At 42.2% G+C, this 1,068,625-nt stretch overlaps 3 protein-coding genes across 9 annotated transcripts; 1 reads left to right on the top strand and 2 right to left on the bottom strand.

Annotated features, from left to right (window-relative positions):
• Window positions 1–77,797: 77,797 nt before the first annotated feature.
• Window positions 77,798–735,339, bottom strand: LOC134350204 (coiled-coil domain-containing protein 102A-like). Of its 7 annotated transcripts, none has more exons than XR_010018849.1 (10): window positions 663,147–663,274; window positions 652,272–652,955; window positions 643,600–643,799; window positions 597,878–597,986; window positions 517,006–517,122; window positions 467,275–467,484; window positions 382,101–382,271; window positions 345,439–345,542; window positions 197,747–197,874; window positions 77,798–77,932 (listed from the first exon to the last, which is right to left on the bottom strand). XR_010018849.1 is itself a non-coding variant. In XM_063055227.1 (9 exons), exons 2-9 carry the CDS (start codon window positions 652,884–652,886, stop codon window positions 177,864–177,866), a joined length of 1,542 nt encoding a protein of 513 aa, XP_062911297.1. In that variant the 5' UTR covers window positions 652,887–652,955; window positions 663,147–663,274; the 3' UTR covers window positions 177,346–177,863. The 7 variants fall into 7 exon arrangements, 5 of the variants coding, with proteins under 5 accessions (XP_062911297.1, XP_062911304.1, XP_062911281.1 ...); XR_010018848.1 differs by lacking the exon at window positions 77,798–77,932 and adding an exon at window positions 177,346–177,879; XM_063055227.1 differs by lacking the exons at window positions 77,798–77,932; window positions 197,747–197,874 and adding an exon at window positions 177,346–177,879.
• Window positions 735,340–874,928: 139,589 nt separating this feature from the next.
• Window positions 874,929–1,036,586, top strand: LOC134350232 (protein disulfide-isomerase TMX3-like). The gene is made up of 16 exons (XM_063055243.1): window positions 874,929–875,006; window positions 875,154–875,208; window positions 894,384–894,423; window positions 906,099–906,222; window positions 917,132–917,177; window positions 925,446–925,526; window positions 926,955–927,054; window positions 934,762–934,839; window positions 947,520–947,586; window positions 1,004,632–1,004,730; window positions 1,006,953–1,007,010; window positions 1,018,459–1,018,512; window positions 1,021,249–1,021,305; window positions 1,027,839–1,027,968; window positions 1,028,946–1,029,014; window positions 1,031,834–1,036,586. Exons 1-16 carry the CDS (start codon window positions 874,967–874,969, stop codon window positions 1,032,122–1,032,124), a joined length of 1,389 nt encoding a protein of 462 aa, XP_062911313.1. The 5' UTR covers window positions 874,929–874,966; the 3' UTR covers window positions 1,032,125–1,036,586.
• Window positions 1,036,587–1,048,829: 12,243 nt separating this feature from the next.
• LOC134350236 (cytochrome c oxidase subunit 6C-1-like) lies at window positions 1,048,830–1,057,713 on the bottom strand. The gene is made up of 4 exons (XM_063055248.1): window positions 1,057,586–1,057,713; window positions 1,057,096–1,057,213; window positions 1,053,378–1,053,518; window positions 1,048,830–1,048,933 (listed from the first exon to the last, which is right to left on the bottom strand). Exons 2-3 carry the CDS (start codon window positions 1,057,204–1,057,206, stop codon window positions 1,053,390–1,053,392), a joined length of 240 nt encoding a protein of 79 aa, XP_062911318.1. The 5' UTR covers window positions 1,057,207–1,057,213; window positions 1,057,586–1,057,713; the 3' UTR covers window positions 1,048,830–1,048,933; window positions 1,053,378–1,053,389.
• Window positions 1,057,714–1,068,625: the final 10,912 nt, after the last annotated feature.

Consider the following 1,068,625-nt stretch of genomic DNA (forward strand, 5'->3'; position numbering starts at 1 on the left):
TTGTCCTCTATCAATACTTTGGGGGCTCCCATTGTTCAGAAACTGAGCTGGAGTAGTCATATGCACAATTTGGCTTCAAGAGTAATCAGAGAGTGGGACTTCTATGGAGTATAACTCACTTCCTGACTCTCCAAAACCAGTCCACCACCTGCAAGGCTCAAGTCAAGAGTGTGATGGGATACACATACCTGAGTTTGTGCAGCTTTAAATTAACTCAGAAGCAGACTTATTTGCCGCATGTACACTGTGAAATGCATTGTTTGTGTTAATCACCAGCTCACCCAAGGTTGGGGAGTGGGGGTCAGCCCACAAGTGTCACCTTACATTCCATCGCCAGCGAAGCAATGCTTAGTAGAACAACACAGAACACAACAAGCAACAAAACAACAAAAGCAAAAGAAGCCCTGCTCCTTCCTTCCAAAGGCACACGCACGCCCAGCACATGTCATCGTCAGCCTCCAGCCTCCGGCGGGCCCACACTCACAGACATTGTGCCTTCAACATCCCTAGCAGACTCTCAGAAATTCACAGGCTTGGGGCTCCAGCCATCGGCTAGACCTCAGAACTTCTAATTGACCTATGGGCTTCGATCTTCAACATCTACCCAAGCATTCACCAAGGACAACGAATGAAGACCGTGGATGAGGACTTAATTCAAGGCCTTGAAATCCAAGCTTGCTGATGACAGGACCCTGAACGCTAGGCCGTGAACTTCAGTCACATCGACCCACCTATGTAGGAGATCACCAGACCTCATGCTTCCTGCTCACACAAATCTTTAATCCCAGAAACATCTGATGATTCACTGGCCTGATTGTTCACCAGCCTTCATCCTCACTGGTCTGCTCTGATTGACGTCCAATCAGCAATGTCTTTTGTCTCACATCCAAGTCTTCAGACTTCGAACATGGAGCAGAGGCCTAGGTTCTGCCCTGACTTCTAACTACCCCATAATCCTGTCCCTAAACCATAACCTGACCCCCGAGCACCACTCCCTGTCCCCAAAGCTATCCCTTTAACAAGCCACAGGAAGCTCAAGCATGAGGGACATAGCAGCCATCATTTCATAGGCACTTATCCACAACCAGTTACTGACTTCATCACTAATACACAGTAGCAGCAATTTTATGTAATCCCACCAGCAGAATGCACAATAGCAACTTGGCAAGACTGATTAGATGCTACCTTCTAAAGCCACAACCTTTGTTTATTTCAAGATGGCACACAGACGCAATCTCTGTCGAGATCGCAGTTCAGACTTAGTTGTTTTATAAGTTTATAGGGGACAGTGATGTGGGGAAGTTGGAAGTCAGGTTAGGGTTTAGGGACGGGGATATGGAGGAGTTAGAGGTCAGACTTCAGCTCTGCATTCCATATTCAAAGTTGAGCAAAAAGGACAGGCGACAAAGGACAATTGCAGTCTAGGCCTCCACTCTGCTCTCAAAGGAGAGTGACAAGGTCGGGCGGTGAAGGAAATCCGCAGTCTAGGCTCTGCTCTGCTCTCGAAAGCCTTGCAAGCAGGAGGCATGATGGCCAGTTAGTCGACACACCCAGAGTTCACCTGCAGTTTGGGGTCGCATCATCGGCTAGTCTAAGGATCGATACCAAGGAATGGAGGAATGCTTGATCGGAAGTTCAGAAATCAAAGCCTGATGGCTGAAACCTGGACACTGGAGGCTGGAGGCCCAGGGACCTGTCCTGGAGTTGGAGGACTGTGTGTGGGAGGGAAGATAGGGGCCTGATGTGCCATTGCTGTTTTGTTGTTTGCTGTGTTCTGTGTTGTTTGCTGAGCAAGGCAGGCATGCTACGTTGGCGCTGGAATGTGTGGTACACTTGCAAGCTGCCCCAGCACATCCTTCGGTTTTGCTGGTTGTTAACACAAATGGCACATTTCACTGCATATGTGATAAATAAGCCTGAATGTGAACACCACTTCCAGCTTGAAGGACAAGGGCAGCAAAGTTATAGGAATGCTGTCCCCAAGCCACATATCATCCAAACTGAGGGATGCATCGTCTTTCTTTCAATGTCTCTGGGTCAGAATCCTGGAACTCTCTCCCTTGTGGGTCCCACACCTCACAGACGGCAGTAGTTCAAGAGGTACCTCATCACCACCTTCTCAAGGGCAATGAGGAATGGCCAACTAAATGCTGGCTCAACCTACAATGCACACATCCCTTGAATAAATATAGAAAAATATTGTGGCAGATCATCCGCCATCCACGGTAAATTTCAATAAATGTTGGAATCTTTGTTGTGGAACAAATTCTTACCCTCCACTATTGTAAATATACAGCATTACTTTGCACTGTTGTGTTTGAAATGCTGGTCAATGGGACTAGGCAGAATAATGGTTCAGTACAGGTAGATGGGCTGAAGGGCCTATATCCATGCATAGCGCTCTGTCTCTCTACGTCTCACCGCCTGGTATGGGAAATGCAATACATCAGATCTGTAGACCCGGCAATGAAGAGTGAGGACTGCCAAAAGCATCATCAGGGTCTTTCTCCGACCCATTCTGTATCAGAGGTGCTGCATATGTAGTGCTTCCAGCATTGTCAAAGATACTTCCCATCCCTCCCACAATCACTTTGACCTCAACATAAAAACATAGAAACATAGAAAATAGGTGCAGGAGTAGGCCATTTGGCCCTTCGAGCCTACACCGCCATTCAGTATGATCATGGCTGATCATCCAACTCAGAACCCTGTACCTGCCTTCTCTCCATACCCGCTGATCCCTTTAGCCACAAGAGCCATATCTAACTCCCTCTTAAATATAGCCAATGTACTGGCCTCAACTGTTTCCTGTGGCGGAGAATTCCACAGATTCACCACTCTCTGTGTGAATAAGTTTATCCTCATCTCGGTCCTAAAAGGCTTCCCCTTTATCCTCAAACTGTGACCCCTCATTCTGGACTTCCCCAACATCAGGAACAATCTTCCTGCATCTAACCTGTCCAATCTCTTTAGAATTTTATATGTTTCAATAAGATGCCCCCTCAATCTTCTAAATTCCAGAACTGTAATGTTGGGTAACAGCTTCCTCCCCCAGGATGTCAGACTTCTGACTTGTTAACACCTTGCTGCTCCACTCCCTGACTCACAGGCACACTGTCATCCTGCACCAGTCACTTTGTACATTTTCTCATCGTTTATTGCTTCTTTAGTTGTGGTTTGGAATGGAAACACTTATGTCCTTTTATGGAAAAGCGTAGAGAAAGTAACAGACACGGCCAGTCCATCATGTGTGAGACCTCCCCACCATTGAACGCTGTTGCAGAAATGCAGCATCCATCATCAAGGACCTCCACTATCCAGACCATGCTCCCTTCTCACTGCTGCCATCAGGAAGAAGGTTCAGGAACATCAGGACCCACACCAGTTACTGCCCCTCAACCATCAGGCTCTTGAACCAGAGGGAATAATTTCACTCAACGTCACTCAATCCATCACTAAACTGTTTCCACAATCTATGGACTCACTTTAAAGGACTCTTTATCTCATGTTCTCGATACTTATTGCTTATTTATTATTATAATTACTGTATTTTTATTTTTTCTCAGCTCTTTCAGTTCTTATTTTTCTTCGTAAATTTTCCAGATCGGTTCTGGATTAAGATATTATGCTCAAACAACATATTGATATGGGTATGGCCAAAGTGTTTATTGCTTTTGTTATATTTTTACTATTGAACTCTGGCAGATTTTCTTAAGCCTTGAAATAAATCCTGTTGGAAGATTTCCCTTTACCACACTATGATCTATTTTGTTTGCTTACTGATATCCCCGATACTGATATGTTTGATATTCATCCATCAGTGGTACTGTATCCTGCTGCTCTGTTTTATATTCCACTAGCTTTATTGCACCTTTCTTTATGTTTAATGTTAGGCACTTATCAAGTCCAAAGTTCATGTTTTTATCTTTAGAAAATAGTTCTACTATTTGAATGAATTGTTTTAGCTTTACTGATGAAGGAGCATATAATTTCAAATTGTCCATGTACAGAAGCTGTGTCAAGGCATAATTAATTTGGCTTTCTCTGTCTGATACCCTTTTTTCATCCGGTTCAGTAAATTAGAGAGTGGGTTTAAAGCTGGACAAATCCATAGTGGGATTAGAGAGTTGCCATGGAAAATGCCTCGGTTTATTTTGACAACAGTGGCTGTTCTTTTTTGGTTGTTAATAGATAGGGAGATGGTAGTACGTCAATACTTCACCAGATGTTGTAGGACTTTCACAAGTATTGTGTGTAGTTTATATAGATGTAAGCATTCTGCAGGTTGCTCAGGAGTGGAAAATGGATGTGGACTTGGAAAAAAAGCTTGTGTTTCCCCCAGACATTCTGGCTACAACACTCCGGCCAGACATGGTCCTGTGGTCCACAACAGCCAAGCTGGCATATGTTGTGGAATTGACAGTACCATGGGAAGATGGTGTCGAAGAAGCTTATGAGAGGAAAAAGACCAAGTACTCTGAATTGGCAACTGAAGCTGCCCAGAATGGCTGGAAGACCAAGATTTTCCCTGTAGAAGTGGATGCAGGCGATTCCTTGCTACATCTACGACCAGTCTATTGAAGAAGATGGGGGTGAGGGGTCACTCCCTCCAACAAGCAATCAAGTCCTTGTCAAACACAGCAGAAGAAAGCAGCAATTGGATTTGGATTAAAAGGGAAGACAACAACTGGGCTGCAAGATGAAGACAGGAGGGTATGGATCTGACCGGGGTGTATCTGTGGCACCAGGTAGCACTGTTGAGCCCTCTGGAGACGTCGTGGGCTTATCAATAAAACATCAAAGGAGGAGGGTGCCCACCTGATGACCCTGATGACGTACCTACTCTCCCTCCTTGTCACCACTCCAAGCCCACTGCCAACATCGACAGTGCCGACTTACCATAGGGATTGAAACATCAAGTCCTAGTAGCTCTGCTACTTAAGAGCTTCTAATAACTATGAGTGTGGGACAGAAACAAATGCTTTTTGGTAGTCAATAAGACTACATGTAAGATTTCAGCTTTTCTGCCAGGCTTAATTTATAGTTACAGAATTTATTATCAGTTGTTCTTTACATCATTTCATAACCTTATGACATCCTTTCTGCTCTTCTGTAGGTACTATATACTGTGGTTATCTAAGTGATTCTGATTATCCTCTGCTCATTCACGTTTCTCTAAGGTCGGATATGGTCTTTCATTGACTCTATTCTGTTTCTTGTACTTGCTGCAACGATTGCCCACAAGAAAATGAATCTCAAGGTTCTATGTGGTGACATATATGTACTTTGATAGTAAACTTTCTTTGAAATTGAAGCTTTGATTTTTACAACTGCTTGTATTATTATAATACTGCCAGTAACATTATACTGTCTTACATAAACATACCCTCACACTTTATGTCAACCTATCATTCTTCAGGCCATGCCACTCGGGGACTTGTGCTGATATTATTTTGTAACTGTATGTGCTGGATTGTAACTATATGTCTTGTGGGTGACTGGATGTACTGTGTTTGGTATCTTGGCCCCAGAGGAACGATGTTATTTTTGTATACATGTGTATGGTTGACTGACAATAAATTTGAACTTGACTTGGCTCTATAACTTCATACAACAGCATAAGAAGCACACTAATGAAAATTTTTAAAAAACTCTATCCCAATAGTGAGATAAAATCTTGAAATCTCTTTGCCTTATTATCTTTGTAAGCGCAACAATTGTATAACATAGATCATGTATTGCAATGATTCGCGTGAGGTATCTGGTTTTTTGCATGCATTCCTGGTTCAGGCAATGTCAGGCAATGCACCAATGCTTAATGGTAGATGCCAATTCTGAATTGACTGTAGATAAAATGTAATTTCCTTTTGAAATGGAAGTGAAGACATTAAGATGAGCCTCAACATATTAACAGCATCAGAAATGAATGGTTATGTTAATTGATGAAATAGACTCTCTTCTGTATTTCTGCCTGGTGATTTATATGAACGATTACATACTTATCTGAAGATCTTTGCAAAATCAATATTGATTTTAAGTAATCTTCTAAGATAAACAAACTATGATTAAGGTTTCGTCTATTGCTCATTTTCTGCATGAATATTGATGGAGGATAAGATTTGACATAGTGAAATTGCAATTAGAAATAAATATACAATCAACATTTTTATAAGCAGTTAATGAATTCCCCATAAAAAGAAACAATTCTAAATGATGCCTTTAAATTCTTCTTTTTATAACTCTGAACTAGCGGCTGAGGCTTCCATTCTCGGGTAATATCAGAATTAGAATCAGAAGCAAGTTTCTTATTGCTGATGTATGTTGTGGAATTTGTTGTTTTGTTGTAGCAGTGCAGAGCACTGCCACAAGAACAAAAGACATGGGAGCAACATGAGGCCATTTGGCCCATCGAGTCTGCTCTACCATTCCATCACGGCTGATTTATTATCCTTCTCAACCCCATTCTCCTGCCTTCTTCTGTAACCCTTGACACCTTTATCAATCAAGAACCTATCAAACTCTGCTTTAAATATACCCAATGACTTGGCCTCCACAGCCTTCTGTGTCAATGAATCCCACAGATTCACCACTCTCGGGCTAAAGAAACTCTTCTTCATTTCTCGTTCTACAATGCATTAAAAATACATCAAATTACAGTAAGAAACATATATAGAAATTAAATAAGTTGTGCAAAAGTAGTGAGGTAGCTTTAAAAGAAAAGGTATTCAAATGAACTTGAGGCAAAAGACTCAGATGACACTTTTTGTCTATAAGGAGAAGAACAACTTAAGCAAAAAACTTGGGGTAGAAGTTCAGTGCTGGTGAAAAGCCTCTTGCACCTTCTCTCAACATTTGATTCCTTTACAATCATTTCCTTCTCTTTACATTTATATAGTGCCTTATATAAGGCCACTTGCTACCGTTAAAGAGGGGGTACAGGAACTTGAAGACACAGAATTAATGTTTCAGGAACAGCTTCTTCCCCTCTGCTTTCTGAATAGTCAATGAACCCATGAATACTTCCTCAGTATTTTCCCCTTTCTTTTTGCGTTTAATTTAATCTTTTTATATATACTTCTTACTGTAATTTATAGTGTTTCTTATTATGTATTGCAATGACACAACAAATTTCACAACATATGCCAGAGATATTATACCTCATTCTAGTTATACTATAAACCTGCTTATTAATGCAAATTTTTAATCAGCCAATGCACAAAAGCATGAAGACATGCTCAAGAGGTTCAGACCAAACGTCAGAATGGGGAAGAAAAGTGATCCAATTGACTTTGATGGTGGAATGATCATTGGTACCAGAAGGGGTGGTCTGTATATCTCTGAAACTCCTGATCTCCTGGAATTTTCATGTACAACAGTGTCTAGAGTTTATGGAGAATGATATGAAATAAAAAGTATCCATTGTGTGGCAGTTCCATGGGTGAAAATGTCTTGTCAGAGGAGAATAGCCCAGACTGGTTCAAGTCGACAGGATGGTGACAGTAACTCAAATAACTATGCATTACAACAGTGGTGTGCAGAAGAGCATTTCTGAATGCACAACATGTTGAACCTTCAGGTGGATGGGCTACGGCAGCAGAAGACCACGAACATACACTCAGTGGCCACTTTATTGGGTACCAATTAAAGTGGCAACTAAGTGTTGGTCATTGATTCTGATTCTGAATCAGGAACAGAACGTACCATAAATGACTCCTTCTCAATAAGATTATGTAACTTGTGATCGCTCTTGACTCCCGTCTATATTTCAAGGTTAAGAGGATAAGATGTGAGAGAATAAGAGAATTGAACCAATCAAGTGTGGCAGTGGAACAGTGCGTATGGAACTGGAGGAGATAGCAGAGGTGATTAATGAATACTTTGCTTCAGTATTCACTATGGAGAAGCATCTTAGCGATCGTAAAGATGACCTACAGTGAACTGAAAAGCTTGAGCATGTAGATATTAAGGAAGAGGATGTTCTGGAGCTTTCAGAAAGCATCAAGTTGACTAGATGAGATGTACCCCTGGCTACTGTGGGAGGCGAGGGAAGAGATTGCTGAGCCTCTGGCGATGATCTTTGCATCATCAATGGGGACAAGAGAGGTTCCGGAGGATTGGAGGGTTGCGGATATTGTTCCCTTATTCAAGAAAGGGAGTAGAGATAGCCCAGAAAGTTATAGACCAGTGAGTCTTATTTCAGTAGTTGGTAAGTTAATGGAGAAGATCCTGAGAGGCAGAATTCATGAACGTTTGGAGAGGCATAATAAGATTAGGGATAGTCAGAATGGCTTTGTCAATGCAGGTCATGCCTTACGAGCCTGATTGAGTTTTTTGAGGATGTGACTAAACGCATTGATGAAGGTAGAGCAGTAGATGTAGTGTATATGGATTTCTGCAAGGCATTTGATAAGGTACTCCATGCAAGGCTTATTGAGAAAGTAAGAAGGCATGGGATCCAAGGGGACATTGCTTTGTTGATCTAGAACTGGCTTGCCCACAGAAGGCAAAGAGTGGTTGTAGACGGGTCATATTCTGCATGAAGGTCGGTCACCAGCAGTGTGTCTCAGGGATTTGTTCTGGGACCCGAATTCTTCGTGATTTTTATAAATGACCTGGATGAGGAAGTGGAGGGATGGGTTAGTAAATTTGCTGATGACACAAAGGTTGGGGGTGTTGTGGATAGTGTGGAGGGCTGTCAGAGGTTACAGCAGGACATTGATAGGATGCAAAACTGGGCTGAGAAGTGGCAGATGAAGTTCATCCCAGACAAGTGTGAAGTGGTTCATTTTGATAGGTTAAATATTATGGCAAAATATAGTAATGGTAAGACTCTTGGCAGTGTGGAGGATCAGAGGGATCTTGGGGTCCGAGTCCATAGGTGTATTGGCCTTCATCAATTGTGGAATTGAGTTTAAGACCCAAGAGGTAATGTTGCGGTTCAGAGGAAGGCAGATGGAGAAGATGGCGGCGCGACGCAGCGTGCGCGCCCTCTCCGGTGAAATGAATTCGTATTTGTTAAATAGGGGGCCGTGCACAATTCTGATTTGATGGAGACAGACGTGAGAAGCACAGAGGAACATCTGGAGAAATTTCTGAAATGCCCAGTTTGCTGCTGCTGCTGCTGTGCAATCGAGAATCTCCGGAGGGTAGGTCCCAAATCCTCAGCTTTACCTGCTGCTGGCGGCCAGGGCTGGGGTCGAAGCACTCGGCAGAGGTGGTGCTCGGTGCTCGGTGTCGGAGGGCTGGTTGGAGTCTCAAAGTTTTCGGATGACTCAGAGTCGGCTGTGGTCGGGTGCTTCCAGGATGCTGCATCGGCAAGTTTGTGGCGCTGGTGGATGGCAGGGAGAGTTTTCTTCCTTCTCCCATCTGCATGAGATCATAGGACTTTCAAGAGACTTTGAACTTTTTTTACCATGCCCATGGCCTGTTCTTCATCAAGTTATGGTATTGCTTGCACTGTTGTAACTATATGTTCTAATTATGTGGTTTTGTCATTTTTTCAGTCTTGGTCTGTCTTGTGTTTCTGTGATATCACACCGGAAGAACATTGTATCATTTCTTAGTGCATGCATTACTAAATGACAATAAAAGAGGTCTGTGTGTCCTCATAATCTAATCTAATATAGGAGCCTGGTCAGACCCCACTTGGAGTACTGTGTTCAGTTCTGGTCACCTCACTACAGGAAGGATGTGGAAATTATAGAAAGAGCGCAGAGGAGATTTACAAGGATGTTTCCCGGTTTGGGGAGCATGCCTAATGGGAATAGATTGAGTGAACTTGGCCTTTTCTCCTTGGAGCGACAGAGGATGAGAGATGACCAGATAGAGGTGTATAAGATGATGAGAGGCATTGATCATGTTGATAGTCAGAGGCATTTTCCCAGGGGTGAAATGGCTAGCACGAGAGGTCACAGTTTTAAGGTGCTTGGAAGAAGGTACAGAGATGTCAGGGGTAAGTTTTTTACGCAGAGAGTGGTGAGAGCATGGAATGGGCTGCCGGCGACGGTGATGGAGGTGGAATCAATAGGGTCTTTTAAGAGGCTCCTGGATGGGTAAATGGAGGTTAGAAAAATAGAGCATTATGGGTAAACCTCGGTAATTTCTATGGTAAAGACATGTTCGGCACAGCTTTGTGAGCCAAAGGACCTGTATTGTGCTGTAGGTTTTCTATGTTTGTATATTCTATGTTTTGATAGGTCTTTGGCTGTTATCACTCAACTGCCATCCATTGAGTTGCCTCATCTTTTCCATCAGCAAATACAGGAATATTGATTCCAGGATATCCCAATCTCTCATCTGAATTCCAACAAATATGCTCTTTGTCATCTTGTCCTCCTTGGATACTGGGAGCACATATTATTGATTAATTTATTAATTTACTAACACATTTTTTATCCTTGTGGTGTGGTCTTTCATTGATTTTATTGTGTTCTTGGATTTACTGAGTGTGCCCTCAAGCAAATAAATCTGAGGGTTGTATATGGTTTCCTGCATGTACTTTGATAATAAACTTACTTTGAACTTTCAACTTTGATTGAAGAGCACTGCTAAGACCAACTTTGGCAGGAGTTAGTACAGTGATTGCTGCTGTCACACCTTTCTGGCCTTCCTTGTATGATTGTAGAATCCCAGCACAGAGACAGACCCTTCATTCCATAGTGTCCATGCCTGCCAACAATACCTATCAAGGCTATCTCGTTCCGTGGCCTACCATGCCTTCGTTCATCCAGATGGTTCTTTAAATGCTGTCTAAGAGTCCTCTTGGATTACAATTTCTTACCACTATTATTGTACTATGCAGTTAACATTTTTGTACAATTATATTTTCAAGCACCTGTACGTCCCTGCACTCTCTACCTGACTGCCCACTCTCTGCCCTGCTAACTTCTACCTCAGGTCTGGGCCTAGTCCTTGTTCTTTTCACCTTCCTGCCTTCCACACTGATGTCAGACATAGTCCTCATTCTCCTCCCTCCCTCTCTTCACTGATGTTAGACCACTTTCACCTTACCCGCTTCCAGGCCTGGCCCACAGGACCTTTACTCTAACATTCACCACTGACAGCCTTCCACCCTCTTTCCTCTTTCCTGATTTCTGTTGATTTTCCTGGTTGAAGTAGCGAAACCCTCTGAACGATAATGTCATATGGCAGGTAAAGCTCTTCTTATGAGAACCTAATTACTGCTTCTCTGTTTATATTTCTGGCAGGAACCAGAATTTGGATCAAGGTGGTATTGTGTTTAGATTCAGAATCAGGTTTATTATCACTGGCATGTGTTGTGAAATTTGTTAACTTAGCAGCAGCAGTACAATGCAATACATGATAATATAGAAAGAAAAAAATAAATAAATCAATCAATTACAATAAGTATATATGTATATTAAATATATTAAAATAGTGCAAAACAGAAATAATATTTAAAAAGGGGAAAAAAGTGAGGCAGTGTTCATGGGTTCAATATTTGTCTAGGAATAGGATGACAGAGGGAAAGAAACTGTTCCTGAATGACTGAGTGTGTGCCTTCAGGCTTCTGTACCTCTTCCTGACAGTAACAGTGAGAAGAGGGCAAGTCCTGGGTGTTGGGTGTCCTTAATAATGGAAGCCGCCATTTTGAGGCGTAGCTCCTTGAAAGTGTCCTGGATATTACAGATGCTAGTGTTCGCGATGGGGCTAATTAATTTTACAACTCTCTGCAGCTTATTTTGATCTTATGCCGTCCCCTCCCTCCCCCCACTTCCCCATACCAGATGGTGATACAGCCAATTAGAATGCTCTCCACAGAACATCCGTAGATACTTTCAACTGCTTCAGCTGACAAACCAAATCTCTTCAAACTCCTAATGAAATATAGCCACTGTCTTGCCTTCTTTATAGCTGCATCGATATGTTGGGACCAGGTTAGATCCTCAGCGATATTGACACGCAGGAACTTGAAATCGCTCACTCTCTCCACTTCTGATCCCTCTACGATGATTGGTTAATGTTCCCTGTCCTACACTTTCTGAAGTCCACAATCAGTTCTTTGGTCTTACTGACATGAGTGCAAGGTTGTTGTGGCAACACCACTCCACTAGTTGGTATATCTCGCTCCTCTATGACCTCTAGAGTCCATCTAAGATTCTGCAAAAATTGGTTGTATCATCAGCAAATTTATAGATGGCATTTGAGCTATGCCTAGCCACACAGTCATGGGGAGAGAAAGTAGAGCAGTGGGCTAAGCACACAGCCTTGAGGCTCTCCAGTGTTGGTCAAAAGCAAGAGGAGATATTATTACCAATCCACACAGATTGCGGTCTTCCAATTAGGAAGTCGATGATCCAGTTACAGAGGGAGGTACAGAGGCCAGGTTCCGTAGCTTACCAATCAGGATTGTGGGATGATGGCACTAATGCTGAGCTACAATCAATGAACAGCATTCAATAGAGGTATTTGTATTATCCAGGTGATCTAAGGCTGCATGAAGAGCAATTGAGATTGCATAGCAGATCTAGGTCCTTGCTGAAGCAGGAGTTGATTCTGGCCAAGACCAACCTCACAAAGCATTTTATCATCGTAGATGTGAGTGCCACTGGGCGACAGTCATTAAGGCAGCTCACACTATGATTACTTCCACCAGCTGGTTGGCACGAATTTACAGAGCCTTATTAGGTACTCCATCAGAGCCTGCTCCCTTGTTCATCCTCCTGAAAGACAGCCTCACATTGGCCTCCAAGACAGAGTTCATAGGGTCATCAGGAAAAGGAGGGATCCTCACAGCTGGAGTTACATTCTCCCTGACAAAGTGGGCATGAAAGGCGTTGAGCTCATCTGGGTAGTGAAACATCGCTGCCATTCATGATGTTAGGTTTCGCTTTGTGGAAAGTAATCTCCTGTAAATCCTGCCAGAGTTGACGTGCATCCGATGTCACCTCCAACCTCTTTCAGAATTGTTGCTTCGCTCCTGAAATAGCCCTCAGCAAGTCATACGTGGTTTGGGGGTCACAATGATGGTTTTGGACAGCGTGGGGAGTTATGCATTAGGTTAGCATTTAGGGTTCATTTTCCTGTGGGCATACTCAGCAAATCTATAGAATAGTAACTATAACAGGATCAATGAAAGATCAACCAGAGTGCAGAAGACAACAAATTCTGCAAATACAAATATAAATAAATAGCAATAAGTAACAAGAACATGAGATGAAGCGTCCTTGAAAGAAAGGGTAATTATTAGTTGTGGGAACATTTTACTGATGGGGCAAGTGAGTGTAGTTATCCCCTTCTATTCAAGAACTGATGGTTGAGGGGTGGTGACTGTTCTTGAACCTGGTGGTGCAAGTCCTGAGGCATTTGTACTTTCTACCTGATGGCAGCAGTGAGAAGAGAGCATAACCTGGGTGGTGGGAATTTCTGATGATGGATGCTGCTTTCCTGTGACAACGTTTCATGTCGAAGTGCTCAATGGTTGGGAGGGCTTTACTTGTGAGGCACTGAGCCGAATCCACTACCTTTTGTGGGATTTTCTATTCAAAGGCATTGTTGTTCCCATATCAGGCTGTGATGCAGCCCGTCAATTTACTCTGAACCACACACCTATAGAAGTTTATCAAAGTTTTTGATGTCATGCGGAATCTCCACAAACTCATAAGGATGTAGAAGCACTGCTGTGCTTTCTACACAATTGCTCTTACGTGCTGGATCCAGGACAAGTCCTCTGAAATAGTTACACCAAGGAATTTAAAGTCGCTAATCATCCCCACCTCTGGTCCTCTGATAAGAACTGGGTCATGGACCTCTGGTTTCTGACTTGAGAACAAATTTGTCAGTTTGGAGCACACACTGGACTACGTTGAAGATGGTATCAAGCCATTTTTGGATAGTTTAATTGTATCATAAAGATAGGATCCGCATCAAGAACCAGCTATTAAGGTGAGTGTTTGTGGTTTTTCTGTAAAATAAGGCCCCATTGACAACCTTTATGGAAAAACTGGCCATTCCATATTTTTACAAATGCCATAAAAAGTGCCCAGAATGTGAAAACTATGAAAATTCCAAGTGCCTAATATTGAGGAATTTCATAACTGATGACCTTTCTCCACTTTCCCAATTAGACTGTTAGCTCTTTTCATTTAGTCTCAGATTTCAATCACGCAACTAATTAATTTCTTAAGAGCCTGTAATCCAGCATTACATTATTTATTCTCTTAAAGGCTGAAAGTCATGAGGTAATTTTGACCTGAGAACAAATTTGTCAGTTTGGAGTGCACATAGGCCACATTTAACATGATATCAAGCCATTTTTGGGATTGTTTAATTGTATGATTAAAATGGGATGGACATCAAGAACTAAGAGTTATGGAAAGTGAATTCCATAATTATGCAAGGTTTGTACTACTCTCATATTAGTCGTTGGTTCCTCATTTGATGTTTGATCAATGTACAGAAACAGTATGGGAAGTGTTCATCTTCTCATCAGAGATCATGCATTGCTAGCTCCTTCAGTGTCAGAGGGGGCAGACAGTGGAGCTACTCCTCACAGCTTCCAGAAATCTGGGCCTCCTGACCTTGGTGCTGTCTGTGCGGAGTTCGCACGTCCTTCCTCAAGAGCATCCAGTTTCTTTCCACATCGAAGCATACAGAATGGAAGCAGGCCTATTGGCCCTTAGCCATATAAACCTTGCCTATTTATGCACCTGTCCAAGTGTCTTTTAAAAGTTGTTACTGTACCTGCCTCACCCACTTCCTCAGGCAGCTGGTTCCATATACATATCACTCTTCGTATAAAAATGTTGCCCCACAAACTTATATTAATTATCCTTCCTCACCTTAAACTTATATCCTCTAATTCTTGATCCCTCAAACCTGAATGCATTCACCCCATCTATGCCCCTTGTGACTTTATTCACCTCCATAAGATGAGCTCAATCTCCTTTGTTCCAGAGAATAAATGCCTAGACTTCCCAACCACTCCCTATAACTCAGTCCCATAAATCCTAGCAACATAAATCTTTACTGCACTCTTTCTAGTTTTAACATATCTTTCCCGGCTGGTGGCGTAGTGGCATCAGCGTTGGACTTCGGGATGAAAGGTCCCAGGTTCGAATCCAGCCAGCTGGCTCCCCTGCACACTTTCCATCCGTGCTGGGTTACGAGCTGGTGACCTCTTTGGAAACTCACCCGGCAGAAGGCAATGGCAAACCACTGCTGTAACTTGCCTCATGGGCAATTTCCCACTACATCAGCGAGGTGTGGAGGGAAATCGTCCGCTAACCAGAGAAACTCCGGATGCGACGTACCTTTCCTTTCCTTTTTCCCTTAGCAGAGTGACCAAAATTGAGCACAGCATTCCAAGTGCAGCCTCACTAGCATCTTGCACTCCCACTCACTAGCAGTATCTCAATGCTGAACTGACTGCACAGCTTATAGACTCATGTTTAAGGACTTTACAACTCATGTTCCTAGTATTATTCATTTGCTTTTACTTTATTATTTGCACAATTTGGCTTCTTTTGAACATTGCTGTTTGTTAGCCTTTGTTTCTATATGGCTTTTCATAAATTCTATTGTATTCCTTTATTTTCTTGTAAATGCCTGCAAGAAAATAAATCTGAAGGTAGTATATAGTGACATATATACTCAGTGGCCACTTTATTAGGTACATCCTTTGTACAATTTGTTTTTCCACTCAGTTTAGTGTTATCAGCAAATTTTGCTATGCTACACTCAGTCCCCTCTTCCAAATCATCAATGTAAATGGTAAACAGCTGTGGGCCCAACACCAACCCCTACGACACCCTAATCACCACCGAATGCCAACCGGAGAAACACCCATTTATACCAACTCTCTGCCTTCTATCAGATAACCAATCCACTATCCATGCCAATACACTTTCTCCAACTCCATGCGTCCGTATCTTAATTATAAGTCTCTTGTGCAGCAATTTATCAAATGCTTTCTGGAAATCCAAGTATACGACATCCACCTGTTCCCCTCTATCCACTGCACTCATTATGTCCTCAAAGAACTCCAGTAAATTTGTCAAACAGGACCTGCCTTTTCTGAATCCATGGTGTATCTGTCTAATGGAACCCCTCCTTTCTAGATGTTTTGCTATTTCTTCCTTAATGACAGCTTCAAGCATCTTCCCGACTACTGGTGTTAAGCAACTGGACTATAGTTGCCCGTCTTTTGCCTACATTCTTTTTTAAAAAGTGGCGTAACATTTGCTGTCTTCCAGTCTGCCAGGACCTGCCCAGAGTCTAGAGAGTTTTGATAAATGATTACCAACACGTCTACCATAACCTCCGTCAATTCCCTCAGCACCCTGGGATGCATCCCATCAGGACCAGGGGACTTATCTACCTTCAGGCCCTCTAGTTTGCTCATCACTGTCTCTTTAGTGACAGTGATTTTATCTCGGTCCTCACCTCCCATTTCGTCCATAACATCATTCTTTGGTGTGTGGCGCGTGGCCAAGTGGTTAGGGCGTTGGACCAGCGATCTGAAGGTCGTGGGTTCTGGCCTCAGGTGAGGCAACATGTGTGTCCTTGACCAAGGCACTTAACCACATAATGCTCCAGTCTACCCAGCTGAGATTGGGCACTGGCAAAAATTCTGGGGGTTAGCTTCGCGATAGACTGGCATCTTATCCGGGGTGGCGGGGGGGAGTCTCATACTCTCAGTCGCTTCACGCCATGGAAACCAGCATAAGCACTGGCCTGATGGGCCACAAGGCTCGTGACAGACTTTAATCATTCTTTGGCATATTAGACGTGTCCTCCACCATGAAGACCAACACAAAATAGTCATTCGATGCCTCAGCTATTTCCTTATCACCCAATATCAATTTCCCCTTCTCGTCTTCCAAGGGACCTACGTTGACTTTAGCCATCCTCTTCCGCTTTATATATTTATAAACACTTTTGCTATCTGTTTTTATATTTTGTGCAAATTTACTTTTATACTCTATCTTCCCTTTCCTTATTTCTTGTTTAGATGTTCTTTGTTGCTTTTTAAAGTAACAATCCACTACTCTTGGGCGACTTTGTACAAATGAGCTTTTAATTTGTTACTATCTTTTATTTCCTCAGTTATCCAAGGCTGGCTTTCGCCACACTTACTGTCCTTACTTTTGACTGGAATATACTTTTGTTGAGCATTGTGAAAAATCTCTTTGAAAGTATTTCACTGTTCCTCAACTGTCCTACCAAATAACCTGTGCTTCCAATCCAAATTAGCCAACTCCTCCCTCATCCCATTGTAGTCTCCCTTGTTCAAGCATAATACATTAATTTTAGATCTAACTATTTTATCCTCCATCTGTATGCAAAATTCAATCATACTCTTTCCAAGAGGATCCCTGACTACAAGATTGTTAATCTTACCTGTCGCTTTGCACAGGACTAGTTCTAAGATAGCATTTTCCCTTGTAGGTTCACTAACATGCTGCTTAAGGAAGCCATCATGGATGCATTCTATGAAGTCTTCCTCAAGACTTCCTTGACCAACCTGATTCACCCAATCTATGTGGAAGTTAAAATCCCCCATAACAGCTGCCGTTCCGTTCTTACAAGCCTCAGTTATTTCTTGGTTAATCGCCCCTGCCACTGCAATATTTTTATTAGGTGGCCCATAGACAACTCCCACCAATGATTTTTTCCCTTTACTATTCTTAATCTCTACCCAGATGGACTCAACATTCTGCTCCATAGATCTTATATCGTCTCTCACAATCACCCTGATGTCATCGTTAATTAAGAGCGCCACCCCACCTCCTTTGCTTTCCTGCCTATCTTTCCGTATTACCTGATACACTTGGATATTTAATTCCAAGTCATCTCCATCTTGCAACCAGGTTTCTGTAATGGCCACTAAATCATATACCTTGGTACTGATCTGTGCCACAAGTTCACTAACCTTGTTTCTAATACTATGGGTATTTAGATTAAGTGCCCTTCCATTCATTGTCCTTTTAGAATCTAGCGACCTATTCGATTTTTGCTTTTTACTTTTATGCATTCTACTCTTACGTTTTTCTTCACTAACTCTAGCTTTGGTCTCTGTGTCACTTCCCTCTTCTTTTCTGTGTGGGTTCCCACTTCAATGATGTTGTGCACTTCAATAAGGGAAGAGATGAGGTGCCCCCACAGCAGAATCACCAGACTCAATAGCAGTTACTTTGCACAAGTCATCAGGTTCATTAAAAGCTCCACCCAATAACCTACCCAACTTTATCTTTTCCTGTCAAGGTCACTTAATGTACAGGTACTCTTGTACTTAGTGTCACTTTAAGTACATACAGTCTATGCAATAGAAGCTGACCTTAAGCAACACACACAAAATACTAGAGGAACTCAGCGGGCCAGGCAGCATCTATGGAAATAAATAAACAGTCAATGTTTTGGGCCAAGACTCTTCTTTAGGACTAGAAAGAAAGGAGGAAGATGCCAGAATAAAAAGTATGCGGTATGGGAAGGAGGGTATCCAGAAGGTGCTGGGTAAAGTCAGATGGGTGGGAAAGGCAAAAGGCTGGAGAAGAAGGAATCTGATAGGAGAGGAGAGTGGGCCATGAGAGAAAGGAAAGGAGGAGGTGAACCAAGGGGAGGTAATAGGCAGGTGAGAAGAGGTAAGGATAGCGAGGGGAATAGAAGAAACAGGGAGAGAGAGGGATAATTTTTTTTACCGGAGGAGAAATCAATATTTATGCCATCAGGTTGGAGGCTATTAGAGCAGAATTAGGCTATTTGGCCCATCAAGTCTGCTCCACCATTTTGTCTCAACCTCAATCTCCAGCCTTCCCCCATATCCCTTCATGCCCTGATCAATCAAGAATCTATCAACCTCTGCCTTAAATATACAAAACGACTTGGCCTCCACAGCTGCCTGTGGCATCGAGTTCCTCAGATTCACCACTCTCTGGATAAAGAAGTTCCTCCTCATCTCCATTCTAAAAGGCCACCCTCTATTCTAAGACCAAGTCTGAGTTTCTTATGGTCTTAGACTCTCCCACATCCACTCTGTCAAGGCCTTTCACCATTCAATAAGCTTCAATTAGGTCACCTCTCATTCTTTTGAATTCCAGTGAATACAGGCCCAGGCATTAAATGCTCTTCATATGACAAGCCATTCAATCCTGAAATCATTTTCATGAACCTCCTTTGAACCCTAGGGTTACGATGAGAGGGCAAGTGTATGGGTTGAATAGGATCTGGAATGAAATGGCAGAACAGACTCGATGGGCTGAATGACCTAATTCTGCTCCTATGCCTTATGGTCTTATGTTCTTAGGGACATAATTTTAAGGTAATTGGGGAAAATAGGTGCAGGATGTCAGATGTGAGATTTTTCCACAGAACAGTGGGTGCATGGAACACCCTACTGGGAGTGGTGGTAGAGGCAGATACATTTTGGGCATTCCTTAGATAGGCACATGGATGATAGAAAAATGGGAGATGATATAGGAGGGACGAGTTAGTTTGATCTTAGAATAAGTAGAAAGCTTGGCAGAAGATCGAAAGGCCTGTACTGCATTATAGTGTTTTATGTTCTACATTCTTAAAACAAGGTTGTGGCTGAACTTTGTCCTTTAAGGAAGCTTATTTATTTTCATCAAGACTACCATGTGCACATGACTGCAAACACAGTCCTTATAGAGAACCCAAAATGAAGGCACAAAAAATTCAAACGAGTGACCCAATATAAGGCCCTAAAAGCACTGTGACTCATGCTGTCTAAGAGGAGAACAGCCACCATTTGTACACACTCAACTATATACAACGTGTGTTGTTACAAAAATCATAAACATTAAATATTATAAAGGATATTGTGGATGACACCGAAATGAAGACAGCTGAGAAAAAGAACCCATTTCATAATAAGTGAAGTAAACATCCAAATGTCTAATTAGTGGGACATATGATAGGACTACAAAATGCATTGAATGTTTGCTTACATGGCAACAGGGAATAAACGTAGAGCATTGGACCTGTACTTGATGGAGATTAGAATAAAATAGAGAGCAATATATATGGTATTCTCGCTGATAAAAATAACCAGAATGTGATGGTGGTTTAAGGAAGAAATAGTTCTGGTTTCAAAGTTGTGATCTTCCATGATGACATTCAAACTGGTTCGAAGAAGGAGTATCATGAAGGACATCCACCATCAGATTTCCGAATGGACAATGACCCCATGTACGCTAACTCACTATTTTTTCTTCCTTTTGCTCTCTTTTTGCATTACTTATTTTTAAATATATCTCTTGCTGTAATTTATATAATTTTTAAATCATTGTGTATTGTAAAATGTGGCTGCCAGAAAACAACAAATTTCACAACATACACTATGTCAGTGATTATAGACATAATCACTGCCTATAGTGATTATGTCTATAATCACTATAGACTGATTCTGATTCTGGTTAAAATCATTAAATGCTTCTTTGATATCAATACTGATCGGAACTTTAGCTGTATCACTGCTCTGTGCTACATTACAAAGTACTGAATGTTTAGAGCACATATCCAGATGTGCCATGCTCCGTGTGGTCTGTAGTCAGCCTCAAGTCAAAGGAAATGTTTTCTAGGTACTTAATGTACAATTCCCTTTGTAGACTCTGGGAAATGTGTTGGTAATTGCTTTTAATAAACCTCTGTCAACTGAATGTGAGCAGCATAGAAGTTACTACAATACATGATTTATAATAGAGTGATAGAACATGATCAATCCTGAAATGATCAAAGAATTTTCAACATGTAACCAAAAAGTCTGGTCAAAGAAGGAAATGGATAAACATTAGAGATTCTGCTGATGCTGGAAATCTAGAGTAATACAGACAAAATGCTGGAGGAACTCAGCAGGTCAGGCAGCATCTGGGGAAGGGAATACAAAAACAACATTTCAGGTCGTGACCCTTCATCAGGATTCAGAAGGAAATGGATGTGGTTCATCGAACTCTGAGGTGTTAGTACTAGTAATCACGGTATTGTAGAGAAATGTACACGGTTAGAGAATTGGCAGAGTTGAGATAAAGACTGACAGCCTGGCCAGATCTTTACTTTTAGCCTGTGCTCTGTAATGGAAGTTACCTTTCTCAGTCTTTCCACTCATGATTTTCATGGCCTAATGAAAAATGCAGATTCCTGCTTGCAGGTATCTCAATGTTAGGAGAATCAGTTAACAAAGAAACTGGTAACTGCCCCGAAAAGCACATTACTCAGTTGATCACTATGGGCCAATTAATTGATTTTTATATCGTCCTTTATTAATTATAATTGTTGAACATTATTGGTTTTCTTTGCTCATCATACCCTGACCAACACACCACTGCAAATAACTAATTCATGTAAACATATATGGTGAATAACATTGATCCTTGATTCCTGATCCTCGAATTCTACAAGGTCCAAAGGAGTGTAGTGTTACTCATCTTGCCTCGCACAAGTCAAGACATTACCTTTGCACACTCAACCATTATTGGAGATCAGGCTTGTTCTGGGGCCAAGGTTAGTGTATGTTGTGGGCTGAAAACCCAATACAGGGAGCATTGGAGGGAAAGGGATTGGGGCCGGTTGACAAGAAGAGTTGCCAGCTGCTCGGCAAATGGCAGTGATGGGAATGGTAGGTTAAAGGTTTGGCACAACATCATGGGTTACTGCAAAGAAGATGAAGATGGAATACAGTACAGGGAAGTGCATGATCATGCACTTTGGTAAAAGGAACGAAAGCATAGACTATTTTCTAAATAGGGAGAAAATTCAAAAATCTGAGGTGCAAAGAGACTTGGGAGTCCTGAACAAGATTCCCTAAAGGTTAATTTGCAGGTGAAGAAGGCAAGTGCGATGATGGCATTCATTTCAAGAGGACTAGAACATAAATGCAAGGATGTAATACTGAGGCTTTATAAGGCACTGGTGAGGTCTCATTTCGATGTTGTGTGCAGTTTTGGGCCCTTATCTAAGAAAAGATGTGCTGATATTGGAGATGGTTCAAAGGAACTTCAAGAAGATGATTCCAGAATTGAAAGGCATCATACGAGAAGCTTTTGATGGATCTGGGCCTGTACTCACTGGAATTCAGAAGCATGAGGGAGGATCTCATTGAAACCTATCAAGTATTGAAAGGCCTAGATAGAGAGGATGTGGGGAGGACGTTTCCTATAATGTGGGAGTCTAAGACCAGATGGTAAAACCTCAGAATAGAGGGACATCCACTTAGAACGGAGATGAGGAGGAATTCTTGAGCCAAAGGCTGGTAGATCTGTGGAATTCTTTGCCACGGGCAGCTGTGGAGGCCAGGTGATTGGGTATATTTAAAGTGGAGGTTGACAGGCTCTTGATTAGTCAGGGCATGAAAGGTTATGGGGAGAAGGCAGGAGAATAGGGTTGAAAGGAAAATGGATCAGTCATGATCAAATGGCAGAGCTGACTCGACGTGCCAAGTGGCCTAATTCTGCTCTAATGTCTTATGGTCTTATGGGTCGAAGGGCCTATTTTGTGTTGTGCTATTCTATGTTCTCAGACTTCTGCACATATCAATTAGCTTGTGGGTCACAGAATTTGGACTTAAAATTGCATACGTTTTGCACTGATATGAAGTCTCCAATTATCAATAACTTCTGTGCTTCAGTTCTCATTCATTAACATAGTGATGCGTGTTCCAATATTTAGACTGGAAAGTTGTATGGATGAGGCACAGAGATTGCAAGGGAACACAGATTAGCTGAGCAGGCAAAACTCTCACAGATGGAGTTCAAAGGGAATTTATTCACTTTAGATCCAAGGAAGTGAAGGAAGAATATTGTTCAAAATGAGACCAGGAGTTAGATGAGGAAGGAGGCACTCTGAACTAATGATCTAAGTTCAAGTTCAAGTTTATTGTATTCAACCATACTGATGTATACAACTAAATGAAACAATATTCCCCTGGGACCAAGATACCAGTGTAAATATATCTCACATACAGTACTTAAAATATCGTTAAAACAATAATATTAACAGATAATAATAAAATGTTCTGCAGATGTTCAAGTTCACATAAAGTGCGTGTATGACATGATTAAACATACAACTGTATAATGCTATTGTTGCACTCATAAGTAATGTGAATTAAGTGTATTATTATTATTATTCTATCATTGGAGCAGAATTAGGCCATCGAATCTGTGCTGCCTTTTGATTATGCCTTCTCCATATTTCTATTTATTATAATAAGCAAATCCTGTCAGCCCTCAAGCCACTTCTGCTTCTGAATAAGAAATGGCTGATATGGCCTAAGCTTAATTTCAAAGTTCATTTATGTAAATTTATGAGGTTCATTTTCTTGCAGGCATTCATAGTAAGTACAAAAAAACTAGAATGAATGGAAAACTCCACACAAACTTGGGCAATCAGTGTGCATAAGAAGATAAAATGCAATTACAAAAGAAAGAATAAAAATAAATAATAAATAAGTAAATTATAAATAACATTGAGTACATGAGTTGTAGAGTCCTTGAAAGTGAATCTATAACTTTCCCACCTCATTTCCGTAACCACTGAATCTCCTGTAGTCCACAATGACCTCAGCCTTGTTGTGACTCCAGACTGCAGCATCCACAGTTTCCCAGAGAAGAGAATTTGAAAGATCCACAAGCCTCTTAGAAAAGATCACTGATTCCAGACTCACTAGCCAAGAGAGGAAAAAAATATTCCACACTTACTTAACAAACCTTAGAAAAACAGAGGGCTATGTGTAACCCTAGGTAATTTCTAAGGTAAGGTTATGTTCAGCACAGCTTTGTTGGCTGAAGGGTCTGTATTGTGCTGTAGGTTTTCTATGTTCTATGTTCTAAACGATATAACAATTTCGTGCATTTCATTGAGATTGTTCTTCTGAACTCTAGTGAGCATACAGCCAAACTACTTAATCTCTCCTCATGTAATCATCCATAAATCCAAGGATACGGTGCAGTGGAGATTCACCAGGACGTTGCTTGGGATCAAGTGTTATAGTTCTGAGGAGAGAGCTCAGTTTAGTCTTCCTTGCAGTGAAGCAGAGGTTCTGAGTGAGATGTATAAAATTATGAACAGCACAGACAGGAAAAACAGTAAGAAGCTTTTCCTTTTGGCAAAAGTGTCTAAAGTTAGAGAGCCGTGTTTATGATAAGGAGGTAGAAGGTTCACAGGGGACTTGATCACATATTTTTCACCCATAGGGTGGTTGGAACCTGAAATATGCTATCTGAGTAGGTGGAGGAGGCAGAGATTTTCACAACCTTATTGAGTACCTAAAGAAGCACCTGGATCACCAAGGTATCGATTTTTTTCTTCAAGATGGTGCCAGTCTCCTTTGAGATCATGGTTCAGACATAGTTGTTTTTTTTTAAATTCGTAGGGATGATTTTGAGGACAGAGGGTGGAGTTAGAGGTTGGGATAGAGTTTACAGACAGTGCTGCTTGGAAAGCAGTGATTAGATTATGGTTTAGAACAGGAATGTGGAGGAGTTAGAGCTCAGGCCTTCATTCTGTACTCTGTGTTCTGTATTCAACATCTAATAATGTGGATGTGTGTGATGAAGGACGTCCACAGTCCAAGCCTCTGCTCCAAGCTGAACGGCCAGCGATGTGGGTGGGTGATGAAGGACATCCATGGACAATCAGCTGTCCCAGGATCGGATGTCTGAGTGAACAGGGGGTACAAGGGCCACTCAGTCACCGTGGCCTAGAGTTTGGTGTCCCTTCATCGGGTAGTCCAGGGGTTGATATCAATGATTGAAACCCAGGGGTCGACTGGTAGTTCAGAAGTTAAAGACAATGTTCGAAGCCTGGAGTCTGGACATGGGAGGCCTGTCCTAGAGTTGGAGGACTGTCCACATATGTAGGTGGGTGTGAAGGAGGGAGGAGGGAAGAAAAGGGCTTGTTTTGCTGTTGTTGGTTGTTGGTTGTTGCGTTCCGTGTTTTTTCTGCTGAGCATCGTGGACATGCTATGTTGGAACTGGAATGAGTGCTGACACTTGTGGGCTGACCCCTGCACACCCTTGGGTGTAGTAGTTGTGAACACAAATGGTGCAATTCAGTATTTGTTTTGATTTACATGTGATAAATGAACTGAATCTGAATCTGATCTCAGGGACAAGTGCAAGAAAATGGGATGAATCTAGATGGGCAATTGATGGCAAAGACATGATGGGCCAAAGGGTCGGCTTCTTGGTAACATAACTCTCAGAAGTTCCCATCATCCCTATCATAAAATGTACGACCTTGTATCCTGAGGTGAATGAGTGGGAGGAGTGTGCAAATGATGGGCAGATGGACAGGTTATAGAGGGGAAAGGCATAGGGTGGGGATAAGAGAAAGAGATTGGCCTTTCCCTTCCCCCCAACCTGTCCATCTGCTCAGCAGCCACATGCTTCTCCCATTTTCTTCTCCCCAGCTCTTTCCCTTTATTCCACGTTCTCTCTCCTCTCCTACCAGATTCTATCTTCTTCCGCCATTTCACCTATCACCTACTATTTCTGGCAACATTTCCTCTTCTCTCTCTCGCCGAACCCTTCCACCCCAACCTGGATTCAACTATCATCTGCCAACTCTTGCTCCACCTCTTCCTCCACCTCTTTTCTGGCTATCTCCCATACTTGCTCCAGTCCATCTGAAGAGTTCTGACCCGAAACATCAGTTATCTCATCCCACAGTGCTGACTGGCCCATTGAGTTCCTCTAGCACCTTTGGGTGTTGCTCAGAATTTCCAGCATCTACATTCTTTTGTGTGTTGATTGGTAAATCAATCTCAAACAAAAAAAAGTAGTCTCAGGAATGGCATTTTGTCAACTACTCTCATGTTCTAAGGGATAGAGAATAAAGGCATACATCCACCTCTACACCAGCAGAGATAGGAGTGAGTTAGATTTGCTGTTTGAGTGGTATCATGACAAAAACCTTGATAGAACACCAGTAAGACCAAGGAATTGATTGTGGACATTAAGAAGGGGAAGTTAAGGGAACAGATACCAGTCCTCATCAAGGGACCAGCAGTGGAAAGGGTGAGCAGTTTCAAGTTCCTGGGTGCCAACATCTCCGCTGATCTATCCTGAGCCCAACATGTTGTTGCAATTATGAAGAAGACACATGTATTTCATAAGGATTTCAGGAGATTTGGTACGTCACTAAGGATTCTATCAAATTCCTACAGGCGCACTGCAGAGAACATTCTGACTGGTTTGCATCACTGTCTGGTATGGAAGGGCCACTGCCCAGGATCAGAAAAAGCTGCGTAAGATTGTGTTGTGTATTTAATATTTCAGTTATATTTGAGTAATATTGTAAATATATTGTTTGATTAAGCATTCTTTGTTTAAATAATTCATTAAGTGTTAGATGTGAAAGTATAATACTCGAATAGCATACAGAGTCTGGCCCTGTAGCTCAGAAGGGTAGGGCAAGGAAGAGGAGGGCAGTTGTGATAGGGGACTCAATAGTAAGAGGGTCAGATAGGCGATTCTGTGGATGCAGTCCAGAGACCCGGATGGTAGTTTGCCTCCCTGGTGCCAGGGTCCGGGATATTTCTGATCGTGTCCAAGATATCCTGAAGTGGGAGGGTGAGGAGCCAGAGGTCGTGGTACATATAGGTACCAATGACATAGGTAGGAAAAGGGATGAGGTCCTGAAAGGAGAATATAGGGAGCTAGGAAGGGAGTTGAGAAAAAGGACCGCAAAGGTAGTAATCTCGGGATTACTGCCTGTGCCACACGACAGTGAGAGTAGGAATGCGATGAGGTGGAGGATAAATGCGTGGCTGAGGGATTGGAGCAGGGGGCAGGGATTCAAGTTTTTGCATCATTGGGACTTCTTTTGGCGCAGGCGTGACCTGTACAAAAAGGACGGGTTACACTTGAATCCTAGGGGGACCAATATCCTGGCAGGGAGATTAGCGGGGGCTACTGAGGTGACTTTAAACTAGAATGGTTGGGGGGTGGGAAGCAAATTAAAGAGGCTAGGCGTGAGGAGGTTAGTTCACAACAGGGGGATGGGAACCAGTGCAGAGAGACAGAGGGGTGTAAAGTGAGGGTAGAAGCAAAAAGTACTAAGGAAAAAAGTAAAAGTGGCAGGCCGACAAATCCAGGGCAAGCATTAAAAAGGGCCACTTTTCAACATAATTGTATAAGGGCTAAGAGAGTTGTAAAAGAGCGCCTGAAGGCTTTGTGTGTCAATGCAAGGAGTATTTGTAATAAGGTGGATGAATTGAAAGTGCAGATTGTTATTAATGATTATGATATAGTTGGGATCACACAGACATGGCTCCAGGGTGACCAGGGATGGGAGCTCAACGTTCAGGGATATTCAATATTCAGGAGGGATAGACATGAAGGAAGGGGAGGTGGGGTGGCATTGCTGGTTAAAGAAGAGATTAACGCAATAGAAAGGAAGGACATAAGCCGGGAAGATGTGGAATCGATATGGGTAGAGCTGCGTAACACTAAGGGGCAGAAGACGCTGGTGGGAGTTGTGTACAGGCCACCTAACAGTAGTAGTGAGGTTGGAGATGGTATTAAACAGGAAATTAGAAATGTGTGCAATAAAGGAACAGCAGTTATAATGGGTGACTTCAATCTACATGTAGACTGGGTGAACCAAATTGGTAAAGGTGCTGAGGAAGAGGATTTCTTGGAATGTATGCGGGATGGTTTTTTGAACCAACATGTCGAGGAACCAACTAGAGAGCAGGCTATTCTGGACTGGGTTTTGAGCAATGAGGAAGGGTTAATTAGCGATCTTGTCGTGAGAGGCCCCTTGGGTAAGAGTGACCATAATATGGTGGAATTCTTCATTAAGATGGAGAGTGACATAGTTAATTCAGAAACAAAGGTTCTGAACTTAAAGAGGGGTAACTTTGAAGGTATGAGACGTGAATTAGCTAAGATAGACTGGCAAATGACACTTAAAGGATTGACGGTGGATATGCAATGGCAAGCATTTAAAGGTTGCATGGATGAACTACAACAATTGTTCATCCCAGTTTGGCAAAAGAATAAATCAAGGAAGGTAGTGCACCCGTGGCTGACAAGGGAAATTAGGGATAGTATCAATTCCAAAGAAGAAGCATACAAATTAGCCAGAGAAAGTGGCTCACCTGAGGACTGGGAGAAATTCAGAGTTCAGCAGAGGGGGACAAAGGGCTTAATTAGGAAGGGGAAAAAAGATTATGAGAGAAAACTGGCAGGGAACATAAAAACTGACTGTAAAAGCTTTTATAGATATGTAAAAAGGAAAAGACTGGTAAAGACAAATGTAGGTCCCCTACAGACAGAAACAGGTGAATTGATTATGGGGAGCAAGGACATGGCAGACCAATTGAATAATTACTTTGGTTCTGTCTTCACTAAGGAGGACATAAATAATCTTCCAGAAATAGTAGGGGACAGAGGGTCCAGTGAGATGGAGGAACTGAGCGAAATACATGTTAGTAGGGAAGTGGTGTTAGGTAAATTGAAGGGATTGAAGGCAGATAAATCCCCAGGGCCAGATGGTCTGCATCCTAGAGTGCTTAAGGAAGTAGCCCAAGAAATAGTGGATGCATTAGTGATAATTTTTCAAAACTCATTAGATTCTGGACTAGTTCCTGAGGATTGGAGGATGGCTAATGTAACTCCGCTTTTTAAAAAAGGAGGGAGAGAGGAACCGGGGAATTATAGACCGGTTAGCCTAACGTCGGTGGTGGAGAAACTGCTGGAGTCAGTTATCAAAGATGTGATAACAGCACATTTGGAAAGCGGTGAAATGATCAGACAAAGTCAGCATGGATTTGTGAAAGGAAAATCATGTCTGACGAATCTGATAGAATTTTTTGAGGATGTAACTAGTAGAGTGGATAGGGGAGAACCAGTGGATGTGGTGTATTTGGATTTTCAAAAGGCTTTTGACAAGGTCCCACACAGGAGATTAGTGTGCAAACTTAAAGCACACGGTATTGGGGGTAAGGTATTGGTGTGGGTGGAGAATTGGTTAGCAGACAGGAAGCAAAGAGTGGGAATAAACGGGACCTTTTCAGAATGGCAGGCGGTGACTAGTGGGGTACCGCAAGGCTCAGTGCTGGGACCCCAGTTGTTTACAATATATATTAATGACTTGGATGAGGGAATTAAATGCAGCATCTCCAAATTTGCGGATGACATGAATCTGGGTGGCAGAGTTAGCTGTGAGGAGGATGCTAAGAAGATGCAGGGTGACTTGGATAGGTTGGGTGAGTGGCAAATTCATGGCAGATGCAATTTAATGTGGATAAATGTGAAGTTATCCACTTTAATGGCAAAAATAGGAAAACAGATTATTATCTGAATGGTGGCCGATTAGGAAAAGGGGAGGTGCAACGAGACCTGGGTGTCATTATACACCAGTCATTGAAAGTGGGCATGCAGGTACAGCAGGCGGTGAAAAAGGCGAATGGTATGCTGGCATTTATAGCAAGAGGATTCGAGTACAGGAGCAGGGAGGCACTACTGCAGTTGTACAAGGCCTTGGTGAGACCACACCTGGAGTATTGTGTGCAGTTTTGGTCCCCTAATCTGAGGAAAGACATCCTTGCCATAGAGGGAGTACAAAGAAGGTTCACCAGGTTGATTCCTGGGATGGCAGGACTTTCATATGAAGAAAGACTGGATGAACTGGGCTTGTACTCGTTGGAATTTAGAAGATTGAGGGGGGATCTGATTGAAACATATAAGATCCTAAAGGGATTGGACAGGCTAGATGCAGGAAGATTGTTCCCAATGTTGGGGAAGTCCAAAATGAGGGGCCACAGTTTGAGGATAGAGGGGAAGCCTTTTAGGACCGAGATTGGGAAAAACTTCTTCACACAGAGAGTGGTGAATCTGTGGAATTCTCTGCCACAGGAAACAGTTGAGGCCAGTTCATTGGCTATATTTAAGAGGGAGTTAGATATGGCCCTTGTGGCTACGGGGGTCAGTGGGTATGGTGGGAAGGCTGGCGCGGGGTTCTGAGTTGGATGATCAGCCATGAACATAATAAATGGCGGTGCAGGCTCGAAGGGCCGAATGGCCTACTCCTGCACCTATTTTCTATGTTTCTATGTTTCTATCATTACACCATCACATCATATGTGCACACCTCGCTTAAAGTAAAAACGAATGAAGACTTGCAGTTCTCGGGTTCTCTGATTTTTTTTCATTTGATTGGCTTCATGTTTTGTATTTACAAAACATATGAGTGGTGACAAGGATGGGATTCAAAACAAACTACCTATCCGTTGAAGGGCAGCAGGACTTCCGAGTTCTTTAAATCACGCAGTGAGATGTTCGAGTTAGAAAAAGGCAAAGATGAAATCGTGGCTTAAAAATTAGTGAGTACTGGCTGATAATAATGATAAATAAAAATAAAGAGCAAAAATGTCTGGCTACAGCAGAAAGATAGGCATGTTCAATTGCACAATGGATAACTGGCTGATGTACACTGAGCAATCGAGCTGTATTTTAAGGCAAATGAAGTAGCGAGTAGCTAGTTTTGCTGAGTGTATTGATTGGAAAAGCATACAACTTGCTTAGAAGTTTAACTGCTCCAACCAAACCAGCTGAAATGAGCTCTGCTGATATCTTGAATATAATGTGGGAACATTTAGAACTGAAACCGTTGATTGCAGAATGCTTAAGATTTCATAAGCAGAATTGAAAGGAAGGGGAGTCTGTTTCAGTTTACATGGTTGAATTGAAGAGATTGTCCAAGTATTGTCAATTTAGTGATGGGCTTAATGATGCACTCAGAGATCCTTTACTTTGTGGAATCCTACAAGCAAGAATTCAAAAAAGGCTCCTAACTGAAACACATCTAACATTGTGTTATCAGTGGAAAGAGCAGACAAAGACACAGATAAGTTGCAGTCAGGAATAAAAGTGAGCATGAACAAAATTGGAATGTCTAAGAAAAAACCTGCCTGCCCTGGCTGACCAAATTGTGTTACCATTGTGGCAAAGCCTCACATACACCAGACCAATGCATGTTTAAAGGTGAAACTTACAGAAAACGCAACAAACTAGGACACATACTAAGATTACGTCAGGTAGACAAAAATAAATGGACTGCATAGGGAAAGAGAAAAAGATAAAAAGTCAAGTTGCAGTTTCATAAAGAGCACTAATCTGCATGTTGGATGGAAAATCTGATAATGATGGGAATGACACAGGACTGTGTAGCTTTGAGATTTAGAATGCGAAAACTAACAAGAGACGAGCAATATAATTCATACCAGAACTGAATGGCAGATTAATTAAAATTGATTTTGACACTAGCTTGGATGTTTCAGTCATTCCATAAGTTGTGTTTGAATAGCATTTCAAAGATACTGAATACAACTAAGAAGTTCTACTTGAGAAAAGATAACTCCTGTGGGAATAACATTACTATCTGTGAAATACAAGCAACATTGGGTTTGTATGTGTTAAAAATAATAGGAAGGCCAGCATTATGGAGATGTGATTAGCTAAAACAACTACAACTTGATTGGAGATCCACTCATCATTTGCATACCACATCCTTGCACATCTTTCCATTTTGAAAATCATCTACACTTTTATTTCTTCCACCAAAGTGCTTGACCATAACACCTTCCAACACTGTATTCTATCTGCCATTTCTTTGCCCATTCTCCTAATCCATCTAAGTCCTTCTGTAACATCTCTACTTCCTCAAACTACCTGCCCCTCCACCTATCTTCCTAACACCTGCAAGCTTGGCCACAAAGCCATCAATTCTGTTATTCATGTCATTGACATATAATGTAAACAGAAGCTGTCCCAACACATACCCATGTGGAACACCACTAGCCACCAGCAGCAAACCAGAAAAGGTTCTCTTTATTCCAACTCTTTGCCTCCTGTTAATCAACCAATGTTTTATCCATGCTAGTGTCTTTCCTGTTACACTATGGGTTCTTAACTTGTTAAGCAGCCTCATGTGTGGCATCTTGTCAAAGGCCTTATGAAAATCCAAGTACACAACATCCATCAATTCTCCTTTATCTATCCTGATTGTTATCTCTTCAAAGAATTCTAACAGATTTGTTGGACATGATCTTCCTTCAAGGAAACCATGCTGACTATGGCCTAATTTTGTAAATATTCAAAGATTCAAAGTGCATTGGTAGGTGTGACTAGAAGTAGTGGACATAGCCTCAAGATTCCAGGGAGTAAATTTAGGATAGAGATGAAAAGGAACTTCTTTTCCCAAAGAGTGGTAAATTTGTGGAATTCTCTGCCCAATGAAGCAGTGGAGGCTACCTCAGTAAATGTATTTAAGACAAGGATGGATAGACTTTTGCATAGTAGGGGAATTAAGGGTTGTGGCGAAAAGGCAGGTAGGTAGAGAAGAGTCCAAGGTCAGATCAGCCATGATCTTATTGAATGGTGGAGCAGGCTCCATGGGCTAAATGGCCTACTCCTGCTCCTATTTCTTAAGTTCTTATGTTCTTATTATTATCAACAAATGTATAAATTATACAACCCTGAGATTTGTTTGCTTACAGGCAGTTGCAAAGCAAGGGTCCTGAAACAGCCCAATTAAAAAGACCTACCCCCAGTGCCCACAGAGAAAGAGAAATAAAGAACAAAATAAACCATGCAAACAATAGAAGCCAGAAACAACAATAGGTTTCTGAACCAACTTGAGACCTTAGATCCGAATCCCTAGAGCAGCTCAGAATAGGCCCAAAGCCTTGGTATTCAGTTCATCATATTAGCAGGACATATTGCCACATTGTTCACAGCATGAAGCACAGCAGCCGGGGCAATCTCACAGCCTTAGCGTCACGGAGAGAGGAGCCCCCAGACTATCTAGACCATCATTTAAATTGTCCGAACCTCGCACCAGGAACCAGGCCCTGTTGTGGCAAATCACTCTGGGCTTAGTTTTCACTGCTGGAGAAGCCATTCTCAGCCTCTTCAAACTAGATCAGCACATAGAGCGATCCAACCTCACCCGGCTCTCGACACCCTGTCTTTCCAGTCTATCTGGGCTAGAACTTTGATTGCTTGATTAAACATCATTAGTTTGTTTAAATAATTTATGATAAATATTATTACTAATTAATAATAATTCATAAATAATTCATAAAGTATGTGAATGGCATACGTTATATGTGCGTACCTTGCTTATGGTAAAAACGATCTAAGACATGCATCTCTCAGTCTCCCTTGTTTTCCTTTCAATTACTTTTATGTTCTGGAATTACAAAACGTATTAGTTTCCAAACTCAGCCAGCTCCATCATGTGCAGCAGCTTCCTTAGCATCGAAGACATCTTCCAGCACCAAAATAACATGCCCAAAACTCACTGACCCATACGAACGTGGCAGGAAGCAGGAACACCCAGAGGAAACTCCTTACAGACAGTGGCCAGAATAATCAAACCTCAGTCAGTTATCCCTGTCACTGTCAACTAATTGCACTAGCCACTGCATTACCGTGTGGCTGTACCTTACCCAAACAGACCCAATCTAAACCCATGTCAAAGTGGTTCACTCTTAACTACCCCAGAAATTCCCAAGCAAGCCATTCAGTTCAAGGGCATGATCGTTAAATGATGGCTTTGCCAGAAACACCTACATTCAGTGAAGGAACGAAACACTAAGACAGAAAGCTGAGGCACACGCATAAAAATTAATCAGAAAGATCAATGGAATGTCGGCTTTCATCTCAAGGGAGCTGCAGTATAAAGGAAAAGTCTTTTTGTTACAACTGCATGAAGCCCTCATCTGAGCCCTGATGGAGAATTGCTCAGAAACTGGTACACTACACTGAAGGAAGTAGAACACAGAAGAAGCAAAATAATGAGCATTAAGGAAGAGAGTATCTTGCAGAGACTTTTTTTATATTTCTTTGAATATAGAAGAGGTGATCTGGCCTAGCTGTTTAGAACCAAATGATTTAACAAGATTAATGCCGAAAAATAGTTTTTCTATATACAAACTGTAGATAGAAGATTAGATGTATTTGTTGCATGCACATTAAAACATACAATGAAAGGTATCGCTAGCTTCAAATCAACTCAGTGGTGATTGTGCTGGCCAGCCTGCAAGTGTCACCAAGCTTCAAGGAATTCTCTCATTAGAAACTTTTTTTTCTTTTTCTTTATTAACTACATTTTTTCTGTATTATTCCTGTTACATAATTTTTACTTGTTGTGCAGATCCTACTCTCTCCTTGGCATTACAGGGGCTGCAAAGGAAAGAGTCATCAGGACCACCACAGGGGCTGTCGAGTGAGCCTCCAGATGGCTATGGATCAAGAGTTGTGACCCGTGGACCAATGCCCCTGGGACACAAGCCAGCGTCCGATCAAATCTGACTGGGCCACCTGGGCGAGAGTCCCTGATGTAGAAGGATCAAAAACAATTGACGGCCCCAGGTTCCCTCACTGATGTGTCCTAGTGCATCCTGGGATGTATCTCAGCAACATTATAGTTCGAAGCAGCTAGGTTAGGATCATTTCTTTCATGTTTGATGAAATATAAGTAAAGTATTTTAAAATTAAACGCATAAATGCTACGAGAAATTTAAGCCAGTCTCTTCCAAATAAATATTTTAGGTAGATGATGGTGCAGGAAAAAAACAGCGTGGTATTCCTTAGTGGAGTCCTTTACAGGCAGTAAGTAAGAGGAAGACATCTGAGAGTTGCCACCTGGCTTCAGCAAGGTAGGGATGTTCTACCAGACTACAACAGCACATCCCTTGCAGGTTTGATGGTGAGATTGGGATTGGTGCAGAGAGACAGGAGGGTAGTATTAAATGATCACCCTTTAATGTTTTAACTATGTTGCTGCCTTTTATAATGTCCCATTAATGTAAAAATTTTGAAGTCTACCTTGTCATGCCCTCCAAGGATATTTAGATCTAACCCTCATTCATCTAACCACCTGAAAAAGGGTCTAATTTTCTGAGACACTTGAGGTAAGACAATGCTTTAACCAAGGATTTAGCCCAGTGAATCTCTACTGGACTATCTCCAGTACATTCATTCTGAAACAAATGGATCAAAACTGTGCACTGTACTCTTGTTATGACCTTCTTAATGCCTTGTACAATTGTAACCAGACATCCCTTCTTTTAAACTGCAAACTTTTTGCAATATAGACTGTTTGGATTTTATATGTCATTTGTCAGAATTTCACATAGAAGCCCTGCATGTGTTCTGATGTTGCTCAACCCACTGAACTCCCATAGCAGATTGTTTGTTGCTCTGGATTCCAGCATCTGCAGTCTCTCGGCCTCCAGTGAGCCATTTGCCTTCCTCACCACTGGCTGTAGCTACCTGACCACCAGTTTTGTGATTTATGTATCATAACATGACAGAAGTAATTGTGCCTTTAGTGCAAACTATCAATCAAAGAAACTATAATATGGAAACCCAGCAAAATGCAAAGCAATGTTGGACATTGAACAATTGACCCATCTTCATTCTTTGGTCAATTTTATGTGCTACTGAAACAAAAACAGTAAATAACTTTGATTCCGGTTAATTAGTATTATCTTGTGTATCTTGCATGGCCAAGTGGTTAAGGCATTCGTCTAGTAATCTGAAGGTCGCTAGTTCGAGCCTTGGCTGAGGCAGCATGTTGTGTCCTTGAGTAAGGCACTTAACCACACACTGCTCTGTGACGACACCGGGCCAAGCTGTATGGGTCTTCATGCCCTTCCCTTGGACAACATCGGTGGCGTGGAGAGGGGAGACTTGCAGCATGGGAAACTGCTGGTCTTCCATACAACCTTGCCCAGGCCTATACCTTGGAAACCTTCGAAGGCGCCAAATCCATGGTCTCACGAGACTAACGGATGCCTATCTAAAAAAAAAACTCCAGAAACTAATTGAAAGAAAAACCCGGGAGCTCAGGATTAAATGTGTCCACTTTATTCTACTTTAGAGAGGGGCACACACATGACATGGTGGTGTAATAATGTAGGCCATTCACATACTTTGTACATAATGAGTTAAGTAAACACACAAAGAATGGTTAATCAAATAATTTATTTACAATATTACTCAAATAGTACTAACATATTGAATACACTACACTCCTTCCTGCTTGGCTATACACTCCAACTCAATGTGGAATGCATTTCAACTCCAACATGGAATGTATTGCTCTCTAGTCACCTATACCCAGAGATATATACACAGTATACTAAATAATACAACCACTATACAGATATCCACAGCATAGTAAATTTTTAATTCTTCCATTCAAGCTTAAATATTTAATTGTTGTGGAGGATTCCTTACTCTTGTAGAATAAAGCCTTTCCTGACCGGGGGTGGTGGGGGTGGGGGGTCATTCTGCTTAGCAGATGAGACTTGTGATTGAGAAACAATCTCAGGCTCTGGGACCATCACCGTGGTGGTTATAGGAGATGACTCTGAGACTCCAGGAAGTGGTTCTGACAGCTCTGGACACTTCTAACAATTGACTCTGCTCTCTTCAACTGATCGATGTGACATCTCCTGATGACACCAGATGCAATCTTCACTGTGTAGGACAGTAGTCCAGTTCTTATCTTAATCGTTCCAAGTAACCACCTTTGATCACCACTGTAGACCCTCAGCAGGACTGCTTGTCCAGGAGTGAAACACTGAAGCTCTTTGTTTGAAGACCCCTCAATTTGTCTCAGCTGTTTGTCCTGCATACTCCTAGATCGGGTTTGAGAAGATCCAAGTGTAAAGACAAAGGATGACCCAAGAAAAGCATAGCTGATGAGTTGTTTGTTGTGGAATGTGTTGCACTATGATATGCAAGACAAAATTGGTAAACTTCTAATTCAGTGTCAGTGCAGTGTGTTCTGCTGGCATTGTTCACAGTACATTCTTTAAACTCTGGACAAAACTTTCTGCCAAACCATTTGTAGCTGGGTGGTATGGTGCAGATGTACGTAACATGTGTTATTCCATTTGTTTTCAGGAATGACTGAACCTGTGGTCCATTGTCACTGACTAAATGATCTGGAACAACAATCCTTAAGAAGAGGCTTCTCAACACATCAACAGTGTACGAGGCTGTAGTGGAGGCTATTGGGAATACTTCAGGCTACTTCCTTGCTGCATCCACTACTACGAAGAAATTTGTGCCTGTGAATGGTCCGACAAAATGCACATGAATCCTCTGCCAGGGCAATGCAGGCCATTGCCAGGGATGGAAAGGAATTGCTCTTAGAATCTTCTGGATGTGTTGGCATCTGAAAAAGCACATGACCTGATGATCTACCCCAGGCTACCAGACAAAGTTGACCACACCTCAATGACTGGCATGTAGCTTTTCCAACACTTTAGCTCTCAGCTCGACTAGTACAACTCTCAATTCCCACATAAGGCAAACCCCATCAAGGGCAGTTCACCATGGTGCTAGTAAAAATGGGGAAATGGATTTTCGGCTGCACATTGCAGCCATCTTGAGTTGCCATCTCGACCTGCTACACAGTGGTTTCCTTTTGATTCATCTCTGCTGTAATAGGGAGATTTTTGATTTACGCTACATTAGGTAGAATATATCAGGAGAAGTATCCTCTTTTGTAAATTTTTCAGTTATTTCCTTTTCCAACAGTAAATGAGACAAGCCATCAGCATTTCCATGATTAGTTGTCCTCTTGACTTGAACCTTGTAATTGTACCCTCCAAGAAACAGTCCATCTCCGCAACCGTGCTGCTGCTGTGAGTGGAACACCCTTCTGTCGATTGAAAATGGACACCCGTGGCTGATGATCAGAAATAAGGAAAACTCTCTCTCATACAGGTACTGGTTGAAATACTTTACACCTTAAACCAGACTGAAGGTCGCTCTGTTCCTCTGTGCATAAATTTTCCCTGCAGCAGTAAGGGAACGTGATGCAAAGGCTATGTGGCATTCACTTCCATCACTTGTAACGTGGCATGACCGCACCTATACCATAAGGAGAGTGGTCACAGGCAAGCTTCACTGGACAATATGGATGATAATGTGCAAATACAGTGTCTGACGTCACCATATCCTTTGTCTTTTGGAAAACCACCTCACGCTGCGTTGTCTATTGCCATTTCTTCCCACTCTGTAGTAATGAGTTCAAGTGGTGGAGCACAGAGGCCAGATTTGGCAGGAATCTGTTCTAGTAATTGACAAATCCTTAGAAGGATCACAACAGTGACAAATCCTTTGGCCCAGGGGCCCTCACCACTGCTTGAATTTTCTCAGCACACTTCTGTAATCCTTGTGCGTCAATAGCATTAAGTGATGCTTGGTTTAAATAATTCACATTTTGCCGCATTGTGCTCTGAGCCCATAATCTTCTAATCTTTTTAACAATGTATTGAGATTTTGGAGGAATTCATCGTCATCCTCACTGGTAACGATGATGTCATACAGGTAACACTGAGTGCCTGGGCAGCTTCGAAGCACCTGATCCATCATTTTTGCCAGTGGTGCAGGTGCAGATGCTTCTCAAAAAATAAACCTATTATATAATAAGCCCTTTGTGAGTGTTTGTGGTGAGAAACACTTTGGACTCTTCTTCTAACTCCATCTATAATTAGGCCTCAGCTAAGTCCACTTTACAGAAATGTTCCCCTCCACAAACGTTTGCAAAGATATTCTCTTTCCAGGGCAGAGTGTATTCACCTGCTTTCAGCACCAGGTTGATAGTGACCTTAAAATCACCACAGACCCATTCTTCTCAGCCACTGGGCTCCACTCAAACTTGGAAACAATGCCTTCAGTCTCCATGCAATCTAGCTCACTGACTACTATATCACAGATGGTGCAAGGAACTGGACAGGCTTTGTAAATCTTGGGTGTGGCATTTTCATTTAGCGCTATTTTACCCTTCATAAGGTGAGCTTTCAATACCACGTTGCTGTGGCATCATCCAGTTATCTTAATTTGCTTTCTGGTGACTCCATTGCAGGGAATGTGGCATGCAAATGGTGAATGGATTTCCAATCAAGTTGTAGTTGTCTCAGCCAATCACATCTCCACAATGCTGGCCCTCCTGTTTTTACCACCTACAAGCCCAATCTGGCTTGTTGGTTGTTGTATTTCACTGTTACGAACGCAATTCCCACAGGAGTTATCTTTTCTCCAGTTTAAGTTCTTAGTTGAATATCTGCTGGTTTCAGTTCAGTTTCTTTGAAATGCAGTTCAAACTCATTTTGTGGAATGACTGAAACAGTGTCCAATTCCATTTTAATTAATTTGCCATTTACCATATTGCTTGTCCCTCACTCATGAGAGAACCTGTCTGAGAGGTTGAGGTGTTGGGATGGATAGTAGCTTTTCAATAGACTCCAGATAATGGTCTTTTTGGGGGGCTTTGCAGTTGCTTGCATGGTGGGAGGTGGGTGGGTCAGTGTTTCTGCTGGAACAAGTGGGGGGGGAGGAAGACAGAAAGGGTTAATGCTTTTGCTGCTACTTGTGCATGGGAAGGGGAGGGGACTTGGGGGTTCTAATGTTTCTGTCATTCATTCTTTGGCTTTTTTGTGTTTTGTGGATGTCTGCAAAGAGTACGAATTTCAGGCTGTATACTCTATACATTCCCTGATATTAAATTGAACCACATGAACTTCTTCTGTGCCTTATCCTGCACTTTGTTTTCCCTGAAGCGGTGCAGAACCACCATCTCACCCATCGCATCTCACTGTTGATCTCATTTGCCCAATCCACTGGAGCTGACTTCACATGCTAGGAAGTCCCTTTTTCACAAGGGTTTGAGGCCCAATAGCTGCCCTCTCCTGGTTTAGAGTGCCTGTCGAAGCGGTGTACCAGTGTGTGGCTGCTCTCGCTTGCAAACAGCTACTTGGAGCCACGGGTGAGAGCTGAGTGTCCGGTGGGGACCAAAGGTGAGTGAGCTGCCCCAGAATGGACATGATAAGCCCCTTCACCAGAGGTGCTAGCCCTCCCTGGACACCTGATAGACAGCAGCATAAACTGAATGAATTACTCCATCAATAACTATTAGGAACTAATACACAGTTTCATAGTACAGCAGCAGCATTGATGGTGTTCTATTTTTTTCTGTATTTCATTTAAATACATAACGTGTTCCTCCGTTAAACAGTAGTTATACCCTTTTAACTATTTCCATGAAACTTTGGCTAATTCGGGCAGCTGTTGAATTGGGCTAAAACAGTGGTCCCCAACCACCGGGCTGCAGACTGGTACCGGGCTGCAAAGCGTGTGTTACCGGGCCGCGAGGAAACTATATGATTTGGCGATATGAGTCAGCTGCACCTTTCCTCATCCCCTGTCATGCCCTGTTGAGCTTGAGCGCAAGCGAGGTCATTACCCACGCGTCATCCATGTCAGCGCGGGAAGAAGATCAACTCCCCGAGCTTGCAAATGACAGCAGGCTGAAAAGTATGTTTGACATCACATCTCTGCCGGCATTCTGGATCAAAGTCAAGGCTGAATATCCTGAGATAGCCACGAAAGCACTGAAAATGTTGCTTCCATTTCCAACAGATCTCTGCAATGAATGCAACGAAAATTAAATTGCAGAATAGACTGGACATAAGGAACCCCCTTCGAGTAGTTTTGGTCCCTTCATCTGAGGAAAGACATCCTTGCCGTTGAGGGAGTACAAAGAAGGTTCACCAGATTGATTCCTGGGATGGCAGGACTTTCATATGATGAAAGACTGGATCGACTAGGCTTATACTCGTTGGAATTTAGAAGATTGAGAGGAGATCTTATTGAAACATATGAAATCCTAAAGGGATTGGACAGGCTAGATGCAGGAAGATTGTTTCTGATGTTGGGGAAGTCCAGAATGAGGGGTCACAGATTGAGGATAAAGGGGAAGCCTTTTAGGACCGACATGAGGAAAAACTTATTCACACAGAGAGTGGTGAATCTGTGGAATTCTCTGCCACAGGAAACAGTTGAGGCCAGTTCATTGGCTATATTTAAGAGGGAGTTAGATATGGCCCTTGTGGCTAAAGGGATCAGGGGGTATGGAGGGAAGACTGGTACAGGATTCTGAGTTGGATGATCAGCCATGATCATACTGAATGGTGGTGCAGGCTCGAAGGGCCAAATGGCCTACTCCTGCACCTATTTTCTATGTTTCTATGTTTCTATGAGTATCGCTGCCTCCCATCACCCTTCGATGGCACCGTCTTGTTGCAGGAAAACAAGCCCAGGGCTCCCACTGATTCAGCGATATTGGTCTGTTGCAATGATTTTATATGTTCACGCGGGGAAAATATGCGCTGTGTGTTTAATATCCAAACATTACTTAAAATATGATGATGCTATTGACTTATGTGACTTAAATAACCATCTAACAATTACAGCACGGAAACAGGCGATCTTGGCCCTTCTAGTCCGTGCCGAACGCTACTCTCACCTAGTCCCACCGACCTGCACTCAGCCCGTAACCCTCCATTCCTTTCCTGTCCATATAGCTGTCCAATTTAACTTTAAATGATAATATCAAACCTGCCTCTACTACTTCTACTAGAAGTTTGTTCAACACTTACTTCAAGCTCCCCTGTCCTTCCCTGATAATTGACTTATCACTGTATTCATGCGAGGAAAATATGCGCTGTGTGTTTAATATTAAATTCGTTAGATAAATCCTTTTAGAAACTACATTGAGTGTATTAGCCACTTTTCACCTATATTCTGGTCGTGATTAACACTCTCCCCCGAACAAAATCGACAAAAACGATTTGTAGAAAAAAATCGGCATGTACACGCATGCACACTGGTGCCCGTGCAAGGCTTCATGGTCATTGTAGTCTTACTCGGGGTAAACACGACGTATTTGACTGCTACTCTTGTCTGTTGGCAACCCTAACCCCCCACCCACCGCGGTCGGCCGGTCCGCAAGAATATTGTCAATATTAAACTGGTCCGCAGTGCAAAAAAGGTTGGGGGTCCCTGGGCTAAAATGTACAGGCGCCAATGTGTATCAATTAATCGAAATCCACTGCAGTGGAAACACTCAGCTGGTCAGACAGTATCTGTGGAAAGTGAGCATTTAGTATTTCAGGTCTCACTGCTCTGGGTCCCAGACCCAAATGAGTTTCTCTTTCCACAGCTACTGCCTGCCCTACTGAGTGTTGGCCACACTTCCCATTTTTTGGGGGGTTTCCAGCATCTGCAGGTTTATTTTTCATCCACATTTTCTGTATATTCTTGTGCCATTTTGATTCTTTTCCTCATTTCAGTCCGACCTCACTGTGATATGATCCAAGCTTTTGAAATTATACAAGAAATTACTTTTAAAAGTAGCAAAAGTCTACACTTTCACTACTTGCTACTCCTATTTTTCTTACTTCCGATCTAACTCTGACTGTAAATACTCTTAAAAAAGTAACAGAGTACTGGTAGGAATCTAGTTTCCTGCTTATTTCTCTGTTTCTCCTTCCATGACACAATGAGGCCACAATATTAAAGAGCAAAACCTTCCAAATACTACAAGTATGATGTTTGGACCAGTGAGATTAAAAAAAAACTCCTGCTAACCTCAAATTGTCTTAAAATATTCTCACAGCTGCAGTGAGGCTCAAAAGTGGTTTAGCTTCCTAACTTTATATTAAAAAAATGCATTTAAACCAATGAGCTTTCCTGATGATAGCTAATTACAGCTACCATAAACTACTTTCAAGAGCCATCAAATGTTGCCTACCTAAGACCTCAGGTTGAGAGGTCCAAAGTTCAAAGTTCAAAGCAAAATTTATTATCAGTGTCACCACATACAACTCTGAGATTCATTTTTCTGCGGGCATACTCAGCATATCTATAGAACAGTAACTAAACAGAATCAATGAACAACCAACTGTGCAAATGCATATATAAATAAATAGCAATAATTAACAAGAACCTGAAATAACAAGATAAAGACTCCTTAAAGTGAGATCATTGGTTGCAGGAAGACCAGAAATAGAATGAGTGTAATTATCACCTTTTGTTCAAGAGCCTGGTGGTTGAGGGGTAGTAACAGTCCTTGAACCTAGTGGTGCGAGTTCTGAGGCACCTGTACCTTCTACCTGATGGCAACAGTGAAAAAAGAGCATGGCCTGGGTGATGAGGAATTTTGATGATGGATGCTGCTTTTATATGGTAACATTTCATGTAGATGTGCTCAATGGCTGGGAGGTCATTTGAAGAAGCAAATTTACAACATAATAAAGCAGATCAAGTGGGCAGACGTATAAGTTACTGGAAATGATGAGGTCTTAAGTGTGAGGCAAACAATGCTAGTGCCATGAAACATTTCAAGTGTGATGGCATTGGCGTCACAGATAGATAGGGCCATAATATAAGAGCTTTTGGCACGTTGGCCATAACTCAAAGTATTGACTATAGGAAATGGGACATTATGTGAAGTTGTATAAGATGTTAGAGGCCTAATTTAAATTATTATGTGCAATTCTGGTCAGCTAGTTACAGGAATAACATCGGTAAGATTGTAAGAGTACAGAGAAGATTTACAAAGACATTACCAAGACTTGAAGACCTGAGTTATAGGGGAAGGTTGAATAGGTTAGCACTTTATTCTTTGGAACATAGAAGAATGAGGGGAGATTTGATGGTGGTATACAAGATTATGAGGGGTATAGACAAGGTAAACGCAAGCAAGCTTTTTCCACTGAGGTTGGATGAGACAAGAACTAGAAGTCATAGGTTAAGGGTGAAAGGTGAAATAGTTAAGGGAAACCGGAGAGGGAACTTCTTCACTCAGACAGTGGTGAGAATCTGAAATGAGCTGCCAGTGGAAGTGGTGAATGCAAATTCGATTTCAACATTTAAGAGAAGTTTGGAGGACAGTGCTCCAGGTGCGGGTCAATGGGACTAGTCAGAATAATAACTTGGCATAGACTAAATGGGCTGAAGGGCCTGTATAGCGCTGTAATGTTCTATGTTCTGTGAAAATGCTTCATGACTACATTTATGTTTTGTAATTGTGTATCTTAGACTTCTGTGCATGAAACTGTTCTCCTCGCACAGTGAGCAACTTATTTGGAAATTATGTTTCTGCTTTTATCTGGATGAACATTCTCAAGGATATTGCCAGTTTAGTTCTCTGACCATTCTAGAAGTTAGGAGGTGTGGTAGGATTATACTATGTCTAAGCCGTCAAGCAGAAACTTCCAGAAGTACTGCTGAACCAGGTGAAAATAAAATAACCAGAGTTCAGAAAATAACATATTGTGGACTGCTCACCTGGTTTGGTTTTTGGACCTTGGTGGTTTAGCTCTGCGTCAGATGAGAAGCAATTTCCATGAGAAGTGAAGGTATATTGCTTTATCCAAGATTTACAGGTTTAGTTCCACTAAGGGCATGAAAGAGCTGCTCTATCAGAAATAGAATTAAACCACTGATGCCCAAAGACCAAATCAGCTAGCAGCGGCCTCTTGGAATTTGTCAGTTCACCAACTGAAACCATGGGGGTCTTAAATTAGCTTCAAGACTTGAAAAATGGAGCAAAGAAAAAACAAATGTGAGTATATCAGCCGATTTATGCGGGTACGAACACATCACCAGAGCTGCATCCTGCATCCTTTCTTGATGCAGATAGCACAATGACCTGACCCTCCTCCTGACAGGAGTGTTGCCAGGTAGAGCAGGCTTTCAGCAGAGAGTAGGCCTCAGACAATGTGTCCGGATCACCTTCCCCAGGAACTGCCTGACAACTCATTTCATCAAACAAATGCAGGAGCTACTCAGCAGAGCAGACAGCATCCAGGGGGGCGGGGGGGGGGCAAGAAACGGTTAACGTTTCGAGATGAGACCCTTTATCAGGACTGGAAAGGATAAAGGTGCAACATGCAAAGTTCCTTTGCAGACATATTTTCGACCTCATGGGTTTGGGGAAATGGCTGTTTTATTTACTTGTAGAGCAACTGGGATTTCTTAATTTGTTTCTCCTAGCCTTCTGTTATATAATGAGCTATGACTCATAATTCATTCCTTGCTCCTATGGAGATATGTAAATCCACAGTGACTTCAATTACAATTCCCACATGTGCCTTGATGGCTTTGTCTATGGAGGTCAGCATCTTGGCTAGAGCTTGGTCTCAGTTTCCTATCCTCAGGACCATTCCAGGACTTTTCTCTCCCACAACTTGCATTAGTGCTGTTGTTTAGTTTTACTTGGTCCATTACAGCACAGTACGGGCCCCATGGCCCACAATGTTATGCAGACCTTTTCGATCATAGACCATAAGACATAGGAGAGGAATTAGGCCGCTCAGCCCAGTGAGTTTGCTCCACCATTCCATCACTGTGGAGTTATTATCCCTCTCAACCCCATTCTCCTGCCATCTCCCGACAACCTTTGATGTCCCAGCTAACCAAGAACCTACCAAACTCCACTTTAAATATAATTGGCCTCCACAGCTGTCCATGGCAATGAATTCCACAGATTCACCTAAAGAAATTCCTTCTCATCTCTGTTCTGAATGGACATCTTTCTATTCTGAGGCTGTACCCTATGGTCCTACACACCTGCTATAGGAAACATCCACTCCACATCCATTCTGTCTAGACCTTTTTAATCTACTCTAAGATCAATTAAACAACCCTTTCCTCCCATATCGCCCTTTTCTTTTACCCATATGCCTGTCTAAGAGTTTCTTAAATGTCCCCAATATTTCTGCCTGTACAAATACACCTAGAACAGGGAACACATAACATAGAACACGCTACAGCACAGTCAAGGCCCATTGGCCCATGACGTTGTGCCAAACTTTTAGCCTACTCCAAGATCAAATTAACCCTTCCCTCCGACGTAGCACTCCATCTTCCTGTCACATCAGCATTCATTCAGTGTATGCATAGGTGTAAGAAAAGAGTTAAGTTTGATATATGCTGAAGCGTGCCAGACGAAATGGTTTAAAACTGGAATGTAGTAATAGCCTGTTTTCCCATTACAGAACAGCATTTTGCTTCTATTTTGAATGCACATGATTAAGGTGCGATACCGATGAAGAATGCTTTCCTCCTTGCACATCTGCTGTCTCTGTTTTTGAGGTGTGTGTATGTGTGTCTAGGCTGGCAGTTGCAAAAGATAGAAAAGGGGTCTTGAAGCACATAAGAGGGGCAATTTCTTTGTGCAAGTGGGAAATCTTCTCTAAGACCTAGAGATGGAGGCAAGGACATTGGGTCAGAGAGTGAATGGAAAGGCTGTTGGTTGCTTTTGGCTCCCTCCAACAATATATCGTATGAGGCATATGAGTATTACTTTGTCCCTTTTTATGATATAATTTTTATAAAGTGCTTTTAATATGCGTTGTTACGTACCCTGTAACTGGGTCGCCAAACCAGCAGAAATGGACCACTAGTTGGAGTCTGGATTAACAGAACTAATAAAGTTTTATTAAAGAAATAAGTAACACAGTACTCTAATCGTAAGGATATAAATGCAACAGATTAGCAATGATAAGACACGCATGTACACAGAACTAGGGTAATAGGAATCAACCAAACTCTATCGCAGTCTAGGGTTAAAATGATCAGTCTTAAGTGATGCAGAGTTCAGTTCAGCTTAGTGCAGTTCACAGTAATCGCTGTTGTGCCGTTGGAGAGAGGGAGAGAATGCAAATTTTGATTCAAACAGACCTTTGATGTTCTTTGCAGAGAGCTTTCGGGTGAACCCTTTTATGTCTTCTGAAGTCACCGACTGTGACCCCTCCGTTCCGGATACAACCGTTCTTCCGCAGTGAACCCGGCACCCAGGCAAGGGCGGACACACACACCAGGTTCCCGCCGATCGTCCCTTTTCACCCTGTCAATCTGTGGTCAGTTCCCTCGAACCAGACATCCAACTCCCACCACCTTGTGGGGGCACACCGCTCTTCCAGGGTCTCGTTATCTCGTGATCTCGTGGTGTGTCGTGCCTTAGCGAACCTATTCTTTTTATCCCCCTGCTGAGGTTTCGCCTGTCCATCAAACTTCAAACAGTTCAGGTTCAAAGCAACCGGTCTGACAATATTCTGAACTGTGTTTCTTTTCCGTTATCTCTCTCTTCTCTCTCATTAACATTTTGAACGTTCTTCCATTGTCTCCCTTATCTCTTTCTCATTAGCATCAATCTTCTGATAACTTGGTTTGTCATCACACCCCTATCCTTCAAAGGATTTTTACCGGGATAAAAATTAACGAGCATGAATACATTATTAGATACACACTAATATACAGGGTCATCAGCTATTCGGCTAATACAGAGAACTTTAAGTTGTCAACACCTTGACAGACAGTCAGCAATCACATTTTCCGTTCCTTTTATATGTTTTATTTGAATATCAAGTTCCTCTAAGACCAGGCTCCAACTTAACAACCTTTTGTTTTTATCCTTCACAGTGGCCAAAAACACTAATGGGTTGTGATCAGTGTAAATTATTAGTGGTTTCTGTGCCAGACAGAAATAACAAAGGTCGTCCCACACAAACTTCGCATTCTTTTGCAAGAGCTTAGTAAGAGGGAGGGTAATATCCGCAAAGTTTTTGCAAAACTTCCAATAGTACCCCACCATCCCCAAGAACCTTCTCAGGGCTCTCTTGTCTGTCGGGGTGGGGACTTCAGAGATAGCCCACACCTTAGCCTGCATCGGTGCCAGCTGCACCTGTCCTACCACAAATCCCCTATAAGTGACCTTCGCGTGGCCGACTTCACTTTTTGCGAGGTTCACTGTCAGGCTGGCTTCAAACAGCTGTTTAAGCAGTTCCTCTACTGCCACAATGTGCCCCTCCCACGTGTCACTCCAGACCACTAAATCGTCAATATATGCTTCTGCGTTCTTTAGCCCTTTTATCACTGAATTAATCATCCTATAGGGGTGTTGCTTACTAGGCTGACCTGATGTGAAAACAACACCATGTACCGGCTCTTTGCATCGCCTCAGGACATCCGGACATAGGTCTGCATGCCGGTTAATTAGCTTTCTCAGCGGCTTGCTCTGTTCGGGGGTTAAGGGAGAGACCTTATCAGCAAAGCTGGCCAAAAAAATAGAGTTCTCCCATCTGGTCGGCACCATACTTATCTTTTCAAAATGGGTTTTCCCCTTATCAGGTGGCACCCTAGCCTCATTAATTTTCGTGATAACACCGACTAGGTCTGCTCGCTTATCATGGCAAGCTGTTAACATATCAATAAACTGTAACCGTGTGGGCTCACGTCTACAATAGTCAACAGCATCCTTCCTCCTGTGTGGCCAGTAAAACTCTTTCATGATTCTATCGACTGTCTTCCTCACCCCAAAACGTCCACCGAGGGGTATCTTGTGGGCTAGGTTAAAAATCTCGCCCCTATAAATTTTTGGCACTACCGCCTGGTGCACCACCACCCATTCCTCAGCTGCGGGCACGGTACTTGGTCTCCATTTCCTCCTTAGTACTCCCTGCTTCACATAATAGCCCACTGGCTCCCTTTTTAATTCTGCTTCAGAGAGAGCCGTCTCCGTCAAAACCATTAGCTCTTCGTCTCACTCCTGTGCCTGTATAAATTCCTTCCTTGCTAATGATAAGTCTACCTCAACTTCTGTTTCACTACACCCCTTCTTCTCACTTTCTAACCCCTCCTGGTACAAGGCTGGTAAAAACGTCTCAGCTAAATCTACATTCGCTTTGGCAGCCTTTCTGGACATGCTCCAACTCACTACGCAAACGGGATAAACTTGTGGGTCCATGGGCGGGGCCTCAATCCTGGTAGGCTGGTTTGTCAGATTTACTGCTGAGAACACATTTCCGCTGGCGAGGTCATTACCGAGTAAGACTTCCACGTCTTCCATCGGTAGTTCAGGCCTCACCCCAATTATGACCAGTCTGGAGACCATCGCTTTTTAGGTGTATCTGGTGCAAAGGTGGTGCAAAGGTACTGCTTCAGTCCCTTTCCCAATGCCTTTTATCACACTGACCTCCCCAGTCTCAGTCTCTGAACTAAAGTCTAAAACACTCCTTAAGATCAGTGACTGACAAGCTCCAGTATCTCTCCAGATCCGTACTGGAACTGGGTTTAACCCCTCCTTCACCGACACCAATCCGGCTGAAATAAACTTCTTGCGCCCTTCTTGAACTTTATCAGACCTCTTCTCCCCTAGCAGTTTGTTTGCCAGCTCAATACAGCCAGTCAGAACTGTCGTTTTTCCTTTCCCTGTCTCCTCCTTTGGGGCAAAGCACCTGGACGCAAAGTGACCAGCTTTCCCACAATTATAGCATACGACCCCAGGAGACTTCCTACCAAACTGCTCCTGGTCTTCCTTATCCTTCTCAATAGTCCCCGGCTTACTTTCTGACTTTTCCGGCGGACTCTCCCCGCCCTCTTGACTACCCTTCTGGTAGCTTTTACTTGGGGTAAACTTCGCTTTGTGCATTAACGTGCATTCATCTGCTAACTTAGCAGTTGCGGCTAAGGTTTCTGCTTCTTTCTCATCTAGATAGGGCCTCATACCTTCAGGGACACAACTTTTAAACTGCTCAATCAGTATTAGCTGTAGAAGTCTGTCATAATCCCCACTGACCCCTTTCGAGGCACACCAACACTCACAATACATCTGCATCTCACGGGCAAACTCTACATATGTGCGGCCCCACTGCTTCCTCACATTCCGGAACCTCTGCCGGTATGCCTCCGGGACCAACTCATAAATCCTGAGTAAGCCCTCTTTCACCACATCATACCTCTGGGCATCTTCTGCGGACAAGGCCGAGTAAGCTTGCTGGGCTTTTCCTTTAAGTACGCTCTGAAGCAAAACAGCCCACTTATCCCTTGGCCAGTTCTGACTTGCAGTGACTTTTTCAAAATGTAGAAAGTACCGATCCACATCGGTATCGTCAAATGGGGGAACCAGCCTAACCTCCTGGGTCGCCCTGAACCCTCCACCTTGGTTCTGCATGGGCCCCTGCGCTAGCATCATCCTTAACTTCTCCAGCTCAAGTTCCCTTTCCTTCTGTTCCTCTCTCTCTTGCCGTTCTAACAGCTTCTCTTCTTGTTCTAGCTGCCTTACCCAGAACTCGTGCTCGAGTCTCAATTTTTCTATCTGCAGCTGTACTGCTTCTCCACCAGGTTTGCCCATAGATACCACCTCCAGCTCCCCGTGGGGAAACACACCTTTAGATACATAATGCTCTATGATAGCTCTGTCCACCTCCCCTCTCCTCATGGTCGACGTCCCCTTAAAAAGATTCAACCGTTTGGCAACAGTTGCCAATTCTGATTTCCTGGCATCCTCTAATGCCTCCAAGGTTGGCACTTTTAGAAATTCCTCAATCTCCATTTCTGCTGTTTGCCCTTTCTTTCTTTCGGGAATTTTAACCCAATCAATTTACCCAGTCCCAAATTTGGCATTCAAAATCCCGGACGAGCCCCAACTTACGTTACGTACCCTGTAACTGGGTCGCCAAACCAGCAGAAATGGACCACTAGTTGGAGTCTGGATTAACAGAACTAATAAAGTTTTATTAAAGAAATAAGTAACACAGTACTCTAATCATAAGGATAGAAATGCAACAGATTAGCAATGATAAAACACACATGTACACAGAACAAGGGTAATAGGAATCAACCAAGCTCTATCGCAGTCTAGGGGTTAAATGATCAGTTTTAAGTGACGCAGAGTTCAGTTCAGCTTAATGCAGTTCGCAGTAATTGCTGTTGTGCCGTTGGAGAGAGAGAGAGAATGCAAATTTTGATTCAAACGGACCTTTGATGTTCTTCACAGTTAACTTTTGGGCAAAACCTTTTATGTCTTCTGTGATCATTGACTGTGACCTCTCCGTTCCGGATATGACCTTTCCTCCGCGGTGAACCCGACACCCAGGCAAGGGCGGACACACACACCAGGTTCCCGCCGATCGTCCCTTTTCACCCTGTCAGTCTATGGTCAGTTCTCTCGAACCAGACATCCAACTTCCACCAACTTGTGGGGGCACACCGCTCTTCCAGGGTCTTGTTATCTTGTGATCTCGTGGTGTGTCGTGCCTTAGCGAACCTGTTCTTTTTATCCCCCTGCTGGGTATCACCTGTCCATCAAACTTCAAACAGTTCAGGTTCAAAGCAACCGGTCTGTCAATATTCTGAACTGTGTTTCTTTTCTGTTATCTCTCTCTTCTCTCTCATTAACATTTTGAACATTCCTCCATTGTCTCCCTTATCTCTTTCTCATTGGCATCAATCTTCTGATAACTAAGTTTGTCGTCACAGCGTACAGTACCTTCTTTATTTATGAATGGCTCTTGCTGATGAATTAGAACAAAACAAAATATTTTTCATTACTATAGTTTATGTCTGAATATGTTAATTTAAGTTTATGTTAGCTTGTCTGCTACAAAAAGCTAGCGTTCATGGTATTTATACCCTCTATATGTATGTCTATGGCAATAAACTTCAATTTCAGATTCACATTCATTTATTTGCTACATCTATATTGAAACATACGGTGAAACGCGTTGTTTGCATTAACAATCAACGCCACCCAAGGAAAGGAAGCAGAGTCGACTTTGCCTTCAACCCATAGGATCAGACAAAGTGTTTAGATGCATTTGCCTACATTGTGGCTTCAAAGTTCGAAGTAAATTTATTATCGAAGTATGCATATGACAACTTCTACCTTATACTAACTTGAGATTCTTTTTTTTGCAGGCATTCACAAGAAAACAAACAAATGCAATAGAATCATGAAAAAGTACACACAAACAAAGTAGTAGCAGTATGGTCTCTCGAGATGAGTATGATGCCCTCCTAAGGGGTTGTCTATTGGCGGGTCCTCAGGTGGCTTTAGAGGTCAATCTGGGATCCACATATTCTGATGCAGTCTTGCCAGGAGTAAGCGATGGTTTTGGGCAATGGTTGAGTCATTTGGTTTTTCACTCTCTCCTTTCGCAGCTACCATTTGTTCTCTGTGGCACAGAAAAGCTCATTCTCATGTAGCGCTGTTTCCTCTTGAATCTATTGAGTGTAATATCTTCCCAAAGTTAGGAATGTTGCTAGAAGGACTTGGTTTATATGGGGCACCTTCCAGTATATCATTAGCAAAACATGGATGTTTGATTAATTATTATTCCTGGAACAATATGTTTCTGTTTCCTACATGTTGCTCCCTTGTAGCCTGAAATGGCTAAAATCACATGGTCAGTGTAGGTGTAAGATTTGGTCAGAAGTATTCAGATGAATTCTGGTGTGGCAATAAACACAACAAAGGAAAAGTCACAGCTGCCATTTTGTGACTTGCAATGGATGTTGGATCCTGTTCTATGATCCAATTTTTTGGTCAATGTTTCCTTCTCTCAAAAAGGAAATTCACTGCTCATTATCACTCCACAGAAAATAGGTGAACCATGTGACACCTTGCACATGAACAATCTGATATATGTATCAAGTTGCATAATGATGAAAACTTGGCTAATGAAGATTATATTTAAATAATTCTCTCCTGATGGCATATTTTCAGCATTTAGTAACACACAATTGTTTTCTATCGTTTTTGGGAAGATGAGATCACAATGAAGATCTGTATGTTACCTAGGCTTGGGGTCAGAGTTACTAGCAGCTGATGAATTTACCTCCGACCTGGCAGCACCTTCCTGCATTTAGTATCTAATGACAAAGTCCATCTGCGCTGAAATCCTTCAAGTGTCACATGAAACACTGCTTTATTACAATGGTTATCTACTCCATTTTGTCCTTAATGGAAATTGGAGTCAGACACATATGAGTAAAATCAAAATGGTAGGAGTACCTAACAATACTAACTGGATAAAATCTATAAACACAAGAGATACTGGAAATCCAGAGCAACAACGCACAAAATGCTGGAGGAACTCAGAAGCTCAGGCAGCATCTATGAAAATGAATAGACAGTCAGCATTTTGTGCTGAGACTCATCATCAGGACTGGATTGGAAGGGGGAAGGGGGAAGGGGGAAGAAGTGGGGCGGGGTGGGGGAAGAGGGGAAGCAGTACCAGCTGTCAGGTTAAAATCTGAGAGCAGATGAGGTGGAAGGTGGGTGGGTGGAGGAGTGGGGGTTTAGGTGAAAAGCAGGGAGGTGAGAGGTGGAAGGGGTAAAGAGCTGAAGAAGAAGGTATCTGATAGGGGGGAGAGTGGACCATGAGAGAAGGGGAAAGAGGAAGAGCACCAAAGGGAAGTGATGGGCAGGTGATGGAAGAGATGAAATGTGAGGCCAGAATGGGGAATGGGAAAAGAGAGAGGTGGGAGGGGGGAAGAAATTACAGGCAGTTAAAGAAATATTGAGACTAAAATCCTAAAATGAGTCCTCCTTCTGTACCAAGTGTTTTTTAAACATGAGTCATAAACAGAAAAATGAGTTGAGAATTCAAGAATCAATAGGTCGTAATTGTTTTGCCTCTTCAGAGGATGCCAAATGAAATGTATTCTTGTCCAAAATGATACCCCATATGAAGCCTTCATGTTGGAATATGTATTTAAGGTTAGAGATAATTGCCTGCACCAGCTTGATAGTGAGATTCATTATAGAGATGAAGTTCAAAACAAAATGCTCATGTGAGCAGTTTGTAACACTGCAGAAGCCTTATATGTTACACTGAGAACAGTCAGTGCCAGAGGTCGATATCTCAAACAATGAGTCATTTAAATGTTAATCATTACAGATAGCAGGAGACTGTCAGGTACACACACACACACACACACACACACACACACACACACACACAATCACGTACACATGCACACATGCATACACGCACACGCACTCACCCACACGTACGCACACACATATACACACACAGACATACACACGCATATACATGCTCGCACGCACATAGACGCGCACATATACATAAACACATGCACACACACACTCACACATGTATACATGCACACATGCACGCACACACACACGTACTCACACACATATACGTGAACACCCCATGCACACATACGCGCGCGCGCACACACACACACACACACACACACATACTTACACATGCATACATACATACACACGCACACATATACGCGCATACACACACACACACACACACACACACACACACACACACAGGCAGAATTAAGACTGCAAGAACATCTCTGACGCAGGGAAACAATTACCGATGGCAGCTGTGATAAATCTTAATGCATTTAAACATTCCTAAATTAACACAAGCTGTAGCTATATTTTCTAACCGTTGCTACTCCTGAGATCCAGTGTTGATACCTTTTCCCTGTTGTGCCAGCATGAGGCAAAAGAGAGAAGAAATAGACTTCCATTTACATAATAGCATTGACACCTTCAGGACTTTATAGACACGGATGTAACATAAACATGTTTGAAGTAGCGATTGAGACAGTGACATCTTACAGGGCGGGAACCATTTGATAACAGCAAGTCTCCTTGGGAGCGAGTCATTTTTTGAAATCGTGAATGAGAGAATAACGTCTTGCAGGGTGGGAGCCATTTGTAAACTGTAAGTCTCTTCAGGAGTGAGTCTTATTTGAGCCAATAAAAACAAAGGAGGTGCAAGCAGGGCAGCCATTGTGTGAGTGGGCCAGTGACAGAGTGGTCAGGCTTTTGGTTCTAAAGTCTTCAATGAGAACAGGCATAGGCTAAAGGTGCTGAATATTTTGAAGGTATTTAGTTGATTGCAGAACTTAAGCTTAAGAACTTAGAGCCAAAGATCTTACTGTCTTGTAAAATATGCAGGTAGTCTTGGATTGGAGGATCATGCATTATAGCAAAAATGGAATCAAAACAAAATTGATAGTAAAAATAATGTAGATAATTATTTAAAGTTCACATTTTGTAACATTTTTTAAGCAAAACCTACTCATACTTTGATTTGATGTGGAGCAGAATGCTCTAGTGATCACTTTTGGATAAAATTGTAGTTTGTAAAATTGAACCTGGTTATTTTAAAAAGAATAGTTGTATTGTCACATGTATATCAAAGCATGTTGTGACATTCTGCATAAAATCAAACATCTAGGGTAGTGCTGGGCAGCCCACAATTGTCACCATGCTTCCAGCGCCAAAATAGCGTGCCCACAACACTCTAACCCTAACCGTAACATCTTTGGAATGTGGGAGGAAACTGAAGCACCCTGAGGAAATCCACACTGTCAGAGGAAGAGCGTGCAAACTCCTTACAGACAACAGTGGGAATCAAACCCCAATCTAGAAGTTAGTGCTGTAGTAGTCACATTAACTGCTATGCTACTATGCTGCCCCATTATTTCTGGCAATGATCATTCACATTGGGGCTTGTAAATTTTCCTCAGTATCAGACCTGTGCCATTGAGCATCTCCGGCCATGCAATATCCCTTATGGAATGTGCAAGGAGTTTTGGTGCTCATTTATTTACTATTTACATCAAAGATCCATATGTAGCCCCCCGACAAGCCTCAGGGTCGCTCGACTCACTGTCATCGAGGGGAAACAGCCCTCGGCCCCGCCAAACTGGGTAATTAAGTTTGTGTGGCTGCTGTGTGATATACCCCACCCCGCCAAATAACAGACAATGCACCATATACGATTAAATGAATTACAGTTTATAGATATTACTGGAACTATATAATTAATAGAGGTAAAAAATAAAAGAAAAGTTAAAGGCGCCACACTTATCAAAGTCCAATCTCTTCGTGCACACAGTTGGAGCTGTAGTAATGATCCTCTCTTCACCATACGATCACTTCATCCCGCCACCTGGGACCACCCATGGTGGTCGACCAGATGCTCCACACGAGTCTGTCTTTGTCTCCTCTCCTCGCCGAAGACCCTGAACCTCGGACTCCGGCTCAGGACCGGCCCGTCGACCCACTCACAGCATCCTGTTCGCTCTCTCTGTCTCCATCGGGCCTTCCATCCAAAAACCCGTGCATCAATAGCTTAGAGACACACAAGAAAGAATAACATGGACACCCATTGGTTCATTCACTCTCTTATCAATAATATAACCCAAACAAGCTACTAGCGAGAGAACTTTCTCAGCATTTAACATAACAAAGGAGCCATTTTAACTATAACATAACAAATAAGCTATTTTAATCAGCCTATGCAGTATCATAAAAGAAGAAACCCCTTACACATAGAAGGGAATAAAATGGATTGTTCCCAAGTTTGTTGATGATATGAAAATAGGTGAATGGACATAAACTCAGGAGATTCTGCAGATGTTGGAAATCTTGAGGAATACACAGAAAGTGCTGGAGGAACTCAGCATATCAGGCAGCATCTATGAAGAGGAATGAACTGTCGATGTTTCAGGCCAAGACCTTCATCAGTACTGTAAAGGAAGGGGGAAGAATCCAGAATAAGAAGCTGGGGAGTGGAGAAATAGTACAACCTAGCAGCTGACAGCTGAAGCCAGGCGAGGGAAGGTGGGTGGGTGGGTGGGAGAGGTGGGGGAGAAAGTATGAAGCTGTAAAGTGAGAAGTAGGTGGATCATGGGAGAAAGGGAAGGAGGAGCAGCACTAGAGGGAGGTGATGGGCAGGTGAGAAGCGAAGGGCTAAGAGGGGAGACTACCGAAAGCTGGAGAAGTCAATGTTCATTCCATCATGTTGGAGGGTACTGAGGTGGAATATGATCCATTGCTCCTACAGTTTGATCGAGGACTCGTTATAACTGTAGAGGAGGCCAAGGACCAACTGGGAACAGAGAGTCAGAATAGGAATAGGTGGTTGAATTGAATTGAGTAGCCACCAGGAAATCCAAAGTTTTCTGAAGGAAGGGCATGTTGTGATTGTCATTCATAGATTGAATAACTGGGTGATAACTTGGAAAGTGTCTTTTAATGTGGAGAAGTGTGACATCATGTACTTCAGGAGGAGAGATCAAATTCTAGATTATTGTCTCGTGATTCAATATTGTTCAATATAATTTCCAGGAAACAGGTGTAAAGGAGGACAAAATTATTATTATTCCAAATTGGATGCAGCGCAAAATAAATATAATACGAAAAAGAACATAATTTTAAAAACAATAAATATAAATACATAAGATAGCTTACATACATCGATTGGACATAAAGTGACGCTGGGTACAGGGGTATCTATACATAAAGTAACTCTGACAGGAATTGATAAAGTAGTGGTGATGGTGTGGTTGAGTGGGTGGAGGTGTTGATCAGCCTTACGGCTTGGGGAAAGTAACTGTTTTTGAGTTTGGTGGTTCTGGTGTGGATGCTACACAGCCTCCTCCCCGATGAGAATGGGTCAAAGAGTCCATGAGCAGGGTGGTGGCATCCTTCATGATACTGTTGGCCTTTTTATGTATATACATCCTTGATGGCCGGAGATGCGTTGGGAAATTTTGACTAGCCATTGTAGAGCTTTCCTGTCTGCTGCAGTGCAGTTTCGTACCTGGCAGTGATGCAATATGTTCGGATGGTCTCCACTGCACATCCAAACAAGGCCCTGAGTATTGATGTGCATTGAACAAGCTGCTTCAACCTATCAGAATGTAGACATCCTCTCCACACCTGCTCTACCTAAGCCTTTCAGTATTCAATAGGTTTCAATGAGATCCCTCCTCATTCTTCTAAATTCCACTGAGTATAAGAGCAAGCCATCAAATGTTCCTTATACGATAACCCTTTCATTCCCGGAATCATTCCCATGAAGCTCAAGAGAATATTGGAGGGAGATTGAGTGGTGCCACAATAATAACCTCTCACTCAATGTCAGCAGGACCAAGGAGGTGATTATTGACTTCAGGAGAAAGAAACCAGACCTCATTGGGGGAACCAAGCAACACACACAGAAAATGCTGGTGAACGCAGCAGGCCAGGCAGCATCTATAGGAAGAGGTACAGTTGGCGTTTCGGGCCGGGACCCTTCATCAGGACTCACTGGGGGATGAGAGGTGGAGAGGGTCAGCAACTTTAAATAACACAGTGTTATCATTTTAAAGGATCTGCCCTGGGTCCTTCATCTAAGTGCCATTATGAAGAAAGCACGGCAGCACCTCTACTTTCTTAGACGTTTGCAAAGATTTGATAATAAATTTACTTTGAAATCTGTTAATGACAGCAGTCAAAGGAGGATGGCCAGACTGGTTCAAACTGACAGTAACTCAAATAACTTTGCACTACGTCAATGGAGAGCATCTGTGAATACACAACACATCAAAACCTGAAGTGGATTCGCGACAGCAGCAGAAGTCCACACCGGCTTCCACTCCTGTACCTAATAAAGTGGCCTCTGTGTGTATCAGATCCAAAGAAGGCTTGATAGGGCAGATGCTGAGATATTTCCACTCATCAGAGAGTCAAGAACAAGGGGCATAGCTACAAAGTAATTGATAGCTTACTTAAAACTGACGTAGAAACTGCTTCTTTCCATCCCCAGGATAGGTTGCCAGCAGGCCGCCAGCATTTGGCCTCTGGCTCCCAAACTTGCAGATGTTAGGCCTCTAACCTCCAGACTCTGACATGGACTCCCAGACTTACAAATTTCAGCCCTCAACCCCAAGCCTCTAACCCAGACTTGCCGACTTCTGCCTTTGACCTTTCAGGCTTTCCATCTCCGGTCTCACTGAGCTCTGGACTTCATTCCTGTGCTCAGTGCAAACCCAATGTGTTAAACGAGGAACATTTCAGGTTGAATTTTTCCTCCCTACTTAAAGGGACAATCTGGCGATGTTGGAAGATCAGGATGACCAGCTCCAGATCTGACCACATGTTCTTTAAGATCCTTACAAAGTTTTTGGTGTGTGTTACACATGATGAGGTGCATTCTCTACCACAGGGTGTACGAGAAGCTCCTTCCATGTTTAGTGATGACATTACTCATAGCATTCCATTGTTGTGGCCTTGTCTGGGAACCCAGATCATGGACATCAGGACAAGAGGCAACATCATCCTCATCAGAATATAGCCTCCCCCCACCCCCGAAGGATATTGAAACACGTCACATAAACTAATCTTGAACAGAAGAGATTCTGCAGATACTGGAGACCTTGAGCAACGCACGCAAAGTGCTGGAGGATCTCAGCCTGTTAATTGATGTTTCCAGAATCTGATTAACTTTTTGAGTTGATAAACTAACTGACCTACTGAACAATGTGATCAGATATGATAATCTTCCAAGCTTGTGGATGTATGATATTCCGTGGGAAGACCATTTGTTACACTCATGGTGCCTGGACCTAAGGAACTTGCTTAGATAGGCATCTTGGTCAGCATGAACCAGTTGGGCTGAAGGGCCTGTTTCGTGCTTTACTGCGCTGTGATATCTTTCTCCATTAAGGTCAAAGTCCCATTCCTTTCTGCAGAATCTTTCTGAGTGCCCACAGCAGATTTCTGCCACGTCTCATGAGAGATCACTGGGCACTGGATAGGTTATTTCACCTGTCTTGATATCAGTGAAGAAAAGCTGGCACTGGGAATTCCCATCATTACTGACATCCCACCAGTGCAGGCAGCTATGTAGTGATAAAGGGTTCCCTTAAATACCAAACACTTTAAGGAACAGGAAATTAGCATTGTACTGCTGCACAGTTCACCTTGACATATCTGGTGTGTTTGTGACATTTCCGTGTGCACTGCTCCACTGTGCAGGAGTTCCCAGTGCTGGAGGTCCTGATGCAGAGTCTTAGCCTGAAACATCGATCATCCTTTCTGCCTCCACAGGTGCTGCTTGACCCATTGAGTTTCCCCAACAGTTCGTTTACTTTCAGAATCAGGTTCACAATTAGAATCAGATCTAATATCACTGACACTCTGTATGTTGTGAAATTTGTTGTTTTGCAGCAGCAGTACAGTACAACACGTACAAATATTCTATGCATTACAGTAAGTAGACCTTAAAAAAGTTAAGTTGTGCAAAAAGAGAGCAAAAATAGTGGTGTAGTGTTCATAAATTGGTTCATTTTATGTTCAGAAATCTGATGTTAGAAGCTCTTCCTAAAACATTGAGTGTGTATCTTTAGGCTCCTGTACCTCGTCCTTGATGGTACTAAGAAGAGGAGAGCATGTCCTGGGTGCCACCTTTTTGGAGGCATCGGCCTTTGAGGATGTCCTTTAATGCTGGGAAGGTTAGTGCCTGTGACGAGCTGGCTGAGTTTACAAGCTTCTGAAGCCTTTCCTGGTCCTATGCAGGGCTCCTCTATACCAGACAGTGATGCAACCAGTCAAAATCCTCTCCATGGTACATCTGCAAAAAATTGTCACTCTTTAGTAACAAACCAAATCTCCTCTAATTCCTAATTAAATATATTGGCTGATGTGCCTTCCTCCTAATTGCATCAACCAACACGTTGGACGCAGGCTGGATCTTCAGCGATGTAGACACCCAGGTATTGAAACTGCTCACCCAGGCATTCAACTGCATTGAAACTTGATGAGGACTGATGCGTGTTCTCTCAACGTCTCTGTCCTGAAGTCCACAATCAATTCCTTCATCTTACTGAAGTTGAGTGCAAGATTGTTGTTGTGCTACCACTCAACCGGCCAATCTATCTCACTGCTGTATGGCAACCCTGCTTAGTCATCTGGCATCAATACAGAGATTTCTTTCCTGGCATGACTTGGATACACAAGGACAGAAATCCTTGGAGTAAATCATAGAATCCTCTTTATCTCTCTTCCAGCCTCTGTCTCCTTCTATCTCATGTGCTGTGGTTGTGTACGTCATGGGAGTCTGTTTATAAAGACCTGACTGCTGTAGGTAGGTTAGCTACATTGAGTGTGGTACCATCACATATGGTCCTGCATAAAACTTGCTCAGAATGAATCCTTTGAATTAACTTTAGCTTTTGACTTACTTCATCTGTGAGGTACCTGGTGTGGCTTCATGCCAAACACAGAAATGAAATTTAATGTGGATAAATGTGAAGTTATCCACTTTGGTGGCAAAAATAGGAAAACAGATTATTATCTGAATGGTGGCCGATTAGGAAAAGGGGAGGTGCAACGAGACCTGGGTGTCATTATACACCAGTCATTGAAAGTGGGCATGCAGGTACAGCAGGCGGTGAAAAAGGCGAATGGTATGCTGGCATTTATAGCGAGAGGATTCGAGTACAGGAGCAGGGAGGTACTACTGCAGTTGTACAAGGCCTTGGTGAGACCACACCTGGAGTATTGTGTGCAGTTTTGGTCCCCTAATCTGAGGAAAGACATCTTTGCCATAGAGGGAGTACAAAGAAGGTTCACCAGATTGATTCCTGGGATGGCAGGACTTTCATATGAAGAAAGACTGGATGAATTGGGCTTGTACTCGTTGGAATTTAGAAGATTGAGGGGGGATCTGATTGAAACGTATAAGATCCTAAAGGGATTGGACAGGCTAGATGCAGGAAGATTGTTCCCGATGTTGGGGAGGTCCAGAACGAGGGGTCACAGTTTGAGGATAGAGGGGAAGCCATTTAGGACCGAGATTAGGAAAAACTTCTTCACACAGAGAGTGGTGAATCTGTGGAATTCTCTGCCACAGGAAACTGTTGAGGCCAGTTCATTGGCTATATTTAAGAGGGAGTTAGATATGGCCCTTGTGGCTACGGGGGTCAGGGGGTATGGAGGGAAGGCTGGGGCGGGGTTCTGAGTTGGATGATCAGCCATGATCATAATAAATGGCGGTGCAGGCTCGAACGGCCGAATGGCCTACTCCTGCACCTATTTTTCTATGAAATAAACATACCATAGAGTCATACAGCATTACAGCATAGAAATAGGCTCTTTGGCCCATCAAATCCATAGTAAATTATTAGTCTGTCTGTTCCCATCGAGCTGCACCTTGACCATGGCCCTCCATTCCCACCCTATCCATGTACTTACCAAATTTCTCTTAAACGTCAAAATCAATCCCAGTTTCACAACTTCCCCTGGCAACTCATTCCACACTCTTACCACCCTCTGAGTAAAGATGTACCCTTTCCTTAAACAGCTCACCTTTTACCCTTAACCTATGACCTCCAGTTCTAATCTCAACTAACCTCAGTGGGAAAAGCCTGTTTCAAATATTTCACCAGGTCTTTGAAAAATCAGTTCCCTCTAATAGGCTGAAGGTTAACTGAAGTTGTAATATTGATTTGAGAAGATTTCATCTAATCCTTAGTAGGCCTGTGTCTATAAAAATGTTTAAATTAAGCAGAAATGGGAATCTCAGACTTAGTACTGGGTGGCTGATAAAGTAAATGGAAATATAGTACAATATATTAATATCTTTAATATTTGTAATCCAGGGAGTGTGAAGCGCAGAATCAAATATCACTGTGATGATTGTACGTTCTAGTACCAATTGTTTGGCGACAATAAAGTGTAAACTATATAATAAATATCAGACTTTGATAAGGATATGGAAAATGTGATCTTCGAGACTTGTAGAGTCATAGAGAGTCACGGGGTTGTAATACACAGAAATGAGCCCTTCGACCCACTAGATCCATGCTGACCTCCTTGTTCATCTACTTTAATTTCAATTGTCTGCATTAGAACTCAATCTTTTTTTGCCTTCCCAATCTACAGACCACCTAAATGCACTCATTTTATCTGACTCTTCCACTTCCACCTCTGGCATGTTAAAAAAAAAACACCTCCTCAGAAGTGGATAAGTCTCCAGGTCCTGACTGGATATTCCCTAGGACCTTGAGGGAAGTTAGTGTAGAAATAGCAGGGGCTCTAACAGAAATATTTCAAATGTCATTAGAAATGGGGATGGTGCTGGAGGATTGACGTATTGCTCATGTGGTTCCATTGCTTAAAAAGAGTTCTAAGAGTAAACCTGGCAATTATCGGCCTGTGAGTTTGACATCAGTGGTGGGTAAATCGATGGAACGTATTCTTGGAGATGGTATATATAATCATCTGGATAGACAGGGTCTGATTAGGAACAGTCAACATGGAATTGTGCGTGGAAGGTCATGTTTGACAATTCTTACTGAATTTTTTGAAGAGGTTACTAGGAAAGTTGATGAGGGTAAAGTGGTGGATGTTGTCTATATTGTCACGTGACTGGCAAAAATAATATAGAATTGAGTCAGGTTTTATAAAAACAATCAAACATTTATTGAGCTCTGCTCAAAATTAGTAAAAAGATAAACAAACGAAAACCTTAACTGGAAGTAAACTGCTATGCGGCCATTTAACAAACCACTAAACTCAGTACAAGTTCTTAAAGGGGTAAATGCAAAAACAGTCTTAAAGTGGTAAATTCAAACAAAGTTCTTCGAATGGTAAATTTGAAAGTCCAAGAGATTTACACAGTCAATTAGGAGAGACCTTCCTGAAGTAAAGAATTACTCGAAGACACGACGTCACTGTCAATCCCAGCCGGATCCTGCCTTGTCCGCAGGATTCACGACGACGGAAATAAAATGGTTTAAAGGCACTGACTTTTACTTCTGGATACTAGATACTGCACAGCCTTTTCTGCTGCTTTTAGCAGAGGCTATCTCATGCAGATCACTCTTACTTGGACCAATTCAATAATGGTCGATTCTCCCCAAAACCATCGAAAGACTCCTTCAGGTTCCCGTCTTCACTCTCCAATATTACTGAAAAGGTACATCAACAAATCTGGCAGCTATTGCTGAAACTGACGGCCCAGCACTTCTATACCTTACAATAGAAAGTAAAACTCTGTTTTAAAACTATACTGCTTCATGAGATTAATAAGCAGCATAGCGGAGTATTTGACTGACGATCTAACTGAAAACTAACTGCGTCACCAGGGTTCTACACTTAAATGCCTGGTGAGAACAGGTCATCACGTGATCGCACATCGGTGGGAAAATTACATCATGTGACCTCCACAAGACCATTACATCTGTCACAATGGTGGGGCATTGGGAGCAAGGGTGGACCCAAATGCAAGACACATCTTGTGAGGTTAATTAAATTTAGTTTATTGTTCAAAACCAGGAGAGCAAGGCAGAAGTAGGAATAGCGGACTGAGGACTACAACTAGACTGGGACCAAGGGTCTGGACTAGGACACGGAATCGGCTCCCAGAACTAGAGGAGACATGAAGAGGCTAGGGTATAAACTCCGAGCCCAAGACTGGGCAAAGGTCTTGCCTCGGGCTCGCACCCCAGAACCAGGCATGGTCATGACATAGGCCAGGAAGAGGAGGAATATGGAAAACAGAGCCTCGGTCTCGGGAGAGCAGGTACATGGAACCATGGACACATACACAGAACACAGAGTCGGGACCCCTCCTTGGGTACAGGACATAGGTCCGGGACTCGCACACAGAACAGAGAGCCGGGACCCCTCCTTGGGTACAGGACATGACTCATGACCCTCTGCGGGGCAACAGCAACATGGCCTGACTTACCCCACGGAGGTGAGGACAAGACAAGAGAGAACATGACCCCCTGCGGGGCAACGGCAAGACGGCCTGATCTACCCCACGGAGGCGAGGACCAGACAAGACATGACTCCCGGCGGGGCAATGGCAAGACGGCCTGACTTACCCCACGGAGGCGAGGACCAGACAAGACAAAACATGACCCCCTGCGGAGCAACGGCAAGACGGCCTGACTTACCCCATGGAGGCGAGGACAAGATAATTCAAGACCAACACGAATGAATATCAGATAGTACCTATCTAGCTCTGGCGATGGAACTAGACTGAAGTGCAGGCGGGGGCTGCAGACGAGGGCTAGAGGCGAGAGGGGCAGAGAAGGGATTCAGACAGGGGGGCAGGACAGGAATCACAGACCACCAGGGCCAGGACGACTCAGAACTGGGAAGCTGCCAGGGCCAGGACTTGACTTGGTGCTAGAATGCCGCCAGGGCCAGGACTTGACTTGGTGCTTGAGCGCCGCCAGGGCCAGGACGAGGTACTTGGAACCTCCGGGTAGTGGCGAGCTCTCGACCGGACCCGGGAACAGTAGACAGCGGTTCTTGATTTCCTCCGCCAGGTTAACTGATGGACCCACCTTGATGAGGAAACCTCGCAGGCTCGCCTCGTCGAGGTAACTGGACTGGGTTGCTCCAGTGAGGAAGGGCGAAATATCGGCACTCGCTTCGACAGAGACTAGGCTTGCTCTGGCCAGATGACATCGGCATGCCGTACCTTTCGTGACTTTGCAGGTGCTCCCACGCCAAACGGCTGAAAGCCGGAGACTATAAACTACCAATTCAGCCGAGCGTTAATTGCCTCTAATCACCAAAGTCGAGGGACACAGGAAAACAGGGAATCAATGGTCCAGATCGTAACATAAACAAGGTAAATTTAAAGGGACACCGATCCGGACCATGATAGTACCACCTCCCAATGGGAGCCTCCAGGCGACCAACAGATTTGCCTGTATTATCGATGACCCTGGTGGGTGGGGGGGGATTTGGCCGGAGGTCAAAACAGAACAACACAACCTTGACTTTCAGGCTGACAAGAGTTTGGAAAAACAGTTTGTGTCTGCTGGGTCCATGTTTGGCGGGAGTGTTCTGTCACAATGGTGGGGCATTGGGAGCAAGGGTGGACCCAAATGCAAAACACATCTTGTGAGGTTAATTAAATTTAGTTTATTGTTTGAAACCAGGAGAGCAAAGCAGGAGTAGGAATAGTGGACTGAGGACTACGACTAGGCAGAGACCAAGGGTCTGGGCTAGGACTCGGAATCGGCTCCCAGAACTAGAGGAGACATGAAGATGCTAGGGTATGGACTCCGAGCCTGAGACTGGGAAAGGACCCAATACCTGGGTCTTGCCTCGGGCTCGGACCCCAGAACCAGGCATGGACATGACATAGGCTAGGGAGAGGAGGAACATGGAAAACAGAGCCTCGGTCTCGGGAGAGCAGGTACATGGAACCATGGATGCATAGAAAGAGCACAGAGTCAGGACCCCTCCTTGGGTACAGGACATGGGGCCGGGACGCATGAGCCTCCGCGGGGCAACGGCAAGACGGCCTGACCTACCCCACAGAGGCGAGGACAAGACAGAACAAGACATGACTCCCTGCGGAGCAACGGCAAGAGGGCCAGACTTACCCCCACGGAGGCGAGGACCAGACAAGACAAAACATGACCCTCCGTGGAGCAACGGCAAGACGGCCTGACTTACCCCACGGAGGCGAGGACAAGACAAGACAAGACAAACACAAATGAACACCAGACAGTACCTATCTAGCTTGGCTGATGGAACTAGACCAAAGTGCAGGCAGGGACTACAGACGAGGGCTAGAGGTGAGAGGGGCAGAGAAGGGATTCAGACGGGGGGTAGGACAGGAATCACAGACCGCCAGGGCCAGGAATTGACTCAAAACTGGGAAGCTGCCAGGGAAAGGACTTGACTTGGTGCTAGAATGCCGCCAGGACCAGGACTTGACTTTGTGCTTGAATGTCGCCAGGGACAGGACTTGACCTAGTGCTTGAATGCCGCCAGGGCCAGGACTTGATTTGGTGCTAGAATGCCACCAGGGCCAGGACCTGACTTAGTGCTAGAATGCCACCAGGGTCAGGACTTGACATGGTGCTAGAATGCCGCCAGGGCAAGGGCTTGACTTGGAACTTGAATGCCGCCGGAGCCAGGACGTGGTACTTGGAACCTCCGGGTAGTGGCGAACTCTCGACCTGACCCAGGAACAGTAGGCAACGGTTCTTGATTCCCTCTGGCGGGTTAACTGACAGACCCACCTTGATAAGGAAACTTTGCAGGCTCGCTTTGGCGAGGTAACTGGACTGGGCTGCTCCGGTGAGGAAAAGCGAAATACCGGCACTCGCTTTGGCAGAGATTAGGCTTGCTCTGACCAGATGACATCGGCACGCCCTACCTTTAGTGACTTTGCAGACTTTGCAGATGGTCTCGCGCCGAATGGCTGAAAGCCGGAGACTATAAAATACCGGTTCAGCCAAGCGTTAAGTGCTTCTAATCACCAAAGTCGAGGGACATGGGAAAACAGGGAATCAACAGTCCGGATCGTAACATAAACAAGATAAATTTAAAGGGACCCCGATCCGGACCATGACAACATCATCCTCACAAGACAATCACAAGATATCCTTGAAGTATGTAACATCTCCCTCAAAAGAAAAATTTGGTCTTCTTAGGAGCAAAGGATGGTACATGGAGTTCAATGTTGAAAAATGTGCAGTGCTATATTTTGGTAGAAATAAGTAAAATAGGACATACATGGTAAATGGTAGGGCATTAAAGAATGCAGTAGAACAGAAGGATCTCGGAATAATGGTGCATAGTTCCCTGAAGATGGAATCTCATGTGGATAGGGTGGTGAAGAAAGCTTTTGGTTTGCTGACCTTTATTAATCAGAGCATTGAGTATAGGAGTTGGGATGTAATGTTGAATTTGTGTAAGACATTGGGAAGGCCAAATCTGGAGTATTGTGTACAGTTCTGGTCACCGAATTATAGGAAAGATGTCAATAAAATTGAGAGAGTACAGAGGAGGTTTACTAAAATGTTGCCTGGGTTTTATCTCCTAAGTTACAGAGAAAGGTTGAACGAGTTAGGCCTTTATTCTTTGGAGCATAGAAGGTTGAGGGGGGGACTTGATAGAGGTGTTTAAAATTATGAGGGGGATTGATAGAGTTGACATGGTTTCACTTTTTCCATTGAAGGTGGGGAAGATTCAAACAAGAGGACATGGGTTGAGAGTTAGAGGACAAAAGTTTAGGGGTAACATGAGGGGGAACTTCTTTACTCAGAGAGTGGTAGCTGTGTGGAATGAGCTTCCAGCAGAAGTGGTTTAGGCAGGTTCTAGGTTGTCGTTTAAAGTTAAATTGGATAGATATATGGATAAGAAAGGAATGGAGGGTTATGGGCTGAGTGCAGGTCGGTGGGACTAGGATAGGGTAAGAGCTCGGCACGGACTCGAAGTGCCAAGATGGCCTGTTTCCATGCTGTAAATGTTATATGGTTATATGGTTAATTAACTATTTACAAAAAAAAATACAAATGTATAAAATTTACAATATACACAGCATACGCAGTATCACCACACAGCCTTTTACAAACTAATATACAGTAGGAGTGTTACAAAGGTTAAAATATCACTCCATAAAAAAATCTACATTGTACCTTTAACATCTAGATAGACAATCAGTGATCACATTATCTTTACCTTTAATATGAGTTATCAAAATATTATTCTCCTGTAACATCAAATTGCTAAATTGGAGTTTGATTTATTTCCTTAATCATTTTCTTTAACTGAGCCCGGACCAACAACATAACCAAGGTAGGTTACCATGGCATGACCAAATTCACCTTTAGCTAAGTTAATAGTTAAGTTAGCTTTTGAAAGTCTCTCAAATAGTTTCTCCACCACAGTAATATGTGCTTTCCAATTATTATTTCCTGTAACTAAATCATCAATCTAGGCATCTGTATCTTTTAACCCATGAATCACACTATTAATCATCCTTTGGAAAGTACCTGGTGCATTCTTCATCCCAAATGGAAGGCCATTATATTCATATAACCCAGATGGGGTTACAAATACAGAAATCTCTCTACCTCTATCTGTCAATGGAACACACCAATACCCTTTTAACAAATCAATCTTTGTAAGGAACTTTGCTTGTCCAACTTCACCCGCACAATCATCTACCCTAGGGATTGGATATGCATCAGTTTTTGTCACAGCATTCACCTTCCTGTAATCTGTACAAAACCTAATACTATTGTCTGGTTTAGGTACCATAACACGCAGTGAACTCCAATTCGAATTAGGAGGTCTAATAATATTATTCTCTAACATATACTTAATTTCTTGTTCAGCAAGTTCACATTTTTCCTTATTCATCCGATACGGATGTTGTTTTATGGCAGTTGCATCTCTAACATCTACATCATGTGAAGCTACAGTGGTTCTTCTAGGAACATCTAGAAATAAATCCCTATATTTAAAAATTAACTGTTTCATTTACTCTCTTTGTTCTGGCTGTAAATAAGCTAATTTCTCATCAATATTTTCCAGAATTGTTGAGTTTGGTAATCTGGCTGAAATAATGTTGGGTTTAAAATGAGTTTCAGATGAATCATCCATTAAGTTTTTAGAAAGATCAGACTTATTATTGACCACAACAGTCATAGTAGCAGCCTCTTTCTCACAATACAGTTTTATTATATTTATATGACACAGCTGTGTTGGCTTTCTTCGATCTGGGGTTTTTGTCACGTAATCCATATGATTTACTTTAGATTTAATCTCATAAGGACCATGAAATTTAACTTGGAATGGGTTTGTTTGCACCGGGAAAAGAACTAACACCTTATCTCCAGACTTAAATTACCTCATTCTAGCTTCCTTATCGTACCAAGTTTTCATCTTCTTCTGAGCCAATTTTAAATTTTCCTTGGCCAAGCTACAAGCTTTATGTAATCTTTCTTTAAATTTCAAAACATAATCCAGCAAATTAGTGTGTACCTTTTTATTAATCCACTGTTCTTTCAACAAGGCCAAAGGTCTCGAACTCTATGCCCAAACACAAGTTCAAAAGGACTAAAACCTAATGATTCCTGTACTGCCTCCCTTACTGCAAAAAGTAGTAAGTGTATGCCTTCATCCTAGTCCTTTTCATTTTCCACACAATACGTCCTAATCATAGTTATAAGGGTAGAATGGAATCTCTCCAAGGCTCCTTGCAATTCTGGATGATATGCAGATGAGGTAATCTGTTTTGCTCCCAGTTTATAAACTATCTGCTGAAACAATCCAGACATAAAATTACTACCTTGATCCAATTGCATTTCCTTAGGCAACCCAAAATCAGTAAAAAATTTTATAAGAGCTTTTGTCACAGTTTTGGCTGTTATATTCCTAAGAGGTATTGCCTCTGGAAACCTAGACGCTGTGCACATAATGATGTCCAGTTTTAGTTTTTGGCAATGGGCCTACACAATCTATAATAATTTTGGAAAGGGGCTCACCAAATGCTGGAATCAGTTGCAGTGGGGTCACTGGAGTAACTAGATTAGGTTTACCCGCTATTTCACACGTATGACACGTTCTACAAAATGTTGCTACATCTTTTCTTAAACTAGGCCAGTAAAAATGTTTAAAAACCTTGTTCACAGTTTTCTTTACACATAGATGACCACCCAAAGGCATACTATGAGCCATAGTTAAAATCTCATTTCGATATACTTTAGGAACTACTACCTGGTGATTAACTTCCCATTCCTCACTTGCAGGAACTGTAGGTGATTCCACTTTCTCATTAATACTCCCATTTCAAAATAATATCCTACTGGCACCTTCTCAACTTTACTATCTGGAATAGTTCCTTTAATTTAACTATCTCAGGATCTCTATTGTTCCTTTAATTTAACTATCTCAGGATCTCTACACTGCTCTGCTATCACCTCCTTCTGAGATAAAGACAAATCTTCATGGTCAGACTAAAATCCTGATCAAATAATGAAGGTAAGAAAGTTTCTGACACATCCTCAAAATTCAAATCTTGAGTTGAACTGTCATGGGTAACAACCTCATCCCGTACATCAGTCTTTTTAGCCATAGCTCTTGTTACAACACAGGAAGAATCTGTGTTAGAATCCTTCTGTGGTTTCTCAGAAATAGGCTTTATTGTCAAATTCACTTCAGGAAAAACTTGTCCACCTGCTAAGTCATTCCCTAACAAAAGAGAAACATCATTCACAGGTAAACTGGGTTGTAGTCATACTTTAACAAGCCCTGTAACTAACCCTGACCTTAAATTTACTCTATGTAAATGTACTGGCATAAGGGCACTCCCAACTCCTCTTATATAGTTTACCTCACCAATGTCAGACTCATCACTAAACTTTAGCACACTGTCTAACATTAGTGATTGAGAAGCTCCGGTATCTCTAAGTATTTTTATTGGTACAGGATTGGATCCCTCTTTCAAGGATACAAATACTTTGGTTATAAAATGTTCATATCCCTCTTAACTTGGTCCGACCCTGACAAAACTTCATTTGTATTTATCAAACTCTGTGGATTTACATGCTTTTCAATATGCTGCACACAAGCATCTGGGATGGCTTCCTTCTCTTTCTTTTTCAATTGAAAACAGTTAGCTATTACATGTCCAGATTTCTTACAAAAATTTCTTTACTTCACATGTCTCCCTTCATCCTTACCTTTCTCACTAACTTCAGATTTAATTTCTGGTTTACCTTGACTCTCTGTGCTATTTTTCCTTTTAAAAATCCTACCTGGAGAAAATTTATTCTTATGAATTAAAGCATACTCATCAGCTAATTTGGCAATCTCCAGCAATGTAGCAGTGTCCCTTCCATTTAAGTATGGCCTCACTTCAACAGGAATGCTCCTTTTAAATTCCTCTAGTAAAATCAACTCTTTTAATTTATTATACTCTCCATTCACATTTTTAGAGGAAACCCATCTCTCAAAACAAACAGGTTTCTCTTAGGCAAATTCCACGTAAGTTTTTTCCACAGATTTCTTCAAATTTCTGAATCTTTCTCTAACAAACCGCTAAACTCAGTACTAGTTCTTAAAGCAGTAAATGCGAAACAGTCTTAAAATGGTAAATTCAAACAAAGTTCTTCGAATGGTAAATTTGAAAGTCCAAGAGATTTACGCAGTCAATTAGGAGAGACTTTCCTGAAGTAAAGAATTCCTTGAAGACACGACATCACTGCCAATCCCAGCCAGATCCTGCCTTGTCCGCAGGATTCACGACGATGGAAATAAAACGGTTTAAAGGCACTGACCTTTCTTTCTGGATAATAGATACTGCACAGCCTTTTCTGCTGCTTTTAGCAGAGGCTATCTCATGCAGATCACTCTTACTTGGACGTATTCAATAATGGTCGATTCTCCCCCAAACCATCGAAAAACTCCTTCAGGTTCCCGTCTTCACTCTCCAATATTACTGAAAAGGTACATCAATAAATCTGGCAGCTATTGGTGAAACTGTCAGCCCAACACTTCTGTACCTTACAATAGAAAGTAAAACTCTGTTTTAAAACTAAACTGCATCATGAGATTAATAAGAAGCGTAACGGAGTATTTGACTGACGATCTAACCGAAAACTAACTGCGTCACCAGGGGTCTACACTTATATACCTGGTGAGAACAGGTCATCACGTGATCTCACATCGGTGGGAAAGTTATATCATGTGACCTCCGCAAGAGCATTACTTCATCCTCACAAGACAGTCAGAAGATATCCATGAAGAATGTAACAATATGGGCTTCAGTAAGGCCTTTGACAAAGTTCCACATGGAAGGTTAGTTAGGAAGGTTCAATCGTGAGGTACTAATATTGAAGTAGTAAAATGGATTCAGCAGAGGCTGGATGGGAGATGCCAGAGAGTAGTGGTGCATAACTGTTTGTCAGATTGGAGGCCGGTGACTAGTGGTGCACCACAGGGATCTGTACTGGATCCAATGTTGTTTGCCATACACATTAATGCTCTGGATGATGGGGTGGTAAATTGGATTAGTAAGTATGCAGATGATACTAAGATAGGTGGTGTTGTGGATAATGAAGTAGGTTTTCCAAGCTTGCAGAGAGATTTAGGCCATTTAGAAGAGAAGGCTGAAAGATGGCAGATGGAGTTTAACGCTGATAGATGTGAGGCGCTACATTTTGGTAGGACTAATCAAAATAGGACATACATGGTAAATGGTAGGGCATTAAAGAATGCAGTAGAACAGAGGGATCTAGGAATAATGGTGCATAGTTCTCTGAAGGTGGAATCTCATGTGGATAGGGTGGTGAAGAAAGCTTTTGGTATGCTGGCCTTTATTAATCAGAGCATTGAGTATAGGAGTTGGGATGTAATGTTAAAATTGTACAAGGCATTGGTAAGGCCAAATTTGGAGTATTATGTACAGTTTTGGTCACTGAATTATAGGAAAGATGTCAACAAAATAGAGAGAGTACAGAGGAGATTTAGAATGTTACCTGGATTTCAGGACCTAAGTTAAGGAGAAAGGTTGAACAAATTTGGTCTTTATTCTTTGGAGCGTAGAAGGTTGAGGGGGGGACTTAACAGAGGTATTTAAAAATATGAGGGGGATAGATAGAGTTGACATGGATAGGCTTTTTCCATTGAGAGTAGGGGAGATTCAAACAAGAGGACATGAGTTGAGAGTTAGGGGGCAAAAGTTGAGAGGTAATATGAGGGGGAACTTCTTTACTCAGAGAGTAGTGGCTGTGTGGAACGAGCTTCCAGCAGAAGTGGTAGAGGCAGGTTCGATATTGTCATTTCAAATAAAATTAGATAGCTATATAGACAGGAAAGGAATGGAGGGTTATAGGCTGAGTGCAGGTCAGTGGGACTAAGTGAGAGTAAGCGTTCGGCATGGACTAGAAGGACCAAGATGGCCTGTTTCCATGCTGTAATTGTTATATGGTTATAAGCTCCTTCCTCTCACATTAAACCTCTGCAGTCTTGTTTGCAATATCCCCACCATGGGGGAAAGATCTTTACTATCCTATGCACAGGTTGTCTCTCATAATCTTATAACCCAGTTAGGTCAGCCTTAAACACAGGAAAGTCTTCAGATGCAAGAAATCCAAAGCAACACATGCAACATGCTGGAGGAACACAGCATCTATGGATGTGAATAAATAGCCAACATTTCGGTTCGAGACCCTTCGCCAGGACTGAGAAGGAAGGGGGAAGATGCCAGATTAAAACGGTGGGGGAAGGGGAAGGAAGCAAGCTGGAAGGTGATAGGTGAAGTCAGTTGGGTGAGGAAGGTCAAGGGCTAGAGAGGAAGGAATGTGATATGAGAGGGGAATGAACCATAGGAGAAAGATAACAAGGAGGGGACCCAAGGTGGAGTAATAGGCAGGTGAGAAAAGGTAGAAGGTCTGAGTGGGGAATAGAGGAAGAGGAAGGGGGAACATGTATTTAACCGAAGGAGAAATCAGTACTCATATCATCAAGCTGGAGGCTACCCAGATGGAATATAAGGTGTTGTTGTGCCACCTTGAGAATGGCCTCATCTTGGCACAAGAGGCAGCCATGGACCTACACATAGGAACAGGAAGTGGAATTAAAATGTTTGATCACCAGGAAGTCCCGCTTGTGGTAGATGGTGCGGAAGTTCTCCCGATGTACCATGGGTCTCACAAATGTAGGAGAGGCCATATCGGGAGCACTGGGCATAATAGACAACCCCAGCAGATTCCCAGGAGAAGTGTTGCCTTACCTGGAAGGACTGACTGGGGCCCTGAATGGAGGTGAGGGACAGAGGAATCAGCCTTAGCCTCCTTCAGTCCAAGGAACACGTCTAGCCTATCCAATTTCTCCTGATAATTAAAGTCCTTCTTTATTTTTGTAACTTGTAGCAACTTTATGCCACAAAACAACAAACTTTGCGATATATATATATATATATATATATATATATATGAGTGATAATAAGTCTGATTCTGATTCTGAGAGCTTTGATGAGCATGGAACAAAAGCAATGATCTAATTCGGTCTAACAACGTAAGACATCTTCTTTTTTCTTTCCAACATTAAGCAACAGCTCAGCCATCATCTTTAGATACAACATTGAGTCATGTCATCTGCAGAAATTCTCTGATGACTCACAATAGCTGGCAGTATAAAGGGAGGGCAGGAGGATGAATACAGGGCTCTGGAGGAGGACTTTTTCAAATAATGCAAACTGAATCATCTGCAGCTCAACATCAATGAGAGTAAGGAGATTGTGATGGTCTTTAAGAAGACTAAGCCTGCATTGCTCCCTGTTACTATTGATGATAAGGACCTACAAGTCCCTTGAGGGGCACCTGGATGACAGACTTGACTAGAGCACCAACACAGAGTCTGTGTACAAGAAGGGCCAGAGTCGCCTCTACTTCCTGAAGAGACTGAGGTCCTTCAGAGTATGCCGGCCTCTCCTTCACATGTCTACCAGTTTGTTGTTTCCAGTACAATCTTCTATGCGGTGATGTGTTGGGGCATGGCATTGAGACGGGTTATGCCAACACCACCTTGGCTGAACAGAGAAGCACTCTCAGTAAAAGACTAAGACAACTGCACTGCTCCAAAGAGCGCTGTATGAGGTCATTCTTACCCTCGGCCATTAGACTCTATAATGAGTCAACCTATAGCCGGGGAAGTGAAGACACCCTCCTGTTTGACTGTTTGTGGTAACTTACTTTTTATTCTTTCCAATTCTCTTCTGATATTTATATCCGTGCACTTGTAATGCTACTGTGACATTGGACTTTCCTTTGGGATCAATAAAGTATCCATCTAGCTTTCTATCTTCTCCAGGCATCACATTCTTTGTGAATCTATGGTTACACATTTTTCCTCAAACACAAAAGTTAGAGTTCAGTCTGTGTCGCATAATTAAGAAATATCATTATTTACAATGTAAACAACATGATAAAAAGTGGTTTAAAGTGTTTACAGTGACATGACTAGGCTAATAGATAGAGGGGGTGGGGGAGGTAACTTGAATGGTTGATCAGATTAACTGGCTGGGGGAAGAAACTTTTAAAATGTCATGGGATTTGTTTCAATAGCCCTATAGCACTTTCCAGAAGGAAGCTATAGTGCTACATGTGCTATATAGTACTAGATATAGTTTCTTTAGTAGTTTCCATACACTTTATTCCTGCCAGATCTGAATATTTAGAATTTTACTCAGAGCTGCAATGCTGCTGATAATGCTTCCTACATTTCATCACAGAATTATTTTAGGTATTTATTTGTTAAAAGATCATTCTTTTCTCATTTCAGAGGCTTTCTGGTGGTTTGATAACTTTTGAATCAATTAACCAAAGGCAGAGGTTGGTACCACTTTGCTGTGTGGGTGGGTAATTCAAAAGGGTGGATTGAACCTAAACAATTACATATCACAATTTGCTTGGTTCCAAACGTTTTAGCAAGAGGGCAGCTGTCAGTAAGGATTGATATCTATCTCAGAACAACTACCTTTTGCAACCAAAGAAAGACTAACACAAACTCTGATTTAGCAGGGGGCCATTTCAGTCCATCGAGTCTAAGTTGCTCACACAGTAATTCAATTCCACCACAAACTATTCTCTCCACGTTGTCATCAACTCGTTCCAGATTCTACTGTTCACCTACACACTGGGAGTAACTTTCTGTGGCCAATTAACTTAGCATCTCGTGCGATTTTAGGAGATGGGAGGAAATTGGAGCACATGGAGGAATACTATGCAGTCACAAGCAAAATGTGCAATTTCACATAGATGAAGTCAGAGGTTATGACTAAACTCAGGTCACTAGATTTGTGAGGAAATGATTCCAATAGCCATAGGATTTAAGAGATTAATGTCTAACATAAGACATTGGAGCAGAATTAGGCCAGTCATCTCATTGAGTCTGCTCCACCATTTTGTCTTGGTTGATTTATTATCCCTCTCAACCCCATTCTCCTGCCTTCACCTTCGATGCCCCTATTTTTATGAACCTATGTATCTCTACTTTAAGTATACTCAGTATATCCAAGGCCATCTGCGACAATGAATTGCACAGATTCACCACCTTCTATCCAAAGAAATTCCTCCTAATCTCTGTTGTAAAGGAGTATCCTTGAGTGTGTGCCCGCTTGTCCTAGACTTCCCTACTATAGGAAATATCCTTTCTACGTCCACTTTATCTAGGGCTTTCAATATTCAATAGGTTTAAATGAGATGCCACACTCCCCACCTCATTTTTCTAAACTTCAGTGAGTACAGGCTCAGAGCCATAGTAACCTTTCCATTCCAGGAATTATGAACCTCCGCTGGACCTTCACCAATGCCAGCTTGTCCTTTCTTAGATAAGGGACCAAAAATTGCTCACAGTACTCTAAATGTGGTCTGACCGATGTTTTATTAAACCTCAGCTTTATATCCTTGCTTTTATACTCTAGCTTTCTCAAACTGAGTGCTAACATCGCATCTGCCTTCCTTACAACTCAACTCAACCTGCAAGTCAACCTTCAGGGAATCCTGCATTAGGACTCCGACGTCCCTTTGCACTGCACCCCTGATTTATGAATTTGCTCTCCATTTAGAAAATAGTCACAAATTGTTCCAGCTGCTACCACCTGGGAAACGGTACCGCAGAGTAAAAGCCAGGACCAACAGGCTCCGGGACAGCTTCTTCCACCATGCCATCTGACTGCTCTGTTCATGCTGATGCAACTGTATTTCTGTATTATATTGTATTGTATATAATATTTATTATAAATTACTATAAACAGAACATTGTTCATTTAGATGAAGACTTAACATAAAGGTTTTTACTCCTCATGTATATGAAGGATGTAAGTAATAAAGTCAATTTAATTCAGATTATCCGTGAGGTAGGTGACTTGGTGAGGAAGGTGAGAGCAGCGGCAATTTAGCTGTAGTTTCTAATGAACCGGCAATAGAAGTTGGAGAAGGCCAAGAAGCGTTGCATCTACAGCACGCACTTTCACTGGTCCACGGTTATTCCTTTGGGAGCAAGGATATAACCCAGGAAGGAAATGACTGGAGTGTAGAATTGGTATTTCAGTAACTTGCAGTACCGTTAGCTTTCAAGGAGACGCTGAAGAACTTAATGGACGTGGCAGATGTGGCATTGACGGTTGACGCCGGCTGGTTCGATGGGGGAATACGGGTGGATAAGAGCTGGGTTTAAATTAGCTGCAGGTGATGAGTTGGAAATGAGTGGCAGGTGACTTGTGGTAGCTGGATGAAGACTGGCAGCTGTTTGACTGTCCAGGCCTGACATTGGGATTAGTGAACTGTTCGTGGGTGTGGGTGTGAGGGAAGAATGGGGCTTGTTTTACTCTTGTTGTTTTGCTGCTTGTTGTGTTCCGTATTGATCTATCAAATATTGTGGGCACACAATGTTGGTACCATAATGTGTGGCGACACCTGCGGGCTGCCCCTAATATGCCCTTGAGTGTGTTAGTTGTTAAAACAAACAGCATAATTCACCATATGCTTTAATGTACACACATTAAATAAACTTGGATCTTGAATCAGATAAATTGCTGCTTACCTATCATCTGATCATGCTGTTGGGTGGCTGAGGTCACTTGTATTGTGACTCTGAGCCAGACAATGTCAAATGAGCTCCAGAGATCCTCTCGGATATTTTTGCCTTGGTATCAAGGATTCCTTGTGACTTGAGGAAGAAACTAAGAAAACTAACAAAAGAGATATTTTAATTCTTCACTGTACATCCAATCAGGCTACATCTTAGCTATTCATTTCATTCAAGGCATAAAAACAAGAGAAATATAAACAGGAATAGTCATCAGTAATGGGATAGCTTCATTCATCTCAATCCTGAACTGATTCCACAACCAGTGGACTCACTTTCAAGAAATGGACAGCTCATGTTTTCTGTACTATTTATTTAGTTACTTATTTTCTGTATTTGCATAGTTTGTCTTCTTTTGCACACTGTTTGTTTGTCAGTCTTTGTGTGTAGTTTTCATTGCTTCTATTGTATTTCTTTGCTTTAATCTGAATGCCTGCAAGAAGATGAATCTCAAGACTTTTACTGAGGTGGAGTTTCTGGGGGCAATTTGAAAGGCACAGGATAGCTACATCCCAATATTGAACTATTCTAAATGGCAGATGTGGCAACTCTGGCTGCCAAGGGAAGTCAAAGACAGCATAAATGGAATAGAGAGGGCACATGATATAGCAAAATTTGTGGGAAGTTAGGGGACAGGGAGGCTTTTAAGAACCAAGTGAAGGTAAGCAAAAAGCTATAAAGAGTGAAATGATGCAGGTAAGCTAGCCGATAGTGGAATAGAGGATGCAAAAGAGGATATATTTCAGATATATTAAGAGTAAAAGAATGGATATTGGACTATTGGAGAGGAAGTAATGGGGACAACAAACATAAGAAAGTATTTTGTGTCAGTATCCACTGTGGTAGACACTAGCAGTATACCAGAAACTCAGTGGAATAGCAGGCCCATCCAACCCAACAAGCCCATGTCACCAAATTATACTGATGTGACTAATTAACCTAGTAACTCGTATGGCTTTGGAAAGTGGGAGGATACTGGAGCACCTTTAGGAAACCCATGCGGTCATGGGAAGAATGTACAATCTCTGTAGAGGCAGCAGTGGTAATGCAAATGATGCATTTCACTGTATGCACATATGGTAAATAAATCTGAATTTGAATCTGAACTTACTGAGGCAGGCCTCATTCGTTGGCCATCAATTTTTTTTTCTTAAGAATAAACTATAAGGATTATAAATGTGGCATTTATTGACTACTTTTTGTAGAATTTTACAATGACGCCAGTTATTTACAAAATTGACAGCCTGTGAGTTGGGAGCAGGGCCTTTCTGCCTGCTAAGGCCGTTCAGAGACAGAGCTGCCCACTGATATTTGGCAATGCCCATTACAGGGAGCTGGGTTCCCACTGGAAGTGTTTGCAAAGGGTAGTTGCTGACCATAGTAGGTTCCAAGGGGCTTGTAAGTAGCGAGCTCAGACAGCTCGCTGGAAGATTCAACACTATGCACATCACATTTAAACAGTCAAGCAGCACAGTAGAGCAATCTAAATCTTTTATAGCTGATAGTGCTCATAATAATGATCTTGGTCAGAGATTTTAAGGCACTTCAATGTTGTTTTGTGAATATAGAGTGTAAAAGCAAACTTGAGCTGAAATTTATTACCATTCCTTGAAATTGAGCAAAGTTTCACTGATTTGCATGGTATTCAGCTAAGGAAAAACAGCTTTTACAGAGACAAAAGTTCTTTAAGGATCAAGGATCAACTTTATTCACAATATATATGTTAAGATGCTCTGAGAAAGGAATGTACACTTAATGGCCAGGTTATACAGGAGGTATTTAATAAACTGGCCACTGAGTGTATGTTTGTGGTCTTCTGCCTCTGTAGCCCATCCACTTCAAAGTTAAATCTGTAGTCCATCCAGAGATGTTGTTCTGAACACTACTGTTGTAACACATGGTTATCTGAGTTACTGCCGCCTTCTTGTAAGCTTGAACCGGTCTGGCTACTGTCTTCTGACTTCTCTCATTAACAAGGCATTTTCACCCACAGAACTGCTACTCACGTGATCTTTACTGTTCATTGCACCATTCTCTGTAAATTCTGGAAACTGTTGTGCGTGAAAATGCCAGATCAATAACATTCAGACATATTCAAATGTCAGTCACCAACATTCAGTCCCTGGTCAAAGTCACTTAGATCACATTTCTTCCCCATTCTGATGTCTGAACAACAATTGAACCTCTTATCTGCATACTTTAATGAATTGTTTTGCTGCCACATGATTGGCTGAATAGATTAGATTAGATTATGAGGACACTCAGTTCTCGTTTATTGTCATTTAGTAATGCATGCATTTAGAAATGATACAATGTTCCTCCAGTATGATATCACAGAAACACAGGACAGACCAAGACTAAAACAGAAAAAAAACACATAATTATAACATATAGTTACAACAGAGCAAAGCAATACCGTAATTTGATAAGGAGCAGACCATGGGCAAGGTATAAAAAGGTCTCAAAGTCCCGATAGCCCATCATGTCACGCAGACGGTAGAAGGGAGAAACTCTCCCTGCCATGAACCTCCAGCGCCTCAAACTTGCCGATGCAGCACCCTGGAAGCACCCAAACTCAGCCAACTCTGAGTCCGTCCGAAAACTTCAAGCCTCCAACCAGCCCTCCGACACTGAGCACCCAGCGCTTTGACCCCACCCCGGCCGCCGAGCAACAAGCAAAGCCTTCTCCTCCCGAGATTCTGGATCACACAGTAGCAGCGGCAGTGAAACAGGCATTTCAGAAGTTTCACCAGATGTTCCTCCGTACTCTCACGTCCGTCTCCATCAAATCAGGATTGTGCACGGCACCCTACTTGACAGATAACAGATATTCATCACCGGAGTGGCTGCTGCGGTGAGATTTACATTAATTAGATATTTGCATTAACGAGCAACTGTATATGTGTCACTAATAAAATGCCCATTGAGTGTATTTATTCTCTCTAATTTTGCACTACTTACACGATGAGCACTAGAGCACTGGGGAGTGCAAGAGGACAGAGGGATCAGGGAATACAGATCCATAATTCCTTGATAATGGCGTCACAGGTAGATAAGGTCATAAAGAAAACTTTTGGCACAATGATCTTCATTAATCAAGTTATTGAGTACAGGAGTTGGAATGCCTTTTGTGCACTTTTGGTCACCTACCTACAGGAAAGATATCAATATGATTGAAAGTGTCCAGAGTAAATTTTCAAGGATGTTGCCGGGACTTGAGGGTCTGAGTTATAGGAGAATATTGGATAGGTTGGAACTTTATTCCCTAGAGTGTAGAAGTTTGATGGAAGTATGAGGGGTATAGATAGGGTAAATTCAAACAGGCTTTTTCCACTGAGGTTGGGTAAGACTATAACTAGCGGTCACAGGTTAAGGGTGAAAGGTGAAACGTACAATGGGAACATGAGGGGAACCTTCTTCACTCAGAGGGTGGTGAGAGTCTGGAGCGAGATCCCAGCATAAGTGGTGGATGTGTGACAAGTTTAAAAATTGTTTAAAAATAGTAAAAACATAAGTTAAAAGGGGCTAAAATGCTAAAAGGTATTTAAGTCATTTCACTGTTTGGTTCATTCTTTATTGTTAAAAGTTAAGCTCTAATCGTATTATCAGTGATCTACAGAGTAGCCTTGATCTTCTGGCCTGAAGTCGATTGTTTTTGTCTCCACCCACATACCCAGGAGAAAGCGCGGTTTTTTCCTCATTTTAGTAAAGACTCTGAATGAGAAAACACCCCATCACTGTTGTGATGAATTCTCCCCACGTTTCAGGTATGTTGTCGGTAATTTACCTGTTAAAGAGGTCATGATAACTTTTTTAATATGTTTAAAGAGTCAAGAGAGTGTTTATGTAACGCTTTGACTATGTTAAGAGTAGTGGTTTGCCAAGTATATTAAAGTGTTCGTGTGAGCGAAGCCATTGCCATTTTATGTAACCACGCCGAGTGCTTTTGCCATTTGTGAGTTTACACGTGCACATCTGTAAATGTATTTTGCACAATTGTTTGGGTATTGGTTATTTAGTAACTTTATTAAGTTTGTGGGTTTACATGTGCACATCTGTAAATGTATTTTGCACAATTGTTTGGGTATTGGTTATTTAGTAACTTTATTAAGTTTGTGGGATTACATGTGCACATCTGTAAATGTATTTTGCACAATTGTTTGTGTATTGTTTACTTAGTAACTTTATTAAGTTTTGTGAGAGTTGACTGGGCTGATGCTACATAGTATTCACCAGTAACAGTAGAGAAAATGAGAACTATGTCTCAGGGAAATACTGTATAGTACTGTAATTTACAGAGGGTATGTATTCTGCTGCACCCAATTTGTTGTGAAGATATGTTTTTTGTACTTTGTGTATATTTCTGATTTTAGTAAAGACTCTGAATGAGAAAACACCCCATCGCTGTTGTAATTAATTCCCCCCATATTTCAGGGGCGTAACAGATGCAAGCTCTATTTCAATATTTAAAAGAAATTTGGATATGTACATGGATGAAAAAGGTATGGAGGGCTATGATCTGACTCCGAGTCAATGGGAGTAGGCAGATTAATGGCTCAACATGGACGAGACATGGGCCTTTACTGTGCTGTAATGTTCTATGTTCTATGTTCAGTTTTCAATGGGGCTCCTGTAGAAAGTTTTTAGAATGGGAGTGGGGAGCCTTGCACTCCTCCATCTCCTTAGAATGTGCAGACACTATGGTGCCTTCTTGACGAATGACGAATGGGTCTAATTCAGGTCCATTATGAGCATACCAAGGAAGTTTGTGCTCTGCCCTTTCTTGAAGTCCACAATCATCTCTTTCGTCTTGTCCTCATTGAGGTTCAGGCTGTTGCCCTCACTCCATTTTGACAAGCCCCTCTACCTCCTCTCTGTATGCTGACTCACCATTGTTGCAGGTGAGGCCAGCCAGTGTTGTATCATCAGTGAACTTGATGCTGTTTGAGATGGATCTGGCAGGGCAGTCGTGGGTCAGCAGTGTGAACAGCGGTGGGCTGAGCACACAGCCCTGGTGGGCACCAGTGCTCTGCGTGATGGAGTTTGAGATGCTGTTGCCAACCCAAAGTGACTGTGTCCGGGGCGTCACGTGATGACGTGGGATTGAGATGTGTAAATCCAGCTATCCCGTAAAAAATCAGCAAAGTACCATTAAACAAAGTAAAGTTAATAAATACTTTCCGAAAACTACTTATAAACTTCGTAAGACTACTCTATGATATGCCTCGTAAACCGCAACAGAAGAAGTCTGTTGTTGTGAAGTCGCCGCGAGATGGGAAGGAAAAAGGGCCTACTGCACCGATGGAGCCTCGGATTCAGGTTGGATCTCCTTCGGAGGAGATGCATTTTATCTCTGATGTAGAAGAACAGGGAGCAATGGCGGCTGTAGCGGTCTCTCAGAAGAAGATGCTGGAAATGCGCACGTGCAAAGAAGTACGCATGCGCAAATCGACACAACTTAAACTACAAGAACCGACGGCCACTGCGACTGAAAGTGACTCAAAGTCAGAATTGGGTTCCGCAGAGAATACAGATGAAGAAGAGGAGGAAGAACTGGAAGAGACTGGAAGTAAAGGCGACGACGGAGACATAAGAGAGGCTTTATTGCAATTAACGGCTGAACTAAGAAAATTAAGAACAGAGCTTAGAGACGTGAAGATGTGCTATGATAAAGCTATGAAAAGACAGGATAAAATGGATAAGAAACTTCAGAAGATGGAAAAAACAATGGAGCATATTAACGATAGAATGAAAAAAACAGAAAATGATGTGTTCGTCTGGAACATGGAAAGAAATCGACTCTTGAAGAAAGTGGACGTGTTGGAAAATATTGGTAGACGTAATAATATTAAAATTGTTGGTCTTAAAGAAGGTATAGAGGGAGATAATCCAATAGAACTTTTTCAAAGATGGATCCTGAAAACCTTGTAAATGAAAGAGGAAGACCAATCAATTGAAATTGAGCGGGTACATAGAGCTCTAAGACCAAAACCACAAGATGAACAATATCCACGATCAATTTTAATCAAATTCTTAAGATTTCAAGACAAAGAAAGGATTCTACAGGTGGCTGCCCAAGCTGCCAAGAAGAGAAAAGGGCCACTGATGATAGAAGGGAAGAAAATTATTTTCTACCCTGACATAAGTTATGAACTTTTGAAGAAAAGGAAGAAATTTAATTCAGTGAAAAAAGCCCAATGGGATCACGGTTATCAATTTATATTGCATTATCCTGCAACCTTGAAGATTTTTTTGACTGGTGGAGAAAAAAGATTTTTTGACGATTACCGGAAAGCAGAGGAGTTTGTGCGAGATTCTTTGAATATTTACCAGATACAAGAACAAACCTAGGGGAGCGAGATGGATTGAAGATGAAGACTGGATTAAGGAATAGACCTGTTGGATTTTTAGGCGCATGAATATATAAATATATTACTAATTATATGAGGGAGGGGAAGAAAGGTTAAAATTTGAAGAATACTAGCTGGGAATAATGACATTAATTTCTTTTTTATATATATACAATTTTTTTGTTACGGGGGAACTGGAAGAAACACTGACCAATCGCTACATTATTCATGTGTGCGAACGTGGCAACGGACACGACCCGCAAAATGGAGGGGGGTAGTGTTGTGTATCTTTTCATTCACAACATTAGTGGGGGGGTATTTTGTTTTTTCAGTTTTTGTATCTCTTTTTTTTTGCCTGGATGATTGGGAGGGAAACATGGTGAAGCAACATGGTGAAGTTCAAAGAGATTCCCCAGGGAACTATGAGAGTTGAGAAGTTAAGTAATGTTTTAGATATGATAAAGATCTTGGTTCCTTGGGGAAAGTAACAAATATATATAAAATTTATTTTTAATCCCATGAAGCATGCATAAACCTTCCAATATTCAGGTGGTTCTTTTTTTTTCTCTTTTTTTTCCTTTTCTTTTTAGGTAATAGTATATACGGGGGGGGGGAGGGTAGATATTTTTTTCTCTTGTATTTACTTTAAAAACTCAATAAAAATTATATTTAAAAAAAAGTGACTGTGTCCTTCCGTCAAGAAGTTGAAGAGAGAAGGAGTCAAAGAGTTACAGAGAGGAGTGTTGAGTCCCAGCAAGGACTCAATCAGCCATCAGCCTCTGAGGGACGATCATGTTAAATGCTGAGCTGAAGTCGATGAGCGTACAAGGCATTGTTTTCCAGGTGGGCCAGGCTGGGGAGAAGGAAAACTAGAAAGGGTCCAATGTAGCTGGATTTTATGCAATCCATTACCAGCCACTGAAAGCACATCATGATTGTTCTGGTTGGTACCACTGGGCAGTAATCATTTAGTCCAGTACCGTCACTCTTTGAGCACCGAAATGATGGTGGCTGCCTTGAAGCCTGCAAGACCAGTGGACTGTTGCAAAGAATGTTAAAGATGTCCGTTAAGACTTCTGTTAGCTTGGCTATACAATTCATCAGCACATGACCGGGTATGTTGTCCAGCCTCGCAGCTTTGCATGGGTTTACTCTGACTAGGATCCTGTTCACCTCAACTACAGCCAGACAGGTTGTCTGTTCCTCAGCGGGAGAGGGGGCTTTCCTCAATGTCACTTCAGTCATTGCATCAAATTGTGCACAGAAGGCATTCAGCCCATCAGAAAGGCAGGCACCACTGTTGTTGGCACGTAAGGTAGACTTGTAATCTGTTATAGTTTGAGTACCTTGCCACATGCCACTTGCTAATTGTCCCTGGTGTCACAAAGCTGACTGTGAATTTTCTATGAGTACTATCACTTTGACTTCCTGATGGCATGGGAAAATGCAGCTCCTACTGGCCATAGATTTGTCTTATCTCCACGCCACCCCCCCCCACCCCGATCTGAAGGCAGCGTCCCGATCCCTAAATCTTGAACCTCTGCAGTCAGCCAAGGTTTCTAATTTGCGCTGGCAGTGTAGTGTTTAATCACAGTAACATCCTCAATGCATTGTTCTAAATAGCTAGTCACCGATCCCGCATACCCATCAAGGTAGACGTATTGATCATAGGTAGCTGCCTCCCTGAACATGCTCCAGTCCGTGCTTTTGAAATAGGAATAAGACATAGGAACAGATTTAGGTTATTCACTCCACCGAGTTACCTCCCTCTTAATTTCCTTCTTAACCCATTCTCCTGCCTTCTCCCCATAACTTTTGATGTCCTTACTAATCAAGAACCTACCAACCTCCACTGTAAATATTTTATTTTTTATTTAGAGATAGAGCGTGGAATAGACCCTCTGGCCCTTTGAACTGCACCAGCCAACAACCTCCGACAACTCTGCTTTAACCTTAACCCAATCAGGTGACATTGTGTAATAACCAATGAACCAACCCAGTACGTCTTTGGATGTGGGAGGAAATCACACTGAGAAAACACACTGATACCACCGTGAGACAAGAAAATCTGCAGTTGCTGGAAATCCAAGCAGCACACACAAAATGCTGGAGGAATTCAGCTCTAATTTCTCATCTTTTTTTCCTGTCCTGATGAACGGTGGTCGGCCCAAAATGTCCACTGTTCGCTCTTCTCTGTAGGTGGTGCCTTGACCTGCTGGATTCCACAGGGAGGATGTTCAGCGATTCCCTGCAGAGGATGCTGGGAGTAAACTCTGAACTCCGACTCCCTGTGCTGTAACAGCGGCGCGCTACACTGCACTACCATGGTGCCCGAAGATGGCTTCCACAGCCATTTGCAGTAATGAATTCCACAAGTTCATCACCTCTAGCTAAACAATTTCTTCCTTATCTCTGTTCTAAAGGAATGTCCTTTTATTCTGATCCCAGACATTCCTCAAGTCCTAAACTCCCCCTCTATAAGAGACATCCCCTCCATGACTACTCTATCTAGGCCTTTCAATATTCGATAGGTTTCAATTAGATTCCCCCCCATTCTTCTAAACTCCAAAGAGTACAGGCCCAGAGCCATCAAACACTCCTTACATGTTAACCCTTTCATTCTTGGGACCATTCTCGTGAACCTCCTCTGGACACTCTCCAATGCCAGCATATCAGTTCTTAGCTGACAATTTTCCAAATGCAGCATGAAGAGTGCCTCATAAAGCCTCAGCATTACATGTTTGCGCAGGCGCAGCTGCATGACAGGCACTTGGCATCATATAAGAGAGAAGCATAAATTAAGCATGAATTACACATAACTTTTACCAGAAGAACACCACTAGAACAAAAAAAAACTGTCCATTTTAGTGCAAGGTGATCAAAGTGTGATTAAGTGGGTGGAGATCATGTCTGTTAAGCCTGTTATTGGTTTTGAAGATGCAAACAGTAAATGAGGAGGAACCAGCAGATCTGGAAAATTGAGATTTTTGGTGTCATACTGGAGAGTGCCCAATGCCCACACCAAGGTGAAGCTCTGTCCTGTCCACGCTCTTGTACGGGTCACAGTGCCGACGCTTGACCTTGCCAAGCTGTCATCATTCCACACCATGAGTTCCAGAAGATCCTTCGTATTTTCTGGCCAAGAAACATCTCCAACCATGCCCTACTCCTTCAGTGTCACCAAGAGGGAGTGGCCACGATCATCTTGAGGAAATGTTGGAGATGGATTGGGCATGTGATGAGAAGAGGAGCCAACTCCATCATCAAGACAGCACTTCACTGGAGCCCTGAAGAGAACGGGAAACACCGGAGACCAAAGACAACTTGGCACAGTACCACAGAGGCAGAAATGAGGACCCTGAACCACACCTGGCGTGCAATCGAGAAGACAGCCAAGGACAGACAGAGATGGAGGAACTTCATTGCTGCCCTAAATACCAGTGGCGTAACGGGCAGTAAGACTAGAGGGAGTTACACAAAGTTGGCTTCATTCACCTCAGGGAAATCTATCATAAATTAAGAATTAGTCAATAGTTAAATACACAATGCCTAGAAATAAATAACCATTTTTCTGATGGGAGGCTATAACTAGATTGCCACAAGGATCAGTGCTTCACAATAGCATTTTAAAAATTTAGACAAGGGACTGAGTGGCATACACTCAGTAGCCTCTTTATGAGGTACCTCAGGTCATAAAGTGGCCACTGAATGTACCTTTGTAGTCTGCTATTGCTGTAGCCCATCCACTACAAGGTTAGATTAGTTGTACATTCAGATATGGTCTTCTGCACACCTCTGTTGTAATATATGGTTATTTGAGTTACTGTTACTTTTCACACTGGTCCTGAGAGTACACTTTAAGAGGACAGGTCTTTGAGCAGGACCTAGCCGCCTGCTCTGGACCACAATCTTCAATGCATTGGGAGTTAACTGCAGCCTTGATAGGAGGTTTTCCTGCTTCTGCATACCACTGTTGTTATTGAAGTTACTGTCATTTTCCTGTCGGCTTGAACCAGTCTGGCCATTCTCCTCTGACCTCTCTCACTAACAAGGTATTTTCGCCCACAGAACTGCCGCACAGTGGATTTTTTTCTGTCTCTCACACCATTCTCTGCAAAATCTAGAGGCTGTTGTGTGTGAAAATCTCAGCAGATTGGCAGTTCTATGGTACTTAAACGACCCTGCCTGACACCAACATTCATGCTATGGTCAAAGTCACTTAGCTCACCCTTTGAGGTTTATGGACAATCCCTCTCACCCCCTCCATGACATACTGGACAAACAGAGGGGCACCTTTAGTAACAGACTGATTCGACCGAGGTACAGCACTGAACGCCACAGGAGATCCTTTCTCCCTGTGGTTATAAGATTCTATAACTCCTCCTCCTTAAGTATTTAAGTATATGGTTTCATTGCACATTTGTATTTTGCACTGTTACTTTTTAATGCAAGTTTTGTATTCTTTTTTATACCTCAATGCTTATATTTTGTATTTTAAGATATATGTTCTGACTGAGCAACCTTGCAACAATAATTTCCTTCGGGATAAATAAAGTTTTATCTTATCTTATCTACTATTCAATAATTTCATGTATTGATCTGCTCTTCATCTTATCTTTATTACAGAAGAAACTTCACTGAAGAATCATTCGAGTCAGCCCTATTGTTCTTAAATATTTCAATACTACTTTTCTTAACTGCAGTGATGATAGGGTCAATTTGTTTAATTATAACTCATGAATTACTCTCCTTACCTCAGAAATCTCAAGGAGTGCTACCACAAGAGACCAGCATCCACCATGAAGGATATCCACCATCCAGACCATGCTCTGTTCTCGTTGCTGCCATCAGGAAGAAGGTACAGGACCCTTACATCCCACACCACTAGGTTTAGTGACAGTTATTACCCTTCAACCATCAGGTTCCTGAACCAGCATGGATAACTTCACTCACTTCAATTCTGCACATACAATGGACTCACTTTCAAAGCCCCTACAATTCATGTTCTCAGTATCATTTGTTTATATATCTATCTCTCTATCTATCTGTTCATCTATTTACTTATTTACTTACTTTTTTATTTGCATAGTTTGTCTTCTTTTGTACATTAGTTGTTTGTCAGTCTTTGTGTGTGGTTTTTCACTGATTCCATTGTATTTCTTTATTCTACTATGAATCTTGAGGTAGAATATGGTAAGATATACATATTTGGATAATAAATTTTCTTTGAAGTTGAACTCTAAACTAGAATTCAACCCAGTGGATCTTGTCCGAAAGGCCTTTAATGCAAACCATTACTCCTTAGAAGAGGACACCAGAACTGTACACAGCCCCCTTGTTGTTGAAGGCAGCATCCCATTTTCTTTCCTAAACACCAGTTTTCACTGCACACTTCACTTGTGTGTTTCAGTCATGACAGCAGCCAGCATTCCCTGCTATATTTGTATCATTGGTAAACACGGCTATGATAAATTCAGTTCCTTCAATCAAGTCATGAATGTATATTGTAAGTAGTCTGATCTGGGCGATACTGATTCTTGTGATCGCATTTACAGGTTGCCAACATGAAAATTACTTTAATCACAACTCTGCTTTCTGATAGCTAAACCTATATCAATCTTAATATATTACCTGAACTTCATAAGTTCATATTTTTTATCAAATGCCTTTTGGAAATCAAAATATATCATATATACTGGTTCCAATCTCAGAAAAACTCATTTAAAAATGCCAAACTGATTTTTCTCTCTTGAAAACCTGTTTTTATTATGACTTTCTAAAGCTTCAGCTGTTATTTCCTTAACAATAGCTTTCACATTTTCTGATGGCAGATCTGCCTGATCTTCAGCTTCTTGCTGTCCATTTCATCCTTTGCTCAAATTGAAGGATTACATTTATGATTTTTCTTGACTGGCTAGGATTTTTCCAAGGTCCAGGGAACTTTGGAAGATCATAACCAAAGCATCCACTATCCAGGCAGCCTCTTCTTTGAGACTCTTTGATGCCAGCCATCATTTGCAAGGAGACTTGTAAGTTTTCAGCCCCTTTAGTTTGCCCAATATTTTTACTGTAGTGACAATGCTTGTTTTAAGTTATTCCCCTCCTTTGGTTTTTATATCTTCATTTTGAGATTATTGCACGCTAGTTCTTTTTATTACCTTAAACAGCTGTGATGTTTCTGCTGCTGGTCCATTGAATCATCAGCCAGATCCATCCGTCTTCAGACGTTTCACCCCCTAACCAGAACATCCTCAGGCTGGTGGGACAGCAGAAGGTGATCAGTCTTCTACCACCGACGGCCAGACATCCAGCTACTGTCGTCCCTTCGCAGCCAAAGCCAACTGGCCGCTCTCTCTGCTGCTTGGGCCATGGTGTTAATGGCTCTCTTCCTGGTTCTCCCTTGCATCCCTAAAGCTGCCATCATCTTCCAGCATGACATGGCGGGAAATCCTCTTGCCCCACTTCGACAGGAAAGTTCCACCTCTGCCAGCCTTGCTGTCTGCAGCCCACCACCAGGTCTTCGTACCACGCAAGCTTCCTCTCATGAGCCTCTTGGCATCGGGTCTCCCGTGGTACTGTTAGCTCTATCACCACGAGCTTCTTTTCACTCTCTGGTCGAAGTGGTCTCTACTATTGGTGGGAACGCCAGGTTCTTTCCAAGCTCGACCTTCATCTCCCAGTCCTTTGCCATGCTCAGGATACCGTCTCTACGCTTGTTTGTTGCTGCAGCATGTTCCCCGGTCCTGATGAGGTTGATGAAGTTTGGTTGGCTGTCCATTTTGTGGTCCTTTTTCCTCTCTGTCTCCAAAGTGTGGGCGAGTGCTCTCAAAACCTGGTCATGTTTCCATCTGTACCGTCCCTGGAAAAGGGCAACCTGGCATGAAGAAAGAATATGCTCTAGGTTGGCTGGTTTCTGGCACAGATGGCACATTGGGTCTTCTGTTATTCCCCAGTTCCGTAAGTTTGTTGGAGTTGGTAATACATTGTACATAGCCCTCAGTAAGAACTGGAGTTGGAAAGATGTACATTTCCATATGTCAGCCCATGCCAACACTCTCTGTTCTGTTTCCCACTTTGTCCAAGTCCCTTGACTCCCCATCTCCACTGCTCACACATATCTCACCTCCTCCTCTCACAAAATTCTCTCAAAAAATATTTTCTATTAGTAATTTCACTGTCATCCTCTAAAGCAGGGGTTTCCAAACTTCTTAATGCCATGGGCTCCTACCATTAACCTGCTGTAAAGGATTATGGTTAAATTAACTTATTTCTTCTTTTGTTTATAATTGTAGAATCAGTTACTGTCTGCTTTTATATTTCTTGCTAATTTATTCTCAATATCTAATTTCTCTCCCTCTCTTCAGTTGTTAAGTCATTCTTTGTTTTGTTCCCATCAAAGTAAATTTACAGGGGTATCACTAGTTCGATCTTATTCTTTAATAATAGAACTATCCCACCTCCTTTTCCATTCCACCTATCCTTCAGTAAAGCCAGGTACCCAGGAAGACATAATTCCTAATCATCAACTCAAGGATCGATTGAATTTGCCATGTACATTTAAATGTATCAGCAATTTGCTGTGGTGTGTTGGCATGACATGCAATAAAAATCGACAACATGCAGCAAAAATTGACAAAATTCAACAATTATACAGAATAAAGAGTTACAGTGGATTCCGATTAATTGGGACACATCAGTAGCAGAACATTTTGGCCCAATTAAGAGGCTGTCGCAATTAGTTGAAGTTTCATGGAAATAGTTAAAAGGTATACTAAAGGCAAACTATTGTTTAACTGAGAAACAAGTTATGCATTTAAATGAAGTATAGAACAAATTAGAACACTACCAATATGACTACAGTTTGATTAAACTGCATATTAGTTCCTAATAGATATAGATGAAGGAATCCATCTGGCATTCTTTTGATTGACTATAAATGTACAAAATCAGCGCAAACACCTAATGCAGATGATGGACTGCCTTCATTGCCTTCCTGCATATAGTAAAAATAAAAAATAAATGGATCAAAAACCACTGCTTTTTGAATCAATGTCCATCAGCCTAAATGGAGCTTACGCGAATGATACTACTTAAAATCTGTTCACTCCGTAGTGTCTAATAGGTAGTTAGAAACTTTTCAGCAACAGTCTCCTGTCCCAATTAAGCAACATTATGTCCCAAATAAATGAAGGGAATTCTGGTTATTTTCTTGATTATGTTCTGTTGGAGTTACCCCAAATAAGCGATTAACCGATGTCCCAATTAATTGGTATCCATGGTATATAAAAATAAAGTTAGAAATACAGATATGGAATAAAATGTGATTTATAAAAACTGGTTTAAAGTGTTTACAGTACAGTGACTGAGGTAATAGACAGAGGGGATGGGGGGTTTACTAGAACAATTGATCAGATTAACTGCCTAGCAGGACAAAAAAACTTTTAAGAAGGCACGAAGTCTTTGTTTTAATAACCTTATAGCACTTTCCAGAAGGGATATTTTGGAAAAGGCCGTTGGTTGGGTGGGTTCTGTCGGCAAGTGGACTTTTTCAAAAGCTCACTCAGCTCACTCTATCAGAGTCACCTTGCAATCATGCCTCCATAATGGTGAGCATCTCTTACTCATTTATTTCTCAGCTCTTATTAATTTCTTTGTAAAGCTGTGTGGATTCAGTCACAATGTCTTTAATTTTGTCTTCATTTCAGGCTTTTTTTCTCTGGCACTATTTGCAGGTACACTGTTATGCTTGTGCATCCTTCTCCTTTCATAATGCATGATGGCAGAGGGGAAGAAGCTGTTGTTTAAACGTTAAGAGTGCGTATGCAAGCTCTTGTACCTCCTCTCTGATGGCAACAATAAGAAGAGATCATGGCCTGGGTGATTGGAGGGGAGTGGAGGGTCCTTAATGATGGATGATGCCTTTTGGAGACATTGCCTTGTGAAGATAGTGGGGAAGCAAGTGCCCATAATGTAGCTGCCTGGTTTACAAACCTCTGCAGTGTAATCTGATCCTGTGCAGTTGCCCCTCCATACCAGATAGTGATACAACCAGTTTGAATGCTTTCCACAGTGCATCTGTAGAAATTTGCAAGTCTTTGGTGGCATATCAAATCTCCTCAAACTCCAAATGACATCCAGGCACTGATGTACCCTCTTCCTTCCCCTTCCACTTCAAGTCCCACCCCATTCACGAGGAGATCTTATGAAACATGGCACTGGGCAGGCAACAAAACCTTCAAGGCAATGTTAACAGTATCCTCCACCATAACATATTATGTTCATCAATGCACCTACTACCAACATACCTTTGAGATATGGGAGCAAAACAGAGCATGCTGATGAAATCTATGGTAAAGTAGAGCGTGTAGACTCCCCAAGGTCAGAACTGAACCATGGACCCACAAACTATATCTTCTTCTCATCCACAGAGAAATTACTTCAACAGAGCTTGAGTATAAATAAAAGGTATACTCTCACTCTTTCATTCCAAGTTACTGTTATATCACCTTCAAATTTCATATGGATAAATAAATAACTCTTATATTACTGCATTTAGTGAACATATATCATGCCCTTGGCTTCATTATTGATAGAAGGGTATACTAATCATGGAGGGTTTACACTGGTGTTTCATCAGATTGATTTCTGGGATGAATATGCATCCCTGCAAAAGAAAGGTTTTCATTTATATAGCAACCTTCACAGCTTCAAACCTCCCACAATGCTTTGTGCTTTTAAAAAAATTGGAAAATATAAAAGTGATTGAGTATAATGTGTGCAAGCGGTTTCTTCTTTTATGTTACTGCGAAGGCTAATAAAATAGCTTCTTTGTTATGTTATAATAAAATGGCTTCTCTGTACTGTTAACTGCTGAGACAGTGGTTCCCTATAGCAGCATGCTTGGGTTATAATTACTGATAACGAGAATTGTATTCATTTGCTAACCAATTGGGATAGATGTTATTCTTTCATCTGTGTCTGTAAGCTATTGTTTTCCGGGGCTTTGGGCAGAAGGCGCGATGGGGACAGAGAGAGGAGATGCAATGCTGTAAGCTGGGCGAAGATCAGACCTATGAGGGAGTCCAAGGCCCAGGGCTTTTTGGGAGGAGAACTGAAGAGGAAGGATGTGCTGGACGCGCTCTGGTCGACCACCATGGTTGGTCCCAGGCGGCGGGTCGAGAAGGTCAGAGGGGATCAAATGGTGGAAAGAAGACTCTGTTAATTGAGCTCCAATGGTTGTGCATGAAGTGGTTGAACTTTGATAAGTCTGGCACCTTTTACTTTCCTTTTATATTGTATCTTTATTAATTACATAGTTCCAGCAAGATCTATAAAGTGTAATCATTTAATCACATATGGTGTGCTGTCTGTTATTTGGTGGGGTGGGGTACATCACTCAGCATCTACACCAACTTGATTACCCAGTTTGATGGGGCTGAAGGCTGCTCCCCCTAGACGGAAGCGAGCTGAGCGACCCTGAGGCTCATCAGGGGGCTACATGTGATTTTTCTGAGTTTAGCGTAATGAGAGATGACAAAAAGTTTGTGGAGGCCCCAGGGAGAAGGCAGGAGAGATTTAGTGGAATGTTCTGGCGATGAAAGACTTTAGGTCTGTGGCTGCACTTGAGATGCTGAAATTGATTTCCCCTGATTAAGAGAAAATTTGACAAAGGCCAAAATCATAGAGGGTCAAATAGAATGAAAAAGGACAATTTGTTTCTATGACAGAAAGGTCAAAAGCCAGAGGAGACAGACTTAAAGTAATTAGCTAAAGGGCAAGTGATGAAATAAGGGAAAAGCTTTTCAACACAGTGAGAGTGCCATAGTCTGAAAATCACTGCTTGCCAAAGTGGTTGAAGCAAATTCATTCATCCCTCTCACAAGGGAGATATACTCGGTTGCCACTTTACACCTGCTCTTTACTGCAATCAGCCAACCACGTAGCCTCAGTTCAATGCATAAAAACATGCAAACACGGTTCAGTTGTTGTTCAGACCAAACATCAGATTGGGGAAGAAATATCATCTAAGTGACTTTGACCATGGCATGATTGTTGGTGCTAGATGAGGTGGTTTGAGCTGATCACCTTTTCATGCACAACCGTCTCTGGGGTTTACAGAAAATTGTGCAAAAAAACAAAAAAAAACTTCCAGTAGGCAGCAATCCTGTGGGCGAAAATGCCTTGTTAATGACAGAGTACTTTGTGTCAGTCTTCCCTGTGGAGGACACCAGCAATATGCCAGAGATTTGAGAGTGTTAGGGGGCAAAAGTGAGAGCAGAGAGTGCAGTTTTTATTACTAAGGAGAAGGTGCTAGAGAATCTGAAAGGTCTGAATGAGAGGTCAGAGGAGAATGGCCAGTCTGGTACAAGCTGACAGGAAACCAACGGTAACTTAAATAATCACACATTACAACAGTATTGTTCAGAAGAGCATTTCTGAACGCGCAACACGTCGAATCTTGAAGTGGATGGGCTACAGAGGCAGAAGACCACAAATATACAGGAGGTACCTATTAAAGTGTCTACTGAGTGTAGATAAATGCTTGAGGAAGATAATAGGACTACAGACAAATTGCAGACCGAAGACACTGACCAGATTGCTCTCAGAAAGAGCAAGTGGGCCTTCAGTGAGCTGAATAGACCACATCCAATCTATTCATTTTGGAAAGTCAAACTTGATAGTAGACTATAGAGTTACTGGCAGGTTTTTTAACAGTCTGGAGGAACAGAAGAATCTTGGAGTTCACGTCCATAGATCTCTGAAAGTTGCGGTGCAAGCTGATGGGGCAGTTTAGAAGGCGTGTGGTGTGTTGGCCTTCATTAGTTAAGTTCAAGAGCCGTGAGGTAATGCTGCCGCACTCTAAACCTCTGTTAAGACCACACTTGGAGTATTGTGTTCTGTTCTAGTCTCCTCATTATAGGAAGGATGTGGAAGCTTTAGCGAGGGTGCGGAAGAGATTTCCCAGCATTCCTTAATGAGAATAATTGTATCGGACAGATGCCGAAGGGCAGTTTTACTCTGTATAGAGACTTTAGAACCAGCATGAAGTCAGATTTTCGAAAGGGTAAAACAGAGGGCTCTGAATTCTTTACACTAGCAAATTGTGAGTGTTCCATCTTTAAGTATATTTAAGCCTGAGATAGATGGATTGTTGAACTCTGGGGGAATCAAGACATTTTGGGATAAGGGGGAGTATGACAAGAGATTGTTGAGGTAGATCTAGTTGAATGATGGACAGTGTCATTAGTGTATGACCTACTCCTTTTCTTATTTTTCATATCCTTATGCTGAATGTGATTAAGTTCTGGCTTGGTTTTGTAGCACTCACTTTCAAGGACTCTATAAATCCTGTTCTCGGAGTTATTTAGTTACTATTTTAATAGTATTATTATTGCATCTTTTCGTATTTGCAAAGTTGGTCTTCTTTTGCACATTGGTTGTTTGTCAATCTTTGTGAGAGTTTTTTCACTGATTCTATAGTATTTCCTTGTACTACTGTGAGTGCAAGAAAATGAATCACAGGATAGTATATGGTGACATTTACTTATTTTGAGTTTAGATTATTTTGAATTTTGAGCTACACTAGATGTATCATTGAGTGGCCAGATATCTTGCTGTGTATTAGTGTTCACTTCTCCTTTCTGAGTTCCATTTCACAGGACCAAAAAGGCTGGCAGCTATAAGAAAATGAGATACCTCAATTGTAATCCATTGGTACTTTGTGAATAATACCATGGGATGTCAAGCAGCAAATGTTTATTGAAGTCAGGCAGCAGTGATGGAGAACAAATTCTCTTTATCTGTAGTCATCAAGTGAGGGCAGTTTAACAGTATATCAGTCAAGTCTCTACTGTTTTTTGGCTTTCAAGTGCCGAACTGCTTCAGTATGGCACCCATTGACAGATGCGCGTGCGTGCACGCGCGCGCGCACACACACACACACACACACACACAAGTTCAAGAGGGACTTGAGAGATTTATTTCAAATGGGTTTGTGTCTGTGAAGGAGGAGTCAACCCCAGTTCCAGTGTGAATCTGGAGAGATACTGGGGCTTTTCAGTCACTAATATTAAAGAGTGTTTTGGAATTTGGTGCTGAGACGGAGACTGGGGAAGTAAATATTATCAAGGGCATTGGACGGGGAACTGAGGGCGTGCCTTTGCATAAGATAATTTGGGAATGCGACTTGGTATCCAGACCAGTCACAATAGGGGTACGATCTGAACTACTGATAGACAATGTTGATGTCTTACTAGGTAATGACCTTGCAGGTGGAGATATTTACCCAGCAGTTCAGCTCACAAGTAAGCCTGCTGCTGCTGGGACCTGCCCATTGATGCTGATATGTATCCCGCATGCGCAGTGACCTGAAGCATGTCCAGAAAGGCTGCTGATGCCCATGTTGATTTATCCAAGACTTTCCTACCGTCCCTATACCAACAAGACTTGGAGGGTAGTAAGGCTGAGGAGAGTAAGGAGGAAGGGAAAGACTTGTCCTTATCGAGGAAGGAATTTATAGAGGAACAGAATAAAGATCCTGAAATTGTGGCTTTAAAAGAGACAGCTCTCTCTGAGGATGAAATTCAGAAAGAGACAGTGGGATATTACCTTAAAGATGGGACGTTGATGAGGAAGTGGAGACCAGTCACTGTGCCTGCAAGTGAGGTTTGGGCTATTGTGCATCAGGTGGTGATTCCAAATGTTTACAGGGCTGAAATTTTAAACCTGGCCCACAAGATGCCTTTAGGTGGACCTTTTGGAGTAAAGAAGACAGTGCACAGGATTATGAAGGAATTTTATTGGCCTAACATGAGGAAAGATATTGCCAATTACTGCAGAGGGTGCCATATGTGCCAGGTGGTGGGAAAATCTAACCAGACCATCCCAAGTGCGCCACTTTGGGATTTGCTTTTGGTGAACCTTTTTCTAGGGTCATAGTGGATTGTGTAGGCCCATTGCCGAAGACTGCAGCTGGTCATCAGTACTGGTTAACAATTATGTGTGCCGCATCTGGGTTCCCTGAAGCCATGCCTCTCAGAAACATGCAGGTCAAGACTGTGATAAAGGCACTCAGCAAGTTTTTCATACTGGTAGGTTTGTCTAAAGAAATTCAATCTGATCAGGGTAGTAACTTTACTTCAAGAACATTCCAGCAGATAGTTTCTGAGCTGAGGGTTAAACAAATTCTGCCTACTACCTGGAGTCTCAAGGGGCTTTGGAGCGGTTTCATTCCACTTTAAAGACCATGATTAAAACCTACTGTTATGAGAATGACAGGGACTGCGATGAAGGAATACACTTATTACTTCTTGCTGTGAGAGACACCATTCAAGAGACCCTGGGGTTCAGCCCGTTTGAGCTCATTTTCGGCCATAGGCCCAAAGGACCTCTGACCTTGCTCAGGAAGCAATGGTCTGACCCAAAAGTGTGTGTCAGCGTGTTAGATTATGTTTTAAAATTTTGTGAAAGACTTAACAAAGCTTGTGACTTTGCCAAGAAGAATCTGCAAAATGCCCAAATTAAAATGAAACATTGGTTTGATAAGAGAGCGAGGGAGCAGGTGTTTGAGTTTGGAAGTAAAGTGCTGATGCTGTTCCCTCTTGTGACCAACCCCCTCCAAGCACAATTCTATGGACCATACCACATAATTAAGAAAATTGATTCTTTGAATTATGTTATCGAAATTCCCGACCGAAGGAAGGTGACCCAATTAGTGCACGTAAATATGCTGAAGCCTTATCATGATTCTGAGGTGGTACCAGTAAGTACGGTTATGAAAACAAGTGGGGCTGAGGAATTTGATAATCAGGGACAAAATCATTTTACCAAACTGAGTATTGTATCAACAAGACTTGAGAATTCCACTATTTTGAAAGACCTTACTGGTAAGGTTTGTCATCTAGAGCCTGCACAGAGAGAGAAATTGCAGGAACTAATTAAAAAAACATAAAGATTTATTTCCTGACATTCCAAGATGGTGCACAGGTGTAGTGCATGACGTCATTATAAATTCAACCCAGTCCATAAAACAACATCCTTACGGAATGAACTTTGAGAAACGCAAAGGGGTTGAAAAAGAAATTAGCTACATGCTATCAACTGGTATTATTAGGCAATCTACCTCAGACTGGACATTGCCTTGCGTCCTTGTCCCAAAGCCGGACAGTAGCATGAGATTCTGTACTGACTACAGGAACCAAGACAGATGCTTATCCTATCCCAAGAGTGGATGACTGTATTGATAAAGTGGGAAAGGCTAAATACCTCACAAAAATTGATCTGTTAAAAGGATATTGGTGTGTTCCTTTGACCAACAGGGCAGAGAAATCTCAGCATTTGTCACATCTGTCGGGTTGTATGAATATAATGTTTTGCCCTTCGGGATGAAAAATGCTCCAGGGACATTTCAACTAGAGGTGATGCAATATTGGATCTCCTGTTAGAAAACGAATTAGGGCAAGTGACGGACGTCTGTGTAGGGGAGCACTTTGGTTCCAGTGATCATAACGCCATTAGTTTCAATTTGATCATGGACAAGGATAGATCTGGTCCTAGGGTTGAGGTTCTGAACTGGAAGAAGGCCAAATTTGAAGAAATGAGAAAGGATCTAAAAAGCGTGGATTGGGACAGGTTGTTCTCTGGCAAAGATGTGATTGGTAGGTGGGAAGCCTTCAAAGGGGAAATTTTGAGAGTGCAGAGTTTGTATGTTCCTGTCAGGATTAAAGGCAAATTGAATAGGAATAAGGAACCTTGATTCTCAAGGGATATTGCAAATCTGATAAAGAAGAAGAGTGAGTTGTATGAAATGTATAGAAAACAGGGAGTAAATCAGGTGCTTGAGGAGTATAAGAAGTGCAAGAAAATACTTAAGAAAGTAATCAGGAGGGCTAAAAGAAGACATGAGGTTGCCTTGGCAGTCAAAGTGAAGGATAATCCAAAGAGCTTTTACAGGTATGTTAAGAGCAAAAGGATAGTAAGGGATAAAATTGGTCCTCTTGAAGATCAGAGTGGTCGGCTATGTGCGGAACCAAAGGAAATGGGGGAGATCTTAAATAGGTTTTTTGCGTCTGTATTTACTAAGGAAACTGGCATGAAGTCTATGGAATTGAGGGAATGAAGTAGTGAGATCAGGGAAACTGTACAGATTGAGAAGGAGGAGGTGCTTGCTGTCTTGAGGAAAATTAAAGTGGATAAATCCCTGGGACCTGACAGAGTGTTCCCTCGGACCTTGAAGGAGACTAGTGTTGAAATTGCGGTTGCCCTGGCAGAAATATTTAAAATGTCGCTGTCTACGGTTGAAGTGCCGGAGGATTGGAGAGTGGCTCATGTTGTCCCATTGTTTAAAAAAGGATCGAAAGTAATCCAGGAAATTATAGGCCGGTGAGTTTAACGTCAGTAGTAGGTAAGTTATTGGAGGGAGTACTAAGAGACAGAATCTACAAGCATTTGGATAGACAGGGGCTTATTAGGGAGAGTCAACATGGCTTTGTGCGTGGTAGGTCATGTTTGACCAATCTGTTGGAGTTTTTCGAGGAGGTTACCAGGAAAGTGGATGAAGGGAAGGCAGTGGATATTGTCTACATGGACTTCAGTAAGGCCTTTGACAAGGTCCCGCATGGGAGGTTAGTTAGGAAAATTCAGTCGCTAGGTATACATGGAGAGGTGGTAAATTGGATTGGACATTGGCTCGATGAAAGAAGCCAGAGAGTGGTGGTAGAAAATTGCTTCTCTGAGTGGAGGCCTGTGACTAGTGGTGTGCCACAGGGATCAGTGCTGGGTCCATTGTTATTTGTCATCTATATCAATGATCTGGATGATAATGTGGTAAATTGGATCAGCAAGTTTGCTGATGATACAAAGATTGGAGGTGTAGTAGACAGTGAGGAAGGTTTTCAGAGCCTGCAGAGGGACTTGGACCAGCTGGAAAAATGGGCTGAAAAATGGCAGATGGAGTTTAATACTGACAAGTGTGAGGTATTGCACGTTGGAAGGACAAACCAACGTAGAACATACAGGGTTAATGGTAAGGCACTGAGGAGTGCAGTGGAACAGAGGGATCTGGGAATACAGATACAAAATTCCCTAAAAGTGTCGTCACAGGTAGATAGGGTCGTAAAGAGAGCTTTTGGTACATTGGCCTTTATTAATCGTAGTATTGAGTATAAGAGCTGGAATGTTATGATGAGGTTGTATAAGGCATTGGTGAGGCCGAATCTGGAGTATTGTGTTCAGTTTTGGTCACCAAATTACAGGAAGGATATAAATAAGTTTGAAAGACTGCAGAGAAGGTTTACAAGGATGTTGCCGGGACTTGAGAAACTCAGTTACAGAGAAAGGTTGAATAGGTTGGGACTTTATTCCCTGGAGCGTAGAAGAATGAGGGGAGATTTGATAGAGGTATATAAAATTATGATGGGTATAGATAGAGTGAATGCAAGAAGGCTTTTTCCACTGAGGCAAGGGGAGAAAAAAACCAGAGGACATGGGTTAAGGGTGAGGGGGGAAAAGTTTAGGGGGAACATTAGTGGGGGCTTCTTCACACAGAGGGTGGTGGGAGTGTGGAATGAGCTGCCAGATGAGGTGGTAAATGCGGGTTCTTTTTTAACATTTAAGAATAAATTGGACAGATACATGGATGGGAGGTGTATGGAGGGATATGGTCCGTGTGCAGGTCAGTGGGACTAGGCAGAAAATGGTTCGGCACAGCCAAGAAGGGCCAAAGGGCCTGTTTCTGTGCTGTAGTTTCTATGGTTCTATGGTTTTCTAATGATCAATTCTGTTATTAGAGGTTTAGAAAGCATAGGGGCTTATACTGATGATCTGGTTGTATGGAATGACACGTGGGAAGAGCATATTGCAGAGGTAGAAAAACTGTTTGGCAGACTTTCCAAGGCCAATCTTACTGTGAACCTCGCTAAAAGTGAGTTTGGCCATGCCACCGTTACATATCTGGGCTATGTAGTAGGCCAGGGCCAACTGGCTCCTGTAGAGGCCAAGGTTCAAGCTATTGCTGAGGTTCCTGTTCCGACCGGCAAGAAAGCTTTGAGAAGGTTTTTAGGAATGGTTGGGTATTATTATAAATTTTGTAGGAACATTGCTGACGTCACTCTCCCTCTAACAAAACTCCTTGAGAAGAGTGAAAGATTTGTATGGAGTGATTTTTGCTAGAAGGCATTTGAACATCTGAGAACCATCCTGTGTTATCATCCTGTGCTCAAAGCACCTGATCTTTCAAAACCATTCTCGATAGCAACAGACACTAGTGACGAAGCTGCTGGGGCAGTACTGTTACAGAAGGGTGTGGATGACATTGAGCATCCAGTAGCTTACTTCTCAAAGAAATTTAATGCACACCAGAAAAATTACTCCACTGCTGAAAAGAAATTGTTAGCACTTATTCTGGCCTTACAACATTTTGAGGTTTATGTTTGTTCTTGCCCAGATACCACCTGTGGTTTACAAGAATCATAATCCATTGATGTTTCTAACTAAGATGAAGGATAAGAATAGAAGGTTATTAAATTGGAGTCTGATATTGCAAGAATATGACTTAAAAATCAAACATGTGAAAGGTACTGACAATATTACAGCTGACGGTTTATCCAGACGTTAAGTTGGAAATTGTACACGTTTTGCTCTGTCATCTGACGATTATATGTATTGTTTCAAACTCTGAAATTTCCAGTTAAACCAAAAATTTCGCCTTCGTCAAAATTTTTCTGAAGGAAAGGGGTGTGACGGGGTCCTGAATTACCCCTATAAACTGTGCTTGATTACCCCTCTGAAATATGCTTTTGAAAAGAGAGTTATTTAACACAAGCACCTTGTTCAAAAGAGAGAGAGAGACAAAGACTGCTCACAGGTTGTCTATACTTTCTCCAAGGACATTGCCTGCTTGTACATTCTTACACAGACAAAGAAAGGAGGAGTTATTTGAATGACAGTACTCAGTACGGGGAGATAAATAGAAGGTCAGATGATAGACCTGGAACACATGATTTTGGACACTGAATGAGCTTTGTTGTGCCCACAGAAAAAGTGGGTTTTGGAGGATCGATCAGGCGGATCGATCAGTGGCTCCTGCAGTGTGAACAGGGCGTAACCAGTGGGGAGTTATTTGTGTGTCAATCCCTCACCTGGGTTAATAGCTCCACCACAGAAGAACAGTCTCCTTTGCTGTGGTCACAGTCGGTGACTTTTAAAGGATTTTGGAGGATAACGGGAAGATCGACAGTGTCAGCTCACCTGAAGACTCAAATCTCTCTCTCTCTCTCTCTCTCTCCACCACTACTCAACTCAATACCACAAACTGAACTGAACTTTACTCATTATCGTAAGACTATCTATTTACCCCTGGACTTGAAGAAGCTTGGTTTTCATATATATTCCACACTTACTTATATATAATCATTGCTAACCTGTTTGATTTATCTTCATTTATATTACTATATTGCGTAGTTACTAATAAGTATCATTAGTTAGTAGCAATACTGGACTCCAAGGTGTTTCCTATTTCTGCTGGTTCTTTAACCCATCACGGGGTACATGACACTAGGCATAGCTCATATACCACCTACAAATTTGCTGATGATAAAACCATTGTTAATAGAATCTCAGGTGGTGACAAGAGGGCGTACAGGAGTGAGATATGCCAACTAGTGGAATGGTGCCACAGCAACACCCTGGCACTCTACATCAGAAAGACGAAAGAGCTGATTGTGGACTTCAGGAAGGGTAAGACGAAGGAACACATACCAATCCTCATAAAGGGATCAGAAGTGGAAAAAGTGAGCAGCTTCAAGTTCCTGGATGTCAAGATCTCTGAGGTTCTAACCGGGTCCCAACATATCAATATAGTTATAAAGAAGGCAAGACAGTGGCTATACTTCATTAAGAGTTTGAAGAGATTTGACATGTCAACAAATACACTCAAAAACTTCTATAGTTGTACCGTGGAGAGCATTCTGACAGGCTGCATCACTGTCTGCTATGGAGGGGCTACTGCACAGGACTGAAAGAAGCTGCAGAAGGTTGTAAATCTAGTCAGTTCCATCTTGAGCACTAACCTACAAGGTATCCAGGACATCTTTAGGGAGTGGTGCCTCAGAAAGGCAGCATCCATTATTAAGGACCTCCAGCACCCAGGGCATGCCGTTTTCTTACTGTTACCATCAGGCAGGAGATACAGAAGCCTGAAGGCACACGCTCAGTGATTCAGGAACAGCTTCTTCCCCTCTGCCATCCAATTCCTAAATGGACATTGAAGCTTTGGACACTACCTCACTTTTTTTTAATATACAGTATTTCTATTTTTGCACATTTCTAATCTATTCAATATATGTAATTGACTTACTTGTTTATTTATTATTATGTTTTATTTTATTTATTATTTTTTTCTCTCTCTGCTAAATTATGTATTGCATTGAACTGATGCTGCTAAGTTAACAAAGTTCAGTCACATGCCGGTGATAATAAACCTGATTCTGATTCTGATTTATTTTTGTACATTTTCTTCCATATCAGTCCTTTAACCTTCATTTGCTTTTTATTATTGAAGTATAATTATTTATTTTTATTTCATTCTTTACTCTTTAGAATTGTTCAATGTTTTTGTTGTTTGTTGCATGTTACACTGTAACCAACACTCTGCAGCAAATTCCTAACACATCTAAATGTATATGGTGAATGAATTGATCCTTAGTCTGAAGGACTCAGCCCCTGTCACTTGCAAGTAACCAAGGAGCAGGAACCAGACAGGAGAGGTAGAAGATAAACGAAGATGAAAGGTGGAGTCAAATCTATTAACTGCCTCCTAGTCAGGCTGGTTATGAACATAACATTTGATAGGTGATACCAATAAATGTAATCACATTCTGAGTTCATCCTTTTGATCTCCCTCTGTTTTGCCTTTTGGTGTACCATGTGGGAAAAGTTGATCATGTACAGTAGCCAGAGATAACCCTACACGATGAGCGATGACACAAAAACAAACCTTCCTTCAATGTCACGTCACTAAGACCAAGGAACTGGCTGCGGACTTCAGAAAGGGAAGTTAGGAAAATTCTCATCGGTGCTCATGGAAGAAAGGACAGGATAAGCAGTGGAAAGTGTGAACTGTTTCAAGCTCCTGAGTATCAACATCTCTGAAAATCTTTCCTGGGCCCTAACATAATGATGCAGTTATGAAGAGGGCACGCCAGCAGCTTTACTTCATTCAGGGTTTGAGGAGATTTGGTAAGTCCACCAAGAACTCTAGCAGATTTCCGCAGATGTACCGTGCAGAGTATCCTAACTGGTTGCAGCACCATTTGGTATGGAGGCACCAATGCACAGGATTGGAAACAGCTGCAGAGGATTGTATGCTCAGTCAGCTTCATTGTGAGCACTAGCCACCCCACCATTGAGGACATTTTCAAAAGGTGATGCCACAGAAACACGGCATCCATGATGAAGGACCCCACCTCCCAGGACATGCCCTCTTTTTATTATTATCAGCACGGAGATATAGGAGCCTGGAGACACACAATTAACATTTTAGGAACAGCTTCTTCCCCTCCACCATCAGATTTCTGAAGAACCCGTGAACTTATCAAATCAGCCCCTCTATGTTGTTCTCTTTTTTTGCACTACTTACTCATTTTTTAAAATGTTTCTTATTGTAACTTACAGTTTTTTATGATGTAGTACATCTGCACTACTGGTACAAAACAACAAATTTCATGACTTATGTCCAAAATAATAAACCTGATTTTGATTCTGATTGGTAAATAACAATTATGCTAGGTGTAATGTATGGGTTTAGTTCTTTTAGCGCAATGACTCCCCTTAGCACTAATTATTGACTGATGACTTACACATGTGCATTGATTTATTACTCTCTCTGCAAAGTGAATACTGTATACACATTAACTTCTTCTCTGACTGCGTTTCTTTATTTGATACGTAGTTGAACAGACACAGCACTAGGTGTCCTGGTTATAAAACGTTTCTTCTGCTATGAGAGGCAGCCATCTCGATTGACAGGCATCACGGGGACCAGTATGATTCTACCCTCAGGAAGAGTAGACAAACAATAAGGCTTTGTGATTGAATATTTATAATATTCTAACATGCTATAGGAGAACCAAGACTCTGAGGGGTGAAAGCTATGAGAGAGAGTGATATATAAGCACATGAGAATCTAGAGCAGGACTATGTCAATATTCCTTCCTGATTGCTTCACTATCATAGCTCATTCAATCTTCACCTCATTCTCATGATCTCTCCATAAAGTTCAACAATAACAACCTCAAACTTGAATATATTCTCATCCACCCCATTACATCTTTTGAGATCAAGTGAATTCTCAAAATCTTAGCTGTATCATAGAGACTACCTTTTGTTCTTCTAAGCTCTACTCAATCTTCCTTCATAAAGGAACACCTTCACTCAAGGAATTAACCAAGTGAGCCATCTATGTAAGGTCTCCAAGCAAGCATTTCTCTCCATAAACCAGAGCTCAGACCTGTGCATAGTACTCCAGGTGAGATCTCCAGCATCCAGTGAAGTTACAGAATATCAACACTTCCTACATTTTATATATACAAACATCCATTGCAATAATCCATTCCTCACTTTTATTCATATTACAGGTCAATGATTTGGATGATGGAATTGGTGGCATTGTGGCCAAGTTTGTGGATGATGTGAAGATAGGTGGTGGGGCAGGTAGTGTTGAGGAAGCAGAGAGTCTGGAGAAGGACTCAGACAGACTGGGAGAATGGGCAAAGAATTGGCTGATGGAATATAGCGTAATGAAGTGTATGGTCATGCTCTTTGGTAGAAAGAATAATGACGTAGACTATTTTCTAAACTGAGAGAAAATTCAAAAATAAGATGTATAAAAGGATTTGGGAGTCCTTTTGCAGGATTCCCTAAAGGTTAACTTGCAGGTTGAGTTGGAGGTAAAGAAGGCAAACACAATGGTAGCATTCTTTTCGAGAGGACTAGAATATAAAAGCAAGAACGTGATGCTAAGTCTTTATAAGGCATTGGTCAGACTACGCTTGGAGTATTGTGAGCAAATTTGGTCCCCTTGTCTAGGAAAGGATGTGCTGGCATTGGAGAGGACCCAGAGGAGTTTCATGAAAATGACGCTGAGAATGAAAGGGTTAATGTATGAGGAGCATTTGATGTCTCTGGGCTTGTACTCACTGGAGTTTAGAAGAATAAGGGAAGATCTCATTGAAACCTATAGAATATTAAAAAGGCCTAGACAGAGTGTACGTGGCGAGGTTGTTTCCTATAGTCGGGTAGTCTACACCAAAAGGAACAACCTCAGAATAGAAAGACGTCCCTTTAGTACAGGGATTAGGAGGAATTTCTTTAGCCAGAGGGTAGTGAATCTGAGGAATTCATTGTTATGGACATCTGTGGAGGCCAAGTCTTTGGGAATATGTAAAATGAAAATTGATAGGTTCTTGATTAGTAAGGGCATCGAAGATTATGGGGAGAAGACAGGGGAATGGGGTTGAGAGGGATAATATATTAGTCACAATTGAATGGTGGAGCAGAATCTATAGGGCAAATATCTTACAGTCTATGTTCTGAAGGCCAACATACCATTTGCTTTCATAATTACTTTCACTTTTTCATGATAGTGTTTTATGTTTCATGTACCATGATATCTCAAATCCTGTTATATTTACATTTTCCAATCTCACACCATTTAAGTATTTTATTTTTCATTCTTTCTTCCAAAGTGTATAACTTGACACCTTCCCACAATATAGTTTAGCAGCTGAATTCTCATTTAACCTTTCTAAATCCACTTGCAGATTCTTTGCAGCCTTCACACAACTTGCTAATATGCTTATCTTTGCATCATCAGCAAATATTGCAACAGTAAACTGAGACACTTCATCAAAATAATTGTGGCCTGAGCACAGATCCCTGAGATGTTCCACTCTTCACTGATTAAATCTAAATTACTCTATCTTTCTGCTTTCTTTTAGTTAGCCTTTTCTTACGCATTATTCCCATTATTTCCAGTGCAATATTCCTTTGCACTTCGTTGGGATAATTGGAGCACTTGTAACTTTTGACATGCAGTTGACTAACTTCAAGGAAGCGATGCAGATGTACAAATGTTAAACCTTGTACTTAACCGACCTAAAATGTAGCTCTGTTGTAGATCCTTTTAAATTGCCTTCCTGCCTGAACAGCTTCAACGAATTGAAAAGTGTAATGCATTTTGACTGTAGAAAATATGTTTGACCACCTGGAACATACAATCAGTGGCCACTTTATTAGGTACACCAGTGCACCTGCAAGTATCTGATCCACTGATCAATCATGTGATAAAATCTCAATAAACTGGTTACTTCTGATTGTGTAGGATGTGTTCTGGGATCATGAGAGATTGTGGAAGATGTGAAATCCCAGGAGTTTGAAACTGCTCACAGTTTCCACTGCTGTGCCGCCAACTAACAGAGAGGAGGGTGTGGTGTGAGTTCTCGATAACTATCTCCTTTGTCTTGATGACATTAAGGAAAAGGTTATTTGCCTGGTAATATTGTTTATCAGAGTCCCTAGTCATACCTTCTGCGTAACTAAGTTACAGATCTTTTGTGAGTGTAAGAAGGCAGTGGAAAGACACCAGTCCAACACAACTGGAGCATTGTGAGCAGTTTTGGGCCCCTCCTCTTAGAAAGGATGTGCTGGCACTGGAGAGAGTCCAGGGGAGGTTCATGAGAATGATCGTGGTAATGAAAGAGTTAACGCATGAGGAGTATTTGGACTCACTGGAACTTAGAAGAATGAGAGAAGTTATCACTGAAACATCGTATATTGAAAGGTCTTAGAGAGAGTGGGCATGGAGAGGGTGTTTCCAATAGTGGGGGAGACTAGGACCAGAGGGAGCAGTCTCAGAGTACATCCCTTTAGAAGAGAGATGAGGAGAAGCTAGAGAGAGGCAAATCTGTGGAATTCATTGCCACAGACAGCTGTGAAGGTCAAGTGATCAGGTATTTTTAAAGCGGAGGTTGATGGGTGCTTGATTAGTAAGGTCATCACAGGTTAGGGGGAGAAGGCTGGGGAATGGGGCTGAGAGAGATAATAAATCAACCATGATAGAATGGTGGAGCAGACTTGATGCTCTGAAATACCTAATGCTGCTCTTAAGTTCTATGATTCCACAGAGAAGTAGTTGTAGGAATATGAACACTGGGCCTCTTAGGGAGAAAAGCAGGTCCGTGTCCCAGAGACTCTCACGGGACACATCAGCAGTCAAAGGATTTTATTACCAGATAGATTGCTGGATTGCTGATACCCTCTGCAAACCTCTTTAAACAAGAATATCCACACCAGTGATGTCAATTGTCAAATCTCCCACTGCAGTCCTAAGATGACTGACTCCTGTTTACACCGCTTTCGAGGTGAATGCATGAACCATCAGATACCTCATGTTCCAATGAGCTTATCTGCCAGTTTTGTGCTGGGAAAGAGAAAATTCAAGTCTGCCCAAAGACACCTTCAAGCCTGGATCCCACAGGACTCAGCACTCAGCCCCTTGCTTTGTAAAACGTATTAATGCTTTATAGTTAAATGTATGTCTGGGGCATGATGAAGAAATTAGTAAATGATTGACCAGTTGGTTGACTTTGAGGATGAATGCTGTGAAATGCGAAAAGCTATACTGTAGATGGTCTGAGCCACCAGGCAGGAAAAAGGCAAAAGTTAAAAGTAAATTTATTATTGTACAATCTTGAGATTCATTTTCTTGCAGGCATTTACAAAATAATAAAGAAATACAATAGAATTTATGAAAAATGTCAATAAATAAAATACAGTCTGACAGACAACCAATGTGTAGAAGAAGACAAATCATACAAATAATAAAAAATAAATAAATGATACTGACTTGTAGAGTCCTTGAAAGTGAGTCTATGGGTTGTAGAGTTAGTTTAGTGTTGGGGTGAGTAAAGTTGTCCAGGCTGTTTCAGGAGTCTGATATCTGTAGTGTAATTCCTGTTCTTGAACCTAGCGGTGTGCAACCTAAGGTTCCTGTACCTCTTGCCCAAAGGTGGCAGTGAGTCCAGAGATAAAAAGGGCATTTGGAGATAACAATGGCTAAAGTTATATGTGGGAATTTTACGTCTACTAGTCAAGAGTCTGAAGTTCAAAGGTCAAAGTAAATTTATTAGATTATGAGGACACGCAGTCCTCTTTTATTGTCATTTAGTAATGCATGCATTAAGAAATGATACAATATTCCTCCGGTGTGATATCACAAAACAGAGGACAGACCAAGACTGAAAAAACTAACTAAACCACATAATTATAACATATAGTTACAACAGTGCAACAATACCGTAACTTGATGAAGAACAGTCCATGGCATAGTAAAAAAAGTTCAAAGTTTCTCGAAAGTCCCACATCTCACACAAACAGGAGAAGGAAGAAAACTCTCCCTGCCATGCCCGACCACAGTCCGACTCTGAGTCGTCCGAAAACTTCGAGCCTCCGATCAGCCCTCCAACACCGAGTACCGAGCACCGTCTCTATCCGAACGATTCGACCTCAATCTTAGTCGCCAGCAGCAGGCAAAGCCGGGGATTTTGAGGCCTTCCCTCCGGAAGAATCTCGATCGCGCAGTAACTGCAGCAGCGAACTAGCGTTTCAGAAATTTCTCCAGACGTCCCTCTGTGCTTTCACGTCTAACTCCATCAATTATATTTAGTTCTCCTCCAGAAAAACTATTCTCTGGTGTACTTAACAGTGGTAACCTGGTGCAAGTTTATTAATGAAGCTGTAAGTGGGATTAGCTGTAATAACCCAATTAAAAATTGTAAAACATGGCTGAAAGTTATATTGGATGATTTAGTTATTTATTTGTTGCATACTGTCAGTTTTACTACCTTTATGTGGGAAGGATGGGATAGATTGATCCTGGTGTAGGTTAAGGGGTCAGCATGACATTGTGAGCCAAAGAGCCTGCTCTGTGCTGTATTGTTCTATGTTCCATGTCTAACCTCTCCAAACTTTTGGTGGAATTTTGCAACTTGTGACCAGGAAGTGAGACCAAGTTCTGAGGAGAATCAGATCCAGGTGAATTGATTGGTGAATTTAAAAAAAAGAAAGTGGAATGCATAAATCTTTAGGTGTGATACCTTCACTTGTGAATTTCCTTCACATTATGCACTAAGTTTGCACAACAACCGAGCTGTCAAATCTAGCAGTACCAACTGGGACCTGCATCCCACGACGCTTGGAGCTCAAACTGTTTTTAAGCACATTTCTTTTAACATTGCCCTTTTCCAACCTTTGCATAGTTTTCCAATATTCCTTATCAGGTGATCAGCTTGAGAGAATACACTCAGTGGCCACTTTAGGTACACCTGTACACCTGCTCATTGATGCAAATATCTATTCAGAATCAGAATCAGATTTAATATCACAGGCATATGTCATGAAATTTGTCAACCTGACGGTAGCAGTACAATGAAATATGTGATAAATAAATATAGAGAAAAAATTGTTATATTAAGTGTATATTTATCTATTAAATAGTTAAGTTAAAATAAGTAGATTAAAAAAACGGAAATAAAAAGTAGTGAGGTAGAGTTAATGGATTCAATGCCCATTTAGGAATCGGATGGCAGAGGGGAAGAAGCTGTTCCTGAATCGCTGAGTGTGTGCCTTCAGGCTTCTGTACCTCCTTCCCGATGGTAACAGTGAGAAGAGGGCATGTCCTGGGTGGTGAGGATCCTTAATGATGTACACCACCTTCCTAAAGCACTGCTCCTTGAAGATGTCTTGGATACCATGGAGGCCAGTGCCCAAGATGGTGCAGACTAATTTTACAAGTTCTGCAACTTATTTTGATCTTGTGTGGTAGCCACCATATACCAGACCAGATTGGCATACCAGCCAATCATATGGTAGCACCTCAATGCATAAAAGCATGCGGACATAGTCAAGAGGTTAATTTGTTGTTCAGACCAAACATCAGAATGGGGAAGAAATGTGATCTAAGTGACTTTGACCACGATGGTTTGAGTACCTCAGAAACTGCTGATCTCCTGGGAGTTTTACGCACAACTGTCTCTAGAGTTTACAGAGAACAGTGTGGAAACCAAAAAAAAAAATCAATGAGCATCTGTACTGTGGGCTAAAGTGCCTTGTTGATGAGAGAGGACAGAGGAGAATGGTTCAAGCTGACAGGAAGGTGACAGTAACTCAAATAACCACACGATACAACAGTGGTGTGCAGAAGAATATCTCAGAATGTGCAACACTTCGAACCTTGAAGTGAATGGTCTACAGCAACAAAAGACCACGAACATACACGCAGAGGTTAACCTATTAGATAAAGGAGGTACCAAATAAAATTACCATTGAGGGTACCTTCTTACCAACTTCATCAAAGTTCAAACTAAATTTATTATCAAAGTACATACAGTGTAGAAACATAGAAACACAGAAAATAGGTGCAGGAGTAGGCCATTTGGCCCATCGAGCCTGCACCGCCATTCAGTATGATCATGGCTGATCATCCGACTCAGAACCCGAGACCTGCCTTCCCTCCATACCCCCTGATCCCTTTAGCCACAAGGGCCTTATCTAACTCCTTCTTAAATATAGCTAATGAACTGGCCTCAACTGTTTCCTGTGGCAGAGAATTCCACAGATTCACCACTCTCTGTGTGAAGAAGTTTTTCTTAATCTCGGTCCTAAAAGGCTTCTGCTTTATTCTCAAACTGTGACCCCTCGTTCTGGTCTTCCCCAACACCAGGAACAAGCTTCCTGCATCTAGCCTGTCCAATCCCTTTAGGATCTTATACGTTTCAATCAGATCCCCCCTCAATCTTCTAAATTCCAACGAGTACAAGCCCAATTCATCCAGTCTTTCTTCATATGAAAGTCCTGCCATCCCAGGAATCAATCTGGTGAACCTTCTTTGTACTCCCTCTATGGCAAGAATGTCAGTCCTCAGATTAAGGGACCAAAACTGCACACAATACTCCAGGTGTGGTCTCACCAAGGCCTTGTACAACTGCAGTAGTACCTCCCTGCTCCTGTACTCGAATCGTCTTGCTATGAATGCCAGCATATCGTTTGCCTTTTTCACCGCCTGCTGTACCTGCATGCCCACTTTCAATGACTGGTGTATAATGACACCCAGGTTTCGTTGCACCTCCCCTTTTCCTAATCGACCACCATTCAGATAATAAAAACAACAGGAATTCTGCAGATGCTGGAAATTCAAGCAACACACATAAAAGTTGCTGGTGAACGCAGCAGGCCAGGCAGCATCTCTAGGAAGAGGTGCAGTCGACGTTTCAGGACGAAGAGTCTCGGCCTGAAACTTGACTGCACCTCTTCCTAGAGATGCTGCCTGGCCTGCTGCGTTCACCAGCAACTTTGATGTGTGTTATTCAGATAATAATCTGTTTTCCTGTTTTTGCCACCAAGGTGGATAACCTCACATTTATCCACTTTAAATTGCATCTGCCATGAATTTGCCCACTCACTTAACCTATCCAAGTCACCCTGTATCGTCTTAGCATCCTCCTCATAGCTAACACTGCTGCCCAGCTTCGTGTCATCCGCAAACTTGGAAATGCTGCATTTAATTCCTTTGTCTAAGTCATTAATATATATTGTAAACAACTGGGGTCCCAGCACTGAGCCTTGCGGTATCCCACTAGTCACTGCCTGCAATTCTGAAAGAGGTCCCATTTATTCCCACTCTTTGCTTCCTGTCTGCCAACCAATTTTCTATCCACATCAATACCATACACCCAATACCGTGTGCTTTAAGTTTGCACACTGATTTCCTGTGTGGAACCTTGTCAAAAGCCTTTTGAAAATCCAAATATACCACATCCACTGGTTCTCCCCTATCCACTCTACTAGTTGCATCCTCAAAAAATTCTATCAGATTCGTCAGACATGATTTTCCTTTCACAAATCCATGCTGACTTTGTCCGATGATCTCACCGCTTTCCAAATGTGCTGTTATCACATCTTTGATAACTGACTCTAGCATTGTCCCCACCACCGATGTTAGGCTAACCGGTCTATAACTCCCCGGTTTCTCTCTCCCTCCTTTTTTAAAAAGTGGGGTTACATTAGCCACCCTCCATTCCTCAGGAACTAGTCCAGAATCTAAAGAATTTTGAAAAATTATCACTGATGCATCCACTATTTCTTGGGCTACTTCCTTAAGCACTCTGGGATGCAGACCACCTGGCCCTGGGGATTTATCTGCCTTTAATCCCTTCAATTTACCTAATACCACTTCCCTACTAACACGTATTTCCCTCAGTTCCTCCATCTCACTAGACCCTCTGTCCGCTACTATTTCCGGAAGATTATTTATGTCCTCCTTAGTGAAGACAGAACCAACGCAGTTATTCAATTAGTCAGCCATGTCCTTGCTCCCCATAATCAATTCACCTGTTTCTGTCTGTAAGGGACCTACATTTGTCTTAACCAATCTTTTTCTTTTCACATATCTATCAAAGGTTTTACAGTCAGTTTTTATGTTCCCTGCCAGTTTTCTCTCATAATTTCTTTTCCCTTTCCTAATTAAGCCCTTTGTCCTCCTCTGCTGGACTCTGAATTTCTCCCAGTCCTCAGGTGAGCTGCTTTTCTGGCTAATTTGCATGTTTCTTCCTTGGAATTGATACTATCCCTGATTTCCCTTGTCAGCCACGGGTGCACTACCTTCCCTGATTTATTCTTTTGCCAAACTGGGATGAATAACTGTTGTGGTTCATCGATGCGACCTTTAAATGCCATTGCATATCCACCGTCAACCCTTTAAGTGTCATTTGCCAGTCTATCTTAGCTAATTCACGTCTCATACCTTCAAAGTTACCCCTCTTTAAGTTCAGAACCTTTGTTTCTGAATTAACTATGTCACTCTCCATCTTAATGAAGAATTCCACCATATTATGGTCACTCTTACCCAAGGGGCCTCTCACGATAAGATTCCTAATTAACCATAGAAACCATAGAAACTACAGCACAGAAACAGGCCCTTTGGCCCTTCTTGGCTGTACCGAACCATTTTCTGCCTAGTCCCACTGACCTGCACACGGACCATATCCCTCCATACACCTCCCATCCATGTATCTGTCCAATTTATTCTTAAATGTTAAAAAAGAACCCGCATTTACCACCTCATCTGGCAGCTCATTCCACACTCCCACCACCCTCTGTGTGAAGAAGCCTCCCCTAATGTTCCCCCTAAACTTTTCCCCCCTCACCCTTAACCCATGTCCTCTGGTTTTTTTCTCCCCTTGCCTCAGTGGAAAAAGCCTGCTTGCATTCACTCTATCTATACCCATCATAATTTTATATACCTCTATCAAATCTCCCCTCATTCTTCTACGCTCCAGGGAATAAAGTCCCAACCTATTCAACCTTTCTCTGTAACTGAGTTTCTCAAGTCCCGGCAACATCCTTGTAAACCTTCTCTGCAGTCTTTCAAACTTATTTATATCCTTCCTGTAATTTGGTGACCAAAACTGAACACAATACTCCAGATTCAGCCTCACCAATGCCTTATACAACCTCATCATAACATTCCAGCTCTTATACTCAATACTACGATTAATAAAGGCCAATGTACCAAAAGCTCTCTTTACGACCCTATCTACCTGTGACGACACTTTTAGGGAATTTTGTATCTGTATTCCCAGATCCCTCTGTTCCACTGCACTCCTCAGTGCCTTACCATTAACCCTGTATGTTCTACGTTGGTTTGTCCTTCCAACGTTCAATACCTCATACTTGTCAGTATTAAACTCCATCTGCCATTTTTCAGCCCATTTTTCCAGCTGGTCCAAGTCCCTCTGCAGGCTCTGAAAACCTTCCTCACTGTCCACTACACCTCCAATCTTTGTATCATCAGCAAACTTGCTGATCCAATTTACCACATTATCATCCAGATCATTGATATAGATGACAAATAACAATGGACCCAGCACTGATCCCTGTGGCACACCACTAGTCACAGGCCTCCACTCAGAGAAGCAATTTTCTACCACCACTCTCTGGCTTCTTTCATCGAGCCAATGTCCAATCCAATTTACCACCTCTCCATGTATACCTAGCGACTGAATTTTCCTAACTAACCTCCCATGCGGGACCTTGTCAAAGGCCTTACTGAAGTCCATGTAGACAATATCCACTGCCTTCCCTTCATCCACTTTCCTGGTAACCTCCTCGAAAAACTCCAACAGATTGGTCAAACATGACCTACCACGCACAAAGCCATGTTGACTCTCCCTAATAAGCCCCTGTCTATCCAAATGCTTGTAGATTCTGTCTCTTAGTACTCCCTCCAATAACTTACCTACTACTGACGTTAAACTCAACGGCCTATAATTTCCCGGATTACTTTTCGATCCTTTTTTAAACAACGGAACAACATGAGCCACTCTCCAATCCTCCGGCACTTCAACCGTAGACAGCGACATTTTAAATATTTCTGCCAGGGCCCCCGCAATTTCAACACTAGTCTCCTTCAAGGTCCGAGGGAACACTCTGACAGGTCCCGGGGATTTATCCACTTTAATTTTCCTCAAGACAGCAAGCACCTCCTCCTTTTCAATCTGTACAGTTTCCATGGTCTCACTACTTGATTCCCTCAATTCCATAGATTTCATGCCAGCTTCCTTAGTAAATACAGACACAAAAAACCTATTTAAGATCTCCCCCATTTCCTTTGGTTCCACACAAAGCCGACCACTCTGATCTTCAGGAGGACCAATTTTATCCCTTACAATCCTTTTGCTCTTAATATACTTGTAAAAGCTCTTTGGATTCTCCTTCGCTTTGACTGCCAAGGCAACCTCATGTCTTCTTTTAGTCCTCCTGATTTCTTTCTTAAGTATTTTCTTGCACTTCTTATACTCCTCAAGCGCCTGATTTACCCCCTGTTTCCTATACATTTCATACAATTCCCTCTTCTTCTTTATCAGAGTTGCAATATCCCTTGAGAACCAAGGTTCCTTATTCCTATTCAATTTGCCTTTAATCCTGACAGGAACATACAAACTCTGCACTCTCAAAATTTCCCCTTTGAAGGCTTCCCACCTACCAATCACATCTTTGCCAGAGAACAACCTGTCCCAATCCACGCTCTTTAGATCCTTTCTCATTTCTTCAAATTTGGCCTTCTTCCGGTTCAGAACCTCAACCCTAGGACCAGATCTATCCTTGTCCATGATCAAATTGAAACTAATGGTGTTATGATCACTGGAACCAAAGTGCTCCCCTACACAGACTTCTGTCACTTGTCCTAACTCGTTTCATAACAGCAGATCCAATATTGCATCCCCTCTAGTTGGTCCCTCTATATATTGATTTAGAAATCTTTCCTGAACACATTTTACAAACTCTAAACCATCTAGACCCCTAACAGTATGGGAGTCCCAATCAATGTATGGAAAATTAAAATCCCCTACCACCACAACTTTATGTTTCCTGCAGTTGCCTGCTATCTCTCTGCAGATTTGCTCTTCTAAGTCTCGTTGACTATTGGGTGGTCTGTAATACAATCCCACTAATGTGGCCATACCTTTCCTGTTTCTAAGCTCTACCCATAAGGACTCAGTAGACAAGCCTTCTAATCTGTCCTGCCTGAGCACTGCTGTAATATTTTCCCTAACAAGCAATGCTACTCCCTCACCTTTCATTCCTCTGCCTCGATCACATCTGAAACATCGGAACCCTGGAATATTAAACTGCCAGTCCTGCCCCTCCTGTAGCCAAGTTTCACTAATTGCTACAACATCATAATTCCACCTGTCAATCCACGCCCTCAACTCGTCCGCCTTCCCCACAATACTCCTAGCATTGAAATATATACACCTCAGATTTTTACCACCACTCACAACTTTTCTATCAGCGGAACCCTTCCGCATTGCTCAATACCCAATCTAGAATGGCCTGCTCTCTAGTTGGTTCCTCGACATGTTGGTTCAAAACACCATCCCGCATACATTCCAAGAAATCCACTTCCTCAGCACCCTTATCAATTTGGTTCACCCAATCTATATGTAGATTGAAGTCACCCATTATAACTGCTGTTCCTTTATTGCACGCATTTCTAATTTCCTATTTTATGCCATCCCCAAACTCACTACTACTGTTAGGTGGCTTGTACACAACTCCCACCAGCGATTTCTGCCCCTTAGTGTTATGCAGCTTTACCCATATCGATTCCACATCCTCCCAGCTAATGCCCTTCCTTTCTATTGCATTAATCTCCTCTCTAACCAGCAATGCTACCCTACTTCCTTTTCTTTCATGTCTATCCCTCCTGAATATTGAATATCCCTGAATGTTGAGCTCCCATCCTTGGTCACCCTGGAGCCATGTCTCTGTGATCCCAACTATATCATAATCATTAATAACTATCTGCACTTTTAATGTATGTCACCATATTCTACCTTGAGATTCGTTTCTCGCAGGCATTCACAAGAAACAAAGGAATACAATAGAATCAGTGGAAAGCTACACACAAAGACTGACAAGCAACCAATATGCAAAAGAAGACAAACTGCAAATACAAAAAAAGAACTAAATAAACTGAGAACATGAGTTATAGAGTCCTGCGAAGTGAGTTCATAGGTTGCGTTCAGTGATTGGTTCAGTGTGTGGAGATAAGTGAAGTTCATTCTGTGGCTTCTCCTTTAAGCTAACATTTATTATTAACAGGTGGTCTGCATTCCAGTTGTCTTACTAAATATTAAAGTTCTGATTCAACAACGTGTATTTTAATAAGCTGGAGCACATGAGTTAGATATGGGAAGTATGGGAAGTCTGGAAAGGCAGGGAAATTGGAAGCACATTGGAGAAATGGTTCCAGGATATTAAGCCCTGTGCATTGAACCCTCTTAGGAAAGCAGTTTGTCAATTAGCATAATTTAATTCACCAAGCAGAGAAGCATGGACAAAAATGTTTGACTTTGATATTGGAACTGTTAGTTTGATGGGGTTCATGAAACGCACCATGGCAAATAAGATCCACACATTGCAGCAACTGAGAAGGCAAGATGAATTACCTTGGAATATACCATACTCAGTGGACTCTGTCTGCATTTCTCACTGCCTTGGTAAAGCCGCCAGCATAATCGAGGACTCTCATCGACCCTAGGCATTCTCTCTTCTCCCCCCACCTCCCCCTGGGCAGGACATACAAAAGCCTGAGAGAACGTATCACCAGGCTCAAGGACAGCTTCTATCCTGCTATTATAAGACTGCTGAACTGTTCCTAATATGATATGATGGACACTTAACTGCACAATCGACAATGTCATGACCTTACACCTTAATGACTGCCTACACCGCACCTTCTCTGCAACTGTAACAATCTATTCTGTTATTGTTTTCCCCTTGTGCTGCCTCAGTGCACTGATTAAATGAAATGAATAGTATGCACAATAAAGTTTTCACTGTACTTCAATATATGTAGCAAGAATAAATCAAATACAAACAACTACTAGATAGTCTGTATGCACAGCTATTGGCTACTTGTGAGTGGGAAAGAGTTCTTTCAGTGTTTTTAATGAGCGAATTTTCTTCATGTCAGAAGAGTGCTTGGTCAAATTAAGGTGTGCGCATTTATGTCTTAATCTCCTAGTAAATTCCTGGGAAAGGTATGACCAGTACAAAAGGGAAGGCAACATCTGAACAAGGGGAGAATCAACATTCTCGCAGACAGGTTTGAGGTGGGTTTAAACTAATTTGGCAGAGAGATGTGAACTGGAATGATAGGGCTGAGGATAGGGATATTGGTTTACAAGCAGAGGGAGTGTAACGTGAGATTGTTAGGAAGGATAGGCAGATGACAGGGCAAATTTGTAGTCAGTGAGATGGGCTGCAACGTAAAAGGGAGTCCCACCCCCCCTTGTCTTTCTTCCCGGACCTCCTGTCCCATGATCCTCTCGTATCCCTTTTGCCAATCACCTGTCCAGCTCTTGGCTCCATCCCTCCCCCTCCTGTCTTCTCCTATCATTTTGGATCTCCCCCTCCCCCTCCAACTTTCAAATCCCTTACTCACTCTTCCTTCAGTTAGTCCTGACGAAGGGTCTCGGCCTGAAACGTCGACTGCACCTCTTCCTAGAGATGCTGCCTGGCCTGCTGCGTTCACCAGCAACTTTGATGTGTGTTGCTTGAATTTCCAGCATCTGCAGAATTCCTGTTGTTTGCGTTTACAAATACAGGACTGAAGGTTTTATACTTGAATGCACGCAGTATACAAAATAAGGTAGATGATATTGTGGTGCAGTTAGAGGTTGGCAGGTATGATGTTGTAGGTATCACAGAGTCATGGCTGAAAGACAATTGTAGTTGGAAGCTTAATATCCAAGGATATACAATCTATCAAAGGGACAAGCAGGTAGGCAGAGGAGGAAGAGTGGATCTGTTGGTAAAAAAAATGAAATCAAATCTTTAGAAAGAGGTGACATAGGATCAGAAGATGTAAAATACTTCTGGGTAGGGTTAAGAAACGGCAAGGGTAAGAAGACCCTGATGGGAGTAATTTCCAGGCTTCTGAACAGTAGCCACGATGTGGTCTACAAATTACAGCAGGAGATAGAAAAAGCATGTCAAAAAGACAATGTCATGGGGATTTCCGTATGCAGATAGATTGGGAAAATCAACTTGATGCTGGATCCCAAGAGAGAGAATTTGTGGAATGCCTCCCAAATGGCTATTTGGTTGAGCCCACTATGGGATCAGCTATTCTGGATTGGGTGTTGCGTAGTGAAACAGATATAATTAGGAAGCTTATGGTAAAGAAACATTTAGGTGTGAGTGATCATAATATGATAGAATTCACCCTGCAATTTGAGAGGGAAAAGCTAAAGCCAGATGTATCAGTACTGCAGTGGAGTAAAGTGAATTACAGAGGCATGGGAAAGGAGCTGGCCAAAAATGAGTGGAAGGGGACACTTGCAGGGATGACAAAAGAGCAGCAATAACTGTAGTTTCTGGGAATAATTCAGAGGGCGCAGGATAAATACATCCCAAACAAGAGCAAGTACTCTAACAGCAGGATAACATAACCATTGCTGACAAGGGAAGGCAAAGCCAACATAAAAGCAAGAGAGAGAACATAGAATAGAGCAAAACTTAGTGGGAAGTTAGAGGAGTGGGCATTTTTTAGAAACCAACAGAAGACAACTAAAAAAATATAGTGGGGGAAAAGATTAAATATGAAGGTAAGCTAGAGAAGTAGTAATAGGAGACAAGGAAATGATGGGTGAGCTGAACAATCAGAATCAGAATCAGAATCAAGTTTATTATCACCAGCATGCTTCGTGAAATTTGTTAACTTAGCAGCAGCAGTTCAATGCAATACATAATATAGAAGTAAAATAATAATAATAATAATAGTAATAATAAATAAGTAAATCAATTATAGCATACATATATTGAATAGATTAAAAATCATGGAAAAAACAAATAATATATATTAAAAAAGTGAGGTGGTCTTCAAGGGTTCAATGTCCATTTGGGAATTGGATGGCAGAGGGAAAGAAGCTGTTCCTGAATTACTGAGTGTGTGCCTTCAGGCTTCTGTACCTCCAAACCGATGGTAACAGTGAGAAAAGGGTATGCCCTGCATGCTGGAGGTCCTTAATAATAGACGCTGCCTTCCTGAGATACTGCTCCTTGAAGATGTCCTGGGTACTTTGTAGGCTAGTACCCAAGATAGAATCAACTAAATTTACAACCCTCTGCAGCTTCTTTCGGTCCTGTGCAGCAGCCCCTCCCACCCTATACCAGACAGTGATGCAGCCTGTCAGAATGCTCTCCACGGTACATCTATAGAAGATTTTGAGTGTATTTGTTGACATACCAAATCTCTTCAAGCTCCTAATGAAGTATAATTGCTGTTTTACCTTCTTTATAACTGCTTCGATATATTGGGACCAGGTTAGATCTTCAGAGATCTTGACACCCAGGAACTTGAAACTGCTCACTCTCTCCACTTCTAATCCCTGTACGAGGATTGCTATGTGTTCCTTCTTCTTACACTTCCTGAAGTTCACAATCAGCTCTTTCGTCTTACTGACATTAAGTGCCAGGTTGTTACTACGACATCACTCCACTAGTTGGCATATCTCACTCCTGTATGCCCTCTCATATCTTATATCAGTGTTAACTGTGGAAGGCACTAGAAGTAGGTTGGAAGTTCAAGAGGCCAAGAAGCAGAAGTGAGTGCAGTATGGACTCAGACCCCAAGATCCCTCTGATCCTCCACACTGCCAAGAGTCTTACCATTAATACTATATTCTGTCATTATAGTTGACCTACCATAATGAACCACGTCACACTTATCCGGTTGAACTCCATCTGCCACTTCTCAGCCCAGTTTTGCACCCTATCAATGTCCTGCTATAACCACTGACAGCCCTCCACACTATCCACAATTCCTCCAACCTTTGTGTCATCAGAAAATTTACTAACTCATCCCTCCACTACTTCATCCAGGTCACTTATAAAAATCACGAAGACCTAGGGGTCCCAGAACAGATCCCTGAGGCACACCACTGGTGACCGACCTCCATACAGAATATGACCCATCTACAACCACTCTTTGCTTTCTGTGTGCAAACCAGTTCTGGATCCACAAAGCAATATCCCCCTGAATCCCATGCCTCCTTACTTTCTCAATAAACCTTGCATGGGGTACCTTGTCAAATGCCTTGCTGAAATCCATATACACGACATCTACTACTCTACCTTCATCAATATGTTTAGACAAATCCTCATAAAATTCAATCAGGCTCATAAGGCATGACTTGCCTTTCACAAAGCCATGCTGACTATTCCTAATCATATTATGCCTCTCCAAATGATCATAAATCCTGCCTTTCAGGATCTTCTCCATCAAATTACCAACCACTGAAGTAAGACTCACTGGTCTATAGTTTCCCAGGCTATCTCTACCCCTTTCTTGAATAATGGAACAACATCCGTAACCCTCCAATCCTCCAGAAACTCTCCAGTCCCCAATTGTGATGCAAAGATCATCACCAGAGGCTCAGCAATCTCCTCCTTCGCTTCCCACAATAGCCTTGGGTACATCCCGTCCGATCCCGGTGACTTATTCAAATTGATGCCTCCCAAAACCTCCAGTACATCCTCTTTATTAATATCTGCATACTCAAGCTTTTCAGTCCGTTGTAAGTCATCCCTACAATCACCAAGATCCTTTTCCGGAGTGAATACTGAACCAAAGTACTCATTAAGTACCTCTGCTATCTCCTCTGGTTCCATACTCAGTTTTCCACTGTCACACTTGATTGGTCCCATTCTCTCACATCTTATCCTCTTGCTCTTCATATACTTGTAGAATGCCTTGGGGTTTTCCTTAATCCTGTCCACCAAGACATTCTCGGCCCCTTCTGGGTCTCCGAATTTCTTTCTTAATGTCCTTCCTGCTAGCCTTATAATCTTCTAGCTCTCTATCATTACCTAGATTTTTGAACCTTTTGTAAGATCTTCTTTCCTCGACTAGATTTACAACAGCCTTTGTACACCACGGTTCCTGCACCCTACCATCCTTTCCCTGTCTCATTGGTATTTACTTATGCAGAACTCCACACAAAAATCCCCTGAACACTTGCCACATTTCTTCCATATGTTTCCTGAGAACATCTCTTCCCAATTTATGCTTCCAAGTTCCTGCCTGATAGCCTCATACTTCCCCTTATTCCAATTAAATGCTCTCCTAACTTGTCTGTTCCTACCCTCTATGGTAAAGGAGATAGAATTGTGATCACTATCTCCAAAATCCTCTCTCACTGAGAGATCTGACACCTGACCAGGTTCATTTCCCAATATCAGATCAAGTACAGCCTCTCCTCTTGTAGCCTCATCTACATATTGTGTCAAGAAATCTTCTTGAACACACCTAACAAACTCCAGCCCATCTAAACCCCTCTCTCTATGGAAATGCCAATTGATATTTGGGAAATTAAAATCTCCCACCGCAACAACCCTGTCAGTATTACACCTTTCCAGAATCTGTCTCTCTATCTGCTCCTCGATGTCCCTGTTACTATTGGGTGGTCCATAAAGAACACCCAGTGGAGTTATTGACCCCTTCCTGTTCCTATCTTCCACCCACAAAGACTCCAGAGACAATCCCTCCATGTCTTCTTCCTTTTCTGCAGCCATGACACTATCTCTGATCAGCAGTGCCACGCACCCACCTCTTTTGCCTCCCTCCCTGTTCTTTCTGAAACATCTAAAGCCTAGCACTCAAAGTAACCATTCCTGCCCCTGATCCATCCAAGTCTCTGTAATGGCCACAACATCATAGCTCCAAGTGCTGATCCACACTCTAAGCTCATCGGCTTTGTTCATAATACTCCTCGCATTAAAATAGACACATCTCAAACCATCGGTCTGAGCGTGTCCCTTCTCTATTACCTGCCTATCCTCCCTGTCGCACTGTCTCCAAGTTTTCTCTATTTGTGAGCAACCGCCCCTTCCTCCGTCTCTTCAGTTTGGTTCCCACCCCTCAGCAATCCTGGTTTAAACTCTCCCCAATAGTCTTAGCAAACTTCTCCACTAGGATATTGGTCACCCTGCCCCAAAAGAGGCCCCAATGATCCAGAAATCTGAATCCCTGCCCCCTGCACAGCCTCAAAATAGAGGGACATCCAGTTAGAACAGAGATGAGCAGGAACTTCTTTAGCCAGAAGGTGGCAAATCTGTGGAGTTCATTGCAAAAGGTGGCTGTCGAGGCCAGGTCACTGGGTGCATTTAAGATAGAGGTTGGTTGGTTCTCGCTCAGTTGGGATGTGGAAAGTTATGGGTGGAAGACAGGAGAATGGGATTGAGAAGGAAATGGATCAGCCAAATTGAGAAGACTTGATGGGCCAGATGGCTTATTCTGCTCCTATGTCATATGGTCTGATGGTCTAAAGAGCACTTTGATCATTTACAGCCTGCTGGCCTCACATCTGAAGCTGTAAGAGGAGAAGCAGAGAGGTGCAGCACCTGGAGGCATTAGTCACAAAATGAGGTGTAAAGGCCGAAGCTGAGTTCCCTTAACATACCCAAACAATGCTTTCTCAGGGTTAGTTGATGATATACCTCCATGGCCTCCTAAAGTTCAAAGTAAATTTGTTATCGAAGTATGTACAGTAGTTGTCTGAATAACATACTGTATATATATTCATCTGAGTTTTGTGAAATTGCTTCTTGAAAGATTCTGTAACAATATTGACGAACTACTCTCAGTTCTGGTTTCACCGTTTGAAGATGGATAATGTGACTTATCTAGCGTATCTTTGCCACCAATCAGTTTCATAAAGGTTCATAGATTAACTTTCAAAGTGTAGTGTTTTTAATATTTCAGTAATATTGTAAATATATTGTTTGATTTAGCATTCTATGTCTACATCATGCATTACAGGTTATATGTAAAAAGTACATGAATGGTATACATCATTACATCACTGTGTTAAATGTGTGTGCCTCACTAAAATAACAACATTCTCCTGGGCATTTTTCTTTCAATTTTTTTCCAGTTGCAGAACATAACACAAAAAGAATCTATTATCAAAGTACGTATACTATATGTCACCTGAGGTTCATTTTCTTGCAGGCATTCACAGTAGAATAAAGGACTACAATAGACTCAGTGAAAAACTACACACAAAGACTGACAAACAACCAATGCATAAAAGATCATAAATGTGAAAAATAAAAATAATTAAATAAATAATACGTAGAATATGAGTTGTAGAATCCTTGAAAGTGGGTCCATAGTTTGAGGAAATAGTTCAGTCTGGAGATGATCCTGGATCCTGATGGTGTAGGGTAATAACTGTTCCTGAACCTGGAGCCATTAGGCTCCTGAACCAGTGTTGATAAGGGAAGACCTTATCCCTTTTGGACCAGGTAGTCACATGCAATCATTGGCTTGTTTCTCTCTTTGCCAACTTTCTGGATCTGCTGAAACATGCCCATGATGGTCTTGTCAGCAACTCATAAATGCTTAAGTGACTGCCTGCTTTTCGAAGTCTGGCAATTATTTGTTGTGTACAGACATACGGTAGAGAGATAAATTGGCTGGTTGAGTGGGATCACAACAACAACCTTGTGCTCAACACCAAAGACCAGGGAAATCGTTGTGGACTACAGGAAGGGGAAGTCAAGGGAACACATACTGGTCCTTATTGAGGGGTCAGCACTGGTAAGAGTGAGCAGTTAATGTTCTTGGGTGTTAATCTCTCTGAAAATCTATCCTAGGCCCAACATATTATGAAAGCACACCAGTGACTATATTTCATTAGGAGTTTAGGGAGATCTCGTATTTCTACAAATGTGCCGTGTCACCATCTGTTTTGGAGGGGCCACTGCTAGCTTTGCCAACTGTCCTGTATTAGCCGGGACATCCCGTATATTGGGCTAAATTGGTTCATACCATACGGGACCGCCCTTGTCCCGTATTTCCCCCACTAAGGTAGAGCATTCTTATGAAACAGTTAGTAAGCCGAAATGGCGTAAAGCACAGAAGCAACTACCATTAATTTATATGGGAAAAATTTTGAGTGTTCCCAGACCCAAAAAAAAACTACCAAATCATGCCAAATAACACATAAAACCGAAATTAACACTAACATATAGTAAAAGCAGGAATGATATGATAAATGCACAGCCTATATAACGTAGAAATAATGTATGTACAATGTATCAGAATCGGGAGGATTAAGCCAAAACCGATTTGTAGAAAAAAATCAGTACATACACGTATGCACACATCACGTATGCGCACGTCTTGCATGCGCACACAGGTGCCCGCGCAAGGCTTCATGGTCATGGTAGCCTTTCTCGGGGTAAACACAAGTATCCCGTATTTGACTGCTACTTTTGTTCCTGATTTGGGAGTGAGAAAGTTGGCAACCCTAGCCACTGCACGGGGTCAGAAAATGCTGCAGAGGTTTGTAAACTCTGTCAGCTCCATCATGGGCACCAGACTCCCCAGCGTTGAGTTCAGCTTCAACAGGCAATGCCTCAAAAAGGTGGCATCCATCATGAGGGATCACCTCCGCCCAGAACATGCCCTCTTCTCTTTACTACTATCAGATAAGTGGTACAGGAGCCTGAACACACACTCACAATGTCTTACACAGCTTCTACCCTTCCACAAATGTCTGAATGGATTAGATTAGATTAGATTAGATTATGAGAACACGCAGTCCTCTTTTTTTGTTATCTAGTAATACATGCATTAAGAAATGATACAATATTCCTCCGGTGTGATACCACAAAAACACAGGACAGACCAAGACTGAAAAAACTAACAAAACCACATAATTATAACATATAGTTACAACAGTGCAACGATACCAGAACTTGATGAAGAACAGTCCATGGCACAGTAAAAAAGTTCAAAGTTTCTCGAAAGTCCCACATCTCACGCAGATGGGAGAAGGAAGAAAACTCTCCCTGCCGTGCCCGACCACAGTCTGACTCTGAGTCGTCCGAAAACTTCGAGCTCTGATCAGCCCTCCGACACTGAGTACCGAGCACCGTCTCTGTCCGAACGTTTCGACTTCAGCCTTGGTCGCCAGCGGCAGGCAAAGCCAGGGATTTTGAGACCTACCCTTCGGAGATTCTCGATTGCACAATAACAACAGCAGCGAACCAGGCATTCCAGAAATTTCTCCGAATGTTCCTCTGCTTCTCACATCTGTCTTCATCAAATCAGAATTGTCCACGGCCCCTATTTAACAGATATGATATCATTTTCACCGGAGAGCTGCGCGCGGGTGTTGCGCTGCCATCTTCTCCTCCCGCCTCTGTGAACAACCCATGAACATTACCTCACTATTTTCTGTTCTCTTTTTGCATTACTTATTTAATTTTAAAAATGTATTTGTTATTGTAATTTATAGCATATATTATGTACTGCATTGTACTGCTGCTGCAAAACAATGAAGTTCATGACCTATGTCAGTGATAATAAACTTGATTTTGATTCTGATTTTGATTCTAATTGCATGATGCTGGTCAGAATCAAATGACGCTGCATCATTATGTGGCTCAAATTCACAGGCACAAGAAGTCAAAATCTGTGTTTGGTATACAGCACAGAAGCAAACCCTGTGACCCACTGGTCCACATCATCCATCACACACCTATTGACAGCACTGAGATTCTTCCCAGAGTCTGCCACTTGCCTGCACACTAAGGTCAATATGCTGTAGCCAACCCACATGCATGTAAGATGTCGGAGGAAAGCAGAAGGATTCACCAGATTTCAGGACTGAGCTACATCACTTGATCTGAGGGGCTGCAGCTCCACCAGACGCTGTACTGTGCCGTCCAACAATGCCCAACAATAACAAGTTGACTCTGGAGCTGAGCGGGTTAACTTATGGGGAGAGACTAAGTCACCTGGGACTGTAGTCACTGGAATTCAGAAGAACAAGAGGGGATCTTTAGAAATATATGAAATTATGAAAGGAATAGGTAAGATAGAAGCAAGGAAGTTGTTTCCACTGGTGTGAGTAGAACTAGATCCGTGGGAGCAGATTTAAGATGGAGATGAGGAGAAACTGCTTTTCCCAGAAAGTAGTTGAAGCTGTGGAATTCTCTGACCAGAGAAGCTGTAGCATCTACCTTACTAAATACATTTAAGACACAGTTTGATGGATTTTTGCATAACATAGGAATTAAGGGCTATGGGGAAAAGGCAGGCAGTTGGAGCTGAGTCCATAGCCAGAGCAGCCATGATCTTATTGAATGGCGGAGCAGGCTTGATGTTCCAGATGGCCTACTCCTCCTCCTATTGCTTTAAGTCCTTAAAAATCCTCAAAACTGGCAGCTCCATTAAGAACAAACTGCACACAGTAATCTAACTGATCACCAAAAGCTTTTCAAAGTGTAATCCTGACAAAGTAAAGTAACAGAAACAAAGCTGTTAAATCAGTTAAGCAGCATGTAGCATGAGAAAGACATCGGTACAAATGACAGCAGTGACCTGAGTTCCATAGTTGGGGCTGTGATGTATTAAAACCTTCACACCTGCTGTACAGAAAAGCAGATAAGCCGGCCTAGGCTGGCAGAATTGTCTAATAAATGAAGAGAAGCTGACATCAAATTAGACAGCAGGAACAATCTGGTCTTTCTGCAAGAAGAAATATTCCTAGGGAAATGATAAACAAAGGATTATTTATTTGTTTTATGTTTCTTTTCACTGAATATGGCGGTCACTGGGAAGGCTGGTTCTTTTCAAAGCCTGAGCAATAAAAGGATTAATGTATGAGGAGCATTTGAAAGCTCTGGACCTGTACTCACTGGAGATTAGAAGATCGGGGGGTGAGGGGAAATCTCTTTGAAACTTATCGAACATTGAAGGACCTAGATAGAGTGAAAGTGAAGAGGATGTTTCCTACAGTGGGGGAGTCGAGGACCAGAGGGCACAGCCTCTGAATAGAAGGATGTCCCTTCAGAACAGAGATTATGAGGAATTTCTTTAGCCAGAGTGTGAAGAATCTGTGGTATTTTATTGCCATAGATGGCTACGGAGGCCATAGTGATTGGGTATGTTTAAGGCGGAGGGTGATAGCTTCATAATTAGGAAGGGTATCAAAAGTTACAGGGAGAAGGCAAGAGATTGTGGTTGTGAGGGAAAATAAATCAGCCATGATAGAATGGTGGAGCAGACTCGATGGGTCAAATGATCTAATGCTGTTCCTATGTCTTATGGCCTTATTGGAAGGTGGAGTTGACTTTTGAAAGTGGTAGTGCCTGTATTAAACACAGTGTACTGTGCTTTATTTATTGTGATTCCGTATACAGGAGTGATTTGATAGCACATTTCTGAGAATAGTTATTTCATCACCAGAACCGGCAGATTTTTTCACAGTAAAATTTATCTTTAAATGTAGAAACCCAGTTAGAAATCAATTTCATTTCACTGTAATTGTGCAATTGCACCCGATCAATAAATATTGTTATTGATCCAAAGTACCTGCAAAGGAATTGAATTCACAGATTCCTAATCTAATCCTTTAACTGTAATAACAAACAGAGCAGATATCCAATGTGCTCTGCACTATTATGATGTTGAGTATAGCATTATAGCTTGACTCTCTTTCCTCTCCAACAACCACCTAATTTCATGGAAAAGGAAAGAAGCATTAATTACTCAGGCCAAGTACTTGAGCGTTGGACCTTCCTCTTTCCACGATAAATGTTATTCAGCACTTAAAGTTTGTACACAGTGACATCCATTCCAGGTGGAAATAGATTCATTACTTGCTTTAAGTTTAGTGAATTAGCATTTATAGTAGAAGCCCGTAATTTGTAGCAATTGTCCATAGTTCACTTGGGAAATAAATACCTGACCTTGGTAACACCTTTCATGGGTTGACAAGTACCTTCTAACCCTCTCAGTCCAACTTATCTGAAAAACTTCCAATATTAGATACCTCCTGTACGTAACCAAGTGGCCATTCAGTGTATGTTCATGGTCTTCTGCTGCTGAAGCCCATGACGTGCTGTGTATTCAGAAATGCTCTTCTGAAAACCACTATTATAATTTGTGGTTATTTGAGTTACTGTCACTTAAACCAGTCTGGCCATTCTCTTCTGACTTCTCTTATTAAGAAGACACCCACAGACTGCCACATACTGGATGTTTTTCTTTTTTTTTTGCATCATTCTCTCTAATCTCTAGAGTCTGCTCTATGCAAAAATCTCAGGAGATCAGCACTTTCTGAGATTACTCAAACCACCCCAGTTGGCATCAACAATCATTCCACAGTCAAAGTCACTTAGATCACATTTCTTCCCCATTCTGATGTTTGGTCTGAACCTCTTGACCATGTCTGCATGCTTTTATGCATTGAGTTACTGCCACATGATTGGCTGATTATTGCATTGATGAGCAGGTGTACAGGTGTACCTAATTAAGTGTAGGTGCAACACACATAAAAGAGCTGGGGAAACTCTACAGGACAGACAGCATCTACGGAGGGAAATGAACAGTCAACATTTCAGGCCGAGATCCAATGAATGCAGGATGAACCCAAAAGATTGGCTGTGCATTTCCCTCGATAGATGCTGCTTGACCTGCTGAGTTCCTCCAGCATCTTTGTGTGTTGCTCCAGATTTCCAACATCTCCTGTTCCTCATGTCTCTATACAATAAAGTACAATCTTCTTTTATTATTATCTGACATACACTATACAAAGCAAGGTCACTGATATTATCAGTTGGAGGGTGGCTTAATCCTACATTATGAAATCAAAGATTGAGGCCCGGAGGTCGAATGAAGGTCCAGATTGAAGCCTGAAGGATGAATAGTGGTCCAGAATTCGAAGCCCAATGGCAAATCTCTGCGAGTTTGTTGGGGGCGTTGGGCCCCAGTGTCTGCAAATCCACAAGCCCGCTAGCTAGAAGCTGAAGAAGATGGCTTATTCTGGTGTTAGAGGGCTGTGTCCCTGTATGGGTTGGTTGGTGGGTGGGGCATTTTTCAATCGTTGCTTTGTCACTTGTTATGTTTTGTTTTGTTGTGTTGTGTGTTATTCTGCCGAGCATTGTAGGCATGCTATCTTGGCGCCAGAATGTGTAGCGGCCACTTGTGAGCTACCCTCAGTACTTGGGTGCATTAGTTGTTTATCCATATGACACAATGCACTGTAATGTTTCAATGTACATGTGATAAATAAATCTAAATCTGTATCTCATTCATCGCTTTTGATTATTCAGCCTGACAGCTGGCTGTCAATCACCTGATATCACAGCTCAGTAATCATGGTTAGTCCCACATATAAAACGCTGGAGGAACTCAGCAAGCCAGGCAGCAATTAGGGAACGTCGACCGTACTCTTTTCTTAGATGCTGCCTGGCCAGCTGAGTTCCTTCAGCATTTTGTGTGTGTTGCTCAGATTTCCAGCATCTGCAGATTTTCTCCTGTTTATGGTCAGTCCCAATTCAGTTTAATAGACTGACCCTCGCCACTCAGCAATCATTGCTCTATAGAAGGGGTCACTTAATCAACCCTTGAGTTCACAAAAAATGTGAGCAACAAGCCATTTCTTCAAAGTCATAAATTCCTCCACCGGTAATCTCTTCTTTAAATAAAAATCAGTATGGAGACAAAACAGAAACGGGCCCTTCAGCTCATGAAATCCACACAGGTCATTGACCATCCATTTATGTCAATCCTACATTAATCATTTTTTTTATTTTTCCCACATTCCCATCAACATGAGTTCCATGCGGGCAGGAGGAATGAGGTCCGATGACCTCTTAGATTCACGAATTGGAGTTCGAGGCCCAGTGTTCAGGAACCCATCATCAACGAGTCTGGAGTTCGAGGCCTTGTGTTTGAGATCAGTAGGTCTTGTGGGTGATGCTGAGGATCGAATTGGAAGTCGACTAGAGGATGGAGATGGACTATCTTGGGGTTAGAGGACTATACAAATGCCCGAATTGGAGGGACGTGTTCGCCGGAATGTGCTGAAACACTTGCGGGCTGCCCCCATCATACACATGGGTGTGTCGCCTGTTATTGCAAACAATGCATTTCACTGCGTTTTGATGTATGCTCGATGAATAAACTTCTCCCATATTCTACCACTCACCTACAATTAACAGCAGCCATTTAATAGCTTCAAGGTCGGCAAAGGTGCGGCAAGTGCAGTGAATTAGTCAATTGATCATCCAATATAATCAAGGTTTGCTCCAGGGGAGCGGCCTTGTTGAGGGAAGTGCCTTGTGAGAGAAGTGTGAGTCTTTTGCTCGAGAGTCTTCGGCGAGGAGGCTGTGGGAGGAGACTACACCACATTTGGAGAGGGTGAGAGGTGGTGAAGAAATGACAGGTAAACTGATTCAGTGTGATGCTTGCATGATGTGGGAGGTCAGGGACTCAGATGGTGCCTCTGGCAGCTACAACTGTGAAAAGTGTGTCCAGGTTCAGCTCCCGAAAGACCGTGTTGGGGCACTGGAGAAGCAACTAGATGACCTCAGGTTCATCCAGGAAAACGAGAGTTTTCTGGACAGGACCTACAGTGAGATCATTACACCGAAGACACCGGAAGAGAGAAGGGGGGCGACGATGAGTAAGGGATGGATGCTTGGAGTACAGGAGACCCTGGGGGATGTGCCTCTTGAAAACAGGTTCACCCTCTTGAGACAGAAGACAGTGCCAGTCTGAGAGGCGGACAGGTCTGCAAGTCAAACATTGGTGCTGAGGCAAAGCCGAGGAGAAATGTCAGGCAGAGCCGTGGTAGTAGGGGTAGTAGTAGTGAGAGGTACAGATAGGGGTTTCTGCGGCAACAGGCGGGATTTAAGGATGGTGTGTTGCCTCCCTGGTGCCCGGATCCAGGATGTCACGGACCGATTGCAGGGCATCCTCAAGGGTGAAGGTGAACAGCCAAAAGTGGTGGTGCATGTCAGCACAAATGACGTCGGGAAAAGGAGGAAAGACATTCTACAGCGTGACTTCAGAGAACTCAGAAGAAGGCTGAAGAGCAGGGCCTCCAGGATGGTTATCTCCGGTTTGCTTCCAGTTCCTCATGCTGGTGAGGGCAGGAACAGGGAGATAGGGGATCTGAATGTGTGGCTGAGGAGCTGGTACGTGAGGCAGGGATTTAGATTCTTGGACCACTGGGATCTGTTTTGGGGTAAGGATGAATTGTACAAAAGGGACGGGTTGCATCTTAACAGACAGGGGACCAGCGTTCTGGCAGGCAGGTTTGAACTAAGTAGTGGCGGGGGCGGGGGGAGGAGAGGAAATATAAGGATGGAGTTAAAGGGAAAGAGAGAATAAGGAAAGTTAAGAAAGATAATAGAATTAACGGGGCAGAAAGCTCAGGAAGGAATTGGAGAGTATGGCCAAGTGCAATAGGAATCGATGTGAAAGATAAGAGGAGTAATGGATTAAAAGTATTATATATGAATGCACGAAACATAAGAAATAAAGTGGATGAGCTTGAGGCTCAGTTGGAAATTGGCAAGTATGATGTTATAGGAATAACAGAGACATGGCTGCAAGAGGACTAGGGCTGGCAAATGAATGTTCAAGGGTATACGTCCTATTGAAAGGACAGACAGGTGGGCAGAGGGGGTGGGGTGGCTCTGTTGGTGAGGAATGAAATTCAGTCCCTTGCGAGGGGCGACAGAGAATCAGGAGATGTAGAGTCAGTATGGATAGAACTGAGAAATTGTAAGGGCAAAAAGACCCTAATGGAAGTTATCTACATGCTCCCAAACAGTAGCCTGGATATAGGGTGCAAGTTGAATCGAGTTAAAATTGGCATGTCGCAAAGGTAATGCTACGGTTGTTATGGGGGATTTTAACATGCAGGCTGGGAAAATCAGATTAGTACTGGACCCCAAGAAAGGGAGTTTGTGGAGTGCCTCCAAGATGGATTCTTAGAGCAGCTTGGACTGGAACCTACCAAGAAGAAGACAATTCTGGATTTAGTGTTGTGTAATGAACTGGATTTGATAAGGGAACTTGAGGTAAAGGAGCCGTTAGGAGGTAGTGACCATAATATGATAAGTTTTAAACTACAATTTGAGAGGGAGAAGGGAAAATCGGAAGTGTCAGTATTACAGTTGAACAAAGGGGACTATGGACCTATGAGGGAGGAGCTGGCCAAGGTTAACTGGAAAGATACCGAAGCAGGGATGACAGTGGAACAACAATGGCAGGTATTTCTGAGAATAATACAGAAGGTGCAGGATCAGTTCATTCCAAACAGGAAGAAAGATTCTAAGGGGAGTAAAGGGAGACCGTGGCTGACAAGGGAAGTAATGGACAGTATAAAAGTAAAAGAGAAGAAGTATAACATAGCAAAGATGAGCAGGAAGCCAGAGAATTGGGAAACTTTTAAAGAGCAACAGAGGATAACTAAAAAGGCAATCCGGGGAGAAAAGATGAGATAAGAAGGCAAGCTAGCCAAGAATATAAAGGAGAATAGTAAAAGCTTCTTTTGGTATGTGAAGAGGAAAAAATTAGTTAAGACCAAAGTTGGGCCCTTGAAGACAGAAATGGGTGAATTTGTTATGGGGAACAAGGAAATGGCAGACAAGTTGAACAGGTACTTTGGATCTGTCTTCGCTAGGGAAGACACAAACAATCTCCCGGATGTAATAGTGGCCAAAGGACCTAGGGTAATGGAGGAACTGAAGGAGATTTACATTAGGCAGAAAATGGTGTTGGATAGACTGATGAGACTGAAGGCTGATAAATCCCCAGGGCCTGATGGTCTGCACCCCAGGGTACTTAAGGAGGTGGCTCTAGAAATTGTGGACGCATTGGTAATTATTTTCCAATGTTCTATAGATTCAGGATCAGTTCCTGAGGACTGGAGGGTAGCTAATGTTATCCCACTTTTTAAGAAAGGAGGGAGAGAGAAAACAGGGAATTATAGACCAGTTAGCCTGACATCAGTGGTGGGGAAGATGCTGGGGTCAATTATAAAGGATGAAATAGTGGCACATTTGGATAGCAGTAACAGGATTAGTCCAAAAGAGCATGGATTTATGAAGGGAAAATCATGCTTGACTAATCTTCTGGAATTTTTTGAGGATGTAACAATGAAAATGGACAAGGGAGAGCCAGTGGATGTAGTGTACCTGGACTTTCAGAAAGCCTTTGATAAGGTCCCTCATAGGAGATTAGTAGGCAAAATTAGAACACATGGTATTGGGGGTAGGGTACTGACATGGATTGCAAATTGGTTGGCAGACAGGAAACAAAGAGTAGGGATTAACGGGTCCTTTTCAGAATAGCAGGCGGTGACTAGTGGGGTACCGCAAGGCTCGGTGCTGGGACCGCAGATATTTACAATATACATTAATGATTTAGATGAATGGATTAAAAGTAACATTAGCAAATTTGCAGATAACACAAAGCTGGGTGGCAGTGTGAAATGTGCAGAGGATGTTGAGATAATGGAGGATGATTTGGACAGGTTGGTGAGTGGGCAGATGCATGGCAGATGCAATTTGATGTGGATAAATGTGAGGATATCCACTTTGGTGGCAAGAACAGGAAGGCAAATTACTATTTGAATGGTGTCAATTTAGGAAAAGGGGAAGTACAACGAGATCTTGGTTTCCTTGTTCATCAGTCACTGAAAGTAAGCATGCAGGTACAGCAGGCAGTGAAGAAAGCTAATGGCATGTTGGCCTTCATGACAAGGGGAGTTGAGTATAGGAGCAAAGAGGTCCTTCTGCAGTTGTACAGGGCCCTGGTGAGACCACACCTGGAGTATTGTGTACGGCTTTGGTCTCCAAATTTGAGGAAGGACATTCTTGCTATTGAGGGAGTACAGCGGAAGATAACGAGGTTAATTCTCGGGATGGCGGGACTGTCATATGTTGAAAGATTGGAGTGACTAGGCTTGTACACACTGGAATTTAGAAGCATGAGAGGGGATCTGATTGAAACATATAAGATTATTAAGGGATTGGATATGCTAGAGGCAGGAAACATGTTCCCAATGTTGGGGGAGTCCAGAACCAGAGGCCACAATTTGAGAATAAGGGGTAGGCCATTTAGAACGGAGATGAGGAAAAACTTTTTCACCCAGAGAGTTGTGGATCTGTGGAATGCTCTGCCTTAGAAGGCAGTGGAGGCCAATTCTCTGGATGCTTTCAGGAAAGAGTTAGATCAAGCTCTTAATGATAGCGGAGGCAAAGGATTTGGGGAGAAGGCAGGAAGGGGATACTGATTGTGGATGATCAGCCATGATCATAGTGAATGGCAGTGCTAGCTCGAAGGGCCGAATGGCCTACTCTTGCACCCATTGTCTATTGTCTATTTAACCTACCAATCTTTTGGAATGTGGGAAAGGAACAAAGCACCTGGAGGAGGCGCACACAATCACAGGGGGATTGTGAAAACTCCACAAAGACAGCATCGGCGGTCAGGACTGAGCCTAGGCCTCCACTGCTGTCAGGAAGCAGCGCTTCTAGATGTGCGGTAGTGACTCTGCTATCCGTATCACTGTACTGCCCTGCAGTTGAGTCTGGGTGACTGCAGGAAGTGTTCGAGCCCAGTTCGACCCTGAATGGAAATCCTCACAGCATCAATGAGCTCTGTACAGGATCCCCCCAGTAGTTGAAAGTCAAAAGTCTATTGTCATATCCACAAGTACTTTTATGTACAGGTGCAGTGAAAAAAATTCTTGCAGCAGCATCGTAGGTATATCAAAGTTCAAGGATCAAGGATTAACTTTATTCACCACATAAATTTACATGTATTAGGAATTTGCCGTCGTGTGTTGGTCAGAACACAAATGCAACAAAAATAATAACATTCAACAATTATAAAGAATAAAGCATCATATAAAAATAATGTTAAGGATAAAGGATGGATATGGAGTAAAATGTGCATAATTACATAAACCTAGCATGTATTTACAATGAAAGCAGCATTATAAAAAGTGCTTTAGGTGTCTCCAGTCTTGTGCAGTTAATGAGGTAATAGACAGATTGGATTGGTGGATTGGTGGGTCGGTGGGGGCTAGGGAGCTAACTAGAGTGCTTGACTAGATTGGTTACCTGGGTAAAGAAACCTTTAAAATGGCATGAGGTTTTGGTTTTAATAGCCCTACAGTGTGCTCCAGAAGAGAGTTTCGGTAAAAGGCATTTTGCAGGGTGGGTAGTGTCCGTAATGATTTTTCCTACCCATTTCTTTGTCCTAGACATATAAAAGTCCTGCAGTGATGGTAGACTGCAGCTAATGACCGCTCTTTGCTGGCCTGACAGTTCACAGTTTTTGTATAACATTCACAAGAAAACCATAAAATAAACATACATTATCCATTTTTTTACAAGAAAGAACACAATTAGAACAAAAAGAAACCAAAATCTATTGTAGCAAAGTGTTCAAAGTAGTCAGTGTTACTATATTGAGGTAGTGATTAGGGTTGTGCAAGTTAGTTCAAGAGCTTAGAGGGAAGTAGCTGGACTTGAACCAGGTGATGTGTGTCTTCAGGCTTCTGCACCTTCTGCACCAGCTGACAGGAAATGGAATGATCTAACATCAAAGGTGGTGTTGGTGCTTGCGTGGTTCAGGCAGATGTGAAGTGGACATTGGTTCTTTCATTGATCATTTAAAGTCTTTAAAATCACATTGAGCTGTGTGGTGCAAGCAGATCATGAGAGTGGCTGTGACAGATGGCTTTGACAGCGCGCAAGTCCCAACCTCTTGATTCAGTGGGTGCTAGAGCCATTACTGAATGTTGGCAGGTAGACTGCCCAGGGTGGTGGTAGAGGCAGATATATTAGATTTCTCAGGGATGTTTAGATGGGCATATGAATGTGAGGGAAATTGAAGGATATGGACATTGTGTAGGCAGAGGGGATTCGCTTAGTTGGCTATTTTACTACCAGTTGGTTCAGCTGAACATCATGGTCCAGTGAACCTGTTCCTGTGCTGTATTGCTCTATGTTCTAAATGAGTCTAACACTCACAAATGTTCAAAAGGACTCATAATCAGTAACCACATAAAATTGACATGTAGAAGCATATAAATGTATTAAGGGATATAAAATAAGTTAAAAATTAAAACATCTATTCAAGGAAGGAAATTGAAATAATCCTGATAATTTGCATGCTGGTGAATCTCACTTCAGTGGAAGGGAAGGTACTGAAGAGGATTCTTAGGGATAGAATATATAAGCATTTGGAAAACCATGGCTTAATTAGGGACAGTCAGCATGCCTTTGTGTGGGGAAAGCCATATCTTACTAACTTGATTTAATTTCTCAAGGAGGTGATGAAGGTGATTGATTAAGGTAGAGCTGTGGATGTTGTCTACATAGACTTTAGTAAGGGATTTGACAAGGATCCTCTTGGGATGCTCATCCAGAAGATTAAAATGCATGGGATCCATCATGAATTCACCATTTGGATCCAGAACTGACCCACCAAGGGTCAGACAAAGGGCACTGGTCTAGAGGACTTATTCTGGCCAGAGCTTCACAGTGTTCTACAGAGATCTATACTAGAACTTCTGTGGTCTGTGATACGGGCAAATGACCTGGATAAAAATGTGGATGGGTGCTTCGTATGTTTACAGATGATACAAACGTGGGTGGTGTTGTGGATATCATAGAAGACTGCCAAAGGATACTGCAAGATATAGATCAGTTACAGATATAGGCAGAGAAATAGCAGATGGAGTTTAACCTGGACGAATGTGAGGTGTGCACAGGGAGATTAAATGTAAGAAGATAGATCCCTTAACAGAGGGATCATAGTCAGGAAGTTATGTTTCAGCTTTATATAGTTAGACCGCATCTGGTGTATTGTATTCATTTCTGGTCATCGCTTAGGCCTCAGCAACATCTTATAAAACTTCAACATAACATCCTGACTCCCTTATACACCACTTTGATTTATGACGGCCAATATACTAAAAGCTCTCTTTACAACTCTATCTGTGACACTATTTTCAATGAATTATGGATCTGTATTCCCAGAACCCCTGCTCTGCTATTAGTTTTCTTGGCTGTCACTTCTTCCCACTAAGGGCAAGTGCTCTTGTGTCATATGTCGCCTGGCACAGACTCCGCAAGCAGCTCTCCCAAACCGAGAGCTGAGGCATCTCTGGAAATCTGTGCCACCCGACTGGACTCCTCAAGAAGTCCACCAGAGCAACGCATGTGTCTTGGAGCCCAAATTGTAACAAGAGACCTTAGCGAGGATTGTTAGGACCAAAGTGTGGGGGTATCCAAGACTAGAAGTGAGACTGAAACAAGGACAGGGTTCTAAATTAGACGTTAGATGAGAATCCAAAGTAGAACTGATGATTGGGTTCGATTGTTAGGGATGAGATTGTGGCATACCTGGAGGCAGATGACAAGATAGGCCAAAGCCAGCATGGTTTCCTGGAAGGAAAATCCTCCCTGACAAACCTACTGCAATTCTTTGAGGAAATTAAAAGCAGGGTAGACAAAGAAGATGCAGTAGATGTGGTGTACAGGTGTCCCCCGCTTTTCGAACATTCGCTTTACGAAACCTCACTGTTACGAAAGACCTACATTAGTTCCCTGTTTTCGCTAACAGAAGGTGTTTTCACTGTTACGAAAAAAGGCAGTGTGTGAAAAAAAGTACCACGCGCCTCGAGCAGCCGTTTTCCCCTGGATTCGGAATGGCATTCTAGCCGGCATTGCTTAAACATGTGCCTCTGAGCATCTGTGCTTTATGTCGATTTATTTTGAGCATCCGTTTGCAAGATGAGTTCTAAGGTATCGGAAAAGCCTAAAAGAGCTCATAAAGCTGTTACACTTAGCGTAAAACTAGATATAATTAAGCGTTTCGATTGTGGTGAACGAAGTAAGGACGAAGTGAGTTTGGCTTGTGGAAGCTGACGAAGATGATGTTGAAGAGGTTTTGGCATCCCATGACCAAGAACTGATAGATGAACAGCTGATGCAATTGGAAGAGGAAAGGACAACAATTGAAACCGAATGCAGTAGCAAATGGACTGAAAGTGAAGTCATCCAGGAACTGAACGTGAAGCAACTGCGTGAGATTTTTGCTGCAATGATAGAGTACGACTTTAATTTTGAAAGGGTATGTCAGTTTAGGGCATATTTGCAAGATGGTTTACAAAGAACTGTATGATAGAAAAATGAGCGAGGCTAAGCAGTCAAGCATACTGTCATTATTCAAGCCTTCCATGTCAGCCACAGCAGATGACGAACCTCGACCTTCGACATTGAGGCAGGCAGACATGGGAGAAGATGACCTGCCTGCCCTGATCGACGATGAGATGACACCCCAGTGGTCCCAAGCCCCAGGACACGGACAGATACCAATTCACGGAGAATGCAGCGGTAGCCGGGAGGCACCCAGCACGTCTTTAAGAAAAAAGCCAAAATAAACAAGCTAATTAATTAGGTGCCGACATTTACATGCCGGGCGGCTCCTAATTAATTAGCATGTTTATTTTGACTGTTTTCTTAAAGGTGTGCTAGGTGCGTCCAGGCTACCGCTGGACACCTGCATGCTTCGCAGATCGGTATCGGTTCACTGCCCAGGGAGTGGGCACCACTGCACCACCCCAACCGCCGACGACTCAGCCTAACACACCATCATCAGTGTGCTCGATGTCCTCCCAATTCCGGTAAGTGAAACTACACTGTACATACATTATACTTTATATAGGCTGTGTATTTTTATGCGTTATTTGGTATGATTTGGCAGCTTCATAGCTTAAAGGTTACTGGAGAGAGTGTTTTTGCTGAGAGCGCTTGCGTGAGATTTTCACTACAGAGAGTGCTTGCGCCGTGTTTTTGCCAAGAGCACTTGCGTGAGATTTTCGCTATGGAGAACAGTGCAGGCAATGATTGTAGAGAAGTATTTCTACTTTATATCGGCTGTGTATTTATCATATCATTCCTGCTTTTACTATATGTTACTGTTATTTTAGGCTTTATGTGTTATTTGACATGATTTGGTAGGTTTTTTTGGGGTCTGCGAATGCTCACAAATTTTCCCCATATAAATAAATGGTAATTGCTTCTTCACTTTACGACATTCTGGCTTATGAACCATTTTATAGGAATGCTCTACTTTTGGATGGCGGGGGAAACCTGTACTTGGATATTCAGAAGGCCTTTGACAAGGTACCGCACATGAGGCTGCTTAGCAAGATAAGAGCCCATGGAATTACAGGGACGTTACCAGCATGGGTGGAGCATTGGCTGGTCGACAGAAAACAGAGAGTGGGAATAAAAGGATCCTATTCTGGTTGGATGCAGTTACCAGTGGAGTTCCGCAGGGGATGGTGTTGGGACCGCTGCTTTTTACGATGTATGTCAATGAATTGGACTACGGTATTAATGGATTTGTGGCTAAATTTGCCGAAGATACAAAGATAGGAGGAGGAGTGGGTAGTATTGAAGAAACAGAGAGCCTGCAGAGAGACTTAGAAACATAGAAACATAGAAAATAGGTGCAGGAGTAGCCCATTCAGCCCTTCGAGCCTGCACCATCATTCAGCATGATCATGGCTGATCATCCAACTCAGAACCCTATACCTGCCTTCCCTCCATACCCACTGATCCCTTTAGCCACAAGGGCCTTATCTAACTCCTTCTTAAATATAGCTAATGAACTGGCCTCAACTGTTTCCTGTGGCAGAGAATTCCACAGATTCACCACTCTCTGTGTGAAGAAGATTTTCCTAATTTCGGTCCTAAAAGGCTTCCCCTTTATCCTTAAACTGTGACCCCTTGTTCTGGACTTCCCCAACATTGGGAACAATCTTCTTGCATCTAGCCTGTCCAATCCCTTTAGGATTTTATACGTTTCAATAAGATCCCCCCTCAATCTTCTAAATTCCAGCGAGTATAAGCCTAGTCGATCCAGTCTTTCATCATATGAAAGTCCTGCCATCCCAGGAATCAATCCGGTGAACCTTCTTTGTACTCCCTCTATGGCAAGAATGTCTTTCCTCAGATTAGGGGACCAAAACTGCACACAATACTCCAGGTGTGGTCTCACCAAGGCCTTGTACAACTGCAGTAGTACCTCCCTGCTCCTGTACTCGAATCGTCTTGCTATGAATGCCAGCATACCATTCGCCTTTTTCACCACCTGCTGTACCTGCATGCCCACTTTCAATGACTGGTGTATAATGACACCCAGGTCTCATTGCACCTCCACTTTTCATAATCGGCCACCATTCAGATAATAATCTGTTTTCCTGTTTTTGCCACCAAAGTGGATAACCACACATTTATCCACATTAAATTGCACCTGCCATGAATTTGCCCACTCACCTAACCTATCCAAGTCACCCTGCATCCCCTTAGCAACCTCCTCACAGCTAACACTGCCGCCCAGCTTTGTGTCATCCGCAAACTTGGAGATGCTGCATTTAATTCTCTCGTCTAAGTCATTAATATATATTGTAAACAACTGGGGTCCCAGCACTGAGCCTTGCGGTACCCCACTAGTCACTGCCTGCCATTCTGAAAAGGTCCCGTTTATCCCCACTCCTTGCTTCCTGTCTGCCAACCAATTTTCTATCCACATTAAAACCATACCCCCAATACCATGTGCTTTAAGTTTGCATACTAATCTCCTGTGTGGGACCTTGTCAAAAGCCTTTTGAAAATCCAAATATACCACATCCACTGGTTCTCCCCTATCCACTCTACTAGTTACATCCTCAAAAAATTCTGTGAGATTCGTCAGACATGATTTTCCTTTCACAAATCCATGCTGACTTTGTCCGATGACTTCACCGCTTTCCAAATGTGCTGTTATCACATCTTTGATAACTGACTCTAGCATTTCCCCACCACCGATGTCAAGCTAACTGGTCTCTAATTTCCTGGTTTCTCTCTCTCTCCTTTTTTAAAAGGTGGGGTTACATTAGCCACCCTCCAATCCTCAGGAACTAGTCCAGAATCTAAAGAGTTTTGAAAAATTATTACTAATGCATCCTCTATTTCTTGGGCTACCTCCTTAAGCACTCTAGGATGCAGACCATCTGGCCCTGGGGATTTATCTGCCTTTAATCCCTTCAATTTACCTAACACCACTTCCCTACTAACTTGTATTTCCTCAGTTCCTCCATCTCACTAGACCCATGGTCCCCTACTATTTCCGGAAGATTATTTATGTCCTCCTTAGTGAAGACAGAACCAAAGTAGTTATTCAATTGGCCTACCATGTCCTTGTTCCCCATGATCAATTCACCTGTTTTTGACTGTAAGGAACTTACATTTGTCTTAACCAATCTTTTTCTTTTCACATGTCTATAGAAGCTTATACAGTCAGTTTTTATGTTCCCTGCCGGTTTTCCCTCCTAATCTTTTTTCCCTTTCCTGATTAATCCCTTTGTCCTCCTCTGCTGGACTCTGAATTTCTCCCTGTCCTCAGGTGTGTCGCTTTTTCTGGCTAATTTGTATGTTTCTTCTTTGGAATTGACACTATCCCTAATTTCCCTTGTCAGCCACGGGTGCACTACCTTCCCTAGTTTATTCTTTTGCCAAACTGGGATGAACAATTGTTGTAGTTCATCCATGCGATCTTTAAATGTTTGCCATTGCATATCCACCGTCAATCCTTTAAGTATCATTTGCCAGTCTATCTTAGCTAATTCACGTCTCATACCTTCAAAGTTACCCTTCTTTAAGTTCAGAACCTTTGTTTCTGAATTAACTATGTCACTTTCCATTTAATGAAAAATTCCACCAAATTATGGTCACTCTTACCCAAGGGGCCTCTCACGACAAGATTGCTAATTAACCCTTCCTCATTGCTCAAAACCCAGTCTAGAATGGCCTGCTCTCTAGATGGTTCCTTGACATGTTGGTTCAGAAAACCATCCTGCATACATTCCAAAAAACCCGTTTCCTCAGCACCCTTACCAATTTGATTCACCCAATCTATATGTAGATTGAAGTCACCCTTTATAACTGCTGTTCCTTTATTGCACGCATTTCTAATTTTCTGTTTAATGCCATCCCCAACCTCACTTCTACTGTTAGGTGGCCTGTCCACAACTCCCACCAGCGTTTTCTGCCCCTTAGTGTTATGCAGCTCTACCCATATTGATTCCACATCCTCCCGGCTAATGTCCTTCCTTTCTATTGCGTTAAACTCCTCTCTAACCAGCAATGCTACCTCACCTCCTTTTCTTTCATGTGTATCCCTCCTGAATACTGAATATTGAATATCCCTGAAAGTTGAGCTCCCATCCTTGGTCACCCTGGAGCCATGTCTCTGTGATCCCAACTATACTATATTCATTAATAACTATCTGTACTTTCAATTAATCTACCTTGTTACGAATGCTCCTTGCATTGACAAACAAAGCCTTCAGGCTTGCTTTTACAACACTGTTAGCCCTTATACAATTATGTTGAAAAGTAGCCCTTTTTGATTTTTGCCCTGGATTTGCCTGCCTGCCACTTATACTTTTCACCTTACTACATTTTGCTTCTACCCTCATTTTACACCCCTCTGTCTCATAGAACATAGAACATAGAATAGTACAGCACAGTACAGGCCCTTCGGCCCACAACGTTGTGCCGACCCTCAAACCCTGCCTCCCATATAAGCCCCCACCTTAGATTCCTCCATATACCTGTCTAGTAGTCTCTTAAACTTCACTAGTGTATCTGCCTCCACCACTGACTCAGGCAGTGCATTTCACGCACCAACCACTCTCTGAGTAAAAAACATTCCTCTCATATCCCTCCTTGAACTTCCCACCCCTTACCTTAAAGCCATGTCCTCTTGTATTGAGCAGTGGTGCCCTGGGGAAGAGGCGCTGGCTATCCACTCTATCTATTCCTCTTATTATCTTGTACACCTCTATCATGTCTCCTCTCATCCTCTTTCTCTCCAAAGAGTAAAGCCCTAGCTCCCTTAATCTCTGATCATAATGCATACTTTCTAAACCAAGCAGCATGCTGGTAAATCTCCTCTGTACCCTTTCCAATGCTTCCACATCCTTCCTTTAGTGAGGTGACCAGAACTGGACACAATACTCCAAGTGTGGCCTAACCAGAGTTTTATAGAGCTGTATCATTACATCGCAACTCTTAAACTCTATCCCTCGACTTATGAAAGCTAACACCCCATAAGCTTTCTTAACTACCCTATCCACCTGTGAGGCAACTTTCAGGGATCTGTAGATATGCACCCCGAGATCCCTCTGCTCCTCCACACTACCAAGTATCCTGGCATTTACTTTGTACTCTGCCTTGGAGTTTGTCCTTCCAAAGTGTACCACCTCACACTTCTCTGGGTTGAACTCCATCTGCCACTTCTCAGCCCACTTCTGCATCCTATCAATGTCTCTCTGCAACCTTTGACAATCTTCTGCACTATCTACAACACCACCAACCTTTGTGTTGTCTGCAAACTTGCCAACCCACCCTTCTACCCCCACATCCAGGTCGTTAATAAAAATCACGAAAAGTAGAGGTCCCAGAACAGATCCTTGTGGGACACCACTAGTCACAATCCTCCAATCTGAATGTACTCCCTCCACCACGACCCTCTGCCTTCTGCAGGCAAGCCAATTCTGAATCCACCTGGCCAAACTTCCCTGGATCCCATGCCTTCTAACTTTCTGAATAAGCCTACCGTGTGGAACCTTGTCAAATGCCTTTCTAAAATCCATATAGATCACATCCACTGCACTACCCTCATCTATATGCCTGGTCACCTCCTCAAAGAACTCTATCAGGCTTGTTAGACACGATCTGCCCTTCACAAAGCCATGCTGACTGTCCCTGCCTATTTCCCTGCACTTGTTCCCATCCCCCTGCCACATTAGTTTAAATCCTCCTGAACAACAGAAGCAAATGCACCCCCTAGGAAATTGGTTCCAGTCCAGCCCAGGTGCAGACCATTCTGTTTGTACCAGTCCCACCTCCTCCAGAACTGGTTCCAATGCCCCAGAAATCTGAATCCTTCCCCCTCGCACCATTTTTCAAGCCACTTATTCATTTGATATATCCTCCTATTTCTACTCTGACTAGCACGTGGCACTGGTAGTAATCCACAGATTATTACTTTTGTGGTCCTACTTTTTAGTTTATCTCCTAACTCTCTAAATTCACCTTGTAAGACCTTATCCCATTTTTTACCTATATCATTGGTACCTATGTCCACCACGACCATTGGCTGTTCACCCTCCCACTCCAGAATGTCCTGCAGCCACTCAGAGACATCCTTGACCCTTGCACTAGGGAGGCAACATACCCTCCTGGAGTCTCATTTGCGGCCACAGAAACACCTATCTATTCCCTGTACAATCGAATCCCCTATCACTATAGCTCTCCCACTCCTTTTCCTTCCCTCCTGTGCTGCAGACCCACCCATGGTGCCATGAACTTGGCTGCTACTGCCTTCCCCTGATGAGACATCTCCCCCAACAGTATCCAAAACAGTATATCTGTTTAGGAGGGAGATGACCTCAGGGGACTCCTGCACTACCTGCCTACAGCTACGCTGTCTAGTGGCCACCCATTCCCTTTCTGCCTGTGTAGCCTTTACCTGCAGTGTGGCCAACTCACTGAACGTGCTATTCACGGCCTTTTCAGCATCGCGGATGCTCCAGTATGAATCCAGTCGCAGCTCTAGCGACTCAATGCGGTCTGCCAGAAGCTGCAGCTGGACACATTTCCTGCACACATAGTCGTCAGGGACACTGGAAGTATCCCTGATTTCCCACATGCTGCAGGAAGAATAAACCACGGGCCGATCTCAGCTGTCATGACCTCCCCAATACGCTACAGCCTCGCTGCCTTCCTTGCTTCAAATAAAATACCGCTGCAGACCGTTCTCCTTTTAAAGGAACTTACCCGGCCTTACCTCACTTGGAGTGGAGCTCATCCTCAGCCTCTGCTTGCCAAAGCCTCTCGAGACAAAGCCTTCCTACTCTGTCGCCCGCTCCGTCAAACTGCTCTCTTTTAAATACTCCCGCTGCCTCACGGGCCGACTTACACGTGCTTGCGCAGTCCTGCCCCGATCAACCGCCGAAAAAAATGGCCGACTTCCACAAACTGCTCTCTTTTAAATACTCCCGCTGCCTCACGGGCCGACTTACACGTGCTTGCGCAGTCCTGCCCCGATCAACCGCCGAGAAAAATGGCCGACTTCCACAAACTGCTCTCTTTTAAATACTCCCGCTGCCTCACGGGCCGACTTACACGTGCTTGCGCAGTCCTGCCCCGATCAACCGCCGAGAAAAATGGCCGACTTCCACAAACTGCTCTCTTTTAAATACTCCCGCTGCCTCACGGGCCGACTTGCACGTGCTTGCGCAGTCCTGCCCCGATCAACTGCCGAGAAAAATGACACAGTTTAGGGGAATGGGCAAAGAAGTGGCAAATGAAATGCAATGTTGGAAAGTGTATGGTCATGCACTTTGGTGAAAGAAATAAACAGGTAGACTATTATTTAGATGGGGAGAGAATTCAAAATGCAGAGATACAAAGAGACTTGGAAGTCCTTGTGCAAAATACCCTAAAGATTAACCTCCAGGTTGAGTCGGTTGTGAAGAAGGCAAATGCAATGTTGGCATTCATTTCTAGAGGTATAGAATATAAGGGCTGGGATGTGATGTTGAGGCTCTATAAGGCGCTCGTGAGACCACACTTGGAGTATTATGTTTTGGGCTCCTTATTTTAGAAAAGATATACTGACATTGGAGAGGGTTCAGAGAAGATTCATGAGAATGATTCCAGGAGTGAAAGGGTTACTGTATGAGGAACGTCTGGCAGCTCTTGGGCTGTATTCCCTGGAGTTCAGAAGAATGAGGGGGGATCTCATAGAAACATTCTGAATGTTAAAAGGCCTCTGCACACATCAGATGATCACACCACTCCTCTGTTTTTTTCTGAGGTCAGGCATCTCAGGGTTTGTTTTATATCCTGGTTCCTCCACTCTGTCCAGCCATTGGACTGTGAGTGAAACCCAGAAGAAAGACTTGCTGTAGCCACAATTAGTGTACAGAATGCCCTCCAAAAACGTGAAGCAAATTGTTGACCCCAATCTGACACTATATCCACCAGAATTCCATGGATCCTGAAGACTTGATGCAGAACAACCTTAGCTATCTCTGCTGCTGATAGAAGTTTGTCCAATTCAATGAATTATCAGACTTTCGAAAAACAATCTACAATTGCCATGATGGCGGTCTTCCCCTTGGAAGGCAGAAGACCCGTGACAAAGTCCAAAGAGATGTGCGCCCATGGTCTATCTGGAATAGACAGGGAGTGAAAGAGCCCTTGAGGTTGGATGCAGGACTCCTTGTTCCAGATGCACACCTCACATCCCTGCACATATTGTCAGACCTCTTTAGCCGTTCCCGGCCAGCTGTGTCTTCTCTTAATGAACCAGAGGGTTCTGGCGACCCCTGGGTGAGTGCTCATTCTAGACGTGTGTCCTCATTGAAGTGCTTTAGACTTGACAGAACTTGGGAAAAACAGACAACCCAGAGGACCGTTCTTGGGAATCTCCCCTTGCACCTGGGCCTCGCGACCGTGTGCGTCAATTCACCAACAAATGGGCGCCATCACTTTAGCTTGGGCAAAACGGTGGTAGGCTGCTCTTCCCTTTCAGGTTTGTTGAACTGGTGAGACAAGGCATTCAGTCTTTATTTCTTTGACCCCAGTCGATAGATGAGAACAAACTTGAACTGGTTAAAGAAAGGAGACCACTTGGCCTGCCTGTAATTCAATCTTTTGGCCTCCTGAACATAAGCCAGGCTTTACATAGAAACATAGAAACTTAGAAAATAGGTGCAGGAGTAGGCCATTCGGCCCTCCAAGCCTGCACCGCCATTTATTATGATCATGGCTGATCATCCAACTCAGAACCCTGCACCAGCCTTCCCTCCACACCTCCTGATCCCCGTAGCCACAAGGGCCATGTCTAACTCCCTCTTATATATAGCCAATGAACTGGCCTCAACTGTTTCCTGTAGCAGAGAATTCCACAGATTCACCACTCTCTGTGCGAAGAAGGTTTTCCTAATCTCAGTCCTAAAAGGCTTCCCCTTTATCCTCAAACTGTGACCCCTCTTTCTGGACTTCCCCAACATCGGGAACAATCTTCCTGCATCTAGCCTGTCCAATCCCTTTAGGATTTTATACGTTTCAATCAGATCCCCCCTCAATCTTCTAAATTCCAATGAGTACAAGCCTAGTTCATCCAGTCTTTCTTCATATGAAATTCCTGCCATCCCAGGAATCAATCTGGTGATCTTTGTGGTCTGTCTGTATAATAAAAGGGTTCTTGGTCCCCTCAAGCCAGTGACACCATTCTTCCAATGCCAATCTGACCATGAGTAGCTCTCTATTTCCAGTGTTATAGTTCTCCTCTGCTAGAGATAGCCACCTGGAGAAGAATGCACCCAGGTGCAGTTAATTGTCCAAAGGTGTCCATTGAGACAACACTGTATCCACTCTGATGTCCAACGCATCCACCAACTCGATGAACGGAAGGTCTGGGTTAGATGAAACCAAAATGGGAGCAGTCATGAACTGCTGTTTGAATTCTGCAAAAGCAGCTTTGGTAGTGCAAACAAGTCAGCCTATGGATCTCTCATTGGAGCTGTCACTGATCTGAAGATTCTGATGAATTTTCTGTAAAAGTTGTCAAATCTCAGGAATCGCTGGACTTGGTTCACATTGGATAGTTGTGGCCAATCTCTGACTGCCTGTGTCTTAGTAGGGTCCATCTTGAGATTGCTATTAGAAATGATAAAAGCCAAAAATGAAACAGTAGTTGCATGAAATTCAGATTTCTCCAGCTTGATATAAATTCCATGATCTAGAAGTCTCTTTAGGATATCTCTGATGGGAGTGACATGCTCCTCCATGGGCTTCGAGAAAATTAGGATGTTGTCCAAGTAGACAAAGGTACACTTACAAAGAGCATCCCTGAACACATCATTCATGAAGACCTGGAAAACTGTTGGCGCATTAGTAAGGCTGAAAAGCATGACCAGGTACTCATAATGCCTTGTCAACATGTTGAATGCAGTCTTCCACTCATCACCCTCCTCCATGCGGACCAGGTTGTACGCACTCCACAAGTCGAGCTTCAAGAATATTGCCCCTTGGAGAACAGCTGCTGCTATCACAGTCCTCCCGACACTGGGCAGTCTTTGCAGTTCTCTTGACGGCCACTGTTCTTGAACATTCAGACCACAGGTGACCTGCTGCCCTGCAGTAGTAGCAGTAACCTTGACTCCGACCCCGGCACCTCTCATCGGTGAAGAGTCTTGTGCAGCCGATTTGCATTGGTTTGACAGGACCTGGTGCAGGAGACGGGCTGATCATTGTCTGATGTTGGAAAGTGGAACTGTGACGCGATGAGGCCAAGGCTGGGCTAGCCCTCTTTGACCTCTTCCCAATTTTGCTCTGCCAGATGATTATCGAAGCGGATGCAATAATCACTCACAGTCTCTAAGTCCTCTACTGGCTCTCCCAAGGCAAGGACGTCCTTTAACTTGCCTCGGAGTCTGTGGCAGCACGGAGTGGTCAAGGCCTCCTTATTCCAGCCACACTCCTAGGCCGGTCTGAAGCTCAGTACCGTAGTTGGCTGCTGACCCTATTCCCCGACACATCTTTATTAGACGGTTTGAGGCTCTGCTAACTTCAGCAGGGTGATGGACCATTCTATTCATAGTGTTCATGATTTTTTCGGAATAAGAGCAGATCTCCAACCTCCATTCCCAATGCACGGTGGTCCAGACCAGGTCTCTCCAGGTCAGGAAGGCCAATTTTCCATGCTCCGTAAGGAACTGGGATAACTGGAATGCAAACATCAACAAACACCGAGTGAGGAAGCCGCGGCAAGATCCTGGGGTCGGATGATAGACTGATTCCAAAAAGCGACTGACCGAGCAAATCTGGCCTCCTCCTAGCGACAGTTGGCGCACGGAAACCTGGAGGTCATGTATCTCCCGGCTCTGTTTTGAAATTTTCTCGCTGAGGCTGGCCTCCACTGACAAGAGTCTCTGATACTCCACCTGCTTTATGTTAGGCTCAATCGTACTGTGACTAGAGAGCTTGGTGAAGCGGGTAGGACCCGAGCACTGGAGTATCTGAGACTAGAATCGAGACATGATACTGAAACAAGAACAGGGTTCTAAACTGGACATCAGACACGAATCAAAAGTAGGGCTGATGATTGAGCACCGAACCTTAGTTCAGGTGCTCTTTAAATATTAAAATCCCGCTGCCAAAACTTGGCTGACAATTAGCGCGGAGGTGGCGGGGGCTGCCTGAGTCTTTAAAGGGGCCACGCCAGCTCCAGAGCGCATCTAAACCCCAGGAACTGGTGCGGTTGGGTGCGTATAATAACACAGGTGACTACTGCTGGTGATCTCATTTTCATCTAAGCCTGCATGCTCTGAGCTTCCACACTGTTCAATGCTTAAAAGCTGCGGCTCCCAGTGGAGTTAGTAGATTTTAAGTAGAATATCTGGGCCATTATATTAATTGAGGGTTAATCAAGGTTTAAGACCATAAGACATAGGAACAGAACATGGCCATTTGGTTTATCAAGTCTGCTCCGCCATTCCACCATGGCTGACTTATTATCCCTCTCAACTCCATTCTCCTACCTTCTCCCCATAACCCATGGTGTCCTTACTAACCAAGAGCCCATTGACCTCCACTTTAAATATGCTCAAAGACTTGGCATACACAGCCGTCTGTGGCAATGAATTCCATGAATTCCACAGATTCACCACCCTCTGGCTGTAGATATTTCTCCTCATCTCTTTTCTAAAGGAACATCCTTTTGTTCTGAGGCTGTGCCCTCTGGTCCTACACTATTAGAAGCATCCTCTCCATGACCACTCTATCTAGGCTTTCCAATAATCAATAGGTATTAATGACTTTCTCTCTCATTATTCTAACCTCCTGTGAGAACGAGCCCAGAGCTATCAAAAGCTCCTCATGCATTAACCCCTTCATTCCCCAGATCATAGAGCTGAAACCTCTCCTGATTGTCAAGTCAAAATAGAACACTTGCAATATAACAGGTTATTAATTCTACAGCCAGTGGATCCAACAACTCTCTCTGATTTTTATTAATTAATCCTAAATCCTGTTTTTGGCATATTTTCTTTTCCAATTAAATATTTAATCAGCTTAGGGTTGCCAATTCTAATTGAATGTAATCCTGGAAGTTTCAGTCAATGACATCCATCTCCAATATCTTTTCATTTCCCGATCAAGCAGCCTCTTGGCCTCCAATTCTTTGAAACTTAATTAAGCAGAAAGGGTTCAGAATCAGAATCAGGTTTATTATCACAGTCTTAAATGGCATGAAGTCTGTTATCTTGCAGCAGCAGTACAAAGACAAAAAAGTACTGTAAATTACGATATAAATTTATAGCACAGCAAGAAAGGAATAATGTGGTGGTGTTCATGTTCATGGACCATTTATAAATCCAATGATGGAGGGAAAAAGCTGTTCCTGAATTACTGAGTGTGGTTCTTCAGAGTCCTGTAGCTCGTCCCCAATGGCAGTTACGAAAAGAGGGTCTGTCTCAGATGGTAAGGGACCATCTGAAGGGACAAAATGATGGATGTTGCCTTCATGAAACACCACATCTTGAAGATGTCCTTGATGGTGGGGACGGTTGTGCCAATGATGGAACTGGCTGAGTCTATAACCTCCGAAGCCTCTTGCAATCATTTGCATTGGAGTCTCCAGTGATGCAAGCAGTCAGAATGTTTACCATCGTACATGTATAGAAATTTGCAAGAGTGTTTGGTGGCATACCAAACCTCCCCAAGTTCCTAATGAAGTAGAGCCACTGGTGTGCCTTCTTCATAAATGCATCAATGTGTTGATCCCAGGACAGATACTCAAAGATGTCAACGTCTATGAACTTGAAGCTGTTAATCCTTCTTGCCAACAGCCGAAAGGGTGATGAATGCAGGGCTGGAGGTGCTATATTTGAATGCACACAGTATATAGAATAAGGTAGATGAACTTGTAGTACAATAACAGATTGTCAATACAATGTTGTGGGCATCACTGAATCATGGCTGAAAGAAGATTATAGATGGGAGCTTAACATCCAAGGGTATATATTGTATCGAAAGGACACACAGGTAAGGCAGAGGGGATGGAGTGGGGTGGCTCTGTTGGTAAAAAATGAAATCAAATCAAATCAAGTCATTAGAAAGAGGTGACAGAAGGTGTAGAATCATGGTGGATAGAGCTCAGAAACTGCAAAGGTAGAAAGACCATAATGGGATTTTATACAGACCTTCAAACAGTAACAAAGATGTGATCTACAAACTACAATAAAATATAGAAAATGTGTGTTAAAAGATCAAGGTTACAAAAGTCATGGGGGATTTCAATACGCACATAGGTTGTGAAAATCGGGTTGCTATAGGATCCTAAGGGAGGGAATTTGTAGAATGCCCACGAAATGGGTTTTCAGAGCAACTCTTGATTGAGCCTTCTAGGGGATCAGCTACTCTGGATTGGGCAGCATGCAATGAACTAGAATTAATTAGAGACCTTAAGGTAAAGGAACCCTTAGGGGCCAGTGATCATAATATGATTGAATTCACCCTTCAATTTGAGAAGGAGAAGCTAAAGTCAGATGTATCACTATTACAGTGGGTAAAGGGAATTAATGAGGCCTGAGAGAAGAGCTGGCCAAAATTGATTGGAAGGGAACACCAGCAGGGTTGGTGACAGAGCAGCAATGGCTGGAGTTTCTACCAGAAATTCAGAATCTACAGGATAGATACATCCCGAAGAAAAAATATTGTAAAGACAATCGTGGCTGACAAGTGAAGTCAAAGCCAACATAAAAGCCAAAGAGAGGGCATATAATAGAACAAAAATTAACGAGAAGTTAGAGAATTGGGAAGCTTTTATAGACCAACAGAAGGCAATTAAAAAGTCATAAAGAAGCAAAAAAATGGAATACAGTCTAGCCAATTATATTGAATCGGATACAAAAGTTTCTTCAGATATATGAAGTGTAAAAGAGAGGCGAGAGTAGATATCGGACCGCTGGAAAAGTATTCTGGGGAGGTGGAAATGGGGGACAAGGAAATTGCAGATGAACTGAATAATAATTTTATATCAGTCTTCACTGTGGAAGATATTAGCAGTATGTCGGAAGCTCAAGAGTATCAGTGGGCAGAAGGAAGTGAAGTTGCCATTACTAGGGAGAAGGTGCTTGGGAAACTGAAAGGTCTGAAGATAGATAAGTGACCTACACCAGATGGTCTACACCCCTGGGTTCTGAAAGAGGTGGCTGAAGAGATGTGGAGGCATTAGTAATGATCTTTCAAGAATCAATGGATTCTGCTATGCTTCTGGAGGACTGGAAAATTGCAAATGTCAGTCCACTTTTCAAGAAGGGAGAGAGGAAATTTTAGGCCAGTTAGTCTGACCTCAGTGGTCGGAAAGATGTTGGAGTCGATTGTGGTTTTGGGGTACTTGGAGGTACATGATAAAATTGGAGGAATCCAGCAGGGTTTCCTCAAGGGAAAATTTGCCTGACAAATCTGTTGGAATTCTGAAGAAATAACAAGCAGGATAGATAAAGGAGAATCTATGGATGTTGTGTGGGTTCTCTGACGGATCAATGGACTTTTAGAAGGCCTTTGACAAGGTACCCCATATGAGGCGGCAAAACAAGATAAGAGCCCATGGCGTTACAAGAAATTTACTACCATAGATAGAAGATTGGCTTACTGGTGGGAGGCAAAGAGTGGGAATAAAGGCAGTCTTTTCGGGTTGGTTGTCAGTCGTTAGTAGTGTTCCACAATGGTCTGTGTTGGGACCGCTTCTTTTCACATTGTATGTCAAAGATTTGGATGATGGAATTGATGGCTTTCTGGCAAAGTTTGCAGATAATATGAAGATAGTCAGAGGTGCAGGTAGATTTGAGGAAGCAGAGGCTACAGAAGGACTTAGACCTATTAGAAGACTGGGCAAAGAGGTGGCAGATGGTATACAATGCCAGGAAGTATATAGTCAAGCACATTGGAAGAAGAAATAAAAGCATTGACTATTTAACTAAGTGGAGAGAAAATACAAAATTCTGAGATGCAAAGGGACTTGGATTCCTGAAAGGTTAATTTGCAGGTTGAGTCAGTGGTCAAGAAGAGAAATACAATGTTTGCATTTATTTCAGGAGGACCCCAATATAAGAGCAAGGATGGAATGTAATGTTGAGGCTTTGTAAGGCACTGCTGGGGCCTCACTTGGAGTATTATGTGCAGTTTTGGGCCCCTTATCTGACATCAAAGAGGGTTCAAAGGAGGTTCACAAAAATGATTCCAGAATTGAAAGACATCATATGAGGAGTTTTTGATGACTCTGGGCCTGTACTCACCGGAAATCACAAGAACCGGGGGGGATCTCATTGAAACCTATTGAAGTTTGAAAGGCCTTGATAGAGTGGATGTGGTTGGGATGTTTCCTACGGTGGGAGTGTCAAAAACTAGAGGACACTGCCGCAGAATAGAGGGACATTCATTCAGAATAGAGATGAGGAGAAATTTCTTTAGCCAGAAAGTAGTGAATCTGTGGAATTCATTGCCACAGGCAAGTGTGGAGGTCAAGTCATTAGGTATATTTAAGGCAGAGGTTGATAGATCCTTCATTAGTCTAGGCATGAAGGAATACTGGGAGAAGGCTGGAGGTTGGGGCTAAGAGAGAAATGGATCAGCCATGATGAAATGGTGGAGCAGACTTGATGGGCCAAATGGCCTACTTCTGCTCCTGTATCTTATGGTCTTACGTCCCCTCAATGAAGACTAGTGCAATTTCTCCCAACTTCCCCTTCCTGAAGTCCAGAACCAGTTCTTTGGTCTTGCTGACATTGTGCGTGATGTTGTTGTGACACCAATCAGCCAGATGATCTTTCTCACTCCTGTGCCCTCTATCGCCATGCATCAAATAAAATTGAAGCGAAACCATTTGTACCCTGATTCCCCTTATGACTTCTCTCATGAATTACTTATAGGAAAGTCTGAATAAGCACACAGAATGTTTTATTTTAATCCATCAATCTGAGCAGTAATTTCAACATCACATTTATTGGCCATTGTTTGTTGCACCTTGTTGATTTATTCCAGCCATTAATGAGGACAGATAGTGATACCTTGGGATGGTAGTCACATATACAGTAAACAAACTAGTTGTGATTGACAGGTCACCTTCAGATTTATTGTTTGGGTTACCAATTACCTTTTGGACTCAATCTCCTCATGGCAAACAAATCCTTCTCTTTAGTATTCTTGGAGATTTCAGTAAACTTAAATACTCAAATAAACTTGGCCAAGGTCAATTTCACAAAAAAAGGAGAAACCGACTTACACTCTCAACGCAATGTTGGATTAAATACTGAAGTGTGACACACAAATGCTATTTTTTTGGGGATGGTAGTATACATAATCTTAATAACTGCCTGGAATTACTTCAATATTAGGTGCACGGTTTAAGGTTTATTGAAATATTTGCACTGCTTTTCAGAATTAGAATCAGAATTATTATCACTGTCTTAGATCATGTGAGGTTTGTTTTGAGGCAGCAGAACAGTGTAAAGATATAAAAACACTGCAACTTACAAAAGTAAATGAATAGCGACAAAATAGTAATAACAAGATAGTGTTTATGGATTCAAAGACTATTCAGAAATGTGATGGTGGAGGAGAACAAGCTGTTTATGAACCATTATGTGTGAAACTTCAGGCTCCTGTACATCTTTCGCAGTGGTAGTAAGAAGAGGGTATGTCCCAGGTCTCACTAAGGTAGCATCCTTAGTGATGGATGCCACCATTTTGAAGCACTGCCTCTTGACGCTGACCTCAGTGCGGAGAAGGTTTGAGTCTGTGATGGACCTGGTTGGGTCTGCAATTCCCTGCAGCCTTATGCAATTCTATGCATAACCAGCTGTGAATAAACCAGACAGAATGCTCTCCGCCTTTCATCTACAGAAATTTCTAGGAGTCTTTGAACAATGTCTTTGAACAAGCCTTTGCCCGACGCCGGCCCCCTAGGCCTGAGTCAACGTAGTAGTATTAGTAGTAGTTTGAACAATCAGTTATGGTTTTTGAATTATGATTTGTAAGCTCGTGCCCATGGTAACACTATGTATGTATGCACCAAATTGTGCAACTCTGATCTGATCTCACAATCTACAGACTCATTTTCAGGGACCCTGCAACTCAGGTTCGCTGTTTTATTTATTTAAATTATTATTTATCTGTTTGATTATTTCTTTCTTTCTTTGTTCATTGTTTACTTACTTAATTATTTTCTTATTGATTTACATTAGCATAATTTGTCTTCATTTCCACATTGGTTGTTTGTCAATCCTTATTTATGTGTAGTTTTTTCATAAATTCTATTGCATTTCTTTATTTTCCTGTGAATGCTTGCAAGAACATCAATCACAAGGTGGTATATGGTGACAGATACATACTTCGATAATAAATTTACTTTTGACTTTGACAGGTTGAATTTAAAGGAGAATTTTCAGTGGATCTTGAGAGTGGGCACCATCAATGTAAACCTATGAGTGACTGATCTCTCTCTCAGGTTTTTGAACATCTTGTGAGCAAAGCCACTGTGATGACTTATTAACCATATGCATTCAGATGTCACTTTATTAGGTACACCTGTGCACCTGCTCCTTAATACAAATATCTAATCAGCCAATCGTACAGCTGTAACTTAATGCAGATAAACGTGCAGATATGGTCAAGAGGTTCAGTTGTTGTTCAGACCAAACATCAGAATTGGGGAAAAAATGTGATTTATGTGACTTTGACCCTGGAATGATTTTTGGTGCCAGACTGGGTGGTTGGAGTTGCTCAGAAACTGTTGACCTCCTAGGATTTTCATGCACAACTGTCAAAAGAGTTTACAGAGGATGAGCGACTGTTCGGTGGGTGAAAATGCCTTGTTAATGAGAGAGGTCAGAGGAGAATGGCCAGACTGGTTCAAGCTGACAGGAAGGTGACAGCAACTCAAATAACCTCACATTACAATAGTGGAGTGCAGAAGAGCTGGTTTTGCTGTAGTTTTGTTGCTTGATTCATTCTGTTTTCTTGCTGAGCCCTGTGGGCATGCGATGATAGTGCCAGATCCATCTGGCAAAAATTGCAGGCTGCCACCAGCATATTGTCAGGTGTGTCGGTTGTTAAAGCAAATGACATATTTCACTGTATGCTTCCATGTACATGTGATAAGTAAATCTGAATCTGAATCATAGCATTTTATTATTCAGCATGGTATCTACCTGTCACTCAACTGCTATTACCTCTCAGTAATCACAGTCAATCCTGCAAGAATCCCAGTTCAGTGCAGATTTTTGCCTCTTGCCACTCAGTTGTCATTGCTTTCAGGAGGAGATCATTTGACCAACCACTGAGTTCACCAAAAATGTCGGCAACAAGCCATACCCTCAAGATCATAACTCCCTACATCATAAATCTCTTTAAAAGAATTAGTCATAGGCTCACAGAAATAGGCCTTCAGCTCATAGTGTCTATACTGACCTTTGACCATTCCTACATTAATCCCATGTTTTATTCTCCACACATTCCCATCAATTTTTCTTGCTTACTTACAATTTACAGTACCCAACTAAGCAACCAACCTGTAAGTTTTTTGGAATGTGGGAAAGGAACAAAGCACCTGGAGGAGACACACACAGTCACAGGGGGATTGTGAAAACTCCACATAGACAGCATCGGAGCTCAGGATTAAGCTTAGGCCTCTATTACTGTGAGGAAGCTGCGCTTCTAGATGTGGGGTAGTGACTGCTAGCCGTATCACTGTATTGCCCTGCAATAGGGCTTGGGTGACTGCAGAAAGTGTTCTAGCCCAGTTCAACCCTGAATGGGAATCTTCCAGGCACCAGTGAGCTTCGTACAGAATCTCCCCAGTCGATGAAAGTTGAAAGTTAAAAGTTAAAGTTGAGTTTATTGTCGTATCCACAAGTACATGTATGTGCAGGTGCAGTGAAAATCTTACTTGCAGCAGCATTACAAGTATATCAAGATTAAAGGAACAAGATAACTTTAATCAGCATATACATTTACATGTAATAGGAATTTGCCACGGTGTGTTGGTCAGGATGCGACATTCAGCAAAAAACAATGACATTCAACATTTATTAAGCATAAAGAATTGCATAAAAGTAAAGTTAAATGTTAAAGTACAGATTTGGGATAGAATAGAATAGGCATCCATTAGTCTCGTGAGACCATGGATTTGCACCTTGGAAGGTTTCCATGGTGCAGGCCTGGGCAAGTTTGTATGGAAGACCGGCGGTTGCCCATGCTGCAAGTCTCCCCTCTCCATACCACCGATGTTGTCCAAGGGAAGGGCACTAGGGCCGATACAGCTTGGCACCGGTGTCGTCGCAGAGCAATGGGTGGTTAAGTGCCTTGCTCAAGGACACAACACGCTGCCTCAGCTGAGGCTCGAACTAGCGACCTTCAGATCACTAGACTGACGCCTTAACCACTTGGCCACGCGCCTACACAGATTTGGAATAATACATGCATAAATGTACAACAAAAACCATATTTAACAATCATAAAGAATAAATAATTATATCTAAATAATAAAAAGCTAATGAACTCAGAGGTTAAAGGATGGATATGGAATAAAATGCATAAATACACAAATAACAACATGCACACTCGTACATATAAGATGTCACTGATGCCTAATTTGGTGTATTGGATGCAGTTCTGGTTTCCCACCTACAGGAAAGATATGAATAAGATTGAATGAGTGTAGAGAAAATTTGCAAGAGTGCTTCTGGGACTTGAAGACCTGAGTTATATGGAAAGGTTGAATAGGTTAGGATTTTATTCAAAGTTCAAAGTACAAAGTACATTAATTATCAAAGTATATGTTCTGTATACAACCTTGAGATTCACCTCCTTACAGGCAGCCAGAAATCAAAGAAACCCAATCAAAGAAATCAAAGGAACCCATTAATAAAGAAAACTATCAAACACTCAATGTGCAAAAAAAAACAAATCGTACGAAGAATAAAAAGTAAGCAAATAATATTCAGAACTAAAGAACACAAAAGTGAGTCCACAGCCACGAGGCCAATCAACACTTCAGTCAGGTCAGGAGCCCATCAGACGCAGGCTGCAGCCTGATTTCAGCACAGAGATGAGTAATCCTTACTGTGCGGCAAGCTGAACGCTGGCCGATTCCTTGCCTCTAGCCCCGACACCGTTACCTTTTCAGTCTCGCCCAGCACTTACATTGGCCGGACCTCAGCTTGTTCTTTGCTCTCAGGCATGGGCCCTGCTGCTTCGATACACTCTCGGGCCCAGCTCCTCCACCTTGATTCTGCCCGTACCTGACCTTTCTAATCTGGCCTGGCACTTAAATCAGTCAAACATTGGCCTGCTCCTCATGCTTAGGGCCAAGGCTTGGAATGAGGAGGTAGAAAAATGAGGGACAACTAGAGGAAATAATGTCCTCTACACTCCAGAGATTCAACCTTTCCCTGTAACTCAAGTCCTCCAGTAACAACAACATCATTCTAAATTTTATCTGTACACACTCAATCTTATTGATCTTGAAGTTCTTCGGAAAATTTATTGATTACAGTCATTTGATTAAGTGTCACAAGAACAGAGAATGAACAACCAATAAGATGTTGTAGTAATCTCAATCTTAGAGCAGAAATAAACAGCATTCCAGTGATAGCAATTAACCTGTAAAATAGACAGATTTAAGTGGCATGACTCCTGCTGCAGAAAAACTGAGAAGCTTTGAGAAAATTGATATCATTGATATCTTTTCTGTAGGTAGGTGACCAGAACTGCACATAGTACTCTAAATTAGGCTTCACCAATGTTCTAGCTTCAACATAACATCCCAGCTCCAATGTGCCTAAAGCTCTCTTTACAACCCTATTTAACCATGATGCCACTTTCAAAGAATTATGGATCTGTATTCCCAGATCCCTTTGTTCTACCGCTGGTTTTCCTGGCCGTCACTTCTTCCCATTTAGTTCGAAGGGTAAGTGCACTTGTGCCACATGTAGCCTGATGCAGACTCTGCATCTCTGCTTGCAGCTCTCTCAACTCTGGAGATCTCCGCTACTCTATTGGACTTTTGAAGTCCACCAAAGCAGTGCATTGGCCTTAGGGCAGAGATAACCACTGCTGGTAATTTCGCTTTCATTTAAGCCTACATGCCTTGAGTTTCCACATATTAAGGGCTTAAATGCTACAAATCCCAGTGGATTTGTTGGCTTTTAAGAGGAAAGTCTGGGCCATTATTTTAATTGAGGGCTAATCAACATTTACCACAAATACAAACAAGAATACCTACAATATAACAGATTATTAATTCTGCATCTGGTGGATCCAACAGCTCTCTATAAGATTTACTAATTAGTCCTAAATACTGTTCTTGGCATATTTTCTTTACCAATTAAGTATTTGATTATTTTAGGGTTGCCATTTCCAATTGGATGCATTGCCAAAAGTTTCAGCCAAAAGAAATCCATCTCCAATATCTCTTCATTACCCGATCAAGCAGCATCTTTGTCTCCAATTCTTTGAAATCTAATGAAGCAGAGACGGTTCAGGATCAGAATCAGAATCAGGTCTATTATCACTGTTTTCAATGGCATGAAATTTGTTATCTTGCAGCAACAGCACAGGGTAAAGTCATAAATTACAAGTAAATAAACAGTGCCACAAGAAACGGAATAATGATGTGGTGTGCATGGACTATGAAGAAATCTAACGGCAGAGGGAAAGACGCTCTATCTGAATTGCTAAATGTGTGCCTTCAGGGTGCTGTACCTCCAACCCAATAGTAGTAATGAGAAGAGGGTATGTCCCGGATGGCGAGGGCGCTTAATGAGAGATACCGCCTGCTTGAGGCACCACCTCTTGAAGATGTCCTCAGTGGTGGGGACGGTTCTGGCAATGATGGAACTACAAGTTTCTGCAGCCTCTTGCAATTCTGTGCATTGGATCCTCCAGGCTAGACTGTGATGCCACCAGATAGACGGCTCTCCATAGGACATCCGTAAAAATTTGCAAGAGTTATGGGTGAATGCCATAGCTCCTCAAATTCCTTATGGCATAGAGATAATGGGTGCCTTTTTTATGAGTACATCAGTATGATGGCTCTTGGACAGATCCTCCAAAATGCTAACACCCAGGAACTTGAAGCTGCTCACTCCTTCTGCCACTGACCTCTCACTAAGGACTGATGCAAGTTCTCCCAATTTCCACTTCCTGAAGTTCATATCAATTCTTTGGTCTTGCTGATGTTGAGTGTGAGATTATTGGTGCGACACCACACGGCTAGTTGATCTACCTCATTCCTGTACCCTCTTCCAGAGAATCCTACTTTTGGGCAGCACAGTAGTGTAGCGGTTAACGTAACTCAATTACAATGCCAGTGACCTGAGTTCAATTCCCGCTGCTGGCTGTAAGGAGTTTCTACGTTCTCCCCATGAGCACATAGGTTTCCTCTGGGTGCTCTGGTTTCCTCCCACATTCCAAAGATGTACAGTTCTGTCACAGGGGTGTAACTGGGTGGTGCAGGCTCATTGGGCTGGGAGGACCTGTTACCATGCTGTAGGTCTCTAAATCTATCTTGTCACAATGAAGAAAACTGAGGCTACACCATTTTTATTTTGATTCCTCATAGCGTCTTTCTCATGAATTACAGGAAAATCTGAATAAACACACAGAGCGATTTTTTTTATCCATCAGTCTGAGGAGTATTGGCAAGATCAGTGCTTATTGCCACTCATTGTTACTCTGAATGTAGTTGGATGCCTCTTGTTGATTTAATCCAGCCACTGATAAGGACAGAGAGTGGCAACTTGGAATTGCAGTCACAGGCACTCAATGGCTACTTTAATACCTGCTGTACCTAATAAAGTGGCCACAGGGTGTACATTCATGGTCTTCCACTGCTGTAGACTATCCAACATATTGTGCAATCAAAATGCCCACCACTGTTGTAGCGCATGGTTATTTGAGTTACTGTTGCCTTCCTGTCAGCTTGAACTATTGCAGCCATTCTCCTCTGACCTCTCTCATTAACAAGGTATTTTTGCCCACAGAATGGCTGCTCACTTGATTTTTTTTGCACAATCCCCTGTAACTCGAGGCAGGAATTTCTAAACTGGGGTCCACAGATCCCTCAGTTAATAGTAAGGATCCATGGCATAAAATTGATTGGGAACCCCTGTTATAGGAATTGTTCTGCATGAAAATCCCAGAAGATCAACAGTTTCTGAGATACTCAAACCACTCCATCCAGCACCTACAATCATTCCACAGTCAAAATCATTTAGATCACATTTCTTCCCCACCCTGATGTTTGGTCTGAACAATAACTGAACCTCTTGACCATGTCTGCATGCTTTTATGCAGTAGGTTGCTGCCACATGATTGGCTGATTAGATGTTTGCATTAACACGCAGATAAGCAGGTGTACCTAATAAAGACATTGGTATGACATTCCCATTGCTCATCAATAACCAAACGCTGGATTGTTCCACGTGGCAACCGGGGAAACTAACAACAGAAATTAACAATATCACATAAAGAATGGTTTGAAGAGCAACACACACAAACTGCTGGAGGAACTCAGCAGTCTCTATAGAGAGGAATAAACAATCAATGTTTCCAATCAATTCATCAGGACTGGAAAGGAATGCGGAAGAAGGCAGAATAGGAAGGTGGGGAGAGGCGTAGGAGTACAAGATAGCAGGTGATAGGTAAATCCAGGTGAGGGGAAAGGTAGGTGGGTGGGGGAAGGGCGATGAAATGAGTAGCTGGAAGGTAATAGATGGAGAGGTCAAAAGAGGAATCTGATAAGTGAGAAGAGTGGGCCATGCGAGAAAGGGAAGGAGAAGGTGCACTAGTGGAAGGTGATAAGAGGGAGATAGAGTTTGGAGAAGAGAAGGGGGTAAGAGGAGAGCCAGAACGTGGAATTGAAAAGGAGAGAAGGGGGAGAGGGGAGAAATACTAGAAGATGAAGAAATCGGCGTTCATGCCATCAGGTTGGAGGTTAGCAAGCTGGAATATCAGGTGTTACTCGTCCAGCCTGAGAGTGGCCCCTTCGTGGCAGTAGAGGAAGTATGGTATTAATGATTTTGTCTGCGTGGCAAGGGTTTTGTTTGACACAGTGTAGGAAGTATCAGAAGGAGATCAACCTGGAAAAGTGTGACGGAGGGAAGGGTTAGATTGAACTTATAGTGGGTTGAAAGGTCGACACAACATCATGGGCCAAGGACCTTACTGTGCTGAAATGTTCTACATTCTGTGATACCAGCTAAGCCCAATCATTTGAGTACCCCGACCAAACTCAAAAGAAAATGGAAGATGCGGCAAGGGTCATTAAGGATACAGGAGGGGAGATCGTTTGCAGAGCTTACACATAGAACAAAAATAGGCTGAGATTGAGGCCAAAAGGGAAGAAGAATGGAAAAGATAGGGAGTGGAAATCACTTTCAGAAAAGAGATTAACATAAATGAAGGGCAACGTGAAAGAAGTCAGTTAACCGAATTATTATCAGCCGCAAAAGGTGGAAGCATGCTGACATTGCAAGCATGGATTAATCCTCATTTATTGTACAGAAGAAATAAGGAGAGCCTGAAATTACAAAGAATAAGTTATTATGGGAACAAGTATTGATTACTTAGGTGCTTAAAAGTTAAGAAACAACGGGATAAGTTGCTTCAAGTATATTACTTTCAAAACCATTTCACTTTGAGCTGTTTCCTCATCTAACCACTTTCATATTTCTTCAAACAAAATAAAACAGCACATTACCATTTTCCTTTGACAGATCAATAATTATAAAATCATTTAATATTAATCCATGATAAGTATTTAATGTACTGATTATAACATAAAAGATTGGGTCATTGCAAATTCAACTACAATGCAAATTATAATTTTAATCACAGGTATATTTAAGTATTGAAAAGTATACGATCAGAAGCTTCTCTAAATATTAAAAGATAATATGAATTTACTGGCATGAAGCCATTGGGATTAATTATCTAATTGCTCATAGAAGCCTGAGATTGAAAAGCAACATTCTGCAGATGCTGAAAATCTGAAATAAGTTCAGAAAATGCTGGACATACTCAACGGATCAAGAAGCATCCGTGGAAAGAGAGACATGGCGAGTATTCCAGGCTGGTGGAAGTGGATTATGGTGAGGAAACATGAAGGTTGTAAGATGATGGATGATGAAGCAAACATCAGTTCCATTCCCTATGTTATGATCTTAATGAATTCTGAGGCCAACAACTTCCATATGGACCATTATCTTGAACATCCTAGCTCTTAATCGGAAATACACTGAGTAACCACTTTATTAGGTATACCTGTTCACCTGATCATTAATGAGAATATATCTAATCAGCCAAACATGTAGCAGCAACTCAAAGTAGAAAAGCATGCAGACATGGTCAAGAGGTGCAGTTATTCAAACCAATGGGGAAAGAAATGTGATCTAAGTGACTTTGATTGTGGAATGTTTGTTGTTGCCGGACAGAGTGATTTTTGTATCTCAGAAACTGTTGATCTCCTGGGTTGTTCACACACAACTGTCTTTAGAGTTTATAGAAAATGGTATGAAAAACAAAAAGCATGCAGTGAAAACATCTTATTATTGAGAGAGGTCAGAGGAGAATTTCCAGACTGGTTCAAGTTGATACAAAGCAATAGTTTTTCAAGTAATCGTGCATTTAATTTGCTTCAATATTGTGCATAATTTGTGTTTTTTTTTACCTTTCTCTTGGGCTTTTATTTTTATGTTTATCCGTTTTTTCTTTAACTGGTTTCTTTTGGGTTTCTCATTTTATGGCTACCTGTGAGCAAACAAATTTCAAGGTCGTATAATTTGTATATTCTTTGATAATAAATGTGCTTGAACCTTGAATCATTACAACAGTGGTGTGCAAAAGTATCTCTGAATATACCTTGAAGTGGATGGGCTACAGCAGCAGAAGACCATGAAAGTACATTCAATAGGCAAAGGAAGTACCTAATAAAGTGGCGACTCACTGTATGTTTTACAATTCCGCTTTTGCATGTAGCAGGAGCTCTGCAAATAAATTCTTCACTGACTCAATTGCCCTTCTTCGAAGACCTTGATGAAGATGCATATTTAAACTAAAGACCATCTTATCTCCTCCCACTAAAGTTTTCTTTATAGTTATTGTGACTCTATTCAAATCAGTCATTCCACTGGGTAAATAATGGCTCATCCAGATGCTTTTTCAGTCACTTATTGAATATCCAAGGTTCTGTTTCCTCTCCCCATCTGTTCTTTCTCACTTATCAGTGACCTTCCTACACAGCATCCAGGTCTATTGCTGATGAGTCACCCTTCCATGCATCAAATTTATTTTAAATGACATGCAAATCTCCTTCAAATACAGTACACTTGGACATAGGTACTGACAGGACTATTCAGATAGCGCAGTTTAATTATAGTACGGTGGGACTGTACCTTAACTCCAGTTATCAGAATCAGAATCAGGTTTATTATCACTGACATATGACAACAAATTTGTTGTTTTGTAGCAGCTGTAGAGCACAATTTATCGAAAATTACTTTAAGTTACGAAAACTAAATACATAGTGTAAAAGCAGAATAGTGAGGTAGTGTTCATCGGGAGGAATTATTTTACAACATTTAGTGTGCATCTTCAGGCTTCTCTCAAAGCCTGTTAACTTTCAACACTCACCATTCACTTTCAAGGACTTTTCATCTCAAGTTCTCAATTTTTATTGCCTATTTGTTTATTTATTTTTCTTTTATATTTATACCATTTGTTGTCTTTTGCACATTGATTGTTTGTCCTTTTTGTTGAGTGTGATCTTTCATAGATTCCATTATGTTTCTTGGATTTCTGAGTATGCCCACAATAAAAAAAATAAATCTCAGGGTTGTATCTGGTGACATATATGTACTTTGGTAATAAATTTACTTTGGACTTTGAAATCATGATTGGTTTGGGAATACAAGAAGAAGAGAGACTGCTCTCATTTGCCATTGATTCAAGAACCAGGGAGCACAGACATTTAGGCAGAAAGTACCTTGGAGACTTGGTAATTAATCTGATCTGGAACTTGCTATCTGCTGAGATGCTGGACAAAAAAAATCAGTGAGTGCCTTCAAAGCACAATTGGGGAAGCACATGAGAGAGAGTAATATGGAAGGCCATGAGGAAAGTATTAGGGGCAGGAGGAGGGATTAGGATTGATAGGGTTATTCTACTGAGACCCAATATAAACCTGATGGTCTGAATGTTCCTACCATCTTGGGCCCAACATATAGATGCAATTACGAAGGAGGGATACCAGTGGCTATACTTCTAAAGAAGTTTGAGGATAGTTGGTTCGTCACCAAAGACTCTAGCAAAATTCTACAGAGGTACCGTGGAGGTACAGGCAGTGCTTGGAGTGATATGGGTCAAATGCAGGAAATTAGCACTAGGTTGGTGGGTGCATTGGTCTGCATAGATTGGTTGGGCTGTGCTGTATTGCTCTATGACTCTATGACTCCGTAACAAAGTTCCAGAGAAATGCAAAGTGAACATTTGTCTAGTTTTGGATAGTAGTTCTCGTCGTGGCTATCCCTCGAGGTCGAGAATGATGGTCTTCGTTCTGTCAATCTACTTATGGGCTCTCAAGTGGCTTATGAGTCTAATCTTAGCTTGGAAAGTTCTTCCGCATTCAGGACAGGTAGTTCCAGATGGCAGATCAGGCTTTGGTTGTTGCTGCCTCTCTTTCCATTTTCTTCTCTTTCCTTCTAATTCTGCACATCTGTTGGCTTCGAAAGTTGCTGTTCCTTCTCGGATGATAGCTTGCCAGAGTTTCCTGTCCTTGGCATTGGTTTCCTAATTGTTGATGTCACAGTAGTTCTACCAGTGCAGTGAATTCCCACTCCAGCTCTTCAGTGGTAGTCCCCAGCTGTGCTGATAAACATAACTAAATGATCTATACCAAGGGTTCCAAACCTGGGGTCCACAGATCTCTTGCTTAATGGTATTGGTCCATGGCATAACTAAAGGTTGGGAACCCTTGATCTATACCCTTTAGACAAAGGTCACTACTTTTGCGGTAGAATGGTTGAACTGGTCATGTTTGTAGTTGTAATGGTGTCTGGGGTGATACAGATCTGAAGTGCAGGCAAACTACAAATGGGTATTGTTTCTCTCAACTCTGTCAATATTTATCCAAGACACAAAACTCATTCATATTGAGGCCTTCAATCTGTTCAGCAGGATGTCATCTACAAACTTTTACCTTCAAACATTTGGAATGACTACCCAAATGTGGCATGGTGGCATAGCAGTTAGCTTAATGCTTTATAGTGCCAATGACTCAGGGTTAAGTTCTGCCGCTATTGGTAAGGAGTTTGTTTGTTCTTCCCATGACCAAGTGGGTTTCCTCCAGATGCTCTTGTTTCCTCCCTCATTCCAAAGACATACAGGTCAGTAAGGGTTAGTAAGTTGTGGGCGTGCTATGCTGCCACCAGAAGCATAGTGATACTGTGTTGGTCATTGACACAAATGACACATTTATTTCACTGTATGTTTCAATGTACATGTGGCAAATGAAGCTAAACTTTAAATTTTTCAAACTCCAATGCCTCTATTTGAAATCACTAAGTTAACAATTAAAACCTGTTGTTTTAGAATATCTGTTAAACTTCCTTGAGGCAACTGTCTAGGTCTGTCCATCTTTTCAAGCTGATTTCCTTGCCTTGGTTTAATAATGCTTCTGGCTAAGTCACCTAAGCAATCTCACTTTTGTGATATTGAAAAATTATCCTTTCTAAGTTGGCATGAAAAAATTGAATTGCCACTAACTGTGTGTGATGATTCATGCAATAATCCAGACAGACTATCATTTAGAGCAGAAAACACTTGCTTAACCAATTTCCACACTGGTGAAAGAAGGTTCGCCTATTGTCGCTAGCTTCCCTGTGCATTTGGCAATAGCCATGGAAGAACATTATAAGGATGTTGCCAGGACTTGAGGGACCTGAGTTATAGGGAAAAGTTGAATTGGTTGGGATATTACTTACTGAAGCATAGGAGAATGAGCGGAGATTTAATAGAGGTTTGCAAAATTATGAGGAGCATATATAGGGTAAATGCAAAATGGCTTTATCCACTGAGGCTGGGCGAGACTGGAACGAGAGGTCATGGGTTAAGGGTGAAAGCTGAAATGAGGGGGGACTTCTATACTCAAAGGGTGGTGCAAGTGTGCAACGAGCTGCCAGTGGAAGTGGTAGATGTGAGTCCAATTTAAATATTTCAGAGAAGTTTGGATAAGTACATGGATGGGAGGGTTATGGAAGGTGCAGGTCAATGGGAACAGGCAGAATATATTCAGCATGAACTAGAAGGGTCAAAGGGCCTGTTTCTGAGTGATAGTGCTCTATGAATCAACGGCTCTGGGTACTCGTCATCGCACCAGACCACACAGTGTATCGATCCAAAAACCTTCTTTAGAATGACTACAGGTGAATGAAAAAGCTGCTTTTCAGAATAGCGTCTGTTATCATTTTTTTCTCTTTGAAGGTTCTTAAAACCTCTTTTCATTGATTTGGACAGAAATACAATCACTTCTGCAGTTCAAATGGTGCATTTCACTGTATGCTTTGCTATACATATGGCAAATATATTAATGTGAATCAATAGATTTGAATCGGGAATTGATGGTCCTTCTGTTCCTTCACCATACCACTTAGTGTATTGTGCTTGATTATTTTCTGAGCAAAGTCAAAATCAAAGTCAAATTTATTATCAAACTATGCATATTGTATCATATGCCACCCTGAAGGCATTTTAAAGGAAAATATAGAAATTCAATAGAAGTTATGAAAAACTACATAAATGAAGACCGAGAAACAACCATTGTGCAAAAGAAGACAAATGATGCAAATAAAAAACATCATAAGATATGGAATAGTAGGTTACCCTGATTGTTTCAGATAATGCATGCTATAAGGGTGACATAGTAACATAGCAGTCAGCATAACATTATTACAGTGTCAATGACCCAGGTTCATTTCCCACTGCTACCTGTAAGGAGTCTGTACTTTCTCCCCCGTTAGCACACGAGTTTCCTCCAGTGTTCGGGTGTCCTCCCACATTCCAAAGATTTATAGATTAGTAGGTTAATTGGTCACATAGGTGTAATTGGGCAGCCTGTCACCATTGGGCCAAAAGGGCCACTTTACCATTCTGTAAGTCTCTAAATCTAACTCTTCAAAACTTCTTTGGACCAAAAAGAAACATTCAAGTTCAGGAGAGCTGCTTTCCCATTGAAGAATTTTGCCCTGTAAGTTTGGACATTCAAATGCATAAAGGTGTAAATAATCTACAAGAAAAAAACTTCAATTACACTGAGTGAATGAGTGAAGTAAATGTAACAGAGATATGACAGTAGATTTTTGTTTTATTTGAACTCAAAGATGCTACTTGCAAGGACAGCAGTTATTACTCATCCAGCATTCACCTTTGAACCCTGTTCTTCTCTCAGTCATTCCAAGGTCAGCTAAAAGTCAACCATCTTGAACTCTGCTCTTGGCTAGACTGGTGAAAAAAGGCAGATATTGATCCTGGATAGAAGTTAGTTATGTTCATTACTGGCAGTAGCTTTCTTACTTCCCGGTTGATTTGGGTTTTCCAGCTGAAAAGTGGGATCTGAACTTGAATCTCTCTCCCCTTAATGGATGGCCTGTAGTTTGTTTCTTAATGCTCTCTAAATATAAGAGATTTACTTAAATAAATACATCACATGTTGTTGATTAGAATGGGTGGAGGGACCTCATTGAAATCTATCAAATATTGAAAGGCCTAGATGGAGTGGATGTGGAGAAGATATTTCTATAGTGGGGGAGTCTAGGACCAGAGGGCACAGCCTCAGAATAGAAAGACATCCCTTTAGAACAGGGATAAGGAGAATTTTCTTTCAACAGAGGGTGGTGAATCTGTGGAATTCATTGCCCTAGGTGGAGGCCAAGTTACTGGGTATATATAAGGTGAATTTTGATAGGTTCTCAATTAACAAGGGTGTCAAATTTTGTGGGGAGAAGGCAAATTTTGTGGGAAGAAGGAAGAAGAAGAAGAGGGATAATAAATTGGGAGGATGGAATGGTGGACAGACTCAATATCAAATGGCCTAATTCTGCTCCTATGTCTTATGGTCTTATGTTTTCTGTGAGTTGATAAATTAACAGTAAAAAATGTCATTAATTTATGTTTTTTCATTTGCAAATGTTGTCTGAACTCTGCTTTCACTCAAGATATCTCTACCTCTATTGGGAGAATACATCAATTCTTTTGTTAAGATTCAGGTCAGTCCATTTGCACCATATCTGAATCAGAATTTGTTTTTATTTTTTTAATAATTCACTTTAAGTCAAAATCGTGCTCCAAGTTGACTTTTCAGAATGTTTGTACGTTCGTGAACAATAAATCATTTGAATTTCCTATCCACCTATACAAGTTCATGTAGTGAATAATAAAGGAAAAGTTTGCAGTGTGCAGTAGATCAATCAGCACCTGTAAAGATAAAAAGGAGGTTCTGGCTTTTTTGATTGGCATCATCCATCAAAGATATGATGAAGGACACACAGTGTATAAATAGCGTATCTCTTCACAGCTGTCACCTTTTGATGCATGTTCCATTTTATTTTCAATTGCACTGAAAAGTCTGCTAAAAAGTCATGGATACAGTCCAGTCCATCACAGGCAAAGGTCTCCCCACCACTGTACATCCATGTACAAGGAACAGAGTCACAAGAAAGCAGCATCCGTCATCAAGGACAGCCACCCTCCAGGCCATGCTCTCCACTCACTCCCACCATCAGGAAAGGGATACAGGAGCCTTGGGTCCCACGCCACTGGTTCAGGAACAGTCATTACCCTGCAACAATCAGGCTCCTGAAACAGCCACAACTCTGAACTGATTCCATAACCTACCGGCCCACTTGCAAGAACACAACAAGCCATGTTCTCAGTATTATCATTTATTTCATATTAATTTGCATTTGCAGTTTGTCTTCTTCGTCTCTCTTCATGGGTCATTTTTTCATTGGCTCGATAGCACTGTGAATGACTGTGAGAAATTGAAACTCTAGGTAGTATATGGTTACATGGACAGTATGTACTTTGATGGTGTATTTACTGTGAACTTTTGCACTTTGAGCTTTAAAACGCTGGACGTGATTTAGAATTATAGAATCTATTATCAGTTCTTTACATCCTTTCATACCCTTACGGCATCCTTTCTGCTCTACTGTAAGTATATTGTGCTTACCTAAGTGACTGGTGATTAGTTGTGAGATGCATGAGGTTATAATTTTATACATAGATTGTTACAAGTAATAGGATGATATTTTGATGAGTCATTTGTGATTTCTCCTTAAAGTAAGAGATATGTTTTACCTTCTGTCAAAAGCGTGGGCATTTTTTCAGAATTTTTAAGAAAATTGATATATGCATTAATAGGTACAGATGAAGGTAAGTAATTTTTTTCCAATAATTATGAACATTATCACTAGCAGTTCTTTTCCACGTGAGTATTTTCCATAACTGCTTTTAGCATATCCATTATAACTTCAGGTGTTTTCATGTTTTCAATTGTGTCTGTGCATTCTTTTTCTTTCCTAATCCAGCTTGCTTCTTGATTGTGTATCGCCCTGTTTGACCAGGTATTAGACCAAAAGTTCATTATCTCTGTGTTTGTTGGTAATTTCATGCTAGGGTTGGAGGTGTTTTGATGCATTGAATTTAGTTTCAATGTCCTATATATAAATCTTTTTCATTGATCCTGAACAGGTAATTATGGTTTTTTTCATCTGGTACATTTCTGGTACTTTTATCCACCAAGCTTTTGTTATAGTGTATCTTTAAATTCTACAGTGCTTTTGTTAGGTTGATTATATCTTGTATGGACCTTATATTTCTTCAGCTTTTCTGTTCACTTTCTTGCTTGGGTTATCCACTTTATACTCCATTAGACAAACAATTTTTGTTCTTAAAGTTTCAATTTTGTTTCTTAATCTCTTCTGCCATTTCAATGTTCTCATTTTATTACTCAGTTTTCAGTTTCCATTAATGAGTGCCTCTATTCCAGAGCCAGCCATTGCACTGCACTGCTGGTGATGCTGAGCGGTCTGTTACTGTGTGTAGTTCTTCAAATGTGTCAGGTTTTCCTAAATATTGTTGTAGTATAATGTTGTTGACACATAAACTCTTCTCAGGCTTTCAGCCAAGCCCAGGCGTCATTTGAACTGATGTTTCAATGGCAAACTCTGCCAGCTTCATCAGTGATGATCTCTAATCTGGTGTCTAATCTGGTGGTATATAAACTCAACTGAATTGCGACCGCCAGTCTTCCCTATGGCTTTTGGGACTGCCTGGTGAAGGAAGCCATTGAAATAAGACTAGAGGATAAGAATTTCAACAAAGATAAAGGTCTCACTTTAAGTAAACTCTGGAATATGATTTTAAACAAGGTGGGACAGCGGAAACCTGATTGGTTGAGGACTAACCTATCAGGAAGAACAGACAACAGGTGTTGAGTATATTTACTACTGGACTAGACATGCCTAAGCATCATTCCTGATGAAGATAGCAGAGATTGTGATTGAAAAGTCAGTTAAAATTGACATCTGGACCTTGATAGAATCCCAAGAAGCGTTTAGGTGTCATATACATCGGGAAAGCTCTAGATCACCTTTTCACAATTTTGTTGAGATTGTTAACAATATTTGCAAATTTTGATGACATGTCTTCTTTTGATATAGGGTCTTTTTGTTGAGTGTGTACTCAGTGTCAGAGGGCTGATCGGAGGCTCAGAGTTTTTGGACGACACAGAGTCGGACCGTAGTCGGGATGGCAGGGAGAGTTTTCTTCCTTCTCCTGTCTGTGTGATATGTGGGACTTTCAAGAGACATTGAACTCTTTTATTGTGCCATGGACTGTTCTTCATCAAGTTATAGTATTGTTGCACTGTTGTAACTATATGTTATAATTATGTGATTTTGTAGTTTTTTCAGTCTTGGTCTGTCCTGTGCTTTGTGATATCACACCGGAGGAATATTGTATCATTTCTTAATGCATGCATTACTAAATGACAATAAAAGAGGACTGTGTGTCCTAATAATCTAATCTAATGTACTGTGTTAGTATCATGTTAAATATTAGGTTAATTTTGTCTGTAAGCTCAGCTTTGTCCTCAGCATTCTGCGGAGGCTCCGCACCTGTGTTGTTGCTATTAGCGTCAGGTTGTGGAGCAGTTGTTGAACTAATTCCGTTTTCATCCATGCTTCGGGCGGGTGGGGGAGGGTGGAATTTTCATTATTTCCTTACATAGCATTGATTTGGCTGGTTTCTTTGTAGCTCTTGTGCTACTTCTAGTTTTGTTTAGTTTAACCTGTCTATAGGGATTAAGTTTCTTTTATTATCACAATACGTTGATCTGCTATTTGTTGTGCAATTACTTGCATGAAGGGATTTTATGCTATAAACTGTTGATAAAGTTTGTCCCTGTGTGCTGTCATGTCAGTCTCAGGTTCTGTTACTCAGTAACATACACGCATTATGAATGTGTTTACTTCTAATGACTATTTCATGCGCGTCTTTCTTCTCTTAATTGCTTGAGTGGTCTCCATTGTAAGTGGATGCTCCCCTGAGAAACAGCCTGTGGTGTTGGTGGGTTACTTTGAAAGCTGGCTGTATCTTTTTTTCGAGTTTCTTCAGCAGTGTACCACGAGCAGTTCGTTTACCGTCATGCCCAGCGCCAGCTTCAGGTGTGACCTGGCGATCCCCAGGCAGCAGCCGTGTCACTTTATTCCATAGACATCTCTCCAGTTATAAAGTGAAAGGTTGTAGCTTTTTGTATCTACAGCCAAGTTGTGGTTTCAACTACTTCCAGTATGAGGAACAGATGCTGCCTCAGTCTGGGTACAGACATGTTCTTATTTTGGTCCACGAATGCTGTTTCAATTCCCATCCGCCCTACACATCCATAGAGCTTTCCCCAATCTGCCACCTGGGAGCAGAGTAAACCCCTCATGGGCTATTTTTATTATTATTATTATTATTTTTGTATTTGCACAGTTTGTCTTCTTTTGCAGATTTTTTTTGCTTGTCAGCCTTTGTGTGTCGATATTCATTGATTTTATTTTATTTCTTTGTTCTATTGTGGACGTTTGCAAGAAAATTAATCTCAGGGTAGTATATGTTGATCTTGAATTTTGAACTTGAAATGTGGTCTTAAACACTGATGTTAATGTTACACAGTGTGTAAGTGATGCACAGAAGGAATGTGTAACTTATGGGCTTGGCATGACATTGATGTTGAGACTTTAGAATGGATTTAAGGAAGTTGAAGGAGCAGGGGGTGGACTTCACACAATGTAAGTGAAAATTATTGATTAAAATTTCGGCTGGCAGACATAGCTACTACATTGAGGAGAAAAAAAAAGCAGTTTGCTATATAACAAAAGAAAATTATATTCAAAAAAGGTTTTGCAGTTCTCCGATGAAATGGCAGCAGTATCTTTGGAGATTGAGTAAGTAGAGTCCATTGAACCATTTTAGCTTCTCACCTACAAGGGTCATAAACTTAGCATGAAATCAACCAAGTGCAAGATTGGTCACAAGCTGTGTGAGAGAGAGGAAGCCAAAGTTGATTAGCTTGCTGTTGAGATTTGCTGTTGGAATTGCTGAAGGGCACGGAGGGCAATAATGTGATTAAATACAGAGGGAGAGAAACACAGTTGCTAAAATGCCCTAGAGATGACAGGCATTTTCTTGTAATATTGAAAGCCTATTGGACAACAGGGATGAAATCAGCAGCACTGGGTGCCAGCCTGAAGAAATATTAGGGCAGGCTCCATGTGAAGGGAAATGTCTACCAACAACAGTAGGAAAGATATTACCTACAACAGTAAGATAATAACATGCTACAGTAACCTCTCCACACAACCTAATAGGCAGAGCAGGGATGTTTATATAGAGAGATAGTCAGTCACCTACAGCTCAGTTTAAACTATGTGATGCCAGCTCATCCTTGCTGGAAGATAGGACATAGAACATAAAACATTGTAGGTAGAACATAGTATAACAACAGAGTACAATACTTCAGCCCAAAATGCTGTGCTGACCCTTTAACATACTCTAAGATCACTGTAATACTTCCCTCCTATGTAGTCCTCCATTTGTCATTCATCCATGTACCTTCCTCACCTTCTGTGCTGCTTAAACTAACTTGTTTTCCCTCTTTCTCTGTTCTGAGTAAAAGCCCTCAACTTTTCTCTTTCCACAGACGCTGCACGGCCTGCTAAGATTTTCCAGCACTTTCTGTTTCTGTCACCGTACCCAAAGCTGGGGCTGGAAGACAGAAGTTGAGTGACATGGCAGTGTAGCGGGTAGTGTAATGCTTTTCAATGCCTGCTGTAAGATCAGGGACATGGAGGCCAGTGCAGAAGGCAGCGAGAGTTCGGCACCAACTGTCTGCCTTTTGATCGCTGCTGAGAAGTATTCTGTGAGTGGCCTATCACTGTGTAGCTCGGTGTGGCAGGTATGACCTGTACAAAAAGGACTGGTTACACCTGAACCCAAGGGGGAAGAATATCCTTGTGGGCAGGTTTGCTAGAGCACCTGGGGAGTGATAGGGCCGAGGATGGGGCAGTTAGTACACAACTAGATACAGTGGATAGTGAGGCTGTGAAGAAGGAGAGGCAGATGATAAGCTGTGGCCTAACTGTTGTTTGTATATGGTTCTGGCAAATTCCCACCATCAGCGACACTTACAAACGCAGATGCTGGAATCTGGAGCAACAAAAAAAATGAAGGTTCTCAACCCAAAATGTCAAATGTACATTTCCCTCCACAGATGCTGTCTGACTCAACTGAGTTCCTCTCGTATCTTGTCTGTAAACCTTCCTGTTGTTCGGTTCTGTGCCTTGACTGATAAAGTATCCTGTTTACCTTTGTCCTGCTTCTTTTAAGTATCTGGAGATAAATAATCCAATTTTTGTTCATTATCCTCACATTTATAGACCATAGCCTTTTGACGATCTCCAAAGTCTTCCTCTGTGGTCTTGCTTTTGGCTGCCAAGCCCCTCACTTCAACCTTTCCCTAAACAGAAGGAAAGAAAGAAAAAATAATCTAGGACTTTATTGTAAGAGAATGAAAGGAGATTTGATAGAGGTATACAAGACTTTGAAGGGTATAGCAGTCTTCTTTCACTGAAGTTGGGTGGGACTAGAATTAAGAGGTCATGGGTTAAGGGTGAAAGGTGAAGTGTTTAAGTCAAACATAAGTGGAACTTCTTCATTCAGATGGTAGTTGAGAGTGTGGAATGAGCTGCCAGTGGAAGTGATGGGGGCAAGTTCGATTTCAACATTTGAGAGAAATTGGGATATATACATGGATGGGAAGGGTATGGAAGTCAATGGTCTGGGTGCAGTTCAATGTGATAGGCATCATATTAGATTGGCATAGACTAGATGGGCTGAATAGCCTGCTTCTGTGCTGTTGTGCTCTATGACTCTCTATCCTATGTCTCTTCTTCTATAAAACCAACCTCTTTCAAGCATCTTTCTCACATCTCCTTATGGGGCTTGGCATCATTTTTGTTTTACACTGGTCCTTGGAGCATTTTGTTGTGTAACAGAAATTATATAAATAGAACTTTCATTGCTGCTATCCCATGAGTTAACTAGTGCCCAACTTGAAGGTTGGTACCTTCAAGAACATTGGAGAGGTTGTACTGTGCACTTTGTATAGCAAAGTCATGATTGTGTCCTTCATGTATTTTTTACTGAGTCCACATTTTCAGTACCTTAATTGGATCTGTATTGTGGGAATAGAAAAACAAATGCAAAAATGTCAACTATATTAAATAACTCAAAGGCAGTGGAGAAAATACAAATTAATTTATTCTTCAACACCTACATTGCAACGTATTAAATCTGCAGTGGCTCCTGGCTAGGGAACAATTGCCATAAAATATGACTATTTCAAGCAGGACAAGTAGTTTTTTTTTGGAACAGACTGAATTAGCTGGTTTGAATTTATGAACAAGTTCTTGAGGTGGGGGAGGAATGGTATAAAATTACCTGGAACTCTATTTTTATTGTAATGATATCAGTACTTCACCTGAAAGACTGTGGTAGTTAAGAAGACAGCCTGCCTCCACCTTCATGAGAATACTTGTTATGTAGAGGCCATGTCTCTGGGTATATTTAAGGAGGAGGTTGATAGATTCTTAATTAGTAAGGGCATCAAAGGTTACAGAAGACAGAAAAATGTGGTTGAAAAGGAAAATAAATCAGCCATGATTGAATGGTGGACCAGACTTAATGGACCAATTGGCCTAATTCTGCTCCTATGTCTTATGATCTTATCACATGCCTATCAACAAATTGGGGTAGAGTTTGGTTTGTATAGAACCCGAACAGTAGGGACATCAAACCAAACCTCTATCAAGGACAAAGGTAGGAACAGACAATGTGGAAAAGTATTTTAAGAGGGGGAGGGCCAATTATGATGATATTAGGCAGGTTCTTGTTTGCATAAATTGAAAACCAATATTCTTAAGGAAATGTACAAACAGAAATGTGGAGGTTGTTTAGGGAGCACTTACATTGGGTTCTGGATAGGTTTGTCTCACTGAGACAGGGAAAAGATGGTAGGGTGAAAGAATCATGTTTGACAAAGGAGGTGGAACAATTAGTTGAGAGGAAGAAGAAGGTATACTTAAGGCTGAAGTATCACAATTGAGAGAGTCTTTGACAAATGCGAGAACACTGTAGAACAGGCTAATATGCTAGAGCAAGTTGAGGCTGAGAAAGGAGTATTGTTGGAGCTGCTGAAAAACATTAGGGTAGTTAAGCAACACACACAAAAATTGCTGGTGAACGCAGCAGGCCAGGCAGCATCTCTAGGAAGAGGTACAGTCGACGTTTCGGGCTGAGACCCTTCGTCAGTACTAATTGAAAGAAGAGATAGTAAGAGATTTGAAAGTGGGAGGATAGTTAAGTCCCCAGGGCCAGATGGGATGTACTCCAGGTCACTACCCAGATGGGATGTACTCCAGGTCACTACTTGAAAAGAGGAAAGATATTGTTGGAGTGTTGACAATGATCTTTGTGTCCTCCCTGGTCACAGGAATGGTACCAGAGGATGCTTTTCCATTGTTCAAGAAAGATAATAGGGAAATCCTGGGAATTATATACCACTGAGTTTTATTTCAGTGGCAGGCAAACTATCAGACAGGATAGTTAGGGAGAGGAATTACGAGTATTTGAGAAACTTATCTTATTGGGGTGGTTAGCAAGGCTTTGTGAGGGGCAGATCATGCCTCACGAGCCTGACTGAATTTGTCAAGTAGATGACAAAACAAACTGATGAAGCTAGACCAGAGGCTGTGGTGTACATGCATTTTAGTAAGGTATTGGATAAAGTTTCCCTTGGTAAACTCAGGAGGCATGGAATCCGGGGAAATTTGGTTGTGTGGATTCGTAATTGGCTTACCCACGGAAAGCAGAGGGTAGTTGTAGAAGGAGTATATTCCGTCTGGAGGTGAGTGACCAGAGGTGTCCTGTAGAGATCTGCTCTGGAACCCTAACTCTTTGTGATACTTATAAATGACTTGGATGAGGAAGTGGAAGGGTGGGTTAGTAAGTTTGTAGATGACACAAAGCTACATGGTTTTGTGGATAGTATAGAAGGTTTGTTGCCTTCCGGGTGCCAGGGTCTGGGGTGTTTCTGACCAGGTGCATAACATCCTGGGACAAGAGGGAAAGCAACCAGAAGTTGTGATACATGTTGGTACCAACAACATAGGCAGGAAGAGGGATCAGGTCCTGAAGTGTGAGTTTCGGGAACTAGGCAGAAGGCTGAAGAACAGGACCTCAAGAGTGGCGTTCTCAGGATTGCTGCCAGTGTTATGTGACAGTGATGGTAAGAATTGGAGGAGATGGCAATTGAATGCGTGGCTGAGGAGTTGGTGCAGGGAGCAGGGTTTTAGATTTTTGGATCATTGGGATCTCTTCTGGGGAAGGTGGGACCTGTACAGATTGGATGGGTTGCACCTGAACTCGAGGGGGAGCAATATCTTTGCAGGTAGGTTTGCTAGCATGGTTCGGGAGGGTTTAAACTAATTTGCAAGGGGGATGGGACCCGGAGCGATAGAGCAGTGAAAGAAGTGCATGGAGTAAAGCCAGATCTAACATATAGAGAGACTTTGAGGAAAGAGAAGCAGAATAAACAGCATAAAGGTAGTAAGGTACAAGGGCTGAAGTGTGTGTACCTCAATGCAAGAAGCATCAGGAACAAAGGTGATGAACTCAGAGCTTGGATACATACATGGAATTATGATATAGTGGCCATTACATAGGCTTGGCTTGCACCAGGGCAGGAATGGATTCTCAATATTCCTGGATTTCAGTGCTTTAAAAGGGATAGAGAGGGGGGAAAAGGGGAGGAGGGGTGGCATTACTGGTCAGGGTTACTATTACAGCTACAGAAAGGGTGGGTAATGCATCAGGATCCTCTTTTGAATCAGTATGGGTGGAAGTCAGAAACAGGAAGGGAGCAGATACTCTATTGGGGATATTCTATAGACCCCCTGGTAGCAGCAGAGATACAGAGGAGCAGATTGGGAGGGAGATTTTGGAAAGGTGCAAAAATAACAGGGTTGTTATCATGGGTGACTTTAATTTCCCTAATATTGATTGGCACCTGATTAGTTCCAAGGGTTTAGATGGGGTTTGTTAAGCGTATCCAGGATGGATTCCTGTCACAGTATGCGGACAGGCCGACTAGGGGGAATGCCATACTAGATCTAGTACTAGGTAATGAACCGGGTCAGGTCACAGATCTCTCAGTGGGTGAGCATCTGGGGGACAGTGACCACCGCTCCCTGGCCTTTAGCATTATCATGGAAAAGGATAGAATCAGAGAGGACAGGAAAATTGTTAATTGGGGAAGGGCAAATTATGAGGCTATAAGGCTAGAACTTGCGGGTGTGAATTGGGATGATGTTTTTGCAAGGAAATATACTATGGAAATATGGTCGATGTTTAGAGATCTCTTGCAGGATGTTAGGGATAAATTTGTCCCGGTGAGGAAGATAAAGAATGGTAGGAGGTGGAAAATCTAGTCAGGTGGAAGAAGGCAGCATACATGAGGTTTAGGAAGCAAGGATCAGATGGGTCTATTGAGGTATATAGGGAAGCAAGAAAGGAGCGTAAGAAGGTGCTGAGAAGAGCAAGAAGTGGGCATGAGAAGGCCTTGGCAAATAGGGTAAAGGAAAACCCCAAGGCATTCTTCAATTATATGAAGAACAAAAGGATGACAGGAATAAAGGTAGGACCGATTAGAGATAAAGGTGGGAAGATGTGCCTGGGGGCTGTGGAAGTGAGTGAGGTCCTCAATAATTACTTCTCTTCGGTACTCACCAATGAGAGGGAACTTGATGATGGTGAGGACAATATGAGTGAGGTTGATGTTCTGGAGCATGTTAATATTAAGGGAGAGGAGGTGTTGGAGTTGTTAAAATACATTAGGACGGATAAGTCCCTGGGGCCTGACGCAATATTCCCCAGGCTACTCCACAAGGCGAGGGAAGGAATTGCTGAGCCCCTGGCTCGGACCTTTATGTCCTCGTTGTCCACGGGAATGGTACCGGAGGATTGGAGGGAGGCGAATGTGGTCCTTTAGTTCAAAAAAGGTAGTAGGGATAGTCCGGGTAATTACAGACCAGTGAGCCTTACGTGTGTGGTGGGAAAGCTGTTGGAAAAGATTCTTAGAGATAGGATCTATGGGCATTTAGAGAATCATGGTCTGATCAGGGACAGTCAGAATGGCTTTGTGAAGGGCAGATCGTGTCTAGTAAGCCTGATAGAGCTCTTTGAGGAGGTGACCAGGCATATAGATGAGGGTAGTGCAGTGGATGTGATCTACATGGATTTTAGTAAGGCATTTGATAAGGTTCCACACGGTAGGCTTATTCAGAAAGTCAAAAAGCATGGGATCCAGGGAAGTTTGGGCAGGTGGATTCAGAATTGGCTTGCCTACAGAAGGCAGAGGGTCGTGGGGGTGAGAATACATTCAGATTGGAGGATCGTGACTAGTGGTGTCCCACAAGAATCTGTTCTGGGACCTCTACTTGTCGTGATTTTTAATTAACAACCTGGATGTGGGGGTAGAAGGGTGGGTTGGCAAGTTTGCAGACGACACAAAGGTTGGTGGTGTTGTAGACAGTGTAGAGGATTGTCGAAGATTGCAGAGAGACATTGATAGGATGCAGAAGTGGGCTGAGAAGTGGCAGATGGAGTTCAACCCAGAGAAGTGTGAGGTGGTACACTTTGGGAGGACAAACTCCAAGGCAGAGTACAAAGTAAATGGCAGGATACTTGGTAGTGTGGAGGAGCAGAGGGATCTCGGGGTACATGTCCACAGATCCATGAAAGTTGCCTCACAGGTAGACAGGGTAGTTAAGAAAGCTTATAGGGTGTTAGCTTTCATAAATCGAGGGATAGAGTTTAAGAGTCGCGATGTAATGATGCAGCTCTATAAAACTCTGGTTAGGCCACACTTGGAGTATTGTGTCCAGTTCTGGTCACCTCACTATAGGAAGGATGTGGAAGCATTGAAAGGGTACAGAGGAGATTTACCAGAATGCTGCCTGGTTTAGAGAGTATGCATTATGATCAGAGATTAAGGGGGCTGAGGCTTTACTCTTTGGAGAGAAGGAGGATGAGAGGAGACATGATAGAGGTGTACAAGATAATAAGAGGAATAGATAGAGTGGATAGCCAGCGCCTCTTCCCCAGGGCACCACTACTCAATACAAGTGGACATGGCTTTAAGGTAAGGGGTGGGAAGTTCAAGGGGAATATTAGAGGAAGTTTTTTTACTCAGAGAGTGGTTGGTGCGTGGAATGCACTGCCTGAGTCAGTGGTGGAGGCAAATACACTCGTGAAGTTTAAGAGACAACTAGACAGGTATATGGAGGAATTTAAGGTGGGGGGTTATATGGAAGGCAGGGTTTGAGGGTTGGCACAACATTGTGGGCTGAAGGGCCTGTACTGTGCTGTACTATTCTATGTTCTGTGTTCTATTTTTAAGGTTGTCACAGTCCACAGAGGGATATTAACAGGATGCAGGGCTCAGTGGAGAAAGGCAAATGAAGTTCAATCCAGGGGTAAAGTGATACACTTTGGAAGGTTGTTTTTGAAGGCAGAGTTCTTAGCAGTGTGGAGACACAGAGGGATCTTGGTGTCTAGGCCCATAGATCAGTTAAAGTTTCCATGCAAGTTGATAGTCTATTTAAAATGTGTGTTGACATTAAAAAGGCAGAGGCTGTGTTGACATTTATTAGTTGGGGCATCGAGTTCAAGTTATGTTGCAGCTCTTTAAACTGCTGGTCAGACCAGACTTGGAGTATTATGTTCAGTTCTGGTTGCTTCATTATTGGAAGGATGTGGAAGCTTTACAGAAGGTTTATCAGGATGTTGTTTGGATTAGAGAACAATGCCACATGAGGGAACGTTTAGCGAGCTACAGCTTTTCTCTTTGGAGCAAAGGAGGGTGAGAGGCATCTTAATGGAGTTGTATACAGTAAGATTATGAAAAGCATAGATAGAGTGGATAGCCAGCAGCTTTTTCCCATGCCGGCACTGGCCAATATCAGCAGACATACAGCCATAGAGTCAGAGAAAAGTACAGCACAGAAACAGGACCTTCAGCCCATCTAGCCCATGCCAAATATCTGTTTTAGATGAGTGGCGGAAAGTTTTGAGGAAACATAGGTTTTTCTTCAGAGAGTATTATGTGCTATAAATGCACTGTTAGGAGTGATGGTAGAGGCTGATACAATCGGGATGTTTGAGGACTCTTACTTAGGCACATGGATGTAAGAAAATGCAGGATTGTGGATGGTGTTGGAATGAAAGGTTAGATTGATACTGGAGTAGGTTTCTATAGATCTGCACAACATCGTGGGCCAAACGGCTCATACTGTGATATACTGCTCTATCTTCTTCTGTGTTTTGAAGCTTGATTAGACCTCACTTCCTGCATATGATTCTGGCCATCATGTCATAAAGGATAAATTTTAAGGCAGTGGAAAGTGCAAGGAAGATACAAAATGGTGATACCAGTAATGTACGGGTAGACATGCCAGGAAAAGATAATCAGATTGTGTCTTTTCTCTTGGGGAAAAAGACGGCTGAGGGGTGAGCTAACAGAATTTTAAATTTGGAAATGCTTTGATAGAGCGGATAAAGTTGGAATATTTCCATTTGTGGAAATATGTAACTAGAGGCTATCATTACAGGATAGTCACCAAAAAATCCAATAGTGAGTTGAGAAGAGAGCAGTGAAAACATGGAACTTACCAGAACAGGAACAGCACACTAGTGACCATTTTATTAGGTACATCAGTACACCTGCTTGTTAATGCAAATATCTAATCAGCCAGTCATATGGTAGCAACTCATTGCATAAAAGCATACAGACATGGTCAAGACATTTAGTTGTTGTTCAGACCAAATATCAGAACAGGGAAGAAATGTGATCTAAGTGACCTTGACCGACCGTGGAATGATTGTTGGTGCCAGAGTATCTCAGGAAACTGCTGATCTCCTGGGATTTTCAGGCACAACAGTCTCTAGAGTTTACAGAGAATAGTGTGAAAAACAAAAAAAAACACCCAGTGAGAGGCAGTTCTGTGAGCAAAAAATGCCTTGTTAATGAGAGATGACAGAGGAGAATATTCAGACTGGTTCAAGCTGACAGTAATTCAAATAACCATGCATTACAACGGTGGTGCGCAGAAGAGCATCTCAGAACACACAACAGGTTGAACCTGCATATGGATGGGCTACATCAGCGGAGACCACAAACATACACTCAGTAGACATTTTATTAGATATAGAGGGTACCTAATAAAGTGGCCATTGAGTGCGTTCAACACCATCTGCCCTGCCCCACTGGGGGAGAAGCTGACAGCGATGCAGGTGGATGCTTTCCTGGTATCATGGATTCTTGATTACCCGACTGGCAGACCACAGTACATGTGCTTGCAACACTGTGTGTCCGACAGAGTGATCAGCAGCACTGGGGCTCCACAGGGAACTGTCTTGTCTCCCTTTCTCTTCACCATTTACACCTCGGACTTCAACTACTGCACAGAGTCTTGTCATCTTCAGAAGTTTTCTGATGACTCTGCCATAGTTGGATGCATCAGCAAAGGAGGTGAGGCTGAGTACAGGGCTACGGTAGGAAACTTTGTCACATGGTGTGAGCAGAATTATCTGCAGCTTAATGTGAAAAACACTAAGGAGCTGGTGGTAGACCCGAGGAGAGCTAAGGTACCGGTGACCCCTGTTTCCATCCAGAGTGTCAGTGTGGACATGGTGGAGGATTACAAATACCTAGGGATACGAATTGACAAACTGGACTGGTCAACGAACACTGAGGCTGTCTACAAGAAGGGTCAGAGCCGTCTCTATTTCCTGAGGAGACTGAGGTCCTTTAACATCTACCGGACGATGCTGAGGATGTTCTACGAGTCTGTGGTGGCCAGTGCTATCATGTTTGTTGTTATGTGCTGGGGCAGCAGACTGAGGGTTGCAGACACCAGCAGAATCAACAGACTCATTTGTAAGGCCAGTGATGTTGTGGGGATGGAACTGGACTCTCTGACGGTGGTGTCTGAAAAGAGGATGCTGTCCAAGTTGCATGCCATCTTGGACAATGTCTCCCATCCACTACATAATGTACTGGTTGGGCACAGGAGTACATTCAGCCAGAGACTCATTCCACCGAGATGCAACACTGAGCGTCATAGGAAGTCATTCCTGCCTGTGGCCATCAAACTTTACAACTCCTCCCTTGGAGGGTCAGACACCCTGAGCCAATAGGCTGGTCCTGGACTTATTTCCTGGCATAATTTACATATTATTATTTAACAATTTATGATTTTATTACTATTTAATTATTTATAGTGCAACTGTAACAAAAACCAATTTCTCCCGGGATCAATAAAGTATGACTATGACTATGACTATGACTACGTAAACACATTTAAGGGAAGCTGATAGCATTAGATGAGAAAAGACAGATAAGAGAAAGCAGGGAGGAGTTTGAGCGGGAGGGGAGGAAGGAAAAAGTGGGCTGTGGTTACCTGAAGTTAAGAGAAATCAATGTTCATGCTGTCAGGTTATAGTCTACAGGGGAAATATGTGGTATTGATCGTCTAATCTGTATCTGCTTTCGTTGTGGCAGTGGAGGGGCTGTGGGCAGACATGTCAGTGTGGGGATGGGAAATGGAATTGAAATGGTTGGCCAACAGGAGATTGCTTTGTTACATCAATAGGTTTTCAAAAGCAGCTCAGAAGGACAGAAAGACACAAATTCACAAATTATCTACTTAGAACAACAAAAGTATGTTTATTAGGGCAGAACAGACCAAGCATTAAAATACTTATCTAGCTATGCACGGGCCCCTCTCACTGCAGCACACCTCCCACCTGATCCACAGCACTGTTCACGACCAGCCCATTAGTGAGGCCTCGACGAACTGTCCCAGGCCCCCTGAACACTTTATTTTATACCTTCTTCACTGATATGAAATGCCGCAGTAAGTGGGCCAATGCATAGCACCATCTGAAACCACTGAATCAGAACCAGTTATCACTCTTCACAAGTGCCATCCCATCCCTGAGCTCACCTGACTCTCATGTTCCCGTGGCCGTTCCCACAGTAGTATTACATTCCAGTGGTTGCATTCCCACTGTAGTAATCAAAGTCTGTCACATTCAAGGCCATAGTGGTGGTAAGACATTCAACAAGCACAAAGATCAACCCTTTACAATACCATCCACTCCTCGAATGTTGCAACCCCATTACATCTGGCCCACAGGCTTTAGTTCAACCCCCATGGACCACCCACCATATTACAAAATGGCTAAAGTAACACCCCAGTGGACTACAGTAGCCCACCAGTCTCCTGGTGCTCCAAAGACTCTCCAACTCCCTCCTGGGGTATAATAGTTATGGAACTGATACCCCATTATTATATATCTTATCTACCGACCGTTGGATATGGTCAGCCAAATCTGTTATATTCTCTGACTCATCAAGGATATATGTACCTGGTCTTTTATGGTAAAGGCATCTCCTTTCTTTGCCAGGATATAATGCAAAGCCATTCTCTTCTGGCTGACACCATCAGGATGACCTCCCTTGATAACTGGTCAGTACCATTTGGGAAAAGCAATCATCCGGAACCAGTAGGCCTCTGTGACACCCCTATTCTGATGTTTTGACTTGTGGGGTGGGTATCGGCCAGATTATCAATGTTACGCACATACAGCACAACATACCCCAGGTAGCAGCAGGCAGACCAGCCTGAAGGGAGCCAAGGGTAGGCCGGAGAGCCGCACGCTCGGTACGTGCCTTTCAACATGGAAAACAAACCTATATAGTGCCATTAAGGTGCATAGAGGTGTATGAGTTATTTCCCATGGGAACCCGCCCATCATAACGGCAATGGTAAGTATTCCTGGATCACGGTATTACATTCAACGTTGATACTTTGGTCTTTCTCTGATCACAGGCCAGCACATACCATCCCTTAAATGGAACCCGTTTTACAGTTCCATCAACAGTCATGGGTGACAAGTTCATAGCAGGTTCATTCCATGACCAGTACTCGGTGTTATTCAGAGGGGTGGGGGGCAGTGCTCCCTTGCCTGAGTACACTGGAATCCAGGAACACACCCAACACTTCGAGATGTACAGGTGATCATGAAGCAGTCTCCCAATCTGTGTCAGAGCTGGAGCTTTACTGTCAGGACCCTGGGAGGCAACACCTCCCTCTTCAAATGGACCCTTACTTTCTTGACATAATCAGTAGGGATAGGCAGCAACACCTCCACCATGATTGTTTTCAGCACTGGTGCTTGACAAGGCTGCACCCTCAGCCTCCTATTGCCTACGTACTGATCACTGCATAGTCAAATTCTGCTCGGACTCCATTGAAAAGTTTGCAGGTACCCCATCGTGGGGGGTATCTCAAATAACAACGGGTCAGAGTACAGGAAATAGATAGAGAGCTTAGTGACATGGTGCCATGACAACAATCTCTTCCTCAATGTTAATAGAACAAAAGAGCTGGTCATTGGCTTCAGGAGGTTGAAGGATGGGTGAGGGCATAATACTCACACCGCTCTCTACGTTAGTGGTGTTGTGAGCTTCAAGTTCTAAAGCCCATCCTGGTCCAACAGCATTAATGCCACGGGCAAGAAAGCTCACCAGCATGTCTACTTCCTCTGGAGGCTAGCAAAATTTGGCATGTCCCCTTGGAACCTCACCACTTTTTATTGATGCACCATACAAAGCATCTTATCCAGATGCACCACAGCTTGGTACATCAACTGCTCTGTCCACGAACGCATGAAACTGCAGAGAGTTGTGGACAGAGCTCAGCACACCACAGGAACCAGCCTCCCCTTTATGGACTCTGTCACAGTGAAGCAACCAGCACAGTCAAAGACCCCACCCACCCTGGACATTCCTTCTTCACCCCTCTTCCATTGGGCAGAAGCTGATAAGGTTCATCCATTGTCATCGATGAGGACCTCCACACCATTAGTACTTTTTACGAAGTCGAGTTGCTAGCTCGACACTCAACCTTGGCACGGATGGAAAGCGTGCCCGGAGGCGGCTTGACTAGATTCGACTCGGGAAACTTCACTGCCGGAGCCGGCTGATGGTGTTGAGAATAGCGCGTGATTTGGATTTAAGTGAGGGAGAGTTGCACAGCGTCAGCCTCACTCTCTCTTCCCAATTCCTGTCTGGATCCAGTGGCACGACAGAGTCGAGACGGCTGGAGATGGAACTAGGCGAAGTGGATGACCAGGACATCTTCGGTGTCTTGTCCTGCTCTACACGTTCCACGACGCTTGCAGAGACCGCCTTCTTGACCGTTGGACCTTCCATTGGTCTCATCCGCTCAATCCGCTGGAGTCTGTCTTCACATGCTGGGATAGACAACTCCCTATCTCACCGAGGGTTTGAGACCCGTCGGCTACCCTCATCTGGTTCAGCTGGCTTGTCGAAGCCGTTGCCCAGGGTGTGGCCGCTGTCGCATGCAAACAGCTACGGGGAGCCACAGGTGAGAGCTGAGTGCCAGGTGGGGAACAAAGGTGGACTAACCGCCCTGAAAAGGACACGACATGTTCCCCCACCAGAGGTGCTACCCCTCCCTGACACCCCATACACCCCAAACAAGATTTTGCTGCCCAGCCTGAAAGCATATACTACTAGCTCACGGATAGTTTCTACCCTACTGTTATAAGACTATTGAATGGCTTCCTAGTACAATAAGACAAGCTCTTCACTTCACATTTAACTCATTAGCATCTTACACCTTATTGTTTACCAGCTCTGCACTTTCTGTTACACATGATTTTGGGCAGTAGCCTGGTGGTTAACACAATCGCTTTACAGTATCAGCAGCCACTAATCAGAGTTCGATTCCCACCACTGCCTGCAAGGAGTATGCACATTCTCTTCGTCAATTGTGTTAAATTATTGCCGCAAACATTGAAGGGACAAGCGATGGAGAGGCGATTTCGGGGGATGAGCCGAGATGCTGTGTTGCAGAATCGTAGCAGATGGAGTTCCGATGCCTATACAACAGCCACGGGTGTGAGGTTGGATCGCTCTGGGTGCTGAGCCCATTTGAAGAGCTTGAGAGAGGCTTCAGGCTGGGCAGCAAAATCTGAGCCTGGAGTTAGTCACTGGGTGGCATAATCTAGGCCTAGAGCCTTTTGCTGCAGTGGTGCCCTGGCCCTAGTGCAAGGTACAATATGCTGTTCAGACAATTTAAACGCCAGTCCAGGTCGGAGCCAATTTTCGCTTGTTTTCCGTGATACTCTCTTCTCTCTATGGTGCTGGAGCCTTTCACTGTTCCGTTGTTTGGTCAATTTAAATGCTGGCCCAGAAAGACTGAAAAGACAGGGTGTCAGGATCTGGGGCGAGAGCTGATTTCGCTCATTCTCCACCATGGTCACTCCTCTCTCTCTATGGCACTGAGGCTATGAAGACTGCCCAGGCTGTTGTGCTCTATGCCCGCTAGTAACTGATAAACCAGGCTTTGGGCCTACTCCGGGCTGCCCCGGGGTTTGGCTCTGAGGACTCAATTTTGGTTTGGATTGTTGTTCGCTTCAATTGTTTGCACGATTTTGTTCTTTTTGTTCTATCTGAATACATTGCGTAATTAATTGATCTGTATGGACAGTATGCAAGACAAGCTGTTCACTGTATCTCAGTACATGTGACAATAATAAACCATAGAGGCCACACCAAGAGCACGGAATACAATAAATGAAACTTATGGATTTGCATCTGAATTGATACCTCATATGGAAGGACTGTTTAGGTTCCTGAATGTTGGTAAGGAAGGAGATACAGCATATAGAACATAGAACATAAAACATTACAGCACCGTACAGGCCCTTCAGCCCACAATGTTGTGCTGAACTTATAAGCTACTCAAAGATCAATCTAATTTTTCCCTACGACATAACCCTCCATTTTTCTATCATCCATGTGCCTATCTAAGGGTTTCTTAAATTCCCCTGATGTATCTGTCTCTACCACCACAATGGACAGGTATTCCACCAATCTTGTGCACCTCTACCAAGTCACCTCTCATCCTCCTTTGTTCCAAAACAGAAAACCTCTAGCTCGCTCAACAAGTCCTCATAAGACATTCTGTAATCCAGATAGCATTCTGGTAAATCTCCTCTGTACTCAATCCAAAGAGTCCACATACTTCTGACAATGAGGCAATCAGGCGGAACACAATATTGCAAGTCTAACCAGCGTTTCATAGCGCTGTAAGACGCAGGCATAACACTTAGCCCGGTGGCAAGGCTAAGTGCCTGGAGAGCGATCGATGTGGAGAGGCAAGCAGACAAAGTAATCATGGAGAGAGTGCTCTCATCCCAAAATAACAAATACTAATTTTCCTCCATTGATGCTGTCTGTCCCATTGAGTTCCTGCAGCGTTTTGTGCACATTGATCCAGATATCGAGCATCTGCAGTGTCTCTTGTGTGCCGCATTGAATAAAGTTATTTTGTGCTGTTGATCTGTTCTTGTATTCCTTGGTTGGTCCTCCACTTCCCCTCCATATGTTTTCCCCACAGGCAAGCAGATCACGCGACAGTGAAACTGCTGAGCCTACAATACAGTACACAACTCCCACAACCATTCCCAAACAGTGATCGCAAAAATCTGACATTGCCACACATCATAACAATAACACACCCGCCTTAAAGCATTTAAATCAGTTTCAGAAATTACCTATTTCTGGAAAATGGGCAGAGGTAAAGGTACAGGGCACACTTTTCTTTTCAGTCAGGGATATTCAATTTGTGTGCATTTATCAAGCAAACCTGATCATAAAGATCAGATAAGATCAGACAGACCAAGGAACTGATTGTTGACTTCAGGAAGGGGAAATCAGGGGAGTACACACCAGTCCTCACTGAGGGATCAGAGGTGGATAGGGTGAGCAGTTTCAAGTTCCTGGGTGTCAACCTCTCTGAAGATCTATCCTGAGCCCAACATTTTGATCCAATTATGAAACAGACACACCAGTGCCTATACTTCATTAGGAGTTTGAGGAGATTTGGCTTGTCACCAAAGACTCCAGCAAGTTTCTACATATGTACCATGAAGAGCATTCTGACTGGTTGCATTGGCATCTGGTATAAAGGGGGCACTGTACAGATTCGAAAAAAGCTGCAAAAGCTAGTAAACCCAGTCATCTCCATCGTGGGCACAGCCTCCCCACCATCCAGGACATTTTCAAAAGGTGATGCCTCAAAAAGGTAGCATCCACCATTAAGGATCACTGCCACCCAGAACATGGCCGCTTCTCATTACTACCATCACAGGGGAGGTGCAGCAGCACGAAGACACACTCCCAATGATTTTGAAACAGCTTCTTCCCCTCTGCCATCAGATTTCTGAAGAGTCCATGAACCCTGAACACGACCTCACTATTGTGCTCCCTGTTTGTATTATTTATTTTTTATATTTCTTATCATAACTTATAGATTTTATGTGTTATACTGTACTGCTGCAGCAAAACAACAAATTTCACAATATACGTCACTGATCATAAACCGGATTCTGATTCATAAGTTATGCCAGTGATAAGGAATAAAGTATTAGAGAATCTCAAGGTGGAAAAATCCCGGAGTCTGCAACCACGGCTTTTAAAGGAAGAGGCTGTGGTGACAGTGGGCTCATTTGTCAAAAAAATTCAAAACTCACTAAATTCTGGGAGGGTACCAATAGATTGGAAAACAGCCAAGGAAGACAGAAGGCAGTGAACTCCCTGCCAATTAGTTTAAAATCTATCTTGGCAAGATGCTGTCAATAATCAAAGAGGAAATACCTAATCTATTAGGAAACGCACAGATAATCAAACTTGCTCAGCATGACCTTATGAAAGGTAAATCACACTTAACAAATTGGCTTGAACTCTTCAAAGATGTGTCAGGGAGGGTTGATAGAGGGGAACCTGGAGATGTGGGGTATTTAGAATTCTAAAAGGCATTTGATGAGCAGCCATATACGAGGTTGGTCCATAAAATTTGGAGGAACACACACCAAATGCTGTAGGATCTCAGCAGGCCAGGCAGCATCTATGAAGAAGTATAGTCGATATTTCAGGACAAGACCCTTCATCAGGATATCCTGATGAAGAATCTCGGTCCGAAACATCGACTGTTCTCTTTTCCATAGGTGTTCCCTGGTCTGCTGAGTTCTTCCACCATTGTGTAGGCTTTGCTTGGATTTCCAGCATCTGCAGATTTTCTCTTGTTTAAGTTTTGGAGGAAGTGTGTTAGCAGAACTTGAAAATTGGCAGCTGCATAGAAAACAGAGTTGTGATAAATGGAAACAACAGGAATTCTGCAGATGCTGGAAATTCAAGCAACATACATCAAAGTTGCTGGTGAACGCAGCAGGCCAGGCAGCATCTATAGGAAGAGGCGCAGTCGACGTTTCAGGCCGAGACCCTTCGTCAGGACTAACTGAAGGAAGAGTGAGTAAGGGATTTGAAAGCTGGAGGGGGAGGGGGAGATGCAAAATGATAGGAGAAGACAGGAGGGGGAGGGATGGAGCCGAGAGCTGGACAGGTGATAGGCAGAAGGGGATACGAGAGGATCATGGGACAGGAGGTCCAGGAAGAAAGACGGGGGGGGGGGTGACCCAGAGGATGGGCAAGAGGTATATTCAGAGGGACAGAGGGAGAAAAAGGAGAGTGAGAGAAAGAATGTGTGCATGAGTAACAGATGGGGTACGAGGGGGAGGTGGGGCCTAGCGGAAGTTAGAGAAGTCAATGTTCATGCCATCAGGTTGGAGGCTACCCAGACGGAATATAAGGTGTTGTTCCTCCAACCTGAGTGTGGCTTCATCTTTACAGTAGAGGAGGCCGTGGATAGACATGTCAGAATGGGAATGGGATGTGGAATTAAAATGTGTGGCCACTGGGAGATCCTGCTTTCTCTGGCGGACAGAGCGTAGATGTTCAGCAAAGCGGTCTCCCAGTCTGCGTCGGGTCTCACCAATATATAAAAGGCCACATCGGGAGCACCGGACGCAGTATATCACCCCAGTCGACTCACAGGTGAAGTGATGCCTCACCTGGAAGGACTGTTTGGGGCCCTGAATGGTGGTAAGGGAGGAAGTGTAAGGGCATGTGTAGCACTTGTTCCGCTTACACGGATAAGTGCCAGGAGGGAGATCAGTGGGGAGGGATGGGGGGGACGAATGGACAAGGGAGTTGTGTAGGGAGCGATCCCTGCGGAATGCAGAGAGAGGCGGGGAGGGAAAGATATGCTTAGTGGTGGGATCCCGTTGGAGGTGGCGGAAGTTACGGAGAATAATATGTTGGACCCGGAGGCTGGTGGGGTGGTAGGTGAGGACCAGGGGAACCCTATTCCTAGTGGGGTGGTGGGAGGATGGAGTGAGAGCAGATGTACGTGAAATGGGGGAGATGCGTTTAAGAGCAGAGTTGATAGTGGAGGAAGGGAAGCCCCTTTCTTTAAAAAATGAAGACATCTCCCTCGTCCTAGAATGAAAAGCCTCATCCTGAGAGCAGATGCGGCGGAGACGGAGGAATTGCGAGAAGGGGATGGCGTTTTTGCAAGAGACAGGGTGAGAAGAGGAATAGTCCAGATAGTTGTGAGAGTCAGTAGGCTTATAGTAGACATCAGTGGATAAGCTGTCTCCAGAGACAGAGACAGAAAGATCTAGAAAGGGGAGGGAGGTGTCAGAAATGGACCAGGTAAACTTGAGGGCAGGGTGAAAGTTGGAGGCAAAGTTAATAAAGTTAACGAGTTCTGCATGCGTGCAGGAAGCAGCGCCAATGCAGTCGTCGATGTAGCGAAGGAAAAGTGGGGGACAGATACCAGAATAGGCACGGAACATAGATTGTTCCACAAACCCAACAAAAAGGCAGGCATAGCTAGGACCCATACGGGTGCCCATAGCTACACCTTTAGTTTGGAGGAAATGGGCTTTATCCGCTCAGGGGATCTCCCATCCACTGCTACCAACCTTATAGTTCCCACATCCCGCACTTCCCGTTTCTACCTCCTACCCAAGATCCACAAACCTGCCTGTCCTGGCCGACCTATTGTCTCAGCTTGCTCCTGCCCCACCGAACTCGTTTCTGCATACCTCGACACTGTTTTATCACCCCTTGTTCAATCCCTTCCGACCTATGTTCGTGACACTTCTCACGCTCTTAAACTTTTCGATGATTTTAAGTTCCCTGGCCCCCACCGCTTTATTTTCACCTTGGATGTCCAGTCCCTATATACTTCCATCCCCCATCAGGAAGGTCTCAAAGCTCTACGCTTCTTTTTGGATTCCAGACCTAATCAGTTCCCCTCTACCACCACTCTGCTCCGTCTAGCAGAATTAGTCCTTACTCTTAATAATTTCTCCTTTTGCTCCTCCCATTTCCTCCAAACTAAAGGTGTAGCTATGGGCACCCGTATGGGTCCTAGCTATGCCTGCCTTTTTGTTGGGTTTGTGGAACAATCTATGTTCCGTGCCTATTCTGGTATCTGTCCCCCACTTTTCCTTCGCTACATCGACGACTGCATTGGCGCTGCTTCCTGCACGCATGCAGAACTCGTTAACTTTATTAACTTTGCCTCCAACTTTCACCCTGCCCTCAAGTTTACCTGGTCCATTTCTGACACCTCCCTCCCCTTTCTAGATCTTTCTGTCTCTGTCTCTGGAGACAGCTTATCCACTGATGTCTACTATAAGCCTACTGACTCTCACAACTATCTGGACTATTCCTCTTCTCACCCTGTCTCTTGCAAAAACGCCATCCCCTTCTCGCAATTCCTCCGTCTCCGCCGCATCTGCTCTCAGGATGAGGCTTTTCATTCTAGGACGAGGGAGATGTCTTCATTTTTTAAAGAAAGGGGCTTCCCTTCCTCCACTATCAACTCTGCTCTTAAACGCATCTCCCCCATTTCACGTACATCTGCTCTCACTCCATCCTCCCACCACCCCACTAGGAATAGGGTTCCCCTGGTCCTCACCTACCACCCCACCAGCCTCCGGGTCCAACATATTATTCTCCGTAACTTCCGCCACCTCCAACGGGATCCCACCACTAAGCATATCTTTCCCTCCCCGCCTCTCTCTGCATTCCGCAGGGATCGCTCCCTACACAACTCCCTTGTCCATTCGTCCCCCCCATCCCTCCCCACTGATCTCCCTCCTGGCACTTATCCGTGTAAGCGGAACAAGTGCTACACATGCCCTTACACTTCCTCCCTTACCACCATTCAGGGCCCCAAACAGTCCTTCCAGGTGAGGCATCACTTCACCTGTGAGTCGACTGGGGTGATATACTGCGTCCGGTGCTCCCGATGTGGCCTTTTATATATTGGTGAGACCCGACGCAGACTGGGAGACCGCTTTGCTGAACATCTACGCTCTGTCCGCCAGAGAAAGCAGGATCTCCCAGTGGCCACACATTTTAATTCCACATCCCATTCCCATTCTGACATGTCTATCCACGGCCTCCTCTACTGTAAAGATGAAGCCACACTCAGGTTGGAGGAACAACACCTTATATTCCGTCTGGGTAGCCTCCAACCTGATGGCATGAACATTGACTTCTCTAACTTCCGCTAGGCCCCACCTCCCCCTCGTACCCCATCTGTTACTCTTTTTAATGCACACATTCTTTCTCTCACTCTCCTTTTTCTCCCTCTGTCCCTCTGAATATACCTCTTGCCCATCCTCTGGGTCACCCGCCCCCCCCGTCTTTCTTCCCGGACCTCCTGTCCCATGATCCTCTCGTATCCCCTTCTGCCTATCACCTGTCCAGCTCTCGGCTCCATCCCTTCCCCTCCTGTCTTCTCCTATCATTTTGCATCTCCCCCTCCCCCTCCAGCTTTCAAATCCCTTACTCACTCTTCCTTCAGTTAGTCCTGACGAAGGGTCTCGGCCTGAAACGTCGACTGCGCCTCTTCCTATAGATGCTGCCTGGCCTGCTGCGTTCACCAGCAACTTTGATGTATGTTGTGATAAATGGGCCCTTTTTAGGCTGGAGAGATGTAACTAACCATGTGTCCCTGGGATCAGTTCTAGGTCTTCAATTGTTTACTGACTTCCTTAATGACATGGAAGAGGGAAGGAATTGGAAGACTTCCAAGGTTGTTGAGAGAAAAAAAATGGTGAAAGGGTATGTTACAATGAGAACATTGTGATTCACCAGGATATACTTTGACAAGCCTCCGTAGATGCACAGTGGAGAGTATCCTAATTGGTTGCATCACAACCTGGTATAGAAGCACCAAGGTCCTGGAATGGAAAAGTTTACAGAAAATGATGGATTCAGCCTAGTCCATCACAAACAAAAACTTTCCTACCTTACTTATTTTCTGCCCATTATGCCACTGGCGTTTAGGGCAGCAATAAAGGTCCACCTCCACCTCTGACGGCATTCAGGGCTTCCTTCATCATGTCAGTAGCTTCCTCTCAGTCATGCAAGTCCCAGCTGGAGACACAAGAATACTGTCACACTCAGATACAGAAGGATTCTTCATTGTTGTTTCAGTAACAATTTTGTTTTCCTAATCAGAGGTAGTAGCCCTGAGTGGAACACCTGAACCTGGAGGACCAGTGGACCACTCTTAGTCTGGCCTCTACCCTGTGACCTGTTTGATATGGGTCACTCTACCAAAAGCCAAAGCATAAAGCCCTGACTCCAGCCAACATAGGTCTCCGGGTCATTGCAGCACACAGGTCTCCCAACCCTACGACAAGGTTGTGGTCCCGTTGAAGGGCCCTTCCAATCATGGAGTGCATTTACATGGAATGCTGTCACAAGAAAGCAGCATCCACCATCAAAGATCCCCACCGTCCAGGTCATGCTCTCTTTTCACTACTAACATAAAGCAGGAGGTTCAGGAGCCTCGAGTCCCACACTCTTCAGGAACAGTTATTACCTCCTCAATCACCATGGATAACTTCATTCACCAAGACTCTGAACTGAATCTATGACATACAAATTCACTTTCAAAAACTCTTTTGCAGTTCATGTACTCAGTACTATTCAGTTTATCGTCCTTTGCACAATAGTTGTTCGTTGGCCTTCGTCTGTTTATGTACTGTATTTCATAAAATTCTATTTGAACACAGAAAAGTAAAGCGAGTACCAGTTATGCTGACCTTTCAATCTACTCTTAAGATCAATCTAACCTTTCCCTGCTACATAACCTTCTATTTTTCTATTGTTTTTTTCCTGAAATGCCTGAAAGATAGTGAATCTCAAGGTAGTATATGGTAATAAAAATGTATTCTGATATTAAATTTTCATTGAACTTTGAATAGATTGAGTAATTGGCAAAAAAAAATCAAACCATTAGAAGGAGATGACATAGGGTCTGAAGGTGTTGAAGACCCTGGTGAGAGTTGTATACAAACACCCCCCCACCCCCGCCACCCAAACAGTAGTAAGGATGTGGCCTACGAATTGCAGTGGGAGATAGGAAATGTATGCCAAAAGGGCAATGTTACAATAGTCAAGGGGAACTTCAATATGCAGACCGATAGAGAAAATCAGGTTGGATCTGGATTGCAGGAGGGGGATTTTCTAGAGTGACTATGAGATGGCTTTTTAGAGCAGCTCACGGTTGAGCCCACTAGAGGATCAGCTATTCTGGATTGGGTGTTGTGCAATGAACCAGAATTGATTAGAGACCTTAAGGTAAAAGAACTCTTAGGGGCAGGTGGTCATAATATGATCAAATTCACCCTGAAATTTGAGAAACAGAAGCTAAAGTCTGATGCATCAGTATTACAGTGGATTAAAGGGAATTACAGAGGCATGAGAGAGGAGTTGTCCAGAGCTGATTGGAAAAGAAGACTGGCAGAGATGATGGCAGAGCAGCAATAGCTGGAATTTCTGGAAGCAATTCAGAAGGCACAGAATATAAACATCTCAAAGAGGAAGAAGTATTCTAAAGGAAAGATGACACAGCTGTGGCTATCTAGAGAAGTCAAAGCCAACAAAAAAGCCAAAGAGAGGGCATATAATAGACCAAAAAATAGTGGGAAGTTAGAGGACTGGGAAGCTTTTAAAATCCAATAGAAGGCAATTAAAAAGGCCATTAAGAAGGAAAAGATGGAATACAAAAGTAAGCTAATCAATATTATTAAAGAGGATACCAAACATTTCTTCAGATACATAAAGTGTAAAAGAGAGGTGAGAGTGGATATCGGACAGCTGGAAAACAATGCTGGAGAGGTAGTAATGGAGACAACAAAATGACGGACAGACTGAATAAGTATTTTGCATCAGTCATCACTGTGGAAGACACTAGCAGTATTGTGGAAATTCCAGGAGTCGGGTTTATGAAGTGTGTGAAGTTACCATTACTAAAGAGAAGGTTCTTGGGAATCTGAAAGGTCCGAAGATAGGTAAGTCACCTGGACCACGTGGTGTACACCCCATAGTTCTGAAAGAGGTGGCTGAGAGATAGTGGAGGCATTAGTAATGATCTTTCAAAAATCACTAGATTCTGGAATGGTCTAGAAGACTGGAAAATTGCAAATGTCACTCCACTCTTCAAGAAGGGAGAGAGGCAGAAGAAATGAAACTATAGGCCAGTTAGTCTGACCTCAGTGTTGGAGTTGATTATTAAGGATGAGGTCTCAGGGCACTTGGAGGCACACGATAAAATAGACAATTGTCAGTATAGTTTCCTCAAGGAAAAATCTTGCCTGACAAATCTGTTGGAATTTTTTGAAGTAACAAGCAGAATAGACAAAGGAGAATTGGTTGATGTTGTGTATTTGGATTTTCAGAAGGCCTTTGACAAACGCCACACATGAGGCTGTTTAACAAACTTCAAGCCCATGGTTTTACAGGAAAGATTCTGGCATGGATAAAGCAGTGGCTGATTGGCAGGGAGCCTTTTCTGGCTGGCTGCCGGTGACCACTGGTGTTTCACAGGGGTCTGTGTTGGGACCAATTCTTTTTACGTTATATGACAATGATTTGAATGATGGAATTAATAGCTTTGTTGCAAAGTTTGCACATGATATGAAGATAGGTGGAGGGGCAGGTGGTTTTGAGGAAGAAGAACTTAGACAGACTAGGAGAAAGGGCAAAATAATGGCAGATGGAATATAGTGTTGTGAAGTGTATGGTCATGTACTTTGGTAGAAGAAATGAAAGGGTTGGCTATTTTCTAAATGAAAAGAAAATACAAAATTCTGAGGCGCAAAGGGATTTGGGAGTCCTTGTGCAGGATTCTGTAAAGGTTAATTTGCAGGTTGAGTCTGTAGTGAGGAAGGCAAATGTGATGTTAGCATTTATTTCAAGAGGACTAGAATATAAAGACAATATAAAGACAAGAATGTTGAGACTTCATAAAGCACTGGTGAGGCCTCACCTGGAGTATTGTGTGTAATTTTGGGCCCCTTATCTTAGAAAGGATATCCTGAAACGGGAGAGGGTTCAAAGGAGGTTCACAAAAATGATTCCAGAATTGAATGGTTTGTCATATGAAGAACGTTTGATGCCTTTGGGCCTGAATTTGCAGGAATTCAGAAGAATGAGGGGTGACCTCATTGAAATCTATCGAATGGTGAAAGGCCTTGATAGAGTAGATGTGGAGAGGATGCTTCCTATGGTGGGAAAATCTAAGACCAGAGGACACAGCATCAGAGTAGAGGGGTATCCTTTCAGAACGGAGATAAGGAGTAATTTCTTTAGCCAGAGAGTGGTGAATCTGTGGAATTCTTTGCCATTAGCAGCTGTGGAGGCCAAATCTTTATGTATATGTAAGGCAGAGGTTGATAGATTCTTGACTGGCCAGGGCACGAAGGGTTTTTGGGGAAAAGGCAAGAGATTGGGGGTGAGAGGAAAATTGGATCAGCCATGGTGGGCCAAATGGCCTAATTCTGCTCCTATATCTATGGACTTATGGTCTAAAAATTGGCGAATTGCATTTAATGTGAGGAAGTGTAAAATCATGCATTTTGGTAAGAGGAATCTAAAAGGAGATTATTATCTAACTGGAAATGACTGAAATTCAGAGTGGTGTTCTAGTATGGAGATCACAAAAAGTTAGCGGGCAGGTCCAACAAATAGTTAAAAAGGCAGACTGCATTTTGGCCTCAATTATGAAGAGATTGGAGTTTAAGAGCATTACAACCATATGGGTTGTATTTTTGAGGTCATACAGGGAATACTGTGCATGGTTGTGGATCCATGCCTAAAAAGGATATACTAGAAATGGAGGCAGTCAAAACAAAAATTGTCTGGCTAATTCTTGGGATGATAGGGTTGTCCTATCAAGGCAGTCTTGATTGTTTGACTAGAAGGCCATAACACATAGGAGCAGAATTAGGTCATTGGGCCTATTGCTCGGGATTGTACTTTAGAAGTTTAGAAAAAAGAAGGATGAACAGGTTCTAAATATAAACTGCTGAGAAGTACAGATATTGAAAGGTTTTAACAAGTGGGTGATTCATCAACAAACAAATACAGATGCAAAATAAGGGTTTGGTCATTTAAATATTCTTCTCTCAAGGTGGTGAATCTTTGGTATTTTCTGTTCTAAGGTTGGTGAGTCCAGGTCATCAGATATATGTAAGGTGGAGATAATTGAAACATTGAAATATTGAATAATTGATGGTTATTAGGAAGAGCACACTAGAAGAATCGGCCAGCATAGAGATCTGTCACATTCACACTGAATGGCAGGGCAGGTATGAGGGGCCTGGTGACATGGCTCGCTCCAGACTGGCCGGATACTTCGGTAAGAACCAAGGGCTTCATGAGATACAGGATAAAGCAGACTGCTGATTCAGAGAAGGTAAAAGGTGGGATCTGTATTACATAATAAGCTCTTTGTGGTGCTTGGATGCAGTGGTCTTGTCACACTCGTGTTCCCCTGACCGGGATCATCTAACGATTAAGTGCTGATCATTCGACCTACCAAGAGAGTTCTCCTCTGTGATCCTGACTGCCGTTTACATACCGCCAAAGGCAGGTATTAACCAGCCACTCGAGGTACTGAGTGTCACCATCAGCAAACAAGAAACAGCCTACCCCAACACTTTCCAAATCAGTGTCAGGGACTTCAGTTAGGCTTGTTTGAAGAAATCTTTGCTCAATTATCATCAACCTATAAACTGCAGCACCGGGGGATCCAATACACTTGACCAATGCTTTATTACAATTCAGGATGCCTACCGTTCTCTGCCGAGACTGCATTTCAGAAAATCTGTTTGCTTGGCTGTCCTCCTCCGACTTGCATAGAGGTAGAGGTTGAAGAGCGTGGCTCCAGAGATAAGGGCAACAACGAGTGGTCGCGGGAGGCGGAGAGGCAGCTATTGGATTGCTTCTAGTTGGTGGTCTGGGCTGTGTTCACGAGCTATTCAGAGGATCTGATGAATACACCACAGTTGTCACGGACTTTATAAAAACGGTCATAGACGAGTGTTTCCCCACAAAATCATCCAATGTCTTCCCCGAACAGAAACCCTGGATGAACCATGAGATCCACATTCTGCTGAGGGCCAGATCAATTGGATTCAGGCCTGGTGACCAAGTAAAATACAAGAAGTCCAGGTGCAATCTCCGGAAAAGCCACCTCATGTGCCAAGAGGCATTTCTTGACCAAACTTGAATCACTGAAGGATGCTGGACAACTGTGGCAGGGTTTTGCATTACATCATACAAATAAAAACCAAGCAACATAGGTGACAAAAAGGCTTTGCTTCCAGATGAGCTCAGTGCCTTTTACACTCACTTTGACGGTCAAAATATGGAGGCACCTTCGTGAACTCGCGCAGTCCCCAATTACCCTGGATTTCAGTCTCTGAAGCCGATGTGAGAGCATCCCTCAGGAGAGTGAGCCTGTGGAAAGCGTCCAGATGGGGTACCCAGCCAAGTTCTAAAGTCCTGTGCTGAACAACTGACTGGAGCGTTCACTGGCATCTTCAACACCTTGCTTCAGCAGTCTGACATTCCCACCTGCTTCAAGCAGGCTTCAATTATACCGGTGCCTAAGAAAAACGTGGTAACCTTCCTCAATGACAATCATCCAATAGCACCAACATCCACTGTGATGAAATGCTTTGAAAGGTTGGTGATGAAACATACCAACTCCTGCCTGAGAAGTGATTTGGATCTGCAACTTGGATTTGCCTACTGTCACAACAGGTCAAGAGTAGATGCCATTTCATTGCCACTTCACTCAACATCTAGGCAGCAAAAATACACCTCAGGATGCTCTTCTTCAACTACAACCTAGCATTCAATACTACCATCGCCTCAAAGCTTCAAGACCTTAGCCTCAATACCTCCTTGTGCAAATGGATCCTTGATTTCCTCACTTGCAGACCCTGGTCAGTTTGGATTGGCAAAAACATCTCCTCCACAATCTCCATCAGCACAGGTGCACCACAAGACTGTGCACTTAGCCCTCTGCTCTACTTGTTTTATACTTCTGTGAGGATAAACATAAGCTCCAATGTCATATTTAAGTGTGCTGACACCACACTCATTGGCCAAAGCAAAGGAGGTGGTGAATTAGCATACAGAAGGGAGACTGAAGACCTGGCTGAGTGGTGCCACAAGAACAACAACCTCTCACTCAATGTCAGCAAGACCAAGGAGTTGTGTGCTGAATTCAGGAGGAGGAAACCAGAGATCTATGAGTCCATCTTCATTGGGGGATCAGAGGTGGAGAAGGTCAGCAACTTTAAATTCCTCAATGTTCTCATTTCAGAGGATCTGTCCTGGATCCAGCAAGTAAGTGACATTGTGAAGAAAGCACTAATAGTGCCTCTTCTTTCTTAGAGTTTGTGAAGATTCAGCATGGCATCTGAAACTTCGTCAAACGTCTATAGATGTGGTGGAGAGTGTTTTGACTGATTGTATCACACCCTGCTATGGAAACACCAATGCCCTTCAGTGGAAAAGCCTACAAGAAGTAGTGGATTCAGCCCAGTCCATCACGGGTAAAACCCTCCCCACCACTGAGCACATCTACATGGAGCACTGTTGCAAGAAAGCAACAACCATCATCGACGACCCACCATCCCGGCCATGCTCTCTTCTCGCTGCTGCCATCAGGAAGAAGGTACAGGAGACTCAGGACCCACACCACCAGGTTCAGGGACAGTTGTTACCCTTCAAACATCATGCTCTTGAACCATAGGAGATATCCTCACTCAACTTCACTTGCCACATCAGTGAACTGTGCCCACTGCCTATGGACTCACTCTCAATTACTCTTCATCTCATGTTCTCAATATTTATTGCTTATTTATTATTATATTTTTATTTGCAGAGTTTGTTGTCTTTTCCACACTGATTGTTTGCCCATCCTGTTCGGCATGGACTCTCTTACTTCTATTGTGTTTCTTGTATTTACTGTGATTGCCCACAAGAAAATGAATCACAGGATTGCATGTGGTGACATATATGGACTTAGATAATAAACTTACTTTGAACTTTGGTAGTTTATTCCTGCACCTATTTACTTGTGTTCATTTTAAGTTAATCAGAAATTAGGTGAAGCAGAAGTTATTGGTGCACATTTATGGAATTAAAATGTAACAATTTTCAATGGCACACTGGGAAATAACATAACAAATTGCAAAATAATATTCTGATAGGTTCCAGCATTTGCAGTCTCCCTTGCATCTCCCTTGCATTTTAGTCCAGGCTTAGCGATCGGATTTAAATGAGACACACATAAATTTAAAGCCCATGGTAATAGAAGATAGATGGGGAGTACAACACAGTACAGGCGCTCCAACCGATAATATTGTGCTGACCTTTTAACCTACTCTAAGATCAATCTAACCCACGTAGCCCTCCATTCTTCTATTGTCCATGTGCCTATCTACACACCTCTCTAATGTCCCCAGTGAATCTGCCCCCAGCTGCGTGTTCCACACACCTACCACTCTCTATGTAAAAAAAAACTATCTCTGACAACCCCCCGTACTTTCCTTCCAATACCTTAAGTTAGGCCCCTTTTTATTAGCCATTTCCACCTTAGGAGAAAGGTCTCAGGCTGTCCATTCACCCTATGCCTCTTACCATCTTGTACACCTCTATCAAGTCACTTCTTACCCTCCTTTTCTCCACAGAGAAAAGCCCCAGCTCTCTCAACCTATCCTCAACTTCTTGTATCCTGCCACATAGAGCACAGCTATTAGGTACAATCGTCAACTATTAGGTAGAACACCAGATGAGTAACCTGGAGCGTTAATCCAGATACTGATTGGATACTGATCCAAAGATATATATTCAAGTCCTAAATTTAAATACAATTAATTAGATGGTCCAAAATCTTTAAAAAAAAAGATTGCAGCAGTAATGGAAGCTATGTATCTACTAGACAGTTGTAACAGACCCATCTGCTTCGCAATTGTACTGCTCACTAATCTGCCAACCTGGTTTAGTCTAGATAACTACAGAGCCAGAACAGTGTAGTTGTATTGTAAAAGCTCTGGCAAACCTCTTGTATACAAGATGACAGAGGCATAGATTGAGTTGACAGCCTGAGACTTTTTCCCAGGACAGAAGTGAATAATATGAGGGGGCTGAATTTTCAGGTGATTGGACGAAAGTATAAGGGGAATGCCAGATGTATGATTTTGACAGAGAGAGTGGTGAGTACGTGGAACACCCTGCCAGGGGTGATGGTAGAAACAGATATATTAGGGACATTTAAGAAACTCATATAGAAATGCACATGGATATCGAAAAATGGAGGACTATGGAGGAGAAAAGGTTTATATTAATTTTAAGAGTGGGTTAAAAGGTGAGCACAGCTTCATAGTTTGCAGGGTTTGAACTATGTTTTATATTCTATAAACCAGCCAGTTCATTGGCAAAGTAAGGACTTTCGATGTTGCTGTAAATTGAAAAAGTAATTCTACTATCAGAAGCAAACGCAAGTTTGGATTTGGTGAAATTTATTGAATTGGACATTAAAACTGCAGTAACCACAACTCTACCACCTTCATATTCTTATCTAAACTTCAGAAGTTGGGGTGAGGTGGTGGGTCTGGTATGTTGACAGAGATCCTCCTCTTCCCTGTGCGGTGTGGTAGCATAATGCTTTACAGCTATCTCTACGCTCAGGCTTCAATTCCCACCACTCTCTGTAAGGAACAAAGGTTTCCTCTGGGTGCTCTGATTTCCTCCCACATTCCAAAAGACATCTGGGTTAGGGTTGGTGAAACGTGGGGTGGCTATGTTGGCGTTGGAAGCGTGGCGACACTTGTGAAGGCTTGCCCCAACACATCCACGGGCGGTGTTGGTCGCTGACACAAACAATGCGTATTTCAATACTTCCATGACCATGTGACAAATAAAGTTAATCCAGTCATTCCTTGTCACCTTCGCTGAACACCTTTGCTCTGTCTGTCACAAAAGATAGTCATACATTTTAATTCTAATCCCCATTCCTGGATCGACATGTGGCCCATGATCTCCTCTATTGCCATGATGAGGCCACTCTCAGGTTGCAGGAGCAACACCTCCAATTCTACCTAGATAGCCTCCAATCTAATGGCATGAATATCGATTTGTATAACTTCCAGTAGATTCCCACCACCACCCCCCAGCCTTCTTCCTTTCTCCATTCCCCATTCTGGCTCCCCTCTTACCCCTTCTCTTCTGTCCTGCCCACCACCTCCCTCTGGTACCCCTCCTCCTCACCTTTCTCCCATGGTCCACTCTCCTCTCCTATCAGACTTCTTTATCTTCAGCGCTACACCTCTTCCACCTATCACCTCCCAGCTTCTTAGTTCATTTCTCCTCCCCCATCTCCCCATCTACCCACCTCACTCCTCACCTAGTCCCACCCATCACCTTCCAGTTTGTAATCCTTCCCCTCCTCCCACCTTATTCTGGCTTCTTTCATCCTTCTTTCCCGTCCTGATGAAGGGCTGCAGCCCAAAACGTTGACTCCCCATAGATGCTGCCTGTGCTGCTGAGTTCCTCCAATATTTGCTGTGTGTTACTCCAATCTTCTCTAACTCTGGTTCACTGTGCAGTGTAAATTTCCAGACGAACTATTGGCATGAACCTTAACTTGTCTTACAGGATAGATGCGGAGTTGCTTTATCTCCCGGCTGGCCTGTTCAGGAACAGGGTAACAGACAAAATGAGTGGCAGGCCATTTAGGACGAAAAGGGAGCGAGGAGAAAGAAACAAAATACCATTTTTCACCAGTCTTACTCATGGAATATTGTAATTGACTGATCACTTGGGTTTGTGCATACACAATCTTCACTTACTCAAAGTTTTAATTAATTTCAGCACATCAGCAGCAATATTTGTTCCTGTTCTCAGCTGCCTTGAGCTCAATACTCCATGCATACCAAAGGTACTAACTGTTTTTTTCTTCCTCTCTTTCTCTCACCTCCCTCTCTCTCACACACACACACATATTATTAAAACAAAGTTTGCAGCTGACCCATCAGAATGGGGGCGGGGTTATATGCACGGAAAAGCAAATCACGGAACAGTAATTTATTCATGTAGTCCCACAGGACATGAATTATTTATGAGACTCCTGCCCTGTTCACTGCGACAGTAAGCATAATGCAGGTGACCTTCTTGCTAACCAGACAATGTGAAATCAAAAGTCCCATTGACACGTTTCAAGGAAACATTATGATCTCCGAACTGCAAGTAATCTGGGTCATGCTGACTGATCTGCTGGTACAAATCGAAGTATCACAGCAGCAGGTTAGAAGAGATGGTAGCAACTCCTTAGAGTTCTGGGATTCAGTTTTGCTAAACCAAATTATTTTTCAGATTACTGCAATAATCTTTTTTCCAACATATGGCCATATAAAAATCAGACAGATTTATTTTGCACTTCTATTGTCAGCCAGCCAACTTGCTTTAATTTGAAATTTCAGCACCTCATCTATGCAGAAAGCTTGTGGAATTTAGTTCAATACCAATCCAATTAACCTTTATCAAGTGAACCAATCATGGTTTTGGACAAAATGAATGCTTCACTTTCTGTTTCTTTAATCAGAATGAACTATTAGAGTGATAGTGTCATAGAACTACACTCAGTGGCTACTTTATTAGATACAGAGGGAACCTAATAAAGTGGCCACTGACTGTACAATATGTTTGTGTCTTCTGCAGCTGCAGCCCATCCACTTCAAGGATCAACGTGTTGTGCATTCAGAGATGCTCTTCTACACACCACCGTTGTGACGCCTCGTTACTTGAGATACTGTCGTCTTCCTGTCGGCTTGAAACAGCCCATCCTTCTGTCCTGACATCCCTCAATACCAAGGCATTTTCACCCACAGAATGTTTTTTTTTGTCCTTTGCACCATTCTCCATAAATACATAAGAACATAAGAAATAGGAGCAGGAGTTGGCCATCTGGCCTGTGGAGCCTGCTCCACCATTCAATAAGATCATCACTGATCTGGCCATGGACTCATCTCCACCTACCTGGCTTTTCACCATAACACTTAATTCCCCCACTATGCAAAAATCTATCCAACCTTGTCTTAAATATATTTATATTTACTGAGGTAGCATCCATTGCTTCAGTGGGCAGAGAATTCCAGAGATTCACTAGACACAGATACTAGAGACTGTGTGTGAAAATCCCAAGAAATCAGCAGTTTCTGAGTTACCGAACCACACTGTCTGGCTCCAACAATCACTCCGTGGTCAAAATCACTTCTTGCCCATTCTGATGTTCTAAACAACACTGAACCTCTTGACCATGTCTGCATGCTTTATCCACAGAGATGCTGCCACATGATTGGCTGCTTCAATATTTACATTAAGCAACAGGTGTACAGGTGTACCTAATGAAGTGGCCACTGAGTGGATTATATCATATTGTACTATGTTGAAACAGAACTATCTTACCACATTATCATCCAGACTGTTGATTTAAATGACAAACAACAACGGGCCCAGCACTGATCCCTGCAGCACACCACTAGTCACAGGCTTCAAGTCAGAGAAGCAGCCACCTGCCATTACCCTCTGGTTTCTCCAGTGAATCCAATGTCTAACCAGTTTACTACATCATCCTGAATGTCAAGCGATTTGAGCCCCTTTATTGACCTCCCATTCCGGATCTTGTCAAAGGTCCATGGCTTTCCTTCATCCAACTAGAGTTGATGATGTTTCCTTCATCAACTATGGTTATAGTTTTAACTATAAAATTTGTTAAACACATCCTGCCACACACAAAGCCGCATTGACTATCCCTAATCATTCGTTGTCCTTTAGAATACCTTCCAACAACTAATATCAGGCTCACTGTCCTCGAATTTCCCTACTTAGTCTTATAGCCTTTCTTAAACAACGGAGCAATATCAGTTATCCTCCAATCCTCCAGCAGCTCACACTCAGCCAAGAACATTTTAAATACCTCTGCTAGGGTACCTGTAATTTCTGTGCTAGCCTCCCACAAAGTCTGAGGGAACATCCTGCCAGGCCCTGGGGATTTATTCACCCCAAGTTTCCTCAAGGCAGCGAACGTGCTGATCCAGTTTACCACATTATTATCCACATCGCTTATATAGATGACAAACAACGGACTTAGCACTGATCCCTGCAGCACACCACTTGTCACATACCTCCAGTCAGAGAGGCAACCATCTTCTACCACTCTGGTTTTTCTTGTGAAGCCAATATCTAATCCAGTTTATTACCTTATCCTGAATGCCAAGCAACTGGACCTTCTTGATCAACCTCCCATATGGGACCGTAGCAAAATCTATGTAGGCAACATCCACTGGAATTCCTTCATCAACTTTCTTAGTAACTTACTCAAAAAGTTGGTTAAACATGTCCTACTATGCACAGAGTCATGATGACTCTCCCTAATCAGTCCCTGTCTGTCCATATACTTATATATCTGGTCTTCTAGAAAACCTTCCATTAATTTACCCACTGCTGATGCCAGGGTCACCAGCCTATAATTTTCTTGCTTATTTTTAAAAACATTAGTTATCTTCCAGCACCACCCCTGTGGCTAAGGACATCTTAAATATCTCTGCTAGGACCCCTGCAATTTCAGCACTAGGCTCCCATATGTAAGGCTCCTTGTCATTGACTACAGCTCTGCCTTTAATACCACCATTCCAAATAAACTGATTCCTAAGCTCCGGAACCTGGGTCTTAGCACTCAGACCTGCAGCTGGATCTTCAACTTTCTCACAGACAGGACCCAGGTTGTAAAAATAGGGGACAAGCTCTCCTCTACAATCACTCTGAGCACTGGTGCCCCACAAGGCTGTGTACTCAGCCCCCTGCTGTACTCACCCATGATTGTGTAGCCAAGTTTCCATCAAACTCAATATATAAGTTTGCTGATGACACAACAATTGTAGGCTGTATCTCCGGTAATGATGAGTTTGAGTACAGAGAGGAAATTAAGAACCCTGGCATGGTGTGAAGACAATAACCTAACCCTCAACGTCAGCAAGATGAAGGAATTGGTTGTTGACTTCAGAAGGAGTAGCGGACCACACGAACCAATTTACATCGGTGGTGCACAAGTGGAACAGGTCAAAAGCTTTAAGTTCCTCGGGGTCAATATCACAAATGACCTGACTTGGTCCAACCAAGCAGAGTTCACTGCCAAGAAGGCCCACCAGCGCCTTTACTTCCTGAGAAAACTAAAGAAATTTGGCCTGTCCCCTAAAACCCTCACTAATTTTTATAGATGCACCGTAGAAAGCATTCTTCTAGGGTGCATCACAATCTGATATGGAAGTTGTCCTGTCCAAGACCGAAAGAAGCTGCAGAAGATCGTGAACATGGCACAGCACATCACACAAACCAATCTTCCGTCCTTGGACTCACTTTACACTGCACGCTGTCGGAGCAGTGCTGCCAGGATAATCAAGGACACGACCCACCCAGCCAACACACTTTTCATCCCTCTTCCCTGTTGGAGAAGGCTCAGGAGCTTGAAGACTTATACAGCCAGATTTGGGAACAGCTTCTTTCCAATTGTGATAAGACTGCTGAACAGATCCTGACCCAGATCTGGGCCATACCCTCCAAATATCCAGACCTGCCTCTCGGTTTTTTTTTTGCACTACCTTACTTTCCCTTTTCTATTTTCTATTTATGATTTATAATTTAAATTTTTAATATTTACTATTGATTTGTACTCCAGGGAGCGTGAAGTGCAGAATCAAATATCGCTGTGATGATTGTACGCTCTAGTATCAATTGTTTGGCAACAATAAAGTAAAGTATAAGTATAAGGTTGTCCAAAGGATATTTTCAGACGGTTTCACCTGTGGCAGCAACTCTATTTATGAGAACAATGATATTGTAATGGAAATTCAGCCTGTTTATCACTGAAATGAAGAGACTGTTGAGATGGCCTCCAACCATCAGAGGTACTGACAGTTAAGCCCAGATTTTATCTTGGGGTTCGCCATGTATGGTGGGGGGAAGGTGGTTCCTCTGATAGTCCTGATTTCCTCCGTCATTCCAAAGGCATACGGGTTAGTAGGCTAATTGGGCACATTGGTGTAATTGGGCAGTGAGGACTTGTTGGGCAAGAAGGGTCTGTTACCATGCTGTGTCTCTAAACAATTTAACAACAAAAGTATCATTTCATTGAGAAAATCTCTACGTTTCCAGCTGTCAGGAGGATGAAAACTATAGCTGCATGTTTTTTTCATTTCCAATGGAGGTAAGAGGCACCCGCCATAATAAGTCAGATCTCCCGTTGTCCCAGAATCGCTGCTCTCCTTCTCATGGGCCTCGGTGCTTGTTCCAGCATATTTTTCCATTAGGAGCCCAGTTTTCAGTACCTCAGCTTGGCTGTGTCTTACCGCGGTGTATCTCAAAGTAAAATAAACATCAAATGGCCATCATAAGGCTTTTCTAACCTCTGGATCTCACTTCCATTTGATCACCATTCTAATTTTAAACTGTTTCTATTCCATATACCACCAAATACATTTTTATTTGTTTTATATAGATTCAAGTAGAAGATGAATGGTGAGGAATCTAAAATGGTTGCTGTTGGTCAATTGGAGCATGAAAACTTTGACACAAGTAGTTCCAATATCACCGCTCCGCCCAGCAATCCCTGACTCATCCTTGCCTAATCATGGGACAACTTACAAAGACCAAGTAGCTACTAATGAGTACGTCTTTGGACTGTGGGAGAAAACCCACACATTCCAGTGGGAGTGCATACAGACTCCTTACAGATGACGTTGGAATTGAACTAACCACTAAAGGCCCAGAGTGAATGTGGAGAGGAGCTCAAATGGCTGCCATGCAGGCTTTAAACTTTATCCTTGAAGACAGGTGCCTGCCTTGGCTGGATTCAAGTTCAAGTTGAAATTTAATTGTAATTCAGACATGCACATCAATACAGCCAAATGAAGCAGCACTGCTCCTGGGCCAAGTTACAAAACACAATGCCAACACATACAGCACAATGCCCATAGCACTGTTACTGCAAACCTAGAACCCTCTCTTTCTAATTGCTGGAGTAACTGAGAAAGGTTGATCCTGGTGGATTGCAAATCAGTGAGTTACGGAATGCAGCTGCCTTCTGCAGACTGGCAGCTGTGAGAACTATCTGAAGCAGAGCAGAAGGACCTCATGGCACGACACAGGTGCACAACACCTGAGGAACAGATCCAGCCTGGTTAGGTGAGTAACAGATCACCGATCTTCATCTCTCTGCTAAAGGCACATATTTGCAGCGAGTTTCTAACAGCTAGCTTCTGACTGGCCAAACCCGGCCAGGTCCTTCCCCTTGTAAATGATCAACCCCACACCTCAGAAATAATTTGGTTAGACCATAAGACATAGGAGCAGGATTTAATCATTCGGCCGATCAAATCTGCAAAACCATTCCATCATGACTGATTTAATATCCCTCTCAACCCCATTCTCCTGCCTTCTCCCTGTAACCTTTGATGCCATTACTAGTCAAGAGCCTATCAATCTCTGCTTTAAATATCCCCAATGACTTGGGTTCCACGGCTGCCTGTGGCAATGAATTCCACAGGTTTACCACCCTCTGGCTAAGGAAATTCCTCCTTATCTCTGTTCTGAGGCTGCACCCTCTTGTCCTAGACTCTCCTAATATAGGAAACATCTTCTCCATGTCCACTCTGTCTAGCTCTTTTAATACTCGGTAGATTTCAATTTGATCCCCGTCATTCTTCTAAATTCCAGCAGGTACAGGCCCAGAGACAAAATGTTAAACTGCGTCACCAGGTTTACCATTTGTCAAATCTCCCACAAATCGAGCATTCATAATAGAAACATTTCAAATTATTTTTACTTCTATTAGCTTCGAGATTTAAAATAATTGAAACATAAGTGCATTTAAATCCATTTAATTTCTAACAGTTAAATCCAGTTAATCTGAAACATACAATTTCGGTGTAACTTACCGAGATCCCGTGTAGCTCCTCCTCTCTTCTGTAACAAATGGAGTCACTCAATTAGACTGACAAAGGAAGGGCACCTATGTTTCTTGGCTGCAAAATCGCAGGAAACTGGTGTACATGTGTGACAGTAGTGAGGACTTCACAGGCCATTCTTTCTGGAACTGTGGTTCCCCACTTTTTTATGTCATGGACCCCTACCATTAACCTAGGGGTCCATGGAAGCCGGATTGGGAACCCCTGGTGTAAGTGGACCTCAGAAGGCAAACTGACCCTCCTGGCAAGAGTGTCCCTCTTTTAACAGCAGCTGCCAAAACGTGGCTATGTGTCCAGGATATTCCGGGCTGTGGAGGCCTATAATCATTTTTCTAGAATGGTCTGCCCTTGTTTTGGATGGCTGTTCAAATACATTCATAAAATTGGCCATTGCCCATTCAAAATGAACCAACCTCTTATGAGGTGCCCTGTTAACCTTACGTATTCTACTGTTCATAATCACTGCTGATTGCTAAGGTTACTGCTGCTGCAAATGTTGGGCATCTTTCTTCAATCAAATGAAAGTGACTGTAACTCGACTTGTGGGTAAGTAAAAATTATCGTCGTCTGGAAGCTGTGAACTTCTACTGCTGATAACGCGTTACTTTCCTTCTTCAGCAGCCTGGAATTATTTGCTGGTGGATTGTATGTGCGCAGCAAGAACAACAACACCATAGTGTGTTTAAACGTTTTTACTGAGTCTCGTTAGTAATGGTGCACGCTGGGCAACCCGCAGCATGGAACTGGGACCACCGAGACAAAAACATGAGCACGCAAAAGCCTGCACAAAAAAGAGAAATCCTCCTGCACGTGGTAGATCCAATCAATTTACAGTGCGATCGGTCGGCCACACACCTTCTCCCCACATTCTCGCAATTGATCCCATATCCTTCCGAGGGCTGGTTTGAGACCAACTGCACAGAGGTTCTCGATTGAATCTTCAGACTGATTCGAGAGAGAGCTCACTAGCTGTGCTGGTAATTGCATTCTAAGAAATGCACCACAAAAATTCTGCAGTATGCAGCTACCTAGCTGTCCTATTGCCCGGGGACAGAAGTTCTGAAATCACTTCTCAAACATCATTCCCGTTTCAGATACTTCCAGCAATAGCCAGATGAATGCTTTATTAAATATTTTGAGAAATAACCAATCCCACTGTAAAAATGATTAATCTTCAGTGTGGCTGAATTAAAGTGAAAGTGAATAAATTTACACTTGATATATCGGTGGAGGATATTGTACCTGCGTGTACTTTTCACCTGACTGCCCTTCTAGTCTCCTTGGATAACCTATTAAATGATCCAATCATTCTTATGATTCACTTTGCAAAGTTTAAGAGATTAATGAAACTAATTATAGCACTTTCCAATAAGATGGAATGACCAATCAACACAACTGAGTTCCATATTTTATTATCTGTAACACAGCCAAAAATGGTCAATTTATTTAACCAAAACAAGCACTTGTACTTGCTTGAGCTACAATGATAAAATGGCATGAATACAGTGTAGCCTTTACCAGTTGAGCAAACCTTCTATAATACACCATACATGTACATTAATAAGTGTGCTAACCCGCACATACTTAAACTGGGGTACAGATAATGTTGTTACACTTGCAAATTCACATGATTTTTGATAACAAATTGTGATTGGATATTAAGGTTTCTGAATAACAGATGTTTACATACAAGGACTGAATTCACTTCTGTGCGAAAGTGGGTACATGTGTTTTTATGCTGGTATTCGGGGTGATTCCAGTAAGCACAGGTAACCTTCCAGTTCCTTCAATGTAGATGGAATGAATGACAATTTTCTTGTCACAATATCAGAACATTTCATACAAATCCCACTGTGACACAGCACAGACCACCCTCCAAACCCCACCATTACCCTTGTCCAAGACAACATGTTTTTTTTACACAGAGAGTGGTGAGTGCATGTAATGTCCTGCTAGGGGTGGTGGGAGAGGCAGGTATATTAGGGACATTTAAGACACTTTTAGACAGGTATATGCTTGGCAGAGAAATTGAGGGCTATGTAGAAGGGTTAGATTAGTTTAAGACAATATGGCTGAAGGGCCTGTACTGTGCTGTGATGTTCTATGTTCCATGCAAGAAAAGTTTTTTTAAAATTTATTGACATACAGTGTGGTGTAGGCCCTTCTGGTCCTTTGAGCCTGGCCCAGCAATCTCCCAATTTAATCTTAGCCTAATCACAGGACAATTTACAATGACCAATTAGCCTACCAAACAGTATGTCTTTGGAATGTGGAGAAAACCCAGGCGGTTATGGCGAGAAAGTACAAACTCCTTACAGGGAGTGGCGGGAATTGAACCCGGGTCACTGTTACTGTAAAGCGTTGTGCTAACCACTACCTCAACATGCCGTGATTTGGTTAGCAGCACTTTGTCTAACAGGATTGATCTTGAAATGGTGGTACATCATGGGCCTGCATAATGAGTATAGTTTTTTTTGTCACATCGGCTTGTTTTGCTGTTGTTGTTTTATTGTTTGCTGTATTCTGTTCTGTGATGTTCTGGCAAGCACTGTGGGCATGCTTTATTGGCGTTGGAATTGTGTGACAACACTTGCGGGCTGCCCCCAGCACATCATTAGGTTGTGACGGTAGTTTTGATGGACGTGTAATAAATAATTCTGAATCTGAATCGGCGGCTGGAGTGCAGGAAGTGGAAGACATGACACATTATCCACCAGGGTGGTGGAACATCCAGCTAATTACTTCTGCAAGATCACAAAGGAGGCATGGCCACAGCCAGCAAATACTCCACCATGGAAATAAGGAAGACTGCCACTGCTTCGTCACAGGATTTGAGCACAAGCCTTACTGTTGCACAGCAACGACATTTCGCAGGCACACTAAACCGGGAAGGAGTAGTGGTACATGTATTTCATGCTACTGCCACATTTAAAGCTTAGACCTAAACAGCTTGAGTGTTAGCAAGGGAGCTGATTACACAGGACGACAGGTTAGTTGGTGGCCCTAATGGACACTGAATCCTGAGTGGTGTTTAGACTGATGTTTAGCTGCGGTAGGACAGAAGCATTTTACAGACTCAGTCAAGGGGACCAAGTTGCATATGTCCAATATTTCTGACTGTACACAGCCAGGTCACAAAGTAAGCTGCAGGGGGAATACAAAGAGGCTGTATTAAACCCCATTAAATAAACAGAAATGAGATGGCAAATTGGGGAAACTCTGGAATTTTCCACTTTGGCAGAATGAATGGAAATGCAGAATGAATAAAAGTGTAGAATATTTTCTGAACGGGGGTGAATTCAGAAATCAGAGGCACAAGGGGACTTGGGAGACCAACTGCAAGATTTTGTAAAGACTAACCTGCAGTTGAGTCGACGGTAAGGAAGGCAAATGCAACATCAGCATTTGTCTCCAAAGGACCAGAACATAAAAGCAAGGATATAATGCTGAGTGCTTTATGAGACATTAGTCAGAACATATTTGGAATATTGTGAGCAGTTTTGGGTTAACATACAACAATAGTTTGAAGCCTCTGGGCCTGTACTCCCTAGAGTTTTGAAGAATTGGCTTGGGGGTGGATCTTACTCAATATCGACTACTGAAAGGCCTAAATACAGTGAACGTGGCGAGGATGTTTCCTATAGTGGGGGAGTCTAGGACCAGAGGGCACGGCCTCAGCCCCATGACGTCCCTTTAGAACAGAGATGAGGAGGAATTTCTTTAGCCTGAGGGTGGGGAATCTGTGGAATCCATTGCCACAGGTGGCTGTGGAGGGCAAATCATTGGGGATATTTAAAGCCGAAGTTCATAAGTTCTTAATTAGTAAGGGTGTCATAAGTTACAGTGAAGGGGCAGGAGAATGGGCTTGAGAGATGATAAACCAGCCAGGATTGAATGGCAGGCCAGACTCAATGGGCCACAAATGGTGTAGTTCTGCTCCTGTGTCTTATGGGTAATGGAGAAACTTGGGTAACCCACTTTGCTTTGTATCAGGCAGGTAGCTGCCCAGAAACCAGCCTGATCGAAATGCTTTTCATTCACTCAAGCAGAGGTCACTAGGTTAGGCCCGACTTGGGGGAGTATGGACATTCCAGGCTTCGCAGAGGGAGGGAAAGATTACTGTAAGGGAAAGATTTTTGATTACTGTAAATATTACTACTAACGAGGAGCTTTGTTTAGGGAGAAAGATCTGCTGGCTGAAGCATCTGCATCTGATGTAGAAAGAGAGCTAATAAGTTAAACACAAGAGATTCTGCTGATGCTAGAGATCCTGAGGAACACAAAAAGTGCTGGAGGAAGCCAGCAGGTAAGTCAGTGTCTACGGAGAGGAATGAACAGTCGAGGTTTTGGGATGAGACCCTTCATCAGGACTGGAAAGGAAAGAAGAAGAAGCCAAAATAAAAAGGTGGGCAGGGGAAGGAGTACAAGCCGGCAGTTGATAGGTCACAGCAAGTGGGGGGGGAGGTGGATGGGTGGGGGAGGGGTTGAAATGAGAAGCTGGGAGGTAATAGGTGGAAGAAGTAAAGGGCTTAAGGAGAAAGCATCTGATTGGAGAGGACAGTGAACCATGGGAGAAAAGAAGCAGGAAGGGCACCAGGCGGGTAGAAGGGAAGGAGTAAGAGGAGAGCCAGAATGGGGAATTGAAAATCAGAGAGAAGGGAAAGGAGAAGAAATGACCTTAAATTAGAGAAATCAATTTTTATACCATCAGATTAGAGGCTACCCAGATGGAATATGAGGTGTTGCTCCTCTAACCTGAAAGTGGCCTCATCATGGCAGTAGAGGAGGCCATGGACTGACATGTCGGAATGGGAATAGAAATGGGAAGTAGAATCAAAATGGATAGCCACCGGGAAATCTCGCTGTAGTATTGGACAGAGTGAAGGTGCTTGATGAAGAGGTCCCCTCAACCTAAAGAGCCGACAGAGGTTCAGAAGATAGAATAAGCAGCCAGTATCTTTATCTCAGGGTCAAAATGTCAAATACTAGAAGGTATGCATGTACTTAAGGTGAGAGAGTGTAAGTTCAAAGGTGATATTCAGGACAGGTACAGTGTTTTACCCAGTGAGTGGAGGGTGCCTGCAATGCACTGCCTGGGAGGGTAGTGGAGGTAATTATGATAGAGGTGTTTAATAGGCTCTTGGGCAGGCACATAAGTGTGAAGAGAAGAGAGGGATATGGATATTGTGCAGGCAGAGTGATTATTTTAGTTAGGCATTTAATTATAAGTTTAATTAGTTCAACACAACATCGTGGGCTGAAGCACCTGCTCCTGTAATGTGCTGTTCTATATTCTATGTTGGCTTCAGGACAGGCTAAGTCCTGATGAAAGGTATCAGCCTGATATGTCCATAGATGCTGCCTGACCCGCTGAGTTCCTCCAGCATTTTGCGTGCGCTGCTCTGGATTTCCAGTATTTGCAGATTCTCTTGTGTTTAGGATTTGCCACAGTCTCCTTATCTGCTGGGAGTTAAAGTCAGGCCTTTGTCCACACATATTATTACATAGCTATCAGTAGTTTTTTTTTCCCTGACGCAAATAATTACCAGAATTTGTTGAAGGCAACAAATAGTACAGGAATGGCACTATCTGGGTGGACTGATTCAAGATTTGGCTATTTGTATTCAGAAAGGATATATGAATACTTTAGGAGTATTCATAAATATATAGCAATTCATAAATATATTGCATAAATACAATCCCACCAGCTCGCCACTACGCTTTGGATCACGTGGACAATAATAACACCTACGGCGTGGCCGCTGTTTATTGATTACAGCTCAGTGTTCAACACAAACACACCCTCAGTACTAATCAACAAACTCCAAAACCTGGGCCTCTGTACCTCCCTCTGCAACTGGAACCTCGACTTCCTGATTGGGAGACCACAGTCTATAAGGTTCAGAAATAAAATCTCACCCTGATTGATAATCAACACTGGCACACCACAGTTTGTGTGCTTTGCTCGCTGCTCTACTCTCTCTACACCCATGACTGTGTGGCTACGAACAATTCAAACACTATCTATAAATTTGCTGATGACACAATTATTGTTGGCAGGATTTCAGATAGTGATGAGGAGACAAACAGGACAAATATGCACTCAATGTCAGTAAGAGTAAAGAAATGATTGTTGGCTTGAGGAAGGAGAAGTCAAAGGAACACATACCAGTCATCATTGAGGGATCAGAAGAGGAAATGGTGAGCAGTTTCAAAGTCCTGGGTGTCAACATCCTTGTAGATCTATCCTGGGCCCAATATATCGATGTAATTACAAAGAAGGCATGACAGAGGCTATATTTCATTAGGAATTTGAGGAGGTTTGGTATATCACCAAAGACACTCACAAATTTCTATAGATGTACCGTGGAGAGCAATCTAACTGGTCACATCACCATCTGGTATGGAGGGTCCACTGCACAGGATCGGGAAAACTCTGCAGGAAGTTGTAAGCTCAGTCAACAATGTCATGGGAACTAGCCTCACCAGCATCAAGGATACCTCCAAAAGGTGACGCCTCAAAAAGGTGCATCCATCATTAAGGACCCCATCACCTAGGATATGCCCTCTTCTCATTTCTACCATCAGGGAGGAGGTCACAGGAGCCTGAAGACACACATTCAACATTTCAGGAACAGCTTCTTCCCCTCCACAATCAGATTTCTGAATGGAAAATGAACCTATGAACTATTTTCCCTCTCTTTTGCACTATCTATTTAATTGTTAGATACACCATGCCTTGAATAATTATTCAGCCTCCACAACTATTTTCACATTTTACTATCTCATTTTCTAAATTTAAACTAAATTGAAGTAGAATTTTTCGCGTTAATTTACAACACATAGTGCATCGTGTCAAATCAAAAGAAAATTTCCAAAACCTGTCAATAACTTACTAAAAATTAACAACCAAAATCGTGAAGCTGAATTCGTACTCATCCCCTTTGTAATTACTACACTAACTTTCCTCAGATGTAATGCTTTATTTTAACTTACTAACTCACTCAATTTGTTAATGTAAGAAATTGGGTGATCACCTGTTTTCAATTAATTCATAAGAATAAATACCCCCCTCTCTCTGTAAGGTCAACTATATGGTAGATTTTCAACAGACCAAACAGAAAATGAAGATAAAAGAGCATTCAACACAAGTCAGGGAAATGATAACACAGAAGCAGAAATCCGGGGAACAGTACAAGACCATCTGAGAGGCACTGAACACACCTGGGAGATCAGTGCAGTCCATCGTGAAAAAGTGGAGAAAAATATGAAACCACAGCCATACTGCCCCTCTAAACTTAGTTGCCAGAGAAGAATGGAACTTATAAGGGAGGCCACTGTGATACCAAGTTATTCTGGGTCTGTAGAAGTCAGTAGCTGTAACTGGAGATGAAGTTCATGGCTCCACAATCTCTAAGACCTTGCACAAAATAGTTATATATGGAAGAGTGGCAAGGAAGAAGCCCTGGCTGAAACAAAAAGACATATCCTTGGCAGTAAAGGCATTGCAAAGCATCACCTAGAAGATACTGTAAAGATGTGGAAGATGGTCTTGTGGTCGGATGAGGCTAAGGTGGAACTTTCTGGCCTCAACACTAAGCAGTATGTGTGGTGTAAGTCTAATTCTATGCATCAGCCCGGTAACAGCATCCCTACTGTATAGTATGGTGGAGTAGCATCATGCTTTGGGGATGCTTTTCAGCAGTATGGACTGGAAGTCTGGTCAGGGTTGATGGGAAGATGAATGCTGCTAAACAGAGAGAGATCCTGGATTTGAAAAAACAGCTAGCCTCTGCCAGAACACTGAAATTGGGGAGGAAGTCACTCTTTCAGCAGGACAGCGACCCAAAGCACACTGTCAGAGCAAACATGGCGTGGCTTCAAATGACGGAAATTGATGTCCTTGAGTGGCCCAGTCAGAGTGCTGACCTTAACCTGATTGAACGTCTCTGGCAAGACCTCAAGATTGCTCTCTACTGATGCTCCTCAACTAACCAGGCATGGCTTGAGCAATTTTGCAAGGAGGAATGGGCAAATCTTGTTTCATCTCGTCCGTCACAGTTAATAGAGACTTATCCAAAAAGTCGACTGGCTGTAATAGCTGTGAGAGGTGGTTCAACTAAGTACTGAACAAAGGGGGAATGAATAGTTTTCGACTTCTGACATTTCAGTTCTTGAATTTTTAATTTTTAAATTTTCCTTGTTTTCCAGTTGCTGTGAAAGAAAAGGAGCACGTGATTCACAATAAAAAGTTTCAATTAAATTGATCAGAATCCTGGATTGTAGTACTTATTTATGTGAACACAGGGTTGGGGGCTGAATACTTTTACAAGGCACTATATACTTCTTATTGTTATTTATAGATTCTATTAGTATGCATTAGTATGCAGAAGTACAGCTGCTGCATAACGACAAATTTTCTCTGACAAAGCCCTCCATATTTCTATCATCCATCTGCATATCGAAGAGTTTCTTAATTGTCACTATCTATAAAAAATAGTAACATCTGTCATTGTTGGTTATGAAAGAATTAAAATATGGAAGTAAACGTCCAACTGGAATGGGTCAAGGGCAGTGGAAGTAGACAAAACAAATGTCTTTGTTCTTGCCATGTATTTGAAGGAATGGAGGTTGCTATTTTGTGAAACCGCTCTGCAAACTCCATTTTGTGAACTGGTGAACTGGTTTTGATTAGCTGAGTAAGCTATGGTTTTGATCAGGAATTGGTAAGACAGAACATGCAGGTTCATGAATAGGACATCCTGTGTCGGACCTTAGTAACTCGAGCCTAGCAACTGGCTGATCTGCTCTGATTCAGAACAGAGATACGTTAATTACAAGTTTTACTTGCAAGAAGGGCAGTAAAATGATGCTGGTTTGGACCAAAGCCACTGGAAATCTGTTATATGTCAGCAGATAAATCAGAGCCAATGAGATTGAAACACAGCATTTGAACTGATAAGGGAAGAAGAATGGGGAGCTTCAGATGCAAAATGGTGAGAACTCTGGAGATTAACAATCGCAAGACTCCCATGTCAGGGCCTGTGTGGAGAAGGATCAATCGTTTGGGCAATGGGAAATCCCCTATTTCAGTGTTATAAATTAGAGAAGTGATCTTAGGTTGTATTGGGACAGAGGGAGAAGTAGAATTCATGTGTTAAGTTGTTGGCCTGGGGTCAACATAGTTATGTTGATGTTTGTACAGAGACAATAAAGTGCGTGCTTTGATTAATTAAGAGTTGTGTAGTGAATTGCCTAACCTAGACCTGCTGATGATAGGTCAACAATGTAAAACAGATTTTTAATGGGGTTACAGTATTTTGTGAAACACCGCAGGACTGTATCAGTCCTTCATGAGCAGAAGGTGTGATTGTTACAAGTTGTTTAAGACAGTTTCTAAGAGAAATCGAAGTATTCACACACTGATTTTTTTTTGGCTGTACATCAGCTTTTTCCACCTTCTGTTTTTCTTTCTTGCTGCAGGGTGCCACAGAATATAATTAACCTGAGTGATTTTCCAAACAGAGTAGACCTGAACCTGATTCGATGGAACGGCAGATTCTTTTCCGATATACCACCTGTGTTTGACTGAATCCATGCGGGACGTGAATTTTGTATTTCCTGCCTGCCCCACTTTTGGAATTCTACACAGCTATCACTTCAGGAAGTAACTTTGGTTGTCTGGCAGCAAGCTGGCCCCTTCTACCTATCCTTTAAGAAGGTTCTGTCACAGCGGGAGCCTTTGATGGGAGGCACCATGCAGATTCACCATCCAGCTGCATTGTTTTGCTTCTGAGGTTCAGCACTACATGCACAGTGATGGAATATGACATGGGGATTTTGTTAGCTTTTGATAATTACATTGATTTAGCGTAAACACCACCGTTAACAGTTGCTGCCACAGAGGTGAAGCAATTTTAGCTCGGTGACTTCTGGAGTTTGGAACTGCATTCCACTGCTGTCTGTAAATAGTCTGTACGTTCTCCCCATGAACCGCATGGGTTTCCTCCGGGTGGTCTGGTTTCCTCCCACAGCCCAAAGACGTACAGGTTGGTAGATTAATTGTCCTGTGATTAGGGTAGTGTTAAATAGGAGGGTTGTTGAGTCAGAGGGGCCTGTTCCACACTGTACCCCTAAATAAAGGAATGAACATTTTGAAAAGATTCAGTCACAAAATACTTGAATTCTGTGGTGACTTTGAGAACCATGGCTGTGTCTGTGTGGCTCAGCTTCCAGTGTGAGGTAGAACAGTGATAATACCTCCATTAGACACAGTGAAAGTAGGTCTCCTCAGACAGAGTCCAAAGACCTGGCTTCTGGACCGATGCAGGCCAAGCAGCACCTGACTAAGCTGCCGGCGCCATTGCTGTTCATTCCTGATGGCTCTGGGCCTGTACTCACTGCCGTTTAGAAGAGATGGACGACCTCATTGAAACCTATCAAATATTGAAAGGCCTAGATAGAGTGGACATGGAAAGGATGTTTCCTAGAATGGGGAGAGTCTAGGACAAGAGAGCATAGCTTCAGAATAGAAAGACATCCCTTTAGAAGATGAAGAGGATTTTTTTTTTGCTGAAGGGTCATGAATCTGTGGAATTCATTGCCACAGACGGATGTGGAGGCCAAGCCAGTGGGTATATTTAAAGATAAGGTTGATAAGTTCTTGATTAATAAGGGTGTCAAAGGTTTTGGGGAGAAGGCAGGAGAATGAGGTAGAGAGGGATAATAAATCAGCCATGATGCAATGGCGGAGCAGACTCGATAAACTGAATGGCCCAAATCTGTTCTCATGTTGTATAGTTATAGACTACTATATATCTTCTCACCCTCTGAATACATGGTACAACATCAAGCAGACCCGAATGTACACACCCAAAGAGGTACTTGCAGATGTAGGTACTTCTAGATACTTGTAGGTGTAAGTGGCTAATACAAGGGGGCATAAATTTAAGGTGATTGGAGGGAAGTATCGGCGAGATGCAGATGCAGGGTTGTTTTATACACAGAGAGTGGTGAGTGTGTGGAATGTGCTGTCTGGGGTGGTGGTAGCTGCTGATACTTTAAGAATATTTAACAGATAGGCACATGAATGAAAGAAAAATGGACGGCTACGTAGGAGGAATGGCTTAGAGTAGGTTAGGTCAGCACAACAATGTGGGCCAAAGGGCCTGTACTCTGCAGTATTGTTCTATGTTCTAAATGCTCTGACATGCATAATAAGAAACAACAAATAGAGCTACAAGATCAGTAATGCAGAAAAGGCTTAATAATGAGGAAGCTAATTCTACCTTGGTAATGAAATCTTGATCTTGCATTGACAACAGAATTTAATAACTATGCAAGTGCAAAATGGTAAGGTCCCAATGTTAAATAGGTGTGCACACCAGAAACAGAGAGTATTCTAGAGACCAGAGGGTATTCCTTGTGACAACTGTGACAGAATAGAACAGTACAGGCCCTTCAGCCCACAATGTTGTGTCGACATTTTAACCTACTCTAAGATCAATCTAACCCTTTGGTTAATGCTAAGGTTCCAAGGCATTAGAAAGGTTGGGGACCCCTGATCTAACCCTTCCCTCCTACATAGCCCCGCATTTTTCTATCATTCATGTGCCTAGCTAAAAGTTTTTTAAAATGTTCCTATTATCTGCCTCTACCAACACCCATGACACTTTCCACTCTCTGTGCAAAAAACTTATCTCAGACACCACTCTGTACTCTCCTCCAATCACCTTAAAATTATGACCCCTGGTATTAGCCATTCTGCCTTGGGAAAATGTCTTTGGCTATCCATTTGATCTATGCCTTTTACCTATGCAATGTTAAAGAGGGAAAGAGGAAGCATTTTAGATTCCGGAGGGTACTCCTTGTGACAACTGGGAAAACAATGTTGCTCTATGAGCACATGGTTCATAAAAACCAGTAATAGCAAATGGAGAGGTGACACAGTTGACTGGGGATGCAACAAGAGTGAGTTGGAAGTAGGTTTATATGCATGATACCTCACAGAGAACATTTTTAGTCACGGTCTCACAACAGAGCCTGATGCCGAAGGGAACCCAGCAACAACTTGACTTGGAAACATACCATTTATTTTTTCCCTGAGCATGACCTTATATCAGTCTCCAATCACGTTTCACTACTTTCCACCCACCCCTAATATTTTATACTCCCTCCCTTGAAAAATACTTGCTTCCAATAACAAACTAGCAGGAACAAAAATAAACATTTTTTTTCTCTTTAAATTGCAAATTGTAACTCTGATTATTTCTGTTGAGCAGAAGCCCAAATATATCCCTTTGGTTCTCCGACATTAGAATTTACATGTTATTCAGCATCAAGGTAACTGTACAACTCTAGTATCTATGAATACAAAAGTATATGATTTTATAATTCAAAATATATTGCCATATTTCATACACCAGTGATGTATACAGCTTTTTTATTAGCACTCAATGTTTTGAACAATTATTATTTCATTCTGCTGAAGAGTAAATCTCTAAAGGATCTAAGAGCTTTGATTTAATTCATCCCAAAAGTCTTGCCATTTCATTTTTTTCCCTCTCTTGACAGATGTTGTTTGTGTGATATTTGACCCAGGAGAGGAGCTATTTACTTTCGATCTTTTACCAGTTTTCCGGCTTTCACAGAGGTTACACACGAACTGTCATCTTATTTCACTTCGAGTTCCAGCTCATCTTCCTCACTAATTGCTTCTGCAGAGTCATCAGGGCTATACACCGAGCTTCGCTTTATCCCAAACAGTGAGCTTGTCTGCTGTCTTCTTAACCTATGTAAAAAGGATTAAAATCACTGCAATATTTTGGCTTAATCTTCCAAGAAGTAGCTTTATTTGCTCAGCCAAGTGAAAACATATCACTAAGGTACAGCAAAATCCACATTGGTAGACTTTATGTTTGTTTGATACAGAATGTACTCTCTGTCCCCACGGACACAGCTTAAGCAGAGGTTAGCAGTGCCTGGGATGATCTCTGAAGAACATGCTGATGGAATTTAATCAGCTAAATCCGCAGAGCTTCCAATACGTAATACTTTAGCCGCCAATCCCCATTCCTCTCCACAGCCACCATCTGACATATGGGAGACAATTTAAATTTTGTTGCTTATTACTAACACTGTCCCAGGACGATGTATTCAGAAAAGTTCAAAGAGCTCAAAATTGTGAGAGCATTTTATCAAATTCGACAGGATGGTAATCTATCACATTCTGCAATCTCATCTCCAAATATTTCCCCAATTATAACTATGTCAGTAAGCCAGAGGATTAATGATGTACGTATAAAGCTTGCTGAGGTTTTCTAAGGCATTGGTCAGACTGTACTTGCCTAATTTGGGAGCAGTTTTGGGCTCCTTATCTAAGAAAGGATATGTTGACATTGGTAGGTCCAGAGGAAGTTCACGAGAATGATCGTGAGAATAAAAAGGTGAATGTATGAGTTGCTTTTGATGGCTCGGGACCTGTACTCGCTGGAGTTTAGACGAATGAGGGGCGGGTTCTTAATGAAACTTACGAAGGCTTACACAGAGTGGACACGGAGAGGATGTTTCCTGCAGAAGCAGAGTCTAGGACATGAAGGTACCACCTCAGAATAGAATGATGTCTCTTTAGAACAGAGATGTGAAGGTAATTTTTTTTAGGTAGATGGTGGTGAATCTGGGGAATACATTGCCACGGGTGACTGTTGAGTCTAAGTCATTAGGTATAGCTAAAGTTGAGGTTGACAGGTTCTTAATTAGTAAGGTCATCAGGTTACAGAGATAATGGATTTGAGGGGGATAATAAATCAGCCATGATGGAATGGTGGAGCAGACTTGATGGGCCATTCTGCTTTGATATCTTCTGTGGTCCTATGCCTTACGTTCAAAGTAAATATATTATCAAAGTACATATATGTCACCATATACTTCCCTGAAAGGAAAGAGGAGGGGCACCAGAGGGAGATGATAAGCAGGTAATAGGAGGGGAAGGGAGCCAGTATTAAGAATGGGAGGGGGGGGAGGGGTGGGGGAAGGAGTGGCACAAGATATGGAGAGGGCACAAGATCCAGGTGAGGAGCATGATAAGCAGATGGAGGAGGTAAGAGCGGAAATAGTGATGGAGGCTGGGAGGTGATTAGTGGACACAATGGAGGGCTGCATAGGAAATGTGAAACATAGAACCAAATAGAGGAGATGGGGTGGAGAGTTAGGGAGACGGGAACAGTGGCAAGTGTACTGGGGAAATTGGAGGCCCAATGTCTGTGAGTTTACAAGAGCAACGGAGGATGGAGGCCCAGAGGCAGCCTGCCGTTGGGTTGGAAGCCTGCCTGTGTATGTGAGTGGGAGCGAGGAAAGCGACTTGTTTTGTTGGTGGTGCTTGTGTTGTTCTCTCGAACGGTGAAGGCATGCCCCTGTCCTGTGCTCTCCAATCATTTGCTGAGGCTTGGGCCTGGCGCACCCAGACTACCTGCCAAGGACTCCCTTCGAGCTCATCTGGTTCCATTGGCTGCACTCCTTTGAAACATGCTGGATTCACTGAAATGTTAATTAAAATTGTATTGGGTTATAAATTAAATAGCATCTGATAGTCTGGAAGATCACCTAGTCTGGCACCTCTGAGGCCGTGAACATGTGAGATTAAAGGATTTTTACTGTACATCAAACCATATAATTCAGAAGCCAAAACATGCTCCTTCCTCAACAAAATCTTACAATGTAACATTTTAGAATGGTCAATCTTCTTTTTATCCCAACTATTCTCAGACATGATAATGGGAGATAGAGTTGAAATAAGTGCCATGCATTCTTCCTTTTGTCCGGGATACCATAGGCTGCTCAGCCTAGTCTTATTGTGATTTCAAATGATTTTGACACATAACCATTCATAAATTGCTGTATGACTCATATTAACTGGATCTGAACTTCCTCGATAACTGGCAAAAGTGGCAAGTTTAAAACAACACACATAAAAGTTACTGGTCCAGCATCTGCAGATTTCCTCGTGTTAAAGTTTAAAACAGCCCTGTCCAGATAAATCCCTGTGAACATTATCACTGAGATTGCTACTGCACCACCCAAGTGCCATCTTCAGCCTGGCAATTAATGATACTGAAATCAGAACCAGGTTGATTATCACTGACATACAGCATATCATGAAATATGTTATTTTGCAGCACCTGCACAGTGCCATACTTAAGAAATTACTATAAATTACAATAAGAAACATATTTTAAATAGAGTAGTGAAAAAAGTGAGGTAGTGTTCATGATCCATTCAGAAATCTGATGGCAGAGGGGAAGAAGTTATTCCTAATATGCTGAGTGTGTGTCTTTAGGCTCCTGTACCTCCTCCCTGATGCTGGCAATGAGAAGAGGCATTTCCTGGACGGTGAGGATCCTGAATGATGGATGCTGCTTTCTGAAGGAATTGCTTTTTTAAAGATGTCCTTGTTTGTGGAGAGGCTTGTGCCAATGATGGGAGCAGGCTGAGTTTTCAAATCCCTGCAGCTTTTGCCGATGCTCTGCAGTGTCCCCTCCATACCAGGTGGTGATGCAACCAGTCAGAATGCCCTCCACGGTACAAAACAGCGGCCTCCTGGTCACAGTTTTGCCTGATGACTTCTGCCTCCCCACTTAACAAGCAGATCCAAGTTTAAGGCTACTGCAATATAATCCAAGGATCGCATTATCACTTGGCAACGATGGCAAAAGAAGGACGATTGGGGCAATTTTAACTACAAAGCAATCAGATGGGTTTTGAGCTCAGTGAGGATATTAAGGGGAAATTTTACCTGACAAATCTGTTAGATTTCTTTAAGGAAGTTACAAACAGGATAGACAAAGGAAAGTCAATGGATGCCCTCCCACCATTCTGCACATCTACATGAAGCAGGAAAGCAGTATCTATCATCAGGGATCCCTACCACCCAGGCCTTGGTCTCTTCTCGCTGCTGCCATCAGGAAGAAGGTATAGGAGCCGTAGGACTCACACCACCAGATTCAGGAGCAGTTACTACTCCTCAACCATCAAGCTCTTGAACCAAAGGGGATAACTTTACTCAACTTCATTTGTCCCATCATTGAAATGTTCCCACAGCCAATGGACTCACTTTCAAGAACTTTTCATCTCATGTTCTCGGTATTTATTGCTTACTTATAAATTACTATTGTTTCTTTCTTTTTGCATTTGCACAGTTCGCTATCTTTTGCACAGTGGTTAAATGCCCAAGTTGGTGCTGTCGTTCATTGATCCTACTATGGATTCCTTAAGTATGCCCGCAGGAAAATGAATCTCAGAGTTTTATATGGTAGCATATTTTATATATATATACACACACACACACATACATACACACACATATTGATAATACGTTTACTTTGAACTTTGTTCACTCAGACTTTTAAAAGGCTTTAACCAAGGTGCCACATGAGTCTACTAAACAAATCAAAGCCCAACATTTTACAGGAAAGGTACCAGCATGGACAGAAGATAGGCTGACAGGCAGAAGGAAAGAGTAGAAATAAAGTGGGCCTTTACTGGTTGGCTGCCAGCGACTAGTGGCATTCCACAGGGGTCATTGGTTGGATCTACTACTTTTCACATTATATGTTAATGAAATGGATGATGGAATGGGAGGACAAGATTGCAGATGACACAAAGAAAGGTGGAAAGTCGTATGGTGGTGAAGAAGCAGGAAGTTTGTAGGACTCGGACAGATTAGGAAAATGAGTAAAGAAGTGGCAGATGGAATATGGCAAAGGGAAGTGTATGGTCATACATTATGATAGAAAAATTAAAAGCAAAGATTATTTTGTAAATGGAGAGAGGATTCAAAAATCAGAGGTGCAAAGGGACTTGGGAGTCCTCGGGCAGGATTCCCTAAAGGTTAATTTGTAGGATGAGTCAGTAGCAGGAAGGCAAACGCAAGGTTAGCATTCATTTCAAAATCATTAGAATATAAAAGCAAGGATATAATGCTGAGGCTTTATAAGGCAATGGTCAAACCACATTTGGAGTATTGTGAATAGTTTGGGGCCCCATCTCTAATAAAGGAAATGCTGGCATTGGACAAGGCCCAGAGAAGGTTCAAGAGTATGATCCTGGGACTGAAAGTATTAACGTATGAGGAGCTTTTGATACCCCTGAGCCTGCACTCACTGCAGTCTCGATGGATGAGGGGGATCTCACTGAAACCTGCAGAACACTGAAAGGCCTAGAGAGAGTGGATGTGGAGATGTTTTCAGTAATGGGACAGGCTAGGACCAAAGGGCACAGCCTCAGAATAGAAGGATGCCCCTTTTATTTAGCCAGAAGGTGGTGAATCTGTGAAATTCATTGCCACAGACAGTTGTGGAGGCCAAGTCATCGCGTATAGTTAAAGTCGAGATTGGTAGGTTCTCCAATGGTAAAGGCATCAAAGGTCACAGGGAGAAGGTAGGAGAATGGAGTTGAGAGGGAGAATAAATCAGCCATGGTGGCATGGTAGAGCAGACTTGATGGCCAAATCACCTAGTTATGCTCCTATGTCTTATGGTCCAAAAATTTTTTAAATTCTTAAACCCATCTTTACCGACTCACTTTAAGTTCTGCTCTTCAATTAAATATTATAATGAAGTTGTCAACCAAATATTTAAATGGTCAGTTAGTGTTTATGTTTGACTAAGGTTTTTACGCTTTGGGAAATTAAAGGAATACCCAAACAGACTTCCAGAAATATTTTTTTAAATATCCTAGTAGCAGTCTTGTGAGTGACATAAATCAGGAATCTTCTTCCCAGTCCAACAAATACCTTCCTTCTTTCCCACCTTTGGCCCCAGTTTAGCCAAAGACAAAGCTCTGGTAAATCTCCCAGCACGGAGGACTGATGGACACTCCTACAATCCTGCAACCAGAACAACTCTGTTAATCTGGCATGGTTAAAATATGGGTGGAATACACAAAGTATTGTTGGAACTCAGCAGGTCAGGCAGTTTAGAGCATAGGGCATAGTATGTCATTGTGGATTTCAATCAGAATAACCTTTGGTGACAACGTGCATAATCCTGCACAAATATTCTCCTTCTTGTGCTGTTACTTCTACCATTGTTACTGGCATTCTTGTCCAACACCTCTCACTGTACAACACTGCCAGTTGCTCCCACAAGCAATCTATAATCAAGCACACTCCTTTCCTCTCTCTATTTATTCTGGGTCTTTCTCAAGTGACAATTTAGAATATAGAACATAGAACACCACAGCACAGTGTCGCCTCTTCAGCCCATGACGTTGTGCCAAACCTTTAACTCATTCCAAGATCAATCTAACCCTTCCCTCCTACACAGCTCTCTGTTTTTATACTGTCCATGTGCCTTTACAAGAGTCTCTTAAATGTCTCCAATGTATCTCCCTCTATCACCACTTCCGGCACAGCGTTTCGCACACACACACCACTCTCTATAAAAAATGCACTTCTGACATCCCCCCCTATACTTCCCTTAAAATTATACCCCCTTGTATTAGCTTCTCCACCCTGAGAAAAAGTCTCTGGCCGTCCACTTGATTTATGTCTATGGAGAGAATTGGGCAATCGGCATTTCAGGTTCAAACCCTTCATTTGGGTTTACCCAGGACCTTGGTGGTGCTGGAATAAGAGTTTTTGTAATGTTATTTAGTTATTATTCCAATGCACACTTAATTCACTTTTTGGTCCAGCACAGTGGTATAGTAGTTAGCTTAACACTTTACAGCACCATCTGTAAGATTGGGGTTCAATTCCTGGCATTGCCTGAAGGAGCTTATACGTTTTCCCTGTGGCCCATGTGGATCTTCTCCTGGTCCACTGGTCTCCTCTCATATTTCAAAGCCGTATGAGTTATGGTTAGTAAACTGTGGACATGCTATGTTGGTGCCCAAAACACGGTGACACCAGTGGGCTGCCCCAGCATACCCTCCATGCAAACGATCCATTTCACACTGTTTCCATATTTCAACATGCATGTGGCCAATAAAGCTAATCTTTTCCTAAATCTTTTTATAAGATGTTACACGGTCACATTTCAGTGAACCCGTAAGTTTCAAGGTATCATGGGAAACTGAACCAGCTGTGCAAATGGGAACATGAGAACCGGGACCAGGACAAGTGCACAGGAATGTTGGACCTTGGCAAGTTCAAAGTTCAAAGCTGTACACAACACGGTGCTCCCTCCTCACTACCCTGTCCACAACATTGTGCTGCTTCCTCATTACCCTCTCCGCAGCACAGTGCTCGCTGCTCAACGCCCCCTCCGTCACACAGTGCTCCGTCCTCCCCACCCATCCTGCAGTGTCTCACTCTCACCTCATTGCACCCGTATGGCATGGTGCTCCCTCCTCACTGTCCCCTCCCCTCCCCACAATGATTCTGAAGGGGTCGGTGTTGGGACCACTTCTTCTCATGCTACATGTCAATGATTTGCATGACGGAATTGATGGCTTTGTGGAAGATATGAGGATAGGTGAAGTGACAGGTGGTGTTTAGGACGCAGGGAGTCTGCAGAAGGACTTAGATTAGAAGAATGGGCAAAGAAGTGGCAGAGGGAATACAGTGTTGGGAAGTGTATGGTCATGCATTTTGGCAGAAGGAATAGAGGCAAAGACTATTTGCTAAACGTGGAGGAAATTGAGAAAACAGAGGTCCAAAATTAACTTACAGGTTGAGTTGCTGGTAGAGGGACTTCTGGTAGCGCTCATGGAGTGAAGTCGCGTTCTTGACTCGCTCCATTACCTCTGAGTTTTTTTTCTCTATGGTCAGCTATACTTTAATTAACCATTAAGGCATCAATTCTTACAATACTTTGAATTAAACTGAATTCTCCGACAACTGGATGATACTTAGATCTGCTATGTCTAAGAACGGGAAAAACGGCAAGGATGGTAAACCTCCGGTTAAACCGAAAGCTACGGATCTCCCCCCGACTGAATCACCGGTGACTTTGAAAGCGATATCGGAGTTAATTCAGAGGGAAATTTCAACCTCTGTTAGGGAGATGATTCGTACGGAAATTGCAGGCTCTGTTAAAGACCTGATTCATACGGAAATCTCAACTAATTTCCAGAAAATTGCCGATTTAATTGATAAGATGCAAACATGTATTGCGGAACATCAGTCGGCTATATCTGATCTTCAAAAATTCGCGCAACAAAGTGAGCTTAAGATGGGGAAAATCGAAGAAACAATTAATGTAATGAAGAAGAAACTTGACTTTTTGACTTTTAAAAACTCTGACTTGGAATCTAGAATGCGACGGCAGAATTTACGAATGATCGGGGTAAGGGAAGCCGTGGAATCCAACAATCCCATGAAATATTTTTCTCAACTTTTAAAAGATGCATTCCCTACTGTATTTCCTGACCAACCACCGCTTCTGGATCGTGTTCACAGAATCCCATCATATTCGTCTAGGTCAGATAGACCTAGGCATGTTATTTTACGTTTTCATTATTTTCAAGACAAGGAGAGACTGTTTTGATTCGCTCGATCTAAAGGTTTCATTGATTTTTTGGATCTTAAGTTCCGATTCGTGGAAGATTTCAGTAAACCAATCTGGGACCAACGGGTTCGTTACAGATCCGTGATGTCGGAATTCTATAAGATGGATTTAAGACCAGCGCTGCTGTACCCTGCACGTCTAAGGATTCGCATGTCAGATGGAGCCCTTCGTTTTTTTGATTCTCCATCGGATGCCCAGAGTTATCTGGATCAACTTTCATCTTCAACATCTTAATTGCTTTTTTTTAATTATCTCCGTTGATCGGAGGCTGTGAATTGGTTGGTTTTAACTTTTTCGTGCCCTATTTGGGCAGAAAAGTTTACTTTTGATTTCTTAATATGGTTGCTAAACTTTCTTTTTAACTGCGTCATTTCTTTCTTTCCCCAGGGGATTCTGGGTGGTTACTTCCCTTTTGTCATCTTATGTATTTCCTGTGTGGCCTTAAATTTTGTAGTTTTTTTAAAATTTTATTCTGTTTTGCTTTTTATAACCACTTTATGTCAATAATCTTATTGTTTCTTGTTGCTGTGTCTATTCATGGGTTTGAGGTTTATTGTGGTTTTTTTTTAATATATATTTTCCGGCTTTTGTTCTGTTCTGTGTGTATTTTAATTGAGCTACCTTTTTTTTTTACTTTTTTACTGTTTTATAATTAGCTGATCCTTTTTCATATTTATACCTTTTTTTTTAGGGAGCGTATACCGGAAGTCACGGGGGTAGTTTTAGCGCTTGCTTCTTTCTGGCGGGTCTGCTTTAGATTTTGCCTTGGGGTCTTGGGGTGGGAGGTGGTGGGAGGGGCTTCACGTTTTAGTTTGTTTCTCTTTGGGCTATATACATTATTGAAGTACTGGTTGCGTCCTTTTTCCCGGTATCTTTTGTATGTTCTGTTTCCTCTCCGGGTTTGTGGGTCGCGCCTATCGTCAATCCTCCTTGTTGTGGGTTGACTTTAGGATTTATGGAGTCTATTATTAATTTTGTCTCCTGGAATACTAATGGTCTTAATCATCCTATTAAAAGGAAAAAAGTTTTTAAAGTGCTCCGGAGACTTAAAACACAAATTTTATTTTTACAAGAGACCCATGTACGGAGGGGGGACAGACTACGTTTTTTCAAATTCTGGAAGGGACAACAATTTCATTCGAACTCCAATGCTAAGATTCGAGGCGTCTCTATTTTTATAGATTCCTCAGTTACTTTTATACAACAGGATATTATTTCTGATCCGAATGGTAGATTTTTATTGGTTAGTGGTTTACTATTTAATAAAAAAGTAGTTTTGGTTAATGTTTATGCTCCTAATATGGATTGTCCGGAATTTTATAAATCATTGTTCGATCAGTTTCCGAATTTGAACGAGTTTTCATTGATCTGGGGCGGAGATCTTAATACCTGTTTGTCTCCAGCTTTGGACCGTTCGGCTCCTTTACGGACTTTACCTAATAAATCTGCAAATTTGATTAATTTTTTCCTTTCTGATTCTGGGTCGACGGACATTTGGCGTTTTCTGCATCCTCAGGAAAAAGATTTTTCCTTCTTTTCACATGTTCATTATTCCTATTCAAGAATTGATTATTTTTTCATTGATTCTCGTCTTATTCCTTCAGTGATTAAATGTGATTATGATTCTATAACCATTTCGGATCATGCTCCACTTAAGCTCTCTATTAAAATTATGGCCAATATACCGAATAATAGACAATGGCGTTTTAATTCGCTGTTGCTTCAGGACTCGGACTTTGTTAATTTTATGAATGAACAGATTGAGCTTTTTTTTACAATTAACCATACAGAAGATATTTCGGTTAACACTCTTTGGGACACTTTTAAAGCCTATATTCGGGGTCAGATTATTTCGTATTCTGTTGCTCTGAGGAAGAAACAGAAGCAGGAGGAGATGGTAATTGTGGACAAGATTAAAGAAATTGATAAGAAATATGTTATGGCTCCTTCTGAGGAGTTATATAAACAAAGAACTGAACTTCAAATGGAACACAGTTTACTACTCTCGTCCTCGATTGTAAACCAATTAAAGAAAACAAGAAGTGACTTTTATGTTCACAGTGACAAAATTGGCAAGCTGCTGGCTAATCAATTGAAATCTAATTATGTTAAATCTCAAATCAATCAGATTTATAACCAAAATGATCGATTGATACTGGATCATGTGGGGATTAATCAAACCTTTTGTGATTTTTATTCTTCTTTATATCAATCAGAGTCTCCTCGAGATTCTAAATATATGAATGATTTTTTAGATAAGTTAGACTTCCCTCAGATTTCACAGGATATGTCTTCCTTATTAGATACTTCCATTACAATGGATGAGATTAAGAATGTTATTTTTTCTATGAATCTGGGGAAAGCTCCTGGCCCTGATGGGTTTACCGTTGAATTTTATAAATGTTTTGCTTCTTTATTGATTCCTTGGCTCGGTAGGGTTTTTGAGGCTTCTTTGAAACTTGGTAAACTTCCTGAATCTTTTAATAGAGCATCAATTTCTCTAATACTAAAGAAGGATAAAGACCCTGCTCAATGTGCATCTTATAGACCAATATCTTTATTAAATGTTGATTCTAAAGTTTTTTCTAAGTTATTAGCAAATAGACTAGAAAAAGTACTTCCTTCTATTATTTCGGAGGACCAAACGGGTTTTATTAAAGGTCGTTACTCTTTTTATAATATTCGTACATTGTTAAATATCGTTTATACTCCCTCACAAAATGTTCCTGAGTGTGTTATTTCTTTAGATGCCGAGAAAGCTTTTGATAGAGTAGAATGGCCTTATTTATTTAAGGTGCTTGAAATGTTTAATTTTAGCTTGAGATTTATATCCTGGATTAAACTGTTATATCACTCCCCTGTAGCCTCGGTTCGTACTAACTCTTTAAACTCACCTTTTTTTCCTCTTTTTCGTGGTACTCGACAAGGCTGTCCTCTTAGTCCCCTATTATTTGATATTGCATTAGAACCTCTTGCAATTGCTATTCGAGAATCTTCAAATATTACTGGGATAACTCAGGGATTAAAGTCCCATAAATTATCACTCTATGCTGATGATTTACTTTTATATATTTCTAATCCTGAAAGATCCATTCCTGCTGTTTTAGAGTTATTAGCACAATTTGGTCTTTTCTCAGGTTATAAATTAAATCTTAGTAAGAGTGAACTTTTTCCGATTAATAAACATCTTCCCTTATATTATAAATTTCCATTTAAATTGATTAATAATTACTTTTCATATCTTGGGATTAAAATTACTTGTAAATACAAAGATTTATTTAAGACTAACTTTTTACCATTAATAGACCATATTACTCAACTTTCATCTAAATGGTTTCCTTTATATTTAACTTTGATTGGTCGTATTAATGCGGTTAAGATGTTTTTTTTGCCAAAATTTTTATATGTGTTTCAGGCATTACCAATTTTCGTTCCAAAATCTTTTTTTGATAAAGTTGACTCTAAAATTTCTTCATTTATTTGGCAGAATAAGAATCCGAGACTGGGTAAAATACATTTACAGAAAGCTAAGAGAGATGGAGGTTTAGCATTACCTAACTTCAGATTCTATTATTGGGCTATTAATATTCGACATATGAAATTTTGGTTACTTGACCAGGACATACTATCTATTCCTAAATGGGTAGCATTGGAATTACAATCGGTTCAGGGTTATACACTTGGTTCTATTTTAGGCTCCTCTCTCCCTTTTGATTCGAAACGTCTTAAGCAGGTCTCTAACCCGATAGTTAAATATGCTTTGCGCATTTGGTTTCAATTCAGAAAATTTTTTGATCTTAATCAATTCAGGTTAGCGACTCCTATTTTAGGTAACATATTTTTTCCTCCCTCTTTTACGGATCGCGCTTTTCAAACTTGGAAGACTAAGGGTATTTTACGGTTTTTGGATTTATTTTTAGATGGTTCCCTTATGTCTTTTGAACAATTATCTAATAAATATAACTTATCAAGAATACATTTTTTTAGATATTTACAAGTTAGAAATGTCCTAAGTACTATACTTTCTTCCTTTCCAATGCTTCCTCCTACATATATTTTAGATTCGATAATTAACCTTAATCCATGTCAGAAAGGTGCATCGGCTATGATTTATAATATTATTATGAAACTTAGGAAAGCTCCATTTGATAAGATTAGGGTAGATTGGGAACAGGAATTGGGGCTTACCATTTCTGTGGATGACTGGGGGCAGATTTTACAATTAGTTAATACTTCCTCTATTTGTGCTAAACATTCCCTAATTCAATTTAAAGTGGTTCATAGAGCACATATGTCCAAAGATAAGTTAGCGCGTTTTTACTCGCATATTAATCCTTTCTGTGATAGATGTTCGGGGCAGATAGCCTCTTTAACTCATATGTTTTGGTCTTGCCCTGCTTTGGAAACTTTTTGGAGAGATATTTTCAATATTATTTCTAAGGTATTAAATATAGATATCTCTCCTCACCCTATTACTGCTATCTTTGGACTATCTAAAATTTCTAGTAATCTTTCCCCTTCAGCCCGTTGAATGATTGCATTTCTTACTTTAATGGCGAAAAGATGTATTTTACAACATTGGAAAGAGCTTAATGCTCCAACTACCTTTTTTTGGTTTTCTCAGACGATTTTATGTTTGAATTTGGAGAAAATTAGAAGTAACCTTTATGATTCTTCATTTAAATTTGAACAGATTTGGGGACCTTTTATTCGATATTTTCATTTGATGTAATATTTACCCTTCTTGTTTTTTTTTCACTGTTTTTAATGGAGGTCGGGATTGAGGACGTGATTTTAAGTTTAACTCTGTTTGGTTTCAAGTTAGCCCATTGCTTTGCTTTGCTTTTAGTTAGCTGCACGGTGGGTTTTTTTTGGGGGTTTTTTTTTCTTTTTTCTTCCATTGATATATATAAAATTTAGTATACTATTATGTTATCTTGGTTTCTTATGTTTAAATTACATTGTAGTAATTTCTTTTTGGTATTGATATCTTTTGGAATTTTATTATACTTTAACATTGTATTAATGTTTATATGGCTTACCTTTTTTGTATACTTACTCAATAAAAAGATTTAAAAAGAAAAAGAAAGAAAGAGTTGCTGGTAAGGATGGCGAATGCAATGTTACCACTCATTTTGAAAGGAGTAGAATAATAATGTCAAAAAAGGCAGTCCCAATACTGACTTCTGTGGAACACTAGTCACTGGGAGCCACGCACAATAGGCCCTTTATTCCAACTCTGTCTCCTGCCAATCAGCCAATCTTCTATCTATGCTGGTATCTTTCCTGTAATATATAGGCTCTTACCTTGTTAAGCAACCTCATGTGCAGCACATTGTCAAAGGCCATCTTAAAATCCAAGTAAACAACATCCATTGACTCTCCTTTGTCTATCCTGCCTGTCATTTTCTCAAAGAATTCCAACAGATTTGTCAGGCAAGATCTCTCCTTAAGGAAGCCATGCTGACTCTGGCCTATTTTATCATGTCCCTCCAAGTACCCTAAAACTTCATCCTTAATAATGGACTCCAACATCTCCCCAACTATTGAACTCAGACTAACTGCCCTATAACTTCCTTTCCTCTGCCTCCCTCCCTTCTTAAAGAGTGGGCTGATATTTGCAGTTTTCCAGACTTTCAGAACCATTCCAGAATATAGCGATTCTAATGGCTCCACAATGTCTTCAGCTATCTTTTTCTCAGAGACCTGGTGTGTAGTCCAACCTGTCAAGGTGACTTATCTACACCTTTAGATCTTTCAGCTTCCCAAGTACCTGCTCCTTAGTAATAGCAACTAAACTCACTTCTGCCCCCGACACTCTTGAATTTCTGGCACGCTGCCAGTGTCTTCCACAGTGAAGACTGATGCAAAATACTTATTAAATTTGTCAGTCATTTCTTGATCATCCTTTAGTACCTTCTCCAGCATCAGTCTGCGGTGGTCTGATATCCACTCTTGACTCTCTTTCACTCTTTATACAGTATATTTGAAAAAAAACTTTTGGTATCATCTTTGATATTATTGGCTAGCTTACCTTCATATTTCATCTTTATTCTGTCTTACAGTTTTTTAGGTGCCTTCTGTTGGTTTTTAAAAGCATCTAATCCTCTAGCTTCCCACTAATTTTTGCTATATTATATGACTTCCCTTTTGCTTTTATGCTGTCTTTGACCTTCTCTCTGAGCCAACATTGTCTTATCCTCCCTCTAGAATACTTCTTCATCTTTGGGATGAACCCTGCACTCTGGGTGCGACAATCTCAGCAAGTGTCTCATCTGTGAAGCCTTCGCCCCCTCCCAGATGGTTCTGAATACATCCAGCTCCAGTTCTTTGATCCTGTCAGTCAGAAACAGGAGTTGCAGGCTGTTCCTGCAGATATAATCATCAGGGAGACTGTTAGGTACCGTGAAATCCCACATTAAACTGCAGGTGCATTCGACTGTCTGAGCTACCATACTGCCTACACTTGCTATGCCTCCAACTTCTCAAGTTTAAGTTCTAGCCTGCAACTGTCCTCGCCCAGGGTTGTTGAGCCAAAGCCTGACCAGTCTAACACCGGACCACTCCCACAATGGCTGCTCCACTTAAACCTTGCTTCTTTTTATTGGCCCTTGCTAAATTACTATTAATCTAAGCAGTCTCTGACTCCACAGGTAAGTCTTGATAGGCCTGGCTAGCTTTTTAAAAATGCCACGTGAACTCCACAAGGAACTATCTCCAACTCCCCCTGTGATCCCCCGCTCCACAGACAATGCCCTAGAGGCCCCATTTGCTTTTCAAAACTGGTGTGAATAGTCCACAAGTACAGTGCCTATAAAAAGTATTTGTCTCCCTTGGAAGTTTTCTTGTTTTATTGTTTTACAACATTGAACCACAATGGATTTAATTTGGCTTTCTTGACACTGATCAAAAGACTCTTTTCTGTCAAAGTGAAAACAGATCTCTACAAAATTATCTAAATTAATTACAAATGTAAAACACAAAATAATTGATTGCATAAGTATTTTTGTATCCATGTCCTGACTTGTGCTTCTCAATAACCTTTTTGCGTGGTTGCTTGCAGTTTTATTTTGTCTTCATGGTGTAGTTTTTGCCAGGATACTGACTCACCAGCAGCTGGACCTTCCAGATACAGGTGCATTTTTACTACAATCAATTGAAACACCTTGACTGCACATGGTGATCTCCATTTAACTAATTATGTGACTTCTAAAACCAATTGGCTGCACCACTGATGATGTAGTGTGCCATATTAAAGGGGGTGAAAACTTATGCAATCAATTATTTTTGTGTTTTATATTTGTAATCAAGTTAGGTCACTTCACAGAGATATGTTTTCAGTTTGACATGAAAGGCCAAATTAAATCCACTGTGACAATGTTGTAAAACAATAAAACATGAAAACTTGTAAGGGGGTGAATGCTTTTTATAGGCACTGTAACTGTCTCCAACTCTAGGTTACCTGAAGTTGAAAGCTAATCCAATTTTAGATTAGCTTTTAACTTAACTTGCTTCTGTCACACGTACATCGAAACAAACAGTGAAATACGTCGACTGTGTCAACAATCAACGCAGCCTGAGTGTTCCCACACTTCCAGTGCCAAAATGGCATGCGAACAACTTACTAATTCTAACCCATATGTCTTTGGAATTTGGGAGGAAACCAGAGCACTTGGATGAAACCCACGTTGTCACGAGCAGAACCTCTACAAACTGCTTACAGGCAGCGGCAGAAATTGAACCTGCTCGGTGTTCGCTTGTGCTGTAAAGTGCTGCGCTAGCTGCTACACTAACATGCCGCCCTGCAACTTTATTGGCTGCCTACACTGCACTTTCTCTGTAACTGTATCACTCTATTCTGTATTCTCTCTTTGCTTTTTCCCTTCCCAGATACTGATGGGGTGAAATGATCCATACGGATGGATTGCAAAACTGTACCCGGCTACTTGAGACAATAATAAACCAATTACAATTACCATCTGCAATTGCACTGTAAATTCATTATAAGATAAACACATAATAAATAATAAATGTAATAGATCATTTAATATATAAATACATAATAAGGACATATCATAATAAGATAGTATTTCCGAGGAACTCAACTTCTTTGTTAAAAAATATTGTCATGAAAAGTCTTTCCTTGTTCTGTACTATTATGGTAATGGCTCCTGTCCAAGTAGATGGAAACAGCTTCACAATTATTTATTTCACAGCATGAAATGGCAAATCATTACTGCCGAGTAACACACATAAATCGATGCTTCAGGCACAGAAATACATTTCCAGTATGTTCCTGAATGATTTAATGCACTAAAATTCAAATTAATTCCATAGTTTAAGTATGTTTTTCAGTATTATATTTACTTCTGCAAACTCCATTAGCATGAACATACACTCAGCAGCTACTTTATTAGGTACACCTGCTCTTTAATGCAAACCATATAACCATATAACAATTACAGCATGGAAACAGGCCATCTCGGCCCTTCTAGTCCGTGCCGAAATCTTACTCTCACCTAGTCCCACTGACCTGCACTCAGCCCATAACCCTCCATTCTTTTCCTGTCCATATAGTGATCTAATTTAACTTTAAATGACAACATCGAACCTGCCTCAACCACTTCTGCTGGAAGCTCGTTCCACACAGCTACCACTCTCTGAGTAAAGAAGTTCCCCCTCATGTTACCCCTAAACTTTTGCCCTTTAACCCTTTAACTCTCAACTCAATTCCAGTTGGACAAGTCTCATGGACAGTCAGACAGTTCAGTACTGTGTGTCTGGCATCCCTGAATTTAAACGTTTAAACATTGGCAGCTATTTCATCAACTAAAGATGGGATTTTGAGTTCACCTTTGTGCATCTCTCTTGTCTTCTGAGATGCTCCCAACATGTTCTCCTTAAGCTTTTGGACACTTGCCCTGTTACTGACTTATGAGACTGAATCAGAATCAGGTTACTATTTCAAGGCTCCTGTACAACCTCTTTGGTAGCAATGAGAACAGGGCATGTCCTGAGTGGTGGGGGTCACCAACGATGGATACCGCTTTTTTTTTGGAAGCATTGCATTTTGAAGATGCCCACGACGCCGCGGAGCCTAGCGCCCATAATGGAGTTGGCTGAATTTGCAACTCTCTACCACTCCCTCTGATCCTGTGCAATGGCCCCTCCAAGCGAAGCAGTGATGCAACCAGTTATCCATGATACATCTGTAGAAATCTGAAATATGGCCAGTGAGTCACTATGAAATGAAGCTCTTTGTGCAGGCAGAATGCACCATGTTTCATTGTAGACTTAAGCTGTAATTTTAAACACAAGATATTCTGAAAAAATAGGAAATCCAGACTAACACACAGAAAATGCTGGAGGAACTTAGCAGACCAGGGAGTATCTATGGAAAGGAATAAAGAGCAGGAGTTTCATGCTGAGACTGGACTCAGTACTGATGAAGGGTCTTGGCCCAAAACGTCAGCTCTTTATTCCTCTCCATCTCTGCCGCCTGACCTGCAGAGCTGTAATTTTACTTCTGTTGTGATTTTTAACCTACGAAGTAATACCAAACCCATCAGGGAAGTTTACAGAACTGTATTTCCTGGGTAGATATAAGCAATTATTTCTTGCTGAATTTGTAAAGTCTGTATTTAAAGATCTTAATTTGCTGCACCATTACTGTCCTTTCATTGCTTTTATTTCTCTTGGGATGAAGCTCCAATGCTTTGTGGGTTATTTTAAAAAGGTAAATAATTGGTTTTGGAGCAATGCCAACAATGTCTTCAGATGACTACTATTAACATGGCAATATGGAAAATATAGCCATGAGCTCCATCAAAAGACCAGAAGAAAATAGAAGCAGGAGTCAGCACTTGGCCTCCTAAGGCAGCCTTACCATTCAATGTGATCACAGCTGATCTGCCACAGGCCTTTTTATTCTGCTCGGTGTCAGATCTCCATAGCATTTTATTCCCTAATCTTTCAAAAATTCATCAATTTCCTCTTTAAATAACCCCACTGAAAGTGCTCCACCACGTCTGGAGTAGGAAATGGATCATCCCGTTTGCAGCAAGTCATTAGAATTTCTGCAGATCTATTCCAGAGCTAGACCTCAGAACATACGTGGTAAACATATTCAGCATTTTCAATTTCTACAGGTTACAGTTTTCCCTTGCTCAGTTAGAAGTACGTACAGCTCCTGCATAAGGTTGAGCTTTTGGAGACCATCGGGAAGGATTTGTCAGGGCCACTGTCACCTGGCCACATTTCCCACTGGCAAACAGTTTGGCCTCGGAACCGGACACGGTAGCCTAACGGCTGGTGCAATGCTTTTACAGTGCCACCAACCCAGGTCTATTCCCCACTGCTGTCTGAAATAAATTTGTACATTCTCCCCGTGAGCAGATGGGATTCCTCTGGGTGCCGACGGGTTGTGCGCCATCTGTGGGGGGGGTGGGGGGGGCGAGGATTTATCCACATTTCAGACCGAAACCCTGCATGCATCCTCGGCATTTTCATTTCAGCCGGATCTGTCCTGAGACCAGCAGGTAAGTGCCATTGCAAAGAAGGCAGAGCAGCGCCTCTACTCACTTAGATCTTTGCGCCGATTCTGCATATCATCTAAAACTCTGACAGACTTCTACAGATGTACAGTGGAAAGGATCCTGACTGGTTGCATCAGGACCAGGGATGGAAACACCAATGTCCATGAATGGAAAAGCCTTCAAAAAGTGGTGAATACAGCCCAGTCCATCACAGGAAATGCCCTCCCCATCATTGAGCACATGAACAAGGTATGCTGATGCAAGAATGCAGCATCCATTATCAAGCACCCCCACCATCCAGACCGTGCTCTCTTCTCACTACTACCATCAGGCAGGAGGTGCAGGAACTTTAGGTCCCACACCACCAGGTGCAGGAACAGTTATTACCCTTTCAACATCAGGTGCCTGAACTAACGTAGATAACCTCACTCACCTTAATACTATGGACTCACATTCTACAACTCATGTTCTCTTTTTTTCCTTTTTTATCTATTATTTGTTTTTTTTCTTGTAATTGCACAGTTTGTCGTCTTACGCACATTGGTTGTTTCTCCATTTTTGTTTATGTGCAATCTGTTTTTTGCTTCTATTGCATTTCTTTGTATCTACTATGAATGCCCAAAAGAAAATGAATCTCAGGATACTACATGGTAACATATACGTACTTTTATAATAAAGTTAATTTGGACATTTGAACTTTGATCTGTCCTAGTCTAGATTCCAGTATCTCCAATCTAGAGCTGAATATGGATAAAGGAGATTTGGCTTGTTGTAAAATCTCTACTTGATTATTAATATTCAGATATGCTTGACATTGAATAACATTTATGAACTCTTACCTTTGATGTAAACAATTTGTAACAAAAATGTAATGTTACATGAAATGCATATTACTTTTCTGTAACATTCATTTCCCCAAAAATATCAATCAGTCCCATGACTACATCTGGTTTTCTTAGGGTTGACCTCCAATGTTTTGTGACCAATTTTTAGTGAAGGTTTACTTCATAAACTTTTTCCCTATAAAGACCCATCCCAACCCAACATTCACTCTTCTCCTGCCTCCACTGGGCAGAAGATACAAAAGCTTGAAAGCACACACCACCAGACTCAACGGCAGTTTCTATCCTGCTGTAGTACGACTCTTGAATGGACCTCTATTCAATAAAGATAAACTCTTGACCTCACAACCCACCTGTTCTTAGGGTGTTGCACCTTATTGGCTACTCGCACTGCACTTTCCACAACTATAACTGTAACATTATATTTGGCGTTTTCTTTTTTTTTCCTTTTGTATATAGGCATCCGTTAGACTCGTGAGACCATGGATTTGCGTCTTGGAAGGTTTCCAGGGTGCAGGCCTGGGCAAGGTTGTATGCAAGTCTCCCCTCTCCACGCCACCAATGTTGTCCAAGGGAAGGGCACTAGGGCCGATACAGCTTGGCACCGACGTCATCACAGAGCAATGTATGGTTAAGTGCCTTGCTCAAGGACACAACACGCTGCCTCAGCTGAGGCTCGAACTAGCGACATTCAGATCACTAGACTGACGCCTTAACCACTTGGCCACACAGCAACACTTGACTTCAGCATACTTAGGTTTTGAAGTGATCTGTATGTATGGTACGCAAGACAAAGCCTTTTCTCTGTATCGCAGCACATGTGATAATAGTCAACCAATTACCAGTTCCAATTGAGATCAATGGGGTCTCACATCCTGACAATTTTGGGTTAGAGTCATAGAGTCCTACAGCACAGAAACAGATCTTTTGGCCCATCTAGTTCATACTAAACTATCATTATCCCTAGTCCTAAGAAATCTGGGAATACAGATCAACAACTCCTTGAAAGTGGTGCCACAGGCAGATTGGGTCATAAACGGAGCCTTTGGGCTTCATAGATTCAAATATTGAGTACAGCAGTTAGGATGTTAGTTTGAAGTTGTATATGACATTGGTGAGACCAAATTTGGAGTATCGTGTGCAGTTCTGGTCGTCTACCTACAGGAAAGATATTAATAAACTTTAAAGAGTTCGGAGAAAATATACAAGGACATTGCCAGGACTTGAGGATCTGAGTTATAGGGAAAGGTTGAATAGGTTAGCACTTTATTCCTTGGAGCATTGAAGAATGAGGGAGATTGGATAAAGTTGTACAAAGTTATGGATGGTAAATGAAAGCAGGCTCCTTCCACTGAGATTGGGTGAGGCTAGAACTGGAGGTTGTAGGATAAGGGTGAAAAGTGTAATTTTTAAGGGAACATGAGGGAGAACTTCACTCAGAGGGTAGTGCGAGCTGCCAGTGGAAGTGGTAAATGCAGGTTCAATTGCAATGTTTAAGAGAAGTACATGGATGAGTGGGATGGTTATGGAGGGCTTTAACACAAGTGTGGGTTCTACCACTAGATTCCATGAGGAATCCAAACGCAATACATGTGCAGAGATTTTGGTCCGTCAGTTCTGAATGTTCACTGTCACTGGTACTCGCCTAGACATCTGCAATTTAACTCCACCTTCAACAGCTGAATGCCAGCAGTTCCAATTAGAGCTCCTGGCAATAGTCAGTGAGATCTGGCATAATGCAGAATGAAGTCACACAACAGTACCAGAAGGCAACATCGTTCACAGATGATGAATGTCAGAACCATGCATCAGAGTCAGAATCAGGCTCAATATCACTGGCCTATGTTGTGAAATGTGTTGTATTGTGACAGCAGTACATTGCAATACATAATAAAAAATATAAATTACAATAAGGAAGATATATAAAGACATAAATAAAAAACCAAATGAAAGAAAAAAGAGTGAGGTAATGTACATGTGTTCATCGTCCATTCAGAAATCTGATGGCAGAGGGGCAGAAGCTGTTCCTACAAACATTGAGTGTGTGTCTTCAGACTCCTGTACCTCCTCTCTGATGAAGGCGTGACTTAATGATGGGGGTCCTCAATGATGGATGGCGCCTTTTTGAGGCGTCACCTTTTGGAAACGTCTGCGACGCTGGGGAGGCAAGTGCCTGCTACGGAACTGGCTGAGTTTACAACTTCCCGCTGCGTTTTCTGATCCTGTGCAGTGGCCCTCTCTGTACCAGATGGTGATGCAACCAGTTAGAATGCTCAGCACAGTACGTCTGCAGAAATTTGCGAGAGTCTTTGGTAACATACCAAGCCTCCTCAAACTCCTGATGGAATATAACCACTGGCGAGTCTTCTTTGTAATTGCAGCAAAATGTTGGGCCCAGGGTAGCTCTTCAGAAGTGTCGCATTTGTATAAGGCTAAAATTTAGGTACACAAGGTATATTGGAAGCTGAAGTCTAAACGTTTCAGTACTGTTACTTTCACCTGCTTCCTTAGAAGCCTATAGAAGTTTGGCATGTTCCCATCGAGCCTTGCCAGTTTTTATTGATGCACCATAGAAAGCATCCTATCCAGTTACATCACGGCTGGGTACGGCAACTGATCTGCACATGACAGTGTTTTAGACACAGCTGGGCAGATTACCGAAACCCGCATAGACTCCATCTGCACTTCTCTGCCTCAGTAAAACAGCCAGCATAATTCAAGACCACACCCATTCTGGACATTCTCCCTTCTCCCTTCTCTCATTGGCAGAAGGTATAAAGTCTGAAAGGATGGTCCATCAGGTTCAAGGACCTACTCTGCTGTTATAAGACAGTTGATGGATCGCTGCTAAAATAGATAGGTTCTCGTCCTCACAATCTACCTCATTATGATCTTGCACGACACTACACTTTATCTGTAGCTGTTATACCTTATGTCCTCAGTGCACTATGGAATGATTTTATCTGTGTGAACAACATGCAAGACAAGCTATTCCCTGTATCTCAACAATAATCCGTTTCTGATTCCAATTACATTGTGGTCGCAGAAACACTTTATTTGGTACCTAATAAAGTGGCCACGGGGTGTACGTTCATGGTCTTCTGCTGCTGTAGCCCATCCACTTCAAAGTTCAATGTGTTGTGTATTCGTAGATGCTCTTCTACACAACACTGCTGTAAGCGTGTGGTTACGTAAGCTACTGTTGCCTCTTGTCAACTTGAACCAGTCTGGCCATTGTCCTCTAATCTCTTTCACTAACAATGCATCTTCACCCTCAGAACTGCCGCTCACGAGATGCTTTTAGTTTTTCACACCATTCTCTGTAAACTCTAGAGACTGCTGTGTCTGAAAATCCCAGGAGATCAATAGTTTCCTGAGATACTCAAACTACCCCATCTGGCACCAACAACCAGTCCACAGTCAACTTAGATTTGTTTCCCATTCTGATGTTTGGTCTGAATAACAATTGAACCTCTTGACCATGTCTGTATGCCTTTATGCATTGAGTTACTGCCATATGATTGGCTGAGTACATATTCGCATTAACAAGCAGGTGTATAGGTGTAACTAGTAAACTGCTAACTGAGCGTAGTATAACACAAATGTCCTTCTCTCAAAACTGTTTAACAGTCAGGACCAAAACAGTATAAGGTTCTGCTCCTCTCTGGTAATTGTACTATGATTCTCATCTCTTATCAGTTCAGTTCCAGTGGCATGAAAAGAAAAAGATTAATGAAATGGTTTGTGTATTTGTGTTAATTGTTGATGTCTTTTAGAGAGAAACACAGATGCGGGGGGTGGAATAATGCGGTATAGTCAAAATATGTTATTGAACAATTTCGGATTTTACTGCACAAGCTTACGCTGATAACATTTATTTTGGTGTTTTACCAATTTGGTTTAAACATAAGAGGCGGTATATAACTTGGTAGAAAATCCTTGACATAACATTATCAGAATAGTGCAAGTGATGGCAGCCTGTTACCGAGCTGCAGCTCTAAAAATAAAATTCATTATGATACAGTGCATTGATTATATTTTCATATATTCCATAGGATTACTGTTAAGAATAACGATGATATCATGTATTCCATTAAATTACCATGATCTGTGTATTATACAACAGGATTATATTTTCTCTAGCAAGCAAGGCTTCTGTGTCTTGTTTTATAGCGTCAGAGGAAATGAGAGTGGCTGACGCGGCATTCAAACCTAATGGGATGCCTGTGCTGAAGACTGCCAAGGAGGCAGCTGCTGTCAGCAACAGAGCTGAGGGAAAATACGTCCACAAAGGGAGTTGTGCTATGTAAAGCCGCAGCAGCAAAGACCAAGTGGTGCGAAAACATTGCAAGTATCCCTGTATGAAAGGACAAAACAAAATGAAAACTTAGAAAACAACAATAAACGCAAACTGGCTTCTTTAAAACCGGAGTTCTGAAGGTCAGAAAATTGGCCATAAGACAGGACACCAAATTGGACGCCATCAATTGGTCCTAGGACCTACTTACAGCATCAGAAAAATCACTGCTTTCTGAGGAAGCCTCCAAGAATTTGTACGCCTGAATTTCGTGAGTCATGATTATTTGTCATGTGTAGATTGAAACATATAGGGAAATGTGTCATTTGTATGAACCATCAACACAGCTGAGGGTGTGCTGGGAGTAGCCTGCAAGTGTCGCCATGCACTCCAGTGCTAACAGAGCATGGCCACAACGCTCGGCAGAACAGAAAAAAACAGCCAAAAAATTCTGTTTCTCCCTCCCACCCACACACGCCTTCCTGATACTGCAGATTATTTAGTATCAACCAGTGACCTTTACACAAATAAAACGATTTCAAAGTCAATTTATCAGTACCAGCCACAGTATGTAATGCTAAATACATCTTAAAATCAAATTGTCAGACTGAAGCAAGTGCAGCAAGATAAACAAGAGATTCAAGCCTTTTATCTAGGACATTTTCAAAATAGGCTCATGGTAGACCATGGGAAAATATTATCCTTTAATTAAATTTATGTGAAGGTTGGCATCTCATAGTTTAATTAGCTATTAGCCTAAGGATATTATGCTGAAATCTAATTGTGAATTCTTATTATAGCTAAAAAGGGAAATGGTCTTATTTGGGGTTATAGCAACTCTGACTTGAGGGGTATAATAAATAATATGATTGTTCCAGTGAAACAGACTCAGTGGTAGAGAAAAATAGAAGCTATTTTATTACAGATAAAACCTTATGGAAATTCAAACATTATTAACTCTCAGCAGAGGAATCAGCCTACTCTGTTAAACATAAATATTCAGGTTTATTATATATGAAGTATTTATTTTGTGCCCAATTCTCCAATTTATTGATTTGGTTGTTATACATTAATTAATGAGTCCAAGGCATTATTTTTATGCTTAAATAATGCATTCAATTGGGATCTACACCTAAACCCTCTGGCACCTTTTGTTTTGCCATTGGAATGACTTTTTTGTTTCAAAGAATCAACTACAAATACTATATTTCAGCAAGAGAAGAACCAGAGCAAAGAACATCAGATTAAAGGTTATGGGCCCAGCGAAAATATACTCAGTAGCTACTTTACACCTGCTCATTAAAGCAAATATTTAATCAGTCAATCATGTGGCAGCAACTCAATGCATAAAAGCATGCACACTGGGTCAAGAGGTTCACTTGTAGTTCAGACCAAACATCAGAATGGAGAAGGAATGTGATCTAAATGACTTTGTTTGTGGAAAGTTTGTTGGCGCCAGAGATGGTGGTTTGAGTCTCTCAGAAACTGCACATCTCCAGTCTCTACAGTTTACGGAGAATGGTACGAAAAATACAAAAAAATCCAATGAGTAGCAGTTCAGTGGGCGGAAATGCCTTGTTGATGAGAGAGGTCAGAAGAGAATGGCCAGACTGGTTCAAGCTGACAGGAAGGTGACAGTAACTCAAATAACCTCACATTACAACAGTGGTGTGCAGAAGAGCATCTTTGAATGCAGACACATCAAACCTTGAAGTGGATGGGCTGCAGCAGCAGAAGACCACAAACATACACTCGATGGCCTCTTTTTTCGGAAGAGGAGGTACCAAATAAAGTAACCACTGAGTGTATATTACCACAACAAAAGAAAGAGAGAATAAGCAACACTTTATTCGAAGTCTGAGCACCAGAGAAAATATAGGACAAGAAAGCCACTGTTCCCACCATGTTCTACTTTAAAGTTTAATTGAAAATTGTCCAGGATTAAATTATAATTTAAGATATTATTCCATATGGTGGGTGTTTTAGAGACCATAGTCATAATGTCATAGAAACAGGCCCTTCTGCTGATTCCGAACTCTTATTCTGTCTAGTCCCGTCAACCTGCACCTGGAGCATAGCCCTCCATTACCCTCCCATTCATGTACCTATCCAAATAAATGTTGAAATCAAACCCGCATCCACCTCTTTCTCTGGCAGCTCATTACACACTCTCACCACCCTCTGAGTGAAGAAGATTCCCTTCACGCATTTCACCTTCCACCTTTAACCTATGACCTCTGGTTCTAGTCTCATCCAACCTCAGTGGAAAAAACCTGCTTGCATTTACTCCATCTATACCTCTCATAATTTTGCATACCTCATTCAAATCTCCAAGGAAATAAAAAGTCCTAATATATTCAACCTTTCCATATTACTCAGGTTCTCAATTCCCAGTAACATCATTATAAATTTTCTCTGCATTCTTTCAAATTTATTTGTATCTTTCCTGTAGGTAGGTGACCAGAACTGCATACAATACTCCACATTAGGCCTTACCAACATCTTATACAACTTCAATGTAACATCCAGGAATTAAAGGGTTAACATGAGGAGTGTTTGATGGCTCTGGGCCTGTACTTGCTGAAGTTTAGAATTACGAGGAGTGACCGCATTGAAACCAAATATTGAAAGTCCTAGATAGTGTGGCTTTCAATAGTGGAGAAGTCTAGGACCAGAGTGCATGGTCTGAGAATACAAGAACATCCTACTGGAACAGAGATGAGGAGGAATTTGTTTAGCCAGAGGGTAGTGGATCTATGGAATTCATTGCCACATACAACTGTGGAAACCAAATCACTGGGTGTATTTAACACTAAGGTTGATAGGTTCTTGATTAGTAAGGGCATCAAAGGAAGGCAGGAGACTGGGGTTTAGTGGGATAATAAATTAGCAATGATGGAATGACAGAGCAGACTCGAAGGGCGGAACGGCCTACTTCTCCTCACATGTCTTATGGCCCTTGGACAACGGTGACTAAATAATCGAATCTATGTAGGTATTTAATGAGTTTGATATGTTTTAAAGAATAAAAACCCATGTGGCTTTCATTGAGTGTTTACTCAAGCTTCATATCCTCTACACCGTGTGGAGTGAGTTTTGACTCATTATTACTGGTTGACTGTTGAGAACTACCCAGACACCAGATACTGTTGTCAATAAAGAATGTTTGCTTTAGTAACTTTATCCTTCTCCCTTGGCTGTCTTGGAGATCGATTTCCTAAGAGATAGGATGTACCTTTTACTGTTGCTCTGGAAAGCAGTCTTATTACCCTACCCTTCTCCTTATTCTGTACATGCTCCCCTTAGGAGTCATCATTAGAGAGCATAAACTTGATTTCCACAGTTGAACAGATGACACACAATTGTAAATCCCGGTTGAGCCTGATGATGATAACACCCTATCTTCTCTGATTCTTGGTATGGCTGCAATAATCAAAATGGATGAGCAATAATTTCATCAAACTAAATGAAGATAAGACTGAAATCTTTTTGATTGGCCTGAAAGCCAAAAGAGATAAAACTGGAAACTTGACTCCCTTTGTAAAACCAGAAGTAACAAACCTGGTTTTATTATCCTTGATTCAGATTTGAATTTCAAATCCCACATTAAAAAAGTGACCAGAGTGGCATTTTTACACATAAGAAATATTATAAATGTATGTCCATTTCTGTCACATAATGATGCTGAAAAACTAATTTACGCCTTTATATCGAATAGACTAGATTACTGGTATGTACTCTTTACAGGCCTTCCACAGCAATCTACTGACACTGACAAACTTCAACCTATTCAGTACACCGCTGCTGGACTTTTAACTAAAACCAGAATGAGGGAGCATATCACCCCTGCCTAGCTACTCTGTGTCTTTTAGAATTGATCTTGCTTGTTTTTAAAGCTCTCAATGGTCTGGGACCAGAGTATATCACAGAACTGCTTTCATTCTATAATCCTGCTCGAGCTCTCAGATCTTCTTCTGCCGGTCTCTTAAATTCCAACAATTTCCCTATAAAGGTAATTGGCTGGTCAGCTTTTTTGAACTACGCTCCGAAACTATGGGAGTTGAATACCTACGAGGGGTGATTGATAAGTTTGTGGCCTGTGGAGGGAGTCGATTATAGAAAACCTAGCACATCTATTTTTCAACATAGTCCCCTCTTACATTTATACACTTACTCCAGTGGTTGTGGAGCATACGGATCTTGGATCTCCAGAAAGTGTCCACAGCAGGCGTGATTGATAAGTTTGTGGCCTAAGGTAGAAGGAGATGAGTTATACAGCTCTCTTTACATGCACATGCAGTTCAACTCCTTGAGTGATTATGCAGAAAGTTTGAAGTTAATAACTCATCAGGGGTGATTGATAAGTTTGTGGCCTAAGGTAGAAGGAGATGAGTTATACAGCTCTCTTTACATGCACATGCAGTTCAACTCTTTCAGTGATTATGCAGAAAGTTTGAAATTAATAACTCATCAGGGGTGATTGATAAGTGTGTGGCTTAAGGTAGAAGGAGATGAGTTATTAACTTCAAACTTTCGGTATAATCACTCAAAGAGTTGAACTGCATGTGCATGTAAAGAAAGCTGTATAACTGTATAACTACCTTATTCCACAAACTTATCAATCACCCCTCGTAAAACTGTAAGGGATGCAGATTCAGTTGACACTTTTAAACAGCAGCTCAAAACCTGTTTGTTTACCTCACATCTTTTTGTCTTATAGTTTCATGTTTACACTTTATCCCTCTGTAATGAACTTTGATCTACATCGCCTGTATGAAAATAACAAGTTGTTATTATTACTGTCTTAACAAGCAGCAACACAGATCAACCTAATCCTGTATCCGAGAGCTGTCACAAAGTATCTGTGCTTTATCAGACTGTGTGTCTTCTGTAGCTGAGCACCCTGACGAGCAAAGCAGAGGCTACAAAGTGAGCAGGGATACCTGCTGACCACGTGGCTCTTCATTCTGGCAGGCAGCCGCGCACTCAAACGCAACAAGTGTACAGCCAATGCCTTGCTCCCAAGCACGATGTCACAGTGTGTGGACACCTCACAAATATATTAGGACATTCGGACAGTATGGAACAAGGACCACCACCCCCTCCCCCGCACATGCTGGAGGATATGTGCAATATTTGGCTGTGCGCATCACATCAATGGTGGCCTGTTGTGTGAGGCCCTTCCTTTATGGGGGAAAGGCAGTTTCAATTATGCGGGGGAGCAACTACAGAATGTGGAGAGAAAGGGAAGGAAGAGGAAAGGGAGAGGCCATGTGGCAACCCAACATCGAATGAGTTCATAACCATCTTAAGTGCAGAGGATAATTCTACTCAGTAGTGGCAACCTTGCATCTGAGTTAAAGACTGTGGATTCAAGTGGTACTTCAGATTTAACAGTTTACATTAATAATTGTGTGCAGTACCAGGGGAAATCCTGCACGGTTCTGTTGCTAATACAAAATGTTGAATTGTAGACTCATCTGCTGGGGATGAAAAGACTGCAAGACATTAGAGTCCCGATGAAGGATTTTGGCCCGAAATGTCTACTGTTGATTACCCTCCATGACTTGCTGAGTTTATCCAGCATTTGTGTAAGTGTTGCTCAAGATTTCCAGCATCTGCAAAATCTCTTGCTTGCTAGACATAATCTGACTAATTTCCTGACCAACATTTATCCTTTGACCAAAGGCAATAAAGCAGCTTTGGCGAGGAATACTTCAACGCATTTAAGAAAATTCTGGTTTAAGATGGCACTGGTGAATCTCAACAACTTCTGGCTGGTGGCCGATGAAACAAAGAAAACAACTAAATACTTTGTTAATCACTATTTTTCTGGTAAACTTCCCTTTGGATTTGAAGGCAATTCATTGCAGCAGAACCGAGGTAAGACGAGGCAGCAGGCCTGTTGCCAAGAGCAAGGAAGAACCCAGGTTCGATCGATTCCTGTCAGTTAAGCTTCATAGACTAATGTTTTGACTTCGTATAAAGATATGGAGCCACTTGCCCAACTTAGGAATGTTTGTTTTGGTAACGTGTTGTAACTTTTTTCCCCGATGGGATGCAATGGAAGATTCGAGAGGGCTGGGCGGGATCAGATTTCTGAAGGACAGTAGCCTGGTTTGGAGCCTTTTGTGATGAGCTGCAGAGAAGAGCACAAGGGGAATATCATGGTCCGGATCGGGGTCCCTTTAAATTTACCTTGTTTATGTTACGATCTGGACCCTGTTTTCTCGTGTCCCTCGGCTATGGTGATTAGAGGCAATTAACACGCGGCTGAACCGGTAGTTTATAGTCTCTGGCTTTCAGCTGTTCGGCACAGGAGCATCTGCAAAGTCATCCAAGGTACGGTGTGCCGATGTCATCTGGCCGGAGCAAGCCTAGTCTCTGCCGAAGCGAGTACCAGTAATTCACCCTTCCTCACCGGAGCAACCCTGTCCAGTTACCTCGCCAAAGCGAGTCTGCAAAGTTTCCTCACCGAGGTGGGTCCATCAGTTAACCCGTCGGAGGGAATCAAGAACCGCTGTCTACTGTTCCTGGGCCGAGTCGAGAGCTTGCCAGTACCCGGAGGCTCCAAGTCAAGTCCTGGCTCCAGCGGCATTCAAGCTCCAAGTCAACCAAGTCAAGTCCTGGCCCTGGCGGCTTTCAAGCACCAAGTCAAGTCCTGGCCCTGGCCGCATTCAAGCATCAAGTCAAGTCCTGGCTCTGGCCGCATTCAAGCACCAAGTCAAGTCCTGGCCCTGGCGGTCTGTGATTCCTGCCCTACCCCTTGTCTGAATCCCTTCTCTGCCCCTCTTGCCTCTAGCCTTCATCTGCAGCCCCGGCCTGCACTTCGGTCTAGTTCCATCACCAGAGCTAGATAGGTACTGTCTGGTGTTCATTCGTGTTGGTCTTGTCTTGTCTTCTCCTCGCTCTGTGGGGTAAGTCAGGCTGTCCTGTCATTGCTCCGCGGGGGGTCATGTTCTGTCTTGTCTTGTCCTCGCCTCCGTGGGGTAAGTCAGGCCATCTTGCCGTTGCCCCACGGAGGGTCATGAGTCCCGGCCCTATGTCCTGTACCCAAGGAGGAGTCCCGGCTCTCTGTTCTGTGTGCGAGTCCCGGCCCTATGTCCTGTACCCAAGGAGGGGTCCCAACTCTGTGTTCTGTGTATATGTCCACGGTTCCATGTACCTGCTCTCCTGAGACCGAGGCTCTGTGTTCCCATGTTCCTCCTCTCCCTAGCCCATGTCATGTCCATGCCTGGTTCTGGGGTCCGAGCCCGAGACAAGACCCAGGTACTGGGTCCTTGCCCAGTCTCTGGCTCGGAGTCCATACCCTAGCCTCTTCATGTCTCCTCTAGTTCTGGGAGCCAGTTCCGAGTCCAAACCCAGACCCTTGGTCCCAGCCTAGTCGTAGTCCTGAGTCCTTGACCAGTTCGCTATTTCCTGCTCCTGCCTAGCTCTCCTGGTATCAAACAATAGACTAAATCTAAGTAACCTCACAAGATGTGTCTTGCATTTGGGTCCACTCTTGCTCCCAATGCCCCCCACCCCCCCAGTGTGACAGGGAGATGCTCGAAGAAAGAGTGCTTTGTGCAGGTGAATGAAAACTTTGCATGGGGCAGTATTTACACAGCATTCACCACAATTTTCATTCCCTCATCAGAACATCCAACTTTTCAGTTTAGTTGAAACCAAATCATACTGACCCTAGACACCTGTTGCCTATTGAAAGTGGCCTTCTGAAGGCTGAGTCACATGGCTTTTAGCAGAGTTAGATAACAAGCCACGTTTGTTACAAGCCATGGTGAGAGGGATACACAATATTGTACCGTGTACCAACCCAGGTTTCTAGGTGGCAAGTAAAGGCCTCGTGCATACAAAAAAAATGAAAGGCCTTGCCTCTGATTTCAGATGCATCTGTGCCGGATAGACATCATGGAAGAATCAACCAACAGAACAAATTGACAGTGGGGAGAGATGATCAATATGGGAAAACCAGAGCTCATGAAGGAATGATCCTGACAGGGAGAGAAATTGGAGCACGTAAATAGAAGGAGGAATGGACGAAGCAAGTGGGGAGATAATCTGAAGAATGGGCAAGGAGTTGACTGTAAGTTGCAGAAAGCAGTTGGTGGGGAAACCAAGGAAAGCAACTGACTGGGGAGATGTTTGAAGGAATCGATTGCGAATGCATCAAGGAAACGTTGGAGAGGGGCCAAGGTGAAATACAGCAATATTTCACCTTCAACAAAAAGGCAGTTATCTTATTAGTGTTCTGTGCCTCTAGAAATATAACAACAAGGTTGATCCTCCCATATTGTAAGTCTCAAATTTATAATACTGGAGGTGTGCTGAACTTATGATGTGTTTTTAGGTGGCAGTTTCAATATCACACTTGTTTGTAAATGCCTGAGTCCTGATGAAGGGCTATGGCCTGAAACGTTGACTCTTTATTCCTCTCCATAGATGCTGCCTGACATGCTGAGTTCCTCTAGGACTTTGTGTGTGTCACTCTGGATTTCCACTATCTGGTGAGTCTCTTGTGTTACAGATGCAAAACTTACCTTTTTGCAATTCTTCAAATAGCGATGGTGCGGAACATAAAACAGCACAGAAGTATTGATCTTGACAGCCAGACTGTCCAGTGCAAACCCAACCCAAATGCAGATGGGAGGAGAAGAACAAGACTCTGTGTTTGAAATGATCAATGATTGTGTTAATTACTGTTTTCTGTTTCCATCTTACCGTGCTAAAAAGGTACATTTTCAGTAGCCTGAAGAGAACACAGACTTCCTCTCCAGACAGCAGGGAGTTAATGGCAGTCAGCCATGAGATGCATATGTTGGGAAACAGGATGTCTTTGTGTTAATTAAAATCTTCTTGTTTAGGATACCACATGCTTTAGACTGATTACAAGAACCAACAACATTACTGAGCCCTGCTGGTAAAACTCTCCCACTTTATAAAGTGGTTGGTCATGCAAACACAACTTTATTTCACAGAAACAGGCCCTTCAGCCACAATGTCTGTGCCAAATACTATGCCAAATTAAATAAATTTCTTCTGTCTGTACATGATCCATGTCCCTCCATTTCCCATTTCCTTCATATTCATGTATCTAGCTAAAAGCCACAAAAATGCTTCTATCATGTTGTCTTTGACCACGACCCCAAGCAGTGCATTCCAGGTACACCACATTCTGTGTGAAAAAAAAACTTGTCCTGAATATTTCCTTTAAAATTTTTCCTGCTCACCTTAAGTGCATGTCAAAGTCAAAGTACATTATTATCCAAGTACATACAGGTCATCATATACTGCCCTGACATTCACTTTCTTGCATGCAATCACATCACAGTGGAACAAAAGATATACCATTGAATCAATGAAAAACTACACACAAAGAAAGACCAACAAACAACCAATGTGAAAAAGAAGACAAACCACAAATAGAAAAATAAATTTTAGATGACATGCCAAATCTGTGCAATTGCCTAAAAAAGTAGAGGCACTGCATTGTGCTGGCTGTTCACTGTCAATGACGATGCTTGACAATGTTTTTCCTATTAACAGGTGACCAAAACTGTATGCAATACTCCAAGTGCGGAGTCACCAATGGCTTATTTATCATTCCTCAGCACGTCTCCCTAACTGATCAAGGTCGCATTGCAATTCATTGTAATCTACTTTATTATTAACATGACTCCCGAATTTAGTCTCATCAGCAAACTTGCTGATCGTGTCATGTGCATTCATTTTCAGATCATTAACATGACTTCAGAACATCAGAGTTTTCAACGCTGACCTCTGGGGCAATAGTGATTCTAGATGTCCTATCAGTCTTTGAACCTCTTTGTAACTGTGATAGTGAGCACTCAGTAAACACACTCTGTATACATGCGTATTCACACACACACACACACACACACACACACACACACACAAACACTGCCTTGTCATTCTGCTGTCATTGCACTGAGTGTACGCACTTCAATAGATATATTTTTATAATGGGTTCGCTTTAGACTGCCTTCCTGCCATACACTTCTGAATATTCCATTTCTTTAGTAATGGGGTTGTGTAAATATGTATATATTGTTTGTATACTGTAGCTGTATACTGTGGGGTTCTAATTTATGTGTAGTCTTTAGTTAACTGTGGGTAATTAAAGGTAGTTCGTTCTGATGTCTAAAAACACAGGGCAGTTCGCTCTCGGTGGGGGGAGAGGAGAGGATAGATATGCCGGGATTTCACACTGGGCATTCTATGGAGATATTTATTGTGTTTTCAGGTAGATAACTTTTTGCAAACATTAGCAGTTTTCTTTTCACTAATTTTTGCAAGTTTGATTTTTGATGCCCCCGTGCTTGAAAGTTCTACGTGACTCCAGCCATCATTTTTCTTTGGGTCATAACCCACGTACTATAACAGTAACACACCCAAAATGCTGGAGAAACTCTTCAGGTCAGTTAGCATCTACGGAGAGGAACAGACAGTCGACATTTCAGGCCAAGAGCCTTATCAGGACTATATGATCACCAGTTCATTAGAATTGATGAGTCATGATAAAGGTTCTCAGCCTGAAACGTCAACTGGTTATTCCTTTCCATTGATGCTGCCTGACCTGCTGAGTTCCTCCAGCATTTTGTGTGTGTTGCTCTGGATTTCTAGCCTCTGCTGACTTTCTCGTGTCTTTGAATCTCTTTTTTTGTCTACCACATGGCTATTCACTCTTGGTAAGTTCCCCATAAATAGCTGCTTCAGTATGGTGTCATCAAAACGTCTGACATGCCCTGCCCACTTGATCTGTGATTTTTTTTCAGCAATGTGTAAACGCCAGGGAGTTTTGTTTGGGTTAGAATCTATGTGTCTGGAACCTTGTCTTGCTTGGCATTTGATGTGAAGTATTTTGCATAGACAGGTCATGTGGAGGTGGTTTCACTGTCTGACATGTCCACTGTACACTGCCTTCAATCCTATCAGACTTCCCAATTTATTCTTTCCTCTCTCATAACTCATACTGGGCACTCTTTACATTTTACCTTTACTTTTACCCTTAGCTTTAAGGGTGATATGGTAGCTTTGCAGTCAGCACACTTTACAGCGCAACAATCACTGATCGGTGTTCAAACCCCACCACTACTTACAGGGAGTTTGTATGTTCTCCCCGTGACTAAGTGGGTTTCCTCAGGGTGCTCTGATTTCCTCCCACATTCCAAATGCCTATGGTTAGAAGTTAGTGAGTTGTGGGCATGCAAAATGGTCCCGGAGCATGGCTGCCTCTAGCATAATCCTCATTGATTTGATTTGACGCAAAACAACCCATTTCACTGTATGTTTCAATGTTAGAGTGACAAATAAAGATAATCTTGTTTTCTTCTTTTTAAAAGCTTTTCCTGATGAGTCAAAAGATAATGCTTTCTTCCTGGATGTTGTCTGACCTGGAAGGATATTTCCACCATGCTATGGATTAGAAGTATTCCAGTAATTGTTATTGTGCATGGGGATGGGGCTTTGAACTTATGAAGTCAAACGTTTACGAATTGCACAGATATATTAGTTGCATTGCCTACTATTTTAACTGATTGCAAGAGAAGATCTCAATGTGTCTACTTAATAGATTGCAGCAAGAGCAGCAAGTAAGTTTTCTCTGCTTGCCCCACAAGGAATTTACTTGCAGACAGATGTGCTGTGGCCCTGCTGATTTACCAGCAAGCTTAAAAGCTCCCTACAAAAGCAGTGCAAGGTTCAAGTTTATTTCCCTGATATTTTTCACTCTCAGGCATGCTGTTAGGAAAGGGCACAGAGGTGAACATTTTCATTAAAACCAATGAGGAAAGAGCAGTTATTGTTTACTTGGAGTCACAGAGTTATAGAACACCAGAGCACAGAAACAGGCCCTTGGCCCATCTTATCCATGTCGAACTAGTATTCCACCTAGGTTCATCGACCTACACTTGGATCATAGCCCTCCACACACCACCCATCCATGTACCTATATAAACTTATTTTCAAGAGTGAAATTGAACTCATATCTACCATTTCCGCTGACAGCTGGTTCCAGACTCTCACCACCCTTTGAATGAAGAAGTTGCCCCTCACGTTTCCCCTTAAACAATAGCATCAATCCACTGAGATGCTCTGGCTCTACATTTCTAGTTGACAGACAGGAGATGGAAAAACTACAGCTGTATGTTTTTGGTCCCCACCCCCCCCCCCCGCCCATATGGGGGTAAGAGGAACCCACCATAATAGGGCAGATCTTCTACTGTCCCAGAATCACTGCCCTCCTTCTTCTGGGCCACAGTGCTTGCTCCAGCACTGTATTCTAGAGAGAGTACGGTTTTCAATACTTTGGGATGGTAATGTGCGTCCAAGGAAAGACTGTCAACACAAACAGCTGGTCCCACTCATAGAAAGGCCTCGCAGGAGGCTTTATTACCCCCCAGGCTCAACAGATGTCGAAGCTTGAACGTTGTGTACATCTTTGACATTCACAAATGTTTAGTAACTCCTAGGACTGTTTCAACTAAAATGACAGTAAACTATTAAAAATATTAAATGTATAGGAATATTCAATATTTTTAACAAATAAAACACCATAAAATCCATATAATACAAAGAAACTAAAAACATTTGAAGTGGCATCTATGGAGCGGAATAAACTGCTGACATTTTGGACTGAGTGCCTTCATCAGGTCGACCATTTATTCCCTTCCATTGATGCTGTCCGACCTGCTGATTGCTTTCAGTATTTTGTGTTTGGATTTCCCGCATCTGCAGAATCTCTTCTCTTCATTATTTAGGTGCCAGAGACCTGAGCTCAGTCCTGACATGTGTGGTGTTTGCACGTTCTCCCTGTTTGATGCAGGAATCCAGTAGGTTGCTGCTAATGAGGAGATGAGTGGCAGAATCTGAGGAAGGTTTAAGATGATGTGGGGTGTATAAAAACAGTAATTAATACAGAATGTATATATGAATGAGCTGCCAGAGGAAGTGATTGAAGCAAATACAATAATAAAGTTTAATAGACAGTCTGGTGGGTACATGGAGAGAAAAGGTTTAGGCCATAAGATATAGGAGCAGAATTAGGCTACTTGACCCATCAGGTCTGCAACTCCATTTCATCGTGGCTGATCCATCTTGCCTCTCAGCCCCAATCTTCTGCCTTCTCCCCATATCCCTTCATGCCCTGACTAATCAAGAATCTATCAACTTCTGACTTAAATATACCCAATGACTTGGCCTCCACAGCCATCTGTGGCAATGAATTCCACAGATTCACCATTCCCTAGCTAAAGTAACTCCTCATCTCCATTCTAAATGGATGTTCCTCTCTTCTGAGGGTGTGTCCTCTGGTCTTAGACTCTTCCACCAGAGAAAACGTCCTCTCCACATCCACATTCTTTCAACATTCAATATGTTTCAATGAGATCCACTTCATTCTTCTGAATTCCAGTGAGTACAGGCCCAGAGCCATCAAACACTCCTCATATAATACGCTTGTCAATCTCAGAATCATTTTCACAAACTTCCTTTGAATCCTCTCCAATGTCAGCACATCCTTTCTTAGATAAAGGGCCCAAAAATGCTCACAATACTCCAAATGAGGCCTCACCAGTACCTTATAAAGCCTTAACATTACATCCTTGCTTTTATATTCTAGTCCTCTCAAGATTAATGTTAACATTGCATTTGCCTTCTTCACTACTGACTCAACCTGCAAATTAAGGTTTAGTGAATCCTGCACAAGGTCTCACAAGTCCATTTGCACCTCAGATATTTGAATTTGCATCTCCATTTAGAGAATAGTCTACCCTTTCATTTCTTCTTCCAAAGTGTGTGACCATACACTTCCTGGCACTGTATTCCATCTTAGAGGGACATGGGCCAAACAAGGGCAAATGGACCAGCTGAGGTGGGCATCTTGGTTAGAGTTGGGCAAAAGGGCCTATTCCTTGCTGAATTACTCTTTCACTTTATGACACTACTGTAAATAGGTATGGTCCTGACGGGCTGAAGGACCTGCATTATATCTCGCTATATATATAAAAAAATAGGCATCCGTTAGTCTCGTGAGACCATGGATTTGCACCTTGGAAGGTTTCCAGGATGCAGGCCTGGGCAAGGTTGTATGGAAGACCGGCAGTTGCCCGTGCTGCAAGTCTCCCCTCTCCATGCCACCAATGTTGTCCAAGGGAATGGCATTAGGACCCATACAGCTTGGCACCGGTGTCATCGCAGAGCAATGTGTGGTTAGGTGTCTTGCTCAAGGACACAACACGCTACCTCAGCTGAGGCTTGAACTAGTGACCTTCAAATCACTAGACCGATGCCTTAACCACTTGGCCACGTGCCAACACCAGTTATCTCTCTATAACTCACACTGAGATTCATAGAGAGCATCCTCATTTCAGCCATTTCTCTGTGGCTTGGTGCAGCATCCTCTCCTAACACATAAAAACTGCAGCAAGTTGTCAGCAGAGCAGAAAAGGTCACTGACTGCAGTCTATAATGACTGCAGGGCTTGTATGTGTCCAGGACAAAAAAAAATGGGCAGGAAAATTCATTGAGGACACTACCCACCCTGCAGACTGCCTTTTCATTATATTCCTTGTTACAGAAGGCAGCTGGCAGTCCTTGTTCAGGATTGCCTTCAGACTAACTTGCAGATTGAGATGGTAGTAGGGTAGGTAAATGCAATGTTCCTCCAATCACCATAAACTTATGGCCCCTTGTATTAGCCATTTCTGGCCTGGGGAAAGGTCTCTGGCTATCCACTTGGTCTATGCCTAAGTGGCCCCATTCTACTAGAGACAGATTCCCAATGAAATATTGGAGTAGTTCAACAAGAGTGTGACCTACTACTGGATCCCATGGGAGAGTCCAGTAGAAAAGCAGTAACAGAACTGCCAACTCTGTAATCCCATACTTACAACAGGTCTGCAAATTACTTGCACGAAACAGCCAAAAGCCAGCATTTTACTGTCAGTCTCAGGGTTTGTTCAGTCTTGGTGGCCAGTTCATTTCTTATTCAATACTTTGCCAGAGTCATTGGAGACATAGCAAACCTTCTCAAACTCCTAATGCTGCGACACCACTCCTGTTGGGTGGTGTCACAACAAGAATCTTGCACTCTACGCCAGTAACACCAAGGAATTCAGTATGGACCAGGAAGGGGAGGTTGGGAGAACATACAACAGTCCCCATGGAGCGGTGAGCAGCGGAAAGGGTGATCAGATTCATGTTCCTAGGCATCAACATCTCTGAAGAACTATTGTGAGCCCAACATAATGATGCAATTCCAAAGCAGGCAGACCAACAGCTATGCTTCATCAGGAGCTTGATATTTTAAGAAAGACTCTCACAAATTTCCACATATGTACTATGGAGAGCATTCTAACTGGTTGCATCGCCATATAGCATGGAAGGGCCACTGCACAGGATTGGAAAAGGCTCCAGAGAGTTGCAAACTCAGTCAGCTCCATCATGGGCACTAGCCTCCCAAGCACTGAGAACATCTTCAAAAGGTGATACCTCAAAAAGACAGCATCTATCATTAAGTACCCCCATCACCCAGGACACGCTCTCTTCATATTACTACCATCAGAGAGGAGGTATAGGATCCTGAAGACACTCACTCAACACTTCAGGCATCAGATTTCTGAATGGTCGATGAACCAACCTATGAACACTAACTCGCTATTTTGGTCTCTTTTTGCACTACTTATATATATAATTTTTTAAATATTACATTACTTATAGTAATATAGTTTTTATTATTGTACTGTACCACTGCTGTAAAACAATACACTTCATGACATATGTCAGTGATATTAAATTTGATTCTTCAGTGGCAGCCATGGTAGATCTGCAGAAATTTCATTCTATAAACTGACTTGATCACACCAACAGCCACTGTCTGGCTCATGAAGAGCAAAGTGACCAAGAGGTGGATAGGCTTTATACTGCATACCTCGAGACCAGGATGTATTTCCTTTAACCTTAGTCAATGCATTCCCTTTTCACACTCAGTAGCCACATTACTAGGTACTGCCTTTACTTAATACAGTGGCCACTGAGTGTATGTTCATGGTCTTCTGCTGCTGTGGCCCAGCCACTTCAAGGTACGACGTGTTGTGCATTCAGAGGTGCTCTTCTGCACACCACTGTTGTATCAGCTGGTTATTGAAACTACTGTTGCCTTCCTGACAGCTTGGACCAGTCTGGCCATTTTCCTCTGACATCTCTCATTAACAAGGCATTTTTCTCCACAGAACTGCTGCTCACTGGATTTTTTTTTTTGATTTTCACACCATCCTGTGTAAACTCTAGAGACTGTTGTGCGTGAAAATCCCAGGAGATCAGCAATTTCTCAGATACTCAAACCACCCTGTCTGGCACCAACAATCATTCCACTGTCAAATCATTTCACTTAGATCACATTTCTTCCCCATTCTGATGTTTGGTCTGAACAACAAATGAATCTCTTGACCATGTATTAAGTTGCTGCCACATGATTGGCTGATTAGATATTTGCATTAATAAGCAGGTAAAAGGTGTACATAATAAAGTGACAACTGAGTGCAAAACTGCAGCAACTTTACTGGTGAATATTGCACACTCCTCTATGCAGGCGTGAAATATTGTATTATATTTTTCATGAACTGCTGATGCTTTTATAATAATAATGGTGCAGGGGATGTACAATCATTTGTTAGGTAATTTACTGTTGTTGCAACAAATGATTATGGAGACAGGACATTAAACTCATGCATTACAACTAACGTAGAATGCAGTTGTGCTTTTCAGATCAGAGAAGATTTAATGGCCATTGCTATGCTAATATTTTATTCCATCTAAACGGACAGCAGTTATTACTTACTTCACCAAACAGACCCAGCAGAGGACATTGATGCTAAAATGCTGTCAGTACTACTTCAAAGCTTGAGAAATCTGTTCTTCTCGGGTTGTGAGAGCGTGATCTCACTGGCACGCAAATGATTTCCATTCTGATTCCACAATGTGTTCTGGTTGACCTCTTACGTGTATTTCATGATTCTAATTAATTTACGTGTTGCCCTTGGTTCAGAGGCAGTTCACTTGCTTCTGAGGCAAGACTCAAGATTTAAGTTTATTTCTCACGTGCACACTGAAAGGTATGGTGAAATGCGTCATTTGCATTGGCAAACAACATGCCCAAGGGTGAGCTGGGGGGGCAAGCCCGCAATTGTCGCCGCACGTTCCGAGCATGCCTACTATGCTTGGCAGAACAACACAGAACACAAGCAGCAACAAAACAACAGCAGCAAAAACAAGTCCCATTCCTCTCTCCCACCCCCACACACACATACACAGCCCTTTAACCCCAGGACAGGCCTCCAGCGAACATGGACTCAGGCCGGCAGGCACCGGGCTTCATCCTCCCCAGCGGACTCGCAGAGCAGGCTCTGGCCAACGGGCCTCAACACAATGGTGTTAACATAACTTTAATCAGCATGCCATAAAGATACCCGTACACAATCAGTATTGTGGGAGTAATATACTATCAAAGATAACCCGTTAAACCGCAAAGCCACCTATCCTCTGAAATGTAAAGCATGCTGTGGAAGTATCTAAGTGAGATGGGGAGACCTCTCCAAGTGTCCTGACATTGCTCATCTTTCAAATGATACCACTAAAATAATTTCCTTGTAATTTATGCTATTGTTACTTGCCTAACTAGCTCCCATCCACCACCACCCCCCTCCATCTGGCAGAACTGATCCTCACCTTCTCTGGGCCCCTCCTGCTTTCTCCAAACCCAAGGTGCAGCCATGGGCACCTGCATGGGCCCCAGCTATGCCTGTCTTTTCATTGGAAAGTCCATGTTCCAAGCCTAGACTAATAAAGCTCCCCTACTCTTTACACGCTACACTGACACTACATTGGTGCAGCTTCCTGAACCCACTCCAAATTCGTCAATTTCACCAAATTTGCTTGTAACTCGCTTTCCGTGCCTCACTTATGAACTTCTGCCCCTCCTCTTCTACCCACCTTCGCGTTCTAACCTCTTCCGCCTGATGAAGGGTCTTGGTCCGAAACATCAACTGTTTATTCCCCTCCGTGGATGCTGCCTGACTTGGTGAGTTCCTCCAGCACTTTCTGTTCCTTGTTATTTTACTTGATTTACACACAGTGAGTGCCAAATTTTCCATTACAACAGTGACTCAATATCATTGGCTGTGAAGCATTTTGGGAGATCTAGCAAACAAAAGAGACACCTTATAAATAGAAGTCATTCCTCCATTTGCACTTATTGGTATTGGTGCAATAGACCTAGATAGACCAATGATCAAAAAGATATAGGAGCAGAATTAGGCTATTCAGCCCATCAAGTATGATCCACCATTCTATCATGGCAGATTTATTATCCTTTTCAACCCCATTCTCCAGCCTTCTCTTCGTAACCTTCGACACTCTTACTAATTAGGAACCTATGAAGCTCCTCTTTAAACATACCCAATGACTTGGCTTTTATAGCCATCTGTGGCAATGAATTCCACACCTCTGTTCTAAAGGGATATCCTTTTAGTCTGCGGATGTGCCTTCAGGTCTTAGACTTCCTCGCTATAGGAAATATCCTCTCTATGTCCACTCTATCTAGGCCTTTCAATATTCAATGGATTTTAATGAGATCTCCCCTCACTCTTCTAAACTCCAGCAAGTACAGGCCAAACGCTTCTCACGTATTGACCCTTTCATTCCTGGGATCATTCTCATGAACCTCCTCTGGACCTTCTTCAATGCCAGTGCATATTAGATAAGGGGCCCCAAACTGCTCACAATACTCCAAGTGCGGTCTGACCAATGCATTATAAAGCCTCAGCATTACATTCTTGCTTTTATATTCTAATACTCCCAAAATGAATGCTAGCATTGTATTTGCCTCTTTACCAGTGACATTGTTCCAGGCGTGAAGATTTTGTTTCATTTGGTATCCAGAGCATGGTGCAACTTTCTGCTTTATCGTTACTTCTAAACCTTTATCATAATTGGCAGAGGGAAGTAATTTAATTTGCATTAGTCAGCTTCTCTCCTGCGGATGAGACGACTGCATCTAAATGGTACCTTTGACATCCAAGTAGCAGAATCGATGGCACTCAAACTTAAATGAAGTGACACGGCAGTAATGAAATCTGCTATAACGCTCACAGCTTTGTGCTCAACATAAGGCACATAATTACCGCATGTTTTGCAGAATTGAACTGAACGTTTGTATTGTTACCTTTGAAGTTTTGAGGTTAACCTTTAGAATCAGCTTGACCTGAGCACAACAAACCTGCAAAGGGATGGATCGCTGTGACAAGTTCGGCATTTTTCAAGAGTGGGGGAAAATCCTTGGAAATAAAAAAGATTCCACATTTGAATGCACCCACTTTCTACCTGCGGCAGACTGTGTTGCAATGTGTCTTGGCTGATGTTACTGAACACAGCAAACAGCTCTGTTTTCATCAAGTCACACATTGTGAGCACAAAAATGACAAGGCTTCAGGTTAAAATGATCAAATTCCTTTGCTAATAAAAACTACGCATTGCTGATTATGTAAACAGATGGAGCTGAACTGTTCAGGACTTATGAATTTGTTTTGCTTATTTTGCAAATGAATTTGTATCACTCAGGCAGAGGGACCATTGTACTTGCCCACTGACTGACACTGTTGAAAACATACATACATAAAAGCTTATGCACTCACTGCAAACTCGGTACAATTTACATCATTATTGGTTTTTCCAAGTGAGGCAAGAATAAATACAGTGGATTCTGGTCAATGAGGACACATCGGGACCAGTACATTTTGGCCCAGGTTAAGCAGCTGCCCCAATTCGTCAAAGTTTATTGGAAATTTAAAATAGTACAAAAACGACAAACTACCATTTAACTGAGTAACAAATTATGTATTTTAATGAAACACAGAGCAAATTAGAACTTTACCAATACTAATACAGTACAATAAAACTGTGTATTAGTTCCTAATAATTATTCCTGGACACTGGAATTATTCCTAATAATTCATCCTGTGTGCACTGCTGTTTTCTTTGATTGACTGTAAATGAACAAAATCAGCAGAGACATCTAATGCAGATAATGGAATGCCTTCATACAATGCTTTTGATGACTGCATCCTCCAAATCTTCATTTTCATTGTAACATTCGAGAAGATTGTTGATACCTTCAAATTCTTCATATTTCCTAATTTGTTGAAGTACAAGTGAAACAGTTTCATTTTCACTCCCGGCTGTTTCTGGCATCTCTAAGCCTGAATGCTTGAAACTACAGTGAGCAAAATCAATTCTGAATTGTCTTACTGCTTATTTCTTGCCAACTATCAGTGACAAAATCACTGCTTTTTGAACACAAATACACGCAAGGGACACTATTTATAAACTGTTTGCTCTAAGCACGGTGTAGTGTCCAATGGCTGCGCAAGTGCATGCAACCGATGCTAGTTAGAAACATTTCGGGCACGTACTTATGTCCCAAGTAAGTGGGGAAAGTAAGCAAAGGGAATCCTGTCTATTTTATTAATTAACTTTTGTCTTTCAGAATTGTCCCAAATATGCAGCTGCCCCCAATTAACCATAATCCACTGCAGATTTGTAATGCCAAAAAATCCTCCCAAACAACAGCAGACTATTATTCTATTTTAAAAATTATGTATCTATGTCCCAAAATGTTCTGTAAAGTGTTTAATTAATATTTATATTATTCTTGTCACATCTCAATTCTCTACAAAACTAAGCATATATAAAACCAGATATACACCCACTGGCCACTTCATTAGGTACCTCTTGTACCTAATAAAGTGGCCACTGAGTTTACGTTTGTGGTCTTCTGCCACTACGGCCCATCAAGGTCGATGTGCTGTTTGTTCAGAGATGCTCTTCTACACACCACTGTTGTAATGTGTAGTTATCTGAGTTACTGTCACCTTCCTGTTAGCTTGACCCAGTCTGTCCATTCTCCTCTGACCTCTCTCACTAACAAGGCACTTTCACCCACAGAATTGCCACCTACTGGGTGTTTTTTTCACCCTTGCACCATTCTCTGCAAACTGTAGAAACTGTTGTGCCTGAAAATCCCAGGAGATCAGCAGTTTCTGAGATACTCAAAACAGCCTGTCTGGAATCAACAATCACTCCACAGTCAAAGTCACTTAGTTTATATTTCTTTCCCATTCTGATGTTTGGTCTGAGCAACAACTGGACCTCTCGGCCATGGCTGCATGCTTCCATGCATTGAGTTGCTGCCACATGATTGGCTGATTAGATATTTGTATTAATGAGCAGGGGTACAAGTAGACCTAATAAAGTAGCCACTGAGTGTATGTATTCATGTCCCTGCCAGCTCATATTAAGAATTCGTTCAATTTGGCTTAAAGGATTTAACTTTCCTTATGTACTCTTGCCCCCATCTATTATCGCAATCAATGTACAGCTAACTCTAAATTAACAATAATTTAAAAAACGAAAATGCTGGAAAGAGAAACAGTTAACATTTTAGATCAAAGATCTTTCACCAGAAATGCAGATTTCAATTCCAATTTCCAGCACTTGCAGTTTTATTGATTTATTTACTAGTAAATTAATTAGCACATTTTGCAATTTAAACTTCTTGGGATTCTGTATGCAAGCAGCAAATGTACTTAACAAGGAAAAAAGGTAAATTCGCAATAACTTTTTCCATTTGGCAAGATGACCCAATTGATCCAAATGAAGTGCCCATTGAAGGAGTTGGAGAAGGAAAAGATTACCCTCTCATCGCTGCTTGTATTAAACATCCACTCTTTATTCTTCTTGAAGACAACAAATGCACATAAAGCTAATGAGCTGGAGAAATTGGTGAAGGCAGGAACCTACAGTGAGGAAATTTAGAATATGCATTCAAATCTTAGGGTACCATTTTTAAAAGAGACACAAGTTACAGACAGTAATTGTTGCTCTGGTCATTGGGGATCCAGCAGATGATACTTGTATTTGGCTCCAAATGCCAGCATTTCAGAATTCTGAGGCAATTCTATTTATCTGATCAGTGCAGTTCTTCTAAAGCCCCTCAACTGTCAATACTTAACTCCATTTTAACAATTTTTTCCCCAAGGAAATCCACAAACCTTCAATTATGAGAGCTTTTACATTATGTAGGACTCGATGTCTGTCCAAGCCTTTCTTTTACTGCAGCACTGAAGCTAAACTGCATAACACCAGGACAACGGGCTGGAACTGGGGTATCAGCGGAAGACCGTACCCATGACTACGCTGGAGAGAATTGTGCACTCTCAGTTTTGAGAGCCAGAGAGGGCCCCTCCCACGAGTTAACCAGCTGTCAAAGCTCTCACCATCAGAGATTTTTTTGTGAATTCCTTGAGCATGTCAAAAAATTAAAATGATTAAAACACACGTGTAAATCAAAGATCTGAAAAATAACACAAACATAAAAAAAACATGGCATAAAAATTAATTTAATTATATCAAATCGAAAGCTCCACTCTCCCTCCAGAAGCCAAATTTAAGAGAAAAGATGAACTTTATTTAAAAAATAAATCTGAATCTTGAGATGACTCCACTCATTCTGAATGGTGGTTTTATGTGTGTTATTCTTCTGTTCTCTGGTATAGAGAGTTAAGAAATATTTTACAGACTTTTAGCTGCATCTTATTTTATTTCCTTTAATTTAAGAGCACAGAAACTGTTGTTCAAGTGTCAGATATTCAACTAAACTGTGTTTCTTCAGGTTACGGTCATTGATAATTCTAAATGAATGTCATTAGTTGTGGAATTTATTCAAATATTTTAATGACCAATATGAAAAATCAATGTATCATGTAGATTGATTTCTAAACCACACATTTTTTAAGATACAACAAATTCATGAACTGTTCCAAGCAATATGATAGCCAGATATATCCAAAGCACTGATTTGCACTTTAGTATTAAACCTACTAGTTCGAGTTAATGCGTTACGCAGTTCTCAAGTAGAATGCAGTCATCTTTCCTTAAGTATAAATTTATATTTGCAATCATTTGGAAATTGCACTATATTGACTGACAAATGCCATCTCAAATGCTATCTTATCCCAGGTACCCACACACCTCCCCTGCAATTATTCAGGGATTAAACTCACCTATCTCCGGGAAAGATACATACTGTCAGTAGCCACTTTATTAGGTACCTCCTGTATGATTATGGTCTTCTGCTACTGTAGCTCATCCACTTCAAGGTTCAAAATGTTGTGTGTTCAGGGGTGCTCTCTGCACATCACTGCTGTAACATGTGGTTAGCGGAGTTACTGACGCCTTCATTTCATCTTGAAAGAGTCTGGCTGTTTTCCTCTGACCTCTCTCATTATCGAGGCATTTTTATACTTTATACTTTATTGTCACCAAACAATTGATACCAGAGTGTACAATCATCACAGCGATATTTGATTCTGCACTTCGCGCTCCCTGGAGTACAAATCGATAGTAAATAGTAAAAATTTAAATTATAAATCATAAATAGAAAATAGAAAAGGGGAAGTAAGGTAGTGCAAAAAAACCGAGAGACAGGTCCGGATATTTGGAGGATATGGCCCAGATCTGTGCTCAGAACTGCCAATAACTGGATTTTTTTTTGATTTTTGCATTATTCTCTGTAGACTCTAGAGACTGTTGTGCAAGAAAATCCCAGGAGACCAGCAGTTTCTGAGATACTCAGATCACCCCATCTGTCACTGACAATCATCCCATATTTAGTCACTGGATCACATCTGTTTCCCATTCTGAAGTTTGGTCTGAACAACAACTGAACCTCTTGACCATGTTTGCATGCTTTTATGCATTGAGTAGCTGCCACATAACTGACTGATTAGATATTTGCATTAATGAGAAAGTGTACAGGTGTACCCAATAAGGTGGTCACTTAGTGTACTTCAAGATAGGAAAACAATCAAGATTTGAGTATTATTAAAATTAAAAGAGATGGAAAGATTGATTAATTTCCATGAGCAAATTAGTCAGTGTTAACTATTTGAGAAATAAGTCTGTTTTACCAATACTTTCCAGCCATGTGTTCACATTCAGTAATCTTCTCTGTGGCTGAGATTGGAAAGAGATATTGTCTGTCAACTCTATCCAGGCCTCTCATGATCTTATAAAGCTCTATCAGATCCCCCCTCAGCCTCCACTGCTCCAAAGGAAACAACCCACATTTGTCCAATATCTCGTTATAACATATGCCCTCTGATCATGACAACATATTAATAAATCTCTTCTGCATCCTCTCCAAAGCCTTGACATCCTCCATATACTGGAGTGACCAGAAAACTATGCAATATTCCATATGCGTCCTAACTAGAGTTTTATAAATCTGCAACAAGGCTTCCTATCTTTTGAACTCAATGCCTTGACTAAGCATGCCATATGCCTTCTTAATCACCCTACCATCCTGTGCAGGCACTTTCAGAGAAATGAATGTGGACCCCAAGTTCCCTCTGCTCACCAACACTGTTAAAGGATCTTGCCTCTTTACATTTGACCAAAGAGCAACACTTCACATTCGGCCGGATTAAATTCCATCTGAATCTAGCTGACAGTCCTCTAACTAGAATAAGTCCCTCGACCACTAGTCTCTGTCTTCTATGAGCAACCCAGTTCTGAATCCAAAAGCCAATTCACCATAGAACCCATGCATCTTAACCTTCTTGAAGAGTCTCCTTTGAGGGACCTTGTCAAGTGACTTACTAAAGTTGAAGTAGACAACATCCAGGGCTCTACCTTCATCACCTTCATCCACGGCTCTACCTTCCGCCCTTGTCACCATGTCAAAAAAACTCAACCAAGTTAGTAAGACATGACTTGCCCCACATAAAACCATGCTGGCTCTCCTTAATTAGGCCATGGTTTTTCAAATGCTCATAAACTCTATTGATAAGAATTCTCTCCAGTAACTTCCTTACCACTGACATGAGAAAGTCTCAGCAGTCTATAGTTTCCAGGATTATCCCTTGTTCCCTTCTTAAATAATGAAACATTAGCTACTCGCCAGTCCTCTGGGACATCACCTGTGGCTAGAGAGGATATGAAGATCTTGGTCAAGGCCCCAGCTATCTCTTCTCTTGCCTCTCTCGATAACCTGGGGTATATCCCACCACACCCTGGAGACTTATCCACCTTAATGCTCTTTAAATGACACAACAATATCTCCTCCTTAACCTTGAAATGCCCAAGCACCTATGCTTACCACTGATCTTCCTATCCTCTATGTCCTTCTCCTTGGTAAATATTGATGTAAACTACTCATTAAGGGCCTTACCCACATCCTCCGCATCCAAACAAATGTTCTCCCCCTTATCTTTGGATAGTCCTATCCTCTCCCTAGTTATCCTCTTGCTCTTGATTGATGTATAGAATGCCCTGGGATTCTCTTTAATTCTTCTTGCCAAGGACTCTTCCTGGCTTTCCTAATTCCCTTCTTGAGTTCTTTTCTGGTTTCTTTGTAATCCTCATGGGCTCTGTTCAATTCCAGCTTCTGAAGCTTTACATACTTTTCTTTGTTTCTTATTGAGTAAATTCATCATCTCCTTCAACATCCAAAATTCTCTTCCCTTGACACCCTTGTCCTTCCTGCATACTGAAACATACTTGTCCTGTACTCTGGCAAATATGCTCCGCATGTCAGATGTGGACTTGCCCACAAACAGCTGTTCCCAATTAACTCTCCCTAGTTCCTGCCAAGTGCTCTTGTAATTTGCCCTGCCCCAGCTTAATATTCTCCCACAAGGTCTATACTTGTCCTTATCTATGGCTACCTTAAAACTGAAGGATTGTGGTCACCGTTCCCTAACTATTCACCCAATGAAAGGTTGGTCACCTGGCCAGGCTTAATACGCAACAACAGGTCCAGTACAGTCCCTCCTCTTGTTGGACTTGCTATGTATTGATTTTGGAAACCCTCCTGGATGCACCTAACAGATTCTTCCCCATCTAAATCTCTTGTACTCAAAGGTTCCAGATAATATTAGGGAAACTGAAGACCCCTATAACAACAACCCTATGATCATTATTACAACCCTTCACCTGCCCAAATAGTTGTTCCTCAAACTCCTGGTGGTTATTGGGGTGGGGGGGGTGGAGATCTGTAGCATAAACAGATCAGAGCGATTGCACCTTCTTATTTTTGAGTTCTACTCATATAGACCTCCCATTATGTCCCTCCTTACTACAGTAGTTATATTGTCCCTGATTGGTTTGCAATTCCTCCATCTCTTTTACTTCCCTCTCCATCATTTCTAAAACATCAAAGCCCGGAGATATTAAGCACCATTCCTGTCCCTCTCTCAACCAAATCTCTGTAATGGCCACAACATCATAGTTCCATGTACTGATCCATGCTGTGAGTTAATCACCAATCATTTTACCTTTTAATTTGGTTTCACATCCCTCCATCCGAAATAATTCCAAATATTTTTAAATTATCATTTGATCAAAGATTATTTGTTTTATAATTATTATTTATTGAGATATAGCGCAGAAAGGGCCCTTCTGGCACTTCGAGCCACACTGCCCGATAGTTTCCCAATTTACTCCTAGCCTAATCACAGGACAATTTACAATGACTGATTAACCCAACAACCAGTACGTCTTTGGACTGTGGGAGGAAACCGCAGCATCCAGAGAAAACCCACATGGTCACAGAGAGAACGTAGAAACTCCTTACAGGCAGTGGCAGGAATTGAACCTGGGTTGTCTGTATGGTTAAGCTTTGTGCTAACCACTACACTACTGCGCCACACCATTTCCAGAGGAGTAATTATTAGTAGAGATTATTTCTAGAAATGTGAATTGCCAGGTAATTGCAAACGATTACTTCTTTAGAAACCACCTTACACTCACCCCAGCTGGCAAGGTAGTGCGGACAAAAGACACCAGAAACAGACTTGTGTGCAAAATAGAAAATAATATTTCCAGAAAACAACCTAGCTCCAGAGCAGAGTTCAAAACCTAAGAATGACAGGAACTGAACCTTGAGAAAGATTGTCACAATGACTGAAGGAAGTTTACAATATAAAACCAGCAGGTTTGTTTTGATGTTGTTGTTGCTTGTATTGTTTTGTGAACATGGTGGGTGTGCTATGCTGGCACCAAATGTGCAGTGACACTTGGGAGCTTCCCCTAGCACAACTTCAGGTACAAAATTCAAAGTTCAAAATAAATGTTATTCTCAAAGTGCATATACAGTATGTCATCATACACTACAATGAGATTTATTTTGTTGCAGGCTGTGTACATACATCTATTGGTACTTCTGGACACATCTTCAGTGATGTTCCTGGAATCATCGGGTGTTTCGGGTCTTTCAACATCATACAACCTCCTCCAGGTGACCCAGCCGGGGCTGATCAGACCCCAGCTTGTGTCCAGATGGCTAGCTACTTATGACTCCATGTCTCCCCTCTTTTGAGCCACAGCCATCTTGAGACCCTCTCTGCCGCATCGGTGGTACTGCGGATGGCTCTCCTCTTCCTCTCTCCCTCGATGCCCAAAATGCTGAAGGCTCTAACTAAAGAACAGGCTACGAATCCCCTACAACCGACCTCCACTGGGAGACACCTCGCTCTCCATCCAGCCTGCTGACAGTTGCTGACCAGTCCTGCGTACTTGGAGAGCTTCCTTTCAAAGGCCTCCTCCAAGCTATCTTCCCATGGGACTGTCAGCTAAAGCAGCACCACTTGCTTAGACACTAGGACAATGTCTGGTCGCAGGATGGTGGCTGCGATATGGTTGGGGAACTTCAGCTGCCCTTTGAGGTCCACCAACAGTTGCCAGTCCCTTGCAGAGGTCAGAATGCCTGCAGATGTTCTTTTGGCAGGTATTGGCTGCTCCCCAGCTCTGACAAAGGCAATGGTCTGCTTGGAGGGTCGGGACCGCTTCGCCCACTCAACTCCAACACTGATAGCTTCAGCGATGGTCTTCAGGACCTGATCATGCCTCCACCTGTACCGTCCCTCACCAAGTGCCCTTGCACAGCCACTGAGGATGTGCTCCAGGGTTCCTCGCTTGGAGCACAGTAGGCACGCAGATGATTCTGCCTTGCCCCATGTGTGCAGGTTTGATGGGCTTGGAAGCACATCGTACACTGCCTGGATGAGTGAATGTCAGGGTAACAAATAATGACATATACATACTTCGATATTAAATGTATTTTATTAGGTTAATAAATTAGGCTGTGTTAGTTGTTGATGCAGATGGCAGATTCCTCTGTATGTTTTAATGTATATTAATAAATAAATCTGAATCTAAATGCTATCTGATCTGAATACTATATCATCTGAATGCTAAGAGTAGAGTGTAGAACAGAAATGTTTGATTCTGGATTTTTAAATGATTACCGAATGAATAGTAATTACAGAATGAATGATCAGAAAATATCAACTTCAAAAATATTAGGTTTCAACAGGTACATTTAATGTCAGAGAAATGTATACAATATACATCCTGAAATTCTTTTTCTTCACAAACATCCACGAAAACAGAGGAGTGCCCCAAAGAATGAATGACATTTAAATGTTAGAACCCCAAAGCCCCCCAGCTCCCTCCTCCCACGCATAAGCAGCAGTAAGGCAATGACCCCCCCTCCTCCACCAGCAAAAAAACATCGGCGCTCTCCACTGAGCACTCAAGCATGCAGCAAAGCACCAATAAACACACAGACTTGCAGTACCCCAAAGACTACCTGTTCACCTAGTATTTCACCACAGGCTCTCTCTCTCGCTAATAAGGGGAAAAGAGGTGTCCCCACTTCACCTGAGGAAGCTTAGGATAAATCTATTTCATGAGTGGTGAAAGCCCATTAGATTTTTCCACTGGGAAGAATGGAAGTAAGGCGACTTAATAGAGGTTTACAAGATGATACGAGGCATAGGTTGAATGGAGCCATAGACATTTTCCTGGGGCAGAAATGGCTAATACAAGGAGGGTATGATTTTAAGGTAATTGGAAGAAAGTACTGGGGGGGATGTCAGAGGTAAGTCTTCTTTACACAGAGAGTGGAATATGCTTGGAACAGTCTGCCGGGGGTGGTTGTTGAGGCAGGTTGATTAGGGACATTTAAGAAATGCATGGATGATAGAAAAATGGAACGCTACGTAGGAAGGAAGCATTAAATTGATCTTCGAGAATTTTTAACATTGCTGTGCTCTTGGTTACTTTCAAGCAGGTTTTCCTGCAAGGGGTGGAGAAATAATAGGCATGAACACAGTATACCTCAAAAAAATATTGTCTTTGGAGATGAGTATCTAATTACAAATCTTTTCATCTTTCCTACTTGCTATATTATGATTCTACCCCATTATGCTAATAGATTTTGATATATATTCAGAAGGAGCAGCAATGTATCCTAGTCATAGTCATAGTCATACTTTATTGATCCTGGGGGAAATTCGTTTTTGTTACAGTTGCACCATAAATAATAAATAGCAATAGAAATAGTAATAGTAATATTACTATTAGTAAATAGTAAATAGTAATAGTCATAGAAATAATAAATAGTAATAGAAAATAGTAATAAATAGTTAAATAGTAATATGTAAATTATGCCAGTAAATTATGAAATGTCCAGGACCAGCCTATCGGCTCAGGGTGTCTGACCCTCCAAGGGAGGAGTTGTAAAGTTTGATGGCCACAGGCAGGAATGACTTCCTATGACGCTCTGTGCTGAATCTCGGAGGAATGAGTTTCTGGCTGAATGTACTCCTGTGCCCAACCAGTACATTATGTAGTGGATGGGAGACATTGACCAAGATGGCATGCAACTTAGACAGCATCCCCTTTTCAGACACCACCGTCAGAGAGTCCAGTTCCATCCCTACAACATCACTGGCCTTACAAATGAGTTTGTTGATTCTGTTGGTGTCTGCTACCCTCAGCCTGCTGCCCCAGCACACAACAGCAAACACGATAGCACTGGCACCACAGACCTCAGTCTCCTCAGGAAATAGAGACAGCGCTGACCCTTCTTGTAGACAGCCTCAGTGTTCTTTGACCAGTCCAGTTTATTGTCAATTCGTATCCCCAAGTATCTGTAATCCTTCACCGTGTCCACACTGACCCCCTGGATGGAAACAGGGGTCACCGGTACCTTAGCTCTCCTCAGGTCTACCACCAGCTCTTTAGTCTTTTTTACATTAAGCTGCAGATAATTCTGCTCACACCATTAATATAGACACAAATAGATACGAAATACATCAGGGGCATTTTAAGTAGGCACACAGATAGAAAAATTGGAGGGCTATGTCGGAGAGAAAGATCAGATTGATCTTCGAGTAGATTAAGGGTTCAGCACAACATCATGGGCTGGAAGACCTGGATTGTACTGGAATGTTCTATGTTTTAAATTGTTACATGAGGAAAGCAATGTGCTTGGTTTCAGATTGCTGGAGGGAGCAACTGGCAGACTGCTGTACAGTGTGAGATGTTGGACAGGAATGCTAGTAACAACGGTACAGATTATGCACCTTGTCACCAAAGATCATCCTGATGAAAGTTTCTGAAGACATACTGTAAAAGCAGACATCTGCAAAAAAAAATCACCTACTCCAAATAATTATAATGAACTGCAGACATTCATTCCATCAAACATTCATTCAAAAAAGACATACACATTCCTCCATCAAACTTAAATTGGATATCTAAAATTTGACAGTCTTCTATAGATACACAGTTGGCATAACATCGTGGGCAGAAGGGCCTGTACTGTAGCATTCTATTTTCCATGTAAAACAAACTTTATAACCAATATTTTACACAGGACTGACTTTAAAACACAATATTCGTATTTTACAAATTTATTTCAATTGCTCATTGTCATTTGTCTCAAGGAGTTTGCAATTGCAGACATATTTTTTCCCCAAAGTAATTACTGCAGCTCTATAGAAATGTATTTATCACCATGGCAGGATTTCTAGCTTCTCGCCAGCTTTTATCAATGTTTCTCAGCCCTGAGACTTTTTACGTTGTAAATGTGGCCCGACGGAAGCAGTACCTAAGCAGAGACTGAGACTGTGCACAACCCTAGTCAGTTTACCTTTCCTTTGCCGTCCAAGATTTGTGTTTCCTACAGCAAGTAAGGAGAGAAAGTGGGTGTGTACTTGTGGTTTAACCAGAGACCCTTGCGGTCAATTGTGGGCCATCAAGGAGATGTCTGCCCCATACTGTCAAACTACTAGAGGCAAATACTTTTGTTATTCAAGAATGTTGTCTGCATGCAAATGCTCATCGATGACATTCTGTCAATATTCAACAGTCGTCAATACCCAATAACTTTAACTTGTGCTCTTGCTGTGTTTTGCAAATTAAGCAGAATAAACCAAATATTTTGTGGTGACATTTTAATAAATAATTTGAAGTGATTATTCAGAGCTAAATGACATTGAATTGATTATTCAGAGCTAATTGACATTGAATAAATATTCAATGGCATTCAGTGGCACAACAGCGTAGTGGTTAGCACAATGCTTTACGGCACAGACGACCACTGCCTGTAAGGTGTTTGTACATTCACCCTGTGGAGTTTCCTCCACAGTCCAAAGATGTACTGGTTGGCAGGTTAATTGGTCATTGATAATTGTCCCATAATTAGCCAGGGTTAAATTGGTGTTTGCTGGGTGGTATGGCTCAAAGGGCTTATTCTACAGCATCTCAATCAATCAATCATAGTCATAGTCATACTTTACTGATCCCCGGGGAAATTGGTTTTCGTTACAGTTGCACCATAAATAATAAATAGTAATAGAACCATAAATAGTTAAATAGTAGTATGTAAATTATGCCAGTAAATTATGAAATAAGTCCAGGACCAGTCTATTGGCTCAGGGTATCTGACCTTCCAAGGGAGGAGTTGTAAAGTTTGATGGCCACAGGCAGGAATGACTTCCTATGACGCTCTGTGCTGCATCTCGGTGGAATGAGTCTCTGGCTGAATGTACTCCTGTGTCCACCCAGTACATTATGTAGTGGATGGGAGACATTGACCAAGATGGCATGCAACTTGGACAGCATCCTCTTTTCAGACACCACCGTCAGACAGTCCAGTTCCATCCCCACAACATCACTGGCCTTACGGATGAGTTTGTTGATTCTGTTGGTGTCTGCTACCAATACATAAGTAAATATATTACCATTCCAGTGCAGGCACTATTTTGGGTATTAATGCAGGCTACTAGACCATAAGACATAGGAGCAGAATTATGCCATTCGGCCCATTGTGTTTACTTCGCTATTCAATCGTGGCTAATTTATTTTCCCTCTCTGTTCTCCTGACTTGCATGTACTAAATGACCAATATTATACAACAAAGAAATCGAATGGAGTACAGTGCACAACCATTCATATATGGAACATCTGAACGTCTGGCCAAAGCCGATCTGATTTATACTGCACAACAGGCCATCCTGTTTAAAAATGGTTTCCATTTTTACAGCGATACAAATGTTAATTTTGTCCATAAACAGGGAAATACACAAAATCACTCAATATGATAACCGTATCTCCACAGGGTGTAATGAATAGTGTTGATGAGGGCCTAATACCATGATTTTTTTTGTCATACTCTACCTAGTTACCATAGTACAAAATCAGGATGTTGAGCTTGAAATATCCATGCATGGTACATAGCTGAACAATCACTGCACAAGTATCAATGGAAGTGATTGTCAGTTTCCAATGCAACTCTCTTAAGTGGCCTCCTGTGGTGAAAATTGCAGCTTATGCACTTAAGGGACAATACTGCCTGAATACTACGGAGAGGTTACACAGAACAATAGCTTATTTTCAAGACTAGATTTTGTTTGAATTTAAAATTCCATTAAAATCTGTAAGCCAAATTTTCTGCATTTAATGGATTAACTACATACTATGGCAAAATAATTCAGATGGAAGTACAGGTCTGATTGAACCATGTGGTTTGAACTGTGAGGCAAGAACTATATTAGCTATGGCACTGTGCCAATAAATTTTCCTTTTACTATCTCATGTCTTTCCAACAAATGCACCAATAGCCAGCTGAATTGTACGTTGTTAAATAATATTCCATTTGAAATGCAAGTGTACAAGAATTCATAAAATCAATAAACTGAGCAGAAATTCACTGAATGAATTGCCAAACCACTGTTTTAGACGTAAAGTGCGGTCCATCAAAAGAGAATGTTTAATTCAAAACCACTGCAAAACAATGAACACTCCTAATGTACAAGTGCTACAGGTGTGGTGTTCAAATCAGGGGACTCTGACCTTGTTGCAGTAAGTACCAATCTTACCTGCTCATCAAAAGCCGCTTCCCCACGCTAGCTAGGGATTGGCTTGTTTAAGGAACATTGCAGCCCTTCTACTGGCTGCTGCCTGGCGCCATGGCGCCTGCTGATGACATCATGGTGCCAACAGAGTATAAGTCTACCATGTTAAAAGCAGCTAGTCTTTTGCTTCAGGGGCTTGCCAATTGACAGGTTCGTGACCGATGCTACAGGAACTGTGGAAGTGTGCTGCCGTGAGAGATGGCCTGAATGCACACTTCAGATAAGTAACTGGGTGTTAACATGAAGAGTTTACTGAATATTTATGGTTTGTCTTTTCCTGTAAGTAGATAGTTAACTTACTTACCGGTACTGAGTATCTTCGGTCCCCACTCACCGAACCTGACTTTACAGGAAATTGAGATATTTCCTGCACAATGCTATTAGGGATGCCAAGAGACAATCCTAGTCCAAAGTCAAGGCCCGGAGCAGCCATAAATTGTGGCAGCATCTGTATTCCAGAATGGGCTACACAAAGAAGTTAGGCAGCATTGACGACAACAGTGCATCCCTTCCCGATGAGCTTAAAGCATTCTATGTATGGATAGAATGTACAGAAGAGAATTGGGATGTCACCAATCACAAAACAAGGTGCTCTCGGTTGGTTTATTAATCCTTTTATTTCAGATCCCTCAGCAAGCAGTGACCCAATTACCACAAGCAGTTCATCATTCAAAATTTGCAGCGATTATCGAAAACGAGAGCAGTCAGCTCAATCTCTCCCGACAAAGGCACATTCTCACAGACAGCGGCAGCAATAATCAACACACACACACACACACACATGAAATCCAGAGTAAATACACAATTTACAGGAGGAGCTCTGCAGGTAAGGCAGCCTCTATGGAGAACAACAAAGTGTTAATGTTTCAGGCCAAGACCCTTCATCAGGACCTCAGCCCAAAATGTCAACTCTTTATTCCTGTCCATTGATGCTGCTTGACCTGTTGGGTTTCATTCGCATTTAGTGTGTGTAATTCAATATATGCAATTAAATGTTCATAATGTGACATTATAAACAGCTGCTTTGTGTACTAGCACTAAAGAAAACCGTGTAAACAGATACCCAAACACTCCTGTATTGCATAAGGCAAACAAGGACCAAACATACAGATGCAGTGTCAAGACAGCATTGGATTCTACCATCAGTGGCAATGTGAAAATGCTCCCTGCTAACATTGAAGAAGTATGCCCTTAAAGATTTTTTTTCTCTCTATGATATGGGTTTCCCCTTTCTTGACTTTGATTGCTGTCAGAAACCAGGTTCCTGATGACCAGCAATAGTGATGTCATCAGGCCAGTAAATGAGGCAATCAATTTGAAGATTTTTCATACAGAACAAACGAAGAATAGAAGGTCATCCGTTTAGAACAGAGATGAGGAGGAATTTCTTTAGCCAGACGGCGGTGGATCTGTGAAATTCATTGCCACGGATGGCTGTGGAGGCCAAGTCATTGGGTAGATTTAAAGCAGAGGTTGAAACTCATGGTTTCCTTACTGGTAACATGCTATGGTGGAACCTTATTTTGAGGGAGGGTGGGATTAGAAGTTTCAATGGTAATGGTTGTAGGGCATGAACCAACAGATTAAATGGTTATGGTAGAGAATGAGAAATGGCAGTTTCAATCATGGTGACTGGCTGGTCTGGTTCTTGATTAGTAAGAGTGTCAAAGGTTACCAGGAGAAGGCAGGAGAACAAGGTTGAGAGGGTTAATTAATCAGCCATGATGGAACGGCAGAGCGAATACAATGGGCCAAATGGCGTAATTTTGCTCCTACGTCTTATGGTCATATGGTCTAAATCAGCAAATAAAAGCAAAAGTTTTAAATACTTTGTTAAACAATTTACAAATCACCAGTTTGAAACTGGAACTCTCGGGGAATCAAGGCTCATAGCTCTGGTGACCTAGATTCAATTCTGTCCTTGTATATTCTCTCTGTCACTGTGTCAGTTTCCTCCCACATGTTAAAGATGTATAATATAAAGATAGTATAATTGAAAGTAAAAAAAAACACTTCAGCTGCTGAAAATATTACATCAATAGAAAGAAAGTGCTGGACACGCTGAGCAAGTCAGACAAAGCACCTATGGAAAGAGAAACAAAGTTGACTTTGAAGATCTCAACCCTCTATAACTTAAAATAACTTTTTTTTTGCTTTCTTTTCCTGTTCTCTTGAAGGGTCTTTGTGATGAAATGGTAACCCCACCTGATCTAATGAATGTTTCCAGTATTTTCTGCTCTTATTTCTAATGGGATAATTGCACCATTTTTGTAAGCTTGAAGTAGCAAGAGTCAAAGGAGGGTTGATGGGTATGTGAGAACAAGCTGCAAAGACACTGATAGAAAATAGTGCAGCACAGGAGCAGGACTTTTGGCCCATGGTATTTGCTGAAGTAACACACACTAAATGCTGGAAGAACTCAGCAGGTCAGGCAGCATCTATGGAAGGGAATAAACAGTCGATATTTTGGGCCCAGACCCTTCATCAGGACTCTTCATGTTTGCCAAACTAATTTTACTAGTCCAACTAAACTAATCCTTTCCATTCTCTGCACATCCATGTGCCTATCCTGTGAGTCCTGATGAAGGGTCTCTGCTCAAAATAATGACAGCTTATTCCCCTCCATAGATGCTACCTGACCTGCTGAGTTCATCCAGTATTTTGTGTGTGTGTGTTGCTCAAGATTTCCAGCATCTGCAGAATCTCTTGTGTATATCATGAGCCTATCTAAGAGTCTCTTCAATACCTCTAATATTAGTTGCCTCCACCATCACCCCTGGCAGTGCATTTCAGGCACCCACCACCCTGTGTTTAAAAAAAAACTTTCCATGCACATTTTTGATTTTAGCACAATTCATGGCTCCTGATATTAGACATTCCCATGCTGGGAAAAAAATACTGACAACCTGCTCTATCTATGTCTCTCATAGTCATATAAACCTCTATCAGATCTCCCACAGGCCATAAGACATAGGAGCAGAATTAGGCCATTTTGTGGCAATGAATTCCACAGATTCACCACCCTCTGGCTAAAGAAATTCATCCTTATTTTTACTGTAAAGGGATGTTCTTGAATTCTGAGGCTGTGGCTATTATCTTAGACTCCCTGACTATAGGAAACATCCTCTCAACTTCCACTGCATCTGGGTCTTTCAATATTCAATAGGTTTCAATGAGATCCTCCCTCATTCTTCTAAACTCCAACAAGCACAGGCACAGAGCCATCAAACATTCCTCATGCATTAACCCTTTCATTTCCTGGGATCTGCCACTCAAGAAAGAACAACCCCAGTTTGTCCATCCTCTCCTAGGAGCACATACCCTCTACCCCGGGCTGCAGTAAGGTAAATTCTTCTGTACCCTCTTGAAAGCTTCCACATCCTTCCTCGAACGAGGTGACAAGAACTAAATGCAATGCTCCAAAGAGTTTAGAGAAATGGGAGGAGGCAAATGAGACTAGTGGGATTGTTCCCATGAGAGGTGAAAAGGACAATGGTCAAATGGCCTCTTTCTGTATTGGTACAAGATAATTTGAGTGCTGTACTTCTAGCTTTCTCCTGCCCTCAGACTCACCCTAACTCTATCCTAATCTTTGTCCCTCTTCTGAAAGCCTCCGTTGTGCCAAATGCCCAAAATGTGCTACTTGCCATTCTTCTTATATGCAGCGTATATGTTGATCTATGGCCCCAGGCTCAGTCGAGCCAGTTCGGATAGTGAAGGAGATGCTGAGATCAGCAGTTTCTATAGTGATGGTAGGGGAGTTGCAGAAAATTCAATCATAGTTTTTGATAGCGACAGTAGGGGTAGATGGCCATTATCAGTTTCAAAAGAAATGGAAAGGGACTAAAACTCACAATTTCATTATTGGTGACAGGTTATGGTGGAACCTTATTTTCAGGGAGGGTGGGACTAGAATTTTTACAATGGCTGGGGGACAGGGATCGAAGGATGAAATGGTGATGGTAGAGAATGAGAAATGGCAGTTTCAGTTGTGGTGACTGGTTGGTCAGGTTGTTGATTAGTAAGAGTGTCACAGGTTACAGAGAAGGAAGGAGAGCCATGATAGAATGGCGGAGCAGAATTGGTGGGCTGAATGACCTAATTTTGCCTCCATGTCTTATGTTCCCATTGGCATTCAGGTCTCTAGCATTTTTATAAGAGCATTGTACAAGCTGTCATTAGAAACAAGCAGGACCTTTAAATCTCACAATAAAACCATAATCTCCTTCCACTTTACCCACTGCCATTACAACTACAGCAAACAAATCAGTGTTGGGAAATTTGTAACTGCAGTAATATCAGGAAAAGGCACTGCTTTTACTCCATCCTAATCTTTGTCCCTCTTCTGAAAGCCTCCTTGCTTTTCAAGGGTATTACAGGTTTATTAACAGCAAATAGTTAATAGATGTATTGCTTCCAAATATAATAACCAAAGGAAAATCCCTTTAATATGTTGGATGGAGGGCAACCCAATGTTCAGATTCAGATTTATTTATTTATCACATGTACATTGAAATACACAGTGGAATACATCATTTGTGTTGACAACCAACACAACTGAAGGAGGTGCTGGGGGCAGCCCGCAAGTGTCGCCACACATTCTGGCACCAACATAACATGCTCACAATACTCGGTAGAACAACACAGAACACAACAGGCAACAAAGCAACAGCAGCAAAATAAGCCCTGTTCCTCCCTCTCACCCACAGTCCTCCAACCCCAGAGCAGGATGCCTCCAGCCTCCAGAGGACTCACAGACTCGGGGCTCTAGCCTTCGAGCTTCAACTGCTGGACTTTGGATTGACTGTCAGGCTTGCATCTTCAGTATTGACCCACCAGGACTCACCGAAGGCAACGAATAAGGACCCTGAACTCTAGGCCTTGAACTCTGAACTCTCTGATAACTAGGACCCCGAACACTGGGCTTCAGACTTCAATCCTGTCGATTTGGGTATCTAGGGGGTCACCTCCTGCTGGAACCTGCCGAGGACTCAGTAACTTGGGGGAGCCACCAGCCCTCATCCCCGACATATGACCAAGGAAATCTTCCATCCCATGTCCCCATCGCTGGTTGCTGAGTGCGGAATGTGAAGAGCGAAGCAGAAGACTAGACTCCAGCCTGAAATCTGACTCCCCCACATCCTTGCCCTGAACCCTAAGTTGACTTATAACTTACTGTAACCTTTTTTCAATTAATGAATAAGATTACAGCACATCTCCTGGGCAGCATCCCTTTAATATTCTATTTTTCTGTAGTACCTGAAAAATGCAGCCAGCTAAAGCCCCACACAATATGATATGATTATTGGATTATTGAAACAACAGACTCCGATATTATTTCATTGATTTGTTGAAGCAGTTGACATTCACGGCTGGGGGCAACTGAGTGCCTCTGTAATCCAATGCTACAGTTGTATAGATGATACAAATCCCTCTATGTGGCACTAGTCCAGTGCAACAGAGTAGAAAACTGGAAAATTTTGCAAGCACCAAATAGAAAAGTGACTGGATATAAATATGTATTAGCTACTAAACATTCAGATTTTAGCATACAGCAAGTTGCTTTCACTCATAAACACCAGAGATTCTATAGTTGCTAGAAACCCAGAATCCCCATTCCCACTCCGACATCCTGATCAATGGCCTCCTCAACTGCCACAAGGCTTCTTTCCGGTTGAGGAGCAACATCTTGTATTCCAGGTAGCCTTCAACCTGACAGCATCAACATCAACTTCTCTAACTTCCGATAATTTCCCTCCTCCTCCTTCCCTCTTGTTCCCTTCTTAACTGTCTGTATCTTGTTTTACGGCGGTTGGCATCCAGCTTAATGGTGCATTACCGCCACCCCCTTCTTAACTCTTCTCTTCACCTGCTTATCACCTCCCTGTGCTGCCCCTCCTCCACCCCTTTCTCCCATGGTGCATTCTCCTCCTATCAGATTCCTTCTTCCTCAGCACTTTAGCTCTTCCACCTATCATCTGCCAGCTTTTCACTTCGTCTCCCTCCCCCACCCACCTGGCTTCACTTATCACCTTCTAGCTTGTACTTTCCCTGCCCCACCTGCTGAACCAGATTAGTTTCTTTCCCCTTCCTTTCCAGTCCTGATGGAAGGGTGTGGACAAAAACAACCTTCCATAGATGCAGGCTGAACAGTTGAGTTTAATCTCCTCCTTTCACTTATAAACTTTCAAATCTCATCCAATAGCAGAGGAATTACAAGATACTTGACCTTCTTTACAGGGCCTCTGCCCCGTCCCTCTTCAGTCCTGACGAGGGGTTCTGACCCGAAACGTTGACTGATCGTTTCTACGGATGCTGCTCGACCTGCTGAGTTCCTCCAGCGTGTTGTGAGCACAGCACAAGATACTTGGTCTCCTCTAAGGGGGCACCCCTTATATTCTTAGGGGCCTTTTCTAAATCCGCAACACTCCTCTGGCTCAGAAGTCCTATATATCTCCTGCTTGCTTCCCTTTACATCTGGAGGTTTGCCTCCAAGAACCTTGGTCTCAAACAATTAGTAAAAATGTTATTCGCTTTTCTCAGTTTCCACCATCTCTGCAACCTTTTCTCAAAATGAGGCTTTCCATTCTGGAACGCCTGAGACCTCCTTCCAAGACCGAAGTTCCCCTTCCTCTACCATCGATATTGACGAATAGGTAAGGCTCATTTTCATTGACTACAGATCTGCCTTTAATACCATCATTCCATATAAACTGATTCCTAAGCTCTGGAACCTGGGCCTTAGCACTCAGATCTGCAGCTGGATCTTCAGTTTCCTCACAGACAGGACCCAGGCTGTAAAAATAGGAGACAAGCTCTCCTCTACAATCACTCTGAGCACTGGTGTCCCACAAGGCTGTGTACTCAGCCCCCTGCTGTACTCACTGTACACCCATGATTTTGTAGCCAAGTTTCCATCAAACTCAATATATAGGTTTGCTGATGACACAACAATTGTAGGCCGTATCTCGGGTAATGATGAATTTGAGTACAGAGAGGAAATTAAGAATCTGGTGGCATGGTGCGAAGACAATAACCTATCCCTCAACATCAGTAAGACGAAGGAATTGGTTGTTGACTTCAGAAGGAGTAGCGGACCGCACGACCCAATTTACATCAGTGGTGCGCAAGTGGAACAGGTCGAAAGCTTTAAGTTCCTCGGGGTCAATATCACAAATGACCTGACTTGATCCAACCAAGTAGAGTTCACTGCCAAGAAGACCCACCAGTGCCTTTACTTCCTGAGAAAACTAAAGAAATTTGGCCTGTCCCCTAAAACCCTCACTAATATTTATAGATGCACCGTAGAAAGCATTCTTCTAGGGTGCATCACAACCTGGTATGGAAGTTGTCCTGTTCAAGACCGAAAGAAGCTGCAGAAGATCGTGAACATGGCACAGCACATCACACAAACCAATCTTCCGTCCTTGGACTCACTTTATACCGCATGCTGTCGGAGCAGTGCTGCCAGGATAATCAAGGACACGACCCACCCAGCCAACACACTTTCCGTCCCTCTTCCCTCTGGGAGAAGGTTCAGGAGCTTGAAGACTTGTACGGCCTGATTTGGGAATAGGTTCTTTCCAACTGTGATAAGACTGCTGAACGGATCCTGACCCAGATTTGGGCCGTACCCTCCAAATATCTGGAGCTGTCTCTCGGTTTTTTTGCACTACCTCACTTTCCATTTTTCTACTTTCTACTTATGATTTATAATTTAAATTTTTAATATTTACCAATTTTTACTATTTATAATATTTAATATTTGTAATCCAGGGAGCGGGGAGCGCAGAATCAAATATCGCTGTGACGATTGTACGTTCTAGTATCAATTGTTTGGCAACAATAAAGTATAAAGTATAAGTATTGCACCCACCTGTATCTCCTCCATTTCCCAGACATCCACCCTCACTCCATCTTCTCACAGCATTAATAGGGATAGAGTTCCTCTTGTCCTCACTTACCACACCATGAGCCTACTCATCCAACACATCATTTTTCAAAACTTCAGTCATCTTCAACAGGATCTACCACCAAATACATCTTTACCAACCACCACCCCCCCCTCACTTCCCACTTTGTATAGGAATCCTCTGTGATTTCTTTCTCCACTTGTCCCTCCCCAGTGATTTCACTCTTGGCATCTATCCCTGCAAGCAGGACAAGTGCTACATCTGCCTATTCATCTCCTCCTCACTACCGATCAGAGCCCCAAACATTCCTTCTAGGCGAGACTACACTTTACCTGCAAGTCTGTCAGGGTCATTTACTGTATCCGATGTTCCTGGTGCAGCCCCATCTATATCGGTGAGACCTGACATAAATTGGAGGACAGCTTTTTCAAGCACCTTCTGTCTATCTGCAACAGCGAGAACTTCCCACTGGTCAACCATTTTAACTCCACTCCCTAAGGATAGAGATCCCCTTTTCCCTGATTACTGAAATTGTGGAATCCTCCCCTTAAACCCCCCCTAGCTCCATTTATTATTTGATGAACTTTTATTTTCAAATGTCCTTCTGTAACTACTTAGATAAATGCACTCATCTCGAAGATTAGCAGGAGCAGAAGGTATTGTTTAAATAGCAGATATTGTTGTCTCTGCAGGGTTCCGATCAGCCTTCCAATAAATATACATTTAGTGGCCACTTTATTAGGTACATCTGTACACCTGCACATTAACACAAATATCTAATCAGACAATCATGTGGCAGCAACTCAATGCATAAAAGCAAGCAGACATGGTCAAGAAGTTTAGCTGCTGCTCAGACCAAACAGCAGAATGGGGAAAAATGTGATCTGCGTGACTTTGACTGTAGAATGACTATTAGTGCCAGACAGGAGACTGCTGATCTCCTGGGACTTTCACACACAACACACTCTGCAGTTTACAGATGATGGTGCGAGAAACAAAAAACCCCCAGTGAGCAGGAATTCTGTGGGCAAAAATGCCTTGTTGATGAGAGACATCAGAGGAGAATGGCCAGACTGGTTCAAGCTGACAGAATCAGATTCAAAGTCAGGTTTAATATCACTGGCATATGTCATGAAATCTGTTAACTTTACGGCAGCAGTACAATGAAATACATGATAAATAAATATAGAGAAACTGTCACATTAAGTATATATCTATTAAACAGGTAAGTGAAAATAAGCAACACACATCAAAGTTGCTGGTGAACGCAGCAGGCCAAGCAGCATCTATAGGAAGAGGCGCAGTCGACGTTTCAGGCCGAGACCCTTCGTCAGGACTAACTGAAGGAAGAGTGAGTAAGGGATTTGAAAGCTGGAGGGGGAGGGGGAGATGCAAAATGATAGGAGAAGACAGGAGGGGGAGGGATAGAGCCGAGAGCTGGACAGGTGATAGGCAGAAGGAGATACGAGAGGATCATGGGACAGGAGGTCCGGGAAGAAAGACAAGGGGGGGGGGGTGACCCAGAGGATGGGCAAGAGGGACAGAGGAACAGAGGGACAGAGGAAGAAAAAGGAGAGTGAGAGAAAGAATGTGTGCATAAAAAAGAGTAACAGATGGGGTACGAGGGGGAGGTGGGGCCTAGCGGAAGTTAGAGAAGTCAATGTTCATGCCATCAGGTTGGAGGCTACCCATACGGAATATAAGGTGTTGTTCCTCCAACCTGAGTGTGGCTTCATCTTTACAGTAGAGGAGGCAGTGGATAGACATGTCAGAATGGGAATGGGATGTGGAATTAAAATTAAAAGTGAAAATAAGTAGTGCAAAAACATCAGTAAAACAACTTGTGAGGTGGTGTTTATTCGTTCAATGTCCATTTAGAAATCGGATGCCAGAAAGGAAGAAGCTGTTCCTGAATCGCTGAGTGTGTGCCTTCAGGCTTCTGTACCTCCTTCCTGATGGTAACAATGAGAAGGGGGCATGTCCTGGGTGGTGGGGGTCCTTAACGATGCATGCTGCATTCCTAAGGCACCACTCCTTGAAGATGTCTTGGATACTACGGAGACTGGTACCCATGATGGAGCTGACTAATTTTACAACTTTCAGTAACTTACCCCCTCCCCTCCATACCGGACAGTGATGCAGCCAGTCAGAAGGCTCTCCACAGTACATCCGTACAGGTTTTAGAGTGTTTTAGTTGACAAACAAAATCTCCTCAAACTCCTAATAAAATACTGTATAGCTGTGTCTTGCCTGTAACTCGAATAACCACACATTACAACAGTGGTCTGCAGAAGAGCATCTCTGAATACACAACAGGTTGAATCTTGAAGTGGATGTGCTACAGCAGCAGAAGACCATGAACAGCCAGCCAATGGCCACTTTATTAGGTACAGGAGATACCTCATACAAGTTGCCACTGTGTGTAAGTATCTAATCTATCATCCAGTTTCTTTGCCCTTGTGTTTTTGGACATTCTATCCAACAACTTGTCTTACACATAAGCAGGAGTGGGTCCCATTTTTAGCCGTGGCTTTGTGCTGTGTTGATAGGCCTGGGAGAGACTTGTGTTCCTGCAATTAATTGTTGTTAGATGGTTGCAAGTGAGAAGGTTACAAATATGGACACTATATAACAACGAATGGGGTCAGATTTAACTTTGGATGATGGAAAATGAGCAAAGGTGATACAGGTAGACTTACAGTACTACAATGTTTTTGAACAAGATTCTTATGAAAATGGGTATCTGAATCAGAGAGTATTATTTGAAGTCATCAATTCTGCCACTCGGCACTCAAATATTTGTACACAAGCACAAGCCTGGACTTTCCCAGAAAACGGCAGAGCAGCAAATATACTGTAGGTCATTCCCTGCTACAAACCAGCTCGTAATTCTGACACTCATTGTGATACTTACCTCTTTAATCTCAGTTCCTGATCAATCTCCATGTGTGATATTACTACTTTTGTTAGTATATTTGTCTTCATAAATATCTCAGTTGATCCCACATTTTAAACAAAACGTTCCTTGGAAGTTATCCTACATGTTTAGCTTCTTAGTTCTAGTTTTAAGAATATGTTCGCATATCACCTTCCTTGTGATAAAATTTCATATTTGAGTTAATTGTTCATTCTATTCAATATTTTCAGCTTTAGACTGAGATTCAGATTCAGATTTATTAAGCACATATACATCGAAACATAGAGTGAACTGCGTCATCTGTGTTAACAACCAATACACTCAAGGATGTGCTGGGGGCAGCCCACAAGTGTTGCCAAATATGCCCACCATGCTCGGCAGAATGAAACAGGATACACCAAGCGACAAAGCAACAATGAAACAAGCCTGTTTCTCCCCACCCCCACCCCCCTACCCACGCATACACACAGTCCACTAACCACAGGACAGTTACTATTGAAAACTAAGATTTGGTCCTCTTCAAAATGCTGGCTATTTTGCATGTAGAACAAGTGCTTCAGCTTTTTTCCTCCCCCCTCAGTGCTGAATCAATATCCTAAAATGTTTAATTTAACACAAGTGCCTGCCTCTTGTTAGCGAGCCAGTTCCCCACATGCTCAAGGAGGGTCTCTCCAATACAACAGCTTTAATTTTAGCTGGCAATCATCTTTGAAGGTGATTATGAAATTTGCATTTGAAGTTCACAGTGGCCTAATTCTGCTCCTGTGTCTTATGGTGCTCTAACAAGCAAATGACTTTATCAAAGAACGATCAGGTTAATTAGAGGCAGCTTAAGATTCAAGATTGCTTATCGTCATTCTTCTGTACACGCAGGTAAAGGAGAACAAAATAGTTGTAACTCCAGATCTGATGCAGCATAAAAGTACTCAATAAACATAAAGAACGCAATGAAAAACACAATCAGATATAAATATAAACGCAATCTTACAAAACACAATGTACTGTTATACACATAGACTGATTATATATCCATCAAGTGCCACAGGGTGATGCACATGTAGTGTTAATGTGTGGAGCTGTTGATTAGTCTGATGGCTTGGGGGGAGTAACTGTATTAGAGTCCAGTGTTCCTGCTGTGGATGCTGCATAGCCTCGTCCCTGATGGGAGCGTGGCAACCTTCACAAATGCACAATGACTCATCCAAACAGCGGTGGTCTTGTATGGATGATGTACTGGGTAGTTAGCAGTTCTTATGCTTCATCAAGTAGACCTTTGCTGGATTATGTATTATATGGAAATAAATGATGTGTATGTATATGTGTCCACGGAGAGTGTAACACAGTGGCTGAATAAACCAAACCCTAGTCTCCTATCAGCTCCCTGAGCAGAAACATCACAACTGGCGTTGAAGGCTGGAGACCAACAAAAAAGAGATAACGGGGCAATAGAAAATAAAAGCAAACTCTTTGAATGCATCAGAATGAGGTTTAATATTGCTGCCGTATGTTGTGAAATTTGTTGTTTTGTAGCAGCAGTAAATTGCAGTACATAATAGGAACTACTATAAATTACAGTAATATTTATAATAGAGTGGATTCCAGTTAATTGAGACACATCAAGACCAGTACATTCTGGCCCAATTAAGCAGCTCCCCCAATGAGCCAAAGTTAAAAAGGTATAAAAAGACAAGCTACTGCTTAACTGAGTTATCAATTATGTATTTAAATGAAATACAGAATAAATTAGAACACTACCAATGCTATTGCAGCACTATAAAACTGTGTATTAGTTCCTAATAGTTAACAACAGAGGAAATCATCCAGTGCATGATGCTGCGTATGGGGAGTTCAGGGAAGGGTAGCATTTCAGGGCAGCTCACTCAGCTTTGGTCCCCAATGGACACTCAGTTCTCACCTGTAGCTCCAAGTAGCTGTTTGCATGCAATAATGGCCACAGCTCGGTACTCTGCTTCGACAAGTGGGCAGAAGCAGGTGAGGGTAGCCGGCGCAGCTCATACCCGGGTGAAATGGGGACATGGCTGTCTTAGCATGTGAAGTCAGCTCTGGCGGACTGAGCAAATGAGATCAACAGTGAGATCCAACAGCCAAGAAGGTGGTTCTGCATTGCCTCGTGGAGAGTGGCGTGCATCACAAGGCACAGAAGAAGTCATGGTTATCCACTGCAACCAAGGAAGACCCCAGTTTGAGACGACTACCTGTAGCACTGAACACCCACTTCCAAGGTCGAGAGAGTGGAACTGTCCCAGTGCAACGGCTTTTCCGCTTTCAAAATATGACTGTTCTTCAAGCTGATGCAGTGGGATTTCAGGCTTTTGTACCTCCTACTCAACAGTAATTGTAATTGTGTACTGCAAATCACCCATGTAAGTATTGGTGGGTGTCAGAGTATCCAGATGGAATTAAAAGGCATTAAGAGAGAACCAGAGAAGTGGGAAAAGTAAGGAAAAGAGAAGTAAGGAAATGTGATTAATGAGATTGCTCTGAGGGCTGGCCTGGAATTAATGGGTCAAATGGCCATAAAGAATAAGCAATATTAAAAGTATGAGGAGCACAAGAAATAAGCTGCACTGGGTTCTAAAACATACGCTACATCAGCAAAGCTTCTCATACCACGGGAAGTAAAATACTTTAGTTAAAAAAGATGTTCAAAAGTTACTAGGTCATTTCAATCTAAACACCCAGGAATTAGAGAGGGCTGCTCATTTGGATCAAAGAGTCAGTTTTGAATATTAGGAAATACGTTATCTCATTGAAGGGTCTGTCTTGGCACTGAAAACTCCAGAGTGAGAGGCTTGTTTGTAGTTTAACTGATGGGGGAGGGATTTCAATCAAGTGTTTAAACACAGGGAATCTTACATAAGAGTTTTAAGATAAAGATTGGCTTTAATTATCACAATATCAAAATATATAATCACATGTGTCATTTGTACCAAATTAAAAGAGTGAGGATTGTGCTGGTCAGCTCATAACTGTTGCCACGCATGCAGTGCCAACATAGCATGCCCACAGCTCACTAACCCTAACCTCTAACCCCTAACCTTTGGAATATGGGAGGAAACCGGAGCCAGTACATAGTGGGGCAGGATAGAGACTGTGGGTGCTAGGTTGAACCAGATGAGGAGGGAAGAACAGGCAGATAGAACCTTACCCATATGTCCCATTCCACCTACGTGCTGCTTCATGCCAGTAGTTTCTCCTGTAGCCTTTCCGTCCCGATGCAGGAACTCAAGCAAAATTAATTGATTTACACCTTCTGCCTTGACAAACAAGATTTAGAACTGCGGCAGCATGGTTGTGTAGTGGTTAGTGCAATCACTTTACAGCACCGGCAAACGCTGTCGGGCTTTCAATATCCACTGCTGTCTGTGAGGTGTTTGTGTGTTCTCTCTGTGACCATGTAGGCTTCCTCTGGGTGCTCCGGTTTCCTAACATATTTCAAAGACGTACAGGTTAGGGGTGAGTAGGTTAGTGACTGGTGAGTTGCTATGTTGGCACCAGAAGTGTGGCGACACTTGCGAACTCTCCAGCACAATCTTCACTGATTTGATTTGATGCAAAGACGCATTTCAGTGTCTGTTTCGACGTACATGTGACAAATTGCGCTGTTGCCATAAAAAAGCAGCATCTGTCATTAAGGACCTTCACCATCCAGGCCATGCTCTCTTCTCACTGCTTCCATTGGGAAGGAGGTACAGGAGCCTTAGGTCCCACATCACCAAGTTCAGCTGCATTTATTACCCTGAACTAGTGTGGATAACTTCACTCACCTCAACTCTGAATTGATTCCACAACCTATGGACTCACCTTTAAGGATTCGCCAACTCATGTTCTCAGTATCATATTATTTATTTATTTGTTTGTTTGTTTATTTATTTGTAATTGCACAGATTGTTCTCTTTTGCACATTGGTTGTCAGTCTTTGTGTGTAGCTTTTCAGTGATTCCATAAACCATAAGACCATAAGATACAGGAGCAGAATTAGGTCATTTGGACAATTGAGTGTGCTCTACCATTTCATCATGGCTGATCCAGTTTTGCTCAATCCCAATCTCCTGTTTTCTCCCTGTATCCCTTCAAGCTCTGATCAATCAAAAACCTATCAACCTTGTCCTTAAATATACATAAAGACTTGGCCTCCACAGCTGCCTGTGGCAAAGAATTCCACAGATTCACCACTCAATAGTTCCTCTTAAAAACAGTTCTAAAAGGACACCCCTCTATTCTATTGTATTTCTTTGTTCTACTGTGAATCCCTGCAAGAAAATGAATTTGAGGGTAGTATATGGTGACATTATATGCACCTTGAATATAAATTTAATTTGAACTTTCAAATAAAACTAATCTTTCATCTAAAATCTATTTAGACTGGGGCACAAGAATGAACTAATATAGAAAGCCAACAAAATATTATTTCTGACCGTTGAAAGACAACATTGAACTGGGTGAATGAGAGCCTTGAATGCCTGTTGTCTGCTCCTTGGATTCATATGCAGTGTTGGCAAGAGCTGAGGTTTTCACCCAAGTAAATCTGTCACATACATATGCTCAGCTGAATGTGGTCAAGGACAGTCAGCAACACTTGACAACTAATAAACACAAGGGTCTTTATTCATAAGCAAATTTAATTTAAGGTGCAAAATTTTCACTGAAGATCTTTCAAGTTGTCACAGACAAGATACTACAAGATATAGATTACTGTCTATTCAATCAAGGTTATGTACTATTAGTAATAAGTGCCAAATGAGGTAACTATCAAAGATGTGCAGTGTGCAATTGGCTGCTCAAAACAGCAGAAATATTTTCCTAGCTCAGTTCATAGCTTAAAATGCCCCTCCATCGACGCTGCCTGACCTGCTGAGTTTCTCCAGCATTTTGTGTGGGCTACTCTGGATTTGCAGCATCTGCAGATCTCTTGTGTTCAAAACAGCAAGTGTGTAGTTGTACAAAAAGAGATGGCTTATCTTGCACTAAATGACGATGTCAAGGGATTAAAACAAACTGAGAAAATTTTGAAGGTAATTGTAAAGACAAAGAACCCTGGAAATACTTAATTACCTTGGGTCATTATTAGGCAGAGTACAGCATCTTTACCGTTTTTTTTCCAGATCTTGCAACAGCATTGATGGCATTTTATCAGTTGCTGAAAGAATGAAAATTGGAATGGGGAAAAGAACGGGTGTGTTACATCTGAAGAGTCTAATAGGTGGTCTTGTTGCATGCACATGCTCAGAGACTACCACAAAAAAACAGCATCCATCATCAAGGACCCCACCATCCAGGCCATGCTCTCTTCTCACTGCTGCCATCAGGAAGGAGGTACAGAAGCCTTAGGTCCCACACCATCAGATTCAGGAACAGTTATTACCTCTCAACCATCAGACTCCTGAACCAGCATGGACAACTTCACTCACCTCAAAAATGAACTTCTTGCACAAACTATAGACTCACTTTCAAGGACTCTACATCTCATGTTCTCAATATTATCTATTACTTGTTATTACTAATATTATTATTTGTTGTTTTTGTATTTGCATAGTTGCTCTTCTTTTGCGCATTGGTTGCACTGTTCGCGCGGGTGTGTGATTGCGGAGTAAATGAAATGCTCCTGGACACAGATGCTCCTGTTGCCATGCAGGTGGAATTTTTTAAATATATAATGTTAATATAACTTACAACACTGTTACAAATTGTAACAATAAACACAGAATGGAAGTTGGTAGCTCATTGTTAATAAATCATTGGCCATAAATCATAAACGTAATGTGAAAAATTTTTATGGTGCTGTATTTCATTATATCCTTCAATTATTAAATACAAACAAAAGTATATGATTCTTCGATTTTCATTCCAATTATTCATGGTATGCATTTTACAAATAAATTTAACTGCCACACAATTTTTAGGCTGCGTAAAATTTTCCTGCTCAGAGGTCCACACAGCTGTAAAAACATTAGAGGGATTGTTGATTGGCAATTTGTACATCTTTGTGTGTAGTTTTTCATTGAATATAATGTGTTTCTTTGTACCTACCATGAATGCCTGCAAGAAAATGAATCTCACGGTAGCGTATGGTGACAATTATGTACCTTCTGCCTTCTGATCATAAACATTCATGGGGCGGTGCGGGGGGGAGCCTGGAAAATGTAGACCAGAGAGTATATCTGATGAGCTACCTCATAGAGTAGCCACACGTAGAGTCATACAGCCCAAAATCAGGTTTATTATCACTGACATATGTCGTGAAATTTGTTGTTTTGCAGTAGCAATACAATAGTCACAATTAAGAAGTATGAAAAACAATAATGCAAAAAGACAGAAAAAAGTGAGGTAGTGTTCAGGGTTCATAAATCTGATAGAGAAGGAAAGAAGCTGTTCTTAAACATTGAGTGTGTGTCTTTGCACTCCTGTACCTCCCTTCTGATGGCAGTAGTGAGAAAAGGGCATGTCCTGGATGGTGAGGGTCTTAATAATGGATGCTTTTCCTGAGGCGTCACCTATTCAAGATGGGTCCTTCAAGCCAACTGGTCCATACTGACCAAACTCCCATCTAAACTAGCCCAGTTTCCCCATATCCCTCTAAATGTTCCCTGTCCATGCACCTGTCCAAGTATTTTTTAAATGTTGATAATGTACCTGCCTCAACAACTTCATTGAGCAACTCATTCCTGACCACCTTCTGGGTGAAGAGATTGCCCCCTCAGCTTCGTATTAAATCTCTATTTCTTGAATTTCTCAATCCTGGGAAAAAGACTATGGTTCAAAGGTTTCAAAGCTACATTTAACATCAGAGAAATGTATACACTATGCATCCTGAAATCCTTTTTCTCCACAACCACCCACGAAAACAGAGGGAATAATGAAAAAAATGTCTCTCTGTTTCACAAGAAGAGGGGAGACGTAACAAACAGCTCGCTGATATACGATGTTAAAAGTCCGTTGCGTCGCTTTTTTCCGAGCTCTGTGCCCAAAGAACTCAGGTCTCTGGACAAACAGCCAGCAGCCAGCTTGCTGCTTTCGATCTTCCGTCTCCCACGACACACCGATTCCCTGCAGAGGCACCGTCCTCGAGTCCGCCAGCCTCCAGAGCCATGAAATCCCAGAACTACAAAGGCGTGCTAATCTTCTAGGCCGCGTGCTTGGTATATTGAATATTAAATATTGATTGTACCCCTAAGAGAACAATCAGAATGTTCTCAGATCGGACACTATGAATGGACTGGAAAATCCACTCCCTACCAAAGCCTAGGACTGTGGTGTTCAAATCAGGTGATCCTGACCTTTATAAGAAATCAAGATACAATCCCTATAAAGCTATCAGAGATGCCAACAGACAATACCGGTCCAAATTCAAGCTCCGAGCAAGCTGTCAGTTGTGGCAGGGTTTACATGCAATAATTGCCAACAAAATTAAGTCAGGCACATCGCTGACAACAATGCATTCCTTCCAAATGAATTTAATGAATTCTTTGCACATTATGAACAGAAGGGGATTGGAATGTCATCATCGACCCTGACAGTCTCCAATGCATCTGAATCCATAGTCACCATCACTGTACCTCAGTACATGATAGAATAATACACCAATTTACCTCTACAAGATTATTGCCTTTTCTCTTTTACTCCAATTAAATCAGCCCCAACCTGCTTAACCTCTGTCCATAGAACAGTCTCTCCTGATTTGGCAACGTCTTGTAAATCTCTTCTACACTCATGTCATCTTTCTTATAGCAGGGCTACTAAAACAGAACAGAATATTCCAAAGCAACGTATACAAAATGCTGGAGGAACTCGGCAGGTCAGGCAGTATTTGTAGAAATGAATAAACAGTCAATGTTTCAGGCAGAGACTCTTCTTCAGGTATGGAAAGGAAAGGGAAAGATGTGGGGAGAAGGGATGGAAACTAGCCAGAAGGTGATAGGTGAAGACAGCTGGGTAGGAAAGGTCGAGGACTGGAGAGGAAGGAAATAGGAGAGAAAAGTGGACCATAGGAGAAAGGGAAGGAAGTGGGGGCCCAGGGGGAGGTGATAGGCATGTGACAAGAGGTAAGAAGTCAGAGTAGGGAATAGACGAAGAGGGAAGAGGAAGGGATTTTTTTTTAACCGAAAGGAGAAATTGATGTTCATGCCAGCAGGTTGAAGACTATCCAGATGGAATATAAGGTTTGCTGCTCCACCCTGAGGATAGCCTCATTGTGGCACAAAAGGAAGTCAGGGACCGACATTTCGGAAGGGGAATGGGAATGGGAATTGGAATTTAAATGTTTGGCTACCAGGAAGTTCGGCTTTTGGTGGATGGATTGGAGGTGCTCAATGAAGTGGTCCCCCAATTTACGATGGGTCCAACCAATGTAGAAGCGGCCAGATCGGGAGCTCCGGACACAATAGACGACCCTAGCAGATTCACAAGTGTTGCCCCAGTGTTTGGGGCACTGAATGGAGGTGAGGGAGGAGGTGAATGGGCAGGTGTAGCACTTCAGCCACCTGCAGGGATAAGTGCCAGAAGGGAAATTAGTGAGGAGGGACAAATAGACGAGGGAATCACGGAGGGAGTGATCCCCATGGAAAGCGGAGAGACAGGGAGGTAAAGACATGTTTGAATATGCTTGGTGGTAGGATCCCTTTGGAAATGGTGGAAGTTGTGAAGTATGATGTGTTGGATGCAGAGGGTCATAGGGTGGTAGGTAAGGACAAGAGGAATTCTATCACTGTTAAGGTGGTGTACCAAATGTGGCCTCACCAACGTCTTGTATAACTGCAACATTAATCCCAACCTCTATACCCTCAATGATAAAGGCCAGCATGTCAAAAGGCTTCTTCACCACCATGTGTACCCAAGATACCACTTGCAGGGAACCATGTACTCATAATCCAAGGCCTTTCTGTTCACAAAGTCATGCAACTGAATTAGGTTCTCCTTCTCTGTTTGAATAAAGATTCTGATTAAAAAATAAATGGACATATAAAGGCAGTAGATCGAAGAGAGCCACGATTGGAAATCCATTTTGAAAGATCTTCATTCAGGAAGGTACGAGAACACAATACATTCAAACTTAAGAGCAGATAGAACATAGAACATAGAACATTACTTTGGCTCACCATGTTGTGCCAACCTTTTCACCTACTCTAAGATTAATCTAACCCTTCCCTCTTTCATAGCCCTCCATTTTTCTATCATCAATATGCCCATCTAAGAGTTTCATATCTGCCTCTACCACCAGCTCTGGCAGGGCATTCCATGCATCCACCACTCCGGGTGAAAAAGGCTTTGTCTCTGTTCACTTGTTCTAAATGCACAACATTGAAAGATCTGCACAGTGTCTAGCCCCCTCTTCTGCACACATAGCACGAATGGCTGCAGATGGATTTCTACCCCATTAAGTTTAAATTAAAGTAAGTCATTCCAGTCAAACTGAGAACTGTAACAAATGCATTATTTTGTTTGATTATGCAAAGTGAAGTTCACTGCTTGGAATAAGCTCAGTCAGCAATAACCTAAACTCATAGCGAGTTCCATTCATCACTTCCACTGCCTTCTCATTTTGCCATTTTCCACCTCAATTTTTAAATTGTTTCAACCCCCTCAATCTCCACTCATCCAATCCAGTAATGTGTTGCTCCAAGTCTGCTCTTCTGTTCATCCCTTACTCTATTCACTCTCATTCAGACCTTCAGACATTACAAACCAGTGCCCCTCTCCTGTACTTCCATATCTCCTAATACCTCATTCACCACGGCTATATTTCATAAGGAGCTTAAGGAGATTTGGCATGTCATGAAGGACTCTGACAAATTTCTACAGATGTAATGTGGAGAGCATTCTAAATGGTCGCATCAATGTCAGGTATGGGTGGGGGGAGGGAACTGGTGCTACTGTACAGGATCGAAGTAAGCTGCGTGGTAAACTTAGCTCCATCATGGGCACTAGCCTCCATCGTGACCAGAACATCTTCAAGGAGCAATGCCTCAAAAAGGTGGTGCCCATCATTAAGGACCCCATCCCCCAGGACATGCCCTGATCTCAGTGGTACCATCAGGAAGGAGGTACAGAGCCTGAAGACACACATTCAGGAACAGCTTCTTCCCCTCTGCCATCTGATTCTTGAATGGGCATTGAACCCATGAACACTACCTCACTACGTTGTTTATTTCCATGTATTTCAACAAATTTCACAACACATGCCTGTGATATTAAACTTGGTTCTGACCCTTGTTGAAGCTCATGTCCAACATCCTCTTAGGATCTCCCTGACCAGTTTGTCTCGTAAAATTGTAAAGTGCACTGGATATCCTTCAATATTCTAAACATACTAACAAAATTTACTTTTATTTGTAGCATAATGTGATGGGGCATAATTTTAAGATGATTGGAGGAAAGTATGGGGGGATAGCAGATGTAAGCTTTTTACACAGATAGTGGTGGGTGGTTATGCAAACCTTCATATAAACAGTTCAATTGAATCACAGAACACCCAATGTACTTGATAGAATGAAAGGTTCAAGGAATAAAGGTACAGATAGAGTAGATAGGCAAAGACATTTTCCCAGGACAGAAATAACTAATAGAAGAGTGCATAATTTTAGACAATAAGACCATAAGATATAGGAGCAGAATTAGGCCATTCAGCCCAATGAGTCTGCTCCTCCATTCCATCAAGGTTGATCCCAGATCCCACTCAACCCCATACAACTGCCTTCTCGCCATATCCTTTAATGCCCTGACCGATCAGGAAATGATCAACTTCCGCCTTAAATATACGCATGGACTTTGCTTCCACCACAGTCTGTGGCAGAGCATTCCAGAGATTTACTACTATATGGCTAAAAGACTTCCTCCTGACCTCTGTTCTAAAGGGTCACTCCTCAATTCTGAGGCTGTGCTTTTAGTTCTGGATACACCATAGGAAACATCCTCTCCGCATTCACCCTATTGAGACCTTTCAACGTTCAGTAGGTTTCAATGAGATTCTCCTGCATTCTTCTAAATTCCAGTGAATACAGGCCCAAAGCTGCCAAACTTTTCTCATATGTTAACCTCTTCATTCCCAAATCATCCCCGTGAACCTCCTCTGGACTCTCTCCAATGACAACACAACCTTTCTGAGATAAGGGGCCCAAAGCTATTGACAATACTCCAAGTGCGGCCTGACTAGTGTCTTATAAAGGCTCGGCATTATCTCCTTGCTTTTATATTCTATTCACCTTGAAATAAATGCCAACATTGCATTTGCCTTCTTTACTACAGACTCAACCTGTAAATTAACCTTCTGGGAGTCTTGCATGAGTCCCTCTGCACCTCTGATGTTTATACTTTCTCCCAATTTAGGTAATAGTCCGCACTATTGTTCCTTTTACCAAAATGCAATATCAAACATTTCCCAACACTGTATTCCATTTACAACTTTTTTGTCCATTCTTCCAATTTCTCTGAGCCCTGTTGCAATTGCATTACCTCCTCAGGACTACCTACCCCTCCACCTATCTTTATATCATCCACAAACTTTGCCACAAAGCCATTAATTCCATTATCCAAATTACTGACAATGTGAAAAGCAGCGGTTCCAATACTGACCCCCTGAGGAACAACACTAGCTACCAGCAGCCAACCAGAAAATGCCTCTTTTATTCTCACTCGCTGCCCCCTGCCTGACAACCATTCCACTATCCATGCCAGGATCTTTCCTGTAATGCCAGAGGATTTTATCTTGTTGAGCAGCCTCATGTGTGGCACCTTATCAAGTGCCTTCTGAAAATCCAAGTAAATGACATCCACTGCCTCTCCTTTGCCCACCCTGCTTGTTACTTCCTTGAAGAACTCTAAAAGATTTGTCAGGCAAGATTTCCCTTTACAGAAATCATGCTGACCTTGACTTACTTTATCATTAGTATCCAGATACCACGAAACCCAATCCTTAATAATAGACTCCAACACTTTCCCAACCACTGAGGTTCGGCTAACTGGCCTATAATTTCCTTTCTTTTGCCTTCTTTCCCTTCTTAAAGAGTGGAGTGATATTTGCAATCTTCGAGTCCTCTGACACCATGCCAGAATCAAGTGATTCTTCAATGATCATAACCAATGCATCCGTTAACTCTTCAACAACCTCTCTGAAAACTCTGGGATGTAGTCCATCTGACCCTGGTGACTTATCCACCTTAGGACCTTTGGGTTTGCCTAGCACTTTTTCCTTTGTATTATCAATGGCACCCACTCTTGCTCCCTGACACTCATGGACACTCACAGACCTCTGGCAGATTGCTAGTGTCTTCCACAGTGAAAACAGATGCAAAGTACCTATTAAGTTCTTCTGCCATTTCTTTGTTCCCCATAACTACCTCACCAGCATAATTTTCCAGTGGTCTAATATCACCTCTCACCTCCCTTTATATAACTGAAAAAACTTCTGGTATCCTGCTTTATGTTATTGGCTAGTCAATTATATTATGATCACCGTCTCCTAAGGGTTTCTTTATGTTAAGCTCCTAATAAGATCTAACAACGTCGAGTAGACTCAAGTACAAGTTGCTCTAAAAAGCCATCTCATAGACGTTCAACAGATTCCCTCTTTTGCAATCTGGCACAAATCTGATTTTCCCAATCCCCTTGCATATTGAAGTCCCCCATTACAATTGAGTCATTAACCTTATTACATGCCTTTTCCAACTCCCTTTGCAATCTCAACCCCACATCTTGGCTACAATTTGGAGACCTATATGTGGTTCCCATAATGGTTTTTTCACCCTTGCAATTTCTTAACTCGACCCACAAAGATTAAACATTCTCTGACCCTAAGTCACCTCTTTCTAAAGATGTAATTCCATCTCTTACCAACAGAGCCACACCGCCACCTATGCCTTCCTGCCTGTCCTTTCAATACAAAGTATATCTTGTGATGATAAGCTCCCAACAATGGCCTTTCAGCTATGACTCAGTGATGGCCACAATGTCATACCGACCAATCTCTAATTGTGGCACAAATTCATCCACCTTATTCCGCACTTATTTAAATACAGCACCTTCAGTCCTGCATTCTTCACCCTTCTGAATTTGGCCTCTGTGGCACAATTTAACTCTTTGCTCTGTCTGCATTTGTACCCAAGCATTAGCTTGTCCTTCCTTATATTCATACTATACCGATCATCCACTCGTAAACCTGCTGGTTCATCCTCAGCTCCATTATCCTGGTTCCCATCCCCCTGCCATATTAGTTTAAACCACTCCCAACAGCTCTAGTAAATCTGCCCGCAACAAATTTGGTCCCCCTCAGATTCAAGTGCAACCATCACTTTTGTACAGGTCCCACATGCCCCAGAAGAGGTTCCAATTATCCAAAAATCTGAATCCCTGTCCCCTGTTTCAATTCTTCAGCCACACATTTATCTGCCACCTCATTCTATTCCAATCCACATCGTCGCGTGGCACAGGCAGCAATCCCCAGATTACTGCCCTTGAGGTCCTGCTTCTCAGCTTCCTTCCTAACTCCCTGCATTCTTTTTTCAGGACCTCCTCCCTTTTTCTTCCTATGTCATTGGTACCAATATGTACCACGACTTCTGGCTGCTCACCCTCCCTTTTCAGGATATTGTGGGCACGTCCAGAAACATCTTGGGCCCTGGCACCTGGGAGGCAAACTGCCACCCAAGCTTCGTCTTTGCATCCACAGAATCGTCTGTCTGTCCCCCTGACTATAGAGTCCCCCATTGCTGCTGCCATCATCCTCAGTTCCCTGCCCTTCTGAGGCACAGGGCCAGACTCAGTGCCAGAGGCATGTTCGCTGTTGCTTCCCCCAGGTAGGTCATCCCCCGCCCTGCCCAGCAGTACTCAAAATGGAGTACTTATTGTTGAGGGGGACAGCCACAGGGCTGGTCTCCATTTTCTAACGTTCCCCCTTCCCTCTCCTGACAGTCACCCATTCATCTGTCTCCTGTAGCTTGGGGTTACTATCTCCCTGTACCTCCTGTCTATTACTACTTCACTTTCCAGAACAAACCAAAGATCATTAAACTGCAGCTCCAGTTCCCTAACATGGTCTCTAAGGAACTGCACCTCGATGCACCTAGCACAGATGTGACTATTGGAGAGGCTGTGAGTCACCCAGAAAGCTCACATCTGACAGCGAGAACAGAACACTGGCTCTGTAGACATACACCTATTCTCTCTAGAGCTGAATAAGAAATAATGAACTTACCTAGACTCTGCCTGTTCTCACTGAAGCCCTGTTTGAGCAAAAGCCTTACTACTCTGCTTCAGACTACTCCGACGACGACCGCTCTGCTAGACGGTACCTCTCTTTTTATAGAGACTGGGTTTCCCATCGAAAATCTTTGTTGGACCTGCGCAGGAATGCTCCTGTTGCGTCTGCACTGTAGTCCAATCAACAACTCCCGTCGAAAAACTTGCTGCGTTTTCAAGCTCTTTGTTAGACCTGCACAGGAATGCTCCTGTTGCATCTGCGCAGTCCTCCAATCAGCGTAACTCCAAATTTAAGCTGATTGGAGGAAAGTATAGTGGAGCTGTCAGAAGTATGTTCTTTACACAGAGTAATGGCGAGAGTGTAGTTTTTCACCGGTCCTATTGTACTTCTTGGTTCTACTGTGAAAATTGAATCTCAGGATAGTATGCAGTGTTATTTACACATTTTGATATTACATTTACTTTGAAGCTTGGATTGTGGGAGGAAACTGGAGCACCCAGAGGAAACACACATGGTCACAGGGTGAATATATAGATCCCTCACAGGACAGTGGCGGAATTGAATTTAGGATAGTGGCGCTGTAATGGTGTTATACTAACCACTGCACGACAGTGGAGCCCCCATTTGAAGCTGCAGCTGTCCAGCGGAATATGGAGTAAGTTGCTGAACTTGAACTAGAAGTTAGCATATTATTGAAAACCTTTTGAAATCCTCCATTATCAGTACATTGTAATTATTTGTTGAGATTTCAAACGGTCAATTCAGGTACTGTAAATATAATCACAGTAATCACACATTCTTTTCATGCATTAGGTATTAGCAAGGATCTTCAAAGTAACAAATCTAGACTCTCCAGTAAGAGTTCATTGAAATTTATTCATATATTTTGTTGCCATAGTTTCAAACAAAACAACTTAATAACCCATATATTCTCTCAGTTAAACAGAAAATAAAATTTGCAAGGCGGTGGGAATGAAGCAACAGGGAGCTTGGACAAGTTGGGAGAAGGCGGTTGAGAGGAAAGTGACCTGGGCTGAGCTTTGGAAAGCCGAACCACACCGCATCCAATTTCTCATCCAGGCAGTGTACGATGTGCTTCCAAGCCCATCAAACCTGCACACATGGGGCAAGGCAGAGTCATCTGCGTGCCCACTGTGCTCTAAGCGAGGAACCCTGGAGCACATCCTCAGCGGCTGTGCAAGGGCACTTGGTGAGGGACGGTACAGGTGGAGGCATGATCAGGTCCTGAAGACCATCGCTGAAGCCGTCAGCGCAGGAGTTGAGTGGGCGAAGCGGTCCCGACCCTCCAAGCAGACCATTGCCTTTGTCAGAGCTGGGGAGCTGTCAATACCTGCCAAAAGAACATCTGCAGGCATTCTGACCTCTGCAAGGGACTAGCAGCTGTTGGTGAACCCCGAAGGGCAGCTGAAGTTCCCCAACCATATCGCAGCCACCACCCTGCGACCAGACATTGTCCTGGTGTCTGAGTCGACTAAGCAAGTGGTGCTGCTGGAGCTGACAGTCCCATGGGAAGATAGCTTGGAAGAGGCCTTTGAAAGGAAGCTCTCCAAGTACGCAGGACTGGTCAGCAACTGTCAGCAGGCTGGATGGAGAGCGAGGTGTCTCCCAGTGGAGGTCGGTTGTAGGGGATTCATAGCCCGTTCTTTAGCTAGAGCCTTCAGCATTTTGGGCATCGAGGGAGAGAGGAAGAGGAGAGCCATCCGCAGTACCACCGATGCGGCAGAGAGGGTCTCAAGATGGCTGTGGCTCAAAAGAGGGGAGCCATGGAGTCATAAGTAGCTAGCCATCTGGACACAAGCTGGGGTCTGATCAGCCCCGGATGGGTCACCTGGAGGAGGTTGTATGACGTTGAAAGACCCGAAACACCCGATGATTCCAGGAACATCACTGAAGATGTGTCCAGAAGCATCAATAGATGTATGTACACAATACCTGGTGCATTGTTTGAATTAGAAACACTAAGGATTCTGCAGATGCTTGAAATCCAGAGCAATACACACAAAATGCTGGAGGAACCTAGCAAGTCAGGCAGCATCAATGGACAGGAATAAAAAGTTGATGTTTCAGGCCGAGGCCGAGTTCTGATGAAGGATCTCAGTCCGAAACATTGACTGTTTAGTCCTTTCCGTAGATGCTGCCTGAACTGCTGAGCTCCTTTGGCATTTGTGTGTGTTGAATTGTTTGAATTGTGTGCTGTGATCAACAACACTGCTTTCAAACTAACATTACATTCAGCTAAATGTATTAATTAAATAAAACTGTCACTTAATAATTCACTACAAGGTTTACAGAACGATGCAAATCAATGACTTTTCTACACATCTTACGTATTAAAATGCTGCACGTTATAGAAAAGGCTGTATATCTAGCTAGATTTACAGTTGCTATTCTCACATAAATGCCAATACAGCATAGTGGTTTAAAACCTTATTTCAATCTTCTTTATAAAACTATTAATGGTGATCACACCTGGATAGCTATCAGTTTTAACATGACGACCACATGTAATGTACAGATGACAAAGAAGTTCCATTGCGCATTGCCGCATTTTGCAGATGAGCACAATATCTTTCAACAATCAGCTTTGATAAAAGAGTTGCTTTAATTGGCAGAGGTACATTGAAACACCAAAATGTACAGTGAAATGCAGGGTTTAAACCAAATCATGTCAATGAGGATTGTGATAGGGGTAGGTAGCAAGTGTCGTCATGCTCCACTGCCAACCTAACATGCTGACAACTAACTAACCCTAAGTGAATGTGGGAGGAATGCGGAGCACATGGAGGAAACCCGTGTGGACACGGCGAGAACGTACAAAATCCTTACAGACTGTGGCGGCCACTAATTGGTGATCACTGTAAAGTGACTGTGCTAACTGCTAGGCTAATACCTTCACATCACTCTGAGAATTCAACACTTCGAGACATGGGCAACACATACAAAATGCTGGAGAACTCAGCAGGTCAGGCAGCAACTATGGAAAAGAGAATACAGTCAATGTTTCGGGCCAAGAACATAAGGCCATAGGACATAGGAGCAGAATTAGGCCATTCAGCCCATCGCATCTGCTCTGTCATTCCATCATGGCTGATCCTGGCTCCCACTCAACCTCATACACCTGCCTTCTTACCATAATATTTGATGCCTTGACTGATCAGGAAGCTATCAACTTTCATTTTAAACATAGCCACAGTCTTGGCCTCCACCACAGTCTGTGGCAGAACACTCCACAGATTCACTACTCTCTGGTTAAAAAAACTTCCTCCTTACCTCTATTCTGAAGGGTCACCCGCACAATTTTGAGTAAGTACCCTCTAGTTCTGGACACCCCCACTATAGAAGACATTCTCCACATCCACTTTATCTAGTCCTTTCAACATTCGGTAGGTTTCAAAGGGATCCCCCAACATTTTTCTGAATTCCAGTGAATATAGGCCCAAAGCTGCCAAACTTTCCTCATATGTTAGCTCTTGCATTCCCGATCATCCCTGTGAACCTCCTCTGGACTCTCTCCAATAACAACACAACCTTTCTGAGATAAGGGGCCCAAAACTGTTGACAATATGCCAAGTGGGGACTAACTTCTGTGTCTTATAAAGCCTCAGCATTATCTCCTTATTTTTATATTCTATTCCCTTTGAAATTAATGCCAACATTGCATTTGCCTTCTTTACCACAGACTCAACCTGAAAATTAACCTCTGGGAGTTCTGCATGAGGACTCCTAAGTCCCTCTGCACCTCTGATGTTTGAATTTTCTCTCCATTTAGATAATAGTCTGCACTAGTGTTCCTTTTACCAAAATGCATTATCATGCATTTCCCAACACTGTATTCCATTTGCCACTTTTTTGCCCATTCTTCCAATTTGTTTAATTTCATTTGAAATTGCATTGCTTCCTCAGCACTACCTACCCCTCCACCTATCTTCGTATCATCCGCAAACTTTGCCACAAAGCCATAAATTCCATTATCTAAATCACTGACAAACAATGTGAAAAGTAATGGTCCCAATACTGACCACTGAGGAACACCACTAGTCACTGGCAGCCAACCCGAAAAGGTCCCCTTTATTCCCACTCACTGCCTCCTGCCTGTCAGACATTCCTCTGTACAGGCCAGTATATTCCCTGTAATGCCATGGGAATTTATCTTGTTAAACGCCTCATGTGTGGCATCATATCAACTGCCTTCTGAAAATCCAAGTAAATGACATCTACTCTCTCTCCTTTGACCACTCTGCTTGTTCCTTACTCAAAGAACTCTTTAACAGATTTGACAGGCAAGACTTCCCTTTACAGAAACTATGCTGACTTTGACTTATCTTATCATAAGTCTCCAAGTACCACAAAACCCAATCCTTAATAACAGACCCCAACACTTTCCCAACCACTGAGGTTCGGCTAACTGGCCTATAATTTCCTTTCTTTTGCCTTCTTCCCTTCTTAAAGAGTAGAGTGACATTTGCAATCTTCCAGTCCTCTGAGACCATGCCAGAATCAAGTGATTCTTGAAAGATCATAACCAATGCATTTGTTATCTCTTCAGCAACCTCTTTCAGAACTCTGGGATGTAGTCCATCTGGTCCAGGTGATTTACCACCTTAAGACCTTTCAGTTTGCCCAGCAATTTTTCCTTTGTAATAGCAATGGCACTCACTCCTGCTCCCTGACACTCACAGACCTCTGGCACACTGCTAGTGCCTTCCACATTGAAAGCTGATGCAACGTACTTATTGTTCATCTGCCATTTCTTTGTCTCCCATTCCCCTCTCACCAACATCATTTTCCAGTGGTCCAATATCAACTTTCATCTCCATTTTACTCTTTATATAACTGAAAAGACTTTTAGTATCCTGCTTTATATTATTGGCTAGTTTGCCCTTCATCAGGGCTGGAAAGGATGAGCAGAAGTCAAAGTAGAAGGTGAGGGGAGGGAAGGAAGAAGTACCTGGCAGGTGATGGGTGAAACTGAGAGGGGGGGGGGTGAAGTGAAGAGCTGGGAAGTTGATTGGTGAAGGAGATAAAGGGAAGGGGGAATCTGATATGACAGGACAGAAGATCATGGAGGAAAGGGAAGGGGGAGGAGCACCAGAGGGAGGTGATGGGCAGCTAAAGAAACAGGTGAGAGAGGGAAACAGGAATGGGGAATGGTGGAAGTACTGGAAGTTCGAGAGATCGATATTCATGTCATCGGGTTGGAGGCTACTCAGAGGGAAATCAAGGTGCTGCCCCTCTATGAAGGCTCATCATGGCAGAAGACTTACAGACATGAATTTTCCTTGTTCCTCCTATGTGACTCCTGTGTCAGGGATGTGCAAGGTGAGATGCCATGCTCTGTTTTATGTCCGGCTGTAGTGGGTATGTTTGTTATTAAGTGCTCCTAGTAGGAACTGATCTTTCCAAGCCTGGACCAGGACACCTATCGTAAGTGAACATTTATCCTTCAGCATTCTGACTGACAGTGGGGGAATCTAGCACCTGAGGGCACAGACTCACAATACAAGGCCATCCCTTCAGAAAGGAGAAGAGCAGGAAATTTCTTTCACCAGGGGATGGAGAATCTGTGGAATTCATTGCCACAGGAAGCCAAGTCATTGGCTATATTTAAAGTGGAGGCTGATAGCTTCTTGATTTGTAAGGGTGTTAAAGATTACAGGAAGAAGGCAGGAGAATAGGGTTGAGAGGGATAATAAATCAGCTATGATCGAATGGCAAAGCAGGCTCGAGGGGCCAAATCACTTAATTCTGCTCCTATGTCTTAGGGTGTTCTGCACTGCACAACACTGAGCCACCATCTCTATCTGTTCTTGATGATCATTTTGAGTTCCATTTCCAGATCAGTAACTGACCAGGAAATAAACATGATTGAAAGTGCCATTTCTGAATCTGTATGATCATCACCATCCGTTCCTATTCCCCAAACATCACCACTGAAACTTTTGGTCCCTCTATCCCCCATTGTCATCACTAAAAAAAGAAGACTCCCCTCCACAGCATGTCACCAGTAACAAAAACATGAGTTTCAATCCTCTTCCATTGATTTTAAAACTGAAGGCCACCTAGCTCACTATCACTATTGAAAACTATGATCATTTTACTGCAAGTCCCCACCATCACTATAGCAACTGCTGACCCCAACGTCTCCTTCGCTACACAAACTGCTGACTCAGCTGAACTTGTGATAATCAATCAGCCTACACCCAGCATGCACCAGGAGTGGCAGGTAGGACACTGTGGGCATTTGGCTCAACTGAGATTTTCCGCAGAGGTACAGCGATCAATAACTCTGTGTAGGCACTCACCTTAGAATTTAGCCCTAACACTAGCATCCAAAAATATAATTTATATAAGCAAAAGGATTTCAGAACTGTCAACTCAGTACTCTGTAAAATGAGAAGGAAATTAAAGCAATCTGTGGGAGCTGCAGGCTGTTATCCAGCAGCCGTCTTTAGAAAGTAGATGGGTACAGAATTAAAGATAGAATTGAGTTGCTCTGTGCAGGTGAATAATGTATCTCTCACATGCAATCCAGCCAAAAGGTACAACAAACTTTGAATAATAACTTAGTTATTGTCGCTGTATTCCAAAGAGAGTTGGTGCTAACAACATTATTGTACACACTTTAAAAAGGAAACCTTGCAACAAATACACTCAGTAGCCACTTTATTAGATACCTCCTAAATGGCTACTGAGTGTACGCTTGAGCTTTTCTGTTGCTATAGCACATCTCCTTCAAGGTTTGCTATGTTGTGCATTCAGAGATGCTCTTCTGTACACAACTATTGTAACACGTGATAATAGAGGTACTGTCACCTTCCTGTCAGCTTAAATTGTCTGGCCATTGTCCTACGACCTCTCTCATTAACAAGGCAGACCAAATATCAGAATGGGGAAGAAATGTGATCTCATATGTTTGAGACCGTGCAATAATTATTGGTGCTAGACAAGGTGGTTTGGGCATCTCAGAAACTGCTGGTTTCCTGGGATTTTCATGCACAAGTCCCTAGGGTTTACAGAGAATGGTGCAAAAAATAAACCAAAAGATCCACTGAGTGGCAGTTCTGTGGCCAATAAGTGTATATGTCCTCCAGTCCTGATGAAGCGTCTCAGCCCAAAACATCACCTCTTATTCCCCTCCATAGATGCTGCCTGACCTGCTGAGTACCTCCAGCATTTTTTGCGTGTTATTCTGGATTTCCAGCATTTACAGAATCTCATGTTTATGGTTCCCCAGTGCTCTCTTTGCTTTGGAGATAAGCTGAACAGCTTTGCAAGTTGGTAAAGTCTCTGTGAAGTTACGTGTTTCTGTGGTCGAATGCATTTGAAGTTACGTTGATCAATACCTGTTATTTCTGAAAATTAAGTCCATAAGGACGTTTCCCTTTTGCTCTTTTCCTGTAGTCTGCAGATAGCACAACAGCAATCAAAAGACTTGTGGCAAACAGCTCCCACAATTAATAAGGTGAATCTACTCCTTACAACCTCCTCCAAAATTCATTCTTGACAGTTACATAATATATATTATACATAATTATGATAAATAGATATTGTTAAACGACTGTAAATATATGTTATACATCAACTATGTTTTAATAAAATCCTCTCTCATCAGATTAATGTGGCTAAATTAACAATTGGCAATGTAAGGACTTTAAAAACCTGAGCGCTTGTGTTGTAAGTGGCAGTTTGTGACACTAATGGAATCAAAATAAGATATAGCTAACCCGTTGATAAATCAGCCATCACAGTGTTGAGATAAATTAAGTTTAGGTTTTAAAACGATTGTTAAAGTCTTCTCTCTTTTTGCATTCCCCATTCTGGCTCCCTTCTGACCCCTTTTCTTCTCATCACCTCCCTCTGGTGCCCCTCTTCATTCCTTTTGTCCCATGGTCTGTTCAAGTTCAAGTTTAATTGTCATTCAATCATACATGAATACCCACCAGTACAGCCAAATGAAACCACATTACTCCGAGGCCGAGGTGCAAACTACAGTACAGCACAAGGCACATATAAGATCGCAAGCACATATGTCAGTAAAATAAATTCATACAATCAAAAATATAGTCCAAGACCCTGAGTCCATAAAAGTTGCAGCAGCCCACAGAGAAAAACACAACATGGCTTGTCTTCTGCCGAGCAAACACTAGGGGGCAGCACCAACTCCAGCCTGGACGCACGCCACATAGCCCTTGGCACGCACCGACTCCAACACCTCTCTCCTGCACGTCTGTAAACAGGCGACGCCACGTCTTGGGGCCTCGTCCTTGCTATGACCAATGCCATACATCTCCCCTGCTGTCCGCCGATAACAAGAAAGCGACTAAGATGATCTCTCATTGTTAAACTGCACATCGTCTTTGCACACTGACTCCTCCAATGCAGGCACCAAGTCCAGCTCCTTCAGCTTCTCTACCAAGACCTGCAGTACTTTACTTGCAATCTCCTTTTCTTTCAGATTCCTTCTACAGCTCTTTACCTTTTCCACAGATCACCTCCCAGCTTCTCAATTCATTCTCCCTCCCCCATCCACCTACCTCCTCCCCTACCTGGTTTTACCTATCACTTGTCACTCCTTTGACTCCCTATACCTTTTTATTGTGGCTTATTCCCCCTTCCTTTCCAGTCCTGATGAAGGGTCTTGGGCCAAAACGTCCACTGTTATTTCTCTCAATACATGCTACCTGACCTGCTGAGTTCCTCCAGTATTTTGTGCGTGTTACATAAGACCTAATCATGTGGGAATGTTGGCGCGTGGCCAAGTGGTTAAGGCGTCGGTCTAGTGATCTGAAGGTTGCTAGTTCGAGCCTCAGCTGAGGCAGTGTGTTGTGTCCTTGAGCAAGGCACTTAACCACACATTGCTCTGCGATGACACCGGTGCCAAGCTGTATCGGCCCTAGTGCCCTTCCCTTGGACAACATTGGTGGAGTGGAGTGTTGTGAAGACTTGCAGCATGGGCAACTGCCTGTCTTCCATACAACCTTGCCCAGGCCTGCGCCCTGGAAACCTTCCAAGGCTCAAATCCATGGTCTCACGAGACTAACGGATGCCTATATAGTCATGTGGGTAATACACAGTTAGCCTGTGAGGTCTGACATTTGGAACAATTGCAAGACAGGAAGTTACCGCTTTACTTTGAAGTTTTATAGAAAACCAAATACAAATGTAATGCTTCCTAATAAATGTTCACTTGCATCAGAGGTTCAGGGTGATTGCTGTTACAGCCCTCAGGCTTAGTCAAAACAGCAGTTGCTTCATGGTACGTTGCCTGCAGTTTCACCTTTCGGTATATAATATCCTCACTTTCATATGTCCTTGCACATTTCGCTGTAACCCTTCCAAAAGCCCACTGCCAATTTTCAATAGAAATCCCGAATTCACTACCAAAATGTCAAAGAAGTCATTTAATTATCATTGTGTTGTTTGTCCTTGATAATATTATAATGTTGTTTGAAGCAACAGTGAATCTCTCTCTCTCTCTATTTACTTACTTACTTACTTACTTTCTGTCTGGGTACTCTCCAACTTGATGGCATGAATATAAATTTCTCCTTCCAGTAAACAAATTTTGCCCCCCCCCCCCATCTTCCTCTGTTTCCCATACTGACCTTTCACTTCTTCTCATCTGCCTATCATTTTGACCTGGTCTCCTCCGTCCCTTTCTCCTATTGTCCACACTTCTCTCCAATCAGATTTTTTCTTCTCCAGCGCTGGACCTTTCCCACTCTCCTGGCTTCACCTATCACCTTCCAGCTAGCCTTTTTCCCCCTCCTCCCCACCTTTTTATTCTGACTCTTCTCCCTTCCTTCTCTGTCCTGAAGAAGGGTTTTGGTCCGAAACGTCAAATGTTTACTCTTTTCCATTACCAAACAGCCTGTGTCAGGTGAGATCTGCTTCAGAAAGCAATGGTTGGATAAGAAAGGGTTGCTTCTTACTGTACAATGAACTCAGTGATCCTTGAAAGGGAAAGAGCAATCTTACGAGGAATGCTGAATTTAATATCTCAAAATGGCTGCATGCTTACAGAAATACATCTAAAATAGGTGCTTCCCACCCAAGGTGGCTACATTGCTCTTCCTGAACCAATCCTGCTGATAACTGAACTTCAGACAAATTTATGGTATTTGACTGTCCTGTAAAATCACAAAATCTCTCATTCTGCATTCAAAGTTCAAAGTAAATTTTATATTGAAGTACATATATGTCACTATATACAACCCTGAGATTCATTTTCTTGTGGGCATACTCAGCAAATCTGTAGAATAGCAACTATAACAGGATCAATGAAAGATCAACCAGAGTGCAGAAGACAACAAACTGTGCAATTGCAGATATATAGCAATATAATAATAAGAACGTGAGATAATGAGATAAAGAGTCCTTAAAGTGAGATCATTGGTTGTGAGAACATTTCAATGATGGGGCAAGTGAGTGTAGTTCTCCCCTTCTATTCAAAAGCCTGATGATTGAGAGGCAGTAACTGTTCTTGAACCCGGTAGTGTGAGTCCTGAGGCTCCTGTACCTTCTCCCTGATGGCAGCAGCGAGTAGAGGGCATGACCTGGTTGCTGAGGATCTCTGCTGATGGATGCTTCTTTCCTACAATGTTACATGTAGAAGTGCTCAGTGGTTAGGAGGGCTTTACCCATGAACTACTGGGCCAAATCCACTGTCTTTTGTAGAATTTTCCATTCAATAGTATTGGTGTTTTCATACCAGGCCGCGATGCAGCTGCTCAATATACTCTCCACTACACATCTGTTTGTCAAAGTTTTAGATGTCATGCCGAGTTTGCACAGACTCCTAAGGAAGTGGAGGTGCTGCCGAGCTTTCTTTGCAGTTGTACTTACAGTACATGCTGGATCCAGGACAGGTCCTCTGAAATAAGAACATCCAGGAATTTGAAGTTTCCACCTCTGATCCTCGATGAGGACTGGCTCATGGACTTTTGGTTTCCCTCTTCTGAAGTCTATAATCAGTTCCTTGGTCTTGCTGACATCGAGTGAGAGGTTGTTATTATGAAATCAGTCAGCCAAATTTCCAATCAAAATCAGGCTTATATTACAATGACACACATCATGAAGTTTGGTGTTTTGTAGCAGCGTTGCAATGCAAGATATGAAAATTACCGTAAGTTACAAAACTAAATAAATAGGTAGTGCTCATGGACCATTTAACAATCTGGTGGTGGAGGCTAAGAAGCTGTTCCTAAAAGGCTGAGTGTGGGTCTCCAGGCTGTTGTACCTTCTCCCCAGTGGCAGAATTGAGAAGTGGGCATGTCCTGCCTGGTGAGGGTACTTAGTGATGGACGCCAGGTTTTTGAGGCACCACCTCTGGACGAAGTCCTGAACAGGAAGCAGGGCTGTGTCGTGATGGAGCTGACTAAGTCTGCACATTCTGCAGCACCTTTCGATTCTGCACAATGGAGACTCCATACTAGGCGGTGGTGCCGCCAGTCAGAATGCTCTCTGTAAAAATTTGCTAGTCCTCGGTGACATACCGTACCTTTTCAACACCCAATAAAGAGGAGCCGCTGGTAGTCCTTATTCACGACAGTGCGAATATTTTGGGCCCAAGATCAATCCTCTGCGATGCTGACATCCATCAACTTGAAACTGCTCACCCTTTCCATCACTGAATAAAGAGAACTTTCCAGCACGTGTGGCCTGTGGACAGCACGCTTCCATGTCCTTCCCTGACGAGACTGAGACACGGATGCTGGGACAACACCTAGTGGCTGTCAGCAGGAGACAACAACTTTGGGAAAGGCTCACTCAAGCCATTCAACCTTGGGTTCTAGATTGTGCGTTGAATTATGATGACAGACGCAATGGTATCAATAAACCAGAAACCCAGAGATAATCCAAAGAAAATCAGAAGAATGGGTAGGGGCTGAGGATGGGGGTGAGGGTGGTGTCGTTGAATTGGCAGTTTTGCTCTCCATGGCATGTCCTCCACTCTAAATGCAATGAATTTTCTCCAGGACTGTCAAAGAGAAGTAAATATAAATATATCAGTGACCTTTCTCTTCAAAATACCCCAAAAACCATAAGCCTTTAAGGCCAAAGCCGATTTCTATTCATTCTCATTACTGTCACCAAATCTGATTTTCATCTCCAGCTCTTTTAGTGTCATGAGGTTAATAAATGATACATAGGAAACCATAATAAATAAGAAGAGAAGCGGTGAATATATTATGTGTGCCCTAGTGTGGTCATTCAATCTTTCTCTGCTTTGCAAGATTTGGGTTTCAAGGATACATACTCAATGCCAATGTTAACCCTTCTCTCCGACACAGCTAAGATTAGGTAAAGGATTACTTTATTTGTCACATGTACACTGAAGAAAGCAGTAAAATGTATTGTTTGGATCTGCAGCCAATAAAGTTCATGGATATACCGGGGGCAGCCCACAAGTGTCGTCATGCTTCCAGCACCAACACAGCATGCCCACAACTTACTAACCCTAATCTGGATGTCTTTGGAACGTGGGTGGAAACCAGAGCACCCGGAGGAAACCCACGTGGTTGTGTGCAAAAAGTACAAACACCTTAAGGGCAGCAGCGGAACGTGCTGTGAAGTGTTATGATAACCCTGCACTACCGTACCACCCACACAAATAAACACGAAATAATTCTTCAGAATGTTTGCAGACCTTGAACCTGAACACAGAGCAATTCCCCATTTGCTTCTTATTTCCTTTCAGAGGAAACTCACGTTAGTTACTTAATTGATTTTTCAGAGTTATATAGAGTAATACAGCATGGAAACAGGCTCTTCGGCCCATCTCATCCATGCCAACCAAGATCGAAGCGAGCATCACATTTACCTGCTTATGGCACAGTTCAGTGTCCCCTTGGTTTTCAAGGCAGCAACCATCATTCCAGTACCAAAGAAGGTGAGCCTGTCTAAATGATTATAGTCCGGTGGCATTACCATCAACCATTATGGAGTGTATTAAAGCTTATCTCCCGGTTACATGGGACCTGTTCCAGTCTATCCACTGACGATGCAAGAGCTTCTGTCCGTCCACTCTGTCCTGTCCTACCTGGAAGATGGGGTCTCATATGCCAGACTGCTGTTTATAGACCTCAGTTTGGTATTTGATGCCATCATATCCCAGAAACTGGTTGGGAAACTATCCTCACAGTGTCCCAACAGCTCCCCCTGTAACCAGATCCTAGACTCCTCAATGGCAAGGCAACAGTCGGTCCATGTGGGCAGCAATATCTCCAGTCCCATTACACTGAACACTGGCACTCCCCAAGGCTGTGTGCTCAGCCCGCTGCTGGTCACACTGCGGACGAATGACTGTGTCACAGGATTCAGCTCGAACCTTGTCTTCAAGTTTGCAGACGACACAGCAGTGGCTGGCCTCATCAACAACGATGATGAATCTGAGTACAGAGGGGAAGTGGAGCAGCTGGTGGACTGGTGTGGGAAGAACAACCCAAGTCTGAATGTGGGGAAAACCAAGGAAATCAGTGTTGGCTTCAGGAAGGAGCAGATGAACTAACCCCCTTCGTGAATACACAGTGCCTCTGTAGAGTGTGTTAAGTAACCTCACCTGGTCCCTCAATATCACCTCCCTGAACTAAAAGGCACAGCAGCGCCTCCAATTCTGAGGAGAATGAGGCAAGCAAGGCTCTCACCCTGCATCTTAACTACATTTTACAGGAGCACCACTGAGAGCGTCCTGACAAACTGCACCTTCATCTGGTATGGGAGCAGCCGAGCATTAGACCGGAAGTCCCTACAAAGGACTATGAGAACAGCTGAGAGGATCATAGGGGTCTCCCTACCATCCATCATTTATCAGGAATACTGCATATGCAGGGCCCTTAGTATTATCAAGGATGTTCCCGCCCATCCAACGTCCTCTTTGAATTTCTGCCATCAGGTATGAGACGCCGATGCATAATGACAAGAACAGTTAGGATGGGAAACAGCTTCTTCTGTCAAGCCATTCAAAGTGTCACCAGTTAATATGTTCTGCACCTTATAATATTTAATGTATGTACTTTATTTATGTGTATTAATCTGTAGATTTAACCTTACTTTCCTAAGTTAAAGTGTGTTATGTGTACTAGAGTGATTTACACCCTGATCCAAAGAAACATTGTCTCATTGGATGCTATACGTGTATATAGTTAATTGACAATAAACTTGACTTGACTTGATCCTTCTAAACTTCTCCTATCCATCTTCCTGTCCAAATAAATGTCTTTTAAATGTTGTTACTGTTTCTGTCTCACTTCCTGTCTTTCCTGATTCTTATAACTTTCTGATTGCACATTTCATTTTATCATTGCTTTCTTTCCCACCTCATCTACTAAAGTTCAGAGCTACATTTGGGTTTGAAGTTGGTTTAGACACACTGCATTCCTTGCCATATGGCGAAAGTATGTGCTGTGCATACAGATGTTGGAAAAGACTACGAAAAGTATTCTTTGTCCCTTATACTTGATGAAGCAAGTAATAAATACAACTTTATCTAATTTAATACAAACTCTTCAAAAAATTGTAATTTTTTAAAGTTAAACACAGGAAACAGTTGGTACCTAAGCACCCAGGGATGAAAGTTAGTCCTTAGACCTCATCATCATCAACCAGGCCATTTTTATTAATTCCCGTGAACTGGGCATCACTGTTATGTTCAGCATACATGGTCCATTCTTGACTGCCCTGGAGAAAATAGTGATAAACTATTTTTATTTAGAGATACAGTACAGTAACAGGCCCACACCATCCAATTACACCCATGTGACAATTAACCTACCAACCCATGCATCTTTGGAATATGGAAGGAAAGCGGAGCACCTGGAGGAAACCTAACAGTTACAGGGAGAATGTACAAACTCCTTACAGAAGTGGGGGGGGGGGGGATTGAACCTGGGTCGCTGGCACTGTAATAGCATATGCCAACTGTTACACTACCATGCCGACCCAGCTTCTTATCTTCTTGAATCACCTAGACCACATGGCTAAGTCCTTCCCAGTGTTGACAGATAGGATTTTAACTCAGTGACAATGGCAGATATTTTGAAATTGGGGAAGCTTGGTGGTGGTGTCGCTATGGGTCTGTTGCCCTTTTCATTCTCAGCAACAATGTTGCATTTTTGTTGATTTTTCTTCTCTGCCATGGAAGCAAGTTGTGGACACGGTGGAAGGTGTGAATATTAAAGCGTTCCTAATAAAGTAGCCACTGAGTGTGTGTTCGTGGTCTTCTGCTGGTCTAGACCATCCACTTCAAGGCTCGACGTGTTATACCTTCAGAGATGCTCTTCTACACCCCACTGTTGTACTGTGTGGTTATCTGAGTTAATGTCCCATTTCTGTCAGCTTGAACCAGTCTGGCCATTCTTCTCTGACCTCTCTCATTAACATAGCTTTTTCATCTACAGAACTACCACTTCCTGAATGATTTTGTTTTCCACACCATTCTCTATAAAGAATGTTGTGCATGAAAACCCCAGGAGAATACTCAAACCACCCCATCTGGCACCAACTATCAATCATTCCAATGTCAAAATCACTTAGTTCACATTTCTTCCTCATCCAGCTGTTCGGTTGAGTTGCTGCTACATGATTGGGGGGATTAGATATTTGCATTAACGAGCAGGTGTAGAGGTGCATCTAAAAAACTGGCCACTGAGTGTAGTATAATAGCTGTGACTGGCATGTACAAATTACCCAATTATGGAATTTTAATTAAAAAATGGAAGCATTTATCTGCTTCCATGATCCAGATCCAAGCAACATCCTATAGAATACCAAATACTTATGCAATACTTGTATAATGTATGCTCAATAATGTGTTATATTGACATGTGCACATATATCTATATAATTTACATGCATAAGCATTTTATTTCTGCAAGCACTTTTTTCCTTGGGTCTTAACTGAAAGGCAGGAAAAAATGTTTAATGTCTATTTTCTCCCCTCCACATGACATATCACAAGAGTAAGGGCATTAATTAAATTGAGAGCGTAAATGATTTTGTAAATGTTTGTACTTGGGATGATAAATCAAACTTCTATTAGTACAGCGGGACATCACCTAGGTGCAGGAGATTAACTGTGAAATGTGTACACACAGTGAGATCAGCTATAATAAAGCTATTGGAGATGAAAGCATCACAAAGACAACCACTGAGTTACAGACAAAGTGAAGAAGTTTTGCATGGCAGCAGGGACGAATTTATGTAGGCAGAGGAAACCAGTCATGTTGTGTAAAGTGCAATGTTCAGGTGCAGACTCAGATTTAGGTTTACTTAACACTTGCAGAATGGAATCATACAAAGAAATGTGTCATTTGTTTTCACAACCAACACCCAAAGATGTGCTGGGGGCAGCCCGCAAGTGTCCAGAGCTGACAAAGCATGCCCACCATGCTTAGCAGGACAACACAGAACACAACAAAACAGAACTTTGCAAGCAACAAAGCACCAACAGTGACACAGGCCCCATTCCTCCGTCCCTCCCTCTCACCAGCCCACAGACACGCCAGTCCTGTAACTCCAGGGCAGGCAGTCCTTTTCACCCTTCAGCAGACTCGTGGTTTCACAGACACTAGGCCCCGACTTCCCCAGTGGTCTCACAGAAATTTGCAGACTCTGGCTCTGGCCACCGGGCCTCAACTTCTGGACCTCCGATCGCCCTTCAGACTTCGATCTTCGGTATTGACCCATGACATGCAGATGATGGCCAATGAGGACTCTGGCTGAGTGTCCGAATGCCAGGCCTCGAACCCTGGATTTGCCGATGACGGGACACCAAAAACTAGGCTTCGAACTCCATTCTCGTTAATAGGGGCGGGGTAAGTAGAATGTGAGGTTACTGTGTTTGATCTATCGTTTGGGGAGAAAACTGATGGTTGAGTTCCTACAGTGAATATCTCCTGAATATCACTGATTCAAAGATTCAATCCATCAATCTTGTAAGTGCTCCTCGTCAGTTGAGGCCAGTTCATTGGCTATATTTGAGAGGGAGTTAGATATGGCCCTTGTGACTAAAGGGATCGGGGGTATGGAGAGAAAGCAGGTACAGGGTTCTGAGTTGGATGATCAGCCATGATCATACTGAACGGCGGTGCAGGCTCGAAGGGCCGAATGGCCTACTCTTGCACCTATTTTCTATGTTTCTATGTCCTCCCTTGACCATACCTTCGAGTTCCTCACCACTGGTGCTGTGGTTTACGGTCTCTGCCTATATGCTGGGACTATTTGCCTGGTAATCAGACTTGCCAAAGAATGGGCGTGTGACAGCGCAGTAAGCATTCTTGATGGAGGTGTCAGAGATCTCTTCAAGATGGCCAGGTTGAAATCTTCCACAATGATTAGGAAGGCCTCAAGGTGTGCTGTCACCTAACTGCTTATCACGATGCTCTGCTCCTCCAGTGCCAGCTTGAACTTTGCCAGGACTGGAATGCACACCACTACCAACTCCCTCGGCAGATAAATGGACGATACTTGACCGCCAGATCTTCCTGGTCAGGTGAGCAAGGCTGAGACAGAACTGCCATGTCTGTGCACCACAATGATTAATCATGAAGCAAATGCCACTTTCGCTGCCTTTACCTATTGCCACTGTCAGGTCCGTGCAGAAGAAAGGGATGCCCTCGGGCTGAAATACGATATCCGGTGTTTTGGGAGTGAGCCACGTCTCTGTGAAGCAAAGCACACAGAAGTCCCTGATTTCCTTCTGGTACTGCAACATTATTCTGAGGTCTTCAACTTTATTGTCCAGAAACTGTACGTTAGGCAGGAGGATGGTAGGGATCTCAGGCCTCAAGGTCCTCTGTGTCAGTTTTGCCTGTAGCCCAACGGCAGTGTTTTGTTTAAGTGAAACTGCACTTGCGATCTGAATGGTCTGCAGTCCAGCGCCTGCCAATTTTCAAGATTGATAGATATTTTAAAATGTCTTCAAACAATGTTGCTTACTGAAGTTCCTATGAATGAGACTCTTGATTTCAGCTATAGTAGTCCTGAAGGGAATAGCAGATTTCCAGCTTCGGAGCTGCATGCGAAGATTTGCCACTCTCCAGTGGCATTTTGCGTGGATAATAACTTGACAGACTATTTTATTGGCATTGAACTATATCGTGTGATGCTGAGGCACAGCTGAAATGGTTAGAGATAAGTCAGTCAATATCAGCTCAGACAACAATAATTCCTATCAGCTGGAGGCAAAATTAGCTTCCTGTTCTTGCCAGTTTTCTGGAAAAATCCTGAATAATATGTACACATGGTACACACAAAATATTGGTGGAACTCAGCAGGTCATAAGACCATAAGACAGGAGCAAAATTAGGCCATTCAAACCATTGAGTCTGGTCATGGCTGATGTATTATTCCTATCAACCCCATTCTCCTGCTTTCTTCTTGTAAACTTTGACACCCTATATATCAACCTTGGGTTTAAGTATACCTAATGAATTGATCTCCACAGCCATCTGTGGCAATGAAATGTATAGATTCACCACCCTCTGGCTAAAAAAATTCCTCCACATCTCTGTTCTAAAGGGTCATCCTTGTATTCTGAGACTGTGCCCTCCGGTCCTAGACTCCCCCACTTCTGGAAACATCTTCTCCATGTCCACCCTGTCTAGGCCCTTCAATATTTAGTAGATTTCAATGAGAATCCTCCTCATTCTTCTAAACTCCAGCAAGTACAGGGTCGGAGCTATCAAATGCTCCTCTATGGAAGGAAATAAACAGTTGACATTTTGGGTCGACATCCTTCATCAGGGCTATTATTAAAACCGGCAGGAACAGGAAGCTAACTAATTTTGTATTCAGCTGATGGGAATTATTGCAGACTGAGCTGATATTAACTGACTTATCTCCAAACATTGTAACTTTGCCTCAGCATCACACTACATAGTTCAATCTCTATAAGCTAGATTGTCCAGTTATTAAGGGTCTCGGCCCAAGATGCCGAGTGTTTATTTCCCTCCGTAGATGCTGTCTGACCTGCTGAATTCCTCCAGTGTCTTATGTATGTTGCATTGGATTTCCAGCATCTGCAGAATCCCGCGTTTGTAATATGTACAAATGTATTCAGCAAACTTCAACCATCAGACTCCTGACCACCGTGGGTAACTTCACTCACCTCAACTCTGAACTGATTCCACAACTTATGGGCTCACTTTAAGGACTCTCCAGCTCATGTTCTCAGAATTTATGTATGTATATATGAATTCACTTTATTTACTATTATTTGCTTTTTTGTATTTGCTCAGTATGTCTTCTTTTGCATATGTGTGTGTAGTTTTTCATTGATTCTGTTGTAGTTCTTTGTTCCACTGCGAATGACTGACACTTGACCACCAGGTGTTCCAGGTCGGGGGAAGGACCGAGTCAGAACCAACTTGAAGCAAATGCGGCTGCCTTCGCCTTTACCTGACACCGCTGTCTGGTCCATGTGGTGGAAGGTGAAGCCCCAGGGCTTCTCCTGCAAGATGCGAGCAAGAAGATCACCTGCCCGCACAGTTGCCCGACCAGGATTTCTTCCCCACTAAGTACTTCTGTTCAGCTGCCACTGAATCAAACCATCAAAAGAGGCTCTTTGACCCATTAGGTCTGCTGTCACTAATCCCAAAGTGGGTTTTCAGCTTTATGTGTTTGTAGGATTCCTCTCCCACCTCACTCACTAGGAGTGATTTTAAGGCTGCCATGCAGATGTTGACAAAATTCCCTAAAGTCAAAATCAAAGTAAATTTATCATCAAAGTCACCATATACTACCTTGAGATTCAGTTTTTGTGGACAATTGAAGGGAAATAAAGAAGTACAACAGTATTTATGAAAACCATACATAAACAAAGACTGACAAACATCCAATGTGCAAAAGAAAGACTGTCAAATCAATGTGGTGGTGATGAACAAGGTCGTCTAGAATACAGGTGTTGATATTTCCTCCATTTCAATCCCTATATACACTTAGTGGCCATGTTATTAGGTATACCTCTTTAATGCAAGTATTTTATCAGCCACTCATGTGGCAGCAACTCAATGCATGCAGATATGGTCAAGAGGTTCAGTTGTTGTTCAGACCAAACATCAGAATGGGGAGAAAATGTGAGTTACATGACTTTGACCATGGGATGATTGTTGGAGCCAGATGGGGTGGTTTGAGTATCTCAGAAACTGCTGATCTCCTAAACATTTGCTAAAGTTTACAGAGAATGATGCAAAAAAACAAACAAAACAATCTAATGAGCAGCAGTTCTATGGATAAAAGCACCTTGTTAGTGAGAAGTCACGGGAGAATGGTCAGACTGATTCAAGCTGACAGGATGGTGACAGCAACTCAAATAACCTTGCATTACGATAGTGGTGTGTAGAAGAGCATCTCTGAACACACATGCTGAACCTTGAAGTGGATGGGCTACAGCAGCAGAAGATAACTCGTGTTCTCAGTCACACACATGAGAAAATCTGCAGATGCAGGAACTCCAAGCAAAACACACAAAATGCTGGAGGTACTAACAGGCCAGGCAATAGAAGAGAAGAGAAGAATAGCCCTTAACTCGGCAGTGGAGTTATCGGGACACCGTCATGACGGAGTTTCCGTAGCAAGCTATTCTTGTTTTTACGAGGCCGAGTTGCTAGCTCGACACTCAGCCTGACTTGGATTCGAACTCGGGAACCTTTACTCCGGAGTCTGGTGCTGATATTATTGCGCCACCAAACGGGAGGCCAGGCAATGGAAATGAATAAACAGTCGACACTTTGAGCCGAGAATCTTCACCATGTTCTCAATGTTATTTATTTCTTCTTTTAAATTATTTGCACAATTTATCTTCTTTTGTACAGTGGTTGTTAGTCAGTCTTTGTTATGTATAGATCTTCATAAATTCAATTGTCTTTCTTTATTTTCCTCTAAATACCTGCAAAAAATGATTCTCAATGTAGTATATTGTGACATAGGTACTTTGATAAGAAATTTACTTTGAACTTTCAGTCATTGTGTTTCTCAATAATAAATTATTGACAATCAGTTGCAAAGTAGAATGAGTATGTTGCTATTATTAATCTAATTTTACTACAAGTCGATTGCTCTACTTATACATGTTAACACCTTTCATAAAACCGACTATTGTCAAGAAATTGTTATGATGAAGAACCTTGGGTCGGGAATGTTACCTGCTTGCCTTTCCACGGATGCACCTTGACCTTCTGAGTGCTTCCTCATTTTCCATTTTTAATTGTGATTTTCAGTATCTACGCTCTTTTTAATTTTCTCCTGACTGACAGGCACTTCAATTTCTGCTTATAAAAAGTAAAATGTATAGAAGTTGTGAAGTAATCGTAAGGATTTTAATCTCAGCTAAAAATATGGATGATGGTTATAAACTCTGGCAGGTGAGATCATCAGAGCCCCTCACTGTGATTATTCCTCTTTAATCACTCACAGCTGTCAGTTAAATAATTTCATGAAGTAAAATATTTACTCTGTTTAACATATCTTTGCTCCCTGAAGAAATGCATATCATCATAGAGTCAGCATCCTTATAGCAGCATCATCCTTGAGGGACGGATGGTGATGAGTTGGGTGCCAGACTGATCATTCCCAACGTACCATGAGAAACAGGAGTGAGCCAGCAGACAGACTACACCTGCCTTGTGTAGAAGACTTCTTTATGCTGAAGAGTTTATGCTGGCCAGTGGCGTAGTAGCATCAGCACTGGACTTTGAGGCGAATGGTCCAGGTTCAAATCCACTTTCCATCCGTCCTCGGTTGAGCACTGAGCTAGCAACTCGGCCTCGGTGAAAAACAGACCAATGCTAAATAAATGGCCAGGTTGCCACCTGATGTACCACAAACCGCAGAAAGGAACAAACAATGCTGAGAGGTTGATAGTGAACCAGCCTTACAGTGCTCTTACTCGCAAATGTAGAATGAACCATAAAAAGACATTGTAGCCACATGGAAAATCACCACAATTTTGTCCTACTTGGGCAACATTCACAGATTATGAACAATTGCATCATAGGTACTATCATGATACATTTCTAAGTGTACAGGAACACCACCTTTTTCACTCTATAATTTACAAGTGAAGGGATCACCCCAACCAGTCACAGTTAATTTCTAAACCAATTATGAGTGATCTTAAAATACAGAACTGCTTATTTAAGTCACTGACATCAGACAAGTGGAACTCGCAAAAATACAGTAACTGCATGTTGGTTCAGATTATAATTTATTAGGAGCATCAGTCTTAAAGTAAGATAAATACTCACAGAAATGAATACTCCCGGAACCTGTTGACAGAAGTTAATGTCTAATTTTGCCTCACGCAGAACTCCCACAAGGGTATTGGTAATGCATTGATGTTAGAGTAACCTTATTCAACTGAGAAGTCATTTAGGACAAATTCTGTCTTTTGTTATGGAAGTTAGCCATGTGAAAAATATACAATGTGTCATGAAGTAACAAAAAAAAAACATAAAGCTAGATCATCATGTAACAATCCACGCTAAAAGCATAAATTTCAGGGTTGCATGGAGTTGGGGCTGGTGTAGTCTTTGCAGAACTTACAGTTAAGTAGGGGGCAGACCACCTTGGTGGCATATCCAAGTTCAAGTTTAACTGTCATCACGGTCAGAGTCATACAGCATGGCCCAGCGGGTCCTTGCTCGTGCCCACCTGTCCAGTCCCCATTCCTAAGCACCTGCCCTCTTTCTACCTGTCCAAGTGCTCTTTGAATTATACTATTGCATCCTGTCTCATCTTCCTGTAGCAGCTCATTTTGTATACTCACCACGCCTCACGTGAACAAGTTTTCCCTCAAGCCTCTTTTTAATCTTCATCTAATGCATAAAAGGATTACTGAATAATGGTACGCCTTAATCCTTTTTGTAGAGTGAGCAGGATTAACAATGAAAAAAAATCACATCAATTTTGCCAAGATTATTCTGCTTTGATCATTTACTTTCCTATATGATTCAAATTTGCATTTGTTTTTTGAATTTTGAGTCATTTTGAATTTTAATTGTCATTCAACCATACACATGTATACAGCTAAATGAAACAGTGGTCCTCTGGGTGCAAAACACAGTAAATACAGTCACACACAGCACACAGTGCACATAGTTATGATAGCACATACAGACACGAAATGACATTAGCACAAGACCCTGAGTGGCATGGCCTGGAGATTAATGATGAATGGGGTATTGTCCTGGAGCCATGTTTCTGCACGAACAAGCATGCAGAAGTTCCTCATCTCCTGGTGGGTCATCTGCAGACAAAGGCAATCTAGTTTGTCCTTCGGGCGTGAACTCAATGTGTTACATTTACCACCTAGGGCCTTGTCTGTTATTCCAGTGAGTTACAAAGACAAGATTGTCATCCAGAACTACTGGACCAACAACTTCATAACAGTTTGGGCTGGCAAGGGTGTTGACAGTGCGGAGAGTATGCAAGTACAGACCACAGGAATACAATGTGCATTTCTGATCCTTCTAGCTTTGTGACTTAGAAAAAACATACAATCTTACACACACAAAAAGCTAGAGGAACTCAGCAGGTCAGGCAGTATATATGGAGGGAAATAAACAGATGACTTTTTGGGCCAAGACTCCTCATCAGGACTGGAAAAGAAGGCGGGGGGGGATAAACTGGAGTGAGAAGGTAGGGGAAGGGGAAGGAGTACAAGCTGGCCAGTGGATAGGTAAAGCCGAGTGGGTGGAGGAGGGAGGATGAAGTGAGAAGCTGGGAGATGATACTGCAGGTGAAAGAGGTAAAGTGCTGAAAAAGAAGGGATCTGATAGGAGTGTGGACCATGGGAGAAAGAGAAGGCAGAGGGAGGTGATGAGCAGGTGAGGAAAAGAAAAGGAGTAAGAGGAGAGCCAGAGTTGGTAATAGAAAAAAAGAGGAGGAGGAAAGAGGATAAATTACCAAAAACTAGAGGGAGGAGAAGATGGCAGCGCGATGCAGCTCGCAGCGGCCTCTCCAGTGAATGATATCTGTTATCTGTCAAGTAGGGTGCTGTACACAATCCTGACTTGATGGAGACAGACTTGAGGGCACGGAGGAACATCTGGTGAAACATCTGAAATGCCTGTTTCGCCGCCGCTGCTACTGTGTGATCCAGAATATCCGGAGGGGAAGGCCCCGAGTCCTCGGCTTTGCTTGTTGCTCGGCAGCCGGGGCAGGGTCAAAGCGCTCGGCAGAGATGGCGCTCAGTGTTTAGTGTCGGAGGCTCGAAGTTTTCAGACGGACTCGGAGTCAGCTGCGGTCAGGTGCTTCCAATGCATCGGCAAGTTTGCGGCGATTCCGTCTGCGTGAGATGACGGGGCTATCGGGATTTGAGACTTTTTTTACCGTGCCCGTGGTCTGCTCGTTATCAGATTACGGTATTGCTTTGCACTGTTGTAACTATATGTTATAATTATGTGGTTTTGTCAGTTTTTAGTCTTGGTTTGTTCTGTGTTTCTGTGATATCTTTCTGGAGGAACATTGTATCATTTTTTAATGTATGCATTTCTAAATGACAATAAATGAGGACTGAGTGTCCTCATAATCTAAAATCTAAATCTAATCTAAAAAATCAATGCTTATGCCGACCAGTTAGGGACTATACAGATGGAATATAAGGTGCTGCTACTCCAACCTGAGAGTGGCAGGAGAGGAGGCCATACATCAACATGTCAGAATGGGAATTAAAATGATTGGCCAATATTTTGCGATCACTATCTCCCAATTTTGCTAATGTTTGCCTGTTGTATACTTCAAAAATTGCAGGTTAGGCTGCTGAAGAATCATAAGAGTTTTAGGGCACAGAGAATCAGCCAGCAATGATCACCCACCCCCCCCGCAACTCCATCCATCCCACAATCTCTTTGACCCCCCTCCCCCCACCATCAGATAGGAGGCACTGAAGCATTAGAACAAGGTCTGCTAGCCTTCCCCAGGCCGTGAAACAACTGGACTCCCTGCCACCGCCCAGGTCTCACCACGCATGAAGCACCAGTAGCGTTATTCTGTTTACTTTTTAACTTGAGTCGTAAATGCACCTTATAATTTGTTAATTTATTTCTGGTAATATTACTTTACGTGTTATATGTGTGAGCTACATGTACTCTGTTGTGTATCTTGGTCCAGAGGAACGTTGCTTCGTTGAACAGAAAACATGTATACGGTTAAAATGGCAATAAACTGGGACTTGAGAAGGGCCCTTTGGTGGTAAGCGGAGTGATGCGGGGTCGGTGGCTTTCCGGCTGTGCAGCTCCTCGCACTAAAGTTAACGTAGTTGATTGAGCCCACCAGTTCTGCCTTGCTCCTTAACCTAATCTGCTTTGTCCGTGGACCTGTTTGACTTTCAAGAATCAAGATCCAAGTTTAAGATCAGTGCATAACGGTAAAGGAGAATGAAGTGATTCTTACTCTGGATCTGAAGCAGCTTAAAAATATACAGTGAGCACAAAGAATGTGATAATAAAAAACACAATAAATATATATACATAGCTTATATACACAGACTGGCTGTATGTACAGTACATACTGTAGAGTGGTGCTCGGTACTCACACCTTCCCTACAAGGATATTTTTCCCTGCCACTTTAGATGCAACCCATCTTTCCTTTATCATTTGTGAAAATAATAGAGGTGAGTTCATTGATAAAACAGCTGAAAATGCTTAGGCCTTGAAAGTTGCCTGAGGAACTCCTGTAGTAATGTCTAGCTTACTGTCTCTTCACCCTTAAATGATTTTTTGTGTAATCAAAGTCCAAAGTAAACTTATTACCAAAGTACATATATGTCACCATTACTACCCTGAGATTCAATTTCTTGCAGGCATTCACATTAGAACAATGAAATACAACCGATTTAATAAAAAACTGCAAACAAGGACTGACAAACAACCAATGTTTAAAAGACATAATACAGAGTCACCTGATCTGTAGAGAGGGTGACTTGGACAGAAGATAATAAAGTAGTGGTGGGGTGAGTAAATGGGTGGGGTGTTGTAAACGGGTGGGGGTGTTGATCAGCCTGATGGCTTGGGAGAAGTAACTGGCTTTGAGTCTGGTATTCCTGGCATGTATGCCATGTATTCTCATCCTTGACGGGAGTAGAGCAACCAGCCTATAAGCAGGATGGGTTGGATCTTTCATGATGTTACTGGTCTTTTTCAGGCACTTTTCTGTATGCATGTCCTTGAATGCAAGTCGCCTCCACACCTGTTGCACTGCTTTCCCTGCAAGGATACTGATTCCCTTCCACTTCAGACGCAGCCCGTCCTTCTACTGGTCCCACAGCGCCCAAAAGGCATTTCAATTACCTGAATGTCCTCCTTCCTGCGCCAGCTCTTCAGCCAATCATTCATCTATCCTATGCTTATATTTCTCCCTTCACGACCATGTGGCACAGGGGGTAATTCTGAGAGTGTGACCATAGAGATCCCACTTTGTAACGTTCTGCCTAAACTCACTTAGTAGGAACTTGGCCCTCTTTATACCGATGGCATTAACACCAATGTGCATTGCATCCTCTGTCTGTTCTTCCTCCCCCTTCAGAACGTTCTCTACCTAAAGAGGTTTAAAGATTAAAGATTAGGTTTATTTGTCATATGTACATTGAAACCTGATAAACATAAGGTAACCGCCTGGTCACGGGAAGAATGCACCAGCTCTTCTCAGGCAGCGGTGCGAACTCAACTTCCATTTAGAGACAGCGCTACAAAGCAATGAGCTATTCACTACTCCACCGTCCCTGATCTGAGATGTTCATGACCCTGTCACCAGGCAAGCAACATAGCATTCAGGAGTTTTAATCTTGGTTGCAGAAACACCCTCACTAATCTCTCACCACTACTACATGCTGAGGTTTTTCCCTCCACTAATACGCATCGGACCCACAAACTGCAGTGTCACAAATTCGGCTGATTTTGTTGCTTTTTGTTCGGTTTACGAGGGAGTGACCTGAAGTTACTCCTCTACACTTCATGCTGCCCACACCCCTCCCTTCTGTCTATACCTGTGGTGCGACCAAACACCTATATGTAGCGGCTATGGCATTTTCACAGCCCATCGAACCACAGCTCTACTGCTCTCTGCAGGAATGGCCCTGATCGCCCACATCCTGCAGCAAGAGAGTATACTACTGTACGAGCTTTTATATCCTAGTCCCCTTAGAGTCAGTCGTAGAACACTACAGGACAGAAATGGACCATTCAGCCCATCTAGCCCATGTTGAGCTATTAATCTGCTCAGTCCCATCGACCTGCACCAGGTCCATAGCCCTCCATACCCTTCCCATCCATGTACCTATCCAAATGTTCCTTAAATGTTGAAAACAAACACATATCCAACATATCCACTGGCAGCTCGTTCCATACTCTCAGCGCCCTCTGTGAAGAAGAAGTTCCCCTTAAATATTTCACCTTTAATCCTTAACCCATGACCTCTAGTTCTAATGTCAGTGGAAAAAGCCTGCTTACACTTACCCTGTCTATACCCCTCAAAGCTGAGAAAGGCAAGGAAACAATTCCTCCGGACAGTACAGACAAAGGGCTCTGGCATGCTTTGGCTTTATATCAGAACACAGGTTCAGTGTTTCAAATGCCCTCACAGCACAGAGAACAAAGCCTTTAGCAAAACATTATACATACTTAAAAAAGTGAACAGCATCTAAGATAAGTTCTATATTATTTCCCCTGTTGTTTTCTATTTGTGAATTCTCCGCACGTCTGTATCTATAATTTAACTTCAGAGTTTTGTCATTTGCCTACAGGAAACTAAGTAATAATGCCGTGGAACAGATTTCAATGTTACTGCAGATTGACAGCATCCGGTTCGTCTCCAGCAAGTTGCATAGTGGAGATCCCACTACAATGACAATATGCCTCGCCACCAGTCTCACAAGTGCATCAGCATGACATTTCCATTTCACACACTATGCTTCTTTCTGGCTCTCGGGCTCTCTCAGCAAAAAATCTCAATTTAATAGCAGCTGTGCTAAATTAGAGTGTAATTTCCTGCTGTGAGCTCTTTCCCACTGGGAACCGGCCTATAACTGTTAGAAAACTAGCAGTGACATCTCCAGTGGAGAGTGATGGAAGGAAGGGGAAGCTGGTTCACTGATTAGTTATATGCGAGGCTCTACAACGGTAGTCAAAACAGCCCAACGCACCACTGGCAGCAGCCTACCCACCATCGGGACATGTGTACAGATACTCCTGTGCCTAGCATCACCTTATGTATGTACAATCTATATATAAATATAAATGTATAAGATAGCTTATATACATTGATTGATTTGTTTACTATCGTGTTCTTTATCTTATTGTGTTTTTTCTGCTGCATTTTGTTCCCCGTTGCACCTGTGCACTGGAAATGACAATAAACAATCTTGAATGTGATCAAAAGCAAGCCCCTTGGTTACCTTCACTCACAGCACTGCCATGACTTTAAACCTGAGCTGTTCAGCCAAGTTGTGTCAGCCGGGGTCAGTTTAGTGCTGAGCAATTAGCACTGAAGAAAGACCGTTAAGACCAATGTAGACAGCTTGTGGTGTAACTACAATTAGAAAGAAAATCATGCTTTTAAACAGCAACATCACATTAGGAGCTCGGACTGTTTCGAATCTATGACACTACATTGTAATGGTGCTGGACTCCTAGACCATAAGACCATAACTCATAGGAGCAGAATTAGGCCACTCGGCCCATTGAGTCTGCTCCGCCATTCCATCATGGCTGACTTATCATCCCTCTCAACCTCATTTGCCTGCCTTCTCCCTGTAGCCTTTGATACCCTTAAGAAACTATCGACCTCTATTTTAAATACATCGAATAACTTGGCCTCCATAGCCATCTGAGGCAATGAATTCCATAGGTTCTTTCTCAGCTCTGTTACATGCTTGTATTTTGAGTCTGCGCTGTCTGATCCTAGACTCTCCCATTATTGGAAACATTCTCTCCAGGTCCACTCTATTTAGACCTTTCTATATCCAGTAGGTATCAATGATATTCCCCCTCATTCTTCTAAAGAACAGTAAAATCGGGCTCCTGGGAAGGAGGCTAATGGATTACAACAGCACGACACCCCTTGCCAATGCAAATCCAATTAAAATTTCAAGTACAATTTGATTTTCATTTGTGTGTACACTTTGTTATTCAGTGGAATCCAGTTAATTGGACTATTGGTTAATTGGAGCAACTGCTAAAATAGGACAACTCTTAAAGAACAAAAACTAATCAAGAAAATAGCTGGGATTCCCTTCATTTATTTGGGACACTATGCCACTCAATGAGGTAGGAAACTGTTGCTGAACAGTTTCTAACTCGAGTCAGACACATGAACTTTTGTGGCCATTAGACACCACGCCGTGCTGAGAGCAAACAGTTTTTAAATAGCGTCAGTTGTGTGTGTTTGCTTTCAAAAAGCAGTGATTTTTGTCACTGATAGTTGGCGAGAAATAAGCGGTAATACAATTCCGAACTTTTTGCTCACTGCAGTTTCAAGTGTTCAAGCTTGGAGTTGCCAGAAACAGACGGGAGTGAAAATGACATTACTCCACTACATCAACAAGTTAGGTACTACCAAAAATTTGGAGGTACCGACAATCATCCTGAATGTCACAATGAAAATGAAGATTTGGAGGATGCAATCATCAAAAACATTGTTTTAAGGCAGGCACTAGGTGTCTGCACTGATCTTGTTCATTTACAGTCAATCAAAAGAACGAGGCCGCATACTAATACACAGTTTTATACTACTGCAGTAGTACTGATAGTCTTCTACTTTGTTCTCTATTTCATTTAAATACATAATTTGTTACTCAATTAAATGGTAGTTTGTCTTTTTTATACCCTTTAACTATTTTCATGAAACTTCGGCTAATTGGGGCAGCTGCTTAATTAAGTCAAAGTGCACTGGTCCCGAGGTGTCCCAATTAACCGGAATCCCCTGTACATGGCTGACTGCTTTCTCCGCTCAGCCACCTATTTCTGAAGGTGCTATATCATGCTGTGTTGCTTCTCAGGTGCTTTTTACCCTCTGAGGCTACCCACACAGGTTGAAGCAGTGAGTGTTGACATGCCTTTCAACCAGTTTCATCACTGCCTCAATTAAAGTCAATCCACACAGACTTTCCAGCAGAGATCTATAAACAACAATGAGGAGAAACAGCCCAAGGCAATTTTATTCCTATTTAGATCACCTGCAGTGGCTACTGAGAGATCAGTTACAAAGCGCAATGATATGGAACAGATGTGGCAAGTAGCATGAACAAATTTAAAGAAACCAGATAAACAAATGGGCAAAATAAATGGAAGAAATGACGATGGTGTTGGGTAACCAATGGTGGGGAAAGGATGATAAATCCAGAGCAGGCGGACTCAGTGCGTACATCGACAAGGGTTGGTGCACAAGCTCTTCTGTGGTGTTCTATGTTCTGTAACAACTGAACATCAAACAAATGAATGCTGCCACATTGCCTGCTCAGGGAGTTTCCTGTTGTGTTCATCATGTCTATCTGCATTCCACCCCCCCCCCCCCAAATGCTCCCGCGCACGCACCGGGAGAACCTTATAAAGCCGTCGATTCTCTACAAAGCAAGCATAAGGACAGTCTCTTCATAATTGCAGCAGACTTCAATCATGTTATTTAATGTGTTTTATTTTTGTTCTTTTTTATTGGGTTCTTTATGCTTACTGAGTTTTTTTATTCTGCATCAGATCTGGAGTAACAATCACTTTGTTCTCCTTTACACTTATGTACCAATGAATGGCAATAAACAATCTTCAAATGTGAATATAAAATGTCAATGCAAACACAGACCAAATGAAACCAAAGTCTTACAGCCAAAGAATCATAGGTATGTTCCTATGCTGTATATTCTAAGTAACCTAATGCCACTATACTAAACATCCTGTACCTAACAAAATGGCCACTGAATGCATGTTTGCTGCCTTCTGCTGCTGTAGCCCATCCACTTCAAGGTTCAATGTGTTGTGTGTTCAGAGATGCTCTTCTGCACACCACTGTTGTAACGCATGGTTATTTGAGTTACTGTTGCCTTCCTTTCAGCTCCAAGGGTCCTGTGATTTCAGTCCCTGAGGCCGATGTGGAGGGCGAACTCACAAACAGCATCCAGCCCCAACGGGGTACCTGGTCAGGTACGAAAGACCGGTGCTGTGCTGTGCTGATCAACTGGCTGGACTGTCTGCTCAGATTATTAACCTCTCACTTCACCGGTCTGAGGTACCCACCTGCTTCAATTATACAGGTGCCGAAGAAGAATGTGATAGCCTGCCTCAGTGAGTATCGTCTAACAACACTTACTGTATATCCACTGTGATGAAGTGTTTTAAGAAGTTGGTGATGAAATATATCAATAACTGTCTGAGAAGTGACCTGAATCCACTCCAATTTGCCTACCAGCACAATAGATCCACAGGGAAATGCCATCTCACTGGCTCTTCACTCAACTGTGGAACATTCGATTAGCAAAAATGCATATATCAGGATGTTCTTTATCGACTGCTGCTCACCATTCAATACTATCATCTCCTCAAAACTAATCAGTAAGCTTCAAGACCTTGGCCTCAATACCTGCTTGTGCAATTGGATTCTCAGTTTCCTTACCTGCAGACCCCAGTCAGTTTGGGTTGGCAACAATATCTACCCCACAATCTCCAACAGCACAGATGCACCACAAAGCTGCGTGGTTAGCTCCCCGTTCTACTCGCTTTACACTTACTACCGTGTGGCCAAGCACAGCTCCAATACCATATTCAAGTTTGTGTCACAGGCTGAATCAAAGGTGGTGACGAATCACCATATAGGAGGGAGACCAAAAATCTGGCTGAGTGGTGTCATAACAACAACCTCCCACTCAATGTCAGCAAGACCAAGGAGCTGATTATTGACTTCAGGAGGAGGAAACCTAAGTCCACGAGCCAGTCCTCGTCAGGGATCAGAAGTGGAGAGGCTCAGTAACTTTATATTTTTCAGTGTTATCATTTCAGAGGACCTGTCCTGGGCCCAGCACATAATTACAACTATATTCTGGCATCACAAATTTAATTCAACATTTTGCCTCCTATATATCCTATATCTATTTATTTATTCGTAAGACCATAAAACATGGAAACAGAAAAAGGCCATTCGATCCATCATCTGCTCTCCCTATACATCATGGCTGGTTTATTATCCCTCTCAACCCTATTTTCCGGCCTTCTCCCTGTAACCTTTGACACTCTTACTAATCAAGAACTTAGCAACCGCTGCTTTAAATATGCCCAATGACGTGGCCTCCACAGTTGCCCGTGCCAATGAATTGCACAGATTCACCACCACCTGGCTGAAGAAACTATTCCTCATCTCCTCATCTCTGTTCTAAAGGAACATCCTTCATTTTCTGAAGCTGTTGCCTCTAGGTCCTAGACTTTCCCACTATCAGAAACATGCTCTCCATGTTCACTCTATATAGGCTTTTCAATATTCAGTAAGTTTCAATTAAATCCCCCCTCATTCTTTAAAACTCCAGCGAGTACAGGCTCAGAGCCATCAAACGCTCTTCATACATGAGCCCTATCATTCCCAGGATCATTATCGTGAACCTCCAGTGCAGCTTCTCCAATGCAAGCGCTTACTTACTTAGATAAGGGGCCTACAGTTAACACCGGTGTTGCAAATAAAAGTAATTTTCATCTGTTTAACTGACTTTTGTGGAACATATAAAATATTACGGTGACCACTTTATTAGGTACACCTGTACACCTACTCATTAATGTAAATATCTAATCAGCTAATCATGTGACAGCAACTCAATGTATAAAAGCATGCAGACATGGTCAAGAGGTTCAGTGTTGTTCAGACCAAACATTAGAATAGAAAAGAAATGTGAACTAAGTGACTTTGACTGTGGAATGATTGTTGGTGCCAGAAAGGGTGGTTTGAGTATCTCAGGAACTGTTGATCTCCTGAGATTTTCACACAAAACAGCCTCTAGAGTTTCACAGAGAATAGTGCAGAAAAACAAAAAAAATATCAAGTGAGCAATAGTTCTGTGGACAATACAACCTTATTAATGAGAGAGGACAAAGAAGAATGTCCAGACTGATTCAAGCTGACAGGAAGGAAACACTAACGCAGATAACCACACATTACAACAGTGGTGTGCAGAAGAGCATCTCTGAATGCACAATACATCGATCCTTGAAGTGGATGTGCTACAGCAGCAGAAGACTACACCGGGTTCCACTCCTGTACCTAATAAAGTGGCCACTGAGTGTATGTTTTGGTATTTATCCACTTAATATTCCTCTGAAAGCAAATAATTTGAATGGTCAATAGATAATTACACAGAACAGTTAAATACTACAAGCACAAGTATTCATATGAAGTAGCAAATCATGTTCACTCCAAAGAAAAACATTTTTAATGCAGTTCATTTCAATTGTTCAAATATACTGTTGTAAGCCCTCAGTGATCTGCAGCAGTTTCATTGTCGTAAACCCTCAGTGAACTGCAGCAGTTTCATTTCTCCATCATTAGGATGGAAGTGAGGATGTTTGCTGATAACTTTGTAATGCCAGTTCCATTCCCAATTACTTAGGCCACAAGGTGGATGGACAATAGCCCTCAAGAGGCTGATGAGTGCCATGTAATATAAATGCCAAAGGAGTGCCAGTCAAAGTCATTTCCAATCATCTTCCTATGACGATCAATGAGAAATATCTCACCATTGACATGCTGGGCATCATCATAAGACATATGAGCAGAATTATGCCATTCAGCACATCTAGTCTGCTTCACCATTCCATCATGGCTAATTTGCCCAATATGCCCAATGGCTTGGTCTTTGGCAATTCCAGATCTACCACCCTCTGACTCCAGCCATATATCACCAGCCAAAACAACAGTATAGCTTCAAGATCTGAGACCACATATTCTGTGGCAAGTGACATACAAAACCTTTCAACTACCCACAAGGCACTGTGGTGTGATGGAATGCTTTTGACTTGTCTGGAAAAGCAGAGATTTCCAAAAACCGCGACAGGTCTCAGTATCACCCAGGGCAGTACAGCCACCTTGACTGGACCTCATTTGTCATCCTGAACAATCATGTCTTCTTCCATTCACAAATTCACTGCAGCACTTCGACACCGATCCTTTCATCGCACCTCATCCCATGAACCGCCAACGACTAAACACTTACATAGGCACCCAACATCAGCCATCTCCTCCCAAGTTACATATCACTTTGTTAAAATACGCTGCTATCCATTTGGTGTTGCTGACCTACAGCACTGTGGGAATGCATTTATTGCAAGGACTATTGCAGCCAGCAATACACCTTTTCAAGCAATATGATCACCTTCCAATGACATCCACAACCCATTAGAGTACTTAAATACCTTTGAATGACAGGCTACAGAAGAAAAACTCAAAAAAAAAACATGTAAGAGAAATAAACCAGAATAGAGAATAGATTCTGATCAGTCATGTCAGATGATAAACATAAGACTATAAGGCATTGGAAAAGGATTAGGCCATTCGGCCCATCAAGTATAATACGACATATAAGCATGCCTTATTTATTATCCCTCTCAATTCCCTTCTCCCTGTAACCTGTGCCATCCTTACAAGAACGTACAAACTTCTGCTTTAAATACACCCAATGACTCGGCCTCAGCTATCTATGGCAATGAATTCCACAGATTCACCGCTGTCTGGCAGAACAAATTCCTTCTTATCTCAATTCTAAAGGGAATTCTTTGTTTTCTGAGGCTATGTCCTCTGGTACTAGACTGTCCCACTACTGGAAACATCTCCACAAATATCTAGCTCACAAGTGGGTTAAAGGTATGCCCCAGATAGATACTGTATATTAATTATATCTGCAGGTAGACATGCAAATGTAGATTTAAAATTAGATGTTAATTTTTAATGTTAAATCTTTATTTAAATATTCAAAATATTTAAAGCATAAAATATTAATTGCTTTTGGTGTAGCTACAGTTAGAAAAAAAACTTACTTTTAAACAGTAACATCAAATTAGAAGCTGGGTTTGTATCAACACTGACGTTTGCTGCATCTGTTCCGCCACGCACACAAAAAAACTTGCTTGTACACTCAGTAGCCATTTCTTCTACCTAATAAAGTGGCCACTGAGTTTATATGTGTGGTCTTCTGCTTCTGTAGCCCATCTACTTCAAGGTTCAATGAGTTGTGTATTCAAAGATGCTCTCCTGCACATCACTAATGCGTGGTTATTTGAGTTACTGTTGGCTTCCTGTCAGCTTGAACCAATCTGACCTCTCTCATTAACAAAGTATTTTTGCCCACAGAACTGCTGCTTTATTTGTGCTTTTCGCACCATTCTCTGTAAACACTAGAGACCGCTGTGTGTGAAAATCCTCGGAGATCAACAGTTTCTGAGATATTCAAACAACCCCATCTGGTACCAACAATCACTCCGTGGTCAAAGTCTCTTAGATCACATTTCTTCCACATTCTGATGTTTGGTCTGAACAATAACTGACTATGTCTGCATGTTTTTATATATTGAGTTGCGGCCATACGATTGGCTGATTAGATATCTGCATTAACGAGCAGGTCAGGTGTACAGGTGTACCTAATAAAGTGCCACTGACTGTAATTTTCAATAACCTTTGACCCTTTCTCAGCATATCCAGTAAATAACAGTCCTATACTCCACCACAGTGAATATGCTATACCCTGCCTGTCCATTATTAACCAACTTCCTGCATCTGCTTTTCAACTTCAAAAGAGGAAAAGATAATTCCCCAAGACATTTGCAAAGAGCTTCTTCAATCGTCTCTATTGAGTTTCTGCTGCCAGCAGCAATAACGATAAAAATGATGAGGTGATTTTTTTTTTGAGATGAAGGACATCTAAAACAACCTCAAGGAAATGAAAATATGGATTAAAGAACTAAACAGCTGGATCACAGAATTGCAAGGTACTGGTTATTAATATACACTGCATTTAAGTAAGGCCCTTGCCCAAGAATTAAAAGTGTCCATAATGTGCTCTTAAGTTATATTCAATGCATTGACTGAGAGACTAATATATTTTCTGTTTGTGTTTACACCTTCTGAGTAAGGTTAATAGGAATCTGCTCTATCTGTCAATGTACTGAATACCAAATCTAAACTGAAATTAAATTACAGGCTTCTTAATGAAAGCAGTAATCATCATAGTCCTAAACCACTACAGCACAAAAAACAGGCCCTTTGATCTGTCTGCTTATGCTGTCTGAACCTATCAACCTTCGGCCAGACCATAGCCCTCCATACCATCCCCATACATGTTCATACACAAACTTCCCTTAAATGCTGAATTCAAACCTGCAACTACCTCTTCTGCTGGCAGCTCATTCCACACGCACACCACCCTCTGACTGAAGAAGTTTTCCCTCAAGTTCTCCTTAAACATTTCACCTTTCACCCTTAACTCAGTTCTAGTCTCACCCAACCTCAGTGGACGTTCAAGTTAAATAGCTTTAACCAAGTGAGCTAAAAATTACTTTGTAAATGGAAATGTTTTTATTGAAGGCTACATGACAGAATATTTTATTAAAATTGTAAAAAATTTTCAGTTTGTGTTTGGCTCCAGTTTCTCTGCAATGAGGAAACACACAGACAGACTGCGCAGAGTGAAATGATTATGATCAGTAATAGAATCGTATGGGGGCTTCTGGTAGAAACTTCAAATCACATAACAGAACACAAAACAATGTAAAATACTTGCTGAGAACTTCTCAGTGATTGTGCAGGCCATGTTCCTTATTTCTTAATTAAGACAAAGAATGGTTTGATTGTGGCTCTATGTTCTTTCTAGGCACGTCACTATTTTAATAATGACGTCCATCATATTTCATTGCTGGAAACAATCATTTTATTGAGCCACTTCTTTCCAACAAAAGTCTTCAACTTGTGGAAGATCTTCCATCAATCTTGGGATCAGTTTGATGATATAAAGTGCTTAAGCCTAAATTTTCTTTCCCTCAGCACCCCGCCCCCCGCTTCCCCTTTTGATGTCTTACCTGGTCTGCAGGTGGTCAAACTGGACTTGAAGATTGTCGTTCAGTTCCGTCTGTTCATCCAGTGAACGCTGCAGTTTCCTGATCTGGTTCAGTGAGTCATCCAACTACAACAACATAAATAAAAAACATAATCATTATCAAGCCCTTTATCATGAGGTTCCTTGTCCTAAGTGCAGAAATAGAACTGTGGCAGAGGAAATGGTTCATTGAATAATAAACAATAGAGAGTCTGCAGATGCTGAAAATCCAGAGCAATGTACACTTAACTGGGGCAAGAGACTGTTGTCGAACAGGTTCTGACTAGTATCAGTCGTGCACACTTGTGTGGCCATTAGACATTACACCGTGCTCAGAGCAAACGCTTTTTAAGTAGTGTCAGCTGCATTTGTTCGTGTTCAAAAATTTTTCTCACAGATTGTTGGCAAGTAAGAAAATTCTGAACTGTTTTGTTGACTGTGATTTCAAGCATTCAGGCTTGGAGATGCCAGAAGCAGCCGGGAGTAAGAATAAAACGATTTCACCACTTCAGCAAGTTAGGAGCTGTGATGAATTTGAAGGTATTGACAATCACCTTAAATGTTACAATGAAAATGAAGATTTGGAGGATGCATTATTGATAAAATTATATGAAGGCAGTCCACTACCTATGCTAGGTGTCTGTACTGATTTTATTCATTGCATACACTGGATAACTATTTGGAACTAATACACAGTTTTATAGTACTGTAGTATACTGGTGGGTTCTAATTTGTACTGTATTTCATTTGGAGGCTACCTTATTAAATATATTCAAGACATAGATTTTTGCATAGCAGGGAACTTAAGGGTAATGGAGAAAATGCAGGTAGGCGGAGGTGAGTCTACAGTCAGATCAACCATGATCTTATTGAAGCAGGTACGTTGGAACAGATGGCATACTCCTGGTGGAGGCAGTAGGAATTAGCCAAAATGAATCTACATGTTCTAAGCATGGAAAAACTGTCCTGCCTAGCATCACAAGGTTTAACATATGAGGCTGACTGCTCAGTCTTAATCCTCCTCTTCATTTGGAAGAAGACACACCAGTGGCTATATTTCGTAAGGAGTCTGAGGAGATTTAGTATGTCACCAAAGAGTCTTGCTAATTTCTACAGATGTACCGTGGAGAGCAATCTGACTGGTTGCAATACTATCTGGTATGGAAATGTCAGTGCACAGGATTCAAAAAAGCCAGCTCCATCATCAGCCTCCCTACCATCTACGACTCCTTCAACAGGCAATGCCTCAAGATGCAGCATCCTTCATTAAGTACCCCCACCACCCAGGTCATGCCCTCTTCTAATTGCTACCGTCAGGGAGGAGATACAGGAGCCTGAAGACACACACGGAGTGTTTTAGGAACAACTTCTTCCCCTCCACCATCAGATTTCTGAATGGACATTGAACCCAGGGACACTTCCTCATATTTTGCACTACTTAGTTTTTTAAATATTTTTCTTATGGTAATTTCTTACTTTTTTATATTGCACTCTGCTACTGCCACAAAACAACAAATTTCGTGACATAGGTAAGTGATAATAAACCTGATTCTGATTCGTTTTCCACTTCTTCTCCTCCTACAATCTCTTCTTTCCCATTCCTTCCCCTTCCTTCTCTTACCACCCGACTCATTTTCCAAAATATGCAAGAAGTCCAATCTGATCTGATCTGAAACCTACAGAAACCCTGCGTCCCATGTCAGGGAAGATGATACACTCAGGTCCCAGTTCTGCATTAGAGACTTTTCAGAGACCATAAGACCATAGGCTATAGAGCAGAATTAGGCCACTTGACCCATCGAGTCTGCTCCACCATTTCATCATGGCTGATCCATTTCCCCCTCAGCCCCAATCTCCTGTCATCTCCTGTATCTCTTTATGCCCTGACTAATCAAGAATCTATCAACCTCTGCCTTACATATACCCAAAGACTTGGCCTCCACAGCCACCCGTGGCAACAAATTCCACAGATTCACCACACTCTGGTGAAAGAAATTCCTCCTCAACTCCATTCTATTATGAGGCAGTGTCCTCTGGTCTTGGACTCCCCCTCCATAGGAAACATCTTTTTTTTACTCAACCTCTCTATAGGGCCTTTTAACAGTTGAGAGGTTTCAATGAGACCCCCCTTTCCCATTCTACTGAGAGTTCTACAGGCTCAGGGCCATCAAAACTCCGTATATAATAAGCCTTTCAATCCTACAAGCACTTTGCCAGTCTGGATACTTGTGGATACTAGTGTTTAAAATAGCTGCTCCAGCATCTGCCCGGAATTGTAGAGAGAACAGCAGAGGCTCCATGGAACTGCCACTCCACTAGTGCCTTTGGTCTGATCTGGCAGCTCATTGTCCCGACCGTGAAGAGATGGTAGAACCTGAGGTCAGCCTGTGAAGTCACCCTCCAAAGCTACATGTGGCTCTCCTCAGCCATGTTACTGCCACTGTTACGGCAGACAAAAATTCACAAACATCAGGTAAGAAAGGAGGTTTCATCCCATTTTCTATACAAAGAATCTCTCAATGTTTTCAATCAAAAGAAACTTTATTCATCATAAAATTTATTTACACAAATAAACTGTGCAATGCCTGATTATTCTTACGTTCATAGGCAATGTGTTATGTATAGTTCTATTACATCTCTTATAACCTTAGCACTGTTGCCACTCATGTGGCCCCCTGGAGTAGGGCACCACTATAATAATTCAGGGGCTTCCTCATCCAACCCAACCCCTCAATGTCCAGTTGCAGAAAAACCCTATACTGTGGTCCTTCCCCTGTCACCCCCCTGAGCTCTTGCAGTTGCTGCACCAAACTTCAGTGTGTCCCTCAGCACATACTTTTTCAGCCTGGAATATATCAGTTGGCACCTCTGCTTTATGGACATCTTGACGTGCTAGCACAACGATAAGTTTCAGGCAGACCAACAGGCATCCTTCACCAAGTTGATCTTCTAGCAGTACCTGATGTCCATCTCTGATAAAATCTCGCAGATCAGAAAGTCATCTGACATGCAGCTCCTCAGAATGAACCATTACACAGGCCGTTGCATCCTTCTCCAACCTTCTTCGCAAGCCCACAGTCCGCAAAGAGATCTCCTTCCCACTACAGTCATCCTATGAGCAATGTACAGTGGAAGTGATGGTCTGGACACACAGGAAGGATCTGACAAGGAGGTACCACTATCACTGCCAGCCAGGCAAAGTCTTGATGCCTGTTGGTGAGATCTAGCAATGAACATCTAGTTCATCAAGTTCTTCTCCTGCAGCATCTGCAGCATATTCCATTTTGACCACTGCCTGATGCTGGGCCAAAAGACCTCTTCTCCGAAGGACAGGCAGCACAGCAACATGCATGGTTATTTGAGTTACTGTTGCCTTCCCGTCAGCTTGACCCAGTCTGGCCATTCTCCTCTGACCGCTCTCATTAAAAAGGCATTTTCGTCCACAGAACTGACACTCACTGGATGTTTCGTGTATTTTGTATCATTCTCTGTAAACATTAGGGACTACTGAGTGTGAAAATCTCAAACCAGCCCATCTGGCATCAACTCTTATTCCATGGCCAAAGTCACTTAGACCACATCACATTTGGTCTAGACAACATCTGAACCTTTTGACCATGACAGCATGCTTTTATGCAATGAATTGCTGCCACATGATTGGCTGATTAGCTATTTGCATTAATGAGCAGGTGAACAAGTGTACCTAATAAAGTGGCCACTGAGGTAAACATAAAACTCAGCCACTGCCATGGGCAAAGTGCTCCAGATACATCCTGTGGCTGAGGCTCAGCTTACACATAGTGGACAGGCTGATGCCTTTGAGAATCTCAAGTCTCCCTAAAGAATCTCCTGACCAAAGTAATTTTCCCTCCGTTCATTCTGCCTCTTCTGGACTACAAGTCATTTCCAGCTCTTGGAAAGAAACAGCAGCCCTTCACCAATGAAGTAAATTGGTAAACTTGTTTATTATTGTCACATGTACTGAGATACAGTGTCTTGCATACTGTTTGTACAGGTCAATTCATTACAACATGCTGAGATAAGGCAAGGGAGAACAACAGAGTGCAGATTAAACTGCTGCCCTGCAGAGAAAGTTCAGTGCAGGTAGACAATAAGGTGCAAGCTCATAACAAGGTAGATTGTGAACTCAAGAGTGCATGTTATCGTACCAGAGAACTGTTCAACAGTCTGGACGCAGTGGGGTAGAAGCTGTCCTTGAGCCCAGTAGTATATGTGCTTTCAGGCTTTTTTGTGCTCCGTGCCTGGGGAGGGTGGGGTCTTTGATTCCGTTGGCTGCTCGAGCGAGATAATGAGCAGTATAGACAGAGCCCGTGGAGGGGAGACTGGTTTCCTTGATGTGCTGAGCAGTGCCCACAACTCTCTGCAGTTTCCCGCAGTCACTTGCAAGAACAGTTGCCATACCAAACTGTTATACGTCCAGATAGAACATAAAACAGAAATCTACAGCACATTACAGGCCCTTCGGCCCACAATGTTGTGCTGACCATGTAACCTACTCTAGAAACTGCCTAGAATTTCCCTGCCACATAGCCCTCTATTCTTCTAAGCTCCGAGCATCCATCTAAGTCTCTTGAAAGACCCTATTGTATCTGTCTCTACCACTGTCACTGACAGTGCATTCCACACACCCACCACACTCTGTTTCTCTGACAACCCCTCTGTACCTACTTCCAAGCACCTTAAAACTATACCCCCTCATGTCAGCCATTTCAGCCCTGTGAAAAAGCCCCTGGCTCTCCACACAATCAATGCCTTTCATCATCTTATCCACCCTATTAGGTCACCTCCGTCACTCCAAGGAGAAAAGGCTATTTATTCTACCTGTTCTCATAAGGCACACTCTCCAATCCAGGCAACATCTTTGTAAGTCTCCTCTGCACTCCTTCCTTAGTATCCACATCCTTCCTGTAGTGAGGTGACAAGAACTGAACACAGTACTCCAAGTGGGGTCTAACCAAGGTCCTATACAGCTTTAACATTATGTCATGGCTCAATCCCATGGTTGATGCATGCCAACTTACCATATGTGCTCTAAACAACAGTCAACCTGTGCAGCAGCTCTGAGTGCCCTATGGACATGGACCCCAAGATCTCTCTGATCCTCCACACTGCCAAGTCTTACTGTTAATATTATATTCTGTCTTCAAATTCAACTCCGTCTGCCACTTCTCAGCCCAGCTCTGCATCCTATTGATGTCCCGCTGTAACTTCTAACAATTCTCCAAACTATTCACAACATCCCCAACTTTTGTGTCATCAGCAAACTTACTAACCTACCCTTCATCCAGATCATTTATAAAAATCACAAAGAGAAGGAGTACCAGAACAGATCCCTGCGGAACACCATTGGTTACCGACCTCAATGCAGAATACGAATCATCTGTAACCACCCTTTGCCTTCCGTGGGCAAGCCAATTCTGGACCCACAAAGCAAGGTTTCCTTGGATCCCATGCCTCCTTACCTTCTGAATGAGCCTGGCATGGGGAACCTTATCAAATGCCTTACTGAAATCCATTTACACTACACCCACTGCTCTACCTTCATCAATGTGTTGCTTTCATAAGCTACTTTCTACGGTGCATTAATAAAAATTAGTGATGGCCAACGGGTACATGAGGAAGTAGAGATGTTGGTGAATTATCTTCACTGTGGTGTCTATGTGGTTGGATCAGGACTTCTGGGCAATTGAGTCTCTCAACCCTCCCAACCTCAAGGCTGTTGCTGTAAACAGGGGTATGTGCACCACCACCTCCCCCACTTTCCTGAAGTCAATGACCAGCTCTTTGGTTTTGTTGACATTGAGGGAAAGGTTGTTCTCATGTTACCATCTCACTATGCTCGCTATCTCCTTCCTATACTTCGACTCGTTGTCATCTGATATAGCCCACTATGATGGTATAATCTGCAAACTTGTTGTCACAAACATGCACTCTGCTGCAGGGTCTACGTGCCTCTGCAGGTGGGCTGTGCAACAAGTTTGGCAATCGCGCTCATGAGCGTGAACATTCCATCTAATTACTGTTTCATTATGGTGGTATTTAACTCCCTTCTTTTCATTGCAGTCCTGTTGAGACTTGACCAAAAGCACAGCAACGTTACGCTCCCTGCTTACTCTCATCCTTTTCTGGGAAAGAGGACTACAACTTCGACTGACACTGTAAAGGAGCAGTATTCATCTGGGTATTGTTTCCAGCTGTGGTGTTGGCATTTAATTTCAGTTTGACAGTTTTGTTAACGGCCCGGTTGACATAGCACTTAAAGTTTTTTCTGTTCCTTTAAGATCTGCAACAGTTCTCATTAAAGTCAGCGAACTGTCCACCCGCTTCAGTGTCTCTCTCTCTCCGTACTTGGGCCATATCCAATTGTTCTTACACTTGTAGGTGGACTCATAGAGCAGAATCTGACCATGCAGAGATGAGTGTATAGGGAGTAGAGTAGGAAACTGAGGACTGAACCTTGTGGGTGCCAGTTTTGAGGATAATAATGGCAGAGGTGATGGTCTGTTGTGAAGGCCGATGCAATTGGAGATGAGTTTCCTTGGAATTATAGCATTGAAGGCTAAACTGCCATCAGTAAACAATTTATAACGTAAGTGTCTTAACTGTCCAGCTGTTGCAGAGATGAGTGTAGAGCCAAGGAGATAATGTTTCCGTGGACCTGTTTCAATTATAAGAGGGTTGCAGTGGGTTGAGCTTGTCTGCAAGGCTGGAGTTCAATGTGTAATGATCAGCCTCTGAAGCACACCATAATGGTGAATGTCAGAGCCACTAGGTGGTAGTCAAAAAGGCACATTACTTTGTTTTCCTTTGGTACTGGCTTGATTGTGGTTTTGTGAAAGCAGATGGGAACCTCTGATTGAAGCATGGAGAGGTTAAAAATGTCTGCAAATACCCTTGACAGCTGATCCGCACAGGATGTAAAGTCACGGCCAGGAGCACCATCAGGGCCAGATACTTCCATGGGTTCACTCTCCATAAGACTGAGCTTCACTACAGCGTGGAGATTGGATCAAATACCAATTTTATCATCATATACATCTGCATGTATTAGAATTTGTTATGGTGTGTTGGACAGGGCATGACATGAAACAAAAAAGCAACAACATTCAACAATTATAATAATAAAAAATTATAGAGACAAAGCTAATATAGGTAGAGGCTCCACGGGAGCGAAGCGGTTAACACAATGTTTTACAGCAGCCAACTGCAAAATCAGGGTCCAATTACTGTCTCATCCAAGTCACCTTCACCCCAAAATGATCGATGTCTTCCTTTGGGTGGTATAGTGGTTAGCATAACGCAATTACAGTGCCAGCGACCGAGGTTCAGTTCCCATTGCACTCTGTAAGGAGTTTGCACGTTACCCCCATGACTGTGTGTGCTCCGGATTTCCCCCACAATCCAAAGACGTCCTGGTTGATGGGTTAATTGGTCATTGTAAAATTTTCCTGTGACTAGGCTAGGATGAAGTTGAGGGAATCGCTGGTTGGCACAGCTCGAAGTGCCAGAATGGTCTACTCTGCTCTGTAGCCCAATGAATAAATAAATAGATTGGACCCATGGGAGTAATTGGGCAATACTGGCTCATTGGGCTGGCAGGGCCTGCTACTGTGCTGTATCTCTACATTTAAATCTTAAGGCAGTACATTAGGATTAGGATTAGGATCTCACCTGGTCCCTGGACTCCTCCATCCTGATCAAAAAAGCGCAACAGCACCTTTATTTCCTGCAGAGCATGAAGAAAGCTCACCACTCCCAGGATACTGATGGACTTTTACCGCTGTACTATTGAGAGCATACTCACCAACTGCAACTCAGTGTGGTATGGTATCAGACCGCAAAGCACTCCAGCATATGGTGAAAACTGCCCAGTGGATTATCGGCACCCAATTGCCCACCATTGAGAACATCTACCATAAATGCTGCCTGGGCAGGACGAAAAGCATTATCAGGGATACATCTTACCCTAACCATGGACTTTTTACTCTCCTCCCATCCGGTAGTTGCTACAGGAGCCTCCACTCCTGCACCAGGAGGCACAGGAAGAGCTTCTTCCCTGAGGCTGTGACACTGCTGAACCTCTCATCACAGCGCTAAGCAGTATTGCACCCATATTGTACTGTCTCAGTACTTCAATATTTGTGTGCTGTAGCACTTTTTTAATTCACAGTTATTTTGTAAATAACACTATTCTTTGCATTTCTGGTCAGATACAAAATGCATTTCATTGGCTTTGTATCTGTACTCGGCACAATGACAATGAAGTTGAATCTAATCTAATCTAATCTAATTAGCACAAAGAATGTGGGTTGAAGAGCCCGTTCCCATGCAGATTGACTCTATGACTCTTAAATCCAACAGACGACTGATTCTCCCTCTCATTTTGCTGAAATTCCCACCTTAAGACCAACTTAAGTGTATTTATAGCACAGCACAAGCCCCGTTCTCGAAGATTGGGATACTGATAATTAACACAGAAACGAGAGTTAAGTGATGTGACTGTGCTATTTGTGTCCGTCTCATATTAGTTATTCACCTACTGGCAACAATTAAAATCTGAGCTATATGGAAACAGGTGTCTGATGTTTAAAAATGCAAAATGCGGGGAACGAGCCATGCACCAGAAGCGTTTAAACTGGTGGCCTGAATATGTCTGGAACAAACTTTGCTCGTTTATAAAGGGAGCCGAGTACATCTGTCATTTATTACGTTAAAAATAAAACTCTCCGTGCTGGAACCTGACATGTTTCACAATTGATCCAAACTGCCTAAGTCCAGCTAAATTCCAACTGCTGGCTTTTGTGCACAGAAACAATCTTCTACTCAGCAAATTCAGAAAAGTGAAACCACTTTTTTTGCTGATTGCAATCAGCAATAGCTTGACATGTAACAGGATGACAAATTCCAACCATTCAATGGCAACATCCTTGTAAATTTTCCCTGCTCTCTTTCAATCTTATTGATATCTTTCCTGTAGGTAGGTGACCAGAACTGCACACAATGCTCTAAATTAGGCCTCACCAACTTGTTATACAGTTTCAATATAATATCCCAACTCTGTACTCAATACTATGAAGGAAAATGTGCCAAAAGCTCTCTTTACCACCCTATCAACCTGGGATGCTTCCTTCAAGGAATTATGGATCCATATTCCCAGATCTCTCAGTTCTATCGCACTCAGTGCCCTAAAATACACTGTATGAGCCCTACACCAGTTTGTTCTCTGACTGCAACACCTCACACTTGTCTGCATTAAATCCCATCTGCCATTTTTTCAGCCCAATATCAACTCCTGCCTAACCAAGGACCTGGACCCACTGCAGTTTGCCTATTGCCACAATACATCTCCAGCAGATGCAATGTCACTGGCTCTCCACTCAGCCTTGGATCACCTGCACAATACTAATACCTACGTCAGGCTGCTGCTTTTTGATTACAGCTCTGCGTTCAACACCATCGTACCCTCAGTTCTAATCAACAAGCTCCAAAACCTGGGCCTCTGTACCTCCCTCTGCAACTGGATCCTTGACTTCCTCATCCGGAGACCATAGTCTAAAAGAATCGGAAACAAAATTTTGTCCTCATTGATAATCAACACTGGTCCAACCTGATGGCATGAACATCGACTTCTCTAACTTCCGCTAATGCCCCACCTCCCCCTCGTACCCCATCCGTTATTTATTTTTATACACAAATTCTTTCTCTCTCTCTCCTTTTTCTCCCTCTGTCCCTCTCACTATACCCCTTGCCCATCCTCTGGGTCCCCCCCCCCTTGTCTTTCTCCCTGGGCCTCCTATCCCATGATCCTCTAATATCCCCTTTGCCAATCACCTGTCCAGCTCTTGGCTCTATCCCTCCCCCTCCTGTCTTCTCCTATCATTTTGGATCTCCCCCTCCCCCTCCCACTTTCAAATCTCTTACTAACTCTTCCTTCAGTTAGTCCTGACGAAGGGTCTCGGCCTGAAACGTCGACTGTACCTCTTCCTGGAGATGCTGCCTGGCCTGCTGCGTTCACCAGCAACTTTGATGTGTGTTACTGGCACACCTCAACGTTCTGTGCTTAGCCCACTGCTCTACTCTCTCTACAACCACAATTGTGTGGTTAGGCACAGCTCAAACAGCACCAACAGATTTGTCAACGGCACAGCTACTGTTTGCAGAATTTCAGATAGTGATGAAGAGGTGTACAGAAGTAAGATAGATCAGCTGGTTGAGTGGTGTTGCAGCAACAAATCTGCACATCAATAATACCATGGAACTGATTGTGGGTTTCAGGAAGAGGAAGACAACGGAACACACACCAGTCCTCATCAAGGGATCAGAGGTGGATAGGATGAGCAGTTTCAAGTTCCTGGGTGTCAACGTCTCTGAAGATCTATGCTGGACCTAACCTATTGATACAATTACAAAGACAGCAGCTATATTTCATTGAGGAGACTTGGTATGTCACCAAAGACACTAGCAAATTGCTACAGATGTACCATGGAGAGGATTCTAACTGGTTGAATCGCTATCTGGTATGGAGTGGCCATCGCACAGGACTGGAAAAAGCTGCAGAAAATTGTAAAATTAGCCAGCTTCATCATGGGCACCAGCCTCTCCGGCATCCAGGTCACCTTCCAAAGGTGATGCCTCAAAAAGGCGGCATCCATCGCCCTGCATGTATAGTTTAAATGCCCCCAGGACAGCACCAGTAAAGTCCCCCTCAAGATCTGTACCAGTTCCACCTTCTCTGCAAGAAAGCCCAAAGATCCAAAAATCTGAAGCCCTCCCTCCGTATTCCTCTGGAGGTTCTGTCCTTTAAGTTAGCATCTAACCCCTTGACCTTATCACCCTTCCTGCCTATGTCAATGGTGCTGATGTGGACGACAACATCTGGCTGCTCACCCTCCCACTTAAAAATGCTATGAACTCATTCCAAGATGTCCCTGACCCTGACATGTGGGAGTCAACAAACCATCCGGGAATCCTCAGAGCCTTGTAGATGTCTGTTCCCGACAGAGAGCAGAAGCTTGGGTAAGCCGGTGAGTTTTGAAAGGCAAGCATGCTCCAAAGGATGAAATCCTAGTGACTAAAAGGACTGTTGTCATTTGTTAGGCGAAAGAGGGAATAAATGGGTGTAATGTAGCGAGGAGTTTAAAAGTAGTGCTGGAGAAGGCAGACATTTAAATGACAAAGTCAACGGCATGTAATTTGAACATTTGGGAAGAGAGTCAGTGGGAACGAGTGTGATGGAGAACGGAGAAATAGATCTACACATTCGGGCACCAAGGTAGAACATGGGATATGAACAGATCAGATGAGCTTATATCAAGTCAAAGTAAATTTATTATCAAAGTACATATATGTTACCATATACTTCCTTGATATTCATTTTTTGCAGCCATTTACAGGAAAGTAAAGATGCAAATGATCTTGAGGAACATATCGATGATACTATGGTGATGACATAATGGATGGAAATATACTCAGTGGCCATTTTATTAGGTACACCTGCTCGTTAATGCAAATATCTAATCAGCCAATCATGTAGCAGCAACTTAATGCATAAAAGCATGCAAGCAAGGTCAAGAAGTTTAATTATTGTTCAGACCAAACATTAGAATGGGGAAGAAATGTGACCTAAGTGATTTTGACCATGGAATTATTGTTGGTGCCAGACGGGCTGGTTTGAGCATCTCAGAAACTGCTGATTTCCTGGGATTTTCACGCACAACAGTCTCTAGAGTTTACAGAGAATGGTGTGAGAACAAAACAAAGTCCAGTGAGCAGCAGTTCTGTGGGCAAAAGGTCAGAGGAGAATGGCTAGACTGGTTCAGAGTTTAAAGTTCAAAGTTCAAAGTAAATTTATTATTAAAGTACATAGATGTCACCATATACAACTCTAAGATTCATTTTCTTGTGAGCATACTCAAAAAATCCACAACAGGACAACAACCATAACAGAATCAATAAAAGAACCACACTGACTTAGGTGTTCAGCCAGTGTACAAAAGACAGTAAACTCTGCCAATACAACAGGAATGAAATTATAATAATAAATAAATATATAAGCAGCAAATATCAAGACCCTGAGATGAAGAGTCCAGGAAAATTAGTTGTTGGCACATTTTAATGATAGGGCAAGTGGTTGAGTGAAGTTATCCCCTCTGGTTCAATGCCTGATGGTTGAGGGGTAGTAACTGTCTCTGACCCTGGTGGTGCAAGTCCTGAGGCTCCAGTACCTTCTTCCTGATGGCAGCAGTGAGAAGAGAACATGACCTGGGTGGCGGGGGGACCCACAACTCGGGTCATGCTCAACAGTAAGGAAGGTGACAGTAACTTAAATAATCTCATGTAACAACAGTGGTGCGCAGAAGAGCATCTCTGAACACACATTAGGTCAAAACTTGAAGTAGGTGGGCTATAACAGCTGAAAACCATGAACGTACACTCAGTGGCCACTTTATTATGTACAAGAGGCACCTAATTAAATGGACCCCGAGTGTACAGCATGGAACCTAATAATATTGAAGAGTCTGAGCCAATAACTGGTGAAGGAGCCGAAAATTATGTGTAGTTCCAGGTTTGGCAGTGGAGCAGAGAATAGTGACTTCTGTCTTCTCAGTATTTAGCTGTAGGACATCTAAGATGAACAAGAAGCTTAGCCAACCTGAGTATGTACAGTGGTGTGTACAAGCCAAGTGCTTCAGGTAACCATACAGAAGTTCACACCTTTGCTGATGACACAAGAGTAGATGGAAGGGTATGATGGAATGAGGATATCTGGATTCTGGAACAGGATGGGTTAAAGTGTCGGTGAAAACATGGTGAACAGGGTTGATGTGGGAAAATGTGAGGTCATAAGAGAAATCAAAAGAAAGCCTTATCTAAATGGACAGACATGTCAAAAGTGAGTTTATGGCAGATGGGTCTAGGTCACAGAGTCATAAAGCATTACAGCACAGAAACAAGCCCTTCGGCCTATCTGGTCTATGCTAAATTATGATTCTGCTTTGTCCTGTTGACCCACACTTGGATCATAGTTATACATTCCCCTCCCATCCATGCACTTATCCAAACTTCTCTTTAATGTTGAAATCGAACCCACTTCCATCGCTGGCGCTGGCAGCTCACTTCACACTTGCACCACCCTCTAAGTGAAGAAGATCCCCTCAGTCCAGAAAGACCTATTAACTTAACTTATGGAATGAGAGAGTTGTCCTTAAATGAATAGTTAATTGGCTAGAGTTGTGTTCTTTGGAGTTTAGAAGAAAAATAGTTGATCATATTTAAACATATAAAATCCTACAGGAGCCAACAGAGATGTCAAGAAGTTTCCACCACTGGAAGAGGGGACATAGTCAGAAGGTAGGAGAGTGGCCATTTAAAATTGAGATGCATGAGAATTTCTTCTCTCAGAGGGTGATGGATCTCTGGCATTCTCTTTCCCATAAGGCTGTGGGGGCTGGATCACTGTATTTGAAAAGGATGTATGATAGGAATAGCAGAAGAATTGAGGCCTGGATGATATTGAATCGCAGGACAGCTTGAGGAGAATTGGCTTATTCATCCCTATAAATGTCTAAAAAACATCAAACCATTGTCTCCCGTACCATCACCGCCCTTACCGACTCCGGAGACCTTCCAACCTCAGCCACTAAACTCATAATTCCCACACCCCGTACCGCTCGGTTTTACCTCCTCCCCAAGATCCACAAGCCTGACTGTCCCGGTAGACCGATAGTTTCTGCCTGCTCCTGTCCCACTGAACTTGTATCTGCCTACCTGGGCTCCATTTTGTCACCCATAGTTCAGTCCCTCCCCACCTACATCCGGGATACATCCCATGCCCTCCACCTCTTCAATAACTTCCAGTTCCCCGGCCCCAACCGCTTCAGTTTCACTTGGATGTCCAATCCCTATACACCTCCACTCCCCTTCAAGAAGGCCTCAAAGTCCTCCGCTACTTTCTGGATAATAGACCTCACCAGTTCCCCACCACCACTACCCTCCTCCGGTTGGTGGAACTGGTTCTCACACTCAATAACTTCTCTTTTGGCTCTTCCCACTTTCTTCAGACCAAGGGTGAAGCTATGGGAACTCGCATGGGCCCTAGCTATGCCTGCCTCTTCATTGGTTATGTGGAACAGTCTGTGCTCCAAACCTATTCTGGTACTGCTCCCCAACTTTTCCTTCGGTACATTGACGACTACATTGGTGCTGCTTCCTGCACCCATGCTGAGCTCACCAATTCTATCAACTTTACTTCTAACTTCCACCCAGCCCTCAAATTCACTTGGTCTATCTCAGACACTTCTCTCCCCTTTCTCGATCTCTCGGTCTCCATCTCTGGAGACAGACTGTCCACTGACATCTTCTACAAGCCCACTGACTCTCATAACTACCTCAACTATACCTCTTCCCACCCCGCCACATGCAAAAATGCCATTCCCTATTCCCAGTTCCTCCGTCCCCGCTGCATCTGCTCTGAGGATGAGGTTTTCCATTCCAGGACATCTCAAATGTCCTCTTTCTTTAAGGATCGTGGTTTCCCTTCTGCTGTCATCAATAATACCCTCACCCGCATCTCCTCCATTTCCTGCACTTTGGCTCTCACCCCATCCTCCTGCCACCACAACAGGGACAGAGTTCTCCTTGTCCTCACCTACCACCTCACCAGCCTCCGGATCCAGCACATTATCCTCCGCAACTTCCTCCATCTTCAACAGGACCCCACCACTAAGGACATCTTTCCCTCTCCACCGCTCTCCGCTTTCCACAGGGATCGGTCCCTCCACGACTCCCTGGTCCACACGTCCCGCCCCGCGGATCTCCCACCCGGCACTTGTCCCTGTAAGCGCAAGTGCTACACCTGTCCCTACACCTCCTCCCTTGCCACCATTCAGGGCCCCAAACAGTCCTTCCAAGTGAGGCAACACTTCACTTGTGAGTCTGTTGGGGTCATCTACTGCATCCAGTGCTCCCAGTGCGGCCTCCTCTACATCGGTGAAACCCGACGCAGATTGGGGGACTGCTTCATCGAGCACCTCTGCTCCGTCCGCCACAACAGACAGGATCTTCCAGTAGCCACCCACTTCAACTCTGCTTCCCATTCCCATTCAGATATGTCCATACATGGCCTCCTCTACTGCCATGATGAGGCTAAACTCAGGTTAGAGGAGCAGCACCTCATATACCATCTAGGTAGTCTCCAGCCTCTTGGTATGAACATGAATTCTCCAACTTCCGGTAATTCTCTTCCCCCCACCCCCCCATCCCTATGTCACTCTGCCCCCTCCCCCAGCTGCCTATCACCTCCCTCATGGTTCCGCCTCCTTCTACTACCCATTGTGTTTTCCCCTATTCCTTCTTCACCTTTCCTGCCTATCATCTCCCTGCTTCCCCTCCCCCACCCCTTTATCTTTACCCTTACTGGTTTTTCACCTGCAAGCTACCAGCCTTCGCCTTCCCACCCTCCCCCCACCTTCTTTATAGGGCCTCTGACCCTTCCCCCTACAGTCCTGACGAAGGGTTCCAGCCCGAAACGTCAACCGATCTTTTCCACGGATGCTGCCTGACCTGCTGAGTTCCTCCGGCGCGTTGTGAGTGTTGCTTTGACCCCAGCATCTGCAGATTATTTTGTGAGGAAGGTAGACAGATAGACGGACAGACAGGTAGGCAGAGAGACAAATATACATACAGATAGATGGATAGATAGACGGCAAGATAAAATTATGTTGTAGAGTCCTTGAAAGTGAGTCTATAGGTTGTGGAGTTAGTTGAGCTTTAAAGTGAGTTCTTGTGTTAGTGCTAAGAGATGTGTTGCCTTAGGCAGAAGTAGAGTGTTGAAAATGGATTAGCGGAAGCGTCTGAAGGTAAAACTGCCAGGGTACAGTCTTCAAGAAGTTTAACGGAGTTGGAAAACGAAAGAAAATGAATATTCTTAAGAAAACAATTGCTGCTCTGAGGAGGAATAATATGTCAGAGATATCAACTATTGAAACTGTATACTTTAAACGAAGGTAAAAAGAAATGCGATATTAAATTGTTTTATTTACTATAGTTCTCATTACATGTGGATTGAGATAAAGAATTACAATTATGAAGGGGAGGAATTTCACCTAGTTAGTCTAGCACTAACTGGAACACAGAAAGCAGACATTTCTTGAAACAAATTCAGAAGATTTTTCTTCAAACAGAACATAGCAAGAGCAGTGGTGCTGTACTCAGTTTTAGGAATTAACCAAAGCAAACTTAAGAGTGGTGGCAGCAAAACCTTTCGGAGGCAGCAATTATAATACTATTTGATTTTATATAACATTTCAACAATGGGATAAGGCCAATTATACCTGACTAAAGTATTTAAAAGAAAATGAGAAACAGCTACTTGAAGTTAAATGGGAGTCAAATTGTGGGAAAGTATTTGAAAACAAAATAGTGAAAGCAAAAATGGTCTTCCTAAATAGGGGAAGCTCACAAACCTAGGCCTTCATGGATGTTGGAAACATGGAAGGGGGTAAGGCAAACCAAAGGGAAACTTCTGACAAAAACCAACAGCATGCCACTACAGCAATTAGGAAAGCGAAAAGGGATAATGAAAAAAAAATTATACATGAATAAGTGAGGGAAAGAGGATAACAAAAGAAAGAGCAGGCACATTTGAGAGGAAAGCCATGGCCCGTGGAAGGTGAAAGACTTGCATGCTTCCAAATAATACTTTGCAGCTGTCTTCAAGAAGGTAAGGGGTCACATACAGTAGACCCCTACTCCTTTTACTCCTACTGTTCTCCTCACCAGCTCATCAACTCCCTCAGTCGTCCCTTTTCCCTTTCCTCCACGGTCTCTGATTAGTGTAAGTGTCAAAGGTTACAGGAAGAAGGCAGGAGAATGAGGTTGAGGGAGATATATAAAAAAAATCACCCATGATGGAATGGCGGAGTAGATGTGATGGGGCTCCTATGTCCTATAGTCCTATGGACTTTGTGGGTTCTGATGAGGTCAATATTGAACTTGCAGATTCTTCCACAAATGAGGCAAAATGTGCTTGATGGAATAGGCAGGTGAGATGATGCACTTTCAAATAAAGTCTCAAATGCTCCTTCTCCAAATTGTACCAGAAATTCCCAAGAATCAGAGGGAATGTTGATATTTTTCTTCTTTTTTATTTTATTTTTATTTGGATAAGGTATTCACAAGTATTATACAAACTTTTATTTTACATGTATAACCTTTTCCATTTTTTATAATATGTATAAATCTATAACTATTTATACATTCACACGTACACATTGAAATGATATAAAAAGTAATTAGGTGCTTAAATAGATAATTATGTGCAGTTGTAATTCCACTTTATTAGACTAAGAAATGATAATGGTTGTTAAAAAAAGTAATAACAGTGGTTGAATAATAATTTCCATGTATCTCTTCTGGTCCATTTCTTTCTGGTCCAAAATATTGTATGTAGCCCTATGTAACTTCCATCGTAGGTGTTTATATATTAACTCATTCATGTTTGCTCCTACCTACAAACATACTTATCCAATCCCTACGTACAAACGTACTTATTTACTTCATTTTATCATATTTTTTTCCTTTCCCAAATCTTTTCCTTTACTTGTGTTAATTTCCCATTTTCCAAAAAAGAACAGTAAACATTCGAACCAAGGGTGCTTACATTAACACTATTACTATGTTGATGAGGAAAGCAGTATAAACCATTAGGAGAGTCGTCTAAAGTCTGCTCACTCACTTTGGAGTTATGAACTCAATCCTTTTATTCCAAATTTGATAAAATTTTTCTTTTTGAATTCTCAGTGAGTAAGTCATCTTTTCCATTTTAAATATTTCCAAAATAATTTCATGCCAATCTTCTAATGTAGGTGATATCGGATTTAGCCACTTTCTGGTGATTGATTTCTTACTTGCCGCTAAAAGAGCCTGCAGAAGCTTTATATCTTTGTTCTGTTCCAAAAACAATACATGCTCCAAATAGAGAGTCTCAAAGTTCAGAGGTATCTGGGTCTTAAATACCTTAACTAATGTTCTGTGTATACCTTTCCAATATAAACTTAATTTAGGGCAATCTCAAAAAATATGGAAATGATTTGCCTCCTTGGAGCCACGCCTTCTCCAACACGCCAAGTTTGTGTCTTTATATTTTTCCTTGTATGGGGTCTTGATGTATCTTATAATATTTTTCTTACAATGTTCTCTCCAATTCAAAGAGTTAGTCGAAGACCACTGACAGCTGCATATTTTCCGCCAAGCCTCCTCTGAAAGTACCAACCCCGCTTCTTTCTCCCACTTCTCTTTAATATACAATGTGTTTTCATTTTTGGCATGAAAGAGGGCATTATTTAATTGATAAATTGATTTATTTGGTATTGAACTGTAAGCAAAATTCAGAATCTTGAAAAATTCTAATTCTACTGTTGGTAAGTTGTATATCTACAACTCTGGTTAACATAGTGTCATACTTGAAGGTACCTAAAAAAGTCATGTGTTCTAGGTCATGTTTGTCCTGCAGGGATTGAAAACTTCATAATACTCTTTTATGTGTGAATGAGAGGTAGGTTGTAAGACCTTTCTTTACCCATAGTTCAAATCTTTTATCTCCTCTGCTGGGAAGAAATTCGGTATCATATGGACACCATCTGAAAAGTTTTAATATGTTATTGATTCCACATGAATTAGCCACCTCTGCCATACTTTTAATGTGAGATTTATCCAGCTGTTTTTAAACTTTTCCAATTGGGCCATCAATCCTTTATCTGCTATTGAGGCCTGTAGAGGAAAACTGTCAACCAATCCAAATTCTATTTCCTTCCATCTAGCCTTATATTCCCTATTACACCAATATAACAGAGGGGTTATCTGTGAAGCAAAAAAATAATTTCTCCAGCAAGGAAGTGCCATACCTCCTCCTTCCTTCCCTAACTGTAAGGTGCTAAATCGGATTCTTGGTTTCTTTCCTTGCCAGATAAAGTGGGAAATCCATTTGTCTCATTCCCTGAATTGATTATCATCCACGTCCACAGGTAAAGTCCGGAAAAGATACAGTAACTGAGGGAGGATATTCATTTTTATGGTATTCATCCTTGAATTTAAACTTAAAAAGTGGTTAAGATTCCATCTATGTATATCTGCTTTTATCTCTGAAATTAATGGCCCATAATTTACCTGTGACAACGTTGAAAGATCCTTTGACAGGGTTATTCCTAAATATTTTAATGATTTAGCTTCCCACTTAAGATCATATGTATCCTGCAGTTTTTTGGATGTTGTATAATTTAGGGACATAACCTGTGTTTTCTTTACATTAATTTTATAACCTGATATTTTCCCAAACTCATCCAACAGTGTAAACAATCCTGTAAATGATTTTGCTAGTTTACTCAGATAGACTAAAACGTCATCTACGAATACCACCACCTTCTGTTCAATTCCTGCCACCTTGATACCCTTTACAATTTCGCTCTAGTTGGGCAAGAGGTTCAATATATATGCAAAAAAGAGAGGAGAAATTGGGCATCCCTGTCTATTTCCTCTCTCTAAAGTAAAGGAGTCTGAGAGGTCCCAATTTATCTTAATTTGAGCTGTAGGGCTGTCATATAAAGTCTGGATTACTTTAATAAACTTTTCTTGAAAGCCGAATCTTCTTAACACTCTGTATAGGAATACCCAACTAACTGAATCAAAAGCTTTCTCAGCATCTAATCCCACTACCATTGTCCCATTCTTAGTAACCTGTTCTAGTATGTGTAAAGTTCTCCTTACGTTGCCCTGAGTTTGTCTTTGTCGAATAAATCCAGTCTGATCTAAGTGGATGAGGCCAGGTAGAAGCTTTTGTAGTCTGTGCGCTAATAAAGATGTAAATAATATGTAATCCAAATTTTAAGAACGCTCACTGGCCAGTAATTACCACATTCTAGTTTATCTTTACCCTCTTTAGGAATAACTGAAATAATCCTATTTATTTCGGGGGAGAAGATGGCGGCGCAATGGCAGCACGTGCGGCCACTTCGGTGGTGATGTCTGTTATCTGTCAAGTAGGGGACTGTGCACAATCCTGATTTGATGGAGACAGACATGAAAGCATGGAGGAACATCTGGAAAACTTCTGAAATGCCCGCTTCACTGCCACTGCTACTGCATGGTATCCAGAATCTCAGGAGTTGAAGGACCCAAAATCTTCGGCTTTGCATGTTTCAACGGCCAGAGAGAGGTCAAAGGCGCTCGGGAGGCTGTATCGGAGAGGCTGGTCGGAAGCTCGAAGTTTCCGGACGGATGGACTCAGTGTCGGCTGTGGTTGGCTGTTTCCAAGGTATCGGCAAGTTGACGGTGCCTGGAGGTTTATGGCAGGGAGTTTCTCCCTTCTGCCGCCTATCGGGGACTCGGAAGTTGATCGACTCGGAACTTTGAGACTTTTTTTTTTACTGTGTCCATGGTCTGTTCTTCATCAAATTATGGTATTGCTTCACACTGCTGTAACTATATGTTATAGTTATGTGGTTCTGTCAGTGTTAATCTTTGGTCTGTCCTGTTTTCTGTGATATCACTCGGAGAAACATTGTATCATTTCTTAATGCATGTATGCATTTCTAAATGACAATAAAAGAGGACTGAGTGTTCTCATAGTCTAATCTAATCGCTTCTCTCCATGAAGGTGGAATTTCTCCTCTCTGTAAGATCCAATTGAAGGTGTTAAGTAATAATGGGGCTAACTGTGACTTCAGCGATTTGTACCACTCTGAGGTAAACCCATCAGAGCCTGGAGACTTTCTGGCCTTTAAACTAGAGATGGCCGCGTTCAGTTCTTTGGCAGTTACTGGTTCTAATTGGCATTCATTTTGTAAATCTGTGTGTTTGGGTAGATCTAAAGAATTCAGGAAAGTGTCTATATAAGGTTCATTGGAGGCCCAGGGTTGAGAGTATAGCCCTTGATAATATGTTTCAAAACTCTCTTGAATTTTCCCTATTGTACTCTCTGCAAGCTTTGTTTCTGGATTCTTTATTTTATGAATTGTACTGTCTGCTTGTTGATAATGTAATTTATATGCTAATAATCCAGCTGATTTATGTCCTACTTCATAATTCTTTTGTCTCAGGTAAAGAAATCTTCTTTGAGTTTCCAATGTATAAATATAATCAATTTCACTTTGCAATTTCTTAATTTCCTGTTTTAAATTAGAATTAATTTTGTTGCTCTCTACAACTTGAAGTTGTTTTAATTTTCCTTGAAGGTCTGCTAATCTTTGTGCATTGATTTTTTTCATGTGAGTGGTAATGGAAATAATTTTTCCTCTCAGTACAGCTTTCAATGTATCCCATAAGATCACTGGTGATGTTTCTCCCATGTCATTAAGGTCTAGGTATTCTTTGATTTCTTCCCTTAATCTCTCCATTACTTTCGGGTTATTGAGTATATGTGAATTTAACCTCCATAGTGTTTTCCTCATTTTCCTTTCCAGGATTGGAGACATAGAGACTGGGCTATGATCCAACAGATCAACTGTTGCAATATTACAGTCTTTTATCCTGAGTCTATCTATGTTAAATATAAAAAAAAGTCTATCCTTGAAAAACTGAATGAGGGAAAAAATAATGTGTATAGTCTTTACTAGCAGGGTGTAATTCCCTCCATACATCTACAGTTTGTATAATTCCCAACTCCTCCATCAATGAATTCACTTTCCTAGTCAGAGGTTTATTCTGAGTAACTGTTGTTGAAGAATCTAATGCAGGATTTAACCTAATATTATAATCCCCTCCACAGATTACTACCCCTTTAGAACTGACCATTAGGTCAAAAATGTGTCTATAGAATGACCATTCACAACCTGGTCGAGCATAAACATTCAACAATGTTATTTCAGTACCTTCTATTCTTCCTGTAATTTTTACAAATCGTCCATCCTTATCCTTAGTCTCTGAAATATGTTCATAATTAAGAGCACTTGATATTAAAGTAGCTACCCCTCTTTTGTGGCTCAATTTATATGATAAATAAAATACATGCTTAAAGCCCATTCTTTTTAATTTTGTATGTTTGGATTGGCTCATGTGTGTTTCCTGAAGGAAAGCTATTTGTGTCCTCTTTTTTTTCAATTTAGACATAATCTTATTTCTTTTAATTGGATTCAAAAACTCATTAACATTATAGGAAATTATTTTTACCAATAGAGAAAAAACACTCTCCTTTTCTAAACATACAGTAAGCAATCCCTTCTCAACAGTAAATCAGAATATAAAACCCCACCCTAGACATTTTTGAACGTATAACATTTGAAGATTTTCCCTGACTTCCGACAGTGAGGCCTGAGCACCGACCCGCCTCAGCTCGGAGGGATAACCTCTATCTTCACCCCGTGTTAGAGGGCCCTCCACAGTATGAACTATCATAGAGAATTCTCTTTTTATGTCTCCACCATATTGCTATCATTCAAGTTATTCCGTCTGGTTTATTTTCAGTTACCAGCTTTCATTTTACCTTTAAGTCCGATTTACTTTTTCCAGTCATTTCTCTTTAATTAATCTATACTCTCTGTAAGTTGGCATCTGAATATTTGCAGCTTTTCCTTGTAGTTTGACAATCTGGTTGGAGTGGAGCGTCCTCGCCACACTGGCTGCCACGACTTCTGCCGAATCCTCTCCAGTAACGGCTCCGGTTGGGTGATAACTTTTATGGGTAGTCCCCGGTCCGCCAGGTCCGACGTTGCCTCTTCCACTGTAGCGTAGGTTTTTGTCCCTTCATCGTAAAAGACTCTTAGCCGAGCTGGATACAGGGTCTGGAATCTGATGTTGTTTTCTTTCAGGACCCGCCATGCCTCCGCGTATTCCTTCCGTCTGGCAAGGATCCCTGGTGCGTAATCGTGGTCTAAACTGATTTTACAGTTGTTCCACATAAAGCTTTTCTTTTGTCATGCCTGTTTAAGCACCTCTTCCTTCGTTCTGTAACTGAGAAATCTGACTAGAATCGATCTGGACTGGGTGCCTGCCAGGAGCTGTGGTGCTAATGTGCAGTGGGCCCTTTCTATCTGTAGGTCTTTTGCGTCTGGTATGTCAAGGCTCTCTCTAAGCAGCTTCTCTACAAAGGGAATCACCAATCTGGGCTTACCTTCAACTCCTTCAGGAACTCCATAGATCCTCACATTTTCCCTTCTTGAGCGGCCGTCTTGGTCTATTAGCTTCCACTGGAGCTGCTCTTGTAGCTTTTAGCATTTCTGCTATCACTTCCTCTGCGTTTTGCAGCCTCTCCTCAGCCCCTATAATCCTCATTTCGGCTTCGTCTAACCTCAAATTAGTTTTTACTATTTCTCCTTTAATATCTTCCAGCTGTTTGTTGTTATCTTGTCGGAACTCACAAATCTCTCTGAGAATCAAAGTCAGATTCACTGATTCTTCCTCAATACCTCCATCCTGGCTAGCCATGGGGGAGCTAGGCCCCTTGTCTTGCTGTGTCTCTTTGTATTTATCAGCCTTCTGAGTGGACTTTTTATTCTTGTTCTTAGACATTATCCTTGCCCCTTTTATTGATATAGTTATACAATACTAACCGTTGGTCTAATTTCGACTTTGGGGCAGTTTACCTTCTTTCTTGTCGAGAGACCTCTCCCTACGCCGCCATTCCCTTGATGACCCGGAAGGCCTCCCCGGGAATGTTGATACTTTTCAAGGTTTTGAGCATTTGTACGGCGAGCAGTTCAAGAAAGACGTGATGAAGATAGAAAAGTAGCAGAACAAATTCACAAGGATGGGGAGGCACAATAGCGTAGCGGTTAGTGTAAGACTATTATAGCACCAGTGACTGGGGTTCCAGTCCCACTGCTGCCTGCAAGAAGTATGAATGTTCTCCCTGTAATAACATGAGTTTCCTCCAGGTGCTCTGGTTTTCTGTCAAAGATGTATGGGTTAGCAGGTTAATTGGTTGCATGGGTGTAATTAGGAGGCATGGGTACTTTGGGACGGTAGGGTCTCTAACCGTGCTGTATATGACAAGATGCTGCACTTGATGCTACCAAACAAGATAAGAGACCATTGTATTACAGGAAGGATACAAGCATGGATGGAAGATTGGCTGACTGGCAGGAGGCAAGGAGTGAGAATAGAGGGGGCCTTTTCTGGCTGGCTGCTTATGTTCAATGGGGATTGGTTTTGGGACAGCTTCTTTTCATATTGTAAGTCAATGATTTGAACAACGTCGTAAATCAGCACGTTGTTTGTTATGTTTCCTCTCTCGCTGTGAAGTGCAGACACCTCTTTTTCCCTTTGGGGGGGAGGAGAGAGAGAGAGAGCGCGGGGAAGCGCCTGTGGTATGTCGAACTACCGGGTGAACGAGTAGTCTTTGGGGTACTGCAAGTCTGTGTTTTTATTGATGCTTTGCTGCACACTTGAGTGCTCGGTGGGGGGGGGGGCGCCGATGCTTTTTTGCTGGTGGGGAGGGGGGTCATTGCTTTGCTGCTGCTTGTGCATGGGAAGGGGGAGCTGGGGGGCTTTGGGGTTCTAACACTTAACTATCATTCATTCTTTGGGGCACTTCTCTGTTTTCATGGATGTTTGAGAAGAAAAAGAATTTCAGGATGTATATTGTATATATTTCTCTGACATTAAATGTACCTATTGAAACAAAATTGATGGAATACATTGGGCCGAATAGCCTAATTTGCTCCTATATCTTATTATTTTACATTCTTATGGTATCTCTAAATTAGATAAAATTATGATTGGAGGGCATGTTGGAAAGAGAGATTAAATAGGCTGGTTCTGTTTTCCTTGAAGCAAAGGAGACTGAGAGGTGACATGATAGAAGTATGTCAAATTATCAGAGCCCCAAATAGGATAGAATCAGATCCCCCTGGTAGGGGTGTCTAGGACGAGAGGGCACAGGTTTAAGGTGAGGGGGAGGAGCTTTAAAGGGGATCTGAGGGTTAGATTTTTATCACAAGGAGATAGTATATAGAATGAGCTGCAAGGGGAGGTGGTGAAGACAGCGGTAGTAACAAATTTAAGAGCGATATGGACTGGTACTTGGATAAACAGGGCATAGAGACGTAGGGAATTAATGGCACATGTATGGGATAAAAATAGAGGGCTATGTAGGATGGAAGGGTTAGATTGATCCTAGAATAGGTTAAAAACTTGGCACAACTTCATGGGCTGATGAACCTGTACCAGGCTGTAATACTCTTCTATGTCCTAAAGCAACCAATTAGGATTAGTATAGACTGGCATGATAGTCGGTGGGCTGATGGGCCTGTTTCTATGTTCTCGATGCTCTCTGTCCACAAGGGGTCACTGATATTTATTCCTGTGAATTTCGAGTATTTTGGGTGTTGAAAACAGAGTTGATGGGGCATGGGGATAATGTCCTTCCAGACAGTGGCGTGAATCAAACCCCAATCAGACAGACGGTTGCTGTGCCTTCCCAGCTACGTCACCATGTCACCCTCACAGTCCTATATTATGACACAGTATTGAGTTCTAGTAATTATATAACAAAATTAATTTCTATTATTGATGAAATCACAATGTATAATTTTACCACTAAAAACATAGTAAGAAGATTGTTTAGGGTTTATTTACAAATATATGGCAGTTTATATTGTGATGGCAACAACTGGAAAATTATTATTCAAATCAACACAGGATGATTGAGTAGAATGCCAAATCCGAATTCACTGTCCTAATCTGATGGTATGTGCTTCAACATCTCCTTCCGGATAATTGCACAGGTTTGATAGCAGCTTGATATCAGATTATGTACCCAGCCAGGCATGATTGGAGTTACAGTATAAGTTCATGAAACTCAATTATCTCCTTTCCTCCTGCTACAATTTGGTTTAAGATACTCAGGGGAGCTATATCCAAACATCCTTTGTCCTTTCATTGCTTAGGTTAGTCCAGTTTCAATGTCAATGCATGTCCAAGTCTGATGGGATCAATATTATAAACACAAGAGATCCTGCAGATGCTGAAAATCCCAAGTAACACACAAAATGCTGGAGGAACTCAACAGGTCAGGCAGCATCTATGGAGAGGAATAAAGAGCTGATGTTTTGGGCAGTGATCCTTCATCAGGACGGAATTAGTATTATATGTTTTCCTGTCAAGTTTGAACCTTGCAGTTCTTGAGTTTGAAGGTACACTGCAGCATGTAACTTTTAATTTAAATCTAAGCTAACCTTTTCAGTATTAATTTTAAAAGTTAGAAATTCTGCACTTAGCAAAAGAAAATTTAAATTTGCAATTAAATTTCAGTATTTAGGGAGAAATACACCACAATAAGTCAGACTGCCTTTCTCAGCCCGATTAGCTTGCAAGGGAAAGGAAAGGTCAAATTTTAGAAATTGCTTTAAGCAGTCTGCTTTCTCAGAGGAATGTACTGTATTTACCAATGAAATAAGCCTACAGAGGTGGTTAATTTGTTAACAATGTATAAAAACATAAAAGACTGAGCTGAAAAAACTAATTACTTTCCTTGTATTTAAAACATCAATTAGTCAATATTTCCACCTCACATCATTCAAGTCTTTTAATGCAACAATCTGTGATATCAGCTTTACCATTATGATAATCTCACATTCAATATCTTTGTCTCAGAGGAAGAAATATTTGTGCATGGTATAATTTTGTCCTTGCTGAAAAGAAATTAACTACACGACAGTTGCCTTTCATCACTAAACACTAATTTTAAATGTAAATTATTTCATCAAAGGCTACTTGTATCATTAATAAAGATTTCCCCAAAGGTCCTTTGCAACCATCACTACATTGCTCTTCATTTTAACTGGTATCTCTTTCATCTGGCCTTCTGGGGGATGCTGGCAGTGAGTTGCCTCATGAGTAATTATGAGAGCTGAAATCAATCAGCTTTGATACCGAGAAAGGGCAAAAAAAGCAACTTTATGATTAAATTAACACGCTGACTTTGGCTCTTTGTGGGAATGGGACCTGCTCTCGGATTCGCAAGTCCAGGATCTCAAGGCTCTGGATAGAGGCTGATCAGGGGTGGGTGTCACAACAGGAGACCCGTGTGTCATCGGGGGAGTCAAAATATCCATCGTGTGCCTGGTGACCCGGGATCTTTGCAATCTTCAGGCACAGAGCTCGAAAAAAGCAACACAGCGGACTTTTAACATCGTAAACCAGCGAGTTGTTTGTTATGTCTCCCCACTCGCTGGGAAAACGGAGACACCTCTTTCTCCCTTTTTAGGGAGAGAGAGAACCTGCGGTATGTCGAATACCGGTCTTTGGGGTAACTGCAAGTCTGTGTCTTTGCTCACGATTGAGTGCTCGGTGTGGTGCCAATGCTTTTTTTGCCGGTTTTGGGAGGGGGGATTATTGTTCGCTGCCATTTACGTGCAGGAGGGGGGAGCTGGGGGGGACTTTGGGGTTCTTTGGGGCACTCCTCTGTTTTTGTGGATGGCTGCAAAGAAAAAGCATTTCAGTATGTATATTGTATACGTTTCTCTGACATTAAATTGTGCCTTTGAACCTTTGAAATTTTGACCAAATTCAGGAAAATATGCTGAGGGGGGGCAGATTATAAAACATTATGGTAGGTCTAACCAGAATGACATTCCCCAACCTTAAATAATGTCCATAGTGTGCCAACTTGTGATGGTTTCCTATATTTTATAAAGTTCTAATTATTCAAACAATTCAATTTATTTTTGAAGTGTTTGCTTCTACTGATGTCAGAAAATATCACACATGGGTCTCCGATACTTAACTGAAGGTTGGAACTGAAGCAGGAGACACTGTGTGTAATGACAACTAATTTTTGGGAAGGGTACAAAGAAAGATTAAAGATAAGCTTTATTGGTCACACATAAATCCAAACATACAGTAAAATGCATTGTAACAGCAAATCAAATCAGCGAGGATTGTTCTGGGCAGTCTTCAAGCGCCGCCACGTCTCCAGTGCCCACATAGCATGCCCAAAACTCACCATCCCTAGCTCGTCTGTCTTTGAAATGTGGGGTGAAAGTGGGGTCAACTGGAAGAAACCCACGCAGTCACAGGGAGAAAGTACAACCTCCTTTGCTGAAGTCCAAACTTACAGCTGGCATAGTGAAGCAATGTGCTAACCACCTGCAAGTCCAGCATTGGCCTCATCAGCTACCTCAGAACCCACGAAGGACATAAGACCACAAGACACAGGACCAGAGTTAGGCCATTCAGCCCATCAAGTCTGCTCCACTATTCAATCATGTCTGATTTATTATCCCCCTTAACCCTATTCAATACCTGACTCCACTTCAAAAGTAATTTATTATCAATTTAGTGATTTGAGACATCTTAACAATGTGAAGAGCACATTATTGAAAATTCTTGCAAACCAAACTGAAAATTTGAAACTTTGAATTAGTGTGCCATGTTCTGTTGTTGTGACAATCATCCTACCTCTGTTGATTGAGTATCCTGAAATTCCATGATATGATTTATTGAATTTTTGCTATTACAAACAGTAAATTGTCCTTTTGAATTCATTTCATTAGTGTATGGGGTGTCCAGGGAAGGGTATCGCATAAAGACCATAAGACATAGGAGCAGAATTAGGCCATTTGGCCCATCAAATCTTCTCCACCATTCCATCATGACTGATTTATTAACCCTCTTAACCACATTCTCCCCATAACCTTAGACATACTTATTAATTAAGAACCTGTCAACCTCTACTTTAAATATACCCAATGACCTGGCAAAGAATTCCACAGATTAGATTAGATTCAACTTCACTGTCATTGTGCTGAGTACAGATACAAAGACCAATGAAATGCAGTTAGCATCTGACCAGAATTGCAAAGAATAGTGTTATTTACAAAATAACTGCGAATAAAAAGTAAGTGCTACAGCACACAAATATAAAAGTACTGAGACAGTACAATATGGGTGCAATACTGCTTAGCGCTGTGATGTGAGGTTCAGCAGGGTCACAGCCTCAGGGAAGAAGCTCTTCCTGTGCCTGCTGGTGCGGGAGCGGAGGCTTCTGTAGTGCCTACCAGATGGGAAGAGAGTAAAAAGTCCATGGTTAAGGTGAGATGAATCCTTGATAATGCTTTTCGCCCTGCCCAGGCAGCGCATATGGTAGATGTTCTCAATGGTGGGCAATTGGGTGCCAATAATCTGTTGGGCAGTTTTCACCACACGCTGGAGTGCTTTGTGATCCGATACGGGACAATTGCCATACCACACTGAGATGCAGTTGGTGAGTATGCTCTCAATGGTACAGCGGTAAATGTTCGTCAGTATCCTGGGACAGAGGTGAGCTTTCTTCATGCTCCGCAGGAAATAAAGGCGCTGTTGTGCCTTTTTTATCAGGATGGAGGAGTTCAGGGACCAGGTGAGATCCTCGGAAATGTGGACACCAAGGAATTTGAATCTTGATACATGCTCCACTACAGCTCCGTTGATGTAGATGGGGACCTGAATGTGCCTACTAGCAGGCCAGAAGTCCACAATGATCTCCTTGGTCTTCTGGGTGTTAAGGGCCAGATTGCTGTCAGCACACCACGTGGCCAGGTGCTGGACCTCGTCCCTGTAGGCCGTCTCATCATCCACTCTGATCATCAGACCAACCACCGTGGTGTCGTTGGAGAACTTGGTTATGGAGTTAAAACCATGTACAGTCATAGGTGAAAAGGGAGTACAGAAGAGGGCTCAGCACACAGCCTTAAGGCATGCCTTTACTGCTGTTTGACGAAATAAATTCTTCCTCATCTCTGTTCTAAAGAGATGTCCTTGTATTCTGAGGCTGTGCCCTCTGCTCCTAGACTCCCCCACTATTGGAAACATCCTCTCCATGCCCACTCTATTTAAGGACTTCCAATATTCAGTATTCAAATATTCAATTTGAAGACCCTGATCTGGAATTACACTCTGACTTTGATTCTTTGCGGGAATGGGACCTGCTCTCAGGGCCTCACAACCAGCCATTTTTCGATATGCCAAGCACTAGACTAGAGCGCCTTCAGGGTATCGGATTTTTCGTGGCTTGGGAGGTGGTTGGACTCAAGGCTGGTGCCACCGACGATGACTGATTTGTTGCGGGAGAGCAAGAAAGACTGGAAGCAGCAGGCTTGCTGCTGGCTGTCTGCCCAGAGGCACAGAGCTCGGAAAAAGTGACACAACAGACTTTTAACATCATAAATCAGCGAGATGTTTTGTTATGTCTCCCCTCTCGCTATGAAATGGGGACATCTCTTTTTCCCTTATTAGGGAGAGAGAGAGAGCCTGTGGTATGTCGAATACCGGGTGAACGAGTAGTCTTTGGGGTCCTGCAAGCCTGTGTCTTTATTGTTGCTTTGCTGCATGCTTGAGGGCTGGGGGGGGGGGCCGATGTTTTTTTGCTGGTGGAGGAGGGCGGATCGTTGCTTCGCTTCCGTGTGGGAGGGGGGAGCTGGTGGGGAGCTTCGGGGTTCTAACATTTAACTGTCATTCATTCTTTGGGGCACTCCTCTGCTTTCGTGGATGTTTCGAAGAAAAAGAATTTCAGGACATATATTGTATATATTTCTCTGACATTAAATAGACCTATTGATTTCAATGAGAAACCCCTCATTCTTCTAAACTCCAACAAGTTCATGCCTAGAACCATCAACCGTTCTTCATAAATTAACCCTGTCATTCACAGGATCGTTCTCTGGAACCTCCTCTGAACCCTCGCCAACTCTAGGGCATCACTTCTCAAATAAGGGGCACAAAACTGCTCACATTGGTCTGACCAATGTCTTCTAAAGTCTCAGCATTCCATCCATGCTTTTATATTCTGGTCCTCCTGAAATGAGTTCTAACATTGCATTTGCCTGAGTATAATTCCTTTGTAAGATTAGATGGCGAGCTGTTCTTGGTGTCCTAATCAATATTTACTGCTCAGAGGCAATCCCTAAAGCAGATTATTAGCTCATTATTGTGTTATTGCTTGTGAGAGCTTTGTTATGTAGAAATTGTTTACCGCGTTTCCAATATTCTAATATGACTCCACTTCACCGAATACTGCAGAACAAAAATACCGCACTTGCTGGAAACCTGAGAAAAAAAAACACACTGAGCATGCCAGACAGACAGACAGCTTCTATGAAGAGAGAAACAAAGAGTTATTGTTTTAAATCAGAGCTTCATTGAATGTAAAGTGCTTTGGTATATTCCAAAGTCATGAAAAGCACAGTAAAATACAAATTTTTCCTTTCCTAGTTTATTAAAATGCAAACACTGGGACTTTATTATATACCTCCTGTACCTAATGAAATGGCCAGTAAGTGTATGTTAACACGAGGGTCCCAGCTATGCCTGCCTTTTTGTTGGCTTTGTGGAACAATCCATGTTCCAAGCCTATACTGGTATCTGTCCCCCACTTTTCCTTTGCTACATCGATGACTGTATTGGTGCTGCTTCCTGCACACATGCTGAGCTCGTTGACTTTATTAACTTTACCTCCAACTTTCACCCTGCCCTCAAGTTTAACTGGTCCATTTCCGACACCTCCCTCCCTTTTCTTGATTTTTCCATCTCTATCTCTGGAGACAGCTTATCAACTGATGTCTACTATAAGCCTACGGACTCTCACAGCTACCTGGACTATTCCTCTTCCCACCTTGTATCTTGCAAAAACGCCATCCCCTTCTCGCAATTCCTCCGTCTCCACCGCATCTGCTCTCAGGATGAGGCTTTTCATTCCAGGATGAAGCAGATGTCCTCCTTTTTTAAGGAAAGGGGTTTCCCTTCCTCCACCATCAACTCTGCTCCCAAATGCATCTCTCCCATTTTACGCACATCTGCTTTCACCCCATCTTCCTGCCACCCCACTAGGAATAGGGTTCCCCTTGTCCTCACCTACCACCCCACCAGCCTCCGGGTCCAACATATAATTCTCCGTAACTTCCGCCACCTCCAACGGGATCCCACCACTAAGCACACCTTTCCCTCCCAACTTTCTGCTTTCCGCAGGTATCGCTCACTACACAACTCTCTTGTCCATTCGTCCCCCCCATCCCTTCCCCCGATCTCCCTCCCGGCACTTATCCTTGTAAGTGGAACAAGTGCTACACATGCCCTTACACTTCCTCCCTCACCATCATTCAGGGCCCCAGACAGTCCTTCCAGGTGAGGCAACACTTCACCTGTGAGTCGGCTGGGGTGATATACTGCATCTGGCGCTCCCGATGCAGCCTTCTATATATTGGTGAGACCCGACGCAGGCTGGGAGACCATTTAGCTGAACACCTATGCTCTGTCCGCCAGAGAAAGCAGGATCTCCCAGTGGCCACACATTTTAATTCCATGTCCCACTCCCATTCTGATATTTCTATCCACGGCCTCCTCTACTGTCAAGATGAAGCCACACTCAGGTTGGAGGAACAACACCTTATATTCCGTCTGGGTAGCCTCCAACCTGATGGCTTGAACATTGGCTTCTCTAACTTCCGCTAATGCCCCACCTCCCCCCGTACCCCATCCACTATTTATTTTTATACACACGTTTTCTCTCTCTCTCCTTTTTCTCTCTCTGTCCCTCAGACTGTACCCCATGCCCATCCTCTGGGTTTTCCCCCCCTCCCCCTTTTCGTTCTCCCTGGGCCTCCTGTCCCATGATCCTCTCATATCCCTTTTGCCAATCAACTTTCCGGCTCTTGGCTCCATCCCTCCTCCTCCTGTTTTCTCCTATCATTTCAGATCTCCCCCTCCCCCTCCCACATTCAAATCTCTGTGTGTGAGTGTATGTTCATGGTCTTCTGCTGCTGTAGTCCATCCACTTCAAATTGTGACGTGTTGTGCCTTCTGCATACCAGTGATGTAACGCGTGATTATTTGAGTTACTGCCACCGTCCTGTCAGCTTGAACCTGTCTGGCTATTCTCCACTGCCCTCTCACGTCAACGAGGCATTTTCACCCACAGAACTGCTGCTCAATAAATTTTTTTTTTCTCACCATTCTCTCTAAACTCTAGAGACTATTATGCATGAGATTTCCAGGAGATCTGCAGTTTCTGAGATACTATACTCAAATCACTCTGCCTGGCACCAACGATCATTCCACAGTGATAGTCACTTAGATCACACGTCTTCCCCATTCTGATGTTTGATCTGAACAACAACTGAACCTCTTGACGATGTCTGCATACTTTTATGCATTGAGTTTCTATCACATGATTGGCTGATTAGATATTTGCATTAATGAGGTATACACTACTTAGTTTGGTTGCTGGGGGTGCTTATCATTTAAATATCCTCAATGACTTGCTGTGGTACAATCCATACAGTATTTATGTAGCATTTGCAAAGTTCATGCCATGCAGTCCAAAAGAATGGCTACCAATCAAACAAACAGTCTTACTCTGGATGATACAAGACTGATTGAGCATTATCATAGCCACCCCCATCCAGGTATGTGACAAGTATTCCATCACACACCTAAATGAATTAGTGTAGATGTTTTCTTGGAACCAGCAGATGAACAAATCATTGCAAAGTCTCCAGCTTCCCTTGTGGTTACAGTACAAAAGCAGATGTGAAGTTCTGCTCATTGGGCACTCCCAGTTTTTTGAAGGTCAAACACAAAACCATACTGGAGCAGTTGAAGATTAGATGAGATGCCCAAGCTTTGCAATCCAGATTCTTTGGTTTCTTTCAAACGCTGCAATAGGGAAATTTTATCAAGCATTACCTGAAGAAAATTAGAGTATTCCTCAAACTGTAAAAATGTTGAATCTCAAATTTGGCCTTATGGATCATATGCAAATGAGTAAGCAATGAGAACAGTTGCTGAAGAGCGAGTCGGAAGTTCAGAAGTCTGGAAGTTGAGGCCCGTTGGCCGGAGCTGAGTCTGTGAATCTCTGCAAGTCCACTGGGGATGTTGAAGCCCAATGTCTGCATGTCCAAGCCTGAATCCAAGTCTAGGGGAGGCTGGAAGCCAAAGAAGACAGCCTGTGCTGGCGTTGGAAGACTGTTAATGTGTGCAGATGGAAGGAAGGAACGTGGTTTGTTTTGTTGCTTGTATTCTGTGGTTGTTCTGCCGAGCATAGGAGACAAGCTATGTTGGTGCTGGAATGTGTGGCAACACTACGGGCTGCCCCAGCGCATCCTCAGGTGTGTTGGTTATAAACACAAACCAAAGCATTTCACTGCAGGCTTTAAAATGCATGCAACAAATAAATCTGAACCTTTAATTCAGAATCTTAAAAATGCTGAGGTAATGTTTATGGCCATAACATTTCACTTCCTAAAGCCTTTTGTCTACATTTACTACAGGTTAAGTAATCCTTATTCGAAATTCCAAAATCTGAAAATCTCCAGAGGTCTGTGATGCACAGGTCTCTACACACCACAGACGGTTCTGAGAAGTGACCTCACATATGTAATGAACAGAAGTTAATGAGAAGTCGTAAAAGACACCGCACAAAGTAAAAAATGAAGCTGTCAAATATGTCGAAGAGGACTTAGTGCTTTCCGGTATATATGAGGAATAAACTCTTTTCGAGCATCCAGCTGGGTACAGGTATTGATTATACCCAACGTTTCAATGATCAACTCTGCCATCTTCTTCAAGGACAATAAAGCATTGGTTATCATCATTACCTGTACCCAGCTGGGAAGCCCAAGGAGAGTTTATTCGTCTCAAACATATATTGAAAAAGTGGTTTAGTCAGCGTCGCAGTGAACATATGCTGCTTAACGGTATACTGATCATGAAGCATGTAAAAAACTCTGATAACAAACTGAAAATTGAAGGTAAGTGTGAATAACCAGCAGGCTGGTTGCAGAAATTTAAGAAAAGGCAGGGCATTACATTTTTAAAGATTTGTGGTGATAAAGCATCTGCTGATCACAAACCAGCGGAGAAATTAATTTATAAGTTTGCCAAGATTGTCGCTAATGAAAATCTAGCCTGCTGAATGGCTGCATCAGTGCACATGTGTGATGAACAAGACTGTAAGACAAAGACTGCTTACTGGTAGCACATAAATTCAGAGTCAGAAATGGCAACGATCCCAAGCTATCGCATTATATATTCCAAAATCCAAAATATCTGAAATCCGAAACACTTCTAGCCCCAAGCATTTTGGATAAGGGGTACTCAACCTGTATTATTGCCTATTTCCCACCCAGAGGTGATATTTCAGTAGATGCTATCAGATGTTAGTACTCTATAGCACTCTCCATAATGACTCAGATCTTCTATTTAGAACCTAGCAGTTTTGCCTTGAGCTACCATCTTTCTCGTAACTGGTAGGAAGTACAATAAACTTAATGACATGCAGAACTCCCAGTTCTCCATTCAGCCAGTCCTGAGCCAGCTAGATTCCATTAGCCATAGAGTGATAGAGAACTACAGCACAGAACCAGGCCCTACAGCCTGTCTAGTCCATGCTAAACAGTTTTTCAGCATAATCCCATCAACCTGCAGCTAGAATGTTGCCCTCCTTATCCCTCCCATTCATATACCTATCCAAACCTTTCTTAATTGTTGTAGTTGAACCGGTATCCACCACTTCCACTGGCAGCTCGCTCCAAACTCGCACAACTCTATGACTGAAGAAGTCTCCCCCTCAGATTCCCCTTAAATATCTCACCTATCGCCCTAAACCTAATCTCATCCAATCTCAGGGGAAAAAGCCTGCATGTATTTACCCTATCTATACCCCTCATAATTTTGTATATCGCGATAAAATCACACCCTCATTCTTCCATGCTAGCTCAGATCTTCAAGTCCTAGCAACATCTGCGTAAACTTTTCTGTATTCTTTATGCTTATTGATATCTTTCCTGTAGGTAGATGACCCAAAAAAGCATACAATACTCCAAATTCGGCCTCACCAACATCTTACACAACTTCAACATAACATCCCACCTCAATGCTTTGATTTATGAAGGCCATTGTGCCAAAAGTTCTCTTTACAATTCTAGCCTACCGTGACATCATGACATCACTTTCAGGGAATTATGGATTTGTATTCCCAGACCCCTTTGTTCTACCGCACACCTCAGTGCCCTGCCATTCACTGTGCAAGTCTGACCTGGTTTGTCCAGCCAAAGAGCAACTTAGCTGCATTCAATCCATTTGCCATTTTTCAGCCCATTTTTCCAGCTGCTTTAGATTACGTTGAAGCCTTTGAGAGCCTTCCTGGCTGTTCACAATACCCCTAATCTTGTTGTCATCTGCAAATTTGCGAATCCGGTTTATCACATAATCATCCAGATCGTTGATATAGATAACAAGTAACAATGGACCCGGCACAGATCCTGGCAGCACACCACTAGTCACAGGCCTCCAGTCAGAGAGAGACAACCATATACTACCACTCTCTGTCTTCTTCCACTAAACCAATGCTGAATCCAATTTACTACTTCATTCTGAATGCCAAGAGCTTTAAGCTTCTGGACTAACGTCCCATGTGGAAATGGACCATGTCACATTCAGTTAATGTTTCACATTCAGTATCTTGTTACCGTGTCACATTCAGTATCTTGTGAAACCTGGTGGTGAGTGACTAAGAGTCACAAGGTTGTCTGAGTCTGAAATTGCTGTACACGCAAGTTGGAGTTGGAACAATTTAACCCAAACTGTGTCACCTAATAACACAAAATCATTATCCAAATATATAAAAATGTTGACATTCTAACACCAGCTATGTCCACATACCTCATCTTCTGTTTGTGCCAGCTCTTTCTTCAGTTCTTCCACACGCAGTCTTAACTTCTTCACCTCAGATTCATGCTGCTCTACCCTCCTATTGGAATGAGTAAGTTCTGCCATTTTCTCTTGATATTGCTTCTTCAGTTTATTGAGGGCATGCCGAAGGTCAGACAGCTCCTAGAATTACAAAAAAAAACTTATGAACGTAATACTTAGAAATCCAAACAGGGTCCAATGACACTGACTTCACCACCGATGTTCACCACAAAGGTTTCCAAGAAAATGGCAGGAAATTTTGCACCTTTTCACAACAGGTGGTGAGTATATGGATTGAGCTGCCAGGGTAAGTGCTGGAAGTAGGTACAATTACAATGTTTAAAAGATACTTAGGTACGTGGGTGGGAATGTTTACAGGCATATGAGCCAAATGCCGGCAAATGGGACTACCTCAGGTAGGCAGCTCGGTCAGCATGCACAAGTTGGGACAGAGGGTCTGCTTCCATATTGTCTCACTCCATTGGAGTGGGTCCAAAGGAGGTTTATGAGAATTATCATGGGCTGAAAGGGTTAATGTGCTGTATGAAGAGTATTTGATAGCTCTGGGCATGTATTTGCTGGAGTTTAGTGGGGGTGGCAGAAAAGGCCAAGATCTCATTGAAACCTATTGAATATTGAAAGGCCTAGATAGAGTGGACACGGAGAGGATGTCTCCTATAGTGGGTGAGTCTAGGACCAGACAGCAAACCTCAGAATAGAAGAATGTCCCTTTATAACAGAGATGAGGAAGAATTTCTTCAGCCAGAGTGTGATGAATCTGTGGAATTCGTTGGCACAGACAGCTGAGGAGGGCAAGTCATTGGGTATATTTAAAGTGGAGGTTGATAAGTTCTTGATTAGTAAGCGCATTCATTGTAGGGTACAGGGAGGAAATGAGGAGAGTGGGGTTGAGAGGAGTAATAAATCAGACATGGTGGAATAATGGAGCAGACTCGATGGACAAATGGCCTAATTCTGTTCCTATGGCTTATGGTTTTATGATGTATGACTTTAAATAACAACAAAGGCTCAGTATTAAGAGTATTCAATTTTGCTTTTTTTCTACCACGTTGATCAAGAATCCATCAATTTCTTTTTTTTCATCTTTATGTTTGGCTCAGTTGGCAACATTAATACCAATATGGGGGTCCATGTTCCATTTCAAGACCACTACATAATCTAAGAAATTTTTGCATTATACTAAGGAAGTGCTGCATTGACTGAGGCGTAATAAAATATTCATCTAAGCCTGCCTTTCTCTTCAGGTGGAGCATTGCCCTACAAAGAGGCCATGAAGTCGGGCTCAGTAACAACCAGTGTTTGACCAGCAAACTGGTTCACAGGGACAGTCAATGTGCCCAGGAACTTAGTAGCGTGAGCTGGAGGAACAGCAAACTAGGGATGGCAATCGTGCTCTCAGTGCCAGTGCCCATCAGGAGTAAATAGAGCAGACAGATCAGGGTGTCAATTAGTATGCAACACTGGCTTAGCAGTCATTGTCTGTTCTGTGCTGAGAGGTGCAACATGGATGGTAACAGGTAATATCAGGAATGACAATTACCCTGTGGGTGCATCCTTTACCACTAAGCACATCTACAAGGAATGCTGCCACAACAAAGCAACATCCACCATCTAGGACCTGCACCGTCCAGCCCATGCTCTCTTCTCACTGCTGCCATTGGGAAGGAGGTATAGCCTCAGGTCCCAACCACCAAGTTCAGCAACAGTTATTACCCTTCAACCATCAGGCTCCGGAACCAGCGGGAATATCTTTACTTACCTCAGCGCCGATTCCACAACCTATGGGGCCATTTTCAAGGACTCTGCAACTCACGTTCTCAGTTTGTCTGTTTGTTTGTTTATTTATTATTTCTTCATTTGCACAGTTTGTCATCTGTTGCGCGTTGCTTGTCCATCTTTGTGTGTAGTTCTTCATTAATTATATTGCATTTCTTCCTATCTACAGTGAATGCCCACAGGAAAATGAACTTCGGGGTAGTATATGGTGACATATTTATACTTTGCTAATACATTTATTTGAACTTTGAATCTTAAGCTCTGAACTGATCAGAGAATTGCACTCAGGTATAATTCTTTGTTTCATGATGATACATATGACTTACAATAAGAAATATTTTACCAAAATAAGTTAGGGTAAACCGTACTCACTGCAATAAAATGTAATTGCATTTGCAGCTTCAAAACGTCATGGTTTGAGTGAATGACAGTTTGATGAAAAGGAGAATGCTGCATGTTCTATTACAATAAGAATCTCAGCTTGAAATTAGCACAGCAGTAAACTGCATTCAACATCCCCCAGTGCATTTATTATCAAGGTATGTATAAATTATACAACCTCGAGATTCATCTCCTTACAGGCAGCCACAAAACAAGAAAGGCATTCAGCGTCATTCTGGCAGCCCAGTCAGTGGCAGGAGCAGCACAGAGAGGAGTAAATAAAAGTACAGAAGGGACAAGTGGAGCGGCCATTGTTGGGACTGGGCCAGTGAAGAGAGTGGAAGTGTCCGGCTTTGGCTCAAAGGAGGCTTCGGCTCAGGGGTACAGTGCAGTTTAAATGGGCATTGTGTGTTTTTCATGCTGGACATTGGAGTTCTGGGAGACCCAGAGTCTCCCTGGGAACTGCACCTGTGTGAAGTGCGTCCAGCCACAGCTCATTGAAGACCATGTTAGGCTGGAGCAGCAGCTGGATGACCTTAAAGCTTGTACAGCAGATTGAGGAGATCATTGATTGAGGTTACAAGGAAGCAATCACCCCTAAGTTGCAGGGGGCAGGTAGCGAGGTGACTGTCAAGAGAAGGAATGGGATGGTGAAGAGGCAGTTAGCACAGAGCACCCTGTGGCCATTCCCCTCAATAATAAATATACTGTTTTGGATACTATTGTGGGGGATGACCTCCCCAGGGGAATACCACAGAGACCAGGTTAGTGGTGCAGAAAAGAAAGAGGGAAAAGTGGGAAGCGGTAGTGATAGGGGACTCAATAGTCAAAAGGAGATTCTGTGGACGTGAATGGGACACCCAGATAGTATGTTGCCTCCCAGATGCCAGGGTCAGGGACATCTCAGATCGTATGCACAGCATTTTAGAGAGGGAAGGAGAGCAGCCAGATGTCTTGGTACATATTGGTACCAATGACATAGGAAGGAAAAAACAGAGAGGTCCCGAAGAGAGAATATAGAGAGCCAGGCAGAAAGCTGAGAAGCAGGACCTCCAGGATAGTAATTTCTGGATTGCTACCTGTGCCATGCGTCAGTAAGGGTAGAAACAAGATGATTTGGCAGATAAATGCATGGCTGAGAAGCTGCTGCAGGGGGCAGGGCTTCAGATTATTGGATCATTGGGATCTCTTCTGGGGGAGATATGACCTGTACAAAAGAGACGGGTTGCACCTGAACCCGAGGGGAACCAATATTCTCACGGGCAGGTTTGTTAGAGCTGTTGGAGAGAGTTTAGACTAATTTGGCGGGGGTGGGGGAACCAGAATGAAGGGACTCAGGATGGGACGGATGGTAAAAGAAGCAAAAATAACGTACAGTCAGACTACAGGAATTCTGCAGATGCTGGAAATTCAAGCAACACACATAAAAGTTGCTGGTGAAAGCAGCAGGCCAGGCAGCATCTCTAGGAAGAGGTGCAGTCGACTTTTCAGGCCGAGACCCTTCGTCAGAGTTCTTCCTTCAGTTAGTCCTGACGAAGGGTCTCGGCCTGAAACGTCGACTGCACCTCTTCTTAGAGATGCTGCCTGGCCTGCTGCGTTCACCAGCAACTTTTATGTGTGATACAGTCAGACTGTCAGGAAGGGCAGGGAGGTGATAGGACAAAATTGCAGCCAGCAAGGTGAGTATCAGTGCATTAGGGATGCAGAATCTAAAAGGGTGGCAAATACAAGTGTCCCCCGCTTTTCGAACGTTCACTTTACGAAACCTCACTGTTACGAAAGACCTACATTAGTACCCTGTTTTCGCTTTCAGAAAGTGTTTTCACTGTTACGAAAAAAAGCAGCGCGCGATAAAAAATTTAGCACGCGATAAAAGGCAGCACGCGCCCCGAGCAGCCGCTGTGCCCCGGATTCGGAACGGCATTGCTTTAACACGTGCCTGTGAGCAGCCATTTGCAAGATGAGTTCTATGGTGTTGGAAAAGCCTAAAAGAGCTCGTAAGGGTGTTACACTTAGCGTAAAACTAGACACAATTAAGCGTTTCGATCGTGGTGAATGAAGTAAGGACTAAGTGAGTTTGGCTTGTGGAAGCTGACGAAGATGATGTTGAAGAGGTTTTGGCATCCCATGACCAAGAACTGATAGATGAAGGGCTGATGCAATTGGAAGAGGAAAGGATAACAATCAAAACCGAATGCAGTAGTGAAAGTGAAGCAACTACGTGAGATTTTCGCTGCAATGATAAAGTACGACTTTAATTTTGAAAGGGTACGTAGGTTTAGGGGATATTTGCAAGATGGTTTGAGTCCTTACAAAGAACTGTATGATAGAAAAATGCGCGAGGCTCAGCACGCAAGCAAGCCTTCTACACCAGCCACAGCAGACGACGAACCTCGACCTTCGACATCGAGGCAGGCAGTCATAGGAGAAGATGAGCTGCCTGCCCTAATGGAAACAGACGACGAGATGACACCCCAGTGTCCCACCACCCCAACACCCAGGCCACGGACAGATACTGTACCCATTTGCGGAGAATGCAGCAGTAGCCGAAAGGCACACAGCACATCTTTAAGAAAAAAGCTGAAATAAACAAGCTAATCAATTAGGTGCCGCCTCACACGTAAATGTCGCCCAGATCAAAGGTGATGCAATTGGCAATCGGCACTGATCTGGGCCGACAATTACGTGCCAGGCAGCACCTAATTAATTAGCATGTTTATTTCAGCTTTTTTCTTAAAGATGTGCTGGATGCCACCCGGCTACCACTGGACCCCTGCGTGCCTCGCGGCAATGTATCAGTCGGTGGCCTGGAGGGTGGGGGCCACTGCACTAGCCAACCTGCGATGACTCAGTCTAACACACCATCAGCAGTGTGCTCTGCGCTGTCTTCCCAATTCCAATAAGTGATACTACACTGTACATACATTATTTCTACTTTATATCGGCTGTATATTTTTACGTGTTATTTGGTATGATTTGGCAGCTTCATATCTTAAAGGTTACTGGAGAGCGCTTGCGCCGTGTTTTTGCCAACAGCGCTTGCGTGAGATTTTCTGCCAACAGCGCTTGCATGAGATTTTCTGCCAAGAGTGCTTGCGTGAGATTTTCACTACAAAGAACAGTTCAGTAATGATTGTGGAAAAGTATTTCTACTTTATATAGGCTGTGTATTTATCATATCATTCCTGCTTTTACTATATGTTACTGTTATTTTAGGTTTTATGTGTTATTTGGTAGGTTATTTTTGGGTCTGCCAACCCTCACAAAATTTTCCCATATAAATAAATGGTAATTGCTTCTTCGCTTTACGACATTTTGGCTTACGAGCCATTTCATAGGAACGCTCTACCTTCGGATGGCGGGGGAAACGTGTACTCTAAGTGTTTTATCTCAATGCACAGAGTATAAGAAATAAGGTGGATGATCTTGTTGCACTATTACAGATGGTCTGGTATGATGTTGTGGCCTTCACTGAATCGTGGTTGAAGGATGGTTGTAGTTGGGAGCTGAATGTCCAAGGTTACACATTATATCAGAGGGATAGGAAGGTAGGCAGAGGGAGTGGTGTGGCTCTACTGGTAAAGAAAGGCATCAAATCAGTAGAAAGATGTGACATAAGATCATAAGATGTTGAATCCTTGTGGGTTGAGTTAAGAAACTGCAAGGGTAAAAGGACTGTGATGGCAGTTATATACAGGCTTCCAAACGGTAGCTGGGATGTGGACTTAGATTACAATGGGAAATAGAAAAGGCACGTCAAATGACAGAGTGTGAAGCAAAGTCATGATGGCATTAAACAGTGACTCTTTTCTTGCATTTTCGTAAAAAGAACTATATTTATCTTTGATATCTCCTATTTTCCTTTTCAAGGTTCTTTTGAAGACCCTGACCTGGAGTTACACTCTGACTTCAGTTCTTTGCAGGAATGCGACCCACTCTCAGGGACTCGCGACCGGATGCGGCCTGGAAAACTAATGTGCTTTCAGTGTACCAGATTTTTGTGGCTCTGGAGATGGGCCGATTCAAGGCCGGTACCCCTGACCTAGACATCATGGGAGAATATGGAACATCAGGAGTGGCGGGCTAGCTGCCGGCTGTGTGCCCTGAGACCTGGGCTCTCTGGGCACGGAGCTCGGAACATGCAACACAACAGACTTTTAACACCATAAATCAGCGAGTTGTTTGTTATGTCTCCCCACTCGCTGTGAAATGGGAACATCTCTTTTTCCCTTATTAGGGACACAGTGAGAACCTGTGGTACATTCAATTACCGGGTGAATGAGTAGTCTTTGGTGTACTGCAAGTCTGTGTCTTTACTGATGTTTTGCTACATGTTTGAGTGCTCTGTGGAGGGTGCCGATGCTCTTTTGCTGGTGGTTTGGAGGGGGGTGAAGGGGTTGTTGCCTTGCTGCTGCCTGTGCATGGGAGGGGGGAGCCGGGGGGGGGCCTTTAGGGTTCTAATGTTTAACTGTCATTCATTCTTTGGGGCACGCCTCTGTTTTCGTGGACGTTTGTGAAGAAAAAGAATTTCAGGATGTATATTGTATATATTTCTCTGACATTCAATGTACCTATTAAAAAAAAGGGCAATCTTATGATAGTCATGGGAAATTTTAACATGCAGGGATATTGGGAAAATCAGGTTAGTAATGGATCTCAAGGGAGTAAATTTGTTGAATGCCTATGGGATGGCATTTTAGGGGAGATTGCCATTGAGCCTACTAGGGGTTCAGCTATACAGGATTGGAGGTGATTAGGGAGCTTAAGGTAAAGGAACACTTAGGAGGCAGTGATCACAATATGATTGAATTCAATTTGAAATTCGATAGGGAGAAAGTAAAGTCTGACATAGCAGTATTTCAGTGGAATAAAAGGAAATTACAGTGGTATGAGAGAGGAGTTGGCCAAAGTAAATGGAAGGATCTGCTGGCAGGGATGACAGCAGAGCAGCAATGGCATGAGTTTTTGGGAAAAATGAGGAAGGTGCAGGATATATGTATTCCAAAAAAGAAGAAATACTCAAGCAGCAAAATAGTACACCAATGACTGACAAAGGAAGTCGAAGCTAACGTAAAAGCAAAAGAGGGGGCATACAACAAAGCAAAAATTAGCAGGAAGATAGAGGATTCGGAAGCATTTAAAAATCCACAGAAAGCAACTAAAAGAATTGTTAGGAGAGAAAAGATGAAATATGAAAGCAAGCTAGCAAACACTATCAACCAGGATAGAATACGCTTTTTCCAAGTATATAAAAAATAAAAGAGAGATGAGAGTGGATACAGGACCCGTAGAACATGAGGCTGGAAAAAAAATAATGGGGGACCAGGAGGTGGTAGGTGAGCTAGAAGAGTATCCTGCGTCAGTCTTCACTGTGGAAGACAAACTAGCAGTGTTCCAGATGTTGAAGGCAGTGAGGGAAGAAGTTACTATTACAAGGGAGAAGGTGCTCAAAAAGCTGGAAAACCTAAAGGAGCATAAGTTACCCAGACCAGATGACAGGAAAATTGCAAATGTCACTTCACTCTTTAAGAAAGGAGGAAGGCAGCAGAAAGAAAATTATAGACCAGTTAGCTTGACCTCAGTGTTTGGAAAGATGTTGGAGTCAATTGTTAAGAATGAGATTATGAACTATTTGGTGACACAGGACAAGATAGGACAAAGTCAGCATGGTTTCTACTGAAACCAACTAAAGGAATCCTTAAGGGGAAAATCTTGCCTGAAGAACCTGCTGGAACTCTTTAAGGAGATTAGAAGTAGGATAGATAAAGGGGATACAGTGGATGCTGTAAATTTAGATTTTCAGAGCACCTTTGAAAGGTGCCACACATGAGGCTGCTTACCAAGTTAAGAGCCCATTGTATTACAGGAAAGTTACTGCCATGATTAGAGCATTGGCTGATTGGTAGGAGGCAGCAAGTGGAAATAAAAGGATTCTTTTCTGGTTGACTGCCAGTAACTAATGGTGTTCCACATGGGTCGGTGTTGGGAGTGCTTCTTTTTATGTTGTATATAAATGAATTAGATGATGGAATAGATGGCTTTGTTGCCACGTTTACAAATAATACGAAGATTGGTGGAGGGGCAGGTAGTTTTTAAGGAAACAGGAAGGTTACAGAAGGACTTAAGACAGATTAGGAGAATGGGCAAGAAAGTGGCAAATGAAAAGCAATATTGGAAAATGCATGGCCATCCACTTTACTAGAAGAAATAAATGTGCAGACTATTTCTAAATGGGGGGAAAATCCAAAAATCTGAGATGCAAAGGGAGTCCTTGTGCAGAAGGTTAGCTTGTAGGTTGAGCTGGTGGTGAGGAAAGCAAATGGAATGTTAGCATTCTTTTCAAGAGGTCAAGAATACAAAAGCAGGGATGTGATGCTGAGGCTTTATAAGGCACTGGTGAGGCCTCGCTTTAAGTATTGTCAACAGTTCTGGAAACTTTATCTTAGAAAAGATGTGCTGGCATTGGAGTGGGTTCAGAGGAGGTTCACAAGGATGATTCCGGGAATGAAAGGATTATTATATGAGGAACGTTTGATGGCTCTGGGCCTATACTCGCTGGAATTTAGAAGAATGGGGGGTGGGGGGACTCATTGAAACTTTCTGAATGTTGAAAACCCTAGACAGAGTAATATAGAAAGGATGTTTCCCATGGTGGAGGAGTCTAAGACAAGAGGGTACAGCCTCAGGGTAGAGAGGCATTCATTTAAAACAGAGATGCGGAGAAATTTCTTCAATTAGATGGTGGTGAATTTGTGGAATTTGCAACAACAGGCAGCTATGGAGGCTAGGTCGTTGGGTGTATTTAAGGGAGAGGTTGATAGGTTCTTGATTGGCCATGGCATCAAAGGTTACGGGGAGAAGGCCAGAGAGTGGGTCAGAGGAAGGGAATAAAGGATCAGCCATGATTGAATGGGGGAGCAGACACAATGGGCCAAATGGCCTAATTCTGCTCCTATGTCTTATGGTCAAAATGCCGCCAAACTCGCGAACACTAAGCCCGGAGCAGCTGGAGCAGGCCCACAGCCTCAGCCTGAGTGCAGTCAAGAGGGGAGCAAACGCGGCAACCAGAACCGGACTGATCCTCACTGCTGCTCCCAACACCCTGCCTTTTCAATCCATCAGGCCCGGCATTTAAATCGTCCAACCACTGGGCAGTTCCTCGCTCTAAGACTCAGACCCTGTCGCATCAATGCACTCTGGGCCTTAGATCATTCAGACCTTGCTCTCGCTCTGTGGACAGCCTGGGCTGCAGCGGGACCCTGCAAAGGATGAAGCACGGCTTAGCCAAGGGACAGATGGGCATGAGTGATAGGCTGGGGAAGGCCTCGCCAGGTAGACCAGAAGTATCCCCAGTAGTATCAGAACCTGAAGAGTTAGGTGAGGGGCAACGGAGGTCTCAACAGAATTAGGAGACCATCTGATAGGCTGGCCTACGTAGCACCGGGGGATCAGAGTGTGGCCCCTACCGTTTTGGGGAGCTATGTCACTGCCTTTTACACCTGGGTTGGACTTTGTGCTTTGCAGGAAGGGTTGGCGAATTAGCTCAAAGTCATGAGGACACAACTAAATTTGGTGGGGGGGGGGAGAAAATGTAACGACCTGGGAAAGCTTTCCCTGCTGATGTAATGGTATCTCCGTAGCGCAGTGTTTGGGTTATGACTAGAGATAACGGGGGCTGTGGAATGTGCACTGACCAATGAGGGGAGATGTTTTTCTTTCTTGTGTGCCTGAGAGTGAAGGTTTCGCAGTCTTTTTGTTCGGCAAAAGATGGAGAGAGAAGATGCCAGAACAGGGAAGTTGTAGACTGCAGGACGGAGTGGACTTGGAATGGAGTCGGGTGTCAATGACACCCAGAGGGAAAATCGATGGAGAACGAACAGACGGGAAAACAGTGAGCTCCAACGTTGTGCATTAGACCGTTTCACGAGAATGGGCCCTTTTCTTTTTTGTTTCTTTACTATCCCTATAGTCAAATTAAGAATTATAAAGCTAAATTGTTTAATTGCATATTGTGTACTGTTTGTTATTTCATGGTCCTGATTTGGAACAGGGGAACACATCACACAGCATCCATCCAAACAAGATTTCTTAAGTTTGGCCACGCCAGGGGCTGTCTTCCCCTAGATTAAGTCACTGGCCGAACCTAGGGCAAATAGCTTCAGAATTGAAGTTTTACGACAGACACGAAGCCAGGCATCACTGTGGTTGGAGTAGGTCACAGCCTCCGTTCGGTGCAGAGCTGAGTAATCATCACGTAGCAGCCTGCAGAACCCGCCCTCACCTCTGGTCCTGACACACTGACCTTTTCGATCTGGCCTGGCGCTTAAATCACACAAACATCGGGTCATTCCTTGGGTTGGACCGCTCTGAAGCCTAAACCCCACCACCACCATTTGACCCCTACCCGACCTTTCCATTTCGGCCCTGCACTTAAATCAATCAGGCATCGGGCCTTTCCTTGCTCTTGAGGATGCCACAACTCTGCTTTGGGTCTGCTTCCACCCTGCCTCCGCCTCCACTTGCCTCGTCCATGCCTTCCCTGTACCTCCGCCACAGCTCACCTCTCCATTGTTAGCGTTGATCGTTATTAATGAAGCGTTATTAACAAAGTATTTAACAGTTTTCTTTGTTTTGTGCTTTAACTACCGAAAGCAGTCACTGGGCGTCGCCGGAAGTTTAAGTATGATTTTCAATCTCCCTCGACTTTTTATCTTTGGTGTAAAGATGTACAAAGTTACTATAACACAGTGCAACATACAAAAGACACATGCCATGATGGTAAACACAAGAGTTTCTGCAGATGCTGGAAATCCAGAGTAACTCGCACAAAAATGCTGGAGGAACTCAGCAGTTCAGGCAGCATCTATGGTGAGGAAGAAACAGTCAAAGTTTCAGGCCGAGACACTTCATCAGGCCTGGAAAGGAAGTGGGAAGAAGCCAGAGTGAGAAGGTGGGGTGAGGGGAAGGAGAACAAGCTGCCTGGTGATCAGTGAAACTAGGTGAGGGGGAAGGACAGGGGGATGAAGTGAGAAGCTGGATGGTGATAGGTGGGAAAGGTAAAGGGCTTCTTTTCCAGTCCAGATGAAGGGTCTCCACCTGAAATGCTGACAATTTATTCCCCTCTGCAGATGTTGTCTGATCTTCTGAGTTGCTGCAGCATTTTTGTGTGTGTTGCCACAATATTTACCATCTCAATGTCCTGGAAGCGACATGAATTATTCATAGCACAATCAGATTTTACAACGCCCACTCATCCCATGGTCAAAGTTACTTAGATCACATCTCTTCCCCATTCTGACATTTGGTCTGAATAATAACTGAACCTGTTGACCATGTCTGCATGCTTTTATGCATTGAGTTGCTGCCACATGATTGGCTGATTAGATATTCACATTCATGAGTAGAGGTACTGATGTACCTAATAAAGTGGCCACTGAATGTAGCTTCAGGTATCATATGGATCTCAGTTTTGATGGACATGACCCAAATGTCAACTTTTTATTAAATCTCAGCATTTGCAACTTCAATGTTTGTAACACAGTGAGAATAGAAAATTGGCCAATATTTTAGACAGACATATAGTAACTAAAATTTTATTGTAGGTGGTTTCTATCAAAATCAGTTCATTACTTTCATTTATAGTTCAGCTCTGCTAAATACTTGTCTGATAAGAAACCACACTGCAGATACGATTAATCTTCCTTCTGCCTCGACAGGATGCCTATTTGCTTTGACCTTCAACTCCCAGACAGAGAAAGCAAAAGGAAGCAAGACTGACAAGTGGAACCGGATTTGACAGCACACACATTTCTCAGCATGCGTTGCTATATCAGTACTTGAACAAGTCAGTTCTGCAGCTTCACAACCAAACTGCCATCTCCTATTTCCAAAGTATCAATTATCAATGACCACAGTACTATTAAAATATACTTGACTACTCAAATACAATAACATCGATCTGTCATAAGTGAACAGTTACATTTAGAAGTCTGTCATTCAATGGCACAGCTTTAGAAGCTAACATTACACACTCAGTGACACAATTTCTGTACCTAATAAAGTGGCCACTGAGTATATGTTCATGATCTTCTGCTGTAGACCATCCACTTCAAAGTTCCACATACTGGGGGTTAAGAGACGCTCTTCTGCACATCATTGTAACATATGACTTTTTTGAGCTACTGTTCCCTTCTTGTCAGTTGAAAGCAATCCGACCATTCAACTTGGACCTCTCTCATTAACAAAGCATTTTTGCTCACTGAACAGTGTTACGTACCCCGTAACTGGGTTGCCAAACCAGCAGAAATGGATCACTCAGTTGGAGTCTGGAGTACTAGAACTAAGAAAGTTTTATTAAAGAACCAAGCAACACAGTAATCGAAAGGATAATAAATGCAACAGTTCAGCGATGATAAACACACATGTGCACAGAATTAAGATAACAGCATCAATCAAGCTCTATCGTTGTCTAGGGGTAAATGACCAAATTTCAAAGTGACTCAAAGTTCAGTCCAGTTAGTAGTTCAGTTCGCAGTAATCGTTGCCATGGCGATGGACAACGTGGGGGAAGAGAGACAGAGAGAACAGGAACAACTGATCATTCAGCACAGCTTCACTCACAGACCGGCGAGATGGCTCACAAGCAGCTTTTGGGCGGGTCCTTGGTGATGTCACCTGAGGTCACCGACTGTGACCCCTCCTCCAGATCCGGTCGATCCTCTGCAGTGAACCCGGCACCCAGGCAAGGGCGGACACACACCAGGTTCCCGCTGATCGTACCTTTCCACCCCGGGCGTTGTCTGGTACTTCTCACCCACTCGTGAGAGGCGTACCGCTTCCAGGGTCTCGTTACCTCGGGTGTCGTGTGTGTCTGCCTTAGCGAACCGGTCCCGTTTTATCCCCCTGCTGGGGTATCGCCTGTCCATCACTTCAAACAGTTCAGGGTTCAAAGGGGGGAGCTGCTCCAGACAGCTCTCTCTCTCCCGTCCCTTCATTACACATCTCCAGACGCTGCTCCATTGTTCCTTATCTCTCCTTCCCCTGAGGGCAGGTGGCAGACCACTTGCTGATTGTCACTGATGCTAACCTAGGCCAGCCAACATCTTAATTTTATGTGTATTCTCGTCACAACAGCCACTCACTGTATGTTTTATTTTTGTTTCTCGCACCATTCTCTGTAAACTCTAGAGACTGTTGTGCATGAAAGTTACAGTAGATCAGCAGTTTTTGAGGTACTGAAACCACCCCGTGTGGCAACAACAATCATTCCACAGTCAAAGTCACTTAGATTACATTTCTTCTTTGATGATTGGTCAAAATGAATAACAACTGAATCTCTTAACCATGTCTGCATGCTTTTGATTGGCTGATCAGATCTAGATATTTGCATTAATGAGCCCGTGTACTGGTGTACTTAATGAAGTGGCACAATGTGTAAGTTGATTAACAAGGACCTCATCTTCAAATCCCAATAATTAAGAAATGCTGGTGTGTTTTTCTTGTGAAGTAAAAACCACAGGCTAATTCGTAAGATATTAGAACAAAACAGTATGTCTGAAGAGCGTTACTTTTCCAAAAATGCTGAAAGCAATAAAATGTGGAAAATTTAAACCCCCATAGAGATAGCTCCGATATGTGTATACTGCCTTCGCTGAGGATCAGGTTATTGGATGTCAACTTTTGTATTACAGCTGATGGTCCACGAGATGTAGGTAACTTGGACCAGACAGACAACTTTCAAAATTGCAGACAGCAGCATGGCATTATGAAAGTGTCCACATAAAAATAATGTCCACATCATATTTGCTATTTTAAAGATCTGGCTTCCCTGGATCACTGCACAGAACTTACTGCCAGAAGTCTATGAGAGGTAGATGAGAAGAAGAGGAGTTGCCTCTTGGTCTTGTCAAAAAACAGAGGATAATTGTAGTCAAGGCTAAGGATCAGCGTGTCCACAGAAAGTTCTCTTGAACCTCTACAGATGTACCCCTGAAATAGGTTGCATATCAGCTTTGCATGGCAAATGCTCTGCTCTGAACCATCAGAAACTTTAGAATGTGGGTAAGCACTGTCCAGTTCATCAGTGGCCCATCACATTCTTCCATCCAATCCAGCTTCCTGGTTCATGACAAACAGTATCATCAGGATGCCAGCCACACTGGACACTCCATTTTCCCTCTTCCATCTTCTGGGAGAAGATTCAGAAGCTTGAAAGCCCAGGCAACCAGACTCCAGAACAGCCTCTTCCGCACTGCTATCAGACTCCAGAACCAATCACCTCTCTCATACCCCCTTCCTGGTGGTGTTGCCACCTTCTTGAACCCTTAATTCTATCTCCTCGGTTGTTGTCACTTCAGCATTTCTTTTTGTACAACTTCACTTTGCACTGCTGTAATCTGTAAAATTCTGCTGTTTTGTGCTTGTTAATGTATTTATTATGATCATGTACACCAGCAGTCCCCAACCACCGGGCCACGGACCGGTATCAGGCCGCAAAGCACGTGAGGAAATTATATAATTTGGCGATATGAGTCAGCTGCATCTTTCCTCATTCCCTGTCACGCCCATTGTTGAACTTGAACGCATGCGAAGTCATTACCCACGCGTCATCCATGTCAGCGCGGGAAGAAGATCAACTCCTCGAGCTTGCAAGTGACGGCGGGCTAAAAAGTATGTTTGACATAACATCTCTGCCGGCATTCTGGATCAAAGTCAAGGCTGAATACCCTGAGATAGCCACGAAAGCACTGAAAACGTTGCTTCCATTTCCAACATATCTCTGCAATGAATGCAACGAAAACTAAATTGCGGAATAGACTGGACATAAGGAACCCCCTTCGAGTATCACTGTCTCCCATCACCCCTCATTGGCACTGTCTTGTTACAGGGAAACAAGTCCAGGGCTCCCACTGATTCAGCAATATTGGTGTGTTGCAATGATTTTATATGTTATACAGGGAAAATATGTGCTGTGTGTTTAATATCCAAACGTTACTTAAAATGTTATGATGCTATTAACTTATAAATGCTTATATTGTGGCGACCCACTTTCCAGCACACTCGAACCGGCTCGCGAAACAACGCGCGCTGGCAGGGAAGCCGGCCCCGAAAAGGGCGCCAGGCCATCTTCACCAGCAGGGGGAAAATCCTACGCGTAGAAAGGGTCTGCAAATATGCATTCCCCACAGCAGTCCCACCCGGGGTGGACGGGAACGGGAAGGCTTTAAAGGAGGCCGCGAAGCTTGACTAAATCTCTTTTATCACAATTCCAACTCACCGACTACGTGTCGTTATTCTAGCGCTGTGTGTAGCACACCGCCACAATTGATGACGATATTTGGACCAGAGATGACCGACGCCGTAACTGTTCATGCAGTTTCGTTAAAACTGCCAAGCTTCTGGACGCTGCGACCTCACCTATGGTTCGAACAAGCAGAAGCCCAATTCCACATTCGGCAGATAACTTCGGATTCCACTCGTTACTACTACGCGGTGAGCTCCCTCAACCAGGAGACAGCTGCACATGTTGAGGAGTTTATACAGTTGCCCCCGGAGGACGGCAAATACACAGCATCCAAAGCCCTGCTCATAAGGACTTTTGGACTCTCACAGCGTGAGCGAGCTGCCCGCTTACTGCACCCGGATGGTTTGGGAGTCAGGCCGCTGTCGGCATTAATGAACGAAATGCTGGCCCTGGCTGAAGGACACAAACCCTGCCTCATGTTTGAGCAGGCATTCCCAGAGCAACTGCCTGAGGACATATGCCTGCTGCTGTCCAACGCAGATTTCAGCGACCCCCGGGAGGTGGTGGCCCGGGCAGATGTGCTGTGGAATGCCAAGAAGGAGAGAGGGGTGCCCGTCGCACAGATCACCAAGCCGCGTGCCCAACGGCAGACCAGACCAGGCCTGGCAGCAGAGCCTACAAAACCTGGCAACGGGAGTGAGGAGCCCAATGAACAATGGTGCTTCTACCACCAGTGGTGGGGCACAGAGGCCCGCTGCTGTAGACCGCCCTGCAAATTCCCGGGAAATGCCAGGGCCAGCCGCCGCTGCCAGCCTCCTGTATGCCTGGGACAAGCAGTCGGGATGCCACTTTCTGGTCGACACCAGAGCGGAGATCAGCGTTTTACCTCCAACGAGTTATGACACCCGCAACAGAGAACCAGGACCCACCCTGAGGGCCGCAAATGGCAGCACAATATGAACCTACGGCACCCGCACGGTGCGGCTACAGTTCTGCTCCAGCCGGTTCACGTGGGACTTCACACTGGCCGCCGTGGCCCAACCACTCCTAGGGGTGGATTTTCTGCGAGCCCACAGCCTGCCGGTCGACCTGCAAGGGAAGCACCAAGACTTTTCAAACGTTCTCCCTGGGTGAAGCCAAGTTGACAGCCCCACACCTGGACTCCATCATGCTGTCCGACGACGAATTCACCCGGGTCCTGGTGGATTTCCCATCAGTTCTGACACCGCAGTTCACGGCAGCCATGCCCAGACACGGAGTACAGCACCAAATCCCAACCTAGGGACCACGCTTCCACGCCCATGCTCGAAGGCTTCCCCCGGACAAGCTCCGACTGGCAAAGGAGAAGTTCAAGAAGATGGAGAAAGTGCGGATCATACGACGGTCCGACAGCCCATGGGCCTCCCCCCTGCACAATGTGCCCAAGGCAACAAGGGGGGCTGGAGACCATGCGGCGACTACCGCAGGCTGAACGAGGCTACAATGCCAGACCGCTACCCTGTGTTGCACATTCAAGACTTTGCAGCAAACCTACACGGCGCAAGGATCTTTTCCAAGGTAGACCTTGTCCGGGGATACCATTAAATCCTGGTACATCCGGACAACATCCCCAAAACAGCACTCATCACCCCGTTCGGCCTTTTCGAATTCCTCCGAATGCCATTCGGCCTAAAGATGCCACACAGACATTCCAGCGGCTAATGGACGCGGTGGGACGCGACCTGGACTTTGCATTCATCTATTTGGACGACATCCTCATAGCCCGCAGTAGTCGTCAGGAGCATCTGTCCCACCTCCGTCAACTCTACGCCTGACTGAGTGAATTCGGCCTTACAATCAACCCGGCCAAATGCCAGTTCGGACTCGACACCATCGACTTCCTGGGCCACAGGATTATTAAAGACGGGGCAACCCCTCTGCCCACCAAGGTAGACGCGGTCCGCCACTTCCCCCGACCCAACACAACCAAAGGCTTGCAGGAATTCGTGGGTATGGTGAACTTCTACCAGTGTTTCCTCCCCTCAGCAGCCCAATTGTTCATCCTGATGTTGGGTAAGGGCAAGGATATTACCTGGGATGAAGAGGCCGTAGCCACTTTCATTAAAACCAAAGAAGCCTTGGCAAACGCCGCGATGCTCATGCACCCCAGAACGGACGTTCCTACTGCCCTCACGGTGGACACATCCAACACAGCAGTCGGAGGAGTGCTGGAACAACTCATCGAGGGTCGCTGGCAACCCCCGGCGTTCTTCAACAAACACCTACAACCACCCAAACTCAAATACAGTGCTTTCGACCGGGAGCTATTGGCACTATACCCGGCCATCCAGCACTTCAGATACTTCTTAGAAGGTAGGGCCTTCACCGCGTTCACGGACCACAAACCGCTTACCTTTGCGTTCACTAAGGTGTCCGACCCCTGGTCGTCCCGCCAGCAGCGACATCTGTCCTACATCTCCGAGTACACAACGGACATCCGGCATGTCTCCGGAAAGGACAACGTCGTGGCGGACGCACTATCCAGACCTACCATACAGGCCCTGTCCCAGGGGGTGGACTATGGTGGAGGTACAGCAGGCTGACAATGAGATCACTAGTTACAGGACTGCGGTCTCCGGTTTGCAGCTCCAAGACCTCCCCGTAGGCCCAGGTGAGAGGACCCTACTGTGTGACGTAGTTACCGGCCAACCCCGCCCCGTTGTCCCAGCCGCCAGGCACCGGCGGGTTTTCGAATCCATTCATAACTTAGCGCACCCCTCCATCAGGACAACCGTCCGGCTGGTCGCCAACAGGTTCGTGTGGCATGGGCTGCGCAAACAGGTCAGTGAATGGGCCAAAACGTGCATGCAGTGCCAAACGGCCAAGGTGCAGCGGCACACCAAGGCTCCACCGCAGCAGTTCGAACCCACCCTCCGGAGGTTCGATCACATTCATGTGGATATCGTGGGGCCCCTGCCAGTGTCACGAGGAGCGCAGTACCTCCTAACTATGATAGACCAGTTCACCAGATGGCCAGAGGCAGTCCCGCTCACCGATAACCACCTCCGAATCCTGCGCCCGAGCACTGATCGCAACCTGGGTAGCACGCTTCGGGGTACCGGCCCACATTACCTCCGACAGGGGCGCCCAGTTCACCTACAGCCTGTGGTCGGCTATGGCCAACCTTTTAGGATCGCAGCTACACCACACAACTGCCTACCACCCACAGCTGAAGGGACTAGTGGAGCGTTTCCACTGTCACCTGAAGTCCGCTCTCATGGCCCGCCTGGAGGGGCCTAACTGGGTGGACGAACTTCCCTGGGTCCTGCTCAGAATCCGCACGGAGCCCAAGGAGGATCTGCACACCTCATCGGCCGAGTTGGTGTAAGGCACAGCCCTGGTAGTCCCAGGAGAGTTCATACCAGCCCTAAGGGGGCAAGAGGAAGAACCTGCAGCAGTCCTGGACAGACTACATGAGAGGCTCGGTAACCTGGCCCCCATACCCACTTCACAGCACGGACAGAGCCCGACTTGTGTACCCAAAGACCTGCAGATCTGTTAGTTTCTTTTTGTACGACGGGGCGGACACCGGGCACGGCTACAGCGGCCCTACGAGGGGCCGTTTAAGGTGATCAGGAACAACGGGTCCATGTTCGTGCTGGACATTGGGGGGAGAGAGGAGGTTTTCACGGTGGGCCGACTCAAACTGGCCCATGTGGAGTTGGCGCAGCCGGTCCCAGCTCAGGCACCGCGGCGCAGGGGCAGACCTCTGAAACAGAGGCCGATCCAGACTGTGAACATTGGGGGATGTATCGCCGGTTCTGGGGGGGTGGGGGGGGGTTATGTGGCGACCCACTTTCCAGCACACTCGAACCGGCTCACGAAACAGCGCACGCCAGCAGAGAGGCCGGCCCCAAAAGGGGCACCTTGCCATCTTCAGCAGGGGGAAAATCCCGCATGCGGAAAGGGTTTGCGAATATGCATTCCCCACAGCAGTCCCGCCCGGAGTGGGTGGGAACGGGAAGGTTTTAAAGGAGGCCGCGAAGTTTGAATAAACCTTTTTCACAACTACAACTCACCGACCACGTGTCTTTATTCTAGCGCTGTGCGTAGCACACCGTCACAATATAACCATATAACCATATAACAATTACAGCACGGAAACAGGCCATCTCGGCCCTTCTAGTCCGTGCCGAACGCTACTCTCACCTAGACCCACCGACCTGCACTCAGCCCATAACTCTCCATTCCTTTCCTATCCATATACCTATCCAATTTTTCTTTAAATGATAATATCGAACCTGTCTCTACCACTTCTACTGGAAGTTTGTTCAACACTTACTTCAAGCTCCCCTGTCCTCCCCTGATAATTGACGTATCACTATATTCATGCAAGGAAAATATGCGCTGTGTGTTTAATATTAATTCATTAGATAAACCCTTTTAGATAGATAGATATACTTCATTAATCTCGAGGGAAATTTGGTTCATTACAGCCGCACCAACCAAGAATAGAGCGTAAATATAGCAATACAAAAACCACCAACAATCAAACAACAAAATGCAAACTATGCCAGATGGAAATAAGTCCAGGACCAGTCTATTGGCTCAGGGTGTCTGACCCTCCACGGGAGGAGCTGCACGTTCGATGGCCACAGGCAGGAACGACCTCCCGTGCCGCCAAGTGTTGTATCACGGTGGAATGTGGAATTTTAGAAACGAAATTGAGTGTATTAGCCACTTATCACCTATATTCCAGTCGTGATTAACAGCCCCTCCCGAACAGAATCACCAAAAACGATTTGTAGACAAAAAATCGGCACATACACGCATGTGCACACAAGTGCCCGCGCAAGGCTTTGTGGTCATGGTAGTCTTTCTCAGGGTAACCACAACGTATTTGACTGCTACTCTTGTCCGTTGGCAACCCTATCCACCCCCCCTCCCCCCGGGGTCGGCCGGTCCGGTCTGCGGTACAAAAAAGGTTGGGGACCCCTGATGTACAGTACAGTGTTTATTCTGTGAGCCTTATGCAAGCAAGGAATTTCATTGCACCATGGTCAATCTGACAATAAATTAACTTGAATCGGGAAAAGTGCTGGAGACCTACACGACACAAACTGGTGTCGTAACGGGAGAGAATACAACCCATTGGAAAGTATTTATATTCCTAAAAGGGAAGGTTCAGTGGTACAGCCCTGGTTGAAAAGGAGTGATGCTGCCCTCACTAGGACCAGCAACAGGAGGTACTGTAGACCCCCTATCATATTTTTAAAGGTATTAGAATACATGAGGAAAGGTCTCTGTAGTTGGGTGCACAAATTCGACAAGAGGCGGAAGGCCCCATGTGACCCCTTAGGAAATGCTCAAAGCCATGGTCCCAAAGGAGCAGGTAGATGAGGTTTACACTCCCACACTCTGTGCCATGTGCAGGGAGCAGTGCCAGGACAGGAGAGGCAAGGAGCCCATTAGGGAAGAAGGGTAATGCTCCAAACCTTCCCCCAATAAAGGCTCCTTCTGTCCCCTGCAGGGTTCCCCGCATTCTACTCCAGGTTCTCTGTATCCCTTACTGCTGGCTCTGCAAACTGCACTTCAGCAGCGACAGGGTGGCAATGGGTGGCGCTTTCTCACCCTGCTTCCTACAGTGGGGCTTGAACCTTCCCTACAATAAGGAGTGAATGGCTTCAGTATGAGAAATATTGCATGAGGTGTGGCCACTTGAGTGTGTGTGTGTGTGTGTGTGTGTGTGAGAGAGAGAGAGAGAGTGCAAAGTCTGTTGTGTTTGTTTATATTGGAAGAGTGTTTGAATTGATCCTATGATTCAGCAAAGAAGGTAACCAATTGAAATACTTTGCTACTTGATGAAGTGAACTTGCAGGAGCTCTTATCATTTTAGAGAGCTGTGCCTTTCAGTGGTTGTGTGAATGTGTTAATGCATTGGAGGCCTATCTTTTCTTTCCCTTTGTTCTTTGGAAAATGTGTTATAATTCTCCACTGTGGAAATTAACTGTTTGTTCTAAATTGTGTAGTTACTTGGAAAGCTCTGAAGGAAGTAAAGTGCAAGCATGGATTCAATGTGTTTCTGAGACTGGAACACTTGGGGAATGAGCTGAAATAATGCTTTTCCTAACAAGAATATTCCATCAGGTTCTGTCAATGCATTGACTGAGTTTCAGTTCTTTTGGACAGAACTTTGCAAAGTTCAGCATGCAGGGTAAAATGCAAATTGCTTCTTCCCCAGAGGGAGAAGGCCAAATCAAATGTGTCAGCCCACTGACAATCTCATTACAGGAAACTTAAATAAAACCATCAACCTCCTGATTGAAGAAGACCCGTGAATGAAGAGGAACAGGAATGTGAATGCAGAAGACAGAGTATGACCATAATAATAAGTTACCATAATAAATGCTCAGCACAGAATATATGGCTGCTCCAGCAGGTTAAGTATAATGGTAATGGTACTCTATAACGAAGGTAGACGAGCAGTTATATAGATTAGATTAGAAAGATATTGGAAAAATAAATGGGAGGGATTTGATTTATGGCAGAGATATCAGGTTCCGTCCCTCATTTGTTGCCCAACCTCGATGACAAGGCACGCTGAGAAAGACAAGAAATTGAGCGTAGTGTCTGAAGGCAGCCAGCTCAGCCTGAATGGGGAGTGAACACAAATGAGCTGGGCCTTTTCAGTGGTTGGGGCAGTGATCGAAGGGACAGTCCAGGAGGGGACACCACTGGGGCGAGGTCCTTGCAACCATTCGAATAGTGACCACCTCAACCCCCCCTCTAGATTGATCAAAGAGACCGAGAGACTGGTCGTCAGATCATTCTGTTAATCTGTCATGAACACGAGAAAATCTGCAGATGCTGGAAATCCAAGTAACTCGCACACAAAGTTCAGGCAGAACTCAGCTGGTCAGGCAGCATCTGGGAGAGTAGCATCTGCAAAGATTTTTTCTGCCTGCTTCTTGGTCTTGTCCTTCACAGTTGCTCACAAGTCCGGCGCCTCCTCCACTAGAGCTTGCTTTGGTATTTGGAGCCTACAACGGTCGAGGGTACTGCACAACTAACAAGTGCACACCCACATTATTGGTGCATGGATATGCGATCTATAGTCGTAACAGGCATTTGGTCTTCACTCGAGCTCCACCTACTCTCACCTCAATCCAATTGAAAACACATTAAAATTTGCTTCAAGGCTCAGTCCCTTAGCAATCACTAATGCACTTTGCACAACATTCACATATTTTTATATATATCAAAGAGGTATTTAATTTATTTTTTATTTAGGATACAGTATGGTTAGAGGCCCCTCTGGCCCAACGAGCCCATGCTGCCCACTTACACTCATGTGATCAATTAACTGACTCACCCCTACGCCTTTGGAATGTGGGAGGAAACCGGAGCACCCGGAAAAATATCCACGCGGCCGTGGGGAGAAACTCCTTACAAGCAGCTGCAGGAAATGAACCTGGGCCACTGGCACCGCAACAGCGTTAGGCTAACCGCAACACCACAGTGCCACTCTCTGAGTGTGATCCAGAAAATAAAGTCAAGCGGGCAGCTGTGATCAGTAAACTGCTACCTGCTGAGATTTTTCGGGGTTCTTCAGGAATGTTTCTGGCAATTACCTTCACAAGGAACACAAACTGGGTTGAGCACATCAACCATATGTGAGTGCAGTCACCCAGAATGAGATATGGCTGCGTATGGGCATGATAATCTTCCAACGTGCCATACAGGTCGAGGCTCTTCTCCAAGGACCGTCACCTTGTCGTGGTGTAGAGCCTTGTGAGTTCCTGAGACCCTGAAAGTGTTGCCGATTGAAGCCTAGCTCCTGGTATGGTCACCGTGGTCATCCATCATCATGGTAGGCTCAAGGGTGAGGTTCCAGACAAAGAGCGAGCCAACCAAGACCTCGGCGATGGAGCTAGCAGAAGGTGATGACACATCACAATGGTAGTGAAGGGTCCCCAGTCATCTTGCATTCCATATCACTGGACCCTGATCCCAATCCGTCAGTCGGGGGTGGCTTATCGATTAGCCTCCGCATGTTAAACACGTCACACACAGGCATTCTCCATTGTGGAAATAACCCATTGATTATTCAGTCTCGACTGGAGTGATTGCACTACTACAGGCCGCGAGGGCTGCCAAAGAGCAGCACACCGATAAAAACTTTAACCCGTGCATTTATTCTTTAGTTATTTATCCACAGATATTTTCACAGAGAATCCCAGTGATAGCTTCAGAATTAGTGTCACCAAGATTTCCACGTTTCCAAATGTTTGAAAAAGAAGTTTAATGATCGGAAGTGTACTTCAAAACAACAGCTCCCATTGGTCAAAATTGTTGAGCATCATTCCTAATACTTTTTGACCTTTCATCTGAAAATACACATAGGTTAAGGAGGGAGGGAGGAAAGGGGCTTGTTTTGCTGTTTTATTCTGTTGCTTGTTGTGTTCTGTCAAGCACCGTTAGCCTTCTATGTGGGCGCCAGAATGTGTGGTGACACTTGCGGGCTAATCCTTGGGTGAGTTATTTGTGAATGAAGACATATTTCACCATATGTTTCAATATACAGTACATGTGATAAATAAATCTGAAATTTGAATCTTGATACCACCTTTTACTTTCCAGCTGACTTTAAAGCTTTCCTCAAACTGCAAATGGTAGAGTAGCAATTGCCATAACACTATTGCAGTGCCAGAAACCCAGCTTCAGTTCTCGCTACTACCTAGAAGCAATTAGTATGTTTTTCCCGTGGCCAAGTCAGTTCCCTCCGGGTGCTCTGGTTTCCTCCCACATTCCAAAGACGTATGGGTTAGTAGGTTACTTGGTCACATGGGCGTAACTGTGCGGTGTGGGCTCATGGGGCTGGAAGGGCCCATAACTGTGCCGCATCTCTGAAGAGAATAACCTGCCATCTTTCCATCTTCCACTTTTCACCTTTATTCCTTCCTTCCCTCCCCATTTCTGCACCACGAAACCTGTGCACCTCCATCTTTTCTGAGAAAAGGTCAACAAGGAAGATTAATCCCATTCCCCTCTCCATGGATACTGCCGCACCTGCCCAGCGTTTTCCAGCGTTTTCTGTTTTTATTTCTGCACCTAGCCATTAAATCCTGCAGGGTAGAATTGTTCAATAAATGGAAATTAGACTCAAGAACACCAGAATGTGCAAACAAGCCAGCCATTGTCAAAGCAATCCTTCAAAACACAGGATGGCCGACTGCGAGCTAAGGTTGAGCTCTGCAGGGAGCTGCCACAGTGTTGAGAAAGAGCAGGAGATGAGATGCTCAAATATCCTAATATGGCTGAGCTGGTGATCATTAATTCTCAGAGTATTTGGAACACTGCTGACCTGATGAATACAATGGATATGCACCCCCACCTCGCCAAAACCTAATCCCCAATCCACAACTGCCACTCCATGCCCTCATTCTTGCCACCTCCACTTCCTACTCAGTCCATAAACAGCAAGGGAAGTCCTAAATCCATGAGATAGTAAAGTGCAAACAGCTTTCATTCAGTAACACTGAATTCAACTTATGACAGAATCAATATCCTGGATGTTAGGTCTTGAAATACACAAAACATCAATGGAGATGCTCGGAAACCGAATATGTTGGAAACATAAACACGGGAGATTCCACAGATGCTGGAAATCCAAAGCAACACACACCAACTATTGGACGAACTCAGCTAGACAGGCAACATCTGTTTCAGGTCGAGACCCTTCTTCAGGTGGACGTTGAAAAGGTGCTCGACGAAGTGGTCCCCCAATTGTTGGAAACACCCAGCAGGACAAACAGCACGTGAGGAAAGAGAAATAATTAACATTTCAGGTAAAAACCCCTTCATCAGAACTGGGAAAGAGAACTAATCTTGATAAGGTGTATACATTCAGTGGCCACTTTATTAGGCACACCTGCTCGTTAATACACATATCTAATCAGCCAATCATGTGGCAGCAACTCAATGCATTAAAATATGCAAGCACTATCAGGAGGTTCAGATATTTTTCAGTCCAAACATCAAACTGGGGAAGAAATACAGTCTAAATATCTTTAACCGTAGAATGATTGTTGGTGCCAGACTGGCTGGCTCGAGTATCTCAGAAACTGCAGATCTCCTGGGATTTTCCTGCACAAGACTCTCCAGAGTTTACAGGGAATGGTGCCAAAACAAAGAAGAAACATCCAGTGAGTGGCAGTCCTGTGGGTTAAAAAACACTTTGTTAATGAGAAAGGTCAGAGGAGAATGGCCAGACTGGTTCAAACTGACCAGAAGGTGAAAGTAACTCAATTAACTTGTGTTTTAACAGTGGTGTGCAGAAGAGCATCTCTGAATGCACAGCATGTTGAACCTTGAAGTGGATGGGCTACAGCAGCAGAAAACCACGAACAGGAGGTACCTAATAAAGATGCTACTGAGGATATAAATAATCCTAATAAAACAACAGCTAGCATTTATATAGCACCCTTTATGTAGAAAATCATCTGATAAGGCTTTGGTGCAGCATCATTAATTAATATTTGATACTGAGATGCATGAAGAGATATTGGGCCATGTGGACAAATGCTTGATTAAAGCAATTGTTTATAAGAATCTTCTCTGAGGAATGTCACCTTTTCGTAGTGGAGAGGTCTGTGAATTCCTGAGACTCAGACAGTGATTCTATCTGGACCTTAGCTCCTGGTAGGGTCAGCCATGGCAGTAAAGTCAAAGGGGAGGTTCCAGACAAAGACAGATTCATCCAAGAGCTCAGCGGTGGAGCTGATGGAAGATGGTGACACATTGCAATGGCAGTGAAGGCTGCAGCAGGGAAAGGTCCACAATCGTCTCGCATTTCATGCCATTGGACCCTGATCCCGATCTGTCAAGGAGCTTGTGGTGGATGCCCATACATCAGCCTCCTCACATTAAGGAAAGTCACAAACTGGTGTTCTCCATTGTGGAATAACGCCTTTGGAGAACATCACAGCCATCTCAAGTGATCGCACTACTTCTTACAGGGAATATCTTGAGAGAGGGGGGAAATGTACGAAGGTGGAAATGTAAAGATAAAGATTAGCTTTATTTGTCACATGTCCATCAAAACATTGGAACTACAGTGAATTGCATCGTTCTCATCAAATCAGCTTTGATTGTGCGAGGGACAGCCCGCAAATGCCACCACTCTTCTAGCGCTAACACAGCATGCCCATAATTCACTAACCTCAACCACACATTTTTGGAATGCGGGAGGAAACCAAAGCACCCAGAGGAAACCCACACAGTCACGGGGAGAACGTAGAAACTCCTTACAGACAGTGGCAGGAATCAAACCCTAATCTTACACCTGATGCTGTAAAGCACTGTGCTCAAAACAGGGAACCTAGACAACACAAAGTGCCATTATCCAATGCCCGGGAGCCAACGTAAGCCAAGAAGCAAAGGGGTAATGGCTGACTTGGATCTAGGTGAAAGACTGACTGAGAAAGCGTTGAAATACTTGTCTCTGGAGGGAGAAGTTTTATTTCATTTAGGCACTACATGCATGAAAGCTTAGGTTACAGATGGGGTGAGAAGAGAACAATGAGTTATTATACCTGAAGAGCAGTAATTATACAATAATCATATAAAACAAAGTTGTTTCTTTTACACTTCTTTTCCAGTGATGCAATCACTGGTACAGCAGTTGTTGTTGTCTGTCCCCAGTTGCTGCAAGGTCTTTAGGAACTCCTGCAGAAGTCTGATATAGCTATCCTGGCTTGCTGGCCCAGGGATCCAAGTGGGACAAAGTTACCTTTTCCTGAAGGACATATGCGAGCCTGTTAGGTTTTTAACCACTTCATTAATGAACCCGCTGGAGGCTGGAAGCTGAAAACAGCCTATTCTGTTGCCTGTTGTATTCTATTATTCTGCTGAGAACTGCGGGCATGCTACGTTGGCGACGGCATGTAGGACAACACTTCCCGTCTGGCCCCAGCACATCCTCAGATGTGTTGGTTGTTGACACAAAATGACACATTTCTGTATGTCTCGATGTGCACATAATAAATCAATTTGAAATTTGAATCTTGATACCATATTTTACTCTCTAGATTATTTTGAAGCTTTCTTGAAACTGTGAACAGTGGCATAACAGTTAAAAAATGCTATTACAACACCAACAACCCGGGTTTAATTCCTACCGTTCCCTGTAAGGAGTCTACATGTGTTCCCCGTGACCGCACAGTACTCCACCAGGTGCTCTGGTTCCTCTCACTTCCAAAGTCGTACGAGTTAGTAGGCTAATTGGTCACACGGGTGCAAATGGGCCAAACGAGCACTTGGGCTGGAAGAGCCGGTCACCGCGCTGTATCTCCAAAAAGAAATCCACATTGCCTGCATTCGTAGTCCTTGTCTCTGAATTATTCATCTGGGTACATATGACAATTAGCAAGGTAAGTAACATTTAAGAAGCTAATTAAAAATAAGAAAAAGGCAAAAACGATAGCAAATAGAGATTGCTCAACCTATTATTTGAAGATATGGCACTATTAAAATAAAAGAGAAAGGTCAAAAACTTAGAATGTACACAACAAAAATCAACTAGCTTAGTCTGAACAAATATGAAACAGAATGTTTGAAAGAGCAATTTTAAGTGAGATTACAAGAAAACTAGTGGCTAAAATTTCTGCAGAAAGTAAAGGAAGAGGTCATTAAACTATACATTAAAACCTAAGAAAATATATTAAAACATTAAATAATCTGAGGAAAGGAAAGATATAGAAGCAGATAAACATAAAAATTGAAAATGCTATAACAGAGATTAGGTAAAAACCATAAAAATGCAAATCGCATCAAAACTGATAAAATGTAGAAGACAGCCAATATTCTAAATGATTAGTTCCTCCAAGTTGTTAACAAAGGTTAGCATGCCCTCCAGAAACAGACATAATCAAAGTCAAAGAAATCATTTTGTTGTAACTGATCTGGAAGTCACAGATAAGGTAAACGAGCTCAAAAATAAATAAACCCTGAGTGAGACATGGTACTCATCCCTGATTTCAGACAGACACTAGGTCGGAGACTTGCAGAGAAACTACTTCTTGAGAGCATTATTGGACCCTCATGAGATATCAAGCTCCACACCTTCATTATTACAATATTTATTATGCTTACATTATTAAAGTGCCCTTACTTCTGTTGACATTTAAATACCAGATCCATAATACTGCTCTCTCTTCGAACAAGCATTTCTCAATATGGCAAAACATCCCTTTTCTTTTCCTGAATGTCCAGGATTTTATAGTATTCTTCCAATATCCATTAAAGCTAATATTCCAGCCTCAACAATCCTGATATTATCTCCATTTTTTTTCTTTGCTAAACTGATGACTATATTGGCGTTGCTTCCTTCCCCTGTGTGGAATTTGTCAATTTTATCACCTTCACTACTAATTTCCACCTCACTCAAATTCACTTTGACCATTTACAACACCTCTCTCTGCTTTCTGGATCTTGGGAAGCAATCTATCCACTGGTGTTAACTATAAGCTCATTGACTCCACAGCTACCTCGATAACACCTCTCCTCGTCATGTCTCTTGCAAGGACACCGTCCCTTACTGCATCCTCACCCTTCCTACCTCTTTCTGGCTCCACCAGCTCTACTCTGATTTTCTTTTCTTTCCCTTGTCTACACACTGTGGCCACTTCATCAGAAACACCTGCTCGTTAATGTAAATATCTAATCAGCCAATCATGTGGTAGCAGCTTGATGCATAAAAGCAGGCAGACATGGTTAAGAGGTTCAGTTGTTTCTCAGACCAAACATCAGAAGGCAGAAGAAATGTGATCTAAATGACTTTGACTGTGGAATGATTGTTGGTGGTAGACAGGGTGTTTTCAGTATCTCAGAAGTTGCTGATCTCTCTGTAAACTCCTAGAGTTTACAGAGAGTTTGAAAAACAAAACACATCCAGTAGCGAGAATTATTTTGGTGAAAATGCCTTGTTAATGAGAGTGGTCAGAGGAAAATGGCCAGACTTGCTCAAGCTGACAGGTCACCGATAGTAATACAAATAAATGAGCATTACAACAATGGTGTGCAGAAGAGCATCTCTGAAAGCACAAAACGTCAAACCTTGATGTGGATGGGCTACAACAGCAGAAGACCACAAACCTACACTCAGTAACTACTTTAGGTACCGGAGGTATCTAATAAAATGGCCTCTGAGTGTATCATTTGTTTGCCTCTGCCTCTCAAGAGCATCCTCGCTCCCCCCACTACCTGATCATCCCCACCATCACCACTCCACCAGCACCACCTGGCTCCATCAGCCCATCTTCACTCAAAACCTCCTCAGGTCCTCACCTACCCTGTCTCACCCTTTCTATCACTTCTATACACTGGCTATCTTCTCTCCGCACTTTGACTCTCAGTCCTGAGAAATGGTCTTGACCCAAAGTGTTGACAGATCTTTTTCCCACCGAGGATGCTGCTCAACCAGCTAAGTTTCTCCAGCAACACACATAAAAATTGCTGGTGAACTCAGCAGGCCAGGCAGCATCTCTAGGAAGAGGTACAGTCGATGTTTCAGGCCGAGACCCTTCGTCAGGACTAACTGAAAGAAGCAAAGGCTACCACAGCTGCTGCGTTCACCGGCAATTTTTATGTGTGTTGCTTGAAATTCCAGCATCTACAGATTTCCTCGTGTTGAAGTTTCTCTAGCAGTTTGTTTTATTTTTTGTTCTAGATTCCAGCAACTGCAGTCTCTTAAACCTATCTTCATTATTTCATGTTTTTTTAAGATTGAAAAACACTTTTCTTTGCTAGAGGCTTAAAACAGTGAGGACACCAGAACTTGTGTCGAAGATACAGAGAAGAGGCTTGTGGCTCCTCAGCACACGTTTCTATGGTTTAGCTGACTTAACCATGACCTAGCACACTATCTGCATTCTGCAGCAGATTATACTTTTTCTTTATTCTTGTTGCAGTGCTGTTTTTTGCAGTTAGAATAATATAGCTTTGTGGCTGCCCCATATACCGCCATCAACACCACCCCCTGTCACGTCTCCCACCAATTTGTTACTCTATCACAACTTAATTTTAAGAATAGTTCCCCCAAGCTAATCAGACTGATCAACACCTCTATCGATGAACCCACCTCACCACCACTACTATATCAATTCCTCTCAGTCACTTTATGTACACACACTCCTCTACCTACATACAATCAGTCTATGTATTTAAGCTAATCTTAGGTATTTGTATTAATTGTGTTATTTATGTTTATTGTGTCTTTTTATGCTATATCAGATCTGAAATATAATCATTTTGATCTCCTTTGCGCTTGTATACTGAAGAATGACAATAAACAATTTTGAAGCCTGAATCGTAAAGAATGGTTAAAGCTATTGCCTGCAATGCATACAGGACCCTCTGTCATCTCTAATTAATTTTTTGAGGAGGGTGTCTCCAAAGAGTGCTAAATGAGGTAATTCTTACCCCCGGCCATTAGGCTCTATAATGAGTCAACCTATAACTGGGTAAGTAATAACCTCCTCCTGTTAGACTGTTTGAGGTAACTTATTTTTTATTCTTTCTTACTTCTCTTCTAATATTTGTATATTATATACCTATGCACTTGTAATGCTACCGTGACACTGTAATTTATTTTGGGATCAATAAAGTATCTACCTATCTATCTATCTGTCTTCTCTGTCAGGTGAAGTTATTGGGAAATCAGGAGGACAACTGGAGACCAGATTGAAAAACCTTTTCCAGTGAGGCACAGGAAGCCAATTATGGGTCCCATGAAATAAATCTCAGCTTCTGCTCTACAAGCTCCCTCATATCCCCTGAGCCTCCTTATGTAAACAGGCAGCTACAAGACCACCCACCATGCTGGGTCTATGATCAAATATAGATAAAACAAAATTGATAAACTGCACCAACAGCAGACCCATAGTGATGAGAGATACAACCCTAGAAGAAGTGACTTCCTTTGTCTACCTTGGAAGCATTGTGAATATATATGGTGGAACAGATGATGATGTCAAAGCCAGGATCAACAAAGCCAGAGTAGTTTTCAGCATCTTGAAGATAGGGTGGGCATCCAGAGTCATATCAAGGAAAACCAAATCAGAATCTTCAACTCAAATGTTAAAACAGTGCTCCTATATGGCTCTGACACCTGGAAGACAACCACAAAGACACTACGAAAACAGCAGGTGGTGCGTGAGAAAGAATCTAGACATCAGATAGACTGGCAAGTTAACCAACCAGACTGTGGGACAACACTAACTAGGAATCCATAGAGATGCAAATATGAAAATGGAAATGGAAGTGGATTGACCGCAGGTTGAGGAAGCCAACCAAAATCACCAGGTGGGCATTAAAATGGAATCCCCAAGGAAAGAAGACAAAGGGACACCCAAAGAACACATGGAGGCAAGACATCGAGGCCGAAATTAGATGATGGGGATACTCGTGGTTCACCCTTGAGAAATTGCCTCAGAACAGAGGAGGATGGAGATGGGAGGTCCTTGATGGCCTCTGCTCCACTGGGAGCCAAGGGCCCAAGAAGAAGAACACAAGAGTATTGTGAACAGTTTTGGGCCCCTCATCTTAGAAAACATGTGCTGGCATTGGAGAGGGTCCAGAGGAGGTTCGCAAGGATGATTCAGAAATGAAAGGGTTATCATATGAGGAACGATTGATGGCTCTGTATTTGTACTCACTGGAATTCAGAAGGATGAGTGGGGATCTCATTGAAACCTTTTGCATTTTGAAAGGCGTAGACAGAGTAGATGTGGAAAGCATGTTTCCCATGGTGGGAGAGTCTAGGACAAGAGGGCACAACCTCAGGATAGAAGGACGCCCTTTCAAAACAGAGATGCAGAGAAATTTCTTTAGCCAAAGAGTGGTGAACTTGTGCACATGCAGCTATGGAGGTCAGGTTGCTGGGTGTATTTAAAGCAGAGCTTGATAGGTTCTTGATTGGATATGGCATCAAACATTACGGGGAGAAGGCCAGGAACTGGGGTTGTGGAGGAGATAGAAGAAAAGATCAGCCATAATTGAATGGTGGAGCAGACTCCATTGGCCAGATAGCCTAATTCTGCTCCTATGTCTTATGGTCTTATGGTCTAGGGCCACCTAGCTGATTGTGGCAAATAGCCCCATCTCATCAACTAGCTGTCTTTTCTCTTTGGAAACACCAAACAAGTTTCAGTGGCAACCTAGCTGAGCTTGACAGTTCCAGTCAATCCTACCCTTTGTGGTCCACACACAGCACCACCAAGAATTAAACACATCCCACTAGAATACCCTCACTGTAAAGTGCTCTCTTCCAGTGATTAACCCTCTGTACATACACAGTAGGAGACTGTAATTAGGGACACTGTGCGTACCGAAGTTTAGTTTGATTTGGAGATACAGCACAGTATCAGGCCCTTCTGGCCCATAAGCCCACACCACTCAATTGCACCCATGCGGCCAATTTACCTGCTAACCCATATGTCTTTGCAATATAAGAGGAAACCAGAGTAAACTCACATGTTCATGGGGAGAAGGTACAAATTCCTTACAGACAGCGGCAGGAAGTAAACCCAGGTCGCTATGCTGTAATTGTGTTACACTAACCACTATTCTACCGTGCTGCCCCATGCCAGCCATGACTTTTGTTGTTGCTAGACAATTAATTATGCCCTTTTAGAATGTGTAACTAATTCCGTGGCAATAATACTTTTTGGGGATCACCTCTTCCAAAACAGTTAAAAACTTGTTTTATCCTGAATAGTATAAATTGATCCAATACGGATTGATACCTCCTTCATCTTCTTATTTGTGATGAATGGCTTCATTACAGTTGGCATGAAAGAGTAAAAAGATCATCTCCCAGAATAGATAAATACCAAAATAAACCTTTCCTTTCATCAGTTAATGTTCTAAGATTTCTCAGTGAAAGACTGAGACATATTTGCTCAGCCTGTTCAGTGAAATTCTTGAAAAACTAAACATTTAGAGTGGTCAAGAAAAATGGATAACTTGATCATGGGTGTTAAACACAATTAACTTAAGCTGGTAATGCTAACTGAAAAGTACACGTAGTGGCCTCTTTATTAGGTACACCTGTTTGCTAATGCAAATATCTAATCAGCAACTCAGTGCATAAAAGCATGAATACATGGTCAAGAGGTTCAGTTGTAGTTCAGACCATATGTCAGAACGGGGAAGAAATGTGATTTAAGAGACTTTGACTGCGGAATGATCGTTGGTGCTAGATGAATGGTTTGAGTATCGAAGAAACTACTGATCTCCTGTGATTTTCACACACAAGTCTCTAGAGTTTACAGAAAATGGTGCAAAAAAAAAACAAAAAAAAAAAACCAGTGAGCAGTTCTGTCGTTGAAAATGGCTTGTAATTAGGGAAGTCAGATGAAAATGGCCAGACTGGTTCAAGATGACAGGAAGGCAACAGTGACTCAAATAACCACGTGTTAGAACAGGGGTGTGTAGAAGAGCATCTCTGAGTGCATATCACATCCAACTTTGAAGTGGATGGGCTACAGCAAGAGGAGACCACACTGGGTTCCACTCCTGTATCTAATAAAGTGGCCACTGAGTGTATCCCCAATAAATTTTACATGAGCACAGTGTAATCAAAGGTGAAGGCAGATTGGTATTATAGAAAGTTGCATTTATTATTAATTTGACAATAAAATGCAAAGAACATCTGGTCAGCTCACTACTGCAATTATGAAATACTCATGACTCAAGTTATTGCTACACAAATTATTACAGCATTTAAGAAGATGTAATTAATTACATTGCAATAGTTAAAAAGCCATTACAAATGCACAGCATGTAAATCTCAATGACTCCTCAAAGTCATTTTCAATTTTAATGGTTTATTTGTGAGGACAGATTCAATTATTTGCTTATCAGTGATAGTATCACAGCTGCAGAAAGGGAGGATACCTTGGAGAAATTGTCTTCTGAGTTAGTGTGAGTGGAGGTCAGAGGAAGGGAGTGATCATCCTATTAGGAATTTTCCATAAACCTCCCCACCCCAATAGCAACAGAGCAGGTTTTGGAAAGGTGCAAAAATAACTGGGTTGTCAACAGGGACTTCAACTTCCCTGATATTGATTGGCAGCCACTTACAACAAAAGGTTACAACAAAAATTCTTGGAGCAGAATTTGTTAGGTGTGCTGCTGAGGTAATGTTCATAAGTTCATTGTCCGTTCAAAAATCTGACGGTGGAAGGGAAGAATCTGTTCCTGAAATGTTGAGTGCGTGTCATCAGGCTCCTGCGTTACTCTCCGCCTTGATGCTAGCAATGAAAAGAGGGTCCGTCCTGGGTGATGGGAGTCCTTATTGATGGGTGCTGACTTTTTGAGGCATCACATTTTGTAGCTGTCCTGGATAACCATATAACCATATAACAATTACAGCACAGAAACAGACCATCTCGGCCCTCCTAGTCCGTGCCGAACGCTTATTCTCACTTAGTCCCATCTACCTGTACTCAGCCCATAACCCTCCGTTCCTTTCCTGTCCATATATCTATCCAATTTTTTTTTTTAATGACAAAATCGAATCTGTCTCTACCACTTCTACTGGAAGCTCGTTCCATATCGCTACCGCTCTCTGAGTAAAGAAGTTCCCCCCATTGTAACCCCTAAACTTTTGCCCCTTAACTCTCAACTCATGTCCTCTTGTTTGACTCTCCCCACCTCTCAATGGAAAAAGCCTATCCACGTCAACTCTATCTATCCCCCTCATAATTTTAAATACCTCTATCAAGTACCCCTTCAACCTTCTACACTCCAAAGAATAAAGACCTAACTTGTTCAACCTTTCTCTGTAACTTGGGTGCTGAAACCCTGATAACATTCTAGTAAATCTCCTCTGTACTCTCTCTATTTTGTTGACATCTTTCCTATAATTCGGTGACTAGAACTGTACACAATACTCCAAATTTGGCTTCACCAATGCCTTGTACAATTTTAACATTACATCCCAACTCCTGTACTCAATGCTCTGATTTATAAAGGCCAGCATACCAAAAGTTTTCTTCACCACCCAATCCAAATGAGTTTCCACCTTCGGGGAACTATGCACCATTATTCCTAGATCCTTCTGTTCTACTGCATTCCTCAATGCCCTACCATTTACCATGTATGTCCTATTTTGATTAGTCCTACCAAAATGTAGCACCCTCACACTTATCAGCATTAAACTCCATCTGCCATCTTTCAACCCACTCTTCTAACTGGCCTAAATCTCTCTGCAAGCTTTGAAAATCTACTTCATTAACCACAACGCCACCTATCTTAGTATCATCTGCATACTTACTCATCCAATTTACCACCCCATCATCCAGATCATTAATGTATATGACAAACAACATTGGACCCAGTACAGATCACTGAGGCACACCACTAGTCACCGGCCTCCAACCTGACAAACAGTTATCCACCACTACTCTCTGGCATCTCCCATCCAGCCACTGTTGAATCCATTTTATACTTCAATATTAATACCTAACGACTGAACCTTCCTGACTAACCTTCCGTGTGGAACCTTCTCAAAGGCCTTACTGAAGTCCATATAGACAACATCCACCATTTTATCCTCGTCAATTTTCCTAGTAACCTCTTCAAAAAATTCAATAAGATTTATCAAACATGACCTTCCACATACAAATCCATGTGGACTGTTCCTAAGCAGACCCTGTCTATCCAGATAATTATATATACCATCTCTAAGAATACTTTCCATTAATTTACCCACCACTGACGTCAAACTTACAGGCCAATAATTATTAGGTTTACTCTTTGAATCCTTTTTAAACAATGGACCACATAAGCAAGACACCAATCCTCCAGTACCATCCCCGTTTCTAACGACATTTGAAATATTTCTGTCAGCGCCCCTGTTATTTCTACACTAACTTCCCTCAAGGTCCTAGGGAATATCCTGTCAGGACCCGGAGACTTATGCACTTTTATATTCCTTAAAAATGCCAGTACTTCCTCTTCTTTAATCATCATAGTTTCAATAACTACCCTACTTGTTTCCCTTACCTTACACAATTCAGTATCCTTCACCTTAGTGAATACCGAAGAAAAGAAATTGTTCAAAATCTCCCCCATCTCTTTTGGCTCCGCACATAGCTATTCACTCTGATTCTCTAAGGGACCAATTTTACACTCACTACCCTTTTGCTATTAATATAACTGTAGAATCCCTTGGGATTTATTTTCACCTCACTTGTCAAAGCAACATCCTATCTCCTTTTAGCTTTTCTAATCTCTTTCTTAAGATTCTTTTTACATTCTTTATATTCCTCGAGGACCTCACTTACTCCATGCTTCCTATATTTATTGTAGATCTCTCTCTTTTTCCGAACCAAGTTTCCAAGATCCCTTGAAAACCACGGCTCTCTCAAACTTTTAACCTTTCCTTTCAACCTAACAGGAATATGAAGATTCTGTACTGTCAAAATTTCAACTTTAAATGACCTCCATTTCTCTATTACATCCTTCCCATAAAACAAATTGTCCCAATCCACTCCTTCTAAATCCTTTCGCATCTCCTCAAAGTTAGCCTTTCTCCAATCAAAAATCTCAACCCTGGGTCCAAGTCCTATCCTTCTCCATAATTATATTGAAAATAATGGCATTGTGATCACTGGACCCGAAGTGCTCCCCAACACATACCTCCGTCACTTGACCTATTTCATTCCCTAACAGAAGATCCAACACTGCCCCTTCTCTAGTTGGTACCTCTACGTATTGCTGCAAAAAACTATCCTGCACACATTTTACAAACTCCAAACCATCCAGCCCTTTTACAGAATGGGTTTCCCAGTCTATGTCAGAAAAATTAAAATCTCCCACAATCACAAACTTATGCTGACTACAAATATCTACTATCTCCTTACAAATTTGCTCCTCCAATTCTCACTCCCCATTAGGTGGTCTATAATACACCCCTATAAGCGTTACTACACCTTTCCCATTCCTCAATTCTACCCAAATAGCTTCCCTAGACAAGCCCTCTAATCTATCCTGCCAAAGCACCACTGTAATATTTTCTCTGACAAGCTATGCTACACCTCCTCCTCTTGCCCCTCCGATTATATCATACCTGAAGCAATGAAATCCAGGAATATTTAGTTGCCAATCACACCCCTCCAGCAACCGTGTTTCACTAATAGCTACAACATCATATTTCCAGGTATCAATCCATGCTCTAAGCTCATCCACCTTTCTTACAATGCTCCTAGCATTAAAACAGATGCATTTAAGAAACTCTCCACCTCTTACTCTCTCTTTAATCCTAATGGTGCAAACAACTTTATTATCTTTTTCTTCCTTCTCCCCTACATCTTCGGTCTGAGTGCTCCCCTTCTCTGTCACCTGACTATCCTCCCTCACACACTGTCTACTAGCTTTCTCTATTTGTGAACTACCCTCCTCTCTCCTAGTCTCCTCAATCTGATTCCCACCCCCCCAACCATTCAAGTTTAAAGTCTCCCCAGTAGCCTTCGCAAATCTCCCTGCCAGGATATTGGTCCCCCTAGGATTCAAGTGCAACCAATCCTTTTTGCACAGGTCACACCTGCCCCAAAAGAGGTCCCAATGATCCAGAAACTTGAATCCCTGCCCCCTGCTCCCACCCCTCAGCCACGCATTTGTCCTCCACCTCATCCCATTCCTACTCTCACTGTTGTGTGGCACAGGCAGTAATCCTGAGATTACCACCTTTGCGGTCCTTTTTCTCAACTCCCTTCCTAACTCCCTATATTCTTTCAGGACCTCTCCCCTTTTCCTACCTATGTCATTGGTACCTATATGTACCACGACTTCTGGCTGCTCTCCCTCCCACTTCGGGATATCTTGGACGTGATCAGAAACATCCCGGACCCTGGCACCAGGGAGGCAAACTACCATCCGGGTCTCCTGACTGCGTCCACAGAATCGCCTATCTGACCCTCTCACTATCAAGTCCCCTATTACTACTGCCCTCTTCTTCCTTTCCCTACCCTTCTAAGCTACAGGGCCGGACTCTGTGCCGGAGGCACGGCCACTGTCGCTTCCCCCAGGTAGGCTATCCCTCCCCAACAGTACTCAAACAGGAGTACCTATTGTCAAGGGGTACAGCCACTGGGGTACTCTCTAGTTCCTGACTCTTCCCCTTCCTCCTCCTAACCATGACCCACTTGTCTGCCTCCCGTGGCCCCGGTGTGACCACCTGCCTGTAACTCCTCTCTATCAACTCCTCACTCTCCCTGACCAGATGAAGGTCATCGAGCTGCAGCTCCAGTTCCCTAACGCGGTCTCTTAGGAGCTGCAGCTCGGCGCACCTGGTGCAGATGTGGACGTCCAGGAGGCTAGAAGACTCCAGGACCTCCAACATCCGACACCGAGAACAGCAAGCTGCCCTCACACTCATTCTGCCCCCTTTCCTCAAATAGCAGGAAAAATTGAAAACCAAACCTACTTTGCCTTGCCCGTTTCCACCTAAGCCCGTTGAGCCAAAGCCCTTGCTCTGCTCCCGACTCACTCCACTGCCCACAAAACGACGCTGCCAGCTGTATGAGGCTGTGTTCCTTTTAAATCTTCCGCGTTTCACTGCCCGACGTCACATGCCTGCGCAGTCCCGTCTCTCTGAACTCCGATGAGAAGAAGAAAATCAAAATGGCTCCTGCCGCACTCCCGCTCCGATTCTCAGATTTCCTTCTCCAAATGAAAGCTGAATCAGGATTTCTGACCTTTTAACTCTTCCGCGCTTCACTGCCCGATGTCACACGCCTGCGCAGTCCTGCCTCTCTGAACTCTGATGAGAAGAAGAAAATCAAAATGGCTCCCGCCGCACTCCCGCTCCGATTCTCAGGCTTCCTTTTCCAAAACTGGAAAGGCTACTGTCCATAAGTTTATAGACGGTGTTTGAGCTGTGCTTAGCCACACAATCGTGGGTGTAGAGAGAGAAGAGTAAATTTGCTGACGACACAACTATTCTTCACAAAATTTCAGATGGTGACGAGAAGGCATAGAGGAGTGGGGTAGATCAGCTGGTTGAGTGGTGTCATAGCAACAATCTCGCACTCATCATCAGTAAGACCCAGGAACCGATTGTGGACTTTAGGAAGGATAAGTCGAAGGAACACACACCAGTCCTCTTCAAGGGATCAGAAGTGGAAAAGTGAGCGGTTTCAAGTTCAAAGGTGTCAATATCTCTATTCTGGGCATATTGATGCAGTTACAAAGAAAGCACAACAGCAGCTATATTTCATTGGGAAATTGAAGAGAATGGGTATGTCACCAAAGGCACTCACAAATTTCTACAGATATACTGTGGAGAGCATTCTAACAGGTTGCATCACCACCTGGTACGGAGGGGCCACTGCACAGGAGCGGAAAAAGCTGCAGAAAGGTGTAAACTCAGCCAGTTCCATAATAAGCACGAGCCTCCCCACCACCCAGAAAACCTTCAAAAGGCAATGCTTCAAAAAGGTGGCATCATTACTCAGGACTCCATCACCCGGGACGTGCGCTTTTCTCATTTTTACCATCAAGGGGGAGGTACAGGAAAGCGTACAGGTACAAGGAGGTACAGGAGAGGTACATTCAATGTTCCAGGAACAGCTTCTTCCCCTCTGTCACCAGATTTCTGAATAGACAATGAATCCGTGAACACTTCCTTTGTACTTTTTTTGCCTCTCTTTTTGCACAACGTATTCAATTTATTTTTATATATACTTCCTATTATAATTTATAGTTTTTATTACTATGGATTGGAATCTTCTGCTACTGCATAACAACAAATATCACAACATATGCCGGTAATATTAAACCTCTGACTCAGGACTGTATCTATGAAGTATAGCTCTGTGACTCTCCATTACTGTGAACATTGATTAGTTTCCAGTTGATGTTGCTTTGAAACTAGACAACAGGCATTGCCTGCTTATTACTACTGATATCTTAACACTAACATTAAGAAACTTTGAAATGTGGCAAAACCAACTATAGCATTAATCCATTCTCCCCCAATGGCTGAACAAAAGATTTGCATTTTCCAATATGTTATCTTTAACAGAAAACCACAGTGCCAGGCATATAGTGACGAATTCAAACACTACAAGAATATACATAGGAGCACAGGAATGAGATAGAGAGCCTAGTGGCAAGGTGTGTGGAGTGGGATGGTAGGATGGCGGTTCGCACACTTTACGGCAGCCAGCTGTAAGATCGGGGTTCAGTTCCCACTGCTGTCTATAACGTGTGTGCATGATCTTCCCATGACTGTGTGGGTTTCCTCCGGGTGCTCCACTTTCTGCCCACATTCTAAAGATGCACAGGTTAGGCTTACTGAGTTGTGGGCATGCTGCGTTGGCAACGGAAGCATGGTGACATTTGCAGGCTGCCTAGCACAATTTTCGCTGATTTGATTTCACCCAATTTGACACAATTTACGGTATATTTTGATGTACATGTGACAAATAAAGCTAATCTTAATCTTTAATTGGCAGAACATCAATGCAACACTGTTAACAAAGATACAGATGGACAACCGCCCTTCCCTCAATATCAGCAAAACAAAACAACCGATCACTGGTTTAAGGAATGAGGACGGTCCACATGCTCCTGTCTACATCAAAGTGCCAAGATCTTCAAATTCCTAGGAGCGAACGTTACCAATAGCCTGTCCTGCCCCAACCACATAACACCACCGCCAACAAAGTTCACCAGCTCCTCTACTTCCTTGGGAGGCTACAGAAATCTGGCATGTCCCTGTTGATCCTTACCAATTCTTACTGATGCACCAACAGAAAGTATCCAATTCAGATGCATCATGGCTTGGTATGGCAACTGCTCTGCCAGTGACCGCAACAAAACTGAGGGGGGTTGTGGACACAGTTCAGCACATCACAGAAACCGGCCTCCCCTCCACGGTTTCTAGACACTTCTCACTGCCTTATGAAAGCAGCCAAACTCATCAAAGACCCCCATCCACCCCAGACATACTCTCTCCTCCCTCCCTCCCATCAGGCAGAAGAAACAACAGCCTGAAAGCTTGTACGACCAAGCTCAAGGACAGTTTCTATCCCGTTGTTATACAATTATCAAATGACCCCTAGTACAATAAGATGGACTGTTAACCTCACCATCTACTATGTTATGATCTTGCACCTTATTGTCTACCTGCACCGAACTTTCTCTGTAACTGTAACACTTCATTCTACATTCTGTTGGTTTTTCTTGTATTACCTTGACAGAGGATGAGAGATGACCTGATAGAAGTGTATAAGATGATGAGAGGCATTGATCGTGTGGATAGGCAGAGGTTTTTCCCAGGGCTGAAATGGCTAGCACGAGAGGGCACAGTTTTAATGTGTTTGGAAATAGGTACAGAGGGGAGGTCAGGGGTAAGTTTTTTTACGCAGAGAGTGGTGAGTGCATGGAATGGGCTGCCGGCGACAGTGGTGGAGGTGGATAAGATAGGGTTTTTTTCAGAAACTTCTGAATAGGTACATGGAACTGAGAAAAAATAGAAGGCTATGGGTCACCCTAAGTAATTTCTAAAGTAAAGCTTCTAAATGCTCGGCACAGCATTGTGGGCTGAAGGGCCTGTACTGTGCTGTAGGTTTTCTATGTTCTATGTACCTCAATATATGGTTGTAATGAAATAACCTGCACAGATAGTGTGCAGAACAGTTTTTCACTATAACTCAGTAGATGTGAAAATAATAATCCAATTAACAAATATGATGCTGTAAAGCCATGGTTTCCTCCCTCATGGTCGCTTGAAATGTCAGACAACATTCATATCAGTCTGGTCACTTCATACCTGTGGTATTTAACATAACTCTCTAAAGGTGGTTAGTCTCCATATGGTAATCAACTTCTGTTAGCCAGCTCTCCAAATTTCTATTAGCTGAAATACCCAGTCAACTTGCTCAGTCAATCTGTTGGCAGGCTGAGTTACATCAAAATCAATCCGCCGTTGTTATGTAATGGAATGGTATGCTGCGAGAAATTAAATGTCACCTGAAGCATAAAGGGCAAACACTGATCCTTTCAGTTTCCAAATACTTAACCTCAAAGACTATAAGTTTATGCACAGAATTTTAAAACTTTTTGAAATTTCAACCGTCAGTATCAGAATCAGATTTAATCTCACTGAAATATTGTGAAATTTGTTGTTCTGTGGCAGCAGTACAATGCATTACAGTAAATATACTATAAATTACTACAAGGAATATATAACAAAATAATTAAGTCGTGCAAAAAGAGAGCAAATAGTGAGTTTGTATTCATGGATTGGTTCATTGACTGTTCAGAAATCTCATGGCACAGGAGAAGAGGCTGTTTTGAAAATACTGAGTAACTTTCTTTAGGTTCCTGTACCTCCTCTCTGATGGTGGTAATGAGAAGAGGGAATGCTCTGGCTGGTGGGGGTGCTTAATGATGGATGCTGCCTTGTTCGTGCTTCATTGTTTGTAAATAACCTCAATGCTGGGGAGGTTAGTACCCATGATGGAGCTAGCTGATTCTGTGCAGTGGCCCTTCCATAACAGAAAATCTCAGTAACTTCTAAAACTTTTGAAAATTTCAACCTTGCGATTTCAACTGGAGATTTGCATGCTTGACCAGACAGGTAGCCACTGAATTTGTGTGCTCCAGGGCAGACAGTGGAAATGAGTTCATGATCTGGTATTCATTAAGCTTGGAGGAATGGGACTGACAATACTGATGACCAAGTGCCTGGCTGTAAACAAAGAAGAAGACTTTAATAATGAAGCAATGTTGAGTGTAAAGATGCTGTGGTAACTCATGATCATTGATTTTGAGAGTTTGAGAGACCAAGGACCCACTCAGGTCAGCAAGTTCCAGAGTTTGAGCTCCTTGCAGGCAGAAGGCACACGGTCTGATGACTCGCTAGGTTTATGAATCAGTGAGTCTGAAGTTCAGGGTCTAGTGTTCAGTGATCTGTGTATCCTAGGATTGATGCCCAGGATCATAGCCTGAGAATCGAATCAGAAGTCCGGTAGACAAGTCTGTGAATTTCTGAGAGTGTACACACCACTGTTGTAATATGTGGTTATTTGAGTTACTGTTGCCATCCTGTCAGCTTGAACCAATCTGACCATTCTCTTCTGACTTTTCTCATTAACAAGGCATTTTCGCCCACAGAACTGCCGCACAGTGGATGTTTTTTTGTTTTTCGCATCATTCTCTGTAAACTCTACAGACTGATGTGTGTGAAAATCCCAAGAGAACAGCAGTTTCTAAAATACTCAAACCACCCCATATGGCACCAACAATCATTCCACAAAGTCATTTAGATCTAATTTCTTCCCCATTCTGAACAACAACTGAACCTCTTGACCATGTCTGCATGCTTTTATGCATTGAGTTGCTGCCACGTGATTGGCTGATGAGATACTTGCATTAATGAGCAAGTGTATAGGCGTACCTAACAGAGTGGCCACTGAATGTAAATCTTCTTACCATCCTTTGAGCTTTGAAACCTCCATTCACGGTGCAAGCCTTCATTCATCTGAGAATGTTTATTGTGTATATCTGCAACAAAATGGTTTGTGCTGGAGAAGGCAGGTTCAGCAGGTAGACAGGGCATTGGTTTTTGTCTTTGCAACTTCCAAAACAGAATGCACTGGAGAGGATGCAGAGGAGATTTACGATAATGTTGCCAGAAATAGAAAGTCTTGGTATTGAAGAAAAATTGAATAGTCTGAAGATACTTCCTTTGGAACTGAGGCAACAAACGGGACCTTTAATTGTGGTGTATTAAATCAAGAGGGGGCCAGATAGAACAAAATGAAAGGACCTTTTTTCCCTTAGTTGAAGCATCAAAATAAAAAGGATGTGGGCATAAAGTAATTGCAAAGAGGTTTAGAGGGAAGATGAGGAAATATTATTTCACTAGAGAATGAGAGGGGTCTCATACTTCCTTCATGAAAAGGTGGTGGAGACAGAGATTACCGCTTTTCAACAGCAGTTAGACAGGACCCTGGACATAAACTTGAAGAGCCATGACCTACAGAGTTACAGATCTATTGATGGATGATGAGATTCAGTTTGGTTATCATTCTGCAACTAGCACAAATACAAGTGTAAACACAATGGACCTCATAGCTTCTAAGTATTTCAAAGATTTTCTCTAATTTCTATGATTCTATGCATTGGCATTATGTCATGTCCATTTTTTTTGAAAATGCGAGTGGGTGGAAAAGCACAATGATCTTTGTACACACTCCACACATAGTAATCTCCTTACAGACAGTATAAAGAAATCCCTTAAACCTTCTTCTGACACATGGAAAATAACTTGCTTAGTTCTATAACTCTTGGTACCTGTAACTGATTGCAGCATTCACACTTGGAGATTTTTTGATTCTTATTGATAGAAATTGAAATATATCGTGGAGCAACTATACCAGAGTTTTTCAAGAAGGTTATTGCTCATCTACTTCCATTTCAGTGCAGCTCAGTTGATTAAATTGTTGAATGCAATTTGTCAGAGAGTTTAAAGATTCTTTTAAAGGTAAAAATGATTCACTTTATTTATCACGTTCATATGGAAAGATAGAAACATGCAGTGAAATGCATTGTTTTGCATCAACAACCAATACAGTCTGAGAATGTGCTGGAAGGAAGCCCACAAAAGTCGCTACACTATCAGCACCAACAAAGCATGCCCACAACTTACTAAACCTAACCCATTGATCCCTGGAATGTGGGAGGAAACTGGAGCACCTGGAGGAAACCCACATAGTCACAGGGAGAACCTACAAACTCCTGACAGCGGCAAGAATCGAACCCCAATCAGAGTAAAGCTAGTGTTCTGACCACTATGCTACCAACCCTACCCTAACAAATTGTCAGTTTAAGCTATAGCAAACTGAAGAGATCTATTTAGAATCACATGCAAACTCTGATCCTCAGAAGCTAATACAAGATTTCACTGCATGTTTCGATCTTTCCATATGAACGTGATAAATAAAGTCCAAGTTCAAACACACAGAATGAAAAAGAACTTAATTACGCTACTACTGTACAGCAGGTGAGCTATTATTTTAATTTCTCCCAGCAGCACTGGCATGTCTGTTCCTGAAAATTCATCAACAATGCTTTAAGAGGCCGTTATAAATCACAGATTTTTCCAAACAGTTCTGTTACCAGTCTCGCTTGCTGTGTGGCAAAAAGTATTACAAAATGACTGCACATTTCACTCCCACCTCTCCATCACTAAATATCAATGGATCATTGATTAACCATTTTTTCTGATGTGTTGTTGAAACAAGGGAGTAAGATGAAGTCATATACACAAGAGTTCTGCAGATGCTGGAAATCTGGAGGAACATACATAAAATGTTGGAGAAGCAACACCTCATAATCCGTATATGTAGCCTCCAACCTGACAACATCAACAACAATTTCTCCGACTTCTGTAATTTCTCCCCTCTCCCTCTCATCTCCTTTTCCCTTTTCCCAATCTGTTTACCCCCTTAACCTTTGCTCTTCTTCACCAGCCTTTCACCCCTTTCTAGTACTCCTCCTCCTTCCCTTTCTCCCACAGTCCATTCTGCTCTCCTATCAGATTCCTTCTTCTTCACCTCTGTACCTCTTCACAACCAGTCACTTGTCAAAATGACATCCCCTTCTTTCAGTTCCTCCGTCTCCACTGCAACCGCTCTCAGGATGAAGCCTTTCATTCCAGAACAACTGAGTGTTCCTCCTTCCTCAAAGGAAGGGGCTTCCCTTCCTCCACCACCAATGCTGCCCTCACTTGTATCTCTTTGATTTTGCACACATCTGCCCTCACCTCATCCTCCAGGGATAGGGATCTTCTTCTCCTCTCCTACCAACCTACTAGCCTCCACGTCCAGCACATAATTCTCCATAACTTCCACCATTTCCAACTGGGATCCCACCACCAAGCACATCTTTCCCTCCCCACCACTTTTCACTTTCTGCAGGGATCGCTCCCTATGTGACTCCCTCATCCACTCATCTCTCCCCACTCATCTCCCTCCTCAAACTTCCAGTAATTGCCCCCCTCCTCTCCTTCACCATTCCCAATTCCAGGTTCCTGTTTCCCTCTCTCACCTTATCTCCTTGCCTGCCCATCACCTCCCTCTGGTGCTCCTCCCCCTTCCATTTCTTCCATGGTCTTCTACCCCCTATCAGATTCCTCATTCTCCAGTCCTTTATCTCTCTCATCAATCAACTTCCCAGCACTTTTCTTTACCACTTCCCCCTCCCAGTTTCACCTATCACCTGCCACCTTGTACTTGTTCCTCCCCTCCCCCCCCACCTTCCTACTCTGACTTCTCCCCTTCCTTTCTGGTCCTGATGAAGGGTCTCGGTCCACAACATCAACTGTTTACTCTTTTCCGTAGGTTTTGTCTGGTCTGCTGAGTTCCTCCAGCACTCTGTGTGTGTTGCTCTGGATTCCTAACATCTGCAGAATTTCTTGTGTTTGCTTTACCCTTTTCCTGCTATCACCTTGCACCTTCTCACTTCCTCCCTTCCCCATGCACCAACCTCCCGCTCACCTGGATTCACCTATCCCCTGGCAGCTGTACTCCTTCCCCTCCTCTATCTTCTTAGTCTAGCTTGTTGTTCCCCTTTTCTTTCCAGTCCTGAAGAAAGGTCTCAGCATGAAACGTCAGCTCATAATTCCTCTCCATAGATGCTGCCTCACCTGCTGAGTTCCGCCAGCACTTTATGCATGTCACTAAAATGAAATCACCATTTTGGATTATTTTATCTGGATAAGTAAGTAGTGCAAAAGAGATGAAAATAGTGAGGTAGTGTTCATTTGGCTGGATCACATTCTAACCTTTATTGTATGTTTGGAGTGTAGTCCTTTAACCTAGAAGCTGCACTCAGCTTCCCCCAATCCTGTTCCTGATTTCATCTCGAATTTTTGTAACAAATTATCTGTATAAATTCCTTCCTTCAGTTTCTTCACCCTTTCACTACACCACTAACCAGGCCTGTAGTAATTTCTGATTATTTCCTCTTGTAAGGCTCATAGGAAAGGAAACATATGTCGCATCTGGAGTTTCTCTGGTTAGCGGACGATTTCCCTCCACGCCTCTCTGACGTAGTGGGGAACTGCGTATAAGTTACAGCAGTGGTTTGCCATTGCCTTCTGCCGGGTGAGTTTCCAAAGAGATCACCAGCTCATAACCCAGCACGGATGGAAAGCATGCAGAGGAGCCGGCTGGATTCGAACTCAGGACCTTTCACCCGAAGTCTGGCACTGATGCCACTAGACCACCAGCTGGGTCATAAAGTGTCTTGTCCTGTTCACTAAATTACAGACTCTATATACACTCAGTGGCCACTTTATTAGGCTAGGAGTGGTTATTTGGGTTAAGTCTTCAAACAATCTAGCCATTCTCCTGTGTGAAGATCCCAGGAACTCACCAAGTTTCTGAGATACTCAAACCACCCCGTCTAGCACCGACAATCACTCCACGGTCAAGGTCACGTAGATCACATTTCTTCCCCATTTTGATACTTGGTCTGAACAATAACTGAAACATTGTCTGCATGCTTTTATGAATTGAGATGCTGCCAGATGATTGGCAGATTAGATATTTTCATTAACGAGCAGGTGTACAGGAGTACCTAGTAAAGTGGCCACCGAGTGTATTTTTCATGCATGGATATGTGCATGAATATTAAATTATTGTTGCTACATTCAACATTGACAGTAAACAATCCTTTCCAAAGTTATTCTTTACGCAGGCTGAAATGGTCAAGTAGGTCATACAGTTGCTGTTGGAAGTGAAAGTATTCAAGTCATTCTATCAAGTGTCACACAAGAGCACAAGGATGCTGGAAATAAACCTTATTCTGTATTTAACAGAGGTGGGTGGGAATTAATAATTCTAGCCCAACTATTAGAATTTGAAAATACAGTATGTCACATTAAGAATTGCTTTGATGTTTTTCATACGTGATCCAACTCCCATCATACTGATGACAGTTGGATTGTCCCATTATTGGTTCGCATATCCGCTTCCAATTAGATGGTGGCAGCTTGGCTACAGCAGCTTCTCCTGGTCCAAAAAATGGTGAAAATGTTTGTCTTGTGTTCTTCTTGTGATGGAAAGACCCTGTTGGACATTGGTAATACAAAACACCACCAGGTCTGGTTCATTGGTGAGACTGATGGTGCAGGAGCTGAGTGACCTCGGTTGTTACATGAACCAGGCCCTCATGCTGTAGTGGCGTCTTTACAGCCACCTGGGGAAGAGGTGCTGGAGGCAATATGGAAGAGAACACAGGCATGATGGATGCACTGGAATCCGTGCTGGGTTGTGGGCTGGCCTCTGCAGGCCGTCTTCCTGTCGGTGACGCTCTCCAGTGTTCGTTCCCTGAAAGACAAGCTGCTTGCAACACTGTGTGTCCGACAGAGTGATCAGCAGCACTGGGGCTCCACAGGGGACTGTCTTGTCTCCCTTTCTCTTCACCATTTACACCTCGGACTTCAACTACTGCACAGAGTCTTGTCATCTTCAGAAGTTTTCGGATGACTCTGTCATAGTTGGATGCATCAGCAAGGGAGATGAGGTGGAGTACAGGGCTACGGTAGGAAAATTTGTCACATGGTGTGAGCAGAATTATCTGCAGCTTAATGTGAAAAAGACTAAGGACTAGTGGTAGACCTGAGGAGTGCTAAGGTACCGGTGACCCCTGTTTCCATCCAGGGGGTCAATGTGGACATGGTGGAGGATTACAAATACCTGGGGATACGAATTGACAATAAACTGGACTGGTCAAAGAACACTGAGGCTGTCTACAAGAAGGGTCAGAGCCATCTCTATTTCCTGAGGAGACTGAGGTCCTTTAACATCTGCCGGATGACGCTGAGGATGTTCTACGAGTCTGTGGTGGCCAGTGCTATCATGTTTGCTGTTGTGTGCTGGGGCAGCAGGCTGAAGGTAGCAGACATCAACAGAATCAACAAACTCATTCGTAAGACCAGTGATGTGGGGATGGAGCTGGACTCTGTCACGGTGGTGTCTGAAAAGAGGATGCTGTCTAAGTTGCATGCCATCTTGGTCAACGTCTCCCATCCACTACAAAATGTACTGGGTGGGCACAGGAGTACATTCAGCCAGAGACTCATTCCACCGAGATGCAGCACAGAGCGTCATAGGAAGTCATTCCTGCCTGTGGCCATCAAACTTTACAACTCCTCCCTTGGAGGGTCAGACACCCTGAGCCAAAGGGCTGGTCCTGGACTTATTTCATAATTTACTGGCATAATTTACATATTACTATTTAACTATTTATGGTTCTATTACCATTTATTATTTATGGTGCAACTGTAACGAAAACCAATTTCCCCCAGGATCAATAAAGTATGACTATGACTATGACTATGATTGCCTTCAACTGCGACTGACCCCGTGCAGGATGAGGAACTGTTGCATGCTTGTTCTTGCAGAAATGTGGCTCCAGGACAACATCCCATTCACGAACGATCTCCAGGCCATACTACACAGGGACTTGCGCTAAGGTTGTTTTGTGACTGCATGCGCATGTGCTGTGTGCTGTATTTACTGTGTTTTGCACCTTGGCCCTGGAGAAACATTCTTTCATTTAGCTGTATACATGTGCATGGTTGAATGACAGTTAAAATTGAACTTGAACTTGCTACCCTTACAACGGAAAGAAGTGAGACAGTTTCCAAGACAACCTGGCACTCTGTGGCTCTCATCTCTAAATGTGGTGAGAACCAAGTGCATGGATGGATCATAGAAACGTATCCAACACACAAAGGGGTGTACATGTTACCTGGGAGAGCAAAAGCTGAAATTGCAGTGCCACGAGTCTCTCTCACATGCGCTGTGACCAGCTGTCTGTGAGGAGATTATACATTGTCCCCATGACTGCGTGTGTTTCGTCCGAGTGCTTGTTTCCTCCCACATTCCACAGAGGTACGGTTGGGGTTAGTGAGTTGTGGCCGTGCCCAGCACAATCCTCGCCGGTTTGACACAAATGTCGCATTTCACTGAATGTTTCGATATTTCGACGTACATGTGACAAAGAAAGCTAACCTTTTAATCTTTAATACCATGTCCTAAACATGATCTGAACTGCCTGATCTCCAAGCAGTATGTTCTGTTCCTTGAACCTGACAAGCCTTATCCTGCTGACCTGTCAGGAAGGTAAAGAGAAACACTATTGCATGGTATGTCACAACAGATGGATCGATATGGGAAAGCACACAAAATGCTGGAAGAACTCAGCATGTCGGGTAGCATCTAAGGAGGGAGATGACAGTCATTGTTCTGGGTTGAGAGCCTTCATCTGGATTCAGGCCAAATTTGTCACTGCAGCTGGCTATTGACATATAAATCACTTCTAATGTTGAATATTATATATGCTTCAGGAACAGTGCATGCAGCCATATTCTGCAAACTCTCTTTGTGTTTTGAACATGTTGCCTTAATCAGCTATTTAAAGCTTTTTATTACTCCTACAAATGCTTACTTCTGTACAGGTCAGCTATTAATGATGGCACCGGTTCCAATAAATGTAGGCATTATAAGTGAGAGATAGTCTGTTCACAATGCCATTACTGTTGTTCATTTCAGATAAATGCAGAGAAATTGTGTTCATTTCTGCTATTTACTCATTCAAAATTATTTTATTCGTGTTAAAATTCCATCAGCACTCATTCTTGGATGAATTAACAACCATGAGGAAATTGCCCCTGAAGTGTGTCCAGTATCAGTTCGGTAGATAACATCATCTGGGTACATAGCAACTGGATTTAATGGCTATTGAATGTATGAACTATGACATATGTTTATTATTCATATAAAAATCTCTTTGGCCTCCTGCCGTCAGGCTGAAGGATTGGCAACTTAAGAATCAGAACTGTAAAGCTGGACAATAGCTTCTTCCCCCAGGCTGTTTAGACTTGCTGCCACCTAGCACACAGGTACAAAAGACCCCCAACCCCACCCCCTCCTGCCCCCCCAACTCACAGGCACACTCTCATCCTGCACTGGTCACGTTTCATCTTTTATTGCTGCTGCTTCACATATTTATACAACTGCTTGCTTTATTCTAATAGTGCCAGTAACATTACACTATCTTAGATAAACATGCACCTCACACTTTATGTCAACCTGTCAGCCTTCAGCCCGCGCCACTCAGGGACTTGTGCTGATATTATTTTGTGACTGTTTGCGCTGGATTGTAACTATATGTGCTGTGTGTGAGTATGTACTGTGTTTTACACCTTGGCCCCAGAGGAGCGATGTTTCATTTAGCGGAATGCATTTATTTACTTATTCGTTGAGGTACCGCGCGGAATAGGCTCTTCCGGCCCTTCGAGCCATGCCACCCAGCAATCCCCCAAATTAATCTGAGCCTAATCACGTGACAATTTACAATGACTAATTAACCTACCAACCGGTTTGTCTTCGGACTGTGGGAGGGAACCAGAGCACCTCGCGCGCGGTCATGGCGAGAGCATGCAAACTCCTTACAGGCAGTGGCATACATGTGTACCGTTGAGCGACAATAACCCAGAACAAACGTCTCAGCACAGCAGCAAAGAGAAATTACTTAGACAGTCCCCGCCGTCCTGTCGATGTATTGCGCTCTGCATTTACCACCCTCACTCAGCGTTGTCTCTGGTTTCATTACTTATTGCCATGTTTCCACAATATTCACAGAAGAGCTACAGGCCGTGATCTCTGCCAGAGTGCTGAGTCTGTGCTGTGCCACCGTGTAAGTCACACACAGCACAGGACTCGATTTCTGGAGGCGATCGTGATGCTGATTAGAGGAGGGGGCCCTGAACAGACATTGTAAACAAAGTCCCCCTCCCCTTCTCCTATCATCCATGGCAGACTTTTCTGCACTTGGTAACCGCTGTGCAGAGAGGGTCTCTGAGGCTTTTATTCAATCCCCATCCTTCACACGATATGACAGCTGCCTTCAGGGACCGTGCAGCTAACCATTTGATGCATAGTTCAGGGTGAAAATCACCTGAATTATTTTTTTTTACTTTTCTTTGCCAACTTCAACAATTTTTTTTTGCAGGTCATCCAAATGGTGCAGAATTTCGTTCAGCACATCAAAAAGGATGAATTCCGATTTCTAAATATCTAACTGCTAAATCTGAATTTCATATCTTCAAGTACCCTGTTGTGCTGTCTGATTGTGGTTAGATTCCTGCCACTGTGAGTTTCTATTCAAAAATACACCAAGCATGTTCTAAAGATCAATACCTACACATTCTGCATTTTGACAAGCCAAGGGGCTTGCTAAGAGACACAACCATATTTGTCTGACTGAGTAACAAAGCTAAATTGCCTTCCTTAATAAAAATCAGGAAAGCAATTAGGTTTTGTGGTAATTCAACAGCTTTGCTGTTATCATCAGTTTCTTGTATGCTGCAGACTGAAATGTGCAGAGTAATATTTGACTTCACAAGTTGATTAACATTAGTTAACTGGATTTCTGTTGGTAATACTTTGAAGGTTGTTTTACAGAGACAACAGGATTACCAATCAAACCGAGGTGCTAATCACGGATTACAGGAGACTTGCGAAGAAAATATCTTCACTTCAAAGTAAAATTTCTCATATTTGGAACTAGCTTTCTCCTCAGGTAATTAGTTCGGAAGATAAAGATTAGTATTGTATTACAGATAACAAATATTGGATCAAAGCTCAATGAAACTGCAGAACATATTTCATTTAAGTATATTTGTGTTCTTGGTTCACAAGATCAGATTATTGTTTCTTCAGCTATGATATCATACACTAACAACCTTTGCTTCTGAAATGTAACTCAACTGATTGCCAGTGCAGTCATATCTGAGCAAGTACAAGGCCAGCAAAGGAATAAGGTACACTTGTGTGTAATGTAAAAATAGCAGGATCTCCTACTTGTTTTCTCACACACAAACCTACTCAATTTATCAGGTATGCCTTTACACCTTGCTTGTTAATGAAAATATGAGCCAATCATATGGAAGCAACTCAGTGCATAAAAGCATGCAAACATGGTCAAGAGGTTCAGTTGTTGTTCAGGCTGAACATCAGAATGGGGAAGAAATGTGATCTATATGGCTTTGACTGTGGAATGATTGTTGCTGCCAGACAGGATGGTTTGAGTATCTCAGAAGCTGCTGATCTCCTGAGCTTTTAACACATAACTGTCTCTACAGAGTTTACAGAGAAAGGTGCGAAAACAAAGAAACATCCAGTGAGCAGAGTTCTGTGGGCAGAAATGTCTCGTTAATGAGAGAGGTCAGAGAAGAATGGCCAGACTGGTTTAAACTGACAGGAAGATGAGAGTAACTCAAAGAATCACATGTTATGACAGTGGTGTGCAGAAGGGAATTCCTGTACACACAACGTGTCAAACCTTGAAGCAGATGGGCTACAGCAGCGGAAAACCTTGAACACACACTCAATGGCCACTTTATTAGGTATGGGAGTGGCCACTGAGCGTAATTTCAGAAGCAGTCTAATGAACACATGCACATCCTACAGAAGACATTTCTACCCCAAAGTGCATTTTTTCTAATTTACCATGTAATCATAAATGTTGTCCTAGCATTAACCCACTACCCTATCCTGTGTTTTCTGCATTAAAACTGCTGGTCAGGTCTAACCTTGTAACATTTTGTAAAACAAAAATGCCCAGTTTTGCAAGTGAAGACCACGGTGAAATGTTACAGGGCTGCATTTTACAAGCCAGGATTCCTGGTGGGAAACTTATTTGACAGGAAGAAAGATTGGACTAGCATGCACATAAATCAGTTTGTCTGATTGGCTGCCCTCCAACTCTAGCCCTCTAGAGTTGACCAAAGCTGGAAGCATTCGATTTGTAAAGTTTACCCAAGACAAACTGCTCCTGTGAAAGAATTTAGAGGCTTTAAAAGAAAAGCTATCACATGGTGTTTTGAATTGGACTCCTCCTGAATCTCCAAAAGATTATGATAATCCTAATTTACATGAAAGAGAAAAAAAAATGTATAATATTTGTTATTGAAACCAAACTGTGAAACTAATGGTACTCTATGATTTTTGGATGAAGTCATTAGTTATGATCTCTTTTCTGGATTATGTAAGGTAATGTGCATTGAAATAGAAAATAAATGTAACCGAATAAAATTTCTTACAGTATTTAGGACCAGAGGGCACAGCCTCAGATTAGAAAGATGTTGCTTTAGAACAGAAATGAGGTGGAATTTCCTTAGCTAGTAAAAGGTGAAATTATGGAATTTGTTGCCACAGACGCACATGTAGGCCAAGTCATTGGGTACATTTGAAGCGGAGGCTGATAGGTCTTGATTAGTAAGGGTGTCAAAGGTAAAGGGGAGCAGGCAGGAGAAAGGAGTTGAGAGGGATAGTAAATCAACCATGATTTATTATGGTGGAGCACTTGATGGGCCAAATGGCCTAATTCTGCTTCTACAGTATGTCTGATGGTCTTATGATACACCTGTACCAGGAATGAGATACTGTGGCTTATGATTGCCAGTGCCCCGCTGTCCTCTAAAGATGAGAACTGATCTTTTGCTTGCAGTTTTTCTATACTTACCCCATATGCCTTGATATCCTTAAATATCAGAGTGTTGTCTATTACTTCTTTCAATTTGCAGAAGACCCTACACAGCAATTGCTGTTTTTGTACCTGCCATATTATGTGATCTAGTCAGGTATTTATGTGAAATAATCCCTCAATTCCTGTGAATTGAGAGGCTGGCGTAGCTCCAGTGGGTCACTATACACTCGAGATTAATATCCTTCATCAAAGTCACGAGTGACAGTGACTGCAGAGTCTTAGTCCTGGCCATGACAGCCTGTCTGAGCAGTACTGCAGATGGGTTAAGGGAGCCGCAAAGGCTCGGATGTGTCACTGTCATGGATGTCATGGAATATAGCAGCATGCTGGAGCTGTTGCTGGGGTCATTTTTCTTCCTGGAGGCATACAAGACTGCTGATGCTGAAAACCGCTGGGGAACTCAGCAGGTCGAGTGGCATCTGTGGAAGGAAAGGAATCATCAACTTTTCAAACGTATTCAATGTGATGCTGAGCTGCAGTCTCCATCAAGGTTGTGGCTCAGATTTAGTTCTTCTTTTCAGCTTCATAGGGATGGTTTCGGGTCAGATAGGGGAGCTAGGCATCAGGTTAGGGTTTAGAGACAGGAATGTTGGGGAAATTTGAGGTCAGGCCAGAGTCGAAGTCTCCACACCATGTTCAAAGATCAGTGGCATGGCTGTGGACCCTCTGTGGTCAGATGTCAGGCAGGCAGATGAGCGTTTATAAGGGCTGGTGGCAACCTCTCCACCAACCCCAGTTCAGTGAATTCAGTGAACTGTCAGTGTGTTGCAGAATTGGAGTGCTATGTAGACAGGAGGAATGAGATCCGATGACGTCCTAGATCCATAAATCAGTGAGAATGGAGTTTGAGGCCGACTGTTTGGGGCCCTGTCAATTGTCAATTTTATTTGCTGAGGCACAGCATGGAATAAGTCCTTCCGGCCCTTTGAGCCCTGCTGCCCAGCAATCCCCTGACTTACTCCAAGCCTAATCATGGGACAATTTACACAAGGCCCAATTAACCTAACGACCAGTACGTCTTTGGACTGTGGGAGGAAACCGGAGCACCCAGAGGAAACATACGCAGTCACAGGAAGAACGTACAAACTCCTTACAGGCGGTGATGGGAATTGATCCTGGGTTGCCCGTACTGTAAAGCGTTGTGCTAATCACTACGCTGCAGAGTCAGCGACTCCTGGGGTCTAGGCCGAGGATCAATCGGATGTTCGGAAGTTGAGGCCTGACGAGCAGAGCCTGAGTCTGAGTCTGCTGAAGACCGAAGACAGCCTGACTGAGGGATAGAGGACGGTTGTATGCGTGGCTGGGAGGGAGGAACTATTACTTTGTTGTTTGTTGTGTTCTGTGTCGTTCCATCGAACATTGTGGGCATGCTGTGTTGGTGCCGGGATGTGCAGCGACACATGCGAGCTGCTCCAGCACTATTCCAGTGTGTTGGTTGTTAACACAAATGACACATTTCACTGTATATTTCAATGTACACGTGAAAAGTCAACTTCAATTTGAATCCTGAGACACTGCATCAGAACCAAGTGGGGGAAAGGTATCCAGTATAAACAGAAGAGACAGGGGTTCATAAGAGTTACAAAATACACGTGGACTAAGATGTTAACTGTCCTGTGCTATCACCAGTGGGATCATCAGTTGATCTGCCACCTGTCTTCAGGAGTTTCGGCCCGCTTATGATCAAGACTCCCTCGAGGTGGTGGGCCAGCAGTGCTAAAGCACCACCTTCCACTGGTGAGCTTAAAAACTCGGCATCTGCCTCTATCAGAGTTGTTGGTCACTTCCATCCAACAGATAGTCTACTCTTCAGGTGTCTATGCAACTACTGAAGGGTTTGCAAGATATGTATACACTGTCTGACTATCTGCCCCTCTGGACATACTTGGTCCACACCCATGCTGATCCTTTCTCTGCTGCCTCAGCTACAGCCCTGCTGGTAGACTTGATCTTTCTTCTAGTGAAGCCAAGGTCACGCAGCCACTTCTGGAGAGTGAACGCAATAAACCCACGGCAGCCTACTTCGAATGGATAGCATGAGACCTTCCATCCTCTGTCTCTGCACTCTGATCTTAATTCTGCATACTTGGTTAACTTGCACTCATGGGCTTCATCGATGTTGTCTTCCCAGGGGACTGTGAGTTCACCAATAACCGCTCTTCTACTGGTGTCAGACCATACGATTATATCTGGATGCAATGTTGTGAAAGCTATTTGCTCCGGGAAACTGCCTTTCCCGTCCAGGTCGGCCTTGATACACCAATCATTGGCTGAAGAAAGTATGCTTGATAGATAGAACTGGGAGGGTGAATAATGATGATTTTTCAGAGTTGGATGGTGGGGGGGGGCAAGTTGAGACACGGAATGAGGACTGAGAGAGGAGGAAAGGTATCCAACATAAAGAGGAGAGGGGGAGGAGAGGCGGAAAAGAGGGGAAAAGGAGGAAACAGGGACTAATAAGTGATAGATGGAACTGGGAGGGTAAGTAACAATGGTTATATAGGTTGCTGGCAGATGAGAACCACAGGCTGGTAGGTGATTGGTGAAAACAGATAAGAGGTTGTTTTCTAATTTCTCAGCAAAGATAAAGTAAATAAAAAACTCTGAGAAGGTTAACTTTCATGGATTAGACACACTTGGAATATTGTATTCAGTTCCAGACATCTCATTATAAGAAGGATATAGAAACTTCAGAGAGAGTGCAGAGGAAATTTACCAGGACGCTGCCTGGATTAGAGAGCATGAACTCTGAGGACAGGTTGAACGAGGCAAGGTTTTACTCTTTGGAGTGATGGAGGATGACAGCTGACTTGTTAGAGCTGTACAAGATGATAAGAGACATGGATAAAGTGGATAACCAAAGACTTTTTCCCTAGGGAGAAAAACCTAATGTGAGTGGGCATAATTTTAAGGTGATTGGAGGAACGTACTGTGGGAAGGTCAGAGGTAAATATTTTACACAGAATGAGGTGGATGCAAGGAAATCCCTGCCAGTGATGATGGTAAAGGCAGATACATTAGAGGCATTAAGAGACTCTTAGTTATTAACTACAATGACAGTTCAGTATGTGGATGATAGGAAAATGGAGGGACGGATTAGATTAATCTTAGAGTAGTTTAAAAGAGTCTGTACTGTGCTGTAATGTTCTATGGTTCTTCTGACTAGACTGAGTTAGATTTCCTTAACACTTTCTCGACTAAAACCTACAATGATTAGCTTCTGGCATCTGCAGGTGGGAAACAACTTGGGGAACTTGGAGAGCAAATTTACTGCGTTTCTGAGAGGTAGAGGTGGGTTAAGATCAACCGTGATGTTCCATCACAGGGTGGAAACATAAAAACAATCACAGTGTTCCTGGAACTCTCTCATTAACACACGGCCTAGACATGCACAGAAATACCAAGTTGACAGGGAAATGGGAAATAAACGAAGTTTTAGACTTTGGATTGATTCTATTTGGTCTACTGTGAATGACTGCAAGAAAATGAATTTGGGTTAGTTATTATAAGGGTAGTATATAGTGATGTATACGTACTTTGATAATAAATTTACTTTGAACTTTGAACTTTTATTGTACTTTATCACGTCAAAGCAATGACCAAAAACACAAAACTAACCAGTTACATACTTCAAGGAAAGGTAGTCTCTGCAGCAATATAAAAATGTGGTAGTAAATGGAAAAAAACACATGGTTAATTTATTCTAGGGGTGTCGTTAGAGATTGGACTATTGCCCATGACACTTCTTGCAAATAGTGTCAGAGATTTCCTTTTATGCAGCTGATGGAATACAGCAAAACGAGTCAGGTATTTATCTCCCTGTGCCCGCATGTCCATTCAGTGAGGTGATGGCTTATCTGTGACCAGTTTCATACCCCTATCTTAACTTATATCCTTTGGTGCCTTTGTTACCAAATATTGATTAATCTCACATTTAAAATTAATAACAAGAAATTGCCATTTATGATCCAATAACTTGTAAGGAATTGGATAGGTTTGCAGTGCTGTGTCATATACTTAGCATTTGCAATGTATAGCATTTATATCTTAAAATCTGTTGCTAATTCTTAACAAACCTTAATTTTACACTGTCAAAAGCCAAAGTAAATTTACTACCAAGATACATATATGGTATCATATATTACTTTGAGATTCATTTTCTTGCAGGCATTTACAGGAAAACAAAGAAATACAATAGAATTTATGAAAAACTATACATAACGACTGAAAAATAATATGCAAATAGATAAATAATACTGAAAACATGAGTTGTTGAGCCCTTGAACGTGTAGCCAAGCTGTCATGCTGTAATGACCCAGCTAGCAAAGGTAAGAACCATATAAGCATTTTTCACACCCCCCATTTTAAATCTATACCCTCTAAGTTTTAAGCATCCCTACCTGAGGAAATAGACTATGACCACCCACCATATATATGGCTTGACTACCATTCTGATCTTTCCCAATAGCTGCCAAATGTACTGTCTTGCAGTCACATCACATCTCACCTGCAGCAAAGATTGAAATATTCCCAACAGGGTCTCAGCATTCTTATTGCTTGCCCTTGATAGCAATCTGGGATACATCTCCTCAGACTCTGGGGATTTATCCACCTTTACTCTTCCTAAGATATTTAGTACCTCCTTTTTAATCTTAATATGCTTCAGAAGTTTACCTTTGCAACTGAGACCTCTGACTTCAATGTATTTCACTTTAATGAATACAGGTGAAAAATATTCAATGAAATCTTCACCCACATCTGGAGTCACAGAGTTCAACAGCACAAAAACACGCTCTTTGGCCCATCTAGTTCATGCAAAACTATTATTCTGCTTAGGGGATCAGCGAAGCGGTCGCCCAATCTACACTGGGTCTCACTAATATGGGATCCAGGGAAGTTTGGCCAGGTGGATTCAGAATTGGCTTGCCTGCAGAAGGCAGAAGATGGTGGTGGAGGGAGTACATTCAGATTGGAGGGTTGTAACTAGTGGTGTCCCACAAGGATCTGTTCTGGGACCTCTGCTTTTCATGATTTTTATTAATGACCTGGATATGGGGGTAGAAGGGTGGGTTGGCAAGTTTGCAGACGACACAAAGGTTGGTGGTGTTGTATACGGTGTAGAGGATTGTCAAAGATTGCAGAGAGACATTGATAGGATGCAGAAGTGGGCTGAGAAGTGGCAGATGGAGTTCAACCCGGAGAAGTGTGAGGTGGTACACTTTGGAAGGACAAACTCCAAGGCAGAGTACAAAGTAAATGGCAGGATACTTGCTAGTGTGGAGGAGCAGAGGGATCTGGGGGTACATGTCCACAGATCCATGAAAGTTGCCTCACAGGTAGATAGGGTAGTTAAGAAAGCTTACGGGGTGTTAGCTTTCATAAGTCGAGGGACAGAGTTTAAGCGTCGTGATGTAATGATGCAGCTCTATAAAACTCTGGTTAGGCCACACTTGGAGTACTGTGTCCAGTTCTGGTCGCCTCACTATAGGAAGGATGTGGAAGCATTGGAAAGGGTACGGAGAAGATTTACCAGGATGCTGCCTGGTTTAGAGAGTATGGATTATGATCAGATATTAAGGGAGCTAGGGCTTTACTCTTTGGAGAGAAGGAGGATGAGAGAAGACATGGTAGAGGTGCACAAGATAATAAGAGGAATAGATAGAGGATAGCCAGTGCCTCTTCCCCAGGGCACCACTGCTCAATACAAGAGGACATGGCATTAAGGTAAGGGGTGGGAAGTTCAAGGGGGATATTAGAGGAAGGTTTTTCACTCAGAGAGTGGTTGGTGCGTGGAATGCACTGCCTGAGTCAGTGGTGGAGGCAGATACACTAGTGAAGTTTAAGAGACTACTAGACAGGTATACGGAGGAATCTAAGGTGGGAGGTTATATGGGAGGCAGAGTTTGAGGGTTGGCACAACATTGTGGGTCGAAGGGCCTGTAATGTGCTGTACTATTCTATGTTCTATGTTCTAATATACAGAAGGCCACACTGGGAGCACTGGATACAGTAGATGACCCCAACAACTGAAAGGATAAGTAACAGAAGGAAGATCAGTGGGAAGGTACGAAATGACATGGGAGTTGCATAGAGAGCGAGCCCTGTGGAAAGTGGGGGGGAGAGGGAAAGTTTTACTTAGTGGTGGGATCCTATTGGAGATGGTAGAAGTTGCGGAGAATTATGTGCTGGATGTGGAGGCTAGTTGGGTGGTAGGTGAGGACAAGAGGAACCCTATCCCTGGTATGGTGGCGGGAGGATAGGGTGAAGGCAGACATGCGCGAAATGGAAGAGATTCGGGTGATGACAGCATTGATGGTGGAGGACATCTCAATAGTTCTGGAATGAAAAGCCTCATCCTGAGAGCAGATGCCATGGAGACGGAGGAATTAAGAGAAGGGGATGGTATTTTTAATATCCATCCACATTTTTAGATGCTGACTGACTGGCTCTGTATTTGCTGCATTTTCTGTTAACTTTAAAAGATAATAATCTCATCTTTTATAAGTAAGTTCTGTTTTCAGAAGATATTATTAAGATACAACAGACACTGCTCAAATAAAAGGATTCCTCCAAATGGATTTCACAATGCATAATTTAGTTTGAAATTTATCTCATTCTGAAAATGACTGGCAAGTAGCTCATTTCTGACATTCCAGTTTCTCCTCTCTGTGATTCATTGTCAGTTGGTGGTCCACAGTAGCAATTAAGCAGGCACTCCTCATGGGTAGGTCCAAGTAATAAACTTTCACAGACTATTCAGTATGGGGTGGGAACTTCATATGAAGATTAATATTGTACTCGCCTGTTAAAAATACACAGTCCCAGCAACACAACAATAGGCAAAAGATGTCCCTTTATTCCATGTCAAGGTAACAGTGAAATTCAGCCCATCATATCATGTGGGTGTGCCCTGTTGGTGATACTTGTGAGCTGCCCAATGCAAGCTTTGCTGATTTGATCTGATGGAGAGTGACACATTCCATGTACATGTGACAAATAAAGCTAACCTCTGGTGGCACAGTCGCATAACAATTAGCACAATACCTTTCCAGCCGATCTGGGTTCGATTCTTGCTGCCGTCTGAAAGGTGTTTGTCCGCATGGGTTTCCTCCAGATGTTACAATTCCCTCACACATTCCCGAGACGTACGGGTTAGGGTTAGCAAGTTGTGGGCACGCTAGGGTGGCACATCAGCCCGACGGTTAGTGTAACGCTATTACAGCAGCGGCAAGCGGGGATCAATTCCTGCCGCTGTCTGTAAGGAGCTTGTGTAATCTCTGTGTCCACATGGGTTTCATCAGGGCGCCCCAGATATCTCTCATGTTCCAAAGATGTATGGGTTAGCACATTAATTGGTCACAGGGGAATAATTTGTGGTGCAGGTGTGCTGTATCTCTACTTTTAAGTCTTAAAGCAGTACATTTGGATTATACAAAGAATGTGGGTTGAAGAGCCCATTCCCATGCAGATTGACTCTATGACTCTTAAATCCAAGAAACGACTGATTCTCCCTCTCATTTTGCTGAAATTCCCACCTTAAGACCAATTTATGTGTATTTAAGCAAAGCACAAGTCCTGTTCTTGAAGATTGGGATACTGATAATTAACACAGAAACGAGAGTTAAGTGATGTGACTGTGCTTTTTGTGTCCGTCTCATATTAGTTATTCACCTACTGGCAACAATTAAGATCCGAGTTAAATGGAAACAGGTGTCTGAATGTATCTCTCAATAAAAATAAAATATCCAGGTTGTCCTTGTACTGGAGAACGCTGCAGAGTGGTGTCCAGTGTCATTTACATTTTCCCTCTGAAACTCCAAGTTCACAATAGTTCTTCAATGAACAGAGGCACCAGTTTCCTTGAGCACCAGAGTTTCATCCTCCTGATCGATGGTGCAACCTTTATATGTGACAGTAATAATGCAGGATCAATCACTGCGTTTTATACAACACAGCAAAAAAAAACCTGCTTCTACAAAGAGATGAGTCTATCATGATAAAGCTTCAGCTATTTCAGTGTAAGTGATTGATGAAGACCAGGAAGAAAACCATAAGACCAGAAGACATAGAAACAGAATTAGGCCATTCAGCCCATCGAATCTGCTCTGCCATTCCATCATGGCTGATTTATTATCCCTCTCAACCCCATTCTGCTGCCTTCTCCCCATAAACTTTGATGCCCTTACTAATCAAGACCCTATCAAACTCTGCTTTAAATATACTAAATGACTTGGACACCATAACTCACTATGGCAATGAAGTCCACAGATTTACCACCCTCTGACGAAAGAAATTCCTCTTCATCTTTTTTCTAAAGGGATATCCTGTCTTCTGAAGCTTTGCCCTCTGGTTAGAGACTCACCCACTATACGAAACATCCTCTCCATGTCCATACTTTCAAGGCCTTTCAATACTTTATACTTTATTCAATATGTTTCAATGAGATCCCCCTCCCCATTTCTTCTAAACTCCAGCAAGCACAGGCTCAGAGCCATCAAATTCTCCTCCTACGTTAGATGATTTTAAGGACACATTGAATACATGAAAAAACTGTTAACCAGTACGTAGCTGATCTTAATGGGCCCGAACTTGCCACGACCAAATCAGCAAGATGATAAGGCACTGTGCAGCATGCTACTAACAAGTCGGTGAAATAACTGAGAAAACCCCTGACAGGTAGCAAAGCCACATCAAAAGTTTTGCTCTGAAGCACCTAAACTCTCCAAAGACATTAAACAATCAAAATCGTATAATGTTATTAAAAATGAAAAATAATAAATAAAATCACATCCAAACAATCAAGAACTTCAAAGCAAAGTCATTAAAAAATTAAAACACTTTATACTAACTCTTCTTTCACAAAAGCTTTACTCTCCATTCAAACAAAAGGGTATCTTCTTCCTGTGGCAAGTCTAATGTGGCAGAGACTCAGTTGCAGAGGTCTACTGTGGTAAAGACTCCTTTGCAGTTCACCAGTGTAACTGCTAGGAAACTGCAGAAGTTCCTGCCTAACATTGGATTTTATAAGCTAATTGGGCTCAGCTGGTTCAGGATTTCTGCCTTCATGTAAAAAGACAATCTGGAACCACCAGCACTTCCCAACAGGTCTGCTGTTCTTTACAATTGCAAATCCTTACACAATAATTTTAGAGTTGTACAGGAAGTTAAAATATATTCCTACTTGATTAGCATTTTCAGGTTCTATGAGATCTAAAGGTCTTGGATTAAATGAATTTGGGCCCATTCTGAGGTATCTTTTCTTGGCCACACCAATGTCAGAGCTCTTCAGGGATATGCCTCAGACACATTTTCAACATTGACTTAAAGAAGTTAAGCTTTATTTAATTCATCAAGTCAGCCCTGAGAACAACTGGTGTAGATAATTAGTGCCAACATGAATGATGATTGTTAAATTATTCAGCAATGACCCGTACACATGGACAATCTATGCCACCTAGTGAACTGAGCAGTCCACACACATCTCAAAATCATGCTGAATTGACGTATATTAAATTGTTTGAAAGCAAATACCTTTTTATCAAATACTAAATACATATATATTAAGTTATCATTGTACTAAATTCGTCTTAGACACACTAGCTATATATATATATATATATATATATATATAGGCACCTAAGACTTTTGCACAGCACTGTATTTGTCGAAGTGGATCACAGAGCGAACTTGTGAATCTGGCAGGAACAAAGGATGTTGGAAATGATGAGGCTGAAGCATCACAGGAGAGTTGTTGGAGAGAAGGAGTGCCAGGTGTAACGGGGGGGGTGGGTGACACAGCTGCAGCCACACCCAGCCTGAGACACCAGGCAAAGCCATTTGTTTCCAAACAACTGGTTTATGTATCATTACAGAACACCTTTTTTATGCTTCCTGCCGCCCCCCTCTCCCTTTGCCCTTTCCCAACCATGACCGCCCTTCCCACTCTCAGTCCACAATAGAGATCCATAACAGGTTTATCATCACTCATATATATTATGAATTGTTTCTGTGGCAATTGCACAGTGCAATACATAAAATTACCGCAGTACTCTGCACAACTCTGAGGCACCCTGGTTATACTTTTGCACAGAAATATATATTTTATATTATAATGTAATTAATATATTGACACTATATATTATTTAATTGACATTAATTATCATTGATATTATATACAAGTTGAGTATCCCTTATCCAAAATACTTGAGGCTGGAAGTGTTTTGGATTTTGGAATACATAATTAGATTACTTGGGATTGTCAACATTTCCGACTCTGAATTTATGTAGTACCAGTAAGCAATCTTTGTCTCACACTTATTCATCACACATATGTACTTAACAATAAAAATGATAACATACCATTAATATAATGAAAATATAATGGGTGCAGGGTAACAAAAGCAGCTCTGCAGCATCAGCAGAATACCTGAATCAGCTGTTGAACAACAAACAACAGCAGGATTTCTGTCTCCACTTACAATGCTGAGTTTTGATTAAATGGTTTCAGTACACTGTATTTGTATTTTACTTTTTATCTAAGGTATAAAAAAAATGATTAGTATTGTAGATTTGTTCTGGTGTTAGATTTTTATCAGCGACGACATTCACAAACTCATCAATGGATTTCCCTAATGCTTCGTGATCAGCAGACGCTTTATCATTTAAAATTAAAATCTTTAAAAATTTAATGCCGCCCCTTTTCTTAAACATCTGCAACCAGCCTGCTGAATATTCACAATTGCCTTCGGTTTTCTTTTCGTCGTGATAGATCTTTTCTCATTTCACGATCGGCATACCATTAAGTGGCATATGTTCACTCCAATGCTGAAGATATACAATCAAGAACTTCATATTTTGCTTTATGCAGTGTTTTTCTGCTTTTCATTAACTTCTGTTCATACGCATGTGAGGTCACTTTTCAGGACTGTCTGTGATGTGCAAACACCTGCTCATTGCCTGGGAATCTTCCCGGTGACTTGTGGAATTTTCCATTTGTGACGCATTGTCAGCACGCAAAAAATATTATACATACAATCAGTGGTCACTTTATTATGTACCTCCTGTTGCTGGTCTTCTGCTGCTGTAGCCCATCAACTTCAAGGTTTGATGTGCTGTGCATTCAGAAATGCTTTTCTGCACACCACTTTTGTAATATGTGGTTCTTTGGATTACTGTCACATTCCTGTCAGTTTGAACCAGTCTGGCCATTCTCATCTGATCTCTCTCATTAACAAGGTGTTTTCACCCACAGAACTGCCACTCACTGTATATTTTTTTTGATTTTAACACCATTCTCTGTAATCTCAAGAGACTGTAGTATGTGAAAATTCCAGGCGATCACAGTTTCTGAGAGACGCAAACCACCCCATTTGGCACCAGTGAACATTCCACAGTCACTTAGATTATATTTCTTCCGCATTCTAATGTTCGGTCTGACCAACAACTGCACCTCTTGAATATGTCAGCATGCTTTTATGGACGGAGTTGCTGCCACTTCTAGTCGAGATGGCGCCTGCATACAATGCTCCCTTGGTCGACATCTTCTGGATAGATCATGAAACTAGGTTGAGGGGAGGAGAAGATGGTGGCGCGATGCAGCGCACGCAGCTGCTACGAAATGATATCGGTATTTGTTAAGTAGGTACTATGCACAATCCTGATTTGATGGAGACAGTCATGAAAAGCACAGAGGAACATCTGGAGAAACTTCTGAAATGCCCGCTTCGCTGCTGCTGCTACTGTGCGATCGAGAATCTCCGGAGGGGAAGGCCCCAAGTCCTCGGCTTTGCCTATTGCCTATTGCCGGGGCTGGGGTCGAAGCGCTCGGCAGAGATGGTGCTCAGTGTCGGAGGGCTGGTCAGAGGCTCGAAGTTTTCGGACGGACTCAAGAGTCAGCTGTGATCGGGTGCTTCCAGGGTGCTGCATCGGCAAGTTTGCGGCGCTGAAAGCTCATGGCAGGAAGAGTTTTTCTTCCTTCTACCGTCTGCGTGAGATGTTGGGGCTTTCAAGAGACTTTGAGACTTTTTTTTTACCGTGCCCATGGTCTGTTCTTTGCACTGTTGTAACTATATGTTATAATTATGTGGTTTTTGTCAGTTTTTTTAGTCCTGGTTTGTCTTGTGTTTCTGTGATATCATACTGGAGGAACATTGTATCATTTCTTAATGCATGGATTACTAAATGACAATAAAAGGGGACTGCGTGTCTCATAATCTAATCTAATCTAAACTATATGTTTTAGTTCCTTTACGAATTTTATGTTTTTGTCTTGGACGTGATTCTGGAAATGTTGGAGCCTGTGATTTGCTGTCTGGAGATCGTTTGGGTGTTTCAGTCCTCTGCAGTCTCCCAGAGGATTCCAGGAGGCAGAGGTTGTGAGCATGGACAGTCGACAGGACTGGGCACAAGCCGATATTTGACACCATTTTGCCAATTAAAGCAACAAGGGAGATTGAAACATCGAGATGAACGTGTAAGTTCAGAAATCATTTGGGCACTTCAGCGCTCTGCAGTCTCCAAGAGGATTCTGGGAGACAGAGGCAACATGCGCAATCCTCAAGGCCGGCAAGCTGCGGGATAGGGTGCAAACCAATGTTGGACTCAATTTCGCCAATTACAGCTCCCATTGATTGCCAGTTAAAACAACGAAGGAGGTGAATGAGGAAGGTGACTGCCAGCTGTCTGCCTTTTGATCACTCTGCTACCGAAGAGGAGAAAGCCTGCCACTGTGCCCAGAGAATGTCACCCAGGTGTTCTGCGTTTTCAATATGGACTTGGACCACAGACTTTTTTCCAGTCTTATAATTTTTTATATTCTGTGTTTCTCGCCCAATCTTTCTCATTTTTTTATACAGGGGAGGGGGATCTGGGGGTCGATGTGCCTATTCCATTTTGATTGTTCTTTTGTGTGGGGAGGAGGAACTTGGGACTTGATGTGTCTGTTGTGTTTTTGTTCATTTTTTGTGTGGGAAGGGGGTGTTGGGGAAAGGGGGTGGGGGTTGATGATCACGCTGCCTTTCTTTTCTTTCTTGGTCTTAGGGCTAAGCGGAGAACTGAAGAATTTCAAGAGCTGTATACATTGATAATAAATGAACATTTGAACCGATGAAGATGATTGGCTGATTAGATATTTGCATTAACGAGCAAGTGTACAGGTGTATTTAATAAAGTAGCTACTGAGTGTAGTTTGAATACGGGAATCATACAGGGTTATTCAGAATCTATTTCTGTGTTCCACTCTGGTAAGGATTCCCCATAGTTCTGATTGCACTGGGACAGAATTTTGAGTCATCATAAATTATTTGTTTACATTATGAGTATTATTTATTTAAAATAAATATTTGCTTATATTTCTTCATCTAGGATTCAATAATAGATGAAATAAAGACGTTACAAAAATCTTCTGTGAGATTTTCCTCAAGTGGCAGCTTGTGTTGAGACAGGACTGACACCAAGATGTCAGGGTCTAAAATATCATGAATTTTTAAAACCAATTCCACATCATTACCTCATTCAAATGAATTACTGATTGTTAACTGTAAATGTATGCAGCCTTGGAGAATACACTAATAAAAAATTTAAAACACATAGTTATTGATTAAGATCAACTTTCAGTTTGACAGCATGTCATGAGAAATGTAGCATTTAAAAGTCTAATGATTTGGAAGTACATGGAATAAAAATCCCACTGACACAAGTCCTTGCTGTCAGAATAGAGTTGCAAGTGCCTTGACTGTTCTATAGCCAAGAGGGTCAGTGCTTAGAAAAGTGCAACCCTTGGTTTCAGGTTACTTCAGTTTGGATCAATTTTTATCAAGCATCATTCATTCTATGGCATTACAAGTATAGTATGCAGACAGCATAATTTGATACAAGCCATTGGCTAGAGTGAAAATGGAGTCTTGACCACACTGAAATGAGGAGAATCAATTTGAATAGTTCTATTTCTAGAAAGTCCTTCACAAATAGAAAGAAAATGAAAGTGAGATAAATGAAAACAAAGTTTATGGAATCAATAGTGATTTCTCTAACTTTCAGTATTTTCTGCCCCCTCTCCCGTCTCTCTTTTTCAATTTCCCATTCTGGCTCCCCTCCTACCCCTTCTCTTCTCCTCATCTGCCCAACATCTCCCTCTGGTCCCTCCTCATCCTTCCCTTTTACCCACGGTCCACTCTCCTCTCTAATCAGATTCCTTCTTCTTCAGCCTTTTAACGATTTCCACCTATTACCTTGCAGCTTCTTACTTCACCCCCTCTCCCATCGACCTACTTCTCCCATTACCTGGTCTCACCTATCACCTTCCAGCTGGTGCTCCTTCCCCTCCCACCACCTTCTTATTCTGGTTTCTTACGCCTTCCTTTCCAATCCTGATGAAGAGTCTCCGTCCAAACTGCCAACTGTTTATTCCCCTCCAGAGATGCTGCCTGACCTCCTGAGTTCCTCCAGGACTTTGTGTGTTGTTCTGATTTTCCAGTGTCTGCAGAATCTCTTGTGCTATTAATCATTTTATTTCTAATCGTTTTATCTGAGATGCAAAACGAATAATCAGATAAATATGGCATAAATACAAAGGGAAAACATCATTTTTTTCAAGATTCAAGATTGTTCAATGTCATTTTCAGTACACAAGTGTAAAGGAGAACAAAGTAATTGTTACTCTAGATCCGATACAGCACAAAAAAACACAATAAGATAAAGAACACAATAATAAAAAACACAATAAATATAAATACATAAGATAGCTTATATACATTGATTGCACACTCCCTGGTGAGAAAGGGACAAATAGTCCATGAGCAGGGTGGGTGAGATCCTTCATGATGTTGTTGGCCCTTGTCGAGCATCTTTCTGTATGTATGTCCTTCATGGCGGTTGACTTGTGCCAGGGATGCATTAGGCAGTTTTGACTACCCGTTGTAGAGCTTTCTTATCCACCGCAATGCAGTTTTCGTATCACGCAGTGATGCAGCATCTTAGGATACTCTCTATTGCACATCTATAGAATGAAGTGAGTATAGGTGTGCATAGTCCAGCTCTCTTCAGCCTCCCCAGAAAGTAGAGGTGTTGGTGACCTTTCCTGATCGTGCAGGATGTGTTCTGGGACCATGTGAGGTTGTTCAAAATGTGTACTTGCAGGAGTTCCACTGCTGTGCGACCGACGTACAGATGGGTGCAACTGGTATGAGTTCTCCTGAAGTCGATAACCATATCTTCTGTTTTGCTGACAGTGAGGAAGAGGATGCTTGCCTGGCACCAGGCCCCGAACTCTTCCACCTCCTCTCCATAAGCCGCCTTGTTATGGTCGGTGATGAGCACCACCGCTGTTGTATCATCATCGAATTAGACAGTGTGATTACTTCAGTCACATTCACAGTCGTGTGTGAGCAGAGTGTACAGCAATGGGCTCAGCACACAGCCCTGGGGGGCATCCGTGTTGAGGATGATGGCAAGGGAGGAGCGGTTGTGCATCCTGACTACCTGAGGTCAGTAGGTTAGGAAGTGTAACCCTGAGTTGCACCGTGGTGCATTTAGACCGAGGAGTAGGAGTTTGTTCACCAACGTCTGTGGGACAATAGTGTTGAATGCCGAACTGAAATCCAGAAACAGCGTTTGACACGTGTGTCCTTGTTTTCCAGGTGAGTCAGGGCCAGGTGCATGACTAATGCTCTGGCATCTGTCAAAGAGTGGTTCTGTCAGTAAGCATATTGGTGAGAGTCCAGTATGGCAAGATATCTTGATATGTGCCATTACCAGCTATTCAAAGCACTTCATGGTGATTGGTGTCTGTACCACTGGGCGGAAACACCAACAACAATCATAGCATATTTATTTAATTTATTTATTTTGATCTCAATAAATTTGTTTGTTTACTTTTCCTTTAACTTTATAGATTCGCCTTATTTGTCACAGGTACATCAAAACTTACAGTAATATTTGTCATTTACATCAAATCAAATCAGCAAGGATTGTGCTGAGGGCAAAGATTGTCACCCTTCTGGCGCTAATATAGCGTGCCCACAACTCACTAACATTAAACCCTTATGTCTTTGGAATGTGGAAGAACACCAAAGCAACCAGAGGAAATCCATGCCATCATGCAACCCGGGGAACAACGAATAAACTCCTTATTGACAGCAGCAGAAATTGGACCCCGATCTGTGATCACGTTAATCTGATAGGCTAACTACTATGCTACCATGCCAACTTTAATTTCAATGTGCCAAGTAGGATTACAGGCTAAAGTATCTCCTGCATGTCTGAAGCACACCTTTCTTGCTGGGCTATTTTCTCTCTGAGGTGAATTTCATGTCGTAAAATTATTTTGTCTACCCACCCATCCAGAGAATAACATTGAGTTACCTGTAAATGAAGTTATAACTATCGGGTGTGAATGTGGCTACTCTTGCTCCATAAGCCAAATTTATAAATACCTCATCCGAATACCCCATAATGTGTGCTGCCATTTTAATTTCCAGATACAACACAGTGACAGGCCCCTCCTTCCAGCCCAACAAACCCACACCATCTAATTACACAAATTACACACACATAACCTATTAACTTACAAACCCGTACGTCTTTGGAAATGTGGAGGGGAGGAACCCAAGCACCCAGAGGATGAAGCCCATATAGTCATGGGGAGAACATACAAACTCCTTATTAACGGTGGCAAGAATTGAACCCAGGTCATGGGCATTGTAATATTATTACACTACCTATAGGGTCTTTTATGAGACTCTTAGATAGGTACATGGAGCTTAGAAAAAGAGAGGGCTGTGCAGTAGGCAGTTTCTAGGGTAGGGAAATTCTAGGCACAACATTGTGGGCTGAGGGGCTGGTAATGCGCTGTAGATTTCTATGTTCTATGTACCGTGCCACCCAATTTCAGTACATTTGTAGAGGGTCCAAAGGAGGCTCACAAAAATTATGCCGGGGATGAAAGGGTTAATGTGTAAAGATTGTCTGATGACTCTGGGTCCGTATTCACTGGAGTTCAGAAGAATGAGGGGGGATTTCATTGAAACCTATAAAATCTGAAAGTCCTAGATCAAGTGGATGTGGAGATGATGTTTTCAATAGTGGGAGAGTCTCAGACGAGGAGGCATAGCCTCAAAATTTAAGGATATTTCTTTAGAACAGACATCAGGAGGAATTCCTTCAGCCAAAAGGTGGTGAAAGTGTGGAATTCATTGTCACATTTGGCTGTGGAGGCCAAGTCATTGGGTCTACTTGAAGTGGAGGGTAATAGGTTCTTGTTTAGTAAGGACATCAAAAGTTACGAGGAGAAGGCGGGAGAATGGTGTTGAGAGGGAAAATAAATCAGCCGTGATGGAATGGTGGAGCAATGTCGATGGGCTGAATGGCCTAATTCTGCTTCCATGCCTTATGATCTACAGGTGCTAGCCCTCCCTGGAAATCACACACACCAATGAAATTACTATTAGTGAAAAGGAAAATGTACTGCTTGTAATGCCAGAAATTTAATAAATCATATCATGGCATTTCAGGATACTCAATCAACAGAGGTGGGATGATTGTCACACCAATAAAGCACGGTACTCCAAATCTGGGTTTCAAATTTCCTGCTTGCTTTGAAAGAATTCTCAATAACATTGTGCCTTTTATGTTATTAGTATGTCTCAAAGCACTTATTTGACAATAAATTACTTTTGAATTGCAGTCAAGTATTGACTTTGCTTGAAACATGTAGCCCCACAGTGCTCTTATAAACAACACAGCCTAATTGATTGTATTGGTAATGGAGAACATTATTCTGAATGCCACAGAAGGATTGCTCATGTCTCCTTGAATTCTCAGGATATCATCTTATCCAAACAGTAGACCTTCTGACAATCCTCAGCACTGTAAAACCATAAGACCTTAAGTCAGTTCTGCCATTCCATCAGGGCTGATTTATCCCCCTCACTTCCATTCTGCTGCCGTCTCTCTGTAACCTTTCAAACCCTTACTAATCAAGAACCTATCAACCTTCACTTTAAATATACCCAATGATTTCACCTCCACAGCCTTCTGTGGCAATAAATTCCACAGATTCACCACCCTCCAGAGAAATTCCTCCTCATCTTTGTTCTGAAGATACATCTTAGTACACTGAGGCTGTGCCGTCTGGTTCTACACTCCCCTACTATAGGAAACATCCTCTGCATGTCTACTCTATCTGTCAATATATCACAGATTTCGATGAGATTTCTCCCCCCCCCCATCATTCTTCTAAACTCCAGCAAGTACAAAGCTAGAGTCATCAAACGCTACTATACATTAACCCTTTCATTCCTGGAACCATTCTCATGAGCCTCTCTGGACCCTATCCAATGCCAGCCCATCCTTTCTTTGATCACAGGCCCAAAACTGCTTACCATGGTCTGACCAATGCCTTATAATGCCTCAAAAATACTGTACATCCTTGCTTATATGTTCTAGTCCTCTCAAAACGAACACTAACCTCTGGGTGAAAGGGCTTGTGTCCATTTTGGGGCAGCTCACTCACCTTGGACCCCACAGGACACTCAGCTCTCAGCTGTGGCTCTGAGTAGCTGTCTACGTGCGACAGCCAGTACACTGCACCCACGAGTGGGATAAACCAGTTGAGGGTAACTGTGGGCCTCATGCCCCGGTGAGATAGGGACATGCCTGTGCTAGCATACAAGGTCATCTCCAGTGGACTGGGGTGGACCCAGATCAACAGTGTGATCCCAAAGTGGGGAAGGCAGTTCCGCAATGCTTCGTGGAGAGCAAAAGGCACGGCAAGGCACAGAAGAAGTCATGGTCATCCACTGCAACCACGGAAGACTCCAGTTGTGACGACTACTCTGAACTCGGACTTCCTAGACTGAGAGAGCAGACCTGCCCAGTGCGATGACTTTTCCGTTTAAATAACTCTCCTGCACAGTTGGTTGTCATTGCCAGATGAGATAGAAAATCAATATATCAATTTCATGACATTCTAAATAAGTTTCTAATTTGAGCTCCATCTTTTTCTCTTTTTTGTAGCATTAGTTACTGCAAGGTTGCATTTATTTTAGAGGGTGCTGTTCTTGTGTTATTGCACTACGTTACAAGACGTTGATGAGTTCTTTTGTATAACCTTAACAGGTGAGTTGATGGTGTATTTGTCCTTCACAGATATTCAATTGAGAAAGAGAGTTCTGGTGCTCTGCAGTTGGTAGCGCATGTAAAGTCAACCAGAATGACACTGAAAGCTAGGTCTGCTGCTGACAGACATCAATGAAATGTAATATGTCCCTGGGGTGCAACTCCGTACTAATCCCTCTCTACAAAGATATCACTTCACCCACAGAAATAAACTGGAAGAACACAAAGCTCGGCTGAGGTCATAAACTAAACACATTCTGTAAAACCAACAAGGACAAATTTCAACAGGCACTCACTTCATGAAAGGTTACTTGACAAATCCGGCCCCTAATCCTGACTGTGTGCAGGAGAGGGGGAAGGTGAGCCAGTGGAAACCGGGGTCAACAGTCCCATGGTAACCCTAGTAGAAATTGATATATTGGGATAAATTAAAATTAATTCCACAACCCCAATCACTCCATCAAGAAGTCTCAAATGGTGATGAGGAGGCGTACAGGAATGAGATACAGTGCCTATAAAAAGTATTCTTCCCCCCCCCCCCCATTGGAAGTTTTAATGTTTTATTGTTTTACAACATTCAATCACAGGGGATTTAATTTGGCTTTTTTGACACTGATAAACAGAAAAAAAACACTTTTGTGTCAAAGTGAAAACAGATCTCTACAAAGTGATCTAAATTAACTACAAATATAAAACACAAAATAACTGACTGCGTAAGTATTCACCTCCGTTTAATATGACACACCAAATCATCAGTGGTGCAGCCAATTGGTTTTAGAAGTCACATAATGAGTTAAATGGCGATCACCATGTGCCGTCAAGGTGTTTCAATTGATGGAAGTAAAAATATACCTGCATCTGGAAAGTACAACTGCTGGTGAGTCAGTATCTTGGCAAAAACTACATCATGAAGATAAAAGAACAGTCCAAGCAATTCTGAGAGAATTCTGAGAGAACTATTCTATGTTTCTATGTTCTATGTTATTGAAAAGTATAAGTCAGGAGATGGATACAAGAACATGTCCAAGTCACTGAATATTCCCTAGAGTACAGTTAAGTCAAATCATCAAGAAATGGAAAGAATATGGTACAGCTGTAAATCTGCCTAGAGCAGGCAGTCCTCAAAAAGTGAGTGAAGGGGACTAGTGAGGGAGGCCACCAAGAAACCTACGACAACTCCAGAGGAGTTACAAGCCCCAGTGGTTCAGATGGGAGAGACTGTGCATAGATCTGTTGCCTGGGTGCTTCACCAGTCATAGCATTATAGGAGAGTGGCAAAGAGAAAGCCACGGTTGGACAAAAAACTCACATGAAATCTTGGCTAAAGTTTGCCAGAAGGAATGTGGAAGACTTTGAATTTAGCTGGAAGAAGGTTCTATGATTTGATGAAACCAAAATTGAACTTTTTCGCCATCAGACTAAACACTATGTGTGGCATAAGCCAAACACCGCACATCATCAAAAACACACTATCCCCACTGTGAGGCAAGGTGGTGGCTGCATCAGACTGTGGGAATGCTTCACTGCAGCAGGTCCTGGAATGCTTGTGAAGGGAGAAAATAAAATGAATGCAGCAAAATACAGGGAAATCCTGGAAGGAAAACCTGATGCAGTCTGTGACTTGAGAAGAGTTGTTTTCCAGCAAGACAATGACCCCAAGCATAAAGACAAAGCAACACAGGAATGGTTTAAAAACAACATGGTTAATATCCTGGAGTGGCCAAGTCAGAGTCCAGGCCTCAATCCAATTGAAAATTTGTGGCTGGACTTGGAAAAAGGCTGTTCACTCATGATCCTCATGCAATCTGACAGAGCTTGAACAGTTTTGTAAAGAAGAATGGAGGTCTCTCTTTACGCTGATGATTTATTGGTTTATATATCTAACCCTGACGAATCCATTCCTAAAATTATTTAATTAATTTGGAGGGTTTTTTTTTCAGAAGAATGGAGAAAAAAAACCCATAGAAAATAGGTGCAGGAGTAGGCCATTCGGCCCTTCGAGCCTGCACAGCCATTCAGTATGATCATGACTGATAATCCAACTCAGAACCCTGTACCTGCCTTCTCTCCATACCCCCCGAACCCTTTAGCCACAAGGGCCATATCTAACTTCCTCTTAAATATAGCCAATGAACTGGCCTCAACTGTTTCCTGTGGCAGAGAATTCCACAGATTAACCACTCTCTGTGTGAAGAAGTTTTTCTTAATCTCGGTCCTAAAAGGCTTCTGCTTTATCCTCAAACTGTGACCCCTCGTTCTGGTCTTCCCCAACACCAGGAACAAGCTTCCTGCATCTAGCCTGTCCAATCCCTTTAGAATTTCATACGTTTCAATAAGATCCCCCCTCAATCTTCTAAATTCCAACGAGTATAAGCCTAGTCGATCCAGTCTTTCATCATATGAAAGTCCTGCCATCCCAGGAATCAATCTGGTGAACCTTCTTTGTACTCCCTCTATGGCAAGAATGTCAGTCCTCAGATTAGGGGACCAAAACTGCACACAATACTCCAGGTGTGGTCTCACCAAGGCCTTGTACAACTGCAGTAGTACCTCTCTGCTCCTGTACTCGAATCCTCTTGCTATGAATGCCAGCATACCATTCGCCTTTTTCACCACCTGCTATACCTGCATGCCCACTTTCAATGACTGGTGTATAATGACACTCAGGTCTCATTGCACCTCCCCTTTTCCTAATTGGCCACCATTCAGATAATAATCTGTTTTCCTGTTTTTGCCACCAAAGTGGATAACCTCACATTTATCCACATTAAATTGCATCTGCCATGAATTTGCCCATTCGCCTAACCTATCCAAATCACCCTGCATCCTCTTAGCATCCTCCTCACAGCTAACACTGCCGCCCAGCTTTGTGTCATCCGCAAACTTGGAGATGCTGCATTTAATTCCCTCATCTAAGTCATTAATATATATTGTAAACAACTGGGGTCCCAGCACTGAGCTTTGCGGTACCCCACTAGTCACTGCCTGCCATTCTGAAAAGGGCCCGTTTATTCCCACTCTTTGCTTCCTGTCTGCTAACCAATTCTCTATCCACATCAATACCTTACCCCCAATACCGTGTGCTTTTAGTTTGCACACTAACCTCCTGTGTGGGACCTTGTCAAAAGCCTTTTGAAAATCCAAATATACCACATCCACTGGTTCTCCCCTATCCACTCTACTAGTTACATCCTCAAAAAATTCTATGAGATTCATCAGACATGATTTTCCTTTCACAAATCCATGCTGATTTTGTCCGATGATTTCACTGCTTTCCAAATGTGCTGTTATCACATCTTTGATAACTGACTCTAGCATTTTCCCCACCACCGATGTTAGGCTAACCGGTCTATAATTCCCCAGTTTCTCTCTCCCTCCTTTTTTAAAAAGCGGGGTTACATTAGCCACCCTCCAATCCTCAGGAACTAATCCAGAATCTAAAGAGTTTTCCTGTTCAGTTTTCCCTTGAACATTTCACCTTTCACCCTTAACCCATGACATTCTCTCTCTCTCTCTCTCTCTCTCTCTCTCTAGTCTCAAGTAAGCTCAATAAAAAATGCTTGCCCATATATCCTTCATAATTTTGTATACCTTTATCAAATCTCGTCCTCATTCTCCTACGCTCCAGGGAATAACGTTCTAACCCATCAACCTTTCCCTATAATTTGGATATTACTTGTCCCTCAGCTCAGATGGGAGGGCAACACAATACTGAGGTTAACAGGAAGGCAATTCCAGAACGCAAACACGAGGAACCCAGCAGATGCTGGAATTTCAAGCAACACACACAAAAAATGCTGGTGAACGCAGCAGGCCAGGCAGCATCTATAGGAAGAGGTACAGTCGACATTTCGGGGTCTCAGCCTGAAACGTCGACTGTACCTCTTCCTATAGATGCTGCCTGGCCTGCTGCGTTCACCAGCATTTTTTGTGTGTGTTGCTGGCAATTCCACAAGATGGTTAGTGGAGCTTTTCCACTGACATTCCCTGCAATTCTCTTCAACTAATAGAAAATATGGAGGACAATACTACTTGATAAGCATTGATAGGTTTCATTTATGTTTGCACGGGATATATTGATACAAAATAGTTCTGTTTCTTTTTCTTTCCATGCGGGGGTTGGGGCAGGTTTTCTTTCAACAATTTCCATGGTTTTTTTCTGTACTTTATGGCTATCTGGAGAAGACAAACCTCAAAGTTGTATTCTGCATGCATACTTCAATAAAAAAAAGGAACTTTGAATCTTTGATCAAATGCATTTCATTGCATGTTTCAATGTACATGCTAGTAAAGCTAGTCTTTTCTTTCTCGGTAAGTCAGGAAGTGAAAGCACATTCACATGTAATAGATTGGCTGAAGTGATAACTCTAGCCATATGGTGTGCACTGTTCCGCAGTAAACATGCTCAGGATCATGGCCTGCAGGTTTCCCACAAAGACCATGACATGATAGGGAATGTGGTGACACAGGAGTCAGATCCATGGCTCTAAGCAAATGGCTTTTAATCATTGCACCCATCCTCCTCTCAGTCAAAACCCACATGCTGTCAGGAAAGCGATCTGAGTCTGCCCTTGTACAAGAAGTGAAGCTACCATCCATTATAACAGACAGACCAGATATATTAGAAGAAAACGGTTTGGGAATTAAATCCAGACTGAATGAATATACTTAGTCTGAGCACTTTGCAAACAGTTCTTTATAAGCTTTTAGAGCATATTGGAAGTACATTTAAAGTTCTGTTACTCAACAAAATATAATTGAAATGCATTGACTATAATCATGTGCATTGAAAGCACAAGTGGACGAATAGAGCAAATTCAAAACAACACAACCTGTTGGTCAATTCTGCATCCAATGATTATGTATTAGACCATAAGACATAAGAGTAGAACTTATAGATTCACCACTCTCTGGCAAAAGAAATTCCTCCTCATCTGTTCTAAAGGGACATCCTTCTATTCTGAGGCTGTGCCCTCTGGTCCTAGATTCCCCCACTATAGGATACATTCTTTCCACATCTACTCTACCTAGGCCTTTCAATATTTGATAGACTTCAATGAAATCCACCCCCTCCCCAATTCTTTTTAATTCCAGTGAATACTGGCTCAGTGCTATCAAATGCTTTTCATTCACAGCATCATTCCAGTGAACCTCCTCTGGGCCCTCTCCAATGTTAGCACATTCTTTTTTTGATAAGGACCCAAAACTGCTCACAACGCTCCAAGTGTGGTCTGAGCAATGTTTGATAAAGTCTCAGCATCATTACATCCTTGCGTTTGTATTCTAGTCATGTTGAAATGAATGCCAAAGTTCATATACATTAGCCTTCCTCAACAATGACTCAACCTGCAAGTTAACCTTTAGCAAATTCTGCACCAGGACTCCCAAGTCCCTTTGCACCTCTGATTTCTGAACTCACTGCTGTTGTGTATGTGGCCATTTACACAACAATATCATTAGTAAAAATGCTAGAGACTGGAGCTAAGTTAACAGGGGCTTTTTCTTACGGAACCCGAACTGAACACATATATACAGATCAATACGCGCCTAATAGCACATGCTCAATAGCGTGTTACTACGACATAAAGTAGTCCCATATTATACCATATTATATGGTACAACTGACCAGTTAGAAAACAGCTCACACCTTTATTTCTTCTATGAAAGTGCATCACTATATACTTCCCTATATTATATGCCATCTGCCAGTTCTTCGTCCATTCTCCTAAGCTGACCAAGTCTTTCTGCAGATTCCCTACTTTCTCAACTCCACTTGCCACTCCACCTATGTTTGTATCATCTGCAAACTTGGCCACAAAGCCATTGATTCCATCATCCAGGTCATTAGCATATGACGTGAACAGGAGTTCCCAACACTAGTCAACGATATCCAAGCAGAAGATGCCCTCTTTATTCCCACTCTTTGCTTCCTGCAAGTCAGTTAATCTTCTGTCCATGCTAATATCCTTCAAGTAATACCATGGGTTTCTAAAAAACGCAAACACGAGAAATTCTGCAGATGCTGAAAATTTTCAAGCAACACACATCAAAGTTGCTGGTGAACGCAGCAGGCCAGGCAGCATCTCTAGGAAGAGGTACAGTCGACGTTTCAGGCTGAGACCCTTCATCAGGACTAACTGAAGAAAGAGCTAGTAAGAGATTTAAAAGTGGGAGGGGGAGGGGGGAGATCCAAAATGATAGGAGAAGACAGGAGGGGGGAGGGATGGAGCCAAGAGCTGGACAGGTGATTGGCCAAAGGGGTATGACAGGATCATGGGACAGGAGCCCCAGGGAGGAGGAAAAGGGGGAGGGGGGAAAAAACCAGAGGATGGGCAGGGGGTATAGTCAGAGGGACATAGGGAGAAAAAGGAGAGTGAGAGAAGGAATGTGTGTATATAAATAACAGATGGGGTACAAGGGGGAGGTGGGGCATTAGCGGAAGTTAGAGAAGTCAATGTTCGTGCCATCAGGTTGGAGGCTACCCAGACGGAATCCTCTACTGTAAAGATGAAGCCACACTCAGGTTGGAGGAACAACACCTTATATTCCGTCCCATGATCCTCTCATACCCCTTTTGCCAATCACCTGTCCAGCTCTTGGCTCCATCTCTCCCCCTCCTGTCTTCTCCTATCATTTTGGATCTCCCCCTCCCCCTCCCACTTTTAAATCTCTTACTAGCTCTTTCTTCAGTTAATCCTGACGAAGCGTCTCGGCCTGAAACGTCGACTGTACCTCTTCCTAGAGATGCTGCCTGGCCTGCTGCGTTCACCAGCAACTTTTATGTGTGTTACCATGGGTTTTTATCTTGTTTAGCAACCTGTGCACTACCTTGTCAAAGGTCTTCTGAAAATCCAAATAAACAATATCCTCTGACTCTTCTTTGTCTATCCTGCCTGTTATTTCCTCAAAGAATACCAACTAATTTGTTAGACAAGATTTCCCCTTCAGGAAATCATGACGACTTTGGCCTAGTTGAGTGTGTGCCTCCAAGTATCACAAAATCACATACTTCGTAATGGAATTTAACATCTTGCCAATCACTGTGGTCAGGCTAACCGGCAGTAACTTCCTGTCCTTTGTCTCCCTCCCTTCTTGAAGAATGAACTGATTACCTGATTAGGCAATTGTCATGCCCAAAGCAATCAAGACATCTTGGCTTTGTATATACATTTGACTAACCCACAATAAAACTCTTTTTGGAGATACTGTATGGAAAAGGCCCTTCTGGCCCTTCGAACCACACCTCCCAGCAATTCCCCCAATTTAATCTGAGCCTAATCACAGGACAATTTATAATGATCAATTAACTTACCAAATGGTACATCTTGCGACTGTGGGAGGAAACTGGAACACCTGGGATAAATGCACATGGTCACAGGCAGCACATACAATCTCCTTACAGGCAATGGCAGGAATTGAACCTGGGTCGCTGTACTGTAAAGTGTTGTGCTGACCACTACACTGCCATGCCACACGTGAAGGATAACCAATGCCTGCTGATAACAAGTGTAAAATTTGTATACTGAATTAGCAAGACCAAGATATTTACCTAGGTGGGCCTGCCCCATACATTTGTAAAATGAAGCCCAGATAAAGAAAGCCAGCACCATCTAACCAAAAACCCCATGTACCTTTATGAACAAGCTGTCCTGGTCATTATCCAAAATATTCTGTGCTACCATGGACAAGATGCTTATAGGTAGTCCAAAGCTATTGATTCAACCGAGATGATACTGCAATTGCAACTGCCAAGCATGAAAAAGATATTGATTATTGTTTATTGATTACTGCCCGGTTTTAAATGCCATTAGTATTAATCAACAAACTCCAAGAACTGGAACCTCTGTACCTCCCTCTGCAACAGGAATCATTGACTCCCTCATCGAGAAGCTACAGTCCGTGCAAATCCGAAATAACACCTCCTTGTTGAAAATCAATACTGGCGCAACTCAAGAATATGTGCATAACCCACTGTTCTACTCTATCTGCACCAATGATTATGTGACTGTGCACAGCTCAAACACCATCTATAAATATGACACAACTATGGTTAGCAGAACTTGAGATGGTGACGATGAGGCGCTCGGGAGTGAGATAGATCAGCTGGTTGAGCAGTGTTGCAACAACAATCCTGCACTCAGTGTCAGTAAGACTAGGGAACTGATTGTGGACTTCAGGAAGGGCAAGTCAAGGGAACACATGCCAGTCCTTATCAATGGAACAGCAATGAAAAAGGTGAGCAGTTTCAAGTTCCTGGGTGTCTACAACTCTGTAGATCCATCCTGTGCCCAATATAGGCAATGACATGGGCTATATTTCATTAGGAGTCTGAGGAGATTTGGTATGTCGCCAAAGGCTAGCAAATTTCTACAGATGTGCCATGGGGAGCATTCTAACTGGTTGCATCACCATCTGGAATGGAGGGGCCTCTGCACAGGATTGGAAAAAGCTGCAGAGAGTTGAAAAGGTCAGCCAGTTCCATCATGACACTAGTCACCCCAGCAACAAGGACATCTTCAAAGGGCAATGCCTCAAAAAGGCAGCATCCATCATTAATGAAACCTATCACCCAGGACATGCCCTCTTCTCATTTCTACCATCAGAGAGGAGGTACAGGAACCTGAAGACATATACTCAATATTTTAGGAACAGCATTTTACCCTCTACCACCAGATATCAAGGGATAATGAACTCATGTACACTACCTCACTATTTTTTGCTCTTTTGCACTACTTAAATTTACTGTGTATATATATATCTCCTGCAATTTATAGCTTTTTTTAAATTATGTAGTGCAAAGTACTGCCACTACAAAGCAACAGATTTCGCAGATTTCGCAACATATGCTGATTCTCAAATATCCTGAGAGCCTCAGTGATATTCAGGAGGCTTCAGGAGACATTAATCTCTGGAGCAGGAACTGACTCTACACAAAAAGTACAACAAAAGGACTACAAAAAGTAGTGGATACAGCACTCCCCACCAGGGAGCACATCTACACAAGGCGCTGCTGCAGGAAAGCAGCATCCATTATCAGGGACCCCCACCACCCAGCCCATGCTCTCTTCCCGCTGCTCTCATCAGGAAAAAGGTACAGGAGCCTCAGGACTCAAACCACCAGATTCCAGAACAGATATTACCCCTCAACCATCAGACTCTTGAACTAACAAGATAACTTCACTAACTTCACTCACCCCAACAATGAACTGTTACACAACCTATAGACTCACTTTCAAGGACTTTACAACTCCTATTCACGATAATTATTGCTGAATTATTGTTTTCTTTTGTATTTACAGTTTGTCTTTTGCACATTGGTTGTTTGTCCTACTGGGTGTGGTATTTTATTGATTCTATTGTGTTTCTCAGATTACTGAGAATCGCCACTATAAAACAAATCTTTTACCATTGTATATGGTGACATATACATACTTTGATAATAAAGTTACTTTGAAAAAGAAGTGGCTTATTTAAGCCTGAAAGTGGACACAACAATGAGTTTTGAACCAATTCAGGAAAAAGTGGAAGTTATTGTCAACGCTCGAAAATCTAATAAGATCACCAAGTTCTAAGCTTTCCTGAAAGGCCTTCAACTGGAAACATCAAACCTGCCTCAGCTTCTACATATGGAGCCTGATCTGCTGAGTGGCTTCAGCACTTTTTTTTAATACACTTCTTTGAAAACTTAGGAAAAGCTAAGCCAAAAATTCAATTCTTATGTATCAATATTCTAAAATATAATGGATTTTAAGTGTTTTTACAAGTTATTTATGCAGGTAACATCTTAATTTTGTATTTTTGTTCCAATTTTATATTTTGTACCAATCTTTATAATTTTACTACATAAAAGTATTAGTAAAATGTTCTTTGTTTCCTGCTCGTGAGCTTTCCTCAACCTGATCGATAGCTCTGCCAGCATTTTTTTATAAAGATTAGCTTTACTTGTCACATGTATATAAAAACAACAGTGAACTGAATTGTATACATCAAATCAAATCAACGAGGATTGTGCTGGGCAGCCGGTAGGTTGTGGGTGGAGAAGAAGGAGAACACTGATATGTGAAGGCATGTGAAATACCATTTGCAAAGGCAATATTTTCAACTTTCACAAGCATGTCAACTAACTGTGTGGTTGCCTTGCCTTTATTAGAGGCCAGGAGCAAAGTAGTGCAATAGGAAACACATCAGTTGCATGTTCTCAGTACACACTACCATCTTCCAACACCCCTGTAGCATGTTTTACAAGTCCTCGGATAAACAGCCTAAGTTGTAATGTTGTTCAGCAGGTGGCACGCCATGTTTCAAACAGATGCACAAATTGCTCTAACTGGACATCACTCAACCAGATGTTGAGCTCTATTCTGCTTCATTTTCTCTGTTCTCTGTGTGAGTTATGTTATATTACAGAGGCATTGAAAATATTCATAAAACGAACTAGTAGCCTTTCAGCAGTATCATAACGTCAATCCAAACATCCCATTCCCATGCAGTGTTTTTGTAAAAGACAGGAACAAAATTAGGCCATTCAGCCCATTGAATCTGCTCTCCCCATTATTTTTCTTTTTAACCCCATTCTCCTGCCTTCAGTCTGTAACCTTTCACGCCCTTAATAATCATAAGACCATGAAATATAGGAGCAGAATTAGGGCATTTAGCCCAGCGAGTCTGTTCTGCCAGTTGATCCTGGCTGGTTTATTATCCCTCTGAACCGTTTTTTCCTGCCTTCTCCCTGTACCCTTTGGCACCCTTATGATCAAGTATCTATCAGCCTCCGTTTAAAATATACCCAACAACATGTGTGGTCTACACAGCCATCCACAGCAATGAGTTCCACAGACCCACCCCTCAGACTAGGAAATTCCTATGAGAGCCCTTAAAACTTGCCACGTACTGTAGGTATTTTCCCTTCGTTACTCATCTACTGATTATAACTGTGTGTACTCTACAGTAACAGTTCGAAGTCCATTATCCACCAGTACATGCCATTCCTACCTTATTTTTTTCAAATAGTTCAAGCTGCATAGCTTTGAAGTCCGAATCATTTAAATTTGTGGCTTGTTGACTCCTCTTTGCCAGCAGTTTCTCCAGCTCTTCAATATGGGCTTTTAATTTTTTGTTGTCCCGTTCCAAGCCCAGCTTCTCCGTCTCCAGCCGCTCTCTCTTCCCCCACTCTGCAGTGTTCTCAACCTGAAGTCTTTCCAACTGCAAACAAAAAGAGCATAATTTGAGTCACTGATCAGAGCACTGAGAAAGCTTTTCACTTTTACTGGTTACAACCAGTTCATCACAGGAAAAGCCCTCCCTACGATTGAACCCATCTACAAAGAATGCTGTCACTAGAAAGCAGCGACCATCATCAAGCAGGTACGGGATACTCGGGTCCCACACCACCAGGTTCAGGGCAGTTATTACCCTACAACCATCAAGCTCCTGAATCAGCGTGGAAAATGTAACTCATGGTCTCAGTTTGTGTGAATTAATTAATTGGTCGGATAATTAAGTCATTGATTTTATTTGCCCAGTTTGATGTCATAAGTGGAAGGTAAAGGGCTGAAGAATAAGATAGGTGAGGAGGAAGGGAAGGAGGAGAGACAGATGAGGTGGTAGGCAGGTGAGGAGAAGAACAGCTGATGTTTCAGTCCTGATGAAGGGTCCCAGCCCAAAACATTCATTGCTTATTTCGCATTCCAAAGTGCTGTTTTATTTCCCCTAAAACAGAATTTTGCCTGTGTTACTCTGGATTCCTCGCTATTGATGTGGCCTAATGCTGCTGAGTTCCTCCAGCATTTTGTGTGTGACCCTCCTCTTTCTCCTCTTTTGAGGCAATGCTCAATAAAAGTCAGCAGCCCATCTATAACTCACTCAGAATCAATAATTGAGTGTATGGCGTTAAGAAACTGCCTTTATCAGGTTATCCTTAGCTCAACGTTTGGACATTGGGATAAACTAATGATCCAGTGTTCAACTGGAAAGTTAGTTATCCAGGCAGGTGGAGTTAAAAATCTACAGTAAATGTCTCTTTGCCTGACAAATTACCTGCTTGGAGGTCATCCTCACTAACTGGCTTAGTTTCACGTCAGACAGAAAGGAGTTTGTTTTAATATGCAGACACAAATGAGGAGGATTAACACAAATCCCTATTTGCTTTTACAGATTACAACTAAGAGGGAGCAGAAGGGAATCGGATCTCTGGAGCTCTAATCTTGAGCCAGGAAGTCCATTCAAGGATTTACCCATTCAACAGATAGGGTAAATGCAAGCAGGTTTTTTCCACTAAGGTTGGGTGAGACTAGAGCTAGAGGTCATAGGTTAAGGATAAAAGGTGAAATATTTGAGGGGGAACTCAAACTTTGCCAGTTCCTTAATGGGCTCTAACCTCGCCATCATGACATCTTCAAAAGGCAATGCCTCAAAAAATGATACCCATCATTAAGGACCCTTATCATCCCTGACGCACCCGCTTCTCATTGCTACCACCAAGGAGGAGGTACAGGAGCCTGAAGACATCCACTCAAGGCTTCAGGAACAGCTTCTTCCCCGCCACCATCAGAATTTCAGAATGGACAAATGAACTCATCAACACTTATTCAGTATTTTTTCCTCTCCTGTTGCACTACTTATTTAATTTTCTTTTTTTATATGATCTATATGGTTTATTGTAAATTATAGTTTTTATTTCATATTATAATGCATTGCTGCCAAAAATACAACAAATTTCAAGACCTATCCCCAGTAATACTAACCTGATTCACTCAGACCGTGGTACGAGCATGGAATAAGGTGCCATGGATAGGTACATGGATGTGAGGGGTGCGGAGGGTCTTTGGTTCAGGTGGAATTATATGGGATAAGATGGAGTAACAGTTTGGCACGGACTACATGAGCCAAACGACTAACTTACAGTGTGTGTTGCAGTGCTCAATGACTCTACTCTAATGGTAGAAAACCCATCCTTAACCACTAACCTAGTGAGCTTGGTTAACTTTGCCATGGTGAGGGAATTTGATGTCTGGTGGAAGCCTGCAACTATGGTAATGACCAGTACCTGAAACCCATAGCTGTCCTTGATTCCTTTCAGCTGCTGGGGTTCCTCAGCTCTGTAAACTTGCAGACCAGACTGAGGTTAGAGATGCTAGCCTCACTAAAATAGTTCAAAGGTACTCGCACATCCTGGGCACCAAACAGAATTTTTACATTGACTTTACAGTCTAGAAATAAGTCCTTTGGCCCAACAAGATAACCTCTGTATTTATACCTTACACAGGGCTTCTTTTGTCCTTCTTCGTGTAATTTATTGAAATACATTTCTACTTTTGTCCTTCTAAAGAGATCAACTTTATTTCTCATATGTACATCAAAAACATACAGTGAAATGCATCAGATCAAATCGACAAGGATTGTGCGGGGGGGGGCAGCCTGCAAGTGTCACCCTGCTTCTGAAGCCAACATAACATGCCCACAACTCACCAGTCCGAACCCTACATCTTTTGGAAAGTGGGAGGCAACCGGAGCACCTAGAGGAAACCACCCAGTCACGGAGAGAACATGCAAATTCTTTACAGACTGCGGCGGGAAACGAACCCTGGTCAGTGTTCGCTGGCACTGTACTAGCCTCACTAAAATAGTTCAAAGGTACTCGCACATCCTGGGCACCAAACACTAACCACTAACCGTGCAGTCCTAGGGAGTTGATTTTGCTTTTCCTTTAGAAGGTCTTTTAGCTAATTATATCAGAAGTAAAATCTCGTGCTAAAAAGTGAATTTCATCCAATCTATACTTTTAACTGTGGAAGGGTCCCAGCCCAAAGTGTTGATGATTTATTCCTTTCCAGAGATGCTGCCTGACCTGCTGAGTTCCTCCAGCATTTTATATGTGTTGCTCTGGATTTCCAGCATCCACAGGATATCATGTGTTTCTTATTTTTAACTATTCGATTCATTGGATCCCTGGAGACTTCAGGGCCGTAATGTCATCAATCTCATTCCTCGTTTTCTTATTCCTCTGTATTCCTGCAATTAATCTCTCTCACACTCTGTGGTTAAGAAGGCATATGGTGCATTGGCCTTCATCAACCATGAGACTGAGTTTAAGAGCTGAGAGGTAATGTTGCAGCTATAATAAGACTCTGGTCAGACCCCACTTGGAGTACTGTGCTCAGTTCTGGTCACCTCACTACAGGAAGGATGTGGAAACCATAGAAAGGGTGCAGAGGAGATTTACAAGGATGTTGCCTGGATTGGGGAGCATGCCTTATGAGAATAGGTTGAGTGAACTTGGCCTTTTCTCCTTGGAGCAACGGAGGATGTGAGGTGACCTGATAGAGGTGTATAAGATGATGAGAGGCATTGATCATGTGGATAGTTAGAGGCTTTTTCCCAGGGCTGAAATGGCTAACATGACAGGGCACAGTTTTAAGGTGCTTGGAAGTAGGTACAAAGGAGATGTCAGGGGTAAGCTTTTTACGCAGAGAATGGTGAGTGCATAGAATGGGCTGCCAGTAACGGTGGTGGAAGCGGATATGATAGAGCCTTTTAAGAGGCTCCTGGATAGGTACATGGAGCTTAGAAAAATAGAGGGCTATGGGTAACCATAGGTAATTTCTAAATTAAGTACATGTTCGGCACAGCATTGTGGACCGAAGGGCCTGTATTGTGCTGTAGGTTTTCTATGTTTCTAAATGCCCATCAGCTGCCATTCAGCATGGAAACACCAATACCCAGGAACAGAAAAGTCTGTAACCAGCGTTGAATACAGCCTAGTTCATCACAGGAAAAGTCCTCCCAACCAGTGAGCACATCTACAAGGAGCACAGCCACAAGAGAGCAGTACCCATCGGCACGAACACCTCTCATCCAGGCCATGCTCTCTTCTCGCTACTACCGTTGGGGCAATGGGTACTAGTCCTTTGGTCCCACATCGCCAAGTTCAGGAACAGTTATTACTCTTCAACTATCTGGCTCCTGAACCAGTGTGGATAACTTCACTCACCTCAGCTCTGCACTGATTCCACAACCTATGGACTCCCTTTCAAAGACTCTACAACTTCTGTCAGATTATTTATTTACTTTATTTTTACTATTTGCTCAATTTGTCTTTTGCATTTTAGTTGTTTGTCAGTCATTGTTATTTATGGTTCTTCATAAATATTATTGTATTTCATTATTGTCCAGTAAATGCCTGTAAGAAAATTGATCTTGGTATATGGTGACATGTACTTTGATAATAAATTTACTGTGAACTTTGAACTTTGTATCTTTTGGCCACTTTCCTATGCCGATGAGTAACTTACAGTCTCCAGTTATCCTCCAAGCACACCTGTGGGATGTGAGGGAACTTGGAGTACACAGTGGAAATCCGGGTCACTACAATATGCAAGCTTGACGGGGAAAGCAGCAGGAATTAGGATCAAACCAGACTCCCTGCAGCCCAGAGCCCCCAGAATGACTCAAAGTATTAATCACACTGATCTATGAGTTTACTGCAAAAACATCATGCAATTATGGTAAGTCAGGAGCCAGAGAATAAAATCCTCTGTGTATTTGTAAAATTAAAATGTGGTAACATGTTTTTCTGCACAATATGAGACGTTGTAATGTACGCTCTGTGGCCACTTTATTAGTACACTTGTACATCTGCTCATTAATGCAAGTATATAATTAGACAATCATGTGGCAGTACCTCAATGCAAAAAAATCATACGCTAAAGGGGTTCAGCTGTTGTTCTGGCCAAACATCAGAATGAGCAAGAAGTGTGATCTAAGTGACTTTGACTGTGGAATGATCGTTGGTTTGAGATGTCCTGGAATTCTCATGCACCACAGTCTTGAGAGTTTCCGGAGAATGGCGTGAAAAAAAATTGAGTGAGCAGCACTTCGGTGGGTAAAAATGTCTTGTTAATGAGACAGGTGAGAGGACAAGAGAGTACATAAGGTACCTAATAAAGTGACCACTAAGTGTATTTGTAAAATTAAATTGTGTTCTATTTTTAATAATGATTAATTCAAAATATACCCGACAGAAGCCAAATGACTAATAACCAAATTTAATGAAAAAGTTAGTTATTCATGGGTTTTTTTAACAGCACCTATGATTCACACATTCTTTTAATAAGCCATTTATCGTACTTCAAATACAACACCATAATTCAAAATCAAGACAGAAAATTGACTTTAACTTTGTTTCATACAGTACTGCATCACAGATGCACAAAACAATAGATCTCTAACGACAAAGGAAAGAAAACAGTGTTTACACACTACAAAATTAACCTCCAGAGACTTGATGCATGAACAATGATTGCTTCTGTATTTATAAGTCAAACCAGTAAAATCATTGCAACATATAATATATTCATTAGAAATCAGCTATGTGGACATAAGTGATATCACCAAAGATAGTCTCATAAGGAAAGATATTCATGTTAAAGAAAAACGTGATTTCAAAATTACAATAATCTTTTATGGCCGCTGTTAAGAAGATGAACATCTGTAAATGCTTCTTTTCCTCATGATTCTGTTGCAATTGTTCTGTTCTGGTACCTGTAATTATGTAGTTTTATAAAGTCAGCTTTGGATCAGCAGAGGCAAGTCAGTTATGGCTTGAGTTTCTGGGAAAAATGAGGAAGGTGCAGGATAGATGTATTCCAGAAACAAAGAAATACTCAAATGGCAAAATAGTACAACCATGGCTGGCAATAGAAGTCAAAGCTAATGTAATAGCCAAAGAGAGGATATACAATAAAGCAAGAATTAGTAGGAAGATAGAGGATCGGGAAGCTTTTAAAAACCTACAGAAAGCAACTAAAAGAATCAGGAGGGAAAAGGTGAAATATGAAAGCAAGCTAGCAAACAATATCAAGGAAAATAGAAAACGCTTTTTCAAGTATATAAAAAATAAAAGAGATGAGAATGGATATAGGACCATCAGAAAATGAGGCAGAGAAATAATAATGGGGACAAGGAGAGACAACAGATGAACTGAGTGAGTATTTTGCATCAGTCTCCACTGTGGAAGACACTAGCAGTGTGCCAGGTGTTGAAGGGTTTGAGGGAAGAAAAGTGAGTGCACTTAATATTACAAGGAAGTAGGTGCTCCAAAAGCTGAAAGATCTAAAGGTACACAGTTAATCGGACCAGATGAACTGCACCCTAGGGTTCTGAAAGAGGAAGTGTTAGATATTGTAGAGGCATTAGTAATGATCTTTCAAGAACCACTGGACTCTGGCTGGAGGACTGGAAATTTACAAATGTCACTCCACTCTTTAAGAAAGGAGGGAGGCAACAAAAAGGAAATTATAGACCAGTTAGCTTAACCTCAATGGTTGGGAAAATGTTGGAGTCAATTGTTAAGGATGAGGCTATAGAGTACTTGGTGATACAGGGCAAGATAGGACAAAGTCGGCATGGTATCTTTAATGGAAAATCTTGCCTGACAAACCTGTTGGAATTCTTTGAGGAGACTACAAGTCCGATAGATAAAGGGGATGCAGTGGATATTGTATATTTGGATTTTCAGAAGGCCCTTGACAAGGTGACACACATGAGGCTGCTGACCAAGTTAAGAGCACATGGTATTACAGGAAAGTTACTGGCATGGTTAGAGCATTGGCTGATTGCTAGGAGGCAGGAATGGGAATAAAAGGATCCTTTTCTGGTTGGCTGCCAGTGACTAGTGGTGTTCCGCAGGTGTCGGTGTTGGGACTGCTTTTTTATGCTGTATATCAATGATTTCGATGATGAAATTAGATGGCTTTGTTGCCAAGTTTGCAGATGATATGAAGATTGATAGAGAAGCAGATAGTGTTGAGAAACAGGAAGGCTGTAGGAGGACTTAGACAGATTAGGAAACTGGGCAAAAAAGAGGCAAATGAAATACAATGTTGGAAAATGCATGATCATGCACTTTGCTAGAAGAAATAAATGCGTAGACTATTTCTGAATGGGGAGAAAATCCAAAAATCTGAGACGCAAAGGGACTTGGGAGTCCTTGTACAAAACACCATGGAGGTCAACTTGCAGGTTGACATGGTGGTGAGGAAGGCAAATGCAATGTTAGATTCATTTCACAATGTCTAGAATACAAGAGCGAGGATGTGATGCTGAGGCTTTATAAGGCACTGGTGAAGACTCACCTTGTGTATTGTGAACAGTTCTGGGCTCCTCATCTAAGAAAAGATGTGCTGGCATTGACAAGGGTTCAGAGGAGGTTCACAAGGATGATTCTGGGAATGAAAGAGTTATCATATGAGGAATGTTTGATAGCTCTGGGCCTGTACTCGCTGGAATTTAGAAGAATGAGGGGGGATTTCATTGAAACCTTTTGAATGTTGCAAGCTCTGGACAGAGTAGACGTGGTAAAGATGTTTCCCCTGGTGGGAGAGTTTAGGACAAGAGGGCACAGCCTCAGGATAGAGGGGCGTCTATTTAAAACAGGAATGCGAAGAAATTTCTTAAGCCAGGTGGTGACTTTGTGGAATTTGTTACCACAGGCAGTTGTAGAGGCCAGGTCATTCGGTGTATTTGACAGGTTCTTGATTGGGCACGGCATCAAACGATATGGGAAGAAGGCCAGGAAGTGGGGCTGAGGAGGGGGAATAAAAGGAGCAGCCATGATTGAATGGCGGAGCAGACTCGATGGCCCAAATGGCCTTATTCTGCTCCTATGTCTTATGGTCTATGGTAATCCTGTTTAATCCATTACAGGGCAAAAACAGATCCTTTTTTTTAAAAAAAGCTTCACAATCACAATAAAACAAAGAAATATTACTCAACTATAAGGAAAATAAAAACATTGGTGAAGTATCAGTTGAACTTCACATTTCATTATACACTCAGTGGCCACATTAAGATGGCCACTAAGTATGATTGTGATTTTCTATTGCAGTAGCCCACCCATTTTCAACGTGATGTGTGATGAGGGATGCTCTTCTGAACACCACTATTTTGTACTACGTGATCTTTTGAGTTACTGGTATCATCCTGTCAGCTTGAACCAGTCTGGCCATTCTCCTCTGACCTCTCTCATTAACAAGGTGTTTTCACCCACAGAACTGCTGCTCGCTGGATGCTTTTTTTTGTTCTTAACACTATTCTCTGCAAACTCTAGAGACTTGTGTGTGAAAATCCCAGGAGATCCGCAGTTTCTAAGATAATCAAACCACCCCATCTGGCATCAACAATCATTCCACAGTTAAATTCACTTAGGTCTCATTTCTTCCCCATTCTGATGTTTGGTTTGAACAACAACTGAACCTCTTGACTATGTCTGCATGCTTTAATATATTGAATTGCTGCCATATGATTAGCGGATTAGATATGTATATTATCAAATAGGTGTAGAGATGTACCTAATAAAGTGTTGAGTGCGGGGATGCTACCTCGAGATTAATTTTCATGCAGGCATTCACAGTAGAACAAAGAAATACAATAGAATTAATGAAAATCTCTACACAAACAATGACTGTCAAACAACCTATGCACAAGAAAATCTATGCAAATAAAATAGATAAATAAATATATATGCATACATAATTAAATAGACAGATGCACAGATAGATAGACAAATAAATAAATAATGCTTAAAGCACGAGCTGCAGAGTGAGGTGAGTTGAGATTATAAACTGGCAATCACTGTAGAGTGAGCATCCATGAAAGTCGAAAGTGTTAGCCTCAGTCCTGATGGAATTAATGTCTACTCCTACCACACTTTCTACAATTCCATATGTGCAAGTAAACACACAACAATCATTCAACAAGAACAGCCATAACAATCACCTGGATTGTCCCAGGATCGGATATTCACACGAACAGAAGGCACGAGGAGACATGAAGATGGCATTGGATTGAATTGAATTGACTTTATTTCTTACATCCTTCACATACAGGAGGAGTAAAAATCTTTACGTTACATCTCCATCTAAATGTGCAATGTGCAGTCATAGTAATTTACCAGACAACGGGCTGACCCTTTGACAGAAGGATGGTGCAGTCTGATGTGATCAGAATGAACATTAAATTTTCCTGAATGCTATTGGTATCACTCTGCTTTGGAAACTGAAGTAGAAAACCTCAGTTTATTAAAGAAGAACGACGCATAGCAAAGCAAATATAGCTCCTCCTCGTTTAACGAAGGTCACTTTTGATGGCATCATTTCCGGTTTACCTGCTACCCTTGTGCTTCTCGTTGTCATTCTGGAGACGTGCAGTCCTTTCAACCCCCGTCTCTTCATCTCTTCTGCCGTTTGTTCTTTGTCTCTGATCCTGGAGACGTACATTTCTCAGCTCCTTTGTCTCTTCTTCTCTCATCTGTTTTTGTCCTGACTCTTTGATCCTGGAGTCACGCAGCCCTGGCTTCATCTGATTCTTGTTCTCTCCCTCTCCTTGCCGCTTCCGGACGATTTTTTTTTACCCGAATGCTGGATAGAAGATACGAAGCAGTGGCACCAAAGGATGCTGATTATTCTTGATGATGTGGTTGGGGCTCTCCTAAATGGATGTAATATAGTCACCGCTGACCTTTGACTGCAGCAAAGGGTTTTATGGGTGTCTCGAAGTATGTCATTACAATAAGATTTAATTATCTCCTATTGATGGGTGGCAGTTAGATCTGTCCCAATCCTGCATATGCTGATGGTGGTAATTAGCAGAATATGACCCCTCGAAATAGAGCTGCCCTGCCCTTTTGGTCCAGTAGGTGTCGCTGCTGAGGCTGGCCACGTTCATGCATCGGGCCGTCGCGTCCCGATTTCCATGATGGCAGATTGGCTCTGGAGTGAAAGGAAGCCTGTTGATTTTTGTGAATGAGCAATTTTATATGAATATATAACCCTGAACTTTGCCTGCATTCTGTAAGTTAGCGCATTTTAATTCGATTTAGCCAAAAAAAAGTGCCGCTGTAATGCACCGTTTGCGCTAATTGGAGTTCACAGACAAACAGACAGAGCATGAGAGTTATAGTAGTATATAGATAATAATTTATAATAAATAGAACAATCAGTGTAATATAGAGTACACTCAAATCAGCATGAGTTCATCAGTCTGGTGGCCTGATGGAAGAAGCTGTCCCAGAGCCTGTTGGTCCTGGCTTTTATGCTATCGTACCACTTCCCAGATGGTAGCAGCTGGAATAGTTGGTGGTTGGGATGGCTTGGGTCCCCAATGATCCTACGGGCCCTCTTTACACACCTGTCCTTGTAAAGGTCCTGAATCATGAGAAGTTCACAACTACAGATGCGCTGGGCTATCTGCACCACTCTCTGCAGAGTCCTGCAATTAAGGGAGGTACAGTTCCCATACCAGGCAGTGATGGAGCCAGTCAGGATGCTCTCAATTGTGCCCCTGTAGAAAGTTCTTAGGATTAGGGGGCCCATACCAAACTTATTTGGTATGGGGAGGACTGGTCAGTCCAGGGCTTGAGCCTAAAGTTCAGGGTCTCAGCATTGGCTAGTCAAAGATTTGATACCAGAAATCAAAGCCCGAAGGTCAATGGGAAGTCCAGAATTGGAATCCTGATTGCCAAAGCCTGGACTAGAGACTGGTTGCTTGTTCTGGAGTTAGGGGATTGTCCATGTGTGTAAGAGGGTGGAAGAGAAGGTCAGAGGGACGAAAGCAGCTTGTTTCACCGTTGCTGTTTTCATTGTTTATTGTGTTCCCTGTTGCTGCCGAGCATTGTGGGAATGCTACATTGGTGCTGGATTCTGTGGCCATGCTTGCGGGCTGCCCCCAGCGCACCTTTGGGTGTGTTGGTTGTTAACGAGAATGGCACATTTCATTGTATGTTTCCATAATTAAATCTAAATTATAAATTGAGTCATCTTTTGTGATGCTAGTGGGAGGCAGACATTACTTCAAATGACTGAGTCAATGCTTTCACAGAGAAGAAAAAAACTTGGATGATCTTCCAGTAAACATGCATTGAATTAACCTGCTGAAGTCCAGACAGCGAATACCAGAATTTGGAGTGTGGATGTATTGATCTGCAGTTGAAAACTGAAAGATAAAAGACCTTTGGAGAACAACCAGTGTTTGGAAGATTGCTGAGCTGGAGGAAGTGTGTAGTTATGGAAAGGATTGAAGTTGTGGAAGAATTCAACAGGACGGGGTGGAGCGTAGGAGGAGGATGGCGCCTAACGGCGACTCCTTTTCTTGCATCTTCTGAAACAGCTCTATTTCTATCTTTGATATCTCCTTTTTCCCCCTTTCAAGGTTCTTTTGAAGACCCTGAGCTGGAGTTACGCACTGACTTTGGTTCTTTGCGGAAATCGGACCCGCTCTCAGGGTCTCATGACCAGCCGCTTTTCGATATGCCAAGGACACGGCCTGGAAGACTAGCGCGTCTTCAGGGTGCTGAATTTTCGTGGCTCTGGAGGCGGGAGTACACGGAAGATCAAAAGCAGCAAACTGGCTGCATGCCCAGAGACCAGAGTTCTTTCAGCGCGGAGCTTGGAAAAAACAACATAACAGACTTTTAACACCATAAATCAGCGAATTGTTTTGTTATGTCTCCCCTCTCGCTATGAAATGCGGACACCTCTTTTTTCCCTTATTAGAGGGAAAGCTTGTGGCAAGGTGAGTTACCGGGTGAACAAGTAGTCTTTGGGATTCTGCAGGTCTGTGTCTTTATTGATGCTTTGCTGCATGCTTGAGTGCTCATGGGGGGACACTGATCCTTTTTTTTGCTGGTGGGGGAGGGGGATGTTTGCTTTGCTGCTGCTTGTGTGAGGGATGGGGGACTTAGGGCGGGTTTTGGGGTTCTAACATTTAACTGGCATTCATTCTTTGGGGCACTCCTCTGTTTTCATGGTTGTTTGCAAAGAAAAAGGAATTTTAGGATGTATACTGTATACATTTTTCTGACATTAAATGTACCTATTGAAACCGATTGGAAAAATGTTCAAACTAAACTTCTGCTGGGCCAAGAGCCCATCTGCCCTCACCATCACCCAACACCACCCTACCATTTCTCTGGAAGAGGCTGCAGTTCGCTCAAAGGACAGATCACACACCACAGAATCCAGAGAACTTTAGCGGAAGTGACTGCCTAATAAGGTGGGTAGATCAAATTGTTCTTCAAATGACGGTGCAAACAATAAAACTGCACATTAATGAAGACTGGAAGTGAAAGCCCAGCAGGGAGAGCATTGGAGTAATGAAATCAGAGGAAATAAAAATATACACAAAGGCTTCTGCAGCACTTAGGATGAGGCAGGGTAAAAAATGGACAACATTAAGAAGACAGAAGAAGATGGTGCATTTAGTACAGAAGATCAGAAGCTCAGCTAAGCATTAAATAGGACGCTAATGTTGTAACTAATCTGATCCAGACAGCATTTGCATAGAAGCCTGATATTTTCCTCAAAGGGAAATCTTACCAGACAAATCTGTTGAAATTCTTTGAGGAAATAACAGGCAGGACAGACAAGAAAGAGACCGAGGTTGTTGTTTACTTGGATTTTCAGAAGGCCTTTGATAAGGTGTTGCACATGAGGCTGCTTAGCAAGATAAGATCCCATGGTAGTACAGGGAAAATACTAGTATGGACAATGATGACTGACTGACAGGAGTCAATGTTCTCGAGTGTACTTCACTGTTAGAAACATTTGTCGGTAGAATTGTAAAATGGGAATACAAGAAATATAAACACCGGTAGGCCATGCAGCTCCCAAAAGCTGTCTTGTCATTCAGTGACTTTGAAACTGATTCAGTACGTCTCGTCTACTTTGCAAGTAATCACATTATCTCTTCATTCCCTTAGTACCCAAAAATCTATTGATATCAGGCTGCATATGATTATTTTCCCTCCTGCCTTAGCTTGGCAGGAAACATGCAAGTGTTGAGGAATTAACATTTAGATTTTAATTAAATTTGATAACTGATAAGAACCAAAAAAAATCCTTGAAAGCCTACTTGGAAAAATTTGTCTTCAGCTTTCCTTACCAATAATTCTCCATGCAAACATTAAATGTCAACCATGTATATTTTAAATGCAATTATTAGCATCCATTTCCAGAGGACTACAATATAAAAGCAGAAATCTATTACTGAGCCTTATTACAAGGCATTATTCAGATCACACGTGAGTATTGTGAGCAGTTTTGGGCCCCTTATGAATGGGCTGGCATTGGAAAGGCCCAGAGGGGTTCACAAAAAAAATCCCAGGAACGAAAGGGTTAAAAAATGAGGACTGGTTGATAGCTCTGGACCCATACTTGCTAGAATTTATTAGAATGAGGAGGAATCTCATTTAAACTTATCAAATATTGAAAGGCCTAGATAAAGTCAACGTGGAGAGAATATTTCCAATCGTGAGAGAACCTAGGGCCAGAGGGCTCAACAAGAGAATGATCCTCTAAAACAGAGATGAGGAAGAATTTTTTTCACCAGAGAATAGTGAATCTGTGAAATTCATTGCCACAGGCAGCTGTGAAGGCCAAGTCATGGGCATATTGAAAGCGAAGGTCGATAGGTTCTTGAATACTAAGGGCATCAAAGGTTAGAGGGAGAAGGCAGGAGAATGGGGTTGAGAGGAATAATAAATCAGCCTTGATCGAATGCTGAGGCAGACCTGATACCTGTATGGCCTAATTCTGCTCGTAAATATTATTTTCATTACCTTTATTTCAAAATGCAGATGTTACCGACTGACCACCCCATTTGTCTGAGGGGCGTGCTTCTCATTTGCATAATGGTACTGACCTGACTGACCAATGTAAATGTTAAAATCAAATAACTCTGAATATGCACATGTTGGCATAATTTCCAATTTCAATTCAGTTGGACTTTAGAGATAGTAGGAGATTTATCACCTAAATTTGTATTTTTAATAATCAAGCATATCTAATTTTGCTAAACACTAGTAAAATTCAAAACAAATATTGAACTACACCAAAAGTACAAACAGAAATACTGAAAGATATACTCTGTGGCCACTTTGTTAGGTACACCTATACAGCTGCACATTGATGCAAATATCTAATCAGCCAATCACGTGATAGCAACTCAGTGCATAAAAGCATGCAGACATGGTCAAGAGGTTCAGTTGTTCTTCAGACCAAACATGAGCATGGGGTAGAAATGTGATCTAAATGATTTTGACCATGGAATGATTGCTGGCAGCAGACACGGTGGTTTGAGTATCTCAGAAACTGCTGACCTCCTGGGATTTTCATGCACAGCAGTCTCTAGAGTTTATAGCGAATGGTACAAAAACAAATTTTAAAAAAACCTTCCAGTGAGTGGCGATTCTGTGGGTGAAAAATCTTGTTAATGAGAGAAGTCAGAAGAGAATGGACAGACTGATTCAAGCTGACAGGAAAGCGACAGTAATTTCAATAACCAGGCGTTATTACAGTGGTGTACACAAGAGCATCTCTGAACACACAACACACCAAACCTTGTCATGGATGGCCTACAGCAGCAGAAGACCATGAACATGCTCTCAGTGGCCAATTTATTCGGTAAAGGAGGTAGCTAATAAAGCAGCCACCAATTCTACATTTTATGTAAGAAGCAGTTTTCCACAAGTGTGCAATACTTCCAGTGTTGAAAGAAAGCTGGCACTTGACAAAATTTAATAAGTCTACAGTCGTCAAATATTGTGCATTCCTGTCATCTGCACCTTTCTACTACTCAGCATCCTAAACTGAGTCATTTGCTGATTTTAGTCAGAACGCATTTGGCCCTAAAGAGTTAATAATCGTTTTAAATCAGTTCCATTGAAATCAATGTGTAGGATCTCCCAGTGGACTTACTGGTGAGTGTAGATAATGAATTGATCTACATTGTACTCACAAGTTTCATCCAGTAACCTTCTGGATTTGTTAACTGAATGCTTCTATGTATTATGGAAATGTGAAAAATCACCTAAATTAAGACAAAATCCTTAAAAATGTGATGATACATTTTAATTTTGGCATTGCCAATACCAATTGAGATAGTTTTAAATTGTTTTCATGGTTAAAGTAATACACAAAAAATGTTATCAGGTCCTGCTTAAGGGTATAGCTCAAAATGTCGACTGTTTAGTCCCCTCTATAGATGTTCCCTGACCTGCTGAGTTCCACCAGCATTTTGTGTGTGTTACTCTCGATTCCCAGCATCTGCAGAATTTCTTGTGTTATTGACAGTTAAAGGTTCTTCGACAAACTTTTATAGATGTGTGGTGGAGAGTACATTGACTGGTTGCAACACAGCCTGGTATGGAACGCCAATGTCCTTGAACGTGAAATCCTACATAAAGTTGTGGATGCGGCCCAGCCCATCATGGGTAAAGCCCTCCCCACCATTGAATGAATACATCTACTGGAGTGCTGTTACAGGAAACCAGCATCCTTCTTCAAAGACCCACACCACCCTGTCCATGGTCTCTTATCGCAGCTGCCATCAAGAAAAAGGTACAGAAGCCTCAGGACTCACACAATCAGGTTCAGGAACAGTCACTACTCCTTAACCATCAGGCTGCTGAACCAGAGAGGATAACTTGACTCAACTTCACTTGCCCCATCACTGAACTGTTAGCGCAACCAATGGACTCACTTTCAAGGAATCTTCATCTCATACTTTTGATACTTATTGCTTATTTATTTTTTATTATTATTATTTTCTCTTTTGTATTAGCACAGCTTGTTGTCTTTTGCTCAATGGTTGTTCTTCCCGTTGGATGCAGGCTTTCATTGATTCTATCATGTATCTTGTATTAACAGTGTATGCCTGCAAACAATTAATCTGAGGGTTGTATTATTGTGACATATATGCACTTTAATACTAAAATCACCTTGAACTTTGAACGTTGAAGTTTTAAATGACATGCGATTCTGTGCAACCTTCTCAAAAATACAGGCAGGATAGCTGGTGTTAGCATGATGGACAGATATTGTTAGCATGCCAAATTTGATTTTGCGTCTGATTTGCTCTGATTAGACAGGAGTTAATTATATGTGGTGATCCCAGCATGTGGCTTTAGGGGCAATAAATTAGCCTCTTCTCCCACAGTTATATAGTGAACTCTTGCACTTGCTAGAAGCAAGAAGATTTAAGTTAAAAAAAAAAGCAATGGCATTTTCACTCTGAGTTGCATGGTGATGGACTGCTTGCTGAATGTGATCTTTGCGTAATAGTTATCCATGCATTTTAATGTCTAAAATTTTATCAGCAAGTCTGGATGAGTTTCAATTAGCTTTAGAGTGGACTACGTTTTCCAATTTATCGATCTTACAGCACCCAAATATCAGATGGTACGAGCCCAACTAAATTAATGATGATAGCGGTTTTATAAATTTTTCTACAGTTATAATTTATGAGGCATTAATCTAGTTAAAAATTTTGATTTTTTTTTCCTTTTACTGACCATTCTGAACTAAAGGCCATAGTTTAGCCAGTACAGTACATTTAAAGGCTTCCTTTTAATGATTTGCAATCAGCTATCAAGATATTTCAGTAACCAAATTCTAGAGATACAATTGACAGACTGGTTGGTTTGAGTAACTCAGAAACTGCTGATCTCCTGCGATTTTCATGCACAACAGTCTCTGGAGTTTACAAAGAGTAGTGTGAAAAGAAAAATCCAATGAGAACTTTGTGGTCAGCAAGCCAATACCATCACAGTTGTTTGTCCATAATTGATTTGTGCAGTTTTATTCACTGATTCTCAATTATTCAAGTACATTTATTTTCAAAGAATGTATAAATTATACACCCTTGAGATCTGTTTGCTCACAAGTAGCCCAGACATCCCACCTCTCCCAGAAGTTCCGGGAGTCTCCCGCATATTAATAGTGGCTCCCTGATGCCCACAAATTATATACAATATCACGGAAATCAATTTTTTTGAGAGCAAGTGCGAGAGCGCAAGAGAGAAAGCAAGAGAGAGAGAAAGAGAGAGAGCACGCCATGGCAGAGTGTTTCAAAAAAAGAAAATATAAAACGTACGTCACCCCAGACTACCCTAAGGTGTACCCCTGCCTAATAGGGGTCAAAAATAATAACAGTGTTGCTCACTGCGCTGTTTGCAACAGTGACTTTTCTATTGCCCGTGGTGAGTTAAGACTGTAAAAGACATATTGAAGTGAGTTTAACAGGTGTCATTCGTTCATTAGCATAGCTAACATTATTTAAACTAGCTGACTAGCTGCTAAGGAGCTACTCTATTGCGGACATTCCACCTCTCCTGGAAGATCCGGGAGTCTCCCGCAAATTGATGGTGCTACCTCCCTGAAATGAGTTTTTGCAGGGTGGGATGTCTGAGTAGCCACAAAACAAAAAATCCAAAAGAACCCAATTACAGAAAAAAGTAAATCAAAGACCAACAACCGATGTGAAAGAGAAACAGAAAAAACACAAATCACACAAACAATAATAAATCTGAACCAAATTTAAGTACTCAGATCTGAACCCTGGAGTAGCCCGAAGTAGGCCCAAAGCCTTGCTTATCAGTTCCTCATATTAGCAGACACAGAGCACAGTAGCCGGAGCAGTCGTCATAGCCACAGTGCCATGGAGACAGGAGTGACCATCACAGAGAACAACCAAAATCAGCTCTCATCCCAGATCCTGACACCCGGTCTTTTCAGTCCATCTGGGCTGGCATTTAACTTGGCCGACAATGGACAGTGAAAGGCTTTGGGGCTCAGGCGAGAGGGCTGAACATCATGGAGAGCGAGTGAAATCAGCTCTCGCCTCCTTTGGGCCCACGTGTGAATTGTCCAAACTGCGAATCATACCTTGCACTAAGACTTGGCCGCAGTGAAAGATTCCAGGCCGAGGTAACGCCATCCAGTGACTCACTCCGGGCCCAGATTTTGCCTCTCAGCCCGAAGCCATTCTCAAACTCTTAAAACAGCTCCATGCCCAGAGTAATCTGCAATCCTGACATAGGCGGAGGCAGAGTCATGATGGTACTAAATTATGACTCTTTCATTTTCATCTACAAAAACAGCTTAATTTCTACCTTTGATGTCTCTCCTTTTCCCTTTCCAGGTGGACGGGGTTCTGTTGAAGACCCTGACCTGGCGTTACACTCAGACTTCAGTTCTTTCTAGTGGTGGGTCCCACTCTCGGGGTCTCATGACTGGCGGCTTTTCAATATCCCAAGGACGTGGCCCAGAAGACGAGCACGCCTTCAGGTTTCCGAGGTTTCATGGCCCTGTGGATGGGCTGATTCTAAGCTTGTGCCGCTGAGTGAAGCGCCACGGGGGAGAACGAAACATTGGGAACAGCAGATCAGCTGTCGGAGGGTCTGTACTATGTGGGTTGTGCTCTCTCCCTCGTTGGTGGGTGAGAGATTGTTGCCGACTCTCGGGTCACAGAGCTCAGGAAGAAAAGCAGTGTGACAAACTTTTAACAGCGCAAATCATCCACTTGTTTTGTTATGTCTCCCCTCTTACTGTGAAAGGGGACAGCTCTTTTTCCCTTTATTCGGAAGACAGCGAGTTTGTGGCATTTCAAATTGTTCAGTGAACGATTAGTTTGTGTTGCACTGCAGATCATGGTCTATATTGGGGGCCCTGCTATTGCTCGCTTGGTAGGTGTAGGGCGCTGATGCTTTCTTGCAGAAATAGGTGGGGGTGAGGAAGGGTTCTTGCCATGCTGCTGCTTGTGTGTGGGAGAGAGGAGTAGGAAGGCTTTGAGGTTCTAATGTTTTAACTATCACTTATTATTTGGGGCACTCTTCTGTTTTCACGGATGTCTGCGAAGAAAAAGAATTTCTGAATGTATATTGTATACATTTTCCTGATATCAAATGGAACTATTGAACTATTGAGCCTCGCTCCTGGGCCAGTTGTATGGGTATCGGAACTCCATCTGCAATGACTCTGCAACACACCATCTTGGCTCATCCCCCAAACTCGCCTCGCCATCGCTCACCCCTTCACTGTTTGCGGCGAGAATTTAACATAATTTACCTCAGAAAAGGTATTTTTAGTGATGTTTTTAGTCTGACTTCTTAACTTTTTAACTACCAGAGAGCTGCCGCATGCCTTCGGTAGCAGCATCTTAACCACTTAACCACTACTGTGAATGCTTGCAAGAAAATGATTCTCAAGGTAGTATATGGTGACATATATGTACTTTCATAACACATTTGCTTTGAACATTGAACTATGCCTCATTGCAAGGAGAAACTTGAGTTACTATACCACTTCCATTATAGGTGTCAGTCATGTTCAGTTGAGTCCAAAGATGTGAACTGTAAATCTGTATAAATGTTTAACCTGCAAAGACTTCCTCAACTCTGTGCAAGAAAATCCACAAAAAGCATCATGAAATACTCCCACCAGAAGCAGGTGAGTAATGATAATTATAATAATTGTTATTGTTAATAATTAGCATGTTTGTAGTTTAAAATATTTAATATTCACCAACAAAACATGCTAAATATTAACAATGACAACACAGGACGAAATGGGGTGCTGGAGAAAACTATCCACTATTTTTTGCACAAGTGATTCTGCAGATGCTGGAAATCTGAGTGCATTTCAAGGGTTCCCAAGTTTTTTTATGCCATAGACCCCTACCATTAACCAAGGGGTTCATGGACCTCAGATTGGGAACCCCTGGAGTAGATTGTCCACTCACTTACTAAAAGGCCCCAGTCAGTCCCATAAACATACTGTAGATCACTGCATCAACATCATAGCTTGACAAAAACCTGGGTGAAGTGTGACAACCCCTTGCTCCAAAGGGATTTTCTCCTCCTCTTTCAAAACTTGTCCTGCCCAAACTAACAAAGCCTTTTACACTGAATATGGTGGCAGACAAACTCAGTATTGACTTTATTAGGTACATCTGCTCATTGCTGCAATTATCTAATCAGCCAATTTTGTGGCAGCAGTATAAGATTTCAATTATTGAACTAGATCCAATGGACTTCAATTTTGGTATGGAGGCCTGCGTTCAAATTCTACCATGACAGCTTAAGGAATTTAAATTGAAGTAACTGAGTAAATGTACCTCCTTACCTCTGTAATTGCCTCAGACCTGGGGCCCTGCATAATATCCACAATTGGCTAATTATGATTATGGGGGCATCTCTGATATTAGCCGCAGTGTGAGCACTCAAGTCGAGTATGATGTTCTCCTAAGGGGTTGTATCAGGCGGATTCCCTTAATGGAGAACATCTGTGCATGACTTCATTTAACGTGGGGAAACTGATGCACCACAGAGTTCTTGACAGATCGGGTCAAGGCCCAGTGGCACGGAGAGCAAGCTGACTGGGGACCCTTCACTGCTGCAGCCTTCCTCCACCTTCACTGCTATTGTCACCTTCCACCAGCTCCATTGTTGAGGGCTTGGTTGGATCGCTCTTTACCTGAAACCTCTTCCTTGACCTTACCATGGGTGACCCTGCCAGGAGCTAAACTCCCGATGGCATCGCTCTCAGGATCTCACAAACCCCTCCACCATGATAAGGTGGCAACCTTTGGAAAAGATCTCTGATATTAATTAAGGCAACACACATAAAAGTTGCTGGTGAACGCAGCAGGCCAGGCAGCATCTCTAGGAAGAGGTACAGTCGACGTTTCAGGCCGAGACCCTTCGTCAGGACTAACTGAAGGAAGAGTGAGTAAGAGATCTGAAAGTGGGAGGGGGAGGGGGAGATCCAAAATGATAGGAGAAGACAGGAGGGGGAGGGACGGAGCCAAGAGCTGGACAGGTGATTGGCAAAAGGGATATGAAAGGATCATGGGACAGGAGGTCCGGGAAGAAACACGGGGGGGGGGAGGGGAACAGAGGATGGTCAAGGGGTATAGTCAGAGGGACAGAGGGAGAAAAAGGAGAGAGAGAGAAAGAATGTGTGTATATAAATAAGTAACAGATGGGGTACGAGGGGGAGGTGGGGCATTAGCAGAAGTTAGAGAAGTCGATGTTCATGCCATCAGGTTGGAGGCTACCCAGACGGAATATAAGGTGTTGTTCCTCCAACCTGAGTGTGGCTTCATCTTTACAGTAGAGGAGGCCGTGGATAGACATGTCAGAATGGGAATGGGATGTGGAATTAAAATGTGTGGCCACTGGGAGATCCTGCTTTCTCTGGCGGACAGAGCGTAGGTGTTCAGCAAAGCGGTCTCCCAGTCTGCGTCGGGTCTCGCCAATATATAGAAGACCACATCGGGAGCACCGGACACAGTATATCACCCCAGCCAACTCACAGGTGAAGTGTTGCCTCACCTGCAAGGACTGTTTGGGGCCCTGAATGGTGGTAAGGGAGGAAGTGTAAGGGCATGTGTAGCACTTGTTCCGCTTACACGGATAAGTGCCAGGAGGGAGATCCGTGGGGAGGGATGGGGGAGACGAATGGACAAGGGAGTTGTGTAGGGAGCGATCCCTGCGGAATGCGGTGGGGGGGGAGGGAAAGATGTGCTAGTGGTGGGATCCCGTTGGAGGTGGTGGAAGTTACGGAGAATAATATGTTGGACCCGGAGGCTGGTGGGGTGGTAGGTAAGGACCAGGGGAACCCTATTCCTAGTGGGGTGGCGGGAGGATGGAGTGAGAGCAGATGTACGTGAAATGGGGGAGATACGTTTAAGAGCAGAGTTGATAGTGGAGAAAGGGAAGCCCCTTTCTTTAAAAAAGGAAGACATCTCCCTCGTCCTAGAATGAAAAGCCTCATCCTGAGAGCAGATGCGGCAGAGACAGAGGAATTGCGAGAAGGGGATGGCGTTTTTGCAAGAGACAGGGTGAGAAGAGGAATAGTCCAGATAGCTGTGAGAGTCAGTAGGCTTATAGTAGACATCAGTGGATAAGCTGTCTCCAGAGACAGAGACAGAAAGATCTAGAAAAGGGAGGAAGGTGTCGGAAATGGACCAGGTAAACTTGAGGGCAGGGTGAAAGTTGGAGGCAAAGTTAATAATTCAGCAAAGCGGTCTCCCAGTCTGCGTCGGGTCTCAACTACACCTACGCTCTGTCCGCCAGAGAAAGCAGGATCTCCCAGTGGCCACACATTTTAATTCCACATCCCATTCCCATTCTGACATGTCTATCCACGGCCTCCTCTACTGTAAAGATGAAGCCACACTCAGGTTGGAGGAACAACACCTTATATTCCATCTGGGTAGCCTCCAACCTGATGGCATGAACATCGACTTCTCTAACTTCTGCTAATGCCCCACCTCCCCCTCATACCCCATCTGTTACTTATTTTTATACACACATTCTTTCTCTCACTCTCCTTTTTCTCCCTCTGTCCCTCTGAATATACCCCTTGCCCATCCTCTGGGACCCCCTCCCCAACCCTTGTCTTTCTTCCCGGACCTCCTGTCCCATGATCCTTTCGTATCCCTTTTGCCAACCACCCGTCCAGCTCTTGGCTCCATTCCTCCGCCTCCTGTCTTCTCCTATCATTTTGGATCTCCCCCTCCCCCTCCTACTTTCAAATCCCTTACTCACTCTTCCTTCAGTTAGTCCTGACGAAGGGTCTCGGCCTGAAATGTCGACTGCACCTCTTCCTAGAGGTGCTGCCTGGCCTGCTGCGTTCACCAGCAACTTTTATGTGTGTTGCTTGAATTTCCAGCTTCTGCAGAATTCCTGTTGTTTCTGATATTAATTACTCTACAACTAGCAAATTTGCCTTTGGCCATTGTGGAAGTTTCACCCTCAACCTTTCTTTCTTCTGTTCAGACAGTAAAGCCTACTCCTCTGGCTAAACTTATAGTCAAATGGCCTAATATCCATTGAAGGCTGTCAAATTTTGCTCGATGAAACCCCTCCACTGTAAACTTGGGACGTCAGGATGACAAGACAGAAGCCGCAAAGTTCTTCCACTAGCACAAGAGATGCTGCTGGCAATCCAGAGTAACGTACACAGGGTGCTGGAAAAACTCTGCAGATCAGGTATCATCCATGGAGAGGAATAAACAGTCAGCATTTCGGGCCAAGACTCTTCATCAGGACTGGAAAGGAAGGGGAGAAGAAGCCAGAGTAAGGAGGCAGGGAGGGGAAGGAGCTCTTCAAATGCCTCTAATAGAATACCATCTCAAACTGAAGCACCTAGGGATATCACACTATATTGAAGGCACTATATAAATATAAGTTGCTGTTATTCTACTTAACATAGCGAGCAAGGGATCTTTTCCAAAATTATATTTACTTAGACTGAAAACCTCAGGCGAGGCCTCGGGGCAAATTTCAGAACATGCCTGAAATGTGAACTGAGGTGTCCCAGCTGAGAGGTCAGAACTCAGCACCCATCACTACTTAGTCAATCATGCATGTACACTTCATACCATTTCAAATGACACATCTCAAAATCTGTATGTACAGCGGCTGCTTAGAAAATAGGAATACTCGAGTGTTGGAAAGAACAATCACTGAAAGTACTGGCTGCAACAACAAATTCCCAGTGGCTATTTTTCTAATCTGAACAGAAATGTAATGTACGTACAGAGGTCTGAGCTAATTTACTACAGATACTGCAAAATGCTGAAGTGTTTTTTATGTACAGAAATATTTGTACATCTATTATTTAAAATAACACACAAAATGCTGGAGGAATTCTGCAGGTCAGGTAATGTGAGAGGAATGAAGAGTCAACGTTTCAGTCCGAGACCTTCCATCAGGACAGGAAAGGAAGGGGGGAAGAAGCCAGAATAAGAAGGTGGAGGGAGGGGAAGGAGCACAAGCTGGCAGATGACAAGTAAAGGTCCAACATGTGTTTATTATTTAAAATAATGGTTTAATTTGTACATCAAATTTGCAGAAGTAGTGCTAAATTGCTGCACTGATTACTATAATATTCACCGTACTGGGAAGAATATAACCATGCTGCATCCTTTTCTTGTGGCACTCTGGAATTTGCAAAAGATTCCTACTACTGGGGTGAATGAATCCTATCGTTAGAATGCATAAACCCAGTTAACCTAGGTTCTAAAAGACAGCTTCAACATCTCTCTGGAATAGTTCACTGTCCCCTCTGGCTTCAAGGTGGCACCATCCTCCTGAGGCTTAAAGAGAGCCACAGTAAGCTGCACCAACGACTACTGCCCAGTGGCACTGACCTCAGCAATAATAATGTGTTTTGAGCGGCTGGTAATGGATCACATTAAATCCCATCTTCCTGCTAGGTTGGACCCTTGCCAGTTCGCTTATTGCTCAAAGCGGTCCACAGATGATTCTATAGTCTCTGCACTCCGCTCCACGCTGTCCCGCCTGGAAAATGGTGCCTCATATGGCAGGATGCTGCTTATCGACTTCAGTTCAATGTTTAATACGACCATCCCTCAGAAGCTGATGGGTAAACTGTCCTTGTAAGGTCTCAACACTTCTCTCTGTAACTGGAATCTGGACTTGACAGAAAGGCCATAGACAGTCTGTGTTGGCAGCACTCCCCAGGGCTGTGTGGCTCGTCCTGCTGCTGGTCAGTCTGCCCTCGCATGACTGCACTGCTAGATCCACTTTAAACCCAATCATCCAATTCACTGATGACACGACGGTGGTTGGCCTGATCAACAGCGACAATGAGATGGGGTACAGAGAGGAGGCAGAGCGGCTGGTAGAGTGGTGCGAGCAAAACAACTTGAGTCCCCTCGTAGACAAGACCAAAGAAATGATGGTGGACTTTAGGAAGATGCAGGCTGACCACTCCTCACTGTGCGTACACAGCACCCCTATTGAGTTAGGAGCACCAAGTTTCCGGGCATGTAAAAAACAGGTACTTTTACCTGGTCCCTCAACACCACTTCCTTGGTCAAGAAATCGCAGCAGCGTCTCCACTTCTTGAGGAGATTGAGATGAGTGAGGCTCACCCTCCACCCCCCTCCATTCTAACCAATTTTTACAGAAGGACCATCCTGACCAGCTGCATCGCCATCTGGTACGGAAATTCCAAGGCACCTGAACAGACAACCCTACAACAGTTTGCAAGGACTGCTGAGGGGAGCATTAGGGTCTCCCTCCTACCCATCAAAAATATTTATCAGGAGCACTGCATATGCAGGGCCCCAAGCATTGTCAATAATAACCCTCACCCTTCCAATAATCTCTTTGACCACATAACATCAGGCAGGAGGTAGCACAGCATTAGAACAAGAACTGTTAGGATGGGGAACAACTTCCTAAATCCCAGCCTTAAGCCTACTGAACTTCCTGCCACCACCCAGGTCTCCTCACATATGAAGCGCCAGTAATGTTATACTGTTTACATTTTAACTTGTGTCATAATGGCACCTTATTATACTATACATTAATTTATTTGTGGTAATATTACTTTATGTGTTACATGTAAGTTATTACATGTGTGTGTTAAGCACCTTGGTCCAGAGGAACATCCTTTCTTTTGGCAGTCTACATGTATTTAGTTAATGACAATAAACTGAACAAACTTGATAGCAACTTCAGAAGAAACGTGTCTCCGCTCCAACTACTCACTCACCATCAACAATTCTACAGTTAGCGCCATTTCAATATTTAGGTTCCTGGGCATCATTATTTCATCATTCTTTCTGAGGGAGATCCCTGCATTAACAAAAACCCTCAGCAGAGGATGTACTTCTTGTGGCAATTGGTAACAATCTATCTTCGCCAGAACATACCAGTGGAATTCTACACTGCCATCATTGAGAGTACCCTCACATCAGCCATTACTGTCTGGTTTAGTGCAACGTCCTCTCACAATGTACAAACACTACAGCAAACTGCCAGGTCAACAGAAGGGGTCACTGTCTGCAGTCTACCATCACCGCAGGACTTGTATGTGTCCAGGACAAAGAAGTGGGCAGGAAAAATCACTGGGGTCACTACCCACCCAGCAAACTGCCTTTTCCAAAAGCTCCCTTCTGAAAGGAGCTATAGGACTATTAAAACAAAAAAAAACTTCATGCCATCTTAAAAAGTTTCTTCCTGCAGGCAGTGAAGCCCATCATCTATTCTAGCTAACCCTCCCTACCCTCCTCTGTCTATTACCTCAGTCACTGTAAACACTTTAAACCACTTTATATACTGCTGTTTACATTGTAAATACATGCTGGTATTTAAATATTTATGCACTTTTTATTCAATATCTGCACTTCCAAATTTATTTTTATGTAACTCTTTATCCTTTATAATTTTATAAGGCTATTTTTGTTGCATGTCGTGCCAGCACATCACAGCAAGTTCCTAATACATGTAAATGTATATGGCAAATAAAGTTGATCTTTAATTCTCTTTGAAAGTACCCACAGCCAATATTTTGAAAAAAAAGCTACAGATTTTTGCAGGAAATGAAGCAAAAGTATACACATTTGCATACTGCATGAGCACACTTGAAATTATTTAGCATACATAAATAGATAAGTGGCTGCAATTGTTGAAATACAAACAATCCAAAGCCAGCCAGGCCTCTGAGGGAACCCCAAAGGAAACACAGACAACAGCTGAAAGTCATTGTCAACGGACTCATGTTTACAGATTCCAGGATTTGAAGCGGATTGAATGTGGAAAATGTCCCAGGATTCAGTACTATGATTCCATCAGCTGAAGTGGACCTTTTCTAGGACAGACACTTAAACAGGATTTTATCCCACGGTAGTGTTAAGTAAATCTATAAAGATTACTTTTAATAATAAAAATAAAAGGAACATCTGGAACATAGTCTTTCAAGTTTTTTTAGTTTTCAGATTTGAAGAATTATCCAATACCTTTTTTTTTAACTTCAGCAAAAAATGTTTACCAGAGAGTTAAGCCATGATAGGGAGTAATTACAGTAGTTAGGGTTCCTTTCGCTCACACGGAAATCCAGTAATTTTTTCACACTGAGGTGACGGGTATTTGCCCAAGCAGAAATTTCATGAATTGGCCTCCCTGGGACAAGCCCCTTTCAAACTTGCAGTTGGGATCCGTGATACGTGAGACCACATGATATTCGTCACTAACTCCCTGCAGTCTTTGATATTACCTAGTTCAGCAGCATATGCCGCAGCAGTAAGTACCAGCAACCTGATCCATTTTCTATTATTCTGAAAGACAATTCCATACGAGTATCTGTTGTCAATAAATTTTTGGAGTCTGTATGAGGGTGAACAAACACCTTCATGTTTTTCAGTTGATCAGAAATTCATGGCTTTAAAGCAGCAGATTATGCACAATGAACCCGATTTATATTTATGAATGGTCAACAGGGAATTGTCCATGGCGGTTTTATCAGAAGGCATTCGATAAAGTCCTGATAGGATGATAATAGTAAAAGTAGAAGTTTGCAGGAGTTATTAGCCAGGTTGGAGAGTTGCTGAGCGGCAGAAGTGAAGATCAGTGATAAACGTAAGAACTAATTTCACAGGGGACACAAGAAACTTCAGGTGCTGGAATCTAGCAACAACCTGCAGGAGGAACTCATCAAGTTTGAACAGCATCTGCGGGAGGAAAGGAATGGTTGACCTGATGCAGGGCTTCGACCCGAAACACCAAGAATTCTTTCCCTCCTGCAGATGAGTTACTCCACCAGATTGTTATCGTAACTACACAACCCGACGAGTGACATACAACAGGAATCTGTTTCAGGACTGAACCCAAAATTCAAAGTTCTAAGTAAATTGATTATCAAAGTGCGTATACGTGTCACCATAAATGACCCTGAGATTCTTCTTCTTGTGTACATTCACAGTAAATATGAAGAAAGGCAATAGAATCAATGAATAAAACTGTACACAAACAACTGTGATGGTATTGGGATAGCCATGGGTACCCTCGCAATAGGGAGGTTATACTGTAACTACCAACTCTTCAAAGACTAGCCCACTTCCCTGTTTATCATCCATGGTGAGTTTAGTTGCGCTACCCACCATCTGAGTGGTGGGTCCTGACATGCATTTAAATCCAGACAAAATTCGTAAAACACATTTAAAACTCACAGCGGACTTCTGTCTTTTAAAAGATTTCCACACTATAATCAGAATCGGGTTTATAAGCACCGGCAAGTGACGTGAAATTTGTTAACTTAGTAACAGCAGTTCAATATAATACATAAAATTGAAGAAGAAAAAAAATAATAATTAAGTAAATCTTATTCAGTATACTTTATACAGTACACATATCTTGAATAGATTAAAACTTGTGCAAAAAACAGAAATACTATATATTTTTTTAAAAGTGAGGTAGTGTCCAAGGGTTCAATGTCCATTTAGCAATCAGATGGCAGAGGGGAAGAAGCTGTTCCTGAATCACTGAGTGTGTGTCTTCAGGCTTCCGTACCTCCTACCTGATGGTAACAGTGAGAAAAGGGCATGCCCTGGGTGCTGGACGTCCTTAATAATTTGTAATAATTACAAACAATTTCTAAAACACAAAGAATTCACAAAACGCAGGTACAACTCCTAGGCTTAAAAAAAAAGACAAACTAGTCATCCGTCGCAGAAATCAAAAGCCAGGGGGATGGATTCTAGCTCACCCCGAGTTTCTTTCATGCTTCAAGATGTTTCTGGACCATTTCTAATAAGCCTAAACTGTTCTCTAAATTTATACTGCCTTTCTGCCACTTAGGTGACCACACACAACAGTTTTTCAGATGCCTTTTAACACAAGTGGTCTAAAAAGCTTCTGGAGCCAGAGATCCCATGTGTCCACAAGTAAAGCTGTGTAGCTGATTCTTTTAGCATACAAACCTTCTAAGTATAAACAGATCAACTATTAATATGCTAAGTAATATTACACATCTGGTCTGCAAGCTTCCTTAACTAAACAACTTAGCCAGCATTGTCTTGTTAAAAACAAGCCATATTAAACAAGCCATTGATTTATACTGCATCTCTTCAGCAATGAGAATTGCTGTAGCCTGTAGTCTGTTCTACAGAAAGTGCTTGTTTGCAAATCTGTCCTCTCAAACTGACTTCTGCCTGCTATTTACATTAAGAACTGAAGGCTAGCTTCTGTTTACGACCAGAAGCTAAACAAAAAGTATTAGATGAAAGTTTAACTTAATCAAAATATCAGTTTTTATCCTTACATGTGTTTAGAAAGCTGATCTTGGTTAAAAAAAACAAGAGGCCCCCAGTGATCTTTAACGTTGAATATCTATCACAAAACCAATGTGCAAAAGACAACAAATTGTGTAAATACAAAAAGAAAAAAAATAATATAATAATATATAAATACATAAATATTGAGAGCTTGAGTTGCAGATTCCTTGAAAGTAAGACCACAGGTTGTGGAAACCGTTCAGTGTTGAGGTGAGTAAAGTTATCAATGCTGGTTCAAGAGTTTGATGGTTGTAGGGTAATAACTGTTCCTAAACCTTGTGGTATGGGAATCTGATGGCAGCAGCAAGAAGACAACATGGCTGGATGATGGGAGCCCTTGAAGCCATATTCAGTCAGATGTTCACTCAGCTGAGTTAATTAAGTCTGCCCACCACACAGGAGAGATGGTGTTTTAGCAATATAGATAAAATAATGGAAATTGATATTAATAAGTTGAAAGACTAGGCTAAATTATGGCATATTGATTTTAATATAGATCATTCCCTTTGACCTTAAGAATATTTACAAAGGCTGAAAGAGCCATTGATCCAAAAACACCATCATGTACATGCATCATTAAAATCCAATGGCTGTGATGTATTGTAAGGGAATTATGAAACTAATATTCAACAAATCTTGAGAAAAAGGGTACCAATTAAATTTACTATCTTCTACGAATAAAAAGTACTTTTGAAATTGTAGAAAATAAAATGAAGTGGGCAGGTAGAAAAAAATTAAAAAGGATAATGGAAGCATGCCGTTTACATCACAGGCCAGGCAGCATCTATGCAAGGAATAAAGAGTTGATGTTTCGGGCCAAGACCCTTTAACAGGACTCAGACCCAAAATTTCGACTCATTATTCCTTTTCATAGATGCTGCCTGATCTGCTGAGTTCCTCCCACATTTTGTGTGTATAAATCTGGATATCCAGCATTTGAAGAATCTCGTGTTTAAACCATTATGAGGATTAAATATATAGTGGGCTGGAAGACATGCAACAGCATTACATCAGGGGGACAGTGCTCACTTTTGCCTTTTACATCTTAGGAAGAACATATTGCCTTTGATGAAATGCAGCATTGATTTACTAAGATGATGCATGGATTCCAAGGGTTATTCACAAAAATAAGTGAGTTTCAACCTAGCATTTAAGAATATTAAGGGAATGATTTATGAATGTTCTCAAGATATTAAGGAGCACTAATATAGTAGATAGAGACAAACTGCATCCCTGGCTTAGCAATCAAAACTAGGAAAAGAAGCATTAAAACCTGAGTCAGGTTTTTCAGGAATAAAGTCAAGAATACCTTCCACTTGAAGAAAGTGGTGTATACAGTACACTCAGTGGCCACTTTATTAGTTGCCTGTTTCTAATAAAGTGGTAACTGGGTGTATGTTCATGGTGTTCTGCTGCTGTTGCCCATTCACTTCAAGTGGTCAACATGCTGAGCATTCAGAGACCTCTTCTGCACCCTACTGTTGTAACCTGTGGTTATTTGAGTTACTGTCGCCTTCCTGTCAGCTTGAAGCATGCCAGCCACTCTCCTCTGATATTTTTCATTAACAAGATATTTTGCCCACATAACTGCTGTTCACTGGGCATTTTTTAAAATTTTTTTTTGCACCATTCTCTTTAAACTCCAATAAAAGTTGTGCATGAAAATCCCAAGAGATCATCAGTTTTTGTGATACTCAAAACACCCCATCTGGCACCAACACCATTTCCACAGTTGAAGTCAATTGCATCACATCTCTTTCCCATTCTGATGTTTGGTCTGAACAACAACTGGACCTCTCGACCACCTCTGCATGCCATTATGCATTGAGTTGCTGCCACACGATCGGCTGATTAGATATTTGCGATAATAACCAGATGTACAGGTGTACCTAATAAGGTTGCCACTGAGTGTAGATTATTTTTCCATGGACTAGTTAACGGATCTCTTTAGGTGAACGTGAAAAATGAGGTGTCAAAGTGAGAGAGTAAAGTTCCTGTGAATTTCAGCATCCTGTAAGCACTAAAATACTTCACTAATTATGGAGTTCTGATGGCACTAAACTTAATGTCGAGGGGATAAGGAAATTAAGCAGAAGATCTCTGAGTAATATATCACCTATGATTCATATTGTAGAGATGTTCACACTAATTCCACAGTGGAATGAATTAATTCCTAATGTTCATGCAGTCTTTTTAAACAGTACATTTTAAAAATGAACTACAGAAAATTAATCTGTGGAAGTTTGATTATGCAGCACAGTGATAAGGATCCTCATTCTTTGACTGATGATTTTCTTCAGGCACTGAGTAATCCGCATAACCCCACAGGACATAAGCAAGAATTTAATTGCCACATGAAGAGATAGAACAACTAAAGCACATCACCTGTTAGCCTTCATTAATTTTCATTCAGAAAAAAGAACAGGAAGAATACTTTCAAAGCAGTACATCCTCAACAAGAGATGCTATTTATGACACAGTCTTGAGGTTGTTTCTGAAGATTGAAGCACGAAGGACAATCGTAAGTCCAGAAGTTGAAGCCCGACAGCCAGAACCTTGAGTCCCCTGAGGAAGTCAAAGCCCAAGATCTGTGACTCTGCGAGTCCACTGGAGGCAGGAGGCCGTAGACGGACTATCATGGGATTGATGGATTGTCTATGTGTGTGGACGGGTGGGTGGGAGGGAGGAACAAGGCTTATTTTTGCTGTTGCTTTGTTGCTTACTGGGCTCTGTTTATTGTGTTCAGTGTTGTTCTGCCGAGCATTGGGGGAATGCTATGCTGAGGCCAGAATGTGTGGCCTCACTTGTGGCCCCAGCATATCTTTAAGTTATGTAGGTTGTTAAAGCAATCAATGCATTTCAGCGAATGTTTTGATGTAAGTGTGATAAATAAAATGAATCTGAATCCACCAAAAACAAGTAAGAGAAACAGAAAACACTGCTTATATGAGTCAGTGGGGTTAACACATAAAATTTATATCAGATCTCATTCTCGTGACTATAGCAACCACCCAATACTAATCACTTACTGCTGGCCTATACTCAGTTTCTGGAGTGGCTACTGTCACTCAGAGGTTGTCAGTGATGGGTTTTATATCAGAAGGTGTCTTGTGTCTGCAAATATTTAATAGGTATCATTTCACAGATGAGAGCACAGAGAAAAGGAATGAACTAACACCTTCAGACAAATTCTCACTTCTCCTTTCTATAATTTTAAGATATTGCTCCAATACTAATGGATAAGACCATAAAACATAAGATCACAATTTGGCCATTCAGCCCATCAAGTCTGCTCTATCATCTAACCATGGCTGATTTATTATCCTTCTCAATCCAACTCTCCTGCCTCCTGCCATAACCTTTGACACCCTTATTAATCAAGAACCTATCGACCTCCAACTTAAATATATTCAATAACTTGGCCTCAACAGCCGTTTGTAGCAAAGAATTCCACAGGTTGACCATACTCTGACTAAGGAAATTCCTCCTCATCTCTGTTCTAAAGGAACATGCTTCTATTCTGAGGCTGTGCCCTCGTGCCCTAGACTAATCCACCACAAGAAACATCCTCTCAACATCCACTCCATCTAGGCCTTTCAATGTTCAATAGGTTTCAATGAGATTCACCCCCACCGCCAAACTTCTAAACTCCAGCTAAAATAATCTCTGAGCCCTCGAATGCTCCTCATACATTAAGCTCATTCTCATGTACGTAAAGTTGTAAGGAGAGATAAGCTCTGTTCACAAAGAGCACAAGTTAATCAGCAGCAGAAACAGAGTCAATGTCAAGAGCGAATCCAGTGTTCCTGTGCAGGTTAATGTCTTCACATGTGTGGTCAAGGTCAATTCGCCTTTAGTTGGCTCAGAAACAGAACTAGCTCATTGAAATACATCCCCACCCGCTCATATAATAACAATCTCCATCAAGCAGGACACAGAATTGACGTTTACACACAGTGGCCACTTTTTTAGGTACCACCTGTACCTAGTAAAGTGGCCACTGAGTGCATGTTCATTGACTTCTGCTGCTGTAGCCCATCCACTTCAAGCTTCAAAGTGTTGTGCATTCAGGGACGCTCTTCTGCACACCACTGTTAAAACACATGATTATTTGGTCAGCTTGAACTAGTCTGACCTTTCTCCTCTGATCTCTCTTATTATCAAGGCATTTTTGCCAACAGAACTACTGCATACCAGATGTTTTTTTTAAACTCTAGAAACCATCATGCATGAAAATCCCAGGAGATCAGCAGTTTCTGAGATACTCCATCTGGCACCAATAATAATTCCATGGTCAAAGTCACTTAGATACATTCCTTCCCCATCCTGATGCTTGGTATGAACAACAACTGAATCTCTTGACCAAGTCTGTGTGTTTTTATGCATTGAATTGCCACATGATTAGCTGATTAGATATTTGCATTAATGTTTACAGGTGTACCTAATAAAGTGGCCACTGAGCGTATACACTCAAAATGCTGGAGGAACACAACCTTCTTATTCTCGTTTCTTTCCCGTTCCTTTCCAATCCTGTTGAAGGCCTGAAACACTGACTGCTTATTCCACCTCATAGATGCTGCCTGACCTGCTGAGTTCCTCAAGCATTTTATGTGCGTTACTCTGGATTTCCAGCATCTGCAGAATCTCTTGTGTTAATGATATTTATATATTGCAGTGCACGTTCCTTCACTCAACACTCCTTTGCCTGTTAACTCCTTCATCTCCCAGCTTTCACACACTGCCTTTGTTTCAGCTAAGGAGAACACACTACTCAAGCACAATGCAATAACCTCACTAACATGCTTCCCTTTCCCTCTCAGGTAAAGGTGTCACATGAACAGTCGATCGGCAATGGAATGACTGTGGTTGAATTGGCTCAAAGGAGAAAACCTTTGCAATCAATGTGAAATAGAAAGCACTGGTTCAGGTTGGGCAGAGGCCTGTGAGAAGAGATGGCACTGAGCTGTGATCTCCTCTGAGGTCACAGCTCAGACTTGGCTATTTATTTTAGGGTTTTTGCAACAGGAAGAGGAACCAGGGGTCAGGTTAGGGTTTATGGACAGGGAAGTGGGGGAATTGGAGGACAGGACAGAATCTAACCCTCCACTCTGTCTTCGAAGGCCAGCGGGGAGGGTGTGACCGATTTCCAGACAGTAGCAGATCACTTCAGGGTCATACCATCAGCGAGGCTGGAGTTCGAGGCATAGTTTTCGGGGTCCCGTCACTGGTGAGTGCAGCGTTCAAAGCCTGGAGTTCGGGACCTTATCCAGGGTCCTCATTCGCCATCGTCTGCATGTCCTCGATCTATACTGAGGATCAAATCCTGAAGGGCAATAAGAGCTCCAGATTGAAACCCAAAGGTCGACTGGAGGTCCAAGGTGAATCCCAAAAGTCAATTAGAAGTCTAGATGCGGAGTCCCGCTGGGCGGAGCCTGGGTCTGAGAATCCCTATGAGTCCATTAGGGAAGTCAGGACCCAGTGTCTGCGAATCCACAAGACTGCTGCAGGATGAAGACAATCTGTCACAGGGATAGAGGACAGTGCATGTGCATGGGGAGGAGAAATGGAGCTTGTTTCACTATTGCCTTGCTGCTTGGTATGTTCTGTTTTGTTGTGTTCTGTGTTGTTCTGCCGAGCACTGTGGCCATGTTATGCTGGTGGCACTTGCAAGCTGTTCCCTGCGCATCCTTAGGATCTCTTATTTGTAGGCGCAAATGGCACATTTCACTGCATGTCCAGATATACCTGTGATAAATAAATCTAAATCTACTTGCGACTAGCCTCAACGGCATGTTCTACTTGCCCCTAATCCTGCAATGCCTTCCGATTTACAAGCTGCAGCTTGTAAAATCGTGCAGCTCTTGCCTGCTCTCTCCCCATCCTACAGCCTTACCTGTGTGACTTCCACAAGTCAAGAAACCATATCTTGCCAACTGAAACCATCTGAGATTACACATAATAAGGACAAAGATAGCAGTCAATGGATGGAATGCGATAGTGCTTTCCCTCTCTCATGAAATACTAAAAGTCTTTTGTATATTTAGAATGATACCCTGGAATATTTTATTTTGCAGGCTGAATGTGGAATTTCTCAAAAAGTAGACATTTTACTGTGTCTATGATGGACCTGTTTTAAAACACCCTTAAACTACTTAAAAAACTGCAATTCTCTGATAATATGTTTATCATTTTAATACATTAAATGGGCGAGAAATGATTCCTTATTTATATTTACAGATTTCTACTCCTGTATTAAAATAGGGTCAAAATTCCAAGTTCTCTTTAAAGTATGACTAGGTTATAAGGTTTGGCAAGGAACAGCCATCTTTCGGGTGTTTCGCAGCAATTATGCTGATTTTCTTTTAATTGCTTTTTGTGAGATCTGCTGTGCAGTTTATATCTTTAAGTTTGTTGTTATGCTCTCAGGATAAATCACATTAAAAACTGAAAACTTTTCCCAGTTGCAGGTTTTTAAACATAATGTGCCTAGTAGACATGAACAATGGTTGAATAAGCTGGAACTTTAATTTTCAGAGATAAAAAGAGAAGGTATTCTGTGATTCAAAACTGAAACTGTGCAGTAGGTCAGACAGCCTCCAGACAGCCTCTGTAATAAGAAGCCTTAACCTCATGTTTTAGATTGGTAGCCTTTCACTAGAACTGGGAATAGTTGAAGCCTAGTATGTAAACACCAGTGCCCAAGATCGGAAAAGTGGTAAATACAGTCCAGTGCATCACAGGCAAAGCCCTTCCCACCATTCCACACAACTATGAGAAATGCAGCATCTATCGCCAAAGATCCCCACACCCAGCCCATGCTCCCTTCTCACTACAACCATCAGGCAGGAGGTACGGGAACCTTATGTCCAACACCATCCAGTTCACAAACAGTTATCATCCTACAGCCACCAGACTCCTGAACCGGCGTGGATAACTTCACTCAACTCAACTCTGAACTGATTTCACAACCTACAGACTCACTTTCAAGGACTCTACAACTCATGTTCTCACTAGCTATCTATTTGTTTTTCCAATCTGCACAATCTGTCTTCTATTGCACAGTGGTTGCTTGTCAGTTCTTCCCTATGTATAGATTTTCATAAATTCTATAGTGTTTCTTCATTTTTGCTATGAATGCCTGTAAGAAAATGAATCACAGGGCAATATATGGTCACATATTGTATATGTACTTTGATAATCCATTTACTTTGACTTTGATAATGGCAAGATTCTTGGCAATGTGTAGGAAAAGAGGGATATTGGGATCCACATCAATAGATCTCTCAAAGTTGCCATGCAAGTTGATAGTGTTGTTATGAAGACGTGTGGTCTGTTCGTCTTCATTCGTTGGAGGATTGAGTTCAAGAGCCGTGATGTAATGTTGCTGTCATAAGGTGGTGGCTGGGAACGGACCCAAGTGCAAGACACAGACACTGAAGTACTAGGGACAGGACTAGGATACAAGGGGATGGCAAGGACACGGACAGGAAAACCAGGAACCTGGAACAGGACTGAACAAGAGAGCTAGGAGCCCGGGCTTGGACTCCGAGCCAGAGACTGGACAAGGACCCAGTACCTGGATCTTGCCTCTGGCTCGGACCCCAGAACTAGGCAAGGACGAGGCTGGAGTCTTCAGGCTAGAAGCTAGAGGCTAGAGACTTGGCTTGGCTTGGCAAGAGGCTGGAGGCTGGAGACTTGAGGCGAGGCTTGGCAGGCTCATCCTGGACAGGGCACGGATCACCACCCGACAGAGGCAAGGGACAGGAAGGGACAGAACCAACCCCAGATAACGGCAAGACAGCCTGGCTTACCTGGGCGGAGGCAAGGGACAGGAAAGGAGCTAGGTACAGGGTCGCTCCAGGACCAGACAGCAAGACAAGGCAAGGTTACTGGCAAAGCAAGGCGAGACAGAACTTCAGGCGAGGCGAGAGTTACCGGCAAGACAAGGCAAGGCAAGGCAAGGCTTCAGGCGAGGAAACAGAAGGCAGGGGAAGGGATACAAGGAGTAAGGACAAGAACAATCCAGCCACCACGCCCTGGTGTCTGGATGTATTTATGCAGCCAGCCCCAACTAGCATCAGCTGACTCAATTAAAGCTCAACAAGACAGAAACAGGGTAGATAGGAAAACCTAGAGCAAGGGTCGATGGACCGGACCATGAACCGGAATATGGACTTCACGGACCGGACTATGACAGTTGCAAGTCTATAAAACCCTGGTTAGACCATGTTGGAAAATTGCAGTCAGTTATGGTCGCTGTATTAAAAGAAGCTAGTAGGAGCTTTAGAGAGGGTGCAGAAGAGATTTACCAGGATGCTGCCTGAACTGGAGAGCATGTCTTATGAGGATAGGCTGAGCAAGCTAAGACTTCTATTCCCTAGCCTTAATCACATCGTCTTCACCACGGATTTCCAGTCCCCATACATTTCTATCACCCATCAGGAAGGCCTTACAGCTCTCCTCTTCTTTCTCAACAAAAGACCCAACAAGTTTCCCTCCATCGCCACCCTCCTCCATCTGGCAGAACTAGTCTCACCTTCAACGATTTCTCCTTCAGCTCCTCCCACTTTCTCCGGACTCAAGAGGTAGCCATGGGCACCCACATGGACCCCTGCTATACCTGCCTTTTCATTGGCTACATAGAACAGTTCATTTTCTAAGCCTTCCATGGTAATGGCTTCCAAGACTTCCTGCACTACAGCTGTCTGGATACAAACTATCTACCTACATCTTTTATAAACCTACTGATTCCCACAGCTATCTTGACTGTACTTCTTCCCACCCTGTCTCCTGGAAGAATGCTCTTCCCTTTTCTCAGTTCCTTTTGTCTTTGCCACATCTGTTCCCAAAATGCAGCTTTCGTTTCCAGGATGTCAGCCTGCTTCAAGGAACAGGGTTTCCCTTCCTCCACCATTGATGCTGCCATCACCCGTATCTCCTCTATTTCCTGGACATCTGTTCTCCCCCCATCTTCCCGACCTTGTAACAGGGATAGAGTTCCTCTTGTCCATACCTACCACCGCATGAGCCTCTGCATCCAACACATCATTATCTGCAACATCCGCCATCTTCAACAGGATCCAATGTTACCTCCCACAACTCTCCGCTTTCCGCAGGGATCACTCCCTCCAAGATTCCCTTGTCTATTCGTCCCTCCCCAGTAATCTTCCACCTGGCCCATAGCCCTGCAAGTGATCAAAATGCTACACCTGCCCTCTTACCTTCTCCCTTACCTCCATTCAGGGCCCCAAACAGTCCTTCCAGGTAAGGTAATACTTCACCTGTGAATCTGCAGGAGTCATCAATTGTATCTGGTGCTCACGACGTGGCCTCCTCTATATTGGTGAGACCTGACGTAAATTGGGGGACCGCTTTGTCGAGCACCTCCATTCCAGCTGCCCAAACTGGGATTCCCAGTGGCCAACCATTTTAATTCCCATCCTCATACTCATTCCAACATGTCGGTCCATAACCTCCTGTTTTGCCAAGATGAGGCCACTATCATGGTGGAGGAGCAACCTTTATATTCCATCTAGGTAGCCTCTAACCCGATGACATGAAAATTGATTTCTCCTTTCAGAATCTTTCCCACCCCTTTCCCTCTTCTTCTATTCCCCACTCTGGCCTCTTACACCTTCTTTTCACCTGCCTATCACTTCCTTCTCTTTCTCCTACAGCCCTCTCTCCTCGCCTATAGGGTTCCTTCTTCTCCAGCTCTTTACCTTTCCCATCCACCTGGCTTCACCCATCAACTTCCAGATTGTCCTCCTTCCTCTCCCCCACCATTTTATTCTGCCACCTTCCCCCTTCCTTTCCAGACCTGAAGAGGAGCCTTGGCCCGAAATGTCGACTGTTTGCTCATTTTCATAGATGTTGCCTGACCTGCTAAGTTCTTCCAGCTAAGTGTGTTACTCTGGATTTCCAGCATCTTCAGAATCTCTTGTGTTTATTAACCCTGCATTCTACTCTCCAATTCATCCATCCAAAGCGAACCACTACACACTTTTTTGGGTTGAACTCCATCTGCCACTCCTCAGCCCAGCTCTGCATCCTTTTGAGGTTGGCACAGTGGCGTAGTGGTTTGAACAACGCTCTATAGCACCAGCAACCCAGGTTCAACTCCCACTGCTGGCTGTAAGGAGTTTGTTTGTTCTCTCCGGGACCACGTGGGTTTCCTCCTGCAGTCCAAAGAAATGCTGGTTGTTAGGTTAATTGGTCATCGTAAATCGCCCAGTAATTAGGCTAGGATTAAATCGGGGTTTACCGGGCAGCGTGGCTCGAAGGGGTCTATTCTACACTGTAAGGAAACAAGATGCCCTGGTACAACCTCCAACAAAACCCTACACTATCCACAACTCCCCCAAGCTTTGTGTCATCTGCAAACTTACTAATCCATCCTCCCACTTCCTCATCCAAGTCATTTATAAAAATCACAAAGAGCAGAACATCCCTGGTTACTGATCTTCAGGCAGAATACAATCTACCTACTTCCATCCTCCACCTTTCATGGTTACAAACCTCCAGACATAATTCACTCATCTAACTCAAACCACTGCCTTCCACACTCACAAACCTCCAGGTAGAATAAAATCCATCTACTTCCACCCTCCATCTTCCATGGTCACTAACATCCAGGCAGAACACGCTCCATCGATTTCCACCCTCTGCCTTCCATGCAAGCCAAATCTGAAACCACACAGTCAAGTTTACCTATATCCCATGCTCTCCTGACTTTCTCGAGGAGTCTACTATGGAGAGCCTTTTAAAATGAGGGCACAGTAGTGTAGCCGTTAGCTCAATAACTTACAGTTCAGGTGACCAGAGTTTAATTCCTGCCGCTGCCAGTACATTCTCCTCGTGATGACATGGTTTTCCTCCGGCTGCCCCGGTTTCCTCCCACAGTCCAAAGACGTACTGATTGGTAGGTTAATTGGTCATTGTAAAATTGTCCCATGGCAAGGCTAGGGTTAAATCATGGCATGCTAGACGGTTCCATATCTTTTTATGCCTTGTCTATTCAATCGCCTGCCTAAACGTCTCTTAAACATAATAATTGTACTTTCTCCACCAGGCGGTACCTGCCAGATATCAACCATCCTCTGTATAGAGAACTTAACCCTAAGATCTCCTTTAAAAGTATTCCCTCTCACCTTCAGATCATACTCTTTTGTTTTTAATGCCTTTACCATGGGGAAAAGATTCTGATTATCCACCCTATGCTGCTGTCATTTAATATACCTCTTTCCGGTCACCCCTCAGTTCCCCTCACTTCAAAGAAAACAAGCCCGAATTATTATTACACAGAATAGGAGGAAGATCAGAAGATAGCTGTTCACAAAATAATGCAGACCCACGAATGATATCAAAAAAGCAGGCACAGGGAAAATGAAAAGGGCACTGCTACCAGTATTTAAAGTTAGGAGCAAAATATTTATATTTGAGAAATGATTACTATGGGAGGCTATAGTATACTGTATATTTTTGGTACCTAAACAGGTTTATGATATTAAATACAATTTAAATGTCCAAGTATATTGTGTGCAATTTTGGGCCCTTAATCTAAGAAATTACGTGTTACCATTTGCAAGTGTCTTGTACCCCGTGACGGGTTAAAGAACCAGCAGAAATGGAAAACACTTTGGAGCCCAGTATTGCTAAAAAATTCAGTTCAGTTCATGGTATTGAGTTGAGTAGTGATGGACAGAGAGAGGGAGAGATTTGAGTCTTCAGGTGAGCTGACACCGTCGATCTTCCCGTTGTCCTCTAGTTCCTTTAGAAGTCACCGACTATGAACAAAGGGGACCATTATTCTGTAGAGGAATTATCAACCCAGGTGAGGGTTAGCCACACAAATAACTCCCCACTGGTCATACCCCTTTTCACACTGCGAGAGCCACTGATCGATCCTCCAAAAACCTACCTTTTCTGTGGGCACAACAAAGCTCATTCAGCGTCCAAAACCATGTGTCTGAGGTCTATCATCTGACCTTCTATTTACCTCCCCATGCTGAATACCAACTGTCTCTCAAACAGCTCCTCCCTTCCCTCTCGTAAGAATTTCCAAGCAGGCGGAGTCGTTGTAGGAAGTATAAACATGCTGTGAGCAGTCTTCATCTCTCTCTCTCTTTTTAACAAGGTGTTTGTGTTGGGCACCTCTCTCTCTCTCTCTTTTCAAAAGTACAGTTCATAGGGGTAATTCAGGAACCCCATCACACCCCCTTCCTTCAAAAAAAATTTTGACGAAGGCAAAATTTTTGTTTAACTGGAAATTTCAGAGTTTGAAACAATACATGTATAATCATCAGATGACAGAGCAAAAACGTGTACAATTTCTAACTTAACACCTGGATAAACAATCAGCTATAATATTGTCAGTACCTTTCACATGTTTGATTGTCAGGTCATATTCCTGCAATATCAGACTCTAATTTAATAACCTTCTATTCTTATCCTCCATCTTAGTTAGAAACACCAACGGATTATGATCCGTGTAAACCACAAGTGGTCTCTGGGCAGAACAAACATAAACTTCAAAATGTTGTAAATTCAGAATAAGTGCTAGTAATTCCTCTTCAACAGTGGAATAATTCTTCTGGTGCCCAGTAAATTTCTTTCGAAATAGATTACTGTGTGTTCAATGTCATCCACTCCCTTCTGTAACAGTACTGCTCCAGCAGCTTCATCACTAGCGTCTGTTGCTGTAGAAAATGGCTTGGAAAAGTCAGGTGCCTTGAACACAGGATGATAACACAGGGTGGTTTTCAGACATTCAAGTGCCTCCTGGCAAAGATCACTCAATACAAATTTTTCACTCTTCCCTCGGAGTTTTGCTAGGGGGAGAGCGATATCAGCAAAGTTCTGACAAAACTTATGATAATACCCAACCATTCCCAAAAATCGTCTTAAAGCTTTCTTGCTGGTTGGAATAAGAACCTCAGCAATAGCTTGAACCTTGGCCTGTACAGGAGCCAGTTAGTCCTGGCCTACAACATAGCCCAGATATGTAACTGTGGCATGACCAAACTCACTCTTATCAAGGTTCACGGTAAGTTTGGCCTTGGACAGCCTTTTAAACAATTTTTCTACCCCTGCAATATGCTCTTCCCACATGTCATTCCAGACCACTAAATCATCGATGTAAGCCCCTGTGTTTTCTAAACCTCTAATCACAGAATTGATCATTCTTTGCAATGTCCCCGGAGCATTTTTCATCCCGAAGGGTAAATCACTATATTCATACAGTCCAGATGGTGTCACAAATGCTGATATCTCTTTAGCTCTTTCTGTTAAAGGAACACCCCAATATCCTTTTAACAAGTCAATTTTTGTCAGGTACTTAGCCTTTCCTACTCTATCAATACAGTCACCCACTCTCTTTCTTTGTTCCTTCTTGTTTCCAACTTCTTGTTCAACCATTTTACTTTCCTCTAAATTCATTCTGTAAGGATGCTCTTTGATGAGCTGGACAGAATTTACTATGACATCATGCACTTTAGCTGTACACTGTCTTGGAATGTCAGGGAATAAATCTTTATGCTTGCTAATTAATTCCTTCAATTGTTTTTGCAGTGTAAGTTCCAACTGATAGACCTTGTCAGTAATATTTTTCAAAACAATGGGATTCTTAAACCTTGTTGATGCTAGATTCAGTGGGTTAAAATGATTTTTCATTTCATTTCCAGCCTCCACGACTCCATTTGTTTTCATAACAGTACCCGTAGATGTTATCCTATCAAACAAGTGTTTTATTTTAATTTGAACATTCTGCAAACTTTCCTTTGCAAGGTCACAAACCTTATTAAATCTCTTCCGCATATTGACCCATATTTCCAAATTAGACCACAGTTCTCTGAGTAGGGTCAAAGGTCCTTTTGGCCTGTGACCAAACACAGGTTTAAACAGACTACTCACCGATGATTTTTGAATCATATCTCCAACAGCACATAAGAGTAGGGGAACCCCCTCATCCCAGTTTTTCCCATTTTTCACACAATATGTTTTAATCATGGTCTTAAGAGTGGAGTTGAACCGTTCCAAGGCTCCCTTGGACTCTGTGTGATATGCAGATGACACAATGTGCTTAGCTCCCAGTTCTCCAACTATCCCCTGGAATGTTCTCGAAGTAAAGTTACTACCCTGGTCAAATTGAGTTTCTTTGGGCAGACCTATCAGTGTGAAAAACTTACTGAATGCATCTACCACAGTCTTGGCCTTGATGTTTCCAAGAGGCACAGCTTCAGGGAACCTAGACACAGCACACATAATTGTTAACAGATACTGATGATCAGCTGCAGTCTTTAGCAATGGGCCTACACAATCCACTATGACCCTAGAAAAAGGTTCACCAAAAGCAGGTATCGGTTTAAGTGGTGTTACTTGAATAACCTGAGTAAGATTCCCCTCAACCTGGCAGGTATGGCAAGTCCTGCAAAAATTCACAACATCCTCTCTTAAATTAGGACAGTAGAATTCCTTCATAATTCCATTTGAGTCTTTCTCATTCCAAAATGTCCACCTAAAGGCATACCGTAAGCCATGTTTACAATTCAGTCCTGTAAACTTTTGGAACGACTACCTGATGTTCAGTGGCCCAGTCCTCACTTGCAGGCACAGTGGCTGGTATCCAGTTCCTCATCAGCACCCCATCTTTAAGGTAGTATCCCACTGACTCATTCTGAACCCCCTCTCCTGTGAAAGCTGTCTCCTTTAAAGCCACCATTTCAGAATCTTTATTCTGTTCCTTTATAAATTCCTTCCTCGATAAGGACAAACCTTTCTCATACACCTTACCCTCCAAATCCTGTTGTAACATGGAAGATAGAGAAGTCTGTGGCAGATCATCATACCTTAAACCCCTGGTTTTGCTACAGCAGACTTCCTAAACATGCTTCGAGCAACTGCGCATGTGGGATAAACATCAGTCTTTCTGTGTGGATCATTAGCAACAGCTTGGCTCATTAGTTGAATTGTTAAATCAACCATACCTTGGAGAGGTGTCAACCTCCCCATATAGTTTACTAAACTTAGCACCATCACCAGACTTATAAAAATCATGTGTACATTATGGAAGAGGCCAAACAATCCATTTATCTCATTTCTATGACCTTTATTTCGACTTGTCTCCATAACAACTTCCACCAGTGACATCTCCTCAAAACCATAACAATCCTCCTTCTTCTCCACAACATCATCGTGAATAACATCATAACCTTGAAGGTGTTTACCTCCCAATGTCAAAACAAAATTCAACAGAGTGGCACTTACTTCTTCAGTAGGCCCTTATCCTGCAAGCAGGGTCAAAGGTCGCAAAACCAATCCAACCTTCACAAGTACTTTATTCAAAAGTCTCAGTCCCTTTTCTCAATATTTTCAGCAACACTTACATCACGAATTTTTATCTCATCACTAACTTTTAGAACACTGTCTAATACAAGTGACTGAGAATTCTCAATTTCCACTGATACCAAGGTTAACCCCTTATTCACTGAACCAAAACCATCTAACACAAAAGAACTGCATTCCTTTCCAACCAAGTCAGACACCTCAGACCTTAACTGAGCTTCAACACAAGGTTCAGTACCCTGTGAATCCACAGGTACTTCACAACTTGAACACAGGCAATCTGGACAGCTGCCTCTTCTGGGCTTTCATCACTTGCCCCAGTTTCAAATTCAAGGTCACCCTGAACCTCCCAGCTACTCTCTAGGTAACTCTCATCTGGAGGAAACTCAACCTCGTGGGTTAAAACAACTTTGTCTGCTTTCTTAGCGGACCCCCGCAGGGTAGCGGCATCCTCTTCATCTAGGTATGCCCTTGCATCATAGGGGACACAACTTTTAAATTCATCAAACAAAACAAGCTCTTCCAAGTTGTAAAAATCATCAGCGTCCGACACTAAACCTCTCAGCTGCCACATCTCCCCCTCAAACTGTCTCTGTCACTCTGCCTCTTCTCTCCATTTGTCTGCCTCTCCAGCCCCGAGCTGTTTCAGCAGCAACTCACGCTCCATTCTTAATTTTTCCAACTGAAGCTGCAGCTCAGCCTCAGGAAGCACTTTACCTTCAGCAAACATTTTCAACACATCCTCAGTAAATTGCTTCGTCAAAATATAATATTCAACTTTTTTTCTTTGAATTTCTACCTTAGTCAGATCCTTCTTTACTGTCTTAAGTTCCAATTCCTCAACAATTGTCCGCAACTCATCCTTTTCAGCTCTCTTCAAAACCACAGGGTTTGGCGATGACAGAAATTTCCTAACATCCATTTCTGCTGTTTTTCCACACAACCAAATCAAAAGGGATTTCCCCCAGTCAATTCAAACAAGCCCCCACACAATTTGTTCATATTCCAGACACAGGCCCCAATTTTGATAGGGACCCCGTGACAGGTTAAAGATCCAGCAGAAATGGAAAACACTTTGGAGTCCAGTACTGTTATTAACTAATGGTATTTATTAGAAACTACGCAATACAGTAATATAAATGCAGTTAAATCAAACAGGTTAGCAATGATTATATATAAGTAAGTGTGGAAATATATGAAAACCAAGCTTCACATCTAAGGGTAAATAGATAGTCTTACGAAGATGAGTAAAGTTCAGTTCGTGGTATTGAGTTGAGTAGTCATGGAGAGAGAGCGAGAGGGAGAGAGTTGAGTCTTCAGGTGAGCTGACACCGTCGATCTTCCCGTTGTCCTTCAAATTCCTTTAGAAGTCACTGACTGTGACCACAACAAAGGAGTCCATTCTCCTGTGGTGGAATTATCAACCCAGGCGAGGGTTGGCACAAATAACTTCCCACCGGTCACACCCTTTTTCACACTGTGAGAGCCACTGATCGATCTACCTGATCGATCCTCCAAAAACCCACCATTTCTGTGGGCACAACAAAGCTCATTCAGTGTCCAAAACCATGTGTCTCCAGGTCTATCATCTGACCTTCTATTTATCTCCGCGTGCTGAATACCAACTGTCTCTCAAACAACTCCTCCCTTCCCTCTCTGCAAGAATTTCTAAGCAGGCGTTGTCCTTGTAGAAAGTATACACATGCTGTGAGCATTCTTTGCCTCTCTCTCCCTTCTTTCTCTCTCTTTTTAACAAGGTTTGGTGTTGGGCACCTCTCTCTCTCTCTTTTCAAAAGTACAGTTCAGAGGGGTAATTCAGGGCCCCGTCACACAAGGGTCCAGAGAAGATTCACGAGAATGACCCCAGGAATGAAAGGGTTTACGTATGAGGAGCATTTCATGGTTCTCGGTCCATACTCACTGGAGTTTCGAAGAATGAGAGGGCATCGCATTGAAACCTATCGAATACTGAAAGGCCTAGATAGAGTGGACGCACAGAGGATGTTTCCTGTAGTAGGGGAGTCTAGGACCAGAGGGGATGTTCCTTTAGAACAGAGATGAGGAGGAAATTCTTTAGCCATAGGCTAGTGAATCTAAGGAATTCATTGCCAAGACTGCTGTGAAAGCCAAGTCACTGAGTATATTTAAAACAGGGATTGATAGGTTCTTCATCAGTAAAAGCATCAAGGTTATAGGTAGAAAGCAGGATAATAGGATTGAGAGTGCTAATAAATCAGCCAGGATGGAATGCTGGAGCAGATTTGATGGGCTGAATGGCCTAATTCTTCTCCTATGTCTTATGGTCAATACTTTGACCATAAGAATCTGACATAGACGATGATGACAAATTAAACAGTGAACTTCAAAAAGGAGTTGTCGAAGTTTTGAAAGTAAGATGTCTTCCTTCAGAAAGATAATGAAGGTTTTAGCTGAACTGTTCTGGCAGGTTGCATAAACTGGCATGCTATGTCAGAACTGGCTCGCGTGCCTCCCATCCCCAAATATCCTTAGGTTGTGCTGGCTGTTAATGCAAACCTTGCACTATAGGTTTTGATGTGCAAGTGACAAATAAATAAATTTGAACGTGAATCTAGATCCTAGTTTGGAAATAAGAAGCAGCAGCAGAATGCACCATTTGCAATTTTTGGAGGCCTGCCCTAGAGTTGAAGGACTGTCGCTGTGTGTGGTGGGAGGGAGGAAGGAAAAGCGCTGGTTTTGCTGTTATTGTTCTGTCGTTTACTGCATTCTGTGGTGTTGTGCCGAGCGTGGTGGGCACACTGCGTTGGCACCAGAGTGTGAGACGACACTCAGGAGCTGCTCCCAACACATCCGTAGGCTGTGCTGGTCGTTAACACAAACGATGCATTTCACTGTATGTCTCAAAGTACATGTGATAAATAAATGTATCTGTATCTGAACCTGAACTATTATAGAGTTAATTTACAACCCTGCAGGAACTTTCTTATAGGTCTTTAGCAATCGAGAAATCTGTGTAGAAAAATTCAGAACAATGGCAAGCATGGATAAATGTTCTAGTTGTTGCTGCAGTTTCTATCAACTGCCTTTATTCTCCATTAGAATTAAACTTTTTTTTAATCAATACAGTTTGACATTCCTATATTTGAATATTCAATTGAAGATAAGTTTAATGAATTCAAAAATCAAATAAATTGGTACAAAAAGCAGCTAATAAGCAACTAACACTATCTTTGTTTCTTTTTCATTATTTTTTAATAGTGTTTGGTCTTGCTTTACTAATCTTAATTGCCATTCTTAAACTCCTATTTAAACAAAAAATAATTCCTGGAAGTATTGTCTAAAAAAGTCAAATGTCACTACTAGATCAATAAATTAAAATTAAAGTATTCAAGACGTTGGAGTTTTATTGCAGTGCAATACTGACAAAAAGAACATAGCTTCCAATTGAGCATTTCAATAACTCCTCCTGTCTTTAGTTCCTCACAGTTTTGTTAAATTTCTTATTAAATCGTCTTGGCCTCTGTCCATTGATTTTAATCAAAAACTGAATTGAAGACGCCTCCTCAGTTTTAAGAACCTGTAATCTATTTTTATTTCATTCTTCAATTACCACTCTTTCTATTGCCCTTTACCTTCCAAATTGTCTGTGCTTGCAACCTAACATATAAATACTTAAAAGTCCTTAACTCTTTTGCAGATTGATTTAAATTGATTTCACTGGAAATGAAAAGTGAATAATTTCTATAATGCTGGTTATCTACCTACCAGGTATTAAGACCAAAGTGCATTTATTATCAATGAATGTATAAATTATATAACCTTGAGATTTGTTTGCTTCACAAGCAGACGCAAAGCAAGGAACCCAAAAGAACCCAATTTTTAAAAAATAAGACCAACCCCCAGTTCCCACAGAAAAAGGGAAATAAAAACAAAACAAATCATGCAAACAATAGAAGCCAGAAACAGCAACAGGTTTCTGAAACAAATTGAGTCCTTAGATCCAAATCTCCAGAGCAGCGTGGAGTAGGCCCAAAGCCTTGGTATTCAGTTCATCATATTAGCAGAGCAAGTCGCCACACAGTTCACAGACACGAAGCACAGCAGCCGGGGCAGTCTCATAGCCTTAGCGTCGCAGAGAGTGAGCCTCCGGTCTATCGGGGCCAGCATTTAAATTGTCCGAACCTCACACTAGGAACTGGGCCTCACCACGGCACATCACTCCAGGCCTAGATTTCACTGCCGAAGAACCCATTTTCAACCTCTCCAAATCGGCTCAGCGTTTAGTGCGATCCAACCTCACCTGACTCGCGACATCTTGCCTATCCGTCTCTCTGGGCTGGCATCTCATCCTTAACCTCTAGTTCTGGTCTCATAAAAACTCAGTGTGGAAAGACTGTTTGCATTTACCCTATCCGTACCCCTCATAATTCTTTATACCTCTATCAAATCTCCTCTTACTCTCCTACGCTCCAGGGAATAAAGTCCTAGCCTGCTCAACCTTTACCTATAACTCAGATCCTCAAGCCCTGGCAATGGCCTTGTAAATTTGAATAACAACATTTGAACAATACACAGTTTATTATAAACCTGTATCTCCATGGTATATTGAAGAGTTAAGATCACAAAATTGATGCATTACAATCTCACCAATAGTGGAAGAATGTATGTCCTCAAAAAATATTCAGATGAGTAGCTTTCATTGCTAGGTTTTAGAATCAGAATCAGGTTTATTATCACTGGCATGTGACGTGATATTTGTTAAATTAGCAGCAGTAGTTCAACGCAATACATAATCTAGCCGAGAAAAAAATCATAAATAAAATATAATAATAATAAATAAACAAGTAAATCAATTATGTATATTGATATTGAATAGATTTTTTTAAATGTGCAGAAACAGAAATACTGTATATTTTAAAAAAGTGTGGTAGTGTCCAAGGGTTCAATGTCCATTTAGGAATCAGATGGCAGAGGGGAAGGAGCTGTTCCTGAATCGCTGAGTGTGTGCCTTCAGGCTTCTGTACCTCCTACCTGATGGTAACAGTGAGAAAAGATCATACCCTGGGTGCTGGAGGTCCTTATTTCCTTTATTTATTTAGAAATACAGCACGGTAACAGGCCCATCCAACCCAACCAGCCTGCACTAACCAATGACATCCATGTGACCAATTAACCGACTGTATGTCTTTGGGACGTGGGAAAAAACCCACGCGGTCACAGGGTGAACGTACAAACTCCTTACAGGCAGCGCCAGGAATTGAACCCAGGTCGCTGGAGCTGTAAACCAATGTTCCAGCCGCTATGCTACTGTGTCACCCCCAACAGACTGGAATTTACGAACGGAGATTTTTAACTCAGAGTCCTAATAGAGAAAAACGGTTTTGCTGATAAACAAGTTCACGCCAATGACAAGTTTTTAAATTGGAAATCTTGTTGCATTTTCATGTTAAGCCACCAGTTAAAACAAAGGTCTAATACTACCTCAGCACGAAGATCAGCCAGTTTCCTGTCCATGTTTGATCGTGCTCCGACTTCATCCTCCAGATCTTCCGAGATTCGCCCAAGCTCATTCTGATGAGCATCACGGAGAAGGGTCAACTGAGAAGCAGAGTGAACAAGATATTCTTAATACAGTCACCAGGGTCTACCTCAATTAATTACATTCTGTAGGAGAATGTTCTGAACATTTATCATCCAATTCCCCAAAGAAATCACAGTATACTTCCTCTATTCACATTGATTATTTTACACAATTATGTAAAATATTCAACCTCCTACTTTTGCAAAGCATGACTTCATAATTCATATTAAAATTAAACATACCCATTTCATAATTTGTTTTGCATTAGTAAAATGAATATATTTTTGTTTTTTTATTTTACTTTCAGAGATTCTGTACAGAACAGTCCCCTCCGGCCCAACAAGCCACACTGCCCAGCAACTCTCATATTTAACCCTTGCTTAATCACAGGACAATTTAGTGACCAATGAACCTACTAACATCTTTGGAATGTGGGAGGAAACCAGAGCGCCCAGATGAAACCCATGCAATCACAGGAAGGGCGTACAAGCTCCTTACAGGCAGTGTCGGAAATGAACTCTGAATTCCAACGCCCCGAGCTGCATGCTAACCACCATGCTGCCGTGAAATGACATTATCTACATCACACCAAATAGAAATATTAAAATAATGCACAAGCTTGAAAATGAAGATGAGCTTAGCATGGCAGCCCTGAGATGCAGTGTGTGTTTTTGTCAACACAATACAGCTTGGAACGTCTAGATTCAATACGCAGTTTTGATTAACCTAAAACGTCAAGATTTCCTTTGCAAAGCCAACTGCAAGTGTATCTACTTTGGACTAACCTTTGTCCCTTAGGCGTTTAATTGGGACTTGCCAAGGGCGCCACGTTAGCACAGCAGTTAGTGCAACGTTATTACAACTCCCAGAGTTGGAGTTCAGAGTTCAATTCTGGAACAGTCTGTGAGGAGTTTTTACATCCTCCTTGCGAACACATGTGTTTCCTCCCGGTGCTCCAGTTTCCTCCCACATTCCAAAGACGTACCGGAGAGTAGGTGAATTGCCCATTGTAAGGTTTCCTGCGATTAGGCTAGGGTTAAATAGGTGTGTTTCTCGGTGGTGTGGCTCATTAGGCCAGAAGGGAGGTGGGAAGGAGAAGGATATGAAGGGAGGGGGAGGAAGGGAGGGGGTGGAAGGGAGGGGGAGGAAGGGACAAAGGGATGGTGGGAGGGGTAGGAAGAGAAAGGGGGGGAAGGAAGAGAAAGGAGGAAAAAGAAGAGAAAGGATGGGAGGATTAGGAAGAGGGAGGGAAGAGGGAGGGAAGAGGGAAGGAGGAAGGAATGGAGAAAGGCAGGGAGGGAGGAAGAGGGGAGAAGGAAGAGAAGAGGGGGAGTAAGAGAAGAGGGAGAGGAAGAGAGGAAGGGAAGAAAAGAAGAGGGGGAGAAAGAGAGGAAGGGAGGGAGGAAGAGAGGGAGGGTGAGAATGAGGAAGAGACGGAGGGAGGAAGGGAAGAAAAATAATAAAAGCAATGAGCCAATGTGATAAACAACGGAACATGATAAAGGCTTAGATAAAGTTAGTTTAATTAATATAATCATAATTTTATTTTTAAACCTTATTTGCTGCTTGATTTCCAGCTGTAAGTGATAACAACAAAAATGGGGACGTTAAAAGCTGTTCTATTTACAACATAGAACAACACTGCAGCCTACAATGTTGGCTCACTTCCATTGATAAAACTTGTCCAGAATATAACAAATCTTACGGGAAACATGACAACACAACATATACGCAGTGGCCACTTTATTAGGTATGCCTGTACACCTGATTTTTGATGCAAATATCTAATCAACCAATCATGTGGTAGCAACTCAGTGCATAAAAGCATGCAGACAGAGTCAAGAGGTTCAGTTGTTGCTCAGACCAAACATCAGAATGGGGAAGAAATGTGATCCAAGTGACTTTGACCGTGGAATGACTGTCGGTGCCAGACAGGGTGAAAAACAAAACAGCTGCAGTAAGTGGCAGTTCTGTGAGCGAAAATGCTGTGTTAATGAGGGAGGTCAGAGGAGAATGTCCAGACTAGTTCAAGCTAACAGGAAGGCAACAGTAACTCAAATAACCACACATTACAACAGCGAGTTGCAGAAGAGCATCTCCGAACACACAACACATTAAACCTTGAAGTGGATAGGCTACAGCAGCAGAAGACCATGAACATCCACTCAGTAGCCACAGTAGGTACTTAATAAAGTGGTCTCTGAGTGTACGTGTAATAATGACTCAAGATTGCAGGTGAGAAATACTCAACAGCTTAGGCAGTATCTGTGGAGAGAGAAATAAAATTAAGACTTCAGACTGAAATCGTATTGCTGATCTGAAATGTTAACTCCGACCTGTTGAGTATTTCCAGGATCTTCTGCGTTTATACCCTCGTATGATTGTCTGTCGGTCTAGCTTTTAAATGATTCCATTGTGTTTCTTGGCTGTCCTGTGAATGCCTTCATGAAAACGAGTCTCAGGGTAGTACACAGTGACGTATATGCACTTTGATAATAAACTTACTTGAACTTTGAGGGTTTTTTTCTTTTCTGCTTTTCAATGTATGGAAATACCTTGGAAAGGTAAACTGAAGAAGTATAAACTAAACAGCACTTTTAAAATGGGTGCAGGAACAGAGAGAATTGGGGATGATAATAAACAATTAGAACTGATTTAGGCAAAAGGTGAGTTGCTTTACAGGCAAATAATTCTGATTTAAAATATACTAGCTGGAAATGTGATAGTAGATAAAGTATTAAATTTCTAACATGGTTTGAATGGTTAGAAGGAATGATTCAGGAAGTGGGACTAATTAATAGCTCCTTCAAAGAGCCTCCAATGGATTGAAAGGTCAACAAACCCCTGGACTGGAAGATACTGCAATCATCATTTTTGAAGGAATTAAGCAAGTGATGGAATGGAGTGTTAAGAAATGAAAAAATGAAAACAAAATTGTCCTCAAGTGCTTCCCATGAACAGACAATTAAGGAGCGCTGTCGCGGGAGAGCAGCATCCACCATCAAAGACCCCCAGAATCCAAGCCATCATCTCTTCTCGCTGCTGCCATCAGGAGGTAGGTATCGGAGTGTTAGGTCCCACGCCACCAGGTTCAGAAACAGTTATTACCCATCAACCATCAGGCTCTTGAACCAGAGTGGATAACCTCATTCACTCCATCATCAAACTGATTCCACAACCTATTGACTCACTTTCAAGGACTTAGAACCATAGAACCATAGAAACTATAGCACAGAAACAGGCCTTTTGGCCCTTCTTGGCTGTGCTGAACCATTTTCTGCCTAGTCCCACTGACCTGCACACGGACCATATCCCTCCATACACCTCCCATCCATGTATCTGTTAAATGTTAAAAAAGAACCCGCATTTACCACCTCGTCTAGCAGCTCATTCCATACTCCCACCACTCTCTGTGTGAAGAAGCCCCCCCTAATGTTCCCTTTGGACTTTCCCCCCCTCACCCTTAACCCATGTCCTCTGGTTTTTTTCTCCCCTTGCCTCAGTGGAAAAACCCTGCTTGCATTCACTCTATCTATACCCATCATAATTTTATATACCTCTATCAAATCTCCCCTCATTCTTCTACGCTCCAGGGAATAAAGTCCTAACCTAATTCAACCTATCTCTGTAACTGAGTTTCTCAAGTCCCAGCAACAACCTTGTAAACCTTCTCTGTATCCTTTCAACCTTATTTATATCCTTCCTGTAATTTGGTGACCAAAACTGAACACAATACTCCAGATTCGGCCTCACCAATGCCTTATACAGCCTCATCATAACATTCCAGCTCTTATACTCAATACTTCGATTAATAAAGGCCAATGTACCAAAAGCTCTCTTTATGACCCTATCTACCTGTGACGACACTTTTAGGGAATTTTGTATCTGTATTCCCAGATCCCTCTGTTCCACTGCACTCCTCAGTGCCTTACCATTAACCCTGTATGTTCTACGTTGGTTTGTCCTTCCAACGTGCAATACCTCACACTTGCCTGCATTAAACTCCATCTGCCATTTTTCAGCCCATTTTTCCAGCTGGTCCAAGTCCCTCTGCAGGCTCTGAAAACCTTCCTCGCTGTCTACTACACCTCCAATCTTTGTATCATCAGCAAATTTGCTGATCCAATTATCATCCAGATCATTGATATAGATGACAAATAACAATGGACCCAGCACTGATCCCTGTGGCACACCACTAGTCACAGGCCTCCACTCGGAGAAGCAATTCTCTACTACCACTCTTTGGCTTCTTCCATTGAGCCAATGTCTGATCCAATTTACCACCTCTCCATGTATACCTAGCGACTGAATTTTCCTAACTAACCTCCCATGCGGGACCTTTACTACTCATGTTCTTGATATTTATGATTTTTTTTCACTTTTCTAAAATTACACAAGTTGTAGCTCCAGTGACATTATACTACTTCCTTTTTAACGTGTCAGAAATGTTCATTATTTATTAATTTACTAGTGGCAATATTACTTTATGTGTTGTATGTGAGTTATATATACTGTGTTGTCCGCCTTGGTCCGGAGGAACTTTGTTTCATATGGCAGTACATATGTGTACGATTGAATGACAATAAACTGAACTGGACCTTGAACTTGGTGTCTTTTGCACATGGGTTATTTGTTCATCTTTGCTGTGTCCAGGAGCTGTAACATTCCAGCTCTATCAAACGCTGGTTGGACAATACTTGGAGTATTGTGTTCAGTTCTGGTCACCTTATTTTAAGAAGGATGTGGAGGCTTTAGAAAGACTGACGAAGAGATTTACCAGGATGCTGCCTAGATTAGGGAGCATGTCTTATGACTAAAGCTTGAGCAAGTTAAGACAGTCTGCATCAATGACGAACACACTCTGAGAATTGTGGGGAGGCACCCCATAAGTGTCACCACACTTCCAGTGCCAATACAGCATGCCCACAATTTACTAACCCTAACCGTTATGTCTTTGGAATGTGGGAGGAAACTGAAGCACCCAGAGTAAACGTGGGGAGGACGTACAAACTCCTTACAGACAGCGTCAGGACTGAACTTTGATGGATAGAACAATATTGATTGGGAAGTAGAGAAGTAAAGCTCATAGTCTGTTGCAGGAATATGAATTTCAGCCACAAAGCAATATTAAAATGAAATGTCTGATAAAAACTGATACACATGATGCTTCGGGCTTTATCTATTAATAAGTTGGGGTGTATATTGTGTCCAGGGAGGGGTAGCACCTTTGGAGAACGGGCGTGTCGTGTCCATTCTGGGGCAGCTCACTCACCTTTGGTCCCCACTGGGCACTCAACTCTCACCTGTGGCTCCAACTAGCCTTTTGCATGTGACAACAGCCACACCCCCATACACCATTTCAATAGGCACCAGGTGAGGTTAGCCAGCAATCATCATAGCCCGGCGAGATAGGAACACGCTTGTCCTAGCATGCGAAGTCAGCTTCAGCAGACTGGGCGGATGAGAACAAAGGTGAGATCCACCAGCCAGGAAGGCCATTTCACAATGCTTCATGGACAGCAAAGGGCATGACAAGGCACAGAAGTGGTCATGGTCATCCACTGCAAACGAGGAAGACCCCAGGTGTGACGACAACTCATACCACTGGATCCAGACTTCCAAGGTTGAGAGAATGGAACTGTCCCAATGCAATGGCTTTTTCTGCTTTAAAAACTCTTCTGCACAGGTTTCCTATCATTGTCAGATACGACAGATTTTTTTAAAATTCCTTAGCCTTACAAAGAATCACCTCTATTGTTCAGAGGGAGTAAAACAACAATGGTATAAATTTCTTCCCCTGCCATTAAGTAATAATATTTGTGTGGTTGAGAGAAAGCACAAATGGATAACCCGTGTTGAGAGTAAAGTTGAGGGATCACAGAATGAAGATGGTGAAAGATGTTGAAAGAATTTCTGAGACATCCTTCGATTGGATGTAAGGGCTTCATGCAATTATACAATTGGAGTTAAAATGCAAACATTGTAGTTGCTGAAAGCAAACAGAATCAAAATTAATGTACTCAGTCAAGCATTAATTCAAGGCTTTGTATAGACCAATGGTATTAAACACAACAGCTAGATACAAAGGTGCTGTGCACTACAGAACCACAGCTTTCAGGGATGCAAGTATTTCATCCAGGACACTTTGGAAAATGTTAAAGGGTCTTTGCAAACTGCAGACCTCAGTCAAACAGTCAGGGTGGACAGGGAGCAGAAAACGCAGGAAACAAGAAATGAGCTCCAACATTTATGTGCACATTTAGACTGGTTTAACTGTATTGGGCCCTTTTATTTTTCTTTTCATTTTTTCTGTTAATTGTTTGTTAAAGTTGAAATATCGGTAAATATATTTCCTTTGTAATTTTATGCCAGGGTATGAACTGGATTTGTCTTCGTTCTGTGAACATGGCATAACTTTGACAGTTTACCACACTGGGCAAATAGCAATGTTGTAATTGTAATGGACCACACATCAGACATCACATATGAAAGTACAAAACATGATACTTCCAATGACTTGACAATCAACCTGGCATAAAGGAAAATAACTCTTAAGATTACATAATGGAGAAATTACACTAGAAAGTGTGAAGAAACTAACCTTTACAAGTAAACATGCACTGTATTTTAAAATTATATTTTGAAGCAGTCATCGTTGTTTGTCAGTGAGGGATAACTAAATTGCAACAGGCATGAAACGTAATTCTATGCCTTGAAGTTTTTAAGAAGAATACTGATGGCCTCTTCTCCAAGGATTGTCACCTTGTAGTGACAGAGACGTTTGTAAGTTTCTGAGGTCCCAAGAGTGATGCCATCTGGTGCAAAGCTCCTGCTTGGATTCCCCCATGGCGGCAGGGTCAAGGGGAAGGTTTCTGAAGCAGAGGGATGCAACCAAGCCCTCAAGAGTGGAGCTGGTGGAAGGTGACGACATATCACAATAGCAGTGAAGGTGGAGGAAGGCTGCAGCAGTGAAGGGTCCCCAGTCAGCTTGCTCTCCGTGCCACTGGGCCTTGACCCGATCTGTCAAGGCGTGTTTGGTGGCGACCTATGCATCAGTCTCCCCACGTTAAACAAACTCATGCTCAGCTGTCCTCCATTCAGGGAATCCATCCTAACATTCTGGTTTACGTCCCATGGCAATCAGCAAGTGGTGAAGGGGGCAGGACTATGAGGTCTGGATGAGTCCAGGATCCATGACGTTGGTTTACAAAGGACAACCTTGCACAAGAAGGATGGTTGCTCTTGCTGACACTGTACCAGAATACGTGGATCCCAGAATCGGCCTCTATAGTCACCTTAAGACCCACAGACAGACTACCCCTTTTAGGAGAACATCATACTCGACTCGTGTGATTGCAGTCCTCCTACTGATGGCCTGGAAACACAATTGTGTGGTACATCTATTTATAATTACACAACTAATTTGAATGACAAAACTGATTGTGAAACATCATAGGCACTTTTTAGCGATGTGAAATTGAACTGTGAGTATGTAGCAGCAATATGCAAGGCACATCTACTTCTGCCTCTACTTTTTTATAGTTTGCTCAGATTTAGTATGTCATATAAACCTCCGATAAAACTTCGACAGATGCACAGTGGAGAATATTCTGACTGGCGACATCATGACCTGGTATGGAAACACCAATGCCCAGGGATGGAAAAACCCATAAAAAGTGGTGGTCACAGCCCAGTCCATCACAGGTAAAGCCCTCCTGCACCTCTGAGCACATCTACTGGGAGGTCCGCCACAAAAAAGCAAAGATCCCTGCTATTCAGACCATGCTGTCCTCTCAGTAATGCTATCAGGAAGGAGATACACTAGTCTTAGGTCCCACACCACCAGGATCATGAAGAATTAATACCTTTCAACCATCAGACTCCAGATCAGTGCGGATAACTCCACTCACGTCAATACTGAGCTGATTTCACAACCTACAGACTGACTTTCAAGGACTCTACAACTATGTTTTTATTTATTTGAAGGTACAGCACAGAACAGACCCTTCCGGCTCAATGAGCCGCACCATCCAGCAACCCACCTAGTTATTGCTCACCTAGTCACAGGGCAATTTACCATGACCAAGCAACCTACAAACCTGTGTGTCTTTTGAACTGTGGGAGGAAACTACAGCACACAGGGGAAACCCATGCAGTTACAGGGAGAACGCACAAACTGCTTACAGACGGTGCCAGAATCGAACTCTGAACGCCGAGGCCCTGAGCTGTAAATACTGTTGAGCTAACCACTACACTGCCATGGTCTCAGTATTATTTTATTGAATTATATATTTCTATCCATATTTTTTGTATTTGCAGTGCTTGTCTTCTTTTTGCACATTTGTTGTTTGCCAGTCTGAGTAGTTTTTTTTAATGATTCTATTATACTTCCTTGTTCTTCTGCAAATGCCTGCAAAAGAATGAACCTCAGAGTACACATGGTGACATATACGCACTTTGATAATAAATTTATTTGAAATTTGAACATTTGATGTCTTTGCAAGTTAGTGTCAACTTAACAACAGAAAAAGGGCTTCAAGTGAAAAAGCAAGCCTTAAAGGCAAAAGATTTGAATGTAAGCAGGTTTGTTGTTGCCAGAACTATTATCAGGAGTCTTCCAGTGAAGTTAAATCTTCACTGATGAGCAGGTGGCTCCATGGTCAACATTAGGCCACCTCTGGCTTGAAATCCAACCACTCTATCACCTCTTCTCAGATGCTGCACAGTGCCATGATATCTGATCATCTGATTAACCAAAAACAAGATGCCAGCACCTAAGACACAAGAGGTGCTGCACATGCTGGAAACAACACGCATAAAAAGCTGAAAGAACTCAGCAGGTCAGGCAGCATCTATGGAGGGGAATAACCAGTCAACGTTTTGGGCCCAGACCCTTCACTAGGACTCGGAAGGGTGGGGAAAGAAGCAAGAATAAGAAGGTGGGGGGACAGAAAGGAGTACCAGCTGGCAGGTGATAGGTACAATCAGGTTAGAGGTGGAAGGTAGATGAGTGGGGCAGGGGTCAGAAAGGGAAGGGTGAGGAGCTGGGAGGTGATAAAGGGCAAAGGGCAAAGGGTAGGTGGGGGGAATCTGGTAGGAGAGAACAGTAGACCACGGAATAAAGAGAAGATGGTGGGAAACCACAGGGAGGTTATGGGCTGTTCATTTCCCTCCATGGATGCTGCCTAACCTGCATTCTGCATCCCCCAGCCTTCTCTGGATGCCAGCTCCTGAGCCACTGCTTCTGGCTCAGGCATTCCAGCTGAGGCAGACTAACTAACAATGATAGCCACTGCTTTTAGATTCAACATTCAAGAATGTTTATTGTCATTCTTCAGCACACAAGTGTAAAGGAGAACAAAGTAACTGTTACTCCATATGTGATGCAACAAAAACACCACAATATAAATATATAAGATTATCTTATACAATGTATATAGACTGATTGTACGTACATAAAGTTGTTGACCTATCAACTGATCTACGTTAAGCAATTCACTACACAACCTGCAATTAATCAAAACTTGCATTTTATTTTCTCTGCAAAACAACAACCTAACTAGGTTGGCCCAGGGCTAACAATTTAGAACATGAATTCTACTATTCTCTCTGTACCAATACTCACTCATACCACTTCTCCATTTTCTAACACTGAAATAGGGGATTTCCCATTGGCCAAACGATTGATCCTTCTCCCAACCCTTGGCAAGGGGTGGTGGCGGTGTCTCCCTTGCGAAGATTAGTCTCCAGAGTTCTCGCTACTCTACCTTTGAAGCCTCTCACTTACATACACTCCTTATCAGTTCAAATAACACACATAAAAGTTGCTGGTGAACACAGCAGGCCAGGCAGCATCTATAGGAAGAGGTATAGTCAACGTTTCAGGCCGAGACCCTTCATCAGGACTGACCTGCTGCGTTCACCAGCAACTTTTATGTGTGTTGCTTGAAATTCCAGCATCTGCAGATTTCCTCATGTTTGCGTTATCAGTTCAAATGTTGTGTTTTAATCTTATTGGCTCTGGCCTATCTAGCAAACATGTCAGCATCCTATTGGCTCTGCTCCAAGCCAGCGGCAATTTATTGTCCTTCTTGCAAGTGTCAACTCATAAATACTGTCTCTTGGTTTTGAATCAGCCAGCTACTAGGTTCGAGTTACTCAGGTTCAGACAAAGACTCCACTGTTCATAAACCTGAACGTTCTATCATACCAAAGAATACCTCACAAATAACTTCCTATTGGGAAATGATCTCCAGTCAAGCAAACTATCAGGAAAGTCATTGTGTCCACATTAAAACACATTGATAAGCTATTCCTAGGCAAAACCAGCTCACAAAATGGAGGTTACAGAGCAGCTTCACAAAATGGTAGCCTCCATTCCTTTGACCTCTTGGCAAGAACAAAGACCTTGGACCTTCCACTGTCCTTGATTCATTCAAGTTCAATGTTTTCTTCCATACTTTAATCCCTTCATGGCCAAGAAAACCATGATAGGTTCAGGAGCATCTACACATAAGGTGACTCTGACAAGAAAAGATCAAGTAATGGTGTTAGGGAGGGTTCTGGGGTGTGTCAGCGACAGGAAGTATTGACCAGCCTGACAGCTTGGGGGAAGTAACTGTTTTGAGCCTGGCGGTCGTCCCATAGCCTCTTCCCTGATAGGACTGGGGCAAACAGTCCATGGGCAGAGTGAGTGGGCTCTTCTGTATATATGTCCTTGGTATCACATAGGTTGGTGCCACTGGGAAGTTTTAACTACACATTGTAGAGCCCTCCTGTCCCCCACAGTGCATGCAAGCATTCCAAGCACGATGAGAGATGTCAATGTAAGTTCAAGCTTCCTCCATAAAACCCAAATTTGCACACAACGACCAGTTGTCACCATGCAGATGCTCAAGGAATCAAAGCGCAAACATAGCTACTTGAATAAAATATAATCACTAACCTGCAGTCCAGCAAAAAATTGATGAGAATCCAGTGCATGACGCCATTTTGGAGCATATTTCTACAGGCCATACAATTCTAAACTAAAATTCTGATTTTTAAATGGTTTTGACTGACAGCTCAAGGATCAACTTTATTCACAACATACACTCAGAGGCCACTTTATTTGGTACACCCACACACCTGTTCATTAATGCAAATATCTAATCAACCAATCATGTGACAGCAAGTCAATGCATGAAAGCATGCAGACACAATCAAGAGGTTCATTTGTTGTTCAGACTAAACATCAGAATGAGGAATAAATGTGACCTAAATGACTTTGACCGTGGAATGATCATGGTGTCAGATAGGGTGGTTTGAGTATCTCAGAAACTGCAGATCTCCTATTATTTTCACACACAATAGTCTCTGGAGTGTACAGTGAGTGGTGTAAAAAACAAAACACATCCTGTGAGTGATAGTTCTATTGTCAAAAACACCTTTTTAATGAGAAAGGTCAGAGGAGAATGGCCAGACTGGGGTAAGCTGACAGAAAGGTGGCAGTAATTCAAATAACCAAGTGTTTCAAAAGTGGCGTGCAGAAGAACATCTCTGAACGTACAACACATCGAACCTTGAAGTGGATGGGCTACAGCAGCAGAAAACCGTGAACATATAGTCAATGGCCACTTTATAGGTACAGCTATGGTGTGACATGCAACAAAAGCAATGTTCAACAAATATAGAGAAAAAGAATTATATTTAATATACAGTTGGAGGTTAAAATATTGATATGGAATAAAATGGAGCTACCTAATTATTTTCATAGAAAAGGTTATAGATATTATTTCAAGTAGGGTTTAATGATATGTGATTACAGGAGGAATAGAGTGAGCCTCTGATAAAAGATATATCAGTCACAGAGGTATTTGAGGTAATGTCAACAATCAGGTCAGATTGGTCATCCAAACATTGCAACAAAAATACAATTAATATTCTGCATAAGATTTGTTATAGAGAAGGCTAGGTTTCATTATTCATTAATGACAAAAGCAATCTGCACACTGTAGCTATCCACATCAGACCAATCAAACTCACTATATTCAGCAATCTGTCAATGTCAGCCTCAGGGAATAATGTCTGTCCAGGGAAACAGCAACAGTCTTCCAGGGGGTCACATATGTAAAAAGACTTACAAGTCAACTTTAACCTTTTGTTAATATGCAGCTCAGTGATGTGCAGGTTTTGCACAATGCCACTATTTGCTATGAGGTGTACTTATTTCATTGATCTGAGATTTTTTTTAAAAATTAGCTTTGTCACATGTACAGTACACCTAAAAATATGAAAATACAGTGAAATGCACCATTTGCATCAAATCAAATCAGTGAGGATTCTGAAGTGTTGCCCCTAACTCACTGATCCTAACCATACATCTTCATAATGTGGGAGGAATGCAGAGCATCTGGAGAAAACTCACAAAGTTACAGGGAAAGTTTACAAACTCCTTACAAACAGCAAGAACTGAATCCTGGCCTTACAACTGGTGCTGTAATAGTGTTGCACTGATTGTTATTGTCATTTATGCCAGCTTGACCAACTGCAGCAGCGTCACCTACGTTCTCTGATGAAGATCACCTGGCAAGACAAGGTCTCCAATACTGGGGTCCTCTCTCAAGCCGGAATGCCAGCAGTTTCATCCTTGGTGATGTCAGCCCAAACTGCGCTGGGTAGGATGTGCTGTCAGAATGCCTGACGGAAGACTGCCCAAGGACATCTTGTATGGCCAACTGTCCAGTGGTACCCGAAAACAAGGAGGCCAGTGACTACAGTACAAGGATGTCCTGCACAGGACCCTCAAGGAAGCTGACAATGCCCCATCCACATGGGAGGATCTGGCTCAAGATCGCTCACAGTGGAGGGACGCCATCAGAAAAGGTGTGGACGCTGCTGAGAACAAGCTCAACGAGGCAACGGAGGAAAAGCACAGGAAGTGCCACAACAGAGCTTCTGCCCCTGCTGCCCCTCCAGGCCTCACCTGCCAAGTATGTGGCAAGCAGTGCCCGTCAAGGATCAGCCTGTACAGCCACTCCAGGATGCACATATCAAACCCCACTAACTGACTGAAAGGAACCATCATCATCCTATGGGATGGATAGCCAGAGAGAGAGAGAGAGTTATTGTCATGCAACACAGTGCTGTTTGTTTTGCCTTTAAGATAATACATCGCCCATAAACTGTGTGTTAATTGATTTACTGCTAACCATTGCTTGTATTATTATAGCCTTTAACATAATTTCTCAATCTACCATATCAAACCCATGCCTCTTTCCAGCAGAGTTTATTCAGATATAAGACCCTAGTTTCAAATTAAACAGCCACTTTCAATATACAAATGCAATTCTATTATATTATGATTGCTCTTTCTCGATGGTCCCTTAAGTACCAGATTACTAATTAGCCTTTATTAATTCCAGTGGAATTAACTTAGTTTCCAAAACGCATTCCTAATTGGCAAAGTTCAGGTCATTCTCACTGAAAATGATAAGGCTCAGTCCTCAAGCATGCTTTGACAGCTGACGGTGCTGTGACTCCAAGCTTACCAGCCAACCGGAGGTCAAAAGGCTTGGAGATTCTGGTTCATAGTTTCACACAAACACTGAGAAATACTAAATTAATCAGCCTGTTAAAAGTATTAAAATGACACTAAAATTTTCAGATATTGTAGCAAAAAGTGGCAAAGTCAATTAAACCATTTAAATTATTAAAATTAATTAAATTAACTCAATAAATTTTAAAGTAGTACACACATTCACTTCAAGTTAGCTACCTTCCTCAGGGTTGCTCCACCAGGTTAGGTTACGGAACCTAACCCAGTGCAGAGTAATTGACGAAGAAACCGTGGGAAGATGGCGCACTAGTGAGTATAGCACCAAATGTCCGAAGTGGGCTGAAATGGTCAGAATCAGATTTAATATCACTGACATATGTGGCAAAATTTCCTGTTTGTGGCAGCAGTAGTGTCATACATAAAAACAAACTATGAATTAAAATAAGAAATAGATATGTTTATAATTAAATAAGTAGTACAAAAGGGACCAAAACTAGTGAGGCAAAGTTCATGCAACACACATCAAAGTTGCTGGTGAACGCAGCAGGCCAGGCAGCATCTATAGGAAGAGGCGCAGTCGACGTTTCAGGCCGAGACCCTTCGTCAGGACTAACTGAAGGAAGAGTGACTCTTCCTTCAGTTAGTCCTGACGAAGGGTCTCGGCCTGAAACGTCGACTGCGCCTCTTCCTATAGATGCTGCCTGGCCTGCTGCGTTCACCAGCAACTTTGATGTGTGTTGCTTGAATTTCCAGCATCTGCAGAATTCCTGTTGTTTGAGGCAAAGTTCATGGTTGGTTCATTGTCTATTCAGACATCTGATGGTGGGAGGGATGGAGAAAGCTGTTCCAAGAATATTAAATGTGTGCCTTCAGGATCCTGTATCTCCTCTCTAATGGTAGCAATGAAAAGAGGGCGTGTTCTGGGCGATGGGGGCCCTTCTCCTCACTGGTCAATCTTCAATGGTGTAAAATTAAAGAAACAGGCAAATCAACCTCCAGGCCAACAGTGAATCTGCTCGGATAGCCTGATTATATCAATGGGCCAAATGGGTCATGAGAAATAGACCATTTAAAATAAATTGAAACAGGCTCTCTCAAACATGAGTAACAGTTAAAACCACGATGCAATCAGGAGCACAGGCAACAATCTCATTGCCGATGCAACATTCATTTAGGTAGGAGCACTGCAGGTGAATTTGAAAGCACCTATCATAGCTTATCTGCGTAATAACCGAGGTACCCAAACACTACACTGAACTTGGGCCCATTTTATTTATGTTTCTAAACTTACCTTTAGTTGTTTTGGCCCTCACCTTTACAACCTCTCCCGATAGCTGCATCATTTCCATCACAAACCTCTGATACCACAATCTCACAATCAGCTAACTCAGCAATCTGCCAAGGCCCATGGAGTTCTGACCCTCATTTTCATTATCCCATTCACCGCGCTGCTCTGAGAGACAAGGTAATGTGCCCTAATGTCTACCACCCAATGGCTCTGACATACACCATCAAGAACTGTTTCAAGCAGCTGGTCATGGCAACATTAAATCAGCTTTCCAGACAACCTCGAGCCACTGCAGTTCACCTACCACCAGAACAGGTCTATGGCGGATGCCATGTCCCTGGCTCTACACTCATCTCTGGAAAATTTTAACAGTAAAGACACCTAATTCCACTATTATTTATGGATTACAGCTCCACCTTCAATACTACACTCAGTGGCCACTTATTAGGAACAGGCATGGAAACCGGTGTGATCTTCTGCTGCTGTAGCACATCCACGTCAAGGTCTGACATGTTTAGCATTCAGAGATGCTCTTCTGCACACAACTGTTGTGATGTGTGGTTATTTGATTTACTGTCACCTTCCTGTCAGCTTGTGCCAGTCTGGCCATTCTCCTCTGACCTCTCTCATTAACAAGGTGCTTTCGCCCACAGGACTGATGCCTTTGTTTTTCGCACCATTTTCTGTAAACTCTAGAGGCTGTTGTGCGTGAAAATCCTGGGAGATCAGTTTCTGAGATACTCAAACCAGCCTGTCTGACAATTGTGTCCCTTTAATGCCTCTATGGATTTGTTACTGAAATATCTTGGTAGCTGATTACAAATCATTAAAAGGAAGCCTCCAAATGTACTGTACCAGCTAAACGATGGTCTTAGTTCAGATAGGCAATAAAGGATGAAAAATCAAAATTTTTAACTAGATTAATGCCTCGTAGTAAATTATAATTGCGGAAAAACTTAAAGATATAAAATCACTATCATTATTAATTAAGTTGGGCTCGTACCATCTGATATTTGGTGCTGCAAGATAGATAAATAGAAAAACGTAATCTACTGAAAAGCTAACTGAAATACATCCAGACCTGATGATAAAATTTTATATATTAAAATGCATGGATAACTATTACACAAAGATCACATTCAGCTTGCAGTCCATCACCACACAATTCGCAGTGAAAATGCCATTGCTTTTTTTATAACTTAAATCTTCTTGCTTCTAGCAAGTGCCAGAGTTCACTATATAACTGTGGGAGAAGAGGCTAATTTATTGCCCCTAAAGCCACATGCTGGGATCACCACATACAATTAACTCCTGTCCAATCAGAGCAAATCAGACACAAAATCAAATTTGACGGGCTAATAATATATGTCCATCCAGCTAACACTAACTATCCAACAGTGCCTGTATTTTTGAGAAGGTTGTGCAGAATCATATGTCATTTAAAACTTCAAAGTTCAAAGTTCGAAACAAATTTATTATCAAAGTACATGTATGTCACCATTTTCAACCTTTAGGTGTATTTTCTTGCAATATCACAGTAAATACAAGAAACACTATAGAATCAATGAAAGGCCACATCCAACAGGACAAACAACCAATAAGCAAAAGAAAACAAACTGCAAATACAAAAATAGAGAAAAATAGGAAATGATATTAACAATAAAATAGGCAATAAATATCAGGAACATGAGATGAAGAGCCCTTGAAAATGAGTCCACTGGTTGTGGGAACAGTTCATTGATGGGCCAAGTGAAGTTGAGTGAAGTTATCCCTCCTGGTTGAAGAGCCTGATGATTGAGGGGTAATAACAGTTCCTGAACCTAGTGTTGTGAGTCCTGAGGCTTCTGTATCTTCTTCCTGATGGCAGCAAGGAGCATGGCTGGACGGTAGGGGTTCTTGATGATGGATGTTGCTTTCCTGTGATAGCGCTCTGTGTAGATGTGACCGAAGGTGAGGAGAGTGCTACCCATGGTGGAATTATGGGTATCCACTATTTTTTGAACGATCTTCCATTGAAGGGCATTGGTATTTCCACACCAGGCTGTGATACAACCAGTCAATACACTCTCCACCACAAATCTATAATAGTTTGTCGAAGTTTTAAATTTCATGCTGAATCTTCGCAAACTCCTAAGGAAGTAGAAATACTGCCGTGCTTTCTTCGAAATGGCACTTATGTGCTGGAGCCAAGACAGATCCTCTGAAATGACACCACCAAGGAATTTAAAATTGCTGACTCTCTTCACCTCTAATGCCCCACTGAAGACTGGCTCATGGACCTCCTGGTTGCTTCTCCTGACATTAATAATCAGCTCCTTGGTCTTGTTGACACTGAGTAGGAGGTTGCTGTTGTGGCACCACTCGGTCAGATTTTCAGTCTCCCTCCTGCATGCTGGTTGTGGCAATAGGTAAATTGCATTGGGTCCAGGTCCTTGTTGAGACAGGAGTTAATTCTAGCTATAACCAACCTCTCAAAGCACATCACCACCAGAGATATAAGTGCTACTGGACGATAGTCTTTAAGACAGCTCACCCTGCTCTTCTAGGGCACTGGTATGATTGTTGCCATTTGAAGCAGCTGGAAGCTTCCAACTGTAACAACGAGAGATTGAAAATGTCTTTGAACACCTCCACCAGTTGGTTAGCACAGATTTTCAGAGCCTTATCGGGTACTCCATAGGGGCCTGTCACCTTGTGAGAGTTCACCCTCTTGAAAGATAGCCTGACGTCAGCCTCCGAGACAGAGATCACTGGGTCACTGGGTGCGGCAGGGATCCTCACAGCTGTAGCTTTACCCTCCCTTTCAAAATAAGTATAAAAGGCAGTAAAGCATCACTGCCATTTATGATGTTATGTTTCACTTTGTAGGAAGTCACGGGCTGCAAACCCTGCCAGAGTTGACATGCATCCGATTCCGCCTCCAACCTCGTTCAGAATTCTTCCTTAGATCTTCAAATAGCTGTCCGCAAGTCATATCCGGTTTTCTTGTACCCACCTGGGCTGCCAGACTTGAATGCCACAGATCTAGCCACCAGCAGACTACGAACCTCCTGGTTCATCCACGGCTTTTGGTTTGAGTATGTACAGTAAGTTCTCATTGGCACACACTCCTCCACACAGGATAAATAAACAGATAAACAGGCGAATAAGTAAGTATGCATTGAGTTCATCTGGAAGCAAAGAGTTTTGTCACCCATGTCGTTTGGCTCCACTTTGTAGGAGGTGAAGGCATGCAAGCCCTGTCACAGCTGTTCAGTGATCCAGTTCTGGTCCAGAATTGCCACTTCACATGTGAGATGGCTTTCGCACGTGAAATGTATTTTACTTGGTCGCCAGACCTGAATGCCACAGACCTGACCCTTGGCAGAGGCAGATCTAGGGCTTCTGGTTAGAGAAGATTCTGAATGATTTTGTGGGGACATACTCTGTGACAACGGAGTATTTGTTCCCAACTTCTGATGATTCCTCAAACACAACCCAATCAACTGACTCAACGCAACCACATAGCCGCTCCGCTGCCTCCCATGACAACCTTTTTGTTCTCCTTATCTCTGACAAACTTCTATAGTAGTAAGTATCCTGACTGGTTGCATCAAGGTCTGCTACAGAAACACCAATGGCCAAGAACAGAAAAACCCCTCAAAATCAAAGTTCAAAGTAAATCTATTATCAAAGTACACATATATGACCATAATCTACCCTGAGATTCATTTTCCCATGGCCATACTGATTAAATCCATAATAGAAATTCAAGCATAATAGTAGAATCAATGAAAGACTGCCCCAACTGAAGACATTCAACCGGTTTGCAAAAGACAAAAAAACTCTGCAAACACAAAAAGAAAGAAATAATTAATAAATAGATATATAGATAGATACAAACGTTTGTAGATAGATAGATAGATAAAGGAATAAATATCATTGAATATCGAGAGCATGAAATGAAGAGTCCTTGAAAGTGAGTTGATAGGTTGTGGAAACATTTCAATGAAGTTAAGTGAAGTTATCCACTTTCAAGAGCCTGATAGCTGAGGCTGTTCCTGAACCTGGTGATGTGAGTCATGAGACTCCTGTACTTTCTCCCTGATGGCAGCAGCAAGAAGAGAGCATGACCTGAGTGATGGAGGCCCCTGATGATGGATGCTGCTTTCTTTTGACAATGCCTTGTGTAGATGTGCTCAGTGGTGGCGAGGGCTTTACCCACGATGGACTGGGCTGCATCCACTACTGTAGGATTTTCATTTCAAAGGCATTGGTGTTTCCATATCAGGCTGCGATACAGCCAGTCAATATACTCTCCACCACATATCAGTAGAAGTCTGTTAAAGTTTTAAATTTCACGCCCAATCTTCGCAACTCCGAAGGAAGTAGAGACGCTGTCATACTTTCTTCATAATTGCACTTACATGCTGCACCCAGGACAGATCCTCAAAAATGATCACACCTAGGATCTTAAACTTGTTAACCCTCTCCACCTCTGATCCTTTGATGAGGACTGGCTTATGGGCATTTAGTTTCCTCCTCCTGAAGTCAATAGGAGGACTTGGTCTTGCGTAAGATTGAGTAAGAGGTTGTTATTGTGGCACCACTCACCCAGATTTTCAATTTCCCTCCTTTATGCTGATTCATCACCACCTTTGATTTGGCCAACAACAGTGGCGTCATCAGCAAACTTGAATATGGTTTTGGGGTTGTGCTTAGTCACCCAGTCATGAGGTGGATTCAACCCAGTCCATCACAAGAAAAGCCCTCCCCACTCTTGAGCACATCAACAAGGAACGCTGCCACAAAAAAAATAGCATTCATCCATCATCAAGGACCCCACTATCCAAGCCATGCTTTCTTCTCACTGCTGCCGTTGGGCAGATGGTACAGGAGGTTCAGGAGCCTTAGGTCCCACAACACCAGGTTCAGGGACAGTTATTACCCTTCAATCGTCAGGATCTTGAACCGCCATTGATAACTTCACTCACACGACTCTGAAATGACTCCACAATCTATGGACTCACCTTCAAGGACTCGACAACTCACGTTCTCGCTCTTATTTAACTTTTTCTTTCTATTTACACAGTTGTCTTCTTTTGTACACTGGATGTTTGGCAGTCTTTGGGTATCATTTTTCATTGCTTCTACTGTACTTTTTATGTTCCACTGTGAATGCCTGTACAAAATGAATCTCAGGGTTGTATGTGGTGACATACAAATACAAAATTTGATAATAAATCTACCTTAACTTTGAACAATTCATTGCTCAAGGATCTCAATTTCAAAGACTGAATATTAAGGCAAACTAGACTAAGTGAAGTGAAGATGGCAGCAACTTGTCAAAGAACTAAAGGTGCTGCCATCTCCACTGCTTCCTGGCACTTCCAGAGTATTGATCCTGATGCTTTTGTTATCTAAAGGTTCTTAAGAAGTCCAGAATGAGGCATAAAACGTTGCTTCTGGCCATTTTATTAAAGGTTACAAGAGCGGAAAATGAACAAGAGAGAGCTGACAGAATTCTTCGAGGAAGTAACATTCAGGATAGACAAAGGAGATTCAGTGGATGTTGTTTACTGGGATTTTCAGGCCTTTGACAAGGTGCTGCATGTGAGGATGATTAACAAGATAAGAGCCCATGGTATTACAAGGAAGATACTAGCGTGAACAGAATATTGGCTGACTGGCAGGAGGCAAGGAGTGGGAATAATGGGGGCCTTTTCTTCTTGGCTGCCCGTGACTAGTCGTGTGCCGCAGAGGGTGGTGTTGTGTGTCCTTTCACGTTGTGTGTCAATGAGTTGGATGAAGGAATTGATGGCTTTGTGGCCAAGTTTGCAGACAATACAAAGATTGGTGGAGGGGCAAGTAGTGTTGAGGAAGCAGAGAGTCTGCAGGACTTAAATAGATTGGGAGAATGGGCAAAGGAGTGTCAGAGGGAATATAGTTTAGGGAAATTTATGGTTATGCACTTTGGCAGAAGGAATAAAGGCATAGACTATTTTCTAAACTGGGAGAAAATTTATAAATCAGAGGTGCAAAGGGATCTGGGAGTCCTTATGTAGGATTCCCTAAAAGTTAACTTTCTGGTTATGTTGGTTTGCAAGGAAGGTAAATGCAATATTAGCATTCATTTCCAGAGAACTGGAATATAAGAGCAAGGATGTGATAATGATGATTTATAAGGCATTGGTCAGACTGCACTTCAGAGTATGATGAACAGTTTTGTGTCCCTGTATCAGTCTTTGCCATTCTTTTGGATTCATCAGCTGCATGGAGAGGGGCAGCCTGTTGCATGGGCAGCAGCTTGCTCTCCGTATCATACTGCCCTGCTTGCCTATCATATTGAGAGCTAGGATGCAACATCCTTAGTCAACCTCAACCAATGAAGAGCCTCCTGTGCGTCCCTTATTTAAGAAAAGAGGTGGTGGTATTGGAGTAGGTCCAGAGAAGGCTCATGAGAATGATTCCAGGAATGAAATGGTTAACATATGAGGACTGTTTGATGGCTGTGGGCCTGTACCTACTGGAATTATAAGAATGAGAGAGGATCTCGTTGAAACCTATCAGATATTGAAAGGCCAAGACAGATTGGATGTGAAGAGGATATTTCCTATAGTGGATGAGTCTAGGACCAGAGGGCAAACCTCAGAAGAGCAGGACATCCATTTAGAACAGAGTTGGGAGGAATTCCTCTAGCCAGAGGTTGGTGAATCTGTGGAATCTATTGCCGTGGACAGCTGTAGGGGCCGTGTCATTAAGTATATTTTAAGCAGAGGTTGATAGGTTCTTGGCTAGTCAGGGTGTCAATGGTTACACGGAGAAGGCAGGAGAATGGAGTTGAAAGGGATAATAAATCAGACATGATGGGATGGTGAAGACAAATGGCCTAATTCCGCTCTTATATCTTAGGGACTTATGATCTTAACAAAGAAAAGACAAAGGAAAAAGCAGTGGTGATCATCTCATATTCATACTCAGACTGGAGATAACAAAAATTCCAGTGTTTACAATTAACCTACAAAATAGTTCTGATGAAGGGACTCGACTTGTCTTCCTAGATGCTGCCTGACCTGCTGAGTTCCTCCAGCAATTGAGTGTTATTCAGTATTTAAAGCATGTGCACAATCTCTTCTGCATATAATCTATAAAACAGCAAGATTCGTGTAGCGTGACACCTGCTACTGAAAAACTAATACATTTCTAGAAAAATACAGGAGCAACTGTACTGTAATTACTGGAAAACTCACTGAACAATCACCTGCATGCAAGTGATTATATAAAAATAGAAGCAAGCGTAGTTAAACTACAAGAAAATTAACAATTTTACAACCCAATCCAACAGGGGCTGTTTTACAAAAGTAGAAATCCAGCATTTTGATGATCTCAAACATGTCATCGAGGTCAGTGAGAGTATCTTCAAAATTCTATGCCACCAACTCCACCACCTGACTCAGCAACCGTTCAATTCATCCTAATCTACCCCCCCTCCCTCAGCTATCATCAATCTGTTCCAACAATGGATAGTCAAAACCACCTAAAGCATCAGCAGCACCAGCCTACCTGCCATTCTGGACATAATTACATAAAGATGCTGGGGGAAAAAAGGCCAGTAACATCATGAAGGATCCCACACACCCTGCTCACGGACTGCTTGTCCCACTCCCATCAGGGAGGAGGCTACACAGCATTCATGCCAGGATCACTGGACTCAAAAATAGTTACTTTCCCCAAGCAGTTGATCAACATCTCCACCCATCCACCTTCCACTACCACTACAAATACATCAGCTAGAGTTACTTTATGTACAATCGGTCGTGTATAGAAAAGTTACTTGTCCAAACTGTCTTTTATTGGATAGCTTTTATATTTGTATTTATCGTGATTTTTTTTTTTGCTTTTTGTGTTCTTTATGTTTATTGTGTATGTTTATGTGGCATCGGGTCCAGTGTAACCAATCACTTTGTTCTCCTTTACACTCCTGAACTGAAGAATCACAATCTTGAATTGTGATCTGAAACCACTGACAGTGACGGTGTCCTCTGAACAGCCGTGCTCCTTCTCACATATTGTTTCACCCACGGCTCACCCTCTCTTTGGATTTGTAATGTGCAAGAGATGGGCAGGAGGGCCACTCATTCCCTGCACCCTTTACCCTTCGCTTCACCACAGATTATGCCTCATGCCTTCCTCCTATCAAATATGCAGTAACTGCAACGGACCCGCAGTGAGATCGGCAAGAAGTCAGCCAAACGAACATGGTGGGATTAATTTCTTCAGGTGGCAATTGGTAGTGTAGCGGTTAGCGTAACACTGTGACAGAGCCAGCCAACCAGGTTCAAAACCCACCGCTGTCTGTTTAGGATTTTGTACATTCTCCTCGTGACTACATGGGTTTCCTCCAGGTGCTCCGGTTTCCTCCCGTAATCCAAGGACATATGGGTTAGCAGGTAATTGGACACGTGGGTGTAATTGGGCGGCACCGGCTCACTGGACGGGCGTGTTACCGTGCAGTATTGCTAAGTGAGAAAGAAAGCTCAGGTGATAACAGTTCACTTCAGACAAGTGTCAGCCCTTCCAGAGTGAGACTGCTTGAGTTCTGCTGCAGAGGACTTTGATGAAACTAATGTGGCGGACTACAGAACAAGGTCGATGACAGACATGTGGAATGCCTGGTGCATTGGCTTGCCCACCAAAATGCCAACAGCATGTGGTCCAGCGCCAATCTCAAACAAGGATTTGTGCATAGCTTGGAATTGCACTTATATATATTCCTGTACACCTGCTGTTCAATGCAAATATATAATCATCAAATCATGTGGCAGCAACTCCACTTATCATGCAGACGTGGTCAAGAAGTTCACTTGCTGTTGAGACCAAACATTAGAATACAGGAAGAAATGCGATCTAAGTGACTTTGACCATGGAATGATTGCTGGTGCCAAACAGGCTGGTTTGAGCATCTCAGAAACTGCTAATCTCCTGGGATTTTCATGCACAACAGTCTCTAGAGTTTACTGAGAACGGTGCATAAAACAAATAAAAAATCTAGTGGGCAGCAGTTCTGTAGGTGAAAGAACCTCGTGAATGAAAGAGGTCAGAGGAGAATGGCCAGATTGATTCAAGCAGACAGGAAAGCAACAGAATTGGAATCAGAATCCGAATCAGATTTAATACCATCGGCATATGTCGTGAAATCTGTTAACCTTATGGCAGCAGTACAATGAAATACAGGATAAATAAATATAAAAACTGAATGACAGTAAGAATACTTATGTCTATTAAATAGTTAAAATATGTGGTGCAAAAAAAAAGCAGAAATAAAAAGTAGTGAGGTAGTGTTCATGGGTTCAAAGTCCATTTAGAAATCGGGTGGCAGAGGGGAAGAAGCTGATTCTGAATCGCTGAGTGTGTGCCTTCAGGCTTCTGTACCTCCTTCCCAATGGTAACAGTGTGAAGAGGGCATGCCCTGGGTGGTGGGGGTCCTGAATGATGTAGGCCGCCTTCCTAAGGCACCGCTCCTTGAAGATGTCTTGGATATAACGGAGGCTAGTACCCATGATGGAGCTGACTAATTTTACAAGTTTCTGCAATTTACTTGGAGCTTGTAATAACAGTGACTCAAATAACCACACATTGTAACAATGGCTTGCAGAAGAGCATCTTTGAACGCACAACACATTAAACGTTGAAGTGGATGGGCAGCAGGAAGACCACACCAGCTTCCACGCCTGTCAGCGGAGAACAGGAAACTGAGGCTGGAGCTCAGCAAAACTGAACAGTTGAGGATTGGGAAAACATCGCCTGGTCTAACGAATCTCGATTTCAGTTGCAACATGCAGGGTCAGAACTTGGATCTATTGTGCCTTGTATCAACTGTTCAGACTGGTGGTGGTGGTAGTGCAGTATTAGTGCGGGGAATGCTTTCTTGGCACACATTAGGCCCCTTAATGTCAACTGAGCATCATTTAAATGCCACAGCCTGCCTGAGTATTGTTGCTGAGTCTGTACGTCCCTTTATGGCCTCAGTCTACCAATCTCCTAATGACAACTTCTAGCAGAATAACAGATCCACAGCAAATATGCGATACTGTTAGCCAATGTGGACCAGAAAGGATAAGGAAAGCTTCCAGCGGATCTTTCATGATGGATACCACCTTTCTGAGGCATCGCCTTTTGAAGATGTCCTTGATGCTGCGAAGGCTAGTGCCCATGATGGAGCTGGCCAAGTTTGTAAATTTCTACAGGTTTTCCGATCCTGTGCAGTGGCCCCTCTATACCAGACAGTGATGCAACAAGCTAGAATGCTACCTATCGTAACAGCTGTGGATATTTGCTAGAGTCTTTATTGACATACCGAACATCCTCAAACTCCTAATAAAACATAGCCGCGGGCAGGGCTCCTTCATAATTGCATCGATATGTTGGGCCCACTCATTCCACTGCCAACTCCTCGATGAGGACTGGTGTGGTGTGTGTTTCCTCAAATTTATTATTGATTATTATTAAGCTCAAATTCAGCATCAATTCCTTGGTCTCACTAACGCTAAGGGCAAGGTTGTTGGTGCAACCAGCCGATCTATCTCACTCCTATACGCCTCCTCCTCATCACCATCTGATACTCTGCTGACAGCAATTGTGTCATCGGCGCAGTTATAGATGGCACTTGCACTGTGCCTAGCCACACAGACAGAGTAAAGTAGTATGTTAATGTTTTCCAACATGAGAGTCGCAGCGAACTCAATCAGCACCTCTGCAAAGCCAATAACAAAGCAGCATCAAACACCAGGATTTCAGCTTTCATTCCAGCATGTGAATATTTGAATGTCGCACTAGGACTTAGACTTGTAATATCAAACATCAAGGCTACACACGGTATGCTCAAGGGAGCCTGCAAAGGGCACAGAGTAGTCCAGCAATCAATCCTCCAGGGGAGGCCTTGGGAGAGTGCCAGTCGCTTTGCCAGCCAAGCAACTGGTGCCCTCTCTCACGAGTATTCCAACGGCTGGCACGCTGGCGCTCGCCATGCAGCAGCCTGTCAGACAGCCAGCACAGACTGCCACCACATATGCCATGGATGCAGAACCTGGTCCTGAGCCAGAACTGCTTCATGGTGAAATATGCTAGCTGTCAGAGCTCCCAACCTTCTGGAGTGTTTCTGAATGCCTCTAATATTCAGAAACATACATAAACAATTCAAAATAAAACAGGGAATGCCACACACAAAATGCTGGAAGAACTCAGGAGGTCTGATAGCATCTGTGGAAAGGAATACACAGTCGATGTTTTGGGCGGAGACTCTTCATCAGGACAAAAATAAGATAAGAAATTAATTTTTAAAACATCTAAAATAATGCAAACCGGTATAGCAAACAAAACCACTTTTTTAAAAAAATCCTATACCTCACCTCACTCACTGGAGTTTACAAGAATGCGGGAAGAGCTCATCAAAACCTATCGCAGATTGAAAGGCCTAGATAGAGCGGATGTGGTGTGGATGTTTGGTCTCAGGAGGGAATCTAGGACCAAAGGCACAGCCCCAGAATACAAGGACGTCCCTTTAGAACAGTGATGAGGAGGAATTTCTTTCATGAGAGGCTGGTGAATCTGCGGAATTCATTGCGAAGCATGCTGTGGAGTTTTGATAGGTTGATAGGTTCTTGATCAGCAATGGCATCAAAGGTTACAGGGAAAAGGCAGGAGAATGGGATTGAAAGGGATTTAAAAAAAATCAGTTGTGATCGAATGGTGGAACATTCGATGGGCTAAATGGTCTAATTCTTCTTCTATGTGTTATAGTCAAACACAAAAATAGTAAATCATTATTATTTTAGATCTATAGAATGTGCAAATAACTATTCTGTGGAAGAAACAAACCACATACTTTTCAGGCTCACGAGGTTATTCAGCAATAAATACATCCCAGTATGTCATTAAAAATGAAGTTATTCTTCATTTAAGCAGGCATCACATTTTCATTTATTTCACAGAGAGCATAACTAAAAAAACATTGGTCTCATCAATTAATTGATTCCATATTGACTGTCTCAATAAAGGTTGGAAGAGCAGACCTTGTGGAAGAAAACTTCAAATGCTTAAGTGTGTAAGGTCATAAAACGGTAAGACAAAGGAGCAGACAACCTTCTACACATTCACAGTCGAGAGCATGCTAACAAGCTGCATCTCTGCATGGTACAGAAACGTGCACTGTAGCAGACAGGAAGGCTTTACAACAGGCAGTCAAAACTGTCCGATGCCTCAGTGGTACCAACCTACTGCCATCAAGTACATTAACAAAGAAAGGTGCCGGACAAAGACCAGCAGTATCGTGAAGGATCCCACCCACCCTGCTGACGGACTGTTTTTCCCACTCCCATCAGGGAGGAGGCTACGTAGCATCCAGACTCAAACACTGTTACTTTCTCCAAGGAGTAAGGCTGATCAACACCTCCACCCACAAACCCACTCTACCACAACCCCCACCACCACTACTTTATTATCTCCTGTCACAGACACCTTATGTACAGACACGCCTGTGCCTAGCATCACTTATGGACATATAATCAATCTATGTATATAAGCTCTTATGTATTTATATTTATTGGGCTTTTTAATTATTCTACTCTTTATCTTAGTCTGTTTTTATATGCTGCATCAAGCTCCAGAGTAACAACTCTTTTGTTCTCCTTTAGACTTATGTACTAGAGTTGACATTAAACAATCTTGAAATAATAATAATAAATAAATAAATAAATAAATAAATAATACTGAGAATATGAGTTGGAGAGTCTTTGAAAGTGATTCTGGAGTATCAATGCAGGCCTGTAACAAAACAGAAGCAAACCTTTATCTAGTACAGCTGAAACATTTGGGACAGTTTCCTGGAACAACAGACCATGAATTCATCTAGGGAACAGTTTGATAATTTTCTCGTTTACTGACTCAGGCTAAGTAAGTAATCCCATAAAGGGTGGGGGGAGTCAACTGCATTAATCTATCATTGAACTTGAGTTTAATACAATCCAGGTTGAAAGCTACAGTCTTGAACTCAAGTACTTAGAGTACCTCAAAAATTACTTACATCATTAGATATAGCATTTCAATGAGGAAAAAAAGTCTACTGGAATGGTTATTCATCATTAACTACTGAAATTGAGAGTGCTTAATGCATAATGCATCTGAATTTTCAAAAGATATATGATAAGGCTTCATCTAAAAACTTGTTTAGGAACAAGACTCCTAGGATGGAGAGGTGATATATTTCATCAATAGATCAATAGATTTCTGTACACTGTGAGATTCAAGGGGTTATGGAGAAAGGCCAGGAACATGATAAGAAATACACTATGTTGGAAGAACTCGGTAGGTCAGGCAGCGTCTATGAGGGCAAATAAACAGGGCAAGACCCTTCATCAGGATTGAGAAGGAAGGGGGCAGTAGCCAGAATAAGAAGGTGGGCTGAGGTGGAGGGAGACTATAAAGTAGCAAATGAAAGAGAAGGGTGGGGGGCCGGCTGGTGGTGCAATGACATCAGCGCCGGACTCTGGAACGAAGGTTCCGGGGTTCAAACCCAGTCGGGTCCGCTCCTGGGTATACTTTCCATCCATGCGGGGTTGAGTGTCGAGATCGCAACTCGACCTCGTAAAATAAAGGGAAAGATACTGCGAAATGTCTGTGTGAGGAATGGCGGGCCACACAGTCTCCCTCTCTCTCCACGCCTTGTAAAGGCATGAAAAAAGACATCATCACGCCAACATCGCACACGCACGCACGCACGCAAATGCACACACCAAAAAAAAAGAAAGAAAGAGAAGGGTGGGGGAGGAAGGTGAGTGACAGGGGGAGGAGGGGATGATACAAGAAGCTGAAGGGTGATAGGTCGAAGTTCAAGTTTATTGTCATTTAACTGCACACATATATACTGCCAAACGAAACCACTTTAAACATTCAGGACATAGATAAAGGAATGAAGAAGGATTCAAACAGGAGAAGACAGTGGACCAAGGAATAAGGAGAAGGAGAAAGGCACCAGAGGGAAGTGATGAGCAGGCTTTCAGGATGGGAAAGGAGAAAAGAAAGGTGAGAGGGCAACCAGAATGGGGAATGGAAAAAGAGAAGAGCAAGGAATGGAAAAAGAGAGAAGAAGGAGGAAAGGGTTGGAATGATCTTGGAGTAGAGTAAAGGTTCTGCACAACTTTGTGGGATGAAGGCCCTCTACTGTGCTGTAGTGTTCTATGTGAACTGAGCAAAGGTCTTAATGATGGAGCAGGTTCCAGAAACCACATGACCTAGGTCTGTATTTATCCTTTTGTCAGAACCTACAGAATCTGCCAATCATGTGGCAGCAACTTAATGCACAAAAGCATACAGACATGGTCAAAGGATTCAGTTGTTTTTCAGTCCATGCATTAACATTGGGAAGAAATGTGGTCTAAGTGACTTTGACTGTGGAATGTTTGCTAGGGCCAGACAGAATGGTTTAAGTATCTCAGAAACTGCCAATCTCCTGGGAATTTCATGCACAACAGTCTCTAGAGTTTACAGAAAATGGTATGAAAATCAAAAAGCATCCAGTGAGTGCCTTGTTGATGAGAGAGGTCAGAGGACAATGGCCAGACTGGTTCAAGCTGACAGGAAGGTGACTCAAATAATCACGCATTACAACAGTGATGTGCAAAAGAGCATCTCTGAATGCGCAACACATTAAACCTTGAAGTGGATGGGCTGCAGCAGCAGAAGACCACAAACATACACTAAGTGGCTACTTTATTAGGTACAGGAGGTAACTAATAGAGTCCACTGAGTGCATAGTTCAATCAATCTTTTCCAAATCCACACACAGGAAGATTTACTATTGGAGTTTGTTCTTGGTTAAGATTTCTTGCATTATGCACTTTTTCCTCATCCACACCTTCACAACATCCTGGATGACTTTGAATACGTGTTCTTCTTTGTGGCTTATCCACCTCTAAGTTTTAGAGGATCCAGCTGATATGAATGCTGAGGTCTATGTCTTCTTCTTAAGGTATTACAAACCCATCAACTTACCTTCATCAAGCTCCACCAGATAGATGTATCTCCACAGACTGATTGCAAGCATGGTGCACTTCACTCCAAAGGAAAAATTATTTTCAATCACAAATTCTCTTCTGATCATTCAAAGTTTATGATTAAGATTCTAGATTGCTCAAGATTCAAGTTTATTGGTCATCATGTAAATCGAACCATACAGTGAAATATGCTATCTGCATTAACAACTACCACACCCGAGGGTACGCCGGGAGCGACCAACAAGTGTCACCACACATTCTGGCCCCAACATAACAGAGCCACAATGCTCAGCACAATAACACTAGATACAAGAAGCAACAAAATAACAGCAGCAAAAACAAGCCCCATTCCCAGCACCTCCCCCCCCCCACCACCCCAGCACAGACACAGTCTAGCCCCTAGCCTCCAGTGGATATGGACTTGAGCCTGCAGACACCAAACTTCAGCTCTACAGTGGCCTCGAAGAGATTCACAGACTGCGGTATCACCAATTCACAAACCCAGGGGTTTGCGTACTTCCTGTCTGCACGGAAGTCTGACTGTAGAACCCGCCAACAACTCACTGACCTGGCATTGTCCACGTCTACTATCATAGGTGTCCGATGTCTCTGAACAAGAAGTGGAGACAGACTCCAACCTGACCTGTTCCTAACCTGACACCTAACTCTCCTCTTGGTCCCAAACCATCATTACAAACCTAAAAAAAAATAAAACTAAACAATAAAGAAAACAACAGACTTGCTAAAGGGTTTCAGCCCGAAATGTCGACTTTACTCTTTTCCTAGATGCTGCCTGGTCTGCTGAGTTACTCCATCATTTTGTGTGTGTTGCTTCCAAACTAAATCTGAGTTGTGACTCAATGGAGATCACAGCTTGGCACTATCTTGGACTAATATGCATTCCTTTTCCTCTCTACTATACTCAAAGGATGTTCTTCAGATGCTACTTGATAATCTTCTGAAGTGATCTTCAAAATGAAAAACTCCCTTACTATTCTACCTTGGATTATTCCCGATTTCAATTTTTTTTTCATTTCCTGTTCACAGTGCACTTCCCTGCCGCGTAGAAGCATTTTCCTCAGTGAAGATCACAATAACAAGTTTTCAACAAGTTTGTTATCAGCAACCTCCACAATCAGATTGAAAATCAATGTCAATAAAAATTAAGATTACACTAACTGGGAGATACATTTGCTTTCCAATTTACAATATCTTCAGCTATCCCATAGGTACAATATCCAATCAGCTCTTTGACCTCCTACCGTCAGACAAAGGTACCACAGTAGAAGAAAAAGGACTGGTAGGCTGGTTAACAGCTTCTTCCCTCAGGCTGTGAAACTCTGAACACGCTGCTACCACACAGTACACACTATTTGACAGTAGCATTATCCTGTTGTATATTTACTTCATGTAACTTGAACATCTACAAAATATTTTTTCATTATTGTATTAACATTATTTTATGTGCTGTATGTGAAATACAACACTGTGCAAAAGTCTTCGGCGTATCTATACAGCCAGGGTGCCCAAGACTTTTGCACAGTACTATAGTAATTTTATGTATTGCACTGTACTACTGCCGCAAAAAAAAACAAATTTCATGACATACAGTAAAAACAGAATACTGCAGCACTACATTGATCCTATCCTGACTTATGGAAGTGAATGCTGGACCATTTCCCCAGCAATGGAAAAGAGACTAGAAGCAGCTGAATTATGGTTCTACAGGAGAATGTTAAAAATATCATGGACCACCCACACATCAAATGAAGACGTTCTCAGAAGAGCCCAAGCAGTTCGATCACTCATACCAACAATAAGAGAAAGACAACTCAGATTCCTAGGACACATCATGCGGAGAGATGAACTGGAAAAACTCATACTCTCCAGAAGGATTGAGGGGAGTAAACCTAGAGGAAGACCTCGGCTTATGTACATCAAAAGCATAGCCAGGTGGCTACACATCGAGGAAATGGAAGTCATCCAAAAAACGAGGGATCGATCTATATGGAAAACCATGGTCACCAAAGTCCGCATCGGATATGGTACCTAGACAGACAGACAGTAGGTGAGTGATGATCAACCTGTTTCTGACTTGGGTCTCTACTATGGACTGAGAGTGGGAAGACAGCAGGGAGAGGGGAATCATAGATGGGAAAAGGGGAAGAGCGCAGGGAGGGAGCAGGGAGCACCAGTGAGACATTCCCTAATGATCAATAAACCAATTGTTTGGAATCAAGTGGCCTTGCTTGGTGTCTCAGGGCTGGGTGTGCCTGCACTCACCTCATCTCTGGAACTCCTTCTCTGCCACCTGCGCCACACCCCTCCCTCGGTGCTCCATCCTCAACATTCCCAATATCCTCTGCTTCCCCCACCAGATTTAAAAATTCAATCTCCACTCTATGTTGACAAATACAGACAGCCCTGTGCAAAAGTCTTGGGTACCCTAACTATGTATATGTGCCTAAGACTTTTGCAGTGCTGTATGTACTGTGTTTTGCACCCTGGTCCCAGAGGAACCTTGTTTCATTTATCTGTATACACGTGTATGGTCGATGACAAAAAACTTCAATTGACTTGATGCTCAATGCCCTTTCCAATCACAAACCTGTGACACTTCTTTCAAGCGATTATGGATTTGTATTCCCAGATCCCTTTGATCTACCACACACCTCAGTACCATTCATTATGTATATGCACTCTGGTTTATCCTCCCAAAGTGCAACCCCTCACACCTGTCTGCATTAAATCCCACCTGCCACTTTTTAGCTGGTCCAGACCCCGCTGCAAGTGTTGATACCCTTCCCCACTGTCCACTATTCCCTCAGCCTTGGTGTCATCCACAAACCTGCTGATCCAGTTCGCCACATTATCATCCAAATAATTATGTGGCAAACTGGATCTGCAAGCTTTTCACCTTTCACCCTTAACCCATTACCTCTGGTTGATCTAAATTCAGTATTTGCGGTACCTAATTTCAAAAGAGTGAAGGGACATCTCATTGAAGCATATTGAATATTGAAAGGCCTAGACGTTTTTCCATGGACGCAGTTCCTATGTTTACAGTCTTATAAACAACAAAAGACCATTAACGACACACCATTAGTCACAGGCTGGACCGTCAGTATTCTGGAATGCTTTCAATCCAGGAAGGACTTCAAGAATGGACTATGGAGAGGAGAAATACAGGGAGTGGAGAGCCCCATGCTGGGAAAACCTCTTTGTCGTTCCACCACAGAGCAATGTGGATTAAACCTTCCTGCTGCACTTGAGATTTTCATACAGTCGGTAGAGAGCACAGACGTGACAGTTTGTCAGGAAATCAGGTTGCACACAGGATAAACTCTCCTGAGTCAGTGGAAGCCATTTTAGTTAATGGGAGAACTTATGCAACACAAACCTGGATGCACTGTCACAGGAGGTTCAATGACACAGTGAAGGTCAATATGTACATCGTCAAATGCCACAGACATCCAACTGTCTGCTAAAGGCACCACACTCCCCCGTCACCCACCTATCAGTAAGCTGGATCAATCAGAATACATGTAAATGCCCCACGACACTGCGGAAGCCCACCAACCACCAGAAACAACGGCTGATATTACTCTCAAGTCAACATCTCAATAATAAGCAAATGCTCTGACAGGCCGGTCAAGGACTACATCTGCAGCATGCTACCACCCAAACTGGACCCCCTACGATTTGCCTACCAACATAACCGATCGACAGACAGCGCAACAGCCACTGTTTTACATACCGTCCTTACACATCTGGAGAAGAAGGATGCTTATGTGAGAATGCTGTACTTGGTCTACAGTTCAGCATTCAACACCATAATTCCATCCAGGCTCGACAGGAAGCTCAGAAACCTCAGCTTTGACCCTGCCTTGTGCAGCTGGATCCTGACCCCTATTGACATCAATGGATCGCGGGTTGAGAGAGGGCAAACAGCTGTAAGTTCCTCAGCATCCACATCACCAAGGTCTTCACATGGTCTGTGCACACCAGCTGTGTGGTGAAAAAGGCGCAACAGTGCTTCTTTCACCTCAGACAGTTGAAGAAGTTTGGTATGGGCCCCCAAACCCTAAGGGCTTTCTACAGCAGCACAATTGAGAGCATCCTGACTGGCTGCATCACTGCCTGGTATGGGAACTGTACCTCCCTTAATCGCAGGACACTACGGAGAGTGGTCTGGACAGCCTAGCACATCTGTAGTTGTGAACTTCCCATGATTCAAGACATTTACAAAGACAGGTGTGAAAAAAGGGCCCGAAGGATCATTGGGGACTCGAGTCACCCCAACCACAAACTGTTCCAGCTGCTACCATCCGGGAAACAGTACCAGAGCATTAAAGCCAGGACCAACAGGCTCTGGGACAGCTTCTTCCACCAGGCCATCAGACTGATTAACTCACGCTGATTTGAGTATATTTCTATGTAACATTGACTGTTCTATTTGTTATAAATAATTGTAAATTACTATGATTGCACATTGCACATTTGAGAGGTAACGTAAAGATTTTTACTCTTCATGTATGTGAAGGATGTAAGAAATAAATTCAATTCAAAATCACTCTCACTCTGTCAAACCTTCCCTCAGGATCCATGCAAGTTGTTTTTTGCTGAGGCTTGCCACTTATAGCACTTTTCTATACACTGTTACAACAGAATATTTTAATATTCTTAGAGGTACAGCAATGCCTTTCCCTTGGACAACATCGGTGGCGCGGAGAGGGGAGACCTGCAGCATGGTCAGCTGCTGGTCTTCCATACAACCTTGCCCAGGCCTGCGCCCTGGAAACCTTCCAAGGCACAAATCCATGGGCTCATGAGACTAACGGATGCCTGCTATTATTATTACAGCATGGGAACAGGCCTTCCTAGCCCAAGAAGCCTGCGCCACCCAATTACACTCAAGTGGTGTTTTAACCTACTAACCGGTACATCTTTGTAAAGTGGAAGGAAACCAGAGCACCTGGAAGAACCCCACACAGTCACAGACAGGACAGAACGTACAACTTATTAATGACAGTGGCAGGAATCGAACCCCAATCTTACAGCTGGCGCCGTAAAACGATTGTGCTACCAAGCCGCCCCCATCAATGCAAGAAATATTTAGCATTTGACTAGTCACAAACACAAACTTCTGCTACAGATGCTGAAAATCTGTCAAGTACACACAAAATGCTGGAGGAACTCAGCAGGTCAGGCAGCATCTATGGAGAGGAATGAAGAGTCGATGTTTTGGGCCGAAACCCTTCATCAGATCTCAGCCTGAAATGTTGACTGTTTATTCCTCTACACAGATGCTGCCTGACCTGTTGAGTTCCTCCAGCAGTTTGTGTGTATTTGACAAATACACCTTTTGCATTCACAGCTGTATGGACTCCTTGGTGCAGCTCAGGACTCTCCATGGTGCTGACATTCCTGGATTTAGGGACATCTTCCTGGCCACCTCCAAACAAAAGAGCCGTCTCTTTTGACAGAAATCCTTCTCTATTTCTTTTGCTCCTTATTCATATCACAGAGATGTGAGGACATGATCTTGGGGCCCAGGTCCACAGGTTCTTCAAAGTTGTCCTAAAAGTTCATAAGGATATTTAAGAAGGTGGATGGCGTGTTGGCCTTCATTAGTCAGGGGTTTGACTTCAAGAGCCGTGAGGTAATGTTGCAGCTCTATAAATCCCTAGTTAGAACACACTTGGAATATTGTGTTCAGTTCTGGTCACCTCATTATAGGAAGGATGTGGAAGCTTTAGAGAAGGTGTGGAGGAGATTTACCAGGATGCTGTCTGGATTAGAGAGGGCATGTCTTATGAAGATAGGTTGAGCAAGCTGGGGCTTTTCACTTTGAAGCGAAAGAGATAAGAGTTGATTTGATAGAGGTGCACAAGATAAGAGGGATGGATCAAGATGGCACCAGCAACCAATGGCAACGTCCTCCAAAGAGTTCGCAAAACTAATTCTTTACTCCTTCTTCTTTTAAATATGCTTCTACTGCTAAACTGCATGCAAATGGAGCCTGTAATGTCTAGGCTGATGAAGTGTTTTATGCCCAACTGAGCAATCTGGCACTATTGCTGTCTCTGGGGGAATTGGGCGAGGTTGAGAGAGAGCGTACGACCTAATGGCAGAGTGCGAACCCATGATCAGTTCCACCACTCACCGATCTCGCCAAGAAAAGCATCAAGCAAGATTGAAATCGACAAGGATGAGAGCAGAAAGCAAGCAGGTGACCAGTACCATCTGTCTGCATTTGACAGGTCTCCATCTATCTCTCACTCATTGCCGCCAGAGGAAGGTGTAGGAGTCCAGGATCTTGGGCAAGGTTTTATTAATGCGGCTTGCGGTTATGGACTTGTTTTTAGAGGACTCTGCGGTTCATATTACATAAGTTTCTGGCTCCTGGTTACTCTTTTTTTATTGTTAATTTGCACAATCTTGATTGGGACACTTCTGCGTGGAAACAGTCTGGGAATTTGCCGTTTCAAACACTGCTGTTTAATGTTTAACATTCTGTGTGATATTTGCTCATACATTGCCGTTTGCGTGATTTGTTCTTTTTTTTTTGCCCATTGGACGTTTGATGTTTTCTTTGAATGGGTTCCATGGTGTTTCTCTGTTTCTTGGCTGCCCTGGGGGGGCGGAATGAATGAATGTCAGAGTTGTATTCTGTATACATACCTTGATAATACATGACCTTAAATCTATAAATCTTTGATAAAATGGATGACCAGAGACTTTTTCCCCAGGGTGGAAATGTCTAATACCAAGGGGCATCATTCTAAAGTGATTGGAGTAAATTATAGGGGGGGGATGTTAGAGCTAAGTTTTTTTCACACAGGGAGTGGTGAGTGTTTGGAACGTGCTGCCAGGGGTGATGGTAGAGGCAGATACAATAGGGACATTTAAGAAAAGTTTTGATGGGCTCGTGTAGGAGAGTTATGTAGGAGGTAAAGGTTAGATTGATCTTGGAGTCGGTTAAAAGTTCAGCACGACATTCTGAGCCAAAGGGCCTGCACGGAGCTGTAATGTTCTAATTTCTATGTTCTATGTTAACTGATCTGATAAACACAGAACCACTTCCGATTTTGTAGAAGTTCCTTCTGGTTAATGTTGAGGGACAACCAGTAGAAAACTCCAGGTGATGACTGTGATTCCAGTCTGGATCAATTTGCATAGGTATGTTTCACAATGCCATATGTACAGCATTCATGTAGTGGTTGTAGGAGAAACATTTGCATCTTTAAGTGTCTCTTATTGTACTCAAGTGCACTGTGGCCCTTCAGAGTTACAGAAATCTGTTTCTTCTGCGAGTCCATAGCTTCATTGTTGTGATTCACAACAATGAGATTGAAACTCTCAACAGAAATAAATTTTGGGCATTCGAAAACTACTAACATCAGTTGGGTCAGCTGAACACCAGAGCAGTGCTGGATACATGATATTCTCAAATGAGAAGAACCTTATTAACACCGGTATCAACGGGTGGTGGGGTAGAGATAACATCTCTTCTGAAAGAGGTGTAAGGTGTTCCTTCCCTCTGCTGGACTGCAGGACTCCCTTGGGCAAAGTGTAGCACCTGCTTAGCCCCACACCCATCCCCCCGCCGCCCGATCTGAGTCACGTGAAGCCATGGGAGCTGGTGATAAATGGTCGGATAAGCAGCTGGTGCTTATCACAAGTCCTGCTTATGCAACCACTGACGCCAGGCAGACAGTCCCTGGAGTACTGCTGATGGCTGGGGTCACCCGTCTTGTAAAGACACTGCCCAGAAGAAGGCAATGGCAAAACACTTCTGTCAAAAAATTTGCCAAAGATAATCATGGGCTTGGAAAGATCCTGATCGCCTACGTCATACAACACAGCACATAAAGATGATGATGATTTATGCACAGAGCAGCATGCCCAAATTGGTTAATACCATGCTAATGCAATTTTTTTAACCACAGTTTGCATAGCTTTTGTAGAAACTAGTTTTTAAGTAACTTACACTGTATTGTTATGTTGTATTTTCTGTTAGTACTATGCTAATGTAGTGTTCATCTGTAATCTAATCCTTTAGGACACCGAGCAGATGAATTTCTAGGTCTAGGAGTACATGTCTCAATAAAGTAGCAAGAACATTCACAGTTTTTGCAAAGTCGCAAAAGTCATCTCAACCCTTTGGCAGTCTTTATGAAGGCTCAGGAATGATTTAACTTAACAGCAGGCTTCTCTAAGCAGCCAAAACAATTTTAATGTTGAATCTCATTACTTCTTCTCCCCAAAAATGATATGCAGGAGGGGGGAGGAATAAGGACCCGAAGGACACGAAGAGAACTTTAACTCAGGCTCATGCGGTAAAGTCAATTCCGCTTTCCTGCCAGACTGAAGCACATCAGAAGAAAACCTGGACTTGACAAGGACTAGGAAGGCAACAATTTACATTCCCCTGAAAGAACCAGGAGATGATGAAGCTTTAAACCCATAAGACATAGGAGGAGAATTAGGCCATTCAGCCCGTCAAGTCTGCCTCTCCATTCAGTCATGGCTAAACTCCATTCTCCTGCCTACTCGCCACAACCTTTGACACCTGTGGTGATCAATAACCTATCAACCTCTGGTCTAAATGTACCCAATGACTTGGCCTCCACAGCCGTCTGCAGCAATGAATCCCAGAGATCCACCTCCCACTGGGTCAAGAAATTCTTCCTCATCTCTGTTCTAAAGGAATGTTCTTCTATTCTGAGGCTGTGCCCTCTGGTGCTAGACTCTCCCATTTTTGGAAACATCCTTTTCTTTCCACCCTACCTAGGCCTTTCAATATTCAATAGGTTTCAAAAACGTCCCCTCTTATTCTTCTAAACTCCAGCGAGTGCAGGCCCAGACCCATTACCTACTTACTGCCCGTTACACCTGCTGCCATTTGTTTATGACACCAGAGAAGGTACTGCATCACTGTCTGTCCTTGGACATTTTATCACACACAGATGTAGAAAGATTCTTCATTGTTATTTCCGTAACAGTCATGTTTGACCAGTCAGGGTTGTTAGCCTTGAGCAGAACCCCCATTCTTGGAAAACAAGTGGACCACCTTTAACCTGGCCTCTACTTTCTGACCTGTTTGGCAGGGGTGACCCTACCAAGAGCTGAAGCACCAAGTCCAGACTCCAGCCAACCTAGTTCTCCAGGTCATTGAGACACACATGCCTGCAAACCACAACATAATTTCGATAGGATCCCCTCTCACTCTTCTAAACTCCAGTGCGTACAGGCCCAGAGCCATCAAGAACTCCTCAAATGTTAACCGTTCATTCCTCTGGACTTTCTCCAATTCCAACACAACCTTTCTTACATAAGGGGCTCAAAACTGCTCACAATATTCCAAGTGTGATCTGACCAATTGCCTTACAAAGCCTCAGCATCATCACGTCCTTGCTTTTATATTCTTCTTCTCTCAAAATGAATGCTAACATTGCACTTGTTTTCCTTACTACCAACTCAACCTCAAGTTAACCTTTAGGGAATCCTGCACGAAGACTCCCAAGTTCCTTTGCATATCCAGTTACTGAATTTGCTCCCCACTTAGAAAATAGTCCATACCTTTATTCCTTCTACCAAAGTGCATGTCCACATACTTCCCTGCACTTCTTTGCCCATTCTCCCAATCTGTCCAAGTCCTTAGTGCTTTTCTGGGCCTTATAAGAATGTGTAGATAATTTTTCCTTAAAGCTACCTCTTCTGCTCCCAGTTAACTTCCTCACATTGAGTTCCATATGATACAAACCAGCGCACTCACTTAATCTATCAATATGTCTCGATGCAGCTTGTTGAGGTTACTTACCAAGCCAGCCCAACTTAACATTATCAGAATATTTAAAGATACGACCCGCTATTCTATTAAAGTCATGGATAAGTATACTGAAAATATACGTTTCACTTTTCAATCACTGAGGACGCAAGTAGTATCGACCATTATTGTAATTCCTGTCTCCAGTTTCATAACTAATCCCCTAAAAACAAATGGCTGTGTCCAATTACCTGCTCTTTCATTTTTGCTTGGTTTCTTGAAGTCTATTTAACTAACTTGGACAAGATGTACTCATGAAAAATCTATATTGGCTGTTAGTTCATATTTTTTGATGCGCTTAGTTATTCTCTCCCTCATGACAAATTTAGTAACTTCCCAGACAGATGCTAGACTAATTGACTTATAAGACCATAAGCCCATCGGACTTAGCAGCAGTTGCCCACCAAGTTTACTCCACCATTCGATCATGGCTGATCTATTTTCCCTCTCAACCCAATTCTCCTGCCTTCTCCCTTTAAGCTTTGCCATCCTTACTAATCAAGAACCTGTCAGCCTCTGCTTTAAGTATACCCATCCAGAAGTACATGGCACCAGCAAACAAGGCAACATCGTCTAGACAGGTCACGAAGCAACTCCTTTCACTCCTTTTACATCTTTGTTTTATTCCAGATGTGGTTCTGCTACTGTTACAGCCTGTTATCTACATTCTGGTGGCGTGATTTCACAGGTGAATTGCACAGATTCACTACCCTCTGGCTAACGACATTCCTCCTCATCTCCGTTCTAAAGGGCCATCTCTCTGTTCTGAGGTTCTAGACTCCCCTGCTATAGGGAACATCCACTCCACGTCCACTCTATCTAGCCCTTTCAATATTCAATGGATTTCAATGAAGTACCTCCTCATTCTACTAACCTTTAGTGAGTAAAGGCCCAGAAGCATCAAACACTCCTCATACATTAATTTAAATAGGTTAAAATCTCTGATTTACCCATACCATGCTTCTTAAGTAATAGTGTCAAACTCACAATATTCTAAATTAAAGTATGAATTAATTGAATCAAGAGGATTCTGAAGAGTCATAATTAAATAATTTGCCATCTTATCCCCTTTTTAAGCTCCTTGTTTGCTCAGTATCATTTATTATTTATTACTATTAATATTATTATTATTGTTTTTTTTTGTATTTGCACAGTTTGCCTTCTGATACACATTGTTTGTTCATCAGTCTTTGCTTTTCATTTGGTTTTCATTGATTCTGTTGTATTTCTTTGTTCTAAGAATGCCTGCAAAGAAAATCCCAGAGTAATACATGGTGACATATATGTACTTGGATAATAAATCCCCTGGAACGTTAACCTTTGTACTGTAAAAACCTTGCTATTAGAGCCCCCAATTCCAAGACAGGGGAGGAGAGGGTACTGTTCCTATAAGTCATCTTTGTTGGAGCAATACTGACCAGCACCAATAACCAGTGAATTGGTGCAAATTACAGAGTTCTGACAATAGCACACATTATTGAATTTAGCTGTGCATCCATGTACTTGGACTGAGTGCGAGCAGACAGAGAGGAACACAATACCCAGCTACTGAAAAGATCACATCATGAGTAACCCTATGTTTGATTCCCAGCTTATTTGGGCAAGATTTTATACCACCGTTGCTTAATAATCAAAGCTATAAACCAGGGGTGGCCAACCTTTTACGTTCCATGCGTCAATTTTTTCACACACGAGTTCAGATGCGATTTATAGTATAAACCCAGTGGCCACTTTATTAGGTACCTCCTCTCTGGTCATCTGCTGCTGCAGCCCATCCACTTCAAGGTTCGACAAGCTGTGAGTTCAGAGATGCTCCTCGGTACACCGCTGTTGTAATGCATCATTATTTGAGTTACTGTCACTTTCCTGTCAGCTTGAACCAGCCTGGCAATTCTCCTCTGACCTCTCTCATTAACATGGTGTTTTCGTCCACAGAACTGCTGTTCAATGTTTTTCGCACCATTCTCTGTAAAGTCTAGAGACTATTGTGCATGAAAAGTCCTAGGAGTTCAGCAGTTTCTGAGATACTCAGACCGCCCTGTTTGTGACCACCAATCATGCCATGGTTAAAGTCACAGATGACATTTCTTCCCCATTCTGATATTTGATCTGAACAGCAACTGGACCTCTTGACCATGTCTGCATGCTTTGAGTTGCTGCCACATGATCAGTGGATTAGATATTTGTATTAACGAGCAGCTGTGCCTGATAAAGTGGCCACTGTGTGTATTTTCATATACGATTATAAAAAGTCAAAGTACAGTTAAGTATCATACTGAGGTTCAGTGAGAATTAGATCATGCTGTTACTCTTCCAAATGATGAGACCAGGAATAGCATAAACACAAAGTTTCTGAAGATGCTGGAAATCCAAAGCAACACACACAAGATGTTGGAGGAACACAGCTGCTCAGGCAGCACCTACAGAGAGGAATAAAAGGTCGATGTTTCGCGCCCAAGACCCTTCGTCATGACTGAAAAGGAAGGGGCAAGAAGCCAGAATAAGGTGGTGGGACCGGGGGAAGAAGTACATGCTGGCAGCTGCACTTTGCAGTTTTGAGGTGAACGGACTTGGTTAGATTTAAGTGCAGCCTCTACACATGCTGCTATTAACTGGTCTGACTCTGACCACTTTGCTCCTGGCAGGGATGTAGAAATACATAAGACGAAAATGTCATCACAAAGGCAACAGAGTCCCCTGGGTTGCTGATGGAGTAATAACCACGGAAATCATTGCCTGATGTAAGCTGTGTGCTTTAGTGTTGACAAATGTTATTCCCAAAAATACGCCAGCTGCTTCTACACCATTCTCTGGGGCAAAAACAAACTACACTGACTTAACCGTGCATGAAAATTTCATGCAAGATTCACCATCACCATTACAATTTTTTTTCCCTTTTATTCGATATATGTTAAATTCTAAGAAGCAATTTATGTTAAAATGCTTTTTAGAAATTAACAATCTTTTTTAAAAAATCATCCTCACAAGCATGAATTGAAAAAATCAGTCTTTATTAACATAAGTTTTTAAAAATTTAACCCCCCACTGAGAGTAATGCTGCTAGAAGGCATTGCAATCTACCTTTGCACAGTGGTTGCTTCTTTGTCAGTCTTTGTTCATGTGTAATTTTTTGTAAACTATATAGCATTTCTTTATTTTTCTGTAAATGCCTTCAAGAAAATGAATCTCAAGGTAGTATTATGGTAGCATATTACCATTTTATTTTGGTTTTGTTACCGTTTTTACTTCCCAGTTTGCTGCATCGTGGCCTGGTATGGAAACACCAATGCCTAAGGAATAATAAAGTCTCTAGAAAGTGGTGGTGCAGCCCAGTCCATCAGAGGCAAAGCCCTCCCATCATGGAGCATACTTACAGGGAAAACTGCCACAAGGAAGTCAGCATCCATCATCGAGACACCCAACATCCAGACCATGCTCTCTTCTTGTTATTACTATAGGGCAAGAGGTCCAGGAGCCTTAGGTCCCAACCACCATCGGGTTCAGGAACAGCTATTACCTACAACCATCAGGTTCCTGAACGAGTGTGGATAACTTCATCCTCAAAGCTGAACTGACTCCATGACCTATAGACTCACTTTCAAAAACTCTACAACTCATCTTTTCAATATTATTTACTTACCCATTTTTTTTATTATTTGCATGATTTTATATAAATATGCAACTGCATGTCTTTTGCTATTGTAATTATGTATGGCATATGTGCTACGTGCTGTGTGACTAATGGTACAGTGTTTTGCACCTCGGCCCCGGAGGAGTCCATGGGTATAGGTGAATGGCAATTCAACTTGAACTTGAGTTGCCTTCTTTTACACATTGGCTGTTTGCCAGTCTTTTCACTTACAGCTTTTCAGGAATTCTATTGTATTTCTTTGTTTCCCTGTCAATGCCTGAAAGAAAATTAATCTCAAGGTAGCATATGGTGATGTATACATACTTCCATAATAAATTTATTTTGAACTTTGATGTACATAATTCAGCTAAAACTACAAAGGAGTGAAAAATGACCCTCTTCTGTTCTCTGGAAGAGAGGCCATTACCCTGCCATTATGCCTCCTTTCTCAGATTATACAATATTTAACCTTCTCTAATGCACTCCAATTTAACAATTCTTCCCAGTTCAAAGTGAAGTTATCAAAGCACTTATACAGTATGTCACCATATACTGCTCTGAGATTCATTTTCTTGCAGGCATTCATAGTAGAACAAAAAAAAACAACGGAATCAGTGAGAAATGACACACAGAGACTTATATGCAACCAATGTGCAAAAGAAGACAGCCTGGAATACAAAAACAAAACAAATAATAATAGTAATTAATAAATAAGTAAATAAGTAATATTGCCAATTTGAGTCCTTGAAAGTGAGCCCATGGGTTGTGTTCAGTGATCAGTTCAGGGTTGGGATGAGTGAAGTTATCCACGCTGGTTCAGGAGCCTGATGATTGAAGGGTAATAACTGTTCACGAACCTTTGCAGTGCAGAGTAATCAAATCAGGCATCAATTTTTGTAGTCACATAGTACGATTGCTTTTTTTTACTCAAGTAATTTGTATTAATGGTCAGAAAATAGTACAGGCTCAGTTAAAGATATACAGTTCTCCCACTCTTTTGTTCTTCTGTACAGTGCCAACATCACCTTTATGTCCACACTATACAAGGAGCATCTGTCAAACAGACCCTGGGCATGGCTTTTACACAGCTGTGATGGCAACCTCTGAAAAATTGCATTAGTGTTTTATTGCTGTTTATGCCGAATGTCCGTAGCTGGAGGTACAGCAACAAAGTCTGAAGAGAAGAGATTTCAATTACTTCCAAAGTCATTACATCTAAGACAGTCCGATCAACACCTCACAGTCACGACTGCCAAAGCCAGGCTGAGATTAAGGTGTGAGATCATAAATTTATATAGAAATGTCACATTTTGGTCATTTGTCAGCAAAATGCAGATTCGTTAATTCATATTAAATGCAATATTGTGGATAAATCAGCTGCATTTTTGGAATGCACTGGTCAGATAAAGTAATAATGTGTCTGTACTGCCCTCTGCAGGTCATACATTAACATTGCACCAACTAATTTAAACACAAGGAATGAGCTATTTATAATGTATATAATACACATTAACCCTATTTTCCAAATTTTATAATGGTTAAAACACAGGTGTAGTGCTTACAGGATATCTATACAGAAACTCATTGAAACATTGTGTCTTCGAAGAATTTAGTGAAAAAAGATGCACCACATATAATAGACAATTAGCAATATTGACTTTACTGTCATTCAAGCAGTATTGAAATTGAAATTGTATGTGGCTATTTGTGAAAAGGAGGAAATTTAAGCTCATCAGTTGAAGACAGTCACCAAGAAATCAAAGGGTAAATCCAAAACAATTTCTTTTACATAGAAACATAGAAAACCTACAGTACAATACAGGCCCTTCAGCCCACAATGCTGTGCCGAACATGTACTTACTTTGGAAATTACCTAGGGTTTCCCATAGCCCCCTATTTTTCTAAGCTCCAGGTACCTATCCAAGAGTTTCTTAAAAGACCCTATTGTATCTGCCTCCACCACTGTCGCCGGCAGCCCATGCTACGCCCTCACCACCCTCTGCGTAAAAAACTTACCCCTGACAATCTCATTGTACCTACTTCCAGGTACCTTAAAACTGTGCCCTCTCATGCTAGCCATTTCAGCCCCGGGAAAAAGCCTCTGACTATCCACACAATCAATGCCTCTCATCATCTTGTACACCTCTATCAGGTCACCTCTCATCCTCTGTCGCTCCAAGGAGAAAAGGCCAAGTTCACTCAACCGATTCTCGTAAGGCATGCTCGCCAGTCCAGGCAACATCCTTGTAAATCTCCTCTGCACCCTTTCCATAATTTCCTCATCCATCCCGTAGTGAGGTGACCAAAACTGAGCACAGTACTCCAAGTGGGGTCTGTCCAGGGTCCTATACAGCTGTAACGTTACCTCTCAGCTTTTGAACTCAAAGAGAAAACTGGAAAAGTATTTTGAAAGACCAGAACAGAAGACTGTGTTGTGACAGGCATATGAGTGACATTGGGAGTAATCACAGAAGATCACTGACAAGAGAAATACACACAAAAAGCTGGAGGAACTCAGCAGATCAGGCAGCATCGTGCTAAGTGTCACACCGCACCTTCGGACCCAAGCGCAACTGCACATGGAGGCTTGGAAGGGTTAAATAAAACAACTAATTTTATTGACAAAAGAGATAAAACAAAATAGTAGAACTTGGGAATTCTTGGATAAATCGGAATAACTCGGCCAGAACTTCACTAGCAAGGATCAGTACCATTGAGCCCCCCAGGGGGTTAGCACCGCCCCTTTAGATACACTCCAGGACACAAGGAAATTCGTGGCCAGCTAATTACAACCCCAGGCTCTTGACAAGCTTACAAGTAACCATTCAGATAAGAGACAAATATCCAACGATACTTAGACACCTGCAAAGTCTCAGAGAGAATTAATTGGAATTATCCAATTATCATTCACTAACATGTAAACCTGAGAAGACCTAACTATAACACATAACAAAACCCAAATTGCAACAATGCAATATAATTAATAAAACACACAGAATACAAAAAAAAATGCCAATAGCAGAATACTCTACCAACAACCTGAGATTGCGAAGATAAGACTGGAGACCATAAGATATAGGAGCAGAATTAGACCTCTTGATCCATCGAGTCTGCTCTGTTATTTGATCTTGGCTGACTTATTATCCCTCTCAACCTCATTCTCCAGCCTTCCCCTTGAACCTTTGATGTCCTTACTCATCAAAAGCCTATCAACCTCCACTTTAAATATACTTAATGACTTGGCCTCCGCAGATACAACATCATCTGGCTGAAGGGACTCCTTCTCGTCACTGTTCTACAGGGAAGTCCTTCTATTCCAAGACTCTGGTCCGAGATTCCTCCACGATAGGAAACATCCTCTCCATATCTACTCTATCTAGGCTTTTCAATATTTGAGAGCATTCAATGAGACTCACACTCATTCGTCTAAACTCCAGCTAGTACAGGCCCAGGTGAAATATCTACCTTCAGACTGTTCAGCTCCTCAAGCACCTTCACCTCAGTAATAGCAATTACAATCACTTCTGCTCCATGACGCTTGCAAATTTCTGGCACACTGTTGGTGTGTTCCACAATGAAGACCGACGCAAAATACTTATTAACTTCATCTTCCATTTCTTTATCGCCAATTACCATTTCTTCAAGGTTCATGGTATATTTATTTGCAAAGAATGTGTAAATTATACAACTTTGAGATTTTTCTGCTTACAGGTAGCCACAAAGCAAGAAACCCAAAAGAATCCAACTAAAGAAAGAAATAAAAAGACCAACATCTGATGTGCAAGAGAAAGGGGGAAAAATTCCAAACATGAAAACATTTGAAGTCAACAACAACATTCCAAACCAAATTGAGTCCTTAGATCCGAACCCTGGAGCAGCCCAGAGTAGGCCCAAAGCCTCCCTTATTAGTTTATCGTATTAGTGGGCATGAAGCACAGCAGCCAGGGCAGTCTGCATAGCCACAGCACCATGGAGAGTGAAGAGATCATCACAGAGACCGAGCAAAAGCAGTTTTCACCTCAGATCCCAACACCATGTCTTTTCAGTCAACTGGCCTGGTGCTTAAATTGACCAAACAACGGAACAGCGAAAGGCTCTGCTATCATTTCCGCAATACAGTATCCACTCTCATCACCCTTTTACTCTTAATGTATCCGAAAAATCTCCTGGTATCCTTCTTTTTATTCTTGGTGCAAAAGACAGGAAAACGTCCAGTGAGAGGCAGTTCTGTGGGCAAAAATGCCTTGTTAACTAAAGAGCAATCCCTTGACTACTCACAATTAAAGAAGAAAACTTAAGACAAATATTTACAATTGAAGTAAGGAATAGATCTCAAAGTCTAGAAATAGAATCTGTTGAAGATGATAGCAATCACGTAGAAATGAAGTTTAACTCTCTGAAGGATGCCTTGGTAGAATCAGCAAAGTCAGTGATTCCTAAAAAAGAAAAAAGCACAAAGAATAAATGTTTGACAGATGAAATCAAAAATCTAATGGAAGAAAGGAGACGGAAGAAAGCAAATCCGATGGAATATAAGTCCTTAGATAAAAAAGTTAAAAGCTTAAGTCAAAAAGCCAAAGAAGAATGTTTAAATCAGGAATGTGAGCAACTAGAAAGAATACCTATTATTGATCCAAAAAGGATGCATCAACAAATCAAGAATATCACTGCTGAAGAACAGGTGGATGTATGAAAAAACGGTACTATTATCGTGGAAAAAGATGTGATTATGAACAGATGGACTGAGTATATTCAGGAATTGTTTGAAGACGATCGAGGCGAAAAAACAGAAATTAAAAAGAACATTGAAGATTCAAGTATTGTAAAATCTGAAGTTTGTAATGCAATAAATAAGATAAAGAAAGGAAAGGCAGCAGGTCCTGATGAATTAGTAATAGAACGAATTATCGCCCTTGAAGATTATGGAATTGAAAAACTTACTGATTTAATCAATGACATTTATGAGACTGGAATAATACTAGAAGAGATGAAAAAAATCAGTATTATCACTCTTCCTAACAAACCTGCAGCAATAGAATGTGAATTACATAGGACCATAAGTTTAATGAGTCGTATCACTAAGATACTTCTAAGAATTGTGATGAGAAGAGCTAAAAGTAAGATACAAGCTGAAATAGGTAAAGAACAATGTGATTTTGTGAAAGACAAAGATACAAGAAACGCGATATTGATGTTAAGAATATTATCAGAACAAACTATTCAAGTGCAAAAAGATTTGTTTGTTTGTTTTATTGACTACACAAAAGCATTTGGTAAAGTGAAGCACAATAAATTATTTGAAATATTACAGGAAACTCTAGATCTAGACTTGAAAGACCTCCACCTAATCAGAAATCTGTACTGGGAACAAACTGACGCTGTAAGAATAGATGGAGAAGTGAGTCAGTTTACGAAAATCAAGAGAGGCATTTGACAAGGGTATGCTTTCTCCCCTGATTTGTTTAATGTGTACAGTGAAACAATACTACAAAAAATAAGATACATCTTGGAAATCAAAGTTGGTGGTGAAAACATCAATAATTTCAGATATGCGGATGACACTGTGTTAATTGCAAGTACAGAGGAAGAACTACAAAACTTAATTGATACAGTTGTTGAAGAAAGTGCAAAAATGGGTCTATTTATCAATCACAAAAAGACAGAATGTATGGTCATATGCAAAAAGAAGGAGAATCCTATCCGCAGGCTGAAAATAAACGGGGAGGACATAAAACAAGTACAGAACTTTTGCTACTTAGGAAGCTGGGTGACATCAGATGGCAGGTGCGACATTGACATCAAAAGAAGAATAGGGATGGCAAAAGGCACCTTTACGAGAATGAAGAGTATAACGTCAACACTAAACTAGGCATGACAACCCACCTCAGAGTACTGAAATATTACGTTTATCCAGTTATGTTATATGGATCAGAATGTTAGACAATATCTAGTAACATGAGGAAACAAATTGAAGCAGCAGAGATGTGATTTTTGAGGAGGATGCAAAGAATATCATGGATGAAACGAACATCTCTCTCTCTCTCTCACTCTCTCCGTCTTGTTTTACGGCGGTTGGCACCCAGCTTATTGGTGCGTTACCGAAACGAATATCCAACGAAGATGTCATGAACAGAGCAAGCACAAAAAGAGAAATAACATATGAGATCATGAAAAGGCAACGTAACTTCATTGGACTTGTGATTAGGAAAGAGGAGTTAGCATGCACGGTAATTATGGGAAAGATTGAAGGGAAGAAAGCAAGAGGAAGGCAAAGACAAATAATAATGGAAACAGCAGCCAGAGAACTGGAAATGAATACCAATGAATTGATCCACTTGACCCAAAACAGGAGTGTGTGGGCCATGGCAGTCAAAGCTCAAACTGGGCACGGCACCTGATAATGATGATGATCAACCAGAGAGATCAGAGGAGAATGGCCAGACTGGTTCAAGCTGACAGGAAGCCAGTAGTAACACAAGTAACCGCATTACCTCAGTGGCATGCAGAACAGCATCTCTGAATGCACAACACTTGAACATTGAAATGGATGGGCTACAGCAGCAGAAGACTATTCCTGTACCTAATACAGGCACCACTAAGTGTATATGCTTGGGGAGTGCTTGGCTCTCAGATCCAAAGGAGGAAGGGATATTAGGTCTCCAGCATTTTCACAGACCTCCAAGATTCCCAGTTTCCCCTTCTGATGGAATTTGTGCATCATTGATCAGTTTTGGTGTTGAAATTGTAAGGTAATGGAGTTCCGGTGACGTCATCGTTCAGAATGGCAGTTTAAATCAACAGCTCCTCCAAAAAAACGCATATTTTGCCCCGTTAATCCATCAAGTATAAGATCTTCCGAAAATATCTGAATTGATAAGGGGGGCAAGAATGGGGAAAAAGAATGGAGATTTAAAAAAAGCATCATTGCGGAGCCTGTGGAAGAGAGAGGTGTGGCGCGCAGCTCTCCTATACGTGCGTGTGGCGGCGAGGCTGACGTGGGGCCTCATGCAGGCGAAGCGGCAAATATGATAAGGATTCTGGAAGATATAAGGAAAGTCCAAAAGTCCAAAAAGATATAAAGCAGTAACTCAATGATATAAAGTCAGAGCTTGCCAACGTCAAACAGAAAATAGTGGTGGCAGAGTTGAATTGAGAAGGTGGAAAACTGCTTGCAAAACATGGAACAGATATTAAGTAAGATGATAAAAATATTAAATCAACAGGAAAGTAAATTGCTTCACCAGGAGGGAAGATCGCGACGGAAAAATATCAGGATTTATAATGCTCCCGAAGAGGCGGAGGGATTGTCGATGATGGACTTTGTAGAGAGGGCACAGCGAGCAGCGGCCTCCCGGAGACAGACAAAGTAAACTGCGCTCAATAGTACTTAAATTCCTTCGATTCAAGAGTAAGGCGGAGATTCTACGAAGGGCCTGGGGTAAGAAGAGGGTTTTATGGAACGGTAAGTTAATATACTTCAATCATGATTCCACCGCGCCCCCCCCCCACCGGCGGTACTACAGAAACGGAAGGAATATTCCGAAGCGAAACCAATATTAAAGCAAGAAAAGATTAAATTCCAAACCCCGTACCCTGCTAAACTGAGGGTATTTTACTGAGAAGGGATGCGACTGTACCAGACGGTGGAGGAGGCGACTACAGACATGAAGAACAGAGGACTGCCCATTAGCGTGGTCAAACCAGGGGAAAGTCTGGCTGAGCAGTTATCCTGAACTGCTTGGGAAATAGTAAGAGAGCCTAGAAAGCAGGGGACAGGAGCAGGACAACAGAAGGATATTATGAAGAGACTGTCAGTTCTCCAAGGGCAGCCCTCACCTCCTCCAGAAGAGCCTTAAGGTTTGGCTAACTTTAAAAGTGCTGATAAACTAAACGTTAGCAAAAATAAACAGTGATATACCTATCTCGAGAAATACGTGTTATAATATGGATTTTATATTACTCAATTTTTTTAAATTCATTTATTCATTCCTTTTCCCCCACCTAAATGAGAATATTTACATAGGAGGAATGCACAGGGAAATCATTTCTGTGTAATGGACATAGTTTTTTTTACTTACTTTTATAGGTACTGCAACGGGGGCCCTCAACCTACAAGTAGGAGGGGCTATCCCCCACAGCTAGACTTTTCTTCTAGCCCAACCCAGGGTCATCTAGAGACCCCAGCCTTGGAATCACACCTTCGTTACCTTTTTTTTATTATTCGCATTTCTTGCCTCTTATTTGTTCAGGGAGTAGATTGTTACATATTCTGTAAATTTCAATGATATACTAACAGATAAATACACATGCCTAAGGACAAAGTAAAATTCAATTCTTTTAATGTCAATGGGCTGTTGAATCCAGTCACGCGCAGTAAAATTCTATCAAAAATGAAAAAGAACAAGATCATGTAGTATATTTACAGGAAACTCACAAGTGATAATGAGCATGGAAAATTAAAAAGAATGGGCTTCACTAATTTGTTTTTCTCCTCATATAAATCAGGACATAGAAGAGGAGTTGCTATTCTTAATCGCAAGTAAACCAAATTTTGAAAAAGTATTCGAAATGGGAGATAAGGAGGGCAGATATATTCTGCTAAGGGGGAATATAGATGGAAATCCAGTTACTTTATTGAATATATACGCACCCCCAGGAAGTGATATTAGCTTCTTCCAGAAAATTACTAAAATTATGGTAACGGAAACAGAAGGTCTCTTGATACGTGGGGGAGACTTAAATTTACAATTACAACTAAAGTTAGACTCTTCCAATAGAAAAACTTATGAAACAAAGTCTTTACATAAGAAAGTTAACACTCTTTCTGAGGATGTTGGTCTAATTGATATATGGAGGGACCTTTTCCCCGACAGAAGGGATTACACTCATTATTCTGCAACCCGCCCCCCCATTCCATAGAGACAAGAATAGACTATTTCATAACATTTGGAAAAGATAGAGACACAATAATCACCTGTGGAATTGGGACAATAGATGTACCTATATATTTATACCTACCTATATATTTATCTGACCTACAACTAAAGAATACTACAGTATTTGGAAACTAAATTCAAGTCTACTCATGATCCCTATTTTAAGGAACAAATTAAAAAAGAAACTGGTCTTTACTTAGAGTTCAATGATAATGGAGAGGTTTCACCTCCCATTCTATGGGATACTCTGAAGGCTGTCTTAAGAGGGAAAATTATAGCGATATCTTCATATACGAAAAAAATAAGGAATAGAACATCAGAGGAATTACAAAATAAGCTGAAGGAACCAGAAAAAAAAACACAAATTGAGTTTGGCACAGGATACACTAGAGGAAATTCTAAAAATTAGGAATGAAATTAATAGTTTGGCTACACAAGAAATTAGAAAAAATTTAATATTTCTGAAACAGAGACACTATGAAAGTGGATCTAAATCTATGAAAATACTGGCGTGGAAACTGAAAAAAAAGATAGCAGAAAATACAATTCATAGAATAAGGGATCTAAGAACAAAAGTGATAAAAAATAAGCTAAGTGAAATTCAAGAAGCTTTTGAAATGTTTTACAAAACTCTATATTCCAAAATTAAAGGGGGGAAGCATAACCCAAATTGACATCTTCCTGAATTCTTTAGAGTTACTCACTTTAAGCAAAGGACAAAATAGAACAATGACTGCTGACATAATTGAAGCTGAACTAAAAACTGCAATTAGTAGGCTTAAATTAAGCAAGTCACCAGGATCAGATGGATATACGGCAGAGTGGAATAAACAGTTTAGAAGTGAGTTAATTCCTGTTTTACTCCCCACACCGAACTGGACCCTAAGAAAGGGGCAAATGCCACCCAGCTGGAAGGAGGCGATAATCTCAGTATACCGAAAGAAGGCAAAGATAAAATGGAATGTGGGTCATTTAGATCAATATCTGTTGTTAATGTAGATTATAGAATATTAACCTCCATCAGGGCCAAACGATTAGAAGAGTTTCTACCCGCACTGATACATAATGATCAGACAGGTTTTATACAACAACACCAAACACAAGACAATATACCAAAAACACTTCACATTATGGATCATATTAAAAAATGAAATTGAAGCAATAGTGATAAGCATGGATGCTCAAAAGGCATTTGATTCGCTTAACTGGAATTTTCTTTCCAGAGTTTTACATAGATTTGGTCTTCATGATGCAATTATTAAAACTCTACAGGCACTATACGACAATCTTATTGCCAGGATTAAAATCAATGGATATTTTGGCATCATTATGCCAAAAGATTTGGCAAAATTATCAGAATGCAATTATCAGCCTATATATATAAAAAAATTAAGGAAGATATAACAAGATGGAACCTAATTCTTTTTCTTGGTCTCAGTTCAAGGATTGAATCTATTAAAATGAATATACTGCCCAGACTACTATATCTCTTTCAGACCCTACCAATAGAGATTAACCAAAATCAATTCAATGAATGGAACAAGATGCTATCAAGATATATATGGCAAGGTAAAAGGCCTAGGGTTCATCTCAAAACTTTACAATTAGCCAAAGAAAAGGGGGGATGGGGCCTACCTTCTCTTAGAGATTATTGTTTTTCAGCACAGTTGAGAGCTGTGATATGCTGGTGCAACCCATCATATGATGCTCAATGGAAAAACATTGAGGAGAGGATACTTTCCATCCCCATACAGGCAATTTTGGCTGATAACAACGTACAAAGTTACATAAATAATACCGACAACCCCTGGGTGAAATGGACTCTTAAAATATGGAAAACTATTATAAAAGAACATAAACTAGAGAAAGACATTGCAATTCTTAAATGGTGTGCATATGACTCGGATTTTACACCGAATAAACTGGATGCTAGATTTAAGGACTGGACAGCTAAAGGAATAACAGCTATTTGCAATATAATGAAAGAAGGAACACTGTTCAGTTTTGAAACGCTCAAACAGAAACACATTAGAAAAACAAGACTTTTACTGGCATTTACAGACGCGACAGTATGTTAATAGGACAGTTAAAAATGTAACCAAGGCAAGTACATGTCTGATAGAGCTATTTAGAAAAGCATATAATTCAGACAATGGAAGTAGAATAACCTCAAGCGTTTATAAGGGTTTGTCAAATCTTAAGACACATTCGACTTCATACATTAAAACAAAATGGGAGAAGGAAGGAGGGATAATAGTATCTGAGGAAGACTGGACAATAATATAGAGGTATCAATGGGAGTGTACCAGTTCACAGAAACAGAGGGAGTTCGGATGGAAAAACTTGATAAGATATTTTATTACACCCTCTCAGAAATCCCACTATAATAGTAACTCCCCCGCTTGCTGGAGTAATTGTGGAAATCAAAATGCAAACCATTATCATATTTTCTGGGAATGCCCCATTTTCAAAGACTATTGGAGTGGGATACATAATGCCCCACAAGACATCTTTAAATCTTTATATATTTTGGGTATATACCTCAAGAATGGTTGAAAAGAGATAAATATTTAATGAATGTACTGCTGGTGGCAGGTAAAAAGACTCTTACCAGGAAATGGTTATCACAGGAGAGCTCAACTTTAAATGTATGGATGGAAATTACAATGGACATTTACAAAATGGAGAAGATAACAGCATCTGTTAATCATAAGTTGGAACAATTTTATCCATACTGGAAAAAATGGTTTAACTACATAACACCTCATAGGACTGATTTTATTCTCACAAGTCAATGAACATGTTGTAAAAAAAAACACTCCCTACTCTGTACATAGTTTTCTTCTTTCGATTGTTCTTTCTTTCCTCTCCTTTCTATAAGTGTATACCTCAGATAAATATTATGTGGAGATTTGTGACAAATATGATTATATGATATATATGCACAGTATCTGAAATACATCTTATGGAAATGTTTGATGATGAAATTCAATAAAAAATAAATTTCAAAAAAAAAAGAAATTGTAAGGTAATGGTGAGTATCAGGCTGATCAAATACATCCCACTTCAGCCTTCCCTGGAAGTGCTAACTGGATGGAGGAAAACGAGCTGGCATCAGAGTTTGTGGCTGATGTCCAGAGGATATGAAGTTCAAAGTTCAAGATTTGAGTTTATTTGTCACATGTACATGAAAACGTACAGTGAAATGTGTCATTTGTGTTAACAACCAACACACCCAGTGCCAACATTGCCTGCCCACAATGCTCGGCAGAACATCTCAGAACACCACAAAACAGAACATAACGACGAAATAACAGCAGCAAATCAAGGCCTGCTCCTCTTTCCGACCCACGCACCTACTGTACACAGTCCTCTAACCCCCAGGACAGGCCCAGAGGATGTGCTGGAGGCAGTCCGCAAGTGTCGCCACACATTCTGGTGCCAACAGAGCACGCCCGCAATGCTCGGCAGAACATCACAGAACACAAGTACAATACAACAACAGCAAAACAAGCCCCATTTTTCCCAACCCCCACCCCCACCCCCCAACTACACACACGGGCACTAACCCCAAAAAAGGCTGTCTTCTTAACAGGCTTCAAGACAGGTTGACCCTCGGATCTAGGGTGGGGGGGGGGTCCAACCAGCCTTCATCTAGGCTGTTCTGCCAGTCTGACATCCTGGCCCACAGATGCCCCACGTCCACGTCGCTGGCCTTTGAACACAGAGTGAAGACTTCAGACCAGCCTGCCCTCTAATTCCACCACATCCCCGCCCCACACCCTAACCTGACTCCAATCACTCACCACATCCCTGCCCTACACCCTAACCTGACTCCAATCTCCCACCTCTGTTCCTAAAACCATCCCCATTAACCCAAAGAACACTAAAAAAAATCTAAAAGGGAAATGAGACCACAGTGAACTGGGAACGGAGGTCACAGCTTGGCGCCATCTTGAAAGAAAACAAGCCAGAGGGCCTGAGAGGAACAAGCATGCAAAAAAACCCTAAAAAATTAACATCATCTCCTAATCATAGGGGTCTGTTGGATTTTCAATTAGGGGTGTTCTGGTTGTGGCTGTCAAGACAAAAAACAGAAAAGTAGCATACACTCAGTGGCCACTTTATTAGGTACCTCTTAATGTGGGGAGGAAGTTTCCGACAGTTGGTGAGTCTCAGACCGGAGGGCACAGCCTCAGAATAGAGGGACGTCTATTTAAAACAGAGATGAGGAGGGATTTCTTCAGCCAGAGGGTAGTGAATCTGTGGAATTCATTGCCACAGGCAGTGGGGAGGTCAAGTTACTAAGTATATTTAAAATGGAGGTTGATAGGTTCTTGATTAGTCAAGACATCAAAGGTTATGGGGAGAAAGCTGGAGAATGGGGTTGAGGGGGATAATGAATCACTCATGGTGGAATGGTGGTGCGGAGTCAATGGGCTGTATGGCCTAATTCTGCTTCTATGTCTTATGGTCTGCTGTGGCCTCTTTATTAAGTTCGTGGTCTTCTTCTGCAGTAACCCACCCACTTTAAAATTCAATGTGTTGTGTGTTGGGAGATGTTCTTCTGCACACCACTGTTGTAACACATGGTTACTTGAGTTACTGTTACCTTCCTGTCAGCTTGAACCAGTCTGGCCATTCTCCTCTGACCTCTCTCTCATCAACAAGGCATTTTTGTCCACAGAACTGCTACTCAGGGGATGTTTTTTTTTGTTTTTCACACCATTCTCCATAAACTCTAGACACTGCTGCACATGTAAATACCAGGCAGTCAGCAGTTTCTGAGATATTCTAACCACCTCGTCTGGCACCAGCAATCTTTCCGCAGTCAAAGTCATTTAGACCACAATTTCTCATTCTGATGTTTGGTCTGAACGACAACTAAATCTCTTCACCATCATGGATCAACTTTAATCGCATGTACACTTACAGGTATTAGGAATTCGCTGTGGTGTGTTGGTTTGACATACACTGCAACAAAAAACAATGACATTCAACAATTATGAAGAAACTGTTAACAAATTTCACAGCACATGTGGTGATAATAAACCTGATTCTGATTCTGATTCTGATTCAGAACAAAGAATTAAAGTCTAGTTCCAAATACTCCTCTGGGGTGCTGCAGACAGTGGAAACATTATTTCAGTATGCTGGTCTGCTCTACCACACTCCCTGGATTCTCCAGTATACACGTGCCTGGATTACACATGACACTCACTCTGATCCAGGACACTGACAGGTAGCAGACCACCATTTGCTATCAGGACAACTGTCTAGGTGATGAGCACTACCCTGCACAACGTGCAAGATATGATCACACTCGATCTGCACACGTAGGAAGTTGAATTTCAATTTAAACCTCCATGGATGCAAAGATCAAGGAGGGTCAACCTTATTCACTGTTTACATGTATTGGGAATTTGCTGTGGTGTGGTGGCAAGACATGCAATAAAAAAAATAAACAATTATAAGAATAATTATATTAAAAAACTTAGAGGTTAAAGTACAGATATGGAATCAAAGCGCATAGATACCAATATGTATTTACAATGTAAACAGCATTATAAAAACTGGTTTAAAGTGTCTACAGTGCAGTGACTGAGGGAATACACAGAGGTGGTTTGGGGGCGAACAGAATGACTGATTAGCTTAACTGCCTGGGTGAATGAACTTTTAAGATACTGTAGTGTGATTTTTCTTTTAATACCCTATAACGCTTTCCTGAAGAGTGCTTTTGGAAAAGGCAGTTCTCTGGGTAGGTAGTGTCTGCAATAATTTTTTCTGCGCATCTCTTTGTCCCGGACACATATAATTCCTACTGCTTAATTTGCCATGGTTTTTGTGTATCAGCAGAGGATGTTGTACTGAACCAGAAGGGATAGACGCACCAAGTGTGGGAACCTGACTAGTACACTAATCAGAACAAAGATAAATATAAAGGGTAACGTACTGGCTTTTCTTTCCCTCCCCTTTGTTCCAACTTCTGCTTCCACAAGGTAGCATTTGTTTCCACAGCTCTCTTGATTGAATAATTAGGCTTAAAATCAAAATCAGAAATCAGGTTTATTATCACTGACATATATTGTGAAATTTGTTGGTTTTGTGGCAGCAGTTTGGAGCAATACATAAAAAAATACTCTAAGTTACAATAAGGAAAATATATTTAAGAGGAACTTGGAACAATTTTCTGCAACCCACAGAATGTCGCCAATGATCACTGGCGCCATCTTGTGTTGAATAAAGAGGATAACTACACTTGCCTGTCATTGAAATGTTCCCACAACCAATGATCTCACTTTAAAGACTCTTTATCTCATTATCTCTTGCTCTTGTTATTTATTGCTACTTGCTTTTATTTACATTTGCACGGTTTGTTCCCTTCTGCACTCAGGTTATCCTTTCATCGAAAACAACAGGAATTCTGCAGATGCTGGAAATTCAAGCAACACACATCAAAGTTGCTGGTGAACGCAGCAGGCCAGGCAGCATCTGTAGGAAGAGGTGCAGTCGACGTTTCAGGCCGAGACCCTTCGTCAGGACTAACTGAAGGAAGAGTGAGTAAGGGATTTGAAAGTTGGAGGGGGAGGGGGAGATCCAAAATGATAGGAGAAGACCCGGAGGGGGAGGGATAGAGCCAAGAGCTGGACAGGTGATAGGCAAAAGGGGATACGAGAGGATCATGGGACGGGAGGTCCGGGAAGAAAGACGGGGGGGGGGGGACCCAGAGGATGGGCAAGAGGTACATTCAGAGGGACAGAGGGAGAAAAAGGAGAATGAGAGAAAGAATGTGTGCATAAAAATAAGTACTTCACCTGTGAGTCGACTGGGGTGATATACTGCGTCCGGTGCTCCCGATGTGGCCTTTTATATATTGGCGAGACCCAACGCAGACTGGGAGACCGCTTTGCTGAACATCTACGTTCTGTCCGCCAGAGAAAGCAGGATCTCCCAGTGGCCACACATTTTAATTCCACATCCCATTCCCATTCTGACATGTCTATCCACGGCCTCCTCTACTGTAAAGATGAAGCCACACTCAGGTTGGAGGAACAACACCTTATATTCCGTCTGGGTAGCCTCCAACCTGATGGCATGAACATCGACTTCTCTAACTTCCGCTAAGGCTCCACCTCCCCCTCGTACCCCATCTGTTACTTATTTTTATGCACACATTCTTTCTCTCACTCTCCTTTTTCTCCCTCTGTCCCTCTGAATATACCTCTTGCCCATCCTCTGGGTCCCCCCCCGCATCTTTCTTCCTGGACCTCCTGTCCCATGATCCTCTCGTATCCCCTTTTGCCTATCACCTGTCCAGCTCTTGGCTCTATCGCTCCCCCTCCAACTTTCAAATCCCTTACTCACTCTTCCTTCAGTTAGTCCTGACGAAGGGTCTCGGCCTGAAACGTCGACTGCACCTCTTCCTACAGATGCTGCCTGGCCTGCTGCGTTCACCAGCAACTTTGATGTGTGTTGCTATCCCTTCATCGATCCTGTTACTATTACCATAGAACCATAGAAACTACATACACAGAAACAGGCCTTTTGGCCCTTCTTGGCTGTGCCGAACCACTTTCTGCCTAGTCCCACTGACCTGCACACGGACCATATCCCTCCATACACCTCCCATCCATGTATCTGTCCAATTTATTCTTAAATGTTAAAAAAGAACCCGCACTTACCACCTCGTCTGGCAGCTCATTCCATACTCCCACCACTCTCTGTGTGAAGCCCCCGCTAATGTTCCCTTTAAACTTTTCCCCCCTCACCCTTAACCCATGTCCTCTGGTTTTTTTCTCCCCTTGCCTCAGTGGAAAAAGCCTGCTTGCATTCACTCTATCTATACCCATCATAATTTTATATACCTCTATCAAATCTCCCCTCATTCTTCTACGCTCCAGGGAATAAAGTCCTAACCTATTCAACCTTTCTCTGTAACTGAGTTTCTCAAGTCCCGGCAACATCCTTGTAAACCTTCTCTGCAGTCTTTCAAACTTATTTATATCCTTCCTGTAATTTGGTGACCAAAACTGAACACAATACTCCAGATTCGGCCTCACCAATGCCTTATACAACCTCATCATAACATTCCAGCTCTTATACTCAATGCTTCGATTAATAAAGGCCAATGTACCAAAAGCTCTCTTTACGACCCTATCTACCTGTGACGACACTTTTAGGGAATTTTGTATCTGTATTCCCAGATCCCTCTGTTCCACTGCACTCCTCAGTGCCTTACCATTAACCCTGTATGTTCTACGTTGGTTTGTCCTTCCAACGTGCAATACCTCACACTTGTCAGTATTAAACTCCATCTGCCATTTTTCAGCCCATTTTTCCAGCTGGTCCAAGTCCCTCTGCAGGCTCTGAAAACCTTCCTCACTGTCTACCACACCTCCAATCTTTGTATCATCAGCCAACTTGCTGATCCAATTTACCACATTATCATCCAGATCATTGATATAGATGACAAATAACAATGGACCCAGCACTGATCCCTGTGGCACACCACTAGTCACAGGCCTCCACTCAGAAAAGCAATTTTCTACCACCACTCTCTGGCTTCTTCCATCGAGCCAATGTCCAATCCAATTTACCACCTCTCCATGTATACCTAGCGACTGAATTTTCCTAACTAACCTCCCATGCGGGACCTTGTCAAAGGCCTTACTGAAGTCCATGTAGACAATATCCACTGCCTTCCCTTCATCCACTTTCCTGGTAACCTCCTCGAAAAACTCCAACAGATTGGTCAAACATGACCTACCACGCACAAAGCCATGTTGACTCTCCCTAATAAGCCCCTGTCTATCCAAATGCTTGTAGATTCTGTCTCTTAGTACTCTCTCCAATAACTTACCTACTACTGACGTTACGCTCACCGCCTATAATTTCCCGGATTACTTTTCGATCCTTTTTTAAACAACGGAACAACATGAGCCACTCTCCAATCCTCCGGCACTTCACCCGTAGACAGCGACATTTTAAATATTTCTGCCAGGGCCCCCGCAATTTCAACACTAGTCTCCTTCAAGGTCCGAGGGAACACTCTGTCAGGTCCCGGGGATTTATCCACTTTAATTTTCCTCAAGACAGCAAGCACCTCTTCCTTTCCAATCTGTACAGTTTCCATGGTCTCACTACTTGATTCCTCAAATCCATAGATTTCATGCCAGCTTCCTTAGTAAATACAGACGCAAAAAACCTATTTAAGATCTCCCCCATTTCCTTTGGTTCTGCACAAAGCCAACCACTCTGATCTTCAAGAGGACCAATATTATCCCTTACAATCCTTTTGCTCTTAATATACTTGTAAAAGCTCTTTGGATTATCCTTCACTTTGACTGCCAAGGCAACCTCATGTCTTCTTTTTGCCCTCCTGATTTCTTTCTTAAGTATTTTCTTGCACTTCTTATACTTCTCAAGCACCTGATTTACCCCGTTTCCTATACATTTCATACAACTCCCTCTTCTTCTTTATCAGAGTTGCAATATCCCTTGAGAACCAAGGTTCCTTATTCCTATTCAATTTGCCTTTAATCCCGACAGGAACATACAAACTCTGTACTCTCAAAATTTCCCCTTTGAAGGCTTCCCACCTACCAATCACATCTTTGCCAGAGAACAACCTGTCCCAATCACACTTTTTAGATCCTTTCTCATTTCTTCAAATTTGGCCTTCTTCCAGTTCAGAACCTCAACCCTAGGACCAGATCTATCCTTGTCCATGATCAAATTGAAACTAATGGTGTTATGATCACTGGAACCATTGTGCTCCGCTACACAGACTTCTGTCACTTGCCCTAATTCGTTTCCTAACAGGAGATCCAATATTGCATCCCCTCTAGTTGGTCCCTCTATATACTGATTTAGAAAACTTTCCTGAACACATTTTACAAACTCTAAACCATCTAGACCCCTAACAGTATGGGAGTCCCAATCAATGTATGGAAAATTAAAATCCCCTACCACCACAACTTTATGTTTCTTGCAGTTGCCTGCTATCTCTCTGCAGATTTGCTCTTCCAAGTCTTGTTGACTATTGGGTGGTCTGTAATACAATCCCACTAATGTGGCCATACCTTTCCTGTTTCTCAGCTCCACCCATAAGGACTCAGTAGACAAGCCCTCTAATCTGTCCTGCCTGAGCACTGCTGTAATATTTTCCCTAACAAGCAATGCTACTCCCCCACCTTTCATTCCTCTGCCTCGATCACATCTGAAACATCGGAACCCTGGAATATTAAGCTGCCAGTCCTGCCCCTCCTGCAGCCAAGTTTCACTAATTGCTACAACACCATAATTCCACGTGTCAATCCACGCCCTCAACTCATCCGCCTTTCCCGCAATACTCCTAGCATTGAAATATATACACCTCAGAAGATTTTTACCACCACTCACAACCTTTCTATCAGCGGATTTGCTTAAACTTTCAATATCATTTATTTTCACCCCAGCCACACTGTCAGCTCTGGCACTCTGGTTCCCATCCCCCTGCAAATCTAGTTTAAAGCCTCCCCAATAGCACTAACAAACCTCCCAGAAAGGATATTGGTCCCCCTGTGGTTCAAGTGTAACCCGTCTCTCTTGTACAGGTCCCACCTGCCCCAGAAGAGGTCCCAATGATCCTGAAATCTGAAACCCTGCCCCCTACACCAGTTCCTCAGCCACTTGTTTCTCCTCCAGAGCATCCTATTCCTACCCTCACTGGCACCTAGCACAGGTAGCAATCCTGAGATTACCACCCTTGAGGTCCTGTTTTTCAACTTCCTACCAAGCTCTCTATACTCACTGTCCAGGACCTCTTCACTCTTCCTTGCTATGTCATTGGTACCGATGTGCACCACAACATCTGGCTGGTCACCCTCCCACTTCAGAATGTCATGCAATCGATCAGAGACATCCTTGACCCTGGCATCTGGGAGGCAACAAACCATCCTGGATTCTCTGTCACGACCACAGAACCTTCTATCTGCACCTCTAACTATCAAGTCCCCTATCACTACCGCTCTCCTCTTTTCCCCCCTCCCTTCTGCACTGCAGAGCCAGACTCAGTGCCAGAGATCCGGCTACTGCAGCTAGTCCCAGATAAGTCATCCCCCCCAACAGTATCCAATGCGTTGTTGAGGGGAATGGCCACAGGGGAACCCTGCTCTGCCTGCTCTTTCCTCTTCCCTCGCCTGACAGTGACCGAATTTCCTGTCCTCTGCTCCTTTGGCGTAACTACCTCCCTGTAGCTACGATCTATAATCTCCTCATTCTCCCGAATGATCCGCAGGTCATCCAGCTCCTGCTCTGGTTCCCTAATGCGGTTTGTCAGGAGCTGCAGCTGGATGCAGTTCTTGCAGGTGTCGTTGTCAGGGACACCGGAGGGCTCCCTGACTTCCCACATCCTGCAAGAGGAGCATTCCAACATCCTGCCTGGCATTCTCTCTACGCTAGACAATCTGAACAAAAAACTTACCAGAACCTACCCTGGCCTCTGCCTGTTCTCGCCGAAGCCTGTTGAGCCAAAGCCGCCCCACTCTGACTCAGTCCACTCCGACGATGGCCGCTGTATATGGTGGTCTGCTTTTTAAACCTTGGCGCGCTACGTCACGCGCCTGCGCAGTGCAGACCCTTCTCCCCGAGCAGTTTTTAAAAAAAAACTAGATTTGCTCAGTATGCCCACAAGAAAATGAATCTCAGGGTTGTTTACTGTGACATTTATCTACTTTGATATTAAAATTTACTTTGAACTTTGAACTATATATAAAAAAATAAATTAGTAGCTGCAGAAAGAGAGCAAAAAAAATGTTCATGGCCCATTCAGAAATCTGATGGCAGAGGGAGAAGCTTCTAGATAAATAAACAGAAATAATCCAAAAGTTAATAGGATCCGGCAAAACAGAATATCTAATGAGTTAATCTGAGCAAACATTGTTAAATAAGGAAGAACCAATCAGTTAAATAACTCCACCATGAACGATCTCAAGTTCAGCTGTGAAAGGGGGATGGTTGGACATGGAACTAGCAACCCCACCCCATAAAATACCCAGAGCTACAGAAACTCCAAAGACCTCATCCCTGGCAGATGAAGAACTTTCACTTCGATGGGCTACACCTGGACTCGAAGGACGGGCCCAGGACAGAGAACTCTGGTGAGCTGCTGTCAGCAGCCTGTGCCCCAATCAGAGTGGGGGGTTTAGGAAGAATCAGTTAAATACTAAAGTAAAGTACACGATCAAAGTTCAAAGTACATTTATTATCAAAGTATGCACAGAGTAAACAGCACTGAGATAGCTTTGATTGCTAAAATAGCTCCAACATGCAGAGCAACATCACTTGTTCTTCTGGAGGCTGGAATTGCCAAAGAATCAGAACAATGTCAAATCATGTTTTACTAACTACAGCAACAGATTAGGTAAACCCATCACAACTGGCATAATTTTAAGGTGATGAGGGAGGGGATGTCAGAGATAAGTTATTTATACAAAGAGTGGTGTGTGGAATGCTCTGCTAGGGGCATTTAAGAAACTCTTGGATAGGCACATGGATGAAAGAAAAAATGGAGGGCTATGTGGAAGGAAAATGTAGGGAGTAAGTTAACAGGTCATCACAACATTGTGGGCCGAAGGGCCTGTACTGTGCTGTAACGTTTCTTGTTCTAATTTCAAAAAGCACAGACTAATGGAATGCTTTTTTACCACAGTTAGCATATACTAGCATTTAAGTAAGTTTGAAAATGTAAATGTTATTGTGGAAGAAGGGTAATTTTAAGAGTGCAGGTGACATGTAACAGAGTGAGATTAGACTCGCTGGCTCAAGGGAGAAAACACATAAAAAGATTTGTTTCAGTGAAACTTCAGTTTTTTTTTTGCTCAAATACCAGAGACTTTTCCAATGCAGCTAAGTAACACTGCTAAATACTCAGAGGACTGCAATTCACATTACAAATTGAAAACAAGGTGGAGGCCCTGTGATAAAAGTTGTCTTTACCTAAACGGTATACACTCAAATGGAAATACTGTAGCATTAACCTAATCACTTGCAACATTTAGTTCCATTCAAGTTACATTGATTTAGTCATGTCTTGGGATCGAGGCATTACTGGAAAGGCTTCTATTTAGTGCCCGTCACTGACAGCCCTTGAGAAGAAGGCGGCAGATCACTACCTTGAACATCTAGTAATGGGGTGGCACAATAGTGCAGTGGTTAGCCTAAAGCTATCAGAGTGCCGTTAAGCTTACAGGGAGAAGGTAGGAAAATGGAGTTGAGATTGATAATAAATCATGATGGAATGGCAAATCAGACTTGACCAGCCAGATGCCCTAATTCTGCACTTATGTATGTGGTCCTTTTTGAAAATGAGACATACTGGGGTAAATTTACATTGCCGAGTAGTTGCCAGTGTGGCCCCCGCACCAGAACGATTTGACTAGAGCCGCAATTGTTTCTGCAACTGAAGACCAATTTTTGTTCTCCGCCTAAAGAAAGTAAAGCCTCAACATGGTCCCTTCTTCAAAAAAAACTTAGGTGGAATAGAACTTCAAGATCAGTATGGGGACTTTGAGGTATTATTAAGCAACTGTATATTTGACTAGAATTCTTGGCTCCAAATGTTGACTGTTTACAGCTCTCCGCAGATGCTGCCTGACTTGCTGAGTTCCTCCAGCATTTTGTGTGCGTTGCTCTAGATTTCTAGTATCTACAGAATCTCTCGTGTTTATGAACTTCACACTGCCTATTCATTAACAAATCTGTCGAACTGCTTCAGCATGAAGTGATGAACCTGCATATTTCAAATGTGGCTGGCACTAGTTAAACATTCAGTGGACTACCTAGCCCTCCTCTCCTTGCTACCATCAGAGAAGAGGTAAAGGAGCCTGAAGACACACATTCAAAATTTTAGAAAGAGCTTCTTGCCCTCTGCCATCAGATTTCTGAACACACAATGAACCCATGAATAATCCTACTTCACTATAATTTCTTGCTTTATTTTTGCTCTATTTATAAGACCATAAGACTATAAGACAAAGGAGCAGGAGTCGGCCATTCAGACCATTGAGTCTGCTCCGTCATTTTATCATGAGCTGATCCATGAGACTTGTTCTGGAGCTGCTCCAGCCTATGGTCAGGCCACACTTAAATCCCCTCCAGTTCGCCTACCAGCCCCGACTAGGAGTTGAGGATGCCATCGTCTACCTGCTGAACCGTGTCTACGCCCACCTGGACAAGCCAGCGAGCACTGTGAGGGTCATGTTTTTTGACTTCTCCAGTGCGTTCAATACCATCTGCCCTGCTCTGCTGGGGGAGAAGCTGACAGCGATGCAGGTGGATGCTTCCCTGGTATCATGGATTCTTGATTACCTGACTGGCAGACCACAGTACGTGTGCTTGCAACACTGTGTCCGACAGAGTGATCAGCAGCACTGGGGCTCCACAGGGGACTGTCTTGTCTCCCTTTCTCTTCACCATTTACACCTTGAACTTCAACTACTGCACAGAGTTTTGTCATCTTCAGAAGTTTTCGGATGACTCTGCCATAGTTGGATGCATCAGCAAGGGAGATGAGGCTGAGTACAGGGCTACGGTAGGAAACTTTGTCACATGGTGTGAGCAGAATTATCTGCAGCTTAATGTGAAAAAGACTAAGGAGCTGGTGGTAGACCTGAGGAGAGCTAAGATACCGGTGACCCCTGTTTCCATCCAGGGGGTCAGTGTGGACATGGTGGAGGACTACAAATACCTGGGGATACGAATTGACAATAAACTGGACTGGTCAAAGAACACTGAGGCTGTCTACAAGAAGGGTCAGAGCCGTCTCTATTTCCTGAGGAGACCGAGGTCCTTTAACATCTGCCAGACGATGCTGAGGATGTTCTACGAGTCTGTGGTGGCCAGTGCTATCATGTTTGCTGTTGTGTGCTAGGGCAACAGGTTGAGGGTAGCAGACACCAACAGAATCAACAAACTCATTTGTAAGGCCAGTGATGTTGTGGGGATGGAACTGGACTCTCTGACGGTGGTGTCTGAAAAGAGGATGCTGTCTAAGTTGCATGCCATCTTGGTCAATGTCTCCCATCCACTACATAATGTACTGGGTGGACACAGGAGTACATTCAGCCAGAGACTCATTCCACCGAGATGCAGCACAGAGTGTCATAGGAAATCATTCCTGCCTGTGGCCATCAAACGTTACAACTCCTCCCTTGGAGGGTCAGACACCCTGAGCCAATAGGCTAGTCCTGGACTTATTTCATAATTTACTGGCATAATTTACATATTACTATTTAACTATTTATGGTTCTATTACTATTTATTATTTATGGTGCAACTGTAATGAAAACCAATTTCCCCCGGGATCAATAAAGTATGACTATGACTATGACTATTCTCCCATTTAGTCCCACTCCCCCACCTTCTCACCATAACCTTTGATGCCCTAGGTACTCAGATACCTATCAATCTCTACCTTAAATACACCCAATGACTTGGCCTCCACTGCCGCCCGTGGCGACAAATTCCATAGATTCACACCCCCTGGCTAAAAATATTTCTTCACATCTCTGTTCTGAATGGGCGCCCTTCAATCCTTAAATCATGCCCTCTCATACTAGACTCTCCCATCATGGAAACAACTTTGCCACATGCACTCTGTCCATGCCCTTCAACATTCGAAATGTTTCTATGAGGTCCCCCCTCATTCTTCCAAACTCCAAGGAATACAGTCCAAGAGCTGACGAACATTCCTCATATGTTAACCCTCTCATTCCCGGAATCATTCTGGTGAATCTTCTCTCTACCCTCTCCAACGTCAGCACATCAAATATTTAATATATTTACATTTATTATTTTTATTATACTGAAGTATATTATAGTATATTTATTTAATATACATATATATATATTTCTTATGTTAGATTTCACTTTTAGTGGAGGGGAAGGTTAGATTGATCTTCGAGCAGGTTAAAGGATCAACACAACATTGTGGGCCAAAAGGCCTGCCCTTTGTTGTAATGTTCTATTTATAGTAGATTGATGTATTGCACCGCACTATCGCCACAAACAGCAAAATTCACAACCTGATCCTGATTGTGACTCCAAAAGTAAATGTTTATGAATTGTAGTTATCCCCTCAGAACTATTAAATAAGCTTCAAGACGTCAGCCACAATACCTCCTTATGCAATTGGATTCTCGATTTCCTGACTTGCAGACCTCAGTCAGTTTGGATTGGCAACAACATCTCCTCCACATCTCCACCGGCAGAGGTGCACCACAGGGCTGTGTGCTCAGCCCCCTGCTCTACTCGCTTTACACTTATGACTATGTGGCTCAGCCCAGCTCCAATGCCACATTCTAGCTTGCTGGCAACACCACTGGCATAGACTGAATCAAAGGTGATGACCAATCTGCATATCGGAGGAAGATTGAAAATATGGTTCAACAGTTAAATAACAACAACCTCTCACTCAATGCCAGCAAGACCAAGGAGCTGATTATGGACATCAGGAGGAAGAAACCGGGGGTCTATGAGTCAGTCCTCATCGGAGGATCAGACATGGAGAGGGTAACCAACATTAAATTCCTCAGAGTTATTATATTTCAGAGGACCTGTCCTGGGTTCAGCACATTAAGTACAATTATGAAAAAAGCGCTACTTCCTTAGGTGTTTGCAAAGATTCAGCTGACATCTAAAACTTTGAGAAATTTCTATAGATTTTTAGTGGAGAGTATATTGACTGGCTGCATCACAGCCTGTCATGGAAACACGAATGCCTTTGAATGGAAAATTGTACAGAAAATAGTGGATACGGCCCAGTCCATCACAGGTAAAGCCCTACCCACCATCTGCACAGAGCGGTGTCACAGGAAAGCAGCATCCATCATCAGGGATCCCCACCACCCAGGTCACACACTCTGTCTACTGCTGCCGCCAGGAGGAAGGTACAGGAGCCTCAGGACTCACATCACCAGGTTCAGGAACAGTTATTACTCCTCAACCACCAGGCTCTCGAATCAAAGGAGATAACTTCACTCACCTTCATTTGCCCCATCATTGAATTGCTGCCACAACCTATGTACTCACTTTCAAGGACTCTTCATCTCATGTTCTGGATATTTATGGCTTAATTATCTATTACTAATGTTTCTTGTGATTTCAGAGTCTCATTCTTGCATGCAGAGGACTAAGTAGAATATAAAAGCAAGGATGTAATGCTGAGGTTTTATAAGGTATTGGTCAGACTGCACTTGAAGAATTGTGAGCAGTTTTTGACCTCTTATCTAAGAAAAGATGTGCTGGCATTGGAGAGGGTCCAGAAGAGGTTCACAAGAATGACCCCAGGAATGAAAGAGTTAGCATATGAAGAGCATTTTATAGCTCTGGGCCTGTAGTTGCTGGAGTTTAGAATAATGAAGGGAGATCTAATTGAAACCCATCGAATATTAAAAGCCCCAGAGAGGGTGTGGAGAGAACATTTCCTATTGTGGGGGAGTCTAGGACCGGAGGCACAGCCTCAGAATACAAGAACGGTGCTTTAAAATGGAGATGAGGAGGAATTTTAGCTGAAGGGTCGTGAATCTGTGAAATTCATTGCCACCGACAGCATTGGAGGTCAAGTCATTGGTATATTTAAAGTGGAGGTTAATAGGCTCTTTATTTGTAAGGGAGTCAAAGATCACGGGAGAAGGCAGAAGAATGGTATTGAGAGGGATAACACATCAGCCATCATGGAATGGCACAGCAGACTCAAAGAGCCAAATGGTCCAGTTCTGCTCCTACGCCTTATGATGGTGCGGTCTTACAGCTGAGCTCCTCTGGGGTGCTGCAGACAGTGGAAACATTATTTCAGTATGCTGGTCTGCTCTACCACACTCCCTGGATTCTCTGGTATACATGTGCCTGGATTACACATGACACTCTGATCCAGGATACTGACAGGTAGCAGACCACCATTTGCTATCAGGACAACTGACTGGATGACGAGCACTACCCTGCACGAGGTACAAGATATGATCACACTCGAACTGCACACATAGGAAGTTGAATTTCAAATTAAACCTCCATGGATGCAAAGATCAAGGAGGATCAACCTTATTCACTGTTTACATGTATTGGGAATTTGCTGTGGTGTGGTGCCAAGACATGCAATAAAATAAACAACAATTATAAGAATTATATAAAAAAGCTTGGAGGTTAAAGTACAGATATGGAATTAAATGTGCATAAATACCAGCATGTATTTACAATGTAAACAGCATTATAAAAACCTGGTTTAAAGTGTGGACAGTTACCGAGGGAACGGTGGGGGTGGGCAAACTGGAATGGTTGACCAGCTTAACTGTCTGGGTGAAGAAACTTTTGAGATGGCGTGAAGCTTTTGTTTTAATAGCCCCATAGCACTTTCGAGAAGGGAGATTTTCGAAAAGAGAGTTCGCAGGGTGGGTGTGTCCACAATGATTTTTCTTGCCCGTTTCTTTCTCGTGGACACATTTCGAGTCCTGCAGTATTGGTAGACTGCGGCCAGGATATTTTCAGTTGACCCGACAGTTCGCTATAGTTTTTGTATATTGCATTATATCTTCAAATTCACTTATGACATTCGTATAATGATATAGATCTAACTGAGGGCATCCTGCACCATGGGGAATGTACAGACCTGGTATACTGCATATTTATTGTACATGCCTTTGGTGCACGTAGGACAATGGGTTACACTGAGTAATATGGAACGTAGAGAGGGTCTGTGGTCTTTCTGAGGCTACGTCCACACTACACCAGATAATTTTGAAAACGCTGGTTTTGAGTAAAAACGACAGGCATCCACTCTAAGCGTTTTTCAAAATATCTCTGTCCACATTAGACGGATATTTGGGCAAATCTCCTCCTACTGGGCATGCGCAGGACACACAGAAAACAAGCGAAGAGGAAACTGTATACTTGGTGCACGTTTGTCCAGTTATGGAGTAGAAAAAGTTAAAAGGAATTGCTCTTGGCTCTCGCGCAGGAGGACTTAAAAAAAAACAAATACTGGAGCGTATGGAGGCAGCTGACAGGGAGCTCACGGACAATATGACCCGGCTGACGACGAACATTGAAAAACTGACTAACTCCGTTGCATTAATAAAGTACCTTGTTAAATGTATAAAACATGCCTGCATCAGTGTTATCTTGTATTTCCATACAATGTTACATTAGGCTGTTACACATCTATTGTCAGAGAAGTACTTGCAAGTTCTTTGTTCTTGATCCTCCAAAATATTCTGCATGGAATTTGAACTGGAGGTGGCGGAGGGTGTTTTCTGTCCTTACCTTCATACAAGCAAGGACAGAAAACAGGGCAAAGTGAGTATACTTATTTATTCAGTAAGCTATGGGTCAAAGTATTTGGTGAGTACATTTCTAACTCTTCTGGCTTCAGTCTCGTTGCTGTCTGTTCTGAAATTGTCAGGTTCTGCGAAGCGCAGAATCAAATATCGCTGTGATGACTGTACGCTCTAGTATCAACTGTTTGGCGACAGTAAAGTAGTAATAATAATAATAATAATAAAACAATGAAATGCCGTGCTGCCACCATCTGTTCCGGCACGTCATGACAGCGGTTTTAAAAAGCTCCGGTTACCCCGTACACACCGCAAAGGATATTAGGTGTTTTCAGATTTATTCATTCTGGAGACCGTTTCTGAAAATCTCCGTTTTCAGTGGCTGAAAATGCCATTTCAGTGTGGACGGAAGGTCAAAACGAAGAGAAAAAGCTTTGTTTTCAAAATTTTCCGGCGTAGTGTGGACGTAGCCCTATTCAACAGTGAAGGCAAACTGGCATTTGCTGCTTGTATTAATAGCCGTAGCAGAAATCTGTGTAAGGCACAGTTTATGGTCATTGTGGCCTGAGTGGGTACTAACGAAGCTCTGTGAATGTAATTATGGCCACAGTATGCCACATTTTTCAGTGCAGAGCTTTTACTGACCTGAAGACATCTGAAGTACATCAGCAGATTTTTCTCCTGAAGTCCTTTGTTGGGTAGCACTGCCAGCTCAGGGCTCCCTCTGACCATTCCTACTCCTTCAGCTTCTATCTAGCAAGATATCGAATTCTTTCAATATTCCAAAAGCATGATACTGTACCCGATACTTTATAGTAATTTTAACGCAAACAACAGGAATTCTGCAGATGCTGGAAATTCAAGCAACACACATCAAAGTTGCTGGTGAACGCAGCAGGTCAAGCAGCATCTCTAGGAAGAGGTACAGTCGACGTTTCAGGCCGAGACCCTTCGTCAGGACGTCGACTGCACCTCTTCCTACAGATGCTGCTTGGCCTGCTGCGTTCACCAGCAACTTTGATGTGTGTTACTTTATAGTAATGGTGATCTCTTTTCCCACAGAAACTGCACTCCCTGAAGGTGTCACCATCAGTTACCAATGGGCAGCACGGTAGTGTAGTAGTTAACACATCACTTCCCCACGCCAGCAATCAGATAGTTAAATAGATAGATACTTTATTGATCCCAAAGGAAGTTACAGTGTCACAAGGAATACAAGTGCACAGATATAGAGGTTTGAAGAGAAGTAAGAATGAATAAAAAATATAAGTTATCTCAAACAGTCTTAACAAGAGGAGGTCATCACTTTCCCAGCTATAGGTGGACTCATTATAGAGCCTAATAGCCGAGGATAAGAATGACCTCATATAGCGCTCTTTGGAGCAGTGCAGTTGTCTATTACTAAAAGTGCTCCTCTCTTCTGCCAAGGTGGCATGCAGAGGGTGAGAACCACTGTCCAGAATTGCAATGATTTTCCATAAGGTCCTTTGTTCTACCACAGTCTTCAGTGTGTCCAGTTTGACTCCTAGAACAGATCCAGCCGTTCTAATCAGTTTATTGAACCTGTTGGCATCATCCATTTTAATGCCATAGAAGATTGTACTGGCGACAACAGACTGGTAGAACATGTGAAGGAGAGGCTTACATACTCCAAAGGACCTCAGTCTTCTCAGGAAGTAGAGGCAACTCTGGCCCTTCTTGTACACAGCCTCTGGGTACGTCCACACTACGCTGGATAATTTTGAAAACAAAGCTTTTTCTCTTCGTTTTGACCTCCCATCCACACTGAGCCGGCGTTTTCAGCCCCCGAAAACGGAGATTTTCAGAAACGGTCTCCAGAGTGAATAAATCTGAAAACGCCAAATATCTGTTGTAGTGTGTACGGGGTAACCGGAGAGATTTAAAAACGCTGTCATGACAACACCTCAACAACAACGCTTTTATGCTTCTGCTTGGTACTGCGCAAGGACTGCCATACGGCTGTTATAACGCGCAGTCGGTGTGAACGGCGTGAGAGTTAAATTGTAAACTGAGCTTTTTTGACTATTTAAAAACGCTGTCATGACGTGCCGGAACAGACGGCCGCAGTTTCGCATTTCGTTGTTTTCTTGAATGCAACCCTCCACATAACCTAACAAGACGGCAACGAGACTGAAGCCAGAAGAGTTAGAAATGTACTCACCAAATACTTTGACCCGTAGCTTACTGAATAAATAAGTATACTCACTTTGCCCTGTTTTCTGTCCTTGCTTGTATGAAGGTGGTTTACCTATTTATGCAAGTACTTCTCTGACAATAGATGTGTCACAGCCTAATGTAACATTGTATGGAAATACAAGATAACACTGATGCAGACATTTAACAAGGTGCTTTATTACTGCAACAGAGTTAGTCAGTTTTTCAATGTTCATCGTCAGCCGGGTTATACTGTCCGTGAACTCCCTGTCGGTTGCCTCCATACGCTCCAGTATTTGTTTTTTTTAGTTTTAAGTCCTCCTGCAAGATCCAAGAACAATTCTTTTTAAGTTTTTCTACTCTGTAACTGGACAAACGCGCACCAAGTATATCGTTTTGGGCTACTGAGGTGACCTTAAACTAGAATGGGCTACTGAGGTGACTTTAAACTAGAATGGTTGGGGGGTGGGAATCAAATTAAAGAGGCTGGGCGTGAGGAGGTTAGTTCACAACAGGGGGATGGGAACCAGTGCAGAGAGACAGAGGGGTGTAAAGTGAGGGTAGAAGCAAAAAGTACTAAGGAGAAAAGTAAAAGTGGCAGGCCGACAAATCCAGGGCAAGCATTAAAAAGGGCCACTTTTCAACATAATTGTATAAGGGCTAAGAGAGTTGTAAAAGAGCGCCTGAAGGCTTTGTGTGTCAATGCAAGGAGCATTCGTAATAAGGTGGATGAATTGAAAGTGCAGATTGTTATTAATGATTATGATATAGTTGGGATCACAGAGACATGGCTCCAGGGTGACCAAGGATGGGAGCTCAACGTTCAGGGATATTCAATATTCAGGAGGGATAGACATGAAGGAAGGGGAGGTGGGGTGGCATTGCTGGTTAAAGAAGAGATTAACGCAATAGAAAGGAAGGACATAAGCCGGGAAGATGTGGAATCGATATGGGTAGAACTGCGTAACACTAAGGGGCAGAAGACGCTGGTGAGAGTTGTGTACAGGCCACCTAACAGTAGTAGTGAGGTCGGAGATGGTACTAAACAGGAAATTAGAAATGTGTGCAATAAAGGAACAGCAGTTATAATGGGTGACTTCAATCTACATGTAGATTGGGTGAACCAAATTGGTAAAGGTGCTGAGGAAGAGGATTTCTTGGAATGTATGCGGGATGGTTTTTTGAACCAACACGTCGAGGAACCAACTAGAGAGCAGGCTATTCTGGACTGGGTTTTGAGCAATGAGGAAGGGTTAATTAGCAATCTTGTCGTGAGAGGCCCCTTGGATAAGAGTGACCATAATATGGTGGAATTCTTCATTAGGATGGAGAGTGACATAGTTAATTCAGAAACAAAGGTTCTGAACTTAAAGAGGGGTAACCTTGAAGGTATGAGACGTTAATTAGCTACGATAGACTGGCAAATGACACTTAAAAGGATTGATGGTGGATATGCAATGGCAAGCATTTAAAGGTTGCATGGATGAACTACAACAATTGTTCATCCCAGTTTGGCAAAAGAATAAATCAAGGAAGGTAGTGCACCCGTGGCTGACAAGAGAAATTAGGGATAGTATCAATTCCAAAGAAGAAGCATACAAATTAGCCAGAGAAAGTGGCTCACCTGAGGACTGGGAGAAATTCAGAGTTCAGCAGAGGAGGACAAAGGGCTTAATTAGGAAGGGGAAAAACGATTATGAGAGAAAACTGGCAGGGAACATAAAAACTGACTGCAAAAGCTTTCATAGATATGTAAAAAGGAAAAGACTGGTAAAGACAAATGTAGGTCCCCTACAGACAGAAACAGGTGAATTGATTATGGGGAGCAAGGACATGGCAGACCAATTGAATAATTACTTTGGTTCTGTCTTCACTAAGGAGGACATAAATAATCTTCCAGAAATAGTAGGGGACAGAGGGTCCAGTGAGATGGAGGAACTGAGCGAAATACATGTTAGTAGGGAAGTGGTGTTAGGTAAATTGAAGGGATTGAAGGCAGATAAATCCCCAAGGTCAGATGGTCTGCATCCTAGAGTGCTTAAGGAAGTAGCCCAAGAAATAGTGGATGCATCAGTGATAATTTTTCAAAACTCGTTAGATTCTGGACTAGTTCCTGAGGATTGGAGGGTGGCTAATGTAACCCCACTTTTTAAAAAAGGAGGGAGAGAGAAACCGGGGAATTATAGACCGGTTAGCCTAACGTCGGTGGTGGGGAAACTGCTGGAGTCAGTTATCAAAGATGTGATAACAGCACATTTGGAAAGCGGTGAAATCATCGGACAAAGTCAGCGTGGATTTGTGAAAGGAAAATCATGTCTGACGAATCTCATAGAATTTTTTGAGGATGTAACTAGTAGAGTGGATAGGGGAGAACCAGTGGATGTGGTATATTTGGATTTTCAAAAGGCTTTTGACAAGGTCCCACACAGGAGATTAGTGTGCAAACTTAAAGCACACGGTATTGGGGGTAAGGTATTGATGTGGATGGAGAATTGGTTAGCAGACAGGAAGCAAAGAGTGGGAATAAACGGGACCTTTTCAGAATGGCAGGCAGTGACTAGTGGGGTACCGCAAGGCTCAGTGCTGGGACCCCAGTTGTTTACAATATATACTAATGACTTGGATGAGGGAATTAAATGCAGCATCTCCAAGTTTGCGGATGACACGAAGCTGGGTGGCAGTGTTAGCTGTGAGGAGGATGCTAAGAGGATGCAGAGTGACTTGGATAGGTTGGGTGAGTGGGCAAATTCATGGCAGATGCAATTTAATGTGGATAAATGTGAAGTTATCCACTTTGGTGGCAAAAATAGGAAAACAGATTATTATCTGAATGGTGGCCGATTAGGAAAAGGGGAGGTGCAACGAGACCTGGGTGTCATTATACACCAGTCATTGAAAGTGGGCATGCAGGTACAGCAGGCGGTGAAAAAGGCGAATGGTATGCTGGCATTTATAGCGAATGGTATGCTGGCATTTATAGTGAGAGGATTCGAGTACAGGAGCAGGGAGGTACTACTGCAGTTGTACAAGGCCTTGGTGAGACCACACCTGGAGTATTGTGTGCAGTTTTGGTCCCCTAATCTGAGGAAAGACATCCTTGCCATAGAGGGAGTACAAAGAAGGTTCACCAAATTGATTCCTGGGATGGCAGGACTTTCATATGAAGAAAGACTGGATGAACTGGGCTTGTACTCGTTGGAATTTAGAAGATTGAGGGGGATCTAATTGAAACGTATAAAATCCTAAAGGGATTGGACAGGCTAGATGCAGGAAGATTGTTCCCGAAGTTGGGGAAGTCCAGAACAAGGGGTCACAGTTTGAGGATAAAGGGGAAGCCTTTTAGGACCGAGATTAGGAAAAACTTCTTCACACAGAGAGTGGTGAATCTGTGGAATTCTCTGCCACAGGAAACAGTTGAGGCCAGTTCATTGGCTATATTTAAGAGGGAGTTAGATATGGCCCTTGTGGCTACGGGGATCAGGGGGTATGGAGGGAAGGCTGGGGCGGGGTTCTGAGTTGGATGATCAGCCATGATCATAATAAATGGCGGTGCAGGCTCGAAGGGCCGAATGGCCTACTCCTGCACCTATTTTCTATGTTTCTACGTTTTCTCTTCGCTTGTTTTCTGTGTGTCCTGCGCGTGCCCAGTAGGAGGAGATTCGCCCAAATATCCATCTAATGTGGACAGAGATATTTTGAAAAACGCTTAGTGTGGACACCTGTCGTTTTTACTCGAAACCGGCGTTTTCAAAATTATCCTGCGTAGTGTAGACGTAGCCTCTGTATTGCCGCCATTCACCGATCAGTATCACGTTATTACCAGTATGTGAAACGTAGCAGAATTAATTGTGGTTCGGTGCCAAGCATAAAACACAGGACAATATCATAACAGACAACACAATAGCAACCAACAATTTACAAGACAGTAGTGCAAACAGCCAAGAGCAATTGACAATTAGCAGAATGATGACATGTACAAACGTTAATAATCAAACTTAAATAAATATGAACAGACACAATAATTACCAACAGAACAACAAGAACAGGAAAGGCCACTTAACAGATGTTGTGCCGGGAGTCGGATATTACAGCTGAGTGAGTTTTGCTGGGATGCTGGATCGCTACAGGGAACAAGCTTCGGAGATGAGGTGTAATCCTGGTGTTGATAGGTCTGTAGCGTCTCCCTGATGGCAATTTGGTGAATAGGTGATGCTGGTGTGGGTGGAGTCAGCAGTAACCTTTTCAGCTCTTTTCTTCGCTCTGGCAATAAACAGGTCTTTTAATGTCAGTAATTGAAAGCCAATGACCTTCTCCGGTGAGTGGACAACTCCCAGCAGTCTGGAGGGGTCAGCGGGAAACCAAATGGTACATTTTCCCTGTCAGCTTCCTCCAGGTGCTCCAGTTTCCTTCCACATTCCAAGGATATACGGCTAACAGAGAAACACAGAAAACCTACAGCATAACACAGGCCCTTCAGCCCACAATGCTGGGCCGAACATGTCCTTACTTTAGAAATTACCGGTGGTGTCCCATAGCCCTCTATTTTTCTAAGCTCCATGTACTTATCCAGGAGTCTCTTAAAAGACCCTATTGTATCCGCCTCCACCACCGTTGCCGGCAGCCCATTCCACGCACTCACCACTCTGCATAAAAACTTACCCCTGACATCTCCTCTGTACCTACTTCCAAGCACCTTAAAACTGCGCCCTCTCGTTAGCTATTTCAACCCTGGGAAAAAGCCTCTGACTATCCACGCGATCAATGCCTCTTATCATCTTGTATACCTAAAGGCTAGGTTTAGGGTTAGTGAGCTGTGAGCATGCTGTGTTGGCACCAAGAGTGGGGTAGCACTGCGACTTGGCAACACAATCCTCACAGATTTGATTTGATGCGAACGGCACATTACACTGTATGTTTTGATGTGCATGACAAATAAAGCTAATCCTTCTTTCTTTTGTATGTCAGTCTTTATGCAGAAGTACATGAAAAATGCATCGCCAGATACCTGTACAAAGCACACAGGTTCTAGGTTAGAAAACAGGTAAAGTTACACAATTGTAGCAAATGATGCACTGGCTTTAACGTATAAAACATGGCTCAGTCCTACAGCACAATTACACTACAGTGTTGTTATCACAATCTACGTACAGGTCCTGCAGTGATGGTAGACTGCAGCCGATGATCTTTACAGCTGACCTGACAGCTCACTGTAATTTTTATAAATTACAATTTATATCTCAGAGTTCACACAAAGTGTTCGTAAGACAATATACAGTCAGTGGCCATTTAATTAAGGCCAGAAGGTACCTAAACGTGATCACTGAGTGTATTTTTAAACAGAGCAGAACAAAACCTCTCATATCCCTTTTGCCAATCAATTGTCCAGCTCTTGGCTCCATCCCTCCCCCTCCTGTCTTCTCCTATCATTTTGGATCTCCCCCTCCCCCTCCCACTTTCAAATCTCTTACTAACTCTTCCTTCAGTTAGTCCTGACGAAGGGTCTCGGCCTGAAACGTCGACTGTACCTCTTCCTATAGATGCTGCCCAGCCTGCTGCGTTCACCAGCAACTTTGATGTGTGATTGCTTGAAATTCCAGCATCTGCAGATTTCCTTGTGTTTGCAAGAATAAAACCTTACTTTTATTCCCAACTATCAGTCAGAAATTAAATAGCTTATTACCTCATTTCTATTTCTTTAGGGATGCAGTGTGGAACAGGCCCTTCTTGCTCTATGAACAGCACCACCCACCAGCATAGCTGTTTAATCACCAGCCTAATCACAGGACAATTAACTTACTAATCATAGAAACATAGAAAATAGGTGCAGGAGTAGGCCATTCGGCCTTCGAGCCTGCACTGCCATTTATTATGATCATGGCTGATCATCCAACTCAGAACCCCGCCCCAGCCTTCCCTCCATACCCCCTGACCCCCGTAGCCACAAGGGCCATATCTAACTCCCTCTTAAATATAGCCAATGAACTGGCCTCAACTGTTTCCTGTGGCAGAGAATTCCACAGATTCACCACTCTCTGTGTGAAGAAGTTTTTCCTAATCTCGGTCCTAAAAGGCTTCCCCTCTATCCTCAAACTGTGACCCCTCGTTCTGGACTTCCCCAACATCGGGAACAATCTTCCTGCATCTAGCCTGTCCAATCCCTTTAGGATCTTATACGTTTCAATCAGATCCCCCCTCAATCTTCTAAATTCCAACGAGTACAAGCCCAGTTCATCCAGTCTTTCTTCATATGAAAGTCCTGCCATCCCAGGAATCAATCTGGTGAACCTTCTTTGTACTCCCTCTATGGCAAAGGTGTCTTTCCTCAGATTAGGGGACCAAAACTGCACACAATACTCCAGGTGTGGTCTCACCAAGGCCTTGTACAACTGCTGTAGTACCTCCCTGCTCCTGTACTCGAATCCTCTCGCTATAAATGCCAGCATACCATTCGCCTTTTTCACCGCCTGCTGTACCTGCATGCCCACTTTCAATGACTGGTGTATAATGACACCCAGGTCTCGTTGCACCTCCCCTTTTCCTAATCGGCCACCATTCAGATAATAATCTGTTTTCCTATTTTTGCCACCAAAGTGGATAACTTCACATTTATCCACATTAAATTGCATCTGCCATGAATTTGCCCACTCACCCAACCTATCCAAGTCACTCTGCATCCTCTTAGCATCCTCCTCACTGCTAACACTGCCACCCAGCTTCGTGTCATCCGCCAACTTGGAGATGCTGCATTTACGTCTTTGGGCTGTGAAATGAAACCGGAGCACCGGTGGAAACCCATGTAGTCACGGGGAGAGCAAACAAACTCCTCTCTGGCAGAATTGAATTCTGAACTCCAACACCCCGAGCTGCAACAGCTTCGCACGGACCGCTATGCCACCGTGATGACCCAGTTTTGCCCCATAATTTCTTGACACAAGAATGACTTGCCAGACTCCCAGGCAGTTAAAGAGAACAACAGAATCCCCAATATCCAGTAAATGGTCTAAGTGAGCATCCGCTGCCCTCTTATAGTATCACACCTGTTTAAGGACCTCCTGCTTTGATTTGCTCACGTCTTCGTATTTGATCTTCCACTGAGATAAATCAGCTTCTAGTTTCTCAATCTGCCTTCCAAGTGCAGCTTTGTCCCTGTGTGGAAAAGAAGTTTTAAAAAGAATTTTATAGTTCAATAATGGAAGTGCAGCCAACAATAATTATGTAATATGAACACTTATGTCTGTACATGCCCAAATTTTATATTAGCTGTTTATATTTTATATAAACAACTAATAAATTATTACCTATATTTTATTTTGAATGCGCAACTTTGACGCTACACATGCTGGAACTGGAATAAAAAACAGAATGCTGGAAGAACTGTGGATTAAGCAGCATCTAAGATCCAAAACGTCAACTTAAATCTTCTTCTATGGAGAACACAAAATGCTGGAGGAACTCAGCAGGTCGAGCAAAATCTATGGAGGGGAATGAACAGTTAACATTTTGGGCCCAGACCCTGAATCAGGACTGGAAAGGAAGGATTGAAAGGCCAGAATAAGGAGGTGGGGGGGGGGGGAGGAAGGAGGACAAGCTGGAAAGTGATAGGCGAAACCAGGTGGGGGTGGGGGGCAGAAGTAAGAAGCTGGGAGGTGATAGGTGGAAAATGTAAAGGATTGAAGAAGGAATCCTAAAGGTGAAGAGAGTGGACCATGGGAGAAAAGGATGGAGGTGGGACACTAGAGAATTGGTGGGTGGCTCAGGGGAAGGGAGGTAATAAGAGGAGATCAGAATGGGAATAAAAGGGGGGGGGGGGAACAGAGAAACTACCAGAAGTCAGAGAAACCAATGTTCATGCCATCAGTTTGGAGGCTACCCAGACAGAATATGAGGTGTTGCTCCTCCAACTTGAGAGTGGCCTCATCGTGGCAGTAGAGAAGAACATAAACTGACATGTTGGAGTGGGAATGGGAAGTAGAATTAAAATGGGTGGCCACCAGGAAATGCCACCTGTTGCGGCAGATGGTGCAAAGGTGCTCGGATATGTGCATTGCTCAGGATTTCCAGCATCTGCAGAACCTCTCGTGCTCCTTCCACAGACACTGCTCGAAACAATGAGCTCTTCTACCATCCAGATTTTGTTATCATTTAGAGATATTCCTTTATCAATCAGTATCTGCCAAGGTATCAAATAATGAATATGCCTGTAACAGTCCATTCTGAAGAGCTGAATAAAATAATTGTCTTTATGTGCTGCTCTTTCATAGTTTCAGGATGCCCCAAAGCACTTCACCTAAATTAAATCACCTGAAACAGGACCTGCCCGGGAAACCGATCACACAGTTCTTTCTAAGAGATTACATGGGTACAATGTTCCTCTGAGGTATTCGATCTTTCACACAAAAAAGCTCAAATCAATTATTATCTAAGGATTGCAAATGAGTAGAGTATAGAGGGGTCCAGGTATTGCAGATGAAACTTGAACAGGTACAGGTACAGGTACAGGTACAGGTACAAGCAGTCAGAAAAGCAAGTGGGCACGATGGGGTTCGGGATACAGAAATAAGGAAATACCAGAATTGTACAGAGTTTTGGTGAGGTCACACCTAGAGTACTGTGTACAGTTCTGGAACTCCTATTTATAAAAGGATAACCTAGCCTTGGTGTAAGTCCATAAGAAATTCACAAAGCTGTTGGTGGCAGTCTATTACAAGTTGGTGTCTATCCATTACAGGTTCATGAAGCTGTTTGTGACAGCCCATTATAAATTCAGTTCATTACAGATTGGTGTCTGTCTATTACAGATTCACGAAGCTGCTTGTGACAGCCCATTACAAATTCAGTTCATTACAGATTGGTGGTGGTCCATTACAGATTCATGAAGCTTTTTTACAGATTCAGTCCATTACAAGTTGGTGGTAGTCCATTACAGATTCAGTACATTACAGATTGATGGCAGTCCATAACTGATTCACGAAGCTGTCGATGGTGGTTCATTACAGAATCAGTCCATTACAAGTTGGTGGTAGTCCATGATAGATTCAGTCCATTACAGATTGATGGCAGTCCATTACAGATTCACAAAGTTGTCTACAATCCTTCCATAGAGATGAAGGTGTTTCCAATCACAAATGGTTGTCGACAGGATTTCTCAATTCTTTGAAGTGCCACCACAAATTCTGGCGCCATGACCACAATGTTCAGCAAAACAACAAAACAAAACATACCAAATAACAAAGCAACGAAGCAAACCAAGATCCATTCATCCCTCCCACACACATACACATTCCCTTAACTGCAGGAGAAGTCATCTTCTTCGGCGACCAGCCTCCAGCAGGCTCATACATTTGCAGATATTGAACTTCGACTTCCCTAGCAGACTTGAAGAGATTTGCAGATTTGGGGATCCAGACATCAGGCCTCGATTTCTGGACCTCCAATCGAAGACCAGGCCTCTAACTGGACTTCCATTCTTGACCTGCATGCTACTGTGGCAGGAAACTGGTGCAAACCCCTGGACTGTACTGGTGTTCCCTGAGCAAAGAATCATCTAAGTTGCCTGTGGGGTGGCCAGTGAGGGACAAGCCAGGATGAGTGATGGAGACAGTCAGCATGAAAACATGAGGCTCAGGGCTGCACCCAAACCAGCATGCTGACTACAAACCATGACCAGGAACTGGCAGCATCCACTGTGGCTTGGTCTGATTGCCTTTCTCCTCACCAGCAACTGAGTATGATGAAAATTCCTCTCTCCCGCTCCCTTCGACTGCACAGCTCTCCAGACCTCAGAATTATCTCTATGGTGATGACCCGCCACTGAACTCATGCAGACAGATACAAGGACAGGGGGCGAATCACAAACAAGAGAAAATCTGCAGAAGCTGGAAATCCAAGCAACACACAAAGATGCTGGGGGAACTCAGCAGGCCAGGCAGCATCTATGGAACAGAGTAAACCGTCCACTCTTTGGGCCGAGACCCTTCATCAGGACTGATGAAGGAGAGGGGGCGTATACTGCTTCTGTCACAGCCCATCACATTGCATGATATTGAGGAGATTTGTTATGTCAACAAAGAGTCCACCAAATTCCTACAGATGTATCACAGAGAGCATTCTAACTGGTTGCATCACCACCTGGTATGGAGGGGTCACTTAAGCGAATCAGAAAAATGTGCAAACTCAGCCAGCTTTCTCACAGAAACTAGGTTCCCCACCATCGAGGACCTCTTCAAAAGATGATGCCTCAAAAAGGTCACATCTATCATAAAGGACCCCCCCCCCACGACCCTCTTCTCATTACTACTGTCAGAGAGGAGGTACAGTACAGGTGCCTAAAGGTACATACTTTTTAGGAACAGCTTCTTCCCCTCTGCCGTCAGATTTCTGAAGGGACAATGAACCTATTAACACAACCTCACCATTTTCGCTCTTTTTTGCACTAATTATTGAATTTAAGCTTTTAATATACACACTTAGTGGCCACTTTATTAGGTACACCTGTACTCCTGCTTGTTAATGCAAATATCTAATCAGCCTATCACGTGGCAGCAACTCAATTCATAAAAGCATGCAGATGTGACCAACAGGTTTAGTTGTTGCTCAGACCAAACATCGGAACGGGAAAGAACTGTGATCCAAGTGATTTTGACCGGGAATGATTGTTGGTGCTGGTAGGGATGGTTTGAGTATCTCAAAAACTGCTGATCTGGTGTTTTTTTTGCATACAACAATTTCTGGAGTTTACAGAGAATGGTGCGAAAAATATCCAGTGAGCAGCAGTTCTGGGGGTATATATATTTATAGGCATCCTTTAGTCTTGTGAGACCATCAATTTGCACCTTGGAAGATTTCCGGGCGCAGGCCTGGGCAAGGTTGTATGGAAGACCAGCAGTTGCCCATGCTGCAAGTCTCCCTCTCCACGCCACTGATGTTGTCCAAGGGAAGGGCACTAGGGCCAATACAGCTTGGCACCGGTGTCGTTGCAGAGCAATGTGTGGTTAAGTGCCTTGCTCAAGGACACAACACGCTGCTTCAGCTGAGGCTCGAACTAGCGACCTTCAGATCACTAGACCAACGCCTTAACCACTTGGCCACGCGCCAACACTGGGGGTATAAAACACCTTATTAATAAGAGAGCTCTGAGGAAAACGGCCAGACTGGTTCAAGCTGACAGGAAGGTGACAGTAACTCAAATAACCACACGTTACAACAGTGGTGTGCAGAAGAGAATCTTTGAACGCACAACACGTGGAACCTTGAAGTGGATGGGTTACAGCAACAGAAGACCACAAATGTACACTCAGTGGCCACTTTATTAGGTTATGGAGGTACTGGGTGTGGACACTGAGTGTATATTTCTTTGTCTGATTTACGGTGTTTTTATGTAATGCACTGTAGTGCTGCTGCAAAGCAAATTTCACAACAGGTCAGTGACATTAAACCTGATTCCAATCCAACATCAAAAAGAGTAAGACGAGGGAGCACACACCAATCCTCAGAGGGAGCAGAAGTGGAAAGAGTGAGCAGCTTAAATTTCCTGGGGATCTAACCTGGACCCAACATATCCATGCAACTATAAAGAAGGAATGACAGCAGCTATATTTCATGAGGAATTTGAGGAAATTTGGTTTGTCACCAAAAGCACTCGCAAATTTCTACAGATGTACTGTGGAGAACATTCTAACTGGCTGCATCACCTTCTGGTATTGGGGTGGGGGAGGGGCTACTGCACAGGATCGTAGTAAGCTGCAGAGAGTTGTAAACTTAGTCAGCTCCATCACGCGCACTGGCCTCTGTAGTACCCACATCATCTTCAATGAGCAATGCCTCAAATTAGGACTTGTGCACATTAGGATTTGTGAACATTAGGATTAGGATTTGTCAGTCTTGTGTACTTTTTAGATTCTGGTGTACTTTTTTGTTTTACTGTGATTGTCTGCACGAAAATGAATTTCAAGGTATAATGACCTATATACATACTTTCATAACAAATTTACTGTGAGATTTTTACTTCTGAAATTTGAGATGGATATTGGTAGCGTAGTAGTTAACGTGACACCATTACAGCTCAGGGCATTCCAAAGTTCGAAGTTCGATTGTGGCAGCGTTTCTAATGGAGCTTATACATTCTCCTGTGAGTGTGTGTGATTCCTCCATGTGCTCTGGTTTCCTCCCACAGTCCAAAGGTGTACTGGTTAGGTTAATTAATCATTGTAAATTGGCCTGTGATTAGGCTAGGGTTAAATAGGTGAGTTGCAGATCATTGGGCCAGAAAATAAAACATAAATAACCTGAAACTCTAATCTGTTCCCTTCTCCACAGATGCTGTTGGATTGGAGCATTTTCAGTATTTCCTTCACTAGCTGAGAACTATAGAGTTTGTACAAATCCAGTCCTCTGGAGATCAAGTTATTGAGCTCAATGGTCCAGCCCAATATCCGGCTGTCATCCAGCATATATTTTCAGCAACAATATGCACAACTTGACAATTTTTCAAGATAAAGAATTGCTCTATTTGTCACATGTACATCAAAACATACAGTGAAATGTATTGCTTTGTGTCATTGACCAACACAGTCCGAGGTTGTGCTGGGGGCAGCCTGCAAATGTTTCCGGCACCCACATTGCATGCCCCCAACTCACTAACCCTAACCCTTCCCGAATCTCTTTGAAATGTGGGTGGAAACAGAAGAACCGAAAGGAAACCCACGTGGTCATGGGGAGAAGGTACAGACTCCTTACAGACAGCAAGAATCGAACCCCAATCGGTGATCGCTGTCTCTGTAACAGGTTTCCGCTAACCGCTACACCACTGTGCCACCCATAAATTCTCATAAAGCCTGCCAAGTACCCAGGCAAGTTCCACAAGCTGGCCCTGTAAGTGCATTTTGCATGGCTCATATTCCTGTTAAGGGAAGACAGGATACCAGACGCTTCACGAGCTGATGTCAGCAGTAAAGCCCCACTAACCTACTGGGTGAACTGCTACATTGAAGAGGTTGACAGACCACTACCCCATGAAGGACATGAGCAATAAACGCTGGCCATGATAGCAACATCCATATCCCAAAAATGAATTTAAAATATGTAAGATTCATGATTGCAAAGGGGAAGGAGGGTGCAAGGAAACTCTGCAAGGTTTCCTCCCTCCTACAGTCCAATGACCTCCCAGGTGGGTTAAATGGTTATTGCTAACTGTCCAGTGATTAGGGTCAAATCGAGGTTGTTGGTGGGCAGTGTGGCTCAAATAATCAGCTAATTAATTAATTCAAAGATTGTTAGGTTCTCGATGAGTAAGGATATCAAAAGTTACGGGGAGAAGGCAGGAGAATAGGGTTAATAAATCAGCTGTGAAGGAATGGGGAGAAGACTTGATGGGCCAAATGGCCTAATTCTGCTGCTATAGTATGGTCTTAAGGTCTTATGATCTAACGTATTGCCTTCTTCAGCATAAACAGGGGTTTATATTACTAGGCTAATTAATCCAGTGATGAAGACCAGTAACCTTAAAAGGCCATTGAGTTCCTCCAGCAGTTTGTGTGCAGAAAGCAAATGTCTAATGGCAATTCTGGAACCACGCAAAAATATCTTTTTCAAACTGTCCTTCCTGAGGGAAGTAAAAGTGTAATACTATGCAGCTGGATTTTTGTGACTCCCACTCTGATTGTAGGCATTCCTGGTATTTCCTATCTGAAATACATTATAGCAACAGTGCACAGTAGAAATGATTTCCTACAGAAAATGCTTATAAGCTGAAGATCAGCTTAACAACGATAACTGGGCACTGCGGTAGCATAGCGGTTAGTGCGACGCTATTACAGGTCGGGGCGTTCCAGAGTTCAGAGTTCAATTCCAGCACCATTCTGTCAGGAGCCTCTCCATTCTCCCTGTGGAATGAGTAGGTTTTCCTGGGATTCTCCAGTTTCCTCCCTCAGTCCAAAGACAAAACGAGTAGGTTAACTGGTATTTGTAAATCGACGTGATTAGGTTAGGGTTAATCGGGGTTGTGGGGTTACTCAGGCGGCGTGGCTCGAAGGAGTAAAAGGACCAATTCCACATTGTATTACTAAATTTAAGATATTGGAAATAATTAACCAGTGACCTAAAGGCAACCCTTAGATCCCTTATTGTTTATTTCTCCACATCACAGGAAAAAAAAAGGTCACAGAATGAAGGAATAAAGAATGAATCTTTACTTTTATCGATAGATGCTGCCTGACCTGAGCTCCTCCAGCATTCAGTGTGTGTCACAGGAATAAGTGTACTTTCATTGATATGGGTCAGCGATATTTTCTTTAAGAGGAACTGTCTACATTAATTTATTGCAAGTTATTTGCAGGCTTGTGTGAGTATGTATTAAAATTTTATTTTATAAAAAATAAATTACAAAAAAAAAGAAAATTTATTTTACTTACAGATACTGCACGGACCAGGCCGTTCTGGTCCAACATTGTTTTAGCCAGTAATAACAACAATAAAAGGGTTCATGACCTTTATTAATAACCGAATAAAGTATCTACACCAATACTTTAATTATGAGAAGCATTAAGGGCAATTATTGACTGAGAACGAGTCTTCTCCAAGGATCGCCATGGGGGAGAAAGAGGCTTGTGAGTTCCTGAGATCCGAGACCAATGCTGTCTGCAGTTTAGCCTAGGTTCTGGTAGGGTCACCCATGGCGGTAAGGTCAAGGCAGAGGTTCCAGATAAAGATCGACCCAACCAAGGCCTCAGTGGTGGAGCTTTTGGAAGCTGACGGCACATCACAACAGCAGTGAAGGGTCTCCAGTCGTCTCACACTCCATACCACTGGACCCTGACACCGCTCTGTCAAGGACTGTGTGACGGCTGGCTATGATTCAGCCTCCCCACATTAAACAAAGTCATGCACAGGCATTCTCCATTAAGGAAATCCGCCCTAACATCGCAGAGTTTTATGGATAGCAGATCGTCCGTTTCAGTCACCTGAGGACCCATCAATAGACGACCCCTTAAGGCAATACCATCATCGACTCGAGTATCGCACTATTACTGTTCAATGGGAGAGTACAGCAAGTATACGTAAAGTGATATGATATGAGCAACTATAGAAAACAAACATCCCTGGCTACAAAGAAATTGGTTTACAGGCAGTTTTCAGAAACAGAACCCTTATGTAACCCAGGATCTGCCTACATTTCTTTAGTAGTACATTCTTCCTAGTTTCCCCTTTTTCCCTGGACCATTGATTCTGGGAGCTTTTTATTTGAGTCATCTGAGCAAAAGCAGTAATCAAATTAAAGCAGTTATAATTAATCATACACACTGCCAGCATGAGCCACAAACATTGTGGTCCATGACCTCGTTACAGAAGTTTAGCATTCCCCAGATTAAAGGCTTTAAGGATGAGGTTCATTTGTCACAAATACATCGAAACATACGGTGAAATGCATCGTTTGCACCAAATCAAATCAGCTTTGACTGTGGACTGTGCTGGGCAGCCACTCTTCCAGTGTCAGCATAACATGCCCACAACACACTAACTCTAACCATATGTCTTGGAAATGTGGGAGGAAACCAGAGCACCCAGAGGAAAGCCACGCAGTAATGGGGAGAATGTACAAAATCTTTACAGACAGCGGCGGAAATTGAGCCCGAACGGTCATCTCTGGCGCTGTATTAGCTTTAAGCTAACTGCTACACTACCACGCTCCCATATTCCAACAGTCCGATAACGTGGTTTTACCATGCCTTCCAGAAGACTAAAATACAGGTCTAATAACTTGTATTTTCTCGGGACCATTCCTATTTATTTACTGAGATACAGAATGGAGTGGGCCCCTCCGGCCCCTCGAGCCACGTCACCCAGCAATCCCCCAATTTAATCCCAGCCTAATCACAATTTACAATGACCAACTGACCTATCAACTGGTACGTCTTTGGACTGTGGGAGGAAGCCCACACGGTCACAGGCAGAATGTTACAAACTCCTTACAGGCAGTGGCGGGAATCGAAACCAGGTCACTTGTGCTGTAAAGTGTCATGCTAACCACTAGGCTACCGTGCCACCTTAACGTTAAGCATGGACCAAAGAGCTCAATTCCTGAGATGAGGCGTGGGTAACTCCTCTCAGCATCAAGGCAGCATTTGAAGACGTGGAGTCCAGGAGCTCTGATAAAATGAAAGACAATGATCATCAAGGTGTAAGCACTCGAATTGTGGATTCATACTTCACAACTGCCGGGCAGCATGGTACCATAGCGGTTAGCATAATGCTATTACAGCACCAGAGACCTGGGTTCAATCCCCGTCGCTGACTATAAAGGGTTTGTATGTTCTCCCGTGACCGCTTGGGTTTCCTCCAGAGGCTCAGGTTTCCTCTCACATTCCAAAGACAGACAGGTGAGTAGGTTCATTGGTGACATGGTATAATTAAGCAGGGTGGGCTCGTTGGGCCTTAAGAGCCTGTTACTGTGCTGTATCTCTAAATAAAATTTTTTTAAAAAAGAAAGGTGGTTTTGCTAGTAGGAAATTATTCATCCAGGCCCCATTGGGTAACTCTGCATTAAGTGGGCCCAAACATCTCCAGCTGCTTCAGCAACAGCATTTCTTCTATCATAAGGTGAACATAGCACTGTTTGCTAATGATTACACAATGGTCAGTTCTATTCACAACTCAACAAATAAAGCATTGCCTGCAAGGCTCCGACACGACAGCGTAACGGTTAGCACGATGCTATTACGGCTTAGGGAGTCAGATCGGAGATCAATCCCAGCATCCTTTGTAAGGAGACTGTATGTCCTCCACATGGAATGTGTGGACTTTCTCCGGGTGCTCCAGATTCCTCCCAAACACATACTGGTTAGTAGATTAATTGATCGTTGCAAACTGTCCCATGATTAACTCATGGTTAATCGGGGGCTATCAAGGGTTGCTGGGCAGTACAGCTCAAAGGGGCAGAAGGGCCTATTCTGTGCTGTATCTCCAAATCAACAATCAGGCATGGGTTGATTAAGTGACAAATAACAACCATGTCACCAAAGTACCAGGAAATAGATTACAGAATCAAACTACTACCCTTGATGTTCCTTAACATTACCAATACCCAGTCTTTCAGCATCAATAACGCCGGAGATCCTGCGGAATGCTGGAATTCCAGAGTAATACACACAAAATGCTGAAGGAACTCAGCAGGTCAGGCAGCATCTAGGGAGAGGAATAAACAGTCGACAAGACTCTTCTACCATCAATATTCCGGGGCTGAAGAGCCACACATAACCGTGGCTGTAACAGGACAACAGATAGTGTTCCAGCTCGAGGGACCTGGATTTCAAAGTTCAGGGTAAATTTATTATCATACTGTACATCACCATATACAACTCTGTGAAACATTTTCTTGCTGGTATTCACAGGAAAATAAAAAATCATGCATAACAAAGACAAACAACGTGCAAAAGACTAATTGTGCAAATAATAATAAAATGTATATTAAATAAATAATTAAGGCTTAATGTTGGCCTTGGTGCAGTACATGTGCAACTTGCACATTCTCTCTGTCACTATGTGAGTGTTCACTTTGTCTCCCACATCCCAAAGATATGACAGAGGGTTAAACGGTTACTGTAATCACCCCTTAGTGAGAAATAAAATCACAGGGAATTTGATGGGTTTGTGAGAGAGAATATGCTGATTTGACAGTTGACAGAGGACAGTAGATAACAACTGGCATCTTGATTTCATGCCCATGGGTAAACTGCTACTATGAGTGTGGGGTCAACACTCAAGACCCGCAGATGTCCCTTCCTCTCCCAAAGGTAAGCCCTGCCAGTGGGGTTGGACATCCCCAGGGACTGTGACGGAGGAAGCTGTCATGCCATCTATAATGTATGATTCTATCAGTACTACCATGTTGACTGCTACATGACCAATGTGTGGGAAATCTCTTCAAAGTTCAACACCAGTGGCTGATTTTTGTGAGGAGATCATTGTAAAGTCAGTTGTTCTGGGAATGATTCTTCTGTGTCCAGTTTAACCATAAGACCGTAGGACACAGGAACAGAGTTCGGGTATTTGGCCTATCAAGTTTGCACAGGAACACAATTAGACCATTTGGTGCATCAAGTCTGCATAGGAACACTATTTTGCCATTTGGCCCATCAAGTCCGCTCCAACATTCCATCACGGTTGATTCATTATCATTTTCAACCCCTTTCTCCTGCCTTCTCCCCGTAACCTTTGACACCGTTACTAATCAAGAACCTATCAACCTCCACTTTAAATATACCCAATGACTTGGCCTCCACAGTCACCTGTGGCAATGAATTCCACAGATGCACCACCCTCTGGCTAAAAAATATCTTCCTCATCTCTGTTCTAAAGGGACATCTTTGTATTTAGAGGCTATGCCCTCTGGTCCTAGACTCTCCCACAGCCACCTTAATAAATTTTATTCTTTATTTGAGAAATGGCATGAAAGATGAGCGGCCAATCGGTGAAATTGTATTTTCAAAGACCAGCTGTCTGCCTGGATGAAGAATCCCAGGCTCTGAGTCTGGTCCCTGGTCAATGCTGGACAATATTCTCATTCTTCATTTACCAAGGCTGCCGCATCAGGTGCTTCAGAGTCAACCACATTCCTGCCAATCTGGAGTTGCACACTGGTCAGCCCAGGGAGATATGACAGACTTCCTCCCCTACAGAACATTAGCAAGCCAAATGTGTGAGCATGATAATCCATTCGTACTGTGGACATTAAAAATAAAATTAAAATTCCACAACTGTCACAGTGGTGAACACATGGCCCTAGATTGTTCATTCAGGCGAACAGCTGGTCATTGAAAATACAATTTCACAGGTCGGCAACCCATTTTCCATGACATTTCTCAAATAAGAAACATCAGTTATTGATGCCACAACTGAAAATTGTACAAAATTACATGCAGAAATAATACAAAAACAGTAATTTCTGAACTAAATGGGTTTAACAGCATTTAGCTCTATAAAAGCTGTGAAGAGATCGCTCAAAAATGTGGACCAACAGCACAAAGAACAACATTGGAAAAGCAATAAACCAATTCTAACATGAACAGCTTGTGCATTGATACAACCCAGTCCATCACCGGCAGAGTCCTCCCCACCACTGGGCACATCTACAAGGAGTGCTGCCACAAGAAAGCAGCATCCATCAGCAAGGACCCCACCATCCAGACATGCCCTCTTCTTGCTACTGCCATTGGGCAGGAGGTACAGGAGCCTTAGGTCCCACATCACCAGGTTCAGGGACAGTTATTACCCTTCAACCATCAAGCTCCTGAACCAACTAACTTCTCTCACCTCAACATTGAATTGATTCCACAATCTGTTGAATCACTCTTAAAGGACTCTACAACTCATGTTCTCAGGATTATTTATTTACTTATTTATTTATAATTTTTGTATTTGCAGTTTCTCTTCTTTTACACATTGGTTATTTCTCCATCTTTGTTTATGTGTAGTTTGTCACTAATTATATTGTATCTCTTTGTGCTACAGTGAATGACTTCAAGATACATGACCATGACTGCTTTATTTGGTATTATTGGAGGAAAGGATATTATTTTGGAGCCATCTGATTTGCATATTTTGGCTTTTACGTCTCTTATAGCCAGAAGGCTGCTTTTGCTTAAATGGAAAGATATGGCCCCTCCTATTCATGCCCAATGGTTACGTGATGTGATGTCATGTTTAAACTTAGAGAAGATTCGATGTTCAATCTTTGAATCTAATCAAGACTTTCAAACATTGTGGGGACTCGTTCTGAATTATTTTCAAAATCTTTGAATTTGCTGTCAAAGCACAGATGATGACTAACAATCTTTTTTCTTTTTTCTCTATTAATCAGCTTCGGTCTTGGCAGTGGGTTAAATTTTTTTTTAATATAAAAAAATTATTATTTTTCAATGTTACGAACTAATTGATTTGTACAAATATAGGGTAATTTATATGCGATTTAGTTTAATATATTGACATATATATTTTTTCCTGTACTCTGTATTCTTATATATAAATTAATAAAAATATTGAAGAAGAAAAAATTTAAATGACCATAAGATCATTAGACATAGGAGCAGAATTAGACCATTTGGCCCACCGAGTCTGCTCCGCCATTCCATCATGGCTGATCCCACTCCACCCCATACCCTTGCCTTCTCGCCATATCCTTTGATGCCCTGACCGATCAGGTAATGATCAACTTCCGCCTTAAATATACACACAGACTTGGTCTTCACTGCAGTCTGTGGCAAAACATTCCACAGATTCACTACTCTCTGGTCAAAATAAAACTTCTCCTTACCTCTGCTCTAAGGTGTTGCCCCTCAATTATGAGACTGTGCCCTCTAGTTCTGGATACCCCCGCCATAGGAAACATCCTCTCCACATCCACCCTGCTGAGTCCTTTCAACATTCGGTAGGTTTCAATGAGATCCGCACACGTTCTCGTATGAATCTCAAGGTAGTATATGGTGACATATACTGTACATACCTTGATAAAAAATGTTGATTATCATATACTTTGATAATAAATAAATTTGCTGTACTTTTGAAAAGTAAAGAAACCCAATCTACGGAGTGAAAATTCTTTCTTAATGCATGCATTACTAAACGACAATTAAAGAGGACTGCGTGTCCTCATAACCTAACCTAATCTAAAAATTACACTGATCAACAACTATGAAAAAGAACAGCCATGTTATAGCTATGCTTCTGTTAGTTCCCACCATTCCCAGACATGAAGATGATTCCATGGATCCTGAACTAGCTGTGCACCTCTCAGTTGGCTCCCTTATATCTTGTCTACAACAGAATTTCAAATCGATTCTATCTTCACCGATGCTTTGAATCACCACGGCTATTACTGTACTGATCACATTGATAAACCCCCTGAATATCCCAGGACACAATACTTCTTGAAGCTAATTGCTAAATGTACATGATCACTAACACTGCCAGTTCATTGTGTACAGCGGCTGGGATTGCATCGTAATATGTTGACTTCAACATGTCTGCGCCGTGTGCACTCTTCAGCAGGTTCACTGTGGTTCTCAGTAATGGATTTGAATCTTCCTACCTGTACCTGTGGGGTGTAACTAGAAACAGCACAGTAGAATAACCACTGGCACAGCACCAGCAATCACCGATCCACCGTGAGTTTTTACATTCTCCCGGTGACCAGGTGGGATTTCCGCACACATTCCAAGTGTGTACGGTTAGGGTTAGGGAGTTGTGAGCATACTATGCTGGAGCCAGAAGTGTGGTAACGCTGCACTGCTCAGCACCATCCTCACTGCTTCAATGCAAACAACACACTTCGCTGTATGTTTCGATGTTTCAATGTACATGTGACACATGTGACAAATAAAGATCATCTTTAGCTTGATCACCTTTTTCATAGGGCTACCATAATCACTCAAAGTATGATATAAAACGATTCACTAAAACTGATGAAATCTTCACTGACTGCATCGCCCAGCTTCATATAAAGATTACATATCTATAGTATATTTAAATATCCTTTTTTGTAAAAATATTGTCAAGCAATGAATAAACACTCTTATCACACTCTGCCCTTTCACACTCCTTTGTGCGTGGAGGTTTTTTTTAACCGTCAGAGATTTGCTTATAAAACTCGTGCCAGATTTACTCTGTAGCTCATCCTATCAGGGCGTGTAACGACAGATGCAATCTGGGGTATGTTGAATTGTTACTTTTCTGGTAGTTTAACGTTCCTAAGCTTGCTACCACCCAGTGGCCCTGACCTCCACCATTATGAAGTGCTTGAAGAGGCTGGTCATGGCACACATTAACTCCAGCCTCCCAGACAAGCGCAACCCAATATAATTCAATGTTCCAAAATGGTGGTGCGCCCAGTCGCAGCAGCCACTCTGGCTCCAACTAATGATGTAACAGTTCATCCTTTATGAACACAAGACACCACTGGACATCAAGAACAACGGGTACTGCAGGTCTACCTCACTGGCGAGTGCCTGGATAGCAGAGGAGCAGAGCAGCATGGGTTTATTGAGAACCGTTTCGTCTCACCCAGGGAGACGGCGTCAGAAGCAGTATTCGAGGAAACGAGCTGGTATTCATGCAAGACTGAAGGTGAAACCCTGCAGATCAGCTCACCCGTCGACTCTGCTTTCAAACTTTCGACCACTGGAAAATTAACTAGATCACCTGCATCTGAGACTCAGACAAGCGGCCTCTGCGTCCTCATCCTGAATGAAACGTGCTCCAGGGTACCACCCCTGAAGCGGCCATTCAGCGAGCGGGTTTTATCTCTTTTTGGGTGTATAGAAATTCTGTGAGCTCCGGAAAAACCCACGGAGGAGGGCTGTGTATCTACTTTTACAAGAACTGGTGAGGGATCACTTCGGTAGTAATGACCCACTGTTCATCTCTGGCGGTGTTCTCTGTCCACTTATCTGTTATGCTAAATTCCTGCTCATCAAACAAATTCAAAGGGAGATAAAGACCTGGCGAGAAGGAGCAACCTCACCATTACAGGACTGTTCTGAAAACGCAGACTGAAACACGTTCAGGGAGGTGACTACCTACAACCATCACATTAACATTGATGAATATGCGGGATCTGTGACTGGCTATAGAGAGAAATGCATAGAGGATGCCGCTGTAATTAAACACATCTACGTGAGGGCAAATCAGAAGTCAAAGTTGACAGCAGAGGTGCGGGCAAGGCTGAGAAATTGGGATGCTGACTTCAGACCGGGGAGATAAGATGGCTCTCAGGTCAGCAAGAGCTGCGCCTTCCCACGCCAGCAGGAAGGCAGAAGGTGATAAGTCACAGACAATATACAGCCATTTCTGTGACACTAGAGGTACGAGGCACATGTGGCAGGGCTTTCAAACCACAACAGACTACAAGTCCGCCCTGCAGATAAATGACAGTGACACCTCGCTTCCTGATAAGCTGAATGTCTTTTACACACAGCTTGATGCATGGAACAATGCGCCAGCGAGCAAGACCTCCATTTCACCTGAGGAGCAGGCACTGTGTGGCCACAGCTGATGTGAGGAAGACCCTATACAAGGTCATCCCACGTAAAGCTGCGGGGCACAGTAACATACCCGGAAGAAACTAGCAGCATGCCAGAAGTTCAATAGCATTAGTGGGCAGAAGTGATTGTAATTTTCAATACCAGGGAGAAGGTGCTTGGGAAACTGAAATGTCTGAAGGTACACAAGTCATCTGGACCAGATGGTGTACACCCCAGGGTTCTGAAGGAGATAGCTGAGGAGATTGTGGAGGCATTAGTAGTGATCCTTCAAGAATCACTGGACTCTAGCAACACACATAAAAATTGCCGGTGAACGCAGAAGGTCAAACAGCAATGGACTCTAGCATGGTTCCAGAGGAGTGGAAAAGTGCAACTGTCACTCCACTCTTCAAGAAGGGAGAAAATTACAGGCCAGTTAGTCTGACCTCAGCAGTTGGGAAGATACTAGGGTCGTTAAGAATGTGGTTTTGGGGTACTTGAGGCACATAATAAAATAGGCCATAGTCAGCATAAGGAAAGATATTGCTTGACAAATCTGTTAGAATTCTTTGAAGAAATAACAAGCAGGATAGCCAGAGGAGAATCAACGGATTTTGCGTACTTGGATTTTGAGAAGGCCTTTGACAAGGTGCCACACATAAGGTTGCTTAACAAGTTAACAGCCAATGGTATTTCAGGAAAGATACTAACATGGATAGAGCATTGGCTGATTGGCAGGAGTCAAAGAGTGGGAATTTCTGGTTAGCTGCCGGTGACTAGTGGTATTCCGCAGGGATCCGTACTGGGACAGCTTCTTCTCAGCTTACATGTCAATGATTTGGATGACGGAATTGATGGGTTTGTGGCCAAGTCTGCAGACGATACGAAGATAGGTGGAGGGGCAGGTAGTGCTGAGGAAGCAGAGAGTTTGCACAAGGATCTAACGGATTAGGAAAACAGCCAAAGGAGTGGTAGATGGAATATAGTGTAGGAAGCATATGGTCATGCACTTTGGTAAAAGGATTAAAGGCACAGACTATTTTCTAAACGGGGAGAAAATTCAAAAATCGGAGGAGGAAAGGAACTTGGGAGTCCTTATGCAGGATTCCTTACGAGTTAATTTGCAGGCTAAGTCGGTGGTAAGGAATGCAAATGCAATGTTAGCATTCATTTTGAGAGGACGAGAATATAAGAGCAATGCCAAAGCTTTAAAAGGCATTGGTCAGACCATACGGAGTACTGTGAGCAGTTTTGTGCTCCTCATCTAAGAAAGGAGGTGCTGGCAATGGCGAGGGTCCAGAGGAGGTACAGGAGAACTATTCCGGGTGTGAGAAACGTCTGATGATTCGGGGGCAGTGATCACTGATTTTATGAAGAATGAGTGGTGATCAACTAGTCGGCAGGCCTCAAACCCCAATGAAATAGAGAAGTGTCTGTCCCAGCATGTGAAGTCAACTCCAGCGCACTAGGCAGATGAGATCAACAGCGAGATCCAACGGCCAAGAAAGCAATTCTGTAACGCTTCAAGGAGAGCGACGTGCATGATAAGGCACAGATGAACACATGGTTATCCACAGCAACCAAGGAAGACCCCAGTTTGTGACAACTTCTCGAACCACTGGACCCAAACTTCCAAGGTCGAGAGAGTCAAATTGTTCCAGTTTGGTTTTTGATAGGCTGCAAATGAACAAAATTAACACAGACACCTAGTGCCTTCATAGAATGCTTTCGATTATAATTGCATCTCCAAATCTTCATTTTCATTGTGACATTCAAAATGATTGTCAATACCTTCAAATTCTTCATAGTTCCTAACTTGTTGAAGTTGTTCTTTATAGTAAATTTTTTGATATATACATTTCTTCTATAATACATGGTATATTTAGGTATTGCACTGTACTGATGCTGTAGAACAACAAATCTCACAATATCTGTCATTGACGACAAACCTAATTGTGACTCTAACCTACGTTATCATGCCGCTGACTTTTTTTTACTTTTCTTACTGTTCTTCAACAAGTTAGCACTTAACTCACATAATTCTCAAAACTTCCGCCATCTCCAACAGGATCCCATCACCAAGCACATCCTTTCCTCTCCCCCGCCCACTTTCCGCTTTCCACAGAGATCGCTCCCGCCGTGACTCCCTTGTCCATCCATCCCTCGCCACTGATCTCCCTCCTGGCACTCATCCTTGCAAGTGGAACAAGTGCTACACCTGCCCCCACACCTCCTCCCTCACTACCATTGAGGGTGCCAAACTGTCCTTCCAGCTGAGGCAACACTTCACCTGTGAGACCGTTGGAGTCATCTACTGCAGCGGACCCCAACTACCAGGCCGCAGAGCACGTGCTACCAGGCCGCGAGGAAACGATACGAGTCAGCTGCACCTTTCCTCATTCCCTGTCACGCACTGTTGAACTTGAACATAGGGTTGCCAACTGTCTTGTATTTGCCGGGACATCCCGTATATTGGGCTAAATTGGTTTGCCCCATACAGGACCCCCCTTGTCCCGTATTTCCCCCGCTAAGGTAGAGCATTCCTATGAAACTTTTTGTGCCAAAATGGCGTAAAGCGAAGAACCAATTACCATTAATTTATATAGGAAAATATTTTGAGCATTCCCAGACCTCAAAAAAACCTACCAAATCATACCAAATAACACATAAAACCAAAAATAAATAACACTAATATTTAGTAAAAGCTGGAATGATATGATAAATACACAGCCTATATAAAGTAGAAATAATGTATGTACAGGATAGTCCGGAAGGTGAAGGTAAAACCGATTTGTGGGGGAAAAAAAAATCGGCACGTACGCGCATTGCGCACATCACATGCACATGTCACGTATGCACACACAGGTGCCCGCGCAAGGCTTCATGGTCATGGTAGTCTTTCCAGGGGTAAAGTGTCCCGGAATTTGACTGCTACTTTTGTCCCTTATTTGGGAGTGAGAAAGTTAGCAACCCTAACTGTAAAAGACATGTTGAGGTGAGTTTAACCCTACTTGAACACCCCCCCCCGCCCCCGGTTGGCCGGTCCGCAAGAATATTGTTAATATTAAACCGGTTCATGGTGTAAAAGAGGTTGGGGTCCCCTGATCTACTGTATCCAGAGCTCCCGGTGTGGCCTCCTGTATATCGCTGAGACCCAACATAGATTGGAAGACCACTTCACCGAACACCTACGCTCCATCCGCCGAAAAAAGCAGGATCACCTGGTAGCCACCCATTTCAATTCTACTTCCCATTCCCATTCCAACACATCAGTCCATGGTCTCCTCTACTGCCACAATGAGGCCACACACTTTTTTTCCAGTCCTGAAGAAGGGTCTCAGCCCAAAACGTTGACTGTTTATTCCTTTCCATTGATGCTATCTGACCTGCTGAGTTCCTCCAGCATTTTGTGTGTGTATTGCTCGGATTTCCAGCATCTGCAAAATCTCTCATGTTTGTTGAAGTAGTAATATCATTTCATTTTCACTCCTGGCCATTTCTGGCATCTCCAAGCCTGAAGGCTTGAAACACAGTCAGCAAAACAACTCTGAATCGTCATACTGCTTATTTCTCACCAACTATCAGTGACAAAAATCACTGCATTTTTGAACACAACTGACATTCCAAGCACAGAGTAGTGTCTAACAGCCACACAAATTCACACGACTGAACCTCCTCAGAAACTGTTTGGCAACAGTGTCCGGTTCCAATTAAGCCACAAAGAGTCTGAAATAAATAAAGGGAATCCCGGCTATTTTCTCAATTAGATTTTGTTCTTTAAAAGTTGCCCTAAATAAGCAACTACCCTAATGAACCGATGGAACAATTAACCACACCAAATATTGATTTGATTTAGTTTTTTTACTGTTTATAGCTCTTTATGGTAACTTCTTAAATATATACATGTATACTTCTTATTATAGCTTATGATATATTTTATGTCTTGCACTGCACTGATACTGTAGAACAGGTTTCACAACATTTGTTAGTGATAATAAACCAGATTTTGATTCTGACCCACATTGCTGTGCTGCCTGACTTATTTTCACTTATTTTCTTATTTTTCTTCAAAAAACAATATGCTCGCCTGAATCACAGAAACAAGTCTACAGGGATCAGCTTAAAGAGCAATGTATGTCAACGCATACAATGGTCTCTCAGAATTACAATGGAAATCAGCCCAGCAAACATCTCCCCATCTTCCAGTGGGCTCAAACTCACATCGTTCTATGTTGACATGGATGTGGAAGAAGAACGAGCAGTGAAGTCAACATTACTGAGAAGCAGATTGGACATTACTCTTCAAACACCCGCAAACTCAAAGCTAACTACAGAAATCCAATTTAAAGATTCAGATTTACTTATCACACATAAAATCAAAACGTACAGCACGATGTGTCACTTGCACTAACAGCTAACACACCCGAGGGTGCGCTGGGAGCAGCCTGCAGGGGTTACCACACATTCTGGCACCAGCACACCATGTCCGCAGTGCAACACAGGACACAACAAAAACAGAAAAAGATAAGTGACAAAATAACAGCAGAATCAGAATCAGGTTTATTATCACCGGCATGTGACGTGAAATTTGTTAGCAGCAGCAATTCAATGCAATACATAACATAGAAGAGAAAAAAATAAATAAAAATAATAATAAATAAGTAAATCAATTATACATATATTGAATAGATTAAAAAAACGTGCAGAAAACAGAAATATTGTATATTAAAACAAGTGAGGTGGTGCCCAAGGGTTCAATGTCCATTTAGGAATTGGATGGCAGAGGGGAAGAAGCTGTTCCTGAATCACTGAGTGTGTGCCTTCAGGCTTCTGTACCTCCTACACAGTGAAAGGATATGCCCTGGGTGCTGGATGTCCTTAACAATGGACGCTACCTTTCTGAGACACGGCTCCCTGAAGATGTCCTGGGTACTCTGTAGGTCAGTACCCAAGATGGAGCTGACTAGATTTACAACCCTCTGCAGCTTCTTACAGTCCTGTGTAGTAGCGCACAACCACCTCCCCAATACCAAACAGTGATGCAGCCTGTCGGAATGCTCCCCACAGTACATCTATACAGGTTTTTGAATGTATTTGTTGTCATGCCAAATCTCTTCTAACTCCTAATGAAGTATAGCAGCAAAACAGGCCCCCTTTCCTACCTCCCAAACACCTACCTACCCACCCACCCACGCACGCACACCCATAGTCCTCCAACCCAGGGCAGGCCTCTTTTGTCGCCAGCAGACTTAGGCTTGCAGATGTTGGACCTTCGACTTCCCCAGCAGCCTCACAAAGACACCCTGCAAATATAGAAGTTTCTGATCCAGCAGCTTCTGATCGCTAGGCATTGAGTGCACAAAAGTTACGAAGATGGTTGGACTACTTCTCCATCAGGTATCTCTGAATATCATGAAAAACACCCATTTAAGTCAACATGATTTTAATGCTACCATTCTCTTAACATCTATCAAACAAATCCATGAGTTCTGAAAATTTACATTTGCAAATATGCAGTCACACTTATTCAGATCTGAATTATGGTTTAAGATTGAAAAGAAATAAGATATAAGTTTTATTAATTCTCTTGTCCATCTCTCTTAATTCTTTCCCCCTTAATCCCGTCATTCTTCCTTTCCTATATTTAATTTTCCATCCCAGATTTTAGAACATTGAACAGTGCTGCTCAGGCCATTCATCCAAAAATGTTGTGCCGACCTTTTAACCAACTCACAGATCAATCTAACACGTCTCTCCTACATCTCGCCGCTGCGAGATGGAGTTTGTACATTAACCCCATGACCGCGTGGGTTTCCTCCGGGTGCTCCAGTTACTTCCCACAGTCCAAAGACGTACCGGTTGGTAGGTTAATTGGTCTTTGTAAACTGACATAATATATATGTATAGACATCCGTCCATTTTACTTTCATCTATGTGCCTAGCTAGGAGTCTTTTAAACCTTCCTAATGTACCTGCATCTACCACCACTCCCAGCAGTGCATTCTACACACCTACTAACTCTCTGTGGGAAAAGAAACTCAGGTTTAACATCTTCCCCTACACTTTGCTCCAATCACCTTAAAATTATGCCCTCTTGTATGAGCCATTTCCGCCTTGGGAATAAGTCTCCGGCTGTCTTTGTCTCCTATAATCTTATACAACTCTAACAAGACACCTCTCATCCTCTTCTGATCCAAAGAAAAAAGCCCTAGTTTACTCAAACTATCCTCATAAGTCATGTTATCTTATCCAGGCAGTATGCTGAGAAATGTTCTCTGCCCCTCTCTAAAGCTTCCATATTCTTCCTATAATGGACACAGTATTCTAAGTGCGATCTAACCAGAGTCTTATAGAACTGCAACATCGCCTGTTTGCTCTTGAACTCAATTCCCTAATAATTCAGGCCAACACATCATCAACTATCTTAACCACCCTATCAACTTGTGTAGCAACCTTGGAGGGTTTGGGGACATGGACCACAAGCTCCCTCTGTTCCTCCGTAATGCTATGAATCCTGCCATTAACCCTACACTCTGCTTTAAAGTCTGATTTTCTAAAGTGATCATTTCACACTTCTTCAGATTTACTGCACCTGCCACAATTCAGCTCAGCTCTGCACCCTATCAGTATCCCATTGTGATAGTAATACTGTGACGAAAGTACACATAGACTAAGATGTTGACTGTCCTGTGCTATCACCAGTGGGATCAACAGTTGATCTGCCACCTGTCTTCAGGAGAGAGATAAGTAAGACAATGGAGCAGCATTTGGAAATGTTAATGAAGAGACAAGAGAGATTAACGGAAGGAGACACCGGTCTGGGTATTGTCAAGACTGGTTTGCTTTGAACCTGAACTGTTTGAAGTGATGGACAGGCGCTACCCCACCAGGGGGATAAAAAGGGACGGGTTTGCTAAGGCAACAGACACCACACGAGACACCACTCACGACACCACGAGGTATCGAGACCCTGGAAGCGGTGCGCCCCCACAAGTCGGTGGGAGTTTTGGAGGGCTGGTCACTGGACCAGCCATAGACGCACATGGTGGAAAGATTTGGTCGGCGGGAACCTGGTGTGTGTGTCCACCCTTGCCTGGGTGCCGGATTCACCGCAGAGGAACGATCGTATCTGAAAACGGAGGGGTCACAGTCGGTGACCTCAGAAGACATTACAAAGGGCTCGCCCGAAAGCTAACTGTGAGAAATATCAAAGGTCTGTTGAATCCGACTTTGAATATCAGCACTCGCTCTCTCTCTCTTCGACGGCACAACAACGATTGCTGCGAACTGAACTAAACTGAACTCTGTCACTTGTGATTGAACATTTTACCCCAGACTGCGATAGAGCTTGATTGATCCTATTATCCTAGTTCTGTGTACATGTGTGTTTATTCAGTGCTAACCTGTTGCATTTATATCCTTACTATTAGAGTACTGTGTTGCTTATTTCTTTAATAAAACTTTCTTAGTTCCAGTAATCCAGACTCCAACTGAGTGATCCATTTCTGCTGGTTTGGCAACCCAGTTACGGGGTACGTAACAATACAATCACTCAACTCGAGCATGATGTTCTCCCGCACTGAGATCTAATCCAGGATGTTAGGACGGATTCCCTTAATGACGAAAGCCTGTACATGATATTGTTTAACGTGAGGAGAATGATGAGTGGGCAGCCACCACACAGTCCTTGGCAGATCGGGGTCAGAGTCCAGGGGCACAGAGCATAAAATGTCTGCAGACTCTTCACAGCCGCAGCCTTCCTCTGCCTTCTCTACCGTTGTGATGCGCCATCATCTTCCTCCAGCTACCCCGATGAGCTTTGGTTACAGAGCGTGATGGATGCTTCGAATGACCTGCCAGGGATGGTGGTAGAGGCAGATACATGAGGGGCATCTGAGAGACTCTTCGATGCTAGAAAAGTGGATCAAAGGGGCTGTACTGTGCTGTAATGTTCTATTAATACAACGTTTATCTGTATTCCAATTCCTCACTTTCACACTAGATTTCCTTGTATTCGCATTGGAAAACTTGCAGATGACCTGCTGTGTAACCTTTTAAAAGTAATGTATTCAAGCTAAATATAAGGAGCCTAATTTTCAGGTGACTGGAGAAAAGTACTGTATCAGGAACGTCAGAGTTAAGTTTTTTTTACAGAAAGAGCGATGGGCATGGGGAATGCAACACCTACCCCCTTGGCAGTGGTAGAGGCAGAAACATCGGGGACATTTAAGTAACTTTTAGACAAGCGCATGACTGACAGAGAAATGGAGGGCTACATAGGAAGGAAGGGTTAGATTGATCTTAAAATAGGTTATAAGGTTGGCACAACATGGTGAGCCGAAGGGTTTGTACTGCACTGTAATGTCCTATTTAAGTTGTTTAAAGACTTAAGAAGGGAAGGAAGGAAGGAAGCACTAGGAGTACTGTGGTCAAAGGAAGTGCTGGAAATCATTCCAAATGTCAGTCTGAATGGGAAGCAGACAACTGAAACGGGAATGGAATGGCTCTGAAGTTTTTGGGTATGACAGTAAGTGCCTTGGTCGAGGAGGCAGCAAGCAGGCTCGGTTTATCCTCATCACTTCCACAATAACCCCTGCAATTATGAATAACATCAAATATTGACATGGTCTACTGCATCATATCACGTTTGGCAGAGCAAAAGCCATCTTCAAACACAAGAAACTACCCAAGATCAAAGACATACCAGAATTTTAAGGTAAGATATTAATCCAATATTGACTGACAATAAATAATGTATAACAGAGACATACAGTATATTTTTTATGAGTCTTATCTGTTTAAGTGGTTAATCTGACTGAAATGGGAATGTTATATAAGATTATAAAACACTTAGCAGTAAATAACCAAGAAAAGCCGTACAGCTGGCTATCATTATAGACCTGACTTTCTCAATGGGTGGTAAAGAGCTGTTACCATGAAATTTAGTTCTGCACTTCTCAGCTGCAGTCTCAAACAAGAATCCTCAATGTCCCCACAAGAGGCTTCAAAATGCCTATATCCTCCTGACTCATTGAAAGGGCCAACATAGTATTCTGACAATGAAATGACTAGATACAGTGCCTACTGTACAGTGTAACAGACAGCTTCAGGGATACCCAATAACAAAAGCTCTTTTTCAGGGATTTAGATAATGCAATAGACCTTCAGAATTGAGCCTTAGCGGTTTATAAATCATTTTCAAACACTCAAACAGTTTTAGTTCATTCCCTTATATCCTTATTTTCAAATTCAAGTCCTATTTCATTAAGCTCTTAGAAATATTATTCTATGTACGACAGATATCAATAACATCCTTGATCTGACCCTTCTCAGGGCAGTGTCTATGGCTTTATACTCATAACAGGACATGGTAACAGCTGATTTAATCGCACAGAATTGACGGTATGCAGCTCATAACTTTCTACTCGTTATCTGGTCGAGGGAGCACTCCTTTTACAAATTTCTTCTCATGAGAAAATAGAGTGAGTGGCAGCACAATAGCATAGAGTTAGCATAACAGTGCCAGCGACTCAGGTTCAATTTCCATCGTTGTCTATAAGGAGTTTGTGCCATGCTTGTCTCCCCATGACCACGTGGGTTTCTTCCAGGTGCTCCGGTTTCCTCCCACATTGCAAAGGCGTAGGGGTTAGTGGATCAATTGGTCACATTGGCCAATTTGGACGCGCAGGCTCATTGGGCCAGAAGAGCCTGGTATCGCGCTGTATCTTTAAAAAAAATTAAAATAAGAATTCAGAAAAGGATGCTGATATCTTGTGATCTAGAAATAAAAACACTGATGCCATTTCATTTGACTATTTCCTGTCCGATATTTCACTCCTTCGAATTAGTTAGTGACATGGGCTATAACATTAGTATACACACATGCTTCTGTGATATGCATTTGTGAATGTGCAGCGTAGGCGACAGAACAGAAGTTAATGGGGAATCAGAATCAGGTTTACTATGACTGACATATGTTGTGAAATCTGTTTTGTGGCAGCAGTACAGTGCAATACATAAAATATACAGACACATACACACACTCAATGGTCACTTTATTAGGTATATCTGCTTGTTAATGCAAATATCTAATCAGTCAATCATGTGTAGCAACTCAATTCATAATAGCATGCAAACATAGTCGGTTGTTGTTCAGACCAAACATCAGAATGGGAAAGAAATGTGATCTAAGTGACTTTAACCATGGAATCAATCTTAGTGTCGGACAGGGTGGTTCCAGTATCTCAGAAACTGCTGATCTGCAATTTTCATGCACGACAGTCTCTAGAGTTTACAGAGAATGGTGCAACAAAATGGGCTGTTCAGAAATTTCATGGCAAAGGGGTAAAACCTGTTTTTAAAATGTTGAGTATATGTCATCAGACTTCTGTACCTCCTCCCTGATGGTCATGAGAAGAGGGCATGGCCCGGTTCTTAATGATGGATGCTGCCTTTTTGAGGCATTACCTTTTGGAGATTTCCTCGATGGTGGAGAGGCTGGGGTGGGAATCGTGTCCCATTTTACCCTTTCCATGGCTCAGAGATGCTGATGCTAACGTTATCTTCCCTTGTCCACTCCTGACTGAAATGAGCAAAATTCAATGCATTGTAATGCCAAGTGAAAATGGCAGCCTTTCTGATCAATGTTTTGTTACTCAACCATTCAAAAAACACTTTGGTCCTTTTTTTATTTTCATCTCTCTTTTCCCCTTAAAGTTCAAAGTAAATTTATTATCAAAGTTCATATATGTCACCATATACTACTGAGATTCATTTTCCTGCAGACATTCAGAGTAGAACAAAGAAATACAAGAGAACTACACACAAAGACTTGACAAGCAACCAATGTGCAAAAGAGAAAAAACTATACAAATATGAAACAAAAATAGATAATTAGTTAATTAATATTATTGATAAAATGGTTTGTATATTCCTTGAAAGCGAGTCCATTGGTTGTGGAATCGGTTCAGTGTTGAGGTGAGTGAAGTTATCCAATCTGGTTCAGGAGCCTGATGATTGAAGGGTAATAACTGTTCCTGCACCTGTTGGTGTGGGACCCAAGGCCCCTGTATCTCCTTCGTGATGGCATCAGTGAGAAGAGATGGCCTGGATGGTGGGGGTCTTTGATAACAGATGCTGCTTTCTTGTGGCAGTGCTCTCTGTAGATGTGCTCAACGCTGGAGATGGCTTTTCCTGTGATGGACTGGGCTATATCCACTACTTAAAGCTGTTCTACTGAACATCCCCTGACATCATGAACAATTCGGTACACACTTCCAGTGCACTAATCAACCAAGCGATGTACCTGCTCAATTCCAGGTGATTCCACATAGTGATTCACCCTGTGGTAAACGGCTTGATTTATAACTTGGCACCACCTCTAAAGAAACAGCAAAACGCAAGATATTGCTTTGTGTGATATGACTGGGGTGAAGCTTCACGCTGATTTATTGGAAGCAGCACAGTATTTTGAAATCCACAATCTGTCATTGTCAATGTTCATTCTAAAGTGTTAATCCAACGCAGTGTAAATCTGGCAAAAAAAACCTTTGAAAGAAATGTAGTAAAGATACATCATTCACTATAGAAGCCACTCAAAATAATTGTTTTTATTTTGAAGAAAACGTGATCCAATTGATGGATGCTGAAGGCTCAACTTTATGAACTTTGATCTTGGCAGGAAATGTCTCGATCATTAGGCTTTTCTGACTCTCGGTAGCCCAATTATACAAAAATTAAACAAAATGTTATTAGCAGGCTGAAAGCTGCTTCTTTCAAGTGACGAGATATTCAGGAAGTCATCAGTATCTTTTACTGAAATGAATTCCTATTAAAATTTTGGAACCATGCCATTGTTGGCAACTCCTTAGCATTCCATGTCCTGAATAATAGTCCATTGATTTCCAATGTACCGTACATTCAGTATTGCCAATGGTAACAATACCAGAATCTCAAATAAATACAGTTAAAGAAAAAAATACATTATCCTCAATTCTAGCCTACAACAATGGATAGTTCAAGAAGTCGTCTGATTTCCTGGTAGTTTTGCCCAAACAGGACAGAATCTATCGTCTTGAATTATTTCACCTACACTCAGTAACCACTTTACTAGGTACACCTGTACACCTGCTCGTTAATGCAAGTATCTAATCAGCCAATCGTGTGGCAGCAACTCAATGCATAAAAGCATGCAGACATGGTCAAGAGGTTCCATTATTGTTCAGACCAGACATCAGAATAGGGAAGAAATGTAATCAAAGTGAATTTGATGGTGGAATGATTGTTGGTGTCAGACAGAGTGATTTTTCGTCTTTTCACAAACAACAGTCTCTCAAGTTTACAGAGAATGGTGCGAAAAATTAAAAACATCTGGTGAGCGGCAGTTCTGTGGACAAAAATGCCTTGATAACGAGAGAGGTCAAATGAGAAAAGCCAGACTGATTCAAGCTGACAGGAAGGAGACAGTAACTCAAATAACTACACGCTACAACAGTGGTGTGCAGAAGAGCAACTCCCAATGTACAACCAGTTGATCCTTAACATCTGCCAGATGATGCTGAGGATGTTCTACAAGTCTGTGGTGGCCAGTGCTATCATGTTTGCTGTTGTGTGCTGGGGCAGCAGGCTGAGAGTAGCAGACACCAACGGAATCAACAAACTCATTCGTAAGGCCAGTGATGTTGTGGGGATGGAACTGGACTCTCTGACGGTGGTGTCTGAAAAGCGGATGCTGTCCAAGTTGCATGCCATCTTGGACAATGTCTCCTATCCACTACATAATGTACTGGTTGGGCACAGGAGTACATTCAGCGAGAGACTCATTCCACCGAGATGCAACACAGAGCGTCATAGGAAGTCATTCCTGCCTGCGGCCATCAAACTTTACAACTCCTCCCTTGGAGGGTCAGACACCCTGAGCCAATAGACTGGTCCTGGACTTATTTCCTGGCATACTTTACATATTACTATTTAACTATTTATCGTTTTATTACTATTTATTATTTATGGTGCAACTGTAATGAAAACCAATTTCCCCCAGGATCAATAAACAAAGTATCACTATGACTATGACTATGACTATGACCTTGAAATGGTTGGGCTACAGCAACAGCATACACTCAGTGTCCGCTTCATTATATACCTAATAAAGTAGCCACTGAGTGAATTAATAAGTTATTACAGTCCTGTCCTTTAGTAAAGTGTTTCAAAACAAAAGCATTCTGGGGGCTTCACATACTGCTCATCAAACACTTCAGAAAGAGCAAGGAACTTTGAATGATTTTTCAGAACAAACACTGAGATAACCTTTCCACATCTCCCTGATCCCGACACAAAAGGGACACAAAGAGGCAGATTTTCTGGGCAGCCATCTGGAATAGTTATGCGATTAAGGTTCACATCAGTCACGACCTAATCAAATGGTAGAACAGGCCAGAGCAGTGAAATAGTTTATTCCTGTACCTATGCACGAATAGTAAATCTGGATATCTTTGTCACAGACAAAGACATTGTCCAGATAATGGAATCATACCCACTGATGAACGATAGCTCGATCCATTCCTCAGCCACAGTACTTTGAGGCAGCCGCAGTAACATAGCAGTTAGCTCAGCGCTCAATGGGTGTTTGACCTGAAACATTGTCTCTGTTTCTCTTCCCACAGATGCAGGCCGACCTGCTGAATATTTCCAGCTTAATCTGGTCCAATTAAGTTCCTGGTCAGTGGCAATATCCAGGTGGTTGATGGTGGGATCTCGATAATGGTGACACCAATGAATGCCAAACTCTCCCTAGATGGAGAAGATTAGTGTGTGACATTCCAGTGACATGAATGTTATTTGCCAACTATCAGCGCATGCATGAATACTGTCAGGTAGCATAGTAGTTCGCGCAATCGCTTTACAGCACCGCCGATCACTCAATTCCCGCCACTGCCCGTACGTCCTCTCTGTGATCGCGTGGGTTCCTCCCACACTCCAAAGATGGACAGGTTACCGTTAGTAATGTTACGTAGGCGCTGGAGGTGTGCCATCTCTTGCGGGCTGCCTCCAGCACATCCTCAGACCGTGTTGCTTGTTGATGCACAATGGCGCATTTCACTGCATGACCAATAAAGCCGATCTTTAAACCTCTTATTCATCCTGGTCTTCTGCGTTGCCAATCTGAATACTGGGGTCTGGAAGCCTGACTATAACCCTGGCCACTGAGCACACTTAGAACAGACACGTTGTTGAAGACAAAACCATTTTATTTTCTGTTGTCATTCAACCTCTGGAGAGAGTTGATAATAACAGATTTTCAGCATCTTTTAAAAAAAACCCTCTCCCAATTAGGATTACAAGTGCTAACAAAATAAATACAGTTTTTACGCTAAATAACTGCTCACCACAACCGAGCAATCAGTGTAAATGTATAATGAGATGTCCGTTGTCAGAATTGTTGGACCAGTCATGTGTGAATGTGCTGTACGCATAATGTAAGCAGGTGAAAAGAAAGTCGAGGAGCACAATAGATATGAAACCCGTAAAGAATCAGAGTGACTCGCGCTCTCCCCTTGACCGCATGGGTTTCATCCGGGTGCTTTGGTTTCCTCCCACAATCCAAAGACGTATCAGTTAATAGGCTGATTGGTCACTGTAAGTTGTTCTGTGATTAAGTTAGCATTAAATAGGTGGGTCGCTGGGCAGCATAGCACGTTGGGCCAGAAGGGCCTGTAGGTTGTTGGGTGGATGGATAGATGGATAGATAGATAGATAGATAGGTGAATAAGGCCCCTCAAGATTAGCCTGCTGTTAAAAAGAGACTATGGCTAATAAACAACATTCAAGATTGTCTAATGTCATTTCCAGTACACAAGTGTAAAGGAGAATGAAATAATTGTTAGTCTGGATCAGATGCAGGACAAAAAAATAAACCCACTAAGATAAAGAATGCAGTATTAATAAAAACACAATAAATGTAAATACTAAATCTAGCTCAAATACATAGGTTGACTGCATGTCCATTAAGGGATGCTAGGTACGGGAGTGTCCGTATAGAAGGTGACTCTGACAGGAAATGATAAAGTAGTGTTGATAGGACTGTGGGTCAGTGGGGAAGGTGTTGATCAGCCCTACTGCCTCAGGGAAATAACTGTTTTTGAGTCTGGTGGTCCAAGCATGGATGCAGCACAGCCTCCTCCCTGCTAAGAGTGGGACAAACAGTCCATAAGCAGGGTGAGTGGGATCTTTCATGATGTTCCTGGCCCTTTCTCGGCACCCTTCTGTATACATGCCCTTGTAAGCTGGTGCCGGTGATGCTTTGGGCAGTTTTCACTACTCATTGTACAGCCTTCCTGTCTGCCATTTTCCATTTTCCCAACCATTCTGAAATTTCTTGAAGCAATTACTGGACAAGAACATAGAACAGTACAGCACAGTACAGGCCCCTCGGTCCATGATGTTCTGCCGACAGTTGAAGATCATCCTAATTCTTCCCTCCCACGTAGTCCTTCATTTTTCATTCATTCATCCCTGTAGCAAGTCTCCTCAGCACCTTTCTGTGTAAAAAAAATCCTACCTCTGACATCCCCCCTATACATTTTTCCAATCACTTTAAAATTATACCCTCATGTATTAGTCATATCTACCCTGGGAGAAAATCACTGACTGCTCCATCTAACTATTCCACTTAGCATTATACACACCTCATCAAGTCACCTCATCCTCTTTCGCTCCAAAGAGGGAAGTCCTACCGTGCTCAACCTGTCCTCATAAAACATGATTTTGATTCCAGGCAGTAACATAGTAAATTTCCTCTGCATCCTCTCTAAAGCTTTCACATCCCTTCACAGACAACCATAACTGAAAAGAATACTCCAAGTGTGGTCTAACCAGCGTTTCATAGAATTGCAGCATTAACTCTTTGCTCTTGATCTCAATCTCCTGACTGATGAAGGCCAACACACCATACACCTCCTTAACAACTCTATCAACTTGGGCTACAACTTCAAAGGATACGGATCCCAGGATCGCTCTGTTCCTTCATATTGTTAAGAATCCTGCCATTAACCCTGTTCAAGTTCGACCTTCCAGAGTGAATCACTTCACACTTGTCGAAATTAAACTCCATCTGCTGCTTCTCAGCCCAGCTCTGCATCCTGTCAGTGTCCAGTTGCAATGCACGGCAACGCCTCCCAAAGTCCAACCCATCATCCCCATCATGTGAGGTGGAAAGCAGCAACCAAACTTCAGATTTGAGCCGTACATAAACTCAATGATTCTTCTTCTAGGCGAAGTGAGAATTAAGTATCTGCAACATCTGATGTACAAAATTCACTATAACTGATGACAAAGAAGCTTTTCGACATTCCATGATCTGAAAGTACCTTTAAAATCAACAATCTGTGATCATATAGAACAAAATCAAAGAGAGATAAATATCAAAAACACTTGTATCCTCCAGTCACGTCTTTGAAATCCTACCCCAAGAATAACAAAATAAATTTGCTTGGAGACACAAACGGAAACTACTACTAGCTTATCTACTCCTCAAATTGGAGAGCAGAAAGCATGATGCAACACAAGCTACCTTTGAAAAGCAGTGGTGCAGTTCTTACAGAAAAGGACAAAAGAGACTGACACACACACACACACACAAAATGCTGGAGGAACTCAGTTGGTCAGGCAACATCACCGATGGGAATCAGCAGTCGATGTTTCAGATCAGGCTGAGATTCTTCATCAGTACCGGAAAGGAAGGGGGAAGAAACCAGAATAAGAAGGTGAGGGGAGGGGAAGGAGGACAAGCTGGCAGGTGACTGGTGAAGCCCGGGGAGGGGTGGATGAAGTGAAAAACTGGGGTGATGGGTAGTCTAGTCATGTCTCATGGCAATATTCAGAATCAGAATCAGATTTAATATCACCGACATACATCATGAAATTTGTTACCTTAGTGGCGGCAGTACAATGCAATTAAATAGTTAAATTAAAAATAGTAGTCCAAAAACAAAAATGATTTTGTAAAGAGTGAGGTAGTTCAATGTCCATTTAGAAATCGGATGGCAGAGGGGAAGAAGTTGTTTCTGAATCACTGAGTGTGTGCCTTCAGGCTTCCGTACCTCTGTCCCGGTGGTAATCCTGGGTGATGAGACATAATAAGCTACAAGTACGAGTGAATAATCCTGTGTCACAGGTACAGAGATTCTCTGAAATGCCCTCAAACTGCCAGTTATTTGGTATCTTTAACCGCCAGTTATTTAGTATCAATGTCACCTTATGAAATCGAAAATGAGATAAAGACTCCTGATCTGGAAGTAAGATAATATGAGCAAAAACCAAAAGCAAAGAATTTTAAAGAGGTTGTGTATGGTCTAGGCAATTGAAGTCTCTGACACCAGGAGCAGGAAGCAAGGAACTGAATGTACAAATGTCCCAAGATAATGAAATACACTCAATTTATTAGGTACACCTGTACACCTGCTCGTTAATGCAAATACCTAATCAGCTAATCATGTGGCAGCGACTCAATAGATAAAAGCATGTAGACATGGTCAAGAGGTTCAGTTGTTGTTCAGACCAAACATCAGAATGGGGAAGAAATGTGATCAGAATGCTTTAGCTGCAGTATGTTCTTTTTTGTGCCTAACAGGGTGGTTTGGGCATCTCAGAAACTGCTGATCTCCAGTGGTTTTCACACACAAGTCTCTAGATTTAACAGAGAATGGTGCAAGAAACAAAAAAAAAATCCAGTAAGCAGCAGTTCTGAGAGCAAAAACATCTTGTTAATGAGAGAGGTAAGTGGAGAATGGACAGACTGGTTCAAGCTGACAGGAAGGAGACAGTAACTCAAATAACCATGTATTACAACAGTGATGTGCAGAAGAGCATCTCTGAACACACACCACATCAAGACTTGAAGCATATGGGCCGCAACAGCAGAAGGCCGTGAATGTCCACTCAGTAGCCACTTTATTAAGTATAGGAGGTACCTAACAAAGTAGCCTCAGACTATAGTGTACATAGTACTGTAGGAGATAGCTAATTCACCAGTGTAATATTACCCCTCTTTCAGCTTTCTAATCCTTCAAGTTTCCCATGATGCTCACGACTATTATTCTAATAAAATTGATGAGAATAATTTAAACAGAATTGCCCTGAGGTCTAGAGTCTTCATGAAAGCAGAATGTTGTATGGTCCTTTCTGAGGGCTGCTAAGCATTCCACATATGAGTTACAGACACTGGTTATCAGATACATTTGTTGCTTTAGGCATTATGAAAGTTTAATACCTGCTAATTGAAAACACAGCTGCATTCCCAACACTGACGCTCTGCGTATCTAAAACAAATAACATCAACTCTTATTAATCACTTGTCTTCTGATCGCATCACTTTATAACACTTCATCTTCTCCGAGGATGTTCGCCTTGATGTGGTGGAGAGGCACGTGAGATCCTGAGATCCCGAGAGTGATGCCGTCTGGAATTTAGCTATCTAGTGCTTAATTCCTAGTGAGGTCACCCATGGTGTTAAAGTCAAGGAGAAGGTTCCAAATAAAACCTCAGTGATGGAACGGGAGGAAGATGATGACACATCAGAACGGCAGTGAAAGCGGAGGAAGGGTCTACAGTGGTCTTGCACTCCATGACACAAGACCCTGACTCCGCTCTGTCAAGGACAATGTGTTGGCTGCCCGTGCATCAGTCTCCACACGTTAAACAAAGTCACACGCAGGCGTTCTGCACTAAGGGAATCCACCCCCAGACTAAGTCCTGCGGAGACCAACACATGTCAAAGGGGGCGGATCGGCACCTACAGTCACCTGAAGACCCACCAATAAACAACTCCTCAGGAAAACATCAGACTCAACTCCAGTGATCCAACTACGACTACAATACTTTTAATTAATCACTTATAGTCTGTCTGATTGAGTAATTTTACATTGCTCTGTGGTGTGTGTTTTACATAGCTCTGGAGGGCACACAACGCTTCAATACAATTCATATTACTAAGCACAATGTTCATGTATAAATCTGAAGTGAGTCTCAATTTGAGGTACATACTGGTCACCATTCCCACAATCCAAAAGAGTATGTAACTGAACCAATGACTGAAAAAATTCCAGTGCATCGAAGACCGCAGGTGGAACTAAACAGGGAAAGTTGCACGCTACTCAGGAACAAGGTGGGAGACATGGCTGGGAACTCTAGACCTGATTATATCCATGGCTTTGTTCAGATATGGGTCAGTGCAAGAGGGAGTGAAGTTTATGCTGTGGATCACTCAGGACGGTGGGGGTGAACTGCAGTTGGAGCTTCTACCAGAGATCGACATGGGGAGAGCTGGGATATGGTCCTTTCCAGTGGTCAGTGACCCTAATCATTCCCTATAATAACAACTTCTCATCTGCCGAAGTTTTGACCATTTACAAAGTGTATATATACATTTTGGTTACCATCAACTATGCATCTTTCATGATGAATACCTAAACTTGCATTTTTCTGCTTTGGATATTTGACCCAGCACACCTTGGACATCTGCTGAATTGTTAATGTGGTCCGTTTGCAAGCTTGGAACCAAATGTTACGTACCCCATAACTGGGTTGCCAAACCAGCAGAAATGGACCACTTAGTTGGAGTCTGAATTACTGGAACTAAGAAAGTTTTATTAAAGAAATAAGTAACACAGTACTCCAATAGTAAGGATATAAATGCAACAGGTTAGCAATGATAAAACACACATGTACACAGAACTAGGATAATAGGATCAATCAAGCTCTATCGCAGTCTAGGGGTAAAATGATCAGTCTCAAGTGACACAGAGTTCAGTTCAGTTTAGTTCAGTTCGCAGTAATCGCTGTCGTGCCGTTGGGGAGAGAGAGAGAATGAATATGCAAATTCTCGATTCAAACAGACCTTGATGTTCCTCGCAGTTAGCTTTCGGGCGAGCCCTTTGTAATGTCTTCTGAGGTCACCGACTGTGACCCCTCTGTTCCAGATACGATCGTTTTTCTGCGGTGAACTCGGCACCCAGGCAAAGGCGGACACACACACCAGGTTCCCGCCGACCCATACCTTTCTACCCTGTGCATCTATGGCTGGTCCCGCAACCAGACCTCAAAACTCCCACCAACTTGTGGGGGGGGGGGCACACCGCTTTCAGGGTCTCGTTACCTCGTGGAGTCGTGTGTCTGTTGCCTTAGCGAACCTGTCCCTTTTTATCCCCCTGCTGGGGTATCGCCTGTCCATCAAACTTCAAACAGTTCAGGGTTCAAAGTCACCGGTCTCTGACAATACTCAGAACCGTGTCTCCTTTCGGTAATCTCCCTTGTCTCTCTCTTATTAGCACCTTGCATGTACCCCCATTGTCCTCTTATCAGCATCAATCTTCTGATAACTGGTTCTTTTGTCACATCCCTACCCTTCAAAGGATTTTTACCGGGGTAAAAATAATAGGCTGGAATACATTCTTAGATACACACAAGTATACATGTTCATCAGCTATTTGGCTAATACAGAGAATTTTAAGTTGTCAACACCTGACAGACAGTCAGCAATCACATTTTCCGTTCCTTTTATATGTGTTATTTTAATAATCCTCTAAAACCAGGCTCCAACTTAGCAAACTTCATAGTGGCCGAAAACACTAATGAGTTGTGATCAGTGTAACTTCTCAGTGATTTTCGCCCCGGACACAGATAACAAGGGTCGTCCCATACCAACTTAGCATTCTTTGGAAAGGGTTTAGTAAGAGGGTGGGTACTATCCGCAAGGGTGTTTTTTTTTCTGCAAAACTTCCGATAGTACCCCACCATCTCCAAGAACCTTCTCAGGGCTCTCTTGTCTGACGGGGTGGGGACTTCAGAGATAGCCCGCACCTTAGCTTGCATCGGAGCCAGCTGCCCCTGTCCTACCACAAATCCCAGATCAGTGACCTTTGCGCGGCCGAACTCACTCTTTACGAGGATCACTGTCAGGCTGGCTTCAGACAGCCATTTAAACAGCTCCTCCCACGTGTTACTCCAGACCACTACATCGCCAATATACAATTCTGTGTTCTTTAGCTCGTTTGTCACTGAATTAATCATTCTATAGGGGTGTTGCTCACTAGGCTGACCTAATGTGGCAACAGCTCCATGTCCCAGCTCTTTGCATCATCTCGGGACATCCGGACCTATGTGGGCGTGCCGTTTAATTAGCTCTCTTAGCGGTTCGCTTTGTTCGGGGATTAAGGGAGAGAACTCAACAGCAAAGTTGGTCAACACAATAGAGTTCTCCCATCTGGTCAGCACTACACTTATCTTTTCAAAATGGGCTTTCCCCTTATCAGGTGGCACCCTAGCATCATTAATTTTCATGATATCACCAGCTAGATCTGTTTCCTGATCGTGGCGAGCTTTTAACATGTTAATATCCTCCAACTGTGTTAACTCACGTCTGCAATAGTCAATAACATCCTTCCTCCTGTGCAGCCAGTAAAACTCTTTCATGATTCCACCAACTGTTTTCTCCCCCCAACATGTCCACCGAAGGGTATCTTGTGGGGCAGGTTAAGAATCTCATCCCCATAAATTTTTGGCATCATCCCCCATTCCTCATCTGCGGGCACGGTACTTGTCTCCCTTTCTTCCTTAGCACTCCCTCCTCCACACAATAGCCTACTGGCTCCCTTTTTAAATCTGCTTCAGAAAGAGCTGTCCCCGCCAAAACCATCAGCTCCTCGTCTCGCTCCTGTGCCTGCACAAATTCCCTCCTTTCTAATGATAAATCTACCTTAATTTCCTCACTTCCTCCTGTTTCACTTTCTACCCCCTCCTGGTACAAGGCTGGTAGAAACGTCTCAGCTAGAGCTATTTCGGCAGTCTTCCTGGACATACGCCGAGTCACTGCGCAAACGGGATAACCCTGTGAGTCCATGGGCGGGAACTCAATGCGGGCAGGCGGGCCTGTCAATCTCACTGCTGGGTACACTTCCCCGCCGGCGAGGTCATTACCGAGCAAGATCTCCACGCCTCTCATTGGTAGTTCGAGCCTCACCCCTATCGTGACCGGTCCAGAGACCAAGTCGCTTTGTAGGTGTATCTGGTGCAAAGGCACTGCTTCAGTCCCTTGCCCAATGCCTTTGACCCTGACCTCCCCAGTCTGGGTCTCTGAACTAAACTCTAACACACTCTTTAATATCAATGACTGACACGCTCCAGTGTCTCTCCAGATCCGTACTGGAACTGGGTTTAACCCCTCCTTCACCGACACCAATCCGGTCGAGATAAACCTCTCACGCCCTTCCTGAACTTTGTTAGCCCTCTCCTCTCCTAGCGGTTTGCTTACCAGCTCAATACAGCCAGTCAGAAACACCGCCTTTCCCTTTCCCGTCTCCTTCTTTGGGGCAAAGCACCTGGACGCAAAGTGTCCGACTTTCCCACAATTGTAACATACGACCCCAGGAGACTTCCTACCAGACTGCTCCCAGTCTTCCTTATCCTTCTCACTAGTCCCCGGCTTACTTTCTGACTTTTCTGGCGGACTCTCCCCGCCGTCCCAAATACCCTTCTGGTAGCCTTTACTCGGGGCAAACTTCGTTTTATGTGTCAACGCGTACTCATCTGCTAACTTAGCAGTTCTGGCTAAAATGTCTGCCTCTTTCTCATCTAGGTAGGGTCTCATACCCTCAGGGACACAACCTTTAAACTGCTCAATCAGGATCAGCTGTAGCAGTCTGTCATAATCCCCATCTACCCCCTTCGAGGCGCACCAACGCTCACAATATGTCTGCATCTCACGGGCAAACTCTAAATACGTGCGGTTCCACTGCTTCCTCGCATTCCGGAACCTCTGCCGGTATGCCTCCAGGACCAACTCATAAATCCTGAGGATGGCCTCTTTCACCACTTCATACCTCTGGGCATCTTCCGCGGACAAAGCCGAGTAAGCTTGTTGGACTTTTCCTTTAAGTACGCTCTGAAGCAAAACAGCCCACTTATCCCTCGGCCAGTCCTGACTTGCAGCAACTTTTTCGAAATGGAGAAAGTACCGATCCACGTCGGTATCGTCAAATGGGGGAACCAGCCTAACCTCCTGGGTTGCCCTGAACCCTCCACCTTGGTTCGGCATGGGCCCCTGCTCTGCCCTTATCTTTAACCTCTCCAGCTCGAATTCCCTTTCCCTCTGTTTCCATCTCGCTCCAACTGTTTGTCCCTCTCTTCCCGCTCCAACTGCCTCTCTCTCTTGCTGTTCTAACTGTCTCTCTCTCTCTTCTCGTTGTCATTCTAACTGTTTCTCTTCGTATTCTAGCTGTCATACCCGGAACTCGTGCTCGAGTCTCAATTTTTCAAGCTGCACCTGTACTGCGTCTCCACCAGGTTTTCCAATAGATATCACCTCCAGCTCCCCTTGGGGAAACACACCTTTAGATACATAGTGCTCTACGATAGCTCTGTGTATCTCCTGTCTCCTCATTGTCGATTTCCCCTTAACAAGATTCAACCGTTTGGCCACACTGCCAATTCCACTTTCCTGGCATCCTCTAATGCCTCCAAGGTCGGCGCCTTTAGAAATTCCTCAATCTCCATTTCTGCTGTTTGCCTTTTCCTTCTTTCGGGAATTTTAACCCAATCAATTTATCCCGTCCCAAATTTAGGATTCAAAATCGCAGACGAATACCCCACTTAGGTTATGTACCCCGTAACTGGGTTGCCAAACCAGCAGAAATGGACCACTTAGTTGGAGTCTGGATTACTGGAACTAAAGAAGTTTTATTAAAGAAATAAGCAACACAGTAATCAAAAGGATATAAATGCAACAGTTTAGCAATGATAAAACACACATGTACACAGAACTAGGATAATAGGATCAATCAAGCTCTATCGTAGTCTAGGGGTAAAATGATCAGTCATCAAGTGACACAGAGTTCAGTTCAATTCAGTTCGCAGTAATCGCCGTCGTGCCATTGGGGAGAGAGAGAGAGAGAGAGAGAGAGAACGAATGAATATGCAAATCGGATTCCACACAGACCTTCGATATTCCTCGCAGTTAGCTTTCGGGCGAGCCCTTTGTAATGTCTTCTGAGGTCACCGACTGTGACCCCTCCGTTCCAGATACGATCGTTCTTCTGCGGTGAACCCGGCACCCAGGCAAGGGCGGACACACACACCAGGTTCCCGCCGACCCGCACCTTTCTACCCTATGCGTCTATGGCTGTTCCCGCGACCAGACCTCAAAAACTCCCACCAACTTGTGGGGGGGCACACCGCTTTCAGGGTCTCGTTACCTCCTGGAGTCGTGTGTCTGTTGCCTTAGTGAACCTGTTCCTTTTTATCCCCCTGCTGGGGTATCGCCTGTCCATCAAACTTCAAACAGTTCAGGGTTCAAAGCCACCAGTCTCTGACAATACTCGGAACCGTGTCTCCTTTCGGTAATCTCCCTCGTCTCTCTCTTATTAGCACCTTGCATGTTCCCCCATTGTCCTCCTATTGGCATCAATCTTCTGATAACTGGTTCTTTTGTCACAGAAAACACTGACAAAGTTGTACAAGTGATCACATAATTATCACACCCATGTTCAGAATAAACATGTTGAAGTTGTCCAAGACGTTGGTGGCACCTAATTTAGAGCATTGTGCCCAATTCTGATCATCTACCTACGGAAAGGAGATCAACGAGATTGAAAGAGTGCAGAGAAAATTTACAAGGATGTTGCCAGGACTTGAGGACCTGAGTTATAGGGAAAGGTTGAACAGGTTAGGACTTTATTCGCCAGAATCTAAAGAGAATGAGGGGAGATTTGACAGAGGTATACAAAATTATGAGAGGTATAGATAGGGTAAAGTGAAACAGTCCTTTTCCACTGAGGTTGGGTGAGAATAGAGCACGTCATGGGTTAAGGGTGAAAGGTGAAATGTTTAAGGGGTACATAAGTGGGAACTTCCTCACTCAGAAGGTGGTGAGAGTGTGGAACAAACTGCCAGCAGAAGTGGTGTATGCCAGTTCATTTTCAATATTTAAGAGAAATTTGGATAGGTACATGGATGGGAAGGGTATAGAGGCAAATAACCTGGGTGCAGGGCAACAGGGCAGGGCAGGTTAGTAATTCAGCATCGACTAGATGGGCCGAACAGCCTGTTTCTGATCTATGACTCTGTACTGGAGTACGTACAATCACAATCATTTCAGAGGATCATTTCAGTCCTAGGTCCAGCATGCAAGTGCCACTACAAAGAAAGCAAGGCAGCACCCCTACTTTCTCAGAAGTTTACAAAAATTTGGCAAGTCATCTAAAACTCTGACAAACTTCTATAGATGTGCAGTGGAGAGGATATTTACTATTTGCATCATGGCCTAGAATTGAAAAGCCTACAAAAAATAGCAGGTACAGCCCAGTCCACCACAAGTAAAGCCGTCCCCACCATTCAGCACATCTACACAGACCCCTATTACAGGAAAGCAGCATCAATCATCAAGGACCAACACTATCCCATGACATGCTTTCTTCTCAACCAACACCACAAGATTTAGGAACGGTTATTACCCCTCAACCATCAGGCTCCTGAACCAGAGGGCATAACTTCACTCGCCCCATCACTGAACTGTTCCCACAACCAATGGACTGGACTCACTTTCTGGGACTCTTCATCTCATGTTCTTGATACTTACTGCTTATTTATTTATTATCATCAATTTTTTAAATTTTACTTGTTTCCTTATATTTTCTATGACTGCCCACAAGAAAAAGAATCTCAGGGTTGTAAATGGTGACATATGTACTTTGATGATAAATTTGTTCTGAGCTTTAAACTTTAATTCTTACAATTCCGTCATGTATTTACATTTTTTTAAACTCAATTTGAAATCAACAAGCTATTGATCATATCTTTATGATTTTTAAATGTCTAATGAAGTGCAGTTGTGGGAGCTCTTTTCTCTATGTTACAGATTTTGATGTCATAGTAATGGACACAAAGATGAATGTATATAAAATACAATAATCAACCCAGATGAAAGTTCTAAGAAAATCACTATTTAAACTTCAGAATTACCACACACAGTTGAATTTCCTCAGTTAAACGGATTTTGTTTGGATGAAGACAAGCTGTTACTACATTTTGGGATTACACTTCTATATTTCATCTGGCATCAGTGCAGGAAATGTGATCTCTCTGCTCTGTATGCACATAGAATTATGTCAGTACGCTAACAGAGGCTCTTGACAGTGACTCAGACAAGAGTGGAAATTTGCATAATCGTAGAGCAAGGTCTGGTATAGTTCAGTCACAGAGAGACAATCTTGACAACACTTTATTGCCATGTGATTGCTGGCTTTTGCAAAGTGATTCAGCTCTTGTGGCCTGACTTTGGGTATTGTGCAATAATGAGGAATGTGGAAGTATCAGTATTGATATAAGATATAAAGTATTGAGATAAAATATAAGACCATAAGACAAAGCAGCAAAATTAGGCCATTCAGTCCATTAAGTCTGCTCTGTCATTCCATCATGGCTGGTTTTCTTTATCCCTATCAACCCCATTCACCTGCCTTCTTTCCATAACCTTTGACACTATTACTAATGAAGAAACTACAAATCTCCAGTTTAAAAATACCCAATGACTTGGCCTCCACTGCTATCTGTGGCAACAAGTTCTACAGATTTACCACCCACTAACTAAAGAAATTCTTCTTCATCACTGTTCTAAAGGAATGGCTCTCTGTTACAGGGGTTCCGAAACTTTTTTATGCCATGCACCCCTACCATTAACCAAGAGGTCTGTGGACCCTAGATTGGAAACCCCTGCTCTATTATGAGGCTGTGCACTCTTGTCCTAGACTCCCCCACTATAAGAAACATCCTCTCCATATCCACTCTATCTAGGCATTCCAATATTCAATAGGTTTTAATGAGATCTCCCCTCATTCTTCTAAACTCCAGCAAGTACAGGCCCAGAGTCACCAAACACTCCTCATGCATTAATCCAATCATTCCCAGACTCATTCTTATGAACCTCTTCTGAACTCTCTCCAATGCTGGCACATCTTTTCTAAGATAAAGGGGCCCAAAACTCCTCATAATATTCTAAGTGCAGTCTAATCATCAGTGCCTTATAAACCTCAGTGTTAAATCCTTGCTTTTATATTCTAGTCCTCTTAAACAAACGTTAAACATTGCATTCTTTACCATTGACTATTGAGAATCCTATACGAGGACTCCGGAGTCCCTTTGCACCTTTGATTTCTGAATTTGCTCCCTATTTAGAAAATAGTGTACACCTTTATTCCTTCTACCATAATGTATATTGATATGCCATCTGCCACTTATTTGCCATTCTCCTCATCTGTCTAAATCACTCTTCAGACTCCCTGCTTCCTCAACACTATCTGCTTCTCAAACGATCTTTGTATCATCTGCAGACTTGGCCACAAAGCCATCAATTCTATCATCCAAATCACTGATCAATAATGTGAAAATACATAGTCCCAACACCGACCCATGCAGAATACCTTGATTCCCACTCTCTGCCTCCTGTCAGTCAGCCACTGTTTCATCCATGCTAGCATCTTTCCTATAATACCATGGGCTCTTATCTTGTTAAGTAGCCTCGTGTGCTGCACCTTGTCTAAAGCCTTCTAAAAATCCCAGTAAACAACATCCACTGATTCCCCTTTGTCTATCCTATCTGTCATTCCCTCAGATAATGCCAAAAGGTTTGTCAGGCGACATTTCCCCTCAAGGAAACCATACTGACTTTGGCCTGTTTTAGCATGTGCCTCCAAGTACGCTGAAACTTCATCCTAAATAATGGACTGCAACATGTTCCCAACCACTGAATTCAAGATAACTGGTCTATAATATCCTTTCTTCTGCCTCCCTCCCTTCTTAAAGAATGGAGTGACATTTGCAATTTTCCAGTCCTCCTGAACCATTCCAGAATCAGAGCTAATATTAATACAGGTATGTCCCTGTTATTTATTCACCTCCTCTTCAAAATTCAAAGGTCAAAGTAAATTTATTATCTATGTATGTATGTGTCACTATATACCACCCTGAGCTTCACTTTCTTGCAGGTATTCACAGTAGAACAAAGAAATGCACTGGAATCAATGAAAACTACAAAGACTTTCAAACAACCAATGTGTAAAAGACAAACTGTGCAAATACAAAAATTAATTAACTGGTTAACTGATGAATAGATAGATAAATAAATATATAAGTAATACCGAGAACATGAGTTGTCGAGTCTTCCTTAGAGATGCAGTCCTATAACAGTAACAGGTCCTACAAGCATACACTGCCTAATCACACCCATGTGACCTTGAAAGCGAGTCCACAGATTTGTTGGCGCGTGGCCAAATGGTTAAGGCGTTCATCTAATGATCTGAAGGTTGCTAGTTCGAGCCTTGGCTGAGGCAGCGTGTTGTGTTCTAGAGTAAGGCACTTAACCACACATTGCTCTGCAACGACACCAATGCCAAGCTGTATGGGTCCTAATGCCCTTCCCTTGGACAACATCGGTGGCATGGAGAGAGGAGACTTGCAGCATGGGCAACTGCTAGTCTTCCATACAACCTTGCCCTGGTCTGTGCCCTAGAAATCTTCCAAGGCGCAAATCCATGGTCTCACGAAACTAACGGATGCCTATATATAAGGTGAGTTAAGTTATTCTTGTCAGACACCTTCTCCCTGAACTTATGTTTCTCAGATGAATCAAACCCCCAGCCCTTGCCCTCAGTCACCCTGGGCCCCTAGCCTCTATGCCAAATCCGCCCTGTGACCTCAGTGCTCTAACACACAAACATAAATAATTCATTCTTGTTATGTTCCCTGCCCGAGAAAGCTGCGATTGATAAAAGAAAACCTATCCACGCTTGCAACCCCCTCCCTCAATGAGTAGCCTTCCTCTTGCTTAATAGTATTGGTCTATGGTATGAAAAAGGTTGGGAACCCCTGCCCTACAACCCCCAACACTGAGATCTTGGACTTCCTGCCCCCCCCCCATCCCATCAGCACTGGACACTGGTGCAGTGTGCAACAAGAACTGGGTGACCTGTTCAGTGGTACCTGACACACTGGGTCTATGATGCCCATGAAAGTCCCAACTCCACAACAGAAGACAGGCACTGTCACGATGGTTTCTTGCCTCACCCCTTCCCCTCTTGCCACCGAGTGTTCAGATCAGGGTTTTGAGTAATCTGTCAATGTTTTGGGTCGAGACCCTTCACCAGTAATGGAGAGGAAGGGGAAGCCTTCATCTAGTTTCACATATCATTTCTCAGCTTGTAGTCCTTCCCCTCCCTCCACCTTTGAATTTCGGCTTCTTCCCCCTTTCTTTCCCGTCCCAATGAAGGAATATTGGCCCAAACTGTCAATTGCTTATATTCCTCTCCATGTTACTACCTGGACTGCTGAGTTCCTCCAGCATTGTGTGTGCGTTTGTCTGTGTGTGTCTGTTGCTCTGGATTTCCAACATCTACAGAATCTCTTGTGTTGATAAATAACTTATTAACTAAACAAACTATACAGTTATCCAACACATAATAGACATATTAGACCATTCCATCTGCATATTGGACCAAGGATTTAGGTACATCTCTTTCCACGACTGTATTCTGTGGTTGACACCACTGTTATTTTGACAAGCTATCAACAAATATCACTCATAAAACTTCCTGAATATGACTCACATATCTGAACCATTCTTCAAGTAGTCCAGCTGTATGCTGGACTGTGTAATGTGCAGGTCTAAAGCACAAAAGAGTATCAATAATATTATTATAGCTTTCACCTACTCTCTTTCTTTCTGTAGGATTTTCTGTGACTCATCCAGACGAAACTGCAGAGCCATTGTTTTAATGGAGTCATCCTCAAAAGGTTGCATTGTATCTTCCAGCAGATGCTTGGGTCTTTCAGAGCAGATGGTTGAAGTCTCCAGACTTTGTCCTCCTCCATCTTGTTTCTCTCTTAGTATATTGTCAATTATATCAATATCCTGAAAATAAGCCACATGGAAACTTTACAGCATTAACCATGGTTATAATAGAAATAACAGAGATAGCATTATTTTTTTAAAACTTCTCGTTTTACCGGAATACACTCAGTGGCCACTTTATTAGGTACAGGGGTGGAACCAGGTATGGCCTTCTCAGCTGTAGTCCATCCACTTCAAGGTTCAATGTGTCACCCATTCAGAGATGCTCTTCTGCACACCACTATTGTAACAAGTGGTTATTTAAGTTACTGTCACCTTCCCACAGGCTTGAACCCCAGTTTGGCCATTCACTTCTAACCTCTCTCATTAACAAGGCAATTTCACCCACAGACAGCTAATGACTGGATTTTTTGTTTGTTTGCTTTTTGCACCATTCTCTGTAAACTTTAGAGACTTGTGCGTGAAAATCCCAAGAGGTCAGCAATTTCTGGAATACTCACACCAACAATCATTCCACAGTCAAAGTCAGCTAGATCACATTTCTTCCCCCATTCTGATGTTTGGTCTGAACAACAATTGAACCTCTTGACCATGTCTGCAGGCTGTTATGCATTGAGTACCTGCCACACAATTGGCTGATTAGGTATTTACATTAACAAGCAGATGTACAGGTGTACCCAATAAAGTGGCCACTGAGTGTATTTTCCAATTGTTAAAAATGGACTTCTCCAAAAATGTGTTACATCTTATTCCATTTGGAATCAAGAAAAACTATAGAAAGGGTACTAGCTGTGTCATACGTTGTCACATCTTTGAGAGATACTGCCAGTATTCCAGCCCCAGAAACGTGACTTTCAAAGGGCCATCGGGTTACGTAATAGCCCTTTGCCAATTAAGGTGTCAGTAAGGGAAACTGCTGAAAAGTATCTCACTGTTGCCTAATGTCCTTTGTGTTACAAACAGAAAACCTTACCCAAGTGAGCTTGTTCCCAAAGGGCCACCTATCTTGTCGGCTTTGGTAATTTGCACATAACTCAAAAAAAAACCTGTAGTATTTCTGGACACAAGAAATTCTGCAGATGCTGGAACCCCGAGTAACGCACAAAATGCTGGAGAAACTCAGCAGGTCAGGTAGCATCTACGGAGAGGAAAAAGTAGTCAACGTTTCCAAATGAAACACTGTACCTGGTACGTCTGAACGTGGTATACGGTACCTCTGGGAAGCTCTCTTCAACATGACTACTTTGTTCACAGTAAACTCAGCCTTTGTCAGTTTAGTGATTTTATTGTTAGTCATCCAAGAATACCAATGAACAGATAGTATTACTCTATTAAATTAATTTTTTAAAATCAATTTTAAGGAATAATAGGATAAGTAGCCTTTTACTAACAGGAAATCCAATTTATTTTTAAACACATGATATGTCGTTCTGATTAATTCTGACCAATGCCTCACTGTATGATACAGCTGCTAAAGAAAACAGTGCTTAATATTTCTAATGACATTACATGGTCAAGCCTTTAGACTTATGCTCAGATCTTCTGGGATGTAGAACTGTCATTTTTCATGTAGTTTAACTTTTTTATGCTTGCTGCTAATTTTATACAATCACCTGTGCACAGCTAATTGTTCAGTGATTTTTCTAGTAATTACAAGCAGATGCTTCGGTATTTTTATAGAAACTTCTTAGCCATCAGTAGCAGGTGTCACACCACTGAAATCTGGCTGTTTTGTGGGTTAATTACTATCGCTGGAATTATTGTTATCTCCAGTCATAGTATGAGACAACACGACTACGTTTTCTTTTGCCTTTCTTTGGTCATTCTTTGCTTGTGTAAGACTTGATAAAATTGCTAGCAATAAGTTTTATGCCTCATTCTTGACTTCTGAAGAACCTCTGGATCACAAAGGCATCAGGATCCTACAGATCCGATGACAGAAAGAAACATTTTTTGAATCTAAATTCTAATTCTATGAAGATGCTACGACTGCAACTACGGTGAGTAGTCGATGAAGTAACTTGATGTAGCAATACTAATATTTTTCTCTACACGTCCTCCATCAGAGAAACTGGATAGAAAGCATTCTCGTGCAGTAATAGTAATATTATTCTCCCCACATTAAATTACTCCATTAACGACTCACAATACTACTTCATTAAAAATGAAATCAGGTGAAGTGAAAAACCGCTGTTAAATTCAATGCAACACACACATTCTAGCATGTTGGTCCATGGACTCCTCTACTGCCACGATCAGGTCACCCTCAGGTTGGAAGAGCAACACCTTATATTCTGTCTGGGTAGCCTCCAACCTGACAGCATGAACACTGATTTCTCTAACTTCCAGTAATTTTCCCCCTTCCCCTTCTCCGTTTTTTCATTCCCCCCTTTGGCTCCCCTCTTACCCTATCTTTTCTCCTCACCAGCCCGTCACTTCCCTTTGCTTCCCCTCCTCCTTCCCTTTCTCAAAGAGTCCACTCTCCTCTCCTATCAGATTCTTCAGCCCTTCCACTTCTCACCTCCCACCCCCCAGTTTCTCATGACACACCCCCTCCATCACCCACCCACCTTCCCCCTCACCCGGTTTCACCTAATACCTTCCAGCTTGCACTCCTTCCCCTCCCCCCACATTCTTATTCTAGCTTCTGCCCCCTTCCGGTCCAGTCCTGATGAAGAGTCTTGGCCCAAAATGTCAACTGTTTATTCCCCTCCATGGATCGGATCTGACCTGCTGAGTTCCTCCAGCATTTTCTGTGCATAACACACGGAATATTTGGGATCGACAGCACAGAAACAGGTTATTCAGCCCAACTATTCCATGTTGGACCTTCTGTGCCAACTCACTCCTCCTCCCAACTTTCTTGGTCTAAATCTATCAGATTGACTCTCTCCCCCTCTTGTTCATAAGCTTTCTGAAATACATCTATATTATTCACTTCAACCAAATTCTTCACTATGGCTGGGAATTTTCAAGGAAATACTCTGGCCCTACCAGTACAATTCTGATAGAAGTTTTTAAATATGAAATTTTAACATTGTTTATCTTTCCACAGTTGCCACCTGGCATGCCGAGTGTTTCAAGCACCTTATGTTTTTAGTTCAGGTTTCTAACACCTGCAGCATTTTAGTTATTTTCTAGCTCTATAATTGTCAGGTAATTTTTCTTTGGATTTTTACAATGTTCTTGAGGTAATTTAATACTTATCACTACTCCCTTCACTCAGATTTGTATACTCACAGCAGAATGGGGGCGGGGGGAGGGAAAAAAAGTGGTCCCTTGAAATTAGTAACTTATTGTTCTAATTTCAACACATACTCTACTGTCTGTATTACTGTATTGTATTCTTGGAATTACTGTTTATGCATTTTTCACACAATAAACAAAGCTTGTAGCACAGGGCGAGAAACAAAGATTATGAGCTGGATAAACATCTAAAACTGCAGCTTCGGTTAGAAGTGGGGCCTATGATTCAAGGATCAACTTTATTCTTCAATACATTTACAAGTATTGGGAATTTGCTGTGGTGTATCAGTCAGGCTGCGACATGCAAAAACAAAACAACAATATTCAACAATTATAATGAATGAAGAAGTACATACAGTCTAAATCTTAAACAAATAAAGTTAGAGGTTAAAGAATATGGAATAAAGTATGCATAGATCAATAAATACCAGCATGTATTTACAATGTACGCAGTATTATGAAAAGTGGTTTCAAGTGTTTACAGAGCTGTGTGGTGCAGCGATGAGGCAATAGATACAGGGAGTGGGGGATCAGGGCTAACTAGAATGGTTGATCAAATTACCTGCCTAGGGAAGAAACTTTTAAGATGGCATTAAGTTTTTATTTTAATAGTGCTTTCCAGAAGGGAGCTTTTGGAAAAGGCAGTTTGCAGGGCGAGTAGTGTCCACAACGATTTTTCCCACCCGCTGCTTTGTGGTGTGTAAGCAAAAGCTGTGTAGGAGTGTGTTAACAGAACCAGTTCCCTTTAAAGCAGAATACTGTCAAGAGCCAGGTCCATTGCAGTTGCTCAGAGGACAGAAACTGGTCACTCCGGAACCCCTGAGGTTGCTCTCAGGGGCAGATGGATTTGAAAACGAGGCTGCGTTATTTGCATGTACTTCAGTACAAACTGGGGAGCAAATCAGTCAGTGAGTTGAAGCAGGTTATTACCAAAAGCATTCTTGCATGAATCATCGGCAGTGAGCTCGTGGACGAACAACCTTTGTCGTGAAGGTAACCACCACACTAAAAGCAGAGAGTGAAATCTGTAATCTGACAAGTAGGGGACCGTGCACAATTCTGATTTGATGGAGACAGACGTGAGAGTACAGAGGAACATCTGGAAAACTTCTGAAATGCCCGCTTCGCTGCCACTGCTACTGTGTGGTAACTGGAATCTCTGGAGCAGAAAGCCCCGAATCCCCGGCTTTGCTTGTTTCAGCGGCCAAGGCTAGGTCGAAGGCACTCAGCAGAGGATGGTGCTCGGGAGGCTGTATCGGAGGAGCTGGTTGGAGGCCCGAAGTTTCGGACGGACGAACTCCGTGTCAGCTGTGGTCGGCTGCTTCCAAGGCATCGGCAAGTTGACGGTGCCTGGAGGTTTATGGCAGGGAGTTTCTCCCTTTTGCCGCCTGCTATCGGGGACTCGGGAGTCGATCGACTCGGGGACTTAAGACTTTTTTTTTACCGTGCCCGTTTTTTGTTCTTCATCAAATTATGGTATTGCTTTGCACTGCTGTAACTATATGTTATAATTATGTGGTTCTGTCAGTGTTAGTCTTTGGTTTGTCCTGTTTTCTGTGATATCACTCTGGAGAAACATTGTATCATTTCTTATTGCAAATGTGCATTTCTAAATGACAATAAACAAGGACTGAGTGTTCTCATAATCTAAATTGGTGGAGAGTGAAATTCACAACAGAAAGCCCTTGCACTTTAAATTACTGACCCAGCAAAGCCAACTGTGTTCAGAAATTTCCAACATCACTTTCACTGGAGGAATAAAGAGTCAGTGACACCCAAATTCTCTTCAGATGCTTTTGGGTGTGAGCCCATGCAAAAAGACCAGATTTAATAAAGGAACAAATAAAAATACAAATAGAAAAGGTAATGACTCAAAGAAAAGTAGCCTCCAGCATGAAAGACTCCCACCACCCATGATGCCCTCTTCACATTACCACCATCAGGGAGGAGGTACAGGAGCCTGAAGACACACATTCAACATCTTAGGAACAGCTTCTTCCCCTCTGCCATCAGATTTCTGAACGGTCACTCTCTCTACTGCCTGTTATGCCGCTGGTCTTTAGGGCAGCAATGAAGGTCCTCCATCTCTGGAGGGGTTCAGGGCTTCTCTCGTCGTGTCAGTAGCTCAGTTTTCACTACCCTCTGTCACGTAAGCTCCAGGTGGAGACTCAGGAATACTGTCACACTCAGAGGTATAAGGATTCTTCACTGCTGTTTCCCAGGTCACTGAGACATGCCCCTCGCCCACAGGCCCCAACACTCCCAACCTTTTCAATCTGGCTTGGCACTCAAATTCACTAACCAGCTGGTCATTCCTTGATCTTGGACTAGCGCCCTGCAGCTTTGATATGTTCTCAGGCCCGGGACCCACGTCTCGATTCGGCCCGTGCCCGCCCTTTCCAATCTGGCCTGGCACTTAAATCGGTCAAATGTCAGCTTGTTCCTCACTCTCAAGCCCGGACCCTATCGCATCGACTCTGCCTCGCCTCATCTCCAGCAATGGTCATATATTGGCTTGCTCCCCACCCTCTAGCAAAACGAATTCCTACTCATCTCCATTCTAAAGGGTTGTCCTTCTATTCTTAGGCTGTACGCTCTGATCCTAGACTACCCCACTATTGGAAACATCCTCTCGACATCTACTCTATCAAGGCTTTTTAATATTCGAGAGGTTCAATGAAATCCACCTCCCCCCCCCCCACCGACTCTTCTAAACTCCAGTGAGTCTAGGCCCAGTGCCATTAACAGCTCCTCATACATTAATCCTTTTATCCCCAGAATCATTCTCATGAAATTCCTCTGGACCCTTTCCAATGCTAGTACATCCTTTCTTAGAAAAGGGGCCTAAAACTGCTCACAATACTCCAAATGCGGTCTGACCAATGCATTATAAAGCTTTAACATTATATCTTTGCTTTTATATTCTAGTCCTCTTAAAATGAAAGCTAATACTGCATTTACCTTCCTTATAACTGGCTGAACCTGCAAGATAACCCTTCAGGAATTATGCACTAGGACTCCCAGATCCCTTTGCACCTCTGATTTTAGAATTTGTTCCCCATTTAGAAACAACATTCAGGTATGGGCTAACAAGTAGTATCATTAATCGAACAAAAATGCCAAATAATGATCACCTCCACCAAGTGAAACTATAACCATCCACTCTTGATATTCAGAGGCATTACCTGTGCCAAGATTTCCCATTAGCAATATTCTGAAGGTTGCCACTGACTAGAAACTCAGCTGCATAATCCACATATGCACTGTGGCTGTATGTGAAGCTCGGAGCATGGGGATACTCTGGAAAGTAACTCATCTCCTGGCAGCACAAGATTCAGATTCAGATTTATATGTACATGGAAACATACAGTGAAATGCGTCATTTGCGTTCAGGATGTGCTGGGGGCAGTCTGCAAGTGTTGCCACACATTCCGGCCACCAATGAGTATATCTACAAAACACACTGAATCTTTCTGATCCATGCACCTGTAGCCATGCTTCATACATGTTGTATTGTGCCTGCCTCAGCCACTTCCTCTGGCAGCTCATTCCATATATACACCACCCTCTGCATGAACAAGTTGCCCCTCAATTCCATTTTGAGACTTTCCCCTCTCACATTAAGCCTGTCCCTCTATTTTTTGATTCTCTTTCCCTTGGTAACAGACTGTGCGCATTCACTCTAATTATGCCTTTCAGGCCTTTGCACACCTCTATAACGTAACCCCTCAACCTTCTATGCACCAATTAACAAAGTCTTAGCCTGCTGTGCCGTTCCCTATAAATCAGGCCCTCAGGTCCTGGCACTGTTTTCACAAATCATCTTCGCGCTTTTTCTGACAGCGACATCTTCCCTATAGCAAGATTACTAAAACTGTTCACAATACCCCAGGTGTGGCCTCACCAATGTCTTGTCCAACTGAAAAATAATATCTCAGCTCCTATACTTACTGTTGAAGGCCAGCATAAATGCCAAATGCTTTCTTCACCATCCTCTCTACCATCAGGGAACTATGTACTTCTACTCCTTGGTCCCCCTTTTCCAGAGGTCCACATGGACAACACCCACTGCCTTCCCCCATCACTCTTCTTGGTTACCTCTTCAAAAACCTTTAACGGATTTGTGAGACATGATTTAACATGCTCAAAGCCATTCTGGTTATCCCTGAACAGCCTTGTATCATCCAAGTGCTTATCTGTCGGAGTTCCCTCCAACAACTTGCCCACTAATCATGCCTGACTCACTGTCTTGTAGTTCCCTGGACTGTGTTTGCTGCCCTTCTTAGTGAACAAGGGTCCAATTTTTAAGAACTTTATCCTTGGCTGAAGATTATTCAAATATCTCTGCAAGGGCCTCTGCAATTTCTTCTCCAGCTTCCTACAAGGTCCAGAATGCACTTGGTCAGATCCCAAGAACTTATCCTCTTTAAAGTGCCTTAGACCCACCAACACCTCATCTTTAGCAATTTATAAATGGTCCAAGACATCACATTTTATTTGCCACCAAACTTCAGCTTCCATAACCTTCTCCACAGTAAAAAACTGATGAGGAAAATTCATTGCAAATCTCACCTGTCTTCTCTGGCCCTACATACAGATGGCTTTGCTAGTCTTTCAGGGGACTTAATATTTCCCTAGTCACCTTTTTATTCTTATTATGCCTGTAGAATCTCTTGGGATTTTCCTCAACCTAGCCTGCCAGATTCATCTCATGCCCTCTTTTTTTTTGCCCTCCTGATTTCCCTCTTAAGTGAGCTTCTTATGTTTAGTTGAAGTACCTTTGATAACAATTGATTATTGTGCATTATAAGGAAGTGTAAGGCTCTGCTTCCCTCCACTAGCCTGCAGGTCACCCTTGGGCGAGGTGTAGCACTGGCTTAGGATACCCCTTTAGAACAGACGAGGAAGAATTTCTTTAGCCAAAGAGTACTGAAACTGTGGAATTCATCACCACTGACAGCTGTAGAGGTCAAGTCATTGAGTATATTTAAAGCAGAGGTTGATAGGTTCTTGATTGGTAAGGGCATCGAAGGTTATAGAGAGAGGGCGGCAGCATGGGCTTGAGAGGGATAATAAATCAGCCATGATAGACTGGTACAGCAGACTTGATGGGCTGAATGGCCTAATTCTGCTCCTATGTCTTATGGTCTTATAATAAAACAGAGGGCAGAGGTTGGGACTAGTGGTACCTAAAGATGTTCCATTATATGTAGAATTAATTACTGTAGTTTGTAAACACCAGTGTATTGTTGCTGTATTAATCAGTAGAGCTTTTGTCTTCCTTACCTTCTTGGGTGAACCAGTGAATTTGTTTGGGGATGATGGGTTTTTATTATTTTTAATATCTTTGACGGGTTCCTGTTCCAGTACATTGAGTTCGTATTCTTCCAGTCTGACCAGAGCTGCTGGTGGCGTTTCTGTTGGCTTGGCTACCCTTCTCAGCCGCTCATTTTCGTCCAACAGCTCCTGCTTTTCTCGTTTCATGGCAGCTAACTCCTTCGCAACCGACTCCAGCTTCTGCCGCATCTGCCGGACTTCCTCGCGCGCCTTGTTTCGTTCCGCCCTCACCTTGCTCCATTTCTCTCGCCAGTTCGCAGTGCAGTCCGACCACCAGCGCATGGTCTTTTCCATCTGAGCAGCTCTGGCTCGAACCTCTTCCAGCTCCCGATGGTACAACCCTTCAATGCTGTCCCAGTCACTACACACGTCCACATGCTGCTTGTTCAGCTGCTGCGGTAAAGGAGATGGAGACGGAAAACTGTGAGCAGATGAATCGGGGGTCAGCATCCTCTCAGACTGGTTGCTTTGGCCAAACTGACCATACAGTTGTCTAGCTGGAGGCTGTTGAACTTTTGGGGTCTGTGCCCCTTCTCCTCGTTTGGCAGTAGGATTTGAGCTCATTATTTCTGTCTCAAGTGCTTTCTCATTCAGCTTTTCTTCCACTTGCTAAAGCCTTTCATCTTTAATTTTCTGCAGAAAGAAAGGAAGAAAGTTTTAACTAGGAGAAGAATTAGGCTGTTCGGCCCATCATCCCCTCTGCCATTACATCATGCTGATTTATTATCTCTCTCAACCCCATTCACCTGCCTTCTCCCCGTAACCTTTAATTTCCCCTACTAATCAAGAAACCTGCCAACCTTCGCCCAATGGCTCTGACGTGCCCATCATGAACTGCTTCAAGAAGCTGGTCCATAAAACCATAAGACATAGGAGCAGATTTACACCTTCAAACATGGCTGATTTATTTTCCCTCTTAACCCCACTCTCCGGCCTTCTCCCTGTAATCTTTGACATCCTTACTAATACATAAAACTTTACAGAACAAATGTCATCTAAACTTACTGCAGATTAACATGCTACCATTTCTTATCAGCATTAGACAGCACACTGATTTTAATAAAGCCTGTCAAGCAGTAATTCAAAACCTGTTGACCACTCCCTTTGCAGTCCCTTCCTTCACAGTCAAGAGCAGTGTACAGTCACTGTATTTTCTGAATTCGTTCTTTGTATTGTGCACATCTTGAAATTGCAAGTACAAAATGAATTTAAAATGAATAGTTATGATTTTCATAATTGTTGCCAGACCTTAAGCAAGAGAGATTCTTTATAAATTCACCTCAAATCCAAGGATTCACAACCACTATTTAAATTAACGTTTTGCATTATATTCTCCTACTAGCATGATTTAATGTCTGCTGCCTTCCACCCTGTCACAGATTGCCCTTTTATTTTGCTCATCCTCCCATCTTCCCTGCTCAGTACATTGTTACTTCGCTAACATCTGTCATTTCTGCGTGGTGAAAGATCAGTAGCCTGGAACATTAAGTTTACTTTCTACAAGTCAGCAGAGTTGTACTCCAGCTGAAGCTAAAACATTATTATTTTCCAGTGGGGCATTAATCCTACAAAGTCTTGTCTTGTTCCTACTGCACCAACCGCTGCCAGGCTATAAACGTGCAGGAGCAATCTGTGGTTAAGTGCCCTGCTCGAGGACACAACACGCTGCCTCAGCTGAAGCTCGAACTTGCAACCTTCAGATCACTAATCCAACACCTTAACCACTTGGCCACACGCCAACAAGTAATTATGCTGCAACAAACATCTGCTTCAGAATGGAAAAGAAATGGCAAGGAAGTAAAGGAGTCTTTGGACCCAGACCACCAGGTTCAGGAATAGTTACAAGCTCTACAAACATCAGGATCCTACATTAGCGTGAATAACTTCACTCACCTCTGAGCTGATTCCACAACTATGGACTCACTTTCAAGGATTCGACAACTCACAGTCTCAGTAATATTTATTACTTACAGTATTTACTACTATTCCTCCAAGAGGAGCACAACCTTGTTGTAGGGCTTGGAGGCTTGCATGCCTCAATAACCAGGAGAGCTATGTCGGCTGGAGTCAGGGCATTATGCTTTGGCTCTTCGTAGGGTCACTCATGCCAAATAGGTCAAAGGCTAGAGGCCAGAATAAGAGTGGTCTGCCGGTCCTCCAGGTTCAGGGGGTTCAGCTCAAGGCTAACAACCCTGACTGGTGAATCAAAATTGTTACAGGACAGCTATGAAGAATCCTTCTACATATGGTATTCCTGAGTCTCAACCAGGGACTTGCATGACTGACAGTAGTGAAAAACGAGAGGAAGCTACTGACATGATGAAGGAAACCCTGAACACCGCCAGAGATAGAGGACCTTTATTGTTGCCCTAAACGCTAGCACATGTAGCAGGCAGTAAGTGGTTATTATTATTATTATCATTATTGGGTTTTTTGTGCATTCACAGTTTGTCTTCTTTTGAACATTTGAACATTTGTCCATCTTTGTGCATAGTTTTTCAATGCTTTTATTGTATTTCCTTGTATCTACCTTGAATGCCTGCAAGAAAATGAATATCAAGGAAATATATGGTGACATATACGTACTTTGACAATAAATTTGCTTTGAACTTTGAAGAACAGGAGCATGCTGCTGCAGGATAGGGGTAGGATTTAGGGCTCAATGTAGTTGGAGCTGGGCACCTATCCAGGATACTATATGTGCTGAATAGTTCTTTATTAAATTACAGACCTATGGTGTAAGTAGAAGTTTAGCAAGTTCTGCAAGAAGCCAAGGCATAAACACAAGAGATTCTGCAGGTGCTGGAAATGACACACAAAATGCTGCAGGAACTCAGCAGGTCCTCAGCAGGTCAGGCAGCATCTAAACAAAGGAATAAACCCTCAATGCTTCAGGCCGAGACCCTTCTTTCATCAGGACTGGAAAGGAAGGGGGAGAAAGCCAGGAGAGGGAGGGTGAAGTGAGAAGCTGGGAGGGATAAATTGCCATAATTCAGAGAAACTGATGCTCATACCAGTAGGTTACCTTTTCTCTGCTTAATTGCAGAGGTGTTTGCATGAATGGTTGCTGTGAGGTTAAAGTGTGTTACTGGGCCCTCAAATACCTATCCTGACACGTTGCTTCATTCCAAGTTCCCATGAATGCTAAAGGGCTGGAACCTACACTCGGTGGCAACTTCATTAGTACCTCCAGTACCGAATAAAGTAGCTACTGACTGTATGTCTGTGATCTTCTGCTGCTGTACCCTGTCCACTTCAATGATCGACTTCTGTCCATTCAGAGACGCTCTTCTGCACACCACTGTTGCAAGATGTGGTTATTGGAGTTACTGTCACCTTCTTGTCAGCTTGAAACAGTCTGGCCGTTCTCCTGCGACCTCTCTCATTCACAAGGCACTTTTGCCCATGGAAATGCCACTCACTGGATTTTTATTAAATGTTCGCAAAATTCTCTGTCAACCCTAGAGACTGTTGTACCTAAAAATCTCAGGAGATCGGTAGTTTGCCTGGCATCAACAATCTCTCTACGCTCAGAATCACTTAGATCACATTTCTTTCCCATTCTGATGTTTGGTCTGAACAACGACGGACCCCCTTGGCCAGGACTGCATGAGTTGCTGCCACATGATTGGCTGATTAAATACTTGCCCTGAAGAGCAGGTGCACCTAACAAAGTGGCCACTGCATGTATATTATCACACTATTGTTATAGTTGTCTTTCCTCTGTTTGCTTGCAGAGGTGTTCGTATGAATTTTTTCTGTGAGGAAAAAGTGTATCATTGGGCATCAAACAGCCATCTTAACACAGCTTCATTCCAAATTTGCTTGAATGGCTGGAATATAAACACCACAAAATGCCAGAATATTACAACTGATCACGTGCTTGGAAGAAATGAATGCCAAATATTTCATTATTTGTGCACTGATAGAGTGAAAATGCTTCCTGTCACTAAAATTACTAGGTCAGACATGAATGCTACTTAAATGTAGCCTAATTTATAATTAGACCATAAGATATAAGAGTAGGATTAGGCCATTTGGCCCATTGAGTCTGCTCCACCATTTCATTATGGCTGATCCATTTTGCCTCTCAGCCACAATCTCCCGCATTCTCCCTGTATCGCTTTATGCTCTGATTAATCAAGAATCTCTCAATCTGTGCCTTATATATACCCAATGACTTGGCCTCCAAAGCTGCCGGTGGCAACAAATTCTACAGATTCACCACTCTCTGGCTGAAGAAATTCTTCCTCGTCTCCTTTCTAAAAGGACATTCCTCTAGTATGAAGCAGTATCCTCTCGTCTTAGACACCCCGACCATAGGAAACATCTCCTCCACATCCACTCTATTGAGGCCTTTCAACATGCAATAGGTTTCAATGAGGTCACCTCTCATTCTTCTGAATTCCTCTGGGTAGATGCCCAGAGCCAGCAAACACTCCTTTTAATCTCAGGATAGTTTTCATGAACCTCCTTTGAACCCTCGCTAATGTTCGCGCACCCTTTTTGGGATAAGGGGCCCAAAACTGCTCACAATACTCCAAGTGAGGCCTCACCAGTGCTTGATAAAGCCTCAACATTACGTCCTTTCTTTTACATTCTAAGAATTCTGAGAATCCTGATCTTTGAGAATCGACTTACCTTTGAGCAGGATCACACATTGCATTCTCTACTGCCCCAAATGTGATATGTGGACCCATGTAATAAGTCTTACAATCCTCCATCAACAACTGCTCCCCCTCACCCCTTTCTCCATCTCACAAAGAGTTTGGTGCCCCCGTGCTCAAGTTCTGTGACTAGTAAGACCATGAGTTATTAAGAGCAGAATTAGATCCATCTTTGTTCTAAAGGGACGCCCTTCCATTCTGAGGCTGTACGCTCTGGTCCTAGGCTCCTCCACGATGGGAAACATTCTCTCCACATCGACTCCAGCCTTTCAATATTTGATAGGTTTCAATGAGATTCCCCCCCCCCCATCATTCTTCTAAATTTCAGTAAGTACAGCCTAAATTCCAGTCATCTGTGTGTATTAGTCATAAATGAAATATTGCTTGACATATAGTAAATAATGTGCTGTGGGAGGCACACATGTCACCACATATTCCTGCACCAACATAGCATGCTCACCACCAAAGTTCAAAGTAAATTTATTATCAAAGTTATGTACATGTCACTATATACTATCTTGAGATTCATTTTCTTGCAGGCATTCACAGTAGGCCAATGAAATACAATAGAATCATTGAAAACCTACACACAAAGACTGCCAAACAACCAATGTGCAAAAGTAGACAAACAGTGCAAATAAAAAAAGCAAGTAAATAATACTGAGAACTTGAGTTGTAGAGTCCTTGGAAGTGAGTCCATAAGTCCACCATGTTCGCAGAACACACAAACAATAACAACAGAACAGCAAGAAAACAACACCAAAACAAGCTCCTCCCCTCCCTTCCACCCACCCACCCACCCACAACTCATTGACAAATAAGAATGCATGGCTACATGTGTTGATTTTGGCTGCTTTCTGCCGAAGTTACTCAACTTCTTCTCATGTCCCATGGACAGCCTCATACTGGACATCCAGTCAATGGACTCCCAAGATGCCAAATGGGGAAATGAGATTTTTCCTACATGAGATCTTAAAATGGGGTGCATGATGGTTTGAAACCATGTTGCCTTTTGGGTTCTCCCATTTGTGGAGCAGGCTGGTACAGTAATCACAGCCCAAGTGATTCTGCTCAAGGGGAGGTTGAAACCATACCTCTAATTTGATTTAGTGATGAGATATTTTGCCCCCTGGCATTAGATGTGTTCCACAGTTCCTTCCATCTGGAAAGTGTGATTATGCCTGTGGCACAGATGTTGGCAGCCAATTTCTCAGGACGGTTGGTACGATTAGTGCATTGGCTTTACCAAGTAATTTTAAATGGGGAGGCTGGTGTTGCTCATGACTTTTGTCAATAGTTGCTGCAGAAAAGCAATAGAATTTCCATTGAATTTCAGAGTTAGAAGCCCAGATGCTTGTTTATGGACTCACGTGTCCACACTGAATTCGACTTCCATAATTTGTAGAATCAAATCTTAGAAGTGGAGCTCAATCCACTTACATCACGGTCAACACCACGAACAGCAAAAGGTGAAATTCCTCTGTACTAGGGATTCCCATCCTGGGGTCTATAGACCTCTTACTTAATGGTATTGGTCCATGCAATAAAAAAAGGGTCAGGAACCCCTGCCCTATAGGATCTTTGGCAAACAACTAATAAACCAGATAGGTCCATGAACACAGAAACACGATCTTGCCATTCCTTTGTTTACATTATTTATTAATTTTATAAGCTATACTTTGCGCTGTACTGCTGTCACAAAACAACTAATGTCACATCACTTTGTTCCCCTCAGGTTGGGTGGGACTAGAACTAGAGGTCAGAGGTTTAGGGTGAAAGGTGAATATTTAAGGGGAATCATGGGGAATTTCTTTACTCAAAGGGTGGAACAAATAGCCAGCAGAAATGGTAGAGGCAGGTTCAACTGTAACATTTAAGAGACATTTAGATAGGTACACAGATGAGAGGTATGGAGAGCTATGGTCCAAGTGCAGGTAGATGGGACCAGGCTGGCACAAGCTAGATGGGCTGAAGGGCCTGTTTCTGTGTCGTAGTGCTCTATGATTCTATAAGAAGGTGAAAATAAACCTGATTCTAATAGTTTAATGTCTTACCTGAACAAAAGCTAAACAATGTCTGAATACTATAGAGACCACAATCTTTCCACAAAGAAATCACTGTCAAATGAGCCAAGTCAACCAAGGAAACACACTGCATTCCGCTCATAGCTCTCTATTCCTCAGAAAGGCTGTAGTTACAGAAATTGTGGTGTGGTCTACAGATTTACCTAATTAATTTAATGGTCAGAAAGCATCGGGATGGTCACCCAATTTTTCTCAATATGAAGTTTTTTCAGCACTTTAGTGTAGCAGATAGCATAATACTTTACTGTGCCAGCGATCCAGGTTTAATTCCCACTGCTGTCTGTAAGGAGTTTATACCTCTTCCCCGTAACCACATGGTTTCCTCCGGTTGCTCCGGTTTCCTCCCATAGTCCAAAGACATACAAATTAGAGTCAGTGAGTTGTGGGCGTGCTGTGTTGGTGCCAGAAGCATGGGAAACCTTGCAGGTTGCCCCCAGTACATTGTCAGACTGTACCACACACTTCACAGTATATTTTGATGTTTCGATGTATGTGTGACAAATAAAGCTAATCTTTAATATTTTTACAGTAGTGCACTCTTACTAGTCATTTTTATATTACTACTATATATTATACTTGTTTGGTCTCATGCTTTGTTTATATTCCACAAAGACCTCCTCCCACTCTAATTGCCACTTCCCAATCAGCTCCCTCCAAACTGGAGAAATTTAAAAAGTTTCATGAGGGACAATTTTTATTTAAGTACAGTGTGCAGTCTGCCTGGAATAGTTTAAAGGGGTAGTACTGAAATTAGGCCGGTTGATGGAGTTCAAGCAGCTTTTAACTAGACAGAGAAGTAAAAAGCATTTGAAGGGGTATAGATAATAAACAGGAGGAGGACATCTAATGTAAATTGACATCAACATCATGGGCTAAATAGCCCGTACAATCAGAATCAGGTTTATTATCACTGACATGTGTCGTGAAATTTGTTAACTTAGCAGCAGCAGTACAGTGCAATACATGATAATATAGAAAGAAATAAAATGAAGTAAATCAATTACAGTAAGTATATATGCATGTATAAAAACAGTACAAAATAGTACAAAAACAGAAGTAATATATATATTTTTTTTAAAAGTGAGGTAGGTTCAATGTCCATTTAGGAATCACATGACAGACAGGAAGAAGCTGTTCCTGAATCACTGAGTGTGTGTTTTCAGGCTTCTGTACCTCCTTCCCGACGGTAACAATGAGAAGAGGGCATGACCTGGGTGATGAGGGTCCTCAATGCTGGACACCGCCTTTCTGAGGCACCGCTCCTTGAAGATGTCTTGGTTACTACAGAGGCTAGTACCCAAGTTGGAACTGAATAATTTTACAACTTTCTATAGCTTCTTTTGGTCCTGAGCAGTAGCCACCCAGCCCCCAACACCGTACCAGACAGTAATGCAGCCTGTCAGAATGCTCTCCACAATATCTATAGAAGTATTCTGTACTGTTCTATGTTCTAATCCTCGCTCCTTTACACATCCATCAAAACTTCTCAAATCTGTATCACGTAGTCGCGCTGATACGCAACAAGTGAAAGCAACACACTGCGTCGAGCAGGGTCTGGTTGAACTGTTTACTGTTTAAATCCGCGCATACTTAAGTGCCCGCTCCCAGCATCCCCCGCTCTTTGCGGGGCGGAAGTGACGTCGGCTTCCAGGCCGAGGTCTGCCCCGCACTCAGAGCCCTCTCGGTTGCCGCTGGCTGCAGACTCGCCCGTGACTGCTGGAGCCGGTTCGCTTGCCGTGTGGGCGAGCTGCCACAATCAACTATTTCACATGATATGTTCCAAACTATCAATAATTTCCCCTAAATTTAGGTGATCTCTTCCATCCTATAAATTTAATGATCATATAAAGTGTCTTCTTGATTGTTTCTTTTCCAATTAACAATCTCTCAAGTGCCCTTAACTAACAGTAGCACTGATTTAATTCTGGTGAAATCCTTAATCTTCACTACCCCTTTGTCGTCATTTTAGTATCCATTGCTTAGTTCTCAACTTCCTGTACAAACGAGGTTCAGTATGAACTTATAATTATCTGAGTTATAGCCACAAATGTAGAGTTCAAACTGCATGACCCTAGTCAACACTTTCTGATAGTTCTTCAAAGAATTTCCTTTCCACATCTTTACTGAGAAGCCACTATATCAGGCACACCTGTACACCTGCTCATTAATGTAAATACCTAATCAGCCAATCATGTGCCAACAACCCAAGCTTGCAGACGTAATTCAATAGGTGTTTAGACCAAACATCAGAATGGGGAAGAAATGTGATTTAAGTGACTTTGATCATGGAATGATTGTTGGTGCCACGCGGGGTGGTTTGAATATTTCAGAATCTGCTGATTTCTTAGGATTTTCACGAAAAAGTCTCGAGTTTTTTTTGAGGAAGGTGCAAAAAACGAAAACCCATCCAATGATCAGCAGTTTTGTAGACAAAATCCCCTTGTTAATGAGAGAGGTCAGAGGAGAATGACCAAACTGGTTCAATCTGACAGGAAGGCGACAGTAACTCAAATAACCACATGATACAACAGTGGTGTGCAGAACAGCATCTCTGAATGCAAACACGTCAAACTTTGAAGCAGAATACCACAAACATACACTCAGTGGCCACTTTAGTAGGTACAGAATTGATACCAATGCCAATATGAGTGCACACACTGTAAATTAGTGATCTGTACTTGGTCAGTTATATATAGTCTGAAATCCAAGACCTTGAATAGTTAATGCAGTTATAACAATGCCATTTATTCAATCCTAATTTTAGTAGATTTCCTTTTCCTCTTTGATAACTGATCTTACAGCTGCAGTATAAGGCATTTTTTTTTAATAAGTATGACCCTCAGTGGATCTCCAGACCAGTTTAAGTTGAATATAGTCTAATTGAAGACCTTAAGGGCCATGTCAAACGCCCTCCACAAAAACTACTGGTAAAAGAACATAATCACATTGGATGTTCTCAATGTGATGTTCCCGATCAGACAAACAGCACCCCACGTCATTTTCTCTTTATCAAGAAATGAAATACCTCAGCTAATCAGAACATTAATGAATCTTGCTTCCTATTTTCCTGACTGCTGTTTTTATGTTTACCCTTAACCGGTAGCCAAAGACTACTCAGAATCATGTTTTGTTACAAGAAATTAGGAAGTAAAATTATCTGTTATGTAATTTTTATAAAAAGGGACGTACTTGCATCGAAAGATGCAGCTTTACTCTAGGCTAAGGCTTCATATTAATATGGTTTTTAAAGAACAAATTTATGAATAGCGTTTCATTACTGTCTATGTGTAAGCATAAAGCAGTGCTGTACATTTTTGAAATATGAAATTAAAACTTTTGTCGCTATCCTTGAACTCTGGTTAAAAGTTCAACTTGTAACGTTCTTGTACAAAATTCTTCAAATTGTCAGGAATATCCACACAGAAACAAGATGAGTGACTCTTATCAGTGAAGATTCTGCATTTACAAGCAACTTTCTTTCCCCGATCAAAAAGAAAATGGTACGTTCGCACGGTTACGGTGAGGAATACTCAGTGAGAAACCCAACAGTACGGATCTCCGATCAATACCGGAACAGCGGGACGGATTTTGCACAGCCGGACTGGTTGCCTGATTGACAGGTTATTGACAGGAGGGAAAGGCGGCAAGTCGGGGCAAAGCGGCCGGAGAAAAGAGACGGCGTGGAGCAGGGAATCGGGAGCGGGCAGCTTCTGGAAAGTGGGGGTGGAAGAGATCGGGGACAGGGGCAATGCGGGCTGACGGAGATTGATCTTTTGAGGAAAGAAAGAGGAAGGAATCGTGGCCTGGTGCAACAATGAGGAGTGGGAGGAAGTATCTAGGGTTGCGGAGCGGTGTGTGTGTGGGGAGCTGGAAGCACTGTGGACAGGGAAGGCGATTGAGGAAGTTCAGGGCAGGAGTCGTCTGGTAGAAAAATCCTGAGGTGGAGGAACAGAGAGGGATCGTTCATCATGAATATAATGCGGGAGGGGGGGTGGCAGCTCCGTCACTGGCAGGCAAGCTGGAGATCGCCCTTAGCTGCTTCGCTTCCCGAATTGTGCTGTAAACGCACTTACATCATGGATCCGAACCTGCGCGCCTCCTTTTAACTCCCGAGTCCCGAGACGCCCAGCCGAAACACTGAAAGAATAAGAAGTCCGTCAAAAAAAAAGTGGACGCGCATTGACTCCTTTTAGGATTTTACCTCGGTGTCCTAGGAGCGAACCGCCCACCCATTCCCTGTCCCGTCTCCGATCCGATGCTGGAAGTGGGCGGGTCAGGATAGCTCTGAAGTTGTTTAAATTTCAACGACCTATACGCACGCATGTTCAGGAGTTTAAAAAGCTAACTCAAAGCACTGGCTGAAATGTTGGACTTTCCTATTCTCTGCTTAAAGTGGGGCTTCTGCATTATTAACCATGTTCGCGCTTTCTTAAAGGTAAATGTATTATCAAAGTGCCTATGTCATTAAACCCTGAGATTCATTTTCTGCCAGGCATTCACAGTAGAGCAAAGAAGTACAATGGAAAGAATGGAAAAAACTGCACACAAGCAAAGACTGACAAACTGTGCAAATACAAAAAGAAACCTATAATAATAATATTAATAATAAATAATTAAGTAAATAAATAAATTGAAACACGGGGCAATTCGTGTATGCCTTATAGGTAACCAAAAGGGTTAGGGCGAGAATCTTTAAGAGAAATAAACAGTGGCACAAAGATGTCGGACAGTGATTTTTGAAAATTTGCAATTCATGCTGCCCCTTTTATTCTCCCTAAAGTACTGGTTTATTTTTTTCCAATCACAAACAACGAAAATGTGAAGATACTGGAAACACACACAAAATGCTGGAGGAACTCAGCAGGCCAGGCAGCATCTATAGAAAAGAGTACAGGTCAGCGTTTCGGGCCGAGACCCTCCAGCGGGCTAATTTTTTGCAAGCACGTTTGCCCCTTTGTCTATACAAACGTTTGTATTTGTTGCCTGGATATAAAGGGATAGAACATTACTCAAAACCTGTGAAACTAGAATGAGCTCTGTTTCATGAATTATATAAACCCCTTGGAAATATGAAAGGGGTTCACCATTCACATCCCATCATGACTTACGGAAGTTCGGCAATCCATCACGTGGTCCATATATTCTGCGGACTGTGGGCTTATTACCTACATTTACAGGAGAGTTACGGAACTAACAACTTTTGACCTCATTATCAAAACAAAATAATGATGAAAAATAGCCAATTCAGTTGCTAGATAATAAAGTTCAAAATATATATGGCACTCTGTAAACTGCTAGTGGGATTACATTAATGTAACAGTGTTGTGCTGGATTTAAGTGGTATTCAAATCAAAATTTGTCATAGAAATAAACTTCATCGTTGGTGAATCGACTCTGTCTCCAATGAGTAAATCAGCATATATGGAAATGCTGAACTGGCAGTAGGGGTTGGTGCATGGAATTCCTTGGTTTTTGCAAGGATGGGATTGGCAGCTCAATGTTCCAGGGTTTAGATATTTCAAAAGAGATGGGGAGGAAATACTAGTTATGGCAATGCTAGTCAGGAGTAGGTCAGGAAACCTGCAAAAAGGGAGGATATTGTGGAGGCATTGCCTATCGACTCAGTGTAATTGGAAGGTCAGACACAAGAAGGTTATGAGCACTCTATTGGGAGTTTTCTAGAGGCCCACCATAGGCACGAGGACACTGAAGGGCAGATTCTGTAAGTATTCAGATTTTGGGAAGGTCCGGAATTAGAACTGGTGTCAGGAGTGACTTCAATTTCCCTAACATTGATTAGGACCTCCTTAGTGCACAAGGTTTAAATGTGGCAGAGTTTGTTAGGTGTGTTTGGGAAGGATTCCTGACACATTATGCAGACAGGCCAACCAGAGGAGAGGCCACACTGGATCTAGTGCTAGGTAATGAACCTGGTCAGGTGACAGATCTCTCTATGGGTGACCATTTCAGAGAAAGTGACCACAACTCCCTGACCTTTGAAATAGCCATGGACAAGGAAAGGAACAGGTGATATAGGGAAGAATTTAATTGGGGTGGTTAGTTATGATTGTATTATGCAGAAACTGAGGAACGTAAATTGAGAGCAGATATTTTCAGGGAAATACACAGCTGAAATTTGGAGCTTGTTTCGGGAGCACTTGCATGGGATTCGGGATAGGTTTGTCCCATTGAGGAATGGTACTCAAGAGAAGTGCAACATTTAGTCAAGAGGAAGAAGGAAGCATGCAAGTAGGGCTCTTGAGTAAAATAATGTAGCCAGGAATGAACTTAAGAAGGGACTTAGGAGAGCTAGAAGGGGACATGTGAAGGCTTTGATGGGATGGATTAGCGATAACCCAAGGGCATTCTACAATTACATGAAAAACAGGAGAATGACTAGAGTGATGGTAGGACTACTCACAGTTAAAGGGGGAAACATAGTTGAAGAAGGAGGTCTTTACTGAATACTTCAGTGTTCAGCAGTGAGAAGAATTTTGACAAATGTGAGGTCAGTATAGAATAGGCTTATGTGCTGGAGCGCGTTGAGTTTAAGAAAGTGGTAGTGTTGGAGTTTCTGAAAAACAATAGAAATAGATAAGGCCAGATGAGATATATCCCAGGTCACTACAAGAAGTTAGAGAAGAGATTGCTGGGGTATTGTCGATGATCTTTGTGTCCTCCCTGGTCACAGGAGTGGCACAAGAAGATTGAAGGCTGGCAAATATTCTTCAAGAAAAGTAATAGGCATAACCCTGGGAATTACAGACCAGTAAGTCTTACCATAAGGCCATAAGACATAGAAGCAGAATTAGGCCATTTGACCCATCGAGTCTCCTCTACCATTCAATCATGGCTGATCTCTTTCCCTTTCTCAGCGCCATTTCTCAGCCTTCTCCCCATAACCTTTAATGCCATGTCCAATCAAGTACCTATCAAGCTCTCCTTAAATACACCCAATGACCTGGCCTCCATAGCTGCTTGTGCTAATAAATTCCACAAATTCACCAGCCTCTGGCTGAAGAAATTTCTCCGCATTTGTTTTAAATGGACACCCCTCTATCCTGAGGCTGTGCCCTCTTGTCCTAGACTCCCCCACCATGGGAAACATTCTTTCCATGTCTACTCTCCTTGGGCCTTTCAACATTTGAAAGGTGTCAATGAGATTCCCCCTCATCCTTCTAAATTCCAGTAAGTACAGACCCAGAGCTATCAAACGTTCCTTGTATGATAACCCAGTCAGCAGAGAGGATTCTTAGTGACAGGATTAACCAGCATTTGGAAAAGCATAGCCTTATTAGGGACCATCAGCATGGCTTTGTGAAAGGCACACTGAGTTTGCAAGAAGGTGACAAATTGATGAAGATAGGCTGGTATGTGCGGTGTTTAGGAATTTTAGTATGGTATTTGATGGGTTCCCCACAGTAAGCTCATTCAGAAAGTCAGAAGCCATGGGATTCGGGGAATCTTGGCAACACAGATTCAGAATTGGCTGGCCCATAGAAGGCAGAGGGTGATTGTAGATGGAGTGAATTGTGCCTGGACATCTCAGAGGGGGTCTGCACACAACACTAGTGAGTAGCAAATGCCTACAAAATCTGATCAGAATGGCATTGACTTCCAACAAAAGCAATAGAAGTGACTTGTAATCTCCATAGCACCCTGAGGCTACTCGAGCTCTAAACAATGCAACTTCAGTCAGCAGATAGGTTGAGCTGGTGAGTGATGAGCATGTACCCATACTGCCATTAACACTGTACATCAAGTCTGCAGTGATGGAGTCTGGAACCTGAAGAGTGCCAGAATTATGTTCCTGACATGCTCCCATTGTTTCCGAGATCTTCTGAGGATTGGGTCCAACTGCATTGTATCAAAACATTTGACTGGGTCCTCTGCAGTGACTTGATGCCCACCTGTGACTTTGATCTACAAGGTTGCGACTTCAAGCTCCTAGAATCTAAGAATGGTAAATAATACTAACTTCAAAAAAAAAATCATTGGGTTTACTTCAACCTAACCCTCACAAGTTTACTTTATATTGAAGCTGATTAGAAGCAATATTGGACATCACTGTAAGACAATTAGTTTGATCTCATTACTATCCTGCTAGTTGATTTGTTAAAATCATCCCAGCAACATGCTTCAGCAAACTACAAATCACACTATTACCTAGTCTACATTTAAAAGCTCTCTCTGTCAACCTACCAGCAGGAATTACAATTAAGGACCAATAGTGAGTGTAGACATTTTTTCTTGCTGGGAGCTCTGTAAGAGAATGGTTACAAATTCAGTCACACATTACACAAATTTCTTGATTTTTATTTCTCAAAGGAAAGGAAAATGAGATGGTGTAATGTGAGTGACTGGGTAAATAGGGTTAATTTTACATTATACTCTAAAGTCAAAATAAACTACAGTAATTTACTGAGTGAACCAAAGACCAGGCTGCATTGTAATCAGCCCATTCCGAACATGCCCAGTCAGCACATACTTACAGTATATGTTTAGACATGCAAATTTTGATTACCTCAGAGAATATAACTATTTTAAAATCATGTACTACATAAAGTTACAAACTTGTCTTCCTCCAAGACAAATTCTACCCTTTTGGCAGATTGAAAGGTAGACACAATGGAGCCAAGTTTAGTACCCAAAATTTTATGGAAAAATGTATCGGCACAAAAATGTTTAATCCACTGTGTTGACTATGCAGCCTAAATGCCATTCAAAATATTGTCAAACAAAACTCTTCAGAATCCTTAAGTGCTATTCAAGATGATAATGGCATTGTAACATTTATCATCTAGGTGTTCTATGAAGTAGACCCTCCTCTGAGCAGGGTTGACCATGGATGTGGCATCCTAGCTGTCTCTGTAAGCCAGGGCAAGACTCACGCAGCAGACTCCCCCTCTCTGCATAGGTGATGAAGCCAAAGGAACGGCAGACACCAATACAATTTGGCACTAGCATCGTCACTGGAGTTGCCAGTCAGTGTTGAACTCAATATAGGACTGCCTTAGGGACTCCAACTCCATATTTTTCCGTAGGTTTACTCCCAAAGCCTTCCCCGTGAGTGGGTATAGCCGCAAGGCAACAGCAGTTTGAAATAAGAGCTTTCTTCCTCCTATAGTTTTCTTTCTCCTACAGCTGGCAAGCCCCATCTAGTCAAAGCGACTGACCCACCAGTAACCCACCTTTGCCCTTTCTTCTGTCAGTAAAAATGGTTCTGCTGGGCTTAGTAGCTAAGCCACATGTGAATGCCAGGAACTGGACTTGGTTTATCAGAGGCTATTTGAGACAGACGCCATTGGGAGCATTTAATAGGTGCTGGGAGCATATCCCCACTACTCCCCCTGGCTATGACAACCTTAAATAACCTTGTTCTATGCTAGAAATTAAATATTATTCATAAAGGTTTATACACATGGAAATGTCATAATAAATAAAGCAAGCTCAAAAGTTGTCTTATTTAATTGTCTCTATTTTGTACTTGTCAATATTATCCAAAGGGCTAGGATTTATTTCCCATCCAGATCCGCACACCAGAAGATGTTACCGGGTGGAGAGTTTGAGGATTTTTATGCAATGTTAATAAAGGCATGTTGTGAATTTGCAGAGGAACATTGCAATGGCGGTTTTCCATTGCCTCATGGTAGAAGTCACTGGTTTGCAAGGTGACATCAAAGGAGCCATAAGGAGTTGCTGGAGCATATCTTGTAGGTGGGCAGCTGCTGTGCTGTGATGAAAAGAGCACATGTTTTGAGAAGACAGATGCAGTGCGAGCCCAGTAGGCTGTGCTGCACTATGTTTGTCTCTGCTTGAAGGTTATTCAATAACATGGAACAAGGCAAGTGGAGAATATACTATTGACCTCTTGACTCAACTGAACACATTTACGAGGAACAGAGTCATAAAAAAGCAGCAGTCATCATCAAGGACACCCACCATCCAGGCCATGCTCTCTTCTTGCTGCTGCCATTGCGTAGGAGGTACTGAAGACTTACATCCCACATCACTGGATTCAGGAACAGTCATTACCCTACAACCTTTAGGCTCCTGAATCAGCAAGGATAACTTCACTCATGTCAATGCCGAACTGACTCCACAACCTAAAGACCTGCTTCCAAGGACTTTACAACTCATGTTGTCAGCATTAATTTTTTTTTAGTTGCACAGTTTGTACACTCTTGCACATTGGTCGTTTGTGGGTGTTTGTCAGTCCTTGCTTATGTATAGTTTTCACAAATTATCTTGTATTTCTTTTTTTCCAGTGAATGCATGCAAGAAAATGAATCTGAAGATAGTATATGATGACACTGATAATAGATTTACTTTGTCTTTGCTTTTGTAGCTGTTGAAGAGGCCTTAGATGAAACAAGGTAAATCATTTGACAAGTCACACCCAGACTTTGATCAATTCTTGTAGCCAGATTATGTAAATTGATGGACCAGTTAAAATTCCGCTAAGGTGCTGATATCAAAGGAAAGAGTCCCTTCCGCTTTCCTGGCTGAACCAGGCCTTTGAGATGGTGATGTGAGGGACTTGCTGGGCCCAAATACCCTGATCTAAAACAAACAGAATCAAAACAACTGCAGTTCTAATGAAAGGTTATTGGTTTGATTCTCTGTCCATGGATGCTGCCTGATCTGCTGATTTTTTCACAGCATTTTGTTATTATTTCAGATTCCTACTATCTGCATCGTTGCATGTACAGTGGTGTACATACAACCCGCTGGAGTCCTGGCAATATTTTATCATATAGGAAGAAAGTTAGAGATATTGACATCATTATTGATATTGTTCGATTCACATTAATTTTCATTAAATTCACATTGATGGCGGAGGGGAGTTACCACCAATACGAGCGTTCATGGATGATCTCACCCTTTTGGGTCCTAGCACGGAGGCAGTGGAAAGTGTACTATCTAGACTCGAAGAGCTAATGAATTGGGGAAGAATGAAGCTCAAGACCAAAAAGTCACGGAGCCTTGTTCTTAGGAGAGGAAAGCTGGTTGACTTTCATTTCATCCTTTGTGGAAAGGAGATTCCATCCATTCAGGACCAACTGTTAAGAGCCTTGGGCAATGGTACACAGAGGAGCTGAGAGACACCAAGAGTGTTCAAGAGACAGGAGAACAGATCAGCAGAGGTCTGATGTCTGTCGACAAGTGTGGCTTGCCTGGCAAGTTGAAGTTGTGGTGCTTGCAGTACGGACTGATGCCACAGATAACGTGGCCACTAACTGTCTATGAAGTGGCAATGTCCCATGTTGAGGCAATGGACCAGAAGATCAACAAGTATGTGAAGAAGTGACTTGAAGTACCGAGCAGCCTCACCAATGTTGCAATCCACAGTAGCCAGACAAAGCTTACCATCCCAGTGCAATCCCTTGTTGAAGAGGTCAAGGTAGCCAAAGTAAGATTATTCTTGATGCTTCGGGACTCAGAAGACCCTGTCATCAAGAACACCCAGCCGGATGTGAGATCAGGCAGGAAGTGGTCAGTCCATGTAGCAGTTGATGAGGCAGAGTCTAGATTGAAGCACAAAGAGACAGTTGGGGCTACCCAGCTAGGCCGCCAGGGACTTGGATGGACAACCCACAAGTGGTGGTCATCTTCTACAGGTAAGGAACGCCGTGAGCTTGTAACACAAGAAATACGAGAGGTAGAAGAGGAGAAGAGGTTAGCTAAAACAGCTGGCCTGGCCAAACAAGGGGCTTGGACCTAGTGGGAAAGCGTTGAACAATGACATCTACAAACGGTATCTTGGAATGTTCTGTGGCAGATGGAACTGCTCCGCATTTCTTTTTTATCCGGAGCAGCGTACGATTTGCTCCCAACACTTCCCAACCTCAGCACCTGGTATGAAGGTAAGACAGACAGGTGTGCTGCATGTGGCAAGAAGCGAACACTTCGACATATTTTGAGTGCATGCAGAGTCAATCTTTCCAGCGGCATGTACATATGGAGACATAACAACGTTCTCAAAGTTGTAACAGAAGCGGTTGAGCAGAGAGTACTGCAGCACAACTTATCTCATGCCCCATGCTGCACAGAACACCGCATATCATTTGTGAAAGAAGGCTCCAAGTCAAGGGTGTACAGCACAGGCTCACGATCAAGCATACTTTCTTCAGCCAATGATTGGTGTGTCAAGGCCGACCTGGATGGGAAAGGCAGTTTCCCGGAGCAAATAGCTTTCACCACATTGCGTCCAGATATAATCATATGGTCTGACACCAGCAAAGAAGTGGTTATTGGTGAACTCACAGTCCCCTGGGAAGACAACATCGATGAAGCCCATGAGTGCAAGCTAACCAAGTATGCAGAATTAAGATCAGAGTGCAGAGACAGAGGGTGGAAGGTCTCATGCTATCCATTCGAAGTAGGCTGCCGTGGGTTTATTGCGTTCACTTTCCAGAAGTGGCTGCGTGACCTTGGCTTCACTAGAAGAGAGATCAAGTCAACCAGCAGGGCTGTAGCTGAGGCAGCAGAGACATGGGTGTGGACCAAGTACGTCCAGAGGGGCAGATAGTTAGACAGTGTATCCATCCTTTGCAAACCCTTCGGTAGTTGCATAGACACCTGAAGAGTAGACTATCTCTTGGATGGAAGCAACCCACAACTCTGATAGAGGCAGATGCCAAGTTTTAAGCTCACCAGTGGGAAGTGGTGCTTTAGCACTGCTGTCCCACCACCTTGAGGGAGTCTTGATTGTAAGTGGGCCGAAACTCCTGAAGACAGGTGGCAGATGAACTGATGATCCCACTGGTGATAGCACAGGACAGTTAACATCTTAGTCCAAGTGTATTTTCAATTCAATTCAGGAATGCTACCAACTCATAGCACCTCCAAAGCAATTACATAAAATTTCACTCAAACATTTGTATAATTACCAAAAAAATTACATAACCTTACAGTTTCCCTTAGTGCATCTGAGGTTCCCAGTACCATTATTCCCATTTCCCTCCTTTTGGCACATTTTTTGTTTCCTTTAAAAAGAAATAAATGACAGCCATAAGTTTCCTCTGCTACAAGGTCATTTCTCAATCAGGCACAGAATGCCAATGTGCATGTACACAGGAAATATATCAAAATTACTCAATTAAAAGTTAGTTATGCTTTGCGTTTCTGTACATTCCATTGATGAATAGAAGCCTTTGTACTGGGCCATTCACATGGAATTACAATTTGCATCAATGCAACAAAACCAGATAAGCTTTAGACCTTTTAAATAGCCAAAGATTTTAATCTGTAGTTGAAAATAATTGTAGTTTTATTTATTTATTTATTCAATGAGATAACGTGCGGAATAGGCCCTTCCGGACCCTCAGGCCACGCCGACCAACAACCATCGATTTAACCCTAACCTAGTCACGGGACAATTTACAATGGCCAATTAACCTTCCAACCAGTAGGTCTTTGGACCCAGAGGAAACCCACGCGGTCACGGGGAGAAAACGTACAAACTCCTTAAAGACAGCAACAGGAAATGAACCCGAGTCGCTGGTACTGTAAAGCGTTGAGCTAACCACTGCGTTACTAAGCCACCTTCTACTGTACAAATTAAGAAATAATGAGTACTATTGCTTCAACTTATTCTACAGTATAGTACTGTGCAAAAGTCTTAAGCACATATATACAGCTCGGGTGTCTAAACCTTTTGCACAGTACTGTAGTGCTTGTATGTATTGCGCTGTACTGCTACCACAAAAAAAAACACATTTAATGACATATGTGAGTGATGATAAACCTGATTCTGATATGGGTCTCTACTGTGGATTGAGAGTGGAAGGAGGCAGGGGAAGGGGAATCACTGTTGGGAAAAGGGGAAGGGGGAGAGGGAGCAGGAAGTACCAGTGAGACTTTCTGTAACGATCAATAAATCAATTGTTTGGAATCAAATGACCTTGCCTCATGTCTCAGAGCCGGGTGAGTTTGCACCCGCGCCAACCCCCACTCGGAACTCCTTCTCTGCTACCTGTCCCACACCTCTCCCGCGGCACTCCAGTCTTCCCATTCCCAACATCCTTTGCTCCTGCTAGATTTACAAACTTGCTCTCCACTCCACGTTGACAAATACAGTACTGTGCACAATTCTTAGACACTCTAGCTATACATGTGCCTAAGACTTTTGCACTTTAATAGTACCCTGACCTACACCATTAAAATACAATTATAATAATTTATAATTATTATAGATATAACATTAAAGTATATGTCACTTATAATTGATCGTAAAATACCTTATGTAAAATACCAGTGTGGATAACTTGATACACCTCAACAGTGAACTGACTCTACAACCAAAAGACTATTACAACCATCACTCCTACAACCATCATTCTCCTGAAAAAGTTAACTGAATCAATTTCAAGGACTCCACAATTCAGTAGATATTATTTACTTTTTTATTATTTGTATGATTTGTCTTGCACATTGGTTTGTTGTCAGTCTTTGTTATTTATTATTTTTCATAAATTCTATTGAATTTCTATATTTCTCTATAAATGCCTGCAAGAAAACGAAACTCAAGGTAGAACATGGTGACACACAAAATACTGGAGGAACTCAGCAGGCCAAGCAGCATCTACGGAAAGGAATAAACAGTCGACGTTTCAGGCTGAGAACCCTCGTTACCCCGATGAGGGGTTTCTGCCTGAAACGTCAACTGTTTATTCCTTTCCATAAATGCTGTCTGACCTGCTGAATTCCTCCAGTACTTTGTGTATGTTACTCTGGAATTCCAGCATCTGCAGACTCTCTTGAGTATATAGTGACATATATGCACTTTGATAATAAATTTACTTTGAACTTCTTTTTCCATTGCAAGACAGCAAGAATCCAAAGAATATTAAATAAAAATCATGAAACCTTCACTGTTATTTGGTTACATGAGAAGCAATCAGATAAGAGATCATCAATATAATAAAAGCACTCTAGGGTTGAAAACAACAGTGGTTATAAACTTCACCTTTGTACAAGTAATAAAGAGTGGTCTAGGTACTATGCATTTTCTATAATTTTCCTGTAAACAACTTGCTGTTTCCAGAATTTAAATCTGGATCAGATTTAAACTAGCCTAAAGCTAATGCAAACTATGATTTTAAATATTTGCCTCTTTAGTTTCTTTTTGGAGATCAGAGGTTAGACTGTGAACCATTATTTAACTAAGTTACATTTTTGTAGTCAGGCAAAACAAACTTTTACTTACCCAGTTGTTATGTTTTGTAACTTTAAAACATGAAACTAATTCAAAGGAAGAGATGGAAGTCCAAAAAGTGAGTCTAACTTCAGGTTTACTTCAAACGAGGCGCATGTGTATCATGTGCTAGCATGATGTAGTATGCAATTAACATATTTTCATATATAACCCATAATTAATGATTTAATCGAACAGGAATGCTTAATCAACCTATATATATGTACACACACAAGATTACTCAAATATAACTGAAATATTAAGTACGCACCAAATATAGTTGGTAATTCTATGTAATAGTGAAAAGATTCTGGAATATACCAAGAGTTCTTTTTCACTGGATCATTAATTGATATATCTATTGCTATTATAAAGGAGTGGCTTATTTCATCATTCTGTGGTTGGTAAAGGAATTAGAATCATGTTGAGGATTAAATGAACAAATCGGTAAGTTTTGTTTCCATTTGGAAGCCAGGCAATGAATTCCCTGACAGAGTTACTGAAAAATAAGAACATACGCTCGTGGCCACTTTATTAGGTTTTTACATGTTGTGTGTTCGAAGCTGCTCTTCTGCACACCACTGTTGTAATGCATTGTTATCTGAGTTTCGGCTGCCTTCCTGCCAGCTTGAACCAGTCTGGCCATTCTATTCTGACCTCTCTCATTAACAAGGTGTTGTTGCCCACAGAACTGCTGTTCACTGGATGCTTTTTTGTTTTTCACACCATTCCCTGTAAATTCTAGAGACTGTTGTGCATGAAAATCCCAGCAGATCAGCAGTTTCTGAGATACTCAAACCACTCCATCTGGCACCAACAAATATTCCATTGTCAAAGTCACTTAGATCAAATTTCTTCCCTATTCTTATGTTTGATCTGAACAACAACTGAACCTCTCGACCACGTCTGTATGCTTTTATGCATCAAGTTGCTGCCATATGATTGACTAGTTAGACATTTGCATTAACGGGCAGGTTTACAGGTGTACCTAATGAAGTGGTCACCAAATGTAGGTGCAAGTATAGACTAAGAGGTGAAATAATTCAAGACAATAGATTCTGTCCTGTTTAGGCAAAAGTACCAGGAAATCAGACAACTTCTTAGACTATCCTCAGTTCAACTTGATAATAGGCAGTGGTCTCTGAAGATCAAAGGGTGGATCCCATCAGGAAAGCATTGAGCAAATCCTCAGCAAACTTTGATGATCATGTGTTTTTTTTTCATTTTCATAAGTCTGACTAAATCACGCAGAGAGATATTTGCCATGGAAGTCAATAGATTAGATGAGGATTGTTCTGGGTAGCCGGTAAATGCCTTTATGCTTCCTATGCTAACATAGCATGCCCACTACTCACAACCCCAACCTATACATATTTGTAATGTGGCAGGAAACCAGAGCAACTGCAGGAAAGCCATTCTATTACAGGCAGAATGTATAAACTTCTAACAGACAGCAGCAGGAATTGAACCCCAATCAATTTTACTCCTGGCATTGTAAAGCCTTGCATTGCTGTGCTGCCCCAGTAGTTATCAAAAATAAATACAACTTCCAACTTCCATCTACTTCCAGTCATCAGTTATGACAGAACTTACATGCTATAATGGGTTACTAAAACAAAGTCAGACAGCATCGCCAACAACAGCGTTTCCTTCCCAATCAGCTTAACACTTTCAATGAATGGTTTGAACATGAGAGGATTGGAATGTCTCCACCAAACCCAATAGCTTCTGAAACCCACAGGCACTATTGCCAACATAAGATCAGTCTTCTGGAGACTGAATCTGGGAAAAGCATCTAACCCAGATCCTGTGTAGATCAGCTGGTGCAGACGTTTTTACTATTCCCTACTTAAATATAAGGTTCCCACATTGCTTTCAGAAGACCATTGTCAACCCAGTACCCAAAAAAAACAAGATAACATACCCTAATGACTGCTGCCCAGTGGCTGACATCCCCATCATGAAATGCTTCAAGAAGCTGGTCCATAAGACCATAAGACATAGGAACAGATTTAGGCCATTCAGCCCATCGAGTCTGCCTGTCCATTCAATCATGGCTGATTTATTGTCCCTCTCAACCCCATCCTCCTGCCTTCTCCCCGTAACCTTTGATGCCCTGACTAATCAAGAGCCCATCAAACTTTTCTTTAAATATACCCAATGACTTGGCCTCCACAGTTGTCTGTGGCAATGAATTCCAGAGATTCACCACCCTCTGGCCAATACATTACTCCTTATTTCAGTTCTCAGGAACATCCTTTTATTCTGAGGCTGTGCTCTCTGGTCCTAGATTCTTCCACGACTGGAAGTGTTCTCTCTCCATATCCACTCTATCCACTTCTTTCAATCGTCCAATCAATGGGATCATCCTTTATCCTTTTAAGCTCCGGTGATTAGAGTCCCAGGCCATCAAACACTCTACTTATGTTATCCCTTTCATCCCCAGGATCATTCCTGTAAACCTCCTCTGGAATCTCTTCAATACCAGTCCTTCCTTAGATATGGCACCCAAAGCTGCTTACTGTACTCCAAATGTGGTCTGACCAATGTCTAAAAAGTATCAACATTGCATCATAAACACAAGAGTTTCATAAGATGCTAGAAATCTTGAGGGACACATGAAATGTGCTGGAGAAACTCAGCAGGTCAGGCAGTATCTAGGAAAAGGAATAAGCATTCAACTTCTTAGGCCAAGACTCTTCATCCGGACTGGACAGGAAGGGAGAAGATGCCTGTAAAATGAAGTGGGGAAGGGGAAGGAGTACAAGATGGCAAATGATAGATGAAGCCAGGTGAGAGGAAATGTGGAGGAGTGTGGGAGTGGGGATGAAATAAGAAGCTGAGAGGAAAAGGTTAAGGGCTGAAGAAGAAGGAATCTGATGGGAGAGTGGGCCATGGAAGAAAGGAGGAAGGACAATAGACAATAGGTGCAGGAGTAGGCCACTCGGCCCTTCGAGTCGGCACCACCATTCACTGTGATCATGGCTGATCATCCACAATTAGTATCCACTTCCTGCCTTATCCCCATAACCTTTGATTCCGCTATCTTTAAGAGCTCTATCTATCTCTTTTTTGAAAGCATCCAGAGACTTGGCCTCCACAGCCTTCTGGGGCAGAGCATTCCATATATCCACCACTCTCTGGGTGAAAAAGTTTTTCCTCAACTTTGTTCTGAATGGCCTACCCCTTATTTGTAAACTATGGCCTCTGGTTCTGGACTCACCCATCAGCGGGAACATGCTTCCTGCCTCCAGCATGTCCAATCCCTTAATAATCTTATATGCTTCAATAAGATCCCTTCTCAGCCTTCTAAATTCCAGAGTATACAAGCCCAGTCGCTCCAATCTTTCAACATATGACAGTCCCGCCATCCCGGGAATTAACCTTGTGAACCTACGCTGCACTCCCTCAATAGCAAGAATGTCCTTCCTCAAATTTGGAGACCAAAACTGCACACAGTACTCCAGGTGTGGTCTCACCAGGGCCCTGTACAGCTGCAGAAGGACCTCTTTGCTCTTATACTCAATTCCTTTGTTATGAAGACCAGCATGCCATTAGCTTTCTTCAATGCCTGCTGTACTTGAATGCTTGCTTTCAGTGACTGATGTACAAGAACACCTAGATCTCGTTGTACTTCCCCTTTTCATAGCTTGACTCCATTTAGATAATAATCTGCCTTCCTGGTTTTACCACCAAAGTGGATAACCTCACATTTATCCACATTAAACTGCATCTGCCATGCATGTGCTCACTCACCCAGCCTGTCCAAGTCACCCTGCATTCTCATAACATCCTCCTCACATTTCACACTGCCACCCAGCTTTGTGTCATTGGCAAATTTGCTAATGTTACTTTTAATTCCCTCATCTAAATCATTAATGTATATTGTAAACAGCTGCCGTCCCAGCACTGAACCCTGCAGTACCCCACTGGTCACTGCCTGCCATTCCGAAAGGTACCCGTTAATCACTACTTTTTGTTTTCTGACAGCCAGCCAATTTTCAATCCATGTCAGTACTCTGCCCCCAATACCACGTGCCCTAATTTTGCCCATTAATCTCCTATGTGGGACCTTATCAAAGGCTTTCTGAAAGTCCAGGTACACTACATCCACTGGCTCTCCTTTGTCCATTTTCATAGTTACATCCTCAAAAAATTCCAGAAGCTTAGTCAAGCACAATTTTCCCTTCGTAAATCCATGCTGACTCGGACTGATCCTGTTACTGCTATCCAGATGTGTCGTAATTTCATCTTTTATAATTGACTCCAGCATCTTTCCCACCACTGACGTCAGGATAACCGGTCTGTAATTCCCTGTTTTCTTTCTTCCTCCCTTCTTGAAGAGAGGGTCAACATTAGCCACCCTCTAATCCACAGGAACTGATCCTGAAACTACGGAATATTGGAAAATGATTACCAATGCGTCCACGATTTCTAAAGCCACCTCCTTAAGTACCCTGGGATGCAGGCCATCAGGTCCCGGGGACTTATTAGCCTTCAGACCCAACAGTCTATCCAACACCATTTCCTACCTAATATAAATTCCCTTCAGTTCATCCATTACCCTAGATCCTTTGGCCACTATTACATCTGGGAGAATGTTTGTGTCTTCCCTAGTGAAGACAGATCCAAAGTACCTGTTCAACTCGTCTGCCATTTCCTTATTCCCCATAATAAATTCACCCGTTTCTGTCTTCAAGGGCCCAGTTTTGGTCTTAACTATATTTTTTTGCTTTTCACATACCCAAAGAAGCTTTTACTATCTTCCTTTATATTCTTGGCTAGTTTACCTTCGTACCTCATTTTTTCTCCACGTATTGCCTTTTTAGTAACCTTCTGTTGCTCTTTAAAAGTTTCCCAGTCCTCCAGCTTCCCACTCATCTGTGCTATGTTATACTTCTCTTTTATTTTTATACTCTCCATTACTTCCTTTGTCAGCCACAGCCTCCCCTTACTCCCCTTGGGATCTTTCTTCCTCTTTGGAATGAACTGATCCTGCACCTTCTGCATTATTCCCAGAAATACTTGCCATTGTTGTTCCACTGTCATCCCTGCTAGAGTATTGTTCCATCGACCCTTGGCCAGCTCCTCCCTCATAGAACCATAATTCCCTTTGTTGAACTGTAATACTGACACTTCCGAGTTTCCCTTCTCCCTCTCAAATTGTAGATTAAAACTTAACATATTATGGTCACTACCTCCTAATGGCTCCTTTACCTCAAGGTCCCTGATCAAATGGGGTTCATTGCACAACACTAAATCTAGAATTGCGTTCTCTCTGGTAGGCTCCAGTACAAGCTGTTCTAAGAATCCATCTCAGAGGGACTCCACAAATTCCCTTTCTTGTGGTCCAGTACCAACCTGATTCCTCCAATCTACCTGCCTGTTGAAATCCCCTGTAAAATCTGTAGCATTACATTTGCGACATGCCAACTTTACCTCTTGATTCAACTTACACCCTACATCCAGACTACTGTTTGGGGGGCCTGTAGATAACTCCCATTAGGGTCCTTCTACCCTTAGAATTTCTCAGTTCTATCCATACTGACTCTACGTCTCCTGATCCTATGTCCCCCCTCGCAAGGGACTGAATATCATTCCTCACCAACAGGGAGGTGATAGGCAGATGAGGAGAGGTGAAGGGATAGGAGAGAAGCCAAAATCAGGTAAGGAATTAGAAGTTAGAGAAATTAATGTTCATGCTATCAGGTTAGAAGCTATCCAGAAAGAATATGAGCTGTTGCTTCTCCAACCTGAGTATGGCTTCATCATGGCAGTAAAGGAAGCCATAGAATGACACATCAGAATGGGAATGGGAAGTCGAATTTGGTCCCAAAGTCACCCTGTTCCATTATCCATTATCATTATTCCATTATAATTTGAAAAGTAATGGACCCAACACTAACACCATTGGTCATGGCAGCCAACCAGAAATGGCCCTATTTATTCCCACTCTTTGCCTTCTGCAAACCTTTCCTTCAATGTCCGTGAAACAAAAGAGCTGGCCATTGACTTCAGGAAGGTGGGGTTGGTGCGATGCACATGCTCCTGACTGCATTAACGTGGTTGAGATTGAGATGATTGAAAGCTTTCAGTTCCAAAGGGTGAACATCACCAATGGCGTGTCCTGATCCAATGGACACCACGTGGACACCACAGCCAAAAAGCTCAGAGATGCCTCTACTTTCTCAGGAGGCTAAAAAAAATTAGCCTGTCTCCTTTGACCCTCCCCATCATAGAAAGCATGCAAATGTAGCACTGCTTGGTACGGCAACTGTTCTGCCTTTGACTGAAAGAAACTATACAGCTGTGGACACAGTTTAGCACATCACCAAACCAGCCTCCTCTACATGGGCTCTGTCTAATCTTTTCAATGCGTCGGTAAAACAGACAGCATAATCAAAGAACTTATCCACCCCAGATGCTCTCTCTTCTTTATTTCTTTTACTTCTTTTAAATATGATTCTACTACTAAGCTGCATGCGATTGGAGCCTGTGATTTACATTTTAAGGGTGTGTTTTTGGGCCAGTTGAGTGATCCGGTGCTCTGCTGTCTCCGAGGGAGTTTGGTGAGCTTGCGAGCAGCTTGGAGGCCTGGATACAGGGTGTGAGCCCATGATCAGCTCGATTGCTTTTTTCCAATTGACGTGGCGAGCAAGGTTGAAGTTGACCAAGCCGAGAGTGGAGATGTGGTTTCAGCGCCATTTACCTGCATTTGACTGGTCTTCCTTTCTCTCTCGCGAGGTACTGTTAGAGTAATGTGCAGGAGTCTTGGAATCCACACTGCGTGATTGATCAGTGGAGCTTGTGGCTGTAGACTTGTTTCGGAGGACTTTGATGTTCATGCTGTACGTGTTTCTGGATTCTGTTTCTCATTTTTTTTACTGATTTTGAGCAGTTCGATCAGGGCAATTGATGCAGACTGGGGCACTGCGGTGAAGACTGACTCTACAGCCTGCAGTCAGCTATCAGTGTGGCACTGAATTGAATTAAACTGACTCCTCCTGGACTCCTGGTGTGGTGTTGGTATTCCATGCATTGTTTGTGCAATTTGTTATTTTTTTCCATGCATTTGGTGTTTGATGTTTTCCTGAAAGGGTTCCATGATGTTTCTTTGTTTCATGGCTGCCAGCAGGAGGATAAATCTGAATTGTATTCTGTATACATATTTGGTAATAAATGTATTTTGACTTTGACTTTTGACTTTATCTGTGCCACTGTTCATCTCATACACCTCTATCCAGTAATCTCTCGCCCTTCTTTGCTCCAAGGAGAAAAGCCTGAGCTCACTCAACCTATCCTCATAAGACACACTCTCTAATCCAGGCAGCATCCTGGTAAATCTCCATGCACTCTCCTAAAACTTCCACATCCCTCCTATGATAAAGCAACCAGAATTAAACACAATACTCCAAATGTGGCCTAACCAGAGTTTTACAGAGCTGCAACATTTCCTCACTGCTCTTAAATTCAATCCCCTGACTAATGAAGGTCAAAACATCATACACCTTCTTAACCACTGCAAACTTGAAAGATCTATGGACTCCAAGATCCCACTGTTCCTCCATACTGCTAAGAATCCTATCTTTAACCTGTACTCTGCCTTCAGTTATGATCTTCTGAAGTGAATTGCTTCTCATTTTTCCGGGTTGAACTCCATCTGCCAATCCTGAGCCCAACTTTGTAACCTATCAATGTCCTGTTGTAACATATGACAACTTTCTACACTATCCACAACACCACCAAACTTTGTGTCATCTGTCCAACCTTCATGTCATCTGCTTAAAATGTACTCTTGACTTCACAATCTCCCTCATTATGACCTTGCAACTTATTGTCTACTGCACCGTACTTTCACTGTAACATTACACTCAGTGGCCACTTTATTAGGTACAGCCATACACCTGCTCATTAATGTAAATATCTAATTCAGCCTATCATGTGGCAGCAACTCAATGCATAAAAGCAGGCGGACATGGTCAAGGGGTTCAGTTGTTGTTCAGACTAAACATTAGAATGGGGAAGAAATGTGATTGAAGTGACTTTGACCGTGGAATGATTGTTGGTGCCAGACTGGATGGCTTGAGTATCTCAGAAACTGCTGATTTCTTGAGATTTTCATGCACAACAGTCTTTAGTGTTTGCAGAGAATGACGCAACAAAATAAAACATCCAGTGAGTGGCAGTTCTGGGTGCAAAAATGCCTTGTTAAGAAAGAGATCAGAGGAGAATGGCTAGACTGGATCAAGCTGGCAGAAAGGCGAAAGTAACTCAAATAACCACATGTTACACCAGTGGTGTGCAGAAGAGAAGGGGTCCCAACCTTTTTGGCACCGCGGACCGGTTTATTATTGACAATATTCTTGCTGACCGGCTGACCTGGGGGGTGGGGAGGTCGGGTTGCCAACGGACAAGAGTAGCAGTAAGTACGCTGTGTTTACCCTGAGAAAGACAACCATGACCATGAAGCCTCGCACGGGTACCTGTGTGTGCATGTGTGTACGTGCTGATTTTTTTCGACAAATCATTTTTAGCGATTCTGTTCAGTGAAACTACACTGTACATACATTATTTCTACTTTATATAGGCTGTGTATTTATCATATAATTCCTGCTTTTACTCTATGTTAGTGTTATTTTAGGTTTTATGTGTCATTTGGTATGATTTGGTAGGTTATGTTTTGAGTCTGGGAATGCTCAAAAAAATGTTCCCATATAAATTAATGGTAATTGCTTCTATGCTTTACGTCAATTCAGCATGAACGTTTCATAGGAACGCTCTATCTTTGCGGGGGAAATACGGAGCAAGGGCGGTCCCGTATATGGGACAAACCGATTTAGCCCAATATACGGGACGTCCCAGCTAATACGGGACAGTTGGTAACACTGGGGGGGGGGGGAGCGGGTGTTAATCACGACCAGAATACAGGTGATAAGTCAATTGTGTCACTTAAAAGTGACCAATATACTCAATTTCTTTTCTAAAAGGGTTTATCCAACGAATTTAATATTAAACACGCAGTGCATATTTTCCTCGCATGAATATAGTGATAAGTCAATTATAAGTCACTTATAAGTCAATGGCATCATAACATTTTAAGTAACGTTTGGATATTAAACACACAGCACATATTTTCCCCGTATGAACATATAAAATCATTGCAACACACCAATATCGCTGAATCAGTGTGAGCCCTGGGCTTGTTTCCCTGCAACAAGACGATCCTATCGAGGGGCGATGGGAGACAGCGATACTCAAAGGGGGTTCCTTATGTCCAGTCTATTCCACAATTTAGTTTTTATTGCATTCATTGCAGAAAACCCCGCTTCGCAAAGATATGATATTGGAAATGGAAGCAACATTGTCAGTGCTTTCGTGGCTATCTCAGGATATTCAGCCTTGACTTTGATCCAGAATGCCGGCAGAGATGTTATGTCAAACATACTTTTCAGCCCACCGTCATTTGCAAGCTCGAGGAATTGATCTTCTTCCCGCGCTGACATAGATGATTTACTGGGGACATTCACAAATGGGTCATGGACCCATTCCTTTGCACGTCTTGGGTCATTTGCGGTTGGGAAGTAATGCTCGAATTCTGTTGACAGCGAAGTTAGGTGATCGCGCACCAGCTGTGAGAAAGACGGTGAAGCCTCAGTCTCTCCCAAAATCCCAGCTAATATTGGGAACATGTCAAATATGCCCCTGTCCACTCGCCGTCCCCACAGTTCTAGTTTAGCTTTGAAAGCAGACACTTCATCTGCCAACTTGAAGACAGTTGTCATTCTCCCCTGAAGTGACAAATTGAGTTCATTGAGCAGTTTGAAGACGACACACAGATAAGCGAGTTCTGCTATCCACTCCTCATCACTGAAGTGTGCTGCCAGTGGTGACCTTTTTCCTGAAAGAAATCTCTGTAGCTGCTCTTAACTCAGAAACCCTGGCCAGGGCTCTCCCCTTTGATAGCCACCTGACTTCAGTGTGTAAGAGAAGGCGTTTGTGCTCTGCATCCATTTCCTTGCAAAGCTGCTCAAACAGAGCTGAGTTAAGGGCTTTTGCTTTGACGTGATTGATAACTTCAACAACACCACTCAATACGCTGTTAAGATCAGGTGATATTTTTCAGCTAGCCAGCATTTCCCTGTGTGTGACACAGTGTGTAGACTGGCATTCAGGAGCAACCCCTTTGACTCGGGTAGTGAAACCAGACAGACGTCCAGTCATAGCTGCAGCCCTGTCTGTGCATATTCCAACACAGAATGACCAGTCCAGTTTGCCTGACATGTCGTCATTCAAAGACTTGAATAGTTTTGCCCCAGTTGTGTTAGTTGGCAGCGGCAGTGCACACAACATATCCTCCTGAACATCGTCTTGAAATATATATCGCACATAAACCAGCAGCATTGCCATGTTGTCGACATCGGTAGTCTCATCGACCTGGATAGCATACCATGGTGACTCGTTAAGCTGTTCCAACAGCTGTGCTTTGATGTCCTCCGCTATGTCATCGATTCCTTGAAACTGTGGTAGCTGAAAGTGAAACCTGTGCCATCTTGTTAGCTGCAGCTTCTCCCAATAGTTCATGGCACATGTCCTTGGCAGCAGGCAGAATCAATTCTTCACCAACAGTGAAAGGCTTCTTAGCCTTAGCAATAAGGCTAGCCGCTAAGTACGATGCTCTCAGAGCAGCAGCATTTGTGGAGGTGGTGGTTCTCAGTACTTCCTTCTGTCCTGCTTGCTCACGTTTTTTTTTTCCGCTCCAAAAACTCGACGGGTTTGTCTTTAAGTGCCGGGTGCTTGGTCTCAAGGTGCCGAAGCAGATTTGAGGGCTTCACTGCCTCATTAGACAGCTTGTCTCCACATATCACACACACAGGGGGCTTGGAGCGTGTGAGTCACCAGTCGCAATAAAGCCATATTTTATGTACGACTCGTCGTATTTTCTGTTGAAGGAAGCTTCCTTTTTTTTTGCCGTCTCTGCCTCAGCTGTCTCTGTATTATCATCATCGTAAGGCCTTTTATGTCCCCTGCCATCTCTTCCAAAGAAACTCCCCAGCGACGTTTGTTTTTCACTCATACTGGCTGATGACCTCCGGCGTGTGTGATGTCCGGCGTGGCCGTAATGACCTCGCGTGCATTCAAGCTCAACAGTGGGCATGACAGGGAATGAGGAAAGGTGCAGCACACCCATATCGCTTCATATCGCCAAATCATATCGTTTCCCCGTGGCCCGGCAGCATATGCTTTGCGGCCCGGTGGTTGGGGACCGCTGCAGAAGAGCATCTCTGAACATACAATACATTGAACCTTGAAGTGAGTGGGCTACATCATAAGAAGTCTGCGAGCATACACTCAGTGACCACTTCATTAGGTATAGGAGGGACCTAATAAAGTGGCCACTGGGTGTAGATTCTGCCCTCTGTGTTTGTTAACCGTGTACTGCCTCAATGCACTGTTATAATGAATTGATCTCTGTGAATGATATGTAAGACTAGATTTTCTCTTGGTACATGTGACAATAATAAACCGATTTACCTCATTCGGTGGTGGAGGCAGATACGATAGGACCTTTTAAGAGACTTTCGGATAGGTACATGGAGCTTAGAAAAATAGAGGACTATGGGTAAGCCTAGTAAGGTAGGGACATGTTCGGCACAACTTTGTGGGCCGAAGGGCCTGTATTGTGCTGTAGGTTTTCCATGTTTCTATGTTTAAATTAATGCAGCCTAGCACTGAAGTTATTTACTTGTTGTAGAGAGAGCAAGTCCTTGAAATCTTTGATCCACTACTTGCCTAATTTTAACCACCACTTGACTAATTTTAGGCCACAGAAACAGAAGACTACAGACATGCTGTACACTCAGTGGCTACAGAAGGCCCCTAATAAAATGACCACAGTGTACATGGTGAATAAATTCGATCCTTGATCCTTTCACCACCTCCTCTGGACCATGTTCCAGGCTCTTACCACTCTCTGTGTAAAAAACATGCCTTGTAAATCTCTTTTAAGCTTTTTTTTGTATTTAGAGATACAGTGAACAGGCCCTCCAGCCCTCCTTTCCCCCTCTCACTTTAAAGCTATGCCTGCTAATATTTGATATTTCCTTCCTGGGAAATCTATGGTCTATTTTAACAGATAAGCTTCTCAAGCCTTTGTAAACTACAGAATAAAAAAAGAGGCACTGACATATCATCTGCTACTGCTTCAGGCCGTCCAAAAGCACTTTGCTGTTAATGAACCAAAATGTGATTACTATGGTAGTGTAGAGTCAATTTGTAAAGCATTACAGAGTAGTGATGCCTCTCAAAGTCCAACCCTACATCCCCATTGTGAGACATGGAAACAGGTAAGGCCGACCAACAGGGCTCTGATGAAGCTGTATAGGCCAATCCCTGTACAGTGAATGCAATGGATTACAGAAACTTTGATGAACTCCAACCAGACCATCAATTTTGGATGATGGAGATAGGAGGTCATTAATGGCCTCTACTCCACTGGGAGCTAAGGACCCAAGAAGAAGAAGACAGAGTACTGATGTCTTCTGTACTTCTTAATCGAGAAGCTTATATGATTGGCTTTGGTAAGAGAATGTGATGATTTGATAATGAATGCAAAGAAGGCTGTGCTTTGATTGCATTTCCTGTTTTGCATTTTTATGAATGAAGTATATATTGTGAAACTAAAAAAAGTTCCTCTTTCCACAGCCTAACCTGCTGAGTGTTTCCAGAATTTTCTGCGTTTGTTCCAAATTTCCAGCTTCTGCAATATTTTTGTTATTTTTATACTCCACAGATGACAGAGATTAGTAAAGGTAAGGAGGGCGTTATCAGGTCAACAGCCTGCAGGGCACTATTGCAATCAAGAGCCATGTCAAAATTTTGCAAAAGGTTAAAGATTAGCTTTATTTGCCACATGTACATCAAAACATACAGTGTTTGCATCAACGACCAGCACAGTCCGAGGATGTGCTGGGGGCAGCCTGCAAGTATTGCCACACTTCCGATGCCAACGTAGCATGCCCACAACTCACTAACCCTAACTTGTAAGTCTTTTTGGAATGTGGGAGGAAACCAGAGCACCCGGTCATGTACATGTTCCTGAAACAATGATTTATTATCAAGCAATAGGTCATAAATGCCTCAGTACTATGGACAGATGAGCTTATAAGGGGTCAAAACTGTTAAACATACCTTTAGGATGCACAAAATCCTTCACCGGCAGCTTCTTATCAGATTGCCTAATCTTCATCTCCTATCTACTGTAAGATTGTACCAGTTTCCTGCTTCTAGTTAGGGTTTGCAGATAAGTGTACTATTGTAACTGCTGCAGTTGTTATACAAAAACCCACAAGTGACTGGGGTTCTCGTCTCACTTGGCCATGTTACATCTTAAAACATTTATACAATGCAGTAATTAGGTGCTTACATGTGTTTCTAGAAAATCGCAATTTATTTAATGTAGGCTTTATGAGATTATGAGACTAGGATTATGAGTCCTAAAACACACATTCTTACCAGTTAGCAAACATCCAAATGCAATTCATGATTTATTTGCCACTGTTTTGAAATAGCACAATTCAGTCATAAGAGGACAACTTTGTAAAAATGTAATCAGTTAATCGTGTTGATATTTCTCCACCATAAAGATTATACTGAAAACCTGATGTAATTTACCAGATAAGGTACAAACCTTACTGCCAAATACTTCAGTTCACAGACCGGACCATTACAAACAATTTGTTTTCAAAAGTCTAAGTAAATCTATTATCAAAGTACTGATATGTCACCATATACAAACTGTACAAATAGTAGATAGATAGATAGATAGATAGATAGACAGGCAGATAGGTAGTTTTTTACAACCATATAACCATATCACAATTACAGCATGGAAACAGGCCATCTAGGCCCTTCTAGTCTGTGTTAAACTCTTACTCTCACCTAGTCCCACCGACCTGCACTCAGCCCATAACCCTCCATTCCTTTCCTGTCCATATAGCTATCCAATTTTACTTTAAACGACAACATCGAACCTGCCTCAACTACTTCTGTAGGAAGCTCGTTCCACACAGCTACTACTCTCTGAGTGAAGAAGTTCCCCCTAATGTTACCCCTAAACTTTTGTCCTTTAACTCTCAACTCATATCCTCTTGTTTGAATCTTCCCCAATCTCAATGGAAAAAACCTATCCATGTCAACCATATCAATCCCCTTCATAATTTTAAACACCTCTATCAAGTCCCCCCTCAATCTTCTACGCTCCAAAGAATAAAGACCTAACTTGTTCAACCTTTCTCTGTAACTTAGGAGATGAAACACAGGTGACATTTTAGTAAACCTCCTCAGTACTCTCTCAATTTTATTGACATCTTTCCTATAATTCGGTGACCAGAACTGTACACAATACTCCAAATTTGGCCTTACCAATGACCTATACTATTTCAACATTACATAGAAACATAGAAACATAGAAAATAGGTGCAGGAGTAGGCCAATCGGCCCTTTGAGCCTGCACCGCCATTTATTATGATCATGGCTGATCCTCCAACTCAGAACCCCGCCCCAGCCTTCCCTCCATACCCCCTGACCCCAGTAGCCACAAGGGCCATATCTAACTCCCTCTTAAATATAGCCAATGAACTGGCCTCAACTGTTTCCTGTGGCAGAGAATTCCACAGATTCACCACTCTCTGTGTGAAGAAGTTTTTCCTAATCTCGGTCCTAAAAGGCTTCCCCTCTATCCTCAATCTGTGGCCCCTCGTTCTGGACTTCCCCAACATCGGGAACAATCTTCCTGCATCTAGCCTGTCCAATCCCTTTAGGATCTTATACGTTTCAATCAGATCCACCCTCAATCTTCTAAATTCCAACGAGTACAAGCCCAGTTCATCCAGTCTTTCTTCATATGAAAGTCCTGCCATCCCAGGAATCAATCTGGTGAACCTTCTTTGTACTCCCTCTATGGCAAGGATGTCTTTCCTCAGATTAGGGGACCAAAACTGCACACAATACTCCAGGTGTGGTCTCACCAACGCCTTGTACAACTGCAGTAGTACCTCCCTGCTCCTGTACTCGAATCCTCTCACTATAAATGCCAGCATACCATTCGCCTTTTTCACAGCCTGCTGTACCTGCATGCCCACTTTCAATGACTGGTGTATAATGACACCCAGGTCTCGTTGCACCTCCCCTTTTCCTAATCGGCCACCATTCAGATAATAATCTGTTTTCCTATTTTTGCCACCAAAGTGGATAACTTCACATTTATCCACATTAAATTGCATCTGCCATGAATTTGCCCACTCACCCAACCTATCCAAGTCACCCTGCATCCTCTTAGCATCCTCCTCACAGCTAACACTGCCACCCAGCTTCGTGTCATCCGCAAACTTGGAGATGCTGCATTTAATTCCCTCATCCAAGTCATTAATATATATTGTAAACAACTGGGGTCTCTGCACTGAGCCTTGCGGTACCCCACTAGTCACCGCCTGCCATTCTGAAAAGGTCCCGTTTATTCCCACTCTTTGCTTCCTGTCTACTAACCAATTCTCCACCCACACCAATACCTTACCCCCAATACTGTGTGCTTTAAGTTTGCACACTAATCTCCTGTGTGGGACCTTGTCAAAAGCCTTTTGAAAATCCAAATATACCACATCCACTGGTTCTCCCCTATCCACTCTACTAGTTACATCCTCAAAAAATTCTATGAGATTCGTCAGACATGATTTTCCTTTCACAAATCCATGCTGACTTTGTCCGATCATTTCACCGCTTTCCAAATTTGCTGTTATCACATCCTTGATAACTGACTCCAGCAGTTTCCCCACCACCGACGTTAGGCTAACCGGTCTATAATTCCCCAGTTTCTCTCTCCCTCCTTTTTTAAAAAGTGGGGTTACATTAGCCACCCTCCAATCCTCAGGAACTAGTCCAGAATCTAACGAGTTTTGAAAAATTATCACTAATGCATCCACTATTTCTTGGGCTACTTCCTTAAGCACTCTAGGATGCAGACCATCTGGCCCTGGGGATTTATCTGCCTTCAATCCCTTCGATTAATAAAGGCCAGCATACCAAAAGCTTTCTTCACCACCCTATCCACATGAGATTCCACCTTCAGGGAACTATGCACCATTATTCCTAGATCCCTCTGTTCTACAGCATTCTTCAATGCCCTACCATTCACCATGTATGTCCTATTTTGATTAGTCCTACCAAAATGTAGCACCTCACATTTTTCAGCATTAAACTCCATCTGCCATCTTTCAGCCCACTCTTCCAACTGTCCTAAATCTCTCTACAAGCTTTGAAAACCTTCCTCATCATCCACAACGCCACCTATCTTAGTATCATCTGCATCCTTACTAACCTAATTTACCACCCCATCATCCAGATCATTAATATATATGACAAACAACATTGGACCCAGTACAGATCCCTGAGGAACACCACTACACACCGTCCTCCAATCTGATACACAGTTATCCACCACTACTCTCTGGCGTCTCCCATCTAGCCACTGCTGAATCCATTTTACTACTTCCATATTAACGCCTAACGATTGAACCTTTCTAACTAACCTTCCATGTGGAACCTTGTCAAAGGCCTTACTGAAGTCCATATAGACAACATCCACCGCATTACCCTCATCTACTTTCTCAGTAACCTCATCAAAAAATTCAACAAGATTTGTCAAACATGACCTTCCACGCTCAAGTCCATGTTGACTTTTCCTAAACAGACTCTGTCTATCCAGATAATTATATATACCATCTCTAAGAATACTTTCCATCAATTTACCCACCACTGACGTCAAACTCACAGGCCGATAATTGCCAGGTTTACTCTTAGAACCCTTTTTAAACAATGGAACCACATGAGCAATACGCCAATCCTTCAGCACCATCCCCGTTTCTAATGACATTTGAAATATTTCTGTCCGAGCCCCTGCTATTTCTACACTAACTTCCCTCAAGGTCCTAGGGAATATCTTGTCCAGACCCGGAGACTTATCCACTTTTATATTCCTTAAAAGCGCCAATACTTCCTCTTCTTTAATTGTCATACTTTCCATAACTACCCTTCTTGTTTCCTTTACCTTACACAATTCAATAACCTTCTCCTTAGTGAATACCGAAAAAAAGAAATTGTTCAAACTCTCCCCCATCACTTTTGGCTCCACACACAGCCGTCCACTCTGATTCTCCAAGGGACCAATTTTATCCCTCACTATCCTTTTGCCACTAACATAACTGTAGAAACGCTTTGGATTTATTTTTACTTTACCTGCCAAAGCAGCCTGGTATCTTCTTTCAGCTTTTCTAATTTCTTTCTTAAGATTCTTTTTACATTCTTTATATTCCTCGAGTACCTCATTAACTCCAAGCTGCCTATATTTATTGAAGATCCCTCTCTTTTTCCGAACCAAGTTTCCAATATCCCCTGAAAACCATGGCTCTCTTAAACTTTTAACCTTTCAACCTAACAGGAACATAAAGATTCTGAACCCTCAAAATTTCACCTTTAAATGACCTCCATTTCTCTATTACATCCTTCCCATAAAACAAATTGTCCCAATCCACTCCTTCTAAATCCTTTTGCATCTCCTCAAAGTTAGCCTTTCTCCAATCAAAAATCTCAATCCTTGGTCCAGTTCCATCCTTCTCCATAATTACACTGAAACTAATGGTATTGTGATCACTTGACCTGAAGTGCTCCCCAACACATACCTCCGTCACCTGCCCTGTCTCATTCCCTAACAGGAGATCCAACACTGCCCCTTCTCTAGTTGGCACCTCTATGTATTGCTGCAAAAAACTATCTTGCACACATTTTACAGACTCCAAACCATCCAGCCCTTTTACAGAATGGGTTTCCCAGTCTATGTGTGGAAAATTAAAATCTCCCACAATCACAACCTTGTGCTTACTACAAATATCTGCTATCTCCTTACAAATTTTTCTCCTCCAGTTCTCTGTCCCCGTTACGTGGTCTATAATACACCACTATAAGCGTCACAACACCTTTCCTATTCCTCAATTCCACCCAAATAGCCTCCCTAGACGAGTCCACTATCTATCCTGCCAGAGCACTGCTGTTATATAATCTCTGACAAGCAATGCAACACCTCCCCCCTTGCCCCTCCTATTCTATCACACCTGAAGCAACAAAATCCTGGAATATTTAGTTGCCAATCACACCCCTCCTGCAACCACGTTTCACTAATAGCTACAACATCATATTTCCAGGTATCAGTCCATGCTCTAAGCTCATCCACCTTTCTTACAATGCTCCTAGCATTAAAATAGATGCATTTAAGAAACTCTCCACCTCCCACTCTCTGTTTATCCTTAATTGAGCAAACTTTGTTATCTTTTTCTTCCTTTTCCCCTACATCAACCTCCACTCTCCTAGTCTCCTTAACTTGATTCCCTCCCCCCAACCATTCTAGTTTAAAGTCACCTCAGTAGCCCTCGCACATCTCCCCCCAGGATATTTGTCCCCCTATAATTCAAGTACAACCCGTCCCCTTTGTACAGGTCATGCCTGCGCCAATAGTGGTCCCAATGATCCAAAAACCCCAAGCCCCTACCCCTTGCTCCAATCTCTCAGCCACGCATTTATCCTACATCTCATTGCATTCCTACTCTCACTGTCGCGTAGCACAGGAAGTTATCCCAAGCTTACTACCTTTGCGGTCCTTCTTCTCAACTCCCTTCCCATCTCCCTATATTCTTCTTTCAGTATCTCTCCCCTTTTCCAACCTATGTCATTAGTACCTATATGTACTACAACCTCTGGCTCCTCTCTCTCCCACTTCAGGATCTCTTGGACGCGATCAGAAACATCCTGGACCCTGCCACCAGGGAGGCAAACTACCATCCGGGTCTCCGGACTTCATCCACAGAATTGCCTATCTGACCCCCTAAGTATTGAGTCCCCTATTACTACTGCCCTCTTCTTCTGTTCCCTACCCTTCTGAGCTACAGGGCTGGACTCTGTGCCGGAGGCACGGCCAGTGTTGCTTCCCCCAGGTATGTTGTCCCCCACAACAGTACTTAAACAGGAGTACTTATTGTCAAGGGGCACAGCCACAGCCACAGGGGTCCTCTCTATTACCTGATTCTTCCTATTCCCGCTCCTAACCGTGACCCACTTGTCTGCCTCCCGTGGCTCCAGTGTGACCACCTGCCTGTAAGTCCTCTCTATCAACTCCTCACTCTCCCTGACAAGATGAAGGTCATCGAGCTGCAGCTCCAGTTTCCTAACACGGTCTCTTAGGAGCTGCAGCTCAACGCACCTGGCGCAGATGTGGATATCCGGGAGGCTGGGAGACTCCACTACGTCCCAGATCCGGCACTGAGAACAACAATCTGCCCTCACACTCATACTTCCTCCTCTCCTTAAATAACAGGAAAAAAAATGAAAAAACCAAACCCTCTTCACCTTGCCCGTTTAGCCAAAGCCCTTAAGCCTTCACTCTGCTCCCGGCTCCCTCTGCAGCCCGCAAACTAGCAATTATTTTTGGTCTTGATTTCCTTACTTATAAAGGCTTATGTTAGCTTAGAGTAAAACTTGGTTCAATGTTTGATATAAGCTATCCTGTTTTCAAAATTCAAAGTAAATTTATTGTCAAAGTACATAAATTTCATCATATACTACCCTGATATTCATTTTCTTGCAGGCATTCACAGTGGAACAAAGAAGTGCAATAGAATCAGTGAAAAACTGCACACAAACAAAATCTGATGAACAACTAATGTGCAAAAGACAAAAAGTTGTGCAAATACAAATAATAAAAAACAAAATAATAATGATAAAATACAGTAATAATTAATTGAAACTTGATTTGTAGAGACCTTAAAAGTGAGTTCATTGGTTATGAATCAGTTCAGAGTTGGGGTGAGTGAATTTATCCACACTGATTCAGGAGCCTGATGTCTGAAGGACAATAACTGTTCCTGACCCTGGTGGTGCGGGACATAAGGCTCCCGTACCTCCTGCCCAGTTGCAGTAGTGAGAAGAGAGCATGGCCTGGATGGTGGGAGTGGTTAATACACTCAATTTCATTTCTAAAAGGGCTTATCTAACGAATTTAATATTAAACACACAGCGCATATTTTCCTTGTATGAATATAGTGATAAGTCAATTATAAGTCACTTATAAATCAATAGCATCATATCATTTTAAGTAAAGTTTGGATATTAAACACACAGCGCATATTTTCCTCGTATGAACATATAAAATCATTGCAACACACCAATATCATTGAATCAGTGGGAGCCCTGGGCTTGTTTCCCTGCAACAAGACAATCCCATCGAGGGGTGATGGGAGACAGCGATACTCGAAGGGGGTTCCTTATATCCAGCCTATTCCGCAATTTAGTTTTCATTGCATTCATTGCAGAAAACTCCGCTTCTCAGAGATATGATGTTGGAAATGGAAGCAACGTTTTCAGTGCTTTCGTGGCTTTCTCGGGATACTCAGCCTTGACTTTGATCCAGAATGCCTGCAGAGGTGTTATGTCAAACATACTTTTCAGCCCACAGTCATTTACAAGCTCGAGAAATTGATCTTCTTCCCATGCTGAAATGGATGATTCACCGGGGACATTTACAACTTTGCACGTCTTGGGTCATTTGTGGTTGGGAATTAACCCTCGAATTCTGTCGACTGTGAAGATTTTTGATCGTGCACCAGCTGTGAGAAAGACGGTGTAGCCTCAGTCTCTCCCAAAATCCCAGCTAATGTTGAGAACATGTCAAATATGCCCCTGTCCACTCGCAGTCCCCACAGTTCCAGTTTGGCTTTGAAAGCAGACACTTTATCTGTCAACTTGAAGACAGTTGTCATTCTCCCCTGAAGTGACAAATTGAGTTCATTGAGCAGTTTGAAGATGTCACACAGATAAGCGAGTTTTGCTATCCACTCCTCATCACTGAAGGTAACCTTTTTCCTGAAAGAAATCTCTGTAGCTGCTCTTAACTCAAAAACCCTGGCCAGTCTCTCCCCCTTGATAGCCACCTGACTTCAGTGTGTAAGAGAAGGCGTTTGTGCTCTGCATCTATTTCCTCGTAAAGCTGCTCAAACAGACGTTTCTTATCCTTAGCAATACGGTTAGCCACTAAGTACGACGCTCTCAGAGCAGCAGCATTTGTGGAAGTGGTTGCTCTCAGCACTTGCTTCTGTCCCACTTGCTCTCATTTTTCCCGCTCAAAAAACTCGACGGGTTTGTCTTTAAGTGCAGGGTGCTTGGACTCAAGGTGCCGAAGCAGTTTTGAGGGCTTCATTGCCTCATTAGACAGATTGTCTCCACGTATTGCACACAAGGGGCTTGGAACGTGCAAGAAACTGGTCGCATTAAAGCCATACTTTATGTACGACTCACCGTACTTTCTGCTGAAGGAAGCTTTCTTTTTTTTTGCGGCCTCATCTGTCTCTGCGTTATCATCATTGTTAGGCCTTTTATGTCCCCTACCACCTCTTCCAAAGAAACTCTCAAGCAACGTTTGTTCTTTTACTCATCATACCGCCAAATCATATCGTTTCCTCGCGGCCTGGTAGCACATGCTTTGCGGCCTGGTACCGGTCCAAGGCCTGGTGGTTGGGGACCACTGACTTACGGCATTGAAGGAACAGTATTCTTTCATGATTCCAAGGAAGCGTCTAATGCATGTGAAGTTTATTTTTTGCATCACTTCATTGAGAGGAACCAAGATAGAATTCCTCGAGAACAGTTCTGCAGTATTGTCAAATGTCGGGTAGATGAAATCAATGCATTCTTCCATAGTTTTTGCTGGCAGAATCATATCTTCAGGTAATTCGATTTCATCGTTTTCATTTTTCTCAATCTTGTCTTCTCCAACATCCAATAAGAAATCAGAATATCGTCCTTCTCCCTCACTCAATTGCATGTTTCTCTTCAATTGAAACTTGAAGAAGCTTCTCCATAAGTAGAGTTTTTTAATGCATGAATTCTCCACATCAGCATCAATTCCGCGTTTCACAACTGCTAGAAGCTGATGGAAATCGCTACAGCAATGGTTAAAATACCTCCGAAGGCCTCATTCTAACTGCATACATCACGAACAGTCCGGTCCACTGCTTTGAAGCTCTCCCTCCTAATCATGGGACACTCATCCCAGACAATAAGTCTCACATTTCAGAGTAAATTTGCAGTATTGGTGTTTTTATTGATGTTACAAAGGGCATCTTCATTGACTTTGAGGGGTATTTTGAATCTTGAATGCCCTGTCCTACCACCAGGCATCAATGTTGCTGCAATACCTGATGATGCTACAGCAATAGCAACACCTCCATCTCCCCTAACTTTAGCGAGGATTAAGTTGATGATAAATGTCTAGCCCGTTCCTCCTGGTGTATCAATGAAAATCATTGAAGAGTGATTCCTTTCCATGTAATTGCACACATATTCATATACTTCTCTTTGCTCATTATTCAATAGGGTACTCTTTGCCACATATTCTCGAGTTGATCTTTCCTTTTCTCCTCTGTCTCTTCCTCTCTCCTCCTTCTCTGCCTGTTTTTGTCATTCTGGAGACGCGCAGCCCTTTCATCCTTCATCTCTTCATCTCTTCTACCATTTGTTCTTTCTCTCTGATCCCGGAGTCGCGCAGCCCTGGCCTGACCCGATTCTTGTTCTCTCCTCCATCTGTGCCAGTTGCTGTCATTTTGGAGACGTGCATGCCTCTCCTCCTCTGTCTCTTTTCTCTCATCTTTTTTGTCCTGACTCTTTGATCCTGGCATCGTGCGGCCATGGCTTCATCTGATTGTTGTTCTCTCCCTCTCCTTGCTGCTTCCCGACGACATTTGGCATCATCTCTTGACCATAATGTCCCCCTTCTCTTTCCACGCGGCATAATTAGGCTGTCCATATTTTTTTACTCTAATGCTTGATAGAAGATATGAAGCAGTAACACCAAAGCCTACAGCATGCTGATTTTTCTTGATGATGTGGTTAGCGCTCTCCTAAATGGACATGATAGCCCTGCCCTTTTGCCGTGGTTGGTGTCACTGCTGTGAGCATCGTGAGGAACTGCTGAGGCTGGCCGTGCCCATGCGACGTGGTGTCGCGTCACGGTTTCCTTCAAAGCTGGAATCGGCTTGGGTTGTGGAAGGCAGGGCCTGTTGAGCAATTTTATGCAAATATATAACCCTGAACTTTGCTTGCATTCTGTAAGTTAGCACATTTTAAGTTGACTTAGTCAAAAAAAGTGCTGCTATAATGCACTGTTTGGCCTAATTGGAGGTCACAAACAGACAAACAGACAAACAGACAAACAGAGCATGAGAATTTTAGTAGTATATAGATTAACTTCTAAAGAATAACACTACATTTTATCTTATCACTACATTTTCAACGGCAGGGAGGCTCTTTGGCAGTAACTAACATTTATCACAACTCCTTTTTCTAGTTTTTTAATGACTATATCATGAGACATAATCATTCTTCACTCCATTTCACTGATTTCAATGCCATGTAGAATCAGCAATGCTCTGTTATAACATACTGTACCTTGTGAAGGGATTGATTATCCCTGACAGTGGTCCACATTTCAAAGTATCCACAGAGATGTTCCTATTATAATACTGTAGACTGACATTCCTCCCCCCACTCCAATATTTGTGTTGATGAACCAGATATTTTCTGTTCCTGTGTTGTTTTAATTCATTACGACTTTAAATATTTCTAATTACGTCATCTTTTAAATGCTGTTAATATACAAACTTAAAAGGTCCAAAATCTAAATGAAATATAGGGGAGGCAATTCAGTCTGAGGAGAACATAAGAACATAAGAAATAGGAGCAGGAGTAGGCCATTTGGCCTGTCAAGCCTGCTCCACCATTCAATATCATGGCTGATCCGGCCACAGATTCATCTCCACCTACCTGCCTTTTCCCCATAACCCTTAATTCCCCTATTATTCAAAAATCTACCCAACCTGTCTTAAGTATATTTACTGAGGTAGCCTCCACTGCTTCATTGGGCAGAGAATCCCACAGATTCCAGAGGAGAGCAGGAAGGATTAAAGTTTAGCTTTATTTGCCTCACATACACTGAAACATACAGCAAAATACAGCGTTCGTGTCAAATCAAGTCAGCGAGGATGTACTAGGGGCAGCCCGCAAGTGTCACCATGCTTCCAGTGCCAACATAGCATTTCCACAACTCATTAGCCGTAACAATACATCTTTGGAATATGGGAGGAAACCAGAGCACCTGGAGGAAACCCACGCAGTTAAGGAGTGAACATACAAACGCATTACAGAAGCAGCAGGAATTGAACACCAGTTGGTGATCACTGGTGCTGTAATAGCATTACATGAACCACAATGCTACAGTGTTGTACTATGGGATGGTGGGATAACCAATAAAGTATACTCTTCTGTAGGAGATTCCCAAACTTTCTTCCCTACGGAGTGATCTGTGTTCCCTGCCCAGATCCCTGTCGTTCTTAACTCTAGATAAAAAGATTAAATATAAACTATTTGTTGTTACAACCTTTGTTTCAGACTTTACTGGTTCTCACTAAAGGAGTCAACCTTCCATTCTGAAAGCTTTGGCCTTACACAATTTCCAAGGGAATGCAAATCAAGTTGTGGAGAAGGAAGTATATTACCAGTGGGTCAGCTGTTAAAATCTGTTTTCTTGTCCTGCTGAAACTATAAGTTACAATGAGAGACTTTGAGACTTTTACTGTGCCATGGTCTGTTCTTATCAAATTACGGTATTGCTTTGCACTGTTGTAACTATATGTTATAATTATGTGGTTTTTGTTAGTTTTTAATTGGGTTTGTCATGTGTTTTTCGTGGTATCATTCTGGAAAAACATTTTATCATTTCTTAATGCATGCATTACTAAATGACAATAAAAGGGGACTGTGTGTCCTCATAATCATAATAATATTGCCAAAAATATCTTCTCATGTACACAGCACAATTACTTGTAAGCAGATCAATCATTTTGTCCTTATGGAGACAATCATAATATCAAAAGCTCCCTTCTGGAAAGTGCTTCAGGGCTATTAAAACTAAAACGTCACGTCATCTTCGAAGTTTCTTCCCCTAGTCAGTTAATCTGATTAAGCATTCTAATTAGCCCCCCCCACCCATCTATTACAAGCCAAAGAAAATCTGCAGATGCTGGAAATCAAAGTTATACACACAAGATGCTGGAGGAACTCAGCAGGCCAGGCAGCATCTATGGAAAAGAGTAAACAGTCGATGTTTCCACCGAAATGTCAACTGTTTAATTTTTCTATAGATGCTGTCTGGTCTGCTGAGTTCCTCCAGTATTTTGTGTGTATCCCTCTATCCATTACCTCAATTGCTTTTTATAATTTTATAATTTTCTTTACATTGTAAATACATGCTGATATTGATGCATTTATGCACATTTTATTCCATATCCATATTTTAACCTTTATTTTATATATTCCTTTATTCTGAATAATTGTCAGTTGTTGTTGCATGTCATGCCAACACACCACAGCAAATTTTCTAATACATGTAAAGTATATGGTGAATAAAGATAATCCTTGATATACAGCTGCCTAATACACTGTATAACGATGTGAATGTATATAGGCCATCCCCAGGTTACAAGAGGTTTCCATCGCTGTGAACTATTCATAACCTGGACAAACACACACAAAACCATGGGAGGAACTCAGCAGGTCAAGCAGAATATATGAAGTGAAATGAAGAGTTCCATGTTTTGGGCCAAGACCCTTCATCAGGACTGGAAAGAAAGGGGGTGGAATTCAGAATAAAAAGGGGGAAGGAGGAGGGAAGTATCATGAGCTGAAGGGTGATACAGGAGAGGGGGAAGGTGGGTAGGTGGGGGAGAGGGGAAGTGAGAATGAAGTGAGAACTTGGGAGGTGATAGGTGGAGGTGGCAAAGGGGTGACAGAATGGAATCAGGTGGTGGGGACAGAGGTGGAGAACCAGAATGAAGAAAGTACATGTGGTAGGCAAGTCGTGAGGGTGGGTAGGGGAAAAAGAAGGGTAAAGGGGTCAGAGAGATAAGGGAGAAGAAAAGGTGGGGCCAGAGGATAGTGGTTAACAAAAGTTAGAGAAATTGATGATAATGCCATCAGATTGGAGACTGCCTAAAACAGAACATGAGATATTGTTCCTCTAATTTTCAATTAGTCTCAACTTAGTAGCGGGGGAGGCTGTAGACAGTCCTATCACTGTGGGAATGGGAGGAGGAATTAAAATAACTGACCATCAGGAGATCCTGGCAGATAAGGCCAATAAAAGTGCTAATGAAACCATCCCCCAATCTCTGCCTGGTCTCACCGATGTAGAAAAGGCCTCACCCAGAGCACCAGATGAAATAAATGACACCAATAGATTCACAAGTGCTGGAAGGACTGTTTAGCGCCCTGAATGGTCTTGAGGGAGGGGGCATGGTTGCAGGGATAAGTGCCTGGAAGGAGGTCCATGGGGAAGGACAAGCAGGGAAGGGAGTCACAGAGAGATAATCATGGCAGAAAGTAGGGAGAAAAGGGGAATATGAGCATGGTCGTGGGATCCCATTGGAGATGGTAGAAGTTACAGAGAATTATATGTTGGATGCAGTGGTGCAGGTGAGGGCTATATTCGTAGCAGTAGAGAGAAACCCCCATGTTCTGAAGAAAGAGGACATCTTGGATGTTCTGGAGTGGAAAGCCTCATCATGAGAACAGATGCAGCAGAGACAGAGAAACCGAGAGATATCAGCATCCTTACAAATAACAGAGTAAAGAAGATATGAAGTTGAGGTGACTATTGGAGTCAGTAGGTCTGTAAAAGATGTGCGTAGATAATCTGTCCCCTGAGATGAAGATAGCGAGAAAGGGAAAGAGGCATTACAAATGGACCAGAATCAAAATCAGGTTTATTATCAATAACACATGTCCTGAAATTTGTGGTTTTGCAGAGGCAGTACAGTGAAAAACATATACTATTCAATAAGTTACAGTAAGAAATATATATAATTAAAAAATAAGTGGTGAAAAAGGAGCAGAAAAAGTGAGATAGTGTTCATTGGTGGATGGACTGTTCAGAAATGAACTGGAGGGCAGGGTGAAAGCTGATGAAATGGACAAGCTCTGCATGGATGTATGAGGCAGCACCAAACCAGTCATCGACGTGGTGGAGAAAGAGTTGGTGAGTATACCTATAAGCCAGGTGTTCATATGTTGGGGATATTTATTATAACTATGTGAATGCATAAGCTGGTGTAAGAGTTTAGTGAACACCCAAAAGCACATGATATTGTCTTCTACCATATTTTTTTTTAAACTTTCAAGCTGTAAGAAATAAAAAATACAAAGTAGTTTCAGATTTGTTCACTTTTGTAGGTCTACTTTCTAATAATGTATTGATATGAAACAACAAATGTACCCAAATAAGTTCTGTGTTTTGGCCAAGGCTTTCCCTTATTCATTTCTGTTTTTGATTTACTTGAAGATATAGCACAGGATGGTAGCAGACCCTTCCAGCCCGATTGCATCCACGTGACAAATTAGCCTACTAACCCGTACGTCTTTGGAATGTGGGAGGGAACCAGAACACCCTGAGGAAACCTATTCAGGCACGGGGAGAACGTGCAAACCACTGACGGGCAACAACGGGAATTGAACCCACATCACTGCATTACACTAACCACCACCCTCATATTCTTCTGTTTGTCTTACCCGACAGATTTCAAGTTGGTGGACCCGCTTCCGTGCCCAACTCTGTTTCCAATCAACCTAGGCTCACAACCAGAAAGGGACCAAATGCTTGCCAACACAATTGGCTTCTTTCATCGATTGCCAAGCTGGCCAACAAATTCTTATTATTTATAGTCATTGAGAAAGGAATATCAAAGTTTCCCACAATAGCATTTTATTTTCCCATTTTATTAGCTTCCTTTTAAAAACCAGCTTCTGCAGTAACTTATTCTCCTTTAAGTAACAAGGCCAAAAAATCTCACATCAGAGTTAAAAGCACTGGTTAAATTTCTCATTACATGGCAGTTGCAAGAATGGATCTGGCAGCAACGCACAAAATATGCAAGTAGGTGAATAATGCAGTTTATAGACCTGCAATCTTCTACTACTAAAATGTTTGAAAATCTCACTTTTGAAAGACAATGATAGCACTTAAGTAAAAACACACACAAAATTCTGAAGGAACTCAGCATATCAGGAAGTTTTTGCCCAAAACATTGATTGTTTATTCCTTTCCATAAATGCTGCTTGATTTACTGAGTTTGTCCAGCATTTTACATTTGTTGCTATGGATATCTAACATTTGCAAATCTCTTGTATGTACTTATGTTGATAACCTGGGTAATATCCAAGTTGCATTTCTTCAAAATAAATTTGTTAAATGTGTATGTTGGGGTTGATTTTACTCACACAGCACATTTTTCCTAAGACTTTTGCTGACGAGCTACTCTGCATGAGAACTACTACTCATTTCATGTCCATTGTTCATTAAAGTTACAAATATTACTCACCCACAACTACATTCATCGGCCACTTTATTTGTTACCTCCTGTACCTATTAAGTGGCCACTGAGTGTATGTTCATGGTCTTCTGCTTCAAGATTTGACATGGTGTATGTTCAGAGATGCTCTTCTGTACACCACTGTTATTGTTGCCTTCTTGACAGTTTGAATCAGTCTGGCCATTCTCCTCTGACCTCTCTCCTTATCGAGGCATTTTCACCCACAGAACTGACACTCATTGAATATTTTTTTGTATGTTTTTCACACCATAAGCTGTAAACTCTAGAGACTGTGGTATGTGAAAATCCCAGGAGATCAGCAGTTTCTGAGATACACAAACCAGCCCAACTGGCACCAACAATTGTTCCACATTCAAAGTCTGACCTGTACTGTGCTGAGCATCTAATAAAATGACTGCTACCATAAGATTAGCATCTCATTCTTGACTTCCGAAGAATGTTCCTGACAAAATTATCTGCAAATTCAAGACTGACTGCAAAATCTACATCCTCCTACTTTCTAAAACCTTCTTCTTCAAAATCAGTATTTTAAGACATTTTAAAGAAATTTCACCAGATCTAGAAATGAAACCTTTAGCTAACAATCTAAAATTGATGGAGAAATAGTTGAAACCGTACATGTACGCATGTGCGCGTAAGTGTTCAACCTTTGTGGCTGTTTGCTTCTCATTCACCCAAAACTCAGACACATTGAAGTCAATAGTATGTATATGTTTAGGAAGGATACTAGTTTCTGCTTTTGCCTGATAGTATATAGCCAGCCCATCTTCCTCTGTTTAATCTGCTCAAAACTTGCAGCAGAGTTTGTCAATATTGTTTACATTTCCAGGAGCTATGGAACTAATCGCAGACTTGGAGTTCCTCTTTCAACTACTTGGAAGCATGTCAAATTTAAAAAAGAAGGAAGATGTGAATTTAACAAATTTAATTCTTTGTTCTTTTCCAAATTTATCTTTGCCCCAGACAAAATCCTAAGGTATTAATTGGATGTCCCTAATTAGCCACAAAAATAACTATCTATGACTCCTTCCAAATTAATCTTCAAAAACTAAAACTATGTGTAAGATTTTTCCCAACAGAATTCCTGATGTTTAACATTGATTAAAAAGTGCTAAAGGGATTTTATATGGGTTGAATCATTCATTTGTTTTAATCCAAAAGAAAAATTCAGATAGGTGGGAACTGACTACTTTTCCGAAATGCATTTGTATTTTATACCCACACAGATATAAAACAGTAAGATCATTCTATAATTGTGTAGAGTTAGCAGACACAAGCTTCCAATTAAATAAACACTTTCTTATTACAAAATACAGGAATTCTCTTGAAACATGAGACTAAATCATATATTAGAAGTTTGATTCATGAAGACGTAATCAACAGTAAGAATTTTGTTAGAAAGTAAGTCAATGCAAAAAAAAACTGAATAACTTTGTGATGGTTCAGTGAGTTTCCAAAGTAACTGAACAATATGGATTGGTCATGATTACAACATGTAATCAAAGATTACAGCAAAGATGGTGCTGCAAGAAATGGCGACGTGTTACAGGTAGCTAACAAAACTACTAACGGTGCTAATAAACTTTATCAGGACTACGATCAATGCAATCTGCAGGCTATAATTTCCCACTGGATGACGTGTGCTTGAACCGTCTCTATGATACGGCTTTTTTTTGGTATCCTGAAGTAGTGGACTGGACTCTTGATTATGCAGATATGGTGGCACCAGCCATTTCTGGAGCAGACCTGGGACCAGACCGAAGTGGCGGGGCCCAGGGCTAAGAACAGATAACAAACTGATGTCCAGCCAGTTTAAGCACCAAGCCAGATTTAAATGATTAAGGCGTCAAGGCCAAGAGTAATGGAAGAATCAGCTCACTACTCCTTGAGGTTTTATTCACCTCAGTGCTGGACTGACTCTACAGCTGTGGCCAGTAAGCGTTGGTACCCGTCTCAGCACCGATCCTGGCTTCCCGGCTGTGGCCTGTAAGCGTTGGTACCTGCCTCAGCACTGAACCTGACTCCGCGGCTGTGGCCTGTAAGCATTGGTACCCACCTCAGCACTGATCCTGGCTTCGCGGCTGTGGCCTGTAAGCATTGGTACCTGCCTCAGCACTGAACCTGACTCCGCGGCTGTGGCCTGTAAGTGTTGGTACCTGCCTCAGCACTGAACCTGGCTTCGCGGCTGTGGCCTGTAAGCGTTGGTACCTGCCTCAGCGCTGAACCTGACTCCGCGGCTGTGGCCTGTAAGCGTTGGTACCTGCCTCAGCACTGATCCTGGCTTCCCGGCTGTGGCCTGTAAGCATTGGTACCTGCCTCAGCACTGAACCTGACTCCGCGGCTGTGGCCTGTAAGCGTTGGTACCTGCCTCAGCACTGATCCTGGCTTTGCGGCTGTGGCCTGTAAGCGTTGGTACCTGCCTCAGCACTGAACCTGACTCCGCGGCTGTGGCCTACAGCCATCATCCTCCAAGACCAGCTGCAGCACTGAACTAGCTCTGAGACTGTAGACTTACTTTTGGGGACTCTGAAATTCATAGTCTGTGGATTATTTGTTTGCTTGTTTTAATGTCTTGCACTATTTGTTCTTTCTATTTCGCACATTAGATGTATGATCGTGTTTGTGGTGGGCAGTTCCTTGTGTATTCTATTGTGTTTCTTTTTTCTGTGGCTGCCTGCAAGAAGATGAATCTCGAAGTATGCCGTACATACTTTGATGTCTGACATGACCCTCCCCTCAAACCACTATCATACACATCATGTTATGAACACACCAACCCTCCACCTCTTCCTTTGTTGCAACCCACACAAAACCTTCCACAATAACACACTTAAAATGAAAAGCATTATGGATGCAGTTGGAAAAAGCTCAAAGTTTGAAATATGGGAGGATAATTAAAGACTTGTTTCAGATTTGCATTCCATGAAGTTGGTGTAGTCAGGTTTAAACAAGTTGAGTCTCTACTTTCGCTTTGCATATTTACTTGTTGTAAAGCAATTAATCTAATCTTACTTAGTATTATTTTTACTTCAAAATATTTTCAGGATTGCTTATAGCAACATATGTAAGAGACACAATCATCATATTGTAAATGGATATTACAGGTCTCTTGGTTCCAATACTGGAATTTAGAAAGTCGCAGATCACCTCAAAGCAAAAAGACAGAAGGACTTTTGCTTTTGATGCAAAAATTATCATTGCTCAAAACTGATTGTTATGAGAAACAATTTTTCTCTCAAGTTTCTGCTCAAACTGATTTAAGTATTAATTCATTTGAAAACTAGATACTTGGATAGTGAAGTAGAATATTATTGCTATTTGCGTGGTAATTATCACCAGACATAAGCATTTAACAAGAGGGCTTGATCAGCTCTTGTGAGTAAACCTGATTTCAGACAACAAGACCATAAGACATAAGAGTAGAATTGGGCCATTTGTCCCAACGAGTCTGGTCCAACATTCCATCATGTCTGATTTATTATCTCGTTCAGCCCTATTCACCTGCCCTCTCCCTGTATTCTTTGATGTCCTTAAAACTCAAGAACCTGTGAACATCTGCTCTAAACATACCCAGTGACTTGACCTCCACTGCCATCTGCGACAAGGAATTCACAGATTCACCACCCTCTGGCTAAAGAAATTTTAAGTAACTGAACAAACAATTGAGAATGAATTGTTCATGCAATATTGTACCCCAGTCAGTTTTTGTTTTTTACGTATTTCAACAATTTTTAAAAATGTTGCTTCATATTGTCCATCACGAATAAAACACTCAACGTTATGATCCCTGATGAAAAATATAAATCGGTTCATTCAGTAAAAGTCACTGTGATAATCATAAACACAAGAGATTCTGCAGATGCTGGAAATCCAGAGTGACACACGCAAAGTGCTGGAGTTTAGCAGGTCAGGCAGCATCCATGGAAAGGAATAAAATGTCAACGTTTTGGGCTGAGATCCTTCATCAGGACTCAGTGATAATCAACTGACGATGGATGTACCGGCAATATTGTAATGTTATTTAAACCAGCACAGACATTCATGGGAAATAGATCTGCACTGGATAGAATTCATGCCTGAAATGTCTCATCTTTTGTTTTAATTTGATTAATTTTGCTGAGAAAAAAACCTTACTTGTGGAATCTTTGACTTTGGGAGGCATTCATATGAATGACTAGCATAAATGTGCAGAAAACAGTATTCAAAGGAGGTGCAAACTTGTGAGATTTGAGCATAATTCTTTGAAAAAGAGCCCAATCTAAAATAGAGATCGATCAGAAATTGAAACAATTGCATTAGCATTTATCCCCATCAGAAATTCCCCATTATATTCCACGATAAAACTGTGCAGTTTAAAAATTTAATCCAGTTGTTCACTAGAATAAGTAAGTTTTATGCCGCCTTTTGCCTTCAGAGTATTTGCCGTCATTAACAGATGCCCGAAAAAGATAGGCCTTCCAGTGCAAAATTCTTTACCAAAAAGTTTTTAAAGGATCTGGGCACAAGAGATTTTGCAGATGCTGGAAATCCTGAGCAACACACACAAAATGCTGAAAAATCTCAACAGGTCACTCAGCATCTACGGAGGGAATAAACAGTCTATGTTTCAGACCAAGACCCTTCATCAAAACTAGAAGGAGAGGTAAAAAGCCTGAGTTAGCAAGTGGTAGGTGAGACCAGGTGAGGGGGAAAGATGGGTGTGTGGGGGAGGAGGGATGACATGAGAAACTAGGAGGTGATAAGTGGAAGGAGTAAAGGGACGAAGAAAATGGAATCTGATAGGGGAGGAGAGTGGACCATGGAAGAAAGGAATGAAGGAAGGTCATCAGAAGGAGGTGATGGGCAGGTGAAGAGAATAGAAGGGGTAAGGGGGAGCCAGAATAGGGAAGGAAAAAGATAAAAGGGGAAGGGGGAGAAATTATCGGAAGTTAGAGAAATCGACTTCTCCAACCTGCGAATGCTTTCATCATGGCAAAGAAGAGGCCATGGACCAACATGTTGGAATGGGATGGGAAGTAGAATTAAAATGGGCAACCCAGATCATGGCCTAATAACCCAATTGGAGTAGAAGTTCTCTTTGTACCTGGAAAGCCATCATTGTTAGTGGATGGGGTTAAAATGAAGACTGTCTAAGTCATGAGTTCTTCTTCTTGGATTCTTATTGAAAACAGGGTGATGTGCACCAATTCACCAAATTTATCTATAATACTGGCCAATGGCAATAGTGAGATTTGCCTATCAGCCAATAAAGATAATGAGTTTCCAACAGTAAAGGGCCTGAAGAACGGCTTGAAAGTTTAAATCTTTGCAAGAGGCCATATGAAGTCATCAAATTATTCTTTTGGATAGACCAATTTTGACTGGCACCTCTGCAGAGTGCGACACAGTGAAATGTAGCAGTGTGGTGAAAGGGTTTTTCTCCACACTCTAGGACTCTGTGAGTCAGCTCCAGCTGTGTCTTTCACCCACAGAATTCCTTCTCTGACCTTACATAACATGGTTTATACACCATCAGGCTCCTGAACCATCGTGATAACCTCTCACCTCAACACTCAACTCATTCCACAACCTACAGGCTCACTTCCAAGGACTCTACAATTCATGTTCTCAGTGTTATTTATTTATTGTTTGTATTTTTACAGTTTGTCTTCTTTAGCACACTAGTTGTTTGTCAGTCATAGAGTGTAGTTGTTCATTGATTCCATTTTTTTCTTTGTTCTACCATGAATGCCTGCAAGAAAATGAATCCTAGGGTAGTATCTGATGAAATCTACGTATCTTGCCAATAAATTTACTTTGAACGTTGAGATCAATGGAATTGGGCTACCTGGTCAATTTCTGGCAGTGAACAAACCCTGGATTTACTAGGCCTTTCACTTTTGCAAGTGGACTACCATCTGTGAATAAAGAAATCTGTGGTTGCAATGTGGATTTATTGGTAATATCAGTACCATGAAATCAGAGTTCCACAAATGATTCAAAGCCAAGGGCAGGTTGATGCACTGCTGTCCAAATTACATTATATGCAGTGCGTACTTCCAAAGTCCAGCACTATTTTGTGAGTCATAGTTGGAATCTTCATTCAAAAATTCCAAAGGCATTATCCACACAATGTATGAAATAAGCTTGCAAAAATATTTTCTACAAATGAATGATCTCGGTTATTTTATAAACATGGTGAATGTATTTTGGTGAACCAATGTATATTCTGACAACAATATCTTGGGCTTTGCCTTACTGAAATTAATCAGAAAAACATTCACATACTTGTTGTAACTGTGGTGCATGGCTTTAAATTAGAGACCAACAGGTAGATGCAACAACATCAAAAGGTATAAATTAAACAAAGTTAAAACAGGAATTAACTGAAAGCTTGAGGTATGCTTCAGCGTGACTTAAATGGAGCCTGACTTTATATCCAGTTCTGTTGGGAAGTTCAAAGTTATCTATTGCTCTCCATGTATGTAGGTCGTTTGTTTCATGGTTCCACACAATCTAAACACTCTCGTAGGTCCCAGATATCTCTTCCTCCTACACAAACCCCAGTCTCAGTTCCACCCAGTCCCCATGAACGGCTTTACCCAAGCCACACTTCTATCTATTTTGTCAACCAACTCCACTACTGACCTGAATACCTCCTACTGACCTCTAACCATCACCCAATATTCTCTTCAGCCGACCCTCACCCCAATCTAGCCCAGATCTTTTTATACACTCCCCAAAATGTCTCCAACCTCCTGTCCTCTCTCTATTCCATTATTTTACTCTCCTAATCTTTATCTCCTCCTATCTGTAATGTCTAGCTCAGCGGTTCCCAACCTTTTTTGCACTGCAGACCAGTTTAATATTGACAATATTCTTGCAGACCGGCCGATTGGTCCCATATGGGGGGACAAACCAATTTAGCCCAATATACGTGATGTCCCGGCAAATACGAGGCATTTGGCAACCCTATGTTCAAGTTCAACAGTGTGTGACAGGGAATGAGGAAAGGTGCAGCTGACTCATATCATTTCCTCGCTGCCCGGTAGCACATGCCTTGCGGCCCAGTGGTTGGGTACCACTGGTCTGGCTCTCTTCCTCTGAAAGAATAGTCTAGTTGATTCAGTACAACGTCTCTTGGGCCTCATGAGCAACACAATATTGTTGGTCTTCTCCAGAACTGGAGCTGGAAGCCATTTACAGCTCCTTTATGGACAGTGTAAAATTCCTAGAAACCAATTCATAATTCAATACATACTTATATTTTTTTCAAACCACTCACATGAGTCACCTTTACCTATTTTTATTCAGTTCTCCTACTACTTATGGGTGAAATAAGACATCTATTAGGATGACTGCTAAAAAGAACAATTAGAACTAAACCAGAGCCTTTACTCATGCAAAGAACAAGATCAAGTTATGTGGATTCTGTGGCTACTTTATTAGGTACAGGAGGAGTACATGTTTGTAATCTTCTGCTGTTGTAGCCCATCCACTCTGAAGTTCGGGGTGTTATGCATCCAGAGATTCTCTTCTGCACATCACTGTTGTAACATGTGGTTACTTGAGTTACTGTCACCGTCCTGTCAGTTTGAACCAGTCTGGTCATTCTCCTCTGACTTCTCTCTTTAACAAGGCATTCTTACCCACAGAACTGCTGCTCACTGGATGTTTCTTTTTTGTTTTTCACACCATTCCCTATGTTAAATAAAGTATAAACTATCCAAGGTGTTCCAAAGGAACATTATCAAGCTACTCTTCATAAAGGTAAAAGACATCACTGGAAATATCACATACAGCAGTGCTACATTAAGGTGTCATCTGTCTCACTTTGGTGATCATTAGAACATAAGACCATAAGATATAGACCATGTCTTTTAAGACCACGATTGTAATGTTAAAATTGACAAAAGCTCAGTCAAAGAGCTACGTTTGAAGAAGTGTCTTGAAGATTTAAAGAAAGGTACAAAGGAGATTAAGTTTAGGGAGGAAAGTTCATAGACCGTAAGACCATAAGACATAAGAGGCTCAATGTCTATAAGCACAGGTTCTCCCCAGGGTTGTGTTCTTTCACCCCTCCTGTTCTCACTTTATACAGTACAAATGACTGTACCTTCACAGATGAATCCATTAAAATGCTAAAGTTCATGGATGACACAACTGTAATTGGTCTCATCTCTAATAATGATGTTACCAAATAGAGGTGGACCATCTTGCAACACAATGTACTTGTAAAAACTTAAAGCTTAATGCTAACAGGACAGTGGAAATGATAATGGTGTTTATTAATGCCAGCTTAAGAATATCTCAGTGTGTACCCTGAGGAATTTTTACTCAGCCAGCATTGTGACTTCTGTGACCACCTCTATCACTGCTTGATTTCCCACTGTCTCCTCCCTCTACCAGTCCAGGTTTCAGCAAGTGGTCCACTCTGCAAAGATCATTGGCCGTCAGTTACCAACATTAGAAGACCTGTTCATTGCCAGAGTGAAGAAAAGAGATGAAAAATTACTGCTGACTTCACCCAGCCGAGCAGTCTCACTTATTCTCCAAATTGCCATCAAGGAGACACCATAAGCCCATTGCCAAAAGGACTACACATCATCTCCGAAGCTTCTTCCCTGCAGCTATCCAGCTTCGCAACAAAATTCACTCAGGGGTCATACCCTAAATATCACTGCACAACATCTGTTAAGTGGTCTTTTCTGTTCTCATTATTCTTTTGATATTATTCATATGCTGACATCTGTACATGTGAGCGTTCTGCCATTTGCTGATTATTCATGCTGTTTGCACTATTGTTTTGTAAACTGTTGGTTTGTTATTGTGTTGTCTGTTGTGGTATTGTCCTCTGTTTTATGCTTGGCTCTGAACCACAACCAATTCTGGTATGTTTTGCATACTGGCAATAAAGTGATTCTAGTTCTCATTCAGATTCAATGAGATCTCCCCTCATTCTTCTAAACTCCAGCGGGTACAGAACCAGAGGTATCAAATGCTTCTCAGATGTTTGACCATAAGACCACGAGACATAGGAACAGAATTAGGCCATTCAGCCTATTGAGTCTGCTCTGCCATTCTGTCATGGCTGATCCCGGATCCCACTCAACCCAATACTCTGTCCTTCACCACGTTAACCCTTTCGTTCCTGGGATCATTCGCATGAGCCTCTCCTATGCCAGGGCATTCTTTCTTAGATAAGGAGCTCCAAACTGCTCACAAGTGGGAAGTCCAGAGGTTTGGCAGTTAAATAATTATGTAGTAATAACGGTGAAATAATCAAATTTCACGATGCTCACAAAGCCAGAATGAGACTGGCACAGATACTACAGAAGAATTAGAAATTATAAAGATGAAGAGAGGCAAGACCAGCTGGGGATCTGAAAACAAGAATACACTTCAAATGTGGATAACGTCTAACTGAGAACAAGAGTAGGTATTTAAACACAGGGGTGACATTGGTTTCTTTTGGCAATATGATTCTGAAGTAACCTGATGCAAGTCCGACCATTTTTTGATGATCTAGATAGAGAGAAGAACTATGGAGACACACTGGGGAGGATTGGAGTAGACAAATCTAGAGGTTACAAAGGCACCAGTGATCTAAAATCTGAAAGAGATAGAAATTTTGAATTTCTATTTTGGTCTTCTTTCTTTATCATGATAATCTTTTGCTTGAATAGAGAAATAGTTAATTCCATCTACTCATTGGTTGTGTCTGAACTGCAAATGCAATATACACCACTGCAAGACATAGCACAATGTTCAGCTGATCTGCCACTTTTGCTTATTTGTTCTCATCTCTTTTGTATTTTGATGTCAACTTCTATCTCATGTGAAACACTTTGAACTATTTTGTGATGATAAAGGTGATGTATGATGGATATTGATCAGTGTTAATATTGAGATATGTTGTTATTGACTGTTAACAGGAGGTGATAAGCTGGAACATGGGTGTTTCGTTCAGTCACTGTTGGACTTGGACTGAGGCAGAAAGACTTTGACAGCAGCTCTACTGAGGATTTATTCTGCTTACACCACTTGGGAAAGGGACCGGAAAAAGTGCCCTAAAAATAGCCTACCTCAAAACCTCCTGACTGAATCCCATGTCCTGAGGGATCACCATATGCGGTCAGAAACAAAAAAAAAACATGACTTTTGGTGCTTGGAATATGCACATTCTGATAAATCGGGCAACTCGTGATCGGCCAGAGAGGAAGAATGCAATCATCATCAGGGAACTGAGGAGATGCTATATTGACCTAGCTGCTATTTCTGAAACCTGTCTGGCAGACAAAGGGCAACTGATGGAGAAGGGTGGTTACTCCTTCTTTGGGAAAGGGAAGCAGCTGCGAGACCAGGATCCATGGTGTTGGGTTTGCAATGAAGAACCAACTTGGAGATCAGTGAATTTCTCATGATAATCTATTAGATGCTTACCAAGAATTAGGTGGAGACCATCATGAGTGCTCATACACCAACTATGGATTCATGTGACTGTTGAGCATCTCCAAGGAGGATAAGATAATTCTCTTAGGGGACTTCAATGCCAGGGATAATTAGGACTTCAATTTCTTGAACCAGAGGAGATAACTTTGCTCAACTTCATTTACCCAATCACTGAACTGTTTTCACAATCTATGTACTTTCAAGGGCTCTTCATCTCATGTTCTTGATATTTATGTATGTATGTATGTATGTATGTATTTATTTATTAATTATTATTATTTTTATTATTTATTTTCTTTTTCTTTTTGTATTTGCACAGTTTGTTGTTTTTTACCTTTTGGTTGTTTTTCCATCCTGTTGGGGATTGATTCTATTGTGTTCTTTGCATTTACTGTAAATGCCTGCAAGAAAATGAATCTCAGGGTTGTATATGCTGGCATATATGTACTTTGATAATAAAATTTACTTTGAACTTTGGACTTTGACTTCAACTTTTGAAAGGGCGCCATAGGAGAGGAAGACATTGGCAACATCAGCTCAAATGGAGTACTACTTCTCACTATATGGGGTGAGCACAATCTTATCATTGCGAGCCCTCTCTTTCACCAGAAAAACAAATTCAAGATGTTTTGGCAGCACTTCCAATCAAAACACTGGTATCTCATTGACTTTGTCATTGTCCAAGCTAGGGACTCCCATGATGTCAATATTATAAGGGCTATGATTGGCATGGATGACTGCATGGATGATCTGCAGCACCACATCCATTAGACTCTTGAAAAAGAGAAGTGTTCATAAGAAACAGACCAGGCCAAGACTAAAATCAAGAGCCTGCTTGACACTGCCACCCAACAGCCCCTTAGTGCCTTTGTTTGGGGAAAATTCCAACAAGAATATCCAGCGGATATTGAAGAACACTGGGTCTGCTTAAATCCACCATCCTCGATACCTGCAAGAACATCCTTGGGTACAAGTCCAGAAAACATCGGAATGGGCCCGATGATAATGATATGGATCCAGAGCAACTTATCTCCAGGAAAAGGAAAGCCTTTTGTGCCTGGCAAAATGACATTGGCAGTGAGGCCAAAAGAGAGGCTTACTCGAGGGCCAAGGAAAATGCCCAGCACAGGGTGAGGAAGCTAAAGAATTTACGGTAGACCTCAAAAGCCCTGAAATCCAGAGTCTGGCAGACTCTGATGAGACTAGAGCATTTTTCAGTGCCACAAAGGCAATTATATGGTCCAGGTTACTGTGATTAAACCCCCCACACTCAAAGAATGGGAAGAACTTGCTAAAGGATTGGAAGGGTATCAAAGATTAATGAAGCACTTTCAAGAACTTCTTAGCCATGACAGCATTGCTGGACCAGAGGTTACTAACCAAATCCTCTAGAGACCTGCGAGAGAAGACATGGGGGAAATTTCCAGTATAAAAGAGGTCCACGGTGCCATCAGAAACCTGAAGAGATCAGTACAGTACTTGTCAACCTGGAGCAGAGAGTAAGTTTGTAAATCTGGCGGGAGCAAAAGATGTTGGGAATGGCAAGGGTGGTGCACCACAGGTGGGGTTTGGGACGGGTGGTAGAGAAGCAGTGCCAGGATCGGGGGTGGCATGGGTGCAGACACATCCAGCCCTGGGACACCAGGCAAGGTCATTTATTTTCAAACAATTGGTTTATTGACATTACAAAATGTCATTACAGCTTCCCACTCCCTCCTCTCCCTTCCCCTTTTCCTAACCAAGATTCCCCTCAACCTGCCCCCTTCCCGCTCTCAGTCCTCAACAGAGACCCATATCAGAATCACTCACATACGTCATGAAATTTGTTCTGGTTTTGAAGTAGCAGTACAGTGCAATACATAAAATTATTACAGTACTCTACGCAAGTCTTAGGCTCTGTAGCTATGTATATGTACCTACGACTTTTGCACAATACTATATAGAAGCATAGAAAACCTACAGCACAATACAGGCCCTTCGGCCCACAAAGCTGTGCCGAACATGTCCTTACCTTAGAAATTACCTAGGGTTACCCATAACTCTCTATTTTTCTGAGCTCTATGTACCTATCCAGGCGTCTCTTAAAAGACCCTATCATATCCACCTCCACCACCGCCACTGGCAGCCCATTCCACGCACTCACCACTCTCTGCGTAAAAACTTACCCCTGACATCTCCTCTATACATACTTCCAAGCACCTTAAAACCGTACCCTCTCATGCTAGCCATTTCAGCCCCGGGAAAAAACCTCTCACTATCCACACAATCAATGCCTCTCCATCTTATACACCTCTATCAGGTCACCTCTCATCCTCCATTGCTCCAAGGATAAAAGGCCGAGTTCACTCAACCTATTCTCATAAGGCAGGCTCCCCAATCCAGGCAACATCCTTGTAAATCTCCTCTGCACCCATTCTATGGTTTCCACATCCTTCCTGTAGTGAGGTGACCAGAACTGAGCACAGTACTCCAAGTGCGGTCTGACCATGGTCCTATACAGCTGCAACATTACCTCTCAGCTCCTAAACTCAATCCCACGATTGATGAAGGCCAATGGACCGTATGCTTTCTTAACCACAGAGTCAACCTGCATAGCAGCTTTGCGTGTCCTATGGACTCGGACTCCAAGATCCCTCTGATCCTCCTCACTGCCAAGAGTCTTACAATACTATATTCTGCCATCATACTTGACCTACCAAAATGAACCACCTCACACTTATCTGGGTTGAACTCCATCTGCCACTTCTCAGCCCAGTTTTGCAACCCATCAATGTCCCGTTGTAACCTTTGACAGCCTCCACACTATCCACAACACCCCCAACCTTTGTGTCATCAGCAAATTTACAAACTCATCCCTCCACTTCCTCATCCAGGTCATTTATAAAAATTGCAAAGAATAGGAGTCCCAGAACAGATCCCTGAGGCACACCACTGGTCACCAACCTCCATACAGAATATGACCCATCTACAACCACTCTTTGCCTTCTGTGAGGAAGCCATTTCTGGATCCATAAAGCAATATCCCCTCGGATTTCATGCCTCCTTACTTTCTCAATAAGCCTTGCATTGGGTACCTTGTCAAATGCCTTGCTGAAATCCATATACATTACATCTACCGCTCTACCTTCATCAATGTGTTTAGTCACATCCTCAAAAAATTCAATCAGGCTCATAAGGCACGACCTGGCCTTGACAAAGCCATGCTGACTATTCCTAATCATATTATGCCTCTCCAAATGTTCATAAATCCTGCCTCTCAGGATCTGCTCCATCAACTTACCAACCCCTGAAGTTTATTGAGCTTTGTTATTATTACTGTATTCTTTATCTTTTGTGCTTTCTTGTGCTACATCAAATCGGGAGAAATAATTATTTTATTCTCCTCTACGCTTATGCATAGGAAATGACATTAAACAATCTTCGATCTTGAATCTCCTCCATGATAAAACACCACCAACTCCGATGGATAGGTCATGTCATCCAGATGCCTAACTCACATCGCCCCAAACAGATCCTTTTCTGAAAGATTGAAAGTGCATGTACTATCAAAGTATGTATACAGTATACAATTCTAAGATTCGTCTTCCCCACAGACTGCCACAAAACAAAGAACACCATAGAGCCCATTCAAAGAAAAACATCAAGCACATGCAAATAGAAACAAACTATGCAAACAGCAAAAAAAAAGCAAATGAAAAACACAGAATATAAAACACAAAATCAAAAGAGTCCAGGCATACTCAGATCAGTGTTTGTTATCTGCAGGCTGCCCCGATCAAAATCGCCCAAACTAGCAACAAAAAAGGGACGGCCAGTAACGACACATCATAACGTGAACTACAGAATCCGATCCACAAACCACGTCAATTAACCCTTGCCCAAAACCCAGGAATCTGGTACCATCCTCCAACAGCATCAAAGAAGAGAGAGACCATTTCAACACGGGGGCCTTTCTTTGAGAACAACAATTGAGAGGGAGAGAGAGAGAGAGAGACCATCACATGCAGACAATTTCCTCTAGCAGCAGAGTGAGAGGCTGGTAGATGATGCTGAACACTCGCTTTCCTTCTGCACTCATCTCGATTTCAATCTTCCTCAGTCCTTTAATAGACGAAATTGGCGAGAAATGGAGTGGATCATGCGCTAATGCCCCATTTCCAGGCCTCTTGGCCTCAAGACCGAATGCTTCGCTTAAAGCCTCACAGAACAGCAAAGCACCAGATCACTCAATTGGCCCAAAAACACACCAGCAACATGTAGATCACAAGCTTCAACAACAGCAGAACCACATTTGAAAGAAAAAGAAGATGTTAAAGAAATGAAAGAAGTAGTTTTGTGAACCTTCGAGAGGGTGTCACCCTTGGTTCTATTGTTTGCTGGTTCCATCTTCCCATTCAAGGAAGGTTAGTGAGCCACTGGTGAGTAAAGGAAACGCTGCAAAGATGACATCAAAATCAGCTCGAAGAAATTCAACATTACAAGTAAAAACTGGGAAGACATTGCACTCGATAAATACACCTGGCAGAAATCTGTTCAAAAGGGAGCGGCAGTACATGAGAGCGATCTCCGCTGTGCCGCATAGAACAAGCTACAACTGTGAAAAGAGAGACTAAACAACCAAATGCCCCAACCACCAATCACAGCCACCACTTACTCCTGCCCACACTGCACCAGAATACATGGGTCCCAGATCAGTCTCTACAACCTCCTGAGGACCCACCAATAGACAACCCCTTAGGGGAACATCATAATCACTCCTAATACTGTACACGGGAACATGGTTTATACAGCCCCTACTTAATTCTAATGTATTTATAGAAAAGGAAATGGATGCATGTTTTACACAGTTGGCATCCACTTATGTTTGGAGAAAACAGAAGTCATATTCAAGTTACCCTCATGGAACATTTATTATCTTTAAAATGAAAAGACCAAATAAAGAAAATCCAGGCATGGGTTTCTCGTGTTATTCAACAGCCAATTAGCCTTCCAATCATTCAGGCTGAAACATATTATTAAGTGTGAAATAAAAATGTAAAACTGAATGCAGTAGCGCATTCAGTTGCTGCAGACATTTCAAACTAAAAATAAAATGTTCTGAGATTGAAGCTTAGAAAATAGAGCAACACTGAACCTCCTGACCTCAGGAACTTGCCAAACAACTGAGGCTGCTGGTCCATGTAATATCTTCCATCTGCTGCACAATGCAGCCTAACTGAGTTCACAGATACTCTATAACTTAACTTGTCTAAACTTTGGCCTGATACATAAATAGCATTCAATACTTAATTAATTTGAAACAACTCAAACAATTTACTGTTAAAAATAGTTTAATGATTAAATGACAGATCTAGACCAGGTTTTACAAATTTGGATACTTTCCAAATTCTAGGTGTAGCAAGAAAAGTACATTTCTTTTCATATTCTATGGTACTATCAAAATATATAGCCAACTGGCTGAAACAGCAGCCAGTCAAGTGCTCAAAACACATGATGTAGTCCAATAATAATGATCTTCAGACATATGCTCAGTAGCCACTTTATGAGGTACACTAATACACATGCCCGTTAATGCAGGTATCATGTGGTAGCAACTCTTTGTATAAAGCCTGCAGACATGGTCAAGAGGTTCAGTTGATCTCTTGGGATTTTCACGCAAAACAGTCTCTAGAGGTTATAGAGAATGGCGCGAGAAACAAAAAGCTTCCAGTAAATGGCACATCTGTGGGCAAAAATACCTGCTAAGGAGAGAGGTGAGAGGAGAATGGCCAGGATAGTTTAAGCTGACAGGCAGGTGACAGTAACGCAAATAACCAGACAGTGGTGTGCAGAAGAGCATCCTTGAATGCACAACACATCAAACCTTGAAGTGGATGGGCTACAGCGGAAGAAGACCATAAGCATACAGGAAGTATCTAATAAATTGTCCACTGAGTGCATGTACTGTATACTTGGGTCTCACACCACCAAGTTCAGGAACAGTTATTACCCTACAAACCTCAGGCTCCTGAACCACCATGGATAACTTCCCTTCACTCTGAATTGATTCTACAACCTATGGACTTACTTTCAAGGATTCAACAACTCATGTTCTCAGTATTATTTATTTTTTGATTTATTTATTTTTATTTGTACAGTTTGTCTCTTTTGCACACTGGTTGTTTGTCAGTATCTGTGTGTAAGTTTTCATGATTCTTTTTGCACTACCACTGTGAATGCCCACAAGAAAGTGAATCTTAAGCTCAAGGTAATATATGGTGAAACATCCGTGCTTTGAAAATAACTCTAAATACCTCGAACTTTGAATGCGTATATCTGTGTTGTTTCTGGAACTTATTGCACTAAAATGTTCATGTACTGTAATTATATCAAAACATGAGGAGTACAATGTTTATTTTCTTTTGGTGCAGATGATCAAATTACAAATGCACTTATTCACAGGATGAATGATGCCTTTGGGAAAAAATGTACTTGGATAATCACCATGTACAGGATTTTTCCAGCAAATTTGAGAAAGAATGGAAGACTTGTAGTTCTGTAATGCTATCATGATCACAAGGAAATCCCAAAGTGCTTTATAGCAAATGTACTTTGTACGTCCCCATAGGCAGCATCACATTCAATCCACAGTTAGCAAGTTCTGCCAACTGGCAACATGATTATGAACTGATTATCTCTTTACACCATTGACTAAGGGATAAATATTTCCGTATAATACAAATAATTCCCCTGCTCTCCCTTTTAAACAAAATCATATGATATTTTAAAGAACTCCCAAGAGTAACTGGAATCTCAGTTTACTAACTTATCTGAAAGACTGCACCTCTGAGAGAAGCAAGACCAGATATCTACCCTTGACATTCTATAGCATGAACATCACCAGATCCCCACTATCAAAATCCTGGAAGTTACCACAAATTCAGCTTGACCAGCCACAAAATACCGCTGCTCCAAAAAGGGTCAGGAAATTGGGTAACTGCAATGAAGAATTACCTTCACGCACTCCTAGGCCTTTTGACATTCAGGAGAGCAAAGGATTACCATCCACTTGCCTAAAAGAATATAGCTCCCACAACATGCAAGGTCAGTATCAGCCAGGTTGCAGCCAAGGTGTAACAATGGTAAGGTTGATGTGTTGAATATCAATTACTGTAAGTACATCATAGCTTTCTATAAAACAAGACAGCCAGGCCACGCTGACAACACCTCCACACCCACGATTCTACCACCAAGGATAAGGACACCACCACCATAGGTTCCACACCAAGTGGCATCCTACAATACTTCCCAATTTTTGAAAAAAATATCCAGTTACAAAATACCTTACTTTGGAATCGTATGACTGCTTTTTTTGACATGGTGCTGCACGTGGGGCTGCTTAACAAAATAAGTGCACGTGGCGTTACAAGGAAAGATACTACCATGGATAGAAGATTGGCTGACTGGCATGAGGCAAAAAGTGGGAACAAAGGAGGCCTTTTCTGGATGGCTGCTGGAGACTAGTCGTGTTCCACAGGGGTTGGTGTTGACACCACTTCCTTTCACGTTATATGTTAATGATTTGGGTGACAGAATTGATGATTTTATGACCAAGTTTGCAGATGATATTAAGATAGGAGGAGGGGCAGGTAGTGTTGAGGGAGCAGGACGTCTGCCGATAAGCTTAGATTGGGAGAATAGGCAAAGAAGTGGCAGATTAAATATAGTGTAGGGAAGTGTATGGTCATGCACTTTGGTAGAAGGAAAGCATAGGCTATTTTTCAAATGGAGAAAAAAATTCAAAAATCAGAGGTGCAAAGGGAGTCTTCGTGCAGGATTCCCTGAAGATTAACTTGCAGGTTGAGATGGCGGTGAGGAAGGCAAATGCAATGTTAACATTTATTTCGTGAGGATAAGATATAAGCACAAAGGTGTAACACTGAGGCTTTATAAGGCATTAGTCAGGCCATACTTGGAGTATTGTGAGCAGTTCTGTGCCACTTATCTAAGAAAGGATGTGCAGAGAGAGTTCAGAAAAGATTCATGAGAATTATTCCGGGAATGATAGGGTTAACCTATGAGGAGCATTAGATGGCTCTGGGCCTGTACTCACTGGAATTTGGATGAATAAGGAGGGATCTCATTGAAACCTATTGAATATTGAAAGGCCTAGGTAGAGTGGATTTGGAGAGGATGTTTCCTGTAGTGCATGAGTCAAGGACCAGAGGGCACTGCCTCAGAATAGAGGGATGTCCATTTAGAACAGGGATGAGGAGGAATTTCTTTAGCCAGAGAGTAGTGAATCTGGGGAAATTATTGCCACAGACAGCTGAGAAGGCCAAGTCATTGAGTATAATTAAAGTGGAGGATGATAGGTTTCATGATTAGTCAGTATGTCAAATATTATGGGGAAAAGTCAAGAGACTTGGGTTAACAGGAATAATAAATCAGCCATAATGGAATGGTGGAACTGACTCAATGGACTGAATTGCTTAATTCTGCTCCTATGTCTTTTAGTCTAATGGTCTTTTCTTGCTGGGTCTGAATCCTGGAACTCTCTAACAGCATTGCCAGATTGTCTTCACAGAAGGAATGCAGGAGTTTAAGGTGGTGGCTCACCACCTTCTCCAGGGAAAACAGGAATTACTTTCCACTGATGCCAAGATCTTCAAAAGTAAATAAAGATACATTTTTCTCTCTTTCTAACTCAGCAACGGGCTTATTACCAACAGAGCTAAAGAGGCCTTGGAAGCAATGTTGCAATGTAAACCACCTTTCAAGATTGAGCATATTAAGAGTTATGTTGATTGACATTTGGCCCTTTGTTCCCAAGCGAATTATTTGATTTACAGATAGTTGTTTAAGTATGTGCGATGATTGAACATGATTGACATCTTGGCAAAATACAATAAAAATAACATTCATTTCTGAAAAGAATGGCCAAATCGTGAATCCAGAGTATTCAGAATCAGAATGAGGTTTAATATCACCGACATATGTTATGAAATTTGTTGTTTTGCAGCAGCAGTACTGTGCAGTGCAAAGAAATATAACATAAATTACCAAAAGAAATATATTAAAAATAACTAAGTAGTGCAAAAGAGAGGAACATAGTGGGGTGGCATACATGGGTTCATTGTCCTTTCAGAAATGTGACAGTGAAAATTTCCCTCTTTTCCTGATCTACTGCCTGTTATGGTGTGAGGAAAACTCTCTCTTAGCTTTAATGATAAAGGGCTGATCTCTGTACCATTCTCTCAGCTGATGTCTTTGCGAGTTTGAGATCTAAACAAAACTAAGATTAGATGGGAGGATGACCTTGGTATGGACCTGGCTGAGGAATATTGGGCAAAAGCATTGAATAGGGTTCATTCCTCGTCAACATGTGCTAGACTGGAGCTCATACAATTTAAGGTTTTACACAGGGTACATTTAAGTAAAACCAGGCCTGCTGACATATATCCTGGGACAGACGCTGGCTGTGACAGGTGTTCCTTCTCTCCGGCTGGTTTAGTGCATGCATTTTGGTCATGCCCTCGGCTTGATGACTATTGGGCGCTGGTTTTTAAAATTATCAGTGAGGTTTTGGGGGTGACACTGAGACCTTGCCCGCTTATAGCTGTATTTGGTGTGGCAGATGATGTTTTGGGTTTAGATGCAATCAGTCAGATATCATTGCATTTACATTGCTATGGCCTGTAGGAGAATCTTGCTGGTCTGGAAATCTGCCACTCCCCCATCTGCTGCTGCTTGGTTAGAGGACGTAATGTTTTTTCTGAAACTAGAAAAGGTTAAATTTACTCTGAGGGGGTCTGTGAAAAAATTCTATTCGAAATGGGGACCTTTCCTGTCATATTTTGGGAGTCTTAAGGAATTACCTACCAGTTGAAGGCATTTGATTGTACTTGGGGATTTGCCCCCTTTTAACACGCATATGGGTTACCTCACAGGGTGGTTGATACATTGTAATATGAGTGTATTCTGGATCATCTGACCTGTTATGGATGTGTGTGGGCCTTCGTGTTGAAGGAATGTAGGGGTATGGCTGTGAAATGTCCGTACTTGTATTCGTGAAGTGTTGTATTGTAAATACATTAGCTGCCATGGTATGTTCAGGGAGAGTGGGTGAGGGGAGTTTTGTTTAGGGGTAAGATATAAAAGTAAAATGGAGGAAAATGTAAGGTATTATGTATTCTGTATTGTGTCATTCTTTCAATAATAAAAAATAAAAAAAAATTGATGGTGTAGGGGAAGAGGTTGTTCCTAATACACTGATCGTGTGTCTTCAGGTTTCTGTATCTCCTCACTGATGGTAGTTATGAGAACTAGGTATGGTCTGAGTAGTGATGAGGGAGGAAGGGAGTTCCTTAATGGTGGACACTATCTTTTTGAAGCATTGCCTCAATGTCCTCAATGGTGGGGAGGGTAGACCCCTTGATGGAGTTTACAACCCTCTGCAGAGGCCCCACCATACCAGACGGTGATGCAACCAGTTAGAATGATCCCCATGGTACATCTGTAGAAATTTGCTGCAGTCTTTGGTGATATGCCAAATCTTCTCAGCCTCCTAATGCTGGCATGTCTTCCTTCAAGGTTGCATCGATATGTGAGGACCAGGATAGATCTTCAGAGATATTGAAGATATTGATGTCCAAGAATTTGAAACTGCTCACCCTTTCCACTACCGACCTTTCAATGAGTTCTGATGTGTGTTCACTCAACCACCCCTTCTTGAAGTCCGCAATTAATTCTGTGGTATTACTGACATTGAGTGCAAGGCTGTATGATTACTCTTAATTAGCTGATCTAACACGATCCTGTACACCTCCCCATCACTATCTAAGATCCTGCTGACAACAGTTGGTGAATTTATAAAAGGCACTTGCTCTGTGCCTGTCCGCACAGTCGTAGGTGTAGAAAAAGGAGAGTAGTGGGCTAAGTAAGCATTGATGGGGTGTGCTGGTGATGATTGTTAGCAAGGAAGAAACGCTATTTCCAATCTGCACTGACTGTGATCTCCCGATGATGAAGTCAAGGATCTATTGGCAGAGGAAGGTATAGAGGCCAGGTTTTAAATGTGGTTGATTAGTTCTGAGGTAATAATGGCATTGGGTGCTGAATTGTAATCAAAAAAGGAAAGGTGGGAGGAGAAGATGGCGGTGCGACGCAGCGTGCGCGGCCTCTCCGGTGAAGTAATATCGTATTTGTTAAATAGGGTACTGTGCACAATTCTGATTTGATGGAGACAGCTGTGAGAAGCACGGAGGAACATTTGGAGAAACTTCTGAAATGCCCGGTTCGCTGCTGCTGCTACTGTGTGATCGAGAATCTCCGGAGGGTAGGCCCCAAATCCTCGGCTTTGCCTGCTGCTGGTGGGGTTGAAGCGCTCGGCAGAGATGGTGCTCGGTGCTTGGTGTCGAAGGGCTGGTCGGAGGCTCGAAGTTTTCAGACGACTCAGAATCAGACTGCGGTCAGGCATGGCAGGGAGAGTTTTCTTCCTTCTCCCGTCTGCGTGAGGTGTGGGACTTTCGAGAGACTTTGAACTTTTTTTACCGTGCCCATGGCCTGTTCTTCATCAAGTTAAAGTGTTGCTTGCACTGTTGTAACTATATGTTATAATTATGTGGTTTTTGTCAGTTTTTCAGTCTTGGTCTGACCTGTGTTTCTGTGATATCACACCGGAGGAATATTGTCTCATTTCTTAATGCATGCATTACTAAATGACAATAAAAGAGGATTGCATGTCCTCATAATCTAATCTAAACCGAGGCCTGGCATAGGTATTGCTGTTGTTCAGGTGCCCAAGGCTGACTGGAGCTCAGTAAGATGACATCCTATTGTAAGGGTAGACGAATTGCAGCAGGTCCAAATGCTTGTTTAGATTAATTCTAACCATGACCACCCTCACCAAGTGCATCATCAAGTAGGTGTGAGAGCAAGTGGTCAATAGTTTTTGAGGAAGCTCACCCTGTTCTTCTTGGACACTGGTATGATTGATGTCCTTTTGAGACAGTTGGGAACCAGTAAAGAGCAATGAGAGATTAAAGATGTCAGTTGGTTGACACAATGCTCTACCTGGTACTCCAGTTTTTAAAGCATAAAATCAGCAAATCTCATGTAGCAGAGCACAGATGAAACTGGTTGCTTTGGAGGTTTTGTGTCTTAAGCCTTCATTTTGGAGAGGATATTAACATTGATTTGCCTATCATTCTGATGGCTTTGGAGAATTTTTTAGAGGGAGAATTGGTGGTACTTCTCTAATGCTTTGAGACATCTAATGTAAGTTATCTATGTCTCCAAAGATTATTTCAGCTTTTCACTTCTTTTCCTCCCCCCCCCACCCACCTACCATACCTTCCCCATCACCTGGCCTCATCAATAACCTCCAGTTTGTACTCCTTCCACTCTCCCCACCTTCTTATTCTGGCTTTTCCCCTTTCCTTTCCAGTCCTGATGAATTGTTTCAGCCTGAAAAGTCAACTCTTTATTCTTCTCCATCGATTCTGCCTGACCTGCCGAGTTCCTCCACCATTTTGTGTGTGTTATTCTCCAACGATTACTGAAGATGAAGATCACTGTTACTCAGTAGACCACCAGCTTAGTCCTCATCTTCATGTCTTCATCTTTGGACACCTTTTTTAACAGGTAACTGAAGACATTGACATATTGAACACAATAATGGATTTTGTCATCAGTGACTGCCTTCAGTAAAAAATGACTATTGGGAAAAAAAAGGTCCATCGTGGATTTTGGCTTTCAGTGGATTGAGTTGTGCAGTAGGGAGAGAATGGTAGAGGACTTCCGTATTCCACCTTAGTGTAAAACATATCTCCCTCTGAAATTTCAGTCAGGGAATCAATGGTGGTTTGCAGCACAGTTTCAAAGTCACATTTACAAGCAGCACTGCAACAAAAAAAGCTGCATCTATCATGAAGGACCTCCACCAACCAGTCCACTCTGTATTCTCACTACAACCGTCAGGAAGCAGGTACAGGAGCCATAGGTCCCACACCCACCAGGTTCAGGAACAGCTGTTAGCCTGCAACTATCAAGCGCCAAAACCAGCGTAGATAACCTCACTCGCCTTAACTCTGACCTGGTTCCACAACCTACAGACTCATCTTCAAGGACTCTACAACTCATGCTTTCAGTATTATTTATTTATGTATTTATTAATTCATTCATTTGTCTTCTTTTGCACATCCGTTGCTTATCAACTTTTGTTTATGTATAGTTTTTAATGAATTGTTATATTTTTTTACTTTCCTGTAAATGACTGCAAGAAAATGTATCTCAAGCTAGTATGTGCACTTTGATAATAAATTTATTTTGACTTGGTCTTGACTTATCAGTTTGTATATATACAAGGATTATGTGAGAATAGGGGTGGCTGAGTCCTGGGCTGGACGTCCTGCTCACTTAAGGAAAGTGAAGCATCTTCCATAGCCCCTCCTTTCTTGGTGTAGTGATCACAAGACCACTGTTTGATTTGCCATGCAGGAGATCACTGGCATATGGCCTCTCCTACACTACTGTGTCCATAGCAACGCCTTTATGTGGTGCCCTGTTCTTATTGAGTTTCCTATGTCATGGCGCAACCGAGTGTCCAGCGGTATAACTGTGCAGGCAGGCTGGGGTCATCAACCTTGGTTGGCAGCTAGCCTAGGAGAAGGACAACTTCGATTCCAAACCCGGTGGATGGAACTTGTTAGCCTTGCCAGGCTGTCTGTCTAGGAGAAGGAAAACTCTGATACTCAACCTACAGCCTTGGTCGTTGTAGCTCACTGTGCCATTGTGGGACGCACCCCTGGCCTAAAGAGTGGAATTGGTCCATGCTCGCCGATCTTCACTATAAACCTACACAGCCTAGGAAAGGAAGAAAAATCCTACAGCGGTAGAGTCCCCTCCTGATCTTCGCAAGCGAAGAACCAGGCATCATCATCATTATCATCATGTGAGAATTATACTGTAACTGAACAACTGAGGTTGGAGTGACCTTGTGAGAAGAGAATAGAGGTGGCTAAAGTTGAACATCTTCTTGATGTTCCTGAAAATTAATTCCATTCTTGCAGGTAGTTTGTTGAGAAATTGAAAAATTGCTGGAAAGAAAGCTATGAAGAGGGTTGGTGTGACAAGGTAAGATCTCAATTGATATTTTACCAACAGTATCTAGATCTTATTCTTAGTTTTGCTATTTATTAAGTTACCACATATCACCAGTGGCGGCTAACCCAAACAACAGTGACCTTAATGTTCACAGGGATTACAGTGTCTACCCCATATCCGCATCTTGGGTGTCCACAGGAAAAACTAATTGCTCAATAGCTTTTTTTGTTAATCTTTCTCATGCCTTAAAATGACATTGAGAACCATAATCAGAATTTTTATTTATCTTTGTGATAAATATCTTTATAAGACGGCATAAGATGGCGGTGCATGTGAACACAATAGCCTCTCAGGGGCCAACAAAAGGTTCTTTTCTCTTTGCAGTTTTTTTTAATGATCCAAAGACAATTCTACTCCAAGAACATTTGGTACTACAGGCCTATTCCAACAGCATGCTGCATGTTGATCAGAGTAGCTAGATTGGTGTCGGTGGTGGAGCTGGCTGAGAAGTTGAAGGGGTCAGCCGAAGTGTCAAAGGAGCCAGTTAGAATATCGGAGGAGCCCATTGGGATGTCGGAGGAACCAGTTAGGATATTGAAGGAGCCCATCGGGATACTGGAGGAGCCCACTGGGATATCGGAGGAGCCCATCGGGATACTGGAGGAGCCCACTGGGATATCGGAGGAGTCCATCAAGATATCAAAGGAACCAGTTAGGATTTTGGAGGAACTCGTCAGGGTATCGGAAGAGCCAGTTGGGATGGCACAGGAGCCTACCAGCGCGTTGGAGGAGACTGGTTGGGTTCGGAGGACCTGGACTTGCTGCAGACTGTGTTGCTCCCTGCTTCTCGGAAGCCTCGGAGCTGGTGTAGTATAACCGCGGGAGATTGTCTCGGACATTTCACTTGCAACCGCAAGACACTGTTAGACAGTGATAATGTATGTTGCCGCAGGCCTGTTACCCTTGTCTGGTGGAGCGGCAGTCAACGTGGGTTGCTGTGTAGCCTCAGTTGTAGTGAGTACTAGGCCTCACGCCTCGGGCTTGCCTGCTGCTGCAGACCAAGTGAGAGACGCAGAAGCACTACAATGTGGTTGAGCTCAGCTGGGGCCTGGCCTCACCCATCAGTGCTACCCTTTTGTGTTCGAGCAATGGAATGACAGGCTGGGTTGCATGTGTCTGTACACAGCTGGGAGACTGTACCATCAATTGCTGGACATTGCCGCTCAGGATCTTGGACTATATATGGTTTTTTTATGTGGATATGCTTCTTGCTTGATATTTGAACTATGTTACTCGCTATTTTTGAATGTTTGCTTGCTACTTTGAATGTTTTGCACCTTGGCTCCACAGGAACACTGTCTCGTTCAGCTGTATCTATGTATGGTTTGAATGATAAGTAAACTTGATTTGATTTGACTTTGATCGATTTGAGATATGATGCAAAATGTCGTGTTTTGCAACAGCAGTACAGTGCAAAGACACAAAAATATATAGATTATGGAAATAAAGAAATGGTGTAAAAAAAATGAACAGGGTAACCACAAGAGATTCTGCAGATGCTGGAAATCCAGAGTAACCCACTCAAGATACTGAAGGATCCCTGCAGGTCAGACAGCATCTACGGAAAGGAATAAAGAGTCAATGTTTTGGACTGAGACCTGAATGAAGGGTTTCAGACTGAAACACTGACGAATTAACAGGGTGGTGTTTATCGGGTCATAGACCATTCACAAATCTGATGACAGAGGGGAAGAAGCTGTTTCTGATTCACTAAATGTGGGACTCTGACCTCCTGTATCTCCTCCCTAATGGTGTAATAATGGGAAGAGGGAATGCCTGGGATGGGGGCATCTCCTCTTGAAGATGTTCTCAATGATGGGAGCCACTGGCATGGCTCCTTCATGATTGCAGTAGTGTGTTGGCCTGGGATACATATTCTGTGATGTTGACGCCGCACAACTTAAAGATTCTCATCCGTTGCACTGCTGCTCCTTCGGTGTCAATTGTGTGTGTTTTCCCAACCTTCCTGCTGAAGTTCACAATTAGTTCATTGCTCTTGCTGTCTTTGAGTGTGAGGTTGTTATTGTGCTACTACTCAACTAGGTGATCTCCCTTGTTCCTGCAAGCTTCCAGTGATTCAGCCAACGACAGTGGAGTTACTGGCAACAGTGCAGTTATAGGTGGTGTTTGTGCTGTGCATAGCCACACAATCAAGAGTGTGGAGAGAGTAGAAAACGGGGCTAACACACATCCTTAGATGTGCCTGTGTTATTTGTCAGTGAAGATGAGATTATATTACCTATCTACACTGATAGTCGTCTCCCAATAAGAAAGTCTGTTGCAGAGGGAGGTACAGATGCCCATATTTGAAGTCTGGCTAGTAGTACTGAGGTAATGATGGTGTTGAATGCCGAGCTGAAAATAATACACAGAAGCCTGATGTATATCTTCCAGTTGTCTAAGTACTCCAAAGCAGTGGAGAGTTAGTGTCCACTGTAGAGCTGCTGCTACAGGAGGTAAATTGCTGCAGGTCCAGATCCTGGCTATAACCAACCTCTTGAAGCACTTCATTACATTCTCCTACAGTTGTCATTTTGTATGAAGAGAGTCCATAATGGTTTGCTACACAATATGACCTGAAGGCGATTACATCTTCTTCATAAATTCCTACAGCTTTTTATTTGCAATCAGTGGTTCATTGCAGAGGAGGTGTCAAAACAAGGACCTTCCCACAATGTATGAGTTAGTAAATAACATGATGCATTATTCAAAGTTCAAAGTAAATTTACTTTTCAAATGCTTATACTGTAAGTCACCATATACTACCCTAAGATTCATTTTCTAGCAGGCAATCACAGTAAACACACTAGAATCAATGAAAGACCATACCCAACAGGACAGACAAACAACCAATGTGAAAAATAACAGCAGGCTGTTCCAATACAAAAAGAAAAAAAACAAAATAATAATAATAATAAAATAAGCAATAAGTATTGAGAACATGAGATGAAGAATCCTTGAAAGTGAATCCAGAGATTGTGGAAACAGTTCAGCAATGGGGCGAGTGCACTTGAGTGAATTTAACCCTCTGGTTCAAGAGTCTGAGAGGTAATAACTGTTCCTGAACTTGGTGGTGCAGATCCTGAGGCTCCTGTACCTTCTCCTTGATGGTAGCAAGGCAAGAGAATGGCCTGCATGGAAAGCGTCCTTGATGATGGATGCTGCTTTCGTGTGACACTCAACCAACAGGATCTTGAACAAAAAAGGATAACTACACTCATCTACTGAGATGTTCCCACAACCAACGCTCTCACTTTAAGGACTTTATCTTGTTATTTCATGATCTTGTTATTTATTGCTACTTATTTATATTTGCATTTGCACTTTGTTGGCTTCTCTGCTCTTCTTCATTCATTCATCCTGTTTACAGTTACTGTTCTATAGATTTGCTGAGTATTCCCACAGGAAAAAGAATCTCAGGGTTGTATGTGGTGACATGTACGTACTCTGATAATAAATGTTACTTTGAACTTTGAACTATATGCTGATTCTTCACCAGCCAATGACAGTGGTGTCATTGGCAAACTCAGATAGAGTTTTGGGGCTGTGCTTAACCTCACAGTCATGAGTGTAAAGTGAGTAGAGCAGAGGGTTAAGGACACAGCCTTGTGGCGCATCTGTGCTGATGGAAATCATGGAAGAGATGTTGTTGACAATTTGAACTGACTGGGGTCTGTAAGTGAGGAAATCGAGGATCCTGTTCTAACCTAAGATATGTAAGGAGATTTCCATTTTATCTTTCTTGATTAAATCACTAGATAAGGGCAGGAAAAATTAATCAGTTTATAAGCTTTCAGTCCAAACTTAAACAGGCTTGAATCTGATCCAAGTTAATACTCAGAGCTCTCCCTTTCTCTAAATGACAATGGAAAAACTACTTTCAACTTTATCTTAAGCTTCTTTCCACGTGGTCAATGGAAACTTCAGCACTTCTTCGAGGCCAGACAAAAAAAAATGTCTTCTCACCCTGATGACACCAGTCCAATTTATAATCATTTGAAATTTTTCTGGCACCTTGCCCTCGAGCCCCTCAGTAGCCAGCAAATGTTTCATTTAAGGCACCAAATTTTTAAGTAGGAGCCCTTTCTTCCAGATGAAAACTAAATTTACTAAAACTGGCATTCCAGAATTTTGAGGCGCATCAACTTATGGCTGAGGCAAATTGACACAAATAATCTATAAAATTTTCAAAGTTCTTGTATTAGTGATTTTGCATGTGCATAAATGGTTGACACCAAAAGCAAAATCAGATGTTAAATAGAAAAAAGCATATGTCAAATTAAGGCGTGAAGTATAAAAGTATGACTGACAAAAGCACTTCCAACAAAATACCTGTTAATATATAATTTACACAACAAAATTCATTTAGCTTTAAGAAAGGGATGTTTCAGAACTCTAGTATGTACAGACTTGGTTGGATAAAAGTATTCTGATCACAAAAATTTGACCCGTACAACAGGTTTTCTTATATTCATATAAGCTATTTAAGTTAGTTTCTACTTTTCAAGCAAATATCTAATAATTTAAAGCATTCTCTTTTTTCGCAGAATAACTAGAAGCACTAGGCTCCAAATAGATTATTGCCAGAAAAAGATAAACTCTTATACGTACTCTGTTAAACTGCTTTATCTTCCTCAGATCCTTCCAAAAGTTGTGGATAGTAACTTAGCATGCTAGTACATTTTCATAAGTGACTCTTCTTAAACAGCTAAAGAAAGCTGCAATAATTTGTTTCCCACTAGTGACCCAGAACCATCATATCTTCATAAAGTCAATATGGAAAGAATGCTATGCAGCTGCGGTTTCAGTTCAAAGAATTTATAAAATAGAACACATATTCTCACATTCTGCAAATCCATGAAAAACATCTCACAAGAACTGTTGACGCAGGTTAAGTGGGTCAAACTTTTCTTTCAGGGAAGACAGATCCACACTGCACAAAGGAGGCTGCATTCTTCAGATAAACCCGTAACTTGAAGAAGCTAAATCTATTTCTGTATCGTTAACAGGAACCACATTAAGTTTCAGAGGTTAGGCAGAGGGCATTTTCTATGGTTAATTTCTGTATCATTATTTTAGAAATTTAATAAATAATGCCTGCAATAATAAAAAAAACTGCTAAATAGATATAAAATTAATTTACGCCTCCTCAATATGGCAGGAAAAGAGAAAGGCTACACAGATGACTTGAAGTAATTCATTACAGATGTCTAATTAGACGGACCACATACAAAAAGCCATTTATTTAAATAAACAAAGCTATAGACAATTGTAGTATTGAATGGTATTGTAAATCTGAAACCCAGATGCTACATAAGAGAATCTCTGTAATATTTGGGATTTTTTTTGTTAACACTTTGATTCAAACTTTGACAAACTGGCTGCCTCTTTCTGGATGATACATATAGTGTGACAGGCCAATTGGAAAAGTAATTGTGGACATGCTATGTTGCTGCCAGGATGTATGGCAATACTGGTGGGGCAGTCGCCAGCATACTTTCAGGTGATGAATTTCACTGTGTTTTGAAGTACACATGACAAATAAACTTGAATCTTAACGCTTAAATTTACAAATTATTTTGCCGTGATATAACAAAATATTCCTCATGGTTACGATAGGGTCTTTTAAGAGAGTTTTGGATAGGTACATGGAGCTTAGAAAAATAGAGGGCTAAGGGCTATAGGTAAGCCTAGTAATTTCTAAGGTAGGGACATGTTCGGCACAACTCTGTGGGTCAAAGGGCCTGTATTGTGCTGTAGGTTTTCTATGTTTCTATGTTTCTATGTTAATGTTGCATTAGAAATTCTATTGTATGAAGTGACAGTCACATGTCTGACTGAAATCCATGTAAAGCCCAGCTGATTGTTCAATAGACTGTGTGTGTACTGAACAGCCTAAAATCAAGAATCTACAATCAACTTTACTCGCCGTATACATTTGCATGTACAGTATTAGGAATTTACTGTAGTATCTTGGTCAGGGCGCGACACGCAACATAAACAACAACATTCAACAATTATGAAGAATAAGAATTATATAAAAATTAAAGTCAGGAGTTAAAGTATGGATATGGAATAAAATATGACTGGTCCTTTACCTTGTTACTATATCTGCTCATTTGAAGCTGTCCCACGAGTGAAAAGATCTCAACATCTATCCTGCTATGGCTCTTCATAAGCCTACATGTCCAAAGAACACAGACCCAAACTGTTAAATCTCTCTTAATATAGCAACCTTCTCATCCTAGAATCTTGCCTGGTGAATCTGCTTTGGCCTGTCTCCCTGCTATTAGGTACTTTTTTAGTTACAGGGATAAGAACTATGCATAATATTTCGGGTGTGACATCATAATTGTAACAATACCCCCCTATTAAATACCAAACCTTTTACTGTTTGCACTCTTCGTTGCTTGGTGGACTTGCTCGTTAATGTTTGGTGATACATGCACTTGAACACCTATCTCCCACCATTTTTAACCACAAGAGGTTCTGCAATTACTGGAAATCCAGGACACCTCACACAAAATGCTGGAGTAACTCAGCAGGTCAGACAGCATCTATGGTTAGTAATAAACAGTCGACATTTTGGACTGAAACATTCTCCATTTAGATGATAATCCGCCTTTTGATCCCTCCTACCAGATTGCATTACCTCACACTTTGTTACATTTGTCAATAGTTTGCACAATCACTCAATCTACCTATTGCAGGGTGATAGCATCTTCATTACAATATGCTCTTCCACCTAGTCATGTGCCATCGGAACATTTCAGTAGCTTATATTTCACCCCTCCTCCAGGTCAATATCATTAATAACTGAGTGCCATGAATCAATCACTAAGGTACTTTAATAATTACACTACAATGCAATGATGCTGAGACACATCATCAGTGAAGTAACCTGGAGTCATCAGGTGCTTCAGGCCATTCAACATCAGACACCCTCATCCAGGTGACCAGGCAGGGTTGATCATTTCCCAGCTTATGTCCCAAAAGTGATGGTCCATGGGTCATACCTCTTGATCCATAACCATCTGGAGGCTCGCTCTGTAACCCCTGTGATGGTCTGGTAACAAGTTATCATTAATAATAATTGCCAAGGACCAATCACTGAGGTGCTTCAATAGATACATCTACTGTATAATGACAATAACTATTTCTAGGCATTTCCATTTTAGTACCAATATTACTCAATAGATCAAACACTAAGACAAAAAAGATAAAATTTCATTTTATTAGATAAAATGTCATTAGATAAAAGAAGACTGTGATAATAGTATTTTATTTCATGTTTTAACTCAGTTATTCCTCTAGGGAAACTACATGGTGGTGAAATTGATACTGTTTAAAAGGCAGAAGATAAATTATTGCAAATCAGCAGTCTAACTGCACGCTAACTGGTTTTGAATCTTTTGAAGAGCAGAGTTAAGTTCAGACACTGGCTATTGGCTCTGCCAAAAGAGCAGCTGCAGGCACACCCAGAGATGGCAGGATGCCAGCCTGGTGAAGCTGCAACGCAGGATTACAGGATGGGTAAACATGGAGAACAGTTTGCTGATCCAGCGATCAACAATTCAGACTGAAGCTCTGTAATCTTATTACACATTCAGTCATGAACAGCTCCAGACTGGCTCACAATGTCAGTTTTAGTGAATTCTGGGGTGGGGAGGAATGACTGTGTAGGGTAACGTATTTAGGAGAAACGTACATAATTCACAGCCGCCGACATTGAGTTGGGGTTTCACTTTAAGAGGCTGGGTCTGTTGTGATGACGTTATTACATAAAGATTTTTAGCTTATTTCTGTTTAGGTTTTGAAGTTCAATAAATGTGTTATGGGCTTCATTAAACATAAAACGCCTTACCTTGCTTTATTTGCGAAAGCATACAGGCCTCTATTTGCTTCAGTCGGCATATACAGAATAATGCTGGTGGAAGTACTGCATCACAGTAGCAGGAGCCTGCATTTGGTCCCGGCCTCAGTGTGGAGTTTACATTCTCCCTGTAGCCCATGCATTTCTGCCGGTTGCAGTTCCATCGCACATCCCAAAGAAGCCCATCCAGCCCTTCCAGCTACACTGCCCAGCAATCACCCGATTTAACCCTAGCCTAACCACAGGGCAACTTACAATAAACAGCTAAATTACCAAGCGGTGTGTCTTTGGACTGTGGAAGAAACTGGAACACCCACAGGAAACCCATGCGGTCATGGGAAAAATGTACAAGCTCCTTACAGACAGTGACAGGAATTGAACTTGTGTTGCTGGTACTGTAAAGCGTTGTGCTAGAGCGTGTTATGTGCTGTTTCTCCCTATGACTTTAGGTTACAGAAGTTTGTCCTTAAGGAATTCTCCAACATGCTGCCTCAGTAGCTGTGGCTGATCCAGCATCCGCAGGCTCTTGTGTCTCCTTAAGGTAATCCCTTGGCCTTTACTCTACTTCCACTGAATCACCACACTTGTCCCTCTGAACTCCTACACATATTCTCCCATGATCCTTGATCCTCAAACCTTGTGCCTCTCCCTAAAATCAAACAAGAGAAGATCTGCAGATGCAGGAAATCCAAGCAGCACATGCAAAATGCTGGAGGAACTCAGCAGGCCAGGCAGCATCTATGGAAAGGGGTACAGTCGACATTTCGGGCCCAGGCCCTTCCTTATCCGCACTTTGTAAGCCCCTTCCTAATCCACGAGTCATGTGCAGTCTGAGATGACTGCTCGCACATCCTCAGACAGGAGAGGGCATGGCAAAAGCAGGACTAGGCCATGACTGCCAGCCAGACGATGTCATTTCCAAATCTTAATGCCCAACAGTACTTAGAGATTAAAAATAAAAATTGACAAAATTTGCTCTTTCTTTCGCACCATCCTCCTCCAGCCACACCTCTGCCCCCCACTCACCCCCAGCATAATGATAAATCCAGGAGTGAGATTGTGTTGCCCCTAACGCATTTATTTGACTTTGTTGGGTCTAGGCTTTAAATGATTTGTTTGTAACTATTTTCCAGTTAAAGTTAAAGGTTGATAATTATGTTACAGTATAACAAAGGTAAATTCATTTTCTATGGTATATCGCGGCATGCGATGACGTCACCTTCGGTTTTGCCGCGTCTTATGTGTAACCTCCGGTTCGGGAAGGTGTGAAGGCGGGTGCCATGCTTGCAGCATGATGGCGAAGAGCTCCGTTTCTACCCACAAAGAAACATTGTAGAAGAAATGCCTTTTCACCATACGATGTTAATGTGGAAGAGTGAACAGTAAATAGTTAACCTTACAACGACTCTGTCTTCATTGGCTCCAGTTTAACTTGGTGTTTAGTCAGAGTTTCAACACACTGCACGAGAACACTACAGAGATTCACATTACAGAATATTGCAATACAGATGATTTTCTCAGAATGCAAAGAATAGTTTTGATAGCAACATCGGTAAGCAGGACACATACTTCTATCATATAGAGAGGCATGCAGTTGTGTCTGAACCAAACTTCAAGCGCCAAATGGGGCTCTGAACGTTAGTAGATGAGGTGGGGCCAAAAAGTAACAATAGAATTAAATATGCAGCAGGGTACAAGCCCCTGCTGTTGTTTAGAAGGCCAGGAGGAAGTCATCAATCAGAATGTTAATAAGAAGAGAAAGTGCTTGTGACAGAAAGAATAACAACATTTAAAAGAAATGCACACAGAACACTGGAGGAACTCAGCAGGTCAGGCGGCATCTCTGAAAATGAATAAACAGCCGAAGTTTCGGGCCAAGACCCTCCTTCAGGACTGAGAAGGAGGGTTGGAAGATGCCAGAATCTAAAGATGGGAGAAGTGGAAGGAGGCTAGGTGAAGCCATATGGGTGGTAAAGGGCTGGAGAAGAAAGAATCTGAAAGGAGAGGAGGGTGGACCAGAGGAGACAGGGCGGGAGGAAGGGACCCAGGGGGAATAATAGGCAGGTGAGTCGAGGTAAAAGGTCAGCATGGGGAATAGAGGAAGGGGGTGTTTTTAAAAGATATTTGGACACATAGATGGAGAGGAAATGTTTAGAAGGAAATGTGCAAAAAGTAGGCACATGGAGGAGCATTTTGGTAGGCATGGATGAGCTGGGCAGTATGGCCTGTTTCCATAATTATTCTATGAATACATGACCATACACAAAGCAAGTTGAGTTAATATGGCAGATGAATATATGATAAAATAGCAGCAAACGTTTGTTAAAACTGCTGCAATCTATGCAAGCCTTCTGTGAAAATTGCTGGTGAATTATATTTACACCGATCAATTCAAGCTCCCTGTTCACCACGCAGAAAGGATATGAACACACTGAAGGTGAATCAGGGGAGATTCACCAGGATGCTGCCTAGAAAAGTGTGTTTGTTTTGAGGGGAGTAGGGCGAGCTGGAGACCTGATAGAGGTGAGCAAAATTATGAAAGCCAAGGACAGGATGGTGGAAAACTTTTGCCAGTAACAGTGATGTTTATAACGAGACGGCAAGGATTTATGGTGATCAATAAAAACAGGTGTAGGGTAGCATGGTAGCAAAACAGTTTTGAAATTTTTATTTTATTGAGATGCAGGGTGGAATAGCTCCTTCAAGCCACACCCCCCCCCCCAGCAACCCCAACGTAACCCTAGCCTAATCACAGGGCAATTTATAATGACCAGTTAACCTACCAACTGGTACGTCTTTAGATTGAGAGAGGAAACCGGAGCACCCGGAGGAAACCCGCGCGGTCACGGGGAGAACGTACAATCTCTTAAAGACAGCGGCAGGAAATGAACCTGGGTCACTGGTACTGTAAGGTGTTGTGCTAAACATGATGATACTGTGCTGCTCCGGGCAGCATAGTGCTTTACAGAACTAGCTGTAAGACTGGGGTTCAATTCCCACTGCTGTCTGTGCATTCTTCAATGACCACGTGGTTTCCTCCGGGTGCTCTAGTTTCCTCCCACATTCCAAAGATGTACGGGTTAGGGTTAGTGAGTTGTGGGCACGCTATGTTGGTCCTATGACCACGTGGTTTCCTCCGGGTGCTCCAGTTTCCTCCCACATTCCAAAGACATATTGGTTAGGGTTAGTGAGTTGTGGGCTGCTATGTTGCTGGTGGAAGTATAGTGACAGTGGCAGACTGTCCAACACAATCCTCGCAATTTGATGTAAATGACGTTCTCTGTATGTCTTGCTGACAATGTGATAAGTAAAACTAATCTTATCTTTAGATAGCAAGGCATATAAGGAAAATAAGTTTCTTCCATTCTGAAAATGGTTGCAAGCAGTAACGAATTGCCTGAGAGGGTGCTGAAAACATGTACTCTCACAACATTTAGAAGTACCTGGATGAATACTTGAAAGGCCAAGACATGGGAGACTACAGATCAAATGTTGGTAAATGGGGTCAGTATGGATGGGCACTTGATGGCTGGCATGGGCATGGCAGGCCAATAATAACTCTATTAAATGGTCAAATTAATCTATTAAATGTATGATCTAATGCACATAGAAAACATAGAAACATAGAAAACCTACAGCACAATACAGGCCCTTCGGCACACAATGCTGTGCCGAACATGTGCTTACTTCAGAAATTACCTCAGGTTACCCATCGCCCTCTATTTTTCTGAGCTCCATGTACCTGTCAAAGAGTCTCTTAAAAGACCCTATCGTATCTGCCTCCACCACCGTCCCCGGCAGCCCATTCCACGCACTCACCACTCTCTGCATAAAAAACTTACCTCTGACCTCTGCTCTGTACATGTGCTGCATGGTCATGTAGCAGTTAGCACAAGGCTACTACAGCTCCAGCAATCTCCAGTTGGAGTTTAACTCCTGCTGCTGAGGAGCGGTGCCTTAGGAAAGCGGCGTCCATCATTAAGGACCCCCATCACCCAGCACTTGCCCTCTTCACACTGTAAGTTGGGAAGGAGGTACTGAAGCCTGAAGGCACACACTCGCCGATTCAGAAACAGCTTCTTCCTCTCTGCCACCTGATTTCTAAATGGACGTTGAACCAATGAACACTACCTCACTACTTTTTAATTTCTGTTTGTTTGCTCTATTTATTTTACCCTAACTATTTAATAAACATAGGAGGAGGAAAAGATGGCAGCGTGACAGCAGTGCGCGCGGCCACTTCGGTGGTGATGTCTGTTATTTGTCAAGTAGGGGACCGTGCACAATTCTGATTTGATGGAGACAGACGTGAGAGCACGAAGGAACATCTGGAAAACTTCTGAAATGCCCGCTTCGCTGCCGCTGCTACTGTGTGGTAACCGGAACCTCTGGAGCAGAAGGCCCTGAAATCCTCGGCTTTGCTTGTTTCAGCGGCCGGGGCGAGGTCGAAGGCGCTCGGCAGAGGATGGCACTCGAGAGGCTGTATCGGAGGGGCTGGCTGGAGGCTCGAGGTTTTCGGACAGATGGACTTAGTGTCGGCTGTGGTCGGCTGTTTCCAAGGCATCGGCAAGTTGACAGTGCCTGGAGGTTTATGGCAGGGAGTTTCTCCCTTTTGCTGCCTGCTATGGGGGACTCGGGATCCAATTGACTTGGGGACTTTGAGACTATTTTTACTGTGCCCATGGTCTGTTCTTCATCAAATTACGGTATTGCTTTGCACTGCTGTAACTATATGTTATAATTATGTGGGTTCTGTCAGTGTTAGTCTTTGGTTTGCCCTGTTTTCTGTGATATCACTCTGGAGGAACTTTGTATCATTTCTCAATGCATGTATGCATTTCTAAATGACAATAAAAGAGGACTGAGTGTTCTCATAATCTAAAAACATATATACTTAATGTAACAAAGCTTTTCTTCTCTACATTTATCATGTATTTCATTGTACTGGTGCTGTAAAGATAACAAATTTCACAACATATGCCAGTGATATTGAATCTGATTCTGATTCTGTAAGGAGTTTGTTCACCCCATGACCACATGGGTTTCCTCCAGGTGCCCTGGGTTCCTCCCACATTCCAAAGATGTATGGTTAGAGTCAGTGAGCTATGGGCACGCTATGTTGGCACAGAGGCATGGCAACACCTGCAGGCTGCCCAGCACAAAACTCACAGATTTGATGCAAATCAGCTCATTTCACTACGTGATTTGATGCATATGTAACAAATAAAGCTAATCTTTCATCTTTAACTTTATATGCTTAATGTCATGGACGTTTAGGAAGTTTACCAGAAAGTAATACTTACTGGGAAAGATTAAGTGAGATGAAATTCTTCTATTCCCCTGGCAATAAGAAAAACAAGTTTGAGTGGGACTGAAATCCTCACAGTAATGAGATAGTTTGAGAGGCTAGAGCTAAAATGAAGACAATTTGTTGTAAATATGAGTCAATAATAGCTTTTTTTAAAATTTTAGTAATACACTGTGAAGTAGGTCCATCCAGCCTTTCGAGCCATACCGGCACAGCAACCCCCAAAAAACCCAATTAACCCTAATTTAATCATAGGACAATTTACAATGACCAATTAACCCACCCAATATGCCTTTGGACTGTGGGAGGAAATCAGGCACCCGGGATAAACCCGTGCATTTCATGGTGAGGACGTACAGGGATATTATAACCCTTTGTTCATGTGCAGGATAAAAACAGCTCATACATGCTGGTCTAGGTGGTCTGCTCCTCTGCTGTGAGTACCACTCTGATTTTTTTTAGATCAGTAGAGAAGCACCACAAGGATAAATTTAACCTATCCCTCTCATCAGGACACTGGTGGGATCTGGTAGGAACCTACTTTTACAACCTAGTCATTTTAATTTCCACTGAAATCAAAGGACTGTAATATTGAATGGAATATAAAACTGATGTTTCACCAAAATCCGTCAATGTTGTGGTCCAACAATTTCAATCAAAATTATTTCTGGATGAAGCCGTACACAAGCAGTGGGAGATCAAGCAGCCCAACCAGGTTCACTTTCTAATCTGTGTAATGGACACAATGTGTAAAAAATTCTCAATCTGCTTTCGACTATTTTATAAACCCATCAAAGCTAACACTGCCTAATGAAATTCAGAGCTGAGACACAGGGTTGCAACCTCCCAAATGTGAAAGCAGTTATCCATTCTGAAGCTTAAAATCTGATGGTTGGCATTTCAGTGTAACCCACAGTGCGACTGATTGATTGAGTGATTAATTTGTGTCAAATCTGCTGATGGCAGTTAGTTTTGTGCAGTTCTTCTGTTGTGCCGTCAAAGGTGGCTGTTGAGTCCAAGTTGTGAGTGACATGGATGTCCACAATAAGGACATGGAAACTGTCCTGGGACTGGTCACAGAGCTACTGTTAAAGCCTTCTTTGAATGACATGACATGAATTGCAAGATAAAACCTGTGCTGGAGAGATCTTAAAGTGGAAAAACTGTTGCACTGAGGCAGTTCCACTCTCTTGACCTTGGAAGTCTGGGTCTAGTGGTACGAGTAGTCGTCACAACTGGGGTCTTCCTTCGTTGCAGTGGATGACCCATGACTATTTCTGTGCCTTGTCATACCTTTTCGTCTCCATGAAGCATTGCAGAACCATCTTCCCTGCCGCTAGATCACACCCACAGTCTACAGACCTTAAAATAACTGTAGCTGGCTAGTTTGAGTAATTTGTATTTTACAAATCTGAAGACTGTGAAGAACGGTTCCATTATTCAAGGCACAAGGCTCTAATGATGTTTGGATAGCTGTTAATTAAATACAGTTTTTTTGCTGCACTGCACTTTGAAACTGATTATTTTTATTTTACTTTTTAGTTAGAGATAGAGTATGACCTTCTGGCCCATTGAGCCCACACTGCCCAATTACACCCATGTGACCAATTAACCCCATATGTTTTTGGAAATATGTGAGGAAATCAAAGCATCTGGAGAAAACCCATGCAGTTATGGACAGAACATATCAAATCCTTACAGGCAGTGGTGGGAATTGAACCCCTGTTGTTGGCACTGTGAGTGGTGTTACACTAACCACTGTGCCAATTGGTGAAGCACCATAGCTCAAACACATGTTGGAAAAAATGCACAGAGATTCATCTCTGGCCAGTATTCTAAAACAGGTTACATGGCTCTGTTACAGGAATTACCCCTTGTAATAATGATCAGGGAGGCACAGAGAGAATCTGTAAATATTGATAAGCACCTTTATTATCTCAACAGAACACGCCAACTTACACAAACAATTACCTGTGCGCACACCTACTAAATTTTCCCTGACATAAACAGTCAAAGAATAGGAAATAAAACTCTAGTTAAAAAGGAGCAAGCATTTAGTGGCCAGCAAAAGCCCATCATTTTAAGGATTAAGGATCAAGGGATCAACTTTATTCACCATATACATGGACAAGTATTAGGAATTTGCTGTAGTGTGCTGGTCATGGTGTGACATCCAGCAAAAAACAACATTCAACAGTTACAAACAACATTATATAAAAATAAAGTTGGAGGTTCCGATAAGGAATAAATGTGCATAAATACAAGCATGCACAGGGCCTTGAAAATGTATTCAGCCCCCAACCCTTTATTCACAAAAATGAGTATTAAACCGGAGATTTTGATCAATTTAACTGAGAACTTCTATTTGTGAATCAGATGCTCCTTTTTTCACAGTAGAGCCCAGAAAACAGGAAAAACTGTAAAAAATGAAAAGCTGAAATGTCAGCAATTCAAAAGTATTCATCCCCCTTTGATCAGTACTTAGCTGAACCACCTCTCACAGCTATTACAGCCAGTAGTTTATTTTTTGGATATGTCACTATTAGCTTTGCACAATGTGGTGGAGCAAGATTTACCCATTCCTCCTTGCAAAATTCCTCAGGCTGTGCCAGGTTAGTTGGGGACGTGTGGCTGTCAGCAATCTTGAGGTCTTGCCAGAAATGTTTGGTCGAGTTGAGGTCAGCACTCTGACTGAGCCACTCAAGGACATCAATATTATTTATCGAATCCACTCCATGGTTGCACTAGCAGTGTACTTGGGTCGTTGTCCTGCTGAATGGTGAACTTCCTCCACAGTTTAAGCTTTCTGGCAGAGGCGAGCAGGTTTTTATCCAGGATCTCTCTGTATTTAGCAGCATTCACCCTCTCATCAATCCTGACCAGATTTCCAATCCCTGCTGCTGAAAAGCATCCCCATAGCATAATGCTGCCTCCACCATACTTACAATAGGGATGGTGTTACCTGGCTTCTGCGCTGTATTAGATTAGACAGCCTGCAAGTAGATTCAAAGACCAGCATTAAATCACAAAGAAACATGTGCACTCTTGATTAATCCCACATTAATTTGACTTTTGCAACAATATTTTTGGACAATGTGTGGACAAATTTCTTGGCCTGAGTGTCTTTCTACCCTAGTACGGCTGATATAAATCTTACACCTTCTACAACGTATCAGTTAAAATGTAGTGCAGAAACCACAAGCTATTGTATATAATTAACCTTTGGGGTGATGCCAAGGTTAGATCTAATATATCTCTCCATATAACTACATGAAATTCTTGCGTCTTTTTACAATTTGTATGGATTATCTAACAGTGACATTCTGTGTTCAAATCATCCATAATATTTCAATAGAGAAGTTCAAATGTTTTTTTAAATCACCCATAACTCTTTCATTATAAACCACAGAATGTCTCACACACACTCAAAATTCAATAATTACTGTTATTTTATACTTTGCCATTAAATCTCATGACTCTATTTTTTTCATGAAATACAATCTGTCAGTAATGTTCTATCTCAAAATTCTACGGCACATATTTTCTGCGTGTGCTTTGCAAGAAACAGCTTCTTCAACTTTGTAGGGCCCGAGGTTCATTTTTAAGGATGTATGCAATGTTCATATTGGTCGACAGCATAATCTTTTCAAAGCTTATGATCTGCAGTTGCACTTCCGTCTCCTAATCCTCTAATCTTTGATCATGTTAACCACACTAACATAGTGATTAGCGCAACACTATTACAGCTTGGGGCGTTCCTGAGTTCGGAGTTCAATTCCGGCGCCATCTGTAAGTACGTTCTCCCCATGATTACATGGATTTCCTCTGGGTGCTCTGGTTTCCTCCACAATCCAAAAGCGTACCAATTAGCAGGTTAATTTGTCATTGTAAATTGTCTTGTGATTAGGCTTGGGTTAAGTAGTGGGCTGGAAGTGCCTGTACTGTGCTGTATCTCTAAACAAAATAAAACATTAGTGAACCACTTCGATGCGCTGCTATTGACAACTCAGCAAGGGTAAATAGTAGCTCACACAAAACGCTAGAGGTGCTCCGGTCTCAGCCCAAAACATCGACTGTTTACTCTTTTCCATAGATGCTGCCTGGCCTGCTGAGTTCCTCCAGCATTTTGTGTGCAGTGCTTGAATTTCCAGCATCGGCAGATTTTCTCATGGAAATGGATCTTAATTAACATTTACGTTCCGGTGCATTTTGCTCTGTAATCCACTTGATTTGCAGAACTAATTGCAACACAAACATCTAACCACATGCCTTACAAACAAGGGTGAGTGTATGTTAAAGGTTAGATTTATAAATGAGTAATAAGGAGACGATTTTTGATAGATGTTAATTGACAGGAAAAGAGGTGCCATTGCACAAACTAGAAAATATCCCTTGTTTTACTTTGCTCATAATGATCCTGAAGGTCGCAAAAGAAACATAAACTGTTTGGAAATTCAATACCATAATATCGCTAAGTCAGCATGAGACCATTGTAAATCGTTCTTTTCCCAGATTGGAACATGGTTTCAAGGATCAACATGTATTAGGAATTTGCTATAGTATGTTAGTCAGGACACAACATGCAGATAGAAACAACATTCAACAATTATAAAAATAAAGAGGTATATAAAATAATTTAGAGGTTAAGGTATGGATATGGAATAAAATGTGCATAAATACATAAATAGCAGCATGTATTTACAATGTAAACAGCATTATGAAAAGTGGATGGAAGTGTTAACAGTGCAGTGACAGGGGTAATAGATAGAGGGGGTGGCGGTGTACCAAGAATGGTTGATCAGATTGACTGTCTGGGGAAAGAAGCTTTTAGGATTGCTTGAAGTTTTTGTTTTGATAGCCCTTTAGTTCTTTCCAGAGGGAGTTTTAGGAAAAGGCAATTTGTAGGGAGTGTCGTGTCTGCAATGATCTTTCTGCCCACTTCTTTGACCTGGACACATACGAGTCCTGTGGTGATGGTAGACGGCAGACAGTGATATTTTCTGTTGACCTGACAGTTTGCTGTCATTTTTTTACATGGTGAGAAGATGCTGCGCTAAACCAGACAGTACTGGCTGATGTGAGGCAGTGTAGACGTCCACCAGTATGTCCTGGGGAAAACAAAATAATTTTAAGAACTGCAATAACAATTATTTCTGGGTCGTTTCACTCTGGAGATTCAACTGGTCACTTTGGCATGATGCCATCCCTTGTATAGTGTCCTCCTTTGAACAACGTGAGGGAATTTGGATTCAGTTAACTTGAATGCATCTACTGTTGGACGGTCTTTAGCTATCTTCACAACACAATGATGGGCTGAAGCCCAAGTCAAAGAAATCTCTTAACTTTTACCATCACCACCTCCACATCTACACTGCAAGTTCAATGTGGCTGTCAACATCACTAATAACACTCTCACTCACTGCATCTCACCAAGGCTTGCTTTACAAAATCCACTTTCCTCTCTACTGTCAGCCAACAGATCATAGCTCTAGCTCTGGACTCATGCTCCGCTCTCCGACTAACCACAGACCTTGTACTGTATCAGATGGATTGTGAGTGCACATGCATCTCATTGATCACATAGAGAATTGATTGGGCCGCCTACACGCAGAGGTATCTCTCTTCGGGACACCGGCTTTCGAGTGCGCATGCTTTTCGTCTGGTGGGCCCCATTCTCACACTGTAAGTTACCCAGCATGCTCCATTACTAGCAAGACACAGTAACAAAGTTTAATCATATTACACCATTGTAGATATTGCTCTGCACAATAAGTAATGGGCCTAATTTAGTGCTCGCCCCCACCAATGATCAACTGATGCCCTGATTCCAAGTCATCTTCCACCATCCTTAACGAATTAATTGCACCAGTCCTGGCACCCCTACGTTTCCTTGGCTGATATAATGCTCTGATCCTGGGACCCTGTCCACACTCCTTACACCTCCAGCCTTGCACCAATCATCACCTCAGATCTGAGACCTGTCTTTCCCCAATCCAAGGTGCAGATAATGGTTCTATTTTCTCTTGCCCACATCTCCCCCAACCCAAGGTATTGGCCTTATTCTTCTGCATACTCTGACCCTGTTTGAATTTCATGGGACCCTGCAGAGATCTGACCTGGCATAAGGAGAGATTGACAATTCACTCGCGCTACACAGCCGAAGTACAGTATCGATCCTTTGTGCAAGTCGTTCAGAAAGTTGGGGAGAAGGCAGGAGAATTGAGCTGATGGGAAAATAAATCAGTCATAATCACATGGCAGAGCTGACTCAATGGTCTAATTCTATGTCTTATGGTGTTAGATTTCTGTAGTTGAAAGTGCATCCATTAAGTTTCAGCAAAATGGATTCCAATTTCAATATTTTCTGTATGTAAAGCCCTGGTTAAGATTTGTACTGCTAGCGCTGTAGGGTATTTCATTTAGTAGCTTTCTGCAGAAGCATGTGTGCTGCTGACAGTATTTGGGTTTTGGTTAAAGATAAAGGGCCGCGATGTTCACCTTAGGACGGTTGTGTCAGCCAATCAGGATGGCGGAATTGGGGGAAGGTTCTAATGAAAGCTGGGCGGAGAGAGATTTATGATGGACACTGGTGGGGTTTGGGGTCCCTTCCGCGGGAGATGGAGGGAGGAGAAGATCAGGAGAGATGGCTGTAGGACTCGAATCAATGGGAAGACGTGATTGCAAGGAGTACTTTGCGAGACGAAAGAGTCCAAGATGAGAACTTCTTTTTTCTTTTCCTCTTAAAATCTGTTTGATCAAGCTGAAATTAGTAAATGCACATTCTTTATAATTGTATGTGGTGTAGATCTGTTATTCCTTGCTGACGGATAATTGTATATGGACAGTATTTACACAGCTTTCGCTCAAATTGGGATTATGTTAATCAAAGCATCACAACTTCCCTCAACCAACACACATCAAAGTTGCTGGTGAACGCAGCAGGCCAAGCAGCATCTGTAGGAAGAGGTGCAGTCGACGTTTCAGGCCGAGACCCTTCGTCAGGACTAACTGAAGGAAGAGTGAGTAAGGGATTTGAAAGTTGGAGGGGGAGGGGGAGATCCAAAATGATAGGAGAAGACAGGAGGGGGAGGGATAGAGCCAAGAGCTGGACAGGTGATAGGCAAAAGGGGATACGAGAGGATCATGGGACAGGAGGTCCGGGAAGAAAGACAAGGGGAGGGGACCCAGAGGATGGGCAAGAGGTATATTCAGAGGGACAGAGGGAGAAAAAGGAGAGTGAGAGAAAGAATGTGTGCATAAAAATAAATAACAGATGGGGTACAAGGGGGAGGTGGGGCCTTAGCGGAAGTTAGAGAAGTCGATGTTTATGCCATCAGGTTGGAGGCTACCCAGACGGAATATAAGGTGTTGTTCCTCCAACCTGAGTGTGGCTTCATCTTTACAGTAGAGGAGGCTGTGGATAGACATGTCAGAATGGGAATGGGATGTGGAATTAAAATGTGTGGCCACTGGGAGATCCTGCTTTCTCTGGCGGACAGAGCGTAGATGTTCAGTAAAGCGGTCTCCCAGTCTGCGTCGGGTCTCGCCAATATATAAAAGGCCACATCGGGAGCACCGGACGCAGTATATCACCCCAGTCGACTCACAGGTGAAGTGTTGCCTCACCTGGAAGGACTGTTTGGGGCCCTGAATGGTGGTAAGGGAGGAAGTGTAAGGGCATGTGTAGCACTTGTTCTGCTTACACGGATAAGTGCCAGGAGGAAGATCCGTGGGGAGGGATGGGGGGGACGAATGGACAAGGAAGTTGTGTAGGGAGCGATCCCTGCGGAATGCAGAGAGAGGGGTGGAGGGAAAGATGTGCTTAGTGGTGGGATCCTGTTGGAGGTGGCGGAAGTTACGGAGAATAATATGTTGGACCCGGAGGCTGGTGGGGTGGTAGGTGAGGACCAGGGGAACCCTATTCCTAGTGGGGTGGGATCACAACTTCCCTGTTTTGTTGGACCCAAATCACACCGACCCTAGACGTATATTGATTATGAAAGGTGGCCTTGTCACCACTGAGTCACGTGGCTATTAGCATGGCCAGTTAATGAGCCAACTTTCTATATGAGACTGGTGAGTGGGCTTCGTGTATTTATAAAGGGGGTATTAGGATAAGGTACACAAATAGAGTTGGTAGATTATTGGCCGTTATCCAGTTGAAGAGCAGAGTAGATTTATAGGGCCACATGGTGTGTACTTGCTTGTTTTTTTTTATGACTTTAGGTCCTTTTGTAATTATACTGATTGACTTGATGGATTCCCTGTGGAGAAGAGCTGGTCTTTCATGAGGAGGTGTTGGGGTCCCCGGGCTGCGAGATGGAGAATCAGAATGAGGCTTGGTCTTGAGTCAGTTTTGTGGGGAAGAATCACCAGACCCAATGTCCGATCCCAGGTTACAGGGAGGGAGGTGAGTCCTGATGAAGGGACTCAGCTCAAAACGGCGACTATTTAGTCCCGCCCATAGATGCTGCCTAACCTGCTGTGTTCCTTCACCATTCTGTGTGTGTCACTCCAGATTTTCAGTATCTGCAGAATCTCTTGAGTTTATCACAAATGAAGAAGGCTCATAGAAGCCTCAAGATGGAAAGTAGCATTGGGAGAAGACCCTAGTTTGTAGCTTCAGAATCACTTACTGTACATCAATATGATATACAACGTTGATGTGAAGATTAATTGCAACACCTCAAGGATCAAGGATCAACTTTACTCGCCATACACACTTGCAAGTATTAGGAATGTGCTGTGGTCCATTGGCACTACATGCAACTAAAAAAGAACATTCCACAATTATGATGAATAGGGGAATTATATTAAATAAACTTAGAAGTGACAATATGGAATGAAATGTGCATAAATCAATAAATACCAGCTTGTATTTAAAATGTAAACAGCCTTATAAAAAGTGTTTTAAACTGTTTACAGTGCAGTGCAGTGATGGGGTGGGGGGGGGATACACAGAGGGGAGTGGGGGGGATTAATTAGAATGGTTGATCAGATTAACTGCCTGGAGAAAGAAACTTTTAAGATAGCATGAAGTTTCTGTTTTAATAACACTCTAATGTTTCCAGAAGGGAACTTTTGGAAAAGGCAGTTTACTAGGAGTGTAGTGTTGCTGATGATTAGTGTCAGCAATGATTATTCCTGCCCACTTCTTTGTCCTGAACGCATACAAGTCCTACGATGATGGTAGACTGTGGCCAATGACCTTTTCAGCTGACCTGGCAGTTTGCTCTAGTTTTGTATACATTGTGAGAATGCTGCACCACACCAGACAGTAATGGCTGATGTGAGGATGCTCTCTCTAGGTAGAGATGCACAAGTATGTTCTGGTCTGAGTATGAGGCTCATTAAAGCCTCATAAGATGGAGAGTAGCATTGAAAGTAGACCCTAAATATAGTCTGTGGTTTCAGAATCATTTACATCAATAAGATGTAGTAATCTTAATGTGAAGATTGATTGTAACACATGAACATACATACATACAAAGTATGAACTGGAGTAGATCACTTAGCCCCTCAACCATTTACTATCATCACAAATAACTCTGCATTCTTGCCTCCTGGGATCAAATAATTATAAGGTCACAAGGTGTATACTTGTTTGTATTTCTTGTGATTTTAGGCCCTTCCGTAATAGTACCATCTTAACTGGCTCCCAGTTCCCAGACAGGTGCTGGTTTCACCCCCAACCATCCAGCCCAGCTCAGTGGATTGTGGCAGTTTCAGGACTGGAATCCCATGCAAACAGGCAGTCCAAAAGCTGGTGACCCCCTTGGTATGCAAGTTGGCAAGACCGCAGTTCGAGGCCCAGTGTTCAGCATCCTGCTCATTGGAGAGTCTGGAGTTTGAGGCCTGGAGTTCAGGGTTCCCTCATTGGTGACACAGGAGGTCGAGGCCTGAAGTTTGGGGACCCTCATTGTCATCATCAGAGAGTCCTAGGGTTGATACCAAAGACGGAAGCCCATAGGTTGATCAGAAGTCTAGAAGTTGAGGCCCATCCTGGGGTTGGAGGACTGTGTGTGTGTGTGTGTGTGTGTGTTGCTGTTGTTTTTTGTTGCTGTTGTTCTGTTGTTGCTGCTTATGATGCCTGTGAACATGGTGGGCATGTACGTTGGCACCAGAATGTGTGGCGACACTTGCAACTGCCCCCAGCGCAACTTTAGATTGTATTGGTTGTCATAGCAAATGACACCATTCACTGTGTGTTTTGATGTACATGTGATAAATAAATGAATCTGAATCTGTATGCTAAAAATATCCAAAGAACCATTTCTACGACCCTTTGAAGAGGAGAGTTCCAAAACCTCGCATCACAGTGAGGGAAAATAGTTTTGCAGCACTTGTTTTAAATGGGCGATCGCTCATCTTTAAAAAGTGACACCTTGTTCTAAGTTCTCCCACAAGACAAAAGAAAAACTGCTCCTTTAATACTTTGCTCTTTAAAATATTTGATCAGCTGTTCTCCATCATTTGTAAGATTTCTTTGGCATTAATTTGGAGCACTATAGAATTTCTCTGCAAATACCATAAATTTGATTTATAGTACCTCATTTTCCCTGAAGTATTTTCATGGATCTTGTAATCATGGTCACTTAAATTAAATACCAAAAATATTAAATATTACTGAAAGTGAAAAGAACTTAAACTGCACAAATAGGGATTTAGGCCTACTTCAATGCAGTTTTTACAAGTTAGTCCAATCACAAACAAGAGAAAATCTGCAGATGCTGGAAATCCAAGCAACACACACAAAATGCTGGAGGAACTCAGCAGGCCAGGCAGCATTTACGGAAAAGAGGAGATGTTTCGGGACGAGACCCTTCAGTTAGTGTTTTTTTTTATTAAATAGTGATTTTTTTTCCCTGCAAAGTATAAGTCATTCATAAGATAAATGTAACACGCTGTAATGTTTCACTGCTAATGTAATGGCTACTCTGTAATGTTTCACTGCTGAGGTAATAGTTTCTCTGTAGCAGTAACGTTTGGGTTATGACTAGAAAGAACAGGGCATGCTAGCCAATGAGCGGGATGTTGTTTTTTCTTGTGTGTCTGTGGAGCGGGGAATTCGCGATCTTTTGCCGGGGGAGATGAGGATAGAAGACGTGAATGGAGAGAGTTGGTAGACCGCTGGATGGAGTGGACTTGGAGCGAGGGTCCACAGCTCAGCGACGATTGGAGGAGGTCGATGGTGGATGATAGGCCTTATCAGTGAGCTCCAACATTGCACATTAGACTCTTTCATGAGAATGGACCCTTTTTTTTGCTTTCTTTACTAACCATATAATCAAATTAAGAATTATAAAGCTCAATCGTTTAATCGTATATTGTGTACTGTTTGTTATTTCGGGGTATCGATTTGTAACGGGGACACATCACGCAGCATCCACCCAAACAAGATTACTCAAGTTTGGCCGGGCTGGGGTGAGGGCTATCATCCCCTACATTAAGCTGCTAGCCAAAGCGAGAGTTACATAAACATTTTACTCATTTATTTATTTTGTTTTGAGATACAGCACAGTAACAGGCCCTTTCAGCACAATGAGTCTGAGCCACCCAGCTACATCCGTGTGACCGATTATGCCTTTGGTCACCTCTACATCTTCGGAATGTGGGAGAGGACCTGAGCACGCGGAAGAAGCCCACACGGTCATGAGGAGCAATGCACAAATTCCTTACAGACAGAGGCCGGAAATGAACGCAGGTCGCTATCGCTGTAATAGCGTTATGCTAACCACTACGATACCCTGCTGTCAGCATGCCACCGTGATGCTGAGGTACTTAGTATTCTTAGCAAGACGCACAAAGTGCTGGAGGAACTCAGCAGGCCAGGCAGCATCTATGGAAAAGTGTAAACAGCCAACATTTCGGGGTGAAACCCTTCATCAGGACTGACTTAGTTTTCTTCATGTGAGGACAAGTCAATGTTGAGTCAAGAAAATGAAGTTTCACTAAAAAGCAACTTGTTCACTTTTCTTAACCCACGCTGAAAAGCGAGGTATATAATTAATTTGTATAGCGATCACTCTGTTATAAGTTCACTGTAGGTAGAAGGCTGTGTTATTTTTGATTTATTGTTTTGTTGTATATCACTAATAAAATATGCCAGTATCTGGATAAATATTCATATTGAGTGTATTATCGTATAAACGTATATCATTGCAAGGGGTGTACGGTGTGTCCAGGGAGGGGTAGCACCTCTGGCATGTATGTCCATCCTGGGCAGCTCACTCACCTTTGGTCCCCACCGGACACTCAGCTCTCACCCGTGGCTTCAAGTAGCTGTTTACATGTGACGGCAGCTACTTCCCGGTAGACCACTGCAAGACAGGCGGGCTAAACCAGGTGAGGCTAGCAGGCAGGCATCATACCCCCATGAGGTAGGGACATGCATGTGAAGTCAGGTCCAGCGGACTGGGCAGATGAGATCTACAGTGAGATCCAACAGCCAAGAAGGTGGTTCTGCAACGCTTCATGGAGACTGAAGGCATGACAAGGGCCGAATGGCCTACTCCTGCACCTATTTTCTATGTTTCTATGTTTCTATAACAAGGCCCAGAAGAAGTTATGATTATCCACTGCAGGAAGACCCCAGTTGTGATGACTACTTGTCCCACTGGACCCAGATCCCCAGGATCGAGAGAGTGGAAATGCCCCAGAGCAACAGCTTTTCCACTTTAAAAACTCTCCTGCACGGGTTTCCTCCTGCAGTTCACATCATAAGAACTGCACAAATCAAACTGTCATCATTGGATATGATGGACAACCAATCATCATATAATATGCATAATATAATCAAAATAAAATTCATTGTCAAGATAAAAGGCAAAACTTTCAGAGAATAAAATATTGTACTTCATATTTAATAAAGCAACAAAAACTAATAAATTGCTACATCATCCGCTTCAGTTTGAGTCAACTTGCACATCATATTATGCGATGTGAAAAGTCATCATGTTCCAATATACTTAACTTTGGAACATGAAATTAAGTGAAATTATCAGTGAACTGATATGTTCAACCCATATGTCCCATGGCAGTTCCTGCTCCACACAAACTTCTTATCCCCCTCAACCTCTAAAGGAAAAGGTAAACGCTGTAGGTAACTAGAGATACACAGTCAAATGTTACTTTTTCATTAACAACCAATACAGTCTGAGGATGTGCTGGGAGAAGTCTGCAAATATCACCACTATTCAGGCACCAACATAGCCTGCCCACAATTTCCTAAACTTAATCCATATGTTTTTTGGAACGTAGGAGGAAAGCATACCACCTGGGAGAAACCCTCACGGCCACGGGGAGAACGTACGAACTCCCTACAGACAGCAGTAGAGCAGTAAAGCATTAAGCTACCCATGACACCTACTTTCACTTCATTTTGTCCTCCTCGTCTTGTTAAACATCCTATGAAATGTATACACAACGCGCTGGAGGAACTCAGCAGGTCGGGCAGCATCCGTGGAAATGATCAGTCAACGTTTTGGGCCGGAACCCTTCGTCCTGACTGATCGTTTCCAAGGATGCTGCCCGACCTGCTGAGTTCCTCCAGCGTGTTGTGAGTGTTGCTTTGACCCCAGCATCTGCAGAGTATTTTGCATTTACTATGAAGTGTATATATGCTATACACCTGATTGAAGCAGGCTTTACATTCTAGTACTTTCTAAGTTGCTCTAGACTTGAGGGATCCTCTCAATATCCATCAAGTTATGTTGGGCAGCAGATTAAGATATAACACTTTGCACATATGCATTCTTCTGAGGCAGTCCCCAGGGATCCCACTATCTCTGTCGATTCTGAAGTGACTAATAACCATCATCTGTAGTGAAGGAACAGGCTGACTGGTTGCTGAGTGGGTACAATGGATTGCTGTATACGTCGCTGAGCCTCCTCATGCTCCCAAGGAGAATCCTTCTGTTCGTTCTAATGTGGAGTCTTTGTACATCAGTTACCACATGGACTTGACAAGGCAAAGCCTTGCTGCAGTCACAAAGGGGTCCAAAGCAACTGATGGCCAGAGTCTGCTGAGTGAGTTTAACACACACAAAGATACATGGACATTCACAAATATCATGCCTGTCTATACTAATCCCACTTACCTTCATTAATTCCTTATCCTTGGCATGGATGAGTTTCTGTCTGAGTGTGTTTGTAGGTTTGAAAAACACAGGGATCTGGCGTTTGTTGAAAATCCTTCCGAGTTTCTCTGAAACTCCAGCTACATGTGGGATGACTATACTCATCCCCAAGGATCCTCCACCCCAAACATAAACAGAACAAAATTGTACATGCTATCCAATGCAATCAGAACTGCACAGATCTGTATATTGGTGAGACAAAACAGCCACTTCACAAACAGGTGGCCCAACATAGGAGGGCTAACACTTCTGGTCAAGTAAACACAAAATAAACTGCAAACAACAGGAATTCTGCAGATGCTGGAAATTCAAGCAACACACATCAAAGTTGCTGGTGAACGCAGCAGGCCAGGCAGCATCTCTAGGAAGGGGTGCAGTCGACGTTTCAGGCCGAGACCCTTCGTCAGGACTAACTGAAGGAAGAGTAAGTAAGGGATTTGAAAGTTGGAGGGGGAGGGGGAGATCCAAAATGATAGGAGAAGACAGGAGGGGGAGGGATGGAGCCAAGAGCTGGACAGGTGATAGGCAAAAGGGATATGAGAGGATCATGGGACAGGAGGTCCGGGAAGAAAGACAAGTGGGGGGGGGGAACCCAAAGGATGGGCAAGGGGTATATTCAGAGGGACAGAGGGAGAAAAAGGAGAGTGAGAGAAAGAATGTGTGTATAAAAATAAATAACAGATGGGGTACGAGGGAGAGGTGGGGCATTAGCGGAAGTTAGGGAAGTCGATGTTCATGCCATCAGGTTGGAGGCTACCCAGACGGAATATAAGATGTTGTTCCTCCAACCTGATGGCATGGGTAGCCTCCAACCTGATGGCATGAACATCGACTTCTCTAACTTCCGCTAATGCCCCACCTCCCCCTTGTACCCCATCTGTTATTTATTTTTATACACACATTCTTTCTCTCACTCTCCTTTTTCTCCCTCTGTCCCTCTGAATATACCCCCTGCCCATCCTCTGGTTCCCCGCCCCCCTTGTCTTTCTTCCCGGACCTCCTGTCCCGTGATCCTCTCGTATCCCTTTTGCCAATCACCTGTCCAGCTCTTGGCTCCATCCCTCCCCCTCCTGTCTTCTCCTATCATTTTGGATCTCCCCCTCCCCCTCCCACTTTCAAATCTCTTACTAACTCTTCCTTCAGTTAGTCCTGACGAAGGGTCTCGGCCTGAAACGTCGACTGTACCTCTTCCTAGAGATGCTGCCTGGCCTGCTGTGTTCACCAGCAACTTTGATGTGTGTTGACAAAATAATCTGCAGATGCTGGGGTCAAAGCAACACTCACAACACGCTGGAGGAACTCAGCAGGTCGGGCAGCATCCGTGGAAAAGATCGGTTGACGGTTCGGGCCAGAACCCTTCGTCGGGACCTCTGGTCAAGTCTCGGCTGTATATCTACACCTAAACAAGGAACACTTCACTGGTGATAACGATGTGCACATTTTGGACAGGGAGGACAGGTGGTTTGAAAGAGAGGTTAAAGAAACCATCTTTGTCAAACTGGAAAACCCATCCCTGAACAGAGGGGATGGGTACAACACCACCTATCAGTTACTTACAATGCAGTCCTAACATCTCCACCTTAGCGTCCGCTGCAACAGTTCACACCTCCATTCATGCAAAGACAAGACTAATGACTCTCTCATTGCCTCTATGACTGTTAATAACTCTTATGTGATTGCTATACCTTTAAACAACTCACAGAGTTTACAAGCTGGAAAACTACCCACCATGGGTCAGAACTGAAGAAGCGTCTCGGATGAGTGGCGAAATGTCTTCCAGACAACACAGCAAGTCCAGTTGCCTTGATTTACTACAGCTTGATATACAATGACCTGGATGACTGAGAACCTTCATAGATATGTTCTTGCTTCCAATAAGTCCTCTGTAAAGATAGATAGGATTACATTAACTAGGAGTCATGGCCAGCATTAGACTGAAGGACCCATCTCTGCGCTGTCCTATTGTATGCTCAAATATCAACTGTTCTTTGTGCTAAAAGTTTACGCCTCCAATCCCCTGCAAGTCCAAAGTTCAAAACACATTTACTACCAAAGTGTGTAAACATTATACAACCTCGAGATTTGTCTCTTTACAGGCAGCCACAAGACAAAGAAACCCAAAAGAACGTATTAAAAAAAGAAAACTGTCAAATACCTAATGTGCAGAGAGGGAAAAAAAACAAATTCTGCAAACAATAAACGTAAGCAACTAGCATCTAGAGCATAAGTGAGTCCACAGACACAAAGCCCAGCGCAGGCAGAGCAGGCCACAACCTCAGCCTCAGTTCAGTGCAGGGCAGAGTAAATATGGCAGAGCATGGAGTAGAAAAATCCTCTATCTCACTTTATGGTCATGCCCTGGAGTTCTAGTCAGCCCTACCATGGGAAACAGACTTTGAATGCCTTCCCAATCTGCACCTCATTAATGTATATATCTCTATTATGTCACTTCTCAGACTAGTTTGCTTTGGAGGCAGTCCCAGACTATCCAGTGTGGCCTTACAGTATAACTCAGCTCCTCTAATTTAGGCACGATCTGCATCCTCTCTAGTTTGACAACATCTGCCCTGAAACATGGTGCACAGAATGATACACAATACTGCAAGCGTAGCCTGACTAGAGGTTATAAACACAAGAGACTCTGCACATGCTGGAAATCCAGAGTAACACGCACAAAATGCTGGAGGAACTCAGCAGTTCAATCGGCATCTCAATTTTCACATTCTTCGCACAATTATACTCTCCTGGTTCACCAAAACAAAGGGAGTAGAATTTCCACAGGCTTTTTATTACAACTCCAGTGCAAATTCAAAAATAAACAATGTAGACATTTCTCGTGTATTTCTGCCATGCACTGCATAAATATCCAGAAGACCCCACCCTTACCACATGGAGATTAGTAATTAGAAAGTGATGCTGTGGCTCTAGCGCCAAACCATGTAAATTACATGTCAAGACTCAAATGCACTCTGAAGCAAACACCATGAGCATAAGTCTCCTTCACTTTGGATCTGGTTTGGGCCCAGATGGCACCTGCACTATAACAGCTTCACATTAGAAGTAAGGGTATTAAAAAATGTACCCTATTTATTATTTTTGGCAGTGCCACTTCTTTCCCTCTAGATTAAGACAATTCTGATTTGGACAGTGCAGGCAGTCTCCCTCATCAGATTATAATACATGTTCTCCTACCATAAGCTCAAAAACAGAAATGGGTTTTGGATGTACAAAACACAATTGGCTCAAGGAAAAAAAAGCGACAATGCCCAATATTAGAAACCTATAGTACTGAGCAAAGCTCTTTTGATCCTTTACTCATGAGTAGTTTAAAATTGTAATCATAAAACACATAAGAAAGCTTTGTTAAACCAGTTAAAGGTTAAAGAATTTTATAGCTAATATTTAAACTATGCGTGTGCTGGTGTTTATATTAAGTATGGCTCCATTTAATGATCTGAAGAGATGCTGCAGAACTAACACATGCACTGTAAAAGACCATTTGCTGGATAAGACCATAAGACCATTAAACATAGGAGCAGAATTAGGCCATTTGGCCCATTAAGTCTGCTCTGTCATTCTATCATTGCTGATTTATTATCCCTATAAACCCTATTCTCATGCCTTCCCCTGTTATTTTTGACACTCTTACGAATCAAATGCATTAAATCTATGTGATGACATAGTGTAATCATTTGTCTGTTTGCTATTTAGAAAGGTTGTGAACAAAGTTTATAGTCATGAAGTTAATTGAGGTAAAGGGATATGATCAATTGCTCCAAAGACTGGAGGCCTGAAAGGACAAAGGGGTAGGGATGGATTAACTGACCTATCGTGAGGCACTGACCTGTGTGCCACTAAAATGTCACCTGATGCTTTCAACGGCTTTGTGTTTTGACCATTAAGCCAATAAAATTATGTGGACCCTGCTAAAGACCATATATACAACATAGGACATTACAACACAGAACAGACTCTTGGGCCTGTGATGTTGTGCTGACCTTTTAACCCACTCTAAGATCAATCTAACCCTACCCTTCCACATCGTTCTCCATTTTCCTCTCCCCCATGTGACCCTCTAAGAGTTTCTTAAGTGTCTCTAATGTATTTGCCTCTACCAGCAGCCACACACCCAGCAGTCTCTGTGTAAGAACTTAGATCGTTGCATGTGGATAGAGTCATAAAACTTGGCATGTTGAAGAAAGATTCATACAGGTTAAAAGACTTCATGGCAGAACAGGACAGGAGGGGAGATGAAGGAACATAATATTTCCTGTTTCCAAGAGGCTCCCTGGAAAAGAGCTATGAAGTATCATTAACTCTTATCTGAATTTAAGTATAGAATTTAGTACTTGGAAAAAAAAATCAATCTTTTACACATGTAACACGCTGCAAGGTTTCACTGCTAATGTAATAGTTTCTCTGTAGCAGCAATGTTTGGGTTATGACTAGAGATAACATGGACTTTGGAATGTGCGCCATCTAATGAGAGGCGTGTTGTTTCTTTCTTGTGGGACTGAGAGAAAGGATTCGCTGTCTCTTGTCGGCAAGAGACAAAGAGAGAAGATGCGAATGGAGAGAGAATGGTAGACCGCCAGACAGAGTGGACTTGGAGCGAGGGTCCGAGGGTCAGCAACACTCAGAGGAGGTCGAGGGGGTACGAATGGATGGAACTGTGAGCTCCAACGTTGCACATTGGACTGCTTCATGTGAATGGGACCTTTCCTTTTTCTGTTTCTTTCCTAACAATATAGTCAACTTAAGAATTATAAATCTCAGTCGTTTAATTGCGTATTGTGTACTGTTTGTTATTTCGTGGTACTGATTTGTAACAGGGGAACACATCACACAGCATCCACCCAAACGAGATTTCTCAAGTTTGGTGGGCGGAGGCTGTCTTCCCCTAGACTTAGCCGCTAAGCGAGCCTGAGGATTGCACACAAACTACTGGCTGCATATCAGTTTGACTCATCCAAATTCAGCTTCAGTTGCTCAACACCTCACAACAACCGGTGGCATGAATTAAGTGGAAATGCATAATCTCTATCATTTTTAGTGCCCTTTATAGTTTTATATTTATTTTACAGATTGGTTAGGTTCCTCTGATGACTTGGTATCTGCTAGCAGATAAATTACCAATAGGCATTCCACAGTGAGAGCCCAAGCTATAAGAGCAGTCCCAAATCCAACCAGAATAGTCAGTTATTGAATCCCTCTCATTTGCAGTTTTAAGATGTATTCTATTTTAATACTGTCAGGTAATCACAAGGAACTGGCCTGAAAGTTCCCAGGGACACTGAGCTGCCCGGACCTGCTGTTCCCTATCTATACACCTACGTTTATCTTTATACTTTATTGTCGCCAAAAAATTGATACTAGAGCGTACAATCATCACAGCGATATTTGATTCTGCACTTCCCGCTCCCTGGATTACAAATTGATAGTAAATATTCAAAATTTAAATTATAAATCATAAATAGAAAATAGAAAAATGGAAAGTAAGGTAGTGCAAAAAAACCGAGAGGCAGGTCTGGATATTTGGAGGGTACGGCCCAGATCCGGGTCAGGATCAGTTCAGCAGTTTTATCACAGTTGGAAAGAAGCTGTTCCCACATCTGGCCATATGAGTCTTCAAGCTCCTGAGCCTTCTCCCGGAGGGAAGAGGGACGGAAAGTGTGTTGGCTGGGTGGGTCGTGTCCTTGATTATCCTGGCAGCACTGCTCCGACAGCATGCGGTGTAAAGTGAGTCCAAGGACGGAAAATTGGTTTGTGTGATGTGCTGCGCCGTGTTCATGATCTTCTGCAGCTTCTTTCATACCAAGTTGGACAGGACAACTTCCAAACCAGGTTGTGATGCACCCTAGAAGAATGCTTTCTATGGTGCATCTATAAAAATTAGTGAGGGTTTTAGGGGACAGGCCAAATTTCTTCAGTTTTCTCAGGAAGTAAAGGCGCTGGTGGGCCTTCTTGGCAGTGAACTCTGCTTGGTTGGATCAAGTCAGGTCATTTGTGATATTGACCCTGAGGAACTTAAAGCTTTTGACCTGTTCCACTTGCGCACCACCGATGTAAATTGGGTCATGCGGTCTGCTACTCCTTCTGAAGTCAACAACCAATTCCTTCGTCTTGCTGACGTTGAGGGATAGGTTATTGTCTTCGCACCATGTCACCAGGTTCTTCATTTCCTCTCTGTACTCAAACTCATCACTGAAGACGATAATTGCTCTAGCAAATTGCTACAGATGTACCATGGAGAGCGCTCTAACTGATTGCATCACCGTCTGGAGCGGCTACTGGAGCGGGCATGGGTAAATCTGCAGAGGGCTGCAAACTCAGACAGCCCCATCATGAGTACTGGCCTCACTTGCATCAAGGACTCCTTCAGAAGGCGATGACTCAGAAAGGTGGCATCCATCAATAAGCACTCCCACCGCCCAGAGAGGAGGTTCAGGAGCCTGAAAACACACACTAAATGTTTTAGAAACAGCTCTTTCCCCTCTAGCATCAGATTTCTGAATGGACAATGAACCAACTCATGAACAGTATCTCACTATCATTACTCTATTTTTGCACTACTTACTTAATTATTGTACTTTGTAGTATTTTTATGTATTGCACTGTTTTGCTGTGGGAAAACAATAGATTTCACAACATGTGTCAGTGATACGAAACTTTGGTCAGCTTGGTCCATTATAAGCATCAAGCCCTGCCCGAGAAATTCATTATCCATGGACTTTTAAAATGCATCCTTCCCCCATCCCCATGCCCTCAATGATTTACAGGTGTCAATAGGTCTGAATATTGCATTGATCAAGTACTTCAAAACTTCGAAATATTGAAAGAATTGAGAATTGAAACATACATTAGAAAATACATGTAATAATTGTGAAGAAGGGTTTAAGTCCGAAACATCAACTGCTTACTCTTTTCCATAAATGCTGCCTGACCTGCTGAGTTCCTCCAGCATCTTGTGTGTGATAACTTGTAATATGTTAAATCAGAGTTCAAAAGTTCAAAGTAAAATTTATTATCAGAGTACATACATGTCACCACATACAGCCCTGAGATTCTTTTTTCTGCGGGCATAATTAGCAAATCTATACAACAGTAACTGTAAAAGGATTGATGAACAACAAACTGTGCAAATGCAAATATAAATGAATAACGAGTATGAAATAACAAGATAAAGAGTCCTTAAAGTGAGACCATCGGATGTGGGGACACCAGAAATCAAATGAGTGTGGTTATCCCCTTTTGTTCAAGAGCCTGATGGTTGAGGGATAGTAACTGTTCTTGAACCTGGTGGTGTGAGCCCTGAGGCATTTGCACCTTGTGACACCCAGGAATTTAAGCAGCAGCGAGAAAAGAGCACCACCTGGGTGGTGAAGATCTTTGATGTTGGATGCTGATTTTCTATGGCATCGTTTCATGTAGATGTGCTCAAAGGTTGGGAGGGCTTTACCAGTGATGTACTGGGCAGAATCCACTACTTCTTGTAGGATTTTCCACTGGTGTTCCCATCCTACGCTGTAATGCAGCCACTTCTTACCAGACATCTATCAAAGTCTGCCAAGGTTTTTAATGGCATGCTAGGTCTCCGTAGAGTCAGGGAAGTAGAGGTACTATTGTGCTTACTATGCAATTACCTTTATATGATGGATCTGGGACAGGTCCTCTGAGATAGTGACACCCAGGAATTTAAAGTTACTGATCCTCTGGTGAGTACCATGGACCTCTGGTTTCCCTGTCCTGAAGTCTACACTCAGTTCCGTGGTCTTATTGACATTGAGTGAGCGATTGCTATTATTATACTGCTCAGGCAAATTTTCAGTCTCCCTCCTGGGTGCTGATTCATCACCACCTTTGATATGGCCCACAACAGCACTGTCATTAGCAAACTTGTATATGGTGTTGGATCTGTACTTAGCCACACAGTCAGAGGTGTAAAGGGAGTAGAGCAAAGGGCTAAGCACACATCCCTGTGGTGCTCCTGTGCTGATGGAGATTGAAGATTGTTTTTTCATAATCCAAAATGACTGGGATCTACAAGTGAGGAAATCCAGGATCCAATTGCACAAGTGGGTATTGAGGCCCAGGTCTTGGAGTCTACTCATTAGTTAAATTTATTTAGTGAATTAAGTCAAAGAAAATGTATTACTTAAACTTACCTCTTTCTTCCTTTCTCTCTTGCAGCTGTTCCTTTCTACTGAAATGAATGATGGTCTAATCTGGAAAGTTCTATGGATAGATTCTCCAGTTTAACTGCTGATCAGCTGAAGAAAACTGACAGATTCCATCATCAGAAATGCGAACAGCAGGAACCTCTCAGGAAGTTCAGGACATCCATATTTATAAACACATTTGCCAAAGTTCATAACTTCCTTACAGTTCATCAAGGACATCTTCAAAAGGCGGCATTCATCATTAAAGACCCCAACACTCAGGGCATAACCTCTTCTCTTTACTACAATCTGGGAGAAGGTACAGGAGCCTGAAGATACACACTCAGTGGTTTAGAAACATAGGCTTCCCCTCCGCCATCAGATTTCTGAACACTCCATAAACCCGTGAAAACTATCTCACTATTTTTCACTACTTATTTAATTTGATTTGTTTACATATGTACTTTATTTTTTATTATAATTTATTGTATTTTATGTATGGTACTGTGCTGCTGCTGTAAACACACACATTTCAGGACATACATCAGTGATAATAAACCTGATTATGATTCTGTTGTATGAGGTAATGCCAGCATTTCTCAATGACAAATCTAAGCCTACAACTCACAGTGTAAGATTTTAATCTTTTCAGCAAACTATTTACTTATCAGGTACTTAATTATGTAACATTACTCAGTCAGTTAACACAAATTACAAGTATTTAACGATAATTAAAGTTTACAATCTATATTGATTGCAAAGATATCAAACAAACAGCTTGTTACTTGTTGATATCTTTTTAATTGTACTTTCAGTTTCCGCTGATAACTGCTGGGAACTGTAGAGAAACCTACATTATTTAGTTCTCAGCAACTTGGTTTTAAAGTCATAACCCTGTTGTACAATCCTGGGGCTGCATAAATAAGCACTGGAAGTAAATTATTACCCGATAGAACGTTTGAGAGCTGCTGTACAATTTGGAGTCTTGCAAATTACCATCCATCATTTCATATAAAATAGACTTCTCCCAAATTGAAACAAAATTGAGGAAAAATGATTTGAAACTATTGAAAAGTGAAGTTGTTCAAAACGTGCAGAAACCTTTACAATGAATACTTGACTGAACTATGGGAAGTAAATGTTACACTGTTTTGTAATGGAAACACTGGAACACAGTCTATTGTACCAATACCACTATACACACTGTGGCCACTTTATTAGGTACAACAGCTTGTTTTTGCAACTATCTGATCAGTCACTCAAGCGGCAGCAAAACAATGCACCTGGCTGTGTGCCTCAGAAGGGAATGGGAGAAATGATGCAAATTATAGTGATAGGGGATTCATTGGTTAGGGGAACAGACAGGAGGTTCTGCAGGCGAAAATGAGATTCCAGAATAGTATGTTACCTCTTGGGTGCCAGGGTCAAGGACACCTTGAATCAAACCCACAGCATTTTTAAGTGGGAGGGTGAGCAGCTAGAGGTTATGGTCCATGTTAGTACCAATAACATGGCTAGGAAGGGTAACAAGGTCCTGCAAGGTGAGTTTCGGGAGTTAAGTACTAAGTTTAAGATCAGGGTTGTGATCTCAGGATTGTTACCCGTGCACATGCTAGAGAGGTCAAAAATAGGAAGGTTATACAGCTTAGAACATGGCTGAGAAGATAGTGCAGGAGGGAGGGCTCTCTTCCAGAGAAAGTGGACCTGTACAGATGGGATGGTTTGCACCTGAACTGGAAAGGTTTGCTAGTGCTGCTCGGGAGGGGGTGATGGTGTTTAAACTGGAGTTGTAGGGGGATGGGGAATATAGCACCAGAGTAGATACCGGAGTTGTTATAGGGAAAGGTGTTGTGAAGCCTACGAACAAAGTCAGGAATCGAAAAGTTGAACATGGTGGGACTAATGTTCTGAGTTGCGTATATTTCAACGCAAGAAGTATTGAAGGAAAGGTGGATGAGTTTAGGTGGAATTATGACATTGTAGCCATTAGTGAGACTTGGTTGCAGGAGAGGCAGGACTGGCTGCTTAATGTTCCAGGGCTCTATTGTTTTATATGTGATAGACCAAGAGAGATTAAAGAGGGAGGGGTGGCATGACTAGTCAGGTAAAATGTCCCGTAGATTCTCAAACAGGACAGACTAGCAAGTTCATCTCATTAAAGGGATTATATTATAGACCATCTACAGGATGTAGAGGAGCAAGTTTGTAGAGAGATTGTAGACTGTTTACAAGAAACATAAAGTTGTGATAATAAGTGATTTTGAACTTCCTACATATTGACTGGAACTCCTATACTATAAAATAGCCTGATGGGATAGAGTTTGTTAAATGTATTGAAGGAAGTTTTCTTAATCAGTACATAGAGTTCCCAACAAGAGAGAGTGTGATGCTAGATACCCTATTAGGGAATGAGACAGGGCAGGTGACAGAAATTTGTTTAGGAGAACACTTTGCAGCTAGTGATCATAATGCCATTGGTTTCACGATAATCTTGGAAAAGGATAGGTCTGGTCCTCAGATTGAGGTTCTAAATAGGAAAAAGGCCAATTATGATGTTGTCAGAAAGGATCTGGCAAGTATGGATTGGGATAGGCTGTCTTCTAGCAAAGGTGTACTTGGTAAGTGGGAGGACTTCAAAAATGAAATTTTGAGAGTAAAGAGTTTGTGTGTTTCTGTCAGAATAAAAGGCAAGAATAAGAAGTTTAGAGAACACTATTCCCTCTAATTTTCTTACAGCTGTGTGGACAAACCATTGTTCTGAGCAGGAAATTTGTACATGGCCTGAAAAACTGTGTAACACTTTAAATGCTTTTTTTTGTAATATGCACATCAAACAAACACTAACCACAACTCACAACATAAGTAAACAATGTCAGACAGTCAAAACAAATGAAAGGCAAAAGTAAGATGTCTTGACTAGACAGTATCGGCACTCAGGGGCCGACGGTTTATTAATGATGAACTACTGACTTCCCTTCTGTGTTTATTGTTGCAATTTGTAACAGTGTTGTAACTTGAAATACTAACAATGTACTATAAATATGTTGAAACTCTAAAATATCTCAGGTACATTTATTACTCAGAAAATATATGGATTATATTCATGAAACATAATTAATGACAGGGTATTTCATAATTATATTTACATAAATGTTTAAATTATATTAGCATCACTTGAAAATTATATTGACATCATAAAAAAAGAAAATTCGGGCTGCATAGCAACAAAGGCTACGTGTGCAGGAACATTTCAGTTACTGCATGGCCTTTCACCCGTGAAGATTAGGTGGAAAAGTGTGAGAGAACCTTGGTTTTCAAGAGATTCTGAGGCCCTTGTTAAGAAAAAGAAGGAAGTGTTTTGCAGGTGTGGGCAGCAAGGAGCTAACAAGGTACTTGAGAAGTATAAAAAATGCAAGAGAACACTTAAATAGGAGAGCTAAAAGAAGGCACAAGGTTGCTCTAGCAGACAAGATGAAGTAGAATTCCAAAGGGCTTCTACAGATATATTAAGAGCAAAAGGATAGCAGGGGACAACATTTATCCCCTTGAAGATCAGTGTGGTAATCTATGCATGGAACCAGAAGAGAACGGGGAGATCTTAATTGGATATTTTGCATCTGTATTTACACAGGAGATGGACGGACACACAGTCTATAGAAGTGAGGCAAAGCAGCAGTGGGGTCATACAGATTGCAGAGGAGGAAGTGTTTTCCGTCAGAAGGAAAATTAGGCTGGATAAATCCCCAGAGCCTGACAAGACATTCCCTCGGAACTTGTGGGACTGTAGTACAGAAGTTGCAGGGACCCTAGCAGAGACATTTAAAACATACTTAGCAACTGTGAGGTGCCAGAGGATTGGAGGATAGCTAATGTTGGTCCATTGTTCAAAGTTCAAAGTAAAATTTATTATCAGAGTACATACATGTCACCACATAAACCCCTGAAATTCTTTCTCTGTGGGTATACTTAGCAAATCTATAGAATAGTAACTGTAAACAGGATCTGTAAACTGTAAACATCAGGAACTCTAAACTGTAAACAAACTGTACAAATGCAAATAATAAATAAATAGGAATAAATAATGAGCATAAAATAAGAAGATAAAAGAGTCTTAAGATGAGTGTAGTTATGCCTTTTGTTCAAGAGCCTGATGGTTGAGGTGTAGTAATTGTTCCTGAATCTGGTGGTGTGACAATTGTTTAAGAAAGGCTCTAAGAATAACACAGGAAATTGTAGGCAGATGAGCCTGACATCAGTAGTTGGAAAGTTTTGGAAGGTATTCGAAGGAATCAGATATATAAGTATTGGATACACAGGGGCTGATTGGGGATAGACAGCATGGCTTTATGCATGTTAGGATGTGCCGAACCAATCATATAGAGTTTTTCAAGGAAGTTACCAGGAAAGTTGATGAAGGCAAGGCAGAGGCTGTTGTCTGTATGGACTTTAGCAAGGCCTTTGACAAATTCCCATACGGGAGGTTGGTCAAGAAGGTTCAGTCATTTGGCATTCAAGATGAGGTAGTAAGTTGGATTAAACATTGTCCTGGCAGTAAATGGTTGCCTCTCTGACTGGAGGCCTGTGATGTGTGGTGTGCCGCAGATGTACACGCTGGGCCATTGGTGTTTGTCATCTATGTCAGTGATCTGAGTGATTATATGGTAAACTGGATCAGCAAATGTGTGGATGACACCAAGTTTGTAGGTATAGTGGACAGGGGGAAAACTACTAAAGCTTGCAGTGGGATCTAGACCAGCTGGTGAAATGGGCTGAAAAATGGCAGATGGAATTTAATGCAGACAAGTGTGAAGTGTTGCATTTTGGGAGGACAGTGAGTGGTAGGGCATTTGAAGAAAGCAGTAGAATAGTGGGATCTGGGAATACAGATCCACAATTCCTTGAAAGTGGCATCACAGGTGGATAGGATTGTAAAGAAAGCTTTTGGCACATTGGCCTTCATAAATCAAAGTATTGAGTACAGGAATTGGGATGTTATGGCTACGGGACTGCTGCAAGTCCATGTTCAAGTACTCAACAGAGGGTCTGAACTAATACAACACAGTTGTCGTGGACTTTATAAAGTCAGTCATGGACGGAGTGTGTCCCGACAAAATCATTTACTGTCTTCCAGAACCAAAATCCCCAGACAAATCAATAGATCTGTGATATGCTAAGGGCCGGATCAGTGGCATTCAGGTCTGGTGCCCAAGCAAAGTACAGGAGATCCAGGAGCAATCTCTGCAATGCCATCTCACAGGCAATAGACCAATTCTGGACCAAACTGGATTGACAGCTGTGGCAGAATTTAAAAAGTAAAACTAGCAACCTACAAGGTTTTACTCACAGATGAGCTTAACGCCTCTTAGGCTCACTTTGACCAACAAAACATGGAAGTACTTTCACAAACTCCCATGGTCCCTGACAACCCTGTGACATCTGTCTCTGAGGCTGATGTGAGTGCATCTTTCAGGGTGGTGAAAGCACAGAAAGCATCTGGCCGAATCCTGAAGACCTGTGCTGATGAAGGGTCTCGGCCTGAAACGTCAACTGCACCGCTTCCTAGAGATGCTGCTTGGCCTGCTGCGTTCACCAGCAACTTTTATGTGTGTGACCTGTGCTGACCTACTGGTTGGACTGTTCACTGATATCTTTAACCTATCATTTCAGCAGTCTGGAGGGACCCACCTGCTTCAGGCAGGCTTCAATTGTACCAGTGTCCAAGGGCAATGTGGTAATCTGCCTCAATAACTACCACCCAGTAGCACTTATAGCCAATATGATGAAGTGCTTTGAGAGGCCAGTGATGAAGCTTATCTACTCCTGCATGAAGAGCGCCTTGGATCCTGTCACAGTCAGGTCAGTAGCAGATGCCATTTAACTGGCTCTTCATTCAACCCTGGAATATTGAAACAGTGAAGATACGTACATCAGGATGCTCTTCATTGACCACAATTCTGCATTCAATGCTATCATCTCCTCAAAACCAGTTAATAGGTTTCAAGACCTAGGCCTCATACCTTTTTATGCAACTAGATCCTCGATTTCCACACTTGCAGACCCCGGCAGTTTGGATTGGTAACAACATCTCCTCCAAAATCACCATCAGCATAGATGCACCACAAGGCTGTCTCCTGAGCACCCTACTCTACTTGCTTTACACTCGTGACTGCGAGGCTAAGCACAGCTCCAATGCCATATTTGAGTTAGCTGCCGTTGGCCGATTCAAAGGTGGTGATGAGTCAGCATATAGAATGGAAACTGAAAATCTGGCTGAGTGGTGCCGTAACATCAACCTCTCACTCAATGTTAGCAAGACCAAGGAGCAGATTATTGACTTCAGCAGGAGGAAACCTGGGGTCCATGAGCCAGTCCTCATAAGGTGACCAGAGGTGGAGAGGGTCAGCAACTTTAAATTTTTGGCTTTCAGAGGATCTGTCCCTGATCCAGCATATAACTGCCATTACAAAGAAACCACGGCAGTGGCTCTACCTTGAGGGGATTTAGGAGTTTGTGAAGATTCAGCGTCTAAAACTTTGACAATCTTCTATAGATGTGTGTGGAAAACATATTGACTGGTTGCATCACAGCCTGGTATAGAAACACCAATGTCCTTGAATGGAGAATCCTACAAAAAGTAGTGGATACAGCGCAGCCCATCACAGGTAAAGTCTTCTCCACCACTGAGTACATCTAGAAGGAGTGCCGTTGCAGAAAAGCAACATCCATCATCAAGGACCCCCGCCATCTGGGCCATAGAAGAAGAAGAAAGGGATTCCAGTGACCCCTTTCTTCTTCATTCAGAATGGCAGTTTAAATCAACAGCTTCTCCGGAAAAACACACATCTTGCCCCGTTAATCCATCAAATACAAGATCTTTCGAAAATATCTGAATTGAAAAGGGGGGCAAGAATGGGGGAAAAGGAATGGAGATAAAAAAAGTATCACTTTTGGAGCCTATGGAAGAGAGAGGTATAGCACGCGGCTCTCCTGCATGTGCGCGTGGAGGCGAGGCTGACGCGGGGCCTCGTGCAGGCGAAGCAGCAAATATGACAAGGATTCTGGAGGAGATAGGGGAAGTCCTGCTAAACTGAGGGTATTTTACCAAGAAGGGATACGACTATACCAGACGGTGGAAGAGGCGACTACAGACATGAACAACAGAGGACTGTCCATTAGCGTGGTCAAACTAAAGGAAAGTCTGGTTGAGCAGTTAGGGGATGGGAGCAGGATGAGAGAACGATATTAGGAAGAGACTGTCAGTTCTCAAAGAGCAGCCCTCACCTCCTCCAGAAGAGCCTTAAGGTTTGGCTAACTTTAAAAGTACTGATAAACTTAATGGAAGCAAAAATAGACGGTGATATACCTATCTCGAGAAATACGTGTTATAATGTGGATTTTATATTACTCAATATTTTTAAATTCATTTATTCGTTCCTTTCTCCCCACCTAAATGAGAATATATACATGGAAGGAATACACAGGGAAATCATTTCTGTGTAATGGACACAGTATTTTTTACTTACTTTTGTAGGTACTGCAGCGGGGGCCCTCAACCCACAGGTAGGAGGGGCTATCCCCCATGGCTAGACTTTTCTTCTAGCCCAACCCAGGGTCATCTAGAGACCCCAGCCTTGGAATCACACCTTCGTTACCTTTTTTTTATTATTGGTGTTTCTTGGCTCTTATTCGTTCAGGGAGTAGATCGATTAAGTTATATTCTGCAAATTTCAATGATATACTGGTAGATAAATACACATGGCTAAGGACAAAGTAAAATTCATTTCTTTTAATATCAATGAGCTGTTGAATCCAGTCAAGCGCAGTAAAATTCTATCAAAAATGAAAGAAAGAACAAGTCCATGTAGTATATTTACAGGAAACTCACTTAAGTGATAATGAGCATGGAAAATTAAAGAGAATGGGCTTCATTAATTTGTTTTTCCTCCTCATATAAATCAGGACATAGAAGAGGAGTTACTATTCTCATCTCAAGTAAGCTAAATTTTGAAAAAGTATTCGAAATGGGAGATAAGGAAGGCAGATATATTCTGGTAAGGGAGAATATAGATGGAAATCCAGTTACTTTATTGAATATACACACACCCCCAGGAAGTGATATTAGTTTCTTCCAGAAAATTACTAATATTATGGTAACAGAAACAGAAGGTCTCTTGATATGTGGGGGAGACTTAAATTTACAATTACAACCAAAATTAGGCTCTTCCAATAAAAAAAACTTACGAAACAAAGTCCTTACATAAGAAAGTTAACACTGTTTTTGAGGATGTTGGTCTAATTGATATATGGAGGGACCTTTTCCCCGACAGAACGGATTACACTCATTATTCTGCCCCCCATTCCGTATATACAAGAATAGACTATTTCATAACATTTGGAAAAGATAGAGACAAAATAATTACCTGTGGAATAGGGACAATAGATGTAAGGTACCATGCACCTATATATTTATCTGTTGATTTTGGCCTACAACCAAAGAATACTGTTTGGAAACTAAATTCAAGTCTACTCAATGATCCCTATTTTAAGGAACAAATTAAAAAAGAAATTGGTCTTTACTTAGAGTTCAATGATAATGGAGAGGTTTCACCTCCCATTCTATGGGATATTCTGAAGGCTGTCTTAAGAGAGAAAACTATAGCAATATCTTCATATAAGAAAAAATAAGGAATAGAACATCAGAGGAATTACAAAATAAACTGAAGGAACTAGAAAAAAACACAAATTGAGTTTGGCACAGGATAACTAGAGGAAATTCTAAAAAATTAGGAATGAAATTAATAGTTTGGCTACACAAGAAATTAGAAAAAATGTAATGTTTCTGAAACAGAGACACTATGAGAGTGGATCTAAATCTATGAAAATACTGGCGTGGAAACTGAAAAAAAAAGATAGCAGAAAATACAATTCATAGAATAAGGGATCTAAGAACAAAAGTGATAAAAATAAATAAGCTAAGTGAAATTCAAGAAGCTTTTGAAATGTTTTACAAAACTCTATATTCCAAAATTCCAGGGGGAAGCATAACCCAAATTGACATCTTCCTGAATTCTTTAGAGTTACTCACTTTAAGCAAAGGACAAAATAGAACAATGACTGCTGACATAACTGAAGCTGAACTAAGACTGCAATTAGTAGGCTTAAATTAAGCAAGTCACCAGGATCAGATGGATATACGGCAGAGTGGTATAAAGAGTTTTGAAGTGAGTTAATTCCTGTTTTACTCCCCACACTGAACTGGACCCTAAGAAAGGCGCAAATGCCACCCAGCTGGAAGGAGGCGATAATCTCAGCTATACCGAAAGAAGGAAGGATAAAATGGAATGTGGGTCATTTAGATCAATATCTGTTGTTAATGTAGATTATAGAATATTAACCTCCATCAGGGCCAAACGATCAGAAGAGTTTCTACCCGCACTGATACATAATGATCAGACAGGTTTTATACAACAACGCCGAACACAAGACAATATACGAAGGACACTTCACGTTATGGATCATATTTTAAAAAATGAAATTGAAGCAATAGTGATAAGCGTGAATGCTCAAAAGGCATTTGATTCGGTTAATTGGAATTTTCTCTATAGAGTTTTACATAGATTTGGTCTACATGACACAATTATTAAAACTATACGGGCACTATACGACAATCCTACTGCCAGGATTAAAATCAATGGATATTTATCTAATAGTTTTACCCTAGAAAGGGGCACCAGACAGAGCTGTGCATGGTCACCGCTACTCTTCACATTATATCTGGAACCATTAGCTCAATACATCAGACAAAATGAAGATATTCGAATTACTATTAAAGAGACAGAGCATATATTGGCATGTTATGCGGATGACATTTTGATCTATCTCGGGCAACCAACATACTCTTTACCTAAATTGATGCAATCCTTTGAACAATATGGCCAATTATCAGGATACAACACAAATAAAACCAAACTACTTTCATATAACTATAGCCCAACAAGAGAAATTGTAAGTAGATATCCTTGGGCATGGCAAACAGAGTCCACCAAATATTTGGGTATCATTATGCAAAAAGATTTGGCAAAATTAGATTCAAAGATTCAAAGATTCAAAAAACTTTATTGTCATTCTAACCATACATCAGCTCTGCAGGGCAGAATGAGACAGTGTTTCTCAGGAGCAGTGCAATCATAACGTAACAAACGCAACACTAAATAATAAACATAACAATAAATAGTAAAACACAATAGCCACATGTCAGTTAAAATCAAGTTATAAGTGTCCAGTGCAAGTTAAAAGTGTCCAAAGCAGAGTCAGGTAGAGCAGCTATTTAGCAGTCTGACTGCCTGTGGGAGGAAGCTGTTTGGTAGCCTTGTGGTTTTAGTTTTGATGCTCCTGTAACGTTTGCCTGATGGCAGAAGAACAAGCAGTTCATGGAGAAGGTGTGAGTGGTCTTTAATGATGTACCGTGTCTTCTGGAGGCATCGATTCTGAAAGAGGTCTTGGACAGAAGGTAGGGAGACCCCAATAACCTTCTCTACTCCCCTAACCACCCTCTGCAAGGCTTTTTTGTCGACAGCACTGCAGCTGGAATACCAGGTTGTGATGCAAAAGGTCAGCACACTCTCAACCACGCCTCTGTAGAATGTAGTTAAGATGTTAGTGGGGAGTGATGCTTGTTTAAGCTTCCTCAGAAAGTACAATCTCTGCTGGGCCCGTTTCACAAACCCAGTGGTGTTCCTGGACCAGGTGAGATTGTCCGAGATCTGCACCCCAAGGAACTTGATATTTTCACTCTCTCCACTGTGGAGCCGCTGATGCTGAGGGGTGTGTGCTCAGGTTGAGACCGTCTGAAATCGACGATTATCTCCTTGGTTTTGTTGACATTAAGCATCAAGTTGTTATCCCTGCACCAGCTCTCTAGGTGTTTGACCTCCTCCCTGTACATTGTTTCATCATTTTTGCTGATGAGCCCCACCACTGTGGTATCATCTGCAAATTTAATGATCAGCCTATATTTATATATATCAGCTTAATTAATTATCAGCCTATATATATAAAAAATTAAGGAAGATATAACAAGATGGAACCTAATTCTTTTTCTTGGTCTCAGTTCAAAGATTGAATCTATTAAGATGAATATACTGCCCAGACTACTAAATTTCTTTCAGACCCTACCAATAGGGATTAACCAAAATCAGTGGAACAAGATGCTATCAAGATATATATGGCAAGGTAAAAGGCCTAGGGTTCATCTCAAAACTTTGCAATTAGCCAAGGAAAGGGGGGATGGGGCCTACCTTCTCTTAGAGATTATTGTTTTTCAGCTCAGTTGAGAGCCGTGATATGCTGGTGCAACCCATCATATGATGCTCAATGGAAAAACATTGAGGAGAGGATACTTTCCATCCCCATACAGGCAATTTTGGCTGATAACAACCTACAAAGTTACATAAATAATATTGAAAACCTGTGGGTGAAATGAACTCTTAAAATATGGAAAACTATTATAAAAGAATATAAACTAGAGAGAGACATTGCAATTCTTAAATGGTGTGCATATGACTCGGATTTTACGCCGAATAAACTGGATGCTAGATTTAAGGACTGGACAGCTAAAGAAATAACAGCTATTTGCAATATAATGAAAGAAGGAACACTGTTCAGTTTTGAAATGCTCAAAGAGAAACACTTATTAGAAAAACAAGACTTTTACCAGTATTTACAGATGCAACAGTATGTTAATAGGATGGTTAAAAATGTAACCAAGGCAAGTACATGTCTGATAGAGCTATTTAGAAAAGCATATAATTCAGACAATGGTAGTAGAATAATTTCAAGCATTAAAACACATTTGACTTCATACATTAAAACAAAATGGGAGAAGGAAGGAGGGATAATAATATCTGAGGAAGACTGGACAATAATATGGAGGTATCAATGGAAGTGTACCAGTTCAGAGAAATGGAGGGAGATCGGGTGGAAAAACTTGGTAAGATATTTTATTATACCCTTTCAGAAATCCCATGATAATAGTAACCCCCCTGATTGCTGCAGAAATTGTGGAAATCAAAATGCAAACCATTATCATATTTTCTGGGAATGCCCCGTTATCAACGACTATTGAAGTGGGATACATAATGCCCCACAAGACATCTTTAAATGTGAAATACCCTTAGCGAGTAAGACCATATATTTTTGGGTATATACCTCAAGAATGGTTGAAAAGAGATAAATATTTAATGAATGTACTGCTGGTGGCTGCTAAAAAGACCCTTACCAGGAAATGGTTATCTCAGGAGAGCTCAACTTTAAACGTATGGATGGAAATTACAATGGACATTTACAAAATGGAGAAGATAACAGCATCCGTTAATCATAAGTTGGAACAATTTTATTCATACTGGAAAAAATGGTTTAACTACATAACACCTCCAGTACAAGGCCTTGGTGAGACCACACCTGGAGTATTGTGTGCGGTTTTAGTCCCCTAATCTGAGGAAAGACATCCTTGCCATAGAGGGAGTACAAAGAAGGTTCACCAGATTGATTCCTAGGATGGCAGGACTTTCATATGAAGAAAGACTGGATGAACTGGGCTTGTACTCATTGGAATTTAGAAGATTGAGGGGGGATCTGATTGAAATGTATAAAATCCTAAAGGGATTGGACAGGCTAGATGCAGGAAGATTGTTCCCGATGTTGGGGAAGTCCAGAATGAGGGGTCACAGTTTGAGGATAAAAGGGAAGCCTTTTAGGACCGAGATTAGGAAAAACTTCTTCACACAGAGAGTGGTGAATCTGTGGAATTCTCTGTCACAGGAAACAGTTGAGGCCAGTTCATTGGCTATATTTAAGAGGGAGTTAGATATGGCCCTTGTGGCTACGGGGATCAGGGGGTATGGTGGGAAGGCTGGGGCGGGGTTCTGAGTTGGATGATCAGCCATGATCATACTGAATGGCGGTGCAGGCTCGAAGGGCTGAATGGCCTACTCCTGCACCTATTTTCTATGTTTCTATGTTTCTATGTTTCTCATAGGCCTGATTTTATTCTTACAAGTCAATGAATATGCTGTAAAAAAAATCACTCCCTACTCTGTACATAGTTTTCTTCTTTCGATTGTTCTTTCTTTCCTATCCTTTCTATAAATGTGTACCTCAGATAAATATTATGTGGAGATTTGTGACAAATGTGATTATATGATATATATGTACAGTATCTGAAATACATCTTATGGAAATGCTTGTCTGATGATGAAATTCAATAAAAAATAAATTACAAAAAAAAAAGAAAGCCCTTAACTCGGAGTGGAGTCATGATGGTGTTTTTTTAGCAGACTTTCTTATTTTTACGAGGCTGAGTTGCTAGCTCGATGCTCAACCCAGCACAGATGGAAAGCATGCAAGGGAGCTGGCTGGATTCGAACTTGGGAGCCTTCGCTCCGAAGTCCGGCACTGATGCCACTACACCACCAGCCGGACATCTTCTGGACCATCTGGACCTTCTTATTGCTGCCATCAGGAAGGATCATTGAAACCTACCAAATGTTGAAAGGATTAGATAGGGTGGATGTGGAGATGATGTTTTATCCTGAACCAGAGGGCATAGTCTCAATATTGAGGGACAACCTTTTAGAACAGAAGTAAGGAGGATTTTTTTTTAGCCAGAGAGTAATGAAGCTGTGGAATGCTCTGCCATAGACTGTAATGGATATATTTAAGGTGGAAGTTGATAGTTTCCTGATCAGTCAGGGCATCAAAGGATATGACGAGAAGACAGATATATGGGATTGAGTGGGATCCGGGATCAGCCATGATGGAATGGCGGAGCAGACGTGATGGGCTGAATGGCCTAATTCTGCTCCTATGTCTTATGGGGGTCTAAGGAGTACGGGAACCTCACAATCCTCACTACCAGGTTCAGGAACAGTTACGACCCCTCAGCCATCAGGTACTTGAACCAGAGGGGGTAACTTCACTTAATGTCACTCACCCTTACACAGAATGGTTCCCACAAACTACTGACTCACTTTCAGGGACTCTTCATCTCGTGTACTCAATATTGCTTATTGTATTTTTTTTTCTTTTGTATTTGCATAGTTTGTTGTCTTTTTCACATAGGTGTTTGTCTGTCTTGATGTGTGCAGTTTTTCATCAATTCTATGGTGTGTCTATGTATTGCGTGTCTGTGACCGTCTGAAAGAAAAGTAATCTCAGGGTTGTATATGATGACACATATGTACTTTGATAATAAATTTACTTTGTACTTTGAACTTAGAGAGTGCAGAGAAAATTTACAAGGGTGTTGCCAGGACTTGAGAACCTGAGGAAAGGTTAGGAGATTATGACCTTATTCCTGAGAGCATAGGAAAATGAAGAGATTTGATAGAGATATACAAAACTATAAGCACCACAATGGTGTAGCAGTTAGCACGATGCTATTACAGCTCGGGGCATCAGAGTCTGGAGTTCAATTTTGATGTCATCTTTAAGTAAGTCTGCATGTCCTCCCCCCGGAATGTGTGAGTTTCCTCCGGGTGCTCCAGTTTCCTCCCACAGTCCAATGATGTACCAGTTAGTAGGTTGATAGCTCATTGTAAATTGTCCGTGATTAGGCTAGAGTTAAATCAAGGATTGCTGGACATTGTGACTCAAAGTGATAGAAGGGCTTATTCTGTGCTGTATCTCGATAACTTAATGAAGTATTGATAGGGTGAGTGCAAGCAGGCCTTTTCGTTGAGATTGGGTGAGACTGGAACTCGAGGTCATGGGCTCAGGGTGAAAGGTGGAATGCTTAAGGGGAACATGAAAGGGAAATTCTTCACTCAGAGGGTAGTGAGAGTGTGGATCAAGCGGCCAGCACAAGTGCGGAATGTGGGTTCGATTTCAAGGTTTAAGAGAAATTTGGAACGGTACGTAGATGGGAGGGATGTGAATGGCTGTGGTCTGGGTGCAGGTCGATGGGAATAGACAGTTGACTACTTAGGCATTGACTGGAAGGCCCTTAGGGGCTGGCTCTGTGCTGTAGTGTTGTATGACTCTATAACCCAGTTGTTATCACAATTCCATGTAATCTTTAAAGTTCAGTGAACCAGACACACGGCAAATTCCTACCATACTGTGAACTGTTTGCTGAGTCTTTTTACTCAATGGTCTGTCACAGAACCCTCTGATTCCACATGACAGTAATTCTAACCGAGCCTAGCCAAGTAAAGCTATGTCACTTTATGTACAAAATGTCTGTTGCCAATTACAGTTCTATAACAATACTCTTTTGTACACGTGCATTATAGCTATAATAAATACAACTTGTAGTTTGGAGTATACATTAAGAGGTGTTAAATCAGTTCCACTTCTTTATGACAACATCCATTTATGTATCACCCTCGATATATCAAAATGTCTGAATGTCCAGTACAAAAACAGTATCAAATTAAAACAAAAGTTAATCTATTTAAGTGTATATTAGGGCTGTGGGCCAATAGGATTAGGCAGGATAACAGTTCTGCGCAAATTAGATGGGCCAAAAGGCCTGTGCTATAGTGCTCTATGACAAAGACTCCAGGATCAAAAGGTTGGTCATTCAAAAGGTGTGGATTTTAAGGAGTGTCTTAAAGGTAAATTAGAGAAGAAGTAATGGAAAGGCTTAGGGAGGATACAACAGAGCCTACAGAAAAGAAGTCATCTCTCTCACATAGCGGTGTCAAGAAAACAACCCTCTCTCTCAATGTTGCAAAAGCAAAAGAGCTGGTTGTGGATTACAGGAGGAATGGAGACAGGCTAACCCCTATTGACATCAATGGATCTGGGGTTGAGAGGGTAAACAGCTTCAAGTTCCTCGGCATCCACATCACCGAGGACCTCACTTGGTCTATACACAGCAGCTGTGTGATGAAAAAGGCACAACAGCACCTCTTTCACCTCAATCTGTTGAAGAAGTTTGGTATGGGCCCCCAAATCCTAAGAACTTTCTACAGGGGCACAATTGAGAGCATCTTGACTGGCTGCATCACTGCCTGGTATGGGAGCTACCTCCCTTAATCGCAGGACTCTGCAGAGAGTGGTGCGGACAGCACAGCGCATCTGTAGTTGTGAACTTCCCATGATTCAGGACATTTACAAGGATAGGAGTGTAAAAAGGGCCCGTAGGATCATTGGGAACCCAAGCCATCCCAACCACAATCTATTCCAGCTGCTACCATCCGGGAAGCAGTACCGCAGCATAAAAGCCAGGACCAACAGGCTCCGGGACAGCTTCAGTTTATTGCTGGAAAAGGCTATTGAATGATTGGCAAAGGACAGAGTTTGTGACCAGGATTAAAGCCAGTGGCTTCAGGGTTCTAATTATTCTAGACTTTAGTCCCTATCAAAAGTTCCATCATTTATCAATGACTCCACCCTATTTGTGCCAGCCCTCTGAAGGTGAACAAGAGTATTCACATGCTGTAGTCAGTGTCCATCCCCCATACAACTGTCTGCCCCAGAGCCAGGTTATCTGTCGGTGAAATGTTCAGCCATGTCATTATTACCACTGGGTTTGATGTTTCAATGTACTTACTCCTGGCTAGGTACGTTTTTTGCAGACTCTGTAAATCTGATGTCATTCTGATGCCTAAAATGAGGAGTATTTATTTACCACACGTACATCAAAATATACAGTGAAATGGGTTGTTTGTGTTAACAACCAGCACAACCCAGTGATGTGTTGAGGGCAAGTGCCACCAGACACTATAACAATCAAGTTGCAGGCACCAATCACCACACAGATTTCTGAGCTCCTGGCTAAGCAACATCTTGCTTTAAAATTGCTTATCCTTTTTTGCCAATCTCTCCACAGACTGCTCCCTAATTTCATCCAGTCCTGCAATCCTCTGAGCTCCTGTAATCCTGGCCTCTTGTATATCCATCATTTTAATCACTCTACCAAAACCATGCCTTCAGATGCCAAGAAACTAAGCTCTACAATTCTCTTCTCTGACCTCTCTACCTACCTAATTCTGTTTGCCTTTAAGGCATTCCTTAAACACTATTCCATTCAGTGTTGTTTAATATTCTGAGTTTTCATTCAAACAAACTCTACTGTAGTATTACGGATAAAGTTTGTAGAAAATCTTACTTCATATCAACCATATTTGCAAAATCAACTCAAAATATATTGTTCACATCAGCAACTTTAAATCTTGCTCTAAATAAATAATTGAACAGTTTACATAGGGTAGTTTTCTGGCCTTTTTAGTTTCTGAAGGGCCTCTGTCTCTCCTCACCCAAAGCCTGACTTCAGCAATACATTCCATTGCTACAGCTGCTAGTCAGGTTAACAAATCAGGAATACTGTGCCTTTCCTGTAACTGCCCAAAAATAATGATGTAGAATTGTGGAGAAAAAAAAATCCATACAATAAGCTGCTTTTTTAATGCAGTTTTAGCTTTCTATGTTTCTGTTTAAAACCAAGCTATAAATACACTTATCTGCCAACGGCAATATTTTCTTGATTCATTAGGAAAACTAAATTGCTACCCTTCTTTCATTTAGCAAATTACCAAACACAACTAAAAATGTTCCTACAGCTGTCTTCAGGACTGAGGTTACATTTTTTTCCCCCTGAAGTCTTAGTATAAACATCCTGAGTCTGCATTCAGGCATTCTTGAAGCTATTGTGAATTAGGACTGCTCACAACAAAAGGATTATCTTTTATCATATTGTTTCACAGTATTTCCACCAGTAGAAAATGCTGAAGAGGGAGCTAAAATTGCACTATCACTCATTTAAAGATCATTCTGCACAAGAAAGTTGTACTTGACACATTTCATCATGTCTGCATAGATATATTGGACGATAGTTCTAATTTGAAACAATAGCTTTGTATTTGGTTGCCAGCATTAACTCACCTTGACAAAGCAATGCATTTGATGAGGAAAATGCCCAAACTGTTTTGTACAGTTTTACTCTAGTAAAATCTTTCACAGACCAACATCTGGTTAAAAAGGCAGGAGCGTGCACTTCATAGAGTCAGATTGCACATTGAGCATCAGAGCACAGGAAGCACTAATTACTTCCATGCATACTTCCTACAATTCAGTGACACAGATGTATTTAATGGATGACACCATTTTGAGATGTAAGTGCTAAGTGGATCAAAGATTGGCCATTTAGCAGAATCTATTTAACCAAGGATAAAGAATTGACATCACAGCTGGAAATAACCTACTGCAAATTTTACTTTTGCTTTCCTTGACACTTAATGCTGAAGTTTTGTGTTTCATTGAAATTGCTCCCAACATGCAACTCACTTCATTACAGTGTTTGCACAACTCACTTTTCAGTCTTTTACACATATAGAATCTATATTTTAGGGGCATCATAATTCCCTTGAAAATCATACACTTTAACTTTACAAAGCAAAGACAAAAGTACATCTTCAAATCTGAAAACCTCATTGCTAACATTAGTTTAATAGGTTATTTGTAAGGTTTTCTTTCCTTCTACTTTGAGAAGTAAAAGCTGGATTTTAATATAAAGTGAGACGAGGCTGTGTTGTATTTGAAGTAGTCCTGTCCGGTAAGATATTTATCCCTTTAAATCAGATACTGTACTTGAGAGTTTAGATACTTGTTTGGCCCTAGGTTATCATCACACTAAATGTTGCTTTGTCAAGGTGCCTCTTTATATGAAGACGCTGTATCTCATTTTACCACATAGTGCTGTGTAAATATTGCTGTATAAGTCTGTCCTGCCAGTATTTTGGAAGAGTTAAAACAGGGTAGTGAAATTTAAATGCTGATATAATTAAAACACTCGTGTTTAACCAATATAATTAGAATTGGTAGCATTCAACAAATATTTCTTCAAAACGCTAATTGTTGACTTCTGTATATACATATTCTACTAAATCTTAAAGAAACTGCCTAAGTATAACCCAGTACATTATTAATGGGTAAGTAAATGTTGTTCTCCTTTACACTAATGGACTGAAGAATGACAATAAACAATCTTAAATTTTGAAGAAATGATCAAATTCATTATTGCCTTCAACATGTCGGCACAGCATTTAATTGATTGACAGACACTGTAACAGAAAATCGTGACCGCAGAATGGATATACATCTCACAGTCTACAAGTAGCCATGATAACAGCCTTTCTGCAGTCTTCTGAGACCTGGACTGCCTACAGCAGGCACCTTAAGACATTGGAAAGATACCATTAATGGTATCTCCAAAAAATATTAGAAAGTTTTTGACAAGAACAGACCATTCATCCCAACAAAGCTTGTTAATTTCCCATTTACATAGTGCGTTGAACACTAAACATCAGTGTCCTTCTTGGCCATTCCTCAATATTGAAGCACTCAGTTAGCTAGACTGGGTACTCACACCCCCAGCACTGACGCTCCCGAAACAGCATCCCTAAATGAATATTCTATTTCTAGCTCCAGCACAGGAAGACACAAAAGACGAAAAGATTCAGGGAAATGCTCAAAGTGTCATTGAAAAGTGCCAAACCCCCACTGATTCCTGGAAACCTCAGACCCATGACCACTCGAAGTGGAGAAGAATGTTTTTTGACAACCTCGAGCAGGCAGTTACCCTGTGTATATAGTAGAAGTAGTGCAGCACTTTACACCCGCCCACTGCTGCTGTCACTTCCATTCCATATGGAAAAGTCCGCAATTCCCACATTGACTTCATTAGTCACTTCAGAACCCACAAAACCAGATTCATCCCAAAGGAATGCATATAAAGAAGTATAATGACTAGGACTACTTCAAAACCTTAGAACAAAAGCTCACAGTTCATGTTTATGTTACAAATTAAAACAGTATCATTGCTTTGTTCATCACTTGGAAAAAATCTTTGAGTTCATTGGCCCAAGCTCTTAGCCACTAAAAGATCCAAAGAGAGACTTAATATATGCCAAGTAGATTTTTTTGGCTTTGGTTACTAGGGCATTTAATTTTTGAAAATCCACCTGCATAATTAAGAATTTTCAAGCAGCTGCTAAGTAAAATGCAATGGTTTATTTCAGTTTGCTAAATTTTGTACACTTTAGGAATACATCTATTTCTCTTCATTTATTGAGTTCTGGCACTGGTTAATAAATCTACAGTTCTATGACTCCAGAGGTTACTGCTAGATGTTAATTTATTAAGATCATGCAACATGTCAGCACAGAACACACATGTTTTCTACTGCTTATCCAGCCAAGATGATTTTTGCTTTGTTTTTTAAAAATGCATTGGATCAAAGAAAATATTTCCAAGAAAAACACATACACTCACAGTTCATACAAATGCAGGGAACATTATTCCCTGGAGTGTAGGAAAATGAGGGGAGATTTGATAGAGGTATACAAAATTATGAGGGGTGTAGACAGGGTGAATGCAAGCAGGCTTTTTCCACTGAGGTTGGATGAGACTGCAACTAGTGATCATGGGTTAAGGACAAAAGGTGAAATATTTAAGGGGGATCTGAGAGGGGACCTCTTCACTCAGAGAGTGGTGCCAGAGTGGAACAATTTGCCAGCAGAAATGGTGGACGTGCGTTCAATTTCAACATTTAAGAGAAATTTGGATAAGTACATGGATGGGAGGGGTATGGAGAGTTATGGGTCAGGTGTAGGTTGATGGGACTAGGTAGAGTAACAGTGCAGCATGGACTAGATGGGCCAAAGGGCCTGATTCTGTGCTGTAATGCTCTATGGCTCTATGAGTATTGTTCATGTGCCTCTTCTTATCAGTACTGAGGCAGTTCAAGCTGGCATCATAAGGTCACTGAATACTAATGCTATTGACTGGCTCAGAGACAGTGAACTGACTGTCTAGTCAGCATCATGGGGTGGCCAATGCTGTCTATCATTTATCCGCAAGATGATTCAACCCTCCCCTTATACCTTATTAGACATCCGGTTGGGTATGTGATATCATCTGTTAATATAATTGTTCTGTAGCTAGCTGAAGATGAACTGAAAAACAGTGTAATAATAGAGAATCAACACACACAAAATGCTGAAGCAGGTCAAAAAGCAGCTCAGCTAGCGTCTATGGCGTCCTGATAAAGGGCCTCAGCTCAAAACATCAACTGTTTATTGATGCTGCCTGACCTGCTGAGTTCCTCCATCATTTCGTGTGTGTTGTTCTGGATTTCCAGCATCTGCAGAATCGCTTGTAGTTATGGATTACACCTATTTTTGGTTAGTTGTTTAGACACCACATTTGACCTGATATCAACGTGGGTGTCACCAAAAAAAAAATGAAATTGGAACATTTTACTTTTGAAAAGAAAATCAAGATTTTTTCCAGCATTTTATGTGTGTTGCTCAAGATTTCCAGCATCTGCAGAATCTCTTGTGTTTATAATAATAGATGTTTTCCTTTGTTCTGTGGAGAATTGGCTGGAACAAACGTAGAATTTTTCTCCACTGAAGATGAACAATCAAACTTTAATGATTTTAATGGACCGGGTTTCAGGCACTTCTTCAACCAATTGATTTTCCCCCAACGCAGATTTACAGCCTACACAACGTATATTACATCATACATTGAACAATCTCTTCTATCACTTAAACGTAGCCAAGTTCTTTGACTACTTAAACATAGTCAAAGAACATATATGTCACAATATACTACCTTGAGATTCATTTTCTTGCAGGCATTCACAGTAGACCTCCAAGAGGACCGCAGCCTTGTCGTAGCTCAGAAGCTGGCGTGCTTCAATGACCCGGAGAGCTCTGTTGGCTGCAGTCAGGACTTTATGCTTTGGCTCTTAGTAGGGCCACCCATGACAAACAGGTCAAAGGGTAGAGGGCAGCAATCCTCCATGTTCAGGGTTTCAGCTCAAGGACAAACCACCCTGACTGGCCAAACAAAACTGTTATGGAAACAGCAATGAATTCTACATCTGTGTGCGACAGTATTCCTGAGTCTCGACATGGGACTTGCATGGCGACGGTAAACCGAGAGGAGGCTACGGACATGATGAAGGAAGCTGTGAATGCTACCAGTAATAGAGGACCTTCACTGCTGCCCTAAACGCCAGTGGAGTAACGGGAAAAAGAAGAATTCACAGTAGAATAAAGAAATACAATTATAGGTCCTCTGTCTGAGTGCTTAACACTTTCATAAGTAGATGAATTAGTGACACAAATTTAGTCCAATGTGTTTGATCCAACATTCCCTTGTATATACGTATATGTTTGCAAGGATCCCGAGGTTGGGTTCTGAGCATTTCAGAAGAATGGAATATAGGGGAAGTAATGGGACAGGGTTATTGGGAAGGTTAGAGAGGTGAAATTAGCCCGGTATGGAAAAGGCATTTTGGCTCATGTCAGAAAGCAGAATCTGTGTTGTTGATGATGAGAAGTAACAAAAGACAGAAAGCACAAATGGAAGCTGTTTATGGGGCCCTTAACTGTTGCAATACAGTCAACAGACCATCAATCAAAAAACAACAAGCACGGGGGACTTTAATCATCATACAGAATAGGAAAAATAAACTGGCAGTTAGTCTTGTGGATGAGTTCTCAGAATGCATTCAGGTCAATTTCTCACAATAATTCAAAGTTCAAAGTAAACTTATTATTAAAGTATGTATATGTCACCATTTACTACCCTGAGATTCATTTTTCTTGCAGGCATTCACAGGAGAAAAAAGAACTACAATGGAATCAATACAGACAAGGGCTGATGAGCAACCAATGTGCAAAAGACAAACTGTGCAAATATAAAAAACAGGTAATAATAATAAGTAGATAAGTAAATAAGTAACACTGAGGACATGAGTTGTAGAGTCTTTGAAAATGAGTCCATAGGCTGTGAAATTAGTTCCAGTGTTAAAATGAGTGAAGTTATCCACTCTGGTTCAGGAGCCTGATGGTTGAGGGGTAATAACTGTTCCTGAACCCAGTGGTGTGAGACTGAAAGTGCACCTCCTTCCAGATGGCAGCAATGAAAAGAGAGAGCAGCCTGGATGATAGGAGTCCTTTATGACAGATGCTGCTTTCTTGTGGCAGTGCTCCAGGAATGCTCCATATGTCACTACTTCAGGGCATGACGACCCCGCCTAACACAAGTCCCGGGCTCAGCTGGCTCCAGCTGACAGTACCCGGTATGGGCCCCCATCCAGGGTTACGGATCGCACTGCCTTGTGGGTATCTTCGGGAGAAGGGAAGGCTAAGCAGTAAACCATACACAAATCCAGAGGTAGTTGGATGACGTATCACGTCACCTCCCGGCAGCTCCTGCAGCCAAGCTGATGCCAAATGTACTGCTTTGCATTCCTTTGGACCACATCCGCAAGGCTGAGAGGGGGATCTTGATGTCTGGGCAGCCCAGGATTTCCATATATATCGCCCAGGTCTGCGCCCCGGAACGGGTGTATCCATCGTCTACTTAGACAGACGGAGCCATGAATGCTCCAAATAGATATGTACAATGGACTGGGCTGTGCCCATCACTGTATTGAGACAAGTAGAACTACAAGAAGTAAAGAATTGCCTGAAAAAGAATGAAACTATATAATTTCACAATCAATTTGAAAATGATAAACCTTGTCCAAGGAAGATATCCTAAATTTACAAAAGATAATTGCACGGGTATAAGGAGTGAGTTGGATGAAGCAGATTAGGAAATTAGATTAAAAGGTAATGCAGTACATAAAATGTAAATATCTAAAGAGCTATTTTATAATTTTCAATGAACAGACATTTCACTGAAATTCAGTCTCTCTGATCAAACTCGATGGGCCATATGGCCTAATTTTGCTCCTGTGTCTCATGGTCATCAGTTGTCAGAAAAATGCAAGAGTCCATGATTAAGTAAGTAACAGCAAGGCACTTAGAAAAGCAGAACATGTCTAGGCAGAGTCTATATGGTTTTAGTTGAAAGAAAAATAGTGCTTAACAAATTGTTAAGAGTTCCTTAAGGATATAATAAGCATGATAGAAAATTATTGTAATAAATTTGAATTTCCTGAAGCCATTCAATAAAATGCTACTGCACACGATAAAGCTGGGGGTAAAATACATATTTGAACAGAGGATTGGTTAGGAGATAAGGAACATTAACTATAATTAATGGGGTCCTTCAGGGATAGTGCTGGTGCTTTGACTATTTATGTTAATTTTATATATATATAACCTAGACAAAAGGATCAAGTGCAATGCGTGCACATTTATTGTTATATAAGTATAAATGGGAGATAAGGTATGAGGAAGGTACTAATGTCTAAAAAAATGGATTATACCCATCCAAAATGATGGAGGAACTCAGATGGTCTGGTAGCATTTATGGAGAGGACAAAATTGACATTTCAGGCCAAGACTCTTCACCGGGACTAGAAAGGAAGGGGAAAGAAGCCAGAATAAGAAAGTGGGGGACAGGAAGGAGTACAAACTGGCAGGTGAAAGGTGAGACCAGGTGAGGGGGAGGGTGGGTGAAGGGTGAGGAGTGAAGAAAGAAGCTGGGAGGTAATAGGTTGAAGAGGTAACATGCTGGTGACTTCCTTTTCCCACATTCCAGTCCATGGCTTCCTCTGCTGCCTCAAGGAGGTCATTCTCAGGTTTGAGGAGAAACATTTCATATTCCCTCTGGGTGGCCATCAACCTGATAGCATGAACATTGATTTCTCTAACTTCCAGTATTTTCTCCACTTCTGCCTTCTCTCTTTTTCCATTCCACATTGTGGCCCCCTGCCTACCACTTCCCTTCTCCTCACATGCCCATCACTTCCTTCATGTGGTCATCTTTCTTCTCTTTCTCCAATGGTCCACTCTCATCTCCTACCATATTCCTTCTTCTTCTGACTTGGAAAGTCTTCATTTTAACCACATCCATTAACAATGATGGCTTTCCAGTCGCAGAGAGAAATTCTACTCTAATTCTGCTTCACATTCCCATTCTGACATGTCGGTCCATGGCCTCTTTGCCATGATGAAACCATTCTCAGGTTGGAGGAGCATACCTCATATTCCATCTGTGTAGCCATCAATCTGATGGCATGAACATCAAGTTCTCTCCCCTTCCCCTTTGCTCTTTTCCCATTCCCTATCCTCGCTCCCCTCTTACCCTTTCCCTTCTCCTCACCTGCCTCTGGTGCCCCCTGCCCCATTCCTTTCTCCCATGGTCCACTCCTATCAGATTCCTTCTTCTTCAACCCTTTAGCTCTGCCACCTATCACCTCCCAGTTTCTTACTTCATCACCCCTCCCCCATCCACCCACCTTTCCCCTCACCTGGTTTCACCTATCGCTTGCGAACTCATACTCCTTTCCATTCCCCTGCCATCTTATTCTGACTTCTTTCCCCTTCTATTCCAGTCCTGATGAAAGGTCTTGGCTTGAAACATTGAAATGTGGCTGTTTATTCTCCTCCATTGATGCTGCCTGGCATCCTGACCATCTCCAGCCTTCTACCAACCTCTTGCAATGAATGATGGGATTCTCATGTGGTACATGATTCGGTGCACTTCAACAGCAAAATCTCATTTGCAAACAAAAATACAGTATTCCTTTAAATCCTCCTCCATTTCAACAGCACAGTTATCGATTTTGAACAGCCATCCTGTACAAGCAAGAGTTTGAACAGGTTGTCTTCTTTTGCACATTGGTTATTTGTCAGTCTTTCTGTGCAGTTTTTCTTTGATTCTAGTGTGTTTCTTTGTTCTACTGTGAATGCCTGCAAGAAAATGAATCTCAGTAATATATCGTGACATATGCGTACTTTGAAAATAAAATTTCCTTTGAACTTTGAATTTTGACTTTTGACAGTGTATGGTCCTTTGTCAGGAGATCACCATTTCATCTGCAGGATGGGAATAAGCTGGCTATGTAGCAAAGGCATTTCTGGTTGCTATCACATTCTGTAATCAGACAATGTGGAAAATTAATATTACAGACTTTTATGGTAATTGAAACTCAAAACAGATCTACAGATGCTGGAGATCCAAAATAAAACCAGAAAACACAGGAAAAAGCTCAGCAAGTCAGCCAGCATCTGTAGAAAGAGAAACAGCTAATATTCCTGACTCCAGCTTCAGTTTCTGTTACAGACGTTTGTGATTGCATTTTTATTTGCTACCAGCACTGTTTTGATTTAGTACTTTAAAACCGACACAAAGACAGAAAAAAAATCTATTTTCATGCCAGAACTACTCAGAGTTAATTCTCCTTTACAACTACTTAGAAGAAATAAAGACATTCAGCACTGGCTCTTGGGTGACCAAGTGTTAGAATGTCATGCAGCATATCTTGTTAGGTTTTTATTTGTTGGGTATATGCATTGCAATTCCTAGCAAGTCCCACTCCAATTGCATTTTACAAGTCAGTAATGCCTAAAGAGTCCACTACATAGTTGTGGTCCAAGCATAAACCAGACTGAGCAAGGAAATTAGAATCCTTTTTATAAGGAACTCTAGTAAACCAGATGGGTTCTTACTACAATCCAGTAGTTTTATGATCCTCATTATCGTCACTAGCTTTTCACTCAGTAGTTACTTTATTAGGTACCTCCTGTACCAAATAAAGTGGTCACTGAGTGTATGTTCGTGGCCTTCTGCTGCTGTATCCTATCCACTTCAAGGTTTGACGTGTTATGCATTCCGAGAGGCTCTTCTGCACAACACTATCGTAACAGGTGGTTATCTGAGCTTCTCCCACCTTCTTGTCAGTTTGAACCAGTCTATCCATTCTCCACTGAACTAGAGACTGTTGTTTCTGTGATACTCAAACCACCCCATCTGATACCAACAATCATTCCATGGTCAAATAATCACATTCCTACCCCATTCTGATGTTTGGTCTGAACAACAACTGAATCTCTTGACCATGTCTGCATGCTTTTATACATTGAGTTACTGCCACATGATTGGCTGATTAGATATTTGCATAAATGAGGAGTACAGATGTACCTAATAAAGTGGCCAATGAGTGTATGTAGTATCATATACTACCCTGAGATTTATTTTCTGCAGATACTCACAGTAGAACAAAGAGATGCAATAGAATCAATGAAAAACTACGTGCAAGACTGACAAAGAACCAATGTGTAAAATAAGACTAACTGTGCAAACTAACTAAATAAACAAATAAATAAATACTGCACAATTATAATACAAACAAATAATAACATTGATTGTTCATTCACTTTCATAGACGCTGCCTGACCTCCTGAGTCCCTCCAGCATTTTGTGTGTGTTGCTCTGGATTTCCTGAATCTGAAGAATCTCTTGTGTTTATAGTAATAAATAAATAAATAATGCTGAGACCATGACTCATAGAATCCTTGAAAGTCAATCCTCAATTTGTGTTCACTGTTGAGGTGAGCGAAGTTATCCTTGCTCGTTCAGGAACCAGATGGTTAAATGTTGATAACTGTTCCTGAACCTGGTGGTGTGGGATCTAAGGCTCCTGTATCTCTTTCTCAATTGCAGCAGTGAGAAGAGAGCTTGGAGGTCCTTAACGGTCGATGCTGCTTTCTTGTGGCAACACTCTTTGTAGATGTGCTTCCACCACTTTTACCAGAGCCATTATTTTTTAATCACGAATAAGCAGAAGAAGGGGGAAAATTATTGATATCTTTTCTTTCAGAATAACATCAAATTTTCTACATCTTCTGCAAACCAAACCTATTAAAGCAAATTTGTTGTGATGATTTTCTGCTGTACATTTGACTTAAATAATTTCTACCCTGTTATCTCCAGAGTCATTACTTTTAATTCAAATGTATATAAGGAAGAAGAAGCAGGTGATTAAGGAGATCATATCATTAGAGAGGAATGCAGACAGGAGACCTGTTTTTGAGTTTCTTCATGGTTCCATGGGGAATTATAGATATCTTTTCTTTTTTAAATTGTACAAAAAGACTTTTCAAGTAGTTCATTAGAATTCAAACATTATATGTGAAGCCAAGAATGGGACTGTGTGCTTAAAAGTGAAAGCTAAGACAGACAGGCTAGAAATCTCATAAAATAAGAATGAGTATAGATTTGCCAGATGTTTCCTTTGGTAGGTTCCACATACAGTAAATGGAATTGGAAAATGCTTCTGTCTTATTTCTTGAATTCTCCAACAACTTTCTCTGTGGGTCAAAACTGAATTTCTTAACGTCAGAATGAGTTACTTCAGAGAAAGGTAGGGCTGGAAAAATTTTGACTGTTATATATCAGGATTAAGCATTGAGCTGAAATATTTCACACTCTCCCATACTGAAAGGTGGAAGTTTGGCCCTGATTACTTAGCCTTTCCCCAAAGACCGCACTTGAGGGCTGATATTTAGCTTGCACGACTTTGTCCCAATTCCAATAGAACTCCAATAACCTGGCACTGATTATTTGGAAATCCTGGTGGTACAGCATTTGAATTGCTCATTAGTTCATTATTTGGGTCATGGGCCGTAGTGAATTATTTCACGAAATGAGGCTCTTTGGCCCAACTTGCCTATGCCGACTATAGTGCCCACAAAGTCAGTCCCACTTGCCTGTGCTTGACCCAAATCCTTCCAAACCCTTCTAACTATCAACTTATAGCATCATTTTGTTTTCAAATGTTGTTATTTTCCTTGCCTCAACAACCTCCTCCAGCAACTCATTCTATTTACGCACCACTTTCTGGTGAAGAAGTTAGCCCCTCAGGTCCATTTTTAATCTCTCAACTTTCAGCTTAAACCTCTGCCGTCTTGTTTTAAGTTCCCCTTCCCTGGGAAAAAAAGAATTTTGTGTTCACTCTATCTGCACCCCTGACAATTACACACACCTCAATAAGGACACCCCTCAAATTTAAAATCAAAGGTCAAAATCACAGTCAATTTATTATCAAAGTGTCACCATATACTACCTTGAGATTCATTTTGTTTCAGGTATTTACAGGAAAATAAAGAAATGCAATAGAATTTATGGAAAATTATACATAAATAAAGACTGAAAATACAACCAATGTGTGAAAGAAGACAAACTGTGCAAAGAAAATATATATGAGAACATGAGTTGTAGAGTCCTTGAAAGTGAGTCTGTAGGTTGTGGAATCAGTTCAGAATTGAGTTGAGTGAGGTTATCCACGTCAATTCAAAAGCTGTTCCTGAACCTAGCGTTGTGGGTCCTGTCCAAGGGTAGTAGTTAGAAGAGAGCATGACCTCAGTGATGGCTGTCCTTGTTGATGGATGCTGCTTTCTTGTGGCAGCACTCCTTGTAAATGTCCTCAGTGCTGGGGAGGACTTTGCCTCTGAAGGACAGGTCTGTGTCTACCACTTTCTGAAGATGTTTTTGAACTGGGGCATTGGCGTTTCCATACCAGGCTGCAATGCAAACAGCCAGAATTCACTCCACTGTGCACTGTGCAAGCCCCACTTCGAAGTTCATCAAAGTTTTAGGAACTGCTGATTTGGAGAAGGCAGAAGGTGGGACTTTGTGTTTCATGATAAACTCTTTGAAATGCTCAGATGTGGCGATTTTGTCACATTCTTCTTCCCCTGACCTGGAGCAGCTAATAATTAATGACTTACTGAGAGAGTTCTCCTCCTTGATCCTGACTGTAGTTTACATATTGCCAAAAGACAATGTTAATCAGGCACTCAAGATACTGAATGCTGCCATCATCAAACGAGAAACAGCCCACTCTGATACATTACAAATCATAGTCAGGAATTTCAATCATTCTTGTTTGAAGAAATCTCTGCCCGATTATCATCAGCATATAACTTGCAGCGCCAGGGGATCCAACACACTCAACCACTGCAAAACTACAATAAGGAATGCCTACCGTTCCATGCCTAGACTGCAATTCATAAAATCTGATCACCTAGCTGTCTTTCTCCTACCTGTATCCAGGTAGAGGCTAAGGAGCAATGTTCCAGAGGTAATGACAATGAGGTGGTTACGCAAGACAGAGGAGTGGCTATAGGATTGCTTCGAGTCTGTGGACTGGGCTGTGTTCAAGGACTCATTGGAGGACTTGAATGAACACACCACGGTTGTATTGGACTTTATAAAAACAGTCGTAGACTAGTGCATCCCCTCAAAATCTTTCAGTCTTCCCCAAACAGAGGAACCTGGATGAACCTTAATATCTGCACTCTGCTGAGGGCCAGATCAGAGACATTCAGGTGCTGCGACCAAGTAAGGTACAAGAGGCCCAGGTATGATCTCTGAGCCATCTCATGTGCGAAGTGGAAATTCTGGACCAAACTGGATTCACTGAAGGATACACAACAGCTGTGTTAGAGCTTGAATGAAATTATTTCTTACAAAGTGAAACGAAGTGACAAAGGCGAAAAAAAAGGCCACTCCCAGATGAGCTCAATGCCTTCTATGCTCACTTTGACCGTCAGAACGTGGAGGAACTTCACAAACTCCCACAGCCCCTGATGACCCTGTGAATTCAGTCTCTGAAACATCCTTCAGGAGGGTGAACCCACGAAAAGCATCTGGCCCAGATGGCCAAGTACTAAAAACCTGTGCTGATCAAATGTCTGGTGTGTTCATTGAGACCTTTAACCTCCCACTTCAGCATTCTGAGAAATACACCTGCTTCAAGCAGACTTTAATTATACCAGTGCTTAAGAAGAACATGGCAACCTGCCCCAATAACTGTCATCCAGTGGGACTTACATCCAGAGTGATGAAGTATTTTGAGAGGGTGATGATGAGACACATCAACTCCTGCTTCAGAAGCAACTTGAATCCATTCCATTTTGACTACCTGCACCTCAGGTCCACAGCAATGCCATTTCACTCAACCTAGGGGCACCTGGACAGCAAAGGTGCATATATCAGGATGCTCTTTATCGAATAGAGCCTCAAGACCATCTTGTGTAATTGGATTCTTGATTTCTTCAGTTGCAGACCCCAGCCAATTTGGAACGGCAACAACATCTCCATCAGCACAGGTGCACCACAAGGCTGTGTGTGTAGTCTCCTGCTCTACTTGCTTTACGCCTTTCACTGTGTGGCTAATCACAGCTTCAGCGCTAGATTTAATTTTGCGGATGTCATCACTGTTGTTGACTGAATCAAAGGTGATGGCAAATCAGCATATAGGAGGAAGATTGAAAATCTGGCTGAGTGGTGTCACAACTCAATGTTAGCAAGATCAAGGAACTTAGTATTGACTTCAGGAGGAGGAAACTGGAGGCCCATGAGCCAGTCCTCACTGGGCGATCAGAGGTGGAGAGGCTCAGCAACTTCAAATTCCTCAGTGCTGTCATTTCAGAGGATCTGCCCTGGGCCCAGCACGTAAGTGCAATTAGAAAGAAAGCACAGCAGCACTTCTACTTCCATAGAAGTTTGCAAAAATTTGGCATGACATCTGAAACTTTAACAGACTTCCAGAGATGTGTGGTGGAGAGTATGTTGATTGGTTGCATCACGCCCTGGTATGGAGCCACCAATGCCTTTGAACGGAAAATCCTACAAACGTAGTCGCTTCAGCCCTGTCTATCACAGGTAGAGTCTTCCCCCACCATTGAGTATATCCACATGGAGCGCTGTCACAGGAAAACAGCATCCATGATCAGGGATCCCCACCAACCAGGCCGTGCTCTCTTCTCACTGCTGACATCATGAAGATGGTGCAGGAGCATCGGGACTCACATCACCGGGTTCGGGAACAATTAATGACCCAGAACCATCAGGCTCTTGAACCAGAGGGGATAACTTCACTTGCCGCATCACGGAACTCTTCTCACAACCTACAGACTCACTTTCAAGGACTCTTCATTGTCACTGTTAATTTTTTTCTCATTTGTATTCGCACAGTTTGTTGTCTTTTGCATGTTGATTGCTTGCCATCTTGTTGGGTGCGGTCTTTCATTGATCCCATTGTGTCTTTTGGATTTACTGAGTATGCCCACAAGAAAACGAATCTCAAAGTTGTACATGGTAACATATATGTACTCCAAATAATAAATTTACTTTGAACTTTGAACATGCTGAATCTATGCAAACTTCTAAGAAATTAGTCACTAAGCTTCAAGATTTGGGCCTCAGTACCTGGGTCTCTTACTTTTGAAGAAACAAAGTCTTATTCTGCCAACCTCTCCTTATTACTCAGGACCTTGAATCATGGCAATCTTCTCTGCACTCTTTCCACTTGAATAATGTAACTTTAAATTCCTTGGTCTAATCATAGCAGAGGATCTGTCCTGGGATCAGCATGTAAGTGCCATTTCAATGAAGGCACGGCAGCACCCACTACTTTATTAGTAGTTTGTGCAGATTCGACATGTCATCTAAAACTTTGACAAACTTCTATGGGTGCACAGAGGAGAGTACTCTGACGCCCCAGAACAGAAGCTTAGGTACCGTACCACCAGGCTCAGGAACAGATATTACCCTTCAAGCATCAGGCTCCTGAACCAGCACAGATAACTTCACTCACCTCAACTCTGAACTGATGCTGAATACAAACTATGGACTCACTTTCAAGGACTCTACAACTCATGTTCTCAGTATTATTTATTTACTTACCAATATATTGTTATTATTATTTGTTTTTAAATAATTTGCATAGTTTGTATTATTTCGCACATTGGTTGTTTGACAGTCTTTGTGTGCAGTTTTTCATTGATTCTATTGTATTTCTTTGTCTTACAGTGAATGCCTGAAAGAAAATTAATCTCAGGGTAGCATATGGTGACATATGCGTATTTTGATAATAAGGTTACTTTGAACCTTTGAATTCCCTGTTCCACAACTTTCCCAGAGTGCAATCATTCACAAAAGTTCCTACTCTGGTTTGACTTCCAAAAATGTAACACTTGGCATTTACACAAATTGAAAGCCATTTGCCAATCTTCAGCCCACTTTCCAATCTGATCAAGATCCCCCTGTAACTTTTGATAACTTTCTTCACCAGAATGCAAGTAGGGTACTCAGCCAGAGCTGGAGTCTGGAGTGCTGCCAGGATCTGGATCTGGACTTGTGCTTTCATAGGTAGACTTCCTGCATGGACTTCAGCAGCATGAGTTGCAGTAATTTTCACCTTTACACCGTTCAAGTGCAAGTATTTACAATCGCTCCACTCACAGCTGAAGCTAACCATGCTAATTGATTCCTGCCTGAAGCCCTTGAAGGGAAAAGTAATCAGTGGCTTCAACCATTGCTGGAAGTAACTCTGAGGCCTGGAACGCAAATAAATAAATGGCAGGACAGGCGGAAAAGTGTGCAGCCCACATTAATTTGGAGCTCAAAGTGCTGGTGGAACAGAGGAAAGAGATCAAGTCTGTTCAGAGACTCAAGTATCACAAACATATGTGGTAAAGTGCCTGTGGGTGGAGTAATGTCTTCAGAACCTGATCCAAGTACAGGAACAGCCTCACTCATAGGGTCAGGGTCAGGGTCATCAAACTACTTCACCTATCAACACTTACACCTGGCTAAGGAAATTAAGATGGTGCCGAGCTGCAGTCTCCATTGAGATCGTAGCTGTTTTTTAAGTTTGTAGGGATAGTTTTGGAGGACAAAGAGCGAAGTTGGCGGTCAGATTCGGTTTAGGGACAGTGATATTGGGGAGTTAGAGGTCAGATTAAGGTTTAGAGGTGTGGAGTTGGAGTTAGAGGACAGGCCTCCACTGTGTTCAAGGCCAGCGACGTGGATGGGTGTCATAGGACATGTAGAGTCTACACCTCCATTCCACGCTCAACGGCCAGGGATGTGGCTGGGTGATGAAGGACATCCGTGGCTGTTGGACTGTCCCAGAACCCTGGGATCAGATGTCTGTGCAAGCAGGAGGCACAAGGCCAGAGTTCAAGCCTAGAGCCTGCGTCCAGTCATTGGTTGGTCTGGGGTCGATGGCAAAGATCGGTGCATGAAGGTCGATCAGAAGTCTGGAAGCCGAATTCAGGAGACTGAGGGCCAGTCCTGGAATTGAAGGACTGTCCATGTGTGTAGACGGGTGGGAGGGTGGCAGAGAAGAAAGGTGCTTGTTGTGCTGCTTTGTTTGGTGTTGTTCTGCTGAGCAGAGTGGGCATGTCAAGTTGGTGGGCGCAAGTGTGGCGACACTTGGGGCTGCCTCTACCACATCCTGGGGTGTGTTGGTGGTTAATACAAACAGCACATTTCACTGCATGTTTTGATGTACATGTGATAAATCCATCTGAATCTGAATCTGAATACCATGCATATAACCACCTATCACTATAATACTCACATGTACACAGCTTACACAAACTTCAGTATTTCAAACAATGAGAGACACATCACATAGACATTTTGTAACACTCAGTAATGAGGTAAGAGCCAATCCACCAGCCGCTCTATTTCCTCTCTATACGCCATCTCATGACCGTTCTTGACAAGGCCAACCACTGTTGTGTCATCCGGAAATCTGATGACACGGTTTGAGCTCATCGCCATCTGGTATGGGAGTAGTTAAGCATCGGATCAAAAGTCTCCACACAGGACTGTGAGAACAGCTGGCAGAATCGTAGGGGTCTCCCTACCATCCATCGGGGACATTTATCAGCAGCACTGCATACACAGGGCCATAGTATTATTAAAGATCCCATCCATCCATCCAGCATCCTCTTTGACTTTCTACCATCATCTAGGGGACTATGATGCACAAAAACAAGAACGGTCAGGATGAGAAACAGTTTCTTCCCTCAGGCCATTAGGCTTCTGAAATCCTGGCCGCATCATATTCAAAGCGTCACTGGTCAATCTGTTCCATGCCTTACAATATTTAATATTAATGTACATAGTTTGTTATTTATGTGTGATTCATCTGTAGACTTTATCCTTTCCTTCATAAGTTATGACGTGCTACATGTACTACTGTGCATTGCACCCTGGTTCAAAGAAATGTTGTCTCATTTCTACATACATTATATAGTTATACATGCTATATACATGTATGTAGTTAAATGACAATAAACATCATTTGACTTGACTTGAAGAGAAAAGAAGGTTCTTGAAGACCTTAAATGAATCCTCCACAGTGCGTGTAATCCCTCAACGGTGGAAATGCTGTAAATACTCTCCTTCACATTAATGACCCTGGAGACGACTGAGAAACGGTGTAAATGATAGCAATTTCTCCTCCAAGAACTGTCCACCTACCTGGCACTGCAGGTGACATATGGTGGATGTACCAGACTGCTTAAGGTGGGGGTCACACAAGCTAACACTGATCATGCGTCTGTGATTCAAGATTCGTTTATTATCGAAGAATGTACAAATTATACTACCTTGAGATTTTCTTGTGGTGCTGCTGCAAGTTTTCTGTCACACCTGTGCATACCTTTATTTGTGCAAGTGATAACAAACTCAACATTGAACAAAATATTGGTTATGAGGGTGTATTGACGAAGTTATGCCACTGTCTCCAATGTTCAGGGAGTATTAGCATAACTGTAAGCGATTCAGCAGATGCTAGAAATCCAGAGTAACACACACAAAATACTCAAAGAACCTAGCAGGTCAGGCAGCATCTATGGAGAGGAATAAACAGTTAACCTTTCATCAGGAAGGTGTATTAATGTTTCCTGCAGGTAAAGACCTCTTGGTTTATATTTAGAGCACTTAGCATCGTGTATATGCAACCCCATATTTCCCAAACTTTTGAGAAGCCCTTCATCCTATTGTTCAGATGAGATTTCCTACACTTGTTATACAGAGTATGCTGCTGCATTTATGTGTGAACCAATCTGGCCAGCACCAAACATCAAGTCTTCATTGAACAATGATGGCTGTCATCCTTGTGTGCTCTGGTCATGTGTACATCAAAGACACACAGAGAACAAGCAAACCTTCTGAACGGTATGAGCCTTGCTATAAACTAAGGATCATAATTTGCAATCAACTATGCACTACAAATGCATTACTCACTGTCGCCTGGAGCTCTCTACTCAAGGTTCAAAGTAAATTTATTATCAAAGTATGTACGTCATTATATATTGCCCTGAGATCCATTTTAGACCATAAAATCATTTTATCATAACACATAGGAGCCAAAATAGGCCACTCTGCCCATTGAGTCTGCTCCACCATTCCATCATGACTGATTTATTATCCCTCTCTACCTCATCCTCCTGCCTTCTCCCTGTAACCTTATAAACCCTTACTAACCAAGAACCTATCAACTTCTGCTTTAAGTAAACTCAATGACTTCACTTCCACACCTGTCCGTGGCAATGAATTCACATTTTCTTGCGGGCATTAATTGTAGAACAAAGAAACACAATAGAATCCATGTAAAACTACACGCAAAGATGGACAAACAACAAATATGCAAAAGAAGACAAACTGTACAAGTACAAGAAAAAATAATGATAAATAAGTAATAAATAATATTGAGAACAGAATTAATATATTCCATGATACCACAGTGGAGTACAATAGTTTCCTGTGACTGCAGCTGCAACATGTGTCCTATATTCCCTAACAAACCAGAGTATAATTCTAAGTCTAAGAATTTCTGAACAACATTGACCTTTATGTGTGCTTAGCCCACTGTTCTGCTCTCTCTATATCCATGCCAGTGATGTTGTGGATATGGAACTGGACTCTCTCACGGTGGTGTCTGAAAAGAGGATGCTGTTCAAGTTGCATGCCATCTTGGACAATGTCTCCCATCCACTACATAATGGACTGGTTGGACACAGGAGTACATTCAGCCAGAGACTCGTTCCACTGAGATGCAACACAGAGCGTCATAGGAAGTCATTCCTGCCTGTGGCCATCAAACTTTACAACTCCTCCCTTGTAGGGTCAGACACCCTGAACCAATAGGCTGGTTCTGGACTTATTTCCTGGCATAATTTACATATCACTATTTAACTACTTATGGTTTTATTACTATTTAATTATTTATGGCGCACTGTAACGAAAACCAATTTCCCCCAGGATCAATAAAGTATGACTATGACTATGACTGTGTGGTTATATATGGCTCACACATTCAAAGACTATTCAGTATACATTCAGTAGCCACTTTGTTAGGTATATCTGTACACTTACATGTTAATAAAAATATATAATCAGCCAATCAATGCATAAAAGCATGCGGACTTGGCCAAGAGGTTCAGTTTTTGTTCAAGTCAAAGATCAGAATGGGGAAGAAACTTAATCTAAATGATTTTGACTGTGGAATGATTGTTGGTGCCAGACAGAGTGATTTGAGCATCTCAGAAACTGTTGATCTCCTGGGATTTTCATGCACAGCAGTCTCTAGAGTGCTAGAGTGTTATAAAGTCATACATATAGTGATCTTCATGGAAGAGTTGCTGCCAAAAAGCCATTCCTCCAAAGTGGAAACAAAGCCAGGAGACTTGCCTATGCACCAAAACACAAGGACTGGAGTGCTGAACAATGTCAGCAGGTACTCTTGACTGATGAGTCAAAATTTGAAATTTTTCGCTCAAACAGGAAGAAGGTAGTCTGCAGAAAAGCTGGAGAGCGCTACATAGATGAGTATCTGCAGCCAACCGTGAAGCACAATGGAGGTTCCCTCCAGGTCTGGGGTTGCATTTCTGCAAATGGAGTTGGTGATCTGATCAGAATTAATGGAATCCTCAATACTGAGAGGCACACGCAGATTTCCATTCATCACGCAATACCATTAGGGAGGCGTATGATTGGCCCCAACTTCATTCTGCAGCAGGACAGTGACCCCAAACACATGGCCAAGGTCATAGAGAACTATCTTCAACAAAAATAAGAACAAGGAGTTCTGCAGTAGATGGTATAGCCTCCACAGAGCCCTGATCTCAACATCTTCGAGGCTGTCTGGGATTACTCAAAGAGACAGAAGAGACAGAAGCAAGCAAGACAGCCAAACTCTGCAGAACTGAGGCAAGTTCTCCAAGATATTTGCAACAAGCTACCAGCCAATTTTCCTATAAAACTGCATGACTGTGTACCTAGAGAATTGATAGTTTTAAAGGCAAGGGGTGGTCACACCAAATATTGATTTTATATAGTTTTTTACTGTTTACTGCTCTTTATAGTAATTTTTTGACATTTAGAAAATGCCATTTCATTATTTTTGAAAGCATCTTCTCCTCTAGCTAGACATCTTGTTTCCCTTCCCCTTTTGCCTCCTCTGGAAAGTGGACCTTATATTCAGCTCCCTTCCTTATAGCTTTGCTGGAGGCTCTGAGGAATTACTATTACAGCTCCTATTTTTGTTTTAAGATCAGAAGACTTCAGTTCAATTATAAACAAATCTATGTCATTTTCAGATCCACATGCAGCTCAGCTGACCCCAATGATCTTTCTTCCAACTAACCTCCTTTATACATCACAAATTTCTTCCTGCTGTTCAGAATCTATTTCCAGTATGTGCTATGAGCTAGTCTGCACCTGTGTGAAGCACTTTGACAGGCATCAGATGACTCAATTGTTCTCACCCATCCCTTTTGGCCATGCACACACATCATGCACAAAGGTCAATCAAATCTTTCAGAAAAAAACATTACGCACCACTGTAATCGTTCGATTACAATTTTTACCCAACTTTACAGACCAATTTTGTTCCAGAGCATTTGAAATACTTAAGCTACAATGCTGAATTGTTAAGTCAGTTGTCATCATGGTTAACAATTTCTGCATAAAGTCACACATTTTACATAAGTATATTCATAATACTCCATAATGGAGTCATTACTAACAGAGACCTTTTTGCCATATTTTGCATTGGAAGGGGATTTTCACCCCATAATACGCTTTAAGATAATTATATTCTTTCTTTATATATAGTTGGACTTTATCTCTTTGCATGTGACATAAATCCAACTGTCTACAGAGAAACACAGTGACATGCCCTCCCATTGCTATATTAACAAACTCATAAGCATGAACCGAATGGTATCTGGTTTTACGATTATGAATAGTTACCTTTAAAACAATTAATTAATCACACCATGTTACCCTCCACCCAACTTCCTTCTCTCTTACCTGCCTTCACCTATCACCTTCCAGCTTGTACTCCTTCCCCCTCCCCCCACCTTCGAAATTCTGGCTTCTTCCCCCTTCTTTTCATGAAATCCTGCACCCTTTTTTCTCCAAACATACCTTTGCTCATTGCAGCCAAAAAGTTCCATTCAAAAGGTTCAAAGGAACATCTAAACAAGCCTGATGCATTTTGGAAACAAGTCCTGTGGACTGATGAAGTTAAAATAGAACTTTTTGGCCACAATGAGCAAAGGTATGTTTGGAGAAAAAAGGGTGCAGAATTTCATGAAAAGAACCCCTCCCCAACTGTTAAGCACGGGGGTGGATCGATCATGCTTTGGATTTGTGTTGCAGCCAATGGCACGGGGAACATTTCACTGGTAGAGGGAAGAATAAATTCAATTAAATAACAGCAAATTCTGGAAGCAAACAACACACCGTCTGTAAAAAAGCCAAAGATGGAAAAAGGATGGCTTCTACAACAGTATAATGATCCTAAACACACCTCAAAATCCACAATGGACTACCTCAAGAGGCGCAAGCTGAAGGTTTTGCCATGGCCCTCACAGTCCCCTGACCTAAACATCATCAAAAATCTGTGGATAGACCTCAAAAGAGCAATGCATGCAAGACGGCCCAAGAATCTCACAAAACTAGAAGCATTTTGCAAGGAAGAATGGGTGAAAATCCCCCAAATGAGAATTGAAAGACTCTTAGCTGGCTACAGAAAGTGTTTACAAGCTGTGATACCTGCCAAAGGGGGTGTTACTAAGTACTGACCATGCAGGGAGCCCAAACTTTTGCTTTGGGCCCTTTTCCTTTTTTGTTATTTTGAAACTGTAAAAGATAGAAATAAAAAAGTTTTCTTGCTTAAAATATTAAAGAAATGTGTCATCTTTAACTTTATGCCTTTTGGAAATCAGTTAATCTTTTACTCGCTTAGCTATTCACAATAACAGAAATTTTGACCAGGGGTGCCCAAACTTTTGCATACCACTGTAACACAGTAAACACTAATTTTGCAAATCTATTTTAAAATAAGGTGGAATTCCTCTTCTTTCTCTAAGCTTAACTTCTATTTTAGCAATCTATTATACATGTATTTGTTGCTGATGCACAGGATCGTATTTTTAAAAATATACAAAGTTTTAACAGTGATATTTTACCTGCCTCATGGTTTCCAAAGATCACAATAACATTTAAAAAAATAATTTTAAGCCAGCATTGATTGGATGTAATCAGTCATGATCTAGCTAATTAGTAGAATGTCCATTTCTTATTTCTAAGTTTCTCTGAACATTCCCATGTTTCTCCTTACTGTTGCTTTCCACTAAGACTATTGACGTACAGGAAATCTGTAGATTTAGAGTAACGCATACAGAATGTTGAAGGAACTCTGAAGGTCAGGCAGCATTTATAGAAAGGAATAAAGAATCAATGTTTCAGGCTGAGACCTTTTATCAAGACTCATGTATTTCCCATTTTTTGACTTTCAGTTAAAGAAACAAAACTTAACATCTAACCAATTATTAGAGGAGTGGGAATTTTCTAGCTGAAAATTGCACTGTTAACACTTCATATGCAACCGTGGCATAGGGAAGATATATTAATTGGCACTAGAATTTTATTGGCTTAATTGGGCTTAACCATGACAGACTTTAATCAGTTCTAGTTAGTTTTTTTTTATATTAAAAAAGCCAGACATCCCTGTTCAATAGAAAGCTTGAAGTTGAAACATCTTTGATTCCTCACTTCCCCCAGTAACTATTGCAGAACAACCTAGCAATTCTGACCTGGATTAAACTACAATCCTAAAGTCAATTGCTATCAAACAATATATTTTTCACCAAAATATTGTCCCCAGTTATTTTACTAAATATAGGGCCCAATTATATTATCAATCTGCTGTTATTTATGTGAACTGAATTGCACCATGAACACAAAGTAAAGATTTCTATGGTTTATTCCAAATGAAAATGAACATACGATTAGTATATTTTAAAATATGCACAAGAATATTTTGTGATATTAGTATCAAACTAAGTAAACACCATGGCAGCTATTTTTTACATATTCTTACCAAAAGGAAACTATGGTAGATAATGCTTCAAATGTTTCTGATACAATCACAATGACCGTCAGGTTGGCTGGGCAACACTTCATATTCCATCTGGATAGCCCCAACCTGATAGCATGAACATCAATTTCTCTAACTACCAGTAATTTTCCCACTCCCCTTCCCTCTTCTTCTATTCCCCACTCTGACTCCCCTCTTACCTCTTAATCCTACTCAACTGCCTATCACCTCTCCCTGGTGCTCTTCCGCCTTCCCTTTCTCCCATAGTCCACTCTCCTATCAGATTCCTTGTTCTTCAGTCCTTCACCTTTTCCACCTATCACCTCACAGCTTCTCACCTAATGCCCCACCCTGACCCACCTACCTTCCCCCTCACTTGCCCACCTATCACTCCTAGCTTCTACTCCTTCTCCTCTCTCACCTTCTTATTCCAACTTTGTCTCCATTTCTTTCCAGTTTTGATGAAAGGCCTTAGCCTGAAATGTTGACTGTTTATTCATTTTCATGGATGCTGCCAGGCTTGCTGAGTTCCTCCAACATTTTTTATGTGTTAATAAAGACTGTTAAGAGCCTCTTGCCTGTAATATTGTTCTGGTTGAACTGAGACTTTAAAAGAAACAAGCCAATCAAACTGGATCAAATTGAAGAAGCAATCTGTTCAGTTCAAAGGTGTGTCAATCAATGACAGTGCAGGACAAATAACACATGAGAAAGAACTTTGATGATGAAACTGGGGATGTTTGCTGCCATTACTTGGGAATTGTGTAGACGTATAGTTTAAGCCAGAAATCCCAAAGTTGCTCCCGTTATTGCTGCCTTCACAACAATCAAGCTGAGATCATTTGAATTGACAATTTGCTGGTATTACCAAAGAATCTCTGAAAATCTTTATTCCATTAACTCTAAGAGGGAGTTTTAGCCAGCTTACCAGTCCATTGCCCTGCTCAGCAATCTATCAGGTCTCTTTGCATTACTTATAGAGGTTTGTAATTAATTTATTAAATTTTTTTAATTACTTGCACATATCTCATCCTAGAGGTGTTATAGAAACATAGAAACATAAAAAATAGGTGCAGGAGTAGGCCATTCGGCCCTTCGAGCCTGCACCGCCATTTATTATGATCATGGCTGATCATCCAACTCAGAACCCCGCCCCAGCCTTCCCTCCATACCCCCTGACCCCCATAGCCATAAGGGCCATATCTAACTCCCTCTTAAATATAGCCAATGAACTGGCCTCAACTGTTTCCTGTGGCAGAGAATTCCACAGATTCACCACTCTCTGTGTGAAGAAGTTTTTCCTAATCTCGGTCCTAAAAGGCTTCCCCTCTATCCTCAAACTGTGGCCCCTCGTTCTGGACTTCCCCAACATTGGGAACAATCTTCCTGCATCTAGCCTGTCCAATCCCTTTAGGATTTTATATGTTTCAATCAGATCCCCCCTCAATCTTCTAAATTCCAACGAGTACAAGCCCAGTTCATCCAGTCTTTCTTCATATGAAAGTCCTGCCATCCCAGGAATCAACCTGGTGAACCTTCTTTGTACTCCCTCTATGGCAAGGATGTCTTTCCTCAAATTAGGGGACCAAAACTGCACACAATACTCCAGGTGTGGTCTCACCAAGGCCTTGTACAACTGCAGTAGTACCTCCCTGCTCCTGTACTCGAATCCTCTCGCTATAAATGCCAGCATACCATTCGCCTTTTTCACCGCCTGCTGTACCTGCATGCCCACTTTCAATGACTGGTGTATAATGACACCCAGGTCTCGTTGCACCTCCCCTTTTCCTAATCGGCCACCATTCAGATAATAATCTGTTTTCATATTTTTGCCACCAAAGTGGATAACTTCACATTTATCCACATTAAATTGCATCTGCCATGAATTTGCCCACTCACCAAACCTATCCAAGTCACCCTGCATCCTCTTAGCATCCTCCTCACAGTTAACACTGCCACCCAGCTTCATGTCATCCGCAAACTTGGAGATGCTGCATTTAATTCCCTCATCCAAGTCATTAATATATATTGTAAACAACTGGGGTCTCTGCACTGAGCCTTGCGGTACCCCACTAGTCACCGCCTGCCATTCTGAAAAGGTCCCGTTTATTCCCACTCTTTGCTTCCTGTCTGCTAACCAATTCTCCACCCACACCAATACCTTACCCCCAATACCGTGTGCTTTAAGTTTGCACACTAATCTCCTGTGTGGGACCTTGTCAAAAGCCTTTTGAAAATCCAAATATACCACATCCACTGGTTCTCCCCTATCCACTCTAGTTACATCCTCAAAAAATTCTATGAGATTCGTCAGGCATGATTTTCCTTTCACAAATCCATGCTGACTTTGTCCGATCATTTCACCGCTTTCCAAATGTGCTGTTATCACATCCTTGATAACTGACTCCAGCAGTTTCCCCACCACTGACGTTAGGCTAACCGGTCTATAATTCCCCGGTTTCTCTCTCCCTCCTTTTTTAAAAAGTGGGGTTACATTAGCCACCCTCCAATCCTCAGGAACTAGTCCAGAATCTAACGAGTTTTGAAAAATTATCACTAATGCATCCACTATTTCTTGGGCTACTTCCTTAAGCACTCTAGGATGCAGACCATCTGGCCCTGGGGATTTATCTGCCTTCAATCCCTTCAATTTACCTAACACCACTTCCCTACTAACATGTATTTCGCTCAGTTCCTCCATCTCACTGGACCCTCTGTCCCCTACTATTTCTGGAAGATTATTTATGTCCTCCTTAGTGAAGACAGAACCAAAGTAATTATTCAATTAGTCTGCCATGTCCTTGCTCCCCATAATCAATTCACCTGTTTCTGTCCGCAGGAGACCTACATTTGTCTTTACCAGTCTTTTCCTTTTTACATATCTATAAAAGCTTTTATCTACCGTACGTGATTGAGAAGCCACAATCTTTTTCTAAACCTGACAAAGGAGGGGAGTGTAATGGAGTTAATCGAAATATTGTCTCCTACTTTCCTCAGAAGGTCAATAAAACAAGACCCCTTGGAGATCTACGGTAAACCTTGGGTTTCATCTTCCAGTTATAGGACAATGTTAACATGGAAAAGTTTTCTGATTAAGCCATACTGCTGATACTAATGGCCAGTGTCTGATCTATATAATTTTGTTCACTGATTTCCTGTCTGAGCTGGATGGAAACTTCATTGGCCAAGATTAATTGAAGCCCAGAAGTTAATTCTTCTTCTTCTTCTTTTAGCCCTTAACTCTGAGTGGAGTCATCGGGCCGCCGTCATAACAGTGTTTTTTTAGCAGGTTTTCTTATTTTTACGAGGCCGAGTTGCTAGCTCGACACTCAACCCAGCACAGATGGAAAGCGTGCAAGGGAGCCAGCTGGATTCAAACTCGGGAGCCTTCGCTCCGAAGTCCGGCACTGATGCCACTACGCCACCAGTCGGCTTCCCAGAAGTTAGTAACACGATTTTATTTCTGAAACAGCAGGTAGATTCTAATTGACACTGCTACTCCATCATTAAAGGCTTCTCCAAACCCAAATCTGGAGCATTGATTGTGTGCCCATCACTTCTTTATTCCTGATGTACCATAGAAATATTGAAGTATCTTTACTTCCATCACAGTAGCATTTTTATACAAAGTTCAAGGTAAATTTAATATCGAAGGACGTATATATCAACAAATACAACTCTGAGATTCATATTCTTGCAGGCATTCAGAGTAGAATAAGGAAGCTCAATAGAATCAATGAAAAACTGTACACAAATTAAGACTGACAAACTACCAATTTTCTAAAGAAGATAAACTGTGCAAATATCAACAAACAAACAAAATAAGTAAATAAAAATTAATGAAAAAATACTATAAATTACAAAAAGCAGTAATCTACATATAATTAAATTAAATAGGTAGTGCAAAATGAAAACAAAAATGGTGAGGTAGTGTTCATGGGTTATTTCTTTGTCTGTTCAAAATCTGATTGTGGATGGGAAGAAGCTGTCCCTAAAATGCTGAGGCTGTCTCTTCATGATCCTCTACATTCTCTCCGACGGTATTTCCTGGGTGGAGAAGACCTTAATAATGGATACCACCTCTTTGAGGCATCGCTTTATGAAGTTGGCCTCAATGTTGGCGAAGCTTGTGGCCATGGTGGAGTTGGCTGAGTTTGTAATCCTCTGCAGCTTTTTCTGATCCTGTGCAGTGGCCCTTCCACACCAGCTCCAACCAGGTATCAGAGGTTCAGAGCTTACTTCAAGTTAATGTGTAAATCTTTCCCTTCCCATGTAATCCCAGCACTAGAATATTTGCAGCGCACACAAGTTAATGTGTGATAAAATTCAGAAATCGGGATAGAAGGCCAATTATATCAATACAATATTTCCTTTCCTTCAGCGAAAGGATAGTTTCATTTTCTTTTGCAAGAAACATATCTTATCAGCCTTAAAGATGAATTGATTAAATATGATTTTTTTTTCATTTCAGTTATCCTCAATCATCCCTTACTGAGCCCTGAACACAGCATCCTTTAGAAATGAGAACACAGAATATTACAGCATTGTCATAGTCATAGTCAAAGTCATAGTCATACTTTATTAATCCCAGGGGAAATTAGTTTTCATTACAGTTGCTCCATAAATAATAAATAGTAATAGAATCATAGAACCATTGTACAGGCCCCTCAGCCCACAAAGTTGTGCCGACCTTTTAATCTACTGTAAAATCAATCTAACCCTTCTCTCCTACGTAGACCTCCATGTTTCTATCATGTGTGCGCCTATCTAAGAGTTTCTTAAATGTATCTGCCTCCACCACAACCCTGGCAGAGCATTCCACGTACTCACCACTCTCTGTGTAAAAAAACTACCTATGACCCAATACTTTCCTCCAAACATCTTAAAATAATGCCCCCTTTATTATGGCCTGCAAATTATTACTAGCTGTGTTCTGGCCTTTCTGTCACCGATTATTTTTTCCTTCACTTACTTTAAAAGCTTCTCTTTCCACCATAAAATACTGCCAAATTTAGTTTCTTAGAATTTTCCATGGGCCCAATGCTGTTTACTAATGACCTGCATGTGATCACCCTCTAACTCTCTAATGCACACAGTGAATAGGCTAGGAGTGTATCTATAACTTTTTCCTCCTAACAGATAGTGCTCAGCAAGACAAAGTGCTAAGATTAAATAAAATAGTCAGCAAAGAAGTACAATGCTCAATACCCAACATTAGAAAGTGGACTAGAGGAGTTATTTCGGGGATACCAACAAAAGTTACTATGGATGAGATTAAACAGAACATAAAAGGAGCAAAAATTATTCAGGCCAAACGTTTGAAAGTTACAAGAAACGGAGAAAGTGTGATAGTTTATCGGTTATGATTAACTTTGATGAAGAGAGATTGCCGACTAAAGGGTATATATGTTATGAGGTCAGAATATATATACCACCGCTTTTAAGATGCTTTAAATGTCAGAAATTTTGGACATATTGCAGTGGACTGCAGAGGGAAACAAAAGATGTGGGAGATGCCCTGGAGAACATGAATACAGGAAATGTGAGGTGGGAGCTAGGCTGAAATGCTGCAATTGTGGCGAGGAGCACAGCGCAGCTTATCGAGGGTGCATTTATAGCAAGAAAGCGGCTGAGATACAATATGTAAAAGTAACTCAAGGAATCAGTTACGCAGAAGCAGTGAAAGGATTTGCTGAAAAGGAGAAGACTATCAAGCAAACAAATACAGGGAATAATAAACCAGTGAATTGTGAGGGCTGTAATATGATAAATAAAAATACACTAATAATGAGTAGAAAGGATTTCGTACTGTTTATGGTAGGTGCAATTAACTGTTCAGCACAAAAAACAAAAGAACTGAAAAAATTAAAATTATAGTCAAGTCTGCAGAAAAATATCTTGGTATTACAGGACTTAGGTGGGAAGTAGTCAAAGAAATGCTGAATGGAGGATCAAACAGTTCACAGGCAGGGGAGGCGGGATATTAATGGCAGTATATATTTTACAATGGAATGCAAGGAGTCTTATCGCAAATGGTCAAGAATTTAAGAAATATGTATCAGAACTTAAGGAAAAACCTCAGATTTTATGTATACAAGAAACATGGTTGAAACCGAGGGTAAATGTGCAGAACTCCAGCAACAAATAGAAGTACTCAATAAGAACAACTGTGAGTTGGAAAAGAGATTGGAAAAATGGAGGAACTTATCACAAAGTTATAAAAAGAAAAGGAATTGTTGCAAAGTGAATTATCTACATTCAGATTATAAAATGAAAACATGGAAACAAATGAAGAAGAACTTTGAGATCTCAGTAAACAACTACAAGCTATGATTCAAGAAAAAGAAAACTTGGAAATAGCAGATAGACTTGAAAAACAGCAATTTTTAAAGTTAAGAATGTGATAATTAGTATTATTAAACAAGAAGACTTTAGTCTTACAAATGATGCAGATGATAACAATGTAATTGAAGTAATGCAATTACTTGAAAACCATGTGACAAAAACTAAGAAAGAAAAGCAGTTTGCAGCACTGCTATCTAATGAGCGCATACAGCATTCGCAAGAGGAATTGCAATTACAGAGTGATGCAAATACAGATCTGTAGGCTGAACTAGGTTGTCTAAAGTAGAGTACTCCAGGACATATTTGGTTGAAATTAGAACACCACAAGTCTAGCAGGTGGCAGTAATGCACCTTAAAGCTGGTTTGCCAACCGCCATAAAACAACACAAGAGGAAGAAATACTCAGTGTATTTCAGTCCTGTGTTTTCACCTGTTTGTTGCCAGATTGTGCCAGTGAATTTTCCTGAGCCTTTCTGTGAATTTGTATCTATACTCTGTCTGTCTGTCTGAATATTCACTCAGCCTGTTTCCCAATTCTGGTTTTTGGATTTCTCTGGACGTTTTGATCTCTGCCTGAATTTTGATGCTGTCTTTGTTTGTACCTTGGGATTTGTTACTCAATTAATATCACTGTGTGCACAGTACACACTGAGTACTGAGTACACACAGTCTGTGATTGGATCCCTGCTCCAGTGTTCTGACAGCAGTTCACAACTACATATGTGCTGGCCTGTCTGCACCACTCTCCGCACCACTCTCTGCAGAGTCCTGCTATTAAGGGAGGTACAGTTCCCGTACCAGGCAGTGATGCAGCCAGTCAGGATGTTCTCAATTGTGCCGCTGTAGAAAGTTAGCTCAATCACTTGACAGCACCAACTATAAGATCAGGGCTCGATTCCTGCTACTGTCTGTAAGGAGTGTGTATGTTCTCCCTGTGCCTTGTGGGTTTCCTTGGGGTGTTCTGGATTCCTCCCACATTCCAAAGACATACAGTTAAAGTCAGTAAGTTGTGGGCATGAGATAATGCACCCATAAGAAGACATGAGATTGCTCTGGCAGACAGGGTGAAGGAGAATCCCAAAGGGCTTCTACAGACAGATTAAGAGTAAAAGGACAGCAAAGGAGAATATTGGTCCTTTTAAAGATCAAAGTGGTCATCTATGCATGGAGCCAAAAGAGAAGGGCAGATCTTAAATGGACTGTTTACCTCTATGTTTACAAATGTAGACACAGAGTCTATAGAAGCGAGGCAAAACACCACAGAAGTTATGGACCCAGCAGTAGGTCTGCAGATTACAGAGGAGAATGTGTTTGCTGCCTTCAGGCAACTTAGAGCAGACAGATCCCCAGGGCCTGACAAGGTGTTCCCTCGGACCTTGTGAGACGAGAGTGCAGAAAGAGTCAGGGGCCCAAGCAGAGGTATTTAAAATATCCTGAGCGACAGGTGAGGTGCTGGAGGACTGGAGGATAGCTAATGTTGTTCCATTATTTAAGAAGCGCTCTAAAAATAAGCCGGTGAGCCTGACATCTGTAGAGGGTATGTTATTGAAGGTACTCTAAGGGTCTAAATAAACAAGTATTTAGATAGATGGGGACTGATTGGAGATAACCAACATGGCTTTGTGCGCAGTTATTCATGTCTAACCAATCTTGTAGAGTTTTTCAAGGAAGATACCAGGAAGGCAGGGCAGGGGATGTTGTCTACACGGATTTACGAAGGCTTTTGATGATGTTCCAGATGGGAGGTTGGTCAAGAAGGTTTAGTCACTTGGCATTCAGGATAAGGTAGTAAACTGGATTAGAGATTGGCTTCATGGGAGAAGCCAGAGTGGTAGCAAATGGTTGCCTCCCTGACTAGTGCTGTGTTGCAGGGATCGGTGCTGTGTCCGTTGTTGGTTGTCATCTACATCAACAATCTGGAAGATATTTTTGTAAACTGGATCAGCAGATCTGTGGGTAACACCAAGATTGGGGGCATAGAGGTCAGTAAGGAAAGCTATGGAAGCTTGTAGCGGGATCTGGACTATTTAAAAAAAAATGGGCTGGAAGATGACAGATGGAATTTAATGAAGACAAGTGTGAGGTGTTTCATTTTTGGAGGACAAACCAGGTCGGATGCACACGGTGAGTGGTACAGCGCTGAGAAGTATGGTAGATAGAGGGATCTGGTAACACAGGCCCATAATTCCTTGAAAGTGGCATCACAGGTAGATAGGGTCGTAAAGGGACCTTTTGGGACATTGGCCTTCAGAAATCAAAATATTGAGGACAGAAGTTGGGATGCTATGTTGAAGTTGCATAAAATGTTGGTGAAGCATAATTTGGAGTTTTGTGTATGGTTCTGGTCACCTACTTACAAGAAAGATTTCAATAAGTTTGAAAGAGTGCAAAGAAAATCTACAAGGATGTTGCCAGGACTTGAGGACCTGTGTTATAGGGAATGATTGAATAGGCTAGTACTTTATTCTCTAGAGTGTAGAAGAATGAGGGGAGATTTGATAGAGGTATACAAAATTATGAAGGGTATAGATGCAAGTAAATGCAAGTAAGCTTTTTCCACTGAGGTTGGGTGTGACTAGAATGAGAGGTCATTGGTTAAGGGTGAAAAGTAAAATGTTTAAGGGGAACATGAGGGGCAACTTCTTTGCTCAGAGGGTGCTGAGTGCATGGAATGAACTGTTAGTGAAGGTTTGATTTCAAAACTTTGGATAGGTACATGGATGGTAGGATAATGGAGTACTATGGACCAGGTGCAAGCTTATTGGACTATTCAGATCAATGGTTCAGCATGGACTAGGTGGGCCAAAAGACCTGCTTTATGTTGTGAAGTTCAATGACTCTATAACACATGAGAACTACCCAGTACAATCCATATTTATTTGATTTGACATTAACAACGTAATTCACTGTATCTTGCAATGTACAGGCACATAATCTTTATCATTTCACCTTCCTTGCTTGAGTCTTTCCCCGCACTTACTCTTCTTCCACTCTTCAATTTTTCAGAAAGTAGAATCGTACAACATGGAAACAGGTCCTTTGGATCAGCTCCTCCACTCTGACCAATGGACACCCTCTGTGTTAATCCAATTCCCCAGCCCTTGGCACATAGCTTTCCAGGTTTAAGCAATTCAAATGCTCACCTGGAGATTTCTTAAATGCTATCAGTGACTCAGCTTCAACCATTCTCTTGGGCAGTACATTTAAGGTACTTCCCACCATCTGGGTGAAGGTGGTCCCCTCATGTTCCCTCTAAATATCTTGCTGCTACTCAAAATCTATGTTCCTTTGTTTTATCTACCTCCAGTATGAGCAAAAGTATCCAGAAGTCTCTATTATCTATACTCTTTATTAGATACACTTGTAACACCTGCTTGTTAATGCAAATATCTAATTCGCAACTCAATGCATAAAAGCATGCAGATGTGGTAAAGAGGTTCAGTTGTTGTTCAGTTCAAACATCAGAATGGGGAAGAAATGTGATCTAAGTGACTATAACTGTGAAATGGTTGTTGGTGCCAGATGGGGTGGGTTGATTATCTCAGAAACCGCTAATCGCCTGGGATTTTCATGTACGGCAGTCTCTAGAGTTTACAGAGAGTGGTGTGAAAAACAAAAAATATTCAGTAAGTTGCAGTTCTGTGGGTGAACATAGTTTGTTAATGGGAGAGGTCAGAGGAGAATGGCCAGACTGGTTCAAGCTGAGAGGAAGGTGACAGTAACTCAAATAACCAAGTATTACAACAGTAATGTGCAGGAGAGCATCTCTGAATGCACAGCCCATCGAACCTCGAAGTAGATGGGCTACAGCAGCAGAATATCGTGAACATACAGGCGCCACAGTAGCATAGGAGTTAGCACGATGCTATTACAGCTCAGGGCACTCTGCAGTTGGCATGATGGTATAGAGGTTAGTGCCACGCTATTACGCTCTTTCAGTTCCGGTGTTATTCTGTAAGGAGACTCGGTTCACCCTTCCCATGGAGTGTGTGGGTTTTCTCCAGGTCTTCTAGTTTCCTCCCTCAGTCTAGAGACGTACTGGGTAGGCTAATTGTCCCATGATTAAGTTAGGGTGGATCAGGTTGGTCGGGGGTTGCTGCTGTGGCAAGGCTCAGAGGGCTGGAATAGCCTAATCCATGCTGTATCACTAAATAACATAAAATATAATCTGTGGCCAATTTATTGGGTAAAGGAGGGACTTAATAAAGTGACCACCAAGTGTATACCCCTTATAATTTTATATAATGGTAGTCCTTCGGATTGGAAGAAGACACAGAAACCCATCTGTGATGGAGTTTTAAGTGGAACAGCCGTTGCACAGGGGCAATCCCACTCTCTCGGCAGAAGAGACCTTGATCCAGTGGCATGGACAACCGTTAGGGCTGGAGCCCTCTCCTGCTGCAGTGGATGACCAGGACGTCTAAGTGTCTTGTCATGCTCGCAGCGCTCCACAACGCCTGCTGGCCTGCCTTCTTGACCATTGGACCATTTATTGGTCTCGTCCACTCAACCTTCCAGGGCCAGACTTCACACGCTGGGATAGACAGATCCCCTACCTCACCGAGGGTCGAAGACCCGTTGGCTGCCCTCGCCTGGTTTGGGCCGTCTGCCGAGACGGTTTACCAGGGTGTGGCCGCTGCGCGTATTACAGCTACTTGGAGCCACAGGTGAGAGCTGAGCGCCGGGTGAGGACCAAAGGTGGATGAGCTGCCCTGAAAAAGGACACGGCAGGCCCCCCTACCAGAGGTGCTACCCCTCCCTAGATACCCCATACACCCCATAATTTTATATACCTCTAACATACCCCCCCAAACTCCTCTGTTGAAGGGAGCACAGCCCAAGCTCCTCCAGTTTCTCTTCATAACTGAACTGTTCCATCCCAGGAGAAGCTCTAGTAAGATGTATCTGTATTTCAGTGGAGTAAAGGGAACTACAGACGCTTGGGAAAGGAGTTGGCCGGAATTGATTGGAAAAGTTCACTGGATGATGACAGAACAGCAGTGGCTGGAATTTCTGGAAGCCAGTCAGAAAGCACAGGATACATACATCCCGAAGAGAAGGAAGTATTCCGACACAACTGGGCTATGAGAGAAGTCAAAGGCAACATAAAAGCCAAAAAGAGGGCATATAATAGAGCAAAAATTAGTGGGAAAGAGGACTGGGAAACTTTTAAAAAACAACGGAAGGTAACTAAAAATGTTATTGAGAAGGTAAAGATGGCAAGGTAAAAGGCCTAGGGTTCGTCTCAAAACTTTGCAATTAGCCAAGGAAAAGTGGGGATGGAGCCTACCATCTTGTAGAGATTATTATTTTGCAGCACAGTTAAGAGCTGTGATATGCTGGTGCAACCCATCATATGGCACTCAATGGAAAAACATTGAGGAGAAGATACTTTCCATCCCCATACAGGCAATTTCGGCTGATAACAACCCATAAGGTTACATAAATACTATTGATAACCCGTTGGTGAAATGGACTCTTAAAATATGGAAAACTATTATAAAAGAATATAAACTAGAGAGAGACATTGCAATTCTTAAATGGTGTGCATATGACTCGGATTTTACACCGAATAAACTGGATGCTAGATTTAAGGACTGGACAGCTAAAGGAATAACAGCTATTTGCAATATAATGAAAGAAGGAACACTGTTCAGTTTTGAAACGCTCAAACAGAAACACTTATTAGAAAAACAAGACTTTTACCAGTATTTACAGATGCAACAGTATGTTAATAGGATGGTTAAAAATGTAACCAAGGCAAGCACGTGTCTGATAGAGCTATTTAGAAAAGCATATAATTCAGACAACAGTAGTAAAATCATTTCAAGAGTGTATAAGGGTTTGTCAAATCTTAAAACACATTCAACTTCATACATTAAAACAAAATGGGAGAAGGAAGGAGGGATAATAATATCTGAGGAAGAATAGACAATAATATGGGGGTATCAATGGAAGTGTACCAGTTCACAGAAATGGAGGGAGTTCGGGTGGAAAAACTTGATAAGATATTTTATTACACCCTCTCAGAAATCCCATTATGATAGTAATCCCCCTGTTTGCTGGAGAAATTGTAGAAATCAAAATGCAAACCATTATCAGATTTTCTGGGAATGCCCCGTTATCAAAGACTATTGGAGTGGGATACATAACGCCTACAAGACATCTTTAAATGTGAAATACCCTTAGACAGTAAGACCATATATTTTGGGTATATACCTCAAGAATGGTTGTAAAGAGATAAATATTTAATGAATGTACTGCTGGTGCCTGGTAAAAAGACCCTTACCAGGAAATGGTTATCACAGGAGAGCTCAACTTTAAATGTATGGAACAATTTATTCATACTGGAAAAAATGATTTAACTACATAGCACCTCATAGGCCTGATTTTATTCTCACAAGTCAATGAATACGATGTAAAAAAAAAGATCACTGCCTACTCTGTACATAGTTTTCTTCTTTTGCTTGTTCTTTCTTTCCTCTCTTTTCTATAAATGTATACCTCAGATAAATATTATGTGGAGATTTGTAACAAATATGATTATATGATATATATGTACAGTATCTGAAATACATCTTATGGAAATGTTTGTTTGATGATGAAATTCAATAAAAAATAAATTACAAAAAAAAGGTAAGGATGGAATACAAAAGTAAGCTAGCCAGTAATATTAAAGAGGGTACCAAAAGTTTCCTCAGATATATAAAATGTGCTACATGTCTACAGTTTCATTTTCCTGAGAGTCCGTAGTTTTGTTTACTGTGGGCGTCATGTGTCCCCAGCTTCGTTTTACTGGGAGTCCACAGTTTCATTTCTGTGAGCACTACCTTATGACGTATGCCAATGGTATAAAAGAAATGTGGGCATAGTGCTGAGGAGGAGCCGAAGGAAAGAGAGGGAGAGCGCAGACTTCGAGCTATCTGGGAACAGCTCACGATCGAGAAGGGTAAAGTCTAATGCTTACCCATACCCAAAGGATTGGGTTAATCAGCGGCACACTGTGCATTGTGAAGACATGTCTGTCCTTCATATGATCCATGGGTGTGGATTTCATGACAATCACTTTGTGAAATCACTGTTCGTGGGCTTCAGAACAGTATTCCTCAGCTGGGATCTTCGGTAACCGTTTCTTCGTTCGCCAGCCGTGGAATCTGTGGAATTCGTCGTGATCGCCTCGTCGCTGCATTGTGAATCCACAACTCTCCTCTCACCTATTTCGTGAATTACTGGGACTCTGAACTGCCACTTTAAGACTGTGCTTGAGTAAGATTTGTTAAGAACGGGTTCTAAGTTTGACTGTTTAGGGAGCTATTGATGCATAACACATAACTTCTGTTTAAGAAAGTAGTTTATTTAATTTTCTATATTTTGAGTAGATGTAAATAAATATAGTGGTTGTATTATTAAAACCCAACTCAATTTGTCATCTCTTGCTGCTGGTATGTTACGAAGTCGTAACAAGTGTAAAAGAGAGACTAAAGTGGATATCGGACTGCCGGAAAATGATGCTGGAGAGGTAGTAGTGAGGGACAAGGAAGCAGCGGAAAATCTGAATATATATTCAGCATCATTCTTCACTGTGGAAGACACTAGCAGTTTGGTAGAAGTTCCAGGTGTCAGGAGTCATGAAGAGTGTGAAATTACCATAACTAGAGAGAAGGTTCATGGGAAAGGTCTGAATGTAGATTAGTCACCTGGACCAGATGGTGTACATTCCAAAGCTGAAGAGATCATCGAGGAGTTAGTAACGATCTTTCAAGAATCACAAGATTCCTCAATGGTTGCAGAAGAATGGAAAATTTAAAATGTCATTCCACTCTTCAAGAAGGGAGAGAGGAAGAATAAAGGAAACTATGGGCCAGTTAGTCTGCCTTCAGTGGTTGGGAAGATGTTGGATTCGATTATTAAGGATGAGATCTCAGGGTACTTGGAGGCACATGTTAGTATGGTTTCCTCAATGGAAAATCTTGCCTGACAATTAAAAATAGAAGCTTAGTCCTACCCTGATTCAGAGGGACTTGTTCCCAAAAGGAAAATTCCTGTTCAACTCTGCAATGGTCTTAATATGTCACAAAATGAAACCATTCTTTTCTTAGCCACACACCCAGTTATGTGTTCCTCTCTACAAACTGTTTATCCTGGTACCAATTTGCTCACAGCTTGTGCATAATGCTCTGAGGTTCAGTTAGGTTCTGGCTCTTCCAAACAATGTTTTTGTCTACTTTGATTTACTTGTTTTATCCCAAACTGGACCAATGACCGATGTTCTTGAATACCAAAAAAATACAGTAGCTATAAATCTGAAACAAGGAATATGCTGGAGATGGCAGATCTATGGTACGAGGGAAATGTTACAACTCAAATACCCTTCATCAGAACTAAATTTTACCTGTAAAGTTGACTTACTTTCTCCTTCAAAAGTATTCTTAGGAGCCAGTTTCGGTGAAATGCACCGAGGAATTCTCATTCTGACTTTGAGCAGATGTTTTTTTCACTTGCTAAATTATTGATTGCCTTGCAGCCACCTCATTATAGCCAGGAGAGGCAGTGGTGATAAGTTCCCACTACCTATTAAGTGCTCCCAATGGCGTGTGTCTCAAATAGCCTCTGACAACCAACTCCAACTCCTGGTCTTCATGTGTGACTTAGCTACTAAGCCCTGCCGAACCATTTCTACTGACTGGAGAAGGGGCCAAGGTAGTTACTAGTGCCTTAAAACCAGTCGCTTGGAGCAGGTGGGGCTCGTCAGCCATGCTTGGCAGCTCATCTGGAGAAGGAAAACTCTGATCTCAAACTGCTGCTGCCTTGCGGCAATACTCACTCATGGGGAAGGCTTCGAGAGTAACCCTCGAGGGAAAAATTTGGAGCTGTAGTCCCTAAGGCAGTCCTATGTTGAGTTCAATGTTGACTGGCAACTCCTACGATGCTGCTGGTGCCAAACTGTATCAGTCTCTGTCATTCCTTTGGGTTCATCAGCTGCGTGGAGACAGGGAGCTTGCTACATGGGCAACAGCTTGTCCTCCGTATTGTACTGCCCAGGCTTGCGAATCTAGATGGCTAGGACGCAATATCCATGGTCGACTCTGACCGACGGAGGCCTCACCCTCACTCTATATATATATCTCATCAATCAAATTGCTGCTGTCAGCAAATCCTTGTGATTGATGCTTGTGGAAAGCAATCTTCAAATGTAATGCTGTAATGACAGGTTCAAGAAATGCAAGAGAAATGTCATCAGTTGAATCATTAACTTTTCTACCAAATAAATTAGAATTGAATGAAATATCAAATTATAGATTTCCACCTTTTGATCTATAAACCCATCATCATCACCATTATGTGTTAGGCCTTTATGATGTGGGTGATCATGATTTTGACCATGATTGTTCTTGACAGATTTTTCTACAGAGGTGATTTGCCATTGCCTTCTTCTGGGCGGTGTCTTTACAAGGCAGGTGACCTCAGCCACTATCAATACTCTTCAGAGATTGTCTGCCTGGCATCATTGGTCACATAACCAGGACTTGTGATGTGCGCCAACTGCTCATACAATCAGCCACCAGCTGCTCTCATGGCCTCACATGACCCAGATCAGGTGCTACTCCTTGCCCAGGGGTGACCTGCAGGCTAGGGGAGGGAAGGAGCGCCTTACACCTCCTTTGGTAGAGACATGTCTCTGCCCTGCCACCCATGGACACGTAGCGTATTCATGCCTGAACCTAGACATTCTGATGCAAGTGTTTAAAGTCTTATTACTATGAGAAACGAGTTCTTGGCAACTGCACAATAACTTAAAACTATTACATTTACATAAGAGATAAAAATATTCATGAGGTTTTGTTAGGTGTTATTCTAACATTGTATCTAAATGAAAGCCAACAAAAGCAAATGCAACATGAAGTTACAATGTAATATCTGTCACATGTAGACTCTTTTCAATATTTCAAATAGAGTCTGTCTGGGTCAACCTTTTGGTATGGATGAGAATTGCTACCATCCCATCTGCTACCCTGTGTGATATCTCAGATTCTTGTGGAAAAGGAGATGGAGTTGTCAGTAGATATAAAACCACCTGTAGTGCATCTCCTCCAAAGTCATATTTCACCATCAGTGATTGTACAAAGCTAGAGAGTTACAAGAATTTTCTCTGTTTCCTCGTCGTTATTATGTAACAGATCCAGGAAGTGTAATTAGAAACAGATGCTTTAGTGTTCAGCCTTTAGCAAGTAGCCATATGGAACCTTGCAGTGCCAAGATAGCCTTATGCCAACGATTACAACTCAGGACCCCTTTTGCTTCTAAAAGTTGAAATAAACAAATAAGTAACTTTCCTCTGTTAAATTATTTCTCTGAAGAAACATCTACTTTGCCAAGATATGTATAATGATGGACAGTGAGGAAATGGGAGTCAGCACAGAAAGCAATTTATATTCCCCCAAGCTAAATATTCTTCCAGAATAGCAATGTGACTTGGAAATATAGCTTGGAAACTCCACAGGATAGCTGCTTGATAATTATTTTATCAGATGCTAAAAAGGCAGCTCACAGATTTTTCTGCATTTGGGTGCATAACAAAACTGGTGCAGATTAAACAAAAGATATATATTTACAAATACTACACTGTGAGATCCAGTCTCTCAGGCATTCATAATAAAGGCATCCTGCAAGACAGAAACAGTATTGATTAAGTATTCAAGCAACATACATCAAAGTTGCTGGTGAACTATCATTTGTTCATGGGCAAGAATTTAGATTGCATATGTAGTATACCAACCACTGTATCCAAGGAAGTCTGCCTTTGTCCCAAAATGAATATTGGTGTGCTTTCTGAGACGCAAAGGCTTCTTCCTTTTCAATTTATGGTCACTAAAGCTTCAGTGGAAGTCTGATGATTTTTAGGTATTATTTTTCATTAAAAGTAGAATTGCTGGACTGGAAAGAGAATGAAGGCAGGAAAGTAAAAAATTGCAAGGGAAGGACAGGAAATAGAAATGAATAGAGGCAGTAAAACAGATTGGTATGGAGAACCCATTTCAAATTGTGGTATTTGTGGGGCAGAGTCAGATGTCAGATAAAAGCTGTATCATTTGGAGATAAGAGGGTGAAATTCCTGAGAGAATTGACATACATACTTAAGACTGAAGTGCTGAGTTATACAGAAATAGACAGTTCTATGGTATGGGAACACCTGACAGAGAAGGGAGAATCAAGAGAACACCTGGAAGCATATACCTGCCAGAGTGGACCTGAGAGATTCTCAGTATAGTAGATACTGACTATTTCATAGGTATTTTCTTATCACTGGAATGTGCTATATCTGTCTAGATTGTATAAGATGATACTACTTCTTTGTTCTTTGTTATTTGGGTTTTCTTTGTTCTTTATTATTGACTTTTCTTCATCCTTTGTTCTTATAGCACCTATTAAAACCAAGTTTTATGCCTCATTCTTGACTTCCAAAGAGCCTGTGGATCACAACATCTCCAGATCCAACAAATCTAGAACTAAAGTGGCTAGGGCAAATCCGTGACCTCACACCTTCCTAGCTCACTAATTCCATAACCCTCTGACGTCTCTGCACTCCTCCAGTTCTAGCTCCTTCAGTATCTTCAACTTTAATCAAGCATCTATTGATAGCTATCCCTTCATCTACCCAGTGCTTAGCTCTAGAGTTCCCTTTTTAAACTTTTCTACGTCCTATAAGCACAAGAGATTCTGCTGGTGCCAGGAATCCAGAGCAATACTAACAAAATTTTGGAGGAACTCGGCAGGCCAGGCAATGTCAGTGGAGGGGAGTGAACAGTCAACTCTTCAGATCAAGACTCTTCATCAGAACTTGATAAAGGGCCTTGACCTGAAATGCTGACTGTTTATTCCCCACCCCACCCATAGATGCAGCCTGACCTGCTGAGTTCCTCCGGCATTTTGTGTGTTTCTCTGTACCTCCTATGTTCATTATAACCTTTGGTTTTCACTAAATTTACTTCTTTCTTAAATGGCAGCAAAACAACTGTTGTTTTATAATGCACCTTTCAACATTTCATGTGTTTTGCCCAGGGCTCTATAGAAATGCAATTTTTCTGGATAACCGGGCCACTTAATTATCAAATGAAGTTAAATCTAATGCTTTTCACAATTCTCAATAGGTGCTTCTTGGCTAGTAATATTTAAGGTCATAAAAATATAACCCTAACTTGAAATATTCAAAAGGAATTCTGCATCTACATGAAAGCTCAAAGTTCTACCAATTTATTACATTCCACACTTGAGGAGGAATAAGAAAATGGAAAAATTCTAATTACACAGAATGTCACATTCATGTGTTGATAGTTGGCATAAAAAGACTGGAAAATGCGATTTGCAAATTGGATGCCTAGTGTACTCTTTATGCCATTGAGCTGCTAAAAGTGTTTTAACACGAAGTAATAAAACTCTTGTCTCCATCTGCTGCTCCTCCCTCTTTTCTTTCTTCCGTAACCTTAGACCATAAGACATCAGAGCATAATTAGGCCATTTGGCCCAACGAGTCTGCTCTGCCATTCCACCATGGCTGATCCCGGATCCCACTCAACTACGTACACCTGCCTTCTCGCCATATCCTTTGATGTCCTGACTGATCAGGAAACAATCAGCTTCCACCTTAAATATGCCCACAGACTTGGCCTCCACCACAGTCTGTGACAGAGCATTCCAAAGATTCACTACTGTCTGGCTAAAAAAAAATCCTCCTTACCTCTTTTCCAAAGGTTGCCCCTCAATTTTGAGGCTGTGCCTCTAGTTCTGGATACCCCACCACAGGAAACATCCTCTCCACATCAACGCTATCTAGTCCTTTCAACATTCTGTAAGTTTCAATGAGATCCCCCCTCAGTCTTCTAAATTCCAGTGAGTACAGGCCCAAAGCTGCCAAACACTCCTCATATGTTAACCCCTTCATTCCTGGAATCATCCTCGTGAATCTCTTCTGGACTCTCTCCAATGACAACACATCCTTTCTGAGATAAGGGGCCCAAAGCCGTTGACAATACTTCAAGTGTAGCCTGATTAGTGTCTTATAAAGGCTCAGCATTATCTCCTTGCTTTTATGTTCTATTCCCCTTGAAATCACTGCAAACATTCCATTTGCCTTCTTTACCACAGACTCAACCTGTAAATTAATCTTCTGGAAGTCTTGCACGAGGACTCCTAAGTCCCTCTGCACCTCTGATATCTGAACCTTGTCCACATTTAGATAATAGTCTGCACTATTGTACCTTTTACAAAAATGCATAGTCATACATTCTGTATTCCATCTGTCACTTTCTTGCCCATTCTGCTAACCTGTCTAAATTCTGCTGCAATCGCAGTTTCCTCAGTACTACCTACCCCTTCACCTATCTTCGTATCATCCGCAAAATTTGCCACAAAGCCATCAATTCCATTATCCAAATCATTGACAAACAATGTGAAAAGCAACGGTCCCAATACTGAGGAACAACACTGGTTGCAGCCAACCAATAAAGGCCCCTTTATTCCCACTCACTGCATCCTGCGTATCAGCTATTCCTCTATCCATGCCAGTATCTTTCCTGTAACGCCATAGGATTTTTATCTTGTTAAACAGCCTCATATGTGGCACCTTGTCAAAGGTCAAATGACATCCATTGCCTCTCCTTTGTCCACCCTACTTGTTACTTCCTCAAAGAACTCCAACAGATTTGTCAGGCAAGATTTCCAGTTACAGAAACCATGCTGACTTTGACTTATTTTATCATTAGTCTCCAAGTACCCCAAAGCCTCTCCCTCAGTAATAGACTCCAACTCTTTCCCAACCACTGAGGTTAGGCTAACTGGCCTAAAATTTCCTTTCTTTTGCCTCCCCCCCTTCTTAAAGAGTGGAGTGATATTTGCAATCTTCCCATCCTCCAGGACCATACCAGGATTAAGTGATTCTTGAAAGATCATGGCCAATGCAGCCGGTATCTCTTCAGCAAACTCTGGGATATACTCCATCTGGTCCAGGTGACTTATCCACCTTAAGACCTTTGAGTTTTCCCAACACTTTTTCCTTTGTAAAAGCAATAGCACTCACTCCCGCTCCCTGACACTCACAGGCCTAGTGTCTTCCACAGTGAAGACTGATGCAAAGTACCCATTAAGCTCAAAGCCAGTTCTTTGTCCCCCATAACTACCTCACCAGCATCATTTTCCAGTGGTCCAATATCAACTCTCACCTCCCTTTTACACTTTATATAACAAAAAATAAAACATTATAAATCCTGCTTTATATTATTAGCTAGTTTGCCCTCATATTTCATCTTTTCCCTTACTTGCATATTGTTGAATTTTAAAATCTCCCCAAATCATCCAACTTCCCACTCACTTTTGCTACCTTCTATTTCCTTTGCATAAGACCATAAGATATAGGAGCAGAAGTAGGCCATTCAGCCCATCGAGTCTGCTCCACCATTCAATCATGGGCTGATCCAATTCTTCCAGTCATCTCCACTACTCTGCCTTCTCCCCAGACCCTTTAATGCCCTAGCTAATCAAGAACGTATCTATCTCTGCCTTAAATGCACCCAATGACTTGGCCTCCACAGCCGTTCGTGGCAACATATTCCACAGATTTAACACCCTCTGACTGAAGTAATTTCTCGGCATCTCTGTTCTAAATGGACATCCTCCAATCCTGAAGTCGTGCCCTCTTGTCCTAGAATCCCCTACCATGGGAAGTAACTTTGCCATATCTAATCTTTTCAGGCCTTTTAACATTTGGAATGTTTCTATGAGATCCCCCCTCATTCTCCTGAACTCCAGGGAATACAGCCCAAGGACTGCCAGATGTTCCTCATATGATAACCCTTTCATTCCTGTAATCATTCTCGTGAATCTTCTCTGAACCCTCTCCAATGTCAGTATATCCTTTCTAAAATCAGGAGCCAAAACTGAACACAATGCTCCAAGTCTGGTCTCATGAGTGCCTTATAGAGCCTCAACATCACATCCTTGCTCTTATATTCTATACCTCCAGAAACGAATGCCAGCATTGCATTCACCTTCTTCACCACAGACTCAACCTGGAGGTTAACATTTAGGGTATCCTGCACAAGGACTCCCATGTCCCTTTGCATCTCTGGGTTTTGAATTCTTTCCCCATCTAAGTAATTTCTTCCACCAAAGTGCATACTGGCTTTGGAGGCAGTGCAGAGGAGGTTCATCAGGTTGATTCCAGGGATGATGGGGTTAACCTATGAGGAGAGATTGAGTCGCCTGGGACTATACTCTCTGGAATTCAGAAGAATGAGAAGGGATCTTATAGAAATATACAAAATTTTGAAAGGGATAGATAAGATAGATGTAGGAAAGTTGTTTCTATTGGCAGGTGAGACTAGAACTAGGGGACATTGCCTCAAGATTCAGGGGAGAAGATTGAGGATGGAGGTGATGAGAAACTGTTTTTCCCAGAAAGTGGTGAATCTGTGGAATTCTCTGCCTAGGGAAGCAGTTGAGGCTTCTTCACTAAATATATTTAAGATACAGTTAGATAGGTTTTTACATAGTAAGGGAATTAAGGGTTATGGAGAAAAGGCAGGTAGATGGAGCTGAGTTTACGGACAGATCAGCCATGATCTTATTGAATGGCAGGGCAGGCTCGATGGGCCAGATGGCCTACTCCTGCTCCTATTTCTTATGTTCTTATGCATGACCATACACTTTCCAACATTGTATTTCGTTTGCCACTTCTTTGCCCATTCACTTAAACTATCTAAGTCTTTCTGCAGGCTCTCTATTTCCTCAACACTACCCACTCCCCCACCTATCTTTGTATCATCAGTAAATTTAGTCACAAATCTATTAATACCGTAGTCCAAATCGTTGATATACATCATAAAAAGCAATAGTCCCAAAACCGACCCCTATGCAACTCCACTGGTAACCGGCAGCCAGCCAGAAAGGGATCCTTTTATTCCCACTCTCTCTTTTCTGCCGATCAGCCAATGCTCCACCCATGCTAGGAACTCCCCTGTAATTCCATGGGATCTTATCTTGCTTAGCAGCCTTATGTGCAAGCACCTTGTCAAAGGCCTTCTGAAAATCCAAGTACACCACATCTACTGCATCTCCTTTGTCTACCCTGCTTGTAATTTCCTCAAAAAATGAGTTGGTTAGTCAGGCAGGAGTTTCCTTTCAGGAAACCATGCTGGCTTTGGTTTATCTTGTCATGTGACTCGAGGTATTCCATAATCTCATTCCTAACAATTGATTCCAACAACTTCCAAACCACTGATGTCAGGCTAACAGGTCTATAGTTTCCTTTCTGCTGCCTCCCACCCTTCTTAAATAGTGGAGAAACATTTACAATTTTCAAGTCATCCGGTGCAATGCCAGAATCTATGGATTCTTGAAAGATCATTGTTAATGCCTCAGCAATCTCTCCAGCTCCTTCCTTCAGAACGCGAGGGTGCATTCCATCAGGTCCAGGAGATTTATCCACCCTCAGACCATTAAGCTTCCTGAGCACCTTCTCAGTTGTATTTTTCACTGCACATACTTCACCTCCCTGACACTCTTGAATGTCCAGTATACTGCAGATGTCTTCCACTGTGAAGACTGGTACAAAATACGCACTCAGTTCCTCTGCCAACTCTGTGTCTCTCATTACAATATCTCCAGCGTCATTTTCTATCGGTCCTATAACTACCCTAAACTCTCTTTTATCCTTCAAGCTTTCAGTATCTTCTTTGATATTAGTCGCCAATTTCCTTCCAGAATTCATCTTTTCCTTCCTAATGACTCTCTTAGTTTCCTTCTGCAAGTTTTTAAAAGCTTCCCAATCCTCTATCTTCCCACTAGCTTTTACTAGGACTGGACTCAGTGCCACCACCAACAGTACTGAAATGGAGTACTTATTCTCGAAGGGGACTCCCACAGGGGTGCTCTCCACTATCTGACTTATTCCTCTCCCTCTCCTGACAGTCCATCATTTACCTATCTCCTGTAGTCTTGAGGTGACTCCCTCCCAGTAGCTCCTGTCTGTCACCTCTTCCCTTTCCCTAACAATCCAAAGGTCAGAGCCCTGCAGCTCCAGTATTTCAACACAGTCTGTAAGGAGCTGCATCTCGATGCACCTGGTGCCGGTGTGGCCATTGGAAAGGGTGGTATTCTCCTGGAAATCCCACTTCCGACTCCCAGAACAGAACACTGGCGCTGTGGACATATCCCTTATTCTCTCAAGAGTTAAATAAGAAAGAAGAAATCAGAAATAGGGAATGAACTTACCTGCAACACACATAAAAAATTGCTGATGAACGCAGCAGACCAGGCAGCATCTATAGGAGGAGGTACAGTCGACGTTTTGGGCGGAGACCCTTCGTCAGGACTAACAGAAAGAGCTAGTAAGAGATTTGAAAGTGGGAGAGGGAGGGGGAGATCCGAAATGATAGGAGAAGACAGGAGGGGGAGGGATGAGCTAAGAGCTGGAAAATTGATTGGCAAAAGGGATATGAGGCTGGAGAAGGGAAAGGATCATGGGACCAGGGACCTTGGGAGAAAGAAGCGGGGGGGACTCACAGGTGGGGCATTAATGGAAGTTAGAGAAGTCAATGTTCATGCCATCAGGTTGGAGGCTACCCAGACGGAATATAAGGTGTTGTTCCTCCAACCTGAATGTGGCTTCATCTTGACAGTAGAGGAGGCCGTGGATAGACACGTCAGAACGGGAATGGGATGTGGAACTAAAATGTGTGGCTACTGGGAGATCCTGCTTTCTCTGGCGGACAGAGCGTAGGTGTTCAGCGAAATGGTCTCCCAGTCTGCGTCGGGTCTCGCCAATATATAGAAGGCTGCATCGGGAGCACCGGACGCAGTATATCACCCCAGCCAACTCACAGGTGCTTACCTACTTACCTTGCCTCCACTTGTTCTTGCCAAAGCCCTGTTGAGCAAAAGCCTTACCATTCTGACTCAGACCACTCCCATGATGATTGTCCTGCTAGACGATACCACTCTTTTATGGAGTCTGGGTTTTTAAAGCTCTTCGCTGGACTTGTGCGGGAAGCTTCTCCTGTATCTGCGCAGTACCCTTCTGTCCTCTATCAGAATTCCCCTTCTCCAGCCCTGTATCTCTATCACCAATCAACTTCCCAGCTCTTTACTTCATCCCTTACCCCCTCCCACACACACCTGTCACCTTGTGTTTCTTCATCCTTTCCCCCAACCTCCTTACTCTGACCCCTCATCTTTTCTCTCCAGTCCTAACAAAATGGTCTCGGCCCGAAATGTTGACTGTTCTCTTTTCCATCGGTGCTGCCTGGGCAACTGAGTTCTTCCAGCATTTTGTGTGTGTTGCAGTGAAATTTGTCATTTGCATTGGTGACCTGCTGGGGGGTGGGGGGCAGCTGCAAGTGTCCCCATTCTTTTGCTGCCAACAAAACATGGCTGCAACTTACAAACCCTAACCTTAAACCTCTTTGGGATGTGGGAGGAAACGGGAGGGGGGGGAACCCAGACGAAACCCCTACCACATGCAGAGAACTTACAAACTCCTTACAAGTAGCAGCGGGGATTAAACTCTGATGTTATAGCTGGTGCTCTGTAAAGCTTTGTGCTGATCACCAAGCTACCTGTAAATGCTCCAATGAAAAGTAAATGGATTCTTTTCAAAGGATTTTCACCATTAATTATTACCAGGCAGTCAGGAAGGTGAAGTACTTGTATTTTCCTCCTCCCTCATCTGGGATTAATGTTTTGCCCTGTAGAACCTCAGCCTGTCTGATGAGTTTGATTATGCACTTGACCCAGAGGGTGGTGAATCTGTGGACAGTTTGACATGCGCTTGATTAGTAAGGGCATCAGATGTTATATGGAGAAGGCAGGAGAATGGGTTTGAGTGGGATAATAAATCAGCCATTATGGAATGACAGAGCAGGCTCAATGGGCCAAATGGCCTAATTGTGCCCCTGCCTTACAGTGTTATGATTTTAAATGATGAGTGGAATGGCTTTCATGTCTACAGTACCAATGACTGTCAATCAAAGCTGAAAGACAAAATACTTCAAGTTCTGTTTTCTTTGTAAACATTATTCTCCCTTGGAAACATGTTCTAATGCTGTAAGCCAAAAACTGGGAACAAATGAACCTCAAGAGGCCACTGTTTACAGATAGTTTCCCCCAACAAAATATCCACCTCAGTACTTGTCTTGGTATACTCTTGGGAGAAATTAACTTAAAGCAAGGCCAAAAAAAGCATAGGCCCTCAAAAATGTCAGCAAAATGTTAATAGATCAACTGTATTTTATGGGTAAAATTGTACTTGATGTGCATTAAATACATATATACAAAAAGCACTGTGAAATAAATAACCTTCGATATAATTGAAGGAAACAGATCATGTTTTCAACATATATTTAACTTTTCTTGCTTCTTTTATCCAGTTTTCTTACATCTTGAATTATAGGCAGTTAACAAGGAAGGAGAAGAAAAGCCATAAATTGTTACTTGCTCTCTTTCCACAATCCCTCTCTGTACCCTGCTTATGGCATGTGTAACTAGACTACAACATGACGGGGCTGTAACAATAGCTCTCAATAGATTACGTTTCCCGCATCTAACCTCTGCGGAGAAGTAGTTGACTGACATCGTGATGTTTTCAGCTAAGTTGGGGAATGAGTGCAGAATGGCTGAATTTCATCCCACTGAGTCACGCAGCTGCGATGTGGGTTTTTGCTCTATCCTTTGGTACAGCTTCTTCATTGCCCCACAGGTAATTCAAGTCTGTGGCTGCAGGAATACTATATTCCTTACAACAGCTGAATTCTAACATTACAATTAAAATGTTACGCTGAAGGTTTAGATTACATATTCGTCCACTTCACAATTGTTTTAGCTGGTGGTTTTACGAGTTATGAATCTCACTGATGCATGTGTGTGGGTGGGATGGAGGAACGGAGTTTGCTTTTGCTGTTTCGTGTTTCGTGCTTGTTTTATTCTGTGTTCTGCCGAACATTTAGCGTCAGAATGTGCAGCAACTCCTATGGGCTGCCCCCAGCACGTCCTGAGATGTGTTGGTTGTTAACACAAACAACACATTTCACTATACGTTTCAATCAACACATGACAAATAATCTTGAATATTGAATCTTGAATCATGATTAATTTTCTACATATTTCTTCCTCAAACATAGTAACTAATCACAAACTGATGATGTTTCCAAGAGCCGTGGGATTTTGATAATCACCAATAGAAAATGTCCGTGTGTACTATGGGATTTTTTTTTCTTTCTCTCTAGTGGGAATCATCAATGCTCAAAAAACAAACTTCTGGAGAAGTTCAATAGGTCAAGAAACATCTGCAGAGGCAAAAGAATGGTCAATAATCCTTGAATCGGGATTAGGTCCTGATGGAGGATCTCAACCCAATATGAACACCATCCCTTTGCCTCTACAGATGCTGTTTAACCTACTGAAGTCCTCCAGCAGTTGTTGATTTCCTCTCTAGAATCACATCTGCTGTCTCCTGTACTATCATGGGTGCCACAGTAGCATAGCAGCTGGTGCAACACCACTACAGTGTGGGGTTTCAGAGTTCAGAGTTCAGTTCTGGTGCCAGCTGTAAGGGCTTCTGTACATTCTCCCCATGACTGCGTGGGTTTCCTCCACCTGCTGCGATTTCCTCCCACGGTCCAGAGACGTACCAATTATTAGATTTACTGGTCATTGTAAATTGTCCTGTGATTAGGCTTTTGTTAAGTAGGTTGGTTGCTGGGTGGTGCACATCATCGGGCCTGAAGGGCCAGTCCCACGATGTATTTCTAAATAAACAAACAAACCCATCTGTGCTCACTCTCTTGCTTCTAATCTAAATATGATTAGGCAACACACACAAAGTGCTGGAGGAACTCAGAAGGTCAGGCAGCATCTATGGAAAGAAGTACAGTCGATGTTTCGGGCTGACACCATTTGGCAGGCATTTAATTTTTAAAAAAGACCAGAAAACTGTAACACCAATCTGCTGCACAAATATGTCATGTTACTAAATGTAATTGTCTTTACCATCTCCAATAGTGCAGCAGAGCTCAATTTAATGTTTGCCTTTAACTCTTCGATTTCAAGAATTCAAGATACAATTGTGAAAATTATTATTTGGTAAAACACCAGTACACTAAAAATGCTGTCTCTGACTGATGGACAACCTCTATGTACAAACAAGCTCCCATAATATTATTTTATTAAATTCAAAAGTTCAATGAATAGACACAGGTTTCATGCTGTGAACAGCAAAATGATCTCTCTCTCTCTCTCTCTCTCTCTCTCTCTCTCTCCATAATTGCTATTTCTTATCAGCTTTCTCAAAGTTCAAAATAAATTTATTACTTCATGGAAACAGGCCCCTTGGCCCAACTTATCTATGCCTATCACAGCGCCCACCAAATCAGTCTCATTTGTGTGTGTTTGGCCAACCCCTCCTGACCGTATATTTTTCTATGTGAATGTATTTTTAAATGTTACTGTTTTACCTGCCTCTATCACTTAGTTCATTCTAGTCACACACCATCTCCTGGTGAAGAAGTTTGCCCTCCCTTTTAAATCTCTCACCTTTCAGCTTAATCCCATGCCCTCTTGTTTTTAGTTTCTTTTCCCTGGAATAAAAAACTTGTGCATTCACCCTCTCTATACCCCTTGTGATTTTATACACCTCCATTAGGTCACCTGGTAAAGTCAAAGCAAATTTATTATCAAAATACAAATATGTCACCACATACTGCCTTGAAATTCATTTTCTTGGAGGCATTCACACAAAAATGAAGAAATGAAACAGAATTTGTGAAGAGCTACACACAAAGACAGGCAAGCAACAAATTTGCAATAGAAGGCCAGAGAGATAGATAATGTTGAAAATATGAGTTGTAGAGTCCTTGAGAGTGAGTCCATAGGCTGTGCAATCAGCTTAGTGTGAAGGTGAATGAAGATATCCACCGTGATTCAGAAGCCTGATGGTTGATGGTAATAGCCTTGCGGTTCCTGTACCTCCTTCCTGCTGGCTGCATTTTATGTACTATCATGTGCATTTGGTAACATTCATTAAAATACGGTGCATTCTGGTTTATTTTCTAATTCACAGATAAAATCAACTTACAGACATCTAGAAAAATGGAACCCATTCATTACCCGGGACAACTTGTAGCTGCAGCCAAACAACATCATTTTATATACATGTAGCACACCACATACAGATGTGGTATGTCACTAAACCCTATGGCAAATTTCAACAGATATATTGCCTGGTATGGAAGCGCACGGGATCGGAAGAACCTGCAGAGGCTAGCTCCATCATGGGAACTAACCTCCCCACCAACCCCCTGCCCATTCCCCGGCACTACTGAGGACATCTGCAAAAGGTGGCACCCCCACCACCCAGGACATGCCCGTATCTAATTACTACCATCAGAGAGGTGGTATGGGAGCCCTAATACTGTACACACACACAATGTTTTAAGAACAGCTTCTTCCACTCTGCTATCAGTTTTCTCAATAGTCCATGAACACTACTTCACTGTTTTTGCTTTCTTTTGGCATTACTTATTTAATATTTATATATGTTAAAAATTTATCTATTTATTTTTATCAAATCTTCCCTCATTCTTTTATGCTGTATGGAATGAAATCTGAAACTATTCAACCTCTCCCTATACAGTAACTCAGGACCTCAAGTCATAGCATCATACGTAAATTTTCTCTGCATTCTTTCAATCTTATTTACATCTTTCCTGTAGTTAGGTGACCAGAACTGCATACAATACTGCAAATTAGGCCTCACCAGTGTCTTACACAACTTCAACGTAACATCCCAACTTCTGTACTCAATACTTTGATTTATAAAGGCCAACATGCCAAAAACTTTCTTTACTACCCTATCTACCTGTGACGCCACTTTCAAGGAATTATGGACCTGTATTCCCAGATCCTTCTGTTTTACTACATTGCTCAGTGCCCATACCATTCACCTTTATCACCATACATCAGTGATACAAAACCTGAATCTCATTCACATCATATACTTTCAAACCTTGTTTCATCTGTCTGCATGAGCTTTACTAACCACAGTATGAAAGTGCCCCCTGTTGGCTAATGACAGACTCTTTTTAACTACGGCTTCAACAAACTTACTTATATTTTATATTTCATGCACAATTTCCTAAAGCCTATCTTAGAAGTAACAGGCACTCTAAATATTACTCAAGTGCATCACTTAAAGTAATTTATTAGCATGCCAATAAAATAAAACAACCACAGATTTTTTCAAAGTAATTTACATCTATCTGACTTGCACTGTGTCTACAATTCAAAGTATTTCAATCACTTGCACCGTTTTTGATGCTGTCAAAACCCCACAGCATCATGCAAATGACCAAAGAATGTGAAGCTCTTGCATTCTGCAAATTCTGGCCAAACTTAACCGGAACATTTTAAGCCCTGCAGTCCGTAATGACACTATTTTAACCATTCTGAAACAATTCTTTTCTTTTCTCTATATCGAGGAGTTATTGTATTTTGTATACCTTTGAATGCTTTTTTAGTGCAACTGAATGTATAGTATTAGAAAGAAATCTACAGTGTGGTAGTAAATGTTTTTATGAAATGTGCTGTGTGCCTCATGTGCACAAAATTCAGATGTCTTTATATAGTATCAATAAAAAAAACTTTTAAGAAGCGTAATTTCTGCTCTTTATTCAGGCTCAAGAGTTTCTCTGGTTTCTTCCCACTTTACTAACTTTTTGCATATCTATAGATATTTGAGGACATTTCAGTTTCTTGGAATCAACAAAATCAGAGTGGAAGCTTTGAAAATGCTCCGTTCGTCCCTTCCTCCGTTTCCAGGAGAAGACTGCAATATCACACGCTGATGTAATGGTTTATTAATGTAGGTGCTGACTGAGTGCACAATATTTTTGCTGACTTAAGTAAAAGCAGAACAATGAAACATGTTTCACAAAGTTACTAACTGAACTGGGCTGAGCAGAGATTATGCAAGCACCAACATTTTAAAGGGTAGAAAACTGAACAAAAATGAAATACTGTACAATAACATTAAAACGGTAAAAAGACACAAGTATGATCCAAAGAGGAAGAAGCAATGAATCAGAGAATGTTATTTATATGCTGGCTAAGAACGCAAATCTCCTAGCCTTTTCCACTGCAGCTCAGGAGAGATCATGAACTGTCACTGAAGAATTATTGGTTTAAACTTGAACTCTATCAGTACAAGGCATAAATATGTCAGAGAATTCATGGCGTGATGTTCCTCTGCGAAACATACATTAAAAACCGTTCGTACCTTCTAGGAAGTAATACACCTTTCATCTTCCTCTCAGAGCCATTTCAGGAAACATTTTTACAAGTTACAAAGGTTGCATGCTTGATAATTTCTTACATTGTTTGGATATTGTCGCGACCTTGACCAACACTGAACTTTCCAATGTCAAAATCCCTCCAACATTCAGAAGTCCTCAACATAAAACTGATTTACAGTTGGCAGTAAGGATGCAACTGTAGACAGCTGCTCACATTTCATGTCAGCTCTGTCTTAAAAATGAGTTTTAAACCTTGTAGCTTCTTCACCATATATAAAACTAATGCCAAATTCCAATTCCTCTTTGAAAATACAGGACAATTATATTAATTCTATTAACCGGATATTAATGCCACATACAAAAACCTCTTTAGACCATTCACACCTTGAGGATGCAAAGTTGATCATGGGTATTCATGACTTCTTTCAACCCTTTCTAAGACCAAGAAGCTCTTGGTATTTATAGGTAAAGAAACCACTTTTGCTCAAACTAGATTGAGCCTGACTGATGCACAATCAGGATGCACAGTGACCCTATAAATTATTACGTAAATAATCTAATTATTAGATAAATCTAATTATTGAATACAAGATTCAAGGTTCAAGATTGTTTATTGTTATTTAGCTGTACACAAATGTAAAGGAGAACAAAGTGTTACTCAGGATCCAAAAAAAAACCAAAATAAGCATAAAGAACACAATAAAAATACAATAAATATCAATACATAAAATTAGCTTGTATAATGTCCATAGATTGATTGTATGCACATAAAGTGATGCTAGGTACAGTAGTATCTGTACATAAGGTGACTCTGACAGGAAGTGATAAAGTGGTGGGGTGGGTTAATATGGGAAATGTCAATCACCCTGACAGCCTGGGGGAACTGTTTTTTGAGTCTGATGGTTCTGGCTTGTATGCTGCATAACCTCTTCCCTGATGGGAATGGGACAAACAGTCCATGAGCAGGGTTTATACATGAACAGAACCTCTAATGTACTGCAGTTTCATAAGTATTTATGTTAAAAGAAATATTTTCATGGGATGTTTGAGAACCTGCTATGTGAAATAACATCAATAAATGTGATTCTACTTTTTTGACAAGCCAGCAAGGATAAAGAGAGAAGATAATAATGTCTGAGACATAATCTGCACTCAGTGACCACTTTATTATGTACACCTGTATGCCTGCTTGTTAATGCATATATCTAATCAGATCATCATGCGGCAGCAACTCAATGTATAAAAACATGCAGACATGGTGAAGGTTCAGTTGTTGTTCAGACCAAACATCAGAATGGGGAAGAAATGTGATCTAAGTGAGTTTGACCAGGAATGATTGTTGGTGCCAGATGGGGGGATTTGAATATCTCAGGAACTGCTAATCTCCTGGGATTTTCAGGCACGCCAGTCACTAGGGTTTACAGAGAATGGTGCAAGAAACAAAAAAACATCCACCAAGTGGCCGTGCTGTGGACAAAAATAACTTGTTAATATGTGAGGTCAGAGGAGAATGGCCAGACTAGTTTAAACTGACAGGAAAGCGACAGTAATTCAAAAAAACCATACATCACAACAGTGGTGTGCAGAAGAGCATCTCTTAACACACAGCACATTGAATCTTGAAATGGACGGTCTACAGCAGTGGGAGACCACAAATCTATACTCGTTGACCACTTTATTAGGTACAGGAGGTATCTACTAAATTGGCCACTGAGTATAGGTGCCATTATATCTTTGTACATAATGTTCCATAATCAAAATTAGATAAAGTACATAAGAAGGAACTATTCACTCTTTTGAGACTGCTCTTCCATTCCATAAAATCATGACTTATCTTCTATCACCACCAATCTTCCTCTACTATCACCATTGATTCCCATCACATCTAAATATAGTAAACTTCAGGTAATCTAGTGCACTCTGAATTTTGATGGAGCTGGATTAGCAGATTTTCTCAACCATTACATGTTACTTCAATTAATACCTTAACACATTTTAAATTGACTTTTTTTAAAAGATGGTATTATAATACATAACCAGTGAACCAGCACAGGGGAACTAGGGCTGCATTGAGTGGGAAGGGAACACTGGAACTGGGGCCTCATTGAGTTGGAAGGAGTGCATGAACAAGGTTTGAAGGAAGAGCAGAAAAGGAGTGCAGAAACAAGGGGCCTGGGAGTGGGAAGGAAGTGCAGTTGTGCTTGGGAGAGTTCAGGAACCCAGGCACCAGTGTGTGGAAGGGATTGCAGCAAAAATTACCCGGTGATACGCGTGCTAATCTACTGGGATTTCCAAATTATTGCATCGTGGATTATCAAAAATTTGCTTTATTTAGCAATCTCTGTCCTGAATTAATGAGCAACCTAAACTTTCTTGGTGAAGAAGTGTTTCCTCACCTTTGCCTTAAACAGAAAATACATGACTTCTGAGTATTAATACCCATCCTAGGGCCTATGTTGTGTCTATCCTTCAAACTTATATAGATGTCAACAAAATCCTCTCTTATTCTTCTGAACAAAGAAAAGTCAACATATTCTACTCAATTTCTCTGCATTGGACATTCACACCACCGACTACAGTCCGCATCATACCACATGTAAATCCCTTTGCCAAGTATATACGTCAAGGTTAAGGAGACAAAACTAGATTCATTATTCAGGGTGTAGTTTCTCCACAAACCTGTTCAGCTGCAGTGAGCTTTTCTCAAGTGGGAGGAAAAATAACTTTCATGCATGCCAAACAAACAAGGAATTCTACTTTTGAAATTCCCCATAAATGTTCTAAGTGATTGTAGCTCAGAAATGACATCAATGCATTTGTAACCCTATCATATGACCATCAATCTCAGCGGTCCGGAGGAGGCTTTAGCAGGAAGAGTCTCTGCACCTGATATCCACGTTAGACCTTGTCATATTCTGAATCAGTAACAGGAATAAAAAGACTGTGATATCATACTTAAAAACTGATCACTTGACCACGTCATCAAAATGGACCAACCTTAACAGGACAAACCAAGACTGCTTGAGTGATGTCAGGGATGAGGAAGGGTCACAACTGTTTGGAAATATTCTGGAGTTAGGGTATATAGTAAATATTAACAGCAAATATTAACTTCAGCAACCAAATTTCAGACCTGAAGGTAGATTATAGATTAAATTTAAAATACAGCCCTGAACGATAGTTTCCTAGAGCTGTGGACTCCAGTTGATTGAAAACTGACAATGCTGATTAACATTCATTTTGGATGTCTGTGTGTGGGTGTGAAGAAGGAAGTGTGAAAATTACATGTAATTCAAAGGAAGCATTGTAGAGGCATTGTAACTATGGACTTGTCCAGTTGTTACCTTTGATCTTTAGCATATAAAATATCGTAATATTGGGTCCACTAGCTTCAGTGTCTCTCCAGTGACATTGTTCAGGTTTAAACAAAATCTATGTCGCCAACTCCGAGAAGTGGGACATTTCATTTCATGCATGGGTCCTTGGCTGGACATAGTTTGATGCAAAGGATGAAGACCAAGAGAAAATATCATGGAATTATAACATTGTACAGCACAGAAGATTGAAGCCCAAAGATCAATCAGAAGGCAAGGTCAATATGGCTGAAGCTCTGGGTCTGCGAGTCTGCAAATCCACTGGGAAAGTTGGAGGACCGATCAACGAGTCAGTGAGTCCATTGATGGCTGAAGGCCTGGAGATGGCCTGTCCTGGGGTTGGAAGACTATCTATGTGTGTTGGGGGGGTGGGAGAGAGGAACTGGCTTGCTTTGTTGTTGTTGCTTGTGCTGCTTTGCAGAATATTGTGGGCAAGTTAAGTGGTCCCCAGCTCAATCTTCATTTGTGTTGGTTGTTAATGTAAACAACACAGTTTCACTCCTTGCTTCGATGTACATGTGATTAATAAATCTGAACATAATTCTAGTGTAAGTGGCAGCAAATCACATGAGAAATATACCTAGTCATACCTCTGGAATGAAACAACCCAGAAACATCATTTTCATTCATAACGCAAAACATTAGAAACATGAGAAAGTCCACAGATGTTGGAAATCCAGAGCCCACAAAAATACAGGAGGAACTCGGCAGATCAGGCAGCATCTATGGAGGGGAATAGATAGTCAATATTTCGGGCCAAGACCATTCTTCGGGAGTCAGAAGGGAGGAGGAAGACGTCAGAATATTTAGCAGGACATGCAACATCTATGGAGAGAAATGTACTGTCAATGCTTCAGTTCAAGACTCTTCATCACCTTCTTCAATCCAAATTGTGGAAGATCTAGCAACAGTGACTAACAATGTTTTGTGGTTGAATTCCCTGTTGTTGTATATGATCACTGCCTGGCAGATTTATGGCAACAACGTTATTTTCCACTTTTCATATTATGAAATGAAACTTTGATTCCCAAGATGTCTCTTATTTTTTGTAATATTGTTTTACTGTACATATTAAATAAATCAGGGGAGAAAACACACCCTTGTCTAATGCTTCTCTTGATTTTTGTAAACTGACTCACTTCTCCATCTATTCTTACAGCGGCAGTTTGTTCCCAATACAGATTTCTGATTAGGCGGAGGTCTTTCGAATCTAGATCTAGAGTTTTCTGTGATACTTCAAATAACATATTGTGCTTCACTTTATCAAATGCTTTTGTGTAGTCGATAAAACAAACAAACAAATCTTTTTGCGCTTGAATAGCTCATTCTGATAGTATCCTTAACATCAATGTTGTGTTTCTTGTACCTTTGTCTTTCACAAAACCACATTGTTCTTTGCCTATTTTAGCTTGTATCTTACTTTTAGCTCTTGTCATCAAAATTCTTAGAAGTATCTTGGTGAAATGACTCATTAAACTTATGGTCCCATGTAATTCACATTCTATTGCTCCAGCCTTCTTAGGAAGAATGATAAATACTGATTTTTTTTCATCTCTTCTGGCATTATTCCAGTCTCATAAATGTCATTGATTAAATCAGTAAGTTTTTCAATTCCATAATCTTCAAGGGCGATAATTTATTCTATTACTAATTCATCAGGACATGCTGCCTTTCCTTTCTTCATCTTATTTATTGCATTACGAACTTCAGATTTTAAAATACTTGGACCTTCAATGTTTTTCTTAACTTTTGGTTTTTCGCCTCGATCATCTTCAAACAATTCCTGAATATACTCAGTCCATCTGTTCATAATCTCATCTTTTTCCATGATAATCGTACCATTTTTTCATACATCCACCTGAAGAACAGAGGAGCTTTTTATCAGTGATATTCTTGATTGGTTAATGTAATCTTTTTGGATCAGTAATAGGGATTCATTCTATTTGCTCACATTCCTGGTTTAACCATTCTTCTTTTACTTTTTGACATAAGCTTTTATCTTTTTTATCTAAGGACTTATATTCTATAGGATTTGCTTTCTTCCGTCTCCTTTCTTCCATTAGATTTTTGATTTCATCTGTCATCCATTTATTCTTTGTGTTTTTTCTTTTTTAGGAATCACTGACTTTGTTGATTCTACCAAGGCATCCTTTAGAGAGTTAAATTTCACTTCTACATGATTGCTATCATCTTTAACAGATTCTATTTCTAGACTTTGAAATCTATTCCTTACTTCAATTGTAAATTTTTGTCTTAAGTTTTCTTCTTTAATTAATTGCAAGTAGTCAAAGGATTGTTCAGGTTTTTGCTTCTTTAGTTTTTTAAGTTTTACTTTTACATGCATACTACTGGGTAATGGTCACTATTACAGTCTGCACCTGGATATGTTTTGTATTGAGTCACTGAGTTTCTAAATCTTTGGTTTATAGTAATGAAGTCAATTTGATTTCTAGTGTTCTCACCTGGACTTCTCCAGGTCCACAAGCATCTTGGATGGTTTTTAAAGTAGGTATTCATAATGACCTGATTATTCATCTTGCACCATTCTACCCATTTCTCACCTCTTTCATTTCTTTCTCCAGTCCAAATTTTCCTATGGTATTTTCATCAGCACCTTATCCTACTTTAGCATTTAGATCTCCCATGACAATAACAATATCTTGAGATTTGCATCCATTCGTTGCTTGTTCAAGCTCTTAATAGAATTTGTCTATATCCTCATTTGTTCCATCTGTTGTTGCTGCATATACCTGTAAAATTGCTAAATCAAATGGTTGTCCTCTGAATCTAACAAGGAGCACTCTTTCTGATATTGCCCAATGTCCTAAAACACTGTTTGCCATGTTTTCATCCATAAGAATTCCTACTCCATTAGTATGGGATGTTCCACAAGAATAAATTACTGTTTTATTTCTATTCTGACATGTTCCAGCACCTATCCAACAAACTTCACTAATTCCCATGATGTTAATCTTTAGTCTTTCCATTTCATTTATCACATTATCCAATCCTCCTGCTTGATATAGGGTTATAAGTGGCAATAATTTTCTTTTGTGTTACTTGAATTTTATGAGCAGTAGCTTGATGACGGTTGGGGATCCCCTGCTGACCAGAATCAACCCTACTGAGCGAAGCAACTTCAGAATTGTCTTGAAGATCCTCTTGATGCTGTTGTTGTGTGATAGATGTTGTGAGTTTGACCATGGTTTTCTTAGCAAATAGATTCTAGGAAACCTAGTATCTAGCAATGGTGGTTTGCTATTGCCTACCATTGGGCGAACTAAAGAAATCGCCATTTCTCTTCCCAAATGTTCATCCGCCTGTACTATAGCCGTTGACATTTGAGGTCCTAGCTCACCCGCCTCCTCCGTCATAAGTTCAGTTCTGAACCTGCCGGATCTGCCGTTGGCCTTCACTCGTATCCTGAGCAGGAACCCTTGCAGGTGCTACCTTTCTGGGTCAGAGCGGCCCTGGGAGCAATGAATGACTACGGGGTAACTTCACTTTCCCCAAAGCTCTGAAAGTCCCCAATCAGAGCCTCATCACCGGTTGCAGTTTAGAGTCATACCCAGGACAAATTTACCTTCCTTGTATTCCTCTGATTTCACCACCCCAACTTAAATGAAGTACCCACATCCTGCTTCTTTTTTCAAAAATCATGGAAATTATGAACTTTATAGATTAGAACAAGGTAATCAAAGAAACTGGCCCTGGGGATTTATCCATTCTAATTTGCCTCAAGACAACAAAGATGTCCTTCTCTGAAATCTGTATTCGGTCCATAACCTCACTGGTGCATTACCCCACATTTATAGAATCTGTGTCCATCTCCTAAGTATTTACAGAAGCAAAGGATCCATTTAAGACCTACCCACCTCTTTCGCTCCACACATAGATAACCTCTCTAGTCTTCCAGAGGACCAATTTTGTCTCTTGCTATCCTTTTACTCTTAATATATCTGTAGAAGCCCTTAGGACTCTCCTTCATCTTGTCTGCCAGAGCAACCTCATGTTTTTTTTTAGTCCCCTCTCCCCCTCCCGAATTCCTCAAGTTTTCTCTTTCATTTCTTATACTGAAGTTTCTCATTTGTTTCTGCCTGCCTATACCTGCTCTGCATCTCCTTCTTTCTCTTAACCAAAATCTCCTGAAAACTAAGGTTCTCTAAACCTGTTATCCTTGTCTTTTACAGGAGCATACAAAATCCATACTCTCAAAATTTCACTTTTGAAGGACTCCTCCTTACCAAGTACACTTTTGCCAGAAAACAACCTATCCCAATCCACAGTTGCCAGATCCTTTCTTAAACCATCAAAATTGGCCTTTCTCCAATTTAGAATCTCAACCCAAGGACTAGACCTATCCTTTTCCATAATTACCTTGAAACTAAAGGCATTATGATCACCAGATGCAAAGTGTCCCCCTATACAAACTTCTCATTGTCTAATAGGAGCTCTAGTATCATACTCTCTCCAGTTGGGACTTGTACATCCTGACTATGCAAACTTTCCTCAACACATTTGACAAACTCTTCTCCATCCAGCCCTTTTACAGTACAGGAATCCCAGTCAATATGTAGAAATTAAAATCACCTACTCTCACAATCTTGTGTTTTTTGGAAGTCTGCAATCTCTACTAATTTGCTGCTCGAAGTCCAGCGGACTGTTGTGTATATATAATCCCATTAATGTGGTCATACCTTCTTTTTACCTCAATGTTACCCATAAAGCCTAATTATACAGGCTCTCCAGTGTGTGCTGACTGAGCACGCCTTGACATTTTCCCTGACTAGTAAATCACTCTTTTATTCCGCATGCCCCATCACATCTAAAACAACAGGGAACATTGAGCTGCCAGTCCTGCTCCTCCTGCAACCAAGACTCACTATGACTACAATGTCATAATTCCACATGCTGATCCACACCCTAAACTCCTCCACCTTTCCTTCAATACTCCTTGCATTGAAATGTACACAACTCAGAACATTAGTCCCACCATGCTCAAACTTTTGATACCTGACTTTGTATGTAGACTTAACAACATCTGTCTCCACAACCACTCCACTATCTGTTCTGGTGCTCTGGATTCCATTCCACTCCAAGTCTAGTTTAAGCTGCCCCACCCTACCTGTGCGCCACCAGCAAACCATACCACTAGGATATCAGTCCCCCTCCAGTTCAGGTGCAAACTGCCCTTTCTGTACAAGTCCCACCTTCCCTGGAAGAGAGCCCAATGATTTGAATAACTAAAGCCCTTCCTCATGCACCAACTCCTCAGCCATGTGTTAAACTACATGATCTTCCTGTTTCTGGCCTCACTAGCACATGGCACATGTAGCAATGCTCAAATCACAACCCTGGAGATCCTACCCTTTAATTTAGCAATTGACTCTTTAAACTCACTTTGCAGAACCTAGTCACACATCCTACCCATGCCATTGGTGCCAACATGGACCATGACCTCTGGCTGCTCACTCTCTCACTTAAGAATGCTCAGGACTCAATCCAAGATGTCCCTGGAGGGCAACAAATCATCCAGGAATCTCATTCTCATCCACAGAACTTCTTTTCTGCTCCCATGTCACTACATCTCACCTTTTCTCCCCCCCGCTTCCCTTCTGAGCCGTAGAGCCAGACTCAGTGCCACAGACATGACCTCTGTGGTTTTCCTCTGCTAGGTGATACCCAACCTCCTCCCACCACCCCCTGCCCCGGCATTATCCAAAGTGGTTTACTTGTTGTTGACGAGAACAGCCACAAGAGTACTCTGCACTGGCTGCCGCTCCCCTTTCCCCCTCCTGACAGTCACCCAGTTTCTTGTGCCCTGCACCTTGGATGTAACTACCTCCTTGTATGTCCTGTCCATCAACCTCTCACCCTCCCAAATAATCAGGAATGCATCATCTTCCTGCTCCAATTCGTTAACACGGTCTGTTAGAAGCAGCAGCTTGGTGGACTTCTTGAAGGTGTAGTCATCAGGGACACGGGAGGTCTCCTTGCCTTCCCACATCCCTCAAGCTATCTGGCACCCCCGCTGCTTTAGATGTACAAATGAGAAAGAAAGAATATATAATAAAAAAAATCTACATCTGGCCTACACCTCTCCTCTCTTAAGCCTTGATGAGCCAAAGCCTCAACTCCTCAATCTAACACTAACCCTCTCACACAATGGCCACTCCACTTAAACCTAATTTCTTTTTATTGGTCCTTCCCAAGTGCCTAATTATAAGCAATCCAATGTCTCCTTGGGAACTGTGGTGTGAAAAAAGTGCCGACTGCCCCTGCTCACTTCTTTTAAATTCTCTCTCCTTTATCTCAACCCAGCATCTCCTCAGGACTGTGGAGCCAAAATTTGCTGACTGCCCCTATTTGCTTCCTTTAAACTTTCTCTTGCTGTAAGTGCCATAGTCCCATTATTGTATCCCTTCTCTTTAAAACTCCCAATTAACTAATCTCCAAAAGCCCCACGGCACGAAGATTCTGCAAATCTACCACCCTCTGCAAGAAGAAATTCCTACACGCCTGCTTTAAATGACTCCTTGTGATCATGCCCTTTGTTGAAGATTGTCCCACCAGCTGAAACACACCTACCCTATTGTGTCCCTTAGGGTTTGATATGTTTCACTTATTCTGGAGAGACAAAGAGCAAGTGAAGGGACATCAGTAGTAGCCATGGAATAAATCCTAACTTGAAATTTGAAATTAATATTCATCAAGGAGGGTTGTGAAAACTATGAAAACGAGAGAATCAAAGTGGGAAGTAAATGGGACATTGGGCGCTACAGTTCAGAAAGATATAATTTATTTACAGCATGTATTTATTAATGTATATAACAATTTCAATAAAATACCAACTCCTCTTTCCTATAATTATGTAGAAAGTAAATTTACATCATAAATTTACTTCTTATAATTTACTTCAGGACCATTCACCAGATTAACTGATGATTTGGTAGCCTGTGAAGAACACTTGAATTAATTGTTGACGTGTGAAATTAATGTTTAGAAAACCTCGATTGAGTAGTTATTTCATTTCTAATGTATACTCGGTGGCCATTTTATTAGGTTGACCTGCTCATTAATGCAAATAACTATTCAACCAATCCTGTAGCGGTAATTCAATGCATAAAAGCATGCAGACATGGTCAAGAGGTTCAGTTGTTGTTCAGACCAAGCATCAGAATAGTGAAGAAATGTGATCTAAATGACTTTGATCGTGGATTGTTGGTGCCAGAAACTGCTGATCTCCTGGGATTTCATGCCCAACAGTCTCTAAAGTTTACAGAGAACGATGTGAAAAATTTAAAAAAAACAACCTGTGGGTGGCAGTTCTGTGGACAAAAATGCCTTGTCGTAGGAGAATAGCCAGACTGATTCAAGTCGACAGGAAGGTGACAGTAACTCAAATAACCTCATGTTACAACAGTGGTGTGGAGAAGAGCATCTCTGAATGCACAACATGTCGATCTTTGAAGTGGATGGATGACAGCAGAATACCATCTGTGGCCACTTTATTAGCTACAGGAGGTACATAAAGTGTTCACTGAGTGTACATTCTACATGACGGAAAGCTGGCTATGGATGGAATTTGTAAAAAAGGATTTAGATTCATGCTCAATGTAAAATATTATCATTGGAAAGAGATTATTTTAAAGTTCTACCCTAAAAGAATCCATGTCAAAATAGAGACATGAGAATTAAGCTTATCAGTCAGGAAATGCTTACTGAATGCACAACTACTAAAGTATTAATCATTATAATAAATAATATGACAGAATCCTGAGTCGCCTTTTCAAGTTCAACTTCAAGATCAAGTTTACTGTCATTCAACCGTAGACACATACATAGCCAAACGAAACATTATTCCTCTGGGGCCAAGGTGCACAGCATAGTTCATATAGCCACACACCGCGTAGTTACAGTTCAGCACATACATTCACATAATAATGGCCTGAAGATCGACAGGTTGATGCAAAGTGCAGGGTGAATGTTTATCAAGACAATATAATGTTACTGGCACTATTACAATAAATAGTCGTATAAATATGTGAAACAACAGCAATAAAGGATTAAAAAGTGACCAGTGCAGGATTGCTAATATGCATGTGGATTATTAGGGACTTACCAGAAATAATACTCAGCATCCTGCCACATGTCCCAAATGTGCATAAAGTCAATTTCCTGGCGTAAATGTTCCTGATCCAGACAACTTTTGCAATAAGCTGATATTCTGTTTAAAAAAGGTCTAATATGCAAAACTGAGTACACAAAATATGCATTATCTGCAGCCTAATGTGAAAAAGACTAAGGAGCTGGTGGTAGACCTGAGGAGGGCTAAGGTACCGGTGACCCCTGTTTCCCTCCAAGGGGTCAGTGTGGATATGGTAGAGGATTACAAATACCTGGGGATACGAATTGACAATAAACTGGACTGGTCAAAGAACACTGAGGCTGTCTACAAGAAGGGTCAGAGCCGTCTCTATTTCCTGAGGAGACTGAGGTCCTTTAACATCTGCTGGACAATGCTGAGGATGTTCTACGAGTCTGTGGTGGCCAGTGCGATCGTGTTTGCTGTTGTGTGCTGGGGCGGCAGGCTGAGGGTAGCAGACATCAACAGAATCAACATACTGATTCGTAAGGCCAGTGATGTTGTGGGGATGGAACTGGACTCTCTCACGGTGGTGTCTGAAAAGAGGATGCTGTCCAAGTTGCATGTCATCTTGGACAATGTCTCCCATCCACTACATAATGTACTGGCTGGGCACAGGAGTACATTCAGCCAGAGACTCATTCCACCGAGATGCAACACAGAGCGTCATAGGAAGTCATTCCTGCCTGTGGCCATCAAACTTTACAACTCCTCCCTTGGAGGGTCAGACACCCTGAGCCAATAGGCTGGTCCTGGACTTATTTTATAATTTACTGGCATAATTTACATATTACTATTTAACTATTTATGGTTTTATTACTATTTATTATTTATGGTGCAACTGCAATGAAAACCAATTTCCCCCGGGATCAATAAAGTATGACTATGACTATGACTAACTTTGCACATCTACTCAAATGGAGTTAACTTCAGTTAGGTAAGGCTGATTTCAAGAATTGCCTTGAAAGGGAAGACATGAGAACAATTTTAGTTTCTCTCCTGGTCAATGACAGTTCAAGAGCCTTTATACAGAAATTAATAATTGCTTTTCAGAACATATCAATATAAACATTTACATTAATTCTCTGCCATAATTACACATGTAGAGTTTGGTATTCCAGATGCCTTCAACAGGATATCCTAAAAGGGGATGGGAATATAGTGAGGTTTTTATTCCATTTTCTCAGTATTACTCAAGACTTGGGTGTACATGGGTTGCTAGTGTTTTTTTTTTGTTACGAATAAAACTGCCTCCTTTTGTGGTGCTTTCTTGTATTGTTACGTACCCCGTAACTGGGTTGCCAAACCAGCAGAAATGGATCACTCAGTTGGAGTCTGGATTACTAGAACTAAGAAAGTTTTATTAAAGAAACAAGCAACACAGTAATCGAAAGGATAATAAATGCAACAGTTCAGCGATGATAAACAGACATGTGCACAGAATTAAGATAACAGCATCAATCAAGCTCTATCGTTGTCTAGGGGTAAATGACCAAATTTCAAAGTAACTCAAAGTTCAGTCCAGTTTAGTAGTTCAGTTCACAGTAATCGTTGCCATGGCGATGGACAACATGGGGGGAGAGAGAGAGGGAACAGGAACAACTGATCATTCAGACACGGCTTCACTCACAGACCGGCGATATGGCTCACAAGCAGCTTTTGGGCAGGTCCTTGGTGATGTCACCTGAGGTCACCGACTGTGACCCCTCCTCCAGATGCAGTCGATCCTCTGCAGTGAACCCGGCACCCAGGCAAGGGCGGACACACACCGGGTTCCCACTGATCGTACCTTTCCACCCTGGCCATTGTCTGATACTTCCCACCGACTCGTGAGAGGCGCACCGCTTCCAGGGTCTCATTACCTCGGGTGGCGTGTGTGTCCTGCCTTAGCGAACCTGTCCCTTTTTATCCCCCTGCTGGGGCATCGCCTGTCCACCACTCCAAACAGTTCAGGGTTCAAAGGGGGGAGCCGCTCCAGACAGCTCTCTCTCCCGTCCCTTCATTACACATCTCCAGATGCTGCTCCATTGTTCCTCATCTCTCCTTCCCCTGAGGGCAGGTGGCAGACCACTTGCTGATGTCACTGATGCTAACCCAGGCCAGCAAACATCTTAATTTTATGTGTATTCTCGTCACAGTATTCAGTAAAACAAGCTAGAAAGGAACACTCCAGCCAATACTCCCTCTTAGCCTTACCATGCAATGGTACAGCACTGGACAGGGCACTCAGTCCAGGATTTGTGCTTGTCTTGATGCCAATTTATACTAAATGTTCTCCTCATATGTATCATCCATATCCCTCCATTCCCTACATTTTCATGTGTCTATCTAAAAGGCTTTTAAACAGTACCTGATTCCCCTGCTATCCCTGGTAAGCTGTTCCAAGCATCAACTACTCTTTGAACAAAAAAAAACTTACACCTCACGTTGTCTTTAAACTCCCACACCACCCACCTTAAATGCATATTCTCTCATTAGATTCTAGCTGTCTACACTATCTGTACCTCTCATAATTTTAAAAACCTCTATTAGGTCCCCCTTTAGCATCCGACATTCTAGGGAGAACAACACAAATTTATCCATCCTTTCCTTATAGCTCATATCCTCTAATCCAGACAGCATCCTGGTAAAACTCTTCAGCATCCTCTGTGTTGTCTCCATATCCTTCTAATAATGGTCAACCAGAATGCACACAATGGTCCAAGTGTGGTCTGATTAAAGTATTATATTGCGGTAGCATTACTTCCTGGCTCTTTTAATCAAAACCCCTACCAATGAAGGCAGGCATTCCACACACCATCCTTACCACCTTATCCACCTACAGTACCTAGCCATATTCAATGACCTGGATCCCAAGATTCCACTGTACCTCAATGCTATTAAGGGACCGGCCATTAACTGTATTCTTTCTCCTTTCAAGTTATCTGCCAAAGTACAACATCTCACACTTCCCCAGATTAAACTTCATCCGCCACTTCTCTGCCCATTCCTGTAACTGATCTATACCCCACAGGATTGTTTACACTGTCCATAGCTCCACCAATCTTGGTATTATCTGCAAACTTGCTAACTCATCCATCTACATCTTCATCAACTTATTGAAATATCTCACAAACAACAGGGGTCTCAGCATTGATCCTTGTGGAACACCTCTGACCATGGACCTCCAGCAAGAATAACAGCCTTCCACCCCTATTCTGTCTTCTGTGGCAAGCCATTTCTGAATCTGAAATAGCAATTCAGCCTGGATCCCATGAATCTTTATCTTCTGATTCAACGTACGATGAGGAACCTTACCAAATGACATGTAGATAATATTCATTACCTTACCCTCATCAAACTCCTTTGTCATCTCCTCAAAAAACTCAATCAAGTTTGTAAGGCATGGCCAGCCCTGCAAAAAGCCATGTTGACTGTCTCTAAGCAGGCCATGCCTTTCCAAATGCTCATAAATCCTATCTTTCCATATTCTCTCCAATAGCTTCCCTACCACTAACGTGAGCCTCACTGGCCTATAATTACTTGGATTATCCCTACTTCCTTTCTTGAGCAAAGGGACAACATTTACTACTCTCCATTCATCTGGGACCTCAGCTGTTGCTAGTGAGGGCACAGAGATCTTTGTCAAAGCCCCAGATCACTTGCTTCTTTCAATATTCTGGGATAAATGCCATCAGACTCTGGAGACCTATCCATCTTCAGAGGACAAGGAGGCCCCTTGCTGTCCTTCCTTTCATTCTTACTTGTCATACCATCTTTCTTGCCCTCATCTCTACCACCTGTTGCCCACCTAATTCCCATCCCTTTGACACTCTAGTTTAAACACTCCTGAGGAGCACTAGTAAATCCCCTGGTGTGTATATTGGTTCCTCTCGAGCGCTTAAATTGTTCAAACCTCGACTTGTTTCTGTTACGTACCCCGTAACTGGGTTGCCAAACCAGCAGAAATGGATCACTCAGTTGGAGTCTGGATTACTAGAACTAAGAAAGTTTTATTAAACAAACAAGCAACACAGTAATCGAAAGGATAATAAATGCAACAGTTCAGCGATGATAAACAGACATGTGCACAGAATTAAGATAACAGCATCAATCAAGCTCTATCATTGTCTAGGGGTAAATGACCAAATTTCAAAGTAACTCAAAGTTCAGTCCAGTTTAGTAGTTCAGTTCACAGTAATCGTTGCCATGGCGATGGACAACGTGGGGGGAGAGAGAGAGGGAACAGGAACAACTGATCATTCAGACACGGCTTCACTCACAGACCGGCGATATGGCTCACAAGCAGCTTTTGGGCAGGTCCTTGGTGATGTCACCTGACTGTGACCCCTCCTCCAGATGCGGTCGATCCTCTGCAGTGAACCCGGCACCCAGGCAAGGGCGGACACACACTGGGTTCCCGCTGATCGTACCTTTCCACCCTGGCCGTTGTCTGGTACTACCCACCGACTCGTGAGAGGCGTACCGCTTCCAGGGTCTCGTCACCTCGGGTGGCGTGTGTGTTGCCTTAGCGAACCGGTCCCTTTTTATCCCCCTGCTGGGGTATCGCCTGTCCATCACTTCAAACAGTTCAGGGTTCAAAGGGGGGAGCCGCTCCAGACAGCTCTCTCTCCCGTCCCTTCATTACACATCTCCAGACGCTGCTCCATTGTCCCTTATCTCTCCTTCCCCTGAGGGCAGGTGGCAGACCACTTGCTGATGTCACTGATGCTAACCCAGGCCAGCAAACATCTTAATTTTATGTGTATTCTTGTCACACTTCCCCCCTTTAAGGATTTTTACCGTGAGGTAAAAATTACAAACATGAATACATTATTTGATACACACACAAATATACATCCTTATCAGCTATTTGGCTAACACAGCGAGTTTGAAGCTGTCAACACCTTGACAGACAGTCATCACATTTTCTGTTCCTTTTATATGTGTTATTAATAATCCCTTAGACCAGGCTCCAACTCAGCAAACTTCATAGTGGCCAAAAACACTGATGAATTGCGATCAATGTAACCTCTCATTTGGCTTTGTCCCGGACCACAATAACAAGGGTCGTCCCATTCCGACTCAGTTTTCTCTCGCAAGGGCTTAGTAGGAGGGGGACGGGTATTGACCGCAGAGTTATTGCAAAACTTCCTGCAGTACCCCACCATCTCCAAGAGCTTTCTGAGGGCCCTCTTGTCTGTCGGGGTTGGGAGGTCAGCGATAGCCTGCACTGTAGCTTGCATCGCTGCCAGCTGCCCCTGTGTCAACACAATTCCCAGGTAAGTGACCCTCGTGTGGCTGAATTCATTTTTTTCAAGGTTCACTATCAAGCTGGCTTCAGACAGCCGTATTAAATTGCCAATACACACCTCTGTGTTCATCAGCCCTTTAGTCACTGAATTACTCATTATATATGAGTGTTGTTTACTAGGCTGACCCATTGTAACAGACATCTCCCAATGTCCCAGTTCTTTGCATTGCCTCGGGACAATCAAACACATGGGTGCGAGTCGTTTAATTACTTCTTCTAAAGATTCGCTTTGTTCGGGGATTAAGGGAGAGACCTTATCAGTAGACCTGGCCAAAACAATAGCCTTCTCCCATCTGATCGATCCCATACTAATCTTTTCAAAATGGTTTTTTCCTCTTATCAGGGGGCCCCTAGCTTCATTGATTTCCACGCTAACACCGACTAGGTTTCTTAGCATATCAAAAGCCGGTGACCGTCTCAGTTCGCGTCGGTCATGATCAATAACATTTTTCCCCCTGGGCAGCCGGTATCTTTACAGTAGAGGAGGCCGTGGATAGACATGTCAGAATGGGAATGGGATGTGGAATTAAAATGTGTGGCCACTGGGAGATCCTGCTTTCTCTGGCGGACAGAGCGTAGATGTTCAGCAAAGCGGTCTCCCAGTCTGCGATGAAGCCACACTCAGGTTGGAGGAACAAGATGAAGCCACACTCAGGTTGGAGGAACAACACCTTATATTCCGTCTGGGTAGCCTCCAACCTGATGGCATGAACATTGACTTCTCTAACTTCCGCTAGGCCCCACCTCCCCCTCGTACCCCATCTGTTACTCATTTTTATGCACACATTCTTTCTCTCACTCTCCTTTTTCTCCCTCTGTCCCTCTGAATATACCTCTTGCCCATCCTCTGGGTCACCCCCCCCCGTCTTTCTTCCCGGACCTCCTGTCCCATGATCCTCTCGTATCCCCTTTTGCCTATCACCTGTCCAGCTCTCGGCTCTATCCCTCCCCCTCCTGTCTTCTCCTATCATTTTGCATCTCCCCCTCCCCCTCCAACTTTCAAATCCCTTACTCACTCTTCCTTCAGTTAGTCCTGACGAAGGGTCTCGGCCTGAAACGTCGACTGCGCCTCTTCCTATAGATGCTGCTTGGCCTGCTGCGTTCACCAGCAACTTTGATGTGTGTTGCTTGAATTTCCAGCATCTGCAGAATTCCTGTTGTTTGCTGTCCTTTCCCCAACACCTTTGACCTCTACCTCCCCAGTCTGGGTCTCTGAGCTAAACTCTAATACACTCTTCAGTATTAGTGACTGACACGCTCCCGTGTCTCTCCAGATCCGCACTGGAACTGGTTTTAACCCCTCCTTCACTGACACCAATCCGGCCGAGATAAACCTCTCACGCCCTTCCTGGACTTTTTCAGACCTGTCCTTCCCTAGCGGTTCGCTTAACAGCTCGATACAGCCATTCAAAATTTCCGCTTTACCTTTCCCTGTCTCCTTCCTTGGGGCAAAGCACCTGGACGCAAAGTGTCCGGCTTTCCCAGAATTATAACAGACGACCCCAGGAGACTTCCTACCAGACTGCTCCCGGTCTACCTTATCCTTTTCACTAGTCCCCGGCTTACTTTCTGACTTTTCCGGCGGACTCTCCTCGCCGTCCTGACTACCCTTCTGGTAGCCTTTACTCGGGGCAAACTTCATTTTATGCGTCAACGCATACTCATCCGCTAACTTAGCAGTTGCGGCTAACGTGGCTGCCTCTTTCTCATCGAGGTAGGGTCTCATACCCTCAGGGACACAACCTTTAAACTGCTCAATCAGGATCAGTTGTAGCAGTCTGTCATAATCCCCCTCTACCCCCTTTGAGGCGCACCAACGCTCACAATATGTCTGCATCTCACGGGCAAACTCCAAATACGTGCGGTCCCACTGCTTCCTCGCATTCCGGAACCTCTGCCGGTATGCCTCCGGGACCAACTCATAAATCCTGAGGATGGCCTCTTTCACCACCTCATACCTCTGGGCATCTTCCGCGGACAAAGCTGAGTAAGCTTCTTGGGCTTTCCCTTTTAGTACACTCTGAAGTAAAACAACCCACTTATCCCTCGGCCATTCCTGACTTATAGCCACTTTTTCGAAGTGGAGGAAGTACCGATCCACGTCGGTATCGTCAAATGGGGGAACCAGCCTAACCTCCTGGGTCGCCCGGAACCCTCCACCTTGGTTCGGCACGAGCCCCTGCTCGGCCCTTATCTTTAACTTCTCCAGCTCAAATTCCCTTTCCCTCTGTTTCTCCTCTCTCTCCATCTGTCTGTCCCTCTCTTTCTCTTCGTGTTCTAACTGCCGTACCCGGAACTCGTGCTCGAGTCTCAGTTTTTCAAGCTGTACCTGTACCGCATCTCCAGCAGGTTTTTCAATAGACACCACCCCCAGCTCACCTTGGGGAAACACACCTTTAGATACATAGTGCTCTACAATAGCTCTGTGTATCTCCTCTCTCCTCATTGTCGACTTCACCTTAGCAAGATTCAACCGTTTGGCCACAGCTATCAATTCCGATTTCCTGGCATCCTCTAATGCCTCCAAGGTCGGCGCCTTTATAAATTCCTCAGCCTCCATTTCTGCTGTTTGTCTTTTCTTTCTTTCGGGAATTTTAACCCAATCAATTTACTCCGTCCCAAATTTAGCGTTCAAAATCGCGGACGAGAACCCCACTTATGTTACGTACCCCGTAACTGGGTTGCCAAACCAGCAGAAATGGATCACTCAGTTGGAGTCTGGATTACTAGAACTAAGAAAGTTTTATTAAAGAAACAAGCAACACAGTAATCGAAAGGATAATAAATGCAACAGTTCAGCGATGATAAACACACATGTGCACAGAATTAAGATAACAGCATCAATCAAGCTCTATCGTTGTCTAGGGGTAAATGACCAAATTTCAAAGTGACTCAAAGTTCAGTCCAGTTTAGTAGTTCAGTTCGCAGCAATCGTTGCTATGGCGATGGACAACGTGGGGGGAGAGAGAGAGGGAACAGGAACAACTGATCATTCAGACACGGCTTCACTCACAGACCGGCGAGATGGCTCACAAGCAGCTTTTGGGCGGGTCCTTGGTGATGTCACCTGAGGTCACCGACTGTGACCCCTCCTCCAGATGCGGTCGATCCTCTGCAGTGAACCCGGCACCCAGGCAAGGGCGGACACACACCGGGTTCCCGCTGATCATACCTTTCCACCCTGGCCGTTGTCTGGTACTACCCACCGACTCGTGAGAGGCGCACCGCTTCCAGGGTCTCGTTACCTCGGGTGGCATGTGTCCTGCCTTAGCGAACCTGTCCCTTTTTATCCCCCTGCTGGGGCATCGCCTGTCCACCACTTCAAACAGTTCAGGGTTCAAAGGGGGGAGCCGCTCCAGACAGCTCTCTCTCTCGTCCCTTCATTACACATCTCCAGACGCTGCTCCATTGTTCCTTATCTCTCCTTCCCCTGAGGGCAGGTGGCAGACCACTTGCTAATGTCACTGATGCTAACCCAGGCCAGCAAACATCTTAATTTTATGTGTATTCTCGTCACATTTCTCTCTCTTGAGCCTGACCCCTGGTGCCTGTACTTGCCTCGTCTCAGTTCTCCCATTTTGAATTGCCTCCAACATTGGCTTGTTCCCCAGTCTTGGACCCGTGCCCCACCACTTCGATTTGGCTCATTCACACCATGCAGCAATCTTCCTTAGACTTAGAGCATGGCGCCAATTCTTTAAAAAAAAGATGTAGAGCATTTTTTTTCCCTCTCAAAAAGTTGTGTATCATGAGACTTTCCCATCTCAGAGGAGTATGGATGATGATCCATTATCTATGTTTGGCGATGAAATTGATTTTTAGACCGCCAGTAAATCAAGAGGTATTGAATGGACAGAAAAGCAAAAATTAGGTCAAAGATCAAAATTAATCATGATCATAGTGACTGTTGGGAAAGACTGAAGAGACCATAAAATCTGCATGTTCTCTTGGTTCTTAGGTCCTTAAATAATTAGAAGCAATATTTCATTTACCATGCACAAGCAACATACAAGTGACATGAAATGGTGATAGGCAAAGCAAATACAATTTTAGGATACAGGGCAAGTAAGCATAAAATAAAAACCACTAAAGGCCACACTTTCATATGTACTAATACCTTTAGAGTACAGCTTTTAGATATAAATGTCAAGGCTAACAACATTCTGGGAAAAGGCTTTCCAGATTGGTATCAACCCTGACATTTTCTACAGTGAACACAACTCAGAGGAAATCATAATGATAAAAATATTAGGTAGTTCATTTGGACAGATTACCACATATACATGAATGCTAAGACAATAGAAATTACATCTGCATATCCTACCTAGTTCAGACTATTTAAGCGTACAACAGGTATAGATTTGCTACTGTTGTTTATAGATCTTGCTATGTAATTCGAACTGCAATGATTTAATAGTCAAAAGCAGCCTCTGGTAATTTTTGTCACCTGAAGCGTAATTCATTTGTTTCTTATTTCATTGCATGGCCCAGTAAGACTAAGGGTCAAAGAGTGCTATAGCTGTACATATCACCACAAATGGTAGCTTGATTATTCACTGGGTAATAATATGTGCATGGTAGTTGCGGAAGTTAGGTCTTGAATGTCAGGAAATTTAGTGACATTTTATTAGCTTAGGTTATAATGCATTTCAAATGTAAGGTCTGAGTTAGTCATTAATTCATGGTTTATGGAGTTGTATGGATTCAGTCACCAAATGAAACATCAGAGTTCAAATTAGTTTTATTACAAAGTACATATATGTCACCATATATTATCTTGAGAGACATTTTCTTGCAGGCATTTCCAGGAAAACAAAGGAAAAGAAATACAATAGAATCAATGAATAACTACACACTTCATATAAGAAAAATGAAATTGAAGCAATAGTGATAAGCGTGGACGCTGAAAAGGCATTTGATTCGGTTAATTGGAATTTTCTCTATAGAGTTTTACATAGATTTGGTCTACATGACACAATTATTAAAACTATACAAGCACTATACGACAATCCTACTGCCAGGATTAAAATCAATGGATATTTATCTAATAGTTTTACCCTAGAAAGGGGCACAAGACAGGGTTGTGCATGGTCACCGCTACTCTTCACATTATATCTGGAACCATTAGCTCAATACATCAGACAAAATGAAGATATCAGGGGAATTACTATTAAAGGGACAGAGCATAAATTGGCCTGTTACGCGGATGACATTTTGATCTGTCTAGGGCAACCAACATACTCTTTACCTAAATTGATGCAATCCTTTGAACAATATGGCCAATTATCAGGATACAAGATCAACATAGATAAAACCCAACTACTTTCATATAACTATAGCCCACTGAGAGAAATTGAAAGTAGATATCCTTGGGCACGGCAAACAGAGTCTGTCAAATATTTGGGCATCATTATGCCAAAAGATTTGGCAAAATTATCAGAATGCAATTATCAGCCAATATATAAAAAAAAATTAAGGAAGATATAGCAAGGTGGAACCTAATTCCTTTTCTTGGTCTCAGTTCAAGGATTGAATCTATTAAAATGAATATACTGCCCAGACTACTATATCTCTTTCAGACCCTACCAATAGAGATTAACCAAAATCAATTCAATGAATGGAACAAGATATTAGGTAAAAGGCCTAGGGTTCGTCTCAAAACTCTGCAATTAGCCAAGGAGAAGGGGGGATGGGGCCTACCTTCTCGTAGAGATTATTGTTTTTCAGCACAGTTGAGAGCCATGATATACCAGTGCAACCCATCATATGATGCTCAATGGAAAAACATTGAGGAGAGGATACTTTCCATCCCCATACAGGCAATTTTGGCTGATAACAACCTACAAAGTTACATAAATAATATTGACAACCCGTGGGTGAAATGGACTCTTAAAATATGGAAAATTATTATAAAAGAACATAAACTGAGAAAGGCTTTGCAATTCTTAAATGGTGTGCATATGACTCAGATTTTATGCTGAATAAACTGGATGCTAGATTTAAGGACTGGACAGCTAAAGGAATAATAACTATTTGCAATATAATGAAAGAAGGAACACTGTTCAGTTTTGAAATGCTCAAAGAGAAACACTTATTACAAAAACAAGACTTTTACCGATATTTACAAATGTGACAATATGTTAATAGGACAGTTAAAAATGTAACCAAGGCAAGTACATTTCTGATAGGGCTGTTTAGAAAAGCATATAATTCAGACAACGGTAGTAAAATCATTTCAAGCGTGTATAAGCATTTGTCAAATCTTAAAACACATTCGACTTCATACATTAAACACAAAATGGGAGAAGGAAGGAGGGATAATAATATCTGAGGAAGACTGGACAGTAATATGGAGGTATCAATCGAAGTGTACCAGTTCACAGAAATGGAGGGAGTTCGGGTGGAAAAACTTGATAAGACATTTTATTATACCCTCTCAGAAATTCCATTATGATAATAACCCCCCTGTTTGCTGGAGAAATTGTGGAAATCAAAATGCAAACCATTATCAGATTTTCTGGGAATGCCCCATTATCAAAGACTATTGGAGTGGGATACATAATGCCCTACAAGACATCTTTAAATGTGAAATACCCTTAGAGTTAAAAATACACTTGGACTAAGATGTTAACTGTCCTGTGCTGTCACCAGTGGGAACTTCAGTTCATCTGCCACCTGTCTTCAGGAGTTTCAGCCCGCTTATGATCAAGACTCCCTCGAGGTAGTGGGCCAGCAGTGCTAAAGCACCTCCTCCCACTGGTGAGCTTAAAAACTTGGCATCTGCCTCTATCAGTCACTTCCATCCAACAGATAGTTTGCTCTTCAGGTGTCTATGCAACTACTGAAGGGTCTGCAAGATATGTATACACTGTCTGACTATCTGCCCTTCTGGACATATTTGTTCCACACCCATGCTGATCCTTTCTCTGCTGCCTCAGCTACAGCCCTGCTGGAAGACTTGATCTCTCTTCTAGTGAAGCCAAGGTCACGCAGCCACTTCTGGAGAGTGAACGCAATAAACTCATGGCAACCTACTTCAAATGGATAGCATGAGACCTTCCACCCTCTGTCTCTGCACTCTGATCTTAATTCTGCATACTTGGTTAACTTGTGCTCATGGGCTTCATCGATGTTGTCTTCCCAGGGGACTGTGAGTTCACCAATAACCACTTCCCTACTGGTGTCAGACCATATGATTATATCTGGACGCAATGTGGTGAAAGCTATTTGCTCCGGGAAACTGCCTTTCCCATCCAGGTCGGCCTTGACACACCAATCATTGGCTGAAGAAAGTATGCTTGATCGTGAGCCTGTGCTGTACACCCTTGACTTGGAGCCTTCTTTCACAAATGATATGCGATGTTCTGTGCAGCATGGGGCATGAGATAAGTTGTGCTGCAGTACTCTCTGCTCAACCGCTTCTGTTACAACTTTGAGAACGTTGTTATGTCTCCAAGTGTACATGCCGCTGGAAAGATTGACTCTGCATGCACTCAGAATATGTTGAAGTGTTCCCTTCTCGCCACAAGCAGCACACCTGTCTGTCTTATCTTCATACCAGGTGCGAGGTTGGGAAGTGTTGGGAGCAGATCGTACGCTGCTCTGCATAGAAAAGAAACGCGGAGCGATTCCATCTGCCACAGAACATTCCAAGATAGATGTCGTTGTTCAACACTTTCCCACAAGGTCCAAGCCCCTTGTTTGGCCAGGCCAGCTGTTTTAGCTAACCTCTTCTCCTCTTCTACCTCTCGTATTTCTTGTGTTACAAGCTCACGGCACTCCTTACCTGTAGAAGATGACCACCACTTGTGGGTTGTCCACCCAAGTCCCTGGTGGCCTAGCTGGATAGCCCCAACCATCTCCTTGTGCTTCAATCTAGACTCTGCCTCATCAACTGCTACACAGGCTGACCACTTCCTGCCTGATCTCTCATCTGGCTGGGTATTCTTGATGACAGGGTCTTTTGAGTCTCGAAGCATCAAGAATGATCTTACCTCGGCAACCTTGACCTCTTCAACAAGGGATTGCACTGGGATGGTAAGCTTTGTCTGGCTACTGTGGATTGCAACATTGGTGAGGCTGCTCGGTACTCCAAGCCACTTCTTCACATACTTGTTGATCTTCTGTTCCATTGCCTCAACATGGGACATTGCCACTTCATAGACAGTTAGTGGCCACATTATCCGTGGCATCAGTCCGTACTGCAAGCACCACAACCTCAACTTGCCAGGCAAGCCACACCTGTCAACAGATATCAGACCTCTATTGATCTGTTCTCCTGTCTCTTGAACCCTCTTGGTGTCTCTCAGTTCCTCTGTGTACCATCGCCCGAGGCTCTTAACTGGTTGGTCCTGAATGGATGGAATCTCCTCTCCACAAAGGGTGAAATGAAAGTCAACCAGTTTTCCTCTCCTAAGAACAAGGTTCCTTGACTTCTTGGTCTTGAATTTCATTCTTCCCCAATCCATTAGCTCCTTGAGTTTAGATAGTACATTTTCCACTGCCTCCGTGCTGGGACCCAAAAGGGTGAGATCGCCCATGAACGCTCGTATTGGCGGTAACTCCCCTCCGCCATCAAGTGCGACACCTGGCCCCACTGATTCTGCAGCCCTCACAATGACCTCCATGGCTAACACAAAAAGGATAGGTGAAATCACACATCCCATTGGGATTCCAACATCCAAGCTCTGCCTCCTAGTTGTAAACTGCTGAGTGGAAAACCTCATGCAGAAATCGTTGTAGTACTGCATAACAAAGTTCCTCACCTTAGCAGGAATCCATAGGAATTCCATCGCAAACTCTATCAGGACATGGGGAACAGAACAATACGCATTTGTCAGATCAAGCCAAACTACAGCCAGATTTCTTCTCAACCTTTTTGACTCCTTGATGGTATGCCATATCATACTAGAATGTTCAAGGCAGCCAGGGAAGCCTGGTATTCCTGCCTTCTGCACAGATGTATTTACGAATCCATTCTCTATCACAAATGAAAATGTTCTTTCTGCCAGAATGCCAAACATAATCTTCCCCTCTACATTCAGGAGTGAAATTGGTCGGAACTGATTCAACGTAGAAGAATTCTCTTCCTTCGGGATGTTTTCTCCTTCAGCCTCACTCCATGACAGAGGAACACCACCTTGTCTCCACACCACCTTTAACAATCTCCACAAGTATTTCCTCAGTTCTTCACACTTCTTGAACACCTTATATGGCACTCCATTAGGTCCTGGCACTGAGCCTGACCTTGCCTTTCTGATGAACCGTTCGACTTCTGCCAGTTTGGGTTCTGATAGATCGAACTTCACTCCTGGCTTGGTAGGCTTCACAAGCCCTGAAATGTCAAGCAAAGGAGCCTCCCGCTGTTCGTTAGAGTAAGTGCTTGCCAGGTGATCCTCAAGTTCTTGTTGAGAGATGTTAAGCTGTCCGCTCTTACTTTGTTCAAACAGTTTCTTTCTGAACTCATGAGGGTTCTCAAAGAACGACTTTCTTGCCTTCTCTCTCTTCTTTCTCTTTTTACGTTGTGAGTCTGCACGACGGAGTGATGCTAACCTTAAATCGAAAATGTTCTCGGAGATCAGCAAGCCCTGGCTTGTCATCCTCACCTGCTACCTTCCACCTCTGTTTCAACGATCTAAGCTCTCTCCCCAACCTACTAATCTCCTTCTGGTGCCTGCTTGGTTGTTGTGTAGGCTTTGCTTTCTTCAACTCAACCAAACCAAACCTGTACTTTCCAACATCGTAAATCATATCGCCCATCACTTCCAACTTTCTCTTTGATGTTCCCCTGAGAGTGTTCTTCAACATCATATTGATATCCTCATCAAACACACACTAAGCCTTCTCATCTGCCATTGCTGGCCACTTGACCTTCCTCTTCTTCTCTACCTCCTCACCACCGCCATCATGCGAAGGATCTACCTGAGTACTGTGCTCTGAAACCTGACCTGGGTTATCTCTCGTCTGACCTGGAGTATGATGCCTCTCTCCAGAGTGAATCGCTGTGGCTTGTGAATCAGGGGTTGAAAAGACCACATCAACTGTGCTTAGAGAGTAAGACCATATATTTTGGTCTTACTCTCTACTCTATAACCTCAAGAATGGTTGAAAAGAGATAAATATTTAATGAATGTACTGTTAGTGGCTGGTTAGAAGACCCTTACCAGGAAATGGTTATCACAGGAGAGCCCAACTCTAAATGTATGGACGGAAATTACAATGGACATTTACAAAATGGAGAAGACAACAGCATCTTTTAATCATAAGTTGGAACAATTTTATTCATACTGGACAAAATGGCTCAACTACATAACACCTTATAGGCCTGATTTTATTCTCACAAGTCAATGAATATGTTGTAAAAAAAAAATCACTCCCTACTCTGTACATAGTTTTCTTCTTTCGATTGTTCTTTCTTTCCTCTCCTTTCTATAAGTGTATACCTCAGATAATTATTATGTGGAGATTTGTGACAAATATGATTATATGATATATGAGTACAGTATCTGAAATACATCTATTGGAAATGTTTGTTTGATGATGAAATTCAATAAAAAATAAATTACAAAAAAAAGGAAAACTACACACAAAGGCTGACAACCAATATGCAAAAGAAGACAAAGTGTGCAAACAAAAATAAATAAATTCATAAATAAATAACGCTGAGCACATGATCTGTTAAGTCCTTGGAAGTGAGTCCATAGGTTGTGGAATCAATTCATAGTTGTGGTGAGTGAAGTTATCCACACCGGTTCAGGGGCCTGAAGGTTGTAAGATAAATATTAGTGTTTAGGGCAGCAATGAAGGTCCTCCATCTTGGTCTACCCATACCATCGTACACAGATATAGAAGGATTCTTCATTGTTGTTTCCATAACAATTATTTTGACCAGTAAGGAGTGTTAGCCCTGAAACTGGAAGGCCGGTGGACTACTTTAAGTCTGGCCTCTACCCTTTGACCTGTTTGACATGGGTGATCCCATCAAGAGCCAAAGCACAAGGCCGTGACTCCAGCCAACATAGCTCTCTGGGTCACTGAGGCACGTAAGCCTCCAAACCCTATGACAAGGTTATGGTCCACTTCGAGGATGTCTTATGTTAGAGGTGATATAAATCAAAATAGATTTTTAAACTACAGTACAATGCTGATTGACTCTCTGCAAGAGACATTTGTCGGGTGGTTTTGATCATCCCCTGGCTTTTGAATGGCAACACTGTTGAATCAGGCACAATGGTTATTGAGCGGCTGGTTGAAAATATAAATTGGAGAGTGATCATCAACTTCTGAGTAAGTTTGATTTTCCAGCATTTGATGTGAAGAAATTTATTGATTGGCTATTTAATTCCATGAGTGGGAAGCATCAGAAGTATAGCTTTATCGTATCTTCATCTTCGAGGTTATGTATTCCCCATTTTTACTTCCCAACCAGCTAATCACTGTTAAAAGAGGGTGTTGGTTGAAGTGTTAAACACTGAACTATCATGCAGCTTCATTAATGACTACTGGATTGCTAAGTGACAACCAGCTTTTTAGTAAGATAATCTCAATTCATTTACTAAATTGTTAAGTAAAATGGGCATTACCAGTGTTTGGATTTAAATAACCCTCTATTGATGTTTTTTATTCCAGGTTTATTCGAACAATTGAAATTGAATTCCCATGATGATGATGGAATTCATATTCCTGTTTTTAGATATATGGCCAGACCTCTATATTAATTCAGTGACAAAGACAGAAAAAGACAGGAATTTGAATTTGAGAACAGGGTGGGAATAAGGGAGGGAGAAGGATGAAGGGTGAAAGGATGACAATGAATACTTTTAGGTGTTAAGAGACGGCCAAGATAAGAACATAGAACATAGAAATCTACAGCACATTACAGGCCCTTCGACCCACAATGTTGTGCTGACCATGTAACCTACTCTGGAGACTGCCTAGAATCTCCCTAGCACATAGCCCTCTATTTTTCTAAGCTCCATGTACCTACCTAAGAGTCTCTTAAAAGACCCTATTGCTGGCACCGTTGCTGGCAGTGCATTCCACGCACCCACCACTCTCTTTATACACTCGCAGCTACTTTATTAAGTATACCTGTACACCTACTCGATAATGAAAATTACTAATCATTCAATCTTGTGGCAGCTACTCAATGCGTAAAAGTATGCAGAAATAGTTGAGAGGTACAGTTGTTGTTCAGACCAAACACCAGAAGGGGAAAGAAATGTAATCTAATTGACTTTGGTCATGGAATGATTGTTGGTGCCACATGGATGGTTTGAGTATCTCAGAAACTGCTGATCTCTTGGGATTTTCAGGCAGTGGCGTATCTAAGGTATGGCAGGCATGGCACGTGCCCTGTGCGCCATTTGAAGGGGGGGCACCACTGAGCAGTTTCTACTAAAGTCAGCCAAGCCATCCTCGGATAGTGGAAAAAGACTTTTCTTCAGATGTATGATCTGTCTTTGATTATCATGGGTGAGAAGCACTAGGATGGCCTTATTTCAGAGCATTGTGTAAGAAGACCATGAAACGTTTCTTCATGAAGAAGAAGGAAAGTGGAGCTGAAGGACGGAAGAGACAAAAGTTGGAGGTGGAGGAAGCCAAGAAGTCGAGCAAGTTCTTCATGCCCTTCTTAGAAAAGCCCGGAACAAGTAGTTCGACACGTTCCATGGAGTCGCCTGCACCTGCTACAAGCTTGTTAGAATCCGATGGTGGATCAAGTACAAATGCGTCACAAGCCAAAGAGGAAGGCAAGTCAGATAAATCCGAGTATGACAAGATTAAGAGTGAGACTGCCACAGAGAACGTGGACATGACAGGAGGGGAAGACAATGGTGGTGGTGGTGATGTTGAGTTTATTGACGAGATTGAACCTGACGACACTGAACCTAGTGAACTGGATGGTGTCAAAGAACCTCGAACTGTCATACCAGAAGTGATTGAACAGCATGAGATTGGACTTCTGAAGTTCGACAAGGATACTGAAAGAGGAATTCTGCCTGACGCGTTGAGAACAGAAATAATAAAGTTGGGTTCGAAGTATTTCCAGAACAGTGAGGGGCCTTTCCTACCAACAAATAACCGCTCATTGAACAAAAATTGGTTCAAGAGGAAATTGGGAAATGGTCGTGGTGAGGAAGTGACTCGCTCATGGCTGGTCTTTTCCCCTTCTAAAAAGTCTGCATTTTGTATCTGTTGTCTTCTCTATTCCCAGTCAGACCATCAATCTTCATTGAGGCAGGAAAGTGGATTCAACCCGTGGAAAGCACCTGAAAGGATTAGTATTCATGAAAATGACAAGAATCATCGGGAATGCTTCACACAGTGGAAAGAAATGGAAAGAAATTTAGCCGGAAACAGAGGAGTTATTGACACGGTATTTCAGTCACAGATTGAGATGGAAAAGCAGAAGTGGCGTAATATCTTGACAAGAATCCTTCACTGCATAAAATTCCTTGCAAATCAGAACCTGGCTTTGCCAGGACACAGGGAGTCACTTCAGCTAGACGATGACTCCAATGTGGGAACTTTCCTTGGCTTACTGAAACTACTGGCCATCTTTGTCCCTGTCAAAAAAAAACACCTCACTCATTTGGAAAGTCATCCTGGATCCACGTCTTATCTTTCACCAGGTGTCCAGAATGAATTAATCCACATGATGGCATCCACTGTTCACCAGAGTTTACTGAGAAGCATTCGTAAAGCCAAGTACTATGGTCTCATGTTCGACCTGTCTCCTGATCAGGCACACCGTGACGTGAGCAGATGTCAGAAGTAGTGAGGTATGTGGAAGTTGATTTTGAGAGGAAAACAGTCCGTGTTAGAGAGCCCTTCCTTGGTTTAATCCAGATAAGCCAGAAGGATGCTGAGAGCTTGGTTGAAGACATCTTGAAACAGCTAGAGAAGGATGAAATGGAGCTACTAGATTGTTGGTCACAGTGCTATGACAACGCTGCTGTGTTGGCTGGACACAGAAGTGGTGTTCATCAAAGATTATGTGAGAAAAACAACCTGGCAGTGTTTGTGAATTGTGACAATCACTCACTCAACTTGGTGGGTGTACATGCAGCCAAGCAGGATACAATGATGGTCACGTTTTATGGAACCATCAAAGCACTCTACATATTTTTCTCTTGTTCAACACAGTGCTGGGAAAAACTCAAAAACACTGTGCCTGTGGTTGTTAAGTCGGAGTCCGAAACCAGGTGAAGCGCAAGACAGAATCAGTGAAGCCCGTCAACAAGTACCTTGAGGAGATACTTCAAGTTCTCCAAGACATGATAGACAATGAAAACGAGACCAGTGAAACAAGAAGTGACGCAAGACAGCTGTACAACCGTATGTTGAGATACGATTTTCTGATTTTGCTAGGATTTTGGAACAAAGTACTCATTCACATTGACCGTATTCAAAAGAGGCTACAGGATCCTAGCATGAACTTCCACGATGCTGCCCTGGATTTGAAAGCCCTCCAAGATCATTTTTATGATGAAGGAGAAGTGTTGGTCAGTGAATTACTCGAAGAAGGAGTCAGTCTCTGTCAAGAATGGAATATTGAAGTTGAAAGACGTCAGAGACGAAAGAAACGAATGGCTGATGAGAACTCGAGAGACGCTGGGTTAACAGCTAAGGAAGAAATGGAAGGAGTCATGAAGGGAACAGAGAAATGAACGAAAGATTCACTTGTTTGCACGACACTGTTGCCAAGTTTGGGTTCCTTCTTGATGTCGAGGGACTATGTTACGGCACCGACTGTAACGACCTAAAGAAGAAGTGCGAAAATTTGGGCGAATTGTACAGCTCTGATGTTGATGGACAGCAGCTACATGAAGAAATTTTGGATTGCAGAATGTTGCTATCAAGGCGGGGCAACATGAAAATATTAAGACCTGAAGAGCTTCTTGAATTTATTGTTCAGTATAGAGATGAGAGAGTCTTCCCCAATCTTCGCATTGCTATTTAGATAATGCTAACCATTGCAGTTTCCACTGCCAGCTGTGAGAGATCAGTCAGCAAGTTAAAACTAATACTTTCATATTTGAAAGCCTCCATGGGTCAAGGCATACTCTGTGATCATGTTCTGCTGAGTGTAGAAAGAGAAGAAACTGAAAAAACTGACTTTGATCACATCATAGACCAATTTGCATCAGTGAAAGCAAGGAAGGTGCAGTTATAATTTTCATGTAGTGCCATAATTTGTTAATTAAAAGATTAACGAGCTTGACTTGTATTTTTGAGCTGATATTATGGTAAAGTTTTCTAAAAGATGGGTGTCAGGTGTTTGGACAGGGGCACAATTTCAGTGCTTGCCATAGGCACTATTTTCCATAGATATGCCCCTGTTTTCAGGCACACCAGCCTCTAGAGTTTACAGAGAATGGTGCAAAAAAAAACAAAAAAAAATCTTATGAACAGCAGTTCTGTGGGTGAAAATGCCTTGTTAATGAGAGAGGAGAAAGGAGAATGGCCAGACTGGTTCAAGTTGACAGGAAGGCGACAGTAACTAAAATAACCAGGTGTTACAAGAGCATCTTTGAATGCACATGTTGAACCTTGAAGTGGATGGGCTACATCAGCAGACCATGAGCATACAATCAGTGGCCACTTTATGAGATACAAGAGCATGGGACCAGTAGTTTTAGTGTAATGATGGTGTGAGGGCCTTTCTGCAGCACTAAATTACAGACCATGGAGGAAACAGTTCTGTTGTTGTGCCTCACGAGTATTCAGTTTAGGCTCCTTGACCTGTTTTGATTCTATTCTTTCAAGCATGATGGCAGTATGATACAGCATACCAGAGAATATAGCTGATTTATATTCAGATTTATTTGCCACATGTACATCGGAACATACAGTGAAATGTGCTACATCCATTAACATCCAACACAACATAGAGATGTGCTGGTGACGGCCCACAAGTGTTGCCACCACAGCATGCACACAATGTTCCACAGAACAGCACAGAGCACAAGCAACAAAACAACAACAGCAAACAAACCCCTCACTCACAAAATCCCACCCATACACACAGACAGTCCTCAAACTCCAGCTGATATGAAATAAAGACTGCGACTCCATAATAATTGTGCAGTAGTCAATTCTATCAGTGCTGAGATGAGCAGATACATCTCAGCCGGTATAATGGTGCCTCAGGTCCATTTTAGTTCTTTACATTTTCAGACATCCCACCCTGCAAAAACTCATTTCAGGGAGGTAGCACCATCAATTTGCAGGAGACTTCCGGAACTTCCGGGAGAGGTGGGATGTCTGCAATAGAGTAGCTCCTTAGCAGCTAGCCAGCTAGTTTAAATAACGTTAGCTATGCTAATGAACGAATGACACCTGTTAAACTCACCTCAACATGTCTTTTACAGTCTTAACCCACCATGGGCAATAGAAAAGTCACTGTTGCAAACAGTGCAGCGAGCAATACTGTCATTATTTTTGACCCCTATTAGGTAGGGGTACACTTTAATGTAGTCTGGGGTGGCGTACTGTATGTTTTATATTTTTTTTTGGAACACTCTGCCACTCTGACTTTTTTTGGAACTCTCTCGCTCTTGCTCTTGCTCTCGCTCTCTCTCTCTCACTCGCGCTTGCTTTCTTTCTCTCACGCTCACTCTCAAAAAAATCAATTTTGGGGACATTGTATATAATTTGCGGGCATCAGGGAGCCACTATTAATATGCGGGAGACTCCCGGAACTTCTGGGAGAGGTGGGATGTCTGCATTTTATTTCATTCAGCAGCTTTCTGGATACAGCCAGCAAGGTCAGTAGTGAAACTACCAAGCCACACATGGAGATGAGTACTGAAATTAGCACACAGAATACATTTTTTCACTTCCTTTATCATAGTGTTTCTTTCCAGGATTGTTCAGCACAGTGTAGTATTTATTTATCATCTGAGTGAGGTACTTGAGGAAGTTCCATAGTCTGTCATAAGTGAAAGCCATCTTAAGGATCTCCAGGGTCACTCTCTGCCGTAGCCGCAAGACAAATATTCATCTTCTAATTTGCAATCAGAAATGAGAAATTCTTTTAAATCCTGATCAAGATCACTATCAACCAAGGGTTTAAAAAGGCAGGCTCTGTTTGGGTGTGGTCAATAATCAGTTTTAATTTCCAAGGTTTGACCGCAATTATGGACTCAATGTCATTCAAATACTTTAAAATAAAATTTGCTTGTTTAAAATAAGCAAATTAAACACTCTCATGCAAGCAATTCCATTCCTGCCTTTGGACCGTTTTGGGTTCAGGGAAAGATACCGAAGTGAGCCAGTTTTGTTCTGCAAATGTGGAATGCACTGCTATCTGGATTATTTCAAGAAAGTCTCCTAAGGTAACCATATTTTCATATTTAAAATAACAGAAGATCTTCCAAAAGAAAATACTTGCAGCTTGAAACAAACGCACAGATTTGCACTTATGTAACCCTTTTCACATCCCGTTCAACAAATGAAAAGTATTTTCCAGGCCACAGCTTTCTTTCAGCCGTGCCATCTAATAATCACTAAGAAACACAGTTAACGTGCGATCTGAAAGAAAGCACCTCCAACGATAAGGTGCTCTCTCAGCACAACACCAGAAGAAGGAGTGCTACCTACACCAGGAAAGTTCCCAGATTTGTCCAGCATCTTCACCTGATGTTTGGCTCTGAAGTAAGGTCCAGGTCCTAGATCATCTCATCTCTTCTCGAATACCTTATGCGGCAGGCAGAAAGGTTCATAATGCTGTAAATTGTAGATTACATGTCACGTACTTTCAGGCTGTCTATCAGCTGACACTCATTGAACATCCCGAAGGCATGAGAGGCAAGTGAGAATGAGTCTTCAATGTGCCATTCATATGCATTTGGAAAAATGTCTTGTTTAAATGTTTTTGTTTAATAATTCATGCATTTTCCTTACAAGTTTGTCATATACGCTCAGTGCCAAGGGAGATATTGGCATCCATGTCCATTGGACACAAAGCTATTGCGCAAGTTGACAGTGTCATTAAGAAAGCATATGGTGTGTTGCCTTCATCAATCATGGGATTGAGTTCAAGAGCCATGAGGTAATGTTTCAGCTATATAAGACCTTAGTTAGACCCCACTGTGTTCAGTTCTGGTCACCGCATCACAGGAAGGATGTGGATACTACAGAGAGAGTGCAGAGGAGATTACAAGGATGTTGCCTGGATTGGAGACCATGCCTTATGAGAATAGGTTGAACAAACTTGGCTCAAGTTTTCTCCTTGGAGTGATGGAGGATGAGAGGTGACTTGACAGAGGTGTATAACATGATGAGGGGTGACTTGATAGAGGTGTATAACATGATGAGAGGTAACTTGACAGAGGTGTATAACATGATGAGAGGTAACTTGACAGAGGTGTATAACATGATGAGGGGTGACTTGACAGAGGTGTATAACATGATGAGGGGTGACTTGATAGAGGTGTATAACATGATGAGGGGTGACTTGACAGAGGTGTATAACATGATGAGGGGTGACTTGACAGAGGTGTATAACATGATGAGGGGTGAGAGGTGTATAACATGATGAGGGATGACTTGACAGAGGTGTATAACATGATGAGAGGTGACTTGACAGAGGTGTATAACATGATGAGGGGTGACTTGACAGAGGTGTATAACATGATGAGAGGTGACTTGACAGAGGTGTATAACATGATGAGAGGTGACTTGATAGAGGTGTATAACATGATGAGAGGCATTGATCATGTGGATGGCCAGAGGCTTTTTCCCAGGGCTGAACTGGCTAACACGAGGGGGCGTAGTTTTAAGGTGCTTGGAAGTAATTACAGGGGGATGTCAGAGGTAAGTTTTTCACACAGAGAGTGGTGGGTGCATGGAATACATTGTTAGCAACAGTGGTAGAGGTGGATACAATAGGGTCTTTCAAGAGACTCTTAGGTACATCGAGTTTAGAAAAATAGAGGGCTATGCAGTAGGGAAATTCTAGACAGTTTCTAGGGTAGGTTACATGGTCAGCACAACATTGTGGGCTGAAGGGCCTGTAATGTGCTGTAGATTTCTATGTTCTATGTTATGTTCTACTTTTTGCTCTATTATATGCCCTTTCTTTGGCTCTTATATTGGCTTTGACTTCTCTTGTTAGTAATGGTTGTGTCATCTTTCCTTTAGAATACTTCTTCCTCTTTGGAATGTATATATCCTGTGCCTTCCAAATTGCTTCCAGAAATTCCAGCCATTGCTGCTCTGCCATCATCTCTGCCAGTGTTCTTTTCCAATTCATTCTGGCCAACTCCTCTCTCATGCCTCTGTTATTCCCTTTATTCTACTGTGATACTGATACTTCTGACTTTAGCTTCTTCTCAAAACTCAGGGTGAATTCAATCATAAGTGTGATCACTTTCCCTTAAGGGTTCTTTTACCTTAAGGGCTCTCTAATCAATTCTGACTAATTGCACAACACCCAATCCAGAATAGCTGATCCTCTGACGAAGGGTCTTGGCCCGAAACGTCGACTGTACTTCTCCCTATAAATGCTGCCTGGCTTGCCGCGTTCCACCAACATTGTGTGTGTTGCTTGAATTTCCAGCATCTGCAGATTTCCTCGTGTTAACTGATCCTCTAGTGGGCTCAACCACGAGCTGCCCTAAAAAGTCATCTTGTAGGCACTCTAGAAATTCCTCTTCCTGTAATCCAGCACCAGCCTGATTTTCCCAATCTACCTGCATAATGAATTCCCCTGTGACTATTGTAACATTGCCCTTTGGGCATGTATTTTCTATCTCCTGCTGTAATTTGTAGGCCACATCCTTACTACTGTTTGGGGGTTTGTATACAACTCCCATCAGGGCCTTTTTACCCTTGCAGTTCCTTAGGTCTATCCACAATGATTCAACACCTTCCAACCCTATGTTACCTCTTTCTAATGATTTGATTTCATTTTTTACCAACAGAGCAACGCCACCCGCTCTGCCTTCCTGCTTACCCTTCCTTTACAATGTGTATTCTTGGACATTAAGCTCCCAGGTATAATCTTTCAGTCATGATTCAGTGATGCCTACAATATCATACCTGTCAATCTGCAACTGTGCGGCAAGTTCTTCTACCTTATTCTGTATACTGCACACATTCAGATACACCTTCAGTCCTGAATTCACTCTTTTTGATTCTGTCTGCTTTTTACGTTGCATCTCATCCTATTGACTGCAATTTTGCACTATCAATAGCCTCTCCTCACTACATATTGCCTCTGTTTGTAAACCAGCCACCCTCATCTTCAGCACTATTATCCGCCTTTCCTATGATACTTCTTGCATTGAAGTATACGAATTTGCATCCGGTGCTCCCGGTACGGCCTCCTCTACATCGGTGAAACCCGACGCAGATTGGGGGACCGCTTCGTCTAGCAGCTCCGCTCCTTCCACCAAAACAGACAGGATCTCCCAGTAGCCACCCACTTCAACTCTGCTTCCCACTCCCATTCAGATATGTCCATACATGGCCTCCTCTACTGCCATGATGAGGCTAAACTCAGGTTGGAGGAGCAACACCTCATATACCGTCTAGGTAGTCTCCAGCCCCTTGGTATGAAAATAGAATTCTCCAATTTCCGGTAATTCCCTCCCCCTCCCTTCCCCCACCCCTATGTCACTCTGCCCCCTCCCCCAGCTGCCTACCTCCTTCCTCTTGGTTCTGCCTCCTTCTACTAACCATTGTGTTTTCCCCTATTCTTTCTTCACCTTTCCTGCCTATCACCTCCCTGCCTCCCTTCCCCCACCCCTTTATCTTTCCCCTTACTGGTTTTTCACCTGGAACCTACCAGCCTTCTCCTTCCCACCCTCCCCCCACCTTCTTTATAGGGCCTCTGCCCCTTCCCCCTACAGTCCTGACGAAGGGTTCCAGCCCGAAACGTCGACCGATCTTTTCCACTGATGCTGCCCGACCTGCTGAGTTCCTCGAGCGTGTTGTGAGCGAAGTATACGAATCTCAGGACACTAGTTACACTATGCTTAACCTTTTGATTCCTAACTTTGTCTGAGGTCTTACCGGCATCTGCCTCCACAACCTCTCCACTAACTGTTCTGGTGCTTTGTTTCCTAACCCCCTGCAATTCTACTTTAAACTCCACTATGCAGCACTAACAAGCCTTCTCGCTAGGATATTAGTCCCCTTGCAGTTCAAGTGTAAATCGTCTCTTCTGTACAAGTATCACCTTCCCAGGGAGAGAGCCCAATGATCCCAAAATCTTGTGCCTTCCCTCCTACAGAAACTCCTTAGCCACGTGTTAAACTGTATAATCTTCCTAGTTCTAGCCTCACCAGCACATGGCACAGGTAGCATTCCTGAGATCACAATCCTGGAGGTCCTGCCCTTTAACTTAGCACTTAACTCCCTGAACTCCCTATGCGGAACCTTGTCACTCATCCTACCCATGTCATTGATACCTACATGGACCACGACTTTAGGCTGTTCACCCTCCCACTTAAGAATGCTAAGGATTTAATCCAAGATATCCCAGACCCCAGTAGCCGGAGGCAACATACCATCCGGGAATCTTGTTCTCACCCACAGAACCTTCTGTCCATTCTCCCTAAGGAATCCCCTATCACCACAGCATGCCTCTACTCCACCCCCCACCCCGCCGCGAGTCTCAGGGGTAGACTCTGTGCCTGAGACCCAACCACTGTTAGGTCATCCATCCCCGACAGTATCCAAAGTAGTATACCTTTTGTTGAGGGGGATGGCTACAGAGGTACTCTGCACTGGCTCCTTAACCCCTTTCCCCTTCCTGACTGCCACCCAATTTCTTATGTCCTGCACCTTGGGTGTAATTACCTCTCTATATGTCCTATCTGTCACCCCTTTGACCTCCTGAATGATCCAGAGTTCACTCAGTTCTAGCTCCAACTCCGTTACGCAGTTTGTAGTCATTAGGGACACTGGAGGTCTCCTTGCCTTCCCACATCCTGCAAGCAGAGCATTTCAATATCTTGCCTGATATCACTACTGTCCCTAGCTGAGCGGATATAACAGACAACCCACCCTGCAAAAACTCATTTCAGGGAGGTAGCACCACCATTTCAGGGAGGTAGCACCCCCACCCTCGCAACCCCATATCCCACCCCCACCCCGGTCGACCTCCAAGGGTGTATGTAATACTTTGTTTAGTGATTTTGTCTAATCTGTAAACCAAGTTGGGTATATGCAGAAAATGTGACATTAAAATATGTACTTATATTATATTATCATGTTTATTCTATTACAACTTAAAGCAAGTCTACAGGGAGCTTGGCCTCATCATGTAGGACATCAATAGAGTAGCTCCTTGGCAGCTAGCCAGCTAGTTTAAATAATATTAGCTATGCTAATGAACAAATGACACCTGTTAAACTCACCTCAACATGTCATTTTAACCCACCATGGGCAATAGAAAAGTCACTGTTGCAAACAGTACAGCAAGCAACACTGGCATTATTTTTGAGGTCGACGGTAAAGCCCGCCCACAGAGAAAACTGATAGGTCTACTTAGCACGAAAAGAGACCAATCAGGATGCTCCCCCTCTCCAAAAAATCGATTTCCGGGATATTGTATATAATGTCCGGGTGTCAGGGAGCTACTATCAATATATGGGAGACTCCTGGAACTTCCGGGAGAGGTGGGATGTCTGATATAAAGAGAATGAAAACACTTGAGCTTTTCCTTCCTTTGCTTTCTCTGAAGCCTCTCTTTGACGAAGCCTCACGATCACTACTAAGATGACAGCCGCTGCACTTGCCGCTGCCTTCCTTTAATTTGCTCTGACCAGTCAATCCCAGATACTGACTGGTCGCTGGTCAGAGATCTATTACCCTGCTGCAGCTGCCTTTTATCCTCAGGCAGTGGATCTGATTGAAGTCCTCTCTCTTCAAACTTTCAATGTCCAGATTGGAAGCTCGAGTCAAAACTGTGCAATGCATCATTGGCACAAGCCTACCCACCATCAAGGACATAAATACAGAAAGGTATACACAAGAGAGCCAGTAACATCATGAGGATCCCACCCACCCAGCTCATGGACTGTTTGTCCCAATCCATCAGAGAGGAAGCTACGTAGCATCCACCCACCAGGACCTCTAGATTCAAAAATGATTACTTTCCCCAAGCAGTAAGACTGATCAACACCTCCACCCATTAACCCATCCCCAACCACCACTACTTTATCATTTCCTGTCTTTCACCTTAAGGACAGACACTCCAGTGTCTAGCATCATTTTACGGACATACAATCAATTTGTGTACATAAGCTACCTTGTTTATTTATATTTATTTTGCCTTTTTTTTAATCATTATTGTGCTCTTTATCTTATTGTGATTTTTGTACTGCCTCGGAGCCGTTCGTTCTCCTTTACACTTGTGTACTGGAAATCACATTAAACAATCTTAAAAGGCAAAGTTTCCACATATTCAAGAAGCAGCTCTAAGTTTCTTGACTCTTTCAGACTAAATATTTCAAAGCAGACAATTTCTAGCATGCTAGAACGTGTGCATTTAAATATATATGTATATATTTTAAACTATGATATGTTTTAGAATTTAAAACAAAACACTGGATGTTTATGCCTCCGTAATAGGCCGCGTCTCTATGACAGCGAGGAGCAGTTGTGTTAGTGCGCCTGCGCGATAGACAGAGGCTCAGCCCCACCGGCAAGATGGCAGTGGCAGTGCGGCTTGTGCTGCTGGTATGTGGAGGTGAGTGAGCGCTAACGACTGTTCCGTGCTTCCCGAATCATGAAGTGCCATCAGGCATCAAAGGGAGAAAAGGGCACAAGCAAAACAATTCATCGGTTTACTCAGTGCCTTTGATTACAGTTTATTTTCCTTTCTTTTCTGTTGCAGCTACAGTCTTCCGGACCGCTGCGGTGTCTTCCTTTGCTATAGATTTGGATGACTCGTAAGTTGTCAGTAACGTTATCTGTCACAGCTCTGTTGAATCGGGTATAAAACTGTGTAAATTCCGAGGTGACAAGTTGCAAATCAGTCATCCCCATATGCATTTGTCAAAAGTGCAATCTGTGCATTTTATTGAATGTCAATTAATTCCAGGCACGTTATTTCTTTTGAAAGGGGGTTGGGAAGAGTGCACCATTGGCCAACAGTCAAATGAATAAAATGATGCTGTAAAGTGTTAAAGAAGCATTATGGGTATTTTTCCTAAAGCTAAATGTAATTCATAACGAGGCCTTAGCGTTGGAAAACATTCTGCAAATAATATTCCTTAGGGAGCTAAAAATTCCTACCGCTAAGGTTAAGGCAGATGACTCTAATCAACTTTGAGCTCATTCCTTTTATTTTAAATGGTATCTAAGTTACTTTTATGTCGACCTAAATACACGTTATTTGAAAAAGTTAACCTATTTGAGTTTGTAGAACCAAATTCTGTAGAACTGATGTAGTCAAGTCAGCATTCTATAATGAATGTAATGTTCATTTAATTGTTTGTTTATGCCTGTTTATTAGGAATACAGGCAACAATTAGCATATTAATGCATATGTTTCTGTAATTCATATGTTATTTATATACAAGAATGGTATTTTAAATATTTGGCTATCATAGCCAAAACAAATTTTATAAGCTATAGGAGCTATAGGTAGTCTTTGGTACACTGTATGTCGGTGATTATGCTATTGATTTTAGGCAGTGTATGCATGTTTTATTTGAAATATCTTTCCGTAACATAAAGATGCTATTTGAATGTGCAAAGTTCCAACTGTTTAGTCTTGGAGTTGGTATGACCCTTGTATTAATAGTTTAAGCATGGTTGCTATATATTGTGTTCGCATCACTGAAGTTTATGTTGTGTCTTTACTGGAAGTAAGCAAACTGTTTCATGTTATTCACGCAAAAACCTGGTATAGTCATTAAAAATACATGTCCATGTTGAGGAACATTTTATAAGTTATTTTGTTGGACAATATGTACTTCAAATATTAGAGACGAGAGCAGATGCTGGAATCTAGAGCAACCAATTCTGGCAGTATCTGTAGGAGAGTGAATCCATCTGCACATCAACCTTCAAGCCCTCTCAGTTTATCGCCAATTGGCTTCTATCTCTTTACGTATCCCCTTTATATTGCTTATCATCCATCTCCGTTCTGTCCTGATCAACACATGCGAAATGCTGGAGGAACTCGACAGTTCAGGTAGCCTTTATGAAGGGAAGTGAACAGTCGACGTTTCAGGCCGAGACCCTTCATCGTGGGCAGAAAGGAAGAGAACAGAAGCCAGAATATTTTTTAAAAAGTTGGGAGGGGGGCAGCACAAACTGGCAGTTGGTAGGTGAATCCAGGTGAGGAGGGAAGGCAAGAGAGTGGGGCATGGACTAAGTTCAAGTTATTGTCATCTAACTACCCACATACACCTAAATGAAGCAATGTTCCTCTGGATGATGGTGCACCAACAAAACATATATTACACACAGAACATAAAACAAAATACTACCATGAATAAGTTAATAAAATATAATTCAAAATGCTTGTAGTGCACAACACAGGTAAACAATACAGTAACCAGCTCGTGGTCCTAATGACGCTACCTTCATGGCGGCGGTGTATTCATTAGTCTCATGGCCTGTGAGAAGAAGCTGTTACCCAGTTTGGCAGTTGTAGTCTTGATACTCCTGTACCTCCTTCCTGACAGTAGTTGTCAGGTGTTAGGGATCCTCAACAATACTTTGGGCCCTTCACCGAGAACGCTTACAGTATATGTCACAAATGGCGGGGGGAGGGGGGTTGGTTACGGAGAGACGCTGGTGATCTCTTGGCAGTGTTTACTGTTCTCTGGAGGGTCTTGTGGTCTGATGCCATACATACCACACAAGGATGCAACCTGACAAGACACTCTCAGTGGTCTCCTGTAGAAGGTTGTTAGAATATGGGTGGGGAGCCTTGCATGCCTGAATCTCCTCAGAAAATGTAGAAGGTTGGGGGGTGGCTGGGTTTAACAGTCAAAATGTAATTGGCAACTGGTTGTATTGAATGTAATTTGATGGTGTTGCAATAAAAAATTAATAATTAAAAAAAAGAAAATGTAGATGCTGCTGTGCCTTCTTGACTAATGAGGAAATGTTGTGGGTCCATTTGAGAAGCTGGTAGGCGGAAGAGGCAAAGAGCTGAAGAAGAAAGAATCTGAGAGGAGAGAACATGGAATAAAGGAGAGATGAGAAACCATAGGGAGGAAGGTGAAAGAGATAGGCAGGTTGTGAGGCTGGGGGAGGGGAAATATGAGGGTTAAGGGGGCCAGAGGGATATGGGAAACGGTGGTTGGGGGTTTGGAACAAAAGGGAGCGGTTACCGGAAGTTGGAAAAATTGATGTCATCAGGCTTGAAACTACTAAGACGCAATATGAGGTGTTGCTCTTCCAACGTTTGCCTGTCCTCAATGTGGCAGTAGAGGAGGCTGTGGACAGACATATCAGTGTGGGAATGGGAAGTTGAAATAAAATGACTGGCCACTGGGAGATCCTGGCTGTTGCAGTGGACTAAGTCTACTGTCATCTCCTATCAGATTCCTCCTTCAACCCTTTGCCTCTTCCGCCTATCATCCCTTAGTTTCTCACATCAACCTCTTCCCCACAAACCTGGATTCATCTACCAGTACCTTTCAGTTTCTCACATCAACCTCTTCTCCCGCCAACCTGGATTCACCTACTACCTGCCTCCTTGTGCACTGTCCCCATCTTCTATTTTTATCTGGCTTCTGCTCCTTTCCTTCTCTGGCCTTGATGAAGGATCTCAGCCTGAAATGTCGACAGTACACTTCCCTCCATTGATGCTGCCTGACCTGCCGAGTTCCTCCAGTGTTTTGAGTGTGTTGTTCCAGACTTCTAGCTTCTCCAGGCTCTCTTGTGATCTTACTTGTGTAGAATATTCTCCACTGTTCATCAATAGAAGCCTTGTCTTGTTTGTGATGACACATGTGTGCTAGTCCCGGGACAGATCCTCTAGTATTATCGTGCCAGGGAATTTTAAACCACTGACACTCTCCACCTCCAATCCTCTAATCAGGACCCATGATCAAAACATTTTTAAAAGAATAGAGCTAAGTATACAATAAAAGAAAGAATTTGTTCATCATTGTTAGGTTCTCCAGTGTAAATAACCAGCAGTACAATTATTAGTTCAGACGCTGAAGTAAGGAAAAAAGAATCAGTGTTGATGTAGGATATCCTGTATGCATTGTAATCATGAAAGCAAAGGGTTTAGCGAGTAAGGGCTTGCTGTGTGAGATTCAGACTTTTCATTGGCCCTTCGTATCCCATGTGTTACAGGTATTTATTTCAGATAATGTATAACTTGATATGAGATTTAACCTCATCTATGTTATTTATAAATTTGCTGTGAGGTGTTTGTTTTCATGTCCATTCTTGAATGGAAGTTGCCTACTAACATATAAATGTAATTTTTAAATGAAACAATGAAGCAAAACAGGAAGCGTTCTTCAGAAAGTAAAACAAAACTGGTGATAATCAAAAGACAGAATGCTAGAAATAGGTCAGACAGCATCAGACAAGATAAAAATGGAGTTAGTATTTTGTGTCAGTGGCCCCCTTTCAGAACTGGGAAGAGCTAGAAGTAAATTGTACGGACAGGTGATGGCTGGGAAAAATCCAAAGGAAACATTTTCTATAGAGTGCAGACCAAGAGAAACTAAATGATTAAAGAGGTGCAAGCTGAGAGGGGATGATAAAGGCTTAGTAATAGCTGTTAAATCCTTTTTTTAAGTATAATTTTTGCTGCCTTTAATGTTTGGGTTCCTGACTTTTTCTAAATATAAATAAAGTGATGAGGGGTTGCCACATTTGCCAATGTTTGTTGCCTAAAATCTTCTGAAACTAAAGGTTTTAGCTGCACAAGAGATTTTACAGATGATGGAAATCCAGAGTAACACACAAAGTACTGGGGGAATCCAGCAGGTCAGTCACCATCTATGGAAAGGAATAAAGAACGGTCTCAGCCTGAATGTTGACTTTTTATTCATCTCCATAGGTGCTGCCTGACCTGCTGAGTTCCTCCAATATCATGTGTGTTTTACTCTTAAAAGTTTTAGCTTTTTTAACTATCTTACTGCTTTCTTTAAACATAATATTTGTTTATTTTTAATGGAAAAATGATTTCAGCTCAATGTGGTTAATATATAGCCAAGTTTGACATTCTCCTTAGAGGTTCTCTGTTGGTGGGTCCTCAGGTGGCTGTAGAGGCTGATCCAGGATCCACATATTCTGATGCAGTGTGGACATGAGTAAGTGGTGGCTGTGGTTGATGGTTGTTCAGACCTCTCTTGTAGTTGCTGTTTGTTGTCTACTGCACAGCGGAGATTGTTCCCGTGTAGCGCAGTTCCCTCTTGAGCACATTTTCTCCAGGTGTATCTGCTGAGTGTGATGTCTTCACAGTTTTTTGATGTAATGTTGAATCACTTCAAGCTGATTCTGATGTTATCTTTGAAGAGTTTTGCTTGCCCACCTGGGGCTCGCTGACCTTGGGAATGAAGGATTTGTTTGGGGAGATGTGAGTTAAGCATCCAGACGACATGACCTATCCGTCGGAGTTGGTCTTGCTTTATCGTGGTGGAGAGGCTGTTCGTGTTGGCCTCCTCCAGGACGCTGATGTTAGTGCATCTGTCCTTCCAGCTGATCTGCAAAGTCTTTCATAAGACTCTTTGGTAGTATTGTTCTAGGGCTTTCAGGTACCTACTATGGAAGTCCATGATTCAGCTTGATTATGTATAAACCATTAAAACATGCACATTAATTCCTTGACATCTATATCTATCATACTTAAAATAGAGCTGCAAGAAAAAGTTTGTGAGCCCTTTGCAGATACCTGGTTCTCTGCATTAATTACTCATAAAAGGAGGTCTGATCGTCATCTAAGTCATAGTAATAGACAATCTGTCTAAACTAATAGTACACAAACAATTGTACTTCTTGTCAATACTGAGTACACCATTTAAACAATCACTGTCTAAGTTCAAAGAAGTATGTGAACCTCTGGGATAATGCCTTCTACAAAAGATATTTGGAGTCAGGTGGTCCAATCAATGAACACTGAAGGAGGTGAAAAAGATCCCAAGGGTAATAGCAAAAACCCTGCTGAAATCTCTAGAACTTGGTAGAGTCTCTGTTCATGTGTCCACTATAAGAAAAATACTGAACAAGAATGGTGTTCATGGAAGGACATCATGGAGCAAATCACTGCTCTCAAAAAAACAACTTTTCTACTCATCTCAAGTTTGCAAAAGACCACCCGGATGTTCCACAACACTTCTGGGACAATGTTCTGTGAACGGTTGAAACAAAAGTTGAACTTCTTGGCAGAAATGCACACCACTATGTTTGGAAGAAAAAAGGTACAGCACACCAACACCAAAACCTCCTCCCAACTGTGAAGCATGGTGGAAGGAGCATCATGATTTGGGGCTGCTTCGCTGCCTCAGGCCCAGGACAGCTTGCAATCATTGAGGGGACAATGAATTCAAAATTGTATTTAGACGTTTTACAGGATAATATCAGGGTAGCGGTCCGTCACCTGGAGTTTGTCAGAAGTTGGATGATGCAGCAGGACAATGATCTGAAACACAAGAGTAAATCAACGACAGAATGGTTTAAAAAGAAGATTCATGTTTTGATATGGCCATGTCAGAGTACAAGACCTTAATCCAATTGTGATGTTGTGGAGGGCTGAAGAGGGCTGTTCATGCGAGGTGTCCCAGAAATATCAATGAACTGAAGCAGTTTTTTATGGGGGAATGAACTAAAATTTCTTCTCACCGTTGTGCAAGTCTAATCAGTGGTTACAGGAAACATTTGGCGGAGGATATTGCTGCTAATGGAGGTTCTACCAATTATTAAGTAGAAGGGTTCACATACTTTTTCCAGCCTGGACTGTGAATGATACAACAATGTGTTCAATAAAGACATGAAAAGTACAATTGTTTGTGTGTTATTAGTTTAGGCAGATTGTGCTTATCTATTATTGTGACTTAGAAGAAGATTTGTCCACATTTTATGAGTAATTTTATGCAGAAAATCAGGTAAATGTCAAAGGTTCACAGCCGTTTTCTTGCAACTGTACCTGTACACAATTTGATAATTTCATTGAGATATTAAGTATGATAGCTATAGATGGTTAACTGGATGAATGCACCAGTTAATCTGCAGGAGAAATTATTAATTTCAAGAATTGGTTTATGCTTATGATATGTTTTCTCAACGTTTTCTGTGAAAATGCTACTGCCGATGAGTGCTTAATCTTTTGACTTGCATTTTGTTTAAAACACAAAGTCTGCAGATGCTGGAAATCTACAAAATGTTGAAGAAACTCAGCGGGTCAGGCAGCATCTATGGAAAAGAATAAACAGTCGACATTTCAGGCCGAGACCCTTCATCAGGTCTTGAGGCATTTTGTTTGTTTTTCTGATTGTTACTGACTAGAAAAAAAGTTTCCTGTGAGATCCAGTTTTGTTTCGTTAACATGCTTGTAAGAAGCATTAACAACAAAGTACAGTGAAACCCCAATTGTACACGCCCCGATTTAACGCGAATTCGGATATAACACGATGAGTCATTGGACTCCATGTCCATGTCAATCCATACTCCCCCTTCTCCAGCCTTTTATCCCTTTTGCCAATCAACTTCCCAGCTCTTGGCTTCATCTCTCCCCCTCCTGTCTTCTCCTATCATTTCGAGTCTCTCCCTCCCCCTCCCACTTTCAAATCTCTTACTATCTCTTTTTTCCCGTTGGTCCTGGCGAAGGGTCTCGACCAGATGCTGCCTGGCCTGCTATGTTTCACCAACATTTTGTGTGAGTCATTGGACCTTTTTTTTTTGCTCAAAATGGAACAAACTGCTAGAAAAAGAAAACCTTTCTGTGAAAGATAAGCTTCACGCACTTGACGCGATCAAGACTAGAAGTCAAACTCAAGTTACACGAGACCTTGGGATACTGGAATCAACACTTTGCGGCTGGAAATCTCACGAAGAAAAGTTATGCGCGTCACTTGCGAAGTTGAAGAAGAAGCAGGACTAAAAGCCAAACGCCTGAAGACAGCCAAAGATGTCAGCCTCGATGACTCCCTGTACGAGTGGTTCGTTCAAGATCGCTCAGAAGGCCTTCCGATTTCTGGTCCTATTCTCAAAGCTCAAGCCGAGAAGTTTGACAAGCAGATCAATGGAGAAACCTCGCAGTTCAAAGCTAGCAATGGATGGCTAGACCGATTTAAACGCCATCACGGGATTTCTCAAGTGTTAGTGTCAGGAGAAATTTGCTCAGCCGACAGTGCCACTGCCAGCGAATACCCAGCTGAACTAAAAGCTCGCTTAGAAGAAGGTGGCTACGTGGAAGAACAAGTGTACAACTGTGATGAAACGGGCCTCTGCTACAAGATGATCCCAGACCGTACACTGGCTAGCAAAGATGACACCCATCAACGTGAGGGGTTCAAACAACGCAAAGATCGCGTGACGTTTTGTGTAAGCAAGATCGGAACACATAAGTTAAAACCGCTCATGATTGGCAAATTTCGCCCACCCCGCTGTTTCCACCATGTCAACATGAAGTTGTTATCGTTCGAGTACACGCACAGCAGCAATGCTTGGATGACAAATGTCATCTTTGAGGATTGGTTTCACAAAACTTTTGTCTCTGCCATCTGCACTTATTTGCGTAAGCAAAAGCTAGAACCCAAAGCTCTTCTTTTGCTTGACAACTGTCCCGCTCATCCACCAGTTGTCAACCTAGTAAGCCGTGATGGAAAGATCTGAGCTTCTTACCTCCCCAAGAACACTACGTCTAAGATCCAGCCCCTAGATCAGGGTATCCTCTTTGTGTTCAAGCAGAATTACAGGCGGGAATTAATTAGTAGAATTGTGGATGACTCAACAACGCTTGAAGCCTATCTGGAAAGCCTGAACGTGAAGGAAGTTTGTCACTTAGGCCTGGGCAGCAGTCAGCTCGTCATGTGTAGAGAAATGCTGGGAGAAGAGTCTGGATCCTTCTGGCATTTTTGATAAAATTTTAGGTTTTAATCCTTTGCAGAAGGGATCAATAGCAATAATTTATGATATAGTTATGAAATTACAGCCAGATATATCTGATAAAATCAAAAATGAATGGGAAAGGGAACTTCAACTTTCCCTACCTATAGAGAAATGGGAAAAAAAATTTTCAGTTAGTTAGTATTTCTTCTATATGTGCTAAACTTACATTAATACAATTTAAAGTAGTACACAGAGCTCATATGTCCAAAGATAAACTAGCTCATTTTTATTCCCATATAAACCCCACTTGTGATAGATGTGACTCTGAAGTGGCTTCTTTAACTCATATGTTTTGGTCCTGTCCTCTTTTGGAAAAATATTGGAAAGACATTTTTGATATTATTTCAACAGTTCTATGCATCGATTTAAAACCCCATCCTATTACGGCAGTCTTTGGATTGCCAATGGTAGAACATAGATCTTTGTCTTCTTCAGCCTATCGAATGATAGCATTTGTTACTTTAATGGCGAGAAGATCTATTTTGTTGAACTGGAAGGAAACTAATCCTCCAACTACATTCCAATGGTTTTCTCAAACTGTATTAAGTTTAAATTTAGAAAAAATTAGAAGTGATATTTTTGACCCTTCAGTTAAATTTGAAGAAACTTGGAAACCTTTTATGCAACATTTTCATATGATGTAATCTGACCTTTCCAAATCTTTTTTCTAAACTTAAATTATATGATGAGAGGAGCGAGTTAACGACATTACTGAACGTGTCTGATACAAGCTATTGGTCTAGCCCTGTTTTGCTTTTTTTTGGGTTTTTTTTGTTTATTTTTTTTTCTTTTTATTTCTTTTTTTTAATGATTAATTTCATTATGAGTTTGGAAGTCTTTAATATCTATGTTACTTAAAATTCATTTTATATACGCGATTAACATTATTCCAATCTCTTTGTACCAACTTTGTTATTGAGTTTATAATTTTGAAAATTAATAAAAAGATTTAAGAAGAAAGAAAGAAGAGTCTGGGGCCAGCCTTTTCATCACGCCAATCCACCACCCAAGATGATGATGATGAGCCAGATTTGTACGGCTTCACAGAGGAAGATGTGCGTGAGGCAGAGAAGCTGTCTGAATGGAACAAAGAAGAGCTACACCAGTGGTACTTTGCCGACGACGAATGCCCAACAAATGAGCACCTGACAGACGCTGAGATCATCCGTAACATAACTCTCACACCGACGGAGGCCAGTGTACTGGTTTTCAAGCCACAAGAAGATGATAATGAAGAGCATCCACCCCGACCCCCAAAAGTGTCTGAAGCCATTGAACACCCTGAGGCTAGGTGTAAACTGTAAATGATGATTGCTAATATTCTTGAATGTTTTTATTTGTTTTGTGTATTAAAAAGCATTACTAAAAATTAATTTGTTTTAATTTCTACAGTAACAACAACCCTGTTTTAGCGCGACCCCACTTTTTTTGTGATGACATGTTATGGACCCAAACGATTGTGTTATAACGGGGTTTCACTGTACTAAGTGTTCTGTACTGTCCATTTCCCAGAACCATATAATGATTTTTGTAATAACTGAGTAGAAACACACTGTTTTCCTAATGCCCAACTTTTGCATGTGATGGATATACTGCTTCTGGAATAGGGAATTTTGTTTGATGTGTAGTTAGTTACTGTTTTTATTTTACTTAATGTTTTAATGTTTCAGACTTTAAAGCGCATTTCACTCTCAACTCTAGCTATTTGAATTGCTCTTGTCATGGCCAGGCCAGGTAACTGTGCTTTGCTGAACGCCAGAGCCAATAGTCCAACTTAATGAGGTGTAAGGAATGAGAAACAGGAGGTTCATTAGAATAAAATCAGATACAACTAAAGGAATAGTGAAGAAAAGAAGCACTGGATTAGCAGATTTAAAAAAAATAAATTTAACTCCCTTAGCATTGAATCAGCATCAGGCTTAATGTCACTGGCACACTGTACGTTGTGAAATTTGTATTTATATATATTAAATTAAATAAGTAGCGCTAAAATAAAAATTTTAAAAAGTAGTGTGGTAATGTTCATGGATTCAGAATCAGAATCAGGTTTATTATCACCGGCATGTGTCATGAAATTTGTTAACTTCGCAGCAGCAGTTCAATGCAATACATAATATGGAAGGATAAATAAATAAATAGGTCAATTACAGTATATGTATATTGAATAGATTAAAAATCATGCAAAAGTTGAAATAATATATATTTTAAAAATTAGGTATTGTTCACAGGTTCAATGTCCATTTAGGAATCAGATGGCAGAGAGGAAGAAGCTGTTCCTCAATAGCTGAATGTGGCCTTCAGGCTTCTGTACCTCTTACCTTATGGTAACAGTGAGAAAAGGACATGCCCTGGATGCTGGAGGTCCTTAATAATAGACGCTGCCTTTCTGAGACACCACTCCTTGAAGATGTCCTGGGTACATTGTAGTCTGGTACCCAAGATGGAGCTGACTAAATTTACGACCCTCTGCAGCTTCTTTCGGTCTTGTGCAGTAGCCCCCCCCCCCCCATACCAGACAGTGATACAGGCTGTCAGAATGCTGTCCACCGTGTATGTAAGTTTTTGAGTGTTTTTGTTGACATACCAAATCTCTTCAAATTCCAAATGAAGTATAGACGCTGTCTTGCCTTCTTTATAGCTGCATCAGTATTTTGGGCTGATCCCTCTATGAGAATTGGTATGTGTTCCTTCGTCTTACCCTTCCTGAAGTCCACAATCAGCTCTTTCGTCTTACCGATGTTGGGTGCAAGATCGTTGCGGTGACACCATTCCACTAGTTGGCATATCTCACTCCTGTACGCCCTCTCATCTCCATCTGAGATTCTACCAACAATGGTTGTATCATCAACAAATTTATAGATGGTATTTGAGCTATGCCTAGCCACACAATCATGAGTATATAGAGAGAGTAGAGCAGTGGGCTAAGTACACACCCCTGAGGTGCACCAGTGTTGATCGTCAGCCAGGAGGAGAAATTATCACCAATCCGCACAGATTGTGGTCTTCCAGTTAGGAAGTCGAGGGTCCAGTTGCAGAGGGAGGTACAGAGGCCCAGGTTCTGTAACTTATCAATCAGGATTGTGGGAATGATAATGTTAAATGCTGAGCTATAGTCGATGAACAGCATCCTGACATAGGTGTTTGAATTGTCCAGGTGGTCTAAGGCTGTGTGAAGAGCAGTTGAGAGTGCATCTGCCATTGACCTATTGTGTGATAGGCAAATTGCAGTGGGTCCAGGTCATTGCTGAGGCAGGAGTTCAGTCTAGTCATTACCAATCTCTCAAAGCATTTCATCACTGTAGATGTGAGTGCTACTGGGAGATAATCATTAAGGCGGCTCACATTATTCTTCTTAGGTATTGGTATAATTGTTGCCTTTTTGAAGCAAGTGGGAACTTCTGCCCATATCAGTGAGAGGTTGAAAACGTCCTTGGATACTCCAGTGGGAATCTCGTTCATCCATTCATACACTAATTAGATTACGAGGCATTTGGCTATACAATACACATCAGGCAGAAGCTGATTGAGTGTACATTTCGCGGTTTATCATGTCACATCCACTGTTGATAAATGAGATGGTTCCTACCCTAGCGGTGAACGGTTTCATGCCAATGTTTGGGCTGTCCAATCAGGGGTAATTTGTAATATCGCCGACTTTATGGGCTGTGAAGCAGTGTCCGATAGAATGGGACTAGGGAACGTGAGTTTATTCAATGTTCATTCAGAAATCAGGTGGCAGAGGGGAAGAAGCTGTTCCTGAATTGTTGAGTCTGTACCTCTTTCCTAATGGTAGCAATAAGAACAAGGCATGACCTGGGTGATGGAGTCCTTAATAATGGATGCCGCCTTTTTGAGGCATTGCCTCTCGTACATTTGAGGTAATGCCTTTACTGCTGAAATGTTAATTTCTTGGGACGGTTGTGTATCTCATGAATAGCAATTACTTACACTGACCTACTGCCTTAAATAAGTTAAAATTTTCTCTCAGGAAGTTGTAGCAAACAGAATTGGAGTCCAAGGATATATTAATGCAAATGATCATAAGTTTGGATTTGAAGATATATCCCAAGAAGTATGAAAGATGGAAATTTAAGTAGAAAATCTCAATGATTCTGTCCCAGGTAGCCATTGATAATGGCCACCAGGGTGAATGTGAAAAACTGGTGATTTGAATAAGCACTGAGATAACAGGTTGCCATGATAAGGAGGAGCAAACTTAAAGCTGAATTTAGAAATACCATATAGATGAGAATTTCAACATTGGGATATGCTTAGATTTGAGGTCAGCCTGGATCATTAAGTACAGGTGATGTCAAAATGTGGCAGCACAGATTATCATGAGTTGCGGAACTTTTGGCAACTGTACATGGCTGAATTTTGGAGGATGGTGCATTACCATGAGAGTATTGGGGTAGTAATACAGTCCAATACACAAAATACACTATAAATTACACTGATAAATATATATATAAATAAGTAGTGCAGTAATAGTGACTTAGTGTTCATGGAGCATTCTTCACCTCCTCCCCGCCATCAGATATCCTCCTCTATCTTTCAAACGGGATGAAAGGTTTTGGTCTGAAATGTTGACTGTCCATTTCCCTCCACTGCTGCCTGACCCATTGCTTTAGATCTCAGCATCTGTAGACTCTTGTGCCTCCATTTAGTGTAATTGCAGTAGGTGTGCTTTGCTGTTGAGTCAGTTCATAGTCTGCATTAGTGCTACTCAACCAACACACACAAGATACTGGAGGAACTCAGCAAGCCGGGGACCATCTATGGAAAAGAATAAACAGTCAACATTTTGGGCCGAGATCCTTCATCAGGACTGGAGAAAAAAGATGAGATGTCAAAGTAAGAAGGTGGGGGGTGTGGAGGAAGAAATACAAGATAGTAGGTGATAGGTAAGACCAGGAGAGGGCTAGGGGTGAAGTAAAGGGCTGGGAAGTTGATGAAGGAGATAAAGGACTGGAGAAGGGGGAATCTGATAGGAGAGGACAGAAGGCCATGGAAGAAAGAGAAGGGTTAGGAGCACCAGCAGGAGGTGATGGTGAAATAAGTTGATAAGGTGAGAGAGGGAAATACGAATAGTGAAGGGGTGGGGGTAGTCCAATACCAGAAATTCGAGAAATCAATCTTCATGCCATCAGATTGGAGGCTACCCAGACAGAATATAAGGTGTTGCTCCTCCAACCTGAATGCAGCCTCATTGCAGTAGTAGAGGAAAGCGTGAACTGACATGTCAGAATGGGAATGGGAAGTGGAATTAAAATGGGTTGCTTCTGGGAGATCCCGCTTTTTCTGGCGGACAGAGTGTAGGTGCTTGGCGAAGCAGCCTCCTAATCTATGTTGGGTCTCACCAATATACAGGAGGCCACACTGGGAGTACCAGGTATAGTAGATGACCCCAGCAGATTCAAAGGTGAAGTGTTGCCTCACCTGGAAGGACTGTTTGGGGCCCTGAATGGTAGTGAAGGAGGTACAGGGCCCTTTCCTCAATTCCTCTGTCTCTGCCACATCTGCTGTCAGGATAATGCTTTTCATTCCTGAACTAAGGAGATGTCCCCCTTCAAAGAAAGGGGCTTCCCTTCCTCCACCATCAATGCTGCCTTCAACTGCATCTCTTCCATTTTGCACACAAGGAAAATCCTTACGCCACCCCGCCAGGGATAGGATTCCTCTTGACCTCACCTATGGGTCAGTGTAAGATGAGGCCACACCTAGGTCGGAGGAGCAACATCTTATAGTCCGTTTGGGTAGCCTCCAACTTGACGGCATTAGCATTGATTTCTCGAACTTTCGATACTTGGCCCCCACCTCCCTCACCACTCCTCACTCCTATTTTCCTCTCACCTCATCTCCTTACCTGACCATCACCTCCCTCTGGTACTCCTCCCCCTTCTCTTTCTTCCATGGCCGTCTGTCCTCTCCTAACAGATTCCCCCTTCTCCAGCCCTGTATCTCTTTCACCAATCAACTTCCCAGCTCTTTACTTCACTCCTCCCCCTCTCATGGTTTCACCTATCACCTACTACCTTGTACTTGTTCATCCCCTCCCCCCATCTTCTCGCTCTGACTTCTCATCTCTTTTTTCCAGTCCCAATGAAGGGTCACAGCCTGAAACGTCGACTGTTTATTCATTTGCATAGATGCTGCCTGGACCTGCTGAGTTCCTCCAGCATTTTGTGTGTTTTGCCTTAGAACAAAAGATGTCAAGTGGAGAGAGGCAGCAAAATTGCAGTTATGATTGAGAGCCCATTGTCTAGAAAGGGAGTGGAAAGAGTGAGTCATGGTTAACATTGGGGAATTAAGTAGGCGCTGAAAAGAAAGTAGTTTGAAAGCGGGAAAATCGTTTGAAAGCAGGAAAATGGGACCAGCTGGATTGCTTTCTGAGCATCCAATATTGTTGCAGAATTGCTGCTGCCTCTGCCATAATGATTCTGTCTGGGTTGTTTCGCACAATTTTCCAGGAGGACCAGGAATCTGTAGAATTAAAATAACATATTTGATGTCTTTTTCTAATTTAAAATAAATGGGAATGGAGGCTGCCCCAAAAGGTCACCTGCAGTGTCTGCTTGGCCCTCTGTGCTAGTCTAGTGGCAGGTCTGAATGACTCTTGAGGCTCATGGTGAATCAGAATCAGGTTTTTTCCCATTGACAAATGTTGTGGAATTTGTTATTTTGTGGCAACAGTTCAGTGCTTGGCATAGAAATTACTGTAAGTTTTTAAAATGAAGCACCGTTACCTTGCTCCTAAAATCTCCAGAAAAGGTTTTTTTGCAGAGGTGTTAGTAACTATGGCTGGAACGCTAAGAGACATTTCAAGAGTTTTGAAATTTTGCTAACGTTAAAATGAATTATTAATTTTTTTCCAAACTAGCATCAACACAGCACAATTAAGGAGGTTTGTGTTTTGCTTTAACTAGGGAGCATGGCTCCTCCTTTATTCCCTCATCTGGAAGGATTGAATCCCCATTGTAAGCAGTAAGAATTCTCATCCAGCTGCAAGATTCTCAGAAAATGTGGACTCTGGCTGGACACATGGAAATGCATGGAGGCAGGTCTAAGACTTGAAACTATCCAAACAGCTAAGCTTTACTAGCTGTATTTGGAACTCAGTGGAATTCAGATCAGGTTCTGGAAAATTAAGCTTTGAAATTAGTTGGTACTTGTTCTCTGGAAAAAAATTACAATATTTCTACATTTTAACAACTGGCATGTCGTTCACTTGGCTTTCAAATCTGATTGACACACAACTAAAAGTAGCATTTAACCTTACATATACATTAAGTGGCCAACTTATTAGGTACCTCCTCTACCTAATAAAGTGGCCACAGAGTGTATCTTTGTGGTCTTCTGCTGCTGTAGCCCATCCACCTCAAGGTTTGAATTGTGTGTTCAGAGATGCCCTTCTGTACACCACTGTTGTAATGCGTGGTTATTTGAGCTACAGTCGCCTTCCTGTCAGCTTGAACCAGTCTGGCCATTTTCCACTGACATCTCTCATTAGCAAGGTGTTTTTGTTCAGAGAACTGCCACATAATGGATGAATTTTGTTTTTCACACCATTCCCTGTAAACTCTAGAGTCTGTTGTGCATGAAAATCCCAGGAGATCAGTTTCTAAGATATTCAAACCATCCCTTTTGGCTCCAACAATCATTCCATGGTCAAAATCAGTTAGATCACATTTCTTCTCCATTCTGTTGAGAATATGCTACTAAACCTCCTGATCATGTCTGCAGGCTGTTATGTGATGAGCTGCTGCCACACAATTGGCTGATTAGATATTTGCATTAACAAGCAGGTGTATAGGTGTACCTAATAAAGTGGCCACTGCATGTACATTCTCGGCTGTGGCATATTTTCTAATCAGTAAAGAAATAAAATAAATCCTGTGATAAAATATGCCATATATTTGTACTGTTGTGTAGAAAGAGCTGCATGTATTGGAAATTCCTGAACTTTCGTGCTTTCTATGTTACTTTTTAATTATTCTCGATGTTCCAAAGCAGATATAGTAATAGTTTGCTGAATTTATTGCTGGATTAGGATGATGATGAAATTACTGTGGATTGTGCAGCATCTGTTGGCGATGTGTGGCAGAGTGGGGGAAGAAATTGCTGTTTTAGGTCAAAACCCTGCGTCATGACTTTAATTGCAAGATGTTTGTTATTCGGACTTCATTTATCTGGGGAGATACATAATGGTACAATAAACTGAATCAGAAAATATTAAAATATAGGAACTCAGCAGGTCAGGCAGCATCTATGAAGACAAATAAATCGTTGAACGTTTTGGGCCAAGATCCTTCATCAGGATTAAAATAGCACTACATACACATGAACTATCACTGATGCATACACTGTCCATGATTTTGGAGTTGGTTGGGGAAAGATGGAAAATATCTGAAGTCTGTAACTATCCGTGGGACTCTTTGGTTTATTCAGTCCCTTAGTTTAGATGTGAAGCTTCCAAGTAACAAAGTGATATCTATTTTAAATGCTTTTTGGCTGATTGCAAAATATTATATAGTGATTCTAATTTTTCAGCATTTTTCCTCATTTATCTTTTGCATGGGATCAATTGATGGGAATTCTACAGCACCTTCTGGGGATAGATTTATGCTGCAGCTCCATTATGAGAATGCTTCATTTTTTCCTTTTAGTAACTAGCAATTGTCAGGTTTTTAACTTTTTTTTTGAGAGGGGTATTTTTAAAAAGGGTTCAAAGGTTTCAATCTGAACTTCTCTTCGGTATTCACTAATGAGAGGGAACTTGATGATGGTGAGGACAATATGAGTGAGGTTGATGTTCTGGAGCATGTTGATATTAAGGGAGAGGAGGTGTAGGAGTTGTTAAAATACATTAGGACAGATAAGTCCCCGGGGCCTGACGGAATATTCCCCAGGCTGCTCCACGAGGCGAGAGAAGAGATTGCTGAGCCTCTGGCTAGGATCTTTATGTCCTCGTTGTCCACGGGAATGGTACCGGAGGATTGGAGGGAGGCGAATGTTGTTCCCTGGTTCAAAAAAGGTAGTAGGGATAGTCCGGGTAATTATAGACCAGTGAGCCTTACGTCTGTGGTGGGAAAGCTGTTGGAAAAGATTCTTAGAGATAGGATCTATAGGCATTTAGAGAATCATGGTCTGATCAGGGACAGTCAGCATGGCTTTGTGAAGGGCAGATCGTGTCCAACAAGCCTGATTGAGTTCTTTAAGGAGGTGACCAGGCATATAGATGAGGGTAGTACAGTGGATGTGATCTATATGGATTTTAGTAAGGCATTTGACAAGGTTCCACATGGTAGGCTTATTCAGAAAGTTAGAAGGCATTGGATCCAGGGAAGTTTGGCCAGGTGGATTCAGAATTGGCTTGCCTGCAGAAGGCAGAGGGTGGTGGTGGAGGGAGTACGTTCAGATTGGAGGATTGTGACTAGTGGTGTCCCACAAGGATCTGTTCTGGGACCTCTACTTTTCGTGATTTTTATTAACGACCTGGATGTGGGGGTAGAAGGGTGGGTTGGCAAGTTTGCAGACGACACAAAGGTTGGTGGTGTTGTAGATAGTGTAGAAGATTGTCAAAGATTGCAGACACATTGATAGGATGCAGAAGTGGGCTGAGAAGTAGCAGATAGAGTTCAACCCGGAGAAGTGTGAGGTGGTACACTTTGGAAGGACAAACTCCAAGGCAGAGTACAAAGTAAATGGCAGGATACTTGGTAGTGTGGAGGAGCAGAGGGATCTCGGGGTACATGTCCACAGATCCCTGAAAGTTGCCTCACAGGTGGATAGGGTAGTTAAGAAAGCTTATGGGGTGTTAGCTTTCATAAGTCGAGGGATAGAGTTTAAGAGTCGCGATGTAATGATGCAGCTCTATAAAACTCTGGTTAGGCCACACTTGGAGTATTATGTCCAGTTCTGGTCACCTCACTATAGGAAGGATGTGGAAGTATTGGAAAGGGTACAGAGGAGATTTACCAGGATGCTGCCTGGTTTAGAAAGTATGCATTATGATCAGAGATTAAGGGAGCTAGGGCTTTACTCTTTGGAGAGAAGGAGGATGACAGGAGACATGATAGAGCTGTACAAGATAATAAGAGGAATAGATAGAGTGGATAGCCAGCGCCTCTTCCCCAGGGCACCACTGCTCAATACAAGAGGACATGGCTTTAAGGTAAGGGGTGGGAAGTTCAAGGGGGATATTAGAGGAAGGTTTTTTACTCAGAGAGTGGTTGGTGCGTGGAATGCACTGCCTGAGTCAGTGGTGGAGGCAGATACACTAATGAAGTTTAAGAGACTACTAGACAGGTATATGGAGGAATCTAAGGTGGGAGCTTATATGGGAGACACAACATTGTGGGCCAAAGGGCCTGTACTGTGCTGTACTATTCTATGTTCTATGTAAATTTTAAAATATTTGTTCAAATACTTTAAATCAGTGGACCCAACATTGGTCTAGTGACAGCATTCTTAGCTGAGAGCAGATAAACTTCATATCTGGTCCCTCAGCTTTAAAGACTGAATAAATCACTCAATTATAAAATAAAATAACATCCTTTTTGCTAAATTAAGGTCAGCTCTTTCTAATCAAGTTCAATGAACTCAACGAATGGGTTTGTATTATTTACTCTGCCTATGGCTGATTGAACACAGAGGGGTCAGATGCAAAGTGCAGCTGAACCCTCAGTTCAGAATGTAAATGTGCTAGTGCTAGACTCAGTAGAATAGGAAGCGGGGTTGTGTGTGTAATGGAACTGCCAGTTAAAATACAATTTGGTCCAGTTACTGTGGGACCAAGTACAAGTCTTGCTATGTTCAGCTTGCCTATCTTTAAAAAAACTGTGTATGGTTTCTTGTGTATTTCAGAAATAAATGTTTGTGTGAATTTACTCTGAAGGTGATCAATTATAAGTTATTTAACATTCATAGTTAATATCAAAGACAGGAACATTTTTTTATTACAAAAAGTCTTGGCTTGAATACAGTCTGTGTTGAAATTCTACATTGGTGACGCCATGGTGATTTATTGCAGGTTTAAAGAAAATAGAGAAGATGACACTTGGTTGGTAGATGTAAGTATGAACTTACTTCAAATTTTTAAATATAAAATTAATTGCAAACGATGTTATGCTGGCAGTTAATTTTCCACTACAGCTAATTGACTGTCTCCACTACCAAAAATAACACTGCACTTGATAGTGATCTTTAGAGATTAAGAACAGCTTGTTTTTCAGTTAATGTTCACTTGTTTATGCAGGTGACACACACCTCCATACTTGCATTGATGCTGTGTACTATTTGTCATTTTATGTAGACAAGATTATTGAGCTAGAAGGGCAAGGCTACTTGCTGTACTCTCTGGAAAGGGCCATTAACTAAGAGCCTCATCATGGGATCATCAATAAACAAATTGGCCTTTGCTTATTACTGCACCAATTTGAGGCTGGTAAATTCACATCCCTGCTACAAACTGATGTTTGTTGTTTTGGAAGAGAGACCTGGGTACTGACAAATTATGAGTGTACATACAGTATAAAAGCAGGCCCTTTGACCCATCACGCCCATGCTAGCCATCAACTACCCATCTAAACAATCCCTTTCGTTATCACTTGCTCTGTAGTCTTTTGTCCCTTGACAATTCAAGTGCTTATCTGTGTACATTTTAAATGTTCTGAGAGCCTTTGCTTCCACTGGTTCCTTAGCCAGTGTGTTCTAAATTGCAACTTCCCTCTTAAGAAGAAGAATTCCTTAAATCTTCTGTAGTACTTCAATCTGTGCTCTGTGGTTTCACATATCTCTGTTATAGAGAAAGGTTTCCCACTCTCCAATCTATTTATACCCCTTATAGAGTGCTCTGATTTCCTCCCACATTCCAAAGACATATGGAATAGGGTTAGTGAATTGTGGGCATACAATGTTGGTGCCTGAAGCATGGTGACATTTGCGGGCTGCCTTCCATACATTCTCGACGTAAAAGACACATTTCACTCTATGCTTCGATGTACATGTGATAAATAAAGCTAATTACTTATGCTAGCTCTATGCTAATGAGAGAATTGTTGTTTAAGACTTGGTTTTGGAACAAAACAGCATGCCTTTTCATTAGATAATTGAACCTGTGTACTATTTTAATTAGTCTGTAGTGTTGGGTTTTATTATGTCAATTATATCAAAGTTTACAACACAGGAGACCATTCAGCATGTGAAGCAAGTACATTGATCCATTTGAGAAAAAGCCAATTAGTCCCATTTCTAACCACTTCCTGTCTTTTCTGCCCCTTACCCCATAGCACAACTACTCCATAGTTCTGCAATTTGTTTCCTTTCAAGTACTTACTTAGTTCCCTTTTGGACACCACTCCTCTGGTAATATGCTTAAGAATCTAATTACTGGTATTCTTGTTGAACAAATATCCTCATGCCATTTGTTTTTATTAGTTAATTAATTTCATTTTCTGGTTCTAACTCTTCTGCCACTTGTTGGCATCAGTTTTTCTCTACTCTGCCTCGATCCAATGTGGTCATTAATATGTGGATTTAATACATGTTATGTAAATGCAGTATGTGGTTTTAGATCCTCTCTCCATAGAACCATAGAAACTACAGCACAGAAACAGGCCCTTTGGCCCTTCTTGGCTGTGCCGAACCATTTTCTGCCTAGTCCCACTGACCTGCACACGGACCATATCCCTCCATACACCTCCCATCCATGTATCTGTCCAATTTATTCTTAAATGTTAAAAAAGAACCTGCATTTACCACCCCGTCTGGCAGCTCATTCCATACTCCCACCACTCTCTGTGTGAAGAAGCCCCCGCTAATGTTCCCTTTAAACTTTTCCCCCTTCACCCTTAACCCATGTCCTCTGGTTTTTTTCTCCCCTTGCCTCAGTGGAAAAAGCCTGCTTGCATTCACTCTCCCTATACCCATCATAATTTTATATACCTCTATCAAATCTCCCCTCATTCTTCTACACTCCAGGGAATAAAGTCCCTATTCAACCTTTCTCTGTAACTGAGTTTCTCAAGTCCCGGCAACATCCTTGTAAACCTTCTCTGCACTCTTTCAACCTTATTTATATCCTTCCTGTAATTTGGTGACCAAAACTGAACACAATACTCCAGGTTCGGCCTCACCAATGCCTTATACAACCTCATCATAACATTCCAGCTCTTATACTCACTACTACGATTAATAAAGGCCAATGTACCAAAAGCTCTCTTTACGACCCTATCTACCTGTGACGACACTTTTAGGGAATTTTGTATCTGTATTCCCGGATCCCTCTGTTCCACTGCACTCCTCAGTGCCTTACCATTAACCCTGTATGTTCTACGTTGGTTTGTCCTTCCAACGTGCAATACCTCACACTTGTCAGTATTAAGCTCCATCTGCCATTTTTCAGCCCATTTTTCCAGCTGGTCCAAGTCCCTCTGCAGGCTCTGAAAACCTTCCTCACTGTCTACCACACCTTCAATCTTTGTATCATCAGCAGACTTGCTGATCCAATTTATCACATTATCATCCAGATCATTGATATAGATGACAAATAACAATGGACCCAGCACTGATCCCTGTGGCACACCACTAGTCACAGGCCTCCACTCAGAAAAGCAATTTTCTACCACCACTCTCTGGCTTCTTCCATCGCGCCAATGTCCAATCCAATTTATCACCTCTCCATGTATACCTAGCGACTGAATTTTCCTAACTAACCTCCCATGCGGGACCTTGTCAAAGGCCTTACTGAAGTCCATGTAGACAATATCCACTGCCTTCCCTTCATCCACTTTCCTGGTAACCTCCTCGAAAAACTCTAATAGATTGGTCAAACATGACCTACCATGCACAAAGCCATGTTGACTCTCCCTAATAAGCCCCTGTCTATCCAAATGCTTGTAGATTCTGTCTCTTAGTACTCCCTCCAATAACTTACCTACTACTGACGTTAAACTCACCGGCCTATAATTTCCCGGATTACTTTTCGATCCTTTTTTAAACAACGGAACAACATGAGCCACTCTCCAATCCTCCGGCACCTCACCCATAGACAGCGACATTTTAAATATTTCTGCCAGGGCCCCCGCAATTTCAACACTAGTCTCCTTCAAGGTCCGAGGGAACACCCTGTCAGGTCCCGGGGATTTATCCACTTTAATTTTCCTCAAGACAGCAAGCACCTCCTCCTTTTCAATCTGTACAGTTGCCATGGTCTCACTACTTGATTCCCTCAATTCCATAGATTTCATGCCAGCTTCCTTAGTAAATACAGACGCAAAAAACCTATTTAAGATCTCCCCCATTTCCTTTGGTTCCGCACAAAGCCGACCACTCTGATCTTCAAGAGGACCAATTTTATCCCTTACAATCCTTTTGCTGTTAATATACTTGTAAAAGCTCTTTGGATTATCCTTCACCTTGACTGCCAAGGCAACCTCATGTCTTCTTTTTGCCCTCCTGATTTCTTTCTTAAGTATATTCTTGCACTTCTTATACTGCTCAAGCACCTGATTTACCCCCTGTTTCCTATACATTTCATACAACACCCTGTTCTTCTTTATCAGAGTTGCAATATCCCTTGAGAACCAAGGTTCCTTATTCCTATTCAATTTGCCTTTAATCCTGACAGGAACATACAAACTCTGCACTCTCAAAATTTCCCCTTTAAAGGCTTCCCACCTACCAATCACATCTTTGCCAGAGAACAACCTGTCCCAATCCACGCTTTTTAGATCCTTTCTCATTTCTTCAAATTTGACCTTCTTCCAGTTCAGAACCTCAACCCTAGGACCAGATCTATCCTTGTCCATGATCAAATTGAAACTAATGGCGTTATGATCACTGGAAACAAAGTGCTCCCCTACACAGACTTCCGTCACTTGCCCTAATTCGTTTCCTAACAGAAGATCCAATATTGCATCCCCTGTAGTTGGTCCCTCTATATACTGATTTAGAAAACTTTCCTGAACACATTTTACACACTCTAAACCATCTAGACCCCTAACAGTATGGGAGTCCCAATCAATGTATGGAAAATTAAAATTCCCTACCACCACAACTTTATGTTTCCTGCAGTTGCCTGCTATCTCTCTGCAGATTTGCTCTTCCAAGTCTCGTTGACTATTGGGTGGTCTATAATACAATCCCACTAATGTGGCCATACCTTTCCTGTTTCTCAGCTCCACCCATAAGGACTCAGTAGACAAGCCCTCTAATCTGTCCTGCCTGAGCACTGCTGTAATATTTTCCCTAACAAGCAATGCTACTCCCCCACCTTTCATTCCTCTGCCTCGATCACATCTGAAACATTGGAACCCTGGAATATTAAGCTGCCAGTCCTGCCCCTCCTGTAGCCAAGTTTCACTAATTGCTACAACATCATAATTCCACGTGTCAATCCACGCCCTCAACTCATCCACCTTCCCCGCAATACTCCTAGCATTGAAATATATACACCTCAGAAGATTTTTACCACCACTCACAACCTTTCCATCAGCGGATTTGCTTAAACTTTCAACATCATTTATTTTCACCCCAGCCACACTGTCAGCTTTGGCACTCTGGTTCCCATCCCCCTGCAAATCTAGTTTAAAGCCTCCCCAATAGCACTAACAAACCTCCCTGAAAGGATATTGGCCCCCCTGTGGTTCAAGTGTAACCCGTCTCTCTGGTACAGGTCCCACCTGCCCCAGAAGAGGTCCCAATGATCCTGAAATCTGAAACCCTGCCCCCTACACCAGTTCCTCTGCCACTTGTTCCTCCTCCAGAGCATCCTATTCCTACCTTCACTGGCACCTAGCACAGGTAGCAAACCTGAGATTACCACCCTGGAGGTCCTGCTTTTCAACTTCCTACCAAGCTCTCTATACTCACTGTCCAGGACCTCTTCACTCTTCCTTGCTATGTCATTGGTGCCTATGTGCATCACGACATCTGGCTGGTCACCCTCCCACTTCAGAATGTCATGCAATCGATCAGAGACATCCTTGACCCTGGCACCTGGGAGGCAACAAACCATCCTGGATTCTCTGTCACGACCACAGAACCTCCTATCTGCACCTCTAACTATCGAGTCCCCTATCACTACCGCTCTCCTCTTTTCCCCCCCTCCCTTCTGCACTGCAGAGCCAGACTCAGTGCCAGAGATCCAGCTACTGCAGCTAGTCCCAGGTAAGTCATTCCCCCCAACAGTATCCAATGCGGTATACTTGTTGCTGAGGGGAATGGCCACAGAGGAACCCTGCTCTGCCTGCCCTTTCCTCTTCCCTCGCCTGACAGTGACCCAATTTCCTCTCCTCTGCTCCTTTGGCGTAACTACCTCCTTGTAGCTACGATCTATAATCTCCTCATTCTCCCGAATGATCCGCAGGTCATCCAGCTCCTGCTCCAGTTCCCTAACGCGGTTTGTCAGGAGCTGCAGCTGGATGCACTTCTTGCAGGTGTCGTTGTCAGGGACACCGGAGGGCTCCCTGACTTCCCACATCCTGCAAGAGGAGCATTCCAACATCCTGCCTGGCATTCTCTCTACGCTAGACAATCTGAACAAAATACTTACTGGAACCTACCCTGGCCTGTGCCTGTTCTCGGCGAAGCCTGTTTGAACCAAAACCGTCCCACTCTGACTCAGTCCACTCTGACGATGGCCGCTGTATATGGTCGTCTGCGTACTCTTTTGCAAGGAAATCAATCCCAGCTGCACCAATCTATCTAAATTACCAAATATTGACAAGTTGTTTAAAGCCAATTTACTTTAACAAACCCATGCGGCCTTTTCCCCGATAAATTCTTATTATCTAAGTGCATGCTATTTTTGATCCTGACTTGTGTATCTAGATTTATGCTTGTATTCTTTGTTTTTAAATACAACTGTCGTCTCCTATTAACGGGGCCTGAATAAAATGTCCGATCTGTTGGAAGCAACAATAAAATGAATGGTTGAAAAGCATTCTAATTCAATGTTTTAGTTAGTAGATAAATGGAGATAGTTTGAAATGCATTACAAAATTGGCACAAATGGTTCTTAACTCTCTCGCAAGGAGCAATTTAGTTTTTCTCTGAATGGTGTTGTCAGTGCTGATTAACTGGACTCTGAAAATTCACACTCATTCCTCAATCACACTTTATTTACTTGTACACAAGGAGAACAACATGGGCTCTGTCTCCAAACTGTGCTGCAGTCTGAACAGAGAAATGCCATTTTTATACAGAATTGACTAGCAGTTACAGATATTGACCATTTGGTGATCTGTATATGTTCAAATTCCTTATTTGCAAGATCAGCCGCCATTCGTAATACTCGTCTTAAAAATCAATAGAAGCTACAAGCTAACAACTAATGATACTTTGAAGTTATTAATTGTCCCCTAGCTGGTGTGCAGCTTGCATCCTTTGATTACATCCCTATCTTGTCTTGGTGTGCCAGATGGCTCTGATACCCTGCTATGGAAAGGGAAGCTATGCTCTTCAAAGACTTTTCTTAAAAGATCTTTCTTTCCTGGGCTTACTGCACACTATCTGTAAACTATCCTTGTCTGGTCACTACCTTAACCCTTGTCTTGCCACAACTTCCATAGCATATTGCAACTTCCTACATTCTGAATTATGCTTTGGCAACTCTGATTTGACCAAATGATTGTTGACAATGTCACTTTAAGTTATCAAATTAGTTGGCGCAGAGAAAAACAATTTGACACACCATTCAGTCAGTTTGTAGCTGACATCTGTACTGTTTTCCCATGATATTTCCCTCACACTTTTTCCTGACATTCTTTCAATGACTCAGCATCTGCAGTTCTCTGTAGTGACAAATTTTCATTTCTCATCACCTTCAGGGTAGAAATATGACCTCATCATCCTGGGTATATGGCTCCCTAGGCTAAGACTAGATTGTAAGAATTATTTTTTTTTAATCATTGCATTTTGATGATGTCACCTCCTAACTGCCCTGAAATCCTGAAAATGAATATCCATTCTTGGCAATTCCTTCCTATAGGATAGCTTGATCAATAAACAATCTAATGAATCACTGTTGCATCCCATCCAAATTGTGTCGATTTCTCCTTGGCTAAAGGATCAAGAGATGCCCTTGACTACTTGCTGTAACTGACTTTGTAGTGCCCTGGAGATTGTGGATGTTAAGTACCTCTCCAGAGACTTAAAACAAAAATCTAAGCAGTACTGTCTATTCTGAGGTCTGCTGGATATGTGTATAAGAAAACATATGATAATCTCTGTCTCTGGGAAGAAAATGTGACTTGTCCCAGCTGTTCTAGCCAATATTTATCCCCTAATCAAAATTACCAGGGTAAGTTACCAGCTCCATGTATTGTAACAGCTCAGTACATCACGCTTTACATAGCATTTTGGGATATCCTGAAAGAGAGACAAAAGGAGTTTAATCATTGCAAATGTTTAATCCTATTCCAGTGCCTTTCTGGTCCTCTGCAGTAAGAATGTGATTTGCCTTCCTAATTGTTTAATTGCTTGGCACAGCTTCATCTTTGGGATTTGCATCTAGGTCCTCTGAATATTCAACTCAAGATTCAAGTTTATTTATCAGGGGTACGTCAAAACATACAGTGAGATGTGTGGTTTGCATTAATTACCAACATACCCAAGGGTGTGCTGACAACAGCCCACAAGTTTCCAGCACCAATGTAACCTGTCCACAATTTATTGATCTTTAAGCTTATTTACCAAAGTGAAAACTTTACTCCATCTACCTGTCAGATTCCATTTTCCGGCCTCTGACCTGCACTATATACAAACGTTTGTAGTTTTTCATTGCCCTAAAGCATTTTAGTGCTTAATACTGTAAATTTGTCCTTTTCCCTATTGCTGGCTGGCTTGTATCTTTTTGCTTCCTCCTTGTAGTTTCCCTTCCTACTAAGCTTCCTATCAATGGCCATTTCTGTATTATACTCAACAAAGTCTTTGAAATAAATTTCAAATAAATGAATCGGACGTATAGATCAGACCAGAAGCAGTTGTTGGGCGCTTTAGAAAATACAAGTTCATAGTAGCTCTCCTTTCTGTCAATTAAACAACCAGCTATCCACTCTAACACTTTGCTACCAATTCCATGATCCTTAATCTAAAGATTTTGTTTTTGTGTGGCACCATATTGTAAATCAACATGTGCTATATCCATTGGTTTCTCCTTTGTCAACCTGACTTGTTAGATCCTCAAAATGGCTTTGTACCCCTGATTATTGGCACTATGTTTTAAATTCTCAAAATCATATGGTACTGAGATTCATTTTCTTGTAACCATTCACAGTAGAATAAAGATATTTAATAGTATCAATGGAAAACTACACAAAGACTGATGCACAAAAACCAATGTGCAAAAGAATACAAACTGGGCAAGTACAAAAAAAAAATAATAATAATAAATAAATAATACTGAGAACATGGGTTCTAGAATCTTAAAAGTGAGTCCATACAGTAGGTTGTGGAATCAGTTCAGAGTTGAGGTGACTGAAGTTATCCGTGCTAGTTCAGGAGCCTGATGGATAAAAATATTGTTCCTGAACCTGGTGGTGTGGGACCTAAAGGCTCCTGTGCCTTCTATGCCTGCTTTGAAAGGGAGAATATAACTACAGCTGTGAAGATCCCTGCTGCACCTGATGATCCTGTGATCTCTGTCTCAGAGGCTGATGTTAGGTTGTCTTTAAGGAGAGTGAACCCTTGCAAGATGGAAGGTCCCGATGGAGTACCTGGTAAGGCTCTGAAAACCTGTGCCAACCAACTGGCAGGGGAATTAAAGGACATTTTCAACCTCTCACTGCTATGGGCGGAAGTTCCCACCTGCTTCAAAAAGGCAACAATTATACCAGTGCCTAAGAAGAATAATGTGAACTGCCTTAATGACTATCGCCCGGTAGCACTCACATCTACAGTGATGAAATGCTTTGAGAGGTTGGTCATGACTATAATAAAGGACTAACCTCTATTGCCGTTAGACTATCATGGCGATAGGCAAATTGCAGTGGGTCCAGGTCCTTGCTGAGGAGTTTGAAGAGATTTGGAATGTCAACAGATACACTCAAAAATTTCTATAGATGTACCGTGGAGAGCACTCTGACAGGCTGCATCACTGTCTGATATGGGGAGGGTGGGGGTTTGGTCCACTACACAGGACCGAAAGAAGCTGCAGAGGGTTGTAAACTTAGTCGGCTCCATCTTGGGTACTAGCCTACAAAGTAACCAGGACATCTTCAAAGAGCGGTCTCTCAGAAAGGCAGCATCCATCTTTAAGGACCTCCATCACCCAGGGCATGCCCTTTTCTCACTGTTACCATCAGGTAGGAAGCACAGAAGCCGAAGGCACACACTCAGCAATTCAGGAACAGCTTCTTCCCCTCTGCCATCCGATTCCTAAATGGATATTGAACCCATGAACAGTACCGCACTTTTAATACATATTATTTCTGTTTTTTGGACAATTTTTAATCTATTCAATATAGGTATACGGTAATGGATTTACTTATCATTATTATTTTTTTTCTATATTCTGTATTGCATTGAACTGCTGCTGCTAAGTTAAATTTCATGACTCATGCCAGTGCTAATAAACCTGATTCTGATTCTGAAGCTCCTTTTGATAGTAGCAGCAAGAAGAGAGCACGGCCTGGATGGTGAGGGTCATTGATGATGATGAATCTTGTCTATTAATGTGATTTTTCTTTAAAGTGCCTCATTACCATTCCCTTCATAGTTTTCTAGCAGTTTTCTAGGATATAGAAGAGCTTTCATTCAGAAAGTACCAGCTTTACATAGAGTATTCACACTGGTTATCAAGCACCTATCTATCATGTGCTTCCACCATCCCTATCAACTCTCAAAATCACTGCAATACTTCTGCTATCTTCCCTACTCCACAGGCAATTTACAGTAGATGTAAACTGGAGCACCTGGGGGAAACCCACCTGGTCACAATCAAAGCACACAGGCTCCACCAAGTCAGCATGTTAAAGTTGGAATTGAACCTCAGTCTATGGAGCTGTGAGACAGCAGTGTTAACTACTGTACTCTGTGATCCCAGTCTCTGAGGCCAACATGAGGTAATCCTCAATGAGAGTGAATCCACAGAAGGCGTTTGGCCCAGATGGCCTACCTGGCTGAATACTGAAGACCTGTGCTAACTAAGCAGCTGCAGAGTCACTTCGGTAGTCTGAGGTACCCACCTGATTCAAGCAGGCGTCAGTCATACCAGTGCCCTAGAAGAACATGATAACCTGCTTCAATGACTATCAACACACACAAAATGCTGGGGGAACTCAGCAGGCCAAGCAGCATCTGTGGAAAAGAGTACAGTCAGTGTTTCAGGCTGAGACCCTTCGACAGGACTGGAACAAAAAGATGAGTAGTGTAAAAAGGTGGGGAAAGGGGAAGGAGAAACTCAAGATCATAGGTGAAACCGGGAGGGGGAGGGGTGCAGTCAAAAAGCTAGGAAGTTGTTTGGTGAAAGAGATGGAGGGGTGGAGAAGTAGTAATCCAATCGAAGCAGACAAAAGGTCATGGAAGCAAGAAAAGGGGGAGGAGCACCAGAAGGAGGCGATAGGCAGGCAAGGCGGTAAGGTGAGAGAGGGAAAAGACACAAAATGCTGGAGGTACTCTCTCACCTGACTAGTCACCGAACTAGCTCTTCCTGGATTCCATGGGACTGAACCTTCTAGACCAGCCTACCACGCGGGACCTCATTGAAGGCCTTGCTAATGTCCAAAGAGAGAACATGCACTGGCCTTTTCGGTCATTTCTTCAAAAACTCTAAAATATTTGCTAAGCACAACTTTCCATTCACAAAGCTATGCTGACTCCTTGTAATCAGACTCTGTCTCTCCAAATGCCTGTAGATCCCCTCCCTCAGAATTTCCTCCAGTAACTTCCCCACTACTAATATCAGGTAGACTGGCCTGTAGTCCTTGCTTTTTTTTAAACATTAGGTACTTTACAGTCTTCAGGGCTTTCACCTATGATTAATGATGAAATGAATTGAATTGATTTATTTCTTAATCCTTCATGTAAATGAGGAGTAAAAATCTTTATGTTGCGTCTCTGTCTGAATGTGCAATGTGCAAATTATAGTAATTTGGAATAAATAGTATGTACAGTAAGATATATAACAGAACAGTCAATATAGCTTAGAAATACAATTGTGTCAGTATGAATTAATGAGTCTGATAGCCTGGTGGAAGAAGCTGTCCCAGAGCCTGTTGGCCCTGGCTTTAATGCTGTGGTACCATTTCCTGGTTGGTACCAGCTGGAACAGTTTGTGGTTGGGGTGACTCGGGTCCCCATTGATCCTTTGAGCCCTTTTTATGCACCTGTCCCTGTAAATATCCTGAATAGTGGGAAGTTCACATCCACAGATGCACTGGACTGTCCGCACCACTCTCTGCAGAGTCCTGCAATTGAGGGAACTACAGTTCCCATACCAGGCAGTGATACAGCCAGTCAGGATGCTCTCAGTTGTACCCCTGTGGAAAGTCCTTAGGATCTGGGGACTCATGCCGAATTTCTTCAACTGTCTGCGGTGAAAGAGGCGCTGTTGTGCTTTTTTCACCACAGCCGGTATGTACAGACCAGGTGAAGTCCTCAGTGATGTGTATACTGAGGAACTTAAAGTTGGCTATCTTACATGGATATCTACACAAGGGCTTCTGCAACTTCCTACAAAGTCCAAGGTGAACTAAGTAACTGAGAGTGGAATTGGCTACTAACCTTTGCTTTGTTTTTATTTCAGTTCTATGCACCTTGGTGCGGCCACTGCAAGAAATTGGAACCAATATGGGATGAGGTAGCTGCTGAAATGCATTCCATAGGGTCTCCTGTGAAAGTTGGGAAGATGGATGCAACAATTTATGCAGGTGAACAATGCTTTTGGGTTTTGCATTGAATAATTGGTCCACATTTTTAAGGAAAAATAATGAATGTGACTGTCTATGGAACTAGAGGGACTAAAACCAGAGTTCCACCATGTTACAGTTACTGAAGTCCCTTCACAAGAGAATTCCCTGAGAATCTGTGGTGATTAGTTTCTATTGTAATTTTAAAAATTATTTAGCTTTTTATTGTATGATAACATGGGAGCTTTAGAGACAAACTTGTATAATCATTTTCCAGATAATATTGAACAAAATCAATTCCGTTCTTTTCGGTAAAGGAAATGTATCAGATCTTGGAAATGTAAAATTAACCTGGAAATGTTCAGGTCAGCATCTTTGGAGGGAAGTGGTTATCTATTTAGATTTGCCTTTCATTAGAATTGAGGATCAGATGACAAGCTTAAAGATAAGATTGTGGTAAGGAGAGTCAGAAAGAGAAGATCTGTGGACGGATAGGAAGTTAAGAAACAAAAAGGGCAATATAGATTGAAAGAGAGTAGTTGACAGGTTACTGAACACCCTCTGGTGCCTCTCTTCCTTCCCTTTCTCCTATGGTCGACTTTCCTCTCCTGTCAGATTCCTCCTTCAACCCTTATCTCTCCTATTACCTATTACCACCTAACTGAAACTGGAGAGGGTTCAAAGGAGATTCACGAAAATTATTCCAGGATTGGATGGTTTGTCATATGAAGAGCGTTTGATGTCTCTGAGCATGTAGTCACTAGATTTCAGAAAATAAGGGGTGACCTCATTGAAACCTATCAAATGATGAAAGGCCTTGATAAAATGGATGTGGAGAGGTTGTTTCCTATGGTGGCAAAGTCTAAGACCAGAGGACACAGCCTCAGAACAGATGGGCCTTTATCTGTTTTCTCCACAACCACTCAGCTAGCAGTGCGGGCAGTCTGGTTCTTACCCTCCTGCAACTCTAGTAGATTGGCACCAATGCCAGGCAGACAAAATGGGGTTCCAAAGAGAGATTTTAGGGAGTGGGGTAGAAAGCTGAGAAACAGACCCTGCACGTTAGCAGTGTTCCCTCTAATTTGTAATGAGCAGTGTGCTCAAAAATCTTCTGCAGTGCAGCTTTTTGCCCAGTGACAACAAGTTGTGTACATTGAATAATTTTGTCAATAAAAACAATATAAATAAGCCAATTCTAAAATCTGCAGACAGATCATCGCAAACTCCACGTTGTGAACACTGTCCAAATCAGAAACCCGAAAAGGAAGTGCAATTGTGTACAATCATGAAATATATTGAACATACCAACGAGGTAGAGAATGACATCCTTTTGTGTACAAGTAGCAAAAGATGTGTACTCACCTTAAAAGGGAGCATTGCAGGGTAGTAATCTCTGGATTGCTGCCTGTGCCACGTGCCAGTGAGGGTAGGAATAAGATGATGTAGCTGGTGAATGTGTGACAGAGGAACTGGTACAGGAGGCAGGGGTTCAGACTTGTGGCTCATTGGGATCTCCTCTGAGGAAGGTACAACCTGTACAAAAGGGACGGGTTACACCTGAACCAGATGAGGTCCAATATCCTTGCGGGCAGATTGGCTAGAGTTGTTTGGGAGGGCTTAAACTAATTTGGCAGGGGGCTGGGAACTGGAGTGATTCTGCTGAAGTTTAGGTTGCTGGTTTACAAATAGAGGCAATGTGTAGTGAGGAGACTGTGGAGAGGGCAAAATTGCAGTCAACAGGATGAGACAGAATTGAAAAGGCTACATGACTGAAGGTGTTATATTTGAATGTGCACAGTATACGGAATAAGGTAGTTGAACTTGTAGCCCAGTTACAGATTGGCATGTATAATGGAGGCATCAGCAAATTATAGCTGGGAGCTTAATATCCAAGGATACACACTGTATTGAAAGGACAGGCAGGAAGGCAGAGGGGTGGTATTGCTCTGTTGGTAAAAAAAAACCAAATCATTAGAAAGAGGGTTGGAAGGGTTGAATCATTGTGGACAGAGCCAAGGAACTGCAAGACTAAAAAGACCCTAATTGGAGTTGTATACAGACCCCCAAACAGTAGTAAGGATGTGGTCTACAAATTACAACGGGAGATAGAAAATGCATGCCTAAAGGGCAATGTTACAATAGTCACGGGGGATTTCAGTGTGCAGTTAGATTGGGAAAATAAGGTTAGTGCTGGATTCCAAGAGCAGGAATTTCTCAAATGCCTGTAAGATGTTTTAGAGCAGGCTCGTGTTTGAGCCTACCAGGGGATCAGCTATTAGACTGGGTGTTGTGCAATGGACTGGAATTGATTAGAGAGTTTAAGGTTAAAAAAAAACACCTTAGGGGAAATTGATCATTATATGATTAAATTCGCCCTGAAATTTGAGAAGGAGAAGCTATAGTCAGATGCATCAATATTTCAGTGAAGTAAAGGGAATTACAGATGCATGAGAGAGGAGTTGGCCAGAAATGTTTGGATAAGAACATGGCAGGGATGACTGCAGAGCAGCAATGGCTGGAATTTCTGGAAACCATTTAGAAGGCACAGAATATATACATCCTAAAGAGGAAGTAGCATTCTAAAGGCAAGATGACACAACCGTGGCTAACAAGAGAAGTCAAAGGCAACATAAAAGCCAAAGATAGGGCATATAATGGAGCAAAAATTAGAAGTTAGAGGATTGGGAAGTTTTTAAAAACCAACAGAAGGCAACTAAAAAAGTCATTGAGAAGATAAAGATGGAATACGAAAGTAAGCTAGCCAATAATATTAAAGAGGATACCAAAAGTTTATTCAAATACATAAAGTGTAAAAGAGAGGTGAGAGTGGATATCGGACCACTGCATAACCATGCTGGAGAGGTAGTAATGGGGACAAGGAAATGATGGTCAAACTGAATAAGTATTTTGCAACGCACACAAAAAATGCTGGTGGAACACAGCAGGCCAGGCAGCATCTCTAGGAAGAGGTACAGTTGACGTTTCAGGCCGAGACCCTTCGTCAAGACTAACTAAAAGAAGAGATAGTAAGAGATTTGAGAGGGGGAGGGGGAGATCCGAAATCATAGGAGAAGACAGGAGGGGGAGGGATGGAGCTGAGAGCTGGAAAGTTGATTGGCAAAAGGGATACAAGGCTGGGGAAGGGAGAGGATCATGAGACGGGAAGCCTAGGGAGAAAGAAAGGGGGAGGGGAGCTCAGAGGATGGAGAGCAGGCAAGGAGTGATAGAGGGACAGAGGGAGAAAAAAGAGAGAAAAGGGGGGGAATAATAAATAAATACATAAGGGATGGGGAACCAAGGGGAGGAGGGGGCATTAACAGAAATTAGAGAAGTCAATGTTCATGCCATCAGGTTGGAGGCTACCCAGACAGAATATAGGTGTTTTTCCTCCAACCTGAGTGTGGCTTCATCTTTACAGTAGAGGAGGCCGTGGATAGACATGTCAGAATGGGAATGGGATGTGGAATTAAAATGTGTGGCCGCTGGGAGATCCTGCTTTCTCTGGCGGACAGAGCGTAGGTGTTCAGCGAAACGGTCTCCCAGCCTGCATCGGGTCTCACCAATATATAGAAAGCTACACACTGGGAGCACCGGATGCAGTATACCACCCCAGCCGACTCACAGGTGAAGTGTCGCCCCACCTGGAAGGACTGTCTGGGACCCTGAATGGTGATGAGGGAGGAAATGTAAGGGCATGTTTAGCACTTGTTCCGCTTACAAGGATAAGTGCCGGGAGGGAGATTGGTGGGAAGGGATGGCGGGGGACGAATGGACAAGGAAGTCGCGTAGGGAGCGATCCCTGCAGAAAGCAGAGGGGGGGAGGGAAAGATGTGCTTGGTGGTGGGATCTCATTGGGGGTGGCGGAAGTTACAGAGAATTATATTTTGGACCCGGAGGCTGGTGGTGTGGTAGGTGAGGACAAGGGGAGTCCTATTCCTAGTGGGGTGGCAGGAGGATGGAGTGAGAGCAGATGTGCGTGAAATAGGAGAGATGCGTCTGAGAGCAGAGTTGATTGTGGAGGAAGGGAAGCCCCTTTCTTTAAAAAAGGAAGACGTCTCCTTCGTCCTGGAATGAAAAGCCTCATCCTGAGAGCAGATGCGGTGGAGACGGAGGAATTGCGAGAAGGGGATGGCATTTTTGCAAGAGATAGGGTGGAAGCGGAATAATCCAGGTAGCTGTGAGAGTCCGTAGGCTTATAGTAGACATCAGTAGATAAGCTGTCTCCAGAGATAGAAGCAGAAAGTTCAAGAAAGGGAAGGGAGGTGTCAGAAATGGACCAGGTAAACTTGAGGGCAGGGTGAAAATTGGAGGCAGAGTTAATGAAGTCAACTAGCTCAGCATGTGTGCAGAAAGCAGAGCCAATGCAGTCGTCGATGTAGCAAAGGAAAAGTGGGGGACAGATACCAGAATAGGCTTGGAACATGGATTGTTCCACAAAGCCAACAGAAGTATTTTGCATCAGTCTTCACTTGGGAAGACACAAGTAGTTTGGTGAAAGTTCCAGGTGTCGGGGGCATGAAGTATATGAAGTTACCATTACTACAGAGGATCTTGAGAAACTGAAAGTGGTGGCTGAAGAGATTGTGGAGGCATTAGTTATGATCTTTCAATAATCACTAGATTCCGGAATGGCTCTGGAAAACTGGAAAATTGCAAATGTCACTCCGCTCTTCAAGAAGGGAGAGAGGCAGAAGAAAGGAAACTATAGGCCAGTTAGTCTGACCTCAGTGGTTGGGAAGATGTTGGAATCAATTATTATGGATAAGGTCTCTGGGTACTCGGAGGCACATGATAAAATAGACATGGTTTCCTCAAGGGAAAATCATGCCTGACAAATTTGTTGAAATTCTTTGAAGAAATGACTAGCAGGATAGACAAAGGAGAATTGGTTGATGTTAACTGGATTTTCAGAAGGCCTTTGGCAAGGTGCCACACCTGGGGCTGCTCAACAGGCTACAAGCCCATGATATTACAGGAAAGATTCTAGCATGGATAAAGCTGTAAAAATTTGGCAGGAAGCTAAGAGTAGGAATACAGGGAGCTTTTTTTTTGTTGGCTGCTGGTGACTCGTGGTGTTCCACAGTGGTCTGTGTTGAGATTGATTCTTTTTACATTATATTTCAGTGATTTGGATGATAGAATTGATGGCTTGGTTAAAGTTTGCGGATGACATAAAGATAGGTAGAGTAGTAGGGTGTTTTGACAAAGTAGAAAGGCTACAGAATACTTAGATTAAGAGAATAGGCAAAGAAATAGCAGATAGAATACAGTCGAGAAGTGTATGGTTGTGCGCGTTAAAGAAGAATTGAAAGGGTTGGCTATCTTCTAAATGGAAAGAAAATAGAAAAAAAACTCAGGTGCCAAGGGACTTGGGATTCTTTGTGCAGGATTCCCTAAAGGTTAATTTGCAGGTTGAGTCTGTGGTGAGGAAGCCAAATGCGATGTTTGCATTCATTTCAGGAGGTCTAGTATATAAAAGCAAAGATGTAATGTTGAGACTTTATAAAGCACTGGTGAGGCCTCAGTTGGAGTATTGTGAACAGTTTTGGGCCCTTTTTCTTAGAAAGGATGTGCTGAAACTGGAGAGGATTCAAAAGAGGTTCAAGAAAATTATTCCAATTCAGGAAAATTATTCCAGGATTGGATGGTTTGTCATATGAAGAGCATTTGATGTCTCTGGGCTTGTATTCACTAGATTTCAGAAGAATGAGGGGTGACCTCGTTGAAACCTTATGAAATGATGAAAGGCCTTGATAGGATAGATGTGGAGAGGATGTTTTCTATGGTGGCAGAGTCTAAGACCAGAGGACACAGCTTCAGAATAGAGGGGTGTCCTTTTAGAATGGAGACGAGGAGGAATTTCTTCAGCCAGAGAGTGGTGTATCTGTTGTTACGTACCCCGTAACTGGGTTGCCAAACCAGCAGAAATGGATCACTCAGTTGGAGTCTGGAGTACTAGAACTAAGAAAGTTTTATTAAAGAAACAAGCAACACAGTAATCGAAAGGATAATAAATGCAACAGTTCAGTGATGATAAACACACATGTGCACAGAATTAAGATAACAGCATCAATCAAGCTCTATCGTTGTCTAGGGGTTAAATGACCAATTTCAAAATGACTCAAAGTTCAGTCCAGTTTGTAGTTCAGTTCGCAGTAATCGTTGCCATGGCGATGGACAAGGTGGGGGAAGAGAGACAGAGAGAACAACTCATCATTCAGCACAGCTTCACTCACAGACCAGCGGGATGGCTCACAACCAGCTTTTGGGCAGGTCCTTGGTGATGTCACCTGAGGTCACCGACTGTGACCCCTCCTCCAGATGCGGTCGATCCTCTGCAGTGAACCCGGCACCCAGGCAAGGGCGGACACACACCGGGTTCCCGCTGATCGTACCTTTCCACCCACTCGTGAGAAGCGTACCGCTTCCAGGGTCTCGTTACCTCGGGTGGCGTGTGTGTCTGTCTTAGCGAACCTGTCCCTTTTTATCCCCCTGCTGGGGTATCGCCTGTCCATCACTTCAAACAGTTCAGGGCTCAAAGGGGGGAGCCGCTCCAGACAGCTCTTCCTCCCACATCCCTTCATTACACATCTCCAGACGCTGCTCCATTGTTCCTTATCTCTCCTTCCCCTGAGGGCAGGTGGCAGACCAACTGCTGATGCCACCGATGCTAGCCCAGGCCAGCAAACATCTTAATTTTATGTGTATTCTCGTAACACTGTGGAATTCTTCGCTGCAGGCAGCTGTGGAGGTCAAGTCTTTATGTACAGTGCCTTTAAAAAGAATTCACCCCCTTTGGAGGTTTCCATGTTTTATTATTTACAACAATGAATCACAGTGTATTTAATTTGGCTTTCTTTGACACTGATCAACAGAAAAAGACTCTTTCATGTCAAAGTGAAAACAGATCTCGAGAAAGTGATCTAAATTAGTTAGAAATATAAAACACAAAATAATTGATTGCTTAAGTTTTCACTCCCTTCAACTCAGTATTTAGTAGATGCGCATTTGGCAGCAATTACAGCCTTAAGTCTGTGGATAGATCTGTATCAGCTTTGCACATCTGAACACTGCAACCTTTCCCCGTTCTTCTTTACAAAATTGTTCAAGCTCTGTCAGATTGCATGGGGATTGTGAGTGAGCAGCCCTTTTCAAGTCCAGCCACAAAATCTCAATTGGATTGAGGTTTGGACTCTGACTTAGCCTCTCCAGGACATTAACTTTGTTGTTTTTAGGCCATTCCTGTGTAGCTTTGGCTTTACACTTGGGGTTATTCTCTTGCTGGAAAACAAAACTTCTCCCTAGTCGCAGTTCTCTTGCAGACTGCATCAGGTTTTCCTCCAGGATTTCTCTGTATTTTGCTGGATTCGTATTACCCTCTACCTTCTCAAGCCTTCCAGGGCCTGCTGCAGTGGAGCATCCCCACAGCGTGATGCGTTCACCACCATGCTTCACGGTAGGGATGGGTGTTTATGATGTTCAGTGTCTGGCTTAAGTCAAACATAGGATTTAGTCTGATGGCCGAAAAGCTCAATTCTGGTTTCATCAGACCATAGAACCATCTTCCAGCTGACTTCAGAGTCTCCCACATGCCTTCTGACAAATCATAGCCAAGATTTCATGTGTGTTTTTTTTTCCAACAGTGACTTTCTCTTTGCCATTTTCCCGTAAACTTGTGACTGGTGAAGCACCTGGGCAACGATTGTTGTATGCCCAGTCTCTCCCATCTCAGTCACTGAAGCTTATAACTCCTTCAGAGTTGTTTTAGGTATATTGATGGCCTCCCTCACTAGTTCCCTTCTGCACGGTCACTAAGTTTTTGAGGACTGCCTGCTCTAGGTAGACTACAGTTGTGCGATATTCTTTCCATTTCTTGATGATTGACTTAACTGTACACCGGGGATATTCAGTGACTTGGAAATTTTCTTGTATCCAACTCCTGACTTGTGCTTTTCAATAACCTTTTTGTGGAGTTACTTTGTCTTCATGATGTAGTTTTGCCAGGATACTGACTCACCAGCAGCTGGACTTTCCAGATACAGGTGTATTTTTACTACAATCATTTGAAACACCTTGACTGAACTCAGATCTCCATTTAACTAATTACGTGACTTCTAAAACCAGTTAGCTGTACCAGTGATGATTTGGGGTGTCATATTAAAGGGGATGAATACTTGTGCAATGAGTTATTTTATGTTTTATATTTGTAATTCATTTAGATTACTTTGATACGAAAGAAAGCCAAATTAAATCTACTGTGATTCAATGTTGTAAAATTATAAAAAATGAAAATTTCCAAGGGGGAGGGGGCAGTGTGTGAATACTTTTTATGGGCACTGTATATTTAAGGCAGAGGTTGATGGATTCTTGAGTGGTTAGGGAATGAAGGGATATGGGGAAAAGGCAGGAGTTAGGAGAGGAAAATTGGATCAACCATGATGAAATGGTGGAGGAACCTCATTGGGCCAAATAGCCTAATTCTGCTCCTATATCTTATGGTCTTCCTCCTGGGATATTGGTCTCCCTTCAGTTCAGGTATACAACATCCTATTTGTACAGGACTCTTTTGGAAGAGAGCCCAATGATTCAAAAATCTGCAGCCCTCCCTTCTGCGCCATCTCCTTAGCCGCATGTTAGACTTTAGCACTTAACTCGCTGAACTTATTCTCGAGGACCTCATCACCTTTTCTGCCTTTGTCATTGGTTCTAACGTAGGCCACACATCTAGCTGCTTATCTTTCCACTTAAGATTGCTATGGACTCAGTCCAAGATGTCAATCACCCTCGCACCTAGGAGGCAACATATCATTCATGAATCTGTATCTCGTCTACAGAACTTCGTGTCTGTCGCCCTAACCAATCAATCCCCTATGACCACTGCTGGTTTCTTTTCACCCCGCCCTTCTTCTGAGTACAGAGCCAGATTTGGTGCCAGACCTAACTGTTGTGACTTTCCTCTTGCTAGGTCCCCCCCCTCCCCTGGAAACATTATCTAAAACATTATACTTTTTATTAAAGGGAACAGCCACAGGTGTACCCTGCACTTGCTGTCTATACCCTTTCCCTGTCCTGAGAGTCACCCTGGGTCCTACAGCTTATGTGTAACTACTTCCCCGTATGCTATCAATCAACCCTTAGCCTCCTGAATGATCTTGAGTTCATCCAACTCCAGATCCCTATCACGATCTGTAAAGAAGCTTTAGCTGCAGATGTAGTTGTCAGGGACACTGGAGGTCACCCTGCCTTTCCACATCCCACAAAAGGAGCACTCCACTATCCTTACTGTCATTCCCACTGCTCCTACTGTGTAATAACAAAGAAAGAAATTTCCCAAAAGCTTACTTTACCCCATGCATCTTCTCAGCAAAACCTCAAGCTCCCCATTCTAACCCTGTCCACTCTCACGATGGCCACTCCACTTGAAACTAGCATCTTTATTACGGGCCTTAACAGTTGGACAAACGTTCTCAAGTCTGCTGAAAGACCTGACAGGCCCCACTCCTTTTTTATTTGTAGAAGTTTGCACTCACTCTGCAGGATGTTCTCTGCAGTTTGAATATGGTTTTTATTCAGAGTGCAATAAAAATGTACATTACGGCCTCAGCATCTACCGTGGGTTTTGTGAAATACATTTGCTGTTCAATGCAATGTTATCTACAATGTTAGATTTGAAAGTTTAGTTTCAAATAATTGTTCAAATCTATAATTTTCAAATGTTAGCACCAAATCCACAAAAGTTTGACCATGTAGCAAAGAATGATGTCACACAAGGAAAGCTTAAGGTATAGGTAGACAATATGCACCTCCTCAGGAATAGTTAATTTCTCCAAAAAAGCAGAAAAAAATCATATTTACTGCCTGATGGTACAGACATTCTGCCCTTGATTTTGGTGAAAGCTTTGATTTGTATTTGACTGCTGTTAGCATTTAACATATTTAGAGATATAGCGACCAACTCCCTATATTTAGATGAATAAGAAATAAATCATCCAATAACAGATTGCATCAGCCACCATCTCTTTGGTTTGACGAATGTCATTAGAATTGTAGCTGAGAGTATGACATAAACATTGAAGTTTCTTCATGTGTTTCTTTTGGTTGTATTAAAATAATTTACTTAAAAATACACTCACTGGCAATTTTATTTAGGCATATTGGTACACCTGTTTATTAATGCAAATATCTAATCAGCCTATCATGTGGCAGCAACTCAATGTATAAAAGTCACTTAAGATTCAGTTGTTCCGACCAAATATCGGAATGGGGAAGAAATGTGATCTAAGTGACTTTGACTGTGGAATGACTTTTGGTTCCAGATGTGGGTTTCCTCCCACAGTCCAAAGAAGTACCGGTCAGTAGGTTAAATGGTCATTGTAAATTTTCCCTTGATTAGGCTAGGGTTAAGCTGGGAGTTGCTGTGCAGCGCAGTTCAAAAGGCTGGAGGGCCTATTCCATGCTGTATCTCAATAAATAAATGGGGTGGTTTGAGTATCTCAGAACCTGCTGATCTCCTGGGATTTTCACACACAACAGTCTCTAGAGTTTACAGAGGATGGTGTGAAAAACAAAAACATTCAGTGAGTGACAGTTCTGTGGGTGAAAAAGCCTTGTTAATGAGAAACGTCAGAGGAGAACTTCCAGACTGGTTCAAGCTGACAGAAAAGCGGCAGTAACTCAAATAACCACATATTACAACATTGGTATGCCGAAGAGCATTTCTGAATGCACAACCTGTTGAAACTTGAAATGGATGGACTCCAGGTTCCACTCCTGCACCTAATAATAAAATGTCTATTGAGTGAAGCACCATTCCAATCAATTCCAAGCTGAGTAGTGCTGTTGTATTGTTGAATGAATATTAACTCATGTAAACTAATACATATATTTAGAAATACATAATTTTTAAGTCTATTTTAAACTTTGCCCCCAGGTATTGCCTCTGAATTTGGTGTCCGAGGTTATCCAACTATCAAATTGTAAGTTAAGATTTGTTGTATGTTTGTTATTGTATTGTGCCTTTGGTGTGACAGAATATTGTTGAAGGTTTCCATTATGAATTGATTTGAATTGGAAATTGACTGAGTTACATGTAGAAAATTCCTGCAGCTATAAAGTATATTCTATTCAAATTTAATTTACTTACATAGTTAAGAGAGGTCATAAATATAGGCTTTGTACATCGATTCAGTTAATCAGCATTAACTTCTTCTCCAAAGGGCATAGTTCATGTTAAATTTGTCATTACTGCAGACATTAGTGGGATATAGAAAGCAATTACACAACTATTTGTTCACGTTTTTTATTAAAGGTCAACAAGGCTGAGATTAATTACCTTGTTAATTGAGTTTTTGTGAAGCTGTGTGCTAGTTTGCCTGTTCATTTGTATGTTAAGATCTTAAACTTATTTTACTGTTTCACAGTTTCTTTTGTTAATCGTCAGTGGATGACTTAATATTTTTACATTTTTTTAAAACTCTATTTGCCTAGTTATTTAAATTGTCTGTGGTCTTTATGTAACTAGTTCCATTTCTTCTATGACTTACCATGCCACTATTGGAGAAACCTAGACGTACAATTTTATTGTTTCATTAAATAGAGTGGAAAATGTGAGGCTTGATGCAGGTGTTAAAGAGCACTGCCTATCACGTCGGCTTTTCAGAGAATACATATGTTTTCCATACTCTGCTTCTCTGGCCCATGCTGTATTTTGAGATTAGCTCTGATTGTTGTGGGTTCACTTTTTTATCATTTGTGCCAAACTTTATGGAAGGTACACATGACCAGTGTTCATGGTCACACTTCTAGCCTCCATACATACAATGCCAACCCAAAATGTCAACAGTTCCTTTCCTTTTTGCCCACAGATACACTTGATACACTGAGGTCCTGCAGCACATTGTCTGTTGCTCCACAATCATGATTGGTTCATAACTTTCCAGAAGTGAAGTTGGGGGGGTGGGGGGGGTAACTAAATTATCTAGTATTACCTTTTCTTGAATGTGATTTTTTAATTAGTACATGTTCCAGTGAATTCTCATGTACAATGAAGCACTCATGTGAGAAGTACGATGATGGACTAAAGGTTGTGCTTCTAATGTGTAATATGTAATAAGCTTGGTTCAATCTATTTTTAATCTCGCTTACACTTTGAAGCCAGCAACAATTTTAATATGAGAGCATCAGTGACTCAAATTTTAGTTCAGTTTCAAAATGATATGGATACAAGTTGTGGTTAATTTATCAGAAGGACTTGGTATCATGTAATTATTTATTTATTGTTATTTTTTCTTCTATTTCTGTATTTGCACAGACCGTCTTCTTTTGCACATTAGTTGTCAGTCCTTGTGTGTAGTTTTCGTTGATTCTGTTATTTTTTTTGTTCTACTGTGAATGCCTGCAAGAAAATGAATCGCAAGGTAGTATATGGTGACATATAAGCATTTTGACAATAAAATTGCTTTGAACCTTCATAATTATGAAGAAGATTTACCAGGATGAAACTTGGATTAAAAAACATAAAGGTGGGTTGAGTGAGCTAGGGTTTTTCTCTCTGGAGAGAAAGAACATGAGAGGTAACTTGATAGAGGTGTACAAGATGATAAGAGATATTGATCGAATGGACAGCCCAAGATTTTTTCCCAGGATGAAAGTGACTAATACAAGGGACAAACAACAGGAATTCTGCAGATGCTGGAAATTCAAGCAACATACATCAAAGTTGCTGGTGAACGCAGCAGGCCAAGCAGCATCTATAGGAAGAGGCGCAGTCGACGTTTCAGGCCGAGACCCTTCGTCAGGACATAATACAAGGGACATGTCTTTAAGGCGATTGGAGGAAAGTATAGCAGAATGTTAGAGGCAGATTTTTTACACAGAGAATGGTAGCTGCACAGAATGTGCTGCTACAAGTGGTGATAAAGGCAGATATGTGAGGGACATTTAAGAGACTCTTAGATAGGCAGATAGATGAAAGAAAAATGGAAGGCTATGTGAGAGAGAAGGGATAGATTGATCTTCGAGTAGGTTAAAAGCCTTTCCTGCGCCATACTCTAATTAACTTTGAGCAAATTAAATCATTCTAAGCAATATTAGAAAGAAGCAGAAGATCATGGGTATCTCGCACGGTGTATCTTTTCTACTATTCAATAATACCATGGTATGACTTGAGTTGGAAAAGTAAGACAATTAATCTATTTTATTGTAACCTAATAGCAGTACAGATCTAATGAAAAGAATGAGTTCAGTATATATTATTGATACAGGTTTCCCCTGCCATCCGAAGGTAAAGCGTTCCTATGTTCCTATGAAACGGTTCGTAAGCCGGAATGTCGTAAAGCGAAGAAGCAATTACCATTAATTTATATGGGAAAAATTTGTGAGCGTTCACAGACCCAAAAATAACCTACCAAATCATGCCAAATAACACATAAAACCTAAAATAACAGTAACATATAGTAAAAGCAGGAATGATATGATGAATACACAGTCTATATAAAGTAGAAATAATCCCACTTTTCCACAATCATTGCCTGCACTGTTCAGTAACCTTTAAGCGATGAAGCTGCCAAATCATACCAAATAACACATAAAAATACACAGCCTATATAAAGTAGAAATAATGTATGTACAGTGTAGTATCACTTACCAGAATCGAGAAGTCAGCTTGCCGAGCAAACTGATGATGGTGTGTTAGGCTGAGTCATCGGAGTCTGGGTGGTGCAGTGGCCCCCACCCTCTGGACAGCGAACCGATACCGATCCGCGAAGCACGCAGAGGTACAGCGGTGGCCGGGACGCACTCAGCACATCTTTAAGAAAAAAGCCAAAATAAACAAGCTAATTAATTAGGTGCCGCCCGGCATGTACATGTCAGCCCAGATCAGAGGCGATGCAATCGGCAATTGCCTCTGATCTGGGCCGACATTTATGTGCCGGGCGGCACCAAATTAATTAAAGTTGCTGGTGAACGTAGCAGGCCAGACAGCATCTCTAGGAAGAGGTACAGTCAACGTTTCAGGCCGAGACCCTTCGTCAGGACTAACTGAAGGAAGAGTTAGTAAGAGATTTGAGAGGGGGAGGGGGAGATCTAAAATGATAGGAGAAGACAGGAGGGGGAGGGATGGAGCCAAGAGCTGGACAGGTGATTGGCAAAGGGGATATGAGAGGATCAGGGGACAGGAGGCCCAAGGAGAAAGAAAAGGGGGAGGGGGGAAAACACAGACAATGGGCAAGGGGTATAATGAGAGGGACAGAGGGAGGAAAAAGGAGAGAGAGAAAAAGAATGTGTGTATATAAATAAATAATGGATGGGGTACGAGGGGGAGGTGGGGCATTAGCGGAAGTTAGGGAAGTCGATGTTCATGCCATCAGGTTGGAGGCTACCCAGACGGAATATAAGTTGTTCCTCCAACCTGAGTGTGGCTTCAGCTTTACAGTAGAGCAGGCCATGGATAGACATGTCAGAATGGGAATGGGATGTGGAATTAAAATGTGTGGCCACTGGCAGATCCTGCTTTCTCTGGCGAACAGAGCGTAGGTGTTCAGCGAAACAGTCTCCCAGCCTGCATCGGGTCTCACCAATATATAGAAAGCTACACACTGGGAGCACCGGATGCAGTATACCACCCCAGCCGACTCACGGGTGAAGTGTCGCCCCACCTGGAAGGACTGTCTGGGACCCTGAATGGTGATGAGGGAGGAAATGTAAGGGCATGTGTAGCACTTGTTCCGCCTACAAGGATAAGTGCCGGGAGGGAGATTGGTGGGAAGGGATGGCGGGGGACGAATGGACAAGGAAGTCGCGTAGGGAGTGATCCCTGCAGAAAGCAGGGGGGGGGAGGGAAAGATGTGCTTGGTGGTGGGATCTCATTGGGGGTGGCGGAAGTTACGGAGAATTATATTTTGGACCCGGAGGCTGGTGGGGTGGTAGGTGAGGACAAGGGGAGTCCTATTCCTAGTGGGGTGGCAGGAGGATGGACTGAGAGCAGATGTGCGTGAAATAGGAGAGATGCGTCTGAGAGCAGAGTTGATTGTGGAGGAAGGGAAGCCCCTTTCTTTAAAAAAGGAAGACGTCTCCTTCGTCCTGGAATGAAAAGCCTCATCCTGAGAGCAGATGCGGTGGAGACGGAGGAATTGCGAGAAGGGGATGGCAGTTTTGCAAGAGATAGGGTGGAAGCGGAATAATCCAGGTAGCTGTGAGAGTCCGTAGGCTTATAGTAGACATCAGTAGATAAGCTGTCTCCAGAGATAGAAGCAGAAAGTTCAAGAAAGGGGAGGGAGGTGTCAGAAATGGACCAGGTAAACTTGAGGGCAGGGTGAAAATTGGAGGCAGAGTTAATGAAGTCAACTAGCTCAGCATGCGTGCAGAAAGCAGTGCCAATGCAGTCGTCGATGCAGCAAAAGAAAAGTGGGGGACAGATACCAGTATAGGCTTGGAACATGGATTGTTCCACAAAGCCAACAGAAGTATTTTGCATCAGTCTTCACTTGGGAAGACAGTAGTAGTTTGGTGAAAGTTCCAGGTGTCGGGGGCATGAAGTATATGAAGTTACCATTACTACAGAGGATCTTGAGAAACTGAAAGTGGTGGCTGAAGAGATTGTGGAGGCATTATTTATGATCTTTCAATAATCACTAGATTCCGGAATGGCTCTGGAAAACTGGAAAATTGCAAATGTCACTCCACTCTTCAAGAAGGGAGAGAGGCAGAAGAAAGGAAACTATAGGCCAGTTAGTCTGACCTCAGTGGTTGGGAAGATGTTGGAATCAATTATTATGGATAAGGTCTCTGGGTACTCGGAGGCACATGATAAAATAGACATGGTTTCCTCAAGGGAAAATCATGCCTGCCAAATTTGTTGGAATTCTTTGAAGAAATAACTAGCAGGATAGACAAAGGAGAATTGGTTGATGTTAACTGGATTTTCAGAAGGCCTTTGGCAAGGTGCCACACCTGGGGCTGCTCAACAGGCTACAAGCCCATGATATTACAGGAAAGATTCTAGCATGGATAAAGCTGTAAAAATTTGGCAGGAAGCTAAGAGTAGGAATACAGGGAGCCTTTTCTTTTTGTTGGCTGCTGGTGACTCGTGGTGTTCCACAGTGGTCTGTGTTGAGATTGATGCTTTTTACATTATATTTCAATGATTTGGATGATAGAATTGATGGCTTGGTTAAAGTTTGCGGATGACATAAAGATAGGTAGAGTAGTAGGGTGTTTTGACGAAGTAGAAAGGCTACAGAATACTTAGATTAAGAGAATAGGCAAAGAAATAGCAGATAGAATACAGTCGAGAAGTGTATGGTTGTGCCCGTTAAAGAAGAATTGAAAGGGTTGGCTATCTTCTAAATGGAAAGAAAATAGAAAAAAAAACTCAGGTGCCAAGGGACTTGGGATTCTTTGTGCAGGATTCCCTAAAGGTTAATTTGCAGGTTGAGTCTGTGGTGAGGAAGCCAAATGCGATGTTAGCATTCATTTCAGGAGGTCTAGTATATAAAAGCAAAGATGTAATGTTGAGACTTTATAAAGCACTGGTGAGGCCTCAGTTGGAGTATTGTGAACAGTTTTGGGCCCCTTTTCTTAGAAAGGATGTGCTGAAACTGGAGAGGATTCAAAAGAGGTTCAAGAAAATTATTCCAATTCAGGAAAATTATTCCAGGATTGGATGGTTTGTCATATGAAGAGCATTTGATGTCTCTGGGCTTGTATTCACTAGATTTCAGAAGAATGAGGGGTGACCTCGTTGAAACCTTATGAAATGATGAAAGGCCTTGATAGGATAGATGTGGAGAGGATGTTTTCTATGGTGGCAGAGTCTAAGACCAGAGGACACAGCTTCAGAATAGAGGGGTGTCCTTTTAGAATGGAGACGAGGAGGAATTTCTTCAGCCAGAGAGTGGTGTATCTGTGGAATTCTTCGCTGCAGGCAGCTGTGAAGGTCAAGTCTTTATGTACAGTGCCTTTAAAAAGAATTCACCCCCTTTGGAGGTTTCCATGTTTTATTATTTACAACAATGAATCACAGTGTATTTAAGCAACATACATCAAAGTTGCTGGTGAATGCAGCAGGCCAAGCAGCATCTATAGGAAGAGGCGCAGTCGACGTTTCAGGCCGAGACCCTTCGTCAGGACTCAGTTAGTCCTGACGAAGGGTCTCGGCCTGAAACGTCGACTGCGCCTCTTTCTATAGATGCTGCTTGGCCTGCTGCGTTCACCAGCAACTTTGATGTATGTTGCTTGAATTTCCAGCATCTGCAGAATTCCTGTTGTTTACAGTGTATTTAATTTGGCTTTCTTTGACACTGATCAACAGAAAAAGACTCTTTCATGTCAAAGTGAAAACAGATCTCTAGAAAGTGATCTAAATTGGTTAGAAATATAAAACACAAAATAATTGATTGCTTAAGTTTTCACTCCCTTCAACTCAGTATTTAGTAGATGCGCATTTGGCAGCAATTACAGCTTTAAGTCTGTGGATCTCGCCAATATATAGAAGGCCACATCGGGAGCACCGGACGCAGTATATCACCCCAGCCGACTCACAGGTGAAGTGTCGCCTCACCTGGAAGGACTGTCTGGGGCCCTGAATGGTCCCAGTCTGCGTCGGGTTTGAAAGCAGGATCTCCCAGTGGCCACACATTTTAATTCCACATCCCATTCCCATTCTGACATGTCTATCCACGGCCTCCTCTACTGTAAAGATGAAGCCACACTCAGGTTGGAGGAACAACACCTTATATTCCGTCTGGGTAGCCTCCAACCTGATGGCATGATCATTGACTTCTCTCACTTCCACTAATGCCCCACCTCCCCCTCGTACCCCATCCGTTATTTATTTTTATACACACATTCTTTCTCTCACTCTCCTTTTTCTCCCCCTGTCCCTCTGACTATACCCCTTGCCCATCCTCTGGTTCCCCCCCCCGCCCCGTCTTTCTCCCCGGACCTCCTGTCCCATGATCCTCTCATATCCCCTTTGCCAATCACCTGTCCAGCTCTTGGCTCCATCCCTCCCCCTCCTGTCTTCTCCTATCATTTTGGATCTCCCCTTCCCACTTTCAAATCTCTTACTAACTCTTCCTTCAGTTAGTCCTGACGAAGGGTCTCGGCCTGAAACGTCGACTGTACCTCTTCCTAGAGATGCTGCCTGGCCTGCTGCATTCACCAGCAACTTTGATGTGTGTTGCTTGAATTTCCAGCATCTGCAGAATTCCTGTTGTTTACCTAATTAATTAGCTTGTTTATTTCGGCTTTTTTTCTTAAAGGTATGCTGAGTGCGTTCCAGCTACTGCTGCATTCTCCGCGAATCGGTATCTGTCCGCAGCCTGGGGGTTGGGGTGGTGGGACACTGGGGTGTCATCTCATCGTCAATCAGGGCTGGCAGGTCATCTTCTTCTATGTCTGCCTGCCTCAATGTCGAAGATCGAGGTTCGTCGTCTGCTGTGGCTGATGTGGAAGGCTTGCTTGACTACTTAGCCTTGCGCATTTTTCTATCACACAGTTCTTTGTAAGCACTCAAACCATCTTACAGATATGCCCTAAACCGACGTACCCTTTCAAAATTAAAGTCGTACTTTATCATTGCAGCGAAAATCTCACGCAGTTGCTTCACGTTCAGTTCCTGGATGACTTCACTTTCGCACTGCATTCGCTTTCATTTGTTATCCTTTCCTCTTCCAATTGCATCAGCTCTTCATCTATCAGTTCTTGGTCATGGGATGCCAAAACTTATTCAACATCATCTTCATCAACTTCCACAAGCCAAACTCACTTTGTCCTTACTTCGTTCACCACGATCAAAACGCTTAATTACGTCTAGTTTTACGCTAACTGTAACACCCTTACGAGCTCTTTCAGGCTTTTCCAATACCTTAGAACTTGCTAACGGCTGCTCACAGGCACGTGTTTAAGCAATGCCAGCGAGAATGCCATTCCGAATCCGGGGGAGAGCGGCTGCTCGGGGTGCGCGCTGATTTTTTTATCGCATGCTGATTTTTTTCGCGCGCTGATTTTTTCCGTAATGGTGAAAGCACCTTCTGTTAGCGAGAACAGGTAACTAAAGTAGGTCTTTCGTAACAGTGAGGTTTCATAAAGCGAACGTTCGAAAAGTGGGGGGACACCTGTAATCTTGTACTTTTGAATTCATCTAGAATTTGTCCTTTGAAGTTACTCACCTGCATCAAGAGGTGATGCTTGATAAGTTGTGGCGTTTGCATTTGATCAGAATGTGTCTTTTGTATTGACAGATTAAAGGGAGATCTTGCCTATAATTACAGAGGACCTCGTACGAAAGAAGATATAATTGAATTTGCTAACAGGGTGTCAGGGTGAGTAAAATGGCCAGTTTTCTTTTAAAATCTTGGGTCAGTTGAGTTGGAAGCACTCTGGCCTTTGATGTCCCACACAGGGAAATGAGGACAAAAATCTAAGTTGTATTCTGCTAAAGGTTTGAGTGAGTACTGGATTATCAAAAGGTCATAACTTTTGGATGACACATTAGGTGCCCATTTTTCCCCCATAACTCCCCTGGGGTGGATGTAAAGATCATGCAAAGCAGAAAAAGCAGGAGAATTTGAAGTTGAAGTGTCTGTGTCAGCTGTATTTAATGAATTACATGCAAAGCTATGAAAAAGGGTTAAACATTCCTCATTTCGTCATCCTAATTTGAACATTTTGAATTAAAATTTGAGAACAGGCCAAAGCTGTTTCAAAGCAAATCAGAATTTGGGTCAGATGATGAGGAGCCTTCAGACCCAACAGTCCTTGAGATTGAATGGAAAGTGAATAGAGGTAGTTTAGTGAAGGGTGGATGTTTGTAAAGGTATGGCACTTTCCTAGGTATGTCATTCAGAATCAGATTTATTATTATTGACATATGTCATAAAATATTTTGCAGCAGTACAGTGCAATTTATAAAATATACTATAAACTACAATAAAAATGTATATAAAACATTAAATAAGTAAGCAAATATAGTGAGGTAATGTTCATTAGTCCATTATCCTTTCAGAAATCTGAAGGAGGAGGAGAAAAAGCTGTTCCTAAAATGTTGGCTGTGAATCTTCTTGCTCCTATACTGCCTGTCTGATGGTAGTTATGAAAAGAGGGTATGTCCTGACTAGTTGGGGGTCCTTTTTGAGGCATTGGCTTTTGAAGATGTCCTCAGTGCTGGCGAGGCTAATGTCCATGACTAATTTCTGCCGGATCTTTCAATCTGATTCCACTTAATTTGCAGCAATGCTCAAATAATACTCTATCTACTTGTTCAGAAGTCCTTGTGTTTTGGCATCTGGCTCACTGGGTATTAATTTCCACCCTCCCTCTCTTGCCAAGGTCCCTGTTCCTGTATTCTCTTGTGAAACTTTTGAAGTTGACTGGAAAATATACTCCTGAGTAACATCCAAAAAAAAGTGTTGTGTTAATTGGAATAATTTCCAGTAGTCGACTCTGTTCCAAGCTTGCCTGAGTAATGAAGTTTCACTGTATTTTAGTTTTGCATATAATCTAATTGAATCTATGTGTTAAATTTGCAGGTCTGTCCTTTAGAATAGACATGTTTTTGGTGTTTGTTAAATAGAAGCAAGGAAATGTAAGTCATACGAACAGTGGCTGCATCGGGAAAGGTTGAAGAGTTTAATTTATTGTGCACCCAAGTTAATCGCATTTAAGTGTGGCATGTGAAACCAGCAATAAATGTTTACTTGAACTTTGACAAGTTATTATTTTGATACTTTTTTCATTCGTTTTATTAATAGGCCGCTGGTGCGATCACTTACCACTCCTCAACTTTTTGACCATTGGCAAAAGAGGCATCCGGTTTTCTATGTTTATGTTGGAGGTGAATCTCCACTGAAGGTATGAAAATAGTATTTATTTTAAACATAGAGCTGCTTTGATCACCTTTTCCTAATTGCATGCAATAACTTTAGAAACTTTGAGGAATATAAATGTAAATAAAACTTTTGCTCAAGGTCTATCCTGTTTACACTGACCAATCCAGAGAAATCAATGATTTCTATCATGTGTGACTGAAAGGATACAAGTGTCTCTTGTCTCATGGACATTGTGCTGCTCAAGAGAATATCAAACCTTGCTGTTTTCTTTCAAGCATGCTGGTTTTAGGACTGAATGCTAGACCAACCAATGCTGTACAAACATGTGCTTGGAAATGATAACACATTGGAACAGAATTGGTCCTCTGAGTGTACTCGCCATTCCATCATGACTGATTTATTATCCCTATCATCCCTATTTTCCTGCCTTCACTCTGTACCTTTAATAAGTTATTGCTTTGATACATTTTTCACTCTCTAATTGAAAAGCTTTTAAAAAAAACAACAGAAGACAAAGAAAAAAGCCATAAGGAGGGAAAAGATGAAATACTAAGGTAAGCTAGCTAATAATATCAAAGAAGATACCAAAAGTTTTTTGAGATATAGAAAGAGTAACAGAGAGGTGAGATTAGATGTCGGACTGCTGGAAAATTACGCTGGAGAGATAGTAATGGGGTTCAAAGAATGAGAATCAGGTTTAATATCACCGGTGTATGTCGTGAAATGCCGGGCGACCTTAGTAAGTATTTTGCGCTAGTCTTCACTGTGGAAGGCAGTAGCAGCTTGCTGGAAATTTGAGAGTGTCAATGGGGAGAAGTGAGCTTAGTTGCAATTACTAAGGACAAAGTGCTTGAAAAGCCAAAAGATCTGAAGGTAGATCAGTCACATGAACCAGATAGACTACAGGTTTCTTTAAGAGGTGGCTGGGGAGATTGTGGAGGCATTAGTAATGATCTTTCAAGAATCTCTAGATTCTGGAATTGTACCGGAGGATTGGAAAATTGCAAATGTCACTCCACTCTTTAAGAAGGGAGGGAGGCAGAGGAAAGGAAATCTTAGGCCAGTTGGCCTGATTTCACTGGTTGGGAAGATGTTGGAGTCTATTAAGGATGAGGTCTCATGGTACTTGAGGTACATGATAAAGTAGGCCGCCAAAGTCAGCATGGTTTCCTCAAGGGAAAATCTTGCCTGATGAATCTTTAGATTTAGATTGGATTATGAGGACACGCGGTCCTCTTTTATTGTCATTTACTAATGCATGCATTAAGAAATGATACAATGTTCCTCCAGAATGATATCACAGAAACACAAGATAAACCAAGACTTGAAAAACTGACAAAAACCACATAATTGTAACATATAGTTACAACAGTGCAAAGCAATACCATAATTTGATAAAGAACAGACCATGGGCATTGTAAAAAAAAAAGTCCCATCATCTCACACAGATGGTAGAAGGAAGAAAAAACTCTCCCTGCCATGAGCTTCCAGCGCCGCAAACTTGCCGATGCAGCCAACTCTTGAGTCCGTCCAAAAACTTCGAGCCTCCGATCAGCCCTCCGACACCAAGCACCATCTCTGCCGAGCACTTCGACCCCGGCCCCGGCCGCTAAACAATAGGCAAAGCCGAGGATTTGGGGCCTTCCCCTCCGGAGATTCTCGATCGCACAGTAGCAGCGGCAGCGAAGCGGCATTTCAGAAGTTACTCCAGGTGTTCCTCCGTGCTTCTCACATCTGTCCCCATCAAATCAGGATTGTGCATGGTGCCTACTTACAAATACGATATCATTTCTGAGCGGCCGTGCGCGCTGCGTTGCGCTGCCATCTTCTTCTCCCCTCTTTTGGAATTTTTTAAAGCAATAATGAACAGGATAGTCAAAGGAGAATCTGGATGTTGTGAACTTGAAATTTCAGAAGGCCTTTGACAAGGTACCAAACAGGAAGCTGCTAACAAGTTAAGAGCCCATGTTATCACAGGAAAGTTACTAGCATGGATAGAGCATTGGCTGATTGGCAGGATGCAAAGAGTGCAACCTTTTCTGGTTGGCTGCCAGTGACTAGTGGTATTCTGCAGGGGTTGATGTTGCGATTGCATCTTTTTATGTTATATGTCAATGGTTTGGATGATGGAATTGATGTCTTTGTGGCCAAGTTTGTGGACGTCACAAAGATAGGTGGAGGGGCAGGTAGTGTTCAGGAAGTAGGGAGGCTGCAGAAAGACTGAGACAGTTCAGGAGAATGGGCAAAGATGTGGCAAATGGAGTATAGTGTCGGGACATGTATGGTCTCGCACTTTGGTAAAAGAAACAAAAATGCAGACTATTTTCTAAATGGACAGAAAATTCAAAAATCCAAGGTACAAAGGGACTTGGAAGTCCTCGTGCAGGATTCCCTAAATGTTAACTTGCAGGTTGAGTTGGTGGTGAGGGAGGCAAATACAACTTTAGCATTCATTTCAAGAGGACTAGAATATAAAAGTGAGAATGTAATGCTGAGGCTTTATAAGGCACTGGTGGGGCCTCACTTGGAGTATTGTGAGCTGTTTTCGACCCCTTATCTAAGAAAGGAGGTGCTGACATTGGAGAGGATTCAGTGGAGGCCCTTGAGAATGATTCCAGGAATGAAAGGGTTATCGTATGAGGAACGTTCGATGGCGCTGGGCGTGTACTTGCTGGAATTTAGAACAATAGGGGTGGAATCTCATTGAATCTATTGAATGTTGAAAGGCCTAAATAGAGTTTATGTGGAGAGGATATTTCCTATAGAGGGGGAAGTCTAGGACCAGAGGGCTCATTCGTAGAGGGACGTCCATTTGGAATGGAAATGAGGAATTTCTTCAGCAAGAGGGTGGTGAATCTGTGGAATTTGTTGCCACAGGTGGCTGTGGAGGCCAGGTCATTGGGTGTATTTAAGGTGGAGGTTGATAAAGTTCTTGATTAGTCAGGATGTGAATGGTTACGGGGATAGGCAGGAGAATGGGGTTGAGAGAGAAAATGGATCAGCCTTGATGAAATGGCGGAGCAGATTCAATGGGCCAAATGGCCAAATTCTGCTCCTATTTTTTATGGTCTTATGGTAACCTTTGATGCCTTGACTAATCAAGAACCTATTAAACTCCACCTTAAATATAATCAATGACTTGGCCTCCACAGCCATCTGTGGCAATGAATTCCACAGATTCACTCCCCTCTGGCTAAAAGAAATTCCTCCTCATCTCTGTTCTAAATGGATGTCCCTCTATTCTGAGGCTGTGCCCTCTGGTCCTAGACTCACCTACTTAGGAAGCGTCCTCCCCCCATATCCACTGTTTTCAGACCTCTCAATATTCGATAGGTTGCAATGAAATACAGCCTTGTTCTTCTAAACTCCAGCGATTACAGACTCGGAGCCATCAAATGCTCTGTATACGTTATCTCTTTCATTCTTGGACTCATTCTCATGAACCTCCTCTGGACCCTCTCCAATACCAACACCTCTTTTCTTCGATATGGAGCACACAATTGCTCGCAATACTCCATGTAGTCTGACCAATGTCTTGTAGAGCCTCAGTATCACACCCTTGCTCTAATATTCTAGTCCTCTCAAAATGAATGCTAGCGTTGCATTTGCCTTCCTTACCCTGACTCAACCTGCAAGTTAATCTTTAGGGAATCTTGCACAAAGTCTCCCAAGTCCCTTTGCAAATATTGTCCCTAGTAAATATTGTATGCGTTTATTCCTTCTACCAAAGTGCATGACCATACACTTCCCAATGCTATATTCCATCTGCCGCTCCTTTTTCCATTCTCCCAATCTGACTAAGTCCTTCTGCAGACTCCTTGCTTCCTCAACACTATCTGCCCCTCCACCTGTCTTTGTCTTGTCTGCAAACTTGGCCACAAAGCCATCAAATCCGTCATCCCAACCGTCGATTTGTAATGTGAAAAGAATCCCAATACAGAGTTCTACAGAACACCACTAGTCACCAGCAGCCAACCAGAAAAGACCCCCTCTATTCTCACTTCTTCCCTCCTGCCAGTCAACCAATCTTTTATCTATGCTAGTATTTTTCCTGTAATACCATGGGCTCTTATCTTGTTAAGCAAACTCATGGAGGCACCTTGTCAAAAGCCTTATGAAAATCCAAGTAAACAGCATCCACTGACTCTCCCATGTCTATCCTGCCTGTTATTTCCTCAAATAATCGCGACAGATTTGCCAGGCAAGATTTTCCCTTAAGGAAACCATGTTGGTTCAGGTGAATCTGGCCTACTTTATCATGTACTTCAAGTACCCTGAGACCTCATCCTTAATAGACTCCAACATCTTCCCGACCAGTGAAATCAGGCTAACTGGCTTGAAATTTCCTTTCCTCTGCCTCCCTCCCTCCCTTAAAGAGTGGAGTGACATTTGGAATTTTCCAGTCCTCCGGAACCATTCCAGAATCTAGTGATTCCAAGATCATTACTAATACCTCCACAATCTCCCCAACCACCTCTTAAAGCAACCTGTAGTCTACCTGGTTCATGTGACTGATCTACCTTCATACCTTTCAGCTTCTCAAGCACCTTGTTCTTAGAAATAGCAACTATGCTCACTCCTGCCCATGGACACACTTGAATTTCCGGCATACTGCTAGTGCCTTCCACATGAAGTCTGACGCAAAATACTTATTAAGTTCGACCACCATTTCTTTGTTCCCTAGTACTATCTCTCCAGCGTAATTTTCTTGTGGTTGGATATCTACTCTCGCCTCTCTTCTACTCTTTATATATCTGAACAATCTTTTGGTATCCTCTTTTATATTACTGGCTAGCTTATCTTCTCATTTCAACTCTTCTCTCCTTGTAACACAAAAATACTTGAGGAACTCAACAGGCTAGGCAGAATCTTTGGAAAAGAGTACAGTCAAAGTTTCAGGTCAGGACCCTTCATTAGGATTGTGTGTTTTTGCATGTGTTGCTTAGATTTCCAGCATCTGCAGATTTTCTCTTGTTTTCTCTTCTTGTGTTTTTTTTAGTTGCCTTCTGTTGGTTTCTAAAAACTTCTAAATTCCCATTATTTTTCTGACATGTTATATGCCCTCTATTTTGCTTTTTTTTGTGCTTGACTTCCATTGTCATCCATGGTTGTCTTATCCTCCCTTTAGAATAATACTTCATCTTTGGGATATATCTATCCTGCACCTTCGAATTACCCCCAGAAACTCCAGTCATTGCTGTTCTATTGTCATCCCTGCTAGTGTCCCTTTCCAATCAATTTTGGACAGCTTCTCTCTCATGCCTCTGCAAACCGCTTTACTCTACTGTAGTACTGATACATCTGACTTTAGCTTCTCTCTCTCATACTGCATCACTGCTCATGTCATACCTGCCAATCTCAAACTGTGCTACAACATCACCTACCATGTTCTGTATTCTTCATACATTCAATTATAACACCTCCAGTCCTTTAAACTGAGTAATTTTAGGACAGTGAGTCTGGTCTTGTTACATGCTCTTAGAATTCAAAATCATGCTATAAAATGAATGAGCTTCTTAGAAATGTTCAGGTTAATTTAGGCAGCTGGATCATTTGATAAAAGGCTAAAAGTTCACAGATACAGAAGTTTTGATAAAATTGGCAATGAGATACTGTTGGTAAGGAGCTCATCCAGATCAGGGATGAGTTTAGATAAATTGGTATTGCTGAAAGGAATTGGAATGATTGAACCCAAAGGTCAGTGCTAACAAATTTAGACATTGAAAAATGATAAAAGGATCTTTAGCTTTTAAATGGGAAGAATGGATAACAAATATAAAGTAACTATAAATTTGTACAGATCAATTTGTTAAAGGAGCAAAAGGCATCATAGAAGTTTACCAGATTGATTGCTAGATGTAGGAAATAATAGTTGAACGAAATTCACTGGAACAATTTCCATTGGAGTAGAGAAGACCAAGTGGAGATTTATTAATGGAAAAATAAGATTTTGGTAACAAATTGGTGAAAAACATTCCTCAAGTACTAAATCTGTGCAGAGGTGTTGCGATGGGAGTGGGGGAAGGTCGACCATTTTGCTAAAGGAAGAATTCAAACGCTATTGTTTTAAATATTTTTGTTTGCAGTATGGAAGCTAAGTTGTAGCAAGAACTTACTGAGGTACAGACAGTTGAAGTATTGCAAAAAAAAAAATGGGGGAAGACAGTTGACATCATTTTCAGCTGTTCCAGTAAAGCTAATACCAACATTCTGGGCTAAATGGCCTCGTGCTGTAAACTTGTATGGTTCAGTGTGTTAGCGTAGCAGAATGTTGATCAGTTCCTCTAGTGTTTTAACATTACATTGCATCGTTGAATGAAATAGCAAGGAAATAACTTGATGCACAGACTTTCCTGAGTTTAGGCCTTGTGCTTTCACTCATTGATCATTCAACAAGTATAATAAAGATCTGAAATTAATTATTCTAGAGATTAAAGGGATTAGCGTTACTTGTCACATTTACATCGAAACATACAGTGAACTGCATCGTTTGCGTCAAATCAAATCAGCAAGGATTATGCTGGGAACCACAAATGTTGCTATGCTTCCAGCACCAACATAGTATGTCCACTTAAAAACGCAGATGCAGATGCTGGAAATTCAAGCAACACACATCAAAGTTGCTGGTGAATGCAGCGGGCCAGGCAGCATCTCTAGGAAGAGGTACAGTCGACGTTTCGGGCTGAGACCCTTCGTCAGGACTAACTGAAAGAAGAGCTAGTAAGAGATTTGAAAGCGGGAGGGGGAGGGGGAGATCCAAAATGATAGGAGAAGACAGGAAGGGGAGGGATGGAGTCAAGAGCCGGACAGTTGATTGGCAAAATCAACTCCCCGCCTCCCCCTCGTACCCCATCCGTTATTTATTTATATACACACATTCTTTTTCTCTCTCTCCTTTTTCTCCCTCTGTCCCTCTCACTATACCCCTTGCCCATCCTCTGGGTTTCCCCCCCTCCCCCTTTTCTTTCTCCCTGGGCATCCTGTCCCATGATCCTCTAATATCCCTTTTGCCAATCACCTGTCCAGCTCTTGGCTCCATCCCTCCCCCTCCTGTCTTCTCCTATCATTTTGGATCTCTCCCTCCCCCTCCCACTTTCAAATCTCTTACTAGCTGTTCTTTCAGTTAGTCCTGACGAAGGGTCTCGGCCCGGAACATCGACTGTACCTCTTCCTAGAGATACTGCCTGGCCTGCTGCGTTCACCAGCAACTTTGATGTGTATTGATAGTATATCCACTACTTACAAACCAAAAACGTATTCCTTTGGAATGTGGGAGGAAACCAGAGCAACCAGAGGAAACCCACATGGTCATGGGGAGAACACAGAAACTTTGTACAGACGTAGGCAGGAATGGAATCCCGATTGGTGATTATTGCTCTTTAGAGTGATTGTGCTAACTGCTACATTATTGTGCTACCCTTAAGTGCTGGAACTCCCAGCAAGTAGCTCTCTGCCACTTGATACCAGCTACCAATCTTGCTCTGTTAATTCATCACTCTGTGTACGCACACAATTCCAGAAACTTGTCAGCATTTGCACTGAAAAGTGCTAGTGGTCCTATGTCTCTGAATCATGAATGTATTTAACAATTATTAATCAGTAAACAATGAGTGAATCTGGGGAAACATGTTAATTATTTTTATGAAATTGCTAAGATTTTTTTTGTTTAATGGAAAGGGAAAATGGAGAATTATTTGGCATTAATCATTTGGCATTCTGCTCCCTTCAGGAGAAGTTCTTTGAAGTGGCCTCAGAAATGATTGTGTACACCTACTTCTTTTCTGCTTCAGAGGATGCTTTGCCGCAGGTAAACTTCTCAAATTACTTAAGGAAGCCCAGTGATAGTTGTTCCGTGATGTAAATGCCATTATGCGGGAGATAGCTAGAAGGACCTCAAAGCAGCATCATTGTGGCCCTTTTTCCCCTTCTCAAAATGGTTTCAATTATGCTACAGGTGAACAGTTTTTATTTTTATAAAGTTTCTCACCTTTCATGTTTGAGTCATAGAATTATTCATATTGTAGTTTAATTCTTTATATACATTATTTATTACATTTCATTACCGCTAAGTTAACACTTAAAGAGAATTGCATGAATGAATTGAAATCTGACCACTGTGGAAGAAATAAGTTTCCTGCAATGCGAGTTCAAGATACTTCAGGGAGCTTGGGATGTATAATTTGGTTCCTGAAATATTGATTTACCTAGTCAATACCTTACATTATAGCTACTTGTGGAAGTTCTGGGGGAAAAATCAATCAAAGTAAATAGTGATATCAAAGTTGATCTTTTTGGTGAACGGTGACTTGTTATATAAAAATATATAAATAAGGCACTTCTATCAGTGAAATTATAGTCAAAGACAGCAAAAAAAACAAGCTAAAAATAACTGTAGTCATAATTCATGAGCTTACCTTTCATTTTAGTTAACTCAAATTTAACACGATGAGTTAAGGCAATGCAAAACACTACAGCACAGTACAGTCCTTTTGGCCCACGATGTTGTGACAACATGATAACCTACTCAAAAATCAATTTGATACCTCCCTCCTACAGTAGCCCTTAGTTTTTCTTTCATCCATGTACCTACGTGTCGAAGATTCTCTTAAATGTGCCTAATGTATCTGCCTCCACCACCATGCCTGATGGCCTGTTCCATGCACCCACCACTCTATATATTTAAAAGAAACTTTCCTTTAACATCCCCCTTCTATACTTTCCTCCCAACACCTTAAAGTTATGCCCCCTTGTGTTAGCCATTTCTGGCCTGGGAAAATGTATCTTGCTTTCCACTCAATCTATGTCTGTTATAATCTTGTTCACCTCTGTCAGTTCAGCTCTCATCCTCCTCCCCTCCAAGGAGAAAAGCCCTAGCTGCTCAACCTATCGTGGAAACGTATGCTTTCTAATTCAGTCATCATCCTAGTAAATCTCCTCTGAACTCGATGCTCCAAGTGTGGTATAGAGTTGTAAGGTTACCTTGCAACTGTTGAACTCAATTCCCCAACTAATGAAGGGCAACACACCATATACCTTCTTAACCACACTATCAACTTGCATGGCATCTTCTAGCGATCTATCAACACAAACCCCAAGATCACTCCATTCCTCCACAGTGTTAAGACTGCTGCCGTTAACCTTGTATTCTGCCTTGAAGTTCGACCTTCCAAAGTGAACTACTTCATACTTTACTGGATTTAACTCCATCTGCCACTTCTCAGCCAAGTTCTTCATCCTATCTGATACTTGTTGTAACCTACAACAACCATCTACACTGTCCACGCTACCAACAACTTTTGTGTCATCTGCAAACTTAGTAACACACTCTTCTGCTTCCTCATCTGAGGGTGGTGGGGTGGTGATACCTCTCTACCAAAGGAGGTGTAAGGCGATCCTTCCCTCTGCTAGCCTGCAGGTCACCCTTGGCAAGGTGTAGCACCTACTTAGACCCCCTGATCAGAGTCACGTGAAGCCATGGGAGCAGGTTGAGATGTTCGCATGAGCAGCTGGTGCATATCACATGTCCTGGTTATGCGAACACTGATGCCAGGTAGAAATCTCTGAAGAGCATTGGTAATGGCTTGGGTCACCTACCTGGTAAAGACACTGCCCAGAAGAAGGCAATGGCTAACTGATTCTGTAGAAAAATTTTTCAGGAACAGACATGGTCATGGAAAGAACATGATCACCCACGTCATACGAAATGGCACATAACGAACGAATGGCTCAAATTCAACATTGTTACATAACTAGCCTTTCCTGTTTATGTCACAACTAGCTAGATTAGCTATGTAGATTTGATGCAAGTTCATCAACGTCTAACGTAGGTGTTTCTAACCTGTCGGGAATTTCCAGCATCCTCATTGGTTTCATATTTCCAACATCAACAGTGTTTTGACTCTGAATTCCGGTAATGCACGAAATGCTGAAATACTTCACATTTCAAAAGTTTGAAGTAATTTTATTACCAAAGTACACGTATGTCACCGTAAACAACTTTGACATTCGTTTTCTTGCGGACATACTCAGTAAATCCAAGGACCATAATAGAATCAATGAAAAACCGCACCCAACGGGGCAGACAAACAATCAATGAGCAAACAACAACAAACTGTGCAAAGACAAAAGGAAAAAGAAATAATAAATAAATATTGGGAACATGAGATGAACAGCCCTAGAAAGATACAAGACATTGGAGCAGAATTAGGCTATTTGGTCCATTAAGCCTGCTCTGGCATTTCATCATGGCTGATTTATTTTTCCTCTGAGCCCCAATCTCCAGCCTTCTCCCCCTATCCCTTCATACCATGACTAATCAAGAACCTATCAACCTCTGCCTTAAATATACTTAAAGACTTGACCTCCACAGCTGCTTGTTGCAAAGAATTCCACAGATTCACTGCTCTCTGGCTAAAGAAGTTCCTCCTCATCTCAGTTCTAAAACAACGCCCCCCTATTCTGAGGTTGTGTCCTCTGGTCTGAGACTTTCTCACCATAAGAAACATCCTCTCCATATCCACTCTATTAAGGCCTTTCACCATTTGATAGGTTTCAATAAGGTCACCATTCATTTTTTGAATTCTGGTGAATACAGGCCCCAAGCCATCAAATGCTCTTCATATGACAAACCATTCAATCATGGAATCATTTTTATGAGCCTTCTTTGAACTCTCCGCAGTTTCAACATATCCTTTTTAAGATGAGGTGTCCAACTCTGCCCACAATACTCTGTGAAGCCTCACCAGTGCTTTGTAAAGTCTCAACATTACATCCTTTCTTTTGTATTCTAGTCCTCTTGGGTGTATGGGGTGTCAGGGAGGGGTAGCACCTCTGGTGGGGGAACATGTCGCGTCCTTTTCAGGGCGGTTAGTCCACCTTTGGTCCCCACCTGGCACTCAGCTCTCACCTGTGGCTCCCCGTAGCTGCTTGCATGCGACAGCGACCACACCCTGGGCAACGGCTTCGACAAGCCGGCTAAACCAGGTGAGGGTAGCCGACGGGTCTCAAACCCTCGGTGAGATAGGGAGTTGTCTATCCCAGCATGTGAAGACAGACTCCGGCGGATTGAGCGGACGAGACCAATGGAAGGTCCAACAGTCAAGAAGGCGGTCTCTGCAAGCGTCGTGGAACGTATAGAGCAGGACAAGACACAGAAGACGTCCTGGTCATCCACTGTGCACCTAGTCCCATCTCCAGCTGTCTAGACTCTGTCTTGCCACTGGATCCAGATGGGAATTGGGAAGAGAGAGTGAGGCTGACGCTGCACAACTCTCCCTCACTTAAATCCAAATCACGCGCTAGTCTCGACACCATCTTAATGGTGTCGAGGTCCTCATCGACGTTAACGATGGACGAACAACCAACCAACCAGTCCTCTTGAATGCTAACATCGCACCTGCCTTTCTCACCATAGACACAACCTGCAAATTGACCTTTTAGGGAATCCTGCACAAAGACTCCCAAGTCCCTTTGCGCCTCAGTTTTCTTTTGTATTTTCTCTCCATTTAGAAAATAGTCAAACCTTTCATTTTTTCTAAGACCTTCTGTAGCCTCTCTATTTCATTAAAACTACCTGCCCCTCCACCTATCTTCATATCATCTGCAAACTTTGCAAAAAAGCCATTAATTCCATCATTCAAATCATTGACATAAGAATTGGTCCCAACACAGACCCCTGTGGAACACCACTGGTCACCGGCAGCCAACCAGAAAAGACTCCCTTTATTCCCACTCTGCCTCTTGCCAATCAGCCACTACTTTATCCATGCTAGAATCTTTCCTGCAATACAATAGGCTCGTAGCTTATTAGGTGGCCTCATGTTTGGCACCTTGTCAAAGGCTTTCTGAAAATCCAAGTACAAAACATGAACTGATTCTCCTTTGTCTATCCTGTTTGCTATTTCTTCAAAGATTTCCAACAGATCTGTCAGGCAAGATTTTCCCTTGAGGAAACCATGCTATGGCCTGTTTTGTCATGTGCCTCCAAGTACCCCAAAACAACATCCTTACCAATCAATTCCAACAGCTTCCCACTGCTGAGGTCAGACTAACTGGCCTATAATTTCCTTTCTTCTGCCTCTCTCTCTTCTTTTACCTTAAAAAAAAATCTGCAATTTTCCAGTCTTCCAGAACCTTTCCAGAATCTAGTGATTCTTGAAAGATCATTACTAATACCCCAACAATCTCTTTAGCCACATCTTTCAGAATGCTGGGGTGTACACCATCTGGTCCAGGTGACTTATCTACCTTCAGACCTTTCAGATTCCCAAGAACCATCTCCCTAATAATAGTAACCGTCTTAATGACTTTTTTAGTTTTAGTTTTTAAAAACTTCCCAAACCTCTAACTTCCCACTAGTTTTTGCTCTGTTATATGCTCTCTCTTTGGCTTTTATGTTGGTCTTGACTTCTCTTGTTAGCCACGGTTGTGTCATCTTTCCTGTAGAATACTTCTTCCTCTTTGGGATGTATATATCCTGTGTTTTCTGAATTGCTTCCAGTAATAATAGCCATTACTTTTCTGCCATCATCCCTTCCAGTGTTCTTTTCCGGTCACTTCTGGCCAGCTGTTCTTCTCATGCCTCTGTAATTCCCTTTACTCTACTGTAATACTGATACATCTAACTTTAGCTTCTTTTCAAAATTCAAGGTGAATTCGACCATATTGTGATCACTTTCCTTTAAGGGTTCTTTTACCTTAAGCTCTCTAGTCAATTCCGGTTGATTGCACAATACCCAATCCAGAATAGCTGATCCTCTAGGGGCTCAGCCATGAGCTGCTCTAAAAAGCCATCTCATAGGCATTCTAGAAATCCCCCTCTCGGAATCCAGCTCCAGCCTGATTTTCCGAATCTACCTGCATATTTAAATCCCCCATGACTATTATAACATTGCCCTTTTAGCATGCACTTTGTATCTCCCATTGTAATTTGTAGACCACAAGCTTACTACTGTTTGGAGGTCTGTATGTCCATTCAGTCAATGATGGAGCACATGAAGTTGAATGAAGTTATCCCCACTGGTTCAAGAGCCTGATGGTTGAGGGATAATAGGAGTTGCTGAACCAGGTGGCGAGAGTCCTGAGGCTCCTCTGCCTCCTTCCTGATGGCATCAGCAACAAGAGAGTATGACCTGGATATTGACAGACCCTGATGATGAATGCTGCTCCTCTATGACAAAACTCCCTGTAGATGTGCTCAGTGGTGGGGAGGGTTTTTCCTGTGATGAACTGGGCTGTCTACTGCTTTTTGTGGTATTTTCCATTCATGGTCACTGGTGTTTCTATGCCAGGCAGTGATGAACCAGTCAATATACTTTCCACCACACATCTATAGAAGTTCTTCAGTTTTAGATGTCAGTCCAAATCTTCGCACACTCCTGAGGGAGTAGAGGTTTTGCCATGCTTTCTTCCTAATTGCATTTAAGTGCTGGATTCAGGACAGGTCTGCTGAAATTTCAACATGTTGCTGACCCTTGCCACCTCTGAACCCCGATGATAACTGGCTTATAAGTTTCCATTTTCCTGCTTTTGAAGTCAATAAGCAGCTCCCTGGTCTTGCTGACATTGAGAGAGAGGTTGTTATAGTGGCACCAGTCAGTCCAATTTTTCAGTCTCCCTCCTATATGCTGATTTATCACTACCTTTGATTCGGCCATTGACTGTGGTGTCGTCAGCAAACTTAAGTATGGCATGAGGAGTCATAAGTGTAAAGTGAGTAGAACGGAGCTAAATTCAAAGCCTTGTGTTCTACTGTGCCGATGGAGTTCGTGGAGATGTTGTTGCCAATCCTGAACTTACGGGGTCAGTGAGTGAGAAAATCGAGGATCCAATTACACAAGGATCTGTTGAGGCCAAGGACTTGAAGCTTATTGATTAGTTTTGAGGGCAAGATAGTACTGACTGCCGAGCTGTAGTTGATAAAGAGCATCCTGATGTATGCATCTTTGCTGTCCAAATGTTCCAGGGTTGAGTGAAGAGCCAATGCAATGGCATCTGCTGTGACCTGTTGTGCCGGTAGGCAAATTGGAGTGGATCCAAGTCGCTTCTCAGACAGGAGTTAATGTGTTTTATCGCCAACCTCTCAAAACACTTCATCATAGTGGATGTAAGTGCAACCAGATGATACACATTGAGGCAGGTTACCCCATTATTCTTAGGCACTGGTATAATTGAAGGCTGCTTGAAGCGGGTAGGTACTTCAGACTGCCAAAGTGAAGGGTTAAAGATGTCAGTGAACACTCCAGCCAGTTGATCAGCACAGGTCTTCTGTACTCGGCCAGGTATCCCATATGGACCAGGTGCTCCCATTGTGCTCCTTTCTGTTCTCATCCTGTGGGTCTGTTCCGTATTGACAGTCTAGTCCAAGTCCAATCCATTTCTGCCATCTTTGTGCCAACACTATCACCTTCCATTTACAATCAGATACAGGGGAGTGTGTGATTGGTTACTTCTGACCATTAATGTTGGATGCTCAATTCATACAAGGACACCATTGTTCTCAAGGGCCTGGTGTTTCATGATTAGACCTCTTACTTAACTATTTCACTCTTCAGCATAGTCTTTGGTTTTTCTCATAACCATAAGACAGGCCATTCAGGTCCGTGAGTTTGCACCACCATTGCATCATGACTGATTTATTATCCCTCTCAACCCTATTCTCCTGCCTTCGCCCCATTATCTTTGACACTCTTACTGATCAAGAACCTACTAATTTCCACTTTAAATATACCCAATGATTTGGTCTCTGCAGCCGTCAGTGACAGTAAATTTCATGGATTCACCGCCCTCTGGTTAAAGAAATTCCTCCTCATCTCTATTTAAAGGACATCCTTCTATTCTGAATCTGTGCCCTCTGGCCCTAGCCTTCCCCCTATAGGAATCATCCTCTTCATGTCTACTCTATCTAGGCCTTACAGTATTCAATAGGTTTCAATGAAATCTCCCCTCATTATTCTAAACTCCAGTGAATATGGGACCAGAGCCATCAAATGCTTCTCATCTGTTAACCTTTTCGTTCCTGAGATCATTCTCATGAACCACCTCTGGACCCTCTACAATGCCAGCACATCCTTTCCCAGATAATAGGCCTAAAACTGCTCACAATACTCCAGTCTGACTAATGCCTTATAAAGCCTCAGCATTACATCCTTAACCATGGCTGGTTTCATAACCATGGAAACAGCACATAGCACAATGAGACTTTGATTTTTAACAGAAATGTCTTCGAAGTAACCGCTCTGGTTCTAATCCTGATGTGGCTACTCCAGTTTTAATTTTCTCACATTCCTCTTCAAAACAGTTAATTGACTACTTTAAATTGCCCCTAGCATGAGTGGGTTACAGGAGAAATGCTGATGTTAAGGGGCGGGGGGATAGGTGTGAATTGGTATTTGATGCTCTGTACTGATGTGATGGGCTAAAGACCTGTTTTCGTGCTGTACAATTTTATGATGTTAGTGATGTATTGTGCATTAGCATAGGTCAAGAATGCATTGACATGTTTTGCAGCTAACAGTCACTTCTTAACAGACACACCAGCTGGCAATCAGCACGCTGAAGACTATTATTTAAGCTAAAAAGAGTATTCAGTTTGTTAACACATCTGGACAGGAGAAGAAAATGGTATTAGTCTTCCTCATACACCTCTGTTTCAATATCCATCTTGGTTGATTTGCCTAAGCTTGTTTCAGACTGTGCAGAATGATATTTAGGGAAGAATTTAATATGTTCTTGCTGACTTTCTTACCCCCTTAAACCAATAATTTTGGAATATAGATCAGTAATGAACAATACAGGCCCATCAGCCCACAATATTGTGCTGACCTTTTAACCTGCTCTTAGATTAACCTAATCTTACCCTCCTATATAGACCTGATATTTCTTTCATCCATGTGCCTAGCTAAGAGTTTCCTAAACGTCCCTAATGTATCTGCCTTTGTCATCACCACTCACAGGGTATTCCACACACTTTCCTGTGAGTGAGTGTGTGTATGTGTAAAAACCCTTACTTCTGACATTCCCACCTATACTTTCTTCCAATCGCCTTAAAATTATGCACTTTATATTTGCCATTTTCTCCCTGGGGGAAAAAGTCTCTGGTACTTTTAATGTAGTACAAATATCCAAAGGCATATTTTAATATTTTATAAATGAATAATTCACTCAGTCATCTATTATTATCTGATTCTGCAAAAAAGAAAGAAATCTGAAACAAAATCTTTAAAAAATAGACTTCTGAGCATGCATTTAACTGCTGTATTTTCTACATATGACTATAATGCCTATGTTTAATAGTGAGGTAAACAGGTATACTGGTGGTGTGATAGATGCATGAGACTGAATTTAAATTGACCTTCTATAGCTATTTGATACACGAATTGGGAGGACCAAACAAATGCAAACCAGTTTCTGGAAGGTGCATTTCTTACTCTGATCTAACGAATATTGTAAGCATTTGGAGAAGCTGGGCTTTAGCCATAACATTGCAGTGTGTTTCAGTTACTTAAATTTGGGTATTCCTAACCTATATCTGGTGCTCTCCCTCTCCAGAAACTTTAAATATTTGTATGGACTTCTCAGTATGGCAGATTGAATACTTGTTATTACTGGTGACAAATAATTAGTTTTTAGTTGCGGAGAGGCAATTAGTTTTGTTTCTTCCCATCCCATGCCGCATTCTTCTCAGATGCTGACAGTGAGGACTTTATAAAAGAGATAGATAGTTACTCTCCCTCTGCTGGAGATGATCTTTGCTTGATAATTCTATGATGCAAATGCTGCTTCTGAACTATGAATCATGAGCAAGAGAAAATCTGCGGATGCTGGAAATACAAGCATCATCAACAAAATGCTAGAAGCGCGAAACGTTGACTGTACTTTTTTCCATAGATGCTGCCTGGCCTGCTGATTTCCTCCAGCATTTTTTGTGTGTTGCTCTCAACCATGAATGTTGCTTTCCTTTTGCATGGCGATGATGTTCTCTTAATTTACTGAAGAGAATTGTATGTTTGTGCAAACATCTGTGAACATGCCCTCTTAAGAACTTGTGATGGAAGGACATTCATTATTGAAGAAACTGAAGGTGTTTGGATCTTGGATTCTGCCCTAAACTTCTCCTCCAGTAAATTTATTATTGAAGTATGTTTATGTCACCATCTACTGCTCTGAGATTCATTTTCTTGCAGATATTCACAGTAAAACAAAAAAAATGGAATTAGTGAAAAATAACAAACAAAGACTGACAATCTCCAAAAGAAGACAAGCAAGCAAGGAAGCACATAGATAGATAATAACAAAATTTTAAAAGAAATAGAAAAATAAATAAAAATAAAACATAATTTAAATAAAATAGCCAAAAAAACAAACTCACTAAGAACATGAGTTGCAGAGTTCTTGAAAGTGAATCCATAGGTTGTGGAATCAGTTCGGAGTTCAGTTGAGTCAAGTTCTCCATGCTAATTCAGGAGCCTGATGGTTGTAGGATAATAACCAGAGCTTCTTCATGCCATACGTGATCAAATCCTTTCTCACTGTACTTCAGCACTTTGGTCCATGTTTGAATCATTCACCAATACTGTGCTTAGCAACACCTAGTTTGGATTTCAAGAGGGTGATTAGATATAGAGCCTAATCATCCTGCTGAAACCCAAACTGGCTAAGCAGACTATTAGTTAGTGAATGCCATTTTATTGCCCGTGTTAATGACATCACCGTCACATTGCTGCTGAGTGAAAATAGTCTGGGTGGTTATTAGCAAAATTGGAACAAACACAAAATGCTGGAGGAAATCAGCAAGCTAGGCAATACACATGGAAAGGAATGAACAGTCGACAATTTGGGCCAAGACCCTTCATTAGGACTCCCAGCAAAATTGGATTGGATTTCATTTCATGAACAGGGCATACTGTGCCTGTCTTCCACATGGTTGAATAATTTCTATAGTTGTAACTTCACTACAACAGCTTAGCCAGACGTTCAACTTGTTCAGGACCACAGGTCTACGGTGCTACAGCTGGAGAGTTATTTCCACCCATATTTTTTGTGGTGTCCAGTACTGATTGGCTACTTCTTGATAACATGGAGTGAATACAAATAGCTGGTCTAGATGACTTGATGGCATGAATTCCTGAAGAAAGCTCTGTTATAATAAGAGGAATAGATTAAGGAGAAAGACAGAGAGACTTTTTTTTCGCCAGGGCGGAAATGGCTAATACATAGGGGCATGATTTTAAGGTGACTGGGGAAAAATATGGTGGGTGGATTTCAGTGGTAAGTATATTATACAGAGAGTGGTGGTGTTGGGCAGCTACATTAGGAGCGATTAAGAAATTCTTAGCAGGCTCATGGATGATAGAAAAATGGAGAGCTATGTAGGAGGGAAGCTTTAGATTGATCTTAGAGTAGGTTAAAAGGTTTGCACAACATCGTGGGCTAAAAAATCTGTAATGCTGTATGTTCTCTGTTAGTTCATTGGCATGGTTGAACCTAGTTGCAGCTGCTTCAGCCAGGCCTTTAGCACTTTCACCCTGGGCCCTGCTGTCACTGAGGATGCAGGAGTTTTGGAACTGGCTTTTCCTGTTAATGATTTTAATTATCCACCATTCTATTCCATTAGATTTTGGAAACTCTGCAGAATTTTTGATTGGATCTGTTTGTTAGATTATTTAGCTCTATGTCATGCATGATGGAGACAGTAAAGTACCTGTGGCATGAGACTACCAACTTCCATGCTGAACATTGTTCCTGTTGTTGGCTCACTAATACCCAGTTCTGAGCTGCCTGAACTACAATGAATCTGTCCCAATTTACACAGCTGGAAGCAATACAACATAATGAAAGATGTCTTTGATGTTAGGACAGACTACCTCTGCAGAACTGAATAGTTGTGGCGGCCGGCCCATGGGGGACTCGACCCGCCATCAGGAGCCACGGGCAGACATGTGGTAGCACGTTTGGAACTACCCGCTCGGGGTGGACCTTCTGGGGATAGTCTGACGTCACGTCCGCCCCACGGGTCGCAGGAGTCCATGGGAGGGGAGATTTAAGCACGCGATTTTGAATCAGTAAAGGCATTCTGAGTTCAGCTGTCTCTGCCTCCGAGTGTTTCTTTAGTAGTGCGTTTGCGCGTGACTACATAGTATTCATTTCTACTGATGTTATCCTGGATAGATTCTGCCATGAATGAACTGTTGAGGATGAGGACAAATAGGTCTATCTCTTCTGTTGGTTTAAGATTCTTCCAAACCAATTTGATGAACAGTGAAGTTCACCACCCAAAATGCATGCTATATACTACTACCACAATTTCTTCCAGGAGTTTTTCAACACTGAGCTGTTGAGATGCATTGATTCATCAGCTGAGAGGAAGTGATAGGTGATAATCAGGAGAGGCTTTCCTTGCATGTGTTTGGCATAACAAACAAATCAAGAACAGGTGATTACTTAGGGTGAGAAAGCTAATGGGGTTAAGATAGGAGAATGGGGTTCAGAGGGATAATAAATCAGCCATGATGGAATGGTGGAGCAGATTAAATGGGCTGAATGCCCTAATTCTGCTCCTATGTCTTATGTTGCTCTCACTCAATGTGCCACAACACAATCGCAGTTGAATTCAGCAAGACCAATGTGCTGATTATTGACTGCAGGAGAAGAAAGCCAGAGGTGATCAGAAGTGGAGAGGGTCATCAAATTTTAATTCCTTCGTGCTATCATTCCAGAGGACCCGTCCTGGGACCAGCACCTAAGTGCAAGTACGAAGAAAGCAAGACATATGTTTTTTTTTATGTCTGTGAAGATGGATGCAAAGAATTTTTATGCCGTTTGCTTTTTCAGCATCATTAGTTATTCCATCCATACTTATAAAGGACTTTTTCCCCTTCACTAGTCTTTCATAATTTGTTCTTGCTTGCCATCAGTTTACTCTCATTCTGCCTTTTCTTTTCCAATCTCTTAGGACTCCTTCTTGGGCCTACTGTTACTTCTGGCATTTTTAGGAGCCTTTTCCTGATTCTAGACTTCAAAGTCAATACTAGAGACTGTCAGGGCTACTTGTGCCTGTATATGGTTGTGCAGACTTTTCTGTAGCTCTGCCTAGCTAGAGGAATGGAACATTCCCAGGGACTATGCTTATGGCCATGTATGTTTATGTGAAGATTACCATGCCAGTCTGTTGCATCATGATTTTTATAGAATATTGTCCTAGTTTAGACATCAGTGCCCAGCTGAGTTGCAACTTTCCCCAGTGAGGAAGGTTCTGCAAGGTTAACTTGGTTGAGAGTATCCTTGTTAAATGCCCACCATCCAAAAAGATGACGTACGTATTCTATCAGAATTGCTTCTAAAAATCTTTGGTTTTTTTGTTTTCACAAAATTCATTGATTACTTCCCTCCCTTTTAAAAACGGCTCTTACTTCAGGTTTGCAGAAGTGCTATTACTTCACTACAGAATATTCAAACCCTTCTGAGTTTACTGTGATACTTTTCCACCAGGATATCACTGTCCAGGAGCTTCCCGCTGTGTTGGTGTTCAAAGATGGAACCTACTACACGTATGATGGTGAGTAAAGAAGAGATGGTTTTTTCTTTCTTCAAAGCTGTGTGAATGCTATTTATATGGAAAAGACCACGCAGAAGATGCAAGTAGAGCAAATAAGTGAAATTAAGCTTTGTTACATTTTTCTTAGTACTTTCAGACAAAGCACCAATGTCCGTTACTTTAATGAAATTATGAGTGTTAAGAATAATGTGATTTTTTGCAATTGCTTCTGAATTCTTGTAAATAACATGATTGAATGGTTTTGGTATTGCACTTGAGATTTGCTTTCAGTGGTGAATTTCCGCTATACTGATTGAATTTAATGCACATTTCCAATAAGTCTTTTGTGTAGGTTCAGTTCATAAGTGGTATGAATTCTTTGATTCTCTTTGGTGTATGCTTTTGCTTTTACTATTGTATGCCAAAATTGCTAGTTTTGGTACCTGTTTAAAAAGTTCCATAGAATTAAAATTCATCAACTTCCAGTCTCCAAGAGAAACTAACCTACAAATCAATCTAGCATATTCAGAATAATTGATCCGGATGTCTCCTTAACTGGTGGCATTCATCAAAAGTAATGCTTACTTATTTTGTTCACCCTGCTTGCAATTTCAAGAACCTTTGGAAAAAGCTTGACGTAAAGTTAGTGTTCATTTGCTTATTCATTGTAAAGTGTCGAGTTCCGTGTATTTGTAATAATCACTTACAGGTGTCTTGAGGGGAAAAAAAACTACTGAAATCACCATGCCCTTTCTTACTTTTGAAACTACTATATATGCTAGATTCAGAAGCAGAGTAGAGAACAATTTCAGTGTTATCTCCAGTGCTGAACCTACACAAAAGACTTACGGGAAATGTGCAACAAATTCAAACTTCGTTGTGAATTCCAATCTGCTGAAAGTATCTTGTTTTGATGATTGTTTCAAATATCCTGTTGAAGCATCCCATTCTTCTTAGTTGCTTGGTTTGATCCATGCTGCCTAACAGCTACTTGTCAATAATTTCAGTAATACCGCACATTCAACAAATTGTCTACCATATCTTTCTCAAATATGATCATACACTCATTGTCCACTTTATTAGGTACAGGAGTCGAACCCATGTGTGGTCTTCTGCTACAGGCACCCATCCACTTCAAATTTCAACATGTTGTGCGTTCAGAGATGCTCTTCTGCACACTGCATGGTTATTTGAGTTACTGTCACCTTCTTGTCAGCTTTCACGAGTCTGGCCATTCTCCTTTAACCTCTCTCATTAGCAAGACAATTGTGTCCATAAAACAGCCATTCACAGGATGTAGTTTGTTTCTTGCACCTTCTTTGTATTCCTTAGAGATTGTTGTGTCTGAAAAACCCGGAAGATCAGCGGTTTCTAAGATAATCAAACCACCCTATTTGGCAGCAATAATCATTCCATTGTCAAAGTCACTTAGATCATATCCCTTCCCCACTCGGATGTTTGGACTGAACAACAGCTGAACCTCTTGACCGTGTCTGTGTACTTTATGCATTGAGTTGCTGCCACATGATCGGCTGATTAGATATTTGCATTAATGAGCAGGTGTATAGGAGTACCTAATAAAGTGGACACTGACTGTATACTGCTTCATTATTTTTGACATTGAGCTGAGAAACCAGTTGGTCAAGCTGTGTAGGATGTGAATTCTTAAACTGCTTTGTTAGGCGAAATAACTTTCCCTTTTGCATAATGTACAAAATAATGAGCTCATCCTACATGGCAATCATTTAGACCAAACTGTATTGCTGAGCTAACAGCAGAAATCCCTGGGGGGAAAAAAATCCCTCGGGTCAGGTAGCATCTACATAATATGACACAGACAACATTTCAGTTCTACAATCCACCAATAAAACTGCTGAGCTCCTGGGACCAAGGAGAGAAGTTTATTTTTTATCTCATTGGGACTATGCACATTGATGGATGTAACCTAATTGCATTTTTACGACAGTTTACATTTGTGCAGTGCCATTCATCAAGTAAATTACTGAAGATATTTCACAGCAATACTGCATAAAATATGATGCTGATTTAGATTCATTTACTATCTGTACATAAAAATGTAGAGTGAAATGTACCATTTGTATTAACAACACACCAAGGATATGCTAAGGGCAGCCCGCAAGAGTCACCACACATTCTAGCATCAACACAATGAGTGGCAGGACCGTAAAGAACACAACAAAACAACATCAGTGAAACAAGCCCTATTTCTCCATCCCTCCCGCACAGCCACCCATGCACATACAGTCCTCTAACCTCAGGGCAGGCCGAGTTCTTCGACCTCCAGTAGACTTGTAGTTTTACTGGCACTGAGCCCTGTCTTCCCAGTGATCTCACAGACCCAAGCTCCAGTCATCAGGCCTCGACTTCTGTACTTCCGATCAACCTTCAGGCTTTGATTCCAAATCAGATGGAAACCTTAGGACATGTGGTGTTAGAGTTTTAAAGGTATAGGGACGTGGAGAGGCTCTTGGAGAGAGATCTAGAACTTGGAATCTAACCACCAAGATGACAACACAAACCCGAAATTGGAGAAATACCGCCTCCAAGGAAAATTGATAACAAGTTTATTAACTGATAGGAGACCATAACATAGAATATAGAACAATATTGCACAGGAATAGGTCCTTTGGTCCACAATGTTGTATCAAACCAACTAAATTAGTTATCAAATGGCTAATTAAATTAGTCTCTCTGCCTACGCAATGTCCATATTAGTACACTTTCCTCATGAGCATATGCTTATCTAAGCATCTTTTAAAAGTCCCTAGGTATCTGCCTCTATTACCACCCCAGGCAGTGCATTCCAGGTACCCACTATACTCTATGTTTAAAAAAAACTTGTTGTCCTTGACATCTCCCTCTCACCTTAAATGCATGCCCTCTGGTATCAGGCATTTCAACCAAGGGAAAAAGATCCTGTCTGTCTACTCTATCTATGCATCTCTTAATCTTATAAACCTTTATCAGATCTTCTCTCAACCTCTGCAGCTCCAGAGAAATCAACCCAAATTTAACCAACTTCTTGTTATAGCACATGCCCTCTAATCCAGGCAACATCCTGGGTAACACACATAAAAAATGCTGGTGAACACAGCAGGCCAGGCAGCATCTATAGGAAGAGGTACAGTCGACGTTTCGGGCTGAAACCCTTCGTCAGGACTAACTGAAAGAAGAGATAGTAAGAGATTTGAGAGGGGGAGGGGGAGATCTGAAATGATAGGAGAAGACAGGAGGGGGAGGGATGGAGCCAAGAGCTGGAAAGTGATTGGCAAAAGGGATATCAGAGGATCATGGGACGGGAAGCCTAGGGAGAAAGAAAGGGGGAGGGGGGAAGCCCAGAGGATGGGCAAGGAGTATAGTGAGAGGGACAGAGGGAGAAAAAGGAGAGAGTAAATAAATAAATAATGATAATAAATAAATAAATGACTCTGGAGGGGAGGTGGGGCATTAACAGAAGGTAGAGAAGTCAATGTTCATGTCATCGGGTTGGAGGCTACCCAGACGGAATAGAAGATGTTGTTCCTCCAACCTGAGTGTGGCTTCAGAATGGGAATGGGACGTGGAATTAAAATGTGTGGCCACTGGGAGATCCTTTTTTCTCTGGCGGACAGAGCGTAGGTGTTCAGCAAAACAGTCTCCCAGCCTGGTAAACCTCTTCTGCACTCTCTCCAAAACCTTGACATCCTTTCTATAATGGTATGACCAGAACTGTATGCAATACTCCAGATGCGGCCTACTAGAGTTTTATAAAGCTGCTGTATAACTCCTGACTTTTGAACTCAATGACTTGACTAATAAAGGCAAGCGTGCCACATGCCTTCTTAATTAGTGTAGCCACCTTCAGAAAGTGATGAACTTAGACTCCAAGATCCCTCTGCTCATCAATACTAAGGGTCTTGTCTTAAAAGTGCACTGTTTCTTTGCATTTGACCTATCAAGGTGCAACACTTCACAATTGGTTTGGTGAAACAACATCTGTTATTTCCCCACACATATCTGCAACTGATCTATATCTCACTCTATTCTTTGCCAGTCTTCTATGGTATCCACAACACCACCAATCTTCACACCATCTGCAAACTTACTCACCCATCTACATTTTCATCTAGGTCATTTGTATACATCAGAAACAGCAGAGATCCCAGTACAGTTCCCTGCAGAACATCAGTAAACACAAACCTTCAGCTAGAGTAAGTCCCTTCTATCACTACCTTCTGTTTTCTATGGGCAAACAATCTCTAAATCCAAACGACCAATTCACCATGAATCCCTCCCATGCATCTTAATCTTCTGGATGAGCTTCCCATGAGGTACCTTGTCAAGTGCCTTACTAAAATCCATGTTGACAACATCCATGGCTCTACCTTGGTAACAACAGATGGTGCAGTCTGGGTCATATTACGATCGAGGAACGTGTTTGTAGACCGGATATTGAACTTTTTACTGTTGGACTTCGGCCATATTCCACCAAGATACAACACTGGGCGGCGCGGGAGGTCGTTCCTGCCTGTGGCCATTGAACTTGCTGCTCCTCCCGTGGAGGGTCAGACACCCTGAGCCAATAGACTGGTCCTGGACCTATTTTTCATCTGGCAAAGTTTGCATTTGTTGTTTGATTGTTTGTGGTTTTTGTATTGCTATATTTATACTCTATTCTTGGTTGGTGTGGCTGTAACGAAACTCAATTTCCCTCGGAATCAATGAAGTATATCTATCTATCTATCTATCTATCTATCAATCGCACTCATCACCTTGTCAAAAAAAATTATATCTAATTAGTAAGACAGGACTTACCCTGCACAAAGCCATGCTAGCTCTTCCTAATTAGGCCATGGTTTTCCAAATGCTCATAAATTCTATCCCTAAGAATTCTCTCTAGTACCCTTCCTACCACTGACGTGAGACTCCCTGGTCTATAGTTTCCAGGATTATCCCTGATTACCTCCTTGAACAATTGAACAACAATAGCTACTCGTCCTCTGACACCTCACCAGTGGCTTGAGAGGATACGAAGATATTGGTCAAGGTCTGAGCAGTCTCTTCTTCAACTTCTCAATAAGCTGGGGTATGACCCATTAAGCCTTACGGACTTATCCACTTTCCTCTTTAAGAGACCCAACACAGCCTCCTGCTTTACCTTGAAAAGCCCTAGCATATCAATAAGCTCAGCATTGATCTCCCTATCCTCCAAGTCCTTCTCCTCGGTAAGTACTGATGCACTACTCATTAAGGACCTCTGCTTTCAAGCAACTGTTCCCACCTTTGTCTTTGAGTGGTCCTACCCTCTCCCTAGTTATCCTCTTACTCTTAATGTACAGTTGTAAGAAAAAGTTTGTAAACCCATTGCAATTACTGGTAGTTCTGCTTTAATTACTCATAAAATGTGGTCTGATCTTCATCTAGGTAATAATAGTAGACAAACACAATCTGCCTAAACTAATAATACACAAGCAATTGTACTTTTCATGTCTTTATTGAACACATTGTCTAATCACAGTCCAGGCTGGGAAAAGTATGTGAATCCTTGTACTTAATAACTGGTAAAATCTCCTTTAGCAGCAATAACCTCCACCAGATGTTTCCTATAGCTGTTGATCAGATTTGAACAACAGTGAGGATGAATTTTAGACCATTCCTCCATACAAAACCGTTTCAGTTCATCAATATTTCTAGGATACCTTGCATGACCAGCCCTCTTCAGGCTATGTCACCACATCTCAATTTGTTTAAGATCTGGACTCTGGCTTGGCCATTCCAAAATGCAAATTTTCTTCTTTTTAAACCATTCTGTTGTTGATTTACTCATGTGTTTCAGATTATTGTCCATGTTTCACAGTTGGGATGAGGTTTTGATGCTGGTGTGCAGTACCCTTTTTCCTTCAAACATGGTGGTTTGCCATTTCTGCCAAAAAGTTCAACTTCTGTCTCATTTGTCCACAGAACATTGTCTCAGAAGCATTGTGGAACATCCAGGTGGACTTTTGCAAATTTGAGACGTGCAGTAATTTTTTTTTTTGGAGAACAATGGTTTCAACCATGGTGTCTTTCCATGTACATCATTCTTGTTCAGTGTTTTTCATATAGTGGACACATGAACAGAGACTCGAGCAGGTTCTAGAGATTTCAACAGGTCTTTTGCTATTACCCTTGGGTTCTTTGAGAGGATCCTTCAGCATTCATTGATTGAAACACCTGACTCTATATAGCTTTTGTAGAAGGCATTACCCCAGAGGTACACATACTACTTTGAACCTAGACTGTGATTGTTTAAATGGTGTACTCAGTATTGACCAGAAGGAATACAATTGTTTGTGTGTTAGTAGTTTAGGCAGACTGTTTTTGTCTATTATTGTGACTTAGATGAAGGTCAAACCACATTTTATGAGTAATTAATGCAGAAAACCAGGTAATTGTAAAGGGTTCACAAACTTTTTCTTACAACTGTATGTATAGAATGCCTTGGGATTCTCTTTAATCCTACTTGCCAAGGCCCTTTCTGGCTTCCCTAATTCCCTCCTTGAGTTCTCTTCTGGCTTCTTCATAATTCTCAAAGGCTCTGTTTGATCCTCACTTCCTAACCTTTACATACTTTTGTTTTTCTTCTTGACTAAAGTCATCATCTGTCTCAATATACAAGGTCCTTTGCTTTGCTATCCTTGTCCTTCCTTCCTGACTGGAACAAGCCTGTCCTGTGTCAGTGCAGTTGGCCTTTAAACACCCTCCATATGTCGGATGTGGACGTCAAAAACAGCTGTTCCAATTAATTCCCGCTAGTTTCTGCCTAATGCTCTCATAATTTTCCTTGCTCCAATTTAATACTCTCTCGCAAGGTTCATACTTAGTTATAGCTAACTTAAAACTTAGGAGTCGTGAGCACTGTTCCCTAATTGCTCACCCACTGGAAGGCTGGTTACCTGGCCAGGCTCATTACCTAACACTGAGTCCAGTACAGCCCCTCTTCTTGTTGGATAATCTAGATATTGATTTTTAAAAAACCCTCCTGGATGCACCTAAAAATTCTGCCCCATCTACCCCATCTAAATCTCTTGCACTAAGAAGATCCTGGTTTATATTAAGGAAGTGGAAGTCCCCCATGGCAACCCTATTATTTTTACACCTCTCTTTAATCTGCCTGCATATCTGTCCCGGTGAACATTTTGAAGTGGACCTAAGTAAAGCTCATGTATGGGGTAAAGACATTGCCCATGAAGGAAGTTCATGGAAGGAAATTGGACATGACAGTGGGCAAGCTCTGAAAATGTATGGAGTGATGAGGATGGACAGTGAGATGGATTACATCAGCAGGTATCAAGAATCTGGCTTGCTTTCAGATGACAACCCCAGGGCAGAAGTAAATGAAAAGTACCCAGGATCCTTTGGTAACTCCATATATAGTAGCTTCTTTTTGTTATATATTTGTATGAGAACACAAATTAATTAAAACCAAAGCCTTACATGCAAATTTGTATTCATGAAAGCCTTTCTGTGGATGCAGGGTCAAACCTCCAGAGAACTACATGGTGCATAACTAACAAGGAAATTCAGTTATGTTCCTAAACTGCCAGTAGATGCAATTGAAACCCTGCTGGTTTCCTTGGCTGCGTGAGTCTAGGAAAGACGCACTCTGTTCCTGTCAAACCCGTGAGATTAAAACGGCTCTCCTACCCCAAACCCCGGTTTGTGTGGATGCTGTGTAATTTGCTACCCTGTTACAACTCACTGCTAAAAAATCACAGACAGCATGCTGCATAAGACTAAAAGAATTGTATTTTTTAATCGTACTTAACTGAAGGGTTAGTAAAGGAAAAAAAAACAAAAAGGGCCCATTATATTTAAAGAGTAAAACGTGCACTAGTTGGAGCTCATCTTGAACTTCTTTGTCACTCTCACACTGGGCCCTCGGTCTGCCTGAAAACACATACCACCTTCTGAACATTGCTCCCAATCCTTCTCGAACAAATGGGTCTCCCACCAGTATCCTACAACCGGTTCTCCCCAGGGTCTTCTCTCTTCATCTCCCACCAAAAAAAAACGATCCAAGACCCTCACCAAAAAACCTTCCCCCAGTTCCACCATCCTAATTGGATGGCGCACATTCCTCATCATCCCTTATCTTCAACCATAACCCAAACAGGCTGCAGGCAGAACAGACTGCTCTTACAGAACTGCTAAATGAAATACCTACAGCATAACAGTAAAGCTGTGAACCAGGCCATTACACAACCTTGGCACAGAATTCACTAGTAAATGCATAAGTTTCAGCCAAAACTATTGGCATTCACTAATTTAAAATCTAGAGGTTTAATCCCACCTTGCAGTTTAGTCCCAAATGTAACTTTGAACTGGATCTTCCCTCTGTCCTCTCCCTAAGAATTCTTGAGAAGAAGCAGTGTGTATCTAATTGTACTATATGTTGCTCTGCTTGGGTGACATGAATGCAGATCAACAAACATTCATCCCCAAAAGTTTCTATTTGTTTGACATTCTGTTTAAAGAAAGACTTGGAGTTTGAGAGGCAAACAATTTAGAAGACCCAGGCCAAGCATAACCTCTCTTTTCTGCTCTATACCTATCGCAATGCAGAGGTGCCCTGTTTATTTTACAAATCTAATCAACACAGTAGCACAGAGCCAAAACAAGATTTGCCATTGCCAAATAATTTTTGGGTTAGAAGTTGAGGAAAATATTGAACTAGATCATGTATTAGATGAATATTGGCCTAGAATTTACAGTCAGTCATAAATCAGTGGATCTGACCTTGGAGAGAGCTATCCATGAAGATAAAACAATGAAGATTCAAGATTGTTTAATGTCATTTGCTGTACACAAGTGTAAGGATGTGACAGAACAAGTCTGCCACGAGCAATTTCTTCCTCCCCTGGGCCCCCCCCCCCCCACCGCCCCCGTAGCCTCTTAATTCTCAGTATCCCCGTCTGGCTGTGCTGACATTATGCTTATTGGGTGTACATGCTTGGCTAATGCGCAGCATGGATATTTTTGTTTGCACTTGCAAACAACAGCAAATTGTGGGAGTGATCTGACTTTCTAAACAGCAGGTGGAGGAGTGCTTTGTAAGTGTTGCGGAAAGGAGAGTAGTAGTGGTCGAATATGCTATCTCCCTGTATGCTCACCTGAATGTGTTGACAAAACTTCAGAGAGACTTTAGACAGCGTTGCTCGATTAAAGTCACTGGCAACAATGAAGGCAGCCTCTGGATGTACAATCTCTAGGGTGTTGTGTCCGACAGAGTGATCAGCAGCACTGGGGCTCCACAGGGGACTGTCTTGTCTCCCTTTCTCTTCACCATTTACACCTCGGACTTCAACTACTGCACAGAGTCTTGTCATCTTTAGAAGTTTTCGGATGACTCTGCCATAGTTGGATGCATCAGCAAGGGAGATGATGCTGAGTACAGGGCTACGGTAGGAAACTTTGTCTCATGGTGTGAGCAGAATTATCTGCAGCTTAATGTGAAAAAGACAAAGGAGCTGGTGGTAGACCTGAGGAGAGCTAAGGTACCAGTGACCCCTGTTTCCATCCAGGGGGTCAGTGTGGACATGGTGGAGGATTACAAATACCTGGGGTTACGAATCGACAATAAACTGGACTGGTCAAAGAACACTGAGGCTGTCTACAAGAAGGTTCAGAGCTGTCTGTATTTCCTGAGGAGACTGAGGTCCTTTAACCATCTGCTGGACAATGCCGAGGATGTTCTACGAGTCTGTGGTGGCCAGTGGTATCATGTTTGCTGTTGTGTGCTGGGGCAGCAGGCTGAGGGTAGCAGACACCAACAGAATCAACAAATTCATTTGTAAGGCCAGTGATGTTGTGATGATGGAACTGGACTCTCTCACGGTGGTGTCTGAAAAGAGGATGCTGTCTAAGTTGCATGCCATCCTGGTCAATGTCTCCTATCCACTACATAATGTACTGGGTGGACACAGGAGTACATTCAGCCAGAGACTCATTCCACCGAGATGCAGCACAGAGCATCATAGGAAGTCATTCCTGCCTGTGGCCATCAAACTTTACAACTCCTCCCTTGGAGGGTCAGACACCCTGAGCCAATAGGCTGGTCCTGGACTTATTTCATAATTTACTGGCATAATTTACATATTACTATTTAACTATTTATGGTTCTATTACTATTTATTATTTATGGTGCAACTGTAACAAAAACCAATTTCCCCCAGGATCAATAAAGTATGACTATGACTATGGTGATAGTCTCGTACAGTTCCGTGAGAGCCAGGCCAGTATCAGCCTGAGACAGACTGTACACCACTGTGATAATAACAACCGTGAACTCCCTAGGCAGACAGAAAGGTCTGCATAGTAGCACAAGGTGCTCCAGATCCAGAGAACGAAAGGACTTGAGGACATGCACATTCCGGGGGTTATTATTGATCGAGAAGCATACCCCACCTCCTTTACTCTTCCCAGAGAGGTTTTTTGACCTGTTTTGGTTTTTATGTAATTTTTCAGGCTCATGGTAGCAACTCCCCCATCATTCCAAAGAATGGACTATTCCTTTTCTCCTAGAGTAAGGAGATCCTTACCTAAAGGCTCATTTTGATGTAGGTGAAGAAGGAGAGAGGGTGTGGTAAGGTGAGGTGTATTACCTTACCATTTAGATGGAATAGATGGCTTTGTTGCCACGTTTGCAGATGATACAAAGATTGGTGGAGGGGCAGGTAGTGTTGCATAAACAGGTAGGATGCAGAGGACTTAGACAGATTGGGAAAATGGGCAAGAAAGTGGCAAATGAAATACAATGTTGGAAAATGCATGGTCATGCACTTTGGTAGTAGGAATAAATGTGTGGACTATTTCCTAAACAGGGAGAAAACTTAGGAATCTGAGATGCAGAAGGACTTGGGAGTCCTTGTGCAGAACACCCTGAAGGTTAACTTGCAGGTTGAGTCACTGGTGAGGAAGGCAAATGCCATGCTAGCATTCATTTCAAGAGGTCTAGAACACAAGAACAAGGATGTGATGCTGAGGCTTTATAAGGCACTGGTGAGGCCTCACCCTGAGTATTGTGAACAGTTTTGGGCCCCTCATCTTCGAAAAGATGTGCTGGCATTGGAGAGGCTCCAGAGGAGGTTCACAAGGATGATTCCAGGAATGAAAGGATTATCATACGAGGAACATTTGATGGCGCTGGAATTCAGAAGGATGAGGGAGGAATCTTATTGAAATCTTTTGAATGTTGAAAGGCCTAGACAGAATAGATGTGGAAAGGATATTACCCATGGTGGGAGAGTCCAGGACAAGAGTGCACAGCCTCAGAATAGAGGGGTGTCTTTCAAAACAGAGATGCAGAGAAATTTCTTTAGCCAAAGGGTGGTGAACTTGTTGCCACATGCAGCTGTGGAGGCCAGGTTGCTGGGTGTATTTAAGGCAGACTCGATGGGTCAGATGGCCTATTACTTCAGACTGATGTTTTGGAACTGTAGTCTTAAAGGTGTGATGGTGTATATTTGCATTTTCTCTTTTTGTTATTTTGCCATTTTTGCGCTGTAAATATTTTTGAACTTGTTCTAAAAGTTTTTCACCTCTGGCTCACCATAAATACCTTTGCACTGAATGTGCTATCCAGACCTGCTGTCCATTTTTTAAAGTCCACACCTTCTTAAGGGCATGGGACCCTTTCCAAAACCCACAGTGTGACAAAGGAGAACAAAATAATTGTTACTCCAGATCCAATACAGTGCAAAAAAAAGACAAAAATAAGGAACACAATAATAATTTTAAAACACAATAAATTCCAGGCAGTTTCTACAGCAGGTTACATGGTCAGCATAGCATTGTGGGCTGAAGGGCCTGTAATGTGCTATAGATTTTCTGTGTTTCTATATAAATATATAAGATGGCTTAAATACATAGATTAGTTGTCCATAAAGTGACACTAGACTGTACATAAAGTGATTGATGGGAAATAATAAAATGGTGGTGGAGTTAGTGGGTGGAGATGTAGATCAGTTTTACTGCTTGGGGAAAGTAACTGTTTTTGGTGTTCCTGGTGTGGATGCTACATAGCCTCCACCCCGATGGGAGAAACAGTGCGTGAGCAGGGTGTGTGGGATCCTTCAAAATTTTACTGACCTTTCGGTGTGTATGTCCTTGATGGTGGGTAAACCTAACCAGAGGGCTTAAAAAGAGGATTTTCATAGCAGTCATAGAGTCCATTCTCACGTACGGATGTGAGGCGTGGACACTCACCAAGACTATGCGAAAGTCTCTAGATGGTTGCTATACACGAATGCTCCGGATGGCTCTTGATGTGAGTTGGCAACAGCACATGACGAACGTTGAGCTCTATAATGACCTACCGATGCTCACCACTAAAATCGAGGCGAGAAGACTGCAACTAGCGGGGCACTGTCTATGCCACCCCAAGCTACCTGCCAGCCTAGTCATCATATGGGAGCCCAAGCACGGGAGGATGAACCCTGGGCACCCTCCCAAGACTATGGTCAACATGCTCCTAGAAGACAGCGGCGCGGCTAATGTAGATGAACTGAACACACTGATGAGGGAGGGGGAGAAGTGGAGAGTCCGTCATTGTGCCTGACGCCGGCCCCCTCGGCCAGGGTCAACGTAGTAGTAGTAGTAGTGGGTAGGCGGGTGTCAGTGATGCACTGGGCAGTTTTGACTAACAGGTTGTTGTTGTAATGTGAGCATAATTAAAAGTAAGTTAATACTAATTAGGATAATGGGGGGTTTTTACTTCCAGTTTGTTTGTATATAGTGTTCCTGCCATGCCATACAGGTTGTAAAAGTATCTGTATATAGATTAGGATTTTGACGTTCGAGATAAAGTTGTTTCTTTGGGCATGAAGTTATTGAGTGGGGCTTTTTCAAAGTAGAAGTTACCACATATTTTTGGCGACAAAGTAAACTGGTTTTGTGGACGTGTCGGCACGTCTTGAACGGGAGCAGCAGCGCCGATAAGGGGCCTCACGTTCAGATGGCTACGTTTGGGACTATCATTGAATTTGTGGAGGTTACGGAGGACTGGTCGGAGTATGAGGAAAGGTTGGGACACTTTTTCTGTGCTAATGGAATTACTGAGGAGGCTAAGAAGCGCTCTATTCTCCTGAGTGTGTGTGGGGCAAAGACTTACAAGCTAATGAGGAATTTAGCCACACCGTGGAAACCAGGGGACATTCCATATAACGAACTGGTCAAGTTCGTGGGGAACCACTACAATCTGAAACCTTCTGTGATAGTCCAACGGTGTAAGTTTCATAGCCGTTTCAGGAAGCCAGGTTGGTCTGTGGCCGAGCTTCAGCAGCATAATGACGGCATACAACTCCGCCTGTTACGGGAAACCCCACCGCTGACTCTCAAGAAAGCCTTAGAGATTGCCCAAGGCATGGATATGGCTGCTAATAATGTCAAGGATATCCAGAAAGGACAGGGGGGGTTGCAGTCTGTGGCCATGCACCAAGTCAGGAGGGAGACTGGTAAACAGGCAAAGCGGGTGGAATGTTTCCAGTGTGGAGGGATGCACTATGCAAATAATTGCAAATTCAAAGACACTGTCTACCATGCTTGTAGCAAAAAGGGACATTTAGCTAAAAAGTGCAGAAGTTCAAAGGGTAAGATTAAGCCTGGGCAGGGGAAACCTCAACAGGCTCAGGCAGCCACACACCATCTAGAAGAAGCAGATGAAGAGGCAGCATGTGCCTACAACATGTTTGCAGTGGAAACAGATGAAGAACCACCTGACCATATTATGCCAGTCACTGTCAGGGGAAAGGACATTAAGTTTGAGATTGATTCCAGGGCTACTGCATCAGTCATTAGTGAGGAGACCTACAGGAGGACATAGGGGTAAGCTTTTCACAAAGCTGGACATGAGCCACGCCTATCAACAGCTGCTGCTTGACGAGGATTCAAAGGAGTATGTCACAATTAATACACACAAGGGATTATTCAAGTACAATCGCCTGGTGTTTGGAGTGGCATCCAGCTCTGCCGTTTTCCAAAGGACAATGGACTCTTTGCTGCAGGGGATTCCGCACGGAGCAGTGTACCTTGATGATACTTTGATCTCTGGGGCTACGGAGGTGGAGCATCTGGCTAATTTAGGACGGGTGCTGTAGAGGCTCTCAGACGCAGGGCTGCAGTTGAAATGCGGAAAATGTGTGTTCCTGGCATCGAGTGTGACTTACCTGGGACACAAGATCACCGCCCCCCAACCATAGACAAACTTAGGCAAGTGGTTGCAGTCCGCGGGTTGCCTGACACTCTGGTCACTGATAATGGCCCAATGTTCACCAGTGAGCTGTTCAGTGAGTTCATGCAGCAGAATGGCATTCATCACACTCAGACGGCCCCTTTCCACCCAGCCTCCAATGGTTTGGCTGAGCGGCTGTTCAGACAGTGAAGGAAAGCCTGAAGCGGATGACAATGGGACTCTTAGCATTCAGCTTTCACATTTCCTGTTTCAATACCGCCTCACACCACAGACTATGACTGCCCGCACTCCCGCAGAGATGCTGATGGGGCGTAGGCCCAAGTCAAGATTGGACCTGCTGCGCGGGACATGAAGGCAAAAGTGGAGAGAAAGCAGGAAAAGCAGAAGGAGGGACATGATCAGCAAGCACGAGAGAGACAGTTAAAACCGGATGGCAATGACTATTTGAGAAACAATCAGCAATGGCTGCCTGGGGTTATTCTTAAACAGAGTGGTCCCGTCGCCTATGTGGTTAAGCTGACTGATGGGCGTGTTTTCCGCAGACATCAGGACCATGTGCGCCTGCAACATGATACCGGCTCAGAGGCAGACAGTTCCATGGAGTTTCCATTTGTGAGACAGACTATGGTGGAAGCATGTCCACCAGTGACTTTGTCAGAGGGGAGATGCTGGCAGAGGGGCCGGGGTCCCCTGAGGAGGATGGACATTCTCACGCAGACACACAGACCCCTCTCATGTCCCCAAAACCAGATCCACCCAAAACACCCTCACCAGCAGTGCCTGCTGGATCACCGGGGGTAGTGCACAGATTACAGCGCACTCGTAAACCTCCTGACAGACCGAATCTTTGATGGGACAGTTTATTTCGTGTTGTTAGATTGAATGTTGAATCTGTCACATTTTCCAGATGTTTTGTATTGGTAAACTGTTGCTAAGGTACTAGTATAAGTTTTCAAGGGTACGCAAGTTAATAACACCACTGTTTTTTATTTCCTAATTTTTTTTGTATTTGGGGAATGTTAAATTTTAAAGGGGGAGAAGTGTTGTAAGCATTATTAAAAGTAAGTTAATACTAATTAGGATAATGGGGAGTTTTACTTCAGTTCTTTTTTTTTTACTTCCGGTGTGTTTGTACATAGTGTTCCTGCCATGCCGTACGGGTTGTGAAAGCCTCTGTGTATACATAAACACGAGAAATTCTGCAGATGCTGGAAACTCAAGCAACACACATCAAAGTTGCTGGTGAACGCAGCAGGCCAGGCAGCATCTCTAGGAAGAGGTACAATCGATGTTTCGGGCCAAGACCCTTTGTCAGGACTAACTGAAGGAAGAGCTAATAAGAGATTTGAAAGTGAGAGGGGGAGGGCGAGATCCAAAATGATAGGAGAAGACAGGAGGGGGAGGGATGGAGCCAAGAGCTGGACAGGTGATTAGCAAAAGGGATATGAGAGGATCATGGGACAGGAAGCCTAGGGAGAAGGAAAAGGAGTGGGGGGATCCCAGAGGATGGGCAAGGGGTATAGTCAGAGGGACAGAGGGAGAAAAAGGAGAGAGACAGAAAGAATGTGTGTATATAAATAAATAATGGATGGGGTACGAGGGGGAGGTGGGGCATTAGCGGAAGTTAGAGAAGTCAGTGTTCATACCATCAGGTTGGAGGCTATCCAGAAGGTGGTGTTCCTCCAACCTGAGTGTGGCTTCATCCTTACCACCATTCAGGGCCCCAGACAGTCCTTCCAGGTGAGGCGACACTTCACCTGTGAAAACTTCTCGCAATTCCTCCGTCTCTGCCGCATCTGCTCTTAGGATGAGGCTTTTCATTCCAGGACGAGGGAGATGTCCTCCTTTTTTAAAGAAAGGGGCCTCCCTTCCTCCACTATCAACTCTGCTCTCAAACGCATCTCACCCATTTCACGCACATCTGCTCTCACTCCATCCTCCCACCACCCCACCAGGAATAGGGTTCCCCTGGTCCTCACCTACCACCCCACCAGCCTCCGGGTCCAACATATTATTCTCCATAATTTTCGCCACCTCCAACGGGATCCCACTGCTAAGCACATCTTTCCCTCCCCCCTCTGCTTTCCGCAAGGATCACTCCCTAGGCGACTCCCTTGTCCATTCGTCCCCCCCATCCCTCCCCACCGATCTCCCTCCTGGCACTTATCCTTGTAAGCGGAACAAGCGCTACACATGCCCTTACACTTCCTCCCTTACCACCATTCAGGGCCCCAGACAGTCCTTCCAGGTGAGGCGACACTTCACCTGTGAGTCGGCTGGGGTGATATACTGCGTCCGGTTCTCCCGATGTGGCCTTCTATATATTGGCAAGACCCGACGCAGACTAGGAGATTGTTTTGCTGAACACCTACGCTCTGTCCGCCAGAGAAAGCAGGATCTCCCAGTGGCTACACATTTTAATTCCACATCCCATTCCCATTCTGACATGTCTATCCACGGCCTCCTCTACTGTAAAGATGAAGCCACACTCAGGTTGGAGGAACAACACCTAATATTCCGTCTGGGTAGTCTCCAACCTGATGGCATGAGCATTGACTTCTCTAACTTCCACTAATGCCCCACCTCCCCCTCGTACCCCATCCGTTATTTATTTATATACACACATTCTTTTTCTCTCTCTCTCTCCTTTTTCTCCCTCTGTCCCTCTGTCTATACCCTTTGCCCATACTCTTGGTTTTCCCCCCCTCCCCCTTTTTCCTTCTCTCTGGGCCTCCTGTCCCATGATCCTTTCATATCCCTATGCCAATCACCTGTCCAGCTCTTGGCTCCATCCCTCCCCCTCTTGTCTTCTCCTATCATTTTGGATCTCTCCCTCCCCCTCCCACTTTCAAATCTCGTACTAACTCTTCCTTGAGTTAGTCCTGACGATGGGTCTTGGCCCGAAACGTCGACTGTACCTCTTCCTAGAGATGCTGCCTGGCCTGCTGCATTCATCAGCAACTTTGCTCTGTGTATACATAACGGTTATGACATTCGAGATAAAGTTGTTTCTTTGGGCATGAAGTTGTCGAGTGGGCCTTTTTCAAAGTAGAAGTTACCACAGTTGTAGAGCCTTCCTGTCTGCTGCAGTGTACTTTCTGTACCAAGCAGAGGTGCAGCTTGTTAGCAACACACCCAGAATGCTGGTGAACACAGCAGGCCAGGCAGCATCCATAGGAAGGAGCACAGTTGACGTTTCGGGCTGAGACCCTTCGTCAGGACTAACTGAAAGAAGGGATAGTAAGAAATTTGAAAGTGGAAGGGGGAGGGGGAGATCCGAAATGATAGGAAAAGACAGGAAGGGGAGAGAGGGAGCTAAGAGCTGGAAAATTGATTAGCAAAAGGGATACAAGGCTGGAGAAGGGAGAGGATCATGGGATGGGAGGCCTTGGGAGAAAGAAAGGGGGAGGGGAGCACCAGAGGAAGATGGAGAGCAGGCAAGGAGTTATTGTGAGAGGGACAGAGAGAAAAAAGAGAGAAAAAAAGGGAAGAAAATAATAAGTAAATAAATAAGGGATGGGGTAAGAAGGGGAGGAGGGGCATTAATGGAAGTTAGAGGAATCAATGTTCATGCCATCAGGTTGGAGGCTACCCAGTCGAAATATAAGGTGTTGGTTCCTCCAACCTGAGTGTGGCTTCATTTTGACAGTAGAGGAGGCCATGGATAGACATATCTGAATGGGAATGGGACGTGGAATTAAAATGTGTGGCCACTGGGAGATCCTGCTTTCTCTGGCGGACAGAGCGTAGGTGTTCAGCGAAACAGTCTCCCAGTCAGCTTGTTAGGATGCTCTCTACTGCGCATTGATAGAATGCCGTGGTTATGGATGTGTAAAGTCCAGTTCACTTCAGTAAAGGAATAGGTGAACTTTCTTTACTGTGTAGAATGTGTTCTGGGACTAAGAGAGGTTGTGTGTGATGTGCACTCCCAGGAATTTGAAACTGCTTGCAGTTTCCAATGCTTTACCAATGTAAAGCGGGGTGTGAGTGGTGTAAGTTCTTCTGAAGTTAATAGCCATCTACTTTGTCTTGTTGACATTAAGTAAGAAGTTGTTCGACTGGCACCCAGTTCGAGCTCTTCCATCTCCTCTCTGTGGGCCGCCTCATTGTTTGTGATGAGCCCCACCTCTGTCATGTCATCACCTTATTCAGCACAGGAAATTTCTATACATGGCATCTTGTAGTTATGATGTTAACATACTAGCATTCAAACAAATTTTTAAAAACATCTCAGGGAATACACGATCAGAAAGCAAAGAGTTCAAATTTTAATTAACATTTTAAATATTATACCAATCGCTAAGAAGTTAAAGCTAAAAGTACTGCATTTGATTGTACAAAGTTTCAATAATAAAATAATTAAAAATACATATACATAAATAACAATAAATTTATTAAGTCATAATTTAAAGAAATTATTATTTATATACGTAAAATTGGGGCAAGGTATTGCTTGCTGAGGACTAATTATAGCTTAATGCATTAACATTTTGATTTCAAGGAACAAAGTGCAAACTTTTCTAGGTTCTTAAAAGTTGTACTGCATTGTATGTATCTGAAGTTTCTGTCAAGTGATATGCCAGTAAGTCAAGAATAGTGGGGAGTTCTTGCTGTCTTTAAACTCGTATAAACTATATGTGGTGAGTCTTTAAAGTAGTATAAACTATCAGTTGAGAGTAAAGCTCTGCTGTCACAAGGATCGTTACAGAAAATCTTTCCTACCAAATGCAATAAGCATTTCCAACAGTTCATCTCCGTGTGACAGGAGAACACACATCATAGTACAATAGTTTCCACTTTTTTTTTGTACATTAATATTGCACATTGTGTATATTATTATTCTGTAAGTTATCATTAGCTAAGTTTGCACACTGCTAAGAGTGTTTTTAAATGTTGCTGCTGTAACAAATGTATTTCCCACGGGATCAATAAATTATCGTTAAAGAGAGCAATTTTGATTTTAAAATAATCAGTCTGTGTCAGGAAAGGACAGGTTAATAAGGACAGTATAGTATTATCAATCAAGATTTCTGAATGCACAGAACTCCTATCACAAAGTAAATTAATTCACAGTGCAAATAGTTAATCGTTTTATGACAACAGTACAGTGCAGAACATAAAAGTTACTGTAAGTTCCAAAAATAAATAAATAGTCCAAAAGAGGAATAACAAGTTAGTGTTCAGGGTTCACGGACTGTTCAGAAATCTGATGGCAGAGAGGAAGGTGCTTTCCTTAAAATTTTTGAGTGTGGGTCTTCATGCTCCTTTACTCCTCCTCATTGATAGTAATGAGAAATGGGTATGTCCAAGATGGTGAGAGTCCTTAATGAAGGATGCCGCCTTCTTGAGGCACCGCCTCTGGAATAAGTCCTCAATAGTGGGGACGGTTGTGCCACGATGGAGCTAGCTGAATCCGCAGCTAGCTGCTGCCTCTTTTGATCTTGCATTTTGGAGCCTCTATATTCCAAGCGATGATCAACCAGTCAGAATCCTCTCCACCATCCATGTGTAGAAATTTGCAACAGTCTTTGACATACCAAATTTCCTTAGCATCCTAATGAAACAGAGCCACTAGATGAATGAACTAACGAAAAGCCAGAAGATGAAGGCAAGATTATTTTGTTCATCTCCTAACAGAGATCAGTGTTGTACTAAATGCAAATAAAGAAATTGGAGAAGCATGTAACAAGCATAATTTTGTATGGACTGCACAAACCAAATTAATGATGCACCTTGTAGTACAGGTTCAAAGATATTCAAGCTAAAGACCAATAATTTTAAGGAACTATCTTGGAAATGGGCTATTTTAATTTAGTATTGTGAACTAAACATTCATTAGAAATACTAAAATAAGAGATCTTCTGGTAATCATTATAAACTTGAATATTAAGTTTTAGAGTAATATAACCTGAGAAAATTGTATCCATAAATCAGTACATCAAAATTTTAACTGAATTATTTATGTAAACAGAAACTTGTGGGATAATTTAAATTTCTTGAAATCTATTGCTTCACTGAAAATAAAAAAGAGATAACTTCATAACAATTTTAAGTTGAATTTTCTGGTATATTTTAAACATTGATTTTAATATTGGTATCAAAATACTGTTGTAGGACTTAGAACATTGCAGCACTGTACAGGCCTTTCATCCCATAATGTGCTGACTTTTTTAAATTAACCTACTCTAAGATCAATCTAACACTTCCCTTCCACATAGTCTTCCAGTTTTCTATCATCCATGTGCCTGTATAAGAGTTTCTTAAATGTCTCTAATGTATTTGCCTCTATCACCACCCCTGGCAGGTGATAATCTCTGTGCTTAAAAAAAAGTGCATGCCTATGACTCTTCCCTGCCCCCACTATACTTTCTTCTAATCACCTAAAAATGATGCTCTATCTTATTAGCCATACCTGGCCTGGGAAAAAGTCTCTTGCTATACATTTGATCTCTGCTTCTAGCCTACTCTATAATCAAGCTATCCATATCTCCCTCCCATTATATTCTAAATTGGGAAACATAAGTAACAGATTACAAAATAGTTATCTGTGGGGTTCCTCATGACAAAAGGTCATAATTGTAAAGGAGGACAGGTACGAGGAATTATCAACAGTAGAGTCCATCCATTTTACTGAAGAGATTTCCTGAAGCATTGATCTCAATGAGTTTTTTTTTAAATTTTCCTTGTTGCAGTCAGTATTTTCAGTTGATCTACCATTTAGTCATTATTAATCTCTTCAAGCATTCTTTAATGTTTATTGAAGACACCAGTATAAGGCACTGCTTCTTGAAGGGGTATTTCAACTTGTATCCATGGTTTGACATATCTTCTAGCGTTTGTTTTATAATTTCATCTTTGTAGAGTTCAGCGACGTCCAATGAATTGTGTGAGATATTAAACTCAACAGAAAGATTGAGGTTGTTGCTAACCATAGTCACATCTTTTTCAATGCCGTGGGGCAGATTATACTTCTTCATCTTTAAGATGTCAATTATAGCTTGATCGTAGCAGGACACTTGTAAAGTCACTTTTTGCTTAGTGGCTTTGTATCTGATAGATACCGAACATGGACTGTTGCACGGGTTCCAGCTACAAAAACAAGAATTGTTTTATAGGCATAGGTATTTAAAGGCAATTGAAATTACTTGACTCTGTTTCAAAGTTAGTTAAATGTACTATTCTCAACCTACTTTTCAAAATTTTGAAGTAATTTTATTATCAAAGTGCATATATATCACCATTACTAGCTTGAAATTCAGGTTCTTAAAGACATTAATAAATTGTACTTAGCAAAGATTGTGAATAACTATATATCACAAAATCTAGATTTTATCTAGATTGCAATTGAATTATTTGGAAGAAACACAAATGGAAATAGATATATGAAATTGGGGAAGGAAACAAAAATGTGAAAAATTAGATAAATGGCTGCAATTATTGGAATTAAAATAATATGGAATATTCAAGCAGCATCTTGTAAGTTGGTGAGGAATGAGTAAGTGTATGGATATGGCCTTTCATCAGAATTGGCTATTTCTGATGCAGATTAGAATGGTTGATCATCCAAGGTTGTTGAATTCAATGTAAGACATAGATGGAAGTGGGAAGAGACTGGAAAAGGTAAGACATTGGAGCAGAATTAGGCCATTCTTTAGCAGAAGTGTCCAAGAAATGATCCTCAACTATGTATTGAGCTTTGGATACCAATGACAGAACTGGCAGTGGTATGGAGACTTAAAGGGACAGATGACAGGAAGCTAATAGGCCACCCTTGGAGACAAAATGGTTATTTGCATTTGGTTTCTCTAACATCAGTATTGACTTCAAATTGTCACAAAAGCAGCACCCTTGCACTATTCCGTACCTTTTCTGATTCAATGTTTCCCACATTGTCACTGACCTTTTACATCATAGTCTTATAGTCTCATGACCAGGCACAACTCACTTCTACCTCATCCTCAAAATACAAAAGTAAAACTACCCTGACATTTTGTTTCCATCTTCTTTTGTTTCTGAGAACTTATTTCTTCATACCTTGACTATCTTACCCTGTCCAGTGTCTTCCCACATCCATCTATGACACTTCTGATGCCCTGTACCATTTTTAATAGTTTCTAGTGTCCTGCAGTGAATGTGTTTGCTTTTGCCATGGTTGACCTCTGCCACTGCATCTCCACCATGATGACCTGAAGACCCTTTGCTACTTCCTCAAGCAGGAATCTAATCAACATTCCATCACGCTCCTTTGCTTGACTGAACTCATTCTAACATTAAACAACTTCTCTTTGAACTCTACAGGCTTCCTTCAAACCAAACATGTATGTCAAAACTTTTTTTTTCCCTTAATGGAATACTGAGAAAGATCTTGCTTCAGTATTCACTTGTCTTTTTTTTTTCGGTGCATTGACTGCATTGATTCATCTTCCAGCTCACATACCAAACATGAAAATTCCGTCATTTTTGCAGCCTGAAATCACCTTCACGTGACATCTTTACCTCTGTTTCATTTTCAATTTATAAAAATGATAATCTCAAGGCAATCTCAGGCTTGTGGATAACCACAGTTTCCTGCAGCTATCTTGACTAAACCTCACCTCTCACCTTGTTTTTTATAAGGAATCCATTCCATTTTTTGAAGTTTCTTTAATGCTGTCTGTGCAGCAGTGTTTCTTGTCTATGACTTTTTTCCTATAATTGAAAGGACTCTTAAATGAATTTATTCCAACATTTCTTCTCTCAATTCCTTTCTACCCACTCACTTCAAGGGTAGAGTCATTCTTCACATTCAGCGGATCACACACTATTTCTGCCATCACCAGAAGTATCATTCCTGTCATGACAGGCTTCCAAAAAGACAGTCATCTTTATACACAACCTCAGGAGCTGCAATACCTGCACTCTTACCTGCTTGCTACATACAGTTTAAAGTGCAATGTAAACTTGTTATCAAAGTACGTATATACCTTGAGACAAGCTGTGCAACTAAAAAGTAAAGCCACAAGAAAGGAGCATCCATCATTGAGGACACCCCCCCCCCCCACTATCTCTCTTTGTGCTACTACCATTGGGCAGGAGTACAGGAGCCTTAGGTTCCACACCACCAGGTTCAGGAACAGTTATTACCCCTCAACCATCAGGCTCCCGAACTAGCGTGGATGACTTCATTCACATAAATTCTGAACTGATTTGACACCCTGTGGACTCACTTTCAAGTACTCTGCAATTCATGTTCTTAGTTTTTATAATTTATCTGTTTTTGCACATTGGTTGTTTTTTAGTCTTTATAGTTTTTTTTCATAAATTCTATTGTATATCTTTAATTTCCTGTAAATGCCTGCAAGAAAATGAATCTCAAGATGGTATGTGGTGACTTATACAGACTCCAATAATAAATTTAGTTTGCACTTTTAAGTTCCAGTGTTTTCTTTCTCTCTCCTTTTGTTGATCGCTTTCAGTTTACCTTGCTTCCTGACATGTCAGCTGTAGTTAACAAGCCTTCACCATCCTGACTTAGCTAGCACCAACACCTTCTGTGTCACTCGGTCTTTTTTTGTCTCCACCCTATCCTTGGTCTCCCATCATCAATACCCTGGCCTCAACAGAACTAGGAAAAATTATCAGACTCTTGGGATGCAATCTGACCTATAGAGTATCTCCTGCATCACACATCAAAGTTGCTGGTGAACGCAGCAGGCCAAGCAGCATCTATAGGAAGAGGCGCAGTCGACGTTTCAGGCCGAGACCCTTCGTCAGGACTAACTGAAGGAAGAGTGAGTAAGGGATTTGAAAGCTGGAGGGGGAGGGGGAGATGCAAAATGATAGGAGAAGACAGGAGGGGGAGGGATAGAGTCGGGAGCTGGACAGGTGATAGGCAAAAGGGGATATGAGAGGATCATGGGACAGGAGATCCGGGAAGAAAGACGGGGGGGGGTGACCCAGAGGATGGGCAAGAGGTATATTCAGAGGGACAGAGGGAGAAAAAGGAGAGTGAGAGAAAGAATGTATGCATAAAAATGAGTAACAGATGGGGTACGAGGGGGAGGTGGGGCCTAGCGGAAGTTAGAGAAGTCAATGTTCACGCCATCAGGTTGGAGGCTACCCAGACGGAATATAAGGTGTTGTTCCTCCAACCTGAGTGTGGCTTCATCTTTACAGTAGAGGAGGCCGTGGATAGACATGTCAGAATGGGAATGGGATGTGGAATTAAAATGTGTGGCCACTGGGAGATCCTGCTTTCTCTGGCGGACAGAGCGTAAATGTTCAGCAAAGCGGTCTCCCAGTCTGCGTCGGGTCTCACCAATATATAAAGGGCCACATCGGGAGCACCGGACGCAGTATATCACCCCAGTCGACTCACAGGTGAAGTGATGCCTCACCTGGAAGGACTGTTTGGGGCCCTGAATGGTGGTAAGGGAGGAAGTGTAAGGGCATGTGTAGCACTTGTTCCGCTTACACGGATAAGTGCCAGGAGGGAGATCAGTGGGGAGGGATGGGGGGGACGAATGGACAAGGGAGTTGTGTAGGGAGCGATCCCTGCGGAATGCAGAGAGGGGGGGGAGGGAAAGATGTGCTTAGTGGGATCCCGTTGGAGGTGGCGGAAGTTACGGAGAATAATATGTTGGACCCGGAGGCTGGTGGGGTGGTAGGTGAGGACCAGGGGAACCCTATTCCTAGTGGGGTGGTGGGAGGATGGAGTGAGAGCAGATGTACGTGAAATGGGGGAGATGCATTTAAGAGCAGAGTTGATAGTGGAGGAAGGGAAGCCCCTTTCTTTAAAAAATGAAGACATCTCCCTCGTCCTAGAATGAAAAGCCTCATCCTGAGAGCAGATGCGGCGGAGACGGAGGAATTGCGAGAAGGGGATGGCGTTTTTGCAAGAGACAGGGTGAGAAGAGGAATAGTCCAGATAGTTGTGAGAGTCAGTAGGCTTATAGTAGACATCAGTGGATAAGCTGTCTCCAGAGACAGAGACAGAAAGATCTAGAAAGGGGAGGGAGGTGTCGGAAATGGACCAGGTAAACTTGAGGGCAGGGTGAAAGTTGGAGGCAAAGTTAATAAAGTCAACGAGTTCTGCATGCGTGCAGGAAGCAGCGCCAATGCAGTCGTCGATGTAGCGAAGGAAAAGTGGGGGACAGATACCAGAATAGGCACGGAACATAGATTGTTCCACAAACCCAACAAAAAGGCAGGCATAGCTAGGACCCATACGGGTGCCCATAGCTACACCTTTAGTTTGGAGGAAATGGGAGGAGCAAAAGGAGAAATTATTAAGAGTAAGGACTAATTCCGCTAGACGGAGCAGAGTGGTGGTAGAGGGGAACTGATTAGGTCTGGAATCCAAAAAGAAGCGTAGAGCTTTGAGACCTTCCTGATGGGGGATGGAAGTATATAAGGACTGGACATCCATGGTGAAAATAAAGCGGTGGGGGCCAGGGAACTTAAAATCATCGAAAAGTTTAAGAGCGTGAGAAGTGTCACGAACATAGGTCGGAAGGGATTGAACAAGGGATGATAAAACAGTGTCGAGGTATGCAGAAACGAGTTCGGTGGGGCAGGAGCAAGCTGAGACAATAGGTCGGCCAGGACAGGCAGGTTTGTGGATCTTGGGTAGGAGGTAGAAACGGGAAGTGCGGGGTGTGGGAACTATAAGGTTGGTAGCAGTGGATGGGAGATCCCCTGAGCGGATAAAGTCGTTGATAGTGTGGGAGACAATGGCCTGGTGCTCCTTAGTGGGGTCACGATCGAGGGGTAAATAAGAGGAGGTATCCGTGAGTTGTCGCTGTGCCTCGGCAAGGTAGAGGTCAGTACGCCAGACTACAACAGCACCCCCTTTATCAGCGGGTTTAATAATAATGTTAGGATTAGTGCGGAGGGAGTATATTCTGTTTCAGATACAGACAGGTCCTGAATCAAGGGAAGGTTACATTCCTCAAATAATCCATATCAGAGTTTTCTGTAATACACAAAAAGCATGGATGTAGTTTCACATATGAGAAATTACACACAGTGGCCACTTTATTAGATACACCTGTAAACCTCGTTAATGCAAATTACTAATCAGCCAATCATGTGGCAGTAACTCCATGTATAAAAGCATGCAGACATGGTCAAGACGCTCAGTTGTTGTTCAGACCAAATATCAGAATGGGGAAGAAATGTGATCTAAGTGACTGATCGTGGAATGACTATTGGTGCCAGATGGGGTGGTTTGAGTATCTCAAAAACTGCTGATCTCCTGGGATTTTTATGCACAACTGTGTCTAGAGTTTACAGAGAATGGTGCAAAAAGCAAAAAAAAAAAAAAAAATCCAGTGAGTGTGGCAGTTCTGTGGGCAAAAATGCCTTATTAATGAGAGAGGTCAGAGGAGAATGCCCATGCATTACAACAGTGGTGTGCAGAAGAGCATGTCTGAACACACAACACATCAAGCCTTAAAGTGAATGGGGAAATCATCACTACTACGACTACTAGATATCAGAAGAACATAAATGTACATTAAGTGGCCACTTTACCAGGTACAGAAAGTACCTAATAAAGTGTCCATTGAGTATACATTAGGTAAAAAAGAAAAGACTCAGAACTAACAAGAAACCACTTTTCTAAAACATAGAACATAAAACATAGAAATCTACAGCACATTACAGGCCCATAATGTTGTGCCAAACATGTAACCTACTCTAGAAACTGCCTTGAATTACCCTACCACATAGCCCTCTATTTTCCTAAGCTCCATGTACCTAAGAGTCTCTTAAAAGACCCTTTTGTATCCGCCTGCACCACTGTTGCCAGCAGTGCATTCCATGTACCCACCACTCTCTGTTTGAAAAACTTACCCCTGATGTTCCCTCTGTACCTACTTCCAAGCACCTTATAACTATGCGCCCTCGTGTTAGCCATTTTAGCCCCGGGAAAAATCCTCTCGTTCTCAACTCGATTAATGACTCTCATCATCTTTAACACCACTACCAGGTCACCTTTCATCCTCCGTCGCTCCAAGGAGAAAAGATCAAGTTCACTCAACCCATTCTCATAAGGCACGTTCTCAAATCCAGGCAACATCTAAAAATAATCACTTACCTAAAAGGGCTATAGAGGCTCAATTACTGATTATATTCATGATAGAACAACAGATTTTAAAATATTAAGGCAATAGAGCAATGTAGGGTTAGGGCAAGAAGGTAGTGCTGAGTAAGATGATCATAGATTTTCTGAATGACAAAGCAGGTGTAGGGCGAATGAGTTGCTCAGATTTTTATGCTCAAAACAAAGTAACCACAAATAAGATAACACTTAAAAGTTAACTATTTTACTTGCAACAATCTGTGATAACCAAATTATAAGAGAATAGTGTACTTGAAAGGGAAAACTTACTAGGAAAGAAGCAGAAGGGTGATGAGCAACATATCTTCACTGCAGCTGAACTATCACTGTTTCAGATGTACTGCAGCTTTTATATTTCTCTGAGAGCCTAGGGGAAATCCTGTTGCATCAGCTTGGTTTCATTTTATTACAAATCGAAAGTGAAAGTCATGAATTATTCACAAAAATCTTTTCCCTCAAAATTGTCCAGGTAATTTACACTTAATTTCAAATTGGATTCTGAAATATTTTAAGTTTGTGTTTATATAACTTTGATAGGTAGAGATAGATAACATACTTTTTTGATCCCAAAGGAAGTTACAGTGTCACAGTAGCATTACAAGTGCACAAATATAAATATTAGAAGAGAAGTAGAAAGAATAAAATATAGCGTTACCAAAAACCGTATAACAGGAGGGGGTCATCACTTTTTGAGCTATATGTTGACTCATTAAAGAACCTAATGGCCAAGGGTAAAGAATCACCTCATATAGCGCTCTTGGAGCAGCACAGTTGTCCTAGTCTATTACTAAAAGTGCTCCTCTGTTCAGTCAAGATGGTATGCAAAGGGTGAGAAATATTGTCCAAAATTGCCAGGATTTTCTGTAGGGTCCTTTGTTCTACCACAGCCTCCAGTGTGTCCAGTTTCACTCTAATAACAGAACCAGCCTTTCTTATCAGTTTATTAAGCCTGTTGGCATCACCTGTGCTAATGCCATTGCCCTAGCACACCAACACATTGAAGATTGTACTGGGAAGAACAGGCTAGTAGAACATGTGAGGGAGAGACCTGCATGTTCCAAAGGACCTCAGTCTCCTCACGAAGCAGAGAAGACTCTGGCCCTTTTTGTACACAGCCTCGGTGTTGGTGCTCCACTCAGGTCTGTCATCCAGGTGTACCCCCAGATACTTGTAGGTCCTCACCACATCCCCATCCTCACCATCTCAGAGCAGTCTTAGTCTTCTAAAATTCTATCACCATCTCCTTTGTTTTACTAATTCAGCTTGCACCATTTGACATAGTCCTCCACAAGGGCCCTGTATTCATCCTCCTGTCCTCCCTTTATATACCCAACTATCGCCAAGTCATCAGAGAATTTTGGTAGATGACATGACTCAGTGTTGTATTTATAGTCAAGGTATACAGGGTAAACAGGAAGGGAGCCAATACAGTCCCCCGTGCGACTCCAGTGCTGCTTATAGCCATGTCTGACACACAGCTCTGAAGCCACACAAACTGCGGTCTGCCAGTCAGGTAGACCATTATCCAAGATACAATGGAAGTGCCAGTCTGCATTGGATGAAACTTCCCCCTCCCCCCCCCCCGGCAATGAAGGCTGTATGGTATTGAAGGCACTTGAGAGATCAAAAAACATGACCCTTACAGTGCTGCCTTGCTTATCCAAATGGGAGTAGGCTCTGTTCAGCAGGTAGATGCCAGCATTATCAACTCCAATGCATAATGTTTTTTTTAGGAGGCTTATTTTTTAAGCACTTGTACACCAAACTTGACTTCAGCAACTCTGCAGCTCATGTTTTCAGTGTATTTGTTTACTTTTTAAAATTATTTTCATGATTTGTCCTCTTCGCACATTGGATGTTTGTTGATCTTTGTTATGCATGGTTTCTCGTGGATTCTAATGTATTTCTTTATTTTCCTGTGAGTGCCTGCAAGAAAATGAATCTCAAGGCTGCATATCTTACACATACTTTGATAATAAACTTACTTTGAACTTTCTGTGTATGTGTGAAAAATCTGCTCTGTTTTGCTGCCTCCTCTTTCCTTTTAAATTTGTGGTCTGAACTTAAAATTGACAGTAATCAAGAGCTAGGAGTTTCCTTCTCCAAATTATTGTTTGTGTTACAGTATCTTCAAGTAAAGGAAAGTTGAAAATGTATATCATACCCATGTACTTAACCTCGGTTTTGCACTTGCTCGTTATTTGTTGTTATGGATAAAGTTTCTTTTTCCTGTCATTCACACTCTTTCATTGTATTTGAGCTGGAGGGAGGTTCCAATCCAAATACGTGCAGAACAATAATGTATAGAGAAATACTTGTTTATTCTTGTTTACTCTGCTTTTGGCTTTTATTCAAAGGTTGTCATTTCGTTAAGCTTGAAATCCTCACATGATTTTCTGGAAGCAGCTCATTTGAGTCACCAAACATTCCTTGTAACCTATCACACCAATACTTTCTAAAACAAAATTCAGTCCAAGTAATCCTATGTTATTACAGTGGATTCCAGTTAATTGGGACACATCAGAACCAGTAGAATTTAGCCCAATTAAGTGGCTGCCCCAGTTAGCTGAAATTTCATGGAAATAGTTAAAAAGGTATTTTTAAAAAGTCAATCTAATATTTAACTGAGTAACAAATTATGTATTTCAATGAAATACAGAACAAATTAAAACACTACCAATAATACTCCAGTACAATAAAACTGTATTATTTCCTAATAGTAATCGACAGAGAAATTCATTCAGTGTATGCTGCTGTGTTCTCTTGATTGACAATAAGTGAACAAAATCAGTGCAGGTACCTAGTGCAGATAATGGATAAAGTTTCTTCTTACCCATTCCTGATATTTTGGAACACTGCTATGCGATCCATTGCTTTCTTAGAAACGGATAGTGTTGCCTGTTTGTAGCAAAGGGAACCATTCAGTATGACATGACAGCACGAGTTTTACAGATTTGGTTTTCTGTGCCATCTTTTTCTGTGTTTTCTTGAATTTATTGTCATGCCTACACTTCTATTGAGAAAATCAATTGTCAGTTGCTTTAAAATCTTCATGACCCAACTTTTTAGCTACCTCCTTGACTTGTTTTTTTAACTTTAGTTCACTGAGATGCACACCTCATCTAGTTACAATGGAAAATCATTGTTTGGGGGCCTTTTCAACATCTGGATCCTTAATTTCCCAATTTTGTTTTTGGGATGTTCTGTGTTTTCCCTCTCACTATGCCCATTCTTTTCGCAGTTTATCTTGCTGATGTATCAAGTGTGCAATTGTAGATTCCAGCACTCCAGTTACCTCTGTCAGCTGAAAATGAGTACGTTAGGCATTGGCTTTTAATTTGGTCCATTTAGGTAATTGTTTTGGCTAGTGTCAAATCTTTACGTGGCATCTTGACAGGGGTCTGAAATTTCTTAATGTCAAAATAAAAAACAAAATTATCAAAAATCACTGCTTTTTGAATCTGCATCCATTGGATAACATAACACAGCCACACAGAACTGATGCTATGTAAAAACTGTTCACTCTAAGCATGGTATAGTATCTTAACGGCCACACATGTGCATGCGACAGACGATAGAAACTGTTCGGCAACAGTTTCATGCCCAAGTTCAAAGTAAATTTAATATCAAGCTATGTATATGTCAACATATACAGCCCTGAGATTCATTTTCTTGTAGGAATACTCAATAAATCCAGAATAGAATCAATGAAAGACCACATCATCTTGATATTCAACTGGTGTGTGCAAAAGACACAAACTGTATAAATACAAAAAGAAATAAATAATTAATAAATAAGCAAGAAATATCAAGAACATGGGATGAAGAGTCCTTGAACACAAGTTCCATGAGTTGTGGGAACATTTCAATGATGAAGTGAAGTTGAGTAAAGTTATCCCCTTTGGTTCAAGAGCATGATGGCTGAGGGGTAATAACTGTTCCTAAACCTGCTGGTGTGAGTCCTGAGGCTGCTGTACCTTCTTCCTGATGGAAGCAGTGAGAAGAGAGTAGACGTCTTAGATGGTGGGGGTCCCTGATGATGGATGCTGCTTTCCTTCAGCAATGTTTCATGTAGGAGTGCTCAATGCTGGGGAGGGTTTTATCCGTAAAGGACTAGACCATATCCACTGCTTTCTGTAGGATTTTCCATTCAAGGGCTTCCATACCCAGCTATGATGCAACCAATTAATATACTTTCCACGACACATCTATGGAAGTTTGTCAGAGTTTTAGATTTCCCACCAAATCTTCTGAAGCTGCCATGCTTCCATCGTAATTGCACTTGCATGCTGTGCCCAGGACAGGTCCTCCAAACTAATAACACCAATGAATTTAAAGTTGCTGACCCTTGCCAATTCTGATCCTCCAATGAGGACTAGTTCATTCGTCTCTGGTTTCCTCCTCCTGAAGTCAATAATTATTTCTCAGCACACTTGTGTAATCTTTGTGCATCAGTGGTGTGACCACACTAAGTGATGCTTGCTTTAAAGAATTCACAGTTGTCACGTTGTATTCTGAGCCCATAGTCTTCTAATCTTTTCAATACTGTCTTGAGATTTTGGAGCACCCCACTAAGGAGCACCAGGCCCTTGTCTCCAACACCATCACCAACCTTATCCGCTCAGGGGATCTCCCATCCACTGCCACCAACCTTATGTTTCCTACACTCCGCACTTCCCGTTTCTACCTCCTACCCAAGATTCACAAACCTGCCTGTCCAGGTAGACCTATTGTCTCAGCTTGCTCCTGCCCCACCAAACTCATTTCTGCATACCTCGACACTGTTTTATTCCCTATTGTTCAATCCCTTCCCACCTATGTTTGTGACACTTCTCACGCTCTGAATTTTTTCAATGATTTTAAGTTCTCTGGCCCCCACCGCCTTATTTTCACCATGGATGTCCAGTCCCTATATACCTCCATCCCCCACCAGAAAGGTCTCAAAGCTCACCGCTTCTTTTTGGATTCCAGACCTAACCAGTTCTCCTCTACCACCACTCTCCTCCGTCTAGTGGAATTAGTCCTTACTCTTAATAATTTCTCCTTTGGCTCCTCCCACTTCCTCCAAACTAAAGGTGTAGCCATGGGCACCCGTGTGGGTCCTAGCTATGCCTGCCTTTTTGTTGGCTTTGTGGAACAGTCCATGTTCCAAGCCTGTACTGGTACCCATGCCCCACTTTTCCTTCGCTACATCGACGACTACATTGGCGCTGCTTTCTGCACGCATGCTGAGCTCGTTGACTTCATTAACTTTGCCTCCAACTTTCACCCTGCCCTCAAATTTACCTGGTCCATTTCCAACACCTTCCTCCCTTTTCTTGATCTTTCTGTCTCTATCTCTGGAGACAGCTTATATACTGATGTCTACTACAAGCCTACGGACTCTCACAGCTACCTGGACTATTCCTCTTCCCACCCTGTCTCTTGCAAAAGTGCCATCCCCTTTTTGCAATTCTCCGTCTCCGCCACATCTGCTCCCAGGATGAGGCATTTCATTCCAGGACAAAGAGATGTCCTCCTTTTTTAAAGAAAGGGGCTTCCCTTCCTCCACCATCAACTCTGCTCTCAAACGCATCTCACCCAATTCATGCACATCGGCTCTCATCCCATCCTCCCGCCATCCCACTAGGAATAGGATTCCCCTTGTCCTCACCTACCACCCCACCAGCCTCCGGGTCCAACATATAATTCTCCGTAACTTTCACCACCTCCAATAGGATCCCACCACCAAGCACCTCTTTCCCTCCCCTCCCCTTTTGCTTTCTGCAGGGATCACTCCCTACGACATGTGTTGTGTCCTTGAGCAAGGCATTTAATCACACATTGCTCTGCGACGACACTGGTGCCAAGCTGTATGGGTCCTAATGCCCTTCCCTTGGACAACATTGGTGTCATGGAGAGGGGAGACTTGCAGCATAGGCAACTGCTGGCCTTCCATACAACCTTGCCCAGGCCTGCGCCTTGGAGAGTGAAGACTTTCCAGGCGCAGATCCATGGTCTCGCAAGACTAATGGAAGCCTTTATTATTTATTTACTCCCTACACGACTCCCTTGTCCATTCGTCCCCCACATCCCTTCCCACCAATCTCCCTCCCGGCAATTATCCTTGTAAGCGGAGCGAGTGCTACATCTGCCCTTACGCTTCCTCCCTTACCACCATTCAGGGCCCCAGACAGTCCTTCCAGGTGAGGCGACACTTCACCTGTGAGTCGGTTAGTGTGATATACTGCGTCCTGTGCTCTCGGTGCGGCCTTCTGTATAGTGGTGAGACCTGACGCAGACTGGGAAACCGTTTCGCTGAACACCTACACTCTGTCTGCCAGAGAAAGCAGGATCTCCCAGTGGCCACACATTTTAATTCCACGTCCCATTCCCATTCTGTCATGTCTACCCACGGCCTCCTCTACTGTCAAGATGAAGCCACACTCACGTTGGAGGAACAACACCTTATATTCCGTCTGGGTAGCCTCCAACCTGATGGCATGAACATTGATTTCTCTAACTTCCATTAATGCCCCTCCTCCCCTTCTTACCCCATCCCTTATTTATTTATTTATTTATTTATTTATTATTTTCTTCCCTTTTTTCTCTCTCTGTCCCTCTCACAATAACTCCTTGCCTGCTCTCCATCTTCCTCTGGTGCTCCCCTATCTCCCTTCTCCAGCTCTGTATCCCTTTTGCCAATCAACTTTCCAGTTCTTAGCTTTTTCCCTCCCCTTCCTGTCTTCTCCTATCATTTCGGATCTCCCCCTCCCCCTTTCTTTCTTCCAAATCTCTTACTATCTCTTCTTTCAGTTAGTCCTGACGACGGGTCTCGGCCCGAAACATCGACTGTACCTCTTCCTAGAGATGCTGCCTGGCCTGCTGCGTTCACCAGCATTTTGTGTGTGTTCCTTGGTATTTTGGAGATGTTACTCATCATCCTCACTGGTAACAATGATGTCATCCAGGTTACACTGAGTAGACTTGCAGAACCTGGTCCATAGCTTTCTGCCAGAGTGCATGTATAGATGCTACTCCAAAAAATAAGCCTATTATAGCAATAAAGCCTTTGTGAGTGTTTATGGTGAGAAACATTTAGATTTCTTCCCACTCCATCTGTAGATAGGCCTCAGCTAAGTCCACTTTGCTGAATTATTTTCCTCCAGAAAGATATCCTCTATCCTGGGTAGAGTGATTTCAAACTACTTCCATTAATGATGGGGACCTTAAAATCATCACAGATGCTAACAGACACATTCTTCTTGGCTACTGGGACCACTGGCATTTCCCTTTGTCTCCACTCAACCTTGGAAAGAATTCCTTCAACCTCTATGCAATCTAGCTCACTGACTACTTTGTCACGGATGGAATAACTAACCTGATGGGCTTTATGAAACTTGGGTGTGGAATTTTCATTTAACACTATTTTACCCTTGTTATGGTTGAGTTTTCCAATGCCATCCTTGAACACTACCGTAGCATCATCTTAATTTGGTTTCAGTTAGCTCTGTTACAGAAGATGTTGCATGCAAATAGTAGCTGGATCTCCATTCAAGTTATAGTTGTCTCAACCACTTATGGCTCCACAATGTTGGAGCCATTTTTGAATGCTTTCCAGTAAGATTCCACAAACTAAACAATCTCTCAGTGCATCATTACTAAACTGACTATTCACAGACAATCTCTTCAAATCAGCTAAGTAAGCTGAAATGGACTTTCATTTTGGTTCTAATCAAGCAGTATATTTACAATATTATTCAAACATTACTGAAGTATTAAATGTAGAAATATGAAAATTGTATTGGGCTTCTGAAAATCAAATAATTATCTTTGAAAGCACATGTTCACTTCCTGAGTGGTGACTCTGTTGAGATATTGTACGGTAACTTTAGAATAAGAGGCAAAAGCTACAGTAATGCCAAACCCAATTTCCAGTTTGGTACCATATCCTGGTTTTCCTTCCCCTTCTAACTCAGCTGGCCATCTGCTTGCTATTCATGAACAGAGATGGGGAGGAATTTCTTTAGCCCGATGTGAATCTGTTGAATTCATTGCCAGAGACATTGTGGAGACCAAGTCATTGGATATACTTAAAGTGGTGATCGATAGGTTCTTGATTAGTAAGGGTGTCAAAGGTTATGGGTGAAGGTAGGAGAATGGAGTTGAGGGATAATAAATCAACATGATGGCATGTGTAACAAATTTAATTGCCCAAATGGCTTAATTTTGTTCTTATGTTTTTATGGTGTTGTGTAGGGCCGGGTGCACAGATCAATTTCCCTGCTGTCTTTTCTGGTTTGTTGTTTATTTTGTGATACCAGCATAGCGATAGAAGTGATGCTGAGGTCAGTAAATACTAGAATTGGCTTGGATGTCGCCTCTCTTCTCCAAATTCCGTCTTGATCTTGCTGTAGCTTCACATATTTCTGTAGCTATGTAGTGCCGTACTCCTGTTTGGTGCAAGGAATCCTGTGGAAAATATTTGTTATTTAATTACTCGGATCCTTTTGGAAAAAGCAAGTTAGAGTAGAAGTGAGTGAAAATCCACCACAAATATTCTAACTAAATACTGCCCATTGTGTGAATACAGTTTAATTTACCTCAAAACTGGATTTGAGTTAATTACTTAAAGAAGAGTTTTTATTTTGTTTAACATCAGAATGATATATTTTAATGTGTTTTATTTTTGTTCTCCATTTACAGTGTTTGGTCTTGATTTAAATTAGCCTTTTTCTTTATTATGGAATTCTACAATAGAAAACGACCCTTACTGCTCATAAACATGAGATTCTGCAGATGCTGGAAATCTAAAGTAACACACACACACACACAGGTGCTATATATTTGACCCTTTTTTGCCACCCTCTCCGATAGTTAGTAGGAACTTAAGCATTTGTGTTGAGAATCTGCAGAGAGCCGATGGGGTAACATCTTTTTGAACTTGCTCCTACTTTATCTATCTTCTTGTCTCCTACCAGTTTTTTGAAACCTTATTATAAATCTCAATATTGCTCTATTATGTCTATGAGAAAGACTAAAGCCTCTGCAAAAGAAAAAGAAGATGATTCTCCAACCACTTTGGAATCAATTGGAGATTTCCTTAAAAAGCAAAGAACAGAGCTTTCTGAGAAATTTCAACACCTTAACGTCAAGTTGGACCCTATTCAGCAAACTAATCGAACATGATAAGCGAATTAAGGACAATAAAGAAACTTTGTCGATACTGGAAGTGGACTTAGAAGACATGAGTAAGCTCTGTAAAAAATTATCATTATCTAATGAAAAATTAACAAAGAACATTACCAAGCTGGAAAGCAGAAGCAGAAGAACAATCTACGTATTCTGGGTCTTGAAGAATCAATTCAAGGTGCCCACCCCAAGGAGTTCTTTGCAAGCTTTCTGAAGCAGCTATTCCCTGATTTATTGCCGTCTGTGCCCAAGTTGGACCACGCCCACCGGTCACTGGCCCCAAAACCAAAGTCGAGGGAGTGACCTAGGTCGGTTATTTTATGTTTTCATGAATTTCATACTAAGGAGCTTTTAATCCATCATACCCATCGAGTAGGAATGATTGATTACAACAGGAAGATGATCAGATTCCTGGAAGATTATACGCCAGAGGTTATGGCTGAACATGCCAAGTATAAAGAGGTTATGTCGCTGTGTTATAACAAAGGGGTCTTAGAATCGTTCAGAAAAATGGTGTGCAGAAATGGCTGGGATCGGTTGAACACGCACAGAAGTTTTTGAAAGCAGAAGACTAATTACGTTCTATCTCTTACAAGAGCAATTATCTTTTTAATGTTGGATAGAATAAGGTTTTAATAAACTTAAGTTTTGACCGTTTATATATCTTGCTTTTTGATATTTTCTTTGATTTTCTTTTATTACTTCACTTTTTTTTGAGGTTTTTCTATATTTTTTTGAATTTGTTAAAATGAATCCTCTTATGTTTTGGATTTCTGATCTAAGTTTATTTTGTCTGTTTTCTCTTGGTAGGAACATAATAACCTTGAATGATTGGAGTTTTGTCAGCAGGATTTCTTTGGGAGGGTTGTCTTTAGGGATTAGCATGCCGACTGTCCTTTGGCTGGCTTTTTGACTTTGGGAGGGAGAGGGGGTGGGGTTTCTTTTTTCTTTTTTCTTTTTTCTCTGGAAGCTGGGTTGGGCTACCATCCAAATTTTCTGTTTGAGTACCGTATTTTATGGTTCGTTCTCTGGTTCTAATAATTTATGGTCAGATCTTTTAACTCTTCTGTTAATTAGTATATAAAATGGATCGAAATATTAATTTACTTATTTTTAATGTGAAAGGGTAAAATCATCCTGTGAAATGGAATAAGATTTTTGCTTATATTAAAAAGTTAAGGGGCCCCATTATTTTTCTACAAGAAACGTATGTACGTAGTTGTGACAACGCACGCCTTTTTAATCGGTGGAGGGGTTTACAATTTCATTCTTCATTCAGAGCAAAATCTCGAGGGCTCTTGATTTTTATAGACAATACAATTTCTTTTGTTCAACATAAAGTTGTCTCTGACCCTAATGGGCAATTTGTCATACTGTCAGGGAAACTAGATAATAAATTAATTGTATTTGCTAATATGTGCAATGTGGATGACCCGGGAATTTTTGAGCATTTCTTTTCATTCTTGCCAGATTTGAGTCTTTATTCTTTAGTGATGGGAGGAGATTTTAATTGTTGTCTAGACCCAGTACTAGATTATTCTTCTCCTAAATCAGCCACACCTAATAAATCAGCTTTATTTATTCAATCATTTCTAATAAAATGTGATATTGTTGATGTCTGGCATTTTTTTCACCCGGCAGAAAGGGAGTATTCATTCTTCTCTCATGTCCATCATTCCAGTACCAGGATTGGATTTTTTTTTATTGATAGTGATTCCATTAGTTCGATCCATTGAATATAAAGAAATAGCTGTATCCGGCCACACTCCTGTATTTCTATCTTTAAATCTTCCTGATTTCACTCATATGAACAGACCCTGGCATTTTAATTTAACTTTGTTATCTGATAAGGACTTTCTAAAATTCCTGGAGAATCAAATTACTCTTTTTTTTGAAGAAAATGCGTTGGAAGAGACTTCTAGTCTTATCATTTGGGACGCTTTTAAGGCATATATTAGAGGATGAATTATCTCCTATACTGCATATATTAAGAAAAAAGCTAATAAAGAGAGAACTGACTTAGTTAATCAATTAAAACAATTAGACCAGAAATATGCTTTGGCACCAGGCCCTGAACTATACAAAAGATTTACTGAAATTAAAACTAAATATGATCTTCTTATAATGTATCCAATTGAAAGCCAACTTTTAAAAGATGGAAGCTAATTCTATATACATGGAGAAAAAAACTGGTAAACTATTGGCTAATCAATTGAAGACCTTTATAGCTAAATGGCAAATTAAAGAAATTCGCAAAACCAATGGTGATTTGACAACTGACCATTTCGAAATAAATGACACTTTGAGAAAATTTTATTCTAAACTGTATAGTTCAGATTTTGTTAATGATAATACTGCAGTGAACAAGTTTTTAGACCAATTAAATATTCCTGGACTTTCAGTTGCTAATCAAAAGCAGCTGGATCAACCTATTTCTCAGGAGGAAATCACTAAGGTTATATGTTCATTGCATTCTGGAAAATCTCCAGGACCTGACGGATTTTCTGGAGAATTTTATAAGGCTTTTTCTTCATTGCTTATACCTTATTTATGCTCTACCCTTACTGATTCCTTCAAGGTGGGTAGGTTGCCACAGTCTTTTTATGAAGCTTCTATTTCGCTTATTCTTAAAAAGAATAAGAATCCCACTGAATGCTGTTCATAGAGACCAACCTCTTTACTCAGTGTTGATGCTAAGATCCTATCTAAAGTTTTGGCCCGTAGACTCGAGAATATTAGACCTTCTATAGTATCTGATGATCAGACAGGATTTATTAAAAATCGATATTCCTATTTTAATATACGGCAATTGTTAAATGTTATGCATTCTCCATCCAAGGAAGTATCGGAATGTGTGATTTCTCTGGATGCGGAGAAGGTTTTTGACCGAGTTGAATGGAACTACCTATTTAAAACCTTAGAAAAAAATTTAATATTGGGCCCAATTTTAACTTTGGATTAAATTACTTTACTTATCTCCCTCCACTCGGGTCCTTACTAACTTTCAGAATTCTAAACCAATTGAACTCCAACGTGGAACCAGACAAGGATGGCCGTTGAGCCCTTTGCTTTTTGATTTGGTATTAGAACCCTTAGCAATTGCCTTTGAAGAGTCTAAAGATATCACCGGTATCTTAAGGAAAGGTACTATTCATAAAGTTTCGCTTTATGCTGATGACCTATTGCTTTTTATATCTAATATTACAACTTCGTTGCCCTCTATGTTTCTTTTAATGACTAATTTTAGTCAGTTTTCAGGATATAAGTTGAATTTACATAAGAGTGAATTGTTTCCTTTAAATAATTTGATACCAACCAATGTTAACCTTCCTTTTAAAATTGTAAGAAAACAATTTACATATTTGCGTGTAACAATCATTAAGAGTTATAAAGATCTATTCAAAGAAAATTTTCTAACCTTAGTGAATTATGTGAAAAAGAGGCTTTTTAATTGGTTTCCTCTCTCTTTATCATTAATTGGTCGGATTAATTCTATTAAAATAAATATTTTACCTAAATTTATATACCTTTTTCAAGCTGTACCTGTTTTTATTCCTAAGTCTTTTTTTGATTCTTTCAATTTGATTCTTTCTACCTATATATGGAAGAACAGAAAACCCCGATTAAATAAAGCCCATCTTCAAAAAATTAAAAAGAATGGAGGCCTTGCTCTACCCAATTTTAGGTTATATTATTGGGCAATTAACATACGAAATCTTACGTTCTGGTTATATTATATTAATTGTGAGGATTGTCCAATATGGGTCTTTCTGGAAGCCAACTCTGTTACGAAATTTTCTATTAGATTAGATTAGATTATGAGGACATGCAGTCCTCTTTTATTGTCATTTAGTAATGCATGCGTTAAGAAATGATACAGTGTTCCTCCAGAATGATATCACAGAAACACAAGACAAACCAAGACTAAAAAAACTGACAAAAAACACATAATTATAACATACAGTTACAACAGTGCAAAGCAATACCATAATTTGATAAAGAACAGACCATGGGCACGGTAAAAAAAGGTCTCAAAGTCTCTTGAAAGTCCCATCATCTCACACAGACGATAGAAGGAAGAGAAACTCTCCTCCTGCCATGAACCTCCAGCGCCGCAAACTTGCCGATGCAGCACCCTGGAAGCATCCCACCACAGCTGACTCTTGAGTCCGTCCGAAAACATCGAGCCTCTGACCAGCCCTCCGACACCAAGCACCGAGCACCATCTCTACTGAGCGCTTCGACCCCGGCCCCGGCAACAGGCAATAGGCAAAGCCGAGGATTTGGGGCCTTCCCCTCTGGAGATTCTCAATCACAGTAGCAACGGCAGCGAAGCGGACATTTCAGAAGTTTCTCCAGATGTTCGTCTGTGCTTCTCACGTCTGTCTCCATCAAATCAGGATTGTGCACGGTACCTACTTAACAAATATGATATCATTTTGCGTCACGCCGCCATCTTCTCCTCCCTACCTCTTCTCAGATCCTCTCTTCCTTTATCTTTAAATAAATTAACTGACAGTTTGGTGGTTAAACAACTTTGAGGATCTGGCTCCAGTTTAGAAAACATTTTGGTTTACTGAGATTTTCTCTTTCTAGTCCTATTTTTTCTAATTTTTTAAACCATCTATGACCGATTTGTCTTTTAGAGAATGGGATAGATTAGGCATTAAACAATTTCAGGATCTGTCTGATGGAGGGATTCTTTCTTTTGAGCAGTCCTCAGTGAAATACCTATCAAATACCCACATTTTTTGATATCTACAGATTAGAGATTTTTTAAGATCCAAACTACATATATTTCCTACCAGCCTGGATAAGGACATAATAGATGTAATTTTTAATTTGAAACCTTTTGATAATGGCTCAATATCTTCTATTTATGGTCTGTTGTTTGGACTGAAAATGGCTCCTTTAGACAAAATTTAAAAAGATTGTGAAAAGGATTTACAGACTTCATTATCTGATGAGACCTGGAGGGCTATTTTCAAAATGGTTAATTCTTCATCATTATGTACTCGTCAGTCCCTCCTACAATTTAAAGTGGTACATAGGGCTCATATGTCTAAAGACAAGCTCTCTCGTTTATATCTCCTTATTGTGACTGATGTAATAATGAAGAGGCTTCATTAATTCATATGTTTTGGCCATGTTCGAGCCTTGAAAAATATTGGAAAGATGTATTCCAAACTTCTTCTGTACTTTTTAAAGTTAATTTTAAGCCCAATCCTTTGACTGCCTTATTTAGTGTTGTTGAGGAAAGAGCTGTAATTTTGGAGCCTTCTCATTTGCGGGTATTGGCTTTTATTTCTCTTATGGCGGGGGGGGGGAGTCTTGCTTAAATGGAAGGAGGTTGCCCCCCCCCCACACGTGTTCAATGGTTATGCAATGTTTATTGAATGGGAAGAACAAGTACTCTTATTTCTTGTGGTAGGTTTACTATACATTCAGTGGACATTTTATTAGGTACAGCAGGTATCTAATAAAGTGGCCACTCAGTGTGTATGTTCATAGTCTTCTGTTGCTGTAGCCCAATGTGTTCAATGTGTTGTCCATTCCGACATGACCAGTGAGTCTTACTTCAGTGGTTGGTAAGTTGATGGAGAAGATCCTGAGAGGCAGGATTTATGAACATTTGGCGAGGCATAATATGATTAGGAATAGTCAGCATGGCTTTGTGAAAGGCAGGTTGTGCCTTACGAGACTGATTGAATTTTTTGAGGATGTAACTAAACACATTGATGAAGGTAGAGCAGTAGATGTAGGGTATATGGATTTCAGCAAGGCATTTGACAAGGTACCCCATGCAAGGCTGATTGAGAAAGTAAGGAGGCATGGGATCCAAGGGGATATTGTTTTGTGGATCCAGAACTGGCTTGCCTACAGAAGGCAAAGAGTAGTTATAGATGGGCCACATCCTGCATGGAGGTCGGTCACCAGTGGTGTGCCTCAGGGATCTGTTCTAGGGACCCCTACTCTTTGTGACCTGGATGAAGAAGTGAAGGGACGGGTTAGTAAATTTCGTGATGACACAAAGGTTGGAGGTATTGGGGATAGTATGGAGGCTGTCAGAGGTTACAGCGGGACATTGATAGGTTGCAAAACTGGGCTGAGAAGTGGCAGATGGAGTTCAACCGAGATAAGTGTGAGGTGGTTCATTTTGGTAAGTCAAATATGATGTCAGAATATAGTATTAATGGTAAGATTCTTGGCAGTGTGGAGGATCAGAGGAATCTTGAGGTTCGAGTCCACAGGACACTCAAAGCAGTTCCGCAGGTTGACTCTGTGGTTAAGAAAGCATACGGTCTATTGGCCTTCATCAATCGTGGGATTGAGTTTAAGAGCTGAGAGGTAATGTTGCAGCTATATAGGACCCTGGTCAGACCCCACTTGGTCAGTTCTGGTCGCCTCACTACAGGAAGGATGTGGAAACCATAGAAAGGGTGCAGAGGAGATTTACAAGGTTGCTGCCTGGATTGGGGAGCATGCCTTATGATAATAGGTTGAGTGAACTCGGCCTTTTTTCCTTGGAACGATGGAGGATGAGAGGTGATCTGATAGAGGTTTAAGATGATGAGAGGCATTGACCGTGTGGATAGTCACCGGCTTTTTCCCGGGGCTGAAATGGCTAGCACGAGAGGACACAGTTTTAAGGTGCTTGGAATTGGGTACAGAGGAGATGTCAGGCGTAAGTTTTTTACCCAGAGAGTGGTGAGTGCGTAGAATGGGCTGCCAGCAGCTGTGATGGTGGGGGAATACGATAGGTTCTCTTAAGAGGTTCCTGGACAGGTGCTAGGAGCTCAGAAAAATACAGGGCTATGGGTAACGCTAGGACATGTTTGGCACAGCTTTGTGGGCCGAAGGGCCTGTATTGTGCTGCGGGTTTTCTATGTTTCTATGATTTTCTGCACACCACTGTTGCAAATATCTGGTTATTTGTGTTACTGCCACCTTCCTGTCAGCTTGAACAAGTCTGGCCATTCTACTCTGTACTTTCTCATTCACAAGGGATTTTTGCCCACAGAACTGTTGTGTGTGAAAATCCAGGAGATCAGCATTTTCTGACATATTCAAACCACTCCATCTGGCACCAACAAACATTCTATGGTCAAAGTCACTTAGATAATTTTAATTCCCATTCTGAAGTTTGTTCTGAACAACAATGGGACCCCTTAACTATGTCTGCATGCTTTTATGCATTGAGTTGTTGCCACTGTGATGGTATTGGATTTGCTGACTGCAAAGTTCTAAACTCAGGCAAAGACTTTAAGTCCTATATGATATAAATAGCTACAAGTACTCTTACTAAAGGAAGATTATACTGTAACTACCCAATCATCAAAGACTAGTTCACTCACCCGGTTATTCTCCATGGCCAAGCTTAGCTGCCAATACCTACTATTCAAGCAATGGGTCCTCTCTTCCTACCAAGGAGAAGATACTTGCAGCTAACAGAGTAGTTTAAAACGCAGTTTATTTATTTTCAGTGCACACATTTAAATCCAAACAACATTCTTAAAACACACAGAGAATTTTTATTTTAAGCATTTCCAAATTACAAACCATTTCTAAAACACAAAGCATTTCAAAAGCATAAAGGATTGCCAAAACACAAGTATAATTTCTATAAACTGAAAGGACATACCAACAATGCAAATGAACAAATCCTCTGTCACACAAACCGAAGCCAGGGGATCATCTTCTGGCACTTCAAGCCGTGTATGATATTTCTGCAGAAATCCTTTTTACAGAAACGGTCTACATGTTTGTTGGAGACATAACTTTACAACCTTTGCTAGGAACTACCCTCTGAGTACATATAACTCTCAACTATAAACACATAGTCATTTGATATGCTAAATGATATTATCCATATGTAAGAATCCTTGAACTAAGGAAGTTTGTCAGCTTGTCTGTTTTGATACAAGCCAAATTAAATAACTCAGTGTCTTATACTGCACCTCTTTGAGCAGCAAGACAGGATGCAAGGAACCAGCAAGTCTGTGCTATAAACAGACATTGTTTGCAAAGCTGTGTTTTTAACTTCAAGTTGATTAATGATTGCCATTTACATAGTTAGAACTAAAGACTGGCTCCCATTTACGACCAGAAACTAAACAGTTGTTTGATCTTGACAAGTGGCAGCTGCTGTGTTTAGAGAGCGAGCTTTGCAAAAAGCCAAGAGGTCCACTGGTTCACAAAGTGAATAGTCATCACAGCATTCAATTGGCTGATTAGATATTTGCATTAATGAGCAGGAGTTAAGGTGTACAGAAAAAGTGACCACTGCAGGTTAAATATATCAGTAGTGAAAGCAGAGATGCTTAATGTACTCATATTCTGTAGCCTCTCAGGTAACTTTCAGTAAGTACCAATTATAATCAGTAATCAGAGGAGAAATTATTACACCTCCCTCTTGTTTAGTGTTGGGTGCATCCAAGGGTGAAACAGAGTAAGGCTACAATTGTGAGAAGATGTTGATGAGGGCGGGAGGGTGGGACGAGACATGTCCTCCTTCTCCACCAACTCCTCCACCCCATTCCCAAAATGTTCTGTTGATCCTTGACTTAAATTATTTTCCATGTAGTACCTTTGTAATCAGGCCTGGTAAATATCCACAAGAAATATCTTTGGAATACAACAGAGATGAGCAGTTGATTTCCTTGCATAATACATGAAATGCTACTTGGTCAATAGAATGGCCTTGTCTTTCAGGAGCTGCTTAACATCCCCATTCCACGTTGTTCTGGAAGGCAGCTGGTAGCCTCTTGACGTTGCATCCAACATGAGTCCAATTACAAAGGGCGTCCAGTAGTCACAGTTTTGCAACGAAGATGATCGACACAAAACTTTCAGTACAAATTGGATACTGTCATTTGTGGTTGAGAGCGTAGTTTGGATTTGTTTGATTTGAGTATTATCAAAATACGATTTTTCTGACCAATATTGTAGCAGCATGTGATTGCAACAAGTTACCCGGACAACAAACATGGAACTTTCCACATCGTCTTCATGCACTGTGATGGAAAGATGGTCAGTGTTGTGTGATTGAGCCATGAGGTGAACCGGTGGAAATACCTGTGCCTGTAAAACATCAGTGTTTAGAATTGTCTGGCCAACGAAAAGTAGGATCAAATGGAATAATTTCCGGATTACAATCAGAGATGACCAATACGTTAGCATCCTTCGAATCTTATGTTGCACAAATGTGCTTGTTTCAGATTCTTAATAGAAATAGCATATATTCATAGGTTAGACCATAAGACATAAGAGCAGAATTAAACCATTCAGCCCATTGAGCCTGCTCCATCATTCCATCATTGCTAATTTATTAACCCTCTCAACACATTTCTTCTGCCTTCTCCATATAACCTTTGACACCATTACTAATCAAAAACCTATCAACCTCCACTTTAAATATACCCAATGACCTGGCTTCCACAGCTGCCTGTGCAATAAATTCCACAGATTCACTATCCTTGGGCTAAAGAAATTTCTCCTCATCTCTGTTCTAAAGGGGAGCCCCTCTATTCTGAGGCTGAACCCCCTGGTCTTAGACTCCCTACTATAGAAAACATCCTCTCCACATCCACTTCAGTATTTGATAGGTTTCAAAGAGATCCACCCACATTTTTCTAAACTCTTGGGAGTCCGTGCCTTGAGCTATTAACACTCCTCATACACGAAACCTTTCATCCTCGTGATCCTCCAATGGGCCATCTCCAATGCCAGCACATTTTTTCTCAGATAAAGGGCGCAAAATTTGGCTGCAGCAAGGCAACTAATATAGATTCGTTTACTAAACTTGGGCCACAAAGTCGAGGAAATTGTAAGATGATCATTGTGCAGGTGGATAGGGTAGTTAAGAAAGCTTATGGGGTGTTAGCTTTCATAAGTCGAGGGATAGAGTTTAAGAGTCGCGATGTAATGATGCAGCTCTATAAAACTCTGGTTAGGCCACACTTGGAATATTATGTCCAGTTCTGGTCACCTCACTATAGGAAGGATGTGGAAGTATTGGAAAGGGTACAGAGGAGATTTACCAGGATGCTGCCTGGTTTAGAAAGTATGCATTATGATCAGAGATTAAGGGAGCTAGGGCTTTACTCTTTGGAGAGAAGGAGGATGACAGGAGACATGATAGAGCTGTACAAGATAATAAGAGGAATAGATAGAGTGGAATACACTGCCTGAGTCAGTGGTGGAGGCAGATACACTGGTGAAGTTTAAGAGACTACTAGACAAGTATATGGAGGAATTTAAGGTGGGGACTTATATGGGAGGCAGGGTTTGAGGGTCGACATAACATTGTGGGCCAAAGGGCCTGTACTGTTCTGTACTATTCTATGTTCTATGTGCTAAAAGTAAGAGGTAAATGTCATTACCACTTATCATGTTACCTAAAGGATACTTGTGCTTGTAATGCTTGAAGCATCATTAACCTCAATTTTATTTTGATACCAAAACTTGACTCAGAAATGGAAGTGCCACGTTGAACTAAATAAAATCACGGCCTTTCAGAAATGAATGATATATAACTCACCCTAAATTTAAAGAATAGACGAAAATCTAAAAATATTAAAATATCTTATTTGTAAATGAGGTAGTAAATTGGTTTGTTTAGAAATGACAGAATTTAATTTGTAGATTGTAATTTGATGGCTCACGCTAAATTGTTCAAGTTCAGCAAGAAAAGTTTCAAAATGCATTTGAGATTAATTTAATACATTTATTTGAAAGTGACAGCAATTTAAGTATTAAATCATTTTGAAGATTTAAATGAAAGCTTTTGTTTATTAAAGCTGTTTATTGTATAGAGGAGAATAGCACAAAACAGGCCATTTGGCCCACAGTGTTGTGCTGAACCAGCTACAAAGCAAATTTTACTATTTGACCTTGATTCTTTTCAATGATTGCTTTTGTTGACAGAGGAGTTAGAGCTGAGTAAAACATGTAGTTAGCAAAAATTACCTTTATTAGTATCAATTTGTGGGAATGATAAACACTGCACATTATTTGATTCCCGTGGTGACTTTAGCTTCCCCCATTCAGACATGTTCCAATTTTTGGTCAATTCTACATTGACATAGATATCCAATCCTCCTCCACCCTCTCCACCTTAAAACAAACTTGTTATTTTCTTCTCTTTTCCAGTTTACTTTGGAACATTAATCAATTTCTCTTTCCACAAATGTTGCCTGACCTGAGAGTTGCTTCCAGTTTTCTATTTAAGATTTTCAGCATCTGCTGTTTTTTTTTTAATTTTTTAGTTTATAGCATGGCTTCTGACTCTTACAAGAAATAACACCCAGAATTTCACCACCATTTAGATTTTTGTACCTGTTTGGACATTTTATTAATACAGTGGTATGCAAAAGTTTGGGCACCCCTGGTCAACATTTTTGTTACTGTGAATAGTTAAGTGAGTAGAAGATGAATTGATCTAAAAAAGTCATAAAGTTAAAGATGAAACATTCTTTTCAACATTTTAAGCAAGATTAGTGTACTATTTTTGTTTTGTACAATTTTGGAGTGAAAAAACGAAAGGAGCACCATGCAAAAGTTTGGGCACCCCAAGAGATTTGAGCTCTCAGATAACTTTTACCAAGGTCTCAGAGATTAATTAGCTTGTTAGGGCTATGGCTTGTTCATAGTCATTGTTTGGAAAGGCCAGGTGATGCAAATTTCAAAGCTTTATAAATACCCTGATTCCTCAAACCTTGTCCCAACAATCAGCAGCCTTAGGGTGCTAAGCAGCTGCCTAGCACCCTGAAAATTAAAATAAATGATGCCCACAAAGCAGGAGAATGCTATAAGAAGATGACAAAGCGTTTTCAAGTCGCCATTTCCTCAGTTCGTAATGTAATTAAGGAATAGCAGTTAACAGGAACGGTGGAGGTCAAGTTGAGGTCTGGAAGACCAAGAAAACTTTCCAAGAGAACTGCCAAGAGGATTGCTAGAAAGGCAAATCAAAACCCCCGTTTGACTGCAAAAGACCTTCAGGAAGATTTAGCAGACTCTGGAGTGGTGGTGCACTGTTCTACTGTGCAGCGACACCTGCACAAATATGACCTTCATGGAAGAGTCATCAGAAGAAAACCTTTCCTGCGTCCTCACCACAAAATTCAGCGTCAGAAGATTGCAAAGGAACATCTAAACAAGCCTGATGCATTTTGGAAATAAGTCCTGTGGACTGACGAAGTTAAAGTAGAACTTTTTGGCCTCAGTGAGCAAAGGTATGTTTGGAGAAAAAAGGGTGCAGAGTTTCATGAAAAGAACACCTCTCCAACTGTTAAGCATGAGGATGGATCAATCATGCTTTTGGGCTTGTGTTGCAGCCAGTGGCACAGGGAACATTTCACTGGTAGAGGGAAGAATGAATTCAATTAAATACCAGTAAATTCTGGAAGCAATCATCACACCGGCTGTAAAAAAGCTGAAGATGAAAAGAGGATGGCTTCTACAACAGGATAATGATCCTAAACACACCTCAAAATCCACAATGGACTACCTCAAGAGGCGCACGCTGAAGGTTTTGCCATGGCCCTCACAGTCCCCTGACCTAAACATCATCAGGAATCTGTGGATAGACCTCAAAAGAGCAGTGCATGCAAGAATCTCACAGAACTAGAAGCCTTTTGCAAGGAAGGATGGGCGAAAATCCCCCAAACAAGAATTGAAAGGCTCATAGCTGGCTACAGAAAGCATTTACAAGCTGTGATACTTGCCAAAGGGGGTGTTACTAAGTGCTGACCATGCAGGGTGCCCAAACTTCTGCTTCAGGCCCTTTTCCTTTTTTGTTATTTTGAAACTGTAAAAGATGGAAATAAAAAAGTGATCTTGCTTAAAATATTAAAGAAATGTGTCATCTTTAACTTTATGCCTTTTGGAAATCAGTTAATCTTTTACTCGCTTAGCTATTCACAGTAACAGAAATTTTGACTGGGGTGCCCAAACTTTTGCATGCCACTGCATATAAACATACCTCAAGTTGTTTTGGTCCCCCACAGTTTGCAGCTTTTTGTCATTTGGAAAATGTTCTTTTTAGGTCCAGATGTAGATTTCACAATTCAAAGTCATTTTTGACATTATAATTTTGGTCAATTCTACAATGGGATAAATTTCTTTCAGCATAAGATGTGATCAACAGAAAAGATTACATACATAATAAACCTACAATTTGATAATTATGCACACCCAGTAGATGATTCACTTAAAGATTTAGACACAAGCTGTAGTTTACTCTCTAGAAACCAATCTTGGGTTGAATCAAACTGTTTGCAACATTTGTCATTCTCAAATTCTGTTGATGGTTTACCTTTCTATCTTCTGTCACCATCTTAATGGGTAGTTTCCTGCCTTAGTACATCTGCTCAGAAATGCTTGTTCACGAACTTGTCATTGTTAGACATATATTCCAGTCCTGCCCTAGACACCCTGCTGCTGCTTCACTCTGCAAATCTTGGCATATTCAGATATTTGCAGCTGGTTCTTTCCTCCGTTGAGTTCTAATTGGCTGTCCCTACTTAACTGTGATGGTTTCCAATTGTGCAGGATTTCAGATTTAACATTCACGTACCTGCAGCCAATCCTCCTTCCCCTGCCCACCACCCCCCACCTACACACCCTTTGAATTCTCTGAAAAAGACTACTAACCCTCTGTCCCCTACTTTATAAAATCTCTGATCAAATGAAGGAGTCCAAAGATCATTAATCCAACAGTATTTCCCCTCTTACCCAATGGAGAAGAACCAGGCTGCTTTTACAACTTAACTTCAGTTTTAAAATGTTTACATTTTATTTTGTCTAGTTTGAACCAACTCTCCAGAATCTCCTGTCTTTAAGGAACATTCATTTCTTATATTATGCCAGCAACACCTACCGAACATCACGTCACAACCTTTCCCCCCTTCCTTTCCAGTCCTGATGAAGTATCTCAGTCCAAAACATTGACTGTTGATTCCTCTCCACAGATGCTGCCTGACCTGCTGTGTTCCTGCAGCATTTTGTGTGTACTACAACTGATCGTGTCTTTATTCCATATTCAGATATCTGTAATAGCAAATTTGCTTTGCGTTTTTCCCTAGAATTTTTCTTTCCACCCATCCCCACAACCAAAGCCAGTTCAGTCAGTAGTACCTTTACTACCTGCCTGGTTAATGTATTTGGCACGGATCAGCCATCAAACATTTGACTACAAAAACCTTAAATCGCACCCACTGCCTTTTGGGACTTTAGTCTTCCCATAAAATATTTGAAGTAATTATCTTTCAAAAGTTAGTTGTGGAACTACCTACCTGATTAATTCTGACCGTTGAGACTACTTTTTTATCCCACTTCACCAATCAGGAGTTGACTCAACCCGACAGTACGTTGGCTGGTTTTACTCTGTTGGCATGAAGTGAGCAAAAACACTACTTCCTTTCCAGTTCTGTATGTGCACTGGCCAATGAGGTTCATCCATGAGGAGGGCAGACTTCTGTAAAACTGAAAGAGAAATTTTTGTTGGTCTCTGTATACTTGAACATGTAAAGTATGAGCTGTGCAAATTCAAATTTACAAAACCCAAGTATTAAGAGATGCCTTTTGAATAGCTTAGAAGGCCTATTTTGTATATGTCATGACCTAGATAAACTGATAAAGTTTAGGTTTATCTTTGGAACAATAGAAACAGGAGAGTGTCATTCAGTTCGTTGTCATTCAGTGATCATGGTTGGTCTTGACCCTAACTTTACTCGCTAACTTGTATTTGGTAATTCCCTCAATATCTTTGGATAGCAATAACCTGTTGATTTAATATAAATATTGATTGACCTTATCCACTGCTTTGTTTGTACAAAAGTACCCTTCTTCTGTGACCCTTGGTGTGTGTAAGTATTTAATTTTTGTTGATTGCCTAGTTCTAAAAGTTTTATTCATTTTTCCGGACTCCCCTACAAAGACAAAAACTTCTCTTTATCTTGTCCGTTCCTGTGACCCTTAAGCTTTTTTTTCAAGTGCCTTTAGTGCATCTGAATATCTGTCCTGGGCCCAACATATTGATGCAGTCATGAAGAAGGCATGCCAGTGGCTGTATTTCATTAGGAGTTTGAGGAGATTTGGTATGTCATCAAAGACTCTAGCAAATGTCTACAGGTGTACAATGGAGAGCATTCTGACTGGTTACATCACTGTCTGGTATGGAAGGGCCACTGCAGAGGACTGAACAAAACTGCAGCAGGTTGTAAGTTCAGCCAACTTCATCATGGGCACGTGCCTCCCCACCATTGAGGACAACTGCAAAAGGCAATGCCTCAGAAAGGTGGTGTTCATCATTAAGGACCCACACCACCCAGGACATGCTCTCTTCTCATTATTTCTGTCAGAGGGAAGGTACTGAAGCCTGAAGACACACATTCAACATTTCAAGAACTTCCCTTTCACTATCAGATTTATGAGTGGGCAAAGATTTGAGGAGCTGAACTAGAAAATGTTGAAAAGGATTGGTTATTGACTAGATCAAAGCATAAAAATCCAGACAATGAGGTTCTGAAACTCTGGAAGCTTTTAACTTCTGAGAAATCTTGCAATGGTGATATTGACAGTATTTTCATTAACATAATCATGAAATGCATTGTTTTCGATGGTGAACTTAATCATCAAATTATAGGAGGAGACTTCCTGATGAAACTAATGCTACACTTATAGTTCTCAGAACAACCAAATACAAGCTGGATATAAAATATTTATCATCAGTATGCAGTAGCAAATATCTGACTGAGAGTGAGTGTGTTTATTTTCCTTTCCTTGATCTTTTATCAAAGCTTATAATGCCATATTCACATTTATTATGTTATAAATCAGGTATAACAATACTATTTAGTGTTACGTAACCGGCAACAATGAATATTAATCGAGACAGGTTATATAAAAACAAGCAAACTTTTATTAAACACGTATAAACGATAAGGGAAAAAAAAACAAAGGAAAACTTTAACCGGAGGTTAACAGGTACGCAGCCGTTCACCAACTCGCCACTCGGCTCTGGTTCTTAAAGCTTTAAATGCAAAAACAGTTCTTAAAGCGATACAGTCAGATATAGTTCTTAAAGCGATAACTTCGAAAGTCCAACAGTTTTACACATTCAATTGGGAGAGACTTCTCTGGAGAAAGATTTCTTCACCGACGCACCTTTACTGCCGGTTCTGTCCACAGGATTCCCGATGCCGGAAATAAGCAGTTTAAACCAACTGACAAATTCCTTTAGAGAGAGAGAGAGCCTTTTTGCATGAACTCATTGCCCTATTGCAAGAGTTATCTCAATGCAGGTTCTCTCCAACGAAGGCTCAATAAGGTTGATTCTTTATTAAACTGCCAAACGATGCAGACTTCTCTCGATCCCTCACTTCGATGAACTCTTCACTCTCCCTTCAGAACTGTCAGAATTGAGTAAATTGGCACTTCCAGCCACAAATTCCCAGTCCAAATACAATACCCTGTAAGAGAACGCACCTTCCGTTTTAAAACTGAAACTGCGTCACAGAAACAAACACGCAACAGAAACGGAGGCACAACACGTTCTACCTGGAAATCTACAAACTCAAAAACCTACTGTGTCACCTGGGTCGACCCTTATATAGTCACGGGGGCACATGTCATCACGTGACCTCACATCGGCGGGAAAATCACATCAGGTGACCTTCAAAAGACATTACATCATTCTGACATAAAAACAGATCTCTTTGAGCATGCAACATTAGAAATGATGTTTTTCAATTGTTTTTTTTAATTTAACATTAATCATTTTTGAGCAGGTTTTCTAAAATGCTTCATTTATTTCAATCCGTCTCTGTTTTACTTTTATTCATAATAAACAATGAATGCCCAGAAATAAGCAACAGGACTGATAATAAGTGATTTTAATTTTCCACGTATTGACTGGGACTCCCATATTGTAAGAGAGCTTGTGAGATGTATTGAGAAAAGTTTACTTAATCGGTACATAGAAGTCCCGACTAGAGAGTGTGATACAGATATCCTGTTAGGGAATGAGAAAAGGTAGAAGATAGAAGTTTATGCAAGGGAAGACTTTGCATCTAGAGATCATAATGCCATTAGTTTCAAAGTAGTTATGAAAAATGATAGATCAACAGCAGATGCCATCTCTCTGGCCCTATATTCCTCCTTAGAACACCAGGAGAATAAAGAGGCATATGTAAGGTTCCTTTTCATTGACTACAGCTCTGCCTTTAATACCATCATTCCAAATAAACTGATTTCAAAGCTCTGGAACCTGGGCCTTAGCACTCAGATCTGCAGCTGGATCTTCAACTTCCTCACAGACAGGTCCCAGGCTGTAAAAATAGGGGACAAGCTCTCCTCTACAATCGCTGTGAGCACCGGTGCCCCACAAGACTGTGTACTCAGCCCCCTGCTGTACTCACTGTACACCCATGATTGTGTTGCCAAGTTTCCATCAAACTCAAATATAAGTTTGCTGGTGACACCACAATTGTAGGCCATATCTCGAGTAATGATGAGTTTGAGTACAGAGAGGAAATTAAGAACCTGGTGGCATGGTGCGAAGACAATAACCTATCCCTCAACGTCAGCAAGACAAAGGAATTGGTTGTTGACTTCAGAAGGAGTAGCGGACCGCACGACCCCATTTACATCAGTGGTGCGCAAGTGGAACAGGTCAAAAGCTTTAAGTTCCTCGGGGTCAATATCACAAATGACCTGACTTGGTCCAACCAAGCAGAGTCCACTGCCAAGAAGGCCCACCAGCGCCTTTACTTCCCGAGAAAGCTAAAGAAATTTGGCCTGTCCCCTGAAACCCTCACTAATTTTTACAGATGCACCGTAGAAAGCATTCTTCTAGGGTGCATCACAACCTGGTACGGAAGTTGTCCTGTCCAAGACCGGAAGAAGCTGCAGAAGATCGTGAACACAGCCCAGCACATCACACAAACCAATCTTCCGTCCTTGGACTCACTTTACACGGCACGCTGTCGGAGCAGTGCTGCCAGGATAATCAAGGACACGACCCACCCAGCCAACACGCTTTTCGTCCCTCTTCCCTCCGGGAGAAGGCTCAGGAGCTTGAAGACTCAAACGGCCATATTTGGGAACAGCTTCTTTCCAACTGTGATAAGACTGCTGAAAGGATCCTGATCCGGATCTGGGCCGTACCCTCCAAATATCCAGACCTGCCTCTCGGTTTTTTTGCACTGCCTTACTTTCCCTTTTCTATTTTCTATTTATGATTTATAATTTAAATTTTTAATATTTACTATTGATTTGTACTCCAGGGAGCACGAAGCGCAGAATCAAATATCACTGTGATGATTGTACGTTCTAGTATTAATTGTTTGGCGACAATAAAGTATAAAGTATCTGGTCCTTGAGTTGAGATTCTGAATTGGAGAATGGCCAATTTTGATGGTATGAGAAAGGATCTGCCATGTTTGGATTGGGACAAGTTGTTTTCTGGCAAATGTGTATCTGGTTCGTGGGAGACCTTCGAGAGTGAAATTTTGAGAGTACTGAGTTTGTATGTTCCTGTCAGGATAAAAGGCAAGAATAACAGGTTTATGGAGCCACGGTTTTCGAAAAACGAGGTGCATAGCAGGTATAGGCAGGCAGGAACAAATGAGGGACTCAAGGAGTATAAGAAATGCAAGAGGACACTTAAGAAGTTCAGTCACTTTGTATTCAAGATAAGATAGTAAATTGGATTAGACATTTGCTTCACGAAAGAAACCAGAGGGTGGTTGTCGATGGTTGTGTCTCTGACTGTAGGCCTGGAACTTGTGATGTGCTGCAGGGATCGGTGCTGGATCCGTTGTTGTCATCTTTATCAATTACCTGAATGATTATGTGTGTTAGACTGGGGTGTAGTGGACAATGAGGAAGTCTAAGAAAGCTTGCAGTGGGACCTGATCCAGCTGGAAAAATGAGCTGAAAATGGCAAATGGGATTTAATGCAGACAAGTGTAAGGTGTTGCACTTTGGGAGGATCATCCGGGTGGGTCTGACACAGTGAGCAGTAGGGCACTGAGGAGTGTGGTAGAACAGAGGGATCTGGGGATACAGGTACATAATTCCTTGAAAGTGGCATCACAGGTAGATGGGGTCGTAAAGAAAGTTTCTGGCACATTGGCCTTCAGGAATCAATGTACTGTTTCAGGAGTTGGGATGTTACGTTGCTGAGGCCAAATTTGGAGTATTGTGTCCAGTTTTAGTCACCTACCTATAGGAAAGATGTAAATATAATTGAAAGAGTGCACAGAAATTTTACAAGGATGTTGTAATCTTGAGGACCTGAGTTATAAAGAAATGGGCTTAAGGTACTGAGTTATAGGGAAAGATTGAATGGGTTCAGACTTTATTCCCGTGAAGAAAGAAGACTGAGGGGAGATTTGATAGAGCTATACAAAATTATGAGCAGTAGAGCTAACGTAAATACAAGAAGGCTTTTTCCACTGAGGTTAGGTGAGACTGCAACTAGAGGTCGTGGTTTAAGGTTGAAAGTTTAAAGGGAACATGAGGGATAACTCAGAGGGTAGTGAGAGTGTGGAACGAGCTGCCAACGCAAGTGGTAGATGCAGGGACGATCTCAACACTTGAGAAATTTGGATAGATTCATGGATGGGGTGAGGTATGGAGGGCTAAGGTCCAGGTGCAGGTCGATGGAACTAGGTAGATTAATGGTTCGGCTCAGACTGGGTATCTTAGTGTGCTGTGGTATTCTATGACTGTAATACCTCAGTTTTCCCTTTTAAAAGTACATATTTATTGTTACTAATTCATTCATCAATGATATTCTTTGCTCAAAATTACCATGGCAAGCGGGAAAATGTTTTAGAAAATTATCACCAGTTTGGACACACACTCTCCAGGAAGTTCACCACCTCTGGTCTTCTTAGGTGTATTTGACAATGGAGTATTGCAACCTAACCAAATGCCCTGAATATCCCAGCTTCTATTTCCGAACATATGGATGTTTGGAACATTGATATTATTTTTCCTTCTCTCATGTCTGAGCAGCTGAGGGTGAAGGGCTATTCCAGCCGAGATCAACATAGAGTTCAAACAGAACCGTAGTTTTCTTTTTCTTAAACTTAGTAACAAGCGTATTTGACAACCCTGCAGCTGAGCACAATTTTTTTTCAAAGAATTAAAATATGTTACTATTTTTACTATTAATCTTTGAGTTTGGTTATGGGCAAGGGCAAAGACACAGACTTGATAAATATTGAGAAAGAATTTACTAAGATATTAAAATTGATAAATTAATGTCTGTGATAAAGAGTATTGTGTGCCATATGTGAAAGGCTAATCGGCCTTTTCCATTCCAATTTTCGTACATCCTCCTTGCTCACCTAAATCTTTATATTCTACCCTCATCTCGTCACCAAACAGGGCACCAAGCATTGAGAATAAGGTAGTATTTCATGCAGACCCAACATCTTTGATTAAGGAAGTAATGTTTAACTTATTCTCAACTTTTGTTTTAAGTTGTAATTGTGATGACTTGAGTTCATTGTCAAAACTGACCATACCAATCCAATTTTTCTACCCTCAGAATATGAAGATGGAGACTTGTCTTCATGGGTGAATAAGGAAAGATTCTTGGGATATCTTTACATTGATGCTTTCACTTTGTATGAACTTGCAGATACAGGTACACTTCCATTTCATTTCTTTGTATCGGACTTTTAATAGTAAAATATTTTAAACATTTTTGTAATTTGAAATTCTTCTGAATAAAATTGCAATATTTATATTTGATTTGCTTGCTAGGTTTATATTTGTGAAGCTCATACTATAACTTTCTGATACCTGGAATATGAGGTGCAAGTTGCGTAGAAACTGACAGCTAGACTAAGTTAACAAATGAGAAAAGTATTAGAGCATTAATTTAGGTGGTTCACCTTGGTTAAAAATGACAAGTGCATTGAGGGAACTAAATACACTCAGTGGCTACTGAGTGTACATTTGTGGTCTTTTGCTGCAGGAGCCCACCCACTTACAGGTTTGACATGCTGTGCATTCAGAAAAGCTTTTCTGCTCACCACTGTTGTGACATCTGGTTATTTGTGTTACTGTCACCTTCCTGTCAGTTTTTGATCCATTCTTCCAATTATTCTTTGACCCCTTGAACAAGGTATTTTCACCCACAAAACTGCTGCTCACTGGATGTTTTTTTTGTTTCTCACACCATTCCCTGTAAACTCTAGAGACTGTTTGTGAAAATCCCAAGAGATCAACAGTTTCTGGATAATCAAGCCAGTCCGTCTGGCATCAATAATCATTCCACGGTCAGAGCCACTTATTTCTTCCCATTCTGATGTGTGATCTGAACAAGAGCTGAACCTTTTGGCCATGGCTGCATGCTGTTGTGCATTGAGTTGCTGATTAAATATTTGCATTAACAAGCAGGTGTACAGATGTACCTAAAAAGGTGGCCAACTGAGTGTATGCGATGGGAAGTAAGTTCTTTAACAACCCTGAATTCTTAGGTCCTTTTCTGCAGGGAAACATCACACAGCTATGATGAATTGTCTTGAGGTGGCGAAATCTCACTACCTCTCTTGTTCATCTCTTAATCTCTTAAATAAATTGTGTCAAGTTGCCTTAGCAATAGAAGGGAAGTAAGCTAAAAGCTCAAAACACAGGAATTGGTGAAATATTATTTTCTTTGAACAGGTTGTGTGATATTTTGAAAATATCCATTTTGGGACAGTTTAACTCTTGAATGGAACGAAATCAAGACTTTGTATTATGAGCATTGTAACACATCCAATGAATACCTTGTTCATGTGTGTTCATACCTGGTTAAAGTTACTGTCACATCCAAATGTATAGGACACCTTGGAATTCAAATCAATTTTAATATCACTGGGATATGTCGGAAATTTTGTTGTTTGTTTTTATTATATAATAGGCATCCGTTAGTCTCATGAGACCATGGATTTGTGCCTTGGCAGGCCTGGGCAAGGCTGTATGGAAGACCAGCAGTTGCCCATGCTGCAAGTCTCCCCTCTCCATGCCACTGATGTTGTCCAAAGGAAGGGCATTAGGACCCATGCAGCTTGGCACCGGTGTCATCGTAGAGCAATGTGTGGTTAAGTGCCTTGCTCAAGGACACAACACGCTGCCTCAGTCAAAGCTCGAACTAGTGACCTTCAGATCGCTAGACGAATGCCTTAACCACTTGGCCACGTGCCAACACATTTTATTATATATTTAAAGTAGGGCAAAAATAGAGCTAAAAAACAGTGAGGTAGTGTTCATCAGTTGGTTCATAGTCCATTCAGAAATCTGATTGGGGAGGGGAAGAAATAATCTGCAAAATGTTTTTTTTTTCTCTATCCCATGACTGCTTTCTGCAGAGTTAAGCAATATTTAAAAACAGAAATGGATTGACCAACATTGGTTGAGGTAGTTTATTACTACAACTGTTTTAAATTGACTTCTAGTGACCTAAATTGCAGTTGAGTGGGTTTTATAAATCGTTCGACCTTTCTGATGGACTCAAGTAGTAGAAAACAGGGAGAAATATTTATGGTTAAACAGTAATTATAAAAGAATCAAGAAAAATTGTGATGACTTTAGAAAATGAAATGAGAAAGAAGGCAGTCATTCGAAAGAAATTTGGGGCATTACAAAGAATCAAACAAGATCAGTAGACAGCAACAAAAAACTGGATTCAATGACGAAGCCATGTTGGCCTAAAGTAATCCACACATTGACTGAGACCCCACAGGTCTAAAAAAAGTTTTTCTCGTGCTATGGGTGTAATGCATTGAATTGAATTGAGGTGATTTGATAGTTAAATCATTTGATGCAAATAGTTTTGGTTCAAGAGAACCCTGTGATATAATGACTGCATGATTTCTTCAGGAAAGCTTGTGGTGGTTGCTGTTATCGATGGCAAGAATTCATCTGACGAACATGCTAGGTATGATTTGTTGACCTTCCACAATGGTTATAAAGTTTATAAGAATTGGGAATTAACATTCTAACTGCTACTAGAAATACTGTACTTTGTTTAAAAGTAATTAGAGCATTAAAATTTGTTGCCAATCACCTGTCCAGCTCTTGGCTCCATCCCTCCCCCTCCTGTCTTCTCCTATCATTTTGGATCTCTCCCTCCCCCTCCCACTTTCAAATCTCTTACTAACTCTTCCTTCAGTTAGTCCTGACGAAGGGTCTCGGCCCGAAACATCGACTGTACCTCCTCCTAGAGATGATGCCTGGCCTGCTGAGTTCACCAGCAACTTTGATGTGTGTTGCTTGAATTTTCAGCGTCTACAGAATTCCTCGTATATACAACCCTGAGGTTCTTTCTGTGAACATGTAACAATAACTGTAAACAGTAAACATCAGGAACTGTAAATTGTAAACAAATGCGCAAATGCAGATATAAATAAATAGCCATAAATAATGAACATAAAATAACAATATAACAGAGTCCTTAAATGCGTCCTTAAAGGAGTGTAGCTATCCCCTTTTGTTCAAGGGTCTGATAGCTGAGGGGTAGTAACTGTTTTTGAACCTGGTGGTGCATGTCCTGAGGCTCTTGTACCTTCTACCTGATGGCAGCAGTGAGAAAAGGCAATGGCCTGGGTGGTGAGGATCTTTGATGATGGGTGCTGCTTTTCTGTTACAACATTTCATATAGATGAACTCAATGGTTGGAAGGGTTTTACCCATGATGTACTGTGCAGAATCCACTACTTTTCTTAAGATTTTCTGCTCAAAGGCATTGGTGTTCCCATATCAGGCTGTAATCAGCCAGTCAGCACACTCTCCACTACATCTATAGAGGTTTGCCTAGGTTTTCAATGACAAGATGAACCTCCGTAGACTCCTGAGGAACTAGAGGCACTGTGGTGCTTTCTTCGCAATAATATTGATACGATGGGTCCAGGACAGGTCCTCTGAGATAGTGACACTCAGGATTTAAAGTTATTGACCCTCTCCACCTCTGATCCTCTGATGATTACTGGCTCATGGACCTCTGGTTTCCCTCTCCTGAAGTCCACAATCAGTTCCTTGGTCTTACTGACATTGAGTGAGAAGTTGTTATTACATCACCCAACCAAGTTTTCAATCTCCCTCTGATGTGCTGATTCATCACCATCTTCGATACAGCCCACAACAGTGGTGTCATCAGCAAATTTGTATGTGTAGATAATTACCACGCGTGTGCAGACACTTGGGAAAGTGATGGCTCTTTTGGAGAACTTGGGACCACTCCCTCTATTCTTGCATCTCTCCAGCATAAGCAGAGCCTTGTTCAGATTCTGCAAAAGTCACTCTGTGGAAAAGAGTATGTTGGACATTGCTTTGGCATCTGGAACTGGCTCAAAAACCTGACACCTTCATCAACCTTGTTACATAATGTAACAAGGGGAAGCATTTATTAATTTAATAATATACTTTTCACAACAAGCTTTTTATGTCATGTAATGATGGAAGGTCCAACAATATGGAGAAAGTGGAAGGAAGTGAAAAGTTAGAGCTTGTTTGTATACCTGACAACATCACCCATGACCAATAGAACCATGTATGTGATGAAAAGTACAGGACGAGGGATTGATCCTTATGGGACAAAGCAGGTCATGCCACGTGATAGGAGTGTATGACAGACGTATTGAAACTGTTAGCGATTGTAACTATTTGTTAAGAGCAGAAGTAGGAGCAGCCTTCTAATTACATTAATCAAGGTTCTTTTTATGTAATGTAACAAGCGGAAGAATTTAATATTTGCTCTTAATAATCTATCTCTCACAACAGGCTTTCTTTGTCATTGAATGAGGGAAGGCCTGTACTGCAAATGATTGAAGAGTCAACTTTATTCGCCATATACTGTATATTTACATATGTTGGGAATTTGCTGTCTTGTGTTAAACCAAAATAGGTAAGAGCAGAATTAGGCCATTCGGCCCATTGAGTCTGCCCTGCCATTCTATCATGGCTAATTTCTGTTCATCTCAACTCTGTTCTAAATGGTATCCCTCTGTTCTGAGGTTATGCCCACTGATCCTAGAATCCCGCACTATAGAAAATGTCCGCTCCACATCCACCCTATCTAGGCCTTTCAATAGTTGATAGGTTTGAATGAGATTCCCCCCTCCCCCTCATTCATCTAAACTCCAATGACTACAGGCTTAGAGCTGTCAAATGCTGTGGTCTGATCAATGCTTAATAAAGCCTCAGCATTACATCCTTGCTTTTATATTCTAGTCCTTTCAAAATGAATGCTAACATTGTATTTCCCTTGCTTACCTCCGACTCAACCTTCAAGTTAACCTTTAGGGAATCCTGCATGAGGACTCCCAAATTGTTTTGCACCTCTGACTTTTGAATTTTCTTACTGTTTTGAAATTAGTCTATACTTTTATTCCTTCTACCAAAGTGAATTACCTTACACTTTCCTAAACTATAGTCCATCTGCCACTTCTTTGCCCATTCTCATAATCTTTCTAAGGGGGTCAGGGGGTATGGAGGGAAGGCTGGGGCGGGGTTCTGAGTTGGATGATCAGCCATGATCATAATAAATGGCGGTGCAGGCTCGAAGGGCCGAATGGCCTACTCCTGCACCTATTTTCTATGTTTCTAATCCTTTCTGCAGATTCACTACCTGCTGCTCTATCTACCTTCATATCATCCACAAACCTGGCCATTAAGCCATCAATTCCATCACCCAGATCATTAATGTATAATGTAAAAAGAAGCAGCCCCAACTCCAATCCTATGGAACACCACTAGTCTCTGGCTGCCAACTAGAAAAGGCCCCCATTGTTTCCCCAATTGCCCTTCTTGTCAACCAGCTAGTCTTCTAAATATGTTAATATCTTTCCTGTAATACCATGGACTGTTATCTTGTTAAGCAGTCTCATGTGCTGGACTTTGTCAAAGGCCTTCTGACATCTTCTCCTCAGTAATAGTGACTGCACTCAGTTCTACCCCCGATACTCTCAAACTTCTGGCATACTGCTGGTGTCTTCCACAGTGAAGGCTGATGCAAAATACTTAAGCCCGCCCACCATTTCTTTGTCCCCTTTACTACATTTCCAGCATCATTTGCCAGCAGTCCAATGTCCACTCTTGCCTCTCTTACTATATCTGAAAAAAACTTTCTGTATGCTCTTTTATATGATTGCCTTGCTTACCTTCATATTTCAATAGTGCGCATGCACCGGTTCTGCATGCAGCCTGGTACAGCCGTTCCGATCTATTCTTACTTTCTTCTTTTTACTTTTTAATTTATGTTATTTTTTGTATTTTTTTTTCTCACGGTAACACGTCAAAGCTGCACCCTCTCTAACATGCTGGTAGAGAAAGTTTTATTTGGGTTTTCTTTAGCGCTGTTAATGGTTACATTCCGACACGCGGGTCAGAAGCAAGGTCGCATTGTGTATTCCACGGACCAGCAAATGCCGGCCGGTTTAGTGAGCAGAGCGGCGGACACCCCTGCTGAAATCCGGAGGAAAACACACAGAGGATGCAGAGGGGGATCACAAAGCCGAGGAAAGAGGATCGGGTCAAGACAACAGAGACTTTTGGAGGAGAGGAGTTCGGTGGGTAATACCGTTCCGGCTGACCGGAAGTGCACTGAGAGCGGTAAGCGTAAAGGAATTGGATGCTTACTGTTCTGGCTAACAATGGATGGTGCAATCCGGGCCTATTACGATCGAGGAACATGTTGCAGACTGGATATTGAACTTTTTACTGTTGGACTTCGGCCACATTCCACCGTGATACAACACTTGGCAGCCCAGGAGGTTGTTCCTGCCTGTGGCCATCGAACATGTAGCTCCTCCCGTGGAGGGTCAGACACCCCGAGCCAATAGACTGGTCCTGGACTTATTTTCCATCTGGCATAGTTTGCATTTTGTTGTTTATTTGTTGGGGGTTTTTTGTAATGCTATATTTACGCTCTATTCTTGGTTGGTGCGGCTGTAACAAAACCAAATTTCCCTTGGGATTAATAAAGTATATCTATCTATCTATCTAGCTCTCCTTATGGCTTTTTAGTTGCCTTTCTATTGATTTTTGAAACCTTCTCAATCCTCTTCCCACTAATTTCTGTTGTACTATATGTCCTTTCTTTTGCTTTTATGTTGTCTTTTAATTCCTTTTTCGACCATGGTTACATGTACAGTATCTGTGCCTTTCAAATTGCTCCCAGAAACTCCAGTCATTGTTGTTTTGCCATCATCCCTGCTAGTGTCCTCTTCCAATCAACTTTGGTCAGATCCTCTCTCATGCTTCTGTAATTCCTTTTATTCCACTGTAATACTGATACATCTGACTTTAACATCTCTGTGTTGGTCAGGGCGCTACATGTAACCAAAGCAACAACGTTCAACAATTAAAAAGAAAAGAGAATTACAGGTTTCCCCCGCCATCCGAAGGTAGAGTGTTCCTATGAAAGGGTTCGTAAGCCGGAATGTCGTAAAGCGAAGAAGCAATTACCATTTATTTATATGGGAAAATTTTGTGAGCGTTCGCAGACCCAAAAATAACCTACCAAATCATGCCAAATAACACATAAAACCTAAAATAACAGTAACATATAGTAAAAACAGGAATGATATGATAAATACACAGCTCATATAAAGTAAAAATACTTCTCTGCAACGATTGCCTGCACAGATCTCCATAGCGAAAATCTCACGCAAGCACCGTTGGCAGAAAATCTCACGCAAGCGCTGTTGGCAAAAACACTCTCTCCAGTAACCTTTAAGCTATGAAGCTGCCAAATCATACCAAATAACACGTAAAAATGCACAGCTTATATAAAGTAGAAATAATGTATGTACAGTGTAGTATCACTTACGGGAGTCGGGAAGACAGCGAGCACATTCATGATGGTGTGTTAGACTGAGTCGTCGCAGGGTGGGGTGGTGCAGAGGCCCCCACCCTCCGGGCAGCGACCCGATACTGGTCCGCGAAGAATGCAGCATGCAGCAGTAGCCGGGAGGCACACAGCACATCTTTAAGAAAAAAGCCGAAATAAACACGCTAATTAATTAGGTGCTGCCCGGCACGTAAATGTCAGCCTGGATCAGAGGCGATTGCCGATTGCATCGCCTCTGATCTGGGCCGACAATTACGTGCTGGGCAGCATCTAATTAATTAGTATGTTTATTTCGGCTTTTTTCTTAAAGATGTGCTGTGTGCCTCCCGGCTACCGCTGCATTCTCCGCGAATCGGTATCTGTCTGTGGCCTGAGGGTTGGGATGGTGGGACACTGGGGTGTCATCTGTTTTCATTAGGGCAGGCAGCTCATCTTCTCCTATGACTGCCCGCCTCGATGTCGAAGATCGAGGTTCGTCATCTGCTGTGGCTGATGTGGAAGGCTTGCTTGACTGCTGAGCCTCGCGCATTTTTCTATCATACAGTTCTTTGTATGCACTCAAACCATCCCGCAAATATCCCCTAAACCTACGTACCCTTTCAAAATTAAAGTCGTACTTTATCATTGCAGCGAAAATCTCACGCAGTTGCTTCACTTTCGCTACTGCATTCAGTTTTGATTGTTATCCTTTCCTCTTCCAATTGCATCAGCTCTTCATCTATCAGTTCTTGGTCATAGGATGCCAAAACCTCTTCAACATCATCTTCGTCAGCTTCCACAAGCCAAACTCACTTTATCCTTACTTTGTTCACCGTGATCGAAACGCTTAATTATGTCTAGTTTTACGCTGAGTGTAACACCCTTACGAGCTCTTTCAGGCTTTTCCAACACCTTAGAACTCATCTTGCTAACGGCTGCTCACAGGCACATGTTTAAGCAATGCCGGTGAGAATGCCGTTCGGAATCTGGGGGAGAGCGGCTGCTCGGGGCACGCGCTGATTTTTTTTCGTAACAGTGAAAACACCTTCTGTTAGTGAAAACAGGGAACTAATGTAGGTCTTTCGTAACAGTGAGGTTTCGTAAAGCGAACGTTCGAAAAGCGGGGGACACCTGTATATAAAAAATAAACTGAGGTTGAAGTATAGATACGGAATAAAATGTGCATAAATATTGTCATGTATTTATAATGTATTATAAAAAGTGGTTTATGGTGTTTACAGTGCAGTGACTGAGGTAATAGATGGAGGTGGGGGGTGGGGTACCTAGAATGGATAGTGAGATTTGCTGCCTGAGGGAAGATGCTTTTAAGATGGTGTGAAGTTTTTGTGTAATATCCCTATACTGTAGTGCTGTCCAGAAGGGAGCATTTGAAAAAGGGTGGATAATGTCCACAATGATAAATGCTGTCTGCATCTTTGTCTGGGATAGATACAACTCCTGCAGTGATGATAGTCTGTAGCTTTTCTGCTGACCTGATAGTCTGCTGTTGTTTTGACATATTCTGAGATGCTACTGCACCAAACAATACTGTGGTGACTGATTCCACAGCCCTTGTAAATTTTACCTTAACTGGTCCTGCAAGAGCCAGATATCCTGGTTTGAGGCACTCCTTTATCTCTTGCATTTTTGTTTTCTACCACCTTTACTTCAACAACACTATCCCCCCCCACCCACCTGGCCATGATAATACTCTTTGTTATCCTTGTGGTAGCTCTGTTATTAGTGCCAAATCAAAAAGAGGCTAAAATGAGTCACCTGCAATTATCTCACAGCAGCGGCTACCAGGTGCACTTTGAATCTGACCATTCAGCTTGCATCATTACTCCACAGCTCATAAGAGAAACTGTTCAGATTCGTCAGAGTCCAACCTCCATCTCATTGATTTTGGTTTTTCAGTGAACCGATAATACACATTAGAATTGAACTGATCCTTGAGAATGTCTCTTCCTCATGGGACACATAAATACTGAGTGATCTTCACTTTTATTCCGTGTTTCACTATATCAGAAATTTTAGCACCATATCATAGACAAACTTGTGTTTCAGTTCACCAGTAATGCACGTTAGAATTGGGTTGATCCTTGAGAATGTCAGCAACGGTTCTCTTCCTTATGGGATGCATGAATAATGAGTGATCTTCCTTTTTATCCCTGTTTCACTATCTCAGAATTTGTAGCACCATATTATGTACAAATTTTGTCCAAATCTATATTTGGATTAATGTATAGATGGGGTCTCACCAAGTCTCTTAACAAATTAATAGAAGTTTTATGAAGTTATATGAGAGAGCAGTTTATTGCTAACAGGGCCACCAGAAACTTGGGCCTGTTTCAACCCTTCCCATGTCGATAATTCATTAGACAATATACAGAATATATATTTTCCTTCTGGAAAGCACTATAGAGCTATTAAAACAAACGTGATACTATCTTAAAAGTTTCTTCCCCTAGCTGTTAATCTAATCAACCATCCTAGTTTACCCCAACCACCCTCCTTTATCTATTACCCCCTCACTGCAATGCACTGTAAACACTTTAAACCACTTTTCATAATTTCACATTGTAAATGCATGCTGGTATTTATGTAGATTTTATTCCACATCTGTATTTTGACCTCTAACTTTATTTTTTTGGTAATTCTTTATTCTTTATAATTGTTGAATGTTGTTGTTTTTGTTGGATGCTGTGCCCTGACCAACCCACCACAGCAAATTCCTATTACGTGTAAATGTATACAGTGAATAAAGTTGATCCTTGATTAATGTAATTAGAAGGCTGCTCCTACTTCTGCTCTTAACAAATAGTTACAATCGCTAACAGTTGCAATACGGCTGTCATACACTCCTATCACGTGGCATTACCTGCCTTGTCCCATAAGGATCAATCCCTCGTCCTGTACTTTTCATCACATACATGGTTCTATTGGTCATGGGTGATGTTGTCAGGTATACAAACAAGCTCTAACTTTTCACTTCCTTCCACTTTCTCCATATTGTTGGACCTTCCATCATTACATGACATAAAAAGCTTGTTATGAAAAGTATATTATTAAATTAATAAATGCTTCCCCTTGTTACATTATATAACAAAGTTGATGAAAATGTCAGGTTTTTGAGCCCAGTTCCAGATGCCGAAGCAATGTCCAGCATCATTCTTTTCCACAGAGCGACTTCTGCAGAGTCTGAACAAGGCTCTGCTTATGCTGGAGAGATGCAAGAATGGAGGGGGTGGTCTCAAATTCTCCAAAAGAGCTGTCACTTTCCATGAGTCACACCTTTGCTGCTGTCAAAGAACAATCTGCATACTCGTGGTAATTCTCTACGCATACAGGATGCTGTCCTTTGACATTTTGCGATTCTTTCCTCATTTAAATTCCTGTTCAGTGTACTCTGTACCCTTACTACTAATTCCATCAGTCTCCCTTGCCATGGTCATGGACTGACCTACACTGTTTAGAGCTTAGTAATTTCAAAGTCAAAGTAACTTTATTATCTAAGTACATATTTGTCATCATATATTAGGTTGAGATTCATTTTCTTGCAGGAATTTACAGGAAGATAAAGAAATACAATATAATTTATTAAGTACTATACATAAACTAAGACTGACAAACAACCAATGTGCAAAAGAATACAAACCATGCAAATAATAAAAAATAGTAAATAAATAATACTGTGAGCATGAGTTGTAAAATAATTGAAAGCGGCTGTGGGTTGTCTAATCAGTTCAGAGTGAGGTGGATAAAGTTACCTATGCCAGTTCAGGAGTCTGATGGTTGTGGGGCAATAACTGTTCCTGTACCTGGTGTGTGGAACTTAAGGCTCCTGTACCTGTGCCCCATGGTAGTAGTGAGACGAGAGCTTGGCCTGGATGATGGGGGTCCTTGATGACGGATACTGTTTTCTTATGGCAGCACTCCATGTAGATGTGGTCAATGATGGGGAGAGCTTTGCCTGTGGTGGGCTGAGCTGTATCTACCATTTTTTGTAGACTGGGCATTGGTGTTTTCATGCCAGGCGGTGATGGGATATCTCCACTGTGCATCTATAGAAGTTTGTCAAAGTTTTAATTGGTATACCAAATCTATGCAAGAAAGTAGAGTTGCTGCCATACCACCTTTGTGATGGCACTTAAGTGCTGGTCCCAGGAGAGATCCTTTGATATGATATGCTAAAGATTCACTCAGACATTGCCACCACAGTCTAAAATTCAACAATGTCAGCTTGTCACCTTTGTATCTATTGTTTTAATGCTCTTCCAGTCAATTATTCACTCTCTCTAAACTTAAGCTTATCCAAATCTTCCCTGTATACTTTCCTTCTGTATGTAGTGACCAACATTAATATCTAGTCATCTGCAGACTCAGATTTAAAATGTTAGCCCATATCTTTCTATCTCAGTGGTATCCTCATATCCTAAATAACACACAGATGCTATTAATTGGTGGTGGGGGAAATGGCATGGTAGTGTAGTACACAAAAGGTTTACAGCACCAGTGATCACCTATCAGAGTTCAATTCCACCTTGGTCTCTAAGGAGTTTGTACATTTTCCCCGTGACCATGTGGGTCTTCTCTGGGTGCTCCATTTTCCTCCCACAGTCCAAAGGCATCCAGTTTGGGTTAGAGAGTTGTGGGCCCATGATGACATTGACGGGCTTCACCCAGCACAATCCTCAGACCGTGTTGGTTGTTGATGCGCTTCACTGTCTCTTTCGATGTTTCAATGTACATGTGACAAATAAAGCCAATTCATAAATGAACTCCCCATATCTCTTACCACTCTTCCTTATATATATATGTTGCTGATACATACTCACCTCCATTTCCTATCTGCTTCCTTCTTACCTGTTCAGATATAGTACATATCTTCTCAGAGAAACATCACCTTGTCCTGGTGGAGAAGATTATGAGTTCCTGAGAGCAATGCTATATGGAGCTTATCTCCTGGTGGGGTCACCCATAGTGGTAAGGTCAAGGCTGAGGTTCCAGACAAAGAGCAATGCGACCAAGTACTCAACCTTGGAGCTGGCGGAAGATGATGACACGTCACGAAGGCAGTGAAGGTGGAGGAAGGCTGCAGTAGTGAATGGTCTCCAGTCAGCTTGCATTCTATGCCACTGGACGCTGACCCTGAACTGCCAAGGACTATGTAGTGGCATCAGCCACTCCACATTAAACAAAGTCACGCACAATCCATTAAGGGAACAACCTCTTTCAAGAACATCAAACTTGACTCGAGTATTGTACATGTAATTAAAATAGATTCAGTTATTCCTCAAAGAAGCTCCTTCTAGTTTGATAATTTATATAAAATTCTGCATATTCCAGTTAACTAATTAACTATTCCAGTTAACAGTTATTCTAGGTAACTAATCAGTAAACTGCAAGACCTGAGCCTCAATACCTCCTTGTCCAAATAGATCTAGATTTCCTTTCTTGTACGCCCTAGTCAGTTCACATGGGCAAAGGCGTCTCCTCCACAGTCTCCCACAGCACAGGAGCATCACAGGGATGTGTGCTTAGCACCCTACTCTACTTGCTTTACACCTATGACTGTGTGGCTAACTCCAACACCGTATAAAAGTTTGCTGATGACACCACTGCTGTGGGCTGTATCAAAGTTAGTGACGAATCAGCTTACAAAAAGGAGATGGAAAATTTGGCTGAGTGGTGTAATGACAACAATCTCTCACTCGATATCAGTAGGACCAAGGGACTGATCGTAGACTTCTGTAGAGGTAAACCAGAGGTCCATTAGCCAGTACTCATTGTGGGATCAGAGGTGGAGAGAGTCAGTAATTTTAAATTCCTGGGTGTCACGATCTCAGGGGACCTGACTTGGACCCATCATATAAATATTATTGTGAAGAAAGCACAGCAGTGCCTGTACTTTCTCAGGAGTCTGCGGAGATATGGCACGTCATCAGAAACCTTGGCAAATTTCTGTAGTTGTGTGTGGAAAGTGTGCTGACTGGCAGCACTGCAATGCCTTTGAGCAGAAAACCCTACAAAAACTAGTAGGTTCTGTCCAGTACATCGGGGATAAAACACCCCCAACCTTCGAGCATATCTATATATAACATTGCGGTAGAAAAGCAACATCCATCATCGAAGATCCTTACCACACAGGTCATGCTCTATTCTCGCTTCTGCCGGGTAGAAGGCACAAGTGCCTCAGGACTTGTACCACCAGGTTCAGGAACAGTTACTACCCCTCAACCAATGGTCTCACTTTAAGAACTCTTTATCTTGTTATTTCATGCTTGTTATTTATTGCTATTTATTTATATCTGCATTTACACAGTTTGTTGTCCATTGGTCCTGTTTACAGTCACTGTTGACTGTTGCTAAGTATCCCTGCAGAAGAATCTCAGGATTGTATGTGGTGACGTGTATACACTCTGATAATAAATTTACTTGAACTAGAACTTAACTGTTCAAGTCATTTTACCTGTGGTATGCAGTGCAGAGCAAACTGTAGTACACCAGCCTTTAGTGAAATTGGCAACTCATTTTCATTATTTTCTTGTTTTCCAGACTAAAGGACATTACCCATGGTGTTGCTACTGGTTACAGGGAACAGTTTCACAGGTTGGTTGATAAATGCTTTGCATATGTAGAAAACTGAAAAGGACACCAAGCTTGAGAGTGGAAATATTGAATCAAATGCCGGCTGAAATTTAATATAGCAAATATAATCTGATGCATTTTGGGAAGTAGAATGAGTGATGACATAAGCAATGTAAGACAATATGTCATCGGAGCAGAATTAAACCATTTGGCCCATCGAATATGCTCTGCTATTCCATCATGACTGATTCATTATCCTTTTCAATTCCATTCTCCTGCCTTCTCCCCTTAACTATTTACACTCTTACTAAACAAGATCCTACCAACCTCCACTTTAAATAGATCTAATGACTTGACCTCCACAGCCATCTGTGACAACAGATTCACAACCCTCTGGCGGAAGAAATTCCTCATCATCTCTGTTCTGAAGTGAAGTCTTGTATATTGAGGCTATGCCCCCTGATTTTAGATTCCCCCACCATAGGAAGCACCTTCTCTTTATTCACTCTATCTTGGCCTTTCAATATTCGATAGGGTTCAGTGAGATCACCTAAACTCCAATAAGTACAGGTCCAGAGCCATCAAACCCTCCTCTTACATTAACCTTTTCATTCCCGAGATCATTCTCCTGAACCTCCTCTGGATCCTTTCCAATGCCAGTATATACTTTCTTAAGTAAGTTTGACCAATGCCTTATAAAGCCTCAGCATTACATCCTGGCTTTTGTATTCTAGTGCTCTTGAAGTAAATGCTAAAGTTGCATTTGCTGTCCTTATTACTGACTTAACCTTGCAAGTTAACCTGAAAGGACTTCAATTATATGCTTAGAGGGGAGAAAATAGGGTTATTCTTTAGAATGCAAAGTACTAGATGGAGAATTCAGATTTATAAAGAATTTTGATGCAAGTTCATGAGGAGAAAATTATTGTATTCCAAATAACTTTGTAACCAGTGAACACAAGTTTAAAATAAATAGCACAAAAAACTGAAAGCTTTTTATATGGTGACAGGTATTCTGGAATGAATGACATGAAAAATCTATTACTGACTTTCAAAAGAGAATAGTATATATTCTTGGGAATGGAAGTTAAGTGAGTTCTGGAGAGAGTATTTGAGGGGATAGTATATATTCTTGGAAATGGAAGTTAAGTGAGTTTTGGAGAGAGTATTTGAGGGGGTAGTTCTTTCAAATAATTGGCATGAAAGGCTGAATATATTGAATAATTCTGATTCAATGAACACTGGAACCTAATGAAATTTTAATTTCATTTATGGTGGTAGTATACATGTACTTGTTTCTATTTAAAAATCCTGGCACTGAACTCCATTTCCTCTGGAGATTAGATATAATTAATATTCATTCATTCGGACTACAGAGATATTCAGTTGTGCTGCCATCAATCTCTGTGAATCTGGTTTTAAAAAAATTGAGCAAGTAAGCAATAATACTGACTGAGGTGGGCTTGCCTTATGGTTTCTCCATTTAATACAATCTTTGTGGCCTGTTGGCCAAGGTCGACCATGGATGTTGCATCCAAGCTGAAGTTTGTACTCAAGCCAGTATGCAAGTCAGGCAGTACGATATGGAGAGCGAGCTGTTGCTCATGGAGCAGGCTCCCCCTCTCCATGCAGCTGATGAATCCATAGGAACACAGACACCAATAGAGTTTGGCACCAGCAACGTCGCGTGAGTTGCCTGTCAGCTTTCAACTCAACATAGGACTGCCTTGAGGACTCCAGCTCCAGATTTCCCATCTGGGTTTACTCTGAAAGCTTTTTGAGAGGGGTATAGCTGCAAGGCTGCAGAGATTTGAGATCAAAGTTTTCCTTCTAGATGCACTGCCAACCACGGCTGACGAGCCCCATCTGTCTGGTGACTGGTCTTAAGGTGCCAGTAACCTGTCTTTACCCCTTCCCTCTCTGTAGAAATGGTTTTGTTGGGCTTTGCTAAGCCACACATAAAGGCCAGGAGCTGGACCTGGTTGGCAGAGGCTATCTGAAGATGTACACCATTGAGAGCATTTAATATGTAGTGGGAGCTTGTCCCGACTACAGTGCTGGCTATGACAACCTTGAGGAACCGTGTAGATTAGTTAGACAAAGTGCAATAAGGTTATAATACAGTGTAAATGCTAAAGCACTAGAAAACTCACAGCAACCATGTCTGCCTTCCCTACAACCATTCACATGTTTTGGTTTATGTGTGAAACCCAGCACTTGGATAGATACAAAAGCTCTTCCTTGGAAATAATTATGAAGAGATGCAGAGTGACTGCCTTGGAGTTCTGGTCAAAAATTGGCCGTAATTAATGATACGAAAAATTATCACATTGTTCGTTGCACATTGTGGAATAAAATTTCTGCTTGCTTTCCTACATTATATCAATGACAGCATGTCAAAGTACTTTTCTGGCATCTGGAGGAAACCCACACATTCACTGGGAAAATGTATAAACTCCTTACACACAACAGCAGGAATTGAACACCAATCTTCTAATCGATGTTGCTGTGAAGTATTACGCTAACCACTATGCTACCGTACCAATTAAATGAATAGTGTATGAGCAGGCAAGGCCTTAATTACTTTAACTAGAAGACAGTTTTCCCTTTGACAGTACAACTCCCTATCAGTTTGTTTCCATTGGAGAAAACTCATCTACATCACCCTCACTGCTAAAATAAGAAACATTTCTTGAAATATAATGAGGTATCTCTAAATCTATTTCCATTAAACATTTAACTGAAATGTATTAACAGGGATTTCCAGTTTGGGTATGTGGATGGAGCTGATTACATCAACAGTGTCATTATGGAGTAAGTGTTATGTTCTTTAAACATCTCAAAGTGATATTTGTGAAATTTTAAAAAGTGATGACATTTTTCACATAGTTACACGTTTTAAATTTCAGTTCGTGTTTTCAACAGAAGTTTCTGTATCTGAAATTTATTGTTGATTGTTGTCTGAGACTTTGTAGTTGTAACTTGAGTGAACCAAGAGAGTGAATCATTTTTAAAAAAGTACTCATTTTGATCAGTACATGAAGTAATGTACCAGTACCTCCAAGTCTTATTGTCAAACTCTCGAAAAGAAAAGGAATTTTAATTTTGTTTAATGTGAATAAAATTACAACTAGTTCACCTTTCAATCCTTGGATTTGTTGCAGCTGGGATCAATTGTTTTTCAATCCATATGTGGAGGAAGAGAAGATTTTACAGAGAGAGGGAGAGAAAGAAAGTGGCTCTTTGACTATATAGAAGAAATGCAGAAATACCAAAGTAGTAGCAACTGAGAAAAATACAATACTAAAACTAGAGATTATGACAACAATGAGTGACAGCAAGAGAGGAAAAAAGATACCAAATGTTTCTCTTTAGATGAGTTTAAAATACCACAGCTTTTTGGGGGATGAGTGGAGGGGGTGTGGTTTATATGCAGGGACTGGTAATGCATTGTGAATAGGGTACTGAGGAAAAAAAATAATTTTTTTTCAGTTTCCAATAATTTATATTTTGGAAGGGTTTATATTTGTGGAAAATGTTATAATCCTACTATAAAGAGGAATAGCTTTTAACGTGCATATGTTGTGATGACCTGAGGAATAGAGACTATTGTTGAATCTTAAGAGAGTCTACATGAAGTTCATGTTGCAAATTTACACTGAGAATACTGTCTGCCTCTCCCCTCTTGAAGAGTATTTAACCGCTTCATTAACAAAGTCAAATTAAATTTTAGTGTCAGAAGGTTATTTTGCAATTGTATAATCGGGCCCTGCCCTCACATGCATATACTGTATGGTTTTAGTGGTATCGCTGGGTAGCAATCGGGAAACAACAATAATGGGTTTTTTTCCTAAATCCACCTTAGGAACTGATTCCACAACCTATAGATTCACTTCCAAGGACTCTACAACGCATGTTCTCAGTATTAATTTTTTATTTGTGCCGTTTATTTAGCTGATTGGTTGCTTGTCAGTCTTTGTGTGTAGTTTTTATTGAAGCCGTTGTATTTCACTGCTCTACTGTGATTTGCTGCAAGATAGTGATTCTCAAGATAGTATATGGTGACATAAACATATTTTAATAATAAATTTACGTTGAACTCCATACTCCATACCCCAAAAATGCCGGCATTAAGAATAACATCTTTCATACTGGTCAGGTTAATAACATGCCAACTTGGACCTTCCTATCTTAGCTGATTTGGTGCATTACTGAAATGTTTCTAATTACCTTTATTTAGATTAGATTAGTTTGCTTTGTTTTGTTCATAACATCAATTTCCACAACAGTTCTGTAAACTTTTTACAAAGATTGCCCTCAGTAGTGTGTGCAGGAACCTAAATTGAACCATTTTGGAATGATTAAATTAGATTAGATTAGCTTGGTCACATGTACATTAAAACATAGAGTGAAATGCTTCATTTTGTATCTGTTCGCCCTCTTCTTTCCCATGCTGATTTAAAATCTGGCTTTAGCAAGAACTAGTCTATTTTTAATATGGAATGCTATTTAAATATGTAAATTTTATTATCAAAGTACATATATGTCCCCACATGCAACCCTGAAATTCATTTTCTTGTAGGAATGCACAGCATATCTATAAAATAGTAACTGTAACAGGATCAATGAAAGTTTTAACCAGAGCGCAGAAGACAACAAACTATGCACATGCAAGTATAAATAAGTAGCAATAAATAATGAGATAAGGAGTCCTTGAAAGTGAGATCATTGGTTATGGAAACATTTCAATGATGGGGCAAGAAAATTTAAGTGTAGTTATCCCCTCTTATTGAAGAGCCTGATGGCTGAGGGCGAGTGAGAAAGACAGACCATAAGACATAGAAGCAGAATTAGGCCATCTGATCATGGCTGATCGTTTTTTTTAATCTCCTCCGCAACTCTAGTTCCCAGCCTTCTCCCTGTAACCTTTAATGCCACGTCCATCAAGAACCTATCAATCTCTGCCTTAAATACACCCAAGAATCTGGCCTCCACAGCTCCATCGGGCAACAAATTCCTCAAATACACCATCCTTTGGCTAAAGAAATTTCTCAGCATTTGTTTTGAAAGGGCACTCCTCTATCCTGAGGCTGTGCCCTCTTGTCCTCGACTCTCCCACCATGGGAAACATCCTTTCCACATCTGCTCTGTCTAGGCCTTTCAACATTCAAAAGGTTTCAATGAGATCCCCCCCTCATCCATCCTTCTGAATTCCAGCGAGTGCAGACCCAGAGCCATCAAATGTTCCTCGTATGATAACCCATTCATTCCTGGAATCATCCTTGTGAACCTCCTCTGGACCCTTTCCAATGCCAGCACATCTTTTCTAAGATGAAGGGGTGCAAAACTGTTCACAATACTCAAGGTGAGGCCTCACCAGTGCCTTATAAAGCCTCAGCATCACATGCTTGCTCTTGTATTCTGGACCTCTTGAAATGAATGCTAACATGGCATTTGCCTTCCTCACCACCGACTCAACCTGCAAGTTAACCTTCAGGGTGTTCTGCACAAGGACTCCCAAGTCCCTCTGCATCTCAGATTCTTGGATTTCCTCACATTTAGAAAATAGTCTGCACATTTATTTCTGCTACCAAAGTGTATGACCATGCATTGTCCAAATTGTATTTCATTTTCCACTTTTTTGCTGATTCTCCTAATCTGTCTAAGTCCTTTTGCATTCTAACTGTTTCCTCAACACTACCTGCCCCTCCACCAATCTTCGTATCATTTGCAAACATAGCAACAAAGTCATCTATTCCATCATCTAAATCATTTATATACAACATAAAAAGAAGTGGTCCCAACACCGACCCCTGTAGAACACCAGTGCTCACTGGCAGCCAACCAGAAAAGGATCCTTTTATTCCCACTTGTTGCCTCCTACCAATCAGCCAATGCTCTAACCATGTTAGTACCTTTCCTGTAATACCATGGGCTCTTGGTAAGCAGCCTCACATGTAGCACCTTGTCAAAGGCCTTCTGAAAGTCCAAATGTACAACATCCACTGCATCTCCTTTATCTATCCTACTTGTAATCTTCTCAAAGAATTTCAACAGGTTCGTCAGGCAGGATTTTCCCTGAAGGAAACCATGCTGACTTTGTACTATCTTGTCCCGTGTCCCCAAGTACTCCATCACCTCATCCTTAACAATTGATTCTAACATCTTCCCAACCACTGAGGTCAGGCTAACTGGTCTATAATTTCCTTTCTGCTGCTTTCCTCCTTTCTTAAAGAGTGGAGTGACATTTGCAATTTTCCAGTTCTCTGGCACCATGCCAGAGTCCAATGATTTTTGAAAGACCACAATCTCTAAACCTACCTTTCAGAACCCTAGGGTGCAGTTCCTCTGGTCCAGGTGACTTGTGTACCTTTAGGTCCTTCAGCTTTTTGAGCACCTTCTCTCTTGTAACAGTAACTGCATCCAGTTATCTTCCTTCACACACTACAACATCAGGCATACTGCTAGTGTCTTCCACAGTGAAAATTGACACAAAATAATCATTTAGTTCATCAGCCATCCCCTTGTCCCCTGTTATTATTTCTCCTGCCTCGTTTTATAGTGGTCCTATATCCACTCTCATTTCTCTTTGATTTTTAAGATATTTGAAAAAACTTTTACTATCCACTTTGATATTATTTGCTAGCTTGCTTTCATATTTCATCTTTTCCCTTCGAATGATTTTTTAGTTGCTGTCTGTAGATTTTTAAAAACTACTCAATCCTCTATCGTCCCACTAATTTTTGCTTTGTTACATGCCCTTTCTTTTGCTTTTACAATATCTTTGACTTCCCTTTGTCAGCCATGGTTGTACTATTTTACCATTTGAGTAGTTCTTCATTTTCAGAATATACCTTTCCTGTACCTTCCCCATTTTTCCCAGAAATGCACACTATTGCTGCTCTGCTGACATCCCTGCCAGCAGCTCCTTCTAATTTACTTTGGCCAACTCCTCTCTCATACCACTGTAATTCCCCTTACTCCACTGAAATACTGCTACATCAGACTTTACTTTCTTCCTGTCAAATTTCAAGTTGAACACAATTATATTGTGATCACTGGTTCCTAAGGGTTCTTTTACCTTAAGCTCCCTAACTGCCTTCAGTTCATTACATAACACCCAGTCCAGTATAGCTGATCCCCTAGTAGGCTCAACGACAAACTGCTCTGAAAAGCCATCTCTTAGACATTCAACAAACTCACGCTCTTGAGATCCATTATCAACCTGATTTTCCCAATCGACCTGCATGTTAAAATCTCCCATGACTACGATAACATTGCCCTTTTGACTCACCTTTTCTATTTCCTGGTGTAATCTATGGTCCACATCCCAGCTGCTGCTGGGAGGCCTGTATATAACTGCCATCAGGGTCTTTTTACCCTTGCAGTTTCTTAACTCAACCCATAAGGATTCAACATCTTCCAATCCTATGTCACATCTTTCTACTGATTTGATGCCATTCGTTACCAGTAGAGCCAAACCACCCCATCTGCCTATCTTCCTATCCCTCCAATATAACGTGTAACCTTGGACATTCAGCTCCCAGCTACAACCATCCTTCAGCCATGATTCATTGATGGCCACAGCATCATACCTGGCAATCCATAATATTGTAAGAAGATCATCCGCCTTATTTCTTATACTGCGCGCATTTAGATACAACACCTTGAGTACCGTATTTGCTGTCCTTTCTGATTCTGCATCCCTAATGATTTGATACTCTGCCTGTTGGCTGCAACTAAGTCCCATCACCTCCCTGCCCTTCCTGACAGTCTGACTGCACGCTATCTTTATTTTTTTTACCATCCGTCCTATCCTGAGTCCCTTCGCTCCAGATCCCAACCCTTGCCAAGTTAGTTTAAACCCTCCCCAACAGCTCTTAACAAACCTGCCCTCGAGAATATTGGTCCCCCCTCAGGTTCAGGTGCAACCCGTCACTTTTGAACAAGTCTCCCCCAGAAGAGATCCCAATTATCCAAGAACCTGAAGCCCTGCCCCCTGCACCAACTTCTCAGACACGCATTTATCTACCAAATCATCCTGTCTCTACCCTCACTGGCGTGTGGCACAGGCAGCAATCCAGAAATTACTACCCGCAAGGTCCTGTTTCTCAGCTTTCTACCTAGCTCTCTAAATTCTCTTTTCAGGACCTTATTGGTTTTCCTTCCTATGTCACTGGTACCAACATGTACCAAGACATCTGGCTGCTCCCCCTCCTTCTCCAAAATGTAGTGGACACGATCCGAGACATCCCTGATCCTGGCACCTGGGAGGCAACATACCATCCGGGTGTTGTGTTCACATTCACAGAATCTCCTGTCTGATCCCCTCACTATCGAGTCCCCTATCACTACCACTCCTTTCTTCTCTCTCTTTCCCTGCTGCACCACAGACTCATGGTCGCCGTGGCATTCTCCTGGGAGGTCTTTCCCCACAAAAGTATCCAGTATACTTGTTTTGAGGGGAATGGCCACAGAGGTGCTCTGCTCTAACTGCCTGTTTCTATTTCTCCTGTTAGTCACCCAGCTACTCGCCTCCTGCGACTTCGAGGTGACTACGTCCCTGTAACTTTGATCCTCGTTCTCCCGTACAGGCCAAAGGTCGTCCATTTGCTGCTCCAGATCCCTAACACGGTCTTCAAGGAGCTGCAGCCGGATGCACTTCACACAGATGTAGTTTCCCTGGGAGACTCTGAGACTCCTGGTTTTCCAACATCCAGCACAAAGAGCACACCACAGCCATTTAAATGGTACATAAGAGAGGGGGGAAAAAAAACAAGAAGGAAATCTCAACAGACGCTTTACACAGATCTGAAGCCTCCTTTGAGCCAAAACCTGTCGATTTTACTCCTGACAATGGCCGCTCCACTTATCCCTTCTGTACTTTTATTTAGTTTGTAGAGCTCTGTTGACGCCACTGATACGCCACATACAATGGACAAACACCCTTAAAGCTCCCTTTTTACATAACAGCTGCCGGCCGACCTGTACAGTAACTGTTCTTGAAGCTGGTGGTGCAAGTCCTGAGACTCTTGTCTCTTCCACCTGATGGCAGCAGTGAGAAAAGAACATGCCCTGTGTGGTGGGGATCTCTGATGATGGATGTGCTTTCCTACGACAGCGTTTCATGTAGATGTGCTCAATGCTTGGGAGGGCTCTGATCACTATATAAGTAATTACAGTTGTTACCACTAAGTGGAACTATGTATTATTCATATATGTTTATTGCTGGTTATACTGACTATCCTTTAAGAATACCCTGAATAGAAATGCAAAGCAGATTTTTGAGATTATTGTTTTGTATTATCCCTTACTATTTGCTTGAAATTCCTTTGTTTTTCTTTCAGTGAGGTGGTTGTTCCCTCTATGGTTGTTCTGAACACCTCAAACCAACAGTACTTTTTACCAGAAACACCAGTTGGGAGCACTGAGGACCTCATCAAGTTTATTAATAAGATCATGGAAGGATCAGCAGAAGTAGGTTTATCAGTAGTTGGCATTTTTAACAAAAGTCTAATTTTATTTTTGTTTTGATGTTTTCCCTCTCCCACCTCCTGATTCCACTGAACCACAGATTTATTAACCATCGCAGATTATTGAAGAGAATTTATTATTTGGTTCATTAGAGAAGTGTAAGTCTGCTAACAGGAGCATCTAAATGCTGAGAATGATAAGAAAAACTACCTTATGAAAGTTCAAATTTAGCCATTTTCTTTGAGGAGGACATCAGCAAATTGTCCCAGTTTCAGAAGTAAATCTTAAATTCAAGAGATTCCGCAGATGCTGGAGGAAGTCAGCAGGTCAGGCAGCCTTTAGGGAGAGTAATAAACAGTTGATGTTTCGGGCCAAGTCCCTTCATCAGAACTGGAGAAGAAGGGGAAGAAGTCAGAATAAGAAAGTAGGAGGTGGGGAAGGTGTACGAGCTAGCAAGTGATCGGTGAGACCAGGTGAGGGGGAGGACAGGTGGATGGGGGAGGGGTAATGAAGTGAGAAGCGGGGAGGTGATAGGTGGATAAAAGTAAAAGGCTGAAGAAGAAGGAATCGGTTAGGAGATGAGAATGGACCATGGGAGAAGGGGGAAGCGGGGCACCAGAGAGAGGCGATGGGCAGGTGAGGAGAGGAGAGCCAGAATGGGGAATGGAAAAAGAGAGAACTAAATCTAATTGGCTGTAATAATACAGCTAAATAATAAGTGCACAGGAGCTGCTCCTCATCTGTGAATTCAGCCATTTAGAGAAGCAAGGATGGTACAGTTGCCCCACAGAACACTTATCACTTCAGTCCTGCAAGCTCCAAATGCCATTACTCTGATTCGATTATTGAGTACATTTGGAAATTTGTTGTTAAAATTCTTGACCGTTTCCAGCTCTTAAGTGTAGTTTTGAGTTAGTTTCTTTTGCATTTTTGCTTCCTGTTCAACAGTAAATTCATTTATTCCTTCATTTGATATTCAGGCACAGGGAGGAGACAGTTTGTATCATCGTATTAGAAGACTGTTATATGATGGGAAGTCCACAATATTAGTAAGTATTTGCACATTTTGTTTCATTTGCAATTAAATTTGTAAATCTAGAATTATCATTATTAGCTAGAAATAAAACTAAAAGACTAATTGAGCATTGCATATATTTACAGTTCATTGGGTTAAGATCTTACAAAGCAATTGTTTGGGTCCCATTGCAATTCAAGACAGACCATTTGAAAAATTTCTACTTTACTGTCAAGCTTCCAAACTGCTTCCAACTTTTTCCTTGCTTTGTAGGTTCCTATAGTTTCATTTTTATCCCCCTCTGATTATCATGCCCTTAAAACCTTTTCTGCACTTAAGCTTTTCCAAACTATCCAGGTGTCACTGGTTATATCTTGTTCTCCCATGTAAAACCAACATACTCTCCCATCTTCAGCTTCCTTTTCCCTTCAAGCTGCTTAATTTTGTTGTATGTCAGAGAGCGTCATAGAACACTACAGCAGAGAAACAAGCATTTTGACCCATCCTAGTCTGTGCCAATCTGTTATTCTGCCTAGTCCCATCGATCTGCCTGTACCCAGACCATAGCCCTCCATACCCAACACATCCATGCACCGACCAAAATTTGTCTTAAACATTGAAATTGAAACCACACCATCACTCCTGCTGGCAGCTCATTCCACACACTCACCTTCTGAGTGAAGAAGTTCCCTTCATGTTCACCTTTCATCCTAAAGCCATGACCTCTAGTTCTAGTCTCATCCAACCTCAGGGGAAAATGCCTTTCTGTATTTACCCTATCTATACCCCTTCATAATTTTGTATACCTTTATCAAATGTTCCCTCGTTCTCCTATGCTCCAGAGAATAAAGTCCTAACCTGTTCAATCTTATTGATGTCTTTCTCATAGGTAGGTGACCAGAACTGTATACTCCAAACTAGGCCTCAGCAATGTCTTATACAACTTCAGTGTAACATCTGAACTCCTATACTCAATACTTTGATTTATGAAGTCAAATGTGCTAAAAGCTCTCTTTACGACCCTATCTGCAACCAACTTTGTGAAATTCCCTGCATAAAATAAAAAACTTACTTTATAAATACCATTAAAATTTTCTGTCTGGTGAGTGTGAATTTAGTAATTTAATTTCTTGGCTCTATCTCCCATCGATGACCAATTATACCTCTTCCACTTTCAACATTTTTCTCCACTTTTCTCCATTGTTTCACTTTGGGGCCTCTCATTGGTGTTATTTTTACTTGTCTAGGATTTTTCTGGAATGATTTCTCTTCCCGCTCCCAACATTTTGACTTGCCCACACCACTTCAACATGCAGATGGTTCTCTTTAGCTGCATTATTCATTAACATTAAATTACTTTTTCCACACAGAACCTGAGGACACCCATAATCTACATTTTCTCCACCTTGCACAAACCTCGTACATCTGTCTTGTAAGTCTTGCTTGTCCAAGGCACACACAGACAACGTGCAGGGTGTCCACCTCTGTTACCTGCTTTACCCCTGAATTAGCCCATCTGTTGCTGAAACCTCCTTTTGTTTCTCTGACGCTTCTAGAGTCATTATCATGGTGAATGTTAATTTGTGTAATTAGTACGACAGTCTCGATATGATACTGTGATAGTCGGGGAGTCGAAGACCAGAGGACATAGCATTAGAATACAAGGACATCCATTTAGAACAGAGATGAGGAGAAATTTCATAGAAACATAGAAACATAGAAAATAGGTGCAGGAGTAGGCCATTCGGCCCTTCGAGCCTGCACCGCCATTTATTATGATCATGGCTGATCATCCAACTCAGAACCCAGCCTTCCCTCCATACCCCCTGACCCCTGTAGCCACAAGGGCCATATCTAACTTCCTTTTAAACATAGCTAATGAACTGGCCTCAACAGTTTGCTGTGGCAGAGAATTCCACAGATTCACCACTCTCTGTGTGAAGAAGTTTTTCCTAACCTCGGTCCTAAAAGGCTTCCCCTCTATCCTCAAACTGTGACCCCTCGTTCTAGACCTCCCCAACATCGGAAACAATCTTCCCGCATCTAGCCTGTCCAATCCCTTTAGGATCTTATACGTTTCAATCAGATCCCCCCTCAATCTTCTAAATTCCAACGAGTACAAGCCCAGTTCATCCAGTCTTTCTTCATATGAAAGACCTGCCATCCCAGGAATCAATCTGGTGAACCTTCTTTGTACTCCCTCTATGGCAAAGATGTCTTTCCTCAGATTAGGGGACCAAAACTGCACACAATACTCCAGGTGTGGTCTCACCAAGGCCTTGTACAACTGCAGTAGTACCCCCCTGCTCCTGTACTCGAATCCTCTCGCTATAAATGCCAGCATACCGTTCGCCTTTTTCACCGCCTGCTGTACCTGCATGCCCACTTTCAATGACTGGTGTATAATGACACCCAGGTCTCGTTGCACCTCCCCTTTTCCTAATCGGCCACCATTCAGATAATAATCTGTTTTCCTATTTTTGCCACCAAAGTGGATAACTTCACATTTATCCACATTAAATTGCATCTGCCATGAGTAGCCAAAGAGTGGTGAATCTGTGGAATTCATTGCCACAGATTGCTCTGGTCATGGGGTATATTTAAAGCAGTAGAATTGTTTCGGGGAGAAGGCTGGAGAATGGGGCTGAGAGGGGATGGCAGAGCAGACTTGATGGTCCAAATAACCTAATTCTGCTCCCATGTCTTATGGTAAAACTAAATCTTTAATCTCTCATACAGTTGATAATTTTAAGAAAGTTTGCTAGATAACAACATTCTTTGCCGTGTTTTTTCTGTCTTCTTCACATGAAAAAATAAAAAATACTGATATTGTGTCCTTTTGTGCTTAATTAGTCAGTGTTTAAGGCCTCCCCCCTCCTCGGCTGCTTTCTCTTTGGTCTGCCTCTGGGAGTTATTAGCATCATGTGTTACGGAATCTGGACGGCAGATGGGGAATATGAACCCGAAGAAGGAGAACTACTCCAGAGTGAAGCCATTGAACAGGGAGATGCAGAGCCCCACGACGGAGAAAAGGAGGAAAATGGCAATGAAGATGAAAAGGATGATGCAACTACAGAAAGTTCAGAAGCACTCAAAGATGAAGAACTGGAAGAGAAAAGCATGGTAGAAAAGAAAACAGATTAACATATAGTTTATGAATTCCCATCAGGATTTCAGAATGATTAAGTGTATGTGACATTTGAACATCAGTGAAAAATGTTGGAAATTAAAAGCAAGTGGTGTACTTGCCTTCCAAGATTGACCTGTACTTTTACAGAGACCATCTGGGCCCAAAGAACTTTGAATGATCACATAAATTACATTTTGTTCTTTAGATATAGGTAGTTTTGGTGGAATCCCTGTTATCTGTCATTACAGGGAAGATTTCTGGTTGTTAATACAAATTGGCGGATATCAAGGATTCCCTGCAGCTTGGTCTTCTGACCACAGTATCCAAGGTTCAGGTGCAAAGGCACATGTGGTTAACAACCAAACATTAACAGATCTCACAGTCTAATGATGTTTCAGATGATGGCTTTGACCCACCAAGTAATTAGGAGATGGATAAGAATTCCCTCAGTAGCTTTGAGTTCACACTGAATTTGTCACAAAAGTAAAAGAGATCATATTATGAGTGGATTTACATTGTTCACAGTCATATCAATCTTCTTCTTCCACTTCCTTAATTAAGAATTGGATAATCTAATGAAGAGTATTTTACCTTGTCACATCAGGCAGTTTTTATATTTAGAAGGTAACTGGTTTAAAAATTGTGCAGATGGCACTTTTAGGTCAAGTAAGATCAAAACTTATCTCATTGCAGTTTCTCTTAATTACAAATATTGCCACTTTATCATCTGAACACAAGACTCAAGCGTTTTTTTTAAATGCATGCATGTTGGTTTAAAACGAAATCAAGTCCCCTCAAGTGACCATTTTTTAATGATTAATCTTACACCGTAGCTGCAGTATCTGTAATGTCATAGGAACAATGTGAACAAAGAATGGAAAATAAACTGTGATCATTTTTTAACTTGGTGTTTGATGATTACTTATATAAAATCCAATTATACCACTATAGATGTGCAATGTCCACAAATGAGCAGTTCAGATATAACAAACTGTTGCCATAGGATTTCCAGCAACTGCAGAATCTCTTGTGTTTATGAATTGCTATAGCACATGCTGTTTTGGGTCCCTATCATACCTTTAATGGGAAGTGCACTGCTAATGTTGCAGTAGCTAGGAGTGGACTAGTGTAAGTTGTTGATATTTAAGATTCACATTAAGATGGATCTTTAGCCAATCTTTCCAAACAAAAGCAGGTTTAAGGGTGCTTTAAATCTAACCATGTTGATTATCTGGGATTTACTGTCTCTTATAAAACCTCAAGACCATAGACAGAAGTGCAGATTTAGGCCACACAGCCCATCAAGTCTGCTCTGCCATTCCATCATGTCTGATTTATTTTCTCTCTCAACCCCATTCTCCTGCTGTCTCCCCATAACCTTTGATTCCCTCGCTAATCAAGGACCTTCCAACCACTTTTTTAAAATATACTTAATGACCTGCCCTCCACAGACAACTTTAGCAATGAATATGGGCAATTAAGGAATAAAATTACTGTAGGAAGCCATCAAGAGCCTCACAAAACTGCACCTGAGTATCCAGCTTGTTTCTGCAGGAATATCTACGCATCCTCCTGAGATGTCTAAACTGTGGTGTTATTTGTAGTCCAAACTGTGCCTTGTAAGAGAAGAACCTAAAGTCAGTGCAGTACATATTTTATAAAATGCCTCTGTAAACTAAGAATTGCAGTGCAGACCAGTTTAGTAATGTGCAGGGCTGTAAACTGCATTTGCATAGTGGTGATAGAACCAGCTAAGCCAGTTGGCAGCTACAAATAAAAAGCACTTCCTTCAGAAGATAGTAGAATGTGCTTCTTCTATTAAAGAAAACCTCCAGTCTAATTTACTCTCATCTCTTTGCATCTAACTTATTTTAATTTGCAGTAGCTCAAATAAACCACAGGCTTCTGATGTTTACATTGCATCTCCAGCTAAATGCAAAACTTGTGATTTTTATCTGTTTGCAATGGTTAATTGTGCTACATCCCAAACTTGGTGTAAAGCTACTAATACATTGGTTTTGAATAAATTGGTTTACTGAAATGGGGACCATTTTTTTTTAAAAAGCACCCGTCATTCCCTCCCTTAAGTTAGCCATCTCGTAACTGTTATCTGCAGTAGCCGTTACTAGGAGCTTAGTGCCAGACGGCTGAACTCCAGTCAGCATCGCTCTCGGAATCTCAGGAACTCAGGAGCCTCACTACCAAGACAAGGTGACCATCATAAGAGATAGGGGCAGAATTAGGCCATTCAGCCCGTTGAGTCTGTTCCGCCATTCCATCTCAACCCCATTCTTCTGCCTTCTCACTGTAACCTTTGACGCCTTTACTAATCAAGAACCTGTCAACCTCCTCTTTAAATATACCCAGTGACTTGGCCTCCCACAGCTGGCTCTGGTAATGAATTCCACTAATTCACCACCCTCTAGCTGAAAATTATTAAATTAAAGTTCTTAAACTAGATGGAGAACTGGCCAGGATCCTTAATCCTGTTTGGTGACCAGTGACTTGTCAGCGCTATAAATGTGGAGTAAAACCAGAATCAGGTTGGTATAGGATTTCCTCTCTAATAGTCAGTTGCCTCTCCTGGTCTTAGGTGAGACAACAGAATACTTCTTGTGATAATAAACAGATCGGAGTCAAAGTTCAAAGTGAATTTATGTAGATGTCACCATGTACTACCCTGAGATTCATTTTCTTGCTGACATTCACAGTAAAACAAAGAAAATACAACATAATCAATGAAAAACTGCACACAGATTGACTAACAATCTATATGCAAAGGAAGACAACTGTGCGAAAAAAACAAATAATAATAAACAAATAACTGAGAAAATGAGTTGTTGTGTCCTTGAAAGTGAGTCCATAGCTTCTGAAATCAATCCAGAGTTGAGGTGAGTGAAGTTATCTATGTTGGTTTGGGAGCCTGATGGTTAAATAGTGCTATCTGTTCCTGAACCTAGTGGTGTGGGACCTAAGACTCCTGTACTTCCTCTCTTGTGGCAGTAGCATCCATCATCAAACACCCCATGCTCCAGGTCAGCATCTAAAAAGAGGTTAGATAAAAAAAAGAAACCTATGGAAGTGGGAAAGAAGAGGATAAATTGTACCTTTTACAACAAACTTGAAATGCAGATCTAATATCAATTTGCTAACTGCACTTAAATATAAAAATCTTAGACATTAGTCTTCAAAAAAAGGGATTGTTGATGGTGAAGAACTAAGGTACATTGTGGCTTATATGCACATAAGACATACTGTACGAGCAGAATTAGACCTTCTCCCCGTAACCTTTGAAGCCCTGACTAATCAAGAACCTATCAACCTCCACATTAAGCAAACTCAATGACTTGGCCTCCGCAGCCGCCTGTCGCAATGAATTCCACAGATTCACCAGCCTCTGGTTAAAGAAATTCCTCCTCATTCACGCAACACACACAGAAAGCTGGAGGAACTCAGCAGGTCAGGCTGCATCTATGGAAAAAAATAAACAGTCAGCATTTTGGGTGTGACCCTTCTTCAGGACTGAAGAAGTTCTTGCAGCATTCTGTATGTGTTGCTTTGGGTTTACAGCATCTGCGAACTTCCTTGACGATTCCTCCTCATCTCTGGTTTTCTATTCTGAGGCTCTGATCTCTGGTCCTAGACCTCCCCCTCTACAGAAAACATCATCTCCACGTTCACTCTATCCAGGTCTTTCAATATTCAATGGGATATTGTACATACTTGTTCCTTGTGTTTCATCGTTGCACCAAGCATTGGAATATAAAACCCAGGTGTACTTTACAAATTTTAATGAATTTGTTAGGACTCAGGCAAAAAAATTATCCATTGAAAAATTATCCAGGGTTGTATATGGTGTTATATATGTACTTTGATAATAAAATAAACTTTGAACTTTAAGAGAGAAAGTTATTCCATCAAATGAATGTACCTCTGGATTAGGTTTCAGTAGAATCTGTTGAATTAAGGTCTTCATGTTACTCGTGGTTGTATACCAGACTAATACTGGATAAAGACCAAAAATTGGTTGACAATCATGTTTCTATAATCCCTATTCAAGCACTTTCAACAAATAGATCTGTTCCATAGCTTCCATCCTTTTCTCTCTGGTAAAGATAGTTATCTTATATACCTGCTGCAATGTGAATTACATTAATCTAAGAATAAAAGATTGCAATTATCACTGCCCATTACATACTTGAGAAAATTAATATTAATTTAAAATTTGTAAAATTGTGATGTTCATTTTCATGAGGCAAGAACATTTGTAGTGAGACTGTTTAACTGCTGGTGGTTCTGGGAACAGACAGCCACTTCTTAAATTTACGAAACACCTTTGCCTACTTCTTTGTTTGTTAAGTCTGATTTTTTTTCACACTAAGTTTGTTAATAGAATGCCGATAAGTAACCTAAATAATTTTTTCATTAAAAAGTTACTGTTACAAGTTTACTGTCAAATACCACTTACAGATGTAAGAATTCATTTTTGTTAAGTTGGAATATGCATTTGGCATTTTTTATGAATAAAGTTCAGAAAACTTTTATTTGGTCTTAAGTTTAAAAATTACTAAAATCATCCTATATTTGGCATTATATGGTTTTGAATGTGTGGTGAAACTTGCTGAAGACAACTTTGCTGCTTAACTTTTGACATGCGGAAAGTGAATTAACGTTCTGCATTAACTTAAAGAGGACTTTTTTCTAACTTGCATGCATTTATATTCACTAGATGGCCACTTTATTAGGTACAGGAGTAGAACCCAGGGTGGTCATCCACTTCAAGGTTTGACGCGTTGTGCTTTCAGAGATGATATTCTGCACACCAATGTCATAATGCATGGTTATCTGAGTTATTGTGGCCTTCCTACCAGCTTCAGTCTGTTCATACTCCTCTGAGCTCTCTCCATCACCCACAGAACTGCGACGTTCTGGATGTTTTATGTTTCTTGCAGCATTTTTCGTAAACTCTAGAGAATGTTGTGCATGAAATTCCCAGGAGATCAGCAGTTTCTGAGATACTCAAACCATCCTGTTTGGCACCAACAATCATTCCATTGTCAAAGTCACTTGGATCATATTTCTTCCTGATCTGATGTTTGGTTTGAACAACAATTGAAACTCTTGACCATGCTTTTATGCATTGAATTACTGCCACATGATTGACTGATATGTGCATTAACAAGCAGGTGTACACATGTACCTAATAAAGTGGCCACTGTGTGTATATTTACCACCCAATCAATAAAACCACTATCCAATCTGAAGCATAAAAAGTTCACATCATCCAGAGAAGGACAGAAATACAAACAAGGATTTGAAGAGAAATGCCACCGAGCACAGGTAGGTACACCTGCTAGGAAATGCATTATGATTTAGTCAATGCCATCTAAAAGTGGACATTTTATTCAATGGAAATGAAGCAAGACTTCCCAGATTGTAGAATCTTTAGCTGCAAATATCCTCAAAGCTGTATTACTCTCACTAGAAGTTCAACCATTGTCCCATTTTTTATATACGTTCAAAATAAATTTATTATCAAAGTACATATATGTCACCATCCTCCAAGACGACCACAACCTTGTCGTGGTTTAGAGTCTTGCATGCCTCAATGACACGGAAAGCTATGCTAGCTAGAGTCAGGGTTTTGCACTTTGGTTCTTGGTAAGGTCACCTATGCTAAACAGGTCAAAGGGTAGAGGCCAGACTAAGAGTGGTCCACCGGTCCTCCAGGTTTGGGGGTTCAGCTCAGAGCTCTCAACTCTGACTGGTCAAACAAACTGACTGGGAGGTTAGTTAGGAAAATTCAGTCGCTAGGTATACATGGAGAGGTGGTAAATTGGATTAGACATTGGCTCAATGGAAGAAGCCAGAGAGTGGTGGTAGAAAATTGCTTCTCTGAGTGGAGACCTGTGACTAGTGGTGTGCCACAGGGATCAGTGCTGGGTCCATTGTTATTTGTCATCTATATCAATGATCTGGATGATAATGTGGTAAATTGGATCAGCAAGTTTACTGATGATACAAAGATTGGAGGTGTAGTAGACAGTGAGGAAGGTTTTCAGAGCCTGCAGAGGGACTTGGACCAGCTGGAAAAATGGGCTAAAAAATGGCAGATGGAGTTTAATACTGACAAGTGTGAGGTATTGCACGTTGAAAGGACAAACCAACATAGAACATACAGGGTTAATGGTAAGGCACTGAGGAGTGCAGTGGAACAGAGGGATCTGGGAATACACATACAAAATTCCCTAAAAGTGGCGTCACAGGTAGATAGGGTCGTAAAGAGAGCTTTTGGTACATTGGCCTTTATTAATCGAAGTATTGAGTATAAGAGCTGGAATGTTATGATGAGGTTTATAAGGCATTGGTGAGGCCGAATCTGGAGTATTGTGTTCAGTTTTGGTCACCAAATTACAGGAAGGATATAAATAAGGTTGAAAGAGTGCAGAGATGGTTTACAAGGAGGTTGCCGGGACTTGAGAAACTCAGTTACAGAGAAAGGTTGAATAGGTTGGGACTTTATTCCCTGGAGCATAGAAGAATGAGGGGAGATTTGATAGAGGTATATAAAATTATGATGGGTATAGATAGAGTGAATGCAAGCAGGCTTTTTCCACTGAGGCAAGGAGAGAAAAAAACCAGAGGACATGGGTTAAGGGTGAGGGGGGAAAAGTTTAAAGGGAACATTAGCGGGGGGCTTCTTCACACAGAGAGTGGTGGGAGTATGGAATGAGCTGCCAGACGAGGTGGTAAATGCGAGTTCTCTTTTAACATTTAAGAATAAATTGGACAGATACATGGATGGGAGGTGTATGGAGGGATATGGTTCATGTGCAGATCAGTGGGACTAGGCAGAAAATGGTTCGGCACAGCCAAGAAGGGCCAAAAGGCCTGTTTCTGTGCTGTAGTTTCTATGGTTTCAGAAAATATTTACGGAAACAGCAATGAAGAATCCTTCCACATCTGAGTGCAGTGGGATTCTTGAGTGTCCACACGGGACTTGCATGACTGATAGTAGTGAAAACCAAGAGAAAACTACTGACACAATGAAGGAAGTCTTGAACATCGCCAGAGAAAGAGGACCTTCATTGCTACCCTAAATACCAGCGGCATAACAGGCAGTAAGTAAGTGTATATCATCATATACTACCCAGAGATTTATTTTCTTGCAGGCATGCACAGTAAAACAAAGAAATACAATGGAATCATTGAAAACTACACACAAAGACTGACAGACAAATGAAGACAAACTACAAATAAAAATAAATAAATAATACTGAGAGCAAGTGTTGTCAAGTCCTTGAAAGTGAGTCCATAGTTTATGGAATCAGTTTGGAGCTGTTTTGAGTGAAGTTATCCACACTGATACAGGAGCCTGATAGTTGTAGGGTTTACAACCTTATAATGGCTGTAGTTCAAGGGAAGTCTCTAAGCAAATGCATCTCCAATGCACATAAGGAATGCATCTCTTTTGTGCTGTGGGGAATTCTTTTGTCAAAACACTTCAAGATTGCTTTATAAAGGCTTGGACCTAAGCTAAATCCCATCTCCTTGACCTTATCTGAAAATGAAATTCCAACAAAAAATTTACTCCATTATAAACACAAGAGATTCTGCAGATGCTGGAAATCCAGAGCAATACATGCAAAACACTGGCGGAACTTAGAATGTCAGGCAGCATCGGTGGAGAGGAATAAACAGTCAATGTTTGGGCCAAGGTCTGGAAAGAAAGGGGTAGAAGCCAGAATTATTCCACTATTTAATCATTCATTGTGCACCTTGGGTAAAGGTATTTGTTTTTGAAAAGGAAGGTGGGAGATGTTAGGTTTCTACTCGTTAGCTAAAACACAACTAAAAGATGCAAACACAAGGAAATCTGCAGATGCTGGAAATTCAAGCAACACACACAAAATGCTGGTGGAACACAGCAGGCCAGGCAGCATCTATAGGAAGAAGTACGGTCGATGTTTCGGGCCAAGACCTTCCTGAAGGGTATAACTAGGTCATTCAGCCCATCATGGCTGATTTATCATCTCTCTCAACGCCATTCTCCTGCCTTCTCCCCGTAACCTTTGGCAGCCTAATTAATCAAGAATCTATCAACCTCTGCCTTAAATAAACGTAATGATTTGACTTGCGCAGTGATCCGTGGAAAAGAATTCCACATATTCATATTCACCAACCCCCGGGCAAAGAATTTTTTCTTAATAACTGTTCTAAAAGGACATTCCTCAATTCTGACACTGTGCCCTCTGTTCCTAGACTCCCCCACTACAGGAAACATCCTCTTCATATCCACTCTGTCCAGACCTTTCAATATTCGATAGGTTTCAATGAGATCTCCCCTCTCCAGTGAGTACAGGCCCAGAGCCATCAAATGCTCCTCATTCAACCCTTTCATTCCTGGGATCATTCTTATGAACCTCTGATAAACTCTCTCCAATGCCAGCACAACCTTTCATAGATAAGGGTCCCAAAACTGCTCATGATAATTCAAGTGCATTCTGACCAATGCCTTATAAATCCTCAACATTACAGTCTTGCTTTTGAAATGAATGCTAACAATGCATTTGCATTCCTTACCACTGGCTCAACCTGCAAGTTAACCTTTAGAGAAGTCTGCATGAGGACTCCCAAGTTGCTCTGCACCTCTGATTTTTGAATTTTCTGACGTACAAGATAATCCAACCCTTTATTCTTCTTGCCAAAGTGCATGACTATGCACTTCCCTACATTATATTCCATCTGCTACTCCTTTGCCCATTCCCTGAATCATCTAAGTCCTTCTGCAGACACTCTGCTTCCTCAAAACAACCTAATCAAATCTGAGCAACACACATAAAAGTTGCTGGTGAACGCAGCAGGCCAGGCAGCATCTGTAGGAAGAGGTAGTCGACGTTTCAGGCCGAGACCCTTCGTTGGGACTAACTGAAGGAAGAGTGAGTAATATTGTTTGCGTAATCAAATCTGGAATTTTTGTGCAATCATCTGGCTCCACATATTAATATGGAAGAAGAAGGTATAAAAAAAATGGGTGTTAGGAGAAATATTTGGAGAATGAAATGAGGTTTCTCAAGATCAGATCAAAAAGTTTGTATTACGGGAGCCCTTCTGCCTTCTTTGCAGTAGTCAAAGTAAGAACTACCTAGCCTAATCTAATCTTCCAGCCCCACAGCTTATAGTGTTTCATAACAGTCGCCTCGTTATAGGAAGGATGTGGAAACTTTAGAGCAGGTGTGGAGGAGAGTTACCAGAATGCTAACTGAACTAGAGAGAATGTCTTATGAGGATAGGTTAATTGTTTGCATGGCTGTAATTGGGCAGTGCAGGTTCGTTGGGCTGGAAAAATAAAAAAATAAACACCTACTGGAAATGGCTATTAAGCCACAAAATCACCCATCAGCTATCATCCTTTCCTTTCTGCCATGGTCAATTTTACTCAACGTTTCACTCTTCAGTGAATTTGTAACATATGGCACCTCACACATACAATCAAAATCAGTTATCACTGTATGGTGAAAATTCTGTGTACGTCAACAGTAATATTTTGGACATCAATTTTAAGAGTAATTTTAGCATATCAAAAGAGTTATTCCTAACAAGGAATAACTGTAATATGGAGATAAACAATAGAAATTTCAGTTGTTGAAATCCAGATGTTACCTTTCATCAGAGTGAAGTCCTGTCTTCCTTCTTAAATAGGTAGAAAAGATCTCTTTGTTATCCTGATGAAAAGCAGTTCTGCTTCCTTGATGTGCTGAGAAATATAAATACCTAGTTTTGCTGACTGTTGCAACATCAAGTGCAGATTTTGTGAAAGATCATTATACGGAAACAATAACTGTTTTTCTCTGACCACAAATGCCTGGATTAGCTATTCCCTTCATTTTCTGCAGATTTTCAGCACCTACACTTAATCTCATGATAAATCAAACTCTAGAGCCTTCACCTAAGGTAATTGAACTCTGATACTCACAGCCAAAGTGGTCCACTCTGCACATTTAATAAGTATTTGGATGAATACTTGAAACATTAAGGCTTCGCAGGCTAAGAGCCGCAGTCTGCTTAATGGGATGAACGTAGATTGACATTTGATAACCAGCACAGATGTGGTTGGCTGAAGGCCTCCTTCCATGCCGTGTGACACTATAATGTTAATGTATAACTGAAGACTAAAAATAACTTAACATTAAAGATAAAAAGTCTGTGTGTAGTCGAGAGGAGTTTAAGATTAGATTCGGCTGCCTAGCCAACTGCTAGGGAAAGGCTAGTCAGAGTAGATTTGAGTTAACTGCCCCCAATTTATCTATTATTTAATGACAGCTTCTTTAGGCAACCTGGTCTATCAGAAACTGCAGGAAATTTAGAAGAATTGAAATTAATGTGCTCTGAAAGTGAATGCTGTTTCTAATTTCATTAGTGTGGAGGGAAAGAGGAATACTGAAGAATGCAAGGTTCTTTATGTCTCTACCTAATGAATGCAAAAGCAGCACAAGATGTGTGTCCAGCTAAGAAAAACTAATAGTATTTTGTGCGACACACACAAAATGCTGGAGGCTCAGCAGACCACAGTGTAGCTCTTCAGCAAAAGATTCATTGCAAGATAGGAGAGAGGACATCCTTGCCTAACTCCAGGTTTGATGGGGAAACTTTCCCATCCATTAATCTGAACTGAACTTTGGATATCTGTGTAGAGCAGTTCGATGCAATTTCTTATTCCACCCCCAAAACCTATTTATGTGTTTATGAAGGGGAATGAACAGCCGGCATTTCGGGCTGTGACCCTTGTTCATGACTGGCCATTAGGGGTGGAGAACAGTTGTATGGATGCCTACCCGGTCAGCTTAGGCCAGAAGGCCATCAACAAGATATCACACATATACACGATGGGCATGCTCTCCAAACTGGGTTTTAGGGAGAGAATCAGAAATTGGATCCAACTGATCTGATTAATGGTTGGGGAAGTCTCCCCATCAAGTCAGGAGTCAGCAGGAATGTCTACTCTCCAGCCTTGTGTGCTGCGTTAAACCCTTCGCTAAAAAGCTTATACTGTGGCACTTCCCCACAGAGCCTATGCATTGGCTGGACCCAGCTTCAGTGCATCCTTCAACACACACCCCTGCAGCCTGGAACGTGCCAGTTGGCAGCATTCCTCCACAGACATCTCAATGTGCTGGAAGACCAACAGGTTTCCAGCCAAAGTGCATCTTTCATTGAGCTGCTGATCTTCCAGCAGCACTTGATTACTTTATTTCCAATAACCATATTGTCATCAACCCAAAACACAATCTGGAGATTCCTGAAATGCCAGTGTGAAAGCTACAGCAAGGCAAGGGTTAAGGTAATGTCCAGGCAAGGATAGCTTACAGATGGTGTGCAGTCAACCCAGGCAAGGAAGGACTTGGAAGGGCAATTTCCCTCTACACTGATGGGGACTTGCATCTCATGGCACAACAAATTAAAGATGCAAATGAAGGATTCTAGGGTGACGTTTACTATTGGTCAGTTATTTTACTAATTCTTAAATAATATTGGCCTTTAACATGGTTATTAACACAGTACCTTAGTGTGATTGGTGATTCATTATGCAAAGGAATTAGAACAGCCAGAAGGTTTCCAATTGGTCAATATCTGTATTCAAATCAATTTCTATATAAAAGCAAGTAATTTCTTTGTTCAAACATTTGAACAGTATGGCAACAGTAGCTATGCTGTTCTCCTTGTGCATAAGTAAATAAAGTGCGTTTGAGGAACAAGGACAGGTTTTCAGAGTCCAGTTAATCAGTGATGACACCCAGCAGTCCTGATACATCAGGAAGCTCTGGGCTGCCACCAAACATCGATCCCTCACCTCCCCACAACTCCTAGGTAGCACCTATGGAGGGGTATAACAGTACAGTGTTTCAGGCCAAGACCCTTCAATAGGGCTGGAAAAGGGGGAGTAGCAAAATAAAGTGGTGCAGGGAGAGGAAAGAGTACAGCTTGGCATGTGATAGGTGGAAAAGGTAAAGGTCTGAAATAAGGAGGAATCTGATAAGAGAGGAGGGTTAAGAGTGGAGCCAAGCAATAAAGTTGGAGTATGTCAACTCTCTAGCACTATTCAATAAGATGACAGAGATCTACACAATTTAAATTACTTCAATTAGTTTAATCCTATTGGGTTTTTTTTCATTTAAATTGGACTAATTATAATACATTTCTGAACAGAGGCAGTTTGAAAGAGAATTGGAAGAGCAAATCTGCAGAGAGATAGCAGGCAACTGCAGGAAACATGAAGTTGTGGTGGTAGGGGATTTTAATTTTCCATACATTGATTGGGACTCCCATACTGTTAGGGGTCCAGATGGTTTAGAGTTTGTAAAATGTGTTCAGGGAAGTTTTCTAAATCAATATATAGAGGGACCAACTAGAGGGGATGCAATATTGGATCTCCTGTTAGGAAACGAGTTAGGACAAGTGACGGAAGTCTGTGTAGGGGAGCACTTTGGTTCCAGTGATCATAACACCATTAGTTTCAATTTCATCATGGACAAGGGTAGATCTGGTCCTAGGGTTGAGGTTCTGAACTAGAAGAAGGCCAAATTTGAAGAAATGAGAAAGGATCTAAAAAGCGTGGATTGGGACAGGTTGTTCTCTGGCAAAGATGTGACTGGTAGGTGGGAAGCCTTCAAAGGGGAAATTTTGAGAGTGCAGCGTTTGCATGTTCCTGTCAGGATTAAAGGGAAATTGAATAGGAATAAGGAACCTTGGTTCTCAAGGGATATTGCAACTCTGATAAAGAAGAAGAAGGAGTTGTATAAAAAGTATAGGAAACAGGGAGTAAATCAGGTGCTTGAGGAGTATAAGAAGTGCAAGAAAATACTTAAGAAAGTAATCAGGAGGGCTAAAAGAAGACATGAGGTTGCCTTGGCAGTCAAAGTGAAGGATAATCCAAAGAGCTTTTACAGGTATATTAAGAGCTAAAGGATTGTAAGAGATAAAATTGGTCCTCTTGAAGATCAGAGTGGTTGGCTACGTGCAGAACCAAAGGAAATGGGGGAGATCTTAAATAGGTTTTTTGCGTCTGTATTTACTCAGGAAACTGGCACGAAGTCTATGGAATTGAGGGAATCAAGTAGTGAGGTCATGGAAACTGTACAGATTGAAAAGGAGGAGGTGCTTGCTGCCTTGAGGAAAATTAAAGTGGGTAAATCCCCGGGACTTGACAGGGTGTTCCCTCGGACCTTGAAGGAGACTAGTGTTGAAATTGCGGGGCCCTGGCAGAAATATTTAAAATGTCGCTGTCTACGGGTGAGGTGCCGGAGGATTGGAGAGTGGCTCATGTTGTTCCATTGTTTAAAAAAGGGTCGAAAAGTAATCCGGGAAATTATAGGCTGGTGAGTTTAGCGTCGGTAGTAGGTAAGTTATTGGAGGGAGTACTAAGAGACAGAATCTACAAGCGTTTGGATAGACAGGGAATATTAGGGAGAGTCAACATGCCTTTGTGCGTGGTAGGTCATGTTTGACCAATCTATTAGAGTTTTTCGAGGAGGTTACCAGGAAAGTGGATGAAGGGAAGGCAGTGGATATTGTCTACATGGATTTCAGTAAGGCCTTTGACAAGGTCCCGCATGGGAGGTTAGTTAAGAAAATTCAGTCGCTAGGTATACATGGAGAGGTGGTAAATTGGATTAGACATTGGCACAATGGAAGAAGCCAAAGAGTGGTGGTAGAGAATTGCTTCTCTGAGTGGAGGCCTGTGACTAGTGGTGTGCCACAGGGATCAGTGCTGGGTTCATTGTTATTTGTCATCTATATCAATGATCTGGATGATAATGTGGTAAATTGTAACAGCAAATTTGCTGATGATACAAAGATTGGAGGTGTAGTAGACAGTGAGGAAGGTTTTCAGAGCCTGCAGAGGGATTTGGACCAGCTGGAAAAATGGGCTGAAAAATGGCAGATGGAGTTTAATACAGACAAGTGTGAGGTATTGCACGTTGGAAGGACAAACCAACATAGAACATACAGGGTAAGGCACTGAGGAGTGCAGTGAAACAGAGGGATCTGGGAATACACATACAAAATTCCCTAAAAGTGGCGTCACAGGTAGATAGGGTCGTAAAGAGAGCTTTTGGTACATTGGCCTTTATTAATCAAAGTATTGAGTATAAGAGCTGGAATGTTATGATGAGGTTGTATAAGGCATTGGTGAGGCCGAATCTGGAGCATTGTGTTCAGTTTTGGTCACCAAATTACAGGAAGGATATAAATAAGGTTGAAAGAGTGCAGAGAAGGTTTACAAAGATGTTGCCGGGACTTGAGAAACTCAGTTACAGAGAAAGGTTGAATAGGGACTTTATTCCCTGGAGCGTAGAAGAATGAGGGGAGATTTGATAGAGGTATATAAAATTATGATGGGTATAGATAGAGTGAATGCAAGCAGGCTTTTTCCACTGAGGCAAGGGGAGAAAAAAAAAAGAGGACATGAGTTAAGGGTGAGGGGGGAAAAGTTTAAAGGGAACATTAGCGGGGGCTTCTTCACACAGAGAGTGGTGGGAGTATGGAATGAGCTGCCAGATGAGGTGGTAAATGCGGGTTCTTTTTTTAACATTTAAGAATAAATTGGACAGATACATGGATGGGAGGTGTATGGAAGGATATGGTCCGTGTGCAGGTATGTGGGACTAGGCAGAAAATGGTTAGGCACAGCCAAGAAGGGCCAAAAGGCCTGTTTCTGTGCTGTAGTTTCTATGGTTTCTATGGAAAGAATGAGTTACCTCATGACCAAGAGATTTTGGGAATATACAGTTTTTTTCCTTGATCTACTTTTGTTTACTGAATAATGCAAAAGCTAAAATATTTGAAATTTGGCTTATTGAAACATAGAAAACCTATAGCACAATACAGGCCCTTCAGCCCACAAAGCTGTGCCGAACATGTCCTTACCTTAGAACTACCTAGGCTTACCCATAGCCCTCTATTTTTCTAAACTCCATGTATCCATCCAGGAGTCTCTTAAAAGACCCTATCGTTTCCGCCTCCTCCACCACTGCTGGCAGCCCATTCCACACGCTCACCATTCTGCATAAAAAACATCCCTGACATCACCTCTGTACCTACTTCCAAGCACCTTAAAAATATGCCCTCGCATACTAGCCACTTCAGCCCTGGGAAAAAGCCTCTGACTATCCGCAGGTTCAATGCCTCTCATTATTTTGTACACCTCAATCAGGTCACCTCTCATCCTCTGTCACTCCAGGGAGAAAAGGCCGAGTTCACTCAACCTATTCTCACAAAGCATGCTCCCTAATCCAGGCAACATCCTTGTAAATCTCCTCTGCACCATTTCTATGGTTTCCACGTCATTCCTGTAGTGAGGCGACCAGAATTGAGCACAGTACTCCAAGTGGGGTCTGATCAGGGTCCTATATAGCTGCAACATTACCTTCCAGCTCTTAAACTTAATCCCACAATTGATGAAGGCCAATGCACCTTATGCCTTCTTAATCAGAGTCGACCTGCGTAGCAGCTTTGAATATCCTATGGACTCGGACCCCAAGATTCCTCTGATCCTCCAAATTGCCAAGTCTTGCCATTAATGCTATATTCTGCCATCATATTTGACCTACCAAAATGAACCACCTCACACTTATCTGGGTTGAACTCCATCTGCCACTTCTCAGCCCAGTTTTGCATCTTATTAATGTCCCACTGTAACATCTGACAGCCCTCCACACTATGCACAACACCCCCAACCTTTGTGTCATCAGCAAATTTACTAACCCATCCCTCCACTTCCTCATCCAGATCATTTATAAAAATCACAAAGAGAAGTGACCCCAGAACAGATCCCTGAGGCACACCACTGGTCACCGACCTCCATGCAGAACCACTCTTTGCCTTCTGTGGGCAAACCAATGCTGGATCAAATGCCTTGCCTAAATGCATATACCCTACATCTAATACCTTCATCAGTGTGTTTAGTCACATCCTCAAAAAATTCTATCAGGCTCATAAGGCACGACCTGCCTTTCACAAAGCCATGCTGACTATTCCTAATCATATTATACCTCTCCAAATATTCATAAATCCTGCCTCTCAGGATCTTCTCCATCAACTTACCAACCACTGAAGTATATAGGATGCTGTGTGTCAATTCTTAGGGAATATTATTCACTATAAAGGTAGGTCTTGATTACATCAGAAATTAGTTTCAACCTATATAATATAGTCCTTTCAGCCCACGATGTTGTGCCAAAGATCAATCTAACCTTTCCCTCCCACATAGCCCTTCATAGTTTTTTTTAAATTATCCATGTGCCCAACTGACTCCCTTAAATGTTCCTCGTATATCTGCCTCCAACACCAGCCTCGATAGCCTGATCCACAAACCCACCACTGTGTAAAGACTGTAGAAAAAAAATGTCACTAACATCTCCCCTATACCTTTCTCCAATCACTTAAAATTATGCCCCTCATATAAGCCATTTCCACCCTGGGAAAAAGTCTAGATCTTTTATAAACTGATCTGCCTAACTGGTGGATGTACAAATATCCATTCTAGATCACAAATGTTTTTCCCCATGCATTCATTTCTTATAAAAAGACCAGTCATCACCAATACTCAGAACTGTATGAAACTAACATTTTTGTCCCCACCCCAATAAATAGTTTTACCAAGGTAGATGCAATGAATTATTGGACTCAAAGAAAATTCTCCGTTTTAAGGGTCAACAAGGAAGTTAATACATTTTATTGATACATCTTCAAGTATGGAAAATACACAGATTGTATCTTCATTGTCTTTTCTCCGTGAATAGAGAATAATCCTGTCAAAGTGCCTGTTTCAAAAAAAGTAAAAAATTTGTATTAGCACAATTTTAGAGGCATCAAAATCAACATCTACCTCAAAAGGGAAGCTGTTCACTGCAGAATTAAATTATTCTTATGAACTTGCACTGTACAATATTTTAAATTTAGAACAAACTATTTGAGAATGAAAAAACTAACTACTGAAAATCAATACAAAATTTGCAGCAATGTTTTCTAATAAATTAGTGATCCAAGTATGACCTTTGTTTCTGAACTCAAAATTTAGTTTGAAATTAGTAGCAGCAAATAATTGAATCCCTATCTTGTCACCTATAAAGGGAAGCACTGCACAGTTCACTGTTCCTTGCAAATCATAAAACTTACTCAAATCAATTTGTGAATTATCATTAACATTACACTGAAAATACAAAAATATCTGCTGCAGCTGCTTTATCATACTGCAATGCCAAAAAGGTGAGACTGAAAGCTAGTGACAACTCTACCTTGAACTAGCTCCTTCTATTGTAAAGATCAAAAGACACAAGGAGTATTTGACCATTCAGCCTATTGAATCTATTCCATCTGCTATTATCCCTCTTAACCCACTCCCCTGCCTTCTCCTCATAAACCTTTGATACCGTTAAAGATCAACACCAGGGACTCAAATATTTATAACTTCCATTAACTGGAAAATGGAGTAAAACGTAAGAAAATGTGAGATTATTCACTTTAGAAAGAAAAAGCAAATTATTACTTAAATGTCCAACTCATGCTATGTTTGGAGGATGCTTTACATGTTATGGAGAAGGAAATGCAAAAAGGAAATACGTACATGGCCCTTCAGATGTATGGTAATAAAGCTGCCAAGAAAAATGATGTCTTACAGCAGTGAAAAATCTATCCTGAAGCACTGGTCAAGTGGATGAGTGGATATGTAATTGAAAAGGTTGTCAGATGTACCACATGCTCAGTATCACAAAAAGAACATTGTGAATGATGGCTCCTCATATAACGTAATAAGCCCCTGCACTTGCTCAGTGGATACAAAGTAGACATCCACAGAAAACTAAGCCATATCCAAAAAGAGGAGGTTTGGGGACTCTTAGTTGGTTCTATTGGCAGTGCTCCAGGTAAAAGGAGCTCTGATGTTAATCTCCAACCAAAAACAATCTAGGTTAGTGTAATTAGATTAGATACATTAGAATGCTCATTAGACACATACATTAGAATGCTCGTGGAAACAAGCAAAATTGCAAATGTAACTTCTGTAGAAGGAGTAAGGGGGTAGACTATTTTCTAAATGGGTAGAAAATTCAGAAAACATATGCAACAGGCTTGGGAGATCTGGTGCAGGATTCCCTAAAGGTTAATGTGCAGGTGGAGTCAGTAGTAAGGAAGCCAAATAAAATGTCAGTATTCATTATGAGAGGACTAAAAACAAGGGTGTAATGCTGAGGGTTTATAAAGCATTGGTCAGACTGCATTTGGAGTATTGTGAGCAGTTTTGAGCCCCTTATCGAAGAATAGATGCGCTAACACTTGAGAGGCACCAGAGCAGCTTCACAAGGATGATCCCAGGAATGGAAGGGTTAATGCATGAGGAGTGTTTGATGGCTCTGGGCCTGGACTCGCTGGAGTTTACAAGTGGTGGGGGAAAGGAGAAGAGAATCTCATTGAAACCCAATGAATAGTGAAAGGTGTAGAAACAGACAGCTGGGGAGGACAAGTATTTAAAGCAGAGGCTGATAAGTCCTTGATTGGCAAGGGTGTCAAAAGCTACAGGGAGAAGGTAGACCAATGGGTTTGAGAGGGATAATAAATCAACCATGATGGAAAGGCAGAGCAGACTTGATGGCCTAATTCTGCTCTTATGTCTTATGGTATTTTTCATCTTTTTTATAGCTCAGCAACTCCACATATTACTAATATGAAGACATTCCCTCACGTTAAGCTTTATTTTTCAAAAAGTTTAACTTTTTTCCTCAATCTGTTTAATTTGAGATGTGAGCATCAGTGATGACATCATTTAATAGTCACAGCTCATTGTCCTCAAGATTCTGCTGAATCACTACTTGAAGTGGTATGGGTATACTTGTAATAGAAATGCTGATGTTTTGGTGAACAGTTCCAGAATTTTAAAAAAACAATCCTTTCTGCTTTTGACTTTATGTTGACTTCACCTTTTCAAAATTGCACCCTATTCAGACCTGGCACTGAATTTTTCAGTCAGATTGTTTGACAGTTGGCTGCAATGCCAGTGCAATATTGCTTACCCCATGTCCCTGGTGCCCTGTGCCAAACCAATTCTAGCAAAACAAAACCAATCCCAACAAGCAACAATTTGCCTACAATCAGCTACATTGCCCATAAAAAGCATTTACCCCGAGTTTTCATGTCTTATTGTTTTACAACATTGAATCACAGTGGATTTAATTTGCTTTTTTGACAAGGAAGTGTTTTTCTGTTGATCAGTGTCAAAGTGAAAACAGACATCTACAAAGTGATCTAAATTACAAATATTAAACTCAAAATGATTGCATAAGTATTCACCACCTTTAATATGACAAACTAAATCATCACTAGTGCAGCCAATTGGTTTTAGAAGTCACATAATTAGTTAAATGGAGATCACCTGTGTGCAGTCAAGGTGTTTCAATTGTTTGTAGTAACAAGACACCTGTAGGTACAAAGTCCAACTGCTGATGAGTCAGTATCCTGGCAAAAACTACACCATGAAGACTGAAGAACACTCCAAGCAACTCGCAAAAAGGTTATTGAAAAGCACAAGTCAGGAGATGGATATAAGAAAATTTCCAAGTCACCAAATATCCCTTGGGATACAGTTAAGTCAACATCAAGAAATAGAAAGAAAATGGCAGAGCTGTAAATCTACTTAGACCAGGCTGTCTTCAAAAACTGAGTGACTGTGAAAGAAGGGGACGAGTAAGGGAGGCCACTATGATAACTCTGGAGGAGTTGCAAGTTTCAGTGGCTGAGATGGAAGACACTATGCATACAACAACTGTTGTCTGAGTGCCCACCAGTCACAGTTTTATGGGAGACTGGCAATGAGAAAGCCACTGTAGAAAAAAAAACTCGCTTGAAATCTCAGCTAGAGTTTGCCAGAAGGCCTGTGGGAGACTCTGAAGTCAGCTGGAAGAAGGTTCTATGGTCTGATGAAACCAAAATTGAGCTTTTTGGCCATCAGACCAAGCACAATACATGAAAAATACACAATCCCTACCGTGAAGCATAACAGTGGCTGCATCATGCTGTGGAGATGCTTCAGTGCAGCAGGCCCTGGAAGGCTTGAGAAGGTAGAGAGTAAAATTAATGCAGCAAAATACAGGGAAATCCTGGAAGAAAACCTGATGCAGTCTGCAAGAGAACTGCTACTTAGAAGATTTGTTTCCCAGCAAGACAATGACCCCAAACATAAAGCCAAAGCTACACAGGAATGGCTTAGAAACAACAAAGATCATGTCCCAGAATGGCCAAGTTGGAGTCCAGATCTCAGTCCAATTCAGAATTTGTGGCTGGACTTGAAAAGGGTTGTTCACTTACGATCCCCACGCAATCTGACAGAGCTTGAGCAGTTTTGTAAAGAAAAATGTGGAAAAGTTGCAGTGTCCAGATGTGCAAAGCTGATAGAGACCTATCCACATAGACTCAAAGGCTGTAACTGCTGCCAAAGACGCATCTACTAAATACCGACTTGAAGGAGATGAGTAATTATGCAATTATTTTGTATAATAATCGTAATAAATTTAGACCAATTTGTAGAAATTTGTTTTCACTTTGACACAAAAGTAATGTGTCCAAAAATAAACCAAATTAAATCCACTGTGATTCAATGTAAAACAATAAAGCATGAAGCATAGGCACTGTATCAGACATTCTACCCGAACCCTTTTCTGCAATTCAAAAAAGCTTATTTTTCCAACATTTGCTGGCAATGGTGAAAATACTTCATTGGGACACTAATTTTCTCCTGACATACCAAAAGTAGTATTTACAGCTTTCTGTCAATTTTGATGTATTTTTTAATATCAGACCCTATCGATTGGCCCGCCATAGCTATTATTGCTTTCAATTAATCATTCTGCTTACAGTTCATACATATGTAGTTCAAGGACTCAAATTTCAGAACTTGTCTGCAATTTGACATTAAAACTGGCTAAGGGCAGAATTGTGACAACACATTCCTTGCATTCTACTTCATCACAAGCCGTGGAGCAAAAAACTGCATTCAATGACTTATGAAAATCTCTGAACATACCTTCCTGATACATGCCACAGACCAAACAACATTTAAAATATAATCCAAGTTCCTAAACCTTTTCCGTTTAATCTTGAATCTTGTTCCACCATTCTCTCAAGAAATCAAAGCCAAAAATGTCTGCAGTAAAAATGCTCCACTTGCAAATTTGTTTCAAAAGCTTTTGAAGCAGGTGAACCTACAGGAAATGTTACCTTTGCAAAAATTTACTTCGATTTCTTTGGTTGCACACTTTGAAATATTCCAGCTTCCCTCATAACTTCAAACTCCTGCATAGCGTCGTATTTCTTGTAGAAGTCAGCATATGCTTTCTTCCTCCGCTCGCCCACTAATTGCTGAAAGTTTAAAACAGGACAAGGTTGCATTGTTATCATTTTACCGATTTAGGAATATACACACAATGGCCACTTTATTAGATACTCCCTGTGCCCTCTAAAGTGAGCACTGAGTGTCTGTGGTCTTCTGCTGCTGCAGCCGATCCACTTCAAGTTCTGACATTTTGTGCATTCAGAGCTGCTCTTTTGCACACCACTGTTGTAAGGTGTAGTTATCTGAGTTACTGTCACCTACATGTCAGCTTGAACCAGTCTGGCCCTTTTCCTCTGACCTCTCATTAACAGGCATTTTTACCAACAGAACTGATGCTGTTTTTTTATGTTGTTGTTCCACACCATTCTCTGTAAACTCGAGACTGAGTGTGAAAATTCCAGATAATCAGTTTGAGATACCCACACCACCCCCTCTGGCACCAACAATCATTCCACAGAAACATCACTTGGCTCACTTTATCCCCCCATTCTGATGTTTAGTCTGAACCCCGTGACCATGTCTGCATGCTTGTGTAACACGCTATAATATTTCACTGCTAATGTAATGGTTTCTCTGTAACAGCAATGTCTGGGTTATGACTACAGATAATGGGGCTTTGGAATGTGGGATTATCTAATGAGGGATGTTGTTCTTTCTTGTAGGTCTGGAAGAGCGATTTTCGCGGTCTTTTATCAGCGAGAGGAGGAGGAAGACGTGGAGAGAGCTAGTAGACCACTGGACGGAGTGGACTGGGAGTGAGGGTCCGAAGTTTAGTGACACTCAGAGGAGGTCGATGGTTGCTGAATGGCCGTATCAGTGAGCTTCCAATGTGCACTTTTGGCTTTGTCTTTAAAATGGGCCCTTTTTGTTTTTATTTCCTTTACTAACCCTATATTCAGATTAAGATTTATAAAGTTCAATCATTTAACTGAATATGGTGTACTGTCTGATATTTTGCAGTGCAGGTTTGTAACTGGGCAACGCATCACACAAACGAGATTTCTTAGCTTGGCAGGGCCAGAAGCTGTCTTCCCCTAGACAAACACGTGTGGCCGAGCCTGAGGGTTACACCTGTATGCATTGCCTTGATGCTACATGATTGATAGGCTGATATGTACCAAAAAGTTGCCATTGAGTACATTTTAGAGTGACACTGTACACATATTGTTGAATTGTTTTTTTTTTAAAGCACAAAAGCCAGTGCAGTGATTAATGCATCTTGGCACCACAGTAGCACAGTGGCTAGCATGCTATTACAGCGCCGGGTGCTCCAGATTTCAATTCCGCTGCTCTGGAAGGAGTTTATGTTCTTCCACAAATGCACAGGTTTCTTTGGGTGCTCTGGTTACTTCACACACCCAATGACGCACTGGCTATTGTCCTGTGATCTGTGATCAGGCTAGTGTTAAGTAGGTGGGTTGCTGGATGGTGCGGCTCAGAGAGCCAGAAGGGCCTGTTCCGTACTGTATCTCTAAAATAAATACAACTTCTCCCTTGCTTTTTTACAAAATTGTCATCATGACCAGTTATCTGATTTTCTAAGATACAAATTTGAAGAGATTATACAAGCAAAAAAAAATTGAAATGAAGCCATAAATTAGATTGGATGTACCAGAAGCATCTTCACCAAATAGTATTTTGGGTTGTCACTAATTGGTTATGGAAAGCAGTAATACCAAATTTGTTAACAGGATAAAATGTTCTCCTTTTCTTTTATTGTACCATTACTGAAATCAGCACAGCAACATTACAGACACTCATGCCTTCAAGAATATTTTATACAAACTCAATCTCAAAAGTTTGAAATTGAGAGAAGATTGACATCATTTGTCCCACTGAACCTACATATTTGTGGAACTATATTATTCCTTTTTCCACAAGAATTTTAGTTGCTATTTGATTATTGAATTGCTTTCAGCACATGTTGTTGTTTAGTTCAGTTTGCTTGAATATTTCTTGCAGTCTCCTTAACTGATGTTGATCAGTTAATCCAGTTATTACTCTTGCCACTGAAAACATCCTTATCATCAAAATTCATAACTTGAAGAGTCTTAAAACTCGGTGTCTAAAGTTACCACATCTACAGCCTCATCTTTTCCCAGTGAATCAATTACAAACAAGAATCTTTTACAAACATGTGGTTGGTACCTGAAGAACAGAATGCAAGAGCTACTTGGAACAAAGTCAGTAAATCCTTATTGTATTTGTTAAGGAAGATGCTGGCAAAATATTAGAAAAAGGGGTAGAGGTAGTGGACTGAGGTAAAAATTAACAATAGGTATGTCATTCACAGATTCAGCAGACAGTGGAAACCTTGAGCAACAAACACAAAGTGGTGGAGGAACTCTGCAGGTAAAGGAGCATCCATGAAGAGGAATAAAGAGTCACGTTTTGGGCAGAGACCCTTTATCAGTACTGGAGAGGCTAGCTAAACCAAGACTAAACATCACAAGGACCAAGTGGACTGCATCTCAGAATGTGAAGGAAAGTGAGGATAGAGAAGGCAGAACATGCTCTCACCTTCCAATTCTTCCCACATTTTTGTTTTCTCTCAAGAAGTGGGAAAAGTGCCAGAGATTTTTAAGGGCATTTCTAGTAACTGCAGACTGGTCAGCATAACATCTGGTCTAGATGGTGTTTTAGAGAAAAAAATAATTGGTAAACTTAAGCAAGTCAGCACTTGGATATTTCAATTAAAAACACTGGATCATTAGATAGTGAAATTTGAATTCTCTACCATCAGGCTGTGGGGGCTCAGTCATCATATTCATACAATGAACAGATTTCCACACATTGAGAAAATCAAGGATATGGGGAATAGTGCTGCAAAATGGAGCCAAGGATAATCTGCCATAAGATTAATAAATGGTGGAGCAGGCTTCAGGATCTGACAGCCCCTCCTGCTATTTCTTTTGCAAAGCAAGTAGTCTTTAAGATTATGACAGGTTTAGAAAAGGTAGACAAAAAAAAGATGTTCCCATTAGCTCATAAACCTCCTACCCTCAAGTTTTTTTTATTCTGTCTTCCCCTTTCCTCTCCATTCCTGATGAATGGTTTATTCCTCTCCACAGGAGCAGAACTAGGCCATCCAGCCCATCGAGTCTGCTCCACCATTTGACCACGGCTGACTTATTTTCCATCTCAAGCCCATTCGCCCCATAACCTTTGATACCCTTATAAATCAAGAACCTATCAACCTTTGCTTTAAGTATACCTAAAAACTGGCCTCCACAGCCCTTTGTGACAGTGAATTCTGCAGATTCATCATTCTCTGGCTAAAGAAATGGCTCCTCATTTCTGCTCCAAAGAGATATCACTCTATTCTGAGGCTACTTGACCTGCTGAGCTCCTCCAGCACTTTGTGTTCCCATTACCTGACGTTTCCGTTGGAGTTAAGTCTGTATCATTCTTTGTATTGTGTGTCTTATATTTTTTTGTGAATGTACCTGACGTTATGCTCCTCTGCTGCAGCAAGTAATTCATTTCATCTATGCATATGATAATAATCTCAATTTTGTATGTGACGCATCCGCTATTTTATAGTGTTGGTTACTGTAAGAATTGTGTGGGGTAAAGAGTAACAGATCCATCAAAATGCATTACCCTGAAGGCGCCAGCTACGGAGAAAGCTAGAGTAACCGCTATAGCTAAATGAAATCGCAGGCGTTTGGCCAGCAGGCCTCGCATGGCAGGCTTGGCAATCACAGAAGACATGGTTTACCTGGAGGAAAAGAAGACAAAACTAACCTTAATACGGGCCTTAAAATCGGAATAAATTTAACAATAACAGCAAAATAGGTTAATACCCGAGGCAGCCCCCTCCCCACTCTCCCACACAGTGGTTCCCCACCTCCAGGGTTATTCCCTGCCCAGTCAATCCCCAAAGCTCTTCAGTTCGGGGCCCCGCCGTTACTTCCTCTTCCAGCCGCCCTGACCCTGGCCGCAGGCTCCAAGGTTACCGGCGCGGATGCGGAACCCACAGGGACCATGATATTAAGCTGACGGACGTAGCATGCTCCTAGCGGCACCGCCGCATGAGCCCCGAAAAGCCGCCCCTCAATCCCAAGCCTGCAGCCCCGGCGCCAAAACTCACCCCCTTCCGTCCTTCTTACACGGCGACAAGACACCCGCTGCGCTGCCGACCAACACCAACTTCCGCTCACTACGCGATCATTTCCGCTCCTGGGACGCCGACTCCCGCTGCCAATCACCCCCTCTCGGACTCCACCCATTGGTTCGGATTCCTCACTGACACTTTCAAGTCCCACCCACATACGTCAGAGATCCCGCCCTTGCCCACGTGATAATAGCTCGGCTGGCCGGGGGGGGACAACTACCAAACTCGCAGAGGAACTGTGTGTGAACTCGAGCTGAAACTGTGAGGGGACGGAATTGTTGTTGTTTCTGGTTGGAACCTGCATTTCTCTCAAAGCCAATGTCGGAAGTTATTCATTTATTTATTGAAATACAGCACGGAATAGGCCCTTCGAGCTGTGCCACCCAGCAATCCCCCGATTGAATCCTAATCTCATCATGGGACGGTTTACGATGACCAGTTAGCCTTCTTTGGACTGTGGGAGGAAACCGGAGCATGCGGAGGCAACCCGCTCGGTCACAGGGAGAAAGCATACAAACTCAGTGGTGGGAATTGAACCCGTGTCGTCTGTAGCGTAAAGCGTTGTGCGAACCGCTACGCGACTGCATTCATCCTTTACATTCACAGTCGATGCTTTCAGCACCGTTCTGTTACATTCCCACACACAAATAGCACTGCTGCAACTCAAGAGTGGTACACTACGACAATAATCCTCGCCCTGTCCGGGAGCAAAGAGCCACGATACTGTGGTCCTTCCCCGCTGAGTCCTTCTGCAGTCGCTGCACCAAGTTTCAGTGCATCCCTCAGCACAACTCCTGCAGTTTGGCTGTACCACCAGGCCACAGCATTCCTCCACCGACATCTCGATGTACTGGCAGACCAACCACACTCGAGCAGACCAAAAAGCGTCTTTCAGCAAGATGATGGCCCGCCGGCAGCACTCGATGTTCACCTCCGTGTGCTTCCCTGAGAATAGCCACAATAAAACACAACCCACAGAGGTGAGCTACCGTCTCTTCCCCACCACAGTCATCACGCAGTCATGGGTTGTGCGGATGATTCTCCAGGGACGATCTGACTGGGAGGGCCCCTCTCACTCCAGCCAGGCTGTTAGTGAGACCGGGCGATGAGGCATTCTGCCAGATGGGCTGGACAGTCTGCTTGGGAGACCACCCCACTGAGTCCTTCCGCAGTGCCTGCAGAACGTTCTGCACTGACCACTGTCTTGTGGTCAAAGGTGCTGGCCCAGAAGAACTTTTCAACAAAGTACACGTGATGTTGGGCCATCTGGCTGACTGGGATGTTGCGCAGCAACAAAGCCAGACCCATCCTTTGCAACACCAGGGTCAGATAAGATCTAGTCACGAAGTGGTACGTGGTACCTGCTTACTTAAATTCCATGCACAGCCTGATGCGGTTGCAGATGGATGTGTTCTTCAGGGTGAGAGTGACATTGGGTATGTTTTTGACCCCGCTGTCCAGGGTCTTGTGCATTTTTCCCTGTCTGGCCCACTCCAGCTTGGATCCCCAGATGAACCTGAAGACAGTTCAGGTGATTTCCAAAGTGGAGGACCAGGGGACAGACCACAAGTACAGCAGCTCTGAGAGCACCTCACACCTGATGACCAGATTCTTCCCAGTTATCAATAACTCCCTACAGTCCCAATTTCTGTGTTACTTTCGCAGCCCTCTCCAACCAATTCCTGTCGTATACCCTGGACCACACGCCCCCCCCCCCCGAACCAGATTCCCAGCATCTTCACGTAATCAGACCTGATGCTGAAGGGGACTCTTTCAAAGACTCTGCAACTCATCAAAATCAACAAAAAACCTCGGCACGTCGTGGTACTTGGCGCCCACGTATTTAGGTTCCACACACACATCCTGATGCAGCCAAACACGAAGATGGTCATCAGGGTAAGGGTGGCATTGGGTATAGTGTTATATTTGAATGCATTCAGTATACGGAACAAGGTAAGTGAACTTGCAGCACAGTTACAGATTGGGATGTATGACATTGTGAGCGTCACTGGATCGTGGCTGAAGGATTATAGCTGGGAGCTTAATGTCCAAGAATAGACATTGTATCGAAAGGGCAGACAGGTAGGCAGAGGGGCTGGCATGGCTCTGTTGGTAAAAAAAAAATAAAATAAAATTAGAAAGAGGTAACATAGAATCAGGAAGTATACAATCGTTGTGGGTAAAGCGAAGAAACTGCAAGACTCTGATGGGAGTTATACACTGAGCTCTGAACAGCAGCAAAGATGTGGTCTACAAATTACAATGGGAGATAGAAAATGCATGTCAAAAGGGCAAAGTCATTGGGGATTTCACTATGCAGGTAGATTAGGAAAATCAGGTTGGTGCTGAATTCCAAGAGGGGGAATTTGTAGAATGCCCAAGAATGGCCTTTCAGATCAGCTTGAGGTTGAGTCCACTAAGGGATCAGCTATTCTTGATCGGGTGTTGTGCAATGATCAGAGAGTTAAAGGAAAGGAACCCTTAGGAGGCAGTGATCATAATATGAGAGGATTCACACTGGAATTTGAGAAGAAGAAGCTAAAGTCAGATGTATCAGTACTACAGGGGAAGAAAGGGAAATACAGAGAGGCATGAGAGAGGATCTGGCCAAAATTGATTGGAGGGCAACACCAGCAGGGATGATGGCAGAGCAGCAATGACTGGAGTTTCTGGGAGCAACTTGGAAGGCTCAAGATACAGGATAGATACATCCCAAAGAAGAAGTATTCTAAAGGCAGGATGATGGATGCAACCATGGCTAACAAGGGAAGTCAAAACCAACATAAATGCCAATGGTATTAAAGAGAATACCAAAAGTTTCTTCAGATATATAAAGTGTAAAAGAGAGCTGAGAACAGATATCAGACTGCTGGAAAATAATGCTGGAGAGGTAATAATTGGGAACAAGGAAATGGTAGATGAATGGAATAAGTATTTTGCCTCAGTCTTCACTGGGGAAGACACTAGCAGTATGCTGGAAGTTTGAGAGTTTCGAGGGCAGAAGTGAGTGAAGTTGCCATTACAAGGGAGAAAGTGCTTGGGAAACTGAAAGGTCTGAAGGTCGATAAGTCACCTGGACCAGATGACCTACACCCCTGATCTCAAAGAGATGGCTGAAAAGATTGTGGTGGCATTAGTAATGATCTTTCCAGAACCAATAGATTCTGGCATGGTTGCAGAGGACTGGAAAATTGCAAATGTCATTCCATTCATCAAGCGGTGTGGGAGGCAGAAGAAAGGAAATTTTAGGGCCAGTTAATCTAGCCTCAGTGGTTGGGAAGATGTTGACGTTGATTGTTAAGGATGTGGTTTCAGGCTGCTTGGAGGCACATGATAAAGAAGGCCAAAGTCAGCATGGTTTCCTCAAGGGTAAATCTTGCCTGACAAATCTGTTGGAATTCTTTGAAGAAATAACAAGCAGGATAGACAAAGGGGTATCGGTGGAAAGTGCACACTTAAGGCTTCTTAACAAGCTATGAGCCCATTGTATTACAAGAAAGATTCTAGCATGGATAAAGCAATGGCGGATTGGCAGAGGATAAAGAGTGGGAATAAAGGGTGCCTTTTCTGGTTGGTTCTTGGTAACTAGTGGTTCCTCAGGGGCCTGTGTTGGGACTGATTCTTTTTTTGGTATATGTCAATGGTTTGGATGAACGAATCGATGACTTTGTGGCCAAGTTTGCAAATGATATGAAGATAGGTGGAGGGGCTGGCAGTGTCAAGGAAACAGGCTACAGAAGGACTTAGACAGACAAGGAGAATGGGCAAGGAAATGGTAGATGGAATATGGTGTTGGGAAGTGTATGGTCATGCAATTTGGCAGAAGAAATAAAAGCGTAGACTATTTTCTAAATGGAGAGAAATTCAAAAATCTGATGTGCAAAGAGACTTGGAAGTCCACTAGCAGGTTTCCCTAAAGGTTAACTTGCAAGTAGGTTGCGGGTGAAGAAGGCAAATGCAATGTTAGCATTCATTTTGAGCGGAATAGAATATAAAAGCAAGAATGCAATGTTAAGGCTTTATAAGGCACAGGTGAGGCTTCATTTGGAGTATTGTGAGCAGTTTTGAACCACTTAGCTAAGGAAGGATATGCTGATATTGAAGAAGATTCAAAGGAAGTTCAAGAAAATGATTTTGGGAATTATGACGGGGTCCTGAATTACCCCTGTGAACTGTACTTTTGAAAAGAAAGAGAGAGAGTTGTTCAACACCAGACACCTTGTTATTAAGAGAGAGAGAGGTAAAAACTGCTTTGAGATGGTTTTATGTTTTCTCTGCTGCATGTTTACATTTTGCAAGGACACTGGCAGCTTCAAAGTTCTTACAGAGAGAGAAGGGTGGAGCTGCTTGATGGACAACTGGTGTTCAGCATGGTGAGATAAATAGCAGGTCAACTGTTAGACCTACAGACACATGGTTTGGGACGCTGAATGAGCTTTGTTGTGCCCACAGAAACGGTGGGTTTTGGAGGATCGATCAGTGGCTCTCACAATTTTCACAAAGGGTGTGACCAGTGGGGAGTTGTTCGTGTGTCCGACCCTCACCTGGGTTGATAATTCCACCATGGAAGAATGGTCCCCTTTGTTGTGGTCACAGTCGGTGACTTCTAAAGGATTTCGGAGGACAACGGGAAGATTGACGGTGTCAGCTCACCTTGAAGAATCAAACTTATCTCTCTCACTCTCTCTCCATCACTACTCAACTCAATACCATGAACTGAACTGAACTTTACCAATCAGTGTAAGACTATCTATTTACCTCTAGACTTGAAGAAGCTTGGTTTTCATATATTTCTATATATATATATAAAGAATCATTGCTAACCTGTTTGATTTATCTGCATTTATATTACTGTATTGCATAGTTACTAATAAATAGCATTAGTTAATAGCAATACCGGACTCCAAAGTGTTTTCCATTTCTGCTGGTTCTTTAACCCATCACAGGGTACGTGACAGGAATGAAAAGCTTATTGTATTAGGAGCATTTGATGGCTCTGGGACTTTACTTACTAGAATTTAGAAGAACGCAGAGGGATTTCATTGAAACCAATTGAATGTTGAAATGCCTCGATAGAGTGGATGTGAGGAAGATGTTTCCTTTGGTGGGTGAGTCTAAGACCAGAGGGCACAGCCTCACAATAGGGGGGCATCCACTTAGAATGGAGATGAGGACGAATTTTTTAGCTGTAGCATGGTGAATCTGTGGAATTCATTGCCACAGGCAGCTGTGGAGGCCAAGTCATCTGGTATATTTAAGGAAGAGGTTGATTGGTCAGGACATGAAGAGATACGTGGAGAAGGCAAGTGATTGGGGCTGAGAGAGAATGGGTCAGCCATGATGAAATGGCGGAGCAGACTCAGTGGACCAAATGGCCTAATTCTGCTCCTATATCTTATGGTCTAAACATTACCCTATCTTCAGATATCAAACTTGAATAGCTCATGGGGCTTTGATGTAAATTTTAACTAAATTGTGTGTAAGGGATGAGGGTCCTGAACTGTTTCCCTTCTGCATAGAAACCCCCAAATGTTTTAGCACAACTTTATTTTTTTACCTTGTGATTTATGATTGCATATTTTAATCATCGGTCTGGGGATAATTCCCCCTGCTGGTCGGCATTTGTCATTGCTAGCAAGAGAAAAATTCAGTGGCTGCTTCACAAGTGGAGTAAAAAGTACAGTGTTGGGAAATGTATGATAATGCATTTTGGTTCTTGTTCGCTACTGGTGTAAGCTGTATTGATTGTCTCCTGTTATTTTTCACCTTATAAATCTCAAGGCTTCTCAGTCCTGTGTCGCTCTCATCATTATTACATTTTTCTTCAACAGCACAGATTAATGGTCTTTCTGAAACTGCAACTTGACTTTTTATCTTTTTCTCTTCCCTCGTCAGATTTTTGTCTGCCTGAGATACTCTTCGTATGTGTCCTACTTTTTGCATTTTCTGCAAGTTTTGTCTTTAAACCTGCATTGGTCTGGTGTATGTGAGCCCCTGCCATAATGGTAACACAATTTGTAGGTCTTTGTTCAGACGTTACATTATTGTTCATGTTCACTTTCTTGCCTGTCTGCAACTCAATTGCATTTTTTTTTTACTCAACCATTTCTCTCCTCTTGAGATGAAAGCGTGCTATGCTTTTTTTTTAAGCTCGACTGTCTCATTGCGCTTCAACAGGTAGGTAGTAGTCTCGGGTTTGTTTTAAAACTTACTCATCACCACTGTTGTGTTTTGAAATGCCAGAAACTAATCGAAAGAAAAACACAGAACCAAGAGATGCGTGTCTACTTCGTTTTACTTTATTGAGGCACACACATATGATGTGGTGGCATAATGACGTATGCCATTCACATACTTTTACATATAACCCGTAATCAATTATGTAAACAACAAAGAATGTTTAATCAAACAATATATTTAAAATATTACTGAAATATTAAATACATAGCAACTTCCAAAAACTGAATTTCTAACAACCACTTTAAAGAATCCTGGTAAATAACACAATGTGCCTGTATCAGATGTTAGTCTCTCCTTGGCGCCTGTGTGGTTAATGGAACTATTAACTTTGTAAGTGAATAATTATGCACCAGAGATAAAACAGTAAAGAAAGAGTAAAGATTAGTTTTATTTGTCACATGAATATAGAAACATACAGCAAGATGTGATGTTTGTGTCAAATCAAATCAGTGAGGATTGTGCCTGGCAGCCCACAAATGTTGCCATTCTTCCGTCACCAACACAGCATGCGCACAACTTACCTGTACTGTGCTGGAGGGAACTAGTGCAACTGTGGGCAACCCACGTGGCCACAGGGAGAACATACAAACTCCTGGCACACAGGGATGAGAATCAGACCCCGATCTTGCAGCGTTGCACTAATAGCTATGCTACCATGCTACCATCCCATGCCCCTTCCCCCAGTGAAACCAGTAAAAAATATAATTGCAGATTTCATTGTGAGGCTTCCCATGAAATAAATCTAGGTTAGAAGTAACAAGCTCCAAGTTCAAACTATAGTTAATTAAGTGGACTCCCTCTCAACCCCTCCTTCTAACTGCAGATCTTTCATATTTAAATATTCTATTATAAAAGCATTGTGGTCTGACATATTTTATTCATATTGTGCCCTCTGGTGGCATTGAAAGTTCTGGTGACTGTGTGGGTAGAGCAGGAGCAGAAGTTTACAGTTCTAACACTTTTATTCAGCACAGGCTGTTTTGAGTACATCCACACAGATGTGTAGTTTAAACAGTGAATTGTGCGTCCGCTACTCTAGAATGGCTACTTCAATCACAGCCGTGGAAAAGACGGGCATTCCAGTTTCGGCTTCAGATGCTTGCTACAATAAGAAGTTGCTTCTGCCTGATTTATTTTTCTTTCATCAGATTTTACCCATCACTTTTTTTCCTTACCAACTTTTAAAAGGATTGACTAATAGCCGAGAATTATGTTGATACCTAAAAGCATTTTACACTGTATTCTATTAAATATGCCAAAAGAGTCCAGAGGAAGTTCACAAGAATGATTCCGGGAATGAAAGGATTAATGTGTGAGGAGCATTTGATGGCTCTGTGCCTGTACGTGCTGGAATTTAGAAGAATGAGGGTCCTCTCATTGAAACCTATTGGATATTGAAAAGCCTAGATTGAGACGATGTGGAGAGGATGCTTCCAATCGTTGGGGAGTCTAGGACCAGAGGGCACAACCTCAGAACACAAGATGAAGAGGAATTGCTTTAACCGGAGCGTGAGGAACCTATGGGGAATTCATTGCCAGCTGTGGAAGCCAAGTCAATGGGTTTATTTAAAATGCACTTTGATAGGTTCATGATTAGTAAAGGCATCAAAGTTTATGGGGAGAAGGCAGGAGAGTGTGGTTAAGAGGGATAATAAATCAGCTATGATGGAATGGCGGAGCAAACTCAATAGGCCAAATGGCCTAATTCTGCTCCTGTATCTTATGGTCCTAAGGTCTTATGGCAAGTTTATTCTCTGTCACTGCCTTCTCACAGGGAATAATGGCAAGTAACATTCATGTCACAAAACTATACACTTGTAATGCTACTGTGTCACTGTAATTTCCCTTGGGATCAATAAATTGTCTATCTATCAGGCAATGAAATCTACATCAAGAAAGAGTCTTAACACATACCCTTGACATTCAAAGGCAATACCAAAATCAATTCCCCATCATCAGTATCCTGGGGTCACCAAAGGATCAGCCAGAGAAGTACTATGGCTACAAGGGCAGATCAGGGGCTGGGAATCCCACGAGGACTGACTCATCCACTGAATTCCTGAGAAAGTTTTACTGTCTACAAGGCACTAAGTCAGGAGTATGATGGAATCATTGAATGTGAATCTTCAGGCTCCTGTACCTCCTCCTTATTGACAGTAATAAATGTGTGTAACCCAGCTGAGGGTCCTTAGTGATGGGTACTGCTGTCTTGAGGCACGGCCTATTCAAGATGTTCTCAATGATGCAGAGGGTTGTGCCCATGATAGATCTCTCTGAGCCTACAACACCTTTCACAACCCTGTGCATTGGTGCCTCCATGATGATGCAGCCAGTTAGAATGATCTTCACAGCACACCTGTAGAAATTTGCTGGAGTCTTTGGTGACACACCAAATCTCCTCAAATTCCTGATGAAGTAGAGCTGTCTGTGATCAGCTTGCCTCTGCTTGAATGTGGAAGCGTTACACATAGTTAGGGATGTAATGTTGAAGCTGTATCAGACAATGGTGAGTCCAAATCTGGAGTGTTGCGTGCAGCTCTGGTCACCTCCCTACAGGTAAGATATCAGTAAGAGTCAAGGAAAATTTGCATGGATGTAGCCGAGACCTGTGTTACAGAGAAAAGTTAACAGTTCAGGATTTTATTCCCTGGAGTGGAGGAGAATGAAGGGAAATTTCATAGAGGTGTACAAAATTATGAGGGGTAAAGGTCGGGTAAATACAAGCAGACTTTCTTCCCTCAGGTTGGGTGAAACTAGAACTAGAGGTCATAGGTTAAGGGTGAAAGGTAAAATATTTAAGAGGAACCTGAGGGGGAACTTCACTCAGAGGGTGGTGTAAGTGTGGAACAAGCTTCCAGCGGAAGTGGTGGATGGTGGGGGGTCGATTGCACCGTTTAAGTGAAATTTGGATAAGCACATGGATGGGAGGGGTATGGGGGGTTATGGTCCAGGTGTGGGTTGATGGGATTAGGCAGAATAACAGTTTGGCATGGACTAGGTGGGCTAAGGGTCTGTTTCTGTGCTTTACTACCCTATGTCTCTGTGAGTCTCATCTTGTGTGGAGCACTGCAGTGCCATCAGCTGTCAAATCTGACATCATCCAAGGATTAAACAATCTGTTGGTAACAGTGTGCACCATCTACAAACTGCAGTTACTCACCCAGGCTGCTTCAAACCCACAACAACTACATCAAAGAGGCATAAATGTACCGTGCACATAGGAACACCATCACCTATCTGTTCCCCTCCAGCATCCAGACCTGAAAATGCACTTCTGGTCCTTCAATTCACCTTGGACCTCCCTACCCAGCACAGCTTCAGCAGAATGGCAGCGGTGCTTCAATAAGGCAGCTTCCCAAGCAGGAATGGGCAATAAATGCTGATATTCCAGACAAGTAGCCAATATTCCATCACAGGGCCTTGTAGATGCTGAAAAGTCCTTGGGAGTATTCGGATCCTAAAATGTAAATTGTAAAAAGCACTGTTACATTTGAGTGGGGAGTAGGAGCTAATTGCAAGTATTGCAGAGCTTGTAACCTAAAGATGTGTTCCAGTATATGAGAATTGTAAGTAATTGCTGCTTTGGGACAACTTGATCCTTGATTAGAGAGCCCCTCTTCAATAACTGACTTGGTCGTTGGTCTGGCCACACCTGGGGTTATGTGAGCAGTTTCTGCCATTGGATAGGGTCCAGAGGAGGTTCACAACAATTATCCCAGGAACAGTAGGGTTAATGCATGAGAAGCGTTTGACGGCTCTGGGCCTGTACTCACTGGAGTTTAGAAAAATGGGGGGGGGGGGTGAATCTCAATGAAATCTATTGTATATTGAAAGGCCTAGATAGAACGGATGTGGTGATGATGTTTCCTACAGTGGGGGAGTCTAGGACCAGAGGGAACAACCTCAGAATTGAAGTATGTCTCTTTAGGACGGAGGTGAAGAGGAATTTCTTTAGCCAGAGGGTGGTGAAAATGTGGAATTCATTGCCACAGACAGCTGTGGAGGCCAAGTCACTGAGTAGATTTAAAGTGGAGGTTGATGGGTTCTTGATTAGGAAGGGTGTCAAAGGTTATGGGGAGAAGGCAGGTGAATAATGTTGAGGGGGATAATCAATCAGCCATGATGGAAGAGCAGAGCAGACTCAAGGGGCCGAATGGCCTTGTTTTGCTCCTTTGTCCTAAGGTTGAATTGAGGTGTTTAAGAGGCTCCTGGATATGCCCATGAATTTGCAGGGAATAGAGGGGTACGATCACATGCAGGCAGAAGGGATCAGTTCAACCGAGCATAAATTTTGTCACAAATGTCAGGAACAATGAGTTGGATTCTGAATTGCTGCACCGAGCCATGATGCGACCAGTCAGGAAATTTTCAAAAGTGCATGTGTAGAAGTTCGTTGGGCTGTTTCATGACAAGCTGAACCTCCTTAAATTCCTTAGAAAGTAGAGGTTCCAGAGATTTTTTTTGCCTGTTCTGGTTGGCAGAGGGAACTATAGGTCCTTAGTTACTGACTTAGAGGGAGGGAATTACAGGTACAGAGTTACTGATGTTTAGGGAGGGAACTACAGGTACAGAGTTACCGACGTAGAGAGAGGGAGCTAAAGGTACAGAGTTACTGACGTAGAGGGAGAGACATAGAGGTAAAGAGTTACTGACATAGAGAGAGAGAGAACTACAGGTACAGGGTTACTGATGTAGAGAGAGGGAATTACAGGTACAGAGTTACTGACAGAGAGAGGGAGCTACAGGTACAGAGTTACTGACGTGGAGGGAGAGAAC

This window comes from Mobula hypostoma, chromosome 1 (genome assembly GCF_963921235.1).
Source record: "Mobula hypostoma chromosome 1, sMobHyp1.1, whole genome shotgun sequence".
Classification (NCBI taxonomy): Eukaryota; Metazoa; Chordata; class Chondrichthyes; order Myliobatiformes; family Myliobatidae; genus Mobula; species Mobula hypostoma.

Bases quoted from the DNA above. Each gene is read 5' to 3' on its own strand.
- LOC134350204 (XM_063055211.1), bottom strand. From the start codon at position 652,886: ATGAGCTCAAATCCTACTGCCAAACGAGGAGAAGGGGCACAGACCCCA. The intron at 467,485-517,005 runs GTAGTATTAGAC...TTTTGTTTGCAG, and splicing joins TGGCTGATCTTCGTGCTGAG to TTGGAAAGACTTCAGGTTGA. The intron at 226,618-345,438 runs GTAAGACATCAA...CTTTTTACATAG, and splicing joins TTTGACCACCTGCAGACCAG to GTTAAGAAGACAGCAGACAA.
- LOC134350232 (XM_063055243.1), top strand. From the start codon at position 874,967: ATGGCAGTGGCAGTGCGGCTTGTGCTGCTGGTATGTGGAG. The intron at 894,424-906,098 runs GTAAGTATGAAC...TTTTTATTTCAG, and splicing joins ATGACACTTGGTTGGTAGAT to TTCTATGCACCTTGGTGCGG. The intron at 925,527-926,954 runs GTGAGTAAAATG...TTTTATTAATAG, and splicing joins TTTGCTAACAGGGTGTCAGG to GCCGCTGGTGCGATCACTTA.
- LOC134350236 (XM_063055248.1), bottom strand. From the start codon at position 1,057,206: ATGTCTTCTGTGATTGCCAAGCCTGCCATGCGAGGCCTGCTGGCCAAA. The intron at 1,053,519-1,057,095 runs GTAATGCATTTT...TTAAACTTTCAG, and splicing joins CCGTAGCTGGCGCCTTCAGG to CAATTAGTGGGCGAGCGGAG.